The 907,219-nt window shown below is 36.2% G+C and overlaps 4 protein-coding genes, 2 long non-coding RNA genes and 1 pseudogene across 55 annotated transcripts in view; 2 read left to right on the top strand and 5 right to left on the bottom strand.

Moving 5' to 3' along the window:
• The window catches only part of LOC116268674 (histone deacetylase 5-like), a 194,852-nt gene extending 129,492 nt beyond the window's left edge, over nucleotides 1–65,360 (bottom strand). Inside the window, exons 1-4 of the mRNA XM_031665859.1 lie at nucleotides 65,291–65,360; nucleotides 65,090–65,215; nucleotides 36,986–37,134; nucleotides 31,593–31,700 (exon numbers count right to left, since the gene is read on the bottom strand). Of these exons, the coding sequence (XP_031521719.1) occupies nucleotides 31,593–31,700; nucleotides 36,986–37,134; nucleotides 65,090–65,215; nucleotides 65,291–65,360 (453 nt within the window). The remainder of the gene's footprint in view (nucleotides 1–31,592; nucleotides 31,701–36,985; nucleotides 37,135–65,089; nucleotides 65,216–65,290) is intronic.
• An 11,462-nt stretch (nucleotides 65,361–76,822) lies between these two features.
• HDAC9 (histone deacetylase 9) lies at nucleotides 76,823–785,834 on the bottom strand. 50 transcript variants are annotated; one of them, XM_031665980.1, is made up of 21 exons: nucleotides 784,659–785,273; nucleotides 781,232–781,525; nucleotides 764,980–765,065; nucleotides 713,045–713,165; nucleotides 374,089–374,151; nucleotides 285,347–285,588; nucleotides 280,409–280,559; nucleotides 279,257–279,383; nucleotides 276,866–276,987; nucleotides 241,595–241,726; nucleotides 236,354–236,469; nucleotides 226,277–226,399; nucleotides 223,053–223,266; nucleotides 222,371–222,588; nucleotides 211,129–211,209; nucleotides 204,227–204,490; nucleotides 143,373–143,550; nucleotides 123,458–123,591; nucleotides 110,341–110,461; nucleotides 105,451–105,500; nucleotides 76,826–78,732 (listed from the first exon to the last, which is right to left on the bottom strand). In XM_031665980.1, the coding sequence occupies exons 4-21, from the start codon at nucleotides 713,067–713,069 to the stop codon at nucleotides 78,604–78,606; spliced, it is 2,490 nt and encodes an 829-aa protein (XP_031521840.1). In that variant the 5' UTR covers nucleotides 713,070–713,165; nucleotides 764,980–765,065; nucleotides 781,232–781,525; nucleotides 784,659–785,273; the 3' UTR covers nucleotides 76,826–78,603. The 50 variants fall into 50 exon arrangements, with proteins under 50 accessions (XP_031521836.1, XP_031521858.1, XP_031521859.1 ...); XM_031665978.1 differs by lacking the exon at nucleotides 764,980–765,065; XM_031665982.1 differs by lacking the exon at nucleotides 781,232–781,525.
• Nucleotides 543,505–563,227, bottom strand: LOC110742708. Its single transcript, XR_002520724.2, has 2 exons — nucleotides 555,003–563,227; nucleotides 543,505–553,085 (listed from the first exon to the last, which is right to left on the bottom strand). It is a non-coding gene; the product is annotated as an uncharacterized LOC110742708 (long non-coding RNA).
• Nucleotides 630,152–709,610, bottom strand: LOC110742707. The gene is made up of 2 exons (XR_002520723.2): nucleotides 707,616–709,610; nucleotides 630,152–630,284 (listed from the first exon to the last, which is right to left on the bottom strand). It is a non-coding gene; the product is annotated as an uncharacterized LOC110742707 (long non-coding RNA).
• Nucleotides 682,082–682,175, top strand: LOC116274793 (annotated as a pseudogene).
• Nucleotides 785,835–841,917: 56,083 nt separating the features above from the next.
• Nucleotides 841,918–843,005, top strand: PRPS1L1 (phosphoribosyl pyrophosphate synthetase 1 like 1). The gene has a single exon (XM_003896238.5). It carries the CDS (start codon nucleotides 841,993–841,995, stop codon nucleotides 842,947–842,949), a length of 957 nt encoding a protein of 318 aa, XP_003896287.1. The 5' UTR covers nucleotides 841,918–841,992; the 3' UTR covers nucleotides 842,950–843,005.
• Nucleotides 843,006–903,137: 60,132 nt separating this feature from the next.
• MRM3 (mitochondrial rRNA methyltransferase 3) lies at nucleotides 903,138–906,584 on the bottom strand. The gene is given in 1 exon segment (XM_021935965.1): nucleotides 903,138–906,584. A coding segment is annotated over 1 exon segment (702 nt). The 5' UTR covers nucleotides 905,684–906,584; the 3' UTR covers nucleotides 903,138–904,981.
• Between the last annotated feature and the right edge of the window lie 635 nt (nucleotides 906,585–907,219).

Here is a 907,219-nt window from a genome sequence, read left to right as displayed (position 1 = left end):
CTTCTTTCTTCTTTCTTCTTCTTCTTCTTTTTTTCTTTTTTCTTTACAGGGTCTTGCCCTGTCACTGGGCCGGAGTGCAGTGGTGCCATATCAGTTCACTGCAGTCTCAACCCCTGGGCTAAAGTCATCCTCCCACCTCAGCCTCCAGAGCAGCTGGGGCTACAGGCACACACCACCACACCTGGCTAATTACTATTTTTAGTGAAGATGGGGTTTTGCCCTGTTGCCCAGGCTGGTCTCAAACTCCTGAGCTCAAGTGATCACCTGCCTTAGCCTCCAAATTGCTGAGATTACAGGTGTGAACCACTGTGCCTGGCCTCTTCCACTTCTTACAAGGGTACCAGCCTATTTGACTGGGGACCTTAAGACTGCATGTGATCCTTATCATCTCCTCATAGGCCTGTATTGAAATACAGCCACACTGGACATTAGGGCTTCAACATATGAATTTTGGGGAGGCACGGACATACTTTCAATCACTTTGTCCCTTTCTCCCTCCAACATACTCCTGTGGTAAAATTATCATCCTGATTAAACACAAGTCACACCTGCTCTGTTCCTGCACTTAAGCGTACCCAAAAGCCAAATGACTTGTCGCCTAAATTCATGATCACAAACCTTAAATAAACATTACGTGATGCCCAGCAATCATACTATATTCCTTAACAATGAACTCTCCTATCCTTTCAGATGAGCATTTCTACCTTCCTTTCCTTTCTTTCTTCCAATCTCCTACCCTGCTCATTCCTTACTGTTTGCTGATGGCTTTTCTTCTTATTTCACCAGATAATAGCAGCAGTTCGAATACAATGTCTACATTCTTCCACCAGAAATTCTACTCACCTACCCCACCATCCTTGATCCTATGTGAGAACAATTTTGACGTGTGCACTTAATCTTAGTCCCTCTCACCTATTCAAGGACATCTCACTCACCGCTTTCCTCTCTCTCTCTCTGATAACCTGTGTTTTCTTCTATTGGGTTATTTCCATCAGAATAAAAAACATATTAAGTCTTAAAAAAAACAAAACAAAATGACAAATAAAAGTATTATATTATAATATTATAGCAGAATATATAATAAATAACAAAATACAAATAATATGATAAATAATAAAATCTAATATTTTATTGCCCATTTAATCCTAACAACTTGTGTTAGGCAGATAATATTATTATCCCCATTTCACAAATGAAGATACTGAGGCACAGAAAGATGAAATAACTTGCCTAAGGTTCATATCTAGCAAGTGACAGTGCTGGGATTCTATTCCAGACAATCTGGCACATAAGAACAGTCATTTAAGACTAGTCAACTGCCTGATCTGGTCTCTGTTCACCTATGATATAAAAAGGAAATATGTGGTGGGGCGCTGTGGCTCACACCTGTAATCCCAGCAATTTGGGAGGCTGAGGTGGGCAGATCTCCTGAGGTCAAGAGTTCAAGGTCAGCCTGGCCAACATGGTGAAACCTCATCTCTACTAAAAATACACAAATGAGCCAGGCGTGGTGGCAGGTGCCTGTAATCCCAGCTACTCAGGAGTCTAAGGCAGGAGAATCGCTTGAACCTGGGAGGCGGAGGTTGCAGTGAGCCGTGATCGCCCCATTGCACCCCAGCCTGGCGACAGGAGTGAGACTCTGTCTCAAACAAACAAAGAAACAAACAAACAAACAAAAACCCTTGGACTCTTTGAAGTGAAAGGTGTCTTTTTGTATGTTAATGAGATGACTGGGGGCTGGGGGGTCCTGAATAGCCTCAGGATGGTGGCTGGTTTCCACAGGAACCAACAGCATGATTAGAAGATTGAAATATTGATCCCCACACCCTAACCTCTGGGGAGGAGAGAGAGGCTGCAGGTAGAGTTGATTATCAAGGACCAATAATTTGATCAATCTTGTCCATGTGATAGAACCTTCATAAACAATGAAAAGATAAGTTTCAGAGAGTTTCCAGGCTGGTGAACATGTGGAGAAACTGCAAGAGTGGCACACTTGGAGAGGCAATGAAAGCTTTGTGCCCCTCCTCCATACCTTGTCCCATGCATCTCTTCCATCTGGCTGTTTCTGAGTTGTGTCTTTCATAGTAAAACAGTAATCTAGTAGGTAAACTGATTTCCTGAGTTCTGGAAGTTATCTTAGCATAATCAGACCCAAAGAGGGGGTTGTAACAACATCTGATTTATAGCCAACTGGGCAGAGGCACAGATGACAACCTGGACGTGCAACTGGCATCTGAAGTGGGGACAGTCTGGTGGGGCTGAGCCCTTAACTTGTGAGATCTGATTCTATCTCCAGGAAGAGAGTGTCAGAATTGAGTTAAACTGAAGGACAGACACCCAGTCAGTGTCTGCAGGTAATTGGAGAATTGCTGGCTGTAGGAAAAAAACACATACATATGGTGTCTGAAGTGTTCTATGTTAATTGTGAATATACAGAAAAACAGCTGATTTTCCTTTTACCACTACATCAATTTTACTTTGTAGCACCATCCATCTTACTTTCTCCGCCCCAGCTACACTGGCCTTTTCATTCCTTCTGCCACAGTGCTCTGCCTATGCTCCTAGTTCTATGTGGGATGTCTTCCACTTACCCACTCCCTCCCTTTGCCTGGATAATGCCTCCTTAACCACACATTTCAGCTCCAACATCATTTCACCAGAGAAACCATTCCTGAGCCTCTATCAGTCACCATCAAGTTCCTCTGTGTTCTGGTTTCAATGTGTTTCCTCCAAAATTCAGATGTTGAAACTTAAGGATCAATATGATACTATTAAATGGTAGGGCCTTTAAGCAGTGATGAGGTCATGCAAGCATTTCCTATCATAAATTGGATAAGGCCATTATAAAATAGTCTTCATGAAGCCTTTGGTGGGCTTGCCCTTTCACCTTCCACCCCGTAAGGACACACTGTCCCTCCCCTCAGGTGGCCACAGCAACAAGGTGCCATTTTGGAAGCAGAGAAAGACCTCACGAGACAATCAAATCTGCTGGCACCTTGATCCTGGACTTGACCCCAGCCTCCAGAACTGTGAGTAAATACATTCTGCTTGTTACACATTACTGCATCTGTGGTATTTTGTTACAGCAGTACAAATGGACTAAGACACTCTATAATATGCTCTTAGAGATCTGCCAACCCCGATTTCTGAGAACTCATCTCTACTTGTAATGATACACCTCTTGGTGTGATTATTTAATACATTTGTTGTTATTATGTGTGTTATAAGATTAATGTCCTCCTCCCCATTCCCCAAAGCATCTACTTTTTGCTCACCATTTTATCTGCTAGATTTACATAGTACCTGACATACAGTGGCCAGTAAAGAATGATAAAACAGATCTATGAATAGCTACTACCCTGGCTCTTTTCCTCTCCCTCTGGCCATTCCTGTACTCTGGCCTTTGCTGGAAAAGTTTCCTTCTCTCAAGGGCCCCAGATTTTGCAGGCCAGGTTTTGGGAGAAGGTTGCTGTTGAGACTTGGGAGCCCCTTCTTTCTTAAAACACATAAGATATTTTGTGCTTTATAATGAATAGAATCATTGATTTGATGAAACTGTGAAAATGTTTTAAAATAAGATTACTATTCTTACAGTATCTGCTTTTCACACTGAATTCTGAGTCTCCTGACAGGCAATTTGTGTAGTATTTTTCTGACATAAAGATGTGTTGTGTATTATACTTGAACCAAGTTTCTCCTTGGCTCAAGAACATGTCTCTCTTCAATAAGTATTTCTCAACAAGTTTTTAAAAATAATTAATTTACTGTTTTTCAAAGAACTTGAAAATCTACTAGTCTGACAAAATATAACTATCAGAAAACATATGCAAGAAAGAATTTAGTGGTTTAATTTCTTATTTTCTCATTTAATGGCAGTAAAAATAGAAAATGTTTTTTATTTTATGAAAACAAATCTGTTTCTCAAACTTTGAAGTGAATATGATATTCATATCTAACCTTTTTAAACGTATGAGCATCTTAGATTGTTGTAGCAAAACCCACAAATGCCGTATTATGCAATACAATTTAGATTTTTTTCTACTTAATAATATGGAAAAACTCTTTGCTTTATATTTTAAGTTACAAAGACCAAACAGTGAATCTAAGCAAATATATCCTATAGTACTTTTCTGTGGATTTCACTCAACTTAATGGTGATATAGATTTTATTTTAATGAACTGATTTGTAACATTTTTTCTCAAGTTTTACTTTCCTTTCAGGCATGAACATGACTAATAATAGAACTTTGGCAGTATTTTAATGTCACCAAAAGTGACGATTGATGTTTCAAGGACTGAATACTCACATTCCTACTTTCTTGTTGTTGTTTAGATTGGTGTTATAGATGTTTCTCCTTAGTTTAAAGGGAAGAAATGATGTTTTCCATTGTGATCACATGTGGAAGTACAAGAGAATATTTAATTGCCAAATACAGCCATGTGGTATCCAGGAAAGAAAATCTATGGATTCATTTATATGCAAAACTGGATTTGAAGAAAAAGAATCTGATCATTTTAGACTAGTCTATTTTCACAACTGTTGAAATTCACATTTTCTGGGCAAATTTATCAAAATGTCAGATTTATTTTTGTATTCTTTATATACGTAGTGAAACCCTCCCTAGGCAAATAAAGCGCAGGCAGTAAGCAAATCACTGGAACCAATTTAAACATTTATTTTTTGTTGGTTTTAAAAATTTATTTATTATTATTATTATTATTATTATTATTTTTAGATGGAGTCTCGCTCTGTCACCCAGGCTGGAGTACAGTGGCATGATCTCGGCTCACTACAACCTCCGCCTCCTGGGTTCAAGCGATTGTCCTGCCTCAGCCACCTGAGGAGCTGGGATTGCAGGTGCATGCCACAAAGCCTGGCTAATTTTTGTATTTTTAGTAGAGACAGAGTTTTGCCATGTTGGGCAGGCTGATCTTAAACTCCTGACTTCAAGTGATCCACCCATCTCAGCCTCCTAAAGTGCTGGGATTACAGGCGTGAGCTACTGCGCCTGGCTAAACATTCTTTCTCTTTCTTTCTTTCTTTCTTTCTTTCTTTCTTTTTTAAATTTCACATAAACTAAGTCTATTGCTATGGCAGTGATGGGTACAGAAAATAAGAAAGTGCAAATTTGTATGACAATTTTACTTGTTGCATTCATTAAGATTGTCCTATGGGCAACAGAAATGTATATTTCCATTTCTCTAACACCCCCATAGCCAAATAGTATTTGGATGGTAAGAACCGCTACTAATTCCAACCTAGATGGAGTACTTTAGGCTTCAAAATCATGAAAAATAAAGGTCAAATCTCCACTGATGAGGGTAGGAACACATCGTGTACCAGAATCAGCCAATAAATACAGAATGCAGAACAAAAAAGTCAAGATGATTCAGACTTTAACAAACACTAAGCAATGAGCGCAGAGCTTAAATTAATACTACCTTTAACACCCAGTAGTCCTGCTAGCTACTTACTAATTGTTATATATTTATTCTTGGTAAAGGTATAGCTGCAGTGCAGAGAATAGTAAGTCTGTGTAACATTTATAAACTGACAAGAGATGAGATGATTGTTTCTTTGTTGGAAGTAGTTGATCAAATATTAGATTTTAACTTAAGTTTTATAAATATAACTATTTTAGGAGACTATAACAAAATGAAAAATCATACAGAGAAAAATGTTTTATGTATAATGTAGCTGCCTACTATCCAAAAACTAATTGAGCATATCAGACCAGCTGATTGGGATTCTGTTTTTAAAATTCCTCTTTGAGTGTACTGGTAATTTAGAGCTCAATAATTACCTCCCAATGCCTAAGTATCAGCACTAAAGTACTTCTAAATGTTTGAAAGTATCAATGCTCAGTAAAATAATATGGATCAAAAGCAAGCACAGTGTGGAAAAATTCTACAGCATATATTTCCAAGTGAAGATGTGATGGTTGAATTACTACTTCCAATACATTTGCTGAATTGAAAATTCATATGCAATGTTTTATGTGTGTGAACTATTTCACTGGAAGCCAAAATGTCAGCTACCCAAATTCATATTGATGCATTATCAATTTTGAAAATGACTTTAAGAAGCATTCTTTGCATAAATGTAGGTTGAATTTTTTTTTTTAAGAAGAATGAGGATATTTAATTCACTTTGCTATTTAATGGTAACTCTAATTATTAAATATACTTGTGCATAGGCAATTTGGGTCTTTTACAAAAGAATTGTTGAAAGCAGCCAGAATCTGCAGTTTCTATGACTATGCTGGGATAGTAGTTTTTCTCTCTCAAAAATAGGTTTGCTAGCAAGTGCCCCTTCTAACCTCCCAATAATCTTACTTGCCATGTGTACAAGTCTCTTACCTGATGACAGAACAAAAGAGTAATGAAATAAAGCATACATTAGCTAGTTTAACATATTTTAAAATATTTACAGTAATAAACTTCTGATTTTTTATATTAAGTTGTACAGAGGTCAAGAAATCAGAAACATGGTCAGAACATAATGCTTTTGAAAGGTTTAACTGGAAAAAAGATCCAAATGTTCTCCTATTACACTCAAATTTTGTTTTGGAAAATCACTGCTTCAAGCATTTGTGTTATTGGGTGAACCCTCTTTGGGTTTTTTTGGTTGTTTTTGTTTTGGGGGAGTGAGTGTGTAAGGATATTTGTTGTGACAGGCTTTACAATATAAATAATACTGCTCACCTAGGTATATTAAGTAGTTTATTTATAAGGATTTTCCCCCTTTTATTCAGGTAAAGTTGAATAGGGTCCAAAAAAATACAATCAACATTCCTTAGGTCCTTGTGGAATACCTCTGATAGGTCATTTATATGTGACTGCTTCCCTATCCAAAATGGCGTTGGTTACACTTAACATAGTGATATGACATTCCATTTTTTTTAATCTAAAGAAACTGAACATTGTTCAGTGGAAATTAAACAGTTTCTTTGTTGATGTCACTGAGATGTTAAAAATTGTTGAGTAAGATCATGCATGAAAATGGAATGAATAAATACTGCCTTCCCTTGCTCTCACTCTCTGGTAATGGACTGGGGGATTTAGATGACCAGAAACCAATTTAGGAGCAGAGAGAGAAAACGAAGTCTTTCCTCCTGTATCACCTCCCCTGGTTTTGTTGACCTTGTAAGAGAGTATGCAACAATTGGCTCAGATTCCTCTTTTCAGAAATGGCTCAGGTATAGCTATAATGTTAATATCCTGTTAAATAACTGGCAATCTCAAATTAACCAGTATGAGTATGATACAGTTCATCATTTATTCAATATGCTTATACTAGCTCACTTTCAAAGTTCCTGTTCAATAGTAACTGTGGATCCTTGACGTGTTCTAAAGTCTAAAGTTCTAAAGTCTTCCTCTTTAGCTACACTAATCTCTGTGATGAAAAATAGTTTCACATGATTTATATTATGGCAACAATAATGTGAAAGTAGAATGCTTCCTTCCTAACTTCAATTTATTGGAATTAAGCTTTATTTAGAAGTGAAAATAAATGAATATGTCTACTAAAGATTGTAGATAGTTGGTTTGCCTTAACACATAAATCTGTATGAGAAAGGGAAAGAGGATCACTCAGTCACTAGGCATCTCTTCATATCTGAACCATTGGTATTAACATTCAAATTAGTAAATCAAGCTCAGTTATTTGTATTGCTTTGTATTGTATTGCTATGGTTTACCATGTGCATGATATTTTGGAATATGCTAATATAGCCCCTAAACCCAGCTAACTTCAGCCTTAAAAAGACCTTATAAAAAGACAGTTTGCTTTAGAATCAATGCTATTAATCTGCAGCCTCTGAGGGAGGGAATTTTCACAAGGAAAATTTGTCTCTCATGCTGGAATCTGGGAGATTAAGGGGAGTAGGGATATTTGCCAAGAAAACAATAAGGGACATATGGGAATACCATTTTGTTTCTTTGAGCCAGCTCAAGGGAGCCAGGAAAACAAGAGCCCAGCATTAGAAATGTAACTGGATGGTGGATCCCAAAGCCTATGCACAGCTGCCAGCCCTGCTCTGTAAAGAATCTGGAAGGAGGGAGTTTATTGACAGCACTGGAAAACAGTTCTTAAGGGCCTGGCATCTCCGGCCCATTATACCTACGGTGTTCAGCCTGGCAAAACTGGAGCTACAGATAGGACTAAATGCATTTGTGAAAAACCAGGCTTCTGGTAGGAAGGAGACAGGGCATCTGATGATAACGCTTCTATTAAATGTAATTTAAGTTGAGCCTTTTATGAAAATAAAAACAATGGATCCACTATGAAGAAGGTCTTGTTGTAAAGGGAGAAATCATCAGCATGTGGTCTTGGTAAGGCAATAATAACTCATTGAAAGCAATTTGTTTAGTTTATCAAGCAGTGGTTTTATTTGACACAAGGCCCAACAATTCAATTGGCCAAATTTTTTGAAACATGACTGATTTTTGGATCACATTGATTAAAAAACAAAATCAGATATTTTTCATCATATAAATATGGCCCCAGTATGCACAACTTCAAAAAAAACCCAGAAATTAGGGAAGAAGAATATTTGTTTTTGTTTTTAAGACACTAACTATTTTTTAAGACAGATGTTCGTAGCCTTTTTGAAGATCATAGCACACAATAATAGTAATAATCATGGCTTGAAAAAAGATTATAATGGGCTATAAAGACTGTACCAATGAGTGCCCCATAGTAATATCTCTTTGTCTTATACTCATATTTTACTACAATAGACATTCCTTCAATCAACAGTAGTACTAATATTTTCACTATCATTTGTAACATATAAACATCTTCAATTAGATTTAGAAAATTTCAAAAATTTGAAGATTAATTGCAATGTATATTGTATAACTATTACCAAAATGTCTAGGTTCTTTGGATAGATGTTTTTAGTTTTGACTATATTATTCTAATTGTAAATGTTCTTCCTGCATTAAACTCTAATTTTCCATGGCTATACACTAGAAGAATAGCTACCAACAAGTAAATTTGATCAATTTAGTAAAAATTAGGCAATTGAATACAAATTTTGACCAAAGAAATTAAATTATGTGGCATTAGGTACATAATAGCATTATATATAAAGAATATCAAAGCAATTGACCAGCCCTTTCATTTTATAGCAAGTTGGGGTTGGTGGGGGTGAGCATGCACATGTGAATGAAATTTACTGCCATATAAAATTACAGAGGTGAAAAATACTAATGTTCTCCAAGTATGTATGATATGTACAATTTGAACACTAGTATCAAAAAAGCCAAAAAATGTCTTTTGCAGAGATTGAAACAAAAAAGCAAGGAACCATCTGCAATATACATAAACTAGCAGATATCAAATTTAATATCATCAAAGATAAAAACAAACATAAATTACTTGGAAGATATTTTTCATTTTACATTATTTATTTGTTCTATGTTTTAAATATTCAGGTAAAAATATAGCAGCAGAAAACCTTGGAAGTAAATGCTAAAGAGCATAATTTATTTCAGGAAGCATTCTTTCCCATCTATGTTATTTTTAAAATATCATCAGGACTTTGTTTAAAAGTGCAAAGTAGGTGTCAGGTACTGGGAAAAGCTCAGCAAGGTTTAGAGTGGGGAGTGATGTAGAGTCTGAAGAAAGATGCAGTAATTTTTAGTCAGTATAAGCTAAAGCATAAATAAGTAATGAAATCCCGACAGTCTGAAGCCAAGAGCCAGATGAAGAGGCTGGAAATAGGCAGATCCAATTACCATAAAGCAGGCAGTTAAAACTACAAAAGAGAAACTGAAATTTTAGTCTTCAGAAAGCAGACAGTAGGACTAAAATCCTAGAAAGAAATGGACTGTGGTGTGGGAACACCATAGGCCAGACAACTAACTTACAGGTCTTGGTACCTGAGCAAAAAATCTTAGTAATAGGTAGACTCACCTTTTACTTCACCCAAGGAAGTTTTTAAGTGTTTATTTATTTGAAACTTTTCAGAGTTGTAAGTCAGTCCATAATTTGGCTAACTTAAGTTTTCAGAAAGAGTTGGAGCACTGGTACAACAGGAGGCAAAGAGATTGAAAACAAGTCAGTTTCCCACAAAGTAAATGTATAACTGCCAAGATTTATCCCTTTCTCAGATATTTAGGTAGCTATTCAGCAGTGGATGTGCAGAAAGTATTTAGTAATGTATTTGTCCTTTCCTCCATTTAAGTTAAAGAAATAAATAGATAAATCAATGTGCCCCTGTTGTCATCACTTGACTTTGTCCTTTATGAGTATGACCATAAAATTGGAAACAAGAAAGAACTTCAACACCTTTCAAATATGAATCTGTTTTGGAGATCCACACCCGACCAGGAAGAAGAAGGATGTGCAAAACCTTCAGTCTGCCAAAGTAATAATAAATAATCAAAGAAGCCCCAGAGAAGCATGTTTTCCTTTAAATAATTGAATATCTTCACAAAGAAACTTTTAAAAGAATTGAGCTACAAAGAAACAAGCTCATTTAAGCCTCCACCGTTTCTTTTTCTTTAACACAATTCCTAGAATATGATCAAATATTACAAGACAGGCAAAGAAGCAGAAAAAAAAGACTCATAATCAAGTGAAAAATAAGATAATAGAAACAGACTCACAAATGACTCAGAAGTATCAGATAAAAATCTGAAAATAATTACAAGCATGTCAAATAATCTATAGGAAAAGATGAATATAATGGTGAAGTGACAAATAATTTCAAAAGAGAACTGGAAGGTGTAAAAAAGAACTCAATGGGAATCTTAGAAGTAAATAGTACAATGTGTGAAATGAAAATTTTTTTGATGATATTAGCAGCAGGTTGAACATAACAGAGGTCAAGGACAAAGAATTTAAAGATAGGGCAAGAAAAACAAAAGTACAAAGAAGAAAATGAGACTCAAGGAAATGAACAGAGCCCTCAATGTCCAGTGGGACATACCGAAGTGATGAAATAAACATGTAACAGGACCCTCAGAAACAGAGGACATAAAAAATGGGGCAGAAAAGTGTATTTGAAGAAATATTAGCGAAAAGTTCTCCAATTGTTATTAAAAACAGGAAGCCATACATTAAGCTCAATCCTTACCTCAACCAGAAAAAAAAAAGAAAATCTACCTAATCATTAAGCTATATAAAGAATCTTAAAACGAACCAGAGAAAATTTTTCAAAAAAAGGGAAGACAAAAATAAAAAAAAAAAGACATTGAAAATATATCTTTAGAGTGTGAAACAACAGTCAGTATAGTTTTATATATCAAATGATAATATTAACCAAAGATTAAAGGAAAATAAAAATATTTTCTTATAAACAAAAGATGAGAGAATTTGTTGCTGGTAGAACAGTGGTGCAAGGAATGTTGAAGGAAATAGTTCAGATTGAAAGGAAATGATGCCAGATGGAAACCTGGATCGACTCAAATGAATACAGAACACTAGAAAGGTTAAATATGTGAGCAAATGTAAAAGACATTCCATAAATTATCTTTATTTTATACATATACTGTTGACCCTTGTATCCATGGGTTCTGTATCTGTGGATTTTATCAACACAGGTAAAATAGATTTGGGAAAAATAAAAAAGCAGCAATATAACGTTTAAAAGTACAAATAAAAAACACAGCATAACAACTATTTACCTGACATTTACATTATATTAAGTATTATAAATAATCTAGAGATGACAAAGTATATGGAGGATTGCATAAGTTACATGTATATATTACAACATTTTATGTAAGGGATTTGAGCTATTTAAGGGGGGTTCTAAAACCAGTCCCCGGTGAATATCAAGGGATGACTATGCACATATTCTGTCTCTCTTTCTTGCTCTCCCTGTCCCTCTCCCTTTCTTTCCTTTACTCTCTCCTTCTCTCTCTCTGTCTCTCACACACACCCACAAACACACAACACAAACACATATAAACATATACCAACATTTAAACTTGTTTAAAATTTTTCAACTTTTTAAGAAAATTAATAATAATTAAATGTGAGAATCTACATATGCATAAAAGTAAATATACAATAAAGTAATACAAATTGTAGGAAGAGATAAAAAATTATACCATATTATAGATACCAATAAATGTAAAAGAATTAAAACCGTACAAAAATGTTTTCTGCCCGTAGTGGAATTAAATTACATATCAATTAAAGACAGATATCTGAAAAAATACCCAAGTAATCAGACACTAAATAATACACTTTTAAATACTCACATGTCATAAAAGAACTCAAAGAGAAAACCAGACAAGTGAAAATGAAAATATAACATAGCAAAATTTACAGAATGTAGATAAAGCTGTATTTAGAGGGAAATTTATATCAATAAATGCTGTACCGGAAAAGAAGAAAAATCTGAAATCTATGACCTCAGCTTCCACTTTGAAAACTACAAAAATAAGAGCAAATAAAACATACTGCCTGTAGAAAAAAGAGAAATAATCATGATGAAGTCAGTGAAATAGGAAACAGAAAAAAAGTCATGAATATTAACAAAAGTAAAGGCTGGTAGAAGATCGATAAAATTGATAAACCTCTAGCCAGACTGATAAGGCAAAAAAAAAAAAAAAAAAAAAATGTAGACACAAATTACCACTCTCAGGAATAAGAGAGCTGACATTACAGATTCCACAAATAAAGTGGTAATTACTTTGGAAAATAGTTTCTCATTTTCTTATAAAATACACATACAGTTAAGCTGTAACATTGATTTCTCTGCTAGGCATTTACCCATAGGAAATAAAAAGATATGTCCAAAAACAGATTTAGAAAAGTTTCTTTATAGTGGTTTTTTTCATCATAGCCCAAAACGAGAATGAATCAACAAATTGGTTTGTGTTCATACAATTCTACTCAGCAATAAAAGTTAACAAACTCCCAATACATGCAAGAACATGGCTGTATCACATAAACATTTTGTTAAGTGAAAGAAGCCACATAGAAAAGACCACATACTCTCTACTGCCATTTATATAAAGTTCTATAATAGGAACAAATAGATTATGATGGAAAAAACCAGATCAGTGTTTATGAATGATCTAGGTCTACTACCAGGGACAAGAAGGAACTTTCTGGGGTGATTTAAATATTTTATAAGTTGTGGTGATAGCCAGCTATAGACATTTGTCAAAAGACATTATGCCTTTGAAAATCTGTGTGTTCTATTCAATATACATTAAACCTTAATTTAAAAATAAATGATATCATAGATTTCTGAAAAATATCAATGGATTGCTAAACTGCTTATAGCTATATACAGTGAGAATATCAAAGAAGAACTCTACCTTGAATCTTGGGTAACTGGTTGTGGTAGGTAGAATAGTTCCCCAAAGCTGTCCACATACTAATTCTCAGAATCTGTGAATGTTACCTTAAATAGCAAAAAAGACTTTGCAGATGTGATAGAGATTAAAGATATTGAGATGGGAAGAATACTCTGAATTATGCACATGAGCTCAATAAAATCTTGTGTTTCCCTTTCTTTGTTTGCTTTTTGTTATTGTTGTTTTTTAAATTCCATAACCTCTCCATTTTCTTCTCCCTGAAGTTCCTGGCAACTCCCTGTTTCTATGGGCTCAACTACTTTAGAACCCACATGTAAGTGTCTGGATTATTTCACTTGGTATATTGTTTTCCAGGACCATCCACGTTGTTGAAAATGGCAAAATTTCCTTCCTTTTAAAGGCCGAATAATATTCCATTGTGTGTATATGCTATATTTCATTTGTAAGTTCACCTGCTAATGCATATTTAGGTTTTTTCCGTATCTTGGCTATTGTGAGTAACGCTTCAATGAGCATGAGAGGGCAGGTGACACTTGAAGATCCTGATTTCAATTCCTGTGTATGAATATTCAGAAGATGGATTCTGGATCATAACAGCAGTTCTATTTTTTAATTTTTTTGTGGAAATTCCATACTGTTTTCCATAATGATAAATTTCCAGTTTACATTCCCCCATTAACAGTGTACCATGGTTCCCTTTTCTCCACATTTTTGCTAACACTTGTGTTTTGTTTTTAATTACAGCCATCTTAACAGGTATGAGGTACATCATTTTCATTTTCATTTACATTTCCCTGATAATTAGTGATGTTGAGTATCTTTTCATGTATCTGTTGACCAGATATATGCCTTCTTTTATCTGGCCAGATATATGTTTGTATGTCTTCTTTAAGAAATGTTTATTCAAGTTCTTTGCATGACTTTTCATCAGGTTATTTTGTTTTTGTTTTTGCCATTGAGTTGAATGAATTTCTTATATATTGTGGATATTAACCTCTTATCATATATATGGTTTGTAAGTATTTTCTCCCATTACATAGGTTGCCTTTTAATTTTGTCGATTGTTTTCTTTGATATGCAGAAGCTTTTTAGTTTAACATATTCCCATTTGTCGACTTTTGATTTTGTTGCCTGTGCTTTTTGTGTTATAACCAAAAATTCATTGCCAAGACGCTGTTATGGAGAGTTTCCCTAAGTTTTCCTCAAGTAGTTTTATAGTTTAATGTCTTATGTTTAGGATTTTAATAGATTTTGAGTTAAATTTGTCTATAGTATAAAGTGAGGGTCCAATATTATATTATTCCATGTGGATATCCAGTTTTCCCGATTCATTTGTTGAAGAGATTATCCTTTCCCCATTTTGTATTCTTGATGCCCTTATCGAAGATTAGCTGACCATATTTAGGTGGATTTATTGCTGGGCTCTCTATTCTATTCCATTGGTCTATATGTTCATTTTTATGCCAGTATCATACTGTTTTGATTACTATAGCTCTGACACAGAATTTGAAATCAAGAAGTGTGATGTCTCCATCTTTGTTTTTGTTGTTGTTGTTGTTTTGTGTTTTGTTTTGTTTTGTTTTTGGTTAATATTGCTTTGGCTATTCAGGATCTTTTTTGGTACCATATGAATTTTAGGATATATTTTCTCTTTCTGTGAAAAATGTCACTGAAATTTTGATAGTGATTGAATTGAATCCATAGATTACCTTGTATATTTTAACAATGTTAATTCTTCCAGTCCATGAACATAGGGTACTGTTCCATTTATTAAAGTCTTTCAAAATTTCTCTCATCAATGTTTTATAGTTTTTAGCATGCAAATTTTTTATCTCCTTGGTTTAATTTTTGATTTTTTTGGACAGTTCATCGTTAGAATATTGAAACACTACTGATTTTTGTATGGTGATTTATATCCTATAACTTTCCTGAATTTATAGTTGTAACAGTATTTTGGTTGAGCCTTTAGGATATTCTATACATAGAACCATGTCATCTTCCAACAGAGACAATTTTACTACTTTCTTTCTGATTTGGATGCCTTCACTTCTTTTTCTTGTCTAATTTCTCTAACTAGGCTTCCAGTACAATGTTGGATAGAAATAGAAAGCCTGGCATGTGAAAGCATTCTGACTACAACATCTGTCAACTCATTGATCACCAGGGTTGATTTGGCAGATCACTGGCTATGCAGAGATACCCTTCCTCTTTCACTGCTTCACGTGCTTTTCTCCTGAAGCTGAGCACTTAGTTGAAGAGGATGACGTTCCTCAATAGAGGAGTACCATTCTTCGATCAAGGATATACAAGTAGTTGTACTTCCCTGCTAGAATCTCCAAACATGATCTCAAGAAGTAGTAAGATTATCTTGTTGCTGATCTTACAGAATAGATCATACACACACACACACACACACACACACACACACACACAAAGAATCAGTAATAAAACAGTGGACTTGAAAAACACTACAGATCAAATGGACATAAAAGACAGATGCAGAACATTCCATCTAGCAGCAGCAGAATACACATTCTCCTCAAGTGCACACAGAACATTCTCCAGGGCAGATTACGCATCAGGTCACAAAACAAGTCTTAACAGATTTATGAAGACTGAAATCACACTAAGTATCTTTTCTGACCACAATAGTATGAAACTAGGAATCAATAACCAGAGGAAAACTGGAAAATTCACAAATATGTGAAAATTAAGCAACATATTTCTGGGAAACCAATGGGTCAAATAAGAAAACAATCAGAAATAAAAAAATAATCTAAATGAAAATGAACACACAATATGCCAAAACAAAGGATGCAGCAAAAACAGTTCTAGGAGAGAAGTTTACGGTAATAAATGCCTACAGTACCAAAAAAGAAAGATCTCAAATAAATAACAAACCTTTACAAAGAACTAAAAAGAGAAGAGTGAGCTCAGTCCAAAGTTAGCAGAAAGAAGGAAATAATAAAGATTACAGCAGAAAGAAATGAAATAAAAACATTAATAATTAGAAAAGGTCAACAAAACAGTTGGTTTCTGACAAGATGAATGAAATGGACAATCCTTTGACTAGATGAACTAATAAAAAAGGATACCAGACTCAAATAAAATCAGAATTGAACAAGGAGACTTAACAACTTATACCACAGAAATAAAAAGAAGAGACTATGAAAAATTATATGCTAACAAATTGGATAACCTACAGACACAGATAAATTCCTAGCCCCAGATAGCCTGCTGAGGCTGAATCATGAAGAAACAGAAAATCTGAACAAACCAATAGCAAGGAGATTGAATCAAAAATTTAAAAATTCCCAACAAAGTAAAACCCAGGACCAAAAAGTTTCATTGGTATATTCTAACAAACATTTAAAGAATCAATGCTAATACTTCTCAAACCCTTTCAAAAATTAAAAAGAAGGGAGCATTTCTAACTAATTTTATAAGGCAAACATTACTCTGATACCAAAACCAGACCAGACACTGCAAAAAAAGAAAACTACAGGCCAATATCCCTGATGAACATGGATATAAAAATCAAAATACTGGCAAACCAAATTCAAAGCACATCATGATAAAGTGGGATTTATCCCTAAGTTGCAAGGTTGTTTCAACATATGCAAATCAATAAACATATGCAAATCCTACAGTAACAGGATGAAGGATAAAATCATATGATCCTCTCAATAGATGCAGAAAAAGCATTTGACAAAATTCAGCATCTTTCATGATAAAATTTCCCAACAAATTAGGTATACAAGAAATGTATCTCCATATAATGAAGACCATCTAAAAGCACAGCTAATATCATAATAACATGCATCCTTAGAAGCATAGAACCTTTTCCAACCGTCGTCACAGAGAGACATAATGACAGAAAGGGTTAGAAAAATGACGACATGAGAAGGATTCCATACCATTTTGTTGGCTCTGAGATGTAGAGGTACAAAGAATGGGGGGAGTCCTCTAGGAACTAAGGGCAGCCTGCAGCTGACAGCTAGCAAGAAAATGGAGACCTAACTCTTAAAACCACAAGGAAAGGAATTCTGCCAACCCCTGAATAAGGAAGGAATGTAGTCCTGTTGACATCTTGATTTGGCCCATTGAGTCCTGTCAAAAGACTTCCAGGACTGAAAAGCATAAATTTGCATTGTTTTAAGCCACTAAATTTGGGGTAATTTGTTACAGCAGCAATAGAAAGTTAATAATACACTGATATATTGAATGGGGTGAAATGGAAGCTGGATTATTTTTCTCCAAGCCCTCGTCTTTCTTTAGTTTTTATCTGATGTATTCCACAGCTTTTCAGGTCACTTTTACTATAGAAATAATCTCATCTTTAGATATTAAAAAGTCCAGTTCAGCCTCATTGAAAACTTTAATGTCACATTTTATTTGAGGCTTCCCCCACTCCTCAGCTGACCCACAGGATCAGGGACCAGCAGTGGGCAAATGTGATGTGTACATCTGTGTGTGTTAGGGAGGGGAGGCTATATAATTTATAGTATATATTTTTTCCTTCTTACTCCACTTCCTTCCTGCCTACTTTCCAGATCCTACAGCTCCGGAGACTGGGAAGAAGGAAAAATCATAAAGACTTTGGATTAGCAGTGCAAGTTGGTGATCTCTCTGGGTTTTTCAAAGGCCTTCAGTCACAGCAGACATCCAACTGCTGCTCCTTATGAATGGGAACACCCTCAGGTCCACTATCAGTGACCTGTATCTGCTAAGTTCACTGAGGTGGGTCATGCACTCGCTGGCTGACCTTGCAGGCCTTCATCAGCTCTTTCACATGCCTCCAGTCTCGTTCTACTGGTGGCTTTTCCCTCGCAGGTGACCATTATTGGTGAAATCCTTTCATAATGATTAAAATTGGCTTCTGTCCACTGGCCTGCAGGGGGGAAAATCCTTGCTCCACCGAGTTTTTGCATCTGTGCAGCTGCTCACTTCTTTCTCTTGGACCTACCCACATGGGCACGTTCAGCCAGCTCTCCACTTATCTCTTCTCCAGGTGACAAGCCTGAGTATTCCTCCATCTTTATACAAGCTCTCAAACTCCTGACACATATGTCAGGCCTTCTAGTGAATGTCCCATTCCACTCTGGTAACAGTCTAAAGTGAACTTACAAATTCCTAAGCTCAACATGCATCAAGTTAAAGACTGAAAATTACTCCTCCTGTTTGTGGACATGTGTGATTTCCTTACTCTCCTTCCCCTTCTCTCGCACATTTAGTTTAAGTGGGATCAAAGCTTAGGAAGGGAACTGAGCAGGATGGTCAGAATATTTAAATTCCTTTTAAGAATCCTCCATTGGGTCAGGCGCAGCGGCTCATGCCTGTAATCCTAGCACTTTGGAAGGCTGAGGTTGGCAGATCTTTTTGAGCTCAGGAGTTCAAGACCAGCCTGGGCAACATGGCAAAACATCATCTCTTCAAAAAATACAAAAAATTAGCCAGGCGTGGTGGTGGGCGCCTGTGGTCCCAGCTACTCAGGAGGCTGAGGCTGGAGAATCACTCGAGCCTGGGAAGCAGAGGTTGCAGTGAGCAGAGATTATGCCACTGCACCCCAGCCTGGGTGACAGAGTGAGACCACGTCTCAATAAAAAAGAAAAGAAAAGAATCTTCCATCAATCACATCTATGTTCTCTAGTCTTTTGTAATATGAATTGGATTAGGTAAGATAATTGCAGTCTTATTTGGCTGTTTTAAGGAATTCACTGAAGCACTATATAGTATACATGGTAAATATCCATTGTCTGCAGTTTAGGACTTGGTCATTATTGAAGTCAACACAAGTATTTCAATGCATACCTTATTTGTTGAGTCATTTTAGGGTAGACAGCAATATAACATTTTAAGAAAGGCCAAATGTATGGCAAAATGTATATGAAATGCAATACGGTTTTCCTTCTTCACAATCAGCACTTACCACCATCGCTATCCTTATGCCCTAACTATTAGAAATAGACCCTTCATTTTTAATATTATTTAAATATGCATACATGTGTGTATGCACCACAGAGTGTTTGTGTGTATGTGTGAGTGTGGACGTGCACATGCATCCCATCATGTAGCTCTTGACTCTCTCTCACCTCATCTCCTGCAGATCACTCACTTTCAGACACTCAGGTCTTGAAGTTTCTTAAACATGTCAAGACCCGCTTATTTGCCCCACCCTATGAGAGAGCTTCTGTATTTGCTTTTCTTCCTGTGTGGAATATTCTTTCCCCACATATCTACATAATTCTTCCTTTACTTCACTCAGCACAAATCTCTCCTTATCAGTAAAGCCTTTCTGATAAGCTAACAGAGCTAGCCTTCTTGCTCAGTCTTCCTCTAGCTCTCTTTCATCCTTTACTTTTATCCATAACACATTTTCACATGAACTTGTATCATATTCTATTTGTTTATCTCTTTATCATTGTTCTTCATTAGGAACTCTAATTTCCCTATCCAGATCACCATAGTATTTTCAGTATTTATAGTAGTTTCTGGCATATGATAGGTACTTGAATCATTTTTTAAAAATAAATTAATCATTATTATTGAAATCAGCAAGATTGCTTGCAGTCTATTGCGAGGGACGTATCACAAAATATCATTAACTGGCTGCATTAAATTTTGATTTTCCTAATATGTAGATATTTTCAACAACTTGACCCAGTAAAATCCACTAAAAATACATGGTAAACAAGATAAAGTATAACAAAGCCAAAAAGAAGACATTAAAAGAAATCCAAGATTAAAAAAAAGAAAATCTACAAGAAATGATCATCAGACTATCAGCTGATTTTTCCTCATCAAAATTGGAAGCCAGAAAAGCATAGAGGATATTTAAAGTGCTGAGAGAAACTGTCAACTTTGAACTGTGTACTTAGCAAAACTGTCTTTCAAGAATGAGGGTAAAGGACATCATAGATAAATAAAAACTGAGAAACCATCAGTAAGAAAAATCCTTAAAAATGTCCTGGAAGAAAGAAAACAATCCCAGAACAGAGGTTTCAGATACAATGATAAATGGTGATAAGAAAAATGGTAAATAGTGAGTAAGTGTAGAGAAACACTGATGGTTAAAACAGTACAATAATGCCTCATCAGTGATATTATTCTTTTACAAATACAACTAAAGTCCTAAGCATGTAAGTTAGGACATGAGTATTGCTTTAAAATATAAAGAAAACATAAAGTTCTTGTATTGCTGGTGGGAAAAAACAGATAGTGAAGTTTAGGATGTGTTATAAACAGGTTAAATTTTCAAAGGTAATTACTGAAATAATAGAAAAAAAGGGTGCATTTTCTGAAAAAAGAGAAAAAATATACTAATATCTCTATACATATAGAGAAAAAATAAACTAATTCAATTAAAAATAAAGCAAGGGGTGGGTGAAAGTAAGGAGACAAACCAATAATGGAACAAAAAGAAAAAACAAAATAAGATGATAGAGATACGTTTCAGTATATTATAAATCATAATACATATAAGTGAATTGAACTCCCCAATTAAAATACACAGTCATATTAGAAAACAAATCCAGACATGCTATTTATAAGAGATAGACCTAGTATGTAATAAAGAGAAAGTTTGAAAGTAAACGAATCATAAATGATAAACCAGGAAAATACTAGAAAAGAAAAACAAGCTGTTTTTGCTATATTAATATCATAAATATAATTGAGGATAAAAATATTTACTTAAGATAATTATTAAATATGAATAAAGGATTTATAAGCATATAATAGTCTTAATTTTACTGTACCTAATAGCAGAGTTTTTAAATATCTAAAGCAAAAATTAACAGTTTCATAAAGATAAATAAAAAATCTATCATGATATTTGGAAACTTTAACACCACATTTTTAAATAGCCATTATAGAATCCTGCAAACATCTTTCAGCCAAATATGGACTATTTTAACAAAATAATTGATAAGCTTGTGCTAACTGACATATAAGACATTACACTCAATAATATGTGGATACACATTCTATTTAAGCACACAAAGAACATTTTAAAAATAGTAAGAACACTAGTCAATAAAGCGGATCTCATAAACTTCCAAGAACATGATACAAACCAAATTTTATGAATATCTTACATTCAAACTGAGTCAATAACGAAAATTGTGACTAAAACCAATCACACTTTTGGAAATTTAAAAATACACTTTTAATACACTAATGGCTCAAAAAAGGAGATAATGAAAATAAGACATTTTAAAAACCACACTCATGAGAACTCTTTGTAGAAAACAGTATGTAATTCAAATAATACTTAAAGAAAAATTTATAGTTCTAATAAATAGAAAAGACTACAGGTTGGAAAATAATGAGCTAAATAATTTAATAAATTAGTAAAATAAATATATGACCCCCTCCCAAATAAAACAAATAATAAAAATAGAAGAAATTCATAAAATATATGACATCTACAAAGGCCAAAGTTTGCTCTACAGGAATTAGAAAATTGTCAAACTTCTGTCAGAATTGATAAAGAAAAAGAGGAAAAATAAACAGTATGATAATGAAAAGGATATATTGCTAAAGCTCCTGCAAACATTAAAGTGTTAAAAGAGGATATAATGAACAGATTCATATGAGTAATTTTGAAAATTTAGCTCCAATATGGAAATGTCAAGAAAAAACACATTGCCCCTAAATTGACTCAAAAAGAAATACAAATTCCAAATAGTTTCATAATAATGAAATAATTTGAATCAGTAGTTACAAATCTTTCTAAATAACAAGGCTCTATGACTTTAGAGGAAAGTTTTACGAAACATTGAAGAAACAAATTTCCCAATTTTACCAAACTATTACTCTAAAGTAGAGAAATATAGAGACAGTCTCAAACTCACTTTATGAAGCCCTGATGCTCTAGATTGATGGGTCTTTATAAGAATTAAAGACCAATTTCAGTAATGAACATATATGCAAAAATTCCAAACAAAATATTACTAGCAAACTAAATGTGGAAATGTATAACAATGATAATAAATCATAACCAAGGTAGATTTATCTCAAGAATACAAAATTTTTAATATTTAATTAACTCATCACATTAATAAATTAAATACAATTCATTTGATAATACCAATAGCCACATATAAAACATTTCGTACAATGCAAAATCCTTTCACAGGAGAAAGAAAATTCTTAGAAAAGTAGCAATGAAAGGTAATTTCTTCTACAAAATGTAAAATATTTACAATAGCCTGTAGTAAAAATAATATTTAACGTGAAACAGATAATCTAGAAAGACACAAGAATACTCACCATGATCAATTATCTTCAGCATTATACCAGAGATTTTAGCACATGTAATAAGGAAATACAAAATTTAAAATGGTATAATTATTGGAAAAAAAGAAATAAAGCTATCATTATTTGCAGATTTATATTAGAAAGAAATCCCAAATGACTTATAGATAAATTATTACTAGTTTTGCAATAATACTGATGTACACTTAGCAAAAAATAAACAGCCCCTTTGTACATCAGTTCAGAGAAAGTAATTCTAATAAGATGCCACTAAAATTCTTTTCAAAAGCATGAATTACCTACATATATATATTTTTTCTCTTTGGAGAAATTATTATTATTATTATTATTTTGAAACAAGGCCTCACTGTGTCTTCCAGGCTGGAATGAGATGGCACAATCTTGGCTCACTGCAGCTTTGACTTCCCGGGCTCAAGCAGTCCTTCCATCTCAGCATCCTGAGTAGCTGGGACAACAGGTACATGCCACCCCACCTGGCTAATTTTTGTATCTTTTGTAGAGACAGCATTTTGCCATATTGCCCAGGCAGGTCTCAAACTCCTGAGCTCAAGTAATCCACCCACTTCAGCCTCCTTAAGTGCTGGGATTATAGGCACACACCACCATGCCTTGCCCAAGAAGAAATTATAAAACTTGATTAAGAAACTTCAAAGAAAGTATAAATAAATGTAAACATATGCTCAGAAACAAATAGACTCAATCATCTAAAAATGTCAATTCTCGTCAAACTCATCTGTAGACTCAATGCAAAAAAACTGTCACGGAATGTTTCATGCAAAATGGCAAGGTAAGTTTAAACTATACATTTAAGAACAAAGAAAATGTCAAGATCTAGTGAGGAAGAATAAGAAAGTGGAAAAATTTATCCTATCAGATAGTCAAGACCTCTTATAAAGTTGAAGTAATGAGTAGTATGTGGTACTGATTCTGAGATAGATGAATGGACTAATGAGGTAAAACAGAGATTGCAGAAACAGGCCCAACTTCATAGGGACACTGGGTATGTGACAACATACCATTACAGATCAGTGGACAAATGATGGTGCTTTAATAAAATGGTGCTGAGAAAACTGATTATCCATATTAAGAAGAATAAAAAAGGTACAGGATGCAGAAGATAACTTGTATCCATACCTCATAGAATATATAAAAGTGTAATGATTCAAAGACTTAATTGTAAAAATTATACCTTGGAAAAGAGGAAGACTTGAGAATATTTTTTAACTTCATGGTTAGAAAGTGGACATGAAGTCTCAAAACAGAATAGTCATGAAAGAAAATTAAGGAATTGTTCTCGTGGAATAAATAATTTTAAAAAATGAAAACATAAGCCACAACCTGAAAGAAAATATTTTCTACACCTAAACATGACAGAGTATCCAGAACATATTTTAAAATTTCAAAAAATAATTAAGAAATGAACAATTCAATATAAAATTAGGCAATGATATAAATGCATTTTATATTAGAGGACACCTGAATGAAAAAGAATGCTAAATTTCATCAACATCCTGGAAAATACAAATGAATACCATTTATAAATGGCATTTTACACCCAGAAAATTGGAAAACATTGAAAAATTTGAAAATGCCAAATATAGACAAGAATTGAGTGTTTCAAACTCATATGCTGCTGGTGGGGGTTGAAATTGATACAATAACTTCAGTATTTGTTCTCTATATGTTGTCTTTTTTGTTCCTCTATTTATCTATCACTGTCTTTTTTAGAGTTGGATATTCTATAGTGTACTATTTAAATTTATTTGTCATTTATTTTCATATATTTTTGAGGGCTTTTTAACTAGTTTCTCTGTGGATTGCAATTAACACCTTAACTTTCAACAAGCTAGTTTAGATGCCATTCTAATTTCAAAAGTATCCAAAAACTCTGTATTTTTGTTATATAGCTCCATTTCCAATGCCCTCCTTTGTGCTGTTATTGCCATACAAATTACATCTTTATACTCTGTGGGCATATTAATACAGATTTATAAATAAGTATGGCTTGTGAGTTTGCCTTTTAAAGCAGAGGAGTTACAAATAAAAAACACATTTATATCATGATTTGAATTTACCTATGTACTTACTTTCACTGTTGTATTTTATCTCTTTATGTGAATTCAAGTTACTGTCTTATATCTTTTAATTTCAACCTAGGGACTCCTTTTGGCGTTTCTTATAAGGAAATGAATTTTCTGGAATTCATTGCTAGGCTTGCCAGTAATCAATTGTCTTGGTTTTTGCATGTTTGGAAATGTATTAAATTCACCATAATTTTTGAAGGACAGATTTGCTGGACATAGAATACTTGATTGACAGTCTTTTTCTTTCAGCACTTTGATGATGTCATCCCATTGCCTTCTGGCCTACGTGGTTTATGATGAGACATAAGTTGTTGATCTTATTGAGGATTTTTGGAGGTGATAAGTTGCTTCTCTTTTGCTGTTTTGAAGATTTTCTATTCATCATTGGATTTCAATGGTTTCATTATGGTGTGTCTAGGTATGGATCTCTGAGTTTATCCTAGTTGGAGCACACTGAGCTTCATGAATATGTAGATTAATGTTTTTATTGAATTTTGGAAAATTTCAGCTGTAATTTCTTCAAAAATTCTTTCTTCCCCTTTCTCTTTTCTTCTCTGAAACTTGTTATGCATATGTTGGTACATTTGATCATGTCCTACAGGCCTTTGAAACTCTGTTCATTTTCTTCATTCTCTTTTCTTCCTAGTCTTCAGACTAGATATCTTCAGGTTTGCTGACATATTCATCGGCCTGCTCACATTTCTATCTACTAAGCCCCTCTAGTAAATTTTTCATTTAAGTTATTGTATTTTTCAAATCCAGAATTTTCTTTGGTTCTTTTATTTTAACAATGTCTGTGTCTTTATTAGTATTCTGTTTATAGAGTCATACATCCTTATACAATCTTTAGACATGGTTTAACTTACTTCTTTAAATTATTAAAAATATCTAGCTTAAAGTTTTGGTCTAGTAAGTCTGACAACTGACCTTACTCAGGGACAGTTATTATTGACTGATTTGTTTTTCCTCTGTTTGGGGCATACTTTCTTGTTTCTTTGCTTGTCTCAAACATTTTTATGGAAAACTGGACATGTTAAACAAAACGGTATGGCAAAACTAGAAATCATATTCTCACCTCTTTCCAGGATTTGTTTTTGTTCCTTTTTGTTATTGTCATTTTCTTAGTGAATTTTCTGAAATAGTTGTGTAAGATCTGTGTTCTATGTTTTATATGCTACTGAATTATTTGCATTGTTAGCTTACTAGTCAGTAAATGATTGGATAAATATATATTTTTTAATGCTTAAAACCAGCAGTCCCCCAGCCTTTGCCAAGGGGCTGTGTGTGTGTGTGTGTGTGTGTGTGTGTGTGTGTGTGTGTGTTAGCGCACATTTTAAATATTTAGCCAGGCAGCTGACAACTCTACCTGGACCTTCACTTCTTGTTTGAACAGAGCCTCAAAGTCAGCTTTAGATAAGAGCTTAGGGCCTTTTCAGGTCTGTCCTGAGTCGGAACACAAACCTGAGTATGCACATAGCCCTATCATACATGTGGTTTTCTAGATTCTTAGGAATCTGATGTGGCTTTTCATAGTCCTTATGCACATTTTATTTCTCAGTTTTTTCTTTGATGCTTTTGGCTAACCTATTGTTTGCCCCATTGTTATCCACCACCTCAAGCAGCCATAAAGTTAAGTGATCACCATTAATTTTTCACAACAAATACTTCTAAGAAAAAGGCTTTTCACACTGTATGAAAACCTCATGAGGGCAAATACAGCCTTGCAAGTAAGTTATGCAGGGAAGCACTGGACAGGTTAAATAATAATAATTCTCTAGGATTGAGGCTTTGAAGGAGCTCCAATTCCATTATCCACTCCCCTATCTCCCCATCAGAGGTTGCCAAGTTACTAGTTTATGCTAAGAATGCAGGCTATTATTTGGTAAGGTTACCATGGACCTAGAAAGGGGAAGATGGAAATATGATGAGTTAAAACACCACAAATCTCTCTGTTCTCACCAAGATTCGGCTGGTTTTCTTTTTTTTTTTTAAAAAACATGTTTCCTGAGTTGTTGGAAGACTGGTTAATTTTCAGAGTTTCTAAACATTTCATCCTGACACATTTTACCCGTTTTATCTTTGTTTTATGGAGAAAAGAATTTTTGAACGCTTAGACTGACATTTTTCTGATGTCATTGTGGTAAAATGACTTTGTAATTCCACTTGGCATTACCTACTGAAATTTATTGCGAGAGTAGCCTAGGAGCTGACTGTTTTACTCTTTGTAATACTGTAGTGAAAGAGCAGCCATGTTCAAGGGTGTTCATATAGCATTATTCAAAAGAGCAAAAACCTGGGAACAACTACAATGTCCTGCAGAAGAATAAATAAATAAATTATGATGCAAAGGGAATATTTTATAGCAATGAAAATGAATTAATCATATATATATCTCCACTTGGGTAAATCCTCATAATATACTTTTTAGGGGAAACATGCTGAAGAAGATTATATTCAATAAGGTTCCATTTTTATGAAGTAAAAAACATGTTTAAAGCTATTACCAAGACAAAAGGAAATTTTTTTTTTTTTACAGAGTCTTACTCTGTCGCCTAGGCTGGAGTGCAGTGGTGCAATCTCGGCTCACTGTAACCTCTGCCTCCTGGGTTCAAGCAATTCTCACGTCTCAGCCTCCCACGTAGCTGGGATTACAGGCACCTGCCACCACACCTGTCTAAATATTTGTATTTTTAGTGGGCACGGGGTTTTGCCATGTTGGCCAGGCTGGTCTTGAACTCCCATTTTTAGTGGGCACGGGGTTTTGCTATGTTGGCCAGGCTGCTCTTGAACTCCAGACCTCAAGTGATCCACCTGCTTCGGCCTCCCAAAGTGCTGGGATTACAGGCATGAACCACTGTGCTGGGCCATAATTTTAAAAAATATAATAGATTAATGACTATCTGGTTTTAAAATATAGGGATGAGATAAGCACTGAGAGAATTTTAATATTGTGAACAAAGTTCAATTCTTAAATTGGATGAGGAGTTCGTGGGTATTTATTTTATTCTAATGTTTTGTTAGGTAAGAATGCAACTTTTTGTCTTTTTGTATGTCTCAAATGTTTTATAATAACAAAAAAGATAAAATTTTGACTACTTAAAATAGTTTTAGCCCCTTTTTAAAATGTGTATTTGTGCTGTCTGTAAAAGAATGTCCTGATACAGTGGCTGAAAGAAAATAGAGGATTATTAGATTTACATATTTTATTATTTATTAATCTATCTACAGGATCTTGAAAGGTTACTTAATGTCTTTGAGCCAGTATCCTATACTTACTTCAAGGGTACATTGTGAGAATAATAGTAAATTACATGTAAACTGGCTGCCTATAGAAGGCACTCAGTGAGTAGCAGTTATTATTAGCAACATGACATCGTAATACACACTCAAACTCATATTCATTCAGTATACACTCAAATTCATCCATCACTCAGATAATCAGGTGTTTAGGATATTTTTGTTTTTGTTTGTTTTGATAAATATGTCCAGAAGCTAAAAGCAATTTTGACTATTTTTATGAAGACATGGTAGCATTGTCAAAAGAACATCAAAGTGAATCTTTATATTAAATTTTGGTAAGTATCAATCCTTTTCTATTTACGATTTAAAAATGTTCACCTTTTAGAGTTATTTCTATGTCTTTGACATACTTTCTAAAATGTCCTGTAAAACAATAAAACCATTTTTAGATAATTATTCTTCCAATTATGATTTCCAATATACCAAACATTACAACAATTTCAGAATATTTTTGTTCCTTTGTAATAGAATCTGAGAAATAGCCAATTTGAGTATCTGTAAATTTGAGGAATTCTTTCTTATGTATTTTAAAAAATGTATTGTTTAAAAACTTGGAAAGCCTGAAAGTCCCCATGATTTTCACGGAACTCCGCTGAGTATGTCTATGCTGTGCCAAAAAATATACCAATTTGCTGATACAGTTTGCTGCCCATGTTCTATTTAAGCATTAACATGAAACCCACCCCCTGTGCCTGGTTCATTCTTCTAATTCCTTCAGCTCATCAATATCCCCCAGGGGAAGAAAGGAAAGGACCTATCAAAAGTTTGGAGGTTAGCCATGGTCAAGTTCAGCATCAAACAAAATTTCCAAGTCATACAATTTTTTCTCAGGCATTTTCTTTTTTTGTGCACATTTCTTATCTTTTAGGTCCTCATCTTCTTTGAAATCAGAGACCTCCTCTAACTAGCTCTCATCTCTCATTTCCACACTATATCCAGGCCCATCGTATTTGAAATAAAGCTCTTAATTTTATTCTACTTTCCAAGAAAAAATAGTGCAATCTCATACAATGTGGTATTGTAACATGCCAATGTTATTTAATTAAATGTTGATTTACTGGGAGAATGGGATAAAATATGTGAGAACTGAATGTAGATGCAGAAAAATGAATAACAAAATGCTCAAGTCTTTTCTTTTCACATTTCTTATTACTTACCAGTGTCCTTGAATAAGCGTCCCTATTTTCTTCCAGGTTCTGAATGAATTGAATCCACCCACCATGAGTAATAATACTCCTAGCCTGCAGATATATCAGCCCCGTCATATTGGAGTCTGGGACAAGTAGGCACTGGGTAGTTTTTGTGGTTGTTGAATAGGGGTCCATAAACATGGCTCTCTACCTCAGTTACACATGTTCTTTACTATGGCTCCAAATCATTTGTGAGTTCTACTTTTCCCCCATGGCATCTCTGTGGGCCTACCCGAATTATTAGCAACCCAGGGCTTCAGTCTCTTGACCTGTCAGCATAGAACCAGTGCCTCTGTTATGATTCTGCCTATCTTGGACTTTTACTTTGGACTTGGCAATCAGAAAGAATTAACCCAGCTGTACAATCTGGAATGTTCATCAAAGCAAATTGAAATTTCAGAATATCTACTGTTTGGGATGCCATAGTATGTATAATTGAGATTCATATCCACTTTTCATTTGCAAATAGCTCAAAATGCCAGTGCTATGGGTGACCTTTAGTGTTATCAATCCCACCTAGATGATTGTGCAGAACAAGAAATTGAGCCCCAGAAAAGTTACAGATTTGCCACAAATGACACACTATTTAAGTGGCGGAACCTGGACTAAGATTTCTTGATTCTTAGGCTGGCTCCTCTTTTTTTTTTTTTTTTAATTGTTGTCTTTTCTTTTTAAACCATGCTTGCTGATTCCTTAACCAGAGGAAGAGAAGACATTTGTACAAATCCTTGTTCTTAATATAAACACCTGATGTTACTACAGCTGGTGGTCAGCATGCCCATACTATGTGTTGTTGTCACATTGTTTGTAACTGGCTATTTTAAATGGATAACTTCTAAACATGGAATTATGTTTTTATTCAACTACTTCATGCATATATTTGGCAATTCTGCACACAGTGAAGCTAATAATGATGCTTCTGATGACTGAAACATGCGGGTATTCTACTTGAGAAGGTTTCTGAATTATTGCTTAAACTTACACAAACTTAAAACAATTAGAAATTGTGAATGCTAACATAATTATCTTTGTTATCAAAGAGCTGTGCCAGCATAATCTTTAAAATTATAATATTGTGGCCTGGCTGATTTCTGCTATTTGGATTCTTTTTAAAATAAGATGTTTAAATTTTCTTTTAAAGTGTCAATTTATTGCAGTAGTGCAAGTACAACACAAGCACTCAGATAGGAAGAATTTTTCTTCAAGTTCTACTGGGAGACAGCCAAAACCTCTCCACAGGCTGATTCCTCTCCTCTTTTTATTTGCTCATTTTCAAAGGTAAAGACTGAAGAGTAAGCACCACATTAATGACCCCATATATCCCCTGAGATGAGCAATGTCCTGATACTACTTATGTCAAATATATACAGGCACATCTACTTTTTAAATAGAGCCCACCCTATCAAAATTATATTTCCAAAGGCTCTGACTCTTTAAAGAGTTAGAGCAAAGACTTCTTGGACAAACGCTACCTTGTGAAGTGCACATTCCTACTCTACATTTTTAATCGCAACTAGAAGAGTCCCATGTAATTGAATAAAACTTCATTAGACATAAAGAAAAGTAATCCTAATTACATTTTATCTTGGATTAACAAAACTCACAGTGCATATGTTTTTGGTCGTAATATATTTCCCTAAGCCCCACAATTGCTAAAAATACTGAATCAATCACCACCCAGATTGCGTCATGAAGTGTGTGAACTAGTGCATTAAAAGACCGTGTTAGCACCAACAAAGTTTATTGGGGTAACTGTATTCAAGACGCACATGGCATACCTTTAAATAGTACTGTTAAAATACCAAATAAAATGTCAACGTCTGTCAGGTCTCTGGCTTTTATAAATTGTTTAGACTGGGAAACGCTGGGGTTTTGACATTGTTCTTTTCATATGATGTAGAAAAGAAGAGACCATAAAAAGAAAAGAACAATAAAGCATAGCTCATTTTTTAAGTTCTTTCATGGAAAAACACACTCTGGATCATTACCCTTCTAATCAACAATTTCCTTCTTCCTCCCAATCCTTCCCGTCTGGTATTTACCTTTCTCTGCCTCCCTCTCTCTGGGTGGTATTCTGAGCTTATACACACTACTCAGTAATCATATTTTTAAAATCACTTCAAAAGAGAATCCCAGGATGGCATGACAGATATGTATATACGAAGGGTATTTTTAACCCGAACCATAGCTTTACTTATCATCTCTATGCTCTTAAATGCACACCGGTGGGCCCTGACTGCAGCATTCTCAGAAAGAAGGAGGCCCTGTGAGCAGGATGAGCTACTCCCTGCCTGCAGACGAGTTATTATCACACCTTGCTGGCCATCTCTGCCCTCTTCCTTCTGCCCTTCCTTTTATTACCACACCACACTCCCCACAATTCCCATACAACAACATCTCTGTTTCAGCTTCTCCTCTGGATTTCCCACACTTAATGCAACCCAGACCTCACCTTCAGCTCTCCTGAGGCCACTTTGGAAGCCAGCTCGATGACACAGCCAACAGCCATGCGTGCAGCACCGGACGAGTGCAGCTCATTCCAAATGGTGTCACTGTCCACCTGAGCAAACAGTCAGCAGAGTCCGAAGACAGAAGAAGAAAGCGAAAGAGAAGGAAGAGATGAAAGGGGGAAAGAGGGGAAGAGGTCGCGGGGGAAGAGGGACAGAGAGAGAAAGCAAATCTGTGAGGAAGGGCTGGCAGGGTAACAGCGTATGTACAATAACATTTGTCTTCCGTCTTGGCCAGCTGAAAAGGCCTTCTGGACATGGCTTTGCTTATACTTTTTCTCTACACTGACTTCTCCAATGGAAACACATTCCTGCCATGCCTCACTGCCATTCCCTGTTTAGATTTCTCATTACAAGCAGCATTACATAGGCCGGATCTGGCTTAGTTACAGGCCTGCTAGAAACCAGGCCCCAGTAGTAGATAGAGTAAAAACGAAGAGCACTTAGTTATACATAAAAATCGAATTTGCAAGTGCTAGAGGGGGAAAATTCAAATGCCCTTCTGACTGCAGGTTTACAGGGAGCCAAAGACAATTATTAGGCAGGTAGCAGCAGCAGTCAGGGAGTAGAAAGTAGCAACCGCAAGTCAGGTTCTCCAACTAAATGGAAGGAGTGTGTGGTCCTCACACTTAAAACGTTAATAGCAAATTGCAAGGAAAAATTTGATGTTCAAAGATTTCTAACTTTCAGTACAATTTGTCAGCTTGTTTCAGTTCAAACTGGTATTGTTAAAAGTGGATAGGCTAGTAAAATACATGGCTGCTTATCTACTAGAGAACATTATTATCAGAACAAAGCATGTACCAATATTCTGGATTTCCCTTTATAAAATGCATTTACTCTTTTTCATGCATGCAATGAAAACACGTAATAATGTATACATGAAAAGAACAATAGTGATTTATAATGATCATATATGTGATATTTTTTAACATATAAAATAATTCATAACATAAAAAAAAACAGTATCCGATGGGAGAAGTCTCTAATTTTAGGACACATAAGTTACTTGAAACACCAGGAAATAGAATACAAAGTTTGTGATGTAAATAGCAAGACTTCCCAAATGGATCAAAGGGGAGAAATTCTGCATAAAACAAAGCTTTTTTTTTTTTTTTTTTTAAATAATAGAGAATTAAATGCAAGAGGCCTATTCACATGGAACAAATACAATAAATAATAACAACACATATTCACGGTGTACTAAGCAGTTTTCTAAGAATTTTCACATGCCTTTTTCTCATGAGGTTCTTACAGACTTAAATACTATCAAGAACAATGAATACATAAAAATAAATAAGAACAGTAAATAAGTGCATACATAAAAAAAGAAAATTAAGATCCTATAAATAGCAGTATAGTAGTGAAGTTTCTGGAATCAAACTGGTGGGGTAAAATCATGGCTTCATCATTAAAACCTGAGTGATGTTGGGGAATTAATTAATTAATGGCTCTCTGCCTTGGTTCCTTTATCTGTGAAAATACCAACTTTTTAAAGTACCATCTGCATACGATTGTAGTGAGGATTAAATGAGTAAGTGGTAAGCAAAAGCTAGCTACCACCATTTCAGCTACTGTTATACCTGTTTCGTAAAGCCTGGCACATAGTAGAGGCCTACATGTTGACTGAATGGGTACACTGTGGCTTAGAGAGGCTACTCTGAAGACCACAGGACCCTCACGCAGAACTCTGACCCTGTCAGCACATGCCTTTCCATCACCCTCCTCAAGAAACCCATGCTTTCTAGGAGGCAGCATCCCCTATCATAGTCAATACCATCATGGTCTACACTATCAGCTAAAGAGTGAAGGAATCATTCAAATGGACGCTGAGACCTAATCATTTGCCCTCTAAATTGAAAGTTTTATTATTTTACTGAACCAATATAAATAAGTAGTTGTTTAAGCTTTGTGTAGATATATTCTTAAGGAAGATGACTGCACAAATTGAAAAAATAAAAATCATTATTTACCATGTATTATATAGGTTTTAGTCAGCTTTCCCGCCATTACAGAACTACTAGTACCAAAGAAAAGCCTGCATTAATCAGAATTTAAATTACTGGGGAAGCAAGCAAAAAAATAAAATAAATACATTCCAAAAGACTTATTCAGTGACTCAAGAACCATGTAAAATTCCTAACCCCTTTTTACTCAACTTTGGAGTACATCATAAGCTTTGTTTCTTTCTTCATTTCTTAAAGCAGTAGCAAATTTCCTTCCAAAAAATTATAAATACTGAACTTGATTAGAAAAACATTCAAGCAGCAGAGAGCACTGTCTCTTTGACCATACTAAAGGGCATTAGGTAGCCACAAATACCTTTGATATCCATATGCCTGTCCATACCTTTCTATCTGCCTAAGATGTTTGTGACTTTAATTTTGGTGTCCAAACTTCTACTAATAATGGTCATTTCGTTTTAATTCAGTTAACATTCGTTGAGTACCTACTGTGAGTTGCAGGTGGGGGTTACTTTTATAATAAAGCTATGTTCACTGATCATAAAGTATGTTGAGCACATAGGTGGATGATGGATATTTTGACTCATAACCAATGTTTAGGCTTATCCCTAAAGAAGCTCTCTTTAGGAATCTATGGGATTTACCATCCATTAATTTACTTATATTGAAACAAAAACAATATTTATCTCAATACCACTTCAACTGATGTTTTGCTTACATTTAGTTTATAACTAAATGGTAATGGTCAAGTTTTGTGGTTATAATATGTTCAAAAATGGGTAATTGTACTTAATTCTGAATTTACAAACAGGTTTGTTTTTGTCGGTTCAGGCTGCCATAACAAAATACCATGGGCTGGGTAGCTTAAACAAAAGAAATTTTATTTCTCACAATTCAGGAGGCTTTGAAGTTCAAGATCAAGGTGCCAACCCATTTGGTGACTGGTGAGGACTCTCCTCTTGGCTTGCAGATGGCCACGTGTCTGCTACATCCTCACATGGCCTTTCCTTGTACTAAAGTTCCCTCCATTTAAGGATATCAATCCTATTGGATTAGCACACACCACCCTTATGACTTAATTTAATCAATTTAATCTTAATTACTTTCTAAAGGTAGTCAAATATAATTAGATTAGTGATTTGAGCTTCAGTACATAAATGTTGAGGGCACACTCTTCAGCTCATAGTAAGATTAAATCACAAAAGCTTGTTCATAAGTCAAATTACAAGCATACTTTCTTAAGGCATGATGTTCCAAATGGGGTTCAGGGCCAAATTAGCTGCCAAAAGCTAACCACAGTATTTTCCATGTTACAGTTTCATTAAAACTTCAGTGATAAAACAGGATGCATAACTTACGAATTCTGCTATAATCTGTGTAACTAGAAGAACGTCCATATCAACTTTCCAACATTCCCAATGGCAAAAAGTATTTTTCCTCCCTCTACGTCCCTCTCATTGGTTGGCAATCTTTCCAACCAATTTCCCTATATTAGTGATAGCATCAGGAGGGCCACTTCCTTAAGAGAGCTCTGATTTTAACAGCTGAAGAACATCTTGACAGTAGGAAAAAACTCTGGGTAAGAGAAGACAGTTGAGTTCATAGACTGATAGTGGTTCCTGGCATAGAATAAGATATTTTGGAACTGGAGGGGAAGAAAAAAGGGAAAGAAGGATTTTCTTGGAATGGATATAGATATGCAGGATTAAGAGGCTGAAATGGCAATGCAATAATGATGAAAGTAGACACCAGAAGGGTTTGGAACTCTAAGAAGACAGGTACCCTCACATTTGGAAGTTGAAGGACAGTGGCATAGAGTTGGCTCTGGAAATGGAAAAATAATGCAAGACATAATAGATGAGGCTGGAAAAGAAAGGAATGACAGTGGAGCAGGGAGCCACCTTGAGCACAGTGGCCCACTACTAAGGGCTTGCTAAAGTTGAGAAGCCATGCAAGGCACTTGGACACAGGAAGGGGAGCATCACACACTGGGTCCTATTGTGGGGAGGGAGGGGGGAGGGATAGTATTAGGAGATATACCTAATGTAAATGATGAGTTAATGGGTGCAGCACACCAACATGGCACATGTATACATATGTAACAAACTTGCACGTTGTGCACATGTACCCTAGAACTTAAATTATAATAAAAAAAATAGAACTGCTATATTCTGAAAAAATATGCTTTGCCATTTTTCTTTCCATGCACATAAATTCCCCTTTGTCTCTCCAACAACTTATACTTTTTCACAGTGAGAGAGAGATAGGGAGAAAGAGAGAGAGAGAGACTTTCTGTGTGTGTGTGTGTGTGTGTGTGTGTGTGTGCACGCATTAAGGAGTAATAGTACATGAGCTGAAAGGGAGATTACGATGGATATAGAAGAAAGGTAAAGAAAATGATGATCAAAATAGAATTTTGCTTCAATATACATAAAAATACAGATTTTGTGGTGAGGATGATATTTTCCCAAATTCCTTTTCACATCAAGAACTGAACCTGGCTGTCTTGGATCATGGTTCTGTGTTAGTGACAGTATCAAAAGAATATGATTATTTCTTCTCTGAATGATTCAGAGTAGAGACCCCTTCTACCTGTGACAACCAGGCATGTTTGTTGATTAGGGAAGATATAGAACGCATTGAGTGGAAGGAAAATCCAAAATCCACCTCTTCTGGTCCTGAGAGAATGGAGAAAGCTGGACTCAAGAGGTGCGACAGAAACAAGTAACACAGAAAGCAACATGTGAGCAAACGAGAGAAAAATCGACAAAATAGTCAGTGAGCCTTCACTTTGGTTGATATTTGGGTCTTTTTTTTTTTTTTTTTTTCCAGACAGAGTCTCGCTCTGTCATCCAGGCTGGAGTGCAGTAGCTCGATCTTGGCTCACTGCAACCTCTGCTTCCTGAGTTCAAGCCATTCTTCCACTTCAGCCTCCCAAGTAGACGGGATTTCAGGCACCCGCCACCACACCAAACTAATTTTTGTATTTTTAGTAGATATGGGGTTTCACCATGTTGGCCAGGCTAGTCTTGAACTCCTGATCTCAGGTGATCCGTCTGCCTCAGCCTCCCAAAGTGCTGGGATTACAGGTGTGAACCGCCACGTTCAGTCAATATTTGGGACTTTTTGAAGTTATTTCTACACTAAACTGTGGGCACCATACAATAAAGTCTGTAGAGTGGTGTGAAAAAACTAACGGAATATTAGACTACAGCATTCCTGAGATGCTCTTGCTTCCTGTGTAGTGCAGCTGGAAGCCTCAAGTTCTCACCATCCTCCAAGGGGTACGACATGGGAGAGCCCGTGAAATGGTTTAACTATGGGTGGAGCCAAATGGAGTCCACAGAGGGGTTCAGGGGAACCCCAGTACCAACGTGAGCCAAAAGGGGGCTACTGGAGCCCGGGAGCCCTGCCAAGCTCCAGCTGGCAGAGAAATCAGTAATCAGAGTTAATCTGCTGCCGACCTCAGCTTCAAATTCTGGGAGATCAGGAATAGTTGGTGCAGAGAGGTTGCCGTGGAACCCTGAGTGTTCAGAGGACAGCATGAGGATCCAGGTACCCCTTCAGGTCTCCGTCCCTCCCTCAGGTGCCTAAATGCCATCTTCAAAGAGGAATCTGAGAGGCTAAGCAATTACCTAAAGATATTAAGTCCAATAATAAGGTGATCTTGAACAGACAGTATTTCTAAACTGAAAGGAAGTTATCAAACTGGAAGAGGCTGATATATTATTAATTGTGGAGAGAATCACTATAATTGGGGAAAAAAAATAACATATTTATCACACAATTGAGGGAGCATGGGAAATATTGTGTCCCATTTATTTCCAAGGTCAGGAATTTATTTTGCCACATGGCAGGGGGCAAAATCTAGCCAGGATTCTGGGCAGAAGTCTCTAAGGATATGCTGTACACATGGGCTAGTGAGGTTTAAATTGTATTTTACAGTATGGCAATACCTAAAGATTCCTACCTAGGAATCTGTACCAAGCCTTGCTTTATGCGCCATTCTAAAAAACAGTATGCTTTTAACTTTCAAATGTTTCAATGATGTAACTAATGTACAAAGCATGAAGGGAGCTTTAGTAGAAATAGGTCCACAGAGGCCTTGTTTTATTGCCAGAATTAAAATCTATCAGTCTTGAAATAGGCGTCCCAAAGTTCAACTCACTTTATAAATATGTAGGAGGGTCTGGACCTAACATACATCCAGAACTGGGGTTGAGAAGTGTAAGTGAAGCTATTCCACAAAATGTCTTTCTGTGTGAAGAAACAAACACACTCGGTGAGATAGGGCAGAATCCCGCTTTAGGGTGAGAGTCACAGGAGCTTGGCCCATAAGAAAGATTTAGTCATCAGAGGAGGAGGCACAATCTGAAGTAGCACAGAGTCTGTTACTGAGATTCTCTCCCAACCCACACTCCCAGAGTCCTGTGTGTTTAATAGGGTAGAAAGGGGTTGAGAGACACAGAAGATTGTTAGTAATAAAATAGGCAAAACATTTTAAACCCTCTAAAAATATGAGAATTAAGTAGAACATTTTTGTATCAATTTTAAAGATTATGATCTTAAAAGAGGGAAGGAAGCACATTTTCTGTTTCTCTATAAACCTCAGAGAATCCTGAGCACTCGGCAATGTGAAGACCCCAGAATATCGGTAATGTGCATCAGCAGGGGCCAGCAGAACTCACTGATAACAAAGAAAGAAAAGAGAAGGAAGGAGGGAGGGAAGGAAGGAAGGGAGGGAGGGAGGGAATAAAAGTAAGAAATTAAAAAAAGGAAGGAAAGAAAGAAAGCCAGACTCAAGAGGTGCGACAGAAACAGAGGACACAGAAAGTGATATGTGAGTAAAAAGAAAAGGAAGGAGGGAGGAAGGGAGGAAAGAAGGAGGGAAGGAAGGAAAGGAAGGAAGGAAGCAAGAAAGCAACCAAGAAGGAAAACCATACCCAAGAGGGGTGACAGAAACAGGGGACACAGAAAGTGTATGTGAGCAAAAAGTACATGAGAGAGAGGAAGGAAGGAAGGAAGGAAGGAAGGAAGGAAGGAAGGAAGGAAGGGAGGAAGGGAGAAAGATCGGGCATTCAGAAGCACATGGTACTATTCACATTAGGCATTACCTAGGCTCCTAAAATAATTAGGAAGATGCACTCTCTGTGGAGGCATGGAGGAATTGCAAGAGGTTAAAGAGTTGGGCCGGTAAAGCCCTAGTTATACATCTATTTATGAAAACTTAGCTACTACATAATGCTGTTCACATTTAAAAGAAGAATAACATGTTGCAATCTCTCTTACTAGTGGTGATCCAGAATAAGGGATAAAAAGGATGCGTGCTGAGTTAAACATAACTTAGGAAACATGAATAGCAGAAACATGATCTTATTTACTCAGTCATAGCAGAATGCAATTCAGAAAATATATAGAGAAAGTAATTGAAAACTAAAATTTAACAGTCCACGTTTTCAGTTTTATTGTATATTTCCCTACTCTATAAAGTTATTTTCTTTTTATTTAGAAATAATAATGACAATAACAATAATATTATCATCTAGCAATTATTGAGTATTTACTAAGATCCAGGCACCATGCAAAGCTTTTGCCCATAGTAACTAATACAATTCTTACAGTGACCATTGATGTAAATGCTATTATTAAGCAGTTTTATATATGAATTTCAGAGGCAATTCAGCTAGAAATTAGAGAAGGTAGAAAAAGAACTGAGAAAAGTGTGAGCTGTTTACCCACAGTAATTTTTATGCTAGTAAAATCAAAATCCAAAAAGTAAAATAAATAATAAAATGATATTTTGAAAAACAGATTCTAATCATATATGTATAAAGAGTTTTTAATTAAATAAATTAGCTAAGACCTGCAAGAACGTTTTTTCTTTCAAGGTATTGAAACCCTACCCTGTTAAAAGTGCTAAAATATTTTTTAAAATCAAATGTTTCAAGTGGTACCTGGAATAGTTGAGCTTTTCTTGAGTGTTGTGATTTGTTTGCTATTATGCTAGAGCAGTAATTCTCAGTGAAAGTGATTTTGCATCTAACAGGTCGTTTGGCGCTTTCTGGAGACATTTTTTGTTGTCATGACTGAGTAAGGGAGATGCGCTACTGGCTTCTAGTGCACAGAATCCAGGAATGCCACTACGCATCCTACGATGCATGTTTTTTATTTGGTATATAACCAAAAATAACTTTAATCAATGTCTTTTCCCTGAATCTGTCCAAATAATTCTGTCTACTGAACAGAATCAATGCTGTTATATATTTAGTTTTAAACATTATTCTGCCCTTGGTTTCTTAAGTGTCACAAATGTTAGTGACAGAACCAGGAAAAACTCTTCATAGTTCTTCCCATTCCTTTGCTTCATTCTCACCTTACCACTCCTTAATACACCAAAAGAAAGGACTGCAATTTTATTTAATGATTCCAAAAAAAGATAATTATATAATATCATTGGCAAAATAAAGAGTCAAGGAATATCATATAATTTATGAGTCTATACAAAACCACACACACATACACACACACACACACACACACACACACGAAATTGCTACCTATTAAAAGCCAAGTTTTTGAGAAACCGTTGTTCATGAGAATGTTGGGTTCATCCTACACATGTGGCAGGCTGGGGTACATGGAAAGCCTGCTGCCTTTGAGTGGCCATGATTCATTCTGTTAAGTGAAAAATATGTGGGCACTGATTCTGAGTAACCCACCCTTTTAATTGTTCACTGTCTTTGAAACAGATTCTGAGCAGCTGAGAGATGGGTATAACATTTCAAAACCATTGTTTACACCATTTCTTTATTCCACTGTGAGTTAAGAACATAAATTAAAATGATAAAAATCCATGACCAACTCAGGATTTTGCAAGAATATCAAGATGCTTCCTGAGTGCCCTCTTATCCGGAAGTCTCTGTGCTTCTGCCAGCCTCTGGGGCAAGCACCTAGTGGCCTTCAGTTTTCCTTTGTCCTTTTATTGTTCACACGGAGAGCAATCACAGCAACATTCTCTTTTAAAATGCCTTCTTGGATTTGAATCAGGAATAATTTAAATGTTTACTAGGTTGTAAAAAACAAAAAAAATTCTTGAGCTGGCTTTTGGTGGTGTGTGCGTACAGGCCCAGCTACTCAGAAAGCTGAGGTGGGAGGATCACTTGAGCCCAGAGGTTTGAGGCCAGTCTGGGTAACACAGTGAGACATGAAAGCAAAGAAAGAAAAAAGAAAAGGAAAAAAAAAAAAAAAAAAAAAGGGGGAAAAGAAAAGGGAAAGGAGAGGAGAGGACAGGATTTCCTTGGTGTTAAAGGGAGTAATTGTCTTATACATATTGGAATCAAGTAGTATTCATGAGTCCACAGACAGGGACAAAGAACCAAAAAAAAAAAATACTTGGAAAGACTCAAATACACAAGGGGTACAGATTAGGGCTAAGGAAGTAGCCATGTGTTCAAATGACTCCAGAAGCCACAATGGTGGCATAGACATAATGTCAGGTAACTGGGGATGAGGGACAGGCTCTCTGGTTGGAGCTACGGTTGACTGGAGTGTTTGTGTCCCAGCTAAAAGGTGGCTACGCAGTTCCAAACAATTTTTTTCTTAAGGAAATGATAGCATGATATTTATTAGTAGCCCTAAATATTGTATACTTAGATGCAATTTTTCTATCTTAAATATTGACAATAATTCACTTAAAAACCCCCAGTCAGGCTAAGAGAAATCTATGTATGTATTGAATATGGCTTCTAACCTGGCAGTGCATAACTTCTGCTACCCAGGGTGATTTATTTTTACACAAAGTTTGAAAATCCTAAAGCGGGAAAGGCAAAAAAAAAAAAAAAAAAAAAAAAAAAACAGTCTCAGCAGAACTAGTTCAGTTGATTCCTTGTGTGGTAACCATCAAAGCTTAATTCAAGGAGGTTTCTCAGGGCAGTGCCCTGGGAGAGTAGAAGTCCTCTAACTCTTACAGAGGTGTGTTACTGAAGGATTCCAGCCTGCGCCTGAGGACAAGGCCAGACATGATCTGTTGAATCTAATAAAAAATAACTGGGGTTTTTATGTTCTATGTCTTTTGTATCTCACTTTTAGTAATCTGCATTTATTGCATCTTGTAAAAGTATTTCTTCACAACAGAAAGGAAATGAAATGTAAGTAAACAAAACCTTGCCCCTTACCAAATAATAATTTGAGAAGCATTAACTTCATAGAGAAATGATTTTCTTTGCAAATTGTTTAAAGAAAGAGTTCTATTTGGATAAAAGGATAGAAAGAAAAGGTGAAGCCAGAAGTGAAATTATAAATGTTTTAGGAATTTTTTAAATAAGTTCCACCTATCAAGATAAATTATACCAAGAAAGAATGACTGCCAATAATTTGCCTGAGTTGTACACCAAAATTTGGTACCTATAGACTGGTATAACCACAGGATTTGGAGAAATTGTTAGGCTTTAAATATACTTTTAAACAGAGATTAAAAGGAAGCAAGCTTTGGACAAATCCTCCTCTACTTTATCCCATTCTTTTAGGTGGTAGCATAAGCAAGGACATCATCGACATTTAGTGCATTAACACCTTATTTTGTTGCCTTAGCGTTGGAGACCTTGTAAACCAGCAGTTCCACTTGCAAACTATTCAAACATGGGCAAGTTCATTCACTGATCCAAGACCTAAGAAAAATGGAGATAATACTCCTTCCTCATAGGATTATTGTTAGCATTCAATTAGTCAATACATATAAAGTGCTTAACACAGCACAAGACAATGCTGGAGGCAGTAAGCTCTCAGACAATGGTAACTAAGAAAAAAAAAATCCCCGCATTTTGTTTCTAACATTACTTTCTATTTAGCAGCACATCAAAGGACAAAAATCATCTGTGATAATGCTGGAAGCCAGGAACTACCTCCAATCAGAAAGCTACATATTTTCTAGCCACATATGGATCTAGTTCAACTGTAGTTTCCTGAATGAATGTGGGTCTTTGCAGGCTTTTCCAAGCACATCAAGCATAGCTCAATCACTGGAACTTGAAACAAAGCTAATGCTCTGAAAAGCCGCACATGATAGAAATTAAGCTACCTGTCCTGAAAGTGGATGTGAAGGTATTTCAAATGGGAAGGGAATGACTTAGAAGAAAAGGAATTTAGGCACAGTCTCCTTTGTATAATCTAAATGCAGCCCGTTGCTTCCTTGTGGAAATATTCCCAGAGTTAAATGTAATACTATTGTGCCCATTAACAGAACAGGTTTCATATGCACTGTGCATGTTTAATGTGGTACACTATCCCTCCTCAGATGCCTTGAACATTTCACCCTGAAAGTTGGGAAATGAAACTCTTCACCCAATTCTAAGCAGTTTAGTAAGTTCTTGCTGCTATGTTATACTGATGCTAGGGCTACAGGGCATTTTCTGAATAATTGAGTTTAAGCTTAAATAATGATCAGATGCCCCTAGAAACCTATTGGCAGACAGCAGACTCAACAAACAGAGGTTTTTCATTGCAATATTGATTCTGTGCCATTTTAGCCATGTTGTATAAAAGCTTAACCGTAAAATAAAATAAAAATCATTTTAACTTTTGCACTGTGTCAGATAAAGCGTATTTTTTAAAAATGAATCATCTACTGTGGACCAAATATTTCTGCAAACAGCATCTTGATTTGGTAACTTAAAAATTACCTAATTTCATCTTCTAATGCCAAATTTCTTTTTGTATTTGCTTTGGGAAACAAAATAATTATCTTTTCCCACCTAAGAGGTATTTGATAAGCTCAACATTTTCCTATCCTTGATCCTTTACGATTAGGGTTAAAGCTGACGATTCCACACAAACATTTTCTAAAAGATAGTGTCTTATTTATAATAGGGAAAACCAAATTACTTTAGTGAGCTAACGTTAGGTGATTGGTTAATGACTTATGATACATTTATACCATGGGCTATTAGATAGTCATTAACATTTTGTTTTAAATACTTAGTGGAACCGAGAATACTTTATAATGTTAATTTTTGAGTGTTAGGATTAATAATATACATAGTATAATACATACGAAGGAAAGGTTTAATATGGGTTATTTTATTTTTAATTTATAATTTCATATATATATATATACAGTTTTTGTTTTGAGACGAGGTCTCACTATGCTGCCCAGGCTTGTCTCAAACTCGTGGGCTCAAGCATTCCACCCACCTTGTACTCCCAAAGTGCTGGGATTACAGGTGTGCACTGCTGCACCCGGCTAAATTTCATGTAGTTTTCAAATAGTTTTACAACAAAAAATGAATTATCTAATAGTGAAAAAATATATATAACAGGGAATATTGAGAGGTAGGTGTTAATGGGTCTTACCAGAAAAGTTGTGTTTACAAAGGAAGAAAAAAAAATTTAAGGCATCCTAGGCAGGGGTTAAAGCATGAAAACAAAGAAGAAACGATTTTAGTATTATGGAAGAAAGTCAATCTGACCCTAGAGTTTATGTTAAGAAACAAAATGGAAATGAAATCTCATAGGTAATTAGCTGGATTATAAAAAACAAAACAAAACAAAACAAAAAACCCAGACTTGAATTCTGTCTTCCTCCTTTCACTTCTTTCATTTACAGCTAAATTCCTTGAACGAAGTATCTGCTTTTCACTTTATAATCCTTTGCGGGAACCTCCATCATTCTGCTAAACTCTTTCTGAAACTGCTTAATCTTAGGTTGAAAATGATCTTCTTCTCGCCAAAATCAACAAACTTTTTCTCAGTCATCATGATCCACCCAAACCTTCCATTGTGCTCTCAGGAATATCAAACTCCTCTACATTTTCCATATATTTTCTAAGGTGCCCCACTCCTTAGCTGAGAGCCTCCAAGGTTGGCTACTCCCTGATCTGCTCAAGTGGTAGCTGTTTCCTCTCTCACACCTCCCACAAACCACTATACTGTAGCAGAGCAGAAGGATTATGTCCTTGTTCTTCACTGCTGGCACGAACACAAGTCCTGCACCTATCCCCACAATACTTTCTTGTAAAAAAGAACTGTATCACTCAGAAAAAGAGAAGACAGAACGCAGTGAGATGCCCGACTCTGAGTCCTAATGCAGTCCGGGTTCCTTTATTCTCTGTTACACTAGAGAAGGTGTTAGTCCTTCTAAAATCTGTCTCACTGCCTGCAATTGGACCTCACCAGCTTCTGCTTTTCACCGTCATACATAGAGCTTTTCCATGACTTTGTTGTTTGTATAATTCCCCTCCAAATTGTAGACATTGTATTGAGATTCAAATAGGTTCAAGCATCTGCTATTAAAAATGTATATTATATAAATATAATATTATATACATTATATAAATATAAACTATATAATATATGATATATAGTATTAATATTACATATTTTTATTATTCAGCAATATTATTACATATATGTGTGTATTTGTTTATATGTATGTATATATGTGTATGTGAAGATTTTATATATATCTATATAATTTTAATAATTATATATTTTTATAATTATATACAAATATATATTTTTTATAATTTATATGTATATATAAAATCTTTGTCCTTAATCCTATCAATCCCTCCGGTTCCCACGCTTTTCTTCTTCTCCATTTAATAGTCAACATTCTTCAAAAGGTGATCTGTCCTACTTTCTCCTTTTCCTCATGTCTCCTTCAGTTATCAACCTCTAATTTCTCCTCCAACCTCATTAGTCCACTAAAGAAGTTCTTACAAAAGTTACCAGTGGCCGTCATGCTACTAAATCCAAGGTCATCTTTTTTCATCTCAGCCTTCTGGCCCTAAACTTTCAAAACTATTGGCTGCATCTTCCTTTTCACAAGACTATTCTTGGCTTCTGTAACTTCATGCTCTCCTGGTTTTCCTCTATCTTTTCCCTTCCTAATCAATCTCCCTTGGAGGCTCATACTAAGTCTTCTCATTTTTAAATACTGAAATTACTCAAGTCCAAGTCTTTGTCTTTTCCTCTGCTTCTCCACACCTCCTAGGCAAGGCCACCAGACTTATGAATTCAGCCATCACTCATCTCATATATTTCACAGATTTCTATTTCCAAAGATGGACTCTTCTCTGGGAACCAGCCCAATATATATTAGTCCATCTACTCAATATCACTTGGATGCATCAAAGTCATTTAAAACTCTATACCGAGATCAAACTTCTGACCTTCTGCCAGACTTCTCTAACTTAGAAATGGAACCATGATTGATCCAGTGGCTCAAGTCAGAGACCAATGAGTTGTCTTTAATGGCACCTTCTCCCTATCCTTTCTCCATCCTCTTTTATTTCATGACAAATTCCTGTTGATTTTGTTTTTAAATATCACTCAAATGTATGCAGTTATATCTGAATGCATTCCTTGAATATGTTGCCTTTTGAATTCCTGCCTTTTGAATTACTCCTCCAGTAATTATTCTAACATCCACAGAGTGGAGAAGACACAGAGCTCACTTTGTGAGTGCTCAGACGAAAGGCACATGAGGGTGGCAGATGGAAGATGGCTGTCTGCAAGCCACAAAGAGAGCTCTCACTGTGTGATTCAACATCCACACAGACAATCCATTCAATATCCTGATTTCTGAGTTCTCTGGCTCTTTGCTTTCAATACATTAGTTTTTGTTTACAGTCATATTCCTAGACCCTATCATTACCAATACCACTTTCATGATTTCAATGTCAGGCATCCTACTCTCCTACTATCCTATCACTCCAGTTATAGCTTCATCTGAACCAGGACTTCCAATCCATTCATCTTATTCATGTTTGCTTATCCATCAATCACCCCCACCACCATGTTTGCTTTCCTTCTTATCTGGGTTAAACTTCAGACCCATCATTAAATTTACTTTCTCACATATACACTTAGTCATCTTGTCTCTTTCTCCAGCCAGCATACTCCCTTTGTGTATTCTGCTCAGGTTGCCATAACTCATGACCATAGGTTAGGTGGCTTTCACACAGACATGCATCTCTCACAGTTCTGGATGCTGGAAGTCCCAGATCAGCTCCAGCAGGGTTTGTTCTCTGGTGAGAGCTCTCTTTGTGGCTTACAGACAGCCGTCTTCCCTCTGCCACCCTCAGGTGCCTTACGTGTGAGCACTCACAAAGTGGGCTCTGGTGTTTCTTCTTCTTCTTCTTCTTCTTCTTCCTTCTTCTTCTTCTTCTTCTTCTTCTTCTTCTTCTTCTTTATTTCTTCTTCTTCTTCTTCTTCTTCTTCTTCTTCTTCTTCTTCTTCTTCTTCATCCTCATCCTCTTCCTCTTCCTCTTCTTCTTCTTCTTCTTCATCCTCTTCTTCTTCTTCCTCGTCTTCTTCATCTTCTTCTTCTCCATCAGCACTTTCTTCCCTGTAAATTAGGTAGTCTTCTTTATTTCTTCTTCTTCTTCTTCTTCTTCTTCTTCTTCTTCTTCTTCTTCTTCTTCTTCTTCTTCTTTCTTCTTTCTTCTTTCTTCTTCTTCTTCTTTTTTTCTTTTTTCTTTACAGGGTCTTGCCCTGTCACTGGGCCGGAGTGCAGTGGTGCCATATCAGTTCACTGCAGTCTCAACCCCTGGGCTAAAGTCATCCTCCCACCTCAGCCTCCAGAGCAGCTGGGGCTACAGGCACACACCACCACACCTGGCTAATTACTATTTTTAGTGAAGATGGGGTTTTGCCCTGTTGCCCAGGCTGGTCTCAAACTCCTGAGCTCAAGTGATCACCTGCCTTAGCCTCCAAATTGCTGAGATTACAGGTGTGAACCACTGTGCCTGGCCTCTTCCACTTCTTACAAGGGTACCAGCCTATTTGACTGGGGACCTTAAGACTGCATGTGATCCTTATCATCTCCTCATAGGCCTGTATTGAAATACAGCCACACTGGACATTAGGGCTTCAACATATGAATTTTGGGGAGGCACGGACATACTTTCAATCACTTTGTCCCTTTCTCCCTCCAACATACTCCTGTGGTAAAATTATCATCCTGATTAAACACAAGTCACACCTGCTCTGTTCCTGCACTTAAGCGTACCCAAAAGCCAAATGACTTGTCGCCTAAATTCATGATCACAAACCTTAAATAAACATTACGTGATGCCCAGCAATCATACTATATTCCTTAACAATGAACTCTCCTATCCTTTCAGATGAGCATTTCTACCTTCCTTTCCTTTCTTTCTTCCAATCTCCTACCCTGCTCATTCCTTACTGTTTGCTGATGGCTTTTCTTCTTATTTCACCAGATAATAGCAGCAGTTCGAATACAATGTCTACATTCTTCCACCAGAAATTCTACTCACCTACCCCACCATCCTTGATCCTATGTGAGAACAATTTTGACGTGTGCACTTAATCTTAGTCCCTCTCACCTATTCAAGGACATCTCACTCACCGCTTTCCTCTCTCTCTCTCTGATAACCTGTGTTTTCTTCTATTGGGTTATTTCCATCAGAATAAAAAACATATTAAGTCTTAAAAAAAACAAAACAAAATGACAAATAAAAGTATTATATTATAATATTATAGCAGAATATATAATAAATAACAAAATACAAATAATATGATAAATAATAAAATCTAATATTTTATTGCCCATTTAATCCTAACAACTTGTGTTAGGCAGATAATATTATTATCCCCATTTCACAAATGAAGATACTGAGGCACAGAAAGATGAAATAACTTGCCTAAGGTTCATATCTAGCAAGTGACAGTGCTGGGATTCTATTCCAGACAATCTGGCACATAAGAACAGTCATTTAAGACTAGTCAACTGCCTGATCTGGTCTCTGTTCACCTATGATATAAAAAGGAAATATGTGGTGGGGCGCTGTGGCTCACACCTGTAATCCCAGCAATTTGGGAGGCTGAGGTGGGCAGATCTCCTGAGGTCAAGAGTTCAAGGTCAGCCTGGCCAACATGGTGAAACCTCATCTCTACTAAAAATACACAAATGAGCCAGGCGTGGTGGCAGGTGCCTGTAATCCCAGCTACTCAGGAGTCTAAGGCAGGAGAATCGCTTGAACCTGGGAGGCGGAGGTTGCAGTGAGCCGTGATCGCCCCATTGCACCCCAGCCTGGCGACAGGAGTGAGACTCTGTCTCAAACAAACAAAGAAACAAACAAACAAACAAAAACCCTTGGACTCTTTGAAGTGAAAGGTGTCTTTTTGTATGTTAATGAGATGACTGGGGGCTGGGGGGTCCTGAATAGCCTCAGGATGGTGGCTGGTTTCCACAGGAACCAACAGCATGATTAGAAGATTGAAATATTGATCCCCACACCCTAACCTCTGGGGAGGAGAGAGAGGCTGCAGGTAGAGTTGATTATCAAGGACCAATAATTTGATCAATCTTGTCCATGTGATAGAACCTTCATAAACAATGAAAAGATAAGTTTCAGAGAGTTTCCAGGCTGGTGAACATGTGGAGAAACTGCAAGAGTGGCACACTTGGAGAGGCAATGAAAGCTTTGTGCCCCTCCTCCATACCTTGTCCCATGCATCTCTTCCATCTGGCTGTTTCTGAGTTGTGTCTTTCATAGTAAAACAGTAATCTAGTAGGTAAACTGATTTCCTGAGTTCTGGAAGTTATCTTAGCATAATCAGACCCAAAGAGGGGGTTGTAACAACATCTGATTTATAGCCAACTGGGCAGAGGCACAGATGACAACCTGGACGTGCAACTGGCATCTGAAGTGGGGACAGTCTGGTGGGGCTGAGCCCTTAACTTGTGAGATCTGATTCTATCTCCAGGAAGAGAGTGTCAGAATTGAGTTAAACTGAAGGACACCCAGTCAGTGTCTGCAGATAATTGGAGAATTGCTGGCTGTAGGAAAAAAACACATACATATGGTGTCTGAAGTGTTCTATGTTAATTGTGAATATACAGAAAAACAGCTGATTTTCCTTTTACCACTACATCAATTTTACTTTGTAGCACCATCCATCTTACTTTCTCCGCCCCAGCTACACTGGCCTTTTCATTCCTTCTGCCACAGTGCTCTGCCTATGCTCCTAGTTCTATGTGGGATGTCTTCCACTTACCCACTCCCTCCCTTTGCCTGGATAATGCCTCCTTAACCACACATTTCAGCTCCAACATCATTTCACCAGAGAAACCATTCCTGAGCCTCTATCAGTCACCATCAAGTTCCTCTGTGTTCTGGTTTCAATGTGTTTCCTCCAAAATTCAGATGTTGAAACTTAAGGATCAATATGATACTATTAAATGGTAGGGCCTTTAAGCAGTGATGAGGTCATGCAAGCATTTCCTATCATAAATTGGATAAGGCCATTATAAAATAGTCTTCATGAAGCCTTTGGTGGGCTTGCCCTTTCACCTTCCACCCCGTAAGGACACACTGTCCCTCCCCTCAGGTGGCCACAGCAACAAGGTGCCATTTTGGAAGCAGAGAAAGACCTCACGAGACAATCAAATCTGCTGGCACCTTGATCCTGGACTTGACCCCAGCCTCCAGAACTGTGAGTAAATACATTCTGCTTGTTACACATTACTGCATCTGTGGTATTTTGTTACAGCAGTACAAATGGACTAAGACACTCTATAATATGCTCTTAGATATCTGCCAACCCCGATTTCTGAGAACTCATCTCTACTTGTAATGATACACCTCTTGGTGTGATTATTTAATACATTTGTTGTTATTATGTTTATTATAAGATTAATGTCCTCCTCCCCATTCCCCAAAGCATCTACTTTTTGCTCACCATTTTATCTGCTAGATTTACATAGTACCTGACATACAGTGGCCAGTAAAGAATGATAAAACAGATCTATGAATAGCTACTACCCTGGCTCTTTTCCTCTCCCTCTGGCCATTCCTGTACTCTGGCCTTTGCTGGAAAAGTTTCCTTCTCTCAAGGGCCCCAGATTTTGCAGGCCAGGTTTTGGGAGAAGGTTGCTGTTGAGACTTGGGAGCCCCTTCTTTCTTAAAACACATAAGATATTTTGTGCTTTATAATGAATAGAATCATTGATTTGATGAAACTGTGAAAATGTTTTAAAATAAGATTACTATTCTTACAGTATCTGCTTTTCACACTGAATTCTGAGTCTCCTGACAGGCAATTTGTGTAGTATTTTTCTGACATAAAGATGTGTTGTGTATTATACTTGAACCAAGTTTCTCCTTGGCTCAAGAACATGTCTCTCTTCAATAAGTATTTCTCAACAAGTTTTTAAAAATAATTAATTTACTGTTTTTCAAAGAACTTGAAAATCTACTAGTCTGACAAAATATAACTATCAGAAAACATATGCAAGAAAGAATTTAGTGGTTTAATTTCTTATTTTCTCATTTAATGGCAGTAAAAATAGAAAATGTTTTTTATTTTATGAAAACAAATCTGTTTCTCAAACTTTGAAGTGAATATGATATTCATATCTAACCTTTTTAAACGTATGAGCATCTTAGATTGTTGTAGCAAAACCCACAAATGCCGTATTATGCAATACAATTTAGATTTTTTTCTACTTAATAATATGGAAAAACTCTTTGCTTTATATTTTAAGTTACAAAGACCAAACAGTGAATCTAAGCAAATATATCCTATAGTACTTTTCTGTGGATTTCACTCAACTTAATGGTGATATAGATTTTATTTTAATGAACTGATTTGTAACATTTTTTCTCAAGTTTTACTTTCCCTTCAGGCATGAACATGACTAATAATAGAACTTTGGCAGTATTTTAATGTCACCAAAAGTGACGATTGATGTTTCAAGGACTGAATACTCACATTCCTACTTTCTTGTTGTTGTTTAGATTGGTGTTATAGATGTTTCTCCTTAGTTTAAAGGGAAGAAATGATGTTTTCCATTGTGATCACATGTGGAAGTACAAGAGAATATTTAATTGCCAAATACAGCCATGTGGTATCCAGGAAAGAAAATCTATGGATTCATTTATATGCAAAACTGGATTTGAAGAAAAAGAATCTGATCATTTTAGACTAGTCTATTTTCACAACTGTTGAAATTCACATTTTCTGGGCAAATTTATCAAAATGTCAGATTTATTTTTGTATTCTTTATATACGTAGTGAAACCCTCCCTAGGCAAATAAAGCGCAGGCAGTAAGCAAATCACTGGAACCAATTTAAACATTTATTTTTTGTTGGTTTTAAAAATTTATTTATTATTATTATTATTATTATTTTTAGATGGAGTCTCGCTCTGTCACCCAGGCTGGAGTACAGTGGCACGATCTCAGCTCACTACAACCTCCGCCTCCTGGGTTCAAGCGATTGTCCTGCCTCAGCCACCTGAGGAGCTGGGATTGCAGGTGCATGCCACAAAGCCTGGCTAATTTTTGTATTTTTAGTAGAGACAGAGTTTTGCCATGTTGGGCAGGCTGATCTTAAACTCCTGACTTCAAGTGATCCACCCATCTCAGCCTCCTAAAGTGCTGGGATTACAGGCGTGAGCCACTGCGCCTGGCTAAACATTCTTTCTCTTTCTTTCTTTCTTTCTTTCTTTCTTTCTTTCTTTCTTTTTTAAATTTCACATAAACTAAGTCTATTGCTATGGCAGTGATGGGTACAGAAAATAAGAAAGTGCAAATTTGTATGACAATTTTACTTGTTGCATTCATTAAGATTGTCCTATGGGCAACAGAAATGTATATTTCCATTTCTCTAACACCCCCATAGCCAAATAGTATTTGGATGGTAAGAACCGCTACTAATTCCAACCTAGATGGAGTACTTTAGGCTTCAAAATCATGAAAAATAAAGGTCAAATCTCCACTGATGAGGGTAGGAACACATCGTGTACCAGAATCAGCCAATAAATACAGAATGCAGAACAAAAAAGTCAAGATGATTCAGACTTTAACAAACACTAAGCAATGAGCGCAGAGCTTAAATTAATACTACCTTTAACACCCAGTAGTCCTGCTAGCTACTTACTAATTTTTATATATTTATTCTTGGTAAAGGTATAGCTGCAGTGCAGAGAATAGTAAGTCTGTGTAACATTTATAAACTGACAAGAGATGAGATGATTGTTTCTTTGTTGGAAGTAGTTGATCAAATATTAGATTTTAACTTAAGTTTTATAAATATAACTATTTTAGGAGACTATAACAAAATGAAAAATCATACAGAGAAAAATGTTTTATGTATAATGTAGCTGCCTACTATCCAAAAACTAATTGAGCATATCAGACCAGCTGATTGGGATTCTGTTTTTAAAATTCCTCTTTGAGTGTACTGGTAATTTAGAGCTCAATAATTACCTCCCAATGCCTAAGTATCAGCACTAAAGTACTTCTAAATGTTTGAAAGTATCAATGCTCAGTAAAATAATATGGATCAAAAGCAAGCACAGTGTGGAAAAATTCTACAGCATATATTTCCAAGTGAAGATGTGATGGTTGAATTACTACTTCCAATACATTTGCTGAATTGAAAATTCATATGCAATGTTTTATGTGTGTGAACTATTTCACTGGAAGCCAAAATGTCAGCTACCCAAATTCATATTGATGCATTATCAATTTTGAAAATGACTTTAAGAAGCATTCTTTGCATAAATGTAGGTTGAATTTTTTTTTTAAGAAGAATGAGGATATTTAATTCACTTTGCTATTTAATGGTAACTCTAATTATTAAATATACTTGTGCATAGGCAATTTGGGTCTTTTACAAAAGAATTGTTGAAAGCAGCCAGAATCTGCAGTTTCTATGACTATGCTGGGATAGTAGTTTTTCTCTCTCAAAAATAGGTTTGCTAGCAAGTGCCCCTTCTAACCTCCCAATAATCTTACTTGCCATGTGTACAAGTCTCTTACCTGATGACAGAACAAAAGAGTAATGAAATAAAGCATACATTAGCTAGTTTAACATATTTTAAAATATTTACAGTAATAAACTTCTGATTTTTTATATTAAGTTGTACAGAGGTCAAGAAATCAGAAACATGGTCAGAACATAATGCTTTTGAAAGGTTTAACTGGAAAAAAGATCCAAATGTTCTCCTATTACACTCAAATTTTGTTTTGGAAAATCACTGCTTCAAGCATTTGTGTTATTGGGTGAACCCTCTTTGGGTTTTTTTGGTTGTTTTTGTTTTGGGGGAGTGAGTGTGTAAGGATATTTGTTGTGACAGGCTTTACAATATAAATAATACTGCTCACCTAGGTATATTAAGTAGTTTATTTATAAGGATTTTCCCCCTTTTATTCAGGTAAAGTTGAATAGGGTCCAAAAAAATACAATCAACATTCCTTAGGTCCTTGTGGAATACCTCTGATAGGTCATTTATATGTGACTGCTTCCCTATCCAAAATGGCGTTGGTTACACTTAACATAGTGATATGACATTCCATTTTTTTTAATCTAAAGAAACTGAACATTGTTCAGTGGAAATTAAACAGTTTCTTTGTTGATGTCACTGAGATGTTAAAAATTGTTGAGTAAGATCATGCATGAAAATGGAATGAATAAATACTGCCTTCCCTTGCTCTCACTCTCTGGTAATGGACTGGGGGATTTAGATGACCAGAAACCAATTTAGGAGCAGAGAGAGAAAACGAAGTCTTTCCTCCTGTATCACCTCCCCTGGTTTTGTTGACCTTGTAAGAGAGTATGCAACAATTGGCTCAGATTCCTCTTTTCAGAAATGGCTCAGGTATAGCTATAATGTTAATATCCTGTTAAATAACTGGCAATCTCAAATTAACCAGTATGAGTATGATACAGTTCATCATTTATTCAATATGCTTATACTAGCTCACTTTCAAAGTTCCTGTTCAATAGTAACTGTGGATCCTTGACGTGTTCTAAAGTCTAAAGTTCTAAAGTCTTCCTCTTTAGCTACACTAATCTCTGTGATGAAAAATAGTTTCACATGATTTATATTATGGCAACAATAATGTGAAAGTAGAATGCTTCCTTCCTAACTTCAATTTATTGGAATTAAGCTTTATTTAGAAGTGAAAATAAATGAATATGTCTACTAAAGATTGTAGATAGTTGGTTTGCCTTAACACATAAATCTGTATGAGAAAGGGAAAGAGGATCACTCAGTCACTAGGCATCTCTTCATATCTGAACCATTGGTATTAACATTCAAATTAGTAAATCAAGCTCAGTTATTTGTATTGCTTTGTATTGTATTGCTATGGTTTACCATGTGCATGATATTTTGGAATATGCTAATATAGCCCCTAAACCCAGCTAACTTCAGCCTTAAAAAGACCTTATAAAAAGACAGTTTGCTTTAGAATCAATGCTATTAATCTGCAGCCTCTGAGGGAGGGAATTTTCACAAGGAAAATTTGTCTCTCATGCTGGAATCTGGGAGATTAAGGGGAGTAGGGATATTTGCCAAGAAAACAATAAGGGACATATGGGAATACCATTTTGTTTCTTTGAGCCAGCTCAAGGGAGCCAGGAAAACAAGAGCCCAGCATTAGAAATGTAACTGGATGGTGGATCCCAAAGCCTATGCACAGCTGCCAGCCCTGCTCTGTAAAGAATCTGGAAGGAGGGAGTTTATTGACAGCACTGGAAAACAGTTCTTAAGGGCCTGGCATCTCCGGCCCATTATACCTACGGTGTTCAGCCTGGCAAAACTGGAGCTACAGATAGGACTAAATGCATTTGTGAAAAACCAGGCTTCTGGTAGGAAGGAGACAGGGCATCTGATGATAATGCTTCTATTAAATGTAATTTAAGTTGAGCCTTTTATGAAAATAAAAACAATGGATCCACTATGAAGAAGGTCTTGTTGTAAAGGGGGAAATCATCAGCATGTGGTCTTGGTAAGGCAATAATAACCCATTGAAAGCAATTTGTTTAGTTTATCAAGCAGTGGTTTTATTTGACACAAGGCCCAACAATTCAATTGGCCAAATTTTTTGAAACATGACTGATTTTTGGATCACATTGATTAAAAAACAAAATCAGATATTTTTCATCATATAAATATGGCCCCAGTATGCACAACTTCAAAAAAAACCCAGAAATTAGGGAAGAAGAATATTTGTTTTTGTTTTTAAGACACTAACTATTTTTTAAGACAGATGTTCGTAGCCTTTTTGAAGATCATAGCACAAAATAATAGTAATAATCATGGCTTGAAAAAAGATTATAATGGGCTATAAAGACTGTACCAATGAGTGCCCCATAGTAATATCTCTTTGTCTTATACTCATATTTTACTACAATAGACGTTCCTTCAATCAACAGTAGTACTAATATTTTCACTATCATTTGTAACATATAAACATCTTCAATTAGATTTAGAAAATTTCAAAAATTTGAAGATTAATTGCAATGTATATTGTATAACTATTACCAAAATGTCTAGGTTCTTTGGATAGATGTTTTTAGTTTTGACTATATTATTCTAATTGTAAATGTTCTTCCTGCATTAAACTCTAATTTTCCATGGCTATACACTAGAAGAATAGCTACCAACAAGTAAATTTGATCAATTTAGTAAAAATTAGGCAATTGAATACAAATTTTGACCAAAGAAATTAAATTATGTGGCATTAGGTACATAATAGCAGTATATATAAAGAATATCAAAGCAATTGACCAGCCTTTTCATTTTATAGCAAGTTGGGGTTGGTGGGGGTGAGCATGCACATGTGAATGAAATTTACTGCCATATAAAATTACAGAGGTGAAAAATACTAATGTTCTCCAAGTATGTATGATATGTACAATTTGAACACTAGTATCAAAAAAGCCAAAAAATGTCTTTTGCAGAGATTGAAACAAAAAAGCAAGGAACCATCTGCAATATACATAAACTAGCAGATATCAAATTTAATATCATCAAAGATAAAAACAAACATAAATTACTTGGAAGATATTTTTCATTTTACATTATTTATTTGTTCTATGTTTTAAATATTCAGGTAAAAATATAGCAGCAGAAAACCTTGGAAGTAAATGCTAAAGAGCATAATTTATTTCAGGAAGCATTCTTTCCCATCTATGTTATTTTTAAAATATCATCAGGACTTTGTTTAAAAGTGCAAAGTAGGTGTCAGGTACTGGGAAAAGCTCAGCAAGGTTTAGAGTGGGGAGTGATGTAGAGTCTGAAGAAAGATGCAGTAATTTTTAGTCAGTATAAGCTAAAGCATAAATAAGTAATGAAATCCCGACAGTCTGAAGCCAAGAGCCAGATGAAGAGGCTGGAAATAGGCAGATCCAATTACCATAAAGCAGGCAGTTAAAACTACAAAAGAGAAACTGAAATTTTAGTCTTCAGAAAGCAGACAGTAGGACTAAAATCCTAGAAAGAAATGGACTGTGGTGTGGGAACACCATAGGCCAGACAACTAACTTACAGGTCTTGGTACCTGAGCAAAAAATCTTAGTAATAGGTAGACTCACCTTTTACTTCACCCAAGGAAGTTTTTAAGTGTTTATTTATTTGAAACTTTTCAGAGTTGTAAGTCAGTCCATAATTTGGCTAACTTAAGTTTTCAGAAAGAGTTGGAGCACTGGTACAACAGGAGGCAAAGAGGTTGAAAACAAGTCAGTTTCCCACAAAGTAAATGTATAACTGCCAAGATTTATCCCTTTCTCAGATATTTAGGTAGCTATTCAGCAGTGGATGTGCAGAAAGTATTTAGTAATGTATTTGTCCTTTCCTCCATTTAAGTTGAAGAAATAAATAGATAAATCAATGTGCCCCTGTTGTCATCACTTGACTTTGTCCTTTATGAGTATGACCATAAAATTGGAAACAAGAAAGAACTTCAACACCTTTCAAATATGAATCTGTTTTGGAGATCCACACCCGACCAGGAAGAAGAAGGATGTGCAAAACCTTCAGTCTGCCAAAGTAATAATAAATAATCAAAGAAGCCCCAGAGAAGCATGTTTTCCTTTAAATAATTGAATATCTTCACAAAGAAACTTTTAAAAGAATTGAGCTACAAAGAAACAAGCTCATTTAAGCCTCCACCGTTTCTTTTTCTTTAACACAATCCCTAGAATATGATCAAATATTACAAGACAGGCAAAGAAGCAGAAAAAAAAGACTCATAATCAAGTGAAAAATAAGATAATAGAAACAGACTCACAAATGACTCAGAAGTATCAGATAAAAATCTGAAAATAATTACAAGCATGTCAAATAATCTATAGGAAAAGATGAATATAATGGTGAAGTGACAAATAATTTCAAAAGAGAACTGGAAGGTGTAAAAAAGAACTCAATGGGAATCTTAGAAGTAAATAGTACAATGTGTGAAATGAAAAATTTTTTGATGATATTAGCAGCAGGTTGAACATAACAGAGGTCAAGGACAAAGAATTTAAAGATAGGGCAAGAAAAACAAAAGTACAAAGAAGAAAATGAGACTCAAGGAAATGAACAGAGCCCTCAATGTCCAGTGGGACATACCGAAGTGATGAAATAAACATGTAACAGGACCCTCAGAAACAGAGGACATAAAAAATGGGGCAGAAAAGTGTATTTGAATAAATATTAGCGAAAAGTTCTCCAATTGTTATTAAAAACAGGAAGCCATACATTAAGCTCAATCCTTACCTCAACCAGAAAAAAAAAAAGAAAATCTACCTAATCATTAAGCTATATAAAGAATCTTAAAACGAACCAGAGAAAATTTTTCAAACAAAAGGGAAGACAAAAATAAAAAAAAAAAGACATTGAAAATATATCTTTAGAGTGTGAAACAACAGTCAGTATAGTTTTATATATCAAATGATATTAACCAAAGATTAAAGGAAAATAAAAATATTTTCTTATAAACAAAAGATGAGAGAATTTGTTGCTGGTAGAACAGTGGTGCAAGGAATGTTGAAGGAAATAGTTCAGATTGAAAGGAAATGATGCCAGATGGAAACCTGGATCGACTCAAATGAATACAGAACACTAGAAAGGTTAAATATGTGAGCAAATGTAAAAGACATTCCATAAATTATCTTTATTTTATACATATACTGTTGACCCTTGTATCCATGGGTTCTGTATCTGTGGATTTTATCAACACAGGTAAAATAGATTTGGGAAAAATAAAAAAGCAGCAATATAACGTTTAAAAGTACAAATAAAAAACACAGCATAACAACTATTTACCTGACATTTACATTATATTAAGTATTATAAATAATCTAGAGATGACAAAGTATATGGAGGATTGCATAAGTTACATGTATATATTACAACATTTTATGTAAGGGATTTGAGCTATTTAAGGGGGGTTCTAAAACCAGTCCCCGGTGAATATCAAGGGATGACTATGCACATATTCTGTCTCTCTTTCTTGCTCTCCCTGTCCCTCTCCCTTTCTTTCCTTTACTCTCTCCTTCTCTCTCTCTGTCTCTCACACACACCCACAAACACACAACACAAACACATATAAACATATACCAACATTTAAACTTGTTTAAAATTTTTCAACTTTTTAAGAAAATTAATAATAATTAAATGTGAGAATCTACATATACATAAAAGTAAATATACAATAAAGTAATACAAATTGTAGGAAGAGATAAAAAATTATACCATATTATAGATACCAATAAATGTAAAAGAATTAAAACCGTACAAAAATGTTTTCTGCCCGTAGTGGAATTAAATTACATATCAATTAAAGACAGATATCTGAAAAAATACCCAAGTAATCAGACACTAAATAATACACTTTTAAATACTCACATGTCATAAAAGAACTCAAAGAGAAAACCAGACAAGTGAAAATGAAAATATAACATAGCAAAATTTACAGAATGTAGATAAAGCTGTATTTAGAGGGAAATTTATATCAATAAATGCTGTACTGGAAAAGAAGAAAAATCTGAAATCTATGACCTCAGCTTCCACTTTGAAAACTACAAAAATAAGAGCAAATAAAACATACTGCCTGTAGAAAAAAGAGAAATAATAATGATGAAGTCAGTGAAATAGGAAACAGAAAAAAAGTCATGAATATTAACAAAAGTAAAGGCTGGTAGAAGATCGATAAAATTGATAAACCTCTAGCCAGACTGATAAGGCAAAAAAAAAAAAAAAAAAAATGTAGACACAAATTACCACTCTCAGGAATAAGAGAGCTGACATTACAGATTCCACAAATAAAGTGGTAATTACTTTGGAAAATAGTTTCTCATTTTCTTATAAAATACACATACAGTTAAGCTGTAACATTGATTTCTCTGCTAGGCATTTACCCATAGGAAATAAAAAGATATGTCCAAAAACAGATTTAGAAAAGTTTCTTTATAGTGGTTTTTTTCATCATAGCCCAAAACGAGAATGAATCAACAAATTGGTTTGTGTTCATACAATTCTACTCAGCAATAAAAGTTAACAAACTCCCAATACATGCAAGAACATGGCTGTATCACATAAACATTTTGTTAAGTGAAAGAAGCCACATAGAAAAGACCACATACTCTCTACTGCCATTTATATAAAGTTCTATAATAGGAACAAATAGATTATGATGGAAAAAACCAGATCAGTGTTTATGAATGATCTAGGTCTACTACCAGGGACAAGAAGGAACTTTCTGGGGTGATTTAAATATTTTATAAGTTGTGGTGATAGCCAGCTATAGACATTTGTCAAAAGACATTATGCCTTTGAAAATCTGTGTGTTCTATTCAATATACATTAAACCTTAATTTAAAAATAAATGATATCATAGATTTCTGAAAAATATCAATGGATTGCTAAACTGCTTATAGCTATATACAGTGAGAATGTCAAAGAAGAACTCTACCTTGAATCTTGGGTAACTGGTTGTGGTAGGTAGAATAGTTCCCCAAAGCTGTCCACATACTAATTCTCAGAATCTGTGAATGTTACCTTAAATAGCAAAAAAGACTTTGCAGATGTGATAGAGATTAAAGATATTGAGATGGGAAGAATACTCTGAATTATGCACATGAGCTCAATAAAATCTTGTGTTTCCCTTTCTTTGTTTGTTTTTTGTTATTGTTGTTTTTTAAATTCCATAACCTCTCCATTTTCTTCTCCCTGAAGTTCCTGGCAACTCCCTGTTTCTATGGGCTCAACTACTTTAGAACCCACATGTAAGTGTCTGGATTATTTCACTTGGTATATTGTCTTCCAGGACCATCCACGTTGTTGAAAATGGCAAAATTTCCTTCCTTTTCAAGGCCGAATAATATTCCATTGTGTGTATATGCTATATTTCATTTGTAAGTTCACCTGCTAATGCATATTTAGGTTTTTTCCGTATCTTGGCTATTGTGAGTAACGCTTCAATGAGCATGAGAGGGCAGGTGACACTTGAAGATCCTGATTTCAATTCCTGTGTATGAATATTCAGAAGATGGATTCTGGATCATAACAGCAGTTCTATTTTTTAATTTTTTTGTGGAAATTCCATACTGTTTTCCATAATGATAAATTTCCAGTTTACATTCCCCCATTAACAGTGTACCATGGTTCCCTTTTCTCCACATTTTTGCTAACACTTGTGTTTTGTTTTTAATTACAGCCATCTTAACAGGTATGAGGTACATCATTTTCATTTTCATTTACATTTCCCTGATAATTAGTGATGTTGAGTATCTTTTCATGTATCTGTTGACCAGATATATGCCTTCTTTTATCTGGCCAGATATATGTTTGTATGTCTTCTTTAAGAAATGTTTATTCAAGTTCTTTGCATGCCTTTTCATCAGGTTATTTTGTTTTTGTTTTTGCCATTGAGTTGAATGAATTTCTTATATATTGTGGATATTAACCTCTTATCATATATATGGTTTGTAAGTATTTTCTCCCATTACATAGGTTGCCTTTTAATTTTGTCGATTGTTTTCTTTGATATGCAGAAGCTTTTTAGTTTAACATATTCCCATTTGTCGACTTTTGATTTTGTTGCCTGTGCTTTTTGTGTTATAACCAAAAATTCATTGCCAAGACGCTGTTATGGAGAGTTTCCCTAAGTTTTCCTCAAGTAGTTTTATAGTTTAATGTCTTATGTTTAGGATTTTAATAGATTTTGAGTTAAATTTGTCTATAGTATAAAGTGAGGGTCCAATATTATATTATTCCATGTGGATATCCAGTTTTCCCGATTCATTTGTTGAAGAGATTATCCTTTCCCCATTTTGTATTCTTGATGCCCTTATCGAAGATTAGCTGACCATATTTAGGTGGATTTATTGCTGGGCTCTCTATTCTATTCCATTGGTCTATATGTTCATTTTTATGCCAGTATCATACTGTTTTGATTACTATAGCTCTGACACAGAATTTGAAATCAAGAAGTGTGATGTCTCCATCTTTGTTTTTGTTGTTGTTGTTGTTTTGTGTTTTGTTTTGTTTTGTTTTTGGTTAATATTGCTTTGGCTATTCAGGATCTTTTTTGGTACCATATGAATTTTAGGATATATTTTCTCTTTCTGTGAAAAATGTCACTGAAATTTTGATAGTGATTGAATTGAATCCATAGATTACCTTGTATATTTTAACAATGTTAATTCTTCCAGTCCATGAACATAGGGTACTGTTCCATTTATTAAAGTCTTTCAAAATTTCTCTCATCAATGTTTTATAGTTTTCAGCATGCAAATTTTTTATCTCCTTGGTTTAATTTTTGATTTTTTTGGATAGTTCATCGTTAGAATATTGAAACACTACTGATTTTTGTATGGTGATTTATATCCTATAACTTTCCTGAATTTATAGTTGTAACAGTATTTTGGTTGAGCCTTTAGGATATTCTATACATAGAACCATGTCATCTTCCAACAGAGACAATTTTACTACTTTCTTTCTGATTTGGATGCCTTCACTTCTTTTTCTTGTCTAATTTCTCTAACTAGGCTTCCAGTACAATGTTGGATAGAAATAGAAGCCTGGCATGTGAAAGCATTCTGACTACAACATCTGTCAACTCATTGATCACCAGGGTTGATTTGGCAGATCACTGGCTATGCAGAGATACCCTTCCTCTTTCACTGCTTCACGTGCTTTTCTCCTGAAGCTGAGCACTTAGTTGAAGACGATGACGTTCCTCAATAGAGGAGTACCATTCTTCGATCAAGGATATACAAGTAGTTGTACTTCCCTGCTAGAATCTCCAAACATGATCTCAAGAAGTAGTAAGATTATCTTGTTGCTGATCTTACAGAATAGATCATACACACACACACACACACACACACACACACACACACAAAGAATCAGTAATAAAACAGTGGACTTGAAAAACACTACAGATCAAATGGACATAAAAGACAGATGCAGAACATTCCATCTAGCAGCAGCAGAATACACATTCTCCTCAAGTGCACACAGAACATTCTCCAGGGCAGATTACGCATCAGGTCACAAAACAAGTCTTTACAGATTTATGAAGACTGAAATCACACTAAGTATCTTTTCTGACCACAATAGTATGAAACTAGGAATCAATAACCAGAGGAAAACTGGAAAATTCACAAATATGTGAAAATTAAGCAACATATTTCTGGGAAACCAATGGGTCAAATAAGAAAACAATCAGAAATAAAAAAATAATCTAAATGAAAATGAACACACAATATGCCAAAACAAAGGATGCAGCAAAAACAGTTCTAGGAGAGAAGTTTACGGTAATAAATGCCTACAGTACCAAAAAAGAAAGATCTCAAATAAATAACAAACCTTTACAAAGAACTAAAAAGAGAAGAGTGAGCTCAGTCCAAAGTTAGCAGAAAGAAGGAAATAATAAAGATTACAGCAGAAAGAAATGAAATAAAAACATTAATAATTAGAAAAGGTCAACAAAACAGTTGGTTTCTGACAAGATGAATGAAATGGACAATCCTTTGACTAGATGAACTAATAAAAAAGGATACCAGACTCAAATAAAATCAGAATTGAACAAGGAGACTTAACAACTTATACCACAGAAATAAAAAGAAGAGACTATGAAAAATTATATGCTAACAAATTGGATAACCTACAGACACAGATAAATTCCTAGCCCCAGATAGCCTGCTGAGGCTGAATCATGAAGAAACAGAAAATCTGAACAAACCAATAGCAAGGAGATTGAATCAAAAATTTAAAAATTCCCAACAAAGTAAAACCCAGGACCAAAAAGTTTCATTGGTATATTCTAACAAACATTTAAAGAATCAATGCTAATACTTCTCAAACCCTTTCAAAAATTAAAAAGAAGGGAGCATTTCTAACTAATTTTATAAGGCAAACATTACTCTGATACCAAAACCAGACCAGACACTGCAAAAAAAGAAAACTACAGGCCAATATCCCTGATGAACATGGATATAAAAATCAAAATACTGGCAAACCAAATTCAAAGCACATCATGATAAAGTGGGATTTATCCCTAAGTTGCAAGGTTGTTTCAACATATGCAAATCAATAAACATATGCAAATCCTTCAGTAACAGGATGAAGGATAAAATCATATGATCCTCTCAATAGATGCAGAAAAAGCATTTGACAAAATTCAGCATCTTTCATGATAAAATTTCCCAACAAATTAGGTATACAAGAAATGTATCTCCATATAATGAAGACCATCTAAAAGCACAGCTAATATCATAATAACATGCATCCTTAGAAGCATAGAACCTTTTCCAACCGTGGTCACAGAGAGACATAATGACAGAAAGGGTTAGAAAAATGACGACATGAGAAGGATTCCATACCATTTTGTTGGCTCTGAGATGTAGAGGTACAAAGAATGGGGGGAGTCCTCTAGGAACTAAGGGCAGCCTGCAGCTGACAGCTAGCAAGAAAATGGAGACCTAACTCTTAAAACCACAAGGAAAGGAATTCTGCCAACCCCTGAATAAGGAAGGAATGTAGTCCTGTTGACATCTTGATTTGGCCCATTGAGTCCTGTCAAAAGACTTCCAGGACTGAAAAGCATAAATTTGCATTGTTTTAAGCCACTAAATTTGGGGTAATTTGTTACAGCAGCAATAGAAAGTTAATAATACACTGATATATTGAATGGGGTGAAATGGAAGCTGGATTATTTTTCTCCAAGCCCTCGTCTTTCTTTAGTTTTTATCTGATGTATTCCACAGCTTTTCAGGTCACTTTTACTATAGAAATAATCTCATCTTTAGATATTAAAAAGTCCAGTTCAGCCTCATTGAAAACTTTAATGTCACATTTTATTTGAGGCTTCCCCCACTCCTCAGCTGACCCACAGGATCAGGGACCAGCAGTGGGCAAATGTGATGTGTACATCTGTGTGTGTTAGGGAGGGGAGGCTATATAATTTATAGTATATATTTTTTCCTTCTTACTCCACTTCCTTCCTGCCTACTTTCCAGATCCTACAGCTCCGGAGACTGGGAAGAAGGAAAAATCATAAAGACTTTGGATTAGCAGTGCAAGTTGGTGATCTCTCTGGGTTTTTCAAAGGCCTTCAGTCACAGCAGACATCCAACTGCTGCTCCTTATGAATGGGAACACCCTCAGGTCCACTATCAGTGACCTGTATCTGCTAAGTTCACTGAGGTGGGTCATGCACTCGCTGGCTGACCTTGCAGGCCTTCATCAGCTCTTTCACATGCCTCCAGTCTCGTTCTACTGGTGGCTTTTCCCTCGCAGGTGACCATTATTGGTGAAATCCTTTCATAATGATTAAAATTGGCTTCTGTCCACTGGCCTGCAGGGGGGAAAATCCTTGCTCCACCGAGTTTTTGCATCTGTGCAGCTGCTCACTTCTTTCTCTTGGACCTACCCACATGGGCACGTTCAGCCAGCTCTCCACTTATCTCTTCTCCAGGTGACAAGCCTGAGTATTCCTCCATCTTTATACAAGCTCTCAAACTCCTGACACATATGTCAGGCCTTCTAGTGAATGTCCCATTCCACTCTGGTAACAGTCTAAAGTGAACTTACAAATTCCTAAGCTCAACATGCATCAAGTTAAAGACTGAAAATTACTCCTCCTGTTTGTGGACATGTGTGATTTCCTTACTCTCCTTCCCCTTCTCTCGCACATTTAGTTTAAGTGGGATCAAAGCTTAGGAAGGGAACTGAGCAGGATGGTCAGAATATTTAAATTCCTTTTAAGAATCCTCCATTGGGTCAGGCGCAGCGGCTCATGCCTGTAATCCTAGCACTTTGGGAGGCTGAGGTTGGCAGATCTTTTTGAGCTCAGGAGTTCAAGACCAGCCTGGGCAACATGGCAAAACATCATCTCTTCAAAAAATACAAAAAATTAGCCAGGCGTGGTGGTGGGCGCCTGTGGTCCCAGCTACTCAGGAGGCTGAGGCTGGAGAATCACTCGAGCCTGGGAAGCAGAGGTTGCAGTGAGCAGAGATTATGCCACTGCACCCCAGCCTGGGTGACAGAGTGAGACCACGTCTCAATAAAAAAGAAAAGAAAAGAATCTTCCATCAATCACATCTATGTTCTCTAGTCTTTTGTAATATGAATTGGATTAGGTAAGATAATTGCAGTCTTATTTGGCTGTTTTAAGGTATATAGTATACATGGTAAATATCCATTGTCTGCAGTTTAGGACTTGGTCATTATTGGAGTCAACACAAGTATTTCAATGCATACCTTATTTGTTGAGTCATTTTAGGGTAGACAGCAATATAACATTTTAAGAAAGGCCAAATGTATGGCAAAATGTATATGAAATGCAATACGGTTTTCCTTCTTCACAATCAGCACTTACCACCATCGCTATCCTTATGCCCTAACTATTAGAAATAGAACCTTCATTTTTAATATTATTTAAATATGCATACATGTGTGTATGCACCACAGAGTGTTTGTGTGTATGTGTGAGTGTGGACATGCACATGCATCCCATCATGTAGCTCTTGACTCTCTCTCTCACCTCATCTCCTGCAGATCACTCACTTTCAGACACTCAGGTCTTGAAGTTTCTTAAACATGTCAAGACCCGCTTATTTGCCCCACCCTATGAGAGAGCTTCTGTATTTGCTTTTCTTCCTGTGTGGAATATTCTTTCCCCACATATCTACATAATTCTTCCTTTACTTCACTCAGCACAAATCTCTCCTTATCAGTAAAGCCTTTCTGATAAGCTAACAGAGCTAGCCTTCTTGCTCAGTCTTCCTCTAGCTCTCTTTCATCCTTTACTTTTATCCATAACACATTTTCACATGAACTTGTATCATATTCTATTTGTTTATCTCTTTATCGTTGTTCTTCATTAGGAACTCTAATTTCCCTATCCAGATCACCATAGTATTTTCAGTATTTATAGTAGTTTCTGGCATATGATAGGTACTTGAATCATTTTTTAAAAATAAATTAATCATTATTATTGAAATCAGCAAGATTGCTTGCAGTCTATTGCGAGGGATGTATCACAAAATATCATTAACTGGCTGCATTAAATTTTGATTTTCCTAATATGTAGATATTTTCAACAACTTGACCCAGTAAAATCCACTAAAAATACATGGTAAACAAGATAAAGTATAACAAAGCCAAAAAGAAGACATTAAAAGAAATCCAAGATTAAAAAAAAAGAAAATCTACAAGAAATGATCATCAGACTATCAGCTGATTTTTCCTCATCAAAATTGGAAGCCAGAAAAGCATAGAGGATATTTAAAGTGCTGAGAGAAACTGTCAACTTTGAACTGTGTACTTAGCAAAACTGTCTTTCAAGAATGAGGGTAAAGGACATCATAGATAAATAAAAACTGAGAAACCATCAGTAAGGAAAATCCTTAAAAATGTCCTGGAAGAAAGAAAACAATCCCAGAACAGAGGTTTCAGATACAATGATAAATGGTGATAAGAAAAATGGTAAATAGTGAGTAAGTGTAGAGAAACACTGATGGTTAAAACAGTACAATAATGCCTCATCAGTGATATTATTCTTTTACAAATACAACTAAAGTCCTAAGCATGTAAGTTAGGACATGAGTATTGCTTTAAAATATAAAGAAAACATAAAGTTCTTGTATTGCTGGTGGGAAAAAACAGATAGTGAAGTTTAGGATGTGTTATAAACAGGTTAAATTTTCAAAGGTAATTACTGAAATAATAGAAAAAAGGGTGCATTTTCTGAAAAAAGAGAAAAAATATACTAATATCTCTATACATATAGAGAAAAAATAAACTAATTCAATTAAAAATAAAGCAAGGGGTGGGTGAAAGTAAGGAGACAAACCAATAATGGAACAAAAAGAAAAAACAAAATAAGATGATAGAGATACGTTTCAGTATATTATAAATCATAATACATATAAGTGAATTGAACTCCCCAATTAAAATACACAGTCATATTAGAAAACAAATCCAGACATGCTATTTATAAGAGATAGACCTAGTATGTAATAAAGAGAAAGTTTGAAAGTAAACGAATCATAAATGATAAACCAGGAAAATACTAGAAAAGAAAAACAAGCTGTTTTTGCTATATTAATATCATAAATATAATTGAGGATAAAAATATTTACTTAAGATAATTATTAAATATGAATAAAGGATTTATAAGCATATAATAGTCTTAATTTTACTGTACCTAATAGCAGAGTTTTTAAATATCTAAAGCAAAAATTAACAGTTTCATAAAGATAAATAAAAAATCTATCATGATATTTGGAAACTTTAACACCACATTTTTAAATAGCCATTATAGAATCCTGCAAACATCTTTCAGCCAAATATGGACTATTTTAACAAAATAATTCATAAGCTTGTGCTAACTGACATATAAGACATTACACTCAATAATATGTGGATACACATTCTATTTAAGCACACAAAGAACATTTTAAAAATAGTAAGAACACTAGTCAATAAAGCGGATCTCATAAACTTCCAAGAACATGATACAAACCAAATTTTATGAATATCTTACATTCAAACTGAGTCAATAACGAAAATTGTGACTAAAACCAATCACACTTTTGGAAATTTAAAAATACACTTTTAATACACTAATGGCTCAAAAAAGGAGATAATGAAAATAAGACATTTTAAAAACCACACTCATGAGAACTCTTTGTAGAAAACAGTATGTAATTCAAATAATACTTAAAGAAAAATTTATAGTTCTAATAAATAGAAAAGACTACAGGTTGGAAAATAATGAGCTAAATAATTTAATAAATTAGTAAAATAAATATATGACCCCCTCCCAAATAAAACAAATAATAAAAATAGAAGAAATTCATAAAATATATGACATCTACAAAGGCCAAAGTTTGCTCTACAGGAATTAGAAAATTGTCAAACTTCTGTCAGAATTGATAAAGAAAAAGAGGAAAAATAAACAGTATGATAATGAAAAGGATATATTGCTAAAGCTCCTGCAAACATTAAAGTGTTAAAAGAGGATATAATGAACAGATTCATATGAGTAATTTTGAAAATTTAGCTCCAATATGGAAATGTCAAGAAAAAACACATTGCCCCTAAATTGACTCAAAAAGAAATACAAATTCCAAATAGTTTCATAATAATGAAATAATTTGAATCAGTAGTTACAAATCTTTCTAAATAACAAGGCTCTATGACTTTAGAGGAAAGTTTTACGAAACATTGAAGAAACAAATTTCCCAATTTTACCAAACTATTACTCTAAAGTAGAGAAATATAGAGACAGTCTCAAACTCACTTTATGAAGCCCTGATGCTCTAGATTGATGGGTCTTTATAAGAATTAAAGACCAATTTCAGTAATGAACATATATGCAAAAATTCCAAACAAAATATTACTAGCAAACTAAATGTGGAAATGTATAACAATGATAATAAATCATAACCAAGGTAGATTTATCTCAAGAATACAAAATTTTTAATATTTAATTAACTCATCACATTAATAAATTAAATACAATTCATTTGATAATACCAATAGCCACATATAAAACATTTCGTACAATGCAAAATCCTTTCACAGGAGAAAGAAAATTCTTAGAAAAGTAGCAATGAAAGGTAATTTCTTCTACAAAATGTAAAATATTTACAATAGCCTGTAGTAAAAATAATATTTAACGTGAAACAGATAATCTAGAAAGACACAAGAATACTCACCATGATCAATTATCTTCAGCATTATACCAGAGATTTTAGCACATGTAATAAGGAAATACAAAATTTAAAATGGTATAATTATTGGAAAAAAAGAAATAAAGCTATCATTATTTGCAGATTTATATTAGAAAGAAATCCCAAATGACTTATAGATAAATTATTACTAGTTTTGCAATAATACTGATGTACACTTAGCAAAAAATAAACAGCCCCTTTGTACATCAGTTCAGAGAAAGTAATTCTAATAAGATGCCACTAAAATTCTTTTCAAAAGCATGAATTACCTACATATATATATTTTTTCTCTTTGGAGAAATTATTATTATTATTATTATTTTGAAACAAGGCCTCACTGTGTCTTCCAGGCTGGAATGAGATGGCACAATCTTGGCTCACTGCAGCTTTGACTTCCCGGGCTCAAGCAGTCCTTCCATCTCAGCATCCTGAGTAGCTGGGACAACAGGTACATGCCACCCCACCTGGCTAATTTTTGTATCTTTTGTAGAGACAGCATTTTGCCATATTGCCCAGGCAGGTCTCAAACTCCTGAGCTCAAGTAATCCACCCACTTCAGCCTCCTTAAGTGCTGGGATTATAGGCACACACCACCATGCCTTGCCCAAGAAGAAATTATAAAACTTGATTAAGAAACTTCAAAGAAAGTATAAATAAATGTAAACATATGCTCAGAAACAAATAGACTCAATCATCTAAAAATGTCAATTCTCGTCAAACTCATCTGTAGACTCAATGCAAAAAAACTGTCACGGAATGTTTCATGCAAAATGGCAAGGTAAGTTTAAACTATACATTTAAGAACAAAGAAAATATCAAGATCTAGTGAGGAAGAATAAGAAAGTGGAAAAATGTATCCTATCAGATAGTCAAGACCTCTTATAAAGTTGAAGTAATGAGTAGTATGTGGTACTGATTCTGAGATAGATGAATGGACTAATGAGGTAAAACAGAGATTGCAGAAACAGGCCCAACTTCATAGGGACACTGGGTATGTGACAACATACCATTACAGATCAGTGGACAAATGATGGTGCTTTAATAAAATGGTGCTGAGAAAACTGATTATCCATATTAAGAAGAATAAAAAAGGTACAGGATGCAGAAGATAACTTGTATCCATACCTCATAGAATATATAAAAGTGTAATGATTCAAAGACTTAATTGTAAAAATTATACCTTGGAAAAGAAGAAGACTTGAGAATATTTTTTAACTTCATGGTTAGAAAGTGGACATGAAGTCTCAAAACAGAATAGTCATGAAAGAAAATTAAGGAATTGTTCTCGTGGAATAAATAATTTTAAAAAATGAAAACATAAGCCACAACCTGAAAGAAAATATTTTCTACACCTAAACATGACAGAGTATCCAGAACATATTTTAAAATTTCAAAAAATAATTAAGAAATGAACAATTCAATATAAAATTAGGCAATGATATAAATGCATTTTATATTAGAGGACACCTGAATGAAAAAGAATGCTAAATTTCATCAACATCCTGGAAAATACAAATGAATACCATTTATAAATGGCATTTTACACCCAGAAAATTGGAAAACATTGAAAAATTTGAAAATGCCAAATATAGACAAGAATTGAGTGTTTCAAACTCATATGCTGCTGGTGGGGGTTGAAATTGATACAATAACTTCAGTATTTGTTCTCTATATGTTGTCTTTTTTGTTTCTCTATTTATCTATCACTGTCTTTTTTAGAGTTGGATATTCTATAGTGTACTATTTAAATTTATTTGTCATTTATTTTCATATATTTTTGAGGGCTTTTTAACTAGTTTCTCTGTGGATTGCAATTAACACCTTAACTTTCAACAAGCTAGTTTAGATGCCATTCTAATTTCAAAAGTATCCAAAAACTCTGTATTTTTGTTATATAGCTCCATTTCCAATGCCCTCCTTTGTGCTGTTATTGCCATACAAATTACATCTTTATACTCTGTGGGCATATTAATACAGATTTATAAATAAGTATGGCTTGTGAGTTTGCCTTTTAAAGCAGAGGAGTTACAAATAAAAAACACATTTATATCATGATTTGAATTTACCTATGTACTTACTTTCACTGTTGTATTTTATCTCTTTATGTGAATTCAAGTTACTGTCTTATATCTTTTAATTTCAACCTAGGGACTCCTTTTGGCGTTTCTTATAAGGAAATGAATTTTCTGGAATTCATTGCTAGGCTTGCCAGTAATCAATTGTCTTGGTTTTTGCATGTTTGGAAATGTATTAAATTCACCATAATTTTTGAAGGACAGATTTGCTGGACATAGAATACTTGATTGACAGTCTTTTTCTTTCAGCACTTTGATGATGTCATCCCATTGCCTTCTGGCCTACGTGGTTTATGATGAGACATAAGTTGTTGATCTTATTGAGGATTTTTGGAGGTGATAAGTTGCTTCTCTTTTGCTGTTTTGAAGATTTTCTATTCATCATTGGATTTCAATGGTTTCATTATGGTGTGTCTAGGTATGGATCTCTGAGTTTATCCTAGTTGGAGCACACTGAGCTTCATGAATATGTAGATTAATGTTTTTATTGAATTTTGGAAAATTTCAGCTGTAATTTCTTCAAAAATTCTTTCTTCCCCTTTCTCTTTTCTTCTCTGAAACTTGTTATGCATATGTTGGTACATTTGATCATGTCCTACAGGCCTTTGAAACTCTGTTCATTTTCTTCATTCTCTTTTCTTCCTAGTCTTCAGACTAGATATCTTCAGGTTTGCTGACATATTCATCGGCCTGCTCACATTTCTATCTACTAAGCCCCTCTAGTAAATTTTTCATTTAAGTTATTGTATTTTTCAAATCCAGAATTTTCTTTGGTTCTTTTATTTTAACAATGTCTGTGTCTTTATTAGTATTCTGTTTATAGAGTCATACATCCTTATACAATCTTTAGACATGGTTTAACTTACTTCTTTAAATTATTAAAAATATCTAGCTTAAAGTTTTGGTCTAGTAAGTCTGACAACTGACCTTACTCAGGGACAGTTATTATTGACTGATTTGTTTTTCCTCTGTTTGGGGCATACTTTCTTGTTTCTTTGCTTGTCTCAAACATTTTTATGGAAAACTGGACATGTTAAACAAAACGGTATGGCAAAACTAGAAATCATATTCTCACCTCTTTCCAGGATTTGTTTTTGTTCCTTTTTGTTATTGTCATTTTCTTAGTGAATTTTCTGAAATAGTTGTGTAAGATCTGTGTTCTATGTTTTATATGCTACTGAATTATTTGCATTGTTAGCTTACTAGTCAGTAAATGATTGGATAAATATATATTTTTTAATGCTTAAAACCAGCAGTCCCCCAGCCTTTGCCAAGGGGCTGTGTGTGTGTGTGTGTGTGTGTGTGTGTGTGTGTGTGTGTGTTAGCGCACATTTTAAATATTTAGCCAGGCAGCTGACAACTCTACCTGGACCTTCACTTCTTGTTTGAACAGAGCCTCAAAGTCAGCTTTAGATAAGAGCTTAGGGCCTTTTCAGGTCTGTCCTGAGTCGGAACACAAACCTGAGTATGCACATAGCCCTATCATACATGTGGTTTTCTAGATTCTTAGGAATCTGATGTGGCTTTTCATAGTCCTTATGCACATTTTATTTCTCAGTTTTTTCTTTGATGCTTTTGGCTAACCTATTGTTTGCCCCATTGTTATCCACCACCTCAAGCAGCCATAAAGTTAAGTGATCACCATTAATTTTTCACAACAAATACTTCTAAGAAAAAGGCTTTTCACACTGTATGAAAACCTCATGAGGGCAAATACAGCCTTGCAAGTAAGTTATGCAGGGAAGCACTGGACAGGTTAAATAATAATAATTCTCTAGGATTGAGGCTTTGAAGGAGCTCCAATTCCATTATCCACTCCCCTATCTCCCCATCAGAGGTTGCCAAGTTACTAGTTTATGCTAAGAATGCAGGCTATTATTTGGTAAGGTTACCATGGACCTAGAAAGGGGAAGATGGAAATATGATGAGTTAAAACACCACAAATCTCTCTGTTCTCACCAAGATTCGGCTGGTTTTCTTTTTTTTTTTTTTAAACATGTTTCCTGAGTTGTTGGAAGACTGGTTAATTTTCAGAGTTTCTAAACATTTCATCCTGACACATTTTACCTGTTTTATCTTTGTTTTATGGAGAAAAGAATTTTTGAACGCTTAGACTGACATTTTTCTGATGTCATTGTGGTAAAATGACTTTGTAATTCCACTTGGCATTACCTACTGAAATTTATTGCGAGAGTAGCCTAGGAGCTGACTGTTTTACTCTTTGTAATACTGTAGTGAAAGAGCAGCCATGTTCAAGGGTGTTCATATAGCATTATTCAAAAGAGCAAAAACCTGGGAACAACTACAATGTCCTGCAGAAGAATAAATAAATAAATTATGATGCAAAGGGAATATTTTATAGCAATGAAAATGAATTAATCATATATATATATCTCCACTTGGGTAAATCCTCATAATATACTTTTTAGGGGAAACATGCTGAAGAAGATTATATTCAATAAGGTTCCATTTTTATGAAGTAAAAAACATGTTTAAAGCTATTACCAAGACAAAAGGAAATTTTTTTTTTTTTTTTTTTACAGAGTCTTACTCTGTCGCCTAGGCTGGAGTGCAGCGGTGCAATCTCGGCTTACTGTAACCTCTGCCTCCTGGGTTCAAGCAATTCTCACGTCTCAGCCTCCCACGTAGCTGGGATTACAGGCACCTGCCACCACACCTGTCTAAATATTTGTATTTTTAGTGGGCACGGGGTTTTGCCATGTTGGCCAGGCTGGTCTTGAACTCCCATTTTTAGTGGGCACGGGGTTTTGCTATGTTGGCCAGGCTGCTCTTGAACTCCAGACCTCAAGTGATCCACCTGCTTCGGCCTCCCAAAGTGCTGGGATTACAGGCATGAACCACTGTGCTGGGCCATAATTTTAAAAAATATAATAGATTAATGACTATCTGGTTTTAAAATATAGGGATGAGATAAGCACTGAGAGAATTTTAATATTGTGAACAAAGTTCAATTCTTAAATTGGATGAGGAGTTCGTGGGTATTTATTTTATTCTAATGTTTTGTTAGGTAAGAATGCAACTTTTTGTCTTTTTGTATGTCTCAAATGTTTTATAATAACAAAAAAGATAAAATTTTGACTACTTAAAATAGTTTTAGCCCCTTTTTAAAATGTGTATTTGTGCTGTCTGTAAAAGAATGTCCTGATACAGTGGCTGAAAGAAAATAGAGGATTATTAGATTTACATATTTTATTATTTATTAATCTATCTACAGGATCTTGAAAGGTTACTTAATGTCTTTGAGCCAGTATCCTATACTTACTTCAAGGGTACATTGTGAGAATAATAGTAAATTACATGTAAACTGGCTGCCTATAGAAGGCACTCAGTGAGTAGCAGTTATTATTAGCAACATGACATCGTAATACACACTCAAACTCATATTCATTCAGTATACACTCAAATTCATCCATCACTCAGATAATCAGGTGTTTAGGATATTTTTGTTTTTGTTTGTTTTGATAAATATGTCCAGAAGCTAAAAGCAATTTTGACTATTTTTATGAAGACATGGTAGCATTGTCAAAAGAACATCAAAGTGAATCTTTATATTAAATTTTGGTAAGTATCAATCCTTTTCTATTTACGATTTAAAAATGTTCACCTTTTAGAGTTATTTCTATGTCTTTGACATACTTTCTAAAATGTCCTGTAAAACAATAAAACCATTTTTAGATAATTATTCTTCCAATTATGATTTCCAATATACCAAACATTACAACAATTTCAGAATATTTTTGTTCCTTTGTAATAGAATCTGAGAAATAGCCAATTTGAGTATCTGTAAATTTGAGGAATTCTTTCTTATGTATTTTAAAAAATGTATTGTTTAAAAACTTGGAAAGCCTGAAAGTCCCCATGATTTTCACGGAACTCCGCTGAGTATGTCTACGCTGTGCCAAAAAATATACCAATTTGCTGATACAGTTTGCTGCCCATGTTCTATTTAAGCATTAACATGAAACCCACCCCCTGTGCCTGGTTCATTCTTCTAATTCCTTCAGCTCATCAATATCCCCCAGGGGAAGAAAGGAAAGGACCTATCAAAAGTTTGGAGGTTAGCCATGGTCAAGTTCAGCATCAAACAAAATTTCCAAGTCATACAATTTTTTCTCAGGCATTTTCTTTTTTTGTGCACATTTCTTATCTTTTAGGTCCTCATCTTCTTTGAAATCAGAGACCTCCTCTAACTAGCTCTCATCTCTCATTTCCACACTATATCCAGGCCCATCGTATTTGAAATAAAGCTCTTAATTTTATTCTACTTTCCAAGAAAAAATAGTGCAATCTCATACAATGTGGTATTGTAACATGCCAATGTTATTTAATTAAATGTTGATTTACTGGGAGAATGGGATAAAATATGTGAGAACTGAATGTAGATGCAGAAAAATGAATAACAAAATGCTCAAGTCTTTTCTTTTCACATTTCTTATTACTTACCAGTGTCCTTGAATAAGCGTCCCTATTTTCTTCCAGGTTCTGAATGAATTGAATCCACCCACCATGAGTAATAATACTCCTAGCCTGCAGATATATCAGCCCCATCATATTGGAGTCTGGGACAAGTAGGCACTGGGTAGTTTTTGTGGTTGTTGAATAGGGGTCCATAAACATGGCTCTCTACCTCAGTTACACATGTTCTTTACTATGGCTCCAAATCATTTGTGAGTTCTACTTTTCCCCCATGGCATCTCTGTGGGCCTACCCGAATTATTAGCAACCCAGGGCTTCAGTCTTTTGACCTGTCAGCATAGAACCAGTGCCTCTGTTATGATTCTGCCTATCTTGGACTTTTACTTTGGACTTGGCAATCAGAAAGAATTAACCCAGCTGTACAATCTGGAATGTTCATCAAAGCAAATTGAAATTTCAGAATATCTACTGTTTGGGATGCCATAGTATGTATAATTGAGATTCATATCCACTTTTCATTTGCAAATAGCTCAAAATGCCAGTGCTATGGGTGACCTTTAGTGTTATCAATCCCACCTAGATGATTGTGCAGAACAAGAAATTGAGCCCCAGAAAAGTTACAGATTTGCCACAAATGACACACTATTTAAGTGGCGGAACCTGGACTAAGATTTCTTGATTCTTAGGCTGGCTCCTCTTTTTTTTTTTTTTTTAATTGTTGTCTTTTCTTTTTAAACCATGCTTGCTGATTCCTTAACCAGAGGAAGAGAAGACATTTGTACAAATCCTTGTTCTTAATATAAACACCTGATGTTACTACAGCTGGTGGTCAGCATGCCCATACTATGTGTTGTTGTCACATTGTTTGTAACTGGCTATTTTAAATGGATAACTTCTAAACATGGAATTATGTTTTTATTCAACTATCTTCATGCATATATTTGGCAATTCTGCACACAGTGAAGCTAATAATGATGCTTCTGATGACTGAAACATGCGGGTATTCTACTTGAGAAGGTTTCTGAATTATTGCTTAAACTTACACAAACTTAAAACAATTAGAAATTGTGAATGCTAACATAATTATCTTTGTTATCAAAGAGCTGTGCCAGCATAATCTTTAAAATTATAATATTGTGGCCTGGCTGATTTCTGCTATTTGGATTCTTTTTAAAATAAGATGTTTAAATTTTCTTTTAAAGTGTCAATTTATTGCAGTAGTGCAAGTACAACACAAGCACTCAGATAGGAAGAATTTTTCTTCAAGTTCTACTGGGAGACAGCCAAAACCTCTCCACAGGCTGATTCCTCTCCTCTTTTTATTTGCTCATTTTCAAAGGTAAAGACTGAAGAGTAAGCACCACATTAATGACCCCATATATCCCCTGAGATGAGCAATGTCCTGATGCTACTTATGTCAAATATATACAGGCACATCTACTTTTTAAATAGAGCCCACCCTATCAAAATTATATTTCCAAAGGCTCTGACTCTTTAAAGAGTTAGAGCAAAGACTTCTTGGACAAATGCTACCTTGTGAAGTGCACATTCCTACTCTACATTTTTAATCGCAACTAGAAGAGTCCCATGTAATTGAATAAAACTTCATTAGACATAAAGAAAAGTAATCCTAATTACATTTTATCTTGGATTAACAAAACTCACAGTGCATATGTTTTTGGTCGTAATATATTTCCCTAAGCCCCACAATTGCTAAAAATACTGAATCAATCACCACCCAGATTGCGTCATGAAGTGTGTGAACTAGTGCATTAAAAGACCGTGTTAGCACCAACAAAGTTTATTGGGGTAACTGTATTCAAGACGCACATGGCATACCTTTAAATAGTACTGTTAAAATACCAAATAAAATGTCAACGTCTGTCAGGTCTCTGGCTTTTATAAATTGTTTAGACTGGGAAACGCTGGGGTTTTGACATTGTTCTTTTCATATGATGTAGAAAAGAAGAGACCATAAAAAGAAAAGAACAATAAAGCATAGCTCATTTTTTAAGTTCTTTCATGGAAAAACACACTCTGGATCATTACCCTTCTAATCAACAATTTCCTTCTTCCTCCCAATCCTTCCCGTCTGGTATTTACCTTTCTCTGCCTCCCTCTCTCTGGGTGGTATTCTGAGCTTATACACACTACTCAGTAATCATATTTTTAAAATCACTTCAAAAGAGAATCCCAGGATGGCATGACAGATATGTATATACGAAGGGTATTTTTAACCCGAACCATAGCTTTACTTATGATCTCTATGCTCTTAAATGCACACCGGTGGGCCCTGACTGCAGCATTCTCAGAAAGAAGGAGGCCCTGTGAGCAGGATGAGCTACTCCCTGCCTGCAGACGAGTTATTATCACACCTTGCTGGCCATCTCTGCCCTCTTCCTTCTGCCCTTCCTTTTATTACCACACCACACTCCCCACAATTCCCATACAACAACATCTCTGTTTCAGCTTCTCCTCTGGATTTCCCACACTTAATGCAACCCAGACCTCACCTTCAGCTCTCCTGAGGCCACTTTGGAAGCCAGCTCGATGACACAGCCAACAGCCATGCGTGCAGCACCGGACGAGTGCAGCTCATTCCAAATGGTGTCACTGTCCACCTGAGCAAACAGTCAGCAGAGTCCGAAGACAGAAGAAGAAAGCGAAAGAGAAGGAAGAGATGAAAGGGGGAAAGAGGGGAAGAGGTCGCGGGGGAAGAGGGACAGAGAGAGAAAGCAAATCTGTGAGGAAGGGCTGGCAGGGTAACAGCGTATGTACAATAACATTTGTCTTCCGTCTTGGCCAGCTGAAAAGGCCTTCTGGACACGGCTTTGCTTATACTTTTTCTCTACACTGACTTCTCCAATGGAAACACATTCCTGCCATGCCTCACTGCCATTCCCTGTTTAGATTTCTCATTACAAACAGCATTACATAGGCCGGATCTGGCTTAGTTACAGGCCTGCTAGAAACCAGGCCCCAGTAGTAGATAGAGTAAAAACGAAGAGCACTTAGTTATACATAAAAATCGAATTTGCAAGTGCTAGAGGGGGAAAATTCAAATGCCCTTCTGACTGCAGGTTTACAGGGAGCCAAAGACAATTATTAGGCAGGTAGCAGCAGCAGTCAGGGAGTAGAAAGTAGCAACCGCAAGTCAGGTTCTCCAACTAAATGGAAGGAGTGTGTGGTCCTCACACTTAAAACGTTAATAGCAAATTGCAAGGAAAAATTTGATGTTCAAAGATTTCTAACTTTCAGTACAATTTGTCAGCTTGTTTCAGTTCAAACTGGTATTGTTAAAAGTGGATAGGCTAGTAAAATACATGGCTGCTTATCTACTAGAGAACATTATTATCAGAACAAAGCATGTACCAATATTCTGGATTTCCCTTTATAAAATGCATTTACTCTTTTTCATGCATGCAATGAAAACACGTAATAATGTATACATGAAAAGAACAATAGTGATTTATAATGATCACATATGTGATATTTTTTAACATATAAAATAATTCATAACATAAAAAAAAACAGCATCCGATGGGAGAAGTCTCTAATTTTAGGACACATAAGTTACTTGAAACACCAGGAAATAGAATACAAAGTTTGTGATGTAAATAGCAAGACTTCCCAAATGGATCAAAGGGGAGAAATTCTGCATAAAACAAAGCTTTTTTTTTTTTTTTTTTTTTTAAATAATAGAGAATTAAATGCAAGAGGCCTATTCACATGGAACAAATACAATAAATAATAACAACACATATTCACGGTGTACTAAGCAGTTTTCTAAGAATTTTCACATGCCTTTTTCTCATGAGGTTCTTACAGACTTAAATACTATCAAGAACAATGAATACATAAAAATAAATAAGAACAGTAAATAAGTGCATACATAAAAAAAGAAAATTAAGATCCTATAAATAGCAGTATAGTAGTGAAGTTTCTGGAATCAAACTGGTGGGGTAAAATCATGGCTTCATCATTAAAACCTGAGTGATGTTGGGGAATTAATTAATTAATGGCTCTCTGCCTTGGTTCCTTTATCTGTGAAAATACCAACTTTTTAAAGTACCATCTGCATACGATTGTAGTGAGGATTAAATGAGTAAGTGGTAAGCAAAAGCTAGCTACCACCATTTCAGCTACTGTTATACCTGTTTCGTAAAGCCTGGCACATAGTAGAGGCCTACATGTTGACTGAATGGGTACACTGTGGCTTAGAGAGGCTACTCTGAAGACCACAGGACCCTCACGCAGAACTCTGACCCTGTCAGCACATGCCTTTCCATCACCCTCCTCAAGAAACCCATGCTTTCTAGGAGGCAGCATCCCCTATCATAGTCAATACCATCATGGTCTACACTATCAGCTAAAGAGTGAAGGAATCATTCAAATGGACGCTGAGACCTAATCATTTGCCCTCTAAATTGAAAGTTTTATTATTTTACTGAACCAATATAAATAAGTAGTTGTTTAAGCTTTGTGTAGATATATTCTTAAGGAAGATGACTGCACAAATTGAAAAATAAAAATCATTATTTACCATGTATTATATAGGTTTTAGTCAGCTTTCCCGCCATTACAGAACTACTAGTACCAAAGAAAAGCCTGCATTAATCAGAATTTAAATTACTGGGGAAGCAAGCAAAAAAATAAAATAAATACATTCCAAAAGACTTATTCAGTGACTCAAGAACCATGTAAAATTCCTAACCCCTTTTTACTCAACTTTGGAGTACATCATAAGCTTTGTTTCTTTCTTCATTTCTTAAAGCAGTAGCAAATTTCCTTCCAAAAAATTATAAATACTGAACTTGATTAGAAAAACATTCAAGCAGCAGAGAGCACTGTCTCTTTGACCATACTAAAGGGCATTAGGTAGCCACAAATACCTTTGATATCCATATGCCTGTCCATACCTTTCTATCTGCCTAAGATGTTTGTGACTTTAATTTTGGTGTCCAAACTTCTACTAATAATGGTCATTTCGTTTTAATTCAGTTAACATTCGTTGAGTACCTACTGTGAGTTGCAGGTGGGGGTTACTTTTATAATAAAGCTACGTTCACTGATCATAAAGTATGTTGAGCACATAGGTGGATGATGGATATTTTGACTCATAACCAATGTTTAGGCTTATCCCTAAAGAAGCTCTCTTTAGGAATCTATGGGATTTACCATCCATTAATTTACTTATATTGAAACAAAAACAATATTTATCTCAATACCACTTCAACTGATGTTTTGCTTACATTTAGTTTATAACTAAATGGTAATGGTCAAGTTTTGTGGTTATAATATGTTCAAAAATGGGTAATTGTACTTAATTCTGAATTTACAAACAGGTTTGTTTTTGTCGGTTCAGGCTGCCATAACAAAATACCATGGGCTGGGTAGCTTAAACAAAAGAAATTTTATTTCTCACAATTCAGGAGGCTTTGAAGTTCAAGATCAAGGTGCCAACCCATTTGGTGACTGGTGAGGACTCTCCTCTTGGCTTGCAGATGGCCACGTGTCTGCTACATCCTCACATGGCCTTTCCTTGTACTAAAGTTCCCTCCATTTAAGGATATCAATCCTATTGGATTAGCACACACCACCCTTATGACTTAATTTAATCAATTTAATCTTAATTACTTTCTAAAGGTAGTCAAATATAATTAGATTAGTGATTTGAGCTTCAGTACATAAATGTTGAGGGCACACTCTTCAGCTCATAGTAAGATTAAATCACAAAAGCTTGTTCATAAGTCAAATTACAAGCATACTTTCTTAAGGCATGATGTTCCAAATGGGGTTCAGGGCCAAATTAGCTGCCAAAAGCTAACCACAGTATTTTCCATGTTACAGTTTCATTAAAACTTCAGTGATAAAACAGGATGCATAACTTACGAATTCTGCTATAATCTGTGTAACTAGAAGAACGTCCATATCAACTTTCCAACATTCCCAATGGCAAAAAGTATTTTTCCTCCCTCTACGTCCCTCTCATTGGTTGGCAATCTTTCCAACCAATTTCCCTATATTAGTGATAGCATCAGGAGGGCCACTTCCTTAAGAGAGCTCTGATTTTAACAGCTGAAGAACATCTTGACAGTAGGAAAAAACTCTGGGTAAGAGAAGACAGTTGAGTTCATAGACTGATAGTGGTTCCTGGCATAGAATAAGATATTTTGGAACTGGAGGGGAAGAAAAAAGGGAAAGAAGGATTTTCTTGGAATGGATATAGATATGCAGGATTAAGAGGCTGAAATGGCAATGCAATAATGATGAAAGTAGACACCAGAAGGGTTTGGAACTCTAAGAAGACAGGTACCCTCACATTTGGAAGTTGAAGGACAGTGGCATAGAGTTGGCTCTGGAAATGGAAAAATAATGCAAGACATAATAGATGAGGCTGGAAAAGAAAGGAATGACAGTGGAGCAGGGAGCCACCTTGAGCACAGTGGCCCACTACTAAGGGCTTGCTAAAGTTGAGAAGCCATGCAAGGCACTTGGACACAGGAAGGGGAGCATCACACACTGGGTCCTATTGTGGGGAGGGAGGGGGGAGGGATAGTATTAGGAGATATACCTAATGTAAATGATGAGTTAATGGGTGCAGCACACCAACATGGCACATGTATACATATGTAACAAACTTGCACGTTGTGCACATGTACCCTAGAACTTAAATTATAATAAAAAAAATAGAACTGCTATATTCTGAAAAAATATGCTTTGCCATTTTTCTTTCCATGCACATAAATTCCCCTTTGTCTCTCCAACAACTTATACTTTTTCACAGTGAGAGAGAGATAGGGAGAAAGAGAGAGAGAGAGACTTTCTGTGTGTGTGTGTGTGTGTGTGTGTGTGCACGCATTAAGGAGTAATAGTACATGAGCTGAAAGGGAGATTACGATGGATATAGAAGAAAGGTAAAGAAAATGATGATCAAAATAGAATTTTGCTTCAATATACATAAAAATACAGATTTTGTGGTGAGGATGATATTTTCCCAAATTCCTTTTCACATCAAGAACTGAACCTGGCTGTCTTGGATCATGGTTCTGTGTTAGTGACAGTATCAAAAGAATATGATTATTTCTTCTCTGAATGATTCAGAGTAGAGACCCCTTCTACCTGTGACAACCAGGCATGTTTGTTGATTAGGGAAGATATAGAACGCATTGAGTGGAAGGAAAATCCAAAATCCACCTCTTCTGGTCCTGAGAGAATGGAGAAAGCTGGACTCAAGAGGTGCGACAGAAACAAGTAACACAGAAAGCAACATGTGAGCAAACGAGAGAAAAATCGACAAAATAGTCAGTGAGCCTTCACTTTGGTTGATATTTGGGTCTTTTTTTTTTTTTTTTTTTTCCAGACAGAGTCTCGCTCTGTCATCCAGGCTGGAGTGCAGTAGCTCGATCTTGGCTCACTGCAACCTCTGCTTCCTGAGTTCAAGCCATTCTTCCACTTCAGCCTCCCAAGTAGACGGGATTTCAGGCACCCGCCACCACACCAAACTAATTTTTGTATTTTTAGTAGATATGGGGTTTCACCATGTTGGCCAGGCTAGTCTTGAACTCCTGATCTCAGGTGATCCGTCTGCCTCAGCCTCCCAAAGTGCTGGGATTACAGGTGTGAACCGCCACGTTCAGTCAATATTTGGGACTTTTTGAAGTTATTTCTACACTAAACTGTGGGCACCATACAATAAAGTCTGTAGAGTGGTGTGAAAAACTAACGGAATATTAGACTACAGCATTCCTGAGATGCTCTTGCTTCCTGTGTAGTGCAGCTGGAAGCCTCAAGTTCTCACCATCCTCCAAGGGGTACGACATGGGAGAGCCCGTGAAATGGCTTAACTATGGGTGGAGCCAAATGGAGTCCACAGAGGGGTTCAGGGGAACCCCAGTACCAACGTGAGCCAAAAGGGGGCTACTGGAGCCCGGGAGCCCTGCCAAGCTCCAGCTGGCAGAGAAATCAGTAATCAGAGTTAATCTGCTGCCGACCTCAGCTTCAAATTCTGGGAGATCAGGAATAGTTGGTGCAGAGAGGTTGCCGTGGAACCCTGAGTGTTCAGAGGACAGCATGAGGATCCAGGTACCCCTTCAGGTCTCCGTCCCTCCCTCAGGTGCCTAAATGCCATCTTCAAAGAGGAATCTGAGAGGCTAAGCAATTACCTAAAGATATTAAGTCCAATAATAAGGTGATCTTGAACAGACAGTATTTCTAAACTGAAAGGAAGTTATCAAACTGGAAGAGGCTGATATATTATTAATTGTGGAGAGAATCACTATAATTGGGGGAAAAAAATAACATATTTATCACACAATTGAGGGAGCATGGGAAATATTGTGTCCCATTTATTTCCAAGGTCAGGAATTTATTTTGCCACATGGCAGGGGGCAAAATCTAGCCAGGATTCTGGGCAGAAGTCTCTAAGGATATGCTGTACACATGGGCTAGTGAGGTTTAAATTGTATTTTACAGTATGGCAATACCTAAAGATTCCTACCTAGGAATCTGTACCAAGCCTTGCTTTATGCGCCATTCTAAAAAACAGTATGCTTTTAACTTTCAAATGTTTCAATGATGTAACTAATGTACAAAGCATGAAGGGAGCTTTAGTAGAAATAGGTCCACAGAGGCCTTGTTTTATTGCCAGAATTAAAATCTATCAGTCTTGAAATAGGCGTCCCAAAGTTCAACTCACTTTATAAATATGTAGGAGGGTCTGGACCTAACATACATCCAAAACTGGGGTTGAGAAGTGTAAGTGAAGCTATTCCACAAAATGTCTTTCTGTGTGAAGAAACAAACACACTCGGTGAGATAGGGCAGAATCCCGCTTTAGGGTGAGAGTCACAGGAGCTTGGCCCATAAGAAAGATTTAGTCATCAGAGGAGGAGGCACAATCTGAAGTAGCACAGAGTCTGTTACTGAGATTCTCTCCCAACCCACACTCCCAGAGTCCTGTGTGTTTAATAGGGTAGAAAGGGGTTGAGAGACACAGAAGATTGTTAGTAATAAAATAGGCAAAACATTTTAAACCCTCTAAAAATATGAGAATTAAGTAGAACATTTTTGTATCAATTTTAAAGATTATGATCTTAAAAGAGGGAAGGAAGCACATTTTCTGTTTCTCTATAAACCTCAGAGAATCCTGAGCACTCGGCAATGTGAAGACCCCAGAATATCGGTAATGTGCATCAGCAGGGGCCAGCAGAACTCACTGATAACAAAGAAAGAAAAGAGAAGGAAGGAGGGAGGGAAGGAAGGAAGGGAGGGAGGGAGGGAATAAAAGTAAGAAATTAAAAAAAGGAAGGAAAGAAAGAAAGCCAGACTCAAGAGGTGCGACAGAAACAGAGGACACAGAAAGTGATATGTGAGTAAAAAGAAAAGGAAGGAGGGAGGAAGGGAGGAAAGAAGGAGGGAAGGAAGGAAAGGAAGGAAGGAAGCAAGAAAGCAACCAAGAAAGAAAACCATACCCAAGAGGGGTGACAGAAACAGGGGACACAGAAAGTGTATGTGAGCAAAAAGTACATGAGAGAGAGGAAGGAAGGAAGGAAGGAAGGAAGGAAGGAAGGAAGGAAGGAAGGGAGGGAGGGAGGGAGGGAGGGAGGGAGGAAGGAAGGAAGGAAGGAAGGAAGGAAGGAAGGAAGGAAGGAAGGAAGGAAGGAAGGAAGGAAGGAAGGGGCGATGGGAAAAACATCTTGCATTCAGAAGCACATGGTACTATTCACATTAGGCATTACCTAGGCTCCTAAAATAATTAGGAAGATGCACTCTCTGTGGAGGCATGGAGGAATTGCAAGAGGTTAAAGAGTTGGGCCGGTAAAGCCCTAGTTATACATCTATTTATGAAAACTTAGCTACTACATAATGCTGTTCACATTTAAAAGAAGAATAACATGTTGCAATCTCTCTTACTAGTGGTGATCCAGAATAAGGGATAAAAAGGATGCGTGCTGAGTTAAACATAACTTAGGAAACATGAATAGCAGAAACATGATCTTATTTACTCAGTCATAGCAGAATGCAATTCAGAAAATATATAGAGAAAGTAATTGAAAACTAAAATTTAACAGTCCACGTTTTCAGTTTTATTGTATATTTCCCTACTCTATAAAGTTATTTTCTTTTTATTTAGAAATAATAATGACAATAACAATAATATTATCATCTAGCAATTATTGAGTATTTACTAAGATCCAGGCACCATGCAAAGCTTTTGCCCATAGTAACTAATACAATTCTTACAGTGACCATTGATGTAAATGCTATTATTAAGCAGTTTTATATATGAATTTCAGAGGCAATTCAGCTAGAAATTAGAGAAGGTAGAAAAAGAACTGAGAAAAGTGTGAGCTGTTTACCCACAGTAATTTTTATGCTAGTAAAATCAAAATCCAAAAAGTAAAATAAATAATAAAATGATATTTTGAAAAACAGATTCTAATCATATATGTATAAAGAGTTTTTAATTAAATAAATTAGCTAAGACCTGCAAGAACGTTTTTTCTTTCAAGGTATTGAAACCCTACCCTGTTAAAAGTGCTAAAATATTTTTTAAAATCAAATGTTTCAAGTGGTACCTGGAATAGTTGAGCTTTTCTTGAGTGTTGTGATTTGTTTGCTATTATGCTAGAGCAGTAATTCTCAGTGAAAGTGATTTTGCATCTAACAGGTCGTTTGGCGCTTTCTGGAGACATTTTTTGTTGTCATGACTGAGTAAGGGAGATGCGCTACTGGCTTCTAGTGCACAGAATCCAGGAATGCCACTACGCATCCTACGATGCATGTTTTTTATTTGGTATATAACCAAAAATAACTTTAATCAATGTCTTTTCCCTGAATCTGTCCAAATAATTCTGTCTACTGAACAGAATCAATGCTGTTATATATTTAGTTTTAAACATTATTCTGCCCTTGGTTTCTTAAGTGTCACAAATGTTAGTGACAGAACCAGGAAAAACTCTTCATAGTTCTTCCCATTCCTTTGCTTCATTCTCACCTTACCACTCCTTAATACACCAAAGGAAAGGACTGCAATTTTATTTAATGATTCCAAAAAAAGATAATTATATAATATCATTGGCAAAATAAAGAGTCAAGGAATATCATATAATTTATGAGTCTATACAAAACCACACACACACACACACACACACACACACACACACACACACACGAAATTGCTACCTATTAAAAGCCAAGTTTTTGAGAAACCGTTGTTCATGAGAATGTTGGGTTCATCCTACACATGTGGCAGGCTGGGGTACATGGAAAGCCTGCTGCCTTTGAGTGGCCATGATTCATTCTGTTAAGTGAAAAATATGTGGGCACTGATTCTGAGTAACCCACCCTTTTAATTGTTCACTGTCTTTGAAACAGATTCTGAGCAGCTGAGAGATGGGTATAACATTTCAAAACCATTGTTTACACCATTTCTTTATTCCACTGTGAGTTAAGAACATAAATTAAAATGATAAAAATCCATGACCAACTCAGGATTTTGCAAGAATATCAAGATGCTTCCTGAGTGCCCTCTTATCCGGAAGTCTCTGTGCTTCTGCCAGCCTCTGGGGCAAGCACCTAGTGGCCTTCAGTTTTCCTTTGTCCTTTTATTGTTCACACGGAGAGCAATCACAGCAACATTCTCTTTTAAAATGCCTTCTTGGATTTGAATCAGGAATAATTTAAATGTTTACTAGGTTGTAAAAAACAAAAAAAATTCTTGAGCTGGCTTTTGGTGGTGTGTGCGTACAGGCCCAGCTACTCAGAAAGCTGAGGTGGGAGGATCACTTGAGCCCAGAGGTTTGAGGCCAGTCTGGGTAACACAGTGAGACATGAAAGCAAAGAAAGAAAAAAGAAAAGGAAAAAAAAAAAAAAAAAAAAAGGGGGAAAAGAAAAGGGAAAGGAGAGGAGAGGACAGGATTTCCTTGGTGTTAAAGGGATTAATTGTCTTATACATATTGGAATCAAGTAGTATTCATGAGTCCACAGACAGGGACAAAGAACCAAAAAAAAAAAAAAAAAAATACTTGGAAAGACTCAAATACACAAGGGGTACAGATTAGGGCTAAGGAAGTAGCCATGTGTTCAAATGACTCCAGAAGCCACAATGGTGGCATAGACATAATGTCAGGTAACTGGGGATGAGGGACAGGCTCTCTGGTTGGAGCTACGGTTGACTGGAGTGTTTGTGTCCCAGCTAAAAGGTGGCTACGCAGTTCCAAACAATTTTTTTCTTAAGGAAATGATAGCATGATATTTATTAGTAGCCCTAAATATTGTATACTTAGATGCAATTTTTCTATCTTAAATATTGACAATAATTCACTTAAAAACCCCCAGTCAGGCTAAGAGAAATCTATGTATGTATTGAATATGGCTTCTAACCTGGCAGTGCATAACTTCTGCTACCCAGGGTGATTTATTTTTACACAAAGTTTGAAAATCCTAAAGCGGGAAAGGCAAAAAAAAAAAAAAAAAAAAAAAAAAAAACAGTCTCAGCAGAACTAGTTCAGTTGATTCCTTGTGTGGTAACCATCAAAGCTTAATTCAAGGAGGTTTCTCAGGGCAGTGCCCTGGGAGAGTAGAAGTCCTCTAACTCTTACAGAGGTGTGTTACTGAAGGATTCCAGCCTGCGCCTGAGGACAAGGCCAGACATGATCTGTTGAATCTAATAAAAAATAACTGGGGTTTTTATGTTCTATGTCTTTTGTATCTCACTTTTAGTAATCTGCATTTATTGCATCTTGTAAAAGTATTTCTTCACAACAGAAAGGAAATGAAATGTAAGTAAACAAAACCTTGCCCCTTACCAAATAATAATTTGAGAAGCATTAACTTCATAGAGAAATGATTTTCTTTGCAAATTGTTTAAAGAAAGAGTTCTATTTGGATAAAAGGATAGAAAGAAAAGGTGAAGCCAGAAGTGAAATTATAAATGTTTTAGGAATTTTTTAAATAAGTTCCACCTATCAAGATAAATTATACCAAGAAAGAATGACTGCCAATAATTTGCCTGAGTTGTACACCAAAATTTGGTACCTATAGACTGGTATAACCACAGGATTTGGAGAAATTGTTAGGCTTTAAATATACTTTTAAACAGAGATTAAAAGGAAGCAAGCTTTGGACAAATCCTCCTCTACTTTATCCCATTCTTTTAGGTGGTAGCATAAGCAAGGACATCATCGACATTTAGTGCATTAACACCTTATTTTGTTGCCTTAGCGTTGGAGACCTTGTAAACCAGCAGTTCCACTTGCAAACTATTCAAACATGGGCAAGTTCATTCACTGATCCAAGACCTAAGAAAAATGGAGATAATACTCCTTCCTCATAGGATTATTGTTAGCATTCAATTAGTCAATACATATAAAGTGCTTAACACAGCACAAGACAATGCTGGAGGCAGTAAGCTCTCAGACAATGGTAACTAAGAAAAAAAAAATCCCCGCATTTTGTTTCTAACATTACTTTCTATTTAGCAGCACATCAAAGGACAAAAATCATCTGTGATAATGCTGGAAGCCAGGAACTACCTCCAATCAGAAAGCTACATATTTTCTAGCCACATATGGATCTAGTTCAACTGTAGTTTCCTGAATGAATGTGGGTCTTTGCAGGCTTTTCCAAGCACATCAAGCATAGCTCAATCACTGGAACTTGAAACAAAGCTAATGCTCTGAAAAGCCGCACATGATAGAAATTAAGCTACCTGTCCTGAAAGTGGATGTGAAGGTATTTCAAATGGGAAGGGAATGACTTAGAAGAAAAGGAATTTAGGCACAGTCTCCTTTGTATAATCTAAATGCAGCCCGTTGCTTCCTTGTGGAAATATTCCCAGAGTTAAATGTAATACTATTGTGCCCATTAACAGAACAGGTTTCATATGCACTGTGCATGTTTAATGTGGTACACTATCCCTCCTCAGATGCCTTGAACATTTCACCCTGAAAGTTGGGAAATGAAACTCTTCACCCAATTCTAAGCAGTTTAGTAAGTTCTTGCTGCTATGTTATACTGATGCTAGGGCTACAGGGCATTTTCTGAATAATTGAGTTTAAGCTTAAATAATGATCAGATGCCCCTAGAAACCTATTGGCAGACAGCAGACTCAACAAACAGAGGTTTTTCATTGCAATATTGATTCTGTGCCATTTTAGCCATGTTGTATAAAAGCTTAACCGTAAAATAAAATAAAAATCATTTTAACTTTTGCACTGTGTCAGATAAAGCGTATTTTTTAAAAATGAATCATCTACTGTGGACCAAATATTTCTGCAAACAGCATCTTGATTTGGTAACTTAAAAATTACCTAATTTCATCTTCTAATGCCAAATTTCTTTTTGTATTTGCTTTGGGAAACAAAATAATTATCTTTTCCCACCTAAGAGGTATTTGATAAGCTCAACATTTTCCTATCCTTGATCCTTTACGATTAGGGTTAAAGCTGACGATTCCAGTAGATATTTTGTTTTTGGAAATGGTAAGAAAAGAGGTGGGAGCTGCGAGGTTCCAAGAAAAAGAAAAGCCTAATTTATTAGTAGATTCACAGGAAGAAGTAATAAAGTCAAATCTATTGCCCAAAGAAAGCAAAAAATAAATATCTTTGGTCAGCGTTTAAAGAACAGCATAGTGGGTAAGATTGGGGCACCTACTAGGTGCTGGACCCCAGTAAGCACTTTACAAACACTACCTATTTTATTCCTCATGAGAGCTTTATAAATGTATTACTAGTCACCTTTACAAAAGAGTAAATCGAGCTGTAAAGAAGTTAAGTAACTTGACCAAAGTTACATAGTTGATGAGATGAAGAGCTGTGGTTTCAACCAAAGCAAACCCTGCACATTAATATCGTTATGGACTGAATTTGTGTTTCCTCAAAATTCATATATTGAAGTCTTAACCCCAATGTGACCATATTCAGCAATAAATCCTTTGAAAAGATAATTAAGGTTAAATGAGATCATAAGCGTGGGGCCCTAACACAAAATGACTGATGTCCTTATAAGAAGAGAAAGAGACAGCAGGGATGCGCGTGAACAGAGTAAAGCTATGTGAGGACACAATGAGAAGAAGGTCATCCGAAGACCCAGGAGAGAGGCCTTAGGAGAAATCAAATCTGCCAACATTTGAACTTCTAGGCTCCAGACTGAGAAAACTAATTCCTGTTGCTTAAGCCACCCAATCTGTGGTATTGTATTATGATAGCCCTAGCTAGCCAAATACAGATATGAACTGTAAAAAGATATTCTGTGTTGTACATTCATTTTTTTTTTTTTTTTTTTTTTGAGACGGAGTCTCGCTCTGTCGCCCAGGCTGGAGTGCAGTGGTGCGATCTCGGCTCACTGCAAGCTCCGCCTCCTGGGTTCAAGCCATTCTCCTGCCTCAGCCTCCCGAGTGTCTGGGACTACAGGTGCCTGCCACCACGCCCGGCTAATTTTTTGCATTTTTAGTAGAGATGGAGTTTCACCGTGTTAGCCAGGATGGTCTGGATTTCCTGACCTCGTGATCCGCCCGCCTCAGCCTCCCAAAGTGCTAGGATTACAGGCGTGAGCCACCGCACCCGGCCTGTATGTTCTTTAGAACATGATGGGCAATGAGAGCTAGTGCAAGTGTCATAGGCATAGGGTTATGAGTGTCTGTCTTTACTGCTCTGTCTTCAAGGTCTGACACATAATAGATGCTTAACAAGTTTTGTCGAGGGAATGAATTAACAGATGAGAACAAAAGAATCGTATAGTGATACTGTTCTTTGCAGGGCTTTACTGTAGCTAAACTTCTAATCTACAAACATCACTGCTGCTTGGGTCCTGCAATACATCCATAATGTAGTGATGACTGCTTCTCTGGTCTTCAGTTAGCACCATGTTTAGCCTCCCAGCTCTTGCTTGCCAGCATTTGGTGTTTCCTTTGGTGCATCATCCTACAATGTTGCTTCTTCACTGAATCATCCAGCAACATCTGTGGTGTCCCCAGTGCCCTGGATCTCTGTTGTCATGTATCACTCCTGTCTCTCACAGAAGCTTCCCCACTCACTATTTTCCCAAGGGAAACAGACTGCGTAAGACTTAAGTCATCAAGATCCCCAGTGACAAGCTAATGGGAGCCTGCTATCTGATCTCTGAAGAAAAATGAATTTTGTAAAAAGCTGTTTTAAATTTGGATAAAGTACTATCACACAGTAATGACATATTTGATCCCCAGAGAAGACAATAAATCACATTTCATTTATCACCTTACTTCATAGATGAAGGAACTGAGGCCCAGCAATTTCAATGATTTGTGAGTTCATGGTCTTACAGGATCTTACCACTCAAAATGTGGTACACGGATGAGCAGCAATGCCATCCCTGAGTGCTATGAGAAATGCAGAATCTCAGCTCCCATTCGGTCCTGCTGAATTGGAATCTGCACTTTAGAGTTGAAACAGCACTTTTGGAACAGTGACAATGTAAAGATTTGAATCCAGATTCTGGAGTTCCTAAATGAAGGTTCTCTGCCTAGATGCTTAATCACTGGGACTTCTGAAAACAATGTCCTCCCTCCCTTTATTAGTCTTCCTGCAGTGCCTTGATTCTAATGGTAGACCATTAGTTGGATAGATAGGCCAGGTGAGACCTCAGGGTTGCATAGGGCTTTTGAGAACCTTTAAATCAGGGAGTCTGTTTACCGTCTGCAGACCTGACTCTACTCAAAGTGATCCCATAGGGTGGCAAAGTGCTCATTTCCATGTATAGCTGCCAGTGATAACCTACATTCTCACATTTGATCCTCAAAATAATGCCATGTGGGAGCCTTGCTTAGCCCTATTTCATAGATAAAGAAACCGAGTCTCAGATAAGTGATATAATAATTAACATAGCCTTTGCATTGCTGGTTTCTCAGATTCCGGCTGGGCAGAAGGATACTTCTCCTAAAATCATAAAGCTATTCTGAGCACTTTTGTGGACACTTAGGTGTCAACACTTCGAAACTTCTAGAGCCCTTTCTAACTCTGAGTGACTGTCCCTTTTCTCCTCCTGTGGGATAACAATGAGAATCATCATTCTGGTCTGAGAACCTCTGATATTCTTTATTGCATTCTTTTTCAATCAGCTCTGAGGCTGTAATAATGGGTGTTCTCCCTTCTCCCTTGTGATACAACATACCAACTCCTTGAATGTATATATTCATTTCATGTTAGATGTTCTGCTGAAACCCTGAAAGTCTTGAAATGGAGCTGGGATGGATTTATGATGACAATGGGTGGGTGAACCCACATGCTTTCTCTCTTTTGTTCAACACTGGAAAGAAGACATGAATGACAGCCATTCCTTTGGGATCACTTGTAGGTTATAATGCCCACACCTTAGCTTCTTTAGTCATGGTGAGATGAAAAAGAAACAGAGCAGCTACAGGGAAGACGTTCAGATTCCAAGTAAAGCCATGGATATGATGAATGAATACTGTGACTGATATTCCATATGGAAAGAAGGCGTGAACTATTAATGTGGCAGCTGGAAGAGAAAAGGGGCATGCCGTGATCATTAATGCTCTACCACAAACCATCTCCTGGTATGATCAACTGCTTTCTGGCAGCTTCATTGACCTTGCCTGTGCAATTTCTAGTCACTCTTTATCTTCCGAAAAATCTCCCTTTCACTGTTTACTTGCCAGTAACAAGAATAAGGAGAGGAATATGTTTGCTCTGGTGAAAGGGCTACATCTTCAGACTCTAAGAATCCTTACTTAAGATCCAGGGGACTCATAGATTTACCAAGTAATATATGGATTCCTGTGGGTTACGTGGCCAGTAAAGGAATTTGAGAGTCCCTGTTGTTGTTACCAAATTTCAGTGAACTACTGGTCAGTTCTACCAAGACTGAGTTAGAGACAGAGCCAAGAAATACCATGCTAGTACTTTCCTCCTGTTTCTTCATTTAATCTGATGTCCACATTGTGTAAAGGGTACTTCGTAATATGCCACTCCTTTTATTCACTGGACAGTGCACATTAGAGCCTCATTTCTCCAGAGTGCAGCTTAATAAAATTAACTCTGACTCAGTAGGTGTGCGAAATGAGATTCTCTGTATCTCATCCCACAGTGGTTTGGTCCAAGGACAGAGACTTTTCAGTGTTCTAGTTAGGGTTGAAATACTGTGTACAGCTGTGTAATTTTTTTTTACCCAAAATTGATGATGTTTGAGTGCATGGATTTAATACTTCATAGGAATTTCAATAAAAAAGAGAATGCTCTTGGCAAAAATAGCGGTTGTTTTTTTCTTATGGCTAGGGCTATTCTCACTTGGGAAAGGAGTGTTGACAATCATATGAGGTTGAAATTATGGTGAGTTGTGCTGTGTGTGCATAGTATTGTGGTTAAAAGCTTGGGAATCAGGCCCTCTCTACTCCACGGCCTACTAATTCTGTGACCTGAACAAGTTACTCACCTCTCTGAGCCTTTGTTTCCTTTTCTGTAGTATAGGAAACCTCATTGCATCTTTAGCAATAAGACCTCTGGGATTATTTGAGGTTTAAAAGAGATTGAGGCAGGTTATCATTGGAACGTTTGTGTAAAGAATGGCTAGTCTCTGCTGTGAGGCTGTGAATTAGCCCTCTTGGTTCTGTGAGAATCAGGAGGGTATGTTTTATAGGATTCTCTATTGCCTGACCTAATCTATGGTACCTTACCTGTCCCTTTACTTGATGAATAATCCCATCATTAAGGTCAATCCTCTGAATACCACTGGGGTCAAAGCCAAGAATTATACTATTTTGCTTAAACAGTTAAAGCACAGTCCTAAAAAATTTAGCCAAGTTTTTTTTTTTTTTAATTGATTCTATTCATTTAATATTGAAAATGCTGGGGATCAGAAACTGATTGTCAATAGTAAGAATACCCTGGAATTCAGACTTTTATCTCTCTTGCACTATATACATACAACAGGAAATTGGGCATATGGAAATTGAGACGTCATCATTATTTGGCCCATTCTATGCACCAACACAATGGGACCAACAAATCAGTTACCCCAAATCTCACAGTTCAGACATAAATCAGGATGGACCAGCCAGAGCAACTGAGGCCCCAATGTGACAATGTTATTTAAGAAGACACTAAAATGCACAAGGGAAAAAAAAAAAAAAAACCACTTGCAAAGGTCATGCAAACATCAGGACATTTTTATTAGACTTGAAAACGGGCAGGTGTTGGAGTGCTGTATATAATTTGCAGCTGCCCAATTTAAAAAGAAAAGTATGTCCACGTAACCTTCCAGGGACTTGGAACCCCAAAGCACACAGTGCTGCTAATATCTGGAACTACCCAGAGAGATATCGTACAGTCCGGGACCTGCTACTGAGTCCCAAATCTTTGAGTGCCTGGATAAGTGTGTCCCCACCCCCAAACTTCTGCATACCTCCATAGCCAGCACTGAAGAGAAATGTCAGGATCTCAGGGTGTGCCTAGAAATTCAACTTGCCCCCTCATCACCTATTGCCACACCTCAATCCAGTTGTTAGAAGGAAGATCAGAAGCTCTATGTGTTCTGAATAGAACAACCCTACCTCTAGATGTCCACATCTTCACCAATGAGAGTGAGATGGGGTCCCCAAACTCTGAGCAGTTTGGGTATGCCTCTTCCCCACCTCCTGAACTTTCCTTGCTTCCCTACCACTCAGCTTTGCACCCTCAGTATGGATCTCATTATTCTCTGTACCCCTCTTTAGGTCAGTCACCACAAGAAACCAGGACTCCCAGGTCACCCCTCACCTGTCTATTCCAATATCCAAAAGGCAACACTTCCCATTAACCACTAGTTTTCTTCCCCAACCCTGTAAGACTCCACACCCCTTCCTTGCTTCCTTTTCTCTATAGCATTCATCAGCATCACATACATGCACATATATTTAAAGTCATTCATTCTTGCTTATTTGTCTCTCCAACTGGAATATAAGTTCCAGTAGGATAAAACATCTTCTGTTTTGGTCAATACTGTGTCTGCAGGTCCTGGCACACAATAAGCATTCAATAACCATTTGTGTGTACATAAATTACTAAATAAGTGAGCAAATGAATTCTACCCCAAGTCGTGAAAACCATTGGAAATTGTGAGTATAGTAAGTTCAGAAGCACAGAGAATAGTCTGCACCACTGAGCACTGGTCTTTGAATTTCTTCCGCATTTGCTATTAATGGAGTTGTGGACTGATGCTGGATACTGCACTTCCTAGCTCTTGGAATGAGAATTTGCCAGGCACAGTGGCTTAGGCCTGTAATCCTAGCAGTTTGGGAGGCCAAGGTGGCAGGATTGCTTGAGGCAAGGAGTTTGAGACTAGCCAGAGCAACACAGTGAGACCATATCTCTACAAAAAAAAAAAAAAAAAAAAAAAAGATAGCTGAATGTGGTGGTATGTGCCTGTAGTCCTAGCTTGTAATGAAGCTGAAGCAGGAGGATCTCTGGAGCCCAGGAGGTTGAGGCTGCAATGAGCTGTGATTGCACCACTGTACTCCCACCCAAGCAACAGAGCGAGACCCTGTCTCAAACAAACAAAATAAATTGGATGCCTCCATCAAAGAAAGCTGAGGCAAGAAGGTCATCTTGTAGAAATATTTCATTAGATAACTGAATTTTAATCTTGTTCAACTGAGTCTGGATATTCTGATTATCTTCTCTCCTTATTCCTATGAACTCCCAGGCCATTCCCATCAGAGTTGACAAACACGAATAGAAGAAAATCAACCCAAAGTCTAAGTGATAAGTATGATAAGATATATGAGTGGGAATTGAAAAGGATAAAAAAAACACACAACATAAGAAAAAATGTGAGTCTACATGTTGCTTCATACTTAGCACATAGGACAGTACATAGTTGGCACATGGGACACTACATGCTTATTTAACAATGAATGAAAGGATGGTATATTGTCTTTCAAAAGAGGCAATAGATTAAGGAGAGAAAAGCAATCAATTTAGTTGCAAAGAATTTCACTACTTGTAGGCCTTAGTTTTTATTTCTTAAATGGTCACATTTCAAAATGAAACAAGTCATTTTGAGAAGTGCTTACAGATCGTCAGGAGGATCTATACAGGCACAGCTCGTTTTACTGTGCCTCACTTTGTTACACTTTTCAGATACTTTGATTTTTTACAAATTGAAGGTTTGTGGCAACCCCAAATTGAGCAAGTCTATGGGCGTCATTTTTCCAGCAGCACGTACTCACTTCCTGTCTCTGTGTCACATTTTGGTATTTCATGCAATATTTCAAAAGTTTTTCATCATATTTTATTTTTATGCCCATCTATGATCAGTCATCTTTGATATTACTATTGTAATTGTTTGGGGGCATCATGAATCATGCCCATATAAGACAGTGAACTTAATTGATAAAGGTTGTGTGTGATTTCTGCCCCACCAATTAGTCTTTCCTCCATCTCTTCTTTCTCAGGCCTCCCTAGTCCCTAATATTCAAGAATATTGAAATTAGACAATTTAATAACCCTATGATGGTCTCTAAGTCTTCAAGTAAAAGGAAGAGTTGCACGTCTCTCACTCTCAATCAAAAGCTAGAAATGATTAAGCTTAGTGAGGAAGGCATGTTGACAGCTGAGAAGGCCAAAACCAGGCCTGTTGTGCCGAACAGGTAGCCAAGTTGTGAATGCAAAGGAAAAGTTTTTAAAGGAAACTAAAAGCGCTACTGCAGTGAACACACAAATACTAAGAAAGTGAAACAGGCTTACTGCTGATATGGAGAAAGTTTGAGTGGTCTAGACAGAAGATCAACCCAACCACATTCCCTTAAGCCAAAGCTTTATCCAGAGTAAGGCCCTCAACATTGAAGCAAAACCCTGCACAAGCAAAAAGATTACCACTCACTGAAGACTCACATGATCATTAGGATTTTTTAACATAGTTTTAAAATTATGTACATTTTTAAAGATATAATGCCATCGTACACTTAATAGACTATAGGATAGTGTAAAGATAAGTTTAATATGCACTAAGAAACAAAACATTTGTGTGACTCACTTTATTGTGCTTTTTGTTTTACTGTGTTGCTCTGGAACTGAATCTGCAATGTTTCCAAGGAATGTCTGTTTGTATCTACAGTAAATATCAATTAGAGATGATATAAATCATATTATTTGGAATATAACAGAATAAGTTTACCAAATGATTTCAGGTGCATATAAATATCAAATATATTAGTCCTTTAATAGTCTTGTCAGTTTTCATAGAAACAATGACTCAATGCATGCTCTATTGCTAAGAGAATCATTGCTTAGTCATTTAATTCCTTTATTTTACTTATTATTTTATATTTAAAGTTAAGACACTCTTGCAATAATGATACTGCTAGTCTAAAACTCAGAAGCTATGGGTTTTTCTTAAGTTGGGGAATGATTAAATCCTAGGGATTCCACTGTAAACTACCTGCTTATGGCTCAAGCATTCAGAGAGCTGATTTATTTTGGTTTTGAATTTTGAAAAAAAACTATTGTTGTCCACTAATGAAAGTTTAGAAGTGATGCTTTACTAAATTTGTGGCTAAAATACTTCACAAAGACAAATCCAATAATGACACATCAGTTTTACGTATTGGATATTAGTTTGTTACGGAGGTTAATATCTAGATCTGAACTAACTATTCAGAGTGGAAATATGACAGATGAAAAATACAAATGCTGTTACTTCACATTAAAATGAAAAGCTTAGGTGGGCCTGAATGTAGTTGCATTTCAGGCTGTTACAAGTATTCTTTTTTTTTTTTTTTAGGTAGTCCCCTTTCCTTTGTCTACTCTAAATTTTCATTTGATCTAAGCCTTACGTCTCCTTGGCAGTCAGAAGTAGCAATCAGTAGATGATCATATTTTCAAATGTATTCAAGTATGTTTTACTTTCTCAGTTTTTATTTAATCGAGCCATAGATCTTCTAAGTTAGATAGAAATTTAAAGTTCGTCAAATCCATTTACCTTCAGCAACTACAAAGCCTAAGGCTCAATTTCTTCTTGTCTCAATGTTCACAATCGTTTTCTTCCTCTCTGTTATTGACATTACTTTGGTAGACAAGTTGCTTTTATACGTGTGTGTGTGTGTGTGTGTGTGTGTATATATATATACCTTTTTTTAAAATAAAAATAGGTCTTGTGGCCCCAGCAATGTAAAAAACACACATAAATCTTTGATTATGGCATTTTTTTAGCCTCTTATTTTGTCAACAGAAGAATTTTAACAGCTTTGTGATATTCATGTTTACTTTAAACAAAAAAATGAAGTATTCTTATTTCAAAATGCATCTTGTTGTACTTAGCCGTAATGTCAAAGCAACTGAAAGAATTTAATCACAGATGAGATGCTGCAACTAAGTGACTTAAGGAGAAAATTAAGGTTTTCTTCTCTCATTGTCTTCTTTTCTGCAATGGGCATTGGATGCTTAATGATTCTATACATTTTCACATTTTGTCCCATACACAGAGTAATGTATACATGCATGTCTCTGTAAGGAGTGTTGTCTACATCCCAACAACTGTTATTGAGTGTACACAATTAGCATAATCTATGCGATACTGGAAACTTCCTTTGCAATTTAGAAGGAATTCCTGATTTTAATAATATTTCATACAAATTTTTCCAAGTCTGAGGCGACATAATCTTTTTATAGAATTTTCAGCATGAAACTAAATTCTCAGCTTCATTAAGGCAGCTTCTCAGTTTTAATTTTGCCAGGTGCCATGGGGTGTTCTTGCTAGTATCAATTGCATCAAGTCTGAAACTGATGAAAATCCAAATACGATTAGGAAGAGGAGATATAAAAAAGAGAGATTCCAAATCAGGGTGGATCCTTTTATTGTGCTGGAGGGAAAAAGTTTGTGATACTTCTTTGATAGCAATAGTGGAGGAAATGAAGTACTGATTGCAAGCCAGGTTTGAGTTGAACATTAATAGGAGGGAAGTCAACATTACCCTGATTACTGCATGTGAGAAACAGATGCTATCCCCTCCTCTTTCTGCTGATGTAACAAAAGGCATTGTGCTTGCTCAGGATAATTGGGTGGAAATAACATATGAAGAAAGAGGTTTCTGAGTCAATATCAAAACCTCAGGAATATGCAAAGTTTTGGCATAAACAGAAGGTGGGGTTTTCCCTCCTTTTTTGGAAGAAAAAAAATTCTCTACTAATTGGCAACAGCTTGGTGCAATTGTCAAAAATATGGTGTGTTCTATTGCCTGAACAGTCAATGCCTGGCTGCCTCCCATGACCCTGTACTCATACCACCCCCAACACACAACTCACACACATTTATTACTAACTCTTCTTGAAGATTTAGCTTATAACTGCTTGAGTAATTTCCATACCGCTCTTCTTTCTTTGCTGTTTTAAAAGCTTCCTTCTCTGTGCTCTCATAGCTTAGCCTTTTTCTAAACCAGCCCAATGGCCAGGCTGTGAGCAAGTGAGATTGAGAGCAGTGGTCTTATCTCATTGGTTTTTGCATGCTGCACCTTGTCTAGTCATCGACAACAAGCCTTATCTTACTCTTCCTGCCCTTCATGCCTCATCTGATGGCACACATTATGGCTTTGAAAATATTGGTTTTATTTCAAAGATGACCATCCTAAATCACAGCAGTAAAATGCATTATTAACCAAGTTTTGTCACATGGAGTTTAACTATATGTCCATAGATTTGGTCATAAAACAAAAGCCATTCCCTAGTATTATAATAGAGAGGGAAACACCAGAGCAGCTCTTCGTAGGGCTGGCCACTAGAATATTGTTTACTGGTACTGGGAAGGATAAATGTGAAAGACCAATGTGGTGTAATAATTAGAAAAATAATATGAAGATATACACGTGGTATAAAATACAATTTTCTCCTGATTATGTGTATATATAATGCAATATTTCTTGTATGTGTGTATACATATGTATATACACACATATATCTATAAATTTATAAATAAGAGGGGAGAGCTTACATTTTAATTCTGACAAGATAAAAGAAAATTGAAGACATTTCATCCAAATCTGCCTCTCGCATAGTGAGTATAGTTGGTATACAACTGAAATGTTTGCAGAAAACCTCAGGGCAATTCAAATGGGCCTTAAATTACCACCCTCTCACAATCACCTAATCCTTCTCCCCGTCTCCTCTTCCCCAATCACAAAAATGACGTTCCTAAGTGTGTCAGATCTAGGTGTAATCAAACAGAATATGAACAGAGGAAAAGTTGGAATAAAAAGCTAACTTTGTGTTCACAGATTGACTGAGTCGCTGCTGGAGAAGGTGCCTTCACTAAACCTTTTAGAGCCTCTTTTTGCATATCTTCAACCACTTAGGCAGGCCCCAGTTCTGCCCATGCCCTGCAAATCCTCATTCCTCTTAGGGGATTGTGTTCCCTCGTCCACAGCTCCTCCTCTTCCAATCAAGGGTCTGACACTGCCCATTGACCACGTTTATTTTTCTGCCTTTTGGCCCTGGAAGCTTGTCTGCTGTAGGATAAAAGTGGAATTCTCTGCTGTCTGCAGGGCTTTCCCCAGGGAACAGAGCATGAAACCCAAACTTATATAAAATCATATCCTGTTTGCAAACATCATATTCCCTTTGCTTCTCACTGATCTGGTCCTGTAAACCCCAGCACAGCTTGAGAGCCCATTCCTCATCTAAACAAATGCCATAAGCCCCTTTATACTTTTACAACCATGTCAAAAAATAATATTGCCTGCCAATAGTGATGTGATTGGAGTTGCCTCCTCTGAGCCATAAAAGAAGCGCAGAGTCTGTTATCAATTTCTCTAAGTGTATCAGGGGAATTATGGGTCGATTCAGTTCCAAGTTATAAATGACAACTCAAAAGCCGCAGAAGCGTTTGAAGCTGGGAGCTGATGACGACATTATCATAAAAGCCTGCTCGTCCTTGCTTTTGTGGGTTTTTCTGTGGCCTATCAAGTGAAGAGGGGAAAATGAGGCTGAGAAATGACTTCAAGATTTCTTCACACAGCAGCAGGTCAGATGGCCAGGCAAATGATCACTATTTTTAGTGATGTACCCTGAGGAGTGAGAACTGAAGTGATCCTGCACTGGCTCTTGTTTTCAGAGTCCCTTAATTATCTATTTTACTACACATTGACCAAGGCCTGGGATTTGGTCAAATGTTCTTTTCAACTGGTGCATTTTCTTGTAGTGTAATCACACAGTAATAAGAAATGAGTCATGCCATAATAACTGAACAAAATAAAAAGCAAACACAAAGGAATTCAGAAACCTTGACATTGTTGCTCGAAATGCAATTCTGGAGAGCACATTTCACAGCACCTTAAATATCGTTCATCCACTGAGCTGCTTGACCAACACTAAATTACCATGTATAAGTTTAGGGGGAATTTTAATGAGAAGTAGAGATGTTCTGATTTCATAATGTCCCAGGTAGTGTCCTCAAAAGCCAATTAACCCATCAGTATTCTGTAGGCATATATTAAACCCGCTTAGAATGAAGTTATATATTCTAAGGAACTGGAGTTTACTTTAACAATTGGGGATAACTGAGTATTGCAGAATGGAAATCATCAGGTCAATCTTAGGTAATTTGAGACAGAACCGTGTCTTAAGACAAAAGTCATTTCAGTAATTTCCAAAATCTCTAGGGTGCTCCCATGTTGCCAAGTTGGGGCCCTCTGAGATCATACTGGGGATCTTTCGTATAGCTAATCTGTCTGGGATTGTCCTGGAGGCGAAAATTTAGACTGGCTTAAATCCAGAGGACCCAGGGTTTCTCCTAAGACTTGTACCAAAACCAAAAATCTGAGAGGGCAAGATGGCTTGTGAAAGGCTAAGAAAACTATTTCATTCCTGTAAACAAAAATGCTGAGTCAAACTAGTTCACAAGAGCATCAGCAAGTGCAAACTTGCGCGCGCACACACACACACACACACACATTCACACCCACCCTGACCTACATAAGCATCACCTCTTCTCCAACCTTCTCCAGCACTGATAGAGTCAAACTAACAATGCAGGGCTCCTTCTTCTGCCTCTGCCGGCCTACCCCCAGATTTATCCACCACCACTGCTGCCACCATCCAGGTGAGGTCAGCTCTGGGGACATTACTAAGGACTTACTCTATGACCCACACTGTGCACTGTGCATTATGTTTAATATACTGGTCCAGAGGAAGCAGCCAATATTCATTCCTTGGTCATTTTGAAGAGTTTACTAAAGCAGTCCTATGTGAGAAATAAGAAGTCAATTTGGGTTTAGAGCGGTTGTGTAGAGGAGCTTTGCATTGAAGGGATAGTGAATTAAAAGCACGTCCCAGGTCAGATTTGGGAGGTGAGTCCTGGGGAATGGCCTCGATTCAGTCCTGGGTCATACATTAAATATACAGATGATCTTTGACCTATGATGGAGTCCTGATAAACCCATTGAAATTTGAAAATGTCCTAAGTCAAAAAAGAATTTAATACACCTAACCTAGCAAACATCATGGCTTAGCCTAGCCTAACTTATTCATGCCAAACACTTACGTTAGCCTACAGTTTGGCAAAAGCATCTAACACAAAGCCTATTTTATAATAAAGTGTTAAACATCTCATGTAGTTTATTGAGTACTGTACTGAAAGTGAAAAATAGAATGACTGTATATTCAAAGTATGGTTTCTACTGAATACATATCATTTTTGCACCATCATAAAATCAAAAAATCATAAATTGAACCATCATAACTCGGGGATCATCTATACTTCTAAATGAGTGGGGTTTGATGGCCACCACCTTTTAATAGCTTTGATTTCCTCCACATAGCTCTTCCCATTAAGTAGTCATTAGGTTTGTTTCATTTTTTGCCTCTTTTACAGGTAGGCAGCCATTCTCATAAAACAGCCATTTGAGATGTTGAAAATAAGCACAAAGCCAATGAAACCCATTTTAAAAGTCAGCTTATCCTCTGCTTTCCAGAATGATTTTGCAAGCTCCCAGCTCCACAGGAGGTTGGCTAAAAATGAGCAAGGATTAATGTGGGATGATGACTGTCCTATGCTGGTGGTCAAAAAGCAAAAGTCACTGGTGAGCTGTCACAAAGGGGTTATACCACATCAGCCACACTGCTGCACTGCTGACCCAGAGGGAGGAGGGGGAAGCTGAGGCTAGTTTGTTAAAGATGAAAGCCATGCAAGTGCCTAGAAAGCTCTTTTGGAACTCCTCGACAAGGACGTGTACATCACCCCCACACTTTCAGCTTTTTACCCTTTACTGTGTGACTTCAGGAAAATAACTTAGCTTCTCCCAGCCTTCACTTTCTCATCTGCAAAATGGTGTTAATAACAACGACTATTTCGCAAGGTTGTTTTGGGACTCAGTTTGTTGGCAAACTGTAAAGTCCACACAGAGGCAAATGGATATAGCTACCATACTGTTTTCCAGAACTGGCAGAATCATAGACAAAGGACTAAAAGGCTACAACTCACTGGCATCATCAAAATGATAGAATAAGCTGAAAATATTCGCGATTTCTTTGCATCAAATTTAGTTCCAGCAAAACAATTGTTTAAAACACGATATACATGTGACTAGTTTTGTTCTTTGTCTTCAACATCGAGTCAATTTAATTGACTTAAATACCATAGTCTTTGAAAACTTCGCCTAGAATTATGTTGTTCTAACATAACACTTAGTTCTACAGGATGATGGTTTGTCACTGGTAAGGGTTAACTTTAAATAGATTTCAGGTTTTAGGGTATGTTCTAGTCATCTACAAAAATGTAGACATTTTTCTTCATGTGTTGCTGGGTTCTAACAAATTTGTCCTTGAAATGTGGTCTAAATATGTTGAGTCAAAACACTTACCTTAATTATTGAAGATAAAAATGTCCCCAAGGGGTTCACCAAAAAATGTCCCATAATGTAAAGCACTTTGTGATGTCTATGCCATTTTCACCAGGAATATAATGCATGTGCATACTCAATGTGATTCTAGTGAAAATGGAATTCGGCTGCAAAACTGTTAAACCCTCTTGTATCACCTTTTCTCCAGCTATATAAAGGCCTAGCAAAGCTGGCTTCATGAGTGAGTGACCTGTGCAGTCACATGGGAACTTACAGTTAGAAGGGCCTTGCTCTTGGTTTAATTCTGTATTGCCACCATCTTGAAATTCTTAAGAATTTTTTTTTTTTTTTTTTTTTAACAAGGGCTGCCATGTTTTAATTTGGCAGTTAGCTCTGCAAATTATGTAGGCAGTCCTGAAGTCTAGCATAACCTTTACTGAGAAATAACCTCATACATAACTGAATAGATAAATCAAAAAAGATTTTTTTGTGTGATTTTATGTTATTTAAAGGCAGTAAACCAACTCGTACTTACCCCAAGTCCACCACAAGGTAATGAGGAAAAAAACTTTTGAGAGTCATCACCTATAGAGTAAGAGGACATAAAAAATATATATAAATTGGGGTTATATAGTTCTTAAAATGTTAGTGTTTATTAACACATAACCATATGTCAAATGGTATTTATCACTTGATGCAAAATTAAGTTAATAGAACTTCAGACCAATTATTCAATACAGTTAATTTTCAGAATATCATTGTTCTATCTGTATACAAAAATAAGAACTGAAAGCAAATCAATATAAATATTATTGCATGTAGAGTCTGTTGCCCCACAAGAATAAACACATGCTCATAAGATTTGGGTCACAAGATTTTTCTTTTTAAGTTGGCCTACATGTCTGTATTATACACTACAATTTTTTAAATTTACGGTAACTAATTCAGCTATTCACTGAGTATATTCATTTAATGGGATGTTTTGAGCTACAAGGTTTATGCCACCACATACTGTCATTTTTAAAATATTTCAAATATTAAAATATCTTCTCAAATGTACAGACTTATTCCTAATTTCTACTTAAGACACAGCTAAGTATGGCTGCTTATAAGAGCTATATCAACTTTAAGATAGAGCTGAGGCCAAGTACACCATAAGCCACTTCTAACATCCACAATTTTTTAAACAGTACACTATGACAGATAATCCCATTTGGGGATCTATACAACATCAATATCCATATAAAATATCTTCTTCAAAAATATATGCCCAAAACTGAACTGTGAGTATCTCTTAGAACTGGTGTTTCACGGGATTTTTAGTAATTATTTTGTTTACCTGTACTTTTATTTTCTACATTATCTACTACATGAATAGAGAAAAACAGTAGTAACTGCTACTAAATCTTCATTAAAATCTGCCTGTGGAGTAATCACAGGGAAAGGCAGTGAACATTTCTATTTCATAGTCAAATGGTTCTGAATGGACTTCAGCATGTCACTCAGCAGTTCAGTGGTAGAGCAGGTACAAATTTCCAATTCACCTATCCCATTCATTTGTTCTATCGATGGTCAATGAAATGAGAAATTAAAATTGAAAACAGGTTTGTAGTAGAATTCATATGCCATGTCAGTAAAAGTCTAAATAGCTTTTACTGTCACAGAAGAGAGTTTGTTTTGAAAACAATAAATTATATGAGTTGGTTTTTTAAATGCAATTACTACAATATGAAAAACGATAAAGAAAAATGTATGTGCAAATGAAGCCATCTAGTTATAAAGAGAGATCTTTATTTTTACAAAAAGATGAGACATCAACAGAATTTAAAATAATAATAAAAATCATAAAATAATATTAAAACTGCAATATTGGCACCAGTAAAAGGCACATGAAAATTTCTGGGGAGGAGTAAAGTTTTCTTATGTTGTTGTTTCTAACAAAAATATATCTGTATCCTTGAATATTTTGCAAGAGTATATTCATATGTCACCTGTGAGATTAAAATATATATGTACATTTTAGTCTCTGAATTCTTCATAGTCAACAAACAGGAATGAAGATAATATCATAACACAGTAAGTTAATTTTTTTTTTTTTTGAGACGGAGTCTCGCTCTGTTGCCCAGGCTAGAGTGCAGTGGTGAGATCTCGGCTCACTGCAACCTCCACCTCTCAGGTTCAAGCGATTTTTCTGCCTCAGCCTCCCGCTAGCTGGGACTATAGGTACGCGTCACCATGCCTGGCTAATTTTTGTATTTTCAGGAGAGAAGGGGTTTCACCATGTTTGCCAGGCTGGTCTCCATCTCCTGACCTCGTGATCCGCCTGTCTCGGCCTCCCGAAGTGCTGGGATTACAGGCATGAGCCACTGTGCCCAGTCAATAAATTAGTTTTTAAGAGTAATTTTAAAAAATTATTAACCCCCAAGAGAATTAGCAAAATAAGTATCCTACTTAGGAGAGATTTATTTAATACTATTATTTAATAACTACTTAGGAGAATGTTTACATAATACAAAACAGGCATATAATTGATACTTTAAATTTAGAAATGGGTGAGAAACTTTTATTTCACCAAACGGACTGGATTTACTTTTAATTATATTGTCTTATCAATGCACTGAAATTTGGCTAGCTGCAAGACAACTGGAAACTGGTTATAAGAGCGACAGGAATATTAATGCTAAGGAAAACCTTGCACCAGAAATAATTGGAGAGAATGTCTTTTCAATGTCACCTTACAGGGTCTAGAGTATTTAAAGAGATAAATGATGTTCATTTTCACATCCAATTATTTTATCGTCTATAGATGTCTTTCAAGATACAAAGACTGATAGGTCTGGTCATACTGAACTTTTATTTAAACCTTTCCTCCTAACTCTAGAACACAACTATCAAGGGAAATAGCATTAATTTAACTCAGAAAAGACATCTCCCGTCTGTATGGGGAGGAACTGGGGGAAGTAGTAGGATATATGGAAGTGAAAGGAATGGATAAAAAGAGAGAAAACATCTTGATGATTATGAATTTCTATACATTCACATATGTCCGCTTCAACCTGGTCTTCCAGATACAAACTAACAAACAAAAACCCACAAGAATCCGAATTTCACAAAAAGCAAAAAAAGTATTAAAAGTTAACCTTTTAAAAGAATAGAATTATTCACTTTGAACTGAAATTGAGAAAAATTAGATAAACTTTTGGATACACTAGGGAAAGAGAAGTAGTTTTGAAGTGTTGACGCGGTTGAATTTAGTGCTCAACCTTAAGACCTGATAGAATGCAACATCCCTGTTTCTGTGTACTCATGTAGCCCACACACAATAGTGAAATTGTTGCAATGATCGCTGAGAACTGTATATGAAACTCCACACATGTATAGAATGCTAACTTTAAGATTATCAACTGTAGGAATATTATTTCACATCAAATGTTCAAAATTAATGAGATAAATGGCTAATTTATTTAGATTAAAATTTTAAAAATTGAATCATAGGTACTTGCTGCTTTCATCACATACATACATGAAAGGAACCTTCGTCCAAGTTAAAATTATATATGGAAATTCATTTTTAAATCATCACATTTTAAAATGATACACCCATCAAATGTTTTACAAAAATTAGGTTTGCTCAAAAGTGCCAAATTTCTTGAAAAAAAAAAAAGCCATGTTTTATAAATAAAAGTTTGATGTTGCAAAAGTTTAAACTTCATTTATCTTATAAATATGTCTTTTCTCTTAAAATGTGGAACAATGGTTGTTTAGAGCACCTCTCAACTATCAAATGTGTGTTTATATTCACAATTTGATCAATCCCAGCCTGTTCCAATAAAGTTGGAAGGGTGATTTATACTTTAGGACCAGAGATTTTTAAAAAGTGGGGGAGGTTTTGTACTTGTTTTTTCTTAACTCAATTAAAAAATAATGACATGGACACAGTCCCCTATTTTTGAATGCTTGAGTATTATGACCTCATAAAATCATGACAATTAAAATGTCTGGTTTACTTCATCTTTTTGGTTAGCTGGGTAGGATTATTGATTCATGTTAAAATAAGAACATTTATTATACAATATTTGCAGCAAAAGAAGTATTTTATGTAAAGCATCTGCATGTACAGAGACTGGTTTCTAAAATAGAAGGAAAAAAATGAGCATATATGTTTAGATTGATTTATTTGTATTCATAATAATATATGTGAATTCGATAGTATATATTATTGTTATCATCAAATATTAGCAATGTACTTTCTAAAAATTGGATAATCTTTATGTATTCCCCTTTGGTCTTACTTCTCCCCAAGCTATTGCTACCTATACTGTTACACACATGTGTGGGCATATTTATGCTCACTCATATGCCTGCATGTCATAAACTTAGAGATGTTTGCCACTTGTTTAAAAAGGTATATTGTAAGTGTTATAATGAGTAACTGTTAATTCTTCCTTACAATTGCTTTCCAAGATACCTACCTACTATATATTATCTACTTACTTTCAAATTGTTTAGGACCAGTTAACATAAAATAATTTTGAAATAACATTGAATTAGGTGAAAGAGTTCAATAACTTAGTGCTGACACAATGTATTTATTTGAAGGAAAAACTCCTAAAATGTCTTTTTTAGTTAAAACATTTAAAACATGATCCCGTCAGCATCTATAGCCAATGTCAGATATTGTTATTCACTTATAAAAAGTTAACAAAACAATATTATCCTTTCAGCTAAAATAAGGTTTGTCACTCGTTTTTCTTCCAGAAACCCGTTGTTTCTATCACTCATATAAAGCTTATATGAAGTTCTGCAACATAAATTTTATTTTAAAATCTGATGATAAACTTTCAAAAAATCATACATTAACAAAAAACTGTTTATTAGTTTTCTAGTTTTGCATTTAATGTATTATTTAATTCCAAAGCTAAGGCAATAAATAGATTTGAAATCTTGCTGTAAAATGTATTGTGATAGGCATAGTAGTATTGAGTTTTCACTTAATATAAGTTGTATTATTTCCTTTGTTTCTTAAGGTCATAGAACAAAGAACTAAAAGATTTAAAAAAATGGGACCGGTGAAGAGAAATTTGCATAAAGCATGTAAAAATCATTTCTTCTTTTAGTTTGAAAACATGACACACAAATTCAGCAATGCAGTTTTTTCTATATGCAAAAACACATTGTACAAATGTTATTCAAATGAAGGTTAATTTTAAAGTAAACATCATGGAACCTACATTGTAATTTTCTAATGCAGGGTTTTCTTAATCTACAATGGCTTCTATTGCAAATGACTCATTCCACAGGCAAAGCTGTTGGAAAAACTGATTTTTTGTTGCACTACTTGCCAAGTATTTTGAACTGACACCAGCATTGACTAATGATAGTGCTGGAATGTGCTGTTCCCAGTACAGTGGAGGCCCGTACAGACCTAGGAGTATCCTGGGGTCCAGCTTCTGTCCGTCCAGGGGGTTGGTGCCATACAACAGTGAGTGATGTTCAGAATGAACAAGCTGTATTTCCTCCAGGCTGGCTTTTCGACCTTGAATTCGCTGAAAGAAAACAGCAGAAGCCAACAGTACTCCACTGACAACATTTAGAAGAAAATGAGACCCCAAGTCACATTTAAGATGATTAATAATGGGCTGAATTTCATCATGTAGGAATGTGACACTGATTTGCTTAGTAAAATACCATAATAATATTTGAAAAATGAGTGTATGGAAGGTTCAGATCCAACAGATTGCTTATGCCTAAATGGGCAACTGACATAAAGTATATTCTTATTTGGCATGGAAGAGAAAGCTATAACACAGAAATTAATAGTTAACTCTTTCGTAAAGTATCAGCTTAAAAACTAATAGGGGCTACTATTTAGCTGATAATTAAATTTATTACAATCTTATTTTACACTTACCCAAATAAGTTATTAGAACACATTCCTTATTCCTTCTTAAAGGACATAAATACGTACCATTTTATTTTAATGAACTTGATGATCACAGATACGCTAATCACTTCCCATGTGTGCACCTCATAGTAGTATCAGTTTAAACCAATGTTCCTCAAACTGTGTCCCATGGGATCAATAACAGGTCAATATCTGTTTATTAATGGTCTGTAGTGAGGTCAGTACAGAAATTCAGATCAATATTTATAAACTGTTACAGCAATTTGACAATATTTTTATGTCTTTTGAATCTACTATAATCTTGTACCTCTTCAATATTTATTCCACTTTTGCCACATTTCATTTTTAACATTTTTAATAAGAGTATTAGTCTCTGACAGATTGGAAATTAAACAAAAACAAAACCTGCTATTCAATCAGACACTGTTTGAGACACTCTAGACTCCATCCATTTTTTACAAACAGGCTAGGCAGAGACTTTCACTCCATCTAACCAATTATAGCCCTTCAACGCAGGCAAAACTGTTCATTAGGTCAAACCTCAGTTATCCAATATGCAAAGTGTTCTTTCTGGCTACATTCCTCAGCTGGCACATCTGTGAGCCTGATAAATATTGTGCTGGTACATGAAGTTAATTAGCCTTAACTTTTGGAAATCGTTGTGCTTTCTAGTATTACAGAGATGGTGTTAATATTCCACTTAAAAATATGTATCACCACAAGGCAGCTGTAAGTTAACATTTAAGTACAGAACAACACTGAAATTCAAGGAGAATCTGTTCAGGGAATGCTGTCCGTTCATGCTCCTGATCAAGGAACCACCAGGTAACCTGGAAACATCAGGTGACAACACCTCAGGATGAGGGCAATTCCACATTCAGCCTCCCTAGTTTAAGGTGATGCAGCTGCTGCCAGACTCTTCAATGTTGATGTGTGGTTCACTGAAGGGGCAGGCCAGGAAAACTTCAGTATCTGACAATCCCTCAGCATTTACTGGGCAGGAGGCAGGGCTGTGCTTGTCATTGAAAATAAATGATCAGGTCACAGTGAGGGAGGAATGGTGGGGGTCTGCAGGGGTAACAGGAAGGGAGTGATTAAAGTAAAATCTCATTAACACTTGCCTTTACGTGCTAAATAAACTCACAAATACTTATGGAACTTTCTTTGTATATCATTGAAGTTCTGTTTTTGATGCTATCATTCAGCACTGTCTAATGCAATTCAAATTACTAGAAAAATAAAAATATGATTTAGAGAAATTATTCCAGGTAGGTAAGATCAGAATTCTGACGCTGAAGACTAAGAAAAATTTAATGATGGCCTTCTGGTCAGCCATCTTTCTGATTGATAAGAAAACATCTTGAACCAAGTGGGTTGCTGGGAAACATTCAATATGGGAAAGTTTATGGAAGACCAGAACAACCAAAGAAGTAGGATGACATGTAAAGAGACAAAATATGCATAAGCAAATTCGAAGGCAACATTAAAGGGAAACGTTTTAACTGAGATTTCAGGGGGTGGAGAACCCCTCAAGACAAATAATGGTAAGTCCATGGTTTGAGTCATCTAAAATTGGACTGAGCAGGGTATTGGAAAACAAAATGTGGCAACCAATCCTAGTCTGGCAGAATAATGAACACCATGAAATAAGAGGGCTTCGAGCTCTTCTTTCTATGGGTCTTTGAAATCCATAGCCACTAACATCATATACGCTGATACAGTGAAACATCAGTGTCTTAAACAATGTCAGTTCTGCAGTTAACGATCAGACCCATGTTTTGATGACTATCATAAACTTTCTTTGATTTTTTCCCCCTTTCTTCATTTCTATAAAGATTCTTTTCATCTATAAATTAAATTTTTACCTCTGGTATAACATTAAATACCATTAACGATAAGTATATCTTGATGTGTTCATACACTAGTCATGTAAATTTGCATACCATGCACTCTATGCTTGTCCAACACCTTTTCTTATTCTCCCCCAATCCCACTGATTCTAGCTGAATTCCAGCCCAATCACAGATTTAAACACTAATCTGCTAACAAGATTCACTTTAATTGACAGTAGCTGAAGTGCTAGTAAGTCATAAGAACAGCAGTTTCCAATCTTTTTGGCACCAGCGACCACCTTCGTGGAAGACAAAAAAATGGGGGAGATGGCTTCGGGGTGATTCAAGCACATTACGTTTATTGTGCACTTTATTTCTATTATTACTACATTTTAATATGAAATGAAATAATTATACAACTCACCATAATGTAGAATCAGTGGGAGCCCTAAGCTTGCTTTCCTGCAACTAGATGGTCCCATCTGGAGGTGATAGGAGACTGACAGATCATCAGACATTCGATTCTCATAAGGAGTGCTCAACCTGGATCCCTCACATGCACAGTTCACAATAAGGTTAGCGCTCCTGTGAGAATCTAATGCCGCTGCTGATCTGACAGGAGGCAAGGCTCAGACGGTGATGCAAGCAACACGGAGCAGCTGAAAATACAGATGAAGCTTCACTCTCTCACCTGCCACTCACGTCCTGCTGTGCAGCCTAGTTCCTTACAGGCCATGGACCACTAATGGTCCGTGGCCCAGGGTTTGGGGACCCCTGATAAGAGGAAACCTGCTGAATCGGTCATCCCCTTGTGTAAGATCAGTCAACTAACAGTAAAGACAGAGCATTTGACTCAGCTATCTAGCACTAACTTATTCTAACAGTTTTCTCTGCTAGTTATACTCTAGGCCCCATCCTTGCCATTAAAATGTACCACTATTACTGTGTTTTCACTTTGATTTATCTTTTTCTCCTTCTTGTTATCCTTTCTTTTGACTCTAAGCAACTATTTTACACTGGCTCTTATTATTATTATAAATATTTTTAAAAAAATAATTTCACTAAATATAAGGAAGTACTTATTCTTGGCAATTACCTTCTGCTTCTTTGGTTGCTAGAGAACAGCCCACAAACATAGTGCACATGTTTCTACAGAAAGAGAGCAGTGAAAACTAATTCAGTACCCCCCCATCCCCCCAAAAAATGTTTCTACCTGTAGATAGGATCTGGAAAAAGCATGTTTTGAAATTTGTATCTCACAGAGACACTGCTAGGAGAACTTGGTGGATGACTAAGCTGAAAATTCTGAAAGAGCAACAGCTTTCTTCATTCCTTAACATGTAGGATCTCCTGGAGTAATTCCGCTTTGCCTCACTTGTAAAAATGCCTTAAATTTGTCACATTCAACTTTTCCTTTCATATTGAGATCTTCACCAGTTCCCATTTTCTGGTATTATCATCAGTAATTTAGTCTTTTATTTGTGTAGGCTTAAATATAGATATTCCCACTTAATCCTTTCTTATATTTTCTACTTCCTGCGTACCCTTTATTATTTCATTTCTCTCTCTCAATGCTCTCTTGAATCAAAGGTCAATAGCATAATGAGTCAAAAAATAGGCTAAAGTGCTCTAATAATCTTAATTTAGGGAGTACTGATTTCTGTTCTCAGAGATACTTGGTCTGCAGGATATCTATGTAAAGTTATCTATAATAGTCTGCCCAAAAAGTTTTTTTAAGAATTCTGAGCATATTGGGGCACTCAGTGCAAATAAGGGATGGATTTAATCTGGAGATGTCTCACTTGGAGTCAATACAGGTCTTAAATGCATTACAAACACAGGCCTAGGAATGGAACCTCGTAGCTCTTGTCACCTTCTTAATTAAAAAATTTTGTGATGTAGGACTGTGTTCATTGTTACATTATCATTCCCTGTGATGCACACTTAGATTCTTCCCTGAGAGTCTGAAAAGGAGCTATATTCACTGAGCGCTTACTCTGTGCTTGGGAATATGATCATGTTTAGTTCAGAGCCCTAAACAGTCATATTCAGGTTGGAAGTTTGGTCAAAGTCATTTAAAATGACCATATCATTGAGTCTCACAACACACCATGGTTCTTTCTTAAAGAAAGCCTTTCTGAAACAGAGCCCGTTAATGCAACCTGATTATAGAAGAAATGTTCTGAACATGATCTACAAAGTCATACTGTGACAGGATAAAATGCAGCCTACCCACACCCACCCACACACAGAGCACACACACGGTATAGATTCATATTTTTTTCTGCCAAGGAGCAGGGAAAAAAGGAAACAGTTCTATTCCTTTCCCTCCTGTGTTCAAAGCCTGGATTGAGGCCAGTGTCCTAATCAGTTCTCATTGGCCCTGGAGGAATCAGAACCTTTTGTAAAATATAATAAAGGGCATAAAATCATGATAAAATGCATGAAAAAGCAGTGCCTTTGGTTAGGGAACGAGAAATAATTTAGCAGAACAGATGGATTGCATTGGTTTGGTATTATTGAGGACATGAAAGGGCTCATTTTGTGGCAGTTCCAAACTAAGAGAAAATGTCCAACTTAAATTTGACAAGTCAAACTACCTGCCTGCACTGGGGAAAACTCCATTTTCTTTAATCATTTTCAAAGTGGTGACATACTAGGCAAGAATTTCCACTGAAATATCTCATTTTCTGAAAGTATTTCATCCATCGTCCCTAAATAAAGGGATGTGTTTTTATTTATTTTCTCCAAAAATCCAGGGCTAAAGAAATTCATAGGTTAAAAAAATAAAGAAAATAAAGAATCGTAAATGACCTCTTACTGTCAAAGTTACACTCTGCCACAAATACCATACTTAATATTTAATGAGCCAATTCATAGTCTTATTGATTTTTTTGGATGTATTTTCTTTCTTAAAAAAAAAAACCATAAAAATCTGATCTCATTGCTTATGTCTAAGCACAACTACTGGAGTTTTAAAATGCTCCAAGCAACTGTTTCTTAAAATCTGAAATAAAAATGGTTTCTAACTGCCCCTGCAACTGCATGATCTTCCATACAACCCTCCTCGTGTAATAACATGTACTTCTCAGAGTTTCTCTCATAAAAAAGGTGGGGGAGTGAAAGAAGGAAGGAGGCAATTAAGCAGGCAAGTGGCCTAACAGGCTATTGGTCCTTTCTGTGGGTCACATGGTAAAAAAGAGAATTGCAACTTGGGAGCCTTGACTTCTAGTCCTGACTCTCACATATCCTTAACGTGCCTATAGTCAGATATGAGATATCTCTGTGGGCCTTTGTTTCTTCATCTATGAACATAAAGATGTTTGACTAAATTATGTCAAAGCTCATTTTTAGCCTTAAGATGATAGGATTCTATGTGAAATAACCTTATACACCATAGAAATGTAATAAAATATGCTTCGCTTTGATTTATGCATTTGCCTTAGGCAAGCAAATAAAATAATTGCAATGATAAATTACTGAGGTTGAGGCCAAAGAGAAACCTGAATAAGGATTTTCAAAAGGAGTCCAGCTATTCCATGATGCTCACTTCTTATAAGTTTAATCATAATTGAAAAATAAGAGAATTTTTCACAGCTTATATTCCTATCCTGTAACAATTTCAAAATAATAAACACTTTTAACAATTTTTGAAAATTATGTACGACACTTGTGAGTTAGTGTCATCTTTGTTTCTCAGGTTAATGCTTACTTCTGTTACTTTCCCATCTCCAAATATTTGATTCACTTGCCTATTTGTCTCTATCTTGTTAAGGTTACATTAAGAAGTTGTGTTTCTGTTTCAGTAGTTCTTAACATTGGCTGCACCTTGGAATCAACTGGGAAGTTTAGAAGGTACTGATGCCTGGGTCCTACCTTATTACCTTTGTCTGGGTGCAGTTCGGGCACCCAGGTGTTTCCAACCACCCAGGGGATTCTAATGGATAGCATAGGTCAAGAACCACATGTTAGAGGGAGCTGTCCATACTTACTGCTCATAAGTGAGTGCAAGATACTGATACTGCACTGACCAACACGGGTCTACAGAATGGTTAAAATATTTGGTTGGTGGACAGAAGGTCGGTGAGTAAAAAATTATCTATCTTCAAAATGTTAAGTGCCTTTCATATGTCTTAATACTGCTTGATTCAGTCACTATGACTTATTTTAAACTATTTTAGGACATACAGCCATTTCTAAAGCACTTCAGAAGACAGCAAATCCCATTTCAATAATAAAGCTCTGAAATGGTGACAAGCATATATACTCTCTATTTTTTTTAAGTTTTACTTCCACCTATTTCAAATCACTGTCCTCATCAGAAAGCAAGAAAAAATGTTATCCCTTAATCTAACTGCTCAATTTTCACAATTCTTTATGCAACTGAACCCCCTACATTGCAGTTATTCTTTTTAAAAATTATAAATAAATATTTTAATGGTTGAATTTAAAGCTTTGCTTTTTTAAACTGGTCATCATGTATGAAACAAACTTTCAACATGTATTTTTTGTTGCTCAAAAACTGCAGTTTTCATATGACTGAAAATTATGTAACTCTTTTTATTAATAAGCTTTAATGCTGCTGTTTCAGAAGCTCTGTATTACTTTCCAAATGGACTCAGAAGAACAGCCTCTCTTATTTCCTTTTGTTGGTTGTTTCTGTTTAGCAGACATTTTTAAAAGAAATTCTAAATCATTTGACTATAATCTGCACAATTAGTTTTGGTGTATTTATCTGCCTGGGTCCCCTCTGTGATATACAAATATCTTTTAGAACAATGACAATGTAGCCTGGTTTACTCATCAAATCTAGATCACTTGTTCTTCTTCCCAAGACTGCCATATCCTTTAGAGACAATTCACAGGGCTCCCTGTTTGAGTTTCTCTCTGTTTTGTGGTTAGATTCTAAGACACAAACACATAATTTGTTTTTCTTTTTGCAAACTAAGCAAAACAGTACACTGTTACGTGCTGCCATTTAGTTAGACTACTCTATAAAACAAATGTTTAATTGAATTTCCATTAACTCTGTTTTCAGTGCTTTGCAGTCTTGATGTCAGAAAACCTGCACATTCCAAAGTGTTTCACCACAAATGAATGTATTTCCTTACTTAGATTTGATTTAAAACAAAGAGGTATTTTAAAGTCACCTATGTGTGCAAGAAGATATGCTAGAATCCCCGCTTCTTAGCATCATAAGATTCTGCACTACACTTGCTCTCCACTTTTCTCATTGGAACTGCCGAGAAGTCCCTGAAGGGACAACAGTAGCTTGGATTTGTGTCCCAGAATTGTTTTGTAATTACTTTGTGTTGGCACTTGAATAAACGAGTTAAACATTTCAGCACAGTATGTTGCTTATGGTTTTTACTTATGAATTAAGCGAAGCAAAGTTATTCAATATTAGTCACAAAAAGGCAGTGCAAATTCCACATAGTGTGTAATCCAACAAAAGCATTATAAAATGTTATTATTCTCAAAACAAATGTGAGAGCAAGCAAATGTCTGTGGGTGGTTTGGTGGGGCTGGGAGTCATGAGCATTTCTGGAAGAAACAACTGCAAGTGCATTTCTAACAGATGATGGATCAACCTCCACAATTTTTTTTTTTGACCACAGAAGAGCACATTTCTTTTCTTCAGGAGCATGCACATCTTAGAAACCCAGCTACCTAATCAAATAGCTTGTTTCTGAAGGCGACACCAAATAACCCCTCCAGATCCATTTCTCATGGTGATAAGAAAGCTGCTGGTTTTGCTGTTTGCTCCCAACAAAATCACTAAACTAAGTATGAATGATTCAGTAGGGGAAAAAATTAAATGGTATTGGCATGAAGGACTACTAACTGCCTCAACTTATTAAAAACAGTGCCACGTCATGCCAAAAAAAGTTAACCCATGTAACCACTGCAATCTAATATAATGAGGACTAATGTTTTCTCTGGCTACTAATCAGGATTAGTAAGCAGAGCCAATTTACACTATAGCTTACAAACTAAGAGTAATATGTTTATTGAAACATTCTAAAAATTTAGTCTACTCTTAACCAAAGAGAGTGTTATGTTCCAAAAGAACTGCTTAACAATTCCAGTGTCAGACAGTATTACAGCTGTAAGAGATCCTAGCAAATATCTTGCCTAACACCCTCATCTAAACATAGGAAAACCAAAGAACAGCAAAGTTAAATGGTTTGACAAAAGCACACAACTAATGGCAAAACTAAGGTCAAATCTAATATTGAATGATCATCTTTGAGAGAATACATTTTGATTAATTTGCGACATTGCTAAATGAATTGACATAAACCAAAAGTTTGATCTGTGGATCAGTCTCCTGTTTGGAAATGAACGAATCCTTTTAGTGTTTTCAAATTGCTATCTTTTCTATTATGTCATTTTTTATTTCATTAATTGTAAAATTGACTGCTCTGTTGGTTGAGGAAAGCTGACTCTTCTCTGTATGTCAGCAGAATTGAGATTGCTCATTTTTTGTCCTGGTCAAATAGTAACCCCAATAAACAAAGAACACAAATGACAACACAAAGAGGGCAAGTTTTTCCTCGCAAGATCTGGGATGTTTTCCTCTTCACACGCTCACATGTAACATTACCTCCCCTGTCTCTTGGTCACAGGGTCCCACCGATGCTGTCAAGACTATAGAGGAAACTGACCACGATCTTCCTCATTTTTTTCTTTCTCAAGCACAATCACTGGGAGTCTTCAAAATCACAGTAACACAAAATGAATGACTCAAAACCCCTTTGAAATTTGTATTTGTGTATTTACTTGTATGATTGTTTAATTAATGCCTGCTGATCACACCAGATAGTAACCTTCTTGAAGACAGGGGATATATATTTTCTACTCAGTGTTATATCTTCTACTCCTAAGAAAGATGCCTGGAAAACTCAAATTCTTGATAAATATCATTGAATGGATACATCACTGTTCTCAATGTGTGACGTCCAGGTCAACAGTATCAGAATCACCCAGACACATGTTAGTAATACAGATTCTTGGACCCCACTCCAGACTTACTGAATTAGAAATTCTGAGTTTAGAGCTCAGCAATCTGTGTTTTACCATCCCCTCAGATGATTCTGAAATATGCCAACATTCAAGATATCCTTCTCACCAAGAGTGGCCATACAGATCTGATGGGAAAATAGTTCCCAAAGATGGCAGATGACTATCTGGATACTGAAAAACAATGCACTGACCCAGGTTGTATGCATTATATTCCTAATTGATTATACCCTTTCCTGTGGAATCTAATAAATCCTCTTTTTTGAGTTCTTATTTCCCACAACAAAGGGAGGAAATTGTTTGTACTGCTTAGGAGAAAATGATAACCTAAGACATCTGGCCTGGTACTCAAATCCCTGGAGTCCCAGTTAGCAGAGATTATACCTCCTCATGTTAGCATGTTTTAGTAAAAACTAGGCAAAGGAACTAAAGTTTAACTTCCTGATAGCCTCTTCTAGCCTATTTAGAAGTAATGCCCTTGAGCCTTGATTCTCTTTATTTGGGTCCTGGGGGTATCTTGGTAAATAAGTTACTCACACCTGAGCTGGGACCCAACTTTCTCTCTGGAGTGAATAAGTGAACTCCAGTGGGCAGATACTATCATTATCTTTGATTCCTTTAGAAGGCTCAGAAACACTAACCAGGTAGCCTTTTGGGTAGGACCCTTCTTGCCCTTTCTACTAGCCTAAACACCCACCACGCACACAGATCACATGCCTCCATGGTGTGCTTTTCTCCTGATTCTTCAACAACTCTGATTCTTAAGACATGTGGCAAATTGCTAAAATATTCGTTGATAAATTTGTGTTGTATTTTTCACAGCATTCATATTTTGAAAACAATTTGGCATGAAATAGAAAGTTTAGCATCTTTGTAAGATGGCTTAATAACACAGTAAAATATTTGCATATATACTTAGTCAAATCAAAAATATTAGAATAAATCTACAAGGAATATATATCAATTGCTTCCATTGTGTTTAGTTAAAAAAAAAAAATGGACTTGGGAGAGCACTAGGTAAGATTCTACTATTCCTGAGGTGGGTTACCTGGTTTGGAATAATCTCTTTGTGTTCCATTTTTAATTACTCCCCTACTCTTCTGGTAAAAACAATCAGGAAGAGAAAATAAGTTATGAAAATCATGTTTTCCTTTTAGTTCTATGTTTTATCTTATATTGAACAAAATGTCTCTACAAAAGGATAACACTTGTTAATAATGTCTAAAATTTAATTTTGAATTTTTCTAATATCATTCATACGTGGGCAGAGGGACATAAAATTCCTAGGTATCTTAAAAGTGAATTAATTGTTAGTGGTTTTAGAAATTCCATTTCATGTTTTGGTTTAGGTTAGCATCTCATAATTTCATAAAGTAAATAAATTTATATAGGCAATAATTTCTTTGCTCATATGGGAGTTTTGATAATGTAGGAGCATTATTATATATAATGATAAATAATACAGGCAACAAAATCTTCACTTAAGAAAGCAAACACCTGGTGAACTGCCATCAAACTATGTCAGGAAAAGTAGATTCTACTTGCATTGTTGCAACGTTTTGGATATGATGTTTGTACTTGATCTTAATTAAGTGCAAATCTGCTGATCTGGGCTTGTGAGTGTATTATTTGTTAATTTTGTGGTTGAGTATTACTAAGGAGACTATTCTTCTCAAGCCCATAGTTGTGTGATAGTGTTTCTGACATCTCACCTTGTGTTTGATATTACATTGGTCAGTGCTATGCAAACTGAATTGTACCATTTTGAATAATAAAGAACTAAAATAATGTAATGTATATAAGCAATTGAAAAAGAAGACTAACCAGAAAAGGATAATAGACTTTTGAATTTTTAGACCAGTGTGAATCATACCAAATTCCATTTATTTCTATACTCTGTTCTTTTCATAAACAGTTCTCCTTCAGGTAATAGGTTTTAGGAATACCACTATCTAACAATGCATTCGAAAGCTGTGATCAGCCACTGACAATTTGAAGTAGTTGGGACCAGGCCAGCTGCTGCAGGATATAACACAAACGTGAATGTGAAAAAAATGTAAGCAGCAATGTCTCAGCTGGCAAAAGCACAGAAAAATTGCAGAGCAGATGAAAAGGTGAGACGGGAATGTTCACATGAATAAATGCATTTTGTCCATTAAGACTAGTCTACCACAAAGAATTCTCCTTGCTGGTCTACTTTATGGACTCCATCTGGGATTGTGTAGAAAAGAGAATGGTTTGGTCTCCAAATTGCATTATCAGAAACATGAAATCCTTAAAGATAACTCTAAAATTGACCAGAGTATGAAAGCCTTCTGCCATACAATGTGAATGCCACTGGCAAAAAAATGAATAATAGACTTGCACTCAGGAAAGGACCAGATAAATAAATCTAGCTCATTTTCCTTCACTTTGGGGTTTCTAGGTAAAGGATACATTTAATCAAAAGCAGAGCTTTAAATATGAAAACTATTTGATAATTCTATCGTAAATATGTAATAAAACATGAGACTAAATCTGTACATAGTGTTATGATATATTCATTCACAATCTCAACTACTGAACGATCCATAAGACACTACCAATGATTTCATGTTTTTAAAAACCAATTAATTTCCCTTGTAACATAGAATATATTATCCACCGTTTAAAGAAAAAAATCCATAAAGAAAATTTTTTATCCATAGAAATGAACAAACTGAATGAATGGCTTTACATCGTCAAAAGTCAATTATTTTTAGTAGCTTGCAGAGGAAAAGGATCAGACTGATGTAACTCACGCAGTCATATGTAGGCAAGTGCACTTGACCTGGGGAAAAATTCTGTCTGCTTTGGCATTTCTAATTCAAGTAAAATATTTTACAGACTCAGTTTAAACCTAAGTTGAATTTGAATAGGAATTTTGTTGACTACATTTTGGGACCATAATTGTCTTGTGAAAGTTTAGAATTCCAGTACTTGAATTATGTTTAGAACCTAACAGAGACCCAGTAAAAGAAATAATTAGTAAATGTTAAAATAATGTAAGAAAACCCATGGAGGGCATTTTTCTTTTAAAAATACCTTAGATTCAATGCAGAAGGTTACTGGATTTCAGACAACAATGTACATTTATAGCAACTAAATCAAATAGCAGCTGGTTGTTACATATTTTGCACATTTGACAATGGGAGCCTTTCTGAATTGATATGACTGTTATTTTTAACCTTTGAAAGCATAAAAAGATATATTTTTCCAAATAAAAATGGTATTCACCAGGCATCTACTGAAATAAGTTTAAAGAAATAATGAAAAAATGAAAGTATTCAAATCCCTTCATCAAGTTATAAACACATCAATCATTTCGATAAAAAGAAATCACTTTTAGTGGTAAGAGGACAGTTAATATTTTAAATCTATTCATTTCCATGTGGCAAAACTCTAAATTCAAAGTTTAGTTTATAACCAAAAATAATAATTACTTAGCAAAGAGTTTCTCAGAAGATCAACTCAATAAATAACGTCTATTTGCAAACAGTGCTACCATGTGTATGTAATAATTCTGCAACATTGGAACACACACATCAGGCAGCTGCTCAGCTCATCAACACTGACTGAGTACTTACAATGTGCCCCGCCCAGAGTCAGGTGGTAAGCTCTGTGCTACTTGAATCTATGATGGTTCATCAATCATGGTGTTTGCACTATATAGTTAATATTTTTCTATTACTCCCCAAATGAATACTGGCCTCTTTACATGATTTATTTAAGTAAGTAAAAGAGTGTGTCCAATTCTGGATTACCTCACATTTATTTAGCAGCCCAGTTTCTTGCAGTCGTGACCAGATACTCTGTATTCGTCCAGCATGTTCAGGGTGGGTGGTGGAATTGCCACAAACGCACTGGTGTTTCAGCATCAAGGGGTCATAGGCAATTCCTTCAAGACAAGGGAAATACAGCACAAGATTGAGTAATGATACAAGATAATGACACATGTTAGGATATAATACGATAACTCCAAAAAAGTCATTATTCTTAAAATAAATTTAACAAAGGGGGAAATAATACGTAACAAATTCTCAGGAGCACATAAGAACTATTTAGTCCTGTCTATCTGGATACTTAGGCAAAAACATGAACTCATGCACTAACCAGTACAGAGAACCTAGTTTAGTAAATCTGTAAAGTGATGAAGATGATAACATTTTAAGACACGTCAGATTAAAAAAATATATATATATATAGTAATCTTATGAGTATTTTAAATCATTATGAATTGTTTTTAGGCAGATAATTTAATTCAGCAGAGGTTTTAATTTCACCACACCATTGGAGCCACAAAATGAGCTGGCTCTTTACATCTTTCATGAGTAATTCTAGCCTGACTTTAGTTCGCGGTTTCATTTTTGTAATAAAATGGAGGATTTTCCCACTGTTTGCCTATCCTGTTTAGTAATTTCTTCAAGGCTGTTCAAAAACAGTTTCTTTGTTTATTTGTGTTTCTTACCACCATTTATGTCATTATGTAACCAATATGGATGTTGTAGATCTTATAATATTGTGGGGCATTTAAAGTGTTTCTTTAAAAAAAAATGTAAATTACAATGCCACTACTAGAGATTATACAGATACTAATGAATACAATCTTTTAAATTATCAGGTATTAGCATATTTCATTTTCAGGTAGGCCTTATGATGAGAAAGATTTTATAATGACATGATAAAACTAATTATTAGCAGAACTTAAAATAGAACTTTTTAAAGTAACAAGTTAGATGATAATTATAACTCTGGCTCATTTAAAGAAGATTTCTACCCATAAACCTATTCCTTGAGGTGGAAACGTGTTACTTGCAAAATTGCCTGACATAAGAAATTATTTAACAAATCAAATGTCTTCCAATAAGTGACCACTGAAGTTTATTTGTAGATGGCAAGAACACCCATTATAAGAAATTTTACAACAACCAAAAACATCTTCAGGAATAGATGAGCACAAGTAATTTATGCTGTAAAGGAAGTTTAATTAAATACATTTTATTCTCCTTTTGGCTCACATTATTGTGTTAAAGAAATGTTACTCAAGAGAAGAAAATATTTTTCCTTGCGTGTACTAAAATAATGCAGAAGAATGGCACATGCATTTTGAAACCATGTGGTAAAAATTATGTCTAAGAAAAAAAATATAATCTTACTATTCCAAATAATATCTATTCTTAGGACTCAAATGGCTTCAAACTCCATCCATCTTCCCCTGATTCTCACATTTTCTTCCTTAGGACTGACCTCCCTTACGAGCAGCTTACTTGCACACTTACCCATTGAATGACCCATCCGAAATCTCCACTTAGTTGTCTCATAGTTTTCATAAAGTGAAAATGTCTCTGATTTTTAATTCGTGATCTTAAACCACACATGACACTACTCATGTTTACAAAAGACATCAAGAACTGCCATTGTTCATACGAGAAACCTTAATGTCCCCTTGACGTCCCCACCTCCAATGAACCAAAGCAGTGTCTGTTTTCCCTCCAAAACAGATCCTGAATCACTCACTCTCCTTATCTCCACTGCCAAAACCATACGCAATTCAAGGTTTTATTATCTTTAATCTGGACTCCTGAGATTGCCTGGTAACACACAACCTGACTTTCACTCTTTTCCATTTGCCATACAGCAGTGGCCACTTCTGCTTAAATCCTTCAGGGCCTTCACTGAAGAGACTGAAATTCCTCCGGGCCAGCATAAATATGCCCCTCCCCATCTTTCCAGCTTCATTTCATATCCCTCCCTCTTTTGTTCTCTATTTCGCCTACAAAGGCCTTCCTTCCTTTCCCCAAAAGGTCAAAATCCTAGCAGCCTTGTGATATTCATACATGCTATTCCCTCTATGCCAGAAATTCTTCCTTCTTGACCTCCATAACTCCAGTCCTCATTTGGCTAATTTTTTTTCACTCTTCAAGGCTGTTTTTCATGTCACCTCCTCTACCAAGCATACCCTGAGATCTCTAGATTAGGTCTCCTACTATACGCTCTCTTAGCATCCTCTAGGTCTCCTTCAAGCATTTGTCACAATTATATAATTGTTGTATAATTTTGTTAATTGTATATTTTCTTCACTAGACGGTGAGATCTTTGAGAGCACAGATTATAGTTGTATTTTTACCTCTGAAATTTCAGTGGCCATCAACATGCTTAAATAAAGCAGGTCCTCAAAAATATTTTTTAATGAGTGAATGAAAACCATAAATGAATGAATATATCCCAAAAATAGTTCAGGTATTTCCACTGTAAAGCTTTCCTCAATGAATCTAATTGGTGGATCTCCTTGGATTCCTGAAGAGTAGTCTTGTTTAATCTTCTACCTTTTATTTTATGTCCCTTATCTTCCTACCCTAAGTGCTTCCAATATAGGCATTTATTTTACTCAGCTTTATATTTCTACATGGAATTTCATAAAGTCCTCTTTTTACATTTTGCATAAAGTCCAATATGGATAAATATTTTTAAATAAAGTCAGAAGGAAGATATCAAGGAAGGCAGACAAGGAAGCAGGCAAGCAGGAAGGAAGAATAACATTTAAAATACAAAGATGTGTAAGACATGTCTTCACAATTTAAATATATCAAGTATTTATGAGTTACTACCATATAAGAAGAACTGTTTAACATTTTTTCAACTATAGTTTCATAAATAAAAAGTGATAGTTGAATAAGAATATGGAAACAAAAGGTATAACATCTGCCTCATTTTGAAAATATGTTTTTGGCCAGGTATGGTGTCCCACACCTGTAAGCCTAGTACTTTGGAAGGCTGAGGCAGGAGGATTGCTTGAGCCCAGGAATTTGAAACCAGCCTGAACAACATAGGGAGACACTGTCTCAACCAAAATTTTTAAAAACTAGCCAGGAGTGGTAGTGTGCCTGCTGCTGGTGGGAGAATTGCTTGAGCCCAGGATGTCAATGCGGCAGTGAGCAGTTATTGAGCCACTGCAATCCCGCCTGGGCCACAGGGTGAGAACTTGTATCTGGAAAAAAAAAAAAAGAAGAAGAAGAACTATATTCTTCAAGAGTAGAGATTCTAATCGTTACATTGCTTAACTTTTTCACTATTTCATCTCTTGACATATCTAAGCTTACCTCCATAGTAATGTTTCCCCCTTTTAATGTCATTTTCCCCATAATCCACTGCCAAGAAAAAAAAAAATTGTAAAACAGGTTATGGTAGCTGGGAATTATTGCCAGGTACCTGGAGATTATAATTCAAAGTCCAGGGGCTCTTGGAAAGCCATTTGAATTTAAAGGGAAATACATACAATCTGGAACTCCAAACTTCCACTGAGTCATTCTAACGATGTATCACTGAGGTGTTAACAGGTAGGCTGCAAAATGAAACTTTAACCTCATCCTTCATCTCCATTCCTTTCCTCTCTCTTTCATTCTCTCTCTTTGGCTTCTCAGAAACATGGACTTACAGGGTGAGAAATAAGACTGCTCTTCTCTTTTCAATTCATATGGAATTCTACTTCTGTTTGACCCTTTCTGGCTCACTGATTACCATTTGCAATATAACATAAGCCAATAGATTAATTATTTTTTCTCCTGATCAGTGGGACAAGAGTTAAAATTAGGATTTGAAAAATAAACAAAAGAGTGTCAAAATATTTACCTGCATTTTAAACAATAGTTGTTTGTTTTCCACATATATATGTTGAAAATATGTATACATACACATATTTTTTACAAGAAATCCTTAAAATTTCTTGATAAATTTTTTAGATAAACTTGGAATTGTACTTTCTCTGTCTCTCAGTCTTATTAAATGAGATAATGTATTTGTAGCATCGAGTATAGTGTCTTTCCTTCTTTATTGCATGTAGTTGTCATTTTTTAGCCATATACTCTATTTATGTCTTCAAATTTACACTCAGTCTAGTAAGACCTGTTAGCCTGAGTCTATAGAGTCTTTAGACAACTTATCTTGTCTATAAAAATAGCTGAGTTTAGAATATTTAGACTAAAATTATTGATCCTGATTTCTAGTTCCTAACATTCAACTTCATATTGCATTTCTGGGAACTACCTGAGGTTTCACACCTTCCCAAGGTGTTTGCTAAACAACACTTATTAAACATCTTCTAGGGCAAGGGACAGGACAAAGGACTAGCACAGTACATATATATATATACATGACATGGCATCCCCCTAGAAGATGCAGAATCAGTAGACAGTTATTGAATGCTCACCATGTTCCAGATTCTAGCAGCTTCATTTTACCACATTTAACTTAAAATCTAGTAGTAAGGCTGGGTGCAGTGGCTCACGCCTGTAATGCCAGCACTTTGGAAGGCCAAGGCGGGCGGATCACCAGAGGTCAGGAGTTCGAGACCAGCCTGACCAACATGGAGAAACACCGTCTCTACTAAAAATACAAAAAATTAGCCGGGTATGGTGGCATATGCCTGTAATCCCAGCTACTCAGGCGGCTGAGGCAGGAGAATCGCTTGAGCCTGGGAGGTAGAGGTTGCAGTGAGCCGAGATTGCGCCATTGCACTGCAGCCTGGGTAACAAGAGCAAAACTCCGTCTCAAAAAAAAAAAAAAAAAATCTAGTAGTAGAAGTGAGAAAACTATGACACTTTTGAAAGCTCTGCTAAAGAAAAAACTTGTGAGGCTAGAGAATCAAAGAAGATCTCCTAAAAACAAAACTTTTTTTAAAAAGATGGAATGATCTGCAAATGGTAGAATTACTAAAAAAGATAAAAGAAACTTCTGAAACAAGGTTGATTTCTAATGACCTTCAAATCACACACATAGCAGCTGTTACTATTTCTATCCATAACGCTAATCTATCCATAAGACTTATGTTGTCTTATTTTTAAAATTTCTTTTTTAATATTTTAATTTTAATTTTTTAATTTTATGTTTTCTGGGGACAGATTCTCACTCTGTCACCTAGGTTGGAGTGCAGTTTATATTTTACTATTTGTAATTTTTTTTTTTTTTTTTTTTTGAGATGGAGTCTCACTCTGTCACCCAGGCTGGAGTGCAGTGGCACAATTACTGTCTGTAACATTTTTTAACAAGAACATATAACTCAGAACACATAACTCAAAGTACCAAACAGTGTAATTTTTAGATTATTTGTGAAACTTGATGTTTCCAGCAAGCAAATGATATAATGTCTAAAAGTTCTGTCTAAAAAAATTAATAAATTGTACCTCTCACTAGATAAGAAGCATTTCCTAAATCTTACAGCTTTGTGTTTGTTTGTTTGTTTCATGTAAGTCATCTTAACAGAGTATCAGACAGCTAGAAAGGAAGTGGGTAGAAGAAATTCTCAACATAAGCCTTTCAACTAACACTATATGAATGTCTGTTAAGGCCTAGGAATTAGATTAAGTGTTGCCATTTAACTGTAAAGCCAGGAAGGAGATTCAACCAGCATGTAAGTTGGCAAAAAGTGAAGCCAAACACAATTCACTACACATGTGCTGGCAAAATATCTGGAAATATTTTTCTACATTCAAGAATGAGTGAGAAAAAAAAAAAAAACAGGGCCTTTGAGAATATACTACAGATATTATGAAGGAAATATCATTCATACTGCTTAGTTCAGTGAACATGATTTACTATAGGAAGCAAAATAAGATTTTAGAAAATGTTTTGTTCTCTTCAAATGTCAAAAGGCACTGGCCCTATAACATCAGAAACCAAAACTAAATAAAGGCAGAGATAAAACTAAATTAAAAAGACAATGGAATGAATAAAAATAAAACTGGATATGATAAACAGGGATTGCAAGGAAATTAAAGAGTAGCAAAATTAAAATCTATACTGGAGGCAATAAAGAAAGGAATTTACATTTCAGAAAGTCAGATCAGTGCTATTGAATACAAACTTGAGACGTCTCCAGAATATAAAGGAAAGGACTACTAGATGTACATAATAAGATGAAAATAGAATGGTCAGAAAAAAAATCACCAAACAAAAAGTTGTCATTGCTTCTGAGGAGGAAATCTGACTAACCAAATACAGGAATACCTGGGACATAGTGCTGGTTTGATTCCAAATCATCCGAATAAAGCAAATATCACAATAAAGCAAGTCACGTGAGTTTTTTGGTTTGCTTATGCATGTAAAAGTTATGTTTACATTATACCATAACCTATGAAGAGTGGAATCATTGTGTCAAAGAAACCAATGTGTATACCTTAATTAAAAATTAATTTACTGCTAAAGTGCTAATAATCATCTGAGCTTTCAGTGAGTCATAATCTTTTTGCTTGTGGAGGGTCTTGCCCTGATATTGATGGCTGCTAACTGATCAGGGTAGTAGTTATTGAAGGCTGGAGTGGCTATGTCAATTTCTTAAAATAAGCAACAATGAAGTTTGCAACATCCATAAACTCTTCCTTTCACAAAACATTTCTCCCGGCATGAAATGTTGCTTGGTATTATGACATTTAACCTATAGAAGGCCCTCTTTCAAAACTGGAGTCAATCCTGTTCAACTTTGCTGCTGCTTTATCAACTAAGTTTATGTAATATTCTAAATCCTTCGTTGTCATTTCAGCAATGCCCACTGCATCTTCACCAGGAGTGGACTCCATCCCAAGAAAACATTTTTCTCGCTCAACCCCTAAGAAATAACTCCTTATTAATTCAAGTTTTATAACAAGATTGGAGCAATTCAGTCATATATTGAGGTTCCACTTCTAATTCTAGTTCCCTTGCTACTTCTGCAGTTAGTTCCTCCATTGAAGTATTGAATCCCTCGAGTCATCCATGAGAACTGGAATCAACTTCTTTCAATCACTTGCCAATGTTGATATTCCTCCCATGAATCATGAATGTTCTTAATGGCATCTAGAATGGTGAATCCTTTCCAGAAGGTTTCAATGTACTTTGTTCGATCTATCAGGGGAATCACTGTCTATGGCAGGTATAGCCTTATAGAGGATATTTCTTAAATAATAAGATGTAAAAATTTAAAAGACCCCTTGATCTATGGGCTGCAGAATGGATGCTGTGTTAGCAGGTATGAAAACTTAATCTCCTTGCACATATCCATCAGACTTCTTGGGTGACCAGTTATACAGTCAATTAGGCAGTAATATTTTGAAAGGGAACATTTTATCCCCCTGAGTAGTAAGTCTAAAAATTGAGCTTAAAATGCTCTAAACAGATATGCTGTCACCCAGGCTTTGTGGTTCCATTTATAGAGCACAGGTAGAGTAGATTTAGCATAATTCTGAAGGGCATAGTATTTTGAGAAAGGGAAATGAGCATTGGCTTCAACTTAAAGCCACTAGCTGCATTAGTCTCTAACAAGAGAATCACCTTATCTTTTGAAGTCAGTCATTGACTATTTCCCTCTATCTCTTAAAGTTTTCTCCCTATCTCTTCTTCCAATGAAAGGCTGTTTCATCTACAATAAAATTATGTTGTTTGGTGTAGCCATCATCATCAGTGATCTTAGCTAGACTTTCTGGAAAACCTGTTGTAGCTTCTACATCAACACTTGCTGCTTTATCTTGCACTTTTATGCTATGGAGATGGCTTATTTTCTTAAACCTCAAGAGCCAACCTCTGCTGGCTTTCAACTTTTCTTCAGCAATTTCCTCACCTCTCTCAGCCCTCATAGAAATGAAGAGTTAGGGACTTGCTCTGGATGAGGGTTTGGCTGAAGGAAATACTGTGACTGGTTTGATCTATCCAGACCACTAAAACTCTCTCCATATAAGCAATAGGGCTGTTTTGCTTTCTTATCATTTTTCTGTTCATTACAGTAGCACTTTTAATTTCCTTCAAGAGCCATTCTTTTATATTCACAGCTTGGGTAACCAGCACGAGAGACCTAGCTTTTGCCTATCTCAGCTTTTGAAGCGACTTCCTCACTAAGCTCACTCATTTCTAGCTTTTGATAGAAATTGGGAGACATGTGACTCTTCCTTCACTTGAACACAGAGGCACTTTAGGGTTATAAATTTGCCTAATTTCAATATTGTAGTGTCACTGGAATAGAGAGGGCCAAAAAGAGAAAGGAAGATGGGGCCATGCCCACTTAGTGGAGCAGTCAGAACACACACAACATTTATCTACTAAGTTCACTGTCTTGATTGGGTGTGGTTCATGGTTCCCCAAAACAATTACAAAAGTACTATAAAAAGATCACTGATTGGGTCCATTCCAAGATGGCCAAATAGGAACAGCTCTGGTCTGCAAGTCCCAGTGTGGTCAACACAGAAGATGGGTGATTTCTGCATTTCCAATTGAGGTACCTGGTTCATCTCAGTGGGACTGGTTGGACAGTTGGTGCAGCCCATGGAGGGTGAGCCGAAACAGGGCAGGGCATCATCTCACCCGGGAAGCACAAGGAGTTGGGGGATTTCCCTTTCCTAGCCAAGGGAAGCCATGACAGACTGTACCTGGAAAAAGAACAGGACACTTCTGCCCAAACACTGTGCTTTTCCCAAGGTCTTAGCAACTGGCAGACAAGGAAATTCTCTTCTGTGCCTGGCTCGGTGGGTCCCATGCTCACAGAGACTTGCTCACTGCTAGCGCAGTGTGAGATGCAACTGCGAGGCAGCAGCCTGGCTGGGGAAGGGGTGTCCGCCATTGCTGAGGCTTGAGTAGGTAAAACAAAGCAGCCAGGAAGCTCAAACTGGGAGGAGCCCATCGCAGCTCTGCAAGGCCTACTGCCTCTATAGACTCCACCTCTGTAGGCAGGGTATAGCTGAACAAAAGGCAGCAGACAACTTCTGCAGACTTAAACGTCCCTGTCTGACAGATCTGAAGAGAGCAGTGGTTCTTCCAGCACAGCATTTGAGCTCTGAGAATGGACAGACTACCCCTTCAAGTGGGTCACTGACACCCATGTAGCCAAACTGGGAGAAACCTCCCAGTAGGGACCAAGAAACACCTCATAGAAGTGGGTGCCTCTCTGGGACAAAGCTTCCAGAGGAAGGATCAGGCTGCAATATTTGCTGTTCTGCAGCCTCCACTGGTGATACCCAGGCAAATAGCATCTGGAGTGGACCTCCAACAAATTCCAGCAGACTGGCAGCTGAGGAACCTGACAGTTAGAAGGAAAACACACAGAAAGGAATAGCATCAACATCAACAAAAAGGACATCTACAACAAAACCCCATCTGCAGGTCACCAACATCAAAGACCAAAGGTAGATAAAACCACAAAGATGGGGAGAAACCAGAGCAGAAAAGCTGCAAATTCTAAAAACCAGAGTGCCTCTTCTCCTCCAAAGGATTGCAGCCCCTCACCAGCAATGGAACAAGGATGGATGGAGAATGATTTGACGAGTTGACAGAAGTAGGCTTCAGAAGGTTGGTAATAACGAACATCTCCGAGCTAAAGGAGCATGTTCGAACCCATCTCAAGGAAGCTAAAAACCTTGAAAAAAGATTAGATGAATGGCTAACTAGAATAAACAGTGTAGAGAAGAGCTTAAATTACCTGATGGAGCTGAAGACCATGGCACGAGAATTTCATGACACATGCACAAACTTCAAAAGCCGATTCAATGAAGTGGAAGAAAGGGTATCAGTGATTGAAGATCAAATTAATGAAATAAAGTGAGAAGACAAGGTTAGAGAAAAAAGAGTAAAAAGAAATGAACAAAGCCTCCAAGAAATATGGGACTATGTGAAAAGAACAAATATATGCTTCATTGGTGCACCTGAAAGTGATGGGGAGAAGAGAACCAACTTGGGAAACACTCTTCAGGATATTATCCAGGAGAACTTCCCCAACTTCAAAAGGCAGGCCAACATTCAAATTCAGGAACTACAAAGAACACCACAAATATTCCTCAAGAAGAGCAACCCCAAGACACATATTTTCAGATTCACCAAGGTTGAAATGAAGGAAAAAATGTTAAGGGCAGCCAGGGAAAAAGGTCGAGTTATCCACAAAGGGAAGTCCATCAGACTAACAGTGGATCTCTTGGCAGAAACCCTACAAACCAGAAGAGAGTGGGGGCTAATATTCAACGTGGTCAAAGAAAAGAAATTTCAATCTAGAATTTCATATCCAGTCAAACTAAGCTTAATAAGTGAAGGAGAAGTAAAATCCATTACAGACAAGCAAATGCTGAGAGATTTTGTCAACACCAGACCTGCCTTACAAGAGCTCCTAAAAGAAGCACTAAACATGGAAAGAAAAAACTGGTACCAGCCACTGCAAAAACATGCCAAATTGTAAAGACCATCAATGCTATGAAGAAACTACATCAATTAATGGGCAAAATAACCAGCTAATATCATAAGGACAGGATCAAATTCACACATAACAATATTAATGTTAAATTTAAATGGGCTAAATGTCCCAATTAAAAGATGCAGACTACAAATTAGATAACGAGTCAAGACCCATCAGTGTGCTGTGTTCAGCAGACCCATCTCACGTGCAGAGATCACATAGGCTCAAAATAAAGGGATAGAGGGAGATCTACCAAGCAAATGGAAAGCAAAAAAAAAAAAAAAAAAAAAAAAAACCAGAGGTTGCAATCCTAGTCTCTGGTAAAGCAGACATTAAACCAACAAAGATCAAAAGAGACAAAGAAGACCATTACATAATGGTAAAGGGATCAGTTCAACAAGAAGAGCTAACTATCCTAAATGTATATGCACCCAATACAGGAGCACCTAGATTCATAAAGCAAGTCCTTAGAGACCTATAAAGAGACTTAGACTCCCACACAATAATAATGGGAGATTTTAACACCCCACTGTTAATATTAGACAGATGAAGGAGACAGAAGGTTAACAATGATATCCAGGACTTGAACTCAGCTCTGCACCTAACAGACATCTACAGAACTCTCCACACCAAATCAACAGAATATACATTCTTCTCAGCACCACATCACACTTATTCTAAAATTGACCACATAATAGGGAATAAAGCACTCCTCAGCAAATGTAAAAGAACAGAAATCACAACAAACTGTCTCTCAGACTACAGTGCAATCAAATTATAACTCAGGATTAAGTACTAATTAATTCTAATGAAAACTAAATTCTAATAAAAACTGCACAACTACATGGAAACTGAACAACCTGCTCCTGAATGACTACTGGGTACATAATGAAATGAAGGCAGAAATAAAGATGTTCTTTGAAACCAATGAGAACAAAGACACAACTTATCGGAATCTCTGGGACACATTTAAAGTAGTGAGTAGAGGGAAATTTACAGCACTAAATGCACACAGGAGAAAGCAGGAAAGAATTAAAATTGACACCATAACATTACAGTTAAATGAACTAGAGAAGCAAGAGCAAACAAATTCAAAAGCTAGCAGAAGGCAAGAAATAACTAAAATAACAGCAAAACTGAAGGAGATAGAGACACAAAAAGCCCTTCAAAAAATCAATGAATCCAGGAGCTGGTTTTTTGAAAAGATCAACAGAATTGATAGACCACTAGCAAGACTAACAAAGAAGAAAATAGAGAAGAATCAAATAGACACAATAAAAAATCATATAGGGGATATCACCACTAATCCTACAGAAACACAAACTACCATCAGAGAATACTATAAACACCTCTATGCAAACAAACTAGAAAATCTAGAAGAAACGGATAAATTCCTGGACACATACACCCTCCCAAGGCTAAACCAGGAAGAAGTTGAATCTCTAAATAGACCAATAACAGGCTCTGAAATTGAGGCAATAATTAATAGCCTACCAACCAAAAAAAAGTCCAGGACCAGATGGATTGCCAGCCAAATTCTACCAGAGATACAAAGAGGAGCTGGTACCATTCCTTCTGAAACTATTCCAATAAATTGAAAAAGAGGAAATCCTCCCTATCTCATTTTATGAGGCCGGCATCCTCCTGATATCAAAGCCTGGCAGAGACACAACAAAAAAAGAGAATTTTAGACCAATATCCCTGATGAACATTGATGTGAAAATCCTCAATAAAATACTGGCAAACCGAATCCAGCAGCACATTGAAAAGTTTATCCTCCATGATCAAGTTGGCTTCACCCCTGGGATGCAAGGCTGGTTCAACATATGCAAATCAATAAACATAATCCATCACACAAACAGAACCAACGACAAAACCACATAATTATCTCAATAGATGCTCAAAAGGCCTTCAAGAAAATTCAACAGTCCTTCATTCTAAAAACTCTAAATAAATTAGGTATTTATGGAATGTATCTCAAAATATTAAGAGCTATTTATGATATACCCATAGCCAGTATCATACTGAATGGGCAAAAACTGGAAGCATTCCTTTTGAAACCAGCACAAGACAAGCATGCCATCTCTCACCACTCCTATTCAAGATAGTGTTGGAACTTCTGGCCAAGGCAATCAGGCAAGATATAGAAAAAACAGTATTCAATTAGGAAAAGAAGAAGTCAAATTGTCCCTGTTTGCAGATGACATGATTGTATATTTAGAAAACCCCATCATCTCAGCCCAAAATCTCGTTAAGCTGATAAGCAACATCAGATATGTCTCAGGATACAAAATCAATGTGCAAAAATCACAAGCATTCCTATACACCAATAACAGACAGAGAGCCAAATCATGAGTGAACTCCCATTCACAATTGCTACAAAGAGAATAAAATACCTAGCAATCCAATCTACAAGGGATGTGAAGAAGCTCTTAAAGGAGAACTACAAACCACTGCTCAATGAAATAAAAGAGGACACAAACAAATGGGAAAATCATTCCATGCTCATGGATAGGAAGAATGGCCATACTGCCCAAGGTAATTTATAGATTAAGTGCCATCACCATCAAGCTACCAATAACTTTCTTCACAGAATTTGAAAAAACTACTTTACAGTTCATATGGAACCAAAAAAAGAGCCTGCATTGCCAAGACAATGTGAAGCAAAAAGAACAAAGCAGGACGCATCACACTACCTGACTTCAAACTATACTACAAGGGTACAATAACCAAAACAGCATGATACTGGCACCAAAACAGAGATAGAGACCAATGGAACAGAACAGAGGCCTCAGAAATACACCACACATCCACAACCATCTGATCTTTGACAAACCTGATAAAAACAAGAAATGGGGAAAGGGTTCCCTATTTAATAAATGATGCTGGGAAAACTGGCTAGCCATATGTAGAAAGCTGAACTGGATCCCTTCCTTACACCTTACACAAAAATTAACTCAAGATGGATAAAGACGTAAATGTTAAACCTAAAAACATAAAAACCCTAGAAGAAAATCTAGGCAATACCATTCAGGACATAGGCATGGGCAAGGACTTCATGTCTAAAACACCAAAAAAAATGCCAACAAAAGCCAAAATAGACAAATGGGATCTAATTAAACTAATGAGCTTCTGCACAGCAAAAGAAACTACCATCAGAGTGAACAGGTAACCTACAGAATGGGAGAAAATTTTTACAATGTACCCATCTGACAAAGGGCTAATATCCAGAATCTACAAAGAACTCAAACAAATTTACAAGAAAAAAACAAACAACCCCATCAAAAATTGGGCAAAGGATACGAACAGACATTTCTCAAAAGAAGACAGTTATGCAGCCAACAGACACATGAAAAAACCACAATGAGATACCATTTCACACCAGTTAGAATGGCGATCATTAAAAAGTCAGGAAACAACAGATGTTGGAGAGGATATGGGGAAATAGGAATGCTTTTACACTGTTGTTGGGACTGTAAACTAGTTCAACCATTGTGTAAAACAGTGTGGCGATTCCTCAAGGATCTGGAACTAGAAATACTATTTGACCTAGCAATCCCATTACTGGGTATATACCGAAAGGATTATAAATCATGCTACTATAAAGACACATGCACACGTATGTTTATTGCAGCACTATTCACAATAACAAAACTTGGAACCAACTTAAATGTCCATCAATGATAGACTGGATTAAGAAAATCTGGCACATATGCACCACGAAATACTATGCAGCCATAAAAAAGGATGAGTTCTTGTCCTTTGCAGGGACATTGATGAAGCTGGAAACCATCATTCTCAGCAAACTATCACAAGGACAGAAAACCAAACACCACATGTTCTCACTCATAGGTGGGAACTGAACAATGAGATCACTTGGACACATGGCAAGGAACATCACACACCAGGGTCTGTCGGCGGGTAGGGGGCTGGAGGAGGGATAGCATTAGGAGAAATACCTAATGTAAATGACGAGTTGATGGGTGCAGCAAACCAACATGGCACATGTATACCTATGTATCAAACCTGCACGTTGTGCACATGTACCCTAGAATTTAAAGTATAATAATAAACAAAAAAGATCACTGATCACAGATCACTATAAAATATATAATAATGATGAAAAGTTTTGATATATTATGAGAATTACCCAAATGTGACTCAGAGACAGGAAGTGAACACATGTTATTGGAAAAGTGGCACCAATAGACTTACTCAGTGCAGGATTGCCACAAACCTTCAATTTTTAAAGTAAAATGTAATAAAACAAGTTATATTTGAAATAGGACTAATTGAGGATGTTTCCATAAGTAGAAAAAATATGTTCGTGGATAAGTAATTGCAAATCATACTTCCCACAAAGAAACACATATCAGGTTGGCCTCAGACTTCTACTCTTTAGTGCTAAACCCCTTGAACGTTTGATCACATTTCCAGACTTTTCAGATAAAAAACTTGTGTCCCAATAAGTCTGTCTTCAAAACATGTGCGAAGGTAATAGGATTAAATTCTTAGGTATAAAAAGCATACCCCCCAAAAAAATATGTGTGTGTGTGTATGATACACAAAAATAATATATAACTACATATTTATAAAAATATTTTCTACATTAATGTTTATATTATGATACATGATATATGTGATCAAGTTGAATTAATCTCCTAAATAAAAAAGATAGCTCTTTTTATCTTCTTCAGTGATTATTACATGGGTAAATTTTGGAAGAGTTTTTTGAAAGAAATTTCACATACATATATTTGAGGACAGCAATTTAAAAAATAGATTTCCTGACAAAAGGAAAAATTAGTCTCTCCATTCTAATATGGGTAATAACAGAAGCTACTCTAAAAGGCCTTAAGACATGCACACATACACACACACACACACACATATACACTGTATATATACAAATATACACACATACTTTCAGATATACACACATGCACATAGATATGTATACAAATACAAATTTCTTTATCCTGTTAAAGATAAGCTTATAGAGTAAAAAGTACTGATTGGAAAATAAGTATAAACATATTTTTATAGAAGTTACCTCTGAGTGGTAGAATAATGAGTGACTTTCATTATAATATTCTAGATTTACCAAATTGCCTTCAATGAACTTGTATCAATTTTTATAATTCTCAAAAGTATAAATGTTACCACAAAAGTTCAATTAATATATAACAATTATCTCAGGCCCTACTCAGTGGCTCACACCTGTATTCCCAGTACTTTGGAGGCCAAGGTGGGTGGATCACCTGAGGTTGGGCATTCAAGACCAGCCTGACCAACATGGAGAAACCCCATCTCTACTAAAAATACAAAATTAGCCAGGCATGGTGGCACATGCCTGTAATCCCAGCTACTAATGAGGCTGAGGCAGGAGAATCACTTGAACCCGGGAGGCAGAGGTTGTGGTGAGCTGAGATTGCACCAATGCACTCCAGCCTGGGCAACAAGACCAAAACCCCATCTAAAAAAAAAAAAAAATTATCTTGTAAAAATACTTTTATGCAATTTATGCCTACTTTCTACTCTCAGGAAATAGACTGAAGACGGCATCTTTCCAAAACTGACTAAACTCAGATAATATTTCTCCCTTGGAACGTTTTTTGTTCTTGTCAGAAAGGGAGTTATATGGCTAATCCAGTGGGTTGCGGAGGATGCACATGGATGGTGAAGGTTTAAATGATGTGCATTGAAAATTATGTGACTTTTGCGTTAAATAACTTTTTAGTAGCACCAAAAAGTATAGCGCTTAGAGGATAGATTTAAGCCAGCCTCCTAGCTCTAAAATGTATCTCTGTCCACTACCTTGCTATTTAGTGGAACAGCTATTGAGAGTGTGAGATCTTATGACTTTCTTTAAAAAAAAAAAAAAAATACAAATACAATAGCCTCTCCCCTCCCCCATCTGCAGTTTGTCTTTCTACAGTTTCAACTATGGTTTGAGAATATTAACTGGACAATTCCAGAAATGCACAATTATATAACAACAAAACTCTAAGTTTTAAATTGTGTATCATTCTGAGCAGCATGATGAAGTCTTACACTGCCCCAGTGTAAGACCAGCTTGCCCAGGATGTGAATTATCCCTCTGTCCAGCAGCTCCATGCTCTCTATACCACCTGCCCACTAGTCATTTAGTAGCTGTCTTGATGATCAGGTTGACTGTGGCAGTGTAAATAGGAACCCATTTTTCTTGTAAGATTTTCAGTGTAAAGATGCAACATTCTTGTAAGTTCAAATAAGCTAACAAATATTCCTCTGAGTTATTGTAACTTTTAAATAACTTAGTTATCCTTTAGCAGAGCAACAGTTACAATGTAACTACTTTCAGTGTATTCACTTTTAATTATTTTTTATTTCATAATGGCTCCAAAGTGCAAGAGTAGTGAGGTTGACAGTTTGGATATGCCAAAGGTAAGCCTTAAAGGGCTTCCTTTAAATGAAAAGTCTAAGTTCTCGACTTAAGGAAATTTTTTAAAAAAATCATATGCTAAGGTTGCTAAGCTCTACAGTAAGACGGAATCTTCTATCTGTGAAGTTGTGAAGAAGAAAAAAGAAATTTGTAATTGTTTTGCTGCCCCACCTCACCTCACACTACAAAAGTTATGACCATAGCGTGTGAGAAGTGCTTAGTTAAGATGGAAAAGGCTATAAATTTATGGGTGGAAGACATGAACAGAAATGGGTTCCTATTGACCTCAATTGGTTCAATAGTATGGGCTGTTGTAGGCATTCCCTGGGAGTCTTAGAATAGCTCCCATGTAGATAAGAGGGTCTACTGTATTTCTAAAGAACATAGGTGAATATTCCTTTAGATTGTTTAACATGTCTGCCACAAGTAGATATTAAAAAGTCAAAAGAAAGGAGATTAGTGCTTAAAATATATATTTTCAATCATACTAGAATGAAAACCTTATAGTTCTCATCTGAAATCAAGATCATTAGAATTACTAAAGTGATTTTTGAGATCATGTGGATTACAGTAGTATTCAGGCTACAGGGGAAATTTAAGTTTGGATTAAAGCCAGAGCAATATGTGGAATAGCAGAGTGAAGATGGTGCATTTCATTTCCTTAGGATTTGGAATAGTACTAAATGAATGTTACATATCAAGTATATATATATTTTAATCCCAATGCCAGTGGAGAAGCTATTATTATAAATTGCATATGTTGCATGATTTTAAAATATTGTGCCTTTTTCTTGTAAGATTTTCTGTGTAAAGATGCAACATTCTTGTAAGTTAAAATAAGCTAACAAATATTCCTCTTAGTTATTGTAACTTTTAAATAACTTAGTTATCCTTTAGCAGAACAAGTTACAATGTAACTTTTACTTTCAGTGTATTCAAATTTGAACTAGTAAATTTGTAAGTGTTTATTATGAAATTAATATTCATTGATTCAACTAAAATGTTTATTGAATGTCTATTAAGTACAAAATCCTGTGTTTTCTAAAATAATTTTATATAATCTCTCATGTGGGCAAGGAATTGCCTCATCAAATCCATTATATATGAAAAGAATCTTAAGTTCACTTTCCTATTTGTTTTTGGAATACATGCTTTGATAAATACTAAAATGCTGACATTATGAGGGGGAAAAAACCTAACTCTCTGAAATCACCTAGTCTTTGTTTGAATGATCAGAGTAGGATTATGTCCTGTTTATGTTACTGGGTTTACAGTCCACCCCTCCATCTGGATTCTTCTAAGGTCTACAAATCCTATCCATTTGGCAACACATTTTCCTTAAACTCCAGGTTCTCTCTAATATTCAGATATCTTGCTCCATTCATTCAAAGGAGCATATGAAAACTGGAAGACACTGAAGTATGTCAGAAAAGGGCCACCCCTCTTAACCGAGGAAAGAAACTTTATCCATAGGAATACAGCAATATATAGCAGCAAACTTGGGGACATCAACATGAAACTTTGTAGTTAAGCTTACTTAAAGAATTTATTTTTAATATTATTTTTAATTTTTGATATTATAATATTAAGGAAATTATTTCAGTCAATGGAAACAGTTATCATGACAGAATGGTTGTTACTCTGTATTTTCTGAAATATTAGGGTTGAATAAAAGACACGTTCAGGAGAAAGAATAGAGAGTAGGTAATTCATAAAGGCTATTGCTCTTTCTATATGCAAAAAATTATTCCTCTGTATCATGTATCCGATTTTGAGCAAAAACTCTGTGAATCCACAGGGATAGCACCAGGCATGATTGATTCAAAGGCTGCCACTAACACTGGGCAGTGTTCCTGGGTTTTCCGGAATATCTGGGCATAGTTTTGCTATGCTCCTGGAAGTAGGAGAGTCAGAGGCAATGGCTAGTATGGAGAAAGAAATAGACCCAGCTCATAGCTCCTAGTACGGAATGTTTTCTTATGGCATAAGGCATTATAAAAAGTAGCTCCTATGCATACTTATTAAAGATGCCTACCAAAGTTAATTAACTTGGTCATTTCATTCATTGATTTTTAAATAAAAGATAGTATTAAGGCTTGGGAATATGGTTTTAGAAAAGAGATTTAACTTTTCCAAGCACAAAGGCTTGCATGAGGTCACAGAAGCCACAAAAACAAGCTCTGAATCCTGAAAATGGATTTAAAAATAAATCAGATAACTCAAAAGAGCCTTTGGGGAAAGTACATATAAATTCTCCTTCTGCAGCATCCAAGTTATGAGTCTGTTAGGGCCACAATATCTTTCATTTGATCAGCCACAGTTTGAGAGCACGGAACTAGAATGGAGTAGACAAAAAGAAATAATTATCCACGCATGTATTTACAGCACTGTTCCTTTGCGGAGGGAATAGCACCCTTTGTGTGTGTGTGAGTGTGTGTGTGTGTTCCACACTTAACCTTCTTTTGGCCTTGGAATTATCTGGCTTGTTTTCCTCTGTAGTCAGGTTCTGAAATACCAAACACAGCTGTAGACAAAGGAAGAGGTTGGTCAAAAAGCCCACCCAGAGATTCCCTAATAAATAGAAATGAAAGTAACATACATAGAATCAAGTAAAGTTTGCTTTGGTACTATAGAATTCCATGAGTCATTTGCATGGGGAACCAGAAGAAAACAATGAAATAAAACAAAAAAACAAACTGGTTAAAGGGCACTCTTTGGAGTCAAGTGAGGAAGCCAAGCATCATAAATTTCCCAGTGGCTGGGCAGAAGGTAAGAGATTGAGGAACACTGCTAAAGAATGTTGCAGGGATTTTCATTTCCAAAAAACTCATGCACCTGTTGATGTATTTTCCAGGCCCTTGGATGATAGCAATTTATGAGGCTATTAGTACTGAGTCCAAGATTTATCAGATGTGCTGTTTGTCTTATAGCCAATATAACCTCACAAAATTTGGGTTGCACTGGGTTAAAATGGAGCGTTCTGCTATTGGAGTTATTCAGAGCATTTAAATCGGTTAATCCTACAAGAACGGTGCATTTAGCCTGCCTATTAGAGGGAGTCTTTAGGGATTCCTACCAGTTGCAGAGCCAGGCTGAAGGGGGCGGTCCATTGCTGGGTGAGGTAAAACAGAGGCAGCAGGGGAAGAGTGAGTCCTGGAGACAAGACGGTGTTTCTCTAATCCATCCATGCCAACCGCAGCCAGCGGCGCTTGGCGCACAGAGAGCGCACGTGTGTGCGGGGGTTCCAGGAAGGGCTGTTGCCAAGAAAAGAGCACAGTAGAAAGAAATGTGAGACAAGATTTGAGGGAGACACTGAGCGACATGTCAACAAATTAAGTTCATCAGGTCAGAGACATAATAAACGGTGTGAAGGAAAAAGAAAAAAAAAATAGAGAAAGGGAGAGAAAAAACAAGATCCAGTCAATAAATCCATTCAACAGATGTTTTCACAGTGACGGCCAGGGCCTGTCTGCCTGGCTAAGGAGGAGGTGATGGCAGGAGGCCTGTCAGTTTGAACTGATTGAAAGAAACAAACCTTTAACCTCAAGAGTAACGTCGACTTCGACTCATTTCCTACTTAGATACCAACGTTTTGAATACAGCCCCAGAACTGCCACACAACGTGGGAGAACAATTCAACGCTTTCAAACTGCCAGTGAGGGCTAATTCTGAAAATTCTCTCCTGAATTTGTTTCAGTGAATATTGTTTATGAATTCTATGGATGTCTCTAAAAATGACCAATTACACGATTGTATTTTGACACCTTTCAGTCTTCATATACTGGTATAGAAAAAAATGAGTATTTCATAGTTTGTATAGTATAATTTCAACACTGTAAAATTATTTGTTTTTAAAATATAGTATTAAGTATATCCTCAGTGATTTAACACTGTTATTATATTCTTCATCCTTCCCAACTTACCGAATCAGTGAATCACAGTTTGGAAGTTTATGGAAGATTCACTTAGTCTCTTCCTCTGTCTCCAAGAAAAGATACTCTCAAACACAGATAGGCAGCTTATTTAATCATCAATGCTACGCACCTAGCTTTGTGCAAAAAAAAGTATATATTTTAAAATATATATTTTAAATATATATTGTTTCATAATTTTATTTAATAAATATTTAGTTATTAATAAAAATATTTATCAAAATATATATACTACACTGTGAATATTTTCTCTTCAACCTAAGAGAATTCATAAGCTTTATGATGTTTTTATTTGTCTTTCCTAACGAATATGAAGAATAGCTGAACAGTGGTAAAAAAACATGATAATCTCTTGCAATGTATAAACTGTTGCTCCAAAGGTTGCCAGAGTATTTTTAAACAAGTCTAATTCTTGTAATTTGATAAATGTGTGTGCACTTCTGCTTCTGCTTCCTACCTGACTAGCATTTGTTCTTTTAAGACTTGAGGCAGACATTACTTCTCCTTAGTTAAGGCCTTGCCTTAACCTTCCTGCTAGACTAGGTGCTCCCCTTCTACCCAACATGTGCCATCACAGGTCATACTCATCCTGTATTTCCACCCAAGGCTTGCTACATGGTAGGTGTACAAATGACACTTGCTGAGAAACTTACTGAGAAAGCTAACAAATCTGTATACAATACAACTGTACTCATTGCATATCACATGGTTTTATGTAATTGTAGCTTTCTCTGTACATGATATGAGTTAATGCTGCATATAAACCTATAAATTGGGATTATAAATATAGATTTAATTACAGACCATAAGCAGAGATTTCTGAATTTAGAAAAAAGTAAGAATGATTTAAAATTAACTTTAAAATAGGCAATAGTTAATGTATATGTTGTTACTTCTGTTTTGCTCTACAGAATAATCAAACCATCAGTCAATTGGAAGGTATATGTCACATACCCAGGCTTTGGGCATTTGCTTCGATGATTGGGATGGATTGGTCAGGGACCTATTCTAGCTACAATGGTTTATACAGTTTTACAAAAGTCTAACTCTCCTGTTTTCTTGAGTGCCTTGTGTTCAATGTCCTGAGGACACAGCAGTAAGATTAATATAGTCCTTCCTCATATGGAACTTACTGTTACAGGGAATACAAATATATAATTATGATTTGGAGGGTTCTGTTGGGAAAAGGAAGCTTTTCCATATATGATCTATAATTTCTGGGTGCATGTTTATCTGATTTTTTGTAATATCCATCTCCTCCCTTTCTTTCTACTGTAATTTCTTCAACTCCGGTGTAAGACAGGGCAAAAGATTCCTAACTGATTACCCAACTTCTAATACCAAACAGTTCTATTCCTTCCTGCAAGAATTATCTTCCTGAAGCCCTGCAGTAAGCAAGACATTAACACAAAAAGACTCTGAAGGTCAACCCAGATTTGAAGAACCTCTACAGTCTGTCATTTGTACGCTCCTTTACCTGAGGCTAACTTACATTTTAAGCCTTAGATCATTTATTCCTTTTCTAAGTTCTAGCCAAATAGTGTCCACTGAACATCATTCCGAGGAATATCATTCCGAGGGCTGCAGTATGACTTTCATGGGCCCTGTGCAATTTTATCATTGTGGACTCCAAAAAACAGTATTAAAAACTACACTTTAAGCCTGCATTGGCATACATTGGATTCATTATTATATATTCATATTATTAGATTCATTTTTTTCTAAGAAATTAAAATGTAAAATGTGTCGTGGGCCCCTAACAGTATATCATAGGCTCTGGGCACTGTGTTTGCTGTGTCTCACGGATATATTGACCATGATCATTCATGCTTCTTCCAAGCCATCCTTTCTAGATCACCCCTCTATGTGTGGCTATGAAGCTCCACATTCAGCTCTACACACACCTTCTAAGGTCCACTTAAAATTTCACAGTCTCTTTTGAACACTCACATTAATTGTGCTTTCCCCTTCTGTTACATTCCCATCACATTTTATTTTTCTCTCTCCTTTTCCTGCCATAGTCTTTTATATATTAGAGTTATTGCATGCAGTAACTATTTCTTGAGCTCACACTCCATGCTGGACACGTTGCTAGTGTGCAGAACCTTTTTTATGCTTATTCTCTAGTGAGGAGACAGATACTAAATACAGACATGCATCCCATAACAATATTTTGGTCAAGGATAGACCGCATATATGACACTGGGCCCAGAAGATTATAATGGAGCGCAAAAATCCCTTTCACCTACTGACGTATTCGCCTTCCTAATGTCATAGCACAATTACTTTAGTTTTAATAATTTAGTGTAGCCTAAGTGTACAGTGTTTATGAAGTCTACAGTACCATGCAATAATGTCCTAGGCCTTCATGTTCACTCATCAGCCACTCACTGACTCACCCAGAGCAACTTCCAGTCATGCAAGCTCCACTCAGGGCAAGTGCCTGATCCAGGTATATTATGTTTTACCTTTTATAATCAACTGTATTTTTATTTTACCTTTTCTATGTTTATATACACAAATTGCCTACAATATTCAGTATAGTAACATGCTGTACAGGTTTGTAGGCTAGGAAAAGTAAGCTATTACATATGGCCTAGGTGCATAGTAGGCTATACCATCTAGGTTTGTGTAGGTATACTCTATGATGTTCGTGCAACAAGGTAATTAATTCAGGATGATATGAAAAACTTAAAAAAAAAACCTGATGAAGAGGTTCAGGGAAATTTTGTTTAAGAAAGCGATATTTAATTTTAAATATGAAAGACAAATTGGAATTAACCAGGTGACAAATGCAAGGAGAAGCTCTAAATACATTTTGCATGTGTGTGTGCATGCACATTTGTGTGTGTGTAAAATGATCTGTCCTTGTATAATGTTCAAAGCTCATTGAACCAGAAACTGGATATAACTCATCTTTTAACTTATTTTCTGCTGCATTTTATATATTTTCTCACACTTTCTAGAAAATATACTATTTTATTTGTGCATTAAGCAAATGCAATAGATATTTGGAACTTAAAGGCCATGTTTCTTTTTTTTTTAATCACATGGCCATGTTTTAGATGATTGGGGTTACTAAACATTTTTTCTCTTAATGAGTAGTTTGATACTGTAAGGACTCCATTTAAATAACACCACCTACTACCTTTCTTTTTTTTTTTTTAAGTAAATATTTATTGCTTTACTTGACCTTCACTGAAACCCTGTAAGATAAAACAGTTTGCTAATTCAAAAGCATTATGTAAATGTTACATGATAGTATAACATTTCACAATTCAGTAAGCAGCATCCTACGTGTCCAGTGTCTACCAGAAGGAATATGGCAATATAAGTAAGAAATAACTACTTGTTCAATATTAATTTGTTCGTTACTTGTAAATGTTCATCCAATAGCTATTGCTCAACCAAAAGGCAACAGTCCTTGTCCTGCATTGTACAGACAGCAAAGCAGATTTAGGATGTTGTGGGTTGACACCCAAAATTTAGGCACTTGCACCTTAACTGCAGTTAGTAAGTTCCATGAAGAGATGACCTTTGGCTGCTATATATTCCCATGCATATCTTTCCCATGCAGTGTTTCACACATAGTAGGCTTTAATAATATGTATTACTCAATTTAAAATAAATGCATAATAAGGAGATATATATAATCATTCTTAAGATCGTATTATAAGGATAGGATAAAACAAGAAAACATATTATAAGCAATCACAACACAAAATAATCAAGAAATGGCTGAGAAAAAAATATGAGAAATAGAGTCCAGACAAAATGATCACCAAAGGACAAAATCCTAAAATTATTTTGTGTTGGAGCCAAGAGATAATGTGAGGAAAATTTCAGTGATTTGAGGATTATTTTTCCTTTGTACTTTTATGTCATTTCCAAGTTTTCTGCATATTACCTACATTAAAACTGTAATTAAGAAAAAATGGTAAATGTTATTTAAATGAAACAGTCAAATCTTCTAAACACTTTATTAGGACAGATTCATAATTATTGGAACTATGAACAGAGATGGGCCAAACATTTTTGAACTTTCTTTCAAAAATCGTACTATAGAAGAAAGAAGTTTATTCACTTTCAAAGAGTTGATTGCAATTATGCACTTTTACAAATGAAATGTGGCTTTCAATGTCTAAGAAGAGTTATAACAATCCAGCAAACCACATATTATTATACTGCATGTTAATCACTGAGTTATCATTAAATGCCAGGTCACTTTTATTTTAGGATAGATATCCAGCCTCGTTAACAAAAGCATTCTTCTTGAGCTTGAAAGCTGAAATTACATTTTTGTGTTGTCTCTGGAATGGATTGAAATGTTTCACTAAACCAGTTTTTTTACCATTAGTAGTTATAATGAGAGATAATTTTATTCATGTTTATACTTCTAAGTAAGTATGAAAGAGCATGTGTCTCTCTTACAGTGCCGAAAAATTAAAACGTCGTACAGGTCAGAATCTACTGTTAATAAAAATTAGAGGAATATCCAAGTTAACACTTTACTTATTGAGCACCATTAGAAAATGTGTTATCCCCCCCTTAAATGAATAGTTAACATGCTCCCCACAAAAGCATTTTTTATTAACATTTATTTTACATATTCTTTATTGAGTCTATTTTTTATGCAGTAAAAGTCTTTCTTTTCCAGCTGATTCAACTGGGGACTTGGTTTTGATGGCTTATTTTGCCAGATTGTCATTCCGGAAAATACTCTCAGCTAACTGAGACGTGTAAGACAACTTTTCATTATATGATGTGGTCTAAGGCCACTGTGCCCAAACATCTGTCCACTCCCACTGATAAAATTCATGTAATTACTTTGACAGAAGAGTTGTTATGCACCTATTTTGTAAATTCCTCAATATTACCTAGTAAAACATCAATACCTTTGTGGCCCCACCATTCTAAGTGGTAGCGCATAGGCATTGCTATCATTTGAAAGTGGGTAGGGATAGTTCTAGAAGGTCTTTGTATGACAAGCACAATGTTCTGGCTTAGAATGAAGTATTTTCTTGGGGGTGGCCTGCTAATGGAGACTATGAGGTGCTAAAGTCCCTGGGTTAAGGAAATCACATGGTTCCATGTTTTGTAATAACAGTAATTTCTTTGTTCTGTTTTGTTTTGTTTTCTTATTGCTATCGCACAGGGACCAAATGCATAGCTTCTGGGTTTTCACTTTGCTCTGGATGATCACATTTGCTTCCTGACCTGTGGGTGGTTACTCATGGTCTATAATCAATATCATCATGCAACTTTAGCAAGAGCAAATAACAGAAATCATAAATCATAATGCATACTCTGAAAATACAGAGCAAGAGACACTCATAGACTACTTTGAGGAGAGTAAATTGTTTTAACACTTTAAAGAACAATTCACAACATTTTGTACAAATAGTTTGTATTGACTGTAAACTCTAGCAAATATGGTGAGTGAAAAAACAAGCAAAAGAATATATGAAAAAATTTTATTTCCAAAATGTGCAAATTAATATCACATATTAAGTATGTTAATGAATTAATAAAAAGTAAAGACATACATGAAAAAATAAACAGCAAATTCAGAAGAGAAGGAATGGGAGCGACAATGGGAGAGAGATACATGGGAAATTTGAATTGTACCTGTAGTGTTCTATTTCTTAAGCTGGATGTTATGAGTGTTCATTGTTGTAATATCTATACCTGTTAATTGTTTAATAATTTTTCAAAAATAGAATTAATGCTTATGGCATGTTTGTCATATATAAAACACCAATATTATTATAATAACTAACGTTCCACATACAGATACCTTTATTGTAAACACTACATTTTTGTAGAAGAAGAAGAAATTAAGAGAGAAAAAGTAAATATAAATGAAAAAAGAAAACAAAAATAGGCTGGGCACAGCGGCTCACACTAAAATTGCAGCACTTTGGGAGGCCAAGGCAGAGAAACTCTTGAGCCCAGGAGTTCAAGACCAGACTGGGCAACATAGGGAGATCCTATCTCTATAAAAAATTAACACAAAAATTAGTTGGCATGGTGTCACATGCCTGTAGTCCCAGGAGGCTGAGGAGGGAGGATCACTTGAGTACAGCAGGTTGAGGCTGCAGTGAACCATGATCAGGCCACTGGACTCCAGCCTGAGTGACAGAGTGAAACTCTGTCTCAAGAAAAGAAGAAAAAAAAGAGCATAAAAATACGTTTGGTAACACATTTTTTTTTACTAAGGTAAAGTATGTGAATTTACTTTTACATCATATATTCATAAGATATACATTAATCTGTACCAACTATGAAATAATTTCACTAATAGATAAATGAACACAGTAATATGTATAATTAAGTATATTTTGTCTTTAAAATTTCAACATATTATCTTTTTAAATTCACTCAGTAAGAAAACCATTAATGATACTACAGGGAATGAAAAATTAAGAAGATTATAAATTGGGAACTTGATATGATGATTTGAAATAAAAGAATAAATAAATTAAAACATTATTAAAATTAAATGTAATTATAATTAAAATTAAATTAATTAATTAAAATGCAAACTTTAAGAAAATAATTCAATTCAATAGTATGAGCCAATCTCTTCAGGTGCAGAAGAAAATACCAGAGCTTCTCATATTTAATTTTTAAATTAAAATACAAGAAGGCAAATTAATTATACTAGTATTTGATATATGGATAGATACTAGCATTTCTACCCAATTCCTGCATCGAAGGTCACATATATAAACTCTATGAAGATATCCTAATATAGGAAGAAGAGTCTAATTTCAAAATTTACTATACTACACAGGTACAGTAATTAAAACAATGTGTTCCTTGCTTAAGGATAGATAGGTAGATCAATGGAATTGAATTGAGAATCCAGAAATAAACTCTTACACTTACGATGAATTGATTTTCAACAAAGGTGCCAAGACAACTCAATAGGGCAATATATTTTTAAAATTCTTCCTCCACGAAGGACTTTGTAACAAATACAACAGGGACAACTGCGTAACCACCATGACATTTTTGAAAAGGAATACAGTAAAGCTCCATTCCTCATGCCATACACAAAAGTTAACTCCAAATGGATCACAGAACTAAATGTAAGATCTAAAACAAGAATATTCTCAGATGAAATAGAGGAGTACATTTTCTTGCATATAAGACCAAAGGCAAAAGTGACCAAAAAAATAGGTTACTTAAGCCAGGCGAGGTGGCTCACACCTGTAATCCCAACACTTTGGGATGCCAAGGTGGGTGGATCACCTGAGGTTAGGAGTTCGAGACCAGCCTGGCCAACATAGTGAAACCCCATCTCTACTAAAAATACAAATATTAGCTGGGCGTGGTGGTGTGAGCCTGTAATCCCAGCTACCAGGGAGGCTGAGGCAGGAGAATCGCTTGAACCCAGGAAGCAGAGGTTGCAATGAGCCGAGATCGCGGCATTGCACTCCAGTCTGGGCGATAAGACAAAACTCTGTCTCAAAAAAAAAAAAAAAAGAAAAGAAAAGAAAAAAAATAGGTTAATTAGGCTTCTTCGAGGTTAAAAAATGTTGTGCTTCAAAGGACACCGTAAAGTAAGTGGAAAGATAACCCACAAGTTAGAGAAAATATCTGCAAATCACATAGCTGATAAGAGACTTATATCCAGAATATGTAAAGAATCCTTATAACACAATAATCAATACTAAGAGGCAATCCAATTTAAAATGAGGTGAACAGATAAAGATAACAGGCAACCCGATTTAAAACTGGGTAAAAGTTCTGAACAGACATTTGTCTTAAAAAGAGAGGCATGTGAAAAGATGCTCACTTCATTAGCCATCAGGGATTTGTAAATCAAAACCCCAACAATTTACAACTTCACACCAATTAGAATGTTTATTATAAATAAAAGCTAAACAGCAAATGCTGTGGAAGATGCAGAGAAATTGGAACTTTCATATGCTGGTAGGGGTGTAAAATGATGCAGCCACTTTGGAAACAGTCAGTGCTTCCTCAAAGGGTTAAATATAAAGTTACCATATGACCCAGCAATTTCAGTAATATGTATACACCTAAGAAAAATGAAAAAATACTTCCACATAAAAATTTGTACTTGAGTGTTCATGGCAGCACTATTCGTGAAAGCCCAAATACAGTCCAAATGTCCAGCAACTGATAAATGGATAAAAAAGTATGCTATATCCATAAAATAGAATATTATCTAGACATAAGAAGGAATGAAACACTGATACATGCTACAACATGAATGAACCTTGAAAACATAAGAGAATAGTCACAAAAGACCGTATACAGGCCAGGTGCGGTGGCTCACAACTGTAATCTTAACACTTTGGGAGGCCGAGGCGGGTGGATTGCCTAACCTCAGGAGTTCGAGACCAGCCTGGGCAACACGGTGAAACCCCGTCTCTACTAAAATGCAAAAAACTTAGTTGAGCGTGGCGCCGTGCACCTGTAATCCAGTTAGTTGGGAGACTGAGGCAGGAGAATTGCTTGAACCTGGGAGGCGGAGATTGCAATGAACCAACATCACGCCATTGTACTCCAGCCTGCGCAACAGAGCGAGACTCCATCTCAAAAACAAAAAACAAACAAACAAAAAATACACACTATACAATTTGATTTACATAAAATATGCAGAACACACAAATTTATGGAGGCAAAAAGTAGATTAGTGGTTGCCTAGAGTTGTAGGAGGATGAAGTTACCACTAATGGGTAGTTTCTTTTGGGGGGTGATGAAAATGTTCTAATATTGACTGTGGTGATGGCTGCACAACTCAGTGACTATATGAAAACCCACTGACTTGTACATAGAAATGAGTAAACCATATAGTGTATGTGAATATACTAATAAAGTTGTTAAAAACAACACTTTTAAAAATCATAGTAAAAAAGTTTCTATCCACTAACTCAAAATTAATTTTAAAATAACATTTATTTCATTTTTATCCCCTTTCTTATTTTCTATTGGTGTGCATGTTTTGTAACACATCAGATATTGATGTAGTGATACATTATATAGTTTGTAAATATATTTTTTATATTTGTACATCTGTACAATTGCATATGTGTGTGTGTTTATGCTAAAATAGTTTTATCGCTTGTAATTTTAAGACATTGCCCCAGCACTTTGGGAGGCTGAAGCGAGTGGATCACTTGAAGTCAGGAGTTCGAGACCAGCCTGACCAACATGGTGAAATCCCTTCTCTACTAAAAATACAAAATTAGCCAGGCATGATGGTGCATGCCTGTAATCCCAGCTATTTGGGAGGCTGAGGCAGGAGAATCACTTGAACCTTGGAGGCAGAGGTTGCAGTGAGCTGAGATTGCGCTGTTGTACTCTAGCCTGGGCAACAAGAGCAAAATTCCGTCTCAAAAAAAAAAAAAAAAAAATTGTAAATCAACTCATGGGAGGTGGAAGGTGAAGTGCTCAGTAAAAATTTGGTTAAGATAGAGGGTATCTTCAACAAACATGTGGGGATCTTTACTATCCCCCTGCCTCCTCCCTAGCTGTGGATAGCATTTCTGAATTCCAGTATGCAAGTGCGGTTCACAGTTCAGGGAAGTTGGATTAACAGGTGTATGCTCACCAGCAACAGAATGTGCTCACTATTTTCTACCAATCTTCCCTCTAGGGCCAAGTGGTGGCCCTTGTAACAGTGGTGAGCCTCTAAGGAGATGAAGTATTACCCCCAGGTACTCACTGGTCACTTCCAGTGAGGGTAGGTTACTCTCTTCTCAGGTTCTTCTCATTTTAAACAGGAGTCTTTACCTAGCACATTTTTCATGCCAGCGAACAAAATACCAAAATAAATGTACTAATGAGAGGTGAAATTTTGCAAATCAAATATTGTTGTTTTCAAATCATGAAGAATCCATAAACCATAATGTGACTTACAAGACAGGGCTATTGGTAGCTGAATGCTACAAAGCTTTCAGCTAAAGTATCACCAACAGAAGCAGAGGGAACTGGATTCAAGAGTAACCAGTGTTTGTATGCACACACAATGGGAGAGAGAGTGTGTGTTTAGTTAACCCATGATTCTGGATTGAGGTTTCGGGACTTGGTTTAGTGTTGGCATTGACCTATGTGAAGCTGCACCTATTTAACAACAGTTTCTCAACTGGGTAGAATGTTGGTAAAAGTTATTACCTATATACAGAATATTTAAATTGCTTCTGGTATCCTCAGACATAAAGGTTCCAGAAGAAAATAAATCACTAATTTGGTTGCACTATGCATTTATATATATGAAAACTAGTTGCTTTAGAAATGTTTAAAATTCAGCTGCCTTGAAGCATTCTTGGAAAATAACCACTTTCAATCAACAGGAATTTTTCTGCAGTACCAAATACAAAAGAAACTATATTTCAATTTTGAAATTAAATAAATAACAAGTCCACAATGAGTAATTTCTTTTGCAATGGAAAAGTAAAGAAAACAAATTATACTTTTGTTCCTTCATTTGTTTTTTAACTTCTATATTTTTACAATTGCCTGTAGAAAAAAATGTTCAAGAGAGCAGACTGAAATTATTTTAATTACATAACAGCCCAGAGAAAGATGAAATTATACAATGGCCTAGATTAGCATCCTTGTGTGGTTGGCAGCCAATGGACAGTACAGGATGAACAATAGAGCTCTGGTCTAGAAATAATAGCCTGAAGAGAAGGAGGGGAAAAAGAGGTTTCATTTGAATATGATGGATCTCTTGAGCATTTCCTTTATTCCTCCGTCTTGATAATTAAAGCCTAGATATAAAATATCATACCGAGAGAGATGACAAGTAATATAAATCATTTCTATTTAAGACACATGAATTGGATAGATTTATCTCGAATAGATATTCTCAGTCTAGGATCTGTGGAAGAATTCTAGTGCATATAAGACTCCTGAAATTGTGTGCAAAATTATACGAGAATGTGCATCTCTGAATTTTGCTGAAGATGTAGTCCATAGTTTTCATCAGAGGTCATTAATTTAAAAAATAATATTATGAAGCACAGCTTTAAGGAAAAAATGGAGTAAGTGACCATAATAAAATCTCACTAATTACAACTTTTAGGTTTCTCTGTTAATACACTAGATTTAACATCAATTATACGTCATGAATGGATTTTTTAAAACCTATGGGTTCAGACATATCACATGTTGGGTCAAGTAAGTAGGATCCCAATTCTTTCAGGATCCGAAATTAATCTTTATACCCTCTCATTCCAAGAAAACATCTTACTAAACATAATATTAGGAGAATCACATTTTTCATCACTGGTGTCTAGACCCAATTGCTTGTATGCAAATTACCAAGCACGTCAAACTCAAGCAAAGTTTGACTTTATCTCTATTTTACCCTTTCTCCCAAAGCATGCCTGGGTCAAAGGAAAGATATTCCAAATATCTTTTGTCATTGAACTACGAGCCAATTACTGATAGTTTATGTTAAAATGCTTGGCTAACAAAAAATTTTAAAAATAAAAATAAGACAGAGAGAGAATATTGTTTAACATGTATTTATTTTGGCATTTAAACAGAAGGAACTGCTTTTAAAAAAAAAACCACTTTCCCCTTAGAATAGATAAGCGTTTGAGGAAGCACACAGCTCAACCCATAGCATGGAAGAAAATGTCTTAAATAGAATGAAGCCTAGTCACTGTGGGTCAGAATTGAAAACTGTGGTTTTCTCCACAACCAAACCTTTAAACAGTAATACGCTGGTGTATTTGCTAAGATGAATGTAACATAATATCTAAAAATACTTTGGTTTTTGAAAAGAATGTCTCTTTTAAGTATTTCCTTGAACTTAAAAATAAATATCACAAAAGGCATTGATAACTTAAAACACTTTTGCAATTATTTCTTGGCTTTCATGGAACTCATTCTTTCATTCATATATCCATTATATTAAGAGCTTACTGGGTGTTAGGAACTGTAGTCGAAATTAGAAGATACAATGGTAAACTCAACAGATCAAGTCACTCTTCTTCTGAGTTTACAATCTGGTGAGGGAGATAAATATTCATCCAGTTCCACACAAATCATTATAAAAGAGCAATGGAAGTAAGAGTTATGAAGAGTGGTACAGGGTCCTAAATTATGAGCAACCAAGAAAAGCTCCTCTGATCCAAGAGATGAAGAATGAGAAGGATTTAGCTTGGCAAAGAGAGAAAGAAGAATGTTCCATGTAGATAGTATAGCATGTGGAAAGTCACTCTGGTGATAGGGCACCTGGTAAATGCCACAGACCAGGTGCAAGTCAACATGGCTATTCGTAAGGGTGAATAGCCCTTATTCATAAGATTCCCTAAGACTGCTGGTTATGGAGATTCTGGGGAATGAATAGAAGGGTGGAGACCACGCAGCACTTGCACCTTATCTAAAGAGGCTGACTCTCAAACCTAAGAGCAATAGCAAGTCAACAAATAGTTTCAGATTCCAGGAGTTTGGGCCTGAGGATTGAATGTTTAACAGGGTTGATAAGAACAAATTTACATTAGAAATGATTATTTCAGCAGAAAAATGACATATATTTTGTGTAGAATAGGCAACTTAATCTTCACACACCTTCCTACGCAAATTAAATGATGTTATTTAAAAAGTGCACAGGATTCAGAAAACAAACTCCTGAGTTTGTACTCCAGCTCTACCATTTTACAAAGAAGTAAATAAGGAAAACTTTACTTGAACTCTCAGAGCACCTCTATAAAATAAAGAAATGACAATGTATCTGATAAGCATTTTTTCTTCCAGAATAAGTGGTTTATCTGCAAAAAGACTAACCTAATTAGCATTGTTATTTAAACATTCATAGTATCATATATTTCTCCACATAGGATAAGGAAATTATTCATTAATGTATCATTGTTACCGATGATTTATTTTTTTAAAACTCAAATCGACCCTATTACCAAAATACATTATAACAGCTGTTATTGAGCCAATCTTCTGCCTTCTTTCTGATCTCCATGACTGATGCCACAGTCATCAGTTATGACTAGTCACAACTAGATATTGTTTAGTAGTCTTTACCTACTTCATTAACCACCTACTATGGTGCTTCTCAGCCTCCATGCTCATTTAGCTCCTTATCCAGAATCATGCACATGTTGATTTTTCTTACATATATTTTTATTATAATTTACTAAGATTTCTATAATAGTAAATCTTCTTGCATAAATGCCCTACATCCTTATGAGGACGACAAGACAAAACTTTCTAAATCTGTTGTGATGGCTCTATCCTTTTGAAAAATTCATTGTAATTGATAAATAAGAGTCATATATATTTATGGTGTTAAACATGATGTTTGATCTATGTATACATTGTGGAATGGCTAAATCAAGCTAATTAACATATATATTGCCTCACATGCTTAATTGTTTTGTGTCTCTATTCTTATGTATCTTCTAACAATTGGTTTCTGAAATAGTCTCTGTATTTAGTCTCATGGGTCAATAATTTTTATGAACTCATCTGCAATGCTCATCACCAAACTATTATCCTAACAACACTGTTTAATAATTTGGCCTACAGCAACCAAAGGTAGGCAGATTCTGCTAAGTGGTCTCATTAGTTGTCATAAATTGTCACATCTGTCAACAGTCAAATTTTTCCTTATGACACTCATTTCTCACAATTATTTTTAGTGGTTGCTGCCCACAAAATAGACTCTTCCGTTCTGCTATACAACTTGCATTGCTTTTGCGTCAAGTTATGTTAACTTCAGTTACCTGATTTTAACTATGCTCATCAAATGGAACAAAGAACAAATGGATAATATAATATGATTAGACAAGGCTTAACAATTTGGTTTAAGACCTTGTCCGGTATTATTTGGTTTTAGTGCAACAGATTCAACTCTAAATAGAATCAATAGAAACAAAGTAAATCTCACTAAAATAGTTCCTGGCTTACATGAATAAACTCTTGCATATAAAAGTTGTTTCATCTCCTTAAAAAACGTAAAATAATATTATTATGCACATTTATGCACATGCTATTTTAATTTGTAAAGTATCAAAAATTGCTATTCAAAATTATACTCACGAGCCAAATAAGCAACATAAATAATATGTTAAAGTGGTTATATTCAATTATTGGAAAGTTTAACTTTATTTGATTTATAACATGTCAATGAACTTGCAATACCTAGTATTTACTGTCATTGCTTATCATCTGCTTGGTTCTTCAGCAGAGTCGTCCTCATCATATTTGTTCACAACTTGAGTAAAGGCTAAAACAGTTCTCATCATTCTTAGATGTTAACTAAGCTTGTTATTGCTTATACCTGCAGATTTTAAATCATGCTTTTAGTAATTAGTAGCTATTTATAAATTGACACTGAAACAGGAATTACTGTAAACCTGCAGAATAAGTGACTATGGCATTCCACAATAGCTCTATGCACTGCTATTTGCTTGTCATGCAATAGTCCCACTTGCTAGAGCCCATCCCTTCTCTAGAACATGGAGTTTGAAGTCCGGTTGGTAGAGAAGGTTGTTGCCACTGATGAAAGAGAAAAAACTGAAAGCAGTTAGTGAAAAAATTGGTCAACATCTTTAGGGACTTTAACTTAATCAGAAAACAATGAGAAGTCCCTGACATATATTAAGGAATGAAAAAATGTGATTATATTTAAATTTAAGGAGGACTTAAAGTACCCCCACTTCATTACATTGGGATTCAAAGACTGGCTATGGGCAAACCTGATGAGCCATGACCAGTGGGCCAAGGGGTTTACTACACATCCTTCATCCTGCCCACTGGCCCACTACATCCACTGGGCATTTGCATTGGTTGATATGAGTTTGATTTATCCTTGTTTGGTTGATTGTTTTCCTGAAGAAAATAAAAAAGAATTCTGGTGAGAAATGAGAGAAGAGATGGGAAAAACAGGGAATGGACAGCAGCAAACAAAGTGTATTCTCTCTTGAGCCTGGTGAATGGCTATTTGAGCTCCAAGAGAAAAGGCCTGCAGGAAGAAGTAAAAAGAACTGTGTCGTATGAGATTTACAGCACAGGTGAAACAGTTTGGAAGACAGTGTTCCTCTCATTTGTGACAAAAAATGTCATTGAGGGCTAAAAGGAATGAAGAGTCACTTTGCACTCTGAGGATTGTAAAGTTTGAGAACTGCAAAGCAGCAACCCCAAGTGTGGGCAGGGGAGGTGGGTATGGCAGATCACTGCTGGTATGGGTGGCTGTCAACTGAGCACAGACTCATTCCTCAACACGTGCAAGACTCCCTCAAGGAAGACCCAGAAGTACCTAAGAGGCACTGATTATTATGTTAGGACTATTGTGATACCAGGAGGTTAGTAATCAAAACTAATATTAACTTATTTGTAAACACTAATCAACCACTTGGGTTATTCAAATCCAGTAGTCAGACTACTAGAGACTTTGCATTAACTTAGTTGATAGTAGCCAGAACCAGAATTGCAGCAGTGGGTGGGAGAGAGGAAGGTGGACCTCGGAGACATTTAGAAGGTGGAATCAACATGATTTGTTGAATTGAGAAGATGTTCTCTCCACTTTGGGGCAATGAGGAGCAATGATGATGACAGTTAAGTTACTTAATTCCTTAAAGCCTCAGTTGCCCCATCTTTTGAATTTGTAAATTTTCAATAACAAGAGTATCTACTGCATAGAGACTGTTGTCAAAATTAAATGAGATGATCCACTTAAAATATTTAGGACAGTGTTAAGCATATTCTAGGCATCCAGACATACTGAGAATTATTACTACACCTGCAGAAGATATTCAGAAGATGAGTAAATCAAATTGCCAATTTTAGGAAGTACTATTTGTATGCAAATTTGAAATGCATGATAACTTTTGTGACTGTTAGTTTAAAATCTATATTTATTTATATGGGTAAATATACACATGTATATATATATATTCCCAATTGGCTAATCTTTATCACTGAATAGTAAAGCAACAAAATGTTCTGCATTAACTTTTTCTCTATTCATGTGCTCTTTTTTGTTATTTAAACTCGAGTGACTTTCCTTGTTAGGGGCATAGCATGTACATTTTCACTTTGCTTAGCTCATCAAAGAGCATTTGATGTACTTCCAGCTCCTAGATATGAATGCCAACCCTCTGTTAGATGAACAGATACTATTAATATAGACATTATCCCCACTATGCAGAATGTTAATGAGCTAATATTCTGAATATTTAACCTCCTTTGGGCTTTGATTATGCGTGAATATTTTTTTTACCAGTATATGTGTGTGTGTGTGTGTGTGTGTGTGTATATATATGTATGTATGTATGCATATATATGTGTTTGTGTACATATCTGTATATGTTTGCATGTGTGTATGAATGATGTAAGCATGTGAAAATAATCATTTTGAAGTAAAATTACGAGCTTGCATTTAAGACTTTGAATAATTAAACCAACATAAAAGTAACATAAGATGAAACATTAACAAATTGTGATCACAGGTAACCAAAATCCTTCTTCCCTGACTGATATGGTTTAGCTGTGTCCCTACCCAAATCTCACCTTGAAGTGTAGCTCTCATAATTCCCACGTGCCATGGGAGGGACCTGGGGAGAGGTAACTGAATCATGGGGATGGGTTTTTTCTATGCTGTTCTCGTGATAGTGAATAAGTCTCCTGAGATCTGATGGTTTTACATAGGGCAGTTCCCTATGAGCACATGCTCTTTTGCCTGCTGCTAGGTAAGACGTGTCTTGCTCCTCTTTGCCTTCCACCATGATTGTGAGGCCTCTTCAGCCATGTGGAACTTTAAGTCCATTAAACCTCTTTTTCTTTATAAATTACCCAGTCTTGGGTATGTCCTTATCAGCAGCATGAGAACAAACTGATACGCTGACATTTCTCAGAAGACACCCCTGAGTGTAGGAGGACCCTGGCAGAACTCTGGCTTAAGTCTTGGGAGAGGGTGAAGCATAGAATCAGAGGGCAAGGCTGGGTGCTGTGGCTCATGTCTGTGATCTCAACGCTTTGGGAGGCCAAGGTGGAAGGATTGCTTGAGGCCAGGACAATAGAGGGCAAGAAAGGTACTTTATTATATGATAATCTCTAAAATTCCCCCATTTGATTCTAAACGTGTAAGGGAGAACAATGTGTCTGGTTTATTCACAGTCAATTCCCCAAGCACAAATACAAACATATTATAGTGTCCAATTAATTTTTGTTGAATAAGTGAATTAAGCTATAATATTTGGGGTTTCAAAAACTCTGAGATGTGTTTCCAAATTTTAATCTAGTTCTTAAAAAATACTTGTTAAAAAGATATAATTTAACCCATTCTGTCAATGAGAAAAAATTAAGTTTTCTGACGTGAAAGTGTCATGTCAAATTATAGCAGCAATTAAATATCTGGAATTGAAACAAACTCCATACTACGCATCCATAAAAAGGAATGAGATCATGTCCTTTGCAGGCACAAGGATGAAGCTGGAAGCCATCATCCTCAGCAAACTAACACAGGAACAGAAAACCAAACCACACTGCATGTTCTCACTCATAAGTGGGAGTCGAATAGTGAGAACACATGGACGCAGAGAGGGGAACAACACACACACCAGGGCCTGCTGGGGCGTAAGGGAGTGAGGGGAGGGAACCTAGAGAATGTGTCAATAGGTGAAGCAGATCACCATGGCACACATATACCTATGTAACAAACCTGTACATTCTGCAATAATATAAAGAAAAAAAGAAAAATAAAAAGAAACAAAGTCCAATGCTCTTTTTTCTTGGTTGGGAGTTTGTTGTTAACATTTATGTGATTTTCCGAATATTTTAAGTCATATGTATGTATATATATACACGTGTGTATGAATGTGTGTGTGTGTGTGTGTGGAGAAAGAGGAGAAAGAATGAGTGTGATTTAATCTACACAGAGGATTTAGTTTCTTTTTCTGAGTGTTTCTGTGTACCGCATATAGTAGGAAACTGTGTTTTCACTGTCCAGTAGCCACACTTGCTAGGAGAGTCCAAAGACACATCAGCTAATGAGACCTCTCCCCTCCACCCAGCACTCTTTCATAACTAGAATCTTGTCCTCCAATATTCCATTCATAGCCCAAACCGCTCGCCATTCAAGTTGTCTAACTCCCTCTCTCCCAGTACTGGGACTTGCAGATGTCTTCTGGCTTCCATTCTCTTCAGCCTTCTTCTGGCTTATTTCTGTCGCTTTCCAGCATTAACTCTATCGTTTATCACTTCAGGGACTCAAAATAATCATGTTTCCACAGGGCGTTATGCAGAAAGCCGTTATGATCATTATTTCTGCAAAAACTGCAAGTTATGATCAGTCTCACTATTTGCTTTGTCTATTTTTAAACATGTGACAGTGTGCTGTTAGAGAAAGCCATGTGGGCACACAAATCGGTGCTGTTTGTTAAAAATCCAGTCTTCAGCCTCAGCTGGCCTTTCAAGGCAGCTAGGCAATCTCTGTGTCCCAAGTCCCTTTCCTCCCTCTTTTTCCCCATAACCACCCTTCCAAATCTCCATCATTCTCCATTTTCCATAAACCCTTGACCCCACTCAGCAAATGACCTCACCTTCTACTTCACAAAGGAAATAGACGCCAACAAACAGTAACTCCCTCAACTTCCTGCCCTCTCCTCTACACTCTTATCAGCACCCACATCCATCCTTACCTCTTTTCCTCATTTTTCAGTTGAAGCGATGTCTCTCCTCTTAGCCAAGGCTAATCCCACCACCTGTGATCTGGATTTCATCCCTTCCCGCTCCCTTAGGGATATGCTCCATCAATCATCCATGTTCCTGTATCTTCAGCCTCTCAGGGTGTACTGTCTGTCTCCCCTCAACATACAAAAATGCTCTCATCGCTTCCAACTCAAATACAGACACACAAGTATGCATGTACGTGCACACACACACACACACACACACACTCCTTTCCCTTCCCTGTGTTCCCTTCAAGTTACTGCCAAAACTTTCTCTGTTCTTTCTCAGCCAAGTTTCTTTTTTTAAGAAAGTTTTCTTCTCATTTTAAAAGTATGACATGCTCATTTTAGAACATTTGGAGATTAATTTCCAAAGAGGAAAATAATAATTGCCCATATCCACCATGCATGAATGAACTGTTAATATTTAATATTTTGAATTTTTTGTAGTTTTGTTCTTCCCTACCTAAAAAAAGAGCAGGTGTCATACTGAAATAATGATTGGCATCTTGGTTTTTTCATATACTCCGACTATATTCCCATCACTTTAAATACTCCTGAAAAGCATGCCTATTAGTGGCTGTATATTCCTGCATATATTTATAAATATTTTAATATTTTTTTATTAGACTGTTGGACTGTTTTCAATTTTTCTGTTCTATAAATAGTCATAAGCATTCCTCCTGAAGATAAATTCGTACCTTTTCTCTCCCCGCATTCATTTCTCTGCTTAGTACAATGTATCCTCCATCACTTCTAAGACTTCCTTCACTTGTAATTTCTTTCTTTAAAGTGACTAGAGACCTCTTTATCTATGTTAAAGATACTTTTCTGTGTTTATCTCACTCAGCTTCTCTGAGGTATATGACATTGTTAGTGATTCTCTCCTTCTTGAAACAGTCTCCTTCGCTGGCTTCCATGCCATCTTGCTGCTTTCCACCCTTCCAGTTCCTCCCTCTCTTTGTGGCTTTTCTTCCTGGGCTTCCTTTTGACCGTTGGCTTCTCTGGGGCTCCACCCCTAGCTCTTGGCTCTATTTCCACACTTTCTTCTTGGGAGTAACCAGTGCCACATCCTTCACTCCTGTGCTTCTGGTTCCCAAGCTGTATACCCAGCCTCCATAACCTCATCTGGGGAGCCTTCTCTGTCTCTCAGCCATACACTTGGATTTATTTTTCCTTTTGTGAGCTCTCAAGGCACCCTCGACCTAACTCTGTCAAGGCACACGTCACTTTCCATTAAGCTGTCATCAGTTGATTTGTCCTTCTCTTCCCAAGCTTTCTCAAACTCAGCACTCTTGACATTCTAGTCCAAATAATCATTTGTTGTTGGGCTCTGTCCTATATATTGTAAGATGTTTAGCAGCACCCTTCACCTCTACCCACTAGATTTCAGTAGCAACCCACCCCAATTGTGATAATTCAACATGTCTCTAGACGTAACTAAATGTCTCTCAGGACAAAGTCCTCCCTGGTTGAGAACTACTCTGCTCAACTGTGAGCTTTGCAAGGGCAGGAGTTCTTTGTTTATCACATTTTGCCCCAAATCCTGTCCAGTGTCCAGCACATAAATGATGTCAAATAAAGAATCATTTCTTTATTTGGGTGAAATACAATGTAAAACTGGGAAAAAGTTAAAATTAGTGGGAACAGCTTGTTGTTTTATGAAGGCATTCAATTTTATTGTCAATCATTAAGCAAATATTTTATTACTAACAAATTTCCTTGATCCATGGTAGGTATCGAAAAAAATCAATGAAGTCTTTAACCTCAGGGTGCTTACAATTTTGCTGGAAAGAAATGAGGCAAACAAGCCATCAGCATGCATATGGAAACTTCATTACGCAAATGAAATGCTAGGTTTGCTGTGGAAATTTATTGCTGCACAGGGAGAATAAGGCAAAAAAAAAAAAAATTAAAAAAAGGAAATCTTTCAGAGAGGATAAAAATTTTATCACATGTAAACAAACGACCTGGTTAGCATGAAGGCAAGAAAGATGGGACATTTTCTATTTATGTGGGAAAGACTGGGGAAAGGATTCACATCTGTGGGTCAGTATCTAGGTCTCCTAGGACACAAATCTGCCCAGACATCAATGAAAGGGTTCCTTTCTACTACAGGATTCATTTAGGTCCTGAATATATGTTCTTGTTTTGTTCCAGTGAAACATATCATAATGCCTAGGGGTCTGAAACATTTCTTTTTTTGTTTGTTTGTTTGGTGACGGAGTCTCTCTCTGTCGCCCAGACTAGTGTGCAATGGTGCCATCTCTGCTCACTGCAGCCTCCACCTCCCAGGTTCAAACGATTCTCCTGCCTCAACCCCCCAAGTAGCTGGGACTACAGGTACGTGTCACCGCGCGTGGCTAATTTTTGTATTTTTTTAATAGAGATGGGGTTTCAGCATGTTGGCCAGGCTTCTCTTGAACTCCTGACCTCAAGCGATCTGCCCATCTCGGCCTCCCAAAGTGCTGGGATTACAGGCATGAGCCACTGTGCCCAGCCTAAAACATTTCAAATTAATTCAGTTCAGTTAATAAGCATAGGTATATGGGTTCAGTTAATCATTGGAATAGAAGATGCACACCCATTTAGATCACCAGCTGCGAGCAAATGGGTGAGATCCTGCTCCACACTGTATCCCAGTGTGTGGCTCGGGTGGGGAGTGGAGGAGAATTTTGCACCACAGAGTACATTTGACAATGTCTAGAGACATTTCTCATTATCTCAATGGGTGTGGAGTAGGGAAGGAGGGTACTACTAGCATTTAGTAAGGAGGGGTCAGGGATGCTGCTAAAATAGTACAATAAACAGAAGAGCTCCCACAATGAGGAATTAATGGGCTGACATTTTGGCTCGTCAGTAGTGTCATTAGTGCTTAGGTTGAGAAACCCTACTCTAACCTGTTTATAGATGCACAACACAAATCAGCAAGTTAAGGATCCAGAAGTCCTGCAGATAAATCAATCAATCCCCATTTAATGTGTTTAAACACAGGAACACATATTTAATTTTAAAAATCATATATTATTAAAAATAATTTTACTTGTCTCTTTATTTTTAATTGACTACTAGAAAGTTAAAAATCATATATGTGGCTCACATATTTCCATTGGACAGTACTGATGTATATCATTTCCTCATATCAATAAAACAAAATATTCCATTTCCTGTAAAATGCTGAAAACCATTTTTAAGGATGGCAATTGATGTTTTACTTCTATTTCCTCTTCTCTTTTTGTTTATTATAGTATAATTTAGTATTTAACTGCTTGTGATATGTAGGCTATGTGATCTATTTTTAAAAATTATCATCAAGTCTGTGTATACACAAGAGAATACCTTTCTTGCTCCTCAGATGTTTAAAGTCAAATTTACTTTTTCAGCAGCTATTGAAATCAGTGGTATGTTTAAACTTCAAATTCTTCATTTTATCTTTGCTCCAAATCTTATGTTTGTCCCAATTTTGAAATACTAAAAGTAAAAGAACATCAAGGTCAAAGTAGATGAGAATGTCATTCGAGAACGTCCATTTGCAACTTAAGGGTATGACTCTCAAAGGGAAGATGTCAGTCACTTGAGGAGATTCCAAACATACAAATTCAGTTAAGTACCTACAATGGCTTCTTAAAATATGGGAGGAAAATTGTGTTTTCTGTAGTACACAGAAGAATGCTGAAACTTAAAGTCACAAAAGGTAAGGAAGAGGCCACAATACTTGCAATATTCCTAAACAAGGAAAAGTCCCAAATCCTCCAAAGTCAACGAGTCGTGGAGGAAGAATTGTCTAAGCAAAAGTAGAGACAGTATACACACTGTACCTTGGTGAATCTGATACTTTCTTCTTTTTGGGTGTCACAAATTAAATCTGGCTAAGGGTATGTTTTGCAGGCAAGCCAGAGTGCCAGGGTGCCACTGGGTCCTGATTATAGCAAGAACATTTGTGGGCCCTCAAGAGAATCTAGCAGATGCCAGTTAACATGGTAGTAGCAGAGTGTATTTCTTGTTTTTAAGAGCTGTTCTTGATGCTGTTTTTCTCCAAGCCACCCTCCTCCTCTAGTCCAGGAATGGCGGGGATGCCACATTAGTCAAGGCAGGACAAGGTCAGGGCTTGGCCTAAGATCTCCTTGTGGGAGTATGCAAAAGGAAGCAGCTAAAATTAGTAATGGACTGAATGTGTGCCTGTGTTGTGGTGAAAAAGGAGAAAACAGAGGAGTCAACCCAGATCACACTTGCATTGTTCTGCCTGGAGGAAGAGGTAGGAATGTGACACTGTCCAGGGCCCTGGGGGACAGGGATGGGGACTGGGGGTTATTTCTGGAAGGAGAGGGGGAAATATCATAATTTTTCTTCCTTTTGTTTTCAGACCTGTGTGTTGATCTCTCTCCATTGTTTTCTAACTCTTCCAATTTGAAATTCTTCATAAACATGCATGCATTAGTTCACTATGTCTAAATAAAATGGAAAAATGTTAAAACGATAGAATAGGAAACATACCAGATGTGCTGCTATGCAGAAGATAGATAAGAAAGTCAGAGAGAAATGCAAACTAGATCTGCTCTCACATATCTTTGTCTTCTTAAAGGTCAGTTACTAATATTAATTTGTGCAATCAGAAACTCACCAATGAGCTTTTACCCTTATTGCTACTTTTGATGTATTTTATTTAATTTAAAAAATTATTTGGGGAAACCATGTTTTTGATATATTAATATCTATAATAATTTGATGGAAATAGGAAGTCAGGGATGTAATTACATTAAAACTTATAAAATACCATATCATTAATTGTTTCCTTTGAGCACCTGTTCAGAAATGAAACATTCAAAATATTGTTTTATATAGAAGAAACACTAAAAATAAGAATTGTGTTTCTTTTATAAGGCAAAAATATATATACTCAGTGTATCTGTTTTCTTTGATTGACTTTAAAGTTTCAGGAAAGAACGAAATGAAACAGGTTTTGAAGAAATCATTGAAACAGATGTTATTTATCACAAAATATTTAATATTCTCGATTCCTTATAGCATTTGCTATTCAAATAAAATGTTTAGAATTCGTATAATATGTGTGGATTTCAAAATATGCAATTGTCATTCAAATAGAAAACAGTGTAGGATCCATATGAGATATGAGAATTCAAAAGATGTAACTCTTTTTTACTCTTGACGCAGAAAATGCATACCTTACAAAGGATGTTTAAAGTTCAACAACAGCTTACTAAATGTTAAGACAAAACCAGAGTTTTGGTTGCAAAGAGTAAAGTACGGGCAGAGATGTTTGGTAAAGGCCAGAGGGAAATGGTAATTCTAATTGTTCCACCGAGTTGTCCTTGAATCGTGACAGGTTTGTTACTATGCAGATTTCCGAGCTGCCACCTCCCATGAGGGGATTTCACCCCATGAAGTTACCCAGATACACCCTCATCTCCATCTCTCCTCTTTATTCCTAATTAGCTTGTCCCTGGGTTCTCTCAGGATAGCATTATGGTTGTCCCAAAGTGTTTTTGATTCTGATCCACTGACAAATTAAGCCATCTAATGTTTAGCAAAAACACAAATTTAAGTCACAGAAATGGTAAAGCCTTACAGGCAGCATCCCAAAACTATGCAGACTGGACAGTCGCCGACTTTTATCCTCCTCACTCCATCCACTCTCTGGAGGTGCTGCAGACACCAGTGCATCCATAAATCCACTCAAGGTTTTAGCTTTTGTGCCTTAAGTTCTCCTTATGGCCCCCAAGTGCCTTTTCCTTGAAGTGTAATAATAAGCACTAGAAGCAGAACAATTTGGTTGTCAGTATGCATGGAAATTTAGCAGGTCTCCAAAAAGCAGATGCAGGAAAATTGGAGAGGAGCAAACAACCACAGAAAGATGGGTCTGGCACAAGCGACAGCCTGTCCCTTTTCATGGGTTAGTGAGATCCGACTAACCCAGAGCCACGCTCCCAGTCTGCTTCCTTACTTCCAAATGGTGCCTAGCTTGCAACTTATCAGAAAGTGTTCAACTGCTGTTAGTAGCTGAAGTTAAACAGTAAGAAAAAGAGTGAAAGAGAGAAGGCAGGAAACTAACACTCAGGAGACTGTCTCTGTGCCTTAGTTGAGTCTATGTCATCCCTATGGAAACACAGAAAACTGGAGGATTTTGCTAAAGATTAAACAGTAATTAATAGAGCAAGAATTTTAATCTAAGTGTGTCTCCAATGTGGAAGATCCTTTTTCTATGCTCTCTCCAAGTGAATTTATGGGAAATCATATGTAGAAGACATCACAGATACGAGGGAATCTAGGGTGTCTTTGGACATCTAATGGATGTTCCCTATTCATTTCATGTGTGAATTAGGTGTAATATTGACAGACGACTTTGTCCATAATTCTTCAGAGTTCTGTATTCCCATGATGAGATTATTTATAATGGGTTCTGATTTTAAAGACAGAATTTTGAAACAGCATTGTATTTTCTATTAAAAATATGCAACATATGGGCGTGTAGTATGTATCTAAGAGATGTTAACAAAAAATAACTCATCTTTAGGAAATTGCCTTCATCTGAAAATACATGTTAAGACTAACCAGTTGAGTTTCACAGTACTGGTGTACTGTGGTACTATTCTACAGGTGTGTGTGTGTGTTTTTTTTTTATTCTCCTAGATATCTCCCATGACTAGAATGACACACCAAAACTAGGAGAAGGTCTACTTATCTCAGGGAGTTGTTTTCTTGTTTGTTTGTTCTGTTTTGCTTAAGAGGAAAAAAACCTCACAGTGGCAAGGTTTTTTTTATGAACAAGTTTCTATATATTCAGGTTTATTGATTCTAATATTAATTTTGCAGAAACATAAATTTTGCAGTAACAATCTTGAAAACTTTTTAATTTGGTCCTGCATCTGTTCAACTGAAAGGGATTTCAGAAATTAGGAAGAAAGAGGCAGTAAAGGTAGCAGCACAGGTACCCAACTAAGCATTCCTCTCTATCCACAAGCTTTTAAGTAGCTCCCTCCCACGGTGACTCTGAGATTGGCCGTGGGATGTGATTTGACCAGTGAGATAATAGCAGGAGTAACAGCAGCAGACACTTGAAAAGGCTTGCCAACTGGCGCCAGCCCCTTCTGGCTACTGGGAGCACTTGTGCCATGCCCTGTGAGCACACCAGGGCTAGTATCCTGGAGATGACAACCATGTGGAGAGAGGCCCCAGCATTCCCAGCCAGGCAAGCTTTCCCAGACATGTGAGCAAGGCCAGCCTAGCTCTAGCAGAGCAGACTCAGAACAGAAGAACCACCAGCTGATGAGTAGATTCCTGGGAATAATGCATGTTTATTGTTTTCAGCCATTATGTTTTGGGCTGATTTGTTACGAAGCAAAAGGTTGCCAACTCAATACTGTTCCTCCAAAAATGTAAATATAAATCTAGCAAAGGCTCAGAGTGATTGAAAACTGTTACCAACACACAGAGGTGAAAGACAGCCTCACTCCCAAGCATATCTTGATAAACAGACCAACTATCAGTTACTTCTGGGAAACTAAATTCTAGAATGACGGTTGCATTGTCACCAATCTTCATGCAAAAGGCCACAGGGGGCAGTGAGGGGTTACAGGGTTGGTCAAGTTAAGACAATAAAGACAAGACAGCTCATTCATAAGACGCAACTGCATTTCACAGAAATTCCAGGCCTTCAAAACTACTCTCCCTTTCCCCATCACCATACACATACACACAATTGTTGAAGTAGAGGAAACATCCAAATCTCGTAATTGCTCTAAGATCTCAAAACGTTTAGAATCGTTACCTCTCCAAAAGGGAGACATTTTTTTCTCTTCTTGTAGCTTCCAATGCCAGGACACGTGTGCCTGTTACTCTATAACCATCATCTATGATACTAATTTTCTCAAACAGGTATTCCTTTAAGGTATTTTGGTTATTGCACAAAACATGACTTTGAGGAATATTGAGGAACACAGAACAATGTTAAAATGTCAATAGAAAAATATCACTTTACAAGACTATACATCTAATATGAATAAAAATTTTTAAAAATATACATATTTTCTATATGAAATACAAAAAAAGACTTCCAAGAAAATGTAGCAAATAGTAAAAGATTTTATGGAATTAGAGGAGATTATTATTTTCTAGTCTTAATCTTCAGTAGTATTAAAATGCATAAAAAATACAAAATAAATTAGCATAAACTGGAATCAATGAAGAATATTTTAATATATAAAGATTTCTAAGAACCATTTAGGAAAAAATCAAGAAATTTAGACCAAATAACAGACAGTGAACATTTCTAGGAGTAATTGGGTGGGTGTTCTCTATAGCAGGAAAAACATGTTCAGATTTTATATAAATAAATAAATAGATGGAATTGTATGACATACAAGAACTTCTGAAGTTCATCATCATATTCTTCTGTACTGATTTTGCTCTTCTTACACTTCTTATTTACATTAAGGAATTCTGATTGGAAACATACTAAATTGCTTCACAGGTTTTGCTAGTATTCTATGTTATTTTGACACACACACACACACACACTCCCCTGTCCACACTACTTTCTGTGCTTTTAAGATTCTAAGGCACAGAGAAGGTTTGTAAATGTTACCTTTTACCCAAACTTCCCGCCTAAGCCATGGAAAGATATCCATGCGATCACCCTCTATTGACTATGCACAAGGCTTAAAACATAATTATGTTAGGAAATGCAAATTTAAAATAAGGCATGAATCAGAAGTCCTGGGTCTCAATGGTTGCCCCAGCTAGTTGACACAGTTATGGATAGATACTGTGGATTTGAGACCCCAGAATCACTGCTGTGTCACACATTTTTTGTGTGCTTTGAGGTGCTGGAGAGGAACAGAGTCTGAAGACGAATTATTGCTCATTGCTATAATCTCCCCCATAAAGTGTAAATGAAAAGCTTACTTTTTCCCAACAAATAGGAGGACTTTATGAAGCTTGTTGCTAACCTTTCATGCTTAGTACATGACAAAGTGTGCCATTTTTTCCAAAATATTTTGCAAACAAAATGTGATTTAGATCTTTAATAACTAATGTGATACAAGAATAATTAATGTTGTGAAAGCCAAAAATAGAGAAATCAGAGTTGCCTCCTCCCTGAATGCAATATCCACCTATTACAGACCACTGTGACCTTTCTGGGAAAAGTCACTTCCATTGGACAGGGCAGTGGCCGCAAGGCAGCAAAACACCACTTGGAATAATTCTTTACAGATGCCAGGAACTGGAAGTTTCAAGGGGAAAAATGAAAGCCATTCACTCTTCCAATGACACAGGCCTTTGATACCATAAAGCCATTTGGACTGAGAGCTCCAAGGTCAGGAAGGCACATAAAGATTGGTGATTAGAGAAATACTATATCAGCAAAGTGTGGCAAGCTATTAAAAGAAACTATAGCTTTTATGATTGTGTCGCTGAAGCTCCCCAGGGCTATTTGTATTAGATATTGAGTTAAGCGTAACTTATTTAGTCCCAGCATTCCAGAAAACATTTTGATGTCAGCTACTGCAGGAAAGTAAACACAAAGCAAAGGAGGAAACAGAACTGATCTCAAACAGATAAAAATGGTGTAATTTAATTTTCTGAACCCGGGCGTTTTAGAGCATTAAGAACGAGGAATTTTAGAACGGTCCTTTCAACTTGAAAAATAAAGAAGTTTATTTAGGCATTTGGTGTAGGGGGAGAAAAGTAGCAGAGGGCTTACAGAATCAACTCATTGAGCTTATATTAAATTCTGATCAAAAAGTATTTTTGATGTATTTAGTGAAGCATTTCCAGAGTTATAATTGGTGTTTATGACAACAGATAAGTTTCCTTCTTTTTCCCATGCCTTAATAATCACACAAGTTTTGCTCATGCATCTTCGCCTGGTGAGTCTAATTTTAGTATTACTCATGATATCATTGATTCATGAGTAGTTAGAGTTCACTGAACACTTCCATGACTACCATCAAAATTCTTTTTTTTAAGACAAGGCTTTAGTATTGATCACCCTCATCATGCCTCCCTAAAATTCAACCCTAAAATAACATCCAACCCTAAAATGAAAATGTTGTTAGTCATGAGCAAAACAAATAAAAAAATCTACTGTTTACTTCCATTTCAATCCAAAGTAAGGAATGTTTGAACTCTAAACTCTCAGCTCATGCCAAGACCCCTGAAAGGAATTTCCTCACAGGTCTCATGAAGACTGAGCAAACCATGGTGACTCAAGGGACAAGAGCCATTTGAACACATTAGGAATATCAGTGTCAAAGATCAGCCATTTTAAACAGTCTTAACATAGGTGGTATTACAGTTGAAAAGGGAGTGGGACAATATTTTTACACTTCCGATGCTACCCAAAGGAAGAAATATTTACTGTCTCTCCAAACAGCAAGGTAATTTTCAGCAAAAAGAGAGAGACAGAGAGAGAGAGAGACAGAAAGAGAGATTGAGACTAGGGGAAAAATATGTAATGATGTGACTAGCGCTTGCTCTGGGTGATGGGTTTATGGGCAATGTTTCACCTGTTTTTTATACTTGTCAGCTTTTGCCAAATTTTCTGCAAAGATCATGCATTCCTGATTTAAAAAAAATAAAAGGAAGAAAACACATAGGCCATTTAAAAATGTGAGAACAGGCTAATGATCTCATCTCCCATAGGCTGGGCCTCGTCATGATGAACATCTCATCTGCCAGGACGTGTTCCTAGAGAAGCTAATCCAGATTTACTACCGCTGAAGGGAAACTGCTAGGCCATCCTTACAAGGAGAGTCTTCCAAGGTAAGTATTTGGGATTTCGAATGCGTTCCTCAGGCATCATTTACTCTTAGCTTAACTCTAAGAATTTGCATTTGTGTTTTCACTAGCAAAGGAAGTCTCTGGTTTACTTTTATTTATTTCTCTGTAATAAGTTGTTTGTGCTTATGTGTGGGAAGAATAACACCTCCGACAGATATCTTTGTAATCATATCTCTTCCTCAGCGCCAATGATGCTCAATGAGAATGTGATGATTGTCATTGCCACTATCTGTTCTGTTCTGTTTGATAAGCTCCATGCCAAATGGTTGTTCAATATTGTGAATTTCACCTGTAATTGTACAGCCATAGATTCTAAGTCAAGTAATACTAAGAACAACTGACTGGGCATGGTGGCTCATGCCTGTAATCCCAGAACTTTGGGAGGCCAAGGTGGGCAGATCACAAGGTCAAGAGATGGAGACCATCCTGGCCAACATTGTGAAACCCCACCTCTACTAAAAATACAAAACAATTAGCAGGGCATGGTGATGCGCAGCTGTAGTCCCAGCTACTTGGGAGGCTGAGGCAAGAGAATCGCTTGAACCCAGGAGGCGGAGGTTGCAGTGAGCGGAGATCGCGCCACTGCACTCCAGCCTGGTGACAGAGCAAGACTCTGTCTCAAAAAAAAAAAAAAAAAAAAGAATAACTGCAGATCATTACATAACCATAACTACATAATGTATAACATACACATTTTATACATTATATAGTATAATATGTCCTATTATACTATATAATAATTACATCATACATAACTATATAGTATATACAAGTTTATAATTATAGTTACGTAATTATGCAGCTATAATGTAGTTTTGCATCTTATGACAACATTTAAGATAATTTAATATTATAATTTCACAGCCAATCTATTTCAGAGATTAGTTTGAATTAAAAGTCTGTTTGGTTTAAAGAAGTCACCATTTTGGAATACTATATAAATGTATCCTGTTAGTGGTTGCTATCTGATTGACAATACAAAGGAAAAGACAAAAATGATATTAAAAGCAAGAGCATTCTATCACATTTTAACCAGGTTTCATAAATTCAGCATAGTGTTAGAACAAAAGATATTACAGATTTCATCTTTGAAAAATAAAGTAACAATTTGAGTTCACTTTGGAAAATAGTCATATGTGAAAGAGTTACAGAAAACTTTTTACCATCTAGGTCCATTATACTCAAAATACTAGCCAGAAAATAAAAAAAAAAAAAATGTGTGAGAAAACTGACAAACGGAGACATTATTCTCCAGGTATAGATTTTTCTTAAGAGAAAGGAAGAATCCATAAAGCTGTGCTCTTTTTTTGGTTGTTAAAGTTCAGGTGAGGATAAGCTCCTGTTGGACACTCATAAACCACCCGTTCATTCTCAATTTAGAATACCAAGGAACACAAACCTGACACCAAGGTCAAACTAAATCCTGTATCTCTAACCTTGGCAACATTTTGAAAACATCAGAGAGATTACCAAGTAAACTATTCATTCTTTAATGATTTCTTGCTAAGTCCCATTCTGGTCACTGATTGGAAGTGTCACTATGCTGTGTTAGGAAACTCCTTCTACTCTTTCAAATCAGTCTTCTAAAATGTTGAGTCAACATGGACTGTGTTCTACAAACACAATCCTTATTTATTGTCACGTTTATGTTGATATTATTTGTTAAACAATTAGCATAGTAGAAAAGATAGGGAAACACAACATTCCTCCATGATTCCAATATTCCCTTCGTGAGCATTATCTCATGTTCCCTCCCCAAAAGAGTCCCTGAATAGACATAACATCATTCTCTTCTAACTTGAGTGGCAACCCAAGGTACAGCTGCAGATGTCATTGCTAATAGTGTTATCATTTTTGCCCTGTTAGCCTAAGGGACACCTGTTCAGATGCAAGACTGACTTTCCTCCACTCATCTTGATCCAGTCCCAAGATGTCCTAAAGTGTGTAACTTTCTTTGTTTAAAATAATGTTAAGTGTCACTTATGTCCTTACTAATTCCATGCAGCAACCTTCAGACTAAATACAATTTGACTTCCTTAGATAAAGTATCAGGAAAATTTAGGGTTTTAATGGAACAAAATAAAAAATGTCACTCCTATTCCTATGTAAATTAGAGAAAATGAGGAGTAGGAGGGAGGAAATATCCAACACATTTTCTTTTATTAATACTTTTAAATAGTAAATAAACTCTCCCAAGGATATTGCCCCTTTGAAGATAAAGTTCCATTTGCATAAACTGGAGGGGCCTCTTTAATGTAGTTTTCATTATCTTGACTCCAAAGTGACTGATGTCAAGATCAAGGGAGTCAATCAGGGCAGATACACTCCAGGACACCACGGAGAAATAAATCAGCCCATCCTCTCCACCCAGAAGAGTCCTGCTCCACGAAGGGGATTTGTGAGTCTCTTTTCTGAAGTAGGCAGCCAAGTTCCATTATTATAAGGACTGACTCCCATCTCTTAGAAGTCTCTCATTCTTTAAGATAATTGGGGTGCCCTGCATCAGTTATCTAATAGGCTAATGAACTTTGGAGATAAACCAGTTCTTGACCATTTCTTGCCCTCTGAACACTCCCGGGACACCAACCCCATTTAGCCATTTATCTCATTATGTTAAGAAGAGAAAATTAACCCTAAAGAAAATGAGATAGCCCCTTGACTGTTGGCTGAATGTGGTAGGGGTCATCTTGTGAGGAGAGAAGGACAAAGGAAGGAGAAGAAATGAACATATTCGTTAGATCTTTTGTGACGATTAACCCTTTGCCTCTCTCAGCCATTTTCTCCCATCTACAATTGCATTTTAGCTATGGAGTTTCTGTCTACTGGCCTTTTCTTTTTTCAGCCTCAGTTATTCAATTTATTGCATGATGAGGCAGGTCTACTGGGTCATCATAGGTGTGGGTGAATTAAAAATGTCATCATTTGGTCTTTATTTCACAAGCTTGACTTAGTGCTGTTTTCACTTGCAAAATACAAATGTGAAAACTATAATTTATTACAGTACTAGCAATTCAAGATGTTTTGCTTGGATCCTGTGTGTACAATCGGTTACCAACATTCCAGCCTGTTTTGCTTTAGTTGGCTACTAGTTTACTACCCTCAATTTCATTCTCTAAATCTGTTTAAAAACAATTTAACTACACTTTGATTCTGTTTGGAAAAGCAGTTATGAGCTCCCCTCACTAATGCACAACAACATATTAAATGTGGTTTGTAAAATGTCATTTTAAGGCAGATGACAAGCTCCAAATGATTTATTTAGCAATTCTTTAATTTCACACATACTATTTTATCCTAATAGATATCAGAGGCTAGGTCACTTCCGGAGTACATAAAGAGGTTATTTCGACTAAGACACTTGAGTGGCCTTGAAATCCCAGTCTCCTTGAAGTTGTGAAACTTGCAGCTGGAACAATCAGCCTCCCTGCTCTGTGAGCAACCCCTACTGGACAATTGCTCAATTTGTGCCGCTGCACCACCAGAAGCATCTGTTCTCTCCTCTTCTCTCTCTTCCCTATTGTGAACATTTTTTTCGTTAAAAGTAAATTGTGTAACTTCTTTTCTCATATTGAATATTTAGTTAAACAAACACACCAAATACATCCTATACAAATGTTTTGACCTTCTGAAAATAGGAAGAGTACTATGTTTTCTCAATCTATTCTCCCATTCAATGACATTTTCTGTATCTAATAATTAAAGAATGCCTTTAGCTTTATAAATGTAGCTCCAAATTTCAATAACTATTACAAAAACATTGCAATAGACTAAATAGAAATAATGCTATTTTTGTTTGGTTTGGTTATCTCTCCTTTTAACAATTAAGTGTCAGATATAACCTTATCTCAGTGTATTGTTTTCTGTGAGTCCCAGGACTTTAATAGTATCTAAGTTGATCTAGTTTTTATTCTCAGCTACTATTTAATTTTTTTCTTTTTAAAGTTTTATTTTATTTTTGATTAATACAAAATAATTTTCCATATTTATGGGGCACAATTAGTTTTTATGTTATTTAAATTTATCACAATAAAAAATTAAAGTCAGAAAATGGAGTATACTATACATAACAACACAAAAAATGTATTTATCATCAGCTACTGAATATAACAATTTTCTTTTACTACAAACATCTGACTGAAATGTAAGATTTTTCTTTCCACAAAAAAATAACAGGACAAAACAAATCATTATTTACCAGTGTCCAAAAAATGCACTTGCTTTTTACCATAAAATACACATAGTCACTTTTATAAATGGCTGGCGAAAGACATTAGATTGTCAGAGCCCTCTTTATACACAAGACTAGCAAACAATTAAATTTAGCCACATGATGCTGAGAAAGTATTATATACTAACTAGATCTCCATCAGTTTGTGTAGCTCACAAAGTCTCTTTAAAGTGAAATTAACAAGAAATGCCAAATTTAGTCTGAGATAAATAGATTTAGACCCAAATCTTCTTTTTCTCAAATGCACAGAAAACGAAAGATGGTTTAAGTTACACTTCACTTCAGTTTTGTTACCTAAAGTCTGAGATGTGAGGAGTTAAAAGCTTATTACCAATGTCCTAGGTCAGTGCTTCAAAAAGTTAGTTCCATAGAAAAGTAAGATTTTAAAAATGTCATGGTCATTTTTTTAATGTTGAGTTAAATAATGTAAATAAGTTGCTGTGCTGCAGGACTTCTCAGAACCACTAATTTGCTGAAGTACTTTGGGTGTCTCCACAGAGCTTACATAGAATGTGAAGCTTACAAAACTCATCAGAGAAGAGAACATCTCTCTGGACTGATGTTTTAAAACACAATTTGGAAAGTTTTCTCTTAAGTCATCCAGGCTTTTTCCTTCTGAGTATTCTTAAGAAAAGTAATGGTCCATTCCTTTCCAATCTGTATCTATCACTTTGAGTCTTACTTAACTCTGTGAATAGGCCAGAAATATGCTGTCTTTTCTGATACTCATTCACCATTTACCCCAGGAGACAAGTATTACTAACTCCATCTCATAGATGAGGACTTGTAAGTGGCCAAGGCAAGTCTCAAACACAAGATGTGCTCACTGCAGGGTCTGCCCTCTTTTCTCTATGCTGTGTTACACAGACTGTTCTCTTTTGTTGACACTTTTTAGGGGCTTCTCTGGTACGCCAAGGTCACGTGACCCGATTGGGATCAATATGGACTACCCCACACTGGCAATCTTGATGGTTTCCTCTTTGACCACTGCAGTCTATGTTAATTTGAATTCTATCTATTGTGGAAAAAAATTACACATTGGTTAATTTCATTTAGAACATTATCCACTCAAAAGGACTGCCATTTATGACACAGAGTAGGGTGGAGAACGAATGCATAAATGTTAAAATTAATCAAAGATAAGTTTGGAAATAACTCAAAGGAATTTTGGTTAAAGAGCAATTGCAAGTCAACATTCATGTTACAGGTGGTCTATGTTTTCTTCCCCTTTACCTACAAGCCAAATATTACCAAACCAGAAGCCACGAAGCAGCCCTTTCCATCTCACAGTAACGAGACACTAATAGCCCATGGAAAAATCAACATATAATTTAGTTTTATACTGCTTACTAAAGTCCCTGTACTCTTTGGTACTTAAATGAATATAAGATCAGAAAGAGCAATACAGAGTGACCCACAAACCCCTCAGAAAAATTTTGGTAAAACATATATTTAAACTTCTGGATCATCATCTGTTAGCATTAATGGGAACATACTGAATACGTAAATTGCAAATAATTTTTTTTTGTTAGGAAGTAATAGGTGACCCTCTTATGCAGAACATAAACTTGAGTGCACAATTTGATCTCAATGGTTTGCCACGTCTATCTCCTGAATGCACCATCTCAGATACTTTTTCTTCATCTTTAATTAGATGGGTTTCATTCACAGTTAAGAAAAGACCTTCTAAGCATGTGTAAATACTGCAAAGCAAATAAAATTAGCATTTTGCTCAGAGTTTTCCAAGACAGAAGAATTCCACAAGAGTCATTTATAAATAAATATGCATTAAACAAATATCTGATAATATTAGTATTTTTTTTTGTTTTCCCTAGTGGAAAACTATAATCACAAGGTATATGATCAAACAGAAATATGCTTTTGTTTCTGAGTGAGGAGAGGCAAATTCCATAAAGGACATTAAGCAACTCTATGATCAAATCTAATATATCTTTTAATATTGTACAGAAAAAAGGCATAATGCCAAAATATACTAGTTGCATGCCATATGTCTTGTTTGCAAAATTGGTTACTTTGTCCTGTCTTTATTCAAATTTAGAGAGTATTTTCTCTCAAAATGATTAGCCTTCTCTTTTCTAGGAATAAATTCATGCACAATATATACTATAGACACATTAAAAAAAATGGTACTTTAGCAATTTGACCCTGGTGAAAATAGAAAGGGGGCTGCCTCTCATTTTCAGAACAGCAGAAAGAATACAAAAAGAGCTTTAATTCTGGAAAAGAAACATGGACATAGATTGTGCCAAACATTAAAGACATGTCTGGAGGGGACTGTTGTCCCACAAAAGATGGATTGGCTAAAAAAGTTATGCTCAGAGACACCTTTTCAGCATCAATCTGTAAAGGAGAGTCAAAGTTTAAAAATACCAGTTTCTGCCAAAACAAAACCAAAATACTCTTATACACCTATCATATATAACCTATGAACAGTTAAGGGATATAATTTACAAATATTTTAGTTTCATAAATGCAAATTGCAGTGTTTGCATCTTGGCACATTATAACCAGTAATATCTCTTCAATTTATTTACTCAAAGTTCACATCTAACACTTAGGAATATAAAATATGGATAAAAACCTCTTTAGTTACCATCAGATAAGGAGGCTCTTGCAAAAAGGGTTGAGAGACAAGCAGCAATATGCTATCTGGAAATGAACCAGTGGGACTGCTCAACAAACTTTGTGCCTCATTCTACAGTCACTGCCTCTGTTCGTTTCTCAAGGATGCTTAGGCCATTTGATGAAACATCACTGCTTGATATCAATAAATCTTGTTTTAAGGCATAAAATTACCCATGGAAGAATATATTCTACACTTCATGATAGAATTTGTGTCCTGCCCTATAGATATATGCAAGAATGTGATTCCTTTTCTTAACAAAATTTGGACAATTTGGATTACTCCCTCTTCCTAGATAAGTTGACAAGTACACCAAAAATGCTTATTTTAAGCCAACCGTAGCCACAGAAGAAATATGCTACCAACCAAACCAATGATATCCTGTTTAAATCAAAGAGAAACTAGGCTGCTAGTGATCCTAATGGCCGTAAGCCCAAAATGGACCATAAATCCATCATGCTAAGTACTAGGCCTTGTTGCTACCATGGTTGCATAAAACCAGTTAGAAACAACACTGCTGAAAAACCATAAGCCAACAAAAGCTTTACCTTTAGTGTAAAAATCTCCAAGAATATCAGGCACTATCTGGTTAAAAGAACTTTCTTGATTAAGAGAACTTTTAATATATTTCTAAAACATTGCTAAAGGGACTCTTTGGTTATAATTATTTTTCTTCCTCTATGCCTTTAAATCATTCCTCTCAGACTAGATCCTCTGCAGCAATTACCATTGACCCTTGTGACATTGTTTCTTAGCCATATCCTCCTAGAAAAGCCAATGGGCATTACTGAATTTTGAAAATTGTAAGGAAGGCTGTAGTACCTAAAATCTCTCTCTGTCTCCCATGTCTAAGTTTAAACTCATTATTTATCCTACAGTGAGAGGGAAATAATGTATTCATTTGGAACTTGCAATAATGTTTAGAAAAGAAAGCTCACCAAAATCCAAATTCAGGATTTCTTCTCCAAGGTTAGGCCAGTCTCTAGCAACCCATTTTTATGTTTTAATGGTGTGTATGTTTGTAAGTTATTTCTCAATGCAAGTCTTTGTAAACTGTATTTTTAATTTAGCTGCTCCCACTTGGTAGTTTTAATTTATGTGACAGAATACAGGTTCAGAAGCAATAAAGTTAAATCACTTTTAAAGTAGACTACAATTAAAACTTCCATTATGTTAAACTGTCTTTCCTTTACTTTTTCTAAGTTAGTGATATTTTAATTTATTTCAATGGAAAATGGTTTTTACCAGGTAGCTAACAACAGCTCAAGTGTCTCATGGAAAGATATTTACTTGTCTTAACCTTTCTCTGTAACCATTAGAGTCCTTGTCATTTTGACTTCCTTTCAGCTAGTGACCTCTGCCCTGCTCCAATTTAAAGATAAACTAAAAGACATTTCCCCTGAATGTGTGCTTCTTCTAGTTTTTCGGTGGAAACTGTAGAATCTACTTGTCTAACCAATTATCTCCTATTTGAAGGGACATGTGGGGTGGGTAACTGTGTATTGGAAGAAGGTTTACAAAGAAGTAAACAGGAAAAAAAGGATGTGCCAACTATAAGTGAACCCATAAGTCGGTATCAAAATTGGAAAATGAAAACTATTATTAGAGAATAAACATGAAATCTTCAGGAGTCAGCTTTTATCAGCAATATAGAGGGCACATGTAAAAATATTGCTAAAACAATTGATTTGAAAATGTCACTGGAATTGGAGTAAAGCAAATCATCTTTTGTACATTTGCACATTATTCATAAAATTTGTATATAAATACACTAGAAATGGAACCTTCATTATTTAGAAGTTTAAAAATGCATTCCCGGTGTCAGTAGTCAAACTAAGACTAGACTAAACAGACTCAGCTTTATACAACAGCACTTTTCCTCCACCATTTTTTGCTCTCTGAGAATATTATTCTTTATAATATTGCTTTTGAAATCCTATTTTTTATTTCACTTGTTGAAAACTAAAAGAGTAATGGAGTAGAACAAATTGATGTATAGAAAAATAGTATTCTAAATAATACACACATTTATAGACATAGCTCGTGTGTGTGTGTGTGTGTGTGTGTGTGTGTATAGTCATTTTGGTCAGTTTTCAGGTTATATGGGCTTTTGTGGAGTTTCCATGTTTTCAACTCGCTTATAAATGGAAATCTGATAGCTACGTCACTCCTTCACACATTACATTAGGGAAAAATTCTATAAAGTAAAAAGTTATCTAGCCAGAGTTTATACTAGATAATGTGGAAAATTTATTGGGTAAAGACTAAAACAATCTTTACTACAAGAGGCCACACCTCAATATACAATGAAGAAAAATGTTTCTCTTGTGAAAAAACATAATAAAATATGTCCATCTAACCAGTCAATGAAACCCTGCAGAAATACACAGCTTTCTCTCTTCTTCCCTTTCTGAATTCCTATTCATTTTGAGTCAGGAAAGCCTAATCCATTAATTAACCTTCAGGTCTTTGAGATCACCTCCTTGGATCTGTTCTTGATATGTTGAAATAATTTATTCCACAGTGAATATCAAAGATACCTGAATAGTGCCAAAATAATGTTGTCCTGCATCTACTACTATACCTGGAGTTGTGAAAAATGAAAGAATTCAAAATTTACTGAAGTACTTTTGAATAGCATAGATGTTATTTATCCCAATATAGACATTTATTTCCCATCAATGAGGGTTCTATGATAGTATCAATTATAACATAAAAATATTGTTATAAATTATGCCATACAGCTTTGAGTATCTGTTATTTCAAGAATAGTAAACTAGTCTGTGGTTTTGCAAGCAAATAACATAAAGGGATCTGGCATGACCAGTGAATTGAGTAGAAGATTTATTTAAATGGTATCTACTTAAATCAGTTTTACTATTTACTAGCTTATGTTACATATTGAACAGCTTATTGCCTATGCTGGAAAAAGTGTTGCCCTAGGAAATGTATATATACAGAAATAACATTAACAAGCTACATTAAGAATTTTGATATGATTAGAAAGCATAAATGTTTATTAACTATTTATATTTATGTAAAGCACAGGGTACTTGGAAAATTCAGACTTTGTTTAAACAATTATAAAAATATGAATTCTCAAAGCATACTGTATCTGTGCCTACCATGTAGTACCTAACATCTTTTATCTAATAATTTTATATATGTATAATTTACCCTCTTCTTATCAGGTTATAAGCTTACTGGAGCCAGGCAGGACCATGTCCAACATTTAAAACAATGCCTGGCACTTTCTGATGTGTGATAAGCAATTAAAAAAATGAAGGTTTATATTAGTTTAGTAGAATTATTTTATAAGGATTTTTACATATGAAGGCGAGAGGATTCCAACCATTCTTTTAAACATAGTGTTTTACTATAACTATGAACAGAGAAGAGGAAAAACTTTTGTATAATTGTTGATAGACAGCGAGACTTCAGCCATTTGTGAAGAATTATGCCAGGTCTAAGAGGTGAAGGGAATGAGTATATATTTAGACTTTAAAACATTAATACATAAGGTAAATTCCACATGAACTACGTAATGTAAGAATTGAAGAGTTGGGGATTTCATAAAAGACATTTGCAGTCTTCCAAGCCATGACCACAAGATGTAAGATTTATGAACTAGAGATGAATAGAAGAATTAAAAATGCTAAGAAATGTGTTTAATATGAAGGAAAAAGGCAGGGCCGCAACTGTGAAGCCATTCATACAGTGACTTCCTGACTGATAGGAGTTTTTCACATTCCACCTTTGCCTTTGCTTTCCACAGGTGCTGGAATATTACCATCAAAATAATTGGAGGGAGTAGAGAAGACTTGGTTGAAAAGTTAGCATAGTAGCAAATGGCTTTTCTGATTTGATGTTGAAAGTACTGTATTTTGAAGTTATATTCAATAGTTTATGAGTCAGACCTGAGTGTCTGTTACTGTATCACCATGAATTGACTGAGACTCCAAGCCAGTCTCTCAACCTTTCTGGATATGGATTGGGGATGAGCTCTACCATAGTTCAAATGTATGACTTCTGCTTTACCACTGTGAAGTCTTCATTTTTTCTTTGGTAAATATGAGATAGTGATTAAATGATAAACATAAACTACCGGGTATGGTGTTTGGCAATTAATTAGCTTTCAATCCCTACTACCTTTCATTGTTGTTATTGTTGTCATTATCTAACATTCTTCCCAACAATAAAATTTTGCCATTCTATACTATTTTTAATAGTGCTTAAACTTTAAATACTGGCACACGCTGACTATTTCTGCATATATTTTGTGACTAATTTAGTTAGGTTATTTTCATTCCTGAAGAACATCAAAAACTCTGTCAGCATAGAATGTTTCTCCCATCTCACCCCACCCCCCCTTAGGAGGAAATCTATTTGCCAATTCTAGTTCAGAAATAGTAAATCAGCATTCACTTGACATTTTCTTAAATACTCAACAAATCTTTTTTTTTCACTAGTTAGAATTTTGAAGGAAATTATACGAACATAAAAGAAAAAGAATTTTTAAAACTAAGACGGTCATTCAACATTAGTCTGTCTTCCTAATAACTGTCAAGAAAGCTGTGGCTATACGTCATCTTTACATGTCAGCATGGGTGAGCAAAACAGTCTTTCAATGAAGATCAGGATTAACACTTTCAATTGACAAATGAGGAAACTGAGGCATAGAACACCTAGAAATCTCATAGCTGGCCAAGAACAAGAAAAAACTGGCTCTTCTGATCTTTGCTTCTCCATCACATAGGCCAGACTGGTTGGGTAAGTGCTTCCCATGGGTAAGTGGAAAAGGGAGTGATATAGTTAGAACACACAATGAATGGCATAGCACAGTGCATAATGACGCTTCATTTTATGAGCTTTCCAGCAAAACACCAGTAGATTCCATAGCTAGAGAATTGTTGTTTGACAGTTTTTTTTTTTTTTTTTAAATTTTTATTTTAGTGTACTCCAACTAACCTTTCTAGAGGTTGTGGTAAGCCACAGTGAGGGTGGAGGACAGTTTCTCTCCATTAATTATCTTCAAAGAGAGATTCAGATGTATTTTATTTAACAACAAAAAAGTGGGAGGACCTTGAGGAGAAAGAGTAACAAGGAAAAGAAAACCACATAAAACTGAATAGAGAGGATCATGTTACAGAAGAAACCATTTTTCCTTCAAATTTCAAATGTTTAAAATCCAGAGAAATGATGTGATAAACACTAGAAGATTGGCTTTCGAACATAACTTAGGTGGGGGGGAGTTTCCCATGACACCATTAGGAAAAGTGTGCAAAGAAAAAAGTTCACTCATAAATATACATATACATATAAATATATGTGTATATATATTGTGTATAGGGGGTTACTTCATAAACCAACTGTCTCTTGGGGTAGGAAATAAAGTTCCCAACCTGTTGAAGAATCATCAGTCTATATCAAATTTTAGGACCTAGATCTTATATTTAAAATTAAGAGATATGCCATTTTAAATCTGGGTACCTTGCTCAAAGGTATCCAATCACACTCATTAGGACACAGTTCATCAGAAGATGCCTTTAAACCACCTAAAAGTTATCAGCTGGCGTATTAAAGCCCTTTCAGTATAGTTTTATTGTTTGTTTGTTTGTGAGTTGTTGCTCCTCAGGTTGGTCTTGAACTCCTGGGCTCAAGCGATCAGTCCACTTTGTCCCCCCAAAGTGCTGGGATTATAGATGTGAGCCACCGTGCTTGGCCTAACATGATAGTTTTGATTTAAAAAAGTTTTTGTTGTCAGTAAGATGTATCAAATATTGTTTTCTGGTCCTCATGCGTGAAGTATTCTTACTTTTATTTTAGAGTAAATAAAACTTGAAAATTAAAAGAGTTTGAAAAATGGAAGCATACCACAGAAATTACACATAGAAAACTCAACTCTCAATACCTCAAACTTTGATGCCTCCAGCTTGTTAACAAGCAAAGTTGAAATAAAACAATGTAAAGATTGGTTTCTGCCAGCACTATCTTTCCATTTTGAGTGAAAAAATACAACAGCTCACTCAATATACCTATAAGAAGTAAGCAAGCTCTTCGATAAATTTTTTCCATTATCATAAAACAAACAAAAATAAACTATTACAATTATCAGTGGAAGTTGTTCCTCAAAGTAACCCAGTGGATAACAGAGGTCATGAAACTGTAGTATAGAGAAGTAAAGATCCTTCTTACTTTCAGTCTTTAGGAGAACCAGGGACAAGATGTCAAACCTTTTGCTGAACTCTGGGTTCTGCTCGGAAGTACCAAAGTTTAAGGGAAAGAACATGGAACTGGATGTAGGTTTTGATCATAGTTCCGCAACTTAGGAGCTGGAAGATGTTCATCAAGACTGGTACAGGTTTTGTGCTTTATATATATTTTTACCATAGTGGCACAAATGACACTTTTTTTTTTATATTTTTCATTTAGAATTTTAGGATAATGTGCAAATAAAATTTGGAGTAATGTTTGCTACAAGCCAAATTAATTTGTAAGTTTAATTATAAGGACTTTTTCTATACAGCTTGCTGTTTCTAAATCTCTATTTGAAATGGCACAATTACTTTCCCTATTGTTATTATTATTTTTTTTTTTAAAAAAAGAAAAGGTCAGAATCTCACAAGGATTATATTTTCTAGCAGAAACAAGGTTGTACCATTTTAATACCTATATTCTAGGGCCTTATGTTCGGTTAACAAACACATTTTCTTTTCTTTTCTTTCTTTTTTTTTTCTTTTTTTTTTTTTTTTGAGATGGAGTCTCCCTCTGTTGCCCAGGCTGGAGTGCAATGGTGCAATGTTGGTTCACTGAAGACTCCACCTCCTGGGTTCACGCGATTCTCCTGCCTCAGCCTCCCAGGTAGCTGGGATCACAGGGACCCACCACCACGCCCAGCTAGTTTTTGTATTTTTACTAGAGACAGGGTTTCACCACCCTGGCCAGGCTGGTCTCAAACTCCTAACCTCAAATGATCCACCCACCTCCACCTCTCAAAAAATGTTTAAGGAGATCTCTATTTCTGAATTAACTGGCACCTCATGATTAATTTGATTTCAAACTTTAGTCTGGTTATACTTTATAACATTTTCAACAAAACATCAGTAGTGAAAAAAAGACCTTTATATAAAAAAAGGACTGCATTTCTGCCATGGCTATATTTTATTTAGAGAATATGGGTGTTTCCCAATATTAAAAACATATTCATTCTTAAAAAGTTACCAACAAAACAAATTTTCTTGGATGGATACAACTTTATTCTAAAATCAATATGTAGAGTGAGTGTGAATGTGTGTAGTTGTGTGTGTAGCCTCAGAAAAATCACTCTATACATATAAGGAAAATAAAAATGAAAAATTAACCATACACAAAGAACTATAAATTACAATAATGAATCCCAAAATGGATACAATGATTGAAGTTTTAAGTACAATTACACAGAAGAAATGATGATAGAAAGTGTTAGAAGAGAAAAAGCACAATGTTCTCTCTGTCACTGATTGTTTACTTGCCCTTAAACAAAATGCAAAATCTATGCAGATCATAGATTTGTAGTAAGATTTATATTTTGCATGTGGCAACTATATTCTAAGGTCATTATAAATCTCTGTATTGTGAAGGTAAATTATGTTCTGAGAATTGTGTTGGTAAAGAGAATTTAAACTTTTAGGTTTTCATTTCCTTTTCTTAATAATTTAACCTTTTATTCTAAATTTAAAAATGCAATCAGAAGTAAGGGCTTTTCTTGTAAAGTTTATCAAAACGAAATAGATAATAATTTGCTTAAAAAATCCCAATCTATTGAGAAGCAATGGTTCTATTAGCTTTAGAGAAAGGATATTTCCTTTGGAACAGATTGTCATTTATTCAGTATGGGTCCTATGGGTTACTCCAAAGGCCAAGAGATGTCAGAGGGAGGGGCTGTATCTTGGCACCTGGGACAGTAGCTCATATGGAATAAGATGCTCTGTGTGACTGAATCTAACTCTTAGTGCAGGATTAAGTCCACGGGCACATCTTCTTGAAGTTCTAAACTGTGCATGTATCTATAATTGGTTAAGAACCTCAAATCTGGGACAACTAACTTTAAATTCTGGATGTTCAAAGAAATTGATCACCTTGGACAAGTAACTTTGACTCATGGAAGTTGCTGTTAATTCTGCTGGAAATTTAGGCAGAAGTTCTTACTGCAAATCAAGTTCCTATGCTGCAGCATATATTTTTAAATCTTCTGTTTTTCTTCAAATGTTCTTTATTAATTTTAAAGCTTTGAAACTATTAGAAATATAATAATAACAAACGTTGTTAAAGAGAATTTTTAAAAACTGAAGATATTGACTATAAAAGAAAAAAGTTTTAAAAGTACTATAACCTTAAAAGAAAGGCTAAAATATTGAGAACAATTCTGTAGGTGCCTAAATGTATTAATCACCATCTTTTTTATGAAAACAAGACAAAATTGGAATATTCTAATTCAAAAACCAAACAAAATATTTTCTTTTTCAACGATGAATTCACTAAAAGATGTAGAGATTTGACAAGATGAAGAATTCTCACAAAAATACACACATGAACCAAAGAAGGAGGCTTGAATTAGAATGACAGTTTGTCAGCTAAGTTTAGGGCTAACGTGATGCAATGAAATTGTCCTAAGTTTTTACTAACAAAATAGTAGCAAACTAAAACTTTCTGATTATAAAACGATAATCGTCTCAATCCTGCATTAAGCCACAGAAAGCAACAGCTCTTCTTCGTGTACTCAATATTTCTTTTTCACTTCCCCAAGGCCAAATGTCATCATTTTTTGTAAAACAAAATCAAAGCCAAATGGTAAAAATGCAAAGATTTGGTTAAACAAACAGTCAGAATTTCAGTGGTTTTTATCTTCAGCATCCCAAGCAACCAAACAAAGCCAAGATATTGTTCATCTCCTTGACAGACAAAGAGCCTCAGAGGTCCAGAGTGACATGCCCGAAGGCTGGCACGTGATTGGGCTAATTAAATTAAATAGCAGGAAACAGCTTTTCCATATGCCACTGCCTGGCCACACACAAACTGTAACAGTAAATCTTTTATACTAGTCAAGGAAAAGTGTAACCATTAAAAAATATACAGTATCAACACACCATCCAAGAATCAGAAGTTACATATCCACATAACCTCCCTAGGCCTGAACTTTAATGCCAAATGTTGAAAACTTCCAAATTCACTTTAGGGGCCATCTAAAAGTCCATGGTAATTAAAGAGGATGAAAAAGAAACACCTCCACCCATAAAGGTTCACTAACACTAACTTCAGCTAATATTCTGATTGCTTTAAGAACACATTTCTATACCAACTAAAATTAAAACCTGAATAGTTTTGAATCAAAGTTAAAATAAAATCTATTGCTCATTTTCCATCACTTTTAATTTCTTCCTCCTCATTACTCAACTGAAGATGAAGAGACAAATGTTTTAAAAGGCATAAAAGCCTTTGGAATCTTTTGAGAAAACTCTCCTAGTAGGCTCCCCACAATTTTTAGGTCAATGACACAATTTTCTCTAAGTTTGCCACTGCAGTTCTAGGCTTTTGGTCAAGAAAACATCATTTTAAACATATCTATACTTTCATGTTTCTAGAAAAGTTCCCCTGGGTTGGTAGGTCCCATTCATTTTTATCAGTCATGGTTTATATTGGCATTGATTTCTAATGCAAAGAACAAGAACTATGCAATAGTAATTGTCTTCCTGGATAAAGAAACCAGGAACTAAGCATTGTGGTGGAAAAGTAAACGCAAGAAAACTGCTTAATAGGGATCCCACATTAGAAGACTGCAAGGCACTTTTAAATTAGAGACATAGAAAATGTAGCATTATTGCAGAACATCCATGGCTTCTCTCTTTAAATAGAAGCATTAAAATATAATATACAAAATGTAAATAATACTTAATTTTTAAAATAAAAATTACACTTACATTACCTAGTATTCACAGGTTATAAATAGTCCATTTTCTATGCTTCATATTGAAATTAAAAGTTTTCATAAGATATATTATTTCTTACTATATTAAAGAGTTACTGAATTAACAGAACATGATCTAATAAATTTAGTGGGATCAATGTTACTCCAAGAAGAAAAGGAGAGAGAGAGAGAGAGAGAGAAAGAAAGAGACAGAGAGAAGAAAGAGGAAGGGGGAAAGAAAGATGAAAAGAAAAAGGAAGAAAGAAAGTAAGGAGGAAGGAAGGAAGGAGAAGGGAAGGGAAGGGAATGGAAGTGAAGGGAAGGAAGGGAAGGAAGGGAAGGAAGAGAAAGTCTAACTCTTTAAACGGAAATTAGAAAAAAAATTTAAACTAGATTGTATCTTTGTTTTCATATGGTTTAACCAATGTAATTGTAGGATGCATAAGTCCAGCAAAAAACTTGGGTAAAAATGTCCATTCAGCTATGTTTGTATATGTATAAGCAATTGTTAATGGTTGTTCCCTCATATCTGCCTTTAAAGTTAATATTTGAATGTAAAGAGTACCAAAATCCAAGAAATTCAAAGCCTGCTTGAAAATGACCAAGCCACACTGGAGAACTGACTTGGTAGGACCCAGTAAGTGACTAGCTTCTAAAGTGAAGACAGGACAAAGAATGAGTTGAAGCAGTTCATTCCTCCCAAAATAGCTGGATTTATCTTTCCAGACCTTTACTAAATCCAATCCTTTCTCTCCATCTTCATTTTTAAACCAGGGTCCTAGATTAAGACTGATGAATCCCTGGGGTCATCCACCCCTGTTAAATGCTCCAGAGAACTCACAAATTAGTGAGCAAGAGAGAAACCGAATGTAAAGGTTATGATAGACTTGCACAAACAGAACTTTAAAATAAGCCTCGAATGTTTCAAGTGAACATTCTTTAAAGAAACACAACAAATTTAAATTGTCTAACATTGAATGGAAATTTACTAGACATTAAACAGAACAAGAAAATATGAACCATATTCAAGAGAAAAATTAAGCAGTAGTAGCAAACTCCAAAATGACAGAAACAGAATTAACAGAAAAGGACTTTAAAGTAAACATAAATACACTCAAGGATTTAAAGAAAAATGTGAATATGTTGCAGAGATAAATGGAAAATATATCTATATTTCTAGATGTGAAAACCTCAAGATCTTAAATTAAAAATTTACTGGATGTGATTAACAGAAGTTCATCTACTAGGAAGAAAAGATGTGTACAGCAATAGAAAGTGCACCAAAGAAAACACGAAGAAAAAAATATGGAAACTTAAAGCTCTGTAAGACATGGCAGGTGCCTGTAGTCCCAGGTACTCGGGAGGCTGAGGCAGGAGAATGGCGTGAACCCGGGAGGCGGAGCTTGCAGTGAGCCGAGATGGCGCCACTGCATTCCAGTCTGGGAGACAGAGCGAGACTCCATCTCAAAAACAACAACAACAACAACAACAACAAAACAAAAACAAAAAAGAAAAGATCTGTGAGACAGTATTAAGCAGTCTACTCTATGTATAACTGGAGTCCCAAAAAAAAGAGAGAGAAAATAATTAGCAGGAGAACTATCAGATGAAATAACACTTGACATTTTCTAAACTTTTAAAAAGTGCAAACCCACAGATATAAGAAGCCCAGTGAACCAAACAAGGATATACATAGAGAAAACTACATTAAGGGACATCATAATCAATTTGCTAAAAACTAGTATGAACCAAAAAATCTTATAAACAAGTAGAGAAAAATAAGCTACCTAATGTTAAGAGTTACTAAATAGCAACAGTAATCAAGATTCTGTGGTATTAGTGTAAAGAGAGAGATCAATGGAATAAAATAATGAGTTCAGAAATCTACTAATACTTATATGTTCAACTGATTTCTAACAAATAGACCAGAATAATTCAAAGGAGTAAGAATAATCTTTTCAAAAAAAGAGGTGCTGAAAAATATAATCCTGTAAGATAATGAACCTCAACCTATCTTCACATCATATCAAATTAATTCAAATTTCTCTTTCATTTAAATATTTAAACTGGAAGAAGAAAGCAGGAAAACAAATCATTCTTGAAAGGACCCTAAAGCATTAACCACAGAAGAACAAATTGATAGACTGGGACACATCAAGTGTTAGTGTTAGTGCTTAAATATTCTGCTCTTCAAAATGGAAGGCCAACTACAAAGTAGGTGAAATTATTTGTAACATACATATGTAGAAATAGATTGTATCCAAAATATATAATTTGATAACCCACAATAAAAAGACATGCCTCAATTTAAAAACTGAGCAACGTAATACAGTCATTTGCTGCATACAGTTAGAAAAACCCGACAATATCAAGTGTAGACAAGAACACAGAGTAATAGAAACTCATACATTGTTGATGAGAATGTCAAACAATAATTAATTACAAATGATTTGGCAGCTTCCTATAAAGTTAAACCTATACTTAATGCACAACTCATTTTCACTTCTAAGTAATTACTCAAACAAAGTAAAATAAATTTCTACAGAAACTTATATAAGATATTCATGGTAGTTTCATTCATAATTACTCACACCTGAAAATAACCTACATTTCCATCAATAGGCAAATACATAAACAAATTGTGGCATATCTGTACAGTGGCTAATTATTCAGCAATAAATAGGACCATATCACTGGTACATACATGGATAGATCTCAGAAGCATTTTCTGATTGAAAAAAAATTCAGACTGAAAATATCACAGACTCTTTTTTATATGATTCACCTAAATGCACTTCTAGAAAAATAAAAACTAATGTATAATGTCGGAATAACAGATCATTGGTTGACTGGGGCTGGGAGGAGAGTGAGGATGTGAGCCTGAGTATGAAAAGGGCAGGAGGGAATTCTCTGGAGTGACATAAATATTCTCTATCTAGATAGTGGCACATACAATTCTCAAAGTTTATTAGACTCTCTGTCTCTCTCTATATATATCAAATGGAGTTTGTATGGATATTATAGTTCAAAAAATAGATTAAAAATCACTAAGATTTGGGAAGTTGTATATAAACAAAAGTAAAAATAACATTTTAAAATTTTAATTTAAACAGCATGCCAAAAACCTCAGGACATTAAAAATTAGAATTTTTTTTAATCCCTGAGAGAGCCCCTTTGTAAGGAAAAAAATATTATCTGCTTCCATATCCAGAAAAAGGTTATAATGAAATACAACTGACCACTGTAAACATATAAAGACACAAAATATATAGATTTTAAGATTTGTATGCAATAAAGAAAATATAAAGGAACCAAGTTGTATATGAGTTTGTCAGATAATTCAAATAATTAAGCAAAAGTCAAATAATTTATAATTTGCTGTAGAAAAATAAACATTAAATGTGCTATAATTCCTAAAGTATAAGTTTTTTTAAAAAAGGATTTGATAGCACCATCTTCATGACCAAAATATATCTAAGATGCTAAAAATATAGTGTAAAGTAGACTTATTCTTCACCACGTTAAATGAAGGTAATAGAGAGAGGACAAGTGGCTATGCAAAATTATGCAGTCGAATTACTTAAGATCAAGAAATCATTGCAAGATTTCCCATTCTAAGTTCTTTGAGCATTTACCTAACTAGAGATAGTAGGTGGGGGAGAGGGGAAGTTTCCCAGAACATTTGTTAAAAAGCAGAGACAGAAAAATCTTAGCATTCTTTATTTCATGCTGATTCCAAAGAAAGACAGAGTCCATATACAACCCCGCACTGCTAAATTTGACTGGCTTTAAAAATAAAAATATAAAAAAGAAAGAAAGGCACAGTCCAATGCAAATATGACAAGAGAACCCCCTGTGGGCTACTAGGCAATGCCAGTTTTCTGAGTTTTGCTTTCTGATTGATGGCTTTGGTGCTGATAATAGGGTGGGAACTAAAGTTAGAGGAGACCTGTGCACAGACATAGCTTATCCAAAGATCCTCTGTGATCAATACATATTCTTAATACATCCTTCGGAACAATGATCATGTTAATCATTCATACCTAGAGTTGTTTTAAAATTGGTGAATCATTAGTTGAAATTTGGTGAAAAAAATCCAGTATTCTTTTTATGGGAGGTAAGAAGAGACAGACGAAAAGGCAGTGGAGTGGAAGAAGAGGAGTAATGTACTCACAGGGTCTCCCAAAGAACATTTCAACCTGAGGACTTCCTGTAAGTCATGAAAGGGCTGCAGCTGAATCAACCCTAGACGGTTCTCAACTCTTGGGGCAGGGAGGAGACGCTGAGCAGCCTCCTGCAGTGACCTGGGCCGTATACATATTGCCATTTTTTATGTGTGGTAGGACATGAAAAAGGTGGGAAGCGCTGTTCTAGAGTTTTTGTTTTTGTTTTTGTTTTTAACAGAAGAGAAAATTATTCATTATTAAAGACTGAAATTGAGTGTAAAGTCAGCTCCTACCAAGGAGAACAAAGTTACTAAAGTTCCAAGATATATTAATGTTACTATTCGTAACAATAGCTAATTTTTACTGTGTACCCATTATGCTAGTACTCATTACACTGTTTAAACATGTTCACACATTTAAAGCTCACAACCCCTCAGCAGAAAAATTGAGAATTCCTGACCACATTTAACAAACAAGTAAACAGAGATTTGGCAGAATTCGGTAATTTACTTCACATGGAGTTGCTAGTAGGTGGGGAAGTTGGAGTTGCAACTCCTGCAGCCTAACTATGAAATCAATATTACTGTACAACCACTAGGTGGTTATACTTATGAGGCAGTTCCATGCATAGATCTCAAAGACAATGCAAAATGCCACCGTTTTTGATGCATACATAGGGTTTGATGCATACCTCGTCAAAACAACACATCAATTTCCACATTCAGTAAGTTTTCTTTAAATATGCATAACGAGGAGGCTGATTGACTCTAAGAAAGATTAATATGAATCATTTTGTCTTCTTTCCAAGCCCTCACTTTAAAAAACTATCTATAGAATACGTGGAAATAGAAAAATTAATACTATAAAGAGGTCATTCAAATTAATCTAGATATTATATTTTTATCTAAAAGTGTATGCTAGATATTAGAAGTCATAGTCAATTCATATATAAATATAAATTATAAAAATTAATAAGGTGTGAGTACTGTTAAATAATAAATTCATAAAGAAAAAAGTTTCCATCATTTACCATTAGCTGAAAATTAAAACATGGTAGCTATTTTTACTAAAGCCAGTTTAAAAAATATATTACTAAGGAGGACACTGAGGACAAGAAATAGTCCATCAAATAAAAAATGACTCCACATTTCTCATAGAAAACAAAAGTGAAAATAAAATCACAGTATGAATAAAATGGCCTTTAGCCATTTACATCTGAATAAGAACAATGTAAAACAAAAACCATTAAAATAAAGTTCAGCTGAGCATTTCATAGGTACCCTGAGTGGCTCTAGGAACAATGGTGAACACAATAGAGTACATTTTCCCTGACCTCAAAAAGCAAAAAGATATAATGCCACACAGATAATGATTAAAGAAGGATTACACGGGAAACTACGGAACTGATTTCAAGTTGGAGCGTTCAGAAGGGCTGGAGAAATCACAGATGGCATATGGGAGAAGTGAGTGCCTGGTCAGAGTATAAAGGTTGAGTTATGAGGACTGTAGCTCTCTGATACCATGTAAGTGAAATATTAGAAAGAAATTACTGTAGGTTGTACCACACAAAATGGGAAAATGGTATTGGTATTTTACAGTAAGTTAACTGAATTAGTAAAAATATCACACTGATACAAAAGGAGGTTATTGCAAGGAGAGAAGCATGGATTTGTTTTACTGTTCACTAGTAGCTGGAGAAAGCAAAGCCAAAGGGGAAGTGAAGAAATATGATGATCTGAAATCAGAAACAGGAGGACCAACTGTCTATAGGAGATAAAGGAATGAAGATAATCAAAGATGACTACATGATCATCTATCCCACTGTCTAAATGGTGCTCTCATCATCATCATCAACAACAACAACCACCACAACAACAAAGAAAAGCAGGAAAAACCAGCACATACTATGGATGAATTTACTAACTTTGAGATGAGAATGGAGCAATAAGTGAATTCTCCTTACAACTAATATTGGTAATAAAACACTTGGTAGACTCTGAGTTGTCTTTAAGGTAAAGGAGAAAGATCTTTAAACCTTAAACCATTAAGATGGCTCAGATCTCTGCTAACACTAACATTTTATGCCTCTATATTAATTAAGAGCAACAGAATGATACTGGCAGGAGTAAATATTCATTTGTTCAAGTTTTAGAGCCCATCGATTTTCAAATTGATGTGATGAGATCTATCAATTAACAAAATACAAAATAAGGTGAAGATGATCTAAAGCAGAAACATAAATACAAATAAAAATATGTGAGTCACAAATGCAAGCCATATATACTCTTTTTGAATAGTCACATTTAAAAAGTAAAACAAGTAAGATTAATTTTAATGATTTTATATGACTTAATATATATTTTAAATATTATTTCAATATGTAATCAATAGACATCATCCTTAATGAAATAGTAGTACACATTTTGTACTATATCTTTGAAATCTGGTGTGCATTTTCTACATAGGTTGTACCACAATTCTTGCCAGCCGCATTTTAAACGTTCAATAGGTACATGTGGCTACTAATTTGGACAAAGCAAAACTAGGGTTCTTTCTCCAGAAATTCTGTCAACAGAGGCATGAAGATCAAAGCGAAGACATGAACATTAGTTCCACATAATTTTTTTTAAAGACATGCTCTTGTTTTGTCACTCAGGCTAGAGCACAGTGGCACGATCATAGCTCAGTGCAGCCTCAAACTCCTGGGCTCAACAATCCTTCTGCCCTAACCTCTCAGGTATCTAGGTCTACAGACACGCTTCCACACCTGGCTTCAACATAAAATCCAACTGTAATTAGTAAAAGTGAGTGACCAGGGTAGGATCTTAATTGCAAAAACTGCAATTACTTTTGCATCAACTAGTAGAAATAAGGAAAATGAAGATAATGTATGAGAAAATAAAGTCCAATAATCATGAAATTCATATCTCTTTAAAAAAAATGCATGGAAGAATATTATTTGAAAAACAATGTGTATGATACAAAATGGATCAAAGACCTAATATTAAGGGCTTAATTTATATTAATGAAACTCTAAGAAGGCAACATAAGTGTAAATCTTTATAACCTTGGATTAGGTTACAGTTTTTAAAATATGATACCAAGAGCACAAGTAGCAAAAAGAAAAATAGATAAACTGGACTTCAGCAAAATTCAAAACTTTTGTTCATAAAAGAACACTTAAAAAAATGAAAAGAAAACTGACAGAATAGGAGAAAATATTTGCAACTTATATACCTGATAAAGGTCTACTACCGAAAATATATCTAAAAGCACTTACAACTCAACAACAAAAAGACAAGCAAGTCAACTAGAAAATGGGCAAAGGACTTGAATAGATGCTGCTCCTAAGAAGTTATAGAAATGGCCAATAGGCAAATAAAAAGATGCTCAACATCATTAGTCATTAATGAAACAGAAATCAAAGCAACAATGATAGCACTGCATACCCACTAGGATGGCTACCATCAATAAAGCAGGGAAAATAAGAAACGGAGAAGATCGGGAGGAACTGGAACCCTCATACATTGTAGCAGGAAATTAAAATAGTTCAGCTATGCGGAAAACAGTTTGACAGTTCCTCAAAAAGTTAAACAGTTACCATATGACCCAGAAATTTCACTCCCAGATATATACCCAGAAGAAATGAAAATACATCTCACAAAAGCCTTGTACATGAATGATGACAGCAGCATTACTCATAATAGACAAAAAAAGTGAAAACTGTGTGTTCAACTGATGAATGAATAAGCAAAATGTTGTATAGCTATACAAGGGAATATTACTCAGCCATAAGAAGGAATGAAGTACTGATCCCATGGATGAACCCTGAAAATCTTCTGCATAAGGAAAGAAGCCAGGCACAACAGGCCACATAATGCATGATTTTATTTATATGAAATATCCACAGTAGGCAAATCCACAGAGATATAAAGCAGCTTAGTGGTTGTCAGGGGCAAGAAGGAGCGTGGGGTGGGAGCGACTGCTTAGTTGGTACAAGATTTTTTTTTGAGTTGGGGTTAATGGAAGTGTTTTGGAATTAGATACTAGTGACGGCTGCACAGCACCATGAATATTCAAAAACTTATTGAAGTAATTCCAGTAAATATAGTGAGAATCGCCTATACTTGAGTTAAAATGCAGAAGAAGCCTAGAACAATATACAAAAATAGGAGACAGGATATTTTGAAAACTATGAATCAGAGAACTCGAGGATCTTAGGTAAAAGCTATTAAAAATCAGGCCAGATTTCAGAAGGTGGTTAGGGCACCTGGCCATCTCTAAAACATTATTTCTGAATCAGATTCTTCAAAGGGCTTGAAAAAGGTAGATGACTGGGCTCCTAGTCAGAACAACAGAATCAGAACCTCTACGGGTGTGGTCAGAACCTGTTTCCCTCAAGAGGATTGTCATGCATCTTTCCACTAGAATACCACTTAGGAGGTCTAGAACGTGACAACTGTCTCTATTTTTCCCTTCCACAACGTTTTATACAGACTACTGAAGTCAAAATTATTATCAGGTGCGTCCTTGATAGGTTTAAAAAGTCTGTAAAAGGCAGCGTCCTGATGGTTTAGAAATTGGACTTTCTTTGCACTGGCTGGGGAATGAAGGTAAGAAGTAAAGGAGAGCTCTGAATCTGCTGAAATCCTTTCTCCTTCCCCCTAAAAGTTAACCAAGCGTGGCCTCTCTGTTTCACTCCCTCCTAGGACTGGCTATGGTCAGAAAAAAGTAGTCTACACATTTTCACGATTAAAAATGGTTGAACAAAATGTGTGCAGGATTAGAACCCTCATCTAACCCTAACCCTCACTAGAATTAGAAAAAAAAAAAAAAGTTCTAATCACTAAGCTCATATAGAAGCTATTAAAAAAACATTATTGATTTGGTTGGGTGTGGTGGCTCAAGCCTGTAATCCCAGGACTTTGGGAGGCTGAGGCGGGCGGATCACGAGGTCAGAAGATCCAGACCATCCTGGCTAACACGGTGAAACCCCGTCTCTACTAAAAATGCACACACAAAATTAGCCAGGCGCGGTGGCGGGCGCCTGTAGCCCCAGCTACTAGGGAGGCTGAGGCAGGAGAATGGCGTAAACCCGGGAGGCGGAGCTTGCAGTGAGCTGCGATCGCGCCACTGCACTCCAGCCTGGGCGACAGAGCGAGACCCCGTCTCAAAAAAACTAAAAAAATTAAAAAGAAAAAAGATTATTGATTCAAGACAGTTTGGTAAATGCTAATGAGGAGAGATAGAGAAACAATTGAATAAATTGGACAGAAGTAAGCATATCGGGCAGATATAAAGAATCGTTGCACCAACACAGCACAATGGTAAAGGTTGAGAACAGGGACTCTGGTGCCAAAGTACGTGGGTTCAAATTAAAGCTAGACCTCCTAAATCAGTGACCTTGACTTTAATTTATCTGTGTTGTGGTGCTCTCATCTCTACAGTGGTATGATAATAATACCTCCTTCATCAGGTTATTATGAGGACCAAATGAGCTAATAGATATGAAGTGCTTGCACACTGTGTGTGTATAATAGATAAAAGTAAACATCTTTTTGTCAATCAAAATGATCCCCAAAAGTTGCATTGCCTAAACACAGTTTACAGCCTCAAAGATGTTATTATAAACTGACATGTAACAACAAGAATATAAACATTTTTAAGCCTACATAGACATGTTGGCATGACTGAAAAGTCACATTCCCAATATCCTTTGTATTTGCCCAAATTCTTTGATTGCCTTCTATATTTTCCTCTTGAAATGGAGATGAAGGAGTGATCAATAATAAAGGAAATAGTAGTCTGAAACTCATTCTTTTGTATCTCCAAGTTCCTGATATAATCAGTTACAATTGGAGACCTCAAATTATTTATCATTGTAAACCTTCAATCGTATACCCACAATTTATACATATTACAGCGATTCAAAATTGTATGCTTCAATTACTGAAAAAAACACGAAGAAATGCCAAATTAAAAACAATATATCTATTAAGTACTAGGTTTCAACAAAAGGTTTAGTGTCTGAATTCCTTTTCAATATCCTTTGAAAAAAAGGAGCATACAACAATATATAGCAATTTCTAAAAGACTCTCTTTCTCAGATCTATGAAAAGTAGCAGTCCACACTTCATCGACCACCTTCAGCAATGAGAAGGTGAACTTTACTGCCAGAAGAAAAAAAATCTAATGATTATTTATTTCAAGACTTGGCAATAACTATTTTTTCTAAAGAAAAGGTTTCTAATGCTAGATTGATGCTTTGCATTAAAACAGTCACCCTATATAACACTTCAGAAATCAGATATACACTATAAAACCATTTTTAATTGATTTCTCTAACTCATATTTTAGGATCTCTGGTACCAAGTTAGTCCTGTAATTTTATAGTTCAAAGGCAAATTTCAGGAAATTATAATTAGCAATAATGGTATTTCCAGAATTCTGACTGTATTCTCAAATTTATGGCACTATAAAATGATAATCCATCTGTAACAGTCAATAGTTATAGCTCCAGATTTCTCAATACTCTAATGCAATACTGATGTGACTTAGAGTATGGCAGAGTTGCCTTTACTTGAATCAGGCTCCTGTTCCTCACGCTGGTATTATAATAATTGTTACCATAGAAGGGGAGATCATTTAATTACTATTTTCTCTTTAAATTTATGTGCTGTCACTTTCTACTTGTATTTCAAGATCTCACTGTAATAGACATAATTATTACAACACTTGGAATATTATTCATTTTAATATTTACTGAGTGCTTGTTATATTCAAGGGATTGTGTTAAGCTTTTTAAAAATAATTTTTGAGGTGAGCAAAGTTAGGAACTGACAACTATTTAGATAAAGTTTTATATTTAGAAGTTGACATTTTAATTTAAATACCAAACATGTTAACATATCATGAAAAAGGTTACACTGGCAAAAGGAAAATGAAGCAAATTTTACATGTGTTAGCTATTTGATAATTTTGGATGTAAATAGTTGAAAGTCATTATTGCTGAATTTATTGTTTTTAATGGTATTAGATGTAACTGCTCAAAATGCCTTTATTTTCTTGTTTCAACAAAGACTGGCAATATATTTTGATATATGAGATCTAGTGTGCAAGCTTCAACTTCGATTAAATACGGCAAGTTTACACAAAGCCAAGTGTATGAAAGGGGATCTTTTAAAAAAAACTTTATTTGAGAAAGGAAGAGACTTATAACAGAAGGCAAGAAGGGAAACATACAAACAATATATTTACAACACAAAACAAGAGATCACCTTCAAGGGTGTAAATTATAATAAATACAGTAGATTTTAAAAGAGACATTTATCAATTGATTCTAAGATTATTTAAGTCCAGCTTTCCTTTTCACTGGTTCCAGGTAGTTTCTTGATTAAATTCAAAGACTATCAAATTCAAACAATTAACGTCCACCAACTGTACTGATGAAACTCTCTCAAATGACATTATAAAAAATAGTTTTTTTTGTTTGTGATTACATATCTTTGAAGTAATATTATACAAAAGTCTGCTCAGCCACATGTTCCTCCCCAAATAAAATGTATTTTAAAAGATGCACTATCCCTTTTTTATGAGATTGAAAAAAGACTTTGAAGAAAATGAATATTTATGAGATGGAAAAAATATACAATTTTATCTTAGGCATGCCATATTTTTAATGCAAAACAACTGACAAAAAGTCATTTTAATATGAAGGAATATACTAACCAAAATATGTTGGTGATAGGGAGTGTTCCTGTTATAGCTATTTGTCAAATTATCAGAAGGACTTTCATTATATGGAAAAGTTTTAAACTTTCTAACTTCTAGTTATGTTAATTTAATTTGAATGGAGATTTTTTTAAAAAGGATAATGTATCTTTAGCAGTAACATTTTTAAAGAAATATTTTTAAATGTCACAGCAAAATGTAAACAACACGTGCCAATAACATACAGTTGAACAATGTCTACATTTGGCAAAACTGCTATATCTCCTTTGAAATAGGATACTACACCTTGAAATACCTCGGATTTAGAAATATAAATATTTTAATAGAAAAAACCTCACAAAGATTCTAGGTCAATTTGGATTATCCATATTAAAGGGGTCTTAATACAACGAACCTTTAACTAGCTTAACAAAAGTAAACCTATAAAACAAGGTAAACATATCAAAAGGGAATATGAAGGAAATGTTCCAGTGAAAAGCTTCCGTAACAATTTCCCTACTTGTGGTGTTATTTTCTTAGACAATAAATCAATTCATAGAGTGCCCTTTAAAAACAGAAAGAGTAAAACACTATCCTCAGATTTTTTTTCCTACATTCCTCAGTACATGAATCACTTGGACTTCCTGTTTCCACAAGGCATTTCCTGTTCAGCCTCACAGAATCACTTTTCTGTAGGAGAACAGCAGGAACCTGACAAAGAACTGACTTGAATAAACAGTGTCTTCTGTTGCCTTCAAAGTTGTTTGTATTTTATAGCATCAAAGGACATAGTCCTCCTGAAGGTGCATTATGTACAAGTAAATTCTTTTGTTAAACCTATCTTTTCCAATTGTTATTTGTCAGAATGTTATGGTATATGCCCATGACATTATGGAATTATACTTAAGAGATTCTAGTGACAATATAAAATATGATACACCTTCTTCTTTTCAAACTGATTTTGACTTGATATCAGATAATATTCATCCTGTTACTGTGTTTTTTGCAATTGTAGATACAATATTGTATCTGATTGGACCATTATGCTGCACATTACTTCTCACCAACATTCGCATCTGCTTCATTTGCTCTTTTTTGATAGACAGTGTCATCAAATTACACAAAATAAAAGTAAAATGAGCAGTGCTATGTGAGTCATAATCTAATATTGAAAGTAGTGCTGCAATTTGCATCTATATATTTAAAACCACCTGTATTCCTAATATGTTCAATTGCAACCTACACAATAACCTAGGACTACTGGCATGGTGACCAGAACATTTCTACTTAACTAAAAAAAGAGAGAGGAAGAAAGGGGCAGACTACCTTTAACAGTGTTCAAGACTATAGTATGATACATTATCTACAGTGACGTGAAAATTGAATTCTACATGTTGCAAAAAAATCAAAAACTAATCGAATGCTTCATTGATCAGACTGGGAGACTATCCAGCAGTCACTGATCTCAACACATAAACTAAAAATAACAGTGAATTTGTTTTCCTTAGAAGTAATTGGTGTAGCAGGCTTTGGGATAAATTTAAAGCCTATCAATTGCTCAGATATTATATATCATAATTTTAGTGTAACAGATATTTCCTTACCAGTGGATTTTCAATGAAACCTTGATATCTATATAGAGATCAGTATATAGAGAGACCTCTGTATAGATATATACATATATCTGCATTAGTTAGAATCCTTAAACACTGAACTCAAATCATCAAGAAATATAAACTGATAGGAAATCATATCCATTTACCAAAACTGCAATGCATTTCATGTTCAGATAATGACTTTAATTACAAATCCTGGAGCTAAATCTTTGCCTATTACCTGTTGCATAAAAGCAGCCTGCTCCCCAGATTCCATTTCCTGGATCTGAGCATCTTCATCACTGTCCACTGGTTCCTCCTTGACCTTCACAGCCCCAACTTGTCCCAGTGTGTCATCCACACAAGCACTGCTGTCGCTCCTAGTGCTGTTGCCACTAGAGGGCGCTCTGTCTTCCTGCATCGCCTGGTCCCCTTGAAGCTCTTCCTCTGCCTCCTCAAGGTGACTGCCTGGTTGCTTCAGTTGTTCAATAGATTTCGAAAGCAGCTAGAAGAGAGTGTTCAGGGGTTCAAAATTCAGTAGTTCTTGATGGTAACAGAGAAGCAAATTACACTTTGATTTCTAATAACTTATACACTGTGATTTCTAATCATTGAACATATATTTCAGAATGAACTTGTAGGCAACAAGTTTCCTCAGTAATACGAAATCTGAAGTAGTCCCATTATTCCATATTGTGTGGGTCTAGTAGGCAGGGAATGAGGTCTTTAAGTGTTGGGTTGTTTTTTCTTTTTAATGGACCACTCTTTAATGCAGTTAGAACATGGTGTACAAAAAGGTAAATAAATTATCCATGGAAACTCTGAAACTTTCAAAAGGACAAGTTTTGAAAGTTGAACCTGGGAATAATACTTTTCTCAAAAGATAAAGGGGGTGATAAAAAATGTTGTCAATAGGCCGGGCGCGGTGGCTCAAGCCTGTAATCCCAGCACTTTGGGAGGCCGAGACGGGAGGATCACGAGGTCAGGAGATCGAGACCATCCTGGTTAACACGGTGAAACCCCGTCTCTACTAAAAAATACAAAAAACTAGCCGGCCGGGGTGGCGGACGCCTGTAGTCCCAGCTACTCGGGAGGCTGAGGCAGGAGAATGGCCTGAACCCGGGAGGCGGAGTTTGCAGTGAGCTGAGATCCGGCCACTGCACTCCAGCCTGGGTGACAGCGCGAGACTCCGTCTCAAAAAAAAAAAAAAAAAAAAAAAAATGTTGTCAATATCATTTTCAACGAATGTTAAACGCTGTAAAAGCCAGAACACAAATGCTAATAGTCTTTGTCTAATTTTCTCATACCTATACAGAGAAACTATAGTCAAATGAAAAAGTGCCTTCTTACATATATTTGGAAGACACAGAAATATTCATTTTGATATTCTGAACTTTAGAAAGGTGTAAGATTTAAAAAAATAGTAAAATGCTTTACGAACAGACTCAAATGGAAATTAAGTATTAGAAAAGAATCAGGAAATTATTTTTTAATTTGAAAATCATTATTTAGACATTTTATTTTATAAATCAGATTGAAAGTTTTCAGAAGTCAATGAATTAACTGCTTAATGATTTTAAAAGATAATTGACAATATGCCTAACTTAAACAATAGCAAAATACCATAACACGAAAGCTCAATAAATGAGGAAAAAGTCTCAAGATTATTTCATCTCACAATGGCCATTTGTTTTATTTCACAATGGCCCTGTGGACTAAATCATCTGTAGACCTTGAACTGTGTTTTCAAGAGTTGTTAGTTTTCTGCTAAGTCAGTGCCTATGTAAGCAACATGGCAATTATTGTAACTAGCAGCATGCTTATAATACCACCACCATAAACATGAATGCAGATTTTTCTTTGTCAAATTCATGCTTACCTCCTACTCACACATAATTAAAAAATACATGTTTTAAAATGTGAATACTTAAGTACTCAGACTTAGATGGACACCTCATCCTCTTTAGGCTTATAGACTTTCCTGCAGTCCACACAACCTCAAATGGCCCTGATAACACTAACAAAGCCCTTTAGTTTCACTGCATGTAGATTTATTAGGAATTTTCATTCATTTGTTCAACAAATATTTACTGAGTGCCACTATGTTCAAGACACCATGCTAAGCATTAGAAAAATAGCCACTGCTCTGCCCTCATGGAGCTTATAGTGAATGTCTTAGAAAGGCTTCAAATACTTATTCCTATTTTCAAGTATGATAAAATGCTTTGAAGAAAGAAACACAAGGTGTTATAAGAGCACGTACTGCTTGGCATAGCAGTGGAAATGGGGATTGTCAAGGGAGTTAAGCTGAGGAAGTGTTATGTTTAGGTTTAGACATGAAGGATGAAGGATGGAAAGGAGTTAGTTACATGTATGAGGGGTGGGAAGCAGGGGTGGAAATAAGGGTGGGGAGCATTTCTGGTAGAAGGCAGAGTTTGTGGGGACCTTGGATTGGAAAAGGAGACCAGCGCATCTAAGTCACCAAAAGTCTAGTGGAGTTTGAGAACAGATCGGAGGAAAATGCTGAAAGATAATGTTAAAGTAGATGATACAAGTTATAATACATTTGGGTGAAGAGTAAGAATCTAGAGAAATAAAATATAACTTAGGAAAAACACATATAAGGCCTAAATATCACCAAAGTAAGTCAGACATGATCAAGCTAAGAAAACATATGCCAATCAAAACGCATATCACAATGAAGAAATTTGAATATGAATTTCCTTTGTGCCTATCATCTAACATCCATTGTTACTGGCCAGTCAGGAAAAGGAGGACACATTCATTTAATCATGGTTTAGATGACTTTAAGTATATTTTAGGAAACTATTTGCAGGACTTTTGTCCCAATTCTGAATACTAATCAGCTCCTCTTTAATATATAATACTTTGGATACTACTGAGATTCTGGATAAAAGAGACAATATAATAGTCCTAAATTTTGACTACAAAGTTGTAGGATCCCATTTAATTGGCTGTTTAAGAAAGAATATGCAACAGCATAGAAACAAACAAGATATTAAAGAAAAATTCCTAGTTTTGGCTGGAATAAGGACACTGAGTAACAAACATCCACTAATTATTCAGAGAGAGAGGGGGAGAGAGACTATCAGTCAGTGTTGCAACCCTTACTCATACCTCAGACTACAAATAAGAGCAGGTGAGGGGAGCCTGTGGGAAGAAGGGATTTATCTGAGAATAGATATTAGCCAGGTGAAGGAGGCTGCAGGAGCCCATCAGAGAAACCAACTGTAAGAAGACTGGACAAATGCTCACTGAGCTGTAGAAACTCTCCCTCTCACTAATACAGCATAGCTGAAAAGTTATTTGGAACCTGCTCAGTAGACCTAGTGGACCAATGACACTAAGGAGTCAAGTAGATACCCGGAGAGGTGTTCAAAAGATCCTGCCAATAAGGGCCTCTTGAGGATACCAGAAGAACTTTATGGGATGTGTGGCTGTGGAATAGGAACTGAGTGTGCTGGATGAAAGGTTAGCCAGAGAGCCAGTATCCAGGAAATACCATGTCAGAAGTCCCTGCTTTCTGGGGGGTCGGGGGGACCATGACTTTGAACCCTAGCTAGTTTCTGGATGTCTGACATTACAGGGAAATATTCAATAACTAAGAGGAAGCCAAAAATATCACCCACCAAGTAAAAAGACTCTTCTGTTACGATTCTTCTCCTTCCTAATCCCTGGCCACAACATGGCCTCTCAGTGTCTCAACCTCTCAACCTCCAATGGTCTAGTCCTCCACTCTACCTCATTCCCCAACATTATGACCGTACCTGAGACCTGATCTTTATCAGTAACCCTGCATTCCTCTAGATCTCAATATCAAACATCATTCCTTTCTTCTGGCTCTTTCTTAGAATATTCTGACACCAACCATTCCTCATTCCAGTGGGTTTTCCAAGTCATACTCTCACTACATATTGTCCCCTTCATTTGCTCACTTCCCTCCTTTCTGGACAAGGTTCCATACTTCATTGAAAACCATTCCTTTATATTACCATCAGTGCTCCTGCCCCTTTCAATATGGGTTTCACTGGACAAATAAGACTTCTAACCTTAGTCAATACTAAATCTCTGCCAAACCCAAGCAGCTGAATGAGCTAGGAAACAAATAAACAAATTACGATCGTGTTGAGTGTTCTCCAAATTCATGACTACACCCTCCAATGGAGTCTCAGTGCTGCCTGGCAACCCTATTCCACTTTTCCAGTTAATTTACTCTCACTGTCTTATACTACCTCCTCTCCCTTCAAATCTCTAACATTTCCCCCTTTTCCTCACTCCCTGCTGATACCTTTGCTTCTCATTTCATTGAGAAAATGGAAGCATCAGAAGAGAAACTCAGCCTGCTGCTACTAGCACATTTATTAAGCAATCCCATCCACCCCTCCTGCTGTTGCAATGAATGAAATGTCTGCTCTTCTATCTCAGTCAACCCCTTGGCTTACACCCTGGATCCCTTCCACTCCTGCAATTATCTACTGTGTCTTCCATCACACATATCGCCTCTCTGCCGGAATGCTCTCACTAGTACTCTTTCAGCAGTACCATCCATCTTAAATAAAACTTTCCTTGACCTCCTCCCCAACCCACACCATTACATACCTCCCTTCACAATAAAATGCCATGAGTTATCGCTCTTCACTGTCTTCATTTCTCTTTTCCCATCCTCTTTAGAATCCAGCCAACTAGGCTTTCCTCCACATTATTTAACCAAAATCTCTTGTTAAGGTCAATAATGACTGCAATGATGCCAAACCCAATGGCCATTTAAATATGATATTAATAGGTGGCAGCAAAAGTGAAGCATTTTAGAAAGGGAAATAAGACAAAAAATCATAGCATTTTTGAAAATAAGAGACTGTTATTACAATTGCAGCCAAAGACCAGACAAACTGAGTGCTAATTTACTAGAATACAATTTCCCATAGTTAGCAAGTTAAAGAAAATCTCTAATATTAACAAATCCCTGAGTTTTCACGGAACATAGCATATGTACATTTTAACAGAAGACCTTCTGAAATCTGACCTGTGAAGTCACTGAAGTATCCAGAAATCACATTGTTCAGTCTATTAATCAAATCTGGTCAGTATTTACAACCTCACTGACACAGATATGCATATGACAGTTTATATAACAATTTTCGGCACGCAATACAGAAACAATTCTATTTGTTCCGGTCAGTTTCTTTGGCTTCATCTACACTTCTGATGTACCAAAGGAAACATGGGGAAGAAAAAAGCCAGAATGAATAACGTTGTGATCACTTGGCAAGAAGACCAAACAGTGAAATGATATTTTTCCAAGAGCAGAATTCCTCCATGGTTCGTAAAAGAAATGTTTCTTGACATAAAACAGTAACTTCTGAGTAGAAAACATGTAGATATGAAAGGCTGCACTTGAAAATCTTCTAATAACATTCTTAAAAACCCTGATTTTTTAAAGAAGGAATCTTATGCCCAAAAAAGACAGGTCATCTCTAAGATTGTAAAATAAGAATTTGTGATTTAAAAAGAGAAGAGTAGAAACCTAGAACTTTTTACACCATTCTACTCCACATTTTGCTCTGAAATAGCTATATATTCTGATGACAACTAGATTAATAGAAGCAATTCCAATCTCTCCCCTGAGCTCCAAACTTGCATAGTTAGCTGCTTACTTAACTTCTTTTCTTAGATCTAGAATATCTAATAGACATCATAAACATTAAATACCTCAAAGATAACCTTTATTCCCATCTAACCCAATTGTATTGATCACCCAATCTTTCTCATTTGAGTAAACAGCTTTACCCAACTGCATGAGCCAAATATTTGGGATTTATCCTTGTTTCTCTATCACTCATCTTTTTCATTTAATTTATGAGCAAGCCCTGGCAATTCAATCTCCAAACATAAAGGCTTTATCTTGACATGTTTCTCCATTTCTGCTGCTACCACTGCGCTCCTAAATACCATCATTTTCACCCTAAGCTACCCAAAGGCCCCACTCTGGGCTCCCTGATTGCCCTCTCGGCCCTCAACAATACAATCTCTTACAGTAGCTCTAATAATTATTTTTAAAATGTAATTTAGGTAACATTAATTCTCTGCTTAGAATCCCCCACTGACATCCTATTATGCTTATAATAAAATTCAAACCTCTTACCATGGTCCACAGACTTTCAACAACCTGGCACCACTGACTCCTCTGACCTTGGTTGGCATATTGTTCTCTCTTTTTCACATGCTTCAGCTACCCGGGCCTCTGGCTGCCCCGTGAATAGAAACATGCAGAGTTTGTTCGCCCACAAGGCCTGAGTCTATGCTGTGCTCTCTCTGCTCCCTCAAATCTTTACATGCCTGACTGGCTCCTTCTTATCATATTTTGCCTCTGTTATTATCTCATTAATATATTTTCGTTAGAGTCCTCATTGTTATCTGGCATCATATCGCTATCTCTGTTTACAATACAGTTATTTCCCAGACTATAATATACATCTCATAGGGCATGAGCTTCCTGTTTTTCATCATTTTATATCCCAGTACCTAATACATTGCATAACACCTAGTTGGAGCTTCATACGTTTCTGAAAAAATTACTAATGCTTAGTAACAGTGCTTTGACACTTTTTCTCCTACGCTATAAAACAAAGTCAATGTCTACAGGAGCAGTAACTACCCCTTCTCATCTTCTCTGGAATAAAATATGCTCTTTGTGAAGATTCACAAAATACAAAAAAGACAAATGGGACATCCGGTGCCAGTGTTGCAAAATATAAAAGCAGAAAGGGAGTTAATCTGCACTTCTTATTTTATTTTAGGTGTCTGACTAAGGCTGTTTTTGTTTAAACAGTCAAATTTGTCACAGTGGAAAAAATTTCAATTAACTTCAGCAAGGAAAATTTACAAACAAAAGTCACAGAGAAATTCTTGCCTGCCAGATTTGAATAATTTCCTATAAAAGTTACTTGGTGCTATTTGTAAATTTCCGACTATTTACTAGGAAAGTGAGTATTTGCAATTTCTTGTTTTCTATGTGTTTCTCAACTACAAATATGACCACTGCAAAGCTGGTATGGGCTAACCCTTTTCTAATCTGTACTGCCACTGAGTGGCCCCAGATGTAGTTAGGAGATGTCTGCTTACTCTCAGTGGGGTGGCAGGGTCTCTCTTTGGTTGAACATCTGGAGGTGATCCCCTAGCAAAGTCGAGCTGTTGCCTTGCTGGCTAGAAAACAGAAGACGAAACATCTGTGGGACAGATAACTGTGCAAGCCTGTGTGAATCTCTGCTGAGGCCTCATCTGTAAAACACACCGTGTGCCACTCGTCTGACACCAGGTGAGTTACTTTGGAGGAGAACCCAGCAGAGATGAAGAAGAGCGCAGCTGCACAGCTTCTCCTTTGCCTTTTGTCTGTGCTCGTACTCATCTGTCAGGCTGTCTCCCTATTCTCCGTGCTACTGTACAGCAATTGGGCCAAACACTAAGCATGCCACGGGCAGCCTATGAGCATTCTGAGTTTGTAACACACACACACTTATATATACTCAAACAGATGTTCTGTGTGCCAGATACCACGGTAATTTATCCAAATTCTGAATGTCTTCAAGGATTACAACTAAACTTCAATTTTTATCAGTCCCTGCCCAGGTCATAATTATACCAAATCCTTAATTTCAGAATCTTACATTCCATGTTTAACATCATATATTCTGTTGGCACATGATGAAAAACTCATTAAATAATATTTAAAGACTGTCACTAATCTTTACACGTTAGCACTTTAAGTTCACCTCTGTGTAAATTACATAACTTGATACAAGTCTATAAGTCACTATAAGCATACATACTTTTAAATAAAATATACTTAATTTCTATAATTTTAATGTTTCCCACAGAAATCCTTTGCATCCCAACAAATATCTTCAGATACAAAATATCAACTAGGAACAGGATCATATAAAGAGTAAATCTGTTCCTGATAGACATCTGATTTTCTGACATTGTCAACACATCATTAAATACAAGTGTTTGAATATGATTATTAAACTATGCAAAATGACCTTCAATGCAACTCACCACTTTCTTATTTTGCCTCAGATTTTAAGACAGATTGTACTTGGGGAATGGCAACAGCACAAGTTGTTTTTTTGTTTTGTTTTGTTGTTTTGCTTTTTTATTTTTTATTTTAAATAAATGTAATATTCTTCCTTTGGAAAATAAAACCTTTCCCTTAAGCTCCAAGGAAACTAGATTTAAAAATAATGATAAAATTCTGTCTCAATTCACAAATAGATTAGGTATGGACCAACTGTTCTCAAAAACAACACGCAGAGCTTGGAGGGCTTTCAAATTGAGAGGTCTACTTGGAGTAGAACTCCAACCTCAAGCCAAAATGATACTCCATGTCATTTTGCTTCTGTGCATTTTAGGGAAATAGAACCAAAATTAAATAACAAGAGAAGAAATATTTTCTAAATATTGTTTCATTATTCATACAAATTGAAGTCTAAACTGAAAAATACCATTTCTAAGCAATATTAAAGAGGTTCTAAATTAATCTAAGCACCAAGTGAATTTTTAATAAATGCTGCTTCATCTTTTTAACTCTAAATGATTGTCCAAAACAATGCCTGCAATTAAATTGCTTTCCTCTGGTTCTCAAAACTTCATAATATTGCAGTAACTTCAATAAATGTTCCCTTCTAGGAAGGAAACTAAAGGTTTGTTCCAACTAGTTTGAGAACATTGCCCACCCATCTTTTCATTCTTCCAACAATTTTTTTAATTGAGCATTTACTATATGCCAGGCCTTAGGAAAAGAGTGGTCAATCAAGCAAGATCCCGGCACACAGTAGGGGAGGCAGAAAATTAGCAACTGAAAAATGAAACTTGAAGTGACAGGGAACGATGAAGGAAGGGGTGAGCAGGTGGGTGTTTCTGTTTACTCTCGTTTGGATGGGCAATAAAGAGCCCTCTCAATAGGTGAGGTCTGAGCTGAGACAGACCCCAAAACACAACTGAACCATGAGAAGAGGTGGAGGTTGAGCCTTCCACACAAAACAGTGGCTGGCACAACTCATGGAGATGGAATGAGATTCCCCAAAGATAAGAGAGGGGGCCAGTATGGCTGGAGCCTAGAGAGAGAGGGAAGGGAGGAGATGATGAAGGCAAGGGGAGGAGGCAAGAATCAGATCATGACAGCCTTGTAGGCCACGTAAAAGTGTTTGGATTTTATCCTGCAAAGAAGAAGGAGCAAGTAGGGTGTTTTAACCATAACATGATTTGGTTTGCATTTAGAAATGATCATTCTGGCTGCTATGGAAGACTGGATTTAGGGAGGCAAAAGTAGAAAGAGGAAGACTGAATTTTCAGAACATACAATCCTCAGCAAGAGTGTAGAATTCTTAACCAAGACTTCTTGGCGGGGGTTGGGGCAATGTTTTTAACTAGGACACAAATAAGCAGTTTTCCCTTCTTTTATAGCACTGCATAATTTTATGTCCTTTTAAAAATTACATAATAGGATTTTTTTCCCTGATAATCTTTAGGATCCTTCAGTTGACATTATACTTTCTGACCAAGTTTTCCTCCTTTTCTCTTTAAGAGTAGAAAATAGAGGCACAGTGCGGAAAGGCATCCTTATTCTCTTTGCTAATCATTGACAGTTTTGGAATGGGTCTCAAAATAGACAAAATCTCAAACCAATGAATCCCTCTCTTCCAACTCATAATCATCTCCCTTTCCTCCATTGATCAATTCCTTATTTTGGTAAACTGGAAAGCAGTGCAAACCCAATTAAACACAGTGACCAACAAAGGAAACAATCAGCAAAATGAAGCTAAAACCCACAGGATGGGAGGAAACATTTGCAAATTACCCCTCTGACAAGGGATTAATAACCAGGATATATATGGAACTCAAACAACTTAACAGGAAAAAAATCTAATAATCTGATTTTAAAATAGGCAAAAGATCTGAATGGACACTTCTCAAAAGACATACAAATGGCCAACACTATATGAAAAAAATGTTGAACATCACTAATCATTAGAGAAATGAAAATCAAAATTACAATGAGACATCATCTCACCCCAGTTAAAATGCTTTTACCCAAAAGATGGACAGTAATGAATGCAGGTGAGCACGTGGAGAAAGGGGAACCCTCGGACACTGGTGGTGGGAATGTAAATTAGTACAACCATTATGGAGAACAATCTGGAGGCTCCTCAAGAAACTAAAAGTAGAGCTACCATATGATTCAGCAATCCTACTGCTAGGTATATACCTAAAAGAAAGGAAATCAGTATATCAAAGAGATATCTGCACTTCTATGTTTGTCACAGCACTGTCACAATAGCCAAGATTTGGAAGAATATAAATACTGAGTAAGATTTTAGAGGTGCTTACCATGTTTACAAAGCACTTTCAGATATGTTCTCTCATGTAATCCTCACTGTAAACCTCAAAAATTTGCTGTTTATGGAATTATTAAACAAAAAGGCTGAATATCTTGACCAATCTTGCAAAACCAATAATTGTGCAAGACCTCAGAAATTTCTCTTGAAAAATCTATCAGGATGATATATTTTGTACTTCACGTGAGCTATGCATTTGATAGAATCATATTTGATTATAATGATCTGTTTACAGGTCTTTGAGCCACTCAAGGGAAAGAACATGTCTTCTTTATTTTCATTTCCAGAATGAAATGCAATGGTTGTTAATAGATAAGTCTTTGGGGAACATCATCAATTATTCCATGACCGGAGACTGTTGTAGGAATTTATATTGCTAGCTGATACAACTAGGTTAATAGCAAGAGAGTAGAAGTACATTTAGGATACGAGAGCATAGCTCTGGATACACTTCTGCCTGCAGGAAGAGGAATACTCTAGACCAGATGACATTTCAGGGTCACTGTAGTTCCTCAGATTTCGTAAGTAGTTAGAGGAAGAGCTGAAAGACACAGGAAAAAAAGAACTAAACCAGGAACTTGCAAGCTACCAAAATATGTTAAAAAAAAAAAAAAAAAAAAAAGAGAGAGACTGCTACCTACTGGCCTACTGGCAGTTTTCATGTCCACAAATCACTTAACTATATTAAAAATTCCTTAGCAAGACCTAATTTTTTCATTCTGTCACATGAAACTACTTGTCAAGGTTGGGAAACAACCAAATTATTTAGCTTCCCTTTCTCTTTGAACTGCCTGGAATCAACATCAGTCAAACAACTCACGTGGTTTAATTCCCCAGATACTTTTCTTCCCCGTTTTCTTACCTCATAGTCATGTCCAACTATTGTTTTCCTCATTCAATAAAAGCGTCTCTGACTAGATTAACAGTGTAGAGTGAAAAGGAAAGGTCTAGGTCCCTTCCCTTGGTCTCCAAGTTATGAAAGCAGCACTGGGAATGTTTATGAATGCTGCACATTAATCCACTGAAATGGTCATTTTGTTTCTTTTCCAAACACAGGATTTCATCACATCTAATAATAAAGCAACAAGCCACTTTCTGTATATTAGAAACCATCAACTTGTAATTATATAGTGAAATACATCTATATGAATTCCTTGTGATGATATAAGCTGGTATTGTATAAGTGAATTTTTTTGGAGCCCACTACGTATTTAAAAGAATCTATTTATATTGGGCCAATTATCTCAGAATAACATCGATTTAAGGGTAAAGTGAAAGTTTCTTTTATAAACCTCTATAGATACATAAATAATCCAGGAGGCTTTTTACAATTATAAAATTAAGATGGCTTTTCAATGCTTGCTAAAGTTTTTGGACATATTATCCATGTAATGGGCAAAATGTAATCCTAAATTGGTGATTGAAAGACCCTGCATGGAAACAAGCTGTCAAATGGATGGAGAGAAATTAAACCTGACAACAGTAATGCCTACTTTCCTAAATGAAAGCCCAGTTCAAGTTTCTACTCATCCATTTTTCAAAACATAAAACAAGGCATTTTCCAACCACCCATAGATGAGATGCCAACATTTGCATTTCACTTGAACCTGATGAAGTCAGTAACTTCCAGCTTCAGGCTTGCCCAGAACTGCTGTGAGAAGATGTTTGTCCAATCTAAAACAATAGCAATGTGACAACATGCGACAAAGGAATGAAATGTGGCCTGGCCGTAGTTGGCTCTGTCCTGCATTCCCTCTGCACCGTTTGGAAAGCCTGATAATCCAACAGGATATCGGAAAGTCTCACTGTCAGGTCCACCCGCAGAGACTGCCAAGTGAGTAACTGGAAGGAGGGCAATGTGTGGAAAGTTGGGAGGCAGGGTTGGGAAAGGGGATTTCTTCATCGTGGCAAATCTAAACCAGTGCAAAAGAAAAATAAGATCATCCTATTTTTTTCAATGTTTGTTTGCCTTGTTTTTAATTGTGAATTTCCTACTTTTAGACAAAAATAAAATTAGGAAAAGTGGGTTTCCTGCTTGGTGATAAAATAAGACTGAAATCATAGGCACAAATAGTTAAAGACAGGCTTGTGTATCATACAACCTATGTCAGGATTTCAGCTCTGCACTAGCCCTGCCACCTTGCTCAATCTACTTCAACACTGTAAAATTAATTTTCTTGAATGAAAAGAGTGAGTTGTTAAGGTTGATGGGACGATAGACGTAAGAATTCTGGTATGGAGTCCAGCTCATAGTAAATCCTCCATATAAAAGTGAGCTGATAGTTTTTAAATGACCCTACCCTAAGGTATCTATGGAGAAGGTGCTGAGAAGATGCACAGTGCCTAAAACAAAGGGAGGAAGAGGTACTAGAAGAAACAAGTGCAGCAAAAAGTCAAAAGTGGGTAAATGGCCCTTGTGTAATTATACTTAACATTTAATTTGCTTACAAGTAAGCCATGGATAGAATTGCATTAGAATACAGCTAATATAAAGTGTCTGTTTGAGAATATGAAGTGTAACTTTTAAAAATGTAAACTTTTGGAATATACACACATGTAAAGAATTGTTCTTCTAATTAATCTCCTTCTCAAAATATATACTTTTTTCAATAGTGCACAAAATAGTTCTACATTATAACTGCCTTCTGGGACACTTTACAAGGCAACACATTAACACACACACAGGCACGCATGCTATGTTTGTATGTGACCACAAGCATGAAAGGATATACTCTCTTAGGTCACTGTGGATGAATGGCTGGGGACAGGGAATGGGTATAAATCAAGAGGATTTCAGAGAATATATAACATTCATGTTAGAAAATTATGTCAAAAAGGAATAAAACAGATACTACTCAAATAAACAGTCAAATTCTCTTCCAAAACTAATGAAAGCTCTCCATTTGCTCAGATCCAGCATTTGAGCATAATTATATTCATGCCTTGCTTGTCAGAACATAACATCTACCTGTTTTAATAAGGGCAACACAGGACATCTGCTTGACCTCACATTCACTGGTCTTGTCTTAGATATATTTTTATTATGATAAAATAGCACTCATGTCAAAATGCCTAAGTATCACAGTAATAAATATATAATAAATACTTATATCTAGACTGAACCTTGGCATATATAAGATATCATCTCACGATTTATGTAAGTTTTTAAAAAAGTGTTGGCTGATAGCCAGTCATAGGAATGCACAAGATATTTATCACAGAGCATATATGAAAGAAAGAGAAAGAAAGGAAGAAAGCAAGAGAACAAGCGAGCCAGCAAGAAAGAAAAAGAAAGGGAATGAGATATAATAAGAACAAGATAATCCAGAGAAGTAATTAACTCACGTTTTATTTCCTTAAAGTTATCAGTTTTCTTTCTCATGTCTCCTTTCTTAATACTTAGCACACTGTATTACTGTTTTTGTTTGTTTGTTTTGAGATGGAGTTTCGCTCTTGTGGCCCAGGCTGGAGCGCCATGGTAGGATCTCGGCTCACTGCAACCTCTGCCTCCCAGGTTCAAGCCATTCTCCTGCCTCAGCCTCCCGAGTAGCTGGGATTACAGGCATGCACCACCACACCTGGCTAAGTTTCTGTATTTTTAGTAGAGATGAGGTTTCTCCATGTTGGTCAGGCTAGTCTCGAACTCCCCACTTCGGCTTATCTGCCCGCCTCGGCCTCCCAGAGTGCTGGGAATATAGGCGTGAGCCACTGTGCCCGGCCTGTATTACTGTTTATTTGAATAATTCAATCCCTGCTCCACAACCTGTAAGCTCCATGAGGACACCGAAGGCTGTTTTCTTAGTGCTTAAAACTGTGTCTGCACACAGTATTTAATGATTTGTTTAATGCATACATACATAGTTTAATAATTCATTAAGGTAAGTACGAAACAAAGTATAAATTTTCTTAAAATTTCTGCTCTTATGGATGTAATGGAATGAATATGAAAAACAGACATTAAAAAGTATTAATATTCTAGTTAAAATAGAAACAGGCATGAATTACTGCAATTCTATTAATACTATAACAGAGAAATAAAGAATAATGTTGTCAAGGGGATGGGCCATGGCAGAGATCTATGTCAAATTACCTCACAACAAAAATGCCTGAAGAGATTTTGAAAAATTTCTATATATCATTCAAATAGTGAAGTGACTAGAGATTTGCCCTTTTATTTTTTTAGGCAATGCTTAGAATACTTCTTTAAAATCATCAATATTCCTAAACAACTGTTATATAGTCTGTTTTAATCAATCACAGTTTTATTTCGCCAGAAAAAAATCCTGTGGTAATATTTAAACTTGAAATGGGCTCAGGAGAAAATTACCAATACCTTATTACTTTTTGTTTGCTATTTCGTATTTGAGGGAAGTTCTACTTTAGAAACTCTTTTTCCCTCCACTGAGAAAAACAAGGTGTACTGGCAAAAGCATCAGTCTTCTCTTGATGCTGGTATAAAGAAACTCTTAATTTTTTGAAAAGGTTCTTCCACGGTACTTGCGAAAAATGATATAAATGAATGTGTAATGACATCATTGCACAAAATATTAATACCATATATTAGCAATAGAAATTGTTTAATGCATTTCTGATTTGTAAATGTCTCAGAAAACAAAAGATCAAACGTTGTAAGCCCTGATTTTTTTATGATTAAACTTCTAAAATAGTTTCAGTGAAAAATAGAATATTCAAGCTACGAGCAGAGATAAATCATTCTGACAGGGTTTCCTCTCCAGCCTAGCACTCTTCTTTCTGACTCTCCCCATTAGTTACTGGCAGACATAACAGTATAAATACTATAAAAGCCCATTCCAGGGATATTTCTGCTAAGCCCTTGAACACATACACCATAACTATAAGAGGCAAATAATCTTACGACACACAAATATCCCACAAATATCCAAAATATGACAGTAAAGTATAAGGCAAGATGTAGGTAAATTATTTTGTATGATTAATAACCGTTACAATATATATTTACACTGAACATGAATATTTTATAAACATATTAAAATAACAGCAAGATATGAAAAACTCTTTCAAATTTAATAAGTCAATCACTGCATCACCTATGCCCCTAAAACTATAGCTTTGCTTCTAATTCTTCAGAAGATTATTAGTAACTCAAACACATTACTACAAATTTTATACCAGGAAGCCCATCATATTTAATCTGATACAGGTTTAGAAATAATCCTACTTATATTTTCTTGTTCCCACTTCATTTTTTGTTTCTCTAAATTCCTCAAAAAAGAACCATAAAAAGGAAATAAAAGAAGACATATTTAAATATGTCATTTGTATGTCGACATTTTCACGTGTGCCTGTATTTCCTGCTATAAGTATCTCAAGAGTAAGGACCATCGCTCCAATTTGAATGGGTTTCATGAAGGTTCATCCACGGAAATGGGCGAAAGTGACAAAATTTCTGTAGTGATTTCTTACTAATGGGCATTCTAAGTGGTTAAATCAAGTATGTAGCAATATATTATACAGGAACATGTTAGCTTTGGGCATCTAAGTTATGAATCTGACCCAATGTGAAATAAATATCCTTGTCACCTCACGGAAGCAGGTGAATACTAGCCATTCACTTCTTAAGGGTTCTATTGTGAATATTTCAGAGTAAGGCACGGGTTTGATATTTTCTTTAATAAGCTTCCTCTCTGTCCCCTTAGACAACTGAGGGCAGGTAAAATATTTTCAAAATCTGGAGAATACCCAATGTGCATATGCCAACTTGATTAAACATATGGAATACATACTTGGAGAAAAGCCAACTGGCGACCTGCTTGAGTCATCTAAACACCCAAGCTGAGAGAGGTTAACATATAAAGATCAGCTTTGGACTTTGAAGTTTTCTGTTCTTCATTTTGCCTAATTAAGACAAGATTTAATAATCAAACCACTGTACAAACATGTACCTAAAAGTACAGGTTTGTTTCTAATTTGGGGAAGAATTCTTAACAGACTCAAAGGAATCAGCTCCACATGGGAAAAGGTCTCTGATAAGATTTGCTTTTCTCCTTGCTAAAATGCAAATGCCTGCTTTTCATCTGAGTTTTATCCAGTGTGACTGAGGTTAGCATCCGCCTGTCAAAATCTCGAGTTTGATACTGAAAAGGAAAGATTCTGATATTAGCATATCATCTGAATCTGAAACGGTGGCAATTAGTTAATAAAAAACTGTATTCCAAAATATTCTTAAAGGTATTCATAGAAACCATTTGTAGATCACAATTTCAAATGGAGTAATCTACCTACTTTACCATAGTAGAATATGTACATCCATGTGTTTCTAGGAAATAGAACTAAGCATGGCAGAAAAGCCCATCTACTATCTAATACTGGTTTTATAAACAAACCTAATTCCAGATCGAAACACTATAAGGCAAAAAATAAGATCCCGAATCTTCCCTCCCACATACATTTCTTGCCCTAAACAGTGGACAATTTTTCAAGAATACCTAATGATTTTAAGTTGTGCTGAAAGGCCACAAAACAAATAAACAAACCTAACTCTACCATAATATAGAAAACATAAGCAGAGTCACATACAAGTCAATGAGTATTATGCCATTAGTCAGAGAAGGAAATTGACTCTCTCCTGATGATACTGATTTGATATAAAATAATTTGATATGAAATAATTTGCTAAATTTAGAGAAGTGCTATAGCAATAAAGTAGGCATTATCTAATGACACATAAAGGATCTGCAATGTATCGTAAAAGGTTAGAGAGAGAGTTGCCCCTGCCAGCCACCCCATCTCTAGCACCCCAATCCCACACATACTTTTGCTACTTTGAGAGTAGCAAAGGGCTAGGCTGGAAAAATTTCTGTTCAGAAGCATGGTATCCAATCCATGCTTCCTTCATGGCTCTGCCCTTGTTACCATGGAGGCCAAAAGAAGAGAAAAACTCCAGCAACACTTGCTATAAAACCAGCACGTGATGAAGATCCCTCTTCCCTACTGCCATTATAAAGATGATTAGGCGTCTGCCCATGAGAGTTTATTTTGTTTTGTTTTGTTTGTTTCTTATATCATGGTACAACAAAGTTATTACTAAGCCAGGTTTTAGCTATCCATTTATCAGTAAACAAACTATCAGTTTGCAATATAATGCCTCTCATGCCTCTGTAACATACTTGTAGATGATACAGCACAAAGGCAAGGGAATAGAATCTTAATACTCAGGACCTTAATATTTTCCAGGAATTTTCCAGGAATGAGAAGATGGTGCTTTTTTAAGCCTACCACAGCAAAGAGTAGTGGAAAAACTGTCCAGACCAGGTTCTTTAATATCATTTTGCTTACAAATTCATAGAAAATCCTTTACTGGCCTGTCTGATATTATGCTGCAATCACCATTTCTTTGTAGTTGCCTCAGCAGGAGAGCTCCTAAGGATGTGGTATGGTACAGACATCCGCTGTCCATTTTAGCAACGTTAAGACTTCCAGGAAGAAATGATCACAAGTTTCTGAGAAACTACTCCAAACGCTTATTGGAATGAAGTGGGGCATATGTAAAATAAATGTAACATAGATGCATACAAGTTGCTGAGAAGTGCCTTACTGGCTAACCTTGGCCTATCTGCCATCACCTGTACAAACTTTTTGACATGTCAATGCACCACATTCAAGTCTGCCTCAAATCTTTTCTGCAACACTAAAAAATGAGGCTCCACATATATAGGCCTATATGGGGTTGTGTACCAAAATAGATACCTGATCATAAAAGATCTTGCAAATGTATCATCTCAATTTTGTACAAATGTCTCATGAACATAATGGTGGTTAAAACACTGATATTGTGATGCTGTCCTTGAGCCAAGAAAGCAGGCTTAGGATGATCACATCCTTTTTGCTGTGACTCCCATCAACATTCCTCTTATATACCCATATCAGTGAAGAGATCCCCAATTTCCAAACCAGCGGTTAGAACATTTTGACTTGGCTTGGAGGCTTACTTTGTTCATGTGGATTTGCTGCTGGTATTGTTTCTGCTTCTCCAAGAATTGCTGGTGTTGCTGTTGAATGACCAGCTGAGCCAACGTGCTCTGAGGCAAAGGTGCAGACTGGGTTCGGTTCAGGGGTCTGTGACGTGGCAATTTGTGGGTACCTCTAATGCCAGGTGAAATTCTCTCTTTTGTTGCCAAGGGAGACTGAGGATGTAAGGGAACGCCACCTGAAAAAAAAAAATACATGTATATGTGTGTGCACACACACACATACACACACACGCACAATTTTAAGAAAAGATAAGAAGCCAAAGAAAACAGATATATGGTATAAACTATAAGAAAATTAGTGAATTAGTCATGCTACCAGGCAAACAACAGAAGGTGTGGTCAAAAGGTCAGGTGTGGGAAGAGAGAAATGTCAGGGCATTGGACAGGTACGCATCTGACCATACAACTCACCAGTCTAGTCTGGTATGAATAAAGGTTAAATGAGGTGAGTCCTCCTACCCCAGTTGGATCTGAAGGAATAAATAGAGGTGATAGCCTTTCCCACAGTACCAGGTATCAGGGAGACTTTTGTATAGCACTGTGGATCTCTATCAGGGTCTTAAGTAAAAGAGACATTATCCTGGATCACTAATAAAATAAAATCCTAAAATGATCCGCAAAAGGTGCCATAATGAATTACCAGCTACAAGAAGCTTTTGCTGTCGCATTTGTTCTTTCAATAATAGATGCTGCAGGAGAGCCTGGTGGCTGCTGTTGGGCGGCTTTCCCTCTAAAGTAACATGAGGGTGGCTGGAAGACGCAGGGATGCTGCCCCCATACTGCCCAGGCAGAGGAACACCTTGCCTAAGCGTCTGCGTCTCACACTTCTGCTTTTCTTTGAGTGAATTCGAAGCCTGTGTTGAGAAATAACAAAGATGTTAATCCTCTTTCATCCATGTGGGTCACTGGGTCTCTATATCATTAGACAAGTTTCCTATGCCGTAACTTCCCAAAACAAAAGCCCCATCTTACCCAATGGCTGAGCAGGGAAAATGGACCTTTTCAACTAAACTCAATAAAGAAGAAATAAAAATAGGGTTGGAGCACTGAAGACGATTTAATATTGTTATTGTATTGAACATAAAAAGTTTTTTTAATTAAAATCAGAAGTGATGCTACGTACACAATTTTAGGTGGAAAGAATAAATTCAAGAGATCTATTGTACATGATGACTACAGTTAATAACAATATATTGTACACGTGAACATTTCTGAGAGAATACATTTTCAGTGTTCTCACCATAAAAAATAAGTATGTGAGACAATGCATATGTTAATTAGCTTAAGTCACTCTACAATGTATACATATATCAAATTATGTTGTAAACCACAAATTATGTACCTTTTATGTGTCAATAAAAAAAAAACAAAAAAATGCTTATTTCCGGCTTAATAAGTGGAAAGTACATTTCTAAAATATTTTATACACTGTTTAAGTTAAAGGCATACTGGAAAGGTAAAATTTATTCAAAGACTATATCATGGGGATTAAGAAGCTGGAGATAAGATGGACTGTAATTTTGGAGTTGCAAGCAAAAGGAACAATTTACCCTTTCTCTACATGGCTTCTAAGAATTTCACAGAGCTGTAAGTGTCCAATGTTTAATTTTTAAAATTAAATTCTTAAAATAACCCAATGAAAGGAGGTAAAAATATGCAGAAATTTGATTTAAACAGTTTATATTAATTCATAACAGATCCCCAAATCTCTAAATATTGAAAATGACATTCCAGATATTTTGTATAATAAACTACAAGTGAAATAAGATATCAAATAAAAATGCTATTAAGAACTTGAAATGTATGATAACACAGTAATAAGGCAATAATAATTATATCATCAATAGCAATAATGAATTATCCTATTCAAATGATTTAATGAATGGTGGTCATTTTGCTATTACAAAAGCAGGACTCTAATACCTCAAAATTATGTGGCATGTTTCTTTTCAAAACTCAAGTTTCATCTTTCAAAATTGCTGTGCACCAGGGAGGCGAAGCAATTTTCAGCGATGGAGAAATTGAAGGACAAAGAGGTAAGTGGTTTGTCTGAGTCACACAGCAAGTCAATGCAATGTTTAATCTAGAAGTGATTCCTTGTCCTGGCCTCTTTTCCTTAAAATTTCCCAGTATTCAGTGGAGAAATGGAATACTAGAGATCCCCTTGGCAAAGCAATGCTAAACTTGAAAAATTAATTGTGATGGCCTCATCCACACCAAAATGGAAGCAAAGAAAAATGAAACTTTAATCCAAACCACATTGGTTTATTCATCCAATGGTACCAAATCGTATTACCTTTGAAAGATTAAATGGTCTGGCTTTAGTACTTGGTCCTTTGGGAAAAAATTTTCCTTGACCACATTAAAAGTGGTACATGTGTGAGTTATTGAGAGGAGTGGCTTAGAACATACAAAAATAAGTAAAAATAAAATGCCTATTCATGTGTCATAAGAAGTTTTTGGGTTTGTATTTACTTATCGTTAGAAAAGATAGGAAATAGAAACAGAAGGAAAAATAATTTGTAATTAGTGATAACTGTAAAATATTATCTGTGAATATTTATTTTTAGTTTCATTCCTAATTCCTTTTTTGTTTTTCATTTCATTTACAAATGTTTCATGTGGAATTTTAAGAGCATAGCTGAATTCAGTATTTTCAATGCTTTCTTTTATAATCCCCAGATATAGGACGACATCCAAATTTTGTTTTTTCCTCATTGGTATAAGAAGAACACAGTACCACATAAAATGACATTATAGTCTATTGACAATACCAGAGATAATAAGATATCTCTCAGACTGATTTTAAAATACGTATTGAAACTATGTATTGAACATACACGTGAACTTGACACATTCTACTCAGTGGAAGACTTGAAGGTAAGGATTGGCCAAATTGGTGATGAGAGTTGGAATAAATTTTTCTCTAAACCTAACGTATCATATGACCCCTGTATGCATACAATTTAATTAACATTTCAGAGATGAATTATTCTGGATAAGGCCCACACATTTTTTACAACTAAAACTGATACGGTTTTAGGGAATATGCATAGAATAATTATTGCCATCTTCTGCTAGTATGACAATAACATTTCAAGTTTAGCACTGCTTTGGCAAAGAGATCTCTAGTATTCCATTTTCTCTACTGAGTACTAGGAAATTTTAAGGCAGAGGCCAGGACAAGGAATGACTTCTAGGCCTCCATGTAACACTATGATACAGTGACTGCTTTCTTCCCGAAAGAACCTATTTCAGTTGTCAGGACTTTTAAACTAATTGATTCACTTTGAATCTTCTGGGAATAGTTTAATATTTTTCTTAGAGGTTTTCCAGATACATATTCGTCAGTACTAGAGAGTCAGTAACTTAAATTCCCAAAATAAAGTCATTCACAAAATAAATTCTATAAACATATGCTACTGTGCTTTCGAAGCTGTACCTCTCAGCACTGCCCTGGCTTGTGTTCCAGGTCTGCCACTTACTGGCTCTGTGCTCTTGTGCTTTGAAACTCTCCAAGTCTCAGCTTCTCCTTCTGTAAAAACGTGGGCTGTAATCTCTGTTTTACAGAATGGCTGTGTGGAGCTATTAAAATAATATATCTGGAAAGTGCTTTTTTAAAAGCTATAAACCATTATACAAATGTTAGTTATTATGTTTACATATGATTATGTGAAACCAGGATAATTCTGATTTGAAATTAGACTGAATGTCTTTGAACAACACAGCAAATAGCAAACAGTGAAGGAGATGCTGGCTCTGTCAAGTTTTTCTAAAGTCTAAATATATAAAACATGAAAGAGAGTTCCCCCATGAAGAGATACTGCTTGGGTTGATTTAGGCTGATGCTGTGCAATGACTTACATTGAGCTGGGATGGCACTGCGGGAAGCCCCAAGGTAATGTTGGGCAAAGAAGGAGAGGTATAAAGACTTAGCAGGTTCATGGAATCTTCGTGAATTAGAATGCGTTGCTGTGAAACCATTTGCTGTTAAAAAAAAGAGGAGAGTCTCAAAATACCACAGTATCACAAATTTTACTGTAAAATGTTCTCATTTCAGAAAATGGGCCTTACCATAATTAAGAAAAGATTTTAAGTATTTATTTCATGACTTCTGTATCCAAAAGTTATAATGTAAAATTTAAATAAAAAATTTCTTCCTAAGACATAGTTATCAAATCTGAATAAAAGGCATCTATGTTCATTTTTTGCAAATTCATTTATAAAATTCTGGCTATACAAAATACGGTCAGCATGTTTGTCATCTGCTGATAAAGTACAATGATAAAATTGCATAATTCTGATTAGTATGTCTACTTCTTTTGTATTACTCAGTGAAAAAAAGTGTGTATATAATGCCAACACAGTCATTATCTTCATCTGATTCTTCATTTAATGTCATTTTATTGATGGGAAAACTGATCCAAGAAAAATCTTAGATGAAATATCACCATATAGGTCTTCCATAGTAATCACATCTTTTTTACTATAAACATTTATTAATAGACAATTCTGTGTGGTGTATTTTTAGATCATTCATATTCAGAAACTAAAGTAAATGTTAAAATGTTACGAGTCCTATGCCACAATAGCCTTCATTTACACTGAAATACCCTGAATGTTTTGGCATCACTGTGCTTTTTACAACAAATACCTTTTTTAATCCATTACTAAGAGTCATGTTTTCCCACATGTGGCCTAATATGGTTGCTTGAATTACATTTTCTGTTTAACTCTTGCTTCCCTCCCAGAAGTTTTATACAATAAGAGTTACAAAGGTCTTATTAGACCAAGGAACTCTGGCCTGATATGGTCCCCAAGGGAACAACATCCCTGAAAAAGAATACTCCATGTAACAGTATGACACAGTGACTGCTTTCTTCCCAAACAAAAAGCATATGGGACTCCAATAATAGACCACCTCCAAGAGGGATATTGCACACACGGGCTTTGACTAAAGTAAATATAATAACTTGTCAAGCATGTTTGGGGGAGCTGTAGATTTTCCCCTGGACAAACCTGGGATATCAATTAACTGGGGAAAATATCATGTGCTAATACAATGCAACCTCAGAATGTCACTGAAGAGTGATGCACCACCAAAACACAGGATGTTATTCCAAAACATCATCTCAATCATACGTTTGTTTGGAGATGAGTCCTAGTCTTAACATAATAAGAGCACAGGGTTAAATGTGGAGTTTTCTCATTGCAACTTGGAACTCAAAGCTAGTTCAGATTTTGTTACTTCTCAAAGGAACATGTCAGATATTTGTGCATGAAAATCAAGAGGTATGTTGATAGCAGTAACATTACATTGACTTTATATGCAGCCCTTTAAAAAATTAGATGTCTAAGTGACATAGCATAAAGATTATTGGGAAAGATTTTAAAATTACAATGTGTGAGACTGCAATTTTATTTTATGAGCTATCAGACAGAGTTGCATACTTACTATAAACAAAAAGGCAAGCTACTCTTTTACTCATATAAATAATAAGCTTTTCATGAAAATTTTAAGTCTAGAATACGTACCTGAACAAGAACAAAAGGAACATATAAGGAAGCAAAAATATTTTAACTAGCTTATTGGCAGTAAATAGTGATTTAAAATAAAAGGGCATGTTATTCACTTATCTGTATTCATTGGAGAGAAAATAAGTGTGGAAAAATATGCATTTTAAATAGTGCATAATATTCATTCAAGGTTGTATTTGCTTCTCACAGCACTGAGATACGGACTAGGGGATTTGACATGGACTGGGAGAATGGCACAAAAAATACCATGGACCTCACAAAAGAGGTTTTTCTTTGTTTCCCAAAGAGAATTTCTGTGATATCCTCCCACCTCATCACAGGAACCAGAATTAAACTCAAATGAGAAATAGATATCTTCTCAGACGTAATAATGGCAGCAACACACTGGCTCCTCACACTGGCTTTGACTAAAGTGAAGAGATGTGGGGACAGTCTTACCCTGGGATTGCAGATCTTTGTAGTTTCCTATAAAACTTGAGTGGCTCCATTTCCTCTGGCAGTGTACTGATATTCCGCACCTACCATGGTGCCCTGGGCCAGAAATTTTGTAGGTTAACCTGTTCTTCACAGGCACTCTCAAGCTACCATTATGCTCATGCTGTCAATGAGGAAACTGAGTCATTTCCCCAATTCTGCTTCCATGTGGGACCAGCAACAAAACCTTTAAACTGACCAAGGCTATGAGATTTGTTGACAGCTGCTGCTACAGGGAGTACGACTCTGCAGCCACTGCCGGAAGACAGGGGAACCAGAGAAAAGTAGGGAGAATGCTGGTAGCTTTGGAGGAGAAGAGGAGCAAACTCAGGCTCTGAAGCTCATGGCAGGAATAAAAGAGTGCAACTGGGAGTCCGGGGACTTGGGCACAAGAAGAAAGCTCCAGTGACTTTATAAATGTCAGGATGTTCAAGTCATGGAGACAATTCTTGATGAAGTAAGGACGATTCTGTGTCCCCCACATCTGTTAGGTATAGTTGGTTCTTCCCAAAGACTCTTAACCAGTATGTTGTCTCATAGAAACTTTAGGGACCCAGACATTGCTTAGCTTATCTCCTTGGATTACAGATAAGGAAACAGGCACAGCATCTATGTAGACTTTCAAGGTCTAGAATTACTTCAGAGAATTGAAAAACCATTTCCCTCTAATTATTTTCTGTAAATACAGCTTTCCTCAACTATGCTTTTTGATCGGAGCAGTCTATCTGTTCCACGTTTATCTCTTAATAAGACCTGGAGCCATAGTCTACACTGCTAACTGAGTACAGACACACTTGAAAGTCACACTAACAGATTGGGAGGGGTACCATTCACCTGACACAATGAAAGATCCTGTCCAGCATTCTTGCAAGGCAGGAAGACCATCCCACCTTAGCATTGCGGTGAGCTCACAAGTGTTTTCAGGCAAAGCCAGGATTTTTCCAAGAAGCAGTTTTGAATCTGGCCCAGCCCTTAAATCAGTGCTTTGCTATGACGCCAATACTTGCCATTTAGAACATGGGAATGACGGTTTTAATCTGAAAATTTTTCAGAACCAAAATTTTTTATTGTGGTTAGATAAAATGAAAATAGTAAATGTATGAATGGCTATTGTTTAACCTTCACAAAACAATTAATGAGTAACTTCTCTGTGTTAGATTAATGGTGCTGGGTGCTAGGCGTACAAGATGTCCTATAAAACACCAATTCATGTGGTAGTTAGCTGCACAGAAAAGTAAAGAACTAACTCTTTGACTTGTGATAATTACTGTAATTAGAGGAAGGAGCATTATGTTAGGACATGAGATGTGAAATGGGCCAAATGCTGGGGTAGGGGTGGCCTACTCACATTTTACTAAGGCTTTTCAAAATCTTATTTAATTTCTCTCCTGTTATGTCAATAGGAGGGGCATCTCATAGATAATATTTGTAGTTCAAATGAATACAAAACACATAGACTGAAACATTATGTCTCTCAATAGAACTATTTATGTGGAATTGAAATTAAGCCACTGACTTAAATTAAAAGACTCAGAATCTCTTCCAAAAGGGACACTGGCTAAAATTAGAAAAATGGACAATGTCAAATGTTACAGGGATTTAGAAAGGTAAAAACTCTCATGTATTCCTGGTGGGACAGTAGTCTGGTATAGCAATTCTGTTGAACTATAAACCAAAATAATTATACTGTATACCATATGACCCAGTGATGGCTCTGCTGGGAATTCTAACTTCGAGAAATTCTCTCATTAAGTTGTAGGATGATAGGACATGGTATATATTGAAGGGCACCAGGACATCTACCTCGGGAATCAGTATGTGGCAGCACCCACCATGGATTTTTATGGTGATTGAAAGCACACCATTAGATTTCTGCATCCATAAAGACACGGTGTCTGGATCTAAAAACACATGCTTAGTGATAAAAGCAAGAAAATGGAATGATACAGATAACATTGTGCCATTTATATCCCATGAAAACCCATGGATGCAAAGTAAAAAATATATATAGTGTAAAAATTTGTATAAACAAGAACACAGGAGAGAATGATGCCTACGGGAGCAAGGAAAATGAAAGTGGGGAAAGGAGATGGAGAGAAAGAACCAAGGAAGGAGGGAGGGAAGCAGGGAAAAAAGGAGGAAGGGAAAGAGAGGAAGATAAACAAATACTTTTCTTAATCTTAAGAAGACAAAAAAGTCAATGATAGCCCTTGACAGAATGCTAGTTATACTAGTTATGTAAATAATTACTTACTTTTCCTTTTTTTTTTTTTTTTTTTGACAGGATCTTGCTCTGTTGCTCAGGCTGGAGTGCAGTGGTGTGATCAAGGCCCACTCTAACTTCAAACTCTTAGGCTCAAACTCCCAGCTAATGTTTGTTAGGTTTGTGGGTTTTTTTTTCTTTCTTTTTTTTTTTTTTTCCTGTAGAGACAGGGTCTTTCTATGTTACCCAGGCTGGTCTTTAAACTCCAGGCCTCAATTTATCCTCCTACCTCAGCCTCCCAAAGTGCTGAGATTATAGGTGTGAGCCCCCATGCCTGGCCAATAATCACTCACATTTTAAAAAGCTCAGAAAATGTGGATATAGAATTTTCAGTTTACTGTATGTTCCAAATTATGTACAATATGCATGAGAATCAGAAAAAGAAAAAATATATATATACACACAGAATTTTGGTGAGGAGCAGCCTGGACTTGTGAAACGAAGTCTGGTCTAAGTCTCTTATACTTGAGCTCTCCCTGGGCAGCACCCATGGCTTGTAACCCTGGGCAGCACCCAGCTTCCCCGGACTTCAGAACCTTCAGCCTGAGACTGAAGCACCTCTGCCCAGCTCTATCAGGTAACATGTGAGTCTATTGGAATGGCATACAGGAAGACATGCTTATGAGTGTCAACCAGCTTTGGCTTTACAAGGTCCCAAGTCCCTGAATCCAGGCTATCTAAAAAGAATATAGCCACGTTTTAAAAAAGAAAAGCCTCTTAATCATTTAATATTTGCCTATGGTTTTCATGGGATTTTTAGAGATTGTGTTTATTTTCTACTATTCTTTCAGATAGCTCATAGAAAATTAAAATCTCCATGTAGTTAAAAAAATTGTTCAAGCAGTAGAATCTCTCAAGTTTCCATTTTACTGGACACCCAAGAAGGTGTTACTATAAAATGGTGAGACATATTGTGAGACCAAAAAACAAAAAAAAAAAAAAAAAGAAAAATTATTTGACAGAGTTTGCTTAGCATTTGAAAGGCACTGATGTTTTGTTAAAGATCTTGCTTTAAAATATTGACTCATGTTATTCCTAGTAAATGATTATTTTGTCATAGCAACCTCCTTTCCCTGAGTTGGGGGTGGGGGGAATGTGTTTTATTTGCTGCTATCTAAAACCACAGCTCTACACCCACTCAGAAGGGAGCATAACATTTACAGCAAATGTCACAACAACTATTATGAAACAACAGGCAGATGAGTCATGTGAGATTGGGGCAAAACAAGTGACATTACAGATGATTTTAGAACACTTAACCTTATTATTAGAATCCTTTTTTAAAAGCATTTGTATCTGCTGGAAAGTTTATTTTAAAAAATAGCATAGCAGAGACAGCCACTAATGTTCAACTAGAAATAAACCAGCAGCTTGGCTACCGTTAAAATAGCTATCAAATAAATCTACTGAATCTAAAGTAATAGTGTTGATATCCATGGAAACATATTTGAACCCACAGGCCCACAGTATTAACAATAAAGTAACTAGATAGGTAAAGACATCTTTGACTGGAGTTGGAAATAGAAACCCTTGAGGTTTCAGCTCCCCAACCAAGTTTACAAATGAGTAAAGCAAGTAGCTCCAACAATCTGAGTTCTGGGACTGAGCATATGTAGGAAATAGAAGAAATGGAACAGAAGTGGTCAGAGCAGATGGAGACTCACTCTCACATGAGAGCTGCTGGCTCGAAGACAAACATGCTAATGAGTTTTCCCTACCAGGAGTCAGCGTTGATAATAACAACAAAAAGTGAACTTGTTCCGAACTTCATAATTTACCACCTGCCTTCCAAACACTGATTCCTTAGAACAAAGCTGCTAGTGTAGGTATTACGGTACTCCCTTCTCCTAGATCAGGAATCTGAGGGTTAGGGGAAGTCGCTTGACCATTGACGATAAGGTAGCTGGTTTTGGAGCCAGGTACAGGCCGAGTCTTCTGAATGGAACACCTATACATTCCACTACAATGTGCTATTCTCTGAACCTCAATTTATGAGTAAATTCTCCTCCTACTTCTGTCTACCCTTTATCTAAATTAGGCAGGACATGTGAATTACAAGATAGAAAATTTTGTTTTCATCTAGGGCTCAAGATCTTTAGATACAGCCGGACTTTCCTACTTCTGAAGCAGCACAATGGGATAGAATCCCATTCATTTACATGGGCTCTGAAACAATTAGGTGACATGCTTTTCTACTTACAGGCCATGAAATAAAGACTTCATTCAAATATACACTATTTTAATAGGAAAACTCACCAGTGTTCCTTAAGCCAAAATAGAATAAACCTATTTTGTAAACGGTAAAGTATGCAACCATTTTTTTAGAGTGCAATATATTATGCAAATAATTCATGTCCCCAAAATATTTGTTGCTATGAAGTCCCGTACTACTATTAATCTTAGGAGACATCTGTAAAAATCATCCTAAATTCTAAATGATGGTTACTCAAGTATGGCTGAGAAATTTTTTTTCTCTTTTCTCCAGTTTGGGTGGAAACATTTAGTGCTAAAAAGCTACGATATTAACTTGCTGACAGTCTCAGTCTAAATTCCGCTGTCTCCTCACCTATTGAGAATGAATTACACTACAGATCTCTGTAAATGCAATACAGCAGAAAACCACATGTTAGCCATCAGGGTTGCATTTTTTGTTCTGGGCCACAGAGAGGCTACTCATCAGTGCATAAAGGTCTGCCCACCTGGCCTTTTGGATCATAGTTCAGGCACACAATTAATTCATTATGAGGTAAGTCACTGCTTGCTTTTGAACTCGTCTTTCCAGATTTGGAGGTGAATGTCCTGTCACTGACCTGAAGAAATACCTCTACCCTTTTAAACTCCATTAAATCACATTTCCTTCTGTTTTGTTTTGTTTTTCTTTTTTTAATGGTGGGGCTGAAAGGAAAGGTTTGCAGTGAGAGAATATGTTCAACAATTAGCTGAAAACCTAGGGTACCTAAACAGATGATTTGTGGCAAGTTATGGCTTTAGAAATATAAAACAAATTAAAACAGTATAAGCAAAATCTTGTATTTACATTCTTCACCAACGTATACTTCTTGGTTGTTCCAATATGTTGTACTAAATACTATATGGACATATATATTATTTACAATGAAGGAATATATGTATCTTGTTTGGTAACTATCAAATCATGTTTTCCCCCTTCTTCCTTTCTGAAAGGTAATCATCATGCTAAATTTTGTGTTCCTCACTCTCTTGCCTCTTAAAAATATACTATTATGACGTATTATCAAACAAAGTACTGTATTACCGTTTCTGAACCTAGTAAAATGCTCCCTTGTTGTAAGTGGTCTTCTGAAACATTGCAATGACAATGCATTTCTCGGAACCAAACGTGCTGCTGAATGTAGTCTAGTGTGTTGTTTTCATTTTTCAATGGCACAAAATCCATTCAGGGACTGATTAGAACCCAGATCCTTTGGTGTTTTTGTAATTACTAAGAATTACATTCTTCATACTGAGAGATAATGACAATCTAAAGTGTTTTGAAAAAAAAAAATTGTAAACAAGTTGTTCTTTTCCTGGAAATTTACTAAATAGTTGCAGAGAATGGACCAATATCCAAGTATAACTGCACTAACAAAAAGATGCTATCTACAACTAATAATCCAATAACTCTACTTATGTCTCTGGTTACAAATATAAACAAAGTATTTATTCCATCTGCTATCATGTTTTTGAAAGGATAATGAAAAAGAGAAAGAGGGGTAACAGGACAGTAAGTAAGAAATAGATGTGGGACTGCAGACCATGTAGAGGCCAGAATTACTATTCTTTAAATAGCTGAAAATGGTCATAAACGACAGCATCTAGATATTTTGCTCATGTTCCTTGGAAACTTATTTGAGGGAAATTTTTGAAATCTAGAAGGAAGATATATTCCCTTGGGGAGGGGCCGGTTTCTTTGCTTTGTGCAGACTCCCAATGTGCGAACTACAAATGTGGGGCCATGATAAGTTCACAGCTTGAGGTTATGTGATCTGGGCTACAAATCTACACAAGGACTAGCTTGTTGTTAAGACTTCTGAGAGAGAGGATCTGCCCTCTGCTCTGCTCCACTCAGACAGCCCAGGGCAGGGGGTTCGGGGCGGGCGGGGGTGCGGACAGAGCAGTCAGAGGGACAGTCAACTCACCAATGTAACATAGATATGGGCCTCTGGGGTGTCGGCTTAGTATTTGCAGGGTCTCCTATTAGATTATCCTCCTTGGTTGGTACTAGGCTTTATCTTCTGTCTCTTGAGTTTCTGAGGCCCTGAAAACCAAAGCTCAAAACTCAAGTGTGCAAATGTGCCTAGAGCAAAACTGACTTTACTGGCTTCAGTCCTTTGCTCATCAGAGACAACTTCTGGATTTCTGCCTTCACTTATATTCTGACCTGATAATTTCATAACTTATAAATAATTTATTATATATGTGTGTGTTTGTGTTTGTGTGTACATATGAAATTACACAGCAACAGCTGTACAGAGACATTTCTATCAGTCAAAATAACTATTTAAAATCAACTGGGCTGCCTCAGGAGACAGTGAAGTGAGCTCCCTATAAGCAGAAGCATTCTAACAGAGGCTGGATAATCACATGGCAGAAAAGCTATGGAGATGATCCAAGAATAAGAGACTTGACCAGTCCCTTTCTGTCTCAAGGTACCATGACTCTATAAAATATAAAGAAAGAAGCATGTTATATATCAGAAGTTAACACACCAGCTCTCCTTGTACAGAGCAATGCACAGTGAAGAAGGCATAATAACAGAAACAAAAATAAGGCTTTCAGTCAATTGTTGATGACTTCAAAACAGGTGATTTCATGAGTGGCTATTTTCAGACTCTTGCCTTTGATAGCCAAATACAGAAACTACATAGACAAATTCTTGATGACTTTTATGTGAGCTTTCCTCTTAGTCTTGTATCATTGGTTACACTAAATCATGTGTTACATTAAACTAGTATCCTTTAATATGTCATTCTTCAAACATAGAGTTCATATCTTGCCCATGTTTATATCCCTACTGTGAGGCAAAATGATTTGAATATAGCAGGTGCCCAAAACATGTTTGCTCAGTGAAGCTTTACACCCTTCAACTATCATACTGCAATGATTTTTCATCACTTTTCAGTTCAAATGGATAAAATCCACCTCGCTAGGTTCTTCTTCTGAGAGGCCTGTAGGAGTTGGTTTTACTTACTGATGTGTCTACTCACATCGGCATAACCAATAACCAAGCAGAGGGACTAGTAAGTGACATAATTGTCAGGCAGTGTGCACTGAGGATCACTAAAAATGTTTGACTGAGGATTACATTTCAATATTCTTCAAGCTGGACTGCCTTCCAAACATCTCTGGTTGTCTGATTTATAAATAAGATCAAGTTTACTGAATTCTACACATTAAAAAAATCTGTAAGAAAAAATTGATATTTATGTCAGCTAATAAACATCAATTCATTTCTTATAGGTTTATAATATTTACATTAGTTAGTAAATACCAATTTTTTTCAATTGGCTTACAATATGTGGAACTGAGTAAACTTCAATTCATAAATATCATTTGGATATTAAAGGCCAACTCAGAAATATCACTTTGTATTAGGTAGCTAATCAGAAATTCAATTTTTAAAAGAAACAAAATAAAAAGGGTCTTACCTCAGCATGAGGGGTAGGGGGCAAAACTGAAGTCTCATTTTCAGTAACACTTCCAGTTGGCCCGTTGTTTGGTGAACTGGGACCAGAGCCTGGAGAACTGCTACTGACTGAGGATTCTGAAAAATATTGTGAAGTACAAATGTATTCATGAGGAACATACATTGATGAACTTTAGTTAGTGCAACATGTAACACTGGGCATGTTATTTTCCCCCGATGTAAATGCAAGCACTATTTCATGAAATAGAAAGAACTAAAAATTTCTGAAGTATCTCTGAATTTTCATACCACTTATTCTCCCTTTGTTTTCATGGCAAAACATACAACATAGTATTCAACAGTTTCTAAATAAGTAAAGATATCCAGTTAGAGAGGGTCACAGGAGCTTTGAATGAGAAAAAAAAAAGAAGGTAATCTTTTCTTACTTGCTCTTATGCTATTGTAGAAAATAACAGTAATGAAGACAATAAACTTGTGAACATCAAAAGACAGGTCGTTAACACATGAGGTCCAGACCCATTCTAATAGGTCTGAAAAAAATTGTTCAAATGCTGTGCTGTAAATTGATTTTTATTTAATATATTAAGGCTATACCTTATTATACTGTATACTAGTTAAAGTTATATGAAGAAAATACAATAGAATGTAAAATCTCAACATTGGACTGATGACCTTGTACAACACCATCTGACTTTAACTCTACTCAACTTATTTTCCAGGAGATGAGAAGTTGCCTAAATTTAACATGTAGATTTTTAAATACCAATATAACAAGAAATTCCTTTTAGCAAAAGTCAGGCAACAACAAGACAGATTCTTTATTTAACTCACCCTTTCCTTTCCTTCGGATTCAAAATTCACATGTACCTCAAGTTATGCAGAAACTAATGCATTTGTTAAAACATTTAATTGAAAATATAAATTTCCATTTCCTAGAAATATAGCTAGGGAAGTCATCTTATCAAGTTTTGGCAAATTATTTATTCAGCTCTAATTAATTCCCTACCACCTTCTACAGTTCACTCATTTCAAAATTTTCCTAATTGCCTCATCATTACATCTTGTCAACCCAACGCTGCACAAATGATCTTGCTTTTCAGAGACAGGACTTTTGATATGATTTCCACCAGCATCTTTTCTTTCTACTCATGATTATGTTACCTACATTCTGTTTTCCCATTTTAAACATAAGGCTTCCTCTCTAATGTTCACACATTTAGTCTTACCCATGATCCCATCCCCTTAAAAAAGTCCTAAAAGGATTAGTTAGGTGGAATCTTCACGCCCTCCTCCTACACTGGAATTGCCCCTCTAGTCTGACGGCGTGCTAGTAATTCTTGAGAAGTGGTGTGCTCTCACAATGTCCACTTACTTCTTCAAGCCCTGGCAATATAGCTTACCCACTATAACTGCAACTATTCTCTCAAATGCCACCACACTTGAAGGCCTCTGAGAAAACATTCCTTTCCATATCCTTTCTACAGTGGCATTCTCTACATCCATGTTTGTCTTTCCAACTCTTTGACTTTTCTTCCTCCTACCAATTCCTAAATTCATACATTCACCTAAGTTTGCGGCTTTATCTCTTTTCTATTTCCCTTGTCAAAATCACTCAATATCATGATTTCATATGTCATTTTGGGGCAGAATTATCTCAGGAAAGTCATATTTCTTGCCTTTAACTCATAAATTCCAGCCTAAATTCCTCTGAAAGCTGAACATTTCAAGCTCCCCTACATATGTGTAAAACTCAATGTATACATTTTAATATTAACTGTTTCCTGCATATCTCTATTGTTTCATCACCCTAGAGTCATCCTTACTCTCTCTTTACTGCAAATATAATTAGTTACTAGGCCCTTTTAATGATATCTTTACACTATCTCTCCATCTATATATGACTACAATCATTTCAGTTTAAGGCTTTGTTATTCTGTCATGAACTATAGCAAAAGTCTGCTAATATTTCTGAGTCACTACAGTAGTCTCTCAAACCTTTCTTTCAGACTCTTGCAAAAGGATCATACAGAGATAACTCACACCATGTCCCTCTGCTCCAAAATGGAGTCTAATATTATTTCCCACCATTGCCCTTTCTATACTCTACATTCAGTCAAATTAAATCACCTCTTCTCCTTTAATGCCAAATACTTTTCCAGTTCATGCTTTTGTATCCTTTCTTTCCATTTCATTGCAGGCCTAATCCCACCTATAAGGTCAAAGCCTGGCTCATATAACATATGTCCCTCAGAGAAAGGGAACTCCCAGTTTCCAGGCAATATTTTCTTACCCTCTCTCAGAACACCTATAACTTTCAACTTGTATTATAATTATAACTCTACTCAGAAAGGCAGTGCCACTGGAAAGAATGTGAGGTTAGTATAAGAATTCTAATCCTGCCATTTATTTACTGTGAGATTTGAGCAAATTATTAGTATCATAAAATACTTAAACACATTTTGCTCACTGCCTTTCTGTCTACATATCTTGTTTGCATTTTGATTAATCTTTTTTATCATCACCTCTTGTTTTCCTTTAACAAAGAAAATGCAGAAATTAAAAATTCTATAGGAACTTCTTTTTCTCAACTCCTAACTCTTGTCTTTACAATATGACTAATTTTTTGTTAATGTCTCATTTCCATATCATTTCCATTTCCATATTTTTTAAAAACTACTTTTTTAAACATTCTGTCTTACCAATTTTAAATTATAATATTTATACTATTTTATGATATTAAGACTGAAGTATTTCCTTATGTAGAAATCACTGTGATAAGTATTAGAGTTCAAGGCAGCAACTGCTGTACCAGAGGATTCTATGACATGACACTGGATGGGATCTGGGAGATGGCAGCAACTGATTTTCTGATATCTCTGATCTCAGTGCATGATATTGGAACTGGAGCTTGAAGAAGGGTAGCCAATGAAATAAGGATGCTGGAGTGGGGAGAATGGAAGAGAAGGCATTGCAGGCACAGGGAGAGTCAATTTTAACATTTGAAAAGAACAGAACTTTTTGTAGAGGGCAGAAAATACTTGAATTTGAAAAAAAAAAAACATGGCAAGTGGGTTCCCATGTCAATGAGGTGGAATGAGTTTGAAAATAGCTTACACCTGAATCTATGAAATGGAGAAGAGAGAAAAGATATAGAGGTAAGAGGATAACAGCAACAGCAACTGAACTGCTATGATGTTATGATAGTCTCTGACAAGATACTAAAAATATCTTAAGTATTAAGATCCAAACAGATCTCATCCAAATTAGATGAAAGTTGGCAGAGCAATGGGAAGGAGTACAGGTGAAGACAGCTGTGTGTCAGCCGTCTGGAGCCTCTAAAGACATTTCGAGTAAGTGTGGTATACTAGTTAAAAATATCTACCAAAGCATCCACAAGTCCACTCATCAGAAATGCCTGTCTAATAAATGTACAAGTCTGTCTTCCAATACTTATTGTTTCCTGAGATAAAAGGGCGAGTGCTTAATCTCACAAAATTAAGAAGAGAAATATATTTTAAATTTAAGGAAATCTGAGTAAAACTCTGGTAAATCATAATCCTTATAAATAAGAACCAATCATTGCTGAGATAGGTATTGAGCTAAATGCCACTGCAATTTGGTATGGAAGAAAAAGTGACTGTGTAGAAAAAGCTATGATCAAGAAAACAGACTACAGGAAAACAGAAAAGCACATTGGGATAAATAAATATCACTTCAGACATTAAGACTATGAAGCAAAATAAAATAGCATTATATTCAGTTTTTTCTTTTCTAGAAGTTTTTTTCTTAGAGGGGGCCTACTTTCTGTAGTTAGAAAAACCACCTATCTACATTTATATCAGACAGCTGATAGGTTTATAATTCTTCACATTCATTAAAACAAATTCACTCCCCAACTGCCCACCTCCAACAAATATCTCTATTAGAAAAATCTAAGATTTTTATTTACTTACATACAATAGTATTTCCTGGGAAAAAAGTCTGTAACTCCAAACTTAGAATTCAATTCATCTAAATCAGTGATTATATTTAATGTTGGAAAATACATATAAACTCTAGTAAAATAATTGTATTTATTATTCACTGATTTAATATTTCTTATCCCAAGGAAATATTTTCCATTGAAATCACTAACACTTTTCTTCAGATAAGCATATAAAGGTGTCCAGATTGTATAGGAGACTAAATATTTTTTCCCAAAATTGTCGACCAAACTTTTAAGTTGCATTAGAACGTAAATACATGTTTCTACCTCCACTTCCACAGTCTTCCTCTATATTGCCTTCCTGTAGACACTGTCATGGCCAAAAGAGATATATAGAAAATGAAGAATTTTTAAAAACTTACTAAAAATAAGATCTGATCTTGGAGAACTAATACTAACTGCCCATATTGGTATAAGCACAGTTTTCCTTGAGAATGGGGGAAAAAAAAAAGTGGTTGCAAATTACCACTTCTTTCTTCATGCAACCAAAGGAAACAACTAGATACAGTGCATGGCGCTAAGTGGGTACTCAAAAACAGTAGTAAGCAGTAGTATTTTGGCTAGTGATTTTTGGTTCTTACAGCCTTAGGTCTTTCATTTCAAACCAGGTACAAGTGGAACCAGGGGTGTTGTAAGACCTCAGGTTGAATTTCCTAACCCCTCTACTAAAACAGGCAGCTAAAAAAATAACTTCTATTTGAGACCTGTGAAAATGACAGTTTCTTCCCCTTCATAAAAAGCAATATATCCCCCTCCTGCCATAAGTCCCACTTCACTAGTAAACACATAAAGTCATTTATGAGTTCTGTAAATTTGTTGAAAAGTCAAGGTTTTGCTGTTCCACATAGTTTAATTTTCCCAGATGTACTTTGTACATTCATGTCTGAGTACAGGGGAAAGTGTTCTTCTTGGACCTCCCTCTGCTCATTTCTGATCAAATTTCATTAAAAATTATATTCTTCTGGTTGGCATTCCCAAAATGGCCTGCCTGTTTCTGAAAAGAATAAGGTGAGGTTTGGTGTTCCCTAGTTATGCCTTGATTGACACATAGTTCTGTTTTTTCATTCATTTCCTGTTTAACACAGTTGGTGAATGCATAGCAAGGTTTATTGAACTACTTGTGAGTTTTCAATATAATTTCCTTTCAAGAAATATTTCTCCTCAAAATAACTTTTAATATACAGCAGGTATATTTATTCTAAACTATTTTTTCATTCCTACTCCCAGCATTCATATATCTGCCCAATCCTCAATTACCTGTCACCTCAAACATTCGCTTCTTGAATGAAGTGACAACATTTCCATCCTTCCGCCTGAGTAAGGGGCTGCTTCTCCTCTCTGCCACTTTCTGTTTTAACCTGGACCGCACCTTCAAGTTGGGCTCAGAGGCTGGGGATTGAGACAAAAAAAATAGATAAAAATTAAAAAAATAGAGAGCCAACTGCTCCTGTGTTAAAAAAAAAAAAAAAAGTCTCACCCTTTTCTTGGTCCATTCTCATTCTCAAATGAAAAACTCAAGCACATAAATGAGGCATTGACTCTATATTAATGAAACAGGCAAATGTTGCAATTATTTTTATGAAATGTGTGAAAGTTTTTTAACTTCTCTAAATATGAAAGTAAAAAGTAAACAAAAATATAAATTTTCTACTTATTTTATCTAGCAGATTTGGGATTGTTAATGGGACGTTTAATTACTAATTGTGTTTGGGTCACAGTAAGATTTATTATACTTCATTGTCAGGCCTTTTAATTCTCTCAAGGGTGAAACTTAATATCCACTAAAACAGTAACTTAATATGATTTTAGAGACTCTGACCTGGCTTGCGGTAATAAGAAGACACCTCTGCAGCATATAATTTATGTCTAATTCTGACTCCTGGAATATTTCTTTGTCAGTAGTTTCTAACCTAAAACCTGGGGAAAACATACTCTGTGTAATGACACCAAACCAACTAGAATCAATGCAAATAAGACATTCTATACATTCAGTATACTATCAGCTGGAAAGAAAAGGTGGCTAAGTCTTCGAATTGAAGGTTCTGAGTTAGGTTATATATTCCATAATACAAATGCACATTATTCACATGTATGTTACCATTTATTTTGTATTCTAAACAGTGAAGCTTATTATAGAGCTTCACTATTTTAAAAATACCACTTATTTTAAAATAATTATACTTTAGAAGAATGGAAACATTGGATTGTATCTCTGTGTGGCAGAAGTGGATGATGATGATGGTGGTGGTAGTAGTGATGGTGGTGATGGTGGTGGTGATGATCATCATGAAAAGGATATTTCTGATAACAATTAACATTTATATAGTCTTTTCTATGCTCCAGTACTATTCTAAATGTTTTATCAATATCAACTTGTTTAACCATAAAAACATCTAGAAAGCCTATGCCTATTTATAATTTGATTAGATCAATGAGGAAACCAAAACACAGAGAGAGGGTATCTTGCCCAAGGTTACAGAGGTAAAAAGGGATGAAGCCAGGCTCTGTACCCAGAAAGTCTGGCATAAGTCTATTCTAAATACTGAAAATGTTGCTGCTCCAGCTTTCCTTATGTATCATCATCATAAAAATTATAAAACAGTTTTTCCCAAACCACCACTAATCATCTAGAGGAGATACAATGTTATAATGTAGCTAGATTTTATCAGTGAAAATATTTTTGAAGGAATTTATATTTTTGCCAGACTGCAAGGGATATCAAAAGTAGAACTTACAATTCTTCTCCACTTTTTTTTTTTTGTTTTAGTCTTCAAATATCTATAGTTTTTGCTTTAAGCTTGGACGGAGAACTCTTGCATTATACGTTTTCTTGGAATTGGCTTGGTGAAATAGGAACTTAACAATGAAGTTCAGATACAAAAAAATAAAGCTAGCTACTTTTTTGTGTTGTAAACCTGATTTTATGCCTGAAAATACTGAAAACATAACAAAATCAAAAGCCTGAAAATGCTGTAAAAGCAGGGTGTCAAAAGGTGGGGCAGAGATCAGGGGTGAACACAAGCTCAAAGTGATAGAGATCTGAAATATATCACTTGCTGGGACTCCCACACGGAGGCAAACCAACCAACTAATTTGGGAAAGGATTAGGATTCTTGCCAGACCTTTCAGTAGTGGCAACATACTTTACCTTAGTGTAGGAATCTATCTCAGTTTCTAACTCCCAACTTACCCAGGAATAAAGTGAGATACTGGGACTGTATTAATGTACTTAGATATGTTTCCATGTACACATTTATTTTTAAATTCCTTTAAAAATATTTATCTTGCCTCTGAAAAGTTATAGATAATAAATATATTTATCTAAAACCTAGAAAGGAAAAATAAAGAACCATGAATCCCTAGGTGCTAACTACATTGGTATCCTCTGTAGCCTTGCTAATAATCATAGGAAATCACAGATTCTCAAAACTTAGATGGAGATATGATTTTATAATGAAACCTGATGGATTCAATGCTGCAAATTGGCAGTCTATAGGGAGTAAATCAATTGATCACTTCCTAAGGCAGTGGGTGGACTAGAAAAGACCATGCATTTTCAGTGAGGGAAGGGAATTCAGTCTGCATGGGACCACTTTCCCGCTATGAAATTTGCAGTGAGATTCTAGTGCTTTCTAAGCCTGATTCGTCACTTGTGAAACATAGCTTAATGCCTTTCCAATTAGATACCTAAGAATAACCGTGAAGATCTGGGTGAATGTAGAAGGGAAGGGTTTATGAAACATATTATTGGTACTATTTCTGAAGGCTAGTTATACAGCTAAGAGGGGCTGATCCAGAACTGGGCCCCAAATCTCCTGAGTCTCAGTCTTGTACTCCTCTCTCTCCTAATATATTGCATTAGCAGCGGCTGAGTATATCTGCAATCAAGATAAAAATGTGCTGACAGATTGGAAAAATAGCATATGCCATTTAAACATTCTAAACGAAACCTAGAATTTTCCAAGATTTTCAGAAAGAAATGATTTTTAAGGTCAGCAGATAGCTTTCTCTCCTGTTTGTATACTTGAGAATTGGCCAGATATTCAGCTCTCAGATTTCTTTCAATGGTCAACATACAAAAGTAAACACCAGAAGAGGAATGAGAACTGGATTTTAGTCTTGTATCTACCACTTAATAAAATCAGTAACCTTGAATAATTCATAGTCTTGCTGAACATCAGTTCATTCACACAGACCAACTAAGATGATACCTTCATTGTGCCTGGAGTCAAATAGATGCCTGGATGATTACTTTATATCATTAAACCTCAATTTCTCATGTTAAAATGGGGTGTTGAAGGGATTTTCTTCATTTTTCCCCCCAACAGATTCAATTTTCCTTCCTTCTCTGAGCCCATGGCGGCTGAATACTGGGGCTGCAACACTCTAGTTCTCCACTGGTTGGATTTCACTTTGGCTTAATCCACTGGCAGGACAGGCTGGTGGCCAAAGAATTAAGGAGGAGGGAGAGGCCAGGCTGTCCTACAGTCTCCCTGTCACAATGCTGCATCACTGGCCATGGCTATGTCTCTTCCTGACTTCATCTCCCTCTGGAAGTCCCTATTCCATGGCTCCAGCTCTCCAGCACTCCAGGAACAATTTCCTTCCCTCTCTTCTTTGTGGGAATGATCTCCCACTGTTGCTATTTTCTGGGTACCCCCACTTCCCTAGGCAGTTCATTTAACCTTATTCACTTCCTTGTTAAGTACTCCCTTCATAAAAGTCTATGACCCATACTGCAAAGATCTGTTCCCTGCCAGGATCCTGATTAATATAGTCCTACATATCATTTTTGTTTTTCTTTGAGATGGAGTCTTGCTCTGTCGCCCAGGCTGGAGTGTAGTGATGCAATCTTAGCTCACTGCAACCTCCGCCTCCTGGGTTCCAGTGATTCACCTGCTTCAGTCTCCCAGGTAGCTGGGATTATGGGCATGTGCCACCATGCCTGGCTAATTTTGTATTTTTTAGTAGAGACAGGGTTTCACCATGTTGGCCAGGATGGTCTTGAACTCCTGACCTCAGGTGATCCGCTCGCCTCGGTCTCCCAAAGTGCTGGGATTATAGGTGTGAGCCACCGCACTCAGCCAGTCCTACATATCTTGCAGCTACCATTGGATCAAATGAAATAATGTCTAGTAGAGAACAGGCCAGTGGTTCACAACCAGGGAAGATTTCTCCTCCAGGGGACATTTGGCAATATCTGGAGACATTTTTGGCTGTCAGTATGGAGAGCTACAGGCATCTGGTATGGGTACAGGCCAGGGGTACTGCCAAACATCCTACAAAGCACAGGACAGCATCCCATGACAAAGTATTAGCTTTACCCAAATGTTAATAGTGCCAAGTATGAGAAACCCTGAGACAGGCAATCAATCAATGGCAGCTGTTAATAATTGTACTGCTCTGGGATGATTAAAGAAAATAATATCTGTCAGAGATTCTCAAAGAAGCTGGAGAAGGGCAAGGGAAGAAAAGAAAAGAGAGATTATTAGAAACTGAGAGTACTGTATGTAGCTTGAATATATTAAATATTTCAATAAATTTTATACTTGGAAGTTGATTTTAAAATGTTTCCAATAGCACTAATATTTCTAAAAATAATAATATGAGGCAACTTTTATCATTAGTTGATGGAGTTATGCAAAAAGGCATAATTCTCAGTTTTAGAAAGGATAACATTTTAGGCATTGTGATTATCTGAGGACATAAGGTTTTGAAAATAAGGAATCTCTGACATACTGTAAAGCACAACATCGATTTATGTTCACAAAATATATAATATACAACTTCTCTAAAGAACGCCCCTATTTAATGTTTCTAGCAAAACCTTCTGCCTATATTTCAGGTTTTGGATCATGAGAGATATTGAAATCTCAGTAGTGAGGGTGAGAGATGAGATGATAGATAACTATCATTTAGTACTGGCAATGCTCTATAAAACTCACTCCTAACATTTCAGAAGCCCACACACCAAAGCTCAGCATGATATATACCCAAGCAGAAGAATTAATGGCCTAGTGTGCTGACTTGGTTTGCAGTTAGAGTTAATTCTATTTTTAATACTCTGGTCTCCCCAAAGGCTGAAGATTTCCATGCCAGTGACTTACTAATGGGATGCAAATCCTCAGAGCCCAGAAAAAGATCACTAGCTGGGGAGAGGTTCTGCTTGTATATGAATGTATTTCATGCCTAGTTGCACTAATTGCCTTTCCATTTTTACCCCATACCCATCATTCTCTACATCTCAATTAATCATAGAAACAGAAGGCAAGCTTTTTAGTGTGTGTGCTCGTCTGAATACATTTGTCTGCTGAGATGAAAACTTTGTATAAAAATTGACTATCATTACCTAAGTGAAAAGAATCAATAGTAAAATAAACAGAACAGACAAAACACCTTTTTCTCTTCTCACCTAAAAGAAAAAATCCTCAATAAAAGGAAACAGAAAATATCTAAAGAATGCCTCATGAACTAAAGGTATTTCAAATCTTTATTCTCATACTAGTCTCCATGGTATTCAATAAACAGGGTGGCAGGTATGAGAATAAAACATGGGAGAGGAATAGTAAACCTAGGTGGCGGAAGCAAAGTTTAAAAAATTAGGATTCCAAGATACAGTGAGTGACACTGCCCAGACTTGCCATTTTAGTAAGAGATTGATATGTGTGACTGTGTACATAAGTGTGGGGTGTGATTTTTGTACATACATGCATGCAGACAGGTACACAAACTATCTTGTGTAGAAGCACAAAGGACTCTGACACAAATAGACCAGACCTCTCATTCCAATGCTTTTTTTAATTTTTTTTATTTTTTTATTTCCCTGAGATGGAGTCTTGCTCTGTCGCCCATGCTGGAGTACAATGGCGTGATCTTGGCTCACTGTAACCTACGCCTCCTCCTAGGTTCAGGCAATTCTCCTGCCTCAGCCTACCGAGTAGCTGGGATTACAGGGGGCGTGCCACCATACCCGGCTAATTTTTTTTTTTTTTTTTTTGAGACAGAGTCTCGCTCTGCCGCCCAGGCTGGAGTGCAGTGGCCCAATCTCGGCTCACTGCAAGCTCCACCTCCGGTTCACGCCATTCTCCTGCCTCAGCCTCCCAAGTGGCTGGAATTACAGGCGTCCGCCACCACGCCCGGCTAATTTTTTGTGTTTTTAGTGGAGACAGGGTTTCACCATGTTGGCCAGGCTGGTCTGGAGCTCCTGACCTTGTAATACTCCCACTTTGGCCTCCCAAAGTGCTGGGATTACAGGCGTGAGCCACTGTGTCCAGCCGCCAATGCTAACTATTTGATGTACTAACTGTAACCCCAGATGAGTGGTTTCATCTCTGTGAATCATTTTATCATCTATAAAAGAATGGTAACAATGCCTACCATAAATACTGTTTCTTGGCTCACCTGGTTGTCTGTTATAAAAAAAAGTTGTTCAATACATAGATGTTGAAAGAATGTTTCATGAAGTGCACATATAAGATGAAGGAAGTTATGTTAAAATTAAACAAAATAAAAAATAACTAGGGAGAGAGATGGCTGCAATTGGTACACTCCTTTGCCTAGCCGAATGTTTGAAAACACCATAACAATAACAATAACCCTTTTCTGAACTTTCACTCAGTATACTTAAAATAACTTTTGGTTAATAATTGACTTCACATATTTTTCTCACTTTTTAATTTGCCTGCTTATAAATTGTATTCTACTTAGTTCTAAGTCTTAACTCTATCATCACTTAAGAAGGACTACCTACTCTGTGCATTTTGCCTCTGTTCACTTTTTTTTTTTTTCTTCAGAGACCAGGTCTCACTCTGTCACCCAGGCCTCACTCTGTCACCCAGGCTGGAGTGCAGTGGCATGATTCCAGCTCACTGCAGCCTCAAATTCCTGAGCTCAAGAGATCCTCCTACCTCAGCTTCCTGGGTAGCTGGGATCACAGGCATGTGACACCAAACCTGGCTAATTTTTGTATTTTTTTATAGAGGTTTTAACCAGCCACATTGTCCGAGCTGGTCTCCAATTCCTGGGCTCAAGAGCTCTGCTTGACTTGACCTCCCAAAGTGCTGGGATTACAGATGTGAGTCACTGTACCCGGCCTCTGTTCACTCTTAATCCTAGGTTATGAATATTCTTTATGTCAATAATTTAGATTAAAAAATTTAAATACCACATAGCATGGTATATAGAAGTTCTTCATTCTTATTGAAAATTATCATAAGGAAAAAGGGAAAAGTTTCCATTGTGTTAATATTATTTATATTAATATTTTAACATAATATTTCATATATTAAGATGATTATCATTAACCAAGATTGAATACTAGATTAATAAATGTTTCTTTAGGCCGGGCGTGGTGGCTCACACCTGTAATCCCAGCACTTTGGGAGGCTAAGGTGGGCAGATCATGAGGTCAGGAGTTTGAGACCAGCCTGGCCAACATGGTGAAAACCCATCTCTACTAAAGATACCAAAAATTAGCCAGGTGTGGTGGCACGCCCCTGTAATACCAGCTACTTAGGAGGCTGAGGCAGGAGAATCGCTTGAACATGGGAGGCAGAGGTTGCAGTGAGCTGAGATCATTCCACTGTACTCCAGTCTGGGTGAAAGGGCGAGACTCTGTCTCTAAATAAAAAAATCAATGTTGTTTTAAATAAGGAATATTTGGGATATTCAACAATTCCATCTATAGTAAACATTTAGCTCTGTAATTATAGGTGAAGGTCAAATCTTCACCACCAGCTTCAGATCCCTTTCTGGCATTGTCTATTCTTCCCTGCAGCACTGGATATGTCAACTTCACACAGTTTCTCCCTCCCCTAGGTATCTCCTGCTATCTCCCCATCTCAAGGATCCCTTAGGAGCTGCCACATTTAAATGTTTTGTTACTTGGAACCAAATACTTATAATCTATCACCTATTCATTCACTCTGTGTCCTTTATGAAGATTAGATTTCCTGGCACAGTGTCTCCTCTAAGTCTCTCCTCTAACCCAGGCTGGCACTGTAGAAATCTAGAAACTGTTCAAATATGTAATCACTACAATTATGAAAGACACTTTGTGGACACAGTAGATCCTCCAGTCTAGTTAATCAGAATACACAGGTTACCCTAATTAAAAGTTTCATAATTATACAAAAGGTACATATTTTCAAAAGTACTATTCAGCATAGTACAATAAATAATACAACGTATGCCTCTTTTGGCTGGGATAAAATTAACCTTTAATGTTATGAACTAGATTTTATATATTTTGACACCAAGGAGCAAAATTTCTAATGTAACTATTTCTAATTATAACCAATTAATGGTATGTAATTCATACATAAAGTTTTCAAAAAATAATTTTGGGGAAATTTCTAGCTACACGCATGGTAATACATGAATGCAATTTCCTAAAGACATTATAATACTATTTATCTTTGAGAAATACTACTGCATCTATCCATTCTCTTATTGCACATTTTTGTCTATTTGTTAAGATAATTATTCTTTTTCAAAATCTATATTGGTAAATGTTACTCAATTTACAATATTATCTTTTGAAAAGTACTAATTTTATAATAAAATTTGTTGCTTGCTTCTGATTACGTAAGTCATATATATCTGAGATTTTTAAGAATGGGAAAATCTGTATATACTCTAAAATGTTCCCTTTGTGTTTTACGGGAAAAATTATTTGAAACTGAGAATCATTATACTTATGATTATATCCTATTTGTTCATTTAATAATATATTATGAGTCTTTTCCCAGGTAATTATATATTCCTTAAAATTATTGCATTTATTATGTTTTTCCCCAAGCAATTATATATTCTTTTAAAAATACATTATAAGGATACATTATATATTATATATCCACACATACATGTGAATACACAATATTTCATTTAATAAGACAATGTTGGACACTTGAGTGTACTACATTGTTGTGCTTTGAAAGACAGCACTGTTATGTACATCGTTGTGTGCATTTTGTGGGAAGTTGTAGTTCCTTCTATCAATGTAAATAGAAATTCTATTCTTAGGTTTATCACAGATGGAAACAACAATGATAACCTCTCTACATATAGAAAAAAAATGGTCATACATAGGAAAGAGAACTACCAAGTCCTTGGAGGCATCGCAGAGTAGTATGGGAAGACAGTATCGGGGCCGTAAGTAACAGGAGCATGGTCTAGAAGGGGAAAGGTGGGCATTTTTCCTTTAGCATCTAAAGCTCATGACAGTGCACTCAGTTCCCTCTAAGATCAGCACTACATGCTGAGACCTGTTTCCTCCTCAAGAGTGCCTGGCACTCAGCAGGCTCAGGTGAAACTCAGTAAAAGTTTACAGAGTGAATGAATGAATGCACAAATTTCTTATTTTTTTTTCCTGTTTGTTCCAGTATTTAAAAAAAAAAAAAAAAAAAAAAAAACAGTACCACTCAGTAGTAACACCGGATTTTAGAACTACCTTTAGTACTACTCATTACTGTTTTTTTAATACTAGGACAAACAGGAAAAAATAACTTTCTAAAATTTGTATGACATTTTAACAAATTATCATTTTTAACACAAAAATAATCAATGTGATTCAGTATAAAAATAAATTTTAATAGTAGGTTATAAAATTCTAATTACGTTCTAGTTAAAATTAAAACCTACTATTTAATTAGTTCTATTGTTTAATTACATTCGATTAACAGCTATTGAATAATAATATTGAGAACCAAGGTTGCAAGTTTCATGCAGACTGGAAAGCTGTGTAGCCATATTTCCATTGTTCAGGTACCTATACAGTGCCTACTACATGGAATAAACCCTTTAGCTATTTATTCAAACAAGGAATCAAGGAAAGGAAAAGGGGCATGTTAAGTGCTGAGGCAACTCCCCAAGAGAAAAGACAGAGCCTTTTTCTCCTAGGTACTCATGGTCTCAAGAATGAATAATATACTAACTGGGATCAGTGCCATGTGATAGATATAAGCAGAGTGTTGTGGCTGAAAGGCAGAAATTGATTTGCTTTGAAAGAGGATCCTCCGGGGCTCAGTGAGATGTTGACAGGTAAAGGTGGGAGAAGTGCAGTTCTATGCAGAGGAAATAACCACGTCCAATGGCACAGTGCCCACAAATTCAAAGAATGGAGATTAAATATGCTGGTGAGGGAAGGAATACTACATAAAAAATAAAACTTCAAAGATAAATATCAAGCACATTTTAGCTAATCTGTGAGACACTCATAGAGGTTATTCAACATGTATCTTCAAATTCCCTCTCCCTTCCGTCTCCTTCTCAGAATGTAGACATGCTCAAATATTTCCCATTCAAATAAAAATAAGCCCCCAAAGACATAGATCTTATTAGCTACTTCCTGTGATTGCACTTTCATAGTCAAGTTAAAGAACTAGCCTATACTTGCCACTACCACTTCCTAACCTCAAAACACTGCAGTATGGCTCCAGCCCTCGATGCTTAGCAGAAATATAATGTAATCATTGATTTTGTGTCTATTTCCAGTACTTAGCAAGAACATAGGCTCAATGGGTCTCCATAAACAGTTACTGAATGAATAATACATCCCTGCATACATCCAAGCATGAAGGAAACTTACATTAAAAGGCTGAATTTCAAATATTGTTGAGAAGAGAACTAGATGAACCTCAACTACCCTAATTTCTAAGAATTTCTTGATGCTGAATGTTATGGCAAGAGGTCTTATAGATCATATGTGGAATGCAGAAGGAATTTCTCTTTTCTGGCAAGCATCACAAATACTACATTTTGGAGTCAAGGAAATCCATATCTCATACAGGCCAGAATGCCTTCATATGCTAACTCCTTTATATGCTTTAATTTTTCAAATATATTTTATTTACCTGAGACAAATTTTAAAATCTATCTAGCATCATTTTGAATTATCATTTCAATAAATTGAACTAGATTATAAACCTGTTTCAGTCTTCAATCCAGTTTCTAAACAAATTTTATTTTCTACCTGAATCTCAAAGTTTTATTATAAAGTATACTTCTGAATTAGTATTTCACAAGTAATATGCTACTTTGAGGAAAATCTCAATTCATAGAGTATATATTTTTTCTTAAAAACAAGTCCTTTTCACTCTAAAATTCTGTATAATTATTCTGCTATGAATCTTTCTGTAATAAACTAATTCCAAAGTTTACATACATACACACACACACATATATATATAGAAACACAAAATACTGTACTAGATATATCTTTTATATACCATTTCAAATAGAAATGGCATGAAAAGTAATTCTATTGTGCATATAAAACATTTTAACGTCCCTCCTACCCAGACAGTTCATAAGACAGCTACACATGTACACATAGATGTGAACTAACTGCACGAGACAGTGGGGCCATTTTAGTAGGTGAGATCTATTTAGGGTGCAGCCCAGTGCTTGATAGGGACACACAGGGAAACAGCATGGAATTATTCACAGAAAACGTTATAGGTCAGGATTTCATGGTCCAGAAAAGTAATATCTATCCCTTGATAATATCCTGGGTGTCATCATAAACCTAAACTTTATTGTACTTATTCGTTCTCTCAGCATGAACCTCATCTTGTTACTCTCCTAAGAGTCTGGAGTTGTTTTCCAGTCTTGACTGTACCACTGTAACATCTGAGTAAAGTATTATTTAATGTCTCTGCACCTCGATTTTCTTGCCTGCAAATGTGGACAATCATAGCCATTCGTGACCTTAAAGAGTTCAGAAGTACTGAATGGAATACATTGACTACAATAATTTGAAATGCCATAGAATTGTCTTCTTCAAATATATTACTTTAGATTTTTTTCTCTGATGTTTATCTGAAAATTTTTAGCTGATTCCCATAAAATTGCAAAATCATCCTCTAGCAGGTCATTTCATTCCACAAGAATTAAAATAAAATAATATTTAAAAGACTATAACAACTATAAGATTTGCTAACATGAAAAATTTTGTTTCCTTGTTTTCTTCTGATTTACCCAGTTACAGTCATCCAGAAGCAGTTAGTCTCTTACCTCCAAAATGTTATTGCAAAGTAAATTCTTAAAAATTATTTAGCAAAATAACTTCTAGAATTTTAAATACCTAAATAAATGCATATTAGTTCCTATTTTAGTGCATATATTCATTTACTCATATAAGAGACATTTATTCTGTGACAATTACGAGCTCTCTGAAGATGCTGGGGATACAATAATAAATAGGCTATAGATATTGTCCTCAAAGATTTCTCAACTAAGTACAATGTAATTTTGATACAGAGATATATGCACAGAGATATGCCTGGGCATATTTGGGCATATACATTTGGCATAAAATATGAAGTGACTATTTGGGGTGGCCTGGTGGTTAGGAAGGTACCAGGTATAGCTTAACAGAGAGAAAATATATATCATCTGAGCATTCAAAGATGAGTATAAGCTATTCAAGAGGGCACTTTTTAAAAAAAAATTTACTTTTTATTATTATTATACTTTAAGTTCTAGGGTACATGTGCATAACGTGCAGGTTTGTTACATATGTATACTTGTGCCATGTTGCTGTGCTGCACCCATCAACTCGTCAGCACCCATCAACTCATCATTTACATCAGGTATAACTCCCAATGCAATCCCTCCCCCCTCCCCCCTCCCCATGATAGGCCCCGGTGTGTGATGTTCCCCTTCCCGAGTCCAAGCGATCTCATTGTTCAGTTCCCACCTATGAGTGAGAACATGTGGTGTTTGGTTTTCTGTTCTTGTGATAGTTTGCTAAGAATGATGGTTTCCAGCTGCATCCATATCCCTACAAAGGACACAAACTCATCCTTTTTATGGCTGCATAGTATTCCATGGTGTATATGTGCCACATTTTCTTAATCCAGTCTGTCACTGCTGGACATTTGGGTTGATTCCAAGTCTTTGCTATTGTGAATAGTGCACTTTAAGAAGAGTAAGGAGCATTTGGAAAACCAGATGCGAATGGCTTGTGTGAATGGGAAATGGAAAGATTTGTTCATGGGATTTCAATTTTTTCAGTACTGCTAGGGCAAAGGGGTATGAGGTCATGGAGTGGGGAAAGTTGAGAGGTCAGAGAGGGAATGAGGAGAGAGAGATCCTGCTTGCGATGGAGGAGCTTTAGCCTTGTACATAACAGAAGAGGCAGTAAATGGCTCTTTTAGAGGGTAGGAAGACTAGATTTAAACTTTAGAAATTCAAAGGATTGACTGGACAGGAGTATGATGGAATCAGTGGTTAATAACTGGAATGGAGACTGAACAAAGTAGGGAATGAACTATAATAGTAGGCATGATAAGAAAGGGAAGACTTACCAGCAAGCAATAACAGGAGTTAGTATCGGAAGAAATGAAGGGGAACTAGGAGCCTGGTGTGGTTCTGAGATTTCTGGACAGAACATGGTTCTATTTATTTCTTTAGGGAATCACATTGTCCAGCTTAATAAAGAGATGCACGCACATTTTTTAAGTGTCTAATTACTGTTACTAATAATTGTTATCTCTCGCAATATAATTTCAAGTCTTTAGGTGTAACTTCTAAGTCTATTCAACTCTTCACAGCCCCTCAGATACATTCAGGTACCATGGGTCGGTAGCATCACTGACAAGGGGTCAGCACTAACTTCTGGCCAACAGGAGACTGTCTTCTTCCCAGTTCAAATACCACCTTGCTTCTTGCTCTTTTCCTGTTTCAGAACCTTCCAAGTTACCTGGGCATCTGTTATTATTAATTTCACTTTGCAAGTTTTGATTTTATAACCTTTAGACAACCTTTATGGTTTTGGAAAGTTCTTGGTAATTCAATTCTACTTCAATAGCATTTATAACTTTACTGGACTATATCATAAATTTTCCTTATAATATATATTTATAAGGAAACACTATTACCTATTTTGAATGGATATAAAAGGAAAATTTTCACCTCTAGATCCATTCAGGCCTCCCTGAAATCCTTTTCTAGACAGATTATGAGTTACACACCTTCTATGTAGTCAACTTTCTCTGGATGACTGTCTGGATAAAGGCATCTCAAACAAATTTCACATAAAATGGTAAAGAGGTAGTAAGTCAAAGTATACTGTAGAAAACATCATCTTAACAAAAACTCTAAGCAGTTGGAGTAGGCACAATAATGCCCTACTCCAAAGATGTCCATGTTCTATTCCCCAGAATTTGTGAATATATCACATTAGGTGGTAATGGGAAATCAAAGTTACAGATGGATTTAAGGTTGCCAATCAACTGATTTAAAGAAGATTAACTTGGATTATCCAAGGGGTCCTTAAAAAATAAGGAACAGAGAGGCAGAGGAGTGTCAGTGCAATGCCATTTGGGAAGGGCTTGGTTGGTCCTAGTGGCCATGAGGATGGGAGGGCCCACAGCTACAGCTTGCAGGCAGCCTCTGGAAGCCAGAAGAAATAAGGAAAGGCATTCGCTCCCAGAGTCCCCAGAAGGGAACACGCCAGGGTGATACCTTGATTTAAGCCCAGTCAAAGCCATTTTGGACATCTGACCTCCAGCATTATAAAATAATAAATATAGATAGGTTTAGGCCAACTAAGTTTGTGGTAATTTGCTATAGCATCCACAGGAAAATAATACAGTAGTTGAATGAATTCCAAGATTGGTGCTATTTTGGAAGTCTGAATATTCTGAAATACTGGTTCTGACTAGATCAGATTTTACTGGGCTGTATTTTTAATGCATTATTTTTCGGTAATGTAGTAGGATATTAAAGAGTAGTATTAATGCTATATGATCACATAGCAAAAATGCCAGGACAACAATTTACTTAATACTTAGCATTTTGCCACATTTAATTTTCTATGGTAAAGGTTTTATTAATGTATTTGTTTATTTGCAGAAGATCCAAAAGAGAAAAAAAGACAAAAGGTATGACTTATTTCTTTTAAATCTTTCTGTAAAAGTTTTATAGGGTATAAATATATAAAGGATCATTTAATTTAACCATAAAATACTAAGAATACATTAAATGGCCAAGATAAGCAATTTCCAAAACTTGAGTGGAAATATTTCTCTTTTTTTGTTGCTGTTGTTTTATAGATTCCATTTGAGATATTATTAAGCCAAATACTAACTCTGTGATAGGCCTATTTCTAAGAACAACTTCATTTTTAGTTTAATGTAAGTAAAAGAGGAGGGGGAACAAGTTTAAACCTTTTAACTGCTTCAAAATAGTTAATGAAAATATTTTTTAATTTTATATATGACCTTTATAGTATGAGATACAATTCCAGTCTGTTACAACTTAATCAGCTGAATATAAAATGTAACCTTCCATCTGGTAAATCAATTTAACAGACATAATTGTGCCCCACCATAACTCAGTAAGACACTGAGGAAAACCATTGAAATGCTATTTCCTTTTCTTTAGAAGAGAATTATGTACAATTTCAGCATGCTTTGCATTTCTAAAAGTTAAAGTCAACAGGGAGGTATCATTCTCCTTTACTTGAGTTTCCCATGAGAAAATCAACAGCAAGTTTAAAGCTTGTGCTGTTATTCATGAAACACTCCATAATACTAACTTGGCTTTAACCAGAACATATTATTTGGCAGCTAAAACCTTTAATTAGAATTATGGTTTGAACAGATTTTCACTGAATTCAGATTCTGGAGGGGCTCAAAGAACACCACTATTTTTCTAACCAGTTTATTCTATTTCAGATGGTTTAAATGTTGTACTTATGATGGGTAGAAAAAATGTTGTACTTAAGATGGGTTGAAGAAAAAGAGAATGTTGCTCTGATTCACATTTTGTTGGCTTTAATTATGATTCACCATTTCTTAACAAGTACTAAGCATCAGACAAGAAGAGAAGGAGAGAGACTCCATTCAACAAATATTTACCAAGCACTTACTCTGTGCAAGGTTTACACTAGGCATTATGGAAGAAAAAAAATATATCTGAAAAGATGTTTCCTACTTTAAAAAAGAGAAAAAGTAGGTGGGGGAAAAGACATAATTTGGTGATAGAGTGGACAAAAGAACAGAGAAGACGACAGAGACAGAACTGAACCCAAAAGTCAAGTTTGCATGTTTGGGAGAGAGGCACTGGCAGAATTGAGAAACTCAGGAGTAGGAAGTCTTGAGTTGTGGAGGATTGAAAGGTCAACTTCCAAATCTGTTACATTTAAATAGTTACAAGATATCTTGGAAATGTTAGCCTGAAGTCTATGGAAGGGCTGAAGTTCAGAGATGTGGAGTTAGATCCCAAATATAAGAACTTAGAGGAAAAGAATGAAGGCAGTCCTGATCAACCTTTTCATTTTATAGATGAGAAAGCTGGGTTAAACCCTACCATCAGAAACGACTACTGGTTAGTATGAATAACAAGTATGATCAAAGTCTTTAAGAGGGTGACAATTCAAATAGAAAAGTTAAAACAACAGAAGAGACAATGCAGCTTTAGGAACCTCAGGTTTCACGAGCTTCATATTTAAAGGATGTGGTGGTGAAAATAGAGAGGTAAAGCAGATGAATGAAAGGGCAGCTCATGAGGTTAAAATTTTAAGGAGCATGGGTTGGACAATGGGGTCAAAAGTCACAGAGAAAAAGGAAGCCTGAGAAAAATGTACTGATTTCAGGATTTGGGAGTCCCTGGTATTGTTTCAGAACACTGATTTAGAAGAGACCAAAAGCTGAATCAGATGATACACATTTCTATAACATCATAACCTAGCATAATAACTACTTTAGAATAAATGCTCAATAAAAGTTATTCTAAACTCAATCATATAGGTAATGATAAAATAGGCTCACAGTTTGACAACAAAAGGAAAAAGAAAAAAATTATAGCCACAACACATAGCAGTAAATTTCAATGAATTTTCATTTCTTTCTAATTCATTGTTTAGGAGAGGGAGAGATTTTGAGTGTAAGCATTATAAAATTCAGAAGATGCTTACATTAGGGGTGGTTGAGAAAAATCTCTTAAAATCAGACTCTGAGCTCCTTGAAAGCAAAAATGTCCCTTAATCTACTCTATGTGCTCAGAGTGACCACAACTTCCAGCCCAGTGTTAAGTGCTGAGTAAAAATTTGCTCTCCTCCTTTTTCTTCTCTCCTGTCTCGTTTCCCAAAATTAAAAGAGACAACTTTGAAAACGACCTCCTTCTTTGGAACAGCTTGAATTAGAAGATTGCTATGAAGATTGCTAATGAAACTCTAAAAAAAAAATGACAAAACTAATAGACTGTTCTTCCCAATATATTCAGTCCCTTCTAATCTTTATTCTATGAAGTAACAGACTGACTGTATTCAGTCTATTATAAATATATCTATTATATTTATATATAAAGATATTTATATTATTAAGTCTTATAAAAATAATTATAATTACTTTATATATTTAATATATGTAATAATATTTAAATATATCTAATTATTAGGTATATTTATATATCTAATTATAAACATGTACAACTTCTTAGACTATACACTTTAATATAATTTCTTCCAACAAAATTTAAAAATTATTTCCTGCTAGTCAGCCTAAAGTTTCAAACTTTAACATCTAGTTTTAAAACTCAAAAACTTTCTATAAACATAAACTTCCTGATTTTTGTCTTTCACATTCTCCTCTTAGTATCTGCCCTTAAAAAAGACATGAGACCTTAACAGTCATGGTCTTTCTTCATGTGGCAGCTTCTCCATTCTCTTTCTGATTAAATATTTTCCTGTGGTCTCATGTCATTCATCTCTAGGATTTACTCAATACCACCTCTGGATTATCTAATTTATTTATTTTAAATGAGAGAAAGGAATTAAGATGTTTCCAATGCTTATCTATGAAATAGCCAACATTTTATTCCACTTCCTGCCTTCTGTATCACAGAGTTCTTCATCACTGAATTCTGTGTCTACTCATCTTCTTTTCCTACCCTGGAGTCCTCAGTGAGACTTCTCAGTTCTCTAATTCTCTAATATTAATATGCATATCCTCTGCCCTTCCCCATTCCCTCTCTATCTGACAGTCATCTTTCACTTCTAGAGGACTCATAACATCACTGTAATAACAATAAGTATATTAATTCTTAAAAAAGATAAATATTATCCTAGTAATAAATTCAAAGGGAAATGATTTTCTACATATGTATATGTAGTGGTAATGGCAAACACAATCGATGTGTCTTTAAAAAACATTTCATAAAAACTGGAGACATATTCTTTTTTTCTTATAACTGTACTACAAATGAATGATAATTTGTAATAGCCTCTATATGGAATATTTAAACACATATAACTAAAGTATGTCTATTATTTATGGGCCTATCTATCTTCCTTAAAAAATCTAGGAGATTTGAAAAATAGTATTTTCCTTTATAGAATTAGCAAATTAACACATTTTGGTACTACTATCACATTTACAATTTCTCAGAATTCTGTCAATAATCAGCAAATTCGTTCTGAAAGTTTGTTTATGACAAACATATTTGGAAAGCCCAACTTGAAATAGATTTTACTTTTGAAATAGTTTATTATTTGAAAAACTTGTTAAATATTTAGATGCAGGAAGAAAACATCAATCTTTGGTTTTAAATAATTTGTTTTCCATTGAAAATATCTCTCATCATTGTTTTTAAAAGAATATACCAAACATATGCTATTTCTAAAAGGATTTTGAACTTTATTCATCATTGGACTGAAGTTAACTTAGAAATGACACAACCTAAATTGTTATAAGTCACTACTTTTATTAGAATAGATGCAACATGGTATTTTAATTTTAGCAAAATTGCCATTTTCAATGATAATAGATATAACTTATTCTTGTTCAAAGAATAGGTGGTAAGGGTTAAGAGACTAGATTCTGAAATAAAACTCGCTGTCCTCAAACCTGGCATTGTACATACTGCCATAATAAAGAAAATGAGAACTGAGGAAAGTTAGTAAACCTCTCTGTGTTCTCTCATCTATGAAACTGGTGAGAAATAACAATATCTACTTCTAGGATTATTGTATGGCATTAATAAGATATAGGTAAGATGCCTAAAATGGATCTAGCACATAGTGACCAAAGTTATCTATTCTACTATATAAGTCTGTTAACATTAATTTTCTTCAAAATTATTATTGAACAAATGTATATTATTCTTGCTAGTTGTGATCTAGAATCCATTGATTACTTATTTATTCCTGACCAAATAATACCCCAAAGTAATTTGCTGCTCCCTTATCAGTGTTTTACTATGGAAAAACACAGTGTGGTGTCTAAAGCAGGTAAAACATCATTATCATGTAAAAAATTATTATGCTCTTCTTGCTATTACATTCTTTATTCTCCAAACATGATTTACATTACAAAGGTCTCAATGCATTTCTCTGGAAAATACAGCATTCATCTCATAAATCTTACATGATCACCTATTATAATGTTTCAAAAATAAAGGATTTGACATGACTCTATTGTGCTGTTAGCAGCAGTTTTAAAATAAACAGGAAAGAATGTAACAGGAAAGAATATATATTATCTGCACTGTTGAGGCCCCCAAAATAAAACACAAATCCTGTTTCTGAGTAAACTTGATTATTATGGAGGCGCAATGTGTACATGGGAATAGAATAGCAGCAAAGGCAAATTAAGGAACCGAATTGTAACATTTCAACATCACTGTTTTGGGGCAGAAAACATAGAGGACTGGGAAAAGTTTCCTTTGAGTTGAAGTGCTTAAAATGGCTTTTGAAGAAAGGGTAGACAATTTAGATTTGAAAAGTCCACTGAGGAAAGGCCAAGTGCATTTGTGAAAATCCACACAAAACTCTATAAACAGAAAATTTTACACATCAAAGCTGCCCATTAGATGGATGAATGCTGGTTAAGGTTTTGCTCTCAGTCCAGGTTATTTGAGAGGTAAACTGCAAACTCCATCTAAACTTCTGTAAGGGGCAAGTGAGATAAGCTGTTCGAATGAGATGGTCCTGGGAATTTATCAGAATGACCAGGGAAAGAGTGCTTGTTTTTGCCATTGTTGTTAAACTGTGAAGAGGCGAGCCTAGGCTTGCTCTGGGTTATTGTCGTCAGAATTTGGAGGGAGCATTACTGCACATAAAGCCCAGAAAAGGCAAGACTGGAACTCATACTTCTAATAACAAAGTTTAAACACACTGAATTAATAACATTATCTAAGCACCTGGACAATAGGAAAATTCATTTAAATGACTCCCTCCAAACACCTCCCACTTTTTAAAGCAAACTAATTTGTATTTGGTTCTTGCTTCTTAAAAATTAATGAGTTCTGAAAATATAAGTCTGTTTAGACATTAGATCTTCTATAGGTGATGTGACTTAGAATGCTTTTACTAAGGCTTGTGTTCAAACTTGGAGGGAAGAGTTTGCTGTGACTGGTTAGTAAACTCTGGCTTGGACACTGGAAGGGTTTCATCATGATGCTTATGCCACACATGTGCTTGTCTTGGTGTATACTTGTGCTGTACTACATGATAGTCACTAGACACAGGTGGCATTTTAAAATTAAATTCAGATGAATTAGTTTACAAAATTAGTTATGAGCTAACAAATTAGTTAGCAAAAATTTAGCTCCTAAGTCATACTAGCCACATTTCAAGTGTTCAATTTCAAGTGGCAACATGCAGCTAGTGGCTACTGAATTGAACAATGCCAATATAGAACTCTTCCATCAAATTATATTTGGCAGTGCTGGTCTATGCTATTTTCAAAGAACCACATATGTACAGCTACAATAGGCTAATACATTTTCTCCAAGAATTTCTCTTCATTACTTCTGTGTTACCTACTTTAAAATATATATAATGACATTAAAATACCCATTTTGAAATAAAGAAACTGAAGGCTTACAACTTAAAATAAAAGTAACATCTTAATGCCTTTTCCCAGCTATATTCCTTGGGTGGCTTGGATTTTGCTTTCATTCAAGAATGCCTATAATCTGAAAATATGAAATAGTAGTTCCTCAAGAAGTAAGGTGGTTCAACTGTTCAACTGCTGAATTAAATAAAGTATCAGTCAACCTATTAAGAACCTATTATATGTCCTCACTGTGAAGACTGTGAGCTCCTTAATGTCAGAAATCTTTTTTTACTTATTCTGGTTTATTTAATATTTATGTCTAGGCCCAGCACAAAGTGTGGTTTGTCAAATAAAGAAGGAAGATGTTACAAGCATTATCTTTATAGACATTTTTATCATCTAATTGGGATGAACAGGATAAAAACAACATTATAAAATTTAATATCTCATAATTAACAAAATTACCAGCTTTTATAGCAAAAATTACAATGATATGAGAATACAGATAAGGGAAGTGTCAGAATAAAGTTCTATGAAAAATACCTTTTGAATTTATCTTGTATGTGAATATGTGGAAAATAATGGAGAAATCAATATGAATATTAAAATGAAAATAAGAGGATAAAAAGCAAATAATTCTACAAAAGAGGAGGCTGGTAGACATAAAGTAAAACAAAGTCACTTGATAAAAAATCTGATACGTCACGACAAACTGTTATTATGTGCTGCTTTGAATAATAAGATAGTCCTTAACCAAGTCCCCCTCCCCTCCCACTCCTCTCTCCAATTTCTTTGCCATAAAGAACACTTCCATTTTAAAGTAACTGAGTTAGAGGCTGAAAATTTAAGGAAAATACGATCTTAAATGTTTCATCATTTATTTTATATCTCTTAATTTATTTCATTAGGTAAGTCTAAAGACATACAAATGCGTATATTTGCATGAAATATTTCCTTAGTGTTCTCAGTTCAATAGTTGTGAATATTATAAATTAGGAATCATTTTTCAATCAGTCTCATGATTATACAACAGATGGCTAAATGCTTTTAAAGTCTTAATTATTATTTTTTGCCAATTTCTCATTCCAATCTTATCTAAAATGTCCTGCCTGTTCTAAATGAGCATTTTATGAGGAGTGAAAAATATGTCATTAGACTTTTCTATAGTTACCAATTATGATTAATTTGAGATACAACTGGGCAAAAGCACGGTCATTTATTTCTTATACATTCTTCAAATCATTAATATATTTTTATCTCACCTCCTTATGAAACACAATTATATATCTCCTTCTTAGTTTCATATACAATCTTAGGAATCATCTGGTCCATTTGCACTTAATTGAAAAAACTGAAATCTAACATCATGGAGCACTATGCTCATAGTCATGTATTAGTGACAGGGTTAAGACTAAAAATTAAGTCTCCTTTTGTCATTCTAATTCTTCAATAATTACATTATATGGCTACTACTAATATTTTCTACCATTAATTCTATACTATTATTCTTAATAATTCATACTGGCAATATGTGCTGAGACTTATGTCAGGCACTGTGCTGGGCAGTATATTTTTTCTTACAATAACACTGGAAGGCAAATTTTTCCATATTTGCCATTTGAAGAAACTGAGGCTCAGAGAAATCTGCACTATGTGCAGGTCACACAGCTATCAACAGTGCCAAGCTAGAATTCTCAGCCTTGTTCATCTAATGCCAAGCCATGAAATTATTTTCCATGCTTTGTCTTTCCAGGCTACATTAGCTTTTCCGCAAGTAAAATATTTGAGTTACATTTTCGAAGTTCTTTCAAGGCTGATTCATTATCACACAATTGTCATTTGATACTTGCTCTTAGCCCCAACTACTTTCATATAAATTGCATATGCAATCAATGAAACCAGCTTCTCATTTACTGAACTGTGAAATTTAAATCATTTTGTTCATTGATTCAAAACTAACATACTTAACTTTTTCATCAAAAATTTTTAGGATTATTGATTTATAGTATGTTTGTTATTTTAAAATAAAAAAGTATAAATTATAAATTTATATTATTTCTTTGTCATGAGGAATCTTAGTATTCTGGACCATTTAATTGTTGGATAAATACTACAGTAATTAATCAATTACAACATTTACAATTACCTTGTATACCACTAACTCCCTGCCACCAGAAAGCACTGCTAAACTATAAATATCCATTAGAGCAATTCAGATTTCAGATGTTTGTTTAAAAAGTGAGCATCTTAAAATCAACTAAATATGTTCTTTTAAAATTGCTAACTTTTCATAATCTAAATGATTACATCAAAAAGACTATTAAAAAGTAAATTATTATTTAGTAAAATAATATTATTTTAAAAGTGAATCTTATTTTGAAAAGAAGCTAAATTTTTCTCATTTGATAAGGGTTAAAAATTGGTTTGATTTTCATACCTTACTAAATGGTTTAATGTTATGAAAACAGTAACATAAAAATCGACAAAAAGTCCTCATAATTCCCAAGTCTTGCTTACAAAATGTGACTTAAAATAAAATAATTTCAACCTAATTTTCTCTCTCTCAGTTTTTAGCACATGGACTTGTTAATCATGAGCAAGCTGGGCACTGATGTTAATCTTCAAAAAAAAAAATCATTAATTTTTAAGAATAATATTGCTCAAATATGAATCTGTCACCTCAAAAAATGAAAAAGTTGAGTTTTAAAAAGTATTTTTAATCCTTTACAGATTTAAAAGTAAGTGGTAGTCTTCTGGTTTCATTTTCAACATGTGAAGAACTGGGGAATCTTCACTCCCAACCTCACCACAAGTAAAAAGCTGAACAAAATAAAATTTAAGATTATTTTCTTAGATCTATCAGAGAATTAAGGTTTCAGGGCAAATTGCATGCTAAAATCTGGAGAAACAGGAAAATACAGAAAATCACAGCTGAGCTCAGCTTACAGGGAGCAAAAGCCACTGGAGTCAGTAACAAATAAATATTTAAATGGTAACTTTAATGAGTTGTTGAAGGCATGAATCGCTGGAGGCTGAATGTGAACCAGCTTGAGAGTTAAAAACTCCAGGGGCAGCTGGGTGCAGTGGCTCACTCCTGTAATCCCAGCACTTTGGGAGGCCGAGGTGGGTGGATCACGAGGTCAGGAGATGGAGACCATCCTGGCTAACGTGGTGAAATCCCATCTCTACTAAAAATACAAAAAAATTAGCCAGGAGTGGTGGTGGGCGCCTGTAGTCCCAGCTACTCGGGAGGCTGAGGCAGGAGAATAGCATGAACCCTGGAGGTGGAGCTTGCAGTGAGCTGAGATCATGCCACTGCACTCCAGCCTGGGTGACAGAGCAAAATTCTGTTAAAAAAAAAAAAAAATCCAGGGGCCCCATCTCAGAGGAATACTACATTTTCATGGGTTTTACTTCCAGGAACCCAACCAGTTTCTCTCAGTGAATATATGAGAAAAAAATCCCTTTCTGTTTAAGTGAAGGTAGGGAGTAGTAGTGGGAGAGGGAAGAAAAGTAACCATTTTGTAACACTTGTCTAATGAAAAAGTAACAATTTTGAAATACACACAAAGGATTCTTCATAAACGAAAGCCTACTCTCCAAGGGAAAATATTTCACAGAGCCTTATCTGACCCAAGGGAAAATGCAACTAGTAAATCTCAGCCTCCTCTAGCTTTCCTATCTTACTTAAGGGGAGGAAACAGCCTAAGAAGTAGTTCAAGGGATCACAGCACACAAACTCAGGCCCACTTAAAAAAATGAAATTTAGTCATAAGGTTATAGAACATTTCTCCTGTCCAACACCTTACCACCACATCAACCAGGTTCTGCTATTATAATAGTGAATTAAAACTGAGGGAGCTGCAGGACACAAATTCTATTTGAGAAGGAGCTCTTAGGGAAACCCCAAAGCCATAGGAGAATGAAAAAAATCAAAGGAAACTAGAGGAAACTGAAGACTCTCACATTTATCACTACAACAGATATTAAACAAAGCCCAGCTCCAGTCAGATTAACATAAAACCTCACACCAAAATTACTCAATTTATATTGTCCAACATATCACGTCAAGCTTTTAACAAAAAATTATAAAGCATCCTAAAAGGCAAGAAAAATAATCTGAAGAGACAAAGCAAACATCAGACCAGACTCAGTTATGACACAGATATTGGAATTAACAGAAAGGGAACTTAAAGGAACTAAGAGTAATATGTTAAGGGTTCTAATGGAAAGTTGGCAACTGGCAACAACAGATGGATAATGTAAACAGAGAGATGGAAACTAGGAAAGATTGAAAAGAGAATGCTGGAGATCAAAAGCACATTAGTAGAAATAATTTTTTAAAAAAGTCTTAATGAGCTCATCAGTAGACTGGACACAGCTAAGGAAGGAATCAATAACTTTGAAGATATGTCAATAGAAACTTCCTAGAAAGAAAGGAAAAAAAAAATTTTAAATGGAACAGAATTCCCCAAAACTCTAAGAAAATTGCAAAAGGTATAACATATTCCTAATGGGAATAGCAAAATAACAAGAAAGAAAGAATAAATATTTGACATAATAATGGCTGGGAATTATCTAAAATTAATCCAGACACCAATCCATACATACAGGAATCTCAGAGAATATGAAGCAATATAAAAACCAAAACTCAACATCTCGGCATATCATGTTCAAATTGCAGAAGATAAAAGATAAAGAGATCTTCAAAGAAACCATAGAAAAAAAGAAAAAACCTTATCTATTGAGCAACAAGGATAAGAATTAGATAAGATGTCCTGTCATAAGCTGTAGAATAAAAAAGAAAGTATAGTGAAGTACAAAATGTTGCCAAAAAAATTTTAAAAAAGAACACAAATTATCCCAGACAAGAAGGAGAAATAAAGCACTTTCTTGGACAAATAAAAACTAAGGACATTTATTGCCTGTAGGCCTGCCATACAAGAAATGTTAAAAGTTTTTCAGTGAGGAGGAAAAGGATATAGGTCAGAAAGTCAGATCTATATAAAGGAAGGAGCATATGAAAGAAAAAGAAAATCTTTTATCTTCATTATCAATTGATCTAATAGTTAACTGTGCACAATAATAATAGGAACAAAATACTGGATAATTGTAGCTTTTGGAAAACAGAAATAAATAACAGCAATATAAAGAATAAAAGGGAGGGATTAGAAATACACTTTTATAAGGTACCTACATGTAAAGTGGTATACTGTTATTTGAAAGTGGACATGGATTCACTATAAACGTATTTATCAAACTCTAGAGAAACCACTGAAACATATTTTTAAAAGAGGTACAATTGATATGTATAGAGAGTAGAGAGCATTGAATTATATGAAGTTCTCAACACCAGAGGAGTCAGAGAAAGAAGTGAACATTTTTAAAAAACAAGTAAATATAATGAAAAAACCAGTTACAAACATTGTAGGTATTAATCTAACTATATTAATAATCATTTTAAATGTGAATTGCCTCAATACACAAAGAGAGGCTGTCAGTAAATTTAAAAAACAAGACCTAACTACATATTGCCTAAAAGAAACCCTCTTTAAATATAAGTCACACATCAAAAGTAAGCAATGGAGAAAGATATAACATGTTCACACTAAACAGAAGGATGTTGGAAAAGCTATATTAATTTCAGACAGAGCAGATTTCAAAGCAAAGAAGATTACTGAAGATAAAAGGGGTGTTTGTTACATATTGATAAAACAGTCAGTTCTCCAAGAAGATATAACAATCCTTAATATGTATGCTCCTAATAATGTCACATCAAAATACATAAGCAAAACCTGTCAGAACTGGAAGGACAAACAGACAAACCTATTATGGTTGGAGACTTTAGTACTTCTGACCAAAACAGAATATATTCTGAGGCATAAGATGTACTTCAACAAATCTAAAGGAACAGAATGTGTATGCAGTACATACTCAGGCCACAATAGAAATCAATAACAGAAAGCTTAAAATAAATAACAGAAAGACAGCTAGCAAATACTCAAGTAATTAGAGATTAAATAATATAACGCTAAATAAAACATGACTTAAAGAAGAACTCTCAGGATAAATTTCAAAATATTTTCAACTAAATGAAAATGAAAATACAACATATCAAAATCTATGGGATGCTGTAAAAGCAGTGCCTAGAGGCAAATTTATAGCATTCTGTATATATTAGAAGAAAAGACAAAAATCGAATAATCTGAGCTTCCACTTTAAAAAAATAGAGGAAAAATAACAATCTAAGCTTAAAGTAGGCAGAAAAAAAAGTAAAAATTAACAGGAAAATCAAAATGATTATAACCACGAAATCAATAGAGAAAACTCAACAAAACAAAAAACTGGTCCTTTCAAAGATCAACTGATGAAACTACAGTCAGACTGTCAGGAAAAAAGACGTAAGAGAGAAGAAACCAGTAACTAATATCAGAAATAAAAGAGGGTCATATCATAGCTATTGATGCTGTGGATGTTAAAAGGATAATAAAGCAATATTATGAATAACTCTCTACTAACAAGTTTGAAAACTCAAATGAATGAATTATTTGAAAAACACAAATTACTAAAACTCACATGTGGAGAAAGAGATAATCTAAATAGGCCTATATCTAATGGAAGAGAATGAATCAATAATTAATAACCTTCCAAAAAATAAAGCGCCAGGTCCAAATGGTTTCACTAGTAAATTTTACCAAATACTTAAAGTGTAAATGGTATCAATACTCTAATCTCTTCCAGAAAATAGGACTACTTACTAACTCATTCTATGAGGACAGCATTACCATACTGCCAAAATCAGATATAGACATTATATAGGAATAGATATGCATTGATCAATTATCTCTCCTGAATATATATTTAAAAATCTTCCACAAAATACTAGCAAATCAAATCCAATGATGTACAAAAAGTGTTGTACAACACAAGCTAGTAGGATTTTCTGGTATATGAGGCTGGTTCACTATTTGAAAATTGGCTAATGTAAACCATTACATCAAATGGCTTTTTTAAAAATCGTATGATTGTATCAGTTGATACAGAAAAGGGACTTGACAAAACCCAACATAATTTGTGAGGACTCTCGAAAATTAGGAATAGAGGGAACTCTTGAATTTGACAACACAAACACAAAATCAACAGCTAATATCCCACTTGATGGTGAGAAACAAAATGTTTTCCCCTGACATTGGGAACAAGGTAAGGATGTCCCCTTTTACTTCTCCTACTCGACATCTCAACATCATTTTGAATGTCCTAGCTAGTGCAATAAGACATAAAAAAGAAAAAAAAAAAAGGCATACAGATTGGGAATGAAGAAATAAAGTAAAGTTTTTGTCCACAAATCACATCGTCTATGGAGAAAATCCCGAAGAATCAATAACAACAAAAAGCTCCGGCAATGAATAAGCTGTTACACCAATTTGCAAGATAGAAAGTTAATATACAAAAGTCAACTGCTTTCCTACGTGCCAGCAACGAACCATTTGAATTTGAAATTTAAAACACAGTAACATTTACATTAATACCAAAAAAAGTAGGAAAGTATAAATCTAATAAATTATGTAGAGGATGTAAATGAGAAAAACTAGAAAACTTTGATGAAAGAAATCAAAGAAAATCTAAATAAAAGAATTATTCATATTCATGGATAGAGAAACTCAGTATTGTTCAGATGACTATTCTCACCTTGATCTTTAGATGCAGCATAATCCCAGTTTAAATCCCACTAAGTAACTTGGTCAACATAGCAAAACCCTATCTCTACAAAAAATACAAAAATTAGTCAGGCGTGTTGGTATGTGCCTATGCTCCCAAGCAACTCAGGAGGCTGAGGCGGGGAGATCACTTGAGCCCAGGAGACTGCACAACTGCACTGCAGCCTGGGACACAGAGTGAGACCCTTTCTCAAAACAAAACAAAACAAAATCCCAGTAAGTTATTTCATGGTTATCAACAAACAGATTCTAAAGCTTATACCCAGAGGGAAAAGACTCAGGATAGCCCACACAATATGGAAGAAGAGTTAAGAGGACTGAAAGTACCCTACTTGTAGAATTACTATGAAGTTACAGTAATCAGGACAGTGTGGCATTGGCAAAAGAATAGACAAGTAGACAAGTGAAATAGAATAGAGAGTACAGAAATAAACCTACACAAATATAGTCAACTGATCTTTGACAAAGAAGCTAAGACAATTCTTTGGAGAAAGGATGATAGTCTCTTCAACAAATGTTGTAGCAAAATTGGATATCGATATGCAAAACAATGAATCTAGACAAGGACCTTATCCTTTTCATTGAAAGTAACTCAAAATGAATTATAGATCTAAATGAAATATTGTAAAACTTCTAGAAGAAAACATAGGAAAAAATCTAGTTAACCCTGGGTTTGGCAACAAATTTTTGGATATAAAACTAAAAGCATGGTCCGTGAAAGGAAATACTGATGTTTAATAAAATTAGAATCTTCTGCTCTGTGAAAGACAATGATACAAGAATTAAAAGATAAACCACCGATTGAGGAAAAATATTTGTAAGACAAATAGCAAATAAAGAATTTGTGCCCAAAATACACAAATAATTATTAAATCTCAATAAGAAAACAACACAATTTTAGAAATGTAAAATATCTAAAAAGACATCACCAAAGATGATATAGAGATAGCAAATGACATATGAAAAGATGCTCAGCACCACTTCTCATTACGGAATTACAAATTAAAACTGCGATGAGAAACCACTACATACCTATTAGAATGGCTAAAATTGGAAAAAAAACTGAAAATACAAAGTGCTAACAAGTATGTAGAGCAACAGGAACTCTGTTGTATTGCTGGTGGGCAAGCAAAATGGTACAGCCACTTTGGAAGACAGTTTGACAGTTTTTTGTTGTTTGTTGTTCTTTTTTTAACATCAAGTCTTACCATATAATCCAGTTAATGCAGTCCTAGGTATTTATCCCATTGAGTTGAAAACATGTCCATACAAAGACTGCATATGAATGTTTATAGCATCTTATTCATAATCCCCAAAATTTGGAAGCAACAAAAATGTCCTTCAAGAGGTAAATGGATAAACAGTGGTTCAGCCATACAATGGAATATTATTCAGTAACAAAAAAAGCTTCAAGCTACCAAAATACATGGAAGAATCTTAAATGCATATTGCCAAATAAAAGAAGCCAGTTTGAAAAGGCCACATATTGTAGCTTTATGACATTCTGCAGAAGGCTAAACTACAGAGACAATAAAAAATTAGCGGTTACCAAAGGTTGGGTGGGGGAAGGATGAATAGGTGGGACACAGGAGATTTTTAGGGTGGTAAAACTATTCTATATTGTTCTGTAATTGTGAATATATGACATGATATGATGCATTTGTTAAATCTCATAGAATCTTACAACACAGAGTAAACCTTAATATAAACGATGGACTGCATTAACAATAATGTATCTATAGTTGTTCTTTAACTGCAACAAATGTACCACACTGATGCAAGATATTTAAAAAGCAGAAACCTAGGGGTTAGGAGGGGGCAACAATAGGGGAACTCAACAATATCTGTTTGATTTTTCTGTAAATATAAAACTTTTCTTAAAACTAAAGTTTGCTAATTTTAAAATGAAATTAATAGCAGAAATTAAAACTCTGGCCCTAGTGAGTACAGAACATCAATCAGACTTCCTCCTACCATGAACAACAAAAACAAGCCTGCTGTTCCCTTTTTTATTTTATTTTTTAAGAGACGGGGTCTCCCTATGTTGCCCAGGTTGGACTCAAATTCCTGGGCCAAGCAATCCTCCCTCCTCAGACTCCTGAGTCACTAGGACTATAGGCATGCAGCCTGCTGCTTCTTTGGATACCATAGTGAGCTCTGAAATGCCAGAGAATATGCAAAATTAGCAAATAACTTTACCCTCATTTTGACAATAGCCTTGCGAGTTGCCCATAGCTTAAAAAGAAAATATTGCTCACTTTTTTCTTAGTTTAGTTGTTTTATTAATAAAGGTAGAAGAATGTAAGACATTAAAAAGACCTTCTACAAAAAAGAGATTTAGTTTTGGTATAATAGAAATAAATAAAATTTCCTTATTAACTACAAACATACAGTCAAGAGTAAGCACTCCTTAAATCCTAGGTATGATCCTAAGTGCTTTACATGCATTATTTAATTGAATTCTAAAAATAACTGTGCAAATCAAGTGCGATTATTATCCTCAATTGACAGATGAGTGAATCGTGGCCTAGAGAGGTTAAATTAATTACTCAAGATTGAGGACCCGAATTTTCAAGTGGTATGTGTAGCTTCAAAGCCTGAATTACAATGGCCATATTACTTCTCAATTCTGAGAAAATGAATATAAGATTCATTAAAAGAAGTTTATTTCAATAATTTTAAACAAGTTTAGTCAAAACAACGTAACCAAGATAGAGTACTAAGATATATAAAAATGCTCCAGTGTTTGTCAATCTTCAATAAGATTTTGAGCAAATATCATTATAAGCCTAAGCCATCTGAATGATATATTTGCAGAAATGTGTATAATGTTCACGTATACAATGCACACATGCACAAGTATATTCTGAAAGACACACAATGAGGGAGAGAGAGAGGAAGAGACATTCTAAACCATTAAAAATAATTATTGTGTTAATTTTTATTATAATGACTTGAATAGGTCATCAAGGTACTAGAATATAACTGCTGACTGCTATACCAAAAGGCAATTTACAAAGCTACATATCTCATCTCTGCCTTCTTTGCAGTTTACTCAGTGTGGAAAATGATACTGGCCTTCCAAAACCTTCACTTATGTTTGGACTCTTTCCATCTTTGAGTCTTATTCTAGTGTTGCTGACCATTAAAATAAATATTTCAGTGGGGCTGGAAAAGTCTCTTATTAGACCAAGCCAAGCTTTATATGGCTTGTGCACTTTAAGAGGTTAATCTAGCCAGCCAACTCACTTTGTTCAGAAGTATTAAATGGAAAGACTGTAATATTCAAAGAAAGGCAAAGTTCATTGGGTAAAACCTCAATAATATAATGGAGCATAAAACTTCTAGAAATTTTTATCGCGATATTTTATGAAACATATGCACACACTCACTGGAACAGAATCCAATCAAATGGTTTTGAAGGTCAGTTCAAAATCACCACATATGTAGAATCTCTGTGAGAAATATGTACCATTTCCAAACTGCCAGGAAATATGTACTATTTCCAAAACTTCCTTTCCCTACTTGATAGTTTATCATCAGTTCAGCAGTTTACTATATAAAAACAATAAAGTCATCTACTACAGCAACGATACCATTTTCAGCCGAAGTATAAGTTTAGTAAAACATTCCAAATTTTCATATCAACACATCCTTGTGTTATAGAACAAAATGAATTACAATGTATAATTCTAGAAGGAAGTACTATTTTAAGTGTGGGCAATGCATATAAAAATTAAAAACAATTATGTTATTTTCCACTTCAAAACCAGGGGCCGGAGGAGAAGACACTCCATTCTTACATTTTAAAGAAAAGTGAATTGGAATGGGCATGGTTAGAGCCAACTCTTAATATAATTCCATGTTTCTAAAATGCCCAAATTCTAGGAGCAACTATGATTCTCCTAAGGGGAAGGAAGTAAAGGTCCACTTTGTGTGACAAAGGTCAGATTTTTGCAGGCAAATGAGGTTTCTGTAGTTAACTGTTCCTGGGTTATCACTGTCTGGGGAAGGTCCTAAAAGGTCAAGAGAGGTTTCAAATTGTGCTCACTGCTTAAGGGACATCCTAGGGCTACCTCAATCAATGTAAGACCATTAGGACTTTTCTAACTCTGATTCCAGTTTTACTTTCGTAAATCTTGCTTGCTAATACATATTGCTGATGTAGATTTAAAAAGAAACTAAAATAGTATCATACATAGATCAAACGATAGAATACACTCATTTAACAACTTCTTTTAACTCTAAGATTGAGTTCAGTGAAATCCAAGCAGACAAGAGAGGTTTAGAATCTGGCTCTAATAACAAAGCATCACTCTACAGTAGCTGTGCTGGTGTTTACACTCTATGATCAACGACACTATTCTAGATTTCATTTAGTATGATGTAGCTTTACACAAACTATCTTAAACAGTTTCCCCAGTCATCACATACGTTTTATTATGGTAAAATTTTATTGTTCACTTAGATTGTAAAGACTTTTGAGTCACTGAAATACAATAAACGTTGAAGTCAAAATTATTATTTGACAACATTTCAGTGTTCTTCTTTTAGTGCAACTATATGTCTAAATTTTCTCACAATGGAATTGGAAATACACAAAATGGATTATATTTATAAAAGCTGAAAGTGTTCCACCTATTTTGTAATTAATGAAGGGCATCTCTAAGTATTTTAGATAGAGAGTAGAAAACATCTGTATTTTATTATATCTTACTTTTCTTAAACAGGCAATTGGAATTGAATTAAGGAATATTTTCAAACCCCTATAGAGATATTAAAGTATTAATGGCTGTTCAAGAACTTCATTGCTACAATGCTTGAAAATGTTTAGTTTTATAGATCAACAGCCAGATACTTCATAAATATCAGATTTTCAACATAAAAGGAAGAAACATGAAATACTGATCAAATACAGAAAAAATACCTCTAGAAAAGACCAGGGATTTTTCACTATTATTATATAGCACATAATAAGGCACAGAAAATGTCTTGCATATTTGTGCAAATTTAAATAGGGTTTGTAACATATATATCCTGAGAAGGATTTCTTTTTAAATTGTGTTGTGGATTGGGAAAATCTATGAGAATAAATTAACAGCTTGTTATTTATTCTTCACAGAGGAAAAACCTTAAGCTGTTTGCATGGCAACAGTGGGACACAAAGTGTGGGTTTTTAGTACTTCTCCTTAAGTATTAAAAATATCAGATTTTCTCTCTGGGTGCTTAATGTTCCCAAATGCCACTTCTTTTCAAAGTCAGTATCAGTTCTGCAGTCAGTTTTCAATCTCCCAGTGGTAAGGATATATTCAAAGGCTCTGCGCTCAGCAGGATAGAAGTCTTTCTCTGTGAATGTAACTGTATCACTCATCAGTAACCTCCTGCCATAAGGGGAATCCATATTTTTCTTTCCTTTTAGTAACTCCTTGGACTCTTGAATGTCAGTCACTTCCCTAAGACCTGGGGTAGTATCTACATAATCTCAGTAAATAGCTCCTACTCATGCTACTCACAAATAAATGTCAAGCCTGCAGATCAAAGTCCCCACATTCTAAAACTCATGTCCTTTATGGATCACTTTTCATAAACTATACTCATGTTTTAGAAATAACACAGAGGTTCACTTTTTGCTTTCTTGCTTTTATCCTAGAAAAGTTTATTTATAAGACACTCTGATTTATAGATAATAGTGTGAAATTCTGATGCAATACATAAAACTCAATTATCTTTGTCTTTGAATAGCCTTCTACTGAAGCATTTTATAATACTTACCATCTTTTAGTAGAAATGCAAAAATCTTTGGGTTATTTAAATTAAAAAGCCACAGGTTGTTCTGCAATAGTTAAAGATCATTTCCTAGTGCCTACAATATAGGCTAGATGGCCAATAATAAATTCTAATTCATAATTGATTTTATTTTTAAATCTTCATCATGCTACAGGTAAATGATATGACAGAAAATAGCTTCGGCATGTGTTTTTACAATCTATATTCATTTTAATTACTCAAAATTGCTTGGGAAAATGAATGTAATTATTTGAAATCATTTTCACTCTGCACTTATATAAAATAAATAAATCTATACTTCTTCAAGTAGATCTGAGTCAAATACAATAGACCAACCTATCTTATATGAATATCTTTTCAGATCAGTTGTGGAGATAAACATTTTTAAATTTACTACTGTCTCTAAATAACTATATTTGGCAAACAACATGAGATTTAGAATAGAATGTACACAAATGCTATTTATACATGTATCTAGTTAAAGTTTAAACATTTATTATAGCAGTAAGCACATATAAGACATTAAATATATATATATCAGAATGCTCAGAAAGGAGACGAAGACGGAACAACAAACACAATCCTTAGAGCCACAGAACTGTTTACTAAATTCTACATAAAAGCTTCATTGTGTTATTTCCCCTATATAAATGTTAACATAACTACATGAGATTATCAGCTATAATTTCACTCTGAGTTCTATTATAATCCACGAGATATAAGGCACGTCACTTACTCAGAAGGTAGCTTTGGCCTTCACTGCTTTCACCACGAAAACAATGAAAATTTAAGGTTTGTAAAATATTTGTCAGAAAAATTAAACTTTATTGTTCTAATTTTTGTGGTAAATGGTTGAGGTACGGCAGAAAAACAGGTCAATGAAAGATGTTACAGAGGCCCTATCTAATAGAGAAGTGTTAGGTTTTCTGAGATATCAAATTTTTATTTTTATTTATTCCTAATAAGAAAATAATTTGGCTAAAATTAAAATACGATGAACTTTTAAATTGAAAAAGAGGTATTTTGATTATGTTGTGAATCAACTGATATAGAAATAAGTAGGGTATGTGTGTGCATGTGCACGTGCTTATGAGCATGTTTGCTGATGCTGGGGGCAGGAGTGGGGAGGTATATTACCTATGATTCAAATCCTTTGACTTTCTTCTAGAGGTGTGGCAAAATGTAACTTACAGGTGTGTTACAGAAGAGCAAACAGAGTTCTTGTTAAACCAACTTACCAGTTTTTCGAAGGGGGAAATCATCCTTTGCATCTTGTGCTCCTGGTAATGTATACTTGTAGGATGGAGACGTTCCACTAAGGGGTGGAGAGCTTTGATCCAATGATGTGTGGTGGGCAGCCCTAGAAAAGAGAAGGAAGTTTCACTATTTACTCAGTAGTTTTTACTGCATGTCAGTCAGCAATAATCAGCTGTGCATGCTATACACGTGCCTCATGAGCTATGTTTATGCTCTTTCTCCTTAGTGTATACAAACCACAGCCTCACGTAACCAAGTTCACTGTAGCAGTATGCTATTGAATGATGCAGGGTTCCTAAGGATGTCCACCATGTGCTTGGTCATACAGTCACATAGAAAAGTTTGCTTCGCTAAAGTAATTTATCAAGAGTCTGAGCTTTTGACAATTTGAGATTGTTGCCTATGCTCTCTTAAGAGCCATCTTAGGGGAAAAGTAATCATCTCAATCCTTTTTAGTCAATAGTATAAAACAATCAAGGTAAAAATAAACATATGCAAGGACTTCATTTTAAAAAATTGCTAGATAGTACATGTGAGTACATGAGAGTAGCCTTTTTTATTGAAAAGACAGGATATTGCCAGCGGACTCCCATCTTCTGACTTCCGTGTCACTTTCAGTAGTAAAGAATGGGAATCATATTCTTTAATATGAAACCGATTTTTAAAAATGTTTTCTTTTTCCTGGGTGAACACAATCTAAGAAATGCAATTGTGCTGCTGGAGAATAGTTTATAGGACTGAACATTGACTATATAGTAGATATAAATATCTATAATTATATACGTAACGAAAACAATGAACAGGACATAGTGCCACCATCACAATGATTGTTCTACCATTATTATTTGTTTAAAGCATACATTTTAGAGACTTTATTGGTTTAAGAATATTTCATCTAGCTATAACTGGCAAAAAAGGTATTAAACTCAGATTCTATAAATTAATCATTTGTGGTTATCTGAAGTTGGACTCTACTGAGGCTCAATTCCATAAAAACGAGGTAAATATTGCCAAGTAACATGTGAGAGCTATGCTTAATATTACCTAAGAGAACAGCTAATGAACTTAACCAACAAATTCTTTGCATGTAGCTGTTCCTCATTTAAAAATGCTACTATCTTTTCTTAGAACAGACTTTAATTTTGAATTATGATTTAGCTATAAATTATGTGTGTAGTTTTAGGTAATAAAATCGTGTTTCTTTTTAAATAATTTGTGATATTGATTGAATATCTGAAATTGTTCTTCAGAGATTTGTTTTTCATGTCAACAGATATACATGATAGAAATTATGAAAATCATTCAGAAGTATTTATAAAACATTATGGTATCTGTCTGTTACCTGTTTGGGGATGTAGAGAAGGGCAGATACCTATAAAATAGGCTTATAAGTACATTAACTCTTTAAATAGAACTCCCAGGATGCTTACAGTATTAATATAACAGAGTAATCAAGTACTATTTCTATCTTTAATGGTGTGAGGGATTGAAAAATATGTAAGTGTAAAATTCTATGGTCATTTGGTAAACACTTTTAAGAAAGAAATGAAACTATTATCTATTAGTCTATTATCCATATATAATTTGCCTATCAGTTCTTTGCCCTGAGTTTTAAAATCACCACATCCTCCATATTTTATTGAAATATTTGTGTATTGGACTTATGGTAATATGGTTCCATAAAAACCATAATACCACAATGTATTATGTTGTCGGGTTGTGTGTCAGAAGCCAAGCTATTATTTTGCTGTCTGGGAAGAAATGAGGTAAGGTAGGCAGGCGTAAACTATTCACTGAAGACTTAGAGTTATTTATTTAGCAACCTTCCTTCTTCCCTTCCCTATCCTCCCTTATCTTCCTTTCTTCCTTCCTTTTTTCTTCATTTGAGACAAAATTCTACTAGACTTTTGAAAATAGCTGACCTCCATCTTACACCAAGTCAAGTGTAATAAAATCACAATCTGCCAAATCTTTTGAAATTACTATATAGATATCAGATGCACCAGCTGAGAACGGAAAAATGCAAAATACAAATATCTATGCCCACCTCACATTTGCCAGTTATTCATTCATCAAAGAACGTATATACTTCCTTGCCCTCAAGTTGATAAATGCTACCATTTATTTAGCACTTCTCTCTGTTATATACTTTACCACATTATTTCACAGGACCGTCCCAGCAACCCTAGAGGGCATGCACTATTATTTTCCTCTTTTTATGGAGAAGGAAACTGATCCTTTGAGAATTCAAGGAACTTGCCCACAGCCAGACAGCTGAGAAATGGCAGGCTAAGGATTTGTGCCCAGGTCAGCTAAATACAGAACCTGTGTTCTTTACCCCGGGAATGAAAACAGCCAAACACTGAACATACGTGTACCAGAGCTTGGGATGGCGGCTCACGGAATGATTTTTTCCATTAGTTGGAGTGTCTTTCGTTGCTGATTTACTCAATAGGAATTCTTGAAGCTTCTGCTTTACTTCTGTACTTGCCACTGCCCCTGAAACACACACACACACACACACACACACACACACACACACACAGAAACAGATGTTGATGGTGAGTTTTGTTCTTTCATGCCTCTAGAATATTTAACAAAGATTAAGAAGTAAAATCGCTGGTCACAGCATATAAAGTTTTCCTATTAAAAGAAGAAACCACAGTCCAAATATGCTTTAGAAAATAGTACAGTAATGCTTTATAAATACTACTTAAACTGCAAATTTTCAAAAGACTTCAGCTATTTCTTTAATTACTTTTGCAGAAAGGGAATTCCCAAAATCAATTTTTTTACGTTTAAAAAATACTGCAGAGGAATAAAACACTGTATTTTAATAATCAAGTTATCTTAAGGGATTAGATCCATATTAAATCCCTTAAACACATTAAAATGATCTTTTCTGAGTGGCTAGTTTGAAAACCTTAGTTTAAAAAAAAACCCTTTGAGCATTAAACAAATAAATATTGCTGACAATTCCACTTCAAGTCATCAAATTTTAAACCTTGCTACGACCTGATTTTGAACTGACCTAATACCGGGGAATTATTTGGATCTGTCTCCCTCTTGTGGATAGTTCTTTTGCATGTGTTATTGCCTTAAATCTTCTCAAAGTTTGAGTATGCCAAAACTAAATGGAGGCAAGGCTTTACTTAGACAGCAATTATTACTTGGCCAGGAGTAAGGAAGGCATAGTCAGGAGATATAGATACAAGCTGATTATTAAACAAGATGGCATATATTAGACTGCTTTAGCATTACATTATTTTTAAGGTTCAAAACAACAGAAATTAGCAACTTTGCCAGACAATGCTATGTTTGCTTCTTGAGATGCTCTGCAGACTCAATGATGTGAGCTGGTATGTAAATGTCAAAACCTCACAGTTGGATCTGTAATCTATGCTTTTAATTAAACACAGACAATTTTGATGAGTCTAACTGCACTCTTTATCAGGTTTTTTTCTGAATAATGATCAGCTAACGATGAGGAAAGAGAATCCATCGTTTACCCTGGTGCCTCTTACTTTCTCGTCCTCTATCTTTGCCTCTGAGAGGAGGAAGCTGCTGTTCTCTGCGATGCCTCTCTACTTCCTGTTCTTGCCTCTGCTGCTCCAGTTTCTGCTCCTTTTCTAGGAGTTCTTGTTGCTGTTTTATGGCTAGAAGTTCCTGTTGCAACTTGCGAGAAGAGAAAGACATGAGAGTGTGCAATTTCTTTAGGCTTCATAGTCATCACTGACCAAAACTGAAATGTTATGAGCTTTTGGAACTAGTTTGTATTTAGTTCATATTTGTACCCACTTTTTCTGTAAATCATTGAAATCTAAGGACAAGCAACTAATGCAGTGAAGGTCTTAACATCACCAACAGGCAAGTTTTAGGTAGCTCCATTATCTGTGCATCCCTCTCAAAACTAACTACTATAAATTCACTCAGGTCTTCTCATTTCCTTTAATTAAATCTTTATTTCCTTTAATGAATTTTCTTTGAACACACAAATAGGGAAAGGTAGGGACTGCTCCGAAGTCTATTTTACGAAGTCCCTCACATTATAAATGAACAACTGAAATCTTCCATTCTTAGCCTGAGAAATGGTGTAAAAATAATCAAGGCAAATACAGAATGGTGAGATATTAAGTTAATTTGGGAAAAGTTTACCTGAAGTTAACAAATGCTAAAAATTTCAAAACCTTACAGAGCAAGTTCTCAATAGACTAATGCAATGTATATATTCATAATATGTAGAATATATATGCTCTCAAAATATCAAAATAGCAAAAGCTTTATTCCTTCATTCAGCACACAAAAGCTTTTAGATTAAAGACACTGGTCAAGAAGAAACCACTTCCACAAAACTTCATTTTAATGTACTACTGTTTAGCTTTCTGAATCCCTTGAATTCACTTTCAAACAATGAATGAAATGAATATGATGCATTCTTGTTCTCTATTTTATTTTTATTTTTGAGATAGGGTCTCACTCTGTTGCCCAGGCTGGATTGCAGTGGCACCATTATAGCTCACTGCTGCCTCAATCTCCTGGGCTCAAGCGATCCTCCCACCTTAGCCTCCTAAGTGGCTAGGATTACAGGCATATACCACCATTCCTGGCTAATTTTTTTTAAAATTATCGTTTTTAGTGGAGACAAAGTCTTGCCATGTTCCCCAGGCTAGTCTCAAACTCCTGGTCTCAAGTGATCCTCCAACCTTGGCCTCCCTAGCTGCCAGGATTACGGGTGTGAGCCATCTTGCCCAGCCTGAAACATTCTTTTTAATAGACATCTTGAGATGTCCACTTCCATTCAGACTGAGAAATATATATCTATGAACTATAGTAAATGTGCTCACTGAGGAATAACTAAGGACATTGAGTTCTACTTAGGTTCTGACATTAGTAGATACGAAATCTGGACAAGTTACTAAACTACTCGGAGTCATAGTTCCTCATATGTAAGAGAGAGAACAATCTCTCTTCAGCCACATATTTATAATGTACATAAAATTTAGTTTTTAAGTTTGAACCCTATTGATTTTAATTATTATTATTATAGGTTGAGCATCCCTAATCTGAAAATCCAAAATCCTAAATACTCCAACATCTGAAATAGTTTGAGCACTGACATGATGCCACAAGTGGAAAATTCCATACCTGACCTCATGTGATGAGTTCCAGTCAAAATGCAGGCACATAACACAAAGTTTAGTCAGCTTCACCCAGGGAAAAAAGACCCTTCCAGCCCCCGTTCAGCTGCAATATATTTTTTCCATATACACCCAGATTCACCCACATAAGCACACTCACAAAAGGTAACAAAATGGCATGTGTGTGGGCAAGACATGCCAATGGCATGTGCCTCACATTCAGACTCAGCAACGATAGTGATGCCAAACAACCACAGATTGTCCACATTGGTGGTTGAGACAATGACATCTTTCCTTTCCGATGGTTTGATGTACCCAGACTTTGTTTGAAGCACAAAACTATTGGCAATATTGTATAAAATTGCCTTCAGGCTATAAGATGTATATGAAATATAAATGAATTTTATATTTTGACTTGAGTCCCATCTCCAAGACTCTCATGATGTACAGATATGTAAATATTCTAAAATCCAGAAAAAAAAAATCCAAAATCTGATCTATTTCTAGTCCTGGGAATTTCAGATAAGGGATACTCAACATGTGTTTGTAACTTTCAATACTAATGAAGTTAGTAAATTTTGTTTTTTGTATTAGGTGCCTAAAACTCTTGATTTTATACCAAAAAGTAATAGAAAAAAAATAAAAAAGCTATTATATGGAATGGCATCAGAGTCACTCTGGAGCACCAGGAAGCTAACTCTGGATATCAACCATAATAGTCTTATTACTCACAGAAGGACACAGAAGCATTTCTGGTTACTCTTCATATTAAAATCTTCAGCGTTTTGGCTTCAATACAGCAGTGCCTTAATGGGGGTTATTATTCCATTGTAATGAAATAATATTCCATTGTAGCAGGAGGAATGCTTAAATTCTGCCTTACTGTTAAATTCTATACAGATACTTGGGTTGGTCAAATTAATTTGGTGCCTCACCCGAAGCCCCAATGCATCTGAACTTTAATCTTTCATAGGAATCTAGACAAGCACACAATTTAATTACCATAGCTACTATTCATTATCAAAGATTGCATGAATGAGTTTTAAAACAATAGAAAGAAATAAAACTTTAGCCCTCTATTTCTAGATGTTCTGGCCCATGAGAAAGGCAGGGCAACTTAAGAGCTTTGGAGGCAGACAGGGCAAGACTGTAAATCTTGGAGCAACAATTTATTGGCTGTGTAGCCTTGGCAAGGTAACATTATTTCTCTCTACCTCAGTTTACTAGGTGGAAAAATTGGATAACAGCATCTAACTCAACAAATGGTGATTATTATAGAAGCTAAAGACTCAAAAAGCTAATATAAATAAAGCATCATGTACTGTATCTTTCCCATAAAAATAAAATCTTAATGAAAAGCATCAACTTTTAGCTTTATCCATAAAAAATACAAGACAAAATAAAAATTCTAAAAATCAATAAACTTCCTAATCTGAAAAGATAATATTAATTATGTCTTTGGTTTCTAAGAAAACAAATTATTATTTTAGAAAATCATTTTAAAAGCTAAATTTTCCTTTTAGCTATCTCATAATCCTTTTTTCTCACAGGAGTCACTTTTTCAATATTTTCCAGATGTCAATAAACCTACACTATTGTTTTGTTTGTGCCAAATGAACAATTAATTATCTACTTGCTACTATTACCTTTTGAGTAAAATTAAGCAATACATTTCTTTCTAAACAATTTATATTGATTTTATAGCTATAAAAGGCAGCAACAGAAATGAAAAGAAGTATCTAAAGCAGTAACTTATCAGTATTGCCCTGTATTTAGGGAAACATGACTCACATAAAGCAGCAATTGAACTACACCGATCCTTACATCTTAAAGTATGGTGAAAAATGTACATTTTACTCATTTCTCTTTGCCATCCTAACATGCTGGAAGGAAAGAAACAGATCTAGGTATCAATGTTTCTGTTATTGTTTCAAAGGTTAAATTTAAATAATGCTTCAGTATTCATTTAAAAATAAGTCTAAAAACTAAAGAAAGGCTACCCATACTTCAAAATGTAGCCATGAGCTACTGATTCCATTTGGGATAAAAGAAAGTACTCTCACTTTAAGGTATTTTATAGATCAATAATATACAAGAGTTCCTTTTGGAAAGTTCACTAGTAAAAGAAAAAAATGTATCTTATATCACTTGTCAAAGAGCCTTTTTAGAAATATAATATAATAAAGTTCTTCCAGGATTAAGAAACATCTTGTAAACCAAGTAATATAGAGAAGATAGCATTTTTACTTCCTTAGAAACTGTCATATTAATGTGGTAAAATTATATACTATTAACATTAGTTATCTATATCAACCCTCTACTGATGTGCTTATACTTGATATGCAAACAATAAATTAAGTTCCTACAATACAAAATAATAAAGTATGAGATAACATAATTTATTACATTCATAAATTAGCAAGTGTTTGTCATCTTTGGAAGAGTTGTATATAAAAATAAAATTTTTATTGTGAATCTTTGCTGCTTTTCTCTGTCATAATAAATTCAAATTAAATAGCCTTGTTTCAACTGTCTTTGTCAAGAAGTTGTGAGATGTTTTACAAATAAAGCTAAAGTAATATTTATCTCTGGAGATACAAAATAAAAAAACAGACACTTCTAATATTATTTGATAATAAGCTATTATTTTAAATTCTGGAATATGGATATATTTGTGCTAGAATAATTTAAACAACTTTAGTCTCAAATTGTCAACTACTCCCAAATACTTTCAATAAATCTTATCTACAGTCTATAAAAACATTTGTACCAGTTTCTCCATTTATAACTCCTTCAAGCTTTTTATTATACTATTATTTTGAATGTATACATTATGAGTTTTTTTCTGTAAGGAAGATTAGGACATACTCAGAGCATCTACTTATACACCATGTTTGTTTTTCAAAAACAGCTGTCTTCATATAAGGTGACTAATTTATCCTTTCTCACAAATAGTATATGTAGACTCTTCAGAAATGAAATATAAAATGGGTCTTCTAGGCTCATGCTTCTTCCTGGTGGAGAACAGATGGGGCAAATGAACAAAATCACGTAGGAGAGAACCTAAAATTAGGATAGGAAGTTACTATTCCCTACTATTGATTCCATATGCTAAAGGATAAAGAAGGTCCCTCTGAGAAGCAAAACAGGTTTTAACAGGTACTTACCCAAAGTTTTCACTAGTAAAATCACAATTCCCTTCAAGCCATATATCCATGTCTTAATCACAGTGAATCTACCCGCAAAGTGTTCCCATGGGCACTGCTCATGCCCACCACGGTGCAGATTCCTGAGTAAGGTCACAGACAAAGAAGCATTTGCTACCTTGATATGCTCCTGAAGCTGAGCCTGGTGCTGCCGTGTCAAGTTCTCATGCTGCTTCTGAAACTCTGCTATCAGGAGCTGCTTCTGGATTTGTTGCTGCTGCTGGATAAGAAGTAATTCCTGCTGCAATTGCTTCTCACGGACAACAGGGTCCACCACGGGCATCATCATCCTGAGGTCTGTCCTTAGGTCTAAAGGTGAGATGGGCTCCAGGCCCACAGGAACTTCTGACTTCACATCCACTAAAGAACCAGAAAAAAAGGGAAATGGAGTGGAGGAGGTTAATAGAGGATTGGAAATTAGCACATTGATTTGGAAACAAATAAAAAGTATAAGACATTATACCCTGTACAACAAATTTTATGCCAATGACTCTAGCCATTTCTTTATAATGATGATATAAAGGCATTTGTACATTAGTTTTGATAAATGGGCCATAGGCTAATTTCAGCAATTTGCACTCTTCCATGAATCTTCCACAATTCCCTTTTACAAACAGATGATTTCAATTGCTCTCTGGTATCGGCCATTCATAAAACTTATTCTACTGAACCCCTAACAACAATCAAGTCAGCGAGGACAAAAAAAAAAAAATGGAATTATGTTGAGGAAAAGATGCCCTAAGAGAGAACTTCCACCATGACTAAATTTGTACACTTAAGAACATCTTCCTTTGTAATCAGAGTCAGAAGATATCTTAAACTTTACAAAGTAAAGGTTGTAATATAATGTATTTGCAGCACTATTGGATGTACCAAAGACAGAATACAAAACTGCATGCTAAAATGTGGAAAATGGTGATTAACCACAGCAATGGTGCCAGATCCAAACATCAAGGAGTGAAAGTAGCCAAGTTTCTAAGTCCTGATGTTTAAATGGTAACAATCTGTATCTCAGCTACCTCACTCCTAAAATAAATAAGGTGGAAAAAGTATGAGGAAACTTAAAACAAGTATTTAATCAAACCACTGGAGTAAAAAAAGATTTGGTGATCTGAGAATAACTATAGATGATAATATTTAAATTTATACAAATTAAATTAGAAAATAGATATAAAATTCTTAGCAAAAACTCTTAGTAGATAAGAAAGCTGCTTTCTAAAGGCTTAGTTTAAGCAGAAAAACTCACAGACAGGGTAGATATCCAAATATATCATTTATTTATTGTTGGTGTCCATTCTGATATTCTGAATGACCAGCATCCATGCCAATCTGGTTGTTAAATATTTTGAATATGACCCTTACCCACAAGAATCAGGAAAATTGTGTAGTTCACTGTAAAAGGTTAAGCTAAAGACAACAGGAATTTTGGAGTGGAAATTGGCAAACTGGATTCCATGGCTTATCAAAAGAGGCCAGTCACTACTCAGATAAAAACAATTATTGGTGGGAGTTGATGGGAGAAAAGAAAATACAGATCCAGTGTAGACAGAAATAATTGTTAACTGAAAATTAAATTGAAATATTTTTGCGGGGGTGGAGAGCTCACTTTTTCACCCAGGCTGTAGTGCAGTGGTGCAATTATAGCTCAATGCAGCCTAGAACTTCCTGGCTGAAGGGATCCTTCTGCCTCAGCCTCTCAAGCATCTGGGACTTTAGGTGCATATTACCATGACCAGCTAAATTTTTCTTATTTTTTTAATAGCTGGGGTCAGGGTAGTGGGGAGCTGGGGTGGTATCTTGCTATGTTGCCAAAGCCGGTCTTGAATTCCTGACCTCAAGTGATCCTCCTGCCTGACAGGCTCCCAAGTTCTGAGATTATAGGCACGAGTAACAGCACCAGGCTCTTCAAAAGTTTTAAATACTCCAGGAACCAAACAAAATGCTTCAATCTTTACATGTACCGGTTTTCAAATTCTGCTCTATAATCTAAATGCTTATTTGATTCTTTCATGTGTGTAACTTTGAAGATGTTATTAATTTCCCTAGGCCTCTGTTCCCTCATCTGTAACCTGGAGATAATAATAGTAAGTACTAATAGCATGTAGCACAACCCTTAACAGATGTTTGTTTTTGCTTTTTTATTATATAAAAATGGAAATTTCTTATATATTAAAATAAACCATCAATAGTAAGTAGCTAACAAAACAAAAATATTCGAAACAAATATGAAAATAAAATGGTATATAATTTCTATTAAATATTAGAAAATAAACACTAAAACATCTAGATCAAAACAAATAAAAGAATACAACAACTGAAAATCACCTTCACTAGTAAAGAATTGCAAATTATGAATCGAAATAGAGCATCATTATTATCATATATATGACCCATATATATACATAAGTGTGTACAATGCCCCATTGTATAGGCTAAGCGTATGACCAAAGAGACAATTATTTATTGCAAGTGGAGCTGTCAACTGGTAAAAAACTTATGCAAAACCAACTTGGTAATACGTATCAAGAGATGTTACATATTTCTACCATTCGATTCAGGTTTATATCTCCAGGAGATAATACTAAATAGGGAAAAAAATAGTCCAACGCTATATTATTTACTAGAATTATATTATTGTTATTGAAATCACCAACTACAAGGAAATGTCTCAGCAAAATATGTCACATCCATTTGGTAGAAAAACTATGCATTCATTAAAAATAATGTTTACGGGAACATTAAAAAAGTTGTAACATTAGATGAAAAAAGTGATATAAGTGATATTTACACTATGACAACCATTTAAAATATATACATATAAGTAATGTAGTCAAAATAGATTTATCAAACCTCTTAAAGTCCCAGGCTTCATTCTAGATGTTGGAGTTTGGTATTTTAAAAAAAGACAAAAATTCGAGCCCTTATTGAGTACATATTCTACCACGGTTTTTAAGTCATATTAGTTTTTAAATTCTAATAGCAATGACTGGTGATGTAGATAACAGAAGATGGCTGTATTTTAGATGGAAATATGAATGATTCTCCCTTTACTTTTCTATATTTTTCCAAATTGCATCTAATGCTCTATTACTATAAGTAAGTAACTTAGATTTGCAGATTCCAGTTTGGAAACTACAAAGTTAATTTTCCATGCGAATTTAAGAGTTATTTTCAGTGAGGAAAGAAAGGCTAACAGAAATCCTGTCTACAGATGTTAAGGCTTCATATACTTAAATGTTCTTGCTGGTCATCTGAGTTGAATATCCATGTGCATGTGCCTGTGCTTATAGACTGATAGCAATCTTGGGTTGCTAACATTGGTTATTTTGCCATGGATTGACCAGAAGTTTGCACTGATGGTACTTTATGTGTCACTTTAACGAAAATGGGAAAATAATTTATAAATGAACTATAGTTTGATGGACATTGACTTCTCAAACATGATATCTGTGAAAGGAAAGAAATTAATCATGACAAGTTCAGATGCAAATTAGAATGATGGCCTGTAAGATCTCTTAATTGCAGCACCCAATGTAGAACTTTTAGTCAAGGCTCTAGAGTAACATGAGATTTTGAACATTAATTTAAAGAGTTGGCATAATTCCAACCAAAAGCAATGGCAGTTAAAGATATATTTCATTTTTACATTAAAAAGGCCAACTATAGCCTTCAGCTTTTACATGGAAATCCCAAAAAACAAAGGTCAGAACTTAACCCTATAAAGACAAAATGTAAAAATTCAAGAGACCCTGGGGTCTCTTCTTGCTGGCATTCTTGTTATCCATGAACTACAAACATCAAACCTCTAAAAAAATTTTTTTAAGATAAGAAAAAAAGTCCTACAAGTCTCTGAAACAGTTATTGTAAACCTCAAAGGGTAATTTGACTTCTTAACCTACTATCCCAACAGAAATGATTGTGTCTAACTGCTTGCCTTTGTTCAGAGACTAATCACTAAATTGTGAAAAATCACCCTCAACTTACAAAAACTGCTCTTGATTATAAATAATTGCCCAAGACTGAGAGAAAGTGGCAGGCAAGATCCCAGTCTTTCATCCAATTTATTCAGCAGCAATCCACATTCCATTTGTCTAGACTAAATATAGCAGCGTTTATACAAGAAATCAATAGTGCTTGCACAGAGGAGAGCAAAGGCATGAATATTTCATCAAACTCAGAGAGAAATGGCAATCAGCACACTGATGGTTCTGTGTAGGTCATCTTTGGCCCACTAGATTAGTTCCTGTTACTTGGACAATAGCTCATCTCTGCCTAATCATAATCATATCATAGCCATTCTTTCTATTTTTAACATTAATTGCATTGTGGGTGACAAAGGCTCATCATATTCCAAAAGGAATGTTGGATTTTTCTTACATCTTTTGTGACAGGCTGATAAGTCTCCCCAGGAGAAATAATAGTAACACAATACCAGGGCTGAGTTTCAACAAGTTACAGTCACTTTTACATCCCAGTATGTCTAAGAAAGGGCATTGTCCATAGCTGCCATATTATCATAATTAGAAATCAACTTACAGGGAAAAATTAACACCATTTTTAACAATGGATAAATGGAATCATCTCTGTTCACAACATTCCTTGTCTGGGAACATGCAAATTCCTCAAAAATTACTTAGAGCAGGTGGCCAGTGATGCATATGTTATATTAGAAGGAAGTTGATGACAGCAAATATTAGTATTCACATTAGTTGTAAATAAAACATGTTTTTTAAACTGATCTCAAGACCTCTTGACACATGTAAGAAAGGACTATGATTTAGCTAGCTTTATTTGGACTCACCTTGCTTGTCTGAGGTTGCAAATAAATGCAAATGTATGCTATATTTATTATATTTCTATTATATGATTCACATTATTATATACCAAATGCCCAGTCAGAACATTTCCACATATATGTTAACTAGTCTTAATTATTACCTTACAAAGTCCTGTCCATTCTTGACAGTGTCTGTCTTATTTGTTCAATAGTTATTACTTCTTTTTAATGTTTACAAGCTCAAGTGATTTTTAAGAAACATTTTGGTTTTTAGTGAACTTGTAAACGAAAGAGCTCTCATTTCAAAATAAAACCAAAATCCCAAATCATATAGGTGTTTATAATAATCCTATTTATTTGAGCATGAACATGAACATTCACGTTTAGCTTTAAATTTCTGTAACAATTTTTTTTTTTTTTAAATTCAAGGGTCATTAAAGAGTTCATTCAGAGTACTAAAGATAATCTAGTTACCATGGAGTATTGGTTACTTCTTCACTTTAGATGCTATTATTCATAGTATAATAAAACAGAATTTTCATATGTTCAAAAACTGGACTCTGGTTGCTACTTTATCAGTTGCCTTAAGCAAGATGCCATCCATTTTAATGTTTTAAGTAAACAACTTGCAAACTTCACGCATGAAAACATTTTAAGAATACACAATTTTGTGCATGTACAACCATATGGCCCTTCTCAAAGCAGGAGAGTTCAAAATAATAGATTTTCTCACACACACACACACACACACGGGCATGGACAAAATCTCACCACAAACTCATATATACCAATTATTTAGTTAGGTTTTCCACTGAAAAAGGTGCTATAAAAATTGAAACCATGTTTAACAGCTTCAGTTAATATTCATAATTACAGAGGCCACAACTTGGTTATATCAACAATGCTGCCCAGAGCCATTTTATTCTTAAGTTCTTTTTACCTGGGAAATGGTTGTTCACAACACTGGCAATGGGACACATGAACTAAAATTTCTGGATTTGGGGATATACAAATGCTACTCTGATTATCTATTCTGCTTCTTCTGTTCCTCCCTTCATGCATGGAAACCTGTGAGAGTTTGGGCATGCTAACTCCATGGGAAGAGGCTGCCTTCTATACTGTTTTCTGCTTTAACAATGTTCAACCAAGTATGTATTTAATATCAGTAGTTCAGGGTCCAGAAAAGATTGTGGAACAGCTGTCTCAAGGTTTCCTTAATGTGTGATCCATAACAATAGTTTACTACAAATTCTGCAGAAAAACCCTTATACAAAATTTCAACAGGAGTAGATATCTTCCATCAACTCCTTTTCATTTTATCATTCTATCATTAACATTTTCATTTTTCTGTTCTTTGTTGCAGACTTTAATATTTGCCATGGCAGGCTGGTTCTATTAAATTACATTTACATGTATCATGATGATAACATGTCATCTCTAAAACTCTGATCAATACCAAGATGTACACTGATGCTAACTTAGCAGGTGGTGTTAGAGATTACTTTCTCCTCTATGACATGTGAGGCCTTACCCTACTGTTTCTGTACTTTTTCAGCAAATCAAAATCAATAAGGAGTAACTTCCTATAGAAATACTCAATACCAATTAGGAAGTTATCTGGTTTAAACTGTGACTCAAACTCTGTGCACGTACATATGCAATTCTACCAGTCATCTGGTCTGCTAACCTAACACAGTTTTCACGGGGAGCCTTCTCCAAAAGAAAATGAAGAGGTCTTGAGGACTAAAGATCCATGAGTAGCACATTGCAGTCTTTGTTCTAACCATACCATCTCATGTTGAAATATTAACCCGCATTGAAGAATCTAAAAAGAGTTTTCTCTGGGACGGCAATGAGAAATACCTAGCTTTCCAGAATTCAAGGATGCTAGCGCCACTTCTTTACTATTGGTTATGTTCCTTGCCTGATAAATGTCCCCCAAAAAGTCAGACGTTATCTTCCATACCAGTTTATATTTCCCTCGGATGATGAATGTGGCCTTGGAATCACTGCTTCTAGCCATCCTGAAATACGATGATGAGGGACTGGGGCCAGGCCTCTAATCCTCTGTGGAGAAGGGGCCTCCAGGGCTGGCCTACAGAGCAAAGCTACTGAGAAGAGTGACAGAAAACAGAAAACAGGTTTTCTTCGGGTAATATGGCCCAAAATCCACCTGGAGAAAGCTGATCACCTCTGCTCAGTAGTGCTTCTTTCCGCAGGCTAACATGTGTGAAGGAGTCATCACGAACAGCAGGCCAAAACACCTTCGATATCATTGGGTGGAAAAGAGGAGAATGAATTAGGGCTGCACTACAGCTCAGAAGAAGCCCAGTCAAAGCTCAAACATTTTCCCTCAGTTTGTGGAGGTCACTCACCACCTTGTTTCTCTGGCTTCAACATCACAAAATACTCACAGTTCCCTGAAGCTGCTAGGTCTGGAGCAGAGCACTCTGGGAAAGGGATCTTTGGGATTCTAGCTCCTGAAGGTCAAGCTAAGCTGGTGGGGATGGAGGTAGAGATGCAGGTGGAGGCAGAAGTGGGGGCATGAGCAGGGAGGATGTGTGTGTTGAGGGGAGAGGGGACAGCTGTCAAGGATTTTTTATTTTTTATTTTTTTTAACAACTCCTTTTTTTCCAGTCTCATTATTTCTATCCACGCTATGTATTATGGATTGGGTTTCGTAAATACTGTTTGCCCCAACAAATTTTACCACGGACAAGTTTCACCAACACCTCTCTAGGCTTATCTCTTGCTACCGTTTTTGGAGGCTAAACCACAGTCTCTAACATATAGTTTCCTTCCTGCCTTTCACACTATGTTTCTTGCCCGTGTCTTCCTTCTTTATCAACTTAATTCAACAAACATTTTTTGAGCATATGCTATTACTCTGCTAAACACAATGAAAATAAAAATAAAAAGTATAATGTGGTCCCCGCTTGCCAAAGCTCACAATAAAGTACATATAAAATGGGGTTGGGCAGGGTGGGGCAAGGTAATCAGGTTCTGTGAATAGGAGAAAGGCATGAGAGAGGCATACAACTGAAAAATAATGTCCTATGTCATTTGTTACGGAGAAATTTTGAAAAAGAGAAACCACTGACTATTTCAGGTAAAGTCAGAAAAGGCTTCACAAAGAAAGCATGTTTGCCTAACCCTCCCTACGCCACCAAAAACACAGAGATGTGAACTCAGGGCCGAAGAGCATATACACAGGAACAGGAAAAGAAAAAGGAAACTGCAAATGACTTGTGATTGGACACTACTAGGCACAGGTGAAATGAAAGGTCAGAAAGGTAGACAGGAGACCTGGTTATTTCACAAAACAAGCAGTGTGGCAGAAGCCATGGCCACCAGTGTCAGAGAGACAAGTTATTCAACCCCTCAGCAGCCTCTGAGTTTATTCCCTTACAAAATCTGGCCTATTTAGTTGTGAGATGTAAATGAGACTTTAAAAACTTTCCCTTATTTTGTGAACACTAACTGACATATTGACATCAGATGATTTAAAGTAGAATAAAGGCATGAAGGAACAGTTTATGTCTGGTGGAAGTATGTCATGGAATGGGAAACAAATGGAAAAGAATCTCTCTCTCTCTCTCTCTTTCTCTCTCTCTCTCTCTCATTTTCTCTCTCTCTGCAGATCCCTTCCATTCCTAGGGCTTTGCTTCCTCTATGTTGACAATTCTATCTCCAGCTTAAACATCTATTCCACCAAATGTGCAACTCATATGTACAGGTACTACTGGGACTCTCTTTAGCTGTCTCTTACTGTTCTTTTCTCCAGTATCCCCGTTTTTTTTTTTAATCATTGAAGACACAGGAGAAACAGAAGTGATAGTGACTCCTCTCTCTTCTATTATCTATATCTAATTGACAGAAATTAACTTTCCTACTCCTAATTTTTTTTTTTGAGACGAAGTCTCACTCTGACAGCTGGAGTACAGTGGCCCGATCCGGTTCAAGTGATTCTCCTGCGTCAGCCGCCCAAGTACCTGGGACTACAGGTGTGTGCCACCATGCCTGGCTAATTTTTGTATTTTTAGTGGAGATGGGGTTTTACTACATTGGCCAGGCTGGTTTTGAACTCCTGACCTCAAGTGATCCTCCCACCTCTGCCTCCCAAAGTGCTGGGATTACAGAGGTGAGTCACCCCGACTGGCCCCTACTCCTAAATAGTTTTTGAAGCCATCAAGGTCTCTCCACCACCGCTGCCTGTTTTATTGAAGTACTTCTTTTAGGTTTCTGGCTAACACTCATCAGGGGAGCCTTTGTCTCTAACACGGCTGGCCTGTTTCTCCATAGTGTGCTTTCTCTGTATAGCTGGGGTCAGGGTAGTGGGAGCTGGGGTAGTATCTTGCTATGTTGCCAGCCTCAGTACTACCTGTCTTCCACTCACTCAAGTCACACAGATTTTTCAGTTCCTTAAACATGCTGTGCACTCCAGGGTCTCAGAGATTTTCCATATATGTTCTCTCTTCCTAAAACCTTTTCCCCAATACCAACACATTTCTCTAGATTAGTCCTATCCTTCATATCTTAGCTAAATCATGATTTAATATAGATGTTTTTCTTAGTTTTATTTAATTTTCCCAATACATTTCTCAGTTCTTTTCATAACATTCATTTGTCTATCTTTGCCACTATTCCGAATTTCATGAGGGCAGGGACTATGTTTTCAGTGCTTAGCACAACATGAAAACATAGTAAGGCCTCAGTGCATGTGTGGAATGAATGAATGAATAAATGAATGAATAATAGTCTCAAGAATATTATGGGAATAAAATTAGTAACACATGTATACATCTGCATGTATATGTTCACATACACACATACCCAATTAAAATCCTAAAGCAACTACTTACTGGGCTTTTTGACTGTTTGAATTAAAAAATATGCTATTTTACTACTTAAATTTTTAAGTTAATGCATTTCTGGCAACACTGCATAAGTATTTGAAAACAATCTGAAAAGTTTTTCCACCCAAGGTGTCATTTTGCATTTCCTAGACTCCACCATATCTCTTAAAATTCAATGTGCTGACACGTGACAACCATCATAATGGAGTAAGTGAACAGTGAGGAAAAGAAAACTTACCCATTCATGCTGTTTGCCTTAGTAGGGATAACCAAGTATAGGCCACATCGTGAATTATTTAAATAATAATGCCTAATTCATGATTGAATACTCCATGTTATATTATTGAAAATTACACCAGAACTGGTAAGCTGCAAGCTAAGAGTTTTTTTTTTCAAATCTTCCATTTTAAAGATAAATAATTAAATTAATAAATGTAAATCTAAAAGGTAAATCCTTTTAAAGTTATTTAATCAAAATTCTTTGACATTTTAGCTAAAATAACCAACAGTTGGATTTTGAATTTTTTTTTGAGACATGCTGAAATGCTTATTACTGAAGGCTCTTCATTAAAATGTGTAGTCTTGAAAGGCAATTTTTTTCAGGAAAAGTAAATTAAGAAGTTTGAATTTGCTATCACCAAAAATAGAAATTGGGAAAACATGTGACGGCAGTGGCTGGTCTGCCCAGAAGGGCTGCTGCCATGACACCAGCTGCAGTGGGGGCGGGGGCTGCCCACTCCATGTAGCCCGCAGGAGCTGGGAACAGGCGGGAGCCCCGCCTGATTCCGAGTTGAGGGGCCGAAGCCCCACCCTCCTGGGTGCAGCTGCAGCTGTGGACCCAGGTATCCCTGTGCACAGTCGGGGACCTGGTAGGTCCTCTGCTCCCCACAGGCTTGGAAGTGCTTGCTCCCGCTGCCTGGCCTCTCCATGCTCCCAGCACTCGCTCTGATTTCGAAGCGAAGTTCAGGTCAAGCCCAGGCACTGTCGCAACCCGGCTGGGTATGTGCATGCTCAGGGCAGCACTGACCCGCCAGTCCCCTGCTGTCTTGGCCTTCTCTGGACTTGGGCACCAATAAGCATGAGAAGAAGAATGAGGGCAGCTCAACAGGGGCCTGCAGGTGCCCCTCGGCAGCAACAGCCTGGGAACCGTGAACGACATGATTGATGGCAGCAGGAGGCAGACAAGTTCCTGGATAGAAAGGGGAGGGTCCCTGGTGAAGCCCACCTTCAAGCCAGGGACAGTCAAAAGCCTAGGGGCCAGACCGTCAGTTCCGTGGACCAGAGTGAGAACTTGCGGTGCTTTATCCGGGCCCACCCATGGCCGTCCATGGACCAATTAACACGCACTCCCTCTCCTCTGAAGTGCATAACCCTGGACTCAGACGGACTCAGGCAGAGGATGGGACAACCTGCTTGCCGATAGAAGCTACCCGTTCTAGGTCACCTCTCCGCTGAGGGCTGCACAGACGTCTGGACTACTAACTGTGGGAAGGAGCTACCCACTGCAGGTCTCCTCTCCACTGAGAGCTGGACACGTGTTGGGATGACCTGCCTGGAGAAAGGAGCTAACCACTGTGGGTCTCCTCTCCACTGAGAGCTGGACACTCGTCAGGATGACCTGCTTGCAGAAAGGAGCTGCCCATTTGGGGTCTCTTGAGAACTGTTCTGCTGATCAGTGAAGCTCCTCTTCGCTTTGCTCAGCCTCCAGCTGTCCGCATACCTCATTCTTCCTGGGTATGAAACAAGAACTCGGGACACATCAAATGGCGGGACTAAAAGAACTGTAACACAAACAGGGCTGAAACACGCCCTCCCGCTTGTCATGTTGTGGGCCATGAGGAGAGAGGGGCTGTGGCCCTTTGGGGAGCCCCCCGGCTCCCTGAGCCAGGGCTGTGACACTCTCTTTGGGGTTCAGTGGTTCCAGGCATCTCCAAGTTTCTGGGTGCCACTATGTTCCCTTCATCCAGACACGGTTGCCCACAGCAGAAGCCACGTGCAGTACATGTGCTCCAGCCTCAGCCTCCTCGCATGGAGCTGGCACCTGCGCTGTTGCCTGGAGCTGCCTGCCCACCACAGCAGCCAGTGTGCCTGGCTGTGTACAGTGGCTAGACCCTGCACTCACTCACCCACACACCCCTCACCGTTTCACGCCTTGCTAGTACTTGGCAGGTGTGGGATCTGGGCTGGTAGCAAGAGCCGAGTGCAGTCTGTTGAGTCAAGCGAGTGGAAAGAAACGGGCACCAGCGATACTCAGGCAGAAGGCACCACCTGCCACAGAGGTTTCTGGCTGGTGAAGCAACACCCTAGGGATCCCGTGACATAAGCAACACAGCCTCAGTTTGATAACAATACTGCCCAAATTGCACTTTAGTAATGCAGATAGTTTTAGCTGCTTTTCCACTATTAATATGATAACATTATCATGGAATAAAAAGAATAACTAAATTATCAAACATGAAAGAATCATTTTATAACAAGAATTATTTAAACTGACTAATCCAGAAATACAATTCTCCCTCAGTGATTCTGTTCAAGTTATCCATGTCTTTAGTTTCTTAAAGTGAACTACTACATGGCATAAATGAAAAGAAAAAAAAATGCAAAAAGCAACCTGTGCTTTGATTTACTATTCTCTTATTTCCCAGGGGTCTGAACAGGAAACAAAAATAACCACAAATGACTAAAATATCAGTAGGCCTTGAAATATCAACATTTAAGTTACAGCAAGCTAACTTCTTACTCAAAGCCTTTACTATTCTGATTTACTTAATTCAAACTCCCTGTCTGCAAATATGCTTTTGAATTAAGCAGTCATAACAAACCATAACACAAACATGAACTGCTAACTAATTTCTAATGGCCACTTAGTTCCAAAGTATCGCAATGTTTGCTAGTTCTTTACTATTTAAGAACTGGGTAAAAGCTTTATTCAGCTCCTTGCACTATGGAAACAAAATCAACCCAATTTATGGGACTCCAAGGTAATAGAAGCTAAGAACTTACATTAGTTTGTAATCCATATTATTTTGTAATTTGAGATTAGAATTCAATTTATATAAAGGTACCTGAAAATGAAATCTTGACAAGATTTGAAATTTTAATGCTTTAAAATAGAAAATACAGGTAATAATTTAAAAGACTTACTTATTTAGCCAGATCCAACACTCTTCCTCTGGGATCTAAAGTAAATTGACTTTTAAAGGAACTATGAGGAAGATGGTGCAAACCGTCCCCTTTCCCATATTTTTTTCTACAACTTATATTTTCTTCTAGGTCACAGACAAATACTTGGAGTTATAAGGAAATCCTCTGCCTCAAATATAGGGTTTCAAAATGAGAGGGAAGTTTTCTAGTCATTTGAAATAGCTATTTGTCATATTTGAATATGACAAATAGTCATTTGTGAAAATGACATGTTTGTGAATATGACAAAATAGTCAAATTTCCAATTTGACTATTTCAAATAGCTATTTCAAATGACTAACAAAACTTTCCTCTCATTATGCAATCCTAATATTTGAGGCAAGGGATTCCCTTATAACTTCAGAACCTAGTATATTATGTAGCTTATACTATAAATTTAATAAATGTTAGTTGAATAAATGATTGTTCTTAGCAAATACCCTTCTCTAGCAACATTCTTTCTGAACAAATTACTCAGCAAATAAACTTTTTCAAAATGTTCCCACTCTTCTATCAGGAACTCTTGCTTACAAAAGCACAACACTATGTGCTATTTTGACAGAAAAAAAAAAAAAAAGTTTTATCAGTGCGTGCTTCCTGCCACCAAGAAAGAATTACCTTTAGCCAGCACAAAATAGTTGAATATTTTCTGAAAGCCTCAATGCTTAATATGTTTAAGACAACAACATACATGAAAATATGCAGGAAAAGTAGGAAAAACAAAGCTGAAATGCCATGTGTGATACCTCCCTTCTTCTCCTCTGCGATTCAGACCATGTCTTTGCCTTTTCTCTGCTCTAATCTTTTCAGTCCTGCAGAACAGGAATAGGGTTTCAACCAATGCTCTTATCTTTTCTCCAGAATTCAGATGTTTTCTAGTTCTGAGTAAATCTTTATTACCAAAAAAAAAAAAAAAAAGCTTAAAGCCCCACTGAAACTCCTAATATAGGACTGCACTGGCTTTTAGAAAAGAAAAACATTTCTTTAAATGGCTGGACATTTTCTTATTATCTTAAAAAAAATCTTACGAATAGTTCCAACATATAAAACCAACACGAGTGCAAATATTTTAGAAAAGAGGGAGAGGAAGAACCAACATTCTATCCTCTCACTTCCTCCCCTATTCCTTTCCCCCAGGGAATCCAGACTCCATGGAACTCAGTTTGAAAATCCGTGTTGTAAGGGCATTATTTGTTTATTTTGCCAAATTCAAATCACAGGCAAATTACATTACTGTTTTTTCAAAGAAAATGCCACTCTTGTTTATGAGAATTGAAATTATGGGAATTTTAAAATTTTGAATTAAAAATAATAAAGTTATACTCTGTACATACGATTTAGAAAAAAATTGAATGTTAAAACATTTTAAAAATTCATGTAATGTGCTCATATTTCAAGCCTTGCCAAGCTAAATGGATTGGCAGTTATATTTATGTTATTGCCACATGGTGGCACCACTTTTGCTCTTAAAGAGAAATACCCAGTAACCTTTGTCAGGAAGCACTTTGGATATGTGAGTTTTAAAATAGGTGAGTTTTCAGGTCCTAAGCATTATAGTAAAATGTGATGTCCCTATATGTACTGATTCCAAGTTTGGTTTTCCAAACATGGGTAAGCACAAAGAGTAACAGCATAATTTTGGCCAGTCTCCCAAGTTTCTCTTATTCTAATTTGAATTATGGAACCAACACTAATTACAGCACTTACTGTGTAACAAATATTGTTCTGAATGCTTTATAAAGTAAATATTTATTCAATTCTTCTTTATGAGGTTGCAATATCTAGTAACCTATGGAGCAGACGTGATTAGGATTCTTATTTACAAATGAGGAAAATGGAGGCCACAGAGGAACTTGGCCAAGGTCACACACCCACTAAGAGGTACAACAGGAATCAGAACACACACTGTCCAGCTCCAGCATCCATGATCTTAACCACTCCATTCCGATTCTATTTGACTTCTACAAAATAGGCTTTTCATTTTATTTCTACACATTTCACTCTGGAGTATACCTTGATACAGATGAAACTGAAAAATTTTTGTTAAAATAATATTACATATTTTTGTTTTTAAAGGTGAAGAAAAACATTTGTTCATAATTGTCAATATATTCCACAGAGACATGTGTAACTGAATATATTTCTTCATATTTTGACACATTTCTGTATTTTCAGGTGAGTCTAAAGCATCTTTCTTACACGTGTATTTCAGCACTCCTTTTAAGGAACAATTCTGTACTTAAGAATTCCAAATTTGATATTTCACCTTTTTCTTTTTGTGCAAAATTTTATTGAGTCTAGGCAATTAGCATTTTTTTTTTGGTTTTGTTTTTATTTTCCTTAAATTTATTATGGCTTTACTCTCCAATCTGTGAATCTAGTGATTCACAGGTAAAGACTACCTGGTAATGAAACCACCTTTGGTACTTGATTAACTAAATCCCATTGGGTTATATCAGACAGACAGAGAGACTAAATCATAATTAACTGTAAACAGTGTTAATGAGGTTTGGGTGTATTGTTCATAAATTTTGAGATTATTTTTTAATTGAAGAAAGTAGTAACAAAAAGGAAGAGGCAGCTGTTTTTTGATAGTATGAGAAAAGATTTGAAAAGACAGACTGTGATGGTCTATTTTTTTTAATTTCAGTTTTTTTTTTTTTTTTTTTTGGTTCCTTGTGCATCATAAAAGACAATTACTGGCCATTAAGGCACAACTAATTAGAGAAACAGAAGGTTCTACCACAAAGAAGAGCCTAAAGCTGTCAGAAAAATCCACTTTTTACATATACCTAAATAAATAAATATCTGTGCATTACTTGAAGACATTCATAATTTGGCATAAGAAAATGTAATAATTCTTCTCTGTGGCTTCTATTTAATTAGACTGTCATTAGAATTTCTATTTCTGGCAGAACTCATAGTATCTGTTTATAGAATTAGCCAATATTGAGAAAACCATCAGCATTACAGAATGCTTCTCAATACTCTAAGCACAGCTCTGAGATATCAGTCTGTAATTTGCGCCATACCTCTTTGTACAATCAAAGGTATAAGAAATTATTGAAAATATTTACAATGAAGGTAACCATGCAGAACAGGAGTTAGGAAACTGTGGCTCATGGGTCAAATCCAGCTTGCCTAATTTTTTAGGGCCTGCAACCTAAGAATGATTGTTACATTTTTAATGGTTGGGAAAAATTTTTTTTAAAGAAAAATATTTTGTGACATAAAAATACATGAAATTCAAATTTCAGTGTTTACAAATAAAATTTATTGGAACACAGCCACTATCATTCACTGACTTACTGTGTATAGCTGCTTTTGCACTACAAAGTCAGAATTGAATGCCACAGAGGTAGTACAGCCTGCAAAATCTCAAATATTTATTATCTCCCCTGACACAAAGTTTGCGAACTTCTGCTCCTGAGAATCAATCTATGTCCAAATTTTGTTTTATTTATTTTATTTTATCTTATCTTATTTTATTATTATTTTTTTTTGAGACAGAGTTTTGCTCTTGTTGCCCAGGCTAGAGTGCAATGGCATGATCTAGGCTTACTGCAACCTTCGCCTCCCGGGTTCAAGTGATTCTCCTGCCTCAGCCTCCCGAGTAGCTGGGATTACAGCTATGTACCACCATGCCCAGCTAATTTTGTATTTTTAGTAGAGACGAGGTTTCTCCATGTTGGTCAGGCTGGTCTCGAACTCCCAACCTCAGGTGATCCACCCACCTTGGCCTCCCAAGCTTCTGGGATTACAGGTGTGAGCCACTGTGCCTGGCCCAATTTTTATTCTCACATGGTGGGATGTCCCTGTGACAATCAAATTTCCAAGCTACCTCTCTGCTGTAATGGTTGAATGAATTAGGTTAAAAGTTATAGTGTATTTCATCTAAAATAAAACATAGTTAGGAAATAGAATATAATGACAGGAGAACACCATGTAAAAGAAGTTCTAAGTATTTTCACTAGACTGATATATTAATTTTAGACTTTGTTGATTGCTCTTCACAATATGCAGTCAACTGGAAAACAAAAATACAAATAAGAATGATGGTACTTTAAAATGAGCAACATATGATAAGCGCTAGCTATGACTTTTGGATGGACTTTCTCTTTGAATACAGTTTTATTATTATCCCCATTTCACAGATGAGAATAATGAGCACTAGACAGCTTACAGTTAACTTTGCCATTGTCACATATGCAATATTAGCTTTCAGTGTTTTTTTATCTTGCATATTTAATAATATGGTAAATACTAATTTAGAATGGTGCTAATGAAATACCCTGTATAACATTCCATACTAAAAGATTCAGGAGGGTTCTCCTAAGTTATCTCTTTTTCCATGAGACAGAGATAATACACCCTTCAATAAGCTACAAATAGAACAAATACTTGTTCAACTGAAATTTCATTTAATAAATTATAGCGAAAGGCACAAACTGTTCCAATCTGTGCAGCAGTTGCTACATAATTCCAAGCTTACAAATATATATATCTTATATGTATAAACTAACAAGGCACCAGTATATTTTATAGAAACCAACATTGGAATGGGTTTTGCAAAGGGATGGTTAGAAATTAAAGGATATTCTGTTCATTTGACATTTAAATGTTTGTTAATGTGTGGGTTGATATAGTTTATTCTGAATGTTTTAAAACCTTGAGGTTTTAAAGAAACATCTTATACACTTCAAAGCTGTAATAATAATACTATGAGTTTGGCTATCGCCCTAGTAATAGATCTGTAGTCAAACCACTACAGAAATTTTGTACTTCATATGAAATAGTTCTGGTAGTTAAGTATTGTTTAAAAACTATGGGAAAAATATTTACCCAAATGCTGTTCCAGATATTAATGCAAATTTAACTTTATACAACCCAAGATCACAGGAAATATATTGCTAATCATAGAGTTTGGCAAAGCCGTTCTGAATCAAATGGCTTCTGCTTATTTTCCACAAAATTTATAATATAACTTAGATCAGACCAGTAGAACATGCAGTAGCTCGAGAACACATTATACAAAATTTTAAGTTTAAGCTTTTAAAAAAATGCTTTAAATGAATTGCTTGGAATTTATAAATCTTGAAGCTAAAAAGGTAAGTATTATCATGGTTAAACAAAAGAAACAAGAGAACAATAAACAGTGCAATTTTTCTCTATCCTAAGGTAAATGCTCTTGTATAGGGGTTATTCAGGTTTCCACTCCTTGCCCAGTTAGCAGGGAGAAGTATAGCGATAGAACCCCATGCGATTCCTTAGTTCAACACAGAAATTCAACCCACCACGTTAGGCCTGTCTTGGTTAGATTTATGTAGGCGGTTCACTTGGGCTTATTCCCCTCAAGATAAATTTGGCATGCTGCAGGACATACTCAAAGCCAAGGTTCACAAACTACTGGGCATGTCTGGAGAGCAGGTGGGGCTGGCACTGCAGATGTCTATTTGCATAAATGACTAAGGCACCACCTAAGAAAAACTCATCTTTAGCAAAGAGGAAGCTAGGCCTTGCGACACACTTGACCTGATAACCTCAGGACCTGAGGGAAGGTTTGATTCTGAACATACGGTACATCCTTCCTCTGTCCTCTCTCACCTCCAGGTCCTAGAGTACAAACCTACTATACCCACTACACTGCTCTGAAAATGCTTTCACCAAACTTGTTGGTAACGAATCTTTGTCTTCTTGCTTGATTCTCACAAGCATGGGATACAGTTATTTTAAAGAACAAGTAATGAATAAATTAACATCTCTATCAGTCTACTCTCAATTGCTGGCTAATGCCCAATATCTTGTCAATGTAAAGAAACAGAATTTGGCAGAAAGAACAGTGTCACCAGTTCTACTCTTGATTAGTCCACGTCTATGGATCCTGGGTTTCTCATGTATAAAACAGATAAAACCAGGGAGCTAAAATAATGATTCCCAAGGCTTTCTCTACTGCCAAAGCAGTAAAAATTGTGTGTATGTGTGTGTGATTTCCTTTTTTAGTATTTATCAGAAAGTATATCTCATGCAAAAGGCAACTGCTGTTGGCCTTCATTGACTTCTTTGGGTAAATCAATAACCACCAGAACAGGTTCTGATGTAAAGAAAGGGAGAGGTACTAGGAAGCAAGCAGGATCCCTACCAGATAAAAAATGACAGAGAATTGAAAGCAGGATCTCTGAAGAAAGCTTTATCTAATTAAAAACTACCCTAGAACAGGCTTTGCCTGATATATAAAATTCAATTGTGGTCAAAATTGTTTTATTCCTTGATTGTGATATTTGGAAATCTCTCCTCAAACTTTCCATAATAAATAGCAAAATATTACTTTCCATTTTCTGTCTCAATGAAAACATCACTTTCTACAATAGTTGCTTCTTAAGGGGGTGGAATGCACAAAAATATCTACTTTTTGTAATGTTACTTAGGAAAATAAGAATAGACATTTTCCTCACCTAAAAGGTTTTTACTATACAGCAATACAATACCCAGTTTGAGAAAAATTAGAAATATTATTCTGATCCTATGAAATATGATGGTTATTCAACAGCTCCCACATTGCTTAATAAAGAAACAGAAAACTGCCCAGAAGTAGAAACCACTAAGCCAATTAAAGTTGCTAGGGTAAAACTGAAAAAAAAATTACCTAGATTATAAATATCTTAGAATACTTTTCTTTCTTTCTTTCTTTTTCTGGTTAACATAAAAAGATTTCATTACTTGCAAAGGCTTATATAAATAAAATTAAAGCAACATCACCAATTTGCTTTTATTATTTCAGTGCATTTAGATATTTCAAAATGCACCCTGTTTTATTATTATTTTTTTTGGCTGAAAGAATTTCTCACCTTTTTTTTTTTTCTACAGAAGTACCCTACACTGTCCAAAGCATGTAGTCCTGTTCAACAGCTAAAGAACTCTTCTCCTCCTCCCTCTCTAATTTGGCTTCAAGTCAAGGCTGTTTTTCTCATTCCAACTGTTTTGGACATATGCTGGCCCAACTAACAATGGTAAACACAGCAAGCTGTCTCTGATATGATGCTGATTAAGTAATCTTGTGAGCAAGAAGAGTTTGGATATTAAGATGCTAAGGAAAAAATTCCTCTCAGAAATTCTCTGCCCTTTGAAAAATATTTGGATTCTTGATTTTACATTATATGATAAACAAACCATAGGATACTTTAAAAAAAAATACATTTTTTTGGCTGGGCGCGGTGGCTCACACCTGTAATCCCAACACTTTGGGAGGCTGAGGCAGGCAGATCACCTGAGGTTGGGAGTTTGAGATCAGCCTGAATGACATGGAGAAACCCCGTCTCTACTAAAAGTACAAAATTAGCTGGGCATGGTGGTGCATGCCTGTAATCCCAGCTACTTGGAAGGCTGAGGCAGGAGAATCACTTGAACTCCGGAGGCAGAGATTGCAATGAGCCAAATCGTGCCACTGCACTCGAGCCTGGGCAACGAGAGCAAAACTCCGCCTCGAAAAAGTAATAATAAGTAAATAAATAAATAAAATACATTTATTCGATGCTGGCTTAGGCATTTGAAATATGAAAGAAAGAGCCTAAGATGTGGTCATTATATTCATGGATTTTATAGTTTAAAATAAGGGCAAGTAGAGGAAACAGTGGAAGCCCAAAGATGAGCTTAAAATAACATTCTAAAGATGTTGCTTCGTCTTGCAGGGAAAAAAAAAAAAAGGTATAAAATTGAAATTTTGAGGACTTTGAATAGTGTTTCAATAAAATCTAATGGTAAAATATTAATACAAAAGTAGTCTCTTGATGAAAAGGAATAGGTATAGAGGCCCAGTGACAATCATAAGCATGTGGTATAAGACAATTGGAAAAAATATAAACATTGTAGTGCATATAATTCCTATTTAGAATAAAAACATTAAAAATGGACATCTTCTATCCTGTTTTTGAATATTAGAATTGGGCACTTATTTTTCATTTAACTTAGACTGCTATATGCCAGCTTCCTCTCAGTATGCAAACAGAATAGACAAAACCAAATTGGAAAATAAAGCCAGGAATACAAACTGTCTTTTAAAAAATACTTGGAAGCTTAATAGAAATAAGCAAGCCCCCCAAAAAAGGGATTACCTCACACTTGAGAAAACTGTAATTTCTCATTTATTTATCAATAAAGCTCTTACTGGGTTGGTACTACCTGTAATTTGACAGACATAAAATCAGGACAGATTAATTAATTTATAACCATGGACATTTTTTTTTTTTCAATTGTATGGTTGCAACTGTACTCAGTTTTCTTGTTTCTAAACTATGCAGGCCCTGAACATAGGAAGATGAGAATAGTCATTGTTCTCAAAAAATTTATAATCTGGCCAGGTGCAGTGGCTCACGCCTGTAATTCCACCACTTTGGGAGGCCCAGGCGGGCGGATCATGAGGTCAGGAGTTCGAGACCATCCTGGCCAACATGGTGAAACCCTGTCTCTACTAAAAATACAATTAGCTGGGTGTGGTGGCGTGCACCCATAGTCCCAGCTACTTGGGTGGCTAAGGCCGGAGAATCGCTTGAACCTAGGACGGAGGGGATGCAGTGAGCCACGATTGTGGCATTGCACTCCAGCCTGGCGACACGGCAAGACTCCGTCTCAAAAAAAAAAAAAAAAGCAGCAAACCAACATGGCACATGTATACTTATGTAACAAACTTGCACGTTGTGCACATGTACCCTAGAACTTAAAGTATATAAAAAAAATTGTAATCTAAGTTCGTGGGGGGGTTGGGTGGTTCTGAGGGAATTGATGGCAAGAAAACATACCAAAGATACAGAGTATGATATGGGCAATACTGATGATTTGAACAGATAACTAGAGATGGTGACAGGTGCCATGTTTTGAGACTTTTCTCTATAAAGAATATTGTGCTAAGCACCTTAAATACATTGTGTAATCATAGAAACAGGAAAAATTAATTCTGCCTGTAGGGATTACATGAAAATTTTCTGAGTAAAAGATATTAGGGGATGGAGAGTGGGGAAATAACTAAAATAAACTAACAACAGCAACAAAAGAAGATAACAAAAACATAACCATTGAATAACTGAAGTTTTTATTTTTATTTTTGGGGCTTATATTTTTTATATTTCAAACGCTTAACACAGATAGGATGGAAAAAAAAGATGACTTTGAGAGACATTTCAAGGTATAATAGCAGGATTTGAAGATCAATTGTATAAAACAAGTAGAAATCCTTTTTTAAAAATCACTGATATATCGAGATTATAATAGTACTATTATGGCCATGTTGAACTTTTTGAAATTAATTTTAAAGTCAGCGGGCAACATCACTTGAGAGCAAAAATGGGAGCACATAAATGGAATAAACTTTTCTTAGTCATCACAAAAGTTTTCTGTCAAAATATATCATATTTACAAAATCTTAGAAAATTTGATCAGTAAGTACAACCAAAACAAATAACAAATCAATAAAACATGACCTACATCAAAAAGAACAAAATTGTTGAGCATAAATTTAACAAAAGTGCAAACCTTGTACATCGAAATTGCAAAACTGTATGGAAAGAAATTAAAGGAGATCTAAATGAACGAAAAACATTTCATTTTCATAGGTTAAAAATATTTAATATTACTGAGATAGCAATACTACCCAAATTGATCCACAAATTCCATGAAATCCCTACCAAAATTTCATCTTTTTTCCCCAGCAATTGACATACGAATCTTAAAGTTAATATGGAAATGGAAGAGACCCAGTATAGCTAAAACAACCTTAGAATGGAAGAACAATATAGAGGACTCATACTTTCCAATCTCAAAACTTATTACAAAGGTATAATAACAAACAAAGAAGTACTGGCATAAAGACAGATGTACAGATGAATGGTGTAGAATTTAGAATCCAGAAATAAAACATTATATTTATGGTTAATCAATTTTAGACAAAAATGTTAATGCAATGGGGCAAAATAATAGTTTTTCAACAAATGGTGCTGGGACAACTAATCACATACACACAGAAAACTTCAAAATGGATCATGTATTAAAATGTTAAGAGCGAAAACTACAAGAAAATACGTGAGTAAAACTTTGTGACTTTGGATTAAGCAATGGTTTATTAGGTAACAAATCAGAAGCAGAAGCAGTAAGAGAAAAACAGATAAACTGGACTACATCAAAATTAAAATTGTTGCTGAAAATAATACCATCAATCCACAGAATGGAAGAAAATAATTGCAAACCATATATCTTTAATATTCAGAGTGTATAAAATGAAATCTTACAACTCAATAATAAAAATACAAATGACCCAATTAAAAAATAAACAATGAACTTGAAAAGACATTTCTCCAGAGAAGATATACAAATAGCCAATAAGCACTTGAAAATCACTAAACATTTTTAGTGTTTAGGGCAATGCAAATCAAAACTAAAATAAGATACCACTTCACATGCACTAGAATGGCTATACTCAAAAAGATGTATTCTAACAAGTGTTGGCAAGTACTTACGAGTCAGCAAAACTCCACTCCTAGATAAATGCAAACAAAAAGATATCCACACAAAAACTTGTATATGAATGCTCACAGCAGTATTCTTCATGGCAGCCAAAAGGTGAAACAATCCAAATATACATCTGCTGATTCATTGATAAGTAAAATGTGGTATATTCAAACAATGGAGTATTATTCAGCAATAATAACCACAAGTGAAGTACTGAGTTACATGCTACAATATGGGTAAATCTTAAAAACACGCTGAGTAAAGGAAGGCAGTCACAAGTGACCACATATTGTATCATTTCACTTATATCAAATGTCCAAAATGGGCAAATTTATAGAGATAAAAAAATACATTAATTACAGCTGGTAGTATGGAAAGGAGAATGGGAATTGATGCTAATGGGTCTGGGGTTTCTTTTAAAAGGGTAAAAAGTATTCTATGTTAGATTGTGGTGATGGTTGCACAACCATGTGAATATACTAAAATATACTCAATTGTATATTTTAAATAGGTGAATTTCATGTTATCTCAATAAAGCAATTAAAATAATCTAATTAAATTGTTTAGATATACTGAGATCTAGGAATAATAAAAGGTTAATATACAGAACAAAATATTTCTTCATTCAGAAACAAAGACAATCTCTGGGGAATTGGCCTATTTCCTTTAGAAATTTTAAAGTATGCTCAGTAAAGTGGCCAATGCCATATTAGTGTGCTCACTCTAGCTGTTCAGGTTACATTTTAATTCAATACATACTATTACCAGCTTCTTTTGGAGAAGCATATGTGAAAGCATCAACTTAAAATGCCACCAAAAATAACTGACGCCTTTTAATCAAGACAATGGATCTTTCTATTTCTTCTATTCTAATCACTTGAAAGTGACAGAAAAATGATTTATTTTGTTTGTTTCTTTCTTTTTATCCTCTGACACTGAAGGTTTTCTGGTTTTCTGGGGCTGACTGAGACAGTATGTAAGAACATCAGTGGTATCCTTCAAAGGCGCCAGTGTCTTAATGAAATAATCATTTCCTAATGCCGGGAGGAGAGCACGGGATGAAGTGAGGTTCAAGCAAACTTCCAAATGTGTTATCTGACCTTCATGGCCTTCTGGCTTGGCCCCTTGCCTTTTCCTTAACATCTTCTTTCTCTTTACCAAGCTAATGCTCCCTCTCTGATTCCAGGGGAGCTAGTTCTATGGTCCCCACAATTGCCATGGCATCAAAATGCTTCACCTCTGTTCATGTCCCCTCTATCAAAACAGAACAGGCCTTTAATGAGGGGGCTTAATTTGTGCACTCACTCATTCAACAAATACATACTGTTTACTGGGTGCCAATCACCGTGTTGAGTCACAAAACAAGGCATTAAGTTGAAGAGAAAAACGCATATTCCACCACACTGTAGTGAAGAAGTGCTATGTAAGAGATGTGCACAGGGCACAACAGGCACACTTCACACAACAAGGTTTTGGAACCGAGTATATGCAGGAAACCAAGCAGTTGCCACAGAGGCATACAGAGGATGTTGGTGGCACAATGGTTAGTGTTGAGGGTGGGAAGGAAGTAGAAGCTAATATGACATCACAAAGAGGTTGGGACTTTAAGAAATTAATATGTATAGAGTGAATATTCTACAACAGAAACTACTATTTCCTTTAAATCGATTTTTCTCAGTTAATTCTCACAACTCCTAGAGGTCTTTAGCATTATGATTTCTAACTCACAGGTAGAATAGCAAGAGTGAGCCGGTTATGGCCCATGCTCAATATCTCTCTGCTGACAGGTAACATATACCTAACATTATGTCAGATCAGTCTGAGCCCAATTATTTTTTATATTCTCCACATGAATCTTGAGATCTCCAGAAATGTTTGAAATAAGAATCTTAAAAATAATAAAAAATTTGCCCCTTGGAAAGAGAAACGTGACTAAGATTTACAACAGAAGAAAGCATTGTCATTACATAGTCTTTTGCTTATCTTAGCTTTCATATCATGTCATGTATTATCTATTCAAGTGAATGAGTAAGCAATCAAAACAAATACAGGAGGACTTTAGGATTTGGGTCAGTTTGACTCCTATCTGGTATAAGACTTATTTTTAAGTGGTATAGCCAGCATTACTGCTTCTAACACACAAACATTTTTAAAAGACCTTAGAATGTAATATTTGAGTATAAAAAGTATCTCAGAGACCACAGAAAAGGTTGAAAAAGTTATATTCCCAAAGCTGGTTACTAAATAATTGTTTTCATTTGGCTGAGACCCCAGGAAAGTAGGTGTCAACTACTCCCACATTCCAGACCACCTATGCAGGTTGAAAAAGGAATAACTGAACACCAGTGTGGGGGTCTTAGCTCCTTAATACTCAAAGGTATAAAAGGGCTGCAGTAAAACTGGTCAGAGAGATGGAAAAAAGAGATGGGGAATGTCTTCAGAGAGAGTTGTCAGTATGCTCCACGTCCCTACCCCCTCCTCCTCAAGGATGGTTCAGGCTTGCTTGTCCCTCACCTTAACATTAGTGAGAAGGACTTTAGATAATTCATTTAGAGAGATTGATGTTTCCTGAAGTTTTGGAGATATGATCGATTCGTTTCTCACTCAAGCCTGAGAAATCCAAAGTACAAACATCAAGGATAAGAAGGTGATTGAACCCACTTGGGCAAAGCTGACCCACCTAATCAGCAGGATGAAGGTGTGTGTGTATGTATTGTGTGGGTCAGATCTGGGCCAGGAGAGAGGGAGAATAAGACTATTGACCTTTGCTGTCTTAGAATCTGCCCATGAAGGACACCTAGTTGGAATTCAGAAGGGAGATTGTGGAGGTGTACAGACTAATGTCCGAAGTGTGAAGAGTAAGTTGTAACTGGTCAGGCGGCGGATGCTTCTCTTAGTTCAGGGAACTGTAGATGAGTGAACCCTCAGTAAGCATCCACTAGAAAAAGAGGCAGCTTTAATCATTGGTCCAAGGCAGGGATGTCACCTCGCCCAACATGGAAGGCATTTCCCTACCTTACCTGTTCTCCTCACTTCCCAATGTCACCACTCTTAACAAGCTGGCGAAGCAGCTGTAGAACACAAAAGCTGGGGCAAACAGCAAAGCTGACCATGCCGTTCTTTTCTATTTCAGGTGTATCCATGCAGCTGGTTGAGCTAGTGAATCTGAGAAACTTTTACTGTGAAGAAAATGTCATCATTACATTGATAATTACTGAATCGAGACCATTTGAGGCTAAAGTGCTTTGATGACTTTTAATTATCTGAATGTGACCAGAAAAGTTTGTGCTCAAGTGGTGGTGAGTCAGACTTCTCTTTCAGTGCTAGTTCACATGGGTAGAAGAGAAAGCAATTAAAGTTGGTTTTCTGTTGGTATCCTCTAAAACCCATATATTCAATATAAACATTACAATAGAGGGACTAAATCTATGTATCATCTTGGCATTATCAGAACCAAGCATTAGTATGTTAAGCTAAGCACAACCTGAGTTTCCCCATCTGTAGAGTATGGTGGACACATTTAGTGAGCTAACCCTGAAATGCAGTCTTGAAATGAACCCTGCTGTATAGCTTTTAGATGACCTTGGCAGAACAAAGGCCTTGAGATATCATTTTTATTTCCTCTTATCCCTTATTTCTCTGTAGTTCCTTCACTTACCAATGGCCTGTGAAAGAAACACCAATAACCGGAAATACACTATATTTAGGAATAAATTGCTATGTTTATTTATTTTAGTAGCAGGAAAAATGAGTGTGTTTTCTGAGGATTCTAAGAATAAAGTATGTAAAACATGAGAAGACTAACCATTAATAATGATGGATTGGAGAAGATGACAGATTGCATAAAGTTCTAAATGGAAAAAAACTGTATCCTATAACTGGTTTATTAGCTCTGTCTTGTTTGGGGGCCCTTTTTAAAATGAAAATAAATGCTTTCTATATTTGGGGGCCAAAGGCTAACCAATATAAGAACATTCTTTAAACAGCTTTTAAAAATGTTTAAAGTCTTTATGCTTGTTTATTCTAGGTTTCATATATTGTTAAAGAACTTTTAAATGCTAGATTCTTTCAAGTTCAGCAGGTAGTAGGCTCACTTGTAAAAAGAAAAATATATGTTAGCACATGCTGAAATTCAATTAAATATTTATTAAGCCCTTAATATGCCAAAAGCCTTATACAAACCAACAATTTGTATATAAATAATATTTATCTTTTTTGTTTTAAATTATGAAAATAATTTATAATACTTAGTATCTTTATATTATAATTGTAATATTTTACAATATAAAAAATATTTTTAAACTATAAAAGTAATTTATAATATATAATTTGCAATGTTCATGGCAAAACATTTTAGCCATACAAGAGATAAAGTAATAGGTCAAAAATCCCCTTTTCTCACCCCTTATCTTCTACTACTATTCCTAGTAGAAATCCCTAGTAAAAGATTCTGTGTATTCTCCATAAAGTCTCTCTTTCATGAAATGTTATGTTTATATCTCTGTATATCATAAATGAAACAGATAACATAACTAAAATAAAGAACACACATAACAATCCCATTTTTATTTACATTTGTAATAAGGAAAATTTAGGGAGAGGTGACTTTAAAAGGATTAAGGTTAGATTAAAAAAAAAAAAAAAAAACTCATCATTGCTTTAAAGTTGTCAAAGCCCCAGGATAAAACAGCAAAAGTGTTTGCAGAATCTCCTTTGACCTACATCTGCTTTTTAAATTTTAAGTCAATATCACATGGAGAATAGATCTAGAATGTTGAAATAACAGAACTCCAAAATAACTTCTTCAGGCTTTAAAAATAATCACAATCATACAATTCCTACAGTAGCTGGGAATTTGAGCACAGAACCTTGTCTCCTAACTTATAGCTAAAATACAAATGAGATCATTTAAAAAATTCCTCTTGAATTTATTGAATTCCCTAATAAACTATCACCAGGTATTTTTCTCATTAAAAGATATTCAGAAGCCCTCTCAATAAATAGTAATAATAGGTTTCTGAACTTGCCATACAGGAAGCAAATAAAAAGACTGAATAAACCAATAAGAAATTAAACAGCACTCATTAGATTTACTTAATTACTCAAAAGAATTATTTACCCAACTTAAAAAAATGATTTACCACACATTACCCCCAAAACTATTCTAAACGATAGAGAATCTATTTAGTTTTCCAAAGAATTATGTATGCAGCATTACCAACAATTTAACAGACACATGAAAATGTGTGGGGAAACACTGAGAAACAGAAGTTTTATTGAGTTAAATATTAAGATAAGTGACAGTGATTTTTTAAATATTCAATTTACTTCCAGAGGAACATTTTTCCATATGTGGCATTTGGCTGCTGACTTCAACACTGGATTGAGACAGAAATTAGGGAACTTAATTAAAGAGCTAAGAGAACATGTGAAAATTCAATAGACATTATTTAGACAGTAAAGACGCTTTGAATTTTTGATCACATATGATATTACTATGGTAAGAGAATTTAACTTTCTTGCAATTTTTGCCCAAAAGGTGAGAGAAAAGTCAATTTTAGGTGTTGTTTCCTACTATATTTCTTATTTCTGAATCTTGGGCACTGAAGCCCTTGCTCAATGGATAATTATTGAATGAAGGAATGAATAAATGATTTAATAAAAAATAATTTTAAGGAACTCACCTTTATGCTGAATTTACACAAATCTTTGTAACTGTTTTTGTCTATAAGAAGTTTGTGAAATCTTACCCTATCTTTACAAAACACACAATATAAACCCCTCCCAACACATATTTCTAACACGAAGTGCTACCTGTATTTAAATACAGCAATGATTTGCAGCTATAACATTTTTGAACTGCCTCCAACAATAACCTAAAACTTTTGAAGCATGTACTTTTCTAACAGAATTTTTGATGATATATTTATTTTTCCAATGAAAAAGATATATTTACTGTAGAAAAATAATTCAAGAAAATAAAAAGAAAATCCCAAGATTTTACCATGCAGAAACAATCACTGTGAGATCTACTTTTGGAGTGTAGACCAACCTATGTAAAAAGGTTTTCATCTTGCTCTTTTCACTGAATACTACAATACAACTATTTTGCCATGTTATAAAAATTTCTCATATTGTCTTTGAATATAATGAAATAACTTAGAATATAGACCTACAATAATTAATTCAGCCACATGTTACTGATGAACATTTAAATTATTTTCAATTCCTTGTTTTTTAAAAATATCCTTTATTATTACACCTGTGTAATGGGTATTGTAGAAAATAGGAAATAAGAATAAAATACAGAAAATATCAACATTAATTCCTAATACCCAGATGTTAGCATTGTTAAGATCTAGTATATCCTCTTGGATCTTTTATGTATATACAGATCTGCATGTTTGTGCCTGTCTTCAAGTGTATACTAAAATGAGGAATTATATTCATATTGTATTGTAGCTATATTATTTTGGAGGGTCAACAATCTCCATCTATTTCAGAATAATTTCATCACACCTAAAAGCCAGATCATATTCACACACAATTCCCCACAATTGTCCCAAAATTATCCATTAGAATTGGATTATCAATAATTAACCAAGCTGCCATTCCCCCGACTTGTTGAAGACTTCAGAATTTTTGCTGTTAGTAACAGTTTTGAAATGGAGACTTTTGTGTATCAGGCTTTTTCTATAATTAGAATTGTTTCCTTAGGAGAGGTTCCCAGAAATGGAATTAATGAATCAAATACCATGAACTTGTAAATCTCTTGATTCCTACTGCCAAATGACTTTCCAAAAGCATTGTACCAAATCATATTTCCAACAGTGGGGCACAAGAATCTTTTTTAAATGAGCAAAGTTATATTAAAGGAGACTTTTGAACAGAATTTTAATTTGATGTCAAAAATAACGAAACTACATTTTATATGTTTTCATCAACTATACAACTACACAATTTTATATGTTTCTGCCAAGTTCAGGTCAGTTAATTGAATATGCACTTCACACATAGAATTTAACTAGGTAAGAAACATGTAGTATATAGTTCCTGCCTGCAATATACACATAGAAGCTATTGAGAAGATAGAAAGGATCATAACAAGATGATGTCAATAGAATGCTAGAAGACAGTGACAGAGATGCGCCCAGTGATTTGTAAGAACCAGGTTCAAAGTCATCCAACCCAGTGTAAGAAGAGAGAAAGTTCATGAGGGCTTCTTAGAAGGTATAACAATTTAGTTTATCTTGATGGTTAACTAGGAGTTATCCAGGGCAGAAAAAAAAGGAGGGAGACAGAAGAGGATAGTCACAGCAGAAGAATCAGCATGATCTTCAAGAGCGGCCGGGCGCGGTCGCTCACACCTGTAATCCCAGCACTTTAGGAGGCCGAGGCGGGCGGATCATGAGGTTAGGAGACAGAGACCATTCTGGCTAACATGGTGAAACCTCGTCTCTACTAAAAATACAAAAAATTAGCCCGGTGTGGTGGCGGGCGCCTGTAGTCCCAGCTACTCGGGAGGCTGAGGCAGGAGAATGGCGTAAACCCGGGAGGCGGAGCTTGCAGTGAGCCGAGATAGTGCCACTGCACTTCAGCCTGGGCAACAGAGCGAGACTCCGTCTCAAAAAACAAACAAACAAACAACAACAACAAAAAGAGTGATCTGTAATACAAGTTGGTGTACACAGGGGCAACTAACCAGCCTTTTTTCCTGTCTTTTCTTAGCTTTTATGGTATGCATCATTCCTTTAACATAGTTTTGACAATATAGACAATACAGCTCTATAATCACTTCTTATGCATATAGCATATATTTCAGATCTTCCAACTGTTCTAAGGAAGAAGGATTAGAATTAATATCTTCTCTAGAGGACATCTGATAAATAAATGGACATATTTTTACTGTCACAGTAACTAATGGTGCTACTAATAATTACTAGGCAGAAGCCAGAGAAACTTAACTTCCTACAATGTGTGGAACATTTCCACACAAGAAAAGAACCGCCCTACCTAAAATGCCAATAGTGTCCTACCCTCGCTTCATAAGACATACTGAGCCAGACTGTAAGTCCCTTGAGGATAAAGATGGCATTTTACTTATCCATTACTCTCATCACACCTGTAACACATAGATGCTGGATATAAATAAACATACAATGAATGCCTCTTGGTGGATTAAAATAAAAATTAGTAGAATTTCAAAAATAAGAAAAATATTCAGAGCGCTTCACCAACTCTCTTCTAATTTACTCCACTATTTACCATGCATCACCATTACGGGCATTACCAGAAAACAAAGAGGCTGTAGGATGCTTATAGGTAAAATAAAATCAGTGGCAGCCACCTATCTCATCATTTCAATTGGCAAAGAAAACAAACCAGCTTTAATACCCTCTATTATTTGCCTCAGGGGGAGAAAATTCCCAGAGACATTCAAGATCTGTGAAAAATTTATGTTTAAATAATTGTTACTTAAATCCCCTACCAATAGTTACCTGGAATTAAAGCATAATCTTTCGAAGCTTAACACCTAACATGTTACGAAAAGTGCAGAATAAAATGATAAGTTCACACAAGTACAATTTGTTCTTAATTGTTTGATTGGACTTTTTGAAGTCTGCAGCATGTATTACCTTTAAAAGTTTCTTCTTAAAACAAAATTGCCATGATTTATTTTTTACTGAATCTTTACACATCATTAAAACACAGTCATTTAGGCTTTAAGACAACCACAGTGTTCTTCAGGGGGGAAAAGCACCCTAAAAACATAGGGTTCTTAAGGTTTTTATTTTACAATAAAACAGGCCACAGGCAAATAAACACAGTTCTGAGTTAAAAGTAGCAGGAGCATTAGGTTTCAGAATTATCGTAAAACAGGAAGGTTGTGAGGGTGTAACAGAGGATGAAAGCAGCCTCAGCCCTGGAGCCTTCCTGCTGACTTGGGCCATGCCAAAATACACAATGGTTTACACACAGCACAAGTACACACAAAGGTGCACACTCACAGTACTCAAAGGATAACTTACTTAGGATAGCTATTATCTTTCAAAAGGTCTCGTTCACAAGTAAAAATAATTTTTTAAAAGGTTCAAAGAGTTAATGCAACTCTTCCTGAAAATAACACGCCACTAGTACACTTGGATTAGAAATGGTTTTCAAGCATGTGCATATTAGCAGTTTCTATTAAGGTAAATGCCATCTGGAAGAATAATCTTCTCTCTTTGATGATAATTCTACAAACACACATACACATTGAAATGCCTGGAACAGGTTTACCTCTAGTGTCAGTGTTGAATTTCTCTCTGAACAATTGCTTTAGACCACATCTCAGAGAAAAAGTAAATATCTGTGTTGGTAAATATGGCTCAAAATATACACTGCAGTAAGGAAAATATACATTGTGGCAAAGAACACCATACCTACAGTTATAGCCCATTCCAGTAAAAGAAGTGGGAGAATATGCCAAATGGAGGTAGCAGTTAAATTGCTCACCAGAAAAATAAAGAAAACCAGGTCATTATTTTTCCTTCCCTGAAATAAAGAAGCAGCTTCTGCTTAGTTTGGAACAGTCACTGCAAAAAGGGAAGCTTGTGTTTATTCAGCTCTGTTCTCAGCAGTCCACTTCATTAGGCTTCTAGTGCTTTTTTTTTTTTTTTCTTACTTTGTTGCAGTAATTTGTGGGTACTGTAAAGCCTACTCATTAAGTGGAAACTCAGAATCCTGTAATGCAGAATATAAGCAAAAGACAATATAAATACACATTAAAAAATGCAAACCAATTTCCAAATATTCTGCAAGCTCAAAAAAAAGGAAAACCTGAAAATCTAGCTACTTTCCCAAGATCATAATTTGCATTACTAATAATTTATATTTTCACCTATAAACCTACATAAACTTAATGTAAAAATACTTGACATTCTTGATAAAATATATGGAAAAATTCAATAAGAAGAGTGTAAGCTACAACATATTTGTCACAGTTTGAAAAGAATTCCTGCATAATTTTAATCACAGTTATTACACAGGATTACTTGATAATTCCAAGCCAAATACTTAATCATTTAAAAATACACAAGTCTACAATAAAATGTAGCCTCAAAAAGTACTATTTATAGAAGATGCTGGTAATAACAAATGTGATCATAATAAAGATAAGATGCTTAACATCTTTTTCCTAAAATAATCATGCATAAAATACATTTCAATCCAGCCTCCTAGAATAAGTGCAGTGGTTACCTTCTGCCGTAAATAACAGGTCAAGGAAATTCAGACTCACCACAGAAAAACTGTTAACACCAAATCTAGTTCTTGAAACAATTTTAAACAATGTTGATTCTGTATGAAACATAAGCAACAACAAAAAGTCTACTTTTTCTTAGCAGGCTAAATTCCAAACAAAAAATGATCCTGTTTTCCAGGATAAAAATAGAATAAAAATAAAATTAGGGATACAGGAAGATACTGAATCACATCATACACATTTGCATTGATGGTAATAGATATAGTTTAGTAATTGGATCCCTGTTGACACTTGTTCTTCTCTTGGCTGAGAGGACACAGACTGTCAGGTTTTCTATCTCACTAGCTGCTTCTTGGTCTCATTTTCTGGTTCCTTGTCTTTTCCCTGACTTAACTCTGGTTCCCTGGGGTTTAGTTCTTGGTCTTCTTCTCTACCTATAGTCACTTCCTCGGTAACTTCATCTAATCTCATGATAAATATCACTATGTGCTGGCAACTCTCAGATATGTATCTCTGGCCTAGATCTCTTTCATGAACTCCAGACTCATATACCCACCTGCCTACAAGCAATGTCTACTTGTATGTCTAAAAGATATATCAAAGTTACCATATCTAAAAAAAGATCTCCTGACATTCCCCCTCAAACCTGCTCCATATGCCATCTTCTCCATATTGGTTGTTGGCAACACTAACCTTCCAGATGCTCATGCCCAAATCCTTGGAATCATCTTTTACCCCTTCCATTCTCTCACAATCTGTATTAAATTCATCAAGAAATCCCTTTGACTCTATCTTCAAAATATCCTGAGGGTTTTTTGGTATATGTGGTTGTTGTTAATACTATGACTAATAATTCTCTCTACCTTCACAGCGAAGAGTACAGAATAAGCCAATGTCTTTCTCAACAGGATTGCTAGGGTCCTAAACTATAATTGAGATCATGTGGTCTTCTGCTGAAAGCCCTGCTATGGCTGGCTATTTTGCTCAGAGTAAAAACCAATACCTTCAAAAGCCCTGTGTAGTCAGACCTTTCTTTCTTATCTGACCTCACCTGCACTTACTCTCCTCTCACCACTCTACTCCAGCCACTCTGATCTCCCTACCATTTCTTAAACATTCCAGGCATCTCACATCCTAGTGCCTTTGGCCTTGCTATTCTTAGTGATCAGAAAACGTATCGCTCAGATCAATTTATGGCAAAATTCCTTACAGTTTCTCACACCTTATCCTGTTTGAAAATTGTAACTTTCCCTCCATTCCCACCTGATATCCCCCACCTGCTTAACTCTTTCTTTATTCCATAGCACTCACTAACTTCTAAAATTTACTTATGAATTAAGCCTGTTTTGTTTCGGTCTTCTCCTCTTGTAATGTAAGCTTTAGAAGAGCAGCAAATTTTTTGTCTATTGTGTTGACTGGTACGTGCCAAGCCACATAGACTAACACATGCCACATACTAAACACTCATTAAATATTTATTGAATAGAATGGAACAGAATAGGATGAATGGAATACATTAGGTTGGGAAATCATAAAATAGAATGGAATGAATAAAATAGGATCGAATATAGTACAGTAAAAAAAATAAAAGAACAGAGCAGAACAGGTTGGTAGGGCAACTGGCTGTTCTCAGTTTCTAATCGGTTAAAAAACAAAAAGGTTGAGTTCTAAAAGAATGAGATAACTATGAAATGATCTGCACTTCTCAAAGAAGTCATATAACCAAATTATAATGACAGAAAAATTAAATACCTAAAATTGAGTTGAAAATGGTTTAAAAAAAAAAAGAATGCCTTTCCAAAAAATGAAGGCATTCCTAAGCAAGAAAAGTAAGCTATCTCAATATCCTACCAAAAAAAAAAAAAAAAAAAAAAAGAACTGGGAGAAGGGAGAGAAAGAGGAGGAAGAAGAAAAAAAAATCCTGCAAAGGTAGAAACAAATGATTTTGGAAAGAATAAATGAAATGCCTACATTCCCAATTTACTTCAAAATAACATTTTCCCATAAGAACCTGTATGTATGTATGTGTGTGTTTGCATGTGCGTAAAATATGACTTCACCAAAAAAAAAAAAATACCTTTTTTATTTTGAAATAATTTATAGACTCAGAGAGAGTTGCAAAAGTAGTACAAAGAGGAATCTTGTGAAAGCTTCACCTAGTTTTCCCCAATGGTTACTTCTTACATAATAATAGTACAATATCAAAATCAGGAAGTTAACATTCTTAGAATGTTAATAAATTGAATCACACCATGTGTAAACTTTTGAAATTGGCTTTTTTCCTTCAGTATAATGCCCTAGAGGTCCATCCAAGCTGTAGTCTGTATCAACAGCATGTTCATTTTTATTGCAATGCAGTATTCCATGGTATGGATGTACCACACAGTTTGTTTAACCATTCAGCTATTGAGGGACACTGTGAACGTTTATTGTTTTGAGTTATTTCAAATGAAAACAGCTGCAATGAACAACTGTGTACAATATTATGTGTGAACGTAAGTTTTAATTTTTGTAGGACAAATTCCCAGAAGTGCAATTTCTGGCTCATGTGGTAAGTTTGTTTGTTTGTTTGTTTATTTGAGACGGAGTCTCGCTCTGTCACCAGGCTGGAGTGCAGTGGTGTGATCTCAGCTCACTGCAACCTCTGCTTCCCAGGTCCAAGCGATTCTCCTGCCTCAGCCTCCTGAGTAGCTGGGACTACACACGTAACACCACACCCAGTTAATTTTTGTATTTTTAGTAGAGATGGGGTTTCACCATGTTGGCCAGGATGGTCTCAATCTCTTGACCTCGTGATCCTCCCACCTTGGCCTCCCAAAGTGCTGGGATTACAGGCATGAGCCACTGCACCTGGCCTATTTTTTATATTTTTAAAGAACCAGCCAAACTATTTTCCAGAATAGCAATATCATTTTACATTCCCAACACCAATGTATGAGTGCTCCAATTTATCCACATCCTCACTAGCATTTCACATTGTAACTATTTTTGAATTCTAGCTATTATCATAGATATATACATTTACCCAGTGATATTTAATATATTTTTGTATGTTAACTTGATATTTGTATATCCTCCTCAATGAACAATCTTTTAATATTTTTGCGCATTTCCTTATTGCTCTGGTTGGTTATTTTACTGTTGAGTTTTGAGAGTTATTTGTACATTTTAGATATGAGTCCTTTGTCATAAACGCAGTTACAAAAGTGTTGCTTTTTTTATATAGTGAAGGTTACACCAATAGACTCATATACACTTATTAAAGCAATAAATCCAAGAGCTAATTACATACCAAATACAACTACAGACATACCTCATTTTATTTTGCTTTGCTTTATTGTGCTTTGTAGATATTTTTCCTCTTACAAAGTGAAGTTTTGTGGCAACTCAGCTTTGAGCAAGTGTGTCAGTGCCATTTTCCAGCAGCATGTGCTCACTTCATGTCTCTATCAAAATTTTGGTAATTCTCGCAAGATTTCAAAATTTTTCATTATTATTATATCTGTTAGGACAATATGTAATCAGTGATCTTTGATGTTACTAGTGTAATTGTTTTAGAGTACCACAACCACACCCGTATAAGATGGCAAACTTAATCTGTAAATGTTGTGGTGTTCTGACTCCACTGACCAGCAGTCAGTCTCTGACTCTCTCCCTCTCCTTGGGTCTCCCTATTCAGAGAGACAAAAGAATATTGAAATCAGGGCAATTAATAACCCTACAATGGCCTCTAAGTGTTCAACTGAAAGAGAAAGAGTTGCACATCTCTCACTTTCAATCGAGAGCTAGAAATGATTAAGCTCAGTGAGGAAGGCATGTTGAAAGCCAAGACAAGTGGAGAGCAAAGACTCTTGCACCAAACCACCAAGTTGTGAATGCGAAATGGAGGCAAACAGGGGCAGGAAGGAAGGAAGGAAGGAAGGAAGGAAGGAAGGAAGGAAGGAAGGAAGGAAGAAGGAAGCATGAAGGAGGGAGGGAAGGCGGAAGGAAGGAAAGGGGTTTCCCTGAAATGGAATCTACTGGCTGGTAGCGATTCGCAATGAATGCCAGAAAGTCAGATAATGTAAAGGATTCAGAATATTACATAAGCTTAGCAGATAAAGCAGCAGCAGAGTTTGAGAAGCACTGACTTCAATTTTGAAAGAAGTTCTAGTGTAGGTCAAATGCTATCAAACCACATCAGCATCACTTGCTATAGATAAATCTTTCATGAAAGGAAGAGTCAATCAATGCAGCCAACTTCATTGTTGTCTTATTTTAAGAAAGTGCCAGAGTCACCCTAACCTTCAGCAACCACCACCCTATCGGTCAGCGGCCATCAACATTGAGGCAAGACCCTCTGCCAGCAAAAAGGTTATGATGCAGTGAAGATGATCATTAGCATTTTTAAGCAATAAAGTAATTTTTAATTAAAGTATGTACAGTTTTTAGGCTAAGGCTGTTACACACTTAAATAGCTAAATTATAAAGTAAACATAACTTTTATATGCTGAATAAGGTAAGTCAGCCAGATTTCACAGGCAGACTGTATTTTAGCTGCTCTAGTAAAAAGATTTAGTATAAGTTATAACTATTACAGAAATTTAGTTTTACTGGTTACCTTGGAATATGATTATCCATGGGGTCTCTAATCTCAAATTCTTCAGGACAGACCATTGCAAATAAGCAAGGCCTCAAAACACACAATGGAGAGAAGTTTCACTGTGAACATGCTCAGGTGAGGGGAGACTGGTGACTCAGCGATTCTCCAACTCTGTCCCTGCTGGAGAACTTTCTATGGATATATTTATATTTGTTGATGCATTACATTATTAATAGGGAAAATACCACCTCATCACTATACAACACAAAATACCAACAAAGCAAGAAACTTGACTTGCCTATTTTAAAATGGTAATAAGTTCTATAAGCTTCATCCTAGGTGTTAAAGTCAAACAAAAGATGAAGAGAATGAGAAAAAGGAGAGGAAGGTGCCAGGATAGGTCAAGTTGAAATAGAAGGAGAAGTTATCATTTATTGAGTATCTCCTTGTGTCAGGCACTGTGATAGGTACTTGTCATCAGCTAACTAGTCTAATCCTCATAAGGACTTCGAGAATTTGTATTCCGAGTTTACAGGTGACAAATCTAAGGGTCAAAGAAACTTTACACCTTGTTCCAGATATTACCCAGTGAGAGTGAGATGCATGGGACTATACATCCCATTATAAAAGCTGACTTCTTGCCACTATACCAAGAATATTTCCACAAGTTTATATTCTGAAATCATATTCTTACACTAAAAGATTTTTTTTTCAAAAACAAAATAGAATCACTAACTCCGAAAAGAACATCTCTTTCCAACATCTATGCAATCATTAGGCTAGGGCATGTAGTGCTTGGCAAAAGGGGCAGGAAGAAAAGCAGCCAAAAATTTAGGATATATTCAAATTACTCCCGTTCACATATTCCTACAGAATAAGATCACAGTTTTGTCAATATGCATAATATAAGTGAGAATAGAAATTTGTATTGGGAAAAAAATAATGTAATCTGAGGAAGTAAACTTGCACTAAACTCAAGAAATTTTAGTCTAGAGATTCACAGGCAAATAAGAAAGTCAAGCTTTATTCTTTTCTGCTCTCTTATTTTATCCTATATAAGTAGGGAGGTATTTAGGGATGTTGTAGTGCATAGTGAACCAGTAGGTAGAATTTTGCTACTTAACATATAATTCTCTTGACACTACAGTGCACATGTGCCCTTTCATTCATTTCATATCTGCCATTTTATTTCTGAAATGTATTAAATTTCCCTGAATCTCCTTATGGATATCTGTTTGGCATTTTCACACCTCACACTTAGCGCAGGCACTGTTCTGGGTGCTGCAGGTATAAAGTACTAATACACAATGCCTCTTTCCAAGGAACTCAAAGTCAAGCCCAGCAGTTCCAAGCCTTCTGCTTTACGGTGCTCATGGCATATCTGTAATTTTTTACTACACTCCCTAAGCTAAAAGATATACCTAATAATTGAGTTTCTTGAGTTGTCAAGTCGAAACAATTTAATAACTATTTACATCCTAAATACGCAACACCTTCTGGTCACTATCCAACTTCACAAACCTTGAAGTCAGATTGAAAACTCCCATTGTCACTTCTTATTCCACAATGATGTTCATCAAGTATTTGATTCTTATCACAGCAACTTACAAAACCAAGTTTTACAAAGATATATTATTTTAAAACAAAAAAACAAACAAACAAACAAAGCTAATGTTGAAACTGTGAACTATCTTGAGTTAGTAGTTCATTTAGTGCTGGACAGATGTCACTGTGTGTTCATTCAAACTTTAAAATATCCTACAGCACTCCTATGGGTCCACCCTGGGGTGTCTAAGCACACACTTTGGGAACTATAAGTTTAGTGCAAGATTTCTCAACTTTGGAACCATTGACATTTGGAGCCAGGTCATTTTTTGTTGTTGGGGGAGCTGCTCTGTGCATTGCAGGATGTTCAGCAGCATCCTGTGCCTCCATCCATTAGATGCCAGTAGCATCACTCCACCCCCACTCAGTTTTGACAACCAAAAATGTCTCCAGATATTGCCAAAGGTTTCCTGGAGGTCAAAATCACTCCTACGTGAGGTTCACAGGTTTCCTGGAAGAAACAGATAAGTAAATCAACATTTGCCAAGGAATAGCATCATGGCTCTGATAAAGTTAGCCATTTGGCAATGACCTCCACAATGCAAATCCAGTGGTAAATTCTTTATGTATTTGACCTAGATGATCAGCTCCCCCTTCCTGAAATACTGTCTTTCCTTAGTTTCTAATAGTTCACATCCTCCTGTTCTCTTAACTTATTAACCACTCCTACTCATTTTATTTTTGTTGTTAAGACTCTCTGCTCGCTAAATGGTGGAGCGTCCCAGAGTTCAGACCTCAGAACTTGTGTCTTCACAGACTATGCTCACAGCCCTGGTAGGCATGTCAGCACCATAACTTTAAGTACTATCTATAGGAGGATGATGCCCAAATACATATCTCTGTACTGACCCTTTTCCTAAAACTGTCCCTTCAACATCTCCACATTGATGCCTGGTTGGCATCTCACACTTAATACAGTCAGAACCTATTAACACGTTTTCATTCTTAAACTCATCCTTCACCCAGCATTCACCAAGGTGCCACCAAAATCCATCCAATTATTGAAGCCCAAAACCTAAAGAGTTGTCCTTGAGGCTTAGCTTTCTTTAACCTATACCAAAATCTATCAGATCTTATCAACTCTACCTTCAAAATATCCTTCAAATCTGATAACTTCTCCCCACCTCCAGTGTTGTCACCTAGATCCAAGCCACCAACGTCACTTAACCAAATCACCATGACAGCCTCTAGCTGACCATTCTGCTTTCACTTTGGGTCCTACAATCCCTTCTTACAGAGCAGCCAGAAGGTTGCCTCTACGTATTTTACAACACAAATAAGATCAGGTTATTCTACACACTTAGATTAAAATCCAAAGATCTTACAGTGGCCTCAGGACTTTATCATATGGCATCTTGGTGTCTTCCTGGTTGCATTTCTTGCCGCACTTCTGTTGGTCTCAAACTTGTGAGCCACTTTTCTATTCCTAAAATACACTGAGCAAGTCCAGGACTTTTAAATATGCTGTTTCCTATACTTAGAATGCTTGTCCCTCAGATATTACTGCTGTTCACTCTCTTCCTTCTTTGAGGTGCTGATCAAAATCACCTCAAAATAAACTTAAATTTTATGTTTTAAAAAATATATTCCATCTCCTCCATAAGAATGTAAGCCACACAAGAGCAGGAAAATTTTACCTTTTTGTTCACCAAGACTGTAGTTAGCACTTAACATAGCATCTGGCATTTAGCAGTATCTCAATTCATATTTTTAAACAAATGAATACCAGAAAATATGATGAACAGGTCTGCATGTGGTGTCACAAAAGTACAGAGAAGAAAGGCATGTGAATCTGAACTGGGTGATAGGGTAAGTTTCATAGAGCAGGCAATGTTTTAGCTTGGTTTTGAGAAGGGAAAAGCAGAAAGGGAAGGAAAGCACTCCAAGTAGAGGAAATGGCTTGGTGGGTCAGAGCTCAGAAGACAGAAGCAGCAGGGCTTGTTCAGGAAACTCTAGGCGGGTGAACAGAGCTGGGGCACTGAGCAGCAGTCCTCAGCCATTTTGGGTCTCCACATCATGCAAATTCACCATTCACATGTCCCTCAGAAAATCTTCCATGTCGTTTTCATGTAAAGATGTATGTCCCTCTATTTATGATGTATCAGAATCTCTTAAGGTGTGGGGGTAGAGAGTTTGGAAGGAAACCTAGAGAGAAAAAATGACTCAATAAATACGCAGGGTCTGTCAAAAAATAACTTTAAAAGGTGTATGTTTATGCGTGCATGATCATGCACACTTAAATATTTTTATTATCTTGAAAGTGATGGAGGCATTTTGAACCAAGAATTACCATGGTCAGAGCATTCTCCTAATTTATTATTATTTGTAAAATGTGATATCTACATATTGCATGACATAAATATACCATCAGCTATTTCATCATTCCTGTTATTGAGATTTTAGGTTGCTTCTAATTTTGCCATTATAAATAACAGTAATTAATATACTTCATTAATTTTTGAACATATTGCACACTTAGGATAAATTTCTAGAGCTAGATTTACTCTGTTGAAAGGCTATAAATATTTTAAAGCTCTGATACATAGTGGTAACTGATCCTCCAGAAAGAAAACAGGCACATATTCTCCCATCAGTAGAGTATAGGGCCCTTTGCCACAATCTTATTAATATGAAGTATTTTTAAAAATATTTCCAAATTTAATAGATTTATATATCATGATGCTATTTTGTCTTTTCTTGATTATTAATGATGTTGAGCTTTGTTTCATGTATTTACTGTCACTTATTAATCTCCTTTTTAAAAAAGTATCTGCATATATTCTATATGAAGAAAAATCTTAGAATTTTCCTGTATTGCAGGACTATTGCTAACATTTAACAGTATTAATTGATTATTAAAACATTAAGTTAGGCATCCTATGTGCCAGGAACTGCTTTAAATGTTTTATATATATTAGTTCATTCAATCCTCATAACAGTCATATGAAGGATGTTTTATGAATGCATTTATATTAGAGATGAGGAAATTGAGGTATAGAGAAGTTGGTAATTTGATCAAGTTCCACAGTTATCAAAGGAGGGAGGCAGAGTTTGCTTCAGATATGCTCCTAACCCCTCTGTAGGAGAAGCTCTAAGGGGAAAATGAGTTTAATTTTGTATGTGTCATTTTTCACAAGTCTATAGAACATCGAAATCAGTGGTTCTTGAATGGAGATGATTTTATTGCCCAGGGGTCTTTTGGCAACTTCTGAAGACATTTTTAATTGTCACAACAGAGTGGAGTGTTGTGCTACTGGCATCTAGGGTGTAGAGGCCAGGGAAGCTGCTAAACATCCTACAATGGAAAAGATAGTGCCTCACAACAAAGAACTGGCCAGTCCAAAATGTTAACAGCATCAAGACTCAAAAACCCTGATCTAAATGGATATATCTGTAGGAAGTCTGGAATTTAAAAAAGCGGTCTGGGCCAGAGAGAAAGATTTGGTATAAATAATACAAATTTACCATAAAGGATTACATTTTCATGAATCACTATGAACATATGTTGTTATCTAAAATTCCACTCACAGTCTGCTTGCCATCAAATTTATTATTAAGATTTACAGAATTAAATAGACTATAAAATCTGAACATTTAAACACATATAATTCATTTAGAGAGGGCCTTTGTATTTCAGTCGTTGTACAGATATAGAATTCCTGTTTCTGTTCCAACAAAACTATTTCTAAACAAAATTCCACATAATTAATTATTATGTTTTCACCACAATGCTTGCAAGCAAATAAGGTCATTGCTGAGTAATACAGAACAGAATATTTTAGACATTAGGAAATTCCAACCATAGAAAAACACAAAATTAAGGAAAGAATTTATTAGAGAGACAATTGAGCCCCAATTAGAGTCATTAGCTTATGTGCCCCTTGTGAAATAGTGCCATGTGGATATGGCAAGGCATAGTTGGTGATTCAAAGAGTTTCTTCAGGAAGTTAAGAGCTACTTTCGCTCTTCTGGAATCTTGGCTGGCACACCGGGCTGCCAAGGTCACGTTCTACTGGCAGGCTGCAAAGCAAAAGGCACCCATCCATGCACATTAGCAAGGGGCAAGGTGCCAACTGGAAGGCATGGCAAAGGCTATCTGCTTCCAGAAAAAAACGAATGTTATAACCAGTTGTATTTTCAACCGGAAAAAAAAAAAAAAAAAAAAAAATCATGGTTCCTTGGATATTTGAAACACTTTATGCTATTTCCAGCTGGGAAAGTTAAATAACCATCACTATAGATGCCATGTATTTAGTGGGGTGGAGTGTGTGCTTTGGAGTGAAATACCTGGACTCAAATTCTGGCTTTCTCACTCACTGGCTGTATGATCTTAGGCACATTACATGCTTGGTGTCAGTTTCTTTATCTATAAAATGGAGAAAATAATAGTATCTATCTTCTAAAATTTCTTGCAAGAATCATGTAGGTTAACATATGTAAAGTCCTTACAATCGTGCTTTACTTATGCTAAATGCTCATTAGTATTGGGTATTTTAATACACTTTTGAAATAAAACCATTACAACGTTTAAATTTCAATGTTCCTTTTCTAAATAAAATAGTCTTACATTACAGACAAGAAAACTCTTCGCAAGTTCTTTGTACCTCCTTCACAAAAATTCTTTATACATCCAAGGCTGTCTTAAGTCTCCTCTTAACTTATGTCATCATAATTCACTTTGTTTAATAGAGTACCAACATTATCTTGAAATATCATGTAAATATTTCATGTCTGTTTAACTCCACATGTCTATGCCCTGACTTCATGCAATAACTTTTTAATAGTATATGCTGGCCTATCTTGGAATAAGGGCTTCTTTTAACATCTAGAACACATCAAGTTCTTGTCTACTGGAAAGCCTTAGCACAGTGCTTGACACATCATTGGGATTCAATGAATATTTGTTAAATGAAAGAATAAATATATTTAATAAGGTTTCTTCAATTTGATGATGACAGTGTTATATGTAAGAAAGAAGGCAGCAATTTTATACTGTCTATAAACTCCCCCCCACCACCATTTTTTTCTTTTTTTTTTTTTTTGAGATGGAGTTTCACTCTTGTTGCCCAGGCTGGGGTGCAGTGGTGAGATCTCAACTCACTGCAACCTCCGCCTCCCAGGTTCAATTGATTCTCCTGCCTCAGCCTCCCGAGTAGCTGAGATTACAGGTGCCCACCACAATTTCCGGCTAATTTTTTTTTTTATTGTATTTTTAGTAGAGATGGGGTTTCAACATGTTGGCCAGGCTGGTCTTGAACTGCTGATCTCAGGTGATCCCCCCGCCTGAGCCTCCCAAAGTGCTGGGATTACAGGCGTGAGCCACCATGCCCGACCAACTTTTTTCCCTTTTGCCTTATTTGCTATCAAAGATACTTATGCTTCCCAATGACATTTGTTTCTTTATTTTATTTTAAACAAATTGACATACAGTAAAATTGACATTTTTGGTGTACTCATTTTAACACATTTATAGATTCAGATAATCATAATCACAAGCAAGATGTAGAAGAGCCTCACACCCCTGAAATCTCCCTTATGCTCCCTGTACCCTCACCTCTGGCAAGCACTGATCTGTTACCTACCAAATGTTTTTCTTCTTCAGTTTAAACAACAACAACAAACAAAAAAAACCCAAACTTTTTGTTTTGGAATAATTTCAGATTTTCAAAAAAGTTTTCAAGATAGTATAAGTTCCCATATACTTTTCATCCAGTTTTCCATAATGTTACCATCTTATATAACCAAAAGACATTTGTTAAAACAGAGAAATTAATGTGAGTACCGTTTACTAATCTACAGATTTTATTTGAATTTCTTCCGTTTTCACTAGTATCCTTTTTGCTGTTCTAAGATCTAACCCAGGGTCCCAGGTTGTATTTACTTGCTGTCTCCTCTGACCTGTGACAGTTTCCCATCCTTCCTTGTTTTTCATGACCTACATGCTTTCTGAAGATTCCCGATCAAGTATTTTATAGAATATTCTGGAATTTGAATTTGTCTCATGTTTTTTTATGATTGGACTGAGGATATAAATCTGGGGGGAAAAACAATGAGTGAAGTGCCCTTCCCATCACACCCACATAAGTAGAGTAGAGCCACATGGCTTATCACTGCTGATATTCACCTTGATGACTTGGTGCCATTGTTTGAATGTGTTCCTGTGTTCCCTAAATTTCATTTGTTTGAAATTTAATCTCCAAATTCATATGTTGATGGCATTTGGAGGTGGAGCTTTTGGGAGGTAATTAAGATTAGATAAGGTCATCAGGGTAGAGGCCCCATGGTGAAACTGGTGGCTTTACAAGAAGATAAAGAGAGACCTGAGCTGGCATGCTCTTGCCCTCTCATCACGTGATGGCCTCCACATCGCACAGTAAAAAGCCCTCCTTAGAGGCGGCCCCTCCACCTTGAACTCCCTATCCTCCTAAACTGTAAGAAATATATTTCTTTTTTTTTTTTTTCTATAAATTACACAGTCTCCAGCATTCTAACACAGAAGCAGAAAACAGAATGAAACTTGGTTAAAGAGGTTTCTGCCAGGTTTCTTCACTATAACTTTACAATTTTCCCTTTCCTATACTCCATTCTTGGAAGTGAGTCACTAATTTAAAAGTATTATTATGACTACGCTATTGCAAGCATAATTTATCCATATCCCTATCATGTGAAAGTCATCATGTAAAGGGTACTTTCCTTTTACTTATAACTGCACACATGAGTCAAGTATTACCATTCTGACTTCACAAGGGAATTAAGGCTCATGGACGTTAAATAGCTATTAGTTAGTAAGGGGTAAAAGTAAAATTCAAGTGTATGAGTATCTGATTCCCAAACACATGCTCTCTTCTCATCAGACTGTCCTTGCATCTACCACAACATAAATGTCAATGAAAATGAAGCGATAAATTCCTGTCACTGTTTCTAAGTATGCAACTCACAGACTTTACTTTTACTCCTTAACATACCAACATAGTTAACTAGTGTGTTTATTTCACAAGGCTGTGGCTGAGCTGTGTAATAATTAGCAAACTGATAGACAGGACCTGCCATTAGTGGGATACCAGACAACACAGATAAACATCATCAAGTCTGGGGAGAGGAGGACTCAATAGAAAGTGAGATCCCATGGGAGAATGTAAGTGAATGCATGACCAGAAAAGAAATTCAGGGTGAATGCCAGAGAAGTGTACAGAAAATAATAGCAGACAATTGTTACAGAACAAAACTACTGTAGCTCCCCTCTTTCCACACAGTTAAGGCTGTAGAAGAATGAGTGGTCTACTACAAAGTCCATTAAGCTTGTGAAGCACAGAATAGAGCAGACGTCATGTTGGGCACACAGGATGATGGTGCCTGAGGTTATGAAAGACTGAAGGCAAGCCCACCAACTGAGGCCTTAGGAAAGCTGCTGGTCTACCTCTTCACTCTGTGGCTAAAACTGAAGTGCTCAAGTTAAAGATTTGGGTATTTTCAAGAGTTGCAATGTTTGTGGGCACTAAATAGGTACTCAGACATTAACTACATCTCTCTGGAACTTAACTATTCTCCCACATAACTTTTAGGTCAGACTAGGATGAACCATATACAAAATCCAATGGCTTTCTCTGTATGTAAGGGAATTTCCAAGGACTTAGAACCTTAAGGTTACTTTTGGCTTTAACTTCCTGTCTCCACTACATTATTGTTTTTGGCTTTGCATTTTCCACCTTTATCCATGTCCTGGCACTGATTCTGTTGTTGACAGAAATTAGAAAAAAAAAAAAAAGTTTCTGCTTTTGATCCCTATTTATTTTATTTATTTAAAAATAAATCACTGATTAATTTGCGGGTGATTTGATTTTATTGTAGCATTGGAGATAAGTGCAGCACAATCACTGTAAAATGTAATTAGATACAAGTAATTTTTTAAGTCTATTGGCTCCTCTCTCTTATTCCTTTTCCAAACCTTTTCTCCTGTGTCCCAAACCCCTTAATTTGGTTCCATTCCTCTAGAAACAACAATGATAACAGATATGTTTCTTCCATTCTCCTGGCAGAGAGATTCAACTCTCTCCTTCACCTGTCCCAAAATTTAGTTCTTAGTCTCTTCTGGTAGTTTCTGTTAGAAAATGAGAAAGCAGAATGGAGAAGCATGGAGACAATTTTTTATTCCGGATACACTTAAAATGTTTGTTTTACGATTATTCTTGTTAGTTAAATCTTTGTAGTAGAGTGAGAGTAAGTTAGCCCTATAGTTCAGATGATCCCAAGAGAGTTAGGAGAATGTGGAAATGTGTTAGCAATAAGAATATTCTAGTAAATTAATTTCCAGGGGAAGCTGGGAGAAAGCACACACAGATATACATATAGCATTTTGTGAAAGCATTTATTTCATAAATGTGTTTTTAAAAATTTTAGAATATTCTATGTTCATGAGAGTAGTAACTATGACTAACTTATTTAATACCCTCCCTAGTATATTCTCATGAATTTACAGAGGCTTATGGAGGACATCTGTTGTATACTATTTAGTTAATAATCTCCTATGTCCTTAAAGTACCTTAACATTCACACATGGTTTTCCTTAACCCAAGAGTTCTTATATATCCAGAATTTTAATCAGATGAATCATTCGGGGTGGTTTAAATTTCCATATAAGTAAAGGTCAAACATTGGAACTATAATGTATTAGCTAGATTAAGTAGAAGTCTTCTTAAATATACACATAATCCTCATGTTCTTAAATAGAATATATTGAATATAACTGAATGTTTCCTCACTGAATGTGGGTCCATCCTGAAAATTAAATATTTTACTTTTAGTAAATATAATAATGTCCTGTTGAGGAATATGTAATTGTTCTCCAAATCTAAATAGTTCTTTCTTATTTTGGGTTCTCCCAAATTAAGTCACAAATTTTAGTTCAAATTTGTGGTTTAGTTAGGAGCTGATTCGGGAAAACATCAGGCTTATAGTAGAGTAGGGAAATGAGACAGTAAAGGAAGGCAGCCAAGAAAGCAGGCAGATTACCACAGTGACAACTGGAGCTTCATCCTTCCAGGGACCTCTGGTCACCAGTGCACAACACATACTTTAGACTTAACCAAGGGGCAAGGAAGCTGGGATATTTACACATCAACTCTGTCAGTCATTCATTGCAGGCTACTTCCTGGTGGCATTAATTCTCTGGCACTTTTAACCTGTCATGCACCTGGATTGTGGTGTAGGCTTGAACTACAAAAGAAAGCTCTGAGGCAAAGAAAGATTTATGCTGACAAGAGCCAGGCCAGGGAACATAAAAATGACAGAGCCCTGGGAGGTTTGAGTGGGGCACCTACAGGTTCTGCTACAAGCTCCTCATAGGAATATGAGTTTCTTTGGCTACCATCTGGTTCCCCTTTCTTCTTCTTTATTGTTAAGAGTTTCATTGATTATTCCTTGCCTGTTCATAGGTTTCCCTCTTATTTTCTTCTGTTTTGTTTGCTAAGTTCCGTGTATTTGAAATGTAAATTTCAAAAGCTGTTGTACTTGGTTATGAAATAGAAGTAAATGCTTTGTTTTTGCTTAATGCCTTTATGGGCTATCCCCAGAGAAACGTTTGTAGATTCAATGCAAACGTTGTTTCAAAGCCATTTCTGATACTTTCTTTGTTCTAGCATTTGTTATCAATAAAATGAGATTGTTGGATAACTGAGTTCTGGATGGATTAGCTATTAATAAAGAAATGAATATATGTAGATATAGTAGAGATCATCATTGAGAGAGATCACAAATGTCGATCAGAAATATCCATCACAAATTTTAACCTTATGATATCCTCATTAAAATTATAGATGCAAATATATCAGGTCCATGGCAATAATGGGCTTCCTCAGTAGTCTCTTTTAGGAAATTTCTCAGAATGGCTCCAGTATTATTAACTTAAAATATTTCATGTTATAAATAATAATAAGAATATCAACAATAATATTTATTGCATCAATTTGGAGGTGATTTAAAAATTGTATGACTTCTGAATAAAAATGATGGATTGACCAAATGTATTTATTTCTACTCCCTTCAGAAATGCCATAAAATGACAGTAAAATAATTAAAATGCTATAAACCTACAACAAAAAAGGAAGAGGGAAGAGATGACAAGAATGAGCAAGACAGAGTTCAGTGAATTTCTGAAGATAGAAAGTGAGCTGGATAGTGATTTACAGCCCCATTGAAAGGAGAAAGCACAATCCGAAGTAACTGCAGTGAGTGAGCAACAAGCAGCCTCATGCCAGAGAATCCCTAAGAGGTTCAGAACTTGCAGAAAGGCACAGAGGAAGATGAGTGGTCAAGCGCAAGGTCAAAAGTGCAGGGACTGGTTTAAGGTCTTATTGTAGCGTACTTAAATCACCATGTCCATTCCCCTACAGCCAAGACATTTCTCCTCCTCTCCAGGTCTCTGCTACTCTCTGTATTCACTACCCTTCTTTTCACTAGACGAATAGAGTTATTCCCTGGACAAACAAAACTGAGGTGAGGCCACAGCCCTAGCAGAAACATGGGACACAAGAGCTGCACAGTGGTGGTTTGACTGCAATTCCGCAAAGCACACTCACCCATCTACTTCCCCAGCTCTGGCAAACAAACACATTGCCTTCAAGTAGAAGCTGGGAAAATTCTTTTCTTGAGACATCCAACAATTCAGGAGATGAGAAATACAGATACTATATGCAAGGATTCTCTCTTTCTCTCTTTTTAATTTTTTTTTTTTTTTTGACAACGTCTTATTCCGTTACCCAAGCTGAAGTGCAGTGGTACAATCACAGCTCATTGCAGCCTTGACCTCTAAGGCTCAATTAATCCTCCTGCTCCAGCCTCCAAAGTAGCAGGAACTACAGGCATACACTGCCACGCCTGGCTAATTTGTTGCTGTTGTGTTGTTGCTGTTGTTGTTGTTGTTGTTGTTTTGTGGAAATAGGGTCACACTGTGTCCAGGCTGGCCTCAAGCAGCCCTCCTGCCTCAGTCTCCCAAAGTGGTAGCATTACAGCTGTGAACCACCACGCCTGCATATGCAAGGATTCTTTCTAATCACATACACACAAACACACATGTGCCTACTGAAAGGGCTGCTAAATGCCCAAGCCATCTATACCAGAACCCCTCTATGCTACAATTGCCATACAAATGATGAGCTTCCAAAGATCAAATGCTCGCTTTTAAATATGAAAGCTCCGAACACGCAGGAGAGATCAAAACAAACATGAAAGGAGGAGAGCAGAGAAAAAGTATAAAGTGCACGCAGAAAGATTAAAGTGTGGTTAACTATAATTAATAGCCTCTATCGAATAGAGGAAGTTACCTAGTACGTTAAAATAAAGAACCATGCACTTTGATGAAAAACTTAAAAAAAAATTTTAAACTCTTTGAAATTAAAAACTCAGTAACTTAAATTAAAATGTCACTAAATGTTCTTGAAGACAAAATGAACTAAATCTACCTGAAAGAAAATACAATTAGACTCTAATCAGAAAGTCTAACACTGAACTAGTAGGAACTGCAGAAAAATAAGAGTAGAGAACACAAAGGGGAAGAAGTTATATTAAAGAAAGGAAAATAATTGGAGTAAATATCTAAATACTGAAAACATAAGCCTCCAAGGTGAAAGAGGCCACAGAATTACCGAGAAAATGAATAAGGTAAGATACACTGTTATACAATTTTAGAACCACAGAGATAAACAGAAGATTCTCTAAAAAGCTTCCAAATGTGTTGGGGAAGCCAAATGCAAAGGAAAGAGAATCAGACTGGGACTAGAACTCACAATAATTTTCTGCAAGGGTTCTATGCCCAGTCATACAAATCTATCATTGAAAAAGATAGAAAAATGACATTTTCGGGCATGTAAAAATTCAACAAATAAAAGCTATTGTAAAATATTCTTCCGAATATTAAAACAAAAATAAAACCAACAAAGAAGCCACAAGAATCCAAGAAAGAGAGGATTACACAAGAGAACAGCAAAGGAACAGACAGACCCAGGATGAGTGGGGAGCCTAGAGCAATCAGTTCCCAATACAGACACAGGGCCGGAAACGCCAGGAGAAAACAGAGTTGAAGTGTTGCAGGTGTGGAAAATATTTATTTATAAGTACATGGTAGAGACATCCAAGTATACAAAACCAGATAAACGGAGGGTAAGATTTTGCAATGAACTTCAGAAAAAAGGCTAAGTTGAACTTGAAAAGTGACATGGTTATAATACATGACTTGGTTCGGCAGTAAACATTTGACTAGTCATATAAATACTATTGATTTGATTCAACTACTGGGAATAGTAGAGAAGAAAAGTGCACATATCTGTGTGTGAACACATATGGGTACAGGGGAACCTCCTCATCTCGCAGGCTGAGAAAACAGTGTATATTACTTAAAATGCATAAACAAATAATTTTCTATATGGATACATTATTTAGAAATATTAAAGTTAAAAAAGAAACAGAAGAAAGCAAGAATGGTTGAAGGTAGTTGCTGCTGCAGAGTGAAAAGGAGGACTGGGGAGAGGCAGGGCAGAGAACTGCTATTTTCATTAAAAGACCTTTTCCTTTTTAAGCGAAATGCATGACTTACTTTGATTTAAAACAAAAATGGTATAGGATCGATATATAACATTTTGATAATTTTACTTGTTCACTCATAGAGAACCCAAAATTCAAATCGGTGTTGAATGCCTGAACAGCTCTCACGATAGTCAACATTGAGAGTAGAGAGAAGAGGAATAAACAAGATGTTTATGATGTTCTAAGAAAATTATATAATTAAACAAGAAAGTACAAATTAATTTTTGGAATTGGTATATTTTAAATGAATAATTAGACCACTTCTCTTCCCATCCCTGTATCCAGAAATAATCAAATACATTAATCTTGCTTTAGAATCATACCTCTAGGAGAGCTCATAATCTTACTGTAGGCAACAGTGTTCCTGGATAGCCAAAATGTGATGCCTTAGTATGGAAGTATTTTAGTTCTTTGTGGTTTTTTGTTTGTTGGTTTTGTTTTTCTTTTATTGTTGTTTTGAGATGGCATCTCACAGGCTAGAGTGCAGTGGCATGATCTGGGCTCACTGCAACCTTCGCCTCCCAGGTTCAAGCGATTTTCCTGCCTCAGCCTCCCAAGTAGCTGGGACTACAGGCGTGCACCACCACGCCAGCTAATTTTGTATTGTTAGTAGAGACAGGGTTTCACCATGTTGGCCAGACTGGTTTCAGACTCCTGACCTCAGGTGATCCACCTGCCTTGGCCTCCCAAAGTGCTGGGATGACAGGCATCAGCCACCGTGCCCAGCTTTTTAATTCTTTAAATATAAAACAAAAACTTTACACCAAAAAAGGTATTTGACAATTTTTTTTTCAGAAGCATCAAATTTTGACAAAACATAAAAGAGTTCATTTTTCATCACACATCAACTTTTTAAACATTTCCTTTACTTGTTTGTATTGAAATTGAGTTCAATAGCACTCAAACGGCAGAAGTGTGATTCTGGGAGGCTAAAGGTATTGAGTTTTGCTTACACAAGCACATTAGAGGCAGAATTACATTGTACAGTTAAGGAGTTAGGGGGTAAAAGTATGAAAGGAACAGAGGATTTTTTTTCCTTTCCATTTTCTTATTTATAGGAAATCCAGTACTTTGTCTATTAAAGACTGTCAAGGAGCAACATATAAGTCATGCATTAACTTGATTTTCTTTAATCATAGGGGAAAACTGACTTTTTATGTTTTTATAAGGTTTTCAAAACTTAAAGGTTTTTTTAAGAGTACATTTCTCATTTAGTTCTTAATTACACACATATTAGCACATCATAGGAAAGAATGTAAAGAAATTAAATTAAGATAAACCATTCAACAATTTCCTGCAGTTTATGTCAAGTGGTTTAAATTCTTATTTTCTTAAGTAAAAGAGTAATTTGAGTGTAACCACATTCCTTAATAAAGCACATTTATATGATGTTTACAGTTTGCTAGTCTACTCACTTACTTTCCAAATCATTCAAATCCACACATATCTCAACAACTTAGAAATCAGTTAAGAGAATTATTCTTCCTAGGGTTTCTGAACAATAATTAATAATAATTATTATAATAAATGAATGAACTAAGAATAATGTAAACATATTTTGAAGCAGGAGAGAAAAGAGAAAAATTGGTGAGTTATTATTATTACCATGCATTAAGTCAACAGACAATGTTGAAAGTGAATAAAGCAGAATATTATTTAAAAACAGACTGGTTGTCACTAGAAGCATAAGAGTAAAAAACTGTTAAAATGGCTAATATGGAAGGCAGCACTGGAGTATTGAATCGAGTCAGGCTGAAGTTGAAGTGAAATAGAGGATAATTTCTTTTCACTGTAAGACTTTATATACCGATTGATTTTTTTAAACTATGGATCTATATTTAAATTCTCACACTTTTATAAGTGTTACATATATGTATTTATATACATATATACACATACATATATAAATATATATTTTTATATATATAATTAAGCATTCAAAACTTTTACAAACATGAAGTACATCAGAAGATTGTGACACAGGGGGAAATCCCTCAGGAAGCTGGATGGAGCCAGATGGTGAGTTCACAATGCATGACCAATAGCCTATTTCTGAACTTTGAATAAAATAAAAAGTTAATGAATGTAAAATAAGAAACTTCACACCCTTTCAGAGACTTCTCAACAAGAGTTTCTTTTTTTTTTCTAGAAGATTTTGCAGTAGCTAAAAATCCTCCCTGCCAGCTCATTAAATGGAAAACCAGTATAAATCATTTGGTAGAGCTACACAGCACTAGAAGTAGCTTTAGCAAGGCACTTTTTTTTTTTTTTTTTTTTTTTTTTTTTTTTGTTCAACACCATTGAACATTGTTTCTATTCTGAAGCAGTCATGGGTTGGCTAACTTCACATCAGCAAGTGTCCCTCAACTCTGGGGACAGCTTCCATAAAGTATTAACGACATTGTTTTCAGATAGAACATACATTATTTTATAATTGTTCCATTCTTTTTTGTTTTAAGACAGGATCACCCTCTGTTGGCCAGGCAGAAGTGGAGTGGCATGATTATGGTTCACTGCAGCCTCAACCTCCCCAATCCTTCCACCTCAACCTCTCATGTGCCATCACGCCTGGCTTACTTCTTTATTTTTATTTCTATTTTCGTAGTGACTGGGTCTTGCTTTGTTGCCCAGCCTGGTCTCAAACTCCACTTGAACTTAGGTTCAAGTGATCCTCCTGCCTCACCCCCTCAAATTGCTGGTATTTACAGAAGTGAACCACCATGCCCTACCTGTAACTATTCCATTCTTAAAGCACTAAATGTGTATTTAAAAAAATATAATTACAGTAGAAATTAAATCCAGTTTTTATGGATAAGTAATGGGACAAGTGGAGCAAAATGCTGGATTTTATGATTCATTTTAAAAGAATGAATGTCATGAAAAATCATGAACCACATAAAATCAATGAAAACCAATAAAGATTTTAAAAATTGGTGAATCCAATGAGTTCAAAACCCTTTCCTCAACCATGTACAAATGCACTTTCTTAATTCTAAAACAACTAAAGAAATGATTGAGAAAAAACAAGTCTATGGATGAATTAAACTACATAATGTATATAACCATAAATACACAAAATACACAAAATTATCAGTTTTCTTTTCTGTTATGTTAAAGTTATTATGGGAAGCTTCTCAAATTCTTTTAACAAACAAACTCTAGGGACTAATCCACTAACTTCCTCAATCTACTTTGGCATCTACTTTGGAAATCTATATAAGCATTCATGTAAATACCAAACTAAGTGTTGGATGAAAATTTAACTTGGAATTGACGAAAGTAAAATCTCTGTCCTCATTCTGGTCTGGACAATACCTCCCCATTTTTATTGGCTGGTTTCCTACCACTTTTGATTTGTTTTTATGCCCATCTTTTTATTTACTTTTATGTCCTATGCCAACTGACAACCTTAGGAAGATGAGGAAGGAAAGGAAGGGGGAAGGAGGTGAGAGGCAGCTTTCCTTGGAAGGTTATCTGGATGACATTTGACCATTTTTCGAAAGATGTTTTTTCTTCTGTGGTTATTTTCTATCTCCTATTTTTAATTTTCTTCTTGGCTACAGAAATTTTCCACTCATTGTTATTTGTGTAGATGTTTGAGGCTCTCTTACATTGTATCATATAAGAAAAAAAGTTTAATACCTAGACAAATGTTAGGGAGTAAAGAGATTCACATGATGGAAGGATAAAGACATCAAGCCAGAAAACAGAAATCTAATACAAATACCCCAGAAAAACTCTGATGGCTAAAATAGCTACTTTATGTCATGTTTTTTACTCATGTGGTTCCTTTGTAAATAGTTATAATTCCAAATATGCACACCCTAGACTGGGCAGGAAATTGTTAAAGTTAGAAAGAAGAGTGGAAATAGAGAGGTATCACCTTCTAATAATACTTCATATGCTGAATCACGATCAACCATATTCCATAATAAGTCCCATGCTCATTGATTCCTATTTCCTTGTGTATCTATCACTACTAAAAGATTCATTGTTACTAAATACTGTTAGTACAAAAGTATTTGTAAACTGGTAAAATTTTATCACTTTTAGAAATGATTTCCTACAATAAAATTCCTACTAAAGGGAATTACTCTAGTACACAATTATGAGTTTGCTAAGTAATTTTTAATGCTCTATTAAAGACTCATGAAAAGTAAGTGGCAAAGAAGAAAAGAATAAACATTAATTTTAAAGGTGATATTTCAAATGTTTAACTAAAGGATCTGACAGTCCATTTGGTCTGAAAACCCAGATCATAATTCATTCCATTGCCTTCATTGGGCTTATAAATATACCATTTTACCTAATTTTTTTTGTTTTCACTTAGATAAAATATGATTTGTTCTAATATGCTACATTAGTATTTCTCATTTCTTCTGATTAGCTCCAAAATCTATTTTCTGATAAATAAGCAAATTAATTTGACCTAATTTAAAAAAAATACTTCATGGAAAACTGTCTTCTACAGAAGCACTCTCGACCTCCCCAATCCTCCCACCTCAGCTTCCCATGTGCCACCACACCTGGCTTATTTTTTTACTTTTATTTCTATTTTTGTAGAGACTGAGTCTTGCTTTATTGCCCAGCCTGGTCTCAAACTCCACTTGAACTTGGGTTCAAGTGATCCTACTGCCTTGCCTCCTCAAATTGCTGGGATTACAGAAGTGAACCACCATGCCTGACCTGTAATTATTCCATTCTTAAAGCACTAAATGTGTATTTTAAAAAAATAACTATAGTAGAAATTAAATCCAGTTTTTATGGATCAGTAATGGGACAAGTGGAGCAAAATTCTGAATTTTATGATTCATTTTATAGAACTGTAAAATGTAACCTGTCTCCTACAGAAGGCAGTTTCCATGAACTTTAAACAACTTCTTTATAGAAGTTGTTACAGATAAACATTCCAGTAGCTTTGAAACTAGAAAAATAAAATAAAATTTTTCATCATTTAGATCCCACGTGAATATATTAATACAAGAAAATCATAGGTTGATCCCTCAAATTTTTAAATTTTAATTTGATCAAACATCTTCTGTAAAAATTATTTACCAAAAATAACTACCGAATTCTGTGTAAAATGTCAGACTCCTAATTATAATTCTTAGAATGACTTTTGTATTGTGAATGCTAATTTAGATAAAACCAAGAGAGGGATTTTTTCAGTATTATCGCAAATCTAACAACTTCCTCATTGAGCCACAACATATCTTTCAGTGACTTTCAAATCTAATTCTGAGATATTACCCAGAGACTCTCGGTAATTTTCTCAATGTTTAAATTTTTTTTTCCAACATTAACTTACTTAAATACATATAGTCCATATAGCAAAAGGAGAGGGAGGCAACTGTGAAAAACAAACAAGGTAAAATTGAGATCATTCACTTTTAAATAAAACTCGCCAAAAGACATGCAAGTTTCACTCTCCAACAAATTTTTCTCAAAAATTAGTATCAGGTAGCATTTCAAAAGGTAAAAGAATAACATTAGAGCCACTACCACTCCCTAGTCCTTTCTCTTAATGTTCTTCCATTTTTTTTCTTAATTATAGTCCGAGAAACAGGGCCTAACTGAGGATCATGTGGAAATGATCTTTCATTATTAAATCCATGTGAATTCCTACTTAATAACCTCAACAACTCTTTTCTACCCATTATTTTTGTAAAAGCTCGCCTTTTTCTATACTAAATCATTTCATATTGCTGACTTTTATTGTTATAATCTCTAGAATGTAGACTGATACTCTTCATTCTGGCTTACCTTTCTTTCAAAGACATTGTCTCTGAATTTCTTATTGACTAGACAGAACATTTTTTAAAGCTCAACCTAAGACCCCCTTGCCTTTGAATTAGTTACTATGCTCCATGCTCCTATCTGACCCTATCTATCCTTTTCTCTCAGGCTGTACTTCAGGATACTGTTAAGATCTAGTTGAGTTTTTTCTTTTTAAGTTATGTAGGCTATCCTAAGCCATAGATCCTTTGTACTACAAATAGAACTGGTGCAGTTAATTGAAGGCTTCCTGCTGCTGTATATAGTCAGCTACTGAGGTAGTTTAAAATTTCAGTCAGTTCTTATAACATGCAGCCAAAGGCAACTTTAATTTCCTCTGACACCCTTATGAGATTAGCTTTGATAATATGTTTTGGTGACACATTGACAAGAACTAGATGTTCCCACCATTTGCATCTATTGTATTACAACTACTAGAGTCTGGATCTTCAGATGTAGGTACAAAGTAGTAATAAAGGCACAGTGTCAGTTGAAATATCTACAACAAAAGTTTCCATTACTCATAAAATACCACCCCTTTAATATTTTCCTATCTTTATAGGTAGTGACCATTAATTTCTAACGGTTTACTTTGCAGTGTTCACAGTATACTTCTTTTTGGCATTGGGGATGGTCAATGGGGAGACTTGTATATCAGTCTAATAGGAAGATGATTTAAGACACAAGAATTCTCAAATAGTAACAACTTATAAATATTGCTATACAATTCCAACAAAATAGTATAAATTACAATGCTCATGTGATAATCCATTATATAAACTTTTAAATTATTTCAAAATTGCTTTGTGAACCTTTCCTATGCAGATTGCTAGCTTCTTGAGGAAATAATTATTTATGTACCCCCTAAAAAGTACCTAAAATAATGACTTTCATCTGGTGCAGAACAACTGTTGAGTAGCAGGCACAGAGATAAAATGGGGAAGCCACAAGACATTATGTCTTTGGTGGTGAGAGAATGTGGACCGCTGTAGTGGCAAGACTGGCAGCAATAACTTAGAGTCAAGTAAGCCAGAAATCATATGCAGAAACTAAGTGAAACATGTATAAAAACTAGGGATTATAATTTCTCAAAGTCAGGTAAAACCAAGGCCAAAGGATCTAAGTTCCAGGAAACAGATATACAGCATCCTACTCTGTTCTGAAAGACTAGACTTAGTTTGCAGGCAACAGTTCTACACTCAAAGAGAGGTCCCATTTCATCAAGCATTAATATATTCTATGTTTCAGTAGCATTTCTAATTTTAAAGACACAATACAATATATATGAAAAACTGGAGAATGGGAGTATATAAAAACAGTAGCTTTTATAAAAAGCAAAGCAATGCAGTTTACCAAAATATGGATTGAGCAAAATTGTTTAGCATGAACATTAATATCCATAGGAATTATTTTATTAAGATTGCATGTAAATTAGAGAAGTATAGTTTAACAAAAGAATTATATTTATTTTCAGAATACTCAAACAGTAATTTTAAAGATTTATCTTGTATGATCACCAAAATGATTAAGAAATTTCAAGTAGAAAAGGACAAAAGATACAAAACCCTTGGTATTTTTAGGTACTTTAAAATATTTAACCCAATTAGATTTTTTTCATCAGTTACTATTTTTTTAAGTCTCCAATATTACTTGTTCTAGTGTTATATCTGGTCTCTATCCAAGTCATTACATGTTTTTTCAGCTGTCAACACATTTGCTCAAAAATTAAATTTATCAAACAATTAGTAATTATTTTCCTGTAAAAGCAACTGAGGAAACACATTATTGCATGGAAATCTATGAGGTTTTACTGATTAAGACTGATTTATTAGGCTTTTTCTAGTTTGTAATGAATAGCATACTAAAAAAATTAAATCCATTACTATTATTAAATCTTAAATGAGTTTAGAGTCTCATAAGTTTTCTTGGGTAGTATGTTAAAATCATACTACATTTAGAACAGCAGTGTTTTCCTTGTGTATACATATTTTCCCATATATATACATATCTGTAATATACATATACACATATCTGTAATGTGTGTATATATATACACACACATATATATATCACTAAGTTTTATTTCAAAATATTCTACCCAAAATCTTTCACACGGGCTCTCCATCTATTCTTCAACTCAGGTGTTGGGGAGGTAATAATCAATTAGGCAGTGCTATATAACTCATATCCATTCACTCCAATTCGGTTTCTCAATCTCTCTGTATCTCTCAATCCCTAGAAGAGAGACAGAGTTAAGAATGAGAAAATATATATTCCTATCCTCTTAATCTTCCTTTGCCCCTAAACATAAACTTTATTTTCAAATAAATTAATATTTTTAAACGTTATGCTATTGGTATTAGATTTAAATATCTTGCAGCCACAACACATAATATATTGCTATCCTGAATCCAACTTTTGTACATGTTGTATGATTGTTTTTACATGGACAAACTACTAATAAGGCAGAGAGTGAGCGCCCCTCTCAACTACAGCTGACTGCAGGCCTCATCACAAAGTAGATGGCTGAAGCAATTTCACTCCCCTAAATGAGAAAAAGCAAAAATTCACATCTGAAGTTTACAACTGAGTAGTAATTCTGAGTGTAAAATCCCTGCAATTCTTGTTGGAGACTATAGTTAGAGTTCTTTTAGAGTATTAATATACAAAGTTGTTAACTTTCAGTCCCTACAAGAAATATGGCAGTTAATTACATGAATTATCATGCTCACATTCACTACATATGTAAATATATGTATCTGTGTAGATATGAGTAGATATGTGTAGATAAGACCCAATCTCTATATACCTTCTATACTTGAGTATCTATCCTGAGAATCGCTAACCCAGCCAGATGAAGAAGTGCTTCTTTCCCCTCTATGTTTTCATAGTGTAAGGTTTTCCTACTCTCAGTCTTGCTTTACACATACCTACCAAGCTCCACACTTATTCTGCCAGTCTAGGTGAACAGCAAGGCAAGCAATGGGAAACAGGGCAGGGAGGGGGGAGGGGGGTATGTGGAGGAGGGGGAAGTGGGGAGGTGAAGGGGAGGGCGGGGTCTACATTTGAATCTCCTCATCTGTCTCTTGTGTAATTCTTCACCTTAACAATCCTTCTCCAATCCTTTGCTGAAAATCTTATCTTCATAAAAATTACCTACTCTAACTACTCTATGTAATAGTGCACCTTTCTCCCTCAACTCATGGACACCTTTCTCTGCCCTACCTTTTGTTCATCTAAAAGCACCGTTTCTAACCAACTACATAATTTAATTATGCACATTTACAATTTATCATCAGTCTCCCAACACACACACATACACGTGTGCAAATAGTGTAGATTTCACATTCCACAAGGGCAAATATACAAGGTTGTTTTGTTCTGTCATCTATTTTGGCATGAAGATAATGTCTGGCACAAAAGAGATACTCAAAAAATAATGAATGAATGAATGATGGCAACACGTCTACTCAGTGATGAATGTGGAAATCTCGGGCTCTTTCTGGATTTGTCCCTTTACCTTTTGCAAGAATTCCCAATTTATCTCTTTCTGGTCCTTCCAGTTCGCTCTTACTGGTCTCTCCCTATTCCTTGCTGGGCACTTCTAGTTAAAGTTATGTGATAATTACATAACCCATTTTAAGGAGTGTCCCATCCTTTACACAGCAGCTAAAGTTACTTTTCCAAGAAGCATTTCTGATCATGCAGCTCTTCTTCTTAAAATCCTTTAGAGGTTCAAAGTCACTAGCTTTGCATGGAATTAAAGGTCCTTAATCATCTGTCTCCTGCCTGGTTTACAGTTTCATCTCCGGCCATGGCAACATTATAGATCATGTCCTCCAACCATCTTCAAAAACACTGAACTTCCCTTCATTTATTTCCTTTGAAAGGCTTCCCAGGTCTTCTCATTCTTGCAAAGTCTAGTTTTAGCACCTATTCTCTCATGTTTACTTTGCCTTTTTCCTCCACTCTAGACAATGTGCTCTTGGAAGCAAGACACTACATCATTTACTTTGGCCTAAATACAGTGGACATCCATAAATGCTTGTTAAAGTTACTCAGCCTCTTTGAGATCAGTTTCCTCACTTGTTAAATGATTTTACCACCTACAAAGAGGATTCCTTGGAGAAACAAATAAAACATTATACATTGAAAATTCATAGCACTTAATGTTCACTGAATGTTATCATTCCTTCTTAAGACATATCATGGGCCCCATTTCAATTATCTCACCTACAGTGCTTAAATAAAAAATAGACATGACAAGAAATAAGAGAGGCATATTTGGTTTGTTTGTTGGTTGGATGTTTGTTTGTTCTTTAAAAAAAAAAAACTGCATTTTTTTTTCAGTATTAACAAATGAGCTTTATGATGTAGAAGCTAAGATACTCTGTCATGTCCAGTCATATGCTTGGAAAGAAATTGGACCGGAATTCATAAGTAATCCTCAGGATTGAGAGAAGAAATGAAAATGTGGCCAGACAGCTGGGGTTGCACTCTTAGCATATTGTTGGGAGGCCCTGGCTCCTAAGAGTTTCCCAGCCAGGAGCTTTATCCCTGCAGTCCTCTCCATCCCTATCTTTTCTTTGTTAAAATGTCTATCCCCACATCTAAAGAGCACTTACTAATCAGGTATCTTTTGGTTTAGTCTTTCAGAGTGTGTGGCTGTTAGTTCTGAATGGCCCTAAGTGTTTTTTTGTACTTAGCAGAGCCAACTTAGCCATTCACAGAGAAGCAATCTCTCTATAAATGAACAGATTTCCACACGTGGGCTGTAATATATGCATAACACATTTCTCGCGGTGTTAATTTTGGTCTAACATCCTCCTGTTGGTCTTGATTACCTTGGAGACTTACATCCTGTCTTCTGTATATATGTAGTTGTTAGTCACTTCTACTAAGTTGTCTCACCACCATTTCCCAAGAATGATAACAGAAGACACAATATTTCAATAACTGATTTTTCCTTTCAACAAATGTTCATTCAACCTCCTGTTTCCAGACATCGTACTAAGGCTTAGTGAAATCTAAACCTAGTGTAAAACTCTAAAATGCTGTAAAGGTCCAGCTAACTTTGTAGTAAAAATAAATGGAATCATTTCAGAATATTAATTGTTTTTTTTTTTTAAAGTACTGAGTAAAATGTAAATCTGAATATAGGTTCATTTCAAATTTATTATCATTTTTCTAAAAACTCGAAATCCTAGACTGTTGTTTATGATTAGTCATATTATTGATATGGCTGCAAGTCAAACATAATCTGAATTGAACGCATCTTGAGAAAACAACAGCATACAAATAAACATGGTGAGACAGTATGGTGATAAATGTCATTTGGGATAGCATATTAATGGTGAAAAGTAATAGACAGCAATTTTTTAAATTGGGAATATTATTAGAAGCTTTATCCATTTTGCTTATTTTATTCATGGTGTGCTAATCAAATAGATGGACGACTGGACACAAATTCTGTGTAAATGATCTATATTGTGACAAATCGCAAGGCATCTTGTTAAGTGAGATATCTCCCTTGGGAAATAAAACGAAACAAGAAGTGTTTTTGTTCTTAAAAATCTGTACCCTGGTAGATAGGATCCAACATAAAATTAAACATCTCGTCTAACTTTTCCAACGCCATGTTTCCAAAAGGAAATTACATTAAATTTGTCCATTCAAAATGCAAAAAGCAAGACATCCAAGAATGAGGTTTGTAGCAGAATGTAATTTTAAAGACATGATTTTTCTTCATTACTGGAGATATCAAACATTTTAAAAGCCTGTTCTTTCCTAATTGGATTCCAGATCATTATTTTTTTGGCCAAAAAAGAAAGGTTTTCTGCATTCTTAAAATAATTAGGCAAGATTTCAAATCAAATTATCCAATTTCAAACCTCTATTTTTCTCTCTAAAATGCCTGTTAGAGGAGGACTGCCGATGACTAAGCTTTGTGTCATTCTCATGGCTTTATTAGGAGAATGTTCTAAGTCCTTCACTTTCTATGTAATCAGAACTATAATTTCTTCAGGTTATTTTAAGACCCAGCTATGGCTAAAGCAGGAAACTCAATTTTATTCTGAGCTCTAGACATGTCGACACAGCAGAGCAGGGCTCCAGCTTTCTGGGCTATCTTCTTTCATAAACTCTCTTGCCTGGTGTCAGACCAAGGCTCTAGGCTAGTTGTACTTACTCTCTGGGTGTCAGGTAACTGTTTCCAAGACATTTAGAGTAGTAGGACTGTTATTTTGGAAAATATGTGTTGACATATAATTATTCTACAAATGAAGAGCTTACTTGTCCAGAGACCACCACTCTTCATTACATCAATTTGAAAATCATATTCAACAAAAGGGCAGTTGAGAAAACCCAGGTGCCAGAAACATTTGACAAAAAACCAGAACAGAAAGCTTATATGTCTACATGGTTCATCATACTCCCTTAGAATTTTATAACTTAATTAACCAACTCCATTTAAGCCTGCTTAGTTGCCTCTAATTATTCAGAAAGATTGTCTGTGTTGCAAAGTGATATTAATAGTGAGTGACATTTCTGCAAGTAACAGGTAAGCTATTTCTTCTATAGTTGTGATATACAATTAAGTAAAGAAAGAGAATAGGACAGTATAAGAAAATAGAAAAAGTTACCTGCAAGAGGTGGTCTTCAGAATGAAAAGAAAAATATAGCATTATTACTTTAATATTTTGATGTATATCAAGAAGGTTCTCACAGATACGTAAATTAACCTTATTCCTGAAGTAAACTTATTAATACTTTTAATTGTTAATTAATTAAATTAACATACTGATATACACGCACTGTATTGGACTGTGATTTTCATGCTAGCATTTTTCTCTTTGGGTTAAAATACTTTTACTACTTTTCTACTCCTACTACAACAAGAAAATAATGGAAACAAGTATCATGAATCCATTAGTTGAGCTTACTATGCTATATGTACGGTATACAATTCTACATTTTTTTGCATTTGCTAATATATTGAGCTCATCTTTCTATGTTAATATATTCAAACATTAGTTAATAACTTTAATGACTTGTATTTCAGAGTATGGATTATGTATTGACTTATAGTTAGATTGCCCTCAATTTTCCATTATTATAAATAAAACTGCTAATAAATATGCTTGTACATAAATTATTGTGAATTTGTGCAAGTATTTCTGTGTAGCAATTAAGTAGAATTACTAGACTGTCGGGTGTGTAGATTTTTAATTTTTATAGTACTGCCAATTTATGCCACTCCAAAATTTGAACAGTGTGCTCTTCCACTAACATATGACAACACCCCTTTCCTCCAAACCCCAATCAACACTAAGCATTATCTAGTCATTTATTTTTACTCCCATAATGTTGACAAAAATGGCATCTCACTGATGTGTTAATCATGACAAAGACTGATCATCTTCTCACTTATTGCCTATTTTTGGTTATTCCTTTGTAGATGTGTTATTCATAGCCTTTGATTATTTATCCACTGAGTTACTGGTATTTCTTATTGATTTACAGTTTATATTTCTGCTTTATAGATATTAACCTCTTGAGCATTTAATATATGGTAACTTTTTATTTGTCTGTCATGTAATAAAAAATAGTCATAATTTGTCATTTAACTTGTTTCTGACTACGAATACCAAGTCAACCATTATTCTTTTTTAACTTTCTCTGGATAGGACTACACTGACCTAGATCTTTCCTAGAATGAGTTGCGATGACATCACTCATAAACTCATTAATATAAATAGAAATATTTTTCCAAGGCATAATATCTAAACTATGTTTTTTGCTAGCATCATTTTCATATTGATCTATGAAGTAGGGTCTTCAAACTAAACTTTAGGTTCATTTGATACATAGTTTTTATCAATCACTTAGAGCCCACAGATGTTTGCAAAACTAATAATACAGACACTGCGCTTCTGGACATAAAGATTCAATTTCTACCACAATATGGCTTCAAGGGTCAAATGACACATCCCACAGCTTCATACACATGCTTGATTTCATTTTGGAATAAGAGGATCTAGAAAATAAACATTTCAGGTGTCAGAAGCTTCTTCCTTGAAGTATCAAAAACAATTCCACAAAGTTTTAAATTAAATTCCACTTAATGTTTTAAGGTATTCTTTCCAAAATGGGTTAGACACATCTCTGCTTTTAAAGATATCTATAACATGGAGGAGCCAGGGCTATTACTGGCCTATCAGTAACTGCATTGTGATACTGCAGGGCCAGTTAAATACAACAGTTGGCTTTAATGGGGGTGGGACAGCTTTTGCATTAGTTATTTCTCAACCTTTTCTATATTTGGAAGATGGGTTGGTTTTCTTCTTGCTTTTTATTGTGTGCTGTGGCTCTAGGTAAGTCTTTAGGTAAGTCTAAATCTAGTAACGTCCCCTGCTCATAATCTGTGCCTTTTAATCTTGGGCTGAAAACCCAAATAATCAAATTTATTATCACTCATTCTAAAATTGGTCACTTATGTTTGCTAGGGACACAAACTTCTTTGAGTATTAAGACACAGAATTGACAGTCTCTTCCCCAAAATGCACATGTACACAAATATATTTGTTTGGGGACCATTTTCTTAGATTCAGAAACTGCCTAAAGCTTATTCACAGATCTCTTGGGCTCTTCAAGTCTCTTTCCAGGTTACGTCAAACTCTTGATTTTGATTCATGTAGAAGTTGTTCCCAAATAAATGAGTCATTAGAAGTCAGTCTAGTTGGAGAAGATAAATACCAGTAAATCAACCACTGTGGGAGACAGTAAATCAATAAATGCAAGAGTATGTGAAATAATAATAAATAATGTCCTTTTAAAAGCTCAATTAAAACAAATAAGTGATTATTTGCTTATGGTGAAAATTTCTCATAAATTGTATTTCAAATGAGACAACAATGAAAAATGTATGTGTGAACACTGTATAACTGTAAGTGTGAGCATGTGAGTGAAAGAACTGGGAATAGAAAATGAGAGGGACCATTTGTATTTTTAAAACAAAAAAATTGTACTTCAGCCAGAAAAGCTGTCATTCCAATTACTACTTCAGAAGTATAGTCAGGAGTTCCTTAGCATGTGAAAGAAGATTCTTGTCTTCACTACCCTGTATCTTGTCAACTCTGCACAAAAAGCCCATTTTCTGCCCTGCTGTCACAATTCTGGCAGAAACGGGTGAGAGTGGAAGAAAATAGGAGTAAAGGCTTCTTCTTTAATTAAGGCATCCTGGCTTAACTTGTACTCTTCTACCTGCAACATCGTGTTCTGAAAGATGGACAAATGTTCAAATCAGCGTTGAGAAAAGAAATTTGATTGACAAGAGAATAACAAAGTTGGTATTCGATATGTAATAGATTACAGCTAATTCTTTAGAATGAATGTATAGAAGAACTATGATAGCAGCCATACTAGACTCTAGACTGTAAAAGAGGAGGAATGGGGGGGAGGAAATAAGGCAAGCAGTTCTCGCATCACGCAAGCTGACCCTTTAGTTCATTCATTCCCAATCATCGTATTCAGTTCTTTCCAGGTATAAGGGACCATGCTTTACATGAAAGTACAAGTGGAAAGTAGTAAGTAAATAAAACAACCTCAGAACACATTTTCATAATGTATTCTTTGAACTTTTATCATTTGTAATAACAGAGTCAGGAGGCAAGCAGTGAAATGAGGCAGTCACAAAGATGGACTCTTAAAAGATATCAATTCCTGTAAGCACGTGATGCCCTGTACTGCATAACCTTTCTGAATATGTTTGTCTTTAAACACCAGCAAGTAAATCTGTCAATGTGTGAGGTCATCAGTTTTGAGCCAAAAAATTTCTCTTGGACTAAGTATTCATGTTTGTTTAAACATAAATTAGAAATATAGAGAATGCTGGCTGAATTGGGGTGATGGTGATTGTTGTTGTTGTTGCCAGAAAAAGAAACTTAAAATCAGACGTCTTTTTAAGTAATCTTTCTATATAATTTTTTACCACTATGCCAGATGTTTGATTTTTCAGCTAAGGCAGATCAGATGTTTAATGTATTACTTTTTTTTTTTTTTTTTCCTGAAACAGAGTCTCACTCTGTTACCTAGACTGGAGTGCAATGGCACAATCTCAGCTCACTGCAACCTCTGCCGCTGGGGTTCAAGTGATTCTTCTGCCTCAGCCTCCCAAATACCTGGGATTACAGGTGTGTATTACCACATCCAGCTACTTTTTGTAGTTTTAGTAGAGACAGGGTTTCGCCATGTTGGCCAGGCTGGTCTCAAACTCCTGACCTCAGGTGATCCATCCACCTCGGCTTCCCAAAGTGCTGTGATTACAGGCGTGAATCAGCGCACCCAGTCTAATATATTACTCTCTAGAATTTGAATTTGACACACATCAGAACATCTTCTGGGGTTCTCATGTGAAGGAGGTGAAAGGAAGGTTGAGTTGTGCTTTCCCTGTTTCTGTTCTTAGGTAAACAGGATGTTGACTAGGGCGGTAAGGTGACATCCTCCTTTCTGGAAACCACAACTCTAATAACATCAGCTATCCAGAACATACCAAAGACTCAAGCGAGTTTGGTCTTTTATTGTCCAAATCACATTTTCTATGGAAATAAGCATAACTGAATATATTTTACCCAGAGGAAATCCTTCTTAAAGGGCTTTTAAATTTCACTTTAGAAACCAATGCAATAAACCCAACCATCCTGAGGTTGTATTCTCTAACTATACTGCACATAATAATTTTGGATGACACTCCTAGAAAGAGGCCTGCAGGCAGGATGAAGAGTATAAAATCACAACTGCAAAGCCATTTTTGCCTGAAGAAAACAACCCAAAAAAATTTTAAGTGCGACAGAAGAACCTCCATATCTGAAGTATGACATAGTTAATATTCATAAAAATAATAATGTGTCCTTAGTAAAAGCATCATGAAGAAGGAAAAGAAGTTCTTCTTCCCTTTTAAGTTTTAAAATTAAAATTTGGCTTTTAAAATATATTCTTTATATATCTTATGCCTAGAAAACCCAGGATAAAAAGCCTAGAACATTTAAAGTGCAAACGCACATGTGCACTTGAAATATCAGCTGCTGTAAATGGATGATATTCAATCCATTCATTCATTCACTTATTCCATGAATATTCATTAAGCAATTATTATATGTCAACCAATCTTCTAAGCCTTAGGTTTGCTTATTTGAAACTCCATGTTTTAATTAACTCAGGGATTGTATTTTTATTTCGTATCTATTTTCTTTAAATGTTAATGAATGTGTTCAGGGATGCAACCCACTTTGTTCTCCAAAATTATAATGCTCTTTGATCTCATCGACAAAATAGAAGACTGCTTACTGCCATTCTGTTAACTGGCTACAAATCTTGGTCCAGGATACTGTAGCCTGGGGGTCCAATGTATCTAGAACTCTACCTCATGTTTTGGGAGCTGCTACTTAGCCCTGGATTCCACATAATATGTCTTACGCTGTAGGAGTTAGAAATCTTTGCAAACTGGCTTTCACCAACTACCCAAGTAGCTAAAAAAAATTTCATTCTCAGAATACTGAATATTTGTGAATGACTGATGTGTTTTTGGCAACGAAGTGAATACTTCAGTGAGGCACACTATATTCAGCAATGAGATACACTTAACATATGAAAGAAAAATTTCCATGCATTACATTTCAAAAGATTGGAATGAGAAAGAAGGAAAAAATACTCTTGTTATCTTGATTGCAACATGTAGCTTTGGCATCATTTAAATATCACCCATAGTAGGTGTAAAACCCAATAAAATATGACTTTAGAACCAATAACCAATATAATCTCTCTTTCTGTTTTTAAAATTTTAACCATATGACTATAAACTGGAATTTAGAAAAAGTTATGAATAAAAATTCCTAAGGACTATGTAGTACTTATTCTAAAACACTAGTTTAATGAAGAAAATTATTTTTATTATTATTATTCTTACTATTTTTAGAGACAGGGTCTTGCTGTGTCATCCAGGCTAGAGTGCAGTGGCATGATCATAGCTCACTTCAAACTCAAACTGCTGGCCTCAAGCAATCCTCCCACCTCAGCCTCTGGAGTAGCTAGGGCTATAGGCACAAACCACAACACCCAGCTAATTTTTTTTTGTTTTTATTTTTGTAGAGACAGGGTCTCACTATGTTGCCCTGGATGGTCTCAAACTCCTGGCCTCAAGCTATCCTCCCACCTTAGCCTTCCACCTCACTGAGATTTATAGGCATGAGCCACAGAGGACAGCCAAGAAAATTATTTTGATTAAAATAAACTGGGAAAAAAAGATAGCTGGAAATAATTATTTACTTATTAAGCAGATGATCTGCAGCAATTAATTATATTAAGTGTTAATATTTAACTGAAGTTTCTGCTTTACAATAATTTCTGTTATTGAGATAAACTGAAATTTCTGTTATATTTTAGCCCAACATAAGTCCGAATTTTTAAAAGTGAAATACAATTTTAAATCGACCTAGGAAATTCAAATGCAGTCACTGGGCAAAGAGATTGAAAGAAAAACATGAATACTAATGATAAAACTTTATATTTCTGATAAACAATCAAATAATCTTCATTACTAAAATGGTAATAAATAGTTCGAAGCTATAAGAAATTTAGTATATAGTCAAATTCTCCTTCTATTTCTTTCTACTTCTATTTGAAGAATGACATAACTCTTGCTACAGAGAAACATATAATAGTTCAATTATAGTTGTAATACATGCATTATATATGCATATACACATACAACACATATACCAGAGAAAAATAGAGACTGATTTGGATTGTTTTGAGGTATCAAACTAAGCTAGATAAGTCATAACAATTAGTGAATAGTTCTTTGTAAACCGGTCTACAACAGACTACAACACTTTTGTGAAAAGGCAATACATTCTAAGCCAAAGTCAGACACAGCATAAGCTTCAAAATAAGCAATAACGTTTAAATAAGCTAGAAGTGAATGGGTTTCTAAACCTAAAATCTGTAGGATTATAAACTAGGAGTATCAAACAAATTACTTGGGTTATTTGCCCACTAAATCAAAATTACTTTGGAGGTTCAAGAAAGACATAGTCTTGTGATACGATCTGTTTTAGGGAATTAAAAAGTCAAATCCCTAAAATATTTAAGGATGGCAGGGACCTAACGGTAATCTAGGCAACCCATCCTGGCTTACAGATGCCAGAGAAGATAGCTAGATTACCTGTCTTCACATAGACAGTGGCAGATTTGGCTAAACCTCCCAAAAAATCCTCTCTGTTGTGTTGAAAGTGATGTAGCCACAGTGGCCTTCATTCTGAGAACAGTCAAATACATAATGGTCTCAAGGGCCTTTGCACTGGCTGTTCCCCCTGCCTAGAATTGCTGTCCTTTGATCTTTGCATGGCTGCGCTCTTCTAGTCACTCAAGCATCAGCTTAAAAGTCACTTCTTCATTGGTCTTTTAAGGTACTATTCAGTGACTAACTTGGTGAAGCTTTAGGATACAGTTATTTACCTTTCCTCCTTGATTGAATTATCACCTCTCTATTTCACTCTATCAGACTCTTAGATCTGAATCCTTTATTGGGTCCTAAGTTATTTTTTGAGAATTGAGCTAGATAAACGTTGTGTACTTCTCTCACCTAGTTTAGAACCACTTTACTAAAGTCCCTGCCATATCTTCATAAAATTCCTTCCTGTCCCTCTATACAATGCAAGATCCTACATGCATTATACAATACTTCGGCATTGCAGAAATTTAAATTGTAACCTGCATAATTGGATAACAACAGTATTACAAAAATAGATATTTGAGTACAAAATCATTGGGCCATGAGTTTAAAAACTGAATATGTTAATTGTTCCCAAGCTATTTAACTAATAGTTTGTCCTCTTTCCATTGATTTGTGATGCAAACTCTGTCATATACAAAGCTACAAAAAATAACGCTGTATTCTATTCCTTGATATCTATGTGAGCATGTCCCTGCCCAAACCAAATAATCATTATTTAATACAGCTTTGTATGACTTGACATCTACCCTTCTTCTCTTCATTTGTTGCTTTACAAAACTGCCATTTGTGCACACTTACTTGTACATTTGAATTTTAGAATCAGTATGCCATGTTCCCCCATAGATCCTGTCAGGATTTTATTCAACATTGTGCTGAAATATAATAAACCTATAATGTATAGAAGAAATGTATAGCAGACTATGTATGAGGCAGGAAATTGAATGGTTAGTAGAGCTGAGGTGGAAATATGATTTACTTCTTGTTATACATCACTTAGTGTATCTGATTTAATACTATTCATCAAGTATCTTTTTTTAAAAAATTTTTAAAAACAAAGAGATACATATATTAATTTAGGAATAAATAACTTTTTAAAGACGTACTCTTCCTATTCATGAACATAGCATCACTCAAATTTGATCAAGTTTTCTTACATGTCCTTCAACAATTTTATTAATTTTTCCATAAAAGTTTCATTTGCCATGAAAATGCTATCACTATTACATTTTGTGTTTGGTTGTTTTTTATATAAAATAATCCTTTCAATGTTTTATTTTTTACTGACTTTGTACTGAGCAATATAAGTGAACTCTTTATTATTTCAATTACTTTCTTTTCCTTTTAATTTCTAATACATCTTATTTAATGTTCATGTCTTGAAACATTGACTAGGAAATCCAAAGACAATTCCTGATACTAAAGAAAATGTATTTTAATTTTACCAGTAAACATAAAGTTTCAGATAGAGTGAATGGGTTTTGGTCGATAACACTTATTTCCCTCTTCTATTTTTTAGTTTAATAAGAGTTTCTACGCTGGAAGTATGCTGAATTTTATTGCATGCTTTTCCACATCTAATGAGAATATGTTTTTTTCTTAATTCGTTATTAACAGGGCAACATTCACTGATAGACTTTTTCCCTTTAACTAATCTTGCATTCCTGGAATTATCTCTCCATGAAAGAAAACGCATACGGCCAATAGTGTATGAAAACCACTCAAATCCAACAGTAGTCAGAAAAATTCATAGAAAAAAGCAATTCTCTACCATTTTCATCTTTAAGATTGGCAAAAAAATCTACAGTCTTACAATATTCAATATTGGCAAGGGTGTGGAGAAAATGGGTCTCACATACATGACTGGTGAAGCATAAAGATAATCTCTGTTACACGTTGTTTGAGTGCCCAAGGAAGTTGACTGGGCAGTAGATAATCAAATAGAAAGATGCTGTCTCCCATGTCTACTAAACATATTAATATATTGTCTTTTCTTTCATTTATTTTTTTGAGACAGAGTCTTACTTGGCTGCCCAGGCTGGAGTGCAATGGAGTGATGTTGGCTCACTGAAGCCTTGATTTCCTGGTTCAGGCGATCCTCCCACCACAGCCTCCCAAAGTGCTGGAATTAAAGGCATGAGTCTGTACCTGGCAATTTAGTTTGGTTTCTAGTCATCTGAGACTGAACTGAGATAGAGGTTTCTAACAGAGTTATATCTATATTCAGATTTGAAACTATGTGCTGGAAAGTAAAAGTAAAGAAAGAAAAAGAGATATTGATTTTTCCAGATCAAGGATGTGGAAGAATGTCCATTTAATTATTGGGACAATAAATAGTGAGAGACTAGGGGTACTAGGGGTATCAGTTTTTTGAGGGTTGTTTTCCTTCTTACAATATAAAAGTTAGGTTAAGTTGATATTCAGATAATTTTTTCTAACATTTTTATGTTGATTTTTCAGCAAACAAATGAACAATGATAAGAAAGCCTAATTGGCAGCCTTTGCAAATTCACTAAAAGGACACTGGCATACATTTGCTCACCATGATATACTACACTGTGTTCAACACCTATGCTGTAAAATTTGGTTTTATTATCTAACTCCTTTCTCGGCCCACACGTATATTATCAACGAACTCAATTAATTTTCTAAGTCTTAATGCCCTTATCCTAACTTATGCTGTTTTAAGGATAAAATAGAGCAAAAGGACTACCTTGAAAGATTTACATCCTATTCCCTATACCATTCCTTTCCCACATACACATAAAGATAATTTTCTCATTCTTCTCTTAGAAGAGTTGTATATAGAGATTGATTCACCCATTCCATCTATATTTCCCTAATATTTCACTATGTTAACTCCTTGCTCTGACATTTTACTTTAGATAATTTTTCAAATTACTGAGACCCTTGGCATTGAGATTTTGATTAAATTGTTCATCAAAAATCATCTTTCCTTGCCCCCTTGTCAAATAATATAGCTAATTAAATAATGCCAGAATAAATGTAGATGAGCTACACAGCAATCGTGAGGCTAAATTATTTCCAATTGGTATTATTATTAACAGAAAAATCCACCTATTTTGTCCTTTAAGAAAATTATCTCTACATAAAAATATAGGAGAAGGGAAAAATAGTATTAAATGCAAAGTGGTATTTGAATAACATAAAAGTACACCTGTAATCATTTTCACAACAAATTTATTCTTCTCTTGGATTAAAAAAAGTATGCATTTATATTCAGGCAGTCTTAAATTAGCTATTTCACATTTCACATTTTGAATGCAGACACATATCCCAGGAAATTTCTATTGGCATTCATTATTCATTGAAAAATCAAATCAAATAAGAATATTCCCAAATTCCCTTTGTTAAGAATAACTGAAGCATTTAAAGGGTCATATACACATTGTTAAAGCACTGGAGGTCATTGCTGCTTACATTCTATAATGAATAATTTTAATTTGGGGGCAAACGACTCTAACTCCTCAAAAATGTCTACATTTTTCAAATCTACAAAGAAACAGAGGAGTAATTTTCTTCATAAAATAAGAAATCATTTTTTAAAAATACCAAATGTATAAAAACACATTGTGCAATAACACTGTACTCTTTAATCACTCATTCATTCATCCAAAAATAGTCTCAGGGATCAATTATATGCTAGGTACTGTAGGGAATAAAAATAGAAGTAAAACATGATTCTTTTCCTCTTGGAGCTTATAATATAATTGGGGGGGATGGGGACACACATACATAAATAGTCACATGGTAAGACAGAAAATGGAAATGTTCTAAAGAGAGTAATAAAAGGACTATGAGGATCGAGAGAGAAGAGAGAAAGGGAAAAAAATACACGTAATTAGGGAAGTATTAATATTACAGAGGTGAAGGGGAATCAGTGACGGTGTCAGACCTTAGGTAATATTTGCATTGGGCTTGTAAGAGAATTTTCCCCAGTGATGACCAGTTGGACTAGAGCATTAAGATATCTCAGAAGAAGGAAATACCTGGTAATTCTTATAATAAGAAATCAACAACAATAACAGATAAACAAGCAGCCTCGTTTAAAAAATACAGCTTTCAAGTACTCAATAAATATTGATTGGATGAGATAATCACTCAGGGGGGAAACAAGTCACTACTAACTATTTTTCTCAAGCTACATTGTGAATCCACAAAGCATGTTGGCCAGAAGTTTGGCTCGGTCTCAGTCTTCTTGAGGCTAGAGAAAATCGTAGCTGACAGTCTTTCCCTGGTTCTCCCACCTACCCACTGATAAAGGCTTCCCCACCCCTCCACAAGGCAGAAGTCAGTGGAGATTAAAATAGCTCCAGAAGACTTCCTGCTCTATTCTAATTGTGCTTTGACTTAGACCAACTGGAATGTTCAGGGAAAACCCCATGAGGCATCAAGCATGTGAGATAATGTGTCAGTCCCTCAAAAATGTTTGTCCAACCTACTCTGTGTATCCACTGTTGTTCCCTATTCCAAAGCATAATGTGTGGGGAAAAATAGCTCTTAGCTGTTTCTCCCTTTTTAAAAAATAGATCTGTCACCTTCATGAAATACTTCCTTATACAGCTATTTTTTTGTAACAATGTGTCAGGAATCTAGCCAGTTGCTAACCCAGCGAAGACTATGTATGCTAAATATTTTGTTTGGAAGTTATGATTCTCCAGCCGCCTAACAAAGGTGTGATTTGACCCATGATTTACCTGAATTAAATACCTGGCACGTTGTAGGTACACAGTAAATGCCTGTGTAATGAATACTGTATTTTATACCCCTTTAAAAAGTGTGCACTATTGTGTTTATGAGAAAATGTTCTAAGACTTCTAACTTCAGCTGGCGAAGATATTCTGCTCCCCTTCTTTTGGGTTTCTGAGAAAGAGAAACTGTTCGCTTCACTAAACTACTAGCAATGACTCATACTGCTTGGGTAAGAAATTTTAGCACAATTGACAGTACAGGTGAGATGAGAGACAAAGGTGAACCTTAGGAACAAGCAAAGGCAACAAGTTCTAAAAGAGCCTTCATATCAAGTCAATAATATGAATACAAAAGAGAGGCACTTGGTTCATGATTTCTATGAAAAACATAGAAAATCATGGCTAACAGCCTTTCTCTGGTTCCCTTACCTACCTACTGCTAAATGCTTCCTCATCCTTTCCACAAAGCAGAGGTAACAATACTGAAATAGATCCAGACCATTCCTACTCTCTTCTAACCGTGCTTCTGTTCTCCTTGACTTAGACCAAATTAAATGTTGAAGGAAAATCTACTTTCTTTTTTTAGAACGATATCCTTTACAGCTTAGCATACTCAAAAGCCTTCACTTAACTACCCTAGCTACGCTAGCTAATACTGCCCCATCAGTCACTTTCTATCTCACTGTCTTATTTTATTTCACCTTAATACTAATTCCTATCTCAAGTAGCTTTATCTATCCATCCATCATTCCACTGAACAACCAACCATGTATCTCCTTGCTTTGTTTAATAGCTGTATCTTCTGTGCCATATGGTTGGTTCTTAAATAGTTTTGGGTGAAAAAATGAACAGATAAATGACTCTTTCACCTCAGTTCCCAAATCTTCAAACAATTTCATCTTCCAAAATCTTCAACCTGCTCATTAAAAGAGTGGTCAGGATGCAACATGTTATATTGTTACTTCAGTTGCTTCCACTTCCACTCTCTGAATTTATATCCATCTTGACTTCTTTTAAGATACACTTCAATTACTGTGTGTTTCCTATTTTTGTCTTTCATTTTGGAAATTCCTAATGGTCAGCAGATTCCTTAGAGAAAGCAAAAACACAAAACATATTTATCTTTTAAAAACATGGGAGGCTAAGGCAGACGGATCACCTGAGTTCAAGAGTTCAAGACCAGCCTGACCAACATGAAGAAGCCCCATCTTTACTAAAAATACAAATTTAGCCAGGCTTCGTGACACATGCATGTAATCCCAGCTACTCAGGAGGCTGAGGCAGGAGAACAGCTTCACCCGGGAGGCGGAGGTGGCAATGAGCCGAGATCATGCCATTGCACTCCAGCCTGGGCAACAAGAGGGAAATCCCATCTCAAAAAGAAAAGAAAATAATAATATGTTATGAATATTTGGAAGACCTCTATAAGTTATCCATTCTATAGCATTTGGCAAATGTGTAACATAAAATGCACTAACATCCATTTAAACATTTTTATCATTTAGGAACAGAGTTAATAGTCAAAAAATATAAAATGCAAATTTAACATTAAAACAGAATTCTAATTTTAGAGCAAAGTAACAATTGCTAAGGTTTGAATTAAGCACACAATTAAAGTAAATTGAGAGAACATTTCTCAAATGTAAAACTGCATATTTTACTGTATATGAGACTTGCTGGGAACATCAAAAGGTAGTAATACCCAAACAACAAGCAGAGGCTTACACTTACTTTTCTCATATGCTGAGAATTTTATCTCATCTATTTAAATCAGTAACTTACATTAGTGCATTATAATGACAGTATCTTTTATAGCTGTATTTTATATATTGTGGTAATAAAGCTAGGAGCATTGGTGTTATTTATTATTAAAAGTCATTCATGATGTATATTTGCCTTTTTCCCATACCTTATGGTTAACCTGTATATTTATTGTGCTTATAATAGTCAATTGTTTTTCATAAACCAATTCTTAAACCCAAGCTTCATGGGATTAAAAGAAAACTAAATATATTGGAGAAACTGAATAGAATTTAGATTTCTTAGTTTTTAGAAACATATATATATATATATATACACACACACACACACACACACACACACACACACACATATTTAATAATAGTATCATTCTTATGAAGTGAAAAAAGAAAACAGTATGTGTGTGTAATGCCATATTTACTAGAAGGGTCAACAGCCCCAAGGAGCTCTGTTTATGAGCAATATTAACACCAAACAGAGAGCTTAGCAATGTCTGTTTCTAAAAATAAACCCTGTGTGTCTCTTGTTGTCATCATCAACCAGAGTCCTGTGTGCTCTGAGACAGCATCAAGGCCGCCTCTTTGCCTTTCCATAAGCATTATACATCATTACCCAGAGCGCTCCCTTTTCTCTCAAGGTGGCAGAGATAAAAAGAATTCTGCAATCACCCTAAGCACACATTTAAACAACATTATTGCCCCTTAAGCAGACAGTTATCATGTTATTTTGGCATCAGGAAGGAATCTGTGGTTTCACTTGAATGTTATTCTTCTTTATTTAAACTACTAGAAATAACCCAAAAATGACAGAATGCTCTTTCTATAAATAATCATTCCAGTGTAGAGTTATATTAGGAGGTAACTCATATGGCATGATAACGCCTAACAAGCTAATCTTAGACCTGCAATGCCATAAGATAGAAATACCGAGGCTAAGAATAACTGACCCAAAGGAGTCAGGCTGCTAAAGAGAGGCACAGACATGTGGACATCTGCAGGTTTTAATGCATTTAATGATCTTCTGAAAGCTTCTTTCCCCTAGGAAGGCAATAAATTATGTCAATCATTAACGTGATAATCAATAATGCTTTTACAATGCATTGATTCCTGAAGATGGCTCAAGATTCTCATAGCAAATAAGATTATAAAAATTACATGTTGGAAAGCAAAGAGTGGGCTTTTGCATAACTGGATTAATAGGTAATTACTGGATTTTATGCTTAACCCACCTACAGAACATATAATATGCATCCAATAAAGTAAAATATAACTCAATATAAAATAAAATATAGTATCATGATAATACATATAAACACAGCCATCTAGTTTTCACCTAAAATGTCCAAACTGGACCCAAATTGGACAGATATGTACTCAAAATAAGCAGAAACTGAGTTTTGTTAGCTAGATCTTTATTTTGGCTAGAGAATTTCACATTGCAAATTAAATTAGGATTTGAGTGGTGATACAGGCTTTATTACCGTTACATTTGAAGGTAAATACCAAGGTGAGCATAATTCAAACCTTTTGGTCAAAATAAATGAACCCCATAGTGCTAACATTTCAAAAAATTACTTTCTCCTGCCAAAATACATTAATAATAATTTGCTATTTTGAAGCCGGGCTAACTTTACCCTCATGATCTATGTATCATGAACGCTGGTAAACAGGTGCCAAATGCATCAGGAATGCTGCTTCTGTCCAGAGCATCTGCTCCAAGGAAAGGAGCACTCTCATAGAAGCTTGGTTTCCTTAAGCTCCTCTCAGCACTGGATAGTGCTAACTTCCTCGAATTTAATTATCTAGCACTGAGAACATGAAGTAAGGATCTTCCAGCAAAACTTTCAACATAGTTGCCTATTTGTGCCTTAAATCTCCCAGGATTAAGAAGTCTGCCTAGATATTTGTTTATACATACACAAATGTGTCCACATTTTTAGTACCAAGCAGAATTATCCTGTGCTAAATATTTTTTTGAGAAAAAGTGGCAGGCTTTTAAACACGACCCTGCCATTTCCTACCCATAGTAACCATCAGTAAATTTGTTCTCTCTCTGAATATACTTCCTCAACGGTAAAATACTAATACTGCTGCAACAACTACTGCATTATTAAACTGTGGTAAGGATTAAATGATAAAGTGATACACAGAGAAACTTTTGAAACATTAGCCATTGTGTCAATAATAAGAATGACATAAAAATTTTTGAAAAAATATGCTTACAATCACAGACCTCTAAAATTGGAACTAGGCCGGGCGCAGTGGCTCATGCCTGTAAACCCAGCAGTTTGGGAGGCCAAGGCAGGCAGATCACTTGAGGTCAGGAGTTCGAGGCCAGCCTGGCCAATATGGCGAAACTCCATCTTTACTAAAAATACAAAAATTAACCAGGCATGGTGGCACATGCGTGTAATCCCAGCTACTTGGGAGGCTGAGGCAGGAGAATCACTTGAACCAGAAGGTGGAGGTGGCAGTGAGCCAAGATCATACCACTGCACTCCCGCCTGGATGACAGAGTGAGACTCTGTCTCAAAAAACAAAACAAAATAAAATAAAATTGGAACTAAGCAACTAGAAGAAGAGTATGACAGATTAAAAAAAAAGGTGGTGATAACTTTCTTTCTAACTTAAAATGAATAGTTTCTAATGTAAAAATCATGTACTTAAAATACACCCTTGAATTTTGATTATGAGCAGATTTCAAAAGCATCATCAAGAATAAAATTAATTCAGTGCTTAACTCAACAAGAGCTTTTTCTCATTCACCCTACATGGGGTTCCCTGAAAACTTTCTGGGTAAACACGTTTTTACTAAAGCAAGAACTCCCAAGCTATGATGTCATTTAATGAAAACTCAGTGAAATTTACTTATTTTTTGTTTTCTGGATTTTAATGGCGGGGGTGGGGGTGGGGGTGGTATTTTTTTAAATTTATTTTTATTTTATTTTTTTATATTGTGTTTTTAACATCAAGTTTCAGTTTTTGAAACAACTTCATAACATTCTCATTTGAACCCAGTTTGGAAATGTCGTGCATCAGACATTCACCAAACTATACCTCAAGCCAATTGAAAATAACATCCACATGGCTGCAACTGGGTCAATAATGAACATACATTATGAATTTAAAAGTTTCTGATACAAGTGGTGAACCATAAGGAGAAGCAGGAAAATAAAGTTGTGGGTATTTCCAACCTTATCAGCATGCAAAAAGTTTAATCATAAGCAAATGACTAGTTACAGTCTGTGGTTCGGTAAATTTCTTTCTTCCTTAAAAGTGGTTTTCATTGGATTTAATTAATGGGTATTTAAGAAACACTATACACAAAAAGCCCATCACTTATTTTACTATGGAAAAGTTAACATTATGATAATGAATGGAAAATATATTCTTATAAAATACAAGAAGTACTTATTCTTATATTCATGAATCATAGCAACTTAGAGTAAACCTAAACATAATGTTCTCTGATAACACTTGAAAGTGTAGGTCGTTTAGTATTGTGAAAAATGTTTAAATTAAATTTGTTTTGTGCAACTGACTTAATTGAAGAAGAATGGAGCTAGGAACACCAGGCATTTCCTCTTTCTTTGCTTCCTTATTGCCAAATTACTGGGAACAGAAAAGGGGAAAACTGCCAACAGGAAGAGCACCGCATATCCCAAGCTAACCACTCACTTCGGCTTCCTTTCAGAAACAGGGGGGACCATGGCATACTGATTTGAGGCAGAGGCCAACATATTTTTGAATTTCTTCTTGAAAGCTTGTTTTCTAAAGTCATTTGCATGAGCTTTTATTTCAATTAAATTATTTTCAAAGCATTCAAATTCAGAAAAAAATGTTAAAATGTAGTTATCATTCCATATTGTAAAAATTGTTCCTGATTCTTAAAATGTAATATCTATGACAACCTACTGGCAAAGACATTCTGAGTATTTTTAAGATAATCCTCCTTTCATATATTGAAAACAATTCATATATTATTATATTTCTCAAAAAATGTTTTGTGTGCTTCAAAGCCAACAAGGAATACTCTATTCAAGTTTATAACAAATGCTTGTAAGGCATGAGGCCACAATGTTGACTCTCCTTTCTTCAGAAAATATGATTGCTCGCTTAGAGAGATCCAGTTTCTTCCACAATTACTTCAGTCTCTTTATTAGGGGGCTTCTTCTAACGACAGACAATACTAAGAAAGGCAATGTATTCAATATTAATAAAAAAACGTATATTCAATACTAGTAAAAAATACTTACATTAGTATTTAAACAGATATATTATCTTCATGAAAAGAAAGTCAACACCTATAGTTCAATTGAAAGGGAAATTATAAACATAGTCCATTTACTTTATTATATTTGTGGAAACTAAGAAGTAAATAAAATTGCAAAGAATGAACTTCTAATCATCAATATACACGTTGTAGCAAATACTGCTAGTGCCTAGCTAACATCTATTCCTTCTGCTTTTTTGTTCTTCCCAATAGAAACTTGAGCAGGTTTAGGTATCCCGCCTTTCCAGCTCAGTCATGGGTCCTACTTCTCTCAAAAACAAGTGAAAGAATAGGCAGGTGATGCTCTTCTGGTCAATATAGTATAAACGATGATTTGCTGGAGAAGTCTGGGTAGGATTTCTTTCCTTTAAAAGAGACGCCAAGACAGCAGTTTCCCGTCTTTGTCTCTGGAATTTGTCGTGCATAAATAACATGATGCTTAAAACTGCTATGAGTCAACTTGTGACCACTGGAGGATCCAACCTTTGTCTCTGCAATTTGTCATGCATAAATATATATGATGCTTGGAACTGCTACAAGTCAGTTTGTGACCACTGGAGGATCCAATCTTAGGATCACACCAACCAAGGCTAAGACCAGCAGAGTGGAACTATATGAAGGACCTGAATGCTGCTGCCATTTTTGACTACCTGGTGCTGCCTAACCACCCAACTACTTTATTACATGATAAATGTCCTACTTGTCTGTCATTTTGACTAGAGTCTTCTTTTATTTGCAGGAGAAAACAACTTAACTAATATACCTACTACTTACGATTAATCACTGTTAGTATTTTGACATAGTAGCTTTGTGTGGGGCTGTGTAAGAAACACTTCTCATATTATATTATAAAATTTCATGCACTGTAAAGAGGAATGATGCTAAAAGAAAAAGCCCCTCCTCTTCACCAAACACAGCACAGCATCTTTCCTAATTTCTTTCTATCTTTATAAGAATTCTTCAGGAGATGGATGGATAGATTTAAAAAATTATAAGAATAAGAACATATCACTGATGTTACATTTATTTTTAAAAATTGAAATTAAACTTAACTGAATTTACATTTAAATTTAACTGAATTAAGCAGATTTAAAACTGCAGTTGAAGGAACTCTAAATGTACTAAATACTTCCTTAACATAAGAGATACTATTTCCAAAAAGACCTCTTTAAGGTTAAATAAACTATTTTTAAAAATCAGTGCTTTGAATCTTTTTTGTGTGTGTTTCTATTTTAAGCAGCAGGGAGTCTGCCCCTACTCAGAAAGGAAGGATATTAGCATTTCTCACATCCTTCCATCTCACCTCTCTCCAACACCTCACACTGGTCAGCTTTATTAATATTTTTACATTCCCCTACTTTATAATATCTGCTTTCTGCCCTATAAACACAATCCAATAGTTGTTTAAATGCATTCAGTGCTCCCTCATTACTTTGATAATGTTTTCTCTACTTCTGATTTTAGTTTTTTGTTTGTTTTAAGTTCATCTCTTCACTGTGTGGCTTTCACTGTCAAGCAGCCTCTTTCATGTTTGAGAACTTCTACCTTGTCTAATTATTTTCTTTATATTTTAAAAACATCCAAGTGTCACAATGGGTTGAACTTCTTGTAGAACTTTTGAGACTTTTTTCTTCATTGTCTTCCGATGTTGTTCGTGGCATACATATGATAAGCCTTCTGAGTCTCTTCTTCCCCACCCTCCCACTGCACAGGCTCCACTATACCTAGCAGAGGTCCTGAGGAATTATTTACAGTTTACCATTTGCTAGCCCAATTAGGATATGAGTCTGTTGAGCACTTGAATCCAGTTTTTTAAAAGATGGAGAGGTCTTTTAATGTGCAGATTTGCTTTCTTCTTTTGTAGTGAAATCACTTTTCTTCATTTGTGCAAAATTATCTTTTGTTTCATTGTTTTGGAATATCAACTTCTGGGACACAATCTTCTTGTTAGATTATCTTTGTCTTCCAAATTTACAGACTTTTCTCTAATTGCATTAACCCAGTTTCCTTTTTCATTCACTCTGATTTTTTTCAAACCTTTCATCTTTATGTGTAAAGATATTTACCAGGGCCTATTCTGTTTTCTCCCATTTCTAATGAATATTTTTTCTATAATCATTATGATTTTCCATTCTTAAATCATTTCCTGAGATCTATATCTCCCTTCTTATCTCATTCTCTTGTTTTATCATCTCACCTTTAAGCTTTTCTTTTTTAAAATTCATGTTTTTATTAAGGTGCTCTTTGTGGGAAGCAATACTAAGACATCTAATTCCATGGGTTCAATGAGTTGATTTTTTTTCTTGGTAGAATCTCTAAGGTTAGTTGGTGAAAGGTACGTCATTCCAAAGAGCTAAGGATTGATCATTCTCCCACTTTAGTATGCTGTGCTGAAGCCTTCATTTCTACTATTTCTCAGTCACAAGAGAAAACATGAACCACCCAAAACGGTGAGGATACCCACTCAGTTTTCTTCTCTTCAGATTTGGGAATCTTAGTGAGAATTCTCAGGAATTGGTCAACTTTCCAGTAAAATTCTAAGACACCCCAGGAGACAGGTCTCTCCGTTATGATCAAAGAACCTCCGCATCCATTTTTTCCTTGGCTGTTAGCCTCTGAGGTATGTTGTGTTAGGTTATATCATTTTCTTTGCTCAGTTACTGTTGAATATATTGGGTGACAGGGGTGGAAGGAGTGTTTGTTGGCCGACATGCTATTTCGGGCTCACTTCATTATTTATCAGTAGTGAGAAATTATGAGGCACATTCAAAAATCGCTCATCTCCAAAATTAAAATCATCATTTAGAATATTTTTTGAATTCAGAAGTTGGATTTATTTCAGTCTTCTAAGGGGTTTTATTGGACTTTCTTACTTAATGGACATAACCATAATTATGCCTTCTGTGTCATCCTTAGAAATATAAAATACTCATTCTTGCCTCCATTCTCAATGAGCCTATTTATAATTATATTTCTGATTGATACCTATCATCTATCTCAATTGATAACAGACTTGCAAGTGAAGATAACCTGAGTTAGAGAATGGCAAAACAGTAATTATGGGGAATACCAGAAGTGATTCTTGACATGACAGGAACATTTCACAGACTTACATTTTCATAATTAGATTCTGCTTTTCAAGTAGACATAAGTGACGTGACTACTGAATCTAAAATGTTCCCTTCCCCTCAACACCACACACTAAGGAACAAAAGGATTCAAAAATGGGTAAAGACATATAAAAGAATTTCAGGATTTTGATTTAAATGTTTTTCTTTTATACCCTAAAATAAGAATAGATGGCCAAAATATGAGCTTTCCTTATTGTAAATATAACTTACATTACTTCTGTAAGCTCTAGGAAATTCCTTCATAATAATTGTTCCAATATTGTCTGGATAGCTCTGCTGCCCAATGTGTTAAGCTACATGCCTGGCAATGGGAGAACACCCCTAATCTTGCCAGCTCCTGTGGAGTGACCTGAGTCAATATTTGTACATGCTTCAGTTTCTGCCACAGTTATCACTTACACTGGCCCACACAAGCCACAAAAGTAGGGATGCACTTGACAAACTGTGTCACTCATACTGAATTCTAAGATTTAATATTATAGAATTTTAAACTAAAATATATTAGTACAATATTATAGAACCTGGTTCTACCAAACATGTTCAGCCTGGCTGAGTCAATGTCAGAAAAACATACAACAATAAAAAAAACACTTGTCTTCCAATAGTATATAAAGAGCTCTGAACAAAAACCATCTATATTAGTGCATAATATCCAATATAACTAGAACAACAAATGTGAACTCTAAAGCAATTGCTAAAGAGATTACATGACAGAACCAACGTTTTAAAAATAATCTCAAGAAATCTGCCATTGGGGTTCACTGTTCAATCACATACTGTGCAACTTCTTTGCCTTTATTACATAATGAGACATTTCACAGAGCACACACACACACACCCCACTCTTACCTATAGTTATAATCTGCATAGGAAAGATCTCAACTCTTATCAAACCAAGATAACAAAAGAAATAGTTGATTTACAAGATAACCAAGGCAAACTGATTATCAAAACAAACGATCACTTCCCCCATGTGACCTACAATGTAACTCATCTGGCTTGTTCAGCTGGATAATCTAGAATATGGCATTGAAAATCAGGATCCTAGGTTCATTCACTAAAAACAACAATTATAATAGTGAGTATATGTTTTAAATATATATTGATATATTTGAACCTCACAAGAATGCTAAGAGGCAAGCAGGAGGACATCATTATTCATCCGTTTGAAGATGAGTAAAAAATCAGTACACAATTGGCTAGCAGTGGAGCTCATGCTAGAATACAGAGTGTTTGACTCCTTGAACAGTGCTCTCTCCACTCCTCTGCACTGCTACCAGGCATCCTGTCTCTCTTTCAAGTCTAAAGACTCTGCTTCTAAGCCTATGAATCACATCCAGACCACTGGTCCAAAAGGGAGCTGAACAAGATTTGTAGTTAAATTAAGACAAACACACCCCTAATTTAGCAGTTAAAGGACAAACCCTACTGATAGTAGTTCACCAGCATCACCATCCGTTCCCTAGCCCTACAGCAGTGGATCGCAGTTTGCTGAAGGTTAAAATAGGTGGGGAGATTTTTAAAACCTCAATCCCCACGCTGTTCCCCACACCAATTAAATCAGACATTCTGGGAGTGGAATCTAGGTATCATATTTTGTAAAGTGCTTCTGGTGAGTACAACTTTGAGAGCCAGTGCCTCACAGGAAGTATACAATAAAGACTAGGTAAATTAAATTTAAGAACACATATGAAATATATGGCATGGTAGGAATATGGCACGGTAGGAAGGGTACAATTGTTTTTATGGTTCAAATTTTAAAAATAAATAGAACTTAGTGATTATGTATTTATACCAGACAGGTTTTGGGAGTCGAGGTTAACCTACATTACCTTTCATTTAATAGCTAGCTGGTGCTTAAACGTTGCTTCTCGTAGAACTGGCAAAAGCATGGACAGCCTGAAGCACTTCCCTGTCTGAAAATCTTGTTGCTTTGTACACAAACCATTAAATGCTAGGAAAATAACAATCTCTACTGAAATGGGTGTAAAGTTGTATGTGATTATCAAAGATGTGGAGAAAAAAGCAAAGCTTGCAAACACCTGTAGCCAGCCTTAGCGTCAGCAGACACTTGCTACTTGGAAGGCATGTATGTTTCTACCACATGAAAAAAATATCGAACTTGTAACACAGAAGTGAGGACTAAAAGGATAAAGCATAGTGCTGACAAGATTTCTAAACTAGTTATTTTCAAAGAGTTCATCCATATTTTTAAAAATAAAATGCTAAGTTAAATGACCAGTCCCATTAGAGACACACCTGTTAAACCCTCCTAGAGCCCTTGTCAGTTTTGCAGCTATAAGAATAAACTGTACCGAAATTCTGGTAGGTTTGCTTTTGTTAAGCAGGCACTATTCATTAACATAACTCCTGTCACTTAAGTGTATAAATACCGAATTGTGCAAAAGTGATATTTTATTCTGATTCCATGAAAAGATGGGGTCAACAGAAGGATCTTAAAATCATAATAACTAACCAAGGTTTAAAGAAAACTAGCTTTAAACATAGATCCGCATATGGGGAAGGTATATTAACACCAAAACAGACATCATGCCAACCTGTGGAATATTTCTTTCACACCTAGCTCTACAAAGTAAACACTGCTTTATGTGGCATTCTTATCATGGAAATCTAGGCGGTGATCTATAATTACGATTAAGCCCACATGGGAGGTGGGATCTGAGTGGGAACTTTAAGCCAATTTTAGGTTGAATCATTCAGAAGAGGACAGAAACAAAGAGTTCCCAAAGCTTTAGGAAATTGCCATAGGAAATAAATAAGAAAGGCAATAATTACAAGTAAGTGATATTGCCTGGAGAGTATGTTCATTTAGTAAGTATAAATTGACAAGGCTGACAATCTCCATCTCCCACCAGCTCATCTCCCTGAGAAACTAGAAATTAGAATCTGCTCCTATTATCCTTTAAAATGCTGCACCTGCTTTTAACACATTTACATGTGTGTTATGCCATCACATCTGCCTGACAATGCTAGACTTCCCACATGTTTTTGAAGAAAATTAAAATAAGCATCTGCTAATAACAATTTTATTTCATCCTAAACAGTTTCATTTGGGGCTGATGAGAAAAAGCCACATAATGGAAAGAAGAAAACTACCTTTATAACTCTGTAGCAAACACATTTTAGAAGGTAGGTCTATAAATAGATACGCTTCTGTAGGCACACAGTAAATATAAAATCGTCAGGCTAGCGGGGCTGCAATTTAAACTGAAGCCCCAAAATGAACTTACCTGATTTTTAAAGTCCTATTAGAAGAGGCTTACAATCAGTACAGATCTCCTTTTTCTAGTTGCATAGTAAAGGCAAAACACCCCCAACTACATTTTACTTATCTCGGTCTCATCTTTCATCAGAAGCAATAGTTTGCAATTTCATTCAGAAGCTGCTGTCCCTAAGCAGACTGAATATGCACAGAAACAGTAATGGAAGGGATCTAAGTTAAACCCTACAGACGCACCAAGAAAATAGCGACATCAACATGAAAAAGCAGCAATTTCCTTAAGAGAGGTGCTTTTCTTAGCTGCATTTCCCAAGCCAGCCCCTTTTCAAACCTAAATCGTCTCAGTTATGAAAGAGGATCTTACCTGAGCTGATCATACTGTGCATTCTTTGCTGAGCCAAGAGCTGCTCTCGTCCAGCCACCCCATCTGAGGAAAAACAGGAGTCACTCTCGTAAATTGTCTGCAGCATATTCCAGTCACTCTTACTTCAGCTACATGAAACATTCATCACTGCTCAGTGCACCGGCCCCAGGAGCTACCCTCGCTGGCTCTCCCTCCTCCCTGAGGAGAAGCAGCAGAGGATCAACTTCAACAATGATTTCCTTTCTGCTCAAATGGGCATCCACTTTTAAAAAGACCTGGACACTTTTCCCATGTTACCAACCTGTGTGCAAAGCAGAAAGGACAGAGTGGATGCTACAGCTCTCTGGAGTTTAGGTTATCCCGGAAACTACAAGCAGGTGGGAAACAGGAACGTGCTTCGGGGTTATTTCTTTGTCAGAATAAGTAGAAAATTATTAAGTCTACCCACGAGAAAAAGAAACCAATTAAACCTGGCTTAGAGTTCTTCAGGCTGCTAGGGTTTTGTGGCAAAAACCCTCAGTCCTGCAAGTGGCTCCAGCCGGTGCCCTTCTCCTATCTGTGTCTGTGCCTCTCTTCCCCCTTTCTCAGTCTCTCTCAGCTCAAGTTGGCTAAAGCTAGTGATAATCCATTTGCATATGAATCAACAACAGCATGGCCCACAGGCACAGAAATAGAACAATGGTCGGCCTGAGCCAAAAATAGGTCAAGCATGGCCGAGTGATTGGAGCCTGCATTAATGCATTTAAAAATACCCCAGCAAACCCAGCTGTCCAGCCTCTATCTTTCAAACCATAATTCTCTATTGCAGGGCCTTAAAAGCAATTAACTCTTTCCTCCCTCGAAGCTTGCTTTACACACTGTGTTTCCATACTGGCGATTTGCTTCCAAAGAAAGGAAGGCAAGAAAAAAAATTAAGAATCATAATTCTAAGAGGGCAAATGCACATACATTTCATTTCATTTTATTTTTGTAGTATGTGTTTTTGGAAGAGAGAGGAGAGAAGTGCAGAGCTCTGTATTGGTTCTAAAATAATACTGGAAGCTTTTGCTCATAATGTGGTTTCTGCCTCACCCACGCACAGCAATCCTGGTGTTCTATTTTTGTTGCCTGTTTCTCAGGCTACACTGCAGTTGGCTGTAGCACTAGAAGCTTTTCTGCCTTCTAGTTTCAGGACTAACAGGAGATTTAGTAGAGGTAGTTTTGGAAAACAAGCACACCCCAGAATAAAATTTGTATGAAGGACAGGCTTGATTTTTTGCTTGCTATTGATGCAAGACAATTGTCCATTTCACAAATCCTACTGTATCTTAGTACCACCTATGAATTTTATTGCATCCATCCAGTTAGTACTATATCTACAAACAAAACAAAACACAAAACACAAAACCATGGCTTATATGTGAAAATTTCCCCTCAGCTTCTCAGGCTAAATTCAATTTGCTTGCAAAAGGAAAAGAAAGTACTCTGATTTCTTTTGGATACAGAATTTCTGAGCATACGCACCTGTTGATGGATAAACCAATATGGTTAGTACCCAACTATGACTGTTCTGCGTTCAACTATACATTGGTTGCCTGAAATATGGGCCTCCTAACTTTTCTGTAGAAATAGCATTTATGATAGTCAGTAGATTACTAGACACATTGTGGCATTCAGCTATACAGTACAGTAGATAGTATCAGAGTTTTATAGTCTCTGGTGCACATTTATATCATTTCTATATAAGAGATAAATTTTACATTCCAAAGAGGGATCCTAGCATCTTGTCACTTCCAAGAGCAAACCCAAAAGTGATAATTTACTAGTCATGGAAGCTCTTTTCTCTTTTCTAAACTAAATCAGCAAGGAAAATGTAATTCTAAGGCATCAGAAGCAACAGGGAAAGAGAGGAAAAAGCAGATTATTTCAAGATTCTCAGAATAATCCGATGGAAGAGGGATCTTAGTCAATTCCAGAGTATGAAGTCAGAGGGGGCAAACAAGGGGACACAGAGTTTTGACGAAAGGAAAGAAATAAGCATGTTAAATCATTCATCAAATAAGGCACTGCTGATTTCCTTTTCTTTCACAGATTAATTTCTACTGAATACTTCTTGAAAAATTGTATTTGGATATATAAATTACAATTTTTAAAAAATATATATTCCAAACTTCAGTTGATTTAAGCTACACAACAAAATCTTATGTTCCTGTCAGTGGAAAATAAACAACCAACCAAACACAATGATCTGATTCCATCTGATATTACAAATAAACTTTTGGTTTCTAAATTTACGTGTAAAATTCAAAGGATAGAAACAGTGTGGACCTAACAATTTTCTTTCAGGATGATGTATTGAAGTAGTGACTATCATCACATTTTAGACCCAGGAGGAAGTTTAGAGAGTCAATTGTAGTTTTCAAACTCTGCCTCATGACATAGAATACCTGGAGTTGCCTAAGTTTCCTCAAAAAAAGGTTCTCCGTGGAACCAGGGCAGTTCCGCTTTTCCCTGTTTACATTTGGAGATTTTAAGATTTCTTTTGAAGAACTTTTTTTTTTTTAATTCTACAAAACATTTATTTAAAGAACACTTTTTAAATTGAGGTATATTTGACAAATCAAGACTCTTTATATTTCAGGTGTACGATTTGATGATTTGATATACCTATACCTTGTGAAATAATTACCATAATCAAGCTATAAATCCATCAACTCAGCTAGTTACCACTTTTTTTTTGTGGTGAGATCAGAACAAGAACTTATTATATTAAGAAAAACAATAACTGAAATTTACTTATGAGGAAACTAAGGAGACTTGATTACAAAAGAACTCACTATTGGAGTCAGGCTTTAAAGAGAGTTGCTTAAGGAAATACAGGTAATTAATAACTAACCATATAAGTCTAGCATTTGTATTATCCAGTCTCACCATCTTGTCCCTTACCAACATGATACAAATCATTATCTGAGATATTCCAAATAAAATTTAATATGATCTACTCATGAAAAATGGACCCACTGTCTGTTTCAGAGTGATTTTTAACAGAATACAAAAATTTATGATGAACATATAAAAGGGATAACAAAATCACAATAGTGATATAATATGCCTATGCATCTTTTGTCTTTTTAAGTTTAAATTACACCTTCAAACCACAATTGCTTAAAAAAAAAAAAAAGATCTCTCAGCTTTCATAATAATGAATAAGAAACAGAATACAACTCCAGAAAACTGAGTTCGTAATTATCCTAGTTATTAAAGGTTCCAGGATAGGGCATTCCACACAAAATACTGCAAATAATGTGTCTTCTTCATTTTGACCATTATTTAACATGGTTTATTTACATTTCATCCCTGCATTCTTGCAGTATGTTTTTCCATCAGCAATCTTCTCTTTTATTTAACTCTTGATAATGAAAAAATACTTTAGAGTGAAAAGACATTGGATACTTACAGAAAACCCACTTGTTTCTGAGAAGAAAAATAAGTATCATCAAAACAACCATCAACTATATTGATTACTACATTTCCATTATTAAGAATGTTGAGTTAATTCTTCTCACATCATCTCAGTAATGTTAGTAAAGAAATGTGACTCAGTTTCTTTTGGGGTATTTATAAAACTACATTTTACTAATTTTGGGGGAAAAGATACATGTTCTATTACAAGAACTATAACAAGCTAACACAAATGTCAGGCTAGGACAGATGGGTAGTTTAAAAAGTTTCAATATAATAAATTCAAATTCAATTAAATAAGCATTTATTGGAAACTAATCCAAATATTATATTTTATATACATATAGGTCAAAGATAAAGGAATAAAAGATAACAAGGGTCAAAAACCCCAGGTTCTCAATTTAATAGTAAATGAGAGTGGGAATTAAATCCTAATGTAAAATGTTATTTCAAAGTTATCATAATCCCATTTCTTTTTATGCAGACATATAGGCCAAAAGAAGTATTAAAAAACCTGCATGTCACCAAAATATTTCCAGAAATATCCTCAGACCTCTAGCTCACAATGACCTTTTCTAAAATGGATTTGGATCATAATTCTGAAAGACAAAATCCCACATGCAATAATCCCAAATGTTGAAATCTGAAAAGATACAAAATCCCTAAAGTCTAAATCCCTTAGGTCTAAAATCTCTCATGTCTACAATCCTGAAAATGACAATCTTGAAATATTAAAATCTCGAATATGAAATCTTGAAAGCTGAATTCTGAGAAAGGGATTAGTTTTTGGTCATACGCAGGATCATTACATCATGTTAGTTGCATCATGTTAGGCGGTTGTTGCAGTCTTTATTTGGAAATTAAGGATGATTAGGGAGATACTTACGGGAGCTAAATTGACAAGGGGTTGACCTGTGGATTCAATTTTAGATATCACTGGATTAAATACTTAGAAACCTATTAAAGCATTTTTTTGGTGTGTCTGTAAGGGTGCTTCCAGATGACATTAGTGTGTGAGTTTGAGTGGATGAGGTGAAGAAAACCTGCCCTCAATGTTAGCAGGCACCATGCAATCCGCTGGGGGTCCATATAGAACACACAGGAGGGGAACTGGTTTCTCTGTGAGAACTAGGGCAGACTTCCCTTCCAATGCCTTGGACATCAGAAATTTGACTCCACCAGAAGTGCATTATAACTACGTTGACTTTGCATATAAGCATTGTCTCTGTGCCCAAACATGTTGAAATTTCTTCAATAAAGAAAGATTTTTTATGTCTGTGTTTGTGAAAGAAAATTTATCAGGATTTCGGTTCTTTGGGTAACTATATATGTGTTGGTGACCCACTGCATTTTTTGATCCATCTTGCCAAAAAGCTTAGCTTGCTCATCAGGATTTCAGATGACTACAGTTATATAAAGCTGGGTGCACACAATTATCAACCACAGTGATATGCATTTATACATTTCCATTTTTGACCTATTTCCTTATAAATACGGTTTGTCTGCATAACTGTTATACTGGAGTGACTGTTGCTAGTGTACCTGAGTGGTTTTGCTTGTAAAAATATGTGCTATTTTTCCTATTTTATTGTGTACAGTGTATTGTTTTGTTTTTATTTTTCTCAAATAAACCCCCTTTTAAAATGTAAATAAATATAAAGAATGTTTTATTATTTTTTCCAGAATTATATTTTCATCCTTTGGGATTTCAACACAAGACATTATGGAGTTCAAGTTGTGTTTTTCTGGATTATAATACGCTTTCTTCTAAAATCAATCTCAGATGATAACTGGAAACAAGCAAGGGAGGTAGTGTAACCCAATTTATTCTACCACAATGATATATCCTCAGTTCATCTGTAATCAAGCAGAGACTTTTCATGTATTAACAAACCCTATGATTCTGGAATCTAAATGAAGTAAGATTTAAAACTTAATTACCTCAAATACTGAATTTGTGCTCTACAGTTGTCATGTGCTGCAAATTACTCACCAATAACTGGTGCTCCTCCACTCACTCACTCACTCATTCACTCACTCACTGATGTGACCTCTTCTCCCAACCTCACATTCCTCAAACTATCATTACAGCAATAAAACTATGTGCATTTGCCTGCAGTCAGGGAGCTTGACTCTGTTAGACTTCCAAGGAATGGGATGGAGGGGAAAGTACAGTGTACTAATTTTTGTTCCAACTGAAGACCTTGTTTACCGGAATGTTCTGTTTCTTAGAGGAAGAGCATCAATTCTATGTGAATAAGGGATAGTCAATTAACAAGTGATTTCTCCCCACTTAGAAAGCCTAATTAGATAACAAATGGTCTTCCGAGAAAATCTTCCTCATCTGAGGAAAGATTTTACAGCAGGCAAAGGGTCTGAGAAATCACGTTGGCATTGAAATTTCAGGGAGACTGTTATATGTGAAAGCAAAACAAATCAACGACAACAAAAACGTTAGAATCATTGGCCTTGCAGTGATTGACAATAACTCTTCCCTTCAAATGGGATGTGGTGAGCCAAGATTTATTCTATTTTTAGAGGATTACAGAGGATCAAAATCACCTGGAAACTTGCTAGAAGTGCAATTTATTGGTCCCTACCCCAGAACCAAGTCAGAATCTCTGGAAGGAATCTGTATTTTAACCAGCCCTCCAAGTAATTCTGATACACAATAAAGTTTGAGAACCATAAGATGAGATCATCCTTTCAAAAGCAGGAATTACATAGCAAAAATATAAAAGAATAAAGTGTCTTTTGGTGTGATTTCAAATTAGCCAATATTTTTAGAAAACAATTTTTTAAATGAAAATAATTAGACTAGGTAAGGCTAGGTAAGAACAAGGCTATTAATATTCAGAGTATGAAAGACTAAGGTCGATTGTTCAGAAACGGATTCCCTAGCTTGCGAATGAGAGCAGCATTGTACTCTTAAGGTGATGGGCATATGTGCACAGCTTTTCCCTGCTCAGCCACTTTGTTCCAGGTTCTATTTTTTCTGAGTGTTTTCCAGTTGCACATCAGCCCCTCCCTGCAGCGGTCAAGGCAGCCAGCACAGGAGGAGAAATCAATATGGCCCTGTGCAGTCGTGTAATTAGAGATAAGTAAAACTTAATGGTCTTTTGATAGAATCAAGGGAAGTTTATTTTTTCTATGGAAGTGAGTTATTTCATATATTGAATATCAACTATTTCACAGCCACAGTGCAAGCCCTGAAGATACAAATGTATACAAGAATGACACAGGCTCTACTTTCATGGAATTTTCAGTTTTAGAAGCAATACAATCAAGGTGATTATTATACAGTTTGATAAGAAAGTCTGTAACTAAATTTTGTTCAAATCTTCCCTGAATTTCAATTTATAACCATGGATTCAAAATAATACATTTTTCAGGATTGTTATGAGGATGACAGAAAATTACATAATACCTGGCAAACAGGTATTCAATAAATACTAGCTATTATTACTATAACTGGTTACAAAAAATATCCTTCTATGGACCTTTAATTCATGATTATTAAAATGTTAAAGAGCTGTTACTCATCTATTTTTCAAAGAAACTGTAAAAATTCTAAAGAAAGTTATATAATCGATTAAATGTTGAATTATTTAATATATCAGCATTATATATTAAATATATATTACTCAGAGCTATAAAAAGTTTCATGCATCAACTTGAAAAAATAGTCCATTTTGCTTTCTGCTGTATCACCAGAGCTTAGTCTGACACATACTATGTCACTCAATAAATATTTATACAACGAATAAATGATTCCTTCTTTAGATGAATGTATTAAGTGACTACTGATCTTGAGTAAATCACAAATATACTATTCAACCTCTAATATTTCATTGTAGTTTCTTATTAGAATATTAATTTAATAACAAAAAAGAAACCATAATTAAAAGCTAAGTTTATAACTGAATAAAGAATCTCATTGAAAGCAAGTGCAGTTTAACTGCACTTTCACTTTTTGCATTTCCTTTGCCTTGTTGTTGGCCCACAACATAGACTAACCAGTGAAAAACACTAGGCATCAGACTGTAGCAGAAATGATCTCAATGTGACCATCATTATCTAGTACAATTTGAATGAACAAAGTATTAAAATATCTTTCTTGTGAGGCATTTATAGCAGATATCAGCACTAAGAAATTAATATAAAAATGGATTTGTAACTCTGCTTTACAGTAATGAATTTAGTTTACCCTGCAGTCATGACAGAGCTTCCAGAAAACTCTGGTTATCAGCTGCATTGGCTAATGTCTTCATGCTCTATCTTTAACTCATGAATTTCACTGAATACACCATTTCCACTCAAAATTCTAGAAGAAATATATTACAGCTTCAGACCCAACTTTGCCTCCCTTCAAAGGTCACTTGAGAAACTTAAAACACAATTTTTATACTTTGTATAAACAGTATTTCTGCGACCCTAAAACTAATGTTTCACATAAGAAAACTAGGCAACTTAACACCATTTTGCATCAGTATATGTACTACATATGCCTGAATGTATCAGTACACATCAAGTAGGAATCCTTGCTTTTCCTTTAAGTGGCACGTAATGGTTCTTGCTGATAATGGAGCACTATTTTCTTTATTTAACAGTGTCTACTTTGAAATGCAAGTTAACACTGACTAACCCATCCTATGTTGACTAAGCTATGTACATACAAGGTGTTCACAGGATCAGAAACTTAATGGAAAACTCTGTTTCAAGAAAACAATATTTTTAGCTAGAGGGCTATGAAAGTAAAAAATTCTAGAAGTCCAGTTAAGAAGGATTAGCATTCTGATCTTTACTACTTGGTATGAATCAAAAGTTTATTTTATTCCACAAAATAAGTCTCCTTCTTATGTAGCTGCATATTTTATATTTATCAACTTGGAAATTCCGAACACCAAAAATTCTGTCATGTGTAGCATCTGAATATATACTACATTTGAGAGCTGTGATAAGACTAAGTTTCTATTGCTAACATAATTGTAGCAGATACCAAAAGTCAACTCAGAGCTTTTTACATCATTTCTTATTACAAAGGTCAAGTTGATATGTGCCATACCACACCATGACCTATAACCAAGTTAAATCAAGAGGATTTTAGAAAGCTTGCCACTGAAAATAGCAACAACTTTTGGTTAATGTTGCAATTCAATTCTGACTTCATAATTCAATCTAGTTGGGTGTGAACTATTGAATTTAAGGAATAGCAAGCACCTAAAACATATTTTACTTATGTTTCGACAGATTAAAAGTATTTATAGCAATGGCATATATCTAAATACAAACATTTACAACTGGCCGTATCACTAAGTTTATATCATACATCCTATGGTTATGGAATATTCTCTATTTCAGGAGTTCTCTTATTTCAGTGCCAAGAACAGAGGCAAACACACTCTAAGGCCTTTCAAGTTTTGACAACCACCTGACCTAGGAGTTTAACCCCTAACTTTCTTTTGCAAATATCATGCAACAGACACAATTCCTGGATATTACCCACACATATTTTTCATTCTTCCATGTCTCTGAACATGATGTTCTTGTATTCACTCTTTTTCATTTGGGAAATTCTTTTTCATTTTACCAATATATAATGTCCTTCTTTGTCCCTTATGATGTCTTTTGCCTCAAGATTACTACAACAGACTTTCTTTTTATTCACATTTGCCTGGTAGATATTTTTCTTTCCCTTTATTTTCAACCTTTCAATGCCTTTATTTTAGGCATCACTCTCTTTTATAAGCAGCCTACTTCTGTATTTTTTTCCTTGTATCCAATATAAAAGCCTCTGCATTTCGTAAGCTCACAGAAGGGAGATAGACGCGCTTGCTGGTGCGCCATGTTCTCGGAGCTAAAAGCAGCAAATCCTTTTCAACCTCCAAAACACTCCCCAAAGACGATCTCCTTGGCAAAGCCACATGTTGGTTGAATAGATACATATAAATCTACAGAAATGTAGATAAAACATTTCATAACTATACACTTCCATTCATACTTATTTTCACAAATAAATGTCAGGCACACAATTTTGACCATCTTCTGCATTATCACTCCCTATTCCACCTACCACCCTTCTCCAAATCCAATATTTTTTCTGGTCAAAATTATAGCCATACATAAGTTTCATATTATCAATATAAAACATGGAGATTATACATTATATTATGCTTTATTTTCCTAGAATTAAACACAAGGAATTAGACATTCAAGAGTCCAGATAATTTACTTAAAACATTTCCATTTCTATACTGAAACTATTTTTACTGAAAACAATTTTAACAACTGTTTCTATGCTCCTAAGGGTCTCCCTGGTTCTGTCTAATGGCCATACTGGCTTCTATTACAGTTTTTCTGCAAAACACATTGATGAGACACTCTGAGAACATCAAAGCTCTAATAAAAAGAAGTTCCACCTTACATTCTCATCGAGTTGAAGGTCATCTTTTCAGTTTTAAAGAGATCCTACATGGTCTAAACCTTTTGAAGGAAGGGCCTTATGATCATATACTTTCTAGATCAGAGAGATATATTCTGGAAAATGTGGAAACTTTGGCTTCAGATATTAATTTAAATTTGATTCATGAGAATCATGGCATCTCTTTTTTATGAAACAGAACTATATAACTGGTATAGTTTGCCCTCAAGTTCATATGTTGGAAACTTAATTCCCAATGCAATGGCATTGAGAGGTGGGACCTTTAAGATGGATTAATGCCATTATCATGAATGGGTTTGTTATAAAAGCAAATCTAGCCATCTCTTGCTTTCTCATGCTCTCTTGCCCTTCTGCCTTCCACCATGGGATGATGAAATAAGAAGGCCTAACAAGATGCCCTTACCATGCTCTTGGATTTCCCAGCCTCCAGAACTGTAAATAAATTTCTTTTCTTTATAAATTGCCCAGTTTGTGGTATTCTGTTACAGCAACACAAAAGAGACGAAGACAATAACATTTCAAATAATGTGGCTTATTGTATGGATAAGAGGCCTGGACTGAGACAGAATTTGATTTGAATTTTGTGTCTGCCACTTACTATGCAGAGCTGTACAACTTGGATATGTTACTTAACCTTTCTGACTCACAATTCTCTCATGTTATAAATGGGGATATTAACATCTGCCTTTCAGTATAGCTTTAATATTTAGAAATAGTAAATATGAAGTTCCCGGCATTATGATAATAACATAATAGTACTCAACATACAGTAGCCATTATGATTATAATATAGTATTAATACATAAATTAAGGACTAAATGATTGAGGGACTACTTAGAATTCCATATTCTGAACTAAGATAATTGAGTTCTGTATTGCTGAACTAAGATCAGTTATAAACATTATAAAACAGAATATAAAAATCATTAGTCTGCTTTGTTTCTTAAAGAAAAAATAATACATATAATAAATATATATAAATTAAATATGAAAACTTAGAATGGAAATTTTCATCATATGAATATCACTCTCCAGGTGCTAAACAAACCATTTATATTCAACGATTCAATGATTCCTAACTGCCAAATAAGATATGGAAATAATGAACAAGAAGGTGGTGGACTATGCTGGACTATTTGCTATATCCTTTTTGTAAAGCTAAATCTGACATTTTAATATGAGAAACAAAGCTTAATAACAACACTCACACGAAATACAGAGCCTTCATTAGGTATACTGAATTACGTCTGTGTTCGTCATATAATTCGAACCTAGGAATATCTTCAGTAAACAATGCATTCCCCCCAACTAATGTTTTCTCTCCAGATGGCAGGGACAGTCTATTTAAAAATCAATAAGCTAACATTAGTTTTTTCACCTGAAGCTGTAACAATCTGTTTTTCGTAATGAAGCAGGGACTGCTGTCTTCTTATTTTGGCTATGTCTGAAGGAAATTCTCAATGGTACTTGCTTATAAGCAGAAGGGACCCTTTGGAACCCAAATTTAGTTATTTTAAATTCAAAACCTGAGTTGAACTAAAATTTTTTACGTTTTCCTTTTTTTTTTTTTTTTTACAGGTGGGGTCTTGCGCTGTCATCCAGACTGCCATGCAATAGCACAATCATAGTTTACTAAAGCCTCAAACTCCTGGGCTCAAGCAGTCTTCTCATGTGATTTCAGAGTAGCTGAGACATAGCATGAATCACCATGCCTGGTTAATACTTTTTACTTATTTCTATTATGAATAATTATGTATTGACTTCAAAAATCAAGGCCTAGTTAAATGAAACTAAAATCTAGGAGCTAAATGGTTCCAAGGGCCAAATAATAGGGAATCCACAAACATAAGTTAATGCCATCCCCTTCAAAAGCTAGGAAGAAAACACTCAGCAGATGTAATATTCAAAAACTTCAGGCATTTTATTTCATTTAAAATATGCACTTCACTCAAAACATGCATATAGCATTACATGAACAAAAACACTTAAACCAATATGGGGGTTGGGAAATGAGAACCCATGATTATCAGGTTCTATGATAATGGGGCTACCTTTGTATTTCAATACCTATAGCCATTTACTTTTTTTTTTTTTTAATAGGATCTTGCTCTGTCGCCCAGGTGGAGTGCAGTAGTGTAATCATAGCTCACTGCAAACTCAACCTCCTAGGCTCAAGGGATCCTCTCACCTCAATGGCTGGGACTACAGGCACACACAACCATGGCTGGCTAATTTTTTTTTTTTTTTTTTTTGAGAGATAAGGTCTTGCTTTGTTGCCCAGGCTTGAATTCCTTGCCTCAAACAATCCTCCCACCTCAGCTTCCCAAAGTGCTGGGCTTACAGTGGCCACCATGCCCAGTCCCACAACAATATTTTAAATATCTAGACATTAGAGTAAAACTAAAGTACTCTTTTTTCCACTTTCAAATGAATCATGAATTATTGTAACATCTCAAAAATGTGTAGATCATTACATAGTAGAATATATTGGCCTTCAAACATTTAAATATATGTGATTCAAATCAGTTGATAGAAAAGAGAAGGATTAAAATAATACTCAAAATTTTGAATTTTGAATCTGTGCCAATAATACAATGTTTAGACAGTCATGATATAAGCCTTTCTGGTAATACAATTTGTTAATTTTGAACTTTAACAGAATTGCCAATGTAGCATCAGTTTTAGAAAATTTGAGATAAATGAAAAAACAGAAAGAACTTGATTTGTAAAGTTTTAAATGACTTTATTTCCAGAGGAGAAAAATTCTGCCAGGAGTTCTTATGTGTATCCAGAAACAATTTAAAATTTTCCAGAATTAAGCTTCTTAACATAGGGTGAGCTTGGTAAGAAGACACATTAGACAATATGGCCATTCTTCATTCCAAAAACCCTCTTCCCCAGGATTTTCCTATGATCATAACAATAATGCCTACTGATACGGGTCATAAATAATCCTCAAAACACATCCACTATCAATATATTACTGGTCAAAGTTCTTCCAATTCACTTTTGTGGGTTTATTTTCCTTTATTCTGCTTTTTCTGAAAACCTTACTCTCATTTTTACTTAGGTTCTTCAAAATCACTGTATCCTGTCTGTGTATCAATGCTTTCACACATGTCCTTTCTAGTTGCTTAAGATGATATCTCCCTCATTTCAGCAATCATTATCTGTTCTTGGGATGCCCATTCACATACTACTAATTGAAGCCTTTGTTTTCTTTCATAGAAATCAAAAGTTGACTGTCCTGCCCCAACTTAAGCACATATTTCTTACCCATTAGCTTTCATATTATTTTGTGCATCTTTCTTCTTCCTTAGTAGTATATAAAGCATAATTTACTGTATATAATGCACATAGTATATAATGCATAATTCACCATCTTTTTCTTTGGCTAATTCTTAATGTAGCAGTGGAAAAAGTCACACTTCTGAGCAGTACTTCAAAAAAATCTGTCTTGTAGAGTAATACGTTAGACTTTGTTCTGTTTTTAAGAGTTTCCTCATATTTAGATAACAAATATGATTTGCTTTGACAAGTGTTGGTTCTTCCAATGGCTCCTGGGAAGAAGGGCCTTCAGTGCTCAGGCAAAGTGTGCATGTTCATGGTGCGCAGCAAGCCACTGGACGGGACACTCATGTGCTGTAGAGCCAGGCACAATGAGCTGTTAATGCTCCCTCGGTAATGCTTTGATTTCATGGCCCAGGAAGAAAAGTCACGCTCTGTGATTCCAAAAAAAAGTCTTCTGAAAAATGTGTGATGCTTCTCTAAGAAAATAAATAAATAAGGGCATCGCTCAGTTACTTTTCTTCATAATTTATGTTTTAATCCTTCAATACCATTTCTATCCTTCTGTAATAATCATTTGTAAGATTTGATAACCATAATAACATCTCAAGTATTTATTGCTGGAAGATAACTGATATCAAGACAAAAATGCAAACAATATCCACAAAAAGGGAAAATAGTTTTTAAAAAAATCCCTGAGATGTGGTAGCTAAGGAGAATTTTTTTTTTTTTTTTTTTTTTTTTTGGTGAGTCCAGGTCTTGCTATGTTGCCCAGGCTGGTCTCAAGCTCCTAGGCTGAAGTGATTCTCCTGTCTCAACCTCTCAAGTAGCTGAAATTGCAGGTACATACCACTATGCTCAGCAGTCAGGGATACTCTTTAACAGTATGACAGGGCACATCAGGGTCCATGGCTGTGTCCCTGTTTTCAGTTCAGACCTCTTCCCTTCTTGCCAGAACAAGCAGAATATGATCTTTTCCATTGCCTTAATTTTGCAGAGAAAATGCAGAGCACAGTCAGAGTTACAGAGGCTCCTGAGTGAACGATCATGCCTCAAGGCATATACAGCTTGGCGATAGGCAATTGATGAATGGCTTGGAAGGAAACCAAGCTCTTTGGAAATGCTGGTAGTGAAGACTTGGCACATAAAGTCACCCGCAGGCAATTACAGACACAGTTAATAATCATTGTTCTGCAAATAATCACAAGGATCTGGACATGATGAAGTAACAACCAGACAAAAGTCATCATGTAATACTGTGGCCCATCCAAAACTGAAACTCAAGCATTCAGACTACACAAGGCAAGCAATCTAGACTAGACTTAGCTCCATAGGCTAAAGGTATACATACACCAGATCCACAGTGAGGGAGGAACGAAAGATTCATATCACAATTCATCCTTTGTCATGTATAATTTTGCTTTACTTCAACTATATAAGAAAGTAAGCCGTTGTGCAGTGGATTAACTCACATTACATCAGTCTATCATCTTCCCAAAGCCTAGAATGAAAATAAATTTCCTAGGTATTGTAATGGATACTGGGGTGACACAATCTGACTACTGAAGACAAAAATACCCTGGTACTCAAAGTAAACAGAACCCAGTAAAACCCTTATAACTATAACACATAGTGCTCAGCAGTTTATACTGGTGCTATAGTTAATATCCATTTGAGTAACGTGAAAGTAATATCTAAGTAAGTGAGGTCCATTATTTACAATTTTTGAGCACCACGAAGGAAACAATAGATCTGTAACAGTACAGGTATGCAGCAATAACACAATAATTGCATTTCACAGAAAATTCATATTCTGTTAAATATGTTCCCTAAATAACAACTTTATGAGATGATGGGATTATAAGCAAACTGTTCAAAGCCGATGTTATTTGGTAACTATACCACCATGTCCATCATCACTATCATTATCATACAATACTATTATAATTATTATTGGTATTTACAATTGTTAAGTGGGGATAAAAGTTGGATTGCCCTCTCCAAAAAACCAGCAGCTCAGCTTGGCCAGAGGCTGCCCCAGTGGATGGACAAATGCACAAAACAATAGAGAGGACAGTGAAGAGGGGTGATGGGGGCTAAGGCACCGCTGGAAAACTGGATCTCTGCAGCGGGGCTGCAGCGTAGCTGGGCTTGGAGGAAATGTCCCCTGCCATGAGCCTACAGCATAACAAGGTTGGGCACGAGGAACTGAGATAAGCAACTCACTGGATGCAGGTACTAGTTTTTAGTTTCTTAAACATATTCCAAATGACTCCTGTTGGCAATGTAGCAGCCCAGTTGATGGGTTTTTCTTTCCCATTTATTACTAAAAGCTATTATTGTATTTCTACTCTTCTGGTTCCCCATGACTAGAAAAAAATCACATAAGAGCCAACGCATTATCATCTATGTATCAACTACATTTAATTTTTGTTATAGAAACACGTGTTGCAGCAGAACAGGCTAAATATCTTAAAACTCTCTTTATTTCCTTTCCTCAATCTGCAGCTCTGACATATTGGAGATGCTTTATTCAGTTCACTACAACCACCTTTGAAAGCTCCTGCAGCTCTGTCTCTCCTACTTACCCAACCACTCTCCCTCCCTATAAACTTTCTGGCACAGCAGTTGCTCTATGGCCCCAAAGTTAGGTAAGTGTGCTCATCCTGCCTCAGAATCAGGTTGTCTGGCTTTAGAATTGTACAGCACATTGTCTCTGATTAGACTTCAACGTTAAAATCTTGTTATGTGTTAGAGGCAGAGTGGTGCTAGGAGAAAAAACATAGATTTGGACTCAATCCTGACTACACGGCACTCTAATTTCATAATCTGGGGCATGTTTTCCTCAGTTTTATCTATCTATTGGTGACTACCATCTATCCCTAATAGTAGTGCTGCTGGGAAAATCTAGGATGTCTAATACAAACACTGGTGCACAGTATTTAATCAACAACTCGTAGCTAATTAATATGTTTTAAACCTCATACTCAAAATAAATTTACTTTTATCTCAGGAAAAAATTCTAAAAAGCTGGTTGGCAGCAGACTAGGAAAAAAAATAGAAAGGAGGAAAGGGTGCTGCTAGAAACAGGCAATCTTCAAGAAAAAATGAGTGGAATTTATAAAATAAAGGAGAAAGCAGAAAAGCTAAAATTAGCACATTTTAGACCTGTCTTAGCTTTGCAATCTAGGATAACTGAGTGTTGGCACACACAGGCCTACTCTCACACTTCAATATTATGTAATATAAGAAACCATTACCATATTACATAATATTAAAATAATGTTAATAAAATACTCCTGAGCGATAGTTAAATCAAGTAAAGTGTCCTGAATTGAAGAAGTCATAGATAAAAGACAATAAAGAAAAAAATTAATAGGGAGGTACATTTTGTCCATGGATAGAAAAAAATCAATATTTAGTATTAATGTTATTCTTAACTTGACAAGTTACTTCTATATCTACATGGAATAGCGAAATTCCAAGAAAAGTCATAATTTTGAAGGAACTTAAAATGAGGATATCTGCCTTATCAGATTTCAGGAGTTATTTGTTAAGCTATACAAAATAGAATACATCATTGGTTCAAATATAGACAACTAGGTAAAAGAACTGAATAGACCAACAACAATTAGGCCCACATATGTGGAAACTTTACATATATCAGTACTAGCACTATAGAGAAGGAACAATTTTTAATAACTGATGCTAAGATAATTGCTACTCTATGTTAAACTCTTATTTTTTGTATTAAACTATACATACACATATACATATACACTCCCACTCAGAAAATCAGTTCCAAGTAGATTAAACATATATACAAAGAGCAAACTTGAAAAGTTTTACAAGAAAAATGTCAAAGAATACATTTAAATTCTCAGGAAAGGAATTGATTTAAATGAGACATAAAAGAACACAAATCATAAAGAAAAAGATAGATAAACATAACATAATGATACAATTTTGTGCAGACACTTTTAAAAAGGGAAATGTGTTAATGACAGATTGAGAGAAAACATTTACAGTGCATTTAATCAATCAAAAATGAGTATTCAGAATATATATTAATAATGGTTAAAAAATAAGTTAGAAAAGACAACCCAATAATAAAGTTGGCAAAAGAAAATAGGCAAGTGATGGAAAAGAAACTCTAATGTCCAATCCACATATGAAATACGTTACATCACATTAGTAAACAGAACATTAAAATTAAGTCAAAATGAGACACCATTTTAAACCCAGCAGACAGACAAAAATTGAGTCTAATAATACCAAGTATTGGTAAGAATGCTGAGGAATAAGGACTCTGATACATTGACAGTGAAAGTTTATTTTGTTACCAACACTGCATTTAACAAGGGCTAGAGTTTCTCAAGAAATTTTCATTTGAAGTAGCAATACTTTGTATTTTTTTAAGGCAACTAAATATTCTGGTACAATTCTAAATTGAATCTTGGCTAAATTTACCTTCCACTTTTCTTTTCGGCTTAATTTAAACTAAATGTACTCTTTTCAAGGTTTTCTCTTTGTAATTCTGTTAACAACAGTGAGAAATTACTATGGCACCTGAAATAAAAGTTGATTTTCAAACTAAGTAATATAACATAAAAGGAATAAGCTAATAATGCGCAGCCCATCATCCTGAGAGTGCAGCACAGAATTAGCAAATGCATAAACTGCACTTAAAAGTACAGCTTTTTGGCCGGGCGCTGTGGCTCACACCTGTAATCCCAGCACTTTGGGAGGCCGAGACGGGTGGATAACAAGGTCAGGAGATCGAGACTATCCCGGCTAACACAGTGAAACCCCACCTCTACTAAAAATACAAAAAATTAGCCGGGCGCGGTGGCGGGTGCCTGTAGTCCCAGCTATTCAGGAGGCTGAGGCAGGAGAATGGCGTGAACCCGGGAGGCGGAGCTTGCAGTGAGCCGAGATCGCGCCACTGCACTCCAGCCTCAGTGACAGATCGACAGATCAAGACTCTGAGACTCCGTTTCAAACAAAACAAAACAACAACAACAACAAAAAACACTACAGTTCGTTTTTTCCTAAAGATGATTGCTGCTTTAAGGAATCACTCATGTCTGTTTACAACCCTTGGGCAATTAAAGTATTGACTGGTCTTTGTTTTCTAGTGTGAAAAGCAAGCATTGAAAAATGCAGGTATAGTTGTGGTAGGCAAATACATTTTAACCTAAAATGAAAACTATTAGGATTGTTATTAAAACATATTAATAAGTACACCATTGGCAGAAAGGGCAGATGGTAGTTATAGCCTGTGAGTGGCTAATATTAGATAAAGGAATATTTATAATTATTCTAAAGTTCTCTTGATTTTCATGAATGCATGTGATAAATATAATTTGTGAATAATGGCCAATTTTAAGAATCGACATAACATTAAATTCTGGAACTCTTACATAATTTGTCAAATGATAAGCTCCTCTCTGGCTTTAAGTTTCAAAGGCTCATGAATGCTGGAAATGTGATGAGAAATGAATTTCGAAACCATCTTAAACCTCTTAAATTATAAAAATATCTTTTACTAGTAAAGAAGTATTTTCACCATATGGAAACAATTTGGCCTTAATTTAATAACTATCTCCATCTCAAACATATTTTGTAAATGCAGTCTTTTGGTTCCTGAAATAAATACACCTGTGTGTATTTGTTTCACACACAGACACAGACAGACACACACACACACACACACACGACTGATTACCTTGTTTGTCAGCCTTTGCTTAGAAATTAGGACACACTGGATTAAACTGTGAGTTAGTGGGGACCAAGTAAGGTCTCAAAAGCTATTATTATTGCCCTAATATTCATGTTCTTGGGGCGCTAACTCAAATAAGAAAATATATAATAGATTGCAGATTAGTTATAGTTGACTATAATATAATTAATTAATCTGTTTAATGAAGGATTCATCAGAAGGGGTGTGTGTTAGCTTTGGAGTCAGAGAAAATGCAGAGCACAAAGGTGAACATTGACAAGGTGAACACTGTCAATGTCCACCTAAAGTCTACTTTGAGGAGAGGGTGTTCAGTTTCAAAGGCAGGTGAATTCCTATATTTGTAAGTAGGAAGTATTATTTTTCTTAGCAGCAGAATGTTTTCCTAGGAGTTATCAGGGAAATACTTTGAAAACCTATTTGGCATGGAACATGAGAACTCCAGGGAGCAAACTTAAAAAGCAGAACTTTGCAAACAACAGAAAGGGTTTAGGTAACTTCAGGCTTTGCTTTTCTAGATGGGAAGACAAAACTGGAGCCAGAACTTAGTTGTTCAAGATAATAAAATCTATTTGGGACCTGTGTGGACAGAGAATGAAGAAAAAATTGAAACAGATGTACAGATAAGGTTATTGCCTTCTAGGGAGAAATATTAAGGGAAGAAATAAGATATTTAATGGGACATTTAAAATTAACTGTATGGTAATCATTTGGCTTTTTTCTTATACATTATGAAGTCTGAAATACTAATGCTTCAGGCCTTAAAGTTTAAAGAGAAAGTCCAGAAACTTACTTCATATTGGGTTTGGGGTCACATCTGAGGCTGTCTGTGGTGGTTCTGCCACATTTAAGCACCCTAGAGTCAGCCATCTTAGCCTCATGCTATTAAACACTCAAACCATATAACTAATAAGCATGGGTTTGAGTCAATATTCCGCCATCATACATCTAATTATAATCTGGTTTCTTAGAACTTGTTGGTCATAAGTCATGAGGATATTGTCCCTTGGGGAAATACTTCTTCTTGTGAGTATTCATTTGACATTAGGATTGAATCTACTAGTCTTTGTGGGCATTACTCATGTGAATTTGTCAATGTGATGCCACACTGTGGGAACTTATCCTTAATCAGTGTTTTCTGAGCCCACTATCCCTGCAGAGTAATATAGTATAAACATTACACCTGTTATTTCTATTTAAATATAATAGCATCCAAAACCAAAATTTAAAAATTGAAGTTTAAGACTATAATAGAGAGAAGTCTTGATTTCCAAAAATTGGCCTGTCAACCCTAATGGAGACCAAACATGCAATAAGAGGTCTGCCTTATAAACACATAGTTGGGTTTCAAGAGACATAATCTAAACGAGGCTACAGAAAACACACATAAAAAGTCACATATGGTTGTACCGCAGAACATTCCTAACTATGCCATTTTAATCTTAAAATCACATAGAGCTACATGCAGAGCAAATAATGCTGAAGTTGCATTGAGATGTTCTGGATTATTAGTGATTTTAGTGGATTTTGCTGATATTTTGCTGTTTATGACTGACATTTACAGAAGCTAGAGCCTAACACAGTCATTCCAGAAGAAAATTTCCCTGCAGTGAACAAAGCCCTTTTGTGCTTCTGGTAAAACATGACTCCACTAAGGCAATTAGCTGTTTTAAAAATAAACTAATTCATTTTGGAGATCTGATGTATAATTATGCAGCTGCATGGGCTGGGGCGGCATGGTGACTGGCTACAGTGTTAGTAAAATTAGAAAAAAATGCATCTCCATGTTGACAAAGTACTGATTTATGTCCAATTGCCACCTTTGCCTTGTTTGGGGCTACAGAATGAACTTCTTTCTACAATAATAAAAGTAATTTCTGATAATGATAGCAAGGTATCTCCAGGGACACGGGAAATGGTAACCAAAGATATTTATCCATATTCTTGCTTCTAAGAAGCTTGGTACCCTCTATAAAATTAACCCTTAAATCTCTGTAAAAATGTGACTCAAATAATTTAACTTAATCACTTTATACACAGAACAATTCCCTACTAGTTCAAGAAACAGAATATTTGGTGACATGGCACTTTGTGTTGGATCAGGGGTCAGAAGAGTACATGGCTCTTGTCCCATTTTCAGAGATTTGTTACTAAGGCAGTGGCTTCCCTGGGTGAAAAGATCAAGGTCTGGTCATTCACCACTGCAAGATCCTTCCAGGTTCTTTTAGGCAAAGGACTCCTCCTGACCATGACACTTACAGCAGGCTTTGCTTGCAGCCTGGGCTGCCAGAAAACCCACAGGGTAGATCCACACCATATAATGAACTTTAGTTTAAAATTCTATTAACACTTACTGTGACTATCTTTCAATTACATTTTATGCTTCCCAATAAGTGACATCAGCAACATCCATACAAGGTGTCTTTATAGATTTCTCTTTCCTTTTGGCCATTCCTTCTTTCCTTTCTTTCTTGCTTTTCGCTCTTCTCCCCTTTCCACCCTTCTCCTCTCCTCTCTTTCTTCCTCCCATACTACCATACTTCCTTCCATACTTCATTCACTTTTTCTCCTCTAGATTTTCCAGATTCTTGCTATGGGGATGGTTTTAAATTGCACTGTTTTTGTGTCTCTGACTTTCAGGGTTGATGCTGTGTTTATTAAAAAGTAGTTCACTAATACTCTGAAACCACAGAATATGAATTTCAGCTCAAGATAAACACATAAAACAATCATTATCTATTTCAAACATGCTTCAAATGCTCCGAGAATATAAAATCTTGTTAAAATTTGGTAATAAATCTGCCTCACTCCCCCAAAGGAAAATATTAGAGTTCAAAGATAATAAAATATATACAAATAAAGAAAAATATTAAAACTTGATTGTTTTGTTTCCCCGGATGTCTGATTTCATCAGTTTAGCTCAGCCTACCCTAGAGATTATTGTGGTTAGAGTCTGGTAGGAAAAAACAGATGCCACAGGCGCAGCTATAGATGGATACCTGACATGCAAAAGCACAAGTATGGCCACCTTGGATGCTGCTATTTTGTTAAACATTTTTCTAGACAACTAAAAACTTACAGCAAAGGTGCAAGAATAGTCCTAAGAACTCCATATACCCTCTACATAGATTCACCCATTATTAACATTTTGCCACATTATATTGTTGTTTTTAAATTTAATTTAATTTAGCTTCCATAAAATGCATATATGTATGCACACAGAAAAGTTGAGAGATATTACCAAGGCTTACAATCAGCGCTGGACGGAAAGAAATAGCCTTCCTCAGAGAAACGTTACCATGCCATCCCCTTCCTCCATTTCTTCTTTGATGGTTTCCAAGAACACAGATAAGAAGCTGAAAAGTACAAGGGCTTGGCAAGTTAAGAACAAGTTGTTTCATTCCTGCACCTTAAGTGATGTGTGTGGAGCACCATTAACTCATAAAGGAGCCTTTTTATAGCATTATTTACTGTACAGCTAATATAATGCTCCTCTTAGACTCTACCCAAAGATATCGAAGGGTTTGATTTCTGAACAATTTTAAGACCATTTAACACCATTTCACCAACAGACTGATCCATCGCATGAAGCTTTAAGGAAAACATAACAAGGCTCTAGTAAGTGAGAGGTAAGCTGTATTACTATTTGTTATGAAAACTTAAGCGTGCTATCCAAGAAGAGCTACTGAGGAAAAAACTCAGGGTTACTAAAGACCACTCGATGCATCTTTTGTCTTTTATCTTTACCTTAAGAATTTTCAAAATAACCTCTCCTTATATTGTCAGAGGTTGTCTTAATGAGTTATGCTATGTGTTGTTTCCTAGAGACTTGTAAAGCTGATGTGTATATAGGTACTGTTGATTTAGCAGAAAATAGAAAGGCTGGGTTTCATAAAAAGAAGAATCAAAAACAAGTATCCTGAGTTAATGTTAGAGGCATGCCTGGTGCTAAGGTTTCATCACAACTACCACATGTTACTTCTTCCCAGCCTGACAAAATTCTCTGCTGAACTCTACAAAATGCTGATACAGATACTGAGAAGCGTGACAAAAGAACATGGGTATAAAAGTTGCTGCAAATCCCCAGAGTCTTTCTTTGAATGGGTGTTAAGTAGTGCTGGTGATCCCTGTCTGTATTTGTTTCTGGAACCAGAGATTCAGCAAGGCCAGTGATCTCAGCTCCCCACAGTCTGAAAAATGCTGATTGCGGAGTTTTCTTCTCCCTGGCTTTGACATACCCCAGATAGGTGAGTCCATCTGGATTGCTGTGCATATGGATGGTTGTACATCAAAGGTGATTTAGAAATTGCTAAGTGGCCTTAATTCATTCATTTTTACAAGTGAACACCCAGTACACCAGGTGCTGTTCTAAACAACTGGGATAAACCAGAGACAAGATCCCTGCTCTCCTGGGGCATACACTCTAGCAGGAAAACAAAGCAATAAACAAATATACAAAGAAGTGACATTCTACATAGGGATCATTGCTATATTAAAATAAAACAGGGTAAGGGGATACAGAGTGCCTCAGGAGGCATGCTCTATGTATTCAGAAAGGGTGGTTGAGAAGGTATCTCTTGCTAAGTTGGTGACCACTTGACCTGAGATCTGAAAAACATGAAGGAGCCAGTCTTGTAAATATGTAAGGAAGGCCCACTTCAGGCAGAGGCAACAGACCTCTGTGTGTCTGTAACAGAAAGCAGGTCAGTGGAACCGCATCACAAAAAGCAATGGGAAGAAGTATACATGCTGCTTTTGGAGAAGATAGCAGTCAGAACCTGTCAGTAGTTGCAGACTGCAATAAAAGAACAAAGAGTGAGCTTGCAGGGGCTGGGCATGTGGGAGATGGGGACATAAACTGAGAAAGAACTCCATTTTCTTTCTAGGATCCTTATCCTATGGCTTGGGTCTAGGACCACGCTGGGGCACTCTGTTTGGGTGGCAGCTAATCAAGGACAGAACCAGAGATGAGTAGATCACAGGGAGCAGTCTGAAGATGATCTGTGTCATTTCTTAGCACAGAATTTGATTTTAAACCTGGAATTAACAATCTTTTCTTGGAAGTAGAGAGGTATAGATATTATAAATAAATATAATCTAAAAGCAAAAACAAGACTGAAAATCAAATCTTCCAGCTAAAGACAGCTAAAGCAAGGCTCCAAATCAAATCTTCAGGTTTAGAGGAAGTCTGTAACAATTAGAGAACAGCCCTGTTCACAGCGGACCAGAGGCCTGGAGAGAAGAATCAGCATGGATCTCAGAGGTCTGCAGCCTGGTTCGCATTAATAGCAGAATTTAAAACAGGGTTTTGGCAAATCAGAGCACAAATAGTTATTTACAAAGTTTTTGTTTTTTTTTTTTGTTTTTTTTTTTTTGTTGTTTTGTTTTTTTTTCTTAAAGGCACCAAAATCAACATATCTAAACCAGTTGCATCTTCCTAGCATCTCTCATCTCTTCTCCCACATCCTTCTGGTAGTAATCTCTGATTTTCTCTCCACAAGGATGGTTACATAATGGTCCCTCTGACCCACTAGCCAAGAAATTAAACCAAACAACAGGCACTTGCCCTTAGCTGAGCCAATCCCAATCTCTCAGAATTAAAAACTGGCATAGAGAACAGCATGTGCACAGGCCTGGAGGTAGGATAAGGTTAGGAGCTGAGTTATGTCGGGTGGCATTCCAGAGAGAAGGTCAGCAGGCCCCTGATGCTGAGCTTTCACCTAACCCATTTTCCTAATAGCTACCTTTTTTGTTTAAGTTGATCATATTGATTTTCATTGATTATAGTCGAAAGATCCTTAGCTAATACAATCATTAATACTTACAGATGTTGCTTTGGAACCATGAATGTTCAAACAGCACAATTAAGGGCAGCATTCATAACCCCAAAATTAATGCAAACAGGTGGAATATTGGATAAAAACGAAAAGATATGGTGTAAAAGCAGAAAGGCTATGGCTAGGACTTGATTACCTGGATATCAAATACAGGGACAGTCCAGCCATTTGGATTCAGGCCATCACTGTATGCTGAGAGTGAAGCAATACGAATGTGTATTCATTCATTACACAAATATTTCTCAAAACACTTGCCCTGTGCCGGGTATAGTTCCAAGTGCTAGAAATATAGCAATAAAGAAGAAGAAAAAGGTCCTTGTTCTTTCAGCATTTCCATTTTTGAACTCTAACTGAACAGAAACTTGCCCTTCATATTTTCTCAGTCAATTATTTGAAATAGAGGTTCCGTCTGATAAAGGTATACTCCATAAATATAGTTCAAAGTAAAAAAAAAAAAAAAAAAAGTTCAAAGTTACTATTCGAGCTAAATGAAAATCCCCTAGCAATACTGTAGAGACAAATTCCAGCCTCAGATATCCTAGTATATAAATAAAATGAAAGTTCACAAACCAGTATAAGTAATGATAATAATAATAATAATAATAATAATAATAATAATGTAAGCAACTGGTTAAGCACACAGATTCCAAGGGCTTATCTCTCTGAAATCTAATTCAGGAAGGTGTAAGAACTTGGTCTTTGCATTTTTAACGAATCCTCCAAGTCAGGGGTTGGGCAAACTATGGCAAATTCAACCTTCCGCCTATTTTTCTAAATAATGTATTACTGGAATATGGCCACACTCATTTATTTACATATTATCTACGGTTCTTTTTCTGCTAAAAAGCAGAGAAATCCCTGTAGTAGAGACCATATGGCCTGCAAAGCTCAAAATATTTACTGCTATCTGACCCCTTATAGAAAAAGTTTGCCAACTCTTGCATTAAAAGATTCTCAAATAGGCTGTCTAATGTCTGTAGTGAAAGATTCTTTTACCTCTGCATTTTAATGATTTAAAAGAAATAATTTTATTTTAATACCATAAAAAAGAAAACTCCACAAGTGGCTAAGGGTATAGAAATAAACCCAAGGAAACACTGAAATTATTGTTACAAATTAGAGATTACAGTAGCTTAAAACAACTGGCTTTTTGGTTTGGTTTCTTTTTTTTTTTTTTTTAATAGTTGGGGTCTCCCTCTGTCACCCAGGTTGGAGTACAGTGGTGCAATCATAGCTCACTGCAGCATCAAACTCATGGGCTCAACCCATTCTCCTGCCTCAGCCTCTTGAGTAGCTAGGACTACAGGCATGCACCAGCACACCTGGCTTATTTACTTATTTGGTAAAGACAGGGTCTCGAACTCCTGGCCTCCAGGGATCCTCCCACCTTGGCCACCAAAAGCACTGGAATTACAAATGTGAGCCACCATGCCTGCCCTTGTTTCTTAAATTTTAAAATATATATACTTGTCTTAGAAACCATGCGATATTTGGAAAACTGCTATTAATAAGCTATGCACAGACATCACCTCCATTAAGTTTCTGACATAGCTCCTTATATTTCTCTCTGCTATTCATTTATTAAATGCAAGAAAACACATCTGGGTGTCAAGCTGGGTGACACAATTTTACTCTCCTGGTTGATCTCACCTATAATTCATTGTTTCTATAATATATAATATGAATGATTTACCTATAAGATGTGAGTTCCCTTGCTAAGCTGAGCTACATGCAGGAAGGAATTATAACTCACTCATTTTTAGTTTCACAATAACCAGGATCCTGCCTGCTACTTAGTAGGGACTCATAAAATGTTGATAGAATAAGGATAGAGAAAACTACTAGACAGTTGTGTTCTTGCATGAGGTCCTATTTGTGGGAACTTTGTGAATTGCTCCCATTCATGAAATACAATGTGGTACCATTAGGTTGTTACTATTGAACACCTACACACTTTCTCTTGCTCTGTTAAGCTCCCTGTTAGATGTGTCACCATTTAAAATCTGCTTTTTTTTCTTGTTAATGTGAGTTTTGCAAGGTCAACCCACAGTTTCCCAAAATAACACTAGATCTCGTATTTCCCAGAAATAGCATTTACAAATATGACATTTAATACTGCTTTTTGATTGATGAGATCTATAATTGATGGTGAATAATAATGTAAAGTTCCCATATTTGACTATGAAAATGTACTTTTCTTTCCCAAAGGGAAAGTAGCAGAATATTAAAAATAAGTTAATACTATTCTTCTTTCAGCACACAGCCAAAAAGTTTTTAAAAATTACATACACATACATAGGTCCACAACACAAAAATCTTAGCTCCTTCCCACAGGTGTGATTTAGTCACACTGGCCAATGGAGTAAAACTAGAAACCATAAAAACCTGGTGGCTATCTGCGGGAAAACCCAGAGGCCACCACAATTAGATGTGGGTCTGAATCAATATAGAGTAGGTGATTATAAGACTTAGAGAAATGGCAGGATGAGTAAGATGCATGAATAAAAGTCTGGAGTGAGACAGATGCCCAAGGTAACAATGATGTCTCCATCTAAACTCAAGGCTGACAATACAGAGATTTATCTATTAAATTGATTTTTGTGTCTCTTGGTTTGTACTTATACCACAGTCTGGAGGCTCATAGAATATAAAGAAATATCTGGCACTTAGAAATGGAAGACAACGCAGGAATTATTCAACATTAAATAAGCATAAAGATATTTTCTCGTCTTTACAGATCCCATTCATTCACGAATTGATTTTTGCCCAAAATACATATTGATTTGTACCAGGTGCCAGGCTTCTCACTAAAATTTTAAAAGACCTGAAGTCCATCCTCATGTAGTTTACATTCTATCTAGGAAAAGAGACATTTAAAAAATTATACTTCCCAAGCTGGGCCAAGAGACACACACCTGTAGTCTAGCCACTAGGGAGACTGAGGAAGGAGATTCACTTGAGCCCAGGAGTTCAAGGTTGTATTACACTATGATAACACTTGTGAATAGCCACTGCATTCCAGCTTGGGGAATACAGTAGGACCCCTCTCTTAAAAAAAAAAAAAAAAAAATTACACCTTTCAATGGTTAAAGCTATAACAATTTGAGCAACAAAATAAAGTAGTATTGAATTGTAACACAAAGAATAAAAAAAAATCCATGTGTCCACAGTGATCTAAGTAAGTGGTTAAATAAATAAATGGAGAAGAGATAAATCTCCTATACAGAAGAATTCTAAATGATTTATGTAGGTACCCTCTTCTCAAGGAGGAGTTTAAATTTCACTCCCTTGTGTATGAGTTGTGCTTAGTGACTTGCTTCTAAAGAGTGGAGTATAAAAAGGGAGAAAAAAGTAACTTTAAAGAAGTCTAGCAAACATTACCTCAGCCAAGTAGTCAAAGTTCACATCACCAGGGGTAAGTCATATTGATATGTACCCTCTGCATCATTTGAGGGAAAGTTACTTCACTTCCATGATCTTTCTCTGAAAACCTATAGCCTAAGTCTAACCATGAAGAAAAAACCAGATATAACCCAACTCATAGAATTTTATAAAATATCTGAGTAGTACTACTCAAGATTTTCAAGGTCATCAAAAACAAATAAAGTCTGAGAAAATGGCATGGACCAGAAGAAGACAAGGATACATGATGGTCAAATGCAATATGGTATACCAGATGGAATACCAGAACAGGAAAAGGACAAAAGGGGAAAACTATTAAAATCCAAATAAACTGTGGAGTTTGGGTAACGGTAACGTACCAACGTGGGTTCCCTGGTTGTAATAAATGTAATATAGTGATGCGAGATATTAACAACACATAAGGAAATAAGAATGAGTAATATATGGGGACTGTAATATCTTGGCAACTTTTCTGTAAATCTAAAATTTTCAACAATAAAATGTTTATTTTATGAAGTTACATAATTTATCAATCATTTATAGTTGTGGTAATATAAATGGCAAGTATAGAATTTTTATGACAGCCCTGGGATTTGTGGAGAGCTTTTCCAAGAAAGTGACATTTATCAGAGGTCTAAAAGATAAGTATAACTTAGGCAAGTAAGCAGGAAAAACAACAAGAGTTGTTTCAGGCAGAGAAAGCAGCAGAGGCCTGGAGTGAGATGGAGACCAGTATATATGACAGTGAGATAAACTGGGAACATTCAAAGGATAGTTGATAGGAAGAATTAATAAGTCAATGACTGATGGAGGTAGGGTATGAGGGAGAGGGAAATATCAAACATGATTACTACATTTCCAGTCTGCATAACTTACTGGGATTGTGAGTCCATTAATTGACAGAGAACAAAGAGGAAAGATCAGTAAGTTTGGAATGTGTGAGTAGGGAAGAAGATGGTGAGATATTTTGGCCTCATTAAAGTTTATTTGACTGTGAAATATCCAAACAGGAACGCCAAGTAGGCAGTTTTACATATGGGTCTTGTGGGCAGATAACAGATTTGAAAGTCACTCGTGTATAGACAGTAATTGAAGCTCCTTGAAAAAATAAGAGTGCCTAGAGAAAGAGAAAATTGTCAATCATAAGCATGAATGGATATTTTATAAAAGAGGGAGGGAAATTATAAATGATAGAAATAAGGAAATTTAGAAGAATAAGGTTTCCCTGAAACAGACGATCTTGAGAAAAGTAAGAAGCAGGAGCATTCAGTGCATGGCAGTGGGCAGATCACAGATTATGGCAGGCAGAATTGTTGGCCACATGATTTTCACTCCCCTAGTCTTACTTCTTTGAATGTGTTACACTACATGGCAAAAGGGAATTAAGATTGCAGATGGAATTAATGCTGTAATTAGCTAAATTTAAAACAGGAGATTATCCTGGATTATCTGGGTGAGCCCAGGATAATCACATTGTCCTTAAAAGTAGGAGAGGAAGTCAGAGGAGTTGGTCAGAGATGTACAATGATAAAGAGACAGGAGCAATTTGAAGTACGAGAGGACATCTACCCAATATTACTGGCTTTGAAGATAAAGAAAAAGGGCCGTGGCCAGATGCAGTGGCTCATGCCTGTAATCCTACCACTTTGGGAGGTCCAGGTGGACAGATCACTTGAGTCCAGGAGTTTGAAACCAGCTTGGGCAACACAGCAAAACTCCTCTCTACTAAAAATACAAAAATTAGCCAGGTATGGTAGTGCATGCTTGCAATCCCAGCTACTTGGGTGGCTGAGGCAGGAGGATGGCTTGAGCCTGGGAGGCAGAGGTTGCACTGAGCTGAAATCACGCCATTGCACTCTAGCCTGGGCAACAGAGTGAGACCCTGTCTCTAAATAAATACATACATAAAAGAAATAGAGGTTATGAGACAGAAGGTGAGGAACCTCAAGAAGTTCGGAGTGGTCTTCATTAAGTACACAGTAGCTCATTCTCAGACAAACAAAGAATTGAATGCTGCCACCAACTTGCATGAGCAACAAGCTGATTTCTCCCTTATAGCCTCCAGTAAAGAACATAGCCAATGTCTCCCACTAATACTTTGATTTTAGACTGATGAGATCCTTACTGAATTTCCAAATCACAAAACTGTAAAATAATAAATTGTGTTGTTTTAACCTGTTAAATTTTGCTAGTTTCTGATGGCAGCAATAGAAAATTCATATAACATCTAAATAGATATGTCTCCACATTAGAAAAAGAAAGAGAGTCCATCACTGGATAAGGGATTTTTAACAAATTTACAAAAGATAGAAGTGGAAAGTGGTAGAAGCTTAGTAACTGGTTAAGAAGATCAGACACAGCCATAAATTATTGTACTTCGGGGAAGAAATATAGACAGAAGAATACAGACTTCAGTCTCAAAAAAAAAAAAAAATCAAGGAATGAGAAAGAAATGGCTAATACTCAGATCTGAATGTATGAAGAATTATTCAGATTCCATTTCCAAAAGAGTAGATCCTGCTCCTATTCCCACTCAGCAGAAACCACCAGCCCAGGAAAAAGAGGGTGTATTTGTATTGTTTACATTCTGCTCTCCAAAAATTTTTAAATGAAGCATGCAAAATTCACAAACTCCACCTACCTCCACAGAAATCAGACTTTCTGATGTATTTCCTCTTTCTTAATAATGAATATATAATGAAGGATCACAGTGAAGGACTTTGTGGGGAAAGTAAGCAACATAAAAAGCAACATCAAAATAAAGAGGAGAGAAATCAATGAGAGATGAAATACAGATAATTCAAGAAATACAAGAACTTATAAGCAATTTAAAAATAATGAGAATCGTTGGAGATATACAAGAATGTGGTGCATCTATAGAAGGAGAAGCAATATAAAATTAACCAACATAAAGCAAAGCACTTCAAGAAACTAAGTATATTATTGCTGAAAAAAAAATCGGAGTTTATTAAAAGAGGAAATTCTACTTCATATAATGGTGTATCAGGTAAAAAGAATCAACACTTGTAGAAAGTACTAAAAAAGCTCCACAAATATTTTTAAAGGCAACTAAAACTGATGAAAGAAATCAAGCTAAAGATCCTAAGTGCCCAAAATATCCCAAACATACAATAAAGTATTAAAGGAATAAGATACAGGGTAAGAAGGAATTCAGAGGAGTAAGCTAAAATTTGAGATCACACTGACCCTTGGAAAGTTTAGTGATTCCAGAAAAGGTAGTTGAGAGGCTAAACAGAGGTCTGACAACCTACTAAATATTAGAGGACATAAATTTAAGTCCAGAACTCACCAAAGAGGGGTTTACATCAAAACGCTATATGTAGGATTGAGACATGTAGGTGTTATAACCTACATCCAAGATGTTACAACTCAGAAATAAAAGGAAGCATAAAATATTCCTAGATAACATAAAAGTCCACACCTGAATCACTTCATTCCCAGAATTTTAATTAAATTGATCCAGTATTGCTGATGCTCCCTGTCATTTGAAAAAGGACTTGTTAATTTCAAACAACATACTAGGCCTCATATTGTTTCTAAGAATTTTAACATAGAACATCTGACACGCAATTAAAAAATGACTAGGCATGTGAAGAGACAAGACAACCTGACGAAAATCAAGATGACACAGATGAACCTACAGGCAATACAAATAATGTGTTATCCAACGCAGATATTAAAGTAAACATACTTAATATATTCAAGTAAGGAAAAGACGACTTTGAGAACTTTTTAAACCACTACCTACCATTTAGAACTAAAGAAAAATATGATGGTAGTTTGAAATCCAAATGTAGCTGTAATCATATTAAATGGAAGTGAATTAAATACCACAATTTTAGAAGAAAAGTATTTTCAATCTGGACTAAAATATGCTGCTTAAAAGAAATTTTAAATATAAAGATATAGAAAGTTTGAAATGAATGAGAGATATGCAAACACTAACCAAAAGAAAACCAATGTAGTTAAATTAGCACCATAAAAAGTACTATTAGATACAAAGGAAAATGAAACATGTTTAAAATAAAACTCAAATAGACAAATCGATTTTAACATATCTCCTGGGAGATATGTTAAACAGGCTGGGAGATTTTAACATACTTCCCTCAGTAAATGCCAGACAAGCAACAAAAACTTAATTGCATGACTATGTATGTTCTTGAAGTACATACAAATCCTTGATGATAATTGACCAGAGAGGTCTCAACAAATTTCCGAGTATTAAGATCTGAGTATGCCCTATACCCACACTGGAATTAATCCAGAAATCCATAATAAATAATAAATAGATAACATCTGTGGGTTTGACAAGTATTACACTCATAAGTCAAAAAGGAAATCAAATGGAAAACAAAAAACTATTTTATTTGGATAACAAAACTGGTAAAAACTAAAGCATAATATGCTAAGAGGAAAAACTACAGTTTTCAATACATAAAAGAAAACAATAAAAATCAATAAGCAACCAACCACTTCAAAAATTAGAAAAAGAAATAAAATTTAAACCGAAGGAAATTTTTTAAAAAGGTAACTGCAGAAATAATTTAAATAGAAAAAATATGCAGAACAAAGAGGTTCAGTAAACTCAAATGAATAATGTGGGGATATTAAAGGAGACTTCAAATACATTATAATAGGATTTTCCATTATAAAAATAAAAATGGAAAATTTAGATACAAGGGACTAGCCAAACATACACAATTGACATATAATAGAGTATTTGAATAGTCATAAGACAATTTTAAATAAATCTAACCCATAATTTAAAACCTCCCCTAGCCCCCCACACACACCTGTAGGCACAGATAATTTTATCAGCAAACTGTTCCAAAACTTTAAGGAAGAAATAACACCACATTCTTCCAGGAAAGAGGAAAAGAGTAAGCACTGAATAACTCATTATGTGGGTATACCCTGGTGTCAACTGTAATAAGAGAATCTCCAGATAGGAAAATTACAAACTAATCTCATTCATAAACACATAGACTAAAATCCTAAACAAATGTAAGAAATAAATCCAGAAATAAATTAAGGATGAGTTCAATTTATTTCAGTTATCAGACTCTTCAAGGAAAATTTTAATTAAAACTGAAACTATATAACCAGTGGCAGAGCTAAAATTACAAAACTGCGGACACCAAGTATGGACAAGGAAGTGGAGTGACCAGCACTCTCATACAGTACCAGTAGGACTATACATTGGCACAATCACCCTGGAAAACTGTTCGATACTGAGTATTAAATTTGACTATATTTGTATGCTATGCTATGGCATATAAATGGCATACAAAGGTTTCCCTACGCACAGGAAAAACTGCCAGAATAAAAACACTATTAAACATGGTCAAAACTGGACACACCTAAACACCCGTCAAGAGTAAAGTGGTAAGTAAATTGTCATATATATTCACAGTCATGGAGTAGCTATTATACAGCAGTAACAATCAACAAACTAAAGTTATAAACAACATTGTGAATCAATCTCACAAACTTAACTGAATAAAAAGGCCAGTCACAAAAGAATATATACAATATAAAGACATTTTATGTAGCATAAAAACAGGCAAAATGAAATAATAACATCGATAGAAATCAAGATAGAGATTACCTTTGGGGAAGAAGGTTGGATTGGGGTTGGGGTTGAGGGCTTGCTTGCTATAATTCTAATGTGTTGGCATTATTTTACTTCTTCATCTGGGGGTTAAAAACTAGAATATGTTCATTGAGCATTTTCTGTATGAGGGTTTTAATTTAAAAAAAAAAAAAAAAAAAAAAAAAAGGTCCTGACTTTTAACAGCATTCTTAAAAATAACGGAGTAATAATGTGAACCTAGTGTCTGCATAATTTTATAAAACAGTTCTATAAAGAGTGGATGAGAACCAGAGGCCTAGACACAGAAAAGAAGATAAGAGGCTGTGTGTAACAAATAATAATTCACTTATCAGAGATCAAATACTGGGGGGTGACTAGGAAGATGGAATTGCTTATAACATCATTATTTGAAGGTTAAAACATACTTCTATATGATAGTCATAATTTCCAGTTGATTATTTTTTAAAGGTTAAGATCAGAAGTTGTAAACTCTGAGTTTTACAACTATTTAAAGGAGATAGATAGCAATACATGATAACAAGAAATACTTGGTCAAAACATAACCATTTACTAATTTAGTGATCACCACCACATTACTCAGGTTCTCCAGGCCTCTGTTTTCTCATCCTCATATCTGGGAGGATGAAATGAGATAATCTATGTCAGTTGTCTAGCTGAATATCTGGTACATAAGAAGCATCGCTTACGTAAGCTACATTATCATCATAGGAAACTGACTAAAGTCATATTAGTTTAAACACATTTTTAGTGTAATATTTTAATCAAATATTTCATCTAAACGTTTATTTAAAAAACCTAACAGTAACACAGGGATCTTAAAATAATTGGGGGAGATCTCTGTTCAGATGCTGCCCTGGAGATAAAGGTTGGCAATGTAATTCCTAACAAAATGACAATTTCAGTCCAAATTTGCCAGTAAAAAATATGATGGTTTTTAACACGCAGTTGCTTTTCCTAGTACTAATTTCAGTGTTATATTCATATAATAAAAAAGAAATTGCATTATTAGAGAGCATAATACAGCTGCTAATAATATGAGGTGCAAATGTCACACTACCAGGTTACAATATTATAAACATTTTAGGAAATACTGGATGTGACTAAAACTTTTTAAGCATTTTGGACTTTTAAAAAATTGTAAGCAAAACATTTTAATATCTTTCAGTTTTACAATAAACACTTTCATTACCATTTTAACTTAAACTAAATCCAAAATTACCAATATCTACTTAAGCATTACATAACAGATTTTTACTTTTAAATTTCATGAATTTTACAATAGGATCAATCTATGTCAAAAAGGGTTAGGTTTGTGTTCTAAAAATCAATTAAGTACCAGTTTCCAACATTTAGCCTTTTTTTTCTGACTGAAAAGTTGGCATATGTCTGAGAGAAATATATATGTATATGTGTGCATACACATGCACACATACACATACACAAGATTTGTTGTAGGCTTCTTTTGTCTGACTTTGTTATTCTTTTCCATGGTTAATAGGCTTCCCCACAGAAAGAGTATCACTAATTTAATTTTCTTCTTCTGGCTTTTTTACTCTTCTCTAGAAACCATTGCTTATTTTCCAGAGCCTATTAAACAGGTTGAGTTGCAAAACGTTAGTCACAGTAGATCATTAGGTTGTTTTAATAATTTTTCTGCTCAATCTACCTTACAGGAAAACATAGTCTTTCCCTTCAAATATTTTCTATTTGGGTTCAGGATAATCCACTCTTTTCTTTTTTTCTTTCTTTCTTTTCTTTTTTTTGAGACTGAGTTTTGCTCTTGTTGTTCAGGCTGGAGTGCAATGGCGCAATCTCAGCTCACCGCAACTTCCACCTCCTGGGTTCAAGAGATTCTCCTGCCTCAGCCTCCTGAGTAGCTGGGATTGATTACAGGCATGCGCCACGATGCCTGGCTAATTTTGTATTTTTAGTAGAGATGGGGTTTCTCCATGTTGGTCAGGCTGGTCTCGAACTCCCAACCTCAGATGACCTGCCCACCTCGGCCTCCCAAAGTGCTGGGATTACAGGCGTGAGCCACCGCGCCTGGTCCCAGGATAATCCACTCTTAATACAATAGAATGAATTTGAATTCTATAAAATACAGAAACCTTTGAATTTTGTCCCTCAAATGCAGCTGCTTTTTTATTATAATTCCACAAAATTTTATATATTGAACAAACCATTGTTTATTCTGCCCTGAAACCAAACCCCTGTCAAAAGATTTGTTTCCTCTCTATAATTCCATGCAGGTTAAACTACAAACACAAGTACAAATAATGCTATAAATTATCATCGGTATGGTGATGGGCTGGAATTATACCTTCTACTCATGAACAACTATGATTATTAGAAACAAACATAACTTTGGGAGGCCAAGGCAGGGGGATCACTTGAGGTCAGGAGTTGGAGACAAGCCTGGACAACATGATGACATCCTGTCTCTACAAAAAGTGAAAAAACATTACTGGTGTGTGGTAGTACATGTCTGTAGTCCTGGCTACCCAAGAGGCTGAGGTGGGAAGATGGCTTGTGCCCAGGAATTAGAGGCTCCAGTGAGCCACGGGTGACGATCGGAACTTCTGTCTCTAAAAAAATAAAAAATAAAAAAATATAATAAAATGAAAAAGCAAATCTTTGGTTAACATTTCCAAAACCCTTAACTTCATCCATAAGCAGTACGCAAACTATCTGAAATACTTGATAAAAGAAAAGCTTGATATTTAAAGTAGGATAGATGGATGCCTTTCTTAAATATGAGGACAGGAAGATAAGCTGTAAGAAAACCAAAAGGGAATTTCCTTTCACTTTAATAAGGAAGTTATATGATGCAGCCCAAGGGGACACACTATCCTTAGAGAACTCTACTAGGCTTCAGCACAATCCCCCAAATCCACACTTGCAAATGTTAATTTGTAATTTGAATACCATGAAAATTAAATCATCACCCCAGGCAGGCTGATTGACTGGCAAGGGAGCAAAAATGGAAGGCGAAGGGCTATTTTCTGTGGTTGCCGTTAGTCAATTATAGTCAGTCAAAGGAAGCTTACATTACCTGTTATAAAATTGCTTCCCCAGAAGACAAATGCTTTTAAAAAAATTAAAAAATAAAGCATTTGAGCATGTAAACTACCAAAATGCTATTTATTTACTCACTGTTTTTGCAGAAAATGTTTTCACTTACCAGTTTAATATAATTTTATGCTTTCCTATCAAATTCCTACTCCACTATAGTATTTTTCTATTAGACTTCTCTGGAAAGAGGAGTTAATTCTTAGCATTTTAACCTCAGTTTCGTTTATCTGTTAAAACTTAGTAGGAAGTAAAAGATGTCAGGCACTTGTGGCTAAGGAGAGGAAGGAATGTAGGGGCCTAAGATAAAAAATTATAACAAGAGTAGAGAGGGGTGAAATGACCCCAAGATACGTCTAATCAATCTGAGTTTTGCCTAGCTGGTAACCTGCTGGTGACCTGCTTCTCTGACTCATGCCAGCTCCGAACAGCAACCTCTTGGTCAGTAGACTGTGGCAAAACTGGGTCAAGTATATCTCGGCCAAGTTGTTGCTGACCACAGCTTTGACCAATAGCCTGGAAAAGGAAGTCACCCATTCATGTTCAGCTCAACTCCCAAGAAACCAAAGAAACAGGATAAGGTCTGATTCTACCTGGGAAGATCCTACGGTAGCCACAGAATAGAAGCCATGGTACATGGTTCCACATGAGGTCTGTGGGGATAAGGAAGTCAGGTTGAAGAAGGAAGGATCCTCCATGGGAGTTGGAGTGACAAGCAAGAGCCACCACCTCCAGCTCTGTCTTTGTTACTACTATGAGTAGAAGTCTACAGTTTATCGTTTATTAATCGAGGTTTTGTCTAGTTAAACCACAAAAAAAAGTTTTGATAGCAAGATATTATTTGTGACCTTTAGCCATGATATAGAACACTGCAAAAGGAAACCAAAATTCATTAGTTAAAACACAGTAGCATTGGCTATGAACTTTTAAATAAATTCAATCTTTGTGAATTGTTATCCAGTACTTAAAAGGACAATAAATCTTACTTCCTTTGGAAACAAACTACAAGAGTATTAATAATATTAGTGGGTTACTACTGGTTTGAGCACAAACTGATCTGAATTCTATATTTATTGATATAGCTTGAAGGTCACATAATTAGAGGGTTTTTTTATGGTTTCCTGGTAACCGTTTTCTGTGAGAAGCATTAACCATATTTCACATATGCTCATCTAAGTTACCAAGCCTAAAGGAGCTCTCCTCTTGCTCATTAGAGATAATGCTGCCTGTTTCAGGTTTTCATTTCAATACATTCTTTTCATCATTTTCACCTGTGAATTCTGGTCAACTGTCCACAATTTAATTACCAGCACACTGGCACTGACAGGGTGAGTGTCTCTTTTGATAATGCAACACTTCCCTGGGGCAAAATGCCAAGGAGCTGTCAGCACAAAGGTACCCACTCTTTGATGGCAAGGCAGCAAATGTCATAACACAACAAATGTGATTCAGCCTCAACATTTTTATAAAAACCAACCCCATTTGAGGCATGTATGGCCATACACAACCTCAGAGAGTGAGAAAGAACACACGAACCAGACTCCGTAGTGTCAGTGTGTGTATTTGCATACATGTGTGTGCTGCTGGGAGCACATGCAGCCTCTCTTTCAGTGGCAGTGATGTAGCTCTCACCTGGCAGAAGAAGACCCATCCAGGGACAAGGAAAAATCAATTTAGAAAGTCTTATCACCTGAAAATAGGTGATTTCAAACACCATGAAGCCAGTTTACCAATACTTTTGACTAATCAACAAAATGAAGCTCTATATAAATTATTTTTTAAAAACTCACTAATGCCTCAACAACAACATCAAATTCAGTTGATATGAAAGAAGATTAATTAGAGCAGACGTTTGTAACCTATAGTTTATAAGACTATTAAGGCCTATATGCAGAGATCAACCAATTTGTAAATATAATGGGTCAGCTGCACAGAGGCAGACATCAACTAATCAAAAAGAAACTCTCAATCAAAAGTTTATGAATAATTTGATTATTTTTTAAAATTATATTTTGTAACTAACTTTAAAAGTTAAATTAAAATTTTGAAGGCAAATACAAATTTATAACATCTCATAAATTTTATTTCTTCACAAATATATTCACTGAAGCAATTTCCCTTTCAGTTAATGACAGTTCTATTTCATATTAAATTAAAAGAGTAAGGCAGTATAAGTTGATGGGATTGTCACTGAGTAGTTCACTTGAAATACTCTAGGAAAAATGGGAGCAGAACTGCATGCACATCCTCTGGGATATGAAATGAAAAAAGCTTTATTCTCTTCTTTCTCGTTAGCAAGGGTTAAGAAATGGACATGCTGAGTTAATCAGAACCTCTGAGATCCAACAAGTATCTTCAAGGAATCCTGGGAATGGAAATCTACTAGACTAAGATCTCAGAAAAGGTAGGCACTTGAGCTCTACTGCCATCTTTCTATACCAGAAAACCTGAGTTTGAGGACAACACAATTGGTAGCAAAACTGAAGGTGGATAAAACCATGTGTTACTCCCAAGTATAGCTATATCTAAAGCTGGTTCTACCTCCAGGGCCATCATTTATGCGAACCAATAAATACCCTGCGGCTATTTGTATTGGACATTTTCAACTTGGAACCAGAGTTCTGCATGGCACATCGCTGCATATTCAATTTAGAAAATAAAAAACAATTTGAAAAATCTCTTGTGAACAAGGAGCTTGCTGATTATCCCATTTAAGTAAGTACACAGTAAGGATTGTTATTCCCATTTTATAGACATAGGAAGAGAGGCGGTGTAGAGAAAATCATAACTGAAATGGAGAGGCCAAACCTTAAATTTAATGTAATGTTATACATAATCTTATTTTCTAATATCTTCCGTCAACTGTTTTTCAGGTTCATAATCATATGAATGAAAGTGGTGAGTATATATAAGCTCAAAAACTAAAGGTGGGCTGGGTTTGGTTGCTAACACCTGTAATCCCAGAACTTTGGGAGGCCGAGGTGGGTGGATCACCTGAGGTCAAGAGTTTGAGACCAGCCTGGCCAACATGGTGAAACCCCATCTCAACTAAAAATACAAAAATTAGCCAGGCGTGGGGGCATGTGCCTGTAGTTCCAGCTACTTGGGAGGCTGAGGCAGGAGAATCACTTGAACCCGGGAGGTGGAGTTTGCAGTGAGTGGAGATCACACCACTGCACTCCAGCCTGGGCAACAGAGTGAGACTCCATCTCAAAAAAATCAATCAATCAATCAATCAATCAATCAAATCAAATAAAAACTAAAGGTGGACAAATAATGCAAATGACTTAATTTATGGTAGAATGAAATTATTTTATCAAAATTTGTTCTAGCTCAGCTGTAATTATTTCACCTAATGATATCAACAAGAAAATAAAATGTGCTGGTGACTCTATTTATATATGTAATATGTCATTACATTTCTACCCCAAGAAAATTTTAGAGATGGAAACTCACAAATATTTTAAGGAGTTAAATCTCCCTAGCAAGTAAAAAATCTTCTTCTGTTTCTTTTAGAAATAATTTCCTTGCTTCTTTATTTTATCCTTTGGTTTCAATGTTTTTTGGTTATAGCTGATGTTATCAAGGTTGGCACTAATTGATGATAAAGGAACATTTTTAAACAGCAAGGAAAACACATTCTAAAGATGCTTTATAGCTTTCAGTAATTTAATTTGTGGGAAATGGAGAGAGGAGTACCACAGAGTGCTTTTCAATAATTTATGGTGGAGATTCATCTTCTAAATTTAGAAACATAATTTGTGACCCAACTGTGCTGTGAATCTATTTGTGTAATTAGATGGTTGGCTACATCCCCAACCCAGTCCATTCTTGCACTGTCTTCTGGGTGTGTAACAGATTTTATGCTTCAATCCATCCTTTGGAAAATGATTAAATAAAAGTCATTCATTTATATTTTTAAAATACGATTATTATCAACACTCAGACCTGGCTGGCAGATTCTCACTAAGAATTATCCCTTCTCAGTTTGGAAAAAAAGATAAATACCAGTAACAAAATTCTTTTTTCTTTTCATTTCATTTAAATGCTGTAATTACACAGGATTCTTCAAATGTGTAATGAAATCAATGTCCTGGCTAAAATTTCACAAAAAAAAAAAATGAGACAAAGGGACAAGGATATCATAGCCATAAATATTTCCAGTAAAAGATTTACAAGATTATTTGGGTTTGGCTTAACTTTTTTAAAAAAGCTATTTCAAATATCAACTTGAACTTAAACTGAAAAAACGGAAGTCATTTTATCTTTATTTTATTTACATGACTATATACAAGCTACAGAACATTAAGTTTCTTAGAGCAAACAGGAAGATATCTGCCGTTTTTACTACACTTATTTCCATGTCCCTGACTCCTTTTTATTATCCAAATATTGGGGTTTAAATAAAGTAAAAAAAAAACGCTCAGTTTTCAAAAAGAAAAAATCAAGACGAAAGGCAGCTGCGAATTATGTGAGACCCGTGTGTTCGGACACATTATTAGAAATCAGTTAAGATGACAGTAAATTCTGACACCATCCTCCTCCATTTTTAGGTAAGATAAAGCTTTTATTTTGAATATTTTCCCCAGCAAGAGCCAAGATACACAATGAAAATTAATTTATGATATTTTACTTTACAAAGCTATAGAAGAATAATTATATTTAACCCCATAATGAGAATGACAAAACTGTTAAGTAAAACTCATATAATTGGTTAATTATCCAATGCCACATTTTTTAGGGTAAATGCTGAAAATAACAGGTGCCTAACAAGGTATAAGATAATTTTGTTTAATTAGGGAATTAAAGCAAGTTTCTTGCTGTTCGCAGGTTCTTCACATGGTGAGCAATAAGAAAAGTAAATAAATAAATTTTATTTTACCTTATAATGATGTATGTTTCTAAGTTGCTTTCAAGAATATATTATGTTGAGCTTACTCTAACATAAAGAGAGGATTTGGGACTAGAAACCCAAGTACTTGGGTTTGACTTCCAACTCCACTGGCTTTGCAAACTAGAGTAACTTGTTTAAATTTTCTGAGCCACAGTAGCCTTACATAAAAGTGGAGACAGTACTTGACCTATTTATATTACCAAGTAAAGTATTTGAAAACATAATGCTTTGCAAATTTTAAAATGCTATTCAAATATAAAACACTGCTATTATAAAGTATTCCAGAGTTTTAATCTGAAAATTGGAGCGACCTACCTAAAATTATAAGATTAATTACACTGCCTAAGAAGAACTTCAATTTTTTGAGCTCAAAAATAAAAAATCTCTGATTTTGTAAATCTCCACTATTTTTATAAGATTAATAAATGTATCAGACAATTCCTAGATCTTTTTTGTTACATCTAAGCTGGTTTTTAGTAATTCCATAATTAACACTTCAGAAAATTTTAGCAATTCTATAATTATTAATTTAGGAAATTATACTTCGGAATAATATGTCTGTTTTCACATTAGATTATGAGGCTCTCAGTGCATAATCTAATTCCAAGAATATCTTGGTACTTGCTAAATAAATATTTCTGCAATGAATTGAAAAGGAACAATTTCCCCATTTATTCAAGGCTCATGAGTCCCTTCCCTTTTGTCTGTAGGCAATTCTAAATGAGACTCTGGTTTTCATCTGTAGATTGCTTTAGCAAGTGTATTGTTTGATTTAGAGCATACTTATAAATATTGATAATTTAGTTCCAGATACCTGCATAAAATATCTGACATTCACTTATTTGTAATAATCTATAGAAAAATTTTGGAAAATAATGTAATCTCTGTAGACAAATTATGAAAAATAAAACAAAATAAGTTATGATATTATATAGTGTTAATGAACTAGCTAAACTAAATAGTTAAGGGAAGCTTTAGATAAGGATTAGCAAATATGTGGCACTTGTATCACCACAACCTCCCAGTCACTAGTTTAGGCACTCCCAGGTAAGCACTACCAATTCTTTTCCACCAAACCTCAGCCTCTTTCTTAACACAATACTCTAGGCAGCTACTATTAATACTGTGAATTTGACATCCAAAGAAAAAAATATTTGCCTGTTTATGTCTTAGGCTATTATGTGCTTGTAACAGCCCTTGTATGTCCTTGATCTGCTTAACTAAATGGATTTTGGCTCCAGAATTAAATTCCTCCTCCTTCCCCCCGCTTTTTTTAATCAATGCTGACCTTTGTGTATTTATCACCATTACACCTGGAAATAGGTTAATATTTTAGAATTAATACAGTATAAGAAATACATAAGAAGTAAGTGAATACCTTCAGTAAGTAAAAAGATAAATAGGACATTCCAGTCTTTTGAAACCACAGGCATATACAGAGCAATTTTTACCCTAACTACACAATTAGAGAAGTTCCTAAGGAAAATTCTGATTAGAAGATATGAATTCATTCAATGAATACTTTACAATTTATTTTATAAAAAGTATCACAGGAACGAGAAAAAAGTAAAATCATGGTGAACTTACATTGGGAAACAAAGGTAACATTTTATTGTTTCCTTGATAGAGCATCCTACTTTATATTACAAATGTCCAAGTTTATACTATTCCATTAGCCTATTCTAATGTTTCTAATAAAGATACACCCAAAACTGGGTAATTTATAAAGGAAAGGAGGTTTAATGGAATCACAGTTCCACATGGATGGGGAGGCCTCACAATCATAGTGAAAGGTGAAGGAGGAGCAAAGGCACATCTTACATGGCAGCAGGCAAGAGAGTGTGTGCAGGGGAACCGCCCTTTATAAACCATCGGATCTTGTAAGACTTATTCACTATAATGAGAACAGCATGGGAAAAACCTGTCCCCATGATTCAATTACCTCCCACTGAGTCCCTCCCATAACACATGGGGATTATGGGAGCTACAATTAAAGGTAAGATTTGGGTGGGGACACAACCAAACCATATCAATTATATATTGATGCATCTAAGTCTGCATCTCATAAGACTGCTCCCATGCTCTTTCTCTTTCTCTATACAAATGGCAGGTCTTCCCACCTGTGGTTTCCCACAAAGGTCCTTTGACAAATCAAGCCCACACTCCAGCATGTTACCCTCAATTGGAAGACATGAGCCTCAACTTCCAAGGTTCACTTCTGATATTTCTGCTTGTTTCCTCAGTGTCATACTCGTATGTGTTCTTACTGACCTATCCAGGACAATGTTCCTGCTGCCACTTCTATGTTATCCTCGGGCCACACTCTTAATGCTCATTTTGGTTGTTCCTGGTCTTGGAAAGATCACTACATGAGGCTCAGGGAGTGTGTGGCTACCACAGTTCAGCCTAGGACTCAGGTCACTTTGCTGTTGACCTTGAAACTCTATCTTGATAATCTGCCCAATGGTCACTTAAACTGCCCTGGCTAGCATCTCAAGGCTGCTGACTGAAGCTCAAATGCTGACTCTGGATTTCAGATGGATCCTGCGGCAAAGTTACTTGAGACCTAATACCTTAGTGCAGCATCTGTTTTAGGTTCCACACAGTCCTTAACATCTGGGATATGAATCTACCATAAGGATGGCTGAACTGGGGCAGATTTAGGTGAAATTGCCATGCTGTTCCCAAAGCCATAATTCCCCTAGTGTCTAGGTGCCCTTTAATTCCAGGTCACTAAGCCAGACTCTTTTCTTCAAGTGAACCTTTTCCTATGGACCACAAACTCCTTCCTAAAATGTGCCGCCGGTTCTCCAAGCCATCTCACATCACACAGTTCACCAACTATGCCAATAGGGCTGAATAACAAATGTTTCCCCCCGCAACCCCCTCCCGAAGCACCTCTATATCCACATAAATCAGTGGATACAAATAATATCCACATAAATCAGTGGATGCATTATATCTGGCAAATCTACATGTCAGATGTGTACTTCACAATTTCTACTACTGGTTAATTGAGATTCTCCATTACTTATGCATATCTAATCTAATCCAATATATTCACCTATATGTACGCATATATATATGTGTATATATGTATATATATATACACATGTACATATACATGTGTCTTGGTCCATTCAGCCACTAAAACAAAAATATCTTAGACTGGGTAATTTACAAACAACAGAAACTTACTTGTCACCGTTCTGTGGGCTGGGAAGTCCAGAATCGAAGGGCTAGCACATTTAGTGTCTGGTGAGGGCCCATTCCTCAGGGATGATGCTTTCTCTGTGTACTCACATGATGAAAGGGCAAAGGGGCCCACAAGCTCCCTCAGGCACTAATCCATTCTTGAGGGCAAAGCCATCCTGACCTAATCACTTTCCAAAGACCTCACCTCTTAAAACCACCACAATGGTGATTAGGTTCCAACATAAATAGAGGAGCACAAACTTTCAGACCACAGCAATATGTAGATGTATACATAACCTATATGTGAACATATATCCATGCAGAAACACATATGACATTTGACATCTACCACTCTTTTCCCTTTGACACTTTCTCCCTCATTTTCTATGTCTTGTTGCATAGCAGTCAAAAAGTAAATGTATGAGATATCTAAACAAATACTCCTTTCCTTTTGATTAAGAAGCTGACCAATCAGAATATAATCTCTGAAGCTTCACCTCTTCCTAAGAAATAAAAAAATAGAATAAAAAGTTTGATATTAGCAATATTAGTTATGGTATAAATATGAAGAAACAATGAAAGCACAATTCCAAGTCAGACCTCCAACTACTGTAACAAAAGAGAAGCACTCTTGAAATAAGAAATAATTTATTTCTTAAAGTCTCAATCAAATGTGTTTACATGTGGCTAAGAGAAGAACAATATCAATAATGATAGAATCATTTGTCAGACAAGCAAGATTATTAAAAGTGCCTGCCCTGTAACCTGAACTGGGAAGGGGATGGAGACTAAAAATGAAATTTACAAGCTCTGTTAGAAATTCTTCTGCCAGTGAAATAAAGCCTTTTTGGAGACACCTTGTCTACCCTTTGGCAAAAACAAAGGCTTCCATCAGTATTCATGGTGCTTACCATCTATCTTTAAAACAATGGCAAAGTTGGCAAATAAGTATCATAGAGCTGGGGTTGAATCAGTAATCACAGATGTTGATGTAATAATTAGAACCAGGCACTGTTATGTACCATTTAGAGTCAGTGAGTGAGCATTTCACAATATTCTTGCTGACTTTGCTTACTTGCATATTCTAGGCAATCAGAGTTGGAAGGACTTCCAAAAACATTAATTCATTCCACAGACATATTGAACAGTCCAATATTTGCCAGGCATTGATATGTTAGTAGGATTTCACGTACTTCCCCCATAAGTGGCCATGCAGCCTCAACTCAAATATTTAATAGAGGTAGCACGATCTTTTGAGATACTTGTTTTATTTGTTAACACCTTTGTTAGAATGCATTTCAGTTGGAAATATTTAATGTCATGAAAAATGGCAAAAACCAAATAATAGGTGAAACATATTTTAAAAGTCTGATTCTAATTTTATTAAATAAAAAATACATGAGTATATAGAGGAGGTATAAATTGGAGATTTTCATTGTCTGAGATACTAGAAACAGATAATTAGTAAACTTAAATTTTATAGTAAACTTGAGGGAAACTTTTCTCAAAATTAAACAAAATATTTAAAAAGTATATTTAAATATATCTTTAATAAAATTTTCAGTAGGATATATAACTCTGAGCTCCTTCTTTAATGGACAAAGTATTTTTTGTGGAGGGTGGAAGGGCCATGGTGGGGAAACTTTTTTATTTTATGTAAACTTTTATTCCAGTGCTATGTACACACTGAAAAGTGGGCAAACCATAGGTGTATATTTTAATATAAGTGTATTAATTAATATAAGTAAACACTCCAATAAACCAGCTATATCAAGAAAGGAAACATTTTGAACACTACAACAGCACTCCTTGTGCCCTCTCTCATTAATACCCTCAAAGTAACTACTAGCCAGACTTTTAACATCCCATATTAGTTTTGACCATATTTTTAACTTTATAAAAATTAAGTCATACACTAGGCACCCTTGTGTTTGGTTACTTTCTTTCAGTATTATATTTGTAAGGTAAACCAATATTACTGTATGTAACAGTGGTTCATTCTTTTTCATGGCTGTATGGTGTTGCATTACATGAATGTTTCATAATTTATCCACTCTAATTTTGAGGCACATTGTTTTCACTTTTTGGCTACTACAAACAGGGCTGCTACAGACATTCTTGCACATGTACTTTTGGAAAACACATTTAGTGTAAACATTTCTATTGGATATGTATCTAAAGGTGCATACTGGGTCTTAAGGTATACATATGTTCAGATTTACTTATTATAAACTGTTTTGGGCTTAATTTTGCCAGCAAAAAAAGGTAAGATTTTATATCACAATCTTCAGTTTTGACAAAATACTCTAGGGTCTATCAATTGTCCCAAGAGCTTTTCTTATTCTTCTGACATGCAAATTATTCTCTCTGCCCCAATTCTCTCACTTTATTATTATATTTTTAAGCATCTAGTATGCCACAAATCTTGTAGCTTTGGTCTTCTTGAACTATCAACACATCGAATTCTACCAGAATTTTAGGAGCCTTGCATTCCCAGTTGTTTTCCAACTTTGCTTTTAGCAATAAAATCCTGAATCTTTCCCAAAAAAACACAATTTGACTTTGCAAATTAATTTGTACCATTTTTGCAATATATTTTTGAAAGAAGTCTCTTCCAAATTGTTTTCAAAAATGAATAGGAAATTGATCAAAAAGGAAACTGATGGAATGGGTTAATTTTAAAAAGTGGAATATTTAAATAAAAATTTTATTATAAATGTTCAATCTACCATAAAATAGTTATGTTACCCTCTCTTCCCTATGCAATTTAATAACTGTCAGAAATCTAATAATTAATACTCAATTTGAATACAACCATACATATATCAAATCTTTAAAGAAAATGTACCAAACCATTTCTTGCTTATGGGATCAAAGGTGATATATTTTCTTTTAATGCTTTCTTGCATTTTGTACAATAAATATGCATTATTTGTATTAATATAAGCAGAACATTTTCTTAAGGATTAAACTAAAATTGAACATTGCTCTCCTTTCAACATCTACTCATTGATCTTAGTTGGCTTTATGTAGCTATACAGAATAAATTTAACGTGTTTCCCACATAAGAGTTTATGGAATATTTTTAATATTCCATATTACAGTTCTCTCTTTTTCACAAGAGAATACCTCCAGCTCACCAGTCATGGTGGCTCATGCATGTAATCTCAGCACTTTAGGAGGCCGAGGCAGGTGGATCACTTGAGGCCTGGAGTTGGAGTTGGAATTGGAGTTGGAGTTGGAGACCAGCCTGGCCAACTTGGTGAAACCCTGTCTCTACTAAAAATACAAAAATTAGCCAGGCATCGTGGTGCATGTCTGTAATCCCAGATATTAGGAAAGCTAAGGCAGGAGAATTGCTTGAACCCAGGAGGCAGAACTGCAGTGAGCAGGGATCATGCCACTCCACTACAGCCTGAGTGACAGGGTCCTCTACAATTTAACCACTCCCCTTTGTATATGCTCCAGTTGTGCTCTTTCAAATGTATATTTTAACAGGAATACATACACTATAGGAGCCAACGGAGTTGTTAAGCAATCTAATTCATGGATTTCACAAATTTATGCCAGTCTTCTGAGGTGTATATGACAGTTAACTATAAAGTTCTTGCTATAGTATTCAGCCTGGATAATAAAGAATAGTTAATAAAAACTCTGAATACAGATGTTTTAAGTATTGATGAAAATAATCTCAACTTTATAATTTAAATTTACATGACTAAGATCATTAATCTGATGTCAATCTTTATGTATTTCAAATTATAACCTACACATGTATAAAAGGAGTGATGGACAAGCTGCATTTCTGTTTTCCTCTACATGGGCTAATAATACAAACAGTTCCACAACAATAATAAAACTAGACACATCTCAATGTCTTCTGTTTTATAAGCAGCATAACTTTATTGGTTATATTTTTATCTCTGAAATCAAAAAATGGTAAATGAAAAAGGTTAATATTAGTGACCACAATTGTGGTAAGGAATATATACATGTTTCTGTAAAGTTTAAAAAACATATTAAAATAAAGTGTGAAATATTTCTTCAAACTGGGGTTATTTTAGGTGTCAGCATATTTCATTATAAATAATTTTAAACTGTCTCCTATTTTTTGTTTTCATACCACTGACTCATATCTAGATTTGGATTTTTTAAAAGGTCAATGATACCATAGATACACTAGGGCCAATAAATATTTCCATTATTTTAAAGACATCAGTAATCCTATGTTATTTTTAGGGTGGAAAGAATCTATCCAGATGAGAATTCAACATTTACCCAAATATTCAAAACTTTTTGTTTTTAATGTAAAGCTCACATGGTCACAAGCATTCATTGATTAGTATGTACTTAGATATACATTGAATCTTTTTGTCATGATAGTGAAAAATTTTAGACAGACTAAATATCCAACCTTAGGGAAAAAAGTAATCATGTTACACTTACATTGTGGATAATGTACAACTGTGGATAATCTGTTGAAAGTATTTACAGTGTTTAACATAGAAGGCAGCCCTTGATAGTTCCAAATTTTTTTTAAAAAAGCACCTTGCAGGAAAATATATGTTGTTTTCAATGCACTTGGAATATACATTCTACATCTACATACACACAAAAGAACATGTGTGTATTTGTAAATGCATAGCAAAAAGGTTGAAAAAACCATATCAACAGTGCTTTTGCTGAGGATGTGGACATAGAGGCAGAAAGACAGCTTCACATTTTAAAACACAGATTACCCGTAGTATATTTGAAAACAATAAGCATGTATTACTTCTGTAATTAAAAAACCTAAAATATTTAAATATTTAAATAACGTTAGCAAAAAGGAAAAGATTCAACTCAAAAGTGTATCCCTAAAGCTTTCCCCATTGTTAAGTCCTGTCAAATCTATGCTCAACACTTTCTTTTTTTAAACCCACCCCCCGACTAGGCATGAGAAAGAATAGTGACCAACGCTGATGAATGGCTGGGTTTAAAGCAGTGATGTCATACACACCAACCTAGAAAACCGTGAATATAATCTGAATATGACAATAAACTATTTATTTTTGGCCATCTTCTGAATTCCAAATTAGATACAGTTCTCTCACTTTGGTGGAAGTTCTGTGTGTGCGTCTGAGAGTGTGGGAGCCAACAAAGGGTAGTGTTTGTCCCACTGAATTTAAATGTCTCTGCACATTATCCTCTTGGCTGGCCAGACGACAAAGGCCTTTGCCAGCCCTACTCTCTTTAAATAGAGACCTACACTTTTTAAATAGAGCTCACTTGTTCCAGAGAAAGGTTTTCTTTCCTTGTGCTCAAATTTCGTTCTTTAAGGAGCAAATGAGTGTCTATGTCATCAGCAGCTCACGCACAATCCTAACATATGTTTGACTTGTAAACCAGTTTTTGTTCAAAAGGTTAAATAAAAGTCTTCTTTTAATTCTCTGCTTTTATTTCTAGCACCTAATGAAAAGGTCAAACCATTTTCAGGTTATTTCCAAATATTGCTGTCAACTATCTTTTTGGCTGATTTAACTAACCATGCATAAAAGGAGGTTTTGGAATCAGGCAAGCTGAAGTTTCAAAACATTGTTTTCATGGCTATCTATAAACAGCTCTGCCTCAGGGCATTTGGTAATAGATAGGCCTGGTTATGACATACAGGAGAGCAATTACTGGCACTGATAAACAGTATTGGGTTTAACTTTTCCTTAAAATTGGCTCCAAAAATTCTATGAACATTAATTGATATCAAAGGTAATTCTTTCAACAATGGAAGATGCAATCTGAAAACAATCACAGAGGCCACTCAGCCCCTACATATTTCAGCATTAAATTATGAGTACTTTGACAATATAGTTAGGGATATTATTTAATGAGGAGAAAATTATCATTCTCTTGATATGTCAAGTTGATTAACACTACCATATAGAAAATCACATAAATATATAAGCAAATTATTCAACTCATTGAAAAATAGCCTGTTGTAGAAAACTATAGTCATCAAGAAAGTTAACTCAATGTAATTAGATTTATTTTACTACATAAAGAAAGTTGTGAGTTGAGCTGGTAGAACTAACTTTACCTTCACAATTACTAAAAGCTGATTACAGTTGATTAGGTAATCTGTTGCCATGATATGACTATTGTCTTAAGAAAATGTGTAATTCATTTTTCTGCAGCTGTGAATTCTTGTTTTGCTGATTTGGTGAATACAAACTCCTGCCTTTCTATAAGACAGATAATGGCCACTATGCAAGAATTTCTCAGGCCATAGTATGATAAAGCTCTTGAATAATTTGAGAAACTCACATGTACCTCACATTTCCAGCCCCGGGTCTTAGATCACTTGCATATTTTAGGGAAATTTCATCATTAAATGAAAGAGATGAGAAAGACAGTATTTTCTATTGTTAGTATATAAAAACTAAACACAAGGATTATAAATAGCTTGATGGTAATGGTACTTGATGGTAATGGTCAAGAAGAGGCTTAGTGAGACCTTACTTTGAGAAAAATGACAATACAACAGTGTTATCGGTCAACCAATGTGAAAATTTATATTCTGGTGCCAAACATGTATCATAACATTGGCACTTTTTAATTCTGGTATTCATGCCTCCTTTGAGCATAGCATACTGTAAAGAACTATGAAACTATAAACCTGAGGGGAAAAAAAATTTCTGGCGAAATAAAATAATGAGACTCCTTTGTATCTAGGATACCATCAACTCATTCCATATGCTTAAGAAAATGAATGTATTTGGAAATAGCCATTTAAATACTAAGATGAGTATGGGATATACAGTGGTTGGGAGATAAAAAATACTAATGTACCTTTCCCCTTTTATTTACAAGATACGTAACTAAGTTTGTAGAAAATACAAACTGAGATATCTATTCAGATATTTACTTCATATTATTGATGTTGATAACAAATCACCCCTTTTTTTTTGAGACAAGAGTCTCACTCTGTCGCCTAGGCTGTAGTACAGCACTGGCGTGATCATGGCTCACTGCAACCTCTGCCTCCCAGGATCAAGCAATTCTCCTATCTCAGGCTCCCAAGTAGCTCGGACTACAGACGCAGGCCACCATGCCCGGCTAATTTTTGTATTTTTAGTAGAGACGGGGTTTCACCATATTTATCAGGCTAGTCTTTGACTCCTGACCTCAGGTGATCCACCCGCCTTGGCCTCCTGAAGTTCTGGGATCACAGGCATGAGCCACTGTGCCCGGCTGCAAATCACCTTTATTAGTAGTGGCCAGCATGAAACTTTTCTCCTTCAGATAGACAAATACATACATATACACATACATGCTTACATGCATACATACATGCATGCAAACATACATTTGTATTTTATATATATATACACATACACAGAGAGAGGGAGAGAGAGAAAGGAGATAATGTTTGTGTGTATACAAATTAAAACTGGTTCTACTGTCATCCAAAACGTATTTAAGATCTTGAATTCTATTTTACAAATGAAGGGTGGTACTCTGCTATTTAACACAAATAGTTAAACATTTAGTTTTAAACCAAATGTTTATATATAAGATGTCTTGAGGAGTTCACTAATATTCATTCCCTGAGGATCTCCTCACTGTTATTATAAAGACCATAACATGTTTTTTAGAATGGACCATAACTAATACTTGAAAAGATAAGACTTTTTAAAAACTATTCACCCTATGGTATAATCAGTGCTACTTCTTGTTGATTTAATTCTATTTACTTCTATGAGGTGCATGTGTGTGCTTCCTAGAACACACCCAGTTTCCAACCTGGTATTTACAAGACAGGCGAGACTAGTTACCCATTGGTCTTCTTTGGTGTAATTTTCTATCAAAGCAAATACAGTTACATTTAATCACCAGATAATTTTCCCCAATCATGTGGCCACGTACACAAAATTAATGATAAAATATAATTTATCTAATCCCTGTGGAAATTTATAATCATAAGCAATAAGAGGTATTTTCTTTAGAAAAAAAAATCTCAAGTCAATAAACCAATTTAGGTCAAAGTAGGTCTTCACCATTCCTAGTTAGTTTATGATTACGGAGTTTTTGTTTCAATTCAGTGGAAGTAGGTTTGTATCAGGGCAGAGACTACTACTAATTCTCTTTCTGTTTATGACACTGTAGCAAATCAGTAGCTCCCACTGAGTTGTGTTGTTTTGAGAGAATAATTCAGATTACTAGGAGTCAATCAGCTATCAGCCTGGATGCCTAGGCCATCCACTGTAGTTGAAGCCCCAAATATAGCTCCTTGTGATCTTATTAGACCCACATCAAAGTCACCTTCCCTGTTTGAAGCTGTGCATTTGTGGCTGGACTGGGACTGAATATCCCTCTGGGGATGTAGACAAACCAGCTGCTAATTAACCAGGCACTATCTTGACTATCCAACTACTGAAAACCTCAGAGAGAAGAAAAAATACAGCTTTTCCATGACACTAGAGTCTGAAGAATTATAAATAGATACTGCAAAGTAGTAAGACAGTATAAACTCCTTTCACTCAAAAGGATAAAATTTAATACAGACATATGTCAGTTCAGATAACTCTGAGGACAACTGTAGTACAGTACTTCAGATAATGGAGGCTCCAATGCAGGCTAAGGTATCCAACTGATTTTGGGCCTCCCTAATGGAGATAAAATGAGCTTATGAATACATTAGGCAAAGGTTGGGGGAGGGTGGAGAGGGAGATGTACCATGATAACATGGAGTGGAAGTCTCAGCTTTGAAGGAATGTGAGTCCCGCAACTGGTGGGGAAATAAATATTTGGTCACTTCTATTGTCTCAAATTTATTTCCAAACATTAATGTGAATCTTAAGGCTACAACAAAATAATGCATCTTGTAAGAGAGATAATGTATCTTGTAAGGACGGGAAAAAATATTAGAAGTCTTCCCATCCACTCCTAAACATACGGGTATACATACAATGCTCAATGTTGACAGGAAAGAAATCCTGTAAACATGATGTCAAAACATTGTCATTGGTGGTCATCTTTCCTCTGTAAGTTGCTCTGACTTTGAAGAGTCCCTGCATTAGGAAATGAAAATCTGTGAAAATTAATTTCCCCTCTGTGTCACTGTATCTCTTCTAAATATCTAAGTCCCGGCCAGACGCAGTGGCTCACACCTGTAATCCCAGTACTTTGAAAGGCTGAGGCGGGCGGATCACAACGTCAGGAGATCAAGACCATCCTGGGTAACACGGTGAAACCCCGTCTCTACTAAAAATACAAAAAACAAAAACAAAAACAAAAAAATTAGCCAGGCGTGGTGGCGGGCGCCTGTAGTCCCAACTGCTACTCAGGAGGCTGAGGTAGGAGAATGGCGTGAACCCGGGAGGCGGAGCTTGCAGTGAGCCGAGATGGCGCCGCTGCACTCCAGCCTCGGTGACAGAGCGGGACTCTGTCTCAAAAAAAAAAAAAAAAGAAGAGTATATATGTAAGTCCCTTTCTGGATGGAAGATAGGTAGAAAAAGAGAGGGATTCTTACGTAATTTTCTTTCTTTTGTTTTATATTTCTAAAACGTAAGTCTCCTGGGAGTCTCCTCTCAAAACAAGTGAATACTGAAGAATGTCCTCAGAATGTAACACAATTTGCAAACTATATTATGCATGTGTGAAAATAAGAGCTGAGATAAATCACTTCATGTTATTTCCAAGCAAGTGTTGTACCACTATATAGAAAAATATGGAGATTTTAAATGTGCTTATATGTGTGTATTTTATATGCATCTAATACTTCTAAATGTATTTATTTAAACATCTAACATTTTTCATTGCCACACAAGTGCTAAGATACTAAAAATTCATAAAAGAAAAAAGGTAATCCAAAAATAAAGAGAAAGATAAATGTTCCAGTAAAATATTACAATAAAAGCTGACACGTGATGTGAGTGAAGCAACTGAATACTTTTTTTTCTTTAAAAAAGGTCAGATGTCTACACAGCACTGGATATAAAAGAGATTATGAACTTGCGATTAATGAACGAATAGAATGACATGTTCTTTGATATACAAATGTTAGACCTAAGAAAGAACTTTGAGTATCTGGGGTATCTCTTCAGCTTTTACAAGCATTTGATATTATCCTATCCATTTTATAGATGAAGGAACATGATCCAGAGAAGTCCATTGAATTGCCAAATTCTCCAACAGCACACAGTGATAAATTTGGAACTAGAAGCCAAATATCTTTCCCCTAATGCACTTAATTAAAGCAGTTAATATCATTAACTCTTATGGATTTGGCTTACAAAACATTAATATGAAAGACTGGAAGTCAAGCAGCTTTCAGAAAAGATAATATTTAAATATAAAAGATCATCAAGGTTTGAAGACATATATGACGCTGTACTAAGAGAAATTCCTGAGTTTTACATGTCTTGTTGTGTTTGTTTATTATGGCAAACAAAGTGATTATGGCATCTTAGAATCATCAGCATCCGTATATTTCTATCTTTTATTTTTTTTTCAAAAAATATTGTTTACTTTAGAAGAAAGAGTTAATATAATCTATAAGGGTAATGAAATAGAAAACGAGAGCAGGTTTATAAAATAATATCAGAAATAGGAAAGGCAAACAAGAATAGAGATAAAAAAATGTCCGAAATAAGACCAAGTAAAATGCATACAAAACCCTTAGATATTCACTTATGGATGAATCAGAGCATTAGTTCTAGTCTATGTAATTACAATATAAAGAAGTAAACCGGCCGGGGGCAGTGGCTCATGCCTGTAATCCCAGCACTTTGGGAGGCCGGGGTGGGCGGATCACTTGAGGTCAGGAGTTTGAGACCAGCCTGACCAACATGGAGAAACTCCGTCTCTACTAAAAATAAAAAAATTAGCCAGGTGTGGTGGCACATGCCTGTAATCCCAGCTACTCAGGAGGCTGAGGCAGGAGAATCACTTGAACCCAGGAGGCAGAGGTTGTGGTGAGCCGAGATCATACTATTGCACTCCAGCCTGGGCAACAAGAGCGAAACTCCACCAAAAAAAAAAAAAAAAAGAGGTAAACCTAGTTAAGAGAATATTTCACAGTGTCCCAAAGACAAAATAAAACAATGTCTAGTTATTCTTATATTTATACCATACAGGAATTTCTCCTATAGTCTCCACGATGAAGTGATATAATGAATAACTTCCTTGATAACATACTAAGAGTGGTTACAATGATGTATTTCATAGAATATTTTATCAAGCATCAACACAAGCTGAAGATATTGCTATCATTAAGGGAAGTAATATCTACTATCATTAAGTCAACGCAGTTCAAAAAATAGAAGATTTTGAATTTTTTTACCATAATCCATAATAAAAATACATTTTACATTTTGTGGTGTATGTGTGTGTGTACATTCAGAGAGAGAGAGCATCTTTTGTGTGTGTATGTATGAAGAAAGAGAAAGAGACTAAAGTTTCATGAAATGATACTTCTCTTACTCTTTCTACATATTATACATTCTGATTCTTTCAATCTTGTGTTTAAAATGCCAGTTTCAATCCACTAAATTGATTTATCAAACTACAAATAGGTCTCCATGTCAATGAGAAGACAGTAGCAATGAGAGCTAGGACCTTTGAAGTTTCTGAGCCAAAAAATTCCCAGGGTTCCTTCGAGGAACGAATGGGGGAAGGTGTTGGTGGGCATATTAGCATTATCGGTGCACAGGATGTTGGGAACCTGATGGAGCAGATGTGAGATGGGCAAAAGTTCTTAAGTCTTTACCTAAGTGAGAGACTGTAACAAGACTGACAGCCAGACAGGGTTTCATTTGTTATCTTGATTTAACCAATTTTAAGCATTTCAAAGTTTATCATTGCTATTGGGAAGTCAAATTACAATGTGCTTCCAGTATTTATATAAACCCGTTTTTAGAATTTGAGACAATGAGAAAAGAGATGAATAAAAAAGCAGAATAGGGAAACGTTCTATAGTCACAGAGAAAGAGAGAGAGAATGAAACAGACTGAAAATTCCTGCATGTGGCAACCTTTTCATTTTGATTCTCTGGGATGATCAGAAGCGATATTTAGCATTATTCAAAGCCACAAGATCCAATAAATAAAGATTAAGTATGATAAATTAACTGCTTAAGTGGAGGGTACTCACACTCATCCAAAGTTACATCTAATACACAGTCTATGAAAGTACAAATACTAAAGATGATGTCATAACCACGGTATGCACACATTGTTAGTTACTATGCAGTGTTCGAAAATAATTTTCACTTCACTGATGCCCTTAACTGTTAGCATCATAACTCTAAAGCAGGCAAAGATCATTTATAATTTCTGTCGGTTTCAAAAATATTATTAAAAGTTTATTCCCGGCCGGGCACAGTGGCTCACGCCTGTAATCCCAGCATTTTGGTAGGCCGAGGCGGACGGATCACGAGGTCAGGATTATCGAGACCATCCTGGCTAACACGGTGAAATCCCGTCTCTACTAAAAAAAAATACAAAAACTAGCCGGGCGAGGTGGCGGGTGCCTGTAGTCCCAGCTACTCCGGAGGCTGAGGCAGGAGAATGGCGTGAACCCGGGAGGCGGAGCTTGCAGTGAGCCGAGATCGCGCCACTGCACTCCAGCCTGGGTGACAGAGCGAGACTCCGTCTCAAAAAAAAAAAAAAAATTTTAGTCCCATAAAATGAAAATAATTCATACACTTATAGAATAAAAAGGGAAAGTCCCTCTCACAGGATTATAGGATTAGCAATTATTAACACTTTTCTGTATATCTCTCTGGATCGTTTTTTCTGAACATTTACACACATGCACCACACACACACACTGACACACACACACTGACACATTATATAACATAACACACACACACTCACACACACACACATATCACTGTCTTTTCACTTAGCAACATGTCTTGGACATCTTTCCATGTCTAGACATATGTTTCTATCCTATTCTAAAGTATAGATATATTCTAGCTTAATCTTTCTCCAATTGTGTTATGATTGAAAATAAAAACTCTGTATGCATGAGCTTGCACAAGTGTATAAATATTTCACTACAATACATTGATTCTAAAAAGTCCAATGACTGGCAAAGTATTATATTTAAAGTTGTTAAATAAAAACATAGTCCCTCAAACTTCTCTAATAGTATATCAGAGTGCCCAGTACACCCCATAACATTACCAACCATGGATAATAGCAATCTTTTCAGATTTTTTATCAATCCTCAGACTGAATAAATGTATCTCATATTAACTTTTTCTTGTTAACTTACTAAGCATATGTCATACGTTAACTGGCCATCTGATTTCTTCTTGTATAAATTGTGTTTGCATATCCTTTGTTCACATTTATATTCAGTTTGATTTGTGAGAACTCCTTATATACTATTTAATTATTTTTAATATATATTTAAATATTTAGCCACCATCTAATATATGTGTTGTATATATATAAACTTTATATAAAGTTTATATATGTATTATAAACATGTCCAAGACATGTTGCTAAGTGAAAAGACAGTGATATGCTGTGTGTGTGTGTGTGTGTTATGTTATATAATGTGTCAGTGTGTGTGTGTGGTGCATGTGTGTAAATGTTCAGAAAAATCGATTCGGAGAGATATACAGAAAAGTGTTAATAATTGTTAATCCTATAATCCTGTGGGAGGGACTTTCCCTTTTTATTCTATAAGTGTATGAATTATTTTCATTTTATGGGACTAAACTTTTAATAATATTTTTGAAACCAACAGAAATTATAAATTATCTTTGCCTGCATTAGAGTGATGATGCTAACAGTTAAGGGCACCAGTGAAGTGAAAATTATTTTCGAACACTGCATAGTAACAAACAGTGTGTGTGCATACTGTGGTATATTTCATATCATACTTTATATAAAGTTTATATATATAATCTATATATATATAATCTGGAAGTTTACAACATATTAAATTTGCAATCTTTTTCCCTTATGACTTGTGAAGTATATATTTTGATGGGAGCAATTATTTAAAAACAGAGTACGGATGAGCACATAAAGATGCAAAGGCTTGAAATGAGTTGTCCGTGGTCACAGAGATACACAATGGTGATTTTAGGGGTCTGACTCTGGTTGGCTGAAGTTCCTCTGGCTAGAGCTCAAACAAACTACAGTAACAAAAAGCCATATGATATTTTTGGCAGGCTTTATCTTAGTGTTCTTGAATATATTATATGTATATAAACACACACACACCACATGCACACATACACATACATTCTTTCAAAATTCTCCTTCTACCCTCAGACCTTAAAGGCTACTTTCTGCAGACCATTTAGCTTCAAATGAAATTGAGCCTAAAATCAACTTTAATTAAAATCAGCTCAGAAAACCTGATACTGGACTGCTAGTGCTGTGAGGAAATTTACAGAGTTTTAACTAGTATATAAAACTCCCAGTCCCATGGGAAGACAGTCTTCAAAATCCCTCTGACTTTACATGACCTTCATCCTAAACAGAATCTTTACTTAATAATATGTATATTCATGCTATCTGTTAGATTTATTCATCAGTAAATGATATATAACCAGGCTTGAATTTCAGGACCAGCAATCCCATTATTTTCATCACATCAAATCTATTCCTTAGTCATCTACTTCTTACCTCAATAAATAAACAATGCTGAACCACCATCTACATTTCATTATCTGGTTACTACTAACACAGAGATGATTTAACTATAAATTTGTGTATTAAAATGAAGCCTCACTTAGCACATGCAAATTTTTATGAAAACACCATCTATTCAATTTACAATTTACAAGGTACAACCATTCATAGCAGATGCTAAATGTTTTACACCCTTTCCCGTGCAAAGAAGTTAAATTAAATGTTTATTGTATATGTGAAGCACCAAACAATCCCTCATGACAATTCCACAACTTCAAATCATTAAGACAGATGGATTCATAAAGATCAGTCTATCGGAAATTAGCATGAAAACAAAATCACATATGGATTTTTTAAATGAAAACAGAATGAAATTGGGAAATCTTTTCCCATTTATCTTACCATTACTCACAAGAATTCCTAATATGATTACACCAACTTTCAAAAACTGCAGGCTTTTTCCGTTAAGATTACTGCCTAAACCTTTGTGGGGTAGCAATAATAAAATTTGCATAATTTTATTTGAAGTAGAAATTTTAAAAATATCATCTTAAACTTTGAACAATATCACTTAAGATTTTAGCAGTAATCAATTTTTATAAAATTACTTCATGTATGTTGTGTACATACATATTAAAAGAAAAATATTACAAGAAAATACACCAGAGTCATCGATATTAGTATTGGAAAATTGGCCAAGTGCGGATGTTCACACCTGTAATCCCAGTACTTTGGGAGGCCAAGGCAGGTGGATTGCCTGAGTTCAGAAGTTCACATAGTGAAACCTCACCTCTTCAATAAAAAACATACATATATATTTCATATATGTATACTTTTTATATATATATGAATTTTCCAATACTTTCTCTCATTATATAACATATTATATATTTTATTTTATATATATATACTATATATCTATTGCATATCACTGTCTTTTCACTTAGCAACATGTCTTGGACATCTTTCCATGTCTAGACGTATGTTTCTATCCTATTCTAAAGTACGGTATATTCTAGCTTAATCTTTCTCCAATTGTTTTCTGATTGAAAATAAAAACTCTGTATGCATGAGCTTGCACAAATGCATAAATATTTCACTACAATAAGTTGATTCTAAATAATCTGTACACCAAACCCCCAAGACATGCAATTTACCTATATAACAAACCTGCACATGTACCCCCGAACATAAAATTGTAAAAAAGAAAAAGTCAATGGCTATGTAGACTATGGTAACTAAGGTCAAATGAATACTATTTGTACTATACTAGTAGCAAAGTTTTCCAATACTTTCTCTCTCTCTCGAAAGTTTTGCTGCTAGTATAGTACAGACATTACTTAATTTACCCTAGTTACCACAGTCTATATAGCCATAGACTTTTTCTTTGTTACACTTTTTGGTTCCGGGGTACATGTGCAGGTTTGTTATATAGGTAAATTGCATGTCTTGGGGGTTTCGCATGTCTTGGGGGTTTGGTGTACAGATTATTTCATCACCCAGGTGATAAGCATAACACCTGATAGGGAGATTTTCAATCCTCATTCTCCCCCTTACCTTCACCCTCAAGTAGGCCCCATTGTCTATTGTTCTTCTCTTTGTGTTCATATGTGGTCAGTGTTTAGCTCTCATGTAAAAGTAAGAATATGCAGTACTTGGTTTTCTGTTCCTGCATTAGTTCACTTAGGATAAAGGATAGTGGCCTCTGCCTCCATCCATGTTGCAACAAAAGACATGATCTTGTTCTTTTTTTTGGCTGTGTAGTATTTCATGGGGTATAGATACAATATTTTCTTTTTCCAGTCTACTGTCAATGGGCATATAGGTTGATTCCATATCTTTGTTATTCTGAATATTGCTGTGACAAACATACAAGTTCATGTGTCTTTATGGTGGAACCATTTATATTCCTTATATATATCATTTATATTCCTTATATACCCAATAATGAGATTGCTGGGTTGAACGGTAGTTCTGTTTGAAGTTATTTGAGTAATCACCAAACTGCTTTTGACAGTGGCTGAACTAATTTACATTCCCACCAACTGTGTATAAGTGTTCCTTTTTCTCCACAGCCTCATCAGCATCTATTTTTTGACTTTTTAATAATAAGCATTCTGATTGCTGTGAGATGGTATCTCTTATAGTTTTGATTTTCATTTCTCTAATGATTAGTGATGTTGAGCATTTTTTCATATGCTTGTTGGTCATGAGTTTGTGTTCTTCTGAGGAGTCTGAGGAGTGTCTGTTCATGTCCTTTACCCACTTCTTAAAAGAGTTGTTTGTTTTTTGCTTCTTAATTTGATTAAATTCCTTATAGATTCTGGATATTAGACCTTTGTTGGATGCATAGTTTGCAAATATTTTCTCCCATGTCTGTTTATTCTGTCAATACTGTCTTTTGCTATGCAGAAGCTCTTTAATTTAATTAGGTCCCATTTACCAATGTTTGTTTTTGTTGCAATTGCTTTCGACATCTCTGTCATGAAATCTTTGCCAGGGCTTATGTCCAGAATGGCATTTCCTAGGTTTTCTTCTAGGGTTCAGGTTCCACATTTAAGTCTTTAATCCATCTTTATTTGATTTTTGTATATGATGAAAGGAAGGGGTCGAGTTTCAATCTTCTTCATATGGATAGCTAGTTCCTCCAGTACCATTTATTATATAGGAATCCTTTCCCTTTTGCTTATTTTTGTCAACTTTGACAAAGATCAGATGGTTGTAGGTGTGCAGCTTTATTTCTAGGTTCTCTATTCTGTTCCATTGGTCTATGTGTCTGCTTTTGTACCAGTACCATGCAGTTTTGGTTACTGCAGCCTGTCACATAGTTTAAAGCAGGTAACGTGATGCTTCCAGCTTAGTTGTTTTTGCTTAGGATTGCCTTGGTTACTCAGGCTCTGTTTTGGTTCCATGTGATTTTTAGGATTTTTTTTTTTTCCTAATTTTGTGAAAAAGGTTGGTAGTTTGATAGGAATAGCATTGAATCTGTAAATTGCTTTGGGCCATATGGCCATTTTAACAATACTGTTTCTTCCTGTCAATGAGCATGGAATGCTTTTCCATTTGTTTGTGCTGTCTCTGACTTCTTTCAGCAATGTTTGGCAATTATCATTGTAGAGATCTTCCACCTCCCTGGTTAGTTGTATTCCTGGGGCGGGGAGGTATGTGTGTGTCTATGGTGAATGGGACTGACTGAGTTCTTGATTTGGTTCTCAGTTTGGATGTTGTTGGTGTATAGAAGTGCTACTGATTTTTGTACATTGATTTTGTGTCCTGAAACTTTGCTGAAGTTGTTTATCAGATCCAGGAGCTTTTGGGCAGAGAGTATAGCATTTTGTAGGTATAGAATCATATTGTCTACAAACAAAGATACTTTGACTTCCTCTCTTCCTATTTGAATGCCTTTTCTTTCTCTTGCCTGACTGCTTTGGCTAGGACATCTGTCAAATAGGAGTGGTGAAAGTGGGCATCCCTGTCTTATTTTGGTTCTTAAGGGTAATGCTTCCAGCTTTTGCCTATTTAGTATGTTGTTGGCTGTGGTTTCGTCACAGATGCTCTTATAGTTGAGGTATGTTTCTTCAATACCTAGTTTGTTGAGGGATTTTAATATGAAAGAATGTTGAATTTTATCGAGAGCCTTTTCTGTATCTATTGAGATGATCATGTGGCTTTTGTTTTTAGTTATGTTTATGTGATGAATCACTCGCATTGATTTGTGTATATTAAAGCAACCTTGCATCCCAGGGATAAAGCCTACTTGGTCACGGTGGATTCGCTTTTTGATATGTATATAGTCATAGACTATGATCCTCCTGTGCAGAACCCTTCCACTGGTATTTCAAGTATGCAAAATGAACATTCAAATTTTCAACAGTGTTCAGTAGGTAGACAGTAGCATTATTCCCAATTATAGGGCAAGATGCAAATGTCAGTGCATGAGAATGCTTTAACAAAGGCCCAGAATCTGAAGGAATACTAATAGCTACAATCATGAGGATTGTGATGAGAAATCTATGTCAATTTTTATTTAATGTTTCTCCACTCATTAATTCAACATTTGTTGACTGTCTACCATGTGCAAGGCCCTCATACTAGGCTCTAAAAATTCAAAGGTAAATATGTTAAAATATATGTCCTCATAAGAGTTCACAATCTATTAGAAGAAACAGACAGGTATATGGATGGAATGGGGGAGCTGCCAGTGGGTACCCAAAGCCAAAAAGAAATGCTTCCCAATGGCAGATAGTTCAGAGCTTCCTAATCAGTTCAGAGGTACTTAATAAGCATTTGTTGAGTGAATAGATGGATAGGTGGATGGAGGTGCAACTCTTAACTTGGAGGAAGAAAACAACATTTGATTTTGATAGAGATTTTGAAAGCCATGATTGAATTTGTCAGACAAATAGAGCTAAACAGCTGGGCTAAGGCACAAAGGCATGGATACATGTTTTATTCAGGACACTTCAACCAGCACTTGTCCAGAAGGCTGTGAGGAGGAAGGCGCAGAACATGAGTTTGAAGAGGTAAAAAGGACACATTCTGGAATTCTGACTTTCTCATATAGGCAATGAAAATGGTACTCAGCACAGTGTTCTTTCTATACATACCAAGTTCTCAATAAATGTTGGATAAACTGCATGACTTTTCTCACAACAGATAAAAAAATTAATGCTCAAGTCTGAAGGAATTGGTATAAAATTCACAGTCATACTCACAATCGTATTTTACACTATTGAAAGCAGCATATAAATCTCTCATTCATCAATCCAGTATTTATCTAATGTTTACTTTTTAAGGCATCATGGGGGTATGATAGGATAATAATAATGTTAGCAGCAATGATATTTACATCAGGAATGATGTATTGCCTGGGAGCCCTCTCATTTACAGCTATCTTATTTGGTTATTCCTTGAATTAACGTTCTCAGGGTTACTGGGGAAATAATACACACATATTAAAACACCTATAAAATTAAAGTATAACAGGTTTTGGGTAGGTATCAAAATTCATGTCATGGACAAAGAAAAAATAAATGGAAAAGTTACACAGGCATGGTGTGACTACATTATGGCAGTCATTTCCCTAGTTCTCATGACTTCAACAGGCTGGGACTCTTTAAAATATCTGAAAGGAGTGATTCAAGGAGTATCTCCTATTTTTGTGCCCTAACAGAAGTAAAAGAGTCAAAGGGCTTTAACATTTAATATATTATTTTGCATGATTACCATATCTAACCATTAATTTTCCTTTATCTGTAAGTTCCTTACTATTTAATTTTATCCCATTTTGTATCCATAGTGTTTCAAGCATATAGAAACAGTGTATGGAACAGTAGGTGCATCATAAGGTCAATTTAGTAGGTTCTGAGATGGGATGGGTTGGGAAGGAATGGGACAGGACTGGACAGGACAGGACAGGACAGGACAGGACAAGATAGGATAAGCAATGCAAGACATGGTAAGTCTAGGCTACATGAGATTAGTCTGGAATATAATAGAAAATATCAGAGTGTGTTACATATGGTAAGGTTTTGTTTGGTTTGGTTTGGTTTGGATTGGTTTGGTTTGGTTTGTTTAGACAGTCTCACTCTGTTGCCCACGATGGAGGGTAGTGGCACAATCTCAGCTCGCTGCAATCTCTGTCACCCAGGTTTAAGTGATTCTCATGCCTCAACTTCCCAAATAGCTGGGATTACAGGCATGTGCTGCCATGTCTGACTATTTTTTTGTATTTTAGTAAAGACAGGGCTTAACCACGTTGGCCAGGCTGGTCTCAAACTACTGGCCACAAGCAATTGACCTGCCTCAGCCTTACAAAGTGCTGGGATTACAGGTATGAGCCACCATGCCCAGCCTGGTGAGGGTTTTACATAATCAAACGTTAGCTTCAATTACATGTATGTGTGTAAATAGTTATAATTTAAAATTTGAGGTAAGGCACAATGACTCAAACCTATAATCTTAGCACTTTGGGAGGCCAAGGATGGAAAATCACTTGAAGCCAGGAGTTTGAGACCAGCCTGGACAATATAGCAAGACTCCATCTCTACCAAAAATTAAAAAATTAGCCAGTTGTGGTAGCAAGTACTTGTGGTCCCATCTACTCAGGAGACTGAGGTGGGAGGATCACTTCAGCCCAGGAGTTTGAAGCTATAGTGAGCTATAATTCTGCTAATGCACGACAGCCTGGGCAACAGTGCAAGACAGCATCTCAAAAAAAAAAAAAAAAAATTAATTACTGTAAGTTGTGGTCCACAGTTTGAGAAACACTAGTTTAGGAGAACAAGTTCAAGCTATAAATTCAAAATGGGTCAATTTCCAAGGTTTGGCATTCCTGGCTTTTGAGGCTGTAGTGAGCTATAATTTTGCTAATGCACTTCAGCCTGGGTGATAGAGCAAGACATCATCTCAATAAATAAATAAATAAATAAATAAATAAATAAAAATTAAAAAATTAAAAAAATAAAAATGAAAAATTCTTTAATTACTGTAGGTTGTGATCCACAGTTTGAGAAACACTAGTCTAGGAAAACAAGTTCAAGCTATAAATTCAAACTGGGTCAATTTCCAAGCTTTGGCATTCCTGGCTTTGTGTACTTTGTATATTTTGGCAAATTAACCTCTTGGAAGCCTCAAAGTCCTAACATTTAAAAAGGATGATATTCTTTATCTTATAGAACTATTATAAATTTCAAATATTAAATATCTAATGTATGAAATGCCTCTAAGAGTTCTTGACACCCAAGTGGTATTTATAAATTATTAACATTAGTTTACATTGTAGTCCCTTAGGCAATGCTGGTTGAATGTAACTGAAATGAATTGCTTTAGTATTTTAATCAAATACTGACAAATTAATTTAAAGAAGAATTCAGTCCACTGAGAAAAATGTGCATTCTTTGTCAGCTCTCTACTCAATGGAAGTGTATCTAAATAGCATAGGAATTCCATGATTCGGTTCAAAGAAATTTTGAATTTCTGCCTCTCCAAGTTTAAACTTTATGCTTTGCATTCATTCTCGAATGACTTGCAACAACATGAGAACATTTTACCAAAAACACGTAATCTATAATCTCCTTTGTTTTTATTGCAAACACTAAAGGGTAAAGACAAGTTTAAAATACATACACACACACATACACACACAGATACACGTACACAGAGTAAAACTTATGGACGGCCATCTGCAGTTGAGGACATTAAATGATGAAGTCCAAGCATCCAGGGGAAAGAACTTATCTATAAGAATGGGTAAGGGAGTAATACATTTACAGCTAACAAGGAACAAAATACCACATTCTTGAGACACGAGAACTTGGCAGAATGTAGAAAGGTGGCAGTGGGGAGGATAAGATAAAGGAAAGAACGAGAGAAGAAAGTAGAGGCATTAATTCCTACTCATTTATTATTTATATTTTTCATTCAACTAGTATGAAGTAGGGATTCGTTAAATTCCCAATTCATATCATAGTAGACATTTGGTCTAGCCACTAGGAATACAGCAGTTCCAAAACAAAGTCTCTGCCTCTGTGAAGTGTATGTCCTACTGGAGGAGATCGATTGCAAGCAACTAAACAACAAGCCTTGCTAGTTGGTGATAAGTACTGTGGAGAAAACAGGGTAAGGGGAAAAGGAGGGTGCAGTGGATTGGAGGTAGGTAGGGTTGCTATTTTCTACTGGGTAATCTGAAAAACTTCTCTGAGAAGGTGACAATTGAGCACAGATCTGAAGACGTGAGGTGAGGAGCTACACAGCTATCTGGAGGCGAACTCTCTGAGCACTGGGATCAGCAAATGCAAAGGCACCAATCTAGTGTGTGCTCAGCATGCGGATGGTGCAGCAAGGCCAGCATGGTAGGAAAGGGTGGTGGGAGATGAATCAGAGTGAGGGGAGTCACAGATTCTGGTGGGCCCTGGAAAGCATTTTTGCTTTCACTCTGAGGCAGATGGGAAGCTACTAGAGGGTTCTGAGCAGAGAAGAGACACGGTATGACTTCTAAAAGCTCACTGGGGCTGCTGGGTTTAGGATAAACCAGGGCTCCAATTTCTCCACATCCTTGTCAACACTTCTCTTTTATTTTTGCTTGTTTTGAGGTTAGCCATCCTAACAGGTATAAAGTGATATTTCACTGTGGTTTTAATTTGCATTCCCCTGATGGATTAGTGACATAGAGCATCTTTTCATATAACTGTTGGCCATGTGTATGTCTTCTTTGGAGAAATATCCCTGCAAACCTTTAGCTCATTTTTAAATGAGATTATTAATTTTCTTAGTGTTACACTGTAATTTTGGAAATTAATCATTTATTAGATGTTTAGTTTAGTTTACAAATATTTTCTTCCATTTTTCTAGGTTGCCTTTTCACTCTGCTGATTATTTCCTTTGCTGTGTGGAAGCTTTTCAGTTTGTGGCACACTGCTAGTGGAAATGTAAAATGGTGCAACTGCTATAAAGAGGTTCCTCAAAAAGTTAAAATTAAAACTATCATACAATCCAGCAATCCCACTTAGAGTATTTATATAAAAATTGAAAACATAAATGTACATTGACAGATGAATGTACATTTTTAAAATGTGGTATATATATAAAAGGAATATTATTCAGCCTTAAAAAAATGGAAGTCCTGCCATATGCGACAAAATGAATGGAACTTGAGGACATTATGCTAAGTGAAATAAACTAGTCACAGAAGGACACATACTGCATGATTCCACTTACATGAGGTAACTAAAACAGTCAAATTCATAAAAGCAAAGAACAGAATAGTGATTCCGGGATCTAGGGGAGAGGATGTGGAGTTGCTAAACAATGGGTATAAAATTTCAGTTATGTACGGTGAATAATTTCTAAGAGATCTGCTGTACAACATTATGTCTATAGATAACAATACAGTATTGTACCCTTAAAAATCTGCTAAGAGGGTAGGTCTCATGTTAAGTGTTCTTGCCACAATAAAAGAAAATATTTTTAAAACTTTAAAAAAAGGAGAAGAAGAAGAAAGAAACTGTGGCCAGGGTGGGTGATGAGAGGTGGAGGGGAAGGGGATTAAGTACAAAACCAAGGAGATCAATGAGAAGGCAACTGTAATAATGCAAGAGCCATGGTGGAGGCCAGGATCAGCAGGATTATGGTAGAGGTGGAGTAGATAGGATTCAAAGATAGAGTGATTGTGGAATGGGAGAGGGAAGAGGAGTCAAGGGAGGCTGCTTATGTTTAGATATATGGAAGTCAAATTCTAAAATGAATGAATGAGTAAATAAGTAAGGAGGTTAAAAAAAAAAAAAAAAAAAAAAGAAAGAAAGAAATAAAAGCAAGCAAGGAAACCTAACATTCAAATGTTTAGGTCTAGAGAACCCAGAATACATCTTACCCCTGCTAATGACCAAGTATTCTCTGGCAATTGGGGAATCGGTGGCAAGGTAAGGGGCCACGAAAAAGATGAGGCTATAGGTGTGAATGAGTACTTATACTTCTTTAAGGACTTAACTTAGTTCGACAGGAATTTAGGAATAGAGAGAACAGAGTTTTCAATTTGAAACAGTCAGTCATTAGAGGCAAAGCATATTAGGGTGTTGTTGTGCCTGCAACAATTGGTTGTTACTCTCCAGCCGGTTAATACCAGCTAGGCAATGAAGTTAATTGTAAGAAGGATCAAAGAGTTGAGCTCCTACAGAGAAGCAAGTGCATACGCTGCCAATATTTCATCATTCAGAGCTACTTTCTTCTTTTCCTAATATGAAAGCTATAAAAAGAAAAAGAAAAAAAAAAAAGAAAACAGCCCCTGAAAGTGCTATTGTTGAGACCAAAAACTAATTAGTCATTGCTTCCCAAAGTGTTATGTGAAATGTCTCCAGAAATAATGGTCTGCTTTCTCAGATTTTATAGGTTTGCTGAGTCTAGTGTTCTCTGGAATTTCCTGTTTCCCTTGCTAGGGAAGATTGAGTAAACTTTACAAGTCATCTTGAATAACACAAACCTTTCAATAAAGGCAATCATTTGCGGATTCATAAAGTATACAACTAGACTTGAAATAAGGATGAGAGTGGTAAATAAAAGCAATTTCAAGATGGTGTATATGAGTGTGACTAAACTTTTTGGCTATTATATGCCTGAGGTAGTCATTTTCTACTCTTTGAAGATGCTGAATACAAATTTCACATTTCCTTTCAGTGTGTTCATACATCAGATAAATTATGATCTAAATATGGCAACCCAATGCCCTCAATGTATGTAAATAATTTGTGCCAATTCAATGGTAAATTATATAGCTATCCCTGGATAAACGTTGCTGTTTAATATTAAGTATCACTGTTATTGTATGTTAGCAAAATATTCAGGTTCTTTGCTTCTCACTAAGATTAAAAACTGCATTAGCATTTGCGTAAATGCCGCCACTTAAATGAAAGCTCACTTGGCAAACTGGCACTTAGTGGAAAAGAATGACAAATGACTTGCATAGCAGCTGCTTTCAGAGATTGCTATGAACAAAAAATAATAAACATAAACCACTAACATTTCTCTCCTAAAGCTCTTGATGTATGTCAACCAATTCCCTGGAATTACTCTATCTGATTTAGTCACATGTGGCTCATAATTATGCTTGATTTATTCAGAAGAAACACTATACCAAAAATCAAATGAAAACACTGCATCTGCATTTCTGCAATTGTGTATCCATATATCGCTGTGCTAACGTTATGAAGAGTCTACTCCCCACTGAGAGCCTGCAACTACTCAGTCATGTCCAAAGTGAAAACAAATCTCTCATCTGTTGTGTCCTCCCAAAGTTAAAAAACATATTCTGGCTTGGTAAAAGGCAGGCTGGACTTTATCACAAGGGGTATAATTTCTGAAGGACAAAATGAACCTGTTCTAAGATATATGATGATCTCACCTATATGCACAGATCACAGGGATATTATTAAAGGGATTTGCAGTTCATTCTAGAAAGAGCCCAAAGCTTCTATGGAGCCTGCCAGGAAGAAATTTCCTCTCAATCTTTTCTATAAATGTAATGTACAACGAGTATTTCATGCTAACTCTTCAGAATCCACAACCCACATGGCATTTTCTGCTTCCTGCCAAAGCACTGGTAATTTAGTATTAACTGGCAAAGGAAGATCCTCCTCTGGAGCCATGTGTAAGACTTAGTTAAATGTTAAAATATGCCAAAGACTTCATCCACTCTGATATTTTGAAAACTCCAAATACAATTTAGTTGACAAGCTTCATCAGAGGAAAATCAGACAGCAGCTCTCTCCCTAACACGTGTCACCTGCCCACTCAGCTGTGAATGGGAAAAATGTGTCATGCCACCTTCAGCTCTGCATTTTTCTCTTTCATGGTGACATGAGTACTTGTTGAATAGTCTTATTTCTTATTCAATTCTGAAAACAGAGTCATTGTGATACATCTCAGATGCAAACTGGTGTTTTACAACTATTTCTATATCTAGTTGGAAGAAATTGTCTGCAATAATAATTTTGTTAATAGTATTGTTGCATTTTTCTGAAATTTTACAATCTGCTCGGACGCAATCCTGCAAGTTGTCTGCAAATTCTGTCCAATTGATTTTAGAAAAAGCCAAGGGTCAACGTTCTGCATGCTATTTTGTGACAAGAAAAAAAACTGGTGTACTACACCTCAAGATTAAAATTTATAATAAAAATATTTTCATATACCTCTCCTAGGTAACCCACAAATATCTTTGACACAAAACACATAAGTAATATGCAATTTGAATATGTAATAATAGAATATTCTGAACTAGGAAATCATAAAATTTATTCTTATTACTGTTATTATGATTATTATTATTTAATTGAGATGGAGTCTCACTCTGTTGCCCAGGCTGGAGTGCAGTGGCGCAATCTTGGCTCACTGCAAACGCCGCTGTCTGGAATCAAGCGATTCTCCTCCCTCAGCCTCTGGAGTAGCTGGGCACAAGCCATCATGCCCAGCTGATTTTTTTGTAATTTTAGTAGAGACAGGGTTTCACCATGTTGGTCTGGGTGGCCTCATACTCCTGACCTCAGGTGATCTGCCCACCTCAGCCACCCAAAGTGTTGGGATTACAGGTGTGAGCCACTGCACCCGGACTATTTTAATTATTAAAGACTAACAGAAGAAAAATATCTCATTACATTTTTTGTTGTAAAAGTCATATAATCACATAATAGCCATAAAGGCAAAACAAAAATACTACTACATGACTTCCACTTCTGAGCACTGTTGTCATCATATAAAGTAAAAATAAAGAACTCTGAAAAATGAACCCTCCAGTATAGTGTCCAGTGACTGTACTATAGTTGTTTTATTTCATCTTCATAGCAACCTGATGAAGTAGGTATAGTTATTTTCATTATACAAATGGGTAAAATTACTCCCCAAAATTTTAAGTAACTTGCCCAAATATCTACAGTCAGTAAGATGCAGGATTGGTATTTGAACCTAAATCTGTCTGCCTCTAGATTCTTTTCACTATACTGGTGAAGAAGATGTTTTCAAAAATAACTCATTGATTGCTAAGTGTGTAACAGTACACATTTAGAAATTGACTTGAATGAGAAGTCAAGCTCTTTTTTTGTCAGACTAAAGATCAATAATGTGGAATGTCATAGCTCCAAATCAAGGAAACAAGCTCATTATTACAAGATTAGGAGTGAATACAAAGTTAATGCATATTTATAGGTGATATATATCAAAAGTACCTTCATAATTAATAAGGTTTCTCATTCTATTCAAAATATTTGTTAAAGGGTTGTGCTAGAGTCTCCAAATATGGCAGCCACCAGTTCTCTCCTTCCTTATAAATGTGCACAATTCATCCCAACAAACTGTGAAGTCCACTTTCCCTCGCTGTGAATCTGGTCTGGCACTGTGACTTGCTTTGCCCTATATAATGCAGTACAAATTGTACTGTGCCCATTCTGAGCCAAGCCTTTAAACAGATCTAGCCTATAAGAGGCCTGGTACTTTCTACTTTTGCTCTCTTGGGATCCATTCTCCATGTAAAAAGCTTGGGACTACAAATGCTAGGAGGCCACGTGGAGAATGGCTCTGAAGAATGAGAGGCCACCTTAGGCCTGTCAGCCCAAGCCTCCACTAAATGCCATGAGAGCAGACACCACCACTCTGGTAAATACTGCCCAAAATGCAGAACCATGAGCCAATAATTAGTTGTGTTTTATGTCACTATATTGTGGGTATAATATTTTACAGACCTATAGAAAATGAAAATAGTGGTTAGTTAAATCTCTTCTTTTAAGCCACTGCTTTAAGCATCTTGTAATATTTTATGAATAAAGTCCTGTCTTGATGGTATTTCTAATACCAGAAACTAAGCTCTTTTAATATTGTCAAAGAAATAAATTAGGTATACTGATTTTCTAAAAGTCTTAAACTATATACATAGCCTTGCTTAAATAAAAAATATCTATGGTTACAAATGAATTATAGCAAATAGACATCAAAAATTTAAAAATCAAAAATTAATTATTGAGATTTTCACTCTGCAAAAGCATAGAAAGCTGTTAAATTTTAAACATTCATACAAATAATCAATGTACTTTTTGAAATAAAAACAAAAGGTACCTGTTCTGAATAAACCATAGTGTTCTAGGTAATTGGATTGTAAAAACAAAAACAAGTATTAATAAAATCCACTAGTTTAAACCTGTTATATTTTTAGTAAAGTGCATCTCAGTTACCCAATAACAGTCTGCTATAAAATAACTTTTGATAGAAAACTGATGTATGTGTAGCCAAATAGAACCCTTTTCACATTATACTTTAAGGGCATACCTTGGACTATGAGATTGAAAGTTTTAAGACCGAACCCTTCCATATGCAAACTCAGGACTGTAGAGAAGCAGTAAAATTGTTAACATAAACTTAAGATAGGAAACAAGTCGTGAGAGGGGAAAAAAAAATAACCTTTAACCCAATCCATTCTGAGGTAAGCGGTGGCTCTGTGTGTGTGTGTGTGTGTGTGTGTGTGTGTGTCTTAAAGCTAATGACAGGTTAGCCTGTGGCCTGCTGCTACTTTTTCTCTCCAAGTCCAAACCCCACAGTGATTCCTTCCTTTCCCATGACCTATTGCCAGACTTCTGCTTTCTCTCCCCACAGGCCTGGCTTCCCCCTCCTTTGAAGATTCTGTTTTATAAAAATCAATGCCTCATTCTTGCCTAATAGAGTGCTCTTTAGAGACCACCACTATTAGTCCATAGACAGAAATTGGGCAAAGTGGAATAGATTAGGATTTTCTGCATGTATATAAGTATTTGTTTATGACCGATTTGTAATTTGCATATGCATTCTCCAACGAGGCTACCTCACCTGACAATATTGAATCTCTTGTTGCTATTGGTTGGCTGATTGTTAGTTGCCAATGGCTTCTCCTTTCTAGTCTTTCTCCCTTACAATAACTAGACCATGTTTCCTTTACTGAAATAGAATAGGATTAAAAGAAGCAACAAAATAGGGGGAAACTGAGGAGAAAGGGAAGAATTTACCAACTCTTTTCTTACCATTTTATTGGCCACTAGAAGACCAATGCTAGGAAAAGAAAAAGTCTTTAGTGTACTTGGAGGGAGAATAAACTAGAATCAAGGCATTAACTTCCAGATGTGAGAATGTGTCCTCTTTACATCATCTGGAAAATAAGTGGAGTAAAAGAGGAATAGAAAGATCTACATTTAGGCACAGCAAGAAAACACAATGGCAGTCACAGAAAAACATGATCAACTGTGAAAGATATACCCAGATTAGGAGTCACCACCACCATGATCCCTCCTGGGATTAGTCCAGGGCTCAGCCTCCACAAACAATAACAACCAGCCTTTCAAGATTTAGTGCTGTCCTTACAAGAGACTGTTTTCACTCAGGGCTCTCATTAATCTTGTGCATTCACCCTGAGTCCAATCACGTGGTGAGCTAAGGTTAAGAGTCTGTTTTGGGGGAGCTAAATGCTTACTTGTGAGGTAAACTCACTCATCCGTGACACTGAGCTATCAAGAGGGCAGTGAAAGAAATAATTTAGGAAATTATGCCCTGGAAGTTTCACTTTATGAACGTGTGAATCTGTCTCCCAGCTTCAAAGTTACCTCATTTGGGAAAAAGTTCCCTGTATCTTTCCAGACATAAAAATAATTGTGTTCCTTCTGTTTTGTTCTATTTCTTACTTCTTTTTCTTTTCTTCCTTTTCCTTTTCTTTTCATTCTTTCTCTTTCTAATCATTCTTTCTCTTTCTTTTTTTTCTCTTTCCTTCCTTTCTTTCTTTTTCCTCTTTCTCCCTTTTCTCTTTCCCTTTCCTTTCCTTTCTTTCCTTCGTTTCTTCCCTCCCTCCCTTTTTCCTTCCACTCCTCCCTTCCTCTTTCCTTCCTTTTTTCTGTTTTTAAGAGATGTCATTCTCATTCTAATGCAAGTTTTGAGATAAAAGATTTTGGGAGGAAGTGTTTTGAAATTTACCTATCTCTGAAGCAACTACTTTTAAACTCACTTTGCAAAATTATTCTAAAAATGAAATAATTTCTTGAAAATACTACAGAATCAACTATCTAAAATAACAATATTTCTACGGTCATCTAACAATATAGTTTTCATTGAGAATACACAATTTGAAGGATAATGAAGGGTAAGGGGAGGTAGGACATAGCACAGAAGCAGAAATTTAAATGGTAACAATGAAAGCAAATCAAGGTACAAGGTAAGGCATTATGATGCATGTCTAGGCATGTTCTCATTATGCAATATCTTTGCATTAGCTGTTACTTCTGCCTGGAATGTTCTTCCAGCAGATCTTTGCATGGCAGTCTGTTTCTCATTCAAGTATTAGCTTACACGATAGTCCTTGGAGGGGCCATCCTTGACCACACAATCTAAAGCAGGTGTCCAGGCACACTTAATTGCTTCACTTTGTTTTACTTTCTTCTAGGTAGTATCACTACCTGATATTTTCTTGTTTGGTTTATTCACCTTTTAATGAAGCCCCTCTCCCAATTAAAAAATGAGTTCTGTAAGATCAGGGATATAATTTTTCTTCTCACCACTGAGTCTGCATGATCCACAAGAATGTCCGGCAGAAATTGGGTACTTAATAAAAATTTATGGAGTCAGTGAATAAACAAGTAAATGAATGAATGCTTTCAGAAGAGTTTATTTACCCTGCAGCATGAATTTTATGAGTTTTAAATATGAAAAATCTTTATCAAGAGGAAACTGAAGTATCACTGATATAATGCTATAACTAAGACCATAAAAAGAACAGGAACTCTGTTTATTGCTAGATTATTATGGCAGGACCTATCTTTCAAACCTAGAGTGATTTACTAAGATTTTACTATTACAGACAAGGTGAACACATTGAACTTTGATATCATTACCTCTAGCAATCACAAAAAGTAACATGAGAGAAGTCAGTGATTTCTGCAAACAAAATAACTGCAGAAAGTACACCTATTCCTGGGCCTGAAAGGCAGACTTCATGTCAACAGTCTAGAAAGATAAATAAATCATCTGGGGTAATCAGATAGTACGCTTATCCCAAATGCAGGAAAACTACATTTAGGAGGAGAATGTTTGTTCCTGCTTGGCCTTCCAAACAACTCTAACAATTTATCTAATCTCAGTGGTTTATGAGTTTTGTTTATCTCACTCAGGTCCGCTTCTCTTTCCCAACAATTTCTATAGAATAGCAGAGCTTTTCATTTTTACAAAACAGGGGCTATTCTCACAGTGCCTGTGCCTGAGGCTGTAATCTGCAGGTGCAGGCCTCCAAGATTCATGGGCAGCCATCACTGGAAAGCTGCACCCTTCCCAACGTGCAGGAAACAGGCTATAGGAATTTTTCATAGTAATGGTGTATGCTTGTAATTTTTAATGAACCTACCCAGTGACATATCCTTGCAGCTATTTTCACAAAGAAACCAGAAGGCTTTTATAAAAATGGAAATATTTTAGGAGATCTTAAGCAAAAGAAAAGATTTATTAAAAAAAAAATGGGTCACACTTCTTTTGGAATGTCTGTTTCCTTTGGTTTCCAACCCTCTTCAAAAGTCTACAAGGCTTATTTCAACAAGAGTGTAATTTATCATTCTCCCCTTTAAATAAAAAGTTCTGTATAATAACCAGAGCAATAAATTGTACATAGAATAGAGTTGTTTCTCCTCTTTAGATATTGTGAATAGCGTCTGGAGAGAAACATTGCCAGGAAATGTTTAGTGGAAAATACTAAAACGTATCTTCTCACTTGGAGGCAGTAGATGGAGCACAGTCTTTGCCCAACTCAAACAGGGGTCTCATATATGGCTTTACATTTGCTGTGACATCTTGAGCAGTTACTTAACTCTTTAAGCCTCAATTTCTTCATTTGTAAAAGAATAATAATTGTTGCCACTTCAAATAATTGTTATAAGTACTGAATGATATATTTCTTAGTGCATCAATAATTGACACATATTTATTATTAATATCATAGTTAAAAAGGCATTTTTTTCTCATTGGTCATGTGTTCATGACAAAGAAGGCAGAAACCAAATCAATTCCTGTTTTCTTGTCATACAATAGAAAGAAATAATATTAGGAAACAATGAAAATTAAAAATCCATCTCTAAATAGTGCTTGTAAGTATTAAGGAAATAACTGATTTCCATATCGCCTATATGGTGTAAAGAAAAGGCCATATAAAGATAATACAAGTTAGCCATTCAGACATGTGCCATTGTCCATAAAGATTCTATGAGTTGGACAGGGCAGATGCTCAAAAACAAAAAACAAACAAACAACCAAACAAACAAAATTACTTCTCTGAATAGTCTTAGGTAATCAATCTTTGAATAAAAATGGGTAAAGTTAAAGTATTTGAGCATAGCCAAACAGTTGTTTCTAGACTACTGGAGTACAAAAATTTTACGGGAACTCAACATAGCATGGAACCCCTCTTGTACTTTTGCCAGGTAATGAATGAATGAAAAGAAAAAAGAAAAAAAAAAACTCTTACAATCCATCAGCTATCATATTAAAATTCAATTAAGCATAAAATTTTATCACTAATAATGTAGAAATGACAGAGTAAAAAATAAAGTCCTTTAAATGGAATAAATTTAGTTTTGTGAAAAACTTCCTACTTCTCATTGTTCTGTGGCCTGGTAAAATCATCCTTAAAGGTAAGTAACCACACATGCATGTGGCTTTGGAAAACACTTCCACAATCTATTAAATTACCCACAATCATACTATTTCATTGTCTTATTTTTTGAAAACTTTAAATGTTTGTGTGGCTGTAGTTTTGGTTTTTTTTTTTTGGGGGGGGGGAGGTTGTATACTTTTCCAATTTAATAAAAAAGGTAAGTTTTTATTTTCTGAAGAGAAAAAAGTAAATATAAAGATGTATTCAATAGCCAAAATACTAGGATTTATTCTCTTGAGTTTTACTTTCTGAAGCTGACATTTCGGTAGTTAGTCTAAAAGTCTTCCCACTTCAACTCTGCATGAAGTGTCAAGGAACTTCTGCCTTCAACTTGTAGTAGCAGGAACTGAATTGACCCTTCTGCCTGAAAAAACAAAAACCCTGAAGTGAACAAAACCAAAAGCTGAACAACGGTTTTCAAGATTCTAGACTTGAGGCATCAAAGGATAGCAATCCTGAGAGATGAAAAACAAAGGTGGTGAGCTCTATGACTGTCCAAAGTTGTTGCCAAGAGGCCATTTCTATATGGTGGCATAGGGAGGGAGAGTCCAGGGGGAGCGTGGTGGACATCCATCAGACTTGAGGAAACAGAGCTGAGATTTCAGGGACAATAAAGCAGTTAAAGTTTTCTGGATAGAGTATCAGAGACAAGAGGGCTTAACAGGGACAAAACTCTAAAAATGTATAAAAGATCTCTATTAACTATTCAGCAGAGTGCAAATTAATACACACATGTATGGGAACTATTTGAGGCAAGAGAAAGTACAATCTGAGAGGCCTAAAGCTAACAGCGACCAGCACTCACACAGGCCAGGAAGAATGCTGTTCCTACCAGCCAGGCTAGAAAACTTTATAATGGGAAGTATATTCAGTAGAGTATCCAGAAGTGTGTTGTATCAGTACTGGAAAATAATTAGTCCAAAACTAAACACTGCATTAGTCCTGATAAATCTTAAAAACACTCAAGAGGATAAAACTGTTTATAAGTAACTTAACTGCATCCCAGAACAAACCAAGATTCATAGGAGTACGAAAATATCCAGCACCCAACAAGTTAAAACTCACGATGACCGATTTCCAGTAAAAAAAGTATCAGGATTGTTAAAAAGCAGAAAAATATGACCCATAGAGAGGAGAAAAGCCGACGAATTGAAAATGATCCAGCACTGAAACAGATGTTAATAGCAGACAAAGACATTAAGATAGTCATTGAAAGTGTAATTACATGTTTAAAACGTTAACTGGAAATACAGAAGATGTAAAAAAGATGGAAGTTGAACTTCTAGAGTGAAAACTACAATATATGAGATTAAAATATTCAATGGATAGGCTAAACAGCAGAGGAGACAATGCAGAAGAAAAGATTAGTAAATGTGAAGGCATAGCAATGGAAATTACCCAAAAGAAAGCACAGATAGAAGATTAAATAATAAAAAGTCAGTGGGCCTTGGGATAGCTTTAGGCAGTCTAATATATTTGTAATTGGAGTCACCAAAGTCAAGAGATGGAAAAATATTCTAAGGTCATTATCTAAATTTAATGAAATCTATAAACTCACCCATCCAAAAATCTCAGCAAACCCCAAGCACAAGAAGCATAAAGAAAACTTGACCAAAATACACCATAATCAAATACTCAAAACCAAAACTGAAGAGAAATTATTTTACAAATTGACAGTAAAAAAAAAAAAACACATACAAAGAGACAAAATATGAATGAGAGCTAATATTTCTTAGGAAACAGTATAGGAAAGGAGATAGTGGGTCAACTTGTTTAAAATACGGCAAAAAAAGAGATCCAAAGGTGACATTACTACAAATTCTATAGATATTATGAAGATAATAAGGTCATATTATAAACAATTTTTTTTCAATTGAATTGAAGAACTTGAAGAGGACAAATTATTTGAAAAACCCTATCAAAGCTTACTCAAGAAGAAATAAATAACTATAACAGCCCTATATCTGTTATAGACATTAAATATTTAGCAAAACACCTTCCCAAGAGAAAACACCAGGCCTAGATGCCTTCGCTTGCAAATTCTATAAAATGATTAAAGAAAATATAAAACCAATTCTACACAGCTCCTCCAGAAAAATGTAGAGGAAGTAATACTACCCAACCTGTATGAGGTATTACTCTAATAATGAAAACCTGACAAAGATGTTACAAGAAAACTACAGAAAATAGTAATATCCTTCATGAACATAGATGTAAAATTCTTTTTTTGTTGTTGTTTTTTGGTTTTGTGTTTTTTTTTTGTTTTTTTTTTTGAGATGGAGTTTTGCTCTTGTTGCCTAGGCTGGGGTGCAATGTAACGATCTCAGCTCACTGCAACCTCCGCCTTCCAGGTTCAAGCGATTTTCCTGCCTCAGCCTCCTGAGTAACTGGGATTACAGGCATGCACCACCACGCCCGGCTAATTTTGTAGTTTTAGTAGAGACATGGTTTCACCATGATGGTCAGGCTGGTGGTGTCAAACTCCTGACCTCAGGTGATCCACCCGCCTCGGCCTCACAAAGTGTTGGGATTACAGGTATGAGCCGCTGAGCCTGGCTGCAAAAATTCTACATAAAATTTTAGCAAATCCAATCCAATAATATATTAAAAGGATAATACATCATGACCAAGTGAAGTTTATCACAAAAAAATTGCATAGATCATTTAGCATTTGAAAATCAGTCAATGCAATTCCCTATAACTAAAAAAAAGAGCAAGAATACAGTAAAGACATAACAATAGTATTCCCGTATTTGAAATCTACAAAACATATACAGATACTCAGTTATTTCAGAATTAAAATGTTTAAATGATCTCTAAAGGGAACCACACTTACAAAACTTTAAGTGAACACAGGGGCTAGAAAACTTTGATACTACATCATAACATTCTCATATACCCTTCAGGCACTTTTCACCACATGAAGTTTTTAAAAAACGAAAAGCAGCAAAACCTGAAATCATTCTTTGAGCAGAATAAATTTTCCCTCTCATTATTATTATGAGAAGAAAACAAACCAAAAAGATAATTATGTTAGAGTATTGCTCTTTATAAAAACATGAAGTATTACACTAATCATTTTATCCAACTTTGGTAGCTAAATACCTTGCTTTGATTGCTACTGGACCAAGTTGTGAGGTTCCTGATGGATTCACTAAAGCCTCTAAAAAAGAAAGAGGTACAGCTGAGAGGCTCCTAACAGTAGCTACCAATTAGCCAGTGTGGAAATATTTCAGTATTTTTAAAACTACCACAATTTACCAATGTGAACTGGCTTAATATTAGCCCCATGAATTCTCGTTTACACGGAAAAACACATACACATTAAGCAATCAAGAACTACATCACAGTCTATCAGCATCATATTCTACTACAAGTAACTCCATTAGAAAGAGCAGTGTACCAGGAGGGAGAGGATTAAAGTTCTCACCTCAGTTTTGACCAATTAGCAGCTGTGTAAACTCTGTCAAGCTACTTAATGCTGCTGAGTATCAGCTTTCTCATCTGTAAAATTAGGGAAAATATTTGGGAATACAATGAGAAGAAGGATAAGGAACTAACAAAGAGAAAAGAAAGCGACACACAGGCCATAGAATAAAGAGGCAAGGTAGGAAGCCACGGAAAGCAGAGAATGAGGACCAAATATGAAGGGTTTCAAGTAAGAGTATTCTCTACAACAAGGAAGAGGAGGAAAAAAAGTTGAGGTAAAAATATCAAAGTCAAACATCCTCGCTTCTCCATTAAATGTAAAGTCAATCAGATAGTCTTAAAAAATACCAGAGCCTTTCTTCTTAAGTTATATTCATTCTCAATTTCTTCTAAGAAGTGTTTGTGCCTACCATTACAATGATTTTCCGTATTTAAAAGTAAACATTGATATTCTTAATATTCTACCAAACTGTTTATTCACTAAAAAACAGGCAATGTAACTTGGAAATAGCAAGATGTAAAAAATTTGTAATATCTCAGAGGTTACTTGTTTAGTTATAATGTATTTGTTACAAATATCTAAAAGACATTTTAAATAGCATATATAACTAAATACTTATATTACTGAATTAAAATTCAAATAAAATGCATAGTGAAAGGTATGTCCTTGCAGTTAGGCTGAGGTAAGTTATTTACCTCAACTGAATACTAAATTTAATTTTCTGTCAGCCAATGCCAAAAAAAAAAGAAGGATGAGTAAGGAGCAGACATGTCTCCCATTATTTGATAAGAAAAAACATAAAAGTGACTTTTTGTCTTTTTTTGTCCTTTAATGGACATCAGGTAATATAATGGTCAATATCATTGTAACATCTTTGCAAAATACATGAAAGAAGGATATTTCATTTAACAAAATAAAAAAAATCGGAAAGTTCTTCTTATCTGAAATAGTTTTCAAATTTTCACTTAAATACATTTTAAAATTAAATATAAATAATCATATATTTTAAATGTCTAAGTACTTTAATATCTTAGCAGCATTCTAGTTATAGGGGCACCTCAGTTTTAAAATGTCATTCATTTACTTATAATTTCTTCCCTCTGGCCTTCTAATTTCCTTTTGAGGGGAAGTTTCTCATGTGTGGTCTTAGTCTGAAGTGAGTTTATTAGCACTTTCACTTAAATCTCTTATCATAACTGGCTTATTCAATATCCAAGAAAAAGTCCCAAATATTAAAGTGTGTTTACCTTAACACAAAGATATAGCACCTACCACAGAGTTAATCATTATTAGCTAATGCCCAAATGCTAAATATCTTTTGTTTTAGGCAGCAAAAAACACCAGCCTCAGTCAGCAATGAGGTATGAGGTCATTTTACTCACCTAAATGTCTAAGTACAGTATACAGAATAGTGATTCCCAGCCTTTCCAATATACCCTTTTATAGTCTATTTCTCCATGTATATACTTAATTCAAAGATTTTGCCTACCAAGCAAACTGTATAAAGTAAGAATTAATATAGTTTCATATGATTTATAAACAAAGACACATATAATGGTGAATCTGAGCTTCTGATATATAGGACAGACAATGTTATATTGTTGATGTAGTAATAAAGAGTGAAAATGCTCAATAGTTTAAGTCTTGTGTATCTTTAAATAGGCGAAAGATATTAACATTAGGACTTCAAAAATATCAACAAGGGGTGTTTAAGTTGATGAATCCTTAGGGATCCACAGATAGACTCCAGGTTGGAATCATTAGTTCCAGAGAATTCTTTTCTTTCTCTTTACAGTCTTTTAATGGAACATAGGAAAGCAGTGGTATATTATACTTATCACATACTCTTTCCTCAAATTAAGACTGAGACGTCTGTGCTTCCTTCTGCTCTACTTTCCTTTTTTGATATCATTGCAGCAAATACCAATTCATAACAAAAATACCTATAGGAAATTACATACTATTATTTTGCATATCCTTCAAATTGCAATGAAAACTTTCCTATTTAGTTGGTAGTTAAAACTAATGAATGCCTTTAAATGAAATTTTAGTAGTCAGACATCCTTGACAGAGAAATTTTACAATTTACTTAAGCTAAAACTAATTTTAATTAGCTGATCTAAAGATGGACATATTTTAAAACCTTGACTGGCATTTGTTTCCAACGTGGTTTAAATTGTTTCATATTCCACCCATTTCTAGTTTTTAAAATCAATATTCATTTAATTATGAATTTTACAAAAGAAATTATCCATTTCATTTCACTATTGTTTTAACTTTTTCAAGTTTTCACTAGATGAAGAGTCTTCCTTTGCTAGACTGCCTTTTCTTCTAATTTTTACATAATTTTTACCTCACAGTTGAACGAAGAAAACTGGAGATATGAGTCCCTGTTGCATGTGGCATATACTTTTTATTATGAATAACATTCACTTCATTTTCTGCCATGTAATAAAGAGATGAGGCTTTGGAGCAAGTCACAACTGGGTGTGAGTCCCTTAGTGATGCAATGGCCAGCAAGTTACTTCACACATCTGAACTGCCGGATCCCCATCTAACAGGAGGATAATCATGTGTTCATCATAGGATTCCTATGGCACTAAATGGTAAAAATAAATGATTTATAAGGCATATAGCACAAAGCTGACCAATAAAGCGGCAAGCAATCACTACCACCATCCCTTATAGTACTGTGGGAAGCCTTCCTTTTCTGAAACCTTTGCCTCTGTCTCCTCCTCTGATATATTCAATTGTAGTTTCAACTTTTATGTTATTATAGTTTTCTCAGTGAGCTACATATTGTTTATTTACTTATGTACTCTGGCTAGAAAATAAAGAATGTGCAAGAAAGACAAATCCTTATAACCTATTCTTAAATAACAATTTCTTCCAGACAGGCACCTAGTAAAAGACTTATACAGATACTCCTCCACTTAGTATGGAGTTATAACCCTATAAACCCATCATACAGTAAAAATATAGCAAGTTGAGGCTGGGCGCGGTGGCTCACACCTGTCATCCCAGCACTTTGTGAGGCTGAGGCAAGCAGATCATTTGAGACCAGGCGTACAAGACCAGCCTGGCCAACACAGTAAAACCCCTTCTCTATCAAAAAAAAAAAAAAAAAAAAACCTTAGCTGGGCATAGTGGTACACACCTGTAGTCCCAGCTACTCAGAAGGCTGAGGCAGGAGAATCACTTGGGGAGGTGGAAGATGGCAGTGAGCTGAGATCACACCACTGCACTCTAGCCCGGGCAACAGAGTGAGACCCCGTCTCAAAACAAACAAACAAAAAAATAGCAAGTTGAAATTACATTTAGTACACCTAACCTACTGAACATCATAGGTTCACCTAGCCCACCTTAAATTTCTTCAGAAAACTTACATTAGCCTACATTTGACTATTTTTTAAAAAGCGAGCCAGGCACGGTGGCTCACGCCTGTAATCCCAGCACTTTGGGAGGCCAAGGCGGGCAGATCACGAGGTCAGGAGATCGAGACCATCTTGGCTAACATGGTGAAACCCCGTCTCTACTAAAAGTACAAAATATTAGCCAGGTGTGATGGTGCACACCTGTAGTCCCAGTTACTCGGGAGGCTGAGAGAGGAGGATCGCTTGAACTCGGTAGGCAGAGGCTGCAGTGAGCCAAAATCACGCCACTGCACTCCAGCCCAGGCGACAAAGACTCCATCTCAAAAAAAAAAAAAAAAAAAGAAAGAAAGAAAGTCTAATATTTCATGTAATTCATTGAATACTGTACTAAAAATGAAAAACAGAATGTGTGAGTACTTGAAGTTTGATTTCTGCTGAAGGTGTGTTACTTTTGTACCATCGAAACTCAAAAAAATCTTAAGTCAAACCATCAAATGTCGGCGACTATCTATATATAGAAATTAGGTCTCCAGTAAATCTTATGGACTGACTTGCAGTTCTCCCTAAGGTAAGATACCCACCAGCAATCCATGGATGTACCAAATACTCAGGCTGGAACTCTGGGCTTATTTGCTTATTAGCACCTCCCAAACATTGACAGACAAGCCTGTGCTACAAATGACTTCTTGGTGAGCAGCTTAGCACCTTTTCACTTGGCAAGAAATGATTTCCAAAACTAGGCTTTGATTCCCAAATACTTCCTTGACTGGATTATAATTCTACAAAGTGAACTCTTTTTTTACATCTTCCCTATAAAGTTGAGTTTGCTTCTCACAATCCTCACTGAATTATTTGTAAAGCTATATTAATCATAAGACTTGATAAGAATATCATTTGGAGTACATACACAATTTAAAAAAATCTTTAGGCAGAAACTTACATAAAAGTCTCTATTCCCACCTTCTTATATCTCACTGGGTCAAAAGAGTTGATCATTCTTCTTTCCTGACACAATATATCCTTTAAAAACAAGGAACTACATTCCTGTCAACTCTATTGTACGTACTACTGTATCACATTTTAAAATGAGATTTTAAAAACAAAGCTAATTTAAAGAAAGCCACAAAGGTCATTCAAGTCCTTATTAAAATATAGTACATTATCAGTGTATATATGTATATAACATGTAAATAGTGTGTGTATATATACTTATTATCACGTACAATTATATGCACATAATTGTCATGCTCAGAAAACATTCCTTGTTGAAACAAAGAACTATATAGATTCTTGGCAACCAATTTGGGAGACAAAATTTTTATGACTGATGTCAGAGCTAAAAGCCCAACAGGATTGTTCATCCAGCACTACTTCTCTCTTCATTATATCCATTGTCCCATGCCTTCCTGTGGTCCTCAGCTTCTCCATGACACACTCATCTTGTCCCTGAGTCTCTCAATCCCCTGACCCCGTGCAATCCCACCTCCCTTGCTGCTCCATCACCCTGACCATAGGTTAAACCAATTTAGAAAACAATCATTTTTAAGGAATGAATTTTTCAACAGGTGCAAATGGATGCAGTACCTTCAAACTACAACATTATATATTAACCAAGAGAGTGAAGAAACTAAATCACAATCTAGTGTTCCAAAAGGTCTACATTAAGATTATGATGATACTAGGAGAAACAAACAGAAATTCTCCAGAAAAAAAAAAAAAATAGGTAAAGAAAAATGATGGACTAAAAATTTTAAATAAAACAAATACTTTCTATTGTTCACTTTTCTACCCTTTTCTTAATTAAAGCTATTAGTTAATTCATATCACTATTTTCGTATGTTAAAACAAGTTATGCTCCTGAATACAAAGAGCTACTTCTAAGATTTTCAGGCAAATGTTTAATTTAGCCAATATTTGAGAAGCTTTCCATCCTAAAATTACACGTAAAATATAAGAAAATAGAGCTTCCAAAGCTACAATCCCCTTATCACTTTTTCCAAAATTTAGTTAATTATGTGGGATCACATCACTAGTCACAGTATATGTCTTTGTATTTCCTAATGAAAAGATGGACTCGAAAAAGGAAACATACCAACAATTAAATGTAAGTAAAATTAAGCAAACACCGTCTTTTGAAAGTAAAAATAAAATGTCAGATACACAGTATTTCATGTGGTAGAAGTAATTTCTGAGACAAGGGCAGTTTCTGAGGGTTGGGAAGTGAATGCAGAGGGTGTCACTAAACTCCGTCTCAAAGAGGCACTACCAAGCTAATTATTTTCTTCTATGCTTGTCTATAAGCATTACACTTTTCACTTTCTATGAAAAAAAGGCCCATCGTTAATGAGATCCATAAAGATTCCTTAATCAGCTTATACTGTGAAAGAGTATTAAAGTCTCCATTTTCACAACAGGCACATGAAATACACACTTTTATGATATATTACTAGCACAGGAACTTACATCTCTCTCCCCTTGAACCACCTGCAAATTTTAATAGTCATGTATCGCCAGGGTACCAGAAACTCATAAAAGTTTAACCTGCCAATTAACAAGTAGGTAAAGTTCCAGTCCTGTGCCATAATTTGTTTGCTTCCAAGGCATAGACAGCAAAACCTAAAAAATATTCTCTTGAATTTTTTTGCAAGGCAACTACATTCCAGGACTGACTTCTTACAAAAGTCACCAACAAGTAAAAGCATACAAATGCATATCAGAAATCACATCCTTATGGAGGGCATAAAGTTAAGAAAATGTGGGAGTCTAAAAATGGATTTGATTATCTCCAAAAAGCTGCTACCTGAAGGGTTTTATTTGGACTAGGTGGCTCTTGTTTCAAATTTAATCTGCACCTTTTCTAATGTGCTGTAGGTCTGTGCCATTTGTTGCATTCTTTTTACCAAGGAGCTGCATTAGAAATTATTACATACCTTTAGGACTGTTTGCTCTTATGTAAATACCCAAACCACGATCTCAAACATAGGACCCACAACATAAAACAAATCTAAAGAAATCATTGCAAGAAAGAAAAAGCCTCTCAATTCCTTTCTGTAACAATGGTGATGGTTACTAAGGACATTCCGATAGGATGACTTCAGGCTATGTAAGTTTCATAAACAGCCCATTAGTGTCAAGGTCCTTGGTCTCAGTCCCAGCCTAGCTAGTCATACAAGGAATTACTGCCATATTAAGAAATTGGTTATTTTTTTGAACTTACAGAACCAGGCAGAGCTATTTTCTTTTCCTGGTGTTTTATTTATGTGAACTAGCCTCCTAGGAAGGAAATTAAAAGCTTTATGTCAGAAAGCTAGTGGAGTTATTATTATAATGTCTGATTTTCCTATGGCTGTGAAAATACCTATATACTCAAAAGCCAATAGACAGACACAAGTTAGGAATTTGTTCATTCATTCATTCACTCTTCCTTCACTGAGTGCCTTCTATAACTCAAGAATTATGTATTGTAGAAACAATAATTTTTTAAAAGACAACACATACTTGCCTTCATGTAGCTGATATTCTAGTGAGGAAAAACCTTTAGGTTGGTTCTTCAATATTTGCTGATTTTAACACAATTGATCCCCTTTTGTCATCAAAACAAAATCATCTTAAGTATTAACAGTTATTGAGTACCAACTTTGCACCAAGTATAATGCTAAGTACATCATCTCATTTAATCCCCTCAATAATTCCATGATATAAGTACTATGTAAGTACGAGGTTAATTTGTCCTTCGACACACAACTGAATATGGCCAGAACTCAAACTCATTCCATTAGAATCCAAAGTGTTTCTTCTTATGATTTCATTATCTCTATCTGAAAAATAATGTAGGATCAAATCTTAGCAGATCTTAAGCTACCAAAAGACATTTTCCGCAGAACTTATATATCTAGACCAAAGGAAACACAATCAGATTTCCTTTAACAATGGGGAATAGCAGTATCCTTTTCCTTAATGGTCTCCAGAGCGCAGTCTTAATTGACATCTGAAAAACAGTTCTACCAGTTTTACTATTGTTCTATGGAACTGGTGCATCCTAGTGCTCTAACATTTAATTCATAAATACTTTGCAGGGTTTCAAGAATTCAAACTTCATTCTAATGTATTAAGTGCCTGCACACATTCTGTTAGAGACTGTGTGAATGATGGGATGATTTTTTTTTTTTTTGGTCCAAGATCTTACCTTGTGAACTGATGAATCGCAGAAGGCTGCACACTGACTTTGAATTTCCTGTTTCTATTGGCTGTTCATACGTTTTTAGGTTCTTTGTTCGCCTAAACATGTCACCCCACTTTGAGATTTGTTACAGTAGCTTGAGACATTAGAATACAACCCACATGGAGACAAGATTTTAATGTGCAACATTATTTGTCCCTGATGAACAACTACACTTACTGCAGGGGATGTTCAAATAACATTTTCCTTTGGCAGAGAAAAAATGACTCTTGGGTTCAAGAAAGGAATCATCAAATAGTATTCAGAAGTTTTTCTAGACATAGAGCAAAGAACTTAATAAACAGGTGAACAAAATATAAAGATTAGGAAAGTGGAATCTTCTCCAACAGACTGAGAGATACATAAGATCTAGAGTGAAAGAAAAAAGGACTAGACCTTAGACTTTGGAAGTTTAGAAAGAAAGAAATACATATAGTGAGATCACGAGATTTCAGTAAGAAAGAATACCTAACCCGGGTCTATACATATTGACATGCTTTTAATTGTTTATAGACATATTGTTTATATATTTCTATTATTATTTTCCAGGCATGTAACCAAGTTGTTTATTTCATCTAAGAAGATATATCTGATTATTTCTGGGAACCTATTTCACATAAGTAATTTTAAGCAATACATCTTTATGTGAATAAAGAGAGTTCTTCATCACTATATTATTTTTAATAACTACAAAAAGAGAGACAAAAAAACAAAGAAGAACCTAAAACTCTAATCATAAGAGATACGTTTCATACAATATGGCATAGTTACTAGACGAAAATTAGGCATCCAAAAAAGTTACATGTAAAAGTATTTTAGAAAAAAAGGGAAAGGCCAGGCGTGGTGGCTCACGCCTATAATCCCAGAACTTTGAGAGGCTGAGGCAGCAGATCACAAGGTCAGGAGATTGAGACCATCCTGGCTAACATGGTGAAACCCCGCCTCTACTAAAAATACAAAAAGAAGTTAGTCGGGCATGGTGGTGGGCTCCTGTAGTCCCGGCTACTCGGAGGCTGAGGCAGGATAATGGCATGAATCTGGGAAGCAGAGCTTGCAGTGAGCCGCACCACTGCACTCCAGCCTGGGCAACAGAGCGAGACTCCGTGTCAAAAAAAAAAAAAGAAAAAAAAGGAAAATATTGATTGGGTTGGTGCAAACATAATTTCAGTTTTTGCCATTAAAAATAATGGCAAAAACTGCAATTACTTTTACACCAATCTAATATTTGTCTTATAAAAATGTTTGGATGAGAAAGTAGGACAATGTTTTGTGTTAACTCTACTTACAATTATGGAAAAGTCATATCATTTTGAATTGATTAAATAATTTATAAACCAAAATGATATACTTGTTCATGTTATACTAGCTGAATTATCAGTATTTTTAAGAATGTTTTCACTATTCTAAAAACTTTAGGTAACGTAATTGTACAATATTGCTTTTACATTTAAAACATATATTTACAACCAATGATTGGTCTAAAAGTAACTGTCTGTGTGATAACTTCTAGTAGATAGGACTCATGAATCCCAGAGGGCGGGTGAGGCCAGTTATCAAGAAATCTGGTCAGAACAGAGAGAACTGCCAGGCAACCGCAGGAAATTCAGCTAGAAACCATAGGCAACTAAGTAGAATCTGCCAAAGGTTGTTTTGTTAAATTGTTTTTAAGCTACAAGTTAAAGTGCTAAAGTAGTACTTTAATTCAAGTGCTAAAGTTGAAGATGGTAAATTATTATCAGAACTTTAACTATTTTAAAACAAAAATTTCAAGTGTACCTTTGCTGACACTATCAATTCTGCCTTATTTATTTCCCTAGCATATTTTTTTTCTCACTTGAAAATCTCCTGCACATTCAAAAGTTATTTTCTTTCTTCTCATGCCCCAATCTCCATTACCTTTCTAAGAAGGATGCCCAGGTAAGCTGGATATTGTGTTTCAGGTCTGATGAACAAAAGTTGCTCAGTACTGGGAGGAAAGGAACCAAATGGGTATTCCCACTTCACTATGGGTTACAGATGCTTCTATACTGGCTGTGCTGTATTTCTACTTGGGGAAGGAAAAGTGAGTAAGATAGGGGGATAATTGTGGGGAGAAAATGTGTGGAGAGACACTGAAAAGCAATCTAGAACAGGAATCAATAAGCAGAATTAAATATGGCAAAAAATACTTAGAAAATGGAATAGTATTTGTGCATGTTTAGGTAAAAATAGGAATGTAAAACTAGTCTGAAGCAGCTCTGTTTTAAGGGAGAGTTGAAGAAAGTTTACTAGGGTTTCATTTCCAAGTGAAGCTGTCTATGTACAGCAGGTCCTCAAATAATGTTGTTTTGTTATAACTTTGATGAAGAAAAAAAACAATTCCCTGCCAGGGGCCACTATCTATATGGAGTTTGCACATGCTCCCTTTGTCCACGCGGGTTTTCTCGGGGTCCTCGTGTTTGCTCCCACAGCCCAAAGCTGCTCACGTTCAGTGAATTGATGTGTCTACATAGTCCCCATCTAAGTGAGTGCTAGGGTGTGTGTGAGTGCACCCTGAAATGGGATGGCGTCCTGCCCAGGGCTGGTTCCCTGAGATGCTGGGGTGATCTCTGGACACCCACAACCCTGAAGTAGAATAAGCAGATAAACAATAATCTTACTTGTTTTTATTAATCTTTCTTTTTATACATTTCTATGTATAGCTTACATTTATTTCAATAGTTAATATTAGAAGTATTTAGAAGTTTGGTAATTTTTGTGACTATAAATATGCTGTAGAAACATAACTATTTTTTATATCAGCCTATGGTAAAATTGATTTTGTTATACAACATTTCTCTTAAAGTTGAAGTTTCCAAGACCTATCAACAATTAAGTGAAGATTTACTGTATTTTGTGTTACTAAGCTTAATTATTAATAGTATAAGAAACCCTAATTTCAAGAATACAAAGTGAAGTAAAATCAATTCAACATTAGTAATTATATTATACACCTGCCATACACCTGCCTAGGCACTAAGCACTGGTAACAAGTTAGACACAGCCCTTACCCTGTAGAACTTACAGTCTAGCACAATCCTAGCATAATTCTCCAGTATACAACCTATTCGCATTCTCCTTCTTCTGATTTGACATTGCTCTTCCATTCTGAATAAATCATTTACATTATTTATTATTTTTCCTTCTTAAAAAACATTATATTTGTCCTGCCCATGTAAGTTATATACCTCTTAAAGACAAGATTCCTCTTATATTTTTGCTGACTTTCAACTTGTCAATCAATAGATAACTTTTAGTGGACTAACTAGATATTAAATATGAATATAACATCATTTCATTACACAACATTATATTTGTATTGTTATATAACAAGTACATGAGGTCAAAGAAGAAATTTGAACGTATGTGTTGCGTCATCCTTATTGATTTCTGATTAAGGTCAACTCCCATTTTCTTTTCTGCATTGGCCTGTCAGTTTCTCCAACATGCTGCATTCCTAGCCTCCTCAAGAGCTCTAAAAGACTCTTCCTCTACCTGCAAGGTCTCTCCCCTCTTCATGGAACTCATTCTTCAGGTCTGAGCTTGAAGACTACTGCTTCACAGAAGCTTATTTACCCTGCTCTACCCAGGGTAGATAAAGTCATTCTATTAAATAGCCTCATAGCAAGCTCTACTTTTCCTTCCCAATGCTTACAATATGTCTTAATTACATATTTTCTTCTATAATTATTTGATTAACATATGTCTCGATCTATAAAGCAAGAACTCAAAAGGTAAGACCTGTTTTTGCCTTGCTCACCATGGTGTACCAGATCAGAACCTTGGACATAGTAGCTACTTAATAAATGTTTATGACTGAGCCAAGCCCATGTAGGGTTCATTTACTAATTTGTTTATTCATTTATTCATTCATTTATTTATTTTCATTTACCCATTATTCATTTTGCCATTTGACTCTCACAAATACACATGGAGAAATTACTAGGACTAGGCACTGTGCTAGACTCTGATGCTACAACCAAATATACACCAGGTCCTACTTTAAAGTACACATGTAATTAGTGAATATAGAAAAAAGACCCAGGAAAATAACAAGTGCAACAGCGTGTTTTGATTTTATGATAGAAAGAAATACAGAAGTACGTGGAAAGAAATAGTTAAAAATAGTTAAACCTGTTCTGCCTTCTCCCAATAAATTATTATTGATCAAATCATAAGACTGGTATGTCATTCTACAGTAATGATGACTTTACCATAAGAGTCATTGAATTCCATTATTATATCTTGGATATGTTTCTATTTGAAATAAAATGGCAAATTAGCATTATCTTGCTATGTAAGTATATACCTCACTGTATTTATACACTTAACTGGGAAATTTAAGTCTGTATGTACACACAGTCAATATAATTCCCAGCTCCAAATCTGTAAATAAAGATATTTTATATCCAATTCTCAAAACATGCAATCAGATGTACAATATGAAATGAAATGTAAACATATTTCCCTAAGCCACTAATTTACTATCAAGCAAGGGACTTTTCAGGATCAAGCCGACTCTGACTCACAGCTAGGCAATTCTGTGATTGCGTTTGCTTAAGCCACAAGCCAGCGTTTTATATAATCGCTCTGTTTAGAACATCAGATTTCCTGTGGATTTTTTTTAGATTTGCTATGCCACCCAAAATTTTATCTCTGAAGGGTAATATAATGTATATGGCTTTTTATTGAGTCTGTTCTTAAAAGAGGTGCCTAGCCCGTAAAAAAGTGTCTGAAAGCAACCTTTCCTTCAACTGTTTTACATACAAAATTCATCCCGACCATCAGCAATACCAAATATGAACCAGTCTCTCACCTCTATGTTCATTGTTCACATTGCTACCAGAGTGAGTTCTCCAAACCAGAAATTTTACCATGCTTCTCACTTGCCTGAAACCTTCTGAGGGCACTCCAATACATTCACAATAAAAGTCCAGCTCCTTAGCTTGGCAATCAAAACCCTCCATGAACTGGTGGTCCCTGTCTTACACTCCCAACTCACCACCCATCTCACTCAGTCTTTTACTTTATACTACATTGATAGTGAGAAGTTAATGGCTTCTCTATTCCCCATGCTGTCTCAAGCCTTTGCACAGGCTCTTTCCTCAGATCAGAATATCCTTTCCTGGCTTAAAGATTCCTACTCAATCTTTAAGATTTACTTCAGTTCATTCCTTTAGCGGGCGTTCGTTCCTTTAGTCGAGCTCTCCATCCTGGGATAGATGACTTACTCTGTTTTCCAGAACAATCTGAGCTTACTGTATTGTTATACCTATTACATTTATTGATATACCTGTTTACCTGTCCTACTTCTGGTTAGACTACAAGATCCTTGAGAACTGAAGAACAGGGATATAAATCTTATTTTTCATTATATCCACCCCCCCGAGTCAACCATGTGTTTAACTCAAGATCAGTGCCTAATAAATATTAGTTGTTTCCTTTCTCAAAAAGGTACTGAAGGCATTTACACAATAGATTATTGAGAAAAGAATGAAACAAGTATAAAAACAGTCATAAATCAGGAAGTAGATATGAGAAGTGCCACAAAGTAGCGTGCAAATAAAGGCCAGTGGGAGTTGAAAGAGGAAACAATAGACTGAGCATATCAACAAAAGTTATATTCAAATTGTGTTTCTCAGAATGAGTACAATTTTGATAGAACAAAATGGGAAGAGAGCCAGAGAAACTGCCTGTATAAAAAAATGCCAGAGGCAGGTAACACCAGATTGTGAACTATGAGTAGTAACTCTGGCCAAGAGAGCTATATGTAGCAGAATATGGAAGAAAAATGAAAAGGAGGATACGACTAGAGCATAGGTATTTTTTGAAAGCTCATGCATGTAAGTTTAGTCTATTTATGATGTAAGTAAGGCAAAAATCAATGCAGGTTTTTGAGCACAATTATGACAAGAGGAAATTGCCTATCCAACATTGCTGAGGCATTGAGGTTATTCTCTATCATGAATACCATGATCCCCACCATGATGATCACCACCAGTATAACCTAGCTCTGCCACTTTATGGTTGAAAGGGACAGATTAAGTCTTATCATGCAAAGTGCAAAACTCCCAGAAGAATGTGGTGTTTTGCAGAATATGGCCACCCCAACCACCATCATAGCCATTCTTTGCTCTACTTCCCAACTACATCTCCAAATCATGCAAACAGCCATAGAGTCATGCAAAGCAGCTGTGCAAAAGTGAGAAAGGGCACTCAAAAGATGTATACAGATTAGGGAGGAGCTGACCTTTCCTTGAGTATAAGTTTTTTCTCAAGGAGCCCTGGAAGTGACTATCAAGCTGTTTTGTTCCCTGCTACCTGTAATTTGACAATTATATCACACTTTAAATGGATAATACTTCATTAAAAATACAAACTCATGGTAGTTTTCAAAGAGAAAACCTTTGACATACCGTGACCAAAATGATTAAAAGTAAAGAAAGCTGGACAAAAAGTAGGAAGACTTATTTTCTCCAGAAGACCCATAAACAGCCTACAAAAGATTACATTTCGATATGAGTTTCCCAGAGTTTTTATACTGCAACTAAGGCATCTGAGACTAGCTTATGTAAATTACACTATGGTTTATTTAGCTTCTGATAGCTCAATCTAAACACTCATGCCTCAATCCATTAAAGAAAACCTAAGAGGAAAGTAAGTTTCACAAAATGCAGACTTGGTTTGCAGGATGCAATCTCCAGCTTTTGAAGGGGATTGTCACTGTAGTCTATTCCTCCTTTTCTGGGCCTCAGGATTCATGGCTTTCATCATACATCTACTTTCTTGTTCCTCTGCCTCTCCTATCCAGCAGAGTCCTAATTCATCATCATCCTCTTCTATTTGACTCACATAATTGCATGTATAAATTGATGTAGGGTTCTCAACTTTTCTATGTGCCACTTTTCAGCATCCTCTCCCATTCCAGAAACTGTCCACTTTCCTTATCCACTCTTTTCAAGTTCCCATTCATACCTCCTGGCCACCCTCTCAATGAATGACCTCATGTCCAACTTCAGAGTGAAACTAAGAAGTCATCGGGTGGGAGGGAATACTGCCAACCCTCAGTTCCTACAGAAACATGCTTGTCTGAGGCCACACCCATCTTGATCTCTGTCTTCCACTTCAGTATTCTAGTAAAACATGTCCTCTTCCCTGTCAATCACTCTCCAAACCATTTGTACAACTGCTGAACAGCAATTATGCTGGAAATTTTACATATTTCTACCCTTACAATCCAAGACCTCTCTCACATCTACACATCACATGCTTTCACCTTTATTAAACTAAACTAAATAAGGGAAAACAGTCTGTATCTTCCAAAGGCCTTATAATTGTTTTTCTCTCTTTAGCTTCATCTAAGACATGACTCCAAATAGCACGGTACTTCTTCCATCTAATGTTGTCAGCTACAAGTCTCCATGCTAGCTGCTGAAATAGAAATCATGAAAGGAAGACTCACCCATCACTTCTCCAAATTCCTGTGGTTTCTCACTTTTCCTTTGGGCTCTGATGGGAATAGGCCAGTGTAGGAAGGCCCTAGGTACCTTCATACAAGGACAGTAAAGAAGGGATCTGTGACCTCCTAAGCATACATTGCTGCTGCGCATCCTTACCGTTCCCCAGCAAGAAAAACTAAAGAAACAAATGTGACTTCAAGCTTGCTGGGAGGAGATTTGCCAGCCACACAGGTGCCTGGGAGCCTTATGCAGCCCTGCTCCAGTTTCTTTCCTGGAAGGTGGCCTGTGAATATCTTGGAGAGACAGGAGGGATGTGATATTTCTCTATCATGCTCTGCAAAGCACACAGCAAACACTCTGCTGAACCTCAAGGGAAGCAGCTCCAGTTCTCTTGATTAGAATGTCTTCCTAGTACTCCTCTGAGAAAATTTGATGCTTGGGGAAAAGAAGCCTTGCCTATTTATTTGAATGACAATCGCTTTCCTGGCTGCTATGATGTGGCTTGCCTCATTTAGCCTATTACTGTGAGGTTCCCTTGTCAACAAAACAACAAATGAAAGTTGAATTTTACTGTGCTTTAAACAATGAGTGCCATTTGTGTCCGAATTTTAAAATCTAAACTTAGCTGAACACTTTCATACAATTTAGTTCTTCCTTTTGTACCTTTTATAATACAGAATTTTTTGTTATTGTACTAGAAATTGGGAAGAAAAAGTGTCATTTTTTTTCTTTTTGTGACACGGGGATAACCCTTACCCTTGTAAATTTGGTACAGAAGAGTGGGTTTTTCAGTTTCCCATATTGATTTACTCAGTGCCACCTGATAAAAAGCTTATAGAAATTAGCTTTGCCACACACCACTGACCTGCAGAGTCATTTTTCAGCTTCATGAACAAGTCTAAAGGAGAGGAAATTATTTTTTATTAACCAGGTACTAAAATCTAAAGCCTTTTATAAGGGTTGCTTGCTTCTTTCCACAGAGACTAGTGGGCAAAGGAAAAGAAATCCAACTGCAATAACTTTGCCCATAGGCAGCTTTATTAAAATCTATAAGGTGAAATTTTTTAATACAATCAAATCATCATAAAATATGTTAGGTATTTATGGTAAATACAACTATTATTATACACCTTTCTCCTGTGACACTACCTCTGGGAGAAAGGGATTTTGTATGTTTCAAAAAAAAAATGAGGCTTTTTGTAAGGTGCATTTGGGTTCCTCCAGTTAAGGTCAAGTTGCATTTTCCATTATAAACATGTTTCCAGGGGTTTATTACTTTGTCATAAAAATCTGCTTGGGGCTAAAATACGGCATATAGTCTTAGCTCAACAGCACATTCTTTTTTAAAATGCATCAGAATTGGCTAAACTTAGTTTAGCCATATTTAAATGTAAAATTATGACTGAAATATATCTTAAAGAATTCAATGGGCTAACACAGCTCAAGCACTGGTTTGAGCAAAGGCTCATACTCACAATCTTATCTTTCTACTTGCCCAATCTAAGGAACCATAAAGTCCATCACAATGTTTCCAGGTTAAAAAAAAAAAAAAAACGCCAAATGTTTTAAGCTATAAAAGACAAAAAGAAACAAAAACAAAACAAAAATAACCAAACTCAATTCTAAGGCAGTGCTTTACTTTCTGAAATTTGAAGTAAAAGGGTTTTCCAAGAACAAAATCTTATTTTGTTTCACAATGTTCACATTAAGCATACCTTCTTTTCTACATGGAAAATACAAAGACATCAGTTAAAATCTGAGAAAAATACGGAATCAATTGAAAAATTGATATTGCTCATTATTAAATCAAGCTTCTCTATGTTTTTTTGAGTTGTGTTTTAAATAGTTTTTGCTTATTTTGAAATACTGTTAATTGAAGAAGGACAGTACTTTGAAGCAGTTGTGGAAAATAGTCATAAGTAGAAGCTACAAGGGATGACTTCTAGGATTCGGTTTAGAAATAAATTATAACACCCCGTAATACAAATTTACTTTAGAATAAACTTGGAATTTCAGGTTGTGTATTTAAACCTTGGACAAATCTTTGAACCTCAGGTGGGGTTCAGATTCCTCACCTGTAAGATGATGTGACTGAATCAATGAGGATCAGGATCTTGCCAGCTCCAGCTTCTTAGGATGAACTACACAGACAATACCTGGTTTCGGAGGCTGCTGCTTTGTGACACTGTTAAAATTACACCACAGGAGAGCCCCTTCTCTGGCCCTCCTGACTGATTGAGTACTACCAATAGGGTCAATAACAATCAGGAATGTGGAATTTCTGTCTTTCAAACTCTGATGTAAATTTCACTACAACGGACTTTTTATCAGGCAATGGAGAAGGGATGTCATAGAGAATGTATTTCCATATGGCAGAATGTTTAAAAATCACTTATATTTTAATTTTTCCACATATTACATAAATTTTAAAAAGCAGATTGCATTTCTGAATGATGTCTGGTTTAGTTAACATTAAAAGAATTTCGCATTCTCAAAGACACCCACTAACACTGGGAGGATGGGAAGTTAAATGTTTTCTCAGGAGGTAGGGGTGATTACATTTTCCTAAAACAGTGAATAAAGTGTATGATCCATCTCCCAAAAATCTGCCTAGGGAATAATCCCTATGCTGGATTTTCCTTAATGAAGAGCTATGATTTCAGATTGCCCCTTCAAGATTCTGTGACATGTCTTTCTTTCTGTAATAAAAAAACATTTGATGCCTCTCGGTGCATTCTGAGTTGAAAATACACTGGATTTTTACCAACACATTTCTTAGGTAACTTAGTGTTAATATGTCAATGTCAATTTCATTCCTTTGAAAGACAAAAACTATGACCGCTAATATACAAGGACCACTCCCTTCTGCCCCCATATTCTCTGGTCCACACACCTTCACCCATTGTGTGCCTTCTATTTCCATTCACATCCATTATATCCCTTAATCACCTATTCTCACGTACCCTAAATCTACTGTCTCAATACCCTTCTGTTTTTGCCTAAAGATAGGAGTCAAAGATGATTTTTTTTTCCAATATAAAGTGGATTTCTCTCACTCTGAAGACTGAATCTTTGGGGAAGTGTGGGGAGCAATGGGTATTGGGAAAGAAGGTATTACATTGTAAGTCAAAAAGAAATGAACGAGCAAACAAGTCAACCAAAAAAAAAAAAAAAGTGTTTTATAACATAATGACAACCTTTGACCCAAGTAAATTCACCCATCAAAATCGGCAACAAGGAATCAGGAGAGCTTGTGGGATAAACATGCTAACTGAAGTATTTTTCCCATGTAAAATTCCAGATATTTAGCAGTCTTTAATATATTGGCTAAACACAATTATCACCGCTGATTAGAAACGTGGAATTTTTAAGCCTGGTCTCCCTAAAGGAGTGTGAAACTTAGGGGCATTGTCTCTGAACAGTGACAATGAAGGGTAAAAATTAACACCTTGACCTCTATCCCTTAAAACAATTTCCAGGATGGAATCTAATTCAAGTAAAAAATCAAGAGCAGCCTAAAATGGAAAATCAAGTTAGAGAGGAGAATGTATGGAGAAGGTAGGGAGGGGGGAATATCAACTCCTCTTTGCTTCCAAGCTATTGGGAATATTAATAAACTAACTATATATCCTGTGCTGCATGTAATGAGATGAGCTCATCTATACTACCCCTCCATCCTTCTACAGCATCCTGCCAATAACTGTGTAGTCCTTATCATTTCTGTAATCATCTTATGTTTTTTTGCCTATTTATTGTCCATATTCCTCACTAAAATGTAAATTCTGTATGAGTGGGGAGTTTGTGTTTCTTATTCACATCTACTCCCAGTGCCAGTGCATACTATAGTACCTGGCACACAGTGACCCTCAGTAAACATTTGCAGAAGAAAGGAAAGAAGGAAAGAAGGATGGGAAGGGAAGGGAAGGGAAGGGAAGGACAATTTGAGAGTCACTGGCAGGACAATGTACTCAGCTAGAAACCATATAAAAAGACTGGCTTGTCCCTACATCCTTCCTAAGAGAACAAAAAGTGTAATTTCAAAATATTATAATTTATCAAAACATAATTTAAAACAGAATCAACTACTAGGCCAATATATAGGCTTTCAAAAGAAGCTACCTACCTCCTAAATTTTTCTCACATAGAAAAATGGTATCAAATGTTAATGGTATCGACATGAAATTCTACAGATCAAAACTTTTTGAGGCAAAATTAAAGGCTTTAGGCTTTCTCTGAAATAAGGTAATGGCTTTGGGAGAGTTTAAAAAGGTAACGTGTTTAAAAAGTCTAATATGTCCTGGCAATGTCAGGTTTCCAATACATAAAATGTATCTTTGTTGTGATCATAAATAATACCAAAGAAATCCAATCTCAGGAAAAAATAATCACACTTGAGAATACTCTAATAAAGAATTTTCTCCTTCCCATAAGAGTGGAGAGGTATCTCGTTATTTCTTTTTGAAGTCTTAGGTTACTAAAAATATAAATGTGAAAATGTCTGGCATAATTCATTTATTCTGCAATTCCACAGTCTATATGCACAAAATTACCACATGATATTCCCATACATTCATTAATTCCAATAGAGAAGAAGTACAAAGGGAGTCCTGCCCAAACAATTAATGATACTGCTTTAATATTTATGTTGCATTTTCACACACTATCTCATGTAATACTCAAAATTACCTAGTCAAGTTGAGTATTAAGTGGGCTAATGTGTGAAGTTGATAAAAATTAGCCCTATTTTAAGGTTAAATTACTATTTGCCAGGTCACACAGCTGGTGGAAGAACCATGACTCAAAACCTGACCTTACCTCAACTATCATCCTCCCTCCAGTTTCTCATAACTGTCTCCATACACCACAGCATTTTAACAGGTACTCCTATTTCAGCAGAATGTCAAACACAGTGCAAGTATAAACTTAACTCCACCTTGTAAAATTACAATATTATCATTTTGACTGAAATTTTTTGGTAAATCACACTAACCATCATGTTGAGTCAGAATACTATTAAATGTCTGAATACTTTTGTATTTAACTCAATGGAAGTTTGTTTTATTTTGTTAAATTATGTTAAATGAAAAATTTCAAACTAAAATATGTAACTATTTAATAAATACATAGGTAACTGTGTTGCTGATTGGTCTGCAAAGCATCCTTTGGTATCAGAAATGACACACTCCTCCATACAACAGTTCAGCTAAGCCTTTACCTTGCCATCTTGTAAGCAATAGCCTTGTTACAGCCTGATGTGGTAAATCTCCAGACTACAGTTCTTAAATAATGAATTTCAACAAAAAAGAAATGTAGTCTATTGTACTAGCCCTTGATCCTCAGATCTACTTTAAAATAACTTGTGGAACTTTCCACACACAGATACACACACACACACACACACAATCACACATAACACACATGCATACACACCCAGGCCCAGTCTCCTTGAACCACGGAATCGGAATTTCCAAAATAGGGTCCCAATATGTGTACTTTTTAAGAACTCCACAGGTGATTCTGTTTAAGAGTCAAAATTCAGAAGCACTCCTAGGAAGTGTAACATTTGTTTCCTCTGACAATTTTTAAGAATAATATTTTATGGCATTGTAGGAAAATGATGCTGAGCAGTATCTCTAACGATTCTAGACTATGCTCCCTCTTAATATTTCCAATCACACCACCTGCAATAACCCTAACTTTTCCAGCCTCTGTTTTAATTTGTTAAAATAAATGTGACACCTACAGAATTTTAGTAATAAGATTAAGACAGTCCCAACCTTTGAATGTCCCTTTAACAAACAAGGTATAATTGTAAAGGATAGCCTCTTTCTAAATATTTAAGGCCCCTTGTAGAAATGCTAAGTGGAGATTATTTAAAGACTAAAGTACACAGAAACCTGACACACTCACTTTTAATGGGGAGGTAGACTGTTGTTTATTTAGCTTTTGAAATCTATCCTAAATTTGGCTTTATGGAACCAAAAAAGTCTAGCTTTAAATTAACAGACTGCCTTCTACTGTCCAAGGGATAATTTGAACTTCACTGAGACATGTCTATGAATGGAAATAAAAATAACTCACATTAAACTCTAAGCACTTCCCCACACGCATTTCACTTGCCACAAGGCCCATTGTTCCGTGCGTGGCTTTTAGGCGGCCTGTAGGAAATTTTCACTGAAACAATTTCCCATAACCAAGAAAAGGAAGGCCAAAATGATTTCACTCAAAACAAATAAAACAAAACACAAAACACAAAAAAACAAAAAGCTTCCTAAGCTTTCAGCATCTAGGGCATTAAAAGCAGCTCTGTCAGGGTAGCAGGAATGGGAAATGGGAGGTTCCCATAATACTCTAAAATTCTGTGACTCTAATTTTAGCTCACTTTCCTCCTGCACTTCTAAACAAAAATCGACTCCAGATGAGTCTTTCTGTTCACAGTTCTACATGCCTCCCCCTCCCCGCCTCACCTCATCCATCCTTTTAAAAACTTAATTTTAAACCTGGAAATATTTCAAATATCTAGAAAAGTAACAAAAATAGTATGAGAAGCATGCCTGATTTAAAACAGGTGACTATTTTGCTGTATTTGCTGCAAATCTCCTCTGTCCCCTCTACTCCTTTACTATCCATGTCTAATCCATCTTGAGAAAACCTCCCTGATCCTATCTGGTCAAGATTATCTCTTCTCCAAAATACATTTTTCCTAATTCTAATTTTGATCAATTTAGTGTTTCTTTTCTTGTCCAGGATAGTTATTATAAACTTTACTGGTTTAATTCAGTCTCCTCCTTAGCCTAAATTAATTTCTTTAGTGATTATTGTTCCTCAGGTTTTCTATTTCATCTTGAGTCAATTTATGTTTTCTTTTTTAAAAAATCCATTTTATCTAAATTTTTTAAATCATCGGCAATTTTTTTTATATTTACTTAAGATTTTCATATCACAAGTAAATCACTGTTCTGCCCATTCCCATTTCTAATAATGTTCATACATCCCTCCACATTTAGTTATTTTCTTTAAAAATCTTGGTAAAATTTTGTCTATTTTATTAGTGTTTCCAATTTTTTTTTGTGCCAGTCATGGCCAAACCTACATTCAGCACCTACCATCCTTCACATCTTTCTAGTGAACTGTTAACTCTGAATGTCAAGTCCAGCAAATAAACAGGGTGAGAGGAAAAGTATATTCAGCTGCTTCCCTTAGCCCTCACTGGTTCTTTATAGTCTAAATCATATCTGAGTGAGCCCCTCCCATGTGAAGAATGAAGTGTCATGTCCTCTGGAAAAATAAAAGCATAACTCAAATGCTTTGTTGATGACAAGGTAAAATACTAACAATATCAATAATAAATTGATTTGGATGCGCAATACACAGAGGTCAATCTCTTACCATTCTCTGGAAAATTACATTACTTGGATTGCAGGGGTCAGAAAAGGTGCCAGAGTGAGAATAGGATTTAAGCTAATAATTATAATTATTATAAGAATATCAAGTTTCCATTTACCAAATACCTATATTTACTAGTAACAGATTTTAACATCATTAGCATCACCCATACAGAATATCTATCTATCTATCTAGAGAGAGAGATTAGATATCGACATATATTGTGTATGTGTGTGTGTGTGTGTGAGAGAGAGAGAGAGAGAGAGACAGACAGAGAGACAGAGAGATAGAAAAAGAATGTATAATCGTGTACCTGAAGGTTCACAGCACACTTGTGGATCATTATAATAATCCCAGATCACCAGGGAATCTAAGGTCAAGGTAGGCTGAGTAACTCTCTCAGGTAATACAACTTGTAAATGGTCATTCTAGAATGAGAATACAAATCTGTGTGACTCTAAAAACTGCTGTCTTTTCACTGTGTCTTGCTCACCTCATTAAAGAAATTGCTAGTTAAATTATGAGGATGAGGAGGTCATTTTACATAAGGGAAAGATACAAGTAAAGGTAAAGTGTGGGAAAGTGAAAGGCACCATGGAGGAGATAATGCCTATTGATAATGGGCAATGCTTACTACATACCAGGCTCTGCTCTGAGCACTAGACCTGTATGAACTCATGGAATACTGTAAATAACCCCATGGTAAAAACTTCTATTGCCCTCATTTGACAGAAGAGGAAACTGGAGAGCAAAAAGGTTAAGTAACTTGCCCAAAATGGTCTGTGTACTAAGTGAGGGGTTTATATCCAGGCATCTCGCTTGAAAGCTGCCATTTTTAATAGGTGATAAAGATGAAAAAGTGGAGAAATTTTCAGAAGCTCTCTAGTGTTCTCAACCTAGTTCATTATTTCTAAGTGTGTCTTCTGGGTAACACTATTTGTGTGGAGGTGGAATGTTAATGTGTTGTGTGAATAAAAGGTTTTGCTGGCCAACTGGTGAAGGCTATGCAGGGTTTAATGCAAGTAAACAGGTCACTTTGTGACAGAATTTCCCGGAACATTTAAAATATACCACTACACAACTTCAGATGGCCAAGAAAAGGATGTAGGACACAATGTTCTCTCTTCTTTTTTTTTTTTCTTTTCTTTTCTTTTCTTTTTTTTTTTTTTTTTTTTTTTGAGATAGTGTCTCGCTCCATCACCCAGGCTGGAATGCAGTGGTGCAATAGCAGTTCACTGCAGCCTCCACCTCCTGGGTTCCAGTGATTCTCCTGCCTCAGCCTCCCAGGTAGCTGGAATTACAGCACGACCATACGTGCCGGATTTTGCATTTAGTAGAGATGGACACCATGTGAGGCCAGGCGGGTCTTGAACTCTGTGGCCGATCTGCTGCCTCAGCCTCCCAAAGTGCTAGGATTACAGGCGTGGACCACCGCGCCTGGCTGAACTTTATTCTTTGAGATGGAGTCTCACTCTGTTGACCAGGCTGGAGTGCAATGGTGCAATCTTGGCTCACTGCAACTTCTACTTCCCAGGTTCAAGCAATTCTCCCACCTCAGCCTCCCCAGTAGCTGGGACTGCAGGTGTGTGCCACCATGCCTGGCTAATTTCTGTATTTTTAGTAGAGACAGGATCTCATCATGTTAGCCAGAATGGTCTCGAACTCCTCTCCTCAATTGATCTGCCTGCCTTGCCCTCTCAAAGTGTTGCGATTTCAGGCGTAGGCCACCATGCCCAGCCCAGACACAATGTTTTCTAACCTTCCTTAGAATACTTATTGTTTCACCGAGAAGCTGGGGACAGATATATTCTCGTAAGTCTCTTCTCCTTGGCCATGCAGCTAGTTAGTGGCAAAACTGGAGCCAGAACTGAGGACTTCTGGCTGCTGGACGAGGCTTTGTCTAGGCACAGTCTGAAATATATCCTTTGAACAATGTACAGCAATTTTAGTTTTTATGAGCAGGAAACAGCCGGACACAGAATATACTGAAGTGGAAAGAGAGAAGCAGCCTGTACCAAACTACTACAGAACTCAGGAGTGACACGCCACAGTGACCTGGTCTAGGATGTGACAGGAAGGAAAAACAGGAAGTAAGAATAAAACCAAACATTCAAGAACATAAGTAAACCCTACGGGTTTCTAGGAACCAATGACTGCTGTGAGAGACAGACCTTGCTGACCTACTGGGATCTCAGCCATAATTCTGAAAAACCTAAGAGCAGGCACTGAAATCCCCTCTCCAGCCCTCTCAGTGTATTCCAGGGAGTGATCAGTTGCCAAGACCCATGCAAACACCACTGAATTGTGTCTAGTCATTATCCGAGAATTACTTTTAAATCTAGCTATATTCTTCCTAACAAAAGCCAAGAAAATCATGGTCAAACCTTTGAACAAACAAATGTTCGGTTCTCACCCCTTGCCTCATGCCCCATTACTTCCCTTCTCAAAGACATGTGTGTGTGAGTGTGTGTGTGTGTTGTCTTTCTCTAGGGTCAAGCACAACTGAGATCTAAAAATACTTTATATTTTCAGAACAACTACACTAATTGATATGTATGGAGAACATGTTAGTCATGTTCACAAAATGCCAAAATAAATATAAAACTGTATCCTCAGGAAGTCACACACTCTCTAAAGTATACAATCCCAGAGGCCAACTTTTATTAACCCCTCTTTGCCTTTGCTGTATTTTTAGAAAATCAAAATAGTTATCTCTTTCAGAGTATCACATGATATTAATGATTGGTTCACAGTTCCTTTTCCATATTTTGGTCACTTATCATCTAATCATTAAGTCCAATTGTCTTTAAGGTAAACATTTTCTTTTTGCTTATGCATATACTTGACATATATAAATTCCTTCCCATCATCTTGTGACAGAGACCACAAGCCAGCGACTAATGTTTTTCTCCTCCTACCATATATATCCCAGACTCCCTTGCAGTTAGGTAAAGTGACAACCTTGTCTCCAACAGAATGTGAATAGAAGTAATAAATGTCATTCCAGATCTAGCCTTTACAGAATGACCATGAGCATTTGTCCAGATGCTGTCTCCCTTCCAGTGCCTGGGATGCAACACCCTGAGCAAAACTGGTAGCCATGTGTTGATTTTAAAGCTACCATCACTACAGGGCCCTGAAGAATACAGGAGAGCTGCTGTGCTGTCCTAAATGCATATAACCCCAGGACTTTTATGTGAATGAAAATTAAAATATTATCGTGATTATCCACTAATTATTTTGTGGTCTCTGTGCTACTACTCCTAGCCTAGCTTAACAGAGAAACTGAATTGAAAACTTGAAATGCATTGGGGCTGTAAAAAAGGCTCAACACTTAACTATTAGCTTAGTGGTCAAAATCAGGTAGCAAAACACCAGACAAAACAAGCTGGAAAGCTAGCAACTCATACCAATGAAAAAACATTCAGTAAAACTAAAGCCTACAATTATTCAAAAGGCAATCCAAGTGCCTAGTGAAACTGCAGCTTTAGCGAACAAGAGGTTTCAAGAGGCCATGATGTTCTTATATATTGTTGATTTTTGCCACTTATTGCAAGGTATGACCAAAAAAAGATTAGTTCAGACAAAAATTAACCAGAAATGAAAAGGAATGAGAGTGTCAAGAAATTTGATATTTTGAAGAGCTGAAAAATTACACTGCATCTGATTCCCAAACAGCAAAAATAAATGTAACTATAAAAGCTTTGAAAAACAAAATTTCATTAAAATTCCCAATTCATCAAAAGACTTAGTTCTGTGACAAAAATAGTATTGTAGCTAATAATAAAGCCACCCCACCAAATTTCCCCAGTCTGTTGTTTCAGATGGACTCAAGATGGCCACCATTGAATGGAGAAAGCAGCACAGGGCATGCAAAGAAAGAAAAAGAGCAGGGTTAGGAACTACATTTAGAACAACTTTTCATGTGTTTCCTGGTCACAGAGCTGACTGGAAGCAATATATCAGAACCTGTTAAATTTCTGAGGGAACTAAAGTACTAAGAAACTACAAATCTACAGTTGAAAAAAGCAAACTCTCTGATTAAAATTTCAAAAAAGCATTGTGAAGCTAGTTCTCAAAAATACTTCCTCCTTCCCTCCTCTTCTATCCTCAGAGGCTGCACAAAACAATATTGGGGCTTCAAACTTACATGGAAGGGATGGGGGCTCTGAAAGCTACACAGCCCTCACAGTGGACACCTTCCCTACCAGCTACTTCACATGTGCTCAAGGAGGATCAGTGTCAAGGGAGAACCTCGCAGGGAGTCATGGCAGGGGTACAGGGAACATAAATAAAATACTCTAGGGACAATTTGGGAATGGTCTTATTTGATTATCTTAGCCACACATACAAATATAGCAGGGTGTTTTTTAGTCATAATATTTATTTCGTTTTTGTAAAACAAGCCTACGTGAGTATGTGAAATAAATTCTCTCCTGGATAAGATGGGCCCACATAGATCCTATGTATAATTTAAAAATATTCTTACTAGAATTTAAAACTACAATTTCAGAAATTATTTAAAATACAAGAAATCACTAGGTTACTGCAATCTAATGTGAATGGAAAGCTTTTTCTTATTTTTTTTTTAATCTCCAGATTATTTTGTCCTCTGTAACCTACTTTAAGACATATAAAAAACATTAAGATGTTTTTCAAACAATGACATAATAAAATGTATTGCTTTACTCTCACAAACACAGTCCCCAACAAAGACTATAACCACATCATACTATTGGAATTAGTATAAAAAATATCAAGAAATGAGATGTTTTATTCATGTATCCCTATGCCAACTGCTATTATTATTTAATCATTTATTTGCCACTGAAATAAAAGATTTTTAAAAGTACATACTGCCTTAGTTATTCCTAAAATTCTAAAGATGAGCAATGGTGCTATACCACTGGCTTGGCTAGGAGTACTATTTCAGTTGGAATTTCTCTCTGTTCAGCCTACCTCCTTCCTCATTTTCTATGAGTAGTCAAAATAGCAGAGTATCACTTTTGGAGTGACATGGCATTTCGGGAAAAGCCCACACGACAACTGTTTAAAATATTCTTTGCAAGCTTCTAACTGAGAAATACAACACAGGCAATTTGGAGAAAGCTTTAATTGTACTCACATTCTATAATAGCAAAAGAGAATAAAATGTGGGACTTTTTTTAAATGGGCAGGATTATGAATCCAGCATTTAATTGAGCCCTTTTTATATGCAAAACTCCTCACTGGGTACCAATATATTATATTGGCTGAAAATCTACACATAAATAGAACAAGAATAGTGATGGACAGAGCGATGTGGCAGGGTAGATTCCCCCCTTGATCCAGCCCATGCTGAAACACAGAAAAGATTCAAGTTATAAAAATGGGAGCTTTTTAAAGCAAAGAGAGACAGGCCCTCTTTGAGCAGGAGATACTCTTCCTCTTTGAATCTTCCTTTATCCTCAGAAATGGAAGCTCCACATTCCTTATCTATCAGCAGAACTAGGCAGATCTGAGACTGGCAATCTTCATAAAAGGCCAGATCCAAGAGGGTTACAAAGACATTAAAAACACTGATGAGCTGCCACATTGTGGGAGGTGAGGAAAATGGTAAGAGAGAGCTGAAGGGAGAGAATCCATGGCAGATATTTCTGTCAAAAGCAGAGAATGAATTTGGCCATGTAGTGTATCCCAAGAGACCAGACTAAATTCCATTAGTGGAATTCAGTAAAAGAGCTGAAAAGACAAAAGAAGGCAGTGTGTAATCTTCTTTTCCCTAGGGACTGAATACGAGTGGGAATAGATTGCTTGAAACTGTAGCAATGAAACAGTCTCCTTTCCAGTTATGGTTTAATCATGATGAGTCGCTTTGATTACTCTAACTAGGCTGCACAAAAGGGGCTAGGGGACCACCTCATACAGTGTAATGTTACATGCCATGTTCTTGTAAGTGTTTAATTCCCCTCCACTGGCAAGTGGGAAGGTTCAAGGTGAGTGTGACCTGGGTTTCAAGTTAGGGTGTGGCCTCAAGTTTCTTTTGGCTTCAAAAGGTATGAAGTAATATGCATAGGTGGGCCACAAGACTTGTCTTAGAGAGGCCATTGCAAAATAACATTACAAAATAAGATTTTCTATGCAAGTTCAATGAAAATAAGACCTCATTTAAAGATCTAAAACTGGAGTTGATAGAAAATACAAACCAAGTGAGGGGAGGAGTAAGGAATTACTCAAGGAAATGAAAACCATAAAGAAGTGAGAAAACTGCACATATACGATGCAGGTGCCCAGGGTGCACATTATGGAGCTGCCAGAAAGTTAACTTATGAAAAGATCTACACAGGGTACATGGTATCAGAGGTGCAAACAAGCAATCTATGGGAGTTCAGAGTTGGGGATCAGGGAGAGCTTCATGGATGAGTTAAGCTGAGTCTGAATGGCTTTCACCAGAGAGAAATGGGGTAGACAGATATATCAGGAAATCAAAAGCACGATGACCAGAAGAAATAGAAAATGAATAAGCGTAATCATCTAAATACTAAATGCTAATTTTTTGCTGAAACAAAGAGTGCATTAAACATTAAAAGCTGCTTGAAAGGTAGTTTTGGGTATACGGAATGTGACTTTTTTTTGACAATCAAATGGGGAAGAAGGAAAAGAACTCAGTGAAATTAAGTTGTCTGTTCTATAACATACTGAGCAGGTCCTATGCTAGGAAACTCTTTCTTCCAGCTCTTAGAAAATGCTTATAATGACTGCAATATTATAAAATGTACTTAAAAATAAAAAGATTCAGTGCATTGGGTTTGTTTTGCAATAAAGTGGTCACTATCATGCTGTTTAGAGGTATATTCTAAAGCCAACTTATGAGAAATGGCTATTAGCGAATAGTTCCAGAAGAACAATATCATAAGTATGACCATGGCCCTTATTTTAGTCAATTTGAAAATTGTTATATATGATTAGATGTTCTCAAATAATACTCTCTTGTTAACAAAAGAGGAAGGGAAAGACCCTAACACAAACCAGAAAACACTGCAATGTGTCTATAGTGATGTATCTTTGCAAAGTACACTCAAATTTACTTTGGTAGGTTAACATATCCCAGACCAAAATTGAAAACTGGATACATTCACTAGCATACTAAGGCAAATTTATTCATTTCTTATGGTGTTATTATCCCAAAGGAAAATGATATGATTTTAGAAGCACACATACTGTGAGAAGAATGTTATTGAACATACACCTATCTAGTATAATTAACAGTCTTAAAACATTCCTGCATTTGAGAAGTGTTTATTTCTTACCTGGAGCTGTAATGTGTTTATTTGATTCCATCACTTTGCTTCTTTTTGCAGTAAGGTGCCTATCACACATAGAATTAAGGGCTCTAGAATGTCTATAATAAGGAAATAAACCTTTTATTTTTCAACGTTAACACTTTTGGCAACCACAAGAACTTGAATCCAAGCTTTACACCTTGGTGGGCCAGGAAAAGAAGGATTGAAGGATTACCTCCAGGCAGAGTCTCACATTTGCAAAACGCAATAGAAACAGAAAGGGCTCACTTTACATCCAGCTGTGATGTTTTGTCTCAAAAGCCTAACATCCTTCACAGGAGAAATGTGTCTATCTTATCACCTCCTTGAAGGACTGATGGGAGCTACTGGGATGGAATGGGGAGCAGACACAGAAAGTAGGATAAAATAAGCCCCCTTCTGCTGATGAAAGATCAGGTCTCGACTTGAACTTAACCATTTTTTTTCTCCCCAATCCTGACATCAAGCAGGGCAGAGATCCATAACATGCTGGCTAATGGCTTATGGGATCACTCAACTACCGGTTTCCAATCACAACCCTGCTGCTTTCTACCTCAGTGATCTTGGAGTATTTACTTGCTCTCCCTGAATCTCAGTTTCCTGATGTTTAAAAGCAGAATGTCATTATGTATTTCAATAAGCTGTTAAGGGAATTTAAAAATAAGCTAAGGAAAAAAATATTGAATATTTGATATTGAAAAATATTAGTTTCCTATGTTTCCCTTCATAATTTTGATAGAGAGTCCCTTTCAGAATAACATAATATAGAAAGTAAAAAATACCATAAAATAACTTATAATATCTCAGTCTTTAACAAATGACTATAAATATTTTAGCATCATTCAATTTAATCCTTCTAGTACATATGTATATGTTTTGTGTGTATACATTTTTTTTTTTTTTTGAGATAGGATCTCCCTCTGTCCCCCAGGTTGAAGTGCAGTGGCACAATCACGGCTCACCACATTCTCCTCCTGGGTTCAAGCAATCCTCTCACCTCTGCCTCCCAAGTACCTGGGACCACAGGCACACACCACCACACCTGGGTAACTATTTTATTTTTTGTAGAGACGGGATCATCCTATGTTGCCTAGATTTGTCTTGAAATCCTGAGGTCAAGTGTTCCTCCCACCTTGGCCTCTCAAACTGCTGAAATTACAGGCATGAGCCACCATGCCTGGCCTATGTATATTTCCAAATAATATTTTACAAAATATTGTAAAACAAACCCAGTATGTTTTGTAACTAGTACATCTAAGACTTAAAGAAATTTAAAATGTTGTAGTAATTTCATCAGTTCTTTCTTGCATTGATTTCTTCCTTTTCTTTCATGCTAAAAAAGCTTTCTTTAATGTTAGATGCATATCTATACTATCTTCAAGCTTTTTCCTGCTTTCTTTTTTTACCTTCAATCCTTTGATCCGTCTGGAATTTATTTCAGTATATAATGTGAAGTAAAGGACTATTTTTTTTTCCAAAGAGTTAGCCAGTTTTCCCCAGAATCATTTCTGAAATAACTCTTCATTTCTTTACTAATTTAAATGCCAGTTTTATCATATACCTGAACAGGGTGCCAAAATGGTTTAATCCACATGCCAACTTCGATAGCCTAATAGTGTTCATCTAGAGTATTCTGAGATCACGTCCAGGCCCAGCAGGAAAATGTGACAACATCAATTACTAGTGAATGCCTTCCATGGTAACAATATGGGGAAAGAAGGTAACTGTGCCACAAATGTGCCATCCTGCACTAACTCATTGATTTCTGGGTTTTCTAGTTCATTTCTATTGTAGCTTTATGATATGCATTTTAATATCTTGTAGGCTGGGTGACTGTTTTTTTCTATTCTTAATCAAATTATGTATGGTGGTTCTTTAATGTTCATTTCAGATGAATGTCATTTTCTCTTTACAACTTTCCTTAAAAACTTGTTAGAATTAATTTATAACAGTAAATTTATTTTAAAAATCTGACAAGATATGACATCTTTACAACAATGAATCTTTCTACCCAGAAATTTAAGTTGCTCCATTTAGTCATGGATTTTACAAATTAATAAGAAAATATGTGTATATATATACATACACACACACACGTGTATTTGTACATTTATATACATATACACACTCATACACATATACACATATATATTTCATGGTCTATACTTCTTTAAGTTTGTTTCAATATATTTTATGTTATTTATTGCTATCATGAATGGAGATATTTGTCTATAACTGTTTCCAAACAATTATTTTAAAATTATTACTTTTATATGTATTTTATATCCTCTTAGCTTACTATTCCGTCATGTCATTTCTAATAATTTTTCTGCAAATACACTTTGACTTTTAGGTAGACAATGACATTGTATCTGAAATTATTAGATTGCTGTCTGAAATTTTCTTGTTCATTTGTCTCCTTATTGTCATCCTCTACATATTCACTCTAAATAATACACTCCATGGGAGCAGGCCTTGCCTGTACTGTGCACAGTTTGATCTCCATGGCTTAGAAAAGTAACTGCCACATGGTAGATACTCAATAAATACTTAATGAATGACCCTGTTCCTTGAAATAAAATCTTGCAAAAACAATGGCAATATTCCCTTCATATTTCTAAGAGTTATATCTCAAAGGTTTTTTACCTGACACAATACATTCATTAGAACTTCCAGAATACCATGGTGGAGGTGGCGATTTTTCCTCATTTTTTACTAAAACTGTAGTAGTTCTCTATTACATATATAATTGATATTTAAATGCTGGCTTGGGAATCACTTGCTACTATTAAGAATGCACTTTCTATAACTATTTTTGTTCCTTGTTTTATTTTGTCTTATCTTTTTCTTAAGATATGGAATAGATATAGAACATATTTTGGATATTTCCTAAAGAAAAAATACCACGTAGGTTTTCTCCTTTGGTCTACCAAGATGATTTACAGTTTGAGTGAAAATAATAACTGGATTTTTTAATGAGGGAGACCAGTTAGAGACTCTCATATTCACATTAGAAAAACAGTATTACTACGTTTATAAAATGTTACTCTCACACACGTTTGTATTTAACCTCAGAGATGCACTGGCATTAAAGTCTTTCATGCATGGACTATCCAAGAATCCATATACCTGAGGCGAAAAATATGCAAAAAGCAACAACAAAGAAACTAAGAAGTTAAAATATTTTCTAACGTTAAATATACTGCCAAATCTTCAAATAAGACCTCTCTTGTCAGCATGTATTTTCCTAAAATATACTCTTCAATCTATTTGTCTACTCTGGTAAAGTTGTCTCTAATTAACATTTTATTATTTAAGTTATTTTTATTTTCTTCATATTATTTCAGCAGCATTATCTAAATTTGAGTACTGAATGCATAGTTTATTTTCACTTTTCCTTACTTAATTAAAAAATAGACTAAAATTTGTCTATTAATTATAGCTTTGTCCTATGCCATACATTATGACATTTTATCCCATCATTGCCACTATTTTCTTTCTTTTTTTTTTTTCCAGACAGAATCTTGCTCTGTCACCCAGGCTGGAGTGCAATGGCACAATCTTGGCTCACTGCAACCTCTGCCTCTCGGTTTCAAGCAACTCTCCTGCTTCAGCCTTCTGAGTAGCTGGGATTACAGGCGCCCACCTCCAAGCCCAGCTAATTTTTGTATTTTTAGTAGAGACGGGGTTTCACCATGTTGGTCAGGCTGGTCTCCAACTCCTAACCTCAGGTGATCCACCCGTCTCGGCCTCCCAAGTACTGGGATTACAGGTGTGAGCCACCGTGCCAGGCCTATTGCCACTATTTTCTTGTTGGTGATTAGTTTTTATTTCCTTTTGATACCAAAATTTAGAAAGCTGAGTTTTAAGTCTCCAGTGATTTTCTTACCTAAAGCTTTGATATTAATTTATACTTTACTGCTTGGTGGTCAGATAATATAAACTGTGCTCTTTCTAGTTAGAGAAATTTATTCAACCATATTAATTATATCCTCCAATTCTTCCCAAACCATGTGGTCAAAGACCCAGAATAAAACTGTGTTTCTAACACAATTAATCTTTTTCTTTTCTTTTCTTTCTTTCTTTCTTTTTTTTTTTTTTTTTTTTTGAGACAGAATCTTGCTCTATCACCCAGGCTGGAGTGCAGTGGCGTGATCTCAGCTCATTAAAACCTCCACCTCCTGGGTTTAGGCAATTCTTGTGCCTCGGTCTCCCTAGTAGTGTGGGACTACAAGCATGCAGCACCACACCGGGCTAATTTTTGTAATTTTAGTAAAGATGGGGTTTCTCCATGTTTGCCTGTCTAGTCTTGAATTCCTGGCCTCAAGCAATCTGTCTGCCTCACCCTCCCAAAGTGCCAAAGTGCTGGGATTACAGGCGTGAGCCACAGCGCCTGGCCCTAATCTTTTTTTTTCCCCCAAAAAAAGTTTTGCTTTATAAATATGAAGAGACAGCTTTCTTAAACTCCTGAGTGCTGGAAGTAAAGATGTTTGGGGAGCCCCAGAACTGTTCTTTCCTCCTAGATGAGAATGCAGCTTTGAAAATTTTGCACTTGTTTAAAAACAAACAAAAAACCTCTAAGAGAAGCCTATCGATGTTTGATGCGACTTTGGTGACAGACACCCATGTGTAACTGGATTCCAATTTCGCAAGTATTTGGCCTCCCTTTCAACTCAGTGAAGACCATCGCTAGACCATACCTGTGCCAGAAGAGTCAAGGGCAGCAGTGAGAGGGCCAAAGGAGAAGCCATACAGTCAATTGCTGCATCCTTCCTCTCTATACAGGTAACTCTCTTTTGTTTAACCAAATACCCTTGGGAAATTTTATGGTAAACTTATAACAAGTAATGCTTTGGTCTCTTCCTGCTAATCTTAATAACCAAACTGCAATATACAATTTAATCAATGCAATTTAATTTGACACTCTTTTCTTTGGTGTTTGGTATATAAACTACAACGACTGTGTTTTCACTGTGGATGTTTCTTTAAATTATTTAAATAAGTCCTTTTTTATCGTGTAATGCTTGTCTTATATTCTATAAGTTGTATAATTTTCCCTATTTACTATATATCAGTAAAGATATACGTCAACCCATTATTTGATTTTAATCTTATTGTGTCATTTTGTTTCAGGCCTTCTACAAACAATTTTTATAAAATCTAATTTGAGAAAGCCTCTGCCCTTTAAAGTAAAATTTGATACATTTGTATTCACTAGCATAATTAAATGTCTCATTTTACTTAGGGATCAGAGACTTTAAGAACTCAATTGGATTTAGAGAAAGACTAAAATGTGTTACTCTACTTATTCTACTCCAGGTGGGGAGCAACAGGAGCGACTCTGCCCCGACTTAGTGGAGGTTTTCTTGGATAAGAGCCAGCTGCAAGACCCAAAGCCAAGGGTGTTCCAGGAAGTTCTAACTGATCCTTTAGGAATTCTGCAGCATCTATGTGGAAATAAGATTCCTTAGATCTGTTCAAGAATCACATGTGAGAGTCAAGAAATAGAGACCTTATAATTATTTGCCAATAAAGTACTGTGAGCCTCAGAAAAACTACACAATGAAGTAGACAACAATCCTTCCCGTAAAAAGAAGAACAAATATTGGGGGGAAAATTCAGTGCCCTTGTGACAGGTTTGGAAACTAACACAGAAAAGGATTGCATACTTACGGTTAATCTTAACATTTAAGAACTGTTTGTGAAACTAGACTTTTAAATTTTTTGTGTGTGAGTTCAAAAAGACACAATTGGCACACTAACCAATTCCTTACCCTAACTTGGTTCAATTTCTTTCATTGGACAGGAGGCCATTTAGAGACAGAATAGTGAATGTGTTCAAGGATTCAAGAAAAAACTAGTATTGATTTCCCTGAATAGATGCTCACAATACAAACAGATTTCTCATTGCAAGACAAAGCTGTTGTGTGTCTGGTATACATGGATTTCAGGACTATTTGCTACATTAGCAAACTTAATTGTTTTCTCTACTGACAGAACTTCTAGAAACTAAACAGTGACCACTAATATTAGATAATGTGGTTACGATTTTTATCTATACTTACGTAAGAATCAATATAACCTGATGATATACTAAAAATAATGTAGAGTTTGTATTCATTCTCTTAAGTGCATTTTCTATTATTCACAGAACCAGATTTTTGAGTGGTAAGATTTTCAAAAGTATTGTAAAAGAAAGTATTTATGAGTTATAAAGTTATAAATGTCAATAGCCGAATCTCAGCTACAAACATAGATCCTCATGTGTAGTAAGAATAATGATTTTTTTAAGATATAAATCTTTTAAAAAGCAAGCTTTGGTTTTATTTTGATGGGTATCTAAGAAAAGCTGATGTGCCCATAGATCAAATAACCAATTACAACATTAGATATAATTGAATTAAGGGAAGGCTTTCCATATTTAGTTCTACTAAAAACAATACAGATGTCATTTAAATAAAAACAAGCTCCCTTTGCTATATGCTTTATTGCTTCAATCGTACAGACACATTGAAGTGAAGCCATTTTGTTTTGTTTTGTTTTGGTATGGGCTATGCATTTATAAAATGTATATGTTTACTCCAAAATAGAGACTATAAACATAGTGACATAAACATATTTATATGCATATAAACATATGTGCATAAATATATATATCTACAATTAGGTGTGTGTGCATATATTTTTATATATGTATATATAATTTCACGTTGCTCTAGTAAACATCCACATAAAAATTAGATTACTAAAATTTGACTTTCTGTGGTTAGGCTCCTTTCTCTCCTAACTATTCTTAATGTGAATTTAATTCATTCTCAGATATTTTTATCTGGCATTACTATGAAAAAGCTATACTATATTATGATTAGCAGTGTAGTAAAACAAAATAGATATAGTTTCTAAATATACAGATAAACATAAAAATGAAGTTTTTTTATATAATTTGTTAAAAATAAAGTTTTTAATATAACACATACACAAATATATAAACAAATACATACTAAATTACTTACTGTCTCAGAAATTTCACTGTGGTATTTGTTTGTACTAAAAGAAAATTTCTAATTGTTTTGACATTTGTACAATTGAAACTCCTTTGACTTGTCACCTGCTGATTACTCGAATCTCTTATATTTTCCTAAGTCTGCACTCAATCATTCAGTCAGTGCTATCAGTATGGGGTCACTGGAAAATGGCACTTAATTTAGTTATTATGCCTCTTGTTTTTGCAGCCTCAAAACCCTTCGAGCACTTCATTTTGTTGACTAATTATTTAAAACACCATCTATTTCCAAGTTTCTAGGTTTACTCATTTTGTTGCACCTACTGGGGAATCTGAGACCTCCTTTAAGTCTTCTGGAATGAAAGTTAAGTATTTCTCAAGATGTAAAATTAAACGATTTTCTTGTTCCCTACGCTATCTACAGCACCAAATGTCTACTTTAAATCTGAAGAACAAAAGGAAAAATAATAAAAACGAAATTCTTATCTTTGTATGAATAACTGCAGATTTTTTTAATGCTTAAATGTAATGAGCTCCTTAATGAATCATGATTACATTATTATATTTGGAGGACAAAACACAGGTGAGATAAATCAGAACAGCTGCTCAATATAAATCCATAGTCCACCCAAGTTACTGAAAGAATAAAGTACACCTGAACTCTGGAGGCTGCTATTTAAATTTCAAATCATATTAAACACATTTGCTACAATCACTTTGGTTAGAAGATTTTAAAACTTACATTGAAAGTATTGTCTTTATTTTAGCTTCAACAAATCAAGTGTCATGCACATATATGGATAATGAGTTTATTTCTCATTCTTAAAGGGTAAAAAAGAAGAAATCTTCCTAAATAAGTAGTTAATATAGTTAATAAATACTATTGACTGGAAAAATATCAACAACATTTTGTACATAAAACTTATGCTCATTTTTAAAGGAAACCTCTAGAAAACCAAACACTATATACTGAATATGTTAAAATTCTAACCTCCAATGTGATGGTATTAGGAGGTGGGCCTTTGGTAGGTGATTGGGTCCTACCCAATCATCCATGGCTCTGCCCTTATGAATGGGATTGGTGCCCCTATAAAAGAGACCCCCGAGAGTCCCATCACCCATCCACCATGTGAAAAGGTAACTGTCTATGAATCAGGAAGCAGGCTCCCACCAGGACTCAACCATGCTGGCACCCTGATCTTGGACTTCCAGCCTCCATAACTGTGAGAAATCAATTTCTGTTGCTATAAGAACAGAAACTGGTGCTATCTCAGCACCGTCAACACTGTATCTTTAGCCAAGAACTACTTTACAGTCTCTTTAATTCATCAATAATCATACGCTTGTTCCCTTTAAAAAACCATTAATGTCTTCATCAGCTTAGGTTGCTATAATAAAATACTACAAACTGAGTGGTATAGCACCTAAGTTACACTGCTATAATAAAATACCATAAACTGGATGGTATAGCACCCAGCAGCCTATTACAGCAGCCTAAACTGATGAAGACACTGATGGTTTTTTAAAGCAAATAGGCATATGATTATTGATGAATTAAAGTGACGGTAAAGTAGAAGTTCTAGGCTAGAGATACAGCGTTGATCCATAGTTTCCAGGTTATTATTAACTGGACCTTAGCTTCAGCATCTCTGTTAGCTCTTTCTCAATTTAGGCAAAAAGAAGAGAGGCTCATGTTAGTTTTATGGTTATTAACTAGAAGTCTGCATCAATATGGTGTAAGAATTATTTCATGACTGCCAGGCACCCGAAGCAATAGAAATATACAATAATTAATTCAGTAATGTAACATTAAAATGGAAATATGCATCAACTTAGAGTGCCAGAAATCCTAATATACCAAAGCTGATAAATCAAAGCATTCTGCATATGAAGCATGAGGAAGTATGTACTCATTCTATGAAATCAAAATTATGGCATCAGGGCAAGTTTAGTCATATTTTAAAATAATATTTATGTCCTGGAAATAGAACTATTATAAATGTACACATTTCAAATCGTATTTAGAAGAGAAATTATTTCTACTTCTACATTGAATTTATTTTTATAAATTTTTAATTGAGCAGAGTACCTACTTCTCTTCTCTCATGGCCCAAGCAACGTCAATGTCATGCTCTAATCATTGCCTTTCACGGTGACCTTCCATGTATCTCTTACTCCTTCCGGGGCCTCATTTCTTACATCTCTTCCTCATTACCAAACTGTCCTCTGGCTCAAAAGGGTCACAAAGATCTCTTGGCCCCTTCTTTAAAACCACCCACCTAACTAAACGATAACACTCAATGTCAATAATCATGTTTTAATGATCTTGCCTATTCTGCATATAAAAACTATTACACTGGAAAGTATGCAATACATTCATCTTATAATTATTTCTTTATAAACATGATTTCATTTCATCTTTGAAAAAAAGACATCTGAATTAGCATTAGGGACAGATACTAATGCATTTCCTCTAGATGAGGCATGGGTACCAAGCTGTGAGGTGGCAGATCCAGGACCTTGCAGCTGGTTACGGTCAGCTAGGATTCAGTCCTGGATGAACTTCTGATTCTCACCTTAGGGCCCTAGTGGAAGGGCCACCACTAACCCAGGTTAGTGCGAATCCTGCTCCACACTGGAGCTTGAGTCTTATTAAAAATGAGAGCACACTGGATTGTAGCACCCACTCACCCCTCAGCCAAGTGCCAATGTGCAGGGTACCATCTGCACCACATGCGCAGTGCCCTAACTAAGGAGAAAAGGAAAGGACAACTTAGTAAGGGCCTACTGTATATCAAGCGCATTATATAAATTATCTTTCATTATTGTTGTTGTTGTTTTGAGATGGAGTCTAGCTCCATTGCCCAGGCTGGAGTGCAGTGGCGTGATCTTGGCTCCCTGCAACCTCTGCCTCCCGGGTTCAAGCAATTCTCCTGTCTTGGCCTCCCGAGTTGCTGGGATTACAAGCATGTGCCACCATGTCCAGCTAATTTTTGTATTTTTAGTAGAGATGGGGTTTCACTATGTTGGTCAGGCTGGTCTCAAACTCCTGAACTAAGGTAATCTGCCTGCCTCAGCCTCCCAAAGTGCTTGGGATTACAGGTGTGAGCCGCCTCACCCAGATAAATTATCTTACTTATTATCCCAAACAATTTTATGTAGTAACATGCATGGAGCTATCATCTCCTTCTGAAGGACCAGCCTGAGGCTGTTTACAATTAACTTTGTTTATATAACCACATTTTAAAATAATGATTAACAGTATAGTAAATTCATAAACCAGTAACATAACTGTTTATTATCATTATCAAGTGTTATGTATAGTACATAACTGTATGTGCTAGGCTTTTATGCAGCTGGCAGATTAGGCTTGTTTACACCACCATCATTGCGCTATGACATTAGGACAGCTTGATGTCAGCAGGCAATAGGAACTTTTCAGCTCCATTATAATCTTATGGGACCACTGTTGTAGATACCATCTGTCATTGACCCAAACATTGTTATGCAGCACATGACTGTATATTATGCTGCCAACAGCAGAGCATCTAAATATATAGGCATTATATATTTTATATATATAAAGACTTTAAGAGGTCTGAAGACATCCAGCCTAACAATGTTTCAGTCAATGACTGAACGCATACACAACACAACAGTGGTCCCATAAGATTTTTATGGAGCTGAAAAATTCCTATAACCTAGTGACGTTGTAACCATTTTAATATTGTTGCCAAATGCATTACCTTTTCTATGTCTAGATACACAAATACCGTTGTTTTACAATTGCCTGAAGTATGCCATACAGTAACATGCTATACAGGTTTGTAGCCTAGGAGCAACAGGCTATATCATATAGCCTAGGTATGTAGTAGGCTACACTCTCTAGGCTTGTGTTGTAAGTATTCTCTAAGATGTTCATACAATGAGGAAATCACCTAACCTTGTATTTATCAGAACCTATCCCAGTGAACAACGCATGTGTGTATGTGTGTCTATATATTCAAAATTATATTTACACACCTACACCTACACTACATATATATATAACTTCTAAACTATACCTATACGTGTGTGTATACACACACACACACTAGATTTATACATATACTACATATATCTAGTATACATGATATGGTTAAGCTATATTTTTATGATATATATGCATAGTATGATTTAGTGAATAAGCATTTCTTTCAATGTAAAAGAAACACATCTGAGAGGGAACTAGTGACATTTTAACTCCATTTTGTGATTTTAATAATTAACTTTTATATTCACCATATTCTAACTTTTTTACAGTATCAATAAATTAATATCTCCTCCATTATTTTTAGAAGTACTTAGATTAAATATCTAATTATAGAGTGCTTTTCATATTTCGAAAAATATCAAATGTCAACCACAAAAAAAATTGGAGTCACAAGTATAAGTCTACTATTTCTCTTTAAAAGTTAGCATGACTTCAATGCCAGAAAAAAATATATTATCATTTTTTTTCCAAAACAAATAAAATATCAAGGCAACTTAAAAAATGTCCATGATTAGAAATGAAGGGTTACCTCAAGAGTTCAAGTTTTGGGCATGTTTCCTTCAAAGCTTCTTTAGTTGCACCTGGATTTCAAGGGAAGTAGCATTGCAAATGTGGCATTTACACCTCATTTCCTGGCATGGAATCTCTAACCTATTATGAAATCCCATTAAAGGAGAAAAATGTTTTCAATATTCAAACAAAAAAAAAGTTCATCAGGATGTCTGAATTACTTGGACACAAAGCTCAACAAAACAGTTTTCACTGTCATTGCTAAGACCCTACAAATACACGTCTTTTTGTATTGTAATAATTCCATATGGAGTCACTATTATTATCCCCTATTTTACAGATGAATACATGATGAATACTTAAGCTATCCTTTTTTTAAGATAACATATACCATAGGTCCTCATTAAAAATGTTCTAAAACCATATGAACTTTACATAAATTATAACTTGAAATAAATGAACAAACATACTCACCCACCTTTTCCTACTACACCACCTTTTCTTACTCATTAGTGCTCAACTAGAAATTACTACAAATATATAGTAGACTTACAGTAGACTTATACTTATGACTCCAGTTCTTTTTGTGGTTGACAGTTGATATTTTTAAAAACATGAAAAGCACTCTATAATGAGATATTTAACCTAAGTACTTGTAAAATAATAGGGGAGATATTAATTTATTGATCCTAGTAAAAAGTTAGAATATAGTAAATAGTAAAAATAATTATTAAAATTACAAAATGAGGCTAAAAAACTCAAGTCTTTTGACTCCAACTCATTTATATTTTGAACAAGTATCAGACAAATGACTGTAAATATGCAATTTCCAACTTATTAAAAGTAACCATTGTTATGAATAGCGAAATATGTTATATGGTTAATACCTCTGTTTGTCTGTACCAAATGCCTTGTCCTTTTTATAATCTGTAACAGCCAGTCACTACCATGGCATCACCGACATGACCATAAATGCCATCAAACACAACCAAGTCTGCCAGAAGCTGTTCAGCTAGCCAAAAAGCTTTTTTTCTGTCAACCCTGGTAGATCATAGGCTAGACTAGGTCTGGGCCTAGCTTATAATCTTAGGGACACTGTCATGATGTTCTCATGTTTAAAATTTTGCGGAAAATAACAGCTCTGCCCCTCTTACTCTTCTATCAAAATGTTTTAAACCATTCAAGAATGACACTAGGAGTGGGAAGAAGTATCTATACTAAGCGAGCCAAAGTCTTTAAAGGGTCATAGTCTTCATTTAACATCAGACATGGTCTTCACTTAAGGGAAAATACAGACCTGGAAAATAGACTACCTTTTCTCACCAGCTCTTTGCTGTGGTTCAACCATCTTCCTGCCATGCCTGTCCTGGTTTGGAGGTTTGAGAAGTTCTTGGTAGATCAGCAGGGCTTGGGTTGCAGGGCTTGGTAGATCAGCAGGGCTTGAGAAGCCCTTGGTAGACCAGCTAGCTCTAGATGTCTCATGGGCGTCCATGTATTTCATTCTGTCTGGAAAGTTTCATATTCATACAATTGCAATGATTGTGTTCAATCTCCCTAGCTTGGTGGCTTTGAACTTGGCTCGCACATTGGAATCACCTGGGAAACTTTCAGAACTACTCACACTTGAGCTTCGTCAAAGACCAAATCAGAGTTTATTGAATGTGAGTTACCTTACTGGGTTAGCTGAGCTCATTCAGCTTCCATGAATGCTTCATATGCAGTAAGAAACTCAATGGTTCAAAAAGATCATCCATGTCATTGCAGGTTACTATTCAATTTTAACTCAAAGGGTCCCTAAGTTAGCATAAGATCTGTCGTTACCTCAAGAAGCTCAGGATATAGCAGTTAAGAGCACCAAAACGTCAATCTCCAGACTGAGGAAAAACATATGACCAATGTCAAAAGATCTCTGAAGTCTGTTTTTGCCCATTGCAAGGCAAGTTAACCTGGGAAATTGAACCATTACACATTTTCTACCCACAGCATCATATCAGTGGAAACTGATGTCCTTAATCATTTTAGCCAACTTTACAGAAAAAAAATCTTGATTCCATAATTATTTACTTCATACATATTAAAAAGGTATGAGAAAAGAGAATGGATAGCTGTGATAGAATGCAGCAACTAATATTTCGCCCATTGTTTCTGCTATTGTGTCTGTATAGTACTTCTCAATGTAATTAGTTCCTATTTTTGTTTGTTTTTGGTTTTGTTGTGGAATTCCTAATGTGTTCTAATGCATGTATTATGAAAGACACAATAGATACCAAAATAGATTTTCTTATACTAGAATGTTGGAATCTATGAGATAAAATATACACACAAAAAGATATTTCAGCTCAAGCATACATTTAGTTAACTCATTTAACCAAAATTTTAGTGGAAAAAAATGATTTTGAAAAATTCATTCATCTTCCTTCTTAACATTAATTTTAACAGTTAACAATAAAGGTGCTACATACTTTCTACATGAAAAACAAAACAAAATCTCCTACACCTAAACATCCACATTAAACTTGTTTTTGAAGGGGAAAAGTGTACACCTACATATTGTTAAATTGAAATCCATACTTCAATTATTGCTGCAGAGCAACTGGCAAGGTTTGTTTAGCAAATTTCATGCCAAGATTCTGAAGTATGCAGCCTACCCCTTTCCACACATAATTCAATATAAACACTTTTCTTCTGACAGACATTCTGAAAGATCAAAGTGCAGAACAAAGGCAAAGAGTGACATGATGCGCGAGTTCTGGACTATTGAGATGAATGGATAGATTAGCCAGAAAATGCACGATGACACCTCAGACCTGCAGAAGTGGTTCTGTTTATGTGATTACAGTTTCAATGCTTAGGAGACCCAAACCTCTAAACAGCCTTTTTCCTCTACGCCCCTACAGGAAACTCTGCAATATTTCAACAAGCCCATCCATCAATGCCAATCAGTGCAATTCACCTGACATCTCATTATAGGTTTTAAGCAACTGGCTGTCATCTAGAAGAGAACAAATAGTTCATTACACAAACCATTATGGACCGAATAGAACCCTTATGCAAAATGCATCAAACAGAATCCAGTACATTGCTAGCAAGGGCTAGATAAAAGTCAAATAAAATAAACTGGCTATTGTGGAATATGCTTCTTACAGAGCACAATGATCCAATTGCCTTACACTTATGATTTACAGACTAACATTATAAAAAGCAGTGTTCAGCTTGCTAAACAAAGAAATATGGTTTTATGCATATATACTTGAGGTAGAGAATTAGATTAAGAGTGAAGTTTTAACTACATGGACTTCTCTGATCTAGAAGTAGAAAAAAAGGAGAATGTTTGGGTTCACTAGCTAGAGTTCAATATTTTCAGCAATTTCCAGCCACCCTCTAAATTAATGTTTTCAGCAATGTCGTATACCATCATGTTGATTTTAGAATATGGCAAAACATCAAAATCTTGGCCAATGTTACTCCTTTCACTGCTAGCTTGGAAGGATATGCAATTAATTATGTTACAGATTTATGGGATTCTAACTAGAACCACACTGACTGGATTGCTAGTGAGTACAGGGAGAAGGTAATCCAGTTGGGGCTGGAATAACCTATGGAATACATGCACAATGGTTTGTAGGAATAAACTTGCTTTCTTAATAGTCTGTGCTCCATTCATTTAAAATTCATACTTCTTTCCCTTTCAGTATCATTATCTCTATTGACAAGTTTTATTTGTAGTTACAAAAATATGAACTGAAAAAGTAAGTCTTAAACATCTTTTTTAAAAAATTATTCTTGAATATGCTTTCAACCTACAAAAAAAAATTATTGCATTGGCAGGTGGTGGGAAAGTTGATCTTATAATTTTTTCCTACACTGGAATAATTTAAAGATCCTCTATAAACTTTATTTCCCCTCAGAGCAGCAGTTACACTGATGCAAACAATCCCATTTGGGATGATGGCAGGGACAGACACAGTGAGCAGCACACTTTCTCAATCATCCCTCTGAGTCTCTCCTTGATGGACCTTGAAACGCTTTTCATGACTTGCTGAACCTTGAAACACTGTTCGTGGCATTTAGAATAACAATAGCAGATATCTTGACTTAATCGGCCTCCTGTACTGCAAAGTCCACAGCATTTAGGGAAAATGTATTTCATTTATAGTTAGAAATTCCACAAAGGAGTCATTAAATAAAGTATAGATATTAAGCTCAAGATGAAATATTCTCAGGATTTTAAGGTAAGGACATTAACCTACAAATATTTAAAAGAGAAGAAAAAAGGAGGAGAAAGAAAAAAGGAAAAAGAAAAGGTAAAGAAAAAGAGGAGAAAAAACAGAGAATAGATCTGCATTACAACTGTCCTGGTTCACTTTCAGAGAACATAGTAAGCATATTATTACAATATTTTAAATACCGCTAAAGAAAATAATGATACAGTTAATTACTTTTTTCTTGAATTTGAGGTCACTAAAAGATTTTTTTAAGTGTAAAACAATTATTTCCATAAGAATTTCACTATTCTGCTATTACACTGAGACAAAACAAACTCAAATAATTCATTTATGACAATTCAGAATTTTATTTCTAATTCAAAAAAAAATAGAGAGAGACACAGAAGGATCTAGTAAATTATTTTAAATAGAGATATGTGGAAATACTTTTCACTTTAAACATATAAAAGATCCTGAGGTAGAGCAAAAGGAAAAGAGATATAAGAAAACCCTAAATGCCCATACATAAATAATGTGAAAGCACTTGGCCAGTTGGAATATTTTTCATGGGCTGAAAAATGGGTTTAGTAGATTTTTAAACTAATAGCAGATGGAATACAAGTTTAACTTATAATCACTATCTAGATATTTATAAGTATTTTTACAGCAATATATTCAAGTATAAGGCTGTGGCCTACATAGTGAGTTCATCAATTACAACCCCTGTTCCTCCTCAGGGGAACCACAGAGAGGCATTTCTCTCTTTGGCTTGGCTACTACTTCGGTAGGAATTTCTGTATTCTGTTTTGCCTCCCTGAGTGTGTGTCTGAAACCTGGACATGTTCTTCCTTTTTCTCCAATATTACTCAAGTGGATCATCATAAAGCTCAGAGAGTGGAAAGGGTTAATCCTTATACGCGGCATAAAGGGGCAGATGTGAAAAGGTATAAAATAAACTGACAGCCATTTTTTCATAAAATTAATATAAACCTTGGGGTTTTATTTTTCCAGAAAATAAAGCACGGTTTGGCAAAACAAAATGTTTTGCTCTATAAACAGAGTGTATGTGAGAAGGAAAGCTCCCAGCAATGGAACCAAACAGAGTTCAGAAACAGAAACTGCGTGTTTGAGATATAAGAAATTTGATATATGGCAAGAGTGGCACTGCCGATCACCGGTTAGTCAGGGATATTTGGTTAGCCATATGGAAAACAAAAATGAAACTGGATCCCCACCTCATACCAAACATAAAAAAATCCCAGATGGATTAAAAGGTAAAGTGATAGATCACTTTCATCTAAGAATAAAATATGGGAGGATATCTTTATGACCTTTCATAGGAAAGAATTTTCAAACAAGACATTAAAAAGTATTAACTGTTTAGTTAAAAAAAAAAAATAAGTTTAAATCCATCAGAAGTAAAACTTCCATTTATCAATGACACTAAAAGGAAGTGAAAAGATGATATGCAATCTGGGAAAAGATATTGGCAACATAATATTGACACAGGAATAGTATCAAATTATTCCAATGACTTCCGTAAGTCAACAAAAGATAGAAACAACCCAGAAGAAAGCAGACAAGGCAGGCATTTCCTATAAGTAGAAACACTATGTTGAATAAGTAGCAAATCAGTAAGTTTCGAAAGATACTCAACCTCATGCTAATCGGGAAAGTGAAAATGATCACATGAACATTCTCCAAATGACAAAAATGAAAAAATCTAAATATACTAGTGTTGGGAAAGATGGGAAACACTAGGAGCTTTCATACACTGCTGATGGGCATATACATTGATTCCAAACATCTTCAAAAATAACTTGGAATTATCTTATACAGTTGTACATGCTTCCATCCTATGACTCAGCTCAGTAATTCTACTTCCAATATACTTTATACCCATACATGTACCAGAAAACATGCACAAGTATGTTCAGAAAACGACTGACATAATAGGAAAACCTAAAACAACGTAAATGCCTATCAAGAGGAAATGAGATAAGCAAATGTCATTTATTCAAGGAAGAAATATTAAAGTGCATTTAAAAATGAATAAATGCAAACACCACTGTAATTTCTAACACTATAGTTTATACATACAAAAGAAACAAAGCAAAAGGCGTGCATACCTATTCTGTTCGGTTTCTACAGAGGCTTTACCAATTTTTATGCCATTCAAATTTCAATATCAGATGTGTTATACAAAAATCTGATACACTTCTTCTCCTGAAAAATAGGAAGAACAGGTGATCCCAGACACACATGCTTGCAAGGACTAGTCTCATGGCCCCCATCCAGCTTGATTTGCACATTTATGATATCAACTGGGCTTCTCTATGCATCTAGGTTTGCAAACCCTTAGAATGCACTGGAATTAACAATGGCTTTCTTGGAATGATGGAATTAAATATGATTATATGTCTTCTATTTACTTATCTGTACCTTTTTATTATTCTGAAATGAACATCTATTACTTGTGGAAAAAGAAACAAAAGCATTATTTTGATGTATATTCTGAAAGAAAATGAAAAAATCTCATACAGATGGGAAGAGAATGAGAAACTACTTATACAGAAAGGTAGTGAATGCTACATATTAAGAATTGCATAGTAATAAAACTAGCCAAATTTAAGAGATTTTAATAGGCATACTTCATCCAAAGCATTTTCTATAGATTTTTTCTTATTAAACTGATAAAGTACACAATATGTAGAAGATGGGACAATCTAACTAAAAGCATCATTTTACATAAAAATAAAAGAGTCAATACATTTGAATTTCAAGCTGAGAATGAAACATGAGTCAGGTGAATAGCTATGAGGATTTCTTTTAGAAACCAAGTTATAACTCTGCGACTACAAAGATGGAAAGGTGCCTTATAGCAAAGACCTAACAGCACTGCCAAAAAAATGACATCTGTCAGTGACATATATTCTCACATTTTTTGAAGGATAAAGAAAAAAGAGTGGTTATGGAATTAATGCATCCCACCCCTTGGCTCTTGGCTCTCAGCTGTGCTCTTTTGTAGTGTATCCATATAAAAGTTCATCAGCCAAGAAGGCTCTTGGCCAAGTGTGACTGAAGGACCAGAACCCATGGAAGAGTAGGCACAAGCCTTGACTGGCATTGTTGCCAGTTACTTTGGGGCAGAGAAATTCTACTGGTACAAATTCTAGGTCTGGTGTCCTGGGCCAATTGCCATGATCCAGAACCTTTTATTTCCAAAGTTCTATGCTATGTCAACCCATTGTTTTCTTCTAAAGCACACAGAATACTGCCAAGTAATAACTGACCCTGTTTGTGACAGGTCCTCCACTTCCATGAGTCACTTTGTAACAGATTTGTCCGTTTTTGAATAAGCCTTGCTTTGAGTAGTTCTGCAATTATCATCACCCATGATCAGTTTCCCTCCAGCTTATCTCTATATAATACATAAAGCAACAGAAATTAAGGAGATTAGGAATAAGCATTAAATTATAGCAGTGGGGAATTTTAATTTTCAAATAAAATTTTGAAATAAATATTTTTCAAATAGTCTGTCATTTGATTTTTCAACCATAATCCATGATTCCTGGTTGCTTTGGGTGGTAACAGAAAACAATTTTTAATGGAGAAGAAATTGACAGAAAAAAACAAACAAACAATTGAAAACCATAAAGGATAAAAGTAACCAGCAGACGAACGCATCAGGCATGATGTTACATTCATTTAATCTTCTCTTAACCCCTTTTGGAAATTACTATTAGTTATTATTACTACTGTTATTAAACTCAGAAAACTGAGTTTTTCATTTTAGAAAAAGTTTAACTATAATTTACCCAAAGGCATAACTAAAAAGTAGATGTGGTGTTCAAATGCCATAGTCTGCTCTCTACAAGAGCCCACACTTTTTAAAATATAAAATTATTCAAATGTAGGCTTTATTTGCTGTTTTATAAAAAAAAAGTCATAAAGACTATAAAAGTCAAACCTTTCAAAAATAAATTTATTACTCCTTGTTAGTTCCTTGACTGCATTTTCTATTGCTATACTAAGGATTATTGGAGAAAGAAGAAAAAATATTGCAAAAATGATTCACCACACTTTCATGTTACAGTTCTTTATTCCTACTCAATAATTTCATACAATGTCAGGAGATCCTTTATACTAGGGATGGTGAATGTGCAGAGCATACACTACTGTGTCTCTCTACTTACAATGCCAGGAACTGCTTATTACATACATAGCTCTTATCTGTTTATATTATGTTGGCTTCGGAAGCCTTCTCAACACAATATTCCATGTAGCTCTACCTATCAGAGTTCACACTAGATCTAAAATTTATTTACAACTCTAGTTCTATCTCACTCACCAAAGTGGTTCTAAACCTATCAAAACACCAGTTACCAATAATATTCCTGCCCTACTTATTCTCAGCAAACAGCCCTGAAGACACCTAATTACATATCTTCTCTCTTATTGACCTCACTCTTTCCATCTTTGCACTAGTCTATGAAGGTGTTTTTCTGAAACTTACCAGCTGTCAGTGTTTTTCAAACACTGTTTGCCCCATCTCTTAGCTATCCATGCCTTCATGTATTCATTGCTTTTAAAATCTTTTACGCTTTGTGACACTTTAGCTCTACCTGCACACAGACTCAACTTTTTCTTGTTCATAAAAATAAATTTCCCTTCGATTCTGCTACATTTTAAATGTATTATCTAACATTTTTTCAACCCTGATTAATTTTTGAGCTTCTTGAAAGAGTTATCAATACGTGATTTCTCTCTTTTATTTGCCACCTGTTCATTCTTCTCTGTTTTCTCCACTAAAGGTCTAGCAGGAAAACTCGAAGGTTTGTTTAGTCTTAATCTCATTTGTCAACTCTGCTGCGCATTAGGTTGTAGACCAGGACTTCTCAAACTTTAAAGTGAATCTCCTGGGATTTTGTTAAAATGCAGATTTAGATTCCTGGGGCTTTGGGGGGCCTGAGATTCTGAATTTCTGGAAAGTATCCAGGATGCCCATGCTGCTGGTCCAGGAGTGATGCCGAATAGCAAAGGTATAGCTAATTCTCTATTTTTGAATGACTGTCTCTTCTTTTTTACTTTCAAAACACACCCCATGCTAATTCTCACCATTTTCTGACTGTCCTTTTCCTGCCTCCTGATTGCTTCTTTTTTCTTCCTTGTGCCTAAATGTTTATTTCTAATGTTAATACAAGTAATAGTATTATTTTGAGCATTTATCATATGCCAGTGCCGCAGACCTTATACTGATTATCTTAATCCTCACAGGAGTCCATGAGAAATTTTTCATTTTAAAGATGGTTAAATTGAGGTACCATTACTAACACTGCACAGCCAGACTGGAACAGGGATTCGGCCCCAGGCAGTTTAATTCAAAAGCCTGGGATCTTCAGCAATCCTGCCTCACACAGATGTTCAAGAAGCCTTGAGCACGTCAGTGATGCCAACTTTGCATCCTGAAAATAAGTGGACAAAAGAAGTGATAAAGAAGGAAAAAGGCTGCTGAAAAGACGATTATGAACTGTTGTGGGAAATTTTATAGACAGATATTGTAAAATAGTGAATGGCTTGCTATTGAAAAATAATCTGAAAGCCCATCCATTCAGAATTAAATTCTGGGACCTAAAGATCTTTAGGAAAAGTTAGATTCTGAAAAAATATTCATGGTAAGGCATTTCAGTAAGAAAATCAAATGAATTCTGGGGCAGTCAGTATCCTTTCAATGCAAGTCACTGGACCAAATAATGAGATGCCCTTTGTATAAAAAAATTGAGATTGAAGATCAACCATGAACACAAAGAGGAGACACCTGGTAATGTCCCTGTTTGTCTCTATTTATGTCTTCCTCACTGTTCAGTCCATTGGCTTTCTCTAATTAATCCTTATAACACTGCACTTTGGAGGGGCAAATCAGAAACAGAAAGTACCTCCATTTTGCAAATAGGAAGCAGATGCAGAAACTTAGCAGTTCTTAGTAAATCAATAACAGAACTTCAAAATCAAGTCTAACTTAGATGCCACTGATTTATTTACATAGCACAGTACCAAATGCAAATAATAATAACCAGTTTTTTCTTTCTTAAGAAAATGAACAATCAGAAGTCTCCAAAATTTATTTTTTCTCTTTGCAAATCTAGGCCAAATTCTACAAAAATGGACAAATGTGTGCCAGTTCTATCTCTAGGATTAGTATGTTTCTTCTAAAACCCACAATTACTAGATAGAATCCTTGTCCATTAATCCTCACAATCAGCTTTAGAAGTATCTAAGATCAGACACCAGGAAGTTGCAAAATATATATATACCTGATTTGACATTAAGAAAAAGTAAAGATGGAAATTATATGAAAAATCTACCATAGTGAAAATAAAAGCCTTGGATTAAAGGCCTTAGGAAAAACCACCTTATTAAATCCTAGCCTTCCTTAAAAAAGATAAATAGAATTAATTATAACCAATGGTTGTAATTACTTTCAAAATGTGCTTTCCTTGACATAAACATTCTTTAATCAATCCAAAATACAAAAATGCTTACTAGTGAGTTTACTATTTTAATAAGCTGTATCAACACATGTCTGAAACTGGTATCTCCAGGTATTTGAATCAATCTGGGATAAGTCTCTTTTGTTCTACCATAAATTCAACACTTTCAGTCAAGCATAGATTTTTACTAGAAGAAATATACAAACTAGATATAACAGTGCATATTTTCTGACCTTAAAAGACATAAACCAGAACTCGATTCAAGATTCTCTACCTTCAAATATGAGACTCATGAATAATTATTGCTAAGATATAAATGTAGCATGAAAGCCAGTATATGAAATTTAAAATCACCAGCAAGTTAAGCTGCTATCAGATTATTTTTCAATAGAAATCCATTCACTATTTCACAATGTCTGTCTATAAAATTACCTACAATATGAATAAAGCTTTAAAAAAAAATTCATGAATCCAGGGCCAATTTTGCTTATTTTTTGAAGAGAAATCACTGCTTTTACACTTTACATTTATACTCATAATTCCAAGCTATTAAGAGCTGTATACTATATACCTACTTATTTTTTATAAGGCCTTTAAGAATCATAAATCTCCAAATTCCCCAATATTTAGAATCTATATCATGATTTTAATGATTGGATCATCTAAGTTACCAAGAAACTTGTTTTTAAGTTACCATGATTGTTAAAAACCAAGTATTAGTATTTTTGTTAAAAACCAAAGTTCTTCTACAAAGATAATAGAAAAATATAACTTTCCTCTAACACAGATATATAGAGAAATTAGGTTTGCAACACATAAGCATCACAGATTTCTATTCTGTGACAACAGAATCCTATGATCTCTGCAATTCTGTTAGCGAAATTTGGAAATGAGGACTGGAATATAATAAATGTGGAAAGTCCACATGGTCAAGTATGAAAGGTTAGATCATTTGCAGCCTAACAGCTCATTCTGTTCTCCCAGAAACAATTCATAATCAGTGAGGAGAGCTACGACACCTAGGAGAATTGGAGAATGTGCTGGTGCTCCATTTGCTTCCCCTCTGGTGACTCCTTAGGAGCAGGGAAAGCAGTAAGTTAGCCTAAGAAGGTGGCCCATGCTGAGTCAGCACTTGTCCTTGAACCAAGAAATTCCAGAAGGGCGGGGAGCTGGCAAGGAGAGAAGGGAAGAAATAAGGAGCACTTGGAAGAAAACAGCATATCATGCACTGACGGTGAGTCTCCTGAGTGTATCAGTAATAAGTTGGCTTTATGCCAAAATGTTTTTTTCTCTCTCTCCTTGCAATAAAGGAAATAATACATTAAAGTGTTTTGTGGACTATGGACAATTTGGAAAATTACACATTTGCAACAGCATTGCTCTATGAATTAAAGTTAAGGTCTTTTCCTTAAACAGAAGTAGTATTAACCATATAGTCAATAGAAATCTAACCCTCAGTAAAATTTTACGCCTATTGAGTCAGTTAAAGTGTTTCTAAAGTAAGAGAAATGAACGTTTCTTTTGGTTTCCCTGGTGCAATATAACTTAATATAATTATTTACCAAATATACAGAATAAGAATGTTTAAATTGAAATAATTAAATTTCAATTTGAAGGTTTTCCGGTCTTCTTGGGGGCAGTGGTCAAAAAGGGGTAGGGAAGGGAGTGAATACTACCCAAATAAATCGACATGCAATAGATTAGATGTTTGAAATGAATTGAAAGCAGTGGTCTAGGTAACTTCAGGAGAGAGGTGTGGGTGGATAAGAGGCTTTCATCACCATTTACTTTCACTTACTTATGTATTGTTTGAGATTTTTAATGGGTACCTGTAATTTTTGGAATTTAATATTTTAGGAGAAGAAAACCCAGTTTTTCTCCTTGCTAGGCTTGATCAGAGAAAGGAATACGTCTCTCCAACTTTCAATACCTTAGTATAGTCTATAAAATACATTATTGTTCATAGTTAGAAGGTATGTAGACAAAGAACCACCTGGGAGGAAAAAAAAATTTGCTAACTAAAGCACTTTCTTATAATTCTCAGAACAGGAGAAACACCATTCCATTCTGGAACTAGGCTATTTTGGAAGAAACTTAATGAACTGAAAATTTGCCTCTAACTGTGGCATGTTACAAAACTGATCCCAGACAAGGATAATTATTCTGCCATTTATTTAAATAATTTTTAGGTATATAATTTACTGCTAATTAATTTACCCATTGATCATTATTTGTCTAGTATGAAAGTCAATCATTCAAGTATTATGCATAAAGAAACGCTCTACACACTGAAAGTAAATAAGTATAAAAAAAATGCCAACTCTTGGAAGTAAACATTTTTACTGGTATAACAAGACAAATAAATAAAAATTGTCAGCAATGTAGTGCATAATAATTTTGAAATGAGCGGTGCCAAGAGTGCTGTAGTAACTAAATGAAAGGAATACATTATTCTTTGAGGAAAGAATATGGAAATCTTCAAAAAGAAGATGAGATTGAAGTGGACCTTGAAAGATGAAAAGAATTTATTAAAGTGACAGTGAGAGGAAAAGCACTGAAATGGTCATTCTTAAATTCTCCTTTTTTTCCATAGCAAATGGGGAGCCTCCGGAAATTTTTGGCTAAAGGGATGTACAGAAAGTATAGGGGAAAAGATTAAAGTGAGGATAACAAGTCATAAGGTTGATGCGTGTTTCTAGAAAAAGGAAAATAAAATAAGGAGAAGATACTAAAAAATATTACCAAAGGACATTGGGTCTAAATGACTGAAGGCATATGAAAGGACTGAGGAAAAACTTGAAAATTTCACTTATGTAAACAAGAAAAATGATGGCACAAAGGAAGTCCACTTGGTGGCAGATACGAGTTTTGTCATAAATGTTTAAAAGTAAATGAAAATGTAGGAATATACATAGGATAAGAGGTTAGGACTGGAGATTAATCTCTTAATTACAATTATAGTTGAGTCCAAGAAAGCATAAAATCTTTCTGAAAACAATCTAGAACCAGAAGAGCAGAGGAGAAAGAAGCGAGGAGTTGAGAGAGGAGGAGAATCTGAGGGTGGAAGGTGACCATGTCCTGTGGCAATGCTAAGGCAGAGGAGAAGGTGGTGTCAGCAGGAGCCCCAACTGCAGGGCAAAATGAGGGTTAAGAAAATGCTCTTGAGTGTGGTTAGAAAATCACCAAAGTGGCCGGACACGGTGGCTCACACCTGGAATCCCAGCACTTTGGAAGGCCGAGGTGGGCGGATCACCTGAGGTCAGGAGTTCAAGACTAGCCTGGCCAACATGGTGGAACCCTGTCTCTACTAAAAATATAAAAATTAGCTGGGAGTGGTGGCGCATGCCTGTAGTCCCAGCTACTCGGGAGGCTGAGGCAGGAGATTTGCTTGAACTCATGAGGCAGAGGTTGCAGTGAGCTGAGAGTCCCCCCCTCCCCCCAGCCGGGGGGAAAAAAAGAAATTCCGTCTAAAAAAAAAAAAAAAAAAAAAAAATCACCGAGCAACCTTGCTAGGTCCCTGGAGACACAAAGCAGGTGCTGGGGACTACAGCCACATGCAAGTTCATTGTACTATTTGCTCTACTTTTATGTAATTTTGAATTTTTCATTCTCAAGTTTTAGAAAATGTGAATGAGAGTTGAGGAAATGCAGGTTAGTGGAAGAAGAGAAGTAGGAGCATAGTTTGGGACAACAGCTAATATCCTTCCTTCCCTGTACCTTCACTGCCACAATTTATTATTTATTTTATTTTATTTTAGACAGAGTCTCACTCCGTTGCCCAGGCTGGAGTGCAATGGTGCGATATCAGCTCACTGCAACCTCCACCTCCCAGGTTCAAGTGATTCTCCTGCCTCAGCCTCCCAAGTAGCCGGGTGTGCACCACCACGCCCTGCTACTTTTTGTATTTCCAGTAAAGGGGTTTCGCCATTGTTGTTGAGGCTGATGTTGAACTCCTGATATCATGTAATCTGCCTGTCTCAGCCTCCCCAAGTGCTGGGATTATAGGCGTGAGCCACTGTGCCTGGCCTCACTGCCCCAATTCAACAAAGAAGTACTGGGCAGTGATGAACAGTACAGGTTTTAGCATAAGGCCTTCTGGGTTGAAATATTAGTCCTACGATTTATTAGCTGTTGTGCTTGGGCAAATTATGGCAAATCACCTAATCAGGTATTAATTGACTACTACTGACTATGTGACAGGTACTTTGCATACATTTTTTCACATAATTGTGACCACATTCTTGTAAAGTGGTTATTATATCTCAATTTTCCACTTCAGAAATATCAGCGAGGGAACCGGTATCTAAAGTTACAGCTCATAAGTGGTAAAGCCAGGAATCAAATGTATGTCTGTAAATTCTAGTAATGTCTAGTTTTGTGTTCTTAAGTAGTAAATGATATAGAGAAAGAATAACCTATGGTACCATGTATTTGATTAAAAGATAAGTTCCTCACAATGATATCAAAGGATATGTAGGTGTACTTATCAAGTTCTTCATGTTCTCATCTGCTCCCGTATTTCAATTTTTCCAAATTCCAGCCCTCAGAGAGAAAAACATTCATTCAAAGTTGCTTAGAATGCCTCTGCTTTTAAAATCAATGCCAGTTTGCATAAAAATCACAAGATATTAATGTTTCCAAAATCACTTTTAAATGTCCCACTAATCATTAACTACTGTCTCAACATAGCCACATTTAACAAGCTAAAAGCTATTTATAACTTTATAGGAAAAAAACCTTTTTCTCCTATCCCCTACATAAGTGTTTGTGCTCCCAACATCAGTGGACTCAACACATTACTTCCCATTCCTAAACTGTAGGTGAAACTCAGTTGCAAGAGCATTTTTGTCTAGATGACAACCACCTTCTAAACTTCTTTGTTGTTGTTTTGTTTTGTTTTTGAGATGGAGTATCTCTCTGTTGCCCAGGCTGAAATGCAGTGGCACCATCTCAGCTCACTGCAACCTCTGCCTCCCGGGTTCAAGTGATGCTCCTGCCTCAGCCTCCCTAGTAGCTGGGATTACAGGTGCCCACCACCACACCCAGCCACTCCTTCTAAACTTCTGCCACATTAATGTGAGCCCCTCTCCAATCCAATCTCCAGAGAAGAATGAGAATAATCCTATCAAAAGCAAAATCAGGTAACGTCACTGTTTTTCTTTTGCCCTCTGAAGCCATCATTCAACCTAGAAACAAATCCAAACTCCTCACAAAGATCTTTCATTCCTGGCCAGTTACCTCCCCAAGCCACATCTTAGTTTATTTCTTCAGTCACAGTGAAACACTTAGACACTAGTTCAGTTTCTGCAACAAGCCATGCTCCTTCCTGATTCAGGGCCTTCTCATACTCTGTTCCTTTGCCTGGAGAACTCTTTGCCCAATACTTTATGTGGTAGGGCCACCTAAGTTCACCTCTTCAGACATTCTTTCCTACTTCTCTAGCCTAAAGTTGGCCCCAAGGGTTATATATACTTCCTGACCTTTTTCTTCTTAGAATTGATTTCAATCTGTAATTATGTATTGTTATTTTTTGTTTAAATACTGTTTTGTCTGTCTCCTACACTGGCTATAATTCCACAAGGGCAGAAATTGTGTTTGTGTTCTCTTCCTTCTGCTTTATTTCTTTCTCTCAATGAACAATCAAACAATGCCTAGCACACAATTAGCAAGCAATCAAAGTTTATTGGGGAAAAAAAAGGAAAAAGGAGGCGAGAGAAGGAGGGAAAAAGTCAATTTAACTGCTAGGATCACCCAAATACACTTTTTTAAATCACTGGTTAAAAGTCTGTTCAGGCATTTCTCATTATTTCTTTTTTTTTTTTTTTTTTTTTTTTTTTGAGACGGAGTCTTGCTCTGCCGCCCAGGCTGGAGTGCAATGGCCGGATCTCAGCTCACTGCAAGCTCCGCCTCCCGGGTTCACGCCATTCTCCTGCCTCAGCCTCCCAAGTAGCTGGGACTACAGGCACCCGCCACCACGCCCGGCTAGTTTTTTGTATTTTTTAGTAGAGACGGGGTTTCACCGTGTTAGCCAGGATGGTCTCGATCTCCTGACCTCGTGATCCACCCGTCTCGGCCTCCCAAAGTGCTGGATTACAGGCTTGAGCCACCGTGCCCGGCCTTCTCATTATTTCTTAATATTGATTGATTGATGTCTCTTCTTTTTCACATATATATTAGATTGGATATATAGGAAGAATGTCAGAAACAAAGTAAAAATAAGACATAGTGAGGGGGACCTAAAACTGTTTCGGGTTTCTACACTAAAATCAACTCTGATAAATCCTATAAGATTCTATAAGATCCTAGAATGGTACAAATTTCCAGGTATTTTAAAAATTCAATGATCACAGGGAAAATGCCATTAATTGTGGAGATGAGAAGAGGCAAGGCATTTCTTAAAATGACTTTCAGGTATATACTTCAATGCTAGCTAATTTACCTTTCCAACCCTTATTTGTTGGCTTCTCCTGTACATAAGACTAATAATAAATAATTAAATGAAAAGAACAACAATCAGAAAACACACCAGGATGTTTATATCTTACAATTTTAAAAATTCTTACAGATTTTAAATCCTGCATCCCTAGTTATTCATACGTTGAGGAGGACTCTACATTTATCTTTTGGCATAGCCTGATTCTTCTGATGTGATCTGATGAACTTGTAAGAGTCAGGAATTCTTATGACAATCTCCTGGGCTTCAACCCCCCACCCTCCATATGCAAATACTGGTTTTATTTTTTTGTAAAATAAAAAATAGTCAAAAGACATTGACTATTGTCTTTACCTAAAAATCAAGCTCTCTAAAGGAAAAGGGTTGTGAGAGTTTCAACTGAAAGTACTCCTATGTTCCCCTGTAGAGACAGCCAAAATATCTTTCAAGAACATTAAATAGCCAGAGGTGAAAGGGAGCAGCTAACAGGAAGGAAGGGAGGATTCATTTGCAGGAGTCACTATAGGAAGGTCCTCCACTGTGAGGTCATCAGGATGAACTAAAATTGGAGGGTTCATCTGAAACAACTGGGCATTCCTGATGCTTGGGAGTTACATGTTTGTTGTTCTTTCAAATAAAAAAACCTATGTGCTGCCCTCTAGAGGCTACAAAAATAATGCAGCCATCTATTAAAAACAAAGGAAAAAGTACAGGCAGGCAGAATTTGTCTTTGCCAAATGTATGACCAAACGTATTACATTTAGTGTCATACTTCAAATTAGAGAAGTACATTAATATCATAGATGGGAAATTCTGAAATTGATGCAAATAATGATTGTGTCTGAAGACACAATTCTGGATCTTCTTCCTTTTTTTTAGTTTTTTTACATGCATTTTTAAAAATGACTTTGCTAAGGTATATTTATATACCATAAATTTGGTCATTTAAAGGGTAGAATTCAATGATTTTAAAGTTCATTTAAACCAGGCTGTACAATTATCACTACAATCCAATTCTGGAACATTTCAGTCGCCTGCAGTAAGATCCCTCTGGCCAGTTTATGGCTAATACCCACCCATTCCTGCCCCAGCCCTTGGAAACCCAGAGTCTACTTTGTTTCTCTATAGATAGGCCTGCTTTGTTTTTAAAATAGAGACGTTTAGAATTAAACGCTCCATAACATGACAAGGCAATTCCTCCTTGTTGTAGTGCTTTTCCTTCAAAATGTCCTGCCTTGATCAGTGTCATGAAATGGGGGTTAAATCCCTCACCAAACAAAACTCTGGGGAAAAGTATCTGTAAATGCCTAATTCTCAATGTCTCGCACTCTGTATATTTAACCTTCCACAGATTTGAAGGTGATGTTAAATTTGTCTCTAATGTCTTTGAAAATTCACTCTGGGTATACTTTTAGCATGCAGTCCAACAGTCCATTTCAAAATAAGCTTTCACATCCCAAAGTTTTACAAACGATTCATGGTTTAAGTATCTGCCTTCATTAATTATGAGCAACCCATTTTGATGGAATTTTTAATCCTAAATTATTCACTTCTTTAATAATGAACTTTTTAAAAGTCTCCATTTTGAATATCTGAAGAACATGTTAGTTCTGGTAGTATAAAGAGCCTAGGTTGAAAATGAAGATTCCCAAGAATTCAGACTCTTGGAAGGTTAAGCCCAGAGGCTCTAAACCATCCTTTGTGGTGAAAATCCAGCTCTTGAATTTTCTGTGTAACCCTGAGAAGGATACTTAATTTCTCTGTACATTGGTTTCCTCATGGACAGTTGGAGATAATAAGAGTCTTTATTTCATGTGTAAAAATGGTGAGAAGTGTACTTGGAGCATAGCCCTTGGTGACTGTCTGTAATCAGTATTATCTTAAAGTTATTTTACCAAGGATAATTATCATCACTTCTATTTGAGAATAAAGACTGGATTTGTAACTGGTGGTAGAAAAAATGACTGACAATAAGCAGATTGAGGATCTGTAATTATTAATTTATCATTCCTTGTATCACATTCTCTATGGCTCTTCAAGACCAGCTGTGGCTTCAGTTCATTTCCAAGCCTAAGGAACAAACCAGGAAGAATGTAAGCACTGGTTTCAGAGATAACAAGTCACATGAGAGATTACATACCCCGATGTGTTGACCGCCTTAAGCTTTTTGTATTGCCTGTTTTAGATCCTTCTGAAGGGCATTTCCCTCACCGCATCCAACTGATAAATTGCCTTTTTTCCAAAGGTCAGGTTTTGGGATCAAGGCAAAGGGAAAGTGGAGTAAATTTGGGCCTGGATAACTAAAATAAAATAAATTAAACCAAAGAAGAAAGCAAAGATAGGTATTAATGGTTTGATTTTTAAGTTCCTTTTTCTCCTAAGCAATTGATGCTTTAATTCTTAGGAACAGCACATATCTTTGTGAATCAAAACCAGTAGAGAATGAAACCACCATAATTAATATAACAAGGCCTGCTGACTCACCTCCACTAAACACAGTCTCTAAACTCCTAAATCTGCACATTAGTTGCGATTAATGCTTCTTTCCTCTTTCAAGCACCGTAGAGCAGAGCTTTATAAACAGCAAAGTGCATTAATTTAAACAAAATATAAGAAACCAATTTTTTCAAGGTGGTAAAGCTCGGCCTGCATATTTTCATTATTGCATAATGGTTACCTTTATCCCATAAACTACAAGGTCATAGTAAGGTCACAATGAAGTGGCAAATGTAATAAATGGGAAGAAAAGTAACTAGAGACCATATTTAAGGTGACTTTTTTCCCTAGCTAGGTAAACAAATGTTCTTTTAGTATACTTCACTCAGTAGGGCTGATTTAAAATGGGTTTTCTATTTGAATCATTCATCCACACCCTATATGATGATAAAATTTCTTTTAAATTTTCTTTTTAGTGCTTTTTTTTTTCACCTTAAAACATACGGCCCAGAATTTGCTAAGTCTCAAATGGTTTGATTGAACTTAAAGGGTAAAGCCACCCTTGGCTTAGAATGTGCATACACTAACATTCAAAATAAAAGAAGGTGAAACAGGTCACACTGTTCAGATTGTGAAGATAACATTAAAATAAACAAAGAAGAACAAAATGAAAAGAATAAGTCCATGCTCTTTGTGTTTCTATAAAACCTATCCCTTACACCAGGTGGTGGTAATCTAAGACCAGGAGTTCATAATTTTAAAAAGTTGTGTACCTGCTACTTCACTATAAAACACAAAGGTGCAAAGTCTGCTTAGGCAGAAAATAGCTCGCGATCTTTCAGATCCAAATGTGTAGGTCAATGTGGTAACACAGGCCAGGCATTCTTCTGTGTTTTTCATTTATATGCTGTTGATACCCAAGATACAGCAAATAATGTCATCAATTTCCTTCAATTACCTCATAAAGGATTCATTTGCACTCGGGGAATAAAAAGGTTGCGACAGTAGCTTTAGGATCACTCAGCAGCAAGAATCGGCATTAATAGCTATCCTCAGAGGCACAGAGGGAGGGAAGAAAGTCATTTACTTAACATTCTTTAATTCTTTGTGGTATAACAAGACTATGTCATGATTTAGAGCTAAAAAGCACAGTTGTTTTGCTCACGAGAAAAGTCTTTCATAACCTACACATTTTTTGTGACACATGGAGTTATGAGATCTTAGGCTACCTTTAAATATGGTATCCCCCTGCTGAAAGCTCTCAAACAGCTTGCAGAGGAAAAAAAAAAAAAAAGAATCCCAATATTACTTTACTCCTGAGACATCAAATATCCCATGTCTTACTTTGTAAAGAAGTTTCTTTGTACAACAGTTAGATAGTGCTGAAGAAAATAACTTTTGTATGCCTGTATCATAACACAGGGTCATGTATAGCTAATTAAGCATTCTTCCTTAGGTTTGATTACATAAAGAGTTGGTTTTGTAATATAATAGCACATGAAGGTCAGTATGGTTATGAGAGAAACCTTAGATGCTATGACAAATCCAATAAATATCAGGGTATTTGTTCATAAAAGTAAAGCATTTCTCAAAATATTTTGCTGATTTGTTAAGGTACTGGAAGATATTTTGCTAGCTGCCGAGCTGACCTTCTGCAACACCCTACATGGTGAAGCGGTTAAAAGATTTTCTTAGAAGACATAGATTTGTATTTTAGAGTAAGACAGAGACAAAAACAAGGATCATGAAGTTGAGGTTCACAAGTATCTGAACCAAAGAGGGGAAAAGGGGGGCGGGGAACCAAATATCAGCTGGCTCCTTATTTGCACACTGAGATTCACTAACTCTATATGATAAGTCTTGTTTCCCGTCATTTTTCCCTGAATCTAGCATGCTAACCATCATCACGAAAAAGAGTTTATTTTCACCTTTACGTTCCCTCTGAGTATTTAAAATGAGGAATGACTCACATCTCACAAGGCCAAGAATCTTTGAAATGAACTTCTGGAAAATTTAAAGGTACCTGAAGCTCCTGCAACAAATATAAGGCTGCACTGCCCTCCAGAGGTGACTCCCTGGCAAGTATTTTTAATCAATTAATGATATGAGGACCAAGGAACCGTGTCGCAGTAATCCTCATTGCAATTTTAGTCCTTCCATCTCAAACAGTTTTCAAAATATAGGACTAAAAAGCAGCGGCAACCTACTGCTTCCCTCTAAGCAGAATATTACATTGTCTCAGCTCTTCTATCTTCATTTTGTTTTGTTTTGTTTGAAAGTAATATTTGCTACCTCTTTGGCTAATTGTTAAATATTAATATTTTTGGTTGGAGGGCCTATTTATTCATGTACATTTTTCAGAAAAATCAGATTAAACAGACAGCCTAAGGAAACCTTAAGAAAGTTGAGGATCCTCAGAGATAACTTAAGGTCACACAAAGAACAGTTCAGAAACAGAATATTTTACTGTCTAATTATGTTGTCATCACTTAACTGAAGCTTGAAGGGTGCCCACAGCTATTGTGAGAAAAATATAAACTCATTTTGAAATTTTTTCTTCTTGAGCTTTTGTTCTCCATAGCTATGTGATCTAGTTTTGTTCTGTTCCACACACCCCTTCAAATAGCAGATAATCTTGTATATTGTCACTTTCCACATATTCATCATCAGTTCAAATATTTTGAGATTTAAGATGAGGCTAATAATTTCTTGATAATATTGTAATAACCTGTGTGTGTGCCTGTATGAATGACTCAAAACACATCTTTTAAAAGTTCTTGACAAAATTAAACATTGTCTACACAGCAAATATTTATGTAGGGCCTTGCAAGTGCTAACTCATTTAATAATCACAACAGTTATGCAATAGATACTTTTACTATCATTCACCTTTTTTACAGATGAGACAGATTTTGAGAGGTTAACACAATCATAGAGCTGGGACATGATAGAGCTGAGATTCAACTTCAAACAGTTTAGCTTCAGTGTCCTGGTTCTTAACTTCCTCACTTTGTCTGAAATGGTAATTTAATTATACAAATCCTCCCTCCCATTATAAAAAGCATTAATAAGATTTAAAATAAAGTTAATACTTTTAATATAGTTGTCCTTTTTTGTTTTGGGGGATTTTTGTTTTATTTTACAATTCAAAACACATAGGAAACAAAAAATATTAAAACTCTGGGAGATCAAAATGTCGGAAGACAGAATGAAATTGGAAAACAAGTTTTTTGTGTGATTACCGCAAACATTTACCAAGTCATTAATCTTTAGAGGGAAAAATATTGAAGCAACATGGAAAAATATTAACTATCTTACAATGATAAATAAAAATTATATAAGTAAGTCAGGCAATGATGTATTAAAGTAGTATTACCTATGCAGCCATAAAAAAGGATGAGTTTGTGTCCTTTGTAGGGACATGGATGCAGCTGGAATCCATCATTCTTAGCAAACTATCACAAGAACAGAAAACCAAACACCGCATGTTCTCACTCATAGGTGGGAACTGAACAATGAGATCACTTGGACTCGGGAAGGGGAACATCACACACCGGGGCCTATCATGGGGAGGGGGGAGGGGGGAGGGATTGCATTGGGAGTTATACCTGATGTAAATGATGAGTTGATGGGTGCAGCACACCAACAAGGCACAAGTATACATATGTAACAAACCTGCACGTTATGCACATGTACCCTACAACTTACAGTATAATAATAATAAAAAAAATAAAATAAAATAAAATAAAATAAAATAAAAATAAATAAAGTAGTATTACATTTGATCTTGTAAATATCAAGCAACTATTTAGTGTTTTTGAAATAAATCATTGTGATTATGTTTATTGCAATAAAAAATAAAGCAGAAAAAATTATTTACAGCTGACTACTAAATTCATGAAGGAAAAAAGGAGTTAAGAAGAGACTTTGATTCAATCACAGAGGCTGCATCAGAGACCTACAGTCATTTAACTCAAGCAGGGTTATAAAATGTACTTCAGGTTGCACTTACAAAACAATGTTCGTGCACCAAGCACAGGTCGACCAGTTACCCAGCGGCTGGGTTTAGAAACTAGAAGGCCCCTGGGAAAGCAGCTCAGTAACTACAAAGCAAATGTGGTCAATGCCCAGTGTCGTTATGGGGATTAGACAGAGGTCACAGCTTCATGGCAGCACCTGCACAGCTATGACATAAGCTTATATTCAACATAAATCATATTCCCTCTGTTTTGAAAGCAAATAATAAAAGAGTTGTTCCGTGTCTCTTGACCTTTATTTCTGGGAAACGTGGATTTTTCCCTTATAGCTATGGAATGTACTAACCATTCCCAGTGGGACAGACTTAGAAACCCCGTCATAGAACATATGTATAAATATCCACCTTCTCACTTCCAAAGTGATTTGCATCTTACACATCAGTAAAGTATTACTATTTTCTAAAGTAGCTTAAAATAAGGAGGGAAGGGAGGGTGAGAAGGGAGAGTGAGAAGGAACAAAACACACAAAGAGGATACCCAAAAGAGGAAATTAAAATACTTGTATTGATGAAGATACATGATTGACCAGCTAGTGATAAAGAGAAATTAGATGAGTATTGCCACTGACAGTTGCTAAATGTTGTTTTGCACAAATGCCAGTAAACCTGGTACACAACTAGCTCCTGAATTCATTTTTTTGTGGAATCTAATTACTCAAAATTACTGCCTCCAAAAAGAAAAGTTGCTTTTCAAAACTTGGCATTAACATTACTTGAGAGTCAATGAAACGATGTTTTCAGAACTTGAATTTTTAAAATAAATTCTAATTTATTAAAGGCTAATTACTTTTGAATCACTGAGTTATATACATGTACAATAATTCTGAATATCCACAAATACAACTTGAAATAAAGGCAAACTTCAAAGTAAAAGATAATAACAGGAGGGAGAGAAAACCTGGAAAACCTATTGAATTAGCATTACCATGCTTATATACTACTACTACTAATATTGAATGATGGCCAGAACTGGCACAAAAGAAGTATTCTGTCAGCAAGCAGAGGACCTCCTAATACTGAAGTAATACCTAATTCTCACGTATGGTCCAAAGCCCTAATTTCCAAAGCAAAGAACAAGTGAAATATACTAAGTATTAATACTGAATAGCCACTTCAGTACTCGAGTAAGGGATCTTTCCAAAAACACTTTATTCTAAATATTCTATATAGAAAGATATATTTTTTCTGCATAGTGCTATTCCTGTTGGCACGAAAAGTAAAACACAACACCACATTTTTTTTCTGTCAGGAACTTCGTTTAGAAAAGTATACTTAACAAAGACAGTATTAGGGTAACCACCAAGACATGACATATGAAGTTCTAATGCTGTGAAAATTATAAAATTACTAATATAAAATCCATGTAACAGTAGACCCATGCAGTCCAAACCTATGTTGTTCAAAGGTCAACTGTATTTAACTCTGCTATTATAGCACAAAAACAACCAGAAATAATGCATAAATGAATGACTGTGGCTATATTCCAACAAAACTTAACTTACAGGCCCTGAAAAAAAAAAAAAAAGAATATCAGATATGTCCCCCAATTCAATGTTTGATATTCAAATATTTATGGAGTCCCTGCTATGTGCTAGGCAGAGGGGATACAGCAGATAACATAAAGCTACCGTTGTCAGAGACTAACATTATACTGCGAGAAAGAAAAAGTAAAGAAAACTATATGAGATGTCTGTAGATGCTCTCAAGTGTTGGGAGGTCACTGCTATAGAGAAAGCACATGCTAGCTAATGAGGTCAGGGAGAGCTGCACAGCTTACCTAGGGCAAGACAGTTTCAAGCACAGGGACCAACAAATGCAAAGGTCCTAGAACATGAAAGACATATGGTGCAGTGCTTTGTAGGCCTTAGTAAGGACTCTGAATTTTACTTTGAGCGACAGGAAACCATTAGGAAGCCAATGAGAGAAATGCATGTTCTAATCTTGGGAAAATGACTGTATTAAAGGTATGGGAATAGCTTATAGCGGACAGAGCTTGGGCTTGAAGACAGATATACAGGGATTAAAATAATTTCTGTTCTTCAGTGTCATACCTATAAGAAGATGTCTCAATTACTGAGTTCTGTGTTCTGAGACTCAATTTAAATAGTCATAATACCTAAACTGCAGTACTACTGTGAAGATTAAATAATAAAAGCAGCATCCAGAACTATGCCTGGATTACAGTAAGTGCTTAATAAATAGTAGCTGTAATTTTAATAGTGTTGCAAGAAGTTGAAATATGTGAGTTTAAGTAGGAAACACACCAATTTTAAAAGGGCTAAAGAGAAGGCAGAGGGAGAAAGTTTGTGTCAGGAGACTTTGGATCCTAAAAGTTTTTAAAAGATTCTTTACCTCTAAATACATCTCCAAAAGATGCCAGTAAGAACCATAGCTCAGAACAACAGATGTGTGACTGCATAAAGAAATCTTGGTATACAGTACAAATACTAATAGAAATAATTAAATTATGACGCCTACAGTGTAACAGATGACTAAAAACAGTGGTATTGTTCAGAAAAATTAAGCATTTCTTGGGGCATATCTAATGGAACCTTCCCAAAAATCTGTGAGTAAGGTATTAAGCTCATTTTTTAAATAAGAAACTGAGATTCAGAGAGGGTAAAAGACAAGTACAAAAATCACACGTGTAGTAAGTGTGCTCAAATCTGGTCCATAGTATAAATGCTCAATAAGTGTTGATAGGTGTTCCTAAATGAACATACAAATCTGTACTCCACATCTTACCTCTTAATCGCTGACATTGCCTCTACAATTAATTAAATCAGATAAATGTTTCCCAAATTCTCCTGATCATAAGAATTACCTGCGGTGCTTGTGCTTTTCATGTCCAACTGCAGGACCCAGAATCTTCTGTGGAGCAGCCTAGAAACTGATATTTTAAACCAGCAATTCAAGAGATTCTAATGATGAGGGAATTTTGAGAAACAGTTGCTAGTTACTGCATGATCTGTCTTTCAACTCAAAAATTTGCTACCTACCAATTTTCTCTTTTTTTTAAAAAAAAAAAGCAAGAATCTATGACTCTCAACCCTTTACCTATTTCAAAACCCAATACTTACCATCCACTTTGCAAAAACAGAGGGCACTGAAATACAGATTAAAAACATACTGCAGTCCAGGCGCAGTAGCTCACAACTGTTATCCCAGCACTTCGGGAGGCCGAGGAGGGCGGATCACCTGAGGTTAGGAGTTTGAGAACCCCATCTCTACTGAAAATACAAAAAATTAGCTGGGCATGGTGGCATATGCCTGTAGTCCAGCTACTCGAGAGCCTGAGGCAGGAGAATCCCTTGAATCTGGCAGGCAGAGGTTACAGTGAGCCAAGATTGCACTCTAGCTTGGGCAACAGAGTGAGACTCTGTCATAAAATAAAATAAAATAAAATGAAATAAAATAAAATAAAATAAAAACATGTTGCAGTGTATCAACTTGGTCTGAGATTCCTTTATTTTAACTGAATAGGAATAAACACAATTTACATGGGAGTTGTTTTTGTTAGTTTTGTTTTCCCACTCATTAGTGGTAGAAATCCAAGCAAATGTCTAAGTCAGGATGTTCTAGTATTAAAAATTTCTGCGTGGACTCATAATGAAAAACATCCTCCCCTAAGCCTCCCCAGGGAGTCATGATGGAGTTCTCAGAGTATCTAGAAACTTTACTTCATGTGTTATTTCTTGGCTGCACAACTAAGAGCGTTGCTAATGAAGTGCTCATTTTCCTTTACTTTCTGCTAAGAGTGGGAAAATTTATAATATACTTTAAAAATACACATAGCTGCATATTCTGGCAATTGTTGAGTGGTGTGTACTTTGCAGTGCTGGTAACTAGGACTGGAAAATGTTACATTAATATGGTGAATTTTATTTTTCACAAAGTTTTGTGTTCTAAAAACAGGTACTGTGAAATATTCCGTATGGTGCAGAAAACAAATAAGAACAATTTTTAAAATCCCCATCCCATGGTACAATATGAACAAACTGATGCATAGATGTCTTATTTCCTTTGTGCCACCAGCCTCTCCTATGAATGCCACACCCATGAATTAGGAAAGACTGAACAGAACATTTTAGACCTAGAAAACAAAGTGGTGGATTGGCTATTCCACTTTCCTCAGATGAAGAAAACTGACCTGCACTCTCAGCCTCTGGTTCCCAACCAAACAACGGGAAATTTTCTCCTGTTGCTATGAGATTTCAGTGAAATATGACTGATGAGAATCATCAATAAACCATACCAGTGCTTATTGTAATTGTAGGAATAAAAAGTGTCTTTTGATCCGATCCCATTGACCATTATCTTATCAAAAAGCAAAAACATCTTAAAGATTTTCAGATGGAAAGGAGAAGATTCTGAGAGTATATTTACTAAAAACACTATTTCCTGGTCAGATAATTTTTTTTCTTTTAATGACAACAAAAGAACAAAGTAAAAACTGCAATTCTTCTCTTCAACCTAAGGCAAATGATTTCTAGAAAATATTCACATACACCTTTTAATTCAACATAAATAAAAGGAAAAAATACAAGTTGTGTTAATATAGGTTGTGGCATCTAACAAAAGCAAAACTACAAAAGTTAAATAGCATGTGACAATTTTTGAGAGTTAAATTCTCTCATAAAAATAGTCTTAAAGATGTAATGACAATGAGTGGCCCTTGTTTCAAAGCATTGTCAAGTTAACTGTACTTTGAAATCTAGGTTCAATTTATCTGCAACATCAAGCCATCAATTTCAAAGGTTTTATAATTCATAGGACATTTTAAAAATAGAAACATTTTGGGTTTTTTTTGTAGCACAATTACTGCTATCCTAGGAGGGAGAAAGAAACTTTCTTCATTATGGGCCATAACATAACTTTTCTTTAGCAAAATGATTTGTAATTAAACCAATTACATTTAGCATTCAAAAATTCAGAATGTTGTTTCTATATTTTCTAAATTAGCATTGGTCTACTTTAGTTTCTCTAGAAAAAATTGAGAAAAATGAGTTCCTGAAAACTTAAAATATCTACCTTTAAACTCATGTCGGTTCTGCTGTATTTGGAACATAAATGTACTATACATGAGACTCCTTGAAGAGAAATAGACAGAAACAGGAGTCCTTGGAAAAGAGTCAACTCTAATGCATGCCAGAGGCCAGCAGGGGGAGTAAAATCCCAAAAATACAGGTAAAAGGGGAAAAAAAATGCTGAATGAAGGTATAAGCAGCACCAACCTGTAAAGAAAAGAGAATCAGTCACCCAGTCAAATAAAAGGTGAAAATCAGATTCTTCAGGGCCTTGGCCGAAGAAGATAAAAAGAATTCTCATCCACCTGTGACAAATAAATGCCCCTCTTTCTATGTATGTTCCAGGGAGCATAATAAGCTAAAAGGGCAAAAAAATTGTCCTTGAAATTTTTTGTTTTTTTTTATTTTTTTGGTCTTCTGTTGAGTAATAAAGGGAACAAAGTGTCCTATGAGAACACAATCATGTACTTTCACTAAACAACAAGTCTTTAAATGAACAAACTTTGAATCCCACGGTGTGGCTGGCTAGGAGAATTATTATTCCTAATGTCAATAACCTCTTAATCAGATATTTGTCCTAGTATATGAGAGGAAATAATGCTTAGTATGATCTGTATGGATTAAAACTTTAGAAGCACAAAGGAGGGAGAAATTCCTGAAAGCAATGAAGAACTAAGGAAAATTTTAGGCTAAAATATATTCTACATTCTAATGTTTCGTTTTAAGTCATTTTGTACACAAGGACACAGCATTATCTAGAAGAAAGAAAATTGTGGGCTTTGGAAACACAATATCCCTTTCAGGTCATAGAATTACCAATGCATCTGATTAAATTATTACCTGTCATATCTCTCAGGACACTTACTACCATCTGACAGGTGTTTGCTCGCTGATTATTTCACTCATTACATAAGGGAAGAACTATAAACTTCACCTTCTCTTATTTCCATTAAGATGTGAGGCTGTGGCTTTTATTAGAGAGCCCAAGATCATCCAAATCCCGATTATGCGAGCTCTCTGTGGAATGACCTGACTGATTACTTTTTAATAGATTTGTTCATTAAAGACCTTAGCTCCTTACGAATTTTACTTATCAATCCTTAGAATTTGGTGAAAGAATTTTTTTCAGTGTTAAAAAGAGAAAGTTTTGCTAGAAAATCTTCAACTGTGCAGTTAACACTGAATTTGATAAACAGTACATTCCCAGTAACAGCCACCAAAATTCCAAGTTAAATCTGTGCCCTTGGAATAACGCCAAAATGCCACAGCATATTTGCACTTTGAACAAATTGCAAATTTTTAACTCCTATTTTTTTCTGCCAAAACAAAGGCTGAAAATATGTGGATTCTATCTTCCCTGAAAACTTTACAATGGTAATTTTGGATGCAAAGAAAAATGATTTTTAGACCAAGAGAATGGTAGATTAATTTGATTTACTATTTCAGTACAAATATTACCTGAACAATTTCAGGAAGCCATTTGTGAACCTGAGTACTATGAAGCAGTCACTATCATAATCTATATTTGAAATCAGACAATATTATTAGAATTCTTCCTTTGTTACTTGGCCAATATTCTTAACCATTCAATCTCAGTTTCCTTATCTGTGAAATGAGGATAATAATACCCTATATAAGCTTGTTGGAAGAAGTCATGGAAATAGTATCTGTAAAGTGCTTGATCTAGTTCCTACCACATAGTACATAATCAACAAATAATACCTCTATTATGATATCTTATTAGACATTTTCATCTACTGGGTTCAAGACACTAGTCATAGCATTTGCAAAACAAAAATAATTTTTGAAAAGCCTTTTACTTATAATCTAAAATACCCTAATCTTGCACATTACATGTGCTAAGAAACTAAATATTTTCTGTCAAATATTCCACTCCCCCAAGACAATTACTCATTAAGACCCTAAAAAGTGAATTTCTATTGAATTGCTCAACACAGAAGAAATTGTAGAGAAGGCAGATATGACTTGGTCGTGACCCAATACAGATGGGTTATTGGAAAAATAAGGGCTTACTGAACTATTTATGAACTACACCAGACTAGACTAGGATATGTATTACTTTAGTGGGTATCCTAAAATAAATATCATCTATGCTTACTTTTTGATAAAACAATACAACGACTCTTTTTGTTAGAAGTAAATACATACATAAAGGTGAATTTACTAAGAAAATAATTTTTTCTTGAGAAAATGTAGTTCAGAACCAATAAAATCTATGCTAAAATGGTTGTTCTTTTTACTGAATCCAAGAAAAGTAGAGAAGGCAAAAGAGCTCTCTAGTTAGAACCAAGGTAGAAATTTATTTCTACGTTTTATATTTTGCTATTTTTAAAATGTACATTAAGCACAGTATTCTTTAATATAAAAATACACTTGAATTTGTTTTAATTTCGAGTTTAAAAAATCGCTCCTTCTTCCCTTTCTCAATATTCTGTAGAGACACAGCAGAGCTGAACACATTATACACTAGACAACATTTTCTGTAGATAATCTGAATTCTGTGATGATTTGGAATATGCCTAATATTATTTCCATTAAACTCTGTCAAATACAACTGTGTTAAGAATTTACATACCATAAATTTCCTTGGACATTTTAAATAGCAAGTTACTAATTACCTTCCTTGCCAAAAGTTCATAAGATATAAAGTATTTACTGTTAAGTAACTTCTATATTTCACCTTAGGGAACGGTGAAATGTTTTCCAGTGGGTAGCTTTAGTGACGTATGCCTAAAAAAACCTGATGAGTAAGTTACCATAGAGGTATATTAAAATCCCATGCTGCTGAGTCTGTTTGGTTTAACAGCCCAACTTTTACTAAGAAAGATGGAATTAAATGTGTGTCTTCCTTGACAGGAGATTTTATACAGGAGGGCATAGTGAGGATTCAAGTCATAAATAAATGTCTTGGCGAATTGTTACTGGGAATCTTTTGTCTGGATAGGGAACTTCACTCTCAGAGGAAAATTTTGAGTACCATGTAAGTGTCCTTAACAAAATTTCTCCCTAGAAGTTTGACCCAATTAACTATATTCATAGTTACCACCTGTCTTTCAAGATGTATGATTCTTCTCTCTCATTCAGTAGATCCACTTCACTCTTTGCTTGCACATAACGTAAACATTCAGCTTGTTTAATAGAAATAGAAACTGAATTTAATAAGGTGGACAGACAGCATTTACAAATGAAAGACTGTTTCATGTGATTTGTAATATTAAAATAGTGATAATAAAATAAGTAATTTATTGGGTGCTTGCTATGTGTCTATTCAGTACTTTATACTGTTATGTCAGTAAAATTTCTCAACCACTCTGAAAGTAGGCACAACTATAATTCTAATTTTTTAGATGAGGGAATTAAGGCAGAGAGGTGAAGTAATTAGCCTTCTTAGTAAAAAGCGAAAAAGTAAGCATTTGAAACATTTTTCTTGTAATATAAAAATTACTGTAAGTCAGAAACTGCATTTCCTGTCAAGATGGCATAATGGAACAGATTTACTATCCCACCTAAAACAATTAAAAATGGACAAACTATTTGAAGCAAACATTTTAAGACACTGGACATGAGGCAACAAAGGAGAGTAATCTCTGTGAGATATGAAATTTTCAAGGTGAGACCAAATATTGTTCCGGTTTAATGCATTGAAAGATTTTCCAGTGATGAGGCAGTGAGCAGAAACCCAAGAAGTCAGGAAACTCATAGAGTGGAAGAAACATAGCTGAAAGTCTGACAACACCGAAGTGTTCACAGGAAGAAGTACCAGAGAGGAGAGAGAAGCACCAAGCAACAGAGAGAATTACAGTCCGATACAGACGTTCTTCCCTTGAAAAATCAACAGGGTACTAAGTTGTACCTGTGTGTAAGGAAACTAAATGAGGCTAGGGAAAGAATAAGCCTAAAGAATTAGAGGTAATACTTCCTGATGGTCACAAAAGGCTAGAAAGGAGAGGAAAGCCTCTTTGATCATGGGACACTGAATACAGTAAACTGAAGAGGCTTCCCTCACTAGTGAGAAATAATAGCCCTAGACAGCATTACTCTAGTCATGCCTAACAGGAACCAAAAGGATAACACTGTTTTCAAATAACTGTCCTTAGATAAAGCTGAAGAATATTTATAGAAGTACAAAAAATTTTTCAAGACCCAAGAAAGTAAAATTTGCATTATTTCACATATAATAAAAAATCACCAGTATGCGAATTAGCAGGAAAATAAAACCCGAAATAAAGAAAAGTTAATCAATCAAAATAGGCCAAAAACTGATAGAGAGCTAAAACTAATTGAAGAGAAAACAGAAAAAAAACACATTGAAATTAGCAGGAAAATAAAACCCGAAATAAGGAAAAGTTAATCAATCAAAATAGGCCAAAAACTGATAGAGATCTAAAACTAATTGAAGAGAAAACAGAAAAAAACACATTGAAACAGAGTTGTGTAACTGTATCCCCTACACCCAAAAAACTAAGTAGTGACATAAAAGACATTAGAAAGAACAAAATAGAAGTTCTAGAGATGAAACTATAACCTGTCAGATAAAAAATACTTTGGATGAGACTAACAGCCAATTAGATATTGCAGGAAAAAAAAGATTAGCATACCTGAAGATACAGCAACAGAAACTACCAATATAAAACACTCAGAAAAAAAAGAGAATTAAATTTTTTTTAAAAAAAGAGAGAATTGTCAGTATGTGGAAGCATTTTAAGTGATTTAAAATACATATACCCCCAAAGAGTAGAAGATAATTTGAAGAAATACTGGCAAAAAACTTTTCAAATTTTGATGGAAAATATAAATCCACAGAATCAAAAAGCTCAGCAACCACCAGGCACGTGTGCACGTGCACACACACAAACACACACACACACACACACACACGAAGAAAACTACTCCAAGACACATTATCATCAAATTTCTCCAAAAGAGTCATGGAGCTAGGGGAAAATCTTAAAAGTAGTCAGATGGGGGGGAAACACACACTTTAAGTACAAAAGAACAAAGATAAGGATGGCAGATATTTTATGTCAGAAACATTGTAACCAAGAAGATAGTGGAGCCAACATTTTCAAAACACTAAAAGAAAAAAAAAAGTCAACTTGAAATTCTACACCCAGCCAAAGTATCTTACAGAAAATTGAACAGACTTTTTCAAACATACAAAAACTGAAAGAATTCATCACCAGTAGACTTGTACTTCAACAAATGTTTAAGGAAGTCCTTCAGGCAGAAGGAAACTGATGCCAAATGGGAAAATTGATTTATACAAAGAATAAAAGACACAGGAGAAGGTAACCATATGAAAAAAACAAACATTTTTAATTATTTAAATATCTAAAGATACTTGAATGTTTAAACAAAACTCATAAAAATTCAGCATGGGATTTATAACTAAAATAAAAGTAAAATCTATGACAATGACAGCACAATAGGAGGGAGAAATGGAAACACACTTCTGGTAAAATTCCCATGATATACATGAAGTGTTATAATATCACTTGAAGATAGATTATAATTTAAGGATGTATACTATAAATCCTAAAGTAACAACGAAAACAACAAAGAGTTGTAGACAATAAGCCAATAAAAGAAGATACAATGGAATCATTTTCAAAATAATCAACCCATAAAAAGTTACAAAAGTAAAAAGGGAACAAAGAATGGACAGAACAAGTAGGAAATAAGTAGCAAAATAACAGATTTAAACCTAACCATATCAATAATCATACTAAAAGTACATGGTCTAAACATTCCAATTTAAAGGTGGAGATTATCAGATTGGATTAAAAAAACAGCACTCAATTATATGAAGCCTTCAAGGCACTCATTATAAACGTAAGTTTAAGACAAATAGTTTGCAAAGCAAAGAATATTACTGAAGATAAATATCATTTCATCATGATAAAGGGGCCAATTTATCAAGAGGATATAGCAATACTAAATGTTTATGCACCTAATAAAAGAGGTTTCAAACACATGAAGCAAAAATTAATAGAATGGCAAGGAAAAACAGACAAAGCCACAATTATAGTAGGAAATCTCAATACTATTTTTCTCAATAACTGATACAAAATATAGACAGAAAATCAGTAAGAATATGCAAGACTTAAATACCACTATGAACATACTTGACCTCATTAGCACTTGTAGAAAACTCAACAGCAAAATACACATTTTTTTCAAATGCATATTGAATATTTACCTATAAATATGGTCTTATAGACCACATTGTGTGCAATAATTTACATCTCAATAAATTTAAAAGAATTAATGTCATAGAAGTTATGTTTTTAATCCCCAGTAGAATAAATCAGAAATCACTTACAGAAAATACATGAGAAAATCTTAAAATATGTGGTAAATGAATACACCATTTATAAATAATCTACTGATCAAAGAATAGATTTAAAAAATAGAAAATATTTTATTTTTATGTTTTAGTGTATAAACGTAAGCTGTACAATACAAAGTTTTGAACTACATATACACAATGAAGCTACTATGCAAATTATCATATCTATCACTTCACATAGTACATTCTTCAATTTTTAAAAAGCATTTTAAACTGAATGAAAATGAAAACATAACATATCAAAATCTGTGGATTGCTGCTAAAACAGAACTCAGGGGAAATTTTATAGCATTAAGTGCCTATAGTAGAAAAGAAGAAAGGTCTTAAGCCAACTGCTTCAGGTTCCACTTTACGAAACTAGAAAAAGAGAAGCAAATGAAACCCAAAGCAAGTTGAAGAAAGGCAATAATGAAGATAAGAGTGGAAATCAGTAAGAAAGCAGAAAAACAATAGAGAAAATCAATGAAATCAAAAGCTGATTATTTTAGAAGATCCAGAATACTGACAAATTTGTAGCCAGACTGATCATGGAGAAAAAAAAGACAAGATACTAATTACCAATATTAGAAATGGAAATCATGACATCACTACAGATTCTACATATACTCAAAGCATAATGAGAGAATATTACCAACAATTTTATGCCTACACATTTGAAAACTTACATGAAATGAACAAATTCCTTGGAAAACACAAACTACCAAATTCAAGAAGAAACAGCATGAATAGCACTATATTTATTAAAGAATTTGGTTTCAAAATTTAAAATCCTTCCACAAGAATAGCTCTAGGCCCAGATGGAGTTAACTGTTGAATTCTACCAAGGATTAAAAAATAGTAATAATGTCAATTCTCTGTAAACTTCCATAAAAATTAAAGACTAAGGACTCTTTCTCAATTTATTATATGGGATCAAAATCCGAGGATTTTGGTATCAGGGTAATTACAAGAAAAGAAAATTATAGACCAATATTATTTAAATAGAATACAATACTATATGAAAAGTATTATATACCTTGACCAACTAGGATTTATCCCAATAATGCAAGATTGATTTATCATCTGAAAATCAATAAATAAAAGATGCCATATTAATAGAATAAATAACAAAAACCATGTGACATTTCAATAGAAGTAGGAAATACTAAATACATTCTTGATGACATGAAAATAGGTGCAAACTTTTTGTTTATGTCAAAGTAAGTGATATTCATTCAGTAATATTGCCAAATATTTATTAAGTACCTGCTATGTACCTTGAGCCTAATCCTCGGATCTAAGAAAACATTAAGGAAAAAGAGACAAAAACCTGTGCCTCAATAGAGATTGTATCTTTGTATTGTTGTCATTATCACTGCAACATCGTTGTCATTTCTCTTCCTCTGTTCAGATATTTCTTTGAACAGCAATGGTACTTTATCACCCACTGCAACATTGCCAATATGGTGAGTTGTTACCGCATATTCAATTGATTTATACATAACTTATCTTGTATCATCACAACCTGTGCACATTGTATTTCTACTTCTTAAATGTGAATTATTTTAAATACAATAATTTTCTTTTTCCATTCCTACCAGGAAAAAGATACTTAACCCTGTTGCAGGTTTAAACAACAAAACAATAGTGAAAAACAGTAATGCCTTAAAGTTGCACAGTGCTCTATACTTTTCAAAGTATTTTCACACTGATTATCTCATTATCTCATTTTAAAAACTATTTGAACTCACCAGAGAATAAGGATAATGTTACGTTTAGTTTATAGATGAGAAAACTGAGGTCCAAAGAAGTTAAGCAATTTATCCATCATTCACAGCTATTTAATTTTTACACAAAAATAGATGTTATTTATCCACCTTCTTCAATTTTCAGAAAGATAGCCAGTTTTAAAAATATGCATCATCTTTATTGAATGTACTGGCACATGGCCAATCATTTCCTAAGTGGGCCCCTTCAAATACATTCAATAATGAAACCTTTTTAATATGGCTACTAATATTTCTCCTCTGGTAATGAAGTCCATTACAGAACGTACACACACTGCAAGTCTTACACTGTTACCAGATGATCAGGCTGGCCAGAGTGAGCAAGTGCCCTTGTAAGGAAGATTAGATCAGGGAACTAAGAATGCACATTATTATAACATTAGAATCCAAATGTAAAAAATTTTCATTACATGTCTACAAAGTTACTCTGTAAAAATAAATTCCACTTACTGAGGGATGTTTTCAAAGTGTTATACAGGAATGTTAAAAAATAAGCTGCTTTTTAGACCTATGTCATGAAACCATGTAGTTGATTTAGCTGGAAAAATAATCATCTTACTCAAATTATTGAACGGAGGCTAACTCAAAGTGCTAAAGCATATTTTGGAGATGCTTTATCCAATTTCAGTAGAACTGCTGCTGCACAGCTGACAGGAAGAAATGAAGAAAGGTTTTCCTCTGCTATAAATAAAATACAGAAGTGTAAGAAGGGGGAGCATTTGAAAGTTGGTCGATTTGCTGTTCCTCTTTTAAAAGTCACTAAATTAATGTGAAAATAATTAATATAGTAAATTGTTCATGGATTTCTCCAAATGACTGCAAATCTTTGAAAAATAATCTTACTCTATCACTATTTCTGAAATACATTAAATATATTATAAAATAATTCAATTGAAGAAAATGTAACAAAAGCATTAAAAATTATGTTTCTAGGCACATGCAGAGCTCATTTTACTTTAATTATACAGTTCTTTAAATTGGTAATTATAAAATATACCCTGACGAAATTAGTTTTAGTTACAAACTTAGGCATGTAAATTTCACATAGCCACCATTTTTTTCTGACACACTGTCAGAATGTCACAGTTTTAAATAATGACAGTACATGGTATGACACCACTACGTTTTAAAGAAATACATCCACAAGAACTTAACATTCAATTGGCTTCCTCAAAAGAATATAGACAAGGAATAAATCATGACAATAGCTTGTCATCTTATAAAACATGAAATTAGCATAATGAAATATTATAATAAATATCCTGAACTTGGAAAGTGACTTTTTGAAATATTTAGCATGAAATTAAACTAGCAATAATAATTAAATCTCACCCAAATGGCTAGGATTGCAGCCAAATTTCTATCAGATTTATTCTTTAAAATATAGAGACAATTTTACATATATTCATAGTGAAAAGTACATATGTTAAAATGAAGATGTTATTTACAGCAGAGAGGACAGTATAAATCAACAGTCTTCTCATTACAGAATTCACTCCACAGAGCCTTGTTTGCTTAACTGTACTTATGTATGTGGGACTGCATTTGGGTCAGTGGTTGAATGTGAAAACATGGGACATAAAGAGAGAGGTTAGGATATAGCACATGGATAACCAGATCTAGGCAAAATCTCAAGAAGAATTTTAAAATGAGGCTAAGCCAAAATGCTTATAATAATAACAACAACATTAACAATAACAACTATTTGACCTGATACAAGATACGCTATGTGCTGCTATTTCCATCTTGTAAATGGAAAAACTGAGGCACAAAAGGTTAAAATACTTGTCCACGACCCGATACCTAGCAAGCATTTGAGTGAAAATTTGATCTCAGCCATTCTGACTAAAGGTAAATTCTTACTTTTCTTAAGAGAAAATGTAAAAGCATTGCTCTAATCTAAATGTTTTATAATTATATCATTTACATAATCAATGTTACATCATGAACAATAAAATAAAAAGACGAACTACAAAATGTCTGTATGACTGAAGCACTTCCTGAAATATACTAGTTCATATTTTACACTTGACCTTATTTATGGATTGCCCTTCCAAACAAAAACACTTCCCTACCATTGCATCAGCCATGATCTCTTCTTCACTCATCATTTCTGCTGACAGCCAGTGAAGGTGATGGTTTGGTATCATCCCAGGTACAGCAGGGCTAATAATCCTGCCTTTTTCTTTATTTCCTTCTGTGAGAAAGAGATTCTAAGCATTCTTAGAAGGATAAACAATAGCTCAGCATTTACCTCCACCCTTTATGTGAGAATAAATCTACTTTCCCCATTAATCTTTTCAAACTCATTAGAGATGTCTAAAATTAGAGTTATCTAATTCTTGCCCTTTTACTCTCCCAGGCTCCAATAGACTCTTGGAAGTTAAAGCAATGAAAAACAGGCTAAAAGCCTTCCCAGCACTAGACTAAGATAAGAAGAAAATCCATGAGTATAAGACCATTGTGGGCCTGATGAAACCTTGGAACATGGCAATGAGTAATCAAAAAGGAACCACGAGATGAGATCTCTGGGTCACAGTCCTACCTGCTGAAGAAGCCACAAGATTAGGACCTAAGATTGTTGGTGGCATAAAGATCAGTATTTTTTTTACCTGTCTGCATGTCTCTTTATAGACATTGAGAGTGACATTGAGAAGCCAGCTATTTTGCTCTCTGAAACTCTAACGGGTCCAGACATTACAGGTGGGGATGAGGTTAAGGGCTGAGTACATAATGGTTGGTTGAAAATCTGTTACTCTCTTCATATATTCTGAAAATTTGCTAACATTCCCTCTTTACAATTATCTTTGTTCCTATTCTTTCTCCTGTGCATTTATAATTTAAATTCTTATTACTACTTGAATGGAGTTTCTGGAAATAATGAATATAAACATATGTTTTTATTAATGCACTGGAAAAGTTATTTGATTTTTTAAAAAGTGGCCATCACCAATAATCTTTACTATAAACCATACCCTGATTGTCACAAGAATGCCTCTGGCATTTGACACTAAATTATGAAATGGATTGAGATACATTTTCTTACATAATAAGGATTATATTACTTCTAGTTTATTAATATTTTCCTTCAGGAATAGTTTTTATCCATCTCTAGTGAGATGTTTTTTTCTTTTGATCTAGTTCTGTGATTATTAATGAATTCCTGACTCCAAGTCATTCCTGATTCAGGTGAATTATTATTTTAAGATATTGCTAAATTTAATTTGCTACTTTATACTAACACTTTCGCCTATAAAGTCATAAAAATAATTGGTCTGTAGATTTTTTGTGATATGAGGTTTTAGATTCAGGAGTATGAGACCTTCAAAAACATTCATTGGTGTTCTTTCCAGAAATTTCTATTCATTAATAAGAATTATCCCTGGAAAATTTGAAAATCTAACTGGTAAAAACATTTTGAGAAGTAACTCTCAAATGACATGTTTCCAGTTTTTCCCTTTTCAAAAGCTGCATTTTTCTACTCTGAAATTATAAGTAGTCATTGACTTTTTTCCTGCCACCAAGTTTCACAGTGTGTTAGCTTATATTTTCTATTTTTATTATAATTTATATTTCATTTAAACTTCTTTACTCATTTTTAAAAAATAATTGTACTTAACATTTTTAGCTATATTTTCAGACATTTGTAATTATTATTTTTAAGAACTAGCTCTTGCATATATAAACTCCACTTTTTACTGATTCTTAAACTATATTTTATCGTACCTCATTCCCCTTAACATTGTTACATTATGTTTAAATTTTACATTTTAAAAATTCCTAAATGATTTGCTGGGGTTTTTTGTTGTTGTTTCATAGTGAAATTATTTAATACTAATATATCTGTCATGAGAACAGCTTTGGCTGCATCTCATAAGGTGCACTGTTTTGTTTATTCCCTTAATGGTGTTACTATTTTCTAAATAACCTATGATTGCAAGTTTTTTGAAAACACCTTTCATGGTGTATATTTGAGGTTTACATCATGATGATATGAGATATACAGAGAAAATGGCTATATAGTGAAGCAGATGAACATGGTTATCATCCCACATAGTTACACTTTTTTTTTTTTTTTGATAGTGTCTTGCTCTGCCGCCCAGGCTGGAGTGCAGTGGCGCGATCCCGACTCACTGCAAGCTCTGCCCCACTGGTTCACACCATTCTCCTGCCTCAGCCTCCGGAATAGCTGGAACTACAGGAGCCTGCCACCACGCCTGGCTAATTTTTTTTTTTTTTTTTTTTTTTTTTGTATTTTTAGTAGAGACGGGGTTTCTCGATGTTCGCCAGGATGGTCTCAATCTCCTGATCTTGTGATCTGCCCACCTTGGCCTCCCAAACTGCTGAGATTACAGGTGTGAGCCACCGCGCCTGGCCACATAGTTACTATTTGTGTGTGACAAGAGCAGCTAAAATTTACTTAACAAAAATCCCTAATACTATACAATTTTATTAACTTTAATCCTCATGTTGTACATGAGATGTCTTAATTAGTAATCCAACATACGTGCTATTTTGTATTCTTTGGCCTAAATCTCCCCATTTCCTCTCTTCCACCTCACCTCATCCAATGGTAAAGAATGTTTTAACATTCTCTATTTCTATCTCTATTTGAGTTCTTTTTAAAAATTGCCTCTGACTCAGTAGTTTTTAATGGCTTGTTTCTTCCAAATGGTTGTTTATTTTGTATTACTGTTTTTTCTTACTAATTTCTGCTTTACTACATTGCGACCAGAGAAGACAGTATACAGAGTATCTTTTGGCACATAAATTAATACCTAACAATATCAGCAACTATATTTGGCATGACATAAACATAAATTTTGGCATAAAATAAATTAAGGCTTTTCAGACTTGAGTAAATACCCTGAGACGGGATCTTTGTGTAAATTTATTTCCTCACAGTAGAATATTACTGTCAAAGATTCCTGCACTTCTGAAATTAAGCCAGGTTTCTACTTCTCCAGTGTCATGAGGTGTATTTTGATTTCTCAGCCCCTAACAAAGCTATTAGCTCACAGTCTACTGAACATGAAAAAAGATCAAACATCCTTTATCTTCAACACCAAATTGAGCCAAATTGAGATGTAGTATTTTTCAACTATTTAAACAATCACCATCTTGAATTTCTGGAAAGTATTTTAGAAATGCATTAATTGAAATCCACAGCAGCTCAACTGCTTGCCTGTCATTCCACATCTAATATAGAGGAGTCAGGTGCAAAACTTTTTTTTTTTTTTTGATCCCCGTGCCATAGCTCCCTTCCAATGTATCCCCTCTTTTATTGGACCAATTATGGAATACTCAACTAATTTTAAGTATTTTTAGTTTATTTGGTTAGAAAAGCTATATGCAACAGTCAAGCTTAAGTGATGAGAATTTTTTTAAAGTAAAAATCTCTCTCTCTCACACTCATACACACATACACACACACACACACACAGCCACAATTCACAGATACTTGGAAAAACTAAAAACTGGTCTTTGAGGTAGAATGAAGAAGCCTCTTAGGGGAACTCTGGCTAAACAGACCGCTTTATAATATTTACTTGTCAACCTTACCTTATTTCTACCGGAATATTTTGGGTGTTAGTTTGAAAATCTCTAAATGAAAAAATAATCAGGGAAATTATTAAGTATCTGTGTGGATGACTCACTCTGCTGGAAAGAATTTTTATTCAAACTCCAAAGAAAACAGATGGCACCGTTTTAAACGAATTTAAACATCTGAATGACTGGCAAAAGCCATGAAAAGTATATTGAGCTTGACAGAAGTCCAGTATGTGTGTTCCAGTCCTGGCTCTGGGACCTGAGCATCTAACTCAATACTTCTCTAGGCCTCCTTTTCCTAAGAGGCTCTGCACATGTGATCACCACTGTGCCACCGAATGCAAATTTTGTGAACCTGAGTTTGGAGGTGATATTGTTTATTATTTCAAGCAATCTCCATTGAAGATCTACTAGGTGCCAGACAAAAATGCTATGACATAGAATATAGCATTTAAAAGGACAGTTATAGTCCCTCTCTCCAACAAACTTGTAATAGTCCACTACTTCATCACCTCGAATAAGGTAGGTAGTGTACTTAAGATAATCATTATTCTAGTATATTTTTCTTGTGTACACAATAGATATTTTGTACTTCTTTTTAAAAAATTTTTTTTATTATACTTTAAGTTCTGGGATACATTTTGAACTTCTTTGGGAGTAACTTGAGATTGATGAAAACAAAAAGAAGAAAAGTTAAACATTTCTGTTACATTCTGCAAGCCATACTACATTTTTTAAATGTAAAAAAGTTACATTTTACTACACAACTAATAAAAGGTAGTGCTATATTCCTCAGCTCCATTTTTGTCTGATATTATTACAGCTATTTTAATTTTAACTGAAAATATGTATTTCCTGAAAATATGTTACCTGAGCACACCTTTTCTTTTCATTAAAAAGCACAACTTTTCATTATGCCACATCAGAGATTAATAACAAAAGTAAAAGACAATTAGGCAAAGATATTTAAAATAAATGAAATTCATAAATGTATTACATGCCTGATTGTTTGGCTAAAATTAAACAACTAATCTGAATATGACTGATGGGAATGATGCTGAAGGAACAATGAAAACAAAGGCTAAGAGGCTCTGCACATGTGATCACTTCAAGTGAGGTCTCGTTATTTTCCATTTACCTCTTGATAGTTATACCTATCAAACACAACACCTAGGATCAGCTTCCCATCTCTGTTTATGGTTGTGATAACAGAGAAATCAGTTGTTAATTGGTCAGCTCAAATTGTATTCATGTATGACTGTATGTCTGTGTAATCCTCCTTGATCTAAAATTTCCCCGATTCTCCTCAGGGTTATTTGCCTTATGTTCATAAAACCAGGATACCACAATGCTAAACTTACTGCTCTGCCATTTGTTTCAGATTATTCTTCCTACATGCTCCAATTTGCATAACTTTATTGTTTTGTAGATTCTAAGCTTGTGAATTTATTACCAAGGCACCTGCCAGTGTTACTGTATTTAAGGAACTGTCAGCAGTTTCTATTTTGGGGTTCTAAGTTGGCTACAAAAATTCACTCTGGGATAAATTTTGGCATGTGTTATAGGGTAACAAACCAAAAGTGACTTATTTTTAGAAAACAGGGAGGGAGTAGAGGGGAAATAGTTTTTGGTTGTTTTTTCCCCGCCCCCTGAGGTATAGAAATATAAAATAAAAAACAGAAGTTGGTGGTTTCAGAAGTAGTCTAAGAGATTAATTCTTTTTGATGTTTTTAAAGTTAATATCTTTTCAACCCATTCATCAACATTACAGACTAATGCTTTGGGGGATTGTGACAAAATATTAAAAATATCTGTTCTATTTACAGACAAGGTATCTTGTATGTCCATTAATTTTAATAGTGGAATAGCAGTTTTAGGAGAAAAATATAATCCATTTAATGAAAATTAAATGTGAACCAAAAAGTTCAGATTTCTGGCAAATACCTACGTATCTGAAATACCACCCCAGGGTCCCCATCTACTCACTATTATCACAGAACTTCACTAAAGTGTGTGAATTACAGATGCCCTGGGTTTCATTTAGTTTTGAACCTATGTCTCTGAAAAGAATCTTCACAATCTAAATCTTCATTTGGCAAGCAGAAAAGATTGATAAGTATAACCAGAACATCTGCAAAATAATATAATCAGAAAATTTTTCTTTTCCCAAAGCATCAAGTTATGAGAGGTGGGTATCATACCTTCCCATTATTCTCACACAAATGAAACACACACACACACATAAGCCTTAGAATGTAGCAATAAAATATACCCAAGGTACCTTAGAAGTAAAATATATACTATTCCCAAAGCAAAAATAGTAAGAAGGTTGTGGCTAGCTAAATGGTAGTTAAACATTTCTTGACCACTTCTGGGGGCCAGGCACTAAACTAGATTGCTGGGTTAGTAAGTCTACATGAAATGCATAAAAGGCAGCAAGGACAGTGTAATGTGAAATGGGGGGAAGAAACGGAAAGCTTCAAAAGACATAATCTGGATCCAAGTGCCATCAACAGGAATTATACTCTGGCCCACGTTCTTGAGCATTCTGATCCCCTGACAGGCGCATTACTTTTGTAAATCAGAGACCACAGAATATCAGAGAACAGTATCATGAAACACTGAACTATACAATTCATTCCATTCACTGTTTTATTTTTGAAGAGATGACACTTCTTTTTTTTACTAATTGACAATTATTCCATTCACTCTTAAGCGGACACTTACCAAAGTGGCCTTCTAAGTATAATTTTTATGTATTCATTTTAACTGACAAATAATAACTTCATATTTATGGAGTACAATGTGTTATTTTGATTTATGTTATACATTGTAGAAAGATGCATCGAGTTAATTAACATACCTATCACCTTATCAACTTACATATTTTGTGGTGAGAATGTTAAAAATCTATTCTTTAGTAATTCTGAAATATAAAATACATAGATTAAAACTATTCTTCCAGTCTAAAATTTTGTACCCTTTGATAAAAATGAACAAGCCTTTAGCTACACTAACAAAGAAAAAAAGAAGACCCAAACAAAATCAGAAATGAAAAAGGAGACGTTACAACTGATACCATAAAAATACACAGGATCAGAAGAGACTATTACAAACTATTATATACCAACAAATAGGATAACCTAGAAGAAACAAATGAACTAGAAACATGGAACCTACCAAGACTGAATCAGGAAGAAACAGAAAATCTGAACAGATCAATAATGAGTAAGGAGACTGATTCAGTAATAAAATATTTCCTAACAAAGAAAAGCCCGGGACCTAATGACTTCACTGACAAATTCTACCAAATATTTAAAGAAGACCTAATACCAATCATTCTCAAACTATGTTAAAAAATTGAAGAGGAGGAAATACTTCCAAACTAATTTTACAAGACCATCATTACCATGATACCAGAGCCATACATGGATGCTACAAGAATAATAAACAAATAAACTACCAGCCATTATTACTGATGAACACAGATGCAAAAAGTCCTCAACAAAACACTAGCAAACTGAATTCAACAGCACATTAAAAAGATCCCTCACCATGATCAAGTGGGATTTATCCAAGACATGAAAGGATGGTTCAACATCTGCAATCAGTAAATGTGAACAGCATATTAACAAAATGAAGGATAAAAATTACATGATCTTCTAATTATAATTTGATTTTCCCTATAGAGTGACTTTCAGTTAGTTAGCACAGAGTAGGTTTACATGTGTATTCTAAATTACTTAGTGCAAAGAATTCTTATCGTAAACCAATAAATTTGCATTTTGGTTGTACACTAGTATCTGGTGGTTTTGGTTAAGGAAAGCCTGTCCCTGCATGAGAGCTCTACTCCCAATATCCTAACCAAATAAGTGTCTGGATCTCCATGGCTAAGATCCATACCCTGGAAACTGTGAGTCCAGCCCCAACACCTCACAGGCACTCTTTAATAAATGAGTAAAGGCAATGCCATGTTGCAAAAAGCCGTGGAAGGCAGCTGACATCTCCTGTGATCACCCTTAGATTACTGTGTGGTTTTCTCTCCAATTTCAATAGGAACTAAAGCTCAAAGAGAAAAATACTCATGGGTTAAGTTTCTATAATTTCATTTTATTTTAATGAACTGTAAAAACAGCTAAAAGTAAAAAGATTTCTAAGTCATACTCCATTTCTACTCTGATGTTTGCCAGTCATAATTACTGCTTAAATATTCCTTTATATCATGCTAGATTTGTCCAATTTGTATGGCAGCCTATTGCTGAAAGCCACTTTAGAACAATTCTAACTCAACCTCCTCTTTTACAAAGGAGCAAACTGATGTTATTATTTCATCTAATCCTATAACAATAAAAAAGGAAATAAGTACCAAATGAATATTAAAATAACCAAAAATTTGTTCTCTTACTAATTAAAATCAGAAGTTTGGTGAGTTTGGTATTAGGAAATAAAAAAGTATTTCAGAGTAACTCATCTATATTATATTTTGCCATTTATTCAACTTTGGTTGGTATAGGCTCTTCGACTTTATCTTCAATTTTCTGGTAATTAATAGTTTTAATTAGCTTTTTCTCATTTATGCCAGATATAAAAACAACAAGTTCCTCAGAAATATGTGTTTTTCTTTTTGTTTTTCTCATTTTTTTAGCACAAAAATTTGCATCCCAAGATGAAGTGTCGTACAATCCATGTTCTGTTGTGTAACCATTTTAATTAGTGTAATATTCCATGTTTTGGCTTTTTGTAGTAGGTTGAATCTATACAGTTGTCATATCTGTAGGTCAGAAATGATCAATTATCAGTAATTTCATATGGTTCAAACAAATATTTACTGAAAATGTGATTATTAATGCAAATTAACTATATTATAGCACTACTCTTCTGGCCATTATATCTAGGTTCTGATATGTAAACTAAAAATAATAATATTTTAGTTACCATATTAAATATAATCTATAGTAAGTAACTGCTTATCATAAGAAATAAGCTTATTTCCCTAAACACAACTATTTTTAATCTTATAAGCCCTCCATGCACTAATTAAAAATGAAAAAGAGGTGTTTCCTAACTAAATGAAATAGTCCAATAAATACTAAGTCAAATGTAAAACCAGCTCAAATAAAAATCAATGTAAGAATTCATTTATAAATATTTTATAATACATCTGTATAAACTTTCATGGGTCATCAGCAGACAGGAACTATAAAAAAAGAATTCCCTCAACTCTTAATTGCTTTTACAGATGTAATGAGGCATCCAAAATCACAATGATGAAATTACAGAAAATAAGCTATTCAGGGGAAAGGTTCATGTTTACCTCAATAACCTGCATGACTTAATCCATCAATAGACTACCTATCATCAGTTCTCCTCTGAATTCTAACTATGAAGACCTCGGATTTCCGCCAGGTTTCTACCCTGTACAAAATGTAGAAAGAAATAGCTTCTAGAAAGAAATTGCTTACAAAGATAGATATGCACCAAAACAACATAGCCCATGCAGCACACAAGTCTTAACTAGCCCTACGAATAGAGTTTTTAAAAATTTCAACAATTTAAAAGTGATGATAAATCCAAAGTATACATTCATCATGGTTATAGATGGGGCATGTACACTGTTAACACGTTCCTTTTCCTAATCAGATCCTTCATTCCAGGCACAGAAATTATGGCAGCATGTTTTGACTATTTGGGACAAAATCAAAAATACATAAGTGGTGAAGAGGAACTGAGAATTGGTAATTCCTGTAGAGAAGTGAAGCATCTACTGAGTTAACATAAAATAACCAAGAATATAATATAAATATTTCTGAATATGTGTTATCCACCGTTTACTTCTTTCAAGTTTCTTTTGCCCCAAACAATTTATAAAAAATCCTAAGTATGCTGTCATTTATAAGAAAAACACTTTCTTTTAGATGCTTTTATTCAAGTGAGATGCTTTTATTCAAGTATACCTTATTTGAAGAATATAGAGAATTTCACTTTAAATTAAGTTCTGAAAAGTAAAGGTCAAAACCTTTTGCCAGCAAAAAAGCAACTTGAAATAAGACAATAACAGATCTTTATATTTACTAAAAACAGAAAATATTGAATGTAGTTTGCCACGAATAATTTCACTTCTGCTGTGTCAGAATATCATTGGTCTAATTTATCACCTGAAAAGTTATAATTTTACATGCGTGTATCAAGAACAAAACCCAGCAGAATGTGTTCACTTTGGTTAAATACAGTGATGTGTGGCTTAACAACAGAGATTCATTCTAAGAAATGGATTGTCAAGCAATATCTTCATGTGGACATCATAGAGTGCACTTACACAAACCTAGATGGTATAACTTGGCTATATGGTATAGCCTATTGTTCCTAGGCTACAAATCTGTAGAGCATGTTACTGTTCTGAATACTGTAGGCAACTGTTACACAGGTGTAAGTATTTATGCATCTAAACACAGAAAAGGTACTTATATGTGGTCTATCACACGACTGTACCATCAATTATAGCCAGTGACAGAAACAAACACTTATTTCAGATTTTTTTTTTCCCTTAGATTACACTAGACCATGTGATTTTTTTACCATGAATTGAAGTTAAATAGCTCCAAACTCGAAAATTTTGTGTGTCTGTAATCCCACCTGCTTGGGAGGCTGAGGTAGGAGGATCACTTGATCACAGGAGATTGATACCAGCCTGGGCAACACAGTAAGACCTCACTTCTTAAACAAAAAGAAAACAGCAAAATTAATTTCAAAAATAATAATCACATTGTGGCGACTATATGGAACTTAAATTGCTTTACTCTGGCTGTTCTGGTAAGTTGTAATGGTAAACTTGACAAGATGAAATCAGTCCTATTAAAAGGAGAATAATTATTAAACTGATATTTTGATCATAATGTCAACTGGGGAAATTGAAGACTTCTTTTTGTTTTATTCATTGCTGTTCTATTTTTAAAATAGGATTTTATTTTTAAAGCACAGAGCATCAAAAATTAAGGAAACTAATATTTATATTCACATGCTTGTCTTAACCTTGATCTTTCTCTGGATAGTCTACTTCATCTCATAGACAAAATTGTTGGGTCTTTTTTTATTAACTTCTGGTACTTCTTGTTCCTTTTATTTCAGGCAATGGATTCAACGTGTACTTGTTGGTCAGTTGTTCCTAATGTGCATAAACAAATATAGCTCTCCACTTAGATATTCAATAAGCTCTATGGTTTACAGCAATTGAAGGATGGCAGAAAGGAAAAGGGGGCTTACTATAACTTTAAGAACTTTCATACTTTATCAGATAGAAAAGGAACTTTATACTATTTTCAACTGGAGCTTAAAACAATCTGCTGTATTTTAGCATTTAGTGAGGACATTTCACGTCATTTATCACATTATAGCCTGCATTATAATTATTTCCATAAATGCTAAAGTTATTGAAGGGACCGCTAAGCTCCACAAAGGCAAGAGTTATTTCTTGTTCACCTTTTTATGCTCTACAGCAATGCTTCTCAAATTTAATGTGCACACAAATCATCTAGGGGATCAATCTTATTAGAAAGCAGATTCTGTTCAGTTGTTCCACAATGGGCCCTGAGGCATTGCAATTCTGCCAACTGCTGCCCATGCTGATGTGAGGACCACACTGTGAGTAGCAAGGGTACACAGCACCCAACAAAAACCATAAGCCACTTAAAGGTATTTCCTTTACTTTTCTTTGAGAGAAACACCTAAATGGCTATTGTAGAAAGTTAACATTATGAAGTACCTACAATATGCCAAAGACAGTTGATAATTCTTACATCCCTATGAGACTGGTACTATGATTATCTCCACTTCAGAGACAGGAAAACTGAGACACTAAGAGGTGAAGTAATTTGCCTAAGAAATTGAACCCGGGTTTGCCTAATTTGAAAGCCTCATCTATAATCACATCAGCATGGTTCCTATTAGCATTTTGTAGCCATAATAAATGAGGTCATCTTGACTGCACTTTCTCTTCTCTCTCAGGGAAAGCCTTCCTCATCCTTCAAAGTCCAGAAAAAAAAAAAAAATGCCACTTCTTTGACTCCTCTCCACTTTGTGTAGTTTTGGAGATATAGACTGAATGTCTATGTGCCCCCAGCATTCATATGTTGAAGCCTCACCCCCAATGTGATTGTATTTGGACATGGGGCTTTTGGCAGCTCATTAGGTAATGAGAGTTGAGGCTTATGAATAAGGTTAGTGCTCTTATAAAAAAAGATCTCATAGAACTCCCTCACCCCTTCAGTCACGTGAGGATGAAGTGAAACAAAACAAAACAACCATAAACCAGGAAGCAGGTCCTTCCTAGGCTCTGAATCTGTCAGCACCTTGATCTTTGACTTCCCAGGCTCCACAACTGTGAGAAATAAATGTATGTTGTTAAAGTCAAGTGGTCTATGGTATTTCTGTTACAGCAGCCCAAACAGACTAAGACACCCAGCTTTTCCTGAGATTCCCCAGCAATTTGTTCTTCTTGGCACTCACCAAAGACTATTACAGTTACCAGGGTGGGTGTCCCCCGTCTTCCTTGCCAGGTGTCAAAAGCTTAAGACTTGGAACTAGGTCTTATTCATTTTGATCTCCAAAACTTAGGACATGAGAGCTTTTAAAAGATACAATGCCTCTAGGCTCCACTTTCAGGGATTCAAATTTGTTAAAGCCTAGACATCAGCATGTCTATAACACTCCCCCGAAGATTCTAATGTGCCCCCAGGTGAAAAGCCCTGATATTGGGCTTCATGAGAGATAGTGAGGGCTGGAGCTTTCACTGTGAGTGAGGTGTGTATCCCTTTGAGAGGTGTGACTCTGCGCTGAAGTGTTGAGAACAGTCTATGAGGAAACAAGGGTCCAAGCCAAGAACTGGGCCAATAAGTCAGAGGCCACTGTAATAATCTGACAGACAGAATAGTGCTTTGGACCAGGGAGGTAGCAATGGAGGTGGTGAGAAATAGTCATGGGTCTAGATATATTTTCCTTAGTGGAGCTAGTAAGAAAGAATTGGAGATGCCTGGATATGAAGTCTGGGAGACAGAATGGGTTCAAAGATAACTCTAAGGTTTTTGGCCTGAGCATCTAGATGATTAGGTTTGCTACTTTCTAATATGAGGAGGCCTTAAGAAAGGATAAATAATATGTAAACTTTTGACGCTACTCATCCCAGATGTGGGCCAACCATCCTTGAGGCTGGCGCTATTTAAAATTGCATCCACTCTTTAGTAATGGAGTTCTTTTCCTTCTCATACTTTCTCCATCCTGACACCCTTCTCTAAACCAGGCCCCTTTTCTTCCTCAGGCCAACTTCCCAGCCCTTCCTAGAATCCTCCTTTCCCCTCATGAATCCTTTCTCATTTCCCATATGCTTATTGGAGGTATTTTTCTCCCAAGGAGACATTATTCGTGCTTCTTTCTTCATCTTGAAACTAGCTGTTATTTTTCTCTCTCCTACAGTGACCCTACACTTTGCCTTCAATCCTGTTCTCGAACACCAGCTTACTATTATCCATGACTGTCTGCTTTCTCCTCCTGTGCGCCTAACAAGAAAACCACCTTGGATGCCCCTGCCAATCGGCAATCAGCATGATCCTCACCAGCATACTGTAGATGTGGAAAAAAACAAAAAACATTCTGCCTCTGTCTATAGAATTAGATCCTTTCAATATAGAAATAATAATCTCTTGCTAAGTAGAAGATAAGGGCTGCAGTATATCAAAATGATATGTTCCCATTAAGTAAGCCTTGAAAGTTATTCTCACTGACAAATCAAAGGTGTATCTAACTATACTTTTGGAGGAAAAATGGATTCTGTGATATCTGATACGGTAATCCACAAAAATTAGTTACTCTGTGATAGCTTAGAACCATGACAGGTACAATCAATATCCCTTTCTCAACATCCAAAAATCTTTCTCTTATGCTCAAAGTTTGTGCTTATGAAAAAGAAACAGGACAAGTAATTCAATTTGTGATGTTCACACTCAAATCCTAAAGTATGGGACTAGAAAAAATAATTTTCTGGTTGTGCCCCAACTTTACAGATGGACAGTGTTTAATTCTGCTAAATCGATAGTAAAGAAGGGATTATTTTAATATTGGCTTTACATGTAGATGATATCGTTCTAAATGTTATTGTCAGGAGATGGTTCAAATAAGAGAGAAAGGACCTGGGAAGGCTGAGTGACATGGGAGTTTCACATTTATTCCACTAGAAATCTCAAAGGCATTCTCACCTCAAAGAAGAGTAAAATAAATTTAACTAGTTTGAAATGTTAAATATCTCTCTGAAAATGAGGCGAATACATAATGGAAAGCAGAAATATTTCAATTTCTGCCCTACTTTTTATATAAATTCTAAATGAAATATTCAAAGCTACAAAAAAGTTACAGCTCTCCAATTTAAAAGAAGTGGATAACAACATTTACATGGTTCTATTGTGCACCAGGGCGCATCTCATCTGGGGCACACTATACAATTTGATTGAAACTTGGCTTAGTTCAGGAAAGAGGAGAAAAGTTAATAAGGCAATTATTCATGTGCTACATAAAATCAGACAGGAATTTGAACCTTCTTCGAAAAGGCACAGTATATAAAGGAACAGTCTTTCCAAAACTTACCAATATGTACCATTTCTAACCTAAATCAACCACTTTCCCTTGTAATTTTCTTATTCCTGTAATTCTACAACACAAACATTCTTTTAAAAAAGCATATAAAATGATTCTGTGGTTAAAATGGAGTATCTTCAGCAACATAAAGGCATATCACCTATTTAGAATGGCCTGTTACTGAGTTCATGACCATTCTCTAGCTCATCTTTTCCCTTTCTCTTGTATAGTACATGGAATATGGTAAGTGTTAAAAACACAGGTGAGACAAGTAGGGAGATGAAAGAACTAATGATGAATGGATAGGATGGAAAGAGCATGAAGGATCTGAATGTCTGGAGTTAACCAGGGAGGAGAGAGAATAATATGTAAGGGAAGAGATAGAAAAACAAGTAGTTGTAAATACTAAGAACAATTTCCATCTGCTCCACTATTTGGACTCAAGCCAGATCTGACTTGAGTAGGGATATCTGTGACACATCTATAGAACTTGCCTTACATATGTTAGAGTCCTTAGGCCTTGAGGTGTGGATAGAGGAATCTATTTGGTCAAGTTCTATGAAAATATGTAGTCTACAAAAATGGTGATTGCATATGTTCAACCTAAGACAAATATTTTTATTCTCAATACTAGTTATTTCCTTCATTATCTCTCATCTCTCTTCCTCTCAACCATGACTTAGATAAATGTGCTAGAAAATGGACAACTGGAAAGTTCTCCTAAAAACTTTATGGGACTGCTTGAGGTCACACAGCTGACCATAGGCAGAACAGGAGCCAAGCAACCAGGGTTTAGCCCAGCTCTCTTTCCACAACACCATTGTGACAATTGGGGTGAGGGGGTGTCCAAGGAGAGAAACAAAGTGGGAGGAGATGTCAGACTTATCTGCTCACTCAGAAATTCACTAAAGGACAAAATTATATATACCAAAATAGAGATCCCTTCCTCCTTATATACCAGAGAACAATGAAGGAATAAAAAATGAGTCAGCAGAAAGAATGACAGGTCCTTTAAGTTCCATGAGCTAACAGCACTTTTTAAGAGTAAATTCCAAGTTTGCCAAATTCAAGAGTCCTCTCCCAGTGATTAGTTAACGTGATTGACAACAAGGGATACTCTGAAGAGCCACGGATCCTGCAGCAACACACCTCTCAAGGTTGGACAGGAGAGCCGGTGCAAAGGATTTTATTCCCTCAGTCATTATTACTGTCCTGAAAAATAAGAGCTTGTACCATTCACAGCAAGCTCCTCCATTAGCTGGAAGTTAAAAACAGATTTTGAAGTCTTGTGGAGGTGTCACCACTGGATTTAATGAGAAATCAACCACAGAGTACAGCGAGGGGAGAAAAATACAGTACAGTCAAGTATATGATCAACCCAAGTTAATCTCATAAGCAGATAAAAGGAAGTTAATAGGCTGTTACGGCAAGCATCCTTGATGATCACTGGGCCCCTCAGTGTGGTTGAATGTCCTCAAGACATTTCTTCCACAGATTTGCTGATGAGCCTGTTAAAATGTCAGGCTGCTTATGGTGAGTAGCAGGTGCTGAAGTAGGTTGGACTAGAGAGTGAGAAAAAATCTTTAGTTTCCACCGCCCCTTGTGAATTGTTAAGGTTAAAATTTGGAACTGAAAATTGGTCAACAACAACAACAAAAACCTGCTACAGTAACTAAAATAGATTCTATATGTGAAAGAGAAAATTACTTTTCTCACTCAGTTTGTGCTCCAAGAAAAAAAAAATCAAAATATTGGATGAATGTTATGATTGCCTGCCATTAATGGCAATGCTGTTATTTTAAATAACTGCAAAGAAACTTTTCAAAAGCCTTCAATAATTTCAATAATATTTAAGCCTAGCTGTAGATGACAAATACATCTTTACCTCCCAAAGTTGGATGGCTAAAAATTTTTTTGAGGAACACAACAGAAGTACCTCTTAAATTTAGCCTTTTTTATATTTTTGTCAGAGCTAAATTACAAGCAATATATTGGTGAGTTTTAAAAGTCAAATAAAGAAAGTAAATTTAGTGCAGAGTTTACAATGGCGATTTCTCATTCCAATAATGATGGGGAACTCATAAAATTGAGGCTTTGCAAGAATAGCAGATTTGTTTGATTTATTTTTAAATTTATAGGCATCAACAAATAGCATAGTTTCCAAATATTTGATCTGATTTTTAAAATCTGGCTGGGAATCTGCAAGTTTCCATTTTATTGGTTGCTAGATGAGTTTTTATTTGCAGATACATTGTGCCTGATTTTAAACTGCTTCTTCGGCTTTATAGTTTATGTTTAAATGCATAAACATAAAAAGAAGGAGATAACTAAAAGATACTTAAGATCTGAAAGGGGATTTTGAAAGTTTTACTGGACCCCAAACAAATCTTCACTAGCAACAGAAAGTACTCCAGTTAGTATTAATAAAAAGAAAATACCAGAAAATAAATACCACAAAGTGTTTTTGTTTCAACCATCGTGGTGTTTTTAAAGATTATCAGTTCAGAGCTGTAAAAGCAATCAACAATTACGGTAAATGCTACTACACTAACAAACACTTAGCGTTTATTTGTATCAGTGCTTGTCACACTACAGGTTACAGAGGAATCCCCCCGGAAATGCAGATTCTGACGGAGGAGTTCTGGAATGGGCCTGAGATACTGTATTTCTTGGATCTCTCTGCTGTGATACAAATACTGCTGATCCCAGGGCAAGACTTTGAGGAGCAAAAGTCTGTAATGTACTAAGCACTATACTAGTCGTTATGTTTTTACATTTAACCTCCACCACCCTATGATATAGGGTGTATTATCCCCCCTTATCACATAAAGAAACAAAGGAAAATTTTATATAATTCTTTGACAGACCCAAAGTATGAACCCAGGTCTCTTTGAAGCCAAAGCCCAGACCTTCTCTATAATAGTTTACTGCCTTCGTCTCTCAAGAAAACAATTGATCACCATCAGTAGTTAATGCTACTTATTAGCAACTTGCTAATTCATGATGAATTGATTCAAATCAACAATAGAACAGTTTAAAAATCCAGATGCTGAGGCCCCACTCCACTGTACCTCTTTTTCTATGAATGAGTAGGAATTGTCAATTCTAAATATTTTCACCATCTCCACAGGTGACTCTGCATATCACTGAAGTTATTCATTAGTTATTGCTGTCTGTAGTTATCACTGAAACAAATGCCATCTGCATTACATTTGTTACTGAAAACAGTAAGTGTGAGGTGTGCTTGCTGATCAAGTACGTGGGCTTGATGGAAAAGATTTCATATTTTTTAAAAGGTAGATGTTTATGTAGCATTTTTGTATCGAATTAAGACATACAAAATTTAATCTTTCTATTAATCCCTTGGCCTGAGCTACAGTACTATGGTAATTCTCCCTTACTTCATGAAAGGCTCCGATTCAAGAGATGCTGGCATATCTTGCAGCTGCAAGTAAAAAACCATCCCATTCTAACACCTCCCTAGGAGGCCAGGACACTGGGATGAACCAGGCTCTGATATAATTCTTTTCTTCTCTCTTTGATGCTGTTTTGATGGCAAGCACCTGTCATCAAAAAGTATATGATTAGTCAGAGCTCCTACAGGAGACCATTATCATATTTTCTGGAGTTTAAGTAGGGCAAGACTCTCTTCCCATTTCCACTCTTACAGGAAAGTTTTTAGTTTAACCAACCATTTGAAAGAGCCTGTATACTAGGCCATTTATGCAAGACAGAGCAATGAAATTTATGAAGAACTTTTGACAACACAGATTTCTGTTAGACTACTAAATATTTCTGTTAGACTACTTTTGACAACACAAAAGTAGTCTAACAGAAACGAAACACAAAGGATTGCCTTACACCATAGATTTATAGATTTTCCCCAAAGTAGAAAGTCCCATCCCCCTAAACAATTCCACAGGTGGCCAGAGGCTTTTCACTGTCTTGACACTACTTTAGGCAGCAGTTGATTTAGCAGTTATCAGAGAACACAGATATGGCACAAGCACAGCATGCCATCAGTAACATCTGGAGCCAGTTACTCAACTCACGTTTAGGAAAGACACATGTAAGTCCTAAGCTCTACCATTTTTGACAACATTACAAGTGACTGGATATTCCTAGACAGTTTTTCTTCCTGTTTCCAAAAGTCTGATTTAAAATTCAAATTTATCAGACAGAAGTCAAGTATACTTAATTTCAGCATTTTATTATTCAAAATATATTAAGAGCAAGGCCCTCAAGATAATAAATTCACTTTTTAGAATAATCAGAGAGCCAGAACTTATTATTGTTTTAGTCAAGAAACTCTAGCTGCTAGAAATAAACATATGATACAAAGTTACTCAATCACATCTTTCATTCATTACTACACTCATGAGTCTTTTAACATGGCTGAATTTTTATTTTATTTATTTAATTTTTTATTTTATTTTATTTTTTTGAGACAGAGTCTCGCTCTGTCGCCCAGCCTGGACTGCAGTGGTGCGCCCTCCACTCACTGCAAGCTCCACCTCCCGGGTCCACGTCATTCTCCTGCCTCAGCCTCCCTAGTAGCTGGGACTACAGGCACCCGCCACCACGCCCGGCTAATTTTTTTGTATTTTTAGTAGAGACAGGGTTTCACTGTGTTAGCCAGGATGGTCTCAATCTCCTGACCTCGTGATCTGCCCTCCTTGGCCTCCCAAAGTGCTGGGATTACAGGTGTGAGTCACCACGCCCGGCCTTAATTTTTATTTTTTTATTTTTTATTTTTGAGGTAGGGTCTTGCTCTGTCACCCAAGCTGGAATACAATGGCATGATCTTGGCTCGCCGCAACCTCAACTCCTCAGCTCAAGCGATTCTCCTGCCTCAGCCTCCTGAGTAGCTGGGATTACACCACCTGAGTAGCTGGGTGTGCACCACAACACCCAGCTATTTTTTGGTTTTCGTTTTTGCTTTTTTTTGTAGAGATGTGGTTTCGCCATGTTGCCCAGGCTGGTCTCAAACTCCTGGGCTCAAGCAATCCATCTGCCTTGGCCTCCCAAGTACTGAGATTATAGGCATGAGCCACTGCACCTGGCAACATGAGTGAATTTTTAATGGAATCTTATTCCAAAGAGGACTCCAAATTTATTTTTTGTCACAATGCAGCATAAAACCATTATGGAATGCATTATTTCCCAATGAAAAGATTCTAAATGCCATATATCTCAACACTTATGCATTATATGTACATATTTCAGCAGACAACCCCAAACTGAATGCAAAGTTATCAACAGAAATGTTCTGTTAATACAACTTTTAAGAGCTCCTATTAATAGAAACATTTCTTCTACGCATATTGTGCAGGACCTTGTGACTCAAAGTGTGGTCCCTGGACCAGCACAGTATCATCTGAGAGCTTGTTAGAAATGCAAAATCTCAGGCCTCACCCTAGATCAACTGAATCAGTGTCTGCACTTTAAAAAGATCTCCAGATGACTTCACAGGTACTTACCATTTTGAGAAAAACTGGTATAGCTCTTATGCAGCTAGGGTGCTCATAGATGTTTTCAGATGTCATTCTCACAACCACCCTATGAGCTAGATATTTTCATTACCATTTTAAGGAGAAGAAGAAATAAAACTCAGTAGTAACTTTCCAAGGTCACATAAATAGAAAAAGACAATTGCAAACACAGTTCCATCAGACACTCAGTCTCTAAGGGACTCTCTTCAGTGCAGACACCCAAGTCTGTGACTGGCTCTCTTGTGATCTGTGACAGAAGTCACCATCATAAGGATCTGTCCAGGAAGAAAGTCAGTTTAGACTGAGCAGGTAGAGGAAACGTGCACTTACATAAATATGCATCTCTCAGCATCCAAAGGTTAGGGTGTCATCCTCCTAGAAACTTCCCCCACCTCACCAAAGAGGATTAATCACTTAAATTATGTAGTGCTGTGAATACTTACATCAAAATAACTCATCCTTTTCTACAGAAATAAATTTCAAGTCTCTGATCCTAGCCTAAAGCCTGTATTTTTCTAGTGCAAATTGGACATCTATTTAGGCTTAAGGCAGAGAGGTGTTAACTAATACGAAGCGAAATGAGAGAAAGTATAAAGCACAGAAGTTAAGAGTGTTGACTCACAAGTCCTGCGGCTTGTTTTTACAGCCTGGTTTCATGAGCTCTGTGACCTTGAGCAGCTAATGAGCCATGCTGTGCCTCAGTTCCTTTATATATTCTAAAGGGATGATCATAACATGCCCATCTCATGAGATGTTAAGGACTAAAGGAATTCATACATATGGTAAACACAGAACAGTGAATGCCTGACACCTAAAGTGCTCAATAAATATTAATTTTACAATAAGGTATAGGAAACAGAACAAAAAAAGTTGGTTTATTCTGCCTTCATTGGTCTTATAAAAAAAAAAAATCCATTTCCTTTAACATGAGGATTACAGAAATGCATTCTGTTCTGATACTGTGCCTAATACCTACAATAAGATCACAACCTGTGTGTGGCTAATGTTATTTATTTCATGTACCAAGGTTTTTCAACCAGGTTGATGCGAACCATTGAAGACAGAACCTTTCTTACTGGTCTTTATTTCTCACTAGTCCTTGCTTATATTAACTACTTAACAGATATTTATCTGTGATGGTGCAACATGAACAATAAAAATCTGAATTATAAAGCACAAATTTCAAACTTCATTTAAAAAAAAAAGACAGCCACAAAGTTAGAAATATAATCATGTAGCTTAAATATTACTAAACCTATTTTAAATTTATTGCTAAAAATGCATCTACTCATCAAATAATTTCTGTAATATCAACCATGACAACTCAACCCAGTTGTTTCATGGAGCTAGAATAAAATCTCATTCTTAAAACACTGTAAATAACTTACTCTTCAATAAGTAAACGCCTGTGTATGACACTGAACATAAAGAACGATGAAGGTTGTATCATCCAGCCCTCCTAAAACTCTTCTAGATTTTCTTGCCAATGCACCAACAGAGATAAAAGGAAAGTTATTACCTGAAATAAAACCTCACTCCAATTTACTGCCACATTTCCAGGCATCTCATATCAAACATAACTATTAATAGCAGGATTCTCACTGCAACTTCAGTCTAATTTATAATTTATCTCCCCGACTTTTCCTGTTTTTCTGTCCTGGGATTTTTCAGCCTGAAAGAAACACCATCCTGTTTCATAAGTTTGGTTTAGAAACAGTGACCACAGATCCTCTGCAAATGGGACACTATACCTTTGGCTGGGCTGTGATCTGGAGATAGGGCAGGCTTATTACTATCTCTAGAATACAATGGCCTGCTCACCCACATATCCCTCCCTTCTGTCTCACATTGCTAACAGCATAGCTATGAGTTTCTATAGAACTTGTCACCAGGGAACTGTCCAACATACTTTGGCAAAGGAATTATTTTGCTGCCTAAGGAAAGAGGATAGGAGGAGAGTAAAAAGAATAATCTCTTGCTTGGAAGCTAGCCATCTAATTAAACTCAGAAGAGTATTGATTCTGTCCACTTAGATTAACTTTAATTTTATGTATAACCAAATTATAGATTCAACTTAACCAATGTAGATCCCTGAAATCTCTCCAAAAATATATCAAACGTCTCTAAGTGAAATTTCCCAAGTGAACATGGTTGCAGCCCAACTTGATTTAATGTTTATTTTCTATTTTAACTTAAAATCTTAGCACAAAAGGATAAATTGAGGCAGTGTATTAGGTAGAATGCAGTCCACATGATTTAACAGAGGAAGAAGAAACAGTCTTACATTCATTAAGGGTATGTTAATATTCCAGTGGTTTATCAAATATTCAAGAGTAGCATTTTAAATTAAATTGTTAGTGTGTGCAATAATTTTCACCTAACACATCACACATTATAAAAGCATTTGCATATATTAAAACCCAAATATTCCAAAGTTCACACATGGTGACAAGGATATGAAATCCTGAATTTCGAGCTTGACTAACCAATCTCTGACTAGTGTGTTCCACCTCTTTACTAAATGCTGAGCAAGAGAAAACAAATTAAGTATTTGGATCTGAGCCTTAATAATTCTCAGTGTCAGGTCATAAATCTCCCGATGGGAAAATATTAAATTCGGAAATCACTTCTGAAAGAATTTACAGCATTATTTTCTTCAGATTATTTGCAACATAGCACCAATTTTGTTATCTCTGAGTTACTGTGGATATAATTGAATCCAAGAAATGCAGAATGGACCACGTCTCTTACCCATACGTTTCTACCAAGTTTCCACTTGATTGCTTTACTGGTCTATTTTTCATATAATTATCACTCACTAATATTGAATACTTTTCCCCTGAAATCAGCTAAAATATTTTTAGAATGCATAGGTGACAGAAAACTCAGGTAGTGAAGAAATGTTTTCTTTGTAAAGCTGAACAAACTGTTCCCAGAATTGTCTTGAAAGGGAAGGACAAAGGAATAGGTAACCATGCATTTAAGAAAACAGGTGCCTTATATCTAATTTTCCAAATCTCTATGATTTATAGGAAGACAAATCTGAAAAGTTTTTAATGGCTATGGAGAATAAAGTAGCTAGAACATTCAGAGAAGCAAAAATATTTCTCCTTCTAGAAATATATCCTCAAAGTCCCTAATAAACCCATTAAACTGTTAGTAAATTGCATTTCTTAAACCTTTTAAAGGGGGCCACTTTAATCTTCCAAGAGAAGATTGTCTGGGGCAAGATACAAAGATTTCTTACCATGATTACTGTTCACAAGCTAAAAATAGCCATCTGAGAAAATTGAGATCAAGGAACTTCCTGACACAAACCTGACCTAATTCAACAATTTGATCTTTATCAGTCCCTGCTGAAGACCCAGAGAGTTGTGAAGCTTCTGCTAAGAATAAAAGACCACACAGAGGGCTCAGAACCCTAGTTACAATTTACATTAAAATAATCAGGCTTGCAAAAGATTATAAATTATCTAATGTCTGCTAACAGAGGATCTGTTAAATTAATTTTGGAAAACCCACACGATGAACTACTATGTAGCTGTGAAAAAGGAGGCACAAGGCACTTCTACATGTGGAACAAAATTTGAAACATACTATAAGAGGATACTATTCAAGGCATACTATTCAAGGCACAGAAAATGTGTAGTAATATGTTAATGTTTACTACAGATACTCGCACTGACACACACAACATAGCATTCTGGAAGGCTACACAAGAAAGAGACAACAGTGATTGTTTCTAGGAAGGAGAGAGAAAGGAGAGACAATCAAGGAAAAGATAGAGAAATATAGATTTTTCACTCTATGGCTCTCCTATCTTTGCATTTTGTGCCTGTTCATCTGACACCTATTTTTAAATCACATTTAAAGGCACCAGGGAAAGAATATGTCTGTGTTCAAAAATATGCAGCCATGTTAGCAGTCCTGCACCTCTAACTGTATGCCCTAGAAGGAGTCAGGACGATAGGTCCTACTGTCACTTTGTCCTCTCCTCATTCACCAGGAATCTCCACATAACAAATATTTTGTTTTAAATCTGGGTATACATCTTTTCCACCCACTGTTCTTCAGATTGTTTAAAATAAATTTCCCGTGATAGTGCCAAGAGGGTGGTTCAGTGGCAAAAGCCATTTCCCCCATATTAATCTCCATCAGCCTCTTTACAAATACTTCCTAAAACAAACACACATCCTAAATAAAAGGATTCCTTCAAGTGGAAAAGTAGCTCTAACGCCAGTTTACAGCCAGCTTCCATTCCTTCATCTCTAAACCCTTCTATTTAGAGAATTTGAGGCTGTCACTATATTGTCCCCATATCTGGGAGAAAAACATTCCCCATTTGGTTCATCCCTCCTTGACAGTAGTAGAATATGAAGGAGGTGACTAGGTAAGACAGAATATAGTACTATGAGCGAGGGCTTTGGAGACAGACTGCCCAAGTTTGAACTGTGGATTTGCCACTCATTATGCAAATTTGGGCAACTAACCTAACTTCTCTGTGCCTATTTCCTCATCTGTAAAATATAAATAATACTATCTGTCTGACAGCACAATTTTTCATTCTGCAGGCTGTGACAATTAATGTGAGTAAGGAAATCAATTTTCTGAATCTCAAATGGACTTTTAAAAATGAAATTAAACATAATAAAATGGAATGGAATAAAAAAATCACAAGTTACTAGACATAATAAAAGTTGATTCATTATTTCTTTTCCTAATCATATACAATATATACATAGAGGAAGTATATATGTTCTAAATGTCAATTTTTTCATTGGGGGTTATGTTCAAAAGGTTAAAGGCTTTTGTCATAGGTGGACTGTGTGAATAAAAGGTATTAATAAATATAAAGTACTTAGAACACTGTTTGGTACTGTGTAAGACCTCTAAGCTAACTGCAGAATCCTTGTTTTAAGAACAGTAACCTACTTTTGTCACCATCATCATCACCATCATCTCTCTCCAGAACTGAGAGGTAAACAAATAACATCAATATAAAATTATGTGAGCAAAAAGTTACATTAACATAAAAATCTTATTACAATTTAATTAATGATATTAAAAATCTATAAAAATAACCATCAACAACATATAAATTTTTTTAGAAACAGAAATTTGAAAGAGATAATAGAGTAGATTTGTATAACATGGTTCAGAAAGACACTGAATTTAGGGGCCCTCAGCAATTTAGTAAAAGTGTGTGTGTGTGTGTGTGTGTGTGTGTAGTGGATTTGTACACGTTCATAAAAATCTGTAGAAAATGTCAACTTCTCTTTCCCCTGATTCTATACTTGTAAGTTAACAATGCTGTATGATGTCTATGTCACACCTGCAGGAATACATCAAAGGTGGAGGCCTGAATTGGTATCATGGACAATTCAATCACTGGACAAGGGATTGTTGGGATATCTCCAACTCTAAAGGTTAACTTGTGCACAGTGAGAATATCAGGAGGAGTTAAACGTGAGTATACGCATATTTTTTATTATTCCTCTGATTCTCATTGGAAAAAGAAAACTGGCATTTCTGATTTGTACATGTGTTCCTTAAGAGACTGGTTAACATGAGGCCGTCACTGACACACAGGCCAACTCTTACTTTACTGACCAAATTCAGTTTCAGGACACACATATTGCTAAAATAACGTGAACACAGCCAGAGATGCTGTCATTCTCTAAAGATTTTCTGGGCCATGGTATATCGTCCTCCAAAGAAATATCTATCCCAGTGTTTTTCAAAATCATGTAGTCTCAGAGCTCAACACAAAACTTTGTGATATGTAAAACAGAAAATCAAAGCTCCTATAGCTGAAATGGACATGGGGAAGCCTGGGAATCATTCCTGATCATCCCCGCCCAGTCCTCCCTCTTTCCAATGTGGCAGGCCTCGAAGGGATACCTTGAAAGTCTCTACACTATCTGGGCACTTATCACGCTAAAGTGTGCATCTGAATGATCAGGAACATGAGTTAAAATCCACATGGCTGGGCTGCACCAGTGTCTGAATCAGAAAGCCTAGAATTTGCATTTCTAATGGTCCAGGAATCACACTTTGAGGACCATTGCCCTATCACATTGCTTCAACACATTTGCTTAATATCACAAACAAGGACCACCTGGATTTCATCCTTTGAAACTAATTTGAAATATTTAAATATTTTTAATTATAATAGCATTTTGTAAAAAAATCTAGATACTGAAGTAGGTAAGTTTGAGCTTTTTTTTTCATCCAAGCTAGTTTTAAAATCTAGTGATTTAGTTTTATTAATTGAGAACAATTCCACCAGGCCATGAGAAGGCTCTGATAACATGCTACCACAACAAATGTTCCTGAAAGTTCTTTAGGTTCAGTTTGCTTACAGAACGATAAATGTTCCCTGTTTGGAAATAGTCCCCAAATGTTCCCTCTTGTTTAAACTGTGTGAATTCTTAACATACTCAGCACACATACTGTAATCTATGACTGAATGGAGGTCTTTCTCTCCTCAGGGAGAATGGAAGGATGTTATTTTGGGGAACAGTGAGGCTACCTTTACCATTTTTTTTTCTAACTCACAAAATACTGCACTAAAGTATTGCTCAACTCAGACTGAAACAATTTTCCCATCTGTCAAAATATTTTAAATAGTATCAAGCTGGTATTACTTTGTCAAAACATTTCATCAGAGACAGTATCTAAATTTAAACAAGCAGTTCCTCGAACTATGTAAGTAAGGTGAATAAGCTGCCACACTGACACAGTATATTTTTTGGAAAATCCGCAAGGTCTCATTAGAAAGACCTTAAAGGAAATGGGTGTTTAAACCAAGGACAAGTGTACCTTGGGCTGAACATTTCATTGTCCTTGAAATGATTTATTTCAACCCCTCCCAAACACCATGAAACAAGCTCAGCTTTACAATATTTCTAGTCAAAGTCTCAGTAAACTCACAATTATGCAATGAAATGTGGGTAATATGGATTGACTTAGAGATCTCCACAAACACAAGCAGGCAATATGCATACATTCTCCAAGGGAATTGGAGTTGACACGAATTCTCCCCTCACCAGCCATGTGACTTTGTTCAGGTTCCCTGATGTTTCTGGACCTGTTTCTACATTTATGCACACAGGTAAAGTCTGCCTTATAAAGTGGATCTGAAGAAGGGATCATTCAATGAACCCTATCTCCCTGTCTTAGTATTTATGCATAAAAACTCATACAAATCCCCAGAATTTGAGTTTAAATTAGAGAACAGCATGAATAAGAGAAAAAATAATGGCTAACATCTTTTCATATTCTATAGATATATATACACACATATATATGTAACTTATATCCTGGCTTAATATAGTTTCCAGTTCTTTTTGTTATATATCTGACACAAGAAAAAGATTAATAGGACATTATTTCCAGGTCAGACACACCTAATATATTTTTCTCCATGAAGTAGCGTATCTTCAATCACCCACTGAGTATACCAAAACTTTTTTATATCTTTAAGAAATTTAAAATCTAATACCACGTACTAAATGTAGATCAAATATCACTTTGAAAGGGAGTACGGTATATTTACAGCAAATGATGATTAGGCTATGAACTGTCCAAAGCTTAAATAATTACAGATCAGAGTTCAAGTATACCTTTTCCTCAAAAGAAAAGTTCTTTCCTTGTATATGGTTAAGCAAATCTATATAACTATGAAAGAAACAGGGCTACAACAGTGACTTATTTTCTTTTGATGTTTAAAAGTATTCTATGTAGGTTTGGTTTTGCAAATTTCACATTTTAATTAACCTAGTTCATATAGATTGCTAAAACCAACTTCATGAATTGGATGAAGTGTCTAACAATCAACATCAGCCAGTGACACTATTAAAATGTTTCAGCTACTTGGCAATATAAACATAAATTAAGGCAAAGTTCTTAAAATTACATTTGAGTTTGAAAACATGTGTTTTTATATTTGTAATGTTTTCTCATACATGTACACTTGTAGGTATCAGAAATGGTTTTTCTTCCAGAACTTTTTGAAAAGCTTCAAGTATTTTCATTTCCTGGAAAGTACATCTAGTCAGATGGAGTACCACTGGTGCATGTATTCCACACCCTGATCTTTGGTGTTACTGACATCAGCTGTTTTGTTAATGCATGATAATTGTTTTTAAAATATTACTATGACTTTAATAATTATGATTTTTTTTCAATTTTACAAATTTTTTAAAAATTTGAGACACAGTCTCACTCTGTCACCCAGGCTGGAGCACAATGGCACAATTTTGGCTCACTGCAACCTCTGCCTCCTGGGTTCAAGTGATTCTCCTGTCTCAGTCTCCCGAGTAGCTGGGGCTACATGTGTGCACCACCATACCTGGCTAATTTTTGTATTTTTAATAGAGGCAGGGTTTCACCATGTTAACAGGTCAGCCTGGTCTACAACTCCTGACCTCAAGTTATCTGCCCACCTCACACTCCCAAAGTGCTGGGAATGCAAGGGTGAGCCATGGCACCCGGCAATAATTATGATTTTATAATGTTGGAGACTAGTTTTAGAATCTAAGAAACAGCAAACATTTTATTTGTGAAAATGACATGGTAACAAGAAGACCTTTGGAGGAAATGACGTATTTTTTTTAAATGGCCTTGAACAATTACCATTATTTTTACAAAACTCAATGTGTTGAAGATGATTCTCATGTTAAGAGCCTTTCTAATACACATCAGAACTTTCATTTATGTGCCCTCCCTTTGTACTCTAGGATTAACAGGCATAAAATGTCCATGCTTGTTGAGGTGTCAATTACTTGCCCACGAACTCAAAGCTCATAAATGGGGAAGTCAGGATTTGAACTTGAGAGGTATGGCTTCAAAACAGATACTCTTGCCTCCCCCTGCACACACACACACACACACACACACACACAAGAACTTCCCTCCTCTAGCTGAGGGGCCAAGACATAAACACACAACAAATTTAATAACATAAGAAAAACTTAACTTCGCATGAATAGATAGAAGACATGTCACAATGTTAACTGTGCAATGAGGTCCAGGAGAGAAGTGAAATCTCAGTCTGCTGGCTGAGATGACCAGGGGAGATGGCTGTATGAGGGAGTTTGGAAATGGACATGGAGAATGGGAAGAATTTAAGTAAGTGGGGGGTGTCTCGCAAATCCAAAATAGCAGGAGCCAAAAGGAGTGTGAGTAAACAAGTCTGGTTAGAGTGAAGAATTTATATTCAGCAATATTGATGAAGCTAGAAAAACAGTTGAAATAACTGTAGAAATCTTAAAGTCTGAGGAGTTAAGACTTAATCCTGCCAGGATGAATATCCATCCAAAGATCGTAAGCAAGAAAATGCCTGGATCAAAAGGTGTTAAAGAAAAGTAATTACCAGTAGCATGAATAGCACCATTTGGAGAGACACCAAAAGTATGTGTAGAAGCCTTCAGAATCTATTTGGTCAATTCCAAACTATTCCTATATTACTCAGTCTTTATTAAACTTAGATTACCATCATCTTTTCTTTCCTACAAAGGCTGCTACCTCAAAACCATGTAAACATATTTCTGGAGCATGGGTAAAACTCAGATTTACTTCTGAAAACACATCATAGCAGATGCTATCAATAGTCCATCCATATCTCCTTGCTTTTGCAACTGCAGTACACAGTGGCCAGACATTGACTTCTAACTGTAATGACTGGATGTATTTTTCAGTGGCCAGAAGTGCTGAGGAATTAACACCCCCACCCCCAGTCTGAGTCCTATCCACAGCAGCCCCCAACCAACAACAACGGTCAGGAGTTGGTATTGAAATGCCCCTGCTCCTCACACTGCGTGCCTGTTGCACAGAGTTTTCCAGAGCTCCTCAGCAGAATTAAGCTTTAGTTACCCAGCACACCAACTTACTTGATAACATATTGTTTTTTTGGCTGCCTTCCATTCCCTGCCTCATTTCCCCTATTGGAGTTTCCTGGGATCTCCTCCCAAATAAACAACTTACACTTCATTCCATGTCTTAGGACGGGGGAATGAATTGCTGGGGTTGGGAATAAATTCAAACTAAAATACATCTTGGTGTTCTAGCTCACTCACCCGGGCTCAGGTTACCTTCCTTGTTCTAGTTAGTCCCTCAAGACCTGGCAAGTACTTCCCTTCACCAACCCATTCCAAGCTCTCCTGATCAGCCCAGGCCACTGTGCCAACTCCCTTTCCTGAACCCTTAAGCAATTACTGCTGCACTCTTTACTCACTCTGTATTACATGGCATGCTATGCATATGTCTTGTCTTCTCATCTACTAGACCCCTGCCTAGAGATCAGAAATTTTGCTTCTTTATATGCTCTACAAGGGTAGAGCAAAACTATGTGTCATTCAAACAGTTCTAGATTACTGCTTCTCTGGTTGACTTACAGACCAGAAAATCTGATGACAAAAGGGGAGTTATGCTTTATTCAGCTTTGAGTTATGTTTCTTTGGGCACATATGGGTTGGCACAGTGGAAGAAGGTGAAAGGAGCAGCAAATGTGAATGTGAATTTCTAGCTTCAGCGGAAGCAAACTATTCCAGATCATGTTTTCATTTTCCTTTTTCAGAATTAGTTGAGAAAGTGGGGAAACTAAAAATATTTATTTTTCTTTTACTCAAACCTAATATTATTCATGTATTTTCACATTTGATGACTATTTATTGAGCACCTGCTGTGTGTCAGGCACTGGCCTAGGATATCTGCATGCACTGGTTGGTGGAGGGTATATGATTTTTGCAAATGTGGCACTTATCATCAAGAGCGAAGATGGAAGAAGACACACAATGTGCAAGTAAAAACAAACACAAACATTACAATTATAAAAAGTGGGCTATGGAGGAAGATACAGAATTCTGGAAAAGAGAATAACCAGGAGGGAAAGGTGCTACTCAGATTGGTGGGTCAGAAAAGGTCTTCCTGCCCTGACGGAAGAGTGTGTGAGCAAAACACTGATTTCTTATCCTATGAAGAAATACAATTTAGAATTTCCGGTTCTTAAACTTTTTACCCTATTCCAATAAAATCAGGGACCATGGCATCTGGATGTGTTAGGAAGGCTTCACTAGTCAGGGACAGTGGAGGTGGGGGTGGGGGCACGTGTGAATGTCCAGGGCAGCATGGTTCATTTTCATACATTTTCCACGGAGGGTTCTATGCTTCTGAGTTGCTGGAGAATTTCTCTTAGAGAAATCACAAGACATATTCTTAAGTCTTGGAATATGTAAAAGTGACTTACACACTCTGCCCCCATTGAAACTGATGTATGGACCTTAAATATTAATACAATATAAACAGTGTAGAATATGACATATTTTGTGATTGCATGGTAGGTGATCTAATTTCTAAGATTCATTGATCCCTATTACCTTTTCATTGAAGAAAACCTACTTTTTTTCAACTTTCATCCAGTACTTGTACTCTAATGACTTTTTTACATATCTGTGTCCCCTGCTAAACAGCCTGAGGGTTCCCAAAGTACAAGCCACATTACTTTGCCTATAACAGGGGCTCCATGATGTTTGCTAAGAATTAATAATACTACTAGCACTTATGAAATGCTTAATATTTTCCACACACTCTGCTAAGAGCTGCTGGTATTGCTTGAGAGTATGAGCTCTGAAGTCTGGTGGTCTGAGCTTTTTAAAAATCTGGCTCTAGTTCAACTATTGTGGAAAACAGTGTGGCGATTCCTCAAGGATCTAGAACTAGAAATACCATTTGACCCAGTCGTCCCACTACTGGAGATATACCCAAAGGATTATAAGTCATGCTGCTATAAAGACACATGCACACGTATGTTTACTGCAGCACTATTCACAATAGCAAAGACTTGGAATCAACCCAAATGTCCATCAGTGATAGACTGGATTAAGAAAATGTGGCACATATACACCATGGAATACTATGCAGCCATAAAAAAGGATGAGTTCGTGCCCTTTGTAGGGACATGGATGCAGCTGGAAACCATCATTCTCAGCAAACTATCGCAAGAACAGAAAACCAAATACCACATGTTCTCACTCATAGTTGGGACTTGAACAATGAGATCACTTGGACACAGGAAGGGGAACATCACACACCGGGGCCTATTGTGGGGTGGGGAGAGGGGGGAGGGATAGCATTAGGAGATATACCTAATGTAAATGACGAGTTAATGGGTGCAGCACACCAACATGGCACATGTATACATATGTAACAAACCTGCATGTTGTGCACATGTACCCTAGAACTTAAAGTACAGTAAAAAAAAAAAAAAAAAAAAAAAAAAATCTGGCTCTATCAGTACTAGCACTAGACCTTTGGGAAAATAATTTACACTCATCATTCCTTAAAGCTACCATCCATACCAGATAATTCCTAACTCATAACTTAGTCATAAACATTAAATTACAGTGTATAGAAGGCACTTAGTACAGTCTCCAGTACACTTAAATGCTGAACTTTTAAACTCTTATATAGTATAATCCCACAATAGTACCATGTAATACATGAGGACCCTGGGGCTTGGAGATTCAAAATACTTTGCTAATGCTGGGCAGAGCCCAGGTCAACCAAATTCTATGGGACTCTGTATCAGGCAGGGTTTATACTAAGCTGCTGTAACAAAGAAACCAATTAATACAGTGCTGTAAACAACAGAGAAGTTTATTTCTTTCTTGTGTAACACTTCAGGTTGGCAGGACCTCATCAACCAAGGTTCTTTCTACCTTGCTGCCCTGACATTCCTAGAGCTCTGCTACAGCATAAAGTTGACACTGGACCAAAACCATGTGAGGTTCCACCCAGCAGGAGGGAGAAGGAACATGGAGCATAACTAATATCTTAAAGCACAGATCCAGAAGTGATACAAATTGTCAAATCACTCACGTTCTATTCATAAGAACCCAGCCACATGGCCACACCTATCTCAAATAGGAACTCGAAGTCCTAGTGCCTAGTTGACCAGCACGTGTTGAGGTACTGTTTCCATGGAACAAGAAGGAATGGAATTTGATAGCCAGCTAACAGTCTTACCATGGACTCCAGCACCTGTGCTTTTCAACATAAAGAATGTAAGAGTCTCATTCCGGTCAGGCGCGGTGGCTCACGCCTGTAATCCCAGCACTTTAGGAGGCCAAGGCAGGCAGATCACAAGGTCAGGAGATCGAGAGCATCCTGGCTAACACGGTGAAAACCTGTCTCTACTAAAAACACACACACACAAAAAAAAATTAGCCAGGCATGGTGGCAGGCGCCTGTAGTCCCAGCTACTCAGGAGGCTGAGGCAGGAGAATGGCGTGAACCCGGGAGGCAGAGCTTGCAGTGAACTGAGATTGTGCCACTGCACTCCAGCCTGTGCAACACAGTGAGACTCCATCTCAAAAAAAAAGAGTCTCATTCCAAAACTGCCCTTTTGCCATCTCTGAAAACTTAATAGCTTTATGCTAGTGACTTGACCATAATACAAGTGGGGTGAATTTACCACACACTTAATCATTATATTAACTGGTGTTCTACGCTTTCTATGAAAAACTCTCAATATTTTAATGGCTTCTTTATGCTAGTGCATCCAACAAAATCATATTTTTAGGAAAAGCCATGGGAAAAAAAAAAGCAATTGACAAACAACACTTTATAGTATATATTATATATGTGGGAAATAAGACCTGAAGGAAAAAGTTACTTAACTGAGATAGTTAACTAACTATTGTTAGCTAGTAATTCAACCAGTTAAAGAACTCTTGAAAAAGAAGATCATAGAAATAATATTTGTTTAATATCTTGTCAGTATCCTAAGTGCCTTAAGTCACTCAAATGACTACTGAGCACTCCCTAGGCCCCAAACACTGTACTATAGACTAGACACTTGTCTATGCCTTCTAGAAGGTTTGTTTCTAGCTTTACAGAATGACTTCATCATACAATTACTACTACTTTACAGAGTAGACATTTAGATGAAGAAACTGAAACACATGAAGGCAAAGTCAATTTTTTCACGTCTTCTAGAAAGTAGGCTGAAACTTTACATAAATTTTTTCCTTTTAGTTTGCTACCACCTGACAAAGAAGGCATTATGGATGAAGAAATTGTGACTTGGAAAGGTAAAGTTAATTTGCAAATATCACTGAGGTAGCTAATAATATGCTTATGTAAAAATCCAGATCTTCCTGGCTCCAAGACTAACACCCTTCTTTGACACCTCAACCCTCATATTCAGCCACACTATACACATTAACAATGCCTTCACCAAAGGTGATATTGAATACTTCATATCATCTGGATTTCTTCTCATTTTCTGATTGAGATGATGCATATAAACTACATGTGCCAAGTGAGTCCCTATAAGAACCACAATTAGAAAACTAAGCATATGGGCATACATTGCAAGTGTCAATTAAGTGTGTAAGATTACTAGCACTGACCCAAGAGCTCAAACAAACAAGCAGACTGGAATTATGATTAATCACATGTACATTTTCTACTTAATTGCTGCACAACTTGCACCCTTAAACTCTTAAATTTTCACTTAAGGAAATCACCAACTGATGGTAAGGCTGCTGTTCTTAATACCTGAGTATTTAAAATTTTTAAGAACCACACCTATGACTTCAAAAGCAGTAGAGTCATTAAACATTTAAATCATTTAAATTAATTACTTGATCAAATGCATATGCACAAAAATAAATAGATCTGAAGATTCATACAAGATCCATTTTCTTGAATTCTATGGTGATTTACAGCGAATATGGAAAACACAGGCGTATTAAGACTTCATCATGTGAGAACATCTAATTAACAAGATAGACCTTTATCCACTGCATCATTCATTCATTCTCATTATTAAACATGAGTGTCTGGTGGGAGAAATGTGAAGTGAAGAAGCTGGCACTTCTCATTTGAGGGCAGATTTATTTTGATCTCTTGGTCTCTGTAGCAAGAGCTACAAAAAATATAGCAGTGATTTTTTTCTATACACATGCTTATTGTACATTTTTATATATGTAAATTCATACATTCAAATGCAGTAGGAGTCAAAGTTTTCATCTCCATTTCTGCATTTAAATACTTAGATAGTAATATGAAAGAAAGCATTACACTATTTACTATCCCAGTGGGACAGTAAATGAAACCTAAATAAGTCTCTGGAATAAAATAGAGGATTAAATCACTTCACGCAAGAAAAAAAAATCTATAATGTATCTAGATTGCTTTTTCCTATAATTATTTTCAGGGTGAGGTTTAAAAACAAGACAACAATGTCCTGCTCTATCATAAAATGCAACTTCAACTACCATATTTAAATTAATTTGCTCCATTGAGAATATAGACATTCTATCTTTAAATCACTTAGTCAATAGCTTCTGATATTATGACCTTAAAGTATTATTCTGATGCTTATATTGAGAAGCAGGGAAGCTTCAATTGAGCAATTTAACTTGAGGGAATATTATTTTTTAAACAATTTCACGCAAAATGAGTATAATAAGGTCATCAAAATACACACGCAATAAACCTTTTATTTAGAAAATTGCATTGCATTAAAAAAAAAGTGTTTTCATCCAGAAAACAAAAATGTTTGCATTTCTTAACTTCAGTTTTGAAGAAACAAATTAATTTCTTTAACTCAACTTAATAATTCTTTATTTGACAGGAGTTTTCGCAGCATGATTCATGAGGAATAGTGTGAGCTCTCCCTTATTATACTGTATTAACTAGAATCCATGACTTTAGGGGTTTCGACTGCCGTTTCATAACCTTTAATATGATAATTATATTTCCCCTAGAAGTATTTTCTGTCAGTTACATATACAAAATTATCTTAGTCTTCTAGAATGTATACAAAATTTATTTTCTAGCAAGCATAGACAAAATACGGCTTTGCTAGTTTTAATATAACCTGTCTGTTTATGTGGAATAGTGTGTGGTATATAGTTCAAGAACTTTAATGTTACATTTATTAAGATCTTTACTTGTATTTAATTTGGGAAGATAATTGCAAACTGAAAAACTAAGTCAATTTGTTCTTGTAGTATGTCTTAATTTTATTGTGATAAAAATAATTTCTATATATAATTAACATATTGTTAAACTGCTTTCTTTTTTTTACTTATATGCAGAGACTAGCAATTATTCAAAATTTGTTAGTGGCTTATACAACCTGCTTTTAAAATGTCCTTCAGTTCATTGTTTCTTCATGAAGGTATTGATAAGTCAAAGAAAACCTGACATGTATAGAAGAAAGCCTTCCCCCGGAAGTGGAACCAATTAAAAACAGATCTTACCCCCTGACATTCCTTGGAAAAGTCAGTATATCTAGAGCAGGAGCGTCCTATCTTTTGGTTTCCCTGGGCCACATTGGAAGAACTGTCTTGGGCCACATATAAAATGCACTAACACTAATGATAGCCAATGAGCTAAAAAAAAAAAAAAAAAAATTACAAAAAAATCTCATGTTTTAGGAAAGTTTACAAATTTGTGTTGGGCTGCATTCAAAGACACCCTGGGCTGCACATGGCCCACAGGCCATGAGTTGGACAAGCTTGATCTATAGAGAGGCTGCTGTAAGGGGAGGAAGACCTGAATTTTAGGGTGGTGATATCTGAGTTCCTGGAAAAGTCACTTAATGTCTCTTAGGACCTCAACTGCTTCAATAACAAAAGGAGATAATAAAGAATATCTTGCTTGTCATGAGAGTCTCTTGAGAAGCCTTCAAAATTTAACATCTTTGACTAAAATACATAGCTCACTGGAATCAAGAAGGGGAAAAGTGCTTGCTAAGATGAAGATGGATTGGTAGCCTGTCCTCCGTGCTTGCTAAGATGAAGGTGGATTGGCAGCCTTTCCTCCGTGCTGCTTCAGATCTACATTGTAGAGCCCTGGAATGACTAATTCTGGAGATTTTCCTTTACCCCTCGGCCAATCATACTTTTCAACCAAGTAAGAATTTGTTCTTGCCTTCTTGAGCTAGCACCAACCTGTTTTACAAATGGCATCAAGCCATGCATTTCATTCAATGACAACCTTTCTTTCTGTAACATCTCAAGATGAACAAAACCTTTTTTTCCTGACTGCAAAAAATCAAATTATGTCACCTCATTTCAAGGAAAGTATCAGTAATGGCAGCCAGACCCAAAACACCATTTGTATGCAAAGAGAGTTAAACTGCTGGAAAAGTACCCTCACCAGTAAAGTGTGGTATCATTAAACATAGACTAAATTTGAAGCAGAAGTTCTAGGGAAAAAAAATATATCTTGAAATGTGATAGGGTCTATTACGCTTCTTGATGAGATGACTTGTCTCTCCAATACATTACCCAAAGGCGCTTGCTTACAAAACAAGGAATATATTACACTGGAATTATCAGAACTTTTCTAAGTAGGTCAAATTTTGAAGCAAAAAATACTTCAAATTTTATGCAGTGTTACAAAAAAGAAAAATATTAAGAGTTGTACGGCAAAGGTGCTAATCACTTTTTAAAATTAATTTTTAAAAAAATCTTACTCTTGCATAAACATTAAATGTACCACTTTACAATGCAGAGTCCTATACCCGAGGTTATTTACTGTCATCTTAATTCATTTTTCAGTAATAAACTGAATGTTTATTATATAAATATCTTTATTCATTTGGAAACTCAAGAAAAGTTGGGCTCCAAAATAAGTTTAAAATCTAACTCATCATTTTGAATCAAACAGATACAATCCTAACTACAAATACAGAATACTTTCCCTCCTACTTACTGGGTTTGCATTCATGGTGTTGTTACAAAACCACAAAATGCTGATAAGAAATTTTTAATAAAATTTCAGTTTTCCTATAGGTAAATTCATAATAACAGCTTTACTATTTATTTTTATAACTTTTTATATGGGATATTTAAACAAACTCGCAGCTATAGCTACATGACTAAGAATGTCCTATGTAGCAACATGATCACATAAAAATTGACTTAAGAACAGTCAGTCAATTCAAATACAAGCTAAATAAAGAAAGTTCATCGACTGGAAAGTAAAAACTTTTGAAAATTATCTCAAGTAAGAAAAACATAAAAATGTAGGTCCTACATTTCTAATGTTATGTTTATAAAGGTTAGATAAATATGGATCAGAAAAGTACTTGTGAAAATAAATAATAACAATATCACCCTGTTTAGCTTACCTCTGCCATGCTACCTGAATGGTCTACCATTGAGCCCTACTTTAGGGTCAGGCAGTGAAACCCCCAGTGAAGAAGCCATCTGGGAGTGAATATATGAGGCCAATCATAGTGTATTGTGAATTACTGCAAATAATACAGACTTGTATTTTAGCATTAGTAAGTAGCAGGACTCTGAGAAAAATGAATTTAGAGCTGTAACATTTAAATGGCCTATGAGAGAAGAAAGGGCAGAGTGAAATCCCCCAGGCACAGGCCTCAGGCAGGATGGAAGGTCATGAAGGTTAAAAAGCAGAGAACATTATTTTAATGATTTGACACATTATCCAGACCAACTTCTTATTGTGAAGATGAAGAAATGTACGACCAAAGAAACTAACAAAAAGGAGAATGGCAGCCCTAGAAACAAACTTTGTTGAGGTCACATTTATACCTAGCACTGACATTTACTGTGCCACTTGTGGTTCTTCTGATGACTAAACTCTTTTGGATCAGGATTAAAAACTGTTGCAAGTCTTACAAGAATTCCAAGCCAAACCATAATATCCTATTTACTGTCACAAGAATCTAACCTAGCTTAGAATGTTATTGTAGCATTCAAACATTTGACATTTTGTTAAAATTCCACTATGTATTTATGTATCCCCAAACAAGGTATGAAATTAGAGTTTTTAAATGTCTATGCCTATAGGATGGATTAGCAAGGAGAGCAGTCAGAAAAATAAAACAAACTCAATGGCTATTTGAGAAATGCAGACACATGGACCAAAGAATTGGTGCAAAATTCTTTGGTCCACTCCGTTTAATGGCAAAAACCATAGTTACTTTTGCGTCAGCCTAATAATCCCCTACCATAACATATATTGTAAAGACAGCCCAAGGAAGCCTATACGTGAAAATAAAATGACTGAAAGTTTTTAAATAAAAATAAGCAATAGCCATAGCAAAAGCTTATAACGTGTTTTCAATACCACCATTAGCGATCATTAGCAATGGGCATTTCCTAAGCTTCTTGTCCCCAGGTCTCTTCCTTTCATGTGGCTTCAACTCGCACTTACACTGAAGTTTCTCAAATCTTCACCTCCAGCTCTACTGTTCAACAATGACGTTTCTAAGTCTCTATCTTGAATTGCCCAGACAGAGCAAGCTCTCAGATGTCCTGCTTCCATGGCAAGTACAAGTCTAGACAATAAACATGGCACTTCAATCTTCCTAAAAGAAGGCACCGCATACAAAGTCTGTCTCAGCCTGTGTGCTTCTTGTCCCCTGCCTCCTTCTGTGATTCTGTTCATAAAACCTCCATTCTAACACTGTATTTAAACCACTGTCATCTTGACCTTAGGCTCCCCCTTTCTCCACAGAGGCAGACAGTCACAGAAATGTCTACTTCTTTCTAATGGTGCCACTGCCCCCACGCTTGGTGCCAAGCCTCAAAGCCATGTGTCTGCATTTCTCAAATAGCCATTGAGTTTGTTTTATTTTTTCCATGGCTTTCCTTGCTAATCCACCCTACAGGCATAGACATTTTAAAAACTAATTTCATACTTCATTTGGGGATACATATATATGTAGTGGAATTTTAACACAAGGAAACAAGAAACAAAATATTCAGAATTGTGTTTCTCCTTGGCAAAGAGGGGAGTTCACATAGGGGGTTTTATTGATAATGGTTAAATTCCATATCCTGCCGTGGTTATGGGTATCTAAGAGTTTATTATAGTTACACACACACACACACACACACACACACACACACAAATATGAGCTATATGAACTATGTTATAATCAAGAGAAAATAAAATTTATTATTTTTAAAGAAGTAGATCTTTACACATTTTAAGAAAATAAATCTATTAAATGTTTAAATTATGTTTTTAATACTGAAACTTCTCTATTATGCACTTCAGCATAGGAACTAACTCTACATAAAGAATCCAGTTCTGATGTAAGAAGTCTAACATGCACTGGGTGGAGCACTATCCTCTATTTTTAACCACATAGATAAATTCTACTGAAAATTCTGCAGAGATAATTCACGTGAGTGCACAATACTTTTATTTATTCACTTTGTTTTTTACAAAGAAGTTTCAAGATAAAAACCAAATTCAAAGATCACTTACTACATAAACCTATTGGTAAACCATGAACAAAAGGCAGTAAAGGATCTCCCACTCTCCTGCAGAACAATTCTAGTGAAGATCTACTATTGTCAAGGCCTGATGTTAGGCACTGAGCAGGTCTGCATTAGTCTATGTCAAGGTTTCTCAACTTCAGCACTATTGACATTTGGGGCCAAATAATTATTTGTTGCGGGGGGCTGTCTGGTGCATTACAGGATATTCAGCAGCATCCCTGGCCTCGTCTCCCTGGATGCTGGTAACATACCTGCCGCCAGCTGTAATAATCAAAAATATCTCTAGACATTGCCAAATGTGCTCTGGGGTACCAAACTGCCCCCAGTTGAGAACTACTGGTCTATGCAAATGGTTCCCTCAGCAATGGTACCTGGTAATCTTGATATTGGGAATACACAAGAAGAAAGTGCTGAATTCAAGTACTTTGCACTTCCAGGGAAGTAAGTTTACACCAGCATAGTTTATTACTGCTTCCTTGTATACCATACAGTTACATAAAGACAGAAGTAAGATAATTTCTAAATACACTGCCACTTGGGAAAATAATATGTCTCTTTTATTGTCTTCATATATTTACTCAATTGGTCAACAGTAAACTTGATTAGTCAGTATGTTAAAATCCAATGCAATTTTAAAGAAATTGTATTTTCTATATTTATGTCAGTGTGCTCCATGATACCAATTCCATGGTGTTTTTTGATTATTTATTAGCTCCTTAGCATTTGACATGGATAATCACTCCTTTCTCCTGAATATGCTATTTTCTTATGTCTTCCTTAAAAACTACAACTTCCTTATTTTCCCTTTTCTCTGACCATGACTTATCCACCTCCTTTACTGGCTGCTGCTCCTCTGTCCTCTAAATTTTGGAATTTCCAGTGGTTGAGTACTGGGTCCTCAGATTTTCTCACTTCATCCCATCTCTCTGAGTGATCACATCTATTTCCATGACTTCACTTAACATCTACATGACGTCTTATGCCTACTTGACATCTCCCCTTGAGTGTTTCAAAAGCATGTAAATTGAGAAGTCCAAGCCTGCTCTTCTTCCAATTTGCCCATCTTCACACATGACATCTTACTAGACCCAGTTGCTAAACACCATAGGATCATAATTGGCACTCCCCAACAACATCCAGTTGTTTACCAAGTCCTATTAATTATACAGGATTTCTCACTCTGTCCACTGGCCCTACACCCCTGACACTGTTTAATCCAAATGGTCATCATTTTTGGACTAAGCTATTGAAACAGTTTTCTAAACTATTTCCATGTGTCTACTCTTGCTGTTCACGAATCTATTCTCCACTCTGCAACTAGCTTAAAAATATTATTCAGGTCATGCAACTCTCTGTGTAAACCTTTCAATCACTTCTGATTGCACTTGCACAACATGCAGCTGCATAACATGACCTACTAGGCTCAGCACGATCTGGACTCTTCCAGTACCTCTAAGAAACTTCCCCACTTTTGACATGTTTCAGCCATGCTGACCTTTACTCTGTTTCTCAAACAGGCAAAACTCTTTTCCATTTTGTCATATCCAGTTCCCTGTGACTAGAAGCATCTATGCCATTCAGGCTGTTTAAAGTTAACTTCATTTGAGAGACTATCCTTGATCCCCCAAAGACTATAGGATATGCTATATAAATACTTAACATGTATCACATGTTAAATTAATACAACACTCCTAGGAGCTCAGTATCATTTTACAGGTGAAGAAATCACGGCCTAAGAACATTAGTTAAATACCCAAAACCAGAGGGTAATGGGCTTTGAACCATGATGCTCTAATCCCAGGGTCTGGGATTATCCATACACACACACCCTCTCTCCCAATGCAGATGGTCCAATGTAGTTAGAATATATTTTGTGAACTATAGCATCATTTATTTCATACAACTGTTTTTCACCCCAAACCTGTGAACTTTCTGAGGGCACAAACTGTGATTATTGATTTCTGGATCTCCAGCAGGAGATGCTAAGCAATTGTGAATAAATGGACAAAAGAACAAATGAAGACAGAATTCATCTCAAAGGAAAACAATGCTTTATCTATTCAAGACTTTTAATACATGTTATTATTAAAATTTAAATTAAGTTAATAATTAAATCAAGCATTTAAATCAAGCATTAATTAATGTTTATTGATTTTTAAAACTTACTGAATTTTCACATTTAATAATAGCAGTGACATAATGCATTGACAAATGTTAAATATTAGGATAGAAAACAATCTGTAAACATGAAGGCACTAGTACACAGTAATCCAATGGGTGACCAACCCCACCAGAAATTACATGAGTGCACAAAGAAGTGGACACTGACAAGCTAAATAGCACTCTGAGTCTGTCTCTATTGATAGACAAACAGAAATTTCCAACCCTAAACCCTGCTTTACAGGTTTTGAATATGTTCTTATGAGATAAAGACATTAGAGACAAAAAGAAAAAGAAAAGAACAGAGATGATGGAAAAATTCTGGAAAATGGTTTGCAGTGGCCAGTACTAAAGAGCTGCTCTGCTTTCTCAAAGGTTAAGAATCCAAGAATGCAACATAACAGTGACCCTTCCCACTTCACTCACTCCAACACTGGCAACTGCAATTCCCTTTATCCTTTTCTTTTTCTGCAAAAAGATCATATGATTTCAAATCTCTACCAATATTTTTATAGGTAAAGCTTAACTGATTCTGTCAAGATGACGAAAGTACTGTAGCCAATGAAGGAAAAACAAAAGAGTGCAAATTGTATCAGATTGCCTGATAAAAGGCAAGTCAATCATTTATATCTGATGTTTGCATTTTTAGCTCTAAATTTTAGACCATGTCCCCTCGAGTGAAGAAAAAAATTTTTTGAAACACCATTACTCTATTGGAGGGGAAAAAAATTCTCCAAAGTTGTGAAATTAACCTCTCTCTTCATTCACACATTCAGTTCTATTTTTGCAGTTGTACCCGTAATGTAAAAGATAAAGCACTTCAAGTCAATTCCAGGTTTCTAAAATGTCTGACTGTGCATGTCCCAGTTCTCTTCAGCACCTCCCAGAAGATTCAGCCAACTTTTATTTCTGCAGTGCATCAGTGTTTATCATTTGTTTTACAACAGCACTGCATGTTCTCAAAAACTGACTTAGATGTATTTCACCCTCCTCTACAAAAACTCAAGAGAGACAAATGGCCTTAAAAACAAAATCCACCACTGAAGCATAGTTAATTTACTAAAAGAGCATATCTTTTTTTACCTGTCAGTTCAATATTTACTTTTTACAGTGGTAACTCCACACCACCCCCACCCACCTCTGTATTTGTCAAGATTTATGACAAATTTCCAGCTTGTAATTAGGCATTATGAAAATTCACTGTGGGAAAACTATTACTAGAGAAAAGGCTTTCCATTCAGCTTGCTTTATAGGAATACTGACGACTTTCATCTTCAGGAAGCCTAAGAGCAAAACCACAGATGCATTTCGAGTGCACATGTTTGAACAAACCTATTTCTTATGGACAAATGCTCTAAGAAGTCAGACAGACTTGGAACAAAATCCTGGCTGTCTCTTATTAGCTGGGTAAGTAGCTTAGCTTCTCTGTACCTTAGTTTATTTTCTATAAAATGAAGATATTAATAGTAAATATTACATAGGGATATAGGGAGGAGTAAATAAGAAAACCACATAGCACATGCCAGGTGCATTGTCAATGCTCAATAAATGACAGCCATTACTATTTGATGAATAGTATAGAAAAAAATAGCTTAGGGAAGGTCCTCACCATCCATTTGTTGCCATCCTCAGAATTTCACTATTCTGATTAGCAATGAAAAAAGTATCTGAGTAACTTGCAGCCCTGGAAGACCTCTACATCAGAGACGGATGCATAAGAGCCTCAGACATGAGGCAGCCTCTCAGGCCCAACAGTGTTTCCTAAACCCAACTGCAGTGCCCCTTCAAACAGACATTAGAGGAGTCCATGAAGCCCATGACAGGGTCTTTTCCATCAGATCTACTCCTTGCTCTGTGAGCTTAGACAAATCTCTACTCCCTCGTCCTCAAAGTGAGAGGGTGGGCAAGACAAGCTCAGATACCTTTTGTTTGTAGAGAGAATTAATTCAGAGCAGGGGAGGACTGAAGCAAGAGCAAGGAGTTTTCAGAGGGTGCAAAAGCAAGCAAGACATCTCAATGGAGACTTTTCCTAGCCTGGCATTATAAAATAATCAGGAGAAAAGCAATGGTCAGAAGATAGCCCAATATGCTCAGATACAATCTTTGGCTTTCTGCTTGGACAAATCACAACCCTACCATCACTCTAAGAATTCTGACCAACAGTTGTAGGCTAACAGTGAGCATTCTATGTTCCCAGCAATTTTCAGAGTCTTGGCACGCACTGGTTCATCATCCCTCATGCTCAGATCAGTGCTATTGTATTCATTTTCAGGTGAGGAAACTGAGACACAGAAAGGTTAAGAAATTGTCTTAAGGATACTGGATTGTGATGGAACCAAAATTTGACCCCAGAGACTTTGGCTCCAGAGACTACAATCTTAATATCTACCATCCCCTACTCCTGCTCCCACTGGTGAAACAACCACTGGAAACTCATTTGTGCTTTCTATGACTCATAATTTAATTTTATGTAATAATATTTCTCTAAACCTTATATTGCTGAGCTGGTATAAGCCTTTAGGAAATCCTAGGCCTCTTTTATTTAATGTTCACAATAAGTATATTTCAAAATGCTGCAATTCAACTAGATTGAAGGAGGGAGTGTACCACAGATGTGTGGATGACACAACCTGGGCTCTGAAGTTATAGCTATTGAAGGCGTGTGATAGATGCATGGGAAATCTCTACACTATTCACTCTATTTTTGCTTGTGTTTGAACTTTTTGATAATAAAAGAGTTAAAAGCAACAAAAAATTTTAACCACAAAGAAGACAACAGAAGACTAAGCTGTTTCAAGATCCAGACGAACATTCAGCTTCAGTAGATAATGCCCCTGCTGACAATTCCAGGCTAAATTTCAAAAACTCAGAGTACAGGAACTTATTTATCAATATTTTTACTAATTCAAGAACCCTCTCCCAAAAACACTTTAGTCTTATCTATCTGAAATAGTAAAGGCATTCTCAGAGCTGAATGTTTTGCTCAATGTAATTTTTGTTGTTGTTGCTGCTACTGATTGGAAAAACGTTTTGCTTCCCTCCTCATGACAGGTTTATCTTTCCACAGCCTGCGAATTATTAAAGACGATTTGCAGAGTCAAACTTAAAAACGTCTACCCCACTATCTTTTTCACAGTTCTCTTAAAAGGTTAAAAGAAAGAAACTTACCCGTTTTATTGTGCATTCCCTCTTTGCCAAAGTGTGCTGTGGTTTCGCAAACTAGCTCAGTCCTTCTGAACTTTTCTGTATCCGTTATAATATTAAAGAGCCGCAAGGAAGGGAAGTGGTTAGTCAACTTGCTAATTTTATCAGTCCCTCCCACTGGTTAAATAGTACCTGATGCTACAGATGCAATATCAGTTTTCCCAGCTCATTTCTCTGCTACTGAACAACCTTATAAAGACTGCATAACTTAGGGGCAAAGAGAGTGACTATATCTGATATGTAGGCATGAGAGAGTTAATGAATGAACATTTTATTACTATTAATAAGAAGCCTAATAGATTACAGAAACCAGCAATTCAACAGAATGAGGAGGAGGAGGAGGAGGAGGAGGAGGAGGAGGAGAAGAAGGAAAGAGAATGTTCGTCAGCTCCATACTGTAAGCATACTCAATTTGGGTAGGAAGGGGAGTGATTTTTTTAATGCAATCAGAGGACGTGTGGGAAGTGGCTGGTGTTTCATTTGTTGATAAATGATTCTGCCCTGGAATGGATCCAATTTACCGGATATAGAAACTTCCACAACTGGGGGCCCTGGCTCCGACGACTCTCTTTCTCTGAAGCTTACTAATTAAAACACAGGGCAAACTACCAAATGTGTCCCTCTGAATGAGGGAAAATTAGACATCCTCTGAAGAAGCAGCTATGAATTGTTTCCTAGATGGAAAAGGCTGCAGTGAATGAAAGGAAAAAGAAGAGGCTGAGACCGCTTTTAATGAAATAAAATGATTTTGCTGTTTCAATCTCACTCCAAAAGATTTCAACATATAAAACACTGTCACTCCAGAACCCTAGATTATGCAATTTTCTGAGCTACTTAAATGGGTGCATTTGAATTAAATCTGGAGTACTCACTTTGAAGTGCCTTTCCCACCGTATCTAAGCATTGTGGCATTGGAGAAAAAAAAAAAAAGTCTGAAAACCAAATCATCCTGAGGCCTCATTAGCTCTTGCTTTTGATTGGCTAAGAAAACGTTTCTTCAAAGAAATTCTTATTTTTTACATATATTTACATGTGGTGATAGTTTCACAAAACGAGTTAAATTTGGTAAGCCGAGGCAGGTTGAGGAAACTAGCGATTCTGTCACTGACACCCTTCTTAGTATTCCCCCAATTCAATGATACTTAGCTTATAAAACAAAGAAAGGAAAAACTTTGAAGACTTACTGAATTTATTTTCTACCTCCTAAGTCTCTTTTACAATTAGATCTAAGAAAATAAAAATCTAAGTACTACGCTGAAGGAAAATACAAGCAATGTCTTACTCTGAGATCTCTCCAATAAATTCTCTTGAAGAACGAAAACCGCACAATTCTAAGCCCCCAAGGTCATCTTTTTATATTTGGTCTGAGTTTAAGAACAAATACCTGAAATCAATACTTCACAGTCATGACTCTGGCTTTAGTCTCTCTCATTCACATCTGTAGCTTTTGCATCTTCAGGAAAGAAAGAAGAAAAGATACAGTTCTAGAAGAAAAAGAATGGGGGGAAGTGAAAAAGAAGGGAGAGAACTTTGCTTCATTGTCCCCTTTTCCAAAACTCTTAACAGCTTCCCCAAGCATCTAGGTTGGGTGGCACCTCCTCGGCTTTATCCACAGGCCTTCCTCACCCATTCAAACATACCTACTTGCCCCTCTCTGAAATCCTGGAGCATATTTCATCATCCTCTCAGTCTAGACATAACTTATTTCTATGTAATGTCTTTCTAGAAGCCTGCAAGCCTCTTTAGGACCAATGTATATTCTCTATGCTCACCTAGAGCATTAAGCTGCTCAAGCACAAAGCTTCACATTTAAAAACAAGTATTTTGTAATGCCTCTTTTACTAACCTAACACAAAGCTCATAGTTTATACAAACAACCTCTATAATAATATTCTTTTTAATTATAAAGTGCCCCAGGCATGAGCATAACCTCCATAGTGAGGAACTTATCTGATGCCTACTCTACTACCAACAAGTAAATATGAATTAAAGAGAAGTAATAAGAAGCCAGTACTTTCAAGAAGGTTAAGAAAGTGAAAGACTGGAGGGTGAGTGGTTGCATGGACATTAGGCTAAAATTTAGTATTAGAATAAGAAACAATAAATTAGGCTTACAGGCAAGTGATAAAAGGAAAATAAGAGTAACTGAAGTCTAGATAACATGCCAAGGCAAATTATAGACGGTAAAAGTGAAAAACACACAAAGAAGCATTGATATTCCCTCATAAGATCTGAGATTTATTTCTTATTCATAAAAAATGTTAAAGAAGTGTTAATTTTGCTTTTTGTTATATTGAACAAGGGTGCTACAAATGAACACTGATGGAGCTGCATTGTGTTGGTTATTCAAATACCATAGCCACCTTGTTGTCAGTGACATGGTTTTCCTAACGGTGAACAATGCACAGTAAACCTTCCAAAGCAAAGAACAATTTTACCTGAAATTTTACAGTAGTTGTAGTCTTAGGAAATTCAATGTATACTAAAATTGAATTAAAGCAGTTTTTATATGTGCAACCAATTTTGTTTCTAGGCTCAAATAATTATAAACAGGTGTTTCACCTATATGAATACCCAAAGGGACTGTTGAAAATGCAGGACACAACTTCCAGGTCCAGGACGGCCTCTCACATAACAGGACAGCAGTCCGCTAAATGTCAATAGTGCCCTCCAAGCACTGTGGCATCCAGAAAACACTTTCAAATCTTCCCTTAGGGGCCAGTAGAGCCTTGTTGAAAGCACTATCCTAGACAAACTACTGCCCTTCAAACAATTTGGTTTTGGGAGTCAGGTAGGCATATCAAGATGTGAAGGAGACCAGGACAGGAATGTGCTGAATGCAGAGTGCACGCTCCTGCTGGCTAAGGCCAACTGTGGCCATCTGCTCTCAACTGTGGCCAACCAGGAGTCAGCCCCAGCAGCACAGAACTCCCATTTATCAAGAGGTGGACATCTGGATTTTTATGTGAAACCTCCTTTTTGAAAAAGAGTTGGCAAACACTCTTTGAACTACACAAAGTTTGTCTTCAGGCTAACATGATTATTGGTTGCTCATTCAAAAACATATAACAACAAAAATATGTAATGTCAGAGTATGGTATTCAGTGTAACAAGTACTTTGATCCCCTATTGTATATAGGAATTATATAGAATAAACTGGAGTATCTGCCAACATGTTAATTAGAATTATCTATTATTTTTTCGTTTTTCTTTTTTCTTTGCAGTATTTTCTAATTTTTCTAAAATAAATACATAAGGCTTTGCTGTAAAAAAATAAGCAATAGAAAATGTATTTCCATTTTAAAAATTGGAAGATGGTAGTTATAAAAAGCTCTTTAAATACACTCAGAAAAAAACTACCATTAAAATGGGCAAAACAAATTAAATTCCTTTCAAATACCCAGTTGTTTCATCTCAAGCACTGGTTAAAGATCAGATGTAAAAATTAAACCGTCTGCAAATCCGAAAAGGGATATGCCCAGGTAATGGAATCATTACCTTGTGTTCTAGATATGTAAGTCATTATATTATCTCTTGTATTAGATAGTCAGAGCCCACACAGGAAGGATGCAGGTCTGACTGCGCGTCATAGAAAGCACTCAAATGAATTGTGCGTCAATTTAAAAAGACCTAGGTTCTAAAAGTGGTAAAAAATAAACTTTCCTATGAGCAATAATAATAAAGTTAACCTTTAAAATGAAGGTGCTTTAGTAATTTAATTACCTTTTTCCTATTTACAAAATTAATATTAGAAGCTGAGTCATGATGGAATTCAATAAAATTATTTTATTAACTTCCTCTAAGGCTTTAAAGTCTCTTTTTATAATTCAGTCTTCTCCTTCACTCTGCTGAAGACTTGGACCACATTTTATTCCTATAAAAATTGATTTTTCCCCAAATTAGAAATATGTAACTAGAAATGATTCAAAGCTGACCCTCCTAGGTACCAAAACACAACATCCTGAAAAATAAGCTTACATCTTGAAATATCATACATAAGACCACTTAAAACACACATTTATATACACTATACATTCTGTAATTATTATTGAATTTTCACAATTTAGAAAAATGTACCACTAGACTGTATAGAGAGGGACTAATTGAACCATGGTAACCGGTATGAAAATAACGATGATACAATTTTTAGAGATATTACCTTTTCTTTTTTTCTTAGGAAGCACGGTCATACATGGTGCTTATTTTGAAAGGAAATTCAACCTTTTTCCAGTCTTAAGTTATATGCTGACTAGAGCTTGCGTTCTTAAATATGTGTTCAAGTTTGTTCATTTCAATTCTGCAGAATCAGAAGATTATACAGTTTGTGAACTAAATCTTTCCTTTCAATTGTATCTTTCAATTTTGATTACAAAAGCAGATGTATGCAGGTTTGAAAGTTGCTAGTTCAACATTGTGGGGGAACCCAGGGTAAACAACAAAATTACCAATTGCCTACCATAAAAAGAAAATCTCATCAGCATAGTATCATGTAGTATGTTTTTCTGAGATGCATCCCAAATTTAGTGTCTTTAAAATGCCTTTGACACTTGACTAAATTTAGTGCTAAGCTGATTGTTTGCAGCCAAGATTTTGCTTATTGACCTATATTTAAATAAATGAGAAAAACTACCACTGGAACACAATGTGTCTAAATATATACTTGCTGAAAAGAAGGAGCATTCCGGTGTCCCCGTCTTCTCTAGTGAACATAAAACATAATACTCAACTTCACTGGGAAGCAAATAAATATAAATTATGACACATTAACATTTTTACCTATCACTGATGCTAATAGATGACGACAAGCACATGATGTGAAAAACACTGCTGGTAGGAGTGTAAATTGGTACACCTTTCCCAGGGAAAAAAATGTCACACTATATCAAGAATCTTTTAAAATGTTCACACTCCTTAAGAGTGATTCTATTTCTAGGAATCATTTCCAAATAAAAAAAAAATCAAGGATGTGGATGGCAATTTATGTAAATGAATGTCCATCACACTGCTACTTTAAAGTGTCACTGAATAACTGCAAATGGTGTATATTCCCAATATAAGGAAAATAATAAAAGAAATTATGATAAAAACTTCTACAAATCATGATACTGAAAATATTGAATAACACTAAAAAATGAACAACATTGAGTAAGAGAGGGGATAGAAAAATACACATTATGACTTGGTATTATGACCCAAGTCTTAGAACTCAAACATACACTTGCCATTCACACCCTCACAATTTCCCCCCAATTTTTTCCCACAGTCAATGGAAAAAAGACCAAAAGAAAAGCCCAGAGTGTGAAGACTGTGTCCTTTACTTGTCCTTTAGCTTCTGGAATTTTATTTCATTTTACTTTGGTTTAGTGGATTTTAATTTTTCTCCTTGATAAAGTGAAGCTTACCTGGCAACTCAGAAGCTTTAGGGTGAAATCCACCTCACTTTAATGTGGAAACAACTGTCAGTGGGTCCTTATTTTAGTTATTCCACAAGAAATCACATTACTTTTTAAAACAGAGTGCTGAAAATCATGTCTGATTTATAGCAAAATGAATATTTAAAATTTTACCTGGGACAACAGTAACATTGAGTGTTGGATTTAAATCAAATGAAGAAGAAAGAAATCTTCCTGTATCTAGTCCCTATAAAACCAAGCACTGGACAAATTGGAGCTCTTTTAGTTATCACAACAACCCTAAAGGTTAAGTTTTCTCATACTTAATTTACACATGGAGAGACTAATTTACCCAAAGATTAGATAAATTGGCCAAGGTCTCACATTTGACAAATCAAGAATCAGAATTGATTATAGTCGATCCTGACCACAAAACCAAAGACTAACACTACATACAAAGATTTTATAACAGAATACAGGTAGTTAACCCGTGGTAATCTTCAAACATACTTTTCTTGTCTAAAGTTACTATGGTGGAAGATGAAATAGGAGGTAATGGAGAATTGGGTAAAAGTACACAATTGAATACATTAACCAAGCCTATATTTTTCAGACCAAAAGTCAGGACACAGGATCTGAACCTGTGAAACAGAAGTAGTCCCAGAGTTTCATGTTTCATGTAACCACCATTTGCCTAATGTTTAATGAAAAAAAAAAATGTGTGTGTGTGTATGTGTGTTGTAAATACCAACTTACATTTATAATTGTTTGTATTGACTTTAAAGGTAAAGTCATACAAATAATATATGATCATAAAATCAAGTAATACACAAAATATATATAGACAAAGCAAAAATTGCCTCATTATCCTACACTACACAAAAAGCCAGTGAGAACAATTTGGTGGCCTCCTGGACTTCTTTATGCTCACATTCACAAAATTATGGTAGCACTTAAGGATACGAATGTTGTGTAAACTGTACAAGTGACATGAGGCAGGGTTTAACTTTAAACACATTGGTTTAATTTCCAGAGGATCTCCTTTCTGACTTTTTATTTCGCTGGGGCCAGAGGGTAGAATACTCTACAAACAAAGAAATGGAGAACTTTGTTGTTTTGATTTGTTTATTTTTAATACTTTCCAAAAATCCAAAGTATTAGGTGGTTGATTCTGCCATTTATTCCTGTTTCCTTTCGAGCAAATCATTTAATTCTGCAGTTGAATGTTTCCCATCTATAAATAAGGGTGATTACCTATAAGAGTTCTGAAAAAGTCAGTGACTCAGTAACTATGTGGAATTACATTTCAGTATCTTTCTTTTAAAATCTGTTTTAGAGTAATGCAACATGCTTAACAAAAATGAAACGCAAACCTTTAGAATTTCAAATGAAGAATTAAGACACCATTGGGCCATGTGTACTCACAACCTATTATGCAAAAAAGAATGATAATCGGTTCACCAAATAATAGCCATACCACTGTTATACTTTCTGCTACATAAACTTGGTATTCCATTACATTTAAAACAAATCTCTAATTCACCTTTGCTTTACTCAATCTCTTTGATATGGTTTGGCTCTGTGTCCCCACCTAAATCTCATCTTGAATTGTAATCCTCACATATCGGTGGAGGGGCCTGGTAAGAGGTGATTGGATTATGGGGGTGGACTTCTCCCTGGCTGTTCTCGTGATTGTGAGTGAGTTCTCAGGAGATCTGGTTGTTTGAAAGTGTGTGGCACTTCCCCCTTTGCTCCCTCCTGCCACCATGTGAAGAAGCTGCTTGTTTCCTCTTTGCCTTCCACCATAATTGTAAGTTTCCTGAGGCCTCCCAGTCAGGCTTCCTGTTGAGCCTTCAGAACTGTGAGTCAGTGAAACCTCTTTTCTTCCTAAATTGCCCAGTCTCAAGTAGTTCTTTATAGCAGTGTGAAAACGGACTAATACACTCTTCTTATATTATTACTATGCCCTACTATGAAATATCTCCCCTTGCTGGGTTAGAGTGTTGAGTATCTAAAAAATTGAGATAGAAATTTCAAGGCACTGAGAACCAGAAAAAGGTCAAAGAGTTTCATATGCCCCATTTATTACCTTTCAAATGCAGGACCTAAAAAATATTCAGAATTTCCAACATTTCTTTCAGCCCTAATTTTAACGGTGGGAATCTTTAATCAGTCAAATAGTCCTGAGCTCTAGCTAGTTCTGTTCACACAGTGACTGGCTGTACAGAGTGAAGATTACAACATCAACCATGAGGCCAAGAGAAGGCAGTACCCAGACTCATTTATTACTTTTCCCCCAGTGGATTGGTATGGATGCACTGTGAAGTGCAAGTACAACATCCTTTTGCCTCATGGAACACATGGGGATAAATTCTTCACCAAATTACACATAATCCAAGTGAGCAGAATTCTTAAGTGAATGCTCAGCAAGTGATAATCACTTTCCCTTTGTGCAAATATGTCGATTCCCTTTCAGAAAAGGGTCCTGGGACCATGCATTGTGCTGTTTAAGAATAATAATCACAATGTATCACTCTCATCTATTTCTCCTAAGAAGTAAAATGTTTTTATTTCTCAAGGACAGGGAGTCTTGGGCACCATTTTGAGATTTTCTTGAGAAATATTCACAATATACTTCCATTTACTAATCATACAATCTTTAGAATGTTATTAAACTTTCTGGACTTTATTTCTCATTTACAAAATGGGATTTATAATACCTATTCCATAGAATTGCTGTGAACATTAAATTAGGTTTATTATATACAGGGCCTTGCACAGTGACTAACGCACTGTAAACAGTCAAAAACTGATAAATACAATTACTGTAACTACTAGCAATAAACAATATTTAGTTTTTTCCTCCTCATACTAAGAAGGATATTATGATGATTCTGTGTGTGTATGTTTCTTTCAATATTTTTTACAGTAGCTACAGGCTTATTCAGGCCCTTTTTCTAAAAGCTTTACTATATAGTTTAAAAAATCCTTTTACGATTCATAATCCTATTGAGTCAAGAATAAAATGTGTACTTAGTTTCAGGCAAACAATTGTTCAACAGAAGCCCCTTCAATTTTTAATTATGCTCTCTTCCCTTTCCAAGTTCACTGTTATTCTCTGATTTTTAATCTTAAAAGTCAGTCAGGGTACATTATTTATGTTATATTCAATACGGAGAAAAAGGAGAAAAGGGATTTTATTCAGGACACTAACTCTAACCTTGAAATGTTATTTTCTGAACATTTGTTCTGCTCACTGAGCAAATTTTAGTCTTCAAGTCAGATGTCTAAATACAGTGCTTGAGCTCTGCTTAAAGGCTAAAAATACAGACTTCTGCACAAGGTGATGGTTACAAAGGAAGGTGTTTAGAATATGGTTCAATAGAAGCTAAGGTAATTGAGCATTAGCTATACAGTTCAGCCAGAAGAATTTCTCATCTACACTGAAGCTTTGGAGTCAAACCGTAGGCTATTATCCTTTGAAATACATTTTACATGGAAAGAGAATCAATTAAAGAGGTGGTTTCCTGAAACCTTCACCAGGTCCTCAGTTTTGATCATTTGAAGACTAGAAGTCATGGAATCCTTCGTCAACCTCTCTCTCTCTCTCAAATTGAGTACTTAAGCACAGTAAATCTGAACAGGAAGACTGGCTGCAAAACCCATGCAGTATTTTCCTCCTCTTGCGAAAATATATGAATAGAAGTCAGTGAATAGTTTTGATGCTTACTAATACCACGATAAAACAAGGTCATCATACAGAAAGTTTATTATCCTCTAGGAAACATACTGTGTATCACTGCCTGATTCTGCTTCAGATTCACAAACTAAGCTCTGTTCCACCTTGTATCATCCCTTCTCAGACTCACAAACTAAGCTCTGTTCCACCTTGTACCTTGTATCATCTTACACTAAGTCTTCCTCAGGCACATCTGCCCAAAAGTAAAGTGTCAAGGAGAGGGGAAGAGGAAAATAAAACAGAGGCCTGGAATGGATAATCCTGTTTCTGTTTTCAAATGACACGTGAGGTTCATTTAATTCTTTAAATGTTATTCCTTTTGAGAAATTGGAAAAGATAACATTAAGTGCACAAAGAAGAAAAGGGCAGATAAAAATGTTGATGTGCTCATGATAAGTAATGCCTAAATAAATGATTAAATGGAAGAAGTCATAACAATATTAGACCATCTTGATAGGTTATTTTATTATCCAAGTCTCCTCTGTTTTATTTTTATTTTTATTTATTTATTTTTTTGAGACAGGGTCTCATTCTGTCACCCAGGCTGAATACAGTGGCACGATCACGGTTCACTGCCACCTCGACCTCCTGGGCCCAAGTGAGCCTCCTGTCTCAGCCTCCTAAGTAGTTAGGACTACAAGTGCATGCCAACATGTCCAACTAATTTTTTTTTTTTTTTTTTTTTTTTTGAGACACAGAGTCTCGCTCTGTCGCGCAGGCTGGAGTGCAATGGAGCGATCTCGGCTCACTGCAACCTCCGCCTCCTGGGTTCCAGTGATTCTCCTGCCTCAGCCTCCTGAGTAGCTGGGATTACAGGTGCACAGCAACATGCCCAGCTAATTTTTGTATTTTTTAGTAGAGATGGGGTTTCATCATGTTGGTCAGGCTGGTCTCGAACTCCTGACCTCGTGATCCTCCCACCTTGGCCTCCCAAAGTGCTGGGATTACAGGCATGAGCCACTGCACCCAGCTGCTACTGTTTAATTTTTCTGTAGAGATGGAGTCACACTATGTTATCCAGGATGGTCTCAAACTCCTGAGCTCAAGTGATCCTTCCTCCTTGGCCTCCCAAAGTGCTCAGATTACATGTGTGAGCCACTGTGCCTGGCCCAAATTCCCTCTTTAAATACTGATTATACATAAGTCTCATGAACCTATTCTATCTTTTTCAATATTCATTTTATTTCCAGTGCCTAGAAATGTAACTGATGTAGGTCCTTAAATATTTGCTGAATGGATAAGTATATTTTCATTTTGTTTTTATTTGCCTTTTAACTTTTCAATCTTTTTAAGGGTAATTCAGTTATTTTTTACATCTCTAAGAATTCCCCTTTCAACACTCAGAATTCCCCTTTCAACACTAGCCAGAAGAGATAAATGAAAATTATATCATAATTCCTTAATAAAGCTTTCATGCAAGAAATAATATTTGGCCAAATTACACCAAAAAAATGAATTAGGCCTCTTTGGAACTAGTTTCTAGGCAATATTTGTCCTTATTAAATGAGTAAAAGGGCCAGGCACAGTGGCTCACACCTGTAATCCCAGCACTTTGGGAGGCTGAGGTGGTTGGATCACGAGGTCAGGAGTTTAAAACCAGCCTAGCCAACATGATGAAACCCCGTTTCTACTAAAAATACAAAAATTAGCCAGGTGTGGCGGCAGGTGCCTGTAGTCCCAGCTACTCAGGAGGCTGAGGCGGGAGAATCGCTTGAACCCGGGAGGCAGAGGTTGCAGTGAGCCAAGATCGTGCCACTGCACTCCAGCCTGGGCGACAAGAGCGAAACTGTCTCAAAAAAAAAAAAAGAATTAAATGCAAACACACATTCATACTAGATATATATCTGACCAATTTTTTGCATTATCTTCATCGTGAGGTCACTGGGTAGAAAAGATCAAAGTATGAAAATTTCCCTAACCATTTCATTTATTCTTATCCCATAACAATCAAACTTGCCTGCAAATTTACTCTTTAGTAAGAACAAGGATAAAATTGGTGGTGGAAAAGCCAGGCAGGCAGCAAGATGAAGTAACTAATACTGGGACAACAAAAATCTGAAAGTCGAAAACACACTGCCATGTCCTTGTGTTGTGTCAAGTACGTTTAATAAAAAGCCGTTTGCTACAGTCAAACATTTCTTTGAAAGTGTGCTTTTATTATGATTGGATTTTGTTATTTGGTAGAGATTTAGTTGTGCTTTATTGAATGAAGAATTGAATTGTGTCCATGCCTGAGATTGGTCCAATATCTTTCTAATTTATTTCCAAAATGACATACAAAGTTGACTTTAAAATTCCCCAAGCTTCCGTATCTGTGTTTCTGAATTTCCAGATCCTGACTTTCAGAACAGAGTACCCACTTCCACAGCAGAGAATACTCTTGTTATAGAATGTTCAATAGAATATTCAATAGAAAAAAAAATTATTTTTCTTCCTTGAATTACTAAACACCCCTTCATACCTTTCAAAGTGATGTTTTAAAATCAAATGTGGGATGCATAAGAGATTATGTCTCTCTTCATATGCACAAATTCACAATGTCCTGGGGCATTGACTTCAGCACAGAAAATTCCTGATAGTTTAGTCAATTTAAAACAAAAAATGTTTAAGAAATAACTGCATCATATAGAATTTTAAGTACTTCTCTTTTACCATGCTACATAAAAGGCATGTCTAAATTTAGACATATGTAGATAAACATGCCAATCCCTGAAAAACCCTAGACCACAGAAGTTCTAGGGAAAAGTCTGTATTATATTAAATATGAGACTCCATTTCCTTGTTTTGAATTATTGGTGCTGCTGTGGCAACAGCACAATACAGAACTTTGTTGCTCTCTCAGCAAAGCTATTTATACTATTTAAACTCTTCCCGGGGAGTTCTTCCTCTACCATGTTCTTCCGTTATTTTAATAAAGCACTCCATTCAAAGTGTACGTTTTTGTTTTTAAATCATTGCTAAATGTGAAATAACAAATCTCACCTTTGAACTATTTAGGCAGACTCTAGATATGAAGCTAATTTCTTGACATGTTCTAAAGTCACTGAATACCCATTTCACAGATCACAGTGTTCTGATATAAAAGGTCAATTTCTTGCAACTGAAAGGGGTGATATATGGCTTCTAAATGCTCGGAAAATTTACCAAAATATCCAGAAGTGGAACATAGCTGGTTAAGTAATGATATTTTAAAATACTTCAGAAGGGAAGAGATCTCTATGGAAGTTCAAGATGGTGCTGCTTCTTCTTTGTATGATGTTGCTAGTGAAGTGAAGGTTCACATGTCACTAGCTGAAGCAGCAAGTGCAATGACATAGACATGGAAAAGGACTAACAGTAATTAGTTGCATAAAGCTACATGATAATAAGTTTTTTTAAAACTTGGTCTCTGGGATAGTTAAATTAACCAAGCAAAGAGAAGAATCAATCAATTTTATTTAAACTATTAACATGTTAATTAACTATAACTATAAAGCATTTCCTATTAATTAGTAAATTGGCTAACCATTTAGTTGAATCAGAGGTAAGACTTTTTAATAAAATCTTTGACCATGGTAACTGCAAATATTCCCATATTTGGAAATTAATCAAGACAATTGAAAGAAGTTGTCAGGAAATGAGAAAATGAGGTAGGAAAATGACTTCCAGTAAGTCTTCTTTCAAATGACTGGGAGATATTTGCAGTCATGGGTATAAAATAAGATACTAGGGTCAGGCAGACAATATCAAAATGAAAGAAAAGAACTATAAGTTCTATGCGTAAATAAAAATTTTACTTCTCCAGCTTCATCTGTCATCCTCCTCCTCTGACCCTGCACACAAACTACTCCAGGTACAAGTAATTTTCATCTTTCTTTCAACAGGTCAAAACCTTCCACTCTTCCAATTTGCACCTGCTGCTCTGCTTGTCTGCCCCATCTCACCTCCTTTTTGCTGGTAAACGCTCATTCACTTTTTAAGACATGGATCCGTTGCCTTCTCTCCCAACTTGACCACTTGGCCAGTGTCCACCATCCAAGCAGAGCTTGCCACTGTTTCTTCAGTGCCACAGGCTATTATTCCTACTTCTTCTGGAGTGCACACATTTTGTTATCATTTCTGTCTCCTTCTCACACTAAACTTCGGTCTCCTCTAGGGCAGAGTCCACACAAAGCTCATTCATTTAGCTTTGTACCTGTGTTTTTCTTCTTAAACAATGTAACTATCTATGATTCCTGAATGACTGGTAAAAATAATATCAAAGTAAATTTCGAATCAGATTAATATACTATATGTTTCAAAATTAGAGGCAATTTGCTAATATAAAAGGATGCAAGAAAATTTAGGTATGAAAAAATGATAAGGATAAAAAAAGAAAAATTTAGGAGAAAAAGACAAAGAAGCCATTTTTTGTCACTGTCAACTATGAATACAAGAAAACTTATTTAGTAAATATTGTCCTATTAAAATGTTTTTGAAGTAAATATTAGAAAGGCTAAAATGAATAAGCTTTATTTCTAGTTTTATATTTGGCTCACCAAGAAAGGCAAATTGGGTAAGCTGTCACTTCAACAGATCATTATTTCATTATAAAATGTAACACCACTCACTGTCTATGGAAGAAAAAAAAAAAAAGTCACATATTCTCTCTTATTAAAACCTATGCCCTCTAGAGGTGCTCTGTCAAGCTGAGAAATGGCATGTCAAGAGATATAATATGCTGCAGAGACAGATGTCCCTATTCAAAATGCATGTATGATGATCAATCACAGCTCAGAACACTCCTGAAAACTCGAGTGCCACACTTAAAAAACAATTACAGAAAGATGTGTTAAAATAATATCAAGAAGCTGACACAAACTGAATGTATTAGGCAAGACATTCAAAAGTATTTGTAGAAAATAAGAATTTTGTGTTTTTCTAAGGTTCTATGTAAGAGTTTAAAGGGGATTATAAAGGAAATACTGTATCAATACCACACTCGCTCTTGGGAAAGCTCCCTCTTGCCTTATCCTCCATTACTCTGAGCTACCTATTCAATGTGCATACCTGGCCTGCCATTAATTCCATTCCTAGTTTCATACAGGTTAAAAATGGAGTCAAGCTATAGTATAAGAATAGATATAAAATCTGATAAAAATGTATACTATGTTTGCAATTATTTTTAGTATCTACCACTGAACCATGGCATCTTTCTCAACTGGACAGCTTTCTTTAAATTGTTACATTATAGACACACAGAATAACATAATAAACAGTTGCATATTCATTCATTCATTCATTCATTTACTAAACATATGTTTATCGAGGGTCTACTATACCTGTACTCTTCAGGGTGCTGGGGATACGCTGGTGGGTAAGACAAACAAAAATCCTGGCTTTTGCAAACTTTGTTTTATCATGGGAAGCAGATAATAAAGAGTGTACACTAAACAGAGGGAAATGACAGGTATGTTAGAAAATAGTAAGTGCTATAAACAAAAACAAAGCATGGAATGAGAGTGTTACAATCTTAAATAGAGTGGCTAGTGAAGGGCTCAGTGGTATGGTGACTTCTGAGAAAACACCCGAAGAAGGGAAAGGCCATGTAAACAAGCCCATAAAGGTACTTGACCATGCAGATTTAGAGAAAAGCTCAAGGGTAAAATATGTCTGGTGGGAGCACTTTAGGCAGGTCCAGTGAACATCAAGGAGGCTCTTGCAACTGCAGCAGTTCCATGAAGGCAAGAGTGAAAAGAATCAAGTGAGACTGATGGCAAGGACCATACCACACAGTGCCTTTGAGGCCTTGTGAGACTTTGGCTTTTTCTGGAAGAGAAATAGGGAGCCACTGCTGGGCTTTGAGAAAAAGAGTCATACAACATGATTCATACTTAACGGGACCATTCTGGGAGCTGTGTTAGGAATAAATGGTTGGGCTGGGAAGAGTTTCTAGGGTGAAAGTTGAGAGGCCAATTAGGAAGCTATTTTGAAAATCTAAGCAAAAGATTGTGATGATATAGATCTGTGGGGGTAGCTGTAAAGCGAGAAGGAGTAACAGGCCTCTGCTTATGTACTGAAGGTACAGACAAGAGGAGTTTCTGACTGAATTTAAGGCATGTGGAAAAGACAAAATTCAACGATTTTTCAAAAGTTTCTGGCCTGAGCAATTAGAAGTAAGTGTCCTTACCTGATATGGGAAAGCCTGTGTGTAGAGCAATTTTGCTGAAATGCTAGCAATTCAGTCTGGCCATTCCAGAAGGCTATCAGATCATCTGGATATACATGCCTAAAGTTCAGGAAAGCTACCTGGGCTAGACATACAAATTTGGGGCTATTGTCACATAAATGGCATTCACAGTCCCCAACCCCAAGAAATATATTACAAATATACTGGAAGCTTCACTGCATCCCTCCCCACAAATAATCTGCTCTAAAATTCAGAATTTATCATTCTGAAGCATGTCTTTGTGTTTTATTTCCTATGTACACAACCTTAAAGAATATATAGCAGTGTTATGCACAGTTTAAGCTTTATACAAATGATAAAGTATAATTTTCTGCAACTTATTTTTCCTAAACATATTTTTGATATTTATCCATGATAATATGTCAATCCCTAGTTCATTCTTTCCCATACCTACATAACATTCCATTGCATAAAAATATCTCAAATTACTTATCCATTTTCCTACTGATGGCTGCTACAGTTGGGATGTGGTTTGTCCCCACCCAAACTCATATGGAAATTTGGTCTCTGATGTGGCAGTGTTGGGAGGTAGGGCTTACCGGAAGGTGTTTAGGCCATAGGGGTGGATCCTTCATGAATAGATTAATGCCTTCTCTTGGGGGTGAGTGAGTTCTTGGCCCTGTAAGGATGGATTTATTCCACTGAGAGCAGGTTGTTAAAAAGAGCTTGACTTCCTCTGATTTGCTCTCTTGCATTCTCTCTCACCACATGATCTATGCACACGCCTGCTCCCCTTCTGTTTTCCACCATGAGCTGAAGCAGCATGAGGCCCTCACCAGATGCAGACAGTATTCCAGCCACTTGAATTGCAAGCCAAATAAAACTATTTTTAAAAATAAATTACCCAGCCTCAGGTAATCTGTTAGAGCAACACAAAATGAACTAATACAATGGCTATTCATAGTTTGATTCTAATTTTTTAATATTACAATCAATCCTGAATAAAGATTCCTGTACATGTCTCTTTTAGACATATGAGAAGGTATCTCTAGGGATTATACTTCCCAGTAGAATTTCTGGGTCCTTATAAAATATGGAAACTTTACCACATATATATATGTGAAATTTTCTCCCAGTTGTCACCAATTTACACTCCTCGGAATTATGAAGTTTCCTACTGCTCCATATCTTCACTAACACCTGGTGACATTGAACTTTACAATTTTGTCAATATGATAGATGTGTAAAATTGTATAACACTGTAGTTTTGATTTGCATTTCCCTAATCCTTATTTTGGCTGGTTAGTAGCCATTTGGGTTTCACTTTAGGATTAACTATTCTTATTTGTCCCGTCTTCCACTGTGTTACTCATATTATTTTTGGTATTCTGAATGCTAATTCTTTGTTATATTTAATGTTCATCATTTTTGTTCATGATTGTAATCCCTTCCTTTGAGATTAGTGCTTTTAAAAATATTGTTTAGAAAATACTCTCTTTCCCTATATCACACAAATATCCTCCAATTTCCATTTCCAATTTAAATTTGTAATTTATCTGGAATTGCTTTTGTGCTTTCATAAGGTAAAGATACAATTTCAAACTTCTGTCCCAGCACCATTTACTAAGTGACTCATCCCTTTCCCACTGATCAACAATGACACCTCTTCCAGATATGTATATATTATGTGTAAATTGGTCCTTTCTGGCTCTCCTGTCTGGTCTATTTTGCTATACACAATATACCTTATGATTTTATAAGAAGTCTAGGCTGGCTGCAGTGGCTCACACCTGTACTCCCAGCACTTTGGGAGGCAAAGTAGGGAGAATCAACTGAAGCTAGGAGTTCAGGACCAGTCTGGGCAAAAAGTGACACCCTAAATCTACAAAAAAAAAAAAGTTTAACAATTAGCCAGGCATTGTGTGGCGTGCCTGTAGTCCTAGCTACTCAGGAGGCTGAGGTGGGAGGATAGCTAGCTTGAGTCCAGGAATTTGATGCTGCAGTGAGCTATGATGTTGCCACTGCACTCCAGACTGGGCAACAGACATCATGTCTTGAAAAAAAAAAAAAAGGAGGAGGAGGAGGAGGAGGAGGAGGAGGAGGAGGTGGTGAAGGAGAAGGAGAAGGAGAAGGAGAAGGAGAAGGAGAAGTAGGAGAAGGAAAAGGAGGAGAAGGAAAAGGAGGAGAAGGAGAAGGAGAAGGAGAAGTAGTCGTCGTCATCATCTAGGTATCTTATAATGCCATTCTTTCCACTTCATTTTTTCTCCTCAAATTTGTCTTTTCTTTTCTCAGACCTTTACTCTTCTAGATAAATTTGAGAATTAGCTTGTCAAATTCTATTTAAAAATTTGTTAAGGTCTTGATTAGAATTTTACTGAACCCATAGCCCAATTTGAAAAGAATTAGCAAATTTATAACATTGACTTCTCCAATCCATAAAAATAGTACTTCTCCATTTATTTAAATCTTCTTAAACGATTTTCATTAAAAATCATTTTTGTACATGAAGATATTTTGCATCTTTGATTGGCCCACTCCTAGGTTTCTTTTATTTTGATAGCTAGTGTTAGAGACAGCTTCCATTGTGTTTTTTAACTATGGAAATATATCTTCTTGATCCTTGTATACACATCTCATTATACATTTTAAATTTACTGTTCCTTATTCATATATTGATTATCAATAAATGAATGAATGACAAACTACTTAATCATCCCTTTCTCCAGAAAACGTTTTGACATTTAAATGAGAAATAAAATATATAATGATGGTAAACTATAAGCATACTATTAGGTATTGTTTTGTTTTAATTCAATTGAGCTAAGATTAATATATAAGAAGAATGCAGGAAAGAATTTCCCACAATTCTAGAGACCTATTTCAAAAGAAGCTGTCTAAAAAATGGGAAGAAAATTTTGTACAAGGCAGCTTTCAGGCAACAGAAAGAAGAGAAAGCTAAAACCAAGAAAGAAAACATTAAAAACATATTTTTTAAAGTCAGGCTCATATTAAAGGGTCTGGAAATATTTATTGTAGAAAAAAATTATCCCTACATCCTACTGACTCCTTCTTAAAAAAGTTTTGCTACAACACACTATATATGTATTTTTTTAAAAATCTTAAATATGTCCCTGTCAAGAAAGAGTTAATTATACTTACAAGGTCTAAATATCTTCAAGAGGCTGAATGATGTGCTGCTTTCCAAATAGAAAAGCACCTATGCAAAACTGGTAAGATTCAGAAACAAGTTTCTTTTAACAGGAAAATATTTTATACAACCATTAATACTATAATTGCTAGTATAGTTAGAATTCATCCTATAAAACATAAACATTTGAAATACTGTCATTCCATAATAATCTATGATATTACTAAAATTCACATTTCCAAAATTTCACATTTCCAAATCAGTACATTGGTGATGAATGCACTTTCGATGGCTGTTATTGTTCAACAAATATTGTACTAATCTTGATTATTTGAGAATTAATTTTTGATGCTTCTAACTCTTTCCTCCCAAAGATGTTGGAACTATGATTCCTTCCTTCATTTATGCATGCATTCACTGACTAAATGCTATCAACGTTGTGGGCACTTTGTTAGATGCCCGAGATACTGTAGTGAATAGGACACGCCTAATTTTTGCCCTCACAGAAGCTTATACACTCCTGCAGAAGGCAGGTATCAAAGGAGGGTTCTCCATCCTGTATTAAAATGCTGTTGGCAAAGGAAGCGTGGGGTGTCAGGAGCACAACTTAGCATCCAAGGAAGAAGGCATCACGAAATGCCCATCTAGAAGAAGTGCTTTCAAACTAAGGCTTAATAAAAATGTAGGAATTCAGGTGAAAAAAATGTGCTTCATGCTGAGGGATGCATGAAATGGAAGACTGCAGCATTTCTAAGATTCAAAGTTAGTCTATACAGCTGGATCAAGGAAAGCAAGTGGGAAACTGGTACCAGATGTTTGCTCTTACTGAAACATATGGCAGCCTGAATACATATATCACAAGGGCTATTCAGTCCAACATGATGGTGAGAAGGGAAAACTGGGAACCACTAATGTTCTAAGTTGTAGATCCTTCTAAAATGTATGTATCTAATGTGTGCTTAGGCAAGACAGCTGGGAGTATTTCACAAAAAGCTCCTGTACAATCTCACTTCAATATACAAATTGATACTTAGAGTATATATACGTACAGGTATATAGCCACATTATCTCTCTAATAGAAAACAGGTGATTCTTTTAAAATCACACACTGTACACTTGCAACATCTATGTTTTCTTCCCTAATTACAGGTTCTACGAAAAAGTATTACCATGAGATAATCATAAGGAATAACAGTGAAAAACAATCAATATTACACTGCAACATTTGCAACACAGACAAACTTCGTAGAAATCATTTCATCTACATTTTAAGAAACTTCCATATAGTAGTTACCAAATACCCTGAATATTTTTTCCAGGCTATGTTTAGCATACAGAATCAATTTTAATGCTAAATTTATTTTTGCAAATTAACAATGTTACAACAGAATCGAACAATAAAATTAATGGGAACATTTTAACTTGTTATTTTTCTTTTCATTAAAAAATGAAAAAATCCATTTCCAATGATGATATAAAATTCACTCCGACTTGGCTGGTTTTCTGTTGGTTTTATTTAGCTTGTCAAAAGACCAAAGAAAAAGAAGGCATCTTCTCAATAATTACTCCGAAGGTACACATAAAATGTAATCATATTGCCAAAAGCAACCATGACTAATAATTTAGCATTTTTCCTCCTACTCTTTTTTCACCAAGAAATAATATACTACGTATGTATATACATACATATTAAAAACAGATGATTATGTAAGTTTATAGCCTAACTTTTTACAGAAACAATAATGTTTAAAGTTTTGATAGACAACCTGTTTTATGGAGGTAGTATCCCACAAAAGAAATGTACCATATTAACTTGGCCTTTTCTATATTATGAAACATCCAGAAGTTTTTCTGAGCTTTTGCTTTTTATAAGTAATGCAGCATTGAACTGTTTTATTCTATGCCTGTTCTACCAATAACAGGAAATCAGTGACAAAGAAGGCAACAGGAAAAGAAATCCCCTTTCTTTTCTAAGTCACAGGTTTTTTAAAAAATATCTACAAACATTTATTGAGAAGCAACTCCATGCCAGGCCCTTTGAAGATATCCCACTGAGGATACACAGATGACTGAGAACCAGTATCACTTGCTAGGAGTTCACTGTCTATTACAGTGGATTTCAACAAGGACCATTTTGCCACTACACAGTGCCCCAACCCAGGGGACATCTGGCAATGCCTAAAGACATTTTTGGTTGTCACAATGTGGACTGAGTGTGCTAGTGGATAGAAGCCAGGGATACAACTGTACCTCCTATAACAAACACAACAGGCCCCTACAACAAAGATTTATCCAGCCCAAAATAGCAATAGTGCTGAGGTTGAGAAAACACTGTCTAGCCCTTTTCTGTGGACTGCTTACCTCTATCAAACTCAAGAGATCTTTTCACCTCAATGATAACACTTAATAAGTTATAAGAATCAAAAGGCACACCAACAATCACCATGCAACTACATATTTAGGCAGCCCAACTAGGAAGAGGCCACCCTGCTTCCTGCGTGTGTGTATGTATGTGTGTGTGTGTATGTATCCGCATATATATATATACACACACACACACATATACACACACACACACATACATATATAATTTAAACAAGGTCTCCCTCTGTTGCCCAGGCTAAAGTGCAGTGGCACTATCAAGACTCACTCCAACCTCCAACTCCGGCCTCAAGCAATCCTCCCACCTCAGCCTTCTGAGTAGCTGGGACTATAGGCACACACCACCATGCCCAGCTTCTCATGCTCATATTTCAAACACAATGACTTCATACACTGATCAGTAGACTCTGGAGACTGGTGAGTGGTGAAAGTTTTCTTCTCTGGTACATACACTTCAGGCTCTACTCAGCGTAGTTCCTTCTACTCTCTTTTAAACTTTTAGACTTTAGGATTTTCTCAGGCAAGGAAATGAACACAAGGTATTTTTAACTACCTGCTCAATTGCTTGGAAAATTACCTCTTAAAACATTTAAACACCCACTTTTCCAAAGCCCTAGAGTAGCCAAGTGATATAAATCACTGGAATTCCTTGATGAGGAACTATAATTTTTCAAAGTTTAGAGTTTTATTTATATATATTCCATGTTACATATTCCATGTGTGTGTGTGTGTGTGTGTGTGTATCTGCAAAACAATAATCATGAATTTGCTACAAACCCTGAAGCAGCACATTCCCTGAACTTCCAGAAGACTTAACTTCGATAGACCCACTTATTAACCCTCAAAGGGCAGCAAACTCATCATAGCAATGGAAATCTAAGTTAACTATAAATGCAATATTTATTAGGCAAAAGAATCCTGATTTTGTGTAATGCTGTATAAAATGAGATTGTACAATTACTTTAGTCTTCCATTTGTTCAAATAACCATAGCACAGCTGGTGGCAATAAAAACTATTCAATTGTTTTCTTACTGTCTGAGTTTGGAATAAATGGTCCAGCTCTAGAAAAGAAATTGTTCTTCTGATCAGTTCCTTTCAAGTGGTTATCCATTTAAGTAGAGAAGTCAAAGTAGCCCATCAGTAAATACCTCATTACATAAAACATCAAATACCAGCCATCCCCCATTACTGAAAACACTGGCTTGGAAAATAAACAGGGGCAAAATGGCTCACTGCCTTTAATCAGTGTAATGAATACTATTAACTCAAACTACAAACTCCCTATTCACTAGAAGTGAATTATTTAGTTCCAATATCTTTCCAATAGTTTCTTTTTCTCTTTAAACTTTAATTAAAATCAACCACATTTGAAAATTGAGGCGCTTGAGCCTAAGAGAGAATTTTCAGCAACAACTTTTTTTTTTTTTAATGTGATTCTTGCAACCTTTCTGACCCTTGAAAACTCTTAAACTCAGCTGGAAATGAGTTCATAAACTTATGCCCATGAAGGGAAATTTAAAATTCAAACTATTAACAAACTTTGGTCATGCAAATTCTGTGTGCTAAATATTACAGGTATATGAGAAATAAGATACAGCCATCAAAGAAACTACCATCTCAAACAATGTATGCATCTATTGTATGTGTGTCAATAAAACATGGATATGGACATAAACTTTTTGAAAATAGCTGCAAAATACACAGCACAGTGGATATGTTAGATGAATTTTATAAAATATTTTCTACACTTCTCTTTGATTTCTTCACATTCTAATAGGCTTAGTGTTTTATTAGATCAATTAAATAAGTGAGCTGTAATGAAAATACTAATTGATCAAGAAAGGTACATTTTAAGTTATTCCAATAACTGAGTAGCACCAACATCAGTTAAGATTGTGTTCATTCAGGGTGCTCAGCATTCTATCAAGTACTATGAAAAGAAAGAATAAAATTGGAAATACACTACTTGAGAATGGTATCACAGGTTTTTTTGTTGGTATTTTAAGAGTGTTTAGGTATCTGCCTAATATTTATTGTCTATCATAAACAGCTATGTAAGGACAGAAGCAGAAGCACAAAATATTTCTAGTCGAGATCTAGCAATCCCACTACTGAGTATGTATCAAAAGGAAATGAAGTAAATATGTCAAAGAGGTATCTGCACTGCCATGTTCACTGCAGCATTATTCATAACAGCCAAGGTATGAAATGAAATTAAGTGTCCATCAATGAAAAAATAAAGAAAATGTGACATATATATATATATATACACACACACACACACACACACATATATATATGCATGCTTTCAGTCTTAACAAATAAAAGGAAATCCTGTCATTTTCAACAATATGGACAAAACTAGATGGCATTACATTCAGTGAAATAAGCCAGGCACAGAAAGACAAATACTGCATGATCTCACTTATATGTAGAATCTATAAAAATTACTCTCATAGAACTAGAGTAAAAGGGTAGGCACTAAGAGCAGCGTTGTGGGGAAGAGACTGGGGAGCTCTTGGTCAAAAGACATAAAGTTTCTGTTAGATAGGAGGAATAAGTTCAAGAGATCGATTGTAAACCATGATAACTATAGCTAACAACAATATATTGTAGTATTGAATATCGCCAAGAGAAATATTCCTAAGTATTCTCGCCACAAAAAGTATCAAAGATAATGTATATATTAATTATCTCAACTTAGCTGCACCATAATGTATATGTGTTTCAAAACAACATATTATACATTATATATAGTGAGTTAAAATCAATTTAGAAATAAATTTTAATGTTTCTAAACTACACTATCATAATAAAGTCATGTCTTTTAGATATGACCCTGAGTAAGCAAAATGTACTTTGGAGTAGAGAAGCTGTAGATTGGTCCTCTCACAATTTATATTAATAACATGGTTTTATTTTCACAGTTGAACAGCACAGAAGTCAGGTTAAAACCTAAATATGAGATTTTTTAAATTTTCTTTCTCAGTATGAATATTAAAACCTATGTACCTTATGTTTTTGTATCTCTAAAATTGGATGGCTCCATCATAAGTATAAACAAAGCACTAGTTCTCAAAAAGCATGGCACTTTAGTTTAATTAGATCCCATTTGTCAATTTTGGCAAATACTATGCAGCCATATAAAGGATGAGTTCGTGTCCTTTGTAGGGACACGGATGCAGCTGGAAACCATCGTTCTCAGCAAACTATCGCAAGAACAGAAAACCAAATACCTCATGTTCTCACTCATAGGTGGGAACTGAACAATGAGATCACTTGGACACAGGAAGGGGATCATCACACAGCAGGTCCTATTGTGGGGAGGGGGGAGGGAGGAGGGATAGCATTAGGAGATATACCTAATGTAAATGATGAGTTAATGGGTGCAGCACACCAACATGGCACATGTATACATACGTGACAAACCTGCACGTTGTGCACATGTAACCTAGAACTTAAAGTATAAAAAAAAAAAAAAAAAAAAAAAGCATAGCACATAGACTCTTGGGCATCAAAATTACTTTCATAAGAACACTAAGATGTTATATGTTTTCTCACTGTGTTGATATTTGCACCGATGGTGCAGAAGTGATAGCAGGTAAAACTGCTGCTGTCAATTATCAAGAATCAAGGCAGTGGTACCACATTGTATTTATAGTTATTGTATCCCTTAAAACTGTACCCTCATCTTTAGGAAAAAAACTACAACATGCATTTTATTTACTAATATTCTTGATGAAGCATGAAAAAAATTAATTTGATCAAATCTCAACTGTTGGGCATGCCTCTTTTTAATATTCTGTGTGATGAGATGGGACATGCACATAAAGTCTTTCTGCTGCATACAAGTGTACAATGTGTGCGCTGAGGAAAGGTACTTGTGGAATTGTTTGAGTTGCAAGCCAAACTAGCTGTCTTCTTAAAAACAGAAAAACATTTTTACTTGAAAGATTCGATTAACTGATTATTCGGACCTGAGTATTTGGCATACACTTCATCAAAAATGAACCCGAAGTGCCTGTCACTGTAAGGAAAATAACTGAGAGTAATTGTTGCTAATAAAATTAGAGTTTTCTGGCAGCATGATTTATAATCCTTTGGGTATATACCCAGTAACGGGATGACTGGGTCATATGGTACATCTAGTTCTAGATCCTTGAGGAATCGCCATACTGTTTTCCATAATGGTTGAACTAGTTTACAATCCCACCAACAGTGTAAAAGTGTTCCTACTTCTCCACATCCTCTCCAGCACCTGTTGTTTCCTGACTTTTTAATGATCGCCATTCTAACTGGTGTGAGATGGTATCTCATTGTGGTTTTGATTTGCATTTCTCTGATGGCCAGTGATGATGAGCATTTTTTCATGTGTCTGTTGGCTGTATGAATGTCTTCTTTTGAGAAATGTCTGTTCATATCCTTTGCCCACTTTTTGATGGGGTTGTTTGTTTTTTTCTTGTAAATTTGTTTGAGTTCTTTGTAGGTTCTGGATATTAGCCCTTTGTCAGATGAGTAGATTGCAAAAATTTTCTCCCATTCTGTAGGTTGCCTGTTCACTCTGATGGTAGTTTCTTTTGCTGTGCAGAAGCTCTTTAGTTTAATGAGATCCCATTTGTCAATTTTGGCTTTTGCTGCCGTTGCTTTTGGTGTTTTAGACATGAAGTCTTTGCCCATGCCTATGTCCTGAATGGCACTACCTAGGTTTTCTTCTAGGGTTTTTATGGTATTAGGTCTAACATTTAAGTCTCTAATCCATCTTGAATTAATTTTTGTATAAGGAGTAAGGAAAGGATCCAGTTTCAGCTTTCTACTTATGGCTAGCCAATTTTCCCAGCACCATTTATTAAATAGGGAATCCTTTCCCCATTTCTTGTTTCTCTCAGGTTTGTCAAAGATCAGATGGCTGTAGATGTGTGGTATTATTTCTGAGGACTCTGTTCTGTTCCATTGGTCTATATCTCTGTTTTGGTACCAGTACCATGCTGTTTTGGTTACTGTAGCCTTGTAGTATAGTTTGAAGTCAGGTAGCATGATGCCTCCAGCTTTGTTCTTTTGACTTAGGATTGTCTTGGCAATGCGGGCTCTTTTTTGGTTCCATATGAACTTTAAAGACACATGCACACGTATGTTTATTGCGGCACTATTCACAATAGCAAAGACTTGGAATCAACCCAAATGTCCATCAGTGACAGACTGGATTAAGAAAATGTGGCACATATACACCATGGAATACTATGCAGCCATAAAAAAGGATGACTTTGTGTCCTTTGTAGGGACATGGATGCAGCTGGAAACCATCATTCTTAGCAAACTATCACAAGAACAGAAAACCAAACACCGCATGTTCTCACTCATAGGTGGGAACTGAACAATGAGATCACTTGGACTCGGGAAGGGGAACATCACACACCGGGGCCTATCACGGGGAGGGGGGAGGGGGAAGGGATTGCATTGGGAGTTATACCTGATGTAAATGACGAGTTGTTGGGTGCTGACGAGTTGATGGGTGCAGCACAGCAACATGGCACAAGTATACATATGTAACAAACCTGTACGTTATGCACATGTACCCTAGAACTTAAAGTATAATAATAATAAAAAATAAAAATAAAAAAATAAGACATAATAAAAAAAAAAAGGAAAAAGAAAAAAAAATTAGAGCTTTCAAGGAAAACTTCAAATTTTTGAAAATGTGCCTCGGCCACCATGGTATCTTATCAATACTTAGAATTTTCTAATGAGATAAATGGTGTAATTAATGAAAGTGATTTGTTAGATAATGTATAATGAAGTGTGTCAGCATTTGGAAAATCTGTATAATTTAGTGAAACACATTTTTTCCAAATGACCAACGTGTGACACAATATCAAGCAAGGGTAAAAAGCCCATTCAAAGTGCAAGATAGACCAACAAATTTTAATGTAACAAGAGTATTAAAAAATTATTGATATGGTGTCAGATTCTACATTGTGACCAACCTTTAGGAAACTACTACTTTTCAAGTTTGGGTGTGGTATTAAAGAAAAATCTCCATAATTGTCTGCAAAGATTCTTAAAATACTTCTTCCTTTTTCAACAATATTATCTATGGAAGGCCAAATTTTCCTCATATTCTCAAACCAAAACACATATTGCTACAGATTGCATGCAGAAGCAGATATGAAAATCCAGCTGTCTTGTATTAAGTTAAATCTCAAAGCTATCTGCAACAATGCAAACACTGTTACTCTCCTCACTAATTTTTTTTAAATATGGTTATCTTTCATTAAAAAAAAAGTTTCTCATGTTAATATGTAATGGGCATGTTATTTATTTACTTATTTAAATACCTTTAATTTTCTTCTAAATGAAAACAACTTGTGACTAAAGAGTCATTTATAGGAATCTACTGAATTATCATGAGGAAAAAAACCTCTCAGACATAAGAAATGTGCACAGACTCTTTGTGACCCCAACTCTAATTTCTGGTATTTTCTAGCCACACGCTTTGTCAGAACAAAACTATACAATATGCTTCCTTGGTGGGTACTTTGGCGTTCTAAATAAATGGCTGATTTTGAACCTAGAAATTCCGTGAAGGTAAACAGCATGAGCAGATAGCTAGTAGCAGATAGTGCTTCCAGCAACATTTTTGTACATATCATGATTTTGGCTTTGGTCTGTCTTTCAACTACCATGAAGATTATTATAATTGAAAGTGCATCCATTCAATTGAAACACCCAATATTGATTTGTGTTTGCCCTGAAAAGACAGGTTTTCTCTAAATTATTGCAGGACCTATCTTTTCATCATTCAATGTAATTTCAAAATTAAATAAAATCCACTATTTGTAATAAAAGTCCTTGCCATTCCTCAGCCAGCATCAAGACTCTTAAACACATGTGCTCTGAACTTAACAATGTACCATGACAGAAATAACACAGGCATTTCTGGGAACAATGTTTGGCTATTCCTAGAGTAACTAAATAGTTTTCCCTTAATGGCACTAAAGGATATAATAAAACAAAAAGTCCATAAAAAGATGTGGACTATCTCATACCACTGAGATGTACTGCCAATGTTTTTTAAAGTATAGATAGCTAAATTTCTAAATTCACTTACATAAACAACTTTTCCTTGTAACTTAAGATTTTGTCTAACTGAAGCATAAATTTAAACCAAGGGCTTTGAGATGTCAATAAGATAGATAGTAATATAAATTAGTCTATTCCACTAGAAACAAAATCCAAACAGCAGGTACGTATAGGTAAGAATGTCTTAACAGGAATCATCCTTTCTAAAGTAAGAATGTGAATCCTTCAAGATTAGTTGTTAGTCTTTTAATGTCCCTCTTACATAATAATTATATGTCATTTTTAGCAAGCTAACATCTCCCGTATCCAATTTCATCATGGCAATGAGGCACTTTATTTGAGCAATAGTGAAAAATTATTTTTAAACCATAATGTGACTAAAAATTCTTTAAATTAATTCATTAATATGGATATACATATATGTTTACCCTGCTTTGTTCTTTGACCTATTGGTTATTTGGGAGTATATTGTTTAATTCCCATGTATTTGAGAATTTACTAAATTTTCTTATGTTTTTTATTTCTAATTTCATTCCATTGTAGTTGGAGAATATACTTTGCATGATGTTGGCCCTTTAAATTTTCCTGAAATTTATTTTATGGTCTAGCATATATGGCTTATCCTGGAATAGTCCTTGAGTACTAAGAAGAATATGTATTCCACTGTTGTTGGATGGAAATGTCTATTAGGCCTAGTTAGTTTTTAGTGTTGTTCATGTCTTCTATTTCCTTGTGGATCTTCTGTCCATTATGTAAAGTGGAGTAGTGAAGTCTCCAACTATTATTGTTAAATTTTCTATTTCTCCATTTAGTTTTGCCAATTTTGCTCATACATTTTGGGTGCATAAATGTTTACAATTCCTTGTCTTCTTCACAGTTTGAGCCTTCTATCATTATAACATGTCCTTTTTGTCTGTAGTAAAATTATTGTCCTTTAAAATCTATTGTGTCAGCCAGGGATGGTGGTTTATACCTGTAATCCCAGCACTTTGAGAGGCTGAGGCAGGTGAATCACTTCAGGCCAGGGGTTGAAGACCAGCCTGGCAAACATGGCAAAACCCCATATCTACTTAAAAACAGAAAAATTACAAAAATTAGCCAGGTGTGATGGCACAGGTCTGTAGCTACAGATACTTGGGAGGCTGGGACATGAGAATTGCTTGAGCTTGGGAGGTGGAGGTTGCAGCGAGCTGAGATCACACCACTGCACTCCAGCCTAGGTGACAGAGCAAGACTCTGTCTCAAAAAAAAAAAAAAAAAAAAAAAGGCAATTATAAACTCCTACCAAGCAAGATTCTGAGTTCATAGGGATGAGGACCTGGTAAATTCCCAAAGATCATGCCCCTTATGGAGGTGAGGTATATGAGCTCAGGCAGTTTCTTCAAGGCAACAGGTGAACAGAAATCAAGTCTAGGTGCCTGAGTCAGTAAATGTTTGGTTCCTTTTACCCCTCAGTACGTTTCTTTTAACATCCTCCTGCCTACTTTCCAGATCTTGTTGAATCAAGCTGTGGACCAGAATGTTAATGAAATGATATTGCAGAAGGGATTATGAGAAAATTGGTATATCATGCAGATATTATATAAAATCTTCTTGTAACATAAAAAATGCAGTTTCATTATTTAAGAAAATCTATTGTGTCTGATACACAACATACTGATATGAGTGTAGTCAGCTCTCTTTCAGTCACTGTTTGCATGGCATATCTTTCTCCATTCTTTTACTTTCAACTAATTTGTGTCTCTTATGTGAATCTAACGTGTGTCTCGTATATAGAGAATACAGATAGATAATATTTTCTTATCCATTCTTTCAACATCTGCTTTTTTGATTGGACTATTTAATACATTTAAATTAAATAAATTACTCATAAGGTAGGATTTATGTCTACCATTTTGTTATTTGTTTTCTATATGTTGTCTCTTTGTCCTCTCTCTATTACTGCCTTCTTTTATAAAAAAAATCTATATTTTAAAATGTATCATTTTAATTCCCTTGTTATTTCTATTAATATGCATTTTAGTTGTTTTCTTAATCCCTGGTGATTAATATTATCTCAGTTTATAACAAGGTAGTTAGAATTAATACCAAGTTAATTTCAATAGCATGTAAAATCTTGCTTCTAAATAGCTCTGTTCTCTACCCTCTTCTTTGTGTTATTGTTATACAAATTACTTCTGAATACACTATTAGCCAAACACATATAGTTTTATCATTATTTATTTAATGTCATTGTATTTTAAATCAGATAGACGAAAAAAATGTTACAAACAAAAATATACTGTCTTTTATATTTACCTATGCAGTTACCTTATTAGTGTTACTTCTTCATGTGGATTTGAATTGTGATCTAATACCCTTTTATTTCAGCCTGAAGGACTTCCATTGGTATTTCTTGCAGAACAGGTCTACGAGTGGAAAATTCTCTCAGGTTATGTTTATCTGGAAATACCTTAATTTCTCCTTCAAAATTGAAGGAGTTTTTCTACAGATAAAACTCTTGCTTGATAGCCTTTCCTTCAGCCCTTTGAATATGTCATCCACTGTCTTCTAACCTCCATGGTCTCTGAAGACAAATCAGCTGTCAGCCTTATTGAGACTCTTTTAAGTGAGATAAGTTGCTTTAGCCACTTTCAAGGTTCTCTTTTGTCGTTCAACTTTTGTACTTCCTTACTCCCCTACGTTTAAATATGTAACCTTTGCAATGGGTTAATATAGCCCTTTGCAGTTAATTGCTTTGTTTTGGTTCTATTTTTAAAGAAAGAATAAATGAACTGACAGTTTTTAGTACTATCAGTGTTTAAATGGTCCTTGGTGATTTTTAAAATAATACCTTAGTGACAGGTGTATGTTAGGGGATTTGTTACATCTTTGCTAGGGCAAAGATATAAACAAAATATTAGCTGCTTGGCTAATATTTTTTGCCAGATTGCACTAATAAGCAGCAAATCACTATGTTAAAATGAATTGAAAGAGAGATTTTCATTTAGTTGTATGATTTTATGTTTAGGACAAGTAGCCACAATGCACACATGAAATCATTAAAGTGTCCTCACCCGTTTATTTCTGCAACAAAAACAAACAAAGGGAACATGCCTTTTACTTCACTAATTCCATTCCACAAAGCTCTAGCAGAAAAAGACAACTAAATTTATCTTCTTGGTGTTAATGGGAAAAGTACGCTCCATGAAACCCTAACAATCCTAATCCAGGCTTGTTTTTTTTCATAAGCCACAAACCTTTTATGTGGGTACTTTATATTGCATCTCAGTTCTAGAAAGTAAACCTTACTTTGGAATGAGAATTAAGATTAGAACCCTTCCCATTATTCTCACAGAGTAACAGCCTGATAGTTTCCAGACTTGTGTGACTATCCTATAATATACTGGCCCAATGGGCAGGACTGTGGTATATGTTTATGTCTTGGGATTCTTAAGGATTTATTCTTAAATGAGTGGGAGAGAGTTGCAGTACTGGATTGATAGAAGCACAGAGTTTCCATTATAACACATTTTGCTAAGTCAGAAACGACTATGTTTTATTTTATTTTATTTTTTATTTTGGAGACAGGGTCTTGCTCTGCCACACAGGCTGGAATGCAGTGCCATGACCATGGCTCACTGCAACTTCGAACTTCCAGGCTCAAGTGATCTTCTCACCTCAACCTCCTGAGCTGCTGGGACTATAGGCCTGCATCGCCATGCCCACCCAATTTTTTTAAAAATTTTTTTGTAAAGACATGGTTTCGTTATGTTGCCCAGGCTGGTCTCAAACTCCTAGGCTCAAGCAATCTCCCTGCCTCAGCCTCCCAGAGAGTTGGGATTACAAACATGAGCCACAGAGTCAGCCAGGCCAGAAATAATGACAAAGTTCTCCAGCATGTTTGTTTATATTTCAGAACCATTAAGAACCTATTCTATGGCTGGATCTGTTGTTTTAACATACTGTTACCTTCTCCATACACAGCTCTTTATGACTTCTGAAGTAAGAGCTTGACCATTCCACCAAAGTCAATTTCCAGGAAGAGAACGGCATGTCTCAAATCAGCCTATTTTGTATATTCATGCTCTTTGAGAATAAATGGCCAGGTTATTCATTATCTCCTAGTTATTCATTTACTCTTACTCTTGAGCAATAAATTATTAATTCCTTATAAACCTCAGTTTCCCTATCTCCACTACAGACAGTAAGAGTTCCTAAGACTGTTGTACTGACTAAAGAAAATAATGTTTTTAAAATAGTGTCTATTGGCTGGGCGCGGTGGCTCACGCCTGTAATCCCAGCACTTTAGGAGGCCAAGGCGGGAGGATCACGAGGTCAAGAGATCAAGACCATCCTGGCTAATATAGTGAAACCCCATCTCTACTAAAAAATACAAAATAAATTGCTGGGCATGGTGGCGGATGCCTGTAGCCCCAGCTACTCGGAAGACTGAGGCAGGAGAATGGCATGAACCCAGGTGGTGGAGCTTGCTCAAGTCAGCCGAGATCGTGCCACTGCACTCCAGCCTGGGTGACAGAGTTCACTCAGTCTCAAAAAAAAAAAAAAAAAAAAAAAAAAAAAAGTGTCTGTCACAGAATTAGCACCCAGTAAATGCTAGCCCTCTCAACAGCAGTACTAAAAATACTCAGAAGCACTGTCATAGATCATCTTTGACTAGCAAGGCTTTGACCAGTTTAAAAGGTAGCCATTGGGAACTCATTATAAAGGCACAGGTTGCTAAATTAGATTTGACTTAAAATAATTGTAGTGATCATCATTTGTTCTTTATTTAAATACTTAATGACCATCTTCTGACTACACACACCTAACACTAGCCCATATAGGAAAGAAAAATATAAATATTTCTCTAAAAGGCTCATACTATTGTGGGAATATAAGACAAACATACATGTCAGTATGATATCAGGGAAATTGTAGCCAATGCCAACTGAAGTATAATGTACATAGTGATGGGTAGTTCATATATGGTCGTGACGGTTGGTACACTATAAAATGTTTCTAAAAGAGGTAAGATTTTTAAAATTCTAAATACATTCCTTTGATTCTACTCTTTTATTACCCAATAAAAGGGTGCTCCAAAGGTGATCTAAAGGGTAAATATTAACTTCTTTTACTCAATCAATATTTATTGAAAACCTCCTATGTGCTAAACACTTCATTTCATGAATCCTCACACAACACTTGAGGATAAAACTGTCTTGTTGACTGGGCATGGTGGCTCACGCCTGTAATCTCAGTACTTTGGGAGGCTGAGGTAGGTGAATTGCTTGAGTCCAGCAATTTGAAACCAGTCTGGGCAACATGGCGAGACTCTATCTCTACAAAAAAACACTAAAAATTATCCAGGCGTGGTGGTGCATGCCTGTAGTCCCAGCTACTCAGGAGGCTGAGGTGGGAAGCTCTCTTGAACCCGGGAGACAGAGGTTGCTGTGAGCTGAGATTGCACCACTGCACTCTAGCCTGGGCAAAAGAGCAAGATCCTGTTTCAAAAAAGAAAAAACAGGCTTGTCTTCATATATCAATAAAATCTTACTTTTATTGGGGGGTAGCAGGGGACTGCAATCACGGCACTGTTAATTTTGGCAAAATTTAATTCCTTGGCTGGGCACTGTGACTCACACCTGTAATTCCAGGCCTCTGGGAGGCTGAGGAGGGTGGATCACTTGAGGCCAGGAGTTCAAGCCAGCCTGGCCAACATGGTGAAACCCCATCTCTACTAAAAATACAAAAATCAGCTGGGCATAGTGGTGCATGTCTGTAATCCCAGCTATCAGGGAGGCTGAGGCAGGAGAAGTGCTTGAACCCAGGAAGCAGAGGTTGCAGTGAGCCAAGATCATGCCACTGCACTCCAGCCTGGATGACAGAGTGAGATCCTGTTTCAAAAAAAAAGAAAAGAAGAAGAAGAAGAATCCCTACTTTATTACCTCCTGAAGAAAACTGCAGGAATCACCTCAGTTTGTATTAACTAAAAATAGTACTTGCTCCAGGAGATGTAATTCAAAATTATTACATTGTCTAAAATACTGGAGTTGAATAGAGAAGCTACTGATTTATGGCATGATTTTTCTCACTTTCTGAATGGTTTTCCCTTTCTTTTCTTTCAATAAGCTATATTTCAGAAGTGTAAACTGAATTTAGTATCACATAGACCTTGAGTTCAATTCTTAACTTTGTAACCTATTAGCTGTGTAATCTAAACCAAGTTATTTCTCCGAGCTACTTTCTTCTTCTGTATAAAATCTAGAGGATAGATATAACCATCACAGCACTTTGTTTATACCTTGTAGTTTTGTTCCCTCAACTTGTTCATAACTAAATTTCCCCTGCTAATGAACTCTGGGGACTTGGAAAAAAGGGTGGGAGTGGGGTAAGGGACAAAAGACTACACACTGGGTACAGTGTACACTGCCTGGGTAATGGGTGCAACAAAATCTCAGAAATCATCACTAAAGAACAGTATGCATGTAACCAAACACCAACTGTTCCCCAAAAGCCTGCTGAAATAGAAAATAAATAAAAGAAACAGTTACCATGTCTGTCTTGTTCATCTTTACATCTCTCATTTAACCCAGTGCTTCATCCATATTAGATAGTAACTGAATGTCTAACACCCAACTCAATGCTTGGGTAAAGGCAAAAGCATTAGATCTATGCTTAACCAGTAAAAGAATTTATATTTATTTCATTTCCTTTCCACAAAGAAAAATCTCCAAATTTACTGCTCCATAATGTTTATCTAAACTCAGTTAAGGGAAATATGATTCATGAAGGTTTATCTAACTGTTTTTTAAGTCACCTTAGATACTTTAATATGTGCTTCTCAACAGGGCCTTGAAGATTATGATTCAGTGGGTCTGAAATGGGGTTGGAGTGTCTGCCTTTCTAACGAGGCCACAGATGACGCTGCGGCTGCTGGCCAGCAAGTGACACTGACTGGCCCGGCTCTAAGTCCCTCCCTTACAGTTTGTGTCTAGTGTACATTTTTTTGACCTCTGTAAAAGTTTTTCCTGAATGACGCTTAGGCATTATGCAATTAACTCAAGGCATTATAAATGTGTATTTTTAAAGTCCTAAAACAAGTTTTCTCTACTTACTTGTAAGGATGATTTTAAGGATATTCATTACTCATTACATTCTATGGGGCTTCTCTCAGAAAACCTACAGGAAAGATTTTTTCTCCCTAGAGTTGGTATTACAGCTCTTCCTGAGTAGGTGGTTTGTTTTTATACTACAGACAGTGTCAATCTTATAACCCTCTTATGGTTCACTCTTTTGTGTAGCTAACAGAAAACTGGAGAGACAAGTATGTGGGTCATTTATTTATACAAAATGGATAGTACCTCAGCACCTGGATTCTATGTATAACTTCGTCTTTAATTCATGCAACTTTTTCTTTTTTCTGTGTGTGTGTGTGTGTGTGTGTGTGTGAAAGAGAGAGAGAGGGTCTCGTTCTGGGCAGTGGCACAATCACAGCTTACTGTGACCTCCACCTCCTGGGCTCAAGCAATTCTCCTACCTCAGCCTCCCAAGTAGCTGAGACTACCAGTATACACCACCACATCTGCCTAATTTTTGTATCTTTTTTGTAGAGATGGGGTTTCAACATGTTGCCCAGGCTGGTCTCAAACTCCTGAGCTCAAGCAATCCACCTGCTTAGGTCTCCTAAAGTGCTGGAATTACAGGTGTGATCCACCACATCTGACCCAACTTTTTATTCTCTTATTTTTGTATTGTTACATTTATATATTTACACACACACACACACACACACACACAGAATTTGAGACAGGATCTCACTCTGCCACCCAGGCTGGCATGTAGTGGTATAATAACGGTTCACTCTAGCTTCAACCTCCCAGGCTCAAGCAATCCTCCCACCTCAGCTTCCCAAGTAGCTGGGACCACAGATATGCACCACCATGCCTGGTTAATTTTTTTACTTTTTGTAGAGATGTGGCCTTACTATGTTGCCCAGGCTGCTCTCAAACTCGTGGGCTCAAGCAATCCTCCTACCTTGCCCTCCCAAAGTGCTGGGATTACATGCATGAGCCCCTGTGCCCAGTCACATTTATGTATTTTAAACAAACTTAAAATCCTGTTGAAATAGAGCAATGGAACTAGAAAATAAAAGAACAGAATTGTTCAACTTTTAAGAAACAGAAAATATACCCACTACAGTTCCTAAACATTCTACCATTATCTGTTGCAAAAACTACAAAGCAACTAAAATTTTTATTAACAAAATTATTTTTTAAAAGATTCAGCTTCAGAAATTCCTTATGATTGTTCCCATTACTGATGACATTGAATTATGCTAAAGCAATGCCACAGAAACACTAGTTGGAGTAGTAGAAAAGGCTCTTCATTGGCTGCATGATTTACCTGAAGCACCATCAATTTCATTACTCAGTTTAGGGGTTAGAGATCCTTTGAACTCTTCCATCTACCTCCCCTGAAATCCAATCACAGCTCCAAACTCTTACAGAATTGTATTTTCTATCCTATTTATTTGCTACTCCCCAAATGTTATACATTATTATTATTATTATTATAACATCATGGTTTTATATCTTTATGTGTTCCTCACTTCACCTACAACGCCACTTTCCATGTAGTCAGAATCAATATTACTTTCTGCTTAAGTAATAGCATTAATATCTTTTGTAGGAACCCTAAAATACAGGGCATTGCATAATAATCTCACATACATGACATAAAAATAGGAAGTGAAAACCTAAAAATTGGGGCAAACAAAATTAGCTCAAGATATTGAGAGAAGAAAAGTCCTAGATATGCTAAGATGTCAAGGTTTCTAAAGAAACAACAATAATCATGAAATCATCTCAGCAATTAGGCTTTTTAAAAATGTGTTTTCAAAGCTCTCTTAATCACATCACATGATGAACTGTGAAAACTCATCAATGTTGGGCCAGGCGTAGTGGCTCACACCTATAATCCCAACACTTTGGGAGGCTGAGGCGGGCAGATCACGAGGTCAAGAGATTGAGACCATCCTGGCCAAGATGGTGAAATCCCATCTCCACTAAAAATACAAAAATTAGCTGGGTGTGATGATGCACACCTCTAATCCCAGCTACTCAGGAGGCTGAGGCAGGAGAGTCGCTTGAACCCTAGAGGTAGAGGTTGCAGTGAGCTGAGATGGTGCCACTGAACACCAGCCTGGGTGACAGGGCGAGACTCCATCTCCAAAAAAAAAAGGAGAGGAAAGAGAAAAGGAAGAGAAAAGGAAGAGGAGAGGAGAGGAGAGAAGAGAAAGAAAAGAAAACTCACCAATGTCACATCATCAAAACTGTCCATAAAGCTGTGGGCTTTAAAGGTTATCCACAGTCTGGCCATAACCTATGTTTCCGAGCTGAATAATTTTCCAATATTCTTGTACGTATTTAATTCTCCAGGCAAATCAAATGGCTCCTCCCTTTGACTTGCTCATACCATGCTTGCTGCCTGACTTACGGCTGTCACACGAAAAAAATTTTTTCATTCTCCAAGAATCAATGAAAAACTTCCTTCCTCTTGATGTTGTCTTGCCCAGCTCTCCAACCTAAAAAGAATCTCACTCTGCCTTATTTATATCACTTATCTGTCTCCTGACCTTTTCCAAAATACTGGCTTGACTACATTTTATTTTTCTTGTGTACAAATTTCGACTATGTTCTTAGCTCTGTACTGGCTTGACTACATTTTATTTTTCTTGTGTATGAATATCAGCTATGTGTTAAGCTCTGTGATGGAAGTTATGGCTACTTTTTGTTAATATCCTGAAAACACCTACTGGGCTCCCTACTACCAACAACAACTTAGTCTTTAAATGTCTCTTAAATGAACACATCCACAAATCGAGAGGCATGCATTAACAGGTCGATATAAATTTTAAAAAAGGGTTGAATCCCAGCACTTTGGGAGGCCGAGACGGGCGGATCACGAGGTCAGGAGATCGAGACCATCCTGGCTAACACGGTGAAACTCCGTCTCTACTAAAAAATACAAAAAACTAGCCGGGCGATGTGGCGGACGCCTGTAGTCCCAGCTACTCGGGAGGCTGAGGCAGGAGAATGGCGTGAACCCGGGAGGCGGAGCTTGCAGTGAGCTGAGACCCGGCCACAGCACTCCAGCCTGGGCGACAGAGCGAGACTCCGTCTCAAAAAAAAAAAAAAAAAAAGGGTTGTTTGCTTGTTTGACTTATGAAACAAATCACTTTCAATCATACCTATAATTTATGTATGTATACGTGTGTATATAAAAAGCATATATTCATAATTTTATAAAACACATTAAATATAAAAAATGTTTAGTCTATATTTTTCAGTTTTGATTATTCATGACATGGTTTTTCTTTACAGACGTTGAAAAGAGCTACTCATAAAATGCAAATCCACACAATAGTACTCACCTTAGTATTACTGCACTTAATAAAGCACTTGAAAATTCGTATCAAAGTACACAGTGCTCTGAACTGCCAGATTTAAATTATTTTAAGTGTGTGATTAAATATGCTATAAAATTTCCCTTCAGAACACTTATTTTATTTGTTAAAGAACATATGTTCTACCTCAAAATAACCTGCTATTTTTGAACAATTACTCAGCTACATACTTCCAACAAGCAGCAAAGGTTACCTCAGATAAACCTTGATTTTACAAATTTGAAAGCCTTTCTATGCTACTCTAGCCAACTGGAAATTCATGAGTCATAGGTGAATAACAGAAGCGGTCTTGGAAGTAATTTTTCCTTAATGCAACTAGCCTGAAAGAAAACTTGTTTAGCAATTAATATTTCACAAACACCCTCATACATATAATTGCTTGCTTCACAGTAAGCATGAAAACATATATTAGCATTATCTCCACTATTCATACAAGGCAATCAAGTCTTAGAGAAGATAAGTGAATAGTCCAAGGCTGTATGGCTACTTAATGGGGATACCTAGATCAGTAACTCTTTACACTATTCCATTTAGTCCAAGATTTGAAATAGAGTTACTTGCCTTTCATTTCCACTAGAACTGTTTTGGACAGCCATTTCTTTTAAAATAGGTGCTTCCAAATTAGCCAATTTATTTGATATGCCTTCCTTCTTGTTTGATACGTTTTTGGCCATTCCTTTTTCATTTGACTTTGGGTTAAGCTGGAAACTTTTGATGTATATTGAAAGTCCAGAAAATTTTACATCAATGCAAGACGTTTAAACACTATGGCAGAAACAGTGCTGCATGTTCAAAACCCTGTTTTCTTTTCCTCCCCAGCAAAGAGGTAGATTACATTTCCCAGGCTCCTTTAAGTTAAGTGGAATGATGTGATTAAATTTTGGCTTAGGAAAGGTGGTCAGAAGTGATGGCTAACACCTCCAGTTCTAGACGAAAAATAAACCCTTCAACACAATCCTCCACACTTTTTCCTCCCTTGTTTCCAGGCCAAATGCAGAGGATCCACTGGGGACTCCACAGTCTTCCTTGATAGTGAAGCCTATCAGGGGAAGAAACCGGAATTCCTAAAAGATTGGGCAGATCAGAGGTTCCCAACACCTGTCCCCTTACCACGAACACTAACTCAAACTGGATGATGACATGGTGAGAAATAATTCTTTATTGTATTAAAGCAATCAAGATTGTGGTTTGTCAATTCCATTAAAACGTGGGCAAAGGACATGAACAGACACTTTTCAAAAGAAGACATACATGTGGCCAACAAGCATATATAAAAAAGCTCAGTATTACTGATCATTAGAAAAATGAAAATCAAAACCACAATGAGATACCATCTCACACCATTAAGAATGGCTATTATTAAAAAGTTAAAAAAATAACAGATGTTGGCAATGTTCTGGAGAAAAAGGAATGCTTATACACTGTTGGTAGGAGTGTAAATTAGTTTAAACACTCTGGAAAACAGTGTAGCAATTCCTCAAATACCTAAAAACAGAAATACCATTCAACACAATAATCCCATTACTATATATATACCCAAAAGAATATAAATTGTTCTATTATAAAGACACATGCATGCATATGCTCACTGTAGCAGTATTCATGATAGCAAAGACACAAAATCAACCTAAATGCCCATCAACAGTAGACTGGATTAAGAAAATGTGGTTCATATACACCATGGAATACTGTGCAGCCATAAAAAAGAACAAGATCATGTAATTTGCAGGAACATAGAGCTGGAGGCCATTATCCTTAGCAAACTAATGCAGGAACAGAAAACCAATTACTGTACGTTCTCACTTACAAGTGGGAGCTAAATGAGGAAACCACATGGACAGAGAGAAGGGAACAACACACACTGGGGTGGAGGATGGGAAGAGGGAGAGGGTCAGGAAAAAATAGCTAATGGGGACTAGGCTTAATACCTGGGTGATGAAATAATGTGTACAACAAAGCCCCGTGACGCAAGTCTACCTATGTAACATTGTGGTTTGGGAGTTAAATTTACCTACCATAACATAAACATGAGCAAATAACTTAGTTTCTCTTTTAATAATCAAACAAAAGTATAAACAAAAGTATGTGATTTCAGGTTCAGATTCCCTAGTTATTACTAGCTTTCACAATTAGCTAAGTGCTTTTATGAACATGCTTTGGTGTTAAGTAGGCTTGAGACAAAGTAATACATTCAAAGTGTTAAAAAATGAATTATATACAACTCCAAAAATCTTACCTTCAAAACATGGCAACAGTGAAGCATTCCTAATTTTGATATTTCTAAAGTCATTCCTATGTTTCATGCACCTTAGGGTATATAGGATATATCCTACATATAGGATAGGTTCATTATATAGGATATGTAATTAAGCTACACTTTTGCAGTTATGAAAACATTAAAGTATAAGATTTCTATGTGTAATGTTCACGTTTTAATGGTGCATCTGTTACCCATGAAGACAGGAGAAGGTTGATATGCTCTCTGCTTTCAGACAATCTGCCTATAGTTCTCCAGGCCATTCCTGGAACCAGTGGCCACACTAACTCCAGCCACCCTTCAGGATTTGAGGATCACTGCAATTGATTGTAGTTTCACACTTCTCTTGTAGATGTCAACAAATATTTCATAGTTTTTTTGTTCCAACTTCTCTATTGAATGCCAACTTCATGAAGGCAGAAGACTTCATCTACTTAACTTTATTTTGCTCTATGATGGTAAATGCTGCATGCTCTCAAGAGTAGCTTACTGACATTTAAAATTATTTGCTATTTGCAGTTATTTGCATGATAGTGATGGAAGTGAAAAATCTAGGTAAATAACAAGATGCAAGCCATCATTTATGGAACGTGCACTCTTGGGGACATACGTATGTATGGTGCATCTAATTTCCTTCCTTTAACTCATCTAACCATAACAAAGCTTCTAATACTAACTTCACGGTAGTTTGCAGAATTGGGAAATATCTAAATATGTAAGCCACATATGCATACACAAAACTATCATTCACTTGTTGTCACTCAGATAGTTAAAGAACAGTCATTAAATGGAAATTTTATGCAAGGTAATGATAGTATTGACGCGGTACAAGATTATCGGTTGTCCATCTTTTTTTTTAGTTGCAGGTAAAGTCCTACCAGAAAAAATTCAAAAGCTCAATGACTAATGTTACTTTCATTTGTTTTTACAGTGTCACAATAATTTGTTCTTAGAGTCTCCCTGCCCTCTATCTTCTCCAAAGTCCACCCTAGAATTTTTTTTTTTGGTATTTTTTTTTCCTTCAACTTTTATATTAAGTTCAGGGGTACATGTGCAGAATGTACAGGTTTGCTACATAGATAAATGTGTACCACAGTGGTCTGCTGCACAAATCATCTCATCACCTAGGTATGAAGCCCAGAATCCATTAGCTATTCTTCCTGATGCTCTCCCCCGCTGCCCCCACCGATGCCCCCACCGCTGCCCCCACCGCTCTTCTCTGACAGGCCCCAGTGTGTGTTGTTTCCTCCCAGTGTGTCCATGTGTCTCATTATTCAGCTCCCACTTATAAGTGAGAACATGCGGTGTTTAATTTTCTCTCTCTGCATTAGTTTGCTGAGAATAATGGCTTCCAGCTCCATCCAGGTCACTCCTTTCAACAGTTCCATGGTATTCCACACTATATATGTACCACAATTTCTTTATCCAATCTATGACTGATGGTCATTTAGGTTGATTCCATGCCTTTGCTATTGTGAATTGTGCTGCAATGACCATACATGTACATGTATTTTTATAATAGAATGATTTATATTCCTTTGGGTATATATCCAGTAATAGGATTGCTGAATCAAATGGTATGTCTACAAACCCATTAAAAAGAGGCCAAAGGTCATGAACAGACAATTTTCAAAAGAAGACATACAGGCCGGGTGCAGTGGCTCATGCCTGTAATCCCAGCACTTTGGGAGGCCGAGGTAGGCAGATCATGAGGTCAGGAGATCGAGACCATCCTGGCTAACATGATGAAACCCCGTCTCTACTAAAAATACAAAAAATTAGCCGAGCGTGGTGGCGGGTGCCTGTACTCCCAGCTACTCGGGAGGCTGAGGCAGGAGAATGGCATGAATCCAGGAGGCGGAGCTTGCAGTGAGCCAAGATTGCCACACTGCACTCCAGCCTGGGTGACAGAGCGAGACTGTCTCAAAAAATAAAAATAAAAATAAAAATAAAATAAATAAAAATAAAAAAAATAAAAAAGACATACATGTGGCCAAAAAACATACAAAAAAAAGCTGAACATCACTAAGCATTAGAGAAATGCAAATCAAAACCACAATGAGAAATCACCTGACATTAGTCAGAATGGCTATTACTAAAAAGTCAAAAAACAACAGATGCTGCTGAGGTTGCAGAGAAAAAGGAATGTTTTTACACTGTTGGTGGGAGTGTAAATTAGTTCAACCATTGTGGAAGACAGTGTGGTGATTCCTCAAAGACGACTCTAGAATTAATATAAGAAAGGCTTTGAGATTTGCATGGTAACTCATTTGCTAAAAAATATTTATTGAGCATTGACTATGTGTAAGGCTCTCAGGTAAGCGGTAAACATACAAGATGGTGATCTACTAATCTTTCCCTCACGTTGGTGACAGACTACCAAGGAATACCCACAGTAAGCCCACAGCTATGAGTAAGAAAAGTGGGATGATGGAAAGCCAGATGTTAACAACCAACAATAGCAACTGAAGGCTCAGGGACATAAAAGTTGGAAGGTTTGCTTAGTGAGAACCATTCTCTTTTCGTTTTGCTGAGGATTCATACTGTACCGGAAAGAACATGCAACATATGTTTCTGGTTGCCCAGAAAATATATTTGCTTTTACTGAGACACTAATTTCTGTGAGGGGTAAAATAATCACATTGTTTTAGATGCTGCCTCTAAACCCAATGCTGTTTGCTCTTCTGCTTCATCTATCTTACATGGGCCTATTCCAACTTGAATTATATGACAATGCAGAGAAATAAAAGCATTTCAAAATCCTTATACGAGTATCATATCTAAATAAGGCATGGTTTTCCTTCCTATTTCAATAGTCCACCACTGATCCCATTGTTTTTATCTCACTGGCAGGGATTTTTAATCCAATTCCACTGGAATAATGTTGGGTCCACTCTGTTGCTCTCACTAGATGGTTATTTACTTCACAGCTGGAAAGATATATTTATTTTCTTTTTTTTTTTTTTTCCAGTTCCTAGAGTAGAATCCTGCCTAAAATTAGCAGGCATATTTATAATTAAGTAAACCCTTATTTTAAAAATATTTACAACTTCTCATCTAAGTGTTCCACCTACAGGGGAGTATAACCTATTCATTACAAGGAATATTATAATATTATAATTAATAAGGTATTAATAAGAAATGTTAAAGACATTACGTACCAAATTACCTAACTACTTAATTGGTATTTTCTCCCGGAAAAAAAATAGAAATACTTTTCATTGATAAGAAACAGTTAATTTGGGGGTTGAACAGTAGGTGCCTGTGGGTAGCAGCAAACTGATAGATTTGCCCACTTGAAGGAACGTTAGGAAATAACCTCTCCTCTTTAAAAGTACCCACTTAAAAAAAAATAGATCTGTTCAGAAATATTGTTTATTTGAGACAGAGTCTTGCTCTGTTGCCCAGGCTGGAGTGCAGTGGCATGATCTCAGCTCACTGCAACCTCCACTTCCCGGGTTCAAGCGATTCTCACATCTCAGCTTACTGACTAGCTGGGATTACAGGCACAAGCCACTATCCCTGTCTATTTTTTTTATTTTGAGTAGAGACAGGGTTTCACCATGTTGGCCAGGCTGGTCTTGAGCTCCTGATCTCAAGAAATCTGCCCACCTTGTCCTCCCAAAGTGCTGGGATTACACGTATGAGTCACCATGCCCAGACTGAAGAAAGATTTTACGAAAATATTCTTTTATTTAAGAATTCACTAAATTTTTCTTGTCTTAAGAAAATATATACTAAAATATGAAAATGTAAAGAATATAAGTTAAAGACTAATTAGGATTTTTATGAGCTTTGGGAAAACAAATAGCACTTTTCTCAACTGTATCCCTAAGATTCCAGCTGAAAGTAGTTTGAACCCATGACTTAAAAAGCCAGAAAAGTAAGTTATAGCAAGCAGCACAGTTGTTTATTTGATTAAATTGCAAAACAAAATTAAGTTTTATCTCTATTTTTAATTGTTGCAGGATAATGACTGCCTTTAGATATTTTTTGAATAATCCAAATGATTTTGGACAACTGTTGATTGAATGAATAAATTGCTGAATGAATGAATCTAGCTCTCATCTTTGCATCACAGAATTTAGCATAATACTTGCCACACAGTAGATAAAGGAGCCAAATAGTTCTTGGAGGATATGTTCTCTCCCACAGCCTGGTGAGAAGACTTTTACAGACCAATCCTCTAATACCATCTATTGCGTTTTAGCCTCCTCCATCTCATGTAGTGCGTGAAAAAAAGCTGACTTTCATTTGGAAATTGTAAAACAATGATCAAATGAAATAGCAGAGTAGCATGCGGGAAGGAATGAGGCATGAACCAATGTGCCTGAAGAGACTGTGGAAAGTGACAGATCAAAAACTGCCAAAAGTTCCACCAAGTTTCATGTCCACCATGTTCAATACATCCAAGGGCTTTCTTCCCTTTATGATAGACCTACTTTTCTAGAAAACTTATCTCTAACATTTTTTAATGTCATAAGAGCATAAAACTAGCTAGCTAAAACAGGATCTATTAACGTGCAATACTAGTATGATGGTTGTTTAGGTGTTTACCTGCTTCCCAATTAATTGAGCACATAAGAAATGTTAAATTCATTTCACTGCAGCAACTTTAGAACCCTATTTGTGATTTTAAAAATTAAAAACATCAAATAGCAAATTCAATTAGTAAATCTGCAACTGCTTTCTTAATCTACCATATTTTTAAAATTTAATTATCTCAGACACGACTTTATTAATTATACATAATACATTTAATAAGTTATACATAATACATTTTTATGTACTTAACTAAATTAAACATAGTAAAGGCCTTAAAGTAAGTATTACATATAATTTCCTGTTTTTCCAAGAAACTAGGAGGAAAAGCTATTCAGATATTCTCCCCATGACTTCAAAATTTTCCACATTTTCTTAGTTTTTATAGAAACAGTTATAAGCTAACCTATAAAAAGTACATAAATAAGACTTTTACAGGATAGTTTTTAAAAGCGTTTTATTCTGTAAAATATTAAGCTTATTATTAGTGTTCTAGAAAGAGAATCTTCTCTCAGATCTGTTTCTTTTCTTTCCTTGTCTTGCTTACGAGTTTATTTTTCTTTTTAAATGATGACAAGGAGCATCCTGAGAAACTGTGAGGAAGAAACTGAAACAATATTTTGCAAAGAAATGTATCACCAGAATTAACTATAATTATTTGTTATAATAATTAAGAAATACGGAGATTTCTAGTGAAGGTGAGGCACCAAAGAAGGGAGTACTGACCCTATTTTATTCAGACTTTTGTAAGAAAGTCTTCCAAATATTTGTCCCCACTCACTGTTCCCAATTCTCCTTTTCTCATTTTCCCTTAAACTCATTCCCATATGACTTTTGATCCAACCACAATCTGCTAGAGCCAACTGTCCATCACTTCAGCAGCATCTCATTCAGTGGACCTCTCCTCCTTGGTTTACTTTCTTCACATGGTTTCCAAAACACTATACACCCATGATTTTTCTCCTACTTCAGTTCTTTCTTTTCTAGTTTTTTTCTCTGCCCCCACCACTAAAGGAGAGTATGCCCCAGTGCTCAGCACGTGGCCTCTTCTCATTACCTGTTCACACTCAATCCCTCAGCGATTTCCGCCATTCTCATAGCTTTAAATACCATCTCTATGCTAATGACTCCCAAGTTTTTTTTCTCCACAACAGACCTCCTTCTAGAACTCCAGACAGACATATCCCACTAACTGCTTGATACTTTTATTCAGATGACCAGACATCTCAAACTCAACCTGCCCAAAACAGTTTTCCTATATTTTTTTCCCCATATTTCCCTGCAAGCCTGCTCCAGCCATAGCTTCCCTGTCTCAGTTAATGGCAACTCCATCCTTCCAGTTGCTCAAGTTAGAACTACTGAAGAATCCTTAACTCCTTTCTATCTCATCCCAAATCCAGTCCTACAGCAAATTCTCTTGGCCCGAGATTCAAAATCTTACTAAAATTCAGCTCCTTCTAGCACTCTCACTCATGCTACCCTGTTCTAAGCCATTATCTCCTCTCACCTGGATTACACTGATAACCTCCTAGTCAATCTGCCTCTCACCCTGTCTCACACATACGACCTACTCTAGCATAGAGCACTTTGCCCCTTGGTATAAAACTCTGGAATGTTCTCCATTTCATTCAGAGCAAAAGTCATAGTTCTTACAATGGCTTCAAGGGATGCAGCTCAGCTCCCAATACTTCACTGACTTTCTCCCCTATGAAACTCCCCTTCACTTACTAGGCTCCAGCCCACATGAGCCTCATCAACTCCCCAAAATGCCAAAGACATCCACAGAAGTAGAAAGAAGATTAAGAATTTCCGGGAATCTGAGGGAGGTGGGAATGGGGTGGGGGTGACTACTTAGTAAATATAGGGTCTCCTTTGGGGTCTCCTTTGGGGTGATAAAATGTTCTAGAACTAGGCAGTAGTCATGTCTGCACACTGTGAATTTACTAAATGCCAATGAATTGTACACTAAAAATGGTTAAAATTGTAAATTTTGTTATGTGCATTTTACTAAAGTAAAAATGCCAAGCAGACTTCCAACCTTTGCTGTAACTGTTTCTTCTGCCCAGAGAGTGCTCTTGCCCCAAATACCACTTGACTACTCCCTTCCACTTCTGAGTCTTTGTTTACTGTCATATATAACGAGGCCAACCGCCTACTTCATAATGCAAACTGTTCCTTACTCTTTATCTCCCTTACCCTGCTCAACCCTTCTTTTTCCCATACCTATTTCCTAGCATACTAGATAACTTACTTATTCAATAAATTCACTGTTTATTGTTTCCTTTGCAAGAATGAAAGCTCTATGAAGGCAAGGGTTTTTGCCCTTGTGTTCAGTGACAGGCTCCAAGTGCTCAGATAAGCACTTGATACACAGACTCGGTGATTATCTGTGAATTAATGCTCTTCAGTGTTCCCAGAGATAAGCAATGACTGATCCAGTCATGGTAACTAACTGCCAGAAACATTAAGCCTAATTCATTCACTATTATTTCAAAAATATATATCAGGTCTCCTGAACCAAGCAGTTTGCTGAATGTTAGGGATTCAATGGTGAACAAATGGGCACAAAACTCCCTCTTCTTAAGTACAGGAGGGACTTTGTGGAGAATTCAGTGTGGCAGAATAAGCTCCTGAGAATTTAACTTCATCTTATTCTTCTCAAATTTAGCTTCAACGAAGAGAAATGAAAGCTATTGTTTTTCATTCTCACATCCCCCAGAGAGTAAAATTGAAGGTAATTTCAGTGTCCTTGAAGTTAGCCCTTTTGAGTGGTTAAGCTGAAAAGAAGTTCTATCTTGGTGGGCTCCCCTAAAGGCTAAATGGGCCTTTGCACTGGAAGGTCAAAGCCCATGAGGCTACTGAGCTAGAGTTTTTGTTTGAAGATGGAGGAGAAGAGGAGGTCTCAAGTGTTAGAAGTGGCCCCATCCCTTGGGGTGTCTAATAGCTTCCAGATACACAGAAAAGTCAGGGGTTGCAATTCTACAGGTTGGAAGATATATGAACCCATTTGATAGCATAGCCTCTGATGTGATGATACCACAAGGGGATGCTAGCTGGCAGCCTGCAAGGGAGAAAGAATTAGTACTAAGCACTAAACCTTTGGGAGATGAAGCAAAATTTTCCCAGCTGTCCTAGAGTGAAACCAGCTGCCAGTGGAGGCATCCAATTCAAAATGGCCCCACATGCCTAAGCAAAGAGCCCAGAAGAAGTCATCAATATGAACTGAGGACTGAGTTCCATCCCTCCTCCATTTTCTAGAACTGAATAAGCTTGGAATGCAGAGAGAGAGAGAGAGAGAGAGACAGAGTTGGGGGGGGAATAGAGAGATGTATATATATATGCTATGCCTAGATATAGATATAGATATAGATATAGATATAGATACAAATCAGGAAGGCGGAATCCCCAGACTGACATTTACTTTCCAGTCAATCCTGAATACGAAAGAAAAAGTGAAGATTTAGCTCTTGTAACATCTTTTTTTTTTTTTTTAGAAGATGTCTCACTCTGTCATGCAGGCTCGAGTGCAGTGGCACGATCTCTGCTCACTGCAAGTTACGCCTCCCTGGTTCACGCCATTCTCCTGCCTCAGCCTCCCGAGTAGCTGGGACTACAGGTGCCCACCACCACACCTAGCTAATTTTTTGTATTTTTAGTAGAGATGGGGTTTCAGCGTGTTAGCCAGGATGGTCTCGAACTCCTGACCTCGTGATCCACCCACCTTGGCCTCCCAAAGTGCTGGGATTATAGGCGTGAGCCACTGCGCCTGGCCGCAACATCTTATTAAGCAATACCAATCTGTAAGCTCATAGAAGTCAAGGACAATATGCCATTTGTCTGTAACTACTGTATAATTACAGTCCCTTCCATGAAGCAAGTTTTCAAGAAATGAACGAATAGTGATTTAAAATGAGATGAATGGAAATCTGTTTGCATTTTGCAGTAGTTTAATACTTTTCTAGAAAATACCACTTCATTTCAGCTGCCAATTTGCACAGTAGTGGGCTATTGTTTTTGTATTTGGCCCTGAAACTTTTTTCTCATATGACTAGTACTCCTGTTTTTGTTGCATAAAAAGAATCCCATCCCCACCCTTCCAGCCCCTCACCCTCCTGCACTGCTGGATTTTCTTTTACCCTTGCTCAGCTGTTCACGTGTTCGTATTTGGGAAGTTAATCATTTTATTTTAAAAACTTACTTTTGAGCTCTTGCCTCAAAAAAGAAAAAGCGTTACTCTCATGCTGGGTTATTCAGCAACAATCTATTCCCCTCCATGGGATAAACTCAGCCTTCTCCCCCATAGTTTATCTGCTTTGGGAGCTGGATTACTGCCTCATAAAACAGCACAACAGTACTATTATCACATAATCATTATCATTACCTCACTTTCAGCCATACAGATCCTTCTAATCCTGAACATCTTGCTTCTCTAATCTTGCTGTATCTATCCTCTCCTGCTGTGAAACTGGTGCGTTCCATTTTCACGGAAGCTTAACATAATCACAAATAGAAAAAAAAATAAATTTTAAGGCATTTTATGGATACCATTGTATTATACAGACATTTAAAATAGCTCCATATTTCATTCGAGTAAACAAAACAAACATGTAGGTGGCAGTTGGGGAGAGGAGATGATTTTAGCCTAGGTCCACGGTTTCTTCCCCAATCTTACTTTTTGGCTTTTGCCATATTATTTAAGAGAAACACTTCTGAATGGAGACTGCTTAGCAAGCAGTAGAGCTGTCCCCACACTGAGTGGAATTTGGAAGGAGCATAGCCATTCTGTGACATTTGTCCAGAGGCTGTAAGTCATCACCATGTGACTGGGCCTTCTCCATGACCAGGTGAAGCTGTAAGGGAGATCCAACATGGGGCCCTTTCTTGAATACTTTGACAAAACATGGATCATTCTAACTCTAAGAGGAATACATAATCCATGCCCTCCAAAGCTCCAAAGAAGTAGGGATTATGCTTTAGTCCTTAGAACCAAAGAAAAGGAAGTCAAGAATAGTTTTATAACACCATTGGTGATATAAACATTCACAATTATTTCTTTACCTACATAAAACATTTTTTTTCCTGTATATTTTCCCAATTAGTGTTTGCTTTTACACTAATAATAAAGAAAATCAGAAAATAAAAATGCACAGAAAAAGAATGAATGTGTGAATGAATGCATGAAATAGTGGGGAAAAGAGAAAGAAGGAAAACTACAATCAACAAGACTCTAAACTTTCTCAAATAATCAGTTAATATTTTGATAACTAACCTTCCACATCTTTTCACATGCAAATAGCTAAAACAAAATATTTGTTTTTCCAGAAGTGGAGTCACCCAGTATCTATTGTTTTGTGCTACTTTATGCACCTAACAATAGAGCATGAAGGTCTCTTTCTGTCAACAAATGTGATGCAGATAAAAATATTTTTTCTAGTAAGACCCTTCCATTCTAAAGGTACATAATAGACCAAGAGATTCATAGAAATCTCTTGAATTGTAGAGACTAGGGAACTGACAGAAACATTTAAGGAAAATGTGAGAGAAGCATCTGAAGTGGGGATATAGTAGAAAAAAGTAGAAGGCAGAAAAAAGGAAAACATAAAAAGCTACGATTAGCACACAACTTAAGTAGAATTTTACTTTGATGTCACTATGAAACACAGATTGAAGAGAAAATAATACTGTCTCTATTCCTTAAGAATAGAGAATGGCATAAATATATGCTATAATTAAATATATGCTTCACTTTCTCAAAAAGAAAATGAAGAATACCAGAAAAGTTGACTGAGAAAATATTACAGATAGATGATGTTACATTATCAGATTACATTATCTCAAGGATTTAAATTCAACTCTATATCCCTAGCTTTGTTATCCAGTCATTTTTCTCAGAACAAATCAGTTGGACTCCTGTTTCTTCCAGTAACCTAGGGCTTACAACCTTATAAAATTCTACTCATGCAAATATAGTACAAGGATTAATGAAAAGAAAATATAATAGTTGTAAGTAACACAATTTCATTTCATCATCAAAGTGTATCAAATGCCTTACATATACAAGGAGTTGGGCTATATGTTCAGAAAGCCCCCCAGAGAATTGCAGCTAGTGGAGGAAAATAGTGATAAGAAAATTCTAAGTCAGAATGTGGTAGAATGCTGTGTATTGGGGAATGATGAGCAGATACCCAGTGATTCCCTCACCATGGACTGGGGAAATGCATGGGATCCAGGAAAATCTGACACAGGTAGAGCACCCTAGTGGTTGGAAACCAGCTGTTCAGAGCCATCATCTAAAGCTCAGTCCATGCTATTCCCAAAGGTTTGCTAAAATCCCTGAACTGACTTGCTGTGGTTATATAACAGAAGCAGCCCAATCCCTAGACAGACCTGGGCTCTATCTTACCTTCCTTCATATCCCAGGACAGCCTTGTGGCATATATTTAAAAGTGATTGCATTTTTTTGGCTCAAGAAGCAAGTGCCACTATTCTCTTTTCTTCAGCATGTTAATATATATACTGCAACTGGCCATGTCATCCTGCCATATGTATAACCACAATGGTACTCAGGTGATTCAGGGTCAGGAAACACTGGCTTGCAGGCATGCTTGAGCCAAGCGACCAGAACACTTCTCGCTAAATTACACTAAAATGTTGTTGACTTGGGCTTTTCATTGAATAATGGCATTGGACTTTTAAATCATTAATAAAATGAAAACATTTTATTTTATTCTCTTGTCTTATTGTGATACTGCAGTCTACATGTAGTGAAAACAACAAAGAGGCAGCAACGTGAGGAGCTCACAGCTTACTTCACAGAAACAGCTGTACACAGCATCTGAGCAGTCACAGGGCAGGAAGAAAAGGAACAATAGAAAGAAAAGAGCTCCCAAATAATGGAAAGAGGAAACATCTTTTCTGTTTTTAACACCAAGGAAGGCTATAAACCAACTATGACAATAATGGAGCATTTCCAAGAAGGAATTCCCAAAGAGACCATTAGATCACATTTTCATTTGGGAAAAGATATGCTTTATGAATTTTCAGTATATACTTTGTCTTGTGGAGTAACAATTAACAAACTAAATAACTACAGACACACAGTTGATAAACAGCAGTATAACTTAAGCAAAAGTATTTGTATTTTGAAGTTACCCAAATTTTAGCTGAGGTCCCCTGGCCTTTAAGACCTAGAAAGAACTGCCTTCTCAATTCTAGAACCTAGGAAGCCCGAAATCGCCTAAGGGTATCTCCTAATTTCTGAGATCAAAGATCTCACGGTCTGGACTCTGTATACACCTGAGGGAGTGGTCCTATTTAACTTCAGATGGTCAAGGAAGGTCTCAATGATACAGTGACATCTGAGCAGAGACCTGAAAGAAAGGAGAAGAGGCAAACCATGCAAATTTCTGGGAGAAGAGATAAAGGGAAATGCAAAGGCTCTGAAGTAGGTCTGTGTTTGCTGTAGGCAAGGACCAACAAGGTCAGCGTGGAGTAGAATGAACAAGGAAGAGGGTTTTTGTAGATGAGGCCAGAAAGATATATTTGAGGTGCACATCACTTATAGGACCGTGGAAGAAGATGACTTTTCTAGATTTTGTTCTGGTAAGATGGGAAGCCACTGGATGGTTGTGAGCAGAGGAATAACATGATCTGACTTTTAATAGGATCACTCTGGATACTGTACAAAAAAAAAAATCATATCATGGAAAGCAAAAGCAGAAAGATAAATTAGGAGATGACTGTGAGAGTCCAGGCAGATATTTTTTCTCAGAGGAATTCTCTTACCAGCTATTTGGAAAATGGAATAAAATATTCTTCATATTTTAACATTAAAGATACAAACTAAAAACACTGGGGGATTACAAATTACAAATAACCGCAATCTTTTAATAAATTCCAATACAAGGAAGGTACTTTTTTCATAGGGGAAAATGCAGTATAGGGTAAGAAATCAGAACACAATGCAAATCCAGGACCTCAATAGAAAATATCCCAAATTACAACCTACACTCAAAATTCTAACCAGCTATGGTTGGTTAAGGCCTTCATCAATACCCAAATAGGAAGAATCATGAGGAATACCATGGTGGTTTTAATTGTACAGTATTTGCAGTTATAAATCTAGGAAATAGCCAGACATTTTTAAAGAATTCACCCCAAATGCTTACATTTAGATCTTAAACAATATTTTCTATTACTTTTACCAAGTTCCAAGTTAAAAGGTCTCTTCTGACATTATTAAGTAGATGAGACCAACTAAGTAAACTTTAGAAACACCAAAGTTTTCTGTCCTGGACAAAGTCCAAATTATCCAGAAAAAACAAACAAACAAACAAACAAAAAACAAAAAATCATGCAGCACATATCACAGGAAAGGCAAGCTGTACAAGGATACTACTTATAAATACGTCGTCTCTTAGATTTCATGCAATATTCCTTTAAGTATTATTTGCCTGCTTACCTTGGAACTTTTACCCTGTATTATGATAAAAGGGGATTAAAATTCCAGGAACTATTAACTGTTCCCAAAAGTCATTCCCATTCTCCTGTGGCAACTTAATATATTTGAAACTGAGCCCATTTTTGATTAAACTATAGGAAGACTCTGCCAGGTCTCTGCTAAAATTTATCACGTATTTCTCTTTCATGTCATCTGAAATGTTTTTTGAAGAAAATCAAAGGTACATCTAAAATAGAATTTTATTTTTAACTTCTTTTTGCCACTTGAAAAGAACACAGTTGTCAATGACGCTGATCTATGGGTGAAGGGAAAAAACCAAGGTGGTCAGGAAGGCAGCCCAAAGTTTTCACAAAGTCCTTGGTCAGCTTTTATGTACATCAAAATGAAACCTATGGCCCCGATGGCTGAAAGCCTTCATCCACTCACAGCCTCTCTCCTGTCCCCTCTCCATGCTATGTGGTTGCAGGGGCTCTTCCTTTTCAAGTCAGAATGTCAGACAAGAGGGTGCTGGTGGTTGATTTTCATCCTTTGTAAGAGTTACATCTGTCAAAGTAACCCAGATAAAATGGGTTTCCTTCTATTTCTAATGGCAGTTTAAACTATTTTAAAAGGATGTATCCTTCTGTTTGCACATGATCTCAGTTTTTCTCCAGTGTGCCAGGGATATTCTATCACCTTGTATTTTGAACATTGTCTTTTAGGGCAAAAAAAAAAAAAAAAAAAAATGTGTACTCTGACACTCAGAAGTATTGTGATAAACTAGGCAATTTCCAATCATAAGTGTAAGGCCAGTGAAAAATCTTTAAGGTACACTTAAAATATCCATTAAGAGGAGACAGATTATGCCCAGAGTTTAAAAATTATGGGGAAAACAACTTGTAAACATTACCAATTTGAAGCTGAGTGCCTAAGGCAATGTTCCTGACTTGCACAGGAGCCAGTGATTTGCCTCTGGAGTCTGTTCCACACCTCCCTAATAGGCCTGGAAGCTACAGACAATTAATTATTAGATTATGTAACTCCCACTGCTAAAAGTTAGTGGAACATTCTATGGCTTTCCTTCAAGTGTGCTGCTTTTCAGTTAGGGGTGCAATTTCATCAGCTCACTCATCTTTGTCTTTGTGCTACTTAATCCTGGCTTCCCAGGGTTTTCTTTAATTGGCTCAGCCTTCTTCTGTCCTCAATCAGCCTGATTTTATTCCTGGGTTCTCAGTGAAGATGATTGAATTTAAAAATTGTGGTACTAACGTCTTATAGCAATGTCAGATATATTTATCCATCAAAACTTCTACATGTAGAGGGTTTATCTTTCTCTGATTAATGAAGGCATGTCATAAAGCTTCTGAAATCTACACTGTGCTGAGGAAATACTGGAGCAACCTCGCACTACACTAGTGTTAACGTGTGGCAACCAGCAATTATGGCACTGTGGAAAGTGCATCGGTCAAGGAACTAAAAGACAATCTGACGTGTTATGATTGATGTTACTACATGCCTTTGCAAGCAATGCACTCACTCTGAGACTCAGTTTACTTATCTATAAGTTAGAGATAAAGCCAACTGCCTCAAAGGGTTTTGGTCATAGATAAAATAATAAAATGCTTTGCAAATGATAAAAGATATAGAAATCAAGGAATCATACTACTATTGGTATTCTCAAACTTTAATTTCCTCATCATCATGGAAGGAAACTAGCTCTTGAGAACTTGGAGAAGTTTTTATTATTAAAAGTTAATTAAGAAGATCTTCATAAGCATGTGAAATCAAGTTCACTGTTCTAATTGGTTCACTGAAATTTCACTGCTAAAATAGCATGGAAGGAACCACAATAAAATCCTGAATAAATGTTAATTTCATAACACCAAATGTATTACAGACCAAACAAAAGATTTATGGCCATTGACACTACTCAACTCATCTGTCTGCTTTTGATGATCACCTACATACTGACGCAAGAATACTACACCAACTCCAGTGCTTCAACCATCACCTTTGATAAGGTGCTCACAAATGAACATATGCAGTCCACACCTTTCTCCTGGGCCTTAACTCAAATCCTTAACTGCTTGAAATCATCTGAGTTCCTGACACTTACCAGTCCTAAAATTTAGTTCACTGCAATTCTCTAAATTTAGGCTTGCTTATTTTTCATTAATAATGTCATCATTCTCTCAGTTACCCAGCTCAGTACTTCATCCATTCTTCCTTCAAAATATCTTTCAATAATTTTCCTTTTATTCTGACCATTAACTCCCTAGTGTGCCTTTATCATCTCAATCCTAGACTAACATGTATTCTTCCATGAGCCTCCATACTCATAATCCCTCTATTTTATTCCACATATGCCAGAATTAATTTTCTTAAGATTCTACTTTCAGGTATCACCCATTTATTCCCAATAGACAATACCCCAGTACCATCCCAAGTTTTAAATTCCACCCAAAATGATTTTCCTTAATTGAAGTCACTCCACAGCAAGATGTTTCCAAGCTTTAATAAACTGCAATTGGTAATTTATTAAATTACTATGTCAGTTACATGTGAATAGATATTTCCAAATCAGCAAGAAATACTTAACACAGTCTAAAAATAACTTCTAATCATGCTTCCTACAAATCTTATGTGTACAAAAAGTAATAGTTGACTCTTTCACAGCAATTCTCAGTAGCCAGTTGCCCTGGCAGCTCCCCAACCAACAACAGTGTAAGCTGGAGTTGCCAGCCTGCCAAAGATGCGGGACCATCGCACACCAGTGGAAAAAGCAAAGAAAACACCCAATGGAAGTCTCAAGTCAAGTGGGATACGAACAGATTGGCTAAGTCTACTGGCTTGCCCAGAACTAAGAGGTTCCTGGGACATGGGGATTTCTATGTTAAAACTGACAAAGTCTCAAGCCAACTGGGATGAGTCGGTAGTGCTAGTTAAGACCATGATGCACATTGCCAAGCTGCAGGAGAAGCACTAAATACAATCAGGTCAGGAAAGTCAAGGCCACGGGGTAGGGGGCCAGAGTCCATGGTGCCAAAGGCCAAGGAAAACTCACGTGGATCATATTTTGCCAAGCTTGCCATTTCAAAAGCTTTGACGCCCCCAACCCCAAAGCTGTACATCATGAGTCTTAATTCAGCCAAGTGTATAAACTACCGCTTGACACTACATGAGGTACCAAGGTCTGTCTGTTCACTTCATCTCTTTGGTTCATTCCAGGACAAAATGCAAGGGCATCCAGAGTGTACATAGAAAATTCTATTTTATAAGCTACATACCCAGGTGTGTATGAAGTGTAGCTATCTTAATTTCCTTAAACTGAACTTAATTCCTACCTTAAACCCCCAATTTAATTGAGTCACTTAATAGCAGACAACTTAATTGAGTCACTTCAATTAAATGTAATCTAATTAGTGATTACTCAGTTACTTCTGATTTAAACTCTGTCAACTTGGAATAAAACACCCATGCATTCTCTTCTTTAAGATCCCACAAACCTCTCTAGGGTTTCCAGGTTGGAGGGGATGATGTAGGGCTCTTCTCAAACTTCAGGAAGCAACAAAGTCACCTGGAAGACTTGTTGATTACAGCCCATAGTGTGTGCAGGTCTGAGGTGGGGACCCAAGGATCTGCATTTCTAACAGGTTCCTAGTTGATGCTGATGCTGCAGGAGGTCTCAGAGATCAAGCAATGAGAGCCACTGGGTCAAGGATAGGTCTCTTCCAGGTGACATTAGCTCCTCATTGTTTTTTTTTTTTTTTTTTTTTTTTCCCAGTCTCTGAACTGTTTCTCTCAAGTTTATTATCTCTGCATTTGACAACAAAACAACTCCAGTGAGGGTGAAATAAGTACCCCACCTGTCTCAACCTGAGGATGAGTCATATAGAAAAATGCAAAGAAATGTGCAGTTGTAGAAGCACCTCAACTAATATACCCAAATTATGATTTCACTATATCCTTACTGTCAGTATCTTAGCATTGTACACATAGCTCCCCTTGGTTGCATCCTGTAGCTTGTTACATAGTATTGATCCAGTATAGAGTGAAGAAAAATGACTAGAAATAATCAGTCTTTGTCTCTTAATAGCATTGTGACCTTAGATAAGTTCTTTAAATTTATTTGCTCTCAATTTTCTCACCTACAAAATAAGGCTAATATCTTCCCTGCCATGGCAATCTCACAGAATATTTGCAAAATTCAAAGGTAATGTATGAGATCATGCTTTGAAAATAGTTAAGGATTAAACTTATGATGCAAATAACTTCCAATCAGTCTAAGTGGTTAAAAGTTTATAAAACCTGGATACATATAAATATTTTTTTTTGTAAATACTCACTAATACTTCTAATACTGCTGGTCACTCACTGGTCAAACTCACAGGCAGTTAGGCAGTGGGGGAACTGGACCCAACTGTGTACATCTCTTCCCAATCCCATGTTCAGTGACATTAAGTTGGTACCTTGAAATCAACAAATGCTACAAATCAAAACTTGTGCATTGTTTATTTTCAGAGAGTTGGTTGTTAAAACATTTACCAGAATACCACTGCCTATAAGACATAGTGGGCCTCTCAGAGGTATATTTCCAATATATCTCTGGTAAACTTTAATATAAAGTCATAGTCAGATTTTGATAAAGTGATAAACAGCTATTTCTCTTTTTTATACCACACAAAAATGTTTTCATTAAGAAAAACATATTAAAATATAAACAAACATGGTGTTTTACCATATGTACTCCTTTATCTGCAGCAGTGATTTTCCATATCAAATAGGATACATGTAGGGTACTTGATTAAAATGCAAATTTGAGAGCCCTAGCCCTAAGAAGAATCTAAACAAGAGTTCTGGGCAAAGGATCCCGAAGGGGCTTTTTTCACAAGCTCTGGGGGGATCCCAAATAGAGGGTTCTAAGATAACATGTGAAGTTATGGATGAAACAAAAACCCCACATTCTGGCTTTCAAAGTCCTCTACTACCTGGTCATTAACTTCCTTCTCTCCATCTCCAAATGTTCCCATAGGTGTGCCTCCCCTAAATTCAGAAGCTACTATCACTGTCCTGCAACAGAATCCTTGGCCTTCAAACTTACTTCTGTGGTTTCTCAAATGGCCCCAATTTCTGAAATGTCGGGATTTGGTTCCACTGTCTCGACGTCCCAGCTCTCTCTGTGAACCTACTACTTGACAAGCTGTCAGCAAATGTTAGGCAAAAAATAATAGGACATGCTGGTTAACAGCCAGGCTCTGCAGTCACACAGACCTGGTTTCTCACCAGTCTCTTCCACTCATTATCAAGTTGGTCAAATGCTATGCCTGGGATTCCTAATCTGCAAAACAATGGCATATTAAATGAGTTGTACATATAATGCTCAGTGCCTGAACACCTAAATAAAGGTTAGCTGCTTTTTATTAATAAGGTAGTTAATAATAAATGAGTAGATGGAATAAAAGAATGAATGAGGAAAACTGTCAGTTCAATTTCTAAGCAATAATATTAATTTGGCCACTCTAGCCTACCTACCCTTTCTCTAAATTTATGTAACACGTATTCTCCCTTCTACATATTGGCAGTTTATCAGTCACAGCTTTTTACTGTTATTCACAACGTTAAATGCAATTATGTTCCCCAACTACACCTAAGACCCTTGAGGGAAGCATCCAAGATGTGTCCTTGGTTTTGGCTCTACTTTTCCCAGCATAGGCTTAATTACCAGCACTCTGTAATACCTGGTACACTGCCTCCCTGATATAACATGTGTCTGGAAGGGAGAAAGCTCTCCCTTTGTACACATAACTACGTAATCTAACACACATCATCCAGCTAGGCAAACTGAAGAACCAACAAAGGTGAAAACGTCCAGATTAAGAAAGCAACCCTTACATATTTTATATCAGTGTTTGTTTGGATTATGAAACTATGAATGTAATTGATGCAAATACAAAATGAAGACCAAACTTAAGAAAAAAAAAAAAAACGTGGTTTACCTATTTGCCAAGTTTCCTACAGTATGTCTCGGAAGTTCTCCAATGTGGACCTCGTATTGACAAGACAAAATAGATTTCAGAGCCTTTTTTAGTAGCAAACTTAGTAATTGTTTCAAGGGCACATTCTGGCAACAAGTCAGGACAGGTATACAAATTGAAATCTTGCAAAAAGTGGCAAGGAAAGGGGGTCAAGAAAGAAGGATGAAGGTCTGTGTATGTTCCGTTCCCCTACAGGCTACAGAATATTGCTGAGCCTTTTGCCAAAGCAATTTTACTTTAGTCACAAAAGTCCTGCTGTACGAAAATAACTTGTTTTATAAATTAGCTGTCAAATCCTTGGAGAAACCAACCATGAACAATTTGTTCTTGGTTATATTTCCATTATTGTCACTATTTAATCCATAGTTTAGTGATTAATGGTTTTCTAAGAAAACTTGTTTGAAGTATAAAGAATGAAATCCGTTAAACCAAGTAAGACCCGAAAAGATTCATTCCTCTTGGGGTCTCATCAGTACTGAAACCGCCTTGGCATAATTAATGGTCCAAGAGATGAAACAGGACTCCTATTCTGTCATGTCTCTTCTATTTAAGCCCTCAAAAATGAAAAATAATGAGTAAAGGTGTAAAACAAATTGCTTGATGCCAGGAAGCAGAATAATCTCATTAAAATAATTAGAATTTCATCTCAAATTATTAGACACTCTGTTTCACTGCAGGAAAAGCCCAGTTTGGGTGATCCCCTGATGTATATGGGCATTAATTATGATCTGCCATTAAAAATGTTCAGAAGGATGTACTTTCTGAAGCTTGATAAGAAACCTCTAGATATGCTTCTCTCAGAATTTAAAGGCTGTTTGGGGGCAGCAATGTTTCAGAAGTTTATACTTATAGACAAAATTGCTTATTCCTTTAGTTTAATTGAGTCTCCCAGATATCTGAGAGAAAAGTACAGAACACAAAACTATTTATTATGAACCTATGCTTATAAATTCATGAAAATGATGTTTGCTTGGATAGCAGACTGGAAAGGGGAGCAGAAAATGATAATTACCAGCACTTTATATCCAGCAGTGGATTTATTCAGGAATTGGGCAAAGGGCATTAAATTTTCTGTTATGCAGTAAACATGAATTAAGAATGCTAACAGTAACTCAACCTGGCTTACAGTATTTGGGGTCAACAACCTGTGTTCCTGAACTAGTAGCATGCAAACCATTATTGTAATCCAATCTGATTTGATGTAGTATGCTATTTTATTTTTAAGTACCAACTATAAGAAATGCATTTTGCAAATATCATGAGCAATAGAGATACAAGAATTAATGAGAATCCATGCCTCTAGGGACATTGAAACCTAGTGGGGGATAAAGACACAAATAGAAGTAACTATGATAGAAAAGTAAATTTTGAGGCACTCTGTGAAATGGCAGGGAGGAAGTGATTAGGTACAACTAGTGGGAGAGGTGAAGGTTTTACAGAAAAGAAAGCAACAGAGAAAAGTTTATAATTTTCCTAAGATGTGGAGGCTTGGGACAAACTTGGTTAAAAGGCACATCTCAGGAAGTGCTGGGGACTACAGGAACAAGGAAAGAAACAGACTATGACAAAAGGCTATAATTACACCCTGTATTAATTACACTGCAACCCTGGGAATTTCTGGTTTGGGTTTTGGATCCTCTAGCAACAAACATGGCACAAGGTAGTCACTTGACATATATTGAGGGAAGGCAGCCAAGTCCAGTGGAATCAAGGAGGGAGACAACCCCAGCTAGGGCAGTTACTTCAGTGTAAGTTCCATCCAGAAGATCACTAGTGTTTTAAATGTGAAAGTTTTGCTTATTTTATATGTGCTTAAATATAATGTCTCATAATTATGATGAGTAAGCAACAAAAATCACAAATGCACTCATTATTTTACCTTCAGTGGAAACTGTTCTTATTTAATATTACAAAAATGTTAACTAATTTTTCAGTTTGTATCTTTCCATGTCTTCACGTATGATTTCACATGTTTTCATCACTTTTAACAATGGAATACAAATATGATTTACTTTGCACCAAAGGATAAGAAAAACTCAGAGAATATTACACTCAAATCGAGTAGTACTTCAATTAACATATACACACAATAGTTAAATTAAGAAATCCTTTAGGAAGGAGGCATCTAAACCAAAGCCAATGTAATGAGAAATGCTATTTCCTTCTGCATCAATTTTCTGCATTTCCTAGCTCCCAACTCCCACATAGAAGCTCTGGTCCTTCACATCCCATAATCTTATCAAAAACTGGAGAATGACCGCTGTTACAATTCCACTCTAATTAGTACTCATTCATGCTTAAAATTAACTCAAAATATTTTCACTTTCTAGAGCTCTCTAATTAGCAATGTTTTTTATTCCTAATAAGGAAAGGCATTTTCTCACTTTAAGGGATTCTTGAATACTTAAGTTGCCTACTAACCCTATCTAGCTGACTCAGGTAGTCCTAAACACTAGCCCATATGGTGCCTCTACTTGGGACTGGTGTAGTGGGGAGCATAGCCCCATGAGAGGGGATGCAGCTTGATCACCATAAAGTTAGGAGAAACGCAGATGCCACTGCCTATCACCCAATGAGTCTATGCAACGGAAAATCTTCCACAACTGAACATGGCAGCCCTGTTTAAAGGGCAATCCAATTTAACTCTTGTGGGATGACTGGGGAAGAAAGCACAAATGCACACTGTAAGGCCAGACTGGTTCCTTACTCTTCTGGAATCCCAGCTAAGGCTGCTGGAAACTTCAGGGAATAAAAGAGCATATGTTACATTTTCTGAAGTGAGCCTATACTACCACAGCAAAGGGTTGTCTGCCAGCACGTCCCTCGCTCTAAGCTTGTCCCCAGTGGATTTTCCATTCCCAAGTATAAACTGAGCCCCAACCTTCACCTCCTTTAACCTTAGTTGCCTAAGCTTTGCTTAAGACAAAGATATTTTTCTCACTATTTAAAATTTGTTGTATATTCTTGCTTATGTGGAACATATCTTTCTGCTTCCTGGATTATTTCTGCCTGTAGTTATGAAGTCTCTAACAAATAATTATGTTGTTGGAATGCATTAATCTCCTTAATAGAGCTATTACTGCATCCAGTGAATAATGTTGATGATAGGCTTTTAAAATCAACTTTTAAAACTACTTTGAAGAGTTTTGTTTACTTATACACTGTCTCTACTTTCAAAAAAGGATTTGAGATGCCTTAAAACACAAAGACCAAAACCCATTAACATTGCATATAAAATCAAAGTCAAATAACAACAAGGAAATGGCATCCCAAAACCCAGACTGAGCAAAATGACCTCATTTGAGCACAACATTTAATTCTGGTAGCTCCTATTGCTCAATCACAGGAACCTAATAGGTCATTCCGGGTGATAAATGCTATTCTGGGGCTGAGAATAAAGAGGAGTTTATCATGTGAATTTTTCTTTGCAATTCACCAGGTTACATAGTGAATAAGGTCTTTGACAGCAGCTCTCAGGAACCATGCAAAGACATCTTTAAAGGCTAGCTTCGTGGGCACGTAACCTGTGCCCCAAGCTTAGAAGAGCCCCACACTTGGTTCAATGCTCTGCTGTTGCTGACTTGAAATTATTAACAATTTTTAACCAGGATTCCCATATTTTCATTTTTCACTGGGCACTATAAATTATGTAGCTGGTCTGGACATCTTTCATCCAGCTTCTTCTTAGGTCAGTCCCTAAGTTTCTTGTTTTAGGATGCTTCTCCTTTGGCAGTAAAAAGTATAGTATTTGCAGAATTTATCCTCTGAGTATTAAAAATAATCTACCATGGTTATATAGATCCTCATCCCACCCTGCACCCATTATTCTTAAATCTTATCAACAGTAAACATAAGCAATAACAGAATTATTTGGGGAGTACAGGAAATGCCACTCTTTTTCTCCCTCTTATTTGTTTAAGTTCAAGACACTGTTCATCAGAAATAACATTATGACGGCTTCTAGATACAGTTAAATATCTTTGCTGTTAAATTAGTAAATAGGTTTCTGGTTTAAAATCGATGACCCAGTTAGATGAAGTTTGACTTCATCAAATTGAAGAATTTGATCTTTGAATCACGCTTTCCATGATTTTTTTCCTTGATCTAATTGTCTTAAAAAGTAAATTTTCAAAGGTGTTCAAAGACAAGTAAAATACCCTCAAAGGGCATTTTGTATCTCACTCTACCTTCAGACCTGTTATAATCACTCATTTCTACCTGATGGATGGACTCCTAGCCTGTTCTTTACCAATTTTTGTGCATAGTTGAAAGATATCTTTGCCATCCATAACTCACCAAGTAAAAGAGAACTTGGCAGCTGCTGTTCATATGATTGATGGAAACTGTGTCTGCACTGTAATAGCACTAGAGGCCCCTATCGGCACATCAGGCACAGCACCAAGGCTGCTGCTGGAATGTGTTTGAAGGTGTCGTGACTCCAGCATCCCTGCACTCTACTTTTAACAACTACAATTTTCTAAGCACTGTGCTAGGCACAAAAGATACAGCACTGGGCAAGACATCCTACTCAGTCTGCAGCTTAGAATCTAATGAGCAATTAGACAAGTAAATGGATCGTTACCACACCATGTATATGTGACACAGTGGCATTACTGTGTGAGCAATCAGGGAATGTTTCCTCAAGAATGTGACATTCAATCTCATATTAAAATATTTAGCTGTATTATCAATTCACAATTTAATTTATTAGATAAAGGTTTATGTATGAGGTTAGAAGTGAATTTATTGTGAATTAATGAAGGGTAAGTACAGGGCCCTTTCCTTGCATAGGCCCCTTCCGAGACCTTTTCACTAATTTTGTATTTGTAATTCCACGTAAGTCTCATAACCCATACAACCTGGATCCTGCCCTGCATGGGTTCCCATACTGGATTTTGACCTCAGCACACATAAAGTCCCTTTCAGAATGGCGGGCTCACATGACTGTATTCTGTTAGAAATGTTGGTTCCATTTTACTACCTCATAAACTTATAAAGATAATAAGACTAGTTTGGAAGGCTGCAAACTTTACCCTAGTCAGCCTAATTTTCTGAGGCTAAACTTTCTTCCTGAGTTCAAAGTTGTATTGCTAATTCCAGCCCTCCTCCTACTGAAAGCACAAAGACAAGAGAAGGTGAGCACATGCATTTTGGTGTTGATTTGAGAACCAAAGAGAGGTAAAATAAATAAATATGCATATTATATAGTATATATAATATATTATACATATGTTATATTATATATTATATATATGCTAAGAAGAAAGTCCTTCAACTGTAGTTCCTTTCAGGAACTAGAATGTCTCACTTCTTGGTCTCACCCCACAGCCTGGATAAGCTTTCCAGACAACTTCACTAGGGGGAAGGAAATATAATTTGCCTTTTTTTCTCTAGAATATTGCTATCTAATATCACGGATTTTCTTTATCACAGTGATAGTGAACATCAAGATTGTTGAATAGGTAAAACTGTGTTTTCAGGGATGTGTGGTTTAAGATAACTTTTAATCAAAAGAGTATGTACCTACCACAAAAATTGAGTTTTATGTGTTATTTTCAGTATGTTTATCTGTTTTACTTAAAAAAATGTTATCTACTTCTGGGATCATCTTTCTTTTTAAAAAATCACTTGGCTGGCTCAAGCCTGTAATCCCAGCACTTTGGGAGGCCGAGATGGGCGGATCACGAGGTCAGGAGATCGAGACCATCCTGGCTAACACGTTGAAACCCCGTCTCTACTAAAAAAAATACAAAAAACTAGCCGCGCGACGTGGCGGGCGCCTGTAGTCCCAGCTACTCAGGAGGCTGAGGAAGGAGAATGGCGTAAACCTGGGAGGCGGAGCTTGCAGTGAGCTGAGATCCGACCACTGCACTCCAGCCTGGGCGACAGAGCCAGACTCCGTCTCAAAAAAAAAAAAAAATCACTTGGCAACAACAGAAATAACAAAACTCAAATAAGAATAGTAATTATTGGAGTATTAAACAACCGCCTTTATTCTATGAAAGTGTCTGTTACTAAAGGTGTGTTAAACAGTGTTTACAATTCTTTTGCCACTAAACATTAACATTTCCACCAGATAAAGCACAGTGATTAAAAATTGCAAGCTAAAGAAACTCAATTCACATGATGCCATTTCCAGCAAAATTTATTTTGATTTATTCTGGATAGAAATGCAAATATATCTTTTGAGCATATATAGACTAAAGAAGATTGCCATGAGACTTAAACATAGTTATTATAACACAAGAGAAAATGAATAAAAACTGTATTAGCACAGTGGCTTAGAAAAAGAGACATTCAAAGAATATAATTCATCTGATAGGCACTAACAGGTCACACTGTTTCAAATCAAGAATGCAAACAAAAGTTCTCAAAATGAAAATCTTTAGAAGCTATTATAACACTACACAAAGGTGCAAAAATAATAATATGATAATATTTCTAACAGCGGAAAAATGACAGCAGGCAGCAAGCTACATTGTTAGTTGATACTGAAGGGCCTTCAGCTAAACAGCACAAGAATACCTTTGCCAAAGACTTTCTGGTGTAAATTGGGAAGGGTTTTATCAGACATGGTTCCAGGCTCTTTATCTGCACCTAAGAATGTTGATAACAAATTTTTATCTTTTGAAATAGTCCAGCCTTTAAATAGTTGTATATTGGCAGCAACTAAAAAAAAAAAAAAATAGGTGTGCAATCACTGTGTGCGTGATTATGCAATTTTAGCAAGTTCAATTTCAATGGAAATGTGTTTTCCCAAAAATGAACTTAAACTTCCCTTTCTCCTCCCATAAACCAGAACACTTACCAGATATCAACAATATCTTGTAGTAAACAGTGGCAGGAAACAGCGAATTTTTATATTCTTCCAAAAAAATTTTTAACTGAATAATTTTATTAAATAAGCGGATTCATCAGAAAACTAAAGAAAATACTCAGAAGGATTATAAAGTCTCTATCAAAATGTGAGAAGGCTAATTAAATTTATGGCTACTCTAGCTTTAACATAAACTCATTGATCAGTATTTCAAATAAAAGGGCATTCACAGAAAGACTTCCATGTATGCACCCATCTAACTTTCTTAACAACTTTATTTGAATGTCTTGCTCTTATACTAATCTTCATGTCCCCTCCCACAAACCTCCTTTCCTTGCATTCCACTAATAGATCTTCCTCTCCCTAGCTTTGCTTCCCTCCAAATTACAGTTAGAATGATCATCCCCTCAAAATATAAATCTGATTCTGTCGTCACTCTATTTGAAACCCTTCAAATGTTTCTGATTGCCCTTTATTCATCTGAATTTGACTCACAACTCACTCTGAGATCTGGTCACTGCCCACATATCCTGCTGTATCACTCCTGATTCTGTCTCTTAGTCTAGGATGTAACCAGCCATGCTGAATCTCTGTAAATTCCACAGACGTGTTAAGACATCTTTCTTCTTGCCCAAACCCACCTTCCTCAATCCTACTCCCTATTCCTTCAGCTGAAATATCATTTTCAATGAACCCTTAGGCTAGGCTATGTTCCTACCATATTCCATACTTCCTTTTTCGTAAACTCTGTCTTACACACATCATTATTGCTATGGGAGGGAATGATTCTTCCCAACTCACTGAGTTTTTTTCATACGGAAGGAGCACTACTAGTGTGACACTTATTTTTCCCCCAAAGGAGGAGGAGTGACTGATCTGGTAGATTTTAAAGGGGCAATGTATAGTCTGCCTCTTCTGTCCCTTTTTCTTCCTAGGAGTTAGCTTACCTACAGGGTAAATGTGCTCAACCTCTAGGTGCTGTATGTCTCACTTTCTCCTGCAGGGAAAAGACCACTCCCAAAACTGGATTGGTACATCTCTCTAATTCTGGGTTTAATACTGGAAAGATTATTTTATTAGAAAGATTATTTGCTCCTTGATACAAGCAACATGCTACAGTATCAGCTATAGCAGTCTAAAGGTGATACTTTGGGTTAGTTTAAAGAACAATTCCACAAGACATTTCAGCCTTAAACTTGACATACTCTAAATTTACCTTATTCAGTGACATACATTAAAGTATAGATATATTACAGTTAAGAACATTTCAAGATAGCTGGAAAGAGGAAAGTTAGCATTTTGGAAGATGGAATATTGGGTTAATGAATTATATTATGAGTAAAATTAGGAGAGATAGATTATTATATTTTGAGAGTTTCTGGTACTCTCAATTTTAATTTATAATTTTTGTTGAGCATAACAGAAAACAGTTAATACTCTAAGTATGACTGTTAATAAATTTTTTATAAGATTACTATTTTATGATTAAATACATTATTTTAAAAGGACTAATGTATTTCTGAATATGAGCTCCTATTTAAAAATCAAGGAACAAGTTTTCCCTTTGATAAAATGAAACTGTAACTTTATAATGAAATCCAACAGGAAAATACAAATCATATAATAGAAAAACCTGTCAGTGAATTTTTTCTCCTCCAAACTATCTTTTAAGTGAAAGATGCCTGCATAAACTAATTTGTGGCAACTTAATTTTTATTCATTCAATTATATTTAAGATTCCATGTATATGCATGAACACATAATTAAACTTTCTTGTAAGATTTGTCTCTAGACTTGAAAGAAAAAATATATATTCTCAAAATTTGAGAATTATGATGCTACTGCATAAAACATAATGAAGGATTATATGTCAATAGCTTCCTTTTGTATTTATGACAAAAATAAAAACATTCCAAAAAGAATTATAAATGAAAATCTCAGTTGTACAGGACAGGAACAAAATGTGCAATAAGCAGAAGTCTTTTGGGATGTATTTTTAAACAGGAGGTTTTGAAAACTCCAAATTTAGCTTCATAAAAAGAGGTAGTGCAAGTGTGAAGCATGTGGTCATTTTGGCATACTCAGTGTATAACTTCTCTCTTTACCTATATAAGGATATAATAAAGCTTCAGAAATGTGCAAAGGAGAAATCTTCCAGTTCTGTTTATTCACGTTCAGTCAGGTAGTAAAATATCCTAATGTTCTATGAAGAAATCTTCAAAATGCACTACCGAAAGAGCCTGCTAAAGAGAGAGAAATCAACAAGTTCTTTATTTAGCTACTGAGCAGTTTAAAGGAAAGGATCAGTGAGGGTTTTTTTTTTTAGCCAACTATGTCTGTATCAGTCCATTTTACTAAATTTCCATCATCTTTACTTTGTTGCATTTTTCTACTGTCTTGCCCCTTTCTTCTATCCTCTATATCCTCCAACTTCCTCTGCAGCTTTTTTGGGGGGGACAAAGGGAAGGTTCATGCTCTTATTTACCTCCTCTTTATTATCCTTTCTCCTTCTTCTGACCTTCTTTAACTATTGTAATTACTTTACATCCTCACATTTCTTTTAGAAATTCAATTTCTTATACACTCTCCACTGAACTTCTAATTCTACAATCCTTGGTCATGCTTTGTAAAGAAAGGCCTCCTTTCTTTTGGTTATGGGAGACAGGGAGCAGTAATGGAGCGAATAGTAAAGAGCCTCCATGTGAATGCATGTGATGTTTCTGTGCCTCCAAATCTCAAGAGAATACTGAACCCTTCCCAGAAGCTACTGTGGCAAAAGCACCCACGCTGGGTGGTAGGGCAGGGAACAAACCTGTTTGCAGAGGTTAATTTGTGCTAAGAATTTAAATGTGACTTCCTGCCTATTTCCATGGTGCTATGTGACTTTCAGTTCAATTTCGAAGAATTTTGGGCCCCTAAGGACCATAATGGTTTTAAATATAATTTTAAATGGATATCCAGAATTTGAACCAACCAAGAAATGTGAGTCACAGCTAAAGGAAACTGGACTTTCAGTCACCAACAGCTGGTTAAGTAGAGTCTTGGCCATCAAGACACTAAAATTATTCCTCACTCTCTAACACTAAATGTCTAAAAAGAGGACATGAACTAGCATAATATTCATGAAAATGGACATTGACTTCGTAAACAATAATAAGTTAACATGTACCCACTGTCAAAATGGTATGTAGTCATACATTTGAACAATAATGAGCACAATCAAAATTTAACCCAGGAATATACCTACAATAGCATGCCCCAAATCTAAATGAAGTTAACTATACAGCTTTACTAAAAATGTTAATTAAAAGACATACTATTTTCCTGAATAGAAAGATCAATATTGTAATGACGATAATTGTGCAATTACAATTAGTGCAATTACAGACTATTTTAGAAGGACAATTTGCACATTACATTTTACATGTTGATTCTGGAAGAAAAGATACATGTGAATAGTCAAGAGAAGTTTTAAAGACAAAAATAAAGATGGAGACTTTCACTTAGATATAAAAATTACTCTAAAACCAGAATAATTTAAAGAATGTTTTACTGACAAAGAAATAATGATTATTATAAGAGTATATAGTAAACATATAGACACGTGCATATATAAATGAACTTAGTATAAAATGAAAATGAAATGAAACAGGTAGGTGAACCCCACAGGAATTAAATATTTAACAATTAAAAAAAGAAAACACAGTGGCAACAATACAAGAGATTTTCTTGTTTGTTTGTATTAATAATCTTGGGCCTAGGGAGATATCTGACTGCCTGTATTTGTGTTATGCACTATCATTTAAAACTGTGTAGCCTTGGATAAGTGATTTACCCATCATCTATAAAAGGGAACCTAAAGTATTCTATTCATTGGTTTGCTGGGAGGTTTCAATAAGAACATGCACATAAAGTGCCTTGGCATCCAAAAAAAGAAAACTGGGGTTTTTACTCTTAGCATGCAAACAAAAGCCAGAAACCATAAGCAAAAAAGAATGATGTGTGTAAATATGTCAACTTTTAGGTATTTTGTGCAACAAATATCATCACAAGAGGTAAAAGAAAAAGATGTATGTAAATATTTACAACATACATATCAAAGGCTATATTAAAAGCTCTTTAAATTGCTAGAAAAAAACAAACACCCTTAAGAAAAATAAGATACACATCATGAACGATCTGTTCCCAAGAGAAATATAAAGGCCCACAAACACAGGACATTTTTCTCAACTTCACTGCTAATCAAAGAAATACATTTCTTTTTTCTTACCTGACTGGCAAAAACTGTTATTCATACTATTGTAAAAGAGTAAGTCAAAAATGACTTTCTCATGCAATACTGACGAAAGAGTAAATTGGCAAAACCTTTTAGAGAGCAGTTTATGAATGTATATTGAAGTTTAAAATATGCATTACCTTTCCCTTAACAGTTCTATTTGTAAGAACTTAGCCTAAGGAAATAGAGAAGTGTGCAAAAACATACAAAAGAGGTATTTCTTCACACTCTTATTAAAATAGCAAAACAAACCAACAATCTAAGAAATAGAACTGTCATTACTGAAGGGAAATAGATCAACAACAATTTTCAATAAGAAAAAGCAAAAAAAGAATAGTACATGCAGTACAATCAATCCATTTAAAATGTTTTAAATATGTAGACAGCAACAGAGGTTTACATCTGCAAAGAAAAAGTTCTGGAAAAACACGTGTTAAACTGTAATCAGTGGTCATCTAGATGGGGTAAGATTATAGGAAACATTAACTTTTAATGTATACTGTTAAGTATTGTTTCAACACTTTTAAACATTTAACCATTCCTTTTATAATAAGAAAAAAATAGGGACATTTCTATTTTGGAAAAAATAAAAGATTAAGAAACTCATAATAATTACTTGCCTCATTTTAGATTCTCACATAAAGCTAACAGCTACCTGCCTTTTTGAAAACACGTTGCTTAGGTTTAATAAGGTCCTTGTCAAGAATTAACAGATACTTAAGTGTTAACTTCCTTTTTAAAAGAACTACAATTAAAAGAGCCACTTATAAAAGAATAAAGAAAAGCATGTTTCTCAGTTCAGGGTTTAACTTGAAAGTAACATTTCCATTAGTATTTGAAACCAACAATTATAAACCAGATTAAGCAGTACATAATTCAAATTTCAAAATGTGTTTTATAATTTAGAAACTCAGAAGTTCCCCATACTATCTAAACCTTGCACCTTTCATCATAGTTTTTAAATGGAGAAAGTTACCTTTGACCCACTACTAGCAAACTAATTCACTTCTTTCAGGAACTAGGGTGACATGGAAAATTCATGATCATTACAGTAGAAAGGAAACAAGATATTCTTTGTTCATTAATGAAGGGTATCAGAATCTTCTTGAGATCAGATATTTTGCATTTTCCAAGGTTTTTAACATTTTTACTAAAGCAAGCTGAAACTATATCTTTAAATATGGAAGGTCACTACCCAATTTAGTGAATTTCACTTCCTCAGGAAGCAAAGGAACAGCCCTGTGACTAGATATTATATCCCTCAGAAAAAATCAAGTTGGATTCCTCTGAGGGAGACTAACTTCCCTATCTCTAAGGCATAAAAAAATTAACATTGCTGTTCTTAGTTTAGTCCTGATTTCTCCTGCCAAAAGTTGTGCGTTCCCCAGATTCTCTCAGGAAGCATCATGTTACAAAGCAGAGCGTTCTGCACCAACACTTACCAGTCATCTAATTTTCTGGAAGCTCAGTGTACACATCTGTAAAATAGCAAAAACTACATCTGCTTTATAAGGATACTCTAAAGACTAAATGGTAGGCGGACACTAACATGCATAATGCAATGTAGGGGTTCATAAATGCCACTCCCTTTCCAGCATGTCTGTGGCCAGGATAAAGTCATAGGAAACACCTCCAAGAAAGGAATACAATTGGGCTCGTGCCTGTAATCTCAGCACTTTGGGAGGCTGCGGTGGGCGGATCACCTGAGGTCAGGAGTTCGAGACCAGCCTGGCCAACATGGTGAAACCCCCATCTTTACTAAAAATGCAAAATTAGCCAGGTGTGGTGGCAGACACCTGTAATCCCAGCTACACAGGAGGCTGAGGCAGGAGAATCGCTTGAACCTGGGAGGCTGAGGAGGTTGCAGTGAGCTGAGATCATGCCATTGTACTCCAGCCTGGGCAAAAAGAGTGAAACTCCATCTCAAAAAAAAAAAAAAAAAAAAAAGAATACAAATGCAAAATATTATTAGAAATGGTCACTGTGGAATTACATGATTTTTCAAAGTATGTGTTTTCTTGAAAAATAAAGCGTTAAAATGAAAAGTAAAAGTGAGGTCAACCAAAGGAAAGCAACAGCCATGTCACATTTTAATTTCTTCTTTTTAAAACAACATATTCATAAGAGAAAAAGATAACATTACTAAAAGCTTCTTAAGTAGGAGAAAAGTGAGAAATTATGGTCAGTGTTTGGAATCTGACTGCTTTCTTCCTGAGTTACTGAGCTCACTTTAAGAGTGCATCCCATATCTGAACTATGACAGAGGCCCTGCATCACTTCGACATTAAAGTCCCTCAAACCTTTCAACGGATGATCTACAGTCTGCTTCATCTCTTTTGCTTGACAATTAAGGTTCTCAGTATTCTGATGAGACCTTTCCTATCCATACTGCATCCCAAACACAGATTCTCTAGGTTAGGTCAATTTATTCACAACAAAACACTACATGGTTATCTGTCTCTGTGTAGGTGTTCATACTATTCCTGGGCTTAGGAAAGTCCTTCTCCCTTTCTCTTGTGCAAACCAACCCATTCTTCAAATCTAGTTCAAGACCTATGATCATCAGCCTCCCCCAGTGAAATCATGAACGTCTATGTATCTATACACTTAGAGCTGGTTCCATAGAATTCCTTACATCTACGGGTTTCATTTTTATGTTCATACTGTTAGTCTACTGCTTGCTTTGTTTGGCATGGTCTTCAGTTCTGAATAGTCATGGCTAATATTATTCTATTTTTAATCTTTCAGCAAACTTTTATAGCAATGTAATAATTGCAAAATTCTTCACTGGTGCAAAAAATAAATATTTGTTTCCCTCACTCCCAGCACATACACTCTTGGTCAGAATTATAGCATAAATTTAATGTTCACCTACAAATCACTGAATTTTTCATTTTGTTATGGTCTTGTGAAGATCTCCTTTCCAACTACTTGTGTTAAGAATAGTACACATTTCCATAGTTATTCCTGTTGCTTTATACATGTATCATGCACTTGTGTGTGCCAGGCACTATGTGTACATTATATAACTTAGTTTTGAAAATAATCTGGCAAATCTGGCAAAATGTACTTCTTTTGTACAGGTGAGAAAACAGGCTGAAAGGACCAAAGCCATAAAGCAGGAAACAGAGTTGACTACAAAATAAGGGCCTTATTCCAAGGTCTCCCTGTTACACTCTGCTCCTGACTTGCCACACAACATGTACGCTCAAATTCTACCGACTCTCACTGTGAAACCTGCTTAACAACTTTCAAATTTAAAACCAATTATTACGAAAATATCAAAAACCAAAATAAAGTTTTTTGGAAATCCAGAAAACTGTTCAGTAAGCTATTATATTTTTCTTTTTTTTCTTCTTTGTACAACACAGAGAACGTCAGTTATATGAAAGCCCTGGGCAGAAAACCTTTTCAAGTAATAACAGTCATTCTCATTCTATCACATGGAAACACTGAGAGTGTTTTTATTATTTTTTTAGACTAGACAACTCTCAATTATGATTTTATTCCTTGACAAATGTTCCTCAACACTCACCAAATTTTGGCAGATGGCTTACAACAAAAGTAAAAAAAAAAAAAAAAGCATCTTCTCACTTTTTAACTCATTATTCTAGCAAATGTTCAATCAATAAAATATAAGTTAGAGAAACTTAGTTTAGTAACCATCAAACTAACTGGTATTTTGAAAGTGCTTAAGTTATTCAATTATTTTTCAACATTTCCACATTCATTACAGAACCACTCCCATCGTATATCCTTAATGAAAACATCCAGTGAAATATATTTTGAAAGAACGCAAAATCTATTTTTTAAAGAGAACTAATTACAACATTAAAAATAATTATGATAAAGATACCTTTAAAAATCAAGAAGAAAACTACTACATAGATTCAAGAATAAAACTTTTAAAATAATTTCCCTACCTTATTAGTAATAAAAAATTAAAGCTACCATGAGATATTCTTTATCAGGCTCCTTATATTTTTAAAATATTGTACCTAGTATTGAAAAGCACATAAGAAGTTAGGCATCATTTTGTTATGGCAATACTAGTATAAATTTGGTACAAATTTCTGCAGAATATTTTGACAATATGTGTAAAAAGCCTTAAAATGTTTATATGCCTTGACCCAGGAACAATGTTTCTAGGAATCCATTTTAGGTAAATGGCAGGAGATGTACTCAGGATTTGTAGACAAGAAAATATTGCTATTTATAATAGTCAAATGCTCAAAACAACCTAATTATAAAATAATGTTGCCGGGCGCGGTGGCTCAAGCCTGTAATCCCAGCACTTTGGGAGGCTGAGATGGGTGGATCACGAGGTCAGGAGATCGAGACCATCCTGGCTAACATGGTGAAACCCCGTCTCTACTAAAAAAATACAAAAAACTAGCCTGGCAAGGTGGCGGGCATCTGTAGTCCCAGCTACTCGGGAGGCTGAGGCAGGAGAATGGAGTGAACCTGGGAGGCGGAGCTGAGATCCGGCCACTGCACTCCAGCCTGGGCGACAGAGCGAGACTCTGTCTCAAAAATAATAATAATAATAATGTTAAGAAATTGGTAAAATAAATTGGCATGCCCTCACAATGGATACTAAGCAAACATATAAAAATTTCCTTTTAGAACACTATCTCATAATATAAGAAATGTTTATGGTCTGCTGCTATGGAAGGGAAGACAAAAACCTGGAAGATCCAAAGGGACTGAATCGTGGACCTAAGAGTAACTTCTATGTCCTTCTGTGTGTGGCAGATAGCTTTCAAGATGGCCCAATGATGCCCACCTTCTGGTATTTACTCCCTTGTGTCGTTATCCCCCATACTGTATCAAGGTTGGTTAGCAGGGTCAATGGAATACAGAAGAAAGAACAGTATGTCACCTCTTTTTAATTTTTTTTTTTTTTTTTTTTTTTTTTTGAGACAGATTCTCGCCCTGTCTCCCAGGTTGGAGTGCAGTGGTGTGATCTCGGCTCACTACAATCTCTGCCTCCCAGGTTCAAGTGATTCTTGTGCCTCAGTCTTCTGAGTAACTGGGATTATAGGCGTGCACCACCACGCCTGGCTAATTTTTGTATTTTTAGTAGAGACGGAGTTTTAACAAGTTGGCCAGGCTGGTCTCAAACTCCTGGCCTCAAGTGATCTGCCCACCTCAGCCTCCCAAACTGCTAGAATTATAGGCTCAAGCCACTGCACCCAACCAGTGTGTAATTTCTGAAAGTAGTTCATAAAAGACATTGTAGCTCCTACTTTACTCTCTCTTGGATCACTCACTCTGAAGCAAGAAGAGGCCCATGTGGCAAAAAAAGCAACACCTTTTGCCAAAAGCCAATGAGGAACTAAGGCCTCTAATCAATAGCCATGTGAGTGAACTATTTTTGAAATGGGTCCTCCAGCCCCATTCAAGCCTTCAGAAAACAGCAGCTGCAGCCCACAGCTTGACTGCTACTTTAGGAGAGAGACAGCCAAATGGTCCAGTTAAACCTCTCCCATATTTCTGACCCTCAGAAACTGTGTGAGAAAATTAATGTTTGTCATTTTAAGTTGTTAAATTTTAGGGTGATTGTTACATAGCTAAGCATGTTTCTCTCTATTTTCCAAATATCCACAGATAGCATGTACTGCTTTTAAAATTAGAGAACAAACCGCCATTTTAAAACACTAGACATTGTCAATGCAATCCTAATACAGATTTTTAAGATTAATTCCAGTGTTTCCATTTGTCAAGCTAAATGTGTCCAAAGGATTCTCACAGAGATAGCATACCTGTGCTAGTCCAGCATACATATGCTAGTTAGTTCAACTCCAAATTAAATGTTCCAGTTACAGTAAATTAGCAAACTTTAAAAGTACCCAAAAAGCCCCTCTGAAAATAAAGAATAAGAGAAAATAAGAAAGCTAAATATTCAATGCAAATAGCTTTTTAAAAAGTGAACAAACTATATCTAAGAAAAGCAAGAGGAAAAAATAACAAAGATAAAAACAGTTATTAATTTCAAATAGTAAAATATTACATTCCAGTAAATAAAGCCAAAGGTATTTGGAGAAGGAAAGAAGAAGAGGAAAGCAAAAGGCAAATCCTAATATTCAAGAAAAAGATAAAATAATAAAGTAATAAAAGGGGGATGAAAAACACAGAAAAGAGTAAAAGAATTATAAAGAATATTATGTATAGTTGGTTGTTAAAGAATGAATTTTAATAGTTCAATGAAATTAAAAGATCATCCCAGCTGAATAGAACATATAAACCCTAAGGAGACGAACAGTTCTAGAAGAAATTTAAGTAAACAACTATTGTCAAATAAACCTTACTGATTTTTTGTGTGGTTTCTTTCAAACATTGAAGGAATGGAAAAACATGGATTTTTTTTTTTTTTAAATCTGTTTTAGAACGTTACATTCTGCTAGCTGATATGGTAAGTCAATATGGTTAAAAAAAAAAAGTCCCTTCCTCAAGATATTTCACTGTCCTCCTTTGTAAAACTGTCATAATAACTATGCAAATTACAATATTATAGGTGGCAGTGTGCAACTTGTATAATCACAAGTGATGGGCCTAGTAACCCTGACACTAAAACCTGAAAACCAGCTGACAAAACAGAAAACTATCATTCCATATTACAAATACAGAGGCAAAAATTCTAGATGAAATATATTCCAAAGCCAACAGCATATTAAATAATAACAAAACATTTCCAATTGAGTTTACATCAGAAATCCCAGAATGGTTTAATACTAGGTAATCTAATAACGAAGTTATAACATCAATAGGTCAAAATATATTAAAACAGAAGCTATCCCTGACTGCTAAATAACATGTAGTCATCTCAAATACATGTCCATAGGCCTGGGTAGTTCCATAATACAATAAAGATTCCCTATCTTTAACTTAGAATGAGCACCTTATTAAACATTTAGCAGAGTTGTTTCCAACAAAGCCAGATGTACAGATGCCTATCACCAACATTAGGAAGAAATTGTGACATTCTTACCAATACAATAGAAAAATAACTAAAATTTTAAAATATTTGTGACGGCAGATTATGTATACTTATAATATTATCGATTATTTAATAAAAATAAGACATTTCAGTGAAATCCATGAACTTTAATGATATTTTGTTAAACTTTCAAAAATGCCAATAAGAACCATTGGAAAACTTTCTGGGAAAAGCTCCAACCAACCAACTAATCGATCAACCAATTAATCAATCTCTCTGTTCTATCTCTCAAACTCTGTCTCTGTCTCTCTCTCTCTCTCTCTCTCACACACACACACACACACACATATGCAGGCACGCACACACACACATACATTTCATACTGCATACACCTAAAAATAAAATTATGGTATTTACTGAAAAAAGAAAGGAAGGGTGCCTTCTGAAGAGGTGCGAGACGAGAGAAGCCATAGTGAAGAAATGACACAACTTTAGAAAGCCATCATGCATATGAATATGATATACCAGATGAATGACTTCTCTCTTTATGAGAAATGTTTCAGAAATTGTCTAAATATGTATTTATATGATTGACAAAAACAGCTTGGAATATGCCAATGGTGCCCAAGGGTATATAACAAATATTTTCAGCCCAATGCTTATCTCTTCTTCAGGAAGACTAGGCAAGAAAGACCCCCTATAGGATGAAGTAAATACATTTTCCTTTCATCTACTATTTCCTTTGGAGTCACTAACTTCCAAAAGCCCCACTATTCAGGGACTACATTTTATGTTACAAGAGAGCAGTGCCCCCTTTTGGTGCCTAATGTCAAAAGTTCTTTGAGGGCAAGGACACAGTCACTTCTTCAGATCTTCAACACTGCCACATAAAATCATTCAAGCAAAGCAAACTATTAAGCTACCAATCCTTCATATGGTAAAAGAGGAAAAATTTACCCACATTAGCACAAACATGGATACATTTGGCAAAGATCACTTTTCATGTATCATTTTCTTTTCTTGAACACCAACTACAGGACCTTACATACTAACAGAAAACTGATGTATATTAATTGAGTGCATAGGCCTTGTTGGCTCATTCCAACACATATCTCTTGACATAAAGAAAGGACTGAGACTTTCTCTAGAACTAAAATTTCTATAATGTCTCTCATCTAATGATATCAAAATGCTTTTTTCGACTGGCCCACAGAGGTATCAGATTTCATGTGCAAATCTGGATCTTGCGTACAACTGTGTGAAATATGAAAAATTGGGTTGTTTGGATATAAAATTGTCTAATAGAATAGGGCAGAATAATCCATTTATTAGAAAGGAATGTTCTCTACCTGTTTCTCCCTTTCATTTCCAAGAAACAACAAATAACATCAACTCTTCGCTAACAAACAGCATAAGCCCATTATCATATCATAGTACTTAAGTATAAACTGTTCTATTATTTTACGGTATCTTTCAAGAAGTACCATTTTATAGCTGCAAATGAAAATAATACCAACAGTATGCTCTTCCAAAATAGTCAAAAATAATAAGATCTTTTCCATGCCCCCATCTGTTTGCTTTGAGAGGACAGAATCATAACAAAGAGGTCTTTTTATAAACAACGCTTTGCTTTATTTCCTGCTGCCTATGGCAGAATTTGCAGGTATGCCCTGCTGCATTCACTAATGAATTTCTTTATCTCACTTTGTTGAATAAAAACATAAAGGTATTATTTTGCTTTTGTAAACGTTATACATATTATATATAAGTTTATATATAATGGCTATATTATATATAAGTTTCCTATGCTGTTTCATATCACACAAGTGCTTACCAATTTCATCAATTACTACCCATCAGTGTAATTCTTAACTATATACCGGAAAAGCACCAAAGTGAGATTTTTCTCCAGCAGTATGAATTACTTTTAAAGCACATCAGTTATAATTCATCTAACAAGGTGGGATGAAAGAGATCAGACCCTTTCACATACAAGCTGAGCTTAAAATAAATGTAAAGAACCAATACTGAAAATTCCTTGAAGTATACAAAGATGGCCAGAGGCATATATTTACCTCTGAAAAAGCAGCCCTAGTTAGGTCAAATGCCAATTTTCATAGCTTAACGGGTAGAATTAAAGATCCTGAGCCACACACCATTAAAACAAGAGTAGCTTCAAATTCTGGCTGTAATACTTTCTGTATGATGTTGAATAATCATCATTCTAGTGATAATTCTAGAATAATTATACTCTATTAATACAAAAATATTATATTAATAGTGACATCCTTATCTGCACAACAGAATAAAAATGTGTACCTTATAATACTATGTTGTAGTGAGGCTTAAATGCAATAATGTATAAAGTGTAAATGCAATAATGTATAAAGTGATTAGCATAGTTCCTGATAACAGTAAATAAACCTGTAGCTACTGTTACAATGATGTTTATGTTCTAATATCACTTATCCTGGAAATGAAATACCCTCTCCCTTAAAATGGATAAGGAAAAAAACAACTGCTGGGTGATTACTAAACTTAAGCTGGAAGGCCTGGAATTATGGAAAAATTATGACTCAAGAGATCCTTCAAAGGTACTTTGCAATCTGTTACATGTTGCCTGGTAGACATGTCTCAAGAAATAAAACACAGAGTATTTCAATGCCTGTAATGGGAAACCAGGGCTTAAATATGCTTTTCCAAGAAGTGGTGTCACCAGTGAAAATGGAAGAATTGATAGTTTCACATCTCCTAAAAGTAGGCTGTATCTGAGCTTAGGTCTTACAGTGTGAACAGCTTACACATTTAGCTTTGCTATTTTGTCTGAATAGGAGCTGAATAAAATTAGAATTCAGCCAATATCGGTGACTATATTTGCAGTCCTAGCTGATGAAAATCAGTCAGGGCTACATCAGGCTAATAGAGAAAATTTCTTCTCAAAGAATATGATCATAAAAGTAAAATCCCAAGAACTACCACATTAATAAACATCTGTAAGCAAGCAATAATTCAGTAACTCTTATCATAGTTTATAGTAATTAGACATGGGTAGAAGATTGTTAAAAATTAGCTAAACCATCTTTCTACAAGTAAAGCAATGTAATTTCAAATATGAAAAATCCTGGTCTCTTATATATACATGAAGTTGTAAAGAAAACAATGGAGGGGGAGGTCATGAATACTGCTCATCATTCTCTAAATGCCAAATTGAAAAATTAATCACTGGCACGCAATAACTCTTGAACAGTACTCTGTCCCATGAACAGATATTTCTGTAACCTGTTAAAAGTATTCTTTGTCTTGCCCTAGAGGGAAAATTTATTAAAATAAATTAACATTTTACTGGGTCTCTAATTGGAAGTGGCTGTTCTCAACAAACATGTTTATCAAACACTGTGACTGGCAAAATGTATTACTGTAGCTGTAGTTATCCAAATTACATGCTGTCTAAAGCAAAAAGGGCAAAAGCCATCTGGCTCATATAACTTGCATTTTCTAGACAGCTTGCAGCTGGTTCTGATTAAGCAGCATCTCAGAACTCCCAGAGATCTATTTTTATCCCTGGGAGTGTATTTTTAGGACTCACATATCCAAGGCACAGGGCATTTACATTAATAAATGAACAACCACTTTGATTAGGAAAATGTTTATGTGACACTCTGGTTTAGTCTCCAGCTGCACAGATGGACTGCAAGTTGTATATGACAGTCTGAAACCCAATCTTTAGAACTTACCTCCTCTCTGGTCATTTTAGTATCTCAAGGGAGGAACACAGAAGAGATGCCTCCTCTGTCTTACGAAATAATCAAGGAAATATATCATCACAAGAAACTTCACTGCATTATCTTACCTATCCTAGGAGGTTGGTACAATTATTATCCCATTTTACAGATGAATAAACAAAGGTTTTGAAGGCTAAATAACATATTCAATGTAAATAGTCAGTGAATGATACAGCCAGGACTCACACCTGTATCTTTGATGATGCAACAAGAATTCACACCTGTATTTTCTAGCTACGGAGCCTGAGCTAATATTAACCACAAGATTATGCTGTCTCATCACAGACAGGGTTAATAGTGAATTTTAAAAATGTATTTTATTGTAAGAAAATGTAATAATATTATATGAGGTAAAGAGGTAATCATACATTTTGATTGAAGAAGCATAGTAGAACATTCTAGAACTGAATAACAATACAGATTTGTATTAATAAATCTTACAATAATAAAAATGATAAAGAAGCTTTTTTCTTCTAATTTAAATCCCCGTAGTTGTTTTATTCATCATCCTGTTTATCATCATCCTAATCATCAAATTGGAATGAAGTCAGACATGGGTGCTGGATAGAAACATGCAGAAAACATTCAGATAGCTATAAAGACATGGACATTCTAATTTTTATAAGCCTCTCCCCAAAGAAACACAATCAGTGAATCACTGAGCAAAGTGAACAAATCAATTTTTTAATAACTCAAGAATTCTCTTTATCCTTCATCCTGGGTGACTTTCCCCTTTGTTCACTCCACCATGATGGCCATTTGTCCCTCAAACTCCCACTCTCCCCTTCCCTCCAGAACTTCTGACATCCTCTTAAGTCTCCTCCTTACCCTTCCTTCTCAGCTACATGTCCTCACAGGAGGCTTTTCTCACTCCCTCCACATTATTTACTCTCACAACACTCTATATTCACCACAATAATCACAATGGACCCAGCACATTTTTGCATTCTCAGAGCTTAGGGAAATGACCAGCACTCAAAAGTGTTTGCTGCATACATAACCACAAAAGTCATTCTATCCAGGCACAGATAAAGAATATGCGGTTTACCTAGTTATCTCCAGATTACAGTTTTCTTCTTGTTTGCCATCAATTAAGTGGATACTAGTGGATGTCTAGATAATTTTGTCATAAGAATCAAATCAAATGGCCATGGAATACTGTACAACAATCATTTTAGAAGGAAGTCATGAGTACACAGACTTCTTCAGAAGCAAGTCTTTTCACATGCAAGGACAAAAGCTCAAATCAATTCAGATATCCTTGACATTGGCCTTCTCTCACTGTACCACAGCATTATCAAGCTCAAAATAAACATCAGAAGTTCACCTACTATGTGCTATATTTAAATCCAAGAAATACCCTCAGGGCCTAAATATTCTAATTTGTGTTTAAGCTCAGATTTGTTGAAACTGTAGGTAAGTAGGCTTCTACAATGAGCAGATCTTCATACAAGCACAAAGGTATGGCAGCACAGCTCAATAAGAGCTTTGTAAAACAACAGGTGAAATGCTGCTGATTAGTCATTGATGGGATTCCTGAATCACTAATCCAAAACTGACATTTTCTCTTTTTATTATTAGATATTCTCATTCCACAACTACAATCACATGCTTCTGAGTTTCCAGGGAACTTTATACATCTTGGCTGGTAAGTATGTGCATGCATTTTATGTAACTGCGGTCATATTTATCATCATGACTCCAAAGGAAAGGCCATCCTGTACAAAAACGTCCTACCCTTGACGTCATTGCTACACTCCCCCTACAAATAAATACCTTCTGATGATAAAAACAGATAATAATGAATGGTTGCCAAGTTTCCTCTCCTCCGGACTGTCCTGGAAGATTAAGTGTTAAAATGATGAACTTGGCTATAAATAAAAGGGATTATTTCATTACAAATAAATAAAATTTGTCATTTTATAACATAAGAAACTACTTCCTGCCCAAATTTAGAAGTAGAAGAAAGAGAACTTCTATCTAATATCCTACCTTGAACTGAAAATTACTTAGCCATATTAACTTGGCTTTCATTCCACATAATATAGCAAGTCCCTAAACACAAAAACAATACTTCTCTGATTCTGGAAGTCTATGTGTCACAGAGTGCAAACTGAGAAAAGGAAGTAACTGGTTTTAAAACAGGCTTGGTAAGTGACTCAATTACTTTATAATGAACTCTTCTCAACATACTTTTAGTTCTAAAGGTAAAATGTGGGTTATATTTGAAAAATATAAAAAGTTATGGAACAAGCTGATTTACTCTAAATTGTCTGAAATAGGAAACCCTCTTAACTGTAACTTACATTCTTCATTAGAAAAGTGTTAAATATCCAAAGCCGATGATGCTAATAAGCAACTTACTGAATTTGAATTTTTGAAAATTAACAATCTAATTATAAATTCAAAGTTTCCCCATTAGACTACAAATATTTTGAGAGCCACATCTATGTCTTGCCTTATTTAAGGTTATATCACAGAATACCACAGAGTATCTGGATTATACTAGGTGCCCAATAAATGCCCAATGAACAAGACAACATTTTAAAGAATTCCTACTATGTGCTTCACTTTCTTCACTATTTCAGAAAAAAAGGTATACAGAATGCATTGTTCGTAGTTGTCCTGAGCAGTCAAAAAGAAAACTAATGTCAGTGTTAAAATAAAGTACCTGCTCTTGGCTGGGCGCAGTGGCTCACGCCTGTCATCCCAACACTTTGGGAGGCCAAGGAGGGCGGATCACGAGGTCAGGAGATGGAGACCATCTTGGCTAACACGGTGAAACCCCATCTCTACTAAAAATACAAAAAATTAGCCGGGCGTGGTGGCGGGCACCAGTAGTCCCAGCTACTCTGGAGGCTGAGGCAGGAGAATGGCTTGAACCTGGGAGGCAGAGCTTGCAGTGAGCCAAGATAGCACCACTGCACTCCAGCCTGGGCGACAGAGTGAGACTCTGTCTCCAAAAAAAAAAAAATTTACCTGCTCTTTTACCTTAAGACATTCTGCGTTTATTAAGCTCCAACCACTCTGATTTCAATAAAGGAAAATTTGATCTGTCTCATCTCAAAACTGTTGAACAATCAACAACAATTCAATCTGCATCTCAATGATCTAATTCCACAATTTTGCCCAGATAACAGTAGCAGTCTTAGATTTCATAAAAGATCACAGTTCACACCAGAGTAATTAATAATCAAAGAGAAGAGTGTATCTTAAGTAAAAGTCAGAAGTGCTTAGCAAGAGACATGGCTATAGAAAGAACACTGGCTTCAAGCATCAAGATGGGTTTGTGCCAAAATTTAGCACTTACTAGCAATGTGATCTGGGCTTCTCTCTCCCTGGGGCTTATTAGCAGTGTCCTATATTAAATGGGGACCATAAAGTATTTACCTCATGGGTTTATTATGGAAAATAATATGTGATAAGATATGAAAAATCTCTTGGCATAGTGACTGTTATATAAGCGGGTGATCAATAAAGTTTTGTTGAATCAGAATGTAAAAGGTCACAAAACTAGAAAAGTCACTAGCCCTTTCCATTAAAATGTCTATGACTACAATGGTTTATGGAGATACAGACCAAAAGGCCTACAGGAATTTAGAAATGACATAATAAATAAACAAAATATAATTTGAAAAAGGTAAAGCTGCTGAACAAGGTATGTTGACAAATTACTTTTGTTTATTCAATGAATTAGGACTTAACTAAGGGACAATTAAGTTGTATATAACAAAATATTAAATGCAAAAAATGCATATATGAGTAAGGCAGGAGTCTTTTCCTGACTCAGTAACATTTCAAAACTCTTAGACTTATGAGCCACATAAATTATGTGGTATCTTCCAGTCTCTCTCTATTATTCACTTTCCTCACGCTAATTTAATTTTCATTATTTAGCTTCCTTTCCCTCTCACTGACAGCTAGATCAAATTTTTCTTTAAATTTTTTTCTATATCTTATCAACGATAACTTTGTTTACAATTTAAAATATGTACATGCCAGGCAGTGACTCAGGCCTATAATCACACACTTTGGGAGGTAGAGGCAGGTGGATCGCTTCAGTCCAAGTGTTGGAGACCAGCCTGGCCAACATGGTGAAACCCAGTCTCTACAAAAAATATAAAAATTAGCCGGGCGTGGTGGTGCAAACCTGTAGTCTCATCTACTAAGGAGCCTGAGGTAGTAGAATCGCTTGAGCCCCAGAGTTAGTTGGAGCTGCCTAAGCCTTGTTCATGCCACTATACTACAGCCTGGATGACAGAGCGAGACCCTGTCTCAAAAAAAAAAAGAGTATTCTCAGACATTTTGGATACAAATGACTAGGTCCATCCCATAAATTAAAATTAGCTTCAGATTAGGGGAGTGGTTTTGCTTGTTGCAGGTGATGTTAAGGGAGTAGTGGTAGCTAGGATGAGTAAGAAAACGTGAAAGGTGGTCATCTGGGTAACTATAAGCATTTGAATTTGTCTCTCAAACAGAAGAACTGAACAGGCTAGTATGAAATCACCCACAGTTAAGCTAGTTCTTTGAAAGGAAAGTACTACTAAGCATACGTATGAGAAATTTATTTTAGAAATTGGAGATCCACATAGCTGTGCTGCTCCTAAGGAGCATGAAAGCAATTTGCTTTTAAAAATAACATAAATAGGCCGAGCACAGTGGCTCACACCTGTAATCCCAGCACTTTCGGAGGCCGAGGTGGGCGGATCACCTGAGGTCGGGAGTTCGAGACCAGCCTGACCAACATGGAGAAACCCCCATCTCTACCAAAAATACAAAATTAGCCCGGTGTGGTGGCACATGCCTGTAATCCCAGCTACTCAGGAGGCTGAGGCAGGAGAATTGCTTGAACCTGGAGGCGGAGGTTGTGGTGAGCCAAGATTGCGCCACTGCACTCCAGTCTGGGCAACAAGAGCAAAACTCACTCTCAAAAATAAATAAATAAATAAATAAACATAATGAATAAATACGAGAAAGTGTGTGTTTCTGTATGCATGCACACGTGTGTGGCAAAAGACATGGCATCTATATCTATCCTTCTATGCCACAGCACTCTTTTTGTTTTGGCTACTAGAAAGCTCAAATCACAAAAAAGAACAACAGTGACTCCTTGGGCAGATAAGGTGAGAGGATAGGTAGAGCGCAGGCGTTCAAGGCTGCTGTGAGCTACGATTGCACCACTACACTCCAACCTGGATGATAGAGTGAGAGCTTATCTTTATTAAAAATAAATAAATAAAAATAATGAATCAAAACAAAATTGCATGGATCCTAAAATATTTATTTTCTTGTTTCCAGTTAGGACTTTCTACTTATTTATACTTTTCCAGATAATGCACCTTTTCTTCTATATCCATTTTATTATTATTAAGTTGAATATGTTCTTATAAGATATTTCAAATCAGGGCAAGCTGCAGTGGCTCATGCCTGTAATCCCAGCACTCTGGGAGGCCGAGGCAAGCAGATTGCTTTGAGTTCAGGAGTTTGAGACCACCCTGGGCAACATGGCAAAAACTCATCTCAAAAAAAAAAAAAAAAAAATATTCCCCAGCTACTTGGGAGACTGGGGCTGGAGAATCACTTGAACCTAGGAGGCAGGGGTTGCTGTGAGCCAAAATGGCACCACTGCACTCAGCCTGGTTATCCAAGTGAGAACCTGTCTCAAAAGACAAAAAAAAGAGAAAAGATATCTCAAATCATTTTTTGAATGAGGCAATACACAATTGAAATAAGACAAACATATTTGCATGGAAACAGTTTTAACCACCCCTTCAAAAGCCCCGCAACCAGTACATGTATGGAAATTTACATAAATCTATGGGCAAAACAGCCTGTTACTGGCCACAGTTCAGGCGATCATGTCAAAAAAGTTTGTTTTAAAGAAATTAAAAATTCCCAGTCTCCAAAAGTTGTGAGATGCTCTACCCACAGTACCCCAGGAGCAGAAAGCAGCCACATTTCAGATTTACCATTTCTAGACAGTCCCAATCCTTAGCTATCTTCTTCAGTGACTACTCTTTCCATAGTAGCCCCAGTCACTTTCACATATACTATAGAAGAACTACAACAGGAAGCAGCTTTATTTGAAGTTGAGGAAAAAACCTTGGATCTGATCCAAACTGAGGAGGATGCAGTACATGATTTACTGGTTTTCTATGGGACATTTGACAACCCTGAGGAGTTTGTCATCGTTGAAAGGATACCACAGGCACTGCTGGCAGTACCTATGTGGAATAAGCATGGATGTTTGTTCACTGTGGGGTTGAGATACCTTTTTCAAATTATGATTTTTAGTATAAAGAAAAGCTGAGGAAAAGAGTTCTTATAAATTTGGTAACATCATATTAAATGGAATAAGAAAGGTTCTAATTTCTTTACTGTGGTTTAAGCATACAGTGTTTGTTTGATTAAAAAGAAATTCCTCAGAATTGTGATTTTAGTAATTTTTTATGTAAAAATGTATAAGAGGAAAAACTTATTAAGATTAAATTGGATTGTTTCTTCTGAATAACAAACTGAATAATCTAACAAATGTATGAGTAACTGAATTGTAAGACAGAAAGAACTATGTATAAAAAATAACTTTTTTAGACTTTAAAAGATCTTGCCAAATATTTGTTGTCACTATGCTTTATAACATGACACTAAAGAGTTTAAGGGCATAAGTCATTAATCTAACCTATTAATGGCCAGAATTTTGTGTTTGCCACAATGGTTGTATTGCCATTCTTGTTGTTTTTCATAGGCTATGAGTGTGTTCTAGATCTAAAGACTGACCTGTTCAAATGCCGTATTCCATTTTCGAAAGTACATTCTCCATTTTGCATTAAGCAATGGAGTACAGTGGAAAGGGAATAAGAACACCAATTATTCTAGACAGTTTAGTTGAAGATAATAGTTTCTTTGCAAGATTTAGAGTCATTGTGGGCTTTGATTTTGTTTTCACTGGGATACAGGATCTTACAATAGCCTAATTGTGACAAAATTAGTTTCTGAAAGTGTTAAAAATTTCTAAAATAAATGTTTAAGTATAAACCTAAACAAAAATAAATAAATAAATAAATAAATAAATAAATAAATAAATTGATAATTGGCATGGCATCCTACCTAGCACATTATGCCCTCCCCTAACCCATCATCTACCAATCCCTTTGAGGGGCATGTCACCTATGCACATTGAAAACACCAGGTATGTGTCTGCCTGAAGGGTTTCACCTTGCTCTTCTTTTACCTAGAATGCTTATTTCCCAGATATCCAGATGACTTGCCCCTCATCTCCTTCAGGTATTTGCCCAAATGCCATCTCCTCAGTGATGGCATCCCTGGACACCTCACCCTCTCTATTCCCCTTCTCTGCCTTATTTTACTCCATAACACTTATTGACATATAACATTATATCTTTCTTATTTTATTTTTAGTCTCTTCTCCAGAAAACAATCTCCACAAAAACAGAGATGCTATTTGGTTCATTTTTGCATCCTCAGCATTTAAAATAATGCCTGGCTCAGAGTAAGCTCTTAATAAATACGTGTTTATTGAGTGGTTGTAGAAAACTTAAATGTTCTTTGTGTTCATTTAAGCCAATGGTGATTGAAAAGTATATGGTTCAAAAAAAGACTATAACCCATCCAGCTGTTCATCAAAAGGAAAACTGATATATATTCCCTTATGTACAATGGAAGATTACTCATCAATAAAAAGGAATTAACTCCTGATTAAAAAAAACAAGAAATAAGATAAACATTTGTACTAAATTTATTATCAAGTTGCTGCCACTCCTCGTCCTGCACTTAAACTAACTTTAAAGGCTTAGAACTTGAATTACCAACACAATTTCAGCGTGTCCTCAAAAAGCATTATGCAACCCTCCAAAAAGTGAATTTTTTAAGGGCCATCCATTTATTTAAGTCAATGGCCCTGTGTATACCCGTATTATTTTTTTTATGATTCACATAGGAAACAAACTCATTATTCTTTAATTTCCTGCAACCACAAGAATAATCAAGTAATTGAAAGGCTGAATTCCTCTGGGAATATTCACCCTCCCCCACACCCCCACTTTTTATTTTGTATAATGGAATCCTGGCCAAGGATCTTGTATATACAAAGAATTACACAGAAGAGAAAGTCCAAAGACAATCTTCCACTGGGATTTATTTACGTCACTGAGGCCCTGCTTACTCCTGACCTAATTCATAAATACAAACATATTTTTAAATAATATACAGTTTAGAAACTGGAATAATGAAATAAACTTTATTCTGTATTTTAATAGTCAGGTTTATACAACTGATATGAGCAGAATTCCAGAAATTACTATTTGATGTGCATTTAAGTTTTATTTTCCAAAACTCCTTAATGCCTTTAATCCCCTCCTTGTTACCAATTAACAGCTGCAATGATAGAAATTACAATTAACATTCCAAAACTGATCATCAGTCACAGGTTTCCATGACTATAAAACACAGATTGTTTTCTGTAGTTCCAATCAGGTTTTCATAAAAATATAGCTTTCTTGGCACACAGATTTTTCATTGGCCTATCATTCATTTCAAAAATAACTATTCAAAATTTTAACTATTAAAAGTTACTATTCAAAAAATAATCTCAATGACATTTCTACATTGTATCTGTGCGCAGTATTTCTTATCAAATCCCAAAGGCATTACCAAGGAATGTTTGAGACCCCACACTCAATAAAGAAAGATAAAAAAGTATGGGCTCCGATTTTCCCTGTGAATGTTAAACCCAAGATATAGGCTTCTTTAAAGAAATAAATCAAACACTGAATTACCTATAGACTGTCACAAATAATATCCATAAGATGCATATGTTTAACATGAAATGTTTCTAACCAGTATTTAACATTAAGGAAAACTACATAATTTAATTAGAAAATTAAAAAGATGAAACAAACAATAACCCTGAAGGAGAAGATTATAGGATTTTAAAATATCACATTTTTCTATGTTATTTTGTAGATATAATAAATTAGCAATTTAGGTGATAACCAAACTTTCATTAGAACTAGAAAATATAGGGGAAAAAGGTAAAAATATACTATCACCTTGGCGCTATCAGTGCTTTGTTCATCTCTCCATTCTGGGTTTGTAGCATTATGGTATAATTACATTTTTACATGTCTGTTTTTCCAGCAAGACTCTGATTACTATGAGTGGAGAAACTGTGTAATTTTAATTTCCATATTCACACTTTGTGACACAGGAGAAGCTCAATGTTTTTGGAAAAGAAGACCTGAATCTACTAGATTTAAAGTATATTATCAAGCATTAATAATATAAAGAATTAAATTTTAAAAATATTTTTTATATATAATTTGAAATAGATCAGTGAATAAAAAATAAACCCAGTAAAATATCTAATTACATGTTATGATGTAATAATATGACAAAGGGGAAATTTAAAACAACTGGGGAGGAGAAGACAGAAAGCTATGTATGTAATCAGTGAGGCTGACATAACTGGCTAGTAATTTGAGGAAAAAAATGGATCAAAATTTATGGCATACACTATCATTATAATACTAATGTCTCTAACTCCCTATGTGTATTTGTGCATATATGTATCTGCAGGTTTATAAACACACACACATATATATAAATTAGTTCATCAAACATCAGCATAAAATAGAAGTGAGTTTTTATAAAATGACAAATTTTTAAACCTAGAGTCAATAAAAGAAACAAAATAATATAACTTTTATAACAGTTTGAGCTTTAACACTAAGAAAAGTAATAGTCATGGTAAAATAAAAAAACAACATATTGCAGAAATATATTTATCAATCACAAGAGATAAAATGTTGATTTTTATGTTACATACAGCGGATAAACAACCTGACAGAAAAACAGAAAATCCAGAAGAAAAATACCTCAAAAACATGGACATGCACAACAGGAAATTAAATTATTAAGGACACATGAAGAAAAAAAGAACACACACGCTTTTTATTTATGAAAGCAAGGCAAATTGAAATAACACTGAAGTTCCACTTTGTATTTATTGAATAAATACAAAAAAAATTTTAAAAAGCATTATCCATCACTGTTCAGGGTCTCAAAAAGTGAAACTGAAAAACCCATATATTATTGTTAACAATTTATATATTTATATTAGAAAGCAATTTGGCAAAGCACTTCAAAAGCCATTTGTTAAAATCTACATCCTTTGACCCATAAAGATATGCAAAGCATTTAACCTAATAATACCAGGCCAGAAATTTTAAACTGAGTAAATAACTCCAAAAAAAAAAAAAAAAAGGCAGATTCAAATAGATGTCTGTGGTGCCATAATTTGTAATAGCAAAACTTTGTAAATCTGTCTGTAACACCATATGAATGATTAAGTAAACTACAGATTATCAAACAACCACTCCTGAAAGAATATCATAAAGTCATAAATATAAAGGAATATCATAAACAGAAAAAATATACATTATTTTTAAAATTTTCACTACCACTAATCTTTTTTTTTTACCCTTTCCCACTAATGTAGGTCCCTCTTTGTTTCTCTGACCAATAGTAGCCCATTGACATCTAATTAGGAAAAGCAAGATGGTTACAGTCAGCTTTTGTTTATATTCACCATGTGGACACATGCTTTAGTATGTATGAGCTTTCAAAACATTGATGGATAGGTTTGGAGAAAAGGCAGGCTATCCCCTATATCTCTATAACATTACCTCCAAAAAACAGTGCTCCTTCTACTTTTACTTTCATTAAATGTAACCAAAAGGAGAAAATTTGTTCTGCCACAATCACAGGTGTTCAGACAACTCTACCAGATCAGCCACTGTGTTGAGATACAACTGGTGTACCAGAAACAAAGTAGGAAGTCGTGTGTGGGAGGAAAGAAAACTAAAAGTTGTTAAACATATTTCTTTGGGCATTCAACATAATCTGTTTTTCTAATTATTTCCCTGGCATTTATGCAGCTCAGTTAATTATTATACAAACTAAAGTAAAACTTTAGGTTCCCCCAAAACTTTTCCTTCACTATTCTTTTCATGATGAAATTTGCCTACCCACATATACCACATACATATAAATGCATTATATGATGAAATCTTCTACTTGGAATAGTATGCCTCTGGGTCTTATATTATCCTACATTTCTCCAAAATACCAAACCATTTTATGCTTCCTAAGATCTGTCAATAACTGGAAGACTACTTCCTCATTACTTCCCTTCTAATTGGAGCAACTGTGAAAACTGCACAAAATAATTTAAAAATCAAAATGCCAAAATCAGTGCCAATAATGAAGACAATATACACAGTTTGGCTCTGGAAAACAAAGTGCCTGAAATCCTCATATTTCAGGTAGACTATCAAAGAAGCCAGGTTATTTATTAATATTAAATTATACAAAATTAAGGCTCACAATATTTTAATGCACGGTTCACCTTTTAAAATATCAGCCAGGAACACCTCAGAAAATATCTTTTCAGTCTATTTATCCTAAATAATAGTGTACTGAGAGAAACACTTGAAAATACAGAAGAACCTTGATCTATTCACCCAAATAGGCACGTGAGGACTGTTTAACAGCTCACATTTATAAAGCATATATAACGTTCAGACACTCGTTTAAACTGCTTTACATGTATTCATCCATTTAATCCTCACAAGAACTTTCGAGGTAGATATCTTAATTAGTATGCCCATTGTGCAGATGAACAAACTGAAACAAAGGAATAAAGAGCTGAGTTTCAACCCAGGCAAATGGCTCCTGAGCCCATGACAGCCACTTGAGCATCATTCCATATGTACCGTGACAACTTCTATGCTATTTTCCCTGTATGCCCTCTCTCAGGTTCCACTATAACAGATACTTGAAATGCCACGAAGCAAAAGCATTATGGTGATTCAAGAGAAGTCTGCTAAGCTGCTCACGCACAAAGAATTCATTTTAATAATCATGATTTCAACTCCAAGTATGCTGCTGGAACACCTTAAATCTTAGCATCTTAAATCGTAATACATAAACTCTTAAATCTACTAGTCTGCAACTCTGTATCTTTTTTCTCTAAATGACCTGCAACCTACTAAAAGGAAGTGAAACCTGTAAGCATAAAAACAGTGAAGGAGAAGGTATGAGTATCAAGAATATTAGAATTGTAAATTACTTTTCATTTACCTCTGAATTAAGTACAAGTGTCTGTGCAACATGCTCCACAAGGCAAGAAATATGAAGGAAAAAAATTCCTTAATATGAAGAAAACTTAAATATTATCTGGGCTCTCATAAGTAAGTATCTTGAAAGCTAATGTGGAAGATTTTAAAAAAAGAGATAATCATTGGAAAAATATCTGGAAAAAAATGAAATAGTGAAACCTAGTAGAAACCTACCTACATGGGTCAACTAAAATTTCCAAGAGAGTTCTGTGATCTGAAATTTTACTTAATTCAAAATCACAGGAAAATGAAAGCAAAACAAAATCATGTGAATTCCCCTATAGATGGCTGAGAATATATTAATCAAAATACAATGGTGGGTGCTGGCAGAGGTCTAGAGCTTAAACAAAGATGGTAAACAGAGAGGTAAAAGTCTTCCCCAACTTTTTCTTCTTAAAAATGTGAGAAGAACAATGGCCGGGTCAGGAGAGAACAGGAAAAATTATTCATCTTCCATTACTGGGAAGTATTCTGAGCACATTCCCATGGTGCCATCTCTTATTACCAGCTACTTAATTCTTCATTTATTTTCCTCTATTGTAAATAATCAGTTGCCTAGGCTGATTTTGCTACCTTTGTTTTTTCAACTCTATTCAGGAGGATAATGGGAAAATAACTCATCTTGCAAGGAAAAGAGATATAATAATATTCGTTTCAGAATACCAGTGTGAAACAGGAATGCTAAAGCAAGAGAAAAGAAGGAAAGAGAAAGACACTCACCAGAAGGTGAGCCATTGAAGGACACTGCTTTCCATGAGTGGGTATGGACTGCTCTACTTGGCCAGACTTGAGAAAGAGGCCCTTCCCTTAGCAGGACGCCCTTGGCTCCCGAAGTCTCTCAGAGGTGCTGCTCAGCTAGTCCTCTCTTAGGGTAGGCCCTACAGATGAGGGCTGGACCAGGAACGTGCAGTTGCACACTTCTCTATGAGAGTGGCTAAGCTCAATAGGGGACTGTTAAAGGCATAAGAAGCTGGCTTCTGCCTTGGGTCCACTATGTGTTCTAAAATATAACACTGTTTATAATAAAGCTATTATTTGATCTCTTTCTTATTCCTATATTTATTTCTTAGTGACTCAGAATACAAAGAGAATGGTATCATAAATACCCTAGAATCCTAACAAAAGTAAAACTAATTTGTTGGCTGGTTTCCCAAATTAATATACACATGGGGAGCTACATTTAAAAAGCTTTAAGGAAAAGAGGAAAACTACCCAGAGGTAAAAAATCTGAGACTGGGAATGGGGAACGGATCTTTCAGCAGCCGGATAGCTTGCAGAGACCCGTTCTGTTGCAAGGCGGACGTGAGTTCCATCCTAACAGTGCCGTAGCTTCCTGTGAGAACTAAGGAACTGGGCCTGGCTCCCCTTATGTGTAAAATGAGGAGGCTGTACCAAACCATTTCTAGGGCACCTACAGGCTCCAGCATTCTATGATGGTATAACTAAAATTAACTAGCTTTGGCAGCACCTTCAAAGTGAAAAATGAAAACGCACATCAGTCCCACATCACAAGACTGAAGTCAGCCAAGAGCCAGAGCCATCTCACTTTAAGAAAGAAGAAAAAGCTGTTGATCTGCAATAAGTTTAGAAATTGCTGAGGAGGGAAAAAATTATAATAAGGAATTAAAATAGGGCATTGACCTCTGTGAAAGAGACCTCTGAGAAAAATAAGTGCTGGGCTAAAGGAAAAGTAGCTTCTCTTTGTATTATTTTTCAGATAGATATGTCCTTAGAAATATCATTAATAATATTGAACCCCCAACTGCTCGATGGTGTTAGTCTACTACCAAACCCCAACAAAGTCCCATATTAGCTTGCAGATGAATTACAGCTTTTAGGGTTTATCTGGAATCCAATGTGATACTATAGATTGGTTGGGCCAAACTCCTCAGAAAATGCCAAGAAACATTAGAGCCAGGCCAAAAAGTACTGAAACATTCCACTGACACAGAACCCGCAAGTCAACATGAAGCTTTCACTGGAAGATACAGCCTTTGAGTGAAGTTTTCCAGGGATCCAGCCAAAACTCATAGAATATTGAAAAAACCTCTCAAATCTAAAATGGCTCCAAATGGAAGTTTATATGAGAGGGGAATTATGCATGGAAATTTATCATTCACAATCAGTGGATTCAACTACTGATCCAATTACATTAGAGGATTTTAATTCTTCCTGGAAATTCATTACAAATTACAGGTAACTGCAGTCTGAACAGAACTAAAATTTCTGTGTATTTTTAAACAAGTCAATTGTTTCAATGAGATAAGTACATTATTTCCAGCAGACAGATAATTGTTTTCTTGTTCAATTGCATTACGTTTGTGTATCCAGGTATAAAATGTTACAAATGGAAAATTACTAAGAAGCAAAGTAGTCATTAGTGTGACTTATAAATGGAACAAAGTTGTCACAAAAGTTTTACTCTTTGGTTTTTTATGTTTCTGAATATATACATCTTATTATTTTTTCTATTTCTCTCTGTTTTTTGTTTTAGAGACAGGGTCTCGCTCTGTCACCCAAGCTGGAGGGCAGTGGTGTGATCATAGCTCACTGCAGCCTCAAATTCCTGGGCTTAAGCAATCCTCCCTCCCATCTCAGCCTCCTGAGTGGTAGGACTACAGATGTGCACACTAAGCAAGATCTTTTATTTTTTTTTAGACACATGACCTCACTATGTTGTCCAGGCTGGTCTTGAAACCATGGGCTCAAGCAGCCCTCCTGCCTCAGCCTTCCAAAGTGTTGGGACTTCAGCATGCCACCACACCCAACTAATTTTTTTATATCTGGTAAAGAGAGGTCGCACTATGTTTCCCAGGCTGCTTGCAAACTCCCGGCCTCAAGCAATCCTTCTACTATGGCCTACCAAAGGACTAGGATTATACGCATGAGCCACTACACCCACCCCATTTTAATCTCTTATCTATCAGATTGCAGGGCAAACAATAACAGCAGATCCCTGGGTTCATATAACCAGACATTATATTATACAAATGGAACTAAGAAGTCAGCTGATCAACATGAATGGCTAAATGCCTTCTATATAAATATAAACAAAAATAAAATGAATCCAAGGATAAATTATTAAACTTCACAAGAAATCCAGAAAGTGGGATCTGTGGAAAATAAAAATAAATAATTTTAAATTATTCTACTGTAAATCAACAATACTTCTAGCTTTACTCTGTAGACAGAAGAATTGTATCTGAAAAGCCTATGTGTGATTTTTGCTGTGACACTATTCCCCAAGAAAATTCTTAACTGTTAGTTGTCCTCAATAAAGAAGCTCTAAAGCAAATTAAAAACAACAACAAAAAAAAAAAAGAAAAAAGAAAAAAACCTTAAATGGTAAAAAGCAAAATCAGCACTGTGGTAGTTCAAGGCAGAAGATTGTTTCCTGATGGAAATTTTACACTGTAGGTGATAAATGACAAAGAATGGTCATGGAGAGTACCCATGCATACCAGAAAATGAGAAGACAATTATAATGTTAACTAATACCTAAAACAATGCATGACCCTGGGCGCATAATAAGTTCTATTTGATTAAAAAAAATATATGTTGGTTGTTAGTGCTAGTAGTTTAATGCCTTTGAATTAAAGTTTATGACATCTATTCCTGTTTGATAGTTTCTATGTCAAATACATTATATCAACACACATGCACGTTTTTAAAATAGAGTTCATATTTTCTCCAAACTATTTTTGGAAATTCACCATATTTCAAATTGTACAATTAGGAAAAAAGTTAACCATCTATAATTTAACCATCACATATTGATCAAATACCCAAAACTGACATTGGATATAACGCAGAAGATTGTGCTATTAAAAACAGAAAGTATTCTTCCATAAATTAAAAATGGATATTGTGAGGTTGTATGATATTAACACATCTAGAAACATACGAGGAAATGCAAGACAATTTCGAATGAAGTATGGAAAACACAGGACCATTTGAGCCACTGATTCTTCCCTAAATTACATAATCAACTCTACAAGAAGATTTTAGAGTTGGAATATTTGTAATAGAATAAAATTTACATAAGAACCAAAATTTCTTTATGGTGTTGATATTTAAAGAAAAATGCTGCTTATATTTTTTTCATTTTTACAGTTATATTAATTTAATGCTATATAAAGTAGGGTTAGGTCCTCTATAAGAGATTTTCTTTTAAAAATCACACCTTTAATATTTTGCGAAGAAAATTTTTAGCCCAAAGCTGCTTCTAGACAAGATTACATGTGTTTTGATTTATTTAATATATTACAATACTTTGATATTAAATTAATAAAACATCCAAAAAGGGGGTATAAAAGATGATTTGCTATAATGTTTATTTTCTGAAGTTACTCAAGGCAATTTTTGCAGCTCAGAACAATTTTCAGCCTATAGATATTTTTCTCCGTAACTTTTGAGTTGTAAGGAATCCTAGAAATTCTTAATCCAATCTCCTCATTTTTTGAAAAAGGAAGTCAAAATCCTAGGAACTAAAATGTCAAACCTCAGTCTCTATATCTAAGTGCAAAATCAAGATTATAGCAAATAAATCCTAACTCCTGGTTCAGTTTTCCTTTAAAAAGGCTTTGTCTCAAGTAGAACATGAAGAAAAAACAGAGATCTCAAATATCTGAAGTACAACACTTAAAGCTAGGGAAAGAGGACTGAGTAAATTGTTGGCCTCATAGAACTTACATTCTGGTGCAGGAGGTTGACAAATCAATGTCAAGAGAGCTCTGTCACCAAATGATATTTTTACACACTGGCTCGTCTTTCTCCTCTAGCCCCACAATTTCCACCTGAAGAACCTCAGTCAAATCCTTGCCTATGCTTGTCTCTCTCATTCCCCTGCGAACTCTGTTCTGTCACGTAACTTCTTTTACCCTACTTGTAGATGATTCCAAGCTGCAACATGCAGCCTCACCCACACAAGCTACCTCACTACAGCTGCTTACAGCAATTTCACTTGAATCTCTAATATCACTTCAGAGTCAACAGAATCAAAAGCAAATATATTTTCCTTCAAAATCGACTGCCCTTTTCAATTTCTCCATTCCTATTCCTAAGTAATTGTTAATTCCTTTCTCACCTCCTGTGGCTCCCATATCTAGTCAGTCTCCATATACTACGTGTATTAGTCAGGGTTCTCCAGAGAGAGAGAGAGAGAAAGGGAGACTGATTATAAGGAATTGGCTCACATGATTAAGGGGTTTGACAAGTCCAAAAGCTGCACAGCTGATTTCCCAGTTTTGAGCCAGAAGCCAGAAGGCTACTGCAGAACCAGTAAGGGTCAATGTCACAGTTTAAAGGCTGTCAGGCAAAAGAATTCTCCCTTACATAAGGGAGGTCAGCCTTTTGCTCTATTCAGGCCTTCAACTAACTGCATGAGGCCCATCCCCATTACAGGGGGCAATCTGCTGTACTCAGTCTACTGATTTAAATGTTAATCTCATCTAAAATCACCCTCACAGGATCATCCTAAATAATGTTAGACCAAATATCTGGGCAACCTGTAGCCCAGTCCAGTTGACACAGAAATTAACTATCACACTATGGTTTTACTTTTCAAAAGTTTCACACCCTTTTCTCCAGTCTCATTACTGACTTCTCAGTTCAGGTCCTTATGATGTAAAACAACTCAGCTCCACATCCCTACACCCTTTAGTTCAGGCATCACTGGGTATGCTGTGGACACATTTATTTTCGGAAATGTTTTTATCTTACCATCCCTGTTCTACTCCTTAACTTATAATGACACCTTGCTCTGAATAGATTCAATTCTTCTTATTATTATATATTGCTTTTTATAATCCAGCACCATTTGGCCTACTGACCTTTTCCTTTCATCATCTCATAATTCAGAACTTCCATTATAACTTGCCAATAGCTTAAATATCTTGTTCAGCTACCAATGCCAATTTGCTCCTCAACATACTCCCTTCTCTGAAAGCATTGTACACTCTTCTTTGCCTACCCCATCCCAATCTCATCCATTTGCCCAGCTTCGTCCGAAACTTTACCTCCTTTTTGAAATTTCTCCATGCTCCAAACCGTATATATCATTTAATTTCCTAATCTTCATGTGCACATAAACTAAACAAAATCACTCTTCCTCTACACTATTCTGTCTTGCACTCTAATTTATTAAGATTATACATCCCTCTTTCTCGTGTCTCCAGTCTTACCCCACTGCCTCCAAATGTACACCTTCTATTTATCTTGGGCTGAAAAGTCTTGAATCTATATGTGCCAGGCACTGTGCAAGGCAATGGATATATAAAGAGGTATTACTCTCAAGAAACATGCAGTCTTATGTAAGAGACGGATAAATATTCAAATAATTATGGAGGAATGTGATGCATGCTAAAACAGTGGTAAACACAAAGCTTTAAAGGAATATAGAGAATATAACAGAGGGGGAAAATAGGTTATCCAGGTAAAATGATGTTGTAGAGGATAAATTAACAGGAGGAAAGCAGAAAAAGGCATTTCAAGTATTGAGAATAACCGATGCAAAGGAACAGGGATGATGATGAACATAATATACGTGTTCACATTATGATGAAACATTTACACACAATGGCAAACATATTGAGTATAAAGAATGAGAGCCCATATACAATATGGCTGCAAAAAAGAGGATTAAATTCATCAAAAAATGACAGGTGCAGAACCCCAGAAGCAAAAATGTCTGTAACAGTGAAAATGCTAAGTCCACGACTTGAGTAGGACTGAGGAGAAGCACGCCCGGCTGGAACATTGAGCCAAACCACTCCTGACCAAGGACAGTGGAACCCCCTAGAGTACAGGTGCAATTGTGTTTGTCCCTTATCACTGATCCTAAAGAACAAAAGATTTTTCAGAAATTGTTTGGCAACAAACCTCAACTCATCTGGCAGCAAAAACTGACCTACACAGATGTGAGGCTATTTCATGTTTTTATTTATCTCATTTAAGATTAAGATCTTTGAATTTAACTGCAGAAATAATATTTTTTTATTATAGGGAATCATCCCAGACTCCATTAAAGGTGATAGGTAATATGGGGGTATATGGTTGTTTTGAAAACCTAATACATTTTTAATATCATACTAGCTTTTTAAAATCTGATAAATTCTTGATTCCAAAATGCACCTCAACTGGGGTTTTAGATAAAAATATGGGAACCTCAGGGTTTGAGGTTCCACAGAATTTGTCAGATATTCAAAGAGGTCTGTTGTCCAGAAAAGGTTTCAGAGTCCATGAGCGATCCATTTAGAATTGCTGTTTCAGATAGAAAATAAGTTTTCAGTGTCCCATACTTCCTATTATTGACAGCTTTTGTGACTAGTGGCAAAGTTTATTTTATTTAAATAATATTAGTTAAAAACAAAAACTGGCAATCATGAACTCTTAAATCAACCTTCCTTCCTTATAATGCCAAGAACACCACACACACACACACACACACACACACACACATACACACAAACTATAAAGCAAAATTCTCTTTGCCTCCTATAACCTTAATAGATAATTTCCTGGAATTGTCTATTCAAATAGAAAATCAATTTCCATGCACAGCTGGAAATATCACATTGGCAAGCAAGGAAAACATCAAACACTAGTAGATTAAATAACAAGTGGAAGAACTATAAAGACTAAACAAAACAGAATTTGCTCAATAAGATGGTCATATGAGAACAGCTGTTTGCCTGTTTATTTAATGTATGAATACATCTTTAAAATGAAGTTGCAATCATCATGGCAGCACTGGATCCAGAGAAATAATTAAGGGATTCGACCATTCAAGAAATGTTACTAGTGTTGTGGGAAAAAAGAGAAGGTTAGCATCTCCCTTGTTAAGAATGGATGGAAGAGGCCATCGGACGTAGTTTCACAGCACCTACCATTTTTTCCGGTTTGGGATAAGGGGAAATTTCTGGAGATGGACAGTGGTGAGGGTGGCAAATGGTGTGAATGTACTTAATGCCACTAAAGTGCACACTCAAAATGTGTTAAAATGGTAAAATTTAACCACAATGCAAATGATTAATTTCAATAAGATAGAGAAAAGGTCTTATACATCAATAACAAAATAGAACAGTCTAAAAGAAAAATAACCAAAGGACACAAACAGAAATTCCAAACAGGGGAAGAAAATCCTACAGAGATATGGAAAAATGTTCAAAACTACTAATAATCAAGAATGCAAGTAAAAATGACTACAAAATAGCATGTTTAACTATTATAATTAGCAAAGATTTAAAAGATTGTTTATAAAGTTAATAAAGAAGCAGTTTTTCTAGACCCACTAATAAGATTAGGCTGTGCTTATACACCTCCTTTCTTTGGCTTGGACCTACATCATGGGTGTCCCTTTCTGCAGTGACAGCCATCAAGAAAAATCAGGCTCAAGGTACCATTTGGGACTATTCCCTGATGCTGTAACTGCTTCAAGCAATAAGTTACATGGCCAATACTCAATTAAGAAGCAAAGTAAAAACAGAATAATATGCTTTGCACAAACACTTTAAAAACAAAAAAGAGAGAAAACAGAACACCACCTACAGGAACTGCCAGGCAGAAAGGCAAACAAGAAGTATAACAAGGTGGGAAATACAAAACTTCACATGGTGAGGCAGCCCCCTTGGCCCTGCTGCCTCGATTCTCAGGTAGTCAGAGAAAAAAAAACACACACACACATCAGCTCGTAGAGCAGAACTGACACTGTATAAATAGCAACAAGGAGAAAGTTCAATATAAATCAATGTGTTATGAAAGCAAATATAGAGAAAAATATTATAGGTGAACTTTATATTGCAGGACTTCCTAATGAGTGAAAGGTGGAGTTCAAGATATTAGGAACATTTCTAGATAAGGCATAACAGATTTCCAAAGTAGCATATTGTGTTATAAAGCATGGCGCTACATCTCTTACATCTTTGGCAAACGAAACCCCCTTTTACTTCAGTAAATCTCCCTGTACACCACAAGCAAAGGGAGAGATCAGTTTAATTGTATGACTAATTAATTTCCCATAAAAGAGGAAGTAAGTGGCTAGCAAAATACCTGATACAAAGTAGGAGCTCAATAAGGATTTGTTGAACTGAACAGAAACAAATGGTAGAAGCTAATGATTATTTGGTTGCATCTATTGATGAAATGTATTATTGTTCCACCTTTTCACCTGACTTTACCTAAGATAACTGATCTCATCTCTACAGAGAGCTATAAATATTCTGTTCTTTTCCCCTTGGTATTACAAGCACCAACTACCCACCCAACATGGTGCTTAGAGACTCAAAGATTATCTCCCCAGAATCAGCATCTTTAATCCAATTTCTGGTCACAAAAATATAGGAATTTTTAAGCAAAGGTGAAACATTGTAAAAGATGCATAGGTAATTAAACAGATTCTAACAAGAGAGACCTGATGATAGATAAGCTGCCTCAAGGAGACCCACTCAAATAGAATGGGAATCAGCCTCTTTCAGTTTCCTCATCTGTAAAATGGGAGAAAAAGTCAATCAGTGGCTTTTAAGCTTTTTCAACAGCTACTCATATGAGAAATACATTTCATATTAAATGCAACGCACATATAGAAACATGCTTATCTATATAAAACTCATGCAGTCTCATAAATTAACACTAAATCGTACAATGTGTGTGCACTCTGGCATGTTGTATTGTAGCCTATTCTATTCCATTGTTGAATTGTAACCTACTAAATTGGTTTCATGAGCACTGGACTAGATGGTTTCTTTGCAGTTCATTAAAAGAAAAATCGTGATTTTACTTAGAAACAATCTAAAACTACCTACCACCCCCGCATACTATTTCCTTAATGACATTTCCAAAGCAAATTCCTGAGTGAAATGATATAACCCCTACAACATCTTTACCTTCCCTTCTCCTCACAGTAAATACCCATGATCCTTTCCACTCCACTGTTTTGCCAGTGATTTTCCTAGGGTGCATGACTACTACCAAATCTGGCAACATAAGTGAACACAAGAGGTTTTGCAATAAAAGTTAAACATCTACCCAAGGAACTCCCTTTTATCCATAACAAAGTGCATTTGAATATTTGCAAACCATTGAATAGCTAAGCAAAAGTCAGAATGATATTTTGCAGCAGCAGCAAGCCACATCAATCTTAATTTTAATTAAATGAAAGACACTACTAAGAAGTTGCATCATCCCTGCCAAATATAAAGGATTTGCTCCCTGAAATAAAATAAAAAAAAATTAACTTTCTAAAATAGCATTTACTGTCACTTGTAGCTTTTCCTAAATCGCCACATTCTACTGTGACAGCCCCCCCACCTCCCCCGCCCCGGTTCATCCTACCTCATTTCCAGGAATGGACAGGAATCCCTGGTGGAAAATGAGTTGACTTTTGAGTCAAGCAATACTGTACAATCACAACTGAGGTTTTTTTTTCCAGCACATAGCTGGGGAAAGGCCTTGTTTACATCTTCTCGTCATAGCTTAAAAAGCACCTATAATGTCTCCTCAAGGGCAGCAATACAATCTTGACATACAGTCTAACAGTATTTGTGCTTGTCAATGATTTCAAAATGCTTTACTGTAAATCTTTTCTCAGTTTTCAAGTTTACAGGGCAAGGAAGAAATTAATGGATTTGGATATTTTAATCATTATAGTTTACCAAATGTAAAGCTGCAAATTTATAAGTTTTAAAAACATTTCAATTCATAAGTATTACAGAAATACAAATGTCAAAAAAATTAAATTCATTGTAATCTTGTAATCAAAGAATTCTGTGTAGTTTACAAACTTGGCAAGCCACATTTTTATTTTTAATTTCCGAACCACTAATTCTGGAGGAAAAACAAACACCATTAACTTCCTCTTCAGTCACTAGCTGTCTGTGCCTTGTGTGTTTATCGCTTCCTGCCACAAGGAAATACATTTGAAACAAAGAATGATATTCAAAGAGAGTTCTCTGGGTTTGTCTAAAATCGTTCTCTCAGGAATTGAGAAACAGTGTAAAGAAACATGATTAAATTATGATACAGAGTGATAAGACTATGGAGAAAACCTTCACATTTTTGTCTTATTACATTATTTCATCTAGTGCTTACCAGGAATGCAAAGATTATTTAATGAATAAACTGAGTGTAGTCAAGTTAAGTAACTTTTCTTTACCCACACAGCTAATAAATGGCAATATATCTTCCCTTCCTTATGATTTTCTTAATAACATTTTCTTTTGTATAGCTTACTTTATTGTAAGAATACAGTGTATAAAACATACAACATTAAAGAATGTGTTCATCACTGGTTTGTGTTATCAGTAAGGCTTCCAGTCAACAGTGGGGTATTAATGGTTAAGTTCTCAGGGAATCAAAAAGTTATACATGAATTTTCCACTGGGGGTGGGGATGGTACCCTTAATCCCTGTGTTGTTCAAAAGTCAACTATAGTTTGATGCCTGTAATTCTAAAAATATTATCACTTAATAATATTTAAGTATTTACTGGTGATAGGGAAGTAGACTTTTGACAGTGGGTGAAATCCATGAGATAAATAATATTCTGCATGTTTTACAAAGGTAGGAGTTTACAAAGGTAAAACATGCATAATATTTAAATATTTAAAAGGAATTTGGGACAAACAAATTTCTGAGAAGAAAAAAAATCTATAAATACATAGTGAGACGATACAAGTGATTTCAAAAACTGAGTAACTTTATTTAATAAGAGTGAAAATTGGGAAAATAAAAGAAAAAGAGAAAAGCACCAATCTTTATTTCAATACACTATTTAACAGCTATTTCAACGATAGTGTAGAAAGTTTTATAGAAACTTTTTCCACTCCAACGTATTTTCTGGCCATTATTTTCCTCTTGCATCATAATCTTACAGTTAACGTCTTTTATCTTGCAATATTGAGGGGTCTTTTTATAAGCCAGGTTATAAGTACAATTTTTTGACTGATAATGGGTTTATCAGGATATAGCCCCATTGTAAGTTGAGAAACATCTGTATAATTTTTGGCGAAGGCAAGTCATCTATGCATGTACATGTGTATCCCTATCCCTATGCATATATATTCAAATACACAAATATATATGCCCATAATCATTTATGTACACATATACACATATTTAATTATATACAATTATATATGTATATCTAGCTATGTATACAAGTCCAAAATTGGACAATTCATGTATGAGTTAAACAAGTTATTTATGGCCAGGCATGGTGGCTCATGCCTGTAATCCCAGCACTTTGGGAGGGTAAGATGGGTGGATCACCTGAGGTCAGGAGTTTGAGACCAACCTAGCCAACATGGTGAAACCCCATCTCTACTAAAAATACAAAAAATAATTTGCCAGGCTGTAATCTCAGCAGGCACCTGTAATCCCAGCTAGTCGGGAGGCTGAGGCAGAAGAATCACTTGAACCCGGGAGGCAGAGGTTGCAGTGAGCTGAGATCGTGCCACTGCACTCCAGCCTGGGCAACAAGAGCAAAACTCTGTCTCAAAACACACACACACACACACACACACACACACACACAAAGTTATTTTACAAGTTAAATCTTTTTATGTGTTTCATGTTGTGCTCACATAAAAATATCTCATGGTCTTAAAAATGTGAGAAAACCAATTCTTTGGAGGATTCAATTTAATTAATGTGTCTTGGTTTTTTTGGCACTTGGTTTGCACCTCAGTAATGTATGAGAAAGGGTGACTTGGAGGTCTCAGATATGACAAAGTGTCATCATATCAGGTGACGCTGGTTGACGTCCTCAACACACAGTGCTCATGAGAGACCTAGGATGGTCACAGGCATGCACCTGTGTTCTGGGTCTCTGGGAGGAATACCAGTCTTACCACGCCCCACAAGGCTCTGTAAATCCTTGGGGATTCTGGCTCAGTATGGTCAAGTGGGGCCTGGGAACTCACATATTAATAAGCTCCAGGTGATTCTTTTTTTATTTCTTCTAATAAAAAATAAACAAAACAGGATACATGTACAGAACGTGCAGGTTTGTTATATAGGTATATATATGCCATGGTGGTTTGCTGCACCTATTGACCCATCCTCTTAAGTTCCCTCCCCTCACCCCCCACCTCTCAACAGGGCCTGGAGTATGTTGTTCCCCTCTCTGTGTGATGTGTTCTCAATGTTCAACTTCTACTTACGAGTAAGAATATGCAGTATTTGGTTTTCTGTTGCTGTGTTAGTTTGCTAAGGATGATGGCTTCCAGCTTCATCCCTGTCCCTGCGAAGGACACGATCTTGTTCCTTTGTATGGATGCATAGTGTATATATTCCATGGTGTATATGTACCACATTTTCTTTAGCCAGTCTGCCATTGATGGGCATTTGGGTTGGTTCCACGTCTTTGCTATTGTAAATAGTGCTGCAATAAACATATATGTGCATTTGTCTTTATAGCAGAATGATTTATATTCCTTTGGGCATATACCCAGTAATGGGATTGCTGGGCCAAATGGTATTTCTGGTTCCAGATCCTTGAAGAATTGCCATACTGTCTTCCACAATAGTTGAACTAATTTTCATCCCCACTAGTAGTGTAAAAGCATTCCTATTTCTCCACAGCCTCGTCAGCATCTATTGTTTCCTGACTTTTTAATAATCGCCTTTTTTTTTTTTTTTTTTGAGACGGAGTCTCGCTCTGTCGCCCAGGCTGGAGTGCAGTGGCCAGATCTCAGCTCACTGCAAGCTCCGCCTCCCAGGTTTACGCCATTCTCCTGCCTCAGCCTCCCGAGTAGCTGGGACTACAGGTGCCCACCTTCACACCTGGCTAGTTTTTTTGTATTTTTTAGTAGAGACGGGGTTTCACCATGTTAGCCAGGCTGGTCTCGATCTCCTGACCTCGTGATCCGCCCGTCTCGGCCTCCCAAAGTGCTGGGATTACAGGCTTGAGCCACCACGCCCGGCCAATAATCACCATTCCAACTGGCATGAGATTGTATCTAATTGTGGTTTTGTTTGCATTTCTCTGATGATCAGTGATGTTGAGATTTTTTCATATGTTCGCTGGTCACATAAATGTCTTCTTTTGAGAATGTCTGTTCATATTCATATCCTTTGCCCACTTTTTGATAGGGTTGTCTTTTTCTTGTAAATATGCTTACATTTCCTGTAAATTCTGAATATTAGACCTTTATCAGATGGGTAGATTGCAAAAATTTTCTCCCATTCTGTAGGTTGCCTGTTCACTCTGATGACAGTTTCTTTTGCTGTGCAGAAGCTCTTTAGTTTAAATAGATCACTTTTGTCAATTTTGGCTTCTGTTGCAATTGCTTTTGGTATTTTTGTCATGAAGTCTTTGCTCATGCCTATGTCCTGAATGGTATTGCCTAGGTTTTCTTCTAGGGTTTTTATAGTTTGGGGTTTTACATTTCAGCCCTTAATCCATCTTGAGTTAATTTTTGTATAAGGTGTAAGGAAGGGGTCCAGTTTCAATTTTCTGCATATGGCTAGCCAGTTTTCCCAACACCATTTATTAAACAGGAAATCCTTTCTCCATTGCTTGTTTTTGTCAGGTTTACCAAAGATCAGATGATTGTAGATGTGTGTGTTATTTCTGAGGACTCTGTTCTGCTCCATTGGTCTATATATCTGTTTTGGTATCAGTACTATGCTGTTTTGGTTACTGTAGCCTTGTAGTATAGTTTGAATTCAAGTAGCGTGATGCTTCCAGCTTTGTTATTTTTGCTTAGGATTGTCTTGGCTATACGGGGTCTTCTTTAATTCCATATGAAATTTAAAATAGCTTTTTCTATCTCTGTGAAGAATGTTAATGGTATTTTGATGGGAATACCATTGAATCTACAAATTACTTAAGCCCCAGGTGATTCTTATCAGACAAGCCTGGGAAACATGAATTTTGTGCACAGGAAGAAGCACACTGAAGAAGAAGGCTGAAAATATGGTTTGCTCTATACCCTTGACTGTAGGAATGCCTTGTGATTACTGACAATTTCTGTAGGCCATGGCAAGCCATGGAAGATTTTCGAGAAGTGACATAACTAGATTTGTACTTTAGTAAGATTCACTAGGCAACACTGTATGGATTAGGCTGAATGGAGGGGAGAGGGAAAGTAGACAAGTTGTAAGTCTAGTACAAGAGTAGTAGCAAGAAGTAATAAGTGCTAAAGGTTGGCAACAAAAATGGAAGATAAAGTTCATTAACATTGAAACAGATATGATGTGGAGGGGAATAGAGTAAGAGTTTTAAAGATGGTGCCATGGTTGTAACCACAGGTGGCTAAGAAAATATCTGTGATGTTCATAGAAAGAAGAAAGTCAAAGGACTAGACTGAGTGAAGTATGAGTTAATGAAGTAACAAATAAACGGTCACAAGAAAAGCCACTTTTTAGAAAAGAAGATAGAATAGGATTTTAATCCCAGTTCTACTTTTCTCCTTGCTAGGATGTGCCAGACATGCCTCTTGAAGTCTCTGACCCTCAGTATCCTCATTTATAAGTAATGCCAGTAAAACCTATGTCACAGGATTGCTGTGAAGATTCAATGAGATTATATGTAACACTTTGTCCACATTAGGTACTTAATAGGCAATTTTGTTTTTGCCTGCCTTTATTTTCACTGACTTGCATTTCCAATGACCTAAACCCATTTCAGGGACATGGTAGGTACTCAATGTATATTTACTGAATAATAAGTTACTACTGCTATAATTCTATGAAGACTGAGAAAAGATCATGGAATTTGCCCATTAGGCAGTAACTGGTACACCTGGAAGTTGCTTAAATGCATAGGGATTTTGAACACTTGGGGTAAGTAAAAGTCAGTCCAAGTATACCAGAAGGGCATTCTAGTTCAAGTAGTTTTGTAGAGTAAACATTGTTTTACTTTTATTCTGCATGTTAAAAAGATAAAGTCTTCCAATTAGAAAATAAAAATCTGCTTTTGTTAACATTAACAGTTTTCAAAACCTTCTTATGCTTTATTTAGAGTTTTTACAGTACATTATCTTATTTGATCATCTGTCCTTTGAAGTATGGAATTCAATTACCACATCACCATTTCTATTTTAAAGATGAGAAAACTGAGATTCAGAAAAGCTGAGTGACTTTCAGGGCATGAAGAGCAGAGCCAGGAATTTAATTAAAGTCTTCTGACCCCAAATTTGCCTGGCTTCCCACTCCTGACATTCCTCAAGCCAATTCACGTTAATCCAGACAAGCTCTCTTCTGTTTTCCCCCCACCCGAAGTTTTCTCCAAGATTTGGAAGTGAAGAGTGGGGCAGAGTCTTATGGACTTTGGGAACTTTTTAGTGTAATGCTCCTCCTTAAAACCCAACCAGCACCAGAGAGCACCATCCTACCACAAGGCCGGTGCCAGCGGCAGATGCCAACGCCAGCAGTGCACCTGTTCCTTGTTAGCTTCAACAGAAAAATCTGTCGTTCAGTTGGGAAATATCAAGACTGTCTTTCTGGAAAATGTCCCTGTAAAGAAGGTACAAGCTTTAATTTTAGTCTTAACCAGTCAGCTAAAAAGAAAAATTTGTCTTGACAGAGGGTTAGTACTACCTTGTTACCACTGGCTATGGTGTTGGACTGCCTAAATTCAGATCCTGGCCCAGCTGATAATAAGAAACATAACTTTAGACATGTTAACCCAGCTAGGCAAGTCTCTAAGGCTTGGTTTTCCATCTTCAGAAAAGGATTTTAGAAAATAGTCCTTACTCCATAGTGTTTTCACTCTGATGAAATATCACATATAAAGAACTTAATACACTTAGAACCTGAAATACAATGAACACTCAATAAATGGTCACTGCAATTCAGCAATATGTGATATCCCAGTTTTACAGAAAAAGCAACACAGGCCCAGAATGATCAAGATACTTGCACAAAGTGACAAAATACCATTTTGCAAGACTAATCATGCTTTCCTTATGGAGAAAAAAACGCCTGAGATAATCGCTGGATTTTTTCATTGATTGCAAGTGCCCCATTTATTCCATTGATTTTAAATCATTCATTTGGAAATTAATGTACAGTTTCAACTCATAAATTGGAACAATGTGGAGGTAGTGGAAAACAAGGCCCATAGCTGAGATTTAATAATCTTGAATATAAGAAGATAAGTGAGTTTAAATACAAAGGGGAAAAAAAGGGCTTTTTAAAAAGTATAGATTTATGTACTCTTACCGATGCTTGTAACAATATTTAAATGAGATTAATTTGTCCCTTTTCAAAATAGAACTAAAAGTTTAGTTTTCATAACTAATTAGACAATATTTCCTCTTTTAGAAAGGATATGTCATCTCCTAAATGATAAGGATTTTATATTTACTTTATCCTGTCCTTTGTGCTTTCCTGATGCTTGCTTTAATAGCGGTTCTGAACTTCAGTTGCACATTATAATTACCTTGGAGGTTTAATGAATACTCATGCCTAAGCCTTATAAAAGTCCAATTAAGTCAATATCATTGAGGCGGTGGTCCTGGTTCAGATTTTTTGTTTTCATTTTTAGTTCTCCAGGTTATTTTAATGTATAGTCCAAATCGAGAATCAATGGCTTTCCTGATGTCTTTCAAATAACAAATGGCCTTTTTTTGCCTCGATTGCTGTCTGTAAATAAAGTTGTTTTACTTCTAACCATAAAAATCACTTGCTTTGAAAGCCAGTCTTGACCTTTAGTGCAAATTAGTTTGATTTCCCATGATTCTAATCAAACACTTTTGTGATATTGCTATTCTACTAACGTTCCTAATAAAGTTGGGTGGGAAGAATTACGTAGGCAGACCACATTTTACACAGCAACTCAATTACAGTACTAGAAAAAAAAAAAAAAACAGCACACGCAGGATACAGACTAAGGCAAGCTCTGCAGTATTTTTAAGAGATTAGGTATAAATTATAAATCTTAATAAAAATGTGACTGATACAATAGCACAAAAAAAATACAGTACTATAACATTAAAATATCTGACACAACTATATAGCTGTTATTCAATATCTTACACCTTTCAAATGAATATGCTGGATTCTGATTGTGAAACACCCCTATTTTGAAAATCTGAAATCCAAAATGTCCCAAAATCTGAAACTTTTTGAACACCAACATGATGCCACATGTGGAAATTCCTCACCTGACCTCAGGTATACAAATTTTGTTTCATTTACAAAATTATTTAAAATATTGAATAAAACTACCTTCAGGCTATTTGCATATGGTAGGTATGAAACATAAATTAATTTCATGTTTAGACTTGGGTCTCATCCCCAAGAGAGCTCGCTATTTATTTATTTATTTATTTGAGATGGAGTTTCACTCTTGTTGCCCATGCTGGAGTGCAATGGAGTGATCTTGACTCACTGCAACCTCAGCCTCCCGGATTCAAGCAATTCTCCTGCCTCAGTCTCCTGAGTAGCTGGGATTACAGGCATGTGCCGCCACATACAGCTAATTTTGTATTTTTAGTAGAGATGGGGTTTCTCCATGTTTGTCAGGCGAGTGTCGAATGTCCAACCTCAGGTGATGCGCCTGCCTCAGCCTCCCAAAGTGCTAGGATTATAGGCATAAGCCACTGTGCCTGGCCGATAGCTCATTATTTATATGCAAATATTCCAAAATCCAAATACAAACTCTAAAACACTTCTGGTCCCAAGCATACCAGATAAGGAATACTCAACCTGCAATGACAGGTAACAAAAAAAAATTATAATTTATTTATTTTAAAGGCAATAGTTTTATTTTCCTGGATTATTTAATAGTGACTTTTTATGCACACTCATTGTGAGAATGGTAGAATGAAAAAAGTTTTAGGGCACTCGAAGTGGAGGGTAGGAGAAAGACACTCAGCAGCCCAGGACACTTTACCATTTATGTATTGTCACTTTAATATCTTAGTTTACACACTGTTTAAAATGGCCAGGTGTGATGGCCCATGCCTGTAATTATAACACTTTGGGAGGCCAAAGCAGGAGGATCTCTTGAGGCCAAGATTTTGAGATCAGCCTAGGCAACACAGCGAGACCCCCATCTCTACAGAAAAATAAAAAAATTAAACTAAAAAAAAACTGTTTAAAATGATAAAAATAGTGAACTTTTCTGCCAATCTTCTCATGCTAGGAAAACTTTCCAAAAGCAGCCATCTTCTGTGGGGGAAAAGATGGAATAAGGTGAAAAAAATGGAATCTAAGGAAGGAAGGTCCCCAACGATTTGAAACTGACTCAGGGTCACAAAAACAGGCAGCAAAAGTTGAGGAAATTCTTTAGATTTGTCTCCTTCTAGCCATCGTAATTAGTATGTATGTAGAATCTGAAGCACAGGTAGAAAAACTCAGGATTGAGGGATTGGTTCATTTGCTTACTTAAATATTCAAGGACTTTTTTTAAAAAAATGAACCACATGTTAAGTGACTGGCAGCCATAAACAGGTATAAGATACTGCCCTGAAAGCTTCAGTGACGTTTAGTCTTGTCCCTCTACTCTCCTCTCTTTCTTCCGTCTTTTAATTGATAAGGTGATGCTTGCTGATTTGATACTACACGAGTTTTTGACTGTGACCTCTCTTCTTATGATTCTTAAATTCCTATCTTTGAATTCAACTACTCTTCATCAACCTTAGTCTCAAGCCAGTCTCCTGACAACTAGCAGAACTGTGGTTAACAACACAAACTCTAGAATTAAGGCACCTGGATCCAAGTGCTAGATTTACTGTGAGACCTTGACAGAGCAAGATAACTAACCTCTCAAAGTCTCAATTTCCCTCACCGTAAAAGGGGTAAGAATAGTACCTACCCCAAGGCTTATGAAAATAATTCACTGACATAAAGAAAACGCAGTGAAAGCCTCTGGCTTGTGAGAAATATGGAACAAACGCTAGCTATCTTTTCCATCAATATCTCTCACTCCCATTAACTCTACTGTCATTCTTGAACTTCTAAATTACCTTTGTTACCTCCCACTGTGTTTGTTTTCCAGTCAGTCATCACATATTGGCTATTCTTTTGAAACACTTTAAAACATTCCTCTCCCTTTTTATTTCCCCCACAGAAGCCTGCTCCTAATACTTGTAGGACATAGAGCACGAGTACAAACGGAAGCCCAGAAATCATGTTTCTAAATTTTTAAAAAGTATAAATCAACCTATCACCTGTCAAATAAAATATAGGTGCCTTGAAAAAATACACCTTCACAATGACCTAGAAGACCAGATTTAAATTTAGAATTCTCAAGCTCTTCAAGTTTCCAGGCCAGAAAGTCTCAGCAAAAGGAGAGAGAATTGGTGCCTAGATCCTGGCTCCTGGGCCCTGCTGCCGGCCGTGACACACACCTTTTCCCCTACTCCAGACCTCTGTGGATTCCCTTTCCTCCACCCTCCCCCAATCAATGCCTGTTGAAATTTTACACATCAATTAAGGACATTTCAAATGCTTCTGTATTCAAATTTCCCTTGAGCCAGATGTGATCTCATTTTCCTCTGAGTATCCAAATTATTTTGTTTCTATATATCCTAATAAAACTTACAGCATTTTGACTTGCATTTGTACCAGTACCCTTGTATTTGGTTTTCCTATTCTTTAGACCACAGGTTCTCTCTGTTCAATGCTCTCAGCATCTAAGAATCCACTAATAAGATTTTTTTTAAAGGACCCCTGGGCTCCACCCAGAACCAAGCACAAGGTGGGGTCGGGGGACAAGTATGAGTAGTTTGTAAAGGGCTGCTATTGATGCTGATGTGCAGCCAGGGTTCATAAAAATTGTATAATTGTGGTAGAGGCCTAAACTGTTTTTTGTACTCAATATATTCATCTGAATTGAATTTAAGCTAATACGTGTTTTGCCCTCTGTAAAATACTTTCTGGTCCACAGGCTACACATAATCCTTACAGTTACTGAAATGATTTACAAGTACTAAGGCATGGTGGTGGCTTGTGCTCTAGAACTGTGCAAAAGGAGACATACAAAGAATTAATCCAATAGTCTAAATTGTCCCTTTTACCTTTATTTTAGCATTTATTCTGTACGGTAATCTCACCACAATATAATGCATTTACTAAAGGCATGATCAGTGGGTTATTCCTAATGCCTAGAACAGTGTCTGGCACATACTAGGCATGAAATAAAAGTTTGGTGAATGAACAAATGAATGAAATGAATAGCAATTACAAGCCAAGCCAGCATGACTTCAGAAATTAGTTCAGATGTGTAGTAGCTGAATAATGATTACCTCTCAAAAGATACCCACATCCTTATCCCTAGAACTTGTGAATGTTACCTCTTAGGGCAAAAAAGGACTTCCCAGATGTGCTTAAAGGTTCTTAGATGGGGAGATTATCTCAGATTATCCAGGTGGTCCCAAAATACAATCACACATACGCATATAAGAGTGAAGGAGGAGGAGATATGATACACATGCAAAAGAAGGCAATGTGACCCCAAAGGCAAAGACTGGAGTGATACAGTCACAAACCAAGGAATGCCAGCAGCCACCAGATGCTAGAAGAGAAAAGAAACAGATTGTCCCCTGGAGTCTTTGTGGGAGCAAGGTCCTACTGATACCTTCATTTAAGCCCAGTGAAACTGATTTTGGACTTCTGGCTTCTGGAACTGTGAAAAAATACATTTCCTTTGTTTTAGGCCACGAAGTGTGTGGCAATTTGTTACAGCAGCCACAGGAAACTAATACAAGATAGAAAACTGACACCCAGAGAGATAAAGTAACTTGTTCTCAGAGGCCTAAAGTTAGTTAGGGCAGATGGGGGTTTCTAATAGGTATTTCTTGGCTCCTTCTGGTATTCTTACTCTTTCCAATTTACTCTGTATAATGGGTTATACAGCCCATTGAGTTCTGACACTCTTTGATCTAACCTGGGTACCAAATACAACCTCTTGTATGGCCACAGGAGGGAAACCGTAAAATGATCAATCTCTCATACTCATCAATCTTATCAGTGACATGGCTGATTTGGGAAAAAAAAAAAAAACAACTAAGAAAATCGCTTGACAAAAATAACAAGACAAGGTTGCTAGTACAAGGTCCAGAAAGATACACAGAGCAAATATTTTCATTGCACCATATGCAATGAATTTACAACAGCAAATGTCCATAGGTTAAGAGTGAGTGTGTGTGTGTGTGTGTGTGTGTGTGTGTGTGTGTGTGTGGTTGGGAGGGCTGCTCAGAAGAAATGCTGGCATGACAAACCGTGTAGAAACACACCAAAAGATGAAGCAAGGCAACTAATGCGCTCACTACTGGGGGTGGGATAAAGTAGGGAGCTGACATGTAATTTGAAAAGGATGGCATAATTCTACGTGCTCAAAAGTGAGCAAACCTACAGACAGAGACAAATCTGGAAATTGTGACAGAGCTGGGAGATGATGGCTTTAGGCCTCAATCTCATGAGTGTGGAAAGCCTTATAGACATGAGATTTTTGTGACATTCAAAAAAGGATAGTTACAGGTCATGGTTGAGAGAAAAAAAGCACGAATTTATGAGTGATCATTCTAAATGAATATGTGATACTTTACTATCTCTTTTACAATTACACCTTTTATGATACCAACATAACCAATTCATGACATATTTTCCAAATGAGGAATCTGGGACAAAGGGAGATTTACTAAATAAAAGATAGATGACAGGTGTTTCCAGAGCTGTGTTTAAGTCCTTGGGCTTTTACTAATAACTTCAAATATGCATTTGTGTAATTTCTCATTAATAGATAAACAGATAAGGTAATAAAATATTCAAAGCAAAGACATATGGGTTTATTTAGACCCAATGAATGTGAACACCATTTTTCCTTAGGAGAGGGAGGGTAGTGAATGGAAAGAAATATAAGGGAGGCAGAAGCAAAAAGACCAAAGTGTATTCATCCTCATATAGTGGTTAAGAACAAAGAACCCCAACAGGATATAAACATTTCCTTAATGATCCTTCAGTTATAATAAGCAAAATAAACAGTCAAACCTTAACACGTCCCTCCTCCCCTAGGACCTCAGTTTTACCTTGTAGTTTAAGAATTAGTCACTCATTTGGACTGGTGCAAGTCCCTATGGATTCAGAGTTTGCAATCAACTAATGCGTTATGGTGTCATTGTCAGTGGACGATACCCCACAGGAGGCTAGACTATTGCATCATTCAGGGTAAAGACATACTTGTTATGTGTGTGACAAACAAAAGCCTACCCAAGGCAGTTCCTCAGAGAGCTCTGAATGAAAGACATCAGTGCTTGCCTGCTCCACATCTGTTCTTTCCATAATCTTTAGAAAAATGAGCTTCCTGGGCAAATATGAAAGGAGCTCCATTTGACCAGATATATTCCAAAGTAAGAGATCCTGTTCTCCATCAAATGCCATACCACAACACTGTCAAATAATGAAGCCAAAAACACATCTTTAATGGAGACACACAGAAAGTTTAAGATCCTAATTTAATCTTTATAAAGACTTGAACCATTTACATTAAAATATTTATTAGTCCATCACTTTAAATAAGAGGAATTGAAAATGTATACAGAATGAAAAGTCACAAATTTTAGGCCGGCCATTTTCCTTTCTATGTATTTTACTGAACGTCCTCAGAAACGTAGTATATTAAAAAGTTACTGCTAATTATACAGTATGCAAAACTGTATCAATTTTTAAAAGTATAAAGAATGTTGGATCAATGAATTCTAAACTAACTTAAAACAATTTCCTGCTTAACCACAATTAAAAATCCTTTTACTCTTTCCACTATTCTTAACTACAGTACACATTTGCTTTGGGGAGAGAGGTGGTTTATAAGCATTGAAACAGGCAGAAGTTCAAGTTACTAAAAGAAAAAAGGGTGTTAGGTCTGCTTCCACCACTGTGCTAGCTGAAGGAGAGCCAAACTTAGTGACTTCCCCACATTTAGAAAACTCAATATGAAACCACAAGTCTTGCAAACAACGACTACCCTATTGCAATGTTTGTTGTTCAATGAATAGACAAGCCACCTTAGAAAGAGAGGGACCGGGGGCAGTGCTCACGCCTGTAATCCCAGCACTTTGGGAGCCCAAGGCGTGCGGATTGCCTGAGGTCAGAAGTTCGAGACCAGTCTAACCAACATAGTGAAACCCTGTCTCTACTAAAAATACAAAAAAAAATTAGCCAGCGTGGTGGCGTGTGCCTGTAATCCCAGCTACTCAGGAGGCTGAGGCAGGCGAATTGCTTGGATTAGGGAGGTGGAGGTTCCAGTGAGCCAAGATGGTGCCACTGCACTCCAGCTTGGGTGACAGAGTGAGACTCCATCAGAAATGGGAAAGGAAAGGAAAAGGAAAAGGGAAAGGGGAAAAAGGAAAAGGGAAAGAGAAAGGAAAGGAAAGGAAAGGAAAAGGAGAAAAGAAAAGAAAAAATTCAGAGGATATCACTAGAGGTGTAAAGAACCAAAAGTCAACAAATGAGTAAGCAAATAAAAAGGGACATGATTCATGACACATATGAAGCAGTTTGGTTTTGCTCAGGTATATTCAACTACTTCCCTCCTCCCCAATTCCACACCCCGAGCACCACTATAATCAGCCTCCTCACAAAGTGCCCTTTATTCTTCATTTATTTGGCTCCTTTTGTGTGCTAGGCAGTATATTATTTAACTAAGAGAGCAACCAGAAATACAGCTGCCAACTGCTTCGCTCTATATACCCCCAAAAAAGGTACTTAGATGTTCCTTGCACTCAAAAAGGGCAGCCTATTAGAGAAGACAACCCCAGTACTAAGACATAAGTTCCAGAATTGAGAGAGGTGACAAATGTCAGTAGTTCCAGAATTGAGAGAGGTAACAAATGTCAGCGTCACCCAGGAAGGCCTCACAGAAGAATGAAGTAGGAGCTGGGTGTTGAAGGTAAGTAAACAGGGCACTCCCAGTGGTGAGGAAGGCTCATTCAAAGGCCTCCAAGCAGGAAAATTGGACCTGGGAAAGGCAAGCAGCTCCACATGTTGAACGGAGTGAGGTTCATTGAGGAAAAAATTAAGATAAGCCTGAAAAAGGTACGGGTCCTTGTATACCTTAAATAGATGTGATAGAGAGCCACTGACATTTCCTACGCAGGGCAGTGACTATATCAGAGTTAGGCTGAAAAAAGATTAATCGCACCATAGACAACAGACTTGCTCTCAGGAAGCTCACACACAGATCCACCCGTCTTCAAACAACCTCACAGAATTTAAATGTAGGTACTAACAGGGTATACCCAATTTCCCTTCATTTCCCTTCTTCCTCATGTATTTCATTTTCCAAAACTTACTTATATAGACCCCAAATCTTTTCTGGAGTTAGGCAGAATAAAAGAAAAAGAAAGAAAGAAAACTAAGAAAGGTAGGAAGGCAGATGGGTAGGCGGATTATCAGTTCTCCCAACAGAAGGGAAAATGAACTCTACTTTGACATACTTTATTGAAAATCAAAGACTCGATAGTGTACATTACCTAACATCAGTTATGGTATGTATTACTTTTCCGCTTTCTATAATTGGTTTCCTGCATTTTTCTGCTAATTTCTAGGTTCTATCATTGATACACCATGACCTGTTAAAACCTGTCTTTCAATTTACTGTTTCACTTTAAACATAAAGCCAAAGTAAGATACATCCAACTCTTCTTTAATAAAAAAGGAAGCACAGTAATGTAGACACAAAGATAAAAATACATTAAAAAAACATAAAAGTTACCCAAACATAATGAAATAATCGGTACACCAAACCCCCATGACACACAGTTTACCTATATAACAAACCTGCACATGTACCTCTGAACCTAAAATAAATTTTTTAAAAAATTACCCAAACAGAATTTTCATAGCTATATACTTTTACTTTCTAAGAGTTTAAAAAAGTATCTCTAATTATAATAATTTTTAATACAACATACAATGACAGGAGATAGAACTTTTGGAAGATCTAGTTCACAATCACTGGGTTAATAACTTATTTTACAGAACGTATACCCTAAACGATAGTAACGTATCCCAAAATTTACATGTCCATGAACCACCAGGCAAATATTTGGAATTCCAGTGACAAACCAAACAAGTAACTATAATGACTTGCAATATTCTTTTCTTATCAGATAGAGATTTCAAAAAGAGAGGTTCAAGATAACAGTCTGACTTTTCCCATTTGTACAGCAGTCCTGGATCTTCAGAAAGCACTGGAAATCTCAAGACCAGAAAAACACAGGGAAAGAAATCAAGCAGCCTTTCCAGTAACAGCAGACCAAGAAGGTGTCGCCAGCTTTTATTAAACATGTTTACATTCCTAGAGAGTCCAAAACTCATGACTAGTTTTTCTCATTAATAATTTGTCATTTCGACATTTCTTTCTGAAGAACAATTTCTTTTGAGAGTTAAAGATAAAAGGTGAGTGCTTGGTCATACACCACTATGATTATCTGCCCTCTCACAGAACTCACAGAATTCCAAAGGAGGCAGAATTAGTAGGGCAAATTCCAACACCAAAGGAAAAATCCCCAGCTCACCCACAGCACTTTCCAGTGGAACTACAGTACTGGTATGAAGAGAACATTTTCTTGGACATTAAGAGCCTGGGAGAAAAGGTTAAATATGCAATCATATGTGAGGAGCAACCATCTATCATAAGCAGCAAGAGACTTATATAATTAAGTGCCAGGAAGTTATTGTAAAAAAAAAAGGGGGGGGGGGGTTAAAAATAATTTTACAGACTACCTCAAAGCTTATCAATTTCCTATAAATCAATACAAGATTTTGTAAAAGCTCACCGATAATATGGTCATGAATCTTTCGTTTGGATGTTAAAGCAACTCCAAAGCAACACAAATCAACACACAGGCATGCATTATAAAACTTATGGATCTGTCCATTCCAAGATGGCTGAATAAGAACAGCTCCAAGCTGCAGCTCCCAGCGTGATCGACGCAGAAGACTGGTGATTTCTGCATTTCCAACGGAGGTACCTGGTTCATCTCACAGGGACTGATTGGACAGTGGGTGCAGCCCACGGAGGGTGAGCTGAAGCAAGGCAGGGCGTCACCTCACAAAGTGCAAGGGGTCGGGGGATTTCCTTTTCCTAGCCAAGGGAAGCCGTGACAGACGGTACCTGGAAAAACGGGACACCCGCTTCCCCAACCACCAAATACTGTGCTTTTGCAACAGTCTTAGCAAACGGCACACCAGAAGATTATATTCCATGCCTGGCTTGGTGGGTCCCATGCCTACGGAGCCTTGCTCACTGATAGTGCAGCAGTCTGAGATTGACCTGCAAGGCAGCAGCCTGGCAGCAGGGTGGGATGTCCGCCACTGCTGAGGCTTGAGTAGGTAAACAAAGTGGCCAGGAAGCTTGAACTGGGTGGGGCCCACCACAGTTCAGAAAGGCCTGCTGCCTCTGTAGACCCCACCTCTGGGGGCAGGGCATAGCTGAACAAAAGGCAGCAGAAACTTCTGCAGACTTAAACATACCTTTCTGACACCTCTGAAGACAGTGGTTCTCCCCAAATGGTGTTTGAGCTTGGAGACCAGACAGACTGCCTCCTCAAGTGGCCCCCTGGCCCCCATGTAGCCTAACTGGGAGACACCTCCCAACAGGAGCCAATTGACACCTCATACAGGTGGGTGCCCCTCTGGGATGAAGTTCCCAGAGGAAGGATCAGGCAGCAATATTTGCTGTTCTGCAATATTTGCTGTTCTGCACCCTCCGCTGGTGATACCCAGGCAAACAGGGTCTGGAGAGGATCTCCAGCAATCTCCAACAGACCTGCAGCTGAGGTTCCTGACTGTTAGAAGGAAAACTAACAAACAGAAAGGAATAGCATCAACATCAACAGAAAGGACATCCACACCAAAACCCCATCTGTAGGTCACCAACATCAAAGACCAAAGGTAGATAAAACCACAAAGATGGGGAGAAACCAGAGCAGGAAAGCTGAAAATTCTAAAAACCAGAGTGCCTCTTCTCCTCCAGAGGACTGAAGCTCCTTGCCAGCAATAGAACAAAGCTGGATGGAGAATGACTTTAACGAGCTGACAGAAGCAGGCTTCAGAAGATCGGTAATAACAAACTTCTCTGAGCTAAAGGAGGATGTTCAAACCCATTGCAAGGAAGCTAAAAACCGTGAAAAAACATCCAAATTAACAAAGTTAACAAGGATATCCAGGACTTGAACTCAGCTCTGTACCAAGCAGATCTAATAGACAGCTACAGGACTCTCCACCCCAAATCAAAAGAATATACATTCTTCTCAGCACCACATCACACTTATTCCAAAACTGACCACATAGTTGGAAGTAAAGCACTCCTCAGCAAATGTAAAAGAACAGAAATCACAACAACTGTCTCTCAAACCACAGTGCAATCGAACTAGAATTCAGGATTAAGAAACTCACCAAAAACTGCATAACTACATGGAAACTGAACAACCTGCTCCTGAATGACTACTGGGTAAATAACGAAATGAAGGCAGAAATAAAGATGTTCTTCGAAACCAATGAGAACAAAGACACAACGTACCAGAATCTCTGGGACACACTTAAAGCAGTGTGTAGAGGGAAATTTGTAGCACTAAATGCTCACAAGAGAAAGGAGGAAAGATCTAAAATTGAGACCCTAATATCACAATTAAATGAACTAGAGAAGCAAGAGCAAATAAATTCAAAAGCTAGCAGAAGGCAAGAAAAAACTAAGATCAGAGCAAAACTGAAGGAGATAGAGACATAAAAAACTCTTCAAAAAAACCAGTGAATCCAGGAGCTGGTTTTTTGAAAAGATCAACAAAATTGGTAGACCGCCAGCAAGACTAATAAGGAATAAAGAAGAAAAGAAAGAAGAATCAAATAGACACAATAAAAAAGTGATTAAAGGGATATCACCATCAATCCCACAGAACTACCATGAGAGAATACTATAAACACCTCTATACAAATAAACTAGAAAATCTAGAAGAAATGGATAAATTCCTAGACATATACACCCTCCCAAGACTAAACCAGGAAGAAGCTGAGTCTCTGAATAGACCAATAACAGGCTCTAAAATTGAGGGAATAATAGCCTAACAACCAAAAAGAGTCCAGGACCAGATGGACTCACAGCCAAATTCTACCAGAGGTACAAAGAGAAACTGGTACCATTCCCTCTGAAACTATTTCAATCAATAGAAAAAGAGGAAAACCTCCTTAACTCATTTTATGAAGCAAGCATCATCCTAATACCAAAACCTGGCAAAGACACAACAAAAAAAGAGAATTTTAGACCAATATCCCTGATAAACATCGATGCAAAAATCCTCAATAAAATACTGGCAAACCGAATCCAGCAGCACGTCAAAAAAACTTATCCACAATGAACAAGTTGGCTTCATCCCTGGAATGCAAGGCTGGTTCAACATACACAAATCAATAAACATAATCCATCACATGAACAGAACCAATGACAAAAATCACATGGTTATCTCAATAGATGCAGAAAAGGCCTTTGACAAAATTCAACAGCACTTTATGCCAAAAACTCTCAATAAACTAGGTATTGATGGAATGTATCTCAAAATAGTAAGAGCCATTTATGACAAAGCCACAGCCAATATCATACTGAATGGGCAAAAACTGGAAGTGTTCCCTTTGAAGACTGGCACAAGACAGGGATGTCCTCTTTCACCACTCCTATTCAACATAGTGTTGGAAGTTGGCCAGGGCAATCAGGCAAGACAAAGAAATAAAGGGTATTCAATTAGGAAAAGAGGAAGTCAAATTGTCCCTGTTTGCAGATGACATGATTGTATATTTAGAAAACACCATTGTCTCAGCCCAAAATCTCCTTAAGCTGACAAGCAACTTCAGCAAAGTCTCAGGATACAAAATCAATGTGCAAAAATCACAAGCATTCCTAGACACCAATAACAGACAAACAGAAAGCCAAATCATCAGTGAACTCCCATTCACAATTGCTACTAAGAGAATAAAACACCTAGGAATACAACTTACAAGGGATGTGAAGGACCTCTTCAAGGAGAACTACAAACCACTGCTCAATGAAATAAAAGAGGACACAAACAAATTAAAGAATCTTCCATGCTCATGGATAGGAAGAATCAATACTGTGAAAATGGCCATACTGCCCAAGGCAATTTATATATTTAATGCCATCCCCATCAAGCTACCAATGACTTTCTTCACAGAATTGGAAGAAACTACTTTAAAGTTTATATGGAAACAAAAAAGAGCCCACATTGCCAAGACAATCCTAAGCAAAAAGAACAAAGCTGGAGGCATCATGCTACCTGACTTCAAACTATACTACAAGGCTACAGTAACCAAAACAGCATGGTACTGGTACAAAAACAGATATATAGACCAATGGAACAGAATAGAGGCCTCAGAAATAACACCACACATCTACAACCATCTGATCTTTGACAAATCTGACAAAAATAAGCAATAGGGAAAGGATTCCCTATTTAATAAATGGTGCTGGGAAAACTGGTTTGCCATATGTAGACAGCTGAAAACTGGATCCCTTCCTTACACCTTATACAAAAATTAACTCAGATGAATTAAAGACTTAAATGATAGACCTAAAACCATAGATGAAAACCTAGGCAATACCATTCAGGACATAGGCATGAGCAAGGACTTCATGACTAAAACAAAACACCAAAAGCAATGGCAACAAAAGCCAAAATAGACAAATGGGATCTAATTAAACTAAAGAGCTTCTGCACAGCAAAGGAAACTATCATCAGAGTGAACAGGCAACCTACAGAATGGAAGAAAATGTTTGCAATCTACCCATCTGACAAAGGGCTAATATCCAGAATCTACAAAGAACTTAAATTTACAAGAGAAAACCAATCCCATCAAAAAGTGGGCAAAGTAAATGAACAGCCACTTCTCAAAAGAAGACACTGATGCAGCCAAGAGACACATGAAAAAATGCTCATCATCACTGGTCATCAGAGAAATGCAAATCAAAACCACAATGAGATACCATCTCACACCCTTTAGGATGGTGATATTAAAAAATCAGGAAACAACAGATGCTGGAGAGGATGTGGAGAAATAGGAACGCTTTTACACTGTTGGTGGGAGTGTAAACTAGTTCAACCATTGTGGAAGACAGTGTGGCAATTCCTCAGGGATCTAGAACTAGAAATACCATTTGACCCAGCAATCCCATTACTGGACATATACCCACAGGATTATAAATCATGCTACTATAAAGACACACGCACATGTATGTTTATTGCGACACTATTCACAATAGCAAAGACTTGGAACCAACCTAAATGTCCATCAATGATAGACTGGATAAAGAAAATGTGTCACATACACACCATGCAATACTATGAGCCATTAAAAAAGATGAGTTCCTTTGCAGGGACATGGATGAAGCTGGAAATCATCATTCTGAGCAAACTATCACAAGGACAGAAAACCAAACACCACATGTTCTCACTCCTAGGTGGGAAGTGATCAATGAGAACACTTGGACACAGGGCGGGGAACATCACACACTGGGGCCTGTCATTGGGTTGGGGACAGAGGGAGGAATAGCATTAGGAGAAATACTTAATGTAAATGATGAGTTAATGTGTACAGCAAACCAACATGGCACATGTATACCTGTGTTAACAAACCTGCACATTGTATACATGTACCCTAGAACTTAAAGTATAATTTTAAAAAAAAGAAAAAAGAAAAACTTATGGATCATAACTGCAAGGAAAAGTATGGTAAAATTCATAACCATGCCTCACCCACTGGAAACTCAAAATTCTGTAAATCTACAGAATAAAGACAGAAGAACCAAGAAAATAAGGGGGGTGCAGTGGATAAGGAGACAATTAAAATGCAATTACAGTTTGTAAGAAAAACAAGTACATCTATTTGGTTCATAAAAAATACTTTTGCAGGCTGCGTGCAGTGGCACATACCTGTAATCCCAGCACTTTGGGAGGCAGAGGCAGGTGGATCACCTGAGGTCAGGAGTTCAAAACCAGCCTGAGCAACATGGTGAAACCCCGTCCCTACTAAATACAAAAAATGAGCCAGGCATGGTGCCTCATGCCTGTAATCTCAGCTACTTGGGAGGCTGAGGCAGAAGAATTGCTTGAACCCAGGAGGTGGAGGTTGCAGTGAGCCGAGATCACGCCATTGCACTGCAGCCTGGGCAACAAGAACAAAACTCCATTTAAAACACACACACACACACACACACACAACACACACACACACAAGACTTTTGCACCTCCCAAACTTGTGATCTTTTAACAATTTTATTTAACATAGTTCTTAGCTTTCTAATCCTACAACAAGTTAGAGGCAATAAATTATAAGTGGAGAAAACTGCTATACGTTGACATTCTCAAAATATGACAAAAATTAAGAAATATGCAGAAAACCACAGAAAGTAAAGCCTTTGGGGGATATTTGGTGTAAAAGTACAGGTTACCTGGCTCCACATACCTTTGTATTCCCCTAGAGTTAATATAGTACTGCAACACAAGCACATGTGCACCACACATGTATACACACACACACAGTTTTTGTACTCTTAAGAATAAACTCCAATCTATACAGGAAAAAAATCTTCTATAAAGGTTTCATATGATGCTATAAACAAAGGGCTGTACATGCGTATTTGCAGAGGTAGCAAGATTTTGCTTATGGGGCTGAAGAAAATATATAGTCTAGCATTGTTTCATAATTGTGTTGATGAAAAGATCAGTGTAAAACAGTATTTATCAACCGCTGTATATTTGGCCTAGATTTTCATCATAATACTTAAAACAACAGAGGTGTTGAAAAACATGACCCCAAAATGCAATAAAGAACAAATGTAAGAATTGTAAGTATCAAGTTTAAAGTACTTTTTCCTCAGCATATGTGCAATTATAATTTCAGATAAACTGACATTATTTTTAAACGCTAATTAAGGAAATATAATATTCAGCATACATTTTACTCCCATTTTCTGCAGAGTTCCCACTAACAGGAACTTGAATTTTCTAACAGCTACACTGGGCATTACTCCACATGATTCATAAAGAAAGGCTTAGGCAACTCTTAGAAAATGTAGGTAAGCTGATCTGCCCTCATTTTAATGTGTTTCAATCTCTTTAAAGGAAACTTACTTAACTTCTTAATGACTGGTTAAATCAAAAGCGCATTATAAAATACTCCACCTCTTGGTAAGCAATACCATATCTGCAGTCCTAGGTATAAAATTTTAAGACAAATGTAGAGAGAGCCCAGCTGTTCACCAAACCTGTCTCCTCCTCTTCCTGGAGTACTGCTAGACTACATTTCCCAGCCTCCTTTGTGGTTAAGCATGGCCATGTGGCTAAATTCCACTCAACGAAGTGTGAACAAAAGTGATGTACCTTTGGAAACTTCCCACACTCAATGCACTTCTTCCATTTCCCTCCCATCAGCTTGATGTGGAGATGCACACTGACCTTAGAATACATGAACTGAAGAAGCACAAACCAGTTAGAAGCTGTCTGAGGCAAAGGGTAGCTATTAGAAAAAGAGCAGCTCGCTACTCAGGAAAACCCTTTTAGTCTTTATATGAATGAGAAATAACCTTGTTTTCTGTTTAGCCTATATTATGGAGGTTGTTTGTAGTGTTACAATAATGAAAATTATATGTTAAATTATCCACCAAAATTAATTGTGAAAAGCAAATGTAAGAACAAATAAATGTGCAAAACGAATTTATACTGAACATTTTCAGAAAAGGTTTATGCCTCACTTATTAAAGCACTGTCCTTCAAAAACTAGAGAATGATTAAAATGCTTTACTTGGTTTGTTTCAAACTTGAATATCAGATTGAGAAGTTTTGACTTACAAATAGTGAAAGAATGAATCACTTAATTGTGAAGTTAAAGTAGTAAAAAAAAAAAAAAATTCCAAAACAATAGTTAATCACTTTAACATACAGTGTTTCCTATTAACACCATACCCTGTGATTAACTTCTGCTACAACAAACATCAAAAAACTAATTTGCTTTATTATCCTGGAATATTTTTCTTGAATATTACTTGAAATAGATAATTGGCCAGTGGCCTGAAAATATTTTAGTTATATAGAGCTACTTGTCATGGGATTTGACCTGTATTTCATTAAAAAGCTAAGTGATGATACTCATCTAGGGAAGCCATAACCTATTTGATTTGCCCTAAGACTCTATTTCATTTAACATTCATTTTTTATGGTAACACGCTATGAACAAACTGAAGAAAAATACCCACTTGGACATTATGATATTTGTTTGTAGCTTTGTCCTGGTTTTAGTTTCCTACTTAATGACTAAATGGCACCACAGTGGGTAATGCGCTGCAGTAAAAGTGGTGAATCATTAAAGAGTTCGTAAATTTTAAAAACAGGGGCAGGCCTTCTGGGTCCCATATGCTTCTAAAAAACCCGATGTTGTGCTGTATTAATTGAACCATGAAGCTTTTATTAGTCCTCTTTAAAAATGCTTGCAGAGAAGCTTTTATTAATGCGTGCCCCCAAATTGTTTATACTACTTAGCATTTCCATAACAATTTATATTTCAAAGAACTTTTTGATCATTAGTTACATCTACTCTACATTTCTATAGAGGAATTCAGCTGTTTAGCAAAACAGAGGCATGAAGATAAATCTCTTACCTAATTTTTGCCCAAGACTTGCCAATAAGAAAATGAATAGAATATGAGAAAATGAACAGAATATGAGGAAATGAACAGAATATGAGATCCTGCTATAAACCTTTCACTTCTATAAACAGCTTGGTCCTCTCACTCCATATGAGTAGAGTAGTTGTTGTAAGTATTCCCACAATGGTGAAAAGAGAGATGAGCTAGCTTTATACACGGGGCTTTGAAAACTAATGTTATAGGACTTTGCAACACATCTCTGGCCACTCTGCCTTCCAAACTTACCTAGAAGCCCACAAGGCCAGAACACTGCACAATTCTAAGGGCAACAGGCACATTGTGTTCTATGCTTGGAAAATTCCTTTGGATGCATTTTCATCAAAATTAATTACAAAAATTAGATTCCATCAAATTTAAAAATCATCCTGGAATCATGTTAGGGTTGATGTAGCCCAATTTATTTTAAAATGTTCAGGCTGAAATCAGGTTTTCTATAATCTTGAGATCAGACTAAAAATCTGCTCTGGGTTAAAATACGCTTAAACTTCTTTTGAGGAAAATCAAGGCACTCCATAAAAATTTCTTTGGTCCATCCATCTCCCCATAAAAATGAGATGGCTTATATAGAAGCAAAGCCACTAGAATGTTCCCCTCAAATTATTGCCTTCTCTAGGTTTCCACAGTGGTAGCTTTCTTTCCTTTTTTTTTTTTTTTTTTTTTTTTTTTTTTGGAGACAGGGTCTTGCTCTGTGGTCCAGGCTAGATTGCAGTGCAGTGGCATCATCATGGCTCACTCACTGCAGCCTTGACCTCCTGGGCTCAAGCAATCCTCCCACCTCAGTCTCCTAAGTAGCTGGGACTACAGGCATGCACCACCATGCCAAGCAATTTTTTCAAAACTTTTTTGTAGAGATATGGTCTCACCATGTTGCCCAGGCTAGTCTCAAACTCCTGGGCTCAAGCAATCTTCCCACCTAGGCCTCTCAAACTGCTGGGATTACAGGAATGAGCCACTGCACCTAGCCAATGTTAGCTTTTTATTTATCTATCATCAGAGAACAAAAAAACTAAATTATCATAGTTTTGCTCACAAGAGAGACACTTACTTGAGACAGGACTTAATGATGTATTTTTTTTTGTATTTATGGCCTCCAAATATGAAACACTAGTGCTGTTGAATGGACTAACAGCATTTCTACACTTTGCCAAGTCATAGTAAAGAGCAAGATACATTCTACAATCCAGTGTCCTTCCCCCAGGTTACCACACGATACTCTTCCAGGGGGGAGTCTGGAAATCTGTATTTTTAACAAGTCTCAGGAGATTTTTACTATCTGACACGTTTGGAAAATGCTAGATAAGATGGGTCCTAAAGTCCTTCTTTCTGAGATTTGGCAATTCTGATAAAAAAATTACATTACTAGAAATAGTATCCATACTGCTGTACAAAGGAAATAAATTTCTGGTCCTAAATTTATTAAAATACGACACTGAATGGACCAAAGCTATTAATATTTCTGTCTCTCTCACGAAAGGGTGCTGTCCATAAGGGTAGAAACTGTTTTAGTGCTCATTGTGTCCCTATTGGGTAACACACTGGCTGGCACAAGTAAGATGCTTAGTAAGTTTTGAATGAAGAGCTCAACTGCAGCAGCTAGCTGCCACACTTATCCAGATAGTCTTTCCTCCATTCAGGATCCTCAGTGCCCAAAAGCAATACCCAATGCTCTAACTTTGAACATAACTGGGCAGCAAAATTAAAATTAAAACTAGTAAATTTTATACACAAAAATCAGCACTTATTGTTTGACTGAATACATGATTAAGACGGTGGCATTTTGTACTTCATATCAATCACATTTGAATATGGATGGAGAACTTTTCTAAGAATGATGTTAACACATGGGAAAAATAAGAATCCAAACTATACCAGAACCAATTTTGAAGACAAACATACTCAGTCTGAAACATGGACTATTAAAGAATTTCTGGAACTACTGAAGTGAGTCTATTTTCCTTTCTGGTGCACAATAACTCCTTAGAGCCATTTGTGGAACAAAAGCAAAATAAATGGATGGTGATTGCATAAGACCAATTTAATTCTCTTTTTAGATAGTGGGAAAAAAGATGTAAGAAAAACATATTTTTTTCTAAATCAAACAATCAGGTTATTTCTCACCAGTGGAATATATATGGCACCATAAGATGCAAGCTAATAACAGGAGAAGAATTTTTTTTTTATGTTTGTGGCAGGAACATTTTCCTTTATCTATGCAAAGTGCATTTCAGGTCTCTGATCATAGTTATTTACTTGCAATAAATAGAGAAACTCCTACCCACCTGCCACATTTACTATCACTTTCCTCAACTTCAGATTTCATTCATAAAAACTTCCCAGAGTTGATGGAGACCTCTGTATAATGTTATTGTCAACACAGCAGAATTATTTATAAGAAAAAGGTACACAAGGAAATTTTGGTGACCCAAAAGTCAAGTAAGTTTCACTCAATGTCTTATTTATCCATTACCTTTTCTCTCCTCATAAATGAACAATCATCATGACTGGCAAGAATTTCCTCATCAAAATAGCAGCTTCCAGTAAGATTTTCATTTTATAAAATCAATATTCTTGGGGAGCAGGGTATACCAACATCCACTGCCAAATATTATCACAAGAAAAAAAAATTGACCATAGTGGTTCTAAATTAATGCCTCTTTTAAACACTCCATTTTTGAAACACTGAATTTTTGTACAAACAAATATATGTAATATTTAAAATGCAATATACACCTATATAAGGTAAATGTTATTTTAAGTTCATTCCAATAGTAAGAATAATAGTACTAGACTACAATTGTAATAAGCAACGCAGCTCACAGAACACACTTCAACAAGGTTGTCTGCAGAGGATGGTGGAGGATGGGATGAGAAACAGGCAGAAGAAGCTAAACCAGTGATTCCCAAAGTGTGGTCCCCAAGCAGCAACAGCATTGCCAGCGGAGCCTGTAAAAATCACAATTTCTGGGCCCCACTCCAGACTTACAAAATCAAAAACTATGAGAATAGGGCTTGCTTTAACAAACTCTCCAAGTGATGTCAATGTATGCTAAAGTTTGAGAATCACTAGGCAATAAAGACTCAGAGATAACGGGCATAAGTAACTGTCATCTGCTTAACCAAGTGACAAGCCAATTATCAAACATGGTTGTGACTAAAGACTCACCATGTAGAATCAAGTTCCAAATTCAGCATACAGGTTGGCAGCCTGTTGGGGATATGGGGAAAGGCTGATGAAACAGTAGAATTCCCAAACAGCTAACGTGGGTGTGGCAATCCACGGAATGAAAATCTTGGCAAAAGTTTTCTCCCTTATATGCCCCGAATATGACAGTACATAAGCTTCAATTTAGAGAGTTGAATAACCCAAGAATATGGATATGCTAAAGAATCTATAAAGAAAGAAATGTTCCTATAAGTATCCAAGCAGAAAATTCTTGTAAAACTTGTCTGTTACTAGTATGTGGTATCTGACCCTACTTCATCATTCCTAAAACTTGGATTGTGTTTGTTCCAAAAATGACAGCCTGTTCCTGGAGGAATGGGTGTTGGCTGTGCTGATCACAGCACTACATGAGCAGCACACATCACTCTGGAACAGGAGGAAGCAGGTGCTGAGATTATAATTAAATATGTATATAGGAAACAGGAGTGGCAGCAAAGAAGGGTGGGGAGGAAAAATATCCTTCCTGTGTGTCAAAGAGATGGAGGTGGAGTCAACCCACAAGCTGACTCCCAAAGCCCCACAGTATAATTTAAAAGCATACAGACACATGTTAGGTCAGAAAGATTACGGGTGCAAAATGGATTCCTACATAATATTTCATATTCATAACTTCATAAAGTTCAATCTGAATGTTACCTTGGAAGCAGAAGAATTAAAGTCCCATGCTCAGACTAAAATGCAAATCAAATCAGTTGTCCAGGAAGCAAACTGGGTGAAGCAATAGAGAATTAGCTATCAAATGCAAAATTCAAAATTTGTTACATTAAGCAATCTTTGTTCAAAAAGAAAGTTCCTTCATAAATTAAATTACTCAGTTTGAAACAACATAAAGCAACATCTTTCACATAAAGTCTATTAACAGTGTAAGAAGCAACCAGACTGACCAGGCTGTGCAGGTGAGCTCATCATGAGAATCGGAGGGACTGCTAAGACTAGAATACAGATTCACAGTCTTTGTCGTTCAACTGCTGACGATGGTCCAAGAGAGATTGGCAGAGGAGAAACCTAGAACATAAGAAAAATGCAACGTTTAAGATACAAGCTATGTCAAGTCACACTGAAAAAGAAACACAGAGAACTGGCCTTGAGTGTCGACTTAGCCACAGTGCGACCGTGTGTCTTTGAGGCAGTCATATCAACCTTCCAGGTCTCTAAGTCTTCATCTAAAAAAGAGCAAATTTAGCAGTCTCCCTTATAGAACAAGAATATTGAGAACATAGAAATAAAATAATAGGTGTAGAAGGAATCTGTGAGGGAGAAAGCAATTCACATAATTATAATTAGCTTACTATTCACTGTTCACTATAATTTGTTTGCTATTATCATTATTAGAGAAATTAAAACCCTTTTTTGGATTCTTGGATATAAGTATCTCATTATATAGCATTTTAAACTATCGTTATCAAAGACTTCCTCTTACAGAAAGGACCTCTTGGCAAAAAGAAATGTTTAATGGACTAAAAAAAACCCAAAAAGGCCATAAACTATAAGAGTGACAGAAAACTCCCATGATAATTTCCACTTCTTCTTAAAGTCTTTTGTAATCTTGTTCCAGCCCAAAGTAATAGCAACCATAGTCTTTCTAGGAGTCAAACTAACTGGATGGACTTTTCAAAAGGAATTTAAGGGACTTTCTGCTTTTAATTTGAATGTACTTCCACTTCTAGACACTTAAAGGAAAAGCAACTGGAAGGACATTTTCCTAAGAGTTTACTGGAATGTCAAACTTAAGAAAAAAGCAGCAGCTTTTAAAATTACACTTAATGAGTTTCTTACTAAAATGGTATATCCCAATTGTACTATTTTTATAGACAGATGCTGTAACTCTGAGAATTATATACTCCTTTATCTTCAGAATCCAACATATTTATTGTGACTCGTTTTTCCATCACTATTTTGAAAGTGTTATTGCTATTTTTGCCCAAATGTATAAAGCCAGATATAAATACATATTTTCTTTGAAGAACTTTATAACATCACCAAGAATACCTATAATACTTCATATGGTCTCTAAATAGAAATGTGCTATTTAGTTATTCAAACAGCTAAGTAGTGTCATTAGATCTAGTAGGCTACTTCTCATAACATCCTTGATGCTCAATAAGTATTAAGATTTAATAACAATTAAAATGTACATTTTTATAAATATCCTTCAAAAATTATATTGATGTGCTGTTTTATTAACATCATCTGAAGAGTCTTGATTTCTATGTTATTGAGAAAGCAACATCTCTAAAGAAAGATAAAAATGAAGGGCAAATTTTTTTATTTTTATATCAAGAAATGGACATTCTGATATTAGTTTTAGATAAAAATTGTTCAATGTGATGTTTACTACAATAATAACATCACCCTTTGGGAGGCCGAGGCGGGTGGATCAGTTGAGGTCAGGAGTTTGAGACCAGCCTGGCCAAGATGGTGAAACTCCGTCTCTACTAAAAACACAAAAAATTAGCCAGGCATGGGGGTGGACACCTGTAATCCCAGCTACTCAGGAGGCTGAAGCAGGAGAACCACTTGAACCTGGGAGGTGGAGGTTGCAGTGGGCCAAGATAGTGCCACTCCACTCCAGCCTGGGCAACAAAAGCAAAACTCTGTCTCAAAAAGAATAATAATAATAATGATAATAAACATAAATATAAACATCACTCACATTGTTCTTTATAGTTACAAAGTACTTTTAGACATGTCACCATATTTGATATTACTTTCATAAGAACCACGCTAATAGATAACTTGTAACTCTCTCCTCTCACCCTGGACCTAATAGGTGAGGAAACTGAGATGCTATCTGCTTCATAATTAAAAGTAAATAAAATAAAAGTTAAATTTACTTGAATTTGAATTTACAGACTATCTTAAATTAACAAGTGTGAACTTCAAGATTTTGTCATTCTTATTTTTTTACATTGTGCTCTGAAACATTTTATAAATGCTCTTGATACATTCTTGATTCTCAGTTGCACAATTTGATTTTAAATTAAGAATAACAAATAGAAAGCAACAGGAAAGCTTTAGAGAATGTAAGTGAAGCAGCTCTGAAAAGTACCTTCCATCAAGGGCATAGTTAGTGTGATTCTTAAAAAAATGTTTTTCATCTTTAATGTCACTTTGTACAATTGATACTTGTGTATTTGCCAGTATAACTCAAATTTAGCCAATAATTTCTAACAGTTCAACAGCAGTTAATGTCTACCACTTATTTCCACAAAAAAAACACGTAACAACTCTCCATGACATGCTGATTTGTGGCTGGGTATGTAATAGTTGGGTTTTGATTTCATAGCTCCAAACCTAAGTTGCAAAGTAAATCTGGGATGGAAATACAAATTTGACTTACAAATATCAAGTCTTTTTGAAAGTAAAACAACTCCCCTTGCCTTCAGTTTTTTTAATAACTGCCTCCTTATGACACATTGCTCTAACATTTATGAAAATGTTATCTGAATACTCTTTTAATGAAAATTAATAGGCATTTCTATATTGATATTCACTAGTTTCCATTTACTGCATTTCCATTTCCAATAATCCACATTAAATCAAAGTTATCATTACTGCCACAGCTGCACAAGTAGAATATGGTGATTTAAGGAGTTCTCCTAAAATGTTTCAGGGATACGGATCTGCTGTACATATGTGCACATCACATGTATGGATGCATCATAGGCTATATATGCTTCCCTCTCCTCATAGCCACAAAATCAGATTAGCAGCCTGATCCACACCTTTTAGGGACAAAATTGATATATAATTTTATATAAATTAAGACCACTTTAAGTTGCCTGGAAAAGAAAGAAGGGTCAATGGCCAACATCTGTCAATGAGAATGGGGAATTTATTCTCAAATCTTCCCACACTTCTTTATCCAAATGGGCTGCAGAGTAATAGACTGTTTAGAAGTTCCCCTCATATATTAGTCATTCTTATGATAAGTCTGAACTAGAAATAATAGGAAACTGGCCTTCAGGTGGGTAGATAACAAAAAAAGAATAGAAAAATAATACAAATTGTTTGTAAGTACAGATTATCAAAACATATAATAGAAATATATCTGTTTTCAATTAATAGTTTCAATGAATTTTAACACGAGTTTCTCCATGCTGTAAAAAATATATCCATATAGGTGCACATTGAAGGAAATAAACACAAGTGCAGCCAAAACAACTGCTGCTATGAATCCTTTGTCTCTTAAGATCCAGGAATGGTTATTTTGGTTCTTGACTACATCAATCCACAATAAAAGACTAAGAATCCTTTGCTTCAAAAAGATCATCTCTGACTACAATTCTGTCAGCTCCCTGAAAGAACATTACTACTGTAATATCCTCAGCTGTAGCACAGGGCAACAACTCAAGACAGTGACATCTTGCAGTCTCAGCTTACCCATGCAGCCAGAAAAAAAGAGGGCACTACCACATTTCACTATCCCAGCCTATTACTGTCCTTAACATCATACGTGGTAGTCTTCCATGGGTCCTTTAACCATTCCACCTGCTCAATAGTAATAGCATCACAAGTCAGAAGAGCTTTACATGACACAAAGAAATTGCACATGGAGTATCTCTTCTGATCTTCACAACAGTCCTTTGGGGTACACTGAATCAGCTGTTGTTATTTCCATTTTACCAACAAGGCGTCTGAGGTGTAAAGAGGTTCAGGAATTTGTTTACAGATATGTGGCTGGCAAATGGAGGGCTGATCCTGTAACTCTTAGCCCAGTGCTTTCTTCGTAGCATTGCAAGGAATTACAGGCCACTTGGGCAGAGCTGTTTGAACATCAAGACCTTGCCTATCTAGTCATTACAACTTCAGTAATGGCTCATTGAGATGCAGGTCTTCTTTACTAAAGGACCTATCAAGCCATTGAATAGATCAAACTCAGTCACAAAACATGATACAACGAATCCAAAAGTTGCCATAAAAGTCTACAAATCATTTCACAACACAAGCTTTCAAATTTGACTTAGACTTCATGTTTCTTGAATATCACAATAACCATTTTTGGTTTTTAACTATACTCTGAGCTTCTTATTACAGTTGTCTTTTTTCCCCACTTTTGGGTAACTAGTATTATTTTGGATAGTGTGCTACTAAAAAAGGAGACCACTTTTGTAGTCTATGTAGGTAACAAAAACCTTGTCTATTTAAATCTGATATATCTTCCTTATGGCTAGGGCAAGCCAAAATGTACAGTTCAGTCTACACAGCCATTCACACTTATCTACAGGTCCTTCTCTTCTCAAATTGAGCCATTAACCATGGTTCCTCTATAGAGTATGCTTCAAAAACTCAGTTTATCACACATCACTATATAGATCATTTATTGGTGGGAAAAGCTTACTGTGCCAACACGCTGAACACCAAGAGATTCATCAGATCCTCAGTCTCTCTCTCTCATGCCTTCGAACCTGAAATTCTACTGTAATTTTAACTTTAGAGAAAAGCATTAGAAAACTGCTCTTAACATTGTGTTCAACTCAACAACCCTTACTGAACACATACAAGACACACTGTTACCCAACATGGAAACCTTAAATTCTATTTCATTTATCTGTTTCTTGCTTTTACCATAGACAGTCACCAGAATGAGAACACTGATCTCTTAAAAATATCTTTCTTATCTGAATCCTCCTTTCCATTTCAATTAATACTGCTTTGGCTCAATTAATTGTTTGTTCTTGATTGGATTCTTAATCTAGTCTTCTATCTGGTATCCCTGCCTCCAGGGAATGTATAAATAAATGAATGAGTCAGTAACTACAATTTGGTGACACACAGCTCCTTAGTTGGTATTCAAGTGCCTTCATAACTGGTCTCCTTTCATCCCACTTTTCCTCCTTCCTTCTTTTCCTCATGTATGTATGACCCCTATGGTTTCAGGCAATCTGTGATTACTCCTAGAGTGATGTTCAACATAATTAGCTACTACCGAGGGACAGGCTACTCAGAATGAACACCTGTATGAGCACTGGTGGAGCTTTACTAAAACACATAGGCTGACTATGAGTCCTGATTATTCCTACACAGTATCATTCGCATTCCATGCTTTTGTGTCTCTGCAAAGGATACTATTACCTTTTCTGCACCTCCCACCTTGAATTCTTGGAGTTTTTTTGGTTGGTTGGTTTTTGAGGTAGGGTCTCACTTTGTCTCACGTGATCACAGCTCATTGCAGCTTCAACCTCTGGGCTCAAGTGATCCTCCCACCTTAGCCTCCTGAGTAGCTGGGACTACAGGCGTGTGCCACCATGCCCACCTAACATTTTCACTTTTTTTTGTAGAAACAATCTATCCCCATCATCCTGCCTCAGTCTCGCAAAGTGCTGGGATTACAGGTGTGAGCCACCGCACCCAGCTGTACCTTGAACTCTTTAAGGCCATATCGAAATGAGAATTCTTAGCCAACCACTCCAAGTAAAAGATCAGCTTTCTTATCTATGTTTCCATTGTACCTTGTATCATACCCATAATAACATCACATATGTTAGACAATAATAATGCCTCTTTATGTTAGTGGAGTACTTTCATCCATGATGAGGCTATGTTCTTCAGTTCAGGGACTAAACTACATTCATCTTTGTAACCCCCACACCTAGCAGAGAACTTGGTACATGGCAAGTACACAATAAGTTCCTGATGAATAAGTGAGCAGGCAGTAAGAACTAAACCAATGATTCTGTAGTTATGCAACTTTGAGGCAGAATCACTTATCCAATTTGTTAGTATAGATTCCTGAAAGACTAGTACACAGTCCTTGGATTTGGAACAGAGAAAGAAAGAAAAATATTCTTGAGTTTAGGCCACCATCTAGAAAGAGCAAACCTAGATGGGATGGGTGCCTGCATGGGTTGGGAAGACACCAGACATCCCCAAACTTTGCCCATGAATTATGTTGACCAAGATAGGGTCACTTCCTGGGCTTTTCAATTAAAGTAATTTCTTAGCTCATTGAAAGGATTCCGTTTCTCTCTCACCTTATTAGCATCAGTTTTTTTTCCCCAAGGACATCCATCTTTTTATCAGACATGCTCTACAAACTCAAGTTGGCCTCAAAACAATCAAACCACTTATTCATGAAGACAAGGGAACATGGGATGCAGAGATGTAAGGATACTTGTTTCCCTTCAACTTTAAGTAACAGTAGCAGGACTGTGCTCACAGTGCTCCCGACAATATGTATGTTGTCCTGAGGAATAGAATGATAAGAGTCTAGGACTCTAGGGGTTCTAGGGACTGGGAAACTGATGGGCACAAGCAAGAGCCACACCAGCAATGAAGTTGGTGATTTAACCTTCCCTAATACCATAACAGACACCTGCTGCTCCGATTCACCAAATGTGCTGGCAAAGACTGGCATATCAACTACTTTTGGCTCATTCTGGACTCTGGGGAGTGATCTATGCAAGACTATTGGTTTCACTCCCCACCTGCACTGCCAACGGTTTGCTGAATTCACCCTCAGAGCATACCTAGGAGCAGAACATGTCACCCAGAAGGCCACACATCTCACATAGAGTCTCTGTGCCTACATTTTAAAAGCAAATAATAAGCACCATTCTAAGACTTTTAGGAGAACCATTTAAGAACAGGCTACATTGTTGGGTGTAATATAGAGCAGGGAACGCAGCTTGGGAGGTTAGTTATGCATATATTTTGCATATTTAAGATAAGATTCAGTAGTCTATACTATAAATATAACTCAATGGTAACATCTAAAAATACATAACATAATCAGGAATGGTCTGCTGGATATTGCATTTCATAAGAACAAATCTTGCCAACTACAGTACCTGCACTAATAAAAATAGACCTTTTCGTAGTAAGCCTTGATTTTTAAAACACTGGGCTTAGCCCCAGGGTATCCAGTACCCAACCCATATTCCAAATGCCTCTACATCATAAAGATCATTTTATCAAAAAGTCTTACTCCACTGATTTTTATTGGACCATCTTTGAAGGCCCTATCTGCAACTCCCCTCCTTGGACAATAGGAAGTCACAGTCACCATTATCACCAATTTGAGTTTAAAAGGAGACCACAATGCCCAGAAACTGCAGGATATACAGGCTTCTTTTCAGTCATGGCAAAGGGGTTGTTTAAAAAAAAAAAAAAAAGAAAGAAAGAGGAAAAAAAAAAAAGCTTTGTCTACCTGTAAATACACACTGGACAGAAGTCTAAAATAGAATTGTGAAAAGGAAGTAATAGTCGAAGTGAAGGAACTTGTAACAGACAACCTCTGATACCTGTGCAGCAGGAGGGCTTTGTAACTCACACGCTATAACCTTCCCTGCAGAAAACTGCCGACCAAGCATGTTGAAAAGAGCCCATCTCCCTGGTCTACTACCTCACCTGTGTGGAGGCATGGGTTATGATCAGCTAGCCAAATACAAAAGACCTTTAGCCATCATTGTAATTTACAGCGATATGATTCTCTTTTTCAAGCTTCAATATTGTGCACATTTTTTAAAATTCTGTGATTTCTTTAATCATATTTCTTTAACGCTGCAACTCAACTCTGGAAGATCTGATAATCCCCATGTCGAGCAAAGTGCTCTTGTAAAATGTTTCACTAGCTGGGTGGTCTGGAAGTCAATTAACCTCTCTGAGCCTAGTTGCTTAAACATGAATTATTTAACTTACGAGGTCATTGTGAGGCTTGAAGGAAATAAATGTAAAGTAATCATTGGTAAGGTGAAGGTGCTCAAAAACATTGGCTGTTACTATCATTATAGAAATTTTATTTTACTTCAGGCCAAATTTCATCCCAAGAGAAAACAGTGACACACGGTGCCTCTCACTGTGGAACAGAGTCCTGCAGCACAACTATTAATCTTTCTCACTCCACTAGGGTTACAACAGGGATCTAATTACTAAAGCTTTTTTTTCATTCTTTTTCTTTCTTTTAGAAGGCAAATGTGCACTCTAAGGAAATATACTGTGCTATCCTTTGCTTGGGAATATACCATGTTTACTTTAATCTTTCACTCATGTTAGTTATACAAAAAAAAATCACTTGGGTGCTAATAGAAAGAAAAACATTCGAATAGAAAAAAAAAACTGTAACTTAGAAACAAGTATCATTCTGTAGAAATTTGAAGGGAAGCATGAAGTCTATTCCCCTGATATTGTATAGATCTTTCTATAAAGAACTTGAATATGTTTTAACAGATTGGCTTGGGAATTCCAATAGACCCTAAGGTCCCTCTGTTTTGGGAAGGATATCACTGATCATTTTACTCACTCCCTCTATCTGTTGCTGGCAGTCCATACAATTTTAAGCCAGCCAAGACACATCTCGAGGCACAAGCAGATGTGCCCCTCAGGTGAAGAAGTGATAACAGAAAATATCCACACGATGAAGAAGGAAACCAGTATGAGTCTTAAGTCACCAGGGCCATTGCTCAAAGATGTGAGGTACATGGTACCCTCCCCAGCCAAGACCCACATTGACACTGATTCTGTTTACTCCTCATCCCTCCATCCTTGGCAGGAGAACAGGTTCTAGAGGCAGGGACCCTAAAGCCGATTTGCGCTGACTTCCTAGAACTAAATCAAAAGGAAAACCCCAACTTTCCATGCCCAAGTAACTCCACCTTTTTCTGCATGGCAGATGAGAAACTGAAAGTACCTCTGATTGGACCACTCCCGCAACCAATCAGGCTGATAGAGGGCCAAGTCTTCATTTGTACAGAACGTTATAACTTCACTTCAGCCTCTGATTGGTCGCTTTCTGCAACCAATCACACTGGTCGTGAGCTACTACTGCATTTACATAGGTTGTACATCAAGTAACAAATGGGAAAACTCTAGAGGGTATTTGAACCCCAGAAGATTCCATAACCAGGCTCTTGAGCCCCTATGCTCAGGCCACTCCCACCTCGTGGAGTGTACTTTCATTTTCAGTAAATCTCTGCTTTTGTCGCTTTATTCTTTCCTTGCTTTGTCTGTGCGTTTGGTCCAATTCTTTTCACTGCTAACACATTTGTGACCCTCCTTTCTACTAGGTTTCTCCAGAATCCCTTGCAATTGATTAGGCCATTGGTTATTTGGGCCCTTTCCAAATAACTTACCTTCACTAATGAGCTGAACCAAGCTCATCTCCCATCTTTATCTCCATCTCCTCCTCCCCTTCCAAAGAAATCTACTTTATACCTACAACTTACTTCAAATCTGTCCCTCTCTGGTTCTTTTCTAGCAAATGCTGTTCCTTTGTCTACAGAAACTTCCTTGTGAAAACACACCAGTACATCTAATTTAGGATACACCTAAATTTCCAGAATACATCAATTTGTAAAAAATGACTCATATCAGATATTGTGCTCTTTGAACTTCACCCTATCAATTAGTATTGACTTTTCTAACTTATACAAACTTTATATTCAAGTTAAGAACAACCCAAGTTCATGCTATAGAACCTTGTGGACTATATTGTGCACAGGAGCAAGTTTTAGCTCTGCTTGAATGTAACATGTACTTATTGAGTGCTTGCTAGGAATGTTCAGAGCTGGGAGAGTGGTTCAGATAGCTCCTGCCTCCCAGATTTCATACCAGTGATTTTTTAGAGTACAGTTCAAGAACCCCTCTGAAAATGCAGATGCAGACACTCAGGACTTACCTGAGACCTTCTGAATCAGAATCTTTAGGACAAGGGCCCAGAAACAGCATTTTAAACAAGTTTCCATGGTGATTCTTAACTGAGCTAAAGTATGAGAAGCACAAGAGAAACAACATATGCATATGAACAATTAAGAAACAAAATAACAGACATATATAGAGAGAAGTACAAGGAAAAGTACCCTGACTTTGTAGTCTGGCTAACCTTAATGCAAATTCCAATTGCTGTATTTTCACAGGCAAAGTATTTACCATTCTGACCTTCAGTTTCCTTACTGGTAAGTTGCTGGCTCTAATAGCTACTTGCAGGGTCACTAGGGATGAGTGATAATATATTTAAAACACTTAGCATAGTGCTCAATATACGTGAGACATTATGACATTCAGGGCCTCTGTGTTACAAACTGCCCTACGAATAGCTTACAATACAAGCTATACAGGAATTAGGAGAAAGGAGTTCTCACTGTGATTAGAGGTAGAAAGGAAGGTACATGAAAGAGCTGGTGCACAGCTTTGGGAGACTGAAATTTATTCAAACATGCATGGGTGGTAAAAATGTCCTCCTTTCCCAGAAGTTGTCCAAGTCATAGCTGCTATGCTCAATGAATTGTATACAGTTGCAAGAAAAAATTTAAAAATTACCTTGCTGTGTCCTTCAACTATTCTGTGAATTAAATGATCTATTTTTGTATTCCTCATATCATAAAACATTTCCACTGTCAAAATTATCCTCAAAATTATCTCAAGCTTTATGCTAGTAACATGATGATAGTTTGTTGTATGTAGCACATTCCATTCCCAAGGAAATGGTGGAGTTTTATACAGACAGCTTCACAAATATGCCATCAGTTATTTATATACAAAATGATAGTACTGACCTCCTGCCAGAAGAGGGAACTCTGGATTATTATACTATGATTACAGTACAATATAGGCTGCAGCTTTTCTATCATCTCTTCAAAGAACCATGTGAAAGATGTCTAGTGAGGATCAAGGAGGCTGCAAAGACATTCACCTGCTCCAGGAAGCTAACTGGCCCATGAGAGGATAAAGCCTCTTAATGATCCCATTAGTAAAACAGGTTAGTTGATTAAGCTAACTCACTCAGAGCCAATCCTATTAAACCTCATTATTCCTGTGAAGAATCAAAAGTATCTGCAACTCCATCTCAACAAATGGAGCAAAGTTTCAAATGATAAAACCTGAAAAAACAAGGTAACAATTACTGAGTATATAAATACAGTGTCAGAACTCAAAACAAACTCGGCACTCAATCTACAGGACATCTATTCCCCCTGAGTGAGAAAGCCACCTTTGAAACTGAAAATCTGTATTAAAAATAAGGGGACCAAAACAATTCATTTTATTGAAGGCAATTTCTATTTATGTCATATAGGGGAAGAGATACAGCCTTTGCTTTTATATTCCAGTTCTGCAAAAAAAAAAAAAAAAAAAAAAAGCATATATATATGCATGTATTAAAACAGACTGAGACAGATCAACACATATAAATAGCTCAATCCAACATCTGTAGCAGCCCTTTAGATTGTATTAAAGTCCTTGCTGTTTATCAGGCTGGTAAATCATATCAGCTCCTAGTTATTTAAATTGCCAGTTGCCAGGCAACCATTTCTTTTTGTCAACTGTCACTCACTCTTAAGTTCCTCTGCAATACTTCCTTAAGAAAAAAATAGTGAAAAAATCTTGACACACTTATTTTGGGCATAAAAGATGCACTTAATTTTATCTCTGATCTTCAAGAGTCTGAGAATCGAGTGATATTGAGAAAATAAAACCTGTTTAGTGAGTTGGAGGAGGAACAGTGTTGGAACAGGTAGTGATATGGATGAATATCCATACAGAAAAGTTGTGGGACTTTGCTAAAGTAAGGTCCTTTTGGGACCTGGCCCACAGTAGAGGTATGTTTGTGACAAAAGCCTTACAAAAGAAAATATTCACTCCAGAGATAAGAGGTGATTCTCAGCAAAATTGATGTCCAGTTATTATTTTTATAATCATGCTTTTCAAGGTAAGGCAGAGTCCCTTAGCCAACGAAGATAATATTGCAGTGTGTATGCAATTCACTTTGTCAATACAAGTACTTCTAGAATCGCCATTCCCTGTCTCTCTGGGCATTAGTTTCAGACCAGATCATCTCTGAAGTTCTTGCTAGCAATAACATTTTATAAACCCATCAATCTTTAAATTACACAGTTCTCAATGGCAGCCTATATAAAACTGGGCCAACCTAATAAATCAGACCTTTTTGTTGCTACATCTCAAAACAAAATAGATAGAAACATATATATATCTAGATACAAAGAAAATTATTTCAATGTATAATGTTGCTCTTTATTTAAAAATGAAGAGGGATATCTTACTTCAAGTAGGAAATAGCAGAACTTATCAACTTTGAAATTAAAATCTTAGTGCACAAAAAAAAAAAACCCCTAATAAAGTGCAAAGACAAATCACACTGGGAAAAATATTGAAATGCAAATAACCTACAAGAATTAGTAATGGAATTATGGCTGAGCACTTTAGATTACATGTGTAATCCCAGAATTTGGGGAGGCTGGGGCAGGAGGATCACTTGAGACCAGGAGTTCAAGATCAGCCTGGGCAAAAATAGCAAGACTTCATTTCTACAAATTCAAAAAAATGTAAAACCTTAGCCATGCATGGTGGTACGTGCCTGTAGTCCCAGTTACTCAGGAGGCAGAGGTGGGTAGATCACTTAAGCCCAGGAGGCCAAGACTGCAGTGCGTTATGATCACACCACTGCACTCCAACCTGAGTGACAGGGTGAGACCCCGACTCTAAACAAAAATAAAGAAAGAAAAACTTACTAATTATTATAATAATATGTTGTTAAATATTATAATTAACTACTAATTATGTTTTCTTTTCTTTTTTCTTACCTATAAATAAGAAAGAAAAACAAAGAACAATTTAGAAATAAGAAAAGGACAGAAACAGGCAATAAACAAAAAAGACATTTTCAGCAGCTAATAATTATATGGAAAGATGCTCAATGAGATACCAAAACACATCCATCCAAGTGGGTAACATCTTAAAGTCTTATAATCCTCATGTTGGCAAGGATATGGAACAGTTAAAATTTTCATACACTTTCAGAGACAGTATAAACGCACACATCATTTAAAATAGTAATTTAAAACTATCCTGTCAAGTGGACAATGCATAATACCCTATGATCTGTGTAGGCACAATAATATCCCCCTCCAAAGATATTCATGACCATATCCCAAGAACCTTTGATTATATTACCTCATATGCCAAAGGGAATTAAGGTTGCAGGTAGAATTTAGGTTGCTAATAAAATGACCTAAAATCATAAGATTATCCTGGATTATTCAGAATGGCCCAGTGTATTCAGAATGGCCCAATGTATTCACAAGGATTCTTAAAAGTAGAAGGGATAGGCAAGATATGGTGGTTCATGCCTATAATCCCAGCACTTTAGGAGGTCAAGGCGGGAGGATCACCTGAGGTCAGGAGTGCGAGACCAGCCTGGCCAACATGGTGAAATCCCGTCTCTACTAAAAATACAAAAACATTAGCTGGGCGTGGTGGCGAGTGCCTATAATCCCAGCTGCTGCTCGGGAGGCTGAGGTGGGAGAATCGCATAAACCCGGAAGGCAGAGGTTGCAGTTAGCCAAGATTGCACCATTGCACTGCAGCCTAAGTGACAAAAGCGAGACTCTATCTCAATAAATAAATAAATAAATAAATAAATAAATAAATAAATAAAGTGGAAGGGAGAGGCAGAATAGAATCAGGCAGAAGTGGAAATGTGACTATGGAATGATAGTTGATGCAGCAGTGCTGGTTCTTCAGTCCTGCTGAAGATGCAGGAGAGAGACCATGATCCAAGGAATGTGAGCACTCTCTAGAAGCCAAAAAAGGAAAGCAAATGGATTCTTCCCTACCAGTTCAAGAAGAAACACAGCCCTGCGGATACCGTGAGTTTAGCCCAGTGTGAACCATGTCAGATTTCTCATCTACAGAACTCGAAGTTAATACATTTCTGCTGTTTCAAGTCAGCACATTCAGGGTAATTTGTTTCAGTAGCAATAGGAAACTAATAAGTGACCCAACAATTCCACTCCTAGAGAAATTCCCCCACATCTTCTTGAGAAAAACCACAAAAATATTAACAGCCAGACAATGTAGAACAGAAATTCTGGAAACAGTCTAGATGTCCATCAACAGGACAATGAATATGTGAAAACTGTAGCAGTTTGTATATTAGAATGATACACAGCAATTAATATAATGGGCCTAGAGCTATATATATCAAAATAGATACACCTCAATACTTACAGTACATTAATGAGATAATAAAATAAAAAATGATTTATATAATACACCATATGTATAAAGTTCAAGAATATATGAAATTGCATCATAATATTTATGGATAAATATTTTATATTTAAAAGAATAAATGGGAATGGTAAACACCACATTCAACTCAGGATAATGGCTCACTCTGGGGAGTGAGTGAAATTTTACAAAGAGCACTTCAACTACATTTTAAATGCTTTATTTATTAAAAAAAAAAAAGTCCTCAGGTAAATAAGACAAAACATAAAGATATAATGAGTAGATGAGTATTTATTAAATTTATTATTCGTATTTTTCTGGATTACTAAAATATTTCATAATAAAAAAATAAACAACATATGTTCCAATGATGTATTTTCCATGTGTCCACCGGCGAACAGGCAAACTGATTCTTCCCAAGTTCACAGAAAATGATCTCACCCAAGGAAGTATCCCTATTAACTTGCCAATTAAAAGACAAAAATACCTAAAAGCAAACATCAATATTTAATCCAATTTTTGTAACCTTCCAGATGTACACTAAAACAAGCAGTGTATTTTTATTTTTCCTTTTATATTAAGCAATTTCATCTTAAGTCTGCAAAGTCAAGAAGTAATTCACATTGAGAGGGTTTCTTCTGCATGTCTCCAAAGAGGCACACCCAGGTATGAAGACGTCTATTTGCAAGCGGGCATGTACAAAATGGACCATAATAAATGTACTGTCACCTTTCAGACAAAAAAAAAAGGAGATGATTCATTTAGAAAAAAAGAGTTTAAACAAGCTGTAAGTTGTTAAGTAGACAAAATAACATTCTACATATCCTTGTCAACCCTCCACCAATGAGGATCAATAAACCTATTTACTAAAATACACAAATATTGCAGAAAAAACATAAATCCACTTTTTGTGGTTTAATATTTTTCCCTTGTTACTTATACTTCTATCAAACATGATGCAATTCCTATTTTTCTCTTTTTTAAGAGACAATGTCTGTCTAATGCCCCCAGGGCATTATGAGAAGATTAAGAAATGACTGTTCTGCTTCTTGGGAAAAATGTTAAAAATGAGGGGGTTTTCTGATTTGAATGCTTTTCCTCCTAAACTGGAAAACTTAAACTTGTTCTCTAGGAAGCATTAATAACCTAAAATACTGGAACCAAATTGTTTTTGCTAGAAGGAAAAAATAAACACAAGAAGAATCTGAAAATAATGTGTAACTTAAATATGTAACATGAATAAAAAGTTAAAAGCATTGTTTCTGCAGCCCATTGTTGTTGAACTAAAGCTTATTCAATCTCTCAAAAAGCCAAGGTCTCTTTCTTTTAAGCCTGAGTAAACTAATTATATGTAGTTCTGGGTGGTACACAACTTAATACCTGTGCTGCCAAAATGCCAACCACAACATAAAAGCATAAACACAGCAGCTCTGAAGAAATACTTTTCCCTTTGTTGTTTTCCTGACCAAGCCACGCCTGAGTGCAAATAAATTTATGTCTCAATCAACGACTATGAGTATTGAAAATGAAGAGTTCCCATATCATACCTAAAATGGAAAGTAAACATATTATTCTAGATTCATTTATAGAATACTATTCAAGGTACAAATGGACTAAAAACTACTACCTAAGAAACAGTGATGTAAGAAATAGCTCAGCCAGACATTAACTTATAATCAAAGCTCTTATCCCTTTAATTGATGCCTCATTTATTCATAGCATGACAGCATTCAGCATTCTGGAATTACCTGATAGGGTCCCTCTTCTTCAATAAGATGTTTCCCTTTCTTGATCTCTTTTTATTCTTCCTGTTTCCTTTTCTTCCCAACCAATCAGCATGAAGATTCTTTTGCTGGTGAATCAACAGTCTTACATATTTGCTATGTGCCCTTTTTCCAGAGAAATATCATCTCTTGTTCTATTGACCTCTTTTGTGGGGTCTTTCTGTTCCGATTCAAATTATCTCCTCTCGGGATACTTCTATTTCTCCAAGGTTGAGCTTCCTCAACGTAACACAATAGAGATCTCTGAAACTATCTAGGCTACTTTAGTCTCCTTTAGAGGAACTTCCTCACTCACCTCTGACAGATTACCAGCATCTGAATATAACTCCTATCAACGATTGATGAGAAAACCATATGAGGAAAAAATCTATTGATGAGAAAACCACAAATATTTAAAAGATGTTCTCTATATTAAGTTAAAATATACCCCTCTGTAGCTTCTATTTTTTTGTTGTTTGCTCCAATCAGTCTTCGAGTGTTCCAGAATCTCTTTGTTATAGTACTAATATATAGTCATTTAATTATTTGAATGCTATCATGTTTCTTTCCAATCTTAAATATCCTCTATTCATTAAAATAAGGTTTTAACCCTAAAACCATTAGCCCAACAAAAATGCACAGCTCCCACTACTAAATGCTGTTAACTTAGTAATATGATTGACATATGTCTGGATAATATACTGGTAGGTACTACAACACAGCCCTTATCAGCTCAGTCAACTTGAAACCATATAACTGCACCCAATGCCATTACATCACCCTGTATGTATTACTTCAAATTATCTCCGTGTGAGATTATTTTGCTTATTCATTGCTTCTTATTGAGTGCCTGTCTACATCAGACTATACCAGACTACAAGCTCCATGAAAGTAAAGATTATGTCTGTCTAATTCACAGGAATCAGAGATCAGTGCTTGACATATGACATATAGTCCATACCAATTGTTGACTGTTCAAATAAAATCAACCTAAAATATTGCTTCTCAGGGATGTCACCTGAATAAATATTCAGGATTGCTTACTGACCTAAAGCCTAAATGTTGTCCATAAATTGTGGAAACACAAAGCAAGTGAAACTTAGTCTTTGTGGCTAGGGAGTGTTCCCAGAGTTAGTGATGACAAGCTGAGTTCTACAGGAGGAACAGAAAGATGTCATTCAAAATACATTTTTACAATAAACATACAGTACCACAAGGTCTTTCTACTTCATTCCTCAGACCTCAGAGAGTTTGAAACTTCAAGGTGGTTAGAAGAAAAGGTACAGGGAACAGCATGTGTGACTGTGCAAGCAAAAAAGAGGACGATCCAGAAACTGCTAGCGCAGTGACTGAGATGATGGCTGGAGAGGAGATGGAAAGAGAAAAGGCAGACAGTGAGGCTGAGGAAGAGATGGAAAGAGAAAAGTTATCAGGGCAGATCACAAAAAGGAGAGCAGGGAGGCTTTCAGAGGCTTAAACAAGAGTGCAACATCACTGAGTTAATTTTGAGAAAAAAAGATAAGATGGTCTCAGAATGGTGCATATTAGAGGAGGGCATGACTAGGGGCAAGAAGACCAGGCAGAAAGCTGCAGCAGAATTCCAAATAAGACAGAAAGGGAGACTGAATCAGAATAGGAGTGGCGTTGAACCAGAGGGAACGGGCAGGGAAATCCACAGAGGTAGGACCCACAGGGCCAAAAGATGACAGGGTGAGTAAAAGGGGAAGTCCAAGATGACCCCGAAGGTTTCTGATTCGGTGGACCATAAGAAGGTCCCAGCTACAGAAATCAGGAACTAAGAATGAGGAACAACAAACAGTTCAGAAGCCTTCACTTTCCATGAACTGTGGGAAGAAAATATCTCAAAGTGTTAATTGATCCCTTTTAGAGCTGGTATTTAAGGTGACTTTATCTTCTTTATCCTTTTTTTATTTCCAAATTTTCTAAAATAAACATGTATTACTCATAATCAGAAAATGTTTTTATTTCCGGAATTTTTCAATAACACTGCTTTTATCATTTATTTCCTTCCTTTTAGACTCTTCAGTCTGAAAGTCATTAAAATCAAAACTAGGTATGACATACAGACATAAGGGTATGAAGATTTTATTTTTTTTGCATAAATAGATCCAGCAATAGAGAAGACTGTGACACTACGAGGTGATCCATGTCGATTTAGGCTTTTTTTCTTCTTCTAATGAGATTATCTGCCACATGGCACAGGAGTTTTGTATAATGCCTACAGTAAGAATATAACATGCACAGCCATACTCTGCACCAAATTAATAAGTAAAATGAAAAGAGACACTTTTCTTTTTTTTCTTTTGAAACAGAGTCTCACTCTGTCACCCAGGCTAGAGTGCAACAGTGCAATCTTGGCTCACTGCAGCCTCTGTCTCCTGCCTCCTGGGTTCAAGCAATTCTCCTGCCTCAACCTCCTGAGTAGCTGGGATTACAAGTGTCCGCGACCATGCCTGGCTAATTTTTGTATTTTTAGTAGATACGGCATTTTACCATGCTGGTCAGGCTGGTCTCAAACTTCTGACCTTGTGTTCTGCCCGCCTTGGCCTCCCAAGAGACACTCACTCTCTACGAATTTATTACATTGCTTTTAATTTTTACTTGATCATAGCAGCAATTCATCTTATTTACATACTTAAAAGCATGACATGGTAATATAAAAACAGCTGCTGCCATCACCCTGTCAATAAACAGAACTTCTTCTAAAATATACCATTTTCATAACCAGACTGACCAAAAGCATCATACAGATAGAGCTGTTTAAAAAATGTCTTAATGTCGTCAGTTGTGTGGTAATAATTAACACATAATATAACTTAATTTCCTGATTTCTTTGAAGAATGTTCTTCCAGGTTTTGGAAAGAATTACCATCAGCAATTGCTACAAAATGCAAGTATGCCATTATAGAGATTTATTAATTCGACAATAGGCCTAGGTGCACCGGATAGACCTGTTTACAAAAGCTGGGGGGGGATCTTTGCCCTAGGGTCACATTTGGGTGACGAAGCAGCAGGGGGATGGAGTTCTGGAAGCATCTCACCCAGGTTACTATAAATCAAAAGTGATTCAAAACTAGGGATCCAAGGATGGAACTGAAGGACATCTCCTGACCTAGAGGGACTGAATATATCTCACAACTAAGTCCAGGGTTTCTGTGGATGCAGCTGTTATAATGGAAGGTTATAAGGGAGGAGGCTTCCTCAGCATCATATAATGGTGGCTGCTATGGGTTTACTCCACACACTTGGGAGCAGGGAGAGGAGGAGTCAGAAGTTGTGAACGTGAAGCTGAATTCTCTTGACCTGACACATCCTCTAGAAGGATGGTTGATGGAGCTTCACTTCAAGAAAGTAAATGTCTACAGCCTATGGGCCACTAGAGATGAAAGGCCTGGGCCCAAGGGTGAGCTGCAAAGTCATTAGAATGGCCTAAGATGAGCTGGTCCCAGAAAGGACAAAACTCTCTGACCAGTTGTCCCTCTGATGAAAGCAGACAAACAACTAGGGAATTAACAAAACTCTAATTCCCTCGCATGGTGAAGGAGGCACAACAAAGTTCCATGTGCTGCCGTTCACTTCATCCCAGTAACAACAGAACAGATGTCTCCAGAAGACGTCATGGCACTGCATAAGAATACAGTATATTTCAACTTCAAACTCGTATTTTTTCAATAGGGAGAAGAATCTCAGGGATAAGAATGAAAATGGCCACTGGGGGGACAGAAGGATGAGCAGGAGAAGTGAGGGGCTCCCTAGGGGATCACTCTCCTCTTACCAACTGTTTTGGAAACACAATGTATTTTAAGGGTAGTTTCATTGGGCCAAATCAAGTTATTTATTTGGGCCAAATTAAGACATGTCTATTCCTTTCTATATTGCCTAAAATATGCTTAGGGACATGGGAAAATGCAGGAGACCCTTAGGGGTACAGGCTCTTTGTAGCCTTGCTCCATACTCTCTAGGAGACAGAAAAATAACTGATCTACACAGAGAGGGGTGAAGTGCTGGAATTCTTCAAATAGAACTTGTCACTCAATTAGTATTTAGGAAAAAAGTCCTGATACAATAAAGGACTAGGGTCAATTTGATAAATTAAGAACCCAAGGATTTATGTAGGGAAATTATGATTCAATAAACTGATAGAGTATTCTAGATTCTATCCAATATTTGCCTCCTTTTTCCAAACTCTGCTTACCCTAAAATATTTCACATCTATAAAGCCACAGTCTTAGTCCTGCTCTAAGACATTATTTATTGAAATAAATAAATAAAATGAATAAATAATTCAATAAATTTATTGACAGCAGGACCAAGATTGTGGCTGTTTCAACTTGGTAATATGGAAATGTTACAAGTCACTAAGAATAACAGACATGTGGAAAGGAAAAGAGGTTAAAGAAAAAAGAGCTCCAATCCCATCCGTGCCCCCACTATTCTGAAAGCCCCATGGACATTGCATCAGAAAAATACAAATGGGCTCCAAGTGCCCCAGTAGTTTAAAATTTTATTTGAAAAACTAGGCTGTCAATATCTATACAAGTACCCTGGCATCATGAAATTTTGCTCTATTCAGAGATGTTAGTCCTCACCTAGATTTAATATTGCTCTCTGAATACCAAAGTTTTAAAGTATTTACTATGCAAAATTTCCTGCTCAAGCAGCAGCTCAGGCAGCAGAGCCCTGCCTATAGGCTCTGATGGGTTTTTAGACTCTCTGCACCTTGGATCAAAGGCAGGATTTTCAGATAATTTTAAACCTCTTGCCAGGATGCTCATGAAATGTTCAAGGTTTTAAAATTTATCACCAGATAAAGGGAAAAAATGTTTTTTAAAGTAGATAATTTTTCTGCAGTCCTGAAAGTGCTTTTTAAGGAACATAATCACCTCACTCAGATGTACTGAAACTAGCAAGGGAACAATACAGTTTACTTTTGAAAGGACTCTGCAAAATACTCATTACAGAACAATAGAAGCTGTGCTTCAGCAGGGCCCTCAGTTCAATTTTAAAATGCTTGAAGTCTAGTGTGGTTTGCTTGCTAATCAGGGCACACAACTTCGCACCAGCTGAAGATGCTTGTTTTCATAGAGGCTAGTTTATCCTAAATAAAAATGCTGCTCATTAAGCATTTTAGCTTTATGAAGGCATTGGAAGTCAAATTCTATTGTAGACACTCTCTTTAAAAAAAAAAAATTAAAGTTTAGCTTCCCATTAAAAATATGAGTGACCTCCAAATTAAAGGCTGCGTCAAAGAAATGGTTTCGTTTTTAAGGTGATATTTATTACTAAAGAACTTTAAATAAAAAACAAAATATATACACATATATTCACATATATGCGAATATATACACACAATATATAAATACACAAAATGTATACACATATATTCAGTGTATATATGTATTCTATATATATGTATGTTCAATGACATAGGCATGTAAGTTAAAATCCTTGATAATGGAAGGAAAAGGTTAATTTTATTCTTTCAAATATTGCATACCAACCAATAACTTATTTTAAAAATCTGTTATCTTAATTAGATGGATATAGTAATTGCACAGCTGAATAAAAGAAAATATTCACTAATCAATAGCCTAAGCATAATGTATAACAATTTTTCCTACATAATACAAAGTATTGATAGTTTCCTAATTTTGCTTATTTGAAGTAAAATAATAAGAGATGGGATAAAATCTGGATCTAGTCTAAGAGTGACTTTTTTAAAGTTTTGTGGAAGACAGTATTTTTTTTCTTCTTTTGGTGGGTTCAAAAAGAAAACCCTGTAAAGTAACTTTTATGCAGACTTTCCATCTTTAAAAAATACAACAATATCCACAATTTCTTCTTTTGCAGCTCTGTCTCCCATGGGATAGAGGCCATATCCCTGTTGCCAAAAATTCCCCAAGCAGTAGACTAATATGCTGTCACTGTTTTCCCATCAGAGGCTCCTTTCCCAGGTAGAAGGGTCCCGGGATGTTTGCAGATTTCATTTTGGGAAGATATGAATTTTACTTGAGTAATGAGTACCCTGGCTTTGGGGGAAAACACTTACATCTAGCCATGGCTTTCATCATGGACTGAGGTTGCTTATGGGCTTACACTTCTCCATAGCGTTGTATTCGTTTCTTGTGGCTGCCATAACAAATGACCACAAACGTTGTGCCACAGAACAAAAGAATGTATGCTCTCACAGTTCTGGAGGACAGAAGTCCCACAGCAGTTTTCCTGGGCCAAAATCAAGGTATTGGCGGGGCTGTTCTCTCCCAGAGGCTCTAGGAGATAATTCATTCCTTGAAGCTTCTAACTTCCGGAGGCTGTATCACTCCAGTCTTTGCTTTCATGACTGCATTGCCTTCTTCCCTTCTGTATGTATTAAATACTCTGTCTCCCTCTTTATAAGATACATGTGACTGCATTTAGGGCCCACCTGGACAACACAGAATAATCAGAGTTATCTCCCTGCCTTAACCATATTTGCAAAATCCTTTTTTGCCATACGAGGTAACATTCACAGATTCCAAGGATTCGAAGGTGGATATTTTATGGGGTGCTATTATTCAGCCTACTAGACATGTCTCACACAGTCCAACATGTTACAAAACAGTTTGTAAAACTTGCCACTTTACTTTTCCCTGACTCTCAGGGAAAAAAAGGAATAGCAAACATAGTGTGTATAGATTATAAGTAAAGCATCATAATTACTTGGTCCACAAGATAAAATAAAGTGTCATAAGAAGTACAGGGCCAGGCACAGTGGCTCACACCTGTAATCCCAGTACTTTGGGAGGCCAAGGCAGGAGGATTGCTTGAGCTCAGGAATTCCAGACCATCCTGGGCAACATGGCAAAACCCCATCTCTACAAAAAATAATAAAAATTAGCCAGGCATGGTGACACATGCCTGTAGTACCAGCTACTTGAAAGGCTGAGGCAGGAGGATGGCTTGAGCCCGGGAGGTCAAGGCCGCAGTGAGCCAAGACTGTGCCACTGCACTGCAGCCTGGGTGACAGAGCAAGAGCCTGTCTCAATAAAAAAAAAAAAAGACCAGATTATAATGATATGATGATGATACCCAATAAACTTAAATATTTAATATTCTTAAGCATACTTTCCACTGTCTAAAGTGAATCATTTAAAAGAAAATTTTAACACATCTGATTACCTGATTACCAAGTTAACAAATGGAAGATTACTAGAACTGCTATTAAGCATAAACACAGTCATAACATTTATTTGTAGAGATTCTACCATGTCTCATGCTAGAATCATTATTCTAGAGTGCCAGGAAGGTATAATAAAGAGAATCCAGTATTCTGAACTGACAGACTTGGCTTTGCATTCTATCCTTGCCCCTGATTAATTGAATGACTTCGGGAGAGCATTTTTTCTCAATTTCTTAAACTGTGATGTGAACAACGTCCCTGGGCATTTCCCTGCCAACCCAGATTCTTAATGAAATAGACTTGAGCCCCTAATTTTTTGGCTGGTGCATGTCCAAAGTAACTGCACCTCTTTTGCTGTTCCTAGAAAGGTTGCAGCCTGTCCCGCTCTGCTTCTTGGGCTCTCTCCAGCACTGTATCCACTTGAGCCAAAACCCAAATAACGAAATGTGCATGTGCATGCACACACACACACACACACACCTCTCTCTCTGTCTCTCTCACTAAAGCTTTCCACCATCTTGCTATTTGGCTCCATTTCTTTCTCTCTCTCATCTCTATTCCACACTCCCTTCATCTCCTAAAACCAGGAGTTCTAAACCCTTCTTACACCATTTGCGATCCAGATCTCACTCTGATGTCTTGGCACCAGCAGAATATGTCCTTGCAAGGAGAGAGACAGAGGAAGGCACATAAGTATTAATAGATCAGGGCTCATGGTCTCCCCAGAACCCTTACAAAGAAATTTTTGCAAACAAACACAATTATCTTCCTAAGAGGATTTTGTACTTTTGTCAAAATAGTAAGACATTTCCTACCTCATTACATTTTAAATGGGGTGAATACTATCCACTTGAAAAGGCAGTGGTGAGAATTTAAGGAGAAAACAGATGTAAAATAATTTATCACAGTCTGTCACATTTGATGAACTCACTGTATCACCACCATTACTACTATTGCTATTATGCTTCAGGGATTTAAATTAGATCTGTTTAGATACAAACTACATATAAGAAAATCTATAGCCAATATTCGTAAACTGACTAAAAAATCATTGAAGTCAGAATCATAGTTTGATTCAATGCTATATTCTAAGGCATTGTCATGCATAAAAACAAATGCCAATGAATTCCACTTTGAAAACAATTTTGCATAGCTTTATTTTTAGTTCCTCAAAACTGGCCTGATTTTCTTTTTCCTGGATGAAAAGAATTCCCTCTGAAATCCCTAAAGTAGCAAATAAAGAGAGAAGAATATTTCTGGTATCAGTAAAATATTATTTGGGTGAGGGTAAGAATGGGCATGGAGATGAGGGTGAGAACTAGAAGCAGAAAGCTGATTCAGAATCACACCTAGTGCTTAAGAATGAGCAATAATGTTGTTCACTATGTTCATAACTTACAACTGATCCTCTTCTTTTTTCCTTTTATGCAGTCCTTGTAACTAATTTCTGCCTTTAAAAATTCATATGCAGTTTCTACTGCTTCAAATAGAGTCATGCATGAGAACTGCTAAACTATGTATATTCAATCCATGAATTTTGATAATGACAGGTATAAGTACAGCTAATGGTGGAAATTAAGCACTAACTCCATTGGTCTTGATCTATCAGACTTATAGAGGAATTTATATGGTCACCCAACAGCTCATTTCTTTCCCTAGCAGTCCTTTAATAATACTTAATTAATATATACCAGACATTAATAAAAAATTATATGCTATCCAGTAGAATTAGGAATAAAGCAGGTCTACTTGGCATTACTCAGTCCCAAGATAATTTAGTCTCTGAAATAACAAGGCTCTTGCTAAGGAGAGTTGAACTTTAAAGCAGTCCCACAGCATGAACGCTGTGAACACTATGGTGCCAAGGAGCCAGCACATTTACAGGAAACTTCCACAAGGTTATTCACACAATGGTTGTAATGGACCAATTCCAGGAGGGTGAACATTATAATCAAAGCTGAGTTTTACTGGGTTGACCCTGCCTAAGAAGCAGTGCTCAGACACATTTAAAAAAAAAAAAAAAAAAAGATGGATGAAAGGCTAGAGATGTGTGTGTGTGCACGTGCGAGCGTGCGTGTGTATGCACACACAGATATATGGATATAGATATATTTTTAAAGAATAACTGCAAGCAAGCAAATAAGAAAGTAAAATGTAACGCCATGGAAATGTTGCATGCTTCCCATAGCAACTTCCAATAGTCAAATGGTGTTTCTCTGAGCAAGCGACACGAAAGCATTTACAGAAACATGTTGCTTTCCCATTTTTCTACAATAATCACTTTTCCATTTTATGCTTTTGGTTATCTGTCTCAAGTGTCATTTTAAATGCAAAACAGCCAACAAAACTCGAGCCCATTAAGCCATTTAAAAAGGTGTTCACATATACAGTTTACTAAGTGAAAACGTTCATATCTGCTGAATAACATGTGCATCCTATAACTGCAAAATTGAGCCCAGGGATAATAACCAGGAAAAACAGACATCACACACTGCTAAAAATAGGCTGATGCCAAAGCTACCAGACTTAGCTCCTAAGTCTCCCTAAAATGACAAGAAGTCATGCTGTTTTTAGTTTCAAGTCATGGATATTTGACAAGTCTTCTCACATGTCATCTAGAATATCACCACTGCTTAACTAAATGCTCAGTGGATTTTTTTTTCTTAAGAGGGTGATAAGAGGAATGAACAGCTCTAAATATATTATGAGATTCCGATATGTCCAAAGACTATAATTATTTTTTGTGATTAATCCTGTATTTTACTGATATGCCATGGGCAATTTTTGTGGAATTTGTTCTGTTTTGAGCCAGAGTTCATATTTCTGTGTTTTTGTGTTTTTCCAATGTATTTTCCAATGCAATTTGTGACAGAAGCTAAGGATGGTGAGCTGAGGGTGGGGAGAAGTCTGAATCAAGATTTGCTTTCCTTGACAAACAGACCACTGCTATCAGCTGTTTCCATGGTGAGCAGTTTCAGCTACATTAAAGACCAGAGGACTCCGTTAGGCCAGGGCCCAAAGTTCATAGCCAGTTGATTTAATTCCGAGAGTTATTTTAAAAGACTGTTAACCTTAGGGTGGTATACAAAAGTAAAATCAAATAAAATATAAAGTCACTTTATTTAGGGAAGGGGGAGCAGGGCACATTGGGATTCTGATATAAAGAAACAATATCACTTGAAAAGGTCTTGCACCAATCACCTTACTAAAAGCCAATCTAGGCCAAACTCTTTATTTTACTGATAATAAAACTAAGGCCTCACAGGTCCAAAGAACACAGTTAAGGTCTTTTAATGATTGTAGGTCATTTTCTGAATAAACTTACTTGAAGGAACATGCTGTCTTTTTTGAAAATTATTAATTTATTCCACTTAACGCAGAAAGGAATGTTTTGGGGTCCCACAAAAAGGAGGCTAAAAACTTCAATCAAAGCCAGGTGTGGTAGTATGTGCCTATGGTTTCAGCTACTCAGAAGGCTGAGGCAGGAAGATCGCTTGAGCCCAGAAGTTCGAGGCTGCAATAAGCTATGATCACCCACTGCACTGTAACCTGGGCAACAGAGTGAGACAAAGGCCCTGTCTCTTAAAAACAAACAAACAAAAGCAAAAATAAAACAAAAAACTTCAATCACAACTTTTGAATATATTCAGATATGACAAAATATTTTACCTATTATTCTTCATATTATTACAATCTTATGAGAGTTTCTAAACACCTTGAATGTAGTTCCATTTGATTTATGTAGTTAGTAATTTGGAGATCATCATGGATTTTGGAAGCTACTAATTGTCTGAAGAAAAGAGAACTAACATCACTGGGACACACTGGCACAATGAAGGCAAGAAAAAGCCCTTAATTGCTGTGACTTGGGAGCAAAAGGAGGGAAGTAAATGAACATGCAATAGAGAATTTCAAAAAGAGGCGTGTGAAGGTGTTAGAGAATGGAACACATTCAACTCTTATATCTCTAAGTCTGTAATTACCACCTGGCCCACAGAACAAGCAGTGATTCTCCATAATCTATCTGTTGCCATTAGCTAAAATAGCTCTTAAATACTTGACGTCAACCTCTTCTTTGCCTAAAACATATTGGGGAAGAAGGTGTCTTAAATTTTGACTCCCAATTATCTATCATTCCAACCATAATTCTTAAATTTTGTATTGCTCAGAGTGCAAAGACCAAAGATGTGTGAACACGACTGCCTGACTAGACCTGCTCTCCATGAGGGGGTGTGGGTCTACAGCCCTTTGCCAGCACTGAGGCTCTCACCGCCTCACCTTCACCCTTCTCTCTTGTTCATAACATCAGAGTTTCTGTTCTTTGCTTAAAAGGAAGGGAGTAGTGACAATGACCAAAGCTTTGGCTCAGGAAACACACCGACTCTTCCTTTTCTGCCTTCAAAAAATGCCCTCTACAATTTATTTCAGAAGACAGTTTAATAGTATGTATATACTTTACCCCCTACTGCTTCCAACAAGTTGTCTAGCCAAAAACAAATGAAGATTATTAATACTTCTTAATTCATTTTCTTTGGTAGGAAAGAAGCAACCTCCTAATTTCCCAAGAAACCAAGGAATTCTGATTAGTGCTACTAAACTAGTTCTTTAACCATAACATTTTGATTTTCAGCAGACTGCAGATATCTACCCAGCAACCAAATTTTGCTATTAGTTATCAATCAATCAATATTTGTTAGGTTCATACTAATAAATATTGGGCACTGAAATATCACTGTTCTATTTTCAAAGCAGAGAGTTCACCTTTTAAAAAAATCACTGGAATAGATTTGGGTAAGTATGTGTTCTTTACACATACCATCTAAAATGTCAAAATGTATGCTGTCCAAGTTTTCCTTTTATTTAGAAGTGGATGGAAGCTTTGTGCAATTTGTCTATTATAGTACAAAATCTCATTTGGATTCCTAATTCTTTTAGGTGAAAGAGCACAAATTTGAGTAACAGAAAAATGACCAACTGGTGATTTCTAAAGATTTCTAAATGCTGGATAAGAAGAAACTAGAAAGATAACTTTTCATTAATATAAATTTTATGACTTCATTTAGCAATATGGAAACTCTTCCAAGTTTGGACATTGTTAATAGTGTAGGGAAACATCACTGGAACAAGGCAGCACACTGAAAGCAAGAAAAAGTCCGTAATTGCAGTAATTTGGGAGCAAAGATGGGAAGCAGATGAACATGCAACAACAGAAAATTGTTAAAAGAGGCATGACACAAAAGATCACAAATTATATAATTCCATGTATATGAAATATCCAAAATAGATAAATGGGGGAAAAGTACATTAGTGGTTTCCTAGGGCATCGGGGATGGAGGGATTCAGGGGTGACAGCTACAGAGAATAGTGATGAAGTTGTTCTAAAATTGATTGCAGTGATGGGTGCACAACTCTGTGAATGTACTAACGACCACTGAATTGTATGCTTTAAATGGTTGAACTGTATGATATGTAAATTATATCTCAATAAAGCTGTTACCAAGAAAGGAGGCATATGAGGATGTTGAAAAATGAAACACCAAAAAAAGCAACTACAACGGAGTAATTTAGTAAGGGAATAAAACATTCGGGGAATTGGGCACTATGAACAGCATCACTGTCCCTCACGCCACTACTCCTCATGCTTACCTTCCAACTCTTTGAGTCCACATGGCTCTTTCCTACCTCAGGGTCTTTATACAGGTTGAGCATTACTGATCTGAAAATCTGAAATCCAAAATGCTCCAAAATCTGAAACGTTTTGAGCATCAACATGATGCTCAAAGGAAATGCTCATTGGAGCATTCTGGATTGTGGATTCTGGATTTCAAATTAGGGCTGCTCAACTAGTATCTATTCTGAAAATATTCAAAGGATTTTGGTTCCAAGAATTTTGGATAAGGGATACTCCATCTGTATATACCATGTAATATGTCTGATCCACTCTTCATCCGTTGTGTTGTTTTGGTTTGGTTTGGTTTTGTCTAGCCAAGAACTAATCATCCTCAAGAGCAGATCTCTCTTAGCTTAAATGCCACTTCCTCAAAGAATTTAAATATATCCATTCTAGAGTGGGTGACACCGTTATTCTCATTCACTTGAAACCGGATGCTCTCCTTAACACTTGTATCACTTTGCCATTACATTTTCATTTGTGTTTACTTATTTCATTGCCTTCTCCTCCATTGACTATAAGCTTCATGATGTCAGAGTTTATATCTGTTTTGTGCCTACCACAATTCAGTGGACAGTTAATGGGGAAAGTAACTATTGGTTGGATAGATGAATGGATTAAGAATGAATGAGTGAGTACCACAACCAATGTCTTACAAGACTGCACAAGCTACCGATAACTGAATACGCAAAAAGATAGCAAAGTATTTAATCAACTATAATAACAAAGTTAAATATTCTGCTTTCCTCAGGTTTTAATATTGTTTAAAAACTGGACAGAATCATAAGTCAAATAAAAATTAGTTAAATTTATGTGTACATGCCTTCAGACACAGTAGTACACATAAGACCCTACTAAATGCTGACTCATTTTATAAGTTCTATAGGCTTATTAAAACTTAAAAGGTGAATAAAACAAGGTCCCTCAATGAATTTAGTGTAGCATGAGAGAAAGACACATTATAACAACTCTGGAATTACAGACAGAAGAAAGAAAACAAACCTACCTAGGCACATGAAAAAATAATTTCCATGGTATATCAGTTTAAAAACAGTTTTCCAATAGAATTTCAGTGTTAATGAAATCCTAAGAGTTCAATAAGGATTATACTCACATTTTAGATATAATGAAATGTATTCAGTGACTTCATCAATAGCCATACAAATAGTAGGTAAGAGGAAGACACGGGAGTCAAATCCCAGTCTCCTTCTTCAATTACAGCATTGTTCTCTTTAACGTATTTGAAAGGATTGGGGGCTTATGTTACGTTTTCTTTCTTGCTAAAAAGCACATGAGGATAAATGAGCTCTGGAAATCCAGATAAGGCAATGTAACTATATCATTTCTGGAAAAATAGTTCCTAAAAGTCCTGTTCTCAGCCTGTTAGAGTGGCAAGGAAGGAAGAAAAGGAAAAAAAAAAATGAGCAATGAGAGAGGGAGGGAGAAAAAAAGACAGAAAGAGAAGAAAGGAAGACAAGGAAAAGGAAAGAGAATCAGGATTCAGCTGTACTAGTCATAAGGAATAAAGAGACATGGCACAAAGACCCAATAAGAAGCTATCTTTCCTAACCCCTACCATTTAGGTAAAACATGCCATTCAATGTTTTGAATACATCTGTTTTGTCTGTAGTCAAATCTAAGTGCATGGCTGACTGCAGAGACCTTGGGGGACAGCCTTTCCAGAGCCACTGTTTCTATTCCAAGGGATCTGCACATAGTTGAGATGGTTCTTGTCAACACTCAAATACCCTAAGGTGTCCTGAGAAGCAGTTCTGAGAAAGGTTCATGTGGTTTGAGGCTTCCCAACTCTGTTGAAGCCAGTAACAAACTAATAAAGACCTCAGCTATCATTCAATCCCACCCCTGCTTGATTTTACAGACAACAAAGCCAAGATTCAGAGAGATGAAAGGAGCCACAGTCATCCATAGTGTGCTGTTAGCTGACCCAACGCTATCATTCTTATTGCAGCCACATTATGGCTAACAACACACGCTTTCTGCTTAGTGGTCTGAAAAGAGTTTGAGGCTCCAGTTAAAGTTCTTAAGGTAACTAGATAATAAAACAATCCTCCTCATTTACCCAGTGGTTTCCAGGCCAGTCTCTGAGATTTTTTGGTAAAGATACAAGTTTCCCAGAGTTTGGGCAGAGAACATAAGGTGCTGGCTTGGATTAGCTTCACTGAGAAGCGTCTGGTCTGCTACTATGTTGGTATATAGCTAAATGGTTGGATACTGAGAACCGTAACTTTTCTCTCTGTATTCTTGTTACTCAAGAAATAAAAAATGTATTGTAAAAGTGTTGCCTTTTACTAAGTGAAAATATATTTTAAGAATTGTTAGAGCCCTCAATCATCTACTAATTCTTTAAAAAGTATTTTATAAAGTTTGTTTTAAAATGCACCAAAACTGTCTTCAAAAGTTGTTTAGTATACAAGAATCAAAAGCAAAAAAAAAATCTGAATAATCATAATAATCAAATTTTAGATAAAATTAAAAACATAAAGCCACCAACAAGTTCTGTGGGAAAAATGCCCTATCAGAATAACTAAAAGAATGGTCTTAAAACTCTTCATTTTCTTTGCACAGGGTCCAAAAATTTTGGCCTCCGGAGTTACCCTGTATTAAAGCATGACTGTGTTAGGTAAATACATAACTTGAAAAATATAATCACTGAAGACATTAGCTCTGATAAACAGGCTAATCCTATTACTTTATTAGAATAGTCACTAGACACTTTGAAAACCAGAGAGAATAAGGTCCTCAGTTACTGTTGAAGTTTACCTGAGCAGGTAAACCTCAAACTAAAGAAGCAAAGAACGGGGTTAATAAGCCAAAGGCAGAAGCACAGAGGGAGTAGGGAAACAGGTAAGGGATTCCTGGACAGACTTAATGCCTAGAGAAGGAAAGAGTTCCGAGGAAGGGACTCTACTAAGGTTTCCAAATTTCACAAGTAATAATAAAATGTGACACCCACTTAAATATAAACTTCAGATAAGTAACGAATAATTTGGTAATATATGTATGGCCCACACAATATTTAGGACAGCAATATTTGGGACATATTTATGCTAAAAAAGTATTTGTTGATAATATAAAAATTCAAATATTACTAGGTGCCCTATATTTTTTTCTGACAATCTAGACACTGGTGAAGAGAAGCACAAACTCACAAGTCACACTAACATTGATTCATATCACAGCTCTTTCAATGATCTTATGCAAATTCTTTAAATTCTCTGAGAGTCACTTGGAACCTAACAGCATCACTGCAAAACCAAAATTACATAATATTAAAATGCCCATGCATCAGTAACTATTCATTTATCCTCTTGTGCTCACGTACTTCACAGTTTTGTCTGGAGCTAACTTGGATTAGAAAGATAGTTTGTCATGCAGATTACTAATTTTAATCCCAATTGCTCTTCCTTGAATGCAGACAATACATATGGTGCTTAAAACCTTAGCTTATAATCAAACTACTACTATCTTTAATCCAAACATAAATACAGTTTGATTTGGGGAAAATGTTTAGAGCAAATTGATAGCCAGCACTAGTAAACCCCTCACTCTCAGAAACTGGTAGTTTCCACAGAAGGATTGGACTTTCTGTGGCCAATAAACTAAATTGAAAAATCTCCAGCCAACTGTAATAAACACAGAATTGAAGCTAATAAAACACCACAGGGCATTTCAAGGTAACTCAGCAGGAGAGAGCTCACCAATATAGATGTGTTTACAGATGGTGACTAAAGATATAATAATTAATCTGCTTTTGAACTAATGAACAAATCACATGCTCCTTAAAATACAAAGCACAAAGCTCTTAGCTGCTAATTAAGTTCAGGAATGGAATAAACACTTGATTTGCAGGAAAGGATAAGGCTCATAAACAGTAATATACAGCTATCCAAGTCTTGCCCGTCTGACTCAGAAAAAACAAGTGCCCTATTCAGAATGTAAAAACTGACCCAACGCTATCATTCACCTGGGGTTTTCAAGTCTTAACAAGATCCAAGGTAATTTTTTATTAGATGTAACGTACTTCCTCAAGGATCTTTTACAAAGTAATTATTCTAAATTGGTTATAAGAATGATAAATGTAGTATTTTAAAATAATAATAATACATAAAGCTTGTACAAGTTCAACCACAGGACACAAGTGAATAAATACTAGAAATCCAATAAATCAGTTATTCTCTCCCCTTTGTAAGTGTTTAGAGTAGTTGACTATATAAATAGGAAAGAATTTCTTGTACAAAATTTAATGGAACCAGATTTCTGCTCCTATTTGAAAGAAGGAAGAAGAAAAACATACAGGTAGATAAACCAACAAATAAACAAATGATAGCCAGATAGACTCAGGGTTGACAAACTACAGTCTGCAGGCCTGTTTTGGCACCACTCACAAAGTAAGAGTGTTTTCACATTTTTAAATAGTTTTTTAAAAACTCAACAGAAAAATATTTTATGACACATGAAAATTATATGAAACTGAAGGAAACACAAGGAAGTTGTCCATAGCTAAAGTGTTAATGGAACACGGCCAACTTGCTTAGCTATTGTGCATGGCTGCTTTTCTGCTACAAGGGCAGAGTACTTGTAACACAGACCATATGGCCCACAAAGCCTAAAATATTTACTATCTTGCTGATAGTAAATATGAATGGTATGCCGATCCCTGAGATAGATAAGTAGATAACACAGATTGTAATCCCTGTCTATGTGTCCCAAAAGGTTTCCAAAGCGTTGTCATTAAAATCACCAGAGTACTTCAGAATTTATTTTATCAACACTTAAGAAGCAAATCATATATATCATAAGCCAGTCCCCATCTTGTTGCTCCATTTAACACACACACACACATATATACATATATATGTGTGTTTGTGTATATATACATTCCCTTGGAAAACAGATATTCAGGAAAATCCTAGAAACTCAGTCTCTCAACAGAGGATCTCTTTGCCATCTCCCCTCATAGCCCCAAAACCTTTGATGTTGCTTTCACAGCCCCTTCCCCTCTCCAGTCCTTGATCTTCACCTGCACTGCAGCCTGTCCTAGGCAGTGTCCCAGGTGGCAGGAATTGATATGGCTGAGACAAACGGTAAAAGACGGAAGGGTACCCTCATTCCCCAGGACTCCTGCAGTTGTTCTCAGCCACCAGTCAACTTCCTCCAACATACCCTTCTCTCTCCTCATCAAATCTGGCTATTTATCAAAAATATAAGAAGATAATACCTCAGTATTACAGACTCAAGAACATACTCTTTCTGCTTTAATGTTCTTTTGTCTTTCTCTACAGTGCTAGGAGGAATAAGTGTGAAGGGCAGAGAAGTTTCCCCCAACAACCACTGCCATCTATTTCCTCTGTTGCTAACAATACTAAAAAAAAAAGAAAAGAAAAGAAACAAAAGAAAAACTGAGAAAAATATCAGTCATCTGTTCCTTTTGGGATCAGAGGCAGAAGTGTAAGAAAAATGCAGTGAGGTTATGTGTTGCTCTAAAATGGGCATTATGGAAAGCAGAAACCCTGTCAGTAACAGCAGCTGGGGGCAAGACAAATGGAAGGAACCAGATCAATCTCTTGGATTCTTAAATAAATAAACAAAGTGAAATGAACCCATGAAGTCCAAAAACTCCCCCTAGAGTTGACAGTATTAGAAGGCCTCATGGGTGCATACCATCCCTACCCCAATGCCCATAGCTTTACCAGGACCACAGCTTCTCACATGGAATCACATAAAAACATAAGATATCTGGGAAGAACTTTGAAAGGTTCACTATTGTAACCTCCGTGTGTAAAATACTGCTTGTAACAAAGTAAGTGCTCCATAAACATTTGTTGAATGAATAAACTGAGGAATAAACAAATCTATCCTACCTCCTTATTTTATAGAAACTGGAGTCTGCAGAAGAAAAGCACATGACTTTTTCAAGATCACACAGCTACTTGGAAAGCTAAAATAAAAACTCAGATTTTCTGACCCTGCCCTTGCCCTAGGCCATTGCTGTATGAAGGCAGACCATGAAAGACATAGATAACATTCACCCAACAGATATTCTACCTTCTTTGTCTACAGATCTCCAAATGAGCTTGGCAAAGTGATGAGAAGGTGGCCACCTGCTTATCCCCCGAAGGTGAACTATAATTCAACTAGAACTTAGACTCTAAGCCACTTCTAACAATCTGATTCTTGGTGGCCAGGCTGTGAGTCAGGGTTCTGGCCAATGGTACGTAAAGGAAACCTGCTGGAGGCGGGGCTTCTGGGAAATAGCTTCCTATTTAGTAAGATTAAGAAAGCACCCCCCAGTCCTTCTCCTTTAGGAGGCTGTTTCGTATACACAAGATTCTTACATATTTAGTGGACATCTTCCAACTATAAGGTTATAAAGGTTTCTAGAACCCTGACTTCAATGAGATGTTAAATTAACCACAGTTTAAACTGTCTGTTTTAGACTTACTATGTGAGAGAATTAACTCTAGTATTCAAGTTCAATAGCCTCTTGCTTGTAGCCAAAAGCATGTTGAATCATGAATTCACCCTTGGAAGACACCCTGTTCCCTGCCCTAGCCTTCATCCTGCTTCACTCCAGGTCATGGGAACCAAAGATACGTCTTAGGGAAAAACTGCTGATTCTCATTGCCAAAATGGCAGAAGGACTTTAAAATTTTGCCCAGTTCTACTCCAGTGAAACTCTAGTCTATTCCAAGCTAAACTCCAAATGCATTTTCCCAATAGAAATATTATTATATATGTTGTGTGGGCCCCGTGATGATTTTAGAGCAGAAATTGTACGATATGGTTTAAATAGGCTTTTGTGGGTTGGCCTGGAAACCTAACATTGTTTCTATGGAAAAATGTTTCAAACTTCATACGACTCTGTTCCAAATGAACTTTTGAATGCAACCTGTTTTAAATCGGGGGGTTACATATTTATTTATAATTAAAATACTTAGGCATGAAACTGAGTTATCAGCTGAAAAAATCACATTTGGAGTTCTGGCTTTTAAACTGATAAATGTTCCTTTACCATTTTAGATAAAATAGCTCTGAATAAAAGGGGGTTGTGACCTCTTGCAGCACCAACTTGCAATGCAAAATTAGAACTAAGATAGCCTACCAGCTTCCATGTTAAAGTAATTTTCTGTTGGAGGAAGGAATTACTTTACAAATTAAATAGGTATTGGGCTATTTATTAGGAAATAACCACCCATTGTGCCAAAACCTGTCACTGTAACCAATGTCTCTTTAGGGACATTGGGAAATATTTAAAGCAGCAATTTGAATTAAGTATATGAATCCTTTGCCCTCAAATATATATTAAAAAAAAAAAAAAAAAAACGCTAACTAGCAGAAATCTTTGTATTTAATGATAGATCCAGGCTGGGCACTGTGGCTCATGCCTGTAATCCCAGAACTTTGGTAGGCTGAGGCAGGAAGATCACTTGAGGCCAGGAGTTCAGGACCAGACTGACCAACATGGTGAAACCCCATCTCAACTAAAGATATAAAAATTAGCTGGGTGTGGTGGCACACACCTGTAATCCCAGCTACTCAGGAGGCTGAGGCAGGGGAATCGCTTGAACCTGGGAGGTGGAGGTTTCAGTGAGCTGAGATCACACTGTCGCACTCCAGCCTGGGCGACAGAGCAAGACTCCATCTCAAAAACAGCAACAACAACGACAACAAAAATTAAAAATAATGATAGATCCAAATCCTTAGAATTCTGTGTTCAAGTCAACCAACAGCTAAAAGTTGCCCCCACTAAACACACACATCAAAAAAATCTCCATTTCTTGACTCAGATAAGGATATAGTAGGAAAAATACTTCCTAGTTATTTTGGCTTTTTTCTTCAGCTATAAAATGAAAATAATACCATCTAGGTCCCAGAGACATTGTGACAATTACATACCAAAGTATTTCCCAGTGCTGTGTCTGAAACCCAGTAAAAGCACTCACTGTCAGTTCCATTACTTCCCATCGTCTTCTCCCCTTACAAGAATACTGCCCTCATATAACATATCCAAATTCTCACCAACCTACACACATAACTGACAACCAGAGTTTATTCAACTGGTAAATATGCATATGGTCTCTAAAAAAAATCAATTCCATCACAATCTTTCAGCTGCTTGTGAAAATGAATTAACTTAGCTCTCCCGACCTTAAATAAAATATTATGATTGAGTGCTATGGGGGCTTTTCAATACTATAATTACTGTTACTTGTATTTAAATTCTGCTGATACCATGGATCTTAAAGTTGGTTTCTGGGGAACTGGCAAGTTGAAGAAATAAAAGAATGCCTTCATTTCATAAAAGGTTGGAAAAGAAACACAAAATGACAATTCTGATTCAAATCAAGGTTGGCTATGACACAGAAAAGTTCATCTTTTCCTCAAGATCTCTTCATCTCTTCTTTGTAAACTGCTAAGAGTTTCAGAGTGTCTAATCCTACTCTCAATAATACAATAACCTTTTTTAACTTAAAAATAAATTGCAATCATTAGTAATGCCTGTAAAAAGAATGCAGTTATTATAAAACAGTAAGACTGTAGTTAGTATAAGACAGTAAGGGTTAGGCCTCAGTGTTCCTGATGCTTTCAAAAGCTGGAATTCATTCTTTTGGTTAACTTGACTGCCACACTGAGCACATCTCTGTGTACTGCTCCCTTAAAAGGTTCAATTATTGAATGTTGATTAAAAGCTGTTTTCAACTCCTTTATAGATAATTTCAATGATTTTTATTTTTATTTTTATTTTTTTGCATATTCTTATGGTGCTCACCTTACCTTGGCTGTATGAGCTACATGTCCTGTCCTTTCTCTCTTTACTAAATTTACCAACTGACAGAATGAACACCCAGTAAATTACTGAGGTGCCTTTGCTCTGTGTGCTGATTATCACACAGAGCAGCTAAAGCTGCTGCCACAAGTCTCCAGAATAAAACCCGACTCCCTGTGGAAGTGTAAAACTCTACGGGCAAGTATAGCCCTACTCAAGGCAACTGCCTATATTTTTCAATGTGCAAGTCCCAAAATACTCTATTCAAAAGGCAGTTTTGGCAAAAATTTAATATTCTAGAGGAGGGAGTCTTGCCAATTACCCTAAACCACACTTCCCACTCATAAAATGTAAGTTTTCAAATAAAATAATTTAAATTAACTTTTTCCTACCTCTTACATTCCAATAACCTTACTTATCTGTCAGGATTTGTCCCAAAATTGAAATTTATCAGTGACCAGAGATGTAAGTAAAACACAGTTTTCTCATGGGGCTCTCCACACTTCTTTCTCTAAAATGCAATTTGGCCATTCTCTCATCTCTATGTCTTCTGTTATGCTTTAAGTTCAAAACCCAAAATCTACCTTACTGCCAGTATGGAAGTAAACTCTCATCCTTAAGAACCCACGAAGAGTCTTCGATTTCTCAACAACCAGCAAGCTCTACAAATCACCATCATGCCCAAGAGAAGAGCAAATCAAATTGCTTTTGAAAGATACAAAGAGAAGCAAAAACTAAAAGCTCTCATTCTTAATCTAAAAACAATGCATATGTATGAGAAACACTAAAGTCTAAATATACATTTTGTATTTCACCCACACTGCTTATGACTACAGATTTTTGCCAAAAATATTACATTTAAGCACAATACCTCAACTTTTTGAAAATCTCCAAACCCCCTGTCTTTTCTTCCCCCTGCCTACCCCCACTCAAATATACTACTACAAACTTCTGGTAAAGGACAGATCTTCTTATCTTAAAAATGAAGAAACGAGGATGAAGGAAACTTTCCAAAGCAGCAAAATAGAAAAGGTTTGTGTTTAGGGACCATCCCTCAATTGGCTTTACAGACTGGAATGGAATGCTGGCTCCGTCTCTAATGAACGGATTGACATTGAAGAATTTACTTAACCCTTTTGAACCTCAGCTACAAGATAAGCATAACATCCTCTGAGATCAGCATGCATATTTATTAAACAAGCTGTAAGCAGGATTTCTCAACCTTACTACTACTGGCCTTGTGGACCACATAATTTTTTGTTGTGGGGGCTGTCCTGTGCAATGTAAGATATTTAGTGGCATCCCTGGCCTCTCCCCACTAGATGCCAGTAGCACTCCTCCCTTCTGTTGTGATGTCTCCAGACATTGCCAAATGTCCCAAGGGAGCAAAATCTTCTCCTATGGAGAATCTGATGACTTTTCTACCCAATAGCAAATGTTTACTAGATAGTAGTCACTATCTTCATTATCTATTAGACATTGATTTCCAGATACAAACTGTGATATAATTCACATTTCAAACTTCCCATACATTACCCCTAAAAACATTCTTCGGTGGCAAAGATGAAAAGCATGACAAGATCATGGCAAACACCTCAACGATGTGATCAATACTTGATGAAATGAATTCTCAATATGACACCTATGGCTTTTTAAGTAGAAAAAAATTTTGAGAGAAGTTAAAGGGATATAAAATCCCACAACTTTGACACATGGAGAAAGTTATGGCCACAAAGAACTACTTCCCAGTCATAATGTCAATTTGTAGCAGAGCTGTGACCAAAATAACTGACACACTTACTTTCAGTCCAACAGATATTTCACTTCACCATGACAGGAATATTGGGAAAATCCAAATTAGTCAGATTTTCCAGTGTCTATTCACTATCCAAGTGTGTTTTCCCATTAAATCCTTCTGATCAACTGGCTAAGCTCCTCAATCTCTCTTCTTGTTTCCTTCACTACACTGAACAGTTCTTCAGAAGACCGACAGTTCTCTAGAGTTTAGAAGACAGGAGACAAATTCAAGTTTGGGTGGTAAGAAACTGGTAGCTTCGGTCTCTCTTCTGTGCCATAACAAACATTTTCTATGGCAAATGTCCTCGGCTCAGATAGAACAGACTGTCTTTCATATTTCATTTAACCAACATACATTGCTTGGTCAGATCAGTTTTGCCTCTAAGACCTATTCCAACACTACTGCTTGGCTGTATTTTCTAAGACTGTTTGGTGTTACAGGCATGTGACAGTATCTATGACTTGCAAGGAAATAGCATGGAGCATGGAATGGACTTGTGCACTTTGATTTCAGATACAGCATCTTTTCTGTTATAGTAACCTACCATTTACTAAAAGGTCCATGTTAGAAATAGAGTGTAAAGTTTGTTATCATGTTCTTGACTCAGAGAAAACAAGCAACCAAAAAGTGAAGCAAGAAACATTCAATTTTTGCTTGGCCCTAATTATGGTAATTAAGGAAATTAGTCTAACTCTAGAAGAGCTTTAGATAAAATATTCTGAAAGAAGCCAGGTTCATCTCTGATATCCCCATACTGACAAACCTGGGGTCCTCATGCTGTGCCCCATCCTTAAATCTAAGCTACCTGCATTCAGCATGCCACTTTTCAAGTGTTTTCCAATTTCCCATACTACCCTGTCTTGGCCAATATCCTCTTAAAGCCCAGATGTCCAGCTTCCAAGTTGATCATTAATCTGATAAATTAGTCCATGTCACTGTAGTAATGGCTTTCCCTAAAAAGGAATATACAAAAATAGGCTCTGGATACAAAACAGACAAGGATTTGAAGGCTAGTAATTTGGACCATGTTACTTTCTTAAGCCCTGGACTGTCAGGTGTGGAATAATAATATCATCCATCTGATAGTCTGCTGTACATAATGCTGTTCTGAGCACAAGGTGAATGTCAGTAATAGCAGCTATATCATTAAGTTCCTCTGTTATATCATAAGTAGCTCTGACAGTGAAATTGTCAAGCAAGCTAGAAAATAAGGGAATTATATTAAAATTATTTTCCCCAATGAAATGGGGGAAATATAATGAAGAAAAAATCTTTATAAAAAATTTCTGTGTTCTATACATGAAGAAACTGTAACATGGCCAAAAAGAATGCACCATGTTGATGTAACATCCCTTTCCAATGGCCTTCACCCCCAGTCTACCCAGATTAAGTAAAGTTAGGGATCAGCTATATTTCCCATCAAGGAACTATAAGGACTGACAATATTCCAGTTCTGACTCTCATGTTCAAGTCTCTGAAGGAACAAGGCAAGAGAAAGCAAGAGGTCATAGAGAAATGTGATTACCTGGCTCACTTGTGAAGTAGGGATAATAGCAACATAATCCTCATGGATTCTGGTGAGGAATAAATGAAATAACACATGTTAACCCTGAGCCCTGGCTCTACCATGGGGTTAAACTCCCATAAATGTTGGTCATTACTATTACTCAGGGAAGTTTAAGATCCTCATCACACTGACAAGGCAAATGAGACTCAGAGAGATCTGTAAGTGATGAAGGGGGAAAAAACAGCACAGTTGTCTGATGTGTATGACAATAACATAAGAGAAGAGGAAAGATATGGAACTACAGGAGAAAGAGTCAATCCAGGGAGCACTACCACTGCTGCTGACTCTTCATTCTCTCCATTGTCTCTTCATTCTCAACTTCTGAATTCCTTTCCTAGGGCTGCTGTAACAAAGTACCACAGATTGGGCAGCTTAAAACCACAGATATTTATTTTCTCACAGTTCTCAAGGCCAGAAGTCTGAAATCAAGGTGTCAGCAGGTCCGTGCTCCCTCTCAGACTCTGAATAGAGTCCTTCCTTTCCTGTTCCTAGCTTCTGCTGGTGGCTGGCAATCCTTAGCATTCTTCAATGAGTGCATCATCCCAATGCATCAATTCAATGCTGCATCATCCCAGTCTCCATCTCTGATGTCACATGGTATTCCCCGTGGGTGTCTCAGTCTCTCTATCACTTTTTTTTTTTTTTTTTTTTGAAACAGAGTCTTGCTCTGTCGCCCAGGCTGGAGTGCAGTGGCGTGATCTCGGCTCACTGCAAGCTCCGCCTCCCAGGCTCCCAGGTTCACACCATTCTCCTGTCTCCCTCCTGAGTAGCTGGGACTACAGGCGCCTGCCACCACGCCTGGCTAATTTTTTGTATTTTTTTTTTTTTTTGGAGACGGGGTTTCACCATGTTAGCCAGGATGGTCTCGATCTCCTGACCTTCTCTTCTTTTTATAAGGACACCGGTCATATTGGCTTGATAGGCCACCCTACTGCAGTATGATCTCATCTTAACTTTGTTACATCTGCAAAGACCCTTTTTCCAAATAAGGTCCCATTCACTGGTACCAGGGGTTTGGATTTAAACAGACCTCTTGGGGAAAAACGAATTCAACCCACTACAACCCTCTCACCTGGAAATAGTTTATAATGTTGTGGTTTGGTTTGGTCAATCCTAAAGCTACAAATGCGAAGTTCATTGAAATGTTACTCATGCTAATGGACCAATTCAGAATGATTGTAACAAAAAGGCAACTATGCCTACTTAACTATGTTTACTTCCCAAGCTCATTAGTGGTTCCATGTGGTGAGAAAAATTTCCCACTCACTGTATCAAATTTAGCACATTTATTTAGTCTGAGTCAGTGCCTGAAATATCCTTTCATACATTTAAGCCAATTTTCCCCAAGGTCATGCAGCAAGATAGAAGTCACAGATCTTTCTCCTCTGAGTCAATCACTATAAAATACAGCACTGAGTTTGGTGAAGGGGAGTTAGGCTATGAAATGGGCCTAGAATAATAAAGTTGATTTTTTTTTCAAGTAACAAATTTTTATTATTTTATTTGATACATATGTGAACCAAACCAAAGCACTATTGATCTAGAATGAACTGTAATTTCATATAGCTGTTTCTATAAAGAGGTAGGTTATTTTTAAATACTGAATAGCAAACACATTTTTCCCAATCATAATTCACAGTATAAGGGAATACACAGTACTTTTGATTAATATCCTTTAATCACAGTGATAGTTGACAGATAAATTGATCACTTTATCCTTTTCAAAAAATTTTAGCAAGTAACATAAAATGTAACTTTTCCAATCGGGCATAATTTTCATAATTGCTGGAATTTGTATCCAATTTCTCATTCTGGAATTTTTCTAATATAAATTAAATTTTTATTCTCAAAAATTCAATCACCTAAAAAATGAACTAATCTAAATGATGGTTATATATGCAAGAAACAAAGCAATGCATATCAAATTTTCATTAATGTACACCAGGAAAATTGCTACCAAATTTGATCTAACACAGGAAAATTATCTCAGTATGAAACCATTGAGAAACATGAGAAGGCTTTTCTTGAATTCAAAACGTGGATGAATTTTTCTCTGTAGAAATAAACACTACATTTTAGAGAAAACTATAGAGATACAATTCAATGTGTAACTAAGTATCAATGTAGTGAAGTGGTTAGGGTCCACATGGTGTCAGATGACCTGAGTTTGAAGCCACAGGTTAACCCTGGAAGCTGCAAGAAATTGAGACAGCTACTGAATCTCTCTAATACTATTCTCAGCTTTAAAACAGGGATGATGATAGTAGTACCAGCTTCTAGGATTTTAATGAATAATAGATTAAGTGACTATAAAATCTTTGGCATAATGCCTAATTGTTATTATTACTGGGAGCACAGGTCCACAGCTGGCAGGTATGGCAAACTGCCTGGTTTCATAGTACAGCTGCCATGAGTTACTGGCACTGAAACATTGGTCAAATAACATAACCGATTTGAACATCAAATTCCTCAAAAGGAGAAAATAATAGTAACTCCCTCAAGGATATAAAATAACATAAAATGTAAATCACTTAACCTAACACTGGAATCTACTACATTTTCAGAAAAACATATATCTCATTGTATCTTCATGGTGGAATGTAAATTCGCAAATAACATAATTGGCTTCTCATGCACTTGTGCAACCAATTTTTTTGTCATCTAAAAATATTCTCACAAATCTAAAACAACTATTATTTGCCTAGAAGGTCAGAAGTCTTATATTTTTGCAAATGTGAATAGTGCAAGATTGATCCATATATGGATTTTTTTTTTTTTTTTTTTTTTGAGACACAGTCTTGCTCTGTCACCCAGGCTGGAGTGCAGTGGCACGATCTTGGCTCACTGCAAGCTCCGCCTCCCGGGTTCACGCCATTCTCCTGCCTCAGCCTCCTGAGTAGCTGGGACTACAGGCACCCGCCACCACACCCGGCTAATTTTTTGTATTTTTAGTAGAGACGGGGTTTCACCGTGTTAGCCAGGATGGTCTCGATGGTCTCGATCTCCTGACCTTGTGATCCTCCCACCTCAGCCTCCCAAAGTGCTGGGATTACAGGTGTGAGCCACCGTGCCCGGCCATATGGATTTTTTAGAAATATATACTTCTGATCTATACTCTATGCTCCCTGCGAGTGTATGAACAAATGGTTGCCTCAAATTTCACTCATTTCTAATATTTTTTAGCTGTGAAGAGGCTAACATATTTCAAACAAGAAGTCTGAATACATAGTCCCACACAAAATGGAAAACAACTCAGCAATATATGCAGCTATACTTGTTTAAATCGTTCAGATATAAAAAGTATTACCAGGAAGATTCTCAGATTACTTTCCTCTTTGCTTATCTTTTTTACAGAAGCCTTCCCAGCAGCTATGCTTGAGAATGAGATGTCATTAATATTGGTTCCCTTTCAAGTCTGGGGTTACTTCCTGGACTGCTCTATCTAGATTGACATTGAAGAATGGATCCTCTCCTCAAGAAGGAATTGTGTCAGGTCTTCACTTATTAATTAAAAATAAAGTCTAGTTGGAGGTCAACAAAGTTTCTCCCAGACCTGCAGGTAAGGAATAAAAAGGCAGCCTTCCAGGTGAAATGGCATTCAGCTGATAGTAAGAATGCAAAGGTTGGAGCTAGAAAGGACTTGAGATCATCCCCTTTGGCAAACCCTACTAATTCTCTTTTTTTTTTTTTTTTTTTTTTTTTGAGACGGAGTCTGGCTCTGTCGCCCAGGCTGGAGCGCAGTGGCCGGATCTCAGCTCACTGCAAGCTCCGCCTCCCGGGTTTACGCCATTCTCCTGCCTCAGCCTCCCGAGTAGCTGGGACTACAGGCGCCCGCCACCTCGCCCGGCTAGTTTTTTGTATTTTTTAGTAGAGACGGGGTTTCACCATGTTAGCCAGGATGGTCTCGATCTCCTGACCTCGTGATCCGCCCGTCTCGGCCTCCCAAAGTGCTGGGATTACAGGCTTGAGCCACCGCGCCCGGCGAACCCTACTAATTCTCTACCAACTTCTCCTTTGCTGTCTCCCAACATAGATGTGGGAAAGTTAAATATTCACATTTCCAAACTCTCTTGTAGCCAGGGGTGGTCAACGAAGTCTAAGAAGAATTCTGCTAAAGACGTCTAAAGCATTTGCTTTCTTGATTAAACCAGACACACACATGGCTAGTGCTGTGCTGATTCTTCCCTCTTTTTCTACCTTGAACATGGTATTTAAACCAGCCGTATCATCTTGCAACTATGAATTAATCAACAAATACAAGGACCAGCTGTCTGACTACAGCTGTCAGTAGTGTAGAACACTTGGCTACAACAGTGTTCTAACTCTAAAAACATATATGCAGAGTTATTTTTCCAAAGTCTTGAGGTCCTCAGCCAGATGTATGAGGTGCTGTTAGACTGCAAGGTGAGGGGGAATGTAACTACAGTGTTAGGCTCAAAGTGATAGCTACAATGGCGCACTAAGGGCAGATTACACATGTATATTCAATATCAACAGCCATATTTAGCATCATCAATACAAATATCTATGGATATTTAGGATAATTAATAAATATTTCAGAAAATAGATCTGAAAAGATTTGAAATGTCAAACTACCATGCAAATATTTTTAAAAGCTCTGTATCTTATTATATTTCAACTGAGAGAAATAAAAGGGCTGTAAATTTTAATATAGGAAAACTAATAGAACTAAGACAGTGTAAGCAAAATGTTATGCATTTCTTTAATTGAAGCATACATATATAAATAAGAGTGTGTTAAAAGCAAGAATCCAAGTGAAAAAAGTCATAAATTATAATGTTGAAGAAAGTCATGTTCCAAAATAAGACTTGTTTTCTTCAGCAGTCTGGATAACATTTTACCTTGTGTTCAAACTATCCATGCATGCAATGAATGCAGTTTAGTCAACCTCAAATTATATCCCATTTCTGATCATCTCACAGAAACTCAATCCGTGTCCATGGAAATGTAGCATTACGTTGCAAAGCTAAGTAAAAGAAATAATCGTTGGCATTTAAATGCAATGAGGCACCTTTAAATTGTCTCTCATTTTTTATTCAAATATTTCAGCCTAGAAAAACAGACTAAAAATACAGCATAACACTTCAGAGATCAAATCAGCATGAAAACTTGCCATGGTCAATCATAGTATTCACCTCTTAATCTATACTTTATTTGTAAATTAACTGATATCTTTCTGAGTTTCTTTTCCTGAGCTCATCCTTCTTATTTCTTAAATTACAATTCACTGATGTAAATGATTTAAATGTACATGTACTTAATTTATCACATCTTGTGTTTATCATTTCCTCATCCTTACAGGAATAGGGGTCCTTCCTGCGTTCAAGGTTAATTTTCCCACAATAGTCTATATCTTATTTCTTCCTATTTCTTTATCACCTTCTTTCAACATTTACTTCCAACTTCGCCTGTACCATCAATCTCTCCCTCTCTACTGGCTGCTCACTTTCCACTCAAGGAAAAACACAAACAAACAAATACTCTCCCAAACCTGTAAACATCTTCTGACTACCTACCAACCTAGTACCTATGGAACATCCCTTCTCTGCCATACTTTTCAAAAAAGTACACGTGACCTGCTTCTTCACATCCCATATGTATAGCCACTGTGTGCTGATAAATGTTAACAACTGGTTCTCATCAGAATAAAAGTGTATCTATGTATATATACACATATGTTCATTATAAATTGTACTAATACAAAGGAGATATAGCATACAATTGACAAGTAATAATAAAACATATAATATCCTTTACTGAAAATTCCATATAGCCAACTGTTTCTTACAAAATGCTTTCATTAATACTTACCAAACCTGGTATGTTCTGACACAAATAATATTTTCTTCTGCATTAATAAGTAAGAAGAAAGTGAAACAATGACTGTGTATATCGGAACTTCTCTTACTCATCAATATTGACAGCAACTTCTTTATTGAATTGGGTAACAGTTCACAAGTACCGAAAGACTATTTCCTCAATTTTTTTGTGCCATTCACAATGTAATCATTGTATACCAACACAAGTTTAAGTGTATTCTGCATTCTCAACAACTTCTCTATCACTTTCTCAGGTCTAGAAAATCAACAAAACAAAATCTCTGTGGCATTTATTTGCCAACTTCCACGATGTAAATACCCTCACTTTTGGTAATTTTGATATGCCAACAGGAAGTCAATAAACATAGACTTGAAAAGAAATGTGCAGTAGTACACCATTGTATAGTACATCCACCCTTTCAGGAAAATAATAACATAAATAACCTTAAGAGCATAGATAATAGGAAAATGTTGTAAAATAGTTAGGGAGGATGAGTTTTAATATTTTTATTACATTTATCCTAATATAATTTAATTGTAAGTGTACACACTTTAATTTTCACTAATGGCTATTTTAACAACCAGCTTGCATAATTCCTGAAAATTTAACAATCCAGCTCGCTCAAGGCAGCATAAGCTAGATCCAGCACACCACTGGGAAGAAATATAGCTTGTACATACGCCACTCTACTGCACCTGCTCTTGCTACAGCCAGCATGGAACTGCAGTTTCAAAGCTCATGGCACCTCTTACATTTACTTTATGTGACCTCTTGACAACATTCCCAACCCTTTCCATACACCTTTAAATTACAATTGGCCCTCCATATCTATGGGTTCCACATCCCCAAATTCAACTGCAGATGCAAAATACTTTTTAAAAATAAATAATAACAATACAAAAATACAAGTTCAAAAACAATACAGTATACCAACTACTTACATAGCATTTATACTGAATTAGGTATTATTAGTAATATAGAGATGATGTAAAGTAAACATCATGGATTATATGCAAACACTATGCCCTTTTACCCAAGGGACTTGGGCATCCACTGATACTGGTATCCAAGAGGGTCACTGGAACCAATCCACCACACATACCGAGGGGCAGTGGAACTCTGCCACTCTTTTCCAGCTTCATTTTAGGACTTTATCTAACTTTCTCCTTAGATGTTCACATTCTAACCTCAGCCTCCTTTTCTGCCCGTTTTGCAAACCTAGTCTGGGCAATCTCACTAATGACTTCAGTTAGCAACTACTCACCAATTATCCCCAAATATCTGTCACTTTGCAGACCAAACTATTTTGCTAAGTTCCAGAATGGACTGCAGACTGCCTTATGAGTTAGGTCCCCTTCTTCTATACTTACTAATGAAGTAATTAGTTGGGTAATTATTTATGTCTGTCTCTCCCACTAAGCTGTAAGCTTCACAGGCACATGGAACATTCTGACTCTTTTCTTGCCACATCCTCAGAGTCAAACACATTGTTTGGCATAGAGTACTTACTCTAGGAACTGATGAAAATACAAATGAACAACCCATAAGCAATTCAAACACAAGAAGTACAGAATACGACTCAGCAAGTGTCCCCTAAAATGTGTTTCTCTCCTGAATTCTAATCACACTGAATGATACCAACATCCAAACTCTTCCCCATGTGGAAGAATCCCAGATTCCCCTTATCATTTCCCTTCCTCATCTTTTAAATATCTATCATATCCATTTTGTCTTCCCCATCATCACAATTACTACCTTAGTTTAGACTCCCTGTTGGCTGGACCACTGTAATAGCCTCCTGAGCTCCTGGCCCCTGTCTTTCCTCGCTCCAACTCAACTGTATAGTTGCCACTTACCAAATTGTTTAAAATTGTGACTATGGCCATGTCTATCTAATAATCTATCAGGCGTGCTCTACCATCTAGAGGCTGAATTCCAAACTCTTTACCCCAGCACTTACACAGCCCTTTATGGTCAGGACTCCATCTGGCTTCCCAGCCTTACTCACCATCCACATTCCCATATGGAGTCTACACTCCATTTGCACTCACATGGAGTTCCTTGTCCTTTGTCACATCTCTGGGCCTCTGCACATTTACTTCTTTCTGCCTGGAATATCTCTATTGTTCTCGCGGTATTCAAGGTTCATCATAAGTATCCCTGCCGCTTTTCTTGACCCCTATGAAAGACCCCTCCTCTGTACTTTGATAACACTCTGAAGCTTCTATGACTACATCTATCCTTTTCTACAGTGGTTACTTTTGAACATTTATTTTTTCCCCAGTAGACTATGAACTTCTGCCCAAAATAGACTACATCTACCAAAAGGACAAGCACATAGTAGGAATTCAGAGCTCCTTCTATGACTATAAAAAGACAAACCATTTGTTCTGCAGAGAAAGTGCACGTCCAAGAAGCTGCTGTCCCTTTTAAAACCACTCACCTTGAAAGTCATCCACTTAGTTTAATGATGATGGCACTACTCCAAGTATTTTTGGAAGTCAATGTTCAGAATTGTCTGGGGAATGTTCTTTAAATTATCTCAAGTGAGGCCAAAAAAACATCATTCTAAGCAGATCTGGGGCCTGGGAGGAATCATGGGGTGAGCAATACAATTCTGTGTAGAAAATGAGGAATGAAATATATAAAGCACCATACAATGATTGATGTGGGTAGGGGCAATGAATAAGAAACCGCTCAGAAGCACGCCTAGAGGGAGAATCGCAAAAAGTATTTTGAGCAAAGTTTCTTATTATTTCAAGCCATTTACAACTCCTTAAGATAAACTGACAACATTAATATGGATATATATAAGTACTGGTAACTTGCTTGGTTCACCACATGAAGCTCTTCAAATTTACATTTTACAAAGAATATCCAATTTGAATAAGTATTACATTAAGGGCAGAAAAGAAACCAGAGATTAAAGAAATTTAATATACTGCGTTAAACAAAGTATTAAAAAAAAAAGTGTATTTATTGCCGTACTTCTCAGCACTGTTACTATCTTAATGTGCCTCTCTATGAAATCCATCTATGTATGGTACACAGGAGTTCTCAAATTCTTTTAACGTCATAATCCTTTTTTCTTGCAGATGTTGTGGGGTTTACATCCCATATACTTTAGGAAACACTACTTTCTTTGGGACTGGATAACTTATAATCAGAAACTACAGTGACACCAAAAGTTACAGATGAAGTTAGAATTTACCCTATCCTACCTACCTTACATGACACAGCTCATTTATCCTTACAAGATATTCTTACAACAATCTTATAGTGCAGGTAGTACTAGTATCCTCAATTTGTAGTTAAGGGGGAAAAAATGCTTAACCTGGGCAGTGAGTGGTTCTCAGTTGCACTGCCTCTAGGGCTTTGCTCAAGCTCTCCTGGAATACACTGTTCCTTCAGAAATTCCCTGTTTCCACAAGAATAATTCCTATCCATTACTTTAAGGTCCATTTTATCCACTTTCCCCAGGAAGTCTTCAATGCCAACTGGCTAAAAATAACCATCCCCATGGTACCTTATTCCTTTCATGAAACTTTTAAACTTACTGTCTTACACATGCTTCACAGAGAGGCCAAATTCACATGGTCGAAGAAGAAAACAAGCTTTTGACTGACTAACATATTCCTGATAAGAGACAAAGGGCCAGGCACAGTGGCTCACACCTGGAATCCAACACTTTGGGAGGCCGAGGGCGGATCATGAGGTCAGGGGTTTGAGACTAGCGTGACCAACATGGTGAAACTCTGTCTCTACTAAAAATATAAAAATTAGCTGGGTTTGGTGGCACACACCTGTAATCCCAGCCACTCAGGAGGCTGAAGCAGGAGAATCGCTTGAATCCAGGAGGCAGGAGGCAGAGGTTACAGTGAGTCAAAATCGCGATACTGCACTCCAGCCTGGGCAAAAGTGAGACTCTGTCTCAAAAAAAAAAAAGCAGGGGAGGGAGATGAGTGTAAAATGCTCTCAATATTTTAAAGTATGTTCAGGAATACTATCTCATTTGATTCTCCATTTTGAAAGAAAGAAAATAAGTTCTCATTTGAAATGAAGAAACTGAGCTTTAAAACAGCTAATTGCCTCTACAATCGAATTCATACATCCCATTACCTAGCACAGCCTTTACACACAGTAGGTACTTACCTGAGGACTGAGTAAATGCTTGAGAAAGGCTAATTTAAATTCTGGGCTTTTTCACACTTGAGCACTCCTCCCACGATGGTGCCCATCTCCATATACAGTGAATGTTGTTGGTACTTGCCCAGACTCCCTGGTCATTGTTACTTGAATCTGTGCCCACAGACTTCCAACTGTCAACCCTTTTATTTTTTTACCTGAAGGTTTCTCTGGACCTGCACTGCAGTTGGAAGCGCTGGGGATTAACACCCCCTAGAAGAGCCCTCAACTAAGGACTAACGGGTTCTAGTATATCATATCCCAACTCCCTTGCTTCTCATGTAGCTAATTCTAAGGCATATTTTTTTATAGTTCCCCTGGAAGAATTAAAATGTCAGTTGCTCAAGTCAGTAACTTGCTTAATACAAACCATTTACTGAATGCCTCCTTAGTAAACTACCTGCACTCAAATCTTTGTCCAAGAGTCTGATTCGTAGAACCCAAATAAGACACTATAGGGTCGAAACAAGAATTTCTAGTTTTAAAAATGAAAGGTAAAAAAGGGGAGAATTATTTATAAATAACTAAGTATAATCACATTTTTGAAAGAGAAAACATTAACCATCCACTATTTACCACTGCATAATGAGCAAGTCCAAAATAGGAGTTAATGTTAGTACATGAATGTTAACTCATGAATTTGCTGACATGAAAAAGAAAAGCTGTTTTAAAAAGTACAGAAAACACTTTAAAAATATGTTAGGGGAAGTGTCAATTTAAAACCCACTTTAGGCCTTAAATCTAACACCTTCCTCAGGTGCATAGGTTGAGAAAAAGTTTTAAATCTCACTTTTTTGCTTCTACTGTTTTTGAAATAGCTTTTTAAAGGAGGTGGGAGGTGTCTGTGTGTGTGTGTGTGTGTGTGTGTGTGTGTGAGAGAGAGAGAGAGAGAGAGAGAGAGCGCAAGAAAGAGATCAAGTTGTATTTCAATGAAGCCACCTAATTATGCATTTCTTAAAATGTCCTCAGATCTCTGATCTTCAGTAGGGCAAATGCTAATAGTCTCTCTCACATGCCTACATTTGATCACAAAGGATGTCTAATCATTTGTTCAAAACTTACCACTTTCTATGGAGAATTACTGGAATTTAGTTGTAAAGATGTTTTTTAATGAAAGATACAGGAGCTATCACTAAGGAGTTCCCAGTCTAGATGGAGAGACAGAAAAAGAAACAGATAGTTACCATTTAGGGTAGCAAGGGATACCCAGGGTATTTGGGAGGCGCAAACACCCTAGGTTTGCTCCTAATCTACACAGGGCAGGAGAGAGGGGGCAGCAATGCCAGATTAATATTGTGACATGATGCTTGTTCTAAAATATCATGGTTGCATACCCAGTCCACCATATTTTATTTAAAGTTTAAAAACTATGAAACATAACATTTACATGTACACTCAAAAGAGCTTCTTTCAAGATTTTCTGATTGCCAAGGTGGGATAAACTCATCAAAGTTAATATATTTTCATTCATAGGGTACTGCCGTCTGCCCTGAAGAGTCTACCTAATTCCCCTATTAAGTAATCTAGCACTGGTATATAAGAAGGGATTCCAGGAGAGGTGAAATATGAACTCAAAAGAAAATCAGGAATTTAAGAGATGAATGTGAGGAGAAGAGAGTGGACAGGACTTTTCTGGTAGAAATGTGTACACAGGGCCAGCTATGGTGGCTCACACCTGTAATCCCAGCACATTGGGAGGCTGAAGCAGGCGGATCACTTGAAGTTAGGAGTTCAAGACCAGCCTGGCTAACATGGTGAAACCTCATCTTTACCAAAAATATAAAAAATCAGCCAGGTGTGGTGGAGTGCACCTGTAATCTCAGCTACTCAGAAGGCTGAGGCAGGAAAATCACTTGAACCTGGGAGGCGGAGGTTGCAGTGAGCTGAGATCACACCACTGCACTGCAGCCTGAGAGACAGAGTAAGACTCCATCTCAAAAAAAAAAAAAAAAAAAAAAGAAATGTATGCACGGATAATAAGACTGACAGACAGCATGGAACTCTTGGAAGTGTGTAGATTAGTATACTAGAGCAAGGGAAAGAGAAGGAGACAGGCAATGGATATGGAAAGACAAAGTACCCAGAAATGAGACTGGAAAAACCAGCAAAGGTCAGATCATGAAGGATCTTGAGTTCTAAGGAGCTTTCGGTTTTTGTTTTGTTTTTCATCACGTTCCCTGACTTTTTCTCGGGTATCATTCACATACCTAAAAATTTACCCTTTTAATCTAGACAATTCAGTGATTTTTATTATATTCACAGAGGTATACAGCCATCAGCCCCATCTAATTCCAGAAAATTTTCATTGTCACAGAAGGAAACCCTATATCCTTTAGCAGTTGCATCTCATTCCCCCTTCCTTTTGCCTTGGGCAACCACTGCCCTACCTTCAGTCTCTGGATATTTCCTATAAATGGAATAATATAGTATGTGACCTTGTAAGTCTGGTTTATTTCACTTAGCATAGTGTTTTCAAGGTTCACCTAGGTGTAGCATAAATCACTGCTTCGTTCCTTTTTCATGACCTAGTAATATTCCATTGTGCGACTACACAACATTTTGTTTATCTATTCATCAGGTGGTAAACACTTGGGTTGTCTCCACTTTCTGGCTATTATAAATGGACATAAATAATCATATATACATTTTTGTCCAGAAATATGTTTTCAATTCTTTTGGGTGTATACCTAGGTAATATAGTAACTCTCTGATCAGCTTTTTGAGGTACTACCAAAATTGTTATCTGAAGTGGCTATGCCCATTTTGCATTCATACCAATGCCAGAGTTTGAAATCATCTAGAAAGCAGATGAGCTAATCAAAGGTTTGAGGCTAGATAGAAAAATGTTAAAATTTAATTTTAGAAAGGCTATTCCAGAAATAATGTTGGTTAGAATTCTATTGCAAGGAAGCCAGGTAAGACAACATGACTGCCTGATTAAGAGAGTAGTAGAAATGATCTGAAGGAGGAAATGGAATTGAACAGAAAGGGGCATGAAAAGGAAATAGTCTTTGGAAAAGATTAATTCAAAATTTAAATTACATAGGAAGGTGAGTATCCTCTCCACTAAAACATCTAAAATATCAGGCAAGTAATGAAAATAAATAAAACACAAGATGTAAGCAATGGGGAGTGGGGGGGACTATAACAAAAAAGAAAGAACACACCTCTCTAAAGGAGGCAGCTGTAGCTCAGCTCCAATCACCTAATGCTACAGGGAATGTCTGTGCAGTACAGCGAGATTGTCTCCTTATTCACGAAAAGCCAAAATCTGTACCTTCACGTTGGATGTCCTGATTTTTAAACACTGTCAATTAATTCAATATTTCTTTGAATTCTGTGTGGAATCAACAAAACATGTCTATAAGCTACCAGTTTGTGATCTCCCTTACACAGAGTAAAGGGAAAAGTGAGCCAAGAATCAGACTATGCCTACATTGAGGGAGTGAATTAAATAGGGTCCCAAGAAGGAGACAAGGAGAGAGCAGAGGCAGAGGAGGAAACTGGAGAGTGCGATATCCCAGAAGCTCTGGGATGATCATTTCTAAAAGGGGAAGTAGTGAACAGTGTGAAATGGCATAGGGAGTCTTTTCACACTGGGAATTGAAAATTGAAAAAATATTTGGTGTCTGGGGGCAAAGTAGAAAGCTGAATAACTTAGCATTCTCTCTTTTCCCAACCCTTGTTTTTTTCAAAAGTCAGCATAACGATTTAGGTGCCTCAAATCTTTTTTTAAATTTCTCAGAAAAGAGCCAGATAAGTTTAATTATATTGTCCTCCTCACCTCAGCTGATAGATATTGAACTAGTCCAGTTTTTAAAAAAATGAAGGCCTTTGAAAAAGTTTAGATCTCTATGATGTATGATCACTTGGTCCTTTCAAGCTTATGGTTACAAAAAGAAACTCTTAACGTGTCTTATAAACAAACAAACAAAAAAATACAATTATGGGAACAATGTACAGCAGGTTCTCAAATAATGTCATTTCATTTGTTTCATTATAAAGTTGATAAAAGAAAAAATCACTTGCTAGCCCAGGCCACTGTGTGCATAGAGTTTGCACACACTCCCCTTGTCTGCATGCGTTTTCTCTGGGTACTCCGGTTTCCTCCCACATCCCAAAGCTGTGCATGTTAGGTGAATTGGCATGTGTACACAGTCTTGGTCTGAGTATGGGTGGGTGTGAGTGTTCCCTGAGATGAGATGGCATCCTGTCCGGGGCTGGTTCCCAACTGGTGCCCTGAACTGCTGGGATGGGCTCTGGCCACCCAACACCCTGAATTGAAGTAAGTGAGTAAACAATTTTTGTATTTGTTTTTAGGAATCTTTCTTAAATGTATGTACAGCTCACATTTATTCCAATGTTTTATATTAGAAATGTTTGGGTCTTTATGTAGAAGTTGGTGATATTTTTGTGACCAGAAATATGCCATAGGAGCTTAACTCTTGTTTATATCAATTAGCCTGTGGTAACAGTGGTTTCCTTATACGTCATTTCACTTAAGGTCGCAGATTCCAAGAACCTATCCATAACGACAAGTGAGGACTTACTGCATATAGCTTTGGCTGTATGTGACAGAGACTGAAAATAACAGTGGCTTAGACAAGACTCCAAGCTGTTATGGCAACTCCGCTACAAAAGTCATCATCTGTGAACAATAGGCACTGGGGACTCCAAAACGGAGGAGCTAGAGAGGGGGCGCAAAGAGCTGAAAAATCTCCTATTGGGTACTATGTTCACTATTTGAGTGATGGGATCAATAGAAGCCCAAACCGCAGCATCACGCAATATACCCTTGTAACAAACCTGCATACATACCCCCTGAATATAAAATAAAATAAAGTAAAAATGTCACTATCATGGTCTGATATGGTTTGGCTATGTCCCTACCCAAATCTCACCCTGAATTGTAATAATCTCCATGTGTTAAGGGTGGACCCAGGTGGAGACAATTGAATCATGGGGGTGGTTTCCCCCATACTGTCCTTGTGGTAGTGAATAAGTCTCACGAGATCTGATGGTTTTATAAATGGGAGTTCCCCTGCACAAGCTCTCTTGCCTGCCACTATGTAAGACGTGCTTTTGCTTCTCCTTTGCCTTCCACCATGATTGCGAAGCCTCCCCAGCAATGTGGAACTGTGAGTCCATTAAACCTCTTTCCTTTATAAATTACCCAGTCTCAGGTATGTCTTTATTAGCAGTGTGAGAACAGATTAATACACTGTCCTATGCCTTCTTTAAAAATCTTGTTGCTCTGCCGTTCTTAGAGTGCTGGCCTCCTTAGCAAGGCCTAAGATAGTCAACGATCATTCCCACATTCCAGCAAATGAGAAGGGAAAGGAGACAGCACACCCCTTTCCTTTAATGGCCTACTTGGAAGTTGCACATAATCATGCTGTTTATATCCTGTGGTCAGAACTTTGTCACATGGTTTATAATTCCTAGCTGCAAGGAAGGCTAAGAAATGTTATCTCTGTCCTGCAGGGATTTGTCCCCAGCTAAAACTTAGGGGCTTTACGTCTGAGAACAGTGGGGAAAAGGGAGACTAGGAGACAACTAACAGTCTCCCTCACAGAGTAGTATTGGCTTTTTCAAGATTCTATTCTTAAAATTCTATAAATTATTTATATTTTTGTTCAATTTTGTAAGAGAATATAAATCTGGCCTAACCTTTATTCTTAAATATTGGAAACATAGCCATGTAACACTGCCACAATTCTGGCTTCACGGTGCTGATATTTATGACAGTGCTGAAGAAAAAGTTAATTTTAATTTGTTCTTACAAAATTATTTTCCTAAGAATTCTAAAGTAACTCTAGTCTTCTTGCCATGCTTAACAACTAGCTTTCAAAAGACTACATTAAAAACTCAAATTGCAAAATTAAAAAATCATTGACATATTCCTACAGCATATGGAACTATACCACCTCAAGGATTCTTTTAAATTATCACAGTCAATTGTGCCCTTACTGCCAGAAAACTCTTGAAGTAACAAGATGTATTCACTATAGCAAGATGTGCTCCTGAATTTTGACACTTTATTCTCATATTAGTTCACAGTAGTATATTTTACCATTCAAATATGAGAGAGGATTAAAAATAAAATAATTCACCAGCACATAGTTCACTATTGCTTGACATATGAACAATCTCAAGGCCTATCCATGAACTACAGAAACTCCTAAATAAATATAAAAGAGGAGCAATCCATAAGAAGTGATCCAATTTAAAATATAGTAATTTATGAGCTGTTTTATGATCATTCACATTTACTAGATTCAAGAGTGCATTATTTCAAAGCCACTTGGCTTCTATCCTTCTTAAAAAACATGGTACTTTCCCATAGTAGCATCTTTTATCCACTTAAAAGTATGTAAATTATTATGTTCAACAAATTTAACTCCTTATTTTATGACTAGCTTGCCTTAAGAATGGTTTTGAATGGCTAGGACAGCGATAAAATCATCAAGCATAATATAGAATATAACTGTGCAAAACGGGCTTTTAAAAATATGCTTACAATATAAAACGTTAATTAAAGAAATTTGGAAACTGCTGAAAAGAAAGACATAGAATATCAAAATAAACTACATTAAATTGAGCATTAAATACTTAAGTAGTGTTCAAAATTATACTGATAAACAAGGTTTTACATGGAAGAGAAAAGGAATGGGGGAACCACTTCCAAGGAAGACTGAGTAAGAGGGACTGGAATTATCCCCCTGACTAAAAAAATGAAAGTTCTGTACAAAATATGAAGCAACAGTTTTCAAGACACCGGACACAAGGCAATAATCCTTGAGAAATGTAAAATATATGTGATGAAATCTAAGAAATGGGAAACTGATGACCCGAGCTCTATGACTATTCCAGCTTCCAGATCGTCGCCCAGGAAAGGAAAATCCAGGCAAAGCCTAGCATAATCCCTGAATTGAGGAGATGGATTGGAGGAACTAAGGAGATCAGAGCAGCAAGATGTCACAGGCCAGAGTACTGGAGGGAAGAAAGCTAAAATACAGAGGTCTACAAATGAGCTCCCCACTTGAATATTCAGCAGTGTAATGATCAGGACACAGATGTGAGAAAACAACCCAAAGTTAGGAAAAGAACCACCTGAAAGTGTTAATGGGAACAGTACCCAGCACTCACACAAGTCTGGGAATTGTGCCTGTTCCTACCAGCCAGACTGGAAAACTTCATAATTCATGGGGTGTTGGGTAGAGTACTCAGAAACTAATCTTAAAAACAAGACCTGAAAGGATCAAGCTGTTTCCAAGTAACTAATTGCATCCCAGAAAAAAAAATACTCAAGAAGATTTATAGGAATATAAAAATATCCAGCACCCTACAATTCACAATGTCTGGTATCCATCAAAAATTACTAGGCATGCAAAGATGTAGGAAAATATAACCCATAGTAAGGATAAAAAGTCGATCAAACAAAATTGACCAAGAACTAAAAAAGACATTAGAATTTGCAAACAAGGTCATTAAAATGGTTTTTATGAATCTATTCCATATGTTTAGAAAGTTAAATAGGGACATGGAAAATTTTGAAACACCCAATTGAACTTCAAGAGATGAAAACTACAACGTGCGAGATGGAGAACACACTAAATATGATTACTTGATAGTGAACTTGAAGACACAGCAATAGAAACTACTCAAAATGTAACATATGGAGAAGAAAGAATAAAAATAAATAATCAGAGGATCAGTGTTCCTAATATGCATGCAACTGGAGTTCCTGAATAAGAGAAAAAAGAGGAGGGACTCCTAAAAAATTCTGAATAAATAATGACTAACTTTTTTTTCAAATTTGATGGAAACTATTAACCCTCAGCCCCAAGAAGCTCAGTGAACCCAAAGCACAAGAAACATGAAGATACCAAGATACACCAAAATCAAATTGTCCAAAGTTAGGGATAAACAGAATATGTTATAGGACTTGTTATCTATAAAGGAGAACAAAAGAAAAGGGACAGCAGGTTTCTCATAAAAAACAATGTGAATAAGAAAACAGTGAAGCAACATCTTTAAAGTATTAAAAGAAAAAAAACTGACCTAGAATTCTATATCCAACAAAAATAAGGTGAAATGAAGACATTTTCAGAAATACAAAAGCAAGCTGAAAGGACTCATCACCAGCAGATCTATGCCACGAAGAACGTTTAAAGAAAGTCCTTCAGGCAGAAGGAAGAGGATATCAGAGGAAAATCTAGATATAGACAAAGAAATGAAGAGCACTGAAATGGTAACTACTCGAGTAAATACAAAAGATTTCTGTTTTACATAAATATCATTAAATGATTACTGTTTTAATAAAATATCAACATAGTAAGGGCTTTATAACATATGTAAGAAAAATAGAATAGAGTATAAAATATATTTTAATGAGTTTCCAGTACTTACTTGAAAATTATAACACACAAGAATATTTCAGATCTGCTATTCTAGAGAAATTAAAACTTTTGCCATTATTCTGAAATACAAATTCCATTTGACCTACATTTTCCCATTTGGCTTGAGTAGTCTTAGCATTATACTTTTGACAATGTAAGTTAAGGTGAATATACAGTGTTTGTTCTCACAGAGAAAAGTAGTAAGTAACTCCAAAAGGGTGTTCTGGTTAGTAAATAAGTTATCTCCTAAGTTTAGGCAAAGGCCTTTGATGAACTTTATTTTTTTCTTTATTTTTTTTGAGACAGAGTCTCACTCTGTCACTCAGGCTGGAGTACAGTGATGCGATCTCATTTCACTGCAACCTCCACTTCCAGGGTCCAAATGATTCTCCTGCCTCAGCCTCCCAAGTAGCTAGGATTACAGGTGCCCACCACCACGCCCAGCTAATTTTTTTTTTTAATTTTTAGTAGAAACGGGGTTTCACCATGTTGGCCAAGTTGGTCTCGAATTCTCAACCTCAGGTGATACACCTGCCTTGGCCTCCCAAAGTGCTGGAATTACAGGTGAGAGCCGCCACACCCAGCCTGACGAACTTTATAAATAAAAGCAAAATATTGTTTCATTAGAATACTAAATTTATTTAATATTTATTTTAATGTAGGTAACTTTTAAAAACTGGGTCAAAAAGATAAATAGGAGATTTACAAATATATCTACAGCACAAGTCACAAAAGAAAGTTCCCTTCCTCATTTCCCCAACCTGTCAAGAATGAACATAATGTATCATTTACATCATTAGGGCTTTTTTTTGAGACGGAGTTCACCTGTCGCTTCAGGCTGGAGTGCAGTGGCCGGATCTCAGCCTCACTTCAAGCTCTGCCTCCTGGTTTACCATTCTCCTGCCCTTCCAAGTAGCTGGGACAGAGGCCTGCCACCTCGCCTCAAGGCTAGTTTTTTGTATTTTTAGTAGAGACGGGTGTCACCGTTAGCTAGGATGGTCTCATCTCCTGACCTCGTGTTCCTCGGCCTCTGGCCTCGGCCTCCCAAAGTGCTGGGATTACAGGCTTGAGCCACCGCGCCCGGCCAAGGGCTCTTTAGGAGAATGTTTATGGGGAAAACTTGGGAAAGAAGATAACAAAGCAGTACTAGCTTCTCACCATCAAGACGCATAGGAAAGCAATAAGAAGATAAAAGCTCAACTGGGGATTCACAAGTTCAAAATTCTATATATTGCTACTGAATTTGTCTCCTATTGTGTGAAATCTATTCAAGAGCACATCTACAAGTTCACTCAATAAGCAGCTGTGTGCTGGACTGAAAAGTAGAAATAGAAGAAATAAAGAAGAGATGCATCTTTGGGGTAGTGAGGGAAAGGTAGGTTCCAAGATGAAAATCTAGTGTAGACAAAAGTGCCTTGAAAAGAGGTTAACTTATCCATAAAGTATAGTTGACAGTCTTTTGTGTGTATCACCCTGAACAGAAATGCTGATGCGCACTCAAGTTTGGGAACTACTAAGCTAGACTAAAAAAATGAACAAAAGGCAAGCTTCCATGCTGAAGTCTGTGCATTCAAATTCTGCCACATAAGACAACTATTAAATCTCTAGCAGTAAACAGAAAATGAGTGGAAAATTCTAAAGTATTTCTGCTAGTCAGCAGAGCGGATTTCAACTTATTTGCATAGATAGCCTCTATAACCATGACATACTACTAGATTCAGTACTATTATAAGAATCCAAGGAGAATTGAATATACCCAATACTGAGGTTCAATATGTGTACAATAAGTTCTAATCGAAGTTGCTCTAGCAGAACTACAAATAGCATAAAAGATCTCAGCCACTTGCAGGAAGCAATTCCTGTCCTTCTAAATGACAGTCCTGTTTTATCAATTTCATGGATTTGGCAACAGCCGTGAAACTTGTCATGATGGGATTACATCTTATGTAAGGATTGAATTCTAATGTTGTAATGCCTATGATGCTACTTCATTCTTCTGGACCAGAAAGTGTAACAGGGTAAGATAAGCAAAGAAAACAATTGGAGAAAAAGAATATTCAGACATTTTTCAGATTGTAATAAATTTGAAGTGTGTTTAGACTATCAGTAGACATTAGTACATAACATCAAATATGGGCTAGCAAAGCATAAACACCAGAAATGAAAATGATGATGGTAGTATTAACAATGATAATAATACAGGCTGGGTGCAGTGGTGTACTCCTATAATCTCAGTTACTCCAGAGGATCACTTGAGGCCAGAAGTTCAAGACCAGCCTGGTCAACAAAGCAAGATTCCATCTCTAAAAATAAAAATAAAAAAAAATTCTAATAAAAAACTAGCCAGGTGTGGTGGTATATGCCTGTAGTCCCAGGTTCTTGGGAGGCTAAGGCAGGAGGTTCAGCTGAGCCCCGGAGTTCAAGGCCGCAGTGAGCTATGATCACACCACTGCATTCTAGCCTGCGTGACAGAGCAAGACCTTGTCTCTAAAAATGACAATAATGATGTAGATAATCCAAGTTAAAATGGTTTATTAGGGGAAAAAAGGATTAAAACAGAAAGACAAGCAAATGCAAGACAACCTGGGTCATTTTAAAAAAAAGGCAAAAGTGGTGTCAGGCTTCTAGCCTAATAAGGAAATGATGAAATACCAAATAGATAGTGAGGCAAGTGAACAGATGACATCCAATGTTGCTGGTCATTTAGGAAAGAATGAAATCAATTTGGTGGACTATACTGCCCTATTTTTATAGTGATGAATTCACTTCATCCATCCAATACAACAAAATTAAATAACAACATCCAATTATAACCAAAAAATATAATAATGTTAGATATGAGAGCAAGTAAGTTTGAGAAAGTACATTTTATCATTTGGGCCTGTGCTGCCCACTAGCCATGTATGACTATGTACTCATTAAAATTAAATAAAACTCAATTCAGGCCATTGGCCACATTTGCTAAATTTCAAAGACCACATGTGGCTAGTGGCTATGATATTGGAGAGCATAAACAGAATATTTCCATCATCACAGAAAATCTTATTGGACAGCACTGATCTATACAACTGTTAGAAGTGCCCTGTACATGAGAGATTAGATCTAAAAGAATACACATACACATACACACACACACACACACACACACACACACACACACACAAAGCCAACAAGTCATCCATTCTTTCATTCAGAACATTCATTAGGCATTTCTCATGTGAGAGTTGCTGTGCTAGGCATTCAGAGACCACAGATTAAAACAAAATAGTCCCTGCCTTTGAGGACCTCACAGAGCAATAGGTAATAACAATATATTAATAATCAGTCAATCAGCAAACACTTGTTGGGCATCAACTCTAAGAAATGCACACAGTGCTATGGAAGAAAACAAAACAGTAAGCATACAGTCTCACCTCAAGGAGCTTACAATTTCATTAATGACACACAACACACAGCAAGATGTAAAATGTTTTAAGTGGCCAATTAACATTTGCAACTGTGTATTTCAAACTGAGGTCAATGAGCTTGATGTGAAATATTTTTTTTCCATTTTGGGATTTCATTTGGATGATCATCTAAATATATATATTGTATTCTAATCAGTTTCTGAATAAACGTTTAAAAACTACTGCCACCAAATTTTCATCAGGTTGTTTGCACTTGGTGTTTTCAATCATGCATATACTAAGCGGAGATCAAAGAATAGAAAGTTTGCTAAACAAATAAAGTCTGTTTAGAGAAAAGGTGAGGATGAAGTGAGTCTTTACGGAACACATGGTAGCACAGGCAGACAAAAGTACCTGTACTATAGTGGTTACAATCATCATGAGTGTGAAGATAATGCATGCATCCTATCTCTGTGTAGCTTCTACACAATCTGTTCTCCATTCCAGAAATCTTGGAATACAGTTTACACATTTGATTTAGAATTCGATGACTCCACAATACTAATCACATATTCAAGAGAACAAAAAGATGTCACAGAGGTCTCAGGTGATGTCTCATTACAACTGACTTTGAGGATTATTTGAGGAATTTTGATCATGTGTAAAAGTCTGATTACCCTGAGCCATACACAAAGCCTCAAAGTTAATATTGTTTGTTTGGTTTTAATCTACTTATAAAAGGACAATTTCTGTATCTATATTGATATAAAACATAGAAATAGATTAAATAAGAACAGAATCTGAGACTGTATCTTTATACTCTTAAACTAGATACTGGCAATGTAGTTTCAACAATACAGCATCATTTGTCACGGAGTTGATTATTGTTTCTTTTAATTTCATCAATTCTGTTGTTTATATTCAACATTTGTTTGTTGGGTTTGGTTCTACAATTTATGAAATCTATAAGCAAAAGCATTTATATTTTATGTTCCTATATACTTAAGTAGAATGTTTAATAAAAAATAAACACATTCACACTGTACACACCTGTAGTCTTAGTCAAAACCAGCCCATTCTTCCTGTGGTATTTTATTTGGAGAAGGTGCCCATTAGGAAGCCAAACCTTCTCTGCCCTCCTTTCCATCTAAGTGGTGGGAGACTATGAACCTCTAGCGAGCCACAGGGTAATTGCAGAGACCATAAATACACATGTAAATCATCCTGTGTATTAACTATATTACTATAATTCAAAAATATAAGGATGCTGTTTGGAATAATAAAAATGCAAATTCCTTTAAAAGACTTTCTTAATACAGTAGCCTTTTTATTATGGATTTTCTCAATTAATACTAGAATTTCATTTGTAAGCCTGCAAAAACACAGCCATAACCCTAAACTACTGTAGGAATTCAGAGAGGAATGAGATCTCCGTGTGCTGCAGTAATCAGAGGAAGCATCACAGAAGAGGTGGGACATACATTGGGCCCAGTGAAAAAGTAGGGCAGAGAAGCACAGCTTCCTAATCCCCAACAGAACCCCAGCAGAATGAAAGTCTGATTTTGGCTATGAGATGATCACTCATAGAAACCTGTGCTACATAGTTCTCTTTCTATTGCAAGATGCAGAAATTCAATTTATGGATAATTTATTGCTCACATAACATACCCTTGGAAAAATCAGCTATAGAACCAGACCTAAGAATGATTGGATGCAGGGAATGAAAAACTGAAATGTTCTTATTTCTCTCTCTCTCTCTCTTCTCTCTCTCTCATCTTGACTTTTCTTTACACGTTGATTTATTCTCTCAGGCTGGCTACTCCTTTTTATCTAAAATCAAAGCCACTTGCTAGCTCCAAGTTTAGGATTTAAATCTTTAATGATTTACTGGATGAAAGGCAGGGAGTGGCAACAGTTAAAAATGTAAGGGCCTGGCACGGTGGCTCACATTTGTAATCCTAGTGCTTTGGGAGGCCTAAGCAGGAGGATAGTTTGAGGCCAGGAGTACAAGACCACTCTGGGCAATACAGCAAGACCCCTTCTACAAAAAAAAAAAAAAAATGTTTAAAAATAAACAATAAATAAAAATTAGCCAGGTATGCTGGCATGAGCCTGTAGTCCTAGCTACTTGGGAGGCTGAGACAGAAGGATCACTTGAGCCTAGGAGCTCAAGGTTATACTGAGCTATGATCACACCAGCCTTGGGAGCAGAGCAAAACCCTGCACCAATCAATCAATCAATCAGTCAATGTAATAAAGATAGGCTGGGTCCAGGCTGTGAAAGAACTGGTGTCATGCTAAGAAGTTTGGGCTTTTAAAGTCAAATCTGGCCTAATCTAGCTCAGGAAATCTAAAACCTATATGAAGAAATTAAGTTTATTTAGAGATTTCCTGAGCTACAGTGTGCTCTAGAATAGATTAGTACTGTTGGCCCCAGTCAAGCAAGGGCTGGCTCACAATTTCCCTCTTTGAGAACAGTAATATTCTAGAAGGGTGGACACCTGAACCCAGATGGAGCAATAATAAAACTCCCTTTGCCTGGCCACAGTGGAGTAGTCCATAGGTATGCACCTGATCTAACACAATCCAGTCACACCACTTTCTTGAGGTATTCAGTTTTAAATGTTTACATTTTGGTTCAGATACCCAGAGAAATCTTAACGGCTTCCTCATACTGTGCTGGGATGTAGAGTAAAACTCAGTAAAATTAACAGAAAATAGATAAGACTTCCTGGGTACAGTGGAGCAGCAAGGGGATCTGGGCCAATGATTCTGATCAATGGAACCAGATCCATTTAAAGAAGATATTTAAGTACATAAAACAGAAGAAAAAAGTAGAATATCTATGAATAGATTTCAGAGGCACCACAGAGTAGAAAGAGGGACTGAGTAATAGAAGAACAAAGGAAGAATGTCTCAATAGACTTTTCAAGATCAAAACAGTGGCATCTACTGAAAAAGCTATAGAAAGAACCCTGTGGCCAAAGAGGCAATGAGAATTCATAATGTTACTTGATTTAATTTAATAGCAGAAATCTACATATAGGAAAGAAAGGAGACACAGTGCTTTTGATTTTAACCAAAATGATAAGTAGAAATAAAAATGCATAGCCTCTACTACCCATTCTTACTTTTAGATCTGAGAGAGACCTATAATATGTACTTCCTGCAGAGAAAATAAAAGAAGGCATGGTACAGCGCACTCTCTCACTCCTCTCTTTAACCCTCATCTTGCAGTATCCAGTTCTCTCAAGGTGAATGATGGAACCCAACAGCAATTGTAGCACTGACATCCACTTCAATGTGAGTAACAGGCTTTCTCCCTGGAAACTTCACTTACTGCTTTTGAGTATGGGATGTGTACTACAAGACTTTAGACTCCGGAATCAGACCTGGATTCAAAACCTAATGCCACCCCTAGCTGAACAACCCTTGGCAAAGTATTTAGCCTTTCAAAGTCTCCACACACCTGCCAGGGGAGAAGGGAGGCAGAACTAGGGAAATATAAACTAAACTGCCAGAGTTTGAGATACAAAATAGTTAAAATATGTCTGGCAAAGTGCTTAGAGCACAGGGTATGCTCAATAGTCCCCCAACCCCCTACATAGCACCCCATAGTCACTGGGCCACAAATATAGTACAATGGTCCTTTAGCTCTGCTCCTTTCTATAAAATGAGGGTAGACCACACTGCAGGCCTCCAAGTCACAGCGCTGGTTCCCTGCAAGGATTAGTGGAATCAGTCTCTTAAAAGTCTTTCATGCATGGCATATATTTAGGGACTAATTAAGGCAATACCCAGACTAATGTATGTGTAGTGATTCATCTTTCAAAGGTTTTCTACTCCTTTCTTATTACCACCACTCATAAATGAACCCTCATTACCATTATTCTCCTAAATTCCGGAAGAGTTTTCTCTTCCAAGGAGTCACATGACTTCAGCCACTTTCCAATTCAATCCCATCTCTAGAAGGTTATCATGCCTATCCTGGCCAAAAACTCAAACATTTCATTAAGCAATCATTTTTTCTTCTTTCCCTCAGCAGTGGACACCTGTCATTCTTTTTCACAAGGGACAATGGGACCCCATTATTATATGTGGAGAATCCTCTCTTTTATGATATGGAGCCCACATTCCACTGTAGAAGCTATATGCCAACAGCGACAGCAGCACTACCTCACAGGACAAATTCTGCAGAGGGATTTGGAGCCTTGTTTCTACTTGAGTGGCTTCAAAGTCAAGTCTGCGGACTATACCAGAGGTTCTTTTAAAAAAAAAAAAAAATAGGGTTTTTCTGTACTGCCCAGGCTGGAGCATGGTGGCACAATCATGGCTCACTACAGCCTCAAATTCCCAGACTCGTGATCCTCCCACCTCAGCCTTCCAACTAGCTGGGACTTCAGGCACACACCATCATGTCCAGGTAACTTTTTCTGTGTTTTTTTTTTGTAGCGACAGGGTGGCGCCATGTTGTCCAGGCTGATCTTGAACTCCTGGACTCAAACGATTCATCCACCTTGGCCTGCCAAAGTGCTGGGATTACCGGCATGAGCCACTGTGCCCACCCTATACCAGAGATTCTATGAGCTAGTCAATGTGGTGGACACATCCTAAGCTGACCTCCAAGGAGTCATGCCCTTGTATAGTCTTATGTCACTCTCTCACTATTATATTATAGTATATAAGACTCTTTCTTATCAGACTGGAGCAAGAGAGATTTCCTTGCCAGCTTTAAAAAAAGTAAGCTGGCCGGGCGCGGTGGCTCAAGCCTGTAATCCCAGCACTTTGGGAGGCCGAGATGGGCGGATCACGAGGTCAGGAGATCGAGACCATCCTGGCTAACACGGTGAAACCCCGTCTCTACTAAAAATACAAAAAATAGCCGGGCGAGGTGGCAGCACCTGTAGTCCCAGCTACTCGGGAGGCTGAGGCAGGAGAATGGCGTGAACCCGGGAGGCGGAGCTTGCAGTGAGCTGAGATCCGGCCACTGCACTCCAGCCTGGGCGACAGAGCGAGACTCCGTCTCAAAAAAAAAATAAAAAATAAAAAATAAAAAAAAATAAAAAAAGTAAGCTGCCATGTTGTAACAGTGCCTATGAGAGGGCCACATGGCAAAGAATAACAGCAGCCTCTAAGAGTTAAGGGTAGCCTCTGGCTGACAGCCAGCAAGAAAATGGAAGCCTCAGTTCTAAAGCCATGATGAGATAAATTCTGCCAAAGATAGAAAAAAGCTTGAAAGTGGATCTTTTCCCATTGATCTTCTGTTGAGATTGCAGCCCTAGCCAACACAGGAGATCTCTGGCCAGAGGACCTAGTTAAGCTATGTGTGGACTTCTGAGCAATGAAACTGATATGATAAAGGGGTGTTGTGTTAAGCAGCTAAATTTGTGGAAATGTGTTACACAGCAAGAGAAAACAAGGTCAATATCCTCTAATAAATTTATTTGATGCTTATATTAACTAAAGTTAGTTTCCATGACTTGCTACTGAATACCTTGAGTGACACACAGACTATCCAAATCTTACCCTTCTTTCAGTTCCACTTCAAATTCCACTCATCACTGTTGTACTAGAACTAAACCAGTCCACACCCATCTCCTTCTTATCACAGGTTCTGCAGAGATGTGAAGAAAGTACCATTTCCAGCAACCTCAGCGCTCCTCATGCTCACCAGCAACACGTTATACTCTCTCTGGTGCAGCAAACAATAGATAGTAGTTTTCCTCTCTTTGAAGCTCTAAACAAAATTCATCGTAGTAAACAGGAAACCACATCTGAACTTTTTTTCAGTAGTTGATACTTAATGATTTGGATGAGCTCCTATAAACCGTACATTTAGGGAAAGGAAGAGTAAAAATAAATATATTAGCTTAATAGAGAGCTCTTGGTACTGTCTGCTTATTCAAAAATACTTGCATGAGATTACATATTACCATTTTCTACAGAATTACAATGCTTCCTTCTGCAAGCTAGATAATATATTCCACTGTTAATTGTAATAATGCAATATCAGAAGTCTATCACTTTGGCTGTTACAAATCATGTGGGCAATTATCCTAAAAAAATTTCTAGTGGGGTTTGAAGGAGAGGAGATTTGGTGAGATGTAGAAAAAGAACAAGTTTCTGTCCATTTTCTTTTTTAAAAAAGTCTGATTTACTCGGATATGAGGTCTACATAGACAGAAATGACTAGATAATTCCATAAACCTTCTGTTCACTTTGATATCTGTAAGTTCGGCCAAAGACACAGAGCTGATGAGAGAAATGGACATCCCGACACCCAGAATATGATCTCTGACCATTACTGGCTGCCTCTGGAGTGGACACTCCATTACTGTCCCCATCAATACTCTCTCTTCCCAAAAATCAGGTTCTGATTTTTCTTGCTAGTGAGGCTAATGATCCTCAAGCTTGACAACTGTGCTGATAAACTTCAAGGGCTGCTTTGATCAGTAGAGTGGCAGTAGGTAGTTGATAGGGTGAGGCCAGCAGGGGCAGAGAAATATGTGGACTATGGATTGACTGCAAGAACAAATATTCTACAGAGGTGTGTGTGCTTGTTTGTTTATTTCAGCAGTAGCTATTAGAGTCATGGTTCTCTCCCATCAACAGGCCAACAGTATGATCCATCCCCTTATGATTATATTGACTGATTTAAAATCTGATCTGCACATAAAGATGACCACTTTAAAAATCTGGAAATATATAAATTTATGAAGTTATCATAAGATACAGGAGCAGCTTGCTTTCATCATTAAAATACAGGAAATACAGATGTTACACTTAGCTTCACACTGATTCATTATTGTGTAATGTTGGGTATATCAGTGTACCTGCTGCCTCCTTCCTAAAATGAGAACTATATGTCATCCTACCTATCTCTCAAATGTTTTGAGGAATCACCAAAAAGTGTAAGAATTATAATAACAAACTGGGAAACAATTGTATATATCTGCAGATGCATGCAGTAAAAATTAAGTATGATAACTATTGAAAGCAAAAGGCTTCAAGCAGTAAAAGCCCCCACCAACTTAAACAGTAATATAAATTACATTTTAAAACAAAAAAAAAAACAATGAAGCAAAAATAAAAAGCCACATTTGGATGTAATAACAAAAAATGTCCATAACTATAATATTTCACTAATGAGAAGGTACAGATGCTACATACAGAAGGATTTTATGATGTCCATATGTTTCTCAAATGACTCTCCTTGTTAGCTATTTCTCCACATCTCTATTTAAGAATAACCTGCACCTTCCCCACTGAGCGTGTACAAATTATAATGTAATATGTTGTAATATTTAAACAAATTCAAAAAAGAAGTAATTCTAATAAAAAGAAAGGAAAGCTACATAAACCTAGATGTAGATATTAATAAAAATCTGAATTCTGGTGTCATTCAAATTAGTTAATTAAATAGGTTTTTATCTGGTCAGCTGGCCTTAACATTCAAAACTCCTAAACCTCAAATAGAGTTCATCCATATCTTAAATATATAATTATTTATATATAGTGGCAATAACTTCATAAAACTCTTTCTACTATAATAACGGTTATAGTTAATTTGGTCACCAATCACAAAAATCTATAACCATGTATAAAATTATCTTTTAATTGCAAAAGAGCTATCATTATTTTTACAGAAGATGGCAGTTTAGTGTGCTAAACACTCTCTAGTCAGAGTGCTGGTCTGACTCTCCAATAAAGACCAGTCCAACAGGCTGAACTGTAGAAGGAAAGAAACAGGAAGATCAAGGTTAAAAAAAAAAAAAAAATTCTGTCTCCTACCCATAAACTGGTATTTAATTTAAAACTCTTAACTTCCTTCTGCACAACCTTATGTGCATCTAATCATGTCCATTCTGTAGTAAAGATAATCAATTCACGAGCAGAGCTAAGAAAGCATCTCTCTCCCTCTGGCTGGCAGTTTATGAAAGGTCAGACAGGATTCCCACCTTACATGCCTCTGTTTAATAGCTAAAACATATATGAAAACACTAGCTTTTTCCCACACAGAAAATGGCATATTCTAAGAAAACACTGCTCTTCTTCAAATGTGCCCCATTCAAACGAAATGGATGAGAACAAATTACAAGCAAGTTTTACAACTGACTAAATTACGTTGTTTCGGAAATACAATATTCTTATTAGCCATTTTAAATATAAATGGTTTCCAGAAGGAACATCAGTAATTTGATGTTTGGGGAATTAAATTAGTCCAAACTGGAACAGTGGTTTAAAAGGATAAGGAGGACTAATTATCTGTGGTAAAAGGCAAATAAATTAAACAACAAATTTTCAATCACAATAATTTCCATAACAAATATCAAAAGTACCAAAGAGAAGTTCAAAAGATATCCTTTAAACATGATTTCTAATTTATTAAATGCAACTTATTCTGTGCTGTTGTTAATTACAGGATTAGAAAGATTTCTGGAGCATCGGAAAATAACATCCAGGCCTTTTCAAATGTCAAAAGCTTTTCTTTTGGAAGATTTTAAATTTTTTTTCCTTTAATATGGGTTCTCTATGTATGTACTCCCCTTTTCCAGATTTCAATAGTGCCTGCAAGATTTGAAAACATGACAGCGCTCTGAATACTGGTAATTGCTAAATCTTACTCCTTATGAGAAATCTCAGCACAGCAAGAGTATTTAGTTGTATATGCATTGTTATACCATTTGGGGAGAAAAGAATTAACTCTTCGCTTTCTTTTCGGGTAGAAGTTAAACTTTTTAAGCCTTTCTTACCCCTTTCCCATATTTTACACACACATACACTCCCCACATACATGTAATAATGAATATATGTAGATATCTCATTTCTTACATGATTTCAAAATGCTACAGTTACTTAAAGCTGAAAGTTCCTTTTAGGAGATTACACACACCTCCCTAGAAGAAAAAAACAATTGACAGATCTTCCTGAAATTGGAGCATAGGAGACTCACTAGAGAATTCTCGAAGTCCACATCACAGGAACTACATCCTCAGCTCTCCGTCGCAAGCCACCTCTCCTGACAACCGCGCCTCGGATCTGGAGAGAGCTGGGTCCCGCTCTGTCACATCACAGACACACAGGCCTGACACCAGCACCTCTCACTGCGGACAAGTGGGTGACGGCTTCAAAGCCAAACAAACGCAGCCTGCTAGGCGCTCAGGGAAAGTCCCCGTCCTCTGCTCCTTTTAGTCCCCGCTGTGACACCCTCGTATGGCATCTAATTAGCCAGTTAACCTTAAAAGCTTACGATTCATCACTCTCCTTCCACTAGCCAAGGAACTGCTTTATCTCCCATCCTCCAGCCTCTTGAACTTTTCTTAAAACCCAGGATTCTGATGTATTGACTTAAAACTGAAGTCCCCCAGGAAACATCAAAGGTACCCCCCAATAAGCGTTGCTCCCCTCAAGCAACACGTTGCCAGTACAAACTTTTCATTCATAGCTCGGCTCCAACATAAACTGGGTGTGTTTGGGGGCGGGAGAGAATCACGCCACCGGCCGTTCGCCTCGGTTTGCCAAATGTCAGGGTCTGTACACAAAGATAACCTAGCACCCAACTTCTGACAAAGGTTCCGTTAAACCCACCGGTCTCCGGGCTGCGAGATGAGAGGCAAGTGGCATCAGAGTCCGGAATGAGATGCTGTTAACCTGCGGAACCCGAGCAGTGAATACCGCGGCGCATCCTGAGGACCGGTGGCCCCCAATTCCCAGGGCTTTCCTCGAGCACCAGCCGGGGACTCGGCCGTGGTGCCACTCACCTCCGCCCGCTCCTGCTGAGGCTGTCGCGCCCTCCTTCGCTCCGCGCCGGCGACCTCCTAACTTCTCCCCCTTCTCCAAACAGCCATCTTTCAAGGAGGAGAAGAGAATGGTGAGGCAGAAGCAAAAGGGGAATGAAAGTTGACTCGGGGACCGCCGCTGCTCCTCCAGCCGAGATTTACCGGCCGCGGCGGGCACTAGAGGAGGAGACCGCGGAGAGAGCGGCGGGCGCGGCGCGGCCGGCTTGGTGCGCGCTGCGCGATGTGCGGGACGCGCCGCCGCCGCCGCCGCGCGGGGGGAGCTCGTGAGGGCGGCAGCGGGCGGCTGCGAGCTGCGAGCTGAGCGGGTGGCGGCGCGCGGAGGATTTGCTAAAAATAGCACTTCTTGGGGAGGGAAGTGGGGGACGGAGGTGGGAGGAGAGGCTCGGCCGGGAGCCCCAGCGCGGCGGAGGTTGGGCGGGGCTGGGTGGGGAAAGGAGGAAGGACCCGCGGCGAGAGCGCGGGCCCAGGCGCTGGAGACCCGCAGGGCGGGCCGGGAGGCGCGGGCCGGAGGGGATTACAGGCGCGGGAACACCTGGGCGCGCGGCCGACGCGCAGGGAAGGACGCGCGGGAGGCAGGAGGGCGGCAAGGGCAGCGCAGGGTGGAGCGGAAGAGAGCTCTGGGCTGCACCAGCGTTTTTTTCCCCCGCAGGGGAAGGACCAGGGAGCGTAAGGCGACTTGGGGTTTCTGAAGCGAGACATGCCTACGCGAGGAGCGGGGTGTTGGTCAGGCGGCGGCCGTGACAGAGAACGGTGCTGGGGAGAAGCCCGGCCGCTGCCTCGCCCTCTCGCGCCCTCCGTGACTCAGGGAGCCCCGGCCGCTCAGGTGCGCGCCGCGCAGCGCCATCCCGCCCCAGCTGAGCGACTTCTTTTTAAGAAGAGGAGGTAGCATTGTGGGGCGGTACCTGGAACATCCCCACAGATGCCTGGAGCTTAAAGAATCATTCAAGGGAATTTTAAGAGAAAAAAAATATGCTACATTTGGGGTTTTTCAAATGGGAAACGTGAGGGAATATGGTGACTGCTGTTGGAAACATGACTTAGGTTTGCCGTGTTTTAAGGCTGAACAGAGAGGACCATTCGCTCTGAAACCAACCCTGAAAGAAGGCAAGCAGAGTTAGAAGGGTCAAGAATTAACGAGGTGATCTCCTTCAGTGGTTAGTATTCTTACCTTGGGGATTTTTTTTCTGCTATAACTGAAGTCTATACTAGCATCACTAGTAGTTGTGGATTCCTTTATGAAGCGTACAACACTAAAATATTTTTTAAGTGTAATCCTAAACATACTTGGCTAAAGCTAACAGTTGATCACTCAAAGAGGCTAATATTTATGGTGTATGTAATTTGACCGTCAAACGAATTAAAGCTGGTGTCTCTGCTTTTATATTTATGGTTTTCCTCTACGTCAGCTAAAACACAGCTAACTCATAGATGAATTACATGGATGGAAAGAGCAAGAAAGACCTAACCCAGTGCCCTCATTTTCAGAGGAGAGAACTGGGATCCATGGGAGTAGTGTGATTTGCCCAAGGTCTCACAGTGGCAGAGTTCAGATTAAAATTTAGGATTAGGGCCTAGGTCCAGTAGCTCAAGCCTATAATATAACCCCAGTACTTTGGGAAGCGGAGGCTGGAGGATTGCTCGAGCCCAGGAGTTCGAAACCACCCTGGGCAACAAAGTGAAACCCCCGTTTCAAACAAACAAACAAACAAACAAAAACCTCAGGAATAAAGCCAGACTACCAATTTCATAATAGCAAGATAACTCGAGAAAAGGAGTGGTATGGTATCTGTACTTTTAAAATAGTTAAGCCTTCTTAGGAGGATAAAAGTGTATGACTGCTAGATTTATCCCTCCCTTTGCCCTAATCAAGAATTCACACTGCAGGAATGGTCGGCTAGCTTTAAATAAAAATTTAAAAATAAAAAATAATAAAGGTCGTACTACAAAGGCTGTTGGTGCTACAGCTTCTGCTTAACTTTCTGTCCACACTGAGGATTCTGTTCATTAGCATGATGAATCTTAGTAATGGGTTCTCATTTCATGGATGAAATTGATGGTATTGACTCAAGTAGAGATATTTCTGATTTGTATATATGCCAGATATAACTATCTCATGACCTTTCACCCTTTACCTTTCAAAATGAAGAAATGGTGAAGTGTCCAGCCTTTAAGTTTTTGGAGGTTTTGGGGTTTTTTTTTTTTTTGGTTTTTGGTTTTTGTGGGGATTTTTTGTTTTGTTTTGTATTTTGAGACAGGGTCTTGTTCTGTCACCCAGGCTGGAGTGCAGCTGCACCATCAGGGCTCACTCCAGCCTTGACCTGGGCTCAAGTGATCCTCTAGCCTCCCAAGCAGTATCTGGGACTAACTTTTTTAGAGATGAAGCCTTACTCATCTGGCTCACCTGGCTGAGGTAATGTTGATCAGGTTTCTCCACTGTAAATTTACTCTTTTTTTCCCCTTTACATACTATATTCTCTGAGAGGACGTCATTATGTGCAGCCCACACTTAAGGAGTAGAGCTATGGCCTCTTCTTTTAGGGCAGAGTATAGTGCCTAGGCTGATTTTTTTTTTTTTTTAATGATTCTGTTTGCCTACCATTGACTCTAAAGGAACTCTCTCTGTTGTCTCTCAAGAAACCTTTCATGTAAAGTATGGTTGAAGCACATAAAAGGAAATGTCCCTGGGATTTCACTGGGCATCTAAAACAGATTTTGTGTAATAAAGATGTATGTGGCAAAATTTGAATTGAAACTTACTTTCACCTTTTATGGTGGTGATACCATGCATAGTTAACCTTCACTTAAGTCTAATTATTTAAGTATCCCATGTGCAGGTCATTTCACAAATGGGAGCAGTCCTCCTCATCATTCTGCTAGATATTTGAATGCTGACATTGAGTAAGATACATGCTGGGTGCTACTAGAGACTCAAATATTTTAAATTATGACTTACTTGAAAAGATAATTTATCTTAAAAGTTTTGGTTGGGTTGGCATGTTCTCTGTTCAAACCTATATTGTTGCATATATGACACTATATTATAATTTTTTCCTGGTTTTAGTCTCTTGTCAGCTGAGCTCTAAGAGGACAAAGATTACTCATTCACTTTTTTGTAGTTTTTTAATAGACTATTTTTCCAACAGTTTCAGATTTACAGAGAAATTCAGAAGATAGTACAGTGAGCCTTGAGCAACACAGTGATTAGGAGAGCAGACCCCCTGCAAAGTTGAAAATCCACATATAACTTTTGACTCTTTAAAAACTACTAATAGCCTACTGCTGACCAGAAGCCTTCTCAAAACATTAACAATTAACACACATTTTGTATGCTATATGTATTATATACTGTAGTCAAACAATAAAGTAGAGAAAAGAACATTTTATTATGAAAATCATAAGGAAAATATATTTATTATTCATTAAGTGGAAGTGAATCATCATAAATGTCTTCATCCTCTTCATCTTCATGCTGAATAGGCTGAGGAGGAAGAGGAAGAGGAAAGGTTCATCTTGTGTCTCAAGGGTGGTCAAGGTGAAAGAAAATGTGCCTATAAGTGTATCCATGTAGTTCAAACCTGTGTTATTCAATGGTCAACTGTATAGAGAACAATACATACACACACACACACACACACACACACAATTTCTCCTGCTATTGTCATCTTTCTTTAGTATGATACATTTTCTACAGTTACTGAACTGGTATTGGTAAATTATTAACTGAGGTCCATAGTTTATCAGAGTTTTTTTTTTAGCTTTTACTAATGTGCTTTTTGTGTTTAAGGATCCCATCTAGGAGACCACAATATATTTAGTGATCACGTCTTTTTAGGCTTCTGGCTATGGCACTTCCTCAGACTTTCCTTGTTTTTTATGACCTTGACAGTTTTGAGGAATTCCAGTCAGATATATTGTAGGATACCCCTCTGTAGTAATTTGTCTAATGTTTTTCTCATGGTAAAAATAAAGTTATGGATTTTGGAAAGGAAGATTATAAAGTTCTGTTTTCATTACATTATATCAAGGGTACATACTAGGCAACATGATTTGTCACTGTTGATGATAATCTTAATCGCCTGGCTGAGGTAATGTTTGTTAGGTTTCTCCACTGTAAATTTACTCTCTTTTTCCCCTTTACATACTATATTCTGTGAGAGGAAGTCACTATGTGCAGCCCACACTTAAGGAGTAGAGATATGGCCTCTTCTTTTAGGGCAGAGTATCTACATAATTTATTTGGAATTCTTAGTCATTCACTTTTTATTTCCAAAGATCAGCACAGAGCCCTCAGCATAGTAGGTTCTTAATACATGTGAAGTGTAAGAATAGGATTAAACAGAATTTTTCCCCTTAAGAAAGTTTATAGGATCTGGATGTCAGCAAAATGGTGAATAAGACTTTCTAATGCTTGTACTCCTGCAGAAACATCGATCTGAACAACTATACATGCACAAAAATACACCCCCCAGGCCACCTGCTGTGGCCCTATATGCCAGTGAACCCATAGTTCGGGCCTGCTTCAACAGACCTTGGGTCTAGCCCTATCCTGATAGACCCCAAGCTCCAGGCTAGCTTTCATGGCTTCAAGTACCAAGCCAACACCCATGATCCTTGCTTCCAGGCTATAACCCAGAGATGCAGCATCCAGTAGACCCAGAGTCCAAACTCACCCCAGTAGACCCCAATGTCAGGCCAGACCTCATGGACTGAGACTACAGAACCAACCCTGCCGACCCAGGCTCCAGACTGGCCATGGTGGACCCAGGACCTAGGCCTGCCCCTGCAGACTCACCCTCCAGGGCAACCCCAGTGCAGGCCAGTTTCCAGCCCCATCTTAGTGCCTGCCCATCCCCTGTAGATTGAAGCTCAAAGCACACAGCAGAACTAGGTCAGCCCCTATAGACCCAGGATTTGGGCAGGATCCCATGGACACAGGCTGTAGGCACACTCCCATGGACTCAATCAACATGTCCACCCCAGTGGATGCAGACCCCAGGTACAACCCCGTAGACCTGGGCACCAGGGCAGGCTCTCTGGGAAATCCAGCAGTAACTCTACCTGTGAACCACACCAGATAGCATGCCCAGAATCTCTAGACAGACTGACTGGTAAAAGGTTTTCCAGATAAAGTGTGTCTGCAAAGATTGTAATAAGTCCCTGTTTATTCAAATTAACAGACACCAACACATACCAATAAGGTTCAAGAAAAATCAGGGAAACATGATACCACCAAACAAGGAAAATAAAGTGCTAACTAATCCTAAAGAAATTGAGATCTATGAAATGATTTACAAAGAATTCAAAATAACTGTTTTACGGAAACTTAGTAAACTTGAAGGAAATATGGAGAAATAATTCAATGATAAATGATGAAATGAGAAATTTAATAGAGATTAAAATTATCTTTAAAAATCAAATCCTAGAGCTGAAAAATGTAGTGAATGATATAAAAAATACAATAGAGAGCATCAATAGTAAAATTGATGAAGAAAAAGAATCTGTGAACTGGAAGACAGGTTATTGGAAAATATATAAGAGGAGAATATGTAAATAAGAGGAGAAAACAGAAAAAAAAAATTAAAGGAATAAAGAAAGCTTCCATAATTTATGGGAAAGCATCAAAAGAGAAAATGTTTGAATTATACCATTTCAAGAGGGAGAGAAAAGAGATAAAGGGCCAGAAAAATTACTATTATTTTTTTCTTTTGAGAGGAAATCTCACTCTGTCATCCAGGTTGGAGTGCAGTGGCGCGATCTCAGCTCACTGCAACCTCTGCCTCCTGGCCCTGTGCTCCCCAGTCCTGCTGAACTGTGAATCAATTAAACCTCTTTCCTTTATAAATTACCCAGCCTCAGGATGTCTTTATTAATACGATATCAGAGGTAGCTATGCTTATATCAGATAAAATAAACAAAGAAGGTCATTATGTAATGATAAAGGGGTTAATTCATCAACAGTATATAACAATTATAAATATATATGCACACAACATCAAAGCACCTAGATATGCCTCAGCCTCCCAAGTAGCTGGGATTACAGGTACCTGCCACCATGCCCAGCTAATTTTTGTATTTCTAGTAAAGGCAAGGTTTTGGTGAAAGATATAATCTAGTGAAACATATAAATATCACTGTATGGGAAGGTCAAAAGTCTCCAATCAGATTCGATCCAAATGAGACTACACCAAGACACATTAAAATCAAACTGTCAAAAAATAAAGACAAAGGGAGGATCCTGAAAGCAGCAAGAGAATAAGCATATCACACATAGAGGAGTTTTAAAAAGGCTAGCAGTGTATTTCTCAGCAGAAACCTTATAAGCCAGGAGAAAGTGGGATTATGTATTCATGATGCTGAAGAAAAAAAAAATAGAAATCCTGCCAATTAAGACTACTGATATTCAGCAAAGTTGTTCTTTAGAAATGAAGGAGAAATAAAGGCTTCCCAGAGTTTATACCACCAGAACTGCCTTACAAGAAATGCTAAAGAGATTTCTTCAAGCTGAAGAAAAGGACTCTAATTAGTAAGAAAAATATGTATGAAAGTATAAAATTCACTGGTAAAAGTAAGCACAGAGTCAAATTCAGAATATTCTAATCCTGTAATAGTGGTGTGCAGATCATTTATATTTAGTATAAAGGTTAAAATACAACACTATTAAAAATAATAATAGCTACAATAATTTGCTAAGATATACACAATATAAAAAGATGTAGATTCAAACATCAAAACATAAAATATCAACATTCTTTACTCAGAGTGAAAAGTTTTTTTAACATAAAATGGGTAAAATAAAAGTATTGAGTTTTTCTATGCAATAAAAATTAAATAATTATCATCTTAAAGTAGCCTGTTATATTTTATATAAGCCTTGTGGTAACCACAAAGCAAAAACCTACAGTAGATACATTAAAGATAAAAAGTAAAGAACAAAGCGTACCACTAAACAAAATCACCTAATCACAAAGGAAGACAGTAAGAGAGGAACAAAGGATCCACAAAACAACCAAAGAAAAAAATAACAAAATGACAATAATGAGTCCATACCTATCAATAATTACCTTGAATGTAAATGGATTAATTATCCAATCAAAAGACAGAAAGTGTATTAACAAATAGGCCCAACTACACACAGGCTAGAAGAGACCCCTTTCACCTTTAAGGATACACACAGATTAAAATGAAAGGATGAAAAAAACAAATTCCATGCAACTTGAAACCAAAAGATAGCTGATATGGTTTGGCTGTGTCCCCACCCAAATCTCACTTTGAATGTAGTTACCATAATCCCCACGTGTCCTGGGAGGGGCCTGGTGGGAAGTAATTGAATCTTGGGGGTGGTTACTCCCATGCTGTTGTTCTCATGATAGTGGGTGAGTTCTCACGAGGTCTGATAGTTTTATAAGGGGCTTTTTCCCCTTTTGCTTGGCACTTCTTGCTGCCACCATGTGAAGAAGGACATGTTTGCTTCCCCTTCTGCCATGATTGTAAGTTTCCTGAGGGCTCCTCAGTCCTGCTGAACTGTGAATCAATTAAACCTCTTTCCTTTATAAATTACCAAGCCTCAGGATGTCTTTATTAATACGATACCAGAGGTAGCTATGCTTATATCAGATAAAATAAACAAAGAAGGTCATTATATAATGATAAAGAGGTTAATTCATCAACAGTATATAACAATTATAAATATATATGCACACAACATCAAAGCACCTAGATATGTAAAGCAAATTTTAATAGTTTTGAAGGAAGAGATAAGCTGTAATATAAAAATACCACTTTCAGCAATGGACAGATTATCCAGGCAGAAAAGCAAGAAGAATATCTTGGATTCAAACTACACTTTAGATCAAATAGGCCTAATAGACATTACAGAATATGCCATCTAACACCAGGAGAATGCATATTCTTCTTAAGTGCACATGAAACTTGTTTAGTGGCCTAGACAAGAATAGATCATACAGTATAGACCCCTAAACAAATCTTAACAAATTTAACATTGAAATCATACCAAGTATCTTTTCTAACCACAATGGAATTAAACCAGAAATCAATAACCAGGAAGAATTTTAGAAAATTCACAAATACATGAAAATTCAACAACATGCTCCTTAACAACCAATGGGTCAAATAAAAAATTTAAAGAGAAGTTTAAAAATATCTTGAGACAAACAAAAATAGATACACAACATGCCCAAACTTATGGGCTGTAGCAAAAGCATTTCTAAAAGGGAATTTTATAGCAATAAATGCCTACATCAAAAGGTAAGAAAGATCTCGAACAACAAATCAAGGAGGTAGAGGGAAAAAGAACAAACTAAGCCCAGAGTTAGTATAATGAATGAAATAATAAAAGTAACAGTATAAATAAGTGAAATAGAGATTAGAAAAACAAGGAAGATCAATGAACAAAAGAGTTGATTTTTTTTAAAGATAATCATAACTGACATTTAGACTAAGAAAAAAGACAGAAGACTCAAATAAATAAAACCAGAAGACATTACGACCGATACTATAGAAATACAAAAGATCGTAAGAGACCACTGTGAGTAATTATACACCAACAAATTGGATTACCTAGAAGAAATGAATAAATTTCAAGACACATACAACCTACCAAGACTGAATCCGGAAGAAACAGAAAATTTGAATAGGTGAATAACAAGTAAGAAGACTTACTTAATAATAAAAAGTCTCCCATTAAAGAAAAGCCCAGGACTTGAGGGTGTCACTGCTAAATTCTACCATGCATTTAAATAAGAACTACAAATGCTTCCAAAAAATTGAAGAAAAAGGAATACTTCCAAATTCATTTTATGAAGCCAGCATTACTCTGTTACCAAAACCAGAAAAGAACACTACAATAGAAGAAAATTATAGGCCATATCCATAATGAGCATAAATTCAAAAGTCCTGAACAAAATACTAGCAAATCGAATTCAAAAGCAAGTTAAAAGCATTGTTCATCATGATCAAGTGAGATTTATCCCTGGAATGCAACGATAGTTCAACATATGCGAATCTATAAATATGAAGCACCACATTAACAGAATGAAGGATAAAAACCAGATAAACATCTCAATGGATGAGAAAAAGCATTTTACAATATTCAACATCTCTTCATGATTTAAAAAAAAAAAAAAAAAAAAAAAACTCTCACCAAATTAGGCATAGAAGGAATATACCCCAACACCATAAAGGCCATACATGACAAATCCACAACAAACGTCATACTCAATGGTGAAAAGTATTCAAAGCATTTTTCCTAAGATCAGAAACAAGAAGAGGATGCCCACTCTTGCCAATTCTAGTCAACATAGTACTAGAAGAGCAATTAAGGAAGAGAAAGAAATAGAAGGCATCTAAATTGGAAACAAGGGAGTTAAATGTTCTCTGTTTTCAGATGACATGATCATATATATTGAAAACCCTAAGATTGCCACTAAAAAATTCTTTGAACTAATAAACGAATTCAGGAAAGTTGCTGGAGACAGTCAACATACGAAAGTCAGTAGCATTTCTGTATGCTAACAGTGAACTATCTAAGAGAAAAAAAATCAAGCAAACAATATCATTTACAATGGCTACAAAAAACAAAATACATAGGAATAAATTTAACCAAGGAAATGAAAGACATGTATACTGAAAGCTATAAAACATTGATGAAAGAAACTGAAGAAGATACAAATAAATGGAAAGACACTGTATGTTCATGGATTTGAAGAATTAATATTGTTAAAGTGTCCACACTACTTAATGTAATCTACAGATTCAGTGTAATCTCTGTCAAAATTCTAATGTTATTTTTCATAAAATAGCAATAACTAAAATTCATATGGAACCACAAAATCCCCCAAATACCCAAAGCAATCTTGAACGAAAAGAACAAAGTTGAAGGCATCACACTCTCTGATTTCAAAATCTATTATTAAGCTATTATAATCAAAACAGCATACACCTACACAAAAATAGACACATCAACCAGTGTAATAGGTTAGAAAGCCTAGAAATAAAACCAAGTATTTACAGTCAATTGACTTTCATCAAAGGTGCCAAGAACATACAATGAAGAAAAGATAGTCTCTTCAGTCAGTGGTGTTGGGAAAGCTGGATGTCCACATGCAAAAGAACAAAACTGGATGCTTATCTTACACTATATACAAAAATCAACTAATAATGGATTAAAGACTTAAACATAAAACTTGAACCTGCAAAACTACTAGAAAAAAAATAGAGGAAAATCTCCACAACATTGGTCTGGGTAATGATTTATTGCCTAGGACCCCCAAGTCACAGGCAGCTAAAGCAAAAGTAAACAAAATGGGATTAAATCAAACTAAAAACCTTCTGCACGGTCAAGAAGACAATCAACAAAGTGAAAAGACAATGCAAAGATTGGGAGATAATATTGCAAACCATACATCTGATAAGGGGGTAATATCCAACATATATCGGAAACTCAAAACAGTTTAATAGCAAGAAAACAACACAATTTTTAAAATAGACAATGGATCTGAACAGACATTTCTCAAAGAAAAACATACAAATGACCAACAGTTATATGAAAAAATGCTCAACATCTCTAATCTTTAGGGAAATACAAATTAAATCCGCAATGAGATATTACTGCGTACCTCTTGGAATGGCTATTGTCAAAAAGATGAAATATAGGAAGTGTTAGGATGTGGAGGGAGCCTTGGTACACTGTTGGTGGGATAGAAATTAGTACAGCCGTTTTGGAAAATAGTATGGAAATTTCTCAAAAACCTAAAAATAGAATTATCATATCATCCAGTAATCCCACTACTGAGCACATATCCAAAGGAAATGAAATCCATATGTTGAAGAGATATCTGCGATCCCATGTGTAATGCAGCATTATTCACAGTAACCAAAATATGGGATCAAGCTAGGTGACCATTGACAGATGAATGGGTAAATGTGGTGTATATAGCCAATGGAATACTCTTCAACTTTAATTAAAAGGAAATCCTGTCCTTTTCAACAATGTGGATGAAACTGAAGGGCATTATGTTAAGTGAAATAAGCCAGGCACAGAAACACAAATACAGCACAATCTCACTTATATGTGGAACTGAAAAAAGTCGAACTCGTAGAAGCAGAGAGCAGAATGGTGGTTACCAGGAACAAGGCTGGGGTAGAGGTTAAGGAGATGTTGCTCATAGGATATAAAATTTCTGTTAGACAGGAGGAATAAATTCAAGACATCTATTGTACAACATAGTAACTGTAGTTAATAACAATGTATTATATTCTTGAAATTTAATGAGAGTAGATTTTAAATGCTCTCACCTAAAAAAAAATAAGTAAGGTAATGCATATGTTAATGAGCTCAATCTAGCTATTCCAGAATGTATCCATATTTCAAAACATCATTTTATACACCATAAGTGTACACAATATGTATTTGTCAATTAAAATAGAATAATTTAAAAAGAAAGGTGATGCTTTTCTCTGCATTTAAGCAGGAAAAAAGCCTCATGCTTAATTTCCTTTTTTAAAAAAAGTTAGGCATGGAGGGGAAGATAAATGAGGTATTTGTGGTGATGGTGATGGTAGATGTTTTCTAGTTTTCTTTAGAGGGAGAAGAACTGTGTACATTTTACTATTATTTGAAATATTTGTGGCACTGCCTAAGGGGTCATACTTCCCATACACCCTTCCCTTGGTTTTTCCATTTCTCTTTGTCCTCAGACAGTATATCAGCAGTTTTCCATATGAAGGAAATTGCTCCCTTTTCCAAGAACGAAGCCCACATGAGCAGAACCTTTTCCAAATCACTGAGGATGTAAATGTGATCCTGAAGTAAACCACTGAGATTTGGGTGTTTGTTGCTATTACAGCATTACTTAGCCTATCTAGTCTGATTGCAAAATCCTAAGTTAGTAAAATGAGACCACCAAATACTGTGCTTGATTCAATTCTTATCAGCGATCACCTTTGGAATGCAGCCTTTTAGGACTGTTTGTGTTTGGTTATGATACAAGTATGTTTTAAAATGTTTTCCCCATTATATTTAAAAAGAAACATTGTTCTTTATAAAGGAACAAGCCTCATCTTTTGTTACAATACTATCAATAACATTAATTGAACTCCCACTGTGTGCAGAACACTGCGGCAGAAACTGTAATCATTTTTCTGAATATTAATTTTAGGATGACATCACTTACTTTTCATTTACATGAAAAAGTAAAGGTGTAATACTTAGAAGTAATAAACAAATAAATTTAATTAAAATAATAATAAATTTAATTAGAATAATATACAATCAGAGGTGGATTTTACCATGACGCTAATGAAGCTTAGGCTTCAGGAAACTTCATTTGCACAGGTACCTTCTAAGACTGTATTCATAATTTAATATTATTTTACTTAAAAGGACCCCAGATGTGTATAAGCTTCAGGCCCCACCAAACCTGGCTCTTTCTGTCAATACTACCACATATGAAAGCATGAAAACAAAGAGCTGTAAGAGTCCTAAGAATAAAGGGCAGCACTCCCACACCGGAGCAAGTACACAGAATCTGTATATCTCCCCTCCCAGAAATAGGGTTTTTGGAAAGGTGAACCTGAAGTTTGAGTTCTGTAGTGAGATTTAAAACTGAGTCAGGAGAGTGAACAGGCAACCTACAGAATGGGAGAAAATTTTTGCAATCTACTCATCTGACAAAGAGCTAATATCCATCACCTACAAAGAACTCAAACAAATTTAAAAGAGAAAAACAAACAACTCCATCAAAAAGTGGGCAAAGGATATGAACAGATACTTCTCAAAAGAAGACATTCATACAGCCAACAGACACATGAAAAAATACTCATCATCACTCGCCATCAGAGAAATGCAAATCAAAACCACAATGAGATACCATCTCACACCAGTTAGAATGGCGATCATTAAAAAAATCAGGAAATAACAGGTGCTGGAGAGGATGTGGAGAAATAGGAACACTTTTATACTGTTGGTGGGACTGCAAACTAGTTCAACCATTGTGGAAAACAGTGTGGCGATTCCTCAAAGATCTAGAACTAGAAATACCATTTGACTCAGCCATCCCATTACTGGGTATATACCCAAAGGATTTTAAATCATGCTGCTATAAAGACACAGGCACAGGTATGTTTATTGCAGCACTATTCACAATAGCAAAGACTTGGAGTCAACCCAGATGTCCATCAGTGACAGACTGGATTAAGAAAATGTGGCACATATACACCATGGAATACTGTGCAGCCATAAAAAAGGATGAGTTCGTGTCCTTTGTAGGGACATGGATGAAGCTGGAAACCATCATTCTCAGCAAACTATCGCAAGAACAGAAAACCAAACACCACATGTTCTCACTCATAGATGGAAATTGAACAATGAGATCACTTGGACTCAGGAAGGGGAACATCACACACCGGGGCCTATTGTGGGGAGGTGGTAGTGGGGAGGGATAGCATTAGGAGATATACCTAATGTAAATGACCAGTTAATGAGTGCAGCACACCAACATGGCACATGTATACATATGTAACAAACCTGCACGTTGTGCACATGTACACTAGAACTTAAAGTATAATAATAAAAAATGAAATAAAATAAAACTGAGTCAGCGGGTGCATCTATAACTGTAAGGCAGGAGGATATATTCAGCCTCAGGCAGAGTCCCCTTAACCTGGAAACTACCTGTATTAGTCTGTCTCACACTGCCAATAAAGACATACCCAAGACTGGATAATTTATAAAGGAAAGAGGTTTAATTGACCCTCAGTTCCACATGGCTTGGGAGGCCTCAAAATCATGGCAGAAAAGCAAGGGACATCTTACATGGCAGCAGGCAAGAGAGAATGAGAACCAACTGAAGGGAGAAACTCTTATAAAACCATCAGGCTGGGCGCGGTGGCTCACGCCTGTAATCCCAGCACTTTGGAAGGCCAAGGTGGGCGGATCATGAGGTCAGGAGATCAAGACTATCCTGGCCAACATGGTGAAACCCCATCTCTACTAAAAGTACAAAAATTAGCTGGGCATGGTGGCACACGCCTGTAATCCCAGCTACTCAGGAGGCTGAGGCAGGAGAATTGCTTGAACCCAGGAGTTGGAGGTTGCAGTGAGCCAAGATCACCACTACACTCCAGCTTGGTGACAGAAAAAAAAAAATCAGATCTCATGAGACTTATTTACTACTATGAAAACAGTATGGGGGAAGCTGCCTTCATGATTCAATTATCACCACCTGCTCCCACCCTTGACATGTGGAGGTTATTACAATTCAAGATGAGATTTGGGTGGGGACACAGCCAAACCTATCACTACCCAACCTGCAAGGCCAGTGTCAGTGTACCCATCTTAGCATTTTCCCATCATGTGGCTTTCATTTTATTATCCAAAAACTATTTGAGCAAATTATTAGTCTTCTTCATAAAAGTTCCAGTTTTTACTGAGATCATTTTTTCTAGAAGTCATTTCATCTTGAAAATAAGTTTTCTTATGGTTGCTGGTAATACTTTTTCTTGAGGTATAAGTAACTATTTTTCTCAATTAATTTTGTCAACTTCTAGATCTGCAACAGTGGATATTGTACTGCTCATCATCTGTTCAGGAATTCCCCATTGAAAGGAGAGGTCTGTGCAGTCATAGAAGTTGTAATGTGACCCATTAAGGATTTCTTTCCCCTGCTAAATTTTGAATGGGAACTGAATGAATACGCTGCCTCTATTTTTAATAATTCCTTTCCTATGCAAAAATGTGTGGGTCATGGTAAAGTTTAATCACAACCCAATGTTCATTTATGAAATACTGTGAACTGCAATTAGTCATGTACAAATATGAAGCACCATTATCATGTGCATGTTAGCAGGTCCTCAACAAAGTTTTTGAATTATGAAACAAACAAGAGCCTTTGCATATACATGTATGCTTTCAGGGTGAATTTAAAATGTTCCTTTTCATATTTATTATTATAAAAACTTTATGTTAAGGTGATCCATGTACCTCAAATCTATAATCAGCTTACATTGCAAGAAAACATTTTAAAATCTAGATATATATTTATATGTATATGCCTACATTTATACATGTAATATTAGTAGGTAAACTAAAGCCCTTATCAGAAAATCACATAAATAAGTTTTATACCAATTAAATTAGAGGAAGAATGTGAGCAAATAAGTACTACTTATGGGCTATTTTCAGTGGATATGAACTAATCATTAGGTTATATTTCAGCTCTAATATAATATTACCTTATAATGTAAAATATAAGTTCATGTTGCCTTTTGAAGTTGGGATGTTCAACCATCTGGAAAACCTTATATCTCATATGAAAAAATATATATATATACAAAATTTAGGATGCGTTTTTGAAGGGATCCATTTTTATTCCTTTTAATAGTTAGGGTTTGCTAAGTTATGAAATATTTAAATGGTGGCTCAAGCAAATTCAGTTTTATTTATTTAATTTTAACGTAAGAAGTCTAAAGACAGGAAGCTCTTGATATTGATTTGTGGCTCAAGGATAGAAGGCCAAGGTTAGTAAATTTTGTGGCCTTTTCTTCATTAAATGGCAATTACAGATTCAGCCATCAAACTAATTTCTAGACAGTAAGAAAAGACAAGAGGAAAATATAAAAGGGATAGTACATGTATCAGGAAAACAAGGGCTTTCCCAGAAGTTCAACATAGTTCTACCTAGTTCTCACTGGCCACAACTATGACACATCATCAATGCTGTCTGCAAGGAAGACTGGAAAAGAGAATTCTGTGTCTTAATTATTATTATTATTATACATAATAAATACATAATTTATTATGTATTTTTCCAACCCCCATACTAAAGAAAGATAAAGGAAAGAGAGTTAGAATGGATGAGTGAATCAACTTATAGTATCTCCCATAGTCCTTAAAGTTAGGTTTCCTAAAAAATATTGTATTGACTGTAATAGGAAAATTTTGTTATCCAAGGATTTTTGAAGAATGTGCTTTGTTACAGAATTTCATAGAGTTTCAGAAATTCATCTGCCTGATTTTAGTGACCATATCTAACCCATCTAGGTTTTACAAATGAGGAAGCTGAGATCCACAAACTCTAACTGACTTGCCCAAGACAACAGTCCAGAATTAGTTATTCCAGAACCAAGAGCCCACTCTGATTTATCACACGGCTTCTGTGTTAGCATCCTCCTCCCAGTGTAACCCCTGTCCATTATGCCTTTTCTGTGTAAGTACTTTTTAAAAACAGTTTTAAAGAGAGAGAAAGAAAGAAAAGTGTGCCTCCGATGCTCTAGCTTATTTCCATCTACTGAGCCAAAATTCCATATACATAGCAAAGATGTCTCAATATATTGGTATGGTTTTGATTAATATGAAAAGACAGTTTTACATTATAACCCTCTTTTTCTGCTGCCCCCATTCTAAACCTTCTGCTGTTAACTTTGGAGTTATTATGTCTGAACATTAAGAATACTGGAACGAATCTTCCTTTACTAAGGATAATTGTAACTGCCTATTAAGGAGTACAGTCTCATCTGTACCTCCTTGGAGCTGTCTGAGAAGAAAGGATACATCCACAAAATAGTTTCAAGAAAATTCAAGTTTAGAAAAAAAGATTAATTTTGAGAGCAATTTTAAAAATGTTTGTTTTACTATAGTTTTGATCATTAAAATCTTTATGTTCTGTTAATATAATCGGAAAACAGAATTTTTTCTTAGAGTTTATTTTTAAAATTTTAATTTCTAGATTTTATTATGTAACAAGCTCTACTAGTTATTTATATATTCCCAATTTTTATTTTTATGTAATTCAAGAACATTTAGAAGGCATTAAGTAGGCCAGGCATGGTGGCTCACGCCTATAATCCCAGCATTTTGGGAGGCCAAGTCGGGCAGATCACCTGAGGTTGGGAGTTTGAAACCAGCCTGGCCAACATGGTTAAACCTCATCTGTACTGAAAATACAAAAAAATTAGCTGGGCGTGGTGGCACATGCCTGTAATCCCAGCTACTTGGGTGGCTGAGGCAAGAGAACTGCTTGAACCTGGGAGGCAGAGGTTGCAATGACCCGAGATCGCACCATTGCACTCCAGCCTGGGCGACAAGAGCAAAACTCCATCTCAAAAAAAATAAAAAATAAAAAATAAAAAAAAGAAAGCATTAAGTAAATTAAAATCATGTCATTGTCTTTTAAAAAATAGTTCATTGTAATGTAGATTTGTTTAAAATATATAAGCTTTATTTATTCTAAGCTAAAGAACTCCAATAAACAGGTTTTAAATGGTCTCAGTTGGCAGACAATTTTTGAAAGATAAAATACTAAGACTGTAGAGCTAAATTCACACAATTACCATGTCACTCTGAACAGAGTATCAAGAAATAAGACAATGGTGGAATAGAGCAGAGGGTACCATGGACTTGACTTAATGGTGGCATTGCTCAGAGGTTTTTTGGGGTTTGTTTTGTTTTGTTTTGTTTTGTTTTGTTTTGAGATGGAGTCTCACTCTGTCGCCAGGCTGGAGTGCAGTGGCACAATCTCGGCTCACTGCAACCTTGCTCAGAAGTCTTTTACTGGCCAAGTAGGCAAATTTACTATGAAAGTAAAAACATGTCTTTACAGATATTTCTGTCATTAAAAAGTAAACATAAACAAAGATCTACAGATAGACAGTGAACGAGTAATAGTCTGACAATGAATTCTGATGGCATGAGGAATGTATTTGCTTTTTAAAAGTTATGCAAAATTACAAACACCCCCCGCCACACACACACACTTTAAAGGTTTATTTTATGCTCGTGAAATTGGTTCTTGGCAGGTCGGCTATCAGTCTCTTCTACAATGTCTCTATTCCAGGGCCTAGGCACATAGAACATAGCTATCCTGAAAGGGCATTCTCATAATGGAGGAAACAAAGCTATGGTGGATGGGTGCACTGGCTCTAAAGGCTTCCACATGAGAGTTACATACATCTGCTCTGCTCATATTTCATTAGCAAAAGCAAATCATTTGGCCATGCCTAACTTCAGTGGAAAGAGGTATAATCGTCTCATTGGGAGGAAGTTCAAGTAGTATTGAACATATTGTAATATTTATTAAGGATTTCCTATATACAAGGCAGTAGACTAGATGCTAGCACATAGATGATCTCATTTAATTTTTACAACCCTACAATTTGGGTACTGATAATTGTCACCATTAAAGAAGAGGAAATTAAGTCAGAATAAAGTTAACTAGTTAAATCTCACAGCTAATGAATGAATAATGAAGCCCAATTCAGACACAGACAGTCTGACGTTGGGGCCCAGCTCCTAACAAATTATACTGAAGTAGCAACACAAGGTTCTACTGCACAGTTTATTGAATACAGAAGGCAAAAGCTGCAATATTCAGAAATATGAGCAAAACAAAGGAAGCTCATAAGACTTGAGCACTAAGTCAGCAAGTCTTGGTAATACACATATTCAGTAAACTTGATTATTTGCAAAAGCAATCCAGACCTACCTTGCAACATCCATAATAGCACAGAAAGAGGCATTCCAAGGAAATGAGGCCAAGAAGGCCAATAAGGATACCATCTGACAGATATTTATTGAAAAAGACCAAAGGCTAAGACCAAGAGGACTGAAAAAATTAACTAAGATGTGGGTCCCGGGCCTTTCAGGGATCCCTGGTTAGGAGGAATTTGTGGTCAAAACTAAACGCATACTGAATGTTTCTTTACTTATAGGTGTCTATATTAACATGTTATCTTAAATCTTAATTTAGTAATAGTTTTATTTATAATACATACTTGTGATATTCTCAAATAATGCCATTTTATCAAACCTAAAATTTAGTGGATATTGCTCCCAGTGAAAATAACAATCAGAACCATCCCAGACATGACCATTGGTGTTGTGATCATCATCACCACCACAGCTAACATTTAATGAGAGTTCATAGGTATCATATGTTTCTCTCTATTTACATTATCTCAATCAACCCAAATAATAACCTTGTGAGAAATGTACAATAATCAACCATGAGGTAATTGAGGCTTAGAGGGATTAAGTAACTTGCATAAGTTCACGGAACTGGTAAGTTGTGAACCAAGATTAGACTCCAGGTCTGTCAGACTCTATGGTTTGGCTTTCACACTGGTGCTTAGGCAATTCCTTCCTCTGTTCACTCCAGAATGAGCTAAGAGAAGTAGGCAGGAGTATATAGAATTAAGCCCAATCTGATACAATTACATGAAAGGTACATGGGATTAATCAATTAGTTTATTTTCCAAACCCAAAACTTTACTTTTCCCCCATTTTCACTCACATCCATCAAAATAAAAACAGTATGATATTGATTATATTCTAGTGCAAATACATTTCCGTTACTTTGGTCACCTTAAGCAGGATGAGCTTACTGCTGTAGCTATAGAATTGTTTCTAGGGACAAGTGTGGACAAACTAATATGTGAGCTGCTACCAGCATTTCCAGCTGGTTGAGTCCACTCTTTTCCTGCTCACCCAAATCAACCCAGTCCTCTTTCTCATTTGTCCTAACAGGCCCAGATGCTGCTGCTGCTTCTTTCTCAAGCTATTCAACATAAAATTGTTCAGGTATGCAATTAGAACTCAGTTATCACATAAACTTATTAAATAAAATGCTGCATATTTCTTGCAGTCCTATTATTCCTTGGTTCTAATCCTGGCCGTCTGATATACTAACAAAGGAGAAAGATTTTTAAAAATTAAAAATTAAGTTAGACTTTGAATATAAATCACATTCTATAGTAAACCACTTACCTTCAATAGACAAGTAGTTATCTGAATGGATAAAGAAATGAACACAATATTGACTGAGCACATTATTAAATGTGTCAATTCATTTTGGATTCCAACCTTAACTGTTCATTTATGCTCAGCTCTTCATCATTCGTGGCTTTGTGTAATCAATAATCAGTAAACGGGTCACATTTTCAGTTTAATTTCAATGTAGTTTCAGTTTCATGGTAATTGGGTCACATTTTGCAGTTTAAAGAGAATTATTTCATTCATTCTCTTCTCAGTCAGCCCAGATGGCTGACCTCTGCAGACTGCATCACCTGGCTTCCTTGCCTTTGGGCACCTGGTTGGGTTTGGCCAGTGTGAGGGTCAGAAAGAGAGGTAACATATTATTTAGCACCACCACTCCCAGCTCTGTCTGCTGGGCTATAACTTGGTAGTGACTGCATGCCTCTTCAGCTTGAAGTTTCCAGAGCTACGGCTCTTACAGGATTTGTTAAATTGCCCTCACTTCTCAACTTTTCAGACCTAGGGATACTAAGGACTTGCTGCTATTGCTGCAAGAATACCAGAAGTACCTGGTTCCTAGGTACTTTATTACTTGTTGACTTTTTTAAACCTTGCCTATACCTCTGTAAGTTGTCACTGAAGCCCTTTTTACACCTTTGATTGTGCTATCTGTTTTTCTGCCTGGACAATTATATAGGCTAAAACCATCTGCAATAAGAATAAGTCTTTAAGTCAGTCAACCACAAAATATTCTGACTGAGGCTACCATGTTGCTCTATCATCATCACTAGAATAAGATTGGATGCCTGTTTTAAGGCACATCAGGCAGTTCCCTAAAGCTTAAAATTCCAAGGTTTCCCAAGAATGCTGGATTTTCCCACCTAACTGGATTAAAGGTATCTAGGACATGCTTGTATTTATCCAAGCTTTAGTCTCACTGATGAAGGAAGAATCACTGTGTGTGTGTGTGTGTGTGTGTGTGTGTGTGTGTGTGTGTGTGTTTCAACGTAATTATGAACATGTATATCTTCAATGCATATATCTAATACAATAATAGTAGTATCAATATGACAAGTAGAGCATTGCAAGGAGATGAATCCTTCAGTTAAAATAGATAAATTGTGGACCAAAAAGGAATTTGTTTTTGAAGTACTTGTCGCAGAAAAGCATGCTTTCCATTATAGTGTGTTATTAGGGGCTAGGTTGAAGAATCAAGAATTACCAGTCTTCAAAAGAGAGTGTCAATACTTCCAACCAGGCAATTTTAGAATAGATTATCTGAGACCATAATTAGGCATTAGAAGAATTGGAAAAACAGGAAATTTCAGATTTGAGGATAACCACTACATATAAAGGGGAAAAAAATGTGCACATAAGGTTATTTTATTAACATGGTGGTTCATATCAAATCTACTAAACAACAAAAATAAGTGAGCTTGTTGGGAAAAAAGATATAGATCAAAATCATAAACAACAGTGACCTTTAATGATTTCAAAAGTAATCAGCAAAATTCAGATAATTCAATGAATGGGGACTAATCTCCTAATGCAGTAAGGAGAAGTTTAAATTAATTCTGCCAGTTTGGGACTGTATTTCCACATTATACCTCCAACCTTGGCATTGATTTGTATTTTTAAGGTAATGTCTGTATTTTACCTCTTATGGATGCATTTATTTTTATGCTTTAAAGAAACTGACTTTCTGTAGATAAATCCAAAGTATTGTAAATCCCCAGTACCATCAATAGCATCTTCCTACTCTTTTAAAAGAGATTTTGATCTTTTGTTCTTGAGAGAGAATGTTCTAGTGTCAGTTGAAAACCCTTGAAAAACATATTTCAGCAGCTATATTTTACAGGGTATTACCTACTTCATAACAATTGGATACTTAAGTGCTTTAAATATCATTTTAGATTGGTAATATGTTTCTTAAATATGTATCCTCTTCTCTCCACTGCCCCGGGGTTTGTTCAGACTTGTCCATTTAATACTCAGAAATGAAGTGCTACTTTCCCTAACTCTTTGGCTGACTAGTAAGAAAGGCATATTTTGTCATATTTAAATATGAAATGCATCCATAATTTTAAAAATATGTTACTTTATAGCCTCACAAAGACTGAAGTAAAAAATATAGGGCACAGGAGACATAAATTATGTTTTCTGGGAAAGCTTACTGGGAAAATATTCTTTTCTGCTTGTTTTTCTCACTTAGAAGTTTTAAAGGGATGAAGCAGCTATTTCCCCAGAAAGGACTAGCAAATTATAGGACAACTGATAGGCTATCTTCACAAATCCTTATATTGAAATGCTATTTTAATATATTTCATATGGAATTATAGTAAATCCTCTTTTCTCTTATTTCAAATTGATTTAACCTCAATAGTAGCCAAAATATTAAGCTACAACAGAATATACTTTTGAAGATTAATTCCTATATTTCATCATTATGATTTTTCTTCGATTTTATTATAAACTTAGTATCTATAATGGAAAAGTTTAACTGTTTGAGGGTACTCTATTTAAAACTTTGAATTAAATATAGTGGATTGAACATGTACTTATCTTAGCTTCCCCTAAAACCCCATTAAAATGACAGTGAAGGTTTTTAAAAGCATAAATCCATGAAAATATAAAGAGTGAGAAAGAAGATGAGAACACCACAATGTTAGAGGTTGGAAAACAAAATGGATGAATGTAACTGACTTAGAAGCCAAGAGAAAGCTAAAACCAGAATTTAGTCAACCCACAACTCATGAGTCAGAAGTAACGGGTACCTGTAAAAGTGGAATTGCAAAGGGGCAAGAGTTGAAATAATGGAAGGAAACCCTGGACAATGTTTCACATTTCAAGTTCTCAGCAGCCACATGTAGCTAGTAGCTATGGTATCAGACAGTGCTGAGTTAGGTATACTGGCTCTGAGAATTTTCATTTGCCCTTAGGAGATGACCTAATAGTGGATCACTGAATGGCTAGGGAAAGTGAGGAGACATTTCTGCACATTACGTTGGTAACTAGACCACATGGTGAACTGACTTGAAGTGTCAGACCCCACTTGGCACTGTCCAGCTGATGCCCAGATTTTAGGAATTTGATTAATATGCCCTGGCATGGAATGAGTACAATCCTAGAAATCTTGTAGTTTGAGGATAGGATTCTCTCAAAAGAGAAGGAAAAGGTATATTCTGGATGTTTGAAAAATGAGATGCTTAAGAGGTAGGACAGAATTTGAAAATAAAGAACATAATAAAGGCTGGGCATGGTGGCTTACACCTGTAATCTCAGCACTTTGTGAGACTAAGGTAGGCTGACTGCCCGGGAGTTTGAGACCAGCCAGGACAACATGGTGAAACTCATCTTTACAAAAAAAAAAAAAAAAAAAAAAACACACACACACACAAAATACAAAACACAAAAATTAGCCAGGTGTGGTGGCATGTACCTGTAGTCCCAGCTACTCGGGAGTCTGGGATGGGAGGATAGCTTGAGCCAGGGGATGTTGAGACTGCAGTGAGCCAAGATCACGCCACTGACACTGATCATGCCAGGTGACAGAGTGAGACTCTGTCTCAAACAAAATAAAACATACACACAAACAAATGACATACTAATAAAGACCCAGGCTGTGTTTGTGAGGGTCCCCCATTGAGAGGTTTACCATTTTGTGCTTCTGCCCTTTACACTATGTGTTCAATCACATTTGGTTGCAATAAGTTCTGTTGCCTGCAATGCTTCAGTAAGTCTGATATATCCTTGTAGCTTGGTGTGGGTAATATTGTAGGGGAATAAAGGCTTATGACAGAAAGAGAATGATGCCTGCCTACCATAGAGGGCTCTAGAGAGCCTCCTGCTGGGAAAAGGCAGTATTGCAGAATTCCCAGAAACCACCAGCAGCAAAGAGACGGAGAAGAGCTGAGTCCTCCGGAGCTCAAAAACGTGAGAAAAACTTTCTCTATCTCAAATATTTTCGAATATTCTAGGAGAAAATGATAATTAGAATGTGCTGCTGTTGGTTTCCCCAGAAAGCACTCTGAGATGGAGATTGATGTGCAGAAAGCTTATCAAGCAGAGCTCTAGGGGCCAACACCTGGGGAAAGCAGAAGGCAGCAGGATTGAGGCAGAGAGAAGATGAGTTTTGGTGCAGTCACAACAAGGCCTCAGCTGACCCCATGGGGAGCTCTGAAGCTGGGACAGCCCCTCCAGATGTCCCGAGCTGGGGTGAGGGAGCTGAGCCACTTTTATCCTTAGTTCAACCAATTGGATGCAGGCTGGCCATAGAAGGGGGCGTGAATTTGGACAAAAGGGCTCCCTTCCACAGATGACATTTCTTCCCACCAGCTGAGAGAAGAAGACCCTCAGTTCTGAATGGAAGATTTGGACAGCACAGTACAGCATTCATGAAAGTGGAGAATACTGGTGTATGGAAAAGTGTGAAAATTTAAAAAATATGTATTATATTCAGTTATCAAATGATACAGATTTATATAGCAGGGGAAGAAAGTTTGAAAATAATTATATTAACATGAATAAGAAACTGAATGATAAAAATGAGTATAAAGATTGTGAAAATACCAAAATTTTCTTGGCATTTTATATTCCTCTCTATGCAAATTATGACCAAATAAAAATAATACATTTTTGTCCAATGTTGTAGTCTTTATCCAGACTTGAGAAAAAAAATGTGTATTGATTTGGAAGGTCCCCTCTTCAATACCCAGTCTCTGTCTCTCTCCCTCTTTCTCTTTCCCTTTTTCCCTCTCTTACACACACATACGCACACATACTCTTTTAAAGAGACCTGTTTTCTTTGGAAGACACTTGGATGATAAATGTATTGGCATGGATGATTGGCTACTTAAAAGACAAATGAATTAGAGTAGAAGTTGCTAAACTGCTTTGTGAGAAAAGTTGATTTGGTTAAATATAGGGAAAGGTTTTGTTTTGTGGAGGGTGGAGGGTAAGCAAACCTGAAACTAGAAATGAATCATCTGGGTGGTAAGGAAGTTCCTTTGAGATAGTGGGGGATCTGGAGAAGAGAATGAAGGTGACGGCTGGTGGCCGAAGAGGAACTTTGAAGGAGAAGAACAAAGAAGGAAATTTTTATTACATTTTATCTATGTAGTATGCAATGTCAACTTTCTCATCTGTCAAACCACAAAATCTGCAATACATTCTTCATTATTCACCAATACATTATGGAGTTGAATATTTTCTGCTTGTTTATTGGAATATTATATGTCTTCACTCCATTCCCACTAGAGGCAAACTCGACAAGGACAGAGACTTTTATCCTGTTCAGTGTTGTATCCCTAAGTGCCTAGAAGCATGCTTGGCACATAGTAGGCATGCAATAAAATTGACTTAATGAATGAATTTAACAAATTAATTTTACACTGTGAATGTTTGAGAATGTTAGGGCCTTCATCTTGATTTTTCTTTTGAGAATTTTATCATGTCTCAATCTACGTATCTTTTCATTGATGCTCTACAAATTGGAGAGTTTCATTTGGCGATTTCACTTTGTAGTATTTTTTTTTTTTAAATCCAGTCTGCTCAGGTTTGCTGTTACGAGGCAGATTACCTGCTGAGCATAATTTTACTGTGAGTATATGCAGGAGGCAATACAAGAGATGCTTATGATACAAAACCCCAAATCCCAAACCCTCTCTTTCAGTTCATTCCTTGTGTAAAACACAGAGTTGCATATAACATTTCTAAGAAAATGCAATCATCTGGGGAAGGTAGAGTGGAAAAATAAGTGGATGGCTTGAAAGAAAAACACTGGAAGTTACAATTTGCCTTTCATAAATTCACACAGTAAGAAATTCATCTAAAAATGGAAATTCTAAAATGACTAGAAAAAATATATGATGTTACAAACCAAATCTTTGTTTTTCTATCTCTTCTTTTGTGCAAGTGGCTTCCATGTTCTGTGATTTCATCACCCAGAAGGGACTGTCTGCATTGGTAAATACGCTCCTGGGACCCATCTGTCCTTTCATCCCCATCAATCAGGAACACTTAGTGACTGTCCACTGCTGATACAAGATACTGTGATGCATTTTTTAAAATTTCTTTTTGTATACTTTAAGTTCTGGGATACATGTGCAGAATGTTCTGGTTCATTACATAGGTATACTCATGCATGGTGATTTGCTGCACCCATCAACCCGTCATCTACATTAGGTATTTCTCCTAATACTATCCCTCCTCTGAACTAGACAATGCCTTCCTTAATCTTTTTAGTTTTTCCAGTTGGAATGAGGAACATTGGAAAGACAACAATATCTCATGAATTCACACTCCACTAAAGCTGAATTTGTGATTAAGAAGGTCAGACTAATGTTTATCCTTTCTCTAAAGAAAGTCTTTGTTTTTATTTTTTGTTAGTGTCATGTTGTTTTGTTTTGTTTTGTTTTTTCCTTTTTAGACAGAGTTTCGCTCTTTCACCCAGGCTGGAGTGAAGTGGCGTAATCTCAGCTCACTGCAACCTCCACCCTCTGGGTTCAAGCAATTCTCCTGCCTCAGCCTCCTGAGTAGCTGGGATTATAGATGCCCACCACCACACCCAGCTGATTTTTTTTGTTTTTTTTTTTTTTTAGTAGAGAAATTGTTTCGCCATGTTAGCTAGGCTGTTCTTGAACTCCTGACCTCAGGTAATCCACCAGCCTTTGCCTCCCAAAGTGCTAGGATTACAGGTGTGAGCCACTGCACCCGGCCAAGAAAGTCTTTGTTGAGTAGATGAACATTTTCACAAAATTTTATGAAAACTCTTTCAACTACTTTAGACCACTATTTTCAACTGCCTTTAAGCATTTAAGAACACTCACTTAAACATAGCTCACTGTTATGCTATTTGGAAATAATTTTGATCTATTTACTAAAAGCAAGTCAGTAAAATACGTCTAAGCCAACTTTTCCTTCAGACTCAATTATGGTATCTTCTTTAAAAGAGGAAAAACTGTCATTATTTTCAAATATCATATCCAGACATTAAAAATTTAGTTGGGGCTTTTTAATGTTAAATATAAATTAGAACGCTTTTTAAAATACTTGTAACAAATTTTAAAACATTCTTATAACCAACAAGTTATATAGAAATACATACAAGTACTCTGTAGGTAGGGGGAGAATGGCAAAATGAAAGAAAGAAAGAAGGAAGAAGGAAAGAGAAGGAAAGAAGAAAGAGAGAGAAAAGAAAGAAGGAGAGAGAAAGAAAGAGAAAAAGAGAAAGAGAAAGAAAGAGGAAAGAAAGAAAGGAGAGAGAGAAGAAAGAAAGAGAAAGAAAGAAAAAAGGAAGGAAAGAAAGAATGAGAGAGAGAAAGAAAGAAAAAGAAAAGAGAAAGGAAGGAAGGAAGGGAAGGGAAGGAAGGAAGAAAGAGAAAAAGAAAAAGAAAGAGAGAGAGAGGGAGGGAGGGAAGGAGGGAGGGAGGGAGGAAGGAAGGAAGGAAAAGGAAAGGAAAGAGGAAGAAAAGGAAAGAGGGAGAGAAGAAGAGAAAAAGAAAATCATAAATTTAGAGTCAATGACCATATATGCTTTATCATTATATGTGAGGTAACTGAAACCAACCATGTTACAACTATAGACTATGCAGTCGTACAATCAAAGCCATCTGTGAACTGGTCCTGTCTTATATAAGTCATCCTCCAAATAAAAATATTTTGTGTACTTATTGGTAGTATTATAAATTTCCCCAAGATGAACACCATGCAATTTGCTTATTTTGTATCCCTAGTGAATATATTGATTTGGACACGGCACATAGAACTTATTATCCAAGAAAACCAATAGACCAGGAGTCAGAAGTTTTACTCCTAAATCTTCTACTTAACATTTTTGGTCAACAGCATAGTATAGGTGTTTGAGAGCTCTAGACCTCCATCCTTGGGTTCATATTCTGCTTCCTCCCCTTACTAGTTCATTAAGCATGTCATAATCTCCCTGCCTTAATTTCTTCATCTGTAAAATGGGGGCATAAGAGTTGTAAATACTTTGTAGGTTTTTACAAAGATTAGATGATTGTTGGCCTGGAAAGCTCTTGGTACTATGCCTGGTACAAAGTAAATGCTCTATAAATGTTAGTGCCAATGTTTACTGCCATTGTTATTATGAATGTGATGTGTATATGTAACTCACTCAACATCTCAGTGTTTAGTTTCTTCATGTATTTAGTAAAGGTAACTGCCCTGTTACACACCTGCCCTCCAGTCAAGCCAACAATGTCACCAAGGCTCATGGAAGCAGGATGGACCCAATCTGAGCTGGAAGAAGTGTATGCACACTCAGTCAAGTGGTAACACAAAGAAGGGAACAGTCAGTTGTTGCCCCGGAAACCGAACATGGAGATAGACCCACCCTAGAAAAGCAGAGCAAAATAGCAGCTGATGATACAAGGAGGGTTTAAAATGACCCAGCCAAAGTGTGGTGAGTTATGGGTAATCAGTTCAAGGCTGAGAAAGGAGCTAATCCTCAGGTTATTGAGTGTTCACTCTGGGGCTATGTGAGTTTGGGACCTGTTTTCAAAGCTGAAAGTAGGAGACAGCAGGTAGGATGCCTGAATCTCCAATTTTGCCTGCTCTACACCTCACTATCCACCCTTTCCTCCATTCCCTTGCTGCTTCTTAGCTGCTGACTGCTTATTTTGTTCTACCTACTTCATTCTTGGTGCATGAACCAGTCTGTCTTAGCCTTCAACTCCTTAGCTATGCTAATCTCCCAGTTATGCTAATCTCCTCCTCATCTTGGCCAATTCATTGACAATGATCAGGAACACACTTGTCCAGGCTGCAACTGTCTTCTACACAGGACTCAGAAAATTGTATAAAATCAGTGAACATTATAAAATTAATTTTTAAAAACATTTTATTTTACATTCCTGATACATGTGCAGGGTGTGCAGGTTTATTACATAGGTAAACTTGTGCCATGGTGGTTTGCTGCACCTATCAACCCATCACCTAGGTATTAAGCCCTGCATGCATTAGCTATTTTTCCCTGATGCTCTCCCTCCCCCTGACCCCATCTGTGACAGGCTCCAGTGTGTGTTTTTTTCCCTCCCTGTGTCCATGTGTTCTCATTGTTCAGCTCCCACTAATAAGTGACAACATGCAGTGTTTGGTTTTCTGTTCCTGTATTAGTTTGCTGAGAGTAACAGCTTCCAGCTCCATCCATGTCCTGAAAAGGACATGATCTCATTCCTTTTTATGGCTTCATAGTATTCCATTATATATATGTACCACATTTTCTTTATCCGGTCTATCATTGATGGGCATTTGGGTTGATTCCATGTCTTTGCTATTGTGAATAGTGCTGTGATGAACATACACAGGCATGTATCTTTATAATAGAATGATTTATATTCTTTTGGTATATATCCAGTAATGGGATTGCTGGATCAAATGGTATTTCTGGTTCTAGGTCTTTGAGGAATCTCCACACTGTCTTCCACAATAGTCGAACTAATTTACATTGCCACCAACAGTCTAAAAGTGTTCCTATTTCTCTACAGCCTTGATAGTATCTGTTGTTTCTTGCCTTTTTAATAATAACCATTCTGACTGGTGTGATATATCTCATTATTGTCTTGATTTGCATTTCTCTAATGATTAGTGATGTTGAGCTTTTTTTTCATATGATTGTTGGCTACATGTATGTCTTCTTTTGAGAAGTGTCTGTTCATATCCTTTGCCCACTTTTTAATGGAGTTGTTTGTTTTTTTCTTGTAAATGTGTTCAAGTTCCTTGTAGATTCTATCCATTAGAGCTTTGTGAGATGGACAGATTGCAAAAATTTTCTCCTATTCTGTAGGTTGTCTGTTCATTCTGATGATAGTTTCTTCTGCTGTGCAGAAGCTCTTTAGTTTATGTAGACACCATTTGTCAATTTTTGTTTTCATTGCAATTGCTTTTGACCTTTTTGTCATGAAATATTTTCCCATCCCTATGTCCTGAATGGTATTGCCTAGATTTTCTTCTAGGGTTTTTATAGTTTTGTGTTTTATATTTAAATCTTTAATCCATCTTGAGTTAAAAATTAATTTTAAAAAATCCTAGGTATTCATTCAAGAGAAATGAATACTTTTACTCACACAAAAATTTGTACACAAATGTTTATAGCAGCTCTTAACTGTTTTTGGCAGCTTATAATCACCCCAAATTGGATACAACCCAAATGTTCTTAAACAAATGAATTAATAAACATACTCTGACATCTCCATATAATGGAATGTTACTCAGCAATAAAGAAGAAAGAACTGCTGATTCACATAACAACACAAATGAATCTGAAGTACCTTTTGCTAAGTAAACAAAGTCAGACCCCAAAGTCTACATAGTGCATGCTTCCATTTGTATGATTTGAAATGTAAAACTCTAGGATCAGAAAACCTATCAGTGATTGTCAGATGCTGGAGGAAGGTGAAGGCTTGACTACAAAGAGACAGCATGAGGGAATTTGGGGGTATGATAGAACAGTTTTGTGTCATAATTGTGGTGATGGATACATGACTTTATGCGTTTGTCAAATCCAATAGACCTTTATACTACAAAGCACGAATTTTACATGACTTACAAAAGTAGAATAGTGCAGTTCCCCCAGATTAGTAATAATGGAGCTGTCATCATGTTGAGACCTAAATAACCTCAAGGTAAGGATGCAGTCACTGGAATCCAGCAAGAGAGTCCTATAGAGGAAAGGGCCACCTCGAGAGAAGCTGTAGCTTTTAATTGAGGAACATATGCAACCCAAGATGATATTCCAAGGAGAGATCCAGAGAAATATTAATAAATAGCCAAACTTGCTGTCCCGTAACTCCTGATGAGATGCCTATGGGCTGAACCCTACTGAAAGCAATAGGTGAAGGAAACCCATAGATGTAGTCTGTACGGTGTATCCTTGCAAGGCACAGAAGTGGATGGAGGAGGGTGGAACGTGGGTCTGGAGAAGCTAACAGAAGATAACTGCACCTTTAATAAGGCAGTGAAGATAGGAGGTAGGAAATTAATACCTTGACTTTTCTATTTTCCCTTAATGCCTTAACGCACACATTGTATGTTATGAATTAACCTTTTTCCTGTGTATGATGAAGGGTACCATCCATGAGAGATTTGAAAAAAAAAAGTCATTCACATCACTTTCTATAGGGCTTAGTTCTCTCTTGCAACTCTGTTGAGAAAGGCAGGTATAGTTGGACAGAAAAGTAAAAATTAGCTTTAAAAAAAATAGGCAAGGTGTGGTGGCTCGTGTTTGTAATCCCAACACTTTGTGAGGCTGAGGCAGGAGGATCACCTGAGGCCAGGAGTTCAGGACTAGCCTGGTCAACACAGTAAGACCCTGTCTCAATTCTATTTAAATTTAGAAAAGAAAAGGAGAAGGAACAGAAGTTGCATCTTTCAAAGGTTTTTAGTAGTTGGGCTGTCAAGAGCAGAAGACAAAGGAGATCTGACTAATGCACTGACTGCCAGAAGAGAAGGGAGGGTTTCGCTTTGGATAGAAGAGGAGGGACTTTTTTCTTCTCACAGATGAAAAAAGAAGATGGAATGGATGCTGGTAAATTTTAGGTGCATATCAGGAAATTGAAGAAATTCACACATGATAACTCTTATTTTCTCTGTGCGAGATGAGAAAATTTGCATAATCCTACTTCATTCCCTGCTCTGTTATGACTATCACCTATAAAATGAAGCCGCTAGGAAACAGCAATGTCGGAAGATCGCTTTGTCTTTTTTTAAACAAGTAATTCAACTTCGACTTGGCATTTGAGTTAGCATCGGCTAATAATCATTTTCTGAAATATTCTATTTCATTTGCATCTCTTGTCTCCTAGATGGAAGAATGTTAGTGGTGAGGAAAGCTGTCAAGTCTCTGATTACTGCCTACAAATGTTATCACTTGCTACTGTTAAACAATGTTCTGATGAAAATATTACTACTAATGGAACAACGTGCATATGTTCTTAGGATAGAAATAGTATTGCTACATTCTGTTTGCTTACAAGGAGAGCAAATTAACATTGAACTGAGGTAAAAAGTAATTTCTTGAGCAGAGTTCTTGTGAAAATTTAACTCTGAGCACACGCATTTCATAGAAATTTGTGAGAGACTTCAGAGCTGAGCATGTTCCTAAGTAAAACTTCATCTAACATTAGGAATTGTTACAGAATGAAAGCAGGTAACGCAGTTCCTGAAGACTAATTTCATACTTCTGGGTATACTACCCATATGTTTAGTGCCATAAACTTTCCCAAAAAGCCTGATAAAGGACAAAAGATAGGGATAGAAACCACCCTCAACTCTATCCACAAGCAAATTTCACACATGTACCAGCCATCTTCACCAGTCTTTCTTAAATTTATATTAAATGATATAAAAGCACATCCAGTGTATTCAATGAAAATGACAGGAATGCAAATTTGAATTTTAAAAGACTTAGGATATAGTGTATTAGAAAGCAACAGGGAGATAGATATAAGCCTTTAACATAAAATAACAAATAGCAAAGTAATTTTAAAATTAAAACCATATTTTTTGCAATGTGGTATATTTTTTCATTGGTACACAGAACCATCTAAAAGATTAAAGAATTAAAGATCACCAATTAAAAGCTTCCAGCCAGGCACAGTGGCTCACACCTGTAATCCCAGCACTTTGGGAGGCCGAGGCTGGCTGATCAAGAGATCAGGAGATCGAGACCATCCTGGCTAACACGGTGAAACTCCGTCTCTACTAAAAATACAAAAAATTAGCCGGGCATGGTGGCACATGCCTATAGTCTAGCTACTTGGGGAGGCTGAGGCAGGAGAATCACTTGAACCAGGAGGCAGAAGTTGCAGTGAGCTGGTCATGCCTACTGTACTCAACAAAAAAAATGGGTGACAGAAGTGAGACTCTGTCTTAAAAAAAAAGAGAGAAGAAAATAAAGGAATAAAAAGCACCTTACAGAAGGCAAATGAAGAAAATCTTTAAATTCTTTTTCACAAAATTTTGAATATCATTCAAAATATTAACCCTCTGGGCAGAAATTCTTGTTTCATTGGCCAGTAAAACAACTTAGATCCAGATACCCCTTTTAAAAACATTTATAAGATTGATCAAGAGTCTTAAGCTTTTTCATGTCTTAATTAATAATTCTAACAGTGGGACTCTATCTTAAGGAAATAATTTTATACATGGACAGTTACTTATGGGTAAAGATGTCCACCGCAACATTGCTTTCAGTTTAGCATCACTCTTTAGTTTTTAAAGTTAAGAAACAACCTCAGCCTCTATCTCCATTAACAGGGAGTGGGAGCGGACAGGCGGGGAGGTTAAGGACACTGTCGCACATCTATTCAATACAACAGGGGTGTCCCATCTTTTGTCTTTCCTGGGCCACAGTAGAAGAAGAAGAATTGTCTTGAGCCACACATAAAATACACTAACACTAATGATAGCCGATGAGCTCTAAAAAATTGCAAAAAAAATCTCATAATGGTTTAAGAAAGTTTACGAATTTGAGTTGGGCCGCATTCAAAGCCATCCTGGGCCAAGTTGAACAAGCTTGTAATACAATTTTATGTAATTATTAAGATTCTTTTTTTAAGATATTGCACTATGCAGCTGTTAAAAGGGGTAAATAATACATAAATTTGAAGACGATAGATAGTAACATATCCAAAATGTATTAAGTATAAAATGTAGGTTGCCAAACTCTATACAAAGTGTGATCCCAGTGTTGCATGTTTACATATATATTTATCTGTATATACGCATACAAGTTTGTGTTTAAAAGCATGGGCAAAAATTTGGAAGGATATACACTAAATTTAACTGCTGTTATTTCTGTGTGGTGGATTACTGTTGCTATATGCACTTATGTATTATTTGGAATTTCTATAACTAGCATGAATTATTCATATCATGAGACTAGGAAACAAAGAAATATTCATTTTGGTTTTAAAATTATGCTTGCTAGGTGTTTTAAATGGCTAGGAAAAGTCCTTATGTTGTAATATTAAATGCAAGAGCTAGAACTGAGACTCCATGTATAGTAAAGTTTTCAAATGTGCTTTAAAAATTGAGAAAATATGCCAAAATGAGTGGTGGGATTTTCAATGACTTTTCCTACTTATTTATACTTTTTTATACTTTTTAAAATTTTAACAACGAATGCTTATTAATTTAAAAATAAGAAATAGACAAACATAAAACTTCACAGGAAGTGTGAAGTTTCAAGTTAAAGTACTAGGAACTAATGTTCATTGTTGAAAAATTCTACTAGACCGTGCTTGGGTATGTATATTACACAACCGTGTGATTCAGTGTGTCATATGTTATTTGTGACAGGCACTTTCTGCCAAGTGTTCATTTATTTGTTTTTGAAAATGATCTTGAAAACTGTAGCATAGACTAGAGCTCCCAAATTTCTAGGTTCTGGGCTGCTGCATGGTTGACCCTTTCAAAAACAAACTAATCAGAGGCTAAGGTGACTAAGCCTCTGGTGAAAATCTAACCAGTTGCATAATGTATCCTTGAGCCACTGTCAAATGATAGGTATAAAATATAAATAACAATGCTTTAAATTCAGAGGTTTAAAAAAGGGTTGCTGCTATGACTTAAAGTTTTGTAAACTGGGGCGATGAGAGTTCAGGGAATGTAAACATGCGTAGGACTTATATTGAGCAATATTTGATTAAGATGAGGAAAGTATTTCATGTAGTCATCATTTGCATTGAAGTGAGTTAAAAATTAACGTCTTACAACCCAGATATGCAAAATAATGACAATAATAATGGTATCTTTGTGTTTTGTAATGGCCATCCTATCTATCATGAGCCTGGTCCTGCAGGGAGTTGGCCAGGAGAGTGCTGTAGGTGAAGGACATACACGTACCGAAAGTTGGTTTCTCAGTCTCTGACCTTCTCATTGATGACTCAGTTTTGTTTTGTTTTGTTTTTTGAGACGGAGTCTCGCTCTGTTGCCCAGGCTGGAGTACACTGGCACGATCTCAGCTCACTGCAAGCTCTGCCTCCCGGGTTCACGCCATTCTCCTGCCTCAGCCTCCAGAGCAGTTAGGACTACAGGCGCCCGTCCCCATGCCCAGCTAATTGTTTGCATTTTGTTTAGTAGAGACGGGGTTTCACCGTGTTAGCCAGGATGGTCTCGATCTCCTGACCTCGTGATCTGCCCACCTCGGCCTCCCAAAATGCTAGGATTACAGGCGTGAGCCACTGTGCCCGGCCAACTCAGTATTTTTTAAATTAATGCTGAACCTTTCATATTTCCTTCAGGAGGTAAGAGGGGAATGAGTTATTCAATGTAAAAAGAATAGTTGTTATAATTGTTGTAATCACCAGGTTCCTGACTGTATTTCCTTCTCCACAGACCCATCAAGGTAAAATGAAAAGTGGTGCCATAGCCTTTCATTTTTTGAGACAGTCTCACTCTGTAGCCCAGGCTGAAGTGCAGTGGCATGATCTCAGCTCATTGCAACCTCTGCCTCCCAGGTTCAAGTGATTCTTGTGCCTCAGCCTCCCGAATAGCTGGGACCACAGGCGTGTGCCACCACACCAGGCTAATGTTTTTGTATTTTTTCTAGAGATGGGGTTTCACCATGTTGCTCAAGTTGGTCTCTAACTCCTGGGCTCAAGCGATCTGCCTGCCTTAGCCTACCAAAGTGCTGGGATTATAGGAGTGTGCCACCATGCCTGGCATATCCTTCAAATAATGGGCTTGCATTTGGCCATATTATCTTTCCCAAAACAGATGTTAATTAGGGGATAGTCTACTCTAAATCCATACTAAGAACAGAAATGCTTTCTCAATTAATGAGGTGTCTCCCCCTTCCCAGAGTATGTCTCATTTAGTTACTTCCATCTGAAGGATACTACAGAGAAATAATTTCTTCTAAGGAGTTACAAAGCACTCTAAATACTGTTCCCTTGTTTCTATAAGAAAAAGCCGAGATTTTAGATATTTATTTATGTTTAGTACAGATAATTGCACATTAGGCCAGGTGCAGTGGCTCATGCCTGTAATCCCAGAACTTTGGGAGGCCGAGGCAGGCAGATCACCTGAGGTCGGGAGTTTGAGAACAGTCTGACCAACATGGAGAAACCCCATCTCTACTAAAAATACAAAATTAGCTGGACGTGGTGGCACATACATGTAATCCCAGCTACTCAGGAGGCAGGAGAACCGCTTGAACTCGGGAGGCAGAGGTTGCGGTGGGCCAAGATTGTTCCATTGCACTCCAGCCTGGGCAACAAGAGCGAAATTCTGTCTGAAAAAAAAAAAAAAAAAAAAAAAAAAATGCAGATTAGCATCACTAACCTAACAATCTGAAATGCTCCAAAACCCAAAAAGTTTTGAACACCGACATGAAACCACAAGAGGAAAATCCTGCACCTGACCTCATGTGATAGAACAAAGTTTAAATGCAGACAAAACTTTATTTCATGCACAAAACTATTTAAAATATTGTATAAAATTACCTTCAGCCTGTGTGTAGAATGTGTGTATGAAATATAAATAAATTTCCTGTTTAGACTTTGGTCTCATCCCCAGATATCTCATTATGTATTGCAAATATTCAAAAATCCAAAACAATTCCAAATCTGGGACACTTCCAGTCCCAAGCTTTTGGATAAGGGACATTCAACCTGTAGTTTGGAAGTGTGAGGAATCAGCAAAACAGGGATGCCAGGAATTCTTTTTAAAGCATCCTATTCTTCCTAGTCAGCTTTCCAACAACTGTGTTGCCCCTTTTAAAGGTTCCAAGATTCATCTCTGCATTGCTGACTAAAAGGACTCCTTGCCCGTCACTTGCTCAGTGGCACTCAGTTGTGTGTCGCTTTAGCTTCTGTCTTTTTTTTTTTTTTTTGAGACTACAATTTCTGCCTCCCAGTTCAAGTGATTCTCCTGCCTCAGCCTCCCAAGTAGCAGGGACCACAGGCATGCGCCACCACGCCCAGCTAATTTTTGTACCTTTAGTAGAGACGGGGTTTTGCCGTGTTGGTCAGTCTAGTCTTGAACTCCTAGTCTCAAGTGATCCGCCCGCCTCGGCCTCCCAAAGTACCGGGATTACAGGCATGAGCCACCATGCCCGGACGAGCTTCTGTCTTAGGAGACCTCTTCCTGGGGCTCAGCCACAAATTCTGAGGAAGAAAGGAATTGGGGAGAGAAGAGCCGGGCTGAAGGGTCTGCTAAGTATTAGGCTTCATGATTCACTCAAAACTGTCCTTCCCTCTGACCTTCAGCCACTGTTTCTGGGGCAAGTTTGTGAAGCTCAGCTCTGTGCCACTCAGGAAATGCTCCTTCTCCATCAGGCATACTGCCAGGGAGCTTTGGACATAGGTTTTATTGCCAATCTGGAGAGACCAGCCAGTGACTCCAACAACTCTTACAACTGCCCTTTCCAGGAGGCCTTCAGCCCATTTCACGAAGGATGGGCTGTGTCTGGTTTCTCCATATCTGCTCCGTGTGGCCCTCTCTTTGAGTCACCCACCATTAATCCAATGTACCCTGACCATTGCCCACCTGCTAGGTCCTGAGCTTCAGCTTTAGCTAGAATAAAAACGTGTAAAAAGGCATGTCTGTACACTAAAATATGTCAGAAGCGAAGAAGAAATTAAAGGCAGAGGCAGAAAAAATTCATCATAAAACTGCAGTGTAGAGGTTCTGGGAGTGGGTGGGCGGTAGAGGTGTCTGGAAGGTAAACTGGGGCTAGAGTATGGAGGACCTTTAATTCTGAGTGAAAACGATGAAATGCTACAAATTTTATTTCTTAAGCAGTGGTATTTTTGTGATTTATGTCAACAGTTTATTTTTGAATCTTAAAAAAAAGTTATTTTGGTCACTTTAAATATACCACAGGCACATTTTTAAACTCTTAGATTTTGTTAACACCTGCAGCTTTGTCATTGTACAAAATAAGTCACATTAAATGCTAAGTGGAAAAGCTTAAATTAAGTCTTTCAAGAATAGCCTTATCTGGAAACTGGTGCTTATGGTGAGGTTTTGAAGCACTATTGCTCTAATACCATGCTAATCACTCTTAAATATGACTCCAAGATAAATACTTAAGGAAATGTAAAGAAAGGGACCAAATCACTTGCCGATCCTTCATCAAAATCATCGTCAACTATCTATTAACACATACTTCTATGCTATGTGCTATTTAGGAAGAAGTTAAAAACATGGTTTTCATTTTTTTCACATCTATAACCTATAAATCTATAAATACATGTAATTCTAAAAACTCTAATATCATAATTCATATTGATTTTTTAACCTACATCATAAATCTGTTACATGATCTTCACTTTTTCAAAACCCTTCAAATAAAGCTAACTACATTTTAGTTATTGAGCTCCTACTCTATTATTTATTTATTCGGTACCAATTATGTGCTTGACCTTTGCATATGCTACCCAATTTAATCTTCATAACACCTACATGAGATAGACTTTACTATCCTCATTTCAAAACAAGTAACCTGACTCTTGGCAAAGTTAAGTAACGGGGCTTGGTTACACATCTAAAACGTGGTCAAGCAAGGACCTAACCCAGTTTTGTCTGATTGCAAAACCTGTGCTCTTTCTCCTTCACATATTGTCTGCTCATCAAGTTATGAAAAAAACAATGTAGAGAGAATAAATACTGGGCATGGTGGGGTCATAAACGTTGGTATGCCTGGCTATGCCTAATGGAGTCAGAAGCAAACAAATCTCCCCATGGAGAGGCAGAGACCTAGGTCCAGATTTAAGGAATAAATATTACTGGATAGAGGTATCAGCATTTTCAAAGACAAATATGAGTGAAGAAGCATGTTGGCTTCAGGAACCTTCAGGTGATCTGATAATGTTAGCATACAGAGTAAAGTGAATTACTCAGAGAATAAATCATAACAAGTTTCTGGAGTTTGACTTGATAGGAATGTCTTATTTCCGGAAAAATGAAAGTTTCATTTACAGGAATTCTATAGTTATAACAGGTTCCTTTGTTTGGTGAAGTTGCCAAATGGAAATGTGGCACCCAGGCAAAAATGATTTGTTCACTCACTAGCCATTTACTGAGTATTGTTATATGCCAGAAACTGTGCTAGCTACTGGGAATACAAAGATGAGTAAGATAGTTTCCTATTTAGAATATTGTACTGTAATTGATATTGACTCTCCATCATCTATCCTGCCATGCCCCTCGTGTACCAGCAATGTAATTTTGAGGATTGGCCCCAGTCATAATATATATAGTAATCCAATCTCTCTTTCAAGTGATTGGTTCAGGAAACCAGACTGAAGTCCACCAGTTTCGAAATATCCTTGAGACAATTCGTGTCCATAGGTGAATTCATAGTCCAATTTTTTTTCCAGATCCCATAAAACTGATCATAATCCTATTGTTAAGAGATGGATAGATTGATTGATACACCACTTTATTCTAAAAAAAGATTTGAGGCAGCCAGCAGATGTGCATGCAAAGTAACAGGATAAAGAATGAACTGATGGGCTGGGCGCAGTGGCTCACGCCTGTAATCCCAGTACTTCAGGAGGCCAAGGCAGGCGGATTGCTTGAGCCTAGGAGTCTGAGATCAGCCCTGGCAACATGGCAAGACCCTGTCTCTACAAAAATGTAAAAATCAGCCAGGAGTGGTGGCATGTGACTGTAGTCCTAGCTACTCGGGAGGCTGAGGTAGGAAGATCCCTTGAGCTTGGGAGGTAAAGGCTACAGTGAGCCATGGTCACACCATTGCACTCTAGCTTGGACAACGAAGCAAGACCCTGTCTCTAAATAAATAAATAAACTGATGAAAAACTGGGAATAAGGAGGAAAAGAATAGTGAACAGCTACTTGAAGAAGCAAACATGATCCTAATGTTCCTAGGAGAGAAAACAAAATGGAAAACTTGAATACTTACAAGAATCACCAATTCCATGATTTAAAAAAATAAAGGTTTACATTTTTAATTATTATGTTCCAAGTACTATTCTAAACACTTAAGATATATTAACTCACTTATTTTACAGAATGGCCCTATAAAGTGGGTAAAAAAATTTTTTTTTCTCTTCCTCAAATGGAATGTCTTTCATTCTTTTTTTTTTTTTAATTTATTTATTATTATTATACTTTAAGTTCTAGGGTACATGTGCATAACGTGCAGGTTTGTTACATATGTCTACTTGTGCCAAGTTGGTATGCTGCACCCATCAACTCGTCAGCACCCATCAACTCGTCATTTACATCAGGTATAACTCCCAATGCAATCCCTCCCCCCTCCCCCGCCCCATGATAGGCCCCGGTGTGTGATGTTCTAAAGTGGGTAAAATTTTTATCTCCACCTTTGAAATGAGAAAGTGAGTCCCAAGAGGATGAAATAAATTATCCACATCTTATATCTAATGAGTCTTCATAGTCCAATTTTTGCAGGCGAGGCTTAATATCTGCTTACATTTCAACCATGGAAAGATTCTGAAGGATATAGTCACTGAATGTAGGGGTTATCCGAAGCCGGCTGGGCTTAGCAATTTAAACATATACTCCAAGTTGAGGGAAGAGATAAAGGGAGGGAGAAGCAAAGGGTATAAAATTCAAAAGTTACAGTGCTAAGAAAAAGTTAAAAAGTGAATGAGTGAGTGAGTGCTTAGGGGAAGCACAGTATTCCTAATACATTGTCAAGAGAAGAAGATCTCTCATGGGTCCTCATAAATACAGTTTGTACTTTGATCTTATAAAAGTAAATATTGCATTCTAATAGCTAACCTGATTGTGAGTTAATGCAGAAAATCCCAAGGCAGATAAACAAGGTTTTTTTAAAATATAGGGAAAGCCCATGAAAGAGAAAGTCTGAAAGTAAGAGCTGGGTGCTCTGAAAGACCTTTGTATTTTATCTCAGTAGTTATGATCCGTTTCTCTGCCAGATGAGTAAGGTTTTCAGTTTCAAAAATATAGACTTAAACTGATTATGAAATGAATCCTTCAATGGGGACTGGAAAATCTACTTGCCTAGCAACTATCTTTCAAAGATATATATATATCTTTGAAAGATAGTTATATATATATGTATGCCTATAAATATACATCTATAAATATATACCTATATACATATATGTGTGTGTGTGTATATATATGTAAAACCATGTATACCCAATATATACTAATTTGCTATCTGAAGTTTCCAGTAAAACTACTATTTTGATAAATAGTAATTTCTATTTTTTCTTACAGTAAATAAAATTGAAAAATACCTTAAAGCCTCATATATTTTCACAATGCAGTCACCTTACCTTTCCTTCATCATCAAATGTTTGGGTTGTTTTCCACTTGGACAATAATTCTAACATTAAAATCACAAGTAAATCTTTGGTGCTCTATTACCAGGCATGTAGCCCAGACAGACATGGCCCCCTTTTATGGTAGCCCCTCTCCACAGCTGAATCACTCCCTCCCCCCAGGTTTTCCTCTTCTCCCTTTCATTAAAAGCTGTTTTCAGGAAAGGATCCGAACAACTCACTCCCACTAAGGTTAAATGCAGGTGAGGCTTAATATCTACTTACATTTCAACCATGGAAAGAACCTGAAAGATCTAGTCACTGAAAGTAGGAGTTATCTGAAGCTACCCAGGCCTTGCAATTTAAAGATATGCTCCAAGTTGAGGGAAGAGATGAAGGGAGGGGGAAGCAAAGGGAATAAAGTTCAAAAGAAACAGTTTACATTTCATTCTTATATTACATTATAAAGAAAAACATTTTCTGCAAATGAAGAGGATGTACTAGAATATTGCTGCATTGTAAGTGTTGTAATATACTTATTTTTGCTAAAGAATTTCAAACTTACAAAAACGATAAAGTCAAAACTTGCCCTTCAAGACCAATGCTACTCAGTCTTGTTCACAGACCAGTACAGTTCTATGAACTCTTCACTAAGACAACTATAGATGCTCACTGAGAATAAAAATTTAGAGACAAAGAATTTTAGAGCAGTTTGACAGAATAATTTTATGTCTTTTGCATCAAGTGATAAAAAATTTGCATTTGCATTTTTATGCCTTCTTAAAAACATTCTTTTTCTAGTAATTCATTTTTTTGTATTGGTAATACAATTTCAATGGATTGGTAGTTTTAAAAAGAACTGTCTTTGCACCACAGTTAGTTTGAGAAGCTCTCTATTAGACCAGATAAGTGCTTCTCAAACCTTAAGAGTGTACAAATTGTCTGGGGACCTTTTTAAAACAAAGATTCTATTTCAGTAATTCAGGGGAGAGGCATTTCTCATAAGCTGCTACATTTCTTTTTGGCACATTCTCAGCTCATTGTAACCTCCACCCCCCGGGTTCAAGCGATTCTCCCACTTCAGCCTCCCTAGTAGCTGGGATTACTGGTGCCCGCCACCACGCCCAGCTAATTTTTTAATTTTTAGTAGAAATGGGGTTTCACCATGTTGGCCAGACTGGTCTCAAACTCCTGAACTCAAGTGATCCACCTGCCTTGGCCTCCCAAAGTGCTGGGATTTCAGGAGTGAGCCACTGCGGCCAGCCTGCTACTGCATTTCTAATAAGCTCTCAGGTGATGCTGAGGCTGCTGGTTGTAGACAACACTTTGAATTGCCCCCATATTACTGAATCAAAATTTGCATTTTTAATAGAATTCTCCCAGATGATTCCCCTTCATGTTCACATTTGAGAATCACTGTTCTAGAGTTTGTTGTGGCTAGAGAAATAGCACTTACTGATAAACTTGTCATCCTGCAGCTGCTGCTTCGTGCACTATAGGGTCTAGAATTTGTAGAAAGGTATACCACCTGGAAATCCTGGGGTCTTTGTGACATACCATGGAACACAGACATTGTGTCAGATAAATACGATGGTATACACTGTCTCATATATTCCCTTGGCCTCACCTGTTTCCTGTACCTTAAACATCATTGTGACTGAGTCTGTGAGAGCCTGCTTGATTTCTCCTTCTGCAAGTTCCGTCTTCTGAAACTGACTTGCATCACTCCTGTAGAGTGCATTTTGACCAGTGGGAGAGTCAGTAGATAAAGTCCCTTGGGTTTTTTTCTGTTTGATGGACTGTTCCAGGGTTAATTTTTTATGCAACTCATCTGAAGACTTCATACAAGGCTGGGTAGATGCACCTGCCAAAGAGTAGCCATGTCTCTTCTAGGATTGTTAAAAGCTGTGGTCAGAATGGTAAAGCACCACCTTGCATTTGCTTCCCATCTTTTTCTGCCTCAATTTTCTTTTCTGTCACTTTAGCTCCTGTGTGATTGAACATTTCAATAAAACATTACCATGTAAGCCTTGCCTCTGGTTCTGTTTTCTAGAGAATACAGGTGCTTAGGCAGATATATTTTGTATGAAATTATAATATAAACAATTTTGCACTACATGGAACACACTATCATATCTTATTCTAACGCAAACAAATGGTGTCTGGTGTCAGGGGTTTTAAAAATATTTTATGGGAGAAATCTTCTATCCATTAATTCAACTTTTTTGGTGAATTTGGAAAACATTTCCATGATTTGTATAATCAAATGCATATTCAGAAATCAATATTTGAGAAACACTACACTCAGGTAATAAAAAACTAGATGATAGAAGATAAATGAATTTCCAGGAGATGTTAGGGAGTAGCCAAGGGATCTCTAGGCATGGGCACTGTTGCATTTTGGCAAATGGCTGTTAACAAAAACTGAAAGATTAATAGAATCATAAAAAGTTAGAAATCACAGAATCCTACTTCATTTTGACAGATGAGCCCATAATAAGGAAGAAATTGTTGGAACTAAAAAGATAGACTGGTGGGTGAGAACTGCAGTTCCCAGTATATGCACAGTTTACATATATAAATATATCCTTGTTGCTATTTTGTAATATCCAGAATCACACAATATTAGAGTGAGAAGAAATCGTTGCTATCACATAATATAGCTTCTAAATTTTACATATAAGACAACCAAAGACATAAGAGGGTGGGTGACACGCCTGAAATTACCCAGTACTTAAAGAAGGAAGGCATGGAGATTAGAAACCAAATATTCTGACTCCCATTTCAGTAATTTTATGTGGCACCATGGCATGGGGAACTTCTAAGTGAGTTACCATCTTAATTCTTTAAAAATCTTCAGCGTAGTACCTGCAGTGTAGTAGTATATTTTATAATAAAGCTTTGCTTTTCTTATGTAAATTAACAAAAAAGATTTATTTCACAAATTAAATGATTAACCATCAGGATGGGAATAGAGGAATTTTGCCATGTAAAGATAAAGTATTTGAATGAATGGTACAATTTATAAAAATTAGAGAATTTCAGGACTAGAATAGGCCTTAACTGATCTATATGTACTGCCTGGAGCTACTTACTATCTATCCTTCCCACCAGAAGAATGACAACAACCTCCAAAATCAAAACTTCTATGTTTTCAGATGCATGAATTTCACTGACATAAAAACAAAGTTATTTCCTGAGTACTTTTTATAATCCAGACACCAAGATAATCCCTTATTTAACAGCCTCTTAGTAACCCTATGAGGCAAGTACTATTGTTAACCCCATTTTACAGACTGGATCATTGAAGCTGAGAGAAGTCAAGCAAGTTTTACATGTTTGCATTGCTTATATGAGATCAAACTTCAATCTGCTTCCACGTCCGTCATTTATATATATTATACCATATTATAGTCTAGGTAGCCAGTCAAAATGGCATCATAGGCAGCCATGAGGCCCCTGGAGTCAGACAGAGTTCAAATCCTGCCTTTACTGCGCACTAGCTATGTGAGCCTGGGAAAATTACCTAACCACTCTGTGCTTGCCAGTTCCTTTCCTGTAAAATGGCAGTGGGATTTTAAGTGTCTGGTCTATAGTAAGCACTCAGTAAATTAACTATTTTACCAGAGGTTGAAGAGCCAACTCAAGCTAAAATAGACCTCCTGGTTGTCCTGGGCACAGCAAAATCAACCATCGCTAATCTCCCTGCCTTTAGGCTCACCATCTGGTGGGAAGAAGCTTCTGTAGTACTTCCCAAACAAGTCATGTATTTATCCTGCTGAGGTAAACAGGCTCAGACATTTCCTTATGCTAGAACTTGCTTGGAGGTGTCAGCCTCTGCTTTTCCCAGGGTTCATCAGTGTCATTTTATAAGTTAAAAAACAGAGAAATATTTGAAGATGGTAATGAAATTGTCAAATTGTAAACCAAACCAATATTCACTACAGGAAACTCTGAATATTGTATACTTTAGAGTATTTATATTAGACTGTATTCACACAGTTAAAAAGAACTGCTTGAGATTGGGTAATTTGTAAAGAAAAGAGGTCTAACTCACAGTTCTGCATGGCCGAGGAGGCCTCAAGAAACAAAATCATGGCAGAAGGGGAAGCAGGCACATCTTACATGGTGGCAAGTGGGAGACAGAGAGAGATAAGAGTGTGTGTATGAGAGTGTGCAGGATAAACTACCATTTATAAAACCATGAGATCTCACGAGAATTCATTCACTATCACGAGAACAGCATGGGGGAAACCATCCCCATATTCAGTTCACTTCCCTTCCTCAACGCGTGAGAATTACAATTCAAGATGAGGTTTTGGTGGGGACATGGCCAAACTACATCAGCAATAGTTCTCAAACATGGCTGGACATTAACCTGAAAAGCTCTTAGGGTTAGGGTGACCCAGAACCATATACCTCAGAATCTCTGGGGTCAGGGCTGAGACATCAGGGTTTTTTTAAGCTCCTCAGGTGGTTTTAATGTACAGCCAATTTTGAGAGTCACTGGTCTAGGGCTACTGAGTAAAAAAAAATTCCTAGGGTTGGGAATGGAAATAAATGTTTTCAAAACATTGATGATTGGCCACACTGGCAATCACCGGTTTAGAAAAGATAACACCCCAATAAAATGGCTGAGGGCCTATGTTTTCAGTTATGAAATCTGAGGACACATTGCCAATGGAGTTTTCAGACAGGAGATATGTAGTAAGATTTTGGTTTTATTTTTGTTTTTTTTTTTGTTTTTGTTTTTGTTTTTGTTTTGAGACGGAGTCTCGCTCTGCCGCCCAGGCTGGAGTGCAGTGGCCGGATCTCAGCTCACTGCAAGCCCCGCCTCCCGGGTTCACGCCATTCTCCGGCCTCAGCCTCCCGAGTAGCTGGGACTACAGGCGCCCGCCACCTCGCCCGGCTAGTTTTTTGTATGTCTTAATAGAGACGGGGTTTCACCGTGTTAGCCAGGATGGTCTCGATCTCCTGACCTCGTGATCCGCCCGTCTCGGCCTCCCAAAGTGCTGGGATTACAGGCTTGAGCCACCGCGCCCGGCCATATTTTTGTTTTTTTTGATACAAGGTCTTGTTCTGCCACCCAGGCTGGAGTGCAGTGATGTGATCATAGTTCACCGTAGCCTTGACCTCCTGGACTCAAGCAATCCTTCCACCTCAGTCTCCGAAGTAGTTGGGACTACAGGTACAGGCCACCACACCCAGCTAATTTTTGTATTTTTAGTAGAGATGGAGTTTCACCATGTTGTCCAGGCTGGTCTTGAACTCCTGGGTTCAAGAGATCTGACCGCCTCGGCCTCCCAAAATATTGGGATTACAAGTGTGAGCCACTGTGCCCAGCCAATATTTTGTGTTACAGATCATGAAACTGGAAATCGCTTCAAATAATATCTCACTATTTACTAGCCTATAAACAACATATAGGATTTGAAGTTAAAAGAGAACTTCGTTTTATTTTAAATTTTGTTGAGACAAGGTCTCACTATGTTGCCCAGGCTGGTCTCAAATTCCTGGGCTCAAGCGATTCTCCCATCTGAACCTCCCAAAGTACTGAGATTATAGGCAGGAGTCACCATGCCTGGCCTAAAAGAGAACTTTAGATTTGTAGTTTCCCTCCCGTTTTACTTAAATCATAACCCTTAACACTAGACCAACATAGTTTATCTTTTACCTACTAGGAATTAATTTTGTATGAGAATTGGGTGAAACTCAGTCCTTATAGTACAGAAGAGACAGCATGAAAATCACAGCTATGTAGCAACCAAGCAAAAACAGTGCTGATTTATGAAACTTCACAGACTTAGAAATAGAAACAAAATACTAAATATTCATGAAATCCCATACAGTGTTTGCACATAAGTTACATCTCAGGGATTTGTAACTTAGTTATAGGAACAAATAATAATCTGAGCACATCCAAACATATGAAACTTTTCAGGTGTTAGGTTTCGCTAATGTCTGGTCTTATTTTGTTTTGAATCATAAATAAACTATTAGTATGCTATAAGTGGTTGGCCACAATCTAAACCTCCAGTGAAAAGTAAAACAAAGATTTCATCAGCAAAAAAAGAGAGTAAAGATGGAAAGAAAGATTTAATATCAATCTTCTCTGATTGCAATGTTTTTTAAAAGTGGCAGAAGAAGCTCTTTAAAGACACAAAGCCACAAGAGAAAGAAGCAAGTAAAATTCTATCGTTCAATGAAGCAACGTCATAAACCTATCATGAAAACATTCAACTAAGATAAGAAAATCTGTGCCATGTACACTTTTGAGTGAATCATGAATTCCAGAAATTATCTGAGAGGCTAATACAATAATCAAGGGAATCTTAGATTTCATTGAATTACTTTGTCAATTTTGGTCTCAGTTTCATACCATAATTATCCCAATTTTATTTAACTATAATAATGATAGATGCAGACTCCAAACACAAACACTGCATACAAGCCACATTTCAAATGAAAAGATGAAAAGTAGCTCACTGATGAAATCTAACAAATCAACTCAAGAGCCATTTATTTATTTCAGACACACTGGCTTTTTAAAATGAACATTATTCAACAAATTATTAAAAATCCATCATTTTCATCCTTTTTACAACTTGTTTTTTCTCCTTCAACGTGTAATAGTAGTAATTAACCCCAAATCACTCTGGAACATAATACTGTTTTTTAACAACTGTTAAGAACTTGTTTAATTAGAAAAAATTTACCATAAAGATACACTGTGTGTGTGTGTGTGTGTGTGTGTGTGTGTTTGTGTAAGGGAGGGTGTTTGTTTTCAAATGGCCTTAGTTTACCTATGACACAAATAAATGCTAGGAGATAATATATCGCCTCCATTGAAATGCTTTTACTGTTCTTGAAAAAGCATGTGTGATACTGGAATGTATAAATAGTAATTAAGCATTAGGAATGTGGAGTGACACATCCAGTGTAATACTACACTGGTCAGACCCACAGGAGCTCAATTGTTTAGATTGAGATATTTAAGAGAAATGTGGAGGCCAGTTAAAATGATCAAAGGATTTAACAATGGGACCAGTAATGAAGACCTTGACAAAATGAGATTATTCAGCAAAGGGGTTTTTAAATGAGGGTTCTCAAGTATATAAAGAGGATGATATCAGCTGCTCTCCATCTTTACTGAGGAATGAATGAGCAGGAATGAGATTAAACTTCAGCAGAGAGACTTAAGCAAGATACAAGAGAATTTCCCAAATGAGTTATATTTTTAAAAATAGAAAATCATCAAAAGGGTCTATGGAATTTCCTTCCCCAGAGATATTTATAAATAAGGCATATATTTTCTTATTCAGAATGTTCCAGCGATGTCTTGCTGTGAGGAATAGTCTGCTATCACAGAATCTCAGCAGAGGAAGAGTATGTTTCCCAGTCACCATTTATTGCTATAAAATATACTAAAAATGGAGACTTAAGATAGAGTTATAAGAAGTAAGCATTGGCCGGATGTGGTGGTTCATGCCTGTAATCCCAGCACTTTGGGAAGCCGAGGCAGGCAGATCACGACGTCAGGAGATCAAGACCATCCTGGCTACGGTGAAATCTGGTCTCTACTAAAAATACAAAAAATTAGCCGGGTGTGGTGGCTGGCACCTGTAGTCCCAGCTACTTGGGAGGTTGAGGCAGAAGAATGGCATGAACCTGGGAGGCGGAGCTTGCAGTGAGCCAAGATCAGGCCACTGCACTCCAGCCTGGGTAACAGAGCGAGATTCCATCTCAAAAAAAAAAAAAAAAAAGAGTAAACATTAAAACACTAAAAGAATTTTTTGATCTGTAGTTTAAAATATGCTTAATCCCTGTAAGATAAACTGAGGAAAGCAAGAAACTGTCCTCTTTTTCTTTTGTCCAGAAATTTTTCACATGGCCTTATGACTAAACTTTTTTTAAAAGGAACTTACTCTATCCCTGCATGTGGAGAAAGCCTGTTATTAGAAGGATGCATTAAGATGTCAAAGTAAACACACCTCAATCCATGGAGAAAGGAAATAAAAACCTGCTCCACCTATAGACCCAGGCTTCACTCTCACCTGAAAACTCTCCCCAGGCACGACATAAAAAGGCTCCTTTTGGTCTCACACCACACCACTCATGGTCATTTTGTTGCCATTCTTTAGGCTACACCGTCCTGCTTTCGATTTTGCAGATTCCCACCCTATTGATTAGTTCTATCCTCACTTTGTACTTCAAATTAAGCAGTGCCTTCCCAAATCTCAGCTGACTGGGGAGTTTTTGGGTGAAGACTCACCTGCTTTGAGGAAACAGAAGGAACCATGAACTCTTTGGAACAGAGCTACCTTCAGCGTGTTCCCCACTCATCACAGCTCACTCTCACTCCCTGGAGAGAAATGGACATGATGATAATTTAACTGTTTTACCTCACTGTTCTTGCCCCTTTAGGAGGAAGATAAATAGCAAGTAAAAAAGAACCTGGAGTGGGTGCCCATGTAGACCAGGACTCCACTATCAGTTTTCAAAAAATTTCAACACCTATCTGTATCCTGTATACAAATTAGCTTATATGTATAAAGTATATGTGGTACACATATAATGTGTAAAGTTTCTAATCCTTTACATTTGATTTATTTATTTCATTCTAACAACCCTAACAGGCTAGCACTATTATTCTATTCATTTTGCAGATGAGGAAAATTTGGCAAAGATGTGTTAAGTAATTTGCCCAAAGTCACCCAGATCTTAGGTTAATGAGCCAGGATTCAAACCCAGGCACCTGGCACCAGAGTCTGTGTGCATATCCACAACACCAAACTGCCCCTCTCCAGTTAGATTAAACTTAAAGGACATAAGAAATCAACTATTTTGCTCTACTCGTACTTGGAAAGATCATTAAACGCCATTTTTCTGCACCCCAAACAGATAAAAGAACTAAAGTTAGTGACAATGAAATATTGCTTTAAAAATAAGTAATTTTTAAGAAATAGAGTATTAGCTTAATCACTGGCAAAACTTCTTTTTCCTATGTCTACAAAAGGAATAAAACAGATTGACACTAATAAGCTGTTTCTTGTTCTTCATTGTAGTTTGTTTGAAATGAGAGCTCATGAATTGAATTGATAAGAAGCAAATTATCATACAAGGATATGAAACAGAATATATTTATACAAAAATTGACTGTTGGTGAAGTAAACTGCTAAAGTCAACAACAATTACAAGGAAGATTTTAAAGATGAATTACTAGAAGGTAGTATGTAGAATATATGTTTATTATACATATTTAGTGTCTGTTAGTGTTACCAGTTAAGGGTAGTTGTCCAGCTTCTTGATGTTTTGAACAAAGAATTGGACAAAACACACAAAGCAATACAGCAAAAGCAGAGATTTATTTTAAACAAAAGTGCACTCCATAGTGTAAGAGCGAGCTCAAGCAAGTGTCTCAAAAGCCTTGTTTACAGAAGTTTTGGGGCTTTAAATACCCTTTAGAGGTTTTCCACTGGTTCACTTTATGCAAATGAAGTAGTGGCCTGAGACCAGTCTGATTGGTCGTGGAACAGGAAGAGTAGGCCCATAACCAGTCTGATTGATTGCAGGAGGGGACCAATCAGTGGTAGTTTCATCTTGCAACAGCCACACAGAAAAGTGAGGGGTTGAAAAGGGAGAAGCCCCTGATATCCAGTTACCATGAAAGGGCCTTAGGTTTCCTGACTCCAGACCCTATTCTCCTGCCTCATTTGCACTGACCTGGAGTATATTATAAACACAAATGTAGACCTGATTTCCAAGGTCCTATCAGACATGGGAAAACCAAGTTGGAATTGTAAATAAAATTATGACACAAACTTACACTAATTCTAAAACTTACCTCATTTCAAAGTGTCCTACTAGTTCTGACAATTTCTCAGACTACTAGTTTCTTCTATTTAATACAGTATCCCACATATTTGTCCACTCCAACCTCTTCATCCGCCACCATGGCACAACCTTTGCTGCCACTGATCTTCCTAAGATGGCTTCTCCTCAGGGCACAGGTGTTCTCTGCCAGTGGCCATTGTGGCTTGTGGCTCTCACCATTCCGCCCTCAGAGAGGGGATGTGAGCACAGGCTCACCCTAAATTATTGATAGAAGAGCTAAGACTAGATATAATCATCTCAGGCTTCTTTTTTAAAGACTTCATTAGCCAAGGGAGATAGAAGTTAAGGCCCGGGGCCTGCCCAAGATGAGAAGTCTAATAGAAGACCTTCCGCTCATTAAATTGGGACCTGAGAGCGCTCTATCTTCAGAGTAATGGTGAATCAGAAGGAAGCCTGTCGCCACAGTCCATACCAGAGAGGAATGACTTGTGAGCACAGCAGCCAGCTGATGAAAATGATGTGAGGGGGTGTGAGAGAGAAGATACCTAAGAAATTGTGACTTTAGGCCACTCTTGCATAGTTCTGCCATCTGGGGTTATATCACCAAGATAATCTGGGGAAACTATAGCACTGTACTTGACTTAACATAGTCCCAGATTAGTAGCTTCTCCAGGCAGGAGTCAGAAACAAATTATCTCTAGAAAAAAGAAACTTTAATTTTAGGCTTCAAAGAATTTTAGTAGAAATAAATTCTATTTTCATGAAAGTACATAGTAAGTACATAGTTAAACATAAACAAGCACAAAAGGAAAAAAGTCATCATGAGCCAAACAAAATAAATAGCAGATACAGACTCCAAAATTTTCAGATATTGGAATTACCAGACACATCTTATAGAACAGCTCTTATATTAAGTATTTTAAAAATAGTTTCAGGCTGGCCGTGGTGGCTCACTCCTGTAATCCCAGCACCTTGGAAGGCCAAGGTGGGTGGATCACCTGAGGTCAGGAGTTCCAGACCAGCATAGCCAACATGGTGAAATCCCATCTCTACTAAAACTACAAAAATTACCCAGGCATGGTGGCACACGCCTGTAGTCCCAGCTACTTGGGAGGCTGAGGCAGGAGAATCACTTGAACTCAGGAAGCAGAGGTTGCAGTGAGCCTAAATGCTCCAATTTAAAGATACGGAATAAACATATTTTGTTACATAACAAAACAAAAAAAGAAAACTATATATATATAATATCCTATATATATAATAGGAGAATCTTATGGAAAGCATCTAGCCAATAAATTTGGATAAAATGAAATAGATTCTCAAACGTGTGTTCACCAGAACAACAGCATCAGTCTTGTCTAGTGTCTTGTTAGAAACACAAACTGTGGGCCTTCACCACAGGCCTACTGATGAGAAACTCTGGGGATGGAGCTTGAAAATCTGTGTTCTAACAAATCCTCCCAATGATCCTGATGCTCTGAAGTTTGAGAATTGCAGAACCATTCCAAAACAAATGGTACACAATTTTCACTTAGGTGAGTGCACAACTGGTCTCAATGTTTATTGTTAGAAGTAAATAAATGGTCACTTTTGAGGAGGAAAGAACTGTCTTTTTAAAGAGGTTTAAATAGTATAAATGAAGCTTGGATTCTGTCAAAATAAAATTAACATATCTTTTTATTGATTTCATGAGACTGACATTGCATGTGAAAAACCAAATATTCATTATCAAAAACTGCTTTGAAATACTTTAAAATATCTCACAGAAATATTGAAAAGATTTTTTTTTATTTGCAATTTGCTAGTTATGGAACCTCTCTATGTATTCCTTTGTCTGTCTTTTACAATGACATATTCAGCTCATGTAACCTTGTTGTCATTCCAAGATCATTATTTCACACTAAGATTTTTAAGTTCACCAAGAAGTTTTTTAAATTCCAAAGTGCATTTCAAAAATACCCTCATGAGTTTAACATAACACTCAGAATTAAAGCCACATTTCTGAATCACAAAAATTTCTCCTATTCTATTTGTTTCACTCAGCTTTATTTAGTTGCTATCTACACACTTATTGTATAAATGACAGATTTCCAACCAAAAGCTCAGTAAACACTCAGAGTAGTCAACTTTAATCATAAACAATCACAAAACAAACCTTAAAGCATTTATATCAATGTGAAGCTTTGTAGGAAATTGTTTCCTCAAAGTATTGTGGATGATTATTATGAATAAAATAAATGAGGTAAAGTAATGTTACAATAATGATCTGGAACTGTGAGTCAAATGAGTTAAGATTAAAGGCACAAAGAAACTCTGCCTAATAAACAAGCAGATAACTGCTGGAAAGAAAAATATGTTCCTCGTTTGAAATTAACTGCCAAACATTCTCAACCTACACAAAACTGTCATAAAGGACATCTAAATCTGTCCTTATTTGTAACATGTGTTGTGACAAGATTTGACAGTTTATCAAAAAACTATAATTGCCACCTAAACATCTAGCATTTTGTCAACTGCAAATATGTTTAGTGAAAGCATTTATTTCATTTAAAATACAACATCCATTTTTCTTCACTTTCTGAAAGGACTGACTGAGTTTCTTTTTTCTCTAGCCGACCAAGCTGCATCAGAGCTCTCTTTGAATTATTTATGTTGGAATTGTGAAGGGTAAAAGAATAATCAGTAAAGCAAGAAACTATTACCAAGGTAATATATATATACATATATATTCTGGGTATTGACTCAAAAGACCTTCAAAATACAATAATTCTCACAGATCCATAAAGATGACATTTAAATATGCTTGCCTTGGGAAGGAGAAAGATAAGGCATTGTCTCTATATCACAATTTTTGTTTCCAGAGTAATTTAAGAAACAATGTCCTTAATAGAAGGTGCTATTCAATAGGCATCATTCCTACCTGTAACTTGTGAAAAGCAGTCAATGATAAAACGGACGTCTCTCTCAACCTACAGAGACCAAAGTAAACAGACGCTAAATCCCCTTGCAAGAGACCAGGTAGGTAACAGAAATGTCAGAATAACAAAGCTACTTCCCTGATACCTCTAATGGTTCATTTCTTTCTGGGAAAAGGTTGTTTTTTTTTGTTTGTTTTTTGTTTTTTGTTTTAAACAAAAACTTTCCAGTCTCGTGTTTGGGATTTTGTTCTTTATTGTAGTTGCTTGGTAAAAAAGAAAAAAAACATGCAAATATTTTGTAGTACTTTTAAATTTTTCCTTTGTTCTGATAAATCTCAAAGAAAAGGCTTAAAAGTGTATAGTTGATACCGCCCTACTTGGAAATTCAGGAATCCCACATTTTAATCCACACTCTGCCTCTATTTAGCTGATAGATCCCAGGCAGGTTGCTTCATTTCTCTGAGCCTTAGTTCCCTCTCTGTGAATTGTAATATCAGATTAGGTGGTCTCTAAGGCCATATCTATCTTTAACATTTTATGACTGTAGACAAATTTCTGGAACTATAACATATAGCAACAGCTAGAGCTTGAAACAAAAATAGCAGCAAGACAAAAATTGCTCCTCCTTAACACCTCAAGGAAAATGCAACCATGTATGGGTTTTAAATGTTTACGTTAGCATTTAATCCTATTTAGGTAATATTAAACCTGTTTATAATCTGTTTTGTTTTCTTAAAAAAACTGAAAAATGTGTGGCACACTGAGAATAGTAAGAGAAAAATAAATTGAAACTACAAATACTTTTTAGTGCTTCTAAATTAAGCCACGGGATTTTCTTTAGAAATCACTTTATGTAGTCTGGCTAAGGGTGAGAATTATGTGGTATAGGTAGGTCTGTTGATTTTTTTATGTTTTTGATAAAAAGAACACAAATGAAGGGTTATAGACAGAAATGGGCTGGCATACACTGTCAACCAGGAAGAGACTGAACTAGGGAAACAAGCATGTTGATGTCAGGAGAGAGGTGATTGGATCAGCAGCAAATCATTTTGGTGTAATATTTAAAACATAGCTGTTTATTTGAGTTTATAGTGACACCTCATTCAATATATAAAACTACCTTTTTATAGCTAAGTAATGTTTTTCACAGACATTGTTGAATCTTACCCATCTTTGTTGCCTACCCCATTTCTTATCCCATTTCTGAGCTTATCCTATTCATGAACCCAACACATTAAGGAAGCCCAGAAGTGTGGCGAGAAAATCTACTAAATTATTTGGTTATTTTACAATATGAAAAAAATGATGATTTGGTTTAGGCTAAATGAAAACGTCCTGGTATCCAAATGTCAGGCACACAATTAGCAAGATATAAATGGTTGATCTGTATCTGATGCCTCCATTATTTTTATGAAATTATGGGCATCTATGGTCCTTTCTACCTCCTTCCTCACTATCTCCAGCCCCAATACACCATGGAAGCTGTATGCTTAAAATTTGCTAACAAACATTTAATTACCAAATATATTTTGTTCATCTTTTTTATTATAAAAGTAATAAATGTTCAAATGCCACACTGACCACAGTAAAATATAACAGTCCTCCTTCATTCTCAGCTCTCACGACCTACTCCCCTCTCCAAAGGTAATTATTATAAAGAGGACTTCCATGCTACTTGGATGCTTTCAGTATCACATAATCTTAAATACATAAACATAATACTATGCATATTTTTGTGACTGACTTTGTACCTTTAGAAAAATACCTAGGAGATATTTCCACATGATTACACTTAATCTGTTTGATGGTTGCATATGTATACACCATTAATTATTTGGTAATTTACCTATTGATGAACATTTGTTGGTTTCCAGAGATTTTCCTTTTATAAACAATTCTAGGGTAATTACTGTTTGTCATGCACCATTTTTGTACCGTAGAAGTAGTATAATACCTGATATATAGGAGGTGTTCACAAAATATTTATTGAATGAATGAATACAGCAACACTACTATGTAGCCATATATATTTGGGGTGCTTGTGAAAATTTCTCTGAAATAGATTCCTAGAAGTATACATGATGAGTCAAAGCTTATGTGCAAAATTAGCCATGCAAAACCTACATATTTATACATTCCATCCAAATAGAAGACCTTATCCATCTTAACATTTTGACTCCTTGATGTGTGAAAATAGCGTTTTCTTGATTACCTCAATTGTTTCACGTTTCTTAACCATTTATTTTTTTTACTGTGATTGCCTATTTATGCCATTTTTCAACTTTCTATTTTATTGTCTTTTTCTCACTTCATTGGGGAAATTCTTTCTAAAATAATCCTTTGCATATACTTTAGTAGGTAATTTTCCTTTTAAACTTGGGTTTTGCTTTGTAGAAGTTTTATGTTTTTATGCATTCAAATTTGTTTAAATAGCCCTAGGAAACTAATACTGGTGCTAACAGAAAAAAAATTCCTTACAGTGTAAATTCTTGATTATTTAGTTTAAAAGTGTGAAGTGGGAGATGGCAAGCAAAAGTGTGAAGTGGGAGGTGGCAAGCAGGAATTTTTTCAAAAGACCCAGGGTCAATTTGGGACCACGCGCCGCAAGGGCGAAGGGACTCTAACGGTTGAGTAACAACCGGAAGCCGTTAGAGTCTGTGCTTCACTTCCGTTCCAGTCTCAGCGGCAGCTGGATCGCTCGACAGAGTGCCTTTGGTAGTTGGCCAGGATGCCGAATATCAAAATCTTCAGCGGCAGCTCCCACCAGGACTTATCCCAGAAAATAGCCGACCGCCTGGGCCTGGAGCTAGGCAAGGTGGTGACTAAGAAATTCAGCAACCAGGAGACCTGCGTGGAAATTGATGAGAGTGTGCGTGGAGAGGATGTCTACATCGTTCAGAGTGGTTGTGGCGAAATCAATGACAGTCTAATGGAGCTTTTGATCATGATTAATGCCTGCAAGATTGCTTCAGCTAGCCGAGTTACTGCAGTCATCCCATGCTTCCCTTATGCCCGACAGGATAAGAAGGATAAGAGCCGGGCCCCAATCTCTGCCAAGCTTGTTGCAAATATGCTGTCTATAGCAGGTGCGGATCATATCATCACCATGGACCTACATGCTTCTCAAATTCAGGGGTTTTTTGATATCCCAGTAGACAACTTGTATGCAGAGCCAACTGTCCTGAAGTGGATAAGGGAGAATATCTCTGAGTGGAAGAACTGCACTATTGTCTCCCCAGATGCTGGTGGAGCTAAGAGAGTGACCTCCATTGCAGACCAGTTGAATGTGGACTTTGCTTTGATTCATAAAGAACGGAAGAAGGCCAATGAAGTGGACTGCATGGTGCTAGTGGGAGATGTGAATGATCGTGTGGCTATCCTTGTAGATGACATGGCAGACACTTGTGGTACAATCTGCCTCGCGGCTGACAAACTTCTCTCAGCTGGAGCCACCAGAGTTTATGCTATCTTAACTCATGGAATCTTTTCTGGCCCAGCCATTTCTCGCATCAACACTGCATGCTTTGAAGCAGTGGTAGTCACCAATACCATACCTCAAGAGGATAAGATGAAGCATTGCTCCAAAATACGAGTAATTGACATCTCCATGATCCTTGCAGAAGCCATAAGGAGAACTCATAATGGGGAATCTGTTTCCTACCTGTTCAGCCATGTTCCTTTATAACAGAATAACTTCCAGGTTATGCTATTTTAAAATAAAATAAGATTAATAAAAATAAACCTTGCCTTTATTTTTTCTTAGGTTTGATTAAAAGTTCAGCAGAAGAGTCAGCTTGCTCCAGTGTAACTTTCTACATCCCACATCAGGTATATAAGAGTTTACCTTAAATTAGGGAAAAACAGGTTAAGAATAATCACTATGATTTCCTGGCTGGGTTGTCTCATCTGGCTTCTTTGATGATTTTGTGAGCCCCGCAGCTTTAACTATAGCCCTTCTGCTGCAAGATTTTAGGCTTTTGACGGTGTTTTGTAGAGGTATTTGAAAGTGATTGGAAAACTTACGTGTGAATGCTTCAGAGTTTTCTTTTTTCAGAACAACTAGCAATAAAGCCACCCAATCTACCCCTTGGCCCCAACCCCCACTTTGTGTCACAAATTCTCCAAGTTCTATGCTCAGTTGCAGCAAGAGCCCTGAGCAACCACAAAATTAGTTCTGGTTGCTGAACCCCCTGAAAGGCAGGAATAGGTAACTTTCAGCTTGAGCAGCCACTGGGATCTTGAGAGGAAGCAACAAAGGACAGCAAATGCTTCTTGAGAGGAGGAAGATAGATCTGTCACCATCTATTTGGAGACTATCTATCTTGGATTCTTAGTTATACCTGTTGCTTTTGATTTAGCTTTCCTCCACCCATCTTGACCTTTTCCTTGCTAAATATCCTACTGGACCCAAATGGTCAGGGTACCATAGTCTTCTGGAAAGCAAACCCACTTTTTGCTATGTAATCGCTAATATTTATGTTAGTTATTTTTGCTGTAACTTAATCTTCCTTGGTCTGTTACCACCATGGTAGTAGATGTTAGGTGACATTGTAGTGCCTTTTGTTAAATTTAAACATTTAATTATTATCTCCCTTCCTTGTATTTTGTTGGCCCCTCAAATGACCTCAGATTTATATTTTTAAAGTGTTGTTATTGTCCTTTTTAGGGAAAACCAACAAAATATCTGCATATGTGTGTGGGGTGGAGAGGAGTGGTGCAGAGCACCACACCTAGATTTATCATGTGAAATTTCTGATCTCCAAGAAAAAGAAAATCGCTAAGAATTTCCAAAGAGTAAAAAACAAGAAAGTTTTAAAGAAACAATGTTCAGATTGCTTTAAATTTTTCATTTGAACTCTTGGGCAGTAAGCAAAATGGAATAATTTTCTTGCAGTTCTAAAGGAATATTATTTTTAACCTAAATTTCTGTGCTTAGCCAAACTATCATTGACATATGAAGACAATATTAAGGAACTCAGAAAATACTACCATTAATGTTTCCTGAAAGTACTTCTTGGAGATACTGAAAATAAAAAACATACACAGCCAAGAAGAACACAGAGAATAAAAGAGATGGTGGTAAGCAAAAAAAAGAAGTGAAACTGATAGAAAAATCATTTTTATGAAGTTACTATAAGGATTAAGGCCGTTATTAAGGTAAAACTCACATAAAAATTGGGCCACATTATGAAGTAATTTTTTTAAAAATCTGTAAAATACCAGATGATACCCACAAAATATGGGAGGCTGGGAGGAGTTAGGCTTAGTGTAAATATATTCAGGATCTTGTCTAGTTTTGGATGGAGGTTATCAACAACAATCATTCACATTATAGAAAAACCTGAGTTTAAACAACGTATTTTCTAAAATTCAAGGGCAAGGAGCAAGCCAGAGAATAAAGGAATCGGATAAATAGCTTCCAGATTCCTAGAAAGAAAAAAAAGGTGGAGTGGGAGTTTGGGGGAGAATAAGCAAAACTCCACAAATCAAGCTGAAGATAGGAAATAAGAAAGAAAACATAGCAAGGATAAAGTGCCAAATATATATTATCACAAAAGTCAATAGGTTAATTTTATAAAAGATACATTTTTAGATTGGGTAGCTAAAATACCTAATAATATGCTATTTATAGGACACACATCTAAAAAGTTTGGTATAAAGAGATAGAGAAAAATATACCAAGTAAATGGTAACAAAAAGAAATGAGCAATCATAGTTTTAGTCAAAACAAAAGTGGAACGTGCTTTGCTGATTAAACCCACCAATAAGTTATAATCATCATGAATCTTTATCCACCTAACAACTCAACATGGAAATATAAAAAGAAAAGCAAAACAGTGAGAATATAAGAAGAAATGAATAATGTACAATCATAATCAAAGAAGGAAATTTTGACAAAACTCTCATAAATTATCAAGAAAAGGTATTATAGAGTTTAAATGACTTCATTATCACAACTTAATATAGAAATTAAACATAATTTACAATTCAAGCATGCATGAAGCAAATATAATAGGTTTCACAGGTTTTAAAGATTTTTTAAAAAGAAAAAATATATAATAGTTCATAAAAAGTCTTAATAAATTTTTAAAAGAAATGTATGTAGACCATATATAGCACAGCAACTTTACTACTATCATCTTAACAATATTATTAAAAAATAAAACTCTCAGTAAAATAGGAATAGAACAAAGCTTGCTTGACCTGCTAGAGAAAATCTGGCATAGACCTAATTAAGGGCATACTTAATGATGAAACATTGAAAACATTATCATTAAATTTCTAAACCAATGGGAACAAGGCAAGGAAAAAAAGAGTGGTATCATTACCAGAAGGAAAGACTTTCATTATTTGAAGATGTCATGATTGCCAACAAAAATTCCAACAATCAAAAGAAAAACTCAGAATTCATAAGAGAGGTCAGTAAAGTGAAAGTATGTAAGATAAAATGACATCTTTCCTAAATACCAGTAAAATATAATTTTAAAACATAATCGAAAGAAATGTTTCCACAACCTGAAACAATAAAATCTACAACATGACCAGTAACAAATCCTAAAACTGTAGGATTTGTATGAAAAAAAGTTGCTAAAGGATATAGAAAATACCTGAATAAATACATTATGAACTTGGATAGGAAGAACAATATTGCAAACATGATAGTTTCCTATCAAGTCAGTGTGAACTCAATCAAAATCTTAAAGGGATTTTTTTTTTCTTTTTGTCAGAGTCTCCCTCTGTCACCCAGGCTGGAGGGTAGTGGCCCCATCTTGGCTCACTGTACCTCTGCCTCCCGGGTTCAAGCGGTTCGCCTGCCTCAGCCTCCCCAGTAGCTAGGATTATAGGTGTCTGCTACGACACCCTGCTAATTTTTGTATTTTTTTTTTTTTTTTTAGTAGAAAAGGGATTTCACCATGTTGGCCAGGCTGATCTTGAACTCCTGACCTCAAGTGATCTGCCCTTCACAGCCTCCCAAAGTGCTGAGATTGTAGGTGTGAGGCACCTGGCCAAAGGGATTTTTAAGAAAAGAGAACTTGACACAAGCTTTTCTTAAAGTTCATCTGGAAAAGTAAATAAGCAAAAATATTCAAGATCTTTTTTGCATTACAATACATTAAAACATTTCAAAGCTACAGTGATTAAAATGTGATATTGATGCAGGAATGGACACATAAATTAATATTGCAGAATGTATATTCCTGAAACAGACTCAGGTATACTTACAGGAATTTAGTACACACATGCCCTATTTAGTGGAGGGACTGTGTTACTGGAAAGAGGTACATAACTGAATCAACTCTATCAGAGAATTGCTATCGCAAAGTCCCTATAGAGATGCTTTCCTGATATCCTGCCTTGGCAACCACTTCTGCGGTCTACTCAGATTCTCCGAAGTGGGGATTAGACTCCTGCCATAGTTTTTTCCTAGCTATCTTCATACAATTGTTGGTCAATCCAGATCACAGTGATGCTTAGGATGGCCTTTTTAATGTCAGTTAGCACTTACCAATATCTAGTTTCTGCACGATCTTAACCTTCTGCTTCCTTGACTGTATCCTGGGAAGTGCCTCTTCAAAAGCCTCTCCGCGGCCTCTACTTTTAAGACCCATTGTAACACTATTTTCTTGCTTATGTGAAGCATATTCAACATTATTATTTTCACACACACAGTCATTTGGGACAAACTTCTCTACAGAATACAAAATAAACAAAAGACAGGCCACTGAATAGTAAATAACACATGCTGCAGAATATATTCACCCTATGGTAGCTAAGCAGTGGACCTCCTAGCTGAAGCTATAGTGTTCTTATGCTTATTGCCTGAAAACTGTTTTATACAGTTCGTCACATTACACACCAATCCCCATTGGCTGAGAGCTCACAACCATATTTAGAGAAAGAGAGAGAGAGGGAGGGGGGATTCTGTTAAAATGTCATTAAATCAACTCAGGAATGGTGGCATATGCCTATAGTCCCAGCTACTCCAGAGGCTAAAATGCTGAGATGAGAGAATCACTTGAACCCAGAAGTTAAGAGACCAGCCTGGGCAACATAGGAAGACCTCATCTCTTTAAAATAAATAAATAAAAAATAAAAAATAAAAAGGCATTACATCAATATTCATATATATGATAAAACTGGCATATTATAGATAAATAAAGCATTGATCAATCAATAGGGCCAGATAACTAGCTACTGATTGGGAAACCACAGCTTTATCTCATCCTTAAATGATGCACAAGAATAAATTCCAGAGGAAAGGTTATAAAAAACAGAATTGTAAAGCACGAGAAAATGTGGAATCACATATACCTTTATAGTTAAAAAGGCCTTATTTATTCATTTATTTATTGAAACAGGGTATCCCTCTGTCACCTAGGCTGGAGTGCAGTGGCTAGCGATCTCGGCTCACTGCATCCTCCAGCTCCTCTGGGATCAAGCAGTCTTCCTAAGTAGCTGGGATTACAGGCGCATGCCACCACACTTGGTTAATTTTTGTATTTTTAGTAGAGATGGGGTTTCACCATGTTGGCCAGGGAGGTTGGAACTGCTGGATTCAAGAAATCCTCCCGACTCAACCTCCCAAAGTTCTGGGATTACAGGTGTGAGCTGCCACATCTGTCCGAGAGCCCTTTTTAAGAAGGATACAAAACTCAGAACTCATAAAAGATATGATTGAAACATGACTTCTGGGATTCTACAGCCAGAAACAGACTGATAGAGATACTCAGCTACAAATGTGTGCTACCCTTTGAGAGAGGATGAATGACTCTAAGGGCAGAGTGGCGCAGAGGCCAGTTGGGGCTGCTGAGGACAGCCCAGAAGCAAACTGAGCTGCCGCCATAGGCCTAGAGGCTAATGGAGCTATTGCTGCAGGCTCAGAGGCTAGAGCTGTGGCCCCAGCAAGTGAAGCATCGTCTTAGTCCACTCAGGTTGCTGTGATAAATTACCATACACTGGGTGGCTTATAAACAGCGGAAATTTACTTCTGACAGCTCTGAAGGATGAAAAGTACAACAGCAAGGTGCTAGAAGATTCTGTGTCTGGTGAGGGCCCACTTACAGGTTCATGGACAGCTGTCTTTTCACTGTATCCTCACATGACAGAGGGGTTAGGGAACTCTTGGGGGTCTCTTTCATAAGGGCATTAATCCCATTCATGGGGTCTCCACCCTAACGACCTAATCACCCACCAAAGGTTCCACCTCCTAATACCATCATATTAGGGGTTAGGATTTCAATATATGAATTTTGGGGAGACGAAAACCTTTTGTCTATAGCAAGCATCAAGCCACAGAGAATTAGTCTTAGGTCTTGAAACTTACTTAAATTTGTCCTACTAGATTTCAGTGTTGGGACTGACAGCCTTTTTATTCTTTCCAATTTCTCTCTTTTTGAATAGGAATGTATAAGGATATATATTGTAAACCCAATTCATGCATAAGGATATGCAATGCCTGTCCCACTATTGTATTTTGGAAGTAGATAACTTGTTTTCCACGTTCATGATCCAGAGATAGAGAGGAATTGCTGCCCCAGGATAATTTATACCCATAGTCTCACCCATATCTGATTTAGATGACAAGATCTGAGGCTTTTGAGCTGATGATGTTTAGGTGAGATTTTGGACTTAGTGTTGTTATCAGGGGCTGAGACTTTTGGAGATGTTGAGATGGGGTGAACATGTTTTATTTGTGGACAGACATGAAATTTGGGGAGCAAAAGGGATAGTAGGCTGAATAGTGGCCCCCAAAAGGATATATCCAAATCACAACCCCCAGAACCTATGAATGTGACCTTATTTGGATAAAAGGTCTTTACAGATGTAAATAAGTTTAGGATTTTGAGGTGAGATCATGCTGGATTTCAGCTGGGCCTTAAATACCATTACAGGAATGAATAGGCAAAAGGAGGCTGGAGAGACAGAGACACAAAAGAGAAAGTCATTGATGATGGAGGCAGAGATTAGAGTGACATGTCTACAAGCCGAGAATTGCCAAGGACTGCTAGCAGCTACCAGAAGCTAGGAAATACACAAGAAACAGATTCTCCCTCAGTGTCTCCATAAGGAACCAACACTGCTGACACCTTGACTTCGGACTTTTGGCCTCCAGAGAATAAATTTCTGTTGTTTTAAGCCCCTAGTTTATAAGTAATTTGTTACTGCTCCCCCACCCCCCCAGGAAACTAATACAGATTCTGGTAGCAGGAAGTGGAGTCCTGTTATAACAGATATGTAGGAAGGTGGAAGTGGCCTTGGAATTGGGTAATGGTAGAGGCTGAATGAATGCTGAGGTATATGAAAGAAAAAGCCTAAATTGCTTCAAAAAGACTGTTGGTAGAAACAGAGTTGTTAAAAGAGATTCTGGTGAGGGCTCAGAAGGAAGCGATGCTTCTCTCATCTTAGAGAATATATGTGTCCTTGCAAGCAGATTGTTGGTAGGAATATCAACATTAAATATGCCTCCAGTGAGGCCTCAAAAGAAAATGAGGGGTATGTTATTTGAAATTGAAGGAAAGACGGTCGTTGTTATAAAGTGGCAGAAAACATGACTGAATTGTGTTCTACTGTTGGATGGAAGGCAGAACTTCTAAGTGATGAACTTGGATATTTCGCTGAGATTTCCAAGCTAAGTGTTGAAGATGCAGCCTGGTTCCTCCTTGCTGCTTATAGTAAAAGGGGAGATGAAAGTGATAATATGGAAGGAATAAAGTAAACAGGAACCAGAACTTGATGATTTGTCGAGTTTCTTAGCCTATCCAGATGACAAAGAACATAAAAATTAGGAAATTCATTGTTAGAAAATCATGCTCTGAATAGAAGGCCAACGGTGTGGCTAGATAACCTTTTGCTGAAGAAATTAAGTGTGTGACTCATAGATCTAGTCAACCATCTCAGCAGAAGGCAGGAATAGCATCTAAATAGACTAATCGAGTACTAAATAGCTATTGTGCTTTGGTTGATTTTTAAAAATTGGTATAAACCTTACTTAATGATAGGTAAACCTAGGAATAACTAAGTAGGCATCTTAAATACCAGCCTAAGGATTTTTTTCATTTATTTAAAAGAGCAATGAGGAGCCCTTGTAACTTTTTAAGTGGATTTTCAGTAGATGGCTGATGGAGTGAAAACTGTATTTTCTTTCTCTTTTTTTAGTTCATATTATTTTATTTTATTTTATTTTATTTTTTGAGATGGAGTTTTGCTCTGTTGCCCAGCCTGGAATGCATTGGCCCAATCTTGGCTCACTGAAACCTCTGCCTCTCCTGTTCAAGCAATTCTCGTGCCTCAGCCTCTGGAGTAGCTGGAATTACAGGTGTGTGCCACCACACCTGGCTAATTTTTTGTATTTTTAGTAGAGACGGTGTTTTACCATGTTGCCTAGGCTGGTCTCAAACTCCTGGCCTCAAGCAGTGTGCCCCCTTGGCCTCCCCAAAGTGCTGGGATTACAGGCATGAGCCAGAGCACTGGGCAAAAACAGTACTTTCTAAAGAGAATTCAGCAGCGTGGTGCAAACTGAACTGTACTGGAAAGATTCTGCAACTGGGAAACCACATGTACCTGGGTGGGTTCCATTTTGAGAAATTAGGCCTAAACAATATTTTTTTAGTGTTATAGTAAACCAAGAAGCCTTCATTTTTTCTAATCCCTAATGCACACAAGAGTTGTTTACGGGAATTTAGTCTGGATATAAATTTCTAAATGTGATGCTGACAGAATCTCTTATCTATGACATGATTAATGATGTTTTCTTCAGAGTGGCTTCAGTTAGTGTTTATTAAGATGCTTCCCAAATCCTAATTCTATTTCAAAGATACAGTCAGATGATTATACTTATGGGTACCCTGTAAGAATGAGAAAAGATAAGGCAGTGATTGAATGGTTTTAAATAACACATTTTATCCTGATTAATTATTATGCAACTAGTGACTTTCTTCTTCTGTTTTTATATGCATCATTCTCTTTCTTTCTTTTCTAGGAAAACTGTTAATTTTTTTCTTCTTGATTTCATTGCAAATGCTAAGTAATGACTGGCATAACTCACTGCTTAGGGTATGGGAAGGGAGCCTCCCTTTTGCAACATTAAAGAGTCTCTGGTTGTGGAACAGGCAATAAGTAGTGTCTGTTTCACAGACTGAAAATTGTGCTTTTCTTCTTCCTCCTTGCTTACTGATATGGTTTGGCTGTGTCCTCACCCAAATCTCACCTTGAATTGTAATAATCTCCATGTGTCAAGGGTGGGGCCAGGTGGAGATAATTGAATCATGGGAGTGGTTCCCCCATACTGTAGTGAATAAGTCTCACAAGATCTGATGGTTTTATAAATGGGAGTTCCTCTGCACAAGTTTTCTTGCCTGCTGCCATGTAAGATGGGACTTTTCTCCTCACTCACTTTCCACCATGATTGTGAGGCCTCCCCAGTCATGCAGAACTGTGAGTCAATTAAACCTCTTTCTTTTATAAATTACCCACTCTTGGGTATGTCTTTATCAGCAACATGAGAACAGACTAGTATACTTACCATTTGGCTTTTCCACTTAATAACCTACCAGTTAAGGAAGGATTAGAAAAACTAGGCCTGTGAAGGTCTCCAAGCATAGCAGAAGATGCGGGAAGAATAGCATGAGCAAAGGCTTTGAGGTGGGAACATGCATGAATCACAGCAACAGGAAGAAGACCAGTGTGGCTGGAGTAGAGTGAGCAAGAGGCACAGCAGAATGAGATTAAGTCAGCAAGTTGGGGCAGACTCGGATAAGGTAGGTAAGCTATCACATGCTCTGAACCTCTCTATCTCCAGTCAGTCACCATCAAATTGACCTTTTTTATTTTAATTTTTTTCAAGACAGTGTCTCACTCTATTGCCCAGGTTGGCATGCATTGGTGTAGGTCAGAGCTTACTGCAGCCCCAAATTCCTGGACTCCAGCAATCCTCCCACCTCAACCTCTCGAATAGCTGGGACCACAGGACTATTACCATGCCTGGCTAATTTTTAAGTTATTTTCTTTTGTAGATAGATGGGGTATCACTATGTTGCCCAGACTGGTTTTGAACTCCTGGGCTTCAGTAATCCTCCTGCCTCAGCCTCCCAAAGCGCTGGTATTTTGGGAGTGCACCACTGCACACAACCTCAAATTGATCTTTTGTTTGCTCCTTGCCTATTAGTGCTCAAGTCTCTATTAGGAAAATTACATCTTAAATTATTACTCATTAATAAGAATTTTGTCCTTCACAGGGGCTTTCTGAAAATACTGGCAACTCATACATTCCCAAACTTGCCAAGTCATCAAATTCCTGGCTTCCCACTCTTGACTTCCTGAATCTTCAGATAAGAGGCTTGGGAAACAATATTTTTAAATGATTATCTTCAATGATTCTTATGATCAGGCAAGCTTAGGAAACACTAAGCCTCAAAACCAAGACTGATCAAGATAATTTTGAGTGCAGAAGACAGTTTTGAGCACTAACATTCCAAAACACATACTACTTTACTAATACCTGTGGCAGCTCTGGCCAGTACTTGAGCTGCTACTTTCCCCTACTGTGACCATGGCCTCCATCTCTCATGGATCCTAGAATTCCTTCCTGCTGACTTGAGACATGACCCCAGATTCTTTCTCCATGCAGGTATCCAGGCAGCCACTATCAATTGATAAGAACTGGCATAGAAGGCGAAACTTAAATGCCATCCCTCTCATAAGGTTATCTGTAGACCAGGGCAACTTCTTAGCTGATTTTTATCTGGGGAAATACTAAATTATTACATTTTTTAAAGTTTGGGTTAATCTATGGGGTTAAACTTATTTTATTGACTCAGCAATATATACTGATATAAACTTCACAACTGCAGTATCCAGAAAAAATAGATTTTGACTATTTCTTTTATAAAAGTTTATATATGCAGACATATTTCTGAAAGGGACAGTGAAAAAAATGAGCTTTAGAATTAGAGTTTAAGTAAATTCTGGCTGTGCCAGCTATATTACTGTACAGCTGTATTATGGTGCATTAGTTGTATAATATTATAATATTAGTTGTATTATCAGCTATATTAGTAACCAATTAATACATGTCTTTGAACCTTTGATTCTTTATTTCCACAAAAGAGACAAAATACCTCACACAACTGCTGTAATTTAATATAAACGTTTATGTGTGAAACAGCTAGAACGGTTTTGGTCACATTATGTGGACATGAAAAAAAGCCTAGATTTTCTTCTTTTATTTACTTGAAACAGAACTCTCCCTCCATTAGCTGACTCACTTATAAGACTCTTTGTGTGTTCCTCTGTTTGGTTACAGAGTTTGGGTAACCAAATTTGGGAAATTTTAATAAACACCCTAAAATGTTATTTATGCAAAGTTTAACAATTAATATATATTCAAACAAGCAAAATCTTTGAGTAACCTTTTTAATGTATATAGGCGTGTGCCCTAGACTTGTAAGGAAACCATGGAATCAAAGTCCCTTCGAGTTAAATGGGACCCTCAACATCATCAGTACAATGTACTGAATTCTTATAACAGATGAGAGAAGCTGAAATTGGGGCCTCATTTACAAACATGTTTGTCCTGGAGTTAATAAAATATTGTCTAAAACTAAACTTTCTATTTCTTCAATAAAGAATAAGGACTATGAGTAATGTGCAGTCTTCAATTATTGAATAAATATTGATTTATATTAATGATAAGGCAGGAAATTTAAGCTATCCCAAGAAAAACAGATGTAGGAAAAACCTATGCCCAAAAATGTTTTCTAAATAAGTCAAGTTATCAGAAATCTAAATGAATAAGAAAATCCAATTCCTAAACATGACAGTTATTCAAAATTATACAGAAGTTGAATGTGTACACATCTCAAGTTTTCCCAAGTTTTGTCTTTCCTCTGCTCCTTAAGCATAAGTACTTCTTCAAAACATGCATCAGTAGGCTAAAATATCAAAAAGTTAAATCATAGGTTCTTGCTACCTGCAGTATTGCATCAGCTTCAAGGGTCAACCCCTATTTTCTGTCTCTCACCTCCCCTTCCTTGTCTATTATGAAAGAAACTTGCTAGCTTCTCAATCAATCCCAACAAAAGCAGGACCAAAACCTTTGAATTTGCAACCTGGTGCAGATTTTAAATTAATCACAGCAATGGAACAGTTACCCACAGTGGTGGGTATGCCCTCTGTTTCTCCTTTACCACTAACGTGGCTAAGCCCAAGGTCTGCCATAAGAGGACCCAGCCTTGGGTGTCTGGACATTCCTTGGGTTGTCATGCTCTGATCCTCCCTCTTATGTTAGCCATTAGACTAGCTTTTTCCTTTGATTCGGCTTCTTCTCTATATTCTATCAGCTCTGTGCCCTTGTACCCATTTAGACTGCAGCCCTACCCTGAGCTGCAGGTGACGTGAAGACCCTAGAAGCTTGCTAGTCCTAGTGTCTATGTCCTTTCCTGAGGAGAAGCTGGTTTCTCTTGCACCTCCTGCATTATCACATCTGTTCAACTCTCTTGCATTATTACCTAGATTTCCTATCATTGTGTTCTACCCATCACATCCATTCTTCTGATGCTGGCTGTTGCTGGTATCATGCCCAAGCTTGCTGTGTCTTTTGGGTGCTCTGTTTTTGGAGCCGCCATCTGATCTCACTGGGTCCACCCTCTCACTTCCCACACCCTAATCTTTGCCACTGTGAGTAGCTCTCCACCCAGTTTTGGCCTTGACAAGCTCCCTGCTGAGGTCCCCACGTGCCTGCTAACAAGGCTGACCTAAGTCAATTCTACCTATCCCCTTGCCACTAATACTTATCTACATACTTTCTCCTACAAAATGCTGATAGTAACCTTCAAAGGCATCCTTTTAATCTCATCATTCTAATGTTCAAAAGCCCAATATTAGTTTTCTATTGTCTACTGCATTTGAAAAATTCTTCTGTTTGGCTGTTAAGAATCTCCCAGTGAGGCCAGGTGTGGTGGCTTATGCCTGTAATCCCAGCACTTTGGGAGGCCAAGGCGGGTGGATCACCTGAGATCAGCCTGGCCAACATGGTGAAACCCCATCTCTACCAAAAATACAAAAAATTAGCTGGGCATGGTGGCAGGTGCCTGTAGTCCCAGCTACTCAGGAGGCTGAGGCAGGAGATTGCGTGAATCCGGGAGGCAGAGGTTGCAGTGAGCCAAGATCGTGCCATTTTATTCCAACCTGGGCAATAAGAGTGAAACTCCATCTAAAAAAAAAAAAAACTTTCCAGTGAAACTATCCTTATAAACTTTATAAAATTAATCAGGGAGGAAGGGAAGAGGAGAAACTAAATAAACTGAGCTTGCAGCACATTCAGCATTAATCATTAGGTCAGCTTGCCTTCTGACCTGCTTCCTCATAGTTGAGTGATACCTGCTGTCCTAGAATCACATAGACTCTGGATTATAGTTCCCTTAACTGCTCTGTAGATAACAACTTGAACATTATGAAAGGTTAAGTTTTCCCTTTGAGAGATCCTTTCAAGTCCTACATACCAGTGAAACTACTGACGTCAGCTGAAGGACCCCACGAGGAGCTGACTCACCAAAGAATGCAGTTTTCACATCCTGATGATTTTACCCCCCTTACCCTGGCCAATCAATAACCCCAATTTTCTAACCCCTTGCCCTCCATGATTCCCTTAAAAACTCCAGCTCCGAACTCCTTCAGGAGATGGATTTGAGGGTCTCCTCCCATCTTCTCACTCAGCCACCCTGTGATTATTAAACTCTTTCTCTGCTGCAAACCCATCTGTCTCAGTGTATTGGTTTATTACTGTACAGTGGGCATAAGAACCTGTTAGTCCTGTAAAACCATGGTCCATTCAATCAAATTTCCCAAGAATTCCAAAAAGTCAGATATGATTAGCTCACAGGCCAAGTCCTTTTCTCATGCTGTTGTTCCACATAAACTGCCCTCCTTCCTCTTCACTGCATGTTCCAGTCCTACTCATTGCTCAAAGGCAAGCTCCAGTAGGAATCCCAACATAAAGTCTTTCCCAGCCCCTCTAGCTCTTTGGTACATTGACCCAGTATACATGTGTGTGTATATTTTAAGTTTAGTACTTAATTTTTTCCTAATTGCTTCATATGTTTTCTTAGTCCTGCCATTCACAGGAGGATTGGAAGGATTCTGTAAGAAATGATCATTTGCTCTACTTTTTTATTTCTTACAGTGCTTAGGACAGTGATAGGGGGCATAAAATAGACTGATATCATAAGTACAGTTAGTTTTAAAAGTGCCCTATAGGCAAATCTTTTCTTTGCATTGAAAACACATTGGTCGAGATGTGGATTCAAGATAGCCAAATAGGAACAGCTCCGGTCTGCAGCTCCCAGCAAGATCAACACAGAAGATGGGTGATTTCTGCATTTCCAACTGAGGTACCCAATTCATCTCACTGGGACTGGTTGGACAATAGGTGCAGCCCACGGAGGGGTAGCCGAAGCAGGGCCGGGCGTTGCCTCAACCAGGAAGCACAAGGAGTCGGGGAATTTTCTCCCCTACCCAAGAGAAGCTGTGAGGGTCTGAGCCCGAGGAACTCTGGCACAGATACTGCGCTTGTCCCACCGTTTTCGCAACCCGCAAACCAGGAGATCCGCTCCGGTGCCTACCCCTCAGGGCCCTGGGTTTCAAGCACAAAACTGGGTGGCCAATTGGGCATACACTGAACTAGCTGCAGGAGTTCTTTTTTTTCCATACCCCAGTGGCACCTGGAACGCCAGCAAGACAGAACCATTCACTCCCCCTAAAAGGCATCCTGAAGCAAGGGAGCCAAGTGGTCTGGCTGGGCAGGTCCCACCCCTATGGGGCCCAGGAAACTAAGATCCACTGGCTTGAAATTCTCACTGCCAGCACAGCACCAGTCTGAGATCCACCTGGGACATTCGAGCTTGGTGGGGGTAGGGGCGTCTGCCATTGCTGAGGCTTGAGTAGGTGGTTTTACTTTGTTACAGTGTAAACAAAGCCACGGGGAAGTTTGAACTGGGTGGAGCCTACTGCAGCTCAGCACAGCTGCCAAGGCCAGACTGCCAAATTTCTCCTCTCTAGACAGGGCATCTCTGTAAAAAAGGCAGCAGCCCCAGTCAGGGGCTTATAGCAGACTTAAACATCCCTGCCTGGTGGCTCTGAAAAGAGCACCGGACCTCCCTGCACAGAGTTCAAGATCTGCTAAGGGTCAGACTGCCTCCCAAGTGGGTCCCTGAACCCGGTGTATACTGACTGGAAGACAACTCCCAGTAGGGGCCGACAGACACCTCATACAGGAGAGCTCTGGCTGGCATCCGGCGGGTGCCCCTCTGGGTCAAAGCTTCCAGAGGAAAGAATAGGCAGCAATCTTTGCTGCTCTGCATTCTCCACTAGCAATATCCAGGCAAACAGGGTTGGGAGTGGACCTCCAGCAAACTCTAGCAGACTGGCAGCACAGAGGCTTGACTGTTAGAAGGAAAAAAAACAAACAGAAAGGATTAGCACATCTACTCAAAGACCCCATCCAAAGGTCACCAACATCAAAGACCAAAGATAGAGAAATCCACACAGATGGGGAAAAACCAGACAAAAAGCCTGAAAATTCCAAAAACTAGAACGTCTCACCTCCTCCAAAGGATCACATCTCGTCACCAGCAAGGGAACAAAACTGGATGGAGAATGAGTTTGACAAACTGACAGAAGTAGGCTTCAGAAGGTGGGTAATAACAAACTCCTCCGAGCTAAAGGAACGTGTTCTAACCCAATGCAAGGAAGCTAAGAACCTTGAAAAAAGGATAGTTGAATTGCTAACTAGAATAACCAATGTAGAGAAGAACTTAAATGACTTGATGGAGCTGAAAAACACAGCGTGAGAACTTCCTGAAGAATATACAAGTATCAATAGCCAAATCAATCAAGTGGAAGAAAGGAGATCAGTGATTGAAGATCAACTTAATGAAATAAAGAGAGAAGACAAGATTAGAGAAAAAAGAATAAAAAGGAACAAACAAAGCCTCCAAGAAATATGGGACTATGTCAAAAGACCAAATCTACATTTGATTGGTGTACCTAAAAGTGATGGGTAGAATGGAACCAAGTTGGAAAACACATTCTTCAGGATATTATCCAGGAGAACTTCCCCAACCTAGCAAGACAGGCCAACATTCAAATTCAGGAAACACAGAGAACATCACAAAGATATTCCTTGAGAAGAGCAACCCCAAGACACGTAATCGTCAGATTCACCAAGGTTGAAATGAAGAAAAAAATGTTAAGGGCAACCAAAGAGAAAGGTCAGGTTATCAACAAAGGGAAGCCCATCAGACTAACAGCAGATCTCTCTGCAGAAACCCTACAAGCCAGAAGAGAGTGGTGGCCAATATTCAACGTTCTCAAAGAAAAGAAGTTTCAACCCAGAATTTCATATCCAGCCAAACTAAGCTTCATAAACAAAGGAGAAATAAAATCCTTTACAGACAGGCAAATGCTGAAGGATTTTGTTACCACCAGATCTGCCTTACAAGAGCTCCTAATGGAAGCACTAAACATGGAAAGGAAGAGCCAGTACCAACCACTGCAAAAACATACCAAATTATGAAGCATAAACACTATGAAGAAACTGCATTAACTAATGGGCAAAACAACCAGCTAGCATCATAAAGACAGGATCAAATTCACACATAGCAATATTAACCTTAAATGTAAATGGGCTAAATGCCTCAGTTAAAAGACACAGACTGGCAAATTGGATAAAGAGTCAAGACTCAGTGTGCTGTATTCAGGAAACCCATCTCTCATGCAAAGACACACATAGGCTCAAAATAAAGGGATAAAGGAATATTTACCAAGCAAATGGAAAGCAAAAAAAAAAAAAAAAAAAAGCAGGAGTTGCAATACTAATCTCTGGTAAAACAGACTTTAAACCAACAAAGATCAAAAGAGACAAAGAAGGCCATTACATAATGGTAAAGGGATCAATGCAGCAAGAAGCACTAACTATCCTAAATGTAAATGCACCCAATATAGGAGCACCCAGATTCATAAAGCAAGTTCTTAGAGACTTACAAACAGACTTAGACTCCCACACAATAACAATGGGAGACTTTAACACCCCACTGTCAATATTAGACAGAAAAATAAGACGGAAAATTAACAAGGATATTCAGGACCTGGACTCAGCTCTGGACCAAGTAGACCTAATAGACATCTACAGAACTCTCCAGCCCAAATCAACAGAATATTCATTCTTCTCAGCACCTCATCGCACTTATTCTAAAATTGACCACGTAATTGGAAATAAAACACTCCTCAGCAAATGCAAAAGAACGGAAATCATAACAGTCTCTCAGACCACAGTGCAATCAGATTAGAACACGGAATTAAGAAACTCACTCAAAATCACACAACTACATGGAAACTGAATAACCTGCTCCTCAGTGACTACTGGGTAAATAATGAAATAATGGCAGAAATACTATGTTCTTTGAAACCAATGAGAATGAAGACACAATGTACCAGAATCTCTGGGACACGTTTAAAGCAGTGTTTAGAGGGAAATTTATAGCACTAAATGCCCACAAAAGAAAGGAGGAAAGATCTAAAATTGACACCCTAACATCAAAATTAAAAGAACTAGAGAAGCAACAGCAAACAAATTCAAAAGCTAACAGAAGACATGAAATAACTAAGATCAGAGCAGAACTGTAGGAGACAGAGACATGAAAAAAACCCTCAAAAAAATCAATGAATCCAGGAGCTGGTTTTTTGAAAAAATCAGCAAAATAAATAGACCATTAACCAGACTAATAAAGAAGAAAAGAGAGAAGAATCAAATAGATGAAATAAAAAATGATATAGGGGATATCACCACTGATCCCACAGAAATACAAACTACCATCACAGAATACTATAAACACCTCTACACAAATAAACTAGAAAATCTAGAAGAAAGGGATAAATTTCTGGACACATACACCATCCCAGGTCTAAGCCAGGAAGAAGTCAAATCCCTGAATAAACTAATAACAAGTTCTGAAATTGAGGCCATAATTAATAGCCTACCAACCAAAAAAAGTCCAGGACCAGACGGATTCACAGCAGAATTCTACCAGAGGTACAAACAGGAACTGGTACCATTCCTTCTGAAACTATTCCAAGTAATAGAAAAAGAGGGAATCCTCCCTAATTCATTTTATGAGGCCAGCATCATCCTCATACCAAAACCTGGCAGAGACCCAACAAATAAAGGGAATTTCAGGCCAATATCCCTGATGAACATTGATGCGAAAATCCTCAATAAAATACTGGCAAACCGAATCCAGCAGCACATCAAAAAGCTTATCCACCATGATCAAGTTGGCTTCATACCTGGGATGCAAGGCTAGTTCAACATATGCAAATCAATAAATGTAATCCATCACATAAACAGAACCAAAGACAAAAACCACATGATTATCTCAATAGATGCAGAAAAGACCTTCAATAAAATTCAACACCCCTCAATAGATGCAGAAAAGACCTTTGATAAAATTCAACACCCCTTATGCTAAAAAAGCTCAACAAGCTAGGTATCGATGGAACGTATCTCAAAATAATAAGAGCTATTTATGACAAACCCACAGCCGATATCATACCGAATGGACAAAAACTGGAAGCATTCCCTTTGAAAACCGGCACAAGATAAGGATTCCCTCTCTTACCACTCTCATTCATCATAGTATTAGAAGTTCTAGCCAGTGCAATCAGGCAAGAGAAAGCAATAAAGTGTATTCAAATAGGAAGAGAGGAAGTCAAATTGTCTCTGTTTGCAGATGACATGATTGTATATTTAGAAAACTCCATCATCACAGTCCAAAATCTCCTTAAGCTGATAAGCAAATTCAGCAAAGTCTCAGGATACAAAATCAATGTGCAAAAATCACAAACATTCCTATGCACCAATAATAGACAAACAGAGAGCCAAATCATGAGTGAACTCCCATTCACAATTGCTACTAAGAGAATGAAATACCCAGGAATACAACTTACAAGGGATGTGAAGGATCTTTTCAAGGAGAACTACAAGCCACTGCTCAAGGAAATAAGAGAGGACACAAACAAATGGAAAAACATTCCATGCTTATGGATAGGAAGAATCAGTATCGTGAAAATGGCCATACTGCCCAAAAAAATTTATAGATTCAATGCTATCCCCATCAAGCTACCATTGATTTTTGTCACAGAATTAGTAGAAAACTACTTTAAACTTCATATGGAACCAAAAAAGAGCTCACATAGCCAAGACAATCCTAGGCAAGAAGAACAAAGCTGGAGGCGTCATGCTTTCAAACTATACTACAAGGCTACAGTAACCAAAACAGCATGGTACTGGTACCAAAACAACATGGTTCTGGTACCAAAACACATATATAGACCAATGGAACAGAATGGAGGGCTCAGAAATAACACCACACATCTACAACCATCTGATCTTTGACAAACCTGACAAAAACAAGAAATGGGGAAAAGATTCCCTATTTAATAAATGGTGTTGAGAAAACTGGCTAACCATTTGCAGAAAACTGAAACTGTACCCCTTCCTTACACCTTACACAAAAATCAACTCAAGATGGATCAAAGACTTAAATATAAGACCTAGGACCATAAAAGTCCTAGGAGAAAACCTGGGCAATACCATTGAGGACATAGGCATGGGCAAAAACTTCATGTCTAAAACACCAAAAGCAATGTCAACAAAAGCCAGAATTAGCAAATGTGATCTAATTAAGCTAAAGAACTTCTGCACAGCAAAAGAAACTATCATCAAAGTGAACAGGCAGCCTACAGAATGGGAGAAAATTTTTGCAATCTATTCATCTGACAAAGAGCTAATATCCAGAATCGACAAAGAACTTAAACAAATTTACAAGAAAAAAAAAACCATCAAAAAACGGGCAAAGGATATGAACAGACCCTTCTCAAAAGAAGATATTTATGCAGCCAATAGACACAGGAAAAATGATCATCAACACTGGTCATTAGAGAAATGAAAATCAAAACCACAATGAGCCACCATCTCATGCCAGTTAGAATGGCAATCATTAAAAAGTCAGGAAACAACAGATGCTGGAGAGGTTGTGGAAAAATAGTTGGTGGGAGTCTAAATTAGTTCAACTATTGTGGAAGATAGTGTGGAGATTCCTCAAGGATCTAGAACTAGAAATACCATTTGACTCAGCAATCCCATTACTGGGTATATACCCAAAGGATTATAAATCATTCTATCATAAAGACACATGCACACATATGTTTGTTGTGGCACTATTCACAATAGCAAAGACTTGGAACCAACCCAAATGTCCATCGATGATATGAAGGAATAAGAAAATGTGGCACATATACAACATGGAATACTATGCAGCCATTAAAAAGGATGAGTTCATGTCCTTTGCAGGGACATGGATGAAGCTGGAAACCATCATTCTCAGCAAACTATCACAAGATCAGAAAACCAAACACGGCATGTTCTCACTCATAAGTGGGAGTTGAACAATGAGAACACATGGACACAGGGAGGGGAACATCACACACTGGAGCCTGTCGTGGGGTTGGGGGTTAGGAGAGGGATAACATTAGGAGAAATACCTAATGTAGGTGATGAGTTGATGGGTGCAGCAAACCACCATGGCACACATATACCTATGTAACAAAACTGCACATTCTGCACATGTAACCCAGAGCTTAAAGTATAATAAAAAATGTAAAAATAAAAGAAAAAGTGAGATCACATAAAAAAAACAACCACTAAGCTGAGGAGTGATTCCTTTATGTATGGTACCATAGTTCAATGATGCAGTGCTTTCCTCTGTCAAAACTATCCAAGTATCAAGGAAGACATAAGGTGGTGCTCCCCATATATAGCAGAAACATGTTATCATTGTGGAAACCTGTCTGGAATGGTAACTGGGAGATGGTACTTGACTCAGCTGAGTTAAAAGCCTGGGAATAACTGTCTCCTGATTGTTTCACTCAGAGATTTTCAGGGGTATTTATTTCAAACATGAATTTCTAGGATGTTAATTTCAAACAGGGCTGAGGACTAAGGAAAGGTGAGAGATGATGAACTATGTTCTTAGGAAGAGAGAGAGGGGGGTAAGGAGAGGGAGAAAGAGAAAACATAAATGTAAAGATTCTTCTACTATGAACTAGTTAAGAGTTAAATTGGAAAGGCATCATAAGAGAGCCATGCCTGGCCGGAAGCCGTGGCTCATGCCTGTAATCCTAGCACTTTGGGACGCTGAGGCAGGTGGATCACAACGTCAAGAGATAGAGACCATCCTGGCCAACATGGTGAAAGCCCGTCTCTACTAGAAACACCACAACATGGTGGCATGCGCCTGTAGTCCCAGCTACTCGGGAGGCTGAGGCAGGAGAATCACTTGAACCTAGGAGGCAGAGGTTGTAATGAGCTGAGATGGCACCACTGCACTCCAGCCTTGTGACAAAGTGAGACTCCATCTCAAAAAAAAAAAAAAAAAAAAAAAAAGAGAGAGAGAGAGACAGCTATACCTAGCACCAATCTAAACAGTGGAGTGGTGCTGGTAAATGTTTAACAACCAACTCTCTGGAAAATAAAAGTCCTAATTTGTACTTTAGAAAATTTCTGAGGAACAAATATTTCCATTGACAAATTCAAGCTACCAGTGTACCCTCACTGAACAAGAAATTGGGAAGAACTTTGCACAACTGGGTCTAGTGAACGAGTGTGAGCCGTCTCCCCCACCACCCTACATAAAAGGCAAGGACAGCCACTAGGAGAACTTCCTGAAATTAACTTGAGGGCTTGTGACATCTCTCATGTTATTCAGCTTCCTAAGGTGGCAGGCAGTGCCTTGTTATTGAAAAAGGACCAAATGCTTTTATTAAAATAAAACCAATGAAACAGTCTTCCAGAAAGACTGAGTCGCATTCTTCAAATGTCTGTGTTAGCAAGCAATGCAGTGCCACAGGATATATAGAAACACTTCTCATCATTGTTTCTGGATCTGAAATAATCTGTTTTATATCTAGTATTATTCTTTCATATAGCATTTTTGAGTGGACTTTTAAAGTTTACTAGAGCTTGCTTGGTCCTAACTACTTTTTTAGGTGGAGATATTTAAAAATAAAAAGTAGCTTGGTCCCTTTCTTCAGTATCTATAAACGTCTTTCCTCTTGGTAGAGGCCCTAGAAGATTCTTGTGAGAACGATTTAGTTTTTTACAATAGTAATCCTTTCCATATTACCAATAGAAGAAGGACGAGGAGCTGTGGCCAGGACTGGGGACAAGTGGGAGCTGAGGAAAAGGTAGGCTATGGCAGAGAGTCTGATGAGATATATAGCTTAACTGAGAAAAACTTTCTTCCTCTTGTGCAGAGACAATAACCGAACTACGATCATTTTAGAAAAGTTAACATACGAAATCATTTTAAGAATTAGTTGACCAAAAAGTAAGTAAACTGAACCAGGTTACAAATTTAAATTGATATTAAAGTGATCTACACAAAATAAGCTTTGACAACTTTGACTTATTTAAATGAATAAAAACAAAATGTTAATTTATGGACATAATTTGGTAGCTAATTAGTCATGCAGTACAGCATTGCCCTTCCACAGTTTATTTCCATCAGCAGAATTAATCACAGCAGAGCAGATGTAGTAGGGACAATCCAAGGTTAAAACAAATGATACAAAATAATGAACAAGAGCATAAGACGATAACCTGGAGAAAGTCATGATTTATTATTCTGCCAGAGTCTTCTGTGGATTCTGCAGCCACTTTATGCAAGCCTGCCTCCCTTTTAACCAGATATCTCTGATTGTAGTGATCTTTTCTTTGCATTAATTTTATCTGCCTTTGAAGGTAATGTAACTGTGATAAGAGCCAATTAGTTTTGCACCATCGAGAAACACAATGAAATGTGACTTGAGAAAACAAAGATAAAATTAACTGTCTAAATGAGACTACAAGGCAATCTAATCTTTGCTATTTTCTTATACGACTAAAGCACCATACGTTCAGCATCATAAACTGAAGGACAACTATAAGGATATTTGAGTTGGTTCAAAGACATGCTGTAATGAACACAATTCTTCGAGAGTAACATTAACCAGTAATTTAATGCTAACTTTCCACAGGACTTGAGAACTATATCTACAGATTACATTACAGACAAATACAAACGCCAGGGTACCACTATGGGAACCAACTTCTTTTTAAAGTTTATATTGGGGAATTTGCTTATGAAATAAAAAAAGCAAGATGGTCTTCAGTTGAACATTGTCTGGCTTTATTCTGCCATTGTTTCCCTATTGTATATTTACTGTATACCCAGGAAAATTCCAGTGTCTCAATTTCAGGGGTGTGGTAATAAGGAAACACTTTTGGTGAGATTAAACTTTTTCATGTCTTTTATGTTTTTTAGTGTATGCTTCTAGTAAGACTTGGATGCAACTAATAGTTCAATAATACAAACTAGTTATGTTGGTCTAGGTCTCATTTATTTGTGATAAAGATCATACCACAATAGTCAATTTTCTATCCTTTTTAAAAAATAACAAGCAATTTTAGTCTTACAAAGGCTACTTTTGAGAGGTGGTAAAAATAGTAATGAAAGTTTTTTTTTTCCTAAGTGGAGACACAGACACCAAGAAATTGAAATAATAAGAAACATTAAATGATTTTACTTTCTAAAAAATGGCAAGGTAATAATGAAGGCAAAAAACAAGCTAGAAATATGTATAACATACATGACAAAGAATCTATAGTGTTAGTATGTAAAAAGATATAAAGAAATCTGCAAAAGATGATCACCTAAGAGAAAAATGAACCAAAGAAAACCCAAATATAAATAATTTACAGAAGAAAAAATAAAAGGGCAAAATAAACTGCGGAGGGGGTGGAATTCAATCTCCCTAGTAATGCAAAAAATAAAATAAAACATACTATTTTTTACTTATCAAATAGAAAAAAATTAATAAATACTCAATATTAGCTTGGAATGGGGAAAACATCCTTAAATAATTTGCAAAAGTGTAAATTGAACCTTTTTTGAGGGCAATTTGGAATAGTCATACTTTTTAATTCAATAATTTCAGTAGTAGAAATTTGTTCTAAGTAACCATAATTGTGCTAAAAATTTTTTCTAAAAGAATGTTCGTACTGGGTGTGGTGGCTCATGCCTGTAATTCCAGCACTTTGGGAGGCCAAGGCAGGCGGATTGCCTGAGGTCAGCAGTTCAAGACCAGCCTGGCCAACATGGTGAAATCCTGTCTGTACTAAAAATACAAAAATGAGCCAGGTGTGGTGGTGCACGCCTGTAGTCCCAGCTACTTAGGAGGCTAAGGCAGGAGAATTGCTTTGACCTAGGAAGCGTAGGTTGCAGTGAGCCGGGATTGCACTCCAGCCTGGACAACAGAGCGAGACTCCGTCTCAAAAAAAAAAAAAAAAAAAAAAAAGGAATGCTCTTGGTAGTGTAGTTAAAAATAGTGAAAACTTAACAACCACCTTAAAATACATCCATTGAGAAAATATTCATTAAATAAGTTATACGGCTCCTATTCAGTAACACTCCACTGCCATTAATGTGGCGTTTCCGAAGTTGTCTGCAATTTAGAATCACCTGGGGATCTTTTAAAAATTCTAAAGACCAGGTCACATTCCACACAAATAAATTATAATTTCTGGGGATGAGACATTGTTATTTTTTTAAGCTCCCCAAGTACAATGTGCAATATCATTTGGGAACTATTGCATTAAAACAATATAGAAAAATATTATCATGAAAGAATGTTCACAATATATTGTATTTTCTCTTTAAAAATCAAAATGCAAACCAATATTATTCAGGATATGGCTGTGTTCTATAGAAATTTTGTTCTACTTGCAACCTTTATGAAGGGACAGCCCCAAGCCTCCAGCAACATGCCCCACCTTCACCAAATCTGATTGTATCAAGAGTGAGCTTCTGATCTACAGGCTCAGTGTAGTTTGGCATCAAAATCCCTAACCAGGCAGAAATAAGCTGGGTCAATCAGAATTTTGCACTAATTAAATTGCAATTGTAAATATTGAAGGAATCAGGCAGTAAGACTGAAGCTGAAGTGATGTACAAAGAAAGGTCATGAGGCACAGAAAGGGTCATGAAAAAATAAAAGTAATGAAGAAACAGAAAGCATTAGTAAAATGTGGTGTAAATGAAGCTCCGCAACACTTGTGGAGGGTCTTCAGGGCTTCCCTGATTCAGAAGACCTACCTGGGCCCAGTCTCCTTGAAGCCAAGTAGAACGCCAAACAGAATTGTCAAGACAAGCGCTATGCATGACAGGGAAAGTCTCGGTCCAGTTTTGAGGAGTGCGGAAGTTAAAGACTCCAAATACCGAGAATGCAAGTTACGAAGGCAGAAACCAAGGAAACAGACATTGCTAAAAAGACGTGAAGAGGCCGGATGCGGTGGCTCACGCCTGTAATCCCAGCATTTTGGGAGGCTGAGGCGAGCGGATCACAAGGTCAGGAGATTGAGACCATCCTGGCTAACACGGTAAAACCCCGCCTCTACTAAAAACACACGCAAAAATTAGCCGGGCCTGGTGGTGGGTGCCTGTGGTCAGGTGAAAGGCGTGAACCCGGGAGGTGGAGCTTGCAATGAGCCGAGATGGCGCCACTGCACTCCAGCCTGGGCGACAGAGCGAGACTCGGTCAAAAAAAAAAAAAAAAAAAGCCATGAAGAATAAATGGAAATGGTGATGACACTAAAATTCAGGTTCTGTGGAATTTAGATTAATTTCCTAGCAAGAGGCAGTTGGCAATTTTTAAATTCCTGTTTGAAACTATATTTAGGCTAAGCTTTAAAAAATAAATGAAAAAGAATTTTTCTATGATTCGTTTAAGATTAAAAAAAAAAAAAAAAAGGCTTTGGCTTCCAATCTTCAGTACTCCGTTACTACTAAGTATTCAGGTGCCATGGGAAGAATCATTTCCCTCTCTGGGCCTCACGGGTTTCCATATATGCCCAGGAAACTGAGCTAGTCTCTATCAGCCATAAACTTATCATGGATTTTTTTTTTTATTTAGATAAATATATAAGTAAATCTAGGATGTTGGAATTTCCCCTGAGTGGCTTTCTTAAAAACAAATATGATTTACTATTAATCACTTAAGTCAATGTATTTAGGCAAATGTTTTACTATTTTCAATTTTTTTTTTTTTTTTTTTTTGGTAGAGACAAGGTCTTCCTGTGTTTCCCAGGCTGGTCTTGAACTCCTGGACTCAGGTTATCCTACCACTTTGGCTTCCCAAAGTGCAAAGCCGGATTACAGCCATGAGCCACCAGGTCTGGCCTATTTTTGTTTTTTTGATATAGGGTCTCACTCTATTGCCTAGGTTAGAGTACAGTGGTGCAATCATAGCTTATGATAGCATTGAATTCCTGAGCTCAAGTGATCCTCCGACCTCAGTCTCCCCAGTAGCTGGGATTACAGGTATGCACCACCACAACTGGCTAATTTTTTTACAGTATTTTTGTAGCGATGGGGGGATCTCACTGTGATTAATACACCAATGATGTCCAACCCGATGTTCGGTATCTTTGGGGATACCTGAAGGTGCTCCTTATGGAACACAAACAAGTAATGACACTTTTAAGAAAATCAATTTCCAGATCTTTATTTTTCAATGACCTTTTTTCCCTAAAACTGATGCACCTTACAGTGTACTATGGTCAAAGTATCATGTCTTTTTCCTTTTTCCACCTCCTCTTTCCCTAGTACCCTTGTCCACTTTACCAAATAAAGGCATGCCACTTACCCATCCTGAGCCTTACAACCATTACATTTCCTCAGAATGTATAAAGACAGTGGAGTGCCAAACAAAGGGCAATTCAAAATTTTGGTGCCTGCGAAGCTTCATTTAATCAAGACATGATTTGGGTCTCATTTAATCAAAACACCATTTGGGTCTCCGTTACTGTTTTCAAAATGACTTAAAGGAGGAATGAGGTAGTAATTTTGGGACAAGCCCAAACTGAGTCTACTCTGTTAATAACGAAATATTGAGTTAACTTTTAGGTAGAACAGAGTCCCAAACTGCAAGTTATGCTGTCCCAGCGTGTGCAACAGAAAAAGCTTTGAGCTCTAACAATATCTGGAAACAGTGAATCCTCCCCTTGGAACCAAGACCAGGACATGACAGGAACCTGAACACCAGAAGTTTATCAGAAGCAAGGGGTCAATTGGCCTAGAAGATCCAGGGCTAAAATCCACCTCAACGTCTGTTTCCATAAATGGTCAAATATAAAGTCCTCCAATCAGACCGTGTGAAACCAACATTCCTAAATCCTTTTCCTTGCCCTCTGAGCCCATAAATTTGCCCCAGACTCCAAACTGGGGAAACAAATTTGAGTCTGCTCTTGTGTGCTTGCTAATCAGTTTTGCTATAAAGCCTTTTTTTTTTCTCAAAAGCATGTGTCTCATAGTATTGGCTCATATGTGTATCAGGCAGCAAGCTCATTTGCTTTGTAACAAAAACTTCCATTTTACTTCCAGTAAGGGCTTCAAGTTTGAGGGAAAAGAACAACAGTGGAGGTAAGTTAGTGGGTTGTCTTTTTAACATATTCTCAGGCTCATAAGAAAACATTTTCACTAACATTTGCCAAAATATTGCTTGTACTGAAAATTCGTATTTCACTTTGGTGAGTCTCCTGTTCATCACATGTCAACTACTTCTCTGTTTATTTTGTTATTACTATTGCATTATTATTCAATTTGGACTACTTTAAAGGGAATGTGTTATAGATTCTTCTGAAAATAATGCATTTAGAAACGATCATGGAGAAACCTCATAAAAGCTGTACACTTACTAGTGACCATTTTGTTAATTTCCACTAAAACTTGTCTCATTTTAGAAATAAGGTAGATTTATTCATCAATATATGCTCTATTGAAAAAAGACTTACATCCATCATGTGAAGACATGCATTTCTGATAAAATCTTACTGTTAAATGTTTAATAATAATTTATAAAAGCATAATGTGTTTAGAATTATTTGATCAATTATTCAATATTAAATGTAATCATAACTCAATCCAAAATAAAAATTTTTTTTAAAGACTGAGTCTCGGCAGGGTGCGGTGGCTCAAGCCTGTAATCCCAGCACTTTGGGAGGCCGAGACGGGTGGATCACGAGGTCAGGAGATCGAGACCATCCTGGCTAATACGGTGAAACCCCGTCTCTACTAAAAAAATACAAAAAGCTAGCCGGGCAAGGTGGCGGGCACCTGTGGTCCCAGCTACTCAGGAGGCTGAGGCAGAAGAATGGCGTGAACCCGGGAGGCGGAGCTTGCAGTGAGCTGAGATCCGGCCACTGCACTCCAGCCTGGGCGACAGAGCGAGACGTCGTCTCAAAAAAAAAAAAAAAAAAAAAGACTGAGTCTCATCCTATTACCCAGCCTGGAGTGCAGTGGTGTGATTGTAGTTCACTGCAGCCTCAAACTCCTTGGCTCAAGGGATCCTCCTGCCCCAGCCCTCTGAGTAGCTGGGACTACAGGTGTGCACCTCCATGCCCAGCTCAAAAGAAAATTTAGTACTTAGAGCTCTATGGTTACCCACAGTATATGAATTTTCAGATGCATTTTATGTGTATAGTTTTGTTTCAAAGAGGCATAAAGATATAACAAAAAAAGTCCAAAAAATGAATACTTTTAAACATAAAAACATTACATTGGAATAAAAATCAATGGAGTAGGTGTATGGAAATATAATATAAGGAGGAAAAGGAACAATGCATACAGTACTTTCTAACAAAAAGATCTTGATGTATTTCTCAAACACATGATCATCAGCATCAAATCACTATGATACTGGTTTCCATTAGCTATATTTAAGAGCATTTTAGCAGTTTTAATTTAAGATGTTAATATTTTAATATTGTGGAAATGGTGCACTTCGAAACTATTAAGCCTATGATAAAAAATTTAAAAGTTGACTTAAAATTAGCAATGGGGTGCCTAAATTTTTCAAAACATTTTAGGGAGCAATGAAACAAAAAAAGCTGAAGATTCATTAAATGGAACACTTTATATTTGGCATTTAATAGTTTCATGGCCATTACTTACTGAAGGCATGGAAAAAATATTCAAAATATATTACTTACTAAATGACAGTTATGGTATGATACATTGCAACTTAAAAAATCTAGAAGATGTTGATATTTTAAAATTATTGTTAATATTAGCTTATTATGTCAGTTATTTAAAATACATTAATTAGATTATAATATAAATACTAAAATGTTAACAATGATTATCTCTGGTAGAATTATGAGTGATTTTTTGTTTTCATTTTAGTTTATCTTTTTTCTAATTTTCATATCCCAAGCACATATTATTTACACAGTAAGAAAAGATTATTTGAAATAAAAATAGTAACATGTATTCTTTGATCTGGACATCAATAGCTTTACTAAACAAAAACAACAGCACTGAAAGGAAAAAAACAATGCCCTGAAGAACTTGATTCATTGATTGTAATTTTCAAGGTTTAGCCATGACAAATACTGAAATAAAATCTTGCTTCTTGATCCTAAATTCAACTGTCTTTTATTCTGAACAAGGAGTGCAGAATCAGGTCCTGTAATAGCAATGGTACTACATCACTAAAAATATGCTGCATAAGCCTTTGTAAAAAGGCCAGTCAGCAGAAAACATATTTTATAAAGGCATCTCCTGTGTGGCTCTGAATTATAACTTATCTTAACTGAAAAACATAGAAATTAAGAACACAGAAACAGCAGTCAACTTACATTCTACATTAAGTTTGAATTATTATTCTTCAAGGAGTTCTGAGGCTGTTCAGTGTGTATTAAATCTTGAACAAGTTATAGGTTTTTGGAACTGAACAGTAATTGGTATGTAAAACTGGTTTAAGCATTTCCATCTGCACACATAACATTTTGATTAATTTTCATTCTAGCTATGTGGTGAGGCATAGCAATCTGTTTTGACATTGAGCTCTTAGTCACATTTAGCGGCCTGAAAGGTCATTATACTTTCACTCTCTGTGAAGACATTTCTTGATAATAATAGACTGTATAAAAATAGTACCAGGTGATACTTGGCTAGCAGTCAAATGGAGCTCTGCTTTGTCTATAATTACAGTTTCTAAAGAACTCAATTCCACAAACCCTTGACTGAATGCTTCGGTTGTGTTGGCTTCATCTTGCATATTTTGGAAATATACTGACCAGAGAATAGCCTGATAACCCTATGTCAATAAATTTCTTTTTCTTCGTCTTAACCATTGATTCCAAAATTTCTCTTTAATTTAAAAGCTAGAAAACAGAGTTACAGGAAATGTAAATAAAAACATTCTAATAAGCAAAGACTAAATTTTACTGAATCTGGCTCAGCAGGTAATGAAATAGAACTTTGAATGCCAAGTGGGTGAGTTAGGCAAGATCATCATATCTTGACTCTACACTTATTTCAAGTGTACAAGTTATGGTATTCTATGGATTATATCTGAACACTGAGGGAAGAGAATATTTGACTTACATTGTATGTAGAGATAGATGTTACTCTCCAAGAAGTGGGACTTTACTTGAAATAGAAACAGTTTAGAATAAACAGGAATGAACAATTCTAATGCCCTTTGATTTTAAATGAGGACTCATGGAGAGGGAAAACTAGTCAAATTTTAACTGGCCACCAAACCAATTTTCATGTACTAAAAACCAATTTTTCATTTTAATATATGATTTACTTGTCTAAGATATTGCTGACTATTATTTATTAATATATATAATTTTTTCTAAAAGGTTTTTCTACTTGATTTTGCTATCTACTGTATGTTTTTCCATCAGGCACTCACCCTATAATTGTTCAGAAAGTTCCCCATAAGAAAAACTTTCCTACTTTAGAGACTAATAGACATAATTTCATAATTCCTTCCAGTGAGATGTTGGAAACAAACACCAGAATTTGAATCCCACTTCTAATACTTCTAATACTGACTGGGTGCTTGATGTATGACTAGTACTTGTACATCTTAAATGTTGGTTTCATCATTATTTAAGTGGAAATAGTAATATTCACTTTATGCTGCTGCAAGAAATAAACGAAGAAATATTGGGAAAAAAACTACCACTATGTCTAACACACATAATAGTTCCTCAAGAAGTGTTCTGTGGCTGGGCCTGGTGGCTCACACCTGTAATCCCAGCACTTTGGGAGGCCGAGGCAGGAGGATCATTTGAGCTCAGGAGTCTGAGATCAGCCTAGGCAACATAGTGAGCCCTCGTTTCTACTTAAAAAAAAAAGAAGAAGAAAACAAAAAAACGTTCCATTACATTGAATTCTGATATACCACATGTTGCCTTACATTTGTTGAAAATTTGCCAAAATCTCTATAGCAATAACATTAACATATCAATAACTATGTGAAATTAGTATTATTTTGATTATCAAAGTCCATTGGATCAGGTCATAGATAAATCTACGTTTAACTGAATTCCATGCCATAATTGATTTGATCCAGTGTATTTATCCTATTGGTGCATTTGTTTAATGGTGCCTTTACTAATTCTGTTACTATCAATGCTGTTTACTTTAAACGTTTTGATTGTCTTTGTACTTCATTTATTAAATAAGAATATAAGTGCTTAGGAACTTCAGTGTTCAACAAATATGGTTTGATTTGGCTAAAAATCCAAAAGCAAACTATGGAAAAGAATTTGCTGTCATGGGCAGATTTACTTTCAGTGAATATCAAATTATTGAAGGCTTACTGCAAAGGGGAAGGTATTAAACTTTATTAAAAGTTCTCCTGCAATGTAGTATTAAGCACAAAGCAATTAATGAAACCAAGTATCACTCATTCACATGTGGAAAAAGTATTATATAATCATTTCAATGCTGTTGTGACCTTTGTTTCCCCCAGGCAATGACAACTTTGGAAGCAATCAAAGCTTAAGCAATAATTACATTAGTAATTGGGCCAGTTCCCATCCCGAATTTTTCCCAAGACTCCAAATTCTCTTTTCCTGGTGGGGCTATTTTGAAAAAATTAATTGTGCTAGTCAATTGTCCTATGTAATGCTATTCTGGAAGCTTCTATGGATATGTTAAAAGGACAATTTAATTAAAATACAGAGAAACAACTATTGGTTTTCTTTATCAACTTCCATCTGTTAAAAATTCATAATTACAACATACCTTCATTGAAAAAAAGCACAGACAGATACAGGAAACAGAAGGGAGATTTACAAACCTTTTTCCTATTGGAAAGGTTCTAGCTCAGTTCCCTCTAACTAATACACTGAGAAGATAAAAGCTCAGTGTAGTAAAATCTCTACTTATGCAGTTCAGCATCACCATGGAAACATCTCCCCCTCAGTGAAATAATGAGATGGTAATGAAAACAGCTGCCACATTATGAACCTAGGCACAAACAGAGGCCGAGTTACTCATGCCAAATAGTGAGTGACAGGGGGTAGAATAGATGGGGGAGGGCATGCACAAGGAGTAATAAGAAAGCCCATCAGTGGGTGTTATGGGAAGGGGTGGGAAAAACTACCTAAAATTCTAATATTGAAACTCTCAATTTGATTATTGCAAATTTCGGTAGTGAATTCATGGCATTCCCATTGCAGAGACGATGGGGTATATAACTTGAGTTTTGATTATCTGAGTTCAACCTAATATTTCGCATGTCTATCACTTCAGACTCAAAATATGTGGCTTGACAATTTAGGATTCTGTATTCTGCTGGGTCCTAAAGCACATGTGTAAGATAGGAACAGCATTAGGACGCCAGGAAGAAAGTTCCATTTTGGAGGATAAATGAATATGATGTCTTTCCTTAAAGCACTCCCAAGTGAGTAGAAATTACACTCTCCTTCAAAGATGATCTGGGCCCGCAGATTGGAACTGGTTGACAGACTTGGATGCATGGAGCAAAAGGAGACAAATGAAAAACAGTCTTGTGGAGAAATTAACATTAAAAGGCATGAATCCAAAAGGTCTGGACCAAGAGAGAGAAACAAGGTTCAGTATAAGGCAATCAGGCAAATAACAAGAAACCCAGAATGTCATGTGGACTCTATATATCTTGTATATTACATATAGTAAAATATATTTGTATATGTGTACATTAAACATGTATGATTTACATTATATTCATGTTTAATTTAAATATATGTATCACGTGTATTTGTATATGTGCATATATATGAATATATGTGTGATATATATGTACATGTGTGTATGTGCATATGTATAATACACAAACGATTGGTTTAAAACATCTCCCATAAGGAGAAAGACACTTTTTCTGAATGAAGACTTTAGATGAGTCCCTGGGAGACCGAGCCTTCAGGGCTGTGATACAGCTGGTCACTAAAAGTGACTAGAAAATCATAGGTCTTGCCCTAGATGTCATCGAGACATAAAATGGAAACTAGTCCCGGAGGAAATATTTCAAAGGAGAGTGGGAGACAAATATAAATGTGTTTATTTTTATATTATATGCTTGCTTGTTTGATGTAATAGTTTCACCTGATGACTTGTTGCATATACATGATGAAGGAGAAGAAGCTAATACAGAGGAGAGGTAAGCATGAAGAGGGGAATAATGAGTTTGGGTTTAGAAGAAGCAGGGCTACCACAGCTTTCAAAAACTTACTGGCAATAGAAATCTTATTTATTTTTCCCAAGGATCTCTGCATCTTTTCACTAATTTGACAAAACTTTAACAGATGCTTATTAGGGTAGGAACTGTGCTTAGCATGAAGTGTAGGTGGGTGGAACAGTAAACAAGACAGTTGTGGCCTGTGTCCTCCTAGGTCTCTTAATCTCGAGGATTGACACCAGTGGTGCAGACTACTCCCATGAAGCTTGACTATCAACATGAAAAAATGGAAGTAGCTAGAAGGACTGGACAACTTAATGATTTTTTTTTTTTAATTTTTTTAAGATGAGAAAGGTTTGACCATTTTCATTTTCTGTAAAGGAAGAGCTAGTACAGGTTGGGCATGGTGGCTCATGCCCATAATCCCAACAGCGGATCACCTGAGGTCGGGAGTTCAAGACCAGCCTGGCCAACATGGTGAAACCCCGTCTCTACTGAAAATACAAAAATTAGCCGGGTGTGGTGGTGCGCCTGTAATCCCAGCTACTCGGGAGGCTGAGGTAAGGGAATGGTTTGAACCCGGGAGTCGGAGGTTGCAGTGAGCCGAGAGAGGGCGCCACTTCACTACAGGCTGAGGCAGCAATGGAGGGAGTCACAAAAAAAAAAAAAAAAAAAAGCATTAGTAGGGAGAAGTTAAACTTAAGGGAAAGAATGAATGCAAGACCTACAAGAAGAAAGGAGGATCTGGACTTGACAATTCTCACATATATATTGGGGGAAAGACGCTGATAGATGTGGGGGAAGGGGACGGTGTAAACAGTTGCTCCAGTCAGTCTCTCCTCCTGCATTGCTGTGGAAAGTTAAGGACACTTGCTGGAAAGAACTGGAGGGCAGGAGTCCTGGAGAGCTTCAGGAAAGAGCAGGGAAAATGTAGAAATGCCTGTTGAGAAGAATGCAAAGCTGCCAAGTGGTTAAAATGCATTTTTTCTGGACTATGACCTGCAGCAAATGACTTAATGTCTCTAACCCTAAATTCCTTCTCCTGTAGTTTGAGGTTAATAGTAGTATCTGTCGCTGGTATGAATATGCGGTTCTTGCCAAGGGAGGAGTATGCTGGCTAACGACTATAATTTTTTTTATTTCTTCCCCAAGTCATCTAAAAAAAATTTTTTTCCTCCCCTGCATGATGCAGGGGCCCTAGGACCAGGGCTGCAACATAACTGCTGAAGCAGGGATGATTTCTGTAACTAAGAAACTGTAACTATGTTTTAAAACTTTATGTCAGAATTCCTATAGGCCTGATGGGAGTGGAATGTGACTTCGCCCCATCTGGCAAATTGGGGCTAAAAGTGAATACAGCTATATTGCCTGGTAGTAAAAGTGGCTCACGAGTTCAGAACCCATGTAACCCTACCCTCTGCGGGCGGGAATGGACTGAGAGAGAGGCACTTGTTAGACTAGTATTGCCACCAGCAATGTGGACCAGCATAGTGGCCAAACCTAATATCCCTTCCTAAGGTGGAAAAGTTTGGGTAAAAAATAAATGACAAATGGGAAAAAGGAGTACTAATAATGGCTGAGGATAAATAAATGAAAAAATGGGTTATAAATGGAGGGAAATCCAATATTACCTTAATAACTTGAAAGAGTCTCAGAGCAAGAGATAACATTGTCTCTTAGTTCAGTTATTCCAGATGCCTAAAAAGGTGAAGCTATATATTTGCCAGGGCCACTTCTGCTTTCGGAACCTGACAAGATTGAAAGAAAGCCAACAAACATAAATGGCCTCACCCTGGGGACATTCTTACAATATGATGGACTGGACTAATTATTCATTACTGTGAATATTCTGTTGATGTAATGGATCTGTGTTCGAAAACCAGGGGGGTGGCCTGTGGTGTTATGATCTGTTTATATATGTAGATATATAAAAGATTATCTGTCTGTCTATCTATCTATCTATCTATCTATCTATCTATCTATCTATCTATCTATCTATGCTTTCATCCATGGTTTCTGGCTCATAACTCTCATAGCCCCTATTCCAGTCTTTTGCTGTAATGTTGGGTATGTTAAGTCTCAGGGCAGCCTCAGGAAACAGAATCTTTTTCTCCTGCCCTCCTTTCACCTGCCCCAAGGTGGGACTCTAATCTTCCCCACTTTTCTGATTATGGGGCATAAAACTGTCATTCCAGAGAGAGTCTTGCCCTGTACCTGGGGGGAAGGAATGCTAATATCATGAAGCATCCATAACAACGCAAGAAAACCAGCGTCAGCGAGCTTCCGGATAGCTGAACACATGGAGGTTCCCGGAGGGTGGCGAGCCCAGGTAGAGAATGGAAGCTCTCGATCTCTTTCCCCGTATCTCATCCTATGCACCTCTTCATCTGTAACCTTTGTAATATCCCCCATAATAAACTGGTAAATGTGAAAAAAAGGAGAAGAATAGTATCTGTCATAGAGTTGTTGTTAGGATTAAATGAGATAGTGCTTATAAAACACCTATCACAAGGAGTGTTCAATAAATATGAACTATCATTTATATTAATACAAATAAGAGGACTGGCAGGTTACTAGAGCTTTTGGGAGAATGTATATCAACATGTGCCATTTTTTAAAAGAATTTCAGGCCAAGCATGGTGGCTTACACCTGTAATCCTATCACTTTGGGTGGCCGAGGCAGGCAGATTACCTGAGGTCAGGAATTCAAGACCAGCCTGGCCAACATGGCGAAAAGCCTTATCTCTAATAAAAATACAAAAATTAGGCCAGGCATGGTGGCTCATGCCTGTAATCCCAGCACTTTGGGAGGCCCAGGCAGGTGGATCACGAGGTCAGGAGATTGAGACCATCCTGACCAACACGGTGAAACCCCGTCTCTACTAAAAATACAAAAAATTAGCCGGACATGGTGGCGGGCGCCTGTAGTCCCAGCTACTCTGGAGGCTGAGGCAGAAGAATGGCGGGAACCTGGGAGGTGGAGCTTGCAGTGAGCCGACATTGTGCCACTGCACTCCAGCCTGGGCGACAATCAAAACTCTGTCTCAAAAAAAAAAAAAAAAAGAAAAGAAAAGAAAAAAAAGAAAGTGGTTTGTGAGAATGGGAAGTAGTGACTCATCAGAGTTCCATGAGGGCTCTGTCCGTAAGGAGGCAATGTGCCTTTGAAAGCAGGTTAGACAAGTTCAGAGTTCAAAATGTTATCAGTGATCGGGCATGGTGGGTCACGCCTATAGTCTCAACTACTCTGGAGGCTGAGGCAGGAAGATGGCTTGAACCCGTGAGGCAGAGGTTGCAGTGAGCCCAGATTGTGCCACTGCATTCCAGCCTGGGTGACAGAACAAGGTTGTATCTCAAAAAAAAGAAAAATGGTACCAGTAAAACTCATATCATGAATTCAATTTCACAGATACTCTTGACCAAACTAGCTAACTAACTCCTGTACACTGCCTGTCTCCTATTTAGCTGGCTTCCACAGTGATTCAGGGTCTTCCTCCTTGGTCACCTAGCATTGGATCCTAGTGTGTGCCCACTGCACAATTCTCATGCCATAAGAGGTTCAGCAAGTGTTTTTTCCTGGAAAATTATTCTAGTCACTGTTTTGCCCCCAAGGGGCTGGTCAAACTCTCCATTTCAGATCTTGCTCTGTAGCCCAGGCTCGTTCTGGATTTACATCTTCCCCACTTACGGCCTTCCCGCTCTTCCCTGCCTTGGCCTGGCTGCTGTAGTGCCCCAGCTACCTCAAGAGATCACCATCAGTGGCTGCTGTGGCATCGCCTCCCTCTGGCTATGTTCTGTTAAGGTAAACAGGAAGAATGCCAAAATTTTCACCATTATGTGTATCATTCAGAGAACCTCTGCTGATGATGGAAGACGCTGGCCATTGGATAATGTATTACTTTGGCAGCTGTGTTTAGTAGGTTTAAAATAGACAGTTATTGCTCAAATGTGCAGAAATGATGGTGGAAATCTCATGTTCCTGCCTTTTCAATATCTTTAACTCTTCTTTAAAATTTCACGTCTTTCAGGCAGGTAGCGTTTTTTAAAGTACCACTTTCCTTCTCTTCTTCCCCATCTTTGGTCTTCTCTTCTCTCCCCTAAAGTGAAGTAAGTTTCCGGGGGATTTATGATCACCATGGTGTATTTATGTGTTGAGGCTGAGAATAGGGAATATCTGGTCCAAGGGCTGTGCTCCATTTAGATGTGTCTTATCCCACCTGGTATCTTAACTTGGCATTTGCTGTGCCTTAGCTGCCCCTGCTTGGCCTTGGGGTATCATGAGCTGGCATCTGCTGCTGCTATCTGTGGTGCCTAATGCGATGCATTTAGAGATTTTCTCTCCTAGTGTCAGGCTGTTTCTAGTCCCCCAGGCCTGTCAGTTCTTCTATATACCGCTTGAGAACTCAAGGACACTCAGCTGTGTTCCTTTCTGTGCTGGAATGTATGGGCCTGTACAAGTGTGCTTTCAGGCCTTGTATCCCAGACACTCCCATCAGCTGTCATCACGAAAGTTCTGTCAGCGCCAGGGTTTCTGCCAAGCCTCTCTAAGGGGCCTGTGTTCTTCTTAGATGTTTTTCTTTAATTCCTCCTCAACCTATTTGGATTTTCTAGCTAAGGCAGAATGAAAATCTCAGCCATGTCCCTTTCGTCTTCTTCTTCAACAGCTAGTTGACATTTTATCTCTTTTCATTGTGGTGAAAAAGATGCCCCGACATTTAACAATAAATTCTTCCTATTTTATGGTTTGTGGGATAAACCAGGTATTTTTTCATACCATGAATCACGACTCATTAATAGTTTATAAAATAATTTTTTGTTAAAATTAAATAAAATCAAGCAGAATAGAAAATATGACTCTGTCATGTAATAAAGGTATGTATTGTTTTGTAATACTTTGTGTATGTGTGTGTGTGTGTGTGTGTCTGTGTGTTTTACACTGAATGAAGGTGTAAAATATTTATTTTTGGGAGTTACTGTCAAAAAAGGTTTGAAAGTTTCTGGTATAAACTTTGTTTGGTTCTCTAAGGTCTGGATTTTGGAGACCTAAAATAATTTTCTCCTTCAAATTGTTTGATGCTTGTAAATCAGTATGCTTTGACATATTATTGGTTTTTACTATAAAATTTCAGAAGCCAGTATTAGTTATTTATTCCACCTCTCTTTACTTTTCTCTGAGACAATAAATAGCACTGACTGATTGGGTAAAGATGTTTGATGTCTGTCACAAAAAGAAAAGAAGGAAAAATGAAACCTGGGACTGAAATCTTCATTTTTTAAAAAAATTAAATGCTCTCAGAATACATACCAATGATTAACTCTTGAAATGGGTAAAGACAAAAGAATCTCCACAGTTCCACATACATTAAGCTATAGTCATCTTATACAACAACTATATCTAACATTTATTGAGCACCTAGCATGTACCAGGGAGGAGAACACAGAAAGGAGAAGAAATTTCTACTCACATTCTAACTGGGTAGACAGACATAAATAATTAATCATCCAGTAAGTGCTAGTAATGTAATTCAGCACAAAGTCCTAAGGATCCATAGAGGAAAAACATAGAATCACAGAACTTTAGAATGACTATTCCATTAAAACATAACCATGGGAACTGCAACATGGCCAACAGCAATATGGGAAAATTACCTGAATGCACAGTACATGTTCAGGAGGACTAGACAGAAGGCTTGAGACAAAAGCATAATAAGGTGAGGCTGAAAAGAAAGATTGAGGATAGGCTGAAACATGGAAGGTTCTTAACTCAGTCCTGGCAGCAGTATACATTGCTAATTTTATTGCTATGTGTCATGCTTAGGAATTTGTGCTTAAGTTTGTAAGCAAATGGGAGCCAGCAGAAGTTTTAAGCAAGCGTGTGCTATTTCAAAGTATTCTGGAAAGTTAAGTGCAGAGAGATAAGTGCAGGGTGTGTGTCATAACATGGAGAAATTTGGTAAAATAATATTTTTTTGAAAAACATGATAACCAATTGGAGACAGGGAACACAGAAGTGAAAGGCATCCCCGACGCTCCTAGCTTGGGTTAGTGTGTAGATGGTGAGAGTAGTACCTGAGATGCAGCTCATAAGAGAAATAACACAGTTTGGCACAAAGCAGTACTAGGGGAAAATTTATGAAGTTTATTGACAGTGGAAGAAAATTTACTCTAGGCCAGGCGCAGTGATACTTCAATGTAATCCCAATACTGGGATTACAAAGCTCATGCCTGTAATCCCAGCACTTTGGGAGACTGAGGCTGGCAGATTATTTGAGGTCAGGAGTTCAAGACCAGCCTGGCCACCATGGTGAAACCCCGTCTCTACTAAAAATACAAAAATTAGCCGGGCAAGGTGGCGGGCACCTGTAATGCCCGCTACTCAGGAGGGTGAGGTGGGAGGATCGCTTGGTCCTGAGAGGCAGAGGCAGTAAGCCAAGATTGCATCACTGCATTCCAGCCTGGAAGACAGAGTGAGACCTTGTCTTAAAATAAAATAAAATTTACTTGTTTCTTTTTTATAAGAGGGGTTGGAGAGAGGGAGGTCCACCTTGGCCTCCCAAAGTGCTGGGGTTACAGGTGTGAGCCACTGTGCCCAGCACCTATTTCTTGTTACTATTTAAAATGTGTCTATGAGAAAACTTAAAATTACATATGTGACTCACATTACACTTGTATTGTTTTAGAGCTTCTTACGTGATTCCAGCCTAAAGTCCAGATTGATTCTAAGGACGACAGTTGAGCTGAGCCTGGGTAGTCCAGGTGTGGGAGGTAAAAGGCTGCAGAAATTGAGAACCAGAACCTGACACTCTGTGGCCAGAGATATCCTTCCCTTTTACAACCCTTATTATGTTATAAAGTTAAAGAACATCAGGGGTAAAGGGAACCTGAAAAGTCATCCAGTTTAATTCCTTCATTTTATAGTAGAAACTATTTATTTCATTTCATTTTGTTGTCCTGAATGAAATTCTTCCAGTTGACTATCCTGATTAGGTAAGAAGCATTCTCCTTTAATAATGTAAACAACTTGAAACTGAAGAAACTATTTCTCACTGATACAGAATTTGAACTAATTCAATCAGATTGCATTCCTCATAATACCCAAGGGAAGGCTGTGGGGCTGAAAATCGAGTTAGACTCAGGGAGGAGAGATGGGACTATTGGGAACAGAGAATACCTTGGAGAGCAGGATGGGCCCGAAAGAGTCCTACAAAGGACACTTAGGGCAGTAAGAAGATACTGAAGCTGTTTATCTGGGTGGTCTAGGAAGCGACAGTGAAAAAACAAAAAAGGATACTACTAAAAGGGCATCCAGAATTTTTTTTATTTCAAAATTTTGTCTGTTTCCAAGGAAACAAGAGAAAACTAGACTTCCTTTTTTGCAGCTCCCATAAGCCTGACTAATATTGCAGTATTAAAGTTTAGTAATACTGAAAGTTAAATGGGCTTTTAAAAATCAGGAATTTGCTCGTATGCAACACTGACTGCTCAATGGAAAATTCCTTACAAAACTTCGCTTATAAACTGCACCTGGATTTGCTAAATGGTATTAAATCTGGACAAAACTAAGCACATAATATACTCGTGGGTTAGAGTTTTATAGCTTGGAGTTACTGTCTTTTTGACCGCTAACAGCCTTGATTGGATCCTTTGGACAAGAAGGAAAGCATTGACTATCCCTTCATATCTCAGAGTCTGTTCTGATGGGCAGTTTAAAGTCAAGAACAGTAAAATGGGTGTAGGAATCTGAACTTGACTGGCAACTTTGACAACCAAGGAATTCTTTTTTAGAATTTTGTTTTGTTTACCTTGAGAAAGAGATTTCTATTTCTCCTATCACTTCCTCATATGAGATTGTTAGTTTTATCTGAGTAATATGTAGCAAATGAAAAATTCTTCTTTAAGATGAGTCATCATTCTGCTTTTGGATACCAAAAAGAAGAAGAAGAAGAAGAACCTCAGGAAACTGATAAAAAGAAACACTAGACAAGTAAAGAGGGCTATGTGAAGAAAAATTTTAGATTAGCCAAAACAATTTTGAATCGATATCCTGCCTTAAATGTATTATTGGCTCACAAAACAAAACAAAACCCTCAAATAAACTTTGTGAGAAGACTCAAATTTGTCTGAAAATTTGACAATAGAGAAATTCCTGAGATTACAAGGGCAATGTGTTTAGTCAATAGGTTTAGGATAGTTTCTTGTGAAAGCTTAGATCTTCGTTGACACAAACATACATCATCTTATTGTGTTCCACTTTGTTGCACTTTGAAGATGCTGCATTTTTTACAAATTGAAGGTTGTGTCAACCCCAAGTTGAACAAGATTATTGGTGCCATTTTTCCAAAAGCATGTACTCATTTCATGTCTGTGTCACGTTTTGATAATTCTTAAAATATTTCAACATTTTCATTACTATTATATCTATTATGGTGGTCTGTGATCAGTAATCATTTGTGTTATTATTGTAGTTATTTTGGGGCAACACATACTGTGCCTGTATAACACGGTCAATTTAATCAATAATGTTGTATGTGTACTGACTGCTCCACTGATTGGTTTTTCCTCTGGCTCTCTCCCTCTCCTTGTATCTTCCTATTCCCTGGGACACAACATCATTGCAATTAGGCCAAGTGAAAGGAAGAGTCACACATCTCTCACTTTTCAATCAAAAACTATAAATGATTAAACTTAGTAAGGAGAACATGTTGAAAACTGAGATAGGCCAAAAGCTAGTCTTCTTGCACCAAATAGCTAGCCAAGTTATGAATGCAAAGGAAAAGTTCTAGAAGAAAGTTAAAAGTGCTACTTCAGTGAACACATGAAACCATAAGAGAACAAAACAGCCTTTGGCTGATAAGGAGAAAGTATGAGTGGTCTGGATAGAAGATCAAACCAGATACAACATTCCCTTAAACCAAAGCCTAATCCAGAGCAAGGTCCTAACGCTTCAATGCCATGAAGGCTGAGAGAGGGGAAGAAACTGCAGAATAAAAGTTTGAAACTAGCAGAAGTTGGTTTAGGAGGTTGAAAGAGAGAAGCTATCTCCAGAACGTATAAGTGCAAGATAAGTCAGGCATGGTGGCTCATGTCTGTAATCCCAGCACTTTGGGAGGCTAAGGCGGGTGGATCACCTGAGGTCAGGAGTTTTAGACCAACCTGGCCAACATGGTGAAATCCTGTCTCTACTGAAAATACAAAAATGAGCCGGGTGTGGTGGCACATACCTGTTATCCCAGCTATTTGGGAGGCTGAGGCAGGAGGATCGCTTGAACCCAGGAAGCAGAGGTGGCACTGAGCCAAGATAGTGCCACTGCACTCCAGCCTGGACAACAGAGTGAGCCTCCATCTCAAAAAAAAAAAAAAAAAAGCAAGATGAAGCCACAAGTGATGATATAGAAGCTGCAGCAAGTTATCCAGAAGATCTAGCTGAGATCACTGATGAAGTTGACTACACTAAACAACAGATTTTCAATGTAGATGAAACAGCCTTAAGAATATGGCATCTAGGATATTCATAGCTAGAGAAGAGAAGTCTATATCTGCCAGCTTCAAAGGGCAGACTGACTCTTGTTAGGGGCCAATGCAGCTGGTGACTTTAAGTTGAAGCCAATGCTCATTTACCATTTTCAAAATCCTAGGGCCCTTAAGATGCTAAATCTATTCTATTTGTGCACTGAAATTGGAACAGCAAATCTTGGATAACAACACATCTGTTTGAATCATGGTTTACTGAAAATGTTAAGTCCTCTGTTGAGATCTATTGCTCAGAAAAAAGGATTCCTTTTACTGCTCATGGACAATGGACCGGGTCACCAAAGAGCTCTGATGGAGATGTACGGGAAAATTAATGTTGTTTTTCTTGGCTGTGAATGCAACATTCATTCTGTAGCTCATGAATCAAGAAGTAATTTTTACTTTCAAGTCTTATTCTTTAAGTAATATATTTCATAAGTTTATAGCTGCCGTAGATAGTGATTCCTCTGATGGATCTGAGCAAAATAAATTGAAAACCTTTTGGAAAGGATTGACTATTCTAGACGCCATTCTAGATACTTGTCTAGTGTTTCTTAAAATATTTGTGATTCATGGGAGGAAATCAAAATATCAACATTAATAGAAGTTTGGAAGAAGCTGATTTCAACCCATATTGATGACTATGAGGGGTTCAAGACTTTAGTGGAGAAAATAACTGCAGATGTGGTGGAAACAGCAAGACAACTAGAATTACAGGTGAAGCCTAAAGATGTGGCACTCTCACGATCAAAGTTGAATGGATGAGGAGTTGCTTCTTATGTCTGAGCAAAGTAAGTGGATTCTTAAGATAAACTTACTCCTGGTGAAGATGCTGTGAACATTGTTGTAATTACAACCAAGAATTTAGAATATAACCTAAACTTAGTTGATAAAGCAGTAGCAGGGTTGAAGAGGATTGTCTCCATTTTTTTTGAGATGGAGTCTCTCTCTGTCGCCCAGGCTGGAGTGCAGTGGCACGATCTCTGCTCACTACAAGCTCCGCCTCCCGGGTTCATGCCATTCTCCTGCCTCAGCCTCCTGAGTAGTAGCTGGGACTACAGGTCCCCGCCACCACGCCCAGCTAGTTTTTTGTAGTTTCAGTAGAGATGGAGTTTCACTGTGTTAGCCAGGATGGTCTCCATCTCCTGACCTCATGATCCACCTGCCTCGGCCTCCCAAAGTGCTGAGATTACAGATGTGAGCCACCGTGCCTACCCTCAATAAGGTATTTTAAAATTAGCATATGTACATTTTTTGAGACATAAGGCCATTCCACACAATAGACTACAGTATAGTGTAAACATAACTTCTTTTTTCTTCTTTTTTCTTGAGACAGAGTCTTGTTCTGTCATTTTAGGCTGGCTCAAACAAGACTCACTGCAGCCTCAACCTCCTGGGCTCAAGCGAACCTCCTGCCTCAGCCTCTGGAGTAGCTAGGAACACAGGTGAGTGCCACCATGCCCAGATAATTTTTAAACAATTTTTGTAGAGATGGGGTCTTGCCATGTTGCCCAGGCTGGTCTTAAACTCCTGGCCTCAAGCATTCCTTCCACTCCGACCCCCCAAAATGCTGGGATTACAGGTAGAAGCCACCACACCTGGCCTAACCATAACTTCTATATACACTGGGAAATTAAAAAATTGGTGGACTTGTGTCACTGTTAACATTTGCTTCATTGTGCTGGTCTGGAATCGAACCTACAATATTGCTGAGGTATGCCTGTTTCCTGACTTTACTCTTCACAGCTTTATAAACCAAGATTCCACCACCCAAAACTTTGCGTATCAGGCTGCTCTCTACTTTCTGAGTCCTAGAAATGTCTCTTCATGTAGTGTAGTTTATTTTAAGCCTGAGGCTTTATTTCTTCAGTTTTCTCAACTCTATAGAAATGGTTCCATTTGACTAGACTGACTAATCAATTGCCTCTTTTCAAAAAGAAACACTTGACTGCCCCTATATTATACCTCTGTAAGCTTAACAGATTTTTCTTCCCAAATGTGTACTGATTTCTTTCTTTTTCTTTTTCTTTTTTTTTTTCTGAGACAGAGTTTTGCTTCTGTTTCCCAGGCTGGAGTGCAATGGTGCGATCTTGGCTCACTGCATCCTCCACCTCCCAGGTTCAAGCGATTCTCCTGCCTCAGCCTCCTGAGTAGCTGGGATTACAGGTGCCAGCCACCACCCCTGGCTAATTTTGTATTTTTAGTAAAGACAGGGTTTCTCCATGTTGGTCAGACTGGTCTTGAATTCCCGACCTCAGGTGATCTGCCTGTCTCGGCCTCCCAAAGTGCTGGGGTTACAGGCATAAGCCACTGCGCCCCACTGATTTCTTTCTTGATTAAAAAAAAAAAGTCTGAGGCCAGATGCAGTGGTTTATGCCTCCAATTCCAGCACTTCAGGAAGCTGAGGAAAGAGGATCACTTGAGGCCAGGAGTTTGAGACCAGTCTGGGAATCTGGGAAATATCATGAAATCTTATCTCTACAAAAGAAAAAAAAAAAAGTGTCTTTTTTTTTTTTTTAATTAGCCAGATGTGGTGTCACATACATGTAGTTCCAGCTACTCAGGAGGCTGAGGCAGGAGGATTGCTTGAACCCAGGAGTTTGAGGCTGCAGTGAGCTATGACCACACCACTACACTCTAGCCTGGGCAACAAAGCAAGACCCCATCTCAAAAAAAATTAATTTTAAAGAGTATGAGATTTTCAGAGTTCCTTAGAGCTAAAGTTAAGGCATAGAGAAGCAACAGTAAGAGGAGCTGAAGAAACTTATAAATTAACTTACCAAACCTATGAACACCTCAGGAAAATATGGCAAGTATGGAATTTGTTAGGGTTTTTTTTGTTTGTTTGTTTTGTTTTGTTTTTAGACAGAGTCTTGCTCTGTCATCCAGACTGGAGTGCAGTGGGGAGATCTCGGCTCACTGCAACCCCTGCCTCCCGGGTTCAAGTAATTCTCCTGCCTCAGTCCCCCTAGTAGCTGGGATTACAGGCACGCACCACCTGCCTGGCTAACTTTTGTATTTTTAGTAGAGACGGAATTTCACCATGTTGGCCAGGCTAGTCTCAAACTCCTGACCTGGTGATCCGCTCACCTCGGCCTCCCAAAGTGCTGAGATTACAGGCATGAGCCACCGTGCCCAGCCCCCAGTAGGGCTTTTACAGTTTCTGTTTTATATGAGGTTACTACTTTTTATTTTTATAAAGCATAGAAATCTAACATTAGAATTGGGCATCATTCCAAATGAGCAGAGTGTTATAATAATCTGTCACATTTTCTAAGTAACTTTTTAGTAAAACAATGTCACTTTTACTTATAATTATTAATGGAATGTCTGGTGTTTAATTGAGTACATGTCCACTGAGTAAATACTACATTTCTCCGCTGCCCATGTAGTTAGGTATGGAAACTAAACAGTTTCTATCAAAAGTGAGAGGGTACAGTGGGTTCAACTGTGGCTTCTTGAAAGATACGTCCAAGTGGAAATGAAAAAAAGAGTCTTTGCATGTGTGATGAAGTGAAGGATCCTGAGATAATCATCCTCAATATAGGAAGGGCAGCCCTTAATACAATGACAAGAGAAAGGTAGAGGAACATTTGAAACACGGAGACATGCAGCAGAGACAGCAACGTGAAGACAGGGCAGAGACTGGAGTTATGCAGCCCCAAGTGAAGGAATACCTGGAGCCGTTAGAAGGTAGAAGAGGCAAGGAAGGATTCTCCAGTAGAGCCTGGGGTGGAAACACGGCCCTATTCGTGCCTTGATTGATTGCTCACACCTTGTTTCACATTTGTGGCCTCCAAAACTATAAAAGAATAAGTTTTTGTTGTATTAAGCCACCAAGTTTGTGCCACTTTCTTATAGCACCCCTAGGAATCTAATATGCCATTCTTGCCCTTCTTCTTCTTCTTTCTTTTTCTTTTTCTTTTTCTTTTTTTTTCTTTTTGAGACAGAGTCTTGCTCTGTTGCCCAGGCTGGAGTGCAGTGGAGCAATCTCGGCTCACTGCAACCTCCGCCTCCCAGGTTCACACCATTGTCCTTCCTCAGCTTCCCAAGTAGCTGGGACTACAGGTGCTGGCCACCATGCCTGGCTAATTTTTTTTTTTTTTTTTTTTTTTTTGGATTTTTTAGTAGAGACGGGGTTTCATTGTGTTAGCCAGGATGGTCTCGATTTTCTGACCTCGTAATCTGCCCGCCTCAGTCTCCCAAAGTGTTGGGATTACAGGTGTGAGCCACCGCGCCCTGTTGCTCTTCTTCTTTCCTGCTCATTCTGAAGGCTGGAACTCCCAAAACAGCATGAAACCATGAAGGAGCCTTGGAAATGAAAACTAGACAGGGCTAGACATGGCAGAGTAACCCTGTCACCATGGTTTCCCACCTCTACATTTCTTAAAATGGAAAAGAAATATCTTCTTTAATCTACTGCTATTTTGAATAATGCTAATCTATACCTCTTGTGTGATATTTATTTTGTGTGGTTAGCTTGTCATCTTCCTGAGAGCCAACCTGACACGGGATTCATCTTTGTGTTCATTTTAAGTATTGATGTTAGTCATATTATCCTCACTCAATAGGCAATTGTTGAATGGGTGGGTGGATTCAACTTTAAATCTTCCTGTCAGTGTATAGAAGATTAAGCTTCTGAGCTTCATCAAAACCTGATCAAATCTGAGTTTTAATGATAAAGGCTGCTCTATGGTGTTAGGCACATAAAAGGACGTCAAACAAAATTAGGAGATTTTAGCCGTTATAGAGAGAATGTAAGAGATAGAGATGCAATTTATTTTATTTTTAAATTCCCGTAGTATTTAGTTCCCACTCCTCTCTTCTTCCTGTTCTTGCCTAAATGGAAGGCCTTTGCTTCCCAACAGTGTATCTGTGAGTTGTCAGGGAAATGCTTTAAACCTTCATGCAGACACGAAACATGATAGGAAGCCCTAGAGGCCTAAGCTCTAGTGACCAACAGAAAGAGAACCAGAAAGTGAAATTGAAGTCTTCCTCCCATACCACAATCTAAGATGGAGCTAGGGAACTCAAATTGTAAATTACAGTGTGTGGGGGTACCCAAGGGGATATGACCTAACTCCTCCAAAGCCAACATTTTTCATTATTGGGGATGGTAGTGGAGGAGTGTATTTTAGAAAGCTTCTTCAAATCCAAGTAGCTTGCAGTGACAAGATGACACAATCTGTCACTGACCCAGAGAGAAAGGAACAAGAAAAACAGTAATCCTCATTTCTTCTTTTAAATTACAGTGGGCAATCCCAATGCTTCCGATAATCAGCAAGGGTCAGATTTGTGAACTTTAAATCTGGACCATTGGCCAGGCGCAGTGGCTCACGCCTGTAATTCCAGCACTTTGGGAGGCTGAAGCGCGTGGATCATGAGGTCAGGAGTTCAAGACCAGCATGGCCAAGATGGTTAAACTCCGTCTGTACTAAAAATACAAAAAATTAGCCGGGCATGGTGGCGGGCACCTGTAATCCCAGCCACTTGGGAGGCTGAGGCAGGAGAATTGCTTCAATCTGAAAGGCGGAGGTTGCAGAGAGCTGAGATTGTGCCACTGCACTCCAGCCTGGGCAACAGAGCAAGACTCCGTCCCCAAAAAAACAAAAAATAGAAAGTATAAAGATAAATCTGAACCATACAGATATTTGGAGTGGAGCAATTGCAGTAAGCTTGCCAATAATGGCATTTAAATTTGATGTTAACACAAGTATAATACACATGATTTCCAAAATATTTGGAGTAATAACTTTCATCTCACTTCCCTATATTTTTTTATTTTTATTTTTATTTTTGAGACAGAATCTTACTCTGTTGCCCAGTCTGGAGTGCAGTGGCACGATCTCAGCTCACTGCAACTTTCCTCCACCTCCATCCCAGGTTCAAGCGATTCTCATGTCTCACCCTCCTTAGTAACTGGAATTATAGGCATGCACCACTATGCCCAGCTAATTTTTGTATTTTTAGTAAAGACAGGGTTTTGCCATGTTGGCCAGGCTGGTCTTCAACTCCTGACCTCAGGTGATACGCTCACCTAGGCTTCCCAAAGTGTTAGGATTACAAGCACGAGACACCACGCCCGGCCTTACTTCCCTACATTTAAATATCATTTTGGTTCTCAATGTCCTGTAGGCATATGAGCATAATAAAATAAAATCAAAGCCAGGTGCAGTGGCTCACACCTGCAATCCCAGCACCTTGGGAGGCTGAGTCAGGAGGATTGCCCAAGCTCAGGAGATGGAGACCAGCCTGGGCAAAATAATGAGACCCTGTCTCTACAAAAAAAAAAAAAAAAATCGAAGTGTTGTGGCACATGTCTGTTCCAGCTACTCAAGAAGCTGAGGTGAGAGGATTGCTTGAGCCCAGGAGGCTGAGACTGCAGTAAGCCATGATTGTGACAATGCAGTTCAGCCTGGGCAACAGAGCAAGACCCTGCCTCAAAAATAAAATCAAATAAAAAATAAAGAGAAAATAAAATCAATGCCAGATGTATTCAAGCTCAATATTCAATGTCACTCGAATTGACAAGGTCAGTAAAAGTGCAGAGGACTAGTATCCCCATGCCTTACTCTTATCCATGTATTCGTTCATTCAATATTAATATATATGACACTGTTCCTGATTCTAGGATTATAAAGTTAAATCAAATATAGATCAAATGTATTGATTTATATTATAAAGTTAATCAAATATAGATCAAAAAGTTTATACTTCTTGTAGGTAAATGGAACAGAGATCAATAGTTGTACCATATCATCCTCTCTTTATGCCCTATTAATATAATCCCTATATTGTTAAACTCAGCATATGGCCACATGGAATAAAGGCTGCATTTTTCAGCTGCCTTGGTTGCTAGATATGGACATGTGATTCAATCCTGGCTAATGAAATATACGTGGAAGTGGTATATACAACTTTCAGAATGTGTCCTTAAAGTGCAGAGGTGATGCTCTTCTTCCTCTCTTCCTCTTTCATCCTGGTTAGATTGTGGATACAATGACCCCAGCCTGAGCAACCATTTTAGACCCTGAGGTTGAAGCCATGTGCCAAGGAGGGCAGGGCAACAAGACAGAAGAACCTAAGTTGGTGACACCATGGAGCAGTGAAACAGCTTTCGGCTGCCTCCTTCTGGACTTCAGTATGTGAAAGAGTAAAGAATATAAGTGTTTAAGCTATTATTATTTTGCAGAATTTGATAATTTTCAGTTACGTGTAGCTGAGCTTAATCCTAGTTAACACCAAGATTTAAATTATTGTAGAACATGAGAATAGCCATACAGAGTGACAAATGCTCTAGAAAAGGAGGAGATTCATTCTGATTGGTGGAATCAAGACTGTGTAGAGACAGTTGCCTTTGAACCATGTAGGATTTGGGCATTTGGAAATGAGGTGGAAACACTGCATCCCTATGTGGGATGTGCAAGGATATTGATGACAAATGACCTGGAAGGGCAGCCTGGAGCCAGGTGGTGTAGGGACTTGAATAGCACCATAAGAAGTTTAACCTTTGCTCGACAGGCAATGGGGGAATATATTCAGACCTTGATAATGATAATACCTGGTGATGCTAGAATAGTTCTCTCCAACTTTTTTACATGAGACTATGCATAGAAGTAATATTATTTTTATAGCCCATTGGATTAAATAGATGAGGCTTTTAACTGTTGAGGGCAACTGGCCCCATGCACAACTGCTATGGCCCCACCTGGGAGCCCCAAGGCCTTCAAGGATGAACACGTTAATATAGCTATTACTTATTCCTATGTGGCATGCCAGTTAGGGAACTCTGCCATAGGGGATCAATTCTGTTGTAAGATAGAAGATTTTTTTTTTTTTTTGAGACGGAGTTTCACTCTTGTTGCCCAGGCTGGAGTGCAATGGCACGATCTCGGCTGACCGCAACCTCCGCCTCCCGGATTCAAGCAGTTCTCCTGCCTCAGCCTCCCAAGTAGCTGGGATTACAGACAGGTGCCACCATGCCTGGCTACTTTTGTATTTTTAGTAGAGATGGGGTTTCTCCATGTTGGTCAGGCTGGTCTTGAACTCCCAACCTCAGGTGATCCACCCGCCTCGGCCTCCCAAAGTGCTGGAATTATAGGCATGAGCCACCATGCCAGGCCAAGGATGTTTTTATTTAGACATATTTATGTGAATAATTTAGAAATGGAACTTGAGTGAAATGAGAGATTACATTCTATTAATAGGGTTGGTACCTTTGATTTCTACATAAATCCTGAAGAATATCATTCAATAAATTGAGAGTGCAGATGGTGATGACATTAAAATGTATACCTCTCTCTCCATCCACACATATTATAAATATATATGCATTTATATTATATATGCACATATATATATACATTCACATAACGCACACATATATATCAAGGAGAAATGCAGAAACGATTCCAAGTTTTGCCAAATATAATTTTGTATTCATTTTTATAAACAATTAGACACATTTTGGAAATTGTTAATTTTCACACTCCAGTGACTAATATCCTCACCCCCTACGCCCATGCCATATGGCTTTTTCCTATGTTCCTTTTACACAAGGCGAGTATGGAGACAGGGATAGGCCCAGGGGAGCCAAAGGCTTGCAACTCCCTAAATAAAATCTTCTCATGAGTTTGCCACATTGGCCAGTCTCTCTGAGATTATAGTTAACATTTCTTGTTAATAAAAATAAGAATAGTAAAATAAGAATAACTAATATGCAGAATGCCAGGTGCCAGTCATTGTATACAAACATAATCTTATTTCATGCTTACAACACACTGTTATTACCCCCATTTTAAAGAAAATCTAATTTGAGGACAAAATTTAAATCCTTTATACATTTTTCTCCTGCTAGAACTGAAACAATGAAAGAACTGTGAAGTGTAGCAAGTTTTTTATGTGATAAGTGCCCAGGAGTTGTTCTGTGTATCCTATCATTGGGGCTCTTGCAAATGTAAATCAGGACAAAATGCCTCATGCAGGACTATTGGGGTATGTGGTGGGGGAGTTTTTGTTTGTTTGTTTGTTTTTGAGATGCCCGCCACCACACCTGGCTACTTTTTGTATTTTTAGTAGAGACAGGTTTCGCCATGTTGGCCAGGCTGGTCTCGAACTCCTGACCTCAAGTGATCCACCCTCCTCGGTCTCCCAGAGTGCTGGGATTACAGGCATGAGCCACCACGCCTAGCCTGATATATGCTTCTTTTTTTTTTTTTTTTTTCTTTGAGACGGAGTTCTGCTTTTGTTGCCCATGCTGGAGTGCAATGGCATGATCTCGGCTCACCGAAACCTCTCCTGCTTCAGGCTCCTGCGTAGCTGGGATTACAGGCATGTGCCACCACGCCCAGCTAATTTTGTATTTTCGGTAGAGATGAGGTTTCTCCATGTTGGTCAGGCCAGTCTCGAACTCCTGACCTCAGGTGATCCGCACATCTCGGCCTCCCAAAGTGCTGGGATTACAGGCGTAAGCCACCACACCCCGCCGATATATTGTTTTTAATTGGGCAGCTTGAGTATTTTGGTCCTTGACAACCCAATTAAACTCCAACTTTGGCTATTTTCATCAATAAGATGCAAAGAAACACAGCTATGAGTCATTTTCCTTTTCTATAGGCCAGTTTTTCCTTCAATTAAATCAATATGCTTAAACAATCTCAGAAAACCCGGAGTCTCAAATATCCTTGATAGTTCCGAAAATCAGGGTATTCATGGAAAAATTATTCTTACTAAGATCTATTGTGTATGATAGAAACACAATCTTGATGTAAAACTATTGCTATGATTTTAAAATATTATATTTCTCAAAAAAATTCGGTTAAAACATCCATTTTTATCTATTTTCTTTTGCTTTATTCTGTCGGCTTAATGAAACCAAGAATGACAAGATACATGGAAAACCTGCATCTCAAGCCATGATTTTATTCCTAAAATCAAATCTATTTTTAACACATACCGAGAGCCAGGGACTAATTTTTACACAAAATTATGCATTCATGGAAAAACTGTGAATGAATCTACTGCTTGTTAAAAGAACTAAAGTAAGTGATGGTGTAAACTGCCACCTAGAGTTGAGATTTAAATTCAGTTCAGTATCTAATATAAAAATGACCTTATCAGTCCAAGATTTTTAAATGTCTCACATATTAAACATGTACACCAAAGACCTTCACTATAGAGTCCATTTAATCCTTTATTTGTAGAGCCCATGTCTCTATAAATTTGGAAGTTCTGCAACAAAGAAAAAAAAGGGTTTTATTGAATGAGAAAAGTACAAAACTACTGGAAGTAAAAGATGTTATATATGTTATTATCTGTTGGCTATATTTTTTAAAATAGTCTTTGAAAAAGTATATTTAATATATTAACATATGCAAATTATTCACAGACAAAAGGCCAAATTATTTAGAATGTCTTATGTTCTAAATTCCTTGAACAAAAATATATTCAGCCTGGGCATGGTGGCTTATGCCAGTAATCCCAGCACTTTGGGAGGCCGAGGCGGGTAGATCACTTGAGGTCAGGAGTTTAAGACCAGCTTGGCCAACATGGTGAAACCCTGTCTCTAGTAAAAATTCAAAAATTAGCTGGGCGTGGTGGTGTGCCACTGTAGTCCCAGCCTATGTGGAAGGCTGAGGCAGGAGAATTGCTTGAACCTAGGAGGCAGAAGTTCCAGTGAACCGAGATCATGACACTGCACTCCGGGCTGGGCAACAGAGCAAGACGCCGTCTCAAAAAAAAAAAAAAGTTTATATTATATTATATTGTATTCGGCCCAACTCTTTCAATCATAATCTATTTGTCTTCCTGTTTCACTTACATCTACACTGTGGGTCAGAGGCTTCTACCACTCAGTAGGATCACTGTCAAAACAGTTGACTGTGTGAACTATTCAAATTTAAAAACAGTTAATTGCCAGGTGTGGTGGCTCATGCCTGTAATCCCAGCACTTTGGGAGGCCGAGATGCGTGGTTCACCTGAGGTTGGGAGTTTGAGACCAGCCTGACCAAGATGGAGAAACCACGTTTCTACTAAAAATACAAAATTAGCCGGGCATGGTGGCGCATGCCTGTCATCCCAGCTACTCAGGAGGCTGAGGCAGGAGAATTGCTTGAACCCAGGAGGCAGAGGTTGCAGTGAGCCGAGATTGCACCATTGCACTCTAGCCTGGGCAACAAGCAAAACTCCATCTCAAAAAAAAAAAAAAAAATTAAAAAAATTAATAAAATAAAACAGTTAATTTTCGTGAGATCTAGAAAGCTAGTATTTCACCTCCTTAACTAGATTACTCTAAAACCATTCTCTTGTCAGAACCCCTAAAATTAATGGAGTAGCTATAAAAGAACCCAGACAGTTGCAAAAATTGAGAACAGCCATTCTTACCGCAAATTCGCACCTAGTCACAAGTAGAAAAAGGATTTCTGCATCTAACTACTCATGCATAGACATGGATCAAGTCTGTGTGTGTATGTCATGGTAGAGTTGAGCTTTTCTGGGTCAAGCAGATGGTGTCTATGACATGAAGATTTAGAAGAGAGCCAACGCTAATATGTCCTCTGAAAAATTCTATTTTGTCTGCCACCTGACTACTCTAATTTATTTTATTCATTTAGTTAGTTTTGAGACAGCGTTTCGCTCTTGTCACCCAGGCTGGAGTGCAGTGGCTCAATCTCGGCTCACTGCAACCTTCGTCTCCTGAGTTCAAGCGATTCTCCTGCCTCAGCCTCCTAAGTAGCTAGAATTACAGATGCCTGCCACCATGCCTGGCTAATTTTTGTATTTTTGGTAGAGGCAGGGTTTCACCATGCTAGCCAGGCTGATCTCGAACTCCTGATTTCAAGTGATCCTCCAGCCTCAGCCTCCCAAAGTGCTGAGATTACAGTTGTGAGCCACCACACCTGGCCAACTACTCTAATTCTTAACTCAGGCTACTTACCCGGTTTATGTTTAAGCCTGTCAGAGCATGGAAAATAGGTTGTTAACTCTTTTCTGCCAAATATAATTTCCTACTTCTTTCTCCTCTAATACTTCCTCATTCTTATCCTCCACACCCACTTTCCCAGGGCCAGTTTATTATCCTCATTTCCTCCCATTAAATTCTCTTTCAACATTCCTTTCCATTATATTTTTGTGACTCCCATGGCCCAGTCCCCTGAGGGCAAACCTGTGTTTAATCCTGTCTATTTCTATAGCTTCGTTCCATCTCCTCTAAACTCTTCCCATATCTTTGCATCTCTTACAGCTTCCTCTGTGAAGCTCTTGCCTTCCACTGCTTCTGTAAACAGCCAAAATGGAGGCAAAGCAAGCTTCCTCCCTAGTCCCTAGAAATTTCTACATTGTTAAACCGCATTCTTTTCCTTCTCATTATTTCAGTCAGCTTGCCAACACATACCTCTGCATCTCTTCTGTTTCTTCTGTCACTTTCATGAAGCCATTCTTGTCTATTTTAGAGGATTTCTATCCTCATTGCCTTCTTGATTTTCATCTCCATGCCCAATGCTAACAGTGTCTTACCATTTATGTTGAAATATCTTACAACGTGACCTGAACACTCCCTGTGTGAAAAGGATTCTTCTACATGCTTTGCAGTTTTTATTACTTTTTCCTTTAAAAAATTCCATGAGATTAGTATTATTATTGTGCTCATTTTGCAGATAAGGAAAGCTATGCAGGAGTTCAAGTAACTTGTCGGAAAGAACAGTCAGTAAGTGACAAAGCTGGAATTTGAAACTCAAAAAGTTTAGACTCCAGCGTCTGTAGATTTCGTCACTAGGCTATACTGCTTTAGCTTTTCTTCCTAACTACTTCTACCGTACGCTAGCCATGAATCTCAAAAGACATGAGAAAATCTAGATTTAGGTTGATTAAAGAAGGGTTTAGAAAGTCAACTTACCTTAGACTTTTGCAATGCAAAAACACAGCGGATCCAGGCAGCACTCCTATGTAATAATAATAATAAAAATTGGTAGAAAGAATTTGGAATCAGGCTGCTTCTGGAATTTGATTCCAGGCTTTACCACCTGTGTAACTTTGTGTGGTTATTGATCTCTTAATTTCCCCTTGTGTGAAATAGAAATGATATCTGCCTTTAGCCAATATTATGATTCTCATCCAAAGCTGTGTCTCTTTTTTTCTTTTTCCTTCTTTCGTACTCCCAATTATGCCTCTTCCAACCTAATACTGTCTTTTGGTTGGCTGCTATTTGAACTGATAAAGATCCTAAGGCCCAGGCCCAATCCTTTCCTCCTCTAATCTCTCCTTATGGTTCATTCTGGTAAATTTTGACTCTTGATAAAGACTGCTAAATGTCAGGCTAGTTTTCCTGATAGAACTCACTGGAATAAACGATTTAACCCTTAGAGAACAAAAGATATTTTCTATATGAAATAGACGATAAGTGCAAAAACTGCATGCTAATGTAGGGTGACTAGATAAATCTTCATAGCCCTCATAAAACCATAGCAATGAAACATGTTTGGTCTATATAAGGGGAATACGTTCCGCCATCTATCAATCAGCATATCAACTAGCATATGAAGTGCGTGTGTATATGTATATATATATATTTATACATATGATATGGGTCATAGAGTTTGGGAGGTATTAGATGATAATCATGCAAACTGAATGCTTAGCACAGTGCTGGGCACATAGTAAGTGGTTAATAAATATTAGCTATTGTTTGCATTACTATTCTATAAGTGAATCTACATTTAATTATTACATGTTTAGTATTCCATGCAAATAAAAATAGATATGTCCACTAGAGAAGCAGACACAGTTCTGCTTTCATAATTGCATATTTTCAGATTGATCTAATCGATTATACTGCTCACACACTGCTAGTTATAATTCACATGAATTTTGATTGACATTAGCTTTTCTTTAATGCTGTAGTCTGAATGGGGGCCTCAGAAAAAAAGTCTATGAAGGGAAACATTAAGCAATACTAATATTGTTTGATCAGTATGTAAATCATAGATGATTTCCATACATCAATACGTTTGAGAACACTAAGAATATGCTACAGGAAGGTGCATATTATTGGTGTTTAGAAAACAGAAAATATGGGGGATTACTTTCATGTGTATTATTGCTCAATTTCATATCCCAGCATGGGCAAAGAAGAAAGGGGGGACTGGTCTGGTCAGTAAAATGAAACTATGGCAGGGTTTCTAGTTTTGTCTCAATTCTAGAGATAAATCAGAGACAATAGTAAGACAGTGGCATTAATAATTATAATTCCTAATAAGGAAGTGGCATTAAATGTGGGCAGAAGTTTCAGAAATAGTGGTGCACAAAAAAGACATATCCACAATTGTTTCTGAGAAAAATCAGAAATTTCCCACAATCTTGAGGGAAGCTAAATTGGGAAACAGATGGGTCGACTGAGCACTGTCAATAAAAGTGGTCAGGGAAAAGCTGAATTCAGATGAATTTTCTATATAGTTTGCCTTCTAAGATAATTGTTTTTATTAATCTGGTCATATAAGCAGAAATTTTACCACGAGTATAGAAATACCTTAAAAGTACTGTTCTTCCCATGAGCCCTAAAGGAAAATTGTGGATGTTTTAAAAAAATACAGAGAAACAGAGTTTCTCAGAGCCACACGAGTACTCAGGAATACCACTAGACCCATGAGCCATCAGGGTTAATGAGTGGCCCTGGGCACATTGCTAAACTCTCTGCGCCTGCATTTCCTTATCTGTGAGACAGAGATAGTAATAAACCTGTCTAGGTTTTTTACTATCTAGGGATAAGGTTGCCTAGATAATTTCCAAAGATTATACATGGAAAAACACATAGAACAGTTCTAGAACATACTATTTGCTAATTAGATGTTAGTTATCATCATCATCTGCATTTAAATTTAAAAGGGTAAAATGGGTCATCTGAGTACTCGTTCCCTGGAAGCCCCTTCCAGTGATGGTAACTTTTTTCTCTTTCTTGAGACAGGGTCTCACTTTGTCACCCGGGCTGGAGTTCAGTGACAGGATCTCGGCTCACTGCAGCCTCGACCTCCTGGGCTCAAGCGATCCTCCCACCTCAGTCCCCCAAGTAGCCTGGACTAAACGCACGTGCCACCATACTCAGCTAATTTTTTTTTATTTTTTGATGAAATGGGGTTTTGCTTGTTTAGGTTTGTTGTGGGAAGTCAGGGACCCCAAATGGAGGGACCAGCTGAAGCCGTGGCAGAAGAACATAAATTGTGAAGATTTCATGGACATTTATCACTTCCCCAATCAATACCCTTGTGATTTCCTATGTCTGTCTTTACTTTAATCTCTTAATCCCGTCATCTTTGTAAACTGAGGAGGATGAATGTCGCCTCAGGATCCTGTGATGGTTGCGTTAACTGCGCAAATTGTTTGTAGAGCATGTGTGTTTGAACGATACGAAATCTGGGCACCTTGAAAAAAGAACAGGATAACAGTGATGTTCAGGGAACAAGGGAGGTAACCTTAAACTGACTGCCAGTGAGCCAGATGGAACAGAGCCATATTTCTCTTCTTTCAAAGGCAAATAGGAGAAATATCACTGAATTCTTTTTCTCAGCAGGGAACATCCCTGAGAAAGAGAATGTGCCCCTGAGGGTAGGCCTATGAATGGCCCCTGTGGGGATGGCCGCCTCTTACAGTCGAAGCTGAAGGGACGAAATAAGCCCTGGTCTCCTGTAGCGCTCCCAGGCTTATTGGGATGAGGAAATTCCCACCTAATAAATTTTGGTCAGACAGGTTGTCTGCTCTTAAACCCTGTCTCTTGATATGATGTTATCAATGACAATGTGTGCCCGAAACTTCATTAGCAATTTTGATTTCGCCCCATCCTGTGGTCCTGTGATCTTGCCCTGCCTCCTTTTGCTTTGTGATATTTTATTACCTTGTGAAGCATGTGATCTCTGTGACCCACACCCTATTCGTGCACTCCCTCCCCTTTTGAAAATCACTAATAAAAACTTGCTGGTTTTACAGCTCAGGGAGCATCACGGAACCTGCTGACGTGTGATGTCTCTTCTGGACACCCAGCTTTAAAATTTCTCTCTCTTGTACTCTTTCCCTTTATTTCTCAAACCAGCTGAGATGCTTAGGGAAATAGAAAAGAACCCATGATAAATATCGGGGGTGGGGGTTTCCCTGATACAGGTTGCTCTCGAATTCCTGAGCTTAAGCAATCTGCCCACCTTGACCTCCCAAAGTGCTAGCATAGCAGGCATGAGCCCATTTCTGGCCCAGTGATGGTAACTTTAAAAATTTTCCTATTCTTGTCATGGAATAATCATACTTTTACCATTTTTTTTTTTAGCCTGAGATAATTAAAGACATGTAAGTAGAAAGTTCTCTAATACTAGTGGAATGGAATCAATAATTATTTTTTTCTTTAGATTTATTCCAATCTAAAGATTTAAATCTACCTTGTCATCTGTTAGCACAGCTCCCAAGGAAATTGTACTAGTACTTTGTTTGAGAAGGGCTTGATATTTTCAAAGCAACTTTGAATAGTAATTAAACAACACCTCCATGAAGCAGGTCAGTACTTTCATCTTTCAGAATAGGTAAACAGGACACAGAGAAGTAAAATAATAATTTGCCTTAGGTTATGAAGTAGCCCATCATTTGAAATTACTTCTTGTCAATTAACTAGTCTGTGGTTCAATCTGACAGGCCAAGCTACAACAAAAAAAAGATCAAAATACTACTTTGTACGTTGTTATATATTAGTGAGTCATCAGTGTATCTTGTCCTTCACAAATCAGAACTTTGCATCTCATGTTCTGGCTGCTTCTATTGACCTTCCTTTCCCAGCCCCCTTATTTTTCTAGCTAATTTTAACTCATGCTTTATAATATGACTCATATGGAACCTCTAAGGAGCCTTGCCTGCCTTGCTGTCTCATTTAGAGTCTTCTACTCATTGCTCACATAGCATTCTGGGTCCCACCGCTTATCTCCATCATGGGACTAACTAGACTCTATTATGATAAGGGACTTTCTGAGGAAAAGGAACATTTCTTTTTTGTCTTTATATTCTCTAGCATAATATCTAGCACATGATATTTGCTCAGCAAATATTTTTGAATGAAAAATGCATATATGAGATATATATTAGTCAGGATAGGAGAGGATGTGCTATAATAACAAACACATACTAAGTTTATTTCTCACTTAATAGAAATGTCTAACATAGGTCAGAAGAAGGCTCTGCCTGCTTAACTCAAAGATGCAATCTGACCAGACTCTACCACCTTATGATGCTGCATTTTCTAATAGGTCTAGCAGGTGGACTCCTAGATTGACAAGGAAGGAGAAAAAAATGCTGGAGGAGTGCACACTGAAAATGAAATTCACTGTGATCAATAATTTCCGTTCAGAAACCATTGGCCAGAGAGCTACTCACTTGAGACCTGAAACAGACAATGTCTGTCCTTGGCTTAAATCCCTGATTGGCATGTATTCAATGGCCAGCACCTGTGACTTTTCTTCAATGGCTTCCATTTGGGTTACTGGAGACCCTCTGCACCAAGAGCCAGAAATGCCTGGTGCATACTTTCAAGTGGCTGCTGAATTTTTTTTTTTTTTTTTGAGACTAGGTCTCACTCTGTCACCCAGGCTGAGTGCAGTGGTGTGTTCACAGCTCACTGCAGCTCCGACCTCCCAGGCTCAAGCGATTTCAGCCTCCCATTTCAGCCTCCCAAGGAGTTGGGACTACAGGTGAGCACCATTATGCTTAGCTAATTTTTTATAGAGATGGGCTCTCACTATGTTGTCCAAGCTGGTCTCGAACTTTTAGGCTCAAGAGATTTGACTGCCTCAGCCTCCCAAAGTGCTGGGATTATAGGCATGAGCCATAGCACCTGGCTGTGGCTATTGATTAGAGGCTGTTTTGTACAGGAATATTAGCTCAGCTCCCTTGCTTCAGGTTGGGACAACCCTGAGAAATTGCTTGCCCTCCAAAATTCTCCTGTGGGATCTTCCTAAAGCTTACCCTGTGTGGGACTTCTGCCTTTCTTGGCTTTATTTCATTCTCTGTCTTGCTTCTATCACATCCTTACAGTCTTCCTTGAGAATATTTCCTTAATATATCATTTGCATATACATTCTTGTCTTACAGATTGGATCTGGGAAACTTGACCTAAGACAATGTCACCTAACTAAAAGGTGGGCAGGGAAGTTTAATGCATCACGTTTCCAGAAAGAAAGAACTGATGTAGGTGAGCGCTCTGATGTCTGCCACAGCATAATGAAAGGCAATTTGGTTATTAAAGAAAGCTAGTTAATTCTAGCCATGGGGACTGGATACAGGAAAGGAAAGGCAGGATTGCATGGGAAAAGCATCATTGAGAAGAGTGACTTCACTGCAAGTAAAACACTGAGGAAACCAAGCTAGTAGTCCAAAATGCAAAGTTGAAAGAAGTCCTGCTCTTGGTCCTAACAGGAGTCGTTATTTCAGAAGAACCAATTGTGCAGTAATTATTAGAGATGACAGGTAATGCAAGGGGTCCATGTCATATCAGAGTATAAATATGTACAAGGAAGCAAAAGTACCAGAAGAAGTCAATTTGATGGCATTCTTGTTCTGGGTTATTATTTTAAAGCAGGTCCTTAGTTAACAACTAATAGTATGGAGAATTCTAGAATAGGATGTGGCCTTTGGTGGGAAAATGGTAGTAAATTCTATGCAGGGCCTCTGGGTATTGGAGAAACAGACTAGAGACTCTAATTTTGGTGGAGTACTAGTAGGGAAGAAAAGGCATAATCCTAGTTCAATGAGGTGGGCAGCACTGAGAGGGGTAGAGGTAAGCTGCATTTGATGGACACAGTTTTGCCCAAATCTCACAGATGGTGTGGGTACTGGTCCTGTAGCTGCAAGGTTCATCCCAGATGCCCCTGGCTGATTTTTCTTGCTCTGGTGAGGAAACGCTCAGCTTCCATTGGATAAAAATCCCTTTGGCAATAAGAGCTGCAAAGTAAAATATTTTCTCTTAATGCTTCTAGATTTTGAGTCATAGTTAGAAAGGATTTCTCTACGTTCATGTTTTATTTTTTTATTTTTAACCACACAGATAGAACTTTTCAATGTAATCTGCTGGTTCTACACTTTATAGTTTATTTTATTTACCACTGACCAATGATCACATGTGAGTGACTTTGCCATGACCTATAACCAGTGCTTGATGATTGTAAAACACCCACCAGCTGGTGGAGCAAATTCCTCCCTGCCCAAGATGATGCTTTCAGGAGCTTTCTGGGCACAAAATGCTTCTCAGTGGACAATTTTTAAAACACACATATAGAGCCATGTGGATCCCCTATTTGCATTGTCACTAAGGGAAAAAAAATAAGATATAACCTCAAAATCAGTGAAGAGATGGGGGTTCTCAGGAAGGATTTTGACCTGTTATTTCTGAGGAATAGCAGAAATTTATGAAAATTCTGATTTTTCCTACAACCATATGATGGTATCATGCCTACCTCTTGCTTCCTGAACATGGAGGCCACAGTCACCAACTGAGAAGCCACAGTTTCTGACTCTGTCAGCCTCTTAACGATGTGCTGGGATAGGGGGAGCTGGAGATGTCCTCAGCAGAACTTCTGTGTCCCCTCTCAGTGGTAACTCCTGTCCCTGCTCAAGTGTTCCACCCTCACCCACAGTTGTCTTTTCCCTTCAAAAAGCGGGATGCGTGCAGCCATGGCTGAGTTGAGGCTGTCCACACCAGGTGCAACAGGGATCATGTTGCCCCCAGGGCTCTCGGCCAACTACAGAGAATCCAGGTTCATGCCGTAGGTCTCGCTGCTAACCACTGCAGCTGCTGGTGCCTCTGTCCAGTCGAAGCCATAACTCTGAACCTCAATAACAGGTAGCAAACCTTTACTGGCTCCAGTTTCTAGACCTTCCTTTTCTTCGTACTTGTGAAACTTCAGGAATCGCCAATTACACACCCAGCCATAGTCACTGTCTTTATTAGACATCTGAGCCTCAGCATAAAGGCTTCGGTTGTCAGCCAAACAGACCTGGGTGTCAGGGGGCAGGTAATTTGCCACTGTTTTTGTTTTCAGACTACTGATAATGGGCACCTGGAAAAGTACACCCATAACCACCCGTAGCACTTTGGGCTCCTAGGCATCCACACATTTCAAAATGACTAACACTTTGCTGCAGCCTGCCCCAGCTGGAGATCTCAGAATTGTCCCCAGATTCCCAGGGTCACAGAGATTGTCACAAATCAATAACAAAGGCAGTGAGTGCTAAAGCTGAGTCTTTGGATATGTCATGTTAACATGGTCAGGTGTGGCAAAAATCCCCATTATTCTTGTGGCATTACTAGGTTGGACCAATCCCTCATGTCCTCCAATTTCATCTTAATGAGGCTGACACCCTTCGGCTTATCGATGAGCAGCTTCTTTATGTATTATAGATGGCTAGAGAAGAAAACTTTTGGCACAGCTCCAGCCTTGAGAGCGTCTGTAAGGAGCCTGCGACCTTTCAGCAGTATCTTCCCTTGCTTTTCCCAAAATGGCCTGGACTTAACTGTTGTCATTACACTGCAGGTTCTGCGGCATGAGGAATTTGCAGAAGGCTGCAAGGCTGCCTGTAATGGGTATGATACCTTGTTTCTTAAAATCTTCTTTAGGCTCTGAATACATCTATGAATATAAGCTGTTAATTTACATGATCAGGGTGAGAGAGACCACCCAGGGAAATATGTGGCCTTCTATCTTGTAGCTTATCCGCATCAGGTTTCTCCATCCACAGAGTGGGTATGATGACAATGTATCTTCCTCACTGAGTTTTGAGCAACTTTTCGTTGAGATCACCTATATACAGTGTCTGATATGGGATCATGTACGTAGCAGCACTGACATTCATGTCTTAAATGAACTCATTCATGTTCTCTTCTAGTAATTATATGATTTAATATTTTACATTTGGATACCTGATGTGTTTGGAGAATTCTCTTTTGAATAGATGAAGTATGGACCTAATTTTGTCTTTTTCCAAAATTCTTTTTCTTTTTTTTTGGTCTGAGACAGAGTGTTGCTCTGATGCCCAGGCTAGATAGAGTACAGGGGCATGATCACCATTCACTATAGTCTCAACTTCCAAAGGCCCAAGTAATCCTCTCATTTCAGCCTCCCCAGTAGCTGGGACCACAGGCACATGCCACCAGGTCCAGCTAATTTTTTAAATGTTTTGTATAGATAAGCCCTCACTATTTTGCCCAGGCTGGTCTTGAACTCATGGCCTCAAGTGATCCTCCTGTCTCAGCCTCCCAAAGTCCTGGGGCATGAGCCACTGCACCTGGCTCCAAAATTCTAATATGTGAATACGATTTTTGTTAAAGACTATCATTTCCCCTCCGTGATACAAACTTCCACATCTATCATTTACTAACTTTCTTATGTGCTTGGATCTATTTCTGGACCTGGTATTCTTTTTTATTGGTCTCTCTATTCCTGCATCCACACTCTACTTTTTTAATTATAGAGGCTTTAAAGTATGTTTTATGTCATGTAAGTCTACTTTTCACTCATTAGTTTTGTTTTTTTTTTTTTTTTTTTTTTGAGACTGAGTCTTGCTCTGTCACCCAGGCTGGAGTGCAATGACACGATTTCAGCTCACTACAATCTCCACCTCCCAGGTTCAAGTGATTCTCCAGCCTCAGCCTACTGAGTAGCTCGGATTACAGGAGTGTGCCACCAAGCCCAGCTAATTTTTGTATTTTTTTAGTAGAGATGGGGTTTTGCCATGTCGGCTAGGCTGGTCTTGAACTCCCGACCTCAGGTGATCTGCCCACTTCAGTCTCCCAGAGTGTTAGGATTACAGGTGTGAGCCACTGTGCC

This window comes from Papio anubis, chromosome 4 (assembly GCF_008728515.1).
Source record: "Papio anubis isolate 15944 chromosome 4, Panubis1.0, whole genome shotgun sequence".
NCBI classification, from domain to species: domain Eukaryota; kingdom Metazoa; phylum Chordata; class Mammalia; order Primates; family Cercopithecidae; genus Papio; species Papio anubis.
Note: the sequence above shows the minus strand (reverse complement) of the source record. Positions and strands in the feature narration are given on the sequence as shown.

Excerpts from the sequence above, each read along its gene's own strand:
- HDAC9 (XM_031665975.1), bottom strand. The coding sequence starts at position 431,239 with ATGTGTGCATACCGTGGTTATGACATCATCTTTAGTATTTGTACTTTC. Across the intron at positions 280,560-285,346 it reads AGCTTCAGGAGCATATCAAG|TTGCAACAGGAACTTCTAGC; the intron begins GTAGCAAATGCT and ends TCTTCTCGCAAG. Across the intron at positions 105,501-110,340 it reads GGACCCCAGGATACTCCTAG|GTGATGACTCTCAAAAGTTT; the intron begins GTCTGTACGGGC and ends CTTACTCTATAG.
- PRPS1L1 (XM_003896238.5), top strand. The coding sequence starts at position 841,993 with ATGCCGAATATCAAAATCTTCAGCGGCAGCTCCCACCAGGACTTATCC.